A 1,153,433-nucleotide genomic window follows, 5' to 3' on the forward strand; every position below is an offset into this window, starting at 1 on the left:
CGTTCTACATTGCCGAGACGGGATGCTTGATATAAGCAGAAAGGGAGAAAGATTTACTTTACACATGGTTTCAGTTCATCATGGTGGGCAAGGCAAGATGGGACAGCTCACATCATGATGGACAGAAAACAGAGCATGACAGTAACAGGAAGTATCCCACCCTAGGACACACCCCTCATGACCTTGCACAGTTCCTCCCTGTAGCCTATTTAGTTCATGAGTGGATTAAAGCATTTAGTAGCCAAGCTCCCCAATCTAATGGTCTGAAAACACCCGCACACACTCTGTATTAATTACTTTCCTTGTTGCTGGGAGAAAATATCTGGCAAAAGCAACTTGAGGCTTATTGCAGCTCACAGTCTGAGGGGAAATCTATCATGGCAAGGAAGGCATGGCGGCAGGAATGAGAGGCTCCTAATTACAATCCACCCACAGGCAGGAAGCAGAGAATGATTGATGTCAGTGCCAAACTTTCTCCATTTAACTCAGTCTGGACTTTATCTTATGGGATGGTGTCACCCGCATTTAGGATGGGTTTTCCCACCTCAATTAGACTAATCTAAAAGCTAACCTGGTCTAGAAAATCCTGTTCAGAGGCTTGTCTCCTAAGGGTGTCTAGATCATGTCAATATCCACATCACAAGTCCTCCCTTGTCAACTCCACAGCCACATACATCACTTTGAAGCCATAACCTTTCATTCTTTGTTCCCTGTCTTAGTAAGTGTTCTATTGCTATGGAGAGAGAGACACCATGACCATGCCAGTTTTTATAAAAGTAAGCATTTAATTGGGGCTTGCTTACAGTTTCAGAGGTTTGGACTATTAGCATCGTGGTGGGGGAGCATGGCCGCACAATGAAGACATGGTGCTGGAGAAGGAGCTGAGAGTTTTGCACCTGGATCCTCTGGTAGCAGGAGAAGAGAAATTGGGCCTGGCTTGGGTTTTTGGAACTTCAAAGCCCACCCCCAGTGACACATTTCCTCCAACAAGGTCACCATGTCCACTAATTCTTCTCAAGAATTACCACTCCCTGATGACCAAGCATTCAAATCCATGAGCAAGTCAGTAAGCAGCTTTCCTCCACGGCTCCTGCCTCTAATCCTGCTTGACTTGCTGCCCTGATTTCTCTCAGTGATCAACTATAATCAGGATGTGTAATCCAAATACACTTCCTCCCAAAGTTACATTTGGTCTCTGTTTTATCATAGCAACAGCAAGCAAATTCGGACAAATGGCTACTTGACACGTGGCTGAGACAAAATGCCTGAGGACAGCTTATAGAGGGAGAGGGTTAGTTTAAGCTTACAGCTTGGTGGGAAGTTCCTGGTGGTGGGGGAAGTGTAGCAGCTGGAGCTGGACCCTGCCCAGGAGCTGAGGCAGATGGATGCTCCTTTCTCCTTTTTATTCAGTACAGGACCCTAGCCCAGGAATGGTTCCTCACACAATTAGGATGTCTTTCCACATTAGTTAACCTAATGTAGATAATCCTTCACAGGAATGTTCAAATCTAGGAAATCTCTCATAGGCTAGTTTCCTAAGTGATCTTATATACTGTTAAGTTGGTAATACTAACCATCACATGTACCCAGAGATACACTTCATAAAACCCCAAACATTTCTCCATGCAATGAAGCTGACAGTGAAAATTAACTACCCCGGTGTCCAATGCAGTGCTCACTCCCTCTTATCACCGTGCAGGGTGGACTTTGAAATGAAATGATGGAATAGGAAGGACACATTTTTGTAAAGGAGTCCTCTCAGGACACCTCTAATTCCATCACACAAGGAGAGCCTCTCTCTGCCTGTGGCAGGACTTAGGGCCAATTGTCAACTTGTTTCCATATTGTTTTACCATAGTTGAGTAGAGTTCATCAAGACCTCTGCCAGCCAGGTCATATCTTTACATATGATCTGATTTGTTGATCACCACAGCTCAGTGGTGGGTGGGATGAGCAGGCTGTATTCCTCACTTGGCTCCAACCTTGGTTTCTGCTTCCTGCTAAAAATCAACTCATATTGGGCATGACCAGGAAAACCATTATGACTTTCTCCAAACATACAATGTATGAGAGACTTCTCAAGGGATGTGGGTCTTGCCTTACTTCTTTCTCTGTTCCTTACATTTGCTATATCCCACGAGTCTTTTTACTCTGACTGTTGGTTCTACCCAATTATTTTACCATGACTTTTGTCATCTATAGAGTTCTAGCAGGGACTATAATGCTTCCTAGAGTTGCATTTATGCACTTAATACGTTCAGTGAATGTTTGTTAAGTTTCTACTTAATACCAGCACCATTTTAGGCACAGGACCAGAAGTCAGTGATATGAAACGAATGGGTCTTGCTTGAAGATCTCTTGCCTCTCAACTCCAGGCTCTGTTGAATGGCCCAGGTTGGCAGTGAAGGTTACTCAGAACCCAGTCCAGGTGGTCTCTGCTCGTCATGTGCCTGCTTGTGGCTGAGATGTTGTATTCATTAAAAAACAGCTGGCATTACTTCCTAAACTGCAAGAAATCAGGAAGCAATAGTTACACTTTCCCTGAAGGGAAGGCTCCTTTCAACATCTGCGCTTACTTAGTTAAAGATAACTTTCAGTCTTGATCCATTGCCTCCATGGCCTTCAACATTCTTTATAAGAATTTGAGAATATCCTTTTCACCAGACAGAGGGGGTCTCTGACTTAAAGGTTCACACAGTGGGTGCTTTTCTCTGGGGGAAAAAACCGAAAGCATCCTACTTGGTTTCCATTCTTGCTTCTGAGTAAGATAAATGACCATTCTGCATTCAATGGCTCACATGTGGGGGAGGTCTTCGTGTTTAGTAAGTAGTTTCTTTCTTCCCAGTCTTCCCTAGATAATGTTTTATCTTATAGCTCCATCTCTGATTGGAAGTCCTCTGCTAATGAAGTGTATGCCAAAGCCTTTTCAACTGTATGAGCCTCTTGGCATCTTCAACATTGAAATTAATTCTTGGGCTAGAGCTCTCATATGGCACTCTGCATTAATTTTAGTCATACCCCAAAGTCCCTGTATTGACCATATCCTAATCTAATTACACTGGCATTCGACGCAGCTTAATACAGAGGGAATGATGTACTGGGTAGAGGGATTTGGAGAAGGCTTTAGATCAGGTATGCATATTAGTTGCTTTCTTCCCTCATTTCTGCGACCAAACACCTGAAGAGAAGCAGCTCACATAAGGAAGGGAAGCAGAGAGTGGATACGAAGTGAGCAGGCAGGCTCCAAAACCTCGAGACCCACCCCGATGATTCCTCCAGTGAGGCTCTACCTCCTGAAGGTTCCACCACCTCCAAAAGCCTAACCAGCTGGGACCAAATGTTTCAAAACACTAGCTTGTGGGACACACATCACATACAAACCACCACCACCACCACCACAGTAATTGATTTGGAAATGCCATCCTCTTCTTTCTCAGCAGAATTCTTTCTTCTAATAGCCCTAGAAATCAGTATAGAAAAGAGGAAACAGATGGGGTTTTACTGGAATGGAGGGAAGAAACATATTTTGTTCCTTCTTTCATATTCTCTCTCTCTCTCTCTCTCTCTCTCTCTCTCTCTCTCTCTCTCTCTCTCTCTCTCTCTCTCTCTCCATTCCTCCCCATGTGTGGCATGTCTAGTCATCCACCTGTCGACACCCAGAAGTAGCTGCTGAATGTCACAGACCTGAACTAGCTACCCTTCCCTTCACTTCTAGCGCTACAACTGCCATCATGGTTCCTGGGTTAGCCTCAGCCTTCAGGCAGTTATGTCTTTTTAGTTAACAGATCACAGGGTGTTTGGACACTTGGTCCCCATTTCTAATTTCTTTTCCCTTCACAGCATTAGCTGTTCCTTCGCTGCATCACAGAAGGTCTCCTGCCTCCTGACCGTCTGTAATAAGACTATGTCTTTCAACTAAGCCTAGAAAGCCACATTCTTCAACTGATAGGTCTTTGGACCTCTGCATTTGAAGCGCTTGTAAGGTCTTGAAAGGTAGGGGCCACATCTGTCTGTCTGGCCTTTGTAGTCCCAATGGTATTCAATAGATGGCGAGCAAATGTCATTGAATTAATAATATTAATTTGCATTGTCGAAGGGTATTAGCATTATCTGGTTGTCTTCTCTAATTTGTGTCACTTTGTGCGTCAATATTTTCATCTGAAAAATGGCACCTCCCCTGACAGAGCCACGGAGGGCTCATCACTGGGAACGCCAGAGGTTCGGCACACCAGCTACCTAGGAAATAGGTGGCAATAAGTCGACTTGCTGAATTCATTATTTAGTTTATTATCCTAATGAGTTGGGGTTTTCGGTTTTTTTCTAACCACGAAACCAAAATAACCAGAATAGAGTGATAAATCTGTCTTCTACATATCTTTAAGTATGATGTGCTTCAGAGTTTTGCAGAGACTATAAAATGAAGTATTTTTCAATGGAAATGCTGTTTTGATTTAATTCACCAGTAACTCGGAGGCAGCTGTAGGCAATCTTTTGCTTGTGTTCCAAAGAAGAAGAATATATGTATTTGGCTTCAAAGGAAGAAATAAAAATCATAACCCCAAAGGATAATGTTTGGGAAAGCTCCAATAGTGTGAAACATGAATCTAAGAGTTTCCTTACAAGCCCAAGGAAGGCTTACACTAGGACCAGTAGCATAATGCACACCGTGGCTCTCAATGTCATTTACTCTTCACTTGTACCAGGCACCAAACAGGCTAGAAACAAAGAGAACATCGCTACCTTTTAAAATGAAGGGCTGCTAAGAGCCCACTGACAAAGGGCAATCGTCAGCAAAAACTGCAAGTTGGTCCTGTGCGTCTAGCTCCATCTTTCCTGGACAAGGTATTCATTTAAAGGGAGTTCACTGTCCTCCATGTCCTGGACTTGTCAGATGCTGCAATTAGAGTGATTTTGCAGAGTCAATTTCTAGTTACATAATCACACAGCCTTGTTTCTAATGCAACAGAAAATTGCCTGGGTGGGCTAACTTTCAGGCGTTGGTTTTACTCTAGTGATTTGGGGTTTGCGTTCAATTCACAAATCTTGATTTTTGTTCAAATCTCTCCCAGAAGTCTTAGTCCCAATGCCCTTAAGAGAAGCCCCATGTGTCTGAGAAACAGAGCTGTGGTGGAGCCCAGCTTCAATATTACCTGGTAGCTGTGGGTGTATCTCATGCTCTCCACATGAGGGTTGTTTTCCCCCCAGTGGGGGACTCATGTATTCTGCATGCTGATCTCTAACTTACTATGTAGCTGGGGATGACCTGAGACCACTCATCCTCCTGCCTCCACCTCCCAAGTACCAGGATTAAAGACCTGCACCCCAATGCCTGGCTTATGAGATGCTGGAGATAAAAACTCAGGGCTTTGTGAATATTAGGTGGGCACTCTGTCAACTGAACTACACCCCAAGTCTCTGAACAGGACCTTTTGATGAGACCAAGTCAGCTCTTTAGCTTACCATGAGGAACCCCAGGGGAGAAGGGAGGGTCGTATCTTACTGAGAGCATCAAGTCTGACTTAAGGTAACTTTCAAACTGGAGCTTGGCAAGGCTGGGTAGGATACAAATAACTTTAGGATGTACTCTTGACAATTTTCATAGATGAGTTGATGAACCTGTTGGAAATTCCCATAATGAACCATTCAATCATGACCTCCTAAGAGACTGCCTGGGAAAGTGTGGCGTGCTAATGAGGGTAGGAGAGAGCCAGAGGTGGTAATGGTGGCCTGAGGTCCTGGTCAGGCTGTCCAGTCAGAAACTGAGTGTGGGGAAAAGGCTGTACTGAGCATGCTTCTTTGCTTACCAAGTGTTCTTATAAAAACTACACACCAAGGTTAGTATAGTGTAGACGCTTCACAAATAATAATTATCATTGTTGTCATCATTATTATTGTTTTAATTATGTGTTGCCAAGTGAAATGGAGATAACTTGAGATAAAATGATGATAACTTTATTTATTTACTTATTTATTGATAGATTTAAAAAGATTAGGCATGTATATTTGTCTGTATGACGTTATGTGTGTGTGAATGCAGGTGCACTTGCATGCAAGTGTCCTTGGAGGTCAGAAAAGAGCACAAGATTTCCTGCATCTGGAGTTACAGGTAGTTGTGAGCCACCTGACATCAGTGTTGGGAACCAAACTCTGGTCTTCTGAAAGAACAGTACATACTCAACGACTGAGTCATCTCTCCAGTCTCTTGATAGATTTAAAATAGTGTCTTTTAGTTGTTGGCTGAGCTTAAACCAAGACTGTACATGAGCAACTACAGACTGCTGGTCTAAAAATAGCATTTTGTTGTCATGAGCTTGAGATCCCCTTGAAATAGAGGTAGAGGGACATAGATAGACATGGGAAGAGAAAGCAATCTCTCCGAGATGGCTGCCTCCTGTTCCCAGAAGAAGAAGAAGAAACAGCAGGAAGGCTTGGGGGTGTGTTTTTAAACAGAACCAATCTGGGAAAGGGGAGGAACTAGGGGGCCTATAAAATATCCAAGCCAGCATCTGTTTAGCACACTCCCAGCTTTAGGTTTCTCCCGTCCTGCATGTACAAAGCTGTCACTTTCCCTTTCTCCCCGGCTTGGTCTTCTCTCTTTCCCAGTCATTCAGTTGTTGCCAGGGAATGAGCTCAGCCAATACGCTAGACAACCACTGCTACCCCTACTACACCCTGAGCAAAATATGAAAGGATGGATGTGACCCAGGATGGGGCACGACAGTCCTCTAAGCTTGCCTCTAAGACCCCACAGCCATTCACCATCTCCATCTAACCAACAAGAGCTTCTACCCCTTCCTCCAGTTCCTCCCCCAACTGATAGAGGAGAGAGATTAGAGTTTACCTCCATCCTTTTTGACAGCCAGTCCTCTGCGAAAGCTCTTTCTGCAAATCCCTGTGCTTGGATTCCAAGAGCATCTCCTTGATGTTATTAGGTGGCTAGCTAGAAATCAGTAGGCATTAAGGTCATCAAGAATGGACCTCTTCCTCATGATCAGCCTCATATGCCCCCAGTAACACACTAGTTTTAAAGAAGGGCAAGTATTGCAATTACTCTCAGAATTTGAAATACCATGTGGAAGAAGAGCTAGAGAGGAGACAAAGGTGAGGAAGTTGGTCATAGCAGAGCTTTACTGAGCCTCACTAAGTGAAAGCTACTGGACTGTGGATGTAGCTTAGCTAGTAGAGTGTTTGACCGGCATTGACAAAGTTCCATTCTGTCTTAGTCCATAGTTCTATTGCTCTGAAGAGACACTATGACCACAGCAACTCTTATGAAGAAAAGCATTTAATTGGGGGCTTGCTTGTAGTTTCAGAGGTTTAGTCCATTATCAGTATGGTGGGGAGCATGGCAGCACCTAGGCAGACATGGTACTGGAGAGACAGCTGAGAGTTCTATATCTGGATCCACAGGCAGCAAGAGAGAAAGAGAGAGAGACATACACTGGGCCTGGTTTGAGCAAACCAAAGCCCACCCCCAGTGACACACTTCCTCTAACAAAGCCACACCTGCTCCAACAAGGCCACCGCTCTTAATAGTTTCACTCCCTGGTGACCACGATGGGGGGCATTCTTATCCAAACCACCACACATCCCCAGCACTATATAAACCAGGCACAGTGACACATTTCCCAGTACTTGGGAGGTAGAAGTAGAAGAATTAGAAGTTTGAGGTCATCCCTGTCTCCATAAAGAATCTGAGGTCATCTTGAGCTCATGAGACTCTATCTCAAAAACGAAAATGGAAGGATGGAGAGGCTATTTCCATCTGGCTATTTGTATAGACTTTTAAGCATTGTTTTATTTCTTTAATTCTTTCAGTTCACCCTGTTACATGAACTTTGGTCAAAAGAATGGGATCTGAGGGGCTAAGGAAATGGCTCATAGGTAAAGAGCATTTATTGTTCTTGCATAGGAATAGAGTTTGGTTCCCAGAACCCACAGTGGGTGGCTCATAACCACCTGTGCTGGCAACTTTTATATGTCAACTTGACATAATGTAGAGTCATTTTGGAAAAGGGAACCTCAATTGAGAAAATTGCTCCACCAAATTTGCCTATGGGAATATATGTAAAACATTTTCTTAATCATTGATTGATGTGGGAAGACCCAGCTCACTGTGGGCAGTGCCACCTGGACTTTTGGTCTTGGGTGCTATAAGAATTCAGGATGAGCAAGCTATGAGGAGCCAGTCAGTAAGAATCACTCCTCTATGGCCTTTATTCCAGTTATTTCCCTTGAGCTCCTGTCTTGAGTTCTTGCCTTGATGCTTCTAGATGATAGACTACAAGCTATAAGGCTAAATAAACCCTTTCCTTCCCTGTGGGAGCCCACAGAGGCTTCCTAGTGAGACCTTACTCAGGGTCAGAGAATCTGAGCTTGCTTTACCCAACAGGGCTGCATAATGGGATGATTTGACCATGGGCGTGTTTACCAGGTGTTTGGAAGAATCTACACTTGGCTGTATGGTGTCATCTTACAAGGGGGAGGTCTTTTGCCTCTCCCCTTGGCATATTATAAAAAGACCTTTTCAATAAAGGATGGGACTGGTGGGTATTGACTCAGGCCCTCCCGATGCTATCCTGTGTTTCTGTCATTCTTTTCATTGTCTAGGTCTCTCTTTCTATCTGATATTTCCTCATTCCTCTCTCCACCTAAGAACTCTTCAAAAGGTGGGAGCTGGACCCCCACACTCCTCAAGTTCATTTTGGCCATAGTTTTTTTTTTATCACAGAAATAGAAACTTTAATTAAGAAATAAATTGGTAGCAGGAGTGGAGTTTTGCTGTGGCAGACCTGACCATGTGCTTTGGGGAAGACTGTAGCAACATTTGAACTTTGGCCTGGACAAGGCATTGGTGCTCAGAACTTGGGAGATAAGAATACTGAGAGCAATGCAAATGATGGAGGCCAGGCTAGTGAACTTTCAGAGGGAAGTGAAGACTCTTTCAGGGCCATTTGTGTTAAGAATCTATGGTGTCTGGCCAGCTGGGAATGAAGAGTCAATTGTGATTAATGAGAGACCAGCACCACTGATGTGAAACCATTGCTTTAGTAGGACAATTGATGCTGGTTAGCTGGAACCATAAAACTAGAGGTGGGTAAGAAGAGACCAGCATAATTGAGGGGAAATATTCTTGGAGTGTTTCCTCAGGGTCAGCACACAGAAGCTGTGGTCAGAGAGGGGGCTTGGGTTGCATCCCATGCTGGCAGCCAAACTTGGTAATGTGTAAGAGCCACACAAGTAATACTGGTTTGGGAAGGCATGAAGGGACCATAGAGAAGAGCTGTGGTTTGCATAGCTAGAGGATAGGAGAGGCCACTGTTGAAGGTGCAGTCTCGGTTGCAATACAAGCCCGAGGAATGAAGGGGTTACCGAGAGAAGTTGAGGATTGGTACCATGTGAAGGGTTAGAATCCCTAAAGAGAGTCTAGAGGAGGCTATTTGTGAAGGTGAGGTGAGTTGTAGCAGAGACCCAAACATACTGGAAGTACCAGTACCATAGGATAGCCACAAAGGACTGCAGCAAGTGTAGAGTGGAGCTACCCTGAGTCTAGGAGACAAGCTACATGTGTTGTTGGTGGCATAACAAGAGAAGTGCCTCTGCCAAGGGCCTTTGGAGACCAGAGGATCAAGAATCGGTCCCCGATGTCAGAGATGAACTTTTTATACTGTTGAACTTTGGTTTTCCTTTGATTTGATTGTGACTGACCTTACTTTTTCTTGAAGTAAGAAAGTATTTAGTTTTTTTACAGAAGCCCACAGTTAAGAGACTTTGAACTTTTAAAGAGACTTAGGAGTTTTGTAAAAAGTATGTATATTTTAGAAAGGCTATGAATATTTTAGAAACTTTGGATATTTTAGAAAAGATTGAAATTTGAGAGAGACTTTGGATGTTTTAAAGAGACTGTACTTTTAAAGTGCTTGAATTTTTAAAGACTTTTAAAAGTTAGAATGTTTTATATTGTGACTTTAGTATTAATATGAGATCTTGGGGATGACCAAGAAAGGAAAGGTTATGGTTTAACAATGATATGTTTGTGCATCAAGTTGACAAGGAGTCAATAATGCTGGCTATTTTTTTTATGTCAACTTGACACAAGATAGAACCATTTTGGATGAGAGAACTTCAATTGAGAAAACTTTCCCATCCAGATGGACTGTAAGAAAGTCTGTAGGGGCATTTTCTTGGTTGATTGATGTGAAAGGGCCCAGCTCATTGTGAGAAGTGCCACCCCTGAGCAGTTGGACTAGGCTGTATAAGAAAGCAAGTTGAGAAAGCCATGAGAAACAAGCTAGCAAGCAGCACTCCTCCATGGTCTCTGCCTTCAGTTTCTGCTGTCAGATTCCTTGGGGTCCTTCAATGACAGACTGTGATGTGGAATTGTAAGCCAAAGTTGCTTTTGGTCATGGTGTTTCATGACAGAAATATAAACTCTAAGTAATATATACATACATGCACATAAATAAAAATAAAATCTTTTAAAACAAACAAATGAAAACCCACAATAGAACTTATGCTGTCTCTATGGCCCTGAATGGAAACATGACTATCTAGCAGGAAGTTTTCTGCTAAATAGCAAAGACATATGATTGTCCTTTCCCTTAAGAGTAAATCCAAATAGACCTGACTATCACCTGAACAGGAAACCTCACCTCAAAAAATCTGTCTGGTCTAGAAACTTTTGAAAGTAGTGCAAAGCCCACTTCAGCATGCAGGTGAGCACCAATGTCTCCCTGGCCATTGTGCACTCCAGTTGACATGGAGTATCAACTTAGAAGTGTTTTCCTCTGCAATGGCCCCTTTGGTCACTGTCAACCATCATACCTGAGCATGTCTCATGGCATTCTGTAATAAACTCTGCCTGTCTTCCTCACTATATTCTGTGTTTGCTTTAAATTCATCTGTGGAGCCAGGAGATGGTGGCACACACCTTTAATTCCAGCACTCAGGAGGCTGAGGCAGGTGGATCTCTGAGATCGAGGCCAGCTTGGTTTACAGAGCTGGTTCCAGGACAGTGGGGTTTACACAGAGAAGCCCTGTCTTGAAATCCAATAAGCAAACAAAAAACAAATCTATGGAGACTACTAAGACCAGGGAGCTGAGAGGAGGTCAGAGTGAGATATTATAACAGCATTCTCTCTCTCTCTCTCTCTCTCTCTCTCTCTCTCTCTCTCTCTCTCTCTCTCTCTCTCTCTCTCTCTCTCTCTCTTTCTCTCTCTCTTCCCCTACCTACCTATCTATCTCCTCTCTCTTAGTCTCTCTGTCTCTGTCTGTCTCTGTCTCTGTCTCTCTTTCTTTGTGTGTGTGTACACGAAGGTGCACATGTATGCAAGCATGCGGAAGCCAACAGACGAGATCAGGTATCTTCTTTAGTTGATCTTCATCTTATTTTTTGAAGCAGAGTCTCCCTGAACATGGGGTTCTCCAACTCACCTAGGTTGGCTGGCTAGTAAACTCCATCTGTCATCTTGTCTCTGCCTCCCTAGCATTGGGATTACAGATGTTCCCAACTGTGCCTGACTTTTTACATGGGTCCTGGAGATCTGAACTCAGGTCCTTATGCTTGTGAGGCAAGTACTTTATCAACTGAGCCATCTCCCCAGCCCTCAATATCATTACTATTTATTCCAGGAGCCTCTACTCCAACAATTTGATTGTCCATTAGAATTTCCCCAGACCTCTATCTATTGCTTAGTTGGAAGCTCCATCAAGTGGGGAGTTTTTCAGAAGATGGAGTCTAGTAAGATGAACTATGAGCCAGAAGCATGACCTTAAAGGGGATACTGTGAGATAATTTTCTCCAACTGTTAGATAATTTTGAGAGAGGGAGAGGATTGGAATTTTGAAAGAAATATGATGAGGATTCTATTTTTTTTTTAAAAATATCTTTTTCAGGCAAGAAGTCTTTAATAACATTGACTGCACACAGAAGGAGTCTGAGGTAGCCTCTTAGGCCTGACAGACCAAGAATGTCTTTACTCTTAAGGTTTCCAAGGGATAGGGTAGTCCTTGTACCTTAAAAAGGCAGACTTAGGTAATAAGTGACCCGTGTTGCAAGGCAAACATCACCTATACCATATGATAACAGTCACAGAGGTGCTGGATGGAGAGTTGGGATATTTAGGTAAGATTGCAGCCAAAGCTGCCTTGAATCCCAGTAGCAGGTTGGCTAAGTACTTTCCCATCCTGCCTGTAGCACCCAGAAAAAGAGAAAGTATTTGGTTCTTGTGAGAACAGTGGTTGGCTCATCTGCTCATCCTAACAGGACCCGGAAGGGAGAGATGGCCCAGGGGTATGTGACCATGTGAGACAGCAGCACTGGAGTGCCTGAGGTCTAGCACTGGCTCTTCTGTCTCTGCTCCTGGTGCCTGTGAAGCAGGTAGCTTTCCTTTGACACCTACTTCTGACATGATCTTCTGCTTCATTGTGGATCAAAAGCAGCAGGCCAAGCAGCCAGGTGTCAAAAGCTATGAAACCATGAGCCAAAACAAAACCCTCCCATGTATGCAGAGTTTCTCTGTGTCCCAGCAGCTGCTCCCAAATAAACTCATAGAGACTTAATAGTAATTACAAATCCTCAGCCAACAGCTTAGGCTTGTCTCCAGTTAGCTCTTACAACTTAAATTAACCCATTTCTATTCTTCTACATGGGGCCATGTGACTCATGGCTTGTTACCACTTCTCCTGCATGTCCTGCTTCCTCTGCATCTCATGAGGTCTCCTTTGACTCTGCCCTTCTTCTTCCCAGTGTCCTTAGTCTGGTTTTCCCTCCTAACCTTATCCTGTCCAAGTATTGGCCAGTCGGCTTTTTTATTAAACCAATCACAGTGTAATTTACACAGTGCACAGAAGGATTATTCCACAGCACTCCCCTTTAGGATTCCATTGTCTCAGGTGCATTGTCACAGTGGCAGAAACATCCGTAGCATACACGACAAACAAAAACCTGAGCTCTGTCTTCTCAACAGGCTGTGTTGGAGACTTGATCGGGGGAGAGCCTACAGAATTACAATCTGTGTTCCCCTCATTTCAAAATCTAATATATGACATTTGCAAGTTCAGAGGTATCGGATGGGAATCAATTTGTTGTCCCCAAGAATACAGTCACATATGCCCACTCATAGCCTCAGTCATATGCCTTTGACACCCTGGCCATGCTCAAGTTCAAGATTGGTTTCCTTGTGGAGATTTTCCTGAGTTTTGTTTCCTGACTTCTATGTTTTGTTTTGTTTTTTTCATGGACTTTCCTGATCCTTATTGGGATATTTTCCCATTATTCATTCATTGTGACGGTTAATCTTGACGGTCAACTTCGTAAGATCTAAAATTACCTAAGAGACAAACTGCTGGGCATGTTTGTGAGGGAGTTTATAGATTAAGCTAGTTGATATGGGAAGACCCGCCCTAAGTGCAGGCAGCACTATCCCATTGGCTGGGGTCCCGCACTGAAGAAAAGGGAGAAAGTGAGCTGAGCACCAGCATTCCTCTCCCTCAGCTTTCTGATTGAGGGCGCCAACTGCCTCATATTCCTGCAGCATCCTCTACCATGATCGACTGTAGCCTCAAACTGTGAGCTACAAGAAACCCTCCTTCCTTTCCTTGCTTTTGTTGGGTGTTGCCATAACAACGAAGGAAGTAATTAATGCTGCCATCAAAAGTTTTAAAGCTCAGTCCAAGGGTGGGATAATTTATAGACAAACAAGTCATAGCTCTTTGCCATTTATTTGAAGGAGAATCAGTGAGTCTACCCAGTGATAACTCTGAAAGCAGGCATCAAGCATGCAGAATAGTCTGTCATAGAATCAGGTACACTGTTTGAATTTCCCCAATGTCCCATTCACCTACATTTTCATATGTAAAGTTCAGCTTAAAAACACCGGTTTCCAAGGATGCAGTAGGATTGAATCTGTTTGCCATTTAAACAATTAAGTCAAATTCAATCGGTCTGATTATATTTCACTAGGACAGGATGCCTCAGCTCCTCACAGTGTGGTTCAAAAAAGCATGGCTGCATGGTTTGATTTCCTTTCTGGAGTCTTCTGATATGAAGATGGGGGACAGTCCCCAAGGTTGGCAGTGCAACAGCCTTGGCTCACACGCATGCCCAACTCCAGCTCTTAGGATTCCTGTGGGAGAGGAACTAACTGTTTGTTAGCTTCATGTGCCAACAATTTGCTGCCATGGCCCATCATTCTCCCGGAACGGTTTCTGACTTGCTAGGGTGTGAGAAGATGAGGTTGTTCTAACTCATTAAACTCCCGAGTGTCCCAAGACAAGGAAAGCATCACTGGGTCTGACTTATCTTGCCACTATCTGGGCTGGGTTTCCTTCTGTCTCCCTTTTCCTTTCTTCCGTTTAATCCACTGGGTATTGTCCCAGCCCTTAACTGCCTCCCTTGTGATGTTTCCCCAAACAAAGCATGCTTTGTGTCACCATCAAAGGCTCACGTTGGACTTTGCCATGTTATCTTTTATTGCTTTGTGTTTGGGAACAAATGCAAAGAGACTTTGAATTTTCTTCTTTTTTTCTGAGTTTTTTTTTCCTCTTTATTATCTTAAAACAGCAATTAAGACACCAACCAGAGCTCTTCATGTGTTGTACTGGAAACAAACCCCATCATACTCAGCCTTCCCTATAATTGAATTATTGAAGCTTGATGTCATTTTGGTTTCCATGCAGAACAGCCTCCTAATAGCAATTTCAGCCCATCCTCGGCCGGATAACCAGCCCGAGTGCCAACTCTCTAAGGTACCTGAGATCGAATCTGACAAGGCCATAATCTCATTTTCTTTATCTGTATTATATCATTTCTTGCCACTTAACTGTTCTTAACATTGTTTGTATTGTCTTTGTTATACTTGTGAATGAAGTTAATCGTCATCTGAAACACCTGGATATTTTAAAGTCATTTTTGTAAAACAGTGTTAGTGGAGTTGATGTGACTCTGTCAAATACTATTCTAACCATACCCTTCCATAGTATAATGTTAGTTCATCCTATTTTTCTGTCGTTCATTTAGTTCTTCTGATTAGTTTTGTTAACAGATATATGTGGCCCTGTTAAGCAGTTTGTGTGGTCTCTACTGAACTTTGAAATAATACTCAGGTTGGAATGGTGGCCTTTAGTTTTCTTCTGGGTAATCAGTTTTCATTATAATGGCTAATTGATAATTGTTTGATTTATACAATTTATTTCCACAGTCTGATGGAGCAAGTTCTTGGCTTAGGGATGAGGCTGCCCTTCTTGAGTGCATGTGGAAATAATACCCTTGTTGTTACAGGGAAAGACTCTAGGCTATCATTCCATTTTAGTACAACCCAAAATGCAGCACAATGTCCACCATACGATTGTCACAGGGTTGAGGAAGGTTGAGAGGTTTTGTCACTCATTTCCAAGAACCCAGGTGCATGTGCCTTGCTAAAGCACACTCCAGCCTTTGCGTCTCTCAAGCCTCCGAGGAGGAGTCAAAAGCAAATGCAAGCCAAGCCACCTTCGTTATTCATCATCACGGTGCCAATGGAAGGATCCGCCGAGCATGGCAAATATGAAATAAAGCCTACCACAGACACTCGTTTCCAGAACTCACTTCAGCCAGCGTGAGTTTAAGTTGAGCTACATTCACTGGGCAGCAAATTGCTTACCACCACCATTGAGATCTGGGAGGCTGTTCAGACATTGCACATCCAAGCACAGAACCTTGCTCTATGGGTCAGTGGGGAAGTCTGCCCTCATCACCAGCATGCTCAGCTTCAGGCAATTGTCACCTATCACAAATTAGCCTTCCTTATTTTGGAAGAAATCTGCTTCAATGGTTTTCAAGCCCTAACTCCTGCTGACAAGGAGTCACTCTGTGACTTGCGCTAGAAGAGGCTCTGAGTGGAGCCTTTTTGTTGTAGAGAGGCATCTCTCACTCCTCTCTGCAGTCTGGTGTTAAAAGCCCTGACTCTCCAAATGTCACCGGCATTCATTAGGCCAGGCTTCATTGTCCTGTGCCAAGGGGGCAGCATAGCCAGAGAGCTTTGGAATAGAAAGAAGCAGCCTGGATTTCATTGAAATTTTGAATTTTCTTTGTCAGGAAAAACAAAACCTCTCCCTACTTTCTTAGGTTTAATAGCTAGAGAACTATGAGCTAAACTGGTGAGAGCCTTGGCAAGAAAGAAGAAAGACAGGCTTGGGATGGGGCTCAGGGTAGAGCACACTTAACGGGCAGAGAGCTCTGGCTTCTGATGACCTTACCACCATACACACAAGACAGGGAAAGGAGAGAGAACGAGAAGGGAAGGGGAAGAGGGGAGGAGAGGGGAGAAGAGAAGAGGGAAGGGGAGAGGAGAGGAGGGAAGGAGAGAAGAGGAGAGGAGGAGAGGGGAGGAGAGGGGAGGGGAGGGGAGGGGAGGGGAAGAGGGGAGAGGAGGGGAGGAGAGGAGAGGAGAGGAGAGGGGAGGAGAGGAGAGGAGAGGAGGGGAGGACAGGAGAAGAGGAGAGGGAAGGGGAGAGGAGAGGAGGGGAGGAGAGAAGAGGAGAGGAGAGGAGAGGAGAGGGGAGAGGAGAGGAGGGGAGGAGAGGAGAGGAGGGAGGAGAGGGGAGGGGAGGGCAAGAGGGGAAGGGAGGGGAAGGGAGGGAGAGGGCGGGAAAACTAGGTCAACGAGGCGGCTCAGCAGGTAAAGGTGTTTTCTGCGCCAACCTGACAACCTGAGTGTCGTCCTCAGAATCCATACACAGGTGGAAGTTGAGAACAGATTCCGTGAAGTTGTCTCCTGACCTCCATCGGTGTGTGGAGGCACATGTACCCCTAATAATAATGTTAATGATAATAATAATAAATAATAGTTTAAAAGTTTAAAAATATCAAAAGATAAAGGAGAGACAGATTTTTATTATGCTGGAGTTCACAGAAAATTGTGGCTCAAAATCTGACTAAAGTTTGAAGCTATCTACCATTTTACTGGGGAAAGACAGGAAGTGGGAAAAAAAGGCACTTGTGGGAAAACAAGTGACATTTAGGGAAGCTATGATAGTTTCATGAGTGTTTGTTTGGGTGATTCTTGTCCAGTGCCAACTTCTGGTCTCTGATGAAGGCCTCAGCTTTCCCAGGCTGAGATGCTCCCCAGGGACTGGGCTGTGGAAGGTGAACTCTTCATCGGAGAAGGAGGACTTCAGGAAAAACGTATTGTGTGTTCATTCGTGCTCATAGATGAGTGAGTGGGGATGTATACACACACACACACACACACACACACACACACACACACACACACACACACACTCACACAGAGGCGGAGGGAGTGAGGGAGGGACAGAGAGAGCTGTGATGATGAAGAGACATGGTTTCCAACGTGACTGGATCTGTGAATCTCAAAACAACGAAAAGACCTGCCTTCTGGTAGGACTGTGAGGGCGTTTCCAGAAAGCGTTAACTGAAGTGGAGGAAGACCCTTCACGACAGTGGGCAGCACCTGCCAGTAGTGGCCCACTTATGAAGAAGTCTGAGGGAAAGCAGGGCTGCCTCATGTTTCACTTTTTGCTGGTGATCATGTCTATCCTACCAGTTTCCAACCTCTTGAACATGCCACTGTGTTCTGGGTTCTTCCAGGCTTGGGGTTCATCTTGCAAGGAAGGGCAGTGAGTGCAATGCTTGCTTAGAACTAAGGATCGTCATGATATAAATGTTTCAGCTCAGTGGGAATGAAGGGGAGGGAGTCCAGGTGAGTGCTCAGCCGGTATCAGGGAAGTGTTGTATTCTCTGCTGAGTGGCTGTCAAGCCCTGTGAATTGTTCTCCAGGACTATAGTCACGAAGCTATGCTGTTGAATCTAGGGACAGGTAGGTGGCTCCAGTCCCACAGTCAGAGATCCAGGCTTCTGCTATTTCTTTGGTTTATATATCAGCTAATATACCCTTTTATCTTCCAGCTTATAGCACAAGCTTTCAATCGCTGCTAATGCTTCTAGTGATAAAATTATTTAGACTTTGAGATAGTTGACCTTTTGTCCCTTCATTCTGATGCTGAAATGTCCTGACATCTAGCCCTAACTTACACTACTTTCTTTTTGTAGCATCTGTAATTTGATTTGAGACTCAACACATAAAATGCAAACACATCTTACCATGCAGTCACTCTGGTCACATCTAGTCTAAAGCCAACAGCAAATACTCCAGGCCACATGCAATGGGCAACAATATAAAATAGCCAAGATGAGGCACACACTTTCCCACAATGCACCTGTACCCCCTGCAGGAGTTTATCTCAGGGAGTGTTGTGCTCTACTATGGCCATGTGGATTAGCTCTTTGCAGCCATGGTTTCCAGGGAACAGCAGGCGCTCCATGGGAAAATAACAAACTGTCTTGCCATCTCCATGAGAGCTCCAGAGGTCAAGCCAAAGTCAGTCCTTCAGGCGTACCGATCTTAGTGATAACCAGAATTCACTTCCATGAAGCTCGCGTTCAGCTGCCAAGGGCACTCAAAAGCCTCTCCTACATGTTAGGACTATGGCATTTTTAGTCATATGTCAAGGACTTGTCACATAGTACTGTCCAAGTAAGCTTTTAATAACTTCTGCTTCCTACACTTCTAAGTCCCAAGGTCTTTTCCTTTCCAGAGCATAGACGCCCAGGCTCCCACATCAGTATTCCATCAGAGAAATCTAATGAGACAGAGAGCTTTGCAAAGATTAGCCAAGAACTAGTGGGACAAGGCTGCCCCATGGAGCTCAGGCCAAGTTCCCAGAGAAGGAAGTTGGACTCTGCCCTTCCCGTTCCTTTCACTTCTTTAGTTCCCAGGGATCTTGGACTATCCATTGTTTATTCAAAAATCTCTGACATGGAGCCAGGATGAGGTCTGTTCTCTGCATAATTGTCTTCAAAATCCAACTACCTTATTCCCAACTTCTATAACTTGGGACTTGCGCTGGGGTAAGTTATCACTAGGTTAATAGAACTCTTCTTTGAGGTTACTCTGTACTGGATCATTTCCATACTCCACTCAACTGGATTAAGAAACACCTGGGGTGAGGGCTGTCAAAAGATAGCATAGCAGGTAAGGGCATTGTTACCAAGCCTGGATACTACATTCCTGCGGCTCACAGCAGCAAGCAGCAAGCAGCAAGCCCCAGGAATGTAGTACCTAGAAACCTGCATTTCAGCCCCAGGGCCCACATGACGGAAGGAGAGAATCGACTTCCCCATATTGTCCTTTGACCTCTATACATACATGGTGGCCATGCACAACACACACACACACACACACACACACACACACACACACACACACAGAGAGAGACAGAGAGAGACAGAGAGAGAGAGAGAATAAAGTTAGAAGGAAGAATAGAAGTTAGATGTAATTTCAAAAACTATGAAATAATTCTATACTTTGGGAAACTATTTCTGGCGATATTCTCTGAATAAAAGCCAAGTTCACAAGGACCTCTGATGGGTGGAGGTGAGTGTCAGGGACATGGTAGACACTCTTTCAGTGGGAATGGGAGGCATCATCCCAGAGAGAGAGACAACCTCTTTTCCTTTATTTTACAAAAATGAGAGAAACCACTGTAAGCTTCTGCATGCAGTGAGCCATCTCTCGCTGTGAGCCTGGGTCAGGCTGTAGACTTCAGTCCACAGGGCAGGCTTGCTGTTGGGCAGATCTGTCTTGTGTCCTTGCCGCTGGCAATCTTCAGCTGTGTGATCCTTGACAAATTATTTTCCCTAGCCAAGGCCCAATTCCAGCACTTTCAAAATACACTCAATTAGTAGCCATTGTCTCACAGGAAGAATGCTGGGAAAAAATATTGTATAAAAGGGGTGAGTTCCAGAATGTTCAGAGTGGACTCCAGCTGTTACAACAGTGATCATCCAGAACACTGCAGGCCATCTTTGGGTTTTTTAAGTTCTCCAAAATTTCCTTTTCCTTCTTTTTTTTTTTCTCTGTAAAATGGCTTTGAATTGTTCAGTAGCCAAGGATGACTTTGAACTTCTGACTCTCCTGCCTGCATCTTCAGAGTGCTGCAGTCACAGGCATGTGCCACTACATCTAGTTTATGTGGAACTGGGCATGAACTTAGATCTTCACAAACGTTAGACAAGTGGTTGACCAACAGAGCCCCAGTCTCTGCCCTACTCTGCTGTTACAGAAATGAGATGGAGATGACCCTGATCTGTGGGTGTGCTTGTTTAGGTGATTTGGTCTGAAGGCAAGTGTCTGCCTGCATCCACTGTGGGAGAGGAGTCTCCAGTGTATGCCTACTCCCTAGCTGCATAATGAACAAGGGAGACCCTGGGACCTCTGGAAAACCCTCAAAAGCCCTGGCAGGCAAGATAGGAGATTTCCCTGAGGGAAGGAAATGCTGGGGATTCTATAACAGAAGGTGCTCACCAGCATGCCTTAGTCACTGTCCCTGTGGCCCAACACCGCTTCCTCATTTTCCAAACCCAAGTAAAAGAAAAGACGTGAATCCAGCACAAGATCTGTCGAGAACACATCTCCAGACGCCCACCACAACTTTCAAAGAAAGCCAAAAGGCTGTGTGTTTGGCAGTGTGTAGATAAAATACCCATTTTTAAATAGAATATTTTGCATCTTTACTAGGATGTTGGACAGCATGTATCAATTTACTGCCTACTTCCCAAAGACCTGGGTATGACAATATCAGGAAGACTGCCTTGGGTTAGAATCTGCCCTGGAAACCCAGTACTGTGATTCATTACAAATACAGTGTTGGAAGAGAGGAAGAATGGGCTTCTGTAAACATCATGCCATTAACTGAAACAGCAGATTAAAACAGCAAACAATGTATTAGATATAAAATAGAATCTACAGTTGTATCTTAAAATATCAGTAGGAAAACACATCATTTCAACTAGATGGGAGCACTTTATTATAACAAAGTTAATTTGCATTTATGTTTGACATCAACACAGTCTCAGACATGAGCTTCCTAAGACAAAGCTTACTACCTCAGGATTTGGGTCAAATTTGCACAGAACAAAAATTCAGTTGGCCTTTCAGAAGGAACATATTTTATGTCATACCTGTACTAAGGTTTAATTTTTTTCACTTCGTTTGTGCAGCACAGCCACTAAAGCATACAACCAAATTATAAGCAGCATGGCAGCACTGACAGCGACCAGCTAGGGAAATTGCTGAACAGCAGATACTTTAGACACTTGGGTGATGGGAGCATCACCTGAGGGCCCTCACTTTAGTCTGTGTGGGTGCTTGCTGGCACTAGCCCTTCATCATCATCATGGTATCTTAATAATAAGCTGAAAGTAAGTGGGTGGCCGCTTGCTTTCAAATTATACAAGCATTTGTTTCCAGTCTGTGATGCTTAAGAATGTGTTTTTTTCTGATTCAGAGATGTTAACCTGTTTATTCAGGCTGAAATGTATTTACATATAAATATTCTGGGTGTACATCGGCGTATGATGTAAATCACTACATTTCTTTCCTGCATTTCCTTTCTGTGTTTAAAATTTTCTTCCTTTTATTTTTAATATGAGATAGTCTCATCTGTCCCAGACTGGCCTCAGACAGGCTGTGTAGCCAGACCTTGAACTTGGGCTGCTCCTGCCTCCGCCTCCCACTTCCTGGGATTATAGCCATGCACCACCTCATCTGATTCATGCAGCTCTGGGAATGAACGGGGGCATTATGCATGCTGGACCAGCATCTACCAGCCAAGCCACACCCCAGTCCCAGGCTACAGTTCTATGTGGACTGTTTATTTGGACTTGTCTTCATAAAACCCTTCTCACTGCATGCCACGCACAAGCTGACCTCACTTGATCCTCAACACACCCCTGTGAGGAAGCGTTAGTGCTCCTGCCTGAACATAGGAAAACTGAAGCTGTTCTTGCTCAGAACCCAAAGACAGAGACCTAGAACTCTGTTGATTCAAAGGTCGCATTTGCAGTGACCACAGTTTACCAGCTTTTCTTAACAATTTATCTAATATCCATTCTGTGTTACTCTTCAATACCAAAGAGTGTAAAACTCATGGTTGGATTTTTATCTTCATCATTTGTCTTGTGAATGAAAGGAAAGCCCTGAGAACATGAACCTTTTGCTCAATGTTCCTGGGGAGCATTCCTTACTGTAGTAGTCTGACTTGAAGGAAGCTTATTTATTCAGCAACCAGACAAGGTAGGAAAATACTGGGGTCTACCACAGAGGACCACGAGATCAGATCAGAAATCTCCCCTTGGTTCTCAAGACAGCGCACACTTTTCTTCACAGAGATACTGCAAGTTTACCTAAGAACAAAGGCCGTGTCTTCACTGCAGCCCTCCCTCCCTCCAGATAGATAGATGCTCAAACCTTTGCAGAGTCCTGTACCTTGGCACGTGTTATGTATAACCAACATCCACTGCTGTGTAAAGGTGACCCAACTCTTCTTCAGTCCCATCAAGTCGGTGACAGGAGAGGGTTTAAAAGATGCTCAGATGACAAAGCACTTGCCATACAAGCACAAAGGTTGCATTCTACTCCAAGAACCCTTGTGTAAAAGCTGCCTTTGATGGCAAACACGTGCTGAGGAGGTGGAGACAGAGAGATCACTGGGACTCTCAGGTTAGTCAGCCTAACTGAATCAGACATTCCTGTCTCACGAAGCAAGCTCCTGAAGAATGACACCTCAGTTCGACCTCTGGTATCTACATAAACACAAAGAGACTATGACAATCGTGTTCAGGCTGCATCTCCAACACAAGCCTGGTCAATGTCTTAGAGAGTGCATGGGAGGTCTGAGACATCTCATGAGTTACTGGAATTTATTTAACCTCAACTGTTCTATTGTAATCAGTTTAAGAATCACACAGACTAGATCAGTGTTCAACTACCTCTTTCTCTTCCTGCTGTCTCTAAATCCTTCCATATTAATAGTCAACTTCCCCGCAAAACTTTACAGATTTATCAACTCGGGGGGAAGATAAGAGAATGTGGAGATGAGAGATCATGGTACTGCCTATGGACCACACCATCAGCAGGAGAGAATGTGGAGATGAGAGATCATGGTACTGCCTATGGACCACACCATCAGCAGGAGAGAATGTGGAGATGAGAGATCATGGTACTGCCTATGGATCACACCATCAGCAGGAGAGAATGTAGGGATGAGAGATCACAGCACTGCCTATGGACCACACCATCAGCAGGAGAGAATGTGGAGATGAGAGATCACGGCACTGCCTATGGACTACACCATCAGCAGGAGAGAATGTGGAGGTGAGAGATCACGGCACTGCCTATGGACCACACCATCAGCAGGAGAGAATGTGGAGATGAGAGATCACGGCACTGCCTATGGACCACACCATCAGCAGGAGAGAATGTGGAGATGAGAGATCATGGTACTGCCTATGGACCACACCATCAGCAGGAGAGAATGTGGAGATGAGAGATCACAGCACTGCCTATGGACCACACCCTCAGCAGGGCACCTAGAGAGCACCAATCTCATTGGAACATCGGCATGGGGAACTGAAGGGGATCTTAATGAGAAAGCCAGTCACTGTACCCTCCTGCACCCCCATAGCCCTGTATCAGCCCAGCCACATGCCTACTTTCTCCGTGTCCTGTGTGCCGTGAGTGACTCCCAAGTGAACCGGCATCTCACCACACTTGGCCTTCACCATTTCCATTTGCTCCTCACCCTCAGCCTTTGACTCACTGTCCCCAAAGGCAGGGGAAGACACGGGCCACTTTTAATAATGTGGAGATCTTGAAAATATTTGTCCCCCATTCTTCTAAGGTGTTGGAGAAGCACAGTCTCCTGTCTTTCTGGGTGCTAGCCACATTACAGTCCTCCACCCTGGGTACTCAAGATAGGAGTCAGTCTTTAAGATCATTGCTCTCCTGGTCTCCTGTGGAGTTAAATTTATCTCTTTAGAGGAATTTCTTTTGAATGTTTCTGTCTTGGTCTCACCAATGTCATTTTATCTCCAAAACAACACAGCATGAGAAATGGACATCAAGACATGTGACTTCTGGCTTGTCTTATGTTAGGGACGTTATTCTGAGATCAGCACCCAATACATCACCATTTAGGTGACCAGCTCAGCTGACCTACTCAGTCCCTTTTCTCAGAACTGCCCTTTTGCAAAGATAAAATCCTCCAAAGTTCCAAGCCGCTTGTAAGTACTAGATACACCCTACCGCCCAAAGCCCAAGAGGATGTGGCTAGGGTTTCTTCTGCTAAATTACATGGGACACTGACTTTTCCTTCATTCTCAAGTCCCCAATCACCAAACTCTGCTAATCACTTACCTACCAACCACATAACACAAATACTTCCCAAGTACATGTGGAATGTTCTTCAAGACAGGCCATATGTTGGTCCACTATGGATAGAATGTGTCCCCATAAGGGTATGTATTGAACACTGAGATCTGCACACAATTAGACCATAACATAAAGTAAGACTGAACTGGCATATGTATCATAAAAGGAGGCATCTGTCCCCATTCACACACACGTACCCTGCTGTTTCCTTGTCTGTCTTCTGCTCTGGAAGAAGTAAAGGGGATGCCCTCCCCATATGCCAGCCCTGTGATTTTGGACTCTTCAACTTCCTGAGCCACTATTCATAAGTTTCTGTTGCACATGAATCCTCTAGTATGAGATACTTTGACCTAGCCACACAAGAAACCAAGGCACAAAGAGCAAGCTTCTCACTAGAGTACATGAAATGAGAAATCAGGATCATAAAGGAAATGGGAGCTTTCCCAAACACATGGACATTTAGCAACTCCGGCACACTCAAGAAGTTAATAAGAATTTAAAGTTGAAATTTAAAACTGTATCAAGATAGACATAAGTGGAAACACATGTATTATTTCCACTTCCTATAACAAAAAAACAACAAAAAGGAGGGGTTTAATTTAGCTCAAAGTGTGAGGATACTGTCCATCCTGGTGGAAAAATCACAGAGGCAAAAGCTTGAGGCAGCTGCTCACATTGCCTCTCCAGTCAGGAAGCAGAGAGAGATGAACGTCCAGTTTGCTTTCTCTTTTTTAGTCAGTTGGCGACCCCATCCCATAGAATGGCACTGTCCACATTTACAGTGGGTCTTCCCACCTCGATTATTTCAGTGCAGACGTTTCCTCACCGACATGGTAAGAAGTTCATTTCCTTGGTGATTCCACATCCCATCAAGTGACAATCAAGAGTCACCAACACATGACTCTATGGGAGCCAGCAAGAGCAGCTCTAAGGGCAGGGCAGGTTCACAGCAAAACAACCCCAGCAAACTGGACATTACTCCTCAAGGAGCCGGAACTCAGTCCAAAGTTAGGAAGGAAATAACAAAGGCCAGGGCAGAAACAGATATAAGAAAAGATCAGCCAAACTAAAACAAACAACCAAAAATAATAATAAAAATAAAAACCCTGAAAATAAAAAGATAAACAAAATGAAAATACAGATCAACTCAATGAAGAATATTTTTTAAGAAAAACAAACCAACAAATTCTTAGGCTTAAAAAAAAGAGTTGGCCCAGATAAATAAACAAGAAAGCCAAAGAAATGAGCACAGCGGTTAGACCGGACAATCAGGCTGCCTAGAAGGAGTGAGTGGAAGCGTGGTTGACATGAACAAACCTACGAAGACGACTCTTGAAGAAATAGAAAAATCTGAACGAATCTATAACAAGCAAGGACACCGGATTAGTAAAACACGCAAAAGACTCCCACCAAAGAAAAACCCAAGAACTGATGGCCTCCTAACTAAATTCTACCCGTTATTTAAAATGAGTTCCACTGGTATGGTATCTCAGTTGAGATGGAGGCAGGAAGATCAGAAGTTCAAGGTCATCCATAGCACATAGCAAGTTCAAGGCAAGCCTGGGATACTGGAGGATCTGTCACACACACACACACAGAAAGCAATTATCCTCCTTTTCAAAATCTGTCAAAACTGAGAGACTGGGTGAGGTGGGGGTGTCAGAGCTAGAAGCCTGGGATAGGGAAGAATGTGGGGGTCATAGCATATACAGTTTCATGATGAATGACTTTTGAGCATAAATTGTATCATATGAAAACTGTAGTTAATAATGATGTCTGATGTGATGGTTCATCTTCATTATCAATTTGACATGACTCTGGAACCACAGGAGATAAACCTCTGGACCTGTCTGTGTTTCCAGAGAGGTTTATTGGAGTTGGGAAAACCTACCTTGAACATGGGCTGGGATCCAAGATGAAATAAAAGGAAGAAAGTGAAATGAGCACTAGCATCCATTTATCTCTCTGCTTCCTGTGTGTAGGTGCAAACTGACCACAATCCTGCACTCTGCTGCAAAGCCTTCTCTATCATGATGGATACTGATATTACTCTTAAACTGTGAGCTAACATAAGCACTTCTGTCTTAGGGTTTTTTATTGCTGTGAAAAGACACCATGACCATGGCAACTCTTTTTTTAATTATTTTTTTTTTCATTTATTTTACATGCCAACCACAGTTTCCCCTCCCACCTCTCCTCCCGCCCCCTCCCTCACTTTACATCTACCCTCTCCCTTTTCACTCCTCCTCCATCTCCATTCTGAAAGGGGCAAGCCTCCCATGGGCTTGAGCAAAGCATGGTATATAAGTTGGTTCAGGACCAAGCTCCTTCTCTTTCGTTAAGGCTGAGCAAGGTAATCCAGCATGGGGAACAGATTCCCCAAAGCCAGCTAAGTGCCAGGAACAGGTCCTGCTCTCATTGCTAGGAACCTTACAAGGAGATCAAGCTACACAACTGTCACACACATGCAAAGGGCCTAGGTCGGTCCCATTCAGGCTCCTTAACTGTTGGTCCAGACTCCATGAGCTCCCATGAGCTCAGGTCAGCTGTCTCTGTGGGTTCCCTGGTCATGACCACCCCTAGTTTGAACAATACTTCTTCCCTTTCTTCAGCAAGACTCTGGGAGCTCAGCCCCATGCTTGACTGTGGATCTCTGTATCTACTTCCATCAGTCACTGCATAGAGTATCTCTGATGACAATTAGGGTGGTCACCAATCTGATTACAGTAGATGACCAGTTCAGGCACCCTCTCAACTATTACTAGGAGTCTTAGCTGGGGTCATCCTTGTGGATTCCTGGGAGTTTCCATGGCACCAGGTTTCTCCTATACCCCAAAATGGTCCCTTCTATCAAGATATCTCTTTCATCCTCATATTCTCCTCATCCCATGCCTCCCCAAACCTGCCTAACCTGACCCCTCATGTTCCCATACCTCTACCCCACCCTGGCCCCCAGTTTACCCAGGAAATCTCTTCTATTTTATCTTCCCAGGGAGGACCATGTGTCTCTCTTTGGGCCCTCCTTGTTACCTAGTTTTTGGGGGGCTGTGGATTGTAGCCTGGTTATCCTTTACTTTACAGCAAATATTCACTTATGAGTGAGTACATACCATGTTTGTCTTTCTGGGTCTGGGTTACCTCACTCAGGATGATATTTTCTAGTTCCATCCATTTGCCTACAAATTTCATGATGTCATTGTTTTTTTTTTACTGCTGAGTAATACTCCATTGTGTAAATGTACCACATTTTATTTATTTTTTGGTTGAAGGGCATCTAGGTTGTTTCCAGGTTCCAGCTATTACAAATAGTGCTGCTAGGAACATAGTTGAGAAAGTGTCCTTGTAGTATGATTGAGCATCCTTTAGGTATATACCCAATATTGGTATCCCTGGGTCTTGAGGTAGATTGATTCCCAATTTTCTGATAAACAGCCATATTGAGTTCCAAAGTGGCTGTACTCCCACCAGCAGTGGAGGAGTGTCCCCTTTACTCCACATCCTCTCCAACATAAGCTGTCATTAGTGTTTTTGATCTTAGCCATTCTGACAGGTATAAGATGGTATCTCAGAGTCGTTTTGATTTGCGTTTCCCCTGATAACTAAGGATGTTGAATAATTCTTTGAGTATATCTCAGCCATTGGAGATTCTTCTGTTGAGAATTCTCTGTTTAAATCTGCACCCTATTTTTTAGTTGGATTATTTGGTATTTTGATGTCTAGTTTCTTGAATTCTTGATGTATTTTGGAGATTAGCCCTCTATCCGATGTGGGGTTGGTGAAAATCTTTTCCCATTCTGTAGGATGCCATTTTGTCTTATTGACAGTATCCTTCACCTTACAGAAACTTTTCAGTTTCAGAAGATCCCATTTATAGTGGATCTCAATGTCTGTACTACTGGTGTTCTATTCAGGAAATTATCTCCTGTGTCACTATGTTCAAGGCTGCTTCCCACTTTTTCTTCCATCAGGTTCAGTATAATTAGATTTATGTTGAGGTCTTTGATCCACTTGGATTTGAGTTTTTTACAGGGCAATAGATATGGATCTATTTGTATTTTTCTACATGTCAATATCAAGTTATGCCAGCACCATTTGTTGAAGATGTTTTCTTTTTTCCATTATGTAATTTTGGCTTCTTTGTCAAAAACCAGGTATTCATAGGTATGTAGATTTATGTCAGGGTCTTTGATTCGATTCCTTTGGCCCACCTCACAGTTTTTGTGCCAATACAAAGCTGTTTTTGTTACTATAGCTCTATAGTAGAGCTTGAAGTCAGGGATGGTGATATCTCCAGAAGTTCCTCTATTATACAGGATTGTTTTAGCTATCCTGGGTCTTTTGTTTTTCCATATGAAATTGAGTATTGTTCTTTTGAGGTCTGTGAAGAATTGTGTTGGAATTTTGATGGGAATTGCATTGAATTTGTAGATTGTTTTTGGTAAGATTGCCATTTTTACTATGTTAATCCAACCTATCTAAGAGTGTGGAAGATCTTTTCATTTTCTGATATCTTCTCCAATTTCTTTCTTCAAAGACTTAAAGTTCTTGTCATACAGGTCTTTCACTTGTTTGATTAGAGTTGCCCCAAGATATTTTATATTATTTGTAGCTATTATAAAGGGTGTTGCTTCTCTGATTTCTTTCTCAGCTTATTTATCATTTGTGTATAGGAGGTCTACTGATTTTTTTTTAGTTCATCTTGTATCCTGCCACTTACTGATGGTGCTTATCAGCTATAGGATTTTCCTGGTAGAATTTTTAGGGTCAGTTATGTATACTATCATATCATCTGCAAATAGTGAAAGTTTGACTTCTTCCTTTTCAATTTGTATCTCCTTGATCTCCTTTTGTTGTCTTATTGCTCTAGCTAGAACTTCCAGTATTATATTGAATAGATACCGAGAGAGTGGACAGCCTTGTCTTGTTCCTGATTTGAGTGACATCACTTTGAATTTCTCTCCATTTAATTTAATGTTGGCTATTGGCTTGCTGTATATTGCTTTTTTATGTTTAAGTATGTTCCTTGTGTCCCTGATCTCTCCAAAATCTTTATCATGAAGGGGCATTGGAGTTTGTCAAAGGCTTTTTCAGCATCTAATGAGATAATCATGTGAGTTTTTTTCTTTCAGTTTGTTTATATGGTGGATTACATTGACAGATTTTCATATGTTGAACCATCCCTGCATCTCTGGGATGAAGCCTACTTGATCATGGTAGATGATTTTTTTTATGTGTTTTTGGATTTGGTTTGCCAGTATTTTATTGAGTATTTTTTGCATCAATGTTCATGAGGGAGACTGGTCTGTAATTCTCTTCCTTTGTTGCATCTTTATATGGTTTGGGTATCAGGGTAACCATACCCTCATAAAAAGAATTTGGCAGTATTCCTTCTGTTTCTGTTGTGTGGAACAATTTGAGGAGTATTGGTATTAACTCTTCTTTGAAATTCTGGTAGAATTCTGTGCTGAAACCATCTAGTCCTGGGATTTTTTTGTTTGGGAGACTTTTAATGGCTGCTTCTACTTCCTTAGAGGCTATAGGTCTATTAAGAATGTTTATGTGATCTTAATTTAATTTTGGTATGTGGTACCTATCCAGAAAATTGTCCATTTCTTTTAGATTTTCCAATTTTGTGGAGTACAGGTTTTTGAAGTATGGCCTAATGATTCTCTGGATTTCCTCAGTGTCTGTTGTTATGTCCCCCTTTTCATTTCTGATTTTGCTAATTTGAATATTCTTCCTCTGCCTTTTGGTTTGTTTTTAATGAGGGTTTGTCTATCTTGTTGATTTTCTCAAAGAACCAACTCTGTGTTTCATTGATTCTTTGTATCTTTCTCTTTGTTACTATTTTATTGATTTCAGCCTAGAGTTTGAGATATTAATGACCAGTGATTGTCAATTCCTGTTATTTTTTTGTGGTGGTGATGGCAGTGTGTGTGTATATGTGTGTGTGTGTGTGTGTGTGTGTGTCTGTGTGTGTGTCTGTGTCTGTGTGTGTGTGTGTGTGTGTGTCTGTGTGTGTGTCTGTGTCTGTGTGTGTGTGTTTCCTTTCTTTGGGTTTTGCCATGGCAATTCTTATAAAGTAAAACATTTAGTTGAGGTGGCTCACTTAACAATTTCAGAGGTTCAGTCCATTATCATCATGGCGGGGAGCATGGTGGCATGCAGGCAGATGTGGTCCTGGAGCTAAGAGTGCTACAGGCAACAGGAAGTTGAATAACAGTCACATTGAGGGAAGCTTGAGCAAAAAAAAAAAAAAAAAAAAAAAAAAAAGGAGAAAGACCTCAAAGCCTGCCCCCACAATAACACACTTCCTCCAACAAGACCACACCTCCTAATAATGCCACTCCCTTGGGGGGGGGGCATTTTCTTTCAAACCACCACAACTTCCTTCCTTAAGTTTCTTATGTTGAGTATTTTGTCAAAATAATGAGGAAAGGAATGTGTGTGTGTGTGTGTGTGTGTGTGTGTATGCATGATAATTATAAAGTGATTCAACATACATACAAGTAAGCAAGGTGATGGATGTATTAATTATGTTTATTTAATCATTCCATAATGTGTACCTGAATTAAAAGATCAGTGTATACCATAAATACATTTTATTTTTATTTGTTAATTATACCCTAATAAAGCTGAAAATAACCAGTCCCACATACATAGCTCTTCTTTCCTAAGTAAACCCAATCTCCCCTTGGGCCCCACTCCTCTGGAACTCCATCCTCATGCTCTGTCTCACAAAGGCTGACTTCCCTGTTTCCTCCCAAACACACACCTTGCTTCCTAAAACCATGTTCGTTGTGGTTTCATGGCTCATTTGGAAGGCTCCAGAGAAGCAGTGGGGATCTTTCCTAAAGAAATCCCAGTGACTTGTGTGGTGTCTGAAACACAGCCCAGCACTATTAATAAACTCTAGTGTGCTCAGCTTTTGTTTGCCCTTATGAAGCATGAAAGAACTCCATTTAGCAGGCAGCCCCTCCCCTGTTTTCCCTGGGTTTAGATAGCATCTCCTCTGGGCTGCATGCTGACTATTGGGGTACCACTGAACGCAAAGGTCTGACCTGGGATGGAGACAAACTACAGATGACTAGGAGATGTTTTGCCTGAGTCCATGGGCTCAATTTCAAGTCATTCTTAGCTACATAAAAAGCTCAAGACCAGCCATGGAGACATGAGACCTTGCCCAAAAAGAACAAAGAGAAAGTACCATGAGGACATGATGCAGACGCTTCCCCTGCTGGAGAAGATGGAGCTGTACTGTCTGGCCATTATTCTCCATAATGAGAAATCACTCATATTTGCAGGCTGCATTCCTGCAAACATAAAACAAAAGTCTATGATAGTTCACTTGATACAGGGCATGGGCATATCTATCCATCTTTTCTCAAGATATTCTGGGATCTGTTTTCAGACATTCCCTGCCTTGAAAACTCAAGGTCTCTAATGATGAGTGTAATTGTCCTCTCTACCTTTCTCTCCTTGTCTTGCCCAACACTGACTGGTTTCCTTTGTCACCAGAGTGTGTGACTATGAGCCACAGCCTGTGGAGCAATGAAGAGGAGCTGGCCACCCACCCAGGGGGCTGCCTGTGTTGTTTGGCTTGGTAGCACACAGTTACTGTACATTCAGGAGAGCATACTTTTGAGTTTGGATTTTGGTTGTTTTTTAAGGCATTTGTCTTTCCCATGAATTTTTCTTTAAGAACTGAAAAGACAGTGCAAGCCTGCTGGGCTGTGGGAACATGACAGATTGTCCTACACAAATGTGCGTTTCCTTCCTTCCATTCTATTCCCTCCCTAAAGAACCACAATGTTTTCCAATTGTTGATTTTGAACGCAGCATAAAGGGTTGCCCCGAAGTTGCAGCTGCAAACTTACAGTAACACATATTCTTAGAGGCCACATCCTGCCATTGATTTCCACAGAGAACTCCCCATCGATTTCAATAGGGACTTCTCTCCATAAATCGATGGCAGGATATGGCTGGTGACATTAAGGACAGATAAAAGACCTTTGTGTTAACTCTTAACACAACTGAAATTTAGATGTAAATTCACTTAACAAAAATTGGTTTTCAGAAGTTCATAAAAAAAAAATTCAAAATGCTTCCACTACCAATGTCAATGTAAATGTCATTTCTGATGCCCAAGTCATTATTTCCTTAGTTTTTTCATTTTTCATGCTTATCAAAATCATATTCTCATTACTACTTCTAATAGATCTAAAAACTTTTTTAAAAAGACTTTGTAGTCTTTGTCCTCAAACAGTACAATACCTAGTAAGGAAGAAAGACTGGTACCAGGATAAAACCAGTACAAACTGGGAGAAGGGTGTGAGTGTTTCCCATGCTGGGTTATAAAGGAAAACATCATTCCATAGTCCTTGTGTCTACACATAGTGTATAATTTTACAAAATGAATTTTTTTAAATTAAAATTTAAATATAAAACTTGTTTTGATCAGAGTCTTGCAATGTTGTCCAGTTTGACCTCAAATTCTTGGGCTGAAGTAACCCTGTTTCTCAGCCTCTGAGCAGCTGGGGCAAAAAATATGCCCACAGCTGGCTCCAATCTCTAACATTACATACCACCATATATTTTTGACCCAATGCATTCATTGGTGTTATGTATGCTTCAAGAATAAAGGGAGGAATTGCCTACTGGCATAATGAGTATTAGTAGCATGGCCTTACCTTCTGGTCTTCCTAGAGTGCCCTAATTTGAACCTGCTGCCTATCACTTTTAATACAAGCTTTCCCTGACATGTCTAAAAGTGACCCACCACCTGTACAGAGGTGAAGTCTATCCTTAAGATCTGCTCAGAGGTGGCTAGTAGATGGAAAGTAGAATTGAGAGACAGAAGGACTTTGATGCTCTGGTCTGAGGCTCAGATCTGAAAGATTTCAAGAGTTTCTTTCTAGAGCTAGGCTGTGGGGGCAATCATCCCCAAAGTCACCTGATAACTTTCTACTGTCCTCCAAGATTGTGAGTTCTTCCCTTTCTGGTCTTGTTGAAATTTTGTGTCTGTTGTCCCCTCTCTTCCTCCCTGGAGTCATTAGTTGCTGGGTGTTTTTGTCCTTCATCCAGCTGTTATGATGGTCTACCCAGAGCATCTGGTTTCCAACTCCTTCTTAGAAAGTCATCATTTCCAAATCAGTCAACAAACATTTATTTTTTGCCTGGCTCAACTATGTGAGCCGGGCAAAATGCTGAGCACTAGTAATATAATGAAGCAATCGCAAAAAGGAACTGTAGTGTTTCTTATATTTGCACTTTAGGTGGGTTCCCCATGTGGGATGAGAGTCATCACCCTGATTCAAATTTGCTGACAAATTTGAGCATGTGTAACAACATAAAATTCATCTCAGGGGCTTATTTCTCTGAACAAGTTCGGACATCACCAGTAACTTGGAAATATTTTTCTAATTAGTTGGAGATCACTTAGGGTTGATTCATGTATATTTGAACTTGACATTAATCACAGTCAGGCATGTTTAATGAGCAATCATTAAAATTTGATATAACTAGACTTCTACTGATATGATCCACACAAAAGGAAACAAAGTGGATAAGCTTTGTTCTTGGGACATAAAAAGTCTGATCCACAGACTGAGGAGAGATTTATCAGTCTAATGTTTAAAAATCGATCCGTCTAAAGCTTTATGTCATTCCTTTATATTTTTTCCTATCTCCAAAAACACCAAGTAACAAATCTCAGACCTTGCACCTGATAACGGGCTTCTGGATGGGAAACCTTAAACCCAGGAAATGACTTTGGACACAGACAAGCTCACAGTCAATACATTGCAGATCTTTGATTCCCTAACATTCACATTAACAGCCCAGTGAGGTAGTTTAGTGCAATCCTAGCATTGAAGGAGCAGAGGAGGATCTCTGGGACTCACAGGCCAGCTAGTTTGGGCTAATCGGTAAACTTCCGGTTTAATGAAAGACCGTGTCTCACAAAATAAGGTAGCGTGTGATCAAGGAAAACATCCTGTGTTGACTTCCAGCCACTACACGAAGGAGTACACACAAGAGCATGTGCACCTGCACACACACACACACACACACACACACACACACACACACACACACACACACAAACATATTAACTCTTACCCACATGAACACATATACACACCACACACACATGAACATGTGTTCACATGCATATACATACTCTCTGGGAGAAAAGTGAGGATCCTCATATCCCTCATTTTCCTCGTCACACAGGAATGGAAGTCCAAAGAGTCTGGATGACCTTCCTACCAGGAAAATCTTTATAGCTGTTTCAAGCTTCCTGGTTTCCTGCTGCTGTCCTGAGGGGTGGGCAGTTCCCTGCCCATTTCTTCATTTTTAAAATTATTTTTCTGGATTTTTGAGGTTAAATATAATTACACCATTTTCCTCTTTCTCTCTCCAAACCCTCCCATATACTTTCCATGCTCCCTTTCAAGTCCGCCTTTTGCATTAGTTTTTGTTACATGCATATATGCATATGCATATGTATTCCTTATATACAGCCTCCTCGGTCTGAATAATGTTACTTGTATGTATGTATGTATGTATGCATGCTTTCAAGTCTAACAGTTTTACCTTGGACAACCAATTGGTGTGCTCTTCCCTGGGGAAGGCTATTTCTCCTGTTCTCAGTATTCCTTAGTTGTCTGTAGTTCTTTGTGTCGGGTTGAGGCCTCATGGGCTTTCCACTGTACACATTAGCATGTCTATTGTTGTTCTTCATCAGCTCATGATTATGCAGTCATGTTGGGGAGACTTTCAGGGTGTAGCTTCTGACATTACTAGGGGACACAATCTCACTGCAAACTCCCTGACCCTCTGGTTCTTCCAGTCTTTTACCCGCTCTTCTGCAGTGTGAAAGTTGTTTTGTAAATGCATCCATTAGACTGGCCTCCACAAGTGATGCATTTTGATTAGTTATGGCTTTCTGAAATGGTCTTTGTCTGTTGCAAAGGGAAGTTTCCTTGATGAGAGGTGAGGACTACACTTATCTATAGGTACCAGGACAAATATTTAGAGTGTAGTTAGGGCTTTTCTGGTTTAGAAAAGAGGTGATTGTAGCTTCTTTTCTAAGATCCAGGACCTCATTAGGACTGAGTAGTTGGCTAGGTTTCCAGTACCAGGCATCATTTCCTTCTTGTTGGGGGAGGGTCTTAAATCCAATTAGAGAGATGTTGGTTTCTGCCAAGGTATGTATGCTAGTACTGTACCTTGGGGTTATCTTGCCACGCTGGTAGTAGTTGTGGTTCAGAGGCATCATTTTTGGTAGGACTGTTGGTTGCTTCCCTCCTTTGGAAGCTGTCATGTTATCTTTTGTACCATGAAAGCGAGTCCTCAGGGGAGAGGTTTTCAGATCAGTCCCAGCCCTGGATTCTCTGGGCCCTCTGTCTGAAGTGCATGGTGTCTTCAGAATTAGGGAATTACCTTCCACCTCTGTGGGTGCAACCAACTCTGAGTAAGACAGCTCTATTTCTCCCTCCATCTCTCAGGGTCTGAAAAGTACCAACACTGTACCCAGAGCCATCCACAGCCCTTTCCCTCCTCCTCCCTCTCCTCCCCTTCCTCCTTTTTTTTTTTTTTTAACATTTCTGAAGCTTAAACTAGGCACAGTGATTAATGTCTATCACTGCCCCAGTTACTTGTGAAGCCAAGACAGGAGAATTGTTGAGGGTGAGTAGTTCAAAGTTAGCCAGGTAACATAGCACTACTATCTAAAAAACAAAAATGACAAGTCCTACTGGAGTTTCAGAATTTTTTCTTTAATATTGTTACTGAACTCAGGTCACAGTCATTACCCAGAGAAGCTGAGTTTGGCTACTCATCATTGAGAAGCTAATTTGAAAAAAGCCAAATTAATAGTAAAAAGGAGACTTATCAATGTGGCCATAACAGGAAGAGGGGTAAAGAGATTCACTGACCTCCTCATGTCCATCTTCAGAGTCTTGAAATGACTTGAACAGTTGAAATAGAGGAGCAGGAATACATACATCTAAGCAGGCCAAGTCAACGTGTGGTCCTCCGTACCATTGTCCCATCATTGTGCTGACTTTAGTCTCATCATCTAAGGTGGTCAACAAGTTGTTAAAACTCTATGAAATCATTTTCTGGGAGACAAGTTCTCCCTCTGGCTAGACCCTTTTCCTTCTCCCAGCATGAGATTCCTCCAGAAATTCCCACTTCCTGGGGCCATTGTTTCAATGGTCTGGTCATCAGCTTGAGACGCAAATGTCTCTTTACATGATTTCATTTCTGCCAAGCCCGTGACAGTTTGACTAAGTCTTTGTGGCTGCTATGAAAATATAAAACATCTCCAGGACTTTGGGGGATTGTTTGTTTGCACAGCCTGTCTTTGAAGAGCTCAAAGACCCACTTGCTAATGATCTCTTGTACTTCGATTGACATTGAGGAAGCTATGGAACGGGCAAGGCCAACTTGGGCCCACACTGTTGTCTGCATCTGCCACATGCTTTGTGACAGTCTCTTATGTCTCAGCCTCACATAGTCACTGCATAGTTCTGCAGAAGTCCATGTTTTGGGACACAGTTCTTACTCTTCATGCCTTTCCTCATGCAGTCAGACAAATCACCTTCCAATCCTTTGTCAGTAGAGCCCTAGGGCCATCAGGTCATTTGGAGAGACATAAGCTTTAACTAAATAATCTTCTGCCTCCTCTTCCCTGTGTAGCTGAAGTTTCCCTTATCCTGCCCCTTCTCCTGTGGCCCTGTAGCCACTTGGACCCAAGTAAACACACAGAGGCTTATATAAATTAAAACTGCTTGGCCATTAGCTCAGGCTAACTACTGACTAGCTCTTACACTTAAATTAACCCACAATTTTTATTTATGTTTAGCCATGTGGCTTGGTACCTTTTCTCAGTTCTGCCTTCACATCTTGCTTCCTCTGTCTGGCTGGCAACTCATGACTCTTCCCAGAATTCTCTTCTCTGCCTGTCCCTCCTATACTTCCTGCCTGGCCAATCAGCATTTTATTTATTAACCAATCAGATCAACACATTCACAACATACAGAGCGATATCCACAGCATTCCTGAGTATTCCTGTTCAGAAGAGCAGTCTTCACACTCCTGTTCTCAGCCTTCCAGAGCTAAGCCAACTCTCAATGCCAAGCAGGCAATTTGAAACAGTAATGCACTTGGGGGCTCCCTAAGTGGAACATGGCCTACCTGAACTGAGTGTGGTCCCTCTTAGATTGGCATAGTTGCTTGGATTTCATCCCTGATCCCTCTGCTGGGGTACTGGGACTAGCAGCCTCATCTACCATCCTCTTATTGCACACATGCAATAAGAACTGGATCTCAGCATCTCTTCCTGAAGCCTTCAGTTTATAACTTAACACTGAAAAAAATTTCAAAGGCTCAAGTTTCATCCCATTGTACCAGAAACTACTTTGCCACAGACCTGAAAAGAAAAGAACTAACTTAAGGGGAAAATAGTGTTGCTAAGATATTGCAATACCAGATTTACCGGATAATGGACTTGATGGATTCCCTACTCTATCTGACAAGATTATAGGTCAGTAGAAGGCTTGCCCAGGTAATACATATCAAAATTCAAATGCTGGGTGATCTTCTGTTCATTTTCAAAACAAAGCCACTAAAAAAACCCTGGGATCCACTTCTGGATTGGTTTCCCTTTCCTACCCAAATAACTCTCAGCTTTTCTTCTCAGCAAAGTCTCTCTGGAGATGATCTGAGGTGGGTTGTAACATGTCATCTGAATGCATTTCTGTTGAGAAGCAGGATTGCTCTGCTCCAGGCATCACTCTTTCTGTGTTTCTCACTCACTGTGTGCAACACACTGCTGCTCACACCGTGTTGAGACTGTGAGTTCCTCAGGGTGGGGCTGCTGCTGATTTCATTGTGCTCTTGGCGGTGGGAATCTTAGTGCATCATGTTTTTGCTCACACCAGACACTCCTCTAAGCTGGGGCAGGTGGAGGGGAGGCCCAGAGACTTCCCCTACTAGTTGGAAGCATATGGGAGGGGCCTTGCTGCTCAAGAATTTCTACTCACATCCTGTTGGGGAACAGCAGACTGCTAATCATCTTCAAGACCTGTAATTATGTTTGGGATCCTCACCTTTATCTCAAAACTTTGAGTCTATACGGAAAATATGCTAACAATTGATTGTGCCCTTGGCAGGTAGACTCAAATTCACACATGCACAAAGCCCGCTTGTCAAAGGCTTCCCACTAGAATTTTAAAATGTCAAATTCATTATAACTGGCAAGGCCTCCATGACATGAGCTTTGGGGCCCAATTCTCTGAACCCACCCTTCCATTCTAGTGGCCAGCTTCTTTCTGTCCTTCGCTCACATCAAGTACTTCCCAACGCAAGGCTTTTATAGGATATTCCCTTTGCCTGGCAGACTCTTTAGCTAGAGCTTTGCACAGCTCACGTCTTCCTCATATGACTGTTCCCTTCCAGGTGCCTTTCCAAATCATCTAATTTTCTCTTAGACTTTTCTTCTCAATCCCCATCCTCACTCAGCTTCTCCCTGACCCTGAGCTCTTTCTGTACTGGCATTGCTCAGTACTGACATCATCACTTATCTGTTCGTTCATGCAATCATCCAGTTTCCTCGTGACTATGACCTATACTTGATTGAACACTCAGTAAGAACCAGCGTTGAGCAGTACTCCTCAGACACTGCTTGCACATATGTGTTTAGTGTGTGTATGTATGTTCTACCTTTCTCATAATACCTGTCGCTGGACTTAAGATCACTCTAAGCATAAATGACATGATAATTCATGATATCATAGTTCATGACATCATCATAATCATGACCTCAGTGTAATCATGACCTCACCATAATTTATAACCTCATTATAATTCATGATCTCATCATAATTCATGACCTCATCATAATTCATGACCTCATTGTAATCATAACCATATCATGAGTTCCAGACCACAGTGTAATTCATGATCTCATTGTGACTTTGTGACCTCATTGTGATTTCATGCCATTGTAATAATGACTCCATCACAATTCATGACCTCATTGTGACTTCATGACCTCATTGTAACTTTATGATGTCTACAAGGTCCCCATTTCCAAATGAGGTCACAGTGTAAGGCACAGGTCTGAGACTATCCTTTCCAGGAAGGCAGCCCAGCCCACAGCCAGAACTGATTAAGTTAGTCACCAGGAACCACTTGCAGGAGAAACCAATCCTGTTGACATGGTCCTGGATTTAGACCACAAGGTGTCCCCATGGACACAAGCAAAGAGATCTCTTCCTGTGTTCTTTATCAAGAATCTCATTGTATTAGTTACTTTCTCATCACTATTACAAAATGCCTCCCAGCCAAATAGTTCAATCCCTGTGGTGGAGAAAACTAGACCCAGAAATGACATGGCCACAGGGAGATGGGGTAGAGCTCCCAGATAGGACAAAGGGAGAAGACAGATAGAGCTGGACCACAGGCAGGGCTGTTCCCAGTGGCCTATTTCTTCCAATCAAAGCTCCAAGTCCCAAAGCTCCCAAAGCCTCCCCAAACAGCCTCACCAGCAGGAGACTGAGTGTTAAAACACAGGAGCCCATGGGAGACATTTCAGATCCAGTAACATAACCCCAGCTTCAACCCCTGGGATTCGGAAAAGGATGTACAGCGAAGAGGGCCTCGAAAGTCGTCAGTGAAGATGTTGAGGGAAAGCAAAGCAGGTGCTCAGACAGAGAAAACTGCACGGGGGTATTAAAACAGAGTAGTGGTTGCTTTGATTTGATAAATTTTTATTTTATTTATTTTTATTTTATACGTGGAAGTGTTTTGCCTGCATGTAAGTCCGTGTACCATATGCTTGCCTAATGCCCATAGAGGACAGAAGAAAGTATTAGATTCCCTGTAACTAGAGTTACAGATGGTTGTAAACTATGTGTAGTGCTGTGTATTAAACCCAGGTCTTCTAGAAGAGCAGCAAGTGCTCTTAACTGCTGAGCCATCTCTCTAGTCCCAAGATTTGATTTGATTATTTTACTTACTTTTTAGATCAGGTCTTCAGTAGGCTAGTAGTGGAAGATGACCTTGAATTCCTCATTCTCCTGCCTCTACCTCCCAAGTATTGGAATTCCAGATGCACACCACATTGCCTGGTTTGCAAGGTGTTGGGTCTGAAAGGACTTTATACATCCCAGGCAAGCTCTACCCCAACTGAGCTACATTTCCAGCCCCAGAAAGCTAGATATTTAGATGACCCCAAGGTCTTTTTGTTTTGTTTTTGTTTGTTTGTTTTAGTAAAAAAGCAAGATAATTAAATTTAGCAGTAAACTGTAATTACTGAGTGCACATGTTTTTGGAGCAGAAAGGTAAGAAATGGCCTTGAAGATTCAGACAGCAAACAGCTACTCACTACCTATGTGTGATAGTTAAAATTCACTGTTACCATGACTAGACGTAGAATTGCCATGGATACATACCTCTGGGTGTGTCTTTGATGTTGTATCTGGGAGGCATTAACTAAGGAGGAAGGACCTATTCTGAATGCGGATTGAGTTCCTGAACTAAATAAAGGAGACACTGAGCTGAGTGTCAGCATCCATAGCTTTTCATTTCCTGACTATGGATACAATGTGACTAGCCACCTCATGCTCCCAATGACATGACTTCCCTACTATGATGGACTATGCCCTCAAATGGTGATCCAAAATCACTCATTCCTTCCTTAAATTACTTTTGTAAAGTACATTCTCATGGCAATGAGAAAAGGAATGCAGATATACACACACAAATGAACACATATAAATACACATCGCATACACATAAACACACAAACACACCACACACATACACACACAAATACCATACACAAACACAACATACACACAAAGACACAAACATACACACAAAGACACATACCACACACACACTCAAACACATACACACACACACACACACACACACACACACACACACACACACACACGCACACACACACACACTATACACAACTGCATTCCAATGGCCCCAAACTACCATGATACATATACTATGTAATACTAAATGTCCAGTCATCATCTTTTCCACAACAGAAGTGATGGTTTGACCCAGTGTCACACAGAGTGCAATGTGGGGGATTAGGGGTACAGCTGTGATCGCTGGGCTATTCCATGGATGACCAGGCCTCTCTCCTTGGATATAACTAGTCTTGAGTCTCTATCTTGACTCACTAAGGCTAGCAGAGACCTCACAGCCCCCTTCCCTGCCTTGACTGTCATGGGGCCAACAGTATAAGGAGGTCTACCAGTCACCTGAACCATGTGTCTGCTGAGGCACATCAAAAGAGGCCATTGTTCTGTGATTATGAAACTCGAGTTCATTCCATTCCTGGGCTAACACACTCCCTACTGGAAAACATAGTGTCTGTCTCCAATATTCACAGAGCTGAAAGCTGCGCGGGAGAAACACTTTTCATCTGTCTCAATAGTGTGTACTCCAAAAATAAGAGACTCCATGTCAGTAATGAGAGCCTCATTTTTGAAAATATATAGGCAGCAATTAACTATAACACTAGAAAGTGAATTCTTGTAAAATTGTGGGAGATCATCTTTCATAATCCATCTCTAAAAATTGAATCACTTTAAAGATTTCAGATACACGGATCTATGCAGATGGTCGAAAGAAAGATCAGCAAAGAATAACATCATAAAGGAGAAGGAAGGAATTTAATCATGGATGTGGCACACAAAATGGGCTGGGACTTAAAGGGAGTGTCTTAGGCAATAAAGGAAATGTGTTTCCCAAGAACCATGGGGCAGTCTCACAGGGTACACCAGGGTCACCAGGCACCCCCAAACAGCTATGAAAGTTGTTCTTTAAAGAGTTTACATTTGGAGCTAGGAGCATGGTGCAGTCTATAAAGTGCTTGCCACACAGGCTTGAGGACCTGAGTTCAATCCCAGAACCCACTTATAGTATTAGGCACCTGTAATCTCAGTCTGCGGAGGCAGGTAGGCAAACCCCCATGGTTCAATGGCCAGCCAGCATAGCCTAACAAGTTCCAGATCTCAGGGAGAGATTGAGAGACTTTTCTTTCATAAAAGAAAGTGGACACTGCAGGAGAAATGACCTGTGGCCTTTATGTCCATAAGCACACATGTGCGCTACACACACACACACACACACACACACACACACACACACACACACACGGAAACATTTTACATTCATAACACTGGTTCTAAAATTGGGAAAGAGTGTGCTTTTGCTAGGATGAACACTGGTCCTCCTCATCCTCCAGGCTTGAGTTCTTAGGAAAGGGGAACTGTCAGGGGTAAGGATGGAGAGGAGTGGTCAGACATGGGAAAATACTTCTCACATGATTCCAATCATCTTCACTTTACACAAAACAGAATAAAAAGATCGTGTTCTCTCCCATCTCCTATTGTTAGTGATGCTTTTCTCCCAGTCTGCAGTTCCTTTCCAATGCCCTGACATTTCTTATGCACGGCAGACTGTTACTGAAAACATGATGAGCGGCAATTTGCTAAGTGAGACTACCTCGGCCAAGTGAAAAAGTTCTTTTCTCTCAATTTCAAAAACTCTATTAATCTGTGGTGATAACAACCTTCCCATCTTGAGAGTCTGGAAAAAAATTCAAAACAATGCTATTGCCAAACCATGTGGTAAATTCTCTTTTGTGTTGCTACTCAAGTATGAAGCGATTCCAACCCGACCTCCCATGCTTAGGGACTTTCTTCAACCCCCCTGATGCTCTCAGTATCGCCTGAAGTTGCCTCACTCCTCTCCACAGAGCACAGCCAGGAGCAGCTCCTCGAGTCTGCAAAGCAGATTAAAAGTTGCATGCTTTCTTTCCTAAATGCGGCCAGCTTGTCTTTCCTCCTCTCTCTTCCCTCTCTCCCTTCTTTTCTTCTTTTCTTTATTCCTCCCTCCTCTCCTTCTCTCCTTCCTTTACATTTTCCTTACATTTTTAACCTTTGGGGCACAAACAAAACAAACAAACAATTAAAAAAAACCCATCTTAAGTATTTGTTGAATAACAGCATCTGCACCTACAGTGGATGGTGTTAAATTGCGTGGAAAGGATGTGGAAAGACAGGAGAGCTAGGGAGCCGAGGATGGCTGTGAGATCTCAAAGACTTGAAGACCTCATGAAAATCAGCATTCCCAGCCAGCCTAGCTGAATCTCTCTCTCTCTCTCTCTCTCTCTCTCTCTCTCTCTCTCTCTCTCTCTCTCTCTCTCTGTGTGTGTGTGTGTGTGTGTGTGTGTGTGTGTGTGTGTAAACCAACACATACACAGAGAAGAGATATGTTAGGGAGACAGGAAAGAATCTCAGTGTGGTGGTTGGAATAGGTTTGAATATGACCCACACAGACTCATGTGTTTGAATGCTTAGCACATAGTGAGTGGCACTATTAGAAGTTGTGGCCTTGTTGGAGGAAATGTGTCACTGTGGAGGTGCACTTTGCGGTCTCATGTATGCTCAAGCCACACCCAGTGTGATGGTTCACTTCCTGTTGCCTGTGGATCAAAATATGCTCCTTCTCCAGCACCATGTCTGCCTGCATGCCACCATGCTCCTGCCATGATGATACTGGACTGAACCTCTGAACTGTAAGCCAGCCCCAATTAAATGCTGTGGTCATGGCATCTCTTCACAGGAATAGAAACCCAAACTAAGACACTGTATTTCTTCTTTATTAATATTACTATTATTATTAAACATGTTTGTTGACAATTTCATTTGTGTATATTATATTACCCCACCCTCTCTTATCTCCTTTTCACCTCTGTTAACCCCACTTTCCTACAAATCTCTTTCCCGTATGTCCTTTTGTTTTGTGATCAAATGACTTATACCAAGGCCATCTGTGTGACCATGGGCTTGGAACTACCCACTGGAGCCTGGTAAGTTCACCAGTGGGTACAAAACTAAAGACAATGTCTTCCCTCTCCCAGAATCTATCAGTAGCCAATAATTATCAAGACGTAATAGGGCTCCATAAGTTTTGCTACTACCCATGACTGATTGTTGACTGGGCCAGTTTTATACAGGCCCAGTTCATGATTACAAAGGCATGTCATGCCCGACCATGGCATTTTGCAGCTCTTCTTCCCATCTTCTGGTTCCTACATTCTTTCCACTCCTCTTCTACAATGTCCACTAAACTTTAGAGGGAATAGTATGAATATCTTATTTAGGGCTGAGCACTCAACCATTACTTATTTTCAGCACCTTGAAAGGCCATTTACTGCAAAGAAGGCTTCTCCGATTAAAGCTGAGATTAGTACAGGGCAGTGGTGGCGCCGGCCTTTAATCCCAGCACTCCGGAAGCAGAGGCAGGTGGATCTCTGTGAGTTCAAGGCCAGCCTGGCCTACAGAGCGAAATCCAGGACAGGCACCAAAACTACACAGAGGAAACCCTGTCTTGAAAAAACAAACAAAACAAAACAAAACAAAACAAAAGCAGAGATTAGCATGTGTCTTAGGGCATAAACACAAGCATTTAAAAAGCAGTTTCACTCTATGTACATTTAGTTAAACAGCAGTAGCAAGTTCCCATTTATGGTCTATGACTTTCCCAGCCATGTGTTTTTGATCAGGTTATAGTATTAGGCATACGTTCCCACCTGTGGAGTGGGTCTACATATAATCGGAGAGTGGTTGTAACATCCATAAGAGTCCCGCCACTGTCCAACAAGTAGGCACATCTTACATGACAGGTTGGTATTGAAGTCAGTAGGATTCATAGCCGGCTATGACCATATCGATGGCTGCTCTTTCTCAGAAGGCTGCATTGCACTTTCTGGTACTATGGAAGCTGGCCAGCAGGGAGGAAGTTTCCAGCTCAGTTGCAGCTTGGTTTCTCTATGTGTTGCAAACACAGTGTGTGGTGTCTTCAGCAATAGGACCTTATCATCTAATTGTGGTGGACAACCAAGAGAAATGCCAAGATCCTGTATTGTCTTTTGTGTGTATGTAGGGGGGACCTGGAGCCTCTCTGACCATCAGGAGGTAACATGCCCGCCCACATGTGGCACTGGCATTTCTGTTTAGTTCACCCAGAGCTCCAGAAGTAGTGTTATACAACCATGCACTGCATGTTCCTTCAAACTTTTTAAAAAATTATTTCATACTTTAATTGGATTACAAGGTAGTAGGTTTCCATATGCTTTTGTTCAATACCCACTTTGTTTTGGTTAGCCCTCCCCCACCTCACCCTCTCATATCCCCCCTCCCTCTCCCCTCCCCGCTTAAACCTTTCCACCCCTGGATTCACACTCTCTACTTTCATTTCTGTGTGTTCTCAAGAGAGACATAATGTCTTCCACATCTCAATATAAAAGGCTGGTGAAATGAGAAGCAGAGACTTCATGGCCATAAATTTCTTTTTTAAAAAAACACTAAGTTTAAGCAAGCATGGGCTGCCACTATTCACATTTAAACAACAACCAGAGACAATATCACCAGTCTTTTAGAATTTATTTTTTCTACTTTGGTTATTTTTATTGCATTTCATTTGTTTTAAACCCTGCTTCTCTAAAAACAAACAAATAAAAACTAACTGAAAAGAGATCCGCTTGTGTTTTAGCAAGAGCGAGAAAGGAGAAAAAGACAAAATACACCCTCTCACAGAGTTTGCTTCCGTTAGGGGGACGTTTTGTGGGCTACTTGTGAGTCAGAGAGCATCGTAGCCCTCAGAGAGTGCACGGTTTTGGACACGAGGGCTTGTCATACAATTGAAGATATTTGCTGTCACAGCTTATAGAGAAACTTGGTCTGGGGCACAGGTCAAGCTAGGAAAAAATTTCTGGGAAGTGATATTAACACACATGGTATCCAAAAAAAGCTTCTCTTGGAATTTCCAACAAGTCTGTGGACATGGCTCACTCTGGGACTGCTCTCCTCTCCTCTCCTCTCCTCTCTTCTCCTCTTCCTCTGTCTCTCTCTGTCTCTCTGTCTCTGTCTCTCTGTCTCTGTCTCTGTCTCTCTCTGTCTCTCTGTCTCTCTGTCTCTCTGTCTCTCTGTCTCTCTCTCTCTCTCTCTCTCTCTGCTCAAGAAGAAAAGAAAATCAAGTCTTATAGGACCCTGGAGACAGGAGAGTACACAGAAGAACCTGGTACAGCTGGGTAGCCGGGTGTGTCTGGCTAGGAGCAATGTGGGGACAGGGACTAGGATGGTGCACAGACAAGCTGGGAGTGGAAAGCAGCAACTCCACCAGGACAGGCCTCAGCCGCAATTTTGGAGAATTCCACCCTACCCCTGTGAGTGGGTCAGCACAGCGGAGGGGAGTCAGGAGGTGTCCATCAGAGCTGTGGGAACAAAGGATTGGGAACAGGGATTCAGAACTTCCCAGGGACTCAGCTGCCAAGGACCACCTCCACTGCTTGCTCACCCTTCCCAGTCCTCCCTTTCTCCTTAGACAGAGTGTCATGCAACGCTCCAATATGCTGAGGAGGGTTACCTTGACCTTCTGACGCTGCTGCCTCCATCTCCTGAGTTCTGGGGTTGCGTGCATGTCAACACAGGTCACTGTCATGCTAGACAAGCACTCGACCAATTGAGCTATACTGGCCCAACTCTTCCCTTTCATGGATTTCATTTCCCATCTGAGAGGAGATGGAGGCAGTTGCACAGCTGTGTATCATCATCTGGTGCACCCTGATCCTCTTCCTGTACCAACAGAAACATGAACAGCTTTGGCAAAACTGGGTACAACACTGGACCCTCCTAGCACAACACTCCAGCTTCCCAGATGGCCCCATGCTCTCCCTGAGAGGCCATTCAGGGGTTTTCACTTGCAAACAAACATCAAGGTTTGGAAGGCCTCTCTGAAGCTAGATCTGGGTCCAGATCCTTGTGGCCCACTCTCCTCCTTCATGTGCTCTTGTTCTCAGATGACAGAGCTCCTCCCTGGCCATCAGAGAGTCACGATGTCCCAGTGCAGGACACTGAATACCCCGGACCCTGCAAGAAAGAAGGGTTGTATAGCAGAGGGGTTGGGAGGGAAGTTGGGAGTCAGCGGTACTGGAAAGACTTAGTGTAAACACTTAATGGTGATGGACCAATAGATAGGTCATGGAAAGCCACACGTTTCTCCCCAGGCCTGTTTAAGTGAGTGCATCTGCACTAATAGGGAATGAAACAGGGAAGCGAGAACTAAGATGCTTATCTTTACCAAGACCACATATAAAATAAAGTGTGTTGCAGAACAAATGAGCAGCCTTTCTCCTCGTTCAACAGGACTTCTGTAGCAAGAACCTCACAGTCAGCTTACACGGAACTGTGGTGATATTGTGTTCCCCCAAATACTGTGTACCCTAATAAACTTATCTGGGGTCAGAGAACAGGACAGCCACTAGATATAGAGGCCAGAAAATGGTGGCACACACGCCTTTAATCCTATCACTTGGGAGGCAGAGATCCATCTGGACCTCTGTGAGTTTAAAGCCACACTGGAAACAGCCAGGCATGGTGACTCATGCCTTTAATCCCAGGAAGTGAGCCTTTAATCCCAGGAAGTGAGCCTTTAATCCCGGGAAGTGATGTCAGAAAGCAGAAAGGTATATATGGTGTGAGGACCAGAAACAAGAAGCTTTTAGTTGGTTAAGCTTTCAGGCTTTGAAGAAGCAGTTCAACTGAGATCCATTTGGATGAGGACACAGAGGCTTCCAGTCTGAGGAAACAGGATCAGCTGAGGAATTGCAAGGTGAGGAAGCTATGGCTTGTTCTGTTTCTCTGATCTTCCAGCATTCACCCCAAAAACTGGCCTCAGGTTTGATTTTGTTTATAAGACCTTCTAACAATTCATGCTACATGGAGCCCTGGCTAGCAGGCAGCAGGGTAGCAGGCCCTCTGTGCACCTTCAGAGCTTGGGTTCTGCTCTACAGGTGGGGAGAGGAACCCAGGATCCATGAGGCACACTTGATTTTCACACTGAGCTTGTGTCAGCTTTTCATCATTGTGATAAAATGCCTGAGCTGAACAACTTAAAGAAAAGAGATTTATGCGAGCTCATAATTCCCTAGGTGTCGGTCCATGGTGGGCCAGCAGCTGCGGAGCCTGGAGTTGGGCAGAACATGAGGGTAGAGGGAACAAGTGGCAGAGGAAGCTGGTCCCCTTACACAGACAGAGAAAAGGAAGGAGGGGGAGATAAATAGAGGTAGTGGGGGGGAGAAGACAAAGTAGAAGATGAGGAGGATGGGGGAATGAGGAGAGAAACACCAGGGGTCAATATCTCCTTCAAAGACAAATTCCTCACTGTCTGCTTCCTCCAACTAGGCTCCACTTCCTTGAGCTTCCTCGACCTCCCTGTGAGGCTACAGACCCATCAGCAGACTGATCCCTTACTGACCCCAGAGCAGAGCCATGGTTTGCTTTCCACAGGTCCCACCTCTAAACACTGCTAGCTTTCCACATATCAGTGTAGGGATGCTTCTATCTAAACCTTAGCAGAGTCTTACCCAAAACTGACTGGAATCTCAAATCCGAAGATTCAGACTCTGGGGACTCCCCTTCCCTTCTGTTGGAAAGAGTACTGGCAGGTAAAACTATCTGGTGCAAGCCATTAGTCTGTGTAGAAGTTCCTGCTAGAGAAAGGATAGTTTAAGCAATGTGGGATACTATGGAATACAGAGAATCATGTTTGGACTCTAAGCATTAGCTTCTTTATTACGGGGGAAAAAATACATACATATGATTTGAGTTACCATCTTAATGGTGTGGTTTATAGGGTTTACATGAAACCAAAATCTTTACTGTAGTTGGATCTTAAACATCTGCTTGGTTCCTTGTATAAAAGCCCCCGCCCCACCCCAGGAGGTGCTATTAGAAGTTGGTGCACCTCTTAAGAGTTAGAGCATGGAAGAATGTCTTGAGGTTATTGTGTGTGTGCCTTGAGGGTAATGGGATCCTTGTCCCCATCTGTCTTCCCCCTTTGTTTCCTGATCATCAGGTAAGCAATGGTGTTCCATGACACGCTCTCACCATGATGAGATTTCTCACTACAAGCCCTGACCGGTGATCAACTGGTCACGTGCTGGGCCCAATAAACCTTGAGCCAAAATAAGTCTTTTCCTCTTCTTGAGTTCACTGTCTCGGGTGTTTGTGACTGTGTTGGGAAACTAACACAGTGCTGACCAAAAGCAAAGCAACTTAAAATAACTGGAAGCTGAGATCAGAACTCAGACTGTACTAAGAAGAAAAGCTAACACAGTGAAAACATCTTGGTTTTGAGCTATTTTTCCCATAAGAGGGAAAGAAAAATGGAGCAATAAGCAGAAACAGAGACACGCAGAGAGATAAGAAGAAAGAATATTCTGTTATCCATGGGCAGGCAGCATGTCTACGCCTCACACTTCAACGAAATCCAAATTCTGAATGTATGCACAGAGAGAACAATAACTCTCTCCTCCTTGCACGTTTGATAAATGCTGAAGTGTATGGATGTGGTTCCAGAAACATCTGTCTTCTACATCATCTGCCCATGGCTCCCCTTCGACTGAAATCTCGGATGGAACTAATGGCTGCAGTCATGCAAGCTCCTGCCTTCAGGGGAAAGAGGTGAGAACACAGATATTAATACAGCGACCGAGAAGCTGCTGGAAGCCGGCAGCTGACACTGTTTAATCTCATTGACTTACAAGGACTGGGTAGTTTTAAGTGAATTATAAAAGTGGTTAAGGGCTGGCTGGAGGAAAATGCTGGCAGGTATGGAAACCAGACTACTTGTGGCCACTTCTAATAAGGTTTCAGTTGACATGAGCCTGTGGTTGAGATGTCAGAAAGGCTCCCCCGGTACTAGGTTTTAGCCTTTCCTTGCTGACGCCAAATCTGAGCCTGGCATGAGAACTGATTTTTATAGAGTAAAAGGCACCAACAGTATATAAAGTTTTATAATCTGATTTCTACAACCTGACGCCGGCTGCTTAAGTTTCCATCTTACTGAGAACACAGAAGGGGGGACCCCAAATGCAGAGACCAAGAATAGGATGTTCCTCGCCTTGCCTTTGCGGGCGGGAATCTTTACATAGTGTTGACTTTCAGCCTGAAACAGTCAGCAGCAAAGTAAGAACTGGTCCGAGATAGAGAACCAGGGCTGGCAGCTAACATCAAGGAGATATTAGTAGTGGTTTCATTCCTGGAGTCAAATTGTGCAGATGTGGGCAAAAGAAAAACGAAATCAACTTTATTAAGGATCACTTGCAAAAGATGTTCTGTTTATTTATGTAAACAAGTGAATAACTGCACACTGATTTTGAGTCTGCACTCAATATACAGCTAGAATTAGTGCTGCAATATACACCTACTTCATTGCTAACTACTCAGAATCATCCACAGAGGCATTCAAGGATTTCTAAGGTGAGTCCCTGGTCCTGAAAGAAGCTGCAGGATTTTTCTGCATTCACTTGCAGTTTAGATATCAGAACCACAGGATTGTTCATTGCTTGTGCTCTGCCTGGCCAGCCACTCCTTGTCTCCAAGGTGGCTCATGGGTGTACAGTACCGCCTCATTTTAGTCAAGAGGTGGCAAGGGACCCACTGAACCTGAGCTAATTTGCAGTGATCTGTTCTTTTGTTCTTCTGTGCCCTGTCTCCCATAGGTTTAGACCTTAAGTTTCTTAAACAGTTTGATTGCATCTGCTAGGCCCGTGCCTTCATGAAACATTGATACACTGAAGCATATAGTTGCAAGCTACCTTAACTCCGACATAAATATGATGATGCAAAGTCGATAACTGGAGTCATTAACAGCAAAGCCTTTGGAATCAACTTCGTGGGTCCATAGCCAACCTTGAGCAAGCTCCTTAACATCTGCCATCCATATTTTCCTAAGACTGCTGCCTCAGAGCTTTCAATGCAGAAAGCAAGGTGCTTTATGCAATAATTATGTGGAAATTAAGAGCAATAATTCAGGTAAAGTTATTAAAAAGTGCCTGGTGCATAGCACAGTGCTATGTAGTCTTTTTTTCATCAAATCAATATTTGTGCATAATTTAAAAAGCAAAATCATAATGGGTAGGAGGAAAGAGAGATGGGATCCCAGCTACTCCACTGACAGTTCCAGTGGTCTAAGGCTCAGCTTTCTAAATGCTGGCGTGACCCCATGTGGGGCTGAGTGACTGAATGTGGGTAAGGTGAAATATTTGCCACCCTGATTGTAAATGTATTTTACAAAATCAAAAACATAATGAAGTCAAGGTACTCCAGGCAGTGACCAGGCATGTTGCGTTGAGTAACTTCTTTGCAGCCTTGGTTTGAACACAGGACAGATGTACTTTGCCCTGTGCATGCTGTCATACCATGCAACCATACTGTTTGAAACATCTGGGCTCAGGTTCAAGACCATTGTATCTTATGAACTGTAGTGGCTTTTTTTTTCTTAACCATGCACACCAAGTTTTCTCTTTTTATAGAAACCTTGTGGTTTAATTACAGAGAAAAGACTTCTAATATTTTCCCATCACCATTCTTCAGCATGTAAAAATCAAGTTAATATCTCTTTGGATTTTATTGTGTGTGTTTGACTTTTTAAAATAGCTGTTTGAGGCCAGGTGTAGTAGTCTTTAATCCCAGCACTCTAGAGACAGAGATAGGTAGATCTCTGTGAGTTCCAGGCTCCCCTGGTCTCAGAGTAAGTTACAGGCCAGCCAGGGCTACAAAGTGAGACCCCAGAGGAAAAAAACTGCTATTTGAGTTGCAAATTTGAGTTAAAAAATGTTGCAGTGAAATTTGGTTTGGGATTAGGACGGAATTCCACCTTGTCATTTTGTGTTGTATATTTATGTAAACTGGCATTCTCAGTGTTGATGATTATAAAACATCAATCAACACCCCACCCAAATGATGATACTCTGTCCTGCAGTATCAAATATTCAGCAGCAAAGATTTAATTCTTTTTTTAATACTTATTCTATTTTTGACTATGTGTCTGTGTATGTATGTACCCATGAGGGAGTGTAACTGGCATTTGTGAGTTGCCCAGTGCAGGTATTGGGAACCAAGATCCAGTCCTCTGCAAAGACCTTAAGTGCTCTTAACCAGTGTGGCATCGCTCTAGTCCTCAAGAGTTAATTCTTTATGTAAAAATAAACAAGCATATGTTCCTCATTAGTGTATAAATTTGTTTGCATAAATTATAAAATTACATGCCTACTAAAATAGTTTTAAAATAAAATTTCTTTATGATTTACTAACAGTGGATGATTGAGTTTTATACCTAATTTAAAAATTTGTGTGAGTGTGTGTGTGCGTATGTGTGTATATGTGTGTGTGTGCACACACATGGAGGTCAGAGGACAGTCTTGAGGAGTTGGTTCTCTCTTTCCACCTTTATATGGGTTCCAAGAATCAAGCTCAGGTAGTCAGGTTTGCACAGCATTTCTACCTGCAGTCATCTCAACAGCCCTGTTTACCTAGTTGATAGACCCAGGGTCATGTAAAACTTTCTCAGGTAGAGTCTGGAGAGACGTCTCAGTAGGTAAGATGACTTGGTGCTCTTGGGAGGGACTCATTTGGCTCCAGGCACTCACACTGGGCAACTCACAAATACCTATAGCTCCAGCTTCAGGACATCTGACCCCTTCTTCTGGCCTCTTCATGCACCGTCACACATGTGCGCGCGCGCGCGCGCGCGCGCGCACACACACACACACACACACACACACACAATTAAAAATAAAATGAAATAAATTCTTTATAAAAATTTTCCGGTGATCAAGTCTTGCAGGTGGAAAAGGCCTAAGAAGCTCTGGTCTTAAGTTATCTTGGCTGTCAGGCTTCCAGGCTGCTTCAGGCCCAGAGTCTGGGAAATAAACAACAGAAGACTTCCTAGCTGCACTTCTCAGTAAAAGTGGGAGGATTCAGACGAGTGCCTTCCTGTAATGAGTCTTTCTCTGTCCCATCAGCCAGCTCCCCCCACAAAAAAATGACATGGGAAACTTCCTATTAACCATGAAAGCTCGGCCTTAGCTTAAGCTGGTCCCATTAGCTCTTATAACTTAAATTAACCTGCTTTTAGTAGTCTGCATTTTGCCATGTGGCTTTTTACCTTTCTTTCATTCTGTATGTCCTACTCCCTCTAGGTCTTGTTGGAATCTCCTCTGTACCTCCATTACCTCCTCCTACTTCCTCTCTCTGCCTGGAAGTCCTTCCTACCTACTCCTCCTGCCTGGCTATTGACCATTCAGCTCTTTATTAAACCGATCACAGCAATGAACCAATCTTCACACAGGGTACAAATATCCCACAAGTCACTCCCACCCCCAACCCTGTCCCACTCCCCACCTTCTGAATCTTCAGTGACACTTTCAATCCATCCTATGATCCTATGCCCTCTGCCTCTGTCATTTGTCCTTAAACCCTTGTAACTATTTACTGTTGGCTTCGAGGCATTTAGGAGGGACAGCAGAAGGAAGGAGAGGGAAGAGAAGAGGAGAGGACACTCATATGTTCAGGCTGCCAGTGTTTAAGAACGTAAAATACTTTCATATTTATTGCTACGTAATAACAGTATTAGCTATTCCCACTGTAGTAGCCACTGCGCATGACTTGTAGTCACTAGGAATGCAAAGATGCTCAGGACTTGGGGAGTTGCCTCAGCCAGTAAACTGCTTGCTGTGAGAGTCAGGAGGACCTGAATTTGATTCCTAGCCCCCACATAAAAACCTTGGTGCTCTAGGCGCGGTGGCTCAGGCCTATAATCCCCACACTGGGGAGGCAGAGATATTTGGATCTGTGGGGACTGATGGCCACCTAGCTTAGCCCACTGGGTAAGTCCCAAGTCCCCAGTGAGAGGCCCTATCTCAAAAATCACAATAACTAGCTGCTAAGACTGTCCTCTAGTCTCTACATGTGTATACGCATGCATTCATGTATATCTCTGTACATGCACAAACATGCATGCGTATAAACACACACACACACACACACTGCACACACTGCACACGCAGAGAGCAGCATTGGTAAAAGTATCCCAAACATGGGCATTATCGTGCCTGCCTCTGAGTAGGTGAACAATGAAAAATGTTTTCCATTTTCTTTCATCCAACTTGTGCCTTTTCAGTGGCTTTCCCTAAGCTTTCTGTCTGCCTTTCCTCTAGTAACTTTAGTAGCCACCACCTCCCCCCCCCCCCCCCCCCCCCCGGCTGTGCCTTGACCTTCTAGAGCCCCTTGACTCTCATTGTAGGACCCTCTCTCACTAGCAAGTCTTAACACTGCCTTGTCTCCACCCCGTCAGCTTTCTCCCTGTTGGGTTTCAACTTGGCTCACAGCAACTTCCCCAGTCAGTTGTCGCTGCACTTGAGACTAGGTCTCCTAACTGTGGCCTGTGCCTCCACGCTCCTCAGAGAAAAGTCTCTGCAGAGGGGTAAGCCAAAGGAGGTAAGAACAGACAATGGCTTCTCAGACCATTCCCCAATTCCACAAAGTGAGCGCTGACAGAAAGGTGGTGTGCACAAACCAGAAAGTTCTCTGACCCCAGGCTGTGGAGAAAGTTCTGCAGGGAGCTTGAATGGAGACCAACAGTGACCTAGCTATGTGGGGGATGGAAGAGAGGAGTAGAAACCTCTCTGCCCTTCCTTTCTTGGGACTTCTTGACGGGAGGGGCCAAGCTGCCATCCGCCTGGCCCAGCCTTCATGGGCAATTCCCTTAAGTGGGAGACACAAGCTCAGGTCTCCATCCTGTCTCTTTCCACCTCTGTCAGCGCTGGCTGGATAATTACCATGCTGAGAGAACTGGTCTTGTAGCTGCAGGTGAGACTTCAGTTCCTAAATTTCCCTGACTTTGGAATTCTCCAGCTTATTAAGGAACATATATTTGATAGAGACACAGTGACCTAAAAAAACCAAAAAACAAAAAACAAAAAAAACCTTGTGAGCTGTTGAAACCTCTGGGAGTGTGGGAGAGTGCTTGGCTGCCCTGAGAAATTCGTTACTAGAGTTGCAGAGGTCAGAACCGGGGACCTAGAGGCCCCAACGAGCCAGGCTCAGTCAGCAATCCATCTCCAATACACCAATTCAAGAGACAAATAACAGCAAAAAACAGGGAAAGCAGATCTAGTCAATGTGACCGCACTGGGATGAGGAACAAATACAGAAGCCTCCTGACCTCCGTATCTGTCTTCAATGTGCTGACAAGAGGTTTGGGTTTAAAAGGGGGCAAGAGGTTGCATTACCGAGCAGTCCTGGTCAAGGTGTGCCCCACCCATCACTGATGCGTCATTGTCTGGGCTCCCCTCTTCCCTAGAAGGCAGCGTAGTATGTGGTCTGAACTGTGTTAACCATCTTCCTGGGCGATAAGCTCCCCTTCTACCTGACACCAGGTTCAGCCTTTCCTTTCCCCCAGCACGGGATTCCTGGAGAAATTTCAATTCTTTGGCATCCACTGTTTGGATAGTCTAACAGCACCAATGTCTCTCCGACAAGAGCACAGAGCATGTAAGGAATTCACAGCAGTACAAGTCCTCAACAATGAAAGTGAAGGATCCTGAGGAGCCCGAAGGGAAGGGCAGTGGCTTTGAAACCGAGCTGGGAGACAGGCACAGAAAACTGTGCAGTGTGCGCGTGAGGCTCAACAATGGAATAATTTAGTGACTGTAGTTGGCTGAAAACCCCTGAATTATAATCATTTGATACAAAAGAAACATTGGCAGAAGCTCAAGTCAGAACTCCCTGGTGGCTTGCACTCACAGTTCCCACCCTCCCTGCTCGAACCTCCCAGGAAGCGGCCAGGGAGGCAGCCATCACTGTAGAACGCTTGGGCTTCATGGTGGACTGTTGATCTTGGCTACTAACAGTCCGCATGTCAGCTCCTACCTTCCCTTGGGGTAAAAGATACTGAATTCACAGAAGAAATAAGAAAACGTGCCCTTCAGAACAGAGTAAAGAAAACAAGTTCCGACTCATCGGATATGAGGGAGGCAGAGGGAGGCAGAGACAGCCTTTATTAATACATCAGCCCCTTTTGATGATTGCTCCTTAGCACCCCCCCCCAGGCAGATCATCCAGGACACTGCCATTTATGATGAGGTTTTGCTTCTATGTCAGTGCCAGGAATCAAACCCAGAGCCTCAGACATGCCAAGCAAGTGCTCTTCCAATGAGCCTCACATTCAGCTTCCCTTTTTAAAAATGAAAAGCCTTTCATACCACCCTGAGCTGATCATGTTTCCTATGAGAAATACCCCGTTGTAAATAAACTAATGAACACAGCAGAGTGTCTTTCCATAGATGTGCCCACATTTCCTTTACGGGTTACTATAGAGTTTTTGTCGTGAGGAAAATCAAAGTGTTTGGGGACTACAAAGATTGGAGGGAATTGTGGCTTAAAGGAAAAGAAGACAGCCTGCGTAGGAGGAGCAGAGAGGGACCGAGTCTCCACCCTGTGAAAACAGCAACAAGGCCCAAAGCCCTCTGCCCCTCCTAAGCCTTAGTTTCAGAGTGGTCTGTAGCTGTTTCACACTCCCAAAGACCCAGCTGCCACACAGTTTTTCTTGGCAAGCGCCAGGACCCTTGACGGTACTGAATAAATCCGAGCTTCGAGGTCCAGCAACTCTAGAACCAGCCTGCAGGATGGTTCTCCAGGGAGGTGAAGTATTTGAGTGAAAAGACATGTATAAAACTCACTTCTTGCTTGGACATAAGGAAATACGGACACATAACCAGGTGTGAAAACATGGCTGGGCTTCTGTAAATGCAGGGCTGGGACTCACAGCTCTCTGGGGATAGTAGAAAAGCCTTCCCAAGCAGCAGACTCTTGGCAGAAAAAGCCAGAGCCCCAGCTTGTGCTGCAGGACGGGAGGGCCACGCCTGGTCTGCTGACCTGGGTCCCTGAGGGCTTTGAAGGTAGATGTGCGCGTCTCCACCCACTGTTTCCACATGGAGGGCTGGTCAATAAGCCTGGAAGCCTTTTGGACACCAAATAATAAGCTTAATCAGCCTCCCGATGAGCGAGAATGCTCCAGAGCCTCGAAGTATTTGAGCTGCTAGCATTTTTCTATTCAAGATAAGCCTAGATAATGTCTGGGATCAAATGTAGTTGATGAGGTTTGAAGTGCCCCAAACCTTACTTTTTCATTTTTCTTTTTTTTTTTAAAAAATAAAGAGAGCTTAGTTTATTGCACTAAAGAAATTCAATGATAAATACATGGGTTCCTCACTAAAAATCTTCCATTTAAAAAAAAAAAATCCCCTTCAGGCAAAATGTCAAAGACATAAGAAAGTTCGGCACGAAAATTTACTACAAGCAGAAGCTCACAGGCTTCTCTAGATTGGAGCTGAAAGTCCCTGGAAGGCTTCTCTCCCAGCTTGCTGCTATTAGGGAGGTGGGGACCTTTAAGAGGTGGAGCCTAGTGGGAAGTCCTTGGGTCACTGGGAGTGAGGCCTCTTAAAGGACTGTGAGATGCCAGGCTCTTCCTCTCTTGGGCTTGTGAGTACAGATGAGTGCCTCTCTGTAGTGATATGCAGCCTCACCGTAGACCCAAAAGCAACAGTATGAAGCCGTAGTGAACTGACCCAACACTGTGAGCCAAAATAAAAAATAAATACAAAGCCTTTCTCACCCAATCAGTACTGAGCTCTTTGAAATTCACACTCTCCAATACCCCAAATTTTCCCTGTTTAAGTTGATCAACTCAGGTTTGTTGTGGTGTTAGAAAGCTGATGTCTGGAGAGATGACTCAGAGGTTAAGAGCACTGGCTGTTCTTCCAGAGGTCCTGAGTTCAATTCCCAGCAACCACATGGTGGCTCACAACCATCTACAATGAGATCTGGTGCCCTCTTCTGGCCTGCAGGCCGAACACTCATTGTATACATGATAAATAAATAAATCTTTAAAAGAAAGAAAGAAAGAAAGAAAGAAAGAAAGAAAGAAAGAAAGAAAGAAAGAAAGAAAGAAAGAAAGAAAGAAAGAAAGAAAGAAAGAAAGAAAGAAAGAAAGAAAGCTGATGTCAAGGAGACCAGGGAGAAGAATGCTTCAAATGTGGCTAACAAATGAACAGGATCTTCACACTGTAGATGGGAGCGAAGTTTGTCTAATTTGAGGCAAGTTCATTCAAAATGAAATAATTGTGGAAATGAATGATTCTGAGGCAACTCATGGTGGCACTTTGAGAAACAGAACCCATAACTTTCTTAGTAAGTTTATTTCTTGAACCCCCCTCTCCCTGTTGTTGATAAAAGCAAATCCACATTTCTAGCATTTGTTTTTCTTTTCAAATTCACCTACCAGAGGCCTTTTCAGATTGGTGTGAGGTGAGATCAGGCTCTGGACACAGCTGGGCACTGCTGACTTCAGGGACGGTGCCTTTTCACCAGGTCTCAGGCAACTGAGGAGGAGATCTGGCCAGGCACTCAGAATATTTGATCAAAACCTTATCAAAGTCTTACCAAGACCATCAACAACTGCAACACATACATGCATAAATTCAGGTACATTAATATAAATATTTGATTTATGTATTACAAATGATATAATGAGATATTTGCTTTTATGAGTGTCTTAATTTATTCAATATAATTACCTCCAGTTACATCCTTTTTGCACATGAAATAATTTTGGTCCTTATAGCTGAATAAAATGAATGAAGCAAATCACACATACACACACACACACACACACACACACACACACTGTGGACTCCATGTTAGACTTTTGTTATGCAGCACAGGCTGGCCTCAAGCCCACACATTGAGATGACAGGCATGTACCACCACATCTGGCTCTTGAGTCCTAACCATTTTGAGATGGATTTTTCCCTCTTAGTTAACTAGGAGGAGAAAATGAACAAATCAGGTATGTTCTCGTTAAAGGCCCAAGACATGATCCCAAAGTCCCGAGACAGAACGGAAATGTTTTCCATTAAGAAGGAAACTTGTTTCAGAAAACTGGCCGCAAAGCTCCTCTGTAGGAGCCTGCTCCTCTGCATCTGTCGGATCCCATTGCCCCACCTAGTTTCCCTTTCTCATTCTGATGAGGGTTGGAAAGCCTGACCTCACCAGTCACAGGCTCCTGCCCTACCCAAATCAACCGCCTTCAGATCTGGGTCGAGTTGTATTCTGTGCATTGTAAAGTTCACGCAGCAGCTTGCCAAGGGACCATTACCTTGCAAGTAATGATGATGAAGGAGGCATACTCTCTTCATACAGTGGTCAATCCCAGCCAGTAAACAGCATCTCCCTAACATGGCCCGGAAATCCAGAGGCTGGTGTGAGCTTTGGTTCTGGACAAAATGAGGGAGTGTTGATTTAAGAAACACTATAGTTGTATTGGGTCTTGACCAAATATCAATGCTTCCATTCAAATACATCCAACACATTCAATATTATGTGTTACAGGAACTTGATGGGAAACAGTCATTTGGGACTAGAGAGTCTGGGAGAGCTTTATGAAGAGTGCTACTGTGAAGGCGAGGCAGAATACGAGCCTACCAGATAAGGGAAGGGAAGCAAGCATGTGGAATGGAACGGAGAGGCTCAGCAAAACTCAGAGGACAGCCATGGGGATGGTGTCAGGAGGACAGGAGAGACAGGAAACAGAGAAGCAGCCTGGACATTCTGTGGGTGGTAGGGAGCCACTGAAGGTCTGTGAGCAATACTGTCATGGCAGGATAGGACATTGGAAAGATGAATCTGATTGCACCGTTAGGCTGAGCTGGGGAAAGCACAAAGCAGTTAGGAGGTGGTGGCAGCGTTCTGGCGACCGATGACTGGACCCCATGGTACTGCTCATATGATGCCCAGTACATAGGTATTAATGAACTGAACAATAGTTGAGAAGGGAGAAAAGTCAGAACAGATGCTCACTGGTCCCACAGAGCAAAGACAAAATGCAGTGAAATTCAGACACAAGTGAAGACCCAGTGAAGCAGGTGTTCCTAACACACTCAGTTAAATAACATAGGCATCACTTGAATGCTGTGGCATAGCTTTGCTCAATGAACTGTAACAATCACTCCCCAAACCCAGGGATGTTGTTTAAAATACCAAGAGCACTGCTCTGCTCGGTCAGTTCTGTAACTAAGGTAAACCTAGGGCATCATCCAAAGGTAGAGGAACTGCTGAATCTGAGACCTCGGGCACAGTGCTACCAGAGAGGCTTGTGGCAGGCACATCTAGAGGTTTGAGACCCTGGTGAGTGGGGCCCTTTGGTTTCTCTGTTGTTGTAAATAATTCTATTATTTTGTTTTCCTTCCTGAAAGTAGCAACATGTTATAGGAGAAAAGTGATGCACCCTGGACACTTTTCCAAGCAGTTGTCCCCTTCCTCTAATATCTTGAGATTTAGGTGCTGTGGTAGATGGATGGGAGATACTGCTATTGGCTGAGAAGGAGTGGGTCCCCATTACAACACCATCGGTTTGTGTTTCTATAACATGCATACTGGAAAAGAGGTTGGGAGAGCTTGAGAATTATTTCATTACACCAGTGTACATGGAAAATATGATGGTACGCATGTTATAGATTTTTTTTTAGCATGGTCAATAAAATGTGCTGTACTCAACCAATAAAGATATCATTAAGATGTCAGCTCTTCAACCTGAGTCCTCTTTTCATGAATGGTCAATTTTTTTCTAAACCTCTGTTGTGAACAGATCATCTGAAATGATTCTCACTAAAGTGCCCTTGGCTGTAGAGCTAAGCAGGATTAATATGCTGAAGAATCACAGTTTCTCATTCTCACCTGAGTCATGGCAGATGAGAGCCAGCCAATGACATGGAGAGATGGGACTTCCTCTTGCAATCAAAAGCCACTCAAGGAAGGAAGCTGATTTGTTTTTAGATGACTTTGGAATGTCATGCTCCCCAATACTTTCCTGTCACTGACTGCCAAACTCAGTAGAAATTATGGGAGCATGTGTGGGGGTATTGCAGCATGTATGCGTTGGTGTGTGTGTGTGTATATGTGTGTGTATGTGTGTGTGTGTGTGTGTGTGTGTGTGTGTGTGTGTGTGTATGTGTATGTGTCTGTGTGTGTGTTGAGCTCTGAGGCTCCGCCTGTCTTTACCTCCCCAGAGTAGGGATCACAAGCATGAGACATCACAGTCAGCTTTTTACACAGGCTCTGGGAATTGACTCAAGTCTGGAGGCTTGCATGCAAGCATTTTATTAGTAAGCCATCTCAGCCAGCCTCATAAGAAAGAGTTTATGTATCAGTGACACTTGCCCTTACAGCTTTGTGACTCTAAGCTGTCCCAAGACCTGTGGGTTAGATAATAAGGCTATAATTATGGAACAGAGGTCTTTCCAGATCCTTTGGAGGTAGCTCTTTTTACATCAGCCCACACCAGTGTTCAATATCCAAACCTGCAATGTCCAGTATTGTGATCAATAACGTCCTGTGGTCACTTAAGATTAAATTAACTGTAGTGGCAAGTAGTTCATTGAGACAATGACTGCCTTGCATGAAGTGGCCTGATTTGGACCCTTGAAAAGGCAATAATAATAATAATAATAATAATAATAATAATAATAATAATAATAATGACATTTAAAATGGTTTAAATTAAATGGAAATTAGAGTTGAATTTCAATCAATCTAGCCATATTTCAAGGGCTCAGTGATCACAGGCGGCTGGGAGCCAGACTGAATGGCAGAAAACATGCATCTGCATCTATGTAGAAAAGTTTGTTCAACAACATAGCCTTGAACCCAGATTCAAACTGGCTGAGGATCAGTTTCAGATGGTAAGTTCACACAGCAGCAATTGGACTGCCTGTGTTAAGAAATCAGCTGCAGTGAGATTTTTAAGCTATAATTATGCAAAACAATTCATTTTTTCTACACATAAAAGGACCAGAGACAACATTTTTCATTATATTCCAAAGAAAGAGGATAACAAAGGCATCGTGGATACAGTGAAGATTGAACTGCAGTGAGTTAGAAAAAGAATCAACTTATCTTTTCAACAGTCTTAGTCTTTGGGGATCATTGTAAGGAGGCATTTCATAATTATCCTAATTCTCATACAATACTCTAAAACTCACATAAATATTTTAATCTTTATACTGCTTCTTCAATGTCTAATTAAAAAAAAAAACCCTGAAAGCCGTGGTCTTAGAATGTGGCATATCAAACACAAAGTACAAGGTGTTCAGTGGCCCTCCAGACTCTGGGAAACCTTGCCCTCTCTTCCCGTAGCCCTATCTTAGCTTCCAATAAGATCTGCCTGCTTTCTTGATTTTCTGTTACTTTTTCTTTTTCCTTCAGAGACAGGATCTTGCTATGTGGCCCAAGTAGCTCTCTAACCTGTGATCTTGCCAGCTCCACCTCTTGGGCTGCTCTGTTTGCTGATGTCCCAGAAGTATTGGCTTTCTAAACCCAAGACTCACCTGGCTACTCCTGCTGCTATGACTTCGTGGGCATCTTCTGTAGCATGCCAGTGGCTTCATCCACAGAACACAGTAGACTTGGGGAGGTGACAAACGGGGACAGGACTGGAAAGTGCAAGCCAACAAGATTTTTGAGAATGGAACCAGCTCAGGGACTGGGGAGATAGCTTCATGGATGAGAGCAGTTGTGCAATCATGAGGACCTGAATTTGAATTCCTAGTACCCATACAAAAAGCCTCTTGTGCCTCTAACCCCAACATTAGGAGAGAGCGACATGGAGATCCTGGGAGCTTTCTGGCCTTACAACTTAAAGAAAACAGTAGGTTCTTATTTAGTGAGAGACTCCTCTCAAGGGAATAAGTCAGGATTATAGAAGACACTCAACAGCCTCGTCTGGCTTCTGCATATGTATGCATGGGTGTGCATCTCTGCACACTCCGCTGCATGCACCACACACACACACACACACACACACACACACACACACACACACACCAAAACAAAACAAAAATAAACAAAAAGGACTGGCCAGCTAGGTGGCTAACTCTAGGGAAGAAAGCTATTTCTATATCCGGGGTCCTAAGCCAACCCTTACTTCCAGCACATCACATCATGCGATGACAAACACAAATGGACACAAAACAAAGAGCGAAACTGGAACCCTGCAGGTCTTTCTTTCTAGTTGGGCTCGTTCTGAACTTCACCTGAACTTCACTTCCTCAGGATTGCGTACCTGGAGTGGAGCTCACCACCCAAGAGCAGGTGCTGAGTAGGAGCTAGAGTACAGTCTAACAACTTTTGTCTGTCCCGTCTGACTCCAAGCACCCCATTCACTCTCCTCCCAGCAACCTTTGTGGACAGCACCTGAAGAAGAACACCACCTGAGAGTGACTTCTGGCCTCCTCATACGTGTGCAACACATGTGCACCAGCACATCCGAATCAACGTGACCACAGAGGAACACACACACATACATGCAGGTATCTGGGGGCTGGGGATTCACCAAAGCCACAGCAGGCTATGGCTCCACAATGTAAAGCGCGTGCAGGGTGAGGCTGGAGGAGCCCACGGAAGGCATCCTGAGTGCAAGATCAGTAGACCAGGGATAGGAAAAAGAAGAAGAAAGACCATGAAGTCAGTCTCCAAACAACTTCTTGAGGATGTCCACAAAGAAGTGAATGGCAAAAGAAAATGGGGTATGTTTACACAATAGTCTTATTTAGCCACAAAGAATGAAATAATACCATTTATAAGAAAAAGGATGAAATTGGATATCATCATATTAAGATATGACAGAGTCAGAAAAACAAGTCTGGCCATGCTTTCCCTCCTAGGCAAAGTCCAGATTTTAAGAAACTAGAAATGTAGCTATTTGGGAAGAGTAGGTGTCCAGTGGGGGGCGGGGGACAAACGAGGATGGTGGTGGATATGATCAAAGTCCATAGCATACACAAATGAGCATGCAAAAATGAGACCCATTTTATATAGTGAACATATACTGATGGAAAAGAAAATCAAAGGAGGCTATTTGGAGAAGAGAAAAAAGAGAAATAAAATGTAATTTGCCCAAGTGTGGTAGCACAGGCTTGTAATCCTTGCGCTCGTAGGAAAGTAGAGGACAAGAGAGAGAGAGCGGGAGAAGGCAGAGGAAGCAGAGCATCTGTCTTTTGCAGCATCTTTCTTCCTTTGTCTCTCAGTCTTGTTCAGTTTCCCCGGATGCTTGGGTATATTTTGAGGACGTGCATTAATTCCCTGAAAATCGTATATTAATACACAACCCACAAACAATGCCTTTTTATTCACCATTCTCTGGTCCTTCAAGTTTTGATACAAAGTATCCCCTACGGACTCGTTTCACTGAAGGTTTGGTCTTCAGGAAACTGTGGGGACCCTAGGCTTTGAGGCTGTGGCTGCATCATGAGGGTGCTGGCCTCATCAGTGTCTTAATCTCCTGATGGGTTCATAATTGAATGAACTAGAGAGAGGGAGGATGAATAAATTAGAGGAAGTAGGTCACTGGAGGAGACCTGAAGAGAATAGCTTGCTGTCTCTTCCCTCCATCCTGGCTGGCGTGAGGAACCTTATAGTGACGGAAAGCTCTACAGATACCTCCTTCTCTGTGGCACCCAGCAGCCTTGTCCCAGCTCTTGTGCTGTCGGGGTGAGAGGAGGGCAAAGCCCAAGCCTTGACAGTGAGCCTGCGGTGTGAAAATTACCGTTTTCCTGTTGCAGTCTGGTAGGGTTGTAGAAGAGAGCAACAGGGCTGAGCGTGTCTCAGTCGATGCCGAAGGGTAGGTAGGCTCAGCTACGAGCCACTCAGAACTGTGCCAAGATGACAGCTCTGATTGTACTTGGCAAGTGAGCTAATCATGGCCAGAGAAACGTTCATACTAGGGCTTCAGTGAACGACGAGTCCTGTGTCGTGCCCTCCCCTCCTTGCCCTGCTGAGAAGTACAGTTCACAGGTGACACCCTTATGTGCAAAGTCAAGTGTCTTTTCAGAGGGTTGGAAAGACAGCTAAACCAAAACAGAGACTAAGATAAAGGGGAGGGCAGAGAAAGAGTATCTGTGTGGGATTGTGAAGGTTGAGTGGTGAGCAGGAAGCGGAGTTCAAAAGAGGGACTAATGGCTCACAAAGGCAGCAAGAAGTGGGAAGGAGCAATTAATTGGATCAGTGTGTGAAGGTTCAAAACAGTCTTCTAGAAAGACGACGTAATATCCTGATTCCCAAGTCAGGATCCCAAGTCTTCCATATGACAAATAATTAAAGCCAGCCCTTGGGAAATAAAATCTTTAATTTGTACATTCTAAGTGGGGACAGCAGCTATCCCTTTGACCTTATTCAAAATTGTCTTTTGGAAGGTAAATTCCTTAAGAACCTCAAAAAAAATGTTTAGAAGCATGCTGTAGAACAATGAGGAGGATCTTGAGGTTGAGACGGAAGGGCAGGAAGCAACCTGTAGCTGGAGGCTGAGCATCGTGCCCACTGCCCGCACTTCACTTCCGAAGACTCAGATGCTAACCACAATGTGCATGCCCAGGATTCTTCCTGTGGAGATGGCTGGATGGTCTACTTACTTCATTTCTGATGTAGAGATTGCAGGATCGTCTACTTCTTTCTGCATTTCGTTACCCAACTTTCTGACTCAAGGCACTCAGGTACACTAACTCTGCCGGGAAGTCCAGCAGGAGCAGAACAGCCCAGACCACAACCGAAAGCAGAGGTGACAGGCTCACCGTCCTTCAGGAGCACAGAGGGTAACAGATCATCCAGTGGTTGTCCCTCAGCTACACCAGGGAGAATGACCTGTGTCTATCAAAATAGTCACCATGACAACTGTGCAAAATATTGAAGATGACATTTTAAATGCAATTTTCAAAATTATTTCTTTTGTTTTTGAGATTTTGATGTAATCACATCATTTCTCCCTTCCCTTCCCTCCCTCCAAATCCCATACATCCCTCTTCACTCTTTGTCAAATTCATGGCTTCTTTTTTCATTAATTACTATTCCATACATATATGCACACAAGTATGTAAGTACAACCTGTTCAGACTGTATGTATGTTTCCAGGGCAACCATTTGGTATTAGATGTTCTTCCGTGAGGGAGACTGTTTCTCCACTTCTCAGCATTGCTTAGTTGCCTGTAGTTCTTTGTGTAGACAGAGATTGTCACAGAAAACCATAACGAATCAAGATGCAGCGTTGTAGAGCCCAGCTGCAAATGATCCATCTACAAAACAACTCCCACACCTAAGGCTTGGGGAATATTCTGGAAGAGGGTGCAGAAAGATTGTAAGAGCCAGAGGGACAGAGTTTGCTGTAAGATTGTTTCTCCTAGGGTTCTCAGAAGCTACACCCGTAGAGTCTCACCAGTGTGATGGCCGGAACATGAGCTGAACAGAGACAACAACAACAGACATACAAGAGTGGACACAGAGTGCCCGGGAGTCCTCAGCCCTTCACGAAGAACCCCATCCAGTATGTGAACTAGGTGGTAGACGTGCCCCATTTGAGAGGCATAAGTTATTCAAGACTTTTGAAAGTTGATTCAGCTAGCGTACAACATAATGAGTTTCACAGATCTTCACGGACACACCGCTGAATGTTCCTCATATTTAAGCCCCCACTGTCTTGTTCCTCCAAAACTACTCAGGTTTTGTGACTAATAACAAAACAAATGAGAAAAAGCAGTGAAATGTGTGATGTTGGTAGTTGGGAAATAAAAGGGACAACTCTAGTGGGGAGTGATTCTAACTTCATTTTTATTAGTATATGTCCAGTGTATAGGGTACTAGGTTTCATGGGGTATTTTTATGCATGCCTATGATATACTTTGACCATGACTGCCCTCCCAATTTCCCTGTCTTGTTTCCTCCTTCTCCCCATGTCTCCCTTAGCGCCCTTGGTTTCCCCAGACACTATTGCTTCTACTTTCCTGTCATTTACATGTGTGATTTTATGCATCTATATAAAATCTAGTATCCACAAATGAGATATAATACAGCATGTGTCTTTCTGAGTCTGATTTTGTTTGCTTAATATGATAATCTCCAGTTTTATCCATTTCTCTATAAATGACACAATTTTGTTCTTTATGGCTATATAAAATTACATTATGACCACTGATGGAATGGGAGAAAAACTTTGCCCTGTACACATTTGCTGTGGGATGGTCTGTATGTCAAATGTGCTGCTGATTGGTCAATAAATAAATCACTGATTGGCCAGTGGCCAGGCACGAAGTATAGGTGGGACTAACAGAGAGGAGAATTGAGAGAACAGGAAGGCAGAAGGAAGGCACTGCCAGCCACCTCCAGGACAAGCAGCATGTGAAGATGCCAGTAAGCCATGAGCCACATGGCAAGGTATAGATTTATAGAAATGGATTAATTTAAGATGTAAGAACTAGATAGCTAGAAGCCTGGGCCATTAGGCCAACAGTTTAAATAATATAAGTGTCTGTGTGTTTATTTTATAAGTGGACTGTCAGACTGCCAGGGTTTGGTGGGATCCAGAGAGAAAACTCTCCAGCTACACACATTTTACAGAGGGTTAGTATCTAGAATGTATAAAGAACTAAGGAAACTCCATTTCGAGAAATGGTGAAGTGTCCATCTCCTCCCTCACTAGGAAAAACAGAAAGCAGAAACAGTCCCAATGTCAGGACAAACAATGGATCCCATGCGGTATTGCAGATGTGTGGAGAAAATTCACAATTAGAAGGAAACAGCTGAATGACATCTCCAGGGCCAGTCACAAGAGAAGGCTTCACAAGGAAGACAGCCAAGAGCAAGACTCTTGGCAGAGGACAACAGGCAAAGCCTGAAGAGCCTACATGCAGCAAGTGTCTTCTTGTCATGATTAAGGTCTATGAGAGTCACCAGTCACATGTGGGGCATGCTACTGTTCCAGAGCCTGACATTGCAGGTCTGAGTACAGCCAGGACTACAAAACCACAGGCAGTGCCTGGGGTGCTGGATGGTGACAGATGTGTGGCACACTCTTCCAGGGTTTTGCTTGATGTGGGGAACTCAATAACCACTGTCTTTGCTGAGCAGTACAATGCATTGTCTGAGGCCATTTAGTAGAATGAGCTTGCTTGCTTGAAGGTAGGGAGGATCTATTTGTCCAGGAAGATCCATTCTCCAAAGATCCATGAAGGAAGCCTGTTGCTTTGTAGGTCCACCTAGCAACCACCTCTGTCCAGGGTCCCACTAAGAAACATTGGAGAAATAGCTCTCTAAATTAAGAGAAAGGCTTGTTCTGTTAACACAGGCCCTCTGCTCCCAGTTGTCAAGATTCCACGCGAGGTTGAGGAGATAATTCAATCGGAAAAGTGCCTGAAGTTGGTCCCTAGAATCTGCATGGTGGCATGAGTTTGTAACCAGCACTGGGAAGCAGGGACAAGAGGATTCCTGGGAACTGCTGGCTGGCCATCATAGCCTAATCAGTGAGCACTGAGTCCCAGTGGGAGACCCTGCCTCAAAAACATGAAGTGGGCCAGGCGCGGGTGGTGCACACCTTTAGTCCCAACACTCAGGGAGGCAGAGACAGGCAGATCTCTGAGAGTTCAAGGTCAGCCTGGTCTACAAGTGAGTACCAAGGCAGCCAGAGCTACACAGAGAAACGCTGTCTCAAAAAACCAAAAACCAATAAACTACAAAGTGAGTGTGAATGGCTCCTGAATTATAACACCTGAGGTTGAGCTTTGGCCTCCACAGGTATGCACACATATATGCACCACACCCGTGAGAGTGAACACACACACACACACACACACACACACACACACACACACACACACACACGTTTAAATAAAAACACTTGTGATCCTCATCCAGAGACATCCCTGCATATTACCAGAACCTTTTTATCCTTCTTCACAGGTAAGACTGTGTTGATAGGTTGGTTAAAAGTCATTGGAGAATTCTGAACACCTGTTAATGGAACTGAGACACATATCTGTCCTGGAAGGGGCTGAGATCATGGAAAACACTGGTGATCAGGGCACTGGGATCTCTCAAGGGGAGACTCCAGGGGCATTTGTGGGAAGCGTGTGACCCTCAGGCAGGTAGATTCTGTTTGACCACCTCAAAATCCTGTCCTGGGTGATCTGAGCAACAGAGACACTTCACCTATTTGTTGAAAGGCCTCTTTTCTACAGCAAAATCATTTCAGCACTTGTTCATTAAATTTAAAACATCAAAGGGGATTTGCAAATCTGGAAAACATTTAGGAAACATTTAAATGGGGTGTCACTTCAGCAGAGTAAGTGGCATGAACTGTTTGATTTTCAACTACTTACAGATGTCTGCAACCCCAGGATTAATGTATGTATTTTCCAGAAGAAATTGTGTATGCAAAGTTCTGACCAAATTTTCCTGAAAGAGAGAAATTGGGGTACATCCGTGCAGGGCAGAATGGCCCCCTGTGCGCGCCTATACAAGAGGATGGGAAAAGACAGTTGTTTTTTTTTTATGTATCAGAAATGTTGCATGAGAAGACTTAAGAACTCAATGTTCTATTCTCATTTTTGTTTAGAATTCCTGAGTTCCAAAGTTGCCAAATCGCTCCTTTCCTGGTTCATCTCTGTGCTTGAGAACTAACTTTCTTTAAATAACTCTCTGGAAGTTGGTCACACAGACAATGCCAAAAGACAATATGATCTGGGAACAAATCTGGCCTCCACAAGTCTAGAAGCTTCCCAAACATTGTTTTTCTGCCATAGATTCCCGTAATGAATGACTGCTGTGACTCAGGGCCTCTGCCCCTGGGGAGCAAAGGAGGAGAAAGTCCAGGGGCTTGCCTAGAACATTGTGAAAGATTTAACATTTTCGGTAATTCACACTTTAGATATCATTTATGTCACCTCTTAGTCCTAAAATGCTTTGATGTGACTTTGGAAAGTAGATGTGATATTTTCAAACAAGCCAAGAAGGGGGGGGGGGAGAAAAAAATAATTGCCGTCTATTTTTCTAGAGGTTGGCTGCTCAGAGACCTGAGTTTTCAGCAGCTGACCTAGGATTACGAACTACTCCTTTTGAAAACTAGTAGGAAAAAATAATTCAAGAGAAATGTATGCAGTCCTGGCTCTAAGGCCAGAACGAAAGGACAGGGTAAGCTTGGTACGTGGTGGAGAAAGGGCCTTGAGAAGCCTGACTTGGTGATGAGCCGGCAGTAAAGAGAGGCTTTTCAAGCATAAGGACCTGGGTTCAATTCCCAAAATCCACAGAAAAAAGGAAGGAAGGAAGGAAGGAAGGAAGGAAGGAAGGAAGGAAGGAAGGAAGGAAGGAAAAAAGGAAGGAAGGAGGGAAGGAGGGAGGGAGGGAGGGAGGGAGGAAGTCTGTCTAACTGGCAGTGAGATAGGTCAGTGAGTAAAGGCACCTACTGCCAAGCCTGATGACGCGAGTTCAATTCCTCAGGAACCCCACATGACAGAAGGAAATATTCCACTCCTACAAATTGCCCTGTGGTGTCTACATAGGTGCAGGAGTGCTACCCATATATACAATCAAGTGTGGTGTATATGCTTGTAATTCTAGCAGTGAGGGGGTGAGGACAGGACGATCTTGCAGCCACTGGACAGTCGGCACAGCCTATTTGGAGGTCTCCAAGCCAATGAGAGATGGATAGATGGCTCCTGAGGAACGAATGTCCTCTGGTCTCAACACACTGGTGCACACATACAGGCATATGTGCATATATACATGCATACACACACACACACACACACACACACACACACACACGTACGTTAGGAAGGGGAGATGGAATAGTTCAGGAAAATCCCCTGAGCCCACAGCTGACTGTTTTGAGAACTTTCTCCCTGGAGAGACATGAACAATGTCTACCCACTCTTCATAAGTTCCCAGTGACAAACCTAAGTGCGATTCCACCAAAATTCTCCAGGGAAACCAATGAGTTTATTGGGTTTACTCACAGAGCAGTGGGTGAGAGGTCATGGGCAGACGCATGGGTGATTCTAAAGAAACCATGCGGGAAGTTTTATGCCTCAGCAGGGTGATGGTTTTCCCATAGCTGTGTATCTGGAGCCTCCTTCTGTTCTCCTTCCCCATCTATTTCCTCTTACCCCTCCCTGAAACCCAAGGCCATGAGCACTTAGGGCAGAACTGGATACAACTGGATGGGAAAAGCTTCTCAAGTGAGGATCTGGTGACCCTCTACAAACCCCCACCCTCTGTGAGTGCATGTCAACAGGCCACAGGCCTGAGTGATGGACCCTCACATGTGGGCACAGCTGATCTCGTGAAGACAGTGACAGTTTTGTTCAGAAGATTGCACTGTACAGCATTGGCCAACTCCAAGAAGAAAACTTATAGACCTAGAAAAATGGATGGTCCCTTCTGGGCATCGGTCTCAAACTAAGCCTTTGGCAAACATTGCACGATACCCCTTAATCCTCCTCCTCCTCCTCCTCCATGTCACCTGGAGGAGTTTGAACAATGGAACACTTAGGCACAACCCCCCCCCCCACACCAGCTTTAACACAAGCGCGTCTCTGAGTTCATACCCAGGTATCTATGCTTGGCCAAGCTCCTCGGACCTTTCTGGAGGGTGAAGACTGGTTGCTTTGCTAAGCATTCAGACCCTCAGACCTGCACCAGTGTGATTCTTCCCGTATCTTCTCACCTTAACACTTTTTCTTGTTCCTTCCCCTTCTCTGATTCTGCCCTTCTCTTCTCTCCTCTCAATACTTGTGAGCCTTTCTTAACTTTTCTCACACTTAATGACACACAGAGAAACATTTAACTATCTCATCAAAGAATTACTTTTTTAAAAAGTATCTTTCCCTAATGATAGTACATTTGACATTTCAACTGCCTGCCCGGCATCTTTCTATACATACCTTACTAGTATGTGAGTATGTACCAGCCCTTACCTCATCCTCTTTGCATTCTCTCTCTCTCTCATTAGTTTATCCATGCAGGCAGTATGGTTCATCCCTGCTCGCTCTCTCTCTCTCTCTCTCTCTCTCTCTCTCTCTCTCTCTATCTCTATCTCTATCTCTATCTCTATCTCTATCTCTATCTCGTGTGTGTGTGTGTGTGTGTGTGTGTGTGTGTGTGTGTGTGTGTAAGCCAGAGAACAACCTTGTGTGTCATTCACCAGGTGCCATTTACAGACTGCCTGGAGCTTGCCAAGGTGGCAAGGTTGTCTGGCCAGTGAGCACAGGGGTCCTCTTGTCTCCACCTCCCTCCACAGCACCAGGCACACCACTATGCCCAGCTTTTGTGAGGATGCTGGAGGTCACACTCAGACCCCATACTTCCAGGTCCATCACTTTACCTAAACTGAGCTCCCTCCCTACCCCTGTCTCTTTTTGATCATCCCCATCATCCCCAGAACCTTTCCACTCATGCAGAGTTGGGAAAGTCAGTGTCTCCACTCTCCTGGCCACCATTTTAGTCAATGGTCCTCTAGGAGGTGTTTGTGAGGTGAGGCGGGTAAAGCCAAAGCACTGGGCCACACCTTAAGCAAACAGTGAACTGTGACATGCACAGAAAGCACTCTGGCCAGAGGAAACCTGACCCATAAACTCCAAGCTGGAAAATGATGACATGCAGCCCAGAGCCAACCAAGAAATGCCACAGCAGCTAGGAGCAAAAGCCCACCCCAAACCCCCATATAGACCTCAGCCTTTTGCTGAATAAAGGAGAGATTGCTTGCAAACTCCTGGAGTCTGTGTCATTGACTCTGTGACTACTCACCCCACCCCACCCCTGCCCCCAGATAGCAAAGACAGTGAGACCCAAGATGCAGAGCCAGCAACAGTGAGGCACCAATCCCACTTCAGTCCTCACAGCTTACCTCTGTGACTGGCCCTGGAAGGACTGCCACAGCACTCAGCCACCATTGCCAGACTCCATGTTGCCCGGCATTCTAAACACTTTGGGAAGAATTTAAATTGTTCGGGTGAGAGAACCATTTAGAATTCTATTCATATCTCCAATCTTAAAAGTCCAAAAGTCCTGCTTTTACTCACCAGAATAAACCACAACACTCAGGTCTTAACCTGCCTTTCCAGATATCCTTATTCCATTCATATGTTGTAACCCCACCCACCCCCACCCCATGTCCATGTGAATACTGATTCCTTCACTGTAAACATGATTATGCTCACAGGCCAAACCAAGTCCCAATCCAACCAAGTCATCAGAGCCAGCTATCCATAGAGTTAATCAAGCAATCTCTCTCCTGGAGCTAGCACTCAATTCACGCTGAAGGAGTGTATGAGTGAAGATGAAGGATTGACATCCATTTCCAAAATGTCTTTTGCTAAATTTTCTTAGAAAAAAAGTTGTTGTTGCTTTCTTTTTTTCCTCTCGTGACTTCTTATTTATTTGAGTCAGATTTTTGGGAAGAAAATAGAATTCTTTTGGCTTGCCTAGCACCCCTCAAGAGAAAAGACTCTCCTCTGTGATCCTTCATGGGAAGCAGGAATGTCCTGGAGCTGGTGACTTGCACTGCTAACCCAAGCTCCAACCAGACCAGAGGTGAGCACATCACAAGTTGGGAAGGCCTTCAGGATAGGGACTCTGCCCAAGACATGAGCCTGGGCAACTGTGCAAAGGACAATCACTCAGTTAGGAAAAAAGTGTGGGGTCTTAGGAGCCCCATGAGCTCTTTACTGGCAGCCATTATGGGCAGAGGGACACCACAGGACACTGTGATTTATCAGAGCAAAATAGCCCGGTAATCATAGGAGAGCTAGACCTCATTACGATGAAACAGTGCTGGCTATCCTGGAGTCAGACAAAAGAGAACACGGAATTGCTGTGGTCAGCAGTCTTGCCAAGCTGCATTTGAAAAGACTCAAATGAACTGCCAGTTGACAGTACTTCAGGAGAAGATGCCTATAAATGCCGTAGAGGCATGGTGGATATAAACCTCAATCTTAAATGCTTTGAAATGTGCCTTGATGTTTCATTTCCTTCCAGAGAGCTGTATAAGGAACAAGGTATGTACATTATAGGTGCTCGCTCTGAAGCCCTGAAGCACAGACAGAGTGGAGGAGAAATCAGGTAATTACAGAGTGTCATATCTTTCCAATAAGTATAGACATGCTTGTAGGGCTGGAAAAACAAGTGATTCTTTGAACATGTGATGATATCCAAGGAATATCATTGTCATGGGACTGTGCTCTAAAAGGTCCTCAGCTAGTAGGGGGGTTGAGATTGTTCAGCATCGCTGTGCTTTTTGACACCTTGTCCAGTCATAAGTAAGGTAGAACCGTTTGTCAGTCCTCTTAGGTAGGGAGCCACCACACAGTCTGTACACACTTGTGTGTGTGTGTGTGTGTGTGTGTGTGTGTGTGTGTGTGTGTGTGTGTGTGTGTAGATGGAAATCTGCATTACTGAATGGCTTTTAAGAAGAGCTAACTAAATGCTTCTGTGAGAAACTGGTAGCTCTCCTATTCATTTTGGATTGTTACTACTTGTTAATATTATTTATTAATGGGGGAGAATTTGCTGCTCACTTTTTCCCCTTAAAAATAATCTAGGGGCTAGAGAGACATCTAGCACTCAAGAATGCGTTTTGCTCTTCCAAAGGACCTAAGTTCAGTTCCCAGCACCCCTTTGAGCAGCTTACAATCACCTGTAACTTCGACTCTAGAGAGATTTGACAAATTTGGCCTCCATGGTCACGTGCACAGGTACACACACACACACACACACACACACACACACACACACACACACACACGCAATTTAAAAATAAAATAAATCTTAATATTTTTTAATCATTTAAACCCTCAAAAATCCCATGAGGCATATGCTACCACGTGGACCTGTGTCTCAGAGTCTTTGATCTCTCTCCCTGTTCATGTCTAAAGAAACCTAGGAGTAGGTGGGGCTGAGGAAGCTGGCTCCTCAAGATGGAGTAGGGAGATGGATCCACAGATCCTGGAGTCGTTTCCCTGAGAGTCAGACACGTGTGCACACACACGTGGATGCTAGAGGACAACCTTGGTTGCTGTTCCTCTAGTGCCATCCACCTTTATTTTTTGAAGGAGGGTCTCTCACTGCACCTGGAGCTTCCAAGTAGGCTAGCACAGCTGGCCAGCAAGCCCAGGAGTACTCTGTTCTCCACATCACCAGTGTTGTGATTCTAAGTGCATGCCACCATGTCCAGCTATTCTATATGGGTTCCGGGGATCTAACTCAGGTCCTTGGGCTTGTGAGGCAATTAGTTTATTGACTGCAATCGCCTGGCCCTGCATTTGTTTGGGGGATTTTGTTTTTTGTTTGGTTCTGAAGGTCAAACTCAAGCTAAGTAAGTGCTCTGCCATTACTACTGAGCTACACTCCCAGCCCTTACTGGCTAGTAATTTTTGGTACCTGTAATAACATGAGGCTATATTTTAAAGAGACTCACCATTGATGCTGGTTCTTAATTTTAAAAACTTCAAGTGAAATGTTTTTATACATGGAAGGTACTCCAGCTTACAGATGCATTTCTTGGTGCTGGAGGTGTGGTGGGAATCAACCCTGGGAGAACATCATCTTCTTGAACACACAGCTCTTTTTCAGCCCACTGTGGCAGCAATAACAATGGGTGTACTCTGTGCTGTGGGAAAAGGCGAAGAAAACAGAACCGAGTTGTGACCTTACAGACACTTGTTTGAAACCTGACCAGTAATGACCACAATAAACAGAGGATCCCTCCACCGTCAGAAGGCCCCTCTCTCTGAACGCCAAGAAACAAGGGCATCTGTGATTTTAATCCTGCCTTTTAAGTCAACAAATTCTTCCAAAAAGTTCAGGAGCCACAGGGACTAAGTCTATGTGCTAAGGGCAGAATCCATCATAACGCACTGGACTTGGATGGGCAGTACAGATTTAGGCCATTACGGGACCTTTGTAGTCCGGCTTTTCCCCTCAGTGAGCTGATATCCAACAACCTCACAGGCTTAGAAACACTCACAGTAAGGATGAAAGTGAAGCTGCTAGGGAAAATGCTGAACTTGGTAACAAGGTGTGGTTAGAATCACAGTGCTCCTTTAAGGACCCAGCTTACTAGCTTTGCCTATCCAAGAGAGGTTTTTCTTAGGAGAGTTACAACGGATGACAGGTAGGGTTAGAAAACAAAACAAAGCATTTTTCCAGACCTGATATACTGGGCAAAATGAGAGAAAAACCTCAAAGCCCCAAGTTGACCTGCTCCAGAGTTTGAGCACAACAGGAAGTTGGCAATTTACCCCAAAAGCAATGCTGAGGTCAGGAAACAAGACTAAAAAAAAAAAAAAAAAAACCTTTCAACTGTGAAAGATAAACATTTTCTTTTCTCTGTTTAGCATACTACAAAGAATTATTTGCTAATGAATTGTGTGCTAATGAACTAAAAGAGGTGTTTATACGCAAGATAGAAAAAGAGGATAAAACCCCCACAAACAGCAGAACCATCATCACATTAACGTAATTCCCTTCCCCAACATTTCTCACAATCATGTACTTTCAGTATATTTAATCTTTTACAGTGGTTCCCATGGCAACTCCTCCGGGTAGTGACAGAGCTGAAGGCTATTACAGTCTTGAAACCCAGCCCTGCCCTGGTTCGGGATTTTTCCTGCTTTCTTTTTCCTCTCTGTCTTTCTTTTTGCTTATTAGTTTATATGACACCATTACATCTTGCTTTGACCTGAGAACCCTGACAGAGATGAGACTGTCTGAAGGACAAAAGATATTCTAAGTAGTTTTGTTTTTATGGGTTTCAAACTCCAGGTCCTGGCTCGCCGAAAGCTGCATCTCCATCCTCACTCACAGTGTCCTCACTAGCGTGTACGGACACGAAGAAGTGCTCCCTGGGGGATAGTAATTGGAATTCATTCCTAAGGTGTGAAACCTTCGCCTCTGCACTGCCCTCGGCCCTAGGGTGACCAGGAACACAAGCACATACAAGTCCCCTGTGTAAAAATTCACGGGCCGCCACTCTGGAGGGTAGCTTTGGGATTGTGTCATGTCACAGAATTCAAAGGGGACACACTTGTCATTTCCTTCCCGCATTTTGATTCTCTGCCCCCAGATAAAACCAGCTCTGAGGAGTGGGCTCCGGGACTTGAAAATCAAATATTGTTATTAATCACTGTAATTACTTTTCTTGGCCCAACTGTGGAGCTGGGAAGCAACCCAAATTCTCCTGAGTGCAGTCTCAGCTAATCCATGTTGCCCGAGCCACCATTACCTCATCCTTAGTCATCTTAAACTAAAGAGAATATTACTGTAATTATTTTGCTAAAATATTATTGTGCTTGTTTATTTACATATATTTGCCTCATAAAAGATAAGTTTTAAAGCACTAATCCTGGATGACAGCAAGAAAAAGATCTTGTCTCTATCTTATAAATGTCCAAAAACTTCCAACATAAACAAAATGAGTTTTCTACACTGGTATGAGAACACACTTCTGGCTCACCAGCTAAGGAGGTTTAATGTTTCTGGCTTAGCAATACTTGAGTGACTTTTTGGAAACCATCATAGATGTTCTAATACATTAGAAGGTCATTCCATCATCTGAAAACGTCACTGGGGGCATCCATCCATCTCTGCAGCCCTCTGGGAGGTGCGATTGTGACAGTTGATATTGATAACCAACTCCATGGGACCTAGAATGACCTGGGAGACAAGTCTCTGGGCTCATCATTGAGTGGCTCCCTAGGTTAGATTAACTGAGGTGGAAAACCCACTCTAACTCTGGGTGGGGGGTACCATCCACAGGCTGGAATCCCAGACTGCAAGAAGAGGGGCCAAGTCAAGCTGGGCACTCATCGCTTCCTGATTGCTGGTGCAGTGGGACCAGCGGCCTCCGACTCCTGTTGCTGAGACTTCCCTGCCCTGAACGGTACCCTAGAACTGTGCACTAACATCAATCCTTCCTTTCTTAACTTGCTATTGTCAGGCATTGGGTCACAGCAATAAGGCAAGTGACAAATTAGCTCCTGGCACACTCACTGTTTTGTTTATTTGTCTAGGTCATTCTCCAACAGAAGGAATCAAATGCTTTAATTCTCAAGGGAATCCTCAAACTTCAGCATCCGGTGACCATTTTCAGAGAGGGGATAGAGGACTGTCCTCAGGAAAGTGTGCCGTTACTACTGTACACCAAGGCAAAAATTGAATGTGGGTCAAATTAATTTCACTGAAAACCATTAGGAAGGGCAACTGAATACGCCAAAATATTCTGGTTAAGGTTTGTGGTCAGACAAAACTGTTCTTTTGTGCTGTGCACAAATTTCAATCAGTGGCATTAGTCGTTTGAGACTACATGAGGTCAACATTATTAACCATCTAATAAAGTATTCTGGACTTAGGTTTGTAAGAAACTCATTCTTTCGTGCGCATGAGCTAGTTCATGTGGATAGTATTCTTCCTAATTCAGACACATGTCAACTTACCCCCACGTGGTCTGACTCCTTCACATACATACGTCAATCATACAAACCCCAAGGTTTCTTTAGTATAGATTTCACAAATACGAGTTTAATCCATTGGTGCCTTTGGGATTATATCAGTGTCCACATCCTCAAAATTATTTTTATTTTGTGGACCGAGTGAGATAGCACAATCTTTCTTTCCTTTGAAAACATATATTGAATTATAATTGACATACATTAAGCTGCAGCGCAAGAGTAGGGGTGGGAGAGAGCAACGGCGAAATCAGCCTCTGAAAGAACCAGCTGAGAGAAAATGCTGAAGACCCTTCCCCATCTGGTTACCTATAACAAACAGCACATGCAGGAAACAGACCCAAAAAGTGCGGACAGGAGAGCCAGTGCTGTGCACATGTCTACAAAGGGGCATGAGGTTCGAGCCAGAGCTCCAATGCGCATGCTTTCCCACTCTGGAGCCCTCTCCGTTCTTGGGTATGCCTTTCCTTCCTCAATAAACTGTCCCTACTTTTCTTTTTAAGCTTGTGTCCCTGGTATAAGGTTTGACTCTGGGACACAAGAACTCAGAACCTTCAATGGGTGCCCTCCAAGCTCAGGTATGCGCCTCTAACAGAACCACAGGTGATTCAAGTGCACCCTGGGACAAGTGCGATTACATCTCTGCTTATCGCCACCGCATCCAAGATAAGGAGCATGCTCATCACCCAGAAAGAGTCTTCTCCAAATTACATTTATTTATTATATGTGCACAGACACGCCGCCTATGTGGAGACTAGAGGACAACTTGTGGGACTCGGTTCTCTCTTTACCCTGTGGTTCCTTGGGATCCAACTGGAGCCATCAGGCTAGGCAACAAGTGCTTTAACTCACTGACCCATCTCACCAGTCCCCAAAAAATTCATCATGCCCTCTCCTCATGCTGTCTTCTAGCCTCTCCTGTCCCTGGAAACCATGGGACCCTCCAATTCCTAAGGAACCATGCATCTGCTTTACTCTGCCAATAAACATGTGTGTGTATAATATATAATATTATATATGAGTATGTATATATATGCATATATATGAGTTTATTGATCTGGCTTCTTTCACTCAGCATGGTAATTCTGAGATCCATCCATGTGGCCATAAAGATTGACAGGTTGTTTCTTTAAAGGAAGATATAATTATTTCTATTTTGTGTTTTGCCTGCATGGATGTATGTGTACCACATGCCTGCCTAGTGCCTGAGGCTGGACTGGGTAGTTCAATCCCCTGGAACTGAAGTTACTGATGGCTGTGAACTGCTATGTAGGTCCTGAGAACTGAACCCAGGTCCTCTGCAAGAGAACTGCAAGCCTCAAGTGTTTTTTAAGCATTAGGCCATCTCTCCAGCTTTGGATTGCTTCCCCCCACACACACACAAATTTCTGCCATGGGGAATGGTAGACTCTCTTTCATTTGACATTGGACCCTGGGGTGAGTTTGCATTCAGTTTGGAGTTATTACAAACAGGGCTACTGTGACCATAGGAAACTTTGATTTCTAGGAAAAGAGCAGCTGGGTCACATCGCAGGGACATCTTCATCTTCTAAAGCTGATGGGCTCTCAAAGGAGTGGTACCCCGGGGACTACCACCTGCACTATCTGGGAGTTCTGGATGCTCTGTGTCCTTGCCAAGGCCAGTGCCGTCAGCATGTTTAAGTTCCAGACACTCTAAGCACTGGGTACTGATCCATCTCTGTGACTGCAATACACACTTCCCCCGTGGTTAATGGTGGTCAGCATCTTTCTGTGGACTCATCCGTCATACACATATCTAACATGCATGTCCATGTTTGGTTTGTGAATTTTGGGTGCTCTCTCTCTCTCTTTCTATCTCTGTCTCTGTCTCTCTCTGTCTCCCCCCACACACACACCTTTGTGTGTGTGTGTGTGTGTGTGTGTATGTGTGTGTGTGTGTGTTTGTGTGTGTGTGTGTGTGTGTGTGTGGTGTTGTTCGCCTATGACCATTATAGAGGGGTATACTCACATAATACAAATTCCCTTGCTAATAAGTGATTCCTTGCCCATTTTTCACTCATTTTAATAATGATTTTCAAAGAGTGAATTCTTCATTTTAATGAAGTCTAATTTCTCAAGTCTTTCATGTTCATGGTTTGTTCTTCTGATCTTACATATAAAATACTGCAGCTTTTTAAGAGATGATGAAGAGTTGTTTTCTTGTAGGAATTTTATAGTTTTCTATTTAAACCTGTGACCCCTGTAGAGTTAATTTCATATGTATGGCTATCCAATTGTTCATTGCAATCTGGTGCAATGGCCATTCCTACCACTAACTTGCCTTTCCAAGTTTGGCAAGAAATTCACGAAACATATATGCAGGTGTCTGTTAATGGGTATTCTATTCTGGGCTTGTTTATCCTTGCGGTTCTTGTGGCTTTTGCTATTAGGTGTGTGAGCATTTGCAACGTTGTACTCTATAATGAATTGACCCTTTATCATTATAAAATGACCTTCTTTATCATGCTAATGTCCTTTGCTCTGAAAACTACTTTGTGTGATATTAATGTGGGCACTGTAGCTTACTTGTAATTAGTGTTGGTGCGATGCATTTTTCTAGACTTTTAACCTAGTTGTGTCTTTACAGTTACATGGGATTCTGCAGATGGTGCCTCATTGCTCTCACTGGTATTTTTTCATCTGACCGCCTCTGCCTTTTAATTTGGATATTAGGTCTTTGTAATCTCATACAATTGCAATTTGATTAAATTATCCCTATCATCTCACTATTTGTGCTTGTTCCATATACGCCCTGTCTCTTTTTAAATTTCTCTCTGTCTTCTTTCGAGTTGGGCTACTGTTTTTTATTTGTCGAAGAGGAGTGTATTGAAACAGGGTTCCTCGTTCACCCCGGGTAGTCCTTGAACTTACGATCCTCCTGTCAGGTTTTGAGGACTCAACATGAAGACCGATCACCCCTTCAGGCAAAAGGAATTAATGCTGACCATACAGCAGGGGTCTGAGGCAGAACAACCGGCCGGTGCTGGGAAAACAAAGTGTACTTTAAGGTTTGGATGTGTGTGTGTTGGGGAGGGGGTGTTGCACCATGAGGAAACAGGCTTAGTTAATATGTGCTCTGTGCTAGCTGACTGAGGTGGGAGAACAAAGCAAATGTGACTTGGGCTACATGACAGGGGTTACTCTTTCTCTGGATAGGGGACTAGGGTTTGGTCATTTCTGACTCATGTAATATGACCTTTTTTATTTTTTATTTTTTGAGCCATCAGATAGGAGTTATAAAATTCATCAAGAAGCTGGGTGTGGAATCCACTACAAGAGTGTATCTCCTAGAAATGTCAGGGAAGCTATACCCATGAAGTCTCAACAGCATGGCTGCCTAAGCATGAAGAGAACAAGGATGACATCAAGAGACATGCTAACGTGGAGTGAGGAGAGCTCACAGAACCTTGACCCTAGACAGGGAACTTTTGGCACCTAAGGAGAGCTGAGAATGGGAAAGAGTCTTTCTCAATTGGTTATCCAATACCAAATAGTCAGCCCGGAAATCATAGATACACAATACTGACTGAGTATGCTGTATTTGTATATTTAGGAAAATATATGTGATATGTATATATGTAATATGATATATATATCATATGATATGTATCTATATGTAATATATACATATATGTGCCTACATATATTTTCCTAAATATAACCTGCTCAGTCTGTATATGTACGTATATGTGTATATATGTGTCTGTGTCTGTGTGTCTTCAGGGCTGGCCATTTGGTATTGGATACCCAATTGGTGTGCGCTTCCCTGGGGAAGACTTTGTCCTGCTCCTGGCATTCCCCTGTTGCCTGCAGTTCTTTGTGTGACATTAGGGCCTCCTGGGCTTGCGCAGTCCACTCTGCGTGTCTACTGTTTCTTTTACGGTACTCTTCTGTTGGGCCCCTTGTCGTTCTTGAGGGAGCCTTCCACTGCCGACAAACTCTTTTAGGTTTGTTCTTTTCTTTCCTGTCCTTCTGTTTTCCCTCTGAGGAAGTCTGTCAGTTCCTGGCACTCTGCGAGGACAGTGTCAGCAGCTGTGCCCGTGGCTGACAGTCCTTTGAAGCCATTCCTTCCAGATTCTGAATCCACGCTCCTTCCGATCGAGCTTCCACGGGGCTTCTCTCTGGTGGCACCGGGGCTTTCTGTCTTCATTTCAGGAGCTTGGTGGTGATATGGATTTCTTCGGGTGTCACATCTGCTCTCTATCACCCAAACCAGAAACTTCTTAGCTGTTACTCGGAGACTAGCTCAGCCCCACTCTTTCTGTCTTCCCCGAAACACTTCCGCTCTTCCCAGGGCTCTCGGAGGCTCTCCGTATTGTTTCCTCATTCATTCCCTGCTCTGTTGTTCAAACTGGACAGCCTTTATTTTGACTCTGTCCTCCACCTAGCTAATTCTACCCTGTCATACCTGCATGACTGCTGAGCTCACTCAGCAAATTCATCGTTTTCATTGTTGCGTATTTTCAGCCCTATAATTTCCATTTGGTCTTTTAAAAAATCACTTCTATTTGAAAATTTTCTTTCACGGGAATTATGGAGGACCTTTTTCTTATGGTGACAGCTTTAAAATCCAGATTTTTAGTGTGCAGATGATTTGTATTATATTTGGACACTCTGGCTTTTATGGTAGAGGACTCAACACTGTATAGATATTTATGATAGGAGATAGCCAACTCATTTAGTTTTAACTGGGAGGTGCTGGTCTTGTGTTGTGGATTGTGGTTCTTATTCAGATCCACGTGGGGCCATCTTATCTCTTTGCTTTCTCTCGTTCTGTTAGCATGGCCTCTGGTCCCTGTCAGGGCTGCTGGAGTGGTGGATGTAGTATCCCCAGGAAAGGACATCTAGGGTTTCTCAAAAATAAAAATGGATTCTCTCAGCCAGAGGACTGTGCTGGGCAGTTTTGTCCATTACTGTGACAGAACAGCTCATGAAGAGCATTTTATCTTGCTCCCAGTTTTGGAACAGCATAATTAATTCCGTTTGTGGCAGCACAAACCATCATGGTGGTGAGTGTGTGTGTGGTACAAGAAACTGCTCACTTCATGGAAATCAGAAGGCAAAGTAAGGCTGGAAGGAACCACACTTCCAACATCCACTTCCAGCACATGTCCCAGAAACCCAGTTTTCTCCCATTGGGTCCCCTTCTTAAAGGTTCCTTCACTTCCCAGTAATATCACAGGTTGGCAACCCAACCCCCAGCATACAAGCCATTGGGAACATCTAAGGTCCAGATGACACCAAAGAACGGCCAAAAAGCTTTCAGGGCTTGAGGTCTCAGAAGGAGGAAGGAAGTTCCAAGTCTGGCTAGGAGCTAGCTTGCTTTCTGGGCAGGGGTCTGCTTGTGCAGGTCTGTGGGTGTCCCTGGGCCCCAGGAGGTAACACTGCAACTGGCAGGGCTCTCCACCAGTCACCTTGCAGTGCGGCTACACTGGTCTGCTGCTGATGGCAGGCTCTCACTCAGCCAAGGAGCCTACTGCCTGCCAGGAAAGCCACCTTTTGCTGCCAGGCAGCCAGGCAGATGACTCCTAGCCTGGGTCTTCCCTGGTTTGATGCATCCCAAGACTCACAGCTGCTGTTTCTCCTTGGATCCCAAGTTCAGTCTTTTCTCCTTCTCCTTCTCCTCCTGGTCCTCCTTCTCTTCTCTTTCTTCTCCTCCACCTCGTCCTCCTCCTCCCCGCTTCCTCCATGAGGCCCCTCTTTGTTCTTACACATTCCAGGCTAACTTCGAGCTCTTGAACTTGGCATCAAGTGCTCCATAATCCATCCATGACCCTGGGAAGGCTGGCTGCCCCTGCAATAAGGTGTTGTTACATTAACGGTTGTCTTACAGTTTATACTGTTACCTCATCAGGATCTGCCTTCAAATAATTGTTTCTAACTCCTCACATAGAATACAAGCACCTCACCACCATGCTCTTCCACTCCCCCTCCTAGGCATCATCTCTACAGCTTGACTTCTATCTTTTCAAATTTTCTCTATTTTCAAATATTTACTCTTTCTTCCAGTTCTTCGAGCACAAATGGAGCTTTAATGACTATTTTAAAGTAGTTATCTTAAATATAGTATAATATATTAAAATGTGATTTTTGCCATCCATGTATATATTTCTCCAGTACATATTTCCCATGTGTGTATTTCTGCAGCACATTGTTCCTGCTTTCAAAGCTGGTTATTGTTTCCAGAGATTTCCAGATGGCAGCTGTATCATCCTCTTCCTTGCCATTCATTGAGCTCCTTAGTCCTTCGTGCAGATTGCAATCTTCTGAAATCCTTTGCCTTGTGTAAAGAGAACTTTCTTGAAGTGCAAGTGTGCTGCTGGTCGTTCCTGCCTTGTCTGACTGAAGGGTCTCTACTGAGCACCTTTGAAGAAGGCTGTGTCCCTGGTGAAAATCTAAATGGACAGTTTGGGTCTTTAAGAGCCTTAAGAGATCAGCTCTATGTCTTTTCCCTTGCTCTGATGCTGAGGAACAAACATTTTTCTTTATTCCTCTGTATTTAAAAGGTTCTTTTCTCTAGCTGTTTTCAATTCTATTTGTTGTTAGTTTTAAGTAGCTTGCAGTTTCTCTAATGATTCCTGGACTTAAAAAAAATATTCCTGGTTTGTTGCTTTGTACATTAAATCAGTCAGGTTTGGAAACATTTTGGCCATTATTTCTTGAGGTAATTTTTCATCTTACCATAACATTATATGTGTATTAGAATTCTGAAGTGTGAGCCGTAGTTCACTGACACCTTTGTTCTCCACTGATCCCTCTGTGCTTTGTTTTGGATAGTTTCTATTGTTGTGTCTCCAAGTTCACCAGCCTATGGTATTGAATCTCCTGCTGACTACATCAGACATTGTAGACATCATCTCTACAGCTTGACTTCTACCTTCTCAATTTTTCTCTATCTTTAAACATTTATTCTTTCTTCCAGTTCTTTGAGCACAAATGGAGCTTTAATAACTATTTTAGTGTCTGTATCTATGAATTCTATCATATCTGTGAATCGAGTCAATTCTGAAAATCAGTCATCTTTGATGTGCTCTGCTTTCTCAATTTTCCCCCTACCTGCTAATTTCAGTTAGATGCCAATATTGTGGGTCTTATATTGTTGGCTGCTTCGTAGTTTTGTATTACTATCAATTTTCTCAAGGTATTTTTCTAAGTTATAATCTGATTACTTGGGTACAGTTTGATTCTCTTGGGTCTTGCTTTTCAAGCATTGTCAAGCAGGAGCAATCACACCTTACATCTGGGGACAGTTTTCTTCCTTACTTAGGCGAGAACCCCTCTGAGGACTGTCCCTGAAGAACTGAAGGCTACAAAATGTTTCACTCTGACAGCTGGTGAAGGGCTTTATTGGCACCTGGATGGAGCTGTATTTCATTTTTTTAGGTAAGTCTCATACCTGTTCATTTATTTTGGCCCGAGATAGGAATATGGCTCCTGGGTCTGTAATGAAGTAGAGAGCCCTGGGAGGAACAGCAGCAAATGTAGAGATGCCTGTTAGGGGGTAGGGAGCCCTCCCTCATCCAGGTAAGCTTGGAGGATGCAGTAGAGAAGGGCACAAGTGGGTAGACTCCAGAGGTGCATAAGAAAAAGAACAACTAAGCTTTAGTGAGCGATAGACTGAGGAGAGGGAAAGTATGGATGGAGGCACCAAGGATGCATTGCTCCCTGGGGAGCAATGGAGGAGTAACTGGTTTGGGGTAAAATGCATTGAATGTGGAATATGCACAACTTGATTTTAATAGGGTAAGTGATTAAGAACTGAGAATCAATTACTAAAAGATAAATTTGAGATAAAAAGAAACAGGAAGAAGAAAGTTGACCATAAAGAATAGGAAAAGAAAAAAGAATTTCAGTCTTACCTTGCCATGAAATGCCATGGATCATTGCGAGAGGCATTTATTTGATACTTAGGAGCACGGGAGTTTTACTGCCCAGTGCTGACTGCTTTTCATATGTCAATAAAATTAAAACACCTTCAACTTTGGTTATAGAATAAGGAATGTTAAAAATTTTTATGAGTAGGGATTTTTTTTTTTATTTCTTTAGGATAGGGTCTGCTTTAGCCCAGGTTGACCTCAAATTCTGTTTGTAGTTAAGGATGACCTTGAACTTCTGATCTTCCTGCCTCCACTTCCCAAGTGCTGAGATTAGAGGCTTGTACCACCACACCCAGGTTATGTAGTACTGGGTGTAGTGTGTGGTTGTTTGAGCCTGTCCTGAAGTACTGACCCTAGTAAGGTAGCTGGTAGCTGTTACAACTGCCTGTGACCTTGAGGTACATGCCCCTGAGGTGTGGCCACCAGGGACCCTTAAGACCTAGGATGCACGTATGAGGCTCTCTCTTTACTTCGATATCTCGTGGTTTTAGATGCTAGTATGAACCAGGGCAGAGCTCTCCAGAGAACAGCATTGAACCGTGCCTCACTCTTCCAGAATCCTGTGAGAAATTCCTTTATTCTGACTTGTAAGTTAACCCCCAAATAAATTCCTTTGATCATTAAATAGACTCCGTAGATTTATCCCAATAACCAGGGACCAAATCAGAGCTTCCTAAAAGGTAGGCAAGAACTCTACCAGCTGAACTATAGCCTCCAGCACTGGAGTAGACATTTTATAATGACTTACTTGTAGATTTTTTTTCTATCTTTGAAATTCTCCAATCCACACTATGAGGCTCCTATGTAAGCTGCCACATGCTATCAATAAAGCACCCACCAGAGATGTCATTGTGGAGGCAAATATACAAGACAAGTCACAAGAATTTACATTGCCACTCAGAGAACATATTGGGCATAGAAGTAACAAAAATCAAAGGGAGTAGGGGAGACTTATGTACTATAAAGAGGTATGCGTGTGTGTGTGTGTGTGTGTGTGTGTGTAGTGTGTATAATCACTTACAGGAAAGTAATAAAATCATGACTCCATGAAGATTGAGAAGTGTCTAATTCTAAAATCAGCAGTTAAAGCCTTTTCTAGTTTGCGCTGACATGTTAAAGTAGGCAGGGTCACTTGGGGCTGGGTCTAAAGGACCTGATTATGAGCCAACATCACAAGTGCAGGCAGTTAGAGGCAGCAAGAGCAAACACCTGCCAAATCCACCATCATGTGGAACACTGTACTGGTTCTGAGATAAAAACCACAGCTTACATACTTATTTAACAAAACAACGCCCGGCTTGCATTATTGACCTTGATCTGTCTGAAACAGTCTCTTGTGTGGATGCAAGGAGGTGTCGGAGGATCTGTGGGCTGAATCCCCAAGAACGCAGGGAAGGTGTGGCTATCAAGCATCCAGTTAATCAGCCGGGGAAGGAGTGGAGGCACATTACACCAACTAATTTCAATAGCAACTCTAATGTGCCCTTAATTATATTTGATGTCTACCAGACTCATTCCGTTCCTGATTGCAAGACGGAGTGGCAAATGCTGAGCAGACTTACCTCTTTTTGTAAATAGTGAACAGCTGAAAAAGGAGGCCATACCCACAACATTTCTGAGTGTTGAGAGCATACACTGGGAAAACCTTGTTGCAGCGCCACTGGGTAAAATGTCTCACTATTAATTATGCTTGGATTCCCTTTGGCCCAGAATTTTGAGTCTAATACTTGGTTCTACAGGTGGTTTTCCCAAATGTCTGAGTTGGGTTTCTATTGCTGCAATAAACACCATGATCAAGCACAATGTGAAGACTAAAGGGCCTATTTGGCTTATAGGTTACAGCCCGCCATCAAGGGAAACCAAGGCAGGTACTGAAGGCAGGAACTTGGAGGCAGGAAGTGAAGTAGAGCCCATGGAGGAATGCTGCTTATTGGCTTGCTCCTCATGGCTTTGCTCAGCCTACTTTCTTATACCTCCCAGAACCACCTTCCCAGGGGTGGTACCGCCACAGTGAGCTGGTCCCGCCCACATCAATCATTAACCGGAGGACATGCATTACAGACTTGCCCACAGGCAATCTGATTGAGGCATTTCCTCAGTTAAGATTCCTTCTTCCCAGCTATGTCTAGGCTTGCGTTAGGCTGACAAAACCAACCAGCACAGCTGCGATGGCAGAATTAAGGGTCATAGAAAAATGCTAAAAATAGTCTAAATATTCATCCATAGTGGGATATTAAAATACATCACAATATTATCATACAGTGGGAAAAGAGAACAGTTATAAAAATAATATGACAGTATTTCCACATATACCAGTTGGGAGCATCTTCTGCCACATGTTGATGTGTGGACCAAATAAAATACACAAGTGTGTGTCACACTGTGCAAGGGGAAGGGTCGAAGAGACTGTTGGGCGTGTGCTGGTCTCTTCCAGGGTCCTTAAGAAAGAGCTGGAAGCTGGACAAGGCTCAGAAGTTGGGAAGGGTTTACTTTTCATGTATAACCTTTAAATATTTTACTCTGTAATATATAATCTTTTCAAAAATTAAAATTTAAAAATCATTCAAATATTAAAATCATACGAAACTCCATTATATATTTTTACACAGATTCAAGAAGAAGGACTTGACTGGAAGATGGAGTAGAGGTACTTAAGAATGGACCAAATCTTGTTAAAAATGCATACTGAAAGGAAATTAGAAGTGCCGTGTAAAATGGAGGCTCGTTCAGAAGTCTGAGATGTGGAAACAGAAGAGTTGGGTCGTTTCCCTCGCTTGTCACATGAGCTCAAAATTCCGAGAGAAAAATAATGACAGCTTTCCTGAACAGAAGACGAGCCTGGAAAGTCCTTGGTCCCCTCTGTCACTCCCCCGCCTCTGCAAACGCTCAGCCTGTGCAGGTCCCCAGCATTTAATGAGCTTTCATAAATAAACAGGTGGGTCCGGACAAGGGGCAAAAAGCAGGAACACAGGAAAAGAAGCAGTACCAAATGAAATTGTGAGTGAACAGAGGATGTTTACCAGGATCTGAAGGTATTTTTCTTTACCATGCAGGAACAAAAATCGACTTTATCAGATTGCTGTGGAATGAATTCTAAATATCTATCAAAAGTCACCTGAATGGGCTAGAGGGATAGCTCAGTTCATAAAGTGAATGCCTTGCAAGCACGAGACCCCAAGTTTGATACCCAGAACCATAGTATAAAAAGCTAGGCATGAGCAGGGCGGTGGTGGCGCACGCCTTTAATCCCAGCACTCGGGAGGCAGAGCCAGGCGGATCTCTGTGAGTTCGAGGCCAGCCTGGGCTACCAAGTGAGTTCCAGGAAAAGGCGCAAAGCTACACAGAGAAACCCTGTCTTGAAAAAAAAAAAAAACAAAAAAACAAAAAAAAGCTAGGTATGATGACAGGTACTTGTAGGCCCAGTGCTGGAGATGTAGAGACAAGAGGATCCTTGGAGCACACTGGCCAGCCTGCCTAACCTAACCAGCAGGAAGACCCCTGGAGCACACTGGCCAGCCTGCCTAACCTAACCAGCAGAAAGACCCCTGGAGCTCACTAGCCAGCCTGCCTAACCTAACCAAGAAGAAGATCCCTGGAGTTCACTGGCCAGCCTGCCTAACCTAACCAGCAAGCTTTAGGCCAATGAAGACTCTGTTTCAAAATACAGGGTGGGGTGCTGGATAGCTGGCTAAGTGGTTAAGAGCACTTGCTGCTCTTACAGAGGACCCAGGTTTGATTCTCAGCACTCCATACCAGCTCACAACTGTCTGTAACTCTAGTTCCAGGGGTACTGATGGTCTCTTTCAGCCTCTGTGGCCATTAGGAGCAGAAGTAGTGCTCATGCATACATGTAGGCAAACGCTCATAAACATAAAATAAAAATGAATAAATCTGAAGTTTTAAAAACAATGATGTAGATGCCCCCTGAGGAATGACAGCTGAGGTAGTCCTCTGGCCTCCACACACATATACTTGCATGCAGGAACACTTACAGACACAACTGTGACCTGTGCATTTATGTGCTGGTACAGAATACAAATCTACTAGATCACAAGTATGTCCTACTGGAGCAGCCCAGAGAAAGGACATCTGGGCTACCACAAGACCCTGTAGAGGTGTTTTCCAGTCTAAGCTGATGGTCGCTGTTCTGATCTATAAATATCAGGAACTTGGATCACACTCAGCTTCCAGGCTTTTGGTTTTCTGGAAGAGTGCTAGAATCAGACCTAAAGCACAGTGCGGTGCCTTCTCTCTGGGGCTCAAACTGGTTTTACTTTGTATTGGGTTTATTGCTGTTACTGTTTTTGACAGTTTTAAACTATGTCAATTGTCAGTTCTCATCCATATTGGTTTGGATTTTACAAAGTAGGAATAAACACAGGCACTCAAGGTGTGGAACTTAACCAGACAAAGGGACACTAAGAAGATGTAGGGCGTCTCTTATTCCTCTGACTCAGGCAGCTTTGTTGAGCCTGGCCAGTATCAGTGTGCACATCTGGAGTCCCCATGTCCTCGTGGCAAGCTTCCAGATCTGGAGCTTGCCTTATGAAGCCACTCTCTATAAAAGTATGTGTGAATATTGGTGATTCATTCTTGGTCATCAACATGGAGTTGGCAGAATAGCCCTTCCCACTACCCACTTTGCCAAGGCCAGACCAGAGCATCATTTAGATACAAGGATACACTAGTGGAGAAAAGACCCTCCTGAAGACAGTAACCTTCAGTTAAAGAAGCCAATTACCATGTTGGAGGTGTGCTAACCATCAAATAAGTCTGGTTTTGGATTGTCCTTGAGCAAGGTCACTTCTCAGCCTAATAACTAACTGCCTTTGTCAACTGTGGTCATAGTCTTCAAGCAGCTGAGGTTCTTCGGCAGACTTTCCTCTGGGGAAGGTTTCTTGATTCTAAGCAGAACTTCTGAGAAGATTCAAAGCACGTGTTCTCAACACTCACAGGTGGCTTCACTTTAAGGGACTGAAAGAGGGGGTGCCAAAGTCAGACAGCAAGGTCTGCAGAGAAGAAAAGAAAACCCAAAAAATAATGGAGATTTTGAAAGTTCATTTCCTGCCAAGGAGCAGTCGCCTGCACTTCCTTCCTGCCTCCCTCTCTCCAAGTTGTGCAGATCCACCCAGCCCACAGACCTCAAGCTAATGAGAGTTTACTCTCCGTCTCTCTTTGTTTGAATATTCCCTGCTGCTGGCTCCTGGACCCGAGTGTATGTCCCTTCCTTGCTGCTCTTCATTGATGTTCCTACACTCATGGAGAAGTGACTTAGAAGATGGGCCAGGCATGAGTGATCACCAAGTTCCCAGCTGAGTAAATATTTCCACCTCCGACTCCTCTGGGGCTTGAGTCCAACAAAGTAGATCAGATTCCAACATAATTTATCCTGACGCAGGTCCTACCTGTCCCTCTGTAGATCTATTAGACAAGCTACTGGACTGAAGTATCCCTTCCGACTCCAGTTATTATTGTTTCTGTCTTCTCCACTGGGCATCAGATATTTGTGTTGCTTCCTGTTATACAACTTGGAAACACTTTATGATGTGGGGAATTAGAAGTAATCTCTCAAAAACCTTTCTGAGTGCCGGGTATACATCTAGGACTTGCCTACTAGCAACCAAATATGAAATAAGAACCTTGGTGGTCGTTTGGGTCATTTGCAGTATTGTTTCTTCATGCTGGCCCATTGCAGAGAGTATAACAAAGGACACAGAGAAAATCCAAATGAACCATGCCTAAGTCAGGAGTGTCAGCTTTCCATCACAGGCAGCTGAGATGATCAACTTGTAGAGAGGTTTTCTTGGCTCACGATGTTAGAGGGTTCAATCCACCATCAATTGGTTCTGTGGATTTGGGGGAGACAGTACTTTGTGAATGGAATGTAGGGTGGAGTAAAATCATTCACAGGATAGCTGGGAAGCAAAAGAGAGTGAAGAAGAGACTGAGGTCCCATAATCCTCTGTGAAAGCATCCTCCAGCGACCTAAGATCTCCCACAAGGTCCTACCTCTTAAAATTAATACCCACTAGCATCCAGATGAAGATCAAAGTTCTAAGTCATGGGCCTTAGAAGACATATCACATCCCTTTATCATAGCAAAGTATGAATAAAAGGTGACAGATACACAGGCCCCCTACAAGCCACTACCCTTCCAGCACCCTATAGGTTAACAACCAAGAAGCTCCATGAGCCCCTCATTTTTCATGTTGAGGAGGCTCCATTGTGATTGAGTAACTTGCCTGTCATTGGTGGACAATTCAATCTACAATGCCACTTGGCTGATGGTAAATGGTGACAGGGAATAGCAGGAAGGAGACTGGACATGCCAATCCTCTAGTCACAAGATCGCTCCTGGAACCATTAGGCATCTCATGAGTATACACATAGATACTTACACTTTTGGGATTCCACAGGTTTTGGGAGCTGTGTATAAGCACACAGGGACTAAGACCAAATGTATAGAAATCCTTTATAATAAAAGATGGCACCCTCCAGATCATCTCCATAGCACACAAAAATGTCTCCTGTGGTAATTTCACCATTCAAGACCTCTGCTCCATCTTCAAAAGTAGAGGTCTCAGCAAACATGCATCTTCACCTCATCAAGAACCTGCCAGTGTCTGTGAAGATGACTCAGTAAAGTGTTTGCCACACTACTATGAGGACCTGGATTCAATCACTAGTACCCACATTTTAAAAATGAACGCATGCGGAGGAGAAGGTGAAGCAGATCCCTGGGGCTCACTGGCCAGCTAGCCTAGCCTCTTGGGGAGCTTCAAGCCAGTGAGAGATCCTGCCTAAAAAAAAAGGTGGACTTTGCCTGAGGAACAATACCAGGGATTGTCTTCTGGCCTCTACACACACAAACGTAAACAAGGAGGAGAGAGAGAGAGAGAGAGAGAGAGAGAGAGAGAGAGAGAGAGAGAGGAGGAAGAGAGAGAGAATGAATATGCTAAAACCGATTTAAGACTACGTCTTACCAAGTATCTTCCTTTTCTTCATATTTTGCATACCTATTTTATGTGCACATGTGGAAGGGTGAAGCTTGTGAACTACACAACACACATGTGGAGATCATGGAACCAGTTATGGGAGTCACTTCTGTCCCTCTACCATGTGGGTCCCAGGGATCAACTCAGGTTCCAGGCAGCACCAGGCACCCTTGTCTACTGGCTATTTCACCATACTGAGCATCTTTTGATATATTCATGCAATGAATGGATTTTGATAGGAAACACGGGAATCCTGGATGAGAGGCAAAGGATTTTATTCCTCCCAGCACAGACAGCAGCATTAGTATTGTATGTGTCTGTTGGTCCCTATGGCTTGCCATAAGTACTGTGGCTTGAAGCAAGGTTAGCCCACAGGATTTATGCCGTAATGGGTCTAATCACTGCTGAGGAGTGCTAAGGCTAGAGGGTTCTTTGCTTGTGTGTGTGTGTGTGTGTGTGTGTGTGTGTGTGTGTGTGTGTGTGTGTGTTCATATGCACACAGGTACATGTGCACATGTGTGTAGGAGGTTGAGCAGCTGCCCCACCACCTACTCAGTTGTATCTAATAGTCAATGACAGAGACATGATTCAAACTATAGTCAAGGTTCCTAAAGGAGGGGTGTGACTGAAACAAATGGTACATGGCATACTATACCTCCTGGGTGTGACCCAAACAAAGAGAATGTAGGATACATACACCTGTTTGGGTAAGCAGGCACGTGAAGACCAGCAACATATATCTCCACCTCATCCCATCATGCACATTACTAGACAGACCTTGCTGGACTCAGTTGAGGTCACCATACCATTCAACCCCTGCATCGTTCCTCTATGAGTCTAGAACATTTCTCAGAGGGATGCTTAAATTGGTTTCTAGACAGAGGACAATGAGAAAATGGGGTCACTTGAGAAGCATCTTGACTTACAGTGAATAAACTAGAAAATGAAGCGTTTCTTGATTGTTTCTTATTTCTATGAATTATTTGTTAGCTCCTGAGAAATCAAGTAGACTTTTCTGTTTTCAGGTATTCAAGGGACAAAATGGATAAAGTTTACTTTCTCACCTTTATTTGACTCACTGTTTCTAGTGGGTCATAGCTTAGGTAGAGTTAATCATCAGTATGTTTTTAGTTAACTGCTAATAAAACCACGGATGGTGAAGAGTCTTCTTGTACATTTATCACAATTTTTGTTAACAATCTCCTCTCACATACACAGCAATGAAATGATGGCGAGTCAGCAATATTTCACAGGATAGCTCAGCCGCAAATTAGGAACAGTAACGCAGGCCCAGAAATTCACGAGGAGAATGTTACATAGCAGGTGTGCATCTGTCTCAAAACCTTACTTTAAAGTGGTTTGATTCTAGTTTTCGTCTGTGTATGTATGCATGTGTGGATGTTTGTATGTGCACACCATGCACCCATGTGGAGGTCAGGGGACAACCTGTGGAATTCTGTTCTCCCTCTTCCACCATGTGAGCAGGCTCCAGGGATTGAACTCAGGTCATCAGGCTCGGCAGCAAGTGCTTTTGCCACCCGCGCCACATTGCCAGCCCCAAACTTTACTTTTTAGTACGTATAGAAGAAAGAAAGGAATACCGTAAATTATGAAGCGGAGATAACCCAGAAGTTGCTAATGACTGCAGCTTCCAAGTCAAATCACTTAATTTGGTGTTGCATGCTATGTTAATTTCCGGTTTCCTCCAGAAAAGGAAAACTAATTGAAGGTTTATCTTTCATTTCTTCTCTCATGCTGCAAGCTCTTTCTGCCATTTGGCACACTGAGCACACCTTACTGTCTGCTCACTCGTGGAAGCAGCTGCCTCAGGAGAATTTACCATGTGCTGAATTCCATAGGCTTCTCCTACTGTCCGCTGGAGAACAGCCTTAGCCTGGAACCCTGGAAAGAGCATCTGGCCCCAGGTCCTCTGAAGACTAAGGGAAACATCCCTCTAGGGCTAGGGTCATCTTGTAGAAGCCAAGGGAGATGATTTTAAGGATGTCTTCCAGTCCTGATAAAGGGGTTGGTGGTGACAAGAAAGAGAGGTTGTCATGGAGATGAGCAAAGTTGCTGCCCAATAGGAAATAAGTTCAAGTTAAGGATCCCATCCAGCAATCTACATTTTCTGCTCCACAGCACTATTTCCGGTCTCAGGAAGACAGCATCTTCATCTGCTAGGCAGTCTTCTTCTGATGACTAGCCACCCACAAGACTCAACATTCACTCAGAGTACCACGAGGGGCTCCCCTGTACCCTGCTCCATCTTTCTCACACAATTAATATTATCTATCAGTGAAGAGTCTGAGAAAAATAATGAAGGGAATGTGGAGGTATGCAGAAACCAAACCCAAACAGTGAAGCGTGCAGAGAAACATAGAGCAAAATTTAGCAAAACAGTGTCTAGAAGCAGTGATCTCAGAAGCCCTCAACTTCCCCAGCTGGCAGATCTCAGGAGACATCAAGGAGGAGGTCAAGGTGTCATCACAGGAAGCCAGCTCGAAAATTCTCAGGGAGGATGGAATAGATCAAGAAATATGTTTTTAAGAGTCAAGATGAGACTATGCTACTAATTTCTGGGGGAAGAAGCAAGTTGCTGGCATTCTTTCAATCTGAACCAGGGCATCAAGAAGATGTTCCCAAAAGGCACATGCCCCAGGAGCAGAGGAGCAGAGGGCTCGGCTGCGAGACTTAACAAACCCTTCCTTACTGTCTACTTTGGTACCTGGATAAAAATTACTCTATGGACCCCAGGGCTGCAGAATGGCATCCATAAATCCCAGGGCTGGTCATTGGACATTGGTCCATGGGAATAGAGTGGTAAACAGCCAGTTAGGGCAGAGGCATGCTGGGATGCCACTGAGATTTTGCTTCTGCAACTCAAGTCCACCATCATCACGACGTAACAGTCACAACAGAGTTTGTCATAACTACTAGGTCCTTGCGGCCTATGGAGGTCAGTGAGGAGCTGTGCTTGGGAAATGACAACCTTTCCCACTCTATACGTGTAGCTAAGTGTGCATATGTAACGAAGTTTTCCTGACATTGTGAGCACGAGAACATTCAGACAAAGATCCCAGCTGCTTCCGCAGTCTCTTGAGCCCAGCTGGACATCCTGAGAGACCTCAGATGAGCAGCTTAAGTCCCTGCATTGCAATGACTCTTGGTATGATGTGTTGCCTGGTAAGAAAGGACACTGGTCACTTCCCTCCTGCTATCGGAAAACAGCAATGCTAGGCACACTGGAGCACATCCAAAGGCATTCATTTCCCGGAGGTCAGGGCCCTGTCATGGGCCAGCCTCTGCTCTAAGACCACAGGATCTCCCACTGTGAGGACAAACACCATGCTCCCAAGCTAAGGCAACTAAGAAAACAGCCCCAAGAAAAACAGTGTTGCAGGCAGCAGCCAGAGTCTCAGGCTGCTGGCAACTGGATCTCTGCCGTATATTCCTAACTTGGCTTCAAGAAAAGGGTTCCTTATTCCAGAGATGGGCTCCTCATTCCAGAGATGGGCTCCCCACTCGGGAGATGGGGTCTTCATTACAGAAATGGCCTTTTCTATAGCATGTATGAAAAAAGTCAGTTCTCGGGGAACAAGAGTCCCAGAATTGCTTGACCTAGAGCTTCTGGGCCAGCTCTACCTGCTAGAGCAGTTGAATTCTAACTGGCTTTTCTGAAAGAATGGAATGTCTTCTGGGATGGAACTTGGCCTCATTCTTAAAAAAGCTTGCCTCCCAGTGCAAGGTTACATAGAGACCATAAAAGAATCAAATTCCACCTTTAAAAACTCAAAATTGTTGCCTAGTATTAAACCAGAAAGATGCCAGACGGGCTATTTTTAAGTTACTACTAGGAGCTGCTTCAGTGTCATCCACTGCTGAGCTGATGACAGGCGGGGACTTTACAGGAATCAGTGGATCCGATTAGCACCAGGGGTCCATGAGGCAGGCAGGCATTTCCTGGCTATGAATTATCAGTGACATCTTTAAACACAGATTGACAACCAAAACCAGGACAGCCTTCTCTGGACTTTCAGAACCTTGGGGGCAACTACACTGTCCAACTTTCTGATATATCTTTTAAAAACTTTAAAGAAAGGACATCTTAAGATTTTCATTGTCACACTGAAGCCTATGCTGGGGAGACTGCTCCCTGCTTACTCCAGTGAACTGAAAACAGCCTTGTTAGTGATGTTTATGCTTTGCACTTTAAGGAATACACATAGGCAGATACCGGACTGTGTGAAGCTTGTCATTGTGATAAGATTTTTAGAAATGCTTGTTGCTAACGGAGTTGCTTCTACTACTCTCTTGCCTGGGGAATTTCAGACCCCAGATATGTAAGGATGGAATCAGAATTCTCTTCAGTTATAAACTGGTCATTCTCCAACTCTTTGCATCAAGCAATGGACTTTGAAGCTGGGGAAATATTCCATAAGTGAAATCCAACCACATCAAACACAATCATTCCTAGAAAAAGATCCAATTAATGACTATCAAGTACTTTGGTTTTTTTCCCACGTTTATTGTCCTTAACCCTCTGGTGCTTGCTCCTCACCTGTCCATCAGAACTGGTTGGCAAAGGAGGAAATAGATACAAAGTAGCAGACAGAGGACAAGGGCTGCTGACTGGCCCTGCTGGTGTAACAGCTTGTTTCTTTCCTCGTGTATGTGTGCCCACAGCCATCGTACACATAGAACACACTCTGTGAAGCCATCATGTTCCAGCACACAGCTCAGCTGTCTGTTTCAAAACAGGTTGCTACATTAATAGAGAAAGAGATAACAACTGTTCTCTAACACTGTTTGTCAGGGACCTTCACCTTTGACACGTTACCTGATACCTCCGTTTCTCAAGCAAAGGTCAGCCCAGAAAGACAGGACTGAGGCCCATCCATTCTCACTGATCAGAATGAGGGAGAAACTTTGTCTATAAGGACCAGAGAATTTACACCTAGGCTTTATGGAACATATGGTTTCTGTCACAATGACCTAATTTGCTGACACAGTCCAAATAGCTTTAGGTCATGTGAAAATAAATGTGATGGACTTTGATGAAATTTATGGACACTGAAATTTGAATTTTGTATAATTTTTATATGCCACAAATATTTTTCTTTCCCTCTAGCTATAGAGGGAATCTTAGAAGGTCTTATTAATAAAATCAAACCCAGGCGGGTATTGGGGTGAACGCTGGAAAATCAGAGAACCAGAACAAGCCACAGCTAACCTCACCTGGCCAACTTCTCAGCTGATCTGTTTCCTCAGACTGGAGGCCTCTGAGTCCTCATCCAGAATGGGTCTCAGCTCAACTGCTGCCCAAAAGCCTGAATGCTTAACCAGGCCAAATGTTTAACCAGCCAAATGCTTCTAGTTTCTGGTCCTCATGCCTTATATACCTTTCTGCTTTCTACCACCACTCCCTGGGATTAAAGGCTCGCTTTCTGGGATTAAAGGCGTGAGTCACCATGCCTGGCTGTTTCCAATGTGGCCTTGAACTCACAGAGATCCAGAGGGATTTCTGTCTCTGGAATGCTAGGATTAAAGGTGTGAGTGCCACCATTTTCTAGCCTCTGAATCTAGTGGCTGTTCTGTCTCTGACCCCAGATAAGTTTATTAGGGTGCACAATATTTTGGGGAACACAATACCACCACATCTAGCAATCAATTGCAAATATTAAAACACTTGCATTTAACCATCAGACTTTGGTTTGCTGACCCTCATCCCATAGTCTACATTTTTTAACTGTACCTGTGGCCACTGGAGAACTGATTTTTCCCTGGGTTACATTTGTGTCATTGGCTTTGCCACTGTACTGAGGAGTTATATAAAGGGGACCTAAGTGACAGCAGATGAACTCCATGATTGGTCACTGTGAAATTACCTCCATAGCTTCATCTTGGGTCTTGGTCAAACTCCTGGGCAGTGCTTTATCATGAAGAATCATGGCACTGATCACTTTGCTTGTTTGCTTAAATTGCTAGAAAGTTCATAGGCTACAATACAGATGGAGTTAAGGAATTACTAAATAAACATTTTTTAAAAGTTAAAGAAGGAAGTGCATGGACTGATCTGTTCAAGTCTAGCAATGTATATTGGATTACACAACACACATTTGGTGTAAATTCACCCCCACCTGGATCTTGTGTATCTATACATTTACTTTGGTTCTGGAGACCCAACCCAACATTCTGTACATGCTAAGCACATGCTACCTACCACTGAGCTACCCCCCCCCCCAGACCTATCATGTTTTTCTAGTCCAAGTTTTCCCTTTGTAAATCGTTCCTCACTTTTAAAATATCATTGCCTTGCACATATTTTAGTAATTAACCTAATTAAGAAAGGTGCAAATAAAATAGTGTAAGCATAATGCATACATAAAAGTTCTTGCTTCTGTACTAAAGAGCATGGGTGATTTGCTAATCAGAAGATGATTGTTGAGATGCCCTCCAAAAGGAACACTACCACTTCTGGGAGTGTAGCTAGTGAGTGTTGTTGTTTTGCTTTGTTTGTTTGTTTGTTTGTTTTTGGACTGTCAAGGGTGAAGAATCATTATGGAGGGAGTTTTCAGTAGAAAAGCCCAGGAATACAGGCAAACAAAGTACAGTGCTTCTCCAGTGGAAGGGGGCCACCAAGAGCAAGAGTGTCAGAGATGCTAAGGACAATGACCAGTGACCAAGAGCGCTGCTAGATCTCAGGACCCCTCTTAGAACATCCCAATCTTCCTTTCTCAAGTATTGACAACTGAGATCTGTTTTTTGTTTTTTTGTTTGTTTGTTTTTTGAGACAGGGTCTCATGTATTCTAGGCTGGCCTGGAACAATTGATGAGCCAAGGATGACTTGAACTTCTGATCTTCCTGCATCTTCCTCTAGAGTGTGGAGATTATAAGGGTGTGGTACTGCACTCAGTTTATATGGTGTTGAGGATGAAATTTAGATCTTCCCGTATGCTGAGCAAGCATTCTGAGCAACATCCCCAGCTCAAATCTGAGTTTTAGATGATATTCCTAAGGAGTTCTTGAAATACCCAAAATGAGGCAATAGCACCCAAGGACTCCAAAAAGGATAATTTGAAAAAAAAAAAAAAACTGATGCAAGTGGTAAGCACTGGGGATTTCCAGGGGATTGTCCCAGGGGAAGAGAGCTGTCAGGGGAAAGTGAACAATTGTAGTGTAAATGTAGAGGACACATGGGGGTGACCATGGCTGCCAGGACCAACCTCCTTTTGTTCAGTTCCTAGATCCTTCCTTTCTGGCTGTCTGGCCATGGGCCAGTCACACTCAACTTCCTGTAGACACTTTCCTCATAATCCCTGCATTGTAAGGTGAGGGTATTGGTCAGCTAAAGTTTGTTGGGCTAATTCTGTGAGTCACAGTAAGATCTTTAGAGCAATCTGTAACCTCAGAAACTTCGTTTTCCCCCTTAGCTGAAGCATGGCTGCTGCTGCTGCTTCTGTATCTTCTTCTTCTCCTTCTCCTCCTTCTTCTCTTTTTCCTTATTCTTATTCTTCTTATTCTTATTCGTGTGTGTGTGTGTGTGTGTGTGTGTGTGTGTGTGTGTGTGTGTATGTGTGTGTATGTGTGTGTTCTCATGGAGGTCAGGATGACAACTTGTGGGAGCCAATTCTCTCCTTTCACCAAGTAGGTCTCAGAGAATGAACTCAGATCATCAGGTTTGGTGGCTACTGCCTTTTCCCACCTAGCTGTCTTGTTGGCCCTTGAGTTTCACTGTGATGTAGTCATACAGGTATGTCATGTATTTCAATCACATTCACCCTCTTTAGCCTCCCATCACTCCTCCATTCCCATTGAACCTCTTCCTCTTCCCAACTAGTTTCCTTTCAACTTCCAGGTCTTTGTGTGTGTGATTCAGTAAGTTGAATTAGGGTTGCTTATGGTAGTGTGTGTAAAGGGTTACTTACAAGAGCCCTGGCAACTTATGGCGGCTATACCATTGAAGAAATTATCTCCTGGGCTCTTTTCAGACATCACCATTCCTCCTATTGTCTGGTCCTTTTTTCTCCTGTTACCACTTTGTTTCCATTCATTGGCAGGCTACCTCTTTTGTACCCAAGCTCAACTATGTGGACTCGAGGTTGAAGGCTACCCGGGAGCCACAGGGCAGAGCGCACACAATGAAGTGTGGTAGGGATTTTTGTAGTGTGTGAGAAGTATTAAAATGCTGTGAGAAAGGGGTATGATGAAGGGGAAATATCCCCAAAGGCTCTTGCACAGGAGACCAGGGAATGATAGAAACAGTGTTTGGTAGAGTAAACTGATGAAGGTCAGCAGTCCAGCTCAGGCTCCTGCCTCACAGGGGATTTTAAAGGTGCAGATATTAAAGTAATTCTGATACCTGCTGAGCTTCAGAGCCTCAGAGCTGCTGGGAAACACCCTAATTAACAGAAGTGTTAAGATTTCCTGTAGGGTGGGGTTAAACCAAATCAATGTATAGTAAAAGAAGCCGTGCTCTATTCTGAGATCACGGCCTTATTCTAAAAGACCTTATCACTGGAAACTGAGAAACCATCCCAAAGACGAGATCCACTCTGTTCTTGAATTAAAAATTACACCCCATGAATTCTCAAGTGTAACAATAGCTGCAATAAAGTGACTGAGAAGCCCAAATTCATCTAATCACGCATCCATCTGGCTCATTCAAGCACGCACAGTGCACAAAAGAAGATGGTTGCTTGCCTGCCTTTCCTCGGCTCTCCCTGAATAAGGAGTGTCAGGAGATCACCACCGAACCCTGTGATAAACACTCACATTTCCACAAATGCAGATTGCATTTTAGAGAGATCAGCTTTAAATTAGTTTATTAAAAGAGGAGAAAACCCAGAAGTCTAAAAGAGCAGTGTTAATATTCTGCTCAAATCATCTCTTGATTTCTATTTCGAAGGGCACCGTAAGACAGCCTGGTTTTTATTACGGTGAAGAAAAGGACTCTTTCCATTAATCAGACAGAGCCATAAAAACAGGTTTCTCTAAAAGCCGGTGCTTGACAAGTCCAAGTGCAAAGTTTGATTTTGTGAAAAGGTAAAGAATCTCTTTAGAAATATTATAATCAATTCTGAAAACTTAATTTTTTTTTAAGTTCTGTGGCATTTTAGCTATTGTGATTTCAATACCAAATGTTCCTTGGAGCGATCTTATTCTGTCTCATGGAAGAAAATGAACTATTTAGCTCCATGCTTAATGGCTAACTCTATTCGGTGTATCCATTAGGGCCAGCCCCCAGACAGTTCTGGTCGATACATCTGGTTATGAACCAGAGGTCTTTGCAGCCAGAGATGCTCAGTGGAGATAAAGAGCTGAGGGCCCTGGCTGATTGATGCCTTCACAGCAGTGTCCTGACAGGTGATGCCCCACAAAGCAGAGTGGAAAACCATATGAAGCTAGCCAATAGGTCCTGGGGGGAAAGCTGGCCAGCTTGGCCAGGAGTCCCAGCTAAGAATCATCAGAACCAAGCCCCGGTGCCGCCCATGGGATTTACTGTGGAATCTGGACTCTGTCTACATCTTCTACGTCAAAGAAGTTCCCTGACCCCCAGGGACACACTTGGAATCAGGCTAGGGAGTACTTCCTAGTCAAGAGTCACAGGGGTGCTAATCAAGGAGGCTGCTCTCCCTGCACTCCTCATTCCTACCCTGCAGATGGCTCTGACTGGCAGCTGTGACCCGCATCCTTCCAGGAACTTGGACATTTTCTAAGAAAATCCTAGAAGGACAAGCAGCAATTAGCAATGGCAAGTCCTTATCACCAAGAGCCTTCCAATGTGACAGTCCCACTCACGCATTTCACTAGACAGGTGTGCAGCCATGCGAACACACCTCCTCCATCTAAGTGGCAGAGTGGAAAGGAAATTCCAAATACCACACAATGTAACTGGAGAGCTTGGAAGTTCATTAAACGTTTGAAAACTTGAGGTCAAAATATTCAGGACATAAGAAAAAGCTTAAGAAGGGCTGGAGAGCTGGTGCAGCCAGTAAAGTGCATGCTGCACAATCTGGAGGACCTGAATGCAATCCCCAGACCCCACGGTAAAACACTATCCGTGGTGGCACGTGGTAATCCTCGCACTGGGGAGGCAGAGACAGGAAGTTCTTTGGGGCTTGTTGGCAAGCCAGTCTAACCTAGTCGGTGAGCTTTAGACCAATGAGAAACCATGTCCCCCCAAATCAAGGTAGACAGCACCCAAGGGAGGACACTTAAGGTTGACCTCTAGCTTCTCATGTACACAGGCAGGCAGGAACACACAACCAAATAGGAACACACATAAACAAACGTGCAAATGATCACATATTCACATATACAATCACACACATGAACACATACCCACATAACACAATCGTACACATTACAATGGAACATTTACCCACATATCCACTCAGACACATGAAGATACACTCACATGAACACTCACACATTCACACATGAACACATATACTCACACACATGAATATTCACATATATATACACTCACATATATGAACACACACCAACATACACATTCACACATTGTTCCAGCTAGTTTTATGTCAGCTTGATAAAAGCTAAAGTCATCCAAGAGGTGGGAACTTCAATTAGGAAAATGTGCCCAGAAGATCAGGCTGTAGGCAAGTCTGCAGGGCATTTTTTTAATTAGTAATTGATACGAGAGGGCCCAGCCCATTGTGGGTGGGGCTACCCCAGGTTGGTGGTCCTGACTCTATAAGAAATCAGGCTTATTGGGAGCAAGCCAGTAAGCAGCACCCTTCCATGGCCTCTGTATCAGCTTCTACCTCCAGGTCCCTGCCCTGACTGAGTTCCTGTCCTGACTTCCTTCAGTGATGGTCTATAATGTGGAAGTGTAAGGCAAATGAACCCTTTCCTACCTAAGTTGCTTTGGTCATGGTGTTTATCATAGCAATAGAAACCCTAACTAAGACATACATGCACACTCACACACAAGAATGCACACACTCACATATATACTCACACACACATGCACACTCACACACGAGAATGCACACACTCACATATATACTCACAAACACATACACACTCATGTGAATCAACACACAACAGCAAGCCCAAGAGAAAAATGCCGAGGGTGTGTTAGCCACTAGGAACTCCTGTACTTTATCCTTTGTTGTTTTCACAGAAACCACAGAAGGTCCTGCCCACCTGCACTATGCTCCACAGAGGCTCAGAAGGAGAGGTGGGACCCCTGGCCGCTCACATTTACACCCCAAACAGAGAGTCAAGGAACAAGTACGCTTCTGCAAGGAGCTGGCAGGAAGAACTGAGGTTGCCTTCCCTTCACGGTTGGGATGATGCTGGGCCCGAGCACGTGGGATGAGGTGCTCACCCTCCTGAGCATATCTGCCTGACAGCCCTTCAGATGGGGACAGAGCATCTCCACTTTTCTCTCTGCAGCTTCATACATTATGAGGTTCTAGGGAAATTGTTCTGTTTATAATAGAGATCTCATGTCATCAGGAAACAGATGATAACAGATGCTGGCAAGGATGTGGGAAAGTCCTTGCTCACTGCTGGTGGAAGTACAAACCAGTATAGCCATTATGGAAATCAGTATGGAGATTTCTCAGGAAACTAAAACTAGAACTGCCATAGGACCCAACTCTTCCACTCCAGGGCACATTCGCAAGGATCTCTAGACTCTATCACAGAGACACTTGTGCATCCATGCTTATTGCTGTTCTGTTCACAATAATCAGAAGGTAGAACCAGCACAGATGTCCATCAGCTGATGAATGGATAAAGAAAAGAAGGCGTATGTACACAATGGAGTTTTATTTAGCTGGAAAGAAAAAAACGAGATTTGCAAGCAAACATAAATCCAGAAAATACTATATTGAACAAATTTCCAAGACGCAAACATTTCAAATACCACAAGTTCTCTCACATATGTGGATCCTGTGTGTATCTAGGTGGAGGTGAGTGTGGGTATAGGCTGTCACCCTGGAAAAGAGAACACGTGAGGAAAGAAAGCAGGGTTGAGGAAACGGAGGCAGGCAAGAGGACACACGACTTGAAAGTGGAAGGAGCCTCTAGAGAGTGTGCAACGCACAAGGACACGGAGGGACAGGGGAGAAGAGGGGTGAGGAAGGTCAACAAAACTTAGGCATGAAAATGCCATAAGGAATGCTTTGTATGCTAATTTAAAAATAAAAAACAGGCCGGGCGGTGGTGGCGCACGCCTTTAATCCCAGCACTCGGGAGGCAGAGCCAGGCGGATCTCTGTGAGTTCGAGGCCAGCCTGGTCTCCAAAGCGAGTTCCAGGAAAGGCGCAAAGCTACACAGAGAAACCCTGTCTCGAAAAAGAAAAAAAAAAATAAAATAAAAAATAAAAAACAGATGTCAAGAGCATCTAGCCATGAAGACATAGCCACAACATAGCGTGTTGGGTTCACATTTTGTAATTAAAGCTTTAAGAAGAATTAAGAGAGGAGCATAGAGGGGAAAGCCTGCACACAGCAGGCATGTGACAAAAGCCAGTCCCCATGCACAGACCTGGCAGTCCCATCTCCATCTCCCAGACACGTGCCTAGGTCTGTGTCACGGTCTCTTCGTCTCCTCCAGAACTGTAGGCACCCCAATAGAAGCCTCGACTTTGTCCCCCAGCTCTGAGGCCAGCTCTGACAGACTCCGCCCTTCCTCCTTCCACATGACCCCTTGAGAAGATATCTGCAGTTCTCCTTGTCCTTTTCTTCTCTCTCTTCGCTTTTGTTTTTAAATAACAACAGCTGTGCCCTGACTTAGGTTCCTTTTATTCTTTCAAAGCGGCTGGGATAGGGGTGGGCTGGAAGAGCCCCCTTCATCCCATTGATCAAAGATTCCTTTCTCAAAACCGGTTCTCTCCCTCCTGTGCATTAATCAAATCCTCCCCTTTCTCTCAAGGGCTGGAAGTGCATTCCTTCGCTTCCTCCAATTCGAAGTCTAATTCTCCGGAAAGAGAACTGAGTAGCTAGCCAACTCCTGTCCGTCCATCACCTACAGTCTCATCTTACCCCTCCCGCCCCTTCATTGGAGGGTTGGAACCTGCATCCCAAAACAGGCAGCGCCCCACCTTGTGTGTGTAAAGGAATGGCATGGGAGGACAATGTCTTGTGAGGCACAGCCTCATACACATCCTTTAACATGGGGTGTGCCCTTGCACACACGTCATGACCTTTAACATAGGGCATGACCTTGTGCATACATCATGTCCTTTAACCCAGGGTGGCCTTTTAGTCAGTCTGAAAGCCATTTGTCTTCAGTGAGCCATTTTCATTGGTACAATAAATTTTTATTGGTCATCCACAACTCTCTAAGAAAGGAAGCTCTAATTAGGAATAATATTGGGATATGGAATGCACTTCCGTCCAAGTGGCATTATTCAGCAGCTATTTTTTTCAACACAGTAAATACTTACTGTGCACCCAAGTTTTGGCCTCCTAACCATATTCTAATTGGCTGCATTGTGCTTCCTCCAGCTTGGTAAGTCTCATCTTCTGAGAACAGTCACTCTGATTCACAAGGAATGGTAAATAAATAGTGACTATTTGCAGAATGAAAGCATCACACCAGTCCTTAAGAAAGGAGAGCTCAGCTCAGAAATCTGTTGCCTAGCAACACAACTAACTTTCTCTCCATTTTCCAAACCGGTTCCCAGGCTCCTGTTGGCTTGTCAGGATTCCAAAGTAAAACCTCACTCCCCCTTTTAAATTAGAAATGATGTGTGTGTGTGTGTGTGTGTGTGTGTGTGTGTGTGTGTGTGTGTGTGTGTGTATGTGTTGGGGGGGGTGATTTCAAGGAATTGACTTTAACCACCATTCAGTGTTTCTCTGAATTTTATGGTAATACCCACTCCCTGGCTCGCACTCGCTTCCAAATTGTCTTCCTTCCCTGAAGAAAACTACTTTTATCTCCCAATTAAGCACTATGTCTAAAAACAATTTTCATTTCTCTCCTAAAAGGACTCGAGCCTCACATGGGAGTTTAATAGATTTTAATTACTAATGACAACACCAGACAGGAAAAGGGCACCAGATACATTGCAGCAGGTTTCATGCCATTTAATTAAAATTTTCAGCACTTATACAAATGTCTTGTTTATGGACGCATGCTCAAAAAAATTGTAAATTACAGTAACAAGGTCTTTGGCTGTTTTGCTCTGACTTGGAGCACGGTATCCCAGAGTACACTTCTCCAGGTAATGTTATTTCAGCTCTTCAGTCTGAAAAGAAATTGAAAGGAAAAATAAAAGCAAAATCCTTCATGGGTTCTTTTTCTTTCCATTCACACCCCGTTCCATTGTCAAGGTGAGGAGTCTTAGCTCAGGTCTCAGGGGCTGTAAAGCCAAGCACACTTCACCCCTCTCTCCCTGTGGGTCTCTTCCAGAATACTGCCACTCAGACACAAGGAAGCTTCAATATGCTGTGAGGAGGCCCCTCGTGCACCGCTATCTTGATGCCTTTTTCTTGCTATTCGAAGTCTTTGAAAACTTTTCCAGACCAAAGGCATCTTCTTGTATTTCACAGCACCATTGCTTTAAATGTCACCACGACACATGTAATCTGTGTAAATCAGTCCAAGTGCCTGAGTTTGAGCCTCATCCCTTCTTGACTAACTATCCCTAGGTATAGGCTTCCATGTGGACTCCCAAATTGTGGGGCTGCATTAGGGGTCACAGATTCTGTAAACACAGGTCCCCATTCTTTGTAAATCTGTGTCAGTGAGAAACTTCTTAGGAGGCTGTTAGACCAAACACAGTACACGTTTATTGAACGTCGCCAGCTTGATCTCAGCCTCCCACCTGGTCTCAGCCTCCCACCTGGTCTCAACCTCCCTCCTGGTCTCAGCCTCTTACCTGGTCTCAGTCTCTCACCTGGTCTCAACCTCCCACCTGGTCTCAGCCTCACACCTGGTCTCAGTCTCACACCTGGTCTCAGCCTCCCACCTGGTCCCAGCCTTCCACCTGGTCTCAGTCTCCCACCTGGTCTCAGCCTCTCACTTGGTCCCAGTCTCCCACCTGGTCTCAGCCTCACACCTGGTCTCAGTCTCCCACCTGGCCTCAGCCTCTCACCTGGTCTCAGCCTCTCACCTGGTCTCAGCGTCTAACATGGCCTCAGCCTCCCACCTGGTCTCAGCGTCTAACATGGCCTCAGCCTCCCACCTGGTCTCAGCCTCTAACATGGCCTCAGCCTCCCACCTGGCCTCAGCCTCCCACCTGGTCTCAGCCTCCTACCTGGTCTCAGCGTCTAACATGGCCTCAGCCTCCCACCTGGCCTCAGCCTTCCACCTGGTCTCAGCCTCCCACCTGATCTCAGCCTCTCACCTGATCTCAGCCTCTCACCTGGTCTCAGCCTCTCACCTGGTCTCAGCCTCCCCCAGACTCTGAAGGACCTTGAGTTTTGCTTTTAGATGTTGGAAATCAGGCTTCTGCATCCTATGTCATAAACACCACGAAGAGAGTCAATGTAAAGCCGTGAATAAATTAACTTCAACTAGCAAATGCTCATTTCAAAAGGACTGTGTTTAGACATCAACAAAATGTAAGAAAAACAAATGTGTCCCAAAATATCTCGGTCCTTTGGCAGCTGTATTATTTGGTTTGTGTAGAAGGATATGAGAATATGTATATTTTGAGAATCCAAATATGTAACACAAAGTAGAGAAAGAAGACACTTAGATAGTCATTCCCACTTCCCTGGGTGCCTTCCCTGACCAATGAAACCTTGGCAGATATGGTGGATCATATTCATTGTCATGTGGACAGAATCTGGAATCACCCAAGAGACCATTGCACAGTTTGGGGTCCCAGACTGACTGGAAAGGGGAAAGTGAACTGAACACCAGCACTCATCTCTCTGCTTCCTGACTGAGGACACCATGTGACCAGCTGACTCATGCTTCTGTAACCATGTTGGACTGTCCCCTCCAACAGTGATCCAAAATAAACATTTCCTTCCCAAAGCTGCTTCTGCCAGGTGTCTGTCAGGGCAGGAAGAAAGTAACTAACTTTGTTTGATCCTGTGGTCCTTCCCTCACCCCAGAAATCAGAGTTCTCAGAGTCTAGCTCACTCTCTTTACTTTCCCCCACAAACAGCTAGTCTGGCTATAATTTACTCCTGGTCCATCCCTTTGTAATGCAGAGGCAAGAGCTATTTTTGCACATAGGGCAAGACTCTGTCACCCTGGGAATGTTCTCTAGCCTAAACCAGTTACACAGTTTGTGGAGTCCAAACCAAAATGGAGACACAGGGATCATTCCAACAATGATTTAGAATGCCCTTGTGACAGCAGCAGAACATGAGACCAAGTCATGACTGTTCTGAGCACAGGGCTCTGAGCATGAGCACAGTCACATGCTGTCCTGGCGGGGGGACTGCCCATGAGAAGGAACTGAACCTCAAAAAACACAGGCTGAAGAGTTGGAGAGACAATGGTAACATTGCTACTGCTCTCAGCCTCTGCATGCCCTTTAGAGGAAGGCCAGTTTGGAGCAGGAGAGAAAGTCAGCACTGATGGGTGTGAGGCGTTCCCCTAGCTGTAACGCCGTGTGTTAGTTACTTTCTCTGTGCTGTGCCCAGACAGTTGACAAGACTGATGGGTGTCAGGCGTTCCCCTAGCTGTAACGCCGTGTGTTAGTTACTTTCTCTGTGCTGTGCCCAGACAGTTGACAAGAATCAGCTGGCGGGAGGAAGGGTTCAGCTCACAGTTTGCAGGTTGCAGCCCGTCATGGAGGGTCAGGCATGGCGCTGGCGACTCGACAGTGGCAGGGCTGTGCAGCAGCAGGGTGAACGAAGAGAGGGAGCCTTTCAGTTTTTGCTTCTGAGAGATGCTTGATGAAACTCCTCAAATTAAACCACCCGTCACCTCAGGCTTCTCCTGCAAACAGCATTTTTATCCATATAGAACAAAGTAAATGACTTAGTCACATGCTGAGATTTATATGCCAGGTAACAAGAGGTAGGAAATCACCTCGGATGCCACAGGAAGCTCCTTATTTCTGGACTGTGACATCTTGCAACATGTTAGTGGAAGCCCTGCAGTGGACAGAGTTACCACTTCGGCAAACTATCATGATGAGAGACTCTCTGATATCAGGAAATGCCCAGTACGTGCTAACATGAAATAATCAACAGCCTTGTTCTCTGATGACTTGTGACAGCCCTGGGCCTCTTCTCTCAGCGTTACATTCATCATTCAGTCTACACGGAAACTCTCAGGAACCAGTCCTGTAAAAGCACACAGTTAGGTATGGTGTGCTCATGTATGGCTGCAGAACAGAGGCTGAGGCAGGAAGATAAGGAGTTCAAGACCAGGAGACCCTGTCTCAGAGAACAAAACAACAAACAAAAACAAGTCCACGCGATACATCGACAGCCTCAGTGTAATCCTCATTGGAGACAATATGCATTTATATCAGGGAACTACATTGTCATATTCAAACATTTAACATTGGTAGGAGAAATGCTTGGCTATGTACTGTGCCTCGGTAACACAGACAAACTGCAGTTGTAAATAAGAAACCGTTTCTGCTCTGCAACAGAGTGTGATCACTCCCTGGGATGCACACCTCGCTACATCTGATGGTCTAGAATCGACATCTGACAAGATAATTAAGTCACTCCATGAAGATCAGACCCAGAAGAGTCCGAGAGACCTTCTGGTTTATTATCTGCAGCATTTGCTCACTCGCCTTCTTTTAATGGCTTTGACTTCTGTCCTGCTACACTGATTTCATCTTCTCTTGCCTCGGCAATTTCTCCTCTTCTGTTTTTGTGTTGTTGTTTTTTTTTTTTCCCTCTTGTGATCTCAAGGTTGATCATGGTTGCCTCTTCATTCTTTCTCCGTCTCCACACAGCCTGCTTCTCGGGTTCTTGTCATATCATCAAGCCATCCATCTCCTTAGCCCCCAATTTTTTTTTTTTTTGTCTCTACGTACTTCAGACTTTGTGTTTCCAGAGCAGTCTCTTCACAATCACTTCGAAGAATCTCAGCGAGATCTGCAAAGAGAGAATACTGTATCTGCAGGAGGAGAAAGGGCCTCGTCCTGAGATGTCTAACCTGAGGTTAAACATCCCTTCGTTGGCGGGTGGGAGGAGAAGTGGAAGAGATCTGTGTACCAAGCAGGAGGTTGTAGTGCTGCGTGAATGCTAGGTGAGCAGTCTACCAGCGGAGGCACATGCCCATGCCCATTTTGGCAACTTGGAGCATACCACCTTTGATGCCAAAGAAATGGTTCTTTACCTATGTAAGTAAAGTAGCTATAAGTATAAGTAGCACCTAATAAAGTCTTCTTTCAGCTTGATATTAACACTTTGCATAGCGTCAAAGGTCTTGAAACAACAGACTGGTAACTTCTCAGGTAACAACTATTTTCTGTTTATCAGTATATGAAGGCAAAAGATGTTTTGAGAGCAAAAAAAATTTTTACAGAACTATGACTAGAATTGATTGTGGTAGTTTTATTAATTTTTGTTGTGTGTGTATCTATGTGTATGTTCATATGAATGCATGTGTATGTGCAGATGTGCCTGCACTTGTATGGACACATGTGTGGGAGCCAGAAATCACCTTTGTATATCATTCCTCGGAAGCCATCTATCTTGTTTTGGGGAGACAGGGTCTCTCACTGGCCTGGAGCTTGCTGACTATGCTAGAGTGGCTGGCTGGTGAGCTCCAGGGATCCATGTTATTACAAGTGTGTGCTACTATACCCAGCTCTTCCTGTGGCTTCTGGAGATCAATCTCAGGTCCTTGCTCTTGCAGGGCAAGCATTTTACCGGCTGACCTGTTCTCCTCGGCTCTCATGTGTATGTTTTTATGTGGATTATTTATCTTAGACTTCAAGGACATTTAAACTCAGCAGTCATACAATAATTTAGTTTTAGGATAAGCAAGATATTCATGGACTCATCTTTATTACAGAGAAATGAGCAAATGACTGCGTCTAGACCTCGGCTAGCCAAGGATGCCTCTAGCTGACTAATGTCGCCTCCCACTCTGCCTCCAGCCACTAAGAGACTCCACTCCACAAAGCTAACTCTTCTGCAGGCAGGACTGTCAAAAACTCTTTGTCTGTTGCTTGTGTCCATACATGCCATTTTTGTGTTTCCTATGATTTCCATGTAAAACTTTGACAAAAGCATTTCAAAGCCCTTGAGCACCTCAACTAACAATGTCCAGTACCTTTCTCTGTGAACTCTGTTGAAGAAGACCGGGTGGTCATCAAGGCAAGCTCCACCCAGCAGCCCTCTCCAGGATATGTGCAGTCTGAACGGAGTACATACGACAGTTCTTCATGTGCTTGTCTCAGACTGCTCTGTCCTGCTATAACAGAATGCTGGATGCTGGGTAATTTACATACAAAGTACGTTTGCTTTCTCACAGCTCAAGAGTCTGGAACATTCAAGATCAAGATGCTGCATTCTGCCAAGGCCTTTTGCTGGGTCCTATCACAGGGAAAGGCTGGGACACAGGAGAAGGAAGGTGGGAACTCTTCCCTTTCTGATGAATCCATTTGATGATGTCATTACCCATTTGTGAGAAAGCCACTCCCGCGGCCCTTCATGATTCCTAATCTCAGCACTGACAATGGCAGCTACACTTCAACAAACATTTGGAAAAGATGACATCCACGCCAGAGCAGAACGCCACACCCACCATGGCTGACGACTTACTCTGAGGCCACACATGATTTGTATGCAACTCATGCGGTTTGTAGTTTGCAGCCTCCTCTCCACCGCCGGCTTCTTACAGTTCCAGGAGCCAACCCACTGTGTCTGAACGTGCAGTGTAGCCCTTTGGTGTTTATTTAGCTCGGTATCTATTAAGAATGTGGATCTCTACACTGGGCAGAGAAATCTGAAGCTTAGCCCGGTGGCGACGTGATCACTTCTGTAGCAAGCAAGGCTAGAGTTGTATACATGCTGCTGGCCCAGACGATCATTGAATATACATCAAATTCAGAGTGGTGTTCACAGTGCTTTCTCACTGACATATCTACCTTGTTTTTACTGAGTTACTTACTTTATCTTGCTAAATGCAAATCAGTCACACCAGTTACTTTTCAACGATGTTGCTGACCTGTGAGACAATCAAGGAGCAAGTTTAAAAAGAGTGATGTGCTCTTTTCAGTGCCTAGGTATTCGCTCCCATGTGCAGCCCCTGTCTATCAATCACAGTGATCTTCTCGAGTCACTCCCACAGCACTGAGCCCACACCTCCTCCATAATACTCATACTCTCTGGCTCCTGAGACGAGACTTAATGGAGAGGGCGTACTGTATTACGAAGCACTATTTGCCTAGAAAGGAGACTGCCATCTTGCTCATTAATTTTGCATTAGCATACTGTGCTTCTATTGATGTTATCTCATTGCTTTCAAATGCTACTTACTGTGACTGCAAAAATACACAGATTGTTCTGTCATTAAAAAGAGTAAATGACTTTTTGAGTGATGCAAGAAAAGAAAAACTTTCCTGATTGTCTTCTCGGGCTGCACTGGACTGCTCTGTAATCTCCGTGCATGTTTATGTATAAACAGCCCCATGTAGTATGCATCCATGTGACAGCCACCTTGAAGTCCTTATATGACAGAACTGTTGAAATCATCCAGCTTCTGGAGAATGGTGGTTTTCCAGCGTGTAAACAAAAGGCTTGTTGACCTTGCTATGAAGATATTATTCCTAAATCATGCAGAATAGATGAGGGCTGTGGGAACAGCTGATCCACCAGCACAACTGTCACCACCGGGATCGGCTCCATATACCAATGTCAGCATGCCAGGAGACAGACCCACTACAGAAAGGCTTCACTACGGAAAAATGGGTTTCCGATACCAATCCATTGCTTATTAATGAAACATGTCAGGCAAGTGCTTTATAACTATGAGGGACATTGGCTTGATCAGAACTTTCATCATTTATGTCCTGTGCCCTCGGAGGAGGAGGAGAAGAAGACACTCCTCGGCTTCAGTCTTCTTCTTTTACTAAAATGAGACCAACACACAACTCACTGAGTTGTAAATGTCAAATGTGATGGTACATGCAAAGTGCTCAGCACCTCATCAGATGGACAAGGAGCACATGTTGAGTCACTCATATCAGTCCACAGGGCACTACTGCCTGCCTTCATCTTCTTACTTCTGGAGATAACTGGATTGATGGTATCTAAGGACATTTCAGATGTCAGAGTCTGTAACCAAACTAGGAGATGATTAGACTTCACAGAAGAGTTCAGGGAGGCAGAAGAATGTGGAAGACCCAGCAGGTGGGGAGGAGGACTCTGAAATGCTGTCTTTTGTGTATGCCATTGCTACTGCAGTCACGAGCTCACAACACCTATAGTTACCCGCTCATGATCTGTACACGGCCAAGCCAGCAATCCTGGAATGGATGACGTGGCTTATCTCCAGACCCCACACAGACGGGCAGTGAATATTTGTTGATAGAAGGGGAATCCTTCTTTTCTGAGATGTGTCCACTGCTGGGTTTCCCATGCTTCAGGGAATCACATACCCAGGCACAGATGGGCAGTAGCCACAGTACTTAGTGCTTTTAAACAGACAAGCAGACCAACAACAACAACAAAGACATGAAGTTGTGAGGGGTAGATATGGTCATATTTCATTATGTACATGTATGATGTTCTCAAAAATTAAAGTTGTGCAAAAAAAAGTTTTCAGAGAAGCTCTGCAAATAGAAAATACGGTGTGGACTAAAACACACACACATACACACACACACACACACACACACACACACACACACACACACACACACACACATACAAAGGTGAACCTATACCTCAGAAATCTCAGATACAATCAAGACATAAAAGACACAGAATGGAAAGGAAGGCTGTGTTCCTCTGTTACCTTTTCCAGTAGTATGTGAAGTTTGGGGAGGCAAGGTAAGAGTCTATCCTGATTGGCTGGTAATGGTAAGGAAGGAAGAAACCTTGAAAGAGTGGGCGTGGTAGTCATTGCAAAAGACATCAAGAAATAGCAGGGGATAGTTGTGTCTAGTGCTGCTTGTGGGCCATGAAGGATGGTCCAAGAGCAGAGAACTGAAAACCAGGCTAATTAATGAGAGGTGCATTGTGAAGATTCAGGAAACTCTGATTGGGAGGCTACAGGAAGCAGTGATCGAGAGAAATGAGAGGAGACACGTATGTGAGCTCACAACTCCTTCTCATTAAAGAGACAAGGATGCTGGGTATATGGCTCTGAGGGTAGAGTTCTCCTCCAGCATCCACCAAGGCCTGGGTTCTTTCCCCTGCACCACATAAACAAGGCATGGTGGTGCATACCTGTAATTCCAGCACTGAGGAGATGAATACAAGAGAATCAGAAGTTCAAGGTCATCTTCAACTACATGTTGATTTTGAGGCCACCATGGGCTACATGAGACACTGTCTTAATTAATTGGCTTATTAATTAATTAATGTAGGAAATCAAGGTAATAGCAAGAAGGGAAGGGAACTCTAGAGAAGTGTCAGCTCTTTGTCTTATTTCATTCAAACATGAGAAAAAAAATCACAGAACTGCATGCTATTAAGAATAATCTACTAGGAAGAAAACGTGATGATTTCTAGAGCAATTTCCTTGTTTGGGAGAGAAGTTCTCAAGGTATTTTTAGTGAACTTTGTGATGGTTCTTCCTTGGTCTCCAGCAGGGAAACAAACACACAGGGCTAATTCCACAGTTCTTCACCTCCTCTCTCTTCTAACATTGAACACCATTCTAGCTCATCTTGGTTGTCAACCTAACAACTGGGGAAGAGGGAACCTCAATTGAGAAATTACCTCCACCAAATTAGTCTGTGGGCCTGTTGGGGGGGCGGGGTGTTTTCTTGATTGCTGATGGAGGGCTCAGCCCACTATGGGCAGTACCATCCTTAGGCAGGTGGGCCTGGGCTGTATAAAGAAAGATTGCTAAACATGAGCCTTAGAGCAAGCAAGTAATCAGTGTTCCTCTGCCTCCTGAGCACTGGGATTAAAGGTGTGTGCCACCCAGGTGAAAATGGATTTTTAAATGTAGATTTATCATGTGGTTTATTCTGTCTTTATAAAAGAAATTGTACTGTATAGCCATGGTCTTTAAAGTCTCTTTTGATTACTCAACATCTCAGGATAGCAGGAACCCTATCATCTGGTCAGTTGGAGACTTGTACAGTCTGTTTCTGTAAGTCTGAAGTGTCTTTGGTCCTGCCCAGCCCCATGGTTGAGACGAATCTCTCCCACCCATGTCCTACAGCCACTTGGTCCCAAGTAAACACACAGAGGCTTATATTAATTATCAACTTCTTGCAAGGGTCAGGCTTCTTGTAAGCTAGCTCTTATAACTTAACCCATTTCTATTAATCTATAAGTTGCCACATGGCCATGGCATTACCGGTCGGCTGGCATCTTGCTGTTCCATAGGCAGCAGCTGGTGTCTCTCCTCTGCCTCTGCCTTTCTTCTTCCTGTCTCTCTCTTGGATTTCTTGCCTGGCTATAACTGACACACCATTGGTCAGAGCAGCTTCTTTATTAACTAATCAAAGCAACACATGTTCACAGCATACAGAAAGACATCCCACAACATATTTTTTTTTTATTTTCCCTTCCTTCCTCCCTCCCTTCCTCCCTCCCTCCCTCCCTCCACCTACTTTTTCTTCCATTATTTGAGACAGGACATCAGACATCCCCGGCTGTCCTTGAACTCTTTTTGTTGTGAGGAAGATGATTTTGGTCTTCTGATACACCTGCTTCAACTTGCCCAGTGTTGGATTATGGGTATGCACCACTGTGTCTGGTTTATGTGGCACTGGGGATTGAACCCCGGGGATCCAGGCATGCTAGGCAGACACTTTACCAGCTAAGCTACATTGTCAGCCCTGTTGTTTGCTTTCTGTATGTGATACATATGTGCACACACACACCAACAAACACATTGTAGCTGACTATGGAATGTGGCCCATGTTTTCTCATATTTGTGCATGACTAATGATGACTCAAGCAACGACCCAAAAAGACATTTCTAGAGAATTATTCACTGCCATGCAGTTGTCTAATCCAAGGTAGAAGTCTCACCAGCTTGGGGCCATAGCCAAAATGTTGACCTAACACATTCTTCGAAGACTGAAGCAACATTCAAGCTAACCTCAGATTCGAAATCAGTCTTTCTCTTTAAAATTTGACCTCTGGCTTGCAAAGTTTCTCGGGTCAGAGAACACCTGAAGATAAAATTCTTAAGCACATAGTTTTTTCATTATTCATGTCACACGGAGAAGTTGGCTGCCGACCAAGCAGACGGTGAAGGGGCTGGTGTAACTTGCCCCATGGTGAACTGGGTCCAGTCCTCTGGGTGCAGCTGCTTCCACGCTCCTTTTCCACCTAGTAGGGATTCTGGGCTGCTCAGTGGAACTCGTTCCCCGGCTCTGGGTTTTTTAGGAGAGTCTTGTCATGATCTCAAGCCCATCAAAGCACTTGAAAGACACTTGTTAAGCTTAACTTTAGCAAAAAGATCTTTCAGTGAGTGCAGATTTGTGGATCACAGTGACAACAAACACCTCAACTATTCCAGAACAGTTTTGCATACAAAGCAAAATTGTGACAATCATTATTTCTAGTAATATATTATGAAGTGCAAAGCCTGTCACTCACGATCTTAAAATGTCCTACAGGGATACACCTCACGAATGTGTGTTTGACTGTATTGTGAAGATAAAGTTATTACCATCACAGAACAATTCAAAAAATACAGAAGCATATAAAAATAAATTTAAACCCTTTGAAGTCAAAATAAACTCATTAATAACATTTTGTCATATGATCCTGGAGGTTTTCTGTGTAGTTGACCTCTTTAGATCTGTTTTCAACACAATTAATAATATGCCAGTGGTCTTCCAGGTTATGTGTGTGCATGTGCATGTACATGTCCACATGTGTGCATGTGCGCACACGTGTGTGTGTGTGTGTGTGTGTGTGTGTGTGTGTGTGTGTATGTATGTATGTATGTAAGTTCATGTGACTGCATGTGCCTGTGCAGGTGTGCACCTCTGTAGAGGCTGGAGGCCAATCTCAGGTGTCATTCTTCAGGGCCATTCACCTTGTCTTTTGAGACAGGTGGCCTTGAGTTCATAAAGTAGGCAATTCTGTCTGGCCAGCAATCCCCAGGGATCTGTTTGTCTCTTACTTCCCAGAGCTGGGGTTACCAGCAAGCACCACCATTGCTGGCCTTTTACAGGCCTGCAGCAAGCATGTTACAGGTTATAGACTGAGTTGTCTCTGCTGCCCCGTTAAAGAGTTCCGCAACACATCATTTCTCATGGGTGTATCAGTACATAGATAGGCCATAACTTCTTTATCAATTCTGAATGATCGGCCATTTACTTTATTCTTTATACTGAAATAAATATGAATCAATTGCCTGAATCTCCAAGAATGAAGTTAAACTCATCAGAAAAGAATTATTTAGTCAAAATGTATAAGCACTGTAGGGCTTTGAGAGCACACATTCTGAACCAGTTCTATAGGAAGCAATTTAAATTCATCTCCAGATGAGAAAAACACTATTTTCCCCGGGATCTGACATCACTCTGTGAAAGTTTGCTTCCCCTTTAGAAAGAGAATATAATCTATTTTGAGAATTCTGACAGATGAAAAATATCTTGCCTTAATTTGCATTTCTTTGAATCCTGGTAAACTGACATTTTTTTCCCCCAGTTTCCTGGTTGTTTACAGTCTATACTTTGGAAGGGAGCTTACAGTTGTGGATTGCCTTGGACTCCTCCGCCTCCCGTGTCTGGCTCTCCTTCTAATTGCCATGTGTTTGTTCTTTATATTAAGGATAGCAGCCCTTTGCTCTCACACACAGGTCATAAACAGTTTTGCTTGTTTTCTCTTCTCCTATCCATTGAATTTTTTAATGATCAAATCTATCTGATTTTCGCGTTTTGAGTAGCAGTTGCTTGAATTTGGCTTTCTGACATTTGTTTATTTTCTTTTAATTTAAGATTTATTTTTATTATTTTTTTATTTGTTTTGTTTTTGTAGTTTTGTTTTATTTATTTATTTATTTTCTGTGTGTATGTGTGTGTAGGAGAGAGAGAGAGAGAGAGAGAGAGAGAGAGAGAGAGAGAGAGAGAGAGAGAGAGAGTATATACCAGCGGAATTAAGAGAGATATCAGATCCCCATAGAGCTAGAGTTACAGGCAGTTGTGAGCCACCTGATACTGGTGCTAGGAACCCAACCAGGGTCATTAGGAAGAGCAACATGAACTCTTAACCCCCGAGCCATCTCTCTAGTCCTTATTTTCTCTCCTTAACAAAACTCCCATTTGCTTTCTCCACCCTCATCTAGGTATGGGGGAGCTGTAAGTAGAACCCCGCTCTTAACAATTGAGTTAACGTGTGATCAAACATAAACACACGAAACAGGCACAAATTGAAACTTTATTAGCTAAAGAAGAAGTGAAAAAAAGAAGAGTCCAGCAACCTCAGTTGACATGTCTTAACCACTCCTTTTCTTGCTATAAAATCATTTCTATAATTTTTATTTTTTAGTATCCAAAGAATTTATGGTGAGCTCCGTTCTCCAAACCTGGCAGTTTCTAAGGGTCTTCAGCCATTTCCATCCTAGTACCCATGAGCTCCTCATATGAGGCCAAAGGCAAAAGAAGCAAACCAATGCCACAGAAACTAAAGAGCCCCGCAAACCTCACCACAGCTCATTTCTGAGCTACTGGAAGGTCTTTCTCCTTAGGAGGCCTCCAGCAAGAGGACTCCAGCAATGTAGACTGTCCTTGTGATAGCATGAGGAAGAACCAGTTAAACTCTTAAATATTCTGGGCCAAAATATCCTGTTTATTTCTCTTTAGTCACGGCAGAGCACATGGTCAAGCCAAAGTTCTGCAGAGGATGGGAAGTGGACCCTTCTCAAAGGAGGTTGAGCAAATGCTCAGAGTCGGTGATTCCCATCTGTTACACTTAGTGACTGAAAGAGCTTCCTCGGCGTTTACAACATTGCTGGAACAGTTTCTCTTTCGGGAAAGAGCCTTCATTCCAAATTTCCTTTTGGAGTTCTATCTCTGATATGTTTAGAAAGGTCTCCAGACAGCAGAATTAGCCATTTCTCAGAATCACACCATCTTTTGTTTAGAGTTTCCAATCCAAACTTCCCAAGTTGGTGTCACACTTTGAAAATAAAAATAGTCCCCGCGTCTGTGCCAACTGCTGCATTGTCCTGCAGCTTGTGAGTCCACATTGTCACCGTGGACATCTCAGCTGGGGAAGCAAGTAAGCTCATCTGACCTCCTCAAACACAGCCCAAATCCAAGTCTTTGTGTTAACCCTATTAATAGCCGCAAGTCAAGTGCTCCTTGGACACATTTAGAAACACTATTTTCTTCTAATTGGCATTTATTTTGTTTGCCAGAACATGAAGGTCTATATTTTTCATCATAAACAGCCCCCGTTGTCCTGTTCCATACAGTGAACACATTTTATCTCACTTAGCTCTTTGGCGTATTGTTTTTTATCAGATACCATTTTTAAAAGTCTATACAAGGGATTGTCTCTGAGGTCTACTCATGCTTTGATTAGTCTTTCAGTTCCAGTACAAGCAGTGGGTTGCTCTAGCTACTGGGCCTACTTCCCTGTCACTGGGAGTCCTTTATCATTTGTTTTCCTATTTCCTCTCCATACTGAACAAAAGTAGAATACCTACTAATGCAGAGAATTATGATGAGCATCAGATAGGCACAGGTGAGACAAAAGTCTGCATCCGCAAGACTTAAAATCTCAAGTTTTGATTTGCTCATTACAAAACTAATGACACAAGTCAGTAATTAGAATTTTTATATAGTCTATGAAGTATGAAGCCGTAAAACTGAACTGATGGAACATACTTAGGACTTCCTTAAATATGGCAGTCATTGATATTTAAATGGCATGTTGATATTTAAATGACAAGAAAGAAATAACAGAAAGAAATTCACGCAGAAGGACTGGTAGATGTCTTGATATACACACTGTGAACAGGTGAGACTGTGGTGGGGGTGCCCAGGACAGAAGCCCTTTAGGAAGAGAGCCTTGGGTGCAGGCATTCAGAGTGGGGGAGCCCTGTGGACCACAAGGATGCTATAAAGAGAAACTACCAACGGGATTTTAGATCACTGCTATCATAAGAGCAGATCTATCCCTTCTGATTCTGTTTACTAAATCATGGAAATGTGGCTACCACAGACAAGAATTGGAAAGTAAGCAACCTAAGAAACGACAGTTGCCTGGCTTGCCAAAGACATGATGTGGTGTCTCAGAACATCTCTCTATCCTTCCACACCATGATTACCTCAGAGCTCCCAGTACATGGAAGATACTTCCAAAGGAAGAGCAGTTACATGTGATAATTTATAGGATTCTCCCTGATCACTTCAGTACCCCAAACTCTTGATGATCTGGATTAGAAACGCATCAGCTACAGGTGGATATGTGGGCAATCTGCTTCACATAATCTCTTGTGCATGCAATCAGGAAGCATTTCGGTTATCACTTGCTGACACACTCTTGCTGCCCCTTTGGAAGGCTGAACGTTAGGGATCCTGTCTTGTTGATGCTGTGTATTACACTCTTGTGCGGTGCATTTTTATCCAACTGCCACATTATCCGGTGTGAAAAGAAGCCTCTGACCTTGGTGATTCTCTTGTAATTCACAGCCTCATAATCGCACTCAGGACTATAACTGTTTCCTAGGCAAGTCTCTGGACTTTTTGTTTTGTTTTGTTCTTTGAGACAGAGTCTCTTGTACCTCAGGCTGGGCTTGAACTTACTGTGTGGATAAGGTAATCTGGAACTTCTGATCCTCCTGCCTCTACTTCTTCAGTGCTGGTCTTACAGGCAGGTGCTTGTAAGTGCCAGGTGCCATGAGAGCTTGAAGTGGTAGGGATCGAACCCAGGGCTTTATGTAAACAAGACAAGCTCTCTACCGACTGAGCTGCAGCCGGATTCTCTGATTCTCCACGATTAATCTTCACCTGACCTTTCCCTCCAAGTGGCTTTATTTCCCTCCAACCCCCGAACCTCCTTCACCAATGTTGGCAAGAAGCTCAACACGTGACTACACATGTCTTACTGTATTCCCAGCTCTCAGACCACCAAGGCACAATGTTCCAAGGAACATTCCATAGCACTCTAACTCAGGGTTACACAAATAAAGAGTTACCAGAGCAGATACCCCCAGGGAAAACATCAACTTGAGTAATGTGGAACTGGATTATTTATTGTTTGTTTGTTTTTGAGACAGAATCTTAGTAGATAGACTAGGCTGGCCTAGAACTCAATTCTCCAGACTCAGGCTCCCGAAGTGCTCAGATTAGAGACCTAAGCCTCCATACCCAGCTCCAAACAGATTTCTTTATTGTATCTGCTTTCTCTGCTTCTCAGTGTGCTCCTCTTGGTATCCAAACAACAGTCCAGTAAATAGCCTTCCCAATGCTATATGATCACATAGACCCTACTCCTCATTCTTTTTCCATAGCTACTGGACCTCATAGTGGACAAATTTGGAAAACGACAAAATCCTGTTATCACTACTTTTCTCTTTGGCAGTCACAAAGATGATGCTAATGAGAATCCTCCATGTCTTACTTAACTCCAAATTCCAAAAAAAAGCAACCTTCTGGCCCTGCTAGGACTAGAGGTTCATCCTCTCTCAGGACTAAGTCCTGCCCTCATGCCTTTCAGGAGCTCACCCCAAAAGTGAGAGGGGGCAGTTCTCGGTGCTCTAAATTCTGTAGTTCTTTTGTCTATAGACATTTTATGTTCAAATAACAGTAACCTAGCTTCAGGCCTGAGTGTGTGTGACTTAGGGAGGGCCTCATTCCTTCCTCTGGTCATTTTCTGGGAATCTCAAACAGGACTCTTGACCTTGTCTATAACAAAGACATCCTACCTTCCTGCATCCCATGATCTAGAGTTTTCCTTGACAATTTCAATCCTTTCAGGTGTGTAAGAATGATAACCAGCGCTGGTTACTAGTGCCGGTTACCGCGTGGAAAGGTCACGGCCACGACAAACCCGGTATCAGTATCAGAGCTTTATTGGGGGGGGGGCAGAAGAACCAGGAGAAACGAACATGCAGAGAACAGAGAGAGAGAGAAAGCTGGTGGGGGGAAGGGAGAACAGAACAGAGGGAGGAGGAGGGGACTGTGTCCAGCTCTTTAAGGACACTTACGGAGCTACACCATGCATGCGCAGATTGCGTGACCACCCCGCGTCTATGTAATCACCAGCACACATTGATGACGTAAGACGCAAGACCCCTTGACTACCTCCTGAACTGCTCCTGTGCGGTCATGCAGCTGGAGCACAGCAGAATCCCAACAAAGTGCCCCTTGGAGCCACCCTGTGACCTCATTTAAGTTATTAACAATGCTCTGAAGACAGCAACTTCAAGATCCACCAGAAACCTGTATTTGACTATTGCAAAGACAACAATGCAGTTCTCCCTCAGAGAAGCCCATGCCAAGGTTCTTGGGGCAATCTCCTGAGCACCTTTCTCTTAACCCTCACTTTAAATCTGTATTTTCATACCTTTAATAAGCCCAGCTGTGCTTCACATGGGCTCTTCCTAAAACCACTTTCTGTGTCAAAGCCGAAGACCCAGTTTTACCTGAGTTGAGGTTCCTCAAAGATTAAACAGAAGTCCTCAGCAGCTTCTGGGGACAAGGTGGAGCTGTGCCTTCCTCCCTGCTGCTGCTGCTGCTGCTGCTACAGTTCTAGCCAAACCATCTCTACCCTCCATGCCACCACGTTTCATGTATAATGTAGGACATTACTCAGAAGATATCTAGAAGTCTCCAGGAAATAATAGGACTCATGGGAAACTGAGAAACTGCCTCTGCTGTACCTGGTGGTCTGTGTCTGTGGCCTTCTCCATCTTCCAGGTGGCCTTCTTCAACAGCAGTCCTAGGCGTGGTGAACACTTCACTGATAAATATATCGTCCTTCCTAGTGATGGCACAATTCTAGGGAAGTCCTTGTGTATATTTGATAATTTCTCTAAAGTTTAGCCTTCTCTTTTATAATTAAGCAAAAACATAGTTTTATCCTTTTCCTAACAGGGTTTTTCCAGCATTTTTCCTTTTTAAAAAAAAATTGGAAATAGATTTTTTTCCATACAATGTATTCTGATTATGGTTTTCCCTTCCCCCAATAGTCTTTTATGATCTCATGTGAAAGCCAACCGTTCACAGTGCAAGGTATAGGCTCGAATGATATAGGTCGAATGGCTGTATTTAGGAAAAATATACTTATTTCCATTCTCCTGCTTCTCCATGAGGAACCTCACAGGTGGGTAGTGTGGCCCAGAACCACCGGGGCCCAGAACTGTAGTCTGTAACCACAGAGGAGCATGCTTGACAGGCATTAGCCATCTGGAGTGACATTCTAAGAGTAACCCAGTCTCCCTTCCCCAGCAACTTCTCCGTGGTGCACATGCCTGCCATTTCAGAATTCAAATTACTTCCCCCCTAGAAAGCCACAAAATATGAACCTATCTATTCGCTACACCAATAACCAAAGATGTTGCTTGAACAAAAAAAAAAAAAAAAAGATTTTTTTTTATTTCTGCTCATTAAATCGCAATATCTGAAATGTCTCAAACAAATGTGTTGGAACAGCTCCATGCCAAACGTTCCCACACAAACACAGGCTATTCAGCCTGAAAGAACAAAGCGCCAACAGCCACCGAGCAAGCCACATGGTGCTCCAGAATGCCATGTGCTGCCTATTCCACCAAAATTAGCTCGGAAGAGTCCCTCCCGTGGGCCTCTCTCCCCCTTGCCTTCCCTCCTTCTGATTCTGAACATATCACAAGATACTTGGCTACAGGATGACACAAAATGATTACAATCAAATGTTCACTTAACCCCTAGAGAGAACTGTTACATTTTTTTAATGCACAAGCCACCAAGAAAGACTACATTTACCTGTTTGAATAAGATCCATCTAATTCCCAGAAAAGATCAGCTCCAGCTTAATTTGGGGAGGGTTACTTGCCCTTCCCAGAACCTAAGGTACAAGACTGCAGTCTTGGACTGAACACTTGGGAGGAGCCGAGTCTCCATGTGGAGGTTCTCACCTGAGAAACAGGATGGGGTGGTACAGTTGCAGACTGTGAGGGTAAGGCAGAGGTGAACCTGTGAGAGCAATTTACTTAGGGGTCTTAACAAGTGCAGGATCCCCAGATCCTATGAGGTAGAAGAAAGTAAAGTGGGTGTCTACCAGAAACCAAAGTCCCCAGAAGCTACCATCTTGTCAAGCATCAAAGATAGACACAAAATTTCATGTTAGCATACAGAGTATATTCAACCACCAAAAAAATGTCAATAAAATGTTAAATGTTCAGGTGTGTTGAGTGGGGGTTCATAGATTCCAGGCTAGACTCAAACTTTCCATCTATGTAAGCTGTGCTGGCTAGTTTCAAGTCAGCTTGATGCAAGCTAGAGTGATCTGAAAGATGGAACCTCTTATGGATGTATTTTCTCAATCAGTGATTGATGGGGGAGGGCCCAGCCCACTGTGGTTGGTGGTCCCAAGTTCTGTACGAAAGCAGGCTGAGCAAGCCATGAGGAGCAAGCCAGTAAGCAGCACCCCTCCATGACCTCTCCATCAGCTCCTGCCTCCAGGTTTCTGACCTGTTTGAGTTCCTGCCCTGACTTCTTTCCATGATGGACAGCGATGTGCAAGCCAAATAAACTCTTTCCTAAGTTGCTTCATGGTCATGGTGTTTCGTCATCAGAATGGTAACCCAAATTAAGATGGTAGCCAAGGATGAGTTTGAACTCCTGGTCTTCCTGCCTCCACCTCCAGAGTGCTGGGAATATAGGCATGTACCACCACACCAGTTATTTATGGGGTGTTGTGGCTCACACTCAGGGCCTTGTGCATGATAAGCGAGCTGAACTCCATCCCCAGCTCAACGTCTTACTTTTGGAGGGTTTTTTTTTTTTTTTATCATTATTTTGTTTTTGTGTGTTGAGGCACGGTCTCACTCCATAGCTCACCCTAATGGTTTATGTTTGGAAATAGAATACTATCATCTATTTGACTGGAACAGAGCCTCATTTTTGAGTCATTGCCATAGTCCACAGGTTCCTTCATGAGAGATGAACCCGCTATCTGAGCCTCACCAAGACACTCACTGGAGGGCTGCATGACTGCCAGCACTTGGGCCTCCTGTAAGGATGACTGCATGACTTGCCCTGGTGGCTGTCCGAGGTTAGCAAGCCTGTCACAGTCAGTGAACACCGACTTTGGAGCCCCTCCCTGGAGCATGAGTACATTTGTGCTCAATTCAAACCCGGATGTCTCCCAGCCCCTCAGCCTCAGGTAAGGGTCTGGACCTTGCCTGGACTCCAAGACCCACTGGAAGTTGTTCTGCTCTTGCAAAAGAGAACCTAAGATACCAAGTCAGAGCCAAGAAAACACATATGGTCTCATTTCCTGTAGGAGAGAATGGAAGGAAAAGGGTTGAAAGGATGCTTGGTTTATTTTTAGAAAAAAAAAGGGGGGAGTATCAAACGGAGTAGTGGCTTTGCTAAATTATTTGTAAAAGAAAATTTAAAAGACAGGTGTGGTGTGTTTCCTGAAACTAGATCCCTTTAAAAAAAAAAAAACAAAACTTAAAAAGGAAATGTGTGTCAACCTGTCATCTCCTTGGCATTGGAAGCAATAGCCACCTCCCCATCCTCCACAGTGCCCCCGCCAGGCAGGACTCAGGACAGGATTGGCCATTTCCCCACTCTCCCCAAGTGCTCCAGGCAAGTCAGATCGGGCTCAGGACAGAGGCCTGCAGACGGTCAGCGCTTTTCTCCACTGTCTGTAACATCTCCTCTCTGATCCAGTCAGGAAAGCACATGGCTGGCCAAAGGAGCTTTCAGATCCCTCCACACAGCACAGTAGGAAACACAGGAGTAGTGAGCAGGCAGCTTTGCCCATGACCTACAGGTTCCTCATCTACAGATTGAACCTATGACAATTACACTACTTTCTGAAGACTCTCAGCACTGAATGGGACAAGCTATTTTTTTCTTGTCATTATGCCCTAAACAACTCTATATGACAGTCATTCACACACTGAAAATAATCTAGAGATAATTTAAAGCATTCAGAGAGGGCTGTGGCTTAGACTCAGCAGCTAGAGTACTTGCCTGCATGAACAGGGTGGTGTTCACAGCTGCAACCCCAGTACCTGGGGAAAGGGACAGAGAGAGGAGGCAGGAGGATCAGAAGTTCAAAGTAATTCTTGACTACTTAACAAGTTTGAGGCCAGCCTGGGATATATGAGACACTAGGAGAAGCGGGGTGGGGGGGAGATAAAAAGGGCAAGTGAGGTACTTGCTACCAAGCTCAGCAACCTGAGTTTGATCCCCAGAACCCATATGGTAGAAGCAAATAGCCACTCCCTCCACAACTGCCATTGTCTTCCAACCTCACACATACATATACATGCTAACACACAACACACATACAGGGAGAGAAAAAATGTTAACTACACTTTAATCTTCAGTATTTAAAACAAAATTAAAACTAAAAACCAAAAATAAATAGAGCAAAGTACACAGAGGTTGTCCATTGGTTCTCCAAACCTACCATGTCATGACACCTTGTGCGTCACTGGGTTCCCCTATTCCTGCAGTCTCGACAGCAACACTGAAGGAAGACTAGACCTAGGAAGCTGAGAGAAAGAGGGAAGGCAACCAGTGCCCCATCCCTGAGGTGTCCTCACAGATGGCCTAGGAATCAAAGCCTCCTTAAGACTACATGACTCTCAGACTTGTTCCTGAAAGGGAACTTGAAGCAAGAGCAATGACAGTGTAGCTTTCCCCCAGAGGACTCTAGGAGCAATAACTCCCAGGCTAGAGCAAGAGCAAGCCTGCTGGGCTGTAAGAAGGAGCAATGTGGCCTGGAGTTCAGTAGTTCAGCAAACATGGATTCTTGAGCAGATTTCCACACTAGGCATGTTTGTCCCCTTGTAGAATGGGCCTTAAATCCAATCAGAAAACATCGGTTATCCTGTAACATTCATGCCATTGTTATGTCATATCTTCCCACACCAATTGTTATTATAGTTCACAGCTGATTAAGATTGTTGATGACTACCCCTGACCCCAGCAGACTGCATAGCACTTTCTCGTGCTATAACCTTGTACCAAAAGAGGCTCAGTGTTCTCATGAGTTCCAACCAAGGAAAAACTAGAATTATATCTTTCCCCTGAAATCCGGACTAATGGTAGCACCAACACTAGAATCAGATCAACTCGGTTACTACATGAATGACATTTTAACGTCTCACAAAGTCATGTGATTCTCACGCCACAGGTGAGTGTGGTTGCTTGCCAATCATTGTTGTCTTGTCTTCATTGAAGATGACAATCTTATCAATGGTTCTAGAGCCATTAAATATCTAAGCCCCCATAAGGAGACCGAGCCACCAGCTCCACTGAGGAACAACCTGCATGTAGCACTCCACCACTGAAGCAGAGGAAAATGTTCATCTTTGAAAATTGGACAACATGGGCTGGGGAGCTAGTTCAGTCAGTAAAGCAGCTGCCTTGCAGGCATAAAGGGCTGAGTTTGAGCCCTGGAATCTACATAATGAACTAGATAAGACAGTGAGTGCGTGCCAGCAATTCCAGAGCCAGGGAAGTAGAGACAGGATGATGTTTGGAACCAGCCAGCCCGCCTAGCCTAACTGTCAAGTTGTGGGTCAATGAAATACCCTATCTCAAAAAAAAAAAAAAAAAGTGTCTAGCTCCTGAGGAATGCCAACAAAGTTTGTCCTCTGCATACCGCCCCCCATACACACACACAAACAAGAGTATATTTACTGACCTCCTAACCAGTCTTGGCGATGTCCTTGGTTCCTGGTTGTCACAAGAACCACAAGTCTTTTTCCATGAGCACCACCTCCCAGGGACACTGCTCTTAGAAAAGAACCCTCCTTAGGGCACAGACCACAGCTTGCTTGTCTGTGGCCATGCCTCCAATTTGCAGTTGGAGGTTGCTTATATATGACCAGCGTTTACTAAATGTTTATGAAGTCAACCTACTGTACCTTCCAGTTACAGCTGACTGCTGAACAACCACTCCAGTCATTTGAAAAATGGCTGTCTTTAGGTAGAAATCATATTTCCAAATAAAGATCATGAGCTTTTCTTGATTACAAAAGCAAAACCTATTAATTATATAAATGTATAAAATTCAGAAAAGCCCGAGTAAAGGGACAGTAATGAGAACCCTGCCATCCTGCTGATGGGAACACGCCCAGGTCTCTCCAGACTGCAGGCTTCCTATCTATGAAGTTGGCATCTTAGTAATGACTACTTTCAACGTTTTTAGTATAATGTACCAGCTCTGCCATACCTGCCGGCGAGTATTCTTAATGAACACATTTCTAGTGGCCACGGTGTTGGGCTGTATGAACGTTTCAGGATTTGGTAACTTGATCACTTTCCTTTTGGGGTATTTTGGCTGTTTTCTGTTTTCTGATAGAATGAATAAGGTTTCTGTGAGCATCCCAGGGTAGCAGCCTTCACACACAACCCAGTTATTTCCACATGTGAGAGATCCTGGAAGCAGAGAGGCTTTTCAACACTGAATATCAAGATGGCTTCAAAGTTGTGAAGTGAGATGCAGCCCAGAGTAGGGCTTCACCGCTTCAAGGGAGAAGCAGGAATGGTCTCTCAGCTTCAAAGCATAGTCCTGTGAACCTGACATGGCTGTCATACTGAGTCTGGCTTCCCACATATCCAAAGCTGAAGGTGAGACTAAGGCACCTGAGAGTGTTGCTGTCTGGCCAAAATGTATCTGACCTCCTTAACTATCAATGTTTTTAATATGTCTGTGTGTGTATATGTGCGTGTGTGTGTGTGTGTGTGTGTGTGTGTGTGTGTGTGTGTGTGTGTGCATATGTGTGTGCATGAATGTATGTGGTGTGTGTATCTGTGTGTTGTGTGTGTGTATGGATGTGTGTAGTGTGTAGTGTGTGTGTGTGTGTGTGTGTGTGTGTGTGTGTGTGTTAGTATATATGTGCTTTCGATCAAGGGGAAGCCAAGAGTGGACGTCAGATGTCTTTCCTCTGTCACTCTCCACCTTATCTTTGAGACTGGGTCTCCCACTAAATCTAGCTTTTACTGACTGGCTAGATTAACTACCCACAAGCTCCATGGATCCCCTGCCTCAATACCCTCCTTCCTAAGTTTGACTTACAGAGACATGCAATCGAGTACAGCCTTTCTGTGCATCCTGGGTATCCAGACTCAGGGCTCCATGATGTCAGAACTGTTTCTATTCATTTTAGGACACAGCCAGTCTCCTTTACAAATAGATGTGAACTAATGTTTTAAAATTTAATTGTGGCAGGAAGAGAAACATACTATGGGACTTCTGGCAAGTCTTCATCAAAGCAGAGGGGATGGCACTCAGGAGGCAGAGGCAGGTGAATCTCTGAGTTCAAGGTCAACCTGGTCTACAGAAAAAATTCCAGGACAGGCACCAAAACTACACTGAGAAACCCTGGCAGGAAAACAACAACAAAGCCGAGGGGGTCATAAGCAAACCCATTTGGATTCCCCCATTCTAATTTAGGAAAGCAGGTGTGAAAGCTGGAACTCCAGCAGTCATGCCAGGGTCTGAAAGTGAAGCCACACTCTAAATATTCTGGAAAAAACAAGGTGAGTGCCTAGAACCCTCTTGACACCCACGGAAAGTCACGCTGCCCTGAGACTAACACGTCTCTCTCTATTGTATTCCTGAGAGAATAAACACCAGGAGTTAAGTCAGCATTGTTTTGAATTTTCTCTCACAGGCAGCTGAGCCAGGTTTTAATTGATGGGACTGTTCTTCTTATATAGCCATTGTGAGGATGACATAATTTATTAATGTACTTGGCACAGAGCAGCCTCTCGGAAGGTAAGGTCCTAGCTTATATAATGGCATCCAAGTTTTGTGCCCAGAGTCTGTTGACTTCTGAGGACGCTTCCTCTCTTGTTTTTCCTCTGAGGTGAATCCACAACAAGCCCCTCCTCTGACTCCCACTTGTAGATTTTTCTGGTATCTCAGCAGTTCATCTCTGCACATAAATTTTTCCTTCTTCCTCCACTTTCCTGCTTCCCACTTGAAAGCCCAGGTTCCTGTTGATTTACTGGGAATGCCAGGTCCCTGGGTCTTCCTCAGAGAGACCATAATCATTCCCAGGTTTTCCAATAATTAACTCAAATATCCACTCACTGTGTTTATCATTCAGATAATCACTCATTATATGTCGCTCCTAGTAGCTATCACCCTCTCAGAGCCTAAAGCTCACTCTATCTGCTGTTCACATGCCCTCGCTGAACACACATGACGGATCCCCATATCCCCACCAGGAAGCTTTCTCTCAAGTTGAGAATCAGGACACAAACTGCCTTTGCGTGATGCAGAGGAAACACACTGTACCCCTCCCCATTCTATACCTCCTCTTCTTTAAGGATAGACATCCAGGGTCATGCCCAGGGTGGGGACTTGTTTTGAAGTAGCTGAAATTAAATCAGTTCACCCACTGTGATGGTTAATCCCCTTTGTCAATGAAGATTAGATTTAGATTGAGATTATCACCTATGTACTGACTGGTTTTGTTGTTAATGTGACACAAGATGGAGTCATCAGAGGAAGGAGCCTCAGCTGAGGAAATGCTTTCATGAGATCTAGCTGTAAGGCATTTTCTCAATTAGTGATCAGTAGGGGAGGGCCCAGCCGATGGTGGGTGGTGCCATCCCTGGAGTGGTGGTCCTGGATTCTGTAAGAAGGTGGGTTGAGCAGGTTAGGGGAAGCAAGCCAGTAAGCAGCATCCCTCCATGGCTTCTGCGTCAGCTCCTGCATTTGGAATCCTGCCCTGTTTGAGTTCCTGTCCTGACTTTCTTCAGTGATGAACAGTAATGCTGAAGTGTAACCCTAATAAATCCCTTCCTCTCTAATTTTATTTTATTTTATTTTTTCTGGTCATGGTGTTTCGTTGCAGCAATAGGAACCCTAACTAAGTCAACCTAGGATACATAACTCTGGCTACATCCATGAGACCGTTTCTAGAGAGATTTAACTGAGGTAGGAAGATCTCACCTGAGTATGAGTGTCGTCATACCATGGGCTGGAGAGAGCAAGCTGAACCCCTTCATTCACATCACTGGGCTTCCTGACTGTGGATGCCGTGTGCGCAGCTGCCTCGTATGCTGCCGCAAAGTGGTCGCCGCCATGATGGACTGCCTGTATTGGAAAACCATGAGCTGAAATAAACCCTTTTTCCTTAGGTCATTTTTATCAGACATTTTGTCCTAGCAGTGAGAAAAGTAGTTAATATAAAAGCCAGCCCCCAAGTGATCTGCAAGAGTGTGATCAATGGACATATTTTTTTTTTTTAAAAAAAAAAGCAATTGCTGGATTTACTTCTGTTTGCAAACTTATATGCAAATACAAATGGAGATAAATTATATTTAATAGTGAAAAACTGGAAACAATTTAGAAGCTGCCGAGTGTGTGTAAACTCCATTCCAGTTGTGGATAGGCCCAGCCCTCACAAGAGGGTGACTCTCAGAAAGCAGGCAACCAGGAAATGCTCTGAATTAAAGTACAGATGGCAGAAGCAGTGAGTCTCCTCCGGCCTTGTTGTCCGCTGTCTGCTGACTTTTCAGCCGTTCATGCATTTGTGGGACATTTCTCTGCCCGCTTTCTTCCTCCACCTTCTACTCCATCTCCCTGGTTGGCATCAACGTCCTGTTCTGTGGACCCCAGACTTCTGTAACTCCAATGATCCTCCATGCCTCTGTGTCTTCTACCTTTTAAGTCTTAAAATTGATGTCCATAGAGGAAAAAGGACTTAAGGGGGGTGGAATGGAGGGGTAAGGCAGAGGAGGGATTTGGGGGAGGGGTGACAAACCCGAAGCATGAAAAAGCAGCATGGGAATCTACTATTTTATAAGCTTCTTATATCTAATTTTTCATATAAAAGAGATGGACTGGATTTACACTTCACAGGGGATTATGTCCTTCCCAAAAGCCATAGGTTACCAAAGAAAAAGCCCAGGGCCAGGTATGGGATATCTCCCCTCCCCTCAAGTTATTGATCAGAAGTGTCCTAGAGACCCCCAAACAGTACAGACACTGCTTTTGATTTCCACCAGAACTTGATGGTAAGATCCCATGGCACAAGACACCACACACGTGCCACAGGCCATGGAGAAGTCAAATTGGTGCTGACTTCTTACTTACTTACTCCCTGCTGGCTAGCTCTCACAGCACTGGAAGGCGCTATGCAGGCTGCTGGGGCAGAGAATGGGGCGGGGGGGGGGGGGGGGGGGGGAGTCATCAACAGTCTTCCCCAGCTGTGACCCCCGTGAACTGTAATAATGAGTGATATAGAAAGATATATCCATGGGTATAACAGGCTCATCAATGTGACTGGGGGTAACCAACCTCTTTTTGATTGGATTTAAGTCCACTCTGCAGGAGGAATCACAAGCCTGGTATTGTAAATCTGGCCAATCATATGTGGTTGGTGAGCCCACAGGCCCCAGGGTGAAGCTGCTGCTATTATTCTGCTAAATGGACATAGTATCAAACCGACCTCCGAACTGACCTTTTTCTACCCATGGATTAGTGCAGCTCTCAGACCTCATCAGAGCAGTCGCTTTGTGCGGTGGATGGTGGCTAACACAGAAGTTCACAGCTGGTTAACATGCAGAGACCAAGCATCAGCAGAGTGCTCAGCCACCAACGGATATCTATAGGTCACCCCTCCCCAAGGCTGAGAGACCAGCACAGGACAGGGGACTGAAAGACTGTAAGAGCCTGCGGTCTGGAAGAACCAGAGTGAAACAGTGTCTTCTAAACATAACTGGAAGGCTGCACTCAGGAACTCACAACCGCTGTGGTTGGCTGCACAAGTCAAACCAGTCAACACTCTGGCATCAAGTGGGAAGGGGTACATAAGCCCCCACCCCTAACTGAGAAGCTAGAGACATGTGATAGCTTCTGGGGGAGGGAGAGTCCATTTTTTTTCTTTTTTTGTAATAAGGTAACTCCTGGTAGGTCAACCACACTTCAGTAAATGACCCTACAACCAGGAGTATATATAGGTAGCCCAAATTAGAGTGGATAGATAGGAGGGGGGGGAAGAAGACATAAACTTGGAGATTGAGAAAGGAGGTGTGAGTAGATTTGAAAGGGGTTAGGGAAGAAATTGGAGTAAATATGATCAAAATATAATGCATGAAATTCTCAAAGAATGAATAAAAATCTTGTTATTCCCCTATATTCCTTCTTCCCATAACCTGTTCTTTAAGCTTTCCTCTGCCAGCTGCTGCAGCCGCCCAGCACCCTGTCCTCTCACTGCTTTGTAAGCATGTTCCTCTCCTTCTCTGTCTTTTTCAGCTTCCTGGTCCCTTTGTGTACACTCCTCTTGGCCTTAAAGATGCTAACATTTGCACAGCCCGACATGAAATTCTCTGATTGCCTCCGAGGTTGCTCAGCATTGCTGGAGAAGATGGTAGCCCAGTCAGCCACAGACTGGGGCTGAGCTGCAGTTTGCCCCTCATTCTAGAATCTTCCTATTCCCAATTCCTCAGCCTGAAGATCACCTGTATTAACCCTTCCCCCTCCATGCCAACTCATCGGAAACAGGGTCTTCCATCTGCTGTGAACTCATCCTGGTTCTTGCTTGTGAATCATCTTGTCTTACACCCCCAGCTCCTCCTCCAGCACCCATTACCAACCCCTGTACTCACAGTTTCTTCTGCTGCAACTTCAAAATACCCTTATGAAGCTGAGTGTGATTTTGCATGCCTGTCTTCCTAGTACTCAGCAGGGTAACACAGGAAGATCATGGGTTCCAGACCAGCCAGGATAATACAGTGAGCCTTGGTTTTTAAAACACAACCACAGCAAAACTTACTAATTGACTATTTCAAAAAGGGTGGTTTCCTCATGCCTGTTCTAGCTGCACCCTTCACTCACACAGGTGCACAGATGTGCTGGCCTCTTCTTCTATTTCTCTTGAATTCTATGATAAAGACATCTGGAAATAATAGTGGCAAAAAAAAAAGATTTGTCTTTAAGAAAAGGAGCTAAAAGTTTAGACAAACAAGCCAAACAAAATAAGCACGTGCCTCTACACCCTTCCAGGATGGCAATCATGAATGGAACCTTGCAACGGGGAGCATTTTCAGAACAGGCCACCTTCTATGGCGCAGCTGTGAGCGCTCCGACGGTTATCTGAATTCCCCCAGGCCACCACCCTCACACGTGTGTCCAGGCACCTGCCACGCTGTGCAGCACAGATCACATCTGTACACTTCTGCTAGTTCAGCCATTACATTTGGAGAACTGCCTGAGCAGACACTGCTGCTCATCGGAGGAGAGTAGTGGGGGAGGGGGGGTGCTGAAGAGCTCTCCCAACAGGCTCCACTACACACTTGGAACAGGAGTTTCCTGAGAAAAATTAACTAGGTTCATGTTCTTGACATCTGAACTTTTTGGAAATTTAATTATAACAAGTCTAGTCGATTTCATATTTCCCAGTAGTTTTTTTTTTTTTTATTTTCTAAAGTTTCTTACAGGCACACATTGTATGTTGAGCTTGTCACCCCATCAGACCTACCCCCCAACCCTCCCTGTTCTCACCTCTCCTCCCCAGTCAGTCCCTACTGGTTTCCTAGAGGACTTTATTTCTGTGGTCATTTCATATACACATACATGATTTTATGTGACTATATGAGGCTATGAGCCACAAATAAGAGAAAGTATATGAAGTTTGTCTTTCTGAGACCAGCTTAATTCACTTAACACAGTTGTCTTTAATTGTATCCATTTTCCCTCAGATTCCATAAACACATTTATAATTGAAAAATAATCCCTTGTGACCATAAACCACAGTTTTCTCATCAATTCTAAGCAATTAAAAAAAAACTGAAGAAAGCCAAATATGGTGGTGCTTGCTTATAATCCTAGGAGGCTGAGACAGGAGAGTTGCTGGTTTAAGACCTGCCTAGGCAAGCCTCAGCTATGAAGCATGACCCTCACTCAAAATAAAAAATAAAAGAGTGGGGAAGAGAGAAAGAAAAGAGAGCTGAAAGGAAAGTAAGGAAGTGGTAGCTCAGGGAAACCCCACTGATTAGATAAAGTTGGTCCCAGGTGAAACGCCATTCCAGAATCTAGGAGAAACTGATGCGAGAGACCGGACCATGCCTCATGAGAACATGAGCACTGGCTGGCAGAGTAGTAGGCACACCACTATGTGAAGACAGCTCGAATCCCAGGCAGGCAGGAGGGTGTGCTGAGGCGAGGCACAAACAAAACTCAGAGCTTGGTGGATTATAACAGAGCATCATATTCCCTGAAGGCTTTTGCTCACACCTGTCTGTCTGGGAAATGAGTGGAAAACAGCTTTACAAACAGGACTGTGTGTCTGTACACCCTCAGGGGGCTTCACCTACACTGGTCCTCCCATGTCCATAGGATGATAGTGCCTCTAAGAGAGATCAGGCATGGGTCAAGGCAAGAGCTGGGTTGGGTAGGTTTCCATCTCTTCTGAGATGATACAGTTGGTCAGTGTTAGGTTTGAATCTAGACGGCCCACCGAAGGATCAGCCCCAGCTAATAACATTACTAAGGTGTTGGAAACTACAGGAAATGGTGCCTAGCTGGAGGAAGTAGGTCACACAAGACATGTTGGTTACTTTTCTCATTGTTCTGACAAAGTCTCTGACAACAGCGAGTAAGAAGGGGTGGGTTCACTGTGATTGACAGGTTGAGGATACAGTCTATCACGGTGGGAAAGGCACGGTGGCAGGAATGGGAAGCAGCTGGGAATGTTGCATCTGCAGTCAGGAAGCAGAGAGAGAACGCTGCTGCTCTGCCAGCTCTCTCTCCTTTCTTCAGCCCAGGACCCCCGCTGATGATGAAGGCCAGGGTGGGTCTTCCCTCCTCTGTTACACCTGTCTGGAAATGCTCTCAAGGACACACTGGAAGAGGGTTTCCATGGTGATTCTGAATCCCATCAAGTTGATGATGAAGGTGAACCATTGCAAGGAGCAAGCGTGTCTTTAAGGAAACATGGAGGCCCTAGCCCCTGCATGACTCTCGTTTTCTTCCTGGGCACCCTGAAGTAGGCAGATCTGCTACACCAACCACATGGCTTCACAATGATGCTCTTTCTCAGCACAGGCCCAGGAGCAACAGAGGTAAATGGCATGGGCTAAGATTTTTCTCAGTCATTTGTCACAGTGACCCAATCAGTACTCAGGGGCAGAAACGGGACCCTGAAGGCATCTGTCCCACCCTTCTACTCTGTGGGTCACCGCTGTGTTTAGTCTTTCCACTCTAGAGCCTGTGTCCACGCTCGAGAACCTGTGCCCTTGACCTTCCACCCTTTATCAAGGTTTCTTAAGTTCCCTGCACTTACAGGAAGGGTAGGAGGAATGAACATTGCCTTAAATGTAACTTGAACAATCTGTTTTATTAAAGCAAGCTGATCATCAATCAGAAGAATAGGTGGAATCTAAATTACATAAATGAGACAGGAAGTTGGCCATAGCCCCATCTTGGCAAGCCATCATACCAGGGCTCCACAAGGTCACTATGGTAATTCATTTTCTAAAATTACTTAATGCTGCTGTCTGTAGCCAAATAGTTATTTATCTTCAAGTACAGCTGTGTGTCACTTCAAGGTAAAATTGATACTTGGAAATCCAAGCTTACACTCAGGCAAATTGTTATAGGCCATAGAACTTGAATTCTTTATAGAGGGATGTTCATTGGGTACTTTAAAACAAGATTCCATTGACAACATTTTTTAAAACTCTTGACGTTGGCTGGGAAGTGAGCTCAATTGGTAAAATGCTTCCTTTATAAGCTGGGGTACCGGTGTCCAATCTCTAGCACGTGTATAAAAAGCCAGGCGTGGGGACTGGGGAGCTGGCTGTGCAAGTATGGGGACCTGAGTCTGGATTCCAAGGAGCCAAGCCAAAGCCAGGCATACTGGTGCAGCTCTGTAGCTCTAGCAGTGGGCACAGAGACTGGAGGACCCCAGGGCTTCACTGGCCACACAGTCTAGTTAAAACAGTGAGTTTCAGGTTCAGTGAGAGACCCTGTGTTTAAATAATGAGGAGGAGGAGGAGGAGGAGGAGGAGGAGGAGGAGGAGGAGGAGGAGAAGTGACTGAGGAAGACATCTCCACATCAACTTCTGGCCTCCATATATATTACACAGGCAAGCACACTCATACACACATTCTCTCTCTCTCTCTCTCTCTCTCTCTCTCTCTCTCTCTCTTCACTTTACACTGCCCCTCCTGAAACATAGTTCATGTACTGAATAGTTCTCTACAGAGGAAACATCCCTTATGATCAGCATTGAACATTTCTGCTAAGGCAAGTTCCAAAACTTTGAGTGTCTTAATGCTGCCAGGCCAGATCAATGGAATCTATTCTCACTTCCGTTTAAATTAGAATAATTAATAACAGATTATTTTGTGGTTATTGACTTGGTTCAGTGCAGACTTGAAAAACAGCCAAAACTTATCTACACAAGCCTTAGGAAGAGTTTGTCTCCAAGACATCCACACAAGCCTCCTTCCAGATTTCTGGAGAAGCCGGTCTCCTTGTCTGTCTCCAGCAAGGCAAGCTTTCACACACTAACGAATAAACTCAGTGAATATCCCACAGTCAGCTGATGGAGATGCTAGCTAAATTGGTACCACTCCACTCCCTCAGCAGGTGTGCGGCCACATCTCTGTTCAAGTTTATTTGCATTAACTAATGATGATGGACAACCTTAGACTACACAGGAAGCCTTGCGTTCATTAGACTTTTGCAGCAAGCAGTTAGGCCATTGTAGACACTGTAAGCCCCTACATATTAAACATACCAATGCAGCACATACGTTATTTGAAGATGCTGGGGAAATAGTTTTACCTAGTTATACAAGTGCAACCTTTGCTCAAACATTCTTAACTGACATTGAGAAAACGAGATAAGACCCTTACAGTTTGACAGTAAAAGGTAAGGTTGACACACAGTGGAGGGATGTGAAACCTCAAGAAGAAATATGTGGGTTCTCAGGAGAGACATTGATTCTGTCTGGGCTAGACGACATGTCTTAGTTTGCTTTCTGTTGCTGGGATAAAGCACTGGCCAAAACCAACTTGGGTAGGAAAGGGTTTATTTCATCATATAGCTCAGTGTCACAGTCCATTGCTGAAGAAGTCAGGACAGGATCTCAAGCAGGAATCTGGAAGCAGGAGCTGAAGCACAGACCATGGAAGGAGTGCTACTTACAAGCTTGCTTCTCATGCTTGCTCAGCCTGCTTTCCTATAGACCCCAGGACCACCTGCCCAGGGATGGCACTACCCATAGTGGAGTGGACCCGCCCACATCAATCATTAATCAAGAAAATGCCTGCTGACAAGCCCACATCGATCATTAACCTGGTGGAGGCCAATCTGATGGAGGCATTTTCTCAATTTCTATTCCCTCTTCCCAGCGTGTGTCAAGTTGCCAAAGACTGACTAGCACCAGATGAACAGCTCTATCAAACACAAAATGGTGGAGGAGACTCCAACCACACAGCCCTTCAAGCATTGTGTCATCTTCCTTCCTCAAGCGGTAGGCCTTCGTGATCACTTACAAATGCTTGTTCTCTGAAATGAAATGTGTAAAAGCTGGATCATGAGTTACACCCAAACCCTTTTTCTCACAAACGAGATCTTACTCTATGTAGATGTGATTCCATCAGCCTGACTTTTCCTTTCCGTAGGAAGCTCCACACACTATGCTGCAAGGGCATTGCTGGAACTTTCGGTCCCTTCCCCCCTTTCCCACACTCTGTGTGGCAGGAAGCTGCTGGTACCTTCTGCCTCTTTCATGTGAGGGTGCAGGGAACAGCTGAACCTAACACAGGACATTGCCATCTAGATGCATTTGCCCAGCCAATGTCACTGTGAGGACAAAAGGACTTTTGAGGTCTTCAAAGCTGAGGTCAGAAGGAAGAACACCCATTTTGGCCTGGCTCCATGCTGGGGATGATCCTTCTCTCTGGTCTAAGGGCTGGAGAGATGACTCAGCCATTAAAGCTAAACTCACAACCAAAAAAAAAAAAAGTAAGAGGTAATGAAAGCTGTCACTGATTCCGTAGTTCTTGTTTTACAACTTCCTTAAAATACACATTTCTACAAAGAAGTTCTGAGAGGTGAGGTGTGGGGGGATGTTGTCCACAGTGGGGCTGAAGAGGAGCATTGGCTTGCAGACGGGATTCCAGATGAAGTGTCTGGGGGTTGGGAGAGAGCAGGTGAGCAAGAGGAAGGAGTCTGAGGATTGCACTTGCCATGAATGGTGGAGGCCGTTCTCCTTCCTGTGAAAAACCGTAGGCTGGATCAATCCAGTTGGGTTTTAATTAGAATGGGAATCAATTGGGAAACCAAATTCCAAGGCTAATTCTAGCCCTGTCCAAAAACAAAAACAACAATGAAAAGGAAGCTCAATTGGACATTGTCTTCTACTTCTCAGTGGAAATGGAAGCATCTGCCTAATTAGAAAAAGACATCATTCATCCAACACAAATTAGGAGCCTCTTCCGTGGAGGGTGCACGCACAATTACGTGAGGATGGGTAAGAATTTCTATAACTCCAAGAACACGTTTACTGAATTACACAGCCTTTGATGAAATTCTCATTGCATCCTGTTCTTGGGCTGCATGAAGGGAGCTACCCTTATCTGTAAATGAACAAATGCCAAGAATAGCCCATCGCAATCATCTCTCTCAGCAGAGCAAGAAAAATGTGTAACTTTTTTTTTTAACTGAATGCACATTTAACGTCCCCTTTTCTATACTGGTTATATTTTCCAAATTCATTTTTATTGAATTGGTCTAGCTGAAAATTTAATTGGTTTCCTATAAGACAAAAATAGGCTTTCATGACAGTTGTACTGAATTTTAAAGCTGCAAAGTAGAAAAATAAAATTATGCAAACACGGTTCCTCAGAGTATTGACTCTACCTCACTTTCCCTTGGAAATCCAGACTGCACACCTGTCCTCTACAGGAGTCCAGAAAATTATCACACAGGTAACTGTAGGGAGCAATGTCTCACTTGGTTAAGGGAGGAAAGCCACCTACTCTGATTGGGAAATCAACAGTGCATTGTGGGTGGGTGAGTGGATGTGCACGTGTGAGGATTAGAAGGTCAAATCAATCTTACCATCTACCTTGTTCTTTTGAACTGAAACCTCTCATTGTCCTGGAGCTTGTCAATTAGGCTAGCCCGAAAGGAACAAACCCCGGGGATCTGTTTCCACCTCCATGCTACCTGGACCCAGACTTGTCTTTTTTATGTGGGTTCTGGAAATTGAAGTCAAATTTTTATGTTTGCATGATATATACTTGGCTGACTGAGCATCTGCCTGACCCATGACACGGCATTGTCATTCAGAGGAAGGGAGTCACCTAGGATCCACTCCTTCATCCAGGAGTTCCTCACCAAAGAGCAACTCTAGAGGACCCACTTCATATATGCCTCTGTAGAGAGCTCAGCAAAGCTTGCCTGCTCCTGAAGAAACTAGAGTCAGAACCTGCAAGCAGCACACTGCCAAAAACTACGATTTGTCCAATGAAGTTCAGCTTTCTTATACATAGTAGGTAAATTTTTAACTAAATATTTTTTCTACCCCCCTCTCTCTCTTTCTGTGTGTGTCTGTGTGCCTGTCTCTCTGTCTCACTGTCTCTGTCTGCTGCCTCTTTTCCAATCCAGGTTATACTCCTGTATAAGGACTGAAGGTTTACATTAATGAAGTGCCTGTGGTTAGCATGATGGGGAGAGTGTTAGTCTTTCATAATGACAGAACTTTTTATCAAGTCAAGATGGTCAAAAGAAAGCCAGACACGCTCTAGAGAGGGCCAACAGATACCAGACCACAGGAGGACTCACTTCCTAGGACAGTGATCTGGTTAGTGTTCTCTCTGTGTGTCTCTCTCTCTCTGTCTCTCTGCCTTATGCCTGTGGATGAGGATATAAGCTCACAGCAACTGCTCCAGCACCATGCCTTCCTGCCTGCTGCCATGCTACCCATTATGATGATCATGGACTCACCTCTGGAACCATGATCAAGCCCCTGATAGACTCTTTCTTCTATAAGTTGCTGTGGTCACAGTGTTTTGTCACAGCAACTGAAAAGTAACTGAGACATGACATAAAAATTGGGCCTGGATAGAGCTTCTGTGTGATGCTTCTCTTTGACTTGCCATTGGCCACCCCTGGACAAAAATGGAAGGAAAAGGGGGATGGATAGAGTGAGGGGGGGTGGGAGGGAGGGAGCAAAGGAGAGAAGGAGGGAGGAAATATCTGACCAGTAAGTCATGGAGATCTTAAAGGGTCAGAGAACACAGTCTCTCATCTGTACCAGGGCATGGCTTCAGTTCCAGCCACATCTATACTGAGAGAGATTCTGAAATGGAAAATACCTATTTAAGCCTGGTGTGGTAGTCTATGCCAATAACCCCAGAACTTGGGAGATAGAAGCAGCAGAATCAGAAGTTCAAGGTCATCCTCAGCCACATAGTGAAGTTGAGGCCAGCCCAGTTTTCATAAGGTCATGTCTCAAAAGAAAAAAAAAAGGAAAATAAAAAAATTCCTAATTTGATATATAATTAGTCATCCCTTTTATCTTCAGAGTTACCTTCTCCTCACACCTCCAATTCTACTACTGCTTCCCTATGCTCTAGAACCGTCTCCAGATCCCTCAACCCTGTTTCTTCCACAATGCACAGCACTCTTCAGCCATGGAGGCTGTCGAGCCTGCTAAGGCAGAAGTTCTATTCGTCTGTTGAGCTCAGAAGAAATGTTCTAACACACTAGTTAAGAGGCATGGGCTAATGATGAGAGCAGCTGGGGGAAATGTAAGAACAATGGAGGACAGGCGGATTTCAGACACTGTGTCCAGAAATGGAGCGGACACCAGAATCAGTAACATGTGTTCGCTTATGGAGCCTCAGAAGGCAATTTGACAAGTGAGAAAAACTGGAGCTAGGAACCAACTATTAAAATGAGGCCCCGAGTAAACAGTGCAGGCTGTGGAACATGAGGAAGAATCCAAGAAGGGCTGGGGAGATCGCTCAGTGAGAAAACAACTCTCCCGACCCTTCTCTAGAACCTTGCTAGTCTGATACTGAAGTCCACATGTTTTCACCTCTTCAGACTCACTCAGAGGGGAGGAGATGGCTGTCAATGCCTCCAGGACAGGCATGAAGACCAGAGTTCGATCCCCAGAACCCAAACAAAAGAAGCTGGGCATGGCAGCACGCACCTGTAACGTCAGTGCTGAAGAGGCACTCAGACGTCTAGGCTCCCTGGCCAACCACCTCGCCTCATTATCCAGCTCCAGTTTCAGTGAGACACAATGTCTCAAAAAAAGGAAGATAGACACTTCTTGAGGAAGACCAACTGGAAGTGGTCACAACCTTTTGGGAAAATGTGATCTGTAACTGAAGATGGGTTTAAATGACAATTTTCACTGCATGAGTTTATTCCACATACTGCCCCCGGGGGAAAAAAAAACTTCTTATTCATAACTTCTTATTCCTGTTCCAGATATCTGAATTAGAGCAGTGAAATCAACGAAGCTTAAGCCGGGATAAATAGTGTTTCTGTATCATGGGAATCGAAATTGTACTATTACCTGGGCCATCTTTGAGAAGCAAGGCCTGCCTCACTGTAACCCTGCAGCTTAATCCATTTTTATAAAGGGTGGGGCCCGTAAGTGACTCAAAAAAGGAAAGAGATTCCTGTTTTTATAGTAAAATGGATGTCTGGTTTAATCTTCGTAAGCCGAAGGGACTCTCCCAGAAGCCATTTAATGCGATTCAAGTCTGGAAACATCCTCTGTTTTCCTTCCCGCTGGAAGATGGAACAGCTTAGAAGCTGATGCAGGCACTTTTTTCTCCAACAAGTATGTAATATCCTGGGTCCAATGGAGCTTCTGCTCTTCGTGGTGAGGAGACATTTTTCTCTGTATCCCGGCCACAAGGTATACAGCTGCCGACTGCTTCCAAACAGATCAGCAGCAGCAAAATTCCTGGGCACTAAGAAGATCCCACATATCACAGTTGCATTCTCAACTAAATGCAGGTCCGAGTCCATGGGAACCAGGCAATAAAAGAGAAACACTCCCCTGATGCTTACTTTGTGGTAAATGTTCCTCAAAACTCAATTATACAGGGCTGGGATATAGCTCAGTGGGAGGGCATTTGCTTAGCATGCACAAGTACCTAGAGGCAATCACTAGCAGTGCTTAAAAAAAAAAAATCTGAAACAGTGGAGTATTAAAGAAAGGTGTTATCAGCTCCAATCTAATCTTCTAGCTAATTCACAAACCATGCACACATGTGCATGAGTGTCCATGTACTTGTGTGTGCATATGCATGTGTGTGTGTGTGTGTGTGTGTGTGTGTGTGTGTGTGTGTGTGTGTGTGTCTACAGGTTTCACAAAGCACACATACAAAAGGAATAGCACGAGCATAAATGTTTGCCCTTTCATTTTTAACAAAGTACATCTTCATCCACACAGCACTCAGTTCTCTTCTTTCAATTCTGCTGCAACCATCTCACTCTGAGCAGAGTGCAGAGTCAATATGAAATAGCGGTAAAGGATGTTGACCATTCTGGTACCCATGGAAGACTGTCGCAGGAGAACTGCCTGGCCAGGATGGAGAAGTCTTGTCAAGTCGGGGTGTCAGGTCACAGCAGGTAGGCTGGCCACTGGACAATCTCCCAAAAATAGACCTGTCATGGAGAGTGATGGATGACCAGCTCTAGAACTTCAACTCCTGCTGCTGACAACTGACAAAGGGCAGGAAAGGTGGTTCCTAATCCATGACCTCAAGGAAAGGCATGGTTCCTAATCCAGAACCTCAACAAAGTGCTGGAGGGTGAGTGTGTAGACCCTCCACTTGCTCTTTGTTCTCAAGTTATCCTCAGTCTGTTCCCTTCCGACATGACTACATTCCACGAATCCACTGAAAGCTGAAGCCATAATATTATGGCTTTATGGGAATGCAAATAAGCCAAAAAAAATTAACAACAACAAAGGGACAAATTTTAAACATGAATAAAAGCATTATATTATATATATATATGCATATATGTGTATGTGTGTATTTATGTATTTCAATACCGCATTGAAATACACATCTCTGCTCATGACAGTTGGATCATTAGTGCTCTGAGAAGAAACATTTGTCTCATCATTCCATACCACTGTTCACTGTTGGATGCTGAAGCTTTTACAGAATACATATCTCTTCTTGGCTCCACTCACCCTGCCACAGAAGCAACTGTTAAGAAGAGCATGTGATCCTTCTCCCCTGTGCATCTTAGATGTATTGAGGATGCTGTGGTATCTGGTATGAAAGTGATGATTTATGCAAGGACAGGACCTCTGGGCAGAAGTGGATAAAATCTATAACATTGGTTCACTTCATCAACCATCATCTAAGTACAGCATCTCCACCAGTTGGCACCCCTCCCCAGTCTGGTGGTCTGGGCATGAGCTTAAGACACATTTTGACAATTCACATCCCCATGTTAACATCCCTGCTCTAACATGGGAGGTCTCTTCTAACCCCCACGACTCTAAGGCAAGTGGCTGTATTCTGTGTTTGATGGAAGCATCTTAGGAAACCCCCTAATGAAGTACTTGCCTACTTTGATGCTATGATGTTAAAAACGGGACCTCACCTCTTTCCATGGCAGGTGTGCTTTGTGGAGTGGTGATAAGGAACCACTGAAGCATGGCATTATGCATTGTTCTCCTATTTTGTGAAACTTGGGAAGGGCCTCAATGACAGGCAAACTGTTGATGTTGTTTAGCAGTATATGTATGACATAACAGTATTTCACTCATGTCTCTTGGTCTTGTGATTTCTGTCCTGTAGTTTCACTTGAATAAAAAGACGCAGGGCAGCTGGCCAGTTTCCTCCCTCTTGTGGGTGCACAGGCTTCAAGATAGTAAAGTGCTTTGTGATGTTTAAGTCCTGCATCTTTTGGCAGTGGATCACTGCACAACTTTATCCATGATGCTTCCTAAGTTTTCCATAGCAAAATAATATTACCTTTTGTCTTTCATTTTAAAAGATCCACATGTTAAAAATGAACTCAAGAATTTATTATAGAGTGAGGTTTTTAAGAACTCAATGATCAAATTCATTACATAGTTTCTTAATATTAAGGACTGAGTAGGAAGCAGGAGAATTGAAGAGTCCAGGCCAAAAAAAAAAAAAAAAAATGGTGAGACCCTGGAACAAATAAAAAGAACAATAACAAAAACAGTAAGAAAAAGAAAAGGCGGTGAAGGAAAGGGGTTGGAGACAAAGTTAAGGACCTGCCACTTACTAGTGACCACAGGGCATGGAATTAGAGATGTGCTCCGGTCTTCCCTTGGAGTGTCTGACACCAAGATGCTCCGGGCAGCCCAGCACTGTTGCCCCATCCTTTGCCAATGTCCGTTTGTCCATCGCTAGGATTCTCCTGACAGAGAAACACTGGGAAGCAGGCGGGCAACACAAGTGAACTCTGGGCCATCAGCCCACGTGACTGAGTTACACCTTACCTTTAAAAGTGAAATGGGAGAGAGGAAACATTTCTGAATATAGCAAAGCACTTCCAGTAAGTCAGAGAGTGCATATGCCCATACCTTCCCCCATCACGGGCTTCTTTCAAAGATAAAGCATATTTGTCATACGTGCCAGTCTTTTAAGATCAGCAAATGTATGGCTAGAGGGGCAGGCTGGCTAGAGTAGAAGACATTCGGCATTTTCCAGGTGCCTGCCTGGTCATCATTTCCAAGGAGGACTGTGAGTGCCGGCTTGCATTTCCCCTGCTGTAAACATCCGTATATTCATTTTAGGAACATAAAATAATAATGATTTATAATAGCATCCTCTCCTGGTCTGGAGTCTATTGGCTGGAATCACATCACTAATGGAGTTTAAGCTATTTTCACTTATTATTCTCAGTAATACTCAAGTTCTGCTACAGGCAAAATTGTTAAGTAGGCAAAACTTAACTTTGGTGCCTCCTCATGCAGCAGAAACTACCCCCAGTGGAGAAAGCCGCTTATAGCTCAGGAAGAAAAATGTTCTGTGCCACCTGTGCTAAGATAGGTGAGCCTTGAAAAGGAATTCTTAGCATTCCTCAGTTGGGGACAGGAAGTGTTTCTCTGATTTTGAGATTCCAGGTCCTAATGTCCAGGCAGAGCAGAGGTTAGGGAGAAGCCAACCATGAGGAGGTCTCCACTCTAATCATAAACTGAGTTTAGGAGTGAAGCACGTGCTTAGCATGCAGGAGGCCCGAGGTGCAATCACTAGCTTCAAAAATTAACTAACTGGCTAATTGATAAAAATAAAAAATAAAACAACAAAGGGATATATTTTAAACATGAATAAAACCGTGATGATACATATGCATATATGTGAATGTGTGTATTTATGCCTTTCAATGCCACATTGGGTAGCACTTTGCAGTCTATGACTGTGAGCTTCCCCATCCTCCAGCATTTTCAAAATACTTGGAAGAAGACACACCTATTTTGTTCTCTGTTTACCTAAAAGAAATGCCTATAGCCTAACACAGAGAGGAAACCCACAGACTGCCTGTGAGCTGAGGTTCTCCTTACTGCTGTTTTACTGATGAGAAAGAACAATAGACTTCATATGGATACAACTACCCTGTCTTCAGAACCACTCCTGGAGAAAAGGGGGTGAAGGAAGGCGTGGATGCTGGGGGAGTAAGAACCAAGGTTCCCAATTCAATTCATAGTCCAGCCTCTGTGGGGCCTCAAGCAATCTGCACCCTTGTGAGCCTCAGCTTCATCTAGAATCTAGGACCAGTTGTCACAGTCATTAAGAACGAAGTGATAGGGGGCTGTGGCTCAGTTGGTATGCGCTTGCCTTGGGAGCACATGGCAAGAACACACTTTGAAAGCACAACTGGCATTTGTGATGCATGTCTGTGACTCCAGCACTGGGGAGGCAGAGACAGGGACATCCTTGGGGCTCAGTTGTGGTTAGAGACCAAGTCTTAAAGAACAAAATGGGTGGCTCCTGAGCTAAGGTTGTCCTTTGACTTTCACATGCAATCACACACACACACACACACACACACACACACACACACACACACACACACACACGAGCAAAGCACTAGGCAGATAAGACTGACCATGCAATTCAAGTCCCACCCTGCAATGTTAAAGTACGACTTTAAGTGTTTGAATGACTTGAAATGATGAATGGAGTTCTTATTTCCTCTCCACATCCACACACACTTGCACCTGTCACAGTCCTCCAATCACGGTTCATTAAGAAAAGAAAAATCTTTCTTCCTGATTTAGTGAAAGGTCCGGTTTTTAATGTAATTCAGGTCAGAGCTGCCTTTTCTGTGTGGGGTAAAATTATGTAACTAACTCCTGAAATAGGATTACAGGATGGGCAAGATGATGGCATTTCCAGTAGTTAATGCGTCTGGTTGCCTCGGCCTCCAAGGGTGAGCCCTGCACAGATGTTTGCTCTGTACTTAAACAGGGGCCCAAAAGAGACAGATGAATACCATTTGGGTCTGTGCAATTATCCAGAGGGAAGCCCTGCAAACCGCGCTGCTTAGCCCAATTTCCATGAATTGATTAATAATAGCTAAGTAGATTTTGAGAAATTGGATTTTCCCTACTTCTCTTCAAGCAGGAACCAAAAACAGGAAAAGCTCTAAATATGGTTAGCGGGGCTCTTTCCTGCAGACCACCTCATGAAACTGAATACAGATCATGAGCCGGGCTGGTTCCTTACTTTCATTGAACATCTTCAGATGCGCACTTTTTAACAACAGACTGCTCTGCTGGTCCCTGATTTGAGTAGTGACTATTGATTGACTAGTTAGAACGTCCCTGCTTTATGAATTGCTCTCCAGAGGTGCACAAATGAGGAAATCAATGCTCTTAGTTGTGTTTTATACACAGACTTTATACTGAATTGGCTTTCCAAACATCAGGCACAAAAGATATTTCAGAATGCCATTAGTTAAGGGATAAAATTTGAACAGGCCTAATCATATTAAGGCCAATATTGCCTGAAATAATCCTAAGCATGTGATGAAGTCAGTGGTTGACATAGAAAGTCAGCTGTCAAGCACTAAATATGGCTTTCTTGCACACACACATGCGTGCGTGTGTGTGTGTGTGTGTGTGTGTGTGTGTGTGTGTGTGTGTGTGCATATGTAGAGAGGTTAGAGGTCAATTTTTGGCATTGCTCCACAGGTGTCAGTGACCTTGCTTTTTGAATCAGTATTGCTCAGTGGCATGGAACTGGCCAGTTAGACTAAGGTGGCTGGACGGTGAGCCCAAGGATGCTCCAGTTGCTATCCTTCCATCCTTCCCTCTCAGCAATGGGATTATAGGCAAGCACCACTATACCAGCTTTTTACATGTGGGTGCTGGTGCTTGAACTCATGTCCTCACAGTTGCCCAGCAAGCACTTCACCAATGAGTTCTCTCTCAAGACCCCAGGGCTTTCTCTGAAGCAGAAATTGCCGCCTCAATCATTGCCTTCTTGCTACCCAACACGAACGAAATAAAGTAACATTGAACTGTATTTTTCCTGTCTATGTGGCTATGAGCAGGTAGTGTGGTTCATCTGAATGTTAGACCATTTATCTAAAACATGGCTAAAGGTTCCTGCCTCCTACTCAAGCAACGCTAAACACCATAATGCAACACAATAGGTAAGCTCATAGTAAGCATTCGTATGAACAGGAGTTGACTCGCCCTGCTTTGATTAACCGTTGTGCATACTAAGTAGATCTTTAGCAAAGGTTGATGGCATCAACTTTATAAGCAAATTTTCAGAACTCCACCACTCCTGGCTGCCCACAAGATCCCTCCCATGTCTTATCCCCATCCATAACCCTTGACTTCAGTCAACTAGACCTTATCAAACCAAATCACAACTCTTGTCTCTCCATGTTAACTGAACTTGCTCCTGGACTGATGAAACTCAGCCCCAAGAGCTCGTCCACATTCACATCATTGTGGCCCACAACACACCAAAGTGCGGCACTGTATACACTAAGCTGGGAAACACACTCAGAAGCTGTCTCTCTGACCTCTCTGGTCCCTGTCTTGGATCCCTTGATCTTTCTCTTCTCAAGCTCTAGCGGAGGTGTTGCTTCAAGTTCATCATTCCCTAAGGATCAAAGAGGGTCGCAGCTGCCTTTAGTTCTCCTGAGATTTCATTAGCCAGAAGATTAAGCTCCATGAGGAGGAAGAGACTTAGCTTCACATGCTGCACCTGATGCCCACACTACTTTCTTTCAGGCCACTGTGCATTCATTCTCCATATTCTTTAATTTTCTTTGAAAATCATTTCCTTTTCTTCTAAAATTGTCAGCTCCTACACACACACACACACACACACACACACACACACACACACACACACACACATTTTCCTTCACCCAATAAAGAGGGTATTTAAATTCTACCCATTGGACCCTTTCTTTGAGTTCTCATGAGTTATGTAACTCCAGTGTATACATGTATGGATATAAATATAAATAAATTTACTATTCTGTTTTCACAGTGGACAAAAGCCCTCCTGAGCTCCTCCTAGAAAGGCCCACCCATGAGAGAGAGAGAGAGAGAGAGAGAGAGCCTTTTTCATACCATACCTTTCTGATAGGTGTTCTCTCCCAAATTGTCTCTTGTTCCTTCAGTTTATAGGTTGCATCTCTCTAATGGACAAATCAGTAGCAATCCCACTGAAGAGGATGCAGGACGTGTGGGAGAGAAGACGACAGTAAAGCTCATCCCCCTTGACTGCCATGACAGTGAAAGATGAAAGACACTTTAATCAAGGTCTCAGGGGCCAACTCAACATACAGAAACTGTAGCTTTTCTATGTAGCAAATACGCCGAGAAAGAATCAGGGCAAGATCCTATTCACATCAGCCTCAGCAACAATTCACATAGCAATAAACCTCACCAAGGAGGAGAAAGACCTCCACAACAGAGAAAACTTCAAAACACCGAGGAAAGAAATGAGAGAGGATGCTAAAAGATGGAAAATCTTGCCATGCTCATGGGCTGGGAGAATTAATACTGTGGAAACAACTGTGCTATGGAAATTGAGCTACAGATTCATTGTGATCCCAATCAAAATTCCAATGACATTCGTCACAGAAATACATGTTTTAAAACCTAAAATCAATACAAGCCAAAGAAAACCTCATGTAGCCAAAGCAATCCTGAACAGAAAGAGCAATGCTAGAGATACCATAACTTCTGGTTTTAAATTATACTACAGAGCCATTGTAACAAAAACAGCATGGTACCAACACAAAAACAGATATGTAGACCAATGGAACATGATAGAACACCCCAAAATAAGCCCACACAGCCACAAACACAGCTGATTTTGCTGTTGTTTGGTTGGTTTTATTCTGTTTTGTTGGGTTTTGAGACTGAGTTTCATCCTGTAGTACATGGTGCCCCATAATGTGCTCTGTAGTGCAGGCTGGTCTTGAACTCACAGCAATCCTCTTGGTTCAGCCTTCCAAGTACTGGGATAATAGGCATGAGTCAGCATGTCTGACCAACCACCTTGTTTTTGACAAAGATATCAAAGCGTACACTGGAAAAAGACAGCATCTTCAATAAATAGCATTAGGCAAACTGGGTCTTCACATGAGAAGAATAAAACCAGACTACCATCTCTTACCCTACACAAGAATCGGTTCCAAAGAACTTTGTGTAAGACTTGGAGATTTAGAACTGTAAAAGTGCTAGAATAAAACACAGGAGGAACCCTTCAAGGTTTTGGCATAGGCAGGGGCTCTAAAAAGGACTTCTAGTGCCCAAAAAGTAACATTAAGAAAAGTAATAGTAAGAATTGACAAATGGTTGTATTGGAGTAGCTTAGCCATTTAGACTGGCTCCTGCCTTTGCAGAGGACCCAAACCCAGTTCCCAACACCAGTGTCAGGCCCCTCTCAACCACCTGTAATTCCAGCTCGGAGACATCCAAGGCCTCTTCTGGCCTCTGCAGGTACTGTGCTCACATGCACATAGACATACATAGACATACATAGATAAATAAAAATAATATAAAGGAATTGACAAATAGGTTGCCTAAAATTTAAAAGAAGGAAACAATTGTCAGAATGAAAGACACATAACAAAAAGGTAGAAAATATTTGCCTGATTATGTGTCTGATGGAAGAATACAGACAAAAACACATAAAATTAAACACATATACACAAAAATCAAGTCAATACATGGGCAAATAAACTGAACAATAGTTCTCAAAAAGAAATCCAAATAACCAATCAGCACATGAAAAATATTCAACATCCTTAGCTGTCAAGAAAATACAAATGAAAACTGCACTGGCATTCCACCTCACCCCAATCAGAACAGGTATGATTATGGACGCAGAGGATGGCAGACGGTGGGGAGGACGAGGATGGGGGCATTTATACACTGCTGGCGGGGATCTAAATGGGCACAGCCACTCTGAGAGTCCTCCAAAAGCTAAAAATCAATCTACCATATGATCCGGTTCTACCATACCTGGGAATCTACATGAAGGAATAGATCAGCATGTGTACCAATATCTGCACATCTATGCTCATAGTTGCAGAAGTCACAATAGCCAAGATACGGACCCATTCAACAGATGAGTGGATAAAGAAAATGTGGTTCATCTACACAACAGAGTTTTATTCAACCACCCAAAATAAAATTTTGTCATTTAAAGAAACTGATGGAATAAGATAAACAAATTAAGGCAGTCTCAGAAAGACAATACTACATTTTTTCTCTATATGTTTATGGCATTGAAGTGTTACTGGTGGTCAGTGTCTGGGCTGGGTATTTCCAGGTTCTTGGCCTCTTATTCAAGAATGACATAAAATCCTGTACAGTTGTAAAGTACTGTGTCTTATTTTAGTTAGGGTTTTTTTTTTATTGCTGTGAAAAGACACCATGACCACGGCAATTCTTATAAGAAAAACATTTAATTGAGGGGGCTTGCTTATAGCTTCAGAGGTTCAGTCCATTATCATCATGATGGGGAGCATGGTGGCATGCAGGCAGATAAGGTGCTGAAGCTGGGAGTTCTACATCTTATAGGCAACAGGAAGTCAACTGTAACACTGGGCAGTATCCTGAGCATAGGAAACCTGAAAGCCCATCCCTACAGTGACACACTTCCTCCAACAAAGCCATACCCACTCCAACAAGGCCACACTTCCTAATAGTGCCACTCTCTATGAGATTATGGGGGCCAATTACATTCAAACTGCCACATACTACAAAGCAATAGAAAAAAATCAGAACACACTGCAAGACAGCAGTTGTCCACAGAGTGAAGATGCTTCAGGGCCCCAATTCTTGTTGGGACTTCTTTTTATGGGGCTCAGGAGAAGGAGGAGTTTGGTTGCTAGGTGTAGTTTGGATAGTTCTCTATCTTGATTAACAGATTAGGTTATGTAAACATTTTTCTATGTGCATATCCCTTTCTATAATGTATGTGATTTTAAACATGAATGTCCAATTGTGCATAAGCATAGAATGGTAAATAGGGAATTCTCCCTAGAAGTTTATTTGAGGACACAATTTTGCCTTATTGTGTCAGCATACAAAATCAGTTTAGGCCAAATCATCCCTCTCTCCCTTGTGCCCAGATATATAGGAATATGTTTGGAGGAGAAATTTATTTTGTTGTTCAGGGGGAGAGAGAGAGAGAGTGAGGGGTGTGCATGTAGCTCCATGCAGGTAGGAGTTCTGGACGGCTCACAGTTGCTAGGTGCACTCTTTGCAGAGGGGTATGTATGCATAGTACCTATATAGATAAGGGTCTCAGGACATCAACTGCATTGTTAGAAGAGGGGCATATGCATGGAGTCCCAGGCTGCTAAACTATTCCCTATGCTTGCCTATCTTAAAAGTAGAGGGAGGCTATTTGGAAGTGAGGAAAGAGACCATGGAAGGCAGGAAGAACAAGGAAGGGTGATAGGGGAATGAACATGATCAAAGTACACAAAATGAAAGTATAGTGGCTTGATTGAGAATGGCCCCATGGGCTCATATGTTTTAATACTCAGTCCCCAGTGGGTAGAACTATTTGGGAAGGATCAGGAGATGTGGCTTTATTCCAGGAAGTGTGTCACCAGGGTGGCCTTTGAGACTTCAAAAGACTCACACTATTCCCAGTTAGCTCTTGGCTTCCTTTGTGTGGGTCAGAATGTGAACGTTCAGCTGCTGCTCCAGTGCTATGCCTGCCTGCCTACCTGCTGCCATGCTCCCAACCATGATGGTTATGGAGTCATATACCTCTGCAACTGTAAGTGGCAAATAAATTCTTCCTTCTATAACTCTGGTCATAGTGTTTTATCACAACAATAGAAAAGAAACTAATATAACAAATAAGAAAACGTTATAATGAAACCCACCCTTTTGTACACTAACTAAAAGGTCTAGGAACTCATTGACCCACCTCCCCATTCCACACTGAAGTAAGCAATGGGGTTTTATTTTCCTTATTTCCACACTCATTAATAACACTTTTGTTATTTGGTTTCCAAGGTGCATGGTCTTCCATCCTATGTATATGAAGATAACCTGAACAGAAGGACAAATATTCCTTGAAAAGCAGATGAATGAACTTATTTGATGGAACACACCTATGTTTCTCACACTTTATTACAAGCCATTATGAACATTTTAAATGACTTTTCTCCATAGCTAAACACACTGTTGTGTGTAGGGTTATTCTTGGGTTACTAGGGTTCAACACAGGGTCTCTGACCTGCTGTACCATTGAGCTACTCATTGGTTTGTTTATTTGTTTGTTTGAGACAGGTTCTTACTATGTAGTTCAGGCTGGCCTGGAACTCACTGTCCTCTTGTCCCAGCTGCGTGGTAGAATGGACAGGACATGTGCACCACCATGCTCATCTGTGTATTGTGTTTTAATGGAATTCATTTTATAACCCCTACCCTGAGGGCCAGCTATATTCCATGTTCACAATAAATAGACAAGGCAAAATGCAGACAAGCTGATGCTCACAACCGTTTAAATTAACTCGGGTGTCCAGGACAGATCCTGAGAACTCTGGAATGGAAGTGTATTTTTTATTCTTTGTATTATAAGAAGTACAAACTGGCATTCTCTTCACATTCTCTATTAACTTTCTCAGCATCACAAGTGTCTAAGTGCCTAGAGAAATCCCAGGGAGGAGCCGAGAAAGTTGGAATTTCGCGGTGGTACTTGTTGAAATGATTTTCAAGGCTAGCAAAACATATACTCAATGTTTTGATTTCAGTCAGAGATGCAGCTTCCTCTCCTCACTGCATGTCACTTTGCCTTACCGCCGACAGCTCTGTGGAATTTCATTCCATTTAAAACGATCTTATCTCACAAGGAAATGTGACAGTTCTGAGTGAAATAAAGACAATTTCGTGAGTTGGTGCCGCAATTATTTCCATTTTTCATGAAAGTAGTCCATTCAGTCCTAAGGATCAGAGAAAGTTAGATTATGAGACCAAACTGCCAGTAAAGCAGAAATGAAGTGATGAAAGAAAATATATAAACAATATAAATATGAGTCTCTCTAGGAATTAAAAAAGCAGGGATAATAAACACTAATAATAAACACTCAACTGGTCTAAGACACTGTGTACCTAGAAACTCCAATAATCAAAGGGAAACTCATAAATAATTGCAGTAAACAGGAAGAAAGGGGTGGGGAATCCCCTCTTAGCAACTTCACAAAAAGAAGTAGGAACCAGAAGGAAAATAAAAATTCAGGGAAATTTTTTTTCTGCCTCTCACTTCTCTCTTGACTGTTCTTCTGAGAACTAGGTTTTCTTTGAAGATGTTTTATCTCAGCGGGTTTTCTCCCTGTAAACTCCCTTGGAACCCAGAGCAAGACAAGGTAGGTGCTCTGGGGCCAAGGGGTGTGTGTGTGTGTGTGTGTGTGTGTGTGTGAAGGAATGCACTCCTCTCCCACTGTGTGTGTGTGTGTGTGTGTGTGTGTGTGTGTGTGTGTGTGTGTGTGTGTGTGTGTGAAGGAATGCAAGCCTCTCCTGCCCAGCCCAGCTTCCTTTCTCCCTGGACAGGAAGGCGGGGAGGCACTCTGGAGCCCCCCCATGGCCACACCTGTGTAAACTCCTCTGCCAATGTGGTGCACAGGACTTCAGTCTGCATGTGGTGCATGTCCTGCGGAGTCGAAGACACAGCTTTCCTGACTGTGCTTTTTCCTACAGAGCTTCAGTAAGAATCTGCATTCCTTTAAATCTCAAAATCTCAACCAAGATCATAGAAATGTCATTTGTTCTTCTAGGCATGTACACTTTCAAGGGACAGAAATGATAACAAAACCAGAGTGAGTATTGTCTGATCACATGCTCAAACACACAGTAACACAGTGCTGGCTGGCTGGCTCTGCTGCCAAGGTGACCCAGCTGCCACTCTGAGGCCTGGGTCAGACTCCTCAAGAGTCAGGCTTCCCATTTTCAGATGTGAGAAAGTCCTTTTAACTTTGGTGGACCTCAGTGTTCTCTTCTGTAAAATGGGAATTCAGTTAGATAACATGGCCTGAAACACAGCACTCAACAACAGTTCCTGCATGAATGGTTAATTCCAGTCCATAATCAATGAAAAATGTGGAGGAGAATGGAGACCATGAGGCATGAGAGGCACAGCTGTTTTAAGAATGGTCACCACAGGATTTCACAGTCAGAAGCGGTATCCCTCAGCTCAACAGCGACCTGGATGAGGGAAATGGGGCAAGAGAGATGGATTACAACACATTCCTGATCTCAAAGGGATTTGTCCTGGACTTTGCACACATATGGGTGATTGCCCAGGTTGCTCCAGGGGTTACAGAAGGGCATGATTAGAAACAACATCCTTGGGCTGGGGAGATGGCTCACTGGGTAGAGTGCTTGCCGTGGGAGCATAAGGTATGAGTCTTCATCGTTACCGCTCACATACAAATGTGGGCAGAGAGCTGTAATCCAAGCCCTGTAAACATGAGGCAGGAGGAGCCCTGGAACTCACTGGCCAGTCTAGCCAATTTATGAATTCCAGGTTCAGTGAGAGAGAGAGACACTCTGTCTCACAAGACAAGTCAGGGGCTGGAAAGATGACTCCAGTGGTTAAGAACACTGCTGCTAACCTTGCAGAGGACCAAGGTTTGGCCCCCAGCACCCGAACGGCAGCTCACAACTGTCCTTAACCTCAGTTCCAGGGGATCAATGTTCCCTCCTGGTTCCACAGTTACCAGGCACCCATGTGGCACACACACATATGTTCAGGCAAAACACACATACACAAATAAATATTTTAAAATAATAAAGCAGAGAATGACTGAGGAACATACCTGATGTCAACCTCTGACCTCCACATATGTACACATGGACATGCATACAAACACACACACACACACACACACACACACACACACACACACACACACACACTCACGCATGCACACAGGCACGCGCACACACGGAAGCAACATTTTCTCTTCAAATCAGAAAGATATTGACTGTGGTTAGTTTCATGTGTCAACTTGAATGGATTATGGGATACCCAGATTACTGATATACATGTTGTCTCTGCAGTGGATGTTTCCAGAAGAAGTTAGCATTCATTCTGGCATACTGAGTTCAGATCACCTTCAGCAATGTGGGTGGATATCACTCAGGGCAGGAGAACAATAAAGAAGGCCAGAATTGGTCTCCGAAAATTAGCTAGAACATTCAAGTCCCGCACTTAGCATAGGTACTTCTGGATCTCAGCTGTCAGCTGGAACTAGAAACCATTGGGTGCCTGGTCCTCCAGACTTGAGGTCTCCACTGGAGTTATGCCCCTGCCGTTGCTGGACTTCCAAATGGAAGGTTATTAACATCTCAGTCTCCATAACCCTGTGAGCCAAGTCCCCCATGACTAACCTCTTCCTCTATGCATCTGTCTATCTGCCATGGTTTGAGGAAAGCTCACATGGTGACGTTCTTCTGGCAGTAGGAGTCGGAGGTGTCAGGAGGTGATTAGGTCCTAAAGGTTAATCCCTCCTGCATGGGTGCCCTTAAGAAAGGGGCCCTGTGGGGCTGGAGAGATGGCTCAGTTGGTAGAGGGCTTATGTTGCAAGCATGAAGAGCCGAGATCCATCCCCAGAACCCATAAGAAAAAGCCAGGTGTGGTGGCACGTGCTTATAATCCCACGCCTGCGGAGGTGGAAACCGGAGGATTCCCTGGGGCTTGCTGATTAGCCTACTTGGTGAACCCCAGGCTAATAAGAGACCTTGTCTCAAGCAAAACAAAATAAAACAAGGTGAACAGAATGTAAGGAACCACGGAGGAGGTTGCCTTCACCACATCTGTGTGCACACATGTGCACGCATGCATCCCACACTCTCACACACGAAGAAAAGGAACCAGAACTCTCCTAATGCTCCTCTCTCATGTTAGAACTCGGGAAAAGGGAGGTCATATATGACCCAGAAAGTGGCTCTGTCCTTGCTAGGGATCACTCCCCACCAGCGTCATAACCTGAGATATCTCAGCCTCTGCACCAGGGCCATGACCTGAGATATCTCAGCCTCCATAATGGTGAGAAATAAATCCCTCCTATTGATGAGTCACCTGGTTCTCTGTGTGAGCCCTGTTGGACCTGTTCCTTTCAAGGATCCTGATTAATGCAGAGAAATCCCTGTGACAACAACATCAAGATCGTACATTCTTGGCTCCCACCTCTGTGACCTTGGAGACTGCAGATCACCTTGAGGATGGCGATTTTAGCAGAATCCATGTCATTGGCACATAGTGAACTATCCATAAATATTACATGCTATACATTAATATTACTGTTTCTCTCTCAAATTCCCAAACTTAAGTACTAAGCACTTAGATGATATTTCCATAATGAGGTCAGCTCAAGGATGCTGCGTTGGCCCCAGGCCCACCTATTCCTGTACCTACCATAACAGGAGCACTGCAGCCAAGCAGCCACACCTCTACGAGAGAGGGAGATTAATTGTCTGCTGTGAATTAGAGCAAGGAGTGGGCTCCCGGAGTTTGGCTATGAAAACAGCACTCTCTCTGTTCACTTTAGGCCCAGGCTCAGCCTCCTCCTCAGCTCCCTTTCCTTTGCTCATTTGCACAATGCCCAGAATGCTCAGTAACTGGTGATCCCAGGACCTGTCATACTTCGTGATGGGGGAGGGGCTTCTCCGGAAGCTGTGTTGTTATCTTTAGCGGATGACTGGAGTCCAGAGGCAATAACCATTTCAGACTAGCCAGAAGGACAGGAAAGAAGGACAATAATGTTAGTCAGGTAGCTCTTCCTGCCTTATCAGCACCAGCAAGCTCTACACCAGAGGGCAGGATAAAAGAGGAATTAGGAAATAACTATCTTCAGGAGATACCGGGGCTTCCAAATTAGATATGCACTTGTTAAATAGATTGTGTGGAAAGACACAGCTTTTAGCTCAAACATGACCTTCAAAGAGATTTTCCCTTAGATTCGCAAGTGAAAAGCCCCAAATATTTCAAAGAGCAGATCCAAACACTAAGCATGTCATCTCAGCCCCCACCCCTGCGGGTAGGGCACACCACAGACCGTTCTCAATAATAGCCTCATTGGTTTTTATTACACGTTATCATGTATCCTAACGTTCTTTATCACACTGGGAAGACGGCCTCCCTTTATCACGTTTTATCTCATTCTGAAGTTATCCTATCAATATCCACTGGGCAAGGCTGTATTTCTAGATGGCAGTACAGAACAGCACACGATAAACAGGAACACTGCTGCCACACTGATCAATGGTGAGATAAAGAGAATGTGCCCAGCCGGAAAAATCAACTGGGCTTGGCAGAATGTCCGGATAATCTGTAATGTGGCAGGGAGTGATTCATCACGGGCAGAGTCATCCTCACAACCATTGACAGAACCAAAAGTTCCTTGGGGAAGTGCCTCCCAACTACAGCCCAGTGGATGCTGTCATTGTCCTCGGGAAGCTATGGAGCTTTTGCTTACACTCGTCTTTCCTAAAGCTACATTTTACAGGTCCTGGGCCCAGAGCACAGTAATGGAGCTGGATATATGCACTGGCCTCACTCTCCCCACAATGAGCTGGAGACCTAGTCTTCTGTGGCCTCAGGGTTTGTAAATCACCTAGGAGGCCTCGAAAAGACAGAAGCCATTGCAGTGTCTTTGGTGCCTCCATCTCTTCCTTTCTGCCTGGCACATTCTGATGGGGACCATTTGGGTCTTGGGTGGAAAGCTTTGCATGGGCTAAGATGAGTAAACACACGCAGCTTGTTTTCCCAAACAAGCATTCTGAATCCAACAGCTTTCTTCAACTTCAGCAGTCCTGTCAAATGTAATGTTCGAAATGGAATTATATGAATAGTCTGTTTAAAAAGTCTGTTATAATAAGGCATTAAATCCTACCAAATATAGCAAGACACACATGCTCTCTTACTTCTTGAGGAAAAACCAAAAGCCATTTTTGAATTAATGAAAATAAAGCATTAAAAAAACACCTTGATCTGAATAAGGCAATAGGAATTCATTCCTCTGAAGAATCCACTAGGAGCATAAACGCTGATCAGCAAGCTCCTTGGTTTTTTGTTTGTTTGTTTGCTTGTTTGTTTGTTTGTGATAGGGTCTCACTGTGTATCCCTGGCTAGATTGGGACATTCTATGTAGACTGCGATGTTCTCAAACTCACATCAATGGTCAGCATGGTAGCACACACCTTTAATCCCAGCACTGGGGAAGTTCCTTAATCTTACCAGCCTTGTGCCTGTAAACCAGGGGCAAAGTCAGCCCCCAAGTTATAACCTTACAGAAGAACTAAGAGGTCAATGACTAGGAGAGACTCTGTGACCCCCTCGCTAATCAGAGGGGTTGCAATTCACAGGCAATTGAGCAGAAGTCATTTCCTTTCTAAGGCAATTGAACCAGCATGACAAAGCCCTGAATTCTGTGGCTGGGTTCATTTAGTCAAACCCTATATGAGCTCATTGTCTTTGGAGAGGAATGGCTGGCTCAGAAGCAAATGTCCTTGGTGTAATGGGAGCCTGCATTGACACTTGCCCCAAACCTATTAGCACTTCTGGAAACCCATCTGGAGAATAACTGCTATCTGCCCGATTGTGCCTAGTGTAGCCAAAAGTAGACAGAGAACAGAGTCCCCTCAACCAGGAATCCAAAAGGAAACAAATGGTTTAGATTTTGTCTTGTGTTGTCAGAGAGATCTTAGAAGGAGATAGTTGGAAATGTTGGACCAGAACACTTGTTGCTTTAAGAGAGGAAGGTATGTCAAAAATAAAAATCTAGTGCTTCAGATGGCAAAGTGCTTGTCCAGAATGTTTGAAGTCCCTGGTTCAGTCCCCAACAGCACATAAGCCAGGCATGGTGAGGCATACCAGTCACTGGGGACATGGAGGCAGGAGGATCAGAAGTTCAAGGTCATTGTTGACTATGTAATAAATTTAAGGCAAGTCTGGGACACATGGGATCCTGCCTAAAGAAATTAAATGAATAAAATTGTGAGAGACCCAACTGGGAAGATGGAGAATTCTGTAAAAGGCCGCTACTGTGGGAGCAGTTCCACAGATGGCAGGGTCTCTCACCTCCTCCAAATCTCTCAGCTCCAAAATCTTAGCACAGCCCTTTCCCCAACTGTCCAGGGAAAGGAGCTTTATGACACAGGGTTGTACCCTTTGATTCTTGTATTGTAGCAGAAGTACAGCCATTTAACACACAACTGGATACATAAAGAGACACTAAATTCCAAAGTGACTTGTTTATCCTGTTTTTTGTTTGTTTGTTTTTTGTTTTTTACATATATGTTTTGGCATCCTGCTAAGGATTTAACTGCCACTTCTAAAGACGAGTCTATTGTATTGGTACTTGGTAGCCAAATTATTTTGACACCAACTGTATCAAAGATCCAATAGATAAGAATGGTTCAAGTTGGGACTTCAGTGCATATACTGTAAATATACTTAGATCTTGTCTTCCTGCCAGGCTATGGTAAACAGGAGGTACAACCCTTCGCTCTGCTAGGCGAGGGAAAAAACGAGTGGTCTGACCCATGTAGCTGACCCATCATTAGAATGACAGTTAAGCTGAATGCCAGCAGTCCAATCCAGAATGGCCAGCAGAAAGTCCTTCCTAAAAATGTAAGATATGACTGATGGAAGATTTTGTGATGAATCTGGGAATGTGCAGAATTAAGGCCTCAGTTTCTCTAAAGGTTTCACAGCTTATATGAACAACTTGTTTGGAAAACACAGAAACATGGCTTGCCTTTCTCTGTCTTGGGCCATTGAACTACATCTCACTCCAATAGGAGTTGGGAAACATGCCTCCCAAATTGCACATTTTTAGAATGTCATCCCAGAAACCAAAGCCAATGGGACATTCCAGATGTGTGTGCAACCCTCATTAACTCAAACTGTAGCTCAATGAAGGTGCTAGGGATTGATTTCCTCAGGTGTAAATCTCCAGCTCTAGGTGATGTAAGTGGGAGCCAAAGGTCAGCAGTCAGAAAGCTTGATGTGTTGGAGAACCCAAATGACCAACTAAGAGAAGAACAAAAAGACCTGGAGTTAATAAGCCAGGTGAGAAATGCACCCAAGTCCTTTTCTCTGCTGTTCTAAATAGAATTTACTGTTAGCACCATTTAACTTTTCTTTTCTTTGGATATACAAATGTGAGCGCATATGTGTGGAGGCTAGAGGTCCATATCAGATAGCTTCCTCTCTCTTTCTGCCTTAGTTTTTGCAGAGGAAGATGGAGCTGCTTGCCTGATGTTCAAGGAAAATGAATCAGGAGAGAGAGGATTGGCTGTGAGGCAACGTCTTGTACAAAGAGTCATCAGTATCTTCAGATCTGCTTCCTGCCTCAGATCTCATCAGCTCAGCTGCCTTCCCTTCCTGGTCTCCATCACTCATCGCCAGCATTCACTTGGTACTTGCTCTGCCTGACAGGGTCGATGGTCTGTCTGTGTTAACTTCCTGTGTTCTTAGAGCTGGTGGTAAAGACAGCACAGGAGCCAGCCCAGGAGACTGCAGAAGTGACCCACATCACATGTCTGTAGCCCTCAGACCACACAGCTCAGACAGTGAGCAGTAAATGTGTGTTGATGAAGTAGGTGTTGGTTTTGGAGGCTGAATAGGCCAAGACCTCATTATCTAAGCCAAAAGCAGTGAGGGACTTGGAGTAGACACTCTTTAAATCCCCCATGGGATTTCACCCCTCTAGTGATTCTTATTGACTGATTTGCAATCAAATGTCTCAGAAATGTGGAAGTTAGCACAATCTGTGAGAAAAACAGGAGCTTCTGACAAACTAACAGAATAGGTAAACAACTTCAGAAACAATGTTTGAACAAAGGCACTGGAGGAATTTTGGGCCCTGTGGATAAAACTACTTGATGAAAATTGGCACATTAATATAAACCTTCCTCCTCATTAACTCTGTTAACATTTTAATACTTGAAAATAATAAAACTATATTTGTATAAAATATAATATGTGGTTCTCTGCCTTGGCATACTATAATTACTTTTGCCCAACTGCCCAACAGCAAAGTCAGTGTTCATTTATTAATTTTTTTCTCCAAGACTCACAACGCTACAAACATATCATGTGGCACATGAGCTGCCCTCCTCTCCTTCACAGTGACTATTCACATCACCATCTACTTACTGTTTGCCAAATTTGGCTTGTTCATAGAAAATTCAATAAATACTTGTTAAGAGGTTGTTAAATATCAGTCAGTGGCCTACAGCATAGCTCTTTAAACTTGTGACCTAGATTAGAGTTTAGAAAGCACGTGTGACTCAGCAGTCACATGCTAAAGAAAAAAAAATATTCTCCCAGCTTCAGGAAGATCTTCCCAAAGGAAAGCTACCCTAGAAAAAGCCGAGGGAGCCTCTGCAGCTCCAGCAAAAAGGAACAGCTTGAGGTTGGGCTGCAGCTCAGTGTTAAGGAGCTTCCCAGGTATGAAACAGCCTTGGGTTCTACCCTCAACCCCGTAAGATGCTAGGGTAGTTTTGTCAAGGCTGTTTTCCAGCCTGAAGAGGCTAGTCATAGGAAAGTGAGGAGACAAGAGAGAGTATATTGTGGAAGGAACAACTTCAGGCTGACCTAGAGAGTACAGAGTATGCACCAAGAGAAGGAAAGACATAAGGAAGAGAAGGAAGAGGGGAGAGAGGGAGGGAGGGAGGGAGGGAGGGAGAGAGGGAGGGAGGGAGGGAGGGAGGGAAGAAGCAAGCGGGAGGAAAAGAGAAAGAAAGGGATAGAGAGAATGGAAAAAGGAAAGAGAACAGAGGTACAGATAGCAGGAAGGAGAGAGAGAGAGAGAGAGAAATAGGGAGGGGTAATGTCTAAAGCATATATGAATACCTTGGGTGCGATGATATCTAGAGTTGATGTAGGTGATGAGGTAATCTTCTGATCTCTTCTAAGACACTTCAGTAAAAGGATCCAGTGGTGTGGAGCAATCATGTAGAGAATGAGAAGATGATCAAGATTTGACATGAAGACAGCAGTTAGGTGCAGGCTGTGATGGGGAAGCAGGGCAAGACCGTTAGTGGGCAGTTCAGGCTTCCCAGCCACTGAAGAGGCATTAGCAAGAATCAGGAACTGGCTGGCATGAGTGTGAGCAGTGGTTAGGGTCTGTGATTCCAGGAACTGTGTGTTGGGTCCATGATTACCTTAAATTGTTCACTGGACATACAAGAGCACCTCCCATTGTTTACTGGGTCCATAAGTACCTAGTATCATTCACAAGGTCCATGAGACCTAGCATTGTTCACTGGGTCCATGAGCAACTAGTGTTGTTCAAAGGAGCCATTAATACCTATCATTATTCACTATGAATCAGTGCTTCAGGGGCAGAAGGAATGGGAAATAGTAGAGGTCTGTGGCATTGAGCTAGATGAACTTTGGCTGTCTATTAGACTGTGACTTTGCAGTCTGTTAGACAAGGATCCGTCTTGGACATTAGCTCTGGGTGTCATTAACAAGTACACTGTGACTAAGTCATTGGAGGACAAGAACAGGAATTCAAGAGAGAAAAAGAACAGAATTTTAATTAATAGTTCCATCTAACAATGGCTGATGAACAAACTCAGATAAGCTAAAAAGTAGCCACTACATTTAAATTAGTTCAATCTTCATCTATGATAGTTTTTTTCCCCTCTGTTGCTATATAAATACCATGACCAAAAGCAACTTGGTGAGGAAAGGGTTTATTTCATCTTACACTTTAGAGTCCATCAGTGAAGGAAGCCAAGGCAGAAGCTTGAAGCAGAAAACATGGAGGAACATTCACAGGCTCAGATCCAGACATATTTTTTTTACATCCCAGGCCCACTCACCTAGGGATGATACCACCCACAGTGGGCTGGGCCCTCCTGTATCAATTAGCAATCAAGAAAATGTCCCAATAGACCTTCCCACAGGCCAATCAAATGGAAGCAGTTCCTGAGCTGAGGTTCCCTTTTCCCAGGTACATCAAGTCGACAGTCAAGATTAGCCATAACACCAACACTATATAAAACCAGATGTGGTGGCATATGTATTGGTGAAATTATTAAGGCCACTCCACATAGTTAAAAAGGAGGCTTATTTAGTGGCATAACTTACAAATGAAGGGATAGGTAGGTTGCAGGGTCTGGGAAAGACGTAGCGCAGTCCGGCGGTGTTCTCTGGAGAACTCTGCTCGTTCTACCTCCAACGTCCAGGGTCCAGGAACCAAAAGAGCTGGCGCATCCTGATCTGGGGTCTTCAGGGTCCTCTCTTGGCCCTGCCTTGTAGGCGTGACAGTTACCGAAGCCTCAATGGGGGTTGGAACTTCCAGATCAAAGCTGGAATGGCTACCCACTACACATATGCCTATAATCCAAGCATTCAGGAAATGGAGGTAGAAGGATCAGAAGTTCATGGTTATGCTGATACTACTACGATACATACTACATAGTGAGTTAGAGGTCAGCCTGGTCACAGGAGACCCTGTCTTAGCCCCACCTGCAATATATACATATCTCCCCCAGAGTTCTGGACAAATAAGTGACGGAAGGCCTGATTGGAAATAACCACCAATAGATAATGCCTTGAATTCAAGATAACCCAAACAGGCTTGTCACCAATCTGTCCTTGCCTCCTCTCCCACTGCCTCTATTTCTACAGCTCTGTTTAAACGTCTCTAGGCTTCCGCATCCAGTGTACTTAGAAACCACATTTTCTCCCTGTCTTCTTTACGCCTTCTCCTGCCTTCTATTTCTTCTTTATCCCTACCACAGCCTCCTCCCACCACAGGCTCCCCTGAGCCCATCACAACCACCTATGCCCCCAAAACATTCACTCCCGTCCCCAGCACAGCTACTCCTACCACCCAAAGCAGATACCTGTGTCCTCACAACAGTCACCCTTGTCTCCAACACAGCCACCTGTATCCCCAACACATTTTCATGGCTTCCCCATGCAACTACAGCCATTTGTGTCCTGGAGCTATCACCCTCCCTGCCAGCCTTCTAGGCCATATGCATGGCTCACCTGGGCTTTAGTGGCCTGTCACCATGGGCTGGGATTAATCAGTGACAGTCCATGAGACAGATGTTGCGTTTGCTATTTTTTCTGGAGGCATCTTGAGCAAAGATCCCACATTGACAGCTGGAGGGGGGATCTGGTCCACAGATGTCTGTTGTTGAATCCACAGATACTTTTTTTTTAATTGAGTCAACATTTTTAAATGGAGTATTTTACACAAAATGTCAGATTTTCAGCTTCTCTATAACAGGCGACTGTTTTGGTATCCCGAGCCCCAACTCATTTCTGGCAGAGAATATCTGAGGCTGAGGGGACAGCTGGGCCCCTTGGTAGAAGAAGGAAACTTCCAGGTCACCCTAAGACACAGCCCTCTGCATAGCTCACTGAGGTTCCTAAGGGTGCCTGGAGTGTTAGCGTGTGCATCCTTACAGCATCCTCCGGGGATGGAATCTAGGATTCTAGCTGAGCATGCTCCCACCATAGGTTTCTCTAAGGAACTCATAGGAGTAAGTGACTTTGGCCCCACACTGCCTCTCTTCCCAGTGGCAGTACACACCTCACCATCACTTCCCCCACACCATCAGCCTCCCACATCATCAAAGTGCATCTGCCTTCTAACACAAGTTGCATGACTAATAGGTACTAAAATGTGACTGAATTAATAAGGAAAGCATCTCCTATAGAGTGTAACTATGATAGTCATGTATGGATGATGTCATAGGCACTACATACATCATGGAAGGTCACATACAAGTCACAGATCTCTCTCTCTCTCTCTGGCTAGGACCAAAGAGTCCTCAGAAAGCCACTCAAGCACTTAAGGAAACCTTTTGTGGTTGCTTGAAGCCAGCCCCCTGCATACCACAAACAGCTTGGGGTTGTTTTCTTGTCCCCAAGGGGACAAAACGGGAAGAGACAATGGCTCTCCAGAAAAGTGACTAGTAACTTCCATTGGTTTTAACTGAAAAGGTGAAAAAATAGAACAGGTCTTCCTGAAACATCGAGAGACGGGGTAGCCTCCCTGTTCTCCGTGTGCAGGCAATACCGGAAACTTCTACGTGTTTCCATGCAAAAGAAATGCACATGGGTGGCTGGGAGGGCAGATGGCAAAGCAGGGGAAGAAAACCGAAGGGACCAAGGGTGCCCACACGAGAGAAAAAACATCTGCACTCAGACTGCCACTTGAGGGACGCAGAGCATCCCGGAGAAGATGGCTGAGCCTGTGGCGATGCTCCCATCACAGACATCCTGGGAGGTCTTTTAGGGACTTCACCCACTGGGCAGTGTGATGGCTGTGAGCCTCTAGGAGTCCTCTCATCTTGATCGTTCTCAGCTTCCCTCTACAGGCTTCTTAGATAAGAAGTGCTGAAACCAAATTGCTGTCCAGCATTCTCCTTGGCTCTGCAGGCCCTCTTAGATCGAACATACGCATTTTAGCAAAGAACCAAATGCCTGAAGGCACAAGAACGCCAGGTGACTGCTGTTTGTTCCACGTGTAGCTCGCTCAGGTCATCCCTAGTCCTCAGGCCACAGCTCAAAGAGTTCCAGGTCAACCCTGATCCTGCACCGACGATGGAAAAGCTCGGGGGTACATGTTTTCTGAAAATCCCACCAGGAATTGAGACAACTCGGGGTGACAATCTGCATGAGCAGTGTCCTTTGGGCTCTTGCCTCCTTTGTTGAGCTGTGTCCTTAGCTGACCCACCTGGTCTGCTGCTCTGGTTCCTGGACTTGGGTGGGTGGATGTCAGGGATGAAGGAGGCTATGCGTAAGAATCTGACAATGGGTAGTGACTTCAGAATGCAAGCCTGGGATAGTGAGGAAAGCCAAACTTCCCTTTCTCAGCATGTCCTGAGAAGATCTGAGCTAGAAAGCAAGCAAAGGCAAGGTCATCAGAGGGGTCGCCAAGAGGTTGGGCCCTGGCAGTGTGCCTGGACACTGTCACCACAGGAACCCGGTGAGACTTGCCTGTGGAATTGGGGCTGCTGGGTTTCCCTGGAAACCAGGGAATTGGTACAACTAAAAGCAACAACAGCCCACAGTTGAAAGGTGGGAGCAGATGGAAGCCATGCCTACATGGAAGGAGAGGATGGAACAGATCAAGGACAGTCAGAACTGACCCTTCACCATGGAAGCCATTCCTGAAGCTCCATGGTCCTTCTCTGCAATTGCCTGTTCTGAGATCTCCGGAGCTGAATTAGGACAGTGGCAGACCATTATTACTTCTTCCCAGAGCTGAGAAGCAAGCACTCTGTCACAACTAGTATATATACATGGGCCAGGATAGGTAGATATACACACCATTAGCATATACCACCATATTTACATAGACATACATACACATACATACTCAAATATATATCCATATGTGCACGCACATACAGATGTACATACAAATCCATAAGTGTGCAGATAGGCACGCAGCAGCACACATGTATGCATATGGACACAAAGATACATACATATAAGATGTACACAAATTAACATGCCCTACAGAAAGACAAACATACACCCACATGTACACAGAAGTGTACATACACTTCCATGTGCTTGCAGATGCAAACACACTCGTATCCATACATCTTTACTTACTTGGGCAATGTATGCCAAAATATGACTTAAATACTTATGCATCTTGACAGATGCACCAAGGTGAGGGGGGGTGTCAGACAGAGCATTCTTGCACTTCACTATCTGCCAATACTATTATTCTGAGGGAGGCATCTCCAGGAAGCAATTCAGAAGTGGTAAAATAACGCGACATTTCCAGAGAACAAATATTGTTATGTGGCCATTCTGAAAAAGACACTATGTACAGGGGGCTGATGTTAGATCCTTTTGCATGATCCTGCTGCAACAGCAGAAGGCAATCCTTGGAGGCTGGAACACAGGTTTGTCTGTCTGTCTGAAATGGCGATGGATTCTGTGAGACCAAGAGGTTAAAACCAACTACTTTCACTTCAATAATTAACTAACTTTGTCCATAGGCATACTGTAACAAAAAATAAAACATGCTTATAAAAATTCTAAAAATAGTGATTAATAGGGAATTCTTGGTTACATTCATCGCATCATCAAGTTGCATTGATAGCTTTTGGAAACCTTTATGGGAGTTAATTCTAAAAGAGATCATCACCAGAAGTAGTCTTGGAGATACCTCCTGCATTGCCTTAGGACAGTGTGGTGAGCTCCACAGGTCAGAGTGGAATGAAGATCAGACCTCCATGCTGTTGAAGCCCAGAGCTCAGGAAAACAGGGCCTCTTCTTTGAACAGAAAGTGCCACTTTCAGGGACAGGATCAATGCCTATTTCTGAGAATCAGGCTTGGGTAGTATCAATGCCAAGTGCTTGACTGATTTGGGGACTCTGCAATCAGCTGTTAGATTCAATCTAAGCCCTATTGCTAAGGTCCCAGAGCCAGAAAGAAAAAGCAGGCTTCTGGGAGCCACGCCCTGTCCATGGAAAGTGTGGAAGAACTATCTTAATAAACAGGGCTAGAAAAACTTGGTGAGGCTTTAGGTCCTGAACCTCCAAGGAAGCTGGCAGCTCTTAGATGGACTGTTATGACACAGAAGGGTACTGAAGTCATGAAAGCCGGAAGTCTTGATTCTCATTCTAAATGCCTTTTAAAGTAATGGGGATTTTGGTAGACCACAATTCAATTGCTAAGTGATTGTATTGAATAAAATGTTCAAATGAGATTAATTGGCCCACTTATGGCCAAAAGACTGCTGCATAAAATAAGGTACAATTTTAAGGAAAGAATTAAAACAAAATGTGTTCTACGTGTGTTCTTCACTTCCCCAGTCTGTGGCCTTGGTGGCTGCTTCTGTGGCATTCTGTGAGTGGTCGGTTGGTGGAAAGAGTCCCATCGGTGGACAATCCTCCCCCAATGGCCACATACTACTTGGTTCATGTTCCTGGGTCATAACCTCAGGCTGGTTTCACAAGAATAGGAACAGACCCTTACACAGGACATTGAAGAAATTGTAGTGTTTGCTAGACAGCAACAACTACCATAAAAATAGTGGATTGAGATAACATCAGCCATCATCTTGCTGTCGATCTACAAATTCAAGTCTCTCTTGACTTATAACTAATCTCTGTGATAGAGAGTCCATATGTCCTCATGACTTGGCTGTAGGGTATCCAGACATTTGGTGAATGTTATTCTGGGTATGTCTGTAAGGGATTTTTGGATGAAATCAGCATTTGAATCAACAGAATGATGGAAAACAGGTTGCTCTTCTGAATGTGAGAGGGCCCCAGATAATCCACTGAAGGTCTAACTAGAAACAAACAAACAAACAAACAAAAATCTGGTCATGGGAGAAATTGCTTTTTTCTACCTGATGGTCTTTAAGCTGGGATTTTGGTCTTCAGCCTTCAGACATGTGCCTGAACCTTGAACCTGGAACCATTTATTCCCTGTACCTTCAGTCTAGTGCTCTGGGACTTCTTAACCTCCTCAGTATGTGAGTCACTTCATTATGAGCTATCTAACCCTTATCATGTATATATCTATCTATCCATCATCTATCTATCCACCATCTATCAACCTATTCATCTGTACATGCATGCACACATGCATCATTTCATTTATCTGTGCATTCATCCATCTAACATCTATCCACTCATCCATCTATCTATCATCCATCTGTCATCTATCATTTCTGCATCTCCCCTTTTAATTCTTCATTCTGCAGTCTAGGTTCTTCATCTATGGGTCTGAGCGTGCTGGTCACAAAAAAAAAAAAAAAAACTTGTCAACACTAAAATATTTCCAAACATACAACAACCAAAACGAATGCCAAGTCTAATGTGAGGTGTTGCTGGCAGTGTTTGCCTGGGTTGTATCATGTGACTTCACTGCAGCTTTGTTCAGAACACACAACATATACACTATGCATGGTGTGTGTCATGATACTGTGTGGAAGGCGTAGCAGGCGGAGCCCAGAGAGATGAGAGACAAGTGGTTAGAAAGCTGGCAGAGGGAAGCAGCAGCTGAAGAGGTGCCCTGGAGAGGTTTGGGAAAGGGATGGTTCTGATAGAGGGAGAGGGGCAAGTGTCTCAGTAAGGAGAAAGTTGCCCGTGTGGTGGGCACCGCAAGGGTATAGGAGCAGGCTCCAGGAGCCAAAGAGAGGACACTTACTGAGCAGGTGAGGAGAGATGGATGGTTAGATAAGGTGGGGGGAAGAAGTAGCTGAGGCAGACTCCAGAATCAAATTTGGTGGGTGATAGATGCCAGCAAAAACAAATGATCTGGACATACCTTAGGGGAGTCACATCAGCAGCTTGGTACCAAGCAGCTGAATTCCTTGGGAGGGAATTCATTTATGCCACTCCCAGGTTTCAGCACCAGCTGAAAGAAAAAATAAAATAAAAAGGAAAGGGCATGACTGTTCACAGGTATGGTGGTGGAGATGTTTATTGTAGATAAAGGAGAGAACATAGTCAGAGGCAGAGACATCTGGGAGTCCAGAGTGGACATGGCCAGACAGAGCTGGGCCATGTGGGAGAGGGGAGAGGCAGACCAAGAGGCCAGGAGTGTGGAAAGACCAGGTAAGCAAAAATGGTTGGGTTATATAGGGAAGGGCAGCTGGGGGAAGCGCAGCCCAGCCCTGGGCTGGAGAAGTTTAGGGTAGGGGGTCAGATGTGCCAGTCATATCCTGTAACAGGTAAAGACTGAGGGATGCTGGAAAAACCTGGCAGCCAGGTTCACTTTGATATGTTCATGGGCACCTCAGCCATTTGTCCCGGGTTTGAGACCTAACACCATACAACAACAACAGATGCTACACAAAGGCAAGTCTGATCAGGTTTTCACTACTGTGGGTCAGAGATTGCAGCGTTTTTACTGTACAAATAAAGTTTTCACCTGTTACAGAAATGTAATTGTATAATTGTGAAAAAAAAAACCTTTTAGTATTTCCCTATAATGCTCAGCAGTTAAGGAGAAGATTAGAACATCCTTGAGTGGCATTATATGAGAATGTTTTATTCTGAAAATTGCTCTCTGGGGCTAGGAATGTAGCTAAGTGCTGGAGCCCTGCTCTGCCGTTCACAACGCTCCAGGTTGCATCCTCGGCCCCTCATGACACTGAACGTGGTGGGGCACACCTGCAATATCAGCATCAGGAAGCAGAGGCAGGAGAGTCAGAAGTTCAAGACTATCCTTGGATTCACCCTAAGCTGAAGGCTAGCCTGGGCTACAAAAATAAATGGGAGGCAGATAGATACAATTGCTGTTTGGGCTTAATAAACAAATTCAATGGGTTTTGTCTTCGAAATAGGACAGAATCTCCCACAGCTTCAGACCTGGCCCTAGGCAATCTGCTGCCATGTTTTACTATGTATTTACACAAAGTGGTGTTCTCAGCATTGATAATTGTAAAATCAAAATGTAGATCAACTCAGCAAAACATTGAAGATACTCTCAGTCTTGCAGTGTGAAGGGATCCTGCCGAGACTTAATTCTTTATGTAAACAAGTACATCCATCTTATTAATATTCAAAGTCTCTTCATCTTTACTAAATGGTAAAATTAAATGTATATCAAAGAATTGTTCTAAAATAAAATTTTTCATGATTTATTATCAGAAAACATTTGATTTTGTGTATCTATTTTATGTACCTATATACCAGGGATCACATACAAAGTTCTAGTTTCAACCTGTCTTCCATCTACCTCTCCTGCAGGTTCTTTTTCTCCAATGTCCATTTTCTTCAGCTGTGGGCCTGAATGTGGTAGTCACAAAATTTTGGGCAAAAGTAAAATGTTTCTGGGCATGGTCCACTTGGAGAACCTCGAGTGCTGAATCCGTGATAGTGGTGCATGGTCATCTGCAGCTCCCTCTCCACGAGTGAGATGTTTATACTCACCCAGAACAAGCTCTGGCTGCTGCAGGGTTAAACAATGCTCCTGTTCCTGGGGCAGGCGATTGCTGAGCTGGCCTTCAGACTCAGGGGAGCCCTACTGGACTGTAGCACTCCGCACACGCGCTCACTCTGTCACTCCCACGCTCTCTCTACCTAGCAATTCTCTTTCTGCATAGGACAGAAAGTTGGAGGAAGAGAAAGGCACAGTGTCAGGATCAGACTGCATATGCAAATACCACAGAAACGGCAGGTACAAAGTCAAGAAAGTCAGAGTCCAAGAGAAGGCTGTAAGGGATTGCTAGAGCAGATCAAGGGGGCGTGGAGAGGCAGACAGCTCCAGCCTGAGTGCAAGAAAGGCTGGCTGGCAGTTGAACGGGAGCCCAAGGGAGTGACACACTCCAATGAGCCGGCAGCGGATTGCCTGGTACCAGATGCTTCTATTCTCTTCTCACAGGGCTCATGCCAGGCCTTGGTGAGTCTGGCTGAAAGCCCTTCAAGTGAGAAAAACTGGAAGCAGCTGACGGCCAGTGCCTGTGGGTGCTCAGAGCAGCCCCTCTGTTCTGGCAAAGTGATTCCCCTGACAGGTGGCAGGGGGAGAGCCTGTTCCCAATCCAGCCTCTACACAGGAGGGTAGACAGCTAAAAGGAAAAACAAGCTCTATGCTCTCTCTTCAGAACCTCCACATGCTGTGGGGAGCAGCTGCTGACTCTGAGTGCAGGAAGGACAAGCAGGCTCCCGAGTGATGTCAGCAGCCCAGCCAGTTCACCAAGGTGGCGGAGTCCCCATCTAGACAGAACTCTAGTCTCCAGGAATGGTCAGCATGGTGACACAAACAGAGTAATTAGAAATCTCTGTGATCAAATACTCTGCACACATTTCCTTGACTGGTCATCACATCCATCTTGAGCATCCCATACAGTCCAGGTTTAGTAGACAGTGGTTCAAGGTGATTGAGTGACTGGGCTATCATGAGGGACAGCACCACTCCTGTCCATCTCAGGAAAGGGATGGCAGAAATCCAACTAAGTATGCTTTCTTATTTATTTTTATTCAGTGTGCATGAGCACCTGCATGCATGCGTGTGTGTGTGTGTGTGTGTGTGTGTGTGTGTGTGTGTGTGTGTGCGTGTGTGTGTTTCTACACACGCATGCATACATATAGAGGCCAGAGGTTGATATTCATTGTGTTCCTCAATCCCTCTCCAGCTTATATTTTGAGACAGTCTCTCACTAAGCCTAGATCCCACTGATTCAGATAGACTGGCTGGCCATAGAGTCCCCAGGATCCTTCAGCCTCCACCTACCCAGCACTGAGATTACAGGCATGTGTCACCGAACCTGGCTAGGGGACAAACCAAAGTCCTCACACTTGTATGGCAAGCGCTTTACCAACTGAGCTAGCTCCCTAGATCCCCTCAATCTGGTGACAGTTCACCTGCCACCAAAGAAGGTGGTCTCTAACCAGAATGTCAGGGTGTGGAGGAATGGGGGGCAAAGGGGCAAGGTCTTCGTAGATGGTCTTCAAGCTAGGAAAAGTTTCTCTCTCTCAAAAGGTACAGTCTTCAATGTCATTCACATATCTTTCATTTTAAAATACGACCCCCACATATTCTTTTCTCCCACGGGCTAAATCTTAGCACACATCTTCAGTGGGCACACCATTGTCAACAGGAATATAAAACTATTTTTTCAGGTCCCTCTTAAGGAGCATCCTGCTTGACCATCTAGCCCATAATTCAGGGATTTTCTAAAGTAGAACCACTTGGCTTCACTTTTGTCTATTATTTTAGATTTTCACACAATATGATTTAAATTTCCTGGCTATGAAACACAAACTTGATTCAATATTCGTCAATGACTTCTCTCACTGAACTCTCAAAGAGCTGAAGGACATGGGTGGATTGCATAGAAACTGTCCCAGCTGGTGTCCTTAATGCCCTGATCTTAAGCCAGGAGTTATAGGACCTTCTAGTCAAAATATAAGTCTTCACTACACAGGAAGATTTCTAAAAGACTTTCCTCATATCAATTGGAATTCAACCATGCAGCACACTCAGTCCCTTGGTGGGACAAGGATTAGAGAGCTTCTCCTGAGACAAGCTCTCTTCACGAGGTCACCTTGGAACTTCGTTGTCAATGTTACACACATTCATCTTTAGTAAATCACTTTTATGGAAGTTGGTTTGAGGGCACACAAACATTAGCAGTGGCTTGTTCTGACATGCAGTTTTTACAACTCACAGTATAGGAGCCTCCGAAGAAAAGCACTGAGCCTGGTGTGCCTAAAAAGTGTGTTTGCTCAACTGCAGGGCCATCATTCTCAAATGAGCTCCTCCAACAAGCACAGAAGCTCCACACAGCACCAGGAAAAGACCCTGAAAATTCCTTCCCATCATTCTAATCGGTTGCAGATGGGCTGGGAAGCTTCCTGCCATTTTTTATTGTTAGCTAGCTTCCTTCTGTCTGGAATTTTATGGCTCGCTTTCCTTATTAGCCTCCAGGATGCCTGAGTCAACCCATTGAGTCACTCCAAGTTGGTGGATGGGGCTGTCCCCTCAGCGGTAAAGACACCAGTTGACTGAGTGGGTTCTGGGGCACTGGACGGTATACTTCTGTTAGTCATGCCCAGCAAGAAGAATGCAAAATGCATTTCTGTAAAAATATTAAACTTATTTGAACAGCTGTCTTCCTCCAACTCTTTCGGGGCTGAGACAGGAGGATCTCAAGTTCAAGGCTAGCCTGGAGACAAAGCAAAACCTTATCTCAGAAAAACAGAAGAAAGGAAATTCACAATCGCTGTGGATTAGCCAAGGAGGGCCTCGGGTTTTCACTCAGCAGGAAGCACTAGAAGTTTGTCGGGATCTCTCAGTGTAGCAGGGTGAGGAGCTGGAGTCATTTCTTTCATCCAGGTGTCTGTCATGGTTACTAACAGGAACTGGTGTGTGTGTTCCTTGTCTGGATGGAGGCCTGCTGTCCTGAAGCTACTTGTTGGGTAGGAAGTGGGGAAAGAGTGACTTGTTTTAGTGTGCAGAGGAGCCTCCCACAGAGGCGACAGAGATCCCAGCTGATGGGCTGGGGCTGGTGACCTAGTCAGGCATCAGGGATTTTTCCCTGTAGAAGAGCCAGGCTTGGTCTGTAAGGGAGAAAGGATGCATATGAGTAGCTGAGTAGATGATTCAGGCTTGCATGTTAGCTTGCTCTCTCACAGTTTAGAGATTTCAGGCCCTGATGGCTAGATTCCTGACCTTTGGGCCTGGATTGTACATTATGGTGGGAGCCCATGGTAAAGCATGGCCTCGGGATCAGAAAGCAAAGAAGAGGGAAAGTCTGGGTGCCTTTACTCACTTCAAAGGCATATCCTCCATGACCTAAAGGCCTCCTGCCAGTCCCCATTTCTTAAAAATTCACCAACTTCTCAAAAGGGCCACTCTGTGGTACAGGACTCTAGTACATGGACCTTGGGAGATACTCAATATCCAACCTATAGGAAGGGTCCTGCCATAGAGATTGCAGAGGTCCCTCAACATCCCTCTTTTTCATCAGAGAATGCCTGGGTTGAGCTCTACAGACCACTATACAAAGAAGAGGACACCGCCCAGCCTCCTTGCTGCTATGAGTAGCCATGTGACTAAGTTCCATTCAATGGGATATGGCGGAAGTGGCATATTCGCCTACCAGGCTCTACCCCAAAAGCAAGGCATGCCTGCCCTTCTTCTCCACCCACCCCGAGAGCTGATATGCAGTTAGTAGGCACCATCTTGGAGGTGATAAGGGAGATAGGTACATTAGGAATGGCAGAGCTATTGGGCAGCAGGATCCTGGATTCCCAGAATAGCGAGGTCCCTTACCGAAGGCAAAAGTCAGCCTCCAATTCATTTAATTTACTTCCCATCGCCCCTTGTTAGCAGTTAGCAATCATTCGCTTCTGGTTTTATGGATGGGGAATCATCTCTTCACTCTTTCCCACTAATCCCCACCATGGCAATCATCTTGGTTCTTGTGTTTCTGAAGGAAAATTCACCTGGGGACACAAGTAGAGACAGGAAATACTCGGGATTTATTTTCAGCAGGCAAACAAGGAAAAACAAAGCTCATCGCTGGAGTGGAGGGTGGACCTGGTCTGGTCTCTCATTTCTCTTCCCCTCCCTAGTGTGTTCTAGGGTTGTCCCTTTGCTGGAACAGGTGGAAGCTTTCTTAGACCTCCATACCCACACTTCCGTCTCTTACAATCAGATGCGTTAGATGCAGGGATGTGTACGAAGATACAACTGCCTATAACACTGATACGTTTACCAGGAGAAAGGGCAACAGGAGCTTGCGCATGCTCCTCAGGGGTCTTCACAGAAGCAAGCCAGAGCCTGCCAAGAATGGCTTTGTTTTTTTCCCAGAGCCCTGTTTTTCCTCTTGTCTGGTTACCTTCCCCAGCACTCCTAACTCTAGGTTTGAACTATAGCATTCAATGCGTAACTAGGTATAAATGTTCAGCTATGGAGGTGCATGTTTTTATGGGTAGAACCCCTAGAAGCCCAAACTGGATTCACCTAATTTCTGGTGTAACTGAAGACCAGGTGACAGAGATGGCTAATTATGCCTTCACCTGGATGTCCTACCTATTCCCAATCAGCTGTGGATATGTGTCCAGGCCCAAGCCAAGGTCCACCTCACCCTTGTCAAGAGCATAACCATATTTGAAGGGCACTTCTCTTACAGATTTAGTAGGGTTAAGACAGAGGTGAGGCTTTCAGGACACAGCAGCAGGACAGGACTTGAAGCCTCTGTGCCATGTCAGACGGCCATTGGTATACTCCAACTGACGCTTATATCTCACACCTTAAACCTTTCCCAGTGCCTAAATTGAAACTTCCACAAAAATGGAGAATTCGACTGTTGGAATGTTGCAGGCTGGGAGCCAAACCATCTTGAGCTATTTTTTTTTCTTTTCAAGACCGGGTTTCTCTGTGTAGTTTTGGAGCCTGTCCTGGATCTCACTGTGTAGACCAGGCTGGCCTCGAACTCACAGAGATCTGCCTACCTCTGCCTCCAGAGTCCTGGGATTAAAGGCATGTGCCACCACCATCCAGCTTGAGCTATCTTAACACCCTTTCATTGCCCACTTCCATGTGTGACCTAACTTCCTTGTTACTACTGGGTAAGTCCTTTTGGAATGTACGACTAGACCGCCAGCTTCCACCAACCAGAAGCTAAACAGGTCATCAGACAGCGTCTGAGGCCTAGAGCAGAAATTCACTTGCCTTGCTGTGAGTCACAAATCTGATATTCCCACCAAGACATTTGAAAAATGCCTTGCTTTATAACGTTCTTTGTTCTGTAACTATTCAAACTCTATCAAGTGATTGCACACTGGGACATGAAAATTGGAGCAATTTGGAACCATGTCCCCAGGACTTGGCCACTCATATTTGTCTCCAAAATAAACTCTCTTATTCCCTTTGAGGTCAAAACTGTATTTTGGGTTGACAAAGGTCAGCAGTGAGTCATTCAGCAAGGCTCACTCTGACCTGGTTTTGGGGCTCAAGCATTCTGACTCTTGATTTATGGCATAGGTGGATGACGAAGTGTTTGAATAATTCTTGCTAATGAATTTCAGATCAAAGTTCCCATCCATCCACATGGCCAAGGAACTGAGATGTTTCTATAGCCAGGATTTCCTTAGCTCCTCTGGTTACTACAGAGACCCATCCTCAAGATCTACTGACATCTGCCATGTTTGTGAAATCCTCTTCTTGGTAGCATCTGGGCCCTGCCATGAAGAAAGAGCATCTTCAGTACCACGTGCCTGCCTACTACCATCTACGGCCATGGAGAGTGCCCTGAGTGCTTACAGTGAATACTCTGAGAACTGAGAGTATCACAATGAATACTGCAAGGATCATGAGTACACTGAGTGTTGAAAGCACATTGAGTGTACAACTTGAAGTTGCAAGTTCTAGATTCAGAAGACCTGGATTCAAATCCTGCCTCCATCATTTAGTATACAAATGTCACCTCAGGGAAATCAACTTTCTAAGCTTTAGTGGCTCCACCTTCAAAGAGGACAGTTCCCATCATATGGAGCTGTTGTGAGAAATTTCATGGCTCACACTGAATGTTCACAAAGTTCCAGCTGGCTCATAGTATCATCTCCAAGCTCCCCTCCATCAGGCCATCACTCTGGAGCCATCAAACAAACTTCCTGTGCCCACATCTCTTGTCTTCCACCAATGTCTGGTCCCAGATTTCATCCCTGCTCCACCTGACAGTGTTGCCCACCCCCAGGTGAGTGTGCTTGTCCATGCACAAAGTATGACAGTCTCATTCATGATAGGCCCTGACAGTCATGGTGGTTTATTGACAGTCAACTTGACAGGATTCATAGTCACCTTGAAGACAAGCCTTCTGACATGTCTGTAAGGGATTCTCTATAAGTTAATTGAGGTGGGAAGACCCACACTGAATATTGAAGTCACTATCCTGTGAGCTGAGGTCCTAGACTACATAAAAGGAATAAAGAGAGCTGAGCACAAATGTTCATCAATCTCTGCTTCCTGGGTACAGACACTGCGACCAGCTGCCCCACATGTCTGTTTCCATGGCAGACTGTACTCTCAAACGTGAGCTTAAGTAAACCCTTCCTCCCATAAGTTACTTTTGTCATGAGGAAGGTAAGCAGTCCTGTGTGCACCGGGCAAGCACAGAAAGAGACAATAGTTTTCCATGGCATATCCAGTGTCTACTCTATGCCCCACCTGTGTGCAATTGCTGAAGCATACAGAGCTCTATCCACCCCTGTTCATTCTGTTCTTCAGTACCTCTGTCACAGAGAAGAAAGCATGGTGTGAGGCCACTGTCACATGATCTTTCTGTCTCCTGTCTTCCAGTGACATCTTAGATGTTTATGAGAAAAATCCCCATGAAGGGAGCTTAAGCTTGTGAGCCCCTGAGATGTACCTGTGGCTCCTGCAGCAGAGAAGACTAGGTAAGGGCATCTGTGCCAACTCACCCCCAGAGGACTGGAATGCCATTCCCAGGACCCAAGGAGGTCTTCAATGCTGAGCAGCCACCAGCAAGAAAAGAAGGAGGGACAAGGATTTGAATGCCACTAGGAGTCTCTAGTGAAAAGGATTTCCAGACCCTGGGGCAAAGCCAGCAGTGGCTGGTTCTACCTGGAACAGCACTGAGCTCTAAAAGCATGTAAAACTGAAAGAGAAGAAAAGAAAGGAAAAGAAAAGAAAAAGAAACAAAAACCTTTATTTCTATTAACTTATAAATATGGTATCCATTCTCCTGAGATGGGACAGATTACCATGTCCCATCAGAACCTCTCTCCTAGCACTGTCCTAGAATTTAAAACAAAGAAAAGCATCTACATGCTTTGCCCCAGTGATCATCTCAGCCTTCCTCTGGGAGCTGTATGAATAAATAAAACCTCTCCCTTCCATTTATTCTTCTCTGTCGTCAAGTGTAAGTATCAAGTCCTGAAAAGGATTTCCATCAGGGTGGGGGCTGTGGCTCAGCTGGTAGAGTGCTTGTCTAGCATGCATGAAGCCCTGAGTTCCATGCCCAGAACCGCATAACCCAGGCGTTGTGGCACATGTTTGTGCTTATGGCACTAGGAAGGTAGAGGCAGGAGGTTCAGAGGTTCAAGGTCATCCTCTGCTACATGGCTATAGCAAGTCTGATGCCAGCCCGGGATACATGGGATCCTGCCCACGTGTATACTGTAGATGTTTGGAGGGCTGGAGCAGCAAAGGAGAAGTGAGCAGGCTGAAGACCAAGGCAGATGGAGAAGGAAGAGTTAGTTCAGAAGGAAGCAGAGGCAATTTTCTATAAGCAGATACAGCCCAATAGAACTTCTGTGTGCAAGATGCATTATCCACCTGGAGACCCCCTCAGAGTGGGCAGAAGTTCATCATAGAAGGACGAGAATTATAATACAAATGTTCATAGTGGCATCCTTCCCATCATCCTTTTTCTGCACACAACACAGTCCATGTAGTTTCAGAGCTACTGGTCATATGATCACCAAGGTGCAAACAGTCCCAAGGATACTCACTCTCCTCTCCCACTCACAGCCTCCAGCCATTGGCCAGCTCCCAAAAGAAGACATGTTCCCTTAGGACTGGCCTAGCAACATGCCCTGGCAGTCCAGCTTGGAGGTCAGGCATGGCTGAAGGACACACAGACGACTTGTGTCTGTTGTGTTTGTGGTGTATGTTATGTTCTTCTAGGTATACATGAACATGTGTGTGTGTGAATGCAGAGGCCGGAGGCTGACATCAGGTGTCATTTCCCAGGCACTGTCTATCTTATGTTTTGGGACAGATCCTTCACAGAACCTAGAACTCATGGATTCAGAGAGACTGGCTGGCCACAAAACTCCAGTGATCAGCCTATCTCCACCTCCCCAGAGCTGAGATAGGCACATATTGACAAGCCTGGATGTTGCACATAGGTGCTCAGAATCCAAACTCAGGCCTAACGTTTGTGTGACAAAACTGAGCCTCCTCCCCAGCCCTGGGTATCTATTTGTTGAGACTGCTTTCCCATCCCCAGTGACCTCTATCTACAGAAATTCAACTTCCCTCTGTGGTAAAGGAGTGGAAGCAGCTGCCAGAATTTTCTTTGCTGCAGGGCCTCTCTCTGGCCAACTATGACTCAATCAGGTCTTGAGCAAAAGACTTGGAACATCCTTCACTTTTGGAAGCCAAGCACAGGATGGAGGCACTCAGTTCCCGCTCTCACTGCCTATGTCCAACTCTGCAGAAGAAGAGATGACCTTCTCTTCAGATGCACAAAGGCACTAGCTCAGGAGGACTCTGGCATGCCAACAGCCACAGACTTCAGCACCACAGTGTCTGCTCCCTGGAGACAATCCCAAACTGAGTCTCACCTTGGATTATTTTGGGGGTCCTGGGAATAGGACAGGAATGATGAGGACTTGATGTAGCCAAATATCATGCAATGTCCTTCAGCACTTCCTTGACTCCACCTGATCTTCTGTGGAATGGTAGAAACAGTCTAGCAGCCTATAGGCACTGTTTAGTGCCCAAGATGCCACATGGTGCTCCAGGCTGTTTCCTGTTACTATAACAATACCTACGAGTGTGTCATTTATTACATAAAAGAGGGCTGTTTTGACTCATGGTTTTAGTGCATGCTGTTCCATGTACTGAGGAGGGTGGGGGATGTAGAAGAAAAGGAAAGAAGACTAAACTCTCAAAATAGGTAAAAAAAAAAAAAAAAAACCAACCATGAATCCATTCATGAAGGAGATTCCTTCTGTTCCCAGATGCCCATTGACAGTTCCCCCCCCCACCTCATAACATTAACATTACTACATTGAAGACCAGGCTTGAGCCTGGTGGAGATAAATCATATCCAAGGAGCATCCTAAAATGGATTTTCAAGCATTGGTAAGAGACAGAGAAAGTTTTCTTCTAAGATATCTCCTGGAATCGTGTTTCAAAGATCCCCTGTAGGGCTGTAGAGATGGTTCAGCCAGTACAATGCTTGTCTTGCAAACCTGAGTACCTACATTCAATTCCCAGAACTCACATTTAAAAAAAAAAAAGCCAGAACTGGTAGCATGCACCTGTAGTCCTAATGCTGGGGAGGCAGAGACAAGGGATCCCAGGGGTTCACTGGATCGCCAGCTTTGCCTACTTCGTGAACTCCAGGCCAACAAGAGAAGATCCTGTCATAAAAAAACAAGGTGCCTATGCCTGAGGAAAAACACCTCTACACCGGCACATACACAAATACTTTCTCTCTCTCTCTCTCTCTCTCTCTCTCTCTCTCTCTCTCTCTCTCTCTCTCTCTCACACACACACACACACACACACACACACACACACACACACACACACACACACACGTACCTATGCACACAAATGTCCCCTTGCACAAAAGATCCCCTTGTGCTATACATGAGGACAGGCATCATCAACTCTGGGCCAGCTGAAAAACCACTAGAGGTTCCACAGTGCCTTTCCCCCCCCCAAAGGCTCCCACCAAGCAAGGGTTGCTACAGTGCACCTCTAAGTCCTGTTCCCCTTCCTTTTCTTAGAGGGTTCCACTTTGCAAATATTAGGGACCGTGTGACTGTGACGTACACATTGTAATGTGGATTCCGTTACTGTGTCCTTCCCTTTGATAAAGTGTCTGATCAAAGCAGCTTCAGGGGGAAGGAAGGGTTTCTGTCGGAGGTTTGAAAGGACAGTCCATGGTGTTGAGGAAGGCCTGGCAGAGGGGAGTAGGAAGCTAGTCACGTTGTACCCACAGTCAGGAAAAAGAGCGCCCGGCTCCACCTTGACCATAGCAATCTGTGACAGAAGGAACTCTGGGTAGTTACTTACTCACTATACTCACTGCGTCTGATTCACTGCAGTCAGCATGCCCTCTGTGCCTCCCTGTGCCCCACCATGCCTCACTTTGTCCCTCTGTGCCTCATCGTGTTCATGCTGCCTCACTGCATCTCACCATGTCCACTGTGCTCCACTGTACCCTCACTGCATCTTACCAAGTCCACTGTGCCTGTGCCCCCACTGCACCTCACCATGCCCACTCTGCCTCACTGTGCCCCACTGCAGCTCACCATGACCACTGCTCCTCACTAAGCCCACTCGGCCTCACTGGGCCCCCACTGCAGCTTACTCTGCCTAGGACATATGTGTCTTCACCCTCTATGTCCTTGCCTATGCTTTTCCTTCATCCAGAAAGCTCAACCTTTGCTTCCCCTTCACACATACCACAAGCAAAGCCCAGCCCAACATCACTCTCTAAGCCAGCAGTTCTCCCCCACCCCCCCTCAACTCTAGGAACAACTGTGCTAACAGATATTCCAGCACTTGAATCTGTTAAAATCATCAAACAAGACCATTCTCTGTTACTATAGCAAAACACCCAGAAATGGATTCTTTACAGAAAAAAATAAATTATTTAATTCATAGTTGTAGAGGTTCCAGGGAGTGGATTCAGCAGCTCTGATGAAGATGCTATTCATGACAGACAGTATCACAATGATAGGTATAATGCTGTGGGATAATGCTCTTGTACACTGTAAAGATCTGTCACTTAAATTGGTTTAATAAAATGCTGATTGGCCAGTAGCCACTCGGGAAGTATAGGCAGGGTGAGCAGACTAGTAGAATTCTGGGAAGAGGAAGGTCTGAGTCAGAAGTTACCAGCCAGATGCAGAGGAAGCAAGATAAGGATGCCACACTGAGAAAAGGTACCAAGCCACATGGCTAAACATAGATAAGAATTATGAGTTAATTTAAGTGTAAGAGCTAGCAAGAAATAAGCCTGAGCTACTGGCTGAGCATTTATAAGTAATATTAAGCCTCACAGTCAATTATTTAAGAAGCAGCTGCCAGGTATTTGGGAGTGTGTGTGTGTGTGTGTGTGTGTGTGTGTGTGTGTGTGTGTGTGCGCGTGTGTGCAAGTTGTCACAGGTAAGACAGGAAATCTGGAATCCACATCCCTTATAAAATAGAGATTTTTTTTGTTCACAGTTATAGATGTTCAAGGGCGTGATCCAAGCATCTGTGCAACTCTGATGAAGGTGTCATTCATGACAGATGACATCACAATGGAAGTGTGCATATGGGAGGAAGTCATCACACAGTGAGACAGGAAACAAGAGTGAGCTTGTAATGCCTCCTCATTAGGAGACACCTCTTAAAGGGCCTATCACCTCTCAACATCATAACACTGAGGTCGGATCTCCCAGCACACGAGCCATGTGATGCTGTGCAAAGAGCAAGACCAGAAGAGTGCTTTATGTGCTTCTTAGAGACGGTGTCCTGGAGGCAGGCAGGAGCCTCCAGAGATTTTTGCCTGGGAAATGATGCAGTCATATCCCCATTCTAGAAAAGCAAGCCCTGGCAGCTGTTTTACCTTGCCATGTAATAAGCTACAAGAGATAAGAGTTCTGCGCACTCACATCCAGCACCTGTATATCTACACAAACCCGACCTATAATATGGGAAGCTCAGGTGCCTGTGTCAAAGTCCGGGCCTCATGACTGTCCTAGCACATGCCCTCTCAGCTGTCATGAGGACAACAAGTATGTTATAGAGGCTGGGGGAGGGGGGAGCCTCGTCCTTACCAGTGAGGTTCTCTGAGCAGACTGCACGCTTGCCTTCTCCATCAAGTCCCCTTAACAAGCAGACATTTGCACCCTTCCCTCTGATTTTACAAGCCTTGTCCCCTTGGGGGATCCCCAACAGCATTAATGAGAGAAAGAGTAAAGTGGAGGAAAGGAAGGCTGGGCTGGCTGGGGCCTGGTTGGTAGAGAAACCGATGATGCAGGAAGCTGAGTTCGGTCCCCAGCACTGCATAAACCCGGTGTGGTGGTGGTGCACATTTGTAATCCCAGCACTCAGGAAGTGGAGGCAGGATGATTAGAAACTCAAAGTCATACTCAGCTGCATATAGAGTTCAAGGTCAGCCTGGGACATATGAGAGTCTGTCTTAAAATGGAAAAAATAAATAAAGAAAATACAGAGAAAACTTTGACATATTTCAAAACATTATGCTATGGAGAAAGCATTGTTTGAAAGCCCTGGGCTTTAGGGATGTCTACTTACAACATGTATGCCATGAAAAAATGTTGAAGTTCACGGAATACTTTTTTTTTTATGACTTTTTAACTTACCCAAGTCAAAAGAGCACAGCATTAACAGACCCACAGACATTAGTAAACCTGCCTGAGCCTTAACTAATACAGCTGCATGGCCGCACAGACAGAACTTTAAAGAGTTCATGACTGTCATTCAGCTGGCTAGCTGCTTTCCCCCAACATTGGCACCAGCACTCTGAGACGTTTAGCATGTCAAATATTTTCGTAAAAGCAAACAAATGCAAACTGAAGATGCAGAGATAAGTCCCAGCATCCACATCTCTTACTCCAAGCACAGAATGTGCTATGTGCCGGTGTCCTTTTAAACAGCCTCTGTAGGCACATATGCATTCTAATCACTTGTTGCAAAAAAAAAAAAATTGCTCAGAGGAATGTCTCTCTTGGTGCAACACCTGGTCCTCTGGATTCTGCCCTGGACTCCTACCAACCTTGTAGACCCATTGGAAAGATGGACAGGATGCTGCTGCATCCCCGAGGCCCCTCTCAGGAAAGCCTCTAGTAGCTACTGTTATCTCCTATTTAGCTCCCTGAGAAAGGGCTGGAAGTTTTTAATTTTCCCTGCTGGTCAACGTGGATCAGAATGATGGAACAAGATGGGATTTAGGAGGTGCTCACAGTGTGGCCAGGGCATGGCTTAGTGCTAGATAGACCTGTCTTGGATCATTGCAAAATTCTAAGAGCTCCGGGACTATGCCTCCAGGAGTAGAATTGGAAGCATGGAAGCAGGCTGTTGTAGATTCTTGCTTGAGTTCATTTTGTGTTCTGTATGTATGTGTGTACATGTTTGTGTGTGCACATGTACATGTGTGTACATGTGTGTGAAAGCCAGAGCACTGCTCTGGGCACCATGGGCACCAATCTTTAAGTCCCCTCCCCTTTCAATTTGTCTAAGGTCTCTCTCTGGCCTGGAGCTTGCCAATTGTACTATTCTGCTGAGGGACAAGCCCCAAGGATCTGTTGTCTCCACCTCCCCAGAGCTGGGATTGCAAGCAAACACTCCTGTGACTGGCTGTTGTCATCAGATTCGGAGGATTAGTCTTGGGTCCTCAAGTTTGCAAGACAAGTGCTCCACCAGCTGAGCCTCTCCTGCACCATTCTGCCCGGCTCTCCAATGCTGGCCTCTTCCTCTGATGGTCAGAAGGGCAGAGTCTGCACAACCATTACAACTTGGGTTCCACTCATCCCCCTGAACTGGAGTCTCATTATTTTCTAGCTTATGACAGCCTTTACTAGATTGTAAATGAGAATAGTCACATGGCCTGTAGCCTTTGACATACCAAATTATGGATAAACAATAAGTGGAGGCCTCTGGGTGTGTGTACACATCTCTGTGTGTGTGCACGCACACACATGTGTGTATATGTCTGTGTGTGCATGCCCTCAAGTGTGTGTACGGAGGGTAAAGGTCAATCAACCTCAGGTGCCCTCTCCTCTATTGATCTCTTCCTTAGTTATTGGAATAGGATTTCTCAATGGACCTGGAGCTCACCTGATTGGCTAGAATAGCTGTCGGGGCAGTCTCATTTCCCAGCACTGGGATTTCAGGTCCCTGCTACCATATCTGGCTTCTTACCTGGGCTCTGGGCTCTGAGCTCTGAGATCAGGTCCTCATGTCTATATATGGAGTATTTTCCCCATTTAGTGTTCCCTAGCTCCCCAGCCCTGTGAGTACATTTTTTAAAGATCATCATTAATGGATCATTCATTTCAAATTAAAATTACATGCATTTTGTCAGGCCCACACCTGTCATCCTAGCACTTAGGAGGCTAAGACAGGAAGATCCCAAGGCCAGAGCCAGCCTGGTCTACACTGTAAGACTCAATTAGAAAACAAAAACAGTAAAGAATAAAAATGTGTGTGTGTGTGTGTGTGTGTGTGTGTGTGTGTGTGTGTGTGTGTGTGTGTAGACATATGTCTCTCTGGTGATGATTCCTAAGAATACTAAAATTTAAAGTCTAGCTCCTGTAATCTCATGGGTTCATGCTCACACATGAATACACACACATCCTCATATACACACTCATATACAAATACATTCATGCACACTCAAAGATATGCACAAATATGTACTCATGCATACACATACATCCCACCAAGTTCCTTGAGACTAGTCTTTGGGTAGATTTGCACTCAGGACAGCATTCTGCCATCACAGTCCACGAATAAATTCTTTTGGAGGAGATAGCACAATGATAAGCCCTGCCTCTTACAGAATAATTTACACCAGGAAGATTCTAGTTATCTCCAGGCAGCGTTCCTGCTCCTGCAATTTTCCTATTCTCATGGAAAAAAAATTGCAAACTGTTAAAAATCTTTCCCTCTCGTGTATTGGAAAATAGCAGCTACAAAAGAAATCTTTGGCTGGTTGAAGAGATTGGATGTGTCCTGTGATGCTATCATTCAGATATAAGAATGAAAAACACATATGTGTGTGTGAAAGAGAGACAGAGCGCAGTCGTGACCACGTGATGATAACTGGTAAACAGAAAGCATTTAGCATAATTATCTTCCAACTGTTCAGGAGATTTAAATAAAAAGCTTGGGAAAGCAGTTCTCTTTCTGTTTTTTCGTCCTGCTCTCTCCCCACGTCCCTTATTCATCTCAGTTTCTCCACCTCCCAGATGGCAGTGACCAGTACTTGACAGCCATCCCAGACCACCTGTCATCACCCGAGGGTGTCACCCTTGTCATGTGTCCCTCACATGCAATAGAAGCAAGTAAGGAGTCGCTAGACCCACCTCCTCCCCAAATGATGCTTTCCTGCTCTCATTCTTTGTCCAGAAATCCCAGCACCAGGTATGATTTTCTACCTTGCAGTGTGACTCTCAGTATCTCCAAGGAGCAGTTCTGTAAGAAAGCACACAGCAGCCAGCAGGAACTGGGGTGACTGGGTAAGGAAATCTTCTGGATGGTTCCAGATAGTCCAAGCAAGCCCATGGTCCTCATTTACCACTCCACCTATTCATTACCAGAAGTTCTGCTCTTCTACTGATTTGTAGTGATGTCCCCAAGTGAAACATTCTGCACTGGAGGGAGGGAGGAGGAGGAGCATCATAGCACTCTGGAAGTTAAAGAAACTCACAAGACTCAGCAAACTCAAAAAGCTGAACATTCCCAGCCCCTCTTGTAGCATGAATCGTAAAGATTCTTATTAATAAAATCAAACCTGAAGCCAGGTATTGGGGTGAATGCTGGAAGATCAGAGAAGCAGAACAAACCACAGCCACCTCACCTTGCCAATTCCTCAGCTGATCCTGTTTCCTCAGATTGAAAGCCTCTGAGTCCTCATCCAGAATGAATCTCAGCTGAACTGCTGCTCCAAAGTCTGAAAGCTTAACCATCTAAAAACTTCTAGTTTCTAGTCTTCATGCCTTATTTACCTTTCTGCTTTCTGCCATCACTCCCTGGGATTAAAGGCTCACTTTCTGGGATTAAAGGCATGAGTCACCATGCTTGTCTGTATCCTTGAACACACAGAGATCCAGGTAGATCTCTGCCTCTGGAATGCTAGGATTAAAGGCGTGTGCTACCACTGCCTATCCTCTATGTTTAATATTGTGGCTGTTCTGTTCTCTGACCCCAGATAAATTTATTAGCGTACACAATATTTCAGGGAACACAATACCACCACACCCTCTCTTCTGGGAAAGAGACTCTCCCGTGGAGCTGCTTGCTATGTATTCCAGGAGTACAACTTTCGTGAGCTGCCACTCACCTATGCCGAAGTGGGATTTTCAGTGATGTGGCTGCTTTTGAGTCACCCACACTCCTGTCAGTGACCCCTCACCCCAGCCCCTGTCAATAACCAAAAAATAAAAAAAAAGAACACTTTGGTTCACCAAGGTGGACTGTGATAGAATTGTTTCTTTGGTCTGCTATTGGTGTCCTATCGGTCATGAGTATGTTTGTGTGTGTCTTAGTCATACAACATCATGAAGCCACTACTCAATAGCAAGTTTTTATCTTTAGACCTTGGTAGAAATGGCTAAGTATAATCCTCTTTTAAAGTGTTTTCAACTGACACATACACATGCAAAAGTTGCAGGTGTTAATGGAGCCCAGGTGATAGTTTAACACATTACTTCTATTTCCTCAAACACTGGATACCTCTTTCTGGTAGAAGCATTCAGAACCTTCTTTGGGCTTTTTGAGATGTGCATATCACATCTAGGGTCCCCAGCTGTGCAGAACACATGAGACATCCTTATTCCTGCCCAACTCTGACTAGTTTTATGTCATCTTGACACAAGCTAGAGTCATCTGAGAGAAGGGAACCTCAATTAAGAAGTTGCATCCATGTGATCAGGCTGTAGACAAGTGTATAAGGCATTTTCCTAATTAGTGATCAATGGGGGAGGGCCCAGTCAATTGTGAGGAGGGCCACCTCTGGGTCCTGGGTTCTGTAAGAAAGCAGGCTGAGCAAGCCATAACGAGCAAGCAGGTAAGCAGCACCCCTCCATAGCCTCTGCATCAGCTCCTGTCTCCAGGTGCCTGCCCTGTTTGAGTACTTTTTTTTTTTTTTTTTTTAGGATGCAAACTAGTTTTCATCTTTTTTTTTTTTTTATTTTGCAACACAGTTCAGTTCTACATATCAGCCAAGGATTCCCTTGTTGTCCCCCCTCCCGCCCCCCTCACCTTCCCCCAGCCCACCCCCTATTCCCACCTCCTCCAGGGCAAAGCCTCCCCCATGGACTGAGATCAACCTGGTAGACTCAGTCCAGGCAGGTCCAGTCCCCTCCTCCCAGGCCGAGCCAAGTGACCCTGCATAGGCCCCAGGTTTCAAACAGCCAACTCATACAATGAGCACAGGACCCGGTCCCACTGCCTGGATGCCTCCCAAACAGATCAAGCCAATCAACTGTCTCACCCATTCAGAGGGCCTGATCCAGTTGGGGACCCAAGGAATAGGAGACCATGGTAAATGAAGACCACATGAGAATAGGAAGAAGCAAAGTGCTAGAGAGGCCCACAGAAATCCACAAAGATACCCCTACAACAGACTGCTGGTAATGGTCGAGAAACAGCCCGAACTGACCTACTCTGGTGATGGGATGGTCAAACACCCTAATTGTCGTGCTAGAAACCCCATCCAACGACTAAGGGATCTGGATGCAGAGATCCATTGCTAGGCCCCGGGTGGAGCTCTGGGAGTCCAATTAGTGAGAAAGAGGAGGGTTTATATGAGCAAGAATTGTTGAGACCAAGGTTGGATAAAGCACAGGGACAAATAGCCAAACGAATGGAAACACATGAACTATGAACCTGTTTGAGTTCTTATCCTGACCTCTTTCAGTGATGAACATGCGTATGCACAAATACCACAAAACTTCCAGGAATGGTTTCTCTCCTTTCACCCTGTGTATTCCAGGGATTGAACTTGGGTCATCGATCTTCATAGCAATGTGCCTTTATCCATTGAGTCCTTTCATCCACTCTAAACGGAGAGGTTTAACTATGTTCCAGGAAGCCTCTTGGCTTTGACATCTGCCTGTGAGGTCCCCAACTTCCTTGAAGTGTAGTACTGTAGAGAGATCAAGAGGCCCGGAGTGGTCCAACTCAAGCAGAAAGGTGAGATGCTGGGGCCCACAGCCAAGCTACCTATGAACAAAGCAGGCAGTAGAACTTTGTAGTTCATTAGCAGGAAGCAAATCCTTCTTAGTATAAGCGTTGTGTTTAAATCACTTGAATGATGTGTGCACCAAAAACCTCAATGCAGAACCACATGGAAGGGGGAATCAAAAAGAGAGCGTGGGCAGGGGAGGAGTGTTGGGGGGAGTGGATGAAACTGTGACAGAAAAAGCTGGAAGAGACCCTTCATCTGGCCAGGGCCGACACTCATTTCTTAGCTGGACTTGGCGGGTGGCACTGTCCAGGACCGGTATTACTTTTGCTTCTCTGTTGCTGTGAGTAAACACTGACAAAAAGTAACCTGGGGGAAGAGGGCCTCATTTGACCTCCCGGTTGCAGTCTGTCATTGGGGGAAGCCAAGGCAGGAGCTTGAAGCTGAAACTACCGAGGAGTTGTGCTGACTGGCCTTCTTCCACAGTGTACTCAGCTGCCTCTCTCATAGAGCAGACTCACCCGCCTAGGCATGGTACCGCCCACAGTGGTGGGCCCTCCCATATCAACTATCAATTAAGAAAATGTCTCACAGGCATGGTCCCAGGCCAATCTGATCTGGGCAATTCTTCAGTTGACCTTCCCTCTTCCCCAGTTATGCTAATTTGTGTCAAGTTGACAAAAATGAACCAGCACAGTACCCCACCTCCATTCTCCTGAGTCAGACATTCACGGGACACCAGCTTCCCAATGCATGGTGGGTGACTGAGGCTAGGAGGGAGGAGGAGGCACTTGGATGAGTAACGCAATCTCCCTTCTTCAAGGTAAATGTACTTCAGTGTGTCTGGTCAAGAACAGAGTTGACATTTATGGAGCAAAGCCAAGAGGGAAAACAAGGAGTCACAACCAGTTCAAGGACAGATGAACGCTGTCATATGGTGCCCCAAGAGCGGTGATTAAAGTGGGCCCTGGAGACAGCGGGTCCATGACAGATGGTGGAGAGATGCGGAGTGTGCCACAGGTGGAGAGAGCAGGGACATCTGGGGCCTGCTCAGAGGAAGGCCAGTGGTGCTGAGGTGGAGTGTAGGGACTCAGAGGACATGCTCAGATCCACTCCACTCCAGAATCACATGCATTTTCAGGATGATTCAAATTTTGTCTTCATGGTCCAAACTGGAAGCCAAAAGGGGCAAGTTGCCCAGCATGTCTCTTCCTGGGTGCAGTGAAAACAGGGCTACACTCTCACTCTGCCTCTGCATGTTATTAAAAGGAGGGGTGAGCTCGAACGACTACTCAAATCACCAAGAGATACACATGCTTAGAGAGATGGTGGTGCGTTTATGAGTTTAGTAGCGAGCCAAAGGGCCGTGTACATATTCACTGTTTGATATTTTACTGTGTTCTCATTAACGCACATGCCAAAACTCCATGTCATTACCCTCACACTCTTGGGGAACCCTAGTTGTCACCATCAAGTTTGCGCAGAGGATGACAACCACCTGTTCTGGAATGTCCACCAAGGGACCCTGGTGAAGTCCTTCCTACCACAAAAACTTGTGTAGACTCTACAGTATACTACAGTGTATGTATATGCAATAATACACCACAGAGGGTATTACGTTCTTCAGAGAAACGCTTGGCCATGCATCTCACTTACATTCAGTCCTCAGTAAAAATTTCTCTCATACAAGGCTTCTTGTCACATAGTGTTTGTCAATCAGATCCTTGAACATGACAGTACAGTGGTCTGGAAGAAAGCTGGGTGGGTGTAAGGGAGATTCGGTCTCCTGAAGTTGAAAGTGGGATGCAGGACCCTGCATCTGGCTGCATTCTTGAGAGTATCAAATTCAATTCCCTGAGATCAATAGCCACTCTTCCTTTCCAGACCTCTTCAGCTCCAATCTGTCTTCGCAACTGTGCAACTTAATGTGATCAAAGAGTGAAGGGAGCGAGGCTGGGGGCCGGGGTGTGGTTTTGAGGGAGAGTGCTTGTGTTACACGTGCAAGGCTAGAGACACAACAGTGAAAACCAGCTTCTTGGATCCTTAGGGCAAGGGTTGCCCAGGGGTAGCTGAGGCTAGAACCTGGTGATCTGTCTACCTCAGTGGACATCAGAGCGGGTGACACAGCACCCCAGGTGGCTGACCTCAGGAGGTTGTGTCTCCCACTTTGTCAGGGAGACAGGCAGGCAGCTGCTCGGGGCGTATTTGTGTTATGTAAATACCATATACATACCCTGCACTCTGAGAGCAGTCTGGCCATCTGCCACACATGCAGCGTGGGCCTCAGCTCTTCCGTCAGCATCACAGATGGAGATGGGGCCAGCACCATGTGCTCTGCCCCCATCTTACACTCAGGCATACAGAGATCTCAGAATGGAGTTTCTGAGCCTTTCATGTCTCCTGGCATCTTATCACAACAACAACAACAAAAATCACCCTTTAAATTCATCTTGTCTTACTATTCCATTGTTGTGCACGAGCAGAGAAATGCCAAGGTATTATTAACAGGACAAGGTTGACGATACCCAGACAATGGGACATCCAGGCATCCCCTTCTCTATCTTTCTCAAAGCTTTTTCCATTAACTCAACCAATAAGTCTCCATCTCAGATCACCAATGAAAGAGTTCCTACTCCAGACTCTGGAGACAAAGGCGGACAGCCCCATGTAAGTGCCAGCGTGTTCACAATTCCTACCTCCTCCAGCCCCAAAGTTTCACTGCCTTGTACTCCTATCCCTTGGATACTCACTGAGGCTGCCTTGTTTCCATAAAGTCACAGCTGTCATAGCTAAAACAAAGACTTTGCATGAAGTTTCCTTTCATGAAGACCCCGGAAGGCAAAGTGCTTCCAAGTCCTAACTTAGGTCCCCGCAGATTCTTCTGCCAGAGACGAACCACGTGTGATTACTACAGGAACGTCCTATCCAAACAACCTCCATCACAGTACCTGGCTTTCATTTCCCACTCGAGATTAGAAACCTAGAGTTTAAACACACTTCTTTTTTCTATTTATTGGTTGATTTGTTTTGTGAGGTGGAAACACCCAAGTGGAAGTGGGAAGACAATGTGCAGGAGTTGGTTCTTTCCTTCACACTATGGGACCCAGAAATTGAACTCAAGTGGCCAAACCTGGATGCAGGTAACCTTAGCCTCAAAAGCCATCTAGCCCACTCAAGCCCATGGACATGTCTATGCACTCTGTGGATGACCCCTCACTAGCACTCCAGTGCCCTTCTCCAGCCAAGGAGAACCCAGACACGTGGACTGGGCAGAGGACAGAGAGGCAGGCCAACTCCACGAGAGATGACTTGGGGTGAGGACTTGAGTGATAGTGCTCCAGCCATGGCAAACAAGCAGGAAGTCTGTTGCTTGGAAGATGACAATTCAGAAGTTCTCTAAGGGAAGGCAGGCTCCTAGGATCTGCTGGGCGTCTCCTGTGGAAGGCTGGCCCCTGGCATGAAGAGTCAGAGGATCTATTCTGCTACTTCTTCCAGACCAAAATGTGCCTACCTCTGGGTCCTCTTCCTGGTGTCTACTTTAACAGGTAATGTGACCAGTTAACCCAGAAAATGCTATCACCAAAGTGTCAAGATTCAGTTGCATGGTATAAGCTGAATACCATCCTCAGTATCTCAACTTTCCAAGTCTTGTCCAAAGACAGAAGTACAGGTCTGTGAGCTAGTCAAGAGGAGGACTACCTATGAGACCAGAGGAGCATCAACTATTCTTATCTATCTGTCTGTCTGTCATTCTATCATCTATCTATTTGGTGTGTTTTTGTGTTGTGTGTACAAGTGCATGTGTATGTGGAGGTGCTCATGCACGCATGTGTATACGAGGGTGGAGGTCAGAGGACCTCTTTAAGTATCCCTTCTCAGGATTTGGGTGTAGTGAGTAGCAGTTTCAGCTTTGACCTGGAAGTACTACCCCTAGTGAGGCTTCTAGTAACTGTCACACCCACCTATGACCTGCCCTTGGGGCGGGGCGGAGACAGGAGCCCTTAAGACCCAAGATCCGGATGTGCCAGCTCTCTTGGTTCCTGGTGATCCTGGATGCTGGAAGACAGATCGAGTCAGAGTTCTCCAGAGAACCCTGCTGGACTGCACCTCACCTCTCCCAGATCCTGTAACCAACCCCTTTACTGGCTGTAAGTTATCTCAAAATAAACTTCCTTTTTAACTACGTGGAGTTGCCTGGATAAATCCCCATAATATTTGGGTTTCTCATTAGCCTGGGGTATGATGATTCTGCTGGGATGTCTGACCAGTAAGGCACAGGTATTTGCCCCTGTCTCACCAGCACTAAGATTACAAGTGTACGCCACCGATCACACTCAGTGTTTTCACATGGGTTCTGGCCCTCGTGTTTGCAAGGCATATACTTTAGCAACTGAGATGGCTCCATGGCCCCTACTCTTATTCAATCGTGAACAATGGAACTGTGACCCCAAATTGATTTGTCTCCAGATCATATGACTTTCCCATTGAAGCTGGGGGTGATAAGACTCAAAGAGGTGGCTCTGCAGAGGCAGCCAGCAGGGACAAGACCTTGTCCCCTGACCTCCCAGCCACCAGCAATATGAGTGTGCCACATGTCCAAGGCTGAACCCTCTTGCTGAGCCGGCTGGCCCTGACCACTGATGTTTATAGGCAGAATCAAGGCCTGCTGTACACTGCCCAACCATGCTGACACATCAGAGTTGTTGAGAACTGTGATCACACTGTATAGATAACTGCTCCAACAATCTCTCCGGGGGCTTCTTGGGACACTGGTGACTGAGATGACTTTTAATTTAAGCACTTTTCTACCCACAGTTTCTATTGTTTTTGCTCTTTGAAAATGATGAAACTAAAGACAAGCTTCCCTGAGAGATGGAAGATGGCTGACACCCCACACTTGTCCGCTGAAGGGAAGACAGACCACCCTTGAAGTCACTATGAAGCCAAGGCTGGCCTTGAACTACCAGTCCCCCTGCTTCCACCTCCAAGGTACTGGGATCACAGGTGTATACCATCATGTGAAGTTTTTCTGAGTGCATCTTGAACCTAAATGGCTGGCACATCTTCAGCCACCAGCCCTGCTATAGTGCTGCCTGGATTTCTCTCCCTGACCAGTACCAGTATACAGTAACGATGGAGCAATGGAAACCACCATGCTCCCAACTTCCCAAACACATCTTTGGTTTTGTCTTTTATTTATTTATTTATTATGTATCTATCTATCCATCTATCTATCCATCTATCTATCTATCTATCTATCTATCTATCTACCTATTTATCATCTATCTATTTTTGAGAAGATGAAGTGAAGATTTGGTCAGTATAAGGTACTTGCTGCTCAAACACAAGGATCTGACCTTGATCTTCTGAACACAGTTTAAACCTGTCAGGTGTGGTGGCACTTGCTTGTGCTGCGGAGGTAACTCAGTTGGATCCTTGACTCTCCGTGGCCAGCCAACCTAGCCTATTACCAAGCCCAGGCCAATGAGAGACCCCCCAAAGACAAGATGGACAGCACCTGATGAACAGCACAACACACATGGGTGCATGTACACATATACCTACATGCACATGTTTTTCTTTATCCCTTAGTGACAGACGGTCTACAAACGTGTGATGAACACACAGTACTTACTGTAAAACTAACACATCTATCATGTTAAACTTCCAGTCCTCCCTTTATGGTAAGTACATCCAAAAATTCCATCTTCTGGCCATTTTGAGACACGAAATGTTGTGTTTTGAACGTCTTCTTTGAAACCTCCAGAGGTCATTCCAGCTAATGTCTGTTGAGCCGATTCTCTGATTCACTGAGAATTGGCAGAGTGGGAATTATGGACTCGTGGAGGAAATAGATTTTTCCACCCCTTTATTTTGCTGAAACTGTTTCCTCTCGCAGTGTGAATGGAATTTTAAAATGACATCTGAAGCACAGCGGGGAAATGATGTAAATTCAGTAGCTGGGAGCTCTTCCTTCAGGATACTATGCCAAAGGCTGAAGGGAGGTGCAGGGCCTGGGCAGGGGAAGGGCTGGTACTGGGCTTGGGTCAAGGGTGTGAAGATGGGGGTGAGGAAAAATGGGGACCATAGTGGAGCTGTGAGTCAGCCCTGGGTGTCTGGGAGAGAGGAGCACTCAAGCTTGTTAGTGTGATGTCTGGGGGCGGGTGTAGGTGGCTTTTTTGCTTCAGATGCTTTCAGAATGTTTCATTTAAAAGGAAAAAAAATACATATCTAAGAAGCTAACATCAACAATGACAAGGGTCTTGTATTTACAAAGTTACCATTCCTCCCACCTCAAGGGGCGTCCCCTACACTGACTATTACCTGTAGGCTGGTAATGTTTCTGAAAGAAATTGTATGAAAACAACAGTCCAGGGCTGCCACTGTTTTAGGAAGGTCTGACCAATGCTTTGTTTGGCTCAACAGACTAGAGCACCAGGTACTGTGACCCTGTTCTGAAGTGAGTGGTGGTGGCATGGTCCAGGAAAGAGGGACGGGTGGACAGCCAAGGGTCAGTGTGGCCCGTGCTTTGGGTTTGGAGGCCAGCTGTTCTGATCATAACACTGCATGTGCCCCTCCCCCCATGTGGGCCAGCCATTTCCTCAGTAACAGAACCACAGGGCCCCAGACTTTTCAGTAGCAGAGCAGAGCGGTCTCTCAGGGATGGGTGGTCATAGAAGGCCATAAGGAAAGTACCATAAGTGGATGAATGAAGTAGTGATCCTAGGTGACATCTAGATGTGGTGTTTGTTTTCCATGCCATCATCAGGGACACTAATGGTGGAGAAAGTCTTGTGGGTTGGTTGGTTGCTTGGTTTGGGAATCACAAGCAAAGACTAAAGGACAGAGAAGAAAGCGATGAATGATGGAGCTGATGAAGGCCATGGCTGAGCTGGGAGCAGACCTGGGGGAGAGGATCCACAGGACCATAGCAGTGGTGACCCCAGCTCAGGTTCAGGGCTGATTTGACCTGAAGCAATCTTTTGGAGTTTAGGGAACCCTTGTTGTCCAAACCACAGGACGCTGCAGTGGTTCTGCCATTCGCCCTGGGACCCCATCCCATTGGATGGTGACAACACTAATGGATCGCTCCTCCTTGGCTGGACTTCTCTAGAGACCCCCTCACTAACACACCCAGAGGTGTGTTTCCATAGTGATTCTAACGGTGAAGGTAAGCCAGCAGAGAACTAGTCACAGACATGCTAGGGAGCAGGGACTGGAGTTTCTAACTGCTGTAAAAAGTGGAGAGGAACCAGAATAAACCCCAGGGCATTGGGTCAGAGCTGAAGGTATTGGTGTGCCCACTCGAGACCTTCAAAACAGATCCATAGTTAAATAGTACATACAGAAATGAGTATAGTAGCAAGTGAATGTGTTCTTGTAGTTAATACTTCTCTTTCTGGCTGGGCAGTGGTGCCCCACATCTTTAATCCCAGCCCTCAGGAGGCAGAGGCAGGCAGATCTCTGTGAGTTTGAGGCCAGCCTGGTCTACAGAGCAAGTCCCAGGACAGGCTCCAAAGCTACACATCAAAACCCTGTCTCAAAAAACAAAAAAACAAAACAAAACAAAACTTCTTCTCTTTCTGCATGCATGCATATTCCAGCTACTGAAAAAACAATGTACTAACAGTCTAGTAACAACAAGGGCACCTAGCATCCATGCTCTGGATTAAATAAAAAGAATGAAGGGAGTGAGCACAAATGTTCATTCCTTTCAACTTCCAATGTGACCAAACACTTCCGAGTCCTGCTGCTATGCCATCCCTGCCTTAATGAATAATGTCTTCCTTCTTTCCTTCCTTCCTTCCTTCCTTCCTTCCTTCCTTCCTTCCTTCTTTCCTTCCTTCCTTTCTTCCTTCTTTCCTTCCTTCTGTCCGGTTTTCTGTTGCCACAATGAGACAAGGGGCTAATGCGTCAAGGTACTCTATCAATGCAGCGAACCAGCAAATGTTCTATTGAACATTCTTTAGAGACAGATGAGCACAGGCCTGTTCTATGGCTCAGCTTCCACACTTCCCTGCTGGAACCCTCTCAACAAACAACAGAGGCCACAGCTGGATGTGGGCTGGATGTGTGTGTTTACAAAAATCCCTAGAAGATTCTGTAAGCTTTTGGCTTAGAATCACTCTCTAGAAAGCCACACTGTATATTAATTTACAACATCCTTATAGAATTTACCTTCCCTTACAGATTCTAAGGAAAGTTTGAAACAATCTCAAATTTACAGGAAAGTGGAAGTATATTCCCTTTGTAAGAATTCTTTGAGATCAAGTCACAAACCTCATTTTCCATTATTTCTGACATATTAATTTGTATCTTCTACAGAGAAGGCCTGTGGTTAGCATTTTAATTTGTGTTTCCCATAGCTCCTACACAGACAATATGCTCATCAAAATTATAATATTAAAAATTTTATGTTTCTAATTGGGTATGGTGGTATATGTAGTCACAGGCTTAGGAGGCTAAGGCAGAAGGATTGGGAATTTGAGGCTAGCCTGGGCTACAAAATAAGAACCTGAACCCAAAAGAAAGGAAAGGAGGGAGGGAAAGGAAGGAGGGGGCCTAGCCTGGATCACAAGGGCGCTAACACAGACACAGCTGCATTCACATTCAGTTCTCATGCTACCTTAGCCTCTCAGCCTGGGTGTGTTTCTCCATCCTTGCTTGACTTTCAAGACCCTAATACACTGTACTGTGGTAGACCAGTTAAACATAGGACACCCCTCAACGTGGGTCGATCAAATCCCCAATTAGACAAGTGCATATTTGGCTGGACATGATGGAAATGACGCTGACTCTCCCACAGTCCTGCTAATGCGAGGCTCACCACCAGCTTGATGGCAGTATCGGCCAGCCTCTGACACATCACGGTTCTCATGCCCTTCATAACCAATTACCATTCTGAGCAGAACCACTAGAAGTGTAAACATCCTCTCACTCCATGAACATCTGTGTTAGTTTCTTCTCCTGTGGTGACAAGATCCCTGACTAGCAGTTTAAGGATGGAAGCTTCCCTTGGGCTCTCTGAGGGCGCATTGCATTCAGCAGGAGCATGAGGGAACTGGTCACATTGCATTCGCAATCAGAAAGCAGAGAGGGAGGAATGCTGTCTCCTTTGTATCCACCCAGGGGCCCAGCCCATGGAATGGTGCTGTGCACAGGTAGGATAGGTCATCTCACCTCAAGTAATCCAATCTAGATAACCCTTCGTAGGCATGTCCAGTGGATTGTCTCTCCATTGTCTCTGGATCTGTCACACTGACAATCCAAGTTAGCCATCACACCTGGTCAGCACATTAGGATGATTGTCCCTTTTATAACCTATACGGTTAAGTTTAAACATCCACACCTGCAGATGCGGTAAATACCAGCAATTGTCATTACCACTTGTCAAAGGCTGTGATCTGTGCTCCAAGTCGCTGTCTGTGATCTTCAGAGTGGCCCCGCACTTTGTTACAGCCACAGGAGTTAGGAGTTCTCCATGAGCAACAGCGACCTGCCCACCTTCAGGTCAAGGGTGGGGGTGGGGGTGGGGTGGAAGCTCTTGTGCACACTCAATCAGCTGGAATGCAGTTTTTTCTCCCGCACTCCAGGTGGAGGTCAACCTCCAGAGGGCCCTCAATCTCACAATCCCCCAGCATCCTTCTGAGGTTACTTATATGTACCACCATGCCCAGTAGGAATGCAAAATGCTCAGATTTTTTTTTAAATGAATTTAGGAGCTGGAGAGGTGTCTCAGTCAGTAAAGCACTTGCCTTACAAACATGAGGACCTGAGGCAGGTCCCCAGAACTCACATAAAAAAGTAACTGGGTCCAGTGGTGAGCACATTGAATCCAAATGCTGGGGAGACAAAGACAGGTGGATCCCTGGGGTTCCATGGTCACCCAGTTTGGCCTGCTTATGGAACTCTAGGTTCAGTAAGAGACTGTCTGAAAAACAAGGTAGACTGTGCCCTAGGAATAACATCCAAAGTTGTCCTCTACCCTCCACATGTACACACACACACACACACACACACACACACACACACACACACACACATGCACACACACACACACACACACACACACACACACACACACACACACACACCCCAAATCACACCAATACACATACATATGAAAAATGGACTTTTTTTGACATTTAGATCACAGAGTAGAACAGTCTATCATCTTGGCAAGGCCCACTCCCTTGGCAAGAAAGATCTGTTGGGCCGGGTGGTGGTGGCAGCGACGGCACACGCCTGTAATCCCAGCACTCAAGTGGATCTCTGTGAGTTCGAGACCAGCCTGGTCTACAGAGCTAGTCCAGGACAGGCTCCAAAGCTACAGAGAAACCCTGCCTCGAAATGCGCCCCTCCCCCGAAAAAAAAGAAAGATCTGTTGGGAAAGTCTGGATGGGTAGTCAGCATGGAGGGTCAGAAGGAGGTGTCTCCTCCCCCACAGAGCCCCTGTGAATGGAACAGTCACTGCAGTGTTTGGATAGAACATCATTGTCTCACTCTGGGAAGGAAACGGGGATGAAGCCCTGGCCTGCACATGGACCCCTATGTCGTCTTCCAAGGCTTGGGTGGAAAGAGCAGCCAATGACAACCACCCCAGCATAGTATGACCCCCATCCTCCTGCTCCACAGACTGAAAACACTGAGGAGACGTGCAACACCTGTCCATACCTGCCAAGGCAACATTGCTTTCTGCCTTCTCCACAACTCCTACAATCAACTGTAGCCACTGCCTCCCCTTCCTAGCCAGTGTCATCGAACAAAATCCGAAGACCTCATGCTTGTTTAGCTTCCTTATATGAGTACATTGAACATCTGCACACGGGGATGTGTGTGGCCCCTGAGCAGGGCTGAATGACTCAGTTAAAACGCTTGCAATGTTGTGAGATGAGTCAGGCTTACGCTAGCTGTTAGCAAATTTCCAAGTTGCAATCCCTGTGGCTGCTTTGATAATTGATCTTCATTTTCAACTGGATGAGATTTAGAATCACCATGGAAACAGACCTCTGGGTGTGTTTATGAGGTAGACTCAGCAAGGAAGACTCCCTTTGAATATGAGCAACAACATCCTGCAGGTTAAGGTCCAAGACTGAATAAAAAGGACCCCAAGACCAGAACCCCAGCATCTTTTTTCTCCTGACTGCTGATGCAACGTGACTGACTGCCTCCTGTCCTCCCCCATGACTTCCGGTCATGATAGACTATACCTCCAAACTGGGAGCCAGAATGAAGATTCCCTTCCTTTAGCTGCTTTTGTTTGGTATTTTGTCACACCAAAGAGAAGTAGCTAATGCTGTTTATATGAAGTATATAACCTGGGTTCAGCTGTATCTCAGTTTCTATGTTCTGATTTGATAAATAAGCAGTTACTCTTAGTACACACTACGATGCTTAGGTCAGCTCAGGTATTGGAAGAAACTATCGGGTAATGGACTGGGGCATAGGGACTTTGCAGACAGTGCAAGATTGGCAGAAAAGTGGGTAGTCAAGTGATTCAAAATGGACTTACTTCCATTTGTTACTCCAAAAGATGCATGGTCCTAGCCATCTATACAGTCTTCAAATATTTAGCAAACACCCACTGGATGTCAGGCACTGGTCTAGCTTCTGAATCTGTAGACATGAATACAACAAAGAGGAAAGACAGAAGTCCTTTCCTCAAAAAAAGGTCAGCTAGGATGTGGAGTCGGGCAAGTGATGCTGGTGAGAATCCATTGCTTACCTACCCAAGGACATGTGGATAGACATGACTCACAGTCAAACCTCACGGCTGAGGTGGGGGACTCACTTCTAGCTCTCCAAGCCTAGTTCTCAGCATGTTAGACTGAATGGCCACCATAACTACATCCCCTGGTATCAACAGAGGAGAGCTGGATAATTATTTCTATCAACAATACAGAGGCCAGAGTCCTGACAATCATGTCTCCAAGAGCATGGGGACCAGGCAAAGTAAAGTACAGATCTAGGGTTAGTCCAGGCCTGACTGAATACTGTACAGTCTCCTTCCACTCTGTGAACACTGGAATCTCCTCAGTGTAAAGCTTTGAATGCCCAGAATGCAAAGCGAAGACAGACTGGGTAAGACAGACTGGGCAAAGCCAACATACCCCCAAGCTGGTCCCGGGGCCAATTAGCCGCCCAGCCTGTCTGAGTGGGATGAGGCGGCTCTCAATGAATTCCACTATTTTTATAGCAAGGCAAACTCCAAGAGTTGTCTGGGATTTATTTCAGGCCCTCTTTAGGGTGGGAAAGTAAAGCCTCCCTGTTTGTACAAGCCACTGCGTGTTTACAGAGAGATTCTGAGCAGACTGCCAACTACAGAACATGGGCTGGCCTAGTTTTGAAGGCAATCTTAATTAGTAACTCCAGCAAAAATCCCATTTGGACCAAGATTCTGTGTCCCAGAAGTTGTCATCCCAGCCCTCCTAAGGCTTATGGATGACTCTTTATTTCTGGAACTATCTTGTGAAGAGGGAGTGAAAGAATCCCAAGTGATATATTTATCTCATTGCATCAAAGTGAAAAATTCCGGCAACTCCTATTTCACACATAGAGGCATGAGCTCTTAGTAGTGTCCACCCTGAGCCTCAGGTTTCTTTTGCTAGCCTTTCTGTCTCAGGAAAGACAAGTTCATCAAGAGCCTTCATCTACTTTTCCAGCCTAGACACAGGGTCAGATTCCTGGTTATGAAGGAAGAAGAGCATTGTCTATTAGAACAATGTGCCTGCCCTGGTTTGCATTTCTTAAATCCTATTTGTATGTGTTCACCAGGGGATATTGCTATGACTCAGGTTTGGGTTCTGGGGGTCTAGGTGGACCCTGAGAAGCCCCCAGGTGATCCTGGCATTGCTACTTTGCAGACTACAGTTTGAGCAACGGGAGTTTAGGTGTTGACTACACATCTGAAACCTCGTGACTCAGAAGTGACTCCTAGGGCTGGGAACTGGCTCTGTAAAGGATAGGATCTCTGGGACTCACTGGTCAGTCAGCCCAGCTTTATTGGTGAGCTCTGAAACAATGAGAAAATGCGTCTTAAAAACCAAGGTAAATGGGGCTGTAGGAATGTTAGTTAAGGTTGACCTCTGACCTCCAGCTGCGTTAGAACACCTACGCATGCGACAAAAGAAGTGCAGAAGAAGGAGCAGAGCCTCATAGGACAGGAAGGAAAGGAGGATGCGGAGGTGAGGGGGGCTCTTATACAAGATAAAAGAGGGGGTGATGCTCGAGAATGGAGTGCCTGGGGGAGGCACTCACTCTGGTTGCTAAAGTATCTGGCCAATACATGGTCTCTTCTGAGGCTCAGGAGAGATGTTCCTGGGAGATGCCACCTAATGCTCAGCATTTTCTCCTCCAAAGTTTCCCCATGGCCAGCCAACATTGCCCTGCCTTCCGTTGCAGGGACAGAGAGTTTGTGGTAGTTTAGATTTGGTCTTTGGAGCCTCATCTTTGGCCATCCTTTGCTGACTGATTTTTAATGAGGGACTCTGTTGAGAGTTGGGCTGATCCAAGGCTTTCCCTGAGTCCCTGATGAACACTGAAGGAACATAGTTCCTTGTCTAAAACCAGGAGCACACAGAGCTGGTAATGGCCTGGAGCTAGGGTTTTGGGGGAGCTGCAGCTTCAGATCCTGAGAGCACAACTCTTCCCACCCCAAGGAACTATGATTATCACTCCCGAGACATCCTGTGTTCCCTTTGTGCAGCGTCGTTTGATTAGCGTCCTGCTGACTTTGTGCCATTGTATGATAGCTTTCTGCTGGCACTCTCCCATTTCCCCCTAGAACTAGTACATACGATGCAGTACTTCTTCATCAGCTTGCTTAGCACAAGAGAGCTTGTGCAAGACCTCCCAGCCCCAGCTCTTCTATCCTTTTTCTTGTCTTCTCATCTCCTGGCCATCCCTCTTAGGACCCTGCCATGGAAAAATACCTGCTTGTCCAGACCCGGGAACGAGTCAGGACCTACCTTTGCCTCCCCCAGAAGGGTCTGTGACAGGGTCCTTAACCACTCCTTGGGACTGCTAGTAACAGCTCTGAGACCTCAATTTCTGTTCTACCATTGACCTGCCCTGTGTAGCTCAGTGAGTCCTGAGTGACATGTCTAACTTCATACGAGAGCAGCCACTGCCCCCTCACTTCACTGCTCCCCACAATTATTTATCTTCATCCACGATAGAGCTTCTTAAAATAAGTGTGGTTTCTTAGCAGAATCAAGGGTTAAAATGGAAGGAGTAAATAATAAGCAAAATTTTAGTCAAGCACAGCTACACCTGTGACCCCAGCCCCCCGGGAGGTGGAGACAGAGCTCAGGGTTATTCTTGGCTACATAGTGAATTTGAAGCCATCCTGGGCTTCACTGAAACCCAGTCTCCAAAAATCCAAGGCAGCTGGGCAGGTATCACAGCTGGTAAAGTACTTGCCTTGAAAGCGTGAGAGTCAGAGTTTGATCCTCAGAATCCATGCATGTTTGTAACCCCAGCACTGAGTAGGTGGAAATGGAAGGATCCTGGGAACGTGCTGTCCAGCCAGCTAGTCAACCTGCATCAGTGAACTTCAGGTTCCATGAAAGACCCCATCTCAGAATACAAGGTGGAGAATGAGTGGGGAAAACACCTGATATTAGCCTCTGCACACACACATAGCTCTCAAACAAGTATGCACACAGACATCCAAACAAAAATGAATAAATAAGTGAAATAAAGCACAACCATTAACTCGAAAAAAGACAAGAAAAATAATAAAATGGCATTCCCTTGTACATTTAATGAAAGAGTAAAAGAATTACGTTCAGGGTTCAACTTCCACAGGGTCCCATGAGGTACCCTGCTGTCACATGTTTCCTGAATGATAGTCTGGCTGCTGGGATGGGCTTGGAATGCAGCTGGAGCCAGGGATCACAGAACCAGAAGTCAATATCATCCAGCGGTCCTGAGCATCCAGCACATTCCCAAAAACAGTTTCTGTGGCCCCACCACTGGCTCTTCCCTCAGCTTCCATGCGATCTGCAGTGTGTGGAGCAGAACTGGCTGCATAAATGCTCACATAATATAACGGTTTTGGCAACTTATCATCTCAACAAATTTGTTTACTCACAGAACTGTCCGGAAATTGCAATGAACTAGTCACATGACTGGCTAGTCTGAAGAGTAGGACATGGGGGACTCAGGTGTTCCTTGCAGATAGATTGTTTAAATAAAAAAAAAAAAAGAGGAGGTGTTTGTTTTGTTTTGTCTTTAATGTGTGTGGAGGTCCTCAATTGTCTTCAAAATATTTCCTAGGACAAAAATATCCACAAATTCTTCCACCTGAACATCACCAAAGGGTTGTGCTTTATCCCACCTCATGTTGTACTTGGTGCACTATAATCGTGTAACCCAACGATCCGGAGCATGCAGTTTGTTCTCAGCCACGGTATAACAACAGGGCATCAAGATCCTCTTCTATGACCTCTCCCATCTCTGACAGCAGTTAGTGCCTCCCGCTGACTGTGAGTGAAAACCTTTGGAGATGGATTATCTGCCTTCTCTACACCATGACTATCAGAGAGTGATAAGGGAGGTTTAGTCAAGAGTCACTGACATTTTGGTCAACAACAGACCATATACATAATGGTGGACCTTCAGGATTATATGAGAACTGCAAAGTTCCCATAGCCTGGTGACATCACAGCTGTGTTAATGTCACTCACTGTTTGATGGGCTGCTCACATGTGTGTGGCCAAGCTGTGAAACAACCTCAGTATAGTGCCAACTGTAAAAAGGCATTGTGCTCGGGGCCGGGGAGACAGTAGCTCAGTCTGTAAAGTGTTTGCCTTGGGCATGAAGACCTGAGTTCAATCCCCAGCAACCACAGAAAGGTAGAAGGAAGAGACCTCACTCCACACAGCTGTCCTCTGACCTCCACATGCCCCATGGTACTCAGATTCCTGCATCCACATCCTGTACACACGCAAAAACAAATTTTTAATTTAAAATAAATAAACAAGGTATGTAGCACCTAAGAAATGATATTACAGAGTGATCACTAACCTCCACACTGAGGCACACATGTACACACACACATGCTCACAAGCACTTTCACAGATACCTACACACATAGAGTATAACGGTGTGCTGCGTACAGTGTACAACACTTGATAATGATAATAGCTGAGTACTGACTTGAGTATTTCCTGTACTAGGCTTTTTTTTTTTTAAAATCATTATTTCAGAATGCCTTCTTTCTCATATGAGTTTCCTGGAAAGCACCATGCTGTGTTACACCAGTCACAGACTCACACATCTTTAAATTACTGTGCCTCTTGATTGTATTATTTTCTCTTGTGTGTGATTTGATCACCTTGTGTTTTACTTTTTTCAATGTAGCCTGGGGCAATAGGCCATTACATAATGGCATGTGTGGCACTAGGCCAACACATATACTCATATATACTCACTAGCTCACACCCCCCTGGTGATCTCTCTCTCTCTCTCTCTTTCTCTCTCTCTCTCTCTCTCTCTCTCTCTCTCTCTCTCTCTCTCTCTCTCTCTGTGTGTGTGTGTGTGTGTGTGTGTATGTGTGTGTCTCCCTCCTCTCTATCTCTGTGTATGTGTCTCCCTCCCTCTCTCACATGTACACACACACACACATACACACACACACACACACACACACACAAAGAGACTGAGATTCTGGGAAAATATCTAAAATGTATCATAGTTTGACTGTAAAACAAAAATTAAGAGTTAAAAACAGATTGAAATATCTAAAATACATTTTATTTGATGCCCCCAAAGAGAAAGTGGAAAAACAAAGGAACAAACATTGAAGTAGTATCGTCAGCCTTTTCTAGAATTACAGGTTTGTAGCTGGAAATTTTCCTGTGTCCCGCCCGGCCCTGAGGTCCCATAGCAGCATCTAAAATAATCACTCACAGGCTTATATTAATTAACAACTGCATGGCCTATGGCAGGCTTCTTACTAGCTAGCTCTTTCATCTCAAATTAACCCATTCCTATTAATCTATGTATCACCATGTGTTCCGTAGCTTTTCCTGCATCCCATTACATGTTGCTCCTTGGACTGCAGTTCGGCATCTCCTCTTACTCTCCTTTCTCCTCTTGCTATCTCTCTTGGACTTTCCCGTCTGGCTCCATCCTGCCCTGCCATAGGGCAATGCAGCTTTATTTATTAGCCAATGGGAGCAACACATATTCACAGTGTACAGAAAGACATCCCACAGCACAGGTTTGAGGAGGTGGGAAGTCCCAAGCTGAGTGAGTGAAAAGACTCCCCTTCCCATCACATAGAGAAACTGCAGGAAAAATGAAATCAGAGAAAAACACCTAAGAACAGCAACAGAAGAAAATGAGTCCAGTTAGAACCAAGAGCTAAATTCTCAAAGATGTCCCCGAAGCTGAAAACCAGTGCAAAGTACCCTTTAGGAATGGGGGAAGATGACCACCAACGACGACATTTATAGGCACCACCCCCACCTTCCAAAATTGTAGTTAAAGTACAAAGGAAGAGCTTGTCCTGCCTGGCGGTGGTGGCATGCACATGTAATCCCAGCACTCGGGAGGCAGAGGGAGGTGGATCTCTGAGTTCAAGGCCAGCCTGGACTACAAGCAAGTTCCAGGACAATCAGAGCTGTTTCACAGAGCACCCTGTCTCAAAGGGAACCCCCAGCAGCATCCTGAATTCCTGAAGCAAGGGAGCAGGTTGGAGGTTTTGTCTATGCATTTATTTCCAGTCTGGCATTGAGTTGGACTTCTGTTTGACCTTGTTCAACAAGTCAAGCCAACTGACTGCCTCTGGACACCTCGGGGATGCCAGCATGGTACCCAGGGTTAAGATTCTCCCTGATGCCACCTCTCTGTGTTAGACTAGAAAGAGTGTGCAGACTGGCAGCATCCATTAGCTAGACTTTCAGTGAGCTGTCAAAGGATAAGCTTCAGACAAGAAGAAACCGATCCCCAAGAGGGGTGCGCTCTGACACAAGAGTGAATAGACACCCAGAAAAAGGTTGGTCTTGTTGGGAGCACACTGGTTCGGAATCTGGGTATCTCCCTTTAAGGAATGCGAGGCTGAGTTAGTGAAACTGCTCATTAAATTGGATTTGTAACCCACATTTCCCTGTGTGGTGGGAACAGTGAATCTCACTAGAAAGTGTTGGGGGGGGGGGCAGAGAAGAAAGTGAGAATTCCCTCCTCTTTTAAAATAAAAGACTGTGTGGTGATGCGCACACAGTCGTCCATAGATGATTACTTTTCATGATGGTATAGGTAACTGTGAAAAAAACACTTGAGAAAGTCGTCTCTGAAAAAACGCCCCAAAACAAACTTAGGAATTAACTGTGTTTTCTCTTCAGTGTTATTATGAACACCCAGAGAAAATAAACACTGCTGACAGAAGTCGTGGTTCAGGCAGGGATCCCGAAGGGTGTAAGGCCACAGGACCAATGCTTCTGTGTGAGCATCCTTGTGAATAACTGTGTCCCAGATAGAGGGACAGGTTATGGAAACTTCAAAGCAATGAGAGCTTAAGATTCTTGCAAGCAAATCAGAAACGCCCCCAGGATCTTTAGTGAGAGAATCCAAGCTAAACATTTGTCCTCATCCCCTCCCCCATCTTCCATTCCTAAGGTGTTTATTCTCATTTATAGGCACACATCGTTCTCGGTTCCTCCTCCCCATCGACACCCAAGTGCATCCTGCCTTACAAGGCGTAAATTCCTGTGTATGGACAGGTGCACAGTGGATGCTGTGTTGTGAATTTTACAAGCCTGGACGATTTGTGTTTCATGGAAAGTGAGCTGACTCTTGACAAGTCCACCCACTCTCCCATCAACTACCTCATACAGTTCTGACCGATCTGAACACTGCACAGTGGGAACCTCAGCCTTGGCGACAAAGTGACCAGAAGTGGTTACTTCCTTCTTCTGGACTAAAGTGATGCTCAGGATGCTCTGTGAACTCTGACCCCAGCTCTGCTCTCCGGGCACCATCCATCCCGCCTTGGGACCTGCTTGCTGAGATCTGGGAGGTGGAGTTTGATGAGCAGACTACCAACTTCAGTTTTCAGCTGGATCCCTTCAGGTGGTGTCCCTGCTCAGAATTCTTCAACTGTTCTGTAGGGCCTTTGGGTTTCACACCCATACCCCAGCCCGGCTTTCTTCCATACCTCCCATCTAGCCCTTTACATGCCCACCCTCCTTTTCCCTATCCAGACCAGTCGCTAAAATCAGGCATTCTCCTACCTGTCTCTCTTCCGACCTTTGTGTGGTTTTTCTCTTACTATTATTTGTGAGGAGGTGTATCTGTGCGTGTGTGTGTGTGTGTGTGTGTGTGTGTGTGTGTGTGTGTGTGTGTGCTATAAGCCAGGTGCCATCTATCTCATTGTTTGAGATCAGGTCTTTCATTGAGACCTGGATCCTACCTATTAAGTTAGACTGACTAGCTGGTGAGTCCCAGGATTCCTCCTAGCTGCATCTCCCAGCACTGAGGTGCCAGGTGAACACCACCATGTACAGCTTTTTTATGCTAATGTAGCAAGAACCTGAGACTACAAAGGTCATGAGCCCAGATTGTAAGAACCAGATGTGGTAGAGGACTCCAAGGAAACAGTAATCTGCTAAGCACTACAGGACGGACACTCATGTGAACTCAGAGAGACTATGACAGCACACACAAGCTCTGTGTAGCTTCAAACCGAACGAAATCTCAGCACTGAGAAGAGGAAGTGGACCCAAATTCCCCATAATCAAGAAGCTGTTTGCAATTGATACCTGCTGGGAAAGGGAAACCAATTCTCCAATGGAGTGTCCCTGGGTGTGTCAACTACACTGCCTGGCAGGCCCCTTGCCTAGGAGTAGCTGGACAACACAAAAGGGACTCCTGTTTTTTGTTTGTGTGTGTATGTGTGTGTGTGCCCCTCCCTCTTTTGTATAATAGATTTTCTTTTTCCTTTCCTTCCCTCTTTCCCCTCTCTCTCTTTCTCTCCTTCTTTTTTCTTCTTCTTTTTTGATTGATACACCCAGTGGCACTCCGTTGGAGAAATCTGATTTTTCCCTCCAGCAGGTATCATTTGCAAATATCTTCTTGGTTATGGGTGGGACTTTGTGTCCACACCTCCTTCTCAGTGCTGGACTTTGTCTGATCTGAACCTGTGCAGGTCTGGCGTGTGTTGTCATAGAGCTCATGTGTGTATCAGTCCTGTTGTGTCTGCATGACAGTTAACCTGGAGTCATCCATCACCTCTGGCTTTTACAATCTTTCTGCCTCCTCTTCACCACAGATCCTTGAGCTGTGGGGGAGGGGTTGAATGAAGGCTTCCCGTTTAGGACTGAGTGCCTCAAAGTCTCTCACTCTCTGTACATTGTTGCCCAGTTGTCTATCTCTTGGTGTGTTCACAGCTTCTCTTACTTAAATGGCAAACACTTTACCAATTGAGCTATCTCCACAGCCCTACTATTATTATGTGTGGTGCTGGGTTTTACACACAGACCTCTGCATGTGTTAGGCAAACGCTCTTCCACTGAGCAATATCCCCAACTAACTACATTTGCACGGGACAATTTTTCCTGTCCTTCCATCAGGATCCAAGGAAACTTCTGCATTCTTCAGGCAGGAATAGAGGCTCACAGTAAGGGAGAAAGCAATTCACAGTGAAAGGGGTACAGCAGAAGTAGTCCCAACACAGGAAGCCCAAATTAACATGGCTAGGGGTAATGTGTGTGTGTGTGTGTGTGTATGTGTGTGTGTGTGTGTGTGTGTGTATGTGTGTGTGTGTTCATGAGTAAATAGATGTAAGTGCACATGCATGTATGCATACGGAGGTCAGAGGTCAATCTCAAATTCCATTCCTCAGGTACTATCCACTTTTCTCTCTATTTCTATCTTTCCTTTTTGGGGTGTGGAGGGTGGGGAGGCAGGGTCTCTGTCTCGGCTGGAGCTCATCAAGCAGACCAGGCTAGCCAGTGAGCCCTGGGGCTCCTCCTGTCTCTGCCTTCCCAGTAGTACTAGGATGCTAAGCCTGTACCGCCATGCCAGCTTTTTCATCAGGTCCTGGGAGTTGAACTCAGGTTTTCATGCTTACAGTCTGACAAGCGAGCAACTTTCTCAGTCCAGTAGATTTTCAGTGGAGGTAACAAATTCCAGTCTTAGTCACGTAAGTTAGAAGAGAATTTAGTGTGAGGTTTTTAGGAATCTCAAAAGAATATGTAGGAAAATCAGAGTTTAAAGTATGACCACTGGGCTAGCAGCCCCAGAGTCAGGGCAGAGCCAGGAACGCCATGGTATCACCTGACTGGAGCTGCCCACATCACACACCGGTTCATACTCAGCATCATGTGAAGGCATCAGCTGCCCAGCTCCTCTGTCCTCAGTCACTGCCTCAAAGCTGAGTCCTCAAAACCGCTTGGGAGTCCATTCCTAGGCCTCTACCAACACACATTCATCAGGAAACATGGAGAAGGGACAAGTGATCCCAGAATCTCATTTCCTGAGAAGCTAGACATTTCCTCCCCTGGGTCACAAATAGCTGGGAGGCAGGACCCGGGATGGCCAGGTGTAATGTTCACTACAGGTAGCTACACAATGCACCTGCCCTTAGTTCAGTCAGAGGATTCCATGTGTGCTAAAGGTATCAAAGAACCATTTCTAGCCTCTTAGAAACAGGCTTAAACTATTAACACTCGCTGACTAATCAATAAGAAACTTCAGCAGGCTTTGGAGAACAGGGCCAGCGGCTCATTCTCCTCTTCTGTGTATTGTGCCAGGTCCGGGTGGGACTCACGCTAGTGCCCCCAAGCACAGGGCACCCTGGTTCCCATGGTGAATTTCTTCCATCCACCCCACTTTCCCAGCTTGACCTCAGGATTCTTTCCAGGACCCTAAGCATACTTTTTATTTATTTATTTATTTATGTTGGTACTAGGCCAGGGAATCCAGGTTCATTCATGTTAAGCACACAGGTTATCATTTAGTTTTTCCCTCAGCCTCCAAAATATGAGGATCCCCCTGTCATTTCTGCAAGGTCAAGTCTCAAGGTCAGTCTGTACAGAGTCACATGTCACTTGTGTGAGTGTTCTCAGACATAACCCCCTATCTGCCAGCCATGCACGGAGGTAAGGCCAACGATATTTTAAGGGGCTAAGATGTTTCACCTGATTTCGTGGTTTTAATGAGAAACATCCCCCATAGGCTCATGTATTTGAGCACTATAGGTGTGCAATGCAGTTGGTGGTGCCATTTGGGGGAGGGTTTTAAGCCTTTAGGATGTAAAGGAAGCACATCATGGGGGAGGGCACGGAGAGCATAAAGCCTCACCCCACTTCCAGTTGGCTCTGTGCTTCACGCTTGCAGATCCGTGCATCGAGGCAGTTCAGGAGCCTGTGTGAATGTCTCGATGGCTCCGGAGGGAGAGAAGGCCATGACAGGCTCAGAGTGCGCAGGTGAACGCAGGCTGGCCCCCAGCCAGAGGTCAGCTTCTGTCTCAGCAGATGGGAAAAGGCAAGATGCTGCAGACCACGCTGAGAATGTGGCTCCGTGGGGAGAGTACCTTCCAGGCACACAGGAAGAAGCACTGAGTTCCACCCCAGAATGTCCTAAAAGGGATGGTACATGTAATCCCAGCACTCGGTGGGAAGCACTAGGATTAGAGTTCCAGACCATCCCTGACTATATGGTGAGTTTGGGCCACATAAGATCCTGTCCAGAGCGGGCGGTGGTGGCGCACGCCTTTAATCCCAGCACTCGGGAGGCGGAGCCAGGCGGATCTCTGTGAGTTCGAGGCCAGCCTGGGCTACCAAGTGAGTTCCAGGAAAGGCGTAAAGCTACACAGAGAAACCCTGTCCCGAAAAACCAAAAAAAAAAAAAAAGACCCTGTCCAGAAAACAAAACAAGCAACGCAGGAACTTGCCACAGACCACCACGGTCTCCTGACTTCCCTGGGTTGAGGGCACAGGCCCTGCTCAGTGTTCAGTGGAAGGAACTGTTCCTTCCGTAATCTCTCAGCTAAGCCTGAATAAGTGAGACTTGAGTGGAAATCACCAAGCTGGGCCTGTATGGAAGGCCCCCCTCGGGTTGCTACTCCTTTCTTCCTGGGGAGAATATGAAGATGTTACTGGCTGCTCCTTCCCAGTGACTAGAGCTGAGGATCTCTCTCAGGGAAGTGAAGCAGAAAGACAGAAGGCTAGCTGGCAGCGCTGGACAGCTTAACTCCAGGCTGTTTTTACATAAACAAAGGAACATGTCTTGGGGTATGTTGACACTCTAATTATCATTCATACTACGGAGAGAATTGAGTATTTGGACAAGAGACATAGAGAGGCCCCAGCAGGAAGCAGCTAGAAACTCCAGGGGAGCAGGTCAGTGTGGACAAGGCTCCAGCCACCCACTCAGGCTGTCTTCATGCTTCCAGAACACTATCCTGCCAGTCATGGTGGCCAGAGGGACTCTGTCCAGGGAAGCGGACAACATCCAATTATACAAAACCATAAGGAGTTCCAGGAACAAATAAAAGTGCAGTTATCAGGGCCAGATGTGGCCCAAGGTCAAAGACGTTGTGCAATGGAAGGATGGGGGGCCAAGTCCTGAAGCCCTCCTGTCTGGAGTCGGGACTGGCTCAGAGACCAGGGTGGAGACCAGCATGTGGGCAGAGAGCTAGTGGCCACAGCCAAGGTGAGGCCTGTGGGGGAACTCTGAGGCTAAGAGCCAAGGTCAGGGATCAAGCTTGCTCCCACCCCTGTGTGATGGTGGGAAACCGAGCTCTGAAAGAGGGGCAGTTCTCCAGTCACCTCCCGCCAGAGGACCCCTCAGCCTCCATTCATGCCTGACTCCTTGCCCAGAAGAGGGCTGAGTTGGGGAAGGGGACACCGGGAGCTGCTCAGTGGGGTGAGAGGATGTTTTGGGAAAGGGAAGCTGCTGTTTCCAGGGGCCCAATGGAGGATTCCCCCGTGGTCCTCCTGTTCTAATGCTCCAAGGATGGGATTACTTGCAGGCTGCTAGGCACTGTCTTCACCTGTGAGATAGCTCCCGTTACTCTATGAAAACAATCCTACATATTGTTCGTTCTCCATTCTCCAAATTCATGTGCTAACATGAACCCCAATTTGTGGTTGTATTAGGAGATGGACTTCGGGAGATGGCAAGATTAGGAGTGTGCTCTTCATGACTTCACTAGTTACCTTAGAGAATAAGGCACTAGGATTTCCCACACCCTCCACATGTGAGAACACAGCAGAGGCAGGAGGCAGGCCCTCACCAGTCTCCAGTGTCTTAATCTTGGGCTCCTTGTGCCTCCAAACCTGCAAGAAATAAATCCCTGTGTGTGTTCTGCAGCTAGTCAACAACTCAAACTTGGACAAAACTATAACAAGTGACTTAAATGTGGGAGCATTTATTCCTTTCCACAGCAACAGGCTTAGATATAGTTTGCTTCAGGTTTGCCTGCTCCTGCAGGACAGTGAGCAACCAACCGCTCAAGCCTGCCATTGCATGTTTACTGACCTTGATCTTGACCTTGTCCCTATTCTCCCCAACAGCTGTAGACAGAAGATATTGGATGCTAACCAGACAGCCCATGGTGTCTGCCCAGAAGAAATCCACGCCCTGGGACCACTCTACTTCATGAGAAGTCACCCACAGAATTAAATTAATTAAAGTGGGGAGGCAGAATCCAGTTGCTCTTTACCCCATCCTGAAGGAGCTATCAAGCTGTCCTGAGGCAATGGGTGGCATGTAGTCTCAGCACCACGGAGTGACTTCAGTCAATTCAAAAGATTTACAAATCACTTGAAATGCTTCCACACATCCTTTGTTTTCTCCTGTACAAAATCACAGCAACTCCTGTGCCTGCCAGAGTCCATGGACCCTCACCATACCCAAGACCCATCCCCATGCCCTGAGAGTCTTTCTTCCACAGAAATCCCAGGGTTGCCCTTCAGAGTCACTAAATGGAATATTCTCTACTTCTGAAGGATTAATCTTGATTGTCAACTTGTAAGGACTTAGAAGCACATGGAGACACTCCTCTGGGCTTGTCTGTAAGGGAGTTTCCAGAGAAGATTAATTAAGTGGGAAGTTCCCCTCTGAATATGGGAGGCACCATCTATTTGCTGAGAAGTCAGATTCATGGGCTGGTATCCTAGACTGAACAAAAAGGAAAAATCAAGCTGAGCACCAGCATTCATCCCTCTCTACTTCTTGGCTATGGATGCCATGTGACCAGCCGCCCCATCTCCTGATGCCATGTGACCAGCCGCCTCGTGCTCCTGATGCCATGTGACCAGCCCACCACAATGGACTGTCTTCTCCAATTGTGAACAGGAACAAACCTTTCCTTCCTTTTGTCTGGTACTTTGCCAGAGCAGTGAGAAAAGCACCTAATATATGCATCATCTTTCCATCTCAGGAGACAGATGGAGCACTAGCATCCAGACTCACAGCCACGTGGCTGGAGCTTGCCACTAGAAAACCCTGGCCGTTATCAATGATGGAGGAGAGCAGAAAGGGGTACACATAATATACAAACACAAATTTATCTATACTCAGTAAAAGATATTATTCTCTGGCAGATTCTCATGTAGTCCAGGCTAGTCTCAAACTCTATATAGAGAATGACTTTAAACCTTCAACCCTCCTGCTTCCACCTCCAAAGTACAGAAATGCAGCCCCATACTCAGTTTATGTGAAACTGGGCCTGGGATTCAGGGCTTCAGTCAAGGTAAGCAACCACTCTACATCACCAGATTCCACAAAAAGATTTTTTAAAGCTGTATAATTGAATAATTTTTGTGATATTCGGAACATGTTTTGAACACTGAAATTAGCACCTCAAGGTAAGAAAATAAAACACCCAGTTGAGGTCAGTACCCTGAGACCCACATTGGTATGTATCTGACTTCTCAAAAAATATGTATCCAGTCTTCCAGTCCAGCCCACAGACAAACAAGAAAACTGCCTGGCATAAAATGCATGTGGCGTTTTGGGTCTCTAAAGTACGGGTATATATCAGTTCTATTGGGACACTTAGAGCTGGAACTCTCTCCCTGCTCCATTCACCTCTGTCTTAGTCAATGTTCTATTGCTAATGAAGAGATCCCATGACCACGATGAAACTATTTCACTGGAGCTTGCTTATATCCAGAGGTTTAGTCAATCATTGTCATCATTTAATTGGGGCTTGCTTGCAGTCAGAGGTTTAGTTCATTATTTTCATGGTGGGGAGTATGGTGGCATGCAGGCAGACACAGTGCTAGAGATGTAGCTAAGAGTTCTACATCTTGGCGGGCAGCAGGAAGAGAGAGAGACTGGGCCAAGCTTAAGCATTTGAAACCTCAAAGCCCACCCCCAGTGACACACTTCTTCCAACAAGGCCATACCTACTACAATAACGCCACATCTCCTAATATCACTTCCTAAGCATTAAAATATATGAGGCTATGGGGTCCATTCTTATTTAAACTACCACAAGCTCCCTCTAGAAGTATCTCTTGTTTTTTTTTCAATACAGAATTAGTATTAAGAATATTAAATTCCTCTCTCTCTCTCTCTCTCTCTCTCTCTCTCTCTCTCTCTCTCTCTCTCTCTCTCTGTGTGTGTGTGTGTGTGTGTGTGTGTGTGTGTGTGTGTATTATGTAGGCATATATACATGTCCATTTGTGTGGACAATGGTGGAGGCCAAAAGTCATTGTTGGGTGTCTTTCTCTATAACTCTCTACTTTGTTTTTGGAGACACTGTCTTTCACTTGGCTCTCACTTGGCTAGGCTGGATTGCTGGCACAAGCCCTAGGGATCCTCCTGTCTCTGCTTCCCCCAGTGCTGGGATTGCAGATATGTGCCACCATGCCCAGCACCAAGCTGGGCATACCAGAACTTTCTATTCGAGTTCTGGAATCTGAACTCAGGTCTTCATGTTTTCACAGCAAGTACTTGACTCACTAAACCATCACTCCAGTGAGCTTTTGATGTGGCATAGGTTTTACTTTCGAAGAGGTTGCATAAGAACCATGTGCACTGCGCTGTGCAGAGAGATAGTACAAGGTCTATCATGACAACCAGCCAGCTGAGGTAGCATCATTTCATTCTTATGAAGTGAACTAATGCGCCAATTTAACTATCTGAGCTCAGAGTGGTTCTCAGGCTAATGCCAATGGGTAGCCGGCCTATAAAACAGAGCTGAGCTCGGTATGGGCATGGATGGCATGCTGCAGAGATGATCACAGACCTGGGGATGGATCGTGACATACACTATCACAAGTCAAGACTCCAGCGCCCTGTGAGGAAAACTTGCAGAAATGTTGGGTGTGTCTGTCATGTCTGACGGGAGCCGTGTCTACCCTGACTTGGCCAATGTGCCACATTCTCTTGACATCTGTACAGTATATTATGGTCCTATAGCTCTTTGACCCAGTGTTAAATTGGAAGTTTCTTAGCAACCCAGACAATATTATTGTGCAGCTGGAGAAAAATATATCAGATTAAGAGAAAACTCAGCGTCCAAGAACTGAGTCGGGACTTCTGGCCAAATACATAATCTATCCTTGACTCAAGTTGATTCAGCCAGGGGCTTTCCTGGCTGACTGGGTATCACAGGCGCCCCAAGCTGCAGTGGCTGTGACAGCCTTGGAGAAGAGCTCAGCTGGAACTCACTGGTGGGGTGGTGGGGGTCCCACACTTATGGCTGTTCCAGCGGAAAGGCCCTGCCAGCCCCAGACTGCAGGTGCACATGGTTGCACAAACAAGCCTCCTTTTGCTTTCTTCTTGGAGGAACCACTCAAGTGCTGGAACCACTCAAGTGCTGGGCCACACTGCTTTGATTAGCGGATGTAACATGATGTATGTGCGGTCTGATTCTCAGAGAGTTTGAGCCTTCCTCCCTGTCCCCGGGAGCAGTATTTGGGAACAACATCTAGGATGAGGGACCAGTTGCACTGCCCCAGATACTTTAGGGACAACCCATGTGTCTATGTCCCTTCTTCCTATCCTGCCTGCCTTCCTTCCTGCCTCCCTCCCTCCATATTTTTTCTTTCTGTCTCTCCCTCCCCTTTATATCCCACCTCTTACTCTTTCTTTCCATATCAGATAAGATGAAGGGGCTCATGCATGCTAGGGACATGTTCTACTACTGAGCTTTATCTTCAGCCCTGAAAAATATGTGGGTGCACTATGTTTGTGTGCTGTGTATGGTTGTGTGTGTGTGTGTGTGTGTGTGCGTGTGTGTGTGTGTGAGAGAGAGAGAGAGAGAGAGAGAGAGAGAGAGAGAGAGAGAGAGAGAGAGAGAGAGAGAGAGAGACGGGGCTCATTAAGCTACATAAGCAGGCAGGCCCACATTTGCAATGCTTCTGTCTCAGACTCTGAGTAACAGGCTAGTGTCATCAAGTGCTGTGGATTTTTGTCACAGAGCACTGACTGTGTGTCATGCACTGACAATGCCCAGGATTTGTGCTTTCTGGGGATGCTACTGTGCATCACTCATAGGACAGAGCCTGGCTCAGTAGGGAAGAAAGAGGAACAAATTCAGTTCAGTTCACACAGAGCGCAGGAGAACTGTCCAGTGGGTGCAATGGTGTTCCCATGCTGGAAAGGCTACCACTGGGAAATGGACTGTGGCTGAGAACAGAGATTTCAGGAACTCGGGGGCATAGGATTTGGAGGCGGTGCTCAAATATTGTGTGTTCATGTTCCAAAGTTGGGGTTGGCGTTAGTTTATTTGGTAGAATGCCTGCATGCATGCATGCAGGAAGCCCGAAGTTTGATCCCCGGCATCACGGAAACTGGGCACGGAGATGCATGGTAACCCCACCACTCAGGAAATGAGGGCAGGACAATCAAGTTTCCTTGGCAACAGAGTGAGTTTGAGGCCAGAGTAGGCTATGTGAGACCCTGCCAAAAAAAAAAGAAGGAAGGGACAGAGGGAGGGAAGGAGGGAGGGAGGGAGGAGGAAAAAAACAAAAAACATAAACACAAGCTGAGGAAGGAACAGAAGCCACTTTAAAAAGCAAAAACCTTCCTTCCCGTGACATCCCTCAACCACAGCCAGCCCAGGGCCGGGTATTGATGAAAACGCCTGTGTGCCCTTCTCAGGAAAGCCCTACAAGGGCCAGCTGTTCAGGATTTGCTCAAGTCCCTCTCGTCAGGTTCTTTGAGAACCCCACCTCAAATTCATTAACGGACAAGTTTGTCGTTCTACACAGAAGAGGAAGAGCAGCTCGGGGCCTTCAGGCTTCAGGCTCTGGACCTCTCTCTTCTCTTCGCTCTCTTCCTTTATGCTGTGTTCCACTCATTCTTGGGCTGTTGCGTGATGGCTGCAGCAGCTCCAGCCATCACATCAGACAAGGCATTAAGGGCAGAACCCAGAATACATGGCTGTAGGGTCTGGAGAGATGAAAGTACTCAGGGATTAGGAACATTTATTGCTCTTGCAGAGGACTTGGGTTAGGATCATAGCACCCCCATAATGGCTCCCAACTACCCAGAACTCCAGAACTCCAGTTCCAGGTGATCTGACACCCTCTTCTGAACTCCTCAGGCACCAGATACACACATGGTATGTGTGTGTGTATATATATATATATACATGCAGGCAAAACACTCAAACAAATAACATGAAAATTAAATAGATCTTTTTTAAAAAGTTAAAAGAATGTGAGTGTATTTAGGATTCAACTTTATTTGCTTGCTTGTTGTTTGTTTTTGAGACAGGGTCTCACTAGTAGCCCAGACTGGCTTCCAACTCATAAACCTGTCTTGCCTCCCAACGACTGGGATTATAGACTTATGCTACCTTGCCTGGCGAGAAGATGTTATCTTTAAATTAACAATTAAAGCAAAATGTGGTCATTAGAATTTGTCCTCATCCAGCGAGCCTCCGTATTAAAAGAAAAAAATGGGAAAATTCAGACTGGTAGACAAAAGGCCACATGAAGACATGGAAAGAAGGGAGCCTATCTGTGCCAAGCCAAGGAGGCTTTAGAACCAGCAACCATGACACCTTGGATTTAAACCTGTAGCCTCCAGAAGGGAGAAAATTAACTTTGTTCTTTGAGCTCTGGACTGCAGTAGTATGCCTGCAAACTGACATATTGGCATGATGGGTGAACTTGCCAGCTTGACAGAATTTGGAATCACCCAGGAAACACCTCAGGCAGATCTGGGAGGTGTCTCCAGCGAGGTTTGACTGAGCCGGGAAGACCCACCCTGAATGTGAGCGGCCCGATCCTGTGGACTGGGTCCTGGACTAAAGGAAAAGGCGGAAGTGAGGTGAGCACCAGCGTTCCCCTCGCTCCGCTTCCTGACTGTGCTTAAAAGAGGCAGCCACCTCGTGTTCCCATTGCCATGCTTTCCCACCATGGTGGACTGCACTCTCAAACTGTGAGCCACAGTAACCTTTCCCCCTCAACTCACTTCTGTCGGGTGTCATGTCTCAGGGTCAAGAGAGCTAACACATGGGTGGTGGCCCTTTCTGCCTCACACTCTGGATGGACTCTGCCATCCACAAACGTCGCCTCGTCTCTTTTGCCCAGTTCAGGTCTCAGAGCCTCCCTGGTGAGATGTGTGTCATCTTATTCTGACCGAACTCATCCTCTGAGGTATCACGAATGCGTGATGAGGAGAGAACGACACTACTGTCACTGCACAGCCCCGGAAAGAATCGCCACTTCCCAGTCCTTCTGCCCTTCACCATTCACAATGGGATGTCCTGAATGGAGGAACTGGGCACAGTCTTAATCATGAAACATGGAGAGCTATTCGATTTCAGCATCAACCAATCAGCAGTCATGATCCCAAGCCAAATCGCATTTGTCTACTTCTATAAAAAAGAATCACCCAATGTTTTCCTTTGAGGTCACAAGGCCAAACCTTTCTTGTCATCTGTGAGGGACTGTCTGCACATGTCCAGTACCATCTGAATAGTCAACACTCAAATTGAATAAAGCTGAGCCATGACTTTCTGGGTCTTTGTTTTATGAAAAAGAGAGAGGCGGGGCGGTGGTGGCGCACGCCTTTAATCCCAGCACTCGGGAGGCAGAGCCAGGCGGATCTCTGTGAGTTCGAGGCCAGCCTGGACTACCAAGTGAGTTCCAGGAAAGGCGCAAAGCTACACAGAGAAACCCTGTCTCGAAAAACCAAAAAAAAAAAAAAAGAGAGAGAGAGAAATTGTGTGAGAGATACATAATACTTGTGGTTTATTAATAAGGTTCTCCATAGAAAGTAAAGTAGGAGAATATGAGTGGATGGATATATAAATAGATACTAGATAGAAGCTATACACACACATACACACACACACACACACACACACACAGAGAGAGAGAGAGAGAGAGAAAGAGGGGGGGCTAGACAGACAGACAGATAGATAGATACATAAGAAGGGGTTTATTGTCAGTATTGGCTCATGTAAGACCCATGATGGCTGGACATAAGCTTGAGCCTCAGGAAACTGGTGATATGGTTCAGCCAGCCTGAGTCAAAACACCTGGAGGCTGGGGATATCGCTCAGTTGGTGGAGTGCTTGCCTGGCGTGTAGGAGGCCTGGGGTTCCTCTCTATAGCTGCATTAACTGGGTACAGTGGCACATGCCTTTAATCCTGACACTCAGAACCTAGAAGCAGGAGATTCCAGAAGTCCATGGTCATCAACAGCTACGTATCTAGTTCAAGACTAAACTAGAACACATAAAACTGTCTGGAAGCAAAAATCTAAACAAACAAAACACCTGAGAGCTCTAACGGGGCTAGTGGGCTAACTCGTGGTCCCAGGCCAGAGGGACAGCATGGAGAGTGGAGAACCCATATAAGTCCCGGAGAGTGAACATTCTAGAACTGGACACTCCAAAGCTCCAAGGCAGATGAATAGGGAGGGACATCCCAACTTGTGAAGAGACAACAAATCCACTCTCCGGTCTTTTATTCTCTCCAAACTCCTGGTGGGCTACATGATGTACACCCACACTGATGGGGGTTATTGCTATCCAGTCCACTGGCTACAATGCTAATCTCTTCCAACAACATCCTTACAGACATCCAGAAGAAGCGTTGTACGAGTCAAAACACGAAGTTTCCCAGCAGACTGGGAATCAACAAACCTGACAGATGGAAATGCTAGACCGTGCTCCTCAGTGATGACTACGTCCAGCCTCTGACTGTCCCCCCTGCTCAGAGGGGACAACACAGCTGCTCTTCAGACAGGGAGGGCAAAGACAAACAGATCCTTGGGCTGATTGGCCATCTGCTCTAACCTACCTGTGAGTTCTGTGCCAATAAGAGAAACTCAAAAAACAAGAAGTAATGCCCTAGGGAGTACATCCAAGGTTGACCTCTGTTCTAGCTAGGTTTCTGTGGCTGTGACAAAGACCATGACCAAAAGCTGCTTGAGGAAGAAAGGATTTATTTGGCTTACAACGTCCATGTTTCAGTCCATCATTAAGGGAAATCAAAGCTGGAACTCAAGGCAGGAACCGGAAGGCAGGAACTGAAGCAGAGGCCATGGAAGAGTGCTGCTACTGTCTTGCTCTGTATGGCTTGCTCAGCTTGCTTTCTTATACAACCCAGGACCATCTGCCCAAGGGCAGCATACCCCACAGTGAGCTGGATACTCCCACATCAGGACAATTACCTACAGGTCGATCTACTATGGGCATTTTCTCAGTTGAGGCTCTCTCTTCCCAAATGACCCTAGCTTGGGTCAAGTTGGCCAAAAAAAAAAAAAACTTTAACCAGCAAGACTTCTGACCTCCATGTGCATACACACATGTGCACCTCCACACATGTATACATCCACTTGGAAGCTAGATGACTGTAAATTGGTTTATCAGATCACCAAGTTTTCTGGATGGACACACCTTGTGTCTCTGCACAGAGAATTCCACCATTTTGGGAGGCATGTCTAAGTGTTTGCATGTATATATGTATTTGTGTATGTGTGCATGTGTGTCTACAGGTGTCATCTGTACATGTGTGCATGTGGAGACCAGAAGTGGACACAAGGCATTGTCTTCCATTACTCCTCACTTTGATTTTTGAGGCAGGGTCTCTCACAGGGACTGAGAACTGCCCAGTTAGGCTCGGCTGGCTGACCGGCAAGTTCGAGTGATCCTTCATCTCTCTCCCCAGCACTGAGATTACAGGTCTGCATCACTGTGCCTGGGTCATGGAGACGGAACTTGAGTTTACAGGGCAGGCACTTCATCAACTGAGCCACCCCCCTGGCCCTGCTCCAGCATTCTCTTAATCTTTCATGCTTGCTGCCCCACCATTGAGGGCTGAGTCTGAGGATGGGGAACAGATACAATAAACTCTCCTGTCAGAAAAAAAAATAGAGTGTAAAAGTTTATTTTGTTCTGTTTTATGACAAGATCCTAGAGTGCTGCCTAGGCTGGCCTCCGACTCATAATTCTTCTGTCTCACCTCCATGAGTGACTGGTGTGCCAGGATGCACACCCCATGGTTTTAAAGATTCTAAAGTAGAGACAGGATGAGGGACAACCTCAGATGCACTTTACTGCTGTGTGATCCCAGAGCTCAATCAAGAGAAAAGAAAGCCACTTCCACTTAACGTGAATGTCACAGCAGTGGTATTTATGATTCCCAACCTGAAAGCATCCCAGAGGTCACAAAGGGATGGACAAACAAATGGTGGTATATCCATACAACAGCATCATGGAGTTGGGGTGACAGGCGTTTGCATTGCCCTTTCTGCTGATCTCACACCTGTGTACATACATCAGAACCTCTGAATTTGTGCAGCTATTATATGTCAACTATTATCTTACAGATATTGTTTTAGAATTAATTACCTGTTTATCCCTGGAGACTTCATATCCCCCCCTTCTCCACAGGAAGGCTTTTCAGCCTCTACTCCTCACCCCCCCACACACACACACAGGTACACAGAGCCTCCTTCACATGGCATCCATGCCTCCTGGACAGCAGAGGGTTCTATGAGAACCCAGTGGTCTGTGTAGGATTGAAAGGCAGGCGTTAGAGCAGTGGCAGGCACCAACCAGGGGTTTCTGACCTTCCTGGAGGCAGAATCAGGCCCAAGTCTGCTCCACATACCATGGGTGCCCTGCACAAGCTCAGGTCATGTTTTCTGTCCTTCTGACTAGCCTGCTGTGATTGGAGCCCTACTTCAGCTTTGGGTTCCATTAACTTAAGTCACACATACAACTCATAGAGACACAGTTAGTCATCATGAGATTTATTACAAAGGACATAAGTCAGAGATGTTTAGGATAAATTATTCAGGGAAGAGCTGGAGTTTCCACACCCTCCTGACTGCTAGCCTCCAAGACCTCCAGGAGTGTGGCTCTCAAAGCCCTCCTAATTCTGCTCTTTTCAGTCTTCTGTTCTGCTTAGTTGAGACAGGATCTTGCTATGTAGCTATCTTAGTTAGGATCCCATTGCTGTGAGGAGACACCATGACCATGGCAACTCTTATACAGAAAACATTTAATTGAGGTGACTCACTTATAGTTTCAGAGGTTCAGTCAATTATCATCATGGAGGGGAGCAGGGCAATGTGTAGACAGATGTGGTGCTGGAGCTGAGAGTCCTCTTATCTTGATTCAAAGGCAACAGGATGTCAACTGTCACACTGAGTGAAACTTAAGAAAAAGATCTTCAAGCCCACCCCCACAGTGACATACTTCCTCCAACAAGACCATACCTACTCCAACAAGGTCCCACCTCTCAATAGTGCCATTTCCTTTGGGGGCCATTTTCTTTCAAACCACCACAACAGTCCAGCTGGGCTCCAAGATCCTGGCCTCAAGCAATCCTCCTGCCTCATCCTTCTCAGTGGCAGGGACTTCAGGTGAGACCCACCAGGCCCTTTTGAGGTTCATGGAAATGTACATCCAGAGACACAGCCACTAGCAAACTGCTCCATCACTCTCCTCAGCTCCCTGCACTGAGTTCCTCCCTCTAGGTTATGAGTGGGAAGGGGAGGGCCCTCTGGAATGAGTAAGGTCTGCAGACCTGAGAAGGACAAGGTAGCTTTATGGCCAGTTTCAAACGGGAAAGGGAAGGGAAGTTAGAGGTCCTATGATACCCTTTGAGGAAGAAAGCTCTGCTTTACAGATAAGAATGTATGTGTGTGTGTGTGTGTGTGTGTGTGTGTGTGTGTGTGTGTGTGTGTGTATGGTTCATGTATATGAATATAAATCTATATAGTTTATATATGAATATACAATATGGTTTATATATACACAGAATAAATATGATCTATGTATGGTATATATGTGAATATATGATGCATGTGACTTGTATATGATACAGTTTATGTAAAACCATATTATATATACTTTACATATGAATATATGATATATATATAGTTTATATGTATGAATATTGTATTAGTTACTTTTTTGTTGCTCTCACAAAAATAGCTGAGAAAATTAAGAAAGGGAGGGTTTATTCTGGCTCACAGTCCATCATGATGGAGAAAGCATGGCAGAAGAAGTCTGAGACATCTGGTCACATTGCATCTACAGTCAGGAAGCAGAGAGAGATGAATGCTGGTTCTCTGCTCACTATCTCCTCTCTCTTCAGCTCAGGACCCAGTCCATGTGATGGTGAGGCCCACATTCAGGGGGGGTCTTCCTACCTCTGCTAAGTCAATCTCCATGATCTCTCACAGATATGCTCAGATGTGGTGATATTGTATTCCCCAATATGTTGTGTACCCTAGTAAACATATCTGGAGTCAGAGAACAGAACAGCCACTGGATTAGACATAGAGGCCAGAAAATGGTGGCACACATGCCTTTAATCCTAGCATTCCAGAGGCACAGTCCATCTGGATCTCTGTGAGTTCAAAGCCACACTGGAAACAGCCAGGCATGGCTGTAATCCCAGAAAGTGATGGCAGGAAGCAGAAAGGTATAAAAGGCGTGAGCACCAGGAACTAGAGCCTGGTTAAGCTTTTAAGCTTTTAGCAGCAGTTCAGCTGAGATCCATTCAGATGAGAACTCATAAGCTTTCAAGTCCGAGGATTCATGGAAATAGGGTTAGCTGAGGTGTTGGTGAGGTGAGGCTATGGCTTGTTCTGTTTCTCTGATCATTTGGTGTTCACCCCAATACCTGGCTCCAGATTTTTTTTTTTTTTTTTATAAGAACTTTTAAGATTTTTGCTACACTCAGACATTTGTTTTCATGGTGATTCTAAGTCCTGTCAAGATGACAATCAAGTGTAACCATCTGAATATCTATAACAGAACCCTCCATGTGAGACTCAGGGCACATCGGCGAAACAGGGGCAGAAAGATTGTAAGAGGCAGGGAGCCAGGACACATGATGGGGAGGCTGCACACTGGACATCTCCACAATATAGCTGCCTAAGCAGGACAATGACACCAGGTAACATATCTATGTCAACATAGATAGAGGAAATCTCACAAAGCCCTACCCCTAGATGAAGAGCCACGAGTAGTTAACATCTGCTGAGAGAGTATTAGTCAGTCTTCTCCAGGGATGAGCTTACTAATTTGTTATCCAACCCCATGTTCAGCCCTAAAACCACACACATAAAAGCAACACTAAATGGACTCAGCAGATTGTATGTATGGAAATGATAATAAAGAAAAAGAGGCCATTAATTTGAGAGGGATGAATAGATATATGAGGATTTGAGGAAAGAAGGGAGAAAATGATATATAGTACTCAAATAGGAAATTCTCAAAAAATAAAATTAAAAATTAACCATCAAAATTATATATGTAAATATGTAAGACATATGGACCATTTTATGAACATATATGAGGTTCATATTTAGAGAACACATATGGTTCATATATATGCTTATATAATATATGGTTTGTGTATTGTTTTTATGTGATATGTAATGCATAGTTCATATATAAACATATAGGGTTTACATATGATTTTATGCTGTATATGGTTTATACTTATCAACTCATATATAACTTACACAAATGAACATATATTCACCTAACAACATGAGTCCATGTTTTATAATAACATAAAAACTTGTGCCCTTGGCACCCACTATCATGGTGCTAAGCCCACAGATGCACAGAGTGTTAGTTGAATGAACACACAGTGACATAATAGATATTTAACAATCAGTTGGGTGGGCGGATGACAGACGAATGGACAGATGGACAGGTGGGTGGATGACAGATGGGTAGATAAACAGGAAGATGGACAGGTGGGGAGACAGTCAACCAGACAGGGATGTGTTGGCCTGACCACAGCTGAGTCAGCAGTTATCTATCATTCCTCTTGAAAGGAGGAATTAGCTTTTCAAAGTGCACCAAGCCCTTTTAGGTGGATAGCCCTCTGGTGGCCCAGGCTAGCCCCTTAACACTTCCTCCCTCACACCCTGCAAGCCCAGGTCCTAACCCCCCAGAGCTCAGTCTCTGCTGATGTGAGATTTTCCCTCAAACTGTCCTAGATGAATACTTCAGCTGAAATAGTTTTTGTCACGCACAGTGCTGAGTGAGGAATGAATAGACAATTTCAGTCCGGTGCCTCCTTTGCTCTCTAATAAACCCCAATTTCCCAAACTATAGTCGAAATGGGAATATTAGAGCACAAACAATGTATGCCTTTCCCCTGATGGACTTCCCCTCTAAGTCCACATCAATAGACGTTTGACAATAGCCGAAATCTCAATGGGAGTTCAGCCGATGAACAGCACACAGCAGCAGACTGAACATTTCCTTGCCTGTGTAATTGCGGCCACCCGTGTGTCAAAGCTCCCATCCGATTACAGGATTTGGTGGATGTAAATTGCAGACTAAATGGTTGGTAGCACCCTTCAGCTCTGCAATGCTGGAAATTAGTTTTTTAATAGGAAATTAGATTAGTAATATTTTAGTCAACAAAAAATGTAGAAAAGTTCTGCGTAAAGATGAGAAAATTATTCATGCAAAAAGACATTTAGAATCAAGGGTGAACAACTGTCAAAATCTGTGAAGGGTTATCCACCAAGGAATTTCTTTATAGTTCTCCTGATTGAAGAAGAAATTATTTTCTTCATAGTCTTTTCACAGGATTCCACCCCAGTGAGCCTACAGCTTACCCAGAGGACAATACTGGGACCAAGGAGTACCTTGTTTTTTTCAGTAGGGTAGGGTGTTGTGGAGGGTGGAGGCAAAACATTGGTGGGGAGTGGGGGCTGGTCGCCTCTGTGGACCAGGTACCAGCAGCAGCGTCCTATGAACTGTCTCTGCCTGTAGCAGAGAACCCTGGGGCTAATGGCGTTAATCAGCTGGGGCTATGGAAAGCTGACCCAGGGCTATAGCTCAGTTGATAGAACGCTCACCTGGCACCCATGAGTTCAATGCTAGAACTGCATAACAGAGGCTGGGCATGGTGGCACACACCTGTAATTCTAGCATGTGGGATGTAGTGGGGCAGGAGTCAGAAGCTTAAGGACATTCTGAACAACATAGGGAGTTGGAGGCCAGCCTGGGCTAGAAATCCTGTCTAAGAAAATAAAGTTAAGTTGCACATTCTAAACTGCCGTCCACAGAGTTGAATTGAAAGGGTGCAGAATGGAGACCTGTGTAGCCTCCACAGTCTAAGAAGAAGCTATTTTTCCCTCCTCCTTTACCTATGTGATTTTGGTACCTTATGTCCATTGACAAAAGGTTGAAAGTGAGGGAGAAGGACCCGAGGGGCACTCGGGTGGGAAGAAAGTTGGTGGTGTCTTTGATGGGATCAGCCATTGCATGCAGCTAGCTTTAAGGGGGTTCTGCTCTGTGGACTTATTGGTGTCACTGTGAGACTTATTCTTACGTGTGTGTGTGTGTGTGTGTGTGTGTGTGTGTGTGTGTGTGTGTGTGTGTGAATACATGTGTCATGGCCCACACGTGGAAGTCAAAGGACAGCTTTCAGGAGTCAGTTTTCACCTTTCACATTGTCAAGGGTCTCTCTTGTTTCTGAGGCTCTGCTGTGTCCTCCAGGCTGGCTGGCCAAGGAGTTTCAGGGTAAGTCTCTTGCTTCCACATTCCATCTGGCCATAGCTGGGATTACAGATGAAGGCCAATGTAACAGGCTCTTTTATTTGATTTTTTTGTACCAAACACATTCTATTTCTTTTCTTTTTAGCAAATGACAAAGACCCAAATTGCCAGCTTTTTTTTAAACCTAAGCTTAACATTACATATTTAAACAACTGTCAGAACTGACAAATTTGCCGGTATCCATGCACAAGTAGAAAGCATCCTTAATTTACACGAAACCAGGAATGTGTTACCATTGATGCAGTAACAACTTTCATTATTAAATACTGAAAATAAAATTGAAATATTTCTGTGGAAGTTTCATCTGGCAATGTTAACTTCACAGCAGGCTGACGCCTCTCACTCACATGTCAACGGGATGGGAAGGAAGCAGATCCTGTTGGTGTTAAAGACAGTCTTGTCCCAGCACTACTCAAGAGTCACAGGCTCACCTTGGATTACAGTTTTTGTTTTGTTTTGTTTAAAGTTAAGTGCATACAGAGATTACAACAATTTTTAAAGACAAAAAAAGGGTCTTATTTTGTGGTCTATGACAAATAGGGGCTCCGATGAGCTGTCTTATAAATAGATTAGGTACAGTTATACAGAAAGTCGAGTTCGTTTGAAGTCTTCAAAAAAGTTCCTGCTATTCCTCAAATGGTGCTTGTTATGGTTTAGCATTTCTGTTAAACGCGTGCGTGGAATTACTTGTTATCCAAGCGTAGCAGGTGCTCCTTACCATTTATCCTCAAGGACTTTAACTGTCCATCTTCTTCATCGTCTGCTCTTTCTTGACTGTTCTCCACAATTCTCTTTGTAGTGACTTTTTGCCATTAACTCACTATCTTAGTAGAAGCTGATATTGATTTGAAGTCGCCCATTCCGCTGCGGCCAAGTGAGGAAGAGAATGCAGTGAGCCCCCGTGACCTAGTAACCCGAACGGAGTGAATCCTGTATCAAAAACGGGAAATCCACCCCCAAAAGATGGAAATCTACTGAAGGCAGAGAAAAATGAGACAAATGGGTCTTCAAGGAAGTCAAATGAAAATGGCTCCCTTCCACCAAAAAAACCTGACATCTGGACATCCTCTGGATTCCGGAATGTGAAGCCAAACTCAAACGACAGTCAAAATGGCTTCCACCTCCTCCTCTACCACCACTTAATCCTTCTATGCCATATTTGTCATAGAGATCCGCTTTTTTGCATCCGATAACACCTCATATGCTTCGGCTACTTGTTTGGATTTCCACTCTGCTGCTTCTTCATTTTCAGGATTTCTGTCCAGATGTCATTTAAGTGCCTGTTTCCGATACGCCTTTTTAATGTCCTCAAGTGAGACACATCTCAGCACCCCCAGAACTTCATAGTAATCCACCATGTTTTAACATACTGTCGGAACAAATCCAAGGACTTGGCTCGGCGACTGGTAAGGGGGTAAGTCCACGGCCATCTCCTTGAGGTTCTGGCACAGCTGTGCTGGTGGCAGTGATGGCATCTCCTCCAGACTTTTTTTTTTTTTTAGCATGCATTTATTTTTTTAGGATTTCACACATGAGTACTGTGTTTATATAATCCCATTCCATTTTCTACCCCCTCCAATTCTTCCCATTCTCTCTACCCCACTCTCTCTCAAATTTATGACCTTGTCTTTAATTATTGTTATATATATATATACAAATGTTGTTACATATATACATATGTAACATATACATCTTCCTTAATCATACACACACACATATACATACATATATATATATATATATATATATATATATATATATATATCCTGCTGAGTCCATTTAGTGTTGCCTATATGCATATGTGTTTAGGGCTGACCACTTGGGATTGGATAACCTCTCATGGAACTCATCCCTGGAGAAGACTGATTCACACTCTCTCAGCATCCACGAATTGCCCATGGCATTTCATCTAAGGATAGAGAATTATGAGATTCCCATCATCCATATTGGAACATCAACTGCTGATGTCTTTGTGCTGGTATTTAGCTGACTGCATTGTTAAGACTCTGTGGGCCAATTCCGTCATATACAGAAGACACTATGTCATGAAGCAAATGCTGTGGTCCCTGGTCCTTACAGCATCTCCATCCTCTATAATGTCCCCTGAGCCTGTAGAAGTATCACTGAAGATGGGCACACTACAGTCATTTTGATCAGTTGTGGATTCCTGTGATGGTTTCTATCTGCTGCAAAATGGAGCTCCTTTGAGGACGGAGTGAGAACTACTTACCCATGGATAGAAGGATAGGAATTTAGAATGCAGTTTATGTTTATACTGATTTATGAGACTGGCAATAGTAGTTGCTCCTCTAGGGTTCATGACCTCACCAGTGTAAACCAGTGTATGGGTCACACTACCAGGAATAAATGTTCTCCTATTGGGCTGCCCTTAAGTCCCATTAGATGACTGTTGGTTATCCCCAAGGTGCAAGTGCCACAGCTGTCCCCTTGAGGACTCTCTTGTCCTGGTCATTGTTGCGGTTCATAGGTATTAGAGCTGTGAAGGGCTACTGACGGCTTTTCTCCCTCGATGACTTGTGTAGCACCTCCCCTTCCAGCTGGATCTACCCTTTCCATCTCATCAGAAAACAAACTAAAGGATATTTCTAAAGGATAATAATAAAATATAACAAGGGAAAACAAAAGCTAACACATCCGAATAGGGCAATACAAATACACAGAAGGAAAAGAGCCCAAGAAACAGGTATAGATGCAGAGACCCACTCATTTGCATATTCGGGAATCTTATAAAAACACAAAACTGGAAATCATCATATATATGCAAAGGGCCTGTAGGGCAAAAATGGGAATATATATATATATACATATATATATATATATGTATATATATATAATTGTTTAAAAAGGCGACATTATGAGACAAAGAACTTCCGAGATGCCATTGAATTTGGGGTTTTTTTTTGGTGACTGTTGGCCATCTCCTGCTGGGCATGCAATCTACCCATAGGAGTAGTTTGTTTCCCAAGTGAGACTCCCTTGGAAAAAACTAAATTTTCTTTTGCAAATGCTTATCAATTGGAGATTACTTCTGGGTTGGGGTTGGGGTCATGTGTCTACTTCTTTCAGCTCTAGGACCACAGCTGATATAGACCTGTGCAGGCCCTGGGCATGCTGCCTAAGTCTCTGGGAGTTCATATGTGCATCAAACCTGTTGATTTAGAGGGCCATGTTTCCTTGGTGTCCTCCATCACCTCTGGCTCTTCCATTCTGTCTACCTCCTCTTCTACATGGTTGCCTGAGCCCGAGGGGAGTGATTTGATGGAGATGTCCAGTTTAGGGCTGATTGTTCCAAGGTATCTCACTCTCCATATATTCTGGCTTTGATCTCTGTATTTGTTGCCATATGCTGTAGGAGGAAGCTTCTCTGGTGATGGCTGAGCAAAGCAATGATGAATGAGTAGAACAGAATGTCACCGGGAGTCATTTTTTGCATTTACAATAGTACTTGGTTTTATCCTAGGTCCCTGGGCTATCTAGTCTGAGATTCTTGGTCATCTCTTTCCACAAGGTTTGTATGTCTTGCAGGTAGGACACTATTACAGATCAAGGGGTTTGTAGCTGTATTGGAGTTTACAGTTTCCCATTGATAGCATGCAGAGTACCTTCCTATAGCAAAGACACTAGCCTGTAGGTGTGAAGGCTCTATGTAGGCACCAGCTCAACTTCTCCACATCCAGTAAGTTGTGTAGGTGCTGTCTTCAAGGAACAGACCTTGCTGTCAGTTTGTGGAGAGCAGCCACAAACTGTCTTGGCAACAGTCTGGGTTGTTTGGGACCCCTTTGGCCAACAAGTCTGATGCATCCCATTTCTGGTACTGGAAGCTTCATTTGGTAACAAGAGATGACCAGCTGGGACTATGTCTTCCCCATTATTTTGCAATTTCATTTAGATCACCTTTTGTGAGTGATTTCTTCTTTTTATTCTAGAGCTTTCAATGTGTTAAGTTACTAGTATGTGATCCCTCCAATTCTATCTAAGTAAGCATGTAGTACTACGAACTTGTCTCTGAGAACTGCCTTCACTGTGTCCCATAAGTTTAGGTATGTTGTGTATTCATTATCATTAAATTCTAAAAAGTTTTTCATTTCTTTCTTGACCCATTTTTCATTCAGTAGTGAGTTGTTCAGTTTCCATGAGTTTGAGTTTGTAAACTTTCTGTTGTTTCTACCCAGCTTTAATCTGTTGTTGTTATACCCAGTTTCAATCTTTAATCTGTGGTTAGGTAGGATCAAAAGTTATTTCAGTTTTCTTGTATCTGTTGAGACTTGCTTTGTGTCCCAGTCCTTGGTCAGTTTTGGAGAAAGTTCCATGAGCTGCCTATAAGAGGGCATTTTTTTTGGGGGGGGGGGCTTTGAGTGAAGCATTTTGTAAATATCTATTAGATCCATTTGCTTTAGGGTGTCAATTAGCTCCAACATTTCTCTGTTTAGTTTTTGTCTGAATACCTGTCTATTAGCAAGAGTGGGGTATTGAAGTCTCCCATATCCATGTGATTTAAGCTGTAGTAGTGTTTCATTCATAAACTTGAGTGTCCTTGTGTTTGGTGAATAAATGTTTAGAATTGCATTGTCCTCTCGCTGGATTTCTCTTTTGATGAATATGTAGTATCCTTCCTTATCTCTTCTGATTAGCTTTGGTTTGTAGTCAGTCTATTTTGTCAGATATTAAAATGGCTACACCAACTGGCTTCTTAGGACCATTTGCTTGGAGTATCTTTTTCCATCCTTTTACCCTGAAGTGGTATCCATCCGTGATGTTAAAGTGTTTTGCCTGAATGCAGCAGAAGGATGAATCCTATTTTTGCATTCGTTATTATAGTCTGTGCAGGAGGTTTGTTCACACTGTCACTCCAATGCTGCCAATAAAGTTAAAACTTGAATTAGAGGGTGGAGACCATGTTCAGCTGGCCAGAATAAACCATAGAATTTTTGGCTGACCCAGATTAGGATAGAGAGACACAGGAATGAATTGGGAGGAGCTTAGAAAGATTACCAGGGAATGCATGTTGGAGTTGGGGACTATAGAGTTGAGGATGAGACTGGGGGATTGGATCTGGAGGCGAGGAGGAAGGGGAAGATCAGCTGTTAGTCGACCTACTTCCCTGGACAGTGTGGGCACCCACTTTCTAAAAGATATAATTGCTCCAGGCTATATACTCATATCTAAAGATTCTGAACTAGAATCCATAAATAAGAGGGAGCATGTGGCATTTATCTTTTTGAGTCAGTGTTACTTCACTCAGTGTAACATTTCTAGTTCCATCAATTTACCTGAAAATTTCATGATTTCATTTCTCTTTACAGCTGAATAGAATTCCATTGTGTATATGTGCTGCATTTTCATCATCCATTCATCAGCTGAAGGTCATTTAGGTTGCTTCCATTTCTTAGCTATTGTGAATGGAGTGGCAATGACCATGCCTTTGCAAGCCTCTGTGGTGGAGTAGGATGCTGAGTCCTTTGGATAGAGGTCAATGAGTGGTATAGCTGGATCACATGGCAGATCTATTTTTAGCTTTTTGAGAGTTCTCCACACTGCTTTCCATAGTGAATAGAGCACTCGTCAAGCTTGCAAAGGTAGCGCTATTACCTACCAAGTGGTCCCCTTGGCCCCGACCCACACTTCGTTATGTGGGACATGACTGTATAGGAAATAGAGCATTGAGTGTGTAGACAGATCTGTTTCCTCACATATTGTTCAGCACTAGCAGTGGTTTCAGGTGGGGTCTTCAGACAAAGTCCACAAGGACGGGAACGGCTCCTGTAACTTCTGACCGAAAGGAGAATGTGGCCTCATGGTAAGTGCTTCATTTTCTGGTCTTTTTCCAGAATTGCTGATAGTGGAGAAGAGTTACAGAATTCCTAGCACCAGGAGGCAAAGATGACACAGACTGTCTAGAATCAGCCAGAAAAAGGCCTTTTTTTTTTTTTTTAACCTGGCCTCTTATCTTCCAAGGCACAGCTCAGAAGAAGGGAAGATGGAGGTATCTTGAGCACCTGGTGGTGAATCCCCTTCAGCTCAGCATTCACACTCATGTATCTGGGGCCTCGGGACAGATAGAGTCAGGCTGAGCTGGGAGTGCTAATGTCCCCGTGGCAGGCAAGTCACCCACTTTTTAAAAGAAAATGAGTTATGAGCATGCTTCAGCAGTCTGAGAATAAAGTCCTCCTGGCGGTAACCAGGACTGGTAGACTGGCATCTGTGACCGTGCCTGGTCTGTGATAGTGCTGGCTTATCCAATGCCTGACCTCTGTCTGGCACTCACCAACTTCCTTGCCATCACCCTGTTTTGAAACCCTTGTTTGCCTGTTGTCAAAAAACATTTCCCATCCTGTCTCATCCCCCGCATGAAATGCCATGCTCCTCTGTACCTCAAAGTCTTGCAAAGCCTCTGTGCTGACTAGTTTTACACCAACTTGACACAAGCTAGAGTTATCTGAAAGAAGAGAACCACAATTAAGAAAAAGCCTCCATAAGACCTGGCTCTAAGGTATTTTCTTAATTAGTGATTCATGGGGGAGGTCCCAGCCACCTATGGATGGCACCAGGATGGTGGTCCTGAGTTCTATAGAAAGAGGCCGAGTAAGCCATGAGGAGCGGGCCAGTAAGTGGCACCCCTCCATGGCCTCTGCTCCTGCCTCCAGGTTCCTGCTCTGTTTGAATCCCTGTCCTGACTTCCTTCAATGATGAACAGTGATGTGGAAGTGTAAACCAAATCAATACTCTCCCCCCAAAGTTGTTTTGGTCATGGTGTTTCATCACAGCAATAGTAACCCTAACTAGGACAGCCTCTTTCTCTGACCTTGGAGTTCATGTACGACCTTGCCTGCAAATCTTGACTCTGGAACTCAACCAGTGCAGCAGTTGTTTCCCTTTGTTTCCTTTTGTTTGTTGGTGTTTTGGGGGGTTTTGTTGTTGTTGTTTCCCCTTTCTTTTCTTTTTTCTTTCCCATGTTGGAAATTAAGTCTCCTCCTAAACACTGGCTTTTGAGGATAAAAGTTATGTCCAAAATATATTTAAGTGTGGGGCAGGGGAGTCTGGGAGATAATTCCATTAATAAAGTGTTTTCCTTGCAAACCTGAGAACTTGAGTTTGAATCCCAGGACCTGCAAAAATTAAAAAGCTGGGTGTCTTAGTTAGGGATGCTGCAATGAAACACCATCACCAGAAAGCAAGCTGGGAAGGAAAGGGTTTATTTGGCTTACATCTATACATCATTGTCCATCATCAAAGGAAGTCAGGACAAGAACTCAAACAAGGCAAGAACCTGGAGGCACGAGCTGATGCAGAATGCTGCTTACAGACTTGCTCCTCATGGCTTGCTCAACCTGCTTTCTTATAAAACCAGCTCAGGGATAGCACCACCCACAATGGGCTGGGCTCTCCCCAATCAATCACTAATAATAATAATAATAAAGTCCTACAGGCTTGCCTACAGACCAATCTTAAGGAGGTATTTCTTAATTGAGGTTCCCTCCTCTCAAATAACTTCAGCTTGTCTCAAGTTGACATAAAACTATCCAGCATACTAAAGCATATTCACTTGTAATCCCACAACAGAGGAGGCAAAAACAGGAGGATCCTTGAAGCTTACTAGCCAGCCAGCTTAACCTACCTGGGACACTACCAGATTGCCAGGCCTGCGAGAGACTGTCTTACAAAGAAAAACAAATGGAAGGTTCATGAGGAACACACTCAATGTTGCCCTCTGCCACACACACACACACACACACACACACACACACACACACACACACACACAAACACACACACACACACACACAAAGGAACACATACAAAATATCCTGTGCATGCCACAGGACCAGCTTAACATATGCTGACTGATGGGAACTAAGTCTCCGCCCTCACCCTCAGTGAACTGAGTCTGTCAAGTTGCCTCTTTCACCCTCAGCTGCTGAGGGTGGGGAATTGAAGGATGGAGAAGCTGATGGCCTCCCAAGGAGTCTGGACTAGCTTTAAATTAATTAACAAGTGAAGAACATCTCCGGGAAGCCATTGTGAGCAAATCACAGTATGGGCCCAAAGAAGCCGCAAGCATCACCTTGTCTTTGCCCCAGGAACACTGTCTTGTCTTTGTGCCAGGGGACTAATAAATCCGTGAGAGCAAATCGAAAATGAAACTGGGTCCTTATCTCTCACCTGCACAAGCCTCTACTCCAAACAGATCAGCAACCTCAATTTAAAATTCAGTAATCTGAATCTGATAGAAGAGAAAGCAGGGAATACACTTGAACTCCCCAGCACAAGAAAGGACTTTGTTCACAGGACCCATGATACCATAGGGATTAAGACCAACAACTAACAGTAAGCACCTCACAAAACTTGTACAGTCAAGGACACCATCATTCAAATGAAGAGGCATGCTACAAAACGGTGGGAAAATCTTTACTAGCTATGCCTCTGACATAGGATTAGTATCGAGAATATACAAAGAACTCAAAAAACTGAACTTTAAGAAAACAAACAACACAATTGAAAAAATGGGGCATGGAACTAAACAGAGTTCTCAAAAGATAAAACACAAATTGCTGAGAAAAAATTTTAATGTTCAACAACTTTAACCATCAGAAAAATGCAAATTAAAACTACTTTGTGATTTCATCTTATCCCCCTTAGAATGGCTATGATGGAAAAAATGAAATGAAGACAGATGCTGGCATGGATATGGGGAAAGAGGGACACTTATTCATTGCTTGTGTGAGTGTAAACTGGTGCAAACCACTATGGAAGTCAGTGTGGAGGTTTTTCAAGAAGCTAGAAATAGATCTAGTATATGACCCAGTTCTATCACTCTTGGGCATATACCCAAAGGACGCTATACCTACTATCTTAGGCTTTCTATTGCTGTGATGAAACACCATGACCAAAAAGCAAACCGAGGAGAAAAGGGTTTGCTTAGCTTACAGTCATCATCAGAGAAGCTTCCTCCTGCATCACACAGGAACAGATGCAGAGACCTACAGCCAAACATTACTCAGAGAGAGAAAGAGTCCTTGAAACACACAGCTCTAAATTGGATGTCCCTATCAAATCCCTCTCCTCAGAGCTCAGAAAACTCCAAGGAAGAGGAGGCAGAAAGAGTGTAAGAGCCAGAGGGGATGGAGGACAAGGCCCTCTGAGCCACCTTAGCAAGGCTCATATGAACACACAAAGACTGAAGCAGGAAGCATGGGGCCCACACAGGTCTGCACCAGATCCTCTATGTGTGTATTATAGCTCTCAGCTTAGTATTTTTATGGAACTCCCACTCCTGGGTATGTGAAGGAATGGGTCTCTGATTCTTGTGCCTGCTCTTGGGGCTCCTTTCCTTCTGTTGGATAGCCTTGTCCAGCCTCAATGTGATAGTTTTTGCTTTGTCTTATTATATCTTATTTTGTCATATTTGGTTGCTGTCTCTTAGAAACCTGTTTTTTTCTAATGAGAGACAGAAAGCAATCTGGAGGGGAGGGGAGATAGGAAGGAACTAGGAGGCATAGAGGGAGGGGAAACCATAATCAGGATATCTTATATGAAAAAATAATCTATTGTCAATAAAAGGGGGAAATGAAAAACAAAAGAAATAGGTAAATCATTAAAAAATCACACGCACACACGGAAAGAAAGAAAGAACACAGAGTAGTGAAATACAGACACATTGCAGGATGTTTGTCTCTAGTTCATCTTGGACTCAGAGCATCTTACACCAGGCTGGAATTCCACATACCAAAATTTCCAGAATTATGGACTTGACTTCTACTGAATAAATGGGAGTGGGCCTGGGAGGAATTGGGGGAAGAGTAAATATTATCAAAAAACATTGTACAAAATTCTCAAAGAACTAGTAACAAAAGCATTAAAAAAAAAAAAAAAGAATTGATGGCCTCATAATCAACAACCTCTCAATAACACACCAGCTAGGGACTAAACCCTGGACATATGAGCCTTTGAGGGACATTCCATAGCAAACCACAGCAGAGGGGAAGTTTGCAGATGGACCGCAGTGGGACGAAAGGCTAAGTGTGGGTCATAACAGGGGAGTTTGCATTTCCACTTCAATAGGAGGAAAGGCTAGGGCAGTAAATGTGGGTCACAGAATTCCTGAAGTCAGAGCTAAGGGCATTGGACATCTTAGTATGGACCACGAGACTCTGTGAAACTCTTGAGCTACAGAACCTTGATGGCGACTCTGAGAAAGGTTGGTCTGGCCTCAGGAAATATCCCACGTTGGAAACTCCAAGGCTACCTGGCATCACTGGCACCGAATGTTCTGGAAAGTTATTCCTTGGTCCTAAGATAGCCTGGTGCTGACTAATGGGATCTGGACTTACTCAGGGTCAGGTCAGCTGTGTCCTTGAGTCCCACTTTCTCAGGCATTCCGCGTGCACAGCTGAGCATTGCTACACACACTTTTCTGTGTTCAGCTTCCATGGAGGCAACCCTGCTTGCTGCAATAGCAAAACAAAAACAAACCAAAGGAGTCATGGGAGAATTCTTGCAACATCTGTGCAAGCTGAGCAGTGGGTAAATACTCTCCTACCTGGGACCATATTCTCAGCGAGCTGCAGGATCAGGAAAATTAAAGAATGAACAGACTTAATAGGTTTTTTTATTGTGTCTCCCTAGACAGTAGCCAACTGTTCCCCACAGCATGAAATTAAATTACTCTAAAACACAAAGCCATCCCAAGAAACCCAGAAATCTTAATAATTTAAAGAACTTAAAGATAATAATGAGCTTAAAAAACAAATTGTGATTTTGAAGTTATTTATGCAACGGCTGTTGAAACACATCAGGAAATTCCCTCAGAAGCTTAACAAATCTAGAAAGGAATTAAAGTAAAAATCTTGATGACGTTCCCCATAATCCTCAGGGTATAATGGAGCTATTGGTCATGACTGGCCTGGCTAGCAGAGAGCCCTCTTGAGGACAGGAGGGGTGGGCTCCACTTATGCAGTAGGAGTCAACTCCATAACTCTGGAAACTGGGATGTGGGATTCTAGTCTGGGTGCAGGAGGTTCTGTGCCTGAGAAAAACGAGATAAATATCCCTGAGTGTGTCTGTACCTAAGACTTCAGGAGGAGGGTCCAAGGAAGGAGGCCAATGGACAAGAAGGTAAACAGCAGGACAGCGACTCTTTGTCTAGTACATAGTTTCTGAACAACACTGTACATTTATTCTCTCCTAAACCCTGAGACAAATAGAAAATCTAAGGGCGGGCTCTTATAAGGGACATGCAGTGGGAACAGCGACAACTAACACTTAGAAGATGACTCTTATGCTCTAAGCCAGACATGTCTAATCTACAGCTCGTGGGACTGTGTGTATCCCAGGATAGCTCTGAATGCAGCCCACAAGAATTGTAAACAATAACGTATCACAGTGCCAAAGACCGGACACCCCTGGAAGCAGTGGCCTATCAGACAATCTTCTTAACACTTAGCAATCTTGCTATTCTATGCAACTCATGAATGGAGACACTGAAACTTGGAAGGGCTGAATCACTTACCCAGGAAGTGGAAAAGCTGGACTGGAAGCCCAGGTCAGCTAACTCCAGAGCCTGGGCTCTTACTAGCTGCATTAAACTGTGTCATGAGCAAGACTGGGGGCAGGAGTGTGCAAGTGATGCTGGGGGGAATCTGAACCCCAGGGTAGATTGAAGGCTTCAGGAAAACAGGATCTTGGATGCAGGTTGTACTGGTGAGTTTTTTTTGTTTTGTTTTGTTTTTTTGTCTACTTGATGCAAACTAGAGGTACCTGAGAAGAGGGAACCTCAACTGAGAAACTGCCTCCATCAGACTGGATGATGGGCATAGCTATAGATCAGTTTCTTGATTAATGACGGGTGTGAGAGTGCCCAGCTCACTGCTGGCAGTGCCATCCCTGGCCAAGTGGCCCCGGGTTGTATAAGAAAGCAGGCTGAACAAGGCAAGGAAAGCAAGTTAGGAAGCAGGGGTCCTCCTTGGTTTTTGATTCAGTTCCTGCCTCCAGGCTTCTGCTTGAGTTCTTGCCCCAGCTTCCCTCAGTGATGGACTGTGACCTGGAAGTGTAAGATAAAACAAGCCCTTTCCTCTTCAGTCACAGTACTTCTTATGGTAACAGAAAGCAAACAAGGACAATAGGATGCTGTTGGGATGGACCTGGCCATGTTTGAGGGAGGATTGTGGGAGGATTTGGAGACAGGGCCTTTGAGTGCCTAGAACTGAACATGCTGTTACAGGAACTTGGAAGACAGGAATGTTGGGAAAGATGAAGATGACTGATGCCCGGCTTGTGACATTTCACAGGGAAGCAAAGGCTATCAGGACCATTTGTGTGACATTCTGAATTAAGGATCTGTCGGAGACCAGCCCAACCTGTCCAACAGTCCTTGAAGGGAGGAGTAAGGATTAAGAAACAGTAGATATGAAAAATAGAGACATAGACAACATAAAAGAAAAAGAGACACAGGATAGCTTCTGGAGGGCTGTGGGTCAATACCACAGTCACCTTGAGTTTATTCCTAATGGGCTTTTTATATACAGCAAGGGGAGAGGCAAAAGACCTCTCCCTTTCAAGTTCAAGGTACAAAGTACAAACAAGTATATACCCCTCCTTAATTTTCAAAATACTTAGTAACCACACCTTATTGGCAAAGCATCTTGTAATTAAGCCATGAAGTATAAGACACCTGGTAATCATGCCTTTGCCCAAAACATTTTATTATCCAGCCTTGTGGGGCAAAGCAAACTTGGACTCTCTGACTCTGAGTCAAGATGGAATAAGGCCTCATCATGGAGTCTCTGTGGGCCCCCACAAGGATCTATGGATATGAATCCTTTATCTTACAGGAACAATTGATCCTGGTCAACTGAGGCTGAAGAATCAGCTGTGATTAACTAGTAAGAGACCAGCATCACTGAGCTGAAATCTTACGGGGAGTATTTCCTCAGGATCAGCACACAGAAGCTGTGGTCCAGAGGGAGCCAAGGCTACATCTCAAACTGGCAGCCAAATTTGTAATGTGTAAGTACTTCCTATGTGGTACTGGTTTGGGCTGTGTGAAAGGCACAGGATTTAAGGGACCATGAGCAACGACTGAGGCTTGGCATTATGAGATGCTAAGAGAGGCCACTGGTAAAGATGAAGCCTGAGCTGCAGTGGAGACCCAGGATTGAAGAGGTTGTGAAGAGAAGCTGAGGTTTGGTACCTTGGAGCAAGGTGGGAATCCGAAGAGAGACCACTGGTGAAGGGGCGGCCTTGCTGCCACAATGGAGACAGACCACAGCGCACTGGAAGTGTGGCGACTGCAAGGTGACCACCAAGAACAGTGGCAGGTGTGGAGGGGAGCAAGCCGGAGCCTACAAGACAAGATGTGTGTGTGCTGTGGAGGGCCGAGCCAGAGAAATGGAGCGGGCCAAGTCCTTTGGTGCCTAGTGGATCATGGGTGAGCCCCAAATGTGGGACACTTAGCTGCAGAATTTGATTACACTGCTGGATGCTGGCTTTGCTTTGATTCGATTCTGGTGGCACTGGCTCGTCCCTCTTAGAATGAGAAAGTGTACATGTTATTTCTTTGTTTTACAGAAACCAACAGTTAAGAGACTTCAGATTTTCAAAGTGTTTAAATTATTTTTAAGATGGTGGAATTTTGAAAATCGTACCGTATTTTATATTGTGGTATTAACATGAGATCCTGGGAATAAATAAGACAGGAAAGGCTATGGTTTAATAGTGATGTGACTGGGTGTCAAGTTGACAAGGGGTCAATTGTGCCAGTAAGTTTTTGTGAACATGACAAACTAGAGTTACCTGGGAAGAAGGAATCTTGACTGAGGAATTGCCTCCATCAGATTGGCCTGTTGGCATGCCTGGAGATCATTTTCCCAATTAATGATCAATATGAGAGGGCCTAGCCCACTGTGGGTGGGTGGTGCCACCTCTGGGCAAGAAGTCCTGCTTTGTAGAAGCAAGCAAGCTGAGCAAGCCATGGAGAGCAAGCCAGTGAGCAGCACTCCTCCATGGTCTCTGCTTGAGTTCCTGCCCTGTATTCCTTACAGTGATAGACTGTGACACAGAAGCGTAAGCTGAAATAATCCTTATCTCCTCAGATTGCTTTTGGTCATGGTATTGACCACAGCAAACTAGGACATGGGGAACCAACACAGGCCCTAGCAGCAGAAGCAGGGGCCCCATAAGCTGTAAACAGGAATGCAGGCAGAGCAGAGTGACCTCAGGATAAATGAGCAAGTTCAGAGAATCTGGGGACTAGGAATGTGTACCATGCAGGTGGCGGAAGAGGTCATTCAGGAGGGACTAGAGCAAAGAGAAAAGGGACAGAGGCCGAAGGGACACAGCTATTACAGGGATGGGAAAGAGAAAGGATTGCGAAACCAAGACCAAGGAGAGGTAGAAACTCCACCACACTCCTCCTACCAGAATGTGCTGCAAATTTCTCTACTTCAGAATTCCTCCCTCCCTCCCTTTCTTCCTCCCTTCCTCCCTCCCTCCTTCCTCCCTCCCTCCCTTCCTTTCTTCCTCCCTTCCTCCCTCCCTCCTTCCTCCCTCCCTCCCTTCCTTCCCTCCTCCCATCCTTCCTTCTTTTTTTCCATCCTTCCTTTTCTTCCTGGCTTCCCTCCTCCCCTCCCTTCTTTCACCCCTTCCTCTCTCTCTCTCTCTCTCTCTCTCTCTCTCTCTCTCCTCCTCCTCCTCCTCCTCCTCCTCCTTTCCCCTCCGTCTTTCCTTTCTTCTCTCTCCTTCATTCTTTCTCTTTTCTTTCTGTTCTTTTTGAAAGTTCTGGGGATTGAACATAGGACCTTGAACACACTAAGCCAGTCCCCGGAGCCATACCCCACCCTTTACTTTTGTTTTGTAACACACTCTCAGGGCTGGGGACAGTCACGCACGAGAGAGCTTTGGCACTCGAGGCAGGCATTCTACCCAGCCTTAACATCTTTTTCTTCCTTGAGTTCTGAGATTTTAAGTTTTTCACTGTGTGTGCCCATTGTCCCTGATTCTGTCATTCAGCATATCCTTTCTTGTTCTAAAACTTTTTCTTCTCTGCTTTATCTCTTCACTGGAAGCCTTCAACTATTTTTTTTTTTTTTTAAGAAACAGCACATTTCCCTCAAGCACAGAAAGCAGAATTCAAAGGACATGACAGGAAAAACACTCCTTACTTTATTTATTTCCTATATTTATGTTGAACCAAAGCTTTGGTTCAACAAGTTTTATTGAGTGCCTATTACATGATGGTGGGGCAGAGCCAAGAGCATCACAATAGCTTACTAGCCAATTTCACAACCTTCCAGGCGATAGATGTAGTGTCCTGGGTAGCATCTGGACACTTAGGGTAGAAGAGAAGCCAAGGCCAGAAGCAAGTCTAAAACACAAGCCAGGGACAAATAAATCTTTGAGGTCAACTGAGCATAGGGGTGTTTGAAGATAGCAACCCTGCTTCAAGCTAACCCAAGAAGGGTGGTAGGATGGGTTGCCATAGTACTGGAAGTTTTCAGCTGCTTTTTAAACATAAGAGACCAAAGTTTCATCTAGGTTTCTGTGGATCCTAGCCCTGTTCAGTAACAGAAAGTGTATTTCTGGTGGGCATTCCATATCTGTTTGGGAATCTTAGAAGTTTTATCATGCCACCCCAAACTCCTGGTGTTTTAAGAAGAATGCACGGTGATCAAGCCAGGGTAAGGAGTTAGTTTCTAAAAGGGGATGGGAAGTGTGGTGAGGCTGTACCCTGAAGCAGTGAGTCAGAAAACACTCAGCGGAGACTCCTAACCCAGCTCTTCAGCCAGTCCCGTCACCTTAGGCCTTTGCTCTCTCTTGCTTCTGTAAGAAACTTTTCATGAGAGAGGGTGTAGGCTCCCACCCTCCAAGGGTGATCAATACCCACACCCATGCTAAGAGGCTATCTGCCAAGCCACAACTCAAATGGAAGCCAGCATGTGTGAACAGAAAAGAACCTTCCATGGTCTTTTAAAGACCTATGTGGTTAGAGTAGCCAGGATGCTGAAGACTCCTCCACCTCTGTGCATCTCTAGACGTGAAGAGCAGCACTGAGTCCCAGGCTCCCAATTTCTGTTCTAGCTTTCTCACATTTCCAAGGATGCACTGGGAAGCTTGTATCCTAAAATTCCTGGAAGTTATACCTCTGTGTCCCTGAATCACTTTCATGTGAACTCTAGTGAAAAAAATTGGCATCTTGGGGACACATTCTGGGCTGCGTCAGAGGAGCGAGGCTCAGTGCTTTCCCCTTAGGGAGCACATCTGAATTCTACTGGGAGCTCTGGTCACCCTCCATGGAATCTCAATCTCCTTCCTACACACCAGTCAGCAGCTGCAAGAGACTCAGGAATGGATTTGCAAACAGTTCAGCTGTGTATATGTAGCAGGCACATTGGTGTATGTGCAAAGGTCAGAAGTCAACATCAGGTGTCTTCTATTGCCCTCCACCTTATTACTGAGACTGTTCCTTGCTGACCTGGAGCTACCCAAGTCAGTGAGTGTGGCTATTCACAATCCCCTGGGATCTACCTGTCTCTCTCTTTCCCCACCTCAGCACAGAGAATACAGACATGTCCTACCATGCGCAGCTTTTCTGTGGGTGCTGGGGACCTGAACTCAGCTCTTCATGATGGTTTGCAGCAAGCAATCTTCTGGATTTGCCAGCTCCCCAGACCCCACCTTGTTTTTTGAGATAGGGTCTCTTACTGGTCCAGAACTTTCCATGTAGCCTAAGCTGGCCGTCCAACCCCCAGAGTCCTCTCCCTGTCTCCCCTGCGCTAGGATTATAAGCACATGCCACAACACCCCTTTGATGTGGATTCTGGGGATCAAACACCACGTCCTGTGTTTGCAAGGTGGGCACTCTACCAACAGAGACGTCTCTCCAGTCCCGGCAGCTGATCTTTAAAAACAATCCTTTTCCTGATTAAACTGTAAGGTCTTTCAGCAAAGGTCAGTCAGAAAGGATCAGACCAAGAGTTTGTCATTGTCACAGTGCGTTTACTCCCTCCACCTCCAAATTGATACAGAACAAAAGGCACCCGTGGAATGCAGGGCTTCGTCTCTGGAGGAAAGACGTGCAGAAAACTCTGCCTCCTCTCCCATGCACCCAGAGTTGTGATTTGGGTGTTGGGAGAGACTCATTTTTAAATCGTCAAGGATGACCTTGAACTTCATCTCCTCCTGCCATCACCTCCTGAGTGCTGAGGTCATAGCCATGCATTACTTTACTTAGCTAAGCCTGAGTCTCAGAAGAGAGACATTTTATTCTTTCTCTCATTTTTGTTTTCTTTTGTTGAGACAGGGTCTCATGTCGCCCAGTCTAGCCTTGACTTCTCTATGTAGCCAATGAACCTTGAACTTCTAATCTCCCTGCTTTATCTCCTGAGTGCTGGGATTAAAGGCCTGTGTGCTGCCATACCCTGGTTATGTGGAGCTGGGAATCCTCAGTGCTGAACCCAAGGCTTTGTGCATGCTAAGCAAGCACTCTTATCAACTGGGTACATCCCTAGATCTTAATAATATTTTTGTTTCTTCACACACACGCGAGTGTGTGTGTGTGTGTGTGTGTGTGTGAGAGAGAGAGAGAGAGAGAGAGAGAGAGAGACAGACAGACAGACAGACAGACAGACAGAGACAGAGAGACTGTACATGCACACACATGTACAAGCTATGGCATACATGTGGCAGTCAGAAGACAAGTTTCAGTACTTGCTTCTCTCCTTTCACCTTATGGGATCCATGGATCAAATTCAGGTTGCTGGGCTTGCTCAACAAGGGCTTCTACCCATGTGCCATCTTGCCTGTCCCTGGATTTCGTTTTAAATAAGAACAAAAATAAAATAAAATAAAGCTAGAGCTCTCTCAAGCCTCTCTGCCTTCTTTGTGCCCCCAGGGCAGGCAGGCTGTGTTCCTTCAGGTGCAGCACCTGACACCTCATGCCTGGGCCAATCGACTGACCAGATCGTTCTCTTCCCCAAGCCTCACACTGGTTTCTGCCATAAGTCCTTTGGAAAGCCCTTATGCTAGCAGTTTCCCGGGACCTGGGGCTTTGCTTTCTTTCTTTCTCTTAGGCTCCCTGTAATAAAATACTTCTTTACAAAACTTACACTTTGTGGTCTATGAATTTCTTTCAAGTTTGCAAAACAAGAACCTAGCCACTGGCTCAGTGGAAGTTTTCTGTGATCATGAGCACCCAGTGCCATAATTCTCAAGTCAAGCTCACCAAGAGCTCTATTGCTCTCAAAAACACTCCCAAACTTCTAGTATCGATACTTGTGATTACAACCCCAGATCTATCAACCAGTGTCCCCACTAAATGCCCAGCACTAAGCCAGCATAATCCTGATATTAAAACTTAATAAGAGTACAACACACACACACACACACACACACACACACACACACACACACACACACACACACACAAATCTGTAGACTGTTTTCCCTAATGAATATAGATGCAAAACTCTCAGGAGAGTTCTTGAGAATTTTATTCAAGAACACATTAAGACCATATACCATAACCATCTTAGTTTTATTCCAAGGATGGGAGGATATAAGTATGTAAGGATGGTTCAACACACAAAAATTGGTATATGTAACATCTCATAAATAGACTTAAGGACAGAAATAATGATTATATCAATAGATGTAAATTGGTATATGTAACATCTCATAAATAGACTTAAGGACAGAAATAATGATTATATCAATAGATGTAGAAAAGACATTTGTTGAAGTTCAACATCCCTTCCTGATTATAAAAAAATCAAATAAATAGAATGAATATATCTCAACATAAAAAGGTTATATGTGCTGCCGGGTGGTGGTGGCATACATCTTTAATCTCAGCACTCAGGAGGCAGAGGCAGATGGATCTCTGTGAGTTTGAGGCCAGCCTGGTCTACAGAGTAGTTCCAGGACAGCCAGGACTACACAGAGAAACCCTGTCTTGGAACACCACCCCCACCCCCCAGCCCCGCAACACATATACACAAAATGGCCATGATAAACCCATGGTCAATGTAATAATGAATGGAGGGAGCTGAGAACACTTCCTTTAAAATTAAGACTAATACAAGAAAAGAATAAAAGGCATATAAATAAAAATGGCAGCAATCAAATTACATCTTTTGTAGACCACATTCTATAATTGAAAGACCCTTATGACTCCCCCAGGAAGCCCTTAGATCTGAATAATGTCTTCACTAAAGTGGCAGGATGTATAAACATACAGAAAGCAATATACCAAAAAAGGAACTTTACAAGAAAGAACTAAAGAAATAAATCAGCTTTAAAAACAAATCATCATTTAAAAATGAACAGGAGTGAACATAACCAAGGAGATGGAGTACCTCTATGGTTAAAACATTAATACACCAAACAAACTAAAGAAGACATCAGAAACTGGAAAAGACAACTCATGCCTGTGGATTGGCAGAATGGACATTTTAGTGACTATGTTGACAAAAGCAATCTACATTTACCATGTGCCTCAACAAAATCTCCCTTATATTCTTCACAGAACTAACACACACATAAACAAACAAACAACTGACCTCATTAATAAGTACAAAAGACACCAAATAGTAAAAGCAATCCTAGGCAGAAGGAACAATCTGGAGGGGTCACAATACCTGTATCAAACTATACTACAGAGATACTATAACAAAAACAGTATGGCAGTGGCCCCCAAACAGACATATAGAATAGAATAAAACAATAGAATAAAACAGAGGACTTGGAAATAAATGTACACAGCTATAAACACCTAATTTTTAACCCAGGTGATAAAAAAATGCATGGGGACAGGTCCCGGTCCCACTGCCTGGATGCCTCCCAAACAGATCAAGCTAATCAACTGTCTCACTTATCCAGAGGGCCTGATCCAGTTGGGGGCTCCTCAGCCATTGGTTCATAGTTCATGTGTTTCCATTCGTTTGGCTCTTTGTCCCTGTGCTTTTTCCAGCCTTGGTCTCAACAATTCTCGCTCATACAAACCCTCCTCTTTCTCACCAATTGGACTCCCAGAGCTTGAGCTGGCTGTTTGGAACCTGGGGCTTATACAGGAACACTTGGCTCAGCCTGGGAGGAGGGGACTGGACCTGTCTGGACTGTATCTACGAAGTTGAACTCAATCCTCAGGGGAGTCTTTTCCATGGAGGAGATGGGAATGGGGGGTGGGCTGGGGGGAAGGCAGGGGACAGGGGACAGGAGGGGGGAGAACAAGGGAATCCGTGGCTGATATGTAAAATTAAATTAAATTATAAAATAAAATTTTAAAAAATGCATGGGGAAATTAACAAAACACACAGCCTTTTTAATAAATAGTTCTGGGAAACCTGGATATCTGTTGGTAGAAAAATCAAACTGGATCCATATCTCTTATCCTACACAAAAATCAATTCAACCAATCTGATCTACAGAGTGAGTTCCAGGACAGCTAGGCAACACAGAAACCACAAAATAAATCAAAGATTGTAATGTATGACCTGAAACTGTGAAACCACTGGAGGAGAACATAGGTAAAACACTTCAAGATAAAGGCAAAGGCAAAAACTTTCTAAACAGGATTCCAGCAGCACAGGAAACACCCTCAAGAACTGACAAGTGGGATTGCATGAAATTAAGAAGCTTTGCCCAGTAAAGGAAGAATCCATCACCAGGGTGAAGAGATGCCTACAGAATGGGGGAAAATCTTATTAGACAAGTGACCAATATCTAAAATATGCGAATAACTACAAAAATAAATATCAATAAATCACACAATTAATAAATGCATCAACGAACTGAATAGACAGCTCTCAAAAGAAATAAAAATGACCAAGCACTTGAAAAGGCATTCAAAAATTCTTGGTCATCAAGGAAGTGCAAATTAACACAGCTTTGAGAATCCATCTCACCCCAGTCAGAACAGCTGTGATCACAGAAACGAACAGTGGCAAATGCTAAAGAGGTAGGAAAGGACAAACCCTCATACATGGTTAGTGCAGTCACTATGGAAACACATATGAAGGTTACTCAGAAAATTAGAAGCATAGCTACCATATGACCCAGCTCCGCCATCCCTGGGTATATACTCCAAGAACTCCAAGACAACATACCACAGACATACTTGCACATCCATGTTTATTCACAGCAACTGAGAAATCGAATCAGCCTATATGCACATCAACAGATGAGTGGATAAAGGAAATGTGTTGCATACACACAGTGGAATTTTATCCAGCTTGTGAAGACAAATGTAGGCATGACATTTGCAGGAAAAAAAAGAATGCTGCATATTTTCTCTCACATGTATAATAAGTAGATTAAATTATATATATACACAGTGTGTGTGTGTGTGTGTGTGTGTGTGTGTGTGTGTGTGTGTGTGTGTGTTGAAATTAGAAAGAGGAATAGTGGTAAAAGGAGAAATATCATAAAGGAGGAGGATGAGAAGACGAGAGCAATAGGATACATGAGACATGGAAGCAGAAGCAGAGACTATTTGGTGCAAGAGAGAAGACCAACAGGAAGGAGGAAGGGCAGATGGGCCGGTGGACTGGGAGGGGGGTAAAGAAGCACAATGGCTAATGACTTATATGTATGGAATACCATAATGAGGCCCATCACTTTGTAATGCTAACTTGAAAAAAGGAAGAGAAAAAAGAAAAGAAACCACCAGCCTGAAATACTGTACCCAGCAAAAATGTCCTTCGGGACAAAATAGAGATGAAAAATCCCCAGGCCCACAAGAGCCGCATCAAAGTGCGTCAAAATGTGACATTTGCCGGTGAAGATAAGCCATTTGGATTCAGAATCATTAGTATCTAATTGTGGTGTGTAGACCACTTTTAACTCAAATATAAAGTTAATAGATTAATGTATTAAAAATAATCACAGCTACAGTAATTTGTTAAAGATACAAAACATTAAAAGGGTAAGTGCAATATTAATAGCATAAAACGTGTGAGAAGTAAATGGGTAGAGTTCTTATCCACAAATTAAGCTGTTCCTGGCCTACATTTATGGTTTTTATACGGCCCATGGTGATCATAAAGGGAACCAGGAGCTGGGGAGATGCTTGATTGGTAAAGTGCTTGCTGTCCAAGCACGAGGGCGTGAGTTTGGATCCCCAGCACCCGCGTAAAAAGCCTATGTCTGTGACCCCAGTGCAGAGGAATGGAAAGAGCCAGATCCTTGGGACTTGCTGGCTGGTCTAGCCAGCTGGTGAGTTCAGGTGGAGAAAAATTGAGAAATTGTACCTGACATTGACCCCTGACCTCCACAGGCACCCCCCCCCCATATACACACATGTTCACAGAAAAGAAAAATGCTTATTAGATATGCAGATGATAAAAGAAAGGGAGTGAAAGTCCTACTATGAAAATTCACTGGCAGAAGGAGATGAAGAAGCAGTGTAAGGAGGGCTTAGTACCAAACACTTGTACCAGCGAAAACCAACTCCACAAATAAGCAACCTGACTTCACACCTCAAGAAACTCCAACACACTGAAGTCAGAGTTGTTAGGAGGGTGGCAGTACATGGAAGAGGGAGCAGAAAGAGGATGATGGGGTGTGTGTGTGTGTGTGTGTGTGTGTGTGTGTGTGTGTGTGTGTGTATGCCTATGTGTGTAATATATATGTGCGTGTATGTGATGTGATGTGTGTGTGCACATGTGTGCATGTGTGTGTGATTTGGGGTGTGTGTGTGTGTGTGTGTGTGTGTGTGTGTGTGTGTAAAATGTGATGACTAGGAATATGCAACAGAGTTTTACTTGTGCCACAATCAAAGCACATCATCTGCAACAACAGAGAGGAACCTAAAGGACATTGTGTTCAGTTAAACAACCCAAATACTATGTGATCACTCTCTCACACATTATCTTACTTTAGGGTTTCTATTGCTGGGATAAAACACCATGACCAAAAGCAACTTGGGGAGGAAAGGAATTCTTCAACTTACAACTCTCAGGTCACAGTCCATCGCTGAGAGAAGTCAGGGAAGGAGCTCAAGGCTGTCACCTGGAGGCAGGAGCTGACGCAGAGGCCACCAAAGAGCGCCATGGCTTTCTCTGCCTGAGTTCTTATAGCACCCAGGACCATCTGCCCAGGAGTGGCACCACCCACAGTGGGCTGGACCCTTCCACATCAATCATTAACCATAAATTAGTCGCGTATGAAAGCATCTTCTTAGTTGAGGGTCTTTCTTCCTAAACAACCCTTGCTTGTGTCAAGTTGACAGAAAACTAACCAGGCCACAAGTATTATCTGAAACACAGAGAAAATGGGGTTTCCAGGGACTAAGGGTTGATAAAAAGGGGACATGCTGATGAGAGAGATGAATACTCAGTCATATGATGAACTGGCTATAAGGGTCTGGTGGTCGTCATGGGTTGGAGAGGATGCATTGATAATTTGGTTATATAGTCAGCATGCATGGTGTGTGTACACCAAGTCAAAGTAAGCAAATAAATCACTGGCCAGTCCTAAGAAATTTTCACTAAGAAAATTTCTGTCAAGCAATCCAATATATTTTTTCATTTTTTTGGATATTCTCAAAAAAAGTATTCATGCTCATGTATGAATTTGTATGCATGTTTGTGTGTATGCAGGTAAAATTGTATATATGTACATGCACATGTATGATGAGCATGTGGGAGCCAGAGGTCAACTTCACCATTGTTGGATGCTGTCAACCTTGTTTATTGAGGCAGTGTTTCTCACTGGCCTGGAACTCATGAAGTAGGTTTGGCTGACTGATCTGCAAGTGCTAGAATCTTTCTTTCTCCACCTTCCCAAAGTGGTGATCGCAAGTAAATGCCATCAACCTAGATATTTTTATAGCATGGGCCCTGGAGCTCAAATTTGGGTCCTCATGCTTACAAGGTAAAAACTTTCCTGATGAGCTATCTCCCCAGGCCTCAAAATAATTTTGACCAATATATTTTGTGCTCATTGAACCACACACCCCGAGCATAGAATGGTTATTAGTTACAAAGGCACAGTATATCCTCAGGGATGTCAAGGATATCTGAATCAAGTAGATGTCTTCTGAGCCAAAAGAACATGGCTGTCTGTCTTAGTTAGGGTTTTATTGCTGTGAAGAGACACCATGACCATGGCAACTCTTATAAACATTTATTGGGGAAAACGTTAAATTGGGCCTGGCTCACAGTCTAGAATTAGTCCATTATCATCATGGTGGGAAACATGGTGATACACAGGCAGACATGGTGCTGGAGAGGTAGCTGAGAGTTCTACATCTGGATCTGCAGGCAGGAGGAAGAAAGAGAGAGCCACTGGACCTGGTTTGAGCTTCTGAAACCTCAAAGCTTATTCCCCAGTAACATATTTCTTCCAATACAGCCACACCTACTCCAACAAGGGCACACATCCTAATCCTTTCAAATAATACCACTGCCTATGAGCCTATGGGAGCCATTTTTATTCAAACCACCACACTGTCTGTGGACCACAGATCAAGTACAGATGTGCTGTGGGGTGGTCTGTATGTCAAATGCTCTGATTGGTCAATAAATAAAACACTGATTGTCCAGTGGCCAGGCAGGAAGTAGAGGCGGGACTAACAGAGAGGAGAACTGAGAGAACAGGAAGGTAGAAGGAGTCACTGCCAGCCGCCGCCATGACAAGCAGCATGTGAAGACGCCGGTAAGCCATGAGCCACGTGGCAAGGTATAGATTAATGGAAATGGATTAATTTAAGCTGTAAGAACAGTTAGCAAGAAGCCTACCACGGCCATACAGTTTGTAAGCAATATAAGTCTCTGTGTTTACTTGGTCGGGTCTGAGCGGCTGTGGGACTGGCGGGTGAGAGAGATTTGTCCTGACTGTGGGCCAGGCAGGAAAACTCTAGCTACACAGATGGCTTTAGGGATCATTATGGTAAGTCAACTCATGGTCTGTCTGTCGTGAATAGGATTCCTCAGGATTCTCTCCTGGAGGTGTTGTTGACCCAGGATTCCCATGCTACCCTCTGAGCTCATCTTTCTCTTTATACTGTGGTTGCAATTTCTGTGAGCTTCTCACATCTGATGACCTAGGGCCCCAGGATCATTCAGGTAGGTCCATGCTGGAGTGCCTCCTTGAGGAGACTTTGGTTCAGGGACTTCTATTAACCCTATCAAGTTTCCTCCAATCTTCACCACAGCCCTTGGTCTTCCTTCCATCTTCTTTCCACAGCAGTCATGATGCTCTCATGCTTTGAAGATTCTTCTGGGCTCTTGTGTCTTCTCCCTGTTCACCCTTACCAGTATACTTTGTGGTGGTTTGAATGCGAATACCCCCCAAAGACTCGGGTGTTTGAACACTTGGTTTCCATTTGGTGGCACTGTTTGGGGAGGTTAGGAGGAGTGACTCTACTTCCAATTCACTCTCTCTCCTTCATGCTTGGGGTTCAGGTATTTCTGCTTTCTGTCCCTGTCACCATGCCAGCTACCTGCTGCCTGCTGCCTGCTCCTTGCTGTTATGCCTTCTAAACATGATAGACTCTTATCTTTCTGGAAGTATAAGCCAGAATAAATTCTTGCTTCCTTAAGTTGCCTTTGGTTATGGTGTTTTATCACAGCAATAGGAAAGTAATCCACAGTTCTGAAATAGCATATTGCTTATCTAATCGCATCTTCATGTCTACTTCTCAGAAAACTCAGACCAACATACATAATATCATCAAGAGAAGATTCTGCTATTGCAGCCACCAATGTATCACGTAAGTAATTCAGTAAACTTAAAGCTACACTCTGGGAAGCTCAGGCACAGCTCTTAGAATTTCTGATGTTAATTACACTGCTACTACTATCCTTCTTTTGTCTAGCTTTCTGCCCATTTTATCTGCATGTGTTATTCAGTCTATCTTTCCAAAACAGAAAAAATAAAAAATATTAAAAGCTACAAGAGAGAAAGATCAAGCAACACTTTATAAAGGCAGACCTATTAGAATAACACTTGACTTTTCAATGAGACTTAAAAAGCCAGAACAGCCTTAACAGGTGTTTTACAAGTTCTAAGAGACCACAAATGCCAGACTAGACTACTATACCCAGCAAAACTTCCAATCACAATAGATGGAGAAAGGCTTTGCATGATAAAACCAAATTTAAGCACTATCTATCTACATACCCAGCTCTATAGAAGGTGCTAGAAGAAAAACTCCAATCCAAAGAGGTTAACCACACCCAAGAAAAAAACAAGGAATAAATATATCAGAGCAGCAAATCAAAAGTGTGGGGGCAGGGGAGCCACACCACAACAAAATAAAGGGAATCAGTAAACACTGCTCATTGATAACTTTCAACATCAGTGGTCCCAACTTCCCAATAAAAAGATGCAGACTGACAGATTGGATATAATACAGGATCCATCCTTCTACTGCATCCAAGAAACACACCTTAACATCAAGGATAGACATTACCTCAGGGTAAAAGCATGGGAAAAGATATTCCAAGAAAATGGGCACAAGAAACAAGCTGGTGTAGTCATTTTAACATGTGACAAGGTAGATTCAAAGCACAACGAGAGAAAGCTTACAAACTAGTGGACAACAAACAACTCACCACTGAATGAAAAATGGGTTAACATAGAAATTAACAAGGAAATGAATAACCTTTAAGAAGTGATTAAAAATGAAAACATAACATACCCAAACTTACGGGACACAATGAAGATGGTTCTAAGAGGCAAGTTTATAGAACTAAATGGCTACATTAAAAAAAAAAAAAGGACCCAGGTATGGCGGCACACACCTTTAATCCCAGTACTCAGGAGGCAGAGGCAGGTGGATTTCTGTGAGTTCGAGGCCAGCCTGGTCTACGGAGTGAGTTCCAGGACATCGAGGGCTGTTACACAGAGAATCCCTTTCTTGAAAAACCAAATATATATATTCTTTGGTTCTTGGAGAAAAATCAGTGAGATTGACAAACCCTTATCCAAATTAAGTAAAAAGTAGACAGAGAAGATCCAAAGTAAGAAAATTAGAGATGAAAAGGGGAACATTACAATAGACACCAAGGAAATCCAGAGAATTATAAGGACATCGTTAAAAACCTATATTCCACCAAATTGGAAAATCTAAAAGAAATTCATAATTCACTTGATATATACCACCTACCAAAGTCAAACAAGATCAGATAAGAAATGTAAACAGATCCCAAGCAAAATAGAAGCAGTCATTACAACTCTGCTAAGCAAAATAGAGCCTAGGACATGATGGTTTTAGCACAAAATTCTATCAGATTTTCAAAGAAGAATTAATGCCAATACTCCTGAAATTATTCCACAAAATAGAAACTGAAGGAACATTGCCTAATTCTTTTTATGAGGCCACAGCTACCCTGATACCAAAATCACATAAAGACCTATAGACCCAACAAATATGGAGAATTACAGACCAATTTACTTTATGAACATAGGTGCAAAAATTCTCAATAAAATACTTGCAAACTGAATTCAATAACACATCAAAAAGATCATCCACCATAGTTAAATAGACCTCATTCCAGAGATGCCAGGATGGGTCAGCATATGACCACCTAATTGGATGCTGAAAAGGCCTTTGACAAATCCAATGTCCCTTCATGATAAAAGTCCTGGAGTGACTAGGAATACAAGGGACATACCTCAACATAATAAAGGCAATTTACAGCAGGCCCACAGCCAATATTACCTAAATGCAGAGTAACTCAAAGCATTTCCGCTAAAATCAGAAAGAAAACAAGGTTGTTCACCCTCTTCATACCTATTCAATACAATACTTAAAGTTGTAGGTACAGCAATAAGACAACTAAAGGCAATCAAAAGGGTATAAATAGGAAGGGAAGAAATCAGAGTATTTGTATTGCAGATAATATGATTGTATACATAAGTGACTGTAAAAATTCCACCAGGGAACTCTTACAGCTGATAAATACATGTAACAAAGTAACTGCTACAAAATTAGCACACAAAAATCAGTAGCCTATTTAAATACAAATAAAAAAATTAAGGGGAAAAATCAGGAAAACAATGCCGTTCACAATAGCCTCAGATAATATAAAACATCATAAGGTAATTCTAACCAAGAAAGTGAATGACTTGCATGATAAAAACTTTAAGGCACTGAAGAAGATATCAGAAGATGGAAAAATCTCCCATGCTCACAAATCAATAGGATTAAGATAGTAAAAATGGCCAGCCTTCCTGTGGCAGTTTGAATAGGGATGGCCCCATAGATTCATGTGTTAGAATCCTTGCCCATAGGGAGTGACACTATTAGAAGGAATGGCCCTGTTGGAGTGGGTGTGGCCTTGTTGGAGGAACTATGTCGATGTGGAAGCAGGCTTTTAGGTCTCATATACGCTCAAGCCACACCCAGTGCGACAGTTCACTTCCTGTTGCCTGCAGATCAAGATGTAGAACTCTCAGCTCCTTCTCCAGTACCATGCTTTCATGCTGCCATGATGATAATGGACTAAACCTCTGAAACTGTAAGGCAGCACCAATTAAATATTTTTTATAAGAGTTGCCATGATCATGGTATCGCTTCACAGCAAGAGAAACCCTAATTAAGACACTACCAAAAACAATCTACAGATCCAATGCAATCTCCAGCAAAATTCTAACATAATTCTTCATAGAAATAGTAAAGGACAATTTTCAGCTTCATATGGAAACACAGAAAGCACAGGATAGCCAAAACAATCCTGAATAACGAAAGAACTGCTGGAGGTGTCGCCATCCCCAACCTCAAATTGTACTACCGAACTAGAGTAGTAAAAACGGATACATTGATTTTTCAATTGAAGATACAGACATAAATCCACATACATATGGACACCTGAGTTTTTTTAAGAAGCCAGAAATACACACTGGAAAAAAGGCAGTACCTTCAACAAATGGTGCTGGTCAAACTGGATGGCTGTGTGTAGAAGAATCCAAATAGATCTATATTTATCACCCTGCACAAAACTCAACTTCAAATGGATCAAAGACCTCAACATAAAACCAGATGCACTGAATCCAATAGAAGAGAAAGTGGGAAATATCCTGAACTAATTGACACAGGAGAAGACTTTCTGAACAGAACACCAATAGCACAGGCACTAAGATCTACAATTAATCAATGTGACCTCATGAAACTGAAACGCTTCTACATGGCAAAAGACACTGCCATTCAGACAAAGCAGCAGGCTACAGAATGGGAAAACATTTGTACCAACTGCATAACCAAAAGAGGGCTAATATCTAAACTATATGAAGAACTAAAAAAAAAAAACTGGACATCAAGAAAACAAATAATCCAATTTAAAAATTGGATACAGGTCTAAACAGAGCATTCTCAAAAGAGGAAACACAAATGTCTGAGAAACACTTAAAGAAATGTTTGATGCCCTTAGTCATCAGGGAACTGTAAAACGAACTACTTTGAGATTTCATTTATACTAGTCAGAATGGCCAAGATCAATAAAACAAATGACAGCTAATACTGACAAAAAATGGGGAAAGGGGGACCACTCATCTGTTGCAGATAGGACTGCAAACTTGTACAGCCACTATGGAAATCAGTGTGGCAGTTCCTCAGGAAGCTGAGACTAGATATAGCTCAAGATCCAGCTGTATCACTCTTGGACAGACACCCAAAGACGCTTCATCCTACCATGTGTAGAGTGTAGAGTGAACAGTGTAGAGACACTTGCTCAGCCATGTTCATTGCTGCTCTATTAATAACAGCCAGAACCTGGAAACAATCTAGATGTCTGTCAACAAAGGAATGGATAAAGAAAATGTGGTACATTTACACAATGGGATATTACTCAGCTTTTTAAAAACCGAAATAATCAAATGTGCAGGTAAATGGATGGACTTAGAAAAAACATCATGAGTGAGGTAATCCAGAAACATTAATATGGTATGTATTTGCTTATGTGTAGATGTTCACTGTTAAATCACTGATAAGCAGAGTATAACCCATATAAACACAGAGCTTAGGTATAGTCAAGTACTGGGGGCAGTGGATCACCCTAGGAAGGGGAAATAGAATAGACAGCTATGGGTGGATGGGAGGGGACTGGAATGGGAGGATAAAAATAAGGATAGAGAGGGAAGAAGGGGCAAGAGAGCGGGTATGGGGAAGGACAGCTAAAACTAAGGGCCATTTGAGGGCAGTATGGAAACCTAATATGGTAGAAGCTTCCTAAAATAGATACATATATGAAGGTGATCTAAATAGGATTACTAAATAATGGGGGTATAGAGCCCCAACTGGACACCTCTCATCACCAAATAAAGCCTCAAGTTCCAGGAATGGGTTACATCTAATTGAGTTGTTAGCCAAAGGGGCCTCATTGGAACCCCCAAATAACCCAGGCTATTTCCAAGGCTATTGGTTACTCTCCACCAACTAATGGTAAGCTCCTATTGCTGAAGACAACACCTACCCAACTCATTGTTCATGGAGAAGTCGAGCTGGTGCCTACATGGAGTCTTCCCTCCTACAGACTACTACTCATGGTACTGGAAAGTTCCACACAGTACCAAAGGAAAAAGGTCAACACCAACCCAGCTACGAACCCTTTGATCTACAATAGTGACCTGCCTGAAAGATGCACTACTGCAATAGTGGCATAAAACTTGTAGGAGTAACCAACCAATATCCGATTGAAGACCCACTCCATGAGAGGGAACCCATCGGCGACACTGCGACACTAATGGAGTAGCCAAGAACCTGAGACTAGATAGGCCAGGCACCTAGGGGAAACCAAATATTACTGTCCTGCTCAAGGAAGGCAACAATAAAATGACTCCTGATGACATTCAGCTATGCTCATAGACCAGTGTCTTGCTCAGCCATCATCAGAGAAGCTTCCTCCTGCAGTAGATGGAAATAAATACTGAGACCCACAGCTAGACAATGTGTAGAGAGTGAGAGACCCTGGAACACTCAATCCTGAATGGGATGTCTCCATCCACTCCCTCTCCTCAGGGCTCAGGGAACCCTGTGGAGGAGGACACAGAGTGACTGTAAGAGCCAGAGGGGATTGAGGACACCAAGAAGACAAGACCTTCCAAACATAGCAGGACCAGTGCACATATGAACTCACAAGGACCGTGGCAGCCTGCACAGGGTCTACATGAATCTGTGCCTGATAGAATTCCAGCACTGAGAGTGGACACAAGTCCCCATCCTGAGCCCAAAAGCTATCCTCAATTGGTAATAACTCGCAGATGAAAATTGAGTCTTCACCAACAGAGTCTCACTGGGTACTCACTGGGTATACCGACCACTCTGAAGACAAGGCCCATGCCCAGCAGTAGATGGCTAACACAAAACAAACTCAGTGCTATATTTGGAGGTTCTTTGTCTCATACGCTTTTTTTTTTTAACCTCACGAACACTTTGTGTGTGTATTTTCCCATTTTGTGATTTTATGGGATTTCTGTATGTGTGAATGTGCATCTCAGCATCTACACGTGTCTTGAGCTTTTCCTTTGGCTCTTTTTCCTCTGTTTTGTCCTATTCTGGTTTGTTTTTATTTTGTTATTATTTTTTAGATGTCTGTTTGTATCCTAAAGAGAGAAAGAAAGGGTGTGGATTTTGGTGGGTGGGAGGCGGGAAGGACATGAGAGGATTTGGGGGGGGGGACTGTAAGCAGAATATATTGTATTTTTAAATCTATTTTCAATAAAAAAAGAAGAAAACAAATGTCCTGATCCAAGTGCTCAGCATTACCTTGTTATTTCTTCTCTTTCATCTTGTATATATGTATGCTTAAAGACACATATGTGCATATTCACACACGTGATCACAAAGTGGCCACCATTTGATACAATATGTTTTATTAAACTGCTATTTTAATTATATTTTCACATTGATTTTAATTTCATTAACACTACATACTAATATACTTTGTACCTTAATTTACTTGATTATTCTCACAGTTTTAATACTTACATTTTTTCTTTTATATTTTTAAGTATCTTTGTATATAAATCTTTGGTTTTCAATAGTTCATATCTATCAAAAGGAAACCCCAGTGTCATAAGGTATACAATTTCTGGGCTCTTGATACACTTCCAAAGTCTTGTTGGGATCTCGGCATTCTCCAAGGCTCAGCTTATGTACCACTCCTCATACACCGTCACTGTCCCACTCTGAGTTCAGTTTCTTCCCATTACGCTCTGACAGTCTCTTTAAGGCCTTGGTCTGCCGGTGTACGTGTGTGTCAGGGGGTGATGCTTCTGTCTTTAGACTGTCATTTTTATAGGAATATCACAATCTCACAATTCTTCACTGAATGCCAGCGACAAAACAAACACACTGTTTGGCTGGCGGCGGTGGTGGCGCACACCTTTAATTCCAGCACTCGGGAGGCAGAGCCAGGCAGATCTTTGTGAGTTCGAGGCCAGCCTGGTCTACAGAGCGAAATCCAGGATAGGCACCAAAACTACATGGAGAAACCCTGTCTCAAAAAACCAAAAGAACAACAACAAAAAAAAAAACAAACCATGATGTCTGGCATACAGAAGGCCCTGAATGAGTGGATGGATGGATGGATGTGGATGGATGGATGGATGGATGGATGGATGGATGGATGGATGGATGGACGGATGGATGGATTCATGCATGCATTGGTGGATGAATGCATGTGGCAGAAAGCAGGTTTTGGAACTGGGGTAACAGCATCTTGCCCTTTTTTTAAAGGCCCAGCAAGCTCTGAGGGAACAGGCAATGGACGTCGAGCACTGAACCTCCACCTCTCCCTGAGACTGCAGAACTTCCTCAGTGTTAAAACCCTATTTTCTTTGAGAAGCCTGAGTCCTCCAGACCACCCTCATGAGGAGGTCCCACCCTCCCAAAGGCTTCAAATGTCAATCACCAATCACCCCCTTTTCACTGTAAGTGATACCCATAGCTTCCCAGAGTGGCTTAGTTTCACCTGGAAACCAGATGTGTGTCATTCTTGAGGACCATTTCTCTTCCTTTCTTGGAATGCACCCACGCTCCTTCTCCGTGGCTTGTTAATTTGGCTGTGTTCTTCTGCTCCTTGCACAATCTTTACTGGCTCGTTTTGTGAAGAACGGAACACCCGAGCCACCACCTTGCACCCACCTGTGTCTTGATGCTGACTTCAACACTCAAAGAAGGATTTCTAACACCCTGGCCACGTGTCTGAACTGCCTGGCTCCAGGAAGCTTGTCCTGGGGTAGCACCTGGAGGGAGCATTCCTACCCAGATTTCCTCCACACTGTACCTAATACACATGCTCTCAGGTAGCAGCCATTTCCAATTCCAAACATCCTTTGACCAACCTTGTTTCAAGTCCCTTTCTCTTCCTGTTGATGTTGTTACTTTTGATCTTTATCATAATGAACTCTCTTTCCCTCAGACAAACTTACCTGGCAAAATAAATGTAAGGCAGACCTTGCCTCATTTTCTTCTTTTGGTTTATTTGTGTTCGAGTATGTTCGCGTGTGTGAAGGTATATGTGGGGGTGGAGAATGTACACATGGAGGCAAAAGGACTCCCTTAGGCATCTTTCTTAGGAGCTACCTACCTTAACTTTTGAGACAGGAGCTCACCAGTTAGGCTATCCTGGCTGGCCACTGAGCCTTAGGGATCATTTGGGTAACTTGGGTTACAAATGCATGCATGCCTCCTGGTCTGGGGGTTGAACTCAGGTCCTCATGCTTGCTCACAGGGGCTTTCTTGACTGTGCCATTTCCCCACCCCCCTTCTCGATTTTTAAATGAAGCAGCCAAGCTGCCACTGTGGCACCGCTGCTACCTGGTTGGCATGCTCGCCTCCTCCAGTCCTCTGCTCAACCATCTCTACCACCTCCAGGTGAAAGAGCACTTTCTGCATTCTGCCTCCTGTGCCTGACTCCTGCTGTTTCCAGCATGCTGAGTACCACTCTGGATGTGTGTCTCCCTAACCCATTCCCAGCACCTAGAGCAATCTATCAGTCAGAGCTATGAATGAATGAATGAATGATGACTAAATAAGTAAACATAATTATTTTTTGCAAAATGATTCCACATGCCACACTGTCAGAATCATTCCCTCCCAGGTTTCCTCCACGCAGGCAGCAGCCATCTCCAATTCCAAGCATCCTTTGACCAACCTTGCCTTGGGTCCTTTTCAGGCAATATAAAATGGCTTCTTCTTTAGAAAATCAATATTGACTTCTTCATAGCTTTCCTGTTACCTTGAACAAATCACACAAACAGGATGTCCGTGATTTTCAATTAATCCGTAGGGAATGCCTAAAAGGACTTAAGACACACAGCTGAAGACACTAACACAGCGTCTGCAGCAAGCAGCCGGATTCTAGGTCCCTGATGAGCGTCCCCTAATGAAAGGGGAGCACATTTCCTGCCTTACAGGAAGGAGAGCCAGAGCCAAAGGAAGCGCCTCATTCAAACGATTAGATACTGGAAACTCGGTCCTTGGCTAGTCATTCTGCCAGATGCTGAGACCTGTGGCTGTTTTGTGTCTTCTCTAGGGGCGTGAGGTTGCAGACCAGCTGCAGCATCTACCCTGGCTCCTGCCTCCTGGACCTGTGGTCCATTTTCAGGAGCCCTGGATAAGGCCTGTGCTGCAGACAATGGATGGACACATCCTTACTGCTCCCGGCACAGGAGTCCTGGAAAACTTCCAAGGGGAGGCTGGGCCCCAGCCCATTATACCCTCTCTCTCCCCATGCTCTGAAGGGGAGGCCAGCCTCAGCACTGCCAGCTTTTCTGAGATATCACAAATATGTTTGATTAAGATCTTGAGTGAAATAAGCCATTGGCTTCATTTGGAATGTCTCAGAGTTAAAAGTTTCTTTCCATGCATAATTAATAGTCTACCTCTTTGAAGATAAATTCTATCTATCCAACTATTAATGGATCATTTCCCTTTGCCGTTTGCTATGTCATTTCTTTGCCCAAAGTAAAATACGATACAAAGTAAAAAGGATTGGCAAAGAATAAATTCTCCTAAAAGTAATTTACATTTTTGTTCGCAATGAGAAGAGTTGGCAAATGTTTTAAATGTGTGCCCAGCTGACAGCCAGCTGCAAATGTCTTACATCTAGCAGGCTTTGCCCCTTTGTGCTGAAAGTGCCAGTGATACGGCACCAATCTGCATTGCATTTGCAATCTCCTAACTTCTCTTTTATTCTGGATGGGTTAAGGGCCTCTCCAGAATCTGCTGGGACTGGCTCTTGTTAGGAATGTCCTAAGCTTGGCCATGTTCTGTTTCCCGAGGGCTGTGGCCCACTCGCTTTCCAAAACATGTTCACTGTTTCCAGTCTCCTGTGAGTCTTCATTTTCTCATCATTAAATAGCCTGACTTGGAAGTTCCCAGAAGTTCCCAGAGAAAACAGAAACAGAAACAAACAACAACAACAACTGAAACCCCACCTCCATTGAACATGGTGATTGACAAGTCAGAGCTTCAGTGACCATGGAGTGGTTGGTAGGTTGCAGGTCCAGAGCCAGGTTGTCTTAGGCTATCGTTGCCTGTAAATAGTCATTTATTGCCCACCTGTGTGAGACCCAACATCCTTGGGAAGATTAGATATATATATGAACAGGCTCTTAGCTCCCATCAGCCCCAAAGCTAAGAATGTTGCCAGGTAGCATCTGAGGCCTATAGCTGAGAATTTCCCAGCTTGCTGTACTTACCTAGCTGATGTTTCCATCGAACCTTTTGGAAAGCAATTTGATTTATTATTCTCTGTTACCACATCGGAGCAAATGGTATTTAGGGTAATCTAATTTATGTTCCCTGACCATGGTCGTTCATATTTACCTCTAGAATAAGCCACACTTATTCTCTTTGTGATGAGAGAGGTCTGTGTTTTTTTGTTTTTTTTTTTTTTTTTTGGTTTTTTTTTTTTTTTTTGGTTTTTTCGAGACAGGGTTTCTCTGTGTAGCTTTGCGCCTTTCCTGGAACTCACTTGGTAGTCCAGGCTGGCCTCGAACTCACAGAGATCCGCCTGGCTCTGCCTCCCGAGTGCTGGGATTAAAGGCGTGCGCCACCACTGCCCGGCGAGGTCTGTGTTTTTTAAGAGGAAGTAACACTTTCTGGTCTACTAGTTATGAACACTGACACGCTGGAGCCGGGTAGTGAACTATAGTCACTGCTAAGGACTGCAGCAGAGCCTGCACACCCACATGGGAGCCTGCCTGGAGGGTAACACGTCACAGCAGCAGGAAAGGCCCACCTTCAGATCCGGGGAGTGGAACCTCTGGCTTGGTAGCTGGGCAGCTCAGTCGCCTGACTAAGGGACCACCCTTCAGGAAGGCAGTGCCACTTTAAGACACACCACATGGAGAGCAGGAATAATTATGTCTCTGACCTAATGTTTTCCTTCTCAGAAGCTCCATCCGTGGTGCAGCTCTCACAGGGCCACAGCCATACAACCTCGTAAGTCTGCTCTTTCTGAATTACTCAGAAAAGCGTTACTTTCCCACTTCTTCTTTCTGTCCCTAGGCATGCTTTCTCTAATACTCTTGGCCTCCTTACTCTCTCCGAGGCCACCCCCCGCCCCGCGCCCACTTTGCCAAGAGGGTGCCTCTCTGTCATGTGGCTGACCTTGATACGGCGTGAGTTTCTCTTCCTCTACTTCATCTCCTGTCTCCGGGCAGCTGCTGAGCTTACCAGCGTACCTGCTTTGGGGTTTTTCTTTTAAATTCAAATAAAACTGTCTTGGAGCTTTCTTCTGAGTCTGTTCTCAAAGTACTTGATTAACTAGACTAAGAACCACAAGCGGGAATCCTGGTTTCCCCACAACATGTGATGACTCCAGAGTGACTTTGCAAAATCTCCAGGAAGAAGCAAATGTTTTCAATATGGGACACTGTGTGAAAAGGCCATTATATGTGCATACATATCAGAGTATGTATTCGTGCATATTATACACGTATATAATTTTCAAGTACACATGGATAGTATTAGGATCAACCAAATTCATTTTCTTCAATTTTGTTTTACTGGGGGATTGAACCCAGGAAGGGCCTTGCCCATTCTCGGTGGGTACTGCCTCAGAGAGCTGCATTCCCAGTCCAATAAAAAGTCACGACTAACCTTATAACTCTTCATACTTTCTGTGGTGCTTAGTTTCCTGGTCAATGAAAAGCACAGTTACCATTAAATAAGGACATAAAAATGATTAAGAACACAACCTTTCCCTACCTCTGTGTGCTGGGGATGGAAACCAGGGATTCCGGTACACATTGCACTGTTCCTAACTCTATCTCATCTTTATTTGGAGACAAGCTATCAGTAGCCTGGGCAGGCCTTCAAAGTGTCATCCTCCAGCCTTAGGAGTAGCCAGGATTACCCACAAGACTATTCCAGGTCGTTTGTTTTTGATGAAACCTTTGTGTCACAACAGTGGATCCAAGTTAGGGTTCGCACTGAACAATTCAGAGAAGTGTGATGCTGCTGGCGTTTTGGGGGCTGAATGGAAGGAAGCCCCACAGGAGCCGAACCCTAAAAGCGGGTCGTTAGCCAAGGTCAGGGCTGGTTCAGATATTCATGTTGCTTATCTCCTTGTCACTTGCAAGCTATCATATACAGCCCTTCCTCAACTGTAGCTAGCAGCCCACTGGGCCCTGAGCCATGCTAGACTGTTTAAACAGCAAAACCTTCAAAGTTGTACTTAAAATATTTACCTCATAAAACCCTTCCTAGGAGCCTTGCAGCAAGCCTCAGCACTGCTCCAGGAGGCCAGTGACGCCATGCAGAATGGCTAATGAGGAGGCGCCCACAGCTCCACTGGGACCAAACTGTAAAAGGCTTTTGGAAGCCGGCAATGGTGTGAGATGAGTCTGCACTTCGCCCAGCCATTCAAAGAAAGGGTGTTTTTTCACACATTTAATTGATCCTAGGAGCAGAAGAGGAGCTGGAAGAAGAAGTACTCTTCAGAGCTCTGTGTGGGGCACAGAGCTTTGTTCCCGCACTACCCTCTTTAGTCAGTCCCCTGCCCCTGTGCCTGCTAAGGTAGAGCTTTCTCAGAAAAGCAAATCAGAAGATAAAAAGAGATTTAGAGCCGAACTCAGACTCTGACTCTCTCACTCTCTCTCTCTCTCTCTCTCTCTCTCTCTCTCTCTCTCTCTCTCTCTCTCTCTCTCTCTCCCCCCTCCGTGTCCGTGTCCGTGTGTGTGTGTGTGGGGGGGGGGGCAGAATGACTCTTTTTGCTAGACCTGGGAATGCGAACCTGCCATCCCAGCTGATGCAGGAGAATGGCAATTTCAATTTCAAGCCCTGCCCCTGTTGCTAGCCTGGGAAACTTTGCAAGACCAATCTCCCAAACAGAAAGTAAGAGCTCTAGCCACCAAGCCAGGTAACCAAAGCGTGTTTCCCAGCACCTACATGGCAGTTCACCAGGGCCTCAAACTCCAGTTCTAGAGGATCCCATATCATCTTCTGGCCTCTGGAGGCTCCTTTGGTTCAATACTCAGCACCATGGAAGGAAAAAAAGAAAAAAACCCTAAATTTAGGAACAGAGATCACCCAAATTTCTACATTGCCAGATGTGTAAGGTGTGTATGTATGTATGTGGTGTGATGTGTGTGTGGTGTGATGTGTGTGTGTGTGTGGTGTGAGGTGTGTGTGTGGTGTGATGTATGTGTGGTGTATGTGTAGTGTAATGTATGTGTGATGTTGTGTATGTGTGGTGTGTGTACGTGTGATGTGAGGTGTGTGTAAGGTGGTGTGTGTGTGTGTGTGTGTGTGTGTGTGTGTGTGTGTGTGTGTGTGTTTTACAGTCACTTTAAACCAGTCACTGCTCAGAGCTGAAGGTGATTTTCCATTAAAGCTGTCCCTCCGACACTCACACTCTCTGACCTGTGAACGTGCTCATTAGCTGCCTTATTAAGACGATAGCCCGTCTCTGAAGTAAGAGAAAAAGATTATCTGCTCACTTCACATGCCATCATCGGAGTCATCTTTGTTCAAGGAGGTGAGGATAAAAGAAAATAGAAAGAGGGCATGTTCAACAGATATTGAATGGGTGTTAGAATTCTGCCCTCACGCCAGCTCCATGACTGCACATACGCAGTTCAGGGGCTTGTGTCTTATGTCATCAGTGGGCGCTGGCGACTCTGTACACGCGGTGTGGTCACACAAACTGCGCCTTAAAAGCCAGACGCAGGCCCCACCCTCTCTCTCTGCTCTATTCTGCTCCCCCCACCCCACCATCTTTCTCCCTCTCTCTCTCCTCCCCAGGCCTGGTCCTTTTATCCTCAGCCCCCTCTTCCTCCCAATAAAGTTCTCTGTAACTAGGTAGTCATGGCCGTGGCTCATGATCTTTCCGCAGGTAACCAGCACTGCCAGCAGTGCTGATTATCATCCTTTCACTGGGCACACTGTGCTTTCCAAGGGAGGGGACTTTTGTCACCCCCAGGTGGCCCTCAAGGCTTTAGTAGCATGCTTTCCTGTGACTATAAACAAAGGTGGAAACCACTCCCTACCTACTTGGTTATAGGCTGCCTTTGTGTGTGTGTGTGTGTGTGTGTGTGTGTGTGTGTGTGTGTGTGTGAATCACAGGTGCTCTTCACTATGTGTCTGTGCCCGCTACAGTGTAGCTAACAGGTACACTTTGAAGTGAAAACACAGGTATAGCGGGAGCTGGCTGGAAAGCCACAAGGTTAGGGCAGTGATGCCGCCTCCTTGGTCACTCATCAGAAGTCTTCCTATTCAGATGCATGGGGTGGGGGAAGACAAAAAGCAGACTCTCCATAGAGGGGGCTCAGTCACAATCCACAAGACAGGGTGTTGGTTACTGCCCTTGGAGTGGGGGTGGGGAGAGTCACTGCCCATGGGGTGGGGGAGGGGGAGAGTCACTGCCCATGGGGTGGGGGAAGGGGAGAGTCACTGCCCCTGGAGTGGGGGTGGGGAGAGTCACTGCCCATGGGGTGGGGGAGGTGGAGAGTCACTGCCCATGGGGTGGGGGAGGGGAGAGTCACTGCCCATGGGGTGGGGGTGGGGAGAGTCACTGCCCATGGGGTGGGGGTGGTGAGTGTCACTGCCCATGGGGTGGGGGTGGGGGAGAGTCACTACCCATGGGGTGGGGATGGGGAGAGTCACTGCCCATGGGGTGGGGGTGGGGGAGGGGGAGAGTCACTGCCCATGGGGTGGGGGAGGGTTACTGCCCATGGGGTGGGGGTGGGGGGAAGTCACTGCCCATGGGGTGGGGGTGGGGAGACTCACTGCCCATGAGGTGGGGGAGAGTCACTGCCCATGGGGTAGGGGTTGGTCACCTTTCATCGTCTATCTCATCTCAGTACCAGTCTTTGGCCAAGGTCACCAAGAGTAGCAGTGGACATATGTGGTGTCCTGAATGACCCCCTCCCTTTATATAAGTCCTTCAGCCCATGCCTCCCAGAGGTTCCTTTGGGCTCTCCAGGTCTTCTACAATCCTCATTAATAAATGGCTCCATTTATATATTTGCATACATATGCATATATATGTGTAAAAATAATAAAATAAGAGGCCATGAATTTGAGTAGACGGGTCTGGGAAGGGCTGGAGGAAGGAGGGAGGAAATGATGTAATAAATTTTAATTGAATAAAAAATATATAAAAAATTTAAATGAAAGAAGAAAGTCGGGCTCCAGTCTTCCCTATCCCCCATCCCCTCTCCTTGGGTGGTCAAACACTCTTCCACTCAATCCTGTGTTTGCAGAGATAGGAAGAAACTTTCCACTTTCACTAAATATGAAAAAAAAAGACATCTGTTAATATATTTATATAAAAAAAAACAGCTATGAAAGATCCAACAGGAAAACTAGGGACACTCAGAGAACAGGAAGAAATATGCCTTTTATTAGAAGTCTTATATGTACAGGGACAGCTGTTCCTCACAGCCTTCCTAGGCTGTGAGGAAGCCACTGCCGTCCAAGGTCGCCACGTGTACTTACACTGGAAACACCACTTAAACACCGCCGCCGCCGCCGCCGCCGCCTCGAGTCATTAACAGATAAAGCCATTACACACAGACGCAAAGAGACACGGGGCCTGTGGACACTTCGAGTATTTTCTAAAAACAAGTCTACACAAAAAATACAATGTGCCAGTAAAAAAAAAAAAAAAATAGGCGTATCAATACATGTCTTTTTTTTTTTTTTTCCTTTCTAGCTTCCTTTTTTGTTAATACATGGTACTCTGAGCTTTTTTTCTCAGGATTTTTTTTTCTTTCACATGGAGATTTGCAGGCACTTTAGCAACCCAGCCTTGGTTTACAATACATGATGTTCAGACCAACAGATGAACAGTGGGAGCGTCAAGGGCCGTGTGACACAGACATGCACGGAAATGTGACTCCTAGCGCTCTCCGGGGACGTCAGAGTGTTCTCCAGTGGGATGGCTTTTCTCTTATTTCTTCTATGTTCCATGGCTGAGTTACTTAGTAATGTGGTCGAACCAGGACGGGACACATCATGTGGGTATAGGAGACAAATACTGACTCCAACCTCTAAAACTGTATTGAGATTAATTTTCAGAATTAATCAGTGACTGATTTTTCCTGGTCCCACTCTGCCTTCCTTGTCAACCTTTCAATGCAAATAAAGAAAAACACCCACGACAATGACAGGATAGACTGGTCATAGCTCCTCCAGAGATTCTTCCCTCCGGTTACCTCCCTCCTCAGGGTGCATGCACAATAGGCCATTCCCATGGCCCTTGTTCCCAAGTGTCATGAACGTGACTGAACAAGTGTATTTATAAACGCAGACTAGAATCATTGTGATATGGGTAGTGACGTTATAAGGCAGTTGGAAGGGACCCCCTGACAGCCAAACAGCACCGGCTGGCCTATGGTTTAGCTTCTTCACGACTGCCCAGAGCCTTTATGCTCCAAGGAAGTGAGGAAAGAAAAGAAAACCCAGATCGAGCCCCAGAACTGGGGGCAACCCTACTGCAAAGTCCTGGGAAGCCCTCCTTCCTGGTCCACGCTGCACTCCCTTTCATCTAGCAGAGGCCCAGGGGTGAAAAGGTCAGCAACATCTGCAGCCTCAGGGTCTCGGTGAGGCTGCAACACCCAAGCCACAGGCATCTTATGCATGGAGCTGAAGCTTCCGGTACTGCAGAGAAGCAGGTGCCTTGAACTCGGGATTGTCAGGAGGGGGTTCCTTCCATGAGATAGACGCTGAGATGCAGTGGCAAAGACTGTAAGGCCTTCTGTTTCTTTGCTCCTGCTGCTTAAAGGCACTGATACCAGCGACAGAAGTGTTCCGTAGTCCCACCGCAGGGTTCGAAAACTCCAAGAACACACGTCTTCATAGGAACACGTCCTTTATTGCATGACACGAAGTGCTGCCATCCTCATTTGAGCTCAGGAGTAGAAGGGCCGCCCTTTCTCGGGTGTCTGCAGTCTGTTTAGCCTGGCCACCTGAGATGGGGACGGAGGCACATCTTGCCGGAAGGGCCCCCTGACTCCATCAGCCGGGGGCTGCTTCTTCAGCTGCTGCTCTTTCCGCCTCTGCTCCTGGCGGAGAAGCTCCTGGGTCTCCAGCATGACCCTGGCATTGAAGCCATGCCCACCAAGATAGCCGTTTCTTGAGCCCTGGTAACTGGAATACCTGGGGTTCTCCTTGGCACTCTGGAAGCCCTCGCCAGGGGCATAGTTCTGTTCCCAGGAGTCCTGTGATATGGAGCTGGCATTCTTCCTGCTTTGCCTAGCAATAAAGCAAAGAAGTCAGTTAGGGCTGAGAGAGAGAGAGAGAGAGGAATCTGCAGGCTTTAGCAAATATCACCATGACCTGATCACCCACCAGGTACCATGGTGGGGGCTGGAGATCTCAAAATTGACATTGCTTGCTGCCCAAGCTTGAGGATCTGAGTTCAATCCACAATAGCCATATAAAAAGCTGGGTGGGGTAGCACACATTTGTAATTCCAGGACTAGGGAGGGGAGAGAAGGAGATCCATGGGGCTTGCTGGCCGGCCAGCCTAGCCTAATTGGTGAGCTCCAGCCCAGTGAGAAACCCTATTTCAAACAAACAAGGTAGACAGTTCCTGAGGAATGAGACCTGAGGATGGGCTCTGGCCTTCATGTGCACACACATGCATGTGCACCCCCACACACGCACCTGCATTGTGCATGCAGCCACACCACAAACAAACAGTGACTGTCCTCAGCAAGTCCTTAGTTTCAGCTGAAGTGACGAATGCTGACAGGACAAAAGACAGAAGCAGACTCAGCAGCTATGGAGAAAGAGGTGCCTCTCCCAGCTTGAGGTGCCCTCTGGCTCAGGGTGACCATGTGCACTGTAGTGCAGGTGCAGACACAAGTGGCTAAGTATTAGAGGTCAGGCAGCATCTAGCTTTGTAAGAACTGCTGCTCACTTTAGTGGCACTGTTCAGTTCTAAACAGCCCAAATGAGCACTGTACCTAGCGGCCTGCCAGAATGATGGCAACTGGTGTGTGCTGTCCGCGCTCATCTTCCAGAGACTGAGATGTCACTCTGTCCTCCGGAAGCTTATGTGATGTGAGTATGAGCTCAGACAAGGACGGAAGTGCAGCAGTCAAAGCGCTGGCCGGGCTCAGCTCAGAGCACTGGCTGAGGAGGCAGGAGGCCCGGGTTCCATCCCCAGCGCCACATATACCAGGTGTTGGGAGCACAAACCTATTACTCCAGCATTAGGGAAGTAGAGGCATAAGGATCACAAGGTCAAGGACATCCTTGGCTACACAGTAAGTTTGAGACCAGCCTGGGTGGCAGGAGACGGTCTCAAACAACAACAAATCACTCACAAAACAAAGCAAATAATGCAACAGGCAACTCCTTTGAGCTCCAGCTTGGCTCTCAGGGGTCCTCTGTGTCAGCAGCTGGTATAGGTCATGTTGCACAACTTCCTGTCTGGAAACATTATTTATTCCGCCTCATAGGTTTCCTTCACCAAAGGCCAGGTGCCGCACTAGAAAACCCATTTCCTATTACCCCAGGATAGGGAGACAAACTCAAGCCACACAGACACTTCACAGCCTACCACTTCTGCAAGAGACTTGCTGTGGTTTTCGGGAAACATGATTCTGAAACATCTTTAATTTACTATCAAGGCTCTAGATACTTCTATGAATTTGCAATAAGATTGCCTTTGATAAAGCATAACAATTTTGTGTCAGGAAGGAAGACATGCCCTATTTTTCCCCTTGAAAATGGAAGAGGGAGGAGAGACGACACTCATAAAGAAAATGTATTATTGCTCCATTTATCAGCAAGAAAATCATCTGGTGGCAGTAGGCTAGGCTCAGCCTCTCGTATAAGTGTACACAACACTGCACATTCATGAGGAGACCGTGGGAAGCCACCACGCCTCCCAAAGGAACAGAGTGATGGCATTTGAATGTTCTGGAACGCTGGCAATATGGTCCGGGGTAGAACCTGCCCATTTTCCACATGGCTGCAACTGTAGTTGGGAGACCCTGTGGATGAGAAGTGAATTAAACTCTCCATGTCACCCCTGGCTCTGTGAGCCACCGAGAACAACGGTGGCTCCCATCTGGCTTTCCTCATGGGAGCCACAGCAGAATCCTCCGATGGGATGGAGTAGGTTTCTTCGCCTAAAGCACTGATTATCATCACTTAAGAAGTCATCAACTAATCTGAGCAGAGATGTGACAGACGGACAGTGTCAACATGAACCCTGGGGTTTTACACTGTCACCTCTTCATCCACAGCCTCTGGAAACCCATAGCTGTCTTCCTCCCAGATCCTGCATGTCCCCTGCATAGAAAGGTGTGTTGCGGTCACCCCAGAAATGCAGGTTCCGTCTGCATTAAAATTCGTGAAAAGTCACTGAGACTCATCAGGCCTGGATGAGAAGAGGAGGAGGCGGGTGTGGGAGGAGGCACTGTTTTGTGGCTCAAATTTGCTTCAGATTAGTGAGTCTAGAATAAAGCAAGTCCTATGGTTTGAAATAGGGTATGTGGGACACACACACACACACACACACACACACACACACATACACACCTTACTTTCCTTTGTAAGGAAGCTATTGGTGTCCATACACTCTTCATTAAGGTAAGGATTAGCAATGTGCCAACTCAAGAGAGGAAGAAAGGGAGGCGGTCAGTCAGTGTCTCCTATGTAGAGGGCTGAGGAAATGGCTCAGTGGCAAAGTGTTCTCCTTGTAAGCATGAAGACCTGAGGTAAATCTCCCAGAACCCACATGTAAAAACCACGTGTGATTACCTGTGTTTGTAATCTCAGTGCTTGAAGACAGGAGGCTCTCTGGGTCTCACTGGCCAGCCATCCCAACCTTAGCAATGAGCTCTAGGCCAGTGAGAGACATTGTCTCAGGAGCAAGATCGATGATGCCTGACCAATATCAGCTGAGACTGTCCACTGGCCCCCATGTGCAGGGACACACACCTGTCTGTGCACCGGTGCCCACACATGGACCTACATGAACATGCACCTATTTGTACACACAGTGGGTAGAAATAAAGGGGGGGGGGGATAACCGAATGAACGTGTTTGCACACCACTACCATGTGTGCTGGTGGGAGCTTGCTGCACACCCATCTTGGCTAACCACTGTGAATGTTGAGTTCCTGGAGGCTGTCATGGAGATTACTGAACTTCAGAGGAAGTTGCCTTTATCAGACAGTAAAGCAAGCTCATTTTCACATGGATCAGCCAGTGCACAGATAAGCACCACCTTCCTCCAACTGCTTTGTTCAAATTCATGGTTGAGACAGGAAAACAAATGTCTAGTAACTGTCACGTACAAGTGACTTGTTTGGAGGAGGCTGAACCCTGCAGGGTTTTCAATATGTTTATTCCGTACTATCTATTTTCTGGGACGAAGACTCTGGTGGAAAATAAGGGTGAATTCAGTGTGTGGCCATGTGGTCAGTCATGTGACAGAGTTCTAGTCCTTTAACAGAAGACAGCTGGAGCAGAGGTCCCTCACAAGCCCAACACCTAAGCTTCTCTTGCTGGGTTGTCAGTTAATGAGCCAAGCACCCCTGAGACCCTCTGCACTCCCATGCAGAGTGACAGTTGAGACAGAGGGCAATTAAAATGGGGTTTGTGACTGCCAATCCACTGATGTGCATGCCCAGAGTGCTCAGTCCTGCTGTAACAGAGCCTAGGTGCACACAGAGGCAATCACCCCAGAACGCTGGGAGCCAGGCAAGCAAAAGCATGTTTACAGTCTCTCTTTTCAGATGGGGGGTGGGGTGTGTGTGTGTGTGTGTGTGTGTGTGTGTGTGTGTGTGTGTGTTCCACTTTGGGTATGCACAGGTGCAGATGTTGGCCTTCTTAGTCATGCTGCCAATAGATGAGCGGTACCCCTCCCAAGTCAAGCATGCCTGCGCTGCCCAGTCCTTGGTGACCCTGGTCCAAGCTGGGAAGAGGGCAGCTCACCTTGGCAGTGAGCTGTACTGGCGCTGAGCCTGCTGGAAGTTCTCTCGTTCCTCCTGCCGCTGCCGCTGCACTTGAACCTCCACAGACACCGAGTGCCGACCACTCTGTGACGCTGGCCGGGAGCTGGGCTGTGGGAGAGATGCACAGCTTGTCAGTAAGAGAACGACACCTGCGCTGCCATGCCATGAGTGACGCCGCCACTTCAACTCTGGGTCTTACGCAGTGTTGGAGACAGAACCCAACGCCTGCACATGCTGGGCAAGTGTTCTTCTGCCTGAGTTACACCGTCAAGCCTCCAACTTTTGACTCTTACCAAATGACTTTGAAACACTTTACAAATTCTATGATTTTGTTCATCCACATCAAGTTTATTTGTTATTCTACCTCCTTATTTTGAGACAGGGTCTCATGTAACCAAGGCTGTGTTTGAATTCACTGTGTTGTAGCGAAGAGTGACTTTGAACTTCTGATCCCCTCGTCTCTACCTCCTGAACACTGGGATCAGCATTCCTGGTTTATGTGGCACTGGGTATGGAACCCAAGGCTTTGTGCATGGGGGTAACCACTACACCAACTGAGTCACCTCTCAGCTCCCTTCTCATTCAGATTTCTTTGAGAGAAGAACCATATCATAGCTTGGCTAAGTTTTACATACTCCATCTTGAGCTGTGACTTTGGTGTGGGCACATCACTAAAAATGGAGAGGCCAACTTGGTAGTATTTCCCAGGGAGGCTCAGTAAATACTGACAGGTGCTAGTTGACATCCCTTACAGAGAGATCATAAAGCTCAGAGGATTAGAAGACAAGACCCAAATCCAGGGCTGGTAATTAGAAGACCAAAATTGAGGGCTGGTAATGTGGTTCAGGTGGTACAATACTCACCCAGCACACAGGAAGTGCTGGTTTTATCTCCTGTGCCGCATAACATGGGCATGTTAGAACACACCTGTAATCCCAGAACTCAGAAGGTACAGGCAAGGGAATCAGAAGGTGAAGGTCTCCCTCAGCAGCCTGGACTAGCCTGGGCTACCTGGAACCCTGTCTCAAACCAACCAACTAACCACCACAACAAAAACAAAATAAAACTTTGATACCATAACTCACAAAGGCAGGAGTTCACGGGCCTGTGAAGGAAGGCTTGCCGAGCTGGAGAACATTTGGTAATTGTCTCTTTTGTCCTAGCAATGGTAAAAAATATAGAGGACCAGCCTATGCTAGGAAGTGACAGCTCAATTTTGAAATGTGAAGATCAGTTTAAATGAGACACTGTGACCAAAGATAGGCCCTCTGTCCCCAAGGATGTCAGCTAAAGAGGGCCAGGAACCCTTACCAACAACATGGACCTGTCAGCTAATGAATACTGAATGTACCAGTGTAAGTAACACACTCCCTTGGTCACAGGAAGTGGTAATTGGCCAAGGTGAACCTAGCTGAGAGAAATCTTCACTCCACCCAGCCACACACTCTGGCCAACACAACATGCATGGATTGTGATTTTCATTCATAGTGGATTATCAAATTATATACTATGCTGTGTAGATCAGAACAGCCAGGAACCTTACAAAATACCCAGGGATGGCTTATTGCTGCACTGCTGTTGGTACCCCAAAATACCTGTCTTGTGACTCATCCATCTTGGTGCCCCTTGGTGCAAGGTACACAGTCTATGTGAAGAATATCTGCTAAAAAGCTCTAACTGATTTTTTCTTTTAGCGCTGAAAGCCAGTGGCAGGCCACGACTCAATAATGGCTTGGTAAAGTAATGGCTTTAGCATTCATAGGAGAGTGTTAGAATAACATGAGTCCTGCCCCTGAAGAACAGCCCCTGTGGTTGGCTTCTGTCTGAAGAGAAACTCGACAGCATAGGTTCTCTTTCTATCAGAAAGCACCTTATGTGCTGGTAAGGCAATGTCCAGGACACACATCTCTAAGCAGGTATCCTCAGTCGGCACATATTTAAAAAAATATTCCAATACAAAACGTATGTGGCAAGCGATTAGACTTTCCGGTACCCCAGTCTGTGCTCGGGGATAGTCACAACCACACCAGCTGGGACAGATGTGTGGCAGAGACTACACATGCAGTTCCCACAATACATCATGTATCTTCAGCATGAAGAGCACTGAGGGGGCTGGGACATGGCTCCAAGGTTAAAGTGCGTGCTGTGCAAGTGTAACAACCTGGGTTTGGATCCCCAGAACCTGCCTCAAAGCTGGGCATGGTGGTGGGCTCTTGTAATCCCAGACCAGGGGAAGTGGAGTCAGGACAAGCCCTGGGGCTCACTGACAGCGAGCCTAGCCTAATTGGTGAACTCTACCTTCAGTGAGAAACCCTGTCGAAAGGAAGAAAGGAAGGGAGGGAGGGAGGGAGGGAGGGAGAGAGGGAGGGAGGGAGGAAGGGAGGAAGGAAATAGAAAAGAAAAGAAAAAAAGAGAGGTAGATGGCTCCTAAGGAATGATACCTGAGGTTGATTTCTGGCCTCCATATGCCTTCACACGTGTGAATGTGTGTGTGTGTGTGTGTGTGTGTGTGTGTGTGTGTGTGTGTGTGTGTGTGTGTGTGTGTGTGAACACTTGCACACACACACATACACACACACAAGAGAGATGAGGTAGTAGATAGATAGATAGATAGATAGATAGATAGATAGATAGATGATAGACAGACAGACAGATAGATGATGGAGCATTTCCCCAGTGAGTTCCTGCTTGTACACACACAGCATCCTCCACATTAATGAAGACAGGCATCTTCTCTCCCTTCCATGAGCAGGATGCCACTGAACTGCTGGGTGGTGGTGTGCCTGCAGGAGCCGTGGGGAGCATCACTGGGCAGGCAAATACAGAGTGAGAACTGCATGGTTTGCAGAGCACCCCAAAGTGCCCTGTTTCCTTCCCCTTCACGCACCGTAAGCTACCTATACACGTCAGGTTGTTTGGAAGGCTTTGGCATTCAGCGACGGGGTTTAGTAACCAGTGATTTAAGCTCACGCTGCTTTTTGACACACTGCTTGTGGAGATGTGAAAAGAAAATGTAAGAGCTTACAGGAATGCCGGTATATTTTTAAGTTGTTTCTCTCAGCGGCCTGAAAATTTGATTCTGACAGAGGGAAAAAAATAAGCTGAAGGGCTTTTGTTTCCTCAACTGTGCACTTTCTGACACTGTTCAAACCTTGTCAGTTGTAAGGATCCACTGAAACCCTCTCGGGCTTCAGGAATGATCAGCACAGGGACTGCAGCATGCACACGTGGATGACTGAGGTGCTGCTGACAGACTGATATCTCCTAATCAGACAGAAGCTTCAGCCTCCCCATCCATATTTCACGCCCCCCTCCAAGGCTGCAAAAGGGCATGCCAGTCACCCCAGTCACCTTCATCTTTTAGAGAGAACTCTAACAGGCCACGTGTCTCAGGATACAGGACTAGTTCACAGCAACAAGTCAATAAAATCACTCTGGCAAGTTTTACTTTTGTTCCAGATGAAAAGTAACCTCTTGGGCTTGGGAGACAACTCGGCTGATGACTTCCAAACCCAGAACCCACAACAACAACCACAAAGCCAGGTGTGGTGCCCATGACTGTAATCCTAGTACTGGGGGTGCAGAGACCAGGGGATCCCCAGCTGGCCAGCCATCCAAAGTAGTGAGTTCCAGGTTCAGCAAGAGACTAGGTCTCAACACAAAGAACATGGATGGCACCTGAGAAGCACAGCCATGGATCGGAATAAAAAATTCCATCAATAAAGACACGAGGAAGAGAGACCACGTAACCCCCCAGGAGGAGTCCATGTTTTCACACAACAACAAAGCAGGAGAGGAGAGTGAGGGGAGTGTTTGCTGCACACACATGAAGCCTGAGTGCAGATCCCCAAGGCCCGCAGGCCAGCCAGCCCAGCCCATGTGCAGCTCCTCGTTCAGTGAAAGGCCTTGTCTCAAAACATATGGCAGAAAGTAATGGAGGAAGTCATATTCTACAGTGACCTCTGGGACAGACAGACAGACAGACAGACACACACACACACACACACACACACACACACACACCCCATCTCCATACAACATACACCACCCCACACCTGCATAGAACACACACAAAAGAAACAGCTGTACAGAAAACCCATGTGCCCACCAGTGTCCCAACACTGGTAATTCAGACAAGGAAGTGAAGCTGCTTGAGCTGCAAATTACAAAATCACCTAGGTCTTGTTTGTAATGAAACTGGTTAGAAGAAATGACCTTTTAAATAATAATACTAATAAAAAAGCCCCAAGCACCAGGTCTAAATAACAAAAGCTGTAAGATAGAGGTGAGTATGTGACTGTCACAGAGCACAATGGAATCTCTGCCTTAGAACCACCAGAGAAAAATACGCCTGTTGCTTTGTAAGGGAGCTGCAAAATACTGGTCTTTATCATGATTAGAAAGATATTACTTCAGGACTGAGAAAGCTGAAAAATGCTGCTTTCATTCTGTGGGAAAAAAAAAAATTAGAAGAAATAGCTCCACAAAGTGCCACTGAATTTGTATCAAGTGAGCATTTCTCTTGGCTAATTAAAAATATTCTTTGATTCTTTTTACAAAAGTAAAAATACAAAATAGCTAAAATAATTAACAGACTAATGAATAAGACTATGTAGACACAATGTAAAGTTTCAATAGTAATTAGAACTAGGTAATACTATAACTTTTTACAGAAAGAAATAAATTGGTTAGTTTATTGAGTTATATACAAATTCTATAATTTAAGAAATACCATAATTTAAAACATACCCAGTCATTTAACTTCATATAGATAAGAAAATAGTGTGAAAGCATGCATATACACATATATGTGTATACACCCATACATATATACATACACACACACACACACACACACACACACACACACACACACACATATATATATATATGACCATTTGGAGGTTTTCTATTTTCTACTTGAATATGCATAATAAAATTTTCTAAGCTTTATATATGCCCAAGGCACATATAGAAAACAAAAAGTAAAATATAACAGTTTGTGTGTTTTAGATAAAAATAATGGCAAAAATTATATTCCTTTTAAAGACAGTGAGTCCTTATTTAGAGGTTAAATGTACGTTACTCTCATATGATCCCTAACTGATTAAAATGACCATTTAAAGATCTGATAGTAGGTAGAAAGAAATTTTATCCAGTTAAGTCATGTCAGAGTGTAAATCATCCACTCTGGTTTAGTGTGGACACTGCTAACAGTCATCATCTTCCGTAGTTCCCTTATTTACAACTTTAACCACAGTGAAGCCAACTTCTGTCAATCTCCCTTCCAAACACAAACCAGACTGGGACCCTCTCAGCCTCCCAGATCAGACAAGACTGGGGGCCTTCGGTGGGGTAGAGATGAAGCGACTTTTTGTCTATTTTGGTGTCTCAGTCCTCTGCCCCATCGTTCTGCCAAGCTCTTGTGGGTTCTGAATGCTAAAAAGCTACAGTGCTCTCAAGAGCCCCTGTAAAGGCTGGGAAGTCCTCAGAACACCGCATCCCCGGATCTTTATAAAGGCCTGCTTTGGCGTTACCACTGTTGGTCTTCATTCACTCTTTCCCATCAGTGCTTGTGCTTACGAGATCTTCCTACCTGAAGCCCCTGGTACTCTGAGAACTAGGGACAGATCTACAGAGCAGGCTGTTAACACCAGCAGCTCACAGCACCCAGCACCCTCTTCTGTGGGTAGCATGGCCCACGGGTGTATGGAAGTTTGTCTAGGAGAGGGTTATAGTGCCCAAAGCACAGGGTCTACTTGGCTGTAGTAAGGGGCTTTCTCCATGAGGAACTGACACCCCTCTGCTGCAAAAGAGCTCTCTCTAGGGACATTTCCGAGGGAAGCCACCTCCATGCTGTGTGAGCTGAGGTCACAGTGAGAGGCTTAAATGAAAGTGGTGACTTCGGAACCAAGGAAAGGAGCAACAGCTGCAGCCACTTCACACGTAATTAAAACCATGACAACAAAAACTGAACCGCTGTCTTCTCAACGCCCCTGGACCACGGGCGGCACCCAGGGATGCAGAACAACCCGTTCTTGCACTGGGCTCCTGAGGAGACCAGGCAAAGCCCTGGAGGGACAGAAAGAACCATTGTAAGCCCGCACCAGGAAGATGGAGGAAGAGGTTCCTTTAAAGCCCGCAAGGAACAAAGCAAGTACAGGAAAGACGAGGCCATTCACAATGCCCAGGGTCAGTTTTCTCCTTGAAGGACTAAAGTACTTCCAGTCACTACTGACCAGGGATGGAAAGGAATTAGCAATACTATTAAAGTCTCCATTATCCCATTTCTCCGTTGTCTCAGCCAGCGCATCTCCTTGTGCGCAACGCTAGGTGTCTGAGGGGTTCCACTGGCAGGCTGGACTCTGGTGTGGACAGCCTACAATTTAATTCCTTTAGAGCAACTGTCGGTTCTGTCCATACCCGAGCACCTCGTAATAATGAACACCCCAGCTACTGCTCAGTCACGTGCCCTAAGTTGCTTTATGGAAGAGTTACAGCAGTGTACTGCTCTGTTAGGGCTGCACCTGCATGAGGTCGGGGAAGAACCTGCTTTTCCTCTTCCTCAACCTGGGAGAGAAAATGCTCCAATTAGAGCTCAGAAATTTTCTGGGCCTGTGCTCCTGTAAAGGCCTTTTGTCCCACAACAGTTCTTTCCAACCCAGACCGTGTCTTGAACAAAGGCCCATGAGCAGGTGCATTCCACACTGCTGGGGTTTACAGTGAACATTTCCAAAACAGATGAGTTTTTAGGGCTACCTGCAGTCATTTTTGCCACAGGAAGCTCTGTCGTTGAAGTTGTTGGCTAAGATACTCTCTATGTGATGCATCTGTAGATAGAGTCATTGGATAGGAAACTCTCTGCGATACCTCTGGCTGGACTGTGCATGAGTATTACAGCTTATGTGCACTACGTTTTCCAGGCAGCTTGAAGATGAACTTGAGGTTCTTTAAAAAAATGAGTGTGGACTGTTCCAACATGTGAGGCTGTGCTCTGACACCTTCCGAGTACGGGATGCTACAAGGTCAGCAGACACGTGGGAAGAAAGAAGATTCCTAGCTGTGGAAGGGACCAGGGAAACCAGAGGAGTTACTCTCTGAAGAAGCTAGCAGATCTCACAGAGGGAAGAGGGAGAGCTGATGTGAGGATTACTGTGCAGAGCGGAATGATAGCTACCATTAGCTCACTTACATCATCAGCAAAAGGGAAAATTCTCGGCAAGATCTCAATTGTTTGCAAAGGAAAAAGAAAAAGAGAGGAAAAGGTCAACTTCTGATCCACAATTGAGGAAACTATTCCATGTCTAAGGTAACCAATTTGTCACCCGAGTAATTGCCGGCTCTGTCATCACAGGAAACAATACATAGGCCACGCTGTCTGTCTAGAGTTTCAATGGCATCTGGCACACTGTAATTTGACCTATGACCTTTGGTAGTCAAGTTTCCAAAGCACAGAATTTTTTTCCGGTCTTTTCTCTAGAGTGATTGCTCCTATTAAAGAGATAATGTGGAAACACCCAAATCACAGACACTTCTTCATTCAGACTGAGATATAATCCTTTCAAATTCTCTCAATGAAAATACCTTGCACTGAGAAGACACTCACTTGGCCTCAAACTTGAAGTTCCTTTATGTGGACACAATGTGACCAGTCGGAAGCCAGAAGTGGTAGCCACACCTGTAATCCTAGCACTTGGGAGGCTGAGGCAGGAGGATTGAGAGTGGCTTTCTTTGTATCACCTTTGCTGCAGTGTTTTAGGGACAGACAATCTTTCACAGATTTGTTCTTCTGTACTGCATGATAATGGGGCATTGTGAGCATTCCGGAAGTCTGAGAAGTCAAGCCATTAACTGAAAAGTGAGTGATGGGAAGATGCTTGTTTGAAAGCTGAATTCTTAGGTACCTGACAGTGGCCCTCATGGCAGGGTGTGGGGACTGTCAAACCATGAGGAGCTTGCAAGTTAGAGCGGGGTAAGTGACAACTGCTTCCCTCCGTGATGGCTGCTTTCTTCTCAGGTTTCCCACTGTCCCCAGGACTCTCTTCAGATGTAGTTAACTATACATCACATAAGAATCCTGCTTTAGGAAACCTCTTAGGGATAGATGGAGTCAATTACACCAAACAGCACCAGTGCATTAGCACAATCCCATCCTGTTGCCACAGAGATGACTCAATTCACCAGAAAATAAATCAAATCCCTTATAATGAAAGCCCCTCTCCGAGCAGAACAGCTCTAGAGGACAACTGGAAATCTGTTTCAGTGTTGAATCAGTGTAGAACACCCACGGCCAGGCAAGGATGGGCTTCGTGGGGGCATTTTCACACCCAAATGCTGCTCTCACACTGCCAACTGCCATTCCTCTCTTGATCTGAGGTGAGGCCTACCCCCCTGACGCAGTTTCCACACCTTTTCCTCCTCCTCTAAATCAATCTTCCATCAGAAGCAAGGTTTCTTGCTTCACAGAGTACACGGGATGAACTGGGTATCGGGACCAAGAAGGGTCCAAAGACCACCCTGACATTCCAGGAAACATACTTGGCGAAGTTGAGCATGGCTGCACTCTCTGGGATCCCCACTTTTACTCAGTCCTCCCTCAACCCAGCCACCTGTCGGGTTCACTTCAGCTGGGAGGCTCATCCTTCCTCTGACCAAGAAGGGGCATGTGCCCTCAAGTCTTTCCTAATACCATTCTTCCTCTGCCACATCCAGAAATGTGGCACAATGTATGTTAGTCCCAGAACTTTTCTGAAGGGACTCAGCAAGGTCTAGGCCCTGGTTTCCTCTGCCTCTGCTCCTCAAGTGAAAGGACGGCATAGCTCTTCCCACTACAGTTCTGAGACTTCTGGCCATTCTTGCATCTTCTTGAGCCACCATGGTAGTCCATCTTCCAGCTGCACAGGTCTCCTACCCAGACTGAGCAATCCTGATCCCAGAATCCTCATCAGGACATCCTGGCCTTCTACCTGTTGGTCTCTTCCACCCCAGTCATACAGCTTCTCTGCAAATATGTCTCCTTGGTTCTTAGTGGGGGCTGAGCTGCCAGGAGGATAGGAAGTTCCAGTGCTCAGAGCTGCACTGGCCTGTGTGAACAGTTCTTTCTGACTCTCTCTCTTCCCAGAGAGCCTTCAAAATCTTCTTTGTCTCCAACCCCAACTCTGCTCCCATCCCTCTACTCCTAGAAGTGCCAACAAATCTCACAGATGCAAAATGCAGGAAACAAGAGTAGCAGCCACAGTTTCATTCTAAAGAGGTCACTGAAGTGGCTGCATGGAGGATGGATGAGAGGTGAAGACAGATAAACAGGGATTTAACAAATACTTGGCAGCAGGGCTGGGGATGTGGCTCAGTTGGCAGAGTGCTTGTCTGGCATGCATGAAGTCCTGGATTTGATGCCCAGCACCGTGGAAAAGTGGCATAATGATGCACACATGTAGTACCACACTTGGGAGGCAGAGGCAGGAGGATCAGGAGTTCAAGGTTATCCTGGATTATACAGTGAGTTTGAGGCCAGTCTGGGACATATGAGACCCTGTCTCAATAAAACAAAACAGAACAAAACAAAACAAAAATATCAAGGGGGTTGGAGAATAAAGAACCAAGAATTACCAACCTGTCTCACAGACACAAATGAGCAGGAGCTGTACTTACTTTGTCTCTGTTCCACTGAAAAGCACTGAGTAAACCTAATAACAAACTCAGTTGAGAGCAGACATTCTTTGGTGGTGTCTCGTCTTATGACTATTTGAACCTATTACACGGTGGACAGATGGTGGAACAAGATATAAAATGAAATTAGCAATGATGAAACCCAGATAGAAATGAGGGAAAGGTCAGAGTGCTAAAGGTCAGAGGGACTGGGCTCCGTCTTGTCTTATTTCATAAAGGACTGAGGTCATAGCTCAGGGGCCTCTCTTATGGGGCAGCTGTTAGCCCCGATGCTGGGCTGAGGAACCAGACACTCACCCAAGACTGCTCAAAGCTGTAGGTGCGGCGCCGGTCCTCCACATCCTCATCCTGTTTGGCTTGCTGGAACTCTTGCCGTAGACGCTGTATCCGGTCATGGTTGCTCGGAGTGGATCGGCTGCTAAAAGAGCAGAGGCAGCAGTAAGCACCCTTAAGAACAGTTACCATAAACCGCAGTGGGCTAGGGAAAGGGGGCAGCTAGCTGTGGAACGTTACTGAAACAGGAAGTGAATGTTCACAACAAAATCTGGGCATTTGAAATGTTCGTTTGTTCTCAGGGCTTAGGCTCACTGTGGCTATTCCAGCAGAGATCTGAACCGTGTTTGGAGAGAGATCTTTTTTTTTTTTTTGTAGTGACCTTTCAAAGCCTTACTTCCTTTCTATAATCTGGTTAGGTGCCGGCAGTGAAGGTCTGAAAGATGTGGCTTTGGACATCAGAACAATTAGGGTCCAGACTAGCTTCTCCAGCTCCCTAGCCTGGGGCACACCATTCTTGTATTTTTACATATGAAGCAGAGATAATTATCTTCCATAAATATCATCTGTAACCAAGTGTGATGACACTCCCAACCCCCAACAAACAAACAGCAACAACACTCAGCCTCACAAGCGAGGTGTTGCAGCATATACCTATTCCAACATTTGGGTGGGAGGCTGAGGCAGGAGGATCGAAAGTTCTAGCCATGCCTGGGCAGTTTAGTGAGATCCTGTTTCAAATTAAAATCTAAACCAAAAATTAAAATGGGGCGGGAGATGTAGCTCAGTGATACAGTGCTGGTCAAGCATGTTCTTTCTGCAGAGCTGCAGACAAGAAAATGCATATGCATCTGTGTGGGTGTCTCTGTGCATACATGACTGTATGTCTGTGCATGGATGTGTGTGTGTATCTGTGTGTGGTGTGTGTCTGTGGTCTGTGCACCTCTGTTTGTGTGTGAAGTGTGTATGTGATGTATCTGTGTATGTGGTGTATGTAATGTGTCTCTGTCTCTGTGTACGTGAATACACATGTATATCTTTACAGATATGCAGAACGTGAATACATGTGTATATCTTTATAGATATGCAGAATTATAATCACAATACTATTATATGTGTATATGTATCTTTGAGTATGGATGTGCATACGTGTGTGAATGTGTGCATGATCTCACAGATATGCAGGATGACATCATATTGCTGTTTCATCAGCTTCTTATTTATATGTCATCGAGGCCTTGAACAAAATGTGATTTTCATGGTATAATGAGAAACATAGAAAAATCAGGTTAAGGCGGTGTTTGAGCAAACCACTTGCTTAAACAATGACAAACAATGACAAATTTTCACTCTGTACAGCGCTGGACTTGCTTTTGTGGTGAGAACAGCTGTAATCTGATAGAGAAGGCAGCACTTGCCTTCACCCCACCGAGTGTGGAAACTGACATTTTAAGGAGGCGAGTGGCAAAGGTTTTGGGTGGGTCAGTCTGAGGACATGAGCGTTAACAGGTCTGTAAATGTGCTGTTTCAAATCATGCAAACTTCTCACACAGTCTCCAAAGTTCCCTCCATGCTTCTGAGGCATGCAGGCCGCTATTCCCAGTGGCTTATAAAAATACAGATACAGCCATTTCTGGTTCCAGCACATTAGCACTGGCTACCAACCTATAGTTCCTTCTTTTCCATGTGACCAGTGACTACCTGGGCACACAATGGTCTGGTCGCCAGCACAAAGCGACAGAAACTGAGCAGTGAGGAACAGGTAAGTGGTTTTCCTGCTCCCAACCTACATCAATGGGAGGATGAGCAGAGGCAAGACTAACTATCAAAGTGCCCCTACCTTACCATCATCACTGCTCAACTCTTCCCGTGCATTAACTGTACGTTAATGCAAGTGATGAAAACCAGCCTTCCACTGTCTGTGATGAGCTGGAAGTCATTCCCCAACAAGATGACTGACACAGTGTCCTTAATTTTAGGACTGGGTAACCTCAGTGGCATTCTAGGATCGGCCCTGGAAGTCACCTGGGCCCTGGTTTCCCAATCTGCCCAACCAGTTCCCCTTTCTTCCCTCTACCTTCTTTCAGCCTGTGTTCCAGAGAATCAGACCAGCTTGCCCTAGACCAGCTAAACCGGTGGCGCTTTCCTGGCTTAAGCTGAAGGCAGGCTGCAATGGTTTCATGATTGATGATGATTTCCCAGGATGGGAAGGCCATCAAGTGCCCTTTGGGAATAACCATTGGCAGTGTGGAGGTAAGACCTGGCTTTGAGAGAGGGAACTATTGCACCAGCCTACTTGTTTCTCAGGCCAGACTGTGACGGGCCAATCATTCAAATCTGGGCTTTGAAAACTCTGATGCCCTCTTTGCCAAGAAAACCAAAGGAGATTTAAATATTCATTAGCAATAGTGACTAATCCCTACACATCCCAATCAACGTAGATTAGGGCTGGTGCCAACTTAAAGCTGGTCTTTTCTTTTCTTCCTATCCCACCTCCCCCCCCACCAACGTTGGTGAGGAATAAATAAGAACAGCACCAAAGTAGATTCAAGAGACGACTGAAACTAAAGAAGTCATAATGAGGAGTCTAGAAACTGCAATTTCCAGAGATCTAAACAGAGATGATGGGGGTTTAGGATGTTCTCTATAAACAGACAAAAGACAGCTTTGGTCCAAATGCTAGCACTTAGCCTCTTCTTGCAATACTGGTTTTTGTAGTGTGACTGGTCTGCGTGTGTGTGTGTGTGTGTGTGTGTGTGTGTGTGTGTGTGTGTGTGTACTATTTGAAGAAAATTGGCTTTAGTTCAGTAATGATGTGGGTTTTGTTCTGCTGTGTTCCTGTTCTACAGAGAATTCTGGCCCAGTGTGCGTGCATGCTGCAGTGGGACTTGGAGGTCCATGGAAAGCAGACTGCACAGGACACATGGCATGGAGCCCTCTGGTGGGCCTTGCATGTTTCCCTGATGGTGGCTGATGCATTCATTTGTGCTAAGTGTAACTGGAGTTTCTGCAGACCTGCTGACTGGATGCTCCTGGATTATAGGGTGAGGGCATAGGTTGCACAGCCATGCCTGTCCCCACTCACTGAATAAAGAGTGACCATCCTAGAGAATATGGTAAATGTGCTGCTTGTGAAGACTGAGACAGCCAGTCAGGGCAGGGCTCAGGCTTACATTCAACAACCAGGCTTTATAGCTGGGCAGCCTCCAATGACTCACTGGCAATTAGTGGGAATGAAGGGGCCATGACACAGGAGTATCCACATACCGTCCATGGTAAGTGGGGGTGATGTGTAGGGCAAGATGGGGAGGCTCTTGGTTCCAGCAGGCCAGAGGGATGTGGCCCACTGATGCCCTCCAATTTACCTTCAGTGTGTGTGGGAATGTGTATGTGTATGCTCACGTTTCTGTGGGTACAAGCCCATGTATAGGTCATGTGGAAGGCATAGATCAACCTGGATGTTGTCTCTCAGGTGCCATTTAACTTGTTTTATCCGACAGAGCCATACTAGGACCTGGGACTCACGGATTATACTAGGCTGGCTGGCCAGCAAGCCCCAGAATTTACCTGTCTCCATTTCTCTAGTGTTGGGACCAGGCACAGGTTTTTACATGAGTGCTGGAGGTCCAACTCAGCTCCTGATGTGTGCACAGTAAGAACTTTACCAACTCCTAGCCACTTACATTTTTTAAAAAGAAATTATACAGTTTTTACCCTAAATTTAATTGACTTAATGCATTCTTTGATTCAAGACAAGCCAAACACAATAGGGTGGTTGGCAGCCAGCAGCCACCTCCACTTTATATTCTGCAGCTGCTCTTTCCTGTCTGCTTCCCTAAGCCATTTATTTCCACTGCATCAAGGTGAGGACCATGGTCCCTGGACGGCAGTCCTGAGAAACAGATGCAGTCAGTTCTCCAGAGGGCTCATCCTTGGGCTCAAATGTCACTGGGTAGGAAATATTGGGGGGGCGGAATTGTTAAGATCATAACTTGAAATTTTTTTACTATATATTTTTATGCATATGGGTGCATGTGTATCTGTGCATCACGTACATGCAGTGCCTACAGAGGCCAGAGGATGGCATCAGATCCCCTGGGACTGGAGTTATAAAAGGTTGAGGCAACATGTAAGTGCTGGGAATTGAACCCAGGTTCTCTGGAAGAAGAATCAGTGTGCTTAACCACTTTGCCATCTCTCTAGCCCCTTAACTTATTTTTTAACTAATTAATTTATTTGGTTTTTAGAGACAGGGTTTCTCTGTGTAGCCTTGGTTGTCCTGGAACTCACTCTGTAGACCAGGCTGGCCTCGAACTCAGAGATCCACCTGCCTCTGCCTCACAAGTGCTGGGATTTAAGGCGTGCGCCACCACCACCTGGCACCCCTTAACTTTTTAAAGGATGGGACTTTGTCACACCACTCATTAAAATCACAAGAATGCAACCTCTGGTGGCACTTGAGACATTGCCCTTTTATTGTGTGTATGTGCATCGTGTAGAGAAGAACTTGCAGACGGTGGCTCTCTCCTTCCACCACTCAGGTCGCCGGCTTGACAACAAGAGCCTTTACCAACTGAGCCACTTCACCAACCCATGACTGACTTAAATTGTTATTCCATACATAATTAAGCACACTGGTAGGTTACATAGCACTCATATGTCATTAGGTGTTACAAATCTAGACAGGATTTAAAGTATATGGGCATATGTTCACAGATTTCTATGCAAATGTCCTTCAACATCAAGGAAGGAATTTTGGCATCCACAAATTCTGGTATCCAAAGGGATGTCTGGTGGCCACTGAAGTGTACCAACAATCCGACAATCTGTCCTTAGAGCTCTGTGCTCCTAATCCACCCTCTCCTTCCAATGCAAGCTGAGCCTGGACACGCTTGTGGGCTTGACTTCTGACCTACCTTCCTAGATGAGCAAAGAGAGTTTGCAGAGAGAAAAGGATCTGTGATGTGACTGATGAATGCCTTACAGACTAAAAATACCTTAACATTTACACTTTTTAATTATGCAACAGAAATCTGGAAACCTGGAAGCAAGGTTAGAGCATTAAGACCCCAAATTCAAATGGAAGAGAGCCAACCATACACTTGTTAAACAGGCATCACCACCTTGGTGACTCTGGTCATGCCCATGGAAGGAAGAAAAGACATGGAAGCCAGTTTGAAGGTGGACAAGACCTAACTAGATTGTGTCCAGCCTTCCCTGGTCCATGCAGGGGACAGTGATGATTAGATCTGACAGTGAAAAAGAGAACAGCTAAATGGGGTAAGGGATGCATTTGCTCCCATTTTTCTTTCCTCCCCACCCTCTCTTTTTCAGCTTTCAGAATTCTACAGGAAATCAAACTCCACCTCCATGAATCCTTTCCTAACTTCCCAGGGCAGCTTTGTACTTAATTTCCCCCCAGCTATCCTCTGACGTAAGGCTGTGTCACAGTCCTTTCAGGACAAGCATGCAAATATCTCTTTCTCAGTCCTGTCCATGATCATCACCAGTGGCTTGTGACAGAGTGCATTATTCAGCAAATATTTGTGAAGGGCACACTTTGAAGTGGCCCCCAAGTCCCTCACCTTCTAGTGTGCTGCCTTTCTGAAACTCATCCTCAAGTGAGGGTAGGACCCATATTTGTTTTTAATCAAAAAGTGGGGTCACTGTTATTGAGTGCATGTGACTACACTTAGATGACCACCTTAGAATATAGCATCCATCCTGATTCCATCCTGCTTGCCTCTGGAATCGAGCTACCTACCCCGAGTTCCATAGTTGCAAAGGACAAGCAAGGAGGCCAGGACTTCCCCAGCACAGCCTCCATGTAATAGCCAGCCTTGCTGACCTCCTCATTGTCCACTATGAGACCCTGAGCCCTGTCTGGACTTCAGACCCACAGAAATGGAATATAAATCTGTGCTGTTTGAAATGACTGAACTTGTGTTAATTTGTCAGGCAGAAAAAAAACACACAGAGCACTGACACTGGTCATGGCCGGATGACTTACTCTGTCCAACAGGATGTCTATGGATGTGATACAGCAGGGATTTGAAATGTGATTGCCAAGGGTCTGCTCTTTTATGTTCTTGACTACCACCTGACAAGAACATTTCCACAGTATAAGAATATAACAAGAACTGGGGAAATAGCTTAGTAACTTTCATGTAAGCATTCCCAAAACCCATGTAGAAAAAGTCAGGCATGTTGGCACATGCTTATAATCTGTGCATCAGTTAGGGTTTCTATTGCTATGATAAAACACCATGACCATAAACAACTTGGGGAAGAGAGAGTTTCTTCTAGCTTACAACTCTCAGGTCACATTTTACTGCTGAGGGAAGTCAGGGCAGGGACCTGGAGGAGGGCTGCTTACTGGCTTGCTTTCATGGCTTCCTCGGCCTGCTTTCTTATAGCACCCAGAACACCAGGCAAGGGGTGGCACCGTCCACAGTGAACTGGGGCCTCTCACATCACTCACTAATTAAGAAAATGCATCACAGGCTTGTCAACAGGGCAATCTGTTTTCTCAGCTGAGGACACTTCTACACAAATGACTCAGTCCATGTCAAGTTGATGTAAAAACTGACCAGCAGGCCGGGTGGTTGTGGCGCACGCCTTTAATCCCAGCACTCGGGAGGCAGAGCCAGGCGGATCTCTGTGAGTTCGAGGCCAGCCTGGACTACCAAGTGAGTTCCAGGAAAGGCGCAAAGCTACACAGAGAAACCCTGTCTCGAAAAAAAAAAAAAACTGACCAGCAAAATCTGGGAGGCGGAAATCAGTAGATGCCTGTGGCTGGCTGGTCAGCCAACCTAGTCAGAGTGGCAAGGGTCTCTGTCTCAAAAAAACAAGGTGGCTAGAGACTAAGCTGGGTACTCAAGGTTGACCTCTGGTCTCCACATTGACAGGCACATGCACATATATGAGTACTACACCTGTAGGCACACACACATACAAAGAGGGTCTGGGGAGGAACACACGGGGAGGGGAGCCAAGCAAAACTAAGTCTGTATCTTAGAGTCGAGGCTGCAGGAACTCAGCCTTAGACAGAGCAGAACACAAAGGCTTCTTACTAGGTGGTTTGTTATCCACCCTCACAGCAGTACACCCCCAGTCTTCACTCCCTCTAACCTGCATGCACGTACCTTCCACTCGCACCCCACTTCAGAGAGTGGCATGTGATTGCTTTAACTTGCAAAAGTGACCCCAAAATACGCACGACTCTGCCCTTACTCTAGAGCCAAATAAACGTGGCCTGTTGCAAAAATAGGCAGAGTAAAAGAGCAGGGAAGCAAGGTGCTGATTGTACAAGGGAATTCTGACACTCTCATTCATAAAGATGGTCCCTGCAAAGTTCTGGCCAGAAAGAAAGCGCACCAAGTAAACGCTGGTATAGAAGCCGTAACTGGGAAATCAATGTCCACTACATACCCTCCCAAAGAAAGCTGGGAACATCGGTATTTGGTCAAGAATGTTCCAGAGATAGCTTCCCCATTGCTTGTTTCTTTATTTGGGGGCGGGGGATGGCCAGCTACTAAAACACTCTGTTCTGAAAAATCAGTCCTCGTGGAAATTGGGTTGTCTCCCCACAGCCTGGAGAAAATACACCTGCCGAGCTCAAGAGCCTTCTGTTCCCAGTGTGCATGTCTGAAGGAGACCCAAGAGCTGCTGGGAGCTTGCTCACAAGTCACCTCCAAGGAGACACTCATTTCCTATGGTTTGGAAGGATCCTGGCTTACCAGGTAGACTTCAGCTCACCAGTTACAAAAGGACAGCTGCTCAGCAAATGCTCGTCAGCCACGCCAGCCTCCACCCTCAGCCACTTCACTTTTGCTCTATCCTCAGCCCTAGCAATTTACTTTCTGGCCTAAGCTCAAAATAGTATTCCAAATGCTAGTGAATTTCACACCTGTGCTTGGCACCCAATTACTGAAGATGCAAAGGGGCCATTATTCTATTCCTAATTAAAACACAATAAGTTAATTTCCAGATATTTCAGATCCTGGAAATAATGCAATCCACACTCAATCAAGCTTTTTCCTACTGGGAAGTTTTCATCACTTTGACAGTATACTATTCTCTCTCTCTCTCTCTCTCTCTCCCCCCCCCACCCCCGTGTGTGTGTGTGTGTGTGTGTGTGTGTATGTGTGTGTGTGTGTGCCAGAAGATGGTGTTAGATTTTTTTTTTCCTTGATCACTCTTCACCTTATTTTTTAAGACAGGGTCTTTTGCTGAATCTGGTGCTCACACTCACCAACTAAGCTCGGCTGGTGCTCACACTCACCAACTATGCTCGGCTGGTGCTCACACTCACCCACTGTGCTGAGCTGACAGGTGAGCTAGCCTGAGGATCCTCCTGACTCTGGCTCCCCAGTACTAGGATGGCAGGTGTGCACCACTGCAAGTCCTTTTATACATGTGTCCTGAGATCAAACACAGGTTTTCAAGCTTGCAAAGCTGAGCCACCTCCCCACTTCTGAACACTGTTATCTTTGAAAACATGTGGACTGGGAGAAATGAGTGAATGAAAAGGAGTTCCTAGTAGAACTCCCTTCTTCTGGTGTCCAGCTTTTACACCCCTGTTTTGTCCCAACACTGAGTCTGCAGTGCAGATGTTTCATGGATGTCACTTAAAGCAAAAGGGACATTGGAACAGAAAGAGTGATGGTGGGTCAACAGATGTGGGGCATACTTGTCAAGCAGTCTTGGAAACAGGCAGCCTCGACAACCAGCAACACCTCCTCACATCATTAAGCAATGTCTCACTGTGATGTCAAGTGTAGATGTGAGGGGTTGTAAGCCTTTCAGAACAGACAGTCAGCACGAAAGCGTGGAGGCAAACAAACTTTTAAACAGAGATGGCAAATCATGGATGGGGTGCCTCTGCACTCAAGGGATCCAAACAGCAGCACCAAATTACGGCACCCACTCGGAGCCAAGGAAGCCACCTTCCTGACACTGAGGTGCGTTCTGTGCTGATTAGCAATCCCATAAAATAGTCCTGATCTTGCCATTGCCAGAGAAATAGTTTTCATCTACAGATGTCAGAAGTAAGTTCTTAATTGCTGTAAATTAGTAAGCAAATACAGATTCCTCATTAAACTTATTACACCCATCTGTTAGAAGGGAAAGCTCGCATTTGTTTTTCCTCCTGGCATTCAAGTCTGGAGCGGTCTGCTCAACCGGAGGGACCAGCAGCAAGGCAGAGGTGGGTGCAATGGAGACCTGTCCTCTGAGAGATGCTTATTCTTAGGAAGATGACAATGAATTTGAGCCTCCACATCGTGTGTGTGTGTGTGTGTGTGTGTGTGTGTGTGTGTGTGTGTGTGTGTGTGTGTGTTTGTGTGTGTGTGTGCGCGCGTGCGCGTATGTGGTATCTGCGAGCATTAGGAGATATGCGTGTGAGGGTGCAGACCAGAGGTTGGCACCTGGTACCTTCCTCAATTGCTTTCCATCTTATTGTCTGAGACAGGGTCTCACTGAACCTGGAGCTCACTAACTTGGCTATGAGTTTCAGGGCTCTTCCTGTCCCTGTCCCTGCCTTCCCAGCACTGAAATCACAGGTATGGACCACCATGCCTGGGCTTCTGTGTGAGTGCTGGCGATCTACTCAGATGCTCACGTTCGCATGGCAACAAGCACTGGGAACTAAAGCATCTCTCCCGCACAGCAGCTCTGCTTTCTTCACAAGGGGTCAGATGTTATCACCCCTTCTTTAAAACTTCTGCTGCTTTGGGCGGAAGGGAAGTGTTTCTGTCTAGGCATTCCTCTGCGTCTTGTCACCTGTCCAAGTGACAAAGCCCAAACTGCTGAGTTAAAATTTGGACAGACCAAAACGATGTGGAGCAAACCAGTTCTCAAGCTGGCTGAACAGTAAAGCAGGCTGGTCAGGTATATTGGATTTCCACCATCTCCGAGGCTCCAAGATGGATGAGGAATGGGAGAAGAAGTGGGAGGCTAAACCAAGAGATGCACTGGCTACCAGCTTACAAATAAAAACAGCTCTTCTGCACAAGCTTCATTAAGTTTTAACAGCAAATATCTTGGGGTTTTACACTCAAGCTGCAGGTCATAAATTCACAGTACACCCCCCATATGTTCCACAAACACCTGAATTCAATTTCTCTTCAGGCTGTGAAGCAAGAATGTGATGTTCTAATTAATTATGCATGCAAAGTTAGCTTTGAACAGGGGCAGATTTTGTGTGTGTATGTGATGCAGGAGGGTATTTATAGTGTTTGATATTTTGGGATAGCTTTCTCCAATCCTAGTACTTTTCTATTGGTGGGTGAATCTAAATTCACTCAAATATAACCATCAAATAAATTATGACTGGTAAATACCTTGTAATGTTTTCATTTTCTAGAGATAACCCCAATACATCAGAGATGGAGCCATGGTCTTAGTATTGGGTTAATGGATTTCAGGCAAATAGATCTCTGCCTGTGTACAAATCACTTTAAATAGATCTCTGCCTGTACACAAATCCATCACTTTAAATTGTACAGAGGCATCTAAACAGAGACCAAGTAGCTCTATTTATATGTGTCTATGTGTACATGTGAAATTAGCTACTTAGGGAATACCATGTCACCTTCGGTTTCTTTTTACAGTTTTCCTCATCATCTGTAATACGAAAAGAATTATGAGATGCTTGTGCAAATCCCACAGGCACTCCCCTTGCTCAGCTGATAGAATTCATCTCCAGATTGTGACACCATGATTTGTTGTCCATTTCACACCAATTTCAGTATAATAAATCATAACAAATTAAAACCATATAGCTATACTCTCTGGGTTAAAAAGCTAACCATCAAGACTGTTAATCGCAGGTTTGTTCCGATAAAGATAGTTCTGCGTCCCAGGATGTTCTGTGGATCACAGGGAGGTCATCGCGCTGGTGGGAAGCCTCGGGAATGGACACTGCACCCGTCCTCTGTGGCCCCTGGTAACAACCCTATCATTTTATAAGCAGTTGGCTTTATTACCATCATCAGTCTTCCTTATTAGCCTGTCAGTGGTCTCAAGCAGGAGGGAGGGGAATTTAGCTTTACTTTTTGAGGGGAATTCCTCCAGCTGCAGAACACGCATGTACACAGACACATACAGCTTCAGGACCCAACAATAAGGATAGAGAGAGAAGTCCATTGGAGCCCTCACTGGCTGGAACCAGGCACAATTCAGGCTAGCTTCTACCCAGAAGGACTATTGATTGTGGAATGCTAACACTTCAGAGGAAGCACTTGCCTAGGCCACAGAGCAAAAGTATTATTATTATTATTATTATTATTATTATTATTATTATTATTATTATTATTTTAGTTGAGGAGGTCTCACTGTGCTACCCAGGCTGCCCTTAAACTGCTAGGCTTGAGCCATCATCATGCCTCAGCCTCCCAAACACCTGGGGTATATGCCTCATACCTGGATATTTAAAAAAAGTTATCAGTGTGCTGGTGAGAAGGTTCAGCGGGCAGAGGCACTTTAACACCGGGGTTCAATCCCTGGGACCCACATTGTGGAAGGAGAGAAGTTTCAGATCATCCTCTGACTTCCACATGCACGCAGTGCTGCACACACATATATACACACATGCCATAAACGAATGAATGTAATAAAATATTTTAAAAGCAACAAAACAAAACCTTAAAAACTTATCAGTGTAAAACTGGGTATACAAGTTTGTATGGAAAAAAAAAGCCGTATTTGAATAGAACTTTTTAAACAGATGGTCTTTGATGAGAGAACCTGGTGGGGCCGAAAACCCCAGAGACAGCAGAGAGAGGGAGAGTGAGTGACCTTATACTCCCTCCCCCTCCTCACTGAAGGAAACGGGCAAAGGGCAGGCAGCAGTCAGAGGCAGGGTCTGGGCTCAGAGTCGGCAGCACCCCAGCAAGCCACCCTGTGGAGCCATAAAAACAGGTGATGGGAAGAAATTGAGCTGAGGCACACCTACAAATCGAAAAGCAGTTGGGAAGACACCTGTAAGGCGTTACACCTGTGGGAAATCGCACAGGACATTTTTTTTTTTCTCTCCATACAACTCAAGGAGTCGTTGTAACCTGGGGTTAGCTGTCAAAGTGTACGTTTCCTAGATAGGTGGCCTCTCCAACTTTCAAATAAATGGTAGGAGCTTGTAAGGCATTTCAGGAGGTGAGAGAGTTGCTGGAAGTTTATGGTTGTGTTATTCATTCAATAAAGCCACCAGGGATGCAAAGGTTAGCCAGCTGTGACCCAGAGTTAAGGTCCGTGCTTCAAGCTGAGATTAGACATCCAGGAGTCTGATTAAAGAGCAGACAGAATTCAATACCTCCAGGTTAAAAAAAAAAATGCAACAGTAGAGAGAAAAAAAAGTAAAAATTAGGATTATGTTGTGAACTTTGAAATAAAAAAGCAATGGAAATTAAGTAACAAAAGATGATAGATTTCAATGACAAAATAAAATGATTATCATGTTCCCTTTTATATTAGAGGGGTCTTATCATGCAAGCATAGAAACTAATTATCGAACCATTATTTTAATTCTTTAATCATGGCATGATTACATAGAATCCAGGCTAACATTTTCTATGTTTTTGCATTCTCTTGTCTTTAATGATAGCATAATTGCAAAATGCTATAGAAAAGAAAGAGAGCTATATCTTTTATTCTGTTTAAAGGTAAAATCCCAATGTAGTGCAGGGCTTAACGCTATACTGTGTTTTAATTTAAAATAATGGCTAATTTCTATATGGGTTTTCTGAAATGACTCAAAATGGGAAGCAATATAGTAAGACATATACAGTTCATAATAGAAATCACTTTGAAAACCAAAATTAGAACAGGGAAACACTCCTTTACTTAGGAAAAAGAGAAAGAAAGCCAGCAAGAAAATGGAAGAAGGTTGGATACACCCAAATATGAAGGGAAACTTTCTGTGTGTCTGTATTAGTTACTTTTTGTTGTGACAAAATTCCATGTGAAAAAGCAGCTCATAGCTGGGCCACATTGTGTTGGCTTACAGTCCTGAGGCCATAGGGGGATCACATTGTGTTGGCTTACAGTCCTGAGGCATGGTCCTCAATGGCAGGACAGCTAGAGATGCAGGAGGTGGAAGCAGGAAGCCGAGAGATCAGTTTCAGCCACAGACATGCAGCAGAGAAAGAACTGGAAAGGAGATGAGGCTATATGCCCTCAGAGCCTGCCTCAGTGTCTACTTCCTCTACCATGCCACCACCCCCTGAGGATTCCAAAATCTTCCCAAACAGGGACCAAGTGTTCTAACACACGAGCCTACGGGGGACATTTCTTACTCACTACCACAGTGCCACTGTTTTTCAATATTTTGAAGGACTTTACAATATTTCCCTTGTCTTTACTTCTACTTAGTTTATGGCTCTTATTAATTTCATTACTATTAGTTAATTATTTCTATTCATGATTTGTCTGTGTTACAGCTTAAACTTTTTTATCTGCAGAGGGGAAATAAGTACAAATGCTGGTCAGTCACCTCACCCTCTTTCCTCAGGCTTTGTTACTACACGAGGAGAATACAATCAGTGATTGGAATTGTTTGGGATTGTTGATACAGAGCTAAACTTAGAGTGGCTTGCATGTTTTCAAAGTTCTTTACGTGTATACCATCTACATTTTAAATGCTACCTGAAAGGCTAGCTACCAGCAACCCTGCTCCATGACAGATGCTGCTCTGACCACCCAGTCCCGAGAAACTCTTTCAACTCAAGCTGAGACAGCCAAGATGTGTTAATCTGGATTCCTGGTTTGCTACTCTCTCATCAAGGACTGACATGGTTTGCTTCACCTTCCATCTTTTAGCTGGTGATTTCAATCAATATAACTCAATACAATGAAGCATGAGTTTTCTGCATGAACTTTTTTTTTTTTTTTTTTTTTTTTGGTTTTTTGAGACAAGGTTTCTCTGTGTAGTTTTGGTGTCTGTCCTGGATCTCGCTCTATAGACCTACATGAACTTTTTAATAAAAACAAACACTTGGGATTCTATAATGATCCTCCTCTTCTAAGTTCCGCTGGTATCTAGACATTTCGGCATGTTATGCCTGTAGCTGCACTCTCTCTTTGCTGTACTGAAGTATCTCTGTCAACTTCCTGTTAAGGCAGACAAGCACAAGCCTCTTACACAGTGATCCCAATCCCGACCCCTCCCTCCTCCCCTCCTCCCCTCCAGTAACAGCATAGTGTGGATAATAATGATTTTCCACCTTAGATCAATATTGCTCACTGTTCATTCACACAGGGAGCTTTGATTATACCACTTTTCTTTTATGGCATTCTTTATTTTCTTTTGTTTCATTTGCTTATTTACAAAAGGTGCTCTGAGATGCAGATCAGTCACCAGGTCGGGACCATGTCCACCATGGAAGATCCTTCTATGAAGCCATTTCAATATCTACCCAGAAGAACCCAGAAACCTTTGGGTTTGGGTCATTCTACCCTCATGTACAAGCTCATAAAGAGACCCGTTTTCATACACACACACACACACACACACACACACACACACACACACACACACACACACAAATACCCTTTACTCTCTTTGGTTATCATTAGACTTTCTGATTTATGCTATTTTTAATTTTCAAATATCATTTCAATAATCAACTTGGAAGTGCCGGACAGTCCTATATATGACAGCAGAGGAGAGAAAAATGATCAACAGTCTTGCTCATCTGTAAGCCCTGTGAGCCGCAAGAATGACAGGCCTGATTAAGTATGCCCAGCCTACTACTGTAATGGTGGCACGAAGGTTCTGGGAGTAACTAACCATTTCCTGATTAGATTGAAAGTCTGCTCCACAAGATGGAACTCACGCCTGGTACTACTGCATGGGGTGAAAACCAAAACACCAAAAAAAACAAAAAAACCTGACTAACTATGGAAATCAGTGTAGAAAAGGTTACAACCACATTCCACCCAGCTGCTGTGATTGCTTGCACAGGACTTGGATAAGATCAAGCCATCCCAAATCCCAGCATGGTTGGAGGAGAGGCTCATGAAGTCCAGTCCCTATCTGGTGAGCTATTGGCAACTGATAGGTGCAAAGGAAGGGAGAGTCAGTTTTCTTAAGGGATTTGGCATCTCTGAAGCTACCCATGATCTAGTAGATGGTCCTGCACCCATGCTCATACAAGTGGACTCAGTGGGTTAAAAAAGAAAAAGAGTTGGGAAGGAGAAGTGGGAAAAGGAGGAGAACTAGAGGGGAGTGAAGGGGTGCATTAAATTTTGCATAAAATGTGTAATATGCGTGTACAAAATTCTCAAACAATAAAAAATTCTGAGAAAATACTCCAATTCAGTATAACAATAAAAAAGAATAAACTAGGCACACGGGTACTCACAATAAAATATATGGACTATGTGACTACAAACTAAATATGAAGGTTGTCTGTGACAGTAACCACACCACATGGGTATGACACAGTAATTTATGTACTCCTTTAAAAAGAAATGCACACAATTTACTTAAATACTAGTTTCTTTGAGACAGGGTCTGGCTATATACTCCTGGTTGGTTGTGAACTTGAGGCGATCCTCCCAGCCTTCTGAGTACTGGGATTACATGTGCATATCACTCCACCAGCTTCAAAAATAAAGCCACCTATAGAGCCCCAAATGTAAACCCATTTTTAAGGTTCAGCCCAGTCCTCTGACCCCACCCCTCCTCCCCCATCTTACATTCTGGCACTGTGCTTAAAGTAGCCTTCCTTTCTTTGACATCTCTTTAGCTATAACACATGTTTACTCCCAGTGGTCACCATGGTGATTACTGCATTCAATTCTTCACCCAGTTCCATCATGTGCTGCCTTTACTCTTCCTTCTACCAGAGAACTCGCAGCTCCTCATTCAGAACTCTTCAAATTGCTTCCTGGTGTGGGTGGTAAGGAGTGGGTGGTGCTGTTCCTCACAGGCTAACCTGCCCACAATTAGGGAGCTCTGAGGACACAGTTATAGGCCCTGGCATATCCACCCCCCCCCCCCTTTTTTTCTTTCGTGACTGATACATGTGAATGGATACAAGCCAACTCAATTTGGTACAGGATCCTAAATAATGAGAGTCATAGAAAAAGCAATGGATAATCTGATTATCTGGAAGTCGGCCAAACGCTCCTTTGAATGTGTCAATCCTTCTGTTTAGTCTTCTAGAAAGCGGTGTCTCTTCCACTTTGAAAGGGAATCATCAGTACTACTTCTCTAACTTGAGAAACACGCCGAGGTTCTTCATGATCAAGAGTGTTCATGGCTGAACTCTCCAAGGTCTCTGCACCCCCACAGTCTTGCTGATGAATGTCAGCAGCAGCACTTTCACAGACATAGAACTTTCTGTAAAGTTTAATTTGCAGACATATTGGCCAATTCTGCTTTTGTTTCATTTCTAGTTAAATGTCACGTTATTCTATTGTTGCTTAATGCTATTTTTTTTTTCTTTTTTTTGGAGACAAGATCTCATGTAACTCAGACTGGCCTTGAACTCACTCGTAGTCAAAGATGACCCTGGACTGGAAGAACTGGGGTTGAGATGTGTGCCACTATGCCCAGTGTATGCCACGCTAGGGTGGGACCCTAGGTTTTGTGCATGTTACCTAAGCACCATCTACTGAGTGTATCCCCAGCATCAGATTTTAAAGTTATGCTATAACTGAGAAAAATGAAAAAAAATTGAATCGTTTTGTTCTTTGAAAGTTGTTTTACGTAGTAAAATCTTTAGTTCTATGTCTAAAATGTTCAAAGACTGTGCTAGTGGCCTTTACCTGTCAACTTGACACAGTCTGCAGTCATCTGATAAGGGGTCCCAATTGAGGGATTGCTCGGGTACGACTGGCCTATGGGCATGTCTGCGAAGTTGTCTTGATTGTCAATTGATGTAGGAGGGGCCAGCCCACTGTGGGTAGCATCATTCCCTGGGTAGCTGATCCTCAGCTACATACAAAAGCTAGGTATGCATGGTAATAGAAGTGGACTAGCAAGCAGCGGTCCTCCACAGTTTATGCTACATATTCCTGCCTGGCTTCCCTTAATGGTGGACTGTGACCTGGAAACTGAAATGAGCCCTTTCCTCCTCTAAGATGCTTTGGTCAGTGTCTTACCACAGCAACAGAAAGGAAACTAGAGAAACTTTGATACATAGTTACATTTCAAAATTGTTCAACATCGTCAAAGATTTTAGTAAAAATTCGATTTTTTTTTGCTTATACATAGAATCTTTGTTCTACTAATAAGAAGGGGCTTAGAAAACGGGCAGACCACTACCTAGTCAAGAGACTACCAGACATATACCAGGCAAAAGGGCAAAGACACAGATTTCAAAACCAGCCTTCTACTGAAGATCAGGGAGGCAGGGCAGTGCCAGCTTCCACTTGAAATAGAGGGGAAAACAATGGATCCAGGCATCTGTTAAAGCCAGTGAGAACCTTCACCAGCCGAGTCACCTGCCATTCTGTGTTTCACACCATCTGCTGATGCCCAATGACCAGTTTGCAGGGAAGCTACACCAAGACCCACTAGGATGAAGAATGCGGTCAGCAGCACTGAAAGGGAGTCACTGAAAGGGACATAGTCAGGGACAATCACATACAGGGACAACTTCAGGGAGAATACCAGTGGCTTCTGAAGCCAGGCATTAGTCAAAAGAACGACGATGGGGGTATCCAGAGTTGCAACAGTATGAGTTAGGGAACACAATGTAGAACTTTTCTTTTCCATCACAAGACAGCCAACTAACAAAAGCCATGTGGAGGTGTGAAGTCACAGCCTCTGCGGACGCCGTTTCCTCTCCTCTCCTCTCATAGTGTCATGTCTCTAAGGCTGGCACAGATATTGCTCCATCCTCACATCATAATGGTGCCTCCTTGGATTCTGGCTGGCATTTTGTTCTGATATTACATTACAACAGACCTCCTCTGACATTTCATTTTGTCAGTGCAACAGGGTTTCTATAGGTTTCTGTTGCATTATTTTGTATTGACATTAAAAACCATCTCCATGGTCTTGGCTCATATTGTCTAGAGAATGCTGAGAGGAAGTGCATGGCCCATGGAACAGATGGCTGAAGTGGTATCATGCAGAATGTTTAATAAACTTTGAGGCCCTTCTGGTAAGTATGAATGTATATGACATGTACACAGTGGAAGGTTCACAAAATTGTTTCCATGGAGCCCTAGGGCTTATGGCAGTGTGGATGTAGTTATGATGTTAATTCTCTACAGTCACAATCAACAGAGACACAACAATCCCTTTTACATGTCACAAATCTCAGAGAATTAATCCCCTGTCCTGTGGCTAGAAATGTTCATTTGAACCACTGAGCCATCTCTCCAGTCCCTAGATGAATGAATTAAATTATTTTAAAAATTAACATGGTTTCAGTTTTGTGATACAAAATTGTAAAAAAGAAAATTCTGAAGCAAACAATGATAACTTCCCATCATCATTGAATTTAAGAAGCCATTGGTTGTAGACTACTCTGTGTATCTCTTCAAAGGAAGTGATACCACTTAACAAACATTAGCTATAAAAGGTATGTAAATATCAGAGATGTCAAGATGTAGAAAAACATGTATCTTATGACTAAGGAAAATGGTGTCAAGCCTAGCATTTGACAAAATCAACATTACCAGAAAAGCAATAACAAATAAATTATGATAGTTTAAGCATTTAAAAACAAATCATATTGTGAACGTAATTTTAAGTTCAGCATAGTTTTAGGTAGAAATTACTTGACTACAAGTGTCCTAGGAGGGTTAAAAAGACAATTCTTCCTCTTCTATTCCTTTAGTGTTTATTAATGTGTCTATGAACATTTTAGGATGTGTAATAAGACGAGGAATCTTGATCCCTAACACTATATGCTCCTAGACTATATTACATCAAATTCTCAGAGAATGTATTTTTATAATATAATGGTGCTTTTCCAGCTCTGACAGAAAGCTGATGGTCACCCAATATGAACATCTCTCTGCTTTTTCTAACATTGCAGTTAAAACTGTTATTCTATTTGCTATTCTCTATTACACACACACACACACACACACACACACACACACACACACACACACACATACACACACACATCTACTTACCTACATCTCATCTGTGTATCATACTTTTTCAGTGAGGAAGAGTGAACCCTGAGCCTCATGCCCACAAGGCAAGTGGTCTGTCAATGATATCTATCTGCTGGCTGTACAGCATCATTGAAATTGTCATCCTTCTCATGTCTAGGTTTCCAAGGTTCACTACTATACTCCCTTGACAGATGAAGACCTTCTGTTAGATACTCTCATCATTTGTTCTATGGGCTGCCTCTTCTGTCAGAAAAACAACAGCGTGTGGGATGGCTTTGCTCTGGGAACCAGACTATGGGCCACCATGCCCTCAGTGTCCATCTACCAATGAATACTCAGTTCCTATAACTCCTAAGGACAAAGAATATTATTCTAAATGAGATTCCTATTGTTGAGACAGGGTTTCACATATCCCAGGCTGGCCTTGAACTTACTATATAATGTTGAACTCTTCATCTTCCTGCCTCCACCTCCAGAGTACTGAGAATTACAGGCATGCACCACCACACCCAGTTTATACAATCCTGGGGACTGAACCTATGGCTTCATGCATGCTAGGCAAATACTTTACCAACAGAGCTATAGAACAACCCCAAAGAGATTAAAAAAAAAAACCTGATTGGATATCTTCAATTTGGTTAAATGATGTCTAAACAAACCCTTTGAACCACATGATTATAACTCTCTGTAGGATCTTAATTGTAACTATAAAATTATAGATGTAAACAGGTAACATACTCTGATTAATAGGCACACAGTGAGCTTTGATTTTTTTTTTTTTTTTAAGAGAAAAGCCTATGGTTTTTACCAGCTTTAGTCCATGTTTCAAAGAATATGGTCTTTGGCATGGTCTAAAGTGGAGACAGAAATTTTTAAATTGTATGCTTTTTTTTTTATATAACCCTCATTTTAAAACACCAAGCCTATATATAAGCTCCAGATTTTTTCTTAACACTCAGGGTTTATGGATACATTCTTCATTCACGTTGTATACCTGAGACCACACTCAAATTGGGTCCCAAACGACCTTCAACATCAAACGCATTGTTCTCACCCTGCCAAATCATAACCAAGGTTATAAGGGCTGAGGCTTACATTTAGAAAATATGGTACTCTCGACTTTTTACCACAATGTGTTTCTAGAAACCACAGCATAAAGTGGACGTTGGATTTTCCCACAGGAGTGAGGTTATAATGTGGGGTGGGGCGGGGCTGGGTTTCTCAACAAGGAGTTGGTGCAGCAGCAATGGGTTGTATAAGCCTCGACATAGTAACACTAGCTCTTTAAAGTAACTTTAATAGTAAATGATTCCAAGTACTTCAGAAGGGCTTTTTACCTAAACGAGAGAACCTCTGATTTTAGATTACATGGAAAGCACCCCTCCCATGTAAGTAAATATTCTTAGAAATCTGCCATGAAATAAACATGCTAATAATTCAACATTGTAATAATTCTCAACTCTAACATACCTTTCTACAACACTAAGCCCACATTTCTCAAGGAGAAAGAGATACTTTCTCATTAAACCCTTGATGAATTTGTCCGAGACCCAGTGCATTTTTTTGTGATTTTTCACAGGATCTTCCTTTAACTTTGGAAAATTTTTTTCCCAGGTGCTAGTAAGACTTTACAAAAGTCACTCTATCAGCACCAGAACTGTTTCAGAATGTTAGAGGCAAGACCTCATAGGTTGTTCAAGAAAGTACTGGAGTATATGCTGATTAAGTCACCATCATTAAAATGTCATTTAAAGAAGCCTGGCTTTTAACCCATGAAACACAGAGTCCCTGAGCCCCACTGGCACTGTTTGCTTTCCTGTGCTCTCCCTCAGACCCCCTCGGACCCTGCCTGGGGACAGTGCAGAGCAGCCAGTTAAAGGTGGATTATGTGGAGTAGAAGGTATGGCCGAGGACTCCAGCAAACTACTAGACCAGAAGTCACCCTTCATAATCACAAGACCAGTGCCTTCGAATTAGAGAACTTGCCTTTGCTGTATTCACTGGAATGCTGAGGCCCAGGAACAACAAGTGACAATTCAGGGCTACAGAGGCGGGATCATGCCTATCTATGCACAGGTTCCAGGTTAGCTCATGCAGGTATTCTCTGCTGAAATTCTCCATCATGCACAGAAACTGGAGAGAGACTTTCTAGTCTGTGCCAGACATGAACGAGGGGGAATCGCAAGAGTTCTGTCTCTGTAGCAGTTCTCTCTCTCTCTCTCTCTCTCTCTCTCTCTCTCTCTCTCTCTCTCTCTCTCTCTCTGTGTGTGTGTGTGTGTGTGTGTGTGCCTGTAATATTTATTTTGCATAAATGAATGGAAAATAAACAATACTTTCATTCTACACAGGCTCCTCAAGCTGGAGGTATTCAGTATATTTCCTAAACAAGTCCCATATCTGAGGCATCATACACAAAAATAAGAATAAAACCAGCCTTTGGGCTGGAGAGATGGGTAAAACGTGTACCTCACATGTTTGAGGGCTTGAGTTCAGGTCCAGAACCCATGTGAAAAGCTAAGTACGGTGGCATATACTTTTAATCTCAGTGCAGGGGAGGTGGAGACAGGAGGATCCCTGGGGCTCACTAGCTAGTCTTCCTGGTCTACTTAGTGAGCTCCAGAACTCCGTCAGATATTCTATCTCAATAAACAAGATGGACAGCCCCGAGAAATGGCACCCAAAATGGTTATTTGCCCTCTAGATACGTGCTTATCTGTGCATGAAACACCTGAACCCATTTGAATACCCCCCTCCACACCAGAGGAATACATGCCAGACTTTGGCCATTGTTAGCATCTGAATGGGGAATAGCTCCACAGGCCCAGTATTTGAGCATTGGTCCTTGGCTGATAATGCTGTTCTGGGAGGTCCAGAACCTTTGACACATGGAGCCTGGCTGGAGGAAGGGTCAGTGGGGGTAAACCTGACTCCTTAATGGATGTCAGCTTCCCTGGCTCAACAAGATGTAACAAGCTGTGCCCCAAATTCCTGCCACCACAGGTGGAGCTCTGGCAGTCACACCTCCTTTGACTCGGTGAGCTGTGTGCCCTGGAACCGTGAGCCAGGACAAAACCTTCCCCCATTACGTGGCTTCTATCAAGTATTTTGTCAGCCACGACAAAGGAACAAATAGATATATTGTAGTTCACAGTCTCTAAACTTTACGTTATTTCATTGTCCAGTCTGTATCTTTCATTGACATCAGTTTCATGTTTTGTAGTAGGAGAGATAGACTTAATGTGTATTGAAGTCTGAGGACTTTGAAGCAGCTATTCCATTACTTAGCACACGGCTCTAGAGAGAGAAACCACTGAGGAAAACCTTTTCTCCCCCCTGAGCCCCACAGCATGAATACACCTTCTGTGTCTCACAGAGAACCTCATACCAACAAGGCTGCAGTTTTGGTAGCTGCTTCAGAGGCCAGAGCGTGCTGCTCCTATTTCAATTACAGCCGTCTCTAAATGATGCTTTCAAGAAACAATTAACGGGGGAAAACCATTTTTCCTGCTCTGGCCTTTAGGACTGGGCGGCGGGTACCCTTTCTCACCGCTAGTGGCATTGAAGTAATTATTTAGCGTTAAGGTTCAGTTCCTCGGGTGTAAATTTTGGTTTCAGTTGACACTAAAAAGAAACATCAATTTATTAGGAGATAAAACTTGTTCTCTGGTAATGGAGCAGCCGTATTCATAAATTTATTGTGGTTTAATGTGCTCACACATAAAGCAATGAGAGTTTTCGGAGAAACAGACTGGTGCTGAAATGATGGTGGGGTTGTGGTGGGGATGGACCAGGAAACCTGACAGAATAAATAACAGAAGACTTCCATGGAAACTCCCTCAGAAACATAAAACCATCATCGTTTTAACACACGCTGGACACGCGCAGGTGAACTCTTCCCTCTGAAGATGGAGGAAAAGGGACAGTTTCAAGTTCTGTAGTTATGGAGAAGCCTCCTAGCGCCACACGGCTTCCCTGGCTATGATAGAGCAACGTCTGGGGTTGAGCCTGCTTGGACTCAGAGCAAGGAGGCTAGCCACAGACAGGCATTGCCTGCAGCAGCCAAGTGTGCCTCGAGCTGCTAGATGCCAGGGTTACCCTTCCTTGTGGGAAACTAAAGCCACCTACCCAAGTTCCCTTTTCTACCCCAGGCAGGGCCTCTCTTTTGTAAAGACAGCAAGAATGGACTTTTTTTTTTTTTTTGCACCCATTCCGTGCCCCCTACCTATGTATTTCATGCTTATTATAGTAAGTACTCTAGGACTTGGGCTGAGAGTGTTTTTTTTCCCTAGTTAATTTGGGAAGGCTGAGACTTAAAATGGCTCTAACATATTTATGTCATTTGCAGCAACAGTTACCCAATTATTTATTACACTATTAAATGCCAGACACTTATATAAAACTTGTTTGCACTATGCAAATCCACAGAGATGAGAAAATGGTTCCTATGCGCTGCAGCTAGCACACAACCAGATGCAGTCATTGTTGCGAAAGCAGGAGTGACCACTGCTTGAGGGAACGGTGGAGACAGGGCCAGTGTTAGTTTAGATTCCTGAGTCTAAGCTGGGCTCTGAGAGAGGGACAGGAATTGGAGGCTGACAGATCCAGTCTGTGTGAAAACAAGACCAGAATAAGAAGCAGAGAGTGGTCTGCAGACACGGCTCAGTTAGCAAAATGGCTTGCCACATATCCACAAGGAACTGAGTTTAATTCCCAGAACCCATTTAAAAGCTAGGTATGGAGGGGCGTGCTTGTAACCCCAGTGCTGGGGAGGTAGAGAAAGGTAGATCCTCAGTATTGTTGGTCAGCCTAACCCATGAGGAAAATTCCATACTACTTACAGATTTTGCCTCAAAAAACAAGGGGGATGGCCCTTTAAGAATAACCCTCAACCTAGATCTATGGCCTCCATTTGCAGGTACACATATGCAACCTATACTCAAATGTGCACTCAGACACACACACACACACACACACACACACACACACACACACACACACACCCCACACACACACACACCACACACACACTTGATGGAAGTAGTACTAGAACCAGTGAGAGCACCTGCACACACCACACACACACACACCACACACACAACTGATGGAAGTAGTACTAGAACCAGTGAGAGCACCTGACAGGAAAGGCAGTGACTTCTGGTTGACAGGCAGAGATTCTGCAACCTGAGTGTGGCATGCTAGGATAGCATACTGACGTGCCTCCCTTTCACAACACTTAAAGCAATGAGAGGAACCCAGCAGCGCAGCCCAGTCCCAGGTTCACAGTGCGTTGGAAGCTGTTCCTCCCTCTGATAACTTCAAAGTGGTTCTTTCAGCAGACCAGCACATATGTATGTGATGGAGAGGCCATAGCACACATGAACTAATCAAGCAGCACAGGCCCTGGATTTTGAAAACAACAGACAATATTACAAAGTCTCTGCACTTGGACAGATGGCTCCCAGTTGGACCAAATGAGTCACTTTAAGTTTTAGGTTGGAACAGCAGAGTCTATACGGATCAAGGAGAGAAAAGTTAAAGGCTATGTTGCAGGTGCTCCCATGAGAAAACTCAGAGGTGATGGATGAGCTCGGATCAAGGTTCCCACTCCGGCCACCAGCTCATTCTTGGCACAGAGCATGGCTGAACATGGCTGATGGTCCTAGAGACTTTGCAGGGAGCAGCAGTCTCCTAGGGTGACAATTTCACTCAGCTAGACCCTGGATATTTGCATGCCCTTCTCATTAGACCAAACCAGCACCCAGGAGCTTATTAAACCCCTGTATCTCTGCTTCACCTCAATAGGAAGAATAGCTTCTGCATACTTAATCTTCTTACTATAAATACCTAAGTAAAAGCAGAGACGTGATAACGGAAGTACATCCCACTCAATTTATTTCTGTTGGCAATCTTTCAATAGAAACAAGGGGAAGAAAAAAAATCAGCCCTTGAGGATGAATGCAACATGGAAAGGCCTGTGCTGGATCCTGACTGCAATTGTTCTGTGAAAAGATTTAAACTGAATTCCTAAATTGTTTGTCACAGTGAAGCATCAATTCTATGCAGAGTTGTGCCAGCTTGGGGGAACTCAGAGTGTGCAGACAGCTTCACACCGGGAGGAAGGTCAGGGTCACAGCCGGGCAGAGATCCTCGTCTGCATGAGGAGCTGAACTTTTGGAGACTGGGCGTGCAGTGTATGCAGCCTCATTGTTGCTTGTTTCCTGGACCTGTGACCCTCTGGAAACAAGATGTGAGCTTGCTGAGGGCAGGCGGCGGCGGGCTGCAGGCTAGTGTGTAAGTCGTGAGCTGGTGCAGGCACTAATCTGAGCAGCCTTGGACACATGCTTCTCCTGTTTGCTTCCATTCGCTTTTACTGGGTTTTCTCGCCTCTGTGATTTAATAACTGGCCTAAGGGAAGACAGGTGTATTTTAGATTAGCCATCAGAGGAGTCCAGCCTATCATGGCAGGAAGGCATGGTGAGAGCAGCCTGGTAGACCAGGAAGCAGTCAAAGGGGAATGCTGCTGCCTGGTCACCTTTCTCCTCTTTTCCTTCTTAGTCATTCTGGGATGTTGGGGGTGGGGAGGGAGGAGATGGTGTAGATCACATTCAAAGTGTTTCTTTAGTCCCACCTCTCTGGAAATGCCTTCAAAGACATGCCCAGAAGAGTGTCTCCCGGCTGGTTCTACATCCAGTCACGACGATAATCAAAATTAACCATGACAGGAGTATTTATACTTTGGGTCTGCATTTTCCAACACAGAACAACGTATGTCTGCACTCACTATTTCTCCCAGAGCTGAATGAATTCCCTGTTCCTCAGTCTGAAATTTTCATGCTAGAAAAGGGTTTTTGAGTCTTCTATCAAAGTTGTAACATACACTTCAAGTCTGAGGCCATCACCTGCTCCCCGCAGAGGGTTCTCTGTTCCCAGGCTTCTGCGCTCAGACGAAGAACTTACTTAGTTTTCCATGGTTCTGATGCTGTAAAAGCATGGCAAAATGTATGACAAAGCAAGTTACCGGTGCCATGGAAACAGACATTACAAAACCGGAGAAAGAATTATTTGTCAGTTAACTATAATTCTAACCAAGTATTTCTCATGTTTTAACCACAGCCCTCAATAAAAAGGGTGTTTTATGTAGTAATCAGCACAAAAGCACATAAGTATGAAATTGAAACAGATTATGAAATAAAAGCATTCCCAAAGCAATCTGATATTTTCTATTCTATTTTCCTACCACATTCTTCCTCTGTCTGGGGCGTGAGGCAGGAGGGCCGGGATCAAACCCAGGGCCCTGAACATGTTGAGCATGTGATGACCACCAAGCTGCCTCCCAACTCCCACATTCTCTTTAAAAATTGCTGTTCCCCTTGCTCAGCAAGAGGGAAACCATGCCAACTACTCAGTGCTAGTAAGTCACGGATCTTGGAGGAGAACCTACAATTCCACTGTACTAAACCAGCATACACTCTAAACTGCATTCTAAATAATAATAAAATAAATAAGTGTAGTAGTCCTCACCCCTCATCAGGGAAACTTCTCTTTGCAACAGACAGAGACCATTACAGAAAATCACAACCCATCAAAATGAAGAATTGGGGAGCACAGTCCCAATGGATATACCTTAAACATAATTTCATACCTCAGACTCGGGGAGCCCTGCAAAAGAGGAGGTGGAAAGACTGTGAGAGCCAGGATCAGGGAGTTTTCTGTAAGACTGTGCCTCCTAGAAATGTCAGAAGCTACACCCATGAAGTCTCACCAACAGGACTGAATAAATATGAACAAGGACGGCACCAATAGACATGCCAAAGTGGGTGGAGGAATACCTACAAGGCCCCCACCCTACACAAGAATCTATAACCTACTAATGATGCTGAGAGTGGGGCAAGTAATCTCCAAGGAAGAGCACACTACTGTTTATCAAATACTCAAATGGTTAGCCCTGAAAACATGCATATGAGTAACACTATATTGACTGAGCAGGATATATTTGGGAATATATATGTGTGCGTGTGTATATATATATATATATATATATATATATATATATATACATACACACGCACACATATATACATATATGTTTATAGACATATATACATATGTGTATATATAATAGCAATTATTGCAAAAAAGAGGCCGTGAACTTGAAAAAGAGCAAGGAGGGTATATGGGGTGGTTGGAGAGAGGAAAGGAAGGGAGAAATGATGTTTATTTTATTCTAACCTCAAAAAGAAAAGAAAAATGCTGATGGCAACCTGAGAAAATCTTATAACCCAACCCCTGGGAATGTCATGCTTTTGAAAGTACAGTCACCTAAAAGATACCTGTATACCACTATTGGTGAAATTATTAAGGCCACTCCACGTAGTTAAAAGGGAGGTTTATTTAGTGGCGTAACTTACAAATGAAGGGATAGGTAGGTTGCAGGGTCTGGGAAAGATGCAGCTCAGTCCGGCGGTGTTCTCTGGAGAACTCTGCTCGGTCTACCTCCAGCATCCAGGGTCCAGGAACTAAGAGAGGTGGCGCATCCGGATCTGGGGTCTTCAGGGTCCTCTCTTGGCCCCGCCTTGTAGGCATGACAGTTACCGAAGCCTCAATGGGGGTTGGAACTTCCAGATCAAAGCTGGAATGGCTACCCACTACATACCACTTCATTTCAGGACAGAAGTGCTGACATTATTTAAACACAAGATAGAGTCATTAAGACTAAGCATAAACCAGCTTCCACGGAACTTGGAATCTCCTGAGATGACCTCACTTAGGCTTCTTCTGGTTTTTGAATCTCTACTCCTGTGGTTTTCTGGGGTGTCCTGGGTGTTTGGTTGTCTTCTATTTCTGGTTACCTATGTGGTTCAGACAGGTGAAGGCCAAGCTAGAAGCAGGGTGCATGTCAGAACAAGGAGGCTGAGCTTGGCCTTCACCTCGAAAGGCAAAAGTCGCTCAGTAACCTGAGACTGGGAGTGTTGCACCACACACCAGCTAAGAAACCAGACCTCCAGACTTGGCTAGTGAAAAGCATCATGTGCCAAATGCTAACAGGCATACTGTCCCACAACACAGGTGAACACAACCTTCGAGCGTGCATCACATTGCCCGTTGTGATTGCTTCAAGTAGCTAAGGTCCTTTCACCTGTGGCCACTTCATGGAATAACTGAGCTTCTCCTCTGATTTTAGGGAACTGAAAGGTGAAGAGGCAAATGTGGCTAGTGGCTTCCACGGTAAGCCACGCAGCCTAAGAATGTAACAAGCCTAAGTGGGAACGAGCAGACAAGACGCTCTGCGCAGGCAGAACTATGGGAACACTGATCTTGGCTGTCAGTCAATCCCAGACTTTCACGGACAAGGATTGAATCCCACCATTTGACATTCTCAAATCCTGAAGGTGAAACAGAGTTTATGGAACAAAATAATCCTAGGATTTCAACTGAGAAAATGTTTTTTGTGGCTAATAAGCAATCTCTTCTAACTAGACCTTCAGGCAAAGGTTTTACACAAAAAGTTACACGTTCTTTTAGGATTAGAAGAGGTAGTGATTGACATCATGCAGGGGATGTGCACCTGCAGGCAGATGTGCAGATAATGGTCTCCTGGTAGCTCAGGGTAACTATCAACTAAGTCACAAAGGTAGTCAGAAGACTGACTGTATTCACATTATATCTGTGTAAATCCCAGAAACAGAAGAATCACAGAACTGTGGGAGATGGAAAAGAACAGCACACCCTCAACTTCTCCAACCTAGGCAACCAGTCAACGCCCGGCCGGGAATACATACAGACATAACCAAAAGCCCTGGAGCTACAAGACAGTTGCAACAAGGTCCTTACTCAGTTGTGTATCCATAACGAAAGAGCCAGAACAGCAATTCTACTATCCCATGGCGCTAGGCTCTCCCAGTGCACCCACATCTCACAACTGTCAAAAGCTGAGGCCTGTTCTGCCACCTTCCCAGATGGGAGGGAAAGAATGGAAGTCCTAAGTGGCTTGTCCAAGACCAAACAGCTAGTCTGAAGCACTACCCTCGACTGCCTTTGTAGAAGGAGTGGATTCTACATGGGATAGAGTTAGCTTAGCATTTCCAACCAAGAACGTGTTTTTAAAATGTGATAATATTTCATAGCATCAAGTGTCACTGATAGAAAAGGAAAATCAAATGGCTGTGGAAGAAGCAGATAGGACTTTATAGAAACAGACCCAAGTATTTTAACAGTCTTCAGTTAACACAGGGGCCATCATCTCTTAAACCCAAAGAAACAAACTAATAGAAACGATTGGCCAAGGACTCCAAAAAGTGGTTCAACCATCGTTGGAATACACTGCTAGAGAGGCACGGGCCATTAACTCTAACTTATAAACAGACAACAGCTTGGTTCATGATAGCACTAAGCTTTGGTTATTTGGGTAATTCCCCATACTGAATGCTTCCCATAGTCACACAGAACGAAAGAGACTCTCATGAAACAAATGAGGAGGGGGTGGATCTTGGTGTCTCCCAAGAGTTTATCCTCCGAACAGAGCACATAGCTTGGTGGCAACAGCAGGCACCAACATACTGCAGTTCTAACACTGCTGCTGGGTACTTGTAAAAAAGAAAAAAGTGTTGAAATAATGGGCAATTGAAGTGTTCTGAAATTAGACCTAACAAGGTGAGTAACTGCTGAGCAAGTCACACCCCTCCTCACAGACTTTTCTCACTGAAGGAGACACAGAGATTGCCACGAAGAGCTGTAATCTTCTGTAATCGTTTCTTTTGGGGCATTCAAAGCACTTGCCCTCCAATGGGAGAAGCAAGCAAGACAACAATGACATGCACCCCCAGACTACTTGAGAACGCGTGAACTTCGACCTCTCACAGTGGTAATTACTGACAGCTGGCCCAAAGTATTCGGCAGCCATCAACTTCTGGTGACAGATATCTGTAAAGGAGCAGAGTACCTGTCTTCGTGGCCCATTTTCCATCCAGGCCCAAGTATGGGTTCAACTGGGAGAGATTGTTTCACTCTAGAGGCCATCATAACTAGGAGATGTGTGGCTGAAATTTAATGTTGAGGGGGTAAGTGGTGGATCTGTTGGCACTCATCCACACGCAGAGCGAGAGCAAGGACCCCTGCTGTGTCTAAGGGGAGCAAAAAGATGAAGAAGGCATTGCCACTGGAATGGAAGGCATGGGTTCATGTGTGCACCATTGTCATATGCACACTGGCAGTGTGCAAGGCATAAAATAGAGACTTGGGAGAAATGGTGCCAATAGAAAATTAAAGAAAGCCGTCCTATTTGAAAGAGGAAAAGGGTTCCATTTGATTAACTTCAGCTGCAACACTCACCACACACTCCAAATCTGACCCACTGCAACAAGGTGCAGAGACAAAATGGAAAAGAACGTAGGAAGTCCGATCAAAGGGCTAGAAGGACACTTTCTTCAAAGGCGTTTACAGGATCTAACTAGGCCTTCAAGCTTGACAGGACCTGTCCCTCCAAGTCCAAGGCCTGCCGACATCACCACATTGGAATCTGAAACTCCACAATTCAGAGCGGGAGATACTTCTCCCAATAGCAGGTCAGTTCTGAGAAAAGGTTCACACACAGAGCTAAGAACCAGCTGTGCATACACATCTGCTTCTCCTGATACAGATGAAGGGTGTGCTTTGCACCCTCTGTGTTAATTTAAATGCTTTCATGTTTATCAGATGATTAGCCTCAGAAATAAATGAGTTGTCTGTTACCTGTTAGATGATAGGGATTTAGGTTTGTTAAAAAGAAATTTTAAGCCTCCATCTTTCTGTATTGAGCTCCTGTTAACTTAGTAGATCAGATCAAATAAAAATGGAGTCAGTCCCTCGTTCTAAATGAAACTTCATCCAACTGCAATTTACGAAAGTAGATAGATATCAAAATGGACAGTCTATCCTGAAAATAGGAGAGTCCAGCCCACCCAAGGCAATGTGGTAAGGAAGTCTCTTCAGCACTAACCCTATGAAAAAGAAACCTCTCATATGTAGAAGAAACTAATTGTCTTAGTCAGTGCTCTATTGTTGTGAAGAGATGCCATGACCAAAGTAGCTCTTATAAAAGAAGGCATTTAAGTGAGACTGGCTTATAGTCTCTGAGGTTTAGTCCATTATCATCATGGCAGGGAGCATGGCAGCATGCAGGCAGATGCTGGAGCAGTAGCTAAAAGCTACATCCTGATCCATAGCAGGGGGGCATGTAGACAGACAGAGACAGAGAGATAGACAGAGACACTTGGGGTTTTGAAACCCCCAAGCCCACCCCCATTAATACAGTTCCTCCAACAAGGCCACACCTTGTAATCCTTCTCAAGTAGTGCCACTTTCCCCTGATGACTAAGCATTCAAATATATGAGCCCATGGGGCCATTCTTATTCAAACCACCACACCAACAAAATTACATTTCTTCTGTAACTCTGCTTCCTGTCTCCTGTCTCACAAAACCCCAGTTATGTAGCCCATGACAGCTCTCGTTACATTTTATAGAATGGAAGCCACTAAATTAATAAACCACAAATAAAAACAACCATATCTATAATATATACACTGTAAGCTTAGCCTATGCAATACCAGTACCCTTGCTGGGATTTGGAGGGACTGAGTCTTCTCTTAAAGGGCAACTTTTGGCTGGAGAGTTGCCTGGATGCTTAGTCCTCCTCACAGAGCAGGACTGGAAACATCCACTGACGTAGAATGGCCAGGCATGCTAATGACAAGTAGTCCATCTGTGAGCTCTCCTCCATGAGGTGCCATGTATGTCGGGTAGAACTTGAAAAAGATGAAGAAGGTGGATGAGATGGGAAGATGGCACAGGGTAGGTGTAATCAGATCCAACAAGGGTGCCATCTGGGCTGGGGGGATCAGGATGCCAAACAAGGAAGAGTATGAGGAATGTGACAATTCACATTAGAAAGACACAGGGGCAAAGCTATTCCTGGCAGAATAGGAACCACTAGCAAATGTCATCTATATACATTGAGTCCTACGGGCTAAAGTATCTGCAGCTACCACACTGTGACTGTGTCAGTGGGAAAGAGCTGCAGGCAAAGAGCGGCATCTGGCCGTGACTTGCAGAGCCTCATGCTAGAGGACTGCAGACAGATCTGCTCTGCTCAAATGTGAAGCATGAGGACTCTGAGGTCCTAGGTCCACAGCAACAGGCTCCACGGCAATCAACATCCAAGGTAATGAGAACAAAACAGCCAACCAGGGTTAACCTAAACAACTATTATTTTCTTAGTTCATCCAGTATAAACACGGACGAAATGATGCTTAATTAAGATGCCACACTGATCTATTTGAGGTGAACAATGAATAATAAATCACTACTATAACCTCTGCCTAAAGCAAAAGTAAACAGATGCTTTGCACAGGTCTGGGAATTCAGACGCAGGGCCAAATAACGGAGCAAGGGAGGGGGCCATAAGAACATTCTTTCTCTTTTGGACCAAGTTTGGAAGATTGGGTGGGACAGTTTCTGTTAGTCTCCAGTGTGGACTTTTCACATGAACTGCCAACGTTATTGAGCACACTGAACTGGTCACTGTGGTGGACAACTGTATCCAACCTTTGAGCATACCCCCAATCCTTCCTGCAGTCTCCAGGAATGAACTGAGAGTGGGCAATTTCAAGACACTGAATGTCACAAAAATACATTTGCAACAAATCCATGATCTAAATAGTCTAGAAAGGTATTGTGTAAAGCCTCGAATAAACATCATCCCTTCCGTTACTCTCTAAGAACATGAGAACACAGGACATCAGAATCAGGCCACAAGTTGCAGCCGATCTGTATGCATTTTCCCCCCTCCCAGTTATAGCAGAAAGCAGCTGTGAAAAAAAAAAAATCCCAAACAAGAATTGTATGCAAAGTTGTCTTGTTTCCAAGACTCACGAAGTACTGCTTTTAGCTTCTTTAATTGTGCAGGTGCATACACACACACACACACACACACACACACACAGACACACATGTACCATGCACGCACACGCAAGTGCCTTTTTAAAATATTCAAATCAAGAAAGTTGGAACATTTAAAAGCTAAACCCATGTATGTATCAAAACTTTTCTGAATATCTAGCATTTAGCAAGGTACTGTGGGGCTTGTATCACTGCAGTAGTCTATGTTTGGACTAACTTCCCTCAAGTTTATAACCAGAGTCAATCTTCTCAAGTGGCTTCTTGTCAGTACTTTAAACTAATGCATTTCTTGTATAGAAACAACATCTCAGGCTGTGGAGATGGCCCACTGGTTAAAAGGGCTTGCTGCTCTTCCAGAAGACCTGAGTGTGAGTTTGATTCCGAGCATCTAATTCAGGTGGCTTACAACAGCCTCTAACTCTGACTATAGGGGGTATGACCCTCCACGAGTACTTGAATTAATGTGACATACACACAGAAACACACATACACAGAAAAAAAAAACCTTAAAAACAAAACACTGTTTTAGCTACCTGCACATACCAACTAAACACATGGAAAGGAAGCATCTTGCACACCAGGCCTCCGACAACTTCCATTATCTCTGCAATGGTTAATGTTATCACCATCCTATCTTTACAGCCAGCCCCTTCTTAATTTCTCTCTCTAATCCCTCACTCAAATTCAATGAGCTGCACTCAAAGATATGAAGTAGGAATAAGGGATTTCATTTTATTGCTGATAACATATGAAGCTTTGAAAAAGTTGTCTACTGGAGAAAATTAATTGGAAAACAAAATTAAATTCGGCGGTGGTACTTGTTGGGTGCCAAAGCTTGGGCTGTTAGGATGGATGGATGTTGCTTCTTTCCCTGACTCTGCAGACAAAACTGCCACTTGCCACTGACATGCAGAAACTCCAGAAATCTCACCTGCATTAGAAAGAACTCAAGGAGTCTAAGCCAGGCTCAAACAGCCCTGTGCTCCTTTAGGAAGAAGTCCTGTCAGAGACAGCTGGCAGGCACCCCAAAATGCTCAAAATCCCAGATGGTCTTCCTTAAATATTTCTTTTTCCAGAATACAAACTGAGAGTCACCTTTAAAATCTTTAAATTGTGTGTGTGTGTGTGTGTGTGTGTGTGTGTGTGTGTGTGTCTGTCTGTCTGTCTGTCTGCCTGTGTGTGTGTGTGTGTATGTGTGTGTGTGTGGTTTTTTTGGTTTGTTTGGTTTGTTTTGTTGAGATAGGGTCTTACTCTGTCAAGAGCTGGCCTTACGGCCCAGGTAGCTGGTAGTGTGCTTGCCTGGCACACATAAAGCCTTAAGATTCAACCTTCAGCATTGTATAAATGAGATGTGGTAGATGCTGGCAATCCCAGTACTTAAAAAGTTCAAAGCTATTCTTAGTTTGATGCCAGCCTGGCATACATGAACTCATGTCTCAAGGGGGAAAATGTTGACCTTAAAGATCAATGAAAACTATGCTTCTTCCCCTCCACTTTTGATTAAAGACAGGTGGTTACTAATTTTTATATCAACTTTCAGTCTAGTTAGTCCAAAACCACACTCTGTTGGAGTCATTATTTGTAAAACAAAGCTACTGTGCTAATGAAGAGAGTGACCAGTGACAACAAACATAAAGAGCATGGCTGGTCTGTCAGCTGGACCGCTGAAGGCTCACACCCAGTCTCCCTGTAACTCTACTGCTTAGGAGTCTGTGTCTGTGTTCTGACTGGACCTCGTCAACAGTGTTCTGGGTCTCCACAGTGGGTAGTCAGTCACAATGCCCACAAATACTATTCACCTAGAATGAACCTTCCCAAAGTCTGACTACACAAAAGTATCTTTTTACCCAAAGTCAACACCTCAGGTCATTGTGGACATCAAGTGTCATGGGGCTGGGTCTGCTGAAAGAGCTCGTGTGTGTATGTGTGTGTGTGTGTGTGTGTGTGTGTGTGTGTGTGTGTGTGTGTGTGTGACAGAGCTGGACACAAGCTATACCAGGCACAACTGAACCCAGGAACACCCCTTATTACAAGTTAAAATGAGGAACAGTGGCTTCCAATTTGTAAACCACTGGCAGTGGAAACATGAGGACCCGAGTTTGATCTGCAGAAAGCATGTAAAAAAGCAGGGCACGGGGCTGGAAAGATGGCTCAGCAGTTAACCTGAGTTCAGTTCCCAGAACCCACATCAGGTGACTCACAACTGACTGTAACTCCAGTTCCAGGGATCCTCTGGCCTCTATGGGTACCTGCACTCATATCCACATAGGCATAATTTATATTTTTTAAAAGCTGGGCATGGTGGCACATGTTTATAATCCTGGAGTTAGGGAAGCAGAGTCAGGTTCTTGGAGCTTGGGGGGACAGCCAGTCTAGATAATTTGTGGGTTCTTGGCCAGTGAGAGACCCTGTCACATAAAGCAACACCAATGTCTAGCCTTCACACACAGGCACCTGCAAACACATGTACATCCACATGAACACATACAAAAGAAATATGAAACATGAACATTTCAGGACAAATGCCTCCTTAGATCAGTATCAAAAATGGCAAAAGCAATAATATTCAATACCCGAAAAGAAACCAAAATTTGAAAACACAGAGGATGGCATGGTAGATAGCATCTCCCTTCAGAGCAATTCTTCCTTTATATATTCTGAGCTTGCTCAGCCTCCTTCGTAGAGTTCCCTGCTTATGCTTGAACCTGTCTCCACTCTGGTAATGGAAGGCAGTGTTATATTAATTCTAATTTGTTTTCTAATTTAATTATTTTATAGCTGCTTATTCATGTTCCTTGGTGCAATGCCCTCATTTCATCAGACTCCTAGCACTGACTCTGCATCCCCAATCACGTACCCCTGTTACCAGAAAGGGCTGCCCTTTGACCCTGGCCATTCCCGGGGGTGCAGAGGATTACCAGGAAGAACAGATGGGTCTGAACAAAGGTCAGGCCTTCAACATGGCTGGAGTGGCTTTTCTTCTCTTCCTCTCTCTCTTTTCTTAATGAAAAGGTTGTGTGTTTGATGGACTTATAACATGTGAGCTATCTTTGTTTGCAATTTTTGGGGTCAAGAGGTGAAGAGAGAGTTATAAGATATGTAGTTAAATATTTTATGAAAAGATGTCTCCTCTAACATAAATGTTAATAATTTAAAATATGATAAACTCAACACTGAGCTTCAAAGTTATTTGGTGATGGTTTTGTATTTGATGTGAGAGTTCAGAGTCATTTCCTTGCTGAGTACTTTGACTTAAAATGTGTTTCATCCCCTGAAAAATTATATTAACATAAAACATGCCATTAGTAAACACTAATCTTGAAGCGACTTTGTGATTTATCTTTTTTCTTTAATGCAGAGGAGGGAGCACGTGTTTATGAGAATGCCAAAACATCTTGCCAGAGCTTGGCTTTGATGTTGAAGATATTCAAGTCCACACGTTGCTGTGTGGTTCCAGTTAGCTGCTCTCTGCCTTAGATGCTGTGGGGAGCCTCCAGGACAGAGCCGCCGCTGGTAAATCATCGTGAGGAGGACGTGCTTCACTCTGATCTCCTCTGACAGGCTCTTCCCACACAGGGCCCACCGGCCTGAGCTGGTTACTGAAGAGTTTCTATAATCAATAGCGAGGTCTTGATACTTTGCCAATCTATGCTCATAAAACATGATGTCTGGTAACAAACTTTAGAAACAGTTTGCTTTTCTAAAGTTTTTACTATCCAAATCCTTATTTTCTTTCATCCAAGAATTTCTGAATAGTTTGAGGGCATTAATTACTCAATATAAAATCCTATCATGGGTCACTGATGCTACCTTATCTAAATTATCTGTACGACCAGTACACCCACTTCCTGTCTTGGACTGCATCATAATGGAACACTCAAAGCCACCAAATTCAGTTTCTGCCTCGTGGGTATGTAGAAGCTCTATTTGTTTGTTTTGAGGTAGAGTCTCATCTATAGCCTAGACTGAGCCAGAACTCACTTTGTTGTTCAGGCTAGCCTGGAATTTGTGGTGATCCACCTGCCTCAGGCACCCAAATACTGGGATTTCAGGTGTGAGACACCACATCCACCAAAAACCTTCCTAAGTGTAAGGTACAGAATCCCCACCCCCACCCCCACCCCCCACCCCCACCCCCGCTCCGGTGTGGACTCTTCAAGTTAAATTTTTGATCTAGCTTTCTTTCTTCTACGGTTTCCTTCTATGCACATACAGAATTTCCCTTTGAATAGGAATTATTGCTCAATAGGCTGACTGACTACATTTCTCAATCATTTCAAACTGGAACGGAGCATGTGAACAAGAAGACGCAAAGCCTCCAGAAGATTCCATTCTGTGTGCTGTGCGCTGTAGAGAACACAAGGAAAAGCCAGGCAACCCAGAAGCTTGCAGTTGCAGAAAACCACAACAGTTATGGCAAAAGAAGTGGTTTAGCTTTCTGTGGGGGTGACAGACAGGAGCAGAAAACAGCCTGGGAGAGAGGGGAGGAGGGGAGGGAGGGAGGACAGGGAATAGAGGGGGTTAGGGAAGGAGGAGGAGGGAAGGGAGGGGAGACAGGGAATAGAGGGGGTTAGGGAAGCAGAGGAGGAAGAAGGAGGGAGGACAGACAGGGAATAGAGGGGGTTAGGGAAATGCAGGAGGGGAGGGATTGCAAAGGCAGCTGAGATTCTGATGCTAAAAGTTGGGGTGAAAGCTCCACCAGGCATATGATGACTTGAGGTCCATGGGGTGGGTGGAGAGAGAAGCAACCTTGGGGGTGGCCAGCTGTGGCTCCTCTGTCCTGGGGACCAAAGGAAGAAAACTGTGGGCTAGGGAATTCAGATAAAGAGAAGGGAGACACTGGACAGTGAGACGCAGGAAACCACAGCGGGTTCGGTTCCAGAAGGGAGCCATGGAAATGTTATCTGTGAAACAAATATTTAAAAATGAGAGGTTTCCAACACCTTCGAGAATGGACTGGCAGGTGGAACAGGCCGAGCCCAAGGAACCATGCAGTCGAAGCTGGGGGTGACTGCCCAGGGCCTGTGGACACTGCCGCTTAGGATCTTTCTCCAGACTCAGTGGCCACAGAGAGCCAACACAGTCTTTCGCACAGCCCTCCCTGACCTACAGCCTGGCAAAGAGGAACCTACCTTGTGGATGAGAATCACGTACCTGTGACACTAGGTTGAGTTATAAAATCCCCAGTCTCATCCACAGCTCACATTTGGTGTCTTGAGATGTGGTTTATTGTTCAAAGCTTGTCTGGGAGACATTTTAAGTCATGGATTTTATTCATTCAACGACTTTGCTAGGTGGAGGATGTGGCTCAGTTGGTGGACTGCTGGCCTAATGTGCACAACAAGACCCTACAAGGTCAGTCCCCAGCCCTGCACAAACTTGGGGTGGTTTTATATGCTCATAATCCCAGCATTGCGGAGATGGAGGCAAGAGAAGCAGAAATTCTAGATCATCTTTGATACATAGTTTTAGGTCAGCCTGGGATACATAAAATCCTGTCACAAAACAAATACAACCTACTTTACCAATGTTACGTAGCTTTTCGGAGGTGGCTCGGTAGACTTAAGTCACAGATCTATTCATTCAGGAATTTCACCTCGTAGCTAATCCGACCTTAGCAGTAGGGTCAGAGCTCTGTAAAATGAACAGGTACAGTCCTTGGGAAAACAGTCATGTAAAATTGCTGGGGGTGACATGTTAGGATGGAGACGAGCTGGAAAATGTGGAGGCACAGAGAGTGTACACTGACTGTGGACGGGGACACAGGGGCAGCACATGGGGATGGCGCGTGGAAGACACATGGTGGCACACCACACCCAGCAGTTCCTGTAAGGTGAGAGGGAACAGATGGAGAGAAGCTGTCTTCCCACACAAACATACCAGGCACTGCACATCACAACCTGGAGGGCCAAGGGAAAGCTACTGAGCGGATGCTGACAGCCCGGAGGTACAGGCTGCACCACCTTCTCACGCTCGCACTGGTCTGCAAAATAGTAAGTTGTACGTAGAGCCTCGCTTGGTGCGTCTCTTAAGGGAGTTTGTCCTTGCTGGTCCCTGGAATGGCACTCTGGACACAGAATTCAAATGCACTTCCATTTGCCAGAGGCTGCTAAGGCTGCGGTCCGCTTAAATAGCTGAAAGACACTAACTAAATGTGGAGAAAAGGCTTGGACAGAAAACAGGGCTTGGTCACTGTTTTCTCCCACCCTAAACACTGTCGATGGCATACAGTCTCATATTTGTAATCCATCAACTTAAAAAAATGCTTGATTGAATGTATGATTTGACAAACAAGAATCTAAGCCCTCCCAAAAATCAAAAAAGAAACTTAATTTTGGGGTAGGGAGCTGCTGGGAGGGTGGGTCAAGTGCTCACCGGAAAAGCCCAGTGACCTGAGTTCAGAGTCCCTAGAGCCCGCATAAAGGGTGGTGACGTGCATCTGTAATCCCAGAGTTGGGGAGGGGTGGCAGGAAGATCCTGGGGGCTTACTAGCTAGCCATGACAACCAAATCAGTGAGAACTTGAGGTTCGGTGATAGACTCTGTCTCAAAAAATGAGGCGGCAAGCCACTGAGGTAGACACCCAAGTTATCTTATCTTTCCTTTGGTTCTTTACATTTTGTTTTGTTTTGTTTTGTTTTGAGACAGGCTCTTACGATGGAGCCTTGGCTGGCATGAAACTTGCTATGTAGCATGGGTTGGCTTCAAACTTAGAGAGATCGGCTTGTCTCTGTCTCCCAAGTGCTGGGATTAAAGGTTTGCTGTCTTTTGATTTTCAACACAGAAGACAGTATTCAGTTATCACCCATCTCTCTCACCAAAGCTGTGTGTCTGAGGAAGGAGCAGGGCTGTGTGGCACACAGCCTGTACAGGTTGCCAGCAGACAAGGAGTCGTGACCCAATTGTGCCCCCCCAGGGTCTCCCCTACATCTCTGCCCTCATGGAAGGATTTACTAAAAGAATGAAATTTTTTTGGACAGGCAATTACTGTTGGAACACAACCTTCTCAAGGGTTAAGTGTAAATGAATCAGAAACATGTGGCTTAAATTTCCCTCAGAATTGAATTCATATGGGCTTTGATACAAAGGGGAAAACTGTGTTTTTCCAAACATGGCTTGAGTTTTGAAATACTCCCAAGCGCTAAGAAAATGGCTTGGGTATTCCGTTAACCTTTAACTAGGGCCACAATCACTCATCTGTAACATGGCAAAGCGTCATCCAATGGAATCATGCGTCGTGCGTAAGGAAAACTGCTTGCACGGAGATCAAACGCCCACTTTCCCAATTCTGCACAGTCCAACAGAACAGGGTGAGAAGACAGCATTTAGTACTCCCCACGCATGAGCAAGACAGCTGATTCCTACCACCGAGCGTGCAGGCGTGTTACTGGAATTTCTATTCCACGGGGCTCCGTGGGGGCTGACCTGATCATTCATGAACCACACTCTGGTGACCCTGTGCTGCATGTCACAATTCGCCACACAGGGTCACTTTGTTCTATGACATATACTCCGGGCTCCCTAAAACTCATATTTGTTTGTTGGTCCCCCTGCCAAAAAGAGCTAAATCACATGAGTGGGAACCCGAATTTCCTGCTAAAAAGGTATAGATAATTGCTGTGGAATTTACATAACAATACGCAGTAATTGGAAGTAATGAGTAATGTATTCATTATTACACAGGGACCAATGAGAAAACAAATAAGAAACAGTAAATATTCAGCACTGCTGGCTCGGCCACCTCTTTATGCTTCACTCCAACTGGGAACCCTTTCAGGAAATCGTACAAATCACTTCAGACATCGTGTTATTGCCTGTTTTGAATTCAATTTCTTCTTTGTTTACCACATGACTAATTAGTCAGGAACTGGCTAATCCTATTGCATTAAATCCGCACATGCACACCCGATTTTCACGAGCAGATCTCAATTTCTGTGAAGAACAGACCGAAGAGGTCTGGTTCCGGAACACCCCAGAGTCCTTCAACACGCTATCAATTACACTGCACACCTTGAGTAAGCCTGTGGGGTAAATCTCAGCTTATAACTATAGAAAGGCCCTATAAAGAGGAAAGTCCACTGCCAGTGTTAGGATTCATGGTGTCCCATGTCTCAGCTGAGGCGGTAGACTCAAGTATGAGCTGGGTAAGAAAATACCCAGTGTTCTAAAGAAATACTCTAAATTTATTAGCAATGCTCCCATTTTTGATACCTGCAACTGAACGGGACTTGGGTACGAAGAATAGCACTACCCCTGTCCTCCTGAATAAACAGGTACAGAAGCAGCTTCCTTTTCTGTCCACCACATGTGTACTCCAGGGCTGTGAAATATGGAGATGATTACCAAGCTCTCCAACTTTCAAACCATCATCCCCAGTTTTCAAACATATGTCTTGATTGCCTCCCCAAGATCTGGCAGGCCCAGCCTTGGGCCACCAATTGGCACACTCTGCCTCTGAAGGGCTCCCCTGGTCACTGCTCTTTATGTGGGCGGACCTCGGCAAGCTGAGCATAAAAGGCTTCCTTCTCAAGGGCCAAAAAAGAAGGACCACAGGACCTGTGTCTGGGCTGTCGGGTTTACACAGTTCATGTGAACACCTGTCACCAAGGGACTGTCCCTGGACTCTGCTGCGCCCCTCAGGCAAGGATGGGAATCACTTCCTCCAATCGGCAGGCTCGGGGCTGGTGAGGACAATAATGCCTCGGGGCGGAGTGGGTCTTTGCCAGCTCTGTCCTCATGTTCAACAGTGCTTCTGCAGAACTGTGCCTAGCTGGAGATGACCCCTATGACCTCCTGTTCTGTCGGGCTGCACAGAGCAATGTTCACTTACCTAATTCAATGGGTAAGAACCAGCAATTATATGCATTAGTTCCAGGCTAGGCTGTTTAAGTGGGGTGCAATTTTCCCCGTTTCCTTTTTCCAAAGAAATTTACAGTCTAGATGGGAAGACGGTGTGTATAATATATCCTAATAGTTTGCAGATCCAAGTATATTAATGCAAGATACGTTGTAAAGTGGCATTAAATGCAAGAGAGGAATGTTAAGTTACATGCTGAAGGTCAGACCTCCCCTCTCCCCAAATGTGTAAAGGAAAAGGAGGGTAAAAACTTTTGGATCTGGCGTATGTGGGCTCAAGAAGCCTTGGTGTTGGCTACAGTGAGCCAACCTGGCTGGCTGGCAACAGGAAGACTTCAGGCCAGCATCTGGGTTGTGGGTACATGAGGAAATCAGCAAATCAAGCTTGAGTCCTGCCCAGTGGACAGATGTGTAAGCGGTGCTGCTCAAGATTCTGAGGTGCACAGAGCTGCCTCCCAGCCTCCAAGGTTGATGCTAAACAAGTCCCATAAACCAGGCAAGATGGAACACTCCTGCAACCCCAGTTCTAGGTAGAGGAAGGAGGAAGGACCCAAAGGTCAAGGTCATTTTTTTTTAAGCTACACAATGTGTTTGAGGCCAATGAGACCTTGTCTCAAAACAACACAAAACCCAACAAAATCGCTTAAACAAAAATAAATAAATAAATAAATAAATAAATGAATCACTCTGACCTAAAAATAAATCTATACTGGTCAAATAAAATTCTTTCATCAGTTTTATATGTAAAATTTCATTTGTCTTAGCCAAAAGGATGAAAACTTATATATGGTAAGTTTTTACATATGATTTTATTGGAACAACAACAATAAAAACAATGATGTCTAGGAACTGCTTTTTCACTTACACAGGAATTAGCTTAAAATAATTTTAATAATAAAAATTCAGTTCATAACTAATAGTTCATTGTATTTTTAAAACAATACAAATGCTTAATTTGACACTTGGAGTCCCCTGTCTGTGTCATGGGAGATTATCACTGACATCACTGTAATTAAGTAGATCAATCTGGTTGCATCTCCTTATATGATGAGAACTAATTAAATCGGAGCACGCAGGATTATGGGATTTCACTGCGCATGGTAAAGAGCCAGTTAGCTCTTCCTTCTCCTAAGCCTGGCTCCTCACACACACACAACCCACATCAGTGTTCTAGAGGGCTGGGCACAGAGCAGGAGGGGCCGAGGAGGACTCCAAAGAAAGACACTCACTTCTGTTTTGCGGCCCATTCATAAAATGTTCTCGAGAGCTTGGGAAAGCCCTTGTTTACACTTTCTGCTAGTATGTGCATGTGTACATCTATGTTCTTGAGTGTGTCTGAACTGAAAGAAAGCCTGCTAGCCACAAAAAGAATTAAAAATAAATTTAAATAAGCCTCCACATGCCAGTCCAGGAACCCAGAGACTTGATCGTAAATGTGTACATTTAAATTGTCTACATGAATGCTTTATTCAAAAGGTGTATTAAGCAATTTCATTATCACAATCATATAAAATATATTTTCACCTGGGGAAAAATATTCCTTGGGCAAGCAAGAGATATTTTATTTAGACATTCAGGATGAATTTAGAACAAATGAGTGCTCTAATTTCCAGAAGCGTCATAAGAGGACCAATTTGCCCTTGTACCGGAAGGCACTACTATGCAGTGACGAATAGGCGAGCTATAGAAAAAGGAGCATAAAACAAATTGATGGCGTGATGGAGAATTTTAAAGTAAGACTATAGTAACAATCTCACTATTAAATGTCCACATGTCAACTTGTTTAGAGTCAGGGTCCGGCAGCCCTCACTGGGCCACCTGCTGTCCACTCTCTTCCTCTTACCACATTTAGACAGTTTTTCACATGGTGCCTTTGGTTACCCATGGTTCTTTGCACAGTGGAGACTAGAGAGGATGGAGATGATACACAGATATGCCAAGTTAGAAGAGTTCAGATGTTTACAGGAGGTTTTCCTCTAAAACTTCACTTCGCGTTTCTGAGCTAACAGTCATTATTCTCTTTTGGTGGGATCTTAACATACAGCGTCCTTACTTGAAGGAGGCCGTTACCGTGCCACTGAAATCACGAGGTCCTGAGTGCGTATGCACTGCTGTGGCGGCCATTTCTCTTCTTTCATTTAGAAAAGCCCAGAAAATAAATAGTTGAATCAATTTAATTTTAATTCTAATTAAAAAAAAAACAAAAAACCAGACAACCTGTCATGTAACCAAGTGACAGGCATGGACTTCTAAGCCAAGTGGGTACAAAAATAGGGACCTGCGGAGTCATAACACACCTGCGAAGTCATAATAAACGATGCTGTTGAGAGAGACTGAGGCGGTCAAAGCTAAGATGGGGAGAGCAGGGAGCTTGGGAGTTAGATCAGGTCAGGAGCTCGTTAGGAGGACGGAAGTCTACTTGTTTATTGAGAAACAACCTCAATTAGTTACTGGTGGGCGTGGATAATTTGTTTATTGTTCCTAGTTTGAGGAAAGGTTTTCTTACGCATTTCTAACCAAAATAACGGCCCCGGTGGTGCTGCTGTGTCTCTGGGGTGCTCCTGCCACCTGTTCTAGCTGCCACCTCCTCCCCCCCCCCCCCCCCCCCCCCCCCCCCCCGAGCCCGGTGCCAGGTGCACCTGTGGAGCTGCGGCTTGGGAAAGTGGCCTCCACTGCTGCGCAAAGGATACAGGAGCGGCAGAGGCTGCTGCAATCAGAGCAGAAAATGACTTCAGTCAAAGGGAGAAAAGAAAAGAAGCTTGTGGGAGGGGAGAGGCACCGAGGAGAAGGGCCAGCCAACCACAAACCCACACAACAAAGCAACTGAGTCCATAGGGCTTTCCCTGGCTATGGGGCTGGGTACCATCCGCAGGAAGCTAGGGGCACAATGAAAGTTGTTTTCCATTTTGAAATCCTTCCTTAGAGGAGGAGCAGAGTGTGCACGTTTGCATGTGTGCACGTCTACCTATGTGTGCATGGGCAACGTAATGTGCTTTGGTCTGGACTGGATGGATGCCATGCCCTCTCACGGATGCTTTGCATGCCGCTCTTTTTTTTTTGTCTTCGTTATGGATATTTAATTTAAGAGCAGGGACTGTAACTCAGTAATACAGCACTTGCTTGGTTTGTGTGAGGCCCTGGCTTCTGTCCCCAGCATCACACACCATACTGGCTAGTGGACGCAGTCATACGAGAGTAAGGCAGGAGCACCACGTGCAGGATTTTAAATACACGGCAGCTAGTTCAGACGGCGCTGCAGACTGGCTACCATGGAAGGTAGCAGGCAGTAACAGGGCCGTGGCCCTGACGCGGTTCCTGAATCACTGGTCTTTGTGCTGGAGCACACTTAGTCTGTCATTCAAAGCTGGGGCTTTCATTCATAATCCAATGGGATGAGATGAAAGACTGCAGGCACACCCCCAAGCCACTCTGACACTGCATCAACGAGACACAAACTGTTTAAGAAAGAAATCCTGCCTTAGTCCACATTATTTAAAAAAGAAGCAGTTGCCCTCCATCCCTCCCTATTTCTTTCCCCACTAGGCTGCTTTCTTTTAAGCCTAACCTCTCTTTGATATCTGTGTATTGTCCCTAGACCTCAGCCCACTGGGCAATTAGACCATGAGACCCACTTTCCGATGTAAGATCAAGGCGTCCCCTTGAAAGGGCAGGGAGCCTGGGCTCAGCGAACATCACAGGGGCTTTAAAGAGTGATGCCTGTCTGAGGTATTCCCGCTCCCCTTGTTACCACAGCGACCCTAGAACATGAGGGCCCTTCCTTTCCTGGGCTCTGCATAGAATCTGCAAAAGTCACTTTGCCTGCCAGAACTCAGACCCTCAACTACCCTGATTCCTACGAGATATTTAGCCCAGCCCTGAGACTCTTGAAAGACGGCATTACCTAAAACAAGCTTCTCAGTCATAATGCTTCTTACTGAATCAGCTAGAAGATGCACAGTTTTGTGTCTGACAGAAGATAGGACAATGTGTGGGGCTACAAGGCTCTAAAAGTTCTACATTTATTGGAACAAGCAGAGAAAACGCCAGAGGAAAAGGAAAAATGCTTGCCATGCGGCACAAGGAGCTGAGTGTGAATCCCAGTACCCATGAAAAGCCAAGTGTGGTGGTGTGAGCCTGTAATCTCAGCTCTGGGGAGGGAGAGACTGGATGATCCCTGGGGCTCAGTGACCAGCCAGCCTGGCCTTCCTGCTGGTCTCCAGGTTCAGCGACTCTGATGCGGTAAACAAGGTAGACTGCTTCTGAGGATGATATGAGGTTGACCTTTGACCTCTACATGCTTGTGAACTCATGTATACACGCACACACAGGTTATATTGAAAAACAGTAGTCAAATAAAAATATTCCTGATTTATAGCAGTATCTTTTAAGGAGAACTTCCTTGAGTGTTTGTTTGTTTTAAATCCGGTCATGAGGTCATTATCTTGAAGTCCTTGAGTCTCGAGTCCTCAGACCAATATCAGCAAGAGTCATAAAGCAGGGCAGAAACTCTGGTCCTATCAATGAACTGGGAAACTTTGGACCAATTAGAAAAAGTGTTGTGTATATCTGCTTTCAAAACTGCTTACCAGTACAATGTTCATTTTCCAAGCTAAATATCCCAGTTCACTAAGGCATGGGAAGGGCCTTCCTAGAACAAAAGGAAGGCAACATGACATAATCAGTATCGGTGTGGGCATATGTAGCTCTGCCATGACCCTGTGGCATAGAACACCCAATTACTGCATGTTACCAAATGGGGAGACAAAAGGGCTAAAATCGAAAGGGGAACTAACAAAAGGTATATCAAGTATATATGCCCTGCCCCACTCAGGGCTCAACCTTTGGGTGTGAATCTGCTAAGCTTCCGGGCAGGTCTCAGTGTTCCACCTCTCTGTAGGAGAATTCCACTGATCTTGGGTAGAATTGTCTCTTTGGTCTGTAGTCAGCTGGTACCCTATCTGGGTCCATAGACATCTGTTTATATCTTTCCAGGAAAAGTCACACAACAAGCTGGCCCTGGGCTCTTGGTGAGTTGCTGTGGGATAATGCTTTTGCACACTGGTTTAACAAAACGCTGATTGGCCAGTAGTCAGGCAGGAAGTATAGATGGAATAAGCAGACAAGGAGAATTCTGGGAAAAGGACGGCTGAGTAAGGAGATGCCAGCCTGCCATCCAGGGAGCAGCATGTAATGGCACACAGGTAAAGCCATGGAACACATGGCAACATATAGATTAACAGAAACAGGCTGAGTTTAAGTGTAAGAGCTAGTCAATGGTAGGCCTAAGCTAATGGCCAAACAGTTTTAATTAATATAAGCCTCTGTGTGTTTACTTGGATCTGAGCGGCTACAGACTGGGTGGGACACAGGAAAACTTCAGCTACAGTGAGTGGTTCCTAAGGAGCTTCCTAAGAAGTGCTGACCCATCCAGGAGCCTAGGGAACAATTGGAATGCAAATTGCTAGCACTCTTCATTTTGAAATGGAGCAGGACACCCAGGACACCTATTCATTGCTTCTGTCTCTTACCGAGGTATGCATCTTGCAGGGACAGCAGATTTGTTATTTCTATTCACCCATACCTGCACACCCATACCTGCACACCCATACCTGCACACCCATACCTGCACACCTATACCTGCACACTCACACCTGCACACCCATACCTGCACACCCATACCTGCACACTGATACCTGCACTCATACCTGCACACCAGTATTCCAGGCCTCAGGATCCTCCTGCCCTCCCCAAAGAGCTACATTCTCAGCTTTCAAGCTCAACTTGTACAAATGAGATCAAGACTACCCATGTTCAGAGTGAGTTTTACACCTGACTTCCTATATTTTAGGGGAACTGGGACAAAGAGCTCAACTTCCTAGAAAGTTTACTGCATGCCTCACTGGGACTTGAAGGCCCAGCAAAATTCCACTTTGAGTTACTGTACTCTGCTCACTTTGAGGTCTCCAGCTGCTTCAAGTGCTTGGGGGTTCTATGGTTCCCCCCCCCCCCATTCTGCTTAGACAGATGCTGTGCTCCATACTTGGAAATAATGGCTGGACATTGGACACCAGCATCACTTTGGAACCTAGACCCCTGGCTTTTTCTGCATGTGACCTGGATGGGCCATGTTATCAGGTCATTTTGGCTTTGATATGTTCATACACTTTAAACTTGGGATAAGAGCTGGGAAGTCACATAAATGTTAGCCTAGGTCCTTGCAGGCACATACTTTTAGTGGGTTTTGACCTTGGAGAACATCAGGCTTCTGTGTAAACAATATACTGCCTTTAACAGTATGCCACCACTCTGTTCCCAGTTACCTTATAACCTATGTTGATTTTCTCAAATACTATATATGTTATATATTCTCAAAAATATATATTTAAAAAAAAAAAACAGACATAGGGCCAAGAGATGGCCCAGATGGTAAAGTGCTTGCCTAGCAAGCATGATGCCCTGATACAGATAAAAAGGAAGGCGTGGTGACCCTAGACTCCAAATCCAATGACAGTCAGTTGGGAGGCAGAGGTAAGAGAATGCCTGGGAGCTTAGAGGTCAGCTAGCCTGGCCTACACGGCAAAGTTCCAGGTCAATGGGATACTCTGTCTCAAACAAAAGGTGCATGGGACCTGAGGACCAACTGACATTTAAGATTGTCCTCTGACCTCCACATGTATGCTGTGCATACAGGGACCTGCATTCACATGCACACACACACACACACACACACACACACACACACACACACACACCCCCTCAGGTACCTCCCTCCACAAAATAAAGCTAAACAAAATCCAACAAAAACTACAGAAGTAAAAGAAAAAAGATGGGGAGGAGAGGAAGGAGCTATTTAATAAGGTAGTCTTTCCTTCTAGATGTTTATTGAGCCCTACGTGTTAGTGTTTGAGAAGTCTTACTTCTTACATTTATGCTCAAGGGCTTTCAGTAACTGACAGAAAGGGGCAGAGCGGATGGCAGTTAAAACTCCCACCCAGGGCTGCAATCTCAACCAGAAGAGTTGGGGTAACACCACTAGGCCCCAGAGTCAGCAGCCAGGAGGGATCATAACACTGAAAGGGAGACAGTAATCTTCAGATCAGATTAAACATACACGTGTGTATCCATGCTACACACTACGTAGCTTAGAAAGTGCTTTAACTTTGTCCCACTGAAAGGTCACCCTGGAGGAATATACACCATGCTCATTAATGTACCATGCTCATTCATAGGCAGAGCTTTGGTTCTAAGCACCCAGTCGTCACCCAAGGTGCACAGCATGAACACAGGCCCAGGACTTGCTGAGACAGCTTCTCTCTCCTCAACTCGAGAATGAGCAGGGTATGGAACAGCTAAGTGAGGGATGGAATACAGACGCCATGGGAAAGAGTATCCACAATGACACTTCGCCAAAGCTCAGGCATCACACTACATGGCCCCAGTGAGAAAGAGGTGCTGCACACTGTGCCAAGTCCCCAGTGGCTGCGATACGCAGTTGCCCCGCTGTGGTAAGCTCCCCTGGAGTCATTTCCTCCCCCACTGAAGATGCCATTCCTGAGAACCGTGGCCAGTCCCACTCTATACTTTCCCAGCTTCTCTGATGAGCCCAGTGTGAGTCACTGTTCCTCAAGGACGACAAATGGAGCAGGACAGAGCAACAGGGCATATACAGCAGCGACTGGCCCCCATGAGGCCCTGGGCCTGTGACCCTCCAGGGACATCCAGGTCTTAGCCACCCACCAGACTGTCCCCACTCCTTCCTAAGTGAGGCCCCTATCCTATATTCTTAGGGGCTGAGGACTTGCCTTCCTACCCTAACTCTTGTAGAGTAGTAACTTCCTATGGATAGACTGAGGGCAGTATGCTTAATTGTCCCTGCGGGGCTAGTTCTAAGCTAGATATTCTAGAAATACTTTCTATTCCAGACTCCTCCATTCACCTCGTGTCTACCTGACAGTGTCCTAACAGCATTGTTATTGGAGACCTAACACCAGGTCAGCTGTTAACTCTAAGGTAGAACTGCAGTCTGGTGCTCTTCCAAGTTTCAGGCCTAAGCCTTCTGTGGCTGAGGAGTGTGGGAAACATAAAAGAAATGTACTATTTTTCCTAACAAAGTGTTCAATAGGGCAAAACTTCACTCAAAAACAAAATTATGAAATAACACTCGGGAGAAATTCAGATTCCTCCAGAATCAGCAGTTCTTGAAAGAAAAATATGTCCTCAAGATTGCACTCAGTGCTAAAAATTACATTCTGCTCAACTGTCATTTTAACCTAGCCAATCACATAAGAATGTGAGGCCAAGTTCTGACCACTCAGAGCTAAGACTTAAAACCCAGCGAGACTCCCACTGGGCATGCTTGCTTGAGTTAGCATAGCTACACATCCTTCTACAGAAGTAAAACCTTTTGCCCTGCTGAAATACTTTAGATTGTATAGTCATTTTCCCTGGACCCGAGACCCATTTCAAACAGCTAGCCAATTAGCTCGACAGATTGCTGAGCACCTTAGCAGTCACCATTCAGTTTTACTGCAACAGCAGCCAGAACAGTGTGGGAAGCCGTGCTACGTGCCGACTCTGGGGTGGAGAGTTGGGGGAGGTTCCACAGGGACAGCCCAGAAGATCATCAGTGAACTTTCCCATCTGTTATTCTCATGTCGAAGGTCTTAAGCCAAGGCCCACACATTCCTGTGCCCTCCACAAGAACAACTAAACCAGATGCTTGGCATGCCACTCGTGACAAAGGCAGGCTCACTTCTAGCAGGGACTATTTTTCTCTGCATTTCTTCTTTCAGAGGGAAAAATAAATAAATAAATAAATAAATGAGATCAAACTACAGCATTCATCAAGATATTGCCTAATAGGGCAAAAGAACAGTTCCCCAGGCTAGAAAGCCTAGAATAAAGAAGACACAAAGCATCTTCCACACGTGTGACATCTGGGGGAGAACCCCACACACAGCTCTTAAAACGCTTCTCATCTCCATCTCCTTCCCCAGCTCTGGCAGGTCTGCCCATTCAGGGTGAATCGATGAACCTTTACTTCCCTATTAGCTAGCTGTTTCCCACGGAACTGAAATTAGTACCATGCGCCTTCTTCCAGCACGGGGTTAATTATATTCTCCAAAGGAAACCCACAATGCTTTCCTTGGCAGGCGTTTAGCTAAATGACTTTAGACCAGCTCAGTCAATCCTAGGTGCACAGTGTGTTTGGTCTCCACCATGGGGATGAAATACTTCCTGTCGCCCTTGCCAGAATAGGAAAAGTCGCCTGGATAAACACGGTACAGAAAGGAACTGGAGCTGCACATAATTCAAGTGCTTTAGAGTGCTTGATAATTGATTTCAGTAGCTCAATTGAAATGCTCAGAATAATCATGTGTGAGCATTATCTTCTGAAGGAAGGGCTGAGAGCATATTGATTAATAATTATTTGCACTAACAGACTCAACTAAGGCAATATCATCAATTACTTTAAAAATTGACGTGGATCAATCACAATGGGATCAGATGGATCTTTTGCTCGGTATTTCCAACAAAGAGGCACACTCCTGACGGAGTCCCAGGTGAGCGCTGCTGCTCTGGACAGAAGGCTCTGCAATGTAGACTTCAGAACATCACACTGACCTAGACCTTTGAACAGAGTAACGAGTCTTCCACGCTTCTGCGGAGTGGCTCCCTATGGTAAACAAATGTGCCATGGCACATGATGGCATGTGCTGTCCTCTGAGAAGTGCATGATGAATAAGGAAACAAAAGGAGGGCCTGGAAGGAATGTCTTCAGGCCCAGATCCAAAGGCACATGTACATTCACATGTCAAGTACATGGCTGTGTGTGTGTGTGTGTGTGTGTGTGTGTGTGTGTGTTCCCTGAACTCAATCACAGGACAGAAGTAAGCACACCCATAAGACATTGCTGCCCAGTTTATTTTGCAATTGAATGTGATTTTGAATAAAAGCACTACCCCCAAGTGCTTAAAAATTTGGGATTTAATCATATCCATTTGCTCGGTGACAACAATAAAACAAGAAATGTATATATTTTGAGACAAGTTTTCATGCAACACAGGCTGCTGACGCTGAAACAACTTCCTCCTCCTCTTCTTCATTCTTCTCCCTCCCCCTCCTCCCCTCACCCCTCCTCCCCCCACCCCGCCCCACCTCCCCACCTCTCCTCTCTTCTTCTGAGACAGGTTTTTACTATGTATCTCTGGCTGTCCTGAAACTCACTATGTAGATCAGACTGGCCCCAAACTCACAGAGATCACCTACCTCTGCTGGGATTAAAGGTTTATGCGCCGCCATGCCCGGCCATGACCCTGGACTTTTGCTTCCTCTATCTCCTATCTCCCAAGTGCTGAGATAAAAGGTGTCTGCCACGATGCCGAGTTTATCCATTGCTGGGGATGGACCCCAGGGTTTTAAGATCTCCCCAATCCAAGACTGATACTTTTAGCAGTAATATCCAGTTCATGTTTTCCAATGCCCCCAGAAGACACTCTGTTCTCTCCTCTCACTGTACTTGACTCTACCCCGCACCTCATTCCTGGACCAGCCTCTGCAACCTGGCCTACAAGGCCTCTACATGATGACCCATAAGCCCCAAGATGCCCAAACTGTGGCCTGTGCACACCTGGAGTTTCTGAGATGCCTTTACTATGGCAACCTTCTCCACAGACTAAAGTTCCCACTACGATCGGTGACACAGGAGACTTGCTCTGTCTCAGGGCAGTGTACTGCACAGGCAGCAGTGGGGACTGTTAGGTTTCTCCTGCAAGCAAGTTCCTCTTAGATAAAACAGCACTCATCTCTGTACATCTTGACCCCAAGCAAACATTTCCTCAGGTCTGTCCTAGAAAGGCAAAAGCACATTCCTAGCACACCAAGTACCACACTGGTCTCCAGGGAGAACAGTGTCACTGAGCTGCAAGGTCAAGGAGCCACTTTCCCCCAGGTTACTGCTTTATAGCAAAAACAAAAACAAAACAAAACAAAAAACAACAACAACAAAAACCCCACAACTGATTTAAAGCAAACAAACCCCATCTTTCAGATATATTGTAACTACTTAAAAATGACTATAGTATCTGTTTCCAGTGACAACATTTGAATGTTTGAATGAAAATTAGAAAGCTTGTACCCCCCCCCCCCCCACTGTGAGATGACAGTTTACAGACTTCTGTGCTGCGTTCTTATCCTAGAACAGAACGAACCGGTGCTTGGACAACTCCTTTAACTCAGTGGCCTTTTCCTTCCCAGCAACTGATGCACGGATAAGCCACAGAGCACTCAAAGTGTGAGACCGCTCAGTGGCTCAAGGGTGACTCCACCACAGTGGCTGGCATCAAAGCTTCTTCAACTGTGGTTTGAAACCCTTTACGGGGTCACAGTGGAATGTGGGGTGGTAAAAAGGGCAATAGTTAAATGTTCCTGAACTCACAACAACCAGAAACTAGCTAAAAGTCAAAAGCAATGAGCCTGAAGTGCCTCTGACAGTGGTTCTCCATGTTGTCTCACGGTGCTTCAGTGCAGCCTTGGCCCAAGAACACATGCACACTGTACATTGTGAATGCTGTCCACACCACACAGCACGGGCAAAGAACCTGAACTGCAGTGTTTTGCTGTGTATACAAAGCTTCCTGCTCTTCTGGAAATACAATCATTTAATTGTGTAAAACAAAGACCTTTGCTACCATCCTAGCCTCACTGTCCAGCATGAAGGCAAGGGATTCAGATGTCTCAGTTCTATTGTCTTAGAAAGTCTGATTTTAAGCGCAGCTGCACACATTTCTGCCATGAATTTCATAAACGATTAAATTTTGGCTTGGAATTTCTGAAGTGAATATACTTCTGCCATTTTGTACTATGTACTTATGAGAAATGACATTCCCAGAATTGATAATTAGAAATATCCTCTCTGAAAAGTGTTGAAGATGTTCTACATGTTGCAGTAGCAAATACTCAGTCAAGATTTAATTCTTTATGTAAAATCAACAGGCACATCCATCTCCTTAGTGTGCAAATTGTTTTCATCTTTAATATATCAAAGAGTTGTTTTAAAATACATCTCTTCATGACTTACTCCCACATGTTTGATTTGCATACTATCATACATACGTCTACACTCGGGAGAAAGGGGTCATATATAAAAAGCATTCTCAGCCTTGGCTTGGGTAAGTAGTCCCTAAGGCTCCATGTACTAGAGGTTTGGTTCCCTCATGGGACTTCTACAGATGATGGAACCTTTAGGAGGTGTGGCCTAGTTGGGAGCCACATGGTAAGCAGAGGTGACCCCCAAAAGGTCATTGCATGGTCTCCAGTGTCTCTTCTTTGGTCCCTGGTTGGTGAAGTAGCTGGATTTTCTCTGCCATGAATTCCCACTATGACTGTTACCTCACCACAGTCCAAAGTCCCAGGGTCAGCAGGACACAGAATGGAACCCAAAGCAACTCTGCTTTCTGTAAATGAATTGGGTATTGGGTATTTTGTGATAGTAATGAACGCTAAGAGAAGGGTGCCATGCTCATCCCTAAGGTTTCAGAACTCACTCTACATTAGAATGTCCAAATCTACCATGTGTCAGGTTTTAATGCCACAAATGAAAATCCACAACCAGGGCTCAGCTAAACACCACAATCAGCTGGGCTAATTGCAAAAACAGACACAACAACCTGCTGCTTCTAAGACAGTCGTCACAGACTTTTAAAACACAATGGTACTCTTCTGTGGGGAACATTTTATTGATACAGAACCACAGACCACTGATAGAACTATATGCATTTAGCACTGTTGATTTTAAAGAATAATTCATTTTGAATTTCTCTATGATTTTGAAAATACAGTGAATGACTAATAATTGAGTCTTTATCTAAATAATAATCCAAAAGCTCTTTTGGGGTCCCAGTAAGTTTGAAGAGTGTTAAGTGGGGAGAGGAGACTGGGGGAAGTGCTTAGTGCCAGTGTGACAACCTAAGTTTTGATCTCTGGTACCCATGCAAAGCCAACAGCAGCCGTGCAGGTCTGCAACCCTAGCATTCCCTGGGAGCTCTTAGCTCTTATGCCTGGTGCATACAGTGGCATACAAGAGACCCTGCCTCAAGCAAGGGAGAAGGTGCAGACTGATACATTCCCAAGGCTGTTCTCCAATCTCCACATGTGCGTTGTGGCACCTGAGGACCTGCACACTTATACACAACTTTTTTTTTTTTTTAAATAAGCACACAAAGGAATCCTGAGAACCCTTTTGAGGAATTCCCCTGCTTCAGTTACTGTGTGGGCACTCTTTCACCCACCGGCTTCTACCACAGGAGCAACCGGCTAAATAACAATGAACTTACTGTGGCACTCATGAACTTCCAATAGCAGTAGTTATTTGCATAAGACCTGTATACAATCAACCTATGGTGGAGCATGCCTTTAATTCCAGCACACAGGAAGGAGAGGCAAGAGGATCTCTCTGAGTTTCAGGCCGGCCAAGACTGCCAAGTCTACAGAGTGAGATCCTGTCTTTAAAAAAAAAAAAAAAATGAGCCAGGCGGTGGTGGCGCACACCTTTAATCCCAGCACTCGGGAGGCAGAGCCAGGCAGATCTCTGTGAGTTCGAGGCCAGCCTGGGCTACCAAGTGAGTCCCAGGAAAGGCACAAAGCTACACAGAGAAACCCTGTCTCGAAAAAAACCAAAAAAAAAAAAAAAAAAAAAAAAAATGAACTAGCAGCTGATAGTATCTTGGGCCGGGAGAATCATTCTCTTTTGAGGGTGTGGTCACTGGCAGATCTCCCATCCATGCACATATGGTGAGTAATATCTCGACACCAACCAATCAACAATCAAGACAATCCCCACAAGACATGATATAGGTCAGTCTGATCTTGGTAATCCATCAGCCGAGACTTGCTTCTTAGGTATGACATTGTGCAAAAAGTTCTTCCATCCTGTTTGGGTGTGCCTCTGTGTATCAGCACACATATCACACATGTGCACATGCATGGGGAGGTCAGAGGTCAGCTCAGATGCCATTCCTCAAGTGCTGTTCACTTTGGTTTTTGAGACAGGACTTCTCACTGGGATCTGGAACTCATACAGTAGGCTAGGCCGAGTGGCCACTGAGCCAGAGGAATCTCTTTGTTTTTACCTCCCCAGAGCTGACACTCCATGTGCTCACACTAGCAGGCCTGGCTTCTCAGTGTGGTTCTGGGGACTGAATTCCGGTCCTCATGCTTTCAAGGCAAGTACTGTATTGACGGAGCCATCTCCCCAGGCCACCTCCATCTCTCTGAGGGAAAAGCATCAGGAAAAGGTCAGATTTCTTTCTTCTGTCCCTGGCTGACCTGTCAAATGGCTCCATTGCTGCTCCTCAGATGAGGGGAACTCAAGTTGGACAGGGAGGTGGCGCAGTGGAAGACACAGGCTGCCAGTCTCTCTGATTCAGCTGATGTCACCGCCTTTCTGGTCTGATTTGAAGGTGTAGGCGTTCAAATAAAAGTACTTTTGGTAAATGCTGGTTTTTTGTTGCTGCTGCTCTTGGTTTTTCTTGTTAAAGATAGTGTCTCACTATGTGGCTTAGGCTGCTCTAATTCTTAATCCTTCTGCCTCAGTTTCCCGAGGGCTTGGATTATAGGCACACACTACCTTATCCTTCTGAAATGTTTATTTTTATTTTTTTTTATTTCTAATCATTCTACTTATTTACACTTTAAGTTTTGGACATGTATATATTGTGTGTTGAGCATCCCATCCCCCCTCCCCTCTCATACCCCCACATCTCCACTGAGTCCTCTTTGTCCTCCCAGACTGTTTTATTTCTAGTTCATGCTATATATACATACATAATTTTATGTATCGACATAAAATCTAAGAACCCCAAATAAGAGAACACACATGCAATTTGTCTTTCTGAGATTGACTTAAGTCTAAGGTAACTCAGCTTTAAAGTTTAACTGAGTTTAATTCAGCCCCCTAACACTGAGTTCTGAGTTGTGGGCAAGCCTCCCCTGGATGGCACAAAACATCTTTTTGGGTTAAACAAGTAATTCTTCCTACTGAAGCATCTAATTTGAATTTAAACATTTCTTTACATGCTACCTTAATTAGATGCAAGTTCCTCTCAGCATCTTAATTTTATGCATTTTACACTTCTAAGCAGCACTACTGAGGACTGCTTATTTGCATTCATTTACATACAATTTGCAAGAAATGTTGAAAAACCTAGAAAGGGAGAGATTGTAAATTCATGGATTTTTCTCCAAATAAAAATGTCAGTTCTATGAGGAAACAAACAGTAGGTTCCGCCTCCCCCTCCCCCCTCCTCCCCTGCTCTTTGCCCACTGTGGTATTTTCAAGACGACTTTTAATATGTATATACATAAAGAGATCTATTTAAGGAATGCCGGGATAGGAAGAGTCCCCCCACCAGTTAACATCCACGAAAAGGCTCCAAACTTCTAACTGCTGCAAGATGAAGCGTTCTCAAGCAGATGATACCTCCCAAAATACATTATCCGAAAAGTGCATCTTCCTCCACAATGAGGACACATTTGATCAGTTCTGCTCTAAAGACACATTCCCTCTCAGACCCATTTCTTTTAGTGATGGGCAGTTCATTCCTGAGACTTTCGGTCCTGTTAATTGGATTTTCTCCATATCCGTCTATCCTCTTGAGCTTGGATTTACATTCACAAAAATCCTGGCCCATCCTTACAGGGGCTTCCTGGAGTGGTGCTGAAGTCTGGTTTTTCATCAAAGATGCAGGCAGTCGATACTTCCCAGGTTTCCAAACGCCCCGCACTTGAACTGACATCACTATTGTCACTGTTCCTAGGCTTGGGCTCAGAGACTGCCTTGGAGATAGCTGTGTGCATGAGGCCCACAGAGGGAACAGAATGGCAGAGCATACTTAAAATATAAGTGCCTTCAACATTAAAATTTTGTCTTTCTCATTTCACTGAACATGGTGCAAGGCGCCCCCCACCAAGCTTCATAAATAGCCATCCTACTTCCAGAACGCTCTCTCCTTTACACAGTGAAAGCAATTTTCAATTCCGGCTCTGAGGCAAGCTGCTTGTCCAAAATAAGACACACTCAGCAAAACGTGAGTTTTGACATGCTTCGAGCCGAACAGTCATGTTTTCTGGCAGATGGAGTTTGTTCCTGAAAAGGAGATGAGGAGCCAGACGTGGCAGCTGCCCCTGCTGAGCAGTGAGGGGGAACAGAGGCTTGGACACCTCTGCTGCAGTGGCCCCTGCATGGCAGGTCCCAGGGACTGTCATGTGGCTTCCTTGATCCTCCAGCTCCCTGCCAGAAAACCTAGGCTTCTAGAAACGATAAGATCAGATGCTACTCTGGATATGATCTCTGTAAACAGAATGGGGAACAAGGCTAACCAGTGACCAGGCACTGGGGTCTGAGGTATTTTTTAATTCTTCAAGAACATCCTCTCATGTGCTAAGAGATTCAACATTTTAATTTGGGGAGGTAAACTCTTTTTCTTACATCTTCAAGGCACTGCTGAGTAGATGGCAGAGACAGGGGCTTGAGGAAAGAAGAAATGGGTCCCAATGACCACTGATAGCCCCAAAGGGGATCAATGAATTTGTGATGAAAAAATACCATTTCTATCTAAGTGCTTAAAAATGGGTATGGTAGACTGACAGACAGAGCACTTGGCTAGCACACACAACAGTCTTGGTTCTGGCCCAGGACAGCAGACACTAAAAACAAATATATACCTAAAAGAAAAAAAAATACTCACTCCTGATCACTTACAACTTACTACACTTGCACACTGTTTCAGAACGCTTGCTTTTGGTTACCGGAAACAGGTTTGTTACATTAAACGTGATTACATGCCTCAAAGGAAGCCAAGGCTGAGGAACCAATCTGTACTTGTGAGAATGTCATCCTGTGGTACTGACACTTGATTTTGTGAATGCCCTCACTTCTGGTGTTGCACTCTCAGAAACTCTTTTTAACCAACTTACCACAAACCAACACAGTTCTCCACATGAAGTCAACAAGAACAACAAACTGCCTCATTTCACAAATAAATATGCCAAACAATGTCTCCCGAAGGAAAGCACAATTTATAATTAATGAATAGAATAAGTTGCCAAAACAGCTCCACACAATTAATCCAATGTTTGTGCTATTCTTGAACTGTTGTCCAATCTAGTCTTAAACTTTGTGTGTATATGAATATGTGTGTATAAATGTGTGTGAGTGTGTGTGGAGGCCTGAGGCCAACCTTGGCTTTCTCACTGACCTGGAACTTACCAAGTAGGCAAAGCTGGGGTCAGAAGGATGTGCCACCGTTCCTGGCTTTCTGATGTGGTTGTGGGATGACCTTTGGCTTTCACACACACACACACACACACACACACACACACACACCCCTATGTGCATTCCCCCATAACATACATAAAATGTCTTTAGTCATGTGACTGTACATGACAAGAACATACAGAACAGGAAAGGCTATTTCCATGCACACAAGCACAGACATTCCCCAAACCACCAGTGCTTGCGACCCAAGCTATGGAAACTCAGGCATCCTATGTCTCTGAATTGTTGTCATTCCCTGATGTGCCAATGGGACTAACAGCAGAACTCTACAGAATCGCTCTGGACGTGCAGTGTGAAACGGACTCCAGAAAGCCACCTGCTGTGCGGAATGTGCATTCCAGAAATATCAGCCCTGACAGGTCTGCTGAGAGCTCAGTCACACTCAGTTATCTAACTTGTTCATCCCAGATTCGTGACATGAAACCTTTCAACAGAGTACCTCAAATCTGGCTAGTTTAATATCGTTATCAAACAGGTTAAAGAGCATCAAAAGAATCACTTAAAAAACAACAAAAACAAAAACACTTCCTCTTTTCTAGTCTTGCAGTGAAAGCTGGTTTGCAACTCTTTATGTAATCAGGCTGACCTTGAACCCAGGGTCCTCCTGCCTTGGGTGCTGGGATTACAGGTGGCACTATCGTGCCCGGTTCCTTGTTCTACCATGCTCTGGTTCTTGTTTTAGTGATAATTTCTGATACATCACAGGGCTATCCCCATTTTCCATCTTAAGCAGAAAATAACCGAAATAAATGGATTCCCCTTGGGGCTTGCAATCCCTTCTTGACATAGATTTTTTTTAAAGACACCTGTATTTCTTGTTAATTTCTTTTGACCTGTATAGTACCTGTGCATCACACATATTTTGTATACTATCTGCTCTGATGACTAATACAATTAATAGGAAGGGCAGACCTGAAATCTTTCTCTCTCATCTCTTGGACATCCCACAAGGAGCCAATGATGCTAAGCCTTAGGTTATTGGGGATACTAAACAACATGTACATGTCTATCCACTTTGTGGGATAGCAGGGGGTGCCTGCATGCAGGTGGGCAGCGAACTTTTCCATTTTCACTCAGGAGATGAGCTGCTATGGGACCCAGACGAAGGATGTGAATGGGAGGAGTATCTAAAACCCTGTGCTGATCTTAGTGTAAAGCATGTGAAAGGTCAGAAGTGGAAAGAAAATACGGCACTGTACATGTACTGTGGAATACCATTCACCCTAAGGAAGAAGACCTCAACTGCAACAGCCTGGGGAGACCACTGCTAAGTAAAACAAGCCAGGGACAGTTGGACGGGCTCACATATGGAGCACTGAAAGTCTAATTTCATAGAACTTGAGAGGAAACTGTTGGTTATGAGAGTCCAGGGAACATGGGGGAGAGAGGGGGGACAAAGGCTAATCAGTAGTACTGAGCCACGGTTCGGTGGAATGAGAGGTTCTGGTCCTGCAGCAGACTGGTAAGCGACAACAATGCATTCTGCATCTCAAAAGGCTGGATGATTTTCAATGTTTGAAACATAAAAGAATGATAAATGCTTCTGGACATATGTATTTTAACCTGATTTAAAAAGAAAATATATCCATCCAAACAGCCTATAGTAACCCATTAGCATGTACAGCATTAAAAAAACAAACAAATAGACCAAGTTACCCAACTGTCACACACAAGCAGAGAGCCTAGGTTGCTCCCATGCAGGCTCCCTAACTGTTGGTCCAGAGTCCATGTGCTCCCATAAGGTCAGCTGTCTCTGTGGGTTCCTCCATCATGACCTTGACCCCTCTGGCTCCTAGTAGTGAGATCAGGACCTCTCCCCAGTGCTTAGATGGCTTTTGGGAACCTACTCCCCATGCTGGATTACCTCGCCCAGCTTTTATGCAGCCGGAGGAGCCCGGTCCTACCTCAACTTTGATGTGCCATGCTTTGTTTAAGCCCATGGGAGCCCTACCTACCCCTTTCTGAATGGAGCCAGAGGAGGAGTGGATGAGGAGGGGGGTAGATGGGAGTGGAGGAGAGGGAACAGGAGAAGAGGAGGGAGAGGAAATGGTGGTATGCAAAATAAATGAAATTATGTTAATTAAGTAAAAATAAACACAAAAACCTAACTTTCAAAAGTGTGCAAGTGTGCATACACACACATGCATGCTTAGTGTTGTTCATGCTTTTCTCAGCGAATGTATGCATGTGCATGTGTTCATTTGTGTGTGGATATATGTGAATACAGGTTCATGTGGCACATGTGTATGCACATAGAGGTAAAAGACAGTCTTGGGTGTTGCTCCTCAGACTCTGTCTACCTTGTTTCCAGTCACGCCACTCACTGGCCTGGAACTCATCAATTAGATCATAATGACTGGCCAGAGGGCCCTTCAGGGATCTTCCTGGGTCTGGCTCCCAGCTCTGGGATTATAAGTGTGTGCCACCACAGCAGCATGTTTATATGGGTTCTGGAGATCACTCAGGTCATTGTACTCCAGCAAGCTTGGTAGACTCATCGTCTCCCTAGCGACTTAGACTCCTCAACAGCTCTTGAAGAGACCAAATGTCATCCACTCTTAGGAAACAGCCGCCTTGTTTTTTTGACACTCAGTTGGCTCCTGAGTTCTCCCAGATGGTCTTAATGCTTTAATTACTTGTTCTGATGGACTGATTGGAGCAGACCTGGAATTAAACCTCCAGCCTCCTGGTTTCTGTCTCATTAGCTCTCATTTCAGACCAGGACTAGATATTCTTTCCCTCTCAGATCCCAAACAGACTACCTGCCCACTCCAACCAAACCAACCTCCTGACCCCACCTCCAGCATGGGAGCATGAATTTCCTGCACACCAAACCTCCCACAGTGTAAGCACCACAGGTTTGTACTTACCTACTCTGGGATACAACCATGCCTTTTGCCCTGCTTTCCTGCTCAAACCAGATGTACACTTTGTGTGATGGCTAATCTTGATGTTTTCATTGTGAGCCTAGCCTTTAACAGCCCTTGACAACTAACCTCAGTTGTCAACCTGACTGAATCTGGAACCAAGGAAAACACAAGCTGCTGGGCGCTCTTGTGTGGGATTTTCTTGATCAGCTTATCCGAAGCACAGAGACCCACCCTAAATGTGGACTGCACATTTCTGTGACACTTTCTGGTGGCAGCCCAGATGAAGAGAGGGGAAAAAGGGAAGCTGCTTTTTGTCTGCTGCTTGCCCTCACTCTGGCTGACAAGTTCATGCATCTTGTTGCTGCGGCATCCCTTCACCTACTGACATTAGAATCAGCCTCTTCGGGATTCCATCATAGTCTGCAGATCAGCTACTCTTCAGGGACCCTTGAGGCCTCCCCTAGTGCTAGATTGGGACTGCTCAGTCATCCAGCCAAGTGGACTGGAAAACTACTGGATTCTCAGTCTCTCCAGTGTGAGACAACCATTGTTGAACTACTTGGGCCACATCCTGAAAGCCAATCTAATGGGTCCCGTTGTGTGTATACACATGTGTGTGTATGTGTATGTGTATGTTTGTGTGTGTTCACATGTTCATTCTATCAGTTCTGTTCCTTTAGAGAAACCTGACTAATACACTCAGTAAATTAGCAAATTCAGGTCTCTAGGTAAACGTCAATTTTTTTTTTTTATCATATATTGACTAGTTATTTGCTTGAATCCGCCACTACTTCTGGAGAAACCTTCACTCCTACTACAGGGTATGAGTTAGTTATAATTTTATGAAAAGAATAAAGTGCGATATAGACCTGTATATGCTAACATAATGACTATGACAATCTTCTAGAAGCTGGTGTCAAGATTAAAAGTTGTGGAAAAGTCTACCAGCCAAACAAATGCCTGATTTTTAGTCAAACTCAACAGCACTGCACTTCCTGAGTCTTAAGGAACCACATTATACTCAGATAATAATTTAAAAGGTTAATAAAGTGGGGCTGGGGATGTGGCTTGGTTGGTAGAGAGCCTGTCCAGCATGTGTGAAGCCCTAGGCTCCACCCCTAACACTGCATAAACTGGGTTTAGTAGTGTACATCTGTAAACCCAGCACTCAGGAGGTAGAGGGAGGCAGGGGGGTCAGAAGTTCTAGGTCACCCACAGCTACACAGCAAGTTCAAGGCCAGCTTTGGCTACTTAAGATAAAACAAAACAACAACAACAACAAAAAAAGTAGGGGAATGAAAATCACTCCTAAGTGTGGTGATAATGACTTCCATGTTTTTGTCTATTTGTCTGGTAATTAGTCAACATACAATTTGTAACACCGTAAATGATAGGTTTGTAGTATTTCAACAAGCTCCACCTGGGCACCAACCTTAGCACAAATTAATTACAGTCCAGAAGAGCATGCCTGGAATTGTTGATGGGCGTGACACAGAACAGAAGCACCTGAAGGTCAGGCTCCAGCTGTCAGTGGAACGTGGTGTAATTTTTCTGTTTCTCAATGTGCTTTTCTGTATTTCACATTTTCCATAATGAATACTGTTTTTAATCATTTCAAAATTAAAATTCTTCCATTTTGGCAAATATTTTCACTGGCTTTTATTTTATTTTATAAGAACTATCAGAACCATAAATAGCCCTTGCTATCTCTTCACAGGATTACAAATTTGTCAAAAATAGTAATTCTGTCTGAGAGTAAATACCGAGGGGCAGTCCAGCAGCTGGATTCGCTGGTGGGTGTGGCTGAATGTTAGGGTACAGGTACACATTTCCTTACAGATGGAAGGCTTAAAATCAGCATGTTCTGAGATAGGAGAAGCCACAGATACTGTATGTAGCAGCTGAGAGGGTCCTGTCCAGAGATACCAGAATGGGGGAGCAAGGATGATAATACTGTGTGTGTGTGTGTGTGTGTGTGTGTGTGTGTGTGTGTGTGTGTGTGTGTTTTTTGAGAAGAGATTCCCAGCAGCAGTAGGGAGCAGAGACCATAACCTAAGCTCCTACTGGCTAACCAACACAGCCCAGAGTCAAGGTTTCATGCAGTTGTGCTCTACCCTGTGGTCCTCAACAGCACCCCCAACTTCAGTACCTGTCAGTGAAGACCAGCCTGCTATATCAAGGCAGAAAGAGAGTAGAGGTTAAAATACCCGTCACCCCCTACCAGGTGACTCCTCACAGCACCTCCTGATGTTCAGGCTCTGCCTCCTGCATATCAAAGTGGACCATAAGGAACCCAACCAGAAAGGAAGGGCAAGCCTCAAATTAGAAAAATCCCCTTCCCGCTTCGTCTCTCCGACCCTGTATTTTCATTTCCTCCCTCTCTTAGAGACAAGTTTGGATCAGAGTGATTCCCTTGTATCTGCTCTCCTAAGAGGTGGAGATGGAACCCAGGTCTTGTGCATGCTAAGCAAGTCCCGTGCCACCATATTTCACCTCTAGGTTTAGGAATACCAATTCCGTTGGCTTTCTTCCAAGTCTCGACAACAAAGACTTGTTCAAATGTGAGTAGCAACAGTCCTGGCTATCAAAAGGCAGAGCTCAACGCTCATGGAAAATGGTGTCACAATTTCAGTACCTTAAATTTGACAGCCCCATGGAAAGGATCCACATAGCCAAAAATGAGACTGTTGAGTGGACATCCTAATCAAAGCAGATAGAATTTCTTTCTTTCTTTTTTCGAATAATTTATTTTTATTTTATGTGCATTGGTGTTTTGCTTACCTGTGTATCTGTGCAAAGGTGCTGGATCCTCTGTAACTGGAGTTATCAGTTGTGGCCTGCCATGTGGGTGCTGGGAATTGAACCGGGGTCCTCTGGAATAGCAGCCAGTGCTCTTAAGCTCTGAGCCATCTCTCCAGGATATTGCCCCTAGAGAGAATTTCTTAAGTTGACTCAGAGAGCTATGGTACCTAAGTTCAGTTCCCAGCACCCACACTGAGGGGCTAACAAACCATCTGTAGGTCCAGCTCCTGAGAATCCAACACCCTTTTTCTGAGTCCTGGGGTACCTGCACTTACATGTGTACAAACCCCACATACAGATATATAGGCATGAATGTAATTCAAAATAATAAAAATCAACGAAATGGCACTAGTGATGGAAAGCCACTCATGAGGAGATGGAAATATCACTTCTTGTCCACATCTCATGGTTTATATAGAGCAAAGTGGTCCAGAGCTGAGAGCTTACTTCACTGTACAGGGTGAGTGACATCTGTGCATCAGCATGGCCAAGGGAGCTCCAGTCTTGCCCAGGACTGCCCTTCCTGCCACTCAGCCCCCCAGCAGCCAGGGTGCATGTACTTTATCCCCTTTATCTTTTGCCTATGACAAGAAAATGTGACAGTTTAAATCTGAAGGTGGTCTGCCTGCCTTTTGGAGTGCAGGACTACCAGAAGAGAGAGGAGAGAGCTATGTCTACCTGCTTCTGTCAACACATGGAGAAAATGCTTCCATTTATGGCAGTGCTTCTCACTCTTCCTCATGCTGCGACCCTTTAATACAGTTCCCCAACCATAACATTATTTTCCTTGCTACTTCATAACTGTAATTTTGCTACTGTTATGAATCATACTGGAAGTATCTGATATGCGACCCCCGTAAAAAGGTCGTTTGACCCCCCCCCCCCACGAGGTCGCAACCCACAGGTTGAGATGCACTGGTTTGCAGGCAGAAAAACTGAAGAACAGCAGCAAAGTGGATCAGAGGCCAGCAGCTTGTGCACCCTGAGTGGCTGCACTGATGTTGGTAATCTCCCAACACAACTCATCACTCTCTGTAGTCTGCAGACCTTTCTACAAACACTTTCAGACAAAAGACCAGCCAGGAACCCACACGTTGTGGTTCTGGTGAGGAGCTTGCTATAGTGGAAACTACACCCAAGTTAGGAAACAGATGGTGTGAGAAAACTTTCTGCACATGCAAGCAACGCTGGGCAGATATCTGAACTCCCAGGGAGCATCTGGGTGCCTGGAAGATGCATCTGTTGATTAGAAGTCCAAAGCAGCTAAGCTGTCCTTAGAATAGCCACAGCCCAGAGGCCTAACACATGATTAGAGGTTCTGAAGCGTGAACCTGTCAACTAAATCCATAACATATTTAGAAAATGGAAGGCTAGGACATGTGAGATGGCTCATCCAGAAAAGTCACTTGCTGCCAATGCCAAGCCTGACCACCTGAGTTCCATCCATCCTTGGGACCCTCATTGTAGAAGAAGAAAATGGACTTCTCTCCGTTCTCTGACTCCCACAAATTGTCCTCTGAGCTCAACATACATTCTATGACATTACACACACTCCCACACAAATAAATAAATCTAATAAAGTGTTTTAAAGAAAACTGAAAGCTAAACATACACATATTTATCGATTGTTTTTTAACAATGATCAAAACTGCTTTTAAATGAAAGTTATAAGATCTCAATTAGTTTTCAAATAGTCTTTTATGTTTTGTTTTTTTGAGACAGGGTTGTTGCAGAATATTCCCTTATACTGTGTGAAGATATGTCACTGTGATTGATTTAATAAAAAGCTGAATGGCCATTAGCTAGGTAGGATTTCCAAGTGCAGAGGATGCTGGGAAGTAGAAGGGTGGAGCCCACCTACACAGGGTTTCTCTGTGTAGCCCTGACTGTCCTGGAACTTGCTCTGTAGACCAGGATGGTCTCAAACTCAGAGATCCACCTGCCTCTACCTATAAGTGTTGGAAGTAAAGGCATGAGCCACCCTGATCCAACTTAAAGATTTGTCTTTCTTGATGCAGACACCAGCCAGGTTCAGATCCTGGGATCCTGCCTTACATCTTACAGCCTTCCACGTAGATGTGTGCAACTTTGGCACTAGAACAATTGCTAATTTGGCAAACTTTGTATTTGTTTCTCTTATACCTAATTATAAGCTCATTAATTTTTATAATCATACTAAAGAACTCCAACAAAATTTCTAATGACTCAGGGGAGGTTAGTTTTAGACAGTCAACCATAATCAAGCAAACTGATTACACATGCATCATCACAGCAACTGGAAGGTGTGACTTGATGCTTCAGTACAATTGCAAAACCATACAGCAAACCTTTGTATCACAAGCACATTTCATGGAGGGTGGCCTGCAGATCTTGGAAATTAGCTGTGTGGATGATACATTCACAAGCAAGGAAGTCTTGATTTTTTTTTTCAACTAACACATCTGATAGCGCAGTCATCAGAACTGCCAGGTGTGAATCTGCCGAGCCTGAGCTCATTCACACTTGCATGCTGAACCCATCCGATCTCTTTATATTTAGTATCTTCTATTGATAACCTGGTTACCGTGGAAAACCATCTCTGCAGTGGGCCTAGACTGGCCTAGAATGCCACCTGGAGCAGGAGAAAATATTTGAATCCAACTGAAAACAAGTCTGTAAAGTATTCAAATGTCTCTATAGAAGCTTAAAAAATAAAATTTAAGAGCTGGGATGTAGCTCAGCTATTAGAGAATTTACACAGCATGTGCAAAGCACTGGGGTCAAGCCCCAACACTGCATAGCGAGGGTGTGGTAGGGTGCATCTACAATTCTAGCACTTGAGATACGGAGGCACAAGGATTTCAAGGTCATCCTCAGCTACTCAAGGTCAGCCTAGACCACATAAGATTCTCACTCAGAAACCAAAACTAAAACCAAACAATTTTTGAAAAGAAAATACTCCCCAAGCCTATTTACACTCCTTGCTTTCCAAAGGAGAACCCAGAGGCTAAGGGTCAGATGCCGAGGCTACCATGGCCAGATTCTGAAAGATGCTGAGCTCCAGAATGATGAGCAAGGTCAAGAAAAGGAGGCAGGGAGGCAAGTGGGAGTCAAGACCTCAGGTGCTAAGAAAGGAGGAGTGGGAGCAGCCTGGCATCTAGGAATGGAAGTACCCTGTCCCCTGGGGACCCACGTGTGGCTGGGAGTGCAGGTGGCCACTTTGTAGCAGGATGCTAAGAGGGAGATAACCTTCAAAGGCCCATTCAGTGTATAATACACCAGTCAGTTGCACACATCACTTCATGGAATGAGAGGATGGGTACCCAAGCAGGGGGAAAGGCAGCTATGGGAGAGGAAGAGTGAGAACTTTGCCAGTCTGTGCCAACACTGGAAGTAAAGCTATGGGGCACCGACAGCTTCAGTACCATGTAACCCACGGCTCTGCAGCCAGAGTCTGAAACCAGGCTGGAGGTCTGGGGCATCGCTGCCTACGGAGGCAGAACTTAGCAGAACTTAGCCAGCAGCAATCAGGTGACACCCAGCATGCCTGTCTGGCTCTGCTTGGGATATTCCATCTCCTTCTGAATCCAGCCCTCTTCCTACAGTCAGAAATGAGGATTAACACTCCAGCATTAACAAATCAATACTGGACTCAACTGTGACTCCATCAGCAGACCAGCATCCAGCAATCAGGTGCCAGAATTGATCCTTGTCTGCTGAGGTGTGCGCCTTCAGGGACCTACCTGAAACTTGAGTAAGCAGGTCAGATTGAAGTCTGTTCCTTTCCCTTTTCCTTTTCCTTTTGGACAGCATCTCATGCAGCCCAGGCTGACCTCTAACTCACTATGTAGCCGAGGATTTCTTTGAATTCTTCATCCTCCAGCCTCGACCTCCAAATGCTGGGATTATTAGTGTGTACTACTACTTCTGGTTCATGCGCTGCTGGGGCTCAAACCTCGTTCCTGCTAGGCAAGTGATCTACCAACTGACCACACCCCTAGTCCTTTCCTTCTTAGAACATCGCTAGGGAGGAAGAGTTATAAACTCTCATCAGCAACACCCTTCAGGTGTGCTCCTTTCCTTTCTCCTCCAGGGGCTCACTCCTAGATGAAAGCTGGGCTTCTACTCTCCTCCCATTCACATTATGTATTTCATAACCACGGCAGAGGATAGGAACAGAGAGTTAAAGATGAGCACAGTATCATGCGCTTTCTCTTTATTTTCTGAGCCAGGACTTAACACCATGGCTCAGACCGCTCTTGTACTTGTGATCCTCCTGCCTCAGCCTTCGGATTATTGGCACTGTGAGTATGCTGCGCTGTGCTCGGAATTCTTTTCTGGAAACAACATGGAAGCTAATTCCCACAGCAGACCAGGCCCCTGCAAAGCAATCCAGGATGAGCAGAGCAGAGATGAAGGGATGGCCGTGAGAGCATTCGCAGGGGCAGGTGGAACAGCTGTCCACTCTTGGATGGAGGGCCAGAGGAAGAGAAGCAGAGGAATCCCTGAATGAGTGAAAAGGAGTGAATGAAGTCCTGAGTGAACGTGTATTAGTGACATGGCCATGTCTAGGACCCCGATGCCTCCCCCTCATCCATATTAGTGTTTACAAGTGGTTGACCAGGGTATGTAAAAAGTATTAAGCACAGCTTCCTCTAGGACCACTGCAGCCTGAGACTGTCTCCCTACAGAGACCCCCTAGAGGGATTAGCTAACCTGGTTCCTTGCTCAGCTCTACACAAGAAACCTCAATTAAGATGTGTAAAAGAAATGCACTGAGTTTTGAGGTTGCTATTGCTGTTGGTACATCTCCATCAGCATGCACAGCCCACCCGACCCCTGCTTTTCTTTACATGCATCTGTCTTTTCTTCTTTCTCTGCCATTCAGGTTTCTGGGACCAGTCGTGAAGATATGTTAACTTTCTCTGGAGAAAATATGTTCTGCTAAGAGCATTCCTGATTCTCCCGAGCTGGACTATTTCCTGTGGTATGACATAACCGACAGTCTTCTTGCGTATTATTAAAGAAGCTGCATTTAGCCATTTATCAGCAGAGCTGCATTGGGGGATACAATCAAGAGCACGTGGTTTACTTTTATTTTTTCATGGCCTCCCCTGTCTTCCACTGAAGGCTCATGAGCCTCATGCATCGCTGGCTTCCTGTGAGTTTGTCTAACTTCATGGGGAGCCAGGGAATCCAGGCAAGAGCACAGGCATGGCATGAAGCCATGGTCCTGTTGCAACCATGGATCAAGACCTGCTCTGGGACACCAGGACATTTAGCACTGGCCACATTAGAGTGCCACACAGGCCTAAAGGAGCCAGCAGATCTCAGGCTGTTGCATATTAATCAGGTCTGAAGTTTTTGCAGACATGTACAGTTATCAGTGGAGATAGCTTAACAAAGTGAATACAATTGAGAGGTGGCCTATGCTATAAAGTGCTTAACTTGCAAGAAGGACGACCAGAGTTCAATCCCCAGAACCCACATTAAAAACGCGGGGAGTGGTGTTGTTTGCATGTAAACCCTGTGCTAAGGCTATGGGAATGTGAGGTCCCTTAAGCTCCCTGGAAAGCCAGCTTAGCCTACCTGGGGAGCTCTTAGGCCCATGAGAGACCACATATCAAAAAGGTAGCTGATGCTTGAGGAATGGCACCTGAGGTAGTCCTCTGGCCTGCACGTGTTTGTGTATGCACATGCACAGAGATGAGTATCATCTCACACAGGAGTAATGTCAATAAAGGTAGTCCTCCACTACTTCACTGAATATTAGATGTTTACATTCTTTACAAACACACATATTAGAATGTCCTCCCTCAATAATTTAAATATCTCAAGCTCCTTAAACTTTTAGAAATATACATGAATGTTTTACACACACACACACACACAGACACACACACACACAGAGTGGCTAATGGGCAAAGTAATATATAAGAATGATTTTTTGAATGCAAACTGAATTTTTATATAGGATATTTAACCAAGAAAAAAAATGAAACAGCATACAATTTAATCTTGCTGTTTTTACATTAGTCAAACCAGGGAAAATGACTTCAGATTTTTCTACTTTAATACACAAGAATCTCTTATTCCTTAAAATCCATTTCTGGAGTTTAGAGACGAGGCACTTAGGAGAACACTATTTGTTCTGATGAGGAATAAACCTTATTTCACAGGAAATGCTTTCTCATCAAAAGCCTAACAGAATGTGCAGTAGGAGGATCATCTGATTAGGAGGCGCCCAAAGGATTCCATATTATTTAGCATCTTTTAATATCATGCTATTTAAATCTTCTAGGAGGAAAGGGCGGGGTTGGCATGGAAACATCACCAGGGGCAGCACTGGGCTACGATGGAGTCTGCCGTTTTCTTAGGTAATGGTCGAATGGTAACTATGAGCTGTGGGGAGAGGAGCTCAGCATCACTTACAAGCTGGGGAAGTTCTCTAGTTCCCTTAAACACCAGCTATGGGGGCTTGGCTGACTCACTTTTCTGTGTATTCTGAGGCCAAAATTGCTACCACAAGAAGAGCCCCATCTCCAGGCATACTGTGAAAACTAAATGAGAAAATGCATGCAAATTCTTGCAAGAGAAAGCATTTAATAAATGTTAGCTATTATTAGTTATAATTAACACCATTATTTTTATCACAAAGTTGTGGTGGTTTTAAAACTGTGCCAGAATAAGATATTTATGGGTAGGAACCCAAAATAGGTTTCTGAATATCATTCACATGGAAACCCCATCTTCAGTTACTAAAAAAAAAAAAATCCCTGTAGAGATTAGATTCTTTGACTTTCCAACACTTTTCTTTCCCTGCAAAGTTAGCCATAAATATATCTCCAGGGTAGGGAGATTTTCCAGAATTCAAATCAAATGTGAACAGTGGCATATTATGGTGCTTCTGCGGCATGTTAGTGCAAGGCCAGGACTAGGGTCTCAGCACATACACACAAAGGCCTCTCCAGCAGCTCCTCTGCCACATCATAAACATGCGAGGGAATCACGTCTGTGGATTGCAGACCTGGAGAACAGGGGAACTGGAGGAACATGGGAAATATTTGGGCTGAATTTCTTTCCTCTAGTCAGTAAGGTCCTGGTGTGCTTCCTTGGTCACACATTAACAGAAACCATAAAGGCTGTCATGGGCAGATGGCCTCACAGTCTGCATGTGAATGGTGCTGGATGCATTCTACAGGGACAATGGACACACACTCCCTCATGGAAGTTAGGCTCCTATAGACCCAGAACATTCCCATTTTCTCAACTTCTCTGCTCTCAAGGAGGGGAGGAGCACCCACCAGGGCTTTCCTGGGCAACATCACAGATCCTAACACGTCTCATTGCTTGGGAAGATGCTCTAATGGTGAGGCAGTAGTGACTCACCCTCTGCTCACCTGAAGACTCACTACATTATCAGGGCCAGATATAGCCTGGGCAGAGACAGACGCGTCCCCTCCATAGACACACATCCTCAATGGGCCTAACATTCTGTAGACAGATGACCCTCCTCGGCTACACAACCATCCACAGACACAGGCTTCAGCAGACACACATCCTGAACAGGCACACCCCCTTGGCAGACATCACTCCTACAGAGACACACTTCTTCACAGACACCCCCGCGCCCCCACAGACTTTCTACAATTACCTTCCTCTGCAGACATTCACCCTCTACAAACATCCCCTCCCCAAAAGGCACATCTCCTCCTCAGACACACCCCCTCCTTCAACACAGACTCCATGAAGACACACCCGGTCCACAGGCAAACATCCTCCACAAACAAACCCCCCCACATACATACATACACACACACTCACACACACCCCTAACACAGACTGTCCACACACACACACATCCCCTTCACAGACACCGTCTTCTGTAGATAGTCATCCTCTGCAGACATCCCTCTCCCGTGCAGGAACATCCTTTCCAAAGACATACCCCTTCCTCAGACACACACACTCTGCAACATGCCTTCCAACAGACACGCATCCTCTACAGACTCAGACCCTCTGCAGATGGACTGTGGCTGGCACATCACAAGCACAGATAGACTTATTCTCTTCTCTTGCCTCTAAAGGGAGGTGAGCATCATCACCCCAAACAACAGGCAACAGGAAGTGGCTGCAGAGGGCCAGACCCAGATTTGAACCATCTCACCTTAAGGTTGGGTGGGACTTTTCCTCTCTGCCAAGTACCAAGGCACCTGTTCGCCTGTGTACGTCTGTGTCAAGGTCACAGTCGAGGTGGAGCTATGGTTGAGCCCTAGGAGAGCCTCAAGTGTTTGGGTGGGGGGGAGAGACAGCACAGCAGAAGGCAGAGTGCCCCTGGAGGCCAGGAAGTAATACTTGGTTCTCTTTAGAGAGGAGCAGAGGTACCCCTCCATCCCAGGGCCTCACTGTCTATTAGCAGCTCCCCTCTGTCATCTCAAGGCTGTGTTGGGGCTCTCACTTGCTTCTTGAGTCTATCCTGTGAAACCTTTGTGAAGGATCTAGGGACATAGCGTCAGCACGGGTGAGGCCCTGGGCTCGATAGAAAAGAAGTTAAATGTGACGGCACATTGTTGTCCTTTCAGCTCCCATATCTTTCCACTCTATATTCTGTCTCCACGAGTTTTTCTTTGCCCAACTCTCCCATCCCCAGGTCTACTAATTGAAAAGTGCTGAAATCACTATTATCCTAACTTAATTTATGGTGATATGGAAAAGTTGCTTTGGCAATCAAACATAAGTATGATTCTTCTACTCATTGCTAGGGCTTTATTATCTTATGACATCTCTCTAGGGTGTGTGTGTGTGTGTGTGTGTGTGTGTGTGTGTGTGTGTGTGTGTGTGTGTTTTTCAACTTTGGTTATTATTTTTCATGCACTGACCACCTTGCTTTCTGAGGTCTGGTCTCTCACTGGCCTGAATCTCACTGATTAGACTAGTTGGCTGGCAGAGGAGCCCCAGAAATAGTTCCTGTCTCCCCTGATGGGGTTACAGACAGGCACCAAGATGCTTGGTCTTTTTATGTGAGTTCTGAGGACTGAACTCAGGTCAAGGAAGCACTTTCTTTACCTACTGATCTATCTTCCTAGCTCCTCTCTCTCTCTCTCTCTCTCTCTCTCTCTCTCTCTCTCTCTCTCTCTCTCTCCCTCCCTCCCTCCCTCCCTCCCTCCCTCCCTCTCTCTCTCTCTCTCTCTCTCTCTCTCTCTCTCTCTCTCTCTCCCTGTTTTTTTTTTGTTTGTTTGTTTTTACATTTCAGTATTTTTTTGGTGTGCTACAATGTACACAGGGAGGTCAGTGGTCAACTTGGGAGGAGAGCCTTTCCTTCCACCATGCGAATTCCAGGGATGAAACGCAGGTTCTAAGGTTGGAGGTAAATGCTTTAACCCACTGATCCACCTTGCCAGCCCCCCTCGTTTATATTTTTGAAAACATCTGTAATAAAATCCAATCTGAATGTGAGGTCCTGTCAGTCAAAGCTACTCCAGGCCCCGAGACTGCCAATGCCTCCATAGGCAGGACTGTCTCTCAGTTTTCCAGCCTGACTCCAACTCTATCCATTCTAGCCCAAACCGCCATCCCCTTGTCTTTACCCCCTAGGACCCCCACTGCCTCTGCCCCTATGCCCATTCTTTTTCTGTCACTCCAAAGACAGGAAGCTGCTGGACTCCATGGGCAGCAGAGAAACCCAGAAAAGACCTTTGTTTAGGGATGGCATTCCCAGTGTGTTACCCTTGTGCTTGCAAAGTCCTGAGGCCCTGGTGGTGCCGGAGTCCTAGAGAGATGGAGAGAGCTCAGGGATGGCACTGTGAGCGGGACACTGAAGCCAGTACTATAACTGTAAGATGCCTGGACATCTTCATGTAGGTGATCGTATGGTGAGGTGACAGGGAGGTGGGATCACCAAGAAAAGCCACTGATAAATCCGACATTTCCCTACTGAAGTCTGAGAAGAAAAGAAACCTGTAACTACTGATTAACTAGGGGCTGGAGATGTGGCTCGGTTGGTACAATGCTTGTCTACCATGTGCAAAGCCCCAGGGTCTCATCCTCAGAGCAGACCTAGAATACCAGCACTCAGGAGGTGGGGCAGGAGCATCAAAAGTTCAAGGCCATCCTCAATTGGGAACTAGAGAGGATCCTGAGCTACAGGAGACCTTGGCTCAAATTTCAAAAAAGATAATCTAAAATGAGCAGCCGCCGCGCCATGTGTTGGACCAGCATTGGACCAGCAGGAACTCGCTGCCTGACTGGCTGTAGAGGTGTCTGCCTCAGGTCTGGGTGTAATGGCTCACTCTGTTATCAGGTCCCCTCATATATTGGCATTCTAGGCACTTGCATAAATCCTGCAATAAACCAATTAAAATTCTCATTAAAAGATAAAACCTAAAACTATGTCAATAAATGCTAAACAGGCTTTAACTGTGTTCATTTCACACCCCGTTCTAAAGGTCTAAAAAGGAAAAGAATGTTGTGAAGGATGTGAAGTCTCCTGGGGGAGGGCTCCACCCTCAGGAGGTCAACGTGGAAATCACAGCTAAGTCACTAAGGTCCCAGACTTGAGCTTGCAGGCCTGCCATCCTGCAAAACTGTACTTCAGGGGTTTCCTGAGTTTCCACTGCAGTAAGTAAGGGAAGTGCTTCTGAGATAAATGTGTACTGAAAACATAAAATATCATTCACGGCAGACTGAAATGTCAGTCAGAAAATCTTGATCTCATTCATAGCATGTATGTTTCACAAGGAATCCTGAAGTTTGCTCAGGGACACTTCATAGGGATATGAGGCTGCCTCTTCAGCAGGAAGCTCGCATGTAGCCACTTGTAAAATGCTGACCCATTATGACTTCAGCCAGCTGGGCAAGATAAAGCCTGCTCAGAACCCCAGCACTCAAGAAACCCAGGCAGGAACACTGCTATCGGTTCCAGATCAGCTGAGGCTACACAGTCAGGCCCAGTGTTCCAAGACAAAACAGTAACAAGTGACAATCCAAATGCTGTGAATTATAAAAATGCCCCCTTGTCATCAATTCAGGAGCCCCAAGCACACTCAACCTCTAGTCTTTCCAAAATGACTGAAGGTGAAAGGAAAGTCAGTTCCAAGGAAAGCTCCATCTCTGGGAAGCTAATCAAAAAAATGAAAACGAGACATTGTTATTGTCAAGTGAGTTTGTAGTAACGAAGTGTGTGAGTAGGTAAAGAGGGGCTATATTTAAAAACGTCATCAAGCTGGGCATGGTGGTGTACACCTTTAATCCCCGGTATTTAGGAGGCAGAGGTACTGGATCTCTGTGAGTTCTAGGCCAGCCTGGTCTACACAGAGTTTCAGGCCAGCCAGAGCTACAAAATGAGACCCTGTCTCAAAACAAAACAAAACAAAAACTTCACATCTAACTGGTAAGGCTTCTACACTTCTGAAAATAACCATCCACCTGTCCTCCTAATGACATTCAACCACAAATCAAAGCAAACAGACACAGACATGGAGGTAGAAGGGGGTAGGGTGGCTGGGAAGTGGAAGGGTTAGAGAGGGGATTTAGAAGTGACTATGGTTAAAATCCATGGGGCTGGAGGGATGGCTCAGCGGTTAAGAGCAATGGCTGCTCTTCCTATGAACCCAGTTCTGCTCCCCAAACCCACATGATGCCTCACAACTGTCTGCAACTCCAGTTCCAGGGGATCTGGTGCCTTCTTCTGACTTCCACAAGCACCAGGCAGGCACATGGTGCACATATACACATATACAGACAAAACATTCATAAGCATAAAATAAATCTAAAAAAATAAATAAAAAGCATATTGTATGACTATAGAAAAAGTCTTAATGAAATCCATAACTACATATTGTTAATATATGTTAATAAAAACCTTTTAGAATGCAAAATCTGTTATTAAATTATTAGTGCAGTAAAATACACACAAAATAAAATTCCTTCATCATTAAAAAAGCTCAAAAACACTGCATCCAAAAACCTCAAAATAACTGGGATTTCTATTTATATTTCTGTATTTAGCATGCTTTTTACAGTAACACTTTATAATCATACTACCAGGGCCGGTGAATGGGTGTTAGAAACACGAAGGCATCATCAGCTAGTCTATCTGGCGGTCTCAGAGAAGAAAAGAATCCAACAAATTCAAGTCAAGCGGCTTAAGCCCTGCATCTCTCATCAACTCTTCACTCCTTTGAGCCCAATTGGCATCTGGGAAGGTTCCTCATTCCTGAGGTCCTCCACCCAATTCCGTACTTGTATGTAAATATCGAAGAAACACACAGGCAGTTGAGTAAGTGAGCTTCACCACTCTAACAACAAACACTCCTAATGCTATTCTATTTGTAGGCCTACCTGCAGAGCAACACTGGATGAGATCACTGGAAACTTTATAGGTAGGACACATGAAATTTACAAGGAACTTTTCAGATGTGAGCACACGGCTGGGATGTTGGTGCTCTTAAACACTGCAAGCAGCTTACCCTTATCTCCCAGTACTTCTGTCTTCCTGGAGTGACTGATGCTTGGAGACCCCAGGTTCACATAAACTAGGCCGCTGCATTATTGTCTGCAGCCATCCCACTGCTGCTAGAGACAGGAAACTGTGTGGAGCCCAGATCAATAGACATGTCAACAGTAAGCTGCTTAATCTAATTCAGCCTATCTCATCTCGGGGCCCAGAGTCTGCAGTCTGCTGTTCGGTCCCTCTGGCAGGAAATGGTTTGGAAGGTTTAGTCTTCAGAAGTTTAAGCGACATGCCTATCCTCTGGCCTCTTGGATGTTTACTCAGAACTGAGGCCTCAAATGTCTTTTAAATGGCAGTGATATAAACAGGCCTTTAGACTTTCCTTGTGTAGAAAGCTGGACTGGTGAGTGTGTGTGTGTGTGTGTGTGTGTGTGTGTGTGTGTGTGTGTGTGTGCAATGTGTAACATATAAAATCTATTCCTTTTAGTGATATTTTTTAAGCTCTTTGAGAATTTCATATAATGCATTTGGAGCTTTATTCCTCCTTTCCAACCTTGAACACTAGAGGGAAGATTGCTCGGGTCCCTGCGTTCTGAGAGTCAGAATTAACTCCATCCTTAAACTCTTTCCTTTCTCATCCCATGGCATCTTTCTGAGAAAGAAGGGCTCTCCATTTAAAAAAGTAGTTCTCTCTCCTTCCACTCTGCATTGGACAAATGCCTTTCCTAGTTAGGAAGTCTCAGGCCACTGTTCAGTCATGCTTCCTCAGACTCCTGTGGGGTGAGAAATGGTGGAAGACTGATCTCCACCAAGCCTGGCTTTGCCCAAGACACTATCAATCGTGGACCATGACTTCCCCCTTGAGTCTTCCAGCTTCTGGGCCTCGGAACTGCCTGTATATTCCTCTCATATTGTGTCTATGTAGATCATGTATTAACCTGCATATCCCTCTCATATTATGTCTGTAGAGATCATGTATTAACGAGCATATTCCTTTCATATTATTCTATGTAGATCATGCATTAACCGGCATATTCCTCTCATATTACGTCTGTATAGATCATGTATTAATGAGCATATTCCTCTCATATTATATCTATGTAGATCATGCATTAACCTGCATACTCCTCTCATATTATGTCTATGCAGATCATGTATTAACCTGCATATTCCTCTCATATTATGTCTATGCAGATCATGTATTAACCTGCATATTCCTCTCATATTATGTCTATGTAGATCATGCATTAACCTGCATACTCCTTTCATATTATATCTATGCAGATCATGTATTAACCTGCATACTCCTCTCATGCTGTTCCCTGAAGGTTTGCCTGGAGGAGAACATGAGTAGGTAAGACACCATGCATAATCAACTTCCCACCCACGAGACTTCTGGAAAAGTCTATGGAACAGGTATGGCTTCCTTGACTGTCTTTCCTTTGTAGAAGGGTTGGCACATAACACATTCTTAGTTAACTGGAGAAATAGGACTGAAAACAAACCTCACCAGAAACTCATATTAACTAACCACCAAGAAGAAACAAGTACAGATCCACAGTGCAGATGCTGAAGGCTGACTGCCACCCTTCCCCTGCCTCTGCACACAGCTTCCCACCAACACTCTGAATTCTGGGATGTACTCAGGTGTTGGATTCTGTATAGAGCAGGTCAGTGGTGGGGCTGCAGATGGCTGGGACTCTGGGACTCTGAAGCTGCCCTACTGTTTCCTCTGTAGAGCACAGACTAGCAGAGGACAAAGAGGTGCTACACACACCGAAGTCAGTGTCTGGAAGGAAATATTTGGCCATCTAGAGTATTTTCCTCTGGTCTTTATATGCACCCCCAACCCCCACTACTATCAGAAAGTTGACATTCCTGTCTATTACTAACAACTGAGAATCAGCATCAAGAGACACCTGTGAGATTCAGTAACAAAACACCAAGGCCCAGAAGCAGGAAGACTCAAGGGGGAAGTCATGGTCCAGAAGAGTCAGCTGCTCTCAACCTATGGAACTGGCCCATCCAGATTCTGGATCCCGGTATTCAGGGGAAATCCCAGCCATCCTAGGGATAACAGAATCACTCATTCAACAGTGGAACTCTGACTATAAGGACTTGCTTACCTGGGAACCCAAATTTTATATTAACCCAAATTCCATATTGACGAATAGAGTTTATCAGAATCTCATATTCATTCTTACTTAGTACATATCAAAACAATATGGTGACAAGATAGAATCAATTGTGACATTTCTTTTTCTTCATCATAATAAACATCTAAAAGTAAGACCTTAGCAATATCAGCAGCAAAAACAAAAAAGGATCAGTCATGTTCAGCAGGGTCCATCACAGCTTAAAGTGATTCTGTGTTCAGCTCCAGTAAACGGAAACTTCATGGAGTATCAAAACTCTGCATCCATGAGGTGCACATGCAACACAACATGCCCTGGTTAACAGGGGGCGACCAGAAGCACAGGTCACTGTGTGAGATACTCGGACTCCATTTATTTGGTACTAGGTAAGCAATAGGCTCAGTTTTCTCAGGCTGCTGGACTGGGTAGAGAGTATCACAGTAGGAATTTCATTTGGTTCCAAAACTTTCTATGCAATTCCTTAAGGATCTCCTCTCTCTCTCCATACAGCTGTCCAAGTTGCTCACTGTCTGGATCACAGTGTTGATCTGTAATCATGGTGACAATCTTGTGGCACACAATAACTGTGTATTTTAAGAAGATGCCACATGAAGAGGATATGATGTTTGTGGAAACAGGTGCCTTTTCAAACTGGTACAAAAAAATGCCCGGTTGTCTACTAGTGGAGGTGACTATAAGTGTATAGAATTCAGAAGATGTAGGTGTAAAATTGTGCCCAAAAAGGCGCAGCTCAGATCACTTGTCCAAGTGTCACTGTGCCTCAGATCTGCAAAGTCCACCACCCGATGTTTCAAGTCACCAGAAGATTTGAGGAATGTGAAAGTAGCCATAGAATTCCCAAGAGCCCATCTGATCCTTATTATTAGGTTTGTTAAGTCAGTGTCACCTTATGTAGCCCAGGCTACTCCTAAGTCTCAAGCTTCTCAAGAGTGGCTTACAGGTGTGTGCCACCACGCCAGCTGAGAGTCTAGCTTAAATGCACCTGTTAAAAATAAAAGTCCAGGATCTGCGTCTGGGGCTTGGTGGGTAGAGTGGTATGCTGGTGCATGGCTAGAATCCCAACACTTAGGAGATGGAGGCAGAAGGAAGAGGAGTTCAAAGTCATACTTGGCTACATTGGGGATTCAAGGATAGCCTGAGCTACATGAGATCCTGTCTCAAAAACAAAACAATACAACATAACCAAAAGTCAAAATCCATCAAACGTTTATAAATTTTTGGTTTCCTTTTTTCGGGTAGGCCTATCCACGTGAAACAAAAATCCATGTGAAAATACAGCCGCCTTTCTCTCTGGGTTTCCAGGGAAGCTCACCTGCTCTTGTCCTTCAAGGTCAATCACAGGAGGTGACAGGAGGGGCTGGTAGCCCAACTGTGGAGAGGGCACATTAGGGAAGTTCTACTGGTTACTTCTGGAGCAGCGGTTCTCAACCCATGGGCCACAGTCCCTTTGAAGGGCGCATATCGGATATTTGCATTACGACTCACAACAGTAGCAAAGTGAGTTATGTAGTAGCAAGGAAATAATTTTATGGGTTGGGGCCCCACAGCGTGAGGAACTGTATTAAAGGGTCGAAACATTAGGAAGGTCCAGAACCATTGCTCTAGAGGAACAAAAAAGGAGCAAATTCCATTAGCAGAAATAAAATGGGAATTCTAGGGGCAATGGTTGCATGTATTCTAAGGGGCAATGGTTGTATGTATTCTAAGGGGCAATGGTTGCATGTATTCTAAGGGGCAATGGTTGGGTGTATTATGGCTCATGTTCTTAATGGATGACTAAGAAAACCCAGTAGAAATCCATCATTGCTGCTTTCTCCTCCACTGATGAACTAAGCCGCCCCACCCCTCATTACAAAACAAAGGCCCCTTTGCAGGTACAAAGCTCAACAGGGACTGTCTTAATTGGGCTGGTAATGGGAACAAGGTGAACACAGCCCCTGTTCACAGCAGGTCTCTGGAGATGCTGGCACTCCACAGACAGCAGTCTGAAATTTCTCACTGAGCCTGTCTCCAGCCATCCCCTAGCTTTGACATTAGCCTTAAATATCACCTCTAAGTCAATCATTTTGTCCCCATCAAAGGTCACATTGGATTGCTTCCTGTCTCTGTGAGCCTCTTGGTTCACTCCACAGTAGTCATAAATGTTCTTAAATTAAGAATTTGGCACCGCAATGAGTTATACAATTTGAAAGAAAAACAGTCACATTTCCACCCTAAGATCTTCCCAACCAGAGGCAAGGCGACCTCCCATGGCAACCAGGGGACAGAGCAGCAGCTGGGAGCCTCCGTGGCTGGAAGCATAGTCAGATAAATGACTTGCAAATTAAAAGAAACATTTTCATGGCTCGGTGTGGTAGCCTGCTTTTGGGGATACAAGGTTAAAAGTGAACAGTAAACCTTTTAAGGTTATTGAGAGTAAATTATTAACACACCTCACCTCCTGTTTGTCCTCTCTGGCATCCCAGTGATTACTCAAGGCAGCTCCACTCCTACAACTTGTAAATCAAAGGAGATCTTTACAGCACAAGGCCGGCTGATTAAAACATTCTGCCACAGGGGACCCACCATGGGAGTGGCAGCCTGCTTTTGCATTTTTTTTAAAAATATTTTTTACTTTTAAAAATATGAAGCTTGTGGAAGCTTTAGAAACAATATGTTGTAAAAATTGTGAGCTTTCATCTCTGGAAGTAGCCCAGAGGATCAATTCCACCTATAAACTCTCCTTGCAATATTCAAAATAATGAGCACAGCTCCGCATGCGGGCACAGGTGGTATCCTGCACCCAGGATGCATCCTACCGGGAGGGCTTTGTGCAACCTGAACTGTTTCAGAGGGACTGACAATGGACTTAGCCAGGAGCAGAGTTTTCTTTCAGCCCACAAAGCTCCACACCAGAAGAGGAGGACAGCCCATGGAGCTGAAGAAGCTGATTCCACCTTCTCCAAGGAGAACTCCTCAGGTCAGAGATAGAGCTAGGACTTGGGCCTTGTTTGTGGGCATCTGTGTTCTGTGCCTTTTATAAGATGGTGGCTTTCTGACTGAGTGAAATGACTGTTGAGTAAGAATGCCCACCCAGGCCTTCCAATCCTGTCTCTTAGCCTGCCACTTTAAGCAAGGACACCTGAGAAGAAGCCACTGAAGGGCAGGCTGGCAGGAATGGAGATAGGCCACTTCCAGGAGGTGCACTGGACCAGCCCAAGGGATCTGACTGGAGGGCTACCCAGAGCCTTGCGGCTCCAGTCTCCCTGCTTCCTGGTTATTCAGAGATGGGCCAGTAACCTCTCTCTGAACTTGGGTTATGTAAGTGAAGTATGACGGTCTACAGAGTACAAGCGCACGGGCCAAGGAGATCTTGGCAGTGAATGTGTCTGTTGTGCATCTCTGTCACCCTATTGATATGTGCCATCCTAGAAAAACCTCAGTAAAGGATTCCAGTGGGTCCAGGAAGCATACATGGAGCAGTAAAGTTGACAGTTCCCTGAGACCACTTTCCCTAAGAAACAGAACTTGCTTTGTTTTTCAATCGACAAGTAAACCTTGTGTGTATTTATGATTGCCAGCAAAACATTCTTCTAGGTGTCTACACTGCAGGGCAACAAGGTCAAGTATTCAGTACTGCTTTCCATACGTCTGTTTCTTCCTGGTGCGGACCAGTGAGAGCTGCTCTTCTTGCAATGCCACTGCTGAGTGCAGAGAGAAGACTGCCGATGCCTGGGAAGTGAAGCGTGATGGCTACCGACCCCTGGAGCATCCTTTATAACAGTGCTTCATGTCCCTGAATTAATCAACTACCCTGCTAAAGACACAAGCACAGAATGGAGCCCAGCCAGCAGTAGCTACCTTCCCTTTCAGTCAGTCCTTACGCTCTCGAGGCTAAAAGCAGAGCATGTGCAAGGGGAAGAGACGGGAGCAGCCGAGTCATTTCTGCGTGACTCCGATGACAACATGGCGTGGGGGACAGCATAAGCTAGGAGAGCAAATGCTGTGATCCCAAGGAGCCCACACTCCAGCTAGTGTCTTGACTTTTGTGTCCGTACTCATGTGTGCTGAGGACAGATACTGATGGGGGGTGTCCTCCTCGGCTGCTCTTCACCTTTTCTTTTTTGAAACTTTAAGATTTGTTAATTTTTTAAATTTCATGTATAAGTCTGGTCTGCATATATGTATGTATTATCCATGTGTGTGCCTGGTGTCCATGGAGGTCAGAAGAGGACATCAGATCCCCTGGAACTGGAGTTAGGGATGACTGTGAGACAATGAGGGTGTTGGCAACTGAACTTGGGTCTGATACCATCACCCCCTGCTCTTTGAGAAGACAGGGTCTCCACAGAAGCTGGGACTCACTGAGTGGGCTGGACTGGCTGATCAGCAAGACTCAGGGACCCTCCTGTCTCTGCCTCCTCTGTGTTGGGAATACAGGTGTGTGCCACCACACTCAGCTGTTTACATGGGTTCCGGGGATGGAGCTCGGGTCCTCACGTCTTCAAGGCAGGCACTTTCCCAACTGAGCCATCCATCCAGCCCCTATTGCTGCTGTGTAAAGTGGCACTAGCATGGATTCAGCTATGTGACTGTACTTAAAGCCACTGAATAGTTCACCTATGGATGCTTATGATAGTAAATTTTGATATGTGGTTTTTAGCCACACAAACACAAAACCCCACAAGCAGATGAACTTGGTAAGGCACTACAGAGAGAGAGAGAGAAAGAAAAAAAATCAATGGCAAAATTCAATCCAATAATATGAAATTTTCATGCTTTCTTCATGTAGAACAAGACTCTACGCAATTAAAACACCATTACTAGTTGGCAGTGGGACCATCGAAGAGAGGAGCAACTCCCTACTTTCACTCATTGCTGTGCTTTTTTCCTGTGCTCTGAACAAAGGCTCAGCATTTCCTACAGAACGAAGCCTCCTAAGCAGAAAGTTGGCTCCGATGTGTGTGCCAGTTGTCAGTGTGACAAAGCGACACTGAGGCTTCCCCAGACTGGATCAAGACTCCTTTCTCTGGATCATACGGCCCTTTGAATAAAGACTGACAACATTAGACCCAAATGGAAGACACCTTCAAGATTCAGGGATTCTGCATGCACAACCCTGCTGTTCCTGCAACAGTAAATGAAACAATGGTCCCAGCAGTCACCCACTGGCCTCATAGGGCTGGTAGCAGGGATCCATTAGCTGGTGGGTAGAGAGCGGCATGGCTCTCAAATGCCTGAAGGATACCCAGGACTACAGGCATCTGCTGGGTCCAGAGACCTAAGGGCTGGTCCAACACCTAGTCTTACTTCTGCCTTTCCATGGAGCTCCTTAGCCTTGGCAGCCTTACCCTAGTGTCTACGGTTATATTGCTCCTGTATCTAAATCCTGGAACCATAAACCCAAGAAAGGAAGAAGAGCCAGTGCAGTCCTGGGGAACATGGCTGTCATTTATGTATCCTTCCTGAGATATTCCATCATACAATCTCTCCTCTCACCTCTCCAAACAGTGTGCCTGGCTCTCTCATGCCTAGAGCTCCCTGGGACCCACACGACTCATCTAACCAAAGCTTGTATAGTACTCACGTTGTATGCTGAGTGCTGCAGAGAAGAAGTGAGTTATGGACACCTGAGGGGTGTACACAACAGTAGAGTGCAGGGATGGCAGGAAGTGTGCTGATCCCGGAGGTCACAATTACCCATTCGTGCACAATGCTTCTCTCTGGGAAGCAACAACCAAGAAGCCTTGAATTGAGGGGTTCTCAGGTTGAAAGCCTGGGCTGTATCCAAGTGGCATTCTCAAACCACAAGAGGAGATGGTGGTGTGATGGTTAATCTAGATTGTCATCTCCATAGGATTTAGAATCACGATGGAAACAAACCTCTGAGCAAGTCTGTTCTGATGTTTCTAGATGGTGTTAACAGAGGTGGAAAGAAGACCTACTCTAAGTGTGAGTGGCACCGTCCCACGGGCTGGGGTCTCAGATTGAAGAAAAAGGAGAAAGTGAGCCGAGCGCCAGCGTTCATCTGTCCCTGCCTCCGGGACTGCAGATGCGACAGTGTCAGCCGCCTAGTGCTTCTGCTGCGGAGACGAGCCCAAACCCACCCTAACTTCCTGAGGTTGCTTTTGTCAGCCATCTCACAGCAGAAGCAGGACAAGGAACTAACACAGGTGGAGAAAGAACATTCCAGATTTCGTGGTGGTGGTGGTGGTGAGCGGGGGCTAGAATCGCAAAGTCAGCCAAGTGCAATGTGTAAACGTGGTTGGTTCCTGAATCAAACAGAACTTTATCCATTAGAGAACGAACCTGAACCTGGATTTTGAGTCAGGTGCTGTTGAATTTATGCTTATCTGCTGTTGGGCAGGATTGTTGCATGATTAATACAACATACACCAGCTTTACATCTATGCAGACCTCTTTCAGGGAGATAGCAAATGGAATGCGAGGTAACGGCACCTGGCCCCAGTGTGTTTTCTTTAACAAGAAAGATGAAGTGCAAAAACAATCTAAGAAAGGGGCACTACATGAAGTGTGGATGTTATGGGGACATCATGCGATCTAAGCAATTAGATTCATGTCAGCACAGAAGTAGTAATAAATAAATAAATGCAAGCAAACCAGTAATGGCCCAGCCAGCCACCCACTGAGAACTGTGAGCTGAAGATGTGATTCAGTTGGGACAGTGCTTCCCTACCATGCACGAAGCCCTGGGTTCCACCCCCAGCATTGCATCACCGTGGTGTACGAATCTGTAATCTTTCATTTGGGAGGCGGAGAGAAGAGGATCAGACAGATGTTCAGGGTCATCCTCCAGCTACATAACAAGTTCAAGGCTAGCCCTGGCTAAATGAGACTTTATCTCCAGCAGAAGTAAGTTCTTTACTTTTCCCTTGCCACATAGGGACTTATTAACATGTATATATGCATGCATGAATTTATTTATGCTTGAGATCAAACACAGGACCTCACACATGCTAAGCAAGTACTCCGTTCACTAAGGTACACACCAGTCCTTAGTTTCCTTTATAACCTCCCTGTGAAATGGTATGGAAGATCATTTTCATAAAATAGAAAGACAGTGTTTGGAGGTATCATAATATACATGGAGACACATATCCAGTAAGCGGGAACCCCAGGGCTCCAACCCAGGTTTCTAAACACCAGCAGAACCATTCCCTTACAGTGTATGTTTTAAACTCAGTGGGTGAGATGGAGAAGGTGAGCATAAGAAGCTTGCTCTTGCCTGTCCATGGTGGCACACACCTTTAATCCCAGTGCTCTAGAGGCGGAGGCAGGCAGATCTCTGAGTTCAAGGACAGTCTGATCTACAGACCTAGTTCCAGGACAGCCAGTGCCACACAGGGAAACTCTATCTCAAAGCAACAACAACAACAAAAATGCAAAAACAAACAAAAAAGAAAAAGTTTGCTCTTAAGCCTGCAGCTTGGAGTTGATTGCCTCAGTCTGATATGGTTCATGCATCCAAGCAGAAAAGCCTAAGGAGGACCAGTATTCATTCCGAGAGACCAAAACCAGATCCCGTGGTCACTATGGCCCCCACAGTCCTGTTTCAACACCACAAATGAGAAGAGCTGAACTCCAGAGCTTTCCAAAGACCAACTTCATAAGGTTGGTATCCAGGTGCTCTGCTCACTGAATCCTGACTTGGTTGACAGAGGAGATCATCTTTCAGCCGAATTTGGGGAAATCTCACAAGAGGGAAGTGGTGCCATTACATTATCCCCGAAGCACCTGTTCAAGTCCCTTCTAATCGCTGTCCCTTTCCATCCATCTCAGAAAGCAACACCACCTCCTGATCTTCCCAAACAAGCCATTTCCCCACACTGGTTCACTGTTGCTGCTGTTCCAAATACTAGTGTGTTTCAAACATTAAGAGGAAAAGAAAAAAGCCAGTGGGGGAGACTTCCAAAAATGATGATTTAATTAATCATTAACTAAATTGTTAGTCCTACTCTATCTAGCTACAGAGAATATCAAAGTAAATGAGCTCACATTTGGCAAGTAGGAGGGCCTGAGCTCAATCCCTACAAGCCAAATAAAAATGCCAGGAGTGATGCTGTGCACTTGGAATCCTGGTGCTGGAGGAGTAGAGACAGGCACATCCCCAGGGTTCCCTGGTCAGCCAGCCTAGCCTCCTTGGAGAGCTCCGGGCCAGTGAGAAACTCTGCTGGTCTGAATGAGCATGTCCTCTACAGGCTCCGCAGTTGATGGTGCTGTTTTAGAAGTTTTAGAGGGTGTGGCCTTGCTGGAAGAAGTAAGTATGGGGGCAGGCTCCGAAGTTTCCATACCATATGCCATTTCTAGTTTTCTCTGTCTGCTTCATGCTTACCTTTCAAAATGTGAGCCCTCCCTTTCCTGCTCCAGCTACAATTCCTCTACTCTGCCACTGTAGACTCTTATCTCTCTGAAACCATACGCCCAAACAGACCCTTCCTTCTACAGGCTGCCTTGGTCATGGTGTGTTATCACACCATTAGAAACCTGTTTATCATAGAGATCCGTCTGAAAAAATAGGGTGGAGGCTCCTGAGTAAGAAAACCTAAGGTTGACCTCTGGTCTCCACACATGTATTCCCACGCCCCCAATACATGTTCATCCACCCTCTCACACACATGCACACCACACACACACACACACACACACACACACACACACACACACACGCACGCACGCACGTAAAACAAGTAAAATTGTTACGCCGCATTCACAAAGTTAAAAATGCTTACATGTCAAATGACATCATCAAGAAAATTAATAAACAAGCCACAGACTCAAGAAATACAGGCAGATCCTCCATCAGTTAGCTAGAGGGCTAGTATCCAGATGTGAAAAGGACTCTTTAAGTTCAGCAAGGAGATGGGAGTAACGTTATTTATAAAACAGAAGCAGGACGTTAGACTGTTTACCAGGACACAGAAGATTCACAAACGGTGACTAAGCAAAAGGAAAGAGCATACTATTAGGGAAATGCAGATCTCAGTCATGAGGCAGCACTCCATACCCTGCAAGATGTCCCCTAACCCACACCACAAATGATTGTTGTAAGGAAGTAGGAACACTGGAATGCTCAGACATTCCAAAAAACCATGACATTTCTTAAAAAGCCAGACAAAAATTTGCCTCATGCCCTGGCAGTTTGCTTCTGAGGAATGAAGCTCAGAGCTACAACTAAAACCTGAATGTGCAAGTTCAGGACAGCATTGCTCACAACTGCTCCAAAGGGAAAGAATCCAAAATTCCATCTGCAAGTGAACGAATAAAAAAAGAATACTATTTTCCACAATGTAATACTGTGAAGCAACAGAAAAGAAGGATCACCAGGAAAACACCAGGGTAAGTTAACAATTCAAAAGCATGTGGGGCAGTGGTGGTACACACCTTTAATTCCAGCACTTGGGAGGCAGAGCCAGGCAGATCTCTGTGAATTTGAGGTCAGCTTGGTCTACAGAGTGAGATCCAGGACAGGCACCAAAACTACGCAGAGAAACCTTCTCTTGAAAAAACAAAAAACAGATAAACAAACAGAAAGAATTCAAAAGCAAATAGTTGTGTGTTCTAGTGTTTCCAACTCGAAAAGATGTCTAGAAGAGTTGAATCTATAGTTTCAGATGAGCAGTGGCCTGGGATCAGGAGTTATACCAAGTGATACACACAAAGATCTGTGATGACAATGAATATGTCTTAACGCCCTGACTGAATGGCTGAGCAACTCCATGAATTCAGTAAAAAGAACTCACTCGTAAGGCTAAGGCAAGTGAAGTGTCTGCTATCAAATGAGATTCCAACAAACCCAGTTGAACAAATGACTGATGGCTGAACAGGCTGGTAGTCAAAACTGTTAAAGCAGATATGTAGAGAGCTGCAAGGATGGATTTTACGCCCTAAACTTGCTGCAGGACACCCCAGGTCCTGAGACTCTTCCTCGCCCCATGCTTCCTCACGCAGTGCATTCTTGCGGCAATGGGAGCTCTGCGTCACTCTCTATTCTCCTTCCTTACTCCACTGCACATCAGCTTACCTTGCCTGTGACTGCATGCTTTCCTTTCAACTCAAATTACTCAGAGCCCCCGGTCTTTCTAGTGGCTGAGGTAAGGTTGGCTCCCTGACCCTTCACTGTTCCCTGATTTCTCAGCCTCAAGATCTTCAGTAACTGGATAGTTCCCAAAGAGCAACTTAAATCCATGACCACACATGGGCAATGGGCTCAACACAGAGACTCCATTCACAGACACATGTGGCCAACAGCCTTAGAGCAGAGACTCCATTCCATGACCACACATGGTCAACAGACTCAACACAGAGACCTCATTCCACTGACACATGTGACCAACAGGCTTAAAACAGTCTGTATTCCATGCACACACTTGGCCAATGGGCTCCCTGAGCCTGCTTCTCTGCCCTGGCTATGTCACGGTTTCCACGCCTGGTACTTCTTTCTTCCTAATGTGGCTGGAAACTCTTCCCTTAAACTCACCCCCTGGACAGTGGAGCCTGAAGAGTATTTTCAGTGGCCTTCTTCTGCTCTTTATGTATCCCTTTGGAAGTTTCCTCTGGTTGGATACCAGTGTTTGGTGGGTTCTAGGAAATTAAAAACCCTGGGTGGTTCCATTCTCTCCCACTCTCTTCTCCTCTCAATGCACCTCACTAACTTTTGCTGGTTTGGGTTTTGTTTGGGGGCGAGAAATGAACAAATAACCAGAGGAGAGAAATATCGGTGAAATAACAGCAGCAACAACAATTTCCTCCATTTTATGCATCGGATTTTTAATACTTTTTGTTACACAAAAGTTTAAGTAGGGCCTCCTTGTCTGTGCTCTGTGGCTCTCCCTCACCGTGCCGGGACCCCACGACTGAGAAACAGCAGAGCCTCAGTTCTCATTTTCCTGTGCTTCCTGGGCTACGAGGCAAGGTGGAAAACTAGCACAGTAAGAAAATGTCCAGTAAGAAAAGTTTCTTGCCCCTTTCCCTGCACAACCCCTGAGCGAAGGACACCATTTGGCCTTTGACTCTGTTAAATACATGAGGCAACCACGAATCAAAGGCTGTACCTAATAAACAAAAACAATAAACAGAGCATGGATCAACAGAGCCACAGAAACCAAGAAAGCTTCAGTGTGAGGAACAGGGAGGAATAACCCAGGGCATGGTCCGGATGCCTCACAGCTAGTACCGAAGTGCCGCCTCCCATCTCCTGTCCTTGTCCCCTGCACACCCCCCAAATCCATGAAGACATTTTTATTTTTGTTCAGATTCAATCTGGTCTGCCAAACATGTTTTTATGCCTGTCAAAAAAAAGCCACCATAAAGACTCCGGGGGCTGGGGAGATGGCTCAGGTAACATGGTGCTTCCCTTGTTTTGGGAAACAGGTTTCCTGTGTGGACCCTTCTCAAAACCCAGGTGGATGGCTTGCTTCCTGGGAGTGGCACCCACGAACAAATGCACATTCTCCAAATTGCTTTCCATCTTTAGGGTATTGCAGCTAGATCCAAAAGCAAAGACCTGTCCACCTTTTCAAACTGGCTTTAGACACTGGCATATATGCATGCCCAAATGCATTCCTTGAGATAAATTCTATACCCTACACTAACAGGAAAGGGGTGTGTGTGTGTGTGTGTGTGTGTGTGTGTGTGTGTGTGTGTGTGTGTGTATGTGTGTGTATGCTTTCCCCCTTTAAGCTGACACATTTAGTAGGTGGCAGGTGCGGCTCAAAGCACCTCTGGGGCTTGCACCTGATTTACAGGCTCTGCATGGCAGAGATGCACACAAGGCGGGCTCAAGGCAATGTCTCCTGGTGAAAGTTTGCCCTTGTCCTGAGCAGCTGCCCTTGGCTATCACATGGATGGACTTCAAGTCTTTGTCTTTTCCCCTTTCCTTCCAAAGCTCTCTTGCTTCAGTGCCCTGATCTTGACATGTGGGTCCAGATGACAGATGATGTGAAATGTTGAGTTTTCCATTAATGTGCTTGAGTTCTCCAATGAAAACCATTTTGAGGAATATAATCAAGCTGTGTGAGTTACTGAACTTATTAAGGACAACCTTAGTGAATAGTCCTGTGGTCTGTTGATAAGTGGAGTAAAACAATACATCTTTGTCCTGCCAGGAAACAGCACTTTGGCAAAGAAATAGTTTTTCTGTTCTTATCTCTGTAATTGTGGCTGCAAAGCAACCCCCAAGATAACATATAGGCCAAAACATAATAGCTCAAATTCTTCCTGAATATCAGGCATCTTGGAGAACTCTATGAAGGTCCAAACAAGTGACCACTGGGTAGAGAAAGTGACTTGGGAGGGTGAGTGGAATTTTTGCCTTAGGGTAGTGTGTGAAACAGTTTACCATTACTGTGACAAAGTGTAAAAGACACTCAAATTGGAAATGGTTTATTTCATTCATTTATTTATTTGTGTGTGTATGTATGTGCACATGCACACAAGGTCAGAGGTCAACCTTGGGTGTCCCTCAGACACTATTGTTTACCTTGTGGTTTTTTTTTTTTCTTCCAAGATTGAATCTCTCACTACCTAGTCCCAGGCATTCCCCTGTCTCGGCCTCCCCACTGCTGGGATTACAAGTGTACAGCTCCACACTCTGGTCCTCAAGTTAACGGATGGCTTTTACACACCACACATCATTTGGAAAAATATCATACATATCTCTCTTTATTTGCTATAATGAAAGATTTGACAGGCAAATCTGAATTATATACAGCCTCCAGGGAGAAAGCATCACAAAATACCAGCCCACAGCAGCTCTTCTGAAAACACTGTTTTCTCAACAACTTCTGTGCTATTTGTAAATTTTTCTTTTCAATTAAATTAGATAATTTCTCCAAGGACTTGAGGAGTCTGAAAGTAATTAAATTCCTGTTATTCTTTTGACGAGTCTATAACCCAGGACATTAACCAGGTTAGGTCTTTCTCCCACTTACTGTGAGTTGGTGAAGTCTTACTATCTTTTTGCCACTTGCTTTCTTTGAAAACATCGGCTGACTAGGCTGCACAACTCTAAGCATCCCTTTAATCAGTCTTAAGGTTGGAGTTCAAACAGGTTTCTCTAGACATACAGGCAAGGAGAGGGAAGAGAAGGACCAGGAGAGACTCAAGGCCAGTCCAGCATTACTGCTGCACAGAATGGCCTGGTGCCATCAGCTGAGGGACTGAGGCCCACGGGCTGGTTGCTGAGAGCTAAGAGCTGTGGAGCAGGGACTGAGGTTGGCCACAGTTCAGGATCTTCTGGAACAACCTCTCTCAAAGTGTTTGCCCCTGCAAGGTCTTCTTTTATTACGAGATATTTTGGAGGCGGTGTGGCAATGCATCCAATTGGTCACTATTCATGGATAATTTGCCTTTCCTTTGTTTCCCAATTGACTATGTATTTATAAAGAGCCACATTAACTACTGCTGCTGTTTACTTACTGAGTGCTAATGACTAACCGAAACAAACATGTGTCTGTGTGATGTGACTGGCATGAAATGAGGTATTGGGAGTGCTGACTGATGGCACCACTTGTGGCCTTACAGGTCTGAGCAGAGTTGGCAATGGGCACTCACAGGAGGGAAGAGTCTAACAATTACCTCTGCACATCTTTTATACTTTACATAGTATCAAGTGATCTTGATTTGTTCTGAAAAAATAAAAGTCTGAAAATATATATGCAAAAAATTATTTTTTGGTGTAGGAGTACCTAAAACATACTATCTCCCTTTCTAAGTATCCACAGGGTTGGGGGGTATAGTACAATGGTTGAATACATGCTTAGGATGTGAGGCCTTGAGTTTGATTCTGGTACCCCTCCAGAGAGAGAAGGAATGCACAAGATAGACAGACAGACATGAATAGAGAGAGAAAGAGAGACAGAATAAGAACCTATGCATAAGAACATTCACACACCCTTACTGGTAACAATGGAGACAATCTATGATGGAGACTGCACTGAAGCCACAGTTTGTAGGACTGTGAAAGCTTTAATATGAGTCATCTACAGTGCAGGACCCAAGGAAACAGGGACAGTGCTTTGTTTACTAGATGGCTGGTGCCTACACTCTGCAACCCACACTCCCATTGTCCAGCAGTAAGACAGTTACCAACGAAAGCCAGAAGCTCCTCTAGTTAAGAATGGGAAACGTAAAAGGCTCACATGTTAAAAGCTTAGTCCCAAGTTCAGTGCTCACAGAAGCACGTGAATTTGAAGGTGGTGGCAGAGGAGTCCTAGGTCACTGGGGGGCATAATGCTGTAAAGCCAATAGGACTGGGCAGCACCTTTCCCTTTCTGCCCGGTGGCACCTCCCCACTCACAGAGCAGCTCTTCTCTGCCACACACTTCCCACTGGGCTGTGCCCGGCCATGCCACACCACCCTGTCACAGACCCAAAAGCAATGGGATCAGCAACCTTCTCTCTTTACAAGTTGGTTTTCTCTGGTAACTAACAATAATGGAAAGCTAGCACACATACTGTCTATTGGAGCTCCCCGCCCCCCACAGAAGTTTATGTTCACTACACACCTGCACCCCCCTTCACATTCCACAGCTGCCTGATCAGTGCCATTTCAATATGACTGTCAGTACAAGATGCTGACCGTGATGATAAGGAACAGGTAATACACCATGGGAAATATAAGGCAATGAGACTATATGAGACTATAATGAGATGAGTAACCAAAAGCACTTCATTTCATCATGAAAAAAAATTCTTTTGCTTTTTGGAAACATTTTGTGGTCGGGTGTTTTTTTTTTTTTTCTTTTGCTCACTGTTGGTGTTGTGAAAAGAATGCTATCAAGTGTGCCAGAGCACTTGGTCACAGGACTAAGAAACCAGGACCCACGATGCTAAAAACTAACGGACACCCAGATTGCTTACGCCGTGCCAACAGTCAGTAGTGCTAGGAGACTCACGAAGAAATGACGTCATGAGGCTGAAAGGCCTTAGCACCATCCTCATTCCATCAGACCTATTCTTCAGTTGGTACAAATGGCTTCTACAATGCCAGATGTCACTGCTGTCTCTCTTTCATGCTTTCCAACAGGAAGGCACCAGTGAGTTGGAGACAGAGTTCAGTTACCAGTATGAGGACAAATGAGTCTCACATCCAGAAGTCACGTCAGAAGACCCCTGCCTCGGAACCCCTCCCACACTCAGAACTTCTTTCTCAGTTTCCCTTATTAAACCTTTACTCTGGGACAGGGGAAGGTGGGCATGGTGGCCTGTGTCTATAATCCCAGAAGAGGTGGGTTCCTGGGACTCAGCTGGCCAGTCAGCCAGCCTACTCCACCAGCTCCAAGTGAACAAGAGAAGCTGTTCCAAGGGAAAGGAGAATGCCTCCTGAGTAACACCACCCTGAGGAGGTCTTCACACACACACACACACACACACACACACACACACACACACAGAGAGAGAGAGAGAGAGAGAGAGAGAGAGAGAGAGAGAGAGAGAGAGAGAGAGAGAGAGAGAGAGAGACATAGTCAAAACCCAAACAAACAGAAAAAAATAACATCCAAGTGGACAGCTGTGCATATAGCCATCCTGGCAGAAAGGATATTATAAAGAGACACTATGTCTCTCAATCTGACTATCAGACTGTTGAAACAATGGACCCCAAAGCAATGGGAATCTCCCCAGAAATCACACACTGGGAGAAGAGAAAGGCAGCAGTCAGAGGGGAACTTGTCCCCTGAAAGATCCTGCCCGGTTCTAACAACTGGTCGACCACTTCACAGGATGGAGCTCAGGCAGTGACGGATCAGGGTGGGTGACCACACCTTGTCCGGGGCTTAGATGTGTACGTCCTTGAGCCTCTATCTAAACTTTGATCTCATTTCAGGACTCCAAAAGGACTTGGGGGATTCACTGGATGTCTTTGTCCCTCTTCTCTTCCCAATGTGGCCATGTTGAATGCATCTCCTTTTCCTGCTTTCTACATTTTTTTTTTTTGTTTTGTTTTTCAAGACAAGGTTTCTCTGTGTAACAGCCCTGACTATCCTGGAACTCACTTTTGTAGACCAGGCTGGCCTCGAACTCACAGAGATCCACCTGCCTCTGCCTCCTGAGTACTGGGATTAAAGGCATGCGCCACCACCTCCTGGCTTGCTGCTTCCCACTTTTAACTTGGCTCTTTTAACTAGTTTATTGAGGATGGTGGCTGGACCAGACTTGGGAGACTGATTGTGTCCCCTAAATTTCATCCAGATGAACAACAGTTGAGGTTGTCCTCAAGCCTACACACACACACACACACACACACACACACACACACACACACACACACACATACACACACACACACACACACCATACACACACACCACATAAAGACAGGAAAAATTACTTACTATTCACAGGAACATTTGAAAACTAAGAATAATTTAGCTGTTGGAAAATATTACTGCCAATAGTTATTAAACTTGATGTTCAAATAACCGAATTTAATCCTCCCTCTTCAGCCAGAATTTTAAAATTCCTAGTAAGAACCCAAACACTCTAACTGACAGATGCAGAGGTCAAGCAAGCCATGCAGCCCCTCCCAGCCAACACTAACCCATTACAGTGGGCACATGGCTGGGCTGTGGGAATGAATGAGCCTTGAAACTTAACCACAGACTGCACACTTGCTTCCTGAGGGCTTTTACTTTCTCTTTAGACAGATGGTCCAAAGTGGAGATGAAAGAAGCTGTTTTGATCTATTGTGTAGGTACAGAATGTTGTCTTTATTTTGTTTAAGCATGACACCGCTTACGGTTAAATAACTGGGTGGAAATTCTCAGCTTTAAGTTGGAAGCCAGAGCACACGGAGACAGCATTCGATCATTTTCTTAGTATACTGGCATAAACGTAAGACTATACACACACACTATACTATGAATACTGGGTGTGAGAGATCTGAATGTTTTGTGGAACGACTACCGGCTAACAAACTCAACTAAAGTTAAGGAGAAGTGGCCATGTGCAAATTTCTATGCAATACCTAACGGATTTTCCCAAGGCTGGAAATCTTCTTGACACAGTTTAATGCTAAAAACTCTGAACACAGAAAACGCATTTAGCTTGGAGATTCAGATGTCCTCCAGCTCTGAGTACACTGCTCTGATGTATGTTATAATCCCATGTTACATTGTTAAAATAATAAGGCTTAAAGTAGCGCTTCTCCCCGCATGCAGGGCCGGGAATAAAGACTACTATTTTTTGAAGGTAGCATTTGAATGCATTATTTCACAGCCTCTCCTGGGTTGGCTTCATACTGGTAAATGATGTTTCATCAGCCCAAATAATTTGAAGGATGGTCCATGAATTTGGCTTATGAATACTGACATCTTTCAACCCACAAATCAGTATGTAACACTGCATCAAAATAGAAGTAAATGAGGAAGAAGGGGCTGCTGCCAACAGGCGAATCCAGACACCCGAACAAAGACACTTAATTTAATAACGAAGCCACTCCACTGCACTCCCCCTCGACCATGGCTTATTACAATAAATGCATATTCAGATGCTTCCCGAGATGCCTCCCTTCTCTTTCAGTTCAAAACAATGCCTCTCTAATCCAATACAATTCTTTTCACTCTGCCTTTCAGCGAGCGGCTTTCCCGATTTCTAATCAAAGCTGTTGATAACTGGCTTTGGCAACAGAATGTAAAATCCCAAATGAGTCATTAAAGCCATAAATGTGTTCCTTCTCAGAACCCAGAGTGCATTTCAGAGCCTAACACATTCAGGCTCAACAAGGCTCTCCCGGGTTTAAATTTGGTCAGGGTCCTCCCTAGTTAATGAAGGATGGCCAGGCTTTTCTGTCGCCTTTTTAAAAAGCCAGTTCCACTTGGACAATACAAAGGTCAGGAGGGCTGAATAACTCCCCTATCCCAACCTGCTCCCCAAGCCAGAGCCCAGGACAAAGAAGCCGGAAGCCAGCAATGGTTTCTGACTGCAGAAGACACAGAAGGGAAAACACATAGAAAAGGCGGATTAAAAAAATTATATATATAAGAAAACAGCTTAAACACAAGAAAATAGCTTTTAAAAAAGCTATGCAATGCTGAAAGCTTTAATTTTTTTCTCTGAGAAACAGTGGTAAGGGAAGAGACGGTCTCTTTACATGTATTTGTAGCTTGTTTATTTTTTATTTGTGTATGCACACTCAAACACACACACACACACACACACACACACACACACACACACACACACAGTCATGGGTGTCTTCTTTAATCATGCTCCACAGGGTCTCTCACTGAGCCTCAGGCTTTAAGATTAGGCTCTGTTGGCTAGCCAGTAAGACCCAGGAGTCCTTGTAGCTCTGCTTCCCCAGAGATAGGACTACAGGTTCACACCACCATGACTAAGTGTGGTGGCTTGAAAGAAAATGGCCCCCAAAGGAGTAGCACTATTAGGTGGTGTGGCTTTGTTGGAGTAGGTATAGCCTTGTTGGAGGAGGAAGTATGTCACTATGGAGGCGGGCTTTGAGGTCTTATATATGCTCAAGACACCATCCAGTGGGACAGTCCACTTCCTGTTGCCTGCAAGATGTAGGACTCTCAGCTACTGCTTCAACACCATGTCTACCTCCATGCTGCCATATCCCACCATGATGATAATAGACTAAACTTCCGAAACTGTAAGCTGCTACCTCAATTAAATGTTTTCCTTTATAAGAGTTGCTGTGGTCATGGTATCTCTTCACAGCAATGGAAACCCTAACTAAGACACTAAAACTATACCAAAAATGTTCACAATTTTTATTTTGGGGTTAGGTGATTTATCCCTTTTCTATTTTGTACAAAATGTATTATTGCACTACTAAGACAATTTTTTTAATGTTGGTCAAAAGAATTATATTAATGTATGCTGGAGCTGGGGAGACGGCTCAGTGAATAAATGTTCACTGCACAAGCATGAGAATCTGCTATTAAATCCATAGCACCCATGTCAGTAGCTGGTCATGGTGGCACATGTCTGTAGTTTCAGCACTGGGGCAGAAAAGACAGGAGGACCTGTGGAGCTAACTGACAAGCTCCAGGTTGAGTGAGAGACCCTGTCACAAAAGATTAAGTAGAGAGGAACTGTCATTCCTGATGCTGACCTTTGGTTCTCACAAGCTAACTCCCACATGTACACACACACACACACACACACACACACACACACACACACACACACACACACTCTAATTCAGTAGTCATGGTTTCCAGAAATTCTACATAAATTATCAAAAGAGAAGTTTCTAGAAGGTAAAAGAGTTAATAGTAAATCTTATACTGACAGCCTTTGTATATTTTTATTATTACTTTTATTTCTTTTTGTGTGTGTTAGTGTGTCTGTATGTGCATATATGTGTGTGGAGGTCAGATGACAACTTGAGGGTGTTAGTTTGCTCCTTCCATCACATGGATCCTGGAAATGAACTCAAGTCATCAGGTCTGGCAGCAAGCACCACTACCCACTGATCCTACTTGCCGGCTCCAGAGCTTCTTAATCCACCAGACCATCTCTCTGGCCCCACACACTGCCAATGAAGAAAGAGATCTGGAGAAAGAGGTGCTTTAAAAACAGAAAGTAGGAATCCCTGAGAGGAGAGGCTTGTTTTGCTTTCTCATGGGAACACCTCAGTAGCAAACTCAGTCATGTGCTAACCCCAGCCCCAGAGCATAATTCTCTGAGGGTCAGTAAGTAAATCATGCTATAACACCAGTGCAGAGGCAGGAACCAGACAACACAGGACAGGAAGAGGAGCAGGTAGGTCACATCTGCACATGTATACTTATTGTGCATCAATGGGATGTGCCACAGATGAAGGCTGGGGCATCAGATGGCCAAGGGCAATAAAATAAAAAGGACTGGGGTTCAAGAGGGAAAAGGATTTGATCCTGACACGAGAGGAAGCTGCTTCACACCTAGATATCACAGCCAGAGCATCCTAACTGGGTTCTCAGTCCAAGCAATGGTAGGTCCTGCCACATGAAGGAAATCTGGTGCCCAGAAGAGCCAGCCTCACTGGATGGATGGATACACTCCATCCTAACCAGCATCTCCAAGCACTAATGCTGTATGTGTGGCTCAAATCAACTTCATAAGTTTATGATTCTTTAATAATTACTTATTACTTTAAATTTTAAAAAAGTAACAGTTACATATTCAAATCACAGGAGCTCTTCACTTTTGTTGGCCTTTTAGACCTCTCTCTTTATAGCTAAGTGTGGTACACCTAAAGTGTCTTTGAAAAATTCTTTTCAAAGTCCATGGGAGATCCTTAACTGGGTATAGTTTATAACAGAAACATCCAAACCCAGGGCTGGAAATAAAGCTCTGCTGGTAGAGAGCTTGTCTACCACACATGAAGCCTGCCTTGATTCCCAATATGGCATAAGCCTGACAGAGTGGGGCACATCTGTAATCCCAGGAGGATCAGAAGGTCAAGGTCATTCTCAGCTATATATCTAGTTTGAGGACAATTTGGAATAGATGAGATCCTGTCTCAGAAAACAAAACAAAACAATGTCTAAAGTTGGTGTGTCACAGACATAGAGGTAAATTCATGCCATGCATTCCAGAGGTCCTGGAAAAGGACAGTATAATTATCTGATTTGGATAATCACCAGAGGGACCATATCTGGCCCAGGAGGGAGGGGAGCTTGAAGCATCTTTCGGACATGGGCATATAACTTGATCAGTATATCTTCCTTTTCAAACTGGCAATAGAGGAATAATTATCTCTCTTTATGAATTTGTACAAAAGGCTATTGATAACTAGGGGACTTGTTCAAGGCTTCAGGCAGAGAGCCACTAGCTCCCATGTCCCAAAGAAATGCCAGGCCACACAAATAGTGGCAACCACAGTCACCTTCATCTATACCTCCCAGCCCCGCCCTACCCTTGTAACATTAGAAGCTGCAAGGTGGGCTCCTCCTAGCTCCAAAATGGCCACAATCTATGATTCTGGATATAGTTTATGAACATCAAATTTAATAAAACCCAGTAGTTCATCAATACAAAAGCAGGGGGATACACGTCAAACTGTCTTTGCTCCTGACCTGATATTCTCAGAAGGCATGCACATTCAAAGGAATTTGCAGAAGTAATTCTCCCTCTGCAGCCACGCCGAAAGAAACAGGAAAATATGTTTGCATTTCTATCTTGTTAATTCCCGTTACATTGGTGTTACTAATAACATCAAACATTTAAAATTTGTGTTACACACAGAGCCAATTATAATTATCTAGTGAGAAAACAATTTTATATTGGAAATCTAAAAATAATCTATTTTATCACCGCAACAGATCACGCACATTATGAAATAAATTCATTCACCAATTAACATTAGCAGTAGCTCCTGGACCAGTTGCCCACATTTGAAATGTTCTCAGTAGCTGGCATCCACATAAGACTCAGAAAGCAGAAACCACCATTAGACACGTGCACCATGTGTCGATTACACTGTCTGGTGTGCTGTGATTGGACATTACTTCATTTTCTTCACGCTCTACCTAGGCCAGCAGTTTATTTAGATTAAATTTCGTTCCCAATAATCTCCAAGAGGTAGTCTAAAATTTCATGCTGTTTTAAAACAGAATGTTTATCTAAGGAACTATCTTACACACTGAATTCTGATCTATTTATTATAAGAATTTGATTTTAATCATAACGTCTCTACCCTCATCTCTTCAGGAATTCCTCAGAAGCATGTACATTCCAACGCTTCTGTAGAAGCAGATTCTGTCATGACGGCTTACCCTGCACCGGAATTAGATGCATTTACAATTCCAGAAGTAGCCACCACTCCATGTTCTACTTACAATATCCCCTTTATCCCACAAAATCCCTATCCTGCCCATTTGTATATAGTTATCTCGTTTTACAGAGGGAAAACACACTTGGTGCCTATGATAGTTAAATCTTTATTGTCAACTTGACGAGATTTAGAATCACCATGGAAACAAAGCTCTGGGCATGTCTGTGAGGGATTATCTAAATTAGGTGAACTGAAGTGGGATGATCCACTATAAATGTGGGCAGTATCATCAGTATCATTCTTATAGGCTTGGTCCAGACTGAAGAAACAGCAGTGAATGAGCTGTGTATAGCAATCATCTCTCTCTGCTTCCTGGCTGCAGAGCCCGCACATCCAGCTGCCTCAAGTCCCTTCCACCGTGTGCTCTGACTTTCCCACTGTGATGAACCACACCTTCACACTGCCAGCCAATCAAATCCCTCCTTCCTTAAGTTACTTTAGTCGCAGCAACAAGAAGAGTCTCTAACACAGTGTCCCAAGTTCACATGGTGCTTCAGTGTGAATAGCAGGGAACTCTTGTGTCCCTGTATCAGTCCCCGTGCATGGCTAATCAATTAAAGTTCTTAATTGATAACCATGCTAATAAACCTTAATATTTGTTTCTCCTGCACCTGAAGAGGATATTATAGCCCAGTGACAGGGTACTCCTTCACACAACATTTAATTACCAGTGCTTCTGCTTAGAATTTGAAACTAATTGGAATACGACTTTGTTTAGTATAAACAGATAGCTCAAAAGAAGCTGATTAAGGGATAATGTGTTTCTTACTTAGGAAATATTTCAAGGAAATCAGCAAAATGTTATGTCTAGTTAAACAGAGTACCCAGCAGAGCCTGATCATCTGCACAGGAAGAGGGAGGAGGAGAAAATAGGAATCTTTCATGGTCCCCAAAATAACCTGCACTGTTTCCTTTTGATATCTGGACTTGAAACCACTGGTGTCAAGAGGAAGATGTGTCAGACCCCTTCCTCTAATACCTGTGTGCCCATCATCATAATGTAGTTTCTGTTTGTTTGTTTGTTTAAGACAGGGTTTGACGTAGCCCAGGATGGCTTAGAACTGCCGCTCTTCCTACCTCCACATCTCATCTGCTAGGATTACATACATGTTCTGCCATGTTGGGTTAATGTGGGCCTAGGGACTGAACCTCAGGCTACATGCATGCTAGGCAAGGACTCTACCTACTGAGCCACATCCTCAGCCCCAATCCCTTCTGAATTTGGCACTTTTTTAGGAAAAGTCATGGCAAGCATCACACTATAACAATGGGTCATCAAGTGATCTATTCGGGTTCATTTCATAACCCACAGTCTTGAAAAGGAACGTCTCTACTTGCTGGGGTCACATTTCATAAAAAGGATCTTTAAGAAGCAAACCGTCATTTAAAATGTTATTTTTTCCATTCATCTTTATACACCAACCTTCAAGTTCTTACAAATGTTCAAAAGACTCTGAAGGATCAGAGGGGTCCAGGCTTGCCTATACCCTCATCTCTTTGAGACGAGCTTTTTTCTTTCCTCGAAGGAAACTCACCATTTACATTGCTCCTTAGGTCAGAGACTGCATTCCAGGAGCAAATGAGTCCTAAAGTCAGCCCTTAAGAAACACCTGAGGATTTCCCAACACCACTGAGGAAAAAACAGGAAAATTCAAGTTTGTACAAGAGAGGGGTTGAAAACCGTTAAATCATTCGGTACAGATAGCCAGGGACAATCAGAAGAAACACCAACAGCTCTGGATCCACAGAAGAGGACAGACTGGTTATCAATGTGCAGACAGGGGCACTGGAGGCCTGAGACTTCACCCAGCTGGAAGACAAGCCTACAGCGGAGCCCTTCACACTAGCAAGGGGCAGGAAAACTCTCAACATAGTCGGAGGCAGCAAACAGCCTGGACTGAGAGACTTGAGGAGAACTGAGTCTACAAGGTTCACTAGATAAGAATGCCATGATGGAGAGAATGGATTGGCCTCTGGAGCCTGTGTGTTTGCTATCCACCTAGCTAGACTCAAGAAGGTAGTGCTGACAGGTCTGTTTGAGCAGGCTCACAGCTGGCCAAGAGCAGCACGGAAACACACGCTACTACTATATTATGTCAGATAAGGGAGAGGCAATCGAGGCAAAATTCACAGAGAAATAGCACAGAATCTGTGAAACTTCCTAACTAGGCAGAGGGTAAAGAAGGAGAAGGAAAGGTGAGGAGACGGGGGATGCCGGAAAGAACCAAGTGAGAGGGTATGGGAGCAGCCATAGTCACAGTAATAAAGAACACCAGAGATGATGTCCTTCTGAATCTGTGATCTGTCAGGGCACCCTGAGAGTTACACTGGAAGTCAGGTCTGCAGCTTGCAATGGGTCATCTGCTCCAGAGGGTTTCAGCTGGATTTGAGTGAGAGGGAGAAGACAGAGGAGAGTCGGCACTGTAGAGCTGTGGTATGAAGGAGACAAACCAACCTCCAAAAGGTGAGTCAGCAATCAAGGCTAGGGAGAGCATAAAAGGGCCAGGGGGAAGAGGATGCTGAAGGGTGAATGCGGACACAGAAAGGACGGTCTCCTGAGGGCAGATTTGGCAAAAGCCTTAAAAAGTAGAGGGGGACTGAAACCATTTTCAAGGGGGAAATATGAGTAGAATGAAGTAAACAGATGAAAGGCGTCTTTGGCAGAAAACCGCTCAGAATGTTTTAAGAAATTACCATGTCTGGCAGTAAGAGAATAAAGTGATCCAGAATTAACTTTTCAGTGTAGACAACTAGAGAACCAAAGAAAACATAGGAACCAACTACTTTTCAAAACTTGGAGAGCCAAAAAACTATTTCCTCTGGAACTAAAGGAAGTATGAGGCCCATCTGGCCATGGCTGAGGGTTCCAGTCTGGAGGTCTCTCCCACTCTGAAGCACAAAGAGAGGACCTAAGACCCCATGAAGGGCTGTACCCTAAACTTGGGGGGGAGGGCAAAGGTGGTCATGGGATTGCAGAGGAACCACCAGAGGTACCACATCAAGAGAACACCGCAAAAAGCCTTGTGAGCTCACTTCAGTTCCCATCAACTAACCTGGGATTGAGTAAGCGAACCCCACAAGCTCAGGCAGAGGCAGCTTTGGGGAGCAGTGGGCAAAGCCCAACCGCTGCACACACTGTCTGCCTACGGCTCGTCCAGGCAACCAATGTGCAATGACTGATGGACGATCAGCTGCCCTTCATCCCTTAAGATGGGTGTTTATATTACCAAGAGCTTGGAAAATGGACCCATTCAAGATAAAACATTTTGCTAACAACTTTCATGGTTCACTGGCAGGGAAAAGAAGGCTTATTAGCTTGGCTCTTCAGATATGGCTTTGTCCATATGGCAAAACACATACCAGATTTTTAAAAAGTCAATCAAACCATTCTGGCCCAGCTATTAAAATAAACAGCATGGTCAATAAAACTGGTTGTGTTATTTAAGTCCGTCTGTTGTTCTCCCGGAAGACTGGAAGAGCGCTGTTACCATCAGAAATGCTGTCTGTACTTCTCTTTCAGCCCGCTAGCTTCCAGAGTGATCACAATGTGTGCTTAGAAAGACCAGATTTTCCAAATATAAAAAGCAGGACACAGCTGACATATGGTCCGACAATGGGGCAAGGAAGGGAAAATAGAGACGATTACAGCGAGGCCGAGAGAGGTCAAGAACTCGCCACACATCCACAACGGGCAGAGCTGGACCCGAATCCAAAGCCACCCCTGACAGAGCTCACACCTTGCTGTTCTGAAAGCAGGAAAGGCAGACAGAGGGGGTCACAGGGATAAAGGCCCAGCCCAACAAAGGACATTTTTATATGCTGCCTTACAGCTTCTTCCAGGAATCCCAAACATCATCACAAGAATAAAATTATTACAACATACATAGTCATCCAAAGCAAGTCACACTAGCTCTAATGTGATAAGAATGAAGCATTTGTTTTACAGAAAGCACAGCCACTAAATGAACCATCCTCTTCATTCTAAGTAGCTATTTGTACATCTGCTGATAGCTCTTTAATTTTGTATGTTGTGTGCGTGTGTGTGCGTGTGTGTGTGTGTGTGTGTGTGTGTGTGCGCGCGCACGCGCGTGCGCGCGTGTGCAGGTGTGCATGATCTTGTGGGCATTCATGTGGAGGCCAGAGGTTAATCTTAGACACTCTCTGCCTTGTTTTCTAAGATCCACCTACCTCTGCCTCCTGAGTACTAGGATTAAAAGTAATTTTTAAGACATACTTCTGGAACAGAAATCTGAATACAGGGAGACCAGTATTCAGTTTTCTGGGAATTAATAAAAAGATCCATATACCAAAATTTAAGTTGTTTATACTTCATTACATTCATTGAATGAAATATATATATATATACATACATATAATTGTATATATTTCACATATATAAAGTTTAATTAAGCTTATACTTCATTTCAGAACAGCATGCAATTTTTACTTAGCATCATGACTGCTACAATCAGCAGTTGATAATCTGTGCTTTACACAAAACAGTTAGCACGGCTGTAAAGACATGGGCATTTCCCAGTCAGTCTGGCAGGAATGGAAAGCTCAGGTGTTGACCTATTTACTTTCTGGTTCTCACTGTCAGCGTTAGTCAGCCAGAACCCCAGTCTACCCTGTGTGGTTCTCCACTTTAGATGGGTTGCTCCCAGCAAGCCTGAGACATTACTTTCCATGTGCTTTTTATAAAGTGCTGGAAATCTGGGGCTTTAGGCAGTTTCTGTAGATTCTGCCTGGTCCAGATGTCCTGTCCCTGTTTCCGGTAGCACTGCTCACACAGTCAGCTGACTCCGGAAGAGGGTTCCACTCTGTACAGACATCGGCACTCTGAAGTCCATCTCTCAGCTTCCCTTTGTCACCACAGTTCTCTGTAGGTGGCAGCATGGCTGCTCCAGCCTGGGTAGGCATGGGCAAGCTAGCTGCTCATGAAACCAGGCACATGTGCAGGTAGAGGTCTCAGAGTGCCACACACAAGACACTCCGTTCTTCTCCACTGATGGCGAAGTCCAAACACGATTCCCTAGACTTTTGTGAACAAAGACTCAGCCTTGACTCTCAAGATATGTGAAACAGAAAATTCACACATTATCAGCCATTCAGATGATGAACAGAAACTGCCAGCACACACACACGCGCACACACACACACACACACACACACACAGAGAGAGAGAGAGAGAGAGAGAGAGAGAGAGAGAGAGAGAGAGAGAGAGAGAGAGAGAGAACATCTAGAATTCTTAGCTTAAGGTACAGTAAGTACAGATTTTTTTTTAAAGTATGCTCAATTAGTGGCCTGTGAATGTTGGAAACATCTTAATGGCAACTCCGAGATGAAAGTCCACAGTACAGAACGAGGCAAAGAGGGAGCGAAAATGCTCTCTGCAGTCACAATGAATCAAAGCCCACAAGGAAGCCTGCAAGCCAGCAGGTTCTAATGAAATATTAAGGCAAATGATTATTGATGAAAAATGAATAAGCCTTTTTGATTTCAGAAACCTTTAAATCACACCTAGCTAATTAAAACAACCCAAATCCATTAATTTAGTCCTTGACGGGTGTTTAGCCTGTTCTGGGTCTAATTTAGAAGGCGTGAAGGCAGCTGAACCCACACAAGTGAACAAAGTGTGGCAGTAAAGATACAGGAGAATGCAGTGTGGCCTTCTCATGTGTCATGTCCAAGCTGGAACCCCTCCTGTTTATCAGAAAAAATATCAACAATAGGTTATTACCTACTTATTAACACTCAATGTTATTTCAAGTTATTATAATACAATGACCACAAGGAATTTATAACACTGCTGTTGTGTGATTTTGTGGCACTTTTTAGTTAGTTGTATTGTAGAGCTGCCACTCAACTCCACACTTCCAGGAAAGACGCAGAGAAGAGAATGGAGGAAGCCTTGCAAGTGGCAGCGAACCTGCCCAGCCCAGCCTGCAGCCTTTACGAGCATCCTCTAACACCAGAACCCTGTGCACCTGAGCCTCCTGCTTTGGAAATTAATTGTAGGCTATTCGAGTTCCCGACTATACCTAATTACTGCAGATTATGTTGCTTCCTAATTACAGAGATCAATCAAACGTCCACAGCAATGAGTATTCAACGCTGGTACACTGGGTACAGAGCAGCAGATATCAATTGTCTTCTCGGCAAAACTCAAAGCAGAGAAATCTAAAACAAGCATTTACACAAGAAAGATGTTTAAAATATGCAAAGGGCCATCATCTATCACACAGACAGAAACAATCAACACAGCCAATGAATTTGCTTCTAAATGTCCTTAGAAATCAAGAATGAAGGTGCTGTGCTGCTGGTGGCGACCGTGGCGGGTGTCCAATAACCTTAATAGACAGTTTTCCATCACTGTGACTCAAAGTCTGAGAGAATCCATTTATGGTTCATCTCAGTACATGATATGAAAGGTTCATCTCAGTACATGATATGAAACCTTGGCCCTGTGCTCTGGACTTGTGAGCACACCATGGTTTAGTTCATGGCATTCTGGAAGAAGGGAGAGAAAGGAAGTGTATGCAATTAACCTAACTTCCTCCAGTCCCCAATGTCGCCACAGGCTGATGAGCACACCTGTACCACAAGGCTTATGGGAGACAGTCTGGAGACAAACTACAGTTCTTCTTATGAGCCGGGCACTATTCAAGGATGTGAACTCAGAACCTGTGACATATGCTGTATCACACGCTAAACAGCACTGCATCCAACCACTTTCCAATTAAATAAGCTCCACAAAGCCAACAAGGATCACAGACCTAACTCCTAACCAGCAATAGGGTTTTGCTATGTTGTACAGACTGATTTCCAAGTCAGGAGCTCTAAAGACCCTCCTGTCTCAGCCTCATGAGCAGCTGAGGTTGCAGGCGCATACAAAAAGTGTCTCGACTGGTTAAAATGTCTCTATTTCTAAAACAGGCCCTTTGTAGTTTTATAGAGAGATACACTACAGAAACTGGTCATTGCTATACTAAGAAATCTTTTATTTAGTGAGTGAGTGAGAAAGAGAGAGAGAGAGAGAGAATGTGTGTGTGTGTGTGTGTGTGTGTGTGTGTGTGTGTGTGTGTGTGTGTACCACAATGGGCAAGTGGAGGGTGAAGGACAACTTGAGGAAGTCAGTTCTCTTTTTTTAGCATGGGGGTCCTGGTAATCTACATCATCAGTCTTGGCTGAAAGTGCTTTGAACTGAAAAGCCATCTCACTGACCTTCATTTCTTAATTTATACAAACATACATGAATGCCAATATACCAGAGCTTGGAATACTACAGTGAACAAAACAGACACCCCCCCAACCCCCCACCCCACCCCGCTTTAAATGCAACTTAATTCACATTGAAGACAGATGATAAAACCTTAGAAGTACATCACATGCATGGTATGATGTCAAAACACGAGCAGCCAATATAATGTAGGGAAGGTGAACAAGGGATGGGCCAGCACACAGTTGGAAATCATTTGCATTTCCTGGGACACTGCCTGCTGGCTTTGCTTGCCCACCCCCAACGCTGCTGTGGCCACAGAGATGGTCCCTCACAGACAGTAAATCATGTTCCAGGTGAATGCTCTAGAGAAAGGTGCATTCTGTGTCAAAACCCCTGGGGGGCCTTTCTCAAGGGCTGAGTTCTGTGATCCCAGAATTTAAAGGCCACCAGCTTGTCACCGGCACTAACTTCATCTCCCTGGCCACTTCACCAGCTGCCTTTCTGATGACTGTGAGCCATGGAGGCTTTCAAATAGAATTCCACAGAGAAAACTTCTGGTTCATATGGTCACAATGAGCAAGGATGGGAAGAATCCAGAAAGGAGCAAGAGGAACATCTGTCCGCAAGAAGCACACTCCGGTGGCTGCACATGCTGACCCCTACAGTGCTGAGGAGATGGAGGACTGGCTTCCATGTGTGTCAGGCCTGGATCTTCCCATGGCAGTGAGGTTTATTAGTGTCTGCAGAAAGCGGCAACCTTAATTTTATCACGATTTCTGCTCTTTGGGAAAAGCACAGCCTCTTGCAACCCATGAGCATATATGTGTGTGTGGCACTAGAAGTCCCTTGACTTTTAAAGGTTTTCAAGAATGCACAAGATATGAAAGTCAGGAAGAGATACTCTCACGGAAGAGTTGTAAAGAAAGTCCCAGGAAACAACCAGAGAGGCATCTACCCGTCCAAAAGCTCACATCAGTCACAAACAGGGCAGGGTGTTGGATATCAAACCTGTCCATCAACAAGGTTAACACTACTGTGAGATCCAAGCTGCCTTTCTCTAAAATAAAAGCTGGAAATATGAAGGAAGGAGGGAGGAGGAAAAGATGAAAGACACAATTAAAAAAAAAAGTCAAAAGGGTTTGTTGGGCTCAGCTGGAGAGCTGCTTGCCAGACCTGAGTTCAGATCCCCAGCACCCACACAAAATCTGGGTGTGGTGGAGGGGATCAAATGTCTAGTTCTGGGAAAGTGGGGACAGGAGGATCCCTGGATCTCACTAGCCAGCCAGCCTAGCTACATCAGCAAGGGGACAGTTTGGATGAGTGTTATCCAAGGGCCACAAATTAGAAGGCTTAGCCTCCAGCCCACAATGCTGGAAGGTGCTGGAACCTTTCAGGGGAGGGTCTGCTCACTGGGACTTTGTCACAGAAGGTGACACCAAGACAACCTTAGTCCCTTCTATTGCTCCACACCCAGGTATGAGGTGAGTGGTGTAGTTATCCCTGCCCTCCTGAGATGAGGTGACAGCCTCCCACAGAGACCTAGAAGCACTGGGCTCCCCAACCAGTGTGAAGCTTCAAAAACCAAGACCCAAATTAACCTTTTCTCTTTTTAGGCCTAGGATCTCAGTTTATCTTTCAGAGACACAGAAAGCTGATACACATCAGGAAGAACTGAACTTTGCATTTTAATTAAGTGCCTCCCCATCAAAACTCAGCCCCACTCCCATATACAGAAGAGCTCTCACCTGCTGATGCAGCCCAGGCATTCCACCCTCTTAGAAAGTCAGGCTTCTGCCACCGGATCAAGCGCTTAGTGTCCTATCTCATATCAGCACACTGAGCCCTGGGGTCCAACTTGATACCCAGTGAGAAAGAAGAAATTAGAAGGCACTCTGGGTACACGAAGAAATAAAAAGAGAAAGGCCAAACCTGTTGTGGAATATTACTTTAACTATGTAAAGGTGTGTTACATTTGTTTATGCTGCATTTGTTTAACAATGTAAAGATGTGTTGCTTTGCCTGCCTGAGGCACCTGATTGGTCTAATAAAAAGCTGAATGGTCAGTAGCTAGGCAGTAGAGGGACAGGTGGAGCTGGTGGGCAGAGAGACTAAGAGGAGGAATCTAGGCTCCAGAGGAATGAGAGTGAACCAGGGAGAAAGAGAGGGAAATGCCCAGGGCCAGCCAGCCAGGCAGCCACCAGACAGCAAGACATGGAGTAGGACATACTGAATTGAAGAAAGGTAAAAAGCCCCAAGGCAAAACATAGATGAAGAGAAACAGGTTAATACAAGTTTTAAAAAAAAGCTAGCCAGAAACAAGCCTAAACTAAGGCTAAGCATTCATAAGTACTACTAAGTCTCCATGTCATTATTTGGGAGCTGGTTGGTGGCCCAAAAGAAAGCCTGTTACAAAAAACAAATACTGAAGGTTCAGTTGAAAGATACTCTTATAAAATGTGCATTTCTGAGCCAGGATACAAAGCTATTCATTCTAACACTCAAGTCCATTTCATGCAATTTCAAACGCATCCTCAAAAAAAAAAAAATCTCTATTATCTACAGGATATATGAATTATTTAGTTATTTTCAGTTCATACTCATTTCTGTCCACATCACCATCCACAATTATTGGTATCCAGCCAGGACTGAACAACATTAATGAGTAGCCTGGACTTCCAGGAATTGTCAGCTAAGTCCTAGAACGAGGACTTGTTCAAGAGTTGAAGCCTTTTAAGAATCACAGCTTAAATGTGTAGGATAAAGGAAAGAAGGAAACAGAAGGACCATTAGAAACAAGTCTGTCCTCGGCTTTCATTTCTGTTAAAAAGGCATTTTTTAAACTTAGGTTTCCAGTTCCCACCCCCCAACTTCTGCAATCAAGAACTTGAGCCTGGATTTACACTCACCCAGATAAACTCAACTGTGTCAGGAACTGACTACTTTTGTACCATTTGGACTGTTTTACAGTTTGAGTTGCACTTGGTTGTCTTTTTCCTTTTGGTTTTTCTCTAAACTCAGTGAGTATTCACTTCCCAGTGAGGTTACCTGCCTCCCAGCTGGACAGGACCAGCAGATGTCTCTGGTGAGGTCATCAGGAATGCCAGTAAAAGTGATGGAGAAGTGAGAACTTGTGTTCAAGCAAGCCCTAGCCCCTTTGCCTAATATATACCTACGTGTTGATGTGCAGTTAAACGCACAGAGCCATCTGCTGTGAGATAATGTGGGATAATACCCACTATAGCCATCCTTCCCTCCTAAAGGAATCAATTTCTCTGGAGACAACTCTATGATCTTCAGGGATTTTATTTGGGTATCAGTTACTTTTCCCTTTGCTGTGAGTGGGGAAAAAAAGACAAGAGCAGCTTAAAGAAGGAGGGTTTAAGAGTCTACCGTGTGTGGAACCAATGGCAGCAGGAGCCTCAGACATCAGGTCACATTGGACCCACAGTCAGGACGGCAAGGACAATGCTGGTGCTCGGCTGATTTCCTTTAGTGCAGTCTGGCACCTCAGCCCATGGTATGGTGTCAACCACATTCACAGTGGGTCTTCCCTCCCCAATTAATCTCATAAAGATAATTCCTCACAGACATGCCCAAAGACTAGTCCTGTTGAGTTGACAGCCAATAACCATCACAGTAAGGGAACACCTCTGTATCCCCAATAACTCAGTAATACAGTCCATTTAAAGGCTATGTGATTAAAATGGTAATGAAGGCCAGGAGGTGGTGGTACATGCCTTTAATCCCAGCATTCGGGAGGCAGAGCCTGGTGGATCTCTGAGTTCGAGGCCAGCCTGGTCTACAGAGCAAGATCCAGGACAGGCACCAAAGCTACACAGAGAAACCTTGTCTTGAAAAACCACACACACACACACACACACACACACACACACACACACACACACACACACACACACACAAAAGATAATCAAAGTTCTGTTTAACAATATTAATTGTATAAACATGTATTTCTGGGGTTGGACATGTAACTCAGTTGGTTCAGTGCTTATACTATGTACATAGCATGTAAAAGAGCCTGGCTTTGATTGCCCCACCTCATAAACTAGCCAAGGTAGTTAATGAATTCCTATCATGTGGAAGGTGGGGGCAGGAGGTTCAGGAGTTCAAGGTCATCCTTGGCTATATAGCTAGTTTAAGGTCAGCTGGGTCTACATGAAACCCTGTCTCAAAAAAGTAAAGGAACATTTCTGTACACCAACATGCATTCATTCTTTTTAACATTTGAGTCTGTTTAATGTAGTTTCACATGTATCTTCAAATATTTCTATTCATCTGTTGTGTAGCCCTCTAGAAAGTCCATTCCTTTCCACATCTTCATATACACAGCTGGGTGAAAGGATCTATGGATAATTCAGCTATTCCTTGATTATACAAGAAAAACCTCTTTTAAAACCAATTAGTGCTATTATTTCAGATAGACAGAATCAGCCAATGGAGCAAACATGGAAAAGGAGGGAAGGAAGAAGGAAACACAGGGTAATCAGACATCCATGGGAGGACTTAGGGACCCGTGGAAGGGCCCTGGAACATCTGGGTAGTTAATTTAAAAATGGATTATGGATTCAGGGCTCGATAAAGTCTCCCAAGAAGCTGAAAATGCATCTCACCACAGGGCTCCACATAAATCCTCATGAATTTATATTAATAGTAGACTGATATTCCATCCTTATGCAGGAGCAAAAAAGGAAATAACACCAGCCTAAGATCACTAAATACCAATAAGATTGGCACTTAAAGCTACCAGTTTGGACTGTGGAAGGAGTGGGGAAAGAGGGTAGGTAGACTAAAAGAGCGAGATGGCTTATTGTACCAAAGTACATGAAAAGTAGGGTACTAAAATGTGCTAGACACTAAAATAACACACTGTGCCACACAGATGAAGGAGATTTTGGCCACAGTGGCAAAGTCGGCTCATCATCAAAGACCCACAGTTCAGGGCCCTGTGACAAGAAAGACATTAAGACTGAATGAGTACACTCTGCTGGGGGCAATTTACTGATGATTACCAAAGTCTAAAATAGTTTTCATTTAGCCCCGCATTTCTGTAGAATACGTAAGTGTTCCCTGAGGCAGAAATAAATATATAAATAAACAACCCCCCTCAACAAATTGTGGTTTCCAGCAACGTTAATCAACAAAAAGAATTAAAGAGAACGTCTTTAAGATTAGCCATGACCTTATTTATGGCTTCATTACTTCCACAATTTCATTTGCTGGGTTCTTTGTGTCACCTCAGCCTTTATTTTAATTGCAGAATCTCTAACTGTATTAGACAGCTTGGAGAATGGGCGCTGTTCACTTTGTGTTCTGGCTAGTTTTAGGTCGACTTGACACAAGCTAGAGTCCTTTTAGAAGAGGGAGCCACAGTTCAGAAAATTTCCCCACCAGACTGGCCAGTGGATAAGCTCGTGGTGCATTATGTTGACTGATGATTGACGTGGGAGGGTCCAGCTCAATGTGGGCAGGGCCACCCCTGGGCTGGTGGTCCTGGGTGCTATAAGAAAGAGGCTGAGCAAGCCATGGGGTGCAAGCCTGTAGGCAGCACCCCTCCATGACCTCTGCATCAGCTCCTGCCCCCGGGTTCCTAGTCTGACTTGCCTCAGTTACCTGGAAGTGTAAGCCAAATAAACCCTTTCCTCCCCACGTTTCTGTCAGTCATGGTGTTTTATCGCTCCAATAGAAACCCTAACTAGGACACTCTTTCTCACCAACATATAACACGGGCAGAACTTGTAACACCAAAAGCCAAATGGCTCACCTGTGTACCTGGTACAGTTAGGTTTACACTTTCACACTGAACAGGAGTTAGCAAAGAGATGTGAACCAACAGGGCACTGCAGAATATGTAGGAGAGAGCCTGAACTGAGAAGCTGGGGGACCAGATGTCCCGTGTTGAGGCAACAGATTACATCTTAGACACGAGCTATAGAATAATTTCAAGCAAAGGTGAGGCAGAGTCCTATTTTAAGTTCAAAACCCCAAGTAGTGGTTGAAGTGGGGACTTGTCAAGAATAAGACTGGAGACGAGGGGGATGCTGGGAGACTCCTATAGGCCATGGGAGCCGGGCTGTAGAAGAGAAAGAGACTCGGAATTCCTTAGCTTGACAAACTGGTAGGGACCTGTCATGTGCTACAGCCGAAGGGTCCTGTCTCTAGAAGAAGACAGTGGCGACAAGCAGCCTGTTTCTCAGAGTGGGGCCCACTCCACTGAGAAGTGGGGGCGGGGGCCGGTGAACTGCAGCACGGAAGGAACAGGAAGTCAGATGCCGGTATGGCCAGCTTCTTGCTCCCGAGCTGAGGAGGAGGTTGATAGGAGTGATGGAGTTGAGACACTTGCAGAGGCTAGAGCAAAAGGAGCAGCAATGGACATATGGCAGAGGGTACCGACACCTGGCCCACGTCCCATGGGGCACAGGACCACGGTGGTCCCGACAGACTCACTGACAGTTTTTACCCCTTTCTAGAACTACCTTCTCACGTTTCAAGAAAAGCAGACATAAATAATAAGAAGTGAGTGGAAGTAGTATTTGACTTTTTGAATAGCAAACGCGATTTTGTTATATGACCCGACGTTTTCCAAAGGGCACACGTTTAATAACTGCCTGCATCTCAGAAAATTAGTTTTGTACTGTGTCTGCCAGACTTCTTTTTGACTCAACAGGATTCCAGTCTTAGTGGGGAGGGGGGAACAAGTTCATAAAGGTCTTTTCTTTTAAAACTGGCATTTTCCCTTCATGGTAAAATGCATGCAAAAAGCATATGATTATGGTATTTATGCTTCCATTAAGGCGTCCTAGCCAAGCTCAGCAAGTCTAGCCTACTATTTTCCTGCATTTAGATTTGGAACAGCACAGTTCCTGCTTTATTTCAATTCTATTTGAGGACAATGCATTCTTGGTGGCAAATGATTGCATGATGACAGAAAGCAAATGTCCATGAGCTGCCTCCGAGTCCAGGATCTGAATACAAATACAGATTGCACGGTGTCCTCAAGTTAAAAAAAAAAAAAAAGACTGACCGTGACTTCAGCATACCTTTGTTAGGATTCGAAGCACTCTAAACTTCCTACATTGAACTGTGTAACCTGTATGAAAAGAAACCCTGTGTTGTTAAGAAACAATGAATAAAATACAGTAATCATAACAAACGCAAGATAGCCACTTAATAAGATGATTTAATCAAGGTGAACTGTGAATGAAATGAGCTGTGTCCAGTAATGATTATAATTGCTTCACAGCTTTGCTATTAGCAGATGTTAGGGGCTAGCTCATGGTAGCACCCATGTTTTTCTTTTCCATAGCCCAAGTGCATCGTGTTCCCAATATGGATGAGTCAGCTGCACACAAGTCAACTGGGGAATGGATTAAAGCAATGAGTGGGCAGTGCTCAGCCAGACCTATAGGATCAGAATTCCTAGGAGATCAGGATACCTGGGAGAGATTCCTGCAGTGGGGTTCATTTGCTGAGGGTTCCCAGCCCTCCTACCCAGGCAGCTCTGGGAACGGACCCCACATTGAAAAAGAAACCTCTTACACTGTGCTGTGGGGAGATAGGTGGGGTACTCTGGGTTCTCTGCATACTCTACAATTTGAAAACCACTGTTCTAGAACATAGCCTATGTGGCAGCTTGGCATGAGTGCAATGAATTCCTCTGATAATCCGTTTGTAAAGAGGTTTGCTCAGGGGCTGGAGATGTAGCTCATTCGGTAAGGTGCCTGACAAGCATGGCTAAAACCCTGGGCTCTAGTCCCAGCGCTTGCATGAACTGGGCATGGTGGCACATGGCCAACATTTGGAAGGTAGAGGCAGGTGATAATTTCAAAGTCACTGTTGGCTGCCTACTTAGTTTAAGGCCAGCCTGGAATACATGAGATCTTGTCTCAACTTCTCACCTTGCCCTATTTCAAAAAAGGAGAGAGGGCTTTTTCTGGCCTCCATTATGTAGGCTTCAGCCCATAGTCAGTTGCCCATCTGTTTTTGTGGTTGGAAAGGAGAGTACATGATCGTCGGAGTGTATGGTAAACAGCAATTCATACCCGGAGGACAGGAAGCAAAGAGAGCAAGAGACCAAGGTCCCAAGTTCCCTCATGGATACATTCCCAGCCACTTGAGGGCCTTATTGGCTCCCACCTGTTAAAAGTTCTCCCCATTTCTCCACGGCACCATGTACTGGGAACTCTAAACTAAGGGGGCTGAAGGAAATTGTTTAAGCCCCAGACTACAATCAAGTCTCTGACAGTTCCAATCATGGGTCCTGCTGCTAGACCCACCAGGTGCTGTGGGATGGTCTGTATGTCAAATGTGTTGCTGATTGGTCAATGAATAAATCGCTGATTGGCAGTGGCCAGGCAGGAAGTATAGGCGGGACTAACAGAGAGGAGAATTGAGAGAACAGGAAGCTGGGTGGGAGAGACACTACCAGCCGTCATCAGGACAAGGAAGATGTAAAGTACCGGTAAGCCACAAGCCACGTGGCAAGGTATAGATTAATAGAAATGGATTAATTTAAGCTGTAAGAACAGTTAGCAAGAAGCCTGCCACGGCCATACAGTTGTAACCAATATAAGTCTCTGTGTTTACTTGGTCGGGTCTGAATGGCTGTGGGACTGGCGGGTGAGAGATTTGTCCTGACTGTGGGCCAGGCAGGAAAACTTTAGCAACAACCAGGAGCCTGCCTGATGTGGACAGAAACGCCAAGGGTACAGGTGAAGCTTGAGCATCTACTGTTGACAATTCTACAGGCATTCTACTCTCTGTAGAAGCTCAGGAGTTAGGGATCAGTAGGAATTCCATGAAAAGAGAACAATGAAGACTTCCAATGGATTGCATGGGAAAGTACAAAACGAAGATCTTCCAACTCTAAAAGACCCTGACTGAAACTTGTCACCCTTGTCCAACTCATAGATGAGCCAGGGGCACCCAACCTTTAAGCTTCTACTGTTGAAGGAAACACTTTATGACCTGCGCACCCTTGGTTCTGTTTCATTCACTGTTTTCTGTATCCACGTGGGGACACTGTGCTCTCTTTAGAATAAAAGCCCATTTTGTCAACAACAACTGTAATAGAAATTCTGAAATAGTGTTTATGATGCACTGGGTACAGAGCTAAGCACTTGGCAATTGACAGAGCTGGTTTTTGCCAAGCCTCATGAGCAAATGCCACTGACAGCCCATTTCACAGGTGAAGGGAATGAAGCTGAGTGCTCAGCTGATAGCGGAAGAGCACAGAGCCAAACTCTGATGAGCTGGTGTCATAGTTCAAGTTCATGATCTCAACTGCCTCTGATCTTGTAGGAGAATTGTCCAATGAGGTGGAAGTTATTAGGGTTTAAAAGTGTCTTAAACAGCTAAAGAAGATTCTGCTGGCCAATATTCAACTGATAAAATGCAGCATGAATCAGGTAGCCTCAGCACTGGGGAGGTACAGGCAGGAGGGTGAGAAGCTCAAGGTCATCCTTGGCTGTGAGGTGTGGTTGAGGTCAGCCTAGGATAGGTAAGATTCTGTCTTTTAAAAGGAGAAGGAGGAGCAGGGGTGAGGAGCACAGGTAAGTGGGGAGGGAAGGAAGAGGAGAGGAAATGAGGAAAGAGGAGAACAGGGCTTCTCTTTGAGCTCTGTACACAATTCCTTACACCCAACCTAGAGTCTGGTCTCTTGAAACAGAAATCTCTACCCAACAACTTTAGCAACAGACAGATTTTTCCAAGGCAACAAGTAGCCAGGCTGGGCATGTCAGGAAGGGATTGCCACTGTTCAAAGGCTTCCATGTGGCTTTCCCTTTTAGCTTTTTAGGTAAGGCCTACCCTAGAGCACCTATCCAAGATCCTAGCAGAAAACACGAAAACACCAAAGTGCAATCCCAAACAGCTTTATGATTCTGACGTGCTAGGGATGGGATCAAGGGCTTAAGATGTGCAAGGGAGATCCTCCATCACAAGAAACACACACACAAACACACACACACACACACACACACACACACACACAAAATCAGGAAAAACACAGCTCTGCAGGAAGTTCCATCTGCCCAGCTGCTTCCAACATTTACTAGTTAGAACTCTGTCACATAACTCACTAGGAGTTTAAGAACTGAAATGCTTACGTAGGCACTTGCCTATCAGAGTAAAACAAGGATTCATTCCATAATGAAGAGGAGAGAATAGATATTGGTTAGGCAGGCAGCTGGTAGTGTCTTCCAGGGTGCAGAAAAGAATGGGAATATGTCACACATGCTGTATCAGACACAGGGTTCTTGGCCAACCAGAACACACCAGCCAAAGAAGAAGCTACCTTAGACAGGGAAATACAGGACTATGAATCACTGGCCATGCCTAAATCTTCGAAGTCCTTAGTTATACAGAGAATAAATAAGAAGCATACTAACATTATAGTGAATATAAGCCTAATTTTTCATACAGAACACAGATTACGGTCTGCCTACTTAGCATATATCTAATGTGAAAAATCAAAATGTTACCAAGGACAGGAATAAAGAATAGAAGGTGGCACCATGACTATAGCAAGAACTCAGGTACTAGTACATGTGCTGATACAGTTAGGCATGCATGAGAATACTGACAGAATAAACATGCATGAAACTAAACAGTAATAAAGGGAAGGTGACTAAAGCTTGTACACAGGTACAAACTCATCTGTGGACCACTTCAACAGGCATGAATCTATTTCTAAACATAACTCTAGGCATTTGAGAAAGCCACCACACATACAATATGTGGAGCTGGAAAAGTGTGCCCATTGTGACATCAGGTTCATATCTTTTAATGTATTTCCCACCTTGCTTCTACACTTCTGGCTGTGAGATCCATCAAAATGATTGAGCAAAGCGTTCTGCGGACTGCTTATTTTACTGAGCAAAAAAAAAAAAAAAAAAAAAATCTGAGAAGTACACTTCAGATTATCAGTGATGCCTACAATTCCCACAAAATACAGAGATCTGAATAGCAAAGTTTAACAAATACCCATTGCAAATTTTGGTGACATTTAGTCAGTCGACAAGCATCTGTACATTATCCATTAGAGGAAACTTCTAAGTAGTTTTAAGTTCTGTATTTCCATTGGAATGATTACTTTTTTAAGTTCATATAAGCATATTTTAGATCACCTTGCAGGCACATTAAAGTTATTGCCTGAATCTAGCTTTACAAACAGAAAGACACCAAGCAATGCCACTTTCACTATCTCAACTTAATGATAGCAAAAACTGGGTGATGCCATAAATGATATATCAATACTATATACAGTCAAAGATCATGGGCCACAAATTTGCAAAAGCACTGAAGGAGAAATCAGGAGAAAGGGATGGATGAAATGAATGGGCACATGCCTCATAAAAATATCAAAACCAACTCATGCCCACCTGGGCATGGGAATGGCAGGTGTGGACCATCATACCCAGTGTACCTATTGGTTTTGGTTACAATAAAATAAAATGATGAAAAATATTATAGGCCAAATAACACAATTCGCTGAAATGCAATGGATTTGTCATTTGGTTTATATCTAACTTTGTAAAGATTAAAGTTTTATTAAATGTCTAATAGTTTTACACAGGAGCCCAGTCCCATTTTATCTTTATATGTATCTAAGTAACAATTATAATCACAACAATTTACAGCAGTGTGGCAGTAGCAGGAGATCGCCTTTCCCTAGAAAAGGACTTCTACACTACCCAAGTGTGAACAGATTTTCTATAGCTTTCTCTTCAACCACAAAGACAACAGAGTGAGGCCATGATCCCAAGCCAAGTCCATATTCAACGACAGGCAAGAGGAAGGGCTTGACAGGCACAAAGGCCACTTCTAAAGTAGCAACACCACTCGTCATTGATGGATATCTTATTCTCTGCAAAACTAACATTAAAAAGTTTGGCAAGTGTCTGCAATCTTTTGTTTTCCCTGCAAAAATAAATCACAGCCCTGTAGGTAGAGCTGAGAGGCCTTGGAAGAAAGCATTATCAAAGGTGTGGCTCTGAGACTCTGCTCAGTGTGACCCCTCCCTATGAAGCAGACTGTGGGTGGGCATGAGCTGGGTCTGTTTCAGATCTGGGTTAGCAGAGCAGGGCATGGAGACCCCAGGTCTCCCAGATGCTGCAAGCTGGAGTAGGCAGCACTCTGAAGATGCTCCACCCTTTTGAACACTTGCAGAAACCTTCGGGTGAGATGGCTACTCTTGGGGAGCAGCGGGGTGTAAGGCAGCTGTTTGTGGTTAGTGAGACCAGGAGGGTCCTCTCCAACTATCCCTGCCGCAGCCCTTCCTCCAGTTTTCAGATTTGGGAGTTAGTGTGGGAGATATGGAAATGGTAAGCTCTTTTGTCTGCCATTAATAATTCGTAGGCCATCTTTTCCCAGTCCCCCCAGGAGTCACTAGGCAACAGTGCTGGTGTTTTGGTGGCCCTTTCTCTCAAGAAAGTACCTTCAGATGCTACTTAACCTTCTGCAAGCAGCTTCCACAATCACGGCAGAAATGAGGCAAAAAGCTTTTAAAGAAAATGTCACTGCCACTGATGAGAACTTCATTCTTGAGTTCTGACATACACACACGTTAATACACACACGAGCCTTCTGGGGGACACGGGGAACAGGCTGGAGCGACCCTAAGTGTTCATGTCAGAGTATTCCCTCCTCATATTCAATGGTAAATAGGTTTTCTGGGATAATCAGGAAAAATCTAAACTACAGTGGAGGTGCAGGGCCAGAACAATTGCCTTGGGATGCGCTCACCCGGGAGCCATTGTGATTGCTTTTGTTCCTATCTGCTATTTTTAAAAATGTTTCTTTCTGTAATTGCCGGAAGTTGCTATCTGCATTTGCAAGCTTCTGCTACTAATAGCTAGAAGTCAGTGATTAAAACAGGAGCTGTTGCAAAACTGAAGTGAGGAATCATCACCAGAGTCCACTGACTGTGTCCTGCAGAGGACTCGGAACTAAGGCCTGCAGGGCCAGCATCAATTAGGGGATCCTAAAAAATTCAAGTTCTTGAACTCCACCCTCAACCTCCTGCATCTAAACAGTCAGCCAGTGTTTCAAGAAGCCTTTCAGGCAAGCCTAATGCACATAAATGCTTCAGAAACACTGTTTTTAAGTAAAACCATTTATAATTTACAAAGCCCAGCTGCCATAGAGAGCGATAAGCGACGTTTATAACACGATTGGCGTATTGTTTATGACAATAGTGTGCACATGTTTGATATGAAAGGAAATGAGAATTATTCTCTTCAAAGCGAAACTCCATATGGTGTTTGAGTCTATAAAGGGAGGGGTGGGAAAGCTCCATTCAAGATTGTTTCAGCTAAAATCTGAAATATGTATATCGCCATTTGAAGTAAGTATAGCAGCAGTACATAGAGCCTTAATAAGTGTATGTCAGTAATATAGGCTCACAGACTCAGTTAAATAACTAGATAACCATTAAAACACAATTGGCACTTCATTCTGTCTGCTGTACTGATAAACATATCAGACCCCAAGCCTATGGTGCCTAACAAGCCTCTTGTAGAGCAGATGTATTATAGTCCTTATTTACTAATTCTTTCATAGTATAAAATTATGCCACCCCCAAAGTGACCCTTCTAAGTCATAGTCCAAATGAATGCCCCTGCACTTAGTTATCCTATCCAGAAGCCCCTCTAGCAAGACGAGAATGCATTGCTTAAGGTTGAGTTTGACTTTGATCTAAGCTGTAAGCCAGGGGCAGGTCAAGTCCCAAGCGGTATGAAGACCAGGGTGAGCCAGGCTGCAACTGTAAGGAAAGCAATCAAAACGTCTTGCTGTTCTTTCCATTAGCCATTGATTTGTGCCAACTCAATACCTTCAGACACAACAGCATTTTACAGGCAGGTAATAACCAGCATTTCACAATGCCGACAAGCAATCTTGTGCCCGGCATAGACGCAAAGCTATGACTACCAGCACCTACCTGTCCCCAGGTTTGGAGCTCCGTGGTTTCTTCACTTGTGCATACAAAGTGTCCATCAGGTGCCCTTCCCTTGGGCTCTGGGGTCTGGCATTGAGAGCCAAGCAGCCTTCATAGGATGACATGCCCCCATACAGCAACTCATCATCACAGCCAAATGTTCGATGGAAATCTTGGATTTCGGCATAGTCGCGCTCTCGAGCCTGCCGCTCCCTAAATTCTCGAGTTTTGGCTTGAATCCTGTAAAATTGGAACAATGCTGAAGCAGGAGAAATTATTCCTTTTCTACGAAGCGAATATGGGATTCTTCATCAAGCTGTGTTGAGGGATGTACTTTGTTTCATGCAGTTATAGAGCAGGTGTGTTATGAGTGATCATTTACGCACATTTTAGATTCTCATGCAACACTAAACATAACCATTTTGTTCTTGGCAGTATGACTCAGTGATACAGTGAACTCACACTGATTAGCTGACATCAAAAAAATAAATAAATAAAAACAAGGGGTCTCAGAAACAGCTCGGACAGTAAGGTGCCTGCTGCTGAGGACTGAGTTTGAGCCCCAGTATGCACAACAAGCAGGATGGCAGGTACCAGTAACCCCTGAGGAGAGACAGGGTAACCCCTGGGGTCGCTGAGTAGCAAATCGGTGAGCTGCAGTTTCAGTGAAAGACCAGGTAGGGAGTGACAGAAGATGACAGCTAATGGTGACTCCAGCATCTCCATGCACACCCATAAATGTGCATGTGCACATGGTCACACATATAGCCAACTGCTCTTTAGGTTGAATTTGAGTCCAGCGCCATGGGTAGAATGTATTACCTGATATTATAAACCTGGTCAAAAGCCCATGGCTGGCAAGGTCACAGGAGCTACAAGGCAATCTCCAACTTTTGTTTTATTCATTTAACTTGGTGTCAAACTACTTTGTAAATACTTAACACACTCACACTCTACTTGGGCATTACTTCTGATTTTTAAAGACAAAAAGCAATTTTAGAAAGTTACACATACACTATCCGTCTACTACCTGTCACTTAGCTGCATGTATGTGCAGGTCTAATGAACACACACCACTCAAAGAATAGCTACGCAGACCTGAGGATCTGGGGGACTTCAGCATGAGTGTGCTCCCCATTGCATCAACGGCAGGAAAACCTCCCATCAGAAACACTGGTTTTGATTTCAAGTTTTTCAGACAGAATGGAATTCCAGAATGGATCAAAGACAGAAAAGACACCCACACAATCAAATTCTGAAATTAAAAACTGCCTGCATTAAAACTAGAAACAGATCTTAAACAATCATTTTTACTGATTTAAAGATCTTATTAAATTACTTCATACGAAGACCCCCTTCAAATTATATTGATATTAATTTTTGCCCTAATTAAAAAACAACAATTCTCAGTTAAATTTTGATAATTTTTGATGGGGAAGTATTTTCATTACACATTGATGAATTTAATTGCTTATCTAAAAGCAATGGACTCTGGCAAGGAGGTAGGGGAAAGTACCCTTATCCTGGGGATATATGTCTATGAAACTTGAAGGAAAATACTGCAGAGGCTCTCTGAAACATTCAGAATCACCATGCACATACCCAGCAGGTCATCACTGCTTAAACGTAAGTTTGATGTCTTATTATCATCTTTATACTCCAGTTCCATGTTGGTATTTACATATATGTATGGGTGCCCAGAGGAACCAGAGGTATTGTATTTCCGGAGCTGGAGCTACAGGTACAATCTTCGACAACCAACGTGGGTGCTGGAAATTGAACTCAGGACCTCTGAAAGAGCAGTGTTCTCACAGTCACTGAGCCATCTGTCAGCACCGACTCTGGGTGTTTTTAAGACAAAAAGTGATTTGCTAAAGAGCTATGCACCATAAAAATCCATGTGTTTACAGTAGCACTTTTCACAATAGTTTTAATGGGGAATCAACCTAAGTGCTCAAAAATGGATAGATTTATAAAGAAAATGTGGGGTATATATACAAATGAATACTATTCAGCCATGTAAAGAATGGGATTCTATCTGTTAGGGCAGTGTGAATGAGGTCAGAGGGCATCATGCCCAGGGACAGAAGCCAGATGCACAGACAGACATCTCCCAGCAGTGAGTCAAAGGGTAGCTGCCAGAGGCTGGAGCAGGGCTGCGTGGGGGATGGGGAGAGGTTGCAGAGAGGTCAAAGTCACAACCAGGAAGGAAGGTCGGAATCTCATTTTTATGGCACTGGGCAGTGACCTCAGCTAGCAGTAATGTGCACCTGGAAACAGCAGACAGGATTTGAATGCAGTGTTTGAGAACATGGTACAGTCACCTCCCTGATTTGATCATCACGCCATGTGTGAGAGTGTCATACTGTGCGCTAGACGGAAGTACAGCCATGTCAAAATAAAAATGTAAAAAGCAGTGAAGACTTATTTCTGTGGAGTAGCATTTGAAGACTCATTTTAACGCTTCATTGTATTTACCTTTCTTCATATTTGAACTAGATGTCTGTTTGCATAAATGCCACCTGCATATATATTGAAAAGAACCCAGAAAAGGTACCCAAATCAAATGGAGACAATGCCATCTGTGTATGTGCACAACACACACACACACACACACACACACACACACACACACACACACACACACACGAGAGAGAGAGAGAGAGAGAGAGAGAGAGAGAGAGAGAGAGAGAGAGAGAGAAGAAAAGAAATAAGAAGATAAAGCTGGAGGCAGAAATCCTCAACAGAATATTAGTGAACAGAATTCAACAATCATACACTATGACCAAGTGGGCTCATCACAAGAATGTGGCCTAGACTAGATTTTTTTTTTAAAAAGTCACATGATTCTATCAAATGATACAAAAGAATTTGACAAGTTTACCCCCATTATGACAAAAATCCTCAGAAAATAATACTATAGCAGGACCTCCCCTAAGCTTAATAAAAGTGTTTCTCCAAGTGGTCAATTCTCCCTACAGTGATACCCAGGCTCACTGCAAGTCCTATAAAAACCCAGCAAAATGTCTATAGCTACTGATGAGATTATTTTACCATCTACTTTGGGCTGGGGGTGTAGCTCAGTGGAAGTCTGTGTTGAGCATCTGTGAGCCCAGACTTTGATCTTTAATATTGCATGCATAAAAACACCATGTGTAATATGCATGAGGAAAGACAAAGGCTAGAATAAACAATGGCAAAAAAAACCCAAAGAACAATTAGATGGTGGTAACCTTGACTGTCAACTTCAACTTGACAGGACTGAGAATCACCAGTCAGATCTCTGGGTGTATGTAACCTGTTGTGAAGTTTCTGGATTGGGTTAAAGGAGGCGGGAAGAGACGTTCTAAACGTGATGGTGGAGGAAAAGGCGAGCTGAGCCCCAGCATTCATAGTCACTTTCTGACTACAGGTGCATCTGAGGAGCTGCCTCAGACTCTTCCTGCATGCCTTCCCCACCATGATGACCACAGTAACCTCAAGCTGGGAGCCAACGCGAAGGCTTCCTCCTTAGTGTGCTTTTCTCAGGAATTTTACAGCAGCAACAAAACAAGTTACTAATACAAGAAGAATCGCACTTCAGATTGTAGATCCTAATACAATAACTGCTCTATGGGTCTGTCCCTCCAACAAACACCGCACAGTCTACATTACAGTTATTGGAAGTTCAAGAGCACATGAACTGTCCCTGTGTGTCAACAGACAGGGCCACATGAAACTAAAAAGTTTCTGCACAGCAAAAGAAACTACCAGTGGAAAACACAGACAGCCCACAGGATGGGAGAAAATCTTTACCAGCTACACCCCAGACAAAGGGCTAACAGCTAGAATTTACCAAGAATTGCAGAAAGTAACACCAAGTAAATAAAGCTTTCCAGTCAACAAACGGGCTAATGAATTGAATAGATGGTTAAGAGAGAGAGAGAGAGAGAGAGAGAGAGAGAGAGAGAGAGAGAGAGAGAGAGAGAGAGAGAAACTTTGTTAGAAAGTCCTCAACAATCCTAGCCACCAGGGAAATGCAAATTAAAAGTACCCTAAGATACCACCTCAGCCAGGTCAGAATGGATGTCATCAAGAAACCTGACAATAAATGTTGGAGAGGATGTCCAGAAAGAGGAGCCGTTATTCACTGTTCGTGGAGTGCAAATGAACATAACCATTGTGGAACTCAGTGTGGAGATTCCCCCTAGAAATAAAATAGAACTCATGTGTCCTGGCTCTTCCCCTCCTGGGCACATACCCAGAGATCTCCGCACCCTGTTATAGGGATATTTGTGTCCTCATATTTATTGCTGCTTTACTATAGTAAGGAAATGAAACCAACCCAGCTGTCCAACAGCAGGTACATGGATAATGAAAATCCAGTACATACGTAAGCTGGAATACTATTCAGCTCTGAAGAAAAAAAGAAACAACAAAACTTTCAGGAAAATGGACAGACTTAGAATATGTGAAATTTTAAAAAATGCATTGTCTCCCTCATATGCAGACCCTAGTCTATAACGTGTGTGTGTGTGTGTGTGTGTGTGTGTGTGTGTGTGTGTGTGTGTATGTGTGTGTGTGTAAACACACGTACATGTGGGTACATTATAACACACAGAAAGGACAACAGGAACAGGTAAACAGTAGGTGATGAGGAAGGACTGAACTAGGCAATGGGCACTCGAGTCATGAAAGAGGATCTAAAGCTAACTGTTTTTCTAGTCTTAAGTCTGTCATGTATTTTTAGATTTTTGGTGGTGAATAAGTGCACAGAAATGTATTTGATAGTGAAAATGTAAAATTCAATGTAAAACACCATTGCTTCAGAATGGCTGCTCTAATTGTATAGAAGTTCACTGAGAATTATGAACGTGGGTTTGGTTAATTTTGCTTCAACATGTTTTTTATTTGCAAATCATTTATAAAAAAGTTTTAATAAATAAAATAAACTTAAAAAATAAGATTTATATAATTTATAAAACAAAACACTAAACGCACATTACCATCAGACCTGTCAATTGCACAACTGAGCATTTATACCATAAATAAAACCTATATCCATGCAAAAGTACGTGCATGACTGTTTGTGATCACTTTATTTAAAAATTGAAAATAACAACAATATGTCACAAACTGTGACATGTCCCTGTCACAGAATGCCCCAGCTCGGCAGTTCCCAGGAACAAAATAAATGATTACCTCACAGAGCAGACAGAATCACCCCAGAGTAAGACAATGCGTTAACAGCAACCTCCACAGCTACCTCCAGTGTGACTTCCTCTCCAACACACTGCCCAAATGACAGTACAGAGGCAGGAAGAAGCTTCCAGTTTCCAGGGCTCAGCAAGGGAGGCCTGGGGAGGGGAGGGGCTTTCTGAGGTACAGTAACTTCTTTTCTCGACAGTGGTTAAGACCTTCTATGCTCCTGGAAACTACGGACGCATCTTGTCTCTGTGTGTTGGGCTGTGCCAATCATACTATAGTGATGAGCAGTGTGACCCATGGAAAGAATCTGGATAAAGGGAACATGGGGCCTGATGAGTTCTTTGTCATTTTCTCTGAATCAAAAATAACTTCAAAATAAAAAGATTTGGGTGGGCGGAAGCTGAAAGACTGTCACATGACAACCAAAGTCCTCACTTTTCTCCCTTGTTTTTTTGTCACATTTGGCTTTCCAAATATATGCCAAATATTGACTACAAAGGGTCAAATTTCTCTAGTTTTTCTTTTCTTTTTAATTTTTAAGTTTATTTATTTAGTGTGTGTGTGTGTGTGTGTGTGTGTGTGTGTGTGTGTGTGTGTGTGTGTGTGTGTGTATGTACCCAATGCAACAGTGCACACATAGAGGTTGGGTTCATTCTGCCCATCGTGGTTCTGGGGATCTAGCTCAAGGGCTCAGAGTTGTGAACAAATACTTATATGCGGAGCCCTCTAACTTACCCAGTTTTCCTTATTTTCCAGCAAGGAGAGGCAAGTACTTAATGTGCCTCACTCGGCATTTCGTGGGAAGACCCTCTGAAAAGGGGACAGCTCTTGACCTCTGACAGGACTTCAGTTAACCGTTCCCAGCATGGGGATCACCAAGACGCTTTCAAAGTACTCAAACTCCCTAGAAACACCTTAACCTCCTGAGTCGGAAGCCAGGGCCTTGTTAGAGATGGAATACGCCGAAAGCTTAAGACATTCTCCTGGGAAAGTCCTAGATTCTATACCAGGGTTCCTGTAGAATATTCACAAGAGAAACCGTGATACGAATTCTAATGTCAATTTAGTAAAGCAAAGAGCAGATTTTTATTACATTCCCTTCTACAATTATGATAGTTAAGGACACAGCCGGGCGGTGGTGGCGCACGCCTTTAATCCCAGCACTCGGGAAGCAGAGCCAGGCAGATCTCTGTGAGTTCGAGGCCAGCCTGGGCTACAGAGCGAGATCCAGGAAAGGCGCAAAGCTACACAGAGAAACCCTGTCTCGAAAAACAAAAACAAAAAAAAAAACAAAAAAAATCAATTTATTATTGGGTATCCAAAATGAAAGTGCTGCACAGTTAAGAGATAATTTTATTCTTTGCATCATACTGTTTTCTCAACTCAGGTTCAAACAAACAAACAAAATCCAAAACAAAAAAACCTAAACAACTACCAGAAAGAAAGAAATGAGCATTATTTTTAACTTACCAGAACATTAACCTGAATCTCAATTATTATGTATCCAAAAACCCACTTTACTATTTTATAACACGTGGCCACTTTAAGGCAATCATCTCATCAAAGGCCATAGCCAGGGGTCCTGGGCATTCACCTAAGTCAGTCTATCTCTGTCTCTTATGGTGCTGGTATGGAATCCATGGTCCCACACATGTCAGGCAAGGGCTCTGCCACTGAACCATTTCCTCAGCCCATTCTTTTTTCCGCTGAACGTTTGAGCTCAGGACTTGCTAAGAAGTTCAGGCTCACCTGGCACTGACAGTGTTCCTGCCTTGGTCTCCCAAGAAGGAGAGGATACAATCCAGCTCTGCTATGCCAAGGCTCACATAATTTGGGAACCTGATAAAATTTTGGTGGGGAAAAAAAAAAAAACAAATATAAACACAGAGCTGAAGTTCTTAATTTAGAGCCTTCAAAAATTCAAAAGAATGGCCTAAGATGGTTTATAAATGAATTGTGCAACTGCACATGACCCCGAGTTCATTAAAAGCGGGGCTATCCAGCTCTCGGCGAAGCTGTCATCAGGAAGAGGGCTCCCCAAGAGTCCTGAATCTAAAGTGCCACCCCAATCTTCCCGCGCATCACTTTCTCAACATTGCCGATGGGGCCTGGATTGGAATGGTCTTTCCAAACTACATAGAAACGAATATTCATTAAGGGCCATTTTTCTTTGTATGTGTATGGGTGGATGGTGTGTTCCTGTGTGTGTGCACAAGGTCAGACATGAACCAGTCAGGTGCCATGCTTAATTGCCTTCGACTTTATGTTTTGAGATTGCATCTGTCACCGAACCTGAGCTCACCAATTCGGCTGGACTAGCTATCCAGTGGGGGCCAGTTGATCTTCTTTCCACCTCCCCAGGATCGAGATTTCAGGCCTGCAGAACCATACTGAGCTTTTTAGAGGTGTACTGGGGACTCAGCTCAGGTTCTCCTCTTGTGTAACAAGAAGTTCGCCCACTGAACCATCTCCTCAGTCTCAGGCGACAAGTTCGAAGAGGCCAGTTTCTTGGAAGAGTGCTGATCAGCAGGAGATGCTATCTGCGAAACCTAGCTCAACCCCTTTTTTTGTCCTTGTATTCCAACCTGTACCCTGTAGGTGATCACCAGCAGTCACTGAACTCAGAGAATAACAGCCGTCCCCTCAGGAGTCCCCTCTAAAAGCCAATCATGGAAGACCATTCTTTTGGATAATCTTGTTGTCACCTGTGTGTGTTAGCCCCAGAGTTCCTTTCCACCCTGTAGTTCATCCTGATGATAAAACCTCAGCGTTAGCATGTCAGCACACCCATATGTGGACTACTGCTACAGAGGGTGGTGGTGGAGCTGATCAGCACCCCTATTCTACAAATGAACACCAAGGAGGTTTCCTGCCCAAACGGCACTGGAAGGTGATTTTAAAAAACCAGTAACACACCGTGTGTGTGTGTGTGTGTGTGTGTGTGTGTGTGTGTGTGTGTGTGTGAGAGAGAGAATTTTTTTGGGGAAATTTACAAGCAAAATGAATTTTAAAAGCCTAATTAAAAAAGCAAAATTAAATATAAAAAGCGTGAGTGTTCTGGAGATGTAGCTGAGTGGTACAGGCGCTGGGTTCTATTCCCAGCACCTCACAAGCAGAGTATGCTGCTGCATCCCTGGAGAGACAGCATTCAGGAAACAGTGTGTGTGTGTGTGTGTGTGTGTGTGTGTGTGTGTGTGTGTGTGTGTGTGTAGAGGATCAGAAGTTCCTTCTCAGCTACATAGAGAAATGCATTCTAGCCAGCCTAAGCTACATGAACGCCTGTCAAACAAAATCAAAGAAGCAAAACGAAAACAAACACCCAACTACAAAAAAGAAAACCAAGTGATTTTCCTTCTTACTTTCTAAAATTTACCCTTCACATCTTGTTCATGGCCAAATCTCATGGACAGGGGCTTTGCAACATTCCTAGGTTGTATCTGCATGCTACATATATTCATTCTTGGTGGAAAAACTTACTTCAGGAAAAAAATATTTGGCTCAGGGGAGAAAATATTTTCTATGTCCTAATAAGAATATCATGGTTTCTTTATGAAAATAAAATAATAATAATAAAAAAAGCCCATTACATTGCAGCTGAGCCCTAATGGTACCAGATGGTCACTGCTATAAAGAATACCCCTCTATTCTTTTATGGAGACCCTAAGGTCACAAATTATCTCTGAGATGTAGGGGTTATTCATGTTTCTGAACAGTTAGGTTTTGTTCAGCCTTATCCATCCCATTTGTCTCGGGCTAGCCATCAGCGACTATGGTAGTAACTGGTGCCTCCAAATGCAGTGTGACAAATAAACCTCTCTTGCTTTATGCATCTCTGCCCACCCTTCCCACTTAACAACTACTCAAGCTTTAAATGAACGCAGGCAACTATAGCTACACTGGCCGACACCTACAAAAACATCTCACACTGTTCCCCATCATTTAAGTGCAAGGAAAAAAAAAAAACCAAAAACTAAAACAACAGTTAAAACTTTTTATCAGGTTTTGAAAAAAAAAAAAGAAAGAACTTACTTTGATTTGCTATTTTCTTCAAACACATATTCACACCTCTCTCTTTGCAGGAAAAAAAAGAATCCTTTCTATTACAATGAAATTGCATTGATGCTGTGTAGCAAAAATACACAAAATGATGCAATACACTAAATAAAGCAGTAATGTAAATCCTGTTCCCGCTGTCACTGGATTCTTGCTAACTGTCTCTCTTCGGCTTGACATCAATTAATGATTTTAATTCCAGACTCTGTCACAGTGCCCACCACCCCTTTCTCTAATTAAAATGGATGATGTGTGATGGGGACAAAGCATACAAGATTTTGTTCTTCTAACATTTCTATTCATTAGTATTTGTGCTTTTATAATAAATGGCTTTTAGCACTAATTGCAGCAGAGAAACATGAAGAGAACACCTTTGTGACTGAGCACAGTCTTTATTTATCCAGAGTAGGTACAGATAAAGTCTATGCTGGGTTGAAATCTCCCAGCTACATACAAAATGCCCCTACTTCCAAAACAGGGGAATTTGATGCAGAGAATCATCCATGGGGAGGTTTGAGATTGGATCTGGGGCCAATGTGAGTACTCTACCACTGAACTATATCCCTAGTCAAGTTTTTTTTTAATGTATTTATTTTTATTTTATGTGCACTGGTGTTTTGCCATGGGTGTCAGACCCCCTGGAACTGGAGTTACAGACAGTTGTGAGCTGCCATGTGGGTGCTGGGAATTGAACCCCGATCCTCTGGAAGAACAGTCAGTGGTCTTAACACTGTGCCATCTCTCCAGCCCCTCCCCCCCTTTTCTTTTGAGATAGGGTTTATTAAGCTGTCCAGGCCATCCTTGAACTTATTCTAAGCAAGATTCGGACTTGTGATCCACTTGCCTTGGTCTTCTGAATAGCTGGGATTAAATACCGATACCAAGCCTGTCTCCACGGTACAATTTAAAGAGGAAAAAAAAAAACTTTAAGAAACAGAAATTGGCCTTAGAATAATTAAATAATCAGTTAAATTCTTCTCGTGCTGGGAATTGAACTCAAGATTTCATTCATGCTAAATACATACTCTACCACTGAGCTGTACTTTCAACCCTCTAGAGACCCTTCTCCACCCGCCTTGGATTTTATTTATTTCTCTGAGACAGGGTCTTCATGTATCCCTAGCTAGTCTTGAACTAGCTGAAGATGAAGGATTTACAGATGGCCTTGGATTTCTGATCTTCTTGCCTTCACTCCTGAGTGCTGGGATTACATGTGTATGCCACTGTACATGGTTTATGCAACTCTGGGGATCAAAGCCAAGGTTTTGTGTACCAGGCAGGCACTCTGTCAACTAAACACATACCCAATCCCTTTTCTAGTAAGGCAGGACAAGGGGGCCTTGAGCTATTCATTGTCCTGCATTAGCCTTCTACTATAAATATGGGTGTAAGCCACTGTATCCAGCAACTTTAATGGTGTGTGTGTGTGTGTGTGTGTGTGTGTGTGTGTGTGTGTGTGGTGAGATTGTAGTTCAGTGGTAGAGAACTCATTTAACATGACAAAAACACTCTGAGTTCTAAAACTAGTTTGCCACACATGACCATGCACATAAACATGCGGTTAATATTTACAAAAGAGGAACATATTAAGATTAGTTCAGCAGAAAACAATTTGAAAATGTTTCAGTTGCTTCATGTTATACAGTTGTTGGTTGTCTTAAAAACTTCATAATGATCTTATGATCATGTGGTTCTTCTGTGAGAACCATTTGCTCCAACACACTGTTCCATTATGCAGAAGCCTCACTCTGGAAATACAGTCCTTGCACTATCTCTCTCTAAAATACTCATTTTACTGATATTCATTAAATTAAACCTACACTCATGGAAAAATTAAACACAAGACAGTGGTTTGGTTGCTGTGTGGGCAGCAAGGTAAAAAGATGTGCGCAGGAATGAAGCCCTATTAAACAAAGGCCCAGGCTCAGAAGAGCTGAGCTCATGTCCACCATCAGAACAGACCAGCATTTTATGGATAACATTTAAATACCATAGACATAGTCCTTTCTGTTTTCCAATATTTACTTCTTTAGTAATGGGATTCACAAGTGTGTGCAGGCAAGAAAACACTTTGGTTTGGAGGACATGTCATGAAGCATTAATGAAGGAATTACAGCTTCTATATTTGATGTAGATCAACCAAAAATTCTAGAACTCAAATACTCCAGTATAAAATGCTGTTATAGAAGGAAGAGAGAGGGTGAGGCTATGGGAAGAATGCTCTTTTCTGGTTTGTGTTTTTTAATCCATTTTTCCAATCATATTTTCCCCAGGAAGCGACAGTATTCCTCCTCAAAACAGCATGGCTAACAGCAAAAACAGCACAGAAGGGGAAACAGACTAAAGAAGACTTAGCACACACCACAAGAACCAGACACACAATTGGACTTAGCACCCCATCACGAGGATCAAGCTTGCAGCATGAGAAGCATCCATGAAAGCACTAAGGACGCACTGTGACTCAGCACCATCATAAACATCAAACACCCAGTGTACAGCCATCAGCACCAGTTTATTATAAATCCACGGTTCATATAAAACATACTTTTAAAAGTATTAAAATATAAAGAGCCATAACTTGCTCAAATTTCTAAATGCATAACTTGCTCAAATTTCTGAATGCAACTGACTTCTTTTTGGACTAGTCACTTTTTAAAGTGACTTGTTCTAAGCCCACATACACTGTAAATTTACTATGACCAACTGAGTTCCCAGGATACTGCATCATATAGGCACAGAGATAGATTAAAAGTCAAAGTGAGAAATGAACTATGCTTTGAGCAAATTATTAACATAAATGAAGCTGTGATGTTAAACTCGTTGTTTGGTTGGGCACATTTGACTGTGTATTATGAAAGTATCTTGGAAATGTTGATAGAATTCTGCAGGGAAGTACAGAAGCCACCTAACTGCAAAGCAAGCATGTCTAGACTATGAAAGATTGTGCAGTGTTGGCCAATTTCAAGGCATAGAAGCAGAGCATTTCTTCCCATCACACCATCTGCTAAGTAAGGACATCTGTGGATGACGTGAGTCCATACACTGACCTGGTATGTTCTATGTTTAGGAGAAAGAAAACTCTTATAGCGTGGACATGATGGAGACTGTTAGGGAAGAAGAATGGGGTGGAGGAAGGATGTACAAGAGTCCACTGGGAGGTGTGACTGTGAGCACAGTGCATCACAGGTACACATATAGCAACACAATGAAACTGACTGTGCGATGAATACACACTAAAACAAATGAATAAACACAGAGACAAACAGAAGCCCTGCCTAACACAGTACAACACATTCAAAGGAAAATTAGGGGCTGGAGTCAACTCAATGACAGAATGCCTGGCATGTATGAGCCCCTGAGCTCCATTCTTAGGACTAACAAAGATAAAGAGATAAGTAAACAGATTAGACAGTAAATAAAAATAAATACTGAGGTAAACACAAATGTATCATACATTCAAACTCTGTGTTTTGTTATCCACCACCCCCAATGTCTACATTTTACTGGGAAGCTAAAGAACAGAATAACTGCTCCATTCAAAACAAAGAGAAATGAAAAGCAAAATTCCCTAGAGAAAGAGGAATGAAAATGTTCCCCTATAATCCCAGTACTGGGGAGATGGAGATGAGGCTTGCTGGTCAGCTCTAGGTTCAGTGAGAGACCCCTTCTCAAAAAACAAAACAAACGGAACAGAACAATAAAAAGCAACAGAGGAAGATACTGGGTTTCCATATGGATGCACATCCCCATGGACATGTATAGATGCACATAATTTACACACACACACACACACACACACACACACACACACACACACACACACACACAAGAAACCCAATAAATAGAGAAGTTCAGTATTAAAGTATACCTGTCCACTACATAAAACGTGTTAACTGAAACCATAAAATTTCACTCAGGTTCAAACAAATAGAAAAGTTCCTGCTTTTTCGTTTTAAAAGCCTTCCTTTGTGCTCCGTTAATTCACAATCATCACAGATATTACAGCTGAGTGCAAACTATTTGCATTGAAGATAAAAGCAGTAGACAGGAAGTCATGAGTGAGGGCGGCACCTCTGCCTGGGTAGGTGCTGGTACTTCTGAGGCCTACCTTTCCTGCTCTTCTTTCATCCGCACCCTGTCCTCTTCTGACGTGAAGGAATCCTGGATTTTGACTCGACCCATTTTCTCCATCTTGTCATCTTTTCGATGTTTGCCAAACCTGTTGGTAATGAAAAATTCTACCTGGTCAATACATACACAGTGAGTTGTCCTTTCTCAAATACACACATACTTAGTGAGATGGCTAGGTTTCCCACAGTGTGGCCCCGATGACTCCCGAGTGTATCATTTTAAATTAGAAAATTCTATTAAATTTTAATTAGAATATTCCAGGTAAAACCTTTTTGAAGGGCCACTCCCTAGCCCCCCAGTGTCCATGCTTTTTTGTGTTGTTTGACAAAACAAAATAAAAAGCTGAGCAAGGTTAATCAGTTTATTCTTCTGAGGGGCTGGGGAGTGGTCCAGTTGGCAGAGTGCTTACCCAGCATGCATGAAACCTTGGGTTCCATCTGTAGCATTACCCCCTCCGAGAGAGAGAGAGAGAGAGAGAGAGAGAGAGAGAGAGAGAGAGAGAGAGAGAGAGAGAGAGAGAGAGAGGATGTAAGAAGTTCAAGGTCATCTTTATCTACAGAAAGAGTTCAAGGTCAACCTGAACTATTCTGTCTCACAAACAACAGAAGAAAGACTTGCAGTTGATCCCACGAAACAAGGAAATAAATGTGCCGAATGACAGGCTGAACACTTCAGACACCAGAAAGAAAGAAAAAAAAATCTGCACAGAGGGAGTTCCTCTTAGGACTGAAGACTGAGAATCCAAAATCATCTAGTTAATGATCTCTCCATAAGCAATGATTCTTCTTTATTTTCAACGGGTAGGCTTATTGGGAACATTCATCATAGTTTAAAAACTGACAAACGTTTGCAGGGTTTAAAGCGCAGAGGATAATTCACGCCGCTAGACTGGAGCTTAGTAAACTGAAAGCTTTGGGGGCATCTTCACCAAACACTCTCCCCAGTCTAGTGAGCAATGGCAGGGGGATGCTATCCCTTAGAAATCCACCCTCTGATCGAAACCAAATACAAGGCATGTACATGTGATTTGGCCTTGGTCTGTACACTGCTGAGGATAGATGCCGACCCCAGGGCTTTTAAGAAAATGCCATGCTAGTCTATGCTGGCATCCAAAACCTCACAGATGCTTCCAGCTTCATATGGACTCCTTTTCCTGCTGTTATTTTCCTCTCTAAAAAGCCCACGTGCCCCGCAATGCCTGCCTGCCATGGTCTCCCATCAGATTCATGCGTGAGGACTGTCAAGTCACCAGCTGTCTCACAAAGAAATCTCAGGCACACAGTTGCACAAAGAAATGCTCATTAATAAAAAGGGGGGAGCAGGGAGGGCTGAGTCTTTCTATCTGAAGAGGTGACACAGAACGGAAGGGCAAAATCACAGGCACAAGAGGGAAAACTCCGCATCCCAGTGTGGTTGAAGCCTCTATCCAGCTAAGCATCAAGAATTGAACACAAATAACATTTGCTAAAGGTCTTTCTCCCTTTCCAGCTACAGACCTGTGATTTTTTTAGGGATCTCATCCAAAACCCCCTTTACAGTAAGAGGGCATATCCTAAACCACTTGTACAATTTTATCAGATTGCAGTTGTATCCCCACCACACCTGCAGCCATCCTATAATCTCAGTTATAAAAAGGGAACAGAGTTAAAGGAGGAGAGGGCTCCTTAGAAATTTACTGAATAACAACATTCCCAGAGTTTCCAACATTCTGTCCATGGTTACCACTGGGACATTTGAAGGGGAACACTCCCTGGAGAACCCCCTATCCACCCTTGGGTATGCCTTATTCTTCCCTTGAACAACTATGCTCTCTTAGCCCCCATTGCCCTACCAAGTTCAAGATCCTTGTTTAAAGTATCCTTTAATGCACTGTGACTCTTAAGAAGCCTATGCCACCCTCTCAGGGGTGCCATATTCCTTTCCTGAGTGCCTTCTGCTTTTTAAATAAACTCCAACACTGTTTTGCTCACCCTGAAATTCTTTTCTGCATCAGAGCCAAAGGGACCTGGTTCTACCCAGAGATTAGGGGAGCTTTTCAGGTTGCTGGTGATGACAGAGTGGGCCTATGACTCCCTCTCTAAAGCTGCCAGCTGGCAGAGAGGCCAGGAATCAGGTTGACAGAGACAACCCCACATCGAAATGAGAAGAGCAAAGCCATGTACAGTTGACAGATAAAAGGAAAAGATTTCAAGTCACAGGTTGGTTGGCTGGCTAGTGGCACAGGTCATTTCTTATTAGTATAAACCTCATCTGAAACACCCAGCCACACAGGAAATATCTAGTACAGACCTCGGACAGTACTTAAGGTACAACTGTATTAGTCAAAGGGTTTATAAACATCAACACACACTACAATATTATGCCAGAAAAAGTCCACATATTATCACCACTGTTCATTTAAAATTATATATTCTAATGTGAGAAAATAATCTAAGTAAATTCTATAAAGCAAATCTGTCCTTGACATTTGATCGTCTTTAGAAAGTGGATAGAAAACTACAACTGGGAATGGAAGGAAGCGAAAGAAAGTGAAAAAGGAAAAAAAAGTCTCCAGGAACTCCATCAAATCTAGAATCAGCCCACTTTTTATAGAGGATAAAACATGTACTGGGACTTTAAACTGATATATAAACACACACACACACACACACACACACACACACACACACACACACACAAATTCTGGGAGTTAAGCATTATAAAGTTAAACTTTAGAGAATGAATGAATCAAACAATGAACAGAAAACATGCATCCTAGGGAGCATCATCTCAGTCATCATGCTCAGCCACTCACCAACGTTATTGAGCATCTGCTTGCGTAAGAGCTGCTTTATCTATAGTCCCGAGCTACAGGCAGTACAGAAAACATGCCATGTCACTGTGGCACCATGGGGCCTCTGTTCCAGCTTGTATTTAGGTGACAGCAGAAAGCGCTGGGGAGGGAGCACACAGTGCTGGGTGTGAGGAGGGACAAAGTGAGCCAGAGATTTCATGTTAGAGAATTAAAGATGGCTTTCCTGAGAAGACGACACTGAGCACAGATCAGTCATGTCAGAGCCAGCCATGCTGGGGCGTCGGCAATACAGGCTAAGGCTGGGGCCCAAGCTGGAAAAGGGCTTGACTACGGTGCCCAAGTTCCACCCCCAGTACCCCATAAACTAAGCATGGTAGCACACACCTAATCCCAGCACTTGGGAGACATTGGTGGAGGAGGAGAAGTTCAAGGTCATTCTCAGCTTTATACTAAGCATGAGGCTAGCCTGGAATATATACAATCTTGTCTTAAGTAACACGAGGAAAGGGCTAGCACAAGGGACCTGAGGCAAGATAGGATGATTTTCTTTGAGGAGCCACAATGGCCCCAAATCCAGGACTGACACTGGGTGGCATCTGATAATAATAGTTCAAGAGTAAGAAGCTGAGTCCTTAAAGGGGGTTTGTCAGAAACTGTGGCATGCATCAGGTGTATTGGGGGGCGCAGAGGGAAGGAGGGGCTAATAGACAGAAATACCAGGATTCGCAGATGGGGAAGCCACAGGCACGACAGAAAATCATTGTTGCCTCGAAGGTTTGGAAGACAGGGCTACTATCCAGTGACACACACACAGGGCAGGGAGGGGCAATGTCTAGTGGCTGAATGCCACCTGAGGCTGTCCTCTGACCATCACCCACAAACAAACATATACACACATACAAAAATGTCTAAGTTCAAACAAATACATTTTGTATTTACTTATAATTAGACAGCTATAAAGGTAAATGATTACAGTCATTTAGTTTTCAGTGTGTAAATGTCCCTCAAATGACACACTGTTGTCATAGCGATTCAAGTTACTCTCACTAAGAAAATAATGTATGTCTGTGCATTGAGTAATCCTATTGGGGAAAACTGAGATTGATTGATTTGTGCATGTGTTTAAAACCCAGGCCTTATGTATGCTACACAAATAGTCTACCACTGAACTAACAAGTTGGAAAGAATCAGTTATGTATATATTCTTCTTTATAAGCCAGGGATGAGTGACTGACAAATGGCCACTTTCCAATGTCACACTGATCTCAGATCAGCTGCACAATGGATCTACAATGCAAGCCAGGCCACCTGAGAGTGGTTATGGGAAAGAGGTGGGGTAAGGAATGCCTTTGGTCATGAAGAGAAAAGCTAAAATCAAGTAATAGAACCCCCAAATGGATGCCCAAACTGTCATTTCTATGTAGAAAGAACCACCACTAACAATTAATGCCTGCTACGTTCTCCTTGATATTAAACCACTGCTTTCATTTTTAGTGGAGCGGTATAAATGTTGCTGAAATAGCTTGCCATTTAAACTGTGATCCTTCTACTGCTACTGAATTTAGAATTCTTTAGAAAAATCATGCTGAATGATAACACAGTGCTCTGTTCTAGATAAAACAAAAACGCCCATTGGTTGTGAAGAGAGGGCTTTCCCCCAAACAGTGTTTTAAAACATGATACAGTAAAAAGAAAGTTGTAAAAACATGCTGCCATATATAAAAATAGCATCCCCAGAACCAATTATTTTACAGTCTTTGAAGAATAGGTCTTAAAATAATATTTTCTTAAAAGAAAAAACCCAAGTGAAATGTCATTGAAGTCTGATATTTCACAGCTAATTCCCAGGGTTCTGTGACTCAGGAGGACTTTGCCATGATGTGTGTCTGACTGTTTACCTCAGGAAACATGTAGGCTAGAACAAATGAAACTTTATGGCTGTAGAAGAGGTCTCAACTGGGTCAAATATGAATTTGGCCTCAGCCCCCAGAGACTGGCACCTCCAACCAGGCACCACTGTGAAGCTCTGGAAGTCTTGGTCCTGTATCCTGCTCATCATTTCCCGACCCGTGACCTACTGTGCTTCATCCTATCATTTCCTCTACCTGAGAATCCATTTTTTTCTTTCTGGAACCTCTCATTTGCTTTCCTTGGCAGTATGCCCGCAATGTATGCCGCCTTTGGACACTGTGACAATGCTGCCATTTGCTCTGAAGACCCTTTGGGTACATCAGCTGCCCAGCAAGCCAGCTGAAGACCGCAGCTAGCAGACTACACCCCCAGCCTAGTCCCCACTTAATGCAGAGTACACCTTACCCCGTCAAAACAAACCACCGGCCTCTGCCATCACTGCTCTAGAGCTGCCGAGGCCGGAATCTCCCAGAGTCGTTTTGGCCCTAAGTTGCTCTAGAAAAACCAGTTCCAGTTGATTCTGGTGATAGGAATGGGTTTTACTACATTCTAGATTTATCAACTCCCTTTAATGTATCACCTAGTTGGGGTTTCAGTGTGAAATGCCTGCGAATGCTATATGGAAAACCACGCCCCAGAAAACTGCCACCATGCCTTACCTGCCATGATAGACCTATAGACTATGAGTCATAATACACCTTCCTTCCTTAAACTGCCTTGGCCAGGGGTCTTGACACAGTAATGAAGACATTAACTGACATGCCCTTGCAGTCTTGAACATAATTTGCAAACTTACTCTGTTTAAAATCCAAACCTCTCAGCCGGGCGGTGGTGGCGCACGCCTTTAATCCCAGCACTTGGGAGGCAGAGCCAGGCGGATCTCTGTGAGTTCGAGGCCAGCCTGGGCTACCAAGTGAGTTCCAGGAAAGGCGCAAAGCTACACAGAGAAACCCTGTCTCGAAAAACCAAAAAAAAAAAAAAAAAAAAAAAAAAAAAAAAAAAAAAATCCAACCCTCTCTAGATTTTTTATAATATATAAATGTATGTATTTATTTTACATCCTGGCTGCAGTCCCCCCCCCCCCACACAACCCTCCCTCTGTTCCCGAGCCCCAATCCTCCATTTCTGTTTAGGAAAGGGCGGTCTCCCATGAATATTAATAAAACAGGCCCTATTAAGTTGCCGTAAGACTAAGCAGCTCGCTTCTCTAGATTGTATATAAAGAAAACAAAACTCTAGCTATACATCTTCGTAGATTATTATTATTATTACTATTATTATTATTCATTCTTAACCACAGAAGACAGATGTTCACAGGTTTCTAGAAATCAAAAGATTCATCTTCCATTCCAGTCATCACCTGACAGAATGATAAACTGAGGCCCAGGGGCCTCTGGGAGCTATCCAAAGTCACTGGGACTACAGATTGGAGAACCTCATGGTTAGTTTAAGATATTTTGGGTGGGGTTGGGAGGGGGTCCTGCACTTGAACACTCCCAAGAAAATAAAATCTAGCATCTGCTGGCAGTTCAGTCTGGGCACTTCCTAAGTAAGACATACAACCAACCCCTGATGGTACTTATTTTATTATGTAATTACATCTAACTGGAATTTACTGAGTTCTTATGCTGTGCTTTATGGTGATACTTTGTGATCTAACAAATAAAGCTTTCCTGAAGACCAGAGTTCTGAGCTAAGCCACTAGTTAGCCATAGAGGCCAGGCAGTGGTGGCACACACCTTTAATCCCAGCACTCAGGAGGCAGAGGCAGATGGCTCTCTGTGAGTTCAAGGCCACCCTGGGGTACACAAGATTAATGTAGTCGAAAAGAGAAACAGAGCCAGGCAGTGATGGCACAGACCTTTGATCTCAGCACTGGGGAGGTGGAGACAAGAAGTAATATGGGCAGAAAAAGGAATATACGGCAGGAGGAGACAGGAGCTCAGAGCTCTTTCCGGTTGAGGATTTGGTAGAGGAAAGGACTCCAGTGTCTGGCTGCTCTGCTTCTCTGATCTTTCAACTTTCACCCTTATATCTGGCTCTGGGTTTTTATTAATAAGACAAATTAGGATTCGTGCTACTTTACTTTATCTCGACGACAGTTCCCACATCAACTTGTAAGGGAAGTGCTGTTGTTCCCACAGGAGAGACCCTGAGCAGGGAGCCCAGGGTAATCTACTGACAGCAAGTGAACAATACCCAAGTTCTCACCCAAGGCTCTCTCAACCCAACCTAGACACCCAGTCTAGAGGAACCAAAGACAGCCTCCATGCTGTCAGGTACATAGCAGATGATTGGATCGTTCCTGGTTAAAATACAGGAGAAAAGGTTGGGAAGATAACTTCAAGTGTAAATTGCTTCCTGTGCAAGCCTGATGGCATAAGTTCAAGCCCCAGCACACTCACAAAAACTCTGGTCTGCAACTGTACTCCCAGTGCTGAGGAAGCAGAGACAGGAGCATTCCCACAGCTTGCCAGCAGGCCAGTCTAGCGAAATCAGCAAGCCCCAATCCTGGTGAGAGACCTTGTTTCAAAAAAATAGAGTGATAAAGTAGATGTCTGATGTCCACATATATACATACCCTTCCTGACACACACTCCCATGTATAAAACACTTCTACTCACTAGTATTACACACATTCCACATGTGATAATCCTGGACTGTTGATAGCATTGTGACCTGCAGGACAGCAGTCCCTAAAAGAACTTTTCTATGAAGACTAGGAGTTTGAAGGCCAGGTCAAGAACTGCCCCGTGCACTAGAGAGGATTATAAAAACTGTGCATTCCCCACGCATAGGGCATTGCAAACATGTGTATTCTCAGTGGCACACCAAATGTTAAAAGTTCAGTCTGGCATATGCAAACACTGCCAAAGGCTTGCCAAAGATCAGCCCCGACTGAGAAGGAGCAACTTCAAGGACTGAGGAGCACACATTCATCAGAAAAAGAGTGTTCATGGTATCCATCCATACTTCCTGTAGCCCAGGCTGCTTTACCAAAGTGGGGGCGGTCATTTGTAATCTGTCCTTCTTGTCATGATTGTGCAGTTTTGTGACATTTTGAGAAATCGCTACTATGAAAGTGACTGATTTGCTCAGCAGTAGATTGTGGAAATGATGGGGGAAATCAAGAAAGAGGGGGCTGATTATGGAAAGCAGAAAGCTCCCATTTGGAGGGGAAAAGGCATCAGCAATCAACAATGATGAGAAGGGAGGCAGAGGGAAAGGGCCCAAGACAACTTGACAATGCTTTTGTAAGATGGGTGTGGCTCCCCCAGTGATGGGGGAGCAGGGGTGCTCTTTACAAGCAAATTCACAAACTCCAGAGCCATTATTTTTGATTGTGTACAGTTCTCATCAGCGCTGGTCTGATTAGTTTAATAAACTAAATGTGCGCTGCTTGGCATGCAGGGAAAAATAAGTGACTTTCTTTAAAAGAAAGTAACCAACCTATCCTAGCCTTAGATGTACAATGTGCCCTTGATGGAAGTCATTTCTTTTTCCAAAGTCCTACTAAATGTTCCTGTGAGTGCACTCCATCCTGCCCCAGCTGTTAGCCAATCAAGGATGCACTGATAACCTGGGAACCTGATGCTTCAGAAACCCTAGATGCATTTGGAGCAAGGAAATATTAAAGCTCCAATAGAAAATCTGAAAATAATAGAAGGGAAGTCAGCACAAAATCAAATTTTGTCTAAGAATAAAAGATCTTGAGGGGGAAAACACACACACACACACACACACACACACACACACACACACACACACACAGAATACATAAAAGCTGGGGTACAGACATAAAGATGTAAGTGGGGACAAGGCCCAGAAGATAAACCTTCCAAACACGAAAAGCATCCGTAACTCCAACATCATAGGTGACCTGCATATAGGGCTGCTCTGAAGACATGGGGTGGATGAGGTTCATGTTGACCACATGGTAGAGCCCAGCCATCAGCTCACAGAACACAAGCCACGGTGTCTGGGACTTCTTATGAAAAGAGGTCAATTAGTAATTGCTGCTCCACACCAAGTGTTTATAAGTCTTGCTATACCATATTTTTTTTTATATCATACCCACACTAGTAATCAAGCCACACTAACCCCATAACCCCTACCATTTGAATGCAAATGATATGCAAATTACAGTTTGTTTCTCCTCTAAGTACACCAACTTTATGATAATGTGCACACACCATACACGTACGCACACTTTCTCATATACTTAAACACAAGAAAACAAAGCAGGAATCTGGTTTTGCTAAATGCGTTCTTTTGCAACAACACCAGCCACGTCCACTCAGAGTGATTCCGAGGGTCCCTCTCCTTCCTGGCTCCTTCTCTGGGTCCTTTTGCACTGCCATGCTCCTAATTCTTGCTCTGTTCATTTTAAAGCCTTATTGTTTCATAATACAATACCACAAATTGCAAATTACATTTGGCTCAAGGAGTGATTATAAAAAACTATGATCACGGGTGCCTTTGCTCGCATCACGCTGATAATAATGAGGGCCTGATTGAGTTCGAAGCAGCCGAGTGATGAGAAGGGTCAATCTGAGTGTTTCTATTAAGCATCTTTTGTCAAACCCAACACTTTGCCGGGTCAGAGGCAAATAATCAAACCCTGCATCTGGTTTCCATGGTTATCCTTCAGCCTCAGTACAGCAAGTGCTACTGCCCTCAGGCAGTCCCACCCCCACCCCCACCCCCAAGAGAAATGGAACACTGTTTTGGGGAGTCACTTGGACTCTGCTGACCAACAATTCAAAGAGAGGTTTTACACACCTGGCACTGGGGGGTTTGCCAGTCTGTGGCTTTGGGGGTAACATTAGCACCATGTGGTATAACTCCATTTAAGCCATATGTGTGTATACATGCACGCACACACATATGTATTGTATGTACTTTTAAGAAAGCTTATAAAATAACGTTTCCCTACAGATTTTTAGTGTTAGTCATCTCTTTTTCTTCCATGTCTCCTCCCAGTTAAAGTAGCCTCCTCTTTTTCCATCCCCTCTTCATAGCAGTTCTTGATGTTGTCCTTGGTGGCCTCCAGAATCTGAAGGTAAAACCCTATTGTTGCCAGGCAGCAGTGGCACACGCCTTTAATCCCAGCACTCGGGAGGCAGAGCCAGGCGGACCTCTGTGAATTTGAGGCCAGCCTGGTGTACAGAGTGAGATCTAGGACAGGAACCAAAACTACACAGGGAAACTCTGTCTCAAAAAACAAAACAAAAAAACAACAAAAACCAAACCAAAACAAAACAAAACAAAAACCCTATTGTTGAAGACATCCTACACTCCAGATACAGGTTTAGAGGATGGAGCTGGAACTAGCCTGAATTTCTCCTTAAGGTCTAATGCTCATAGTACACACACACACACACACACACACACACACACACACACACACACACACACACACACACACACACGATTGAAGAATGTACCTCATTCTAATGGGACAGAAAGCCTCTCTACCATCTGCCTAGCCAATACTTGAATAGGAACCAACCACAACCACAGTTGAAAACACCAACAGTAACAAAAGCTCAAACATGGAAACACTCGTGGTTGAGTTGAGAATACCCATCCTCAACTAAATTCACACTCTGAGGCAGATTCTTTGTCCTTCCTCCTGACTCTCAGGGTCTGTCAGCAACCACCAATGCTTTCCCACCTTGCATATTTACAAAAGCCACCATGAAAAATAATGGGGGTTGCTGAAGTTCCAAAACCAAACCAAGCAAGCAAACAAAAGCCAAAAAATACTTTGGACTTTCAAGTCTATCTTCTGGAACTTAAACGGAAACTTCCCTAAAGATCTCATTATCTGCAAAGTTCCACATCAGTCAACACTTTTTTCTGTCGATGATGGGGAAACAATTTCTGTTGATTCACACTTCTTCCAGGATGCTCCCCACACAGTAAATTAAGAGGTGCGGATGATCACGGTTTATCTTTAGGTTGATTTGCATAGTCAGATCAGACTTGAAAGGGCTGAGGTGTCTTTGAAGGCTGATAGACTGCTCAGAGAGCAAGGAACCAAGGATCAGAGGCCATGCTTCATTCTGAGAACCTAGAGAAGTCAGCGGGGAGAGAGCACCCACTGTCTCCCCAACACACCATCCTCTCAAGGAACAGAGGATCCAATACTGTGCACTTGCTTGTAAGCGGTCCTTGTAACACTCCGGGATGCTGGATAGTTAGCATCAACAGAAACCGAAGGCTGACAAATCAAATGCCAACAGTGCCTCTTCTCCAGCCAAGATCCCTGACTGTTCCCTGCTGCAGCTTCATCTCCCTGGGTGCACAGCACAAGGTGTCATAACTCAGCTGGTTAAAGATCCAGCTGCCAGTGAAGATCCCAGTCCCGGCAGGGTTCAGGGCTGAAGTCCCAAGGGGTCAGAACAAGGACAGGGATTTACTGTCCCTTCTCCAGCCCAAATGCTCTGCCTATAAATAGAGTGTGAAATCCATAGTTCATTAAGTGTTTAAACCGAGAATTGCTGTATCTGAGCACTGAGTGGAACTCCTCCCATCCTGATCCTGTGCGTGCTACATGCTCTAAGATGCCAGGGTGCCTCATTCACAATCATAAGCAAAAGGCGTACTCTGTGACCAGACAGTGTGCTGTCCACACTTTCTAGAGGCCCTGCTACCATTGCAGCTGCCCTGGCATGGACTCATCACGTGGATGGCCCGGTTTGAAGCTGGACAGCGGGGTCTTATTGAGTGTTCTAATAGCCGCAGGATATGAGCAAGCCTCGGCTCACTGAGAGTGGCATGTGGGGGATCTCATAGGTAGACAGCACCCACACAGCTTCTTTAGTGAAAACACTCAGAGGGTTGACATGGGAAACCATTCTGGAACAGTTAGGCTGGAAGGATAAGAAAGGTCCAACAAATCACCCAACTGACCATCAGGCAGCACGGTGCATCTCCCAACACTTCTGTACACTCTCCATTAGGTTCTTGAGCTTAAGTGTGAACGAAGTAGAAATGAGATAATGAAGAAAGGAAGGTGAGTCCTGCTAAGTGCTGGTCTGTGAGCCCAGGAAAGGCACACTCCAAGTACTAAGTTAAAATGTCCCTTTTGATGGGGACCTCCACCCTCTGACCAATTAGGTTTTACATGTGGACTCACATATCAAGAGTTCACAAAGTAAATCTTTCTTCATTATACTAACTCATATTTAAAAAACACACACATACTCACATACACAAACGTGTGTGTGTGTGTGTGTGTGTGTGTGTGTGTGTGTGTGTGTGTTCTGGTGGATGTATGTGGAGTCCAGAGGTCAGCCTTGTGGTGTCCTTACTATGGTGATAACCATCTTGATTTTATTTTTCTTTTAGACAGGGTCTCTCACTGGCCTGGAACTTCATGGATTAGGCTAAGCACACGGCCAGTTAGTCCTGGAGATCTGTAAGTTCCTGCCTCTGTAGTGCTGATATTACAAGCTCGAGTGTGAGTAACTACAGTGCTTAGCTTTTATTTACTTGTTTTTGTTTTTTGAGTACGGGTTTGGGGATCAAACTCAGGTGCCTTTTGCTTTAATCAACTGGGCTATCTTCCGGAGCTCAAAAATACACTAGAAGTACGCCAGTGCTAAACTGACTACACTGCAAAATAGTTACCTTAATAAAATTGTGATCCTTGGGAATCCACCAAATACCCAGCTTGTGATTCCTCAATGCACAGACTCCCTGGAATCGGCTTTGGTGAGACAGCCTTGGGAATCAACAAGTGTGAGTCACACAAGTGTGCGCAAACACCTGAACAGCAGTGGTGTGATTACAAGTCCTCCCTAGACCGGCAGGACAGCTGCGTGACCTTAGCACTTTAGAGTCTCCCATGTGTCATAGAGAGTTTGGTGGCACATTCAGCCTTACTTACAAGATTTCAGTAGCCCCACTTCTCTGTGCGGTCAATCCAACAGCGGACAGTGACACACGCCACTCACAGGACAAAGCCAGGGTTCTAGAACCACTTGCCGTGTAAGACAAACAAGGTCAAGAGTGCCACCATTAACAAACTACAAGGATGTAAGATTCAAAGGACTCTGGTCAATCTTTGACCGTCACCCCCAGAAAAGATCCCCCTGTCTCTGGACTACTAAGACTGAAACAGGAAGCCACTTGCTGGAAAGAAGGTTGCTTCAGTGCTGATGACCATCCACATCTGGAAGATAAGATCTAGAATGCTGGAGCACGGCAACACGGAGCATGATTCAGCCTGCCAGAACGAGAATGTGGCGATGCCTCACAAAGACGCCAGGGTCAGCACAGAAAACACTGGAACACTGTGATTAAGAGCTTGTGTATCACATCAGAGAATCATAGGTTACTTCTGTGACACACACACTCAACAGTGTGCTATTCAATAGTGGTGGCTAGAGCAGGGGAGGCGGCTCAGTGGGCAGAGTGCTTGCCTACCATGCAGGAAATTTGGGGTTCAATACCAGCACTGCTTTAAACCGGGTGTGGCAGCTGCAATCTCGCACTTGGAAGGTGGAGAATGATGCAGCCAAAGTTCAAGGTCATCCCTGGCTAACCAGCAAGTTTAAGGCTAGACTAGGCTACCTGACAGCCCATCTCAAAAAGGGGACTAGTGGTGGTAAGCAAATATTAAAAGCAATTTAAAGGATGCAGCACTCTGCTAACTGAAATCATCATGGACAAGACACTCACTGTTTCTCATAAAGCTAGACACCTCCACTTCCATTTGCAGGAGCTGCTCTCTTCCTGAAAGATCACCCAAACCCCCTAAGTGGTGAACATAGGGCTCTCTACCATTTGTGGTCTAGGCAAACCAAAATCTCACGGCCTTTGGTCTTTGTGCCACCACAGAGGCTGGGATGGATGGCAGCCCAGTACCACAGCAGATGCAATTTTGAGTCCTTGAGGCCACTTGGTTTTAAAAACCAGGCTAGAGAGGCAGGGTCCACAGCAGGGCCCAAAATAGGTGCTCTGAACTGCTGGCCCAATACTCACCACCCTCTTCCGTCTAACAGAGGCTGGATCTGCTTGGGTGAGGAAATATGTTAGACAGAGCTACATTTCGGTGGCACAGGACGATCATCAAGCCAGACGGTCACCATCCTCAGGAGTTCAATCAGGTCTGATCATCAAACACCATCCCAGCTACTCTTATAGGAAGGGGGTGGGGAGGGTCATGGGACTCCTAAGCACCCAACATGTCTCCCAATCAGCTGCATGCAATTCTGCCCTAAATTGTACATGCCCCGGGTCTCAGGGAGAGTATATAGGTGGGGGAGGACTAAGCAGAGGCTATCTATCCACCTACAGGAAAGCTGTCATCCCTGTTGAGTAAAGATGCTCCAGAGGGATCTTTTGGGGAGCAGGGAGCACGGGCACTCCTGTGCGTAACCAACCCCTCATTCATGCTCTGGAAGTGAGCTCAATAAACTCATCTGTGCTCCAGGGTGAACTCTGGTGGAATTGTACCTTGGTCTGTTGTTGGGACCACAAAAAGTGGGGAGATGTTTACATTTCCCCAAGGAAAGAATTTTAGCAACATTTCCCCAGTATTCCCTGAGAATAAGGGCATGAGACAGATAACAGCCAGTAGAAGCATGGACTCCAGGGCTGGAGAGATGGCTCAGTGGGTATTTTCTTGTTACAGAGGCATGACGACCTGAGTTTGGATCCCCAAGACCCAAGTACACACCTGTAATTCGACACTGGAGAAGTGTCGACAGGAGGAATCTGGGATTTGCTGGCCAGACATTTTAGCTAAATCTGTGCACTTCAACCCAAATGATATTCTATCTCAAAAAATGAAAGTGAAGAACAATTGAACAAAAAGCCTGAGGTCAGCATCTGGGCCTCATGACATGCACACCTGCACACAAACACATACACACACGGGTACCACTTGCACACGCAAAAAAATGCAACAGAAAAGAAACATGAGCTCTGGAGCCAGAGTCCTGGGTCTTCCCACCCTGCTTGCTCTATTATATGAAGTCATGTGACTACAGGGACATGATCGACTGCCCGTCCTCATGGGTTACTGTCAGGGCTACAAGAAATGAACATTGCGATAAGTGCTCAGTAAATATTAACTATTTAGATCATTGCTGCTATTAACTCCATTTCATAGAACCTGATGACTGAGACTGAAGAGCCTTAGAAGGCTGACTTAGCTTCCTCCCCTTCCCTCTTCTTACTGCTGAGAATGCTGAGGAGATGGCCAGAGCCGTGACGGCATGATAATACTGAGGACAGAAACATATGGACAGACGTTCATTTACAGCAGCAGCATCCAGCGCAGCAGAGTGTAAAGAGACAGGCGGACTGTTAACAAAAGAGTGAACACATGCCATGGAATATTACTTATACTTGAAAGGAGGGAAATTCTGATGCACAGTAAATAGAGATAAAATCTGGGGGACATCATATACCATGTGACATCAACCGGGGAAAGAGAGAAAAGGTGGATGATGCCCTTTCTGTGAGGGACTTTGAGGGTCAGATTCACAGAGCGTAGGAGAGGAGAGCACTCAGGAGCCACGGTTTAATAGGTTTAGAATGCCAGTTGTGCAGGATGATGGAGCTCTGGGGATGGAAGGTACATGACGGAGTACCCACTGAACTGTACACCAAAATGGTCAAGCTAGTAAACATTACACTCTACATATTTTACGGCAACTTAAAGATAACAGAACACGGGCTGGGATTACAGTTCAGTTGGTCGAGTGCTTGCCTAGCATGCATAAAGCCCATTTCCATACCCCTGCAATGCATATAACCAGGCATAGTGGTGCATATCCCATAATCCCAGCACTTGGGAAATGGAGGCAGGAGGATCAGAAGTTCCAGGTTGTCATGAGCTACATACCAAATCCTAGGCTACTCTGTGCTGCAGGAGACCCCGTCTTAAAAAATCAAATAACAACATTAATGACAAAATTATAGTAATAAAATATGTATTAGAGATGATTGAATAAAAAGGGGCTAGACAACCAAGCTCTCACCCAGGCTTGTTCAAAGCAGTTATCTGGGCCTGTGCTGCAGCCACAGAAATGCTGTCTTGAAGACAGAAGATGGGGCATGCTCTGTTTCACATGTGCTGCTCTGCTTCAAGGGGGATAGATAGCCCTTCTCTACGACCCCTATGCACACACCCCATCTTCAGGTCACACCACCTTCAGGCGGCCCCCACAGTTCCTGACAACCAATTTCTCCCTAAAAAGCCAATCCTGACATGGTCCGAAAAAGACTTTTGGTTTAAGACTCAAAAATGCTTTTCATTTTCTCCTCATTGTTTCGGCTGTGGTTTGGGGCTTCTCTAGCTGCTGAGGGCCAGGGGAGACACCCCATCCTTCTAGGATGCTGCTGTGCTTTCTCCATAGTTAACTGCTGTCCCTCACTCATGTAGCTGGAAGGATGGAGATTCTTCTCAAGCAAGAAGGTTCTTTCCATAGTTACTTGTGATACATGGAAACCAAGTGGAAATGCTGCTTACAGAAGCATTACTTCTTATGGAAAGGGGGGGGGAGGGTTGGAGAGATGCTCCCTGGTAAGAACACTCACTGCTCTTCCAGAAGACCCGAGTTAAATCTCACCAGATCATAACCAACTGTCATCCCAGCTCCCCGGGATCAGAGACCCTCTTTTCACTTGCCATACATTTCCCCACACACATGAATAAAAATAAAAACAAAATCTCAAAATTTAGTCTAAATAAGAAAGTATTCAATCTAAAAAAGAATTATAAATGTTTCTTCTCACAACAAAAATTATGGCTGAAAGTGTTTTTTTTTTTTTTTTGAGGGGTTTCTTTTTGAGTCTAACTAACAGGGGGCTACATAGAAAAGAAGAGAATAGGACTCTGGGAATGAAAGATATTGAGATCACAGGTGAAGCCACAGTAGATGGTAGTACATGATAAAAAAGTTTCATATAAATAAACTTATATATGTGGACTGGGGATATATCTCTGTTGATAGAATGCCTGCCTAGCATTTGATCCCAACCACCACAAGAGAAAGAGGAAGAGAAGGAAAGAGGCAGGTGGACAGGGCAAGGGAGAGAGGCAGAGGAATGGGGGGGGGCAGAGAATGAATAAACAAAGCTAGTGCTATTTGTTTGACCTAGTACCTTTCTCAGTGATTAAATATGAGGAAAGTTTAGAGGCAGGTACCCCACAAGACCTCTGGGAAGGCTATGTATCGATGATACTGACTCCCAACACATGATAAAAAAGAAACCCAGTTAAGCAGGTGAGAACTCGTCTCTCTGCTCAGGTAAGACACAAACCACAGGCAGCAAGAAACCCTAATTCACTGTTCCTGCAAGTTGTACTTTGGGAATACTTGACTTAAAAACAAGCCCTGCAACCCGAATCCTATAATCTACTGCTGCTATCCCTGGGATGACCGGCTTGAGATCCCACCTCGAAAACAAAATGGACTAGGAATATAACAACAGCAGCAGTGGCCAGCATCTACCTAACCTCCGATGAGAAACAGGAACTGGCTTCTGATTCAGAGCCATCTGTGTGGCAGGAAGCACTGGCTGTCCTGCCTCAGGACTGAGGAAAGCAATGAATGCCCAGAGATTGGCATGCAAAGCTAAATACTGAGGTGGAATCCCACCAGGCACTCTACCTTCCTCTACTGCTGCATATCCAGCACGACCAGAGAGTGTCAAGGGGCAATGGGTATGATGCTTTGAGAAATTTACTTTGGCAATTGTGTGTGTTTCACATACAACAGGCAGCGAGGTTGAGTGTATTCATTACTAAGAATGATGATAAAAACACTGGAATCCCACCAAGGCAAAACACTCAATTCAGTTCTTCAGTCATTTTCTGAAACTAGACAGACTTGACGGTCTAGGCTAGACCCTTCTGCTTAAGCTCCCAGGACAGAGTCCATACCACCCTTTCACACAGCCCACTGGAGTGGAGCCCACTCCATGAGGCCAGCACCTGATCAGTAGTGATCTGTACTGAAGCCTAAGACTGTGCCTAGGATAGAGTTGGCCCTGTTTAAATGTCGCTGAAAGTGAAACCTAGGGCTGTGTCTCATAATTATTCAAGATTGTGGATGTTAGGCTGAGGCTTAGGAAAAGAGCCACATTCACCTGCTCCCCATCAGAAACCATTCCCACCAGATGAGGGTGAAATGCTCAGAATTTCTTTGGACTGCCTCCGAGACTTGTTTGTAGAAGGAGGGCTGGGCTTTATGTGAACTCATCTATCTACTGTGTTAATTTCTAAGTCATCTTAACAGGACGGCTGGTAGGGAGTGGTGTGAGAGGAGCTTGGATGTGGCGAGGGACAGGAGGCATTCTCTTTAGCAGCAGTATCCTGCATGAGGTACGAAACCCTGTGGCAGGAACTTGGGGACAGTGCTGGCTCAGGCCACACCAGCTTCCTTCACCTGAATGAGCTAAAGCAGGGACTGACTAGTTACAGCAGAGCAGTAAAAGTTAATCTTTAACGGGCACTCATCAGGAAGTGCTGACGTGCAGTGGTTCCTGCTCAGTGGTACGGCTGTTCATTTGCAAGCCCACACCCCCTGGGAGGGGAAGCCTAACCAAGCCTAACCAGAGAGTGATCACCCTTTCTTCAGTGTGGCCAGGGCAGCTCAGAGGCAGCCGAGTGTGCCTGCATACATGGCACCCTCTACTTTAAATCTGTGCTCCAAGCGATGTCAGGAGCTGCCGTGATGCTCCAGGAAAGCATCACAGAAGAACTAGGGGTGGGGTGTGCCTCTGCTGGTGAAGGGCTTTCCAAGCAGGAACAAAGCCCTGGGGCTGAGCCTCAGTACTCAACAGAACCAGGTGTGCTGGCTGGTACACGCCCAGAACCCCAGTACTCCAGAGGTACTGGCATTTGGCTCAGAAGTTCAAAGTCCTAGGCTACGTAATGAGTTTGAGGTCAGCTGGGCTACTGGAACCCTGCCTCAAACAAACAAGAACAAAAATGAGTAGGAAGACCTCAGTCCTTTCAGCACCCATGACAGGTTGTCTAATGAGTAACTGTGTCAAAATCAGCCCTCTGAAAAAGACAGGTGATGTCATCTTTGTGATTAAAAACCAGGAAAAAGGCTTTGGGGCATGTGGTCCAGCATATGTATACCAAGTACAAGGCCATTCCAGAACTGACCCTAAAACTTTTTTTTCCCCGTTTGAGGAAAAAAAAAAAAAACTGTGAAATTCTTGGGGTTGAAAAGTTCACCTTGAGATGTGGTTCCTATCCGTTATGAGTGGGAAATGACTAAGAGCTGCTGCATAAGGAGACAGTGGCTGGAGACAGAACCAGGGCCTCACACATGCTGGGAAAATGCTCCAGCACTGAGCCACAGCCCTGGACCCCAAAGGCTAGAATGGAAGATCCCAGAGAGAACCAAGGGAGAAGACGAGTTGCTGAGCCCAGCACCTTGTTCGGGGCCAGAGCCTAAGAGGAGCACTGTGGTCTCCTGCACAGTCAGCAGCAGTTGGGCAGCCACAGAGACAGCCAAGGTAGAATTCTCCCCAGAGGGAGGAGTGCAGACAGGTTCTGAGGAGGCGAGGATGACTGCACACTTGCTTTAATAGCAGAGTGGAGAATGGGCAGAGGCGGAGCGTGGTCTGAGGTACAAGAAGGTGCTTGTAAGGAATGGGGAAAGGGCAGGGAGAAGCAAAGCATCACTTGAGCCAGAGCGCTGGGGGACGATCCTGAACAGTGGAGGACAATGAGCAAGCAGGCTCATCAGTGAAGGGACTCTGCTGTCACACCAAGTACAGTCACTTAGGAAAGGAGGTACGTACAGGTGGCAATGTTCGATTCAGGAACAAAACCCTTAAGGTTCATTTGGAGGATGGGCCGGGGAAATGTAGCCAAACAGGGGTGTGCTTGCCTGACAAGCAGGAAGCCTTGGAACCTATCCCGGGGATCGCTACAAAGGACATGGAAGGGCAAAGAAAGGGGTAATTGGAGGGTAATAAAAGAACTGGGGAGGCACTAAAATAACAGTACAGAAATCAGGCAGAAATAGAAACTACTCAACGGTCAGGACCAAAGGGCACACACCTCTGTATCTCAGAGCTAGCAACAGGAATGTGTGCTGCTGCCAACACACACGACAGCAGTGTGTGGCACTGGGGTGGATTTCACGACAGTTGTAGCCCAAGCACAGGCCCGGCAGCATGGTCCCCAAAGGGGACAAAGAGGCCGGCCAGCTTGGCACCTGGCTCAGGGATTTGCCCCCAGGGCAGCATGCCGGATTTCAGCGTGGCTTTACCCTCACTTCACAGCATGAGCTGGCAGGTCAGGTCACTTCGTTCAACCTGGGTGTTGTTAGTCTCTTTGTCCATAAAATACAGCTAAAAATAGCACCTTCCAGGGTTATGGTGAGGATTAAATGGATTGGGGAAAGTAATGTTCTCAGCAGATGTACACCAGCTTCAGCTTTCAAAGAGGACTGCCAAATGCCCGCCGCCGCAGGCTGTGCAAAGAACCATTTTCCCGTAGTAAAGAAGTCACGGCCTGCATTTCCACAAAGCCAACAATGGGGGTCCTGGAGTGAGGATGACAACGGACAGCACCATGATGAGTGGGGTACAGTAAGGAGGGGTGTCTACCGTCAACGCCACCCACCTCAACCTTCTGTCGCTAAGTAGACCCGGAATATGAAACTGTCTTTCTTTTCTTGAGATAAGGTCTCCAGGGGGTTCATGTATCGTAGGATGACTTTGAACTTCTGATCCTTCTGCCTTCGCAACCCCGGTAATGGATCTGTAAGTGTACCATCATGCTCAGTCTATGCAATGTGGGCCCAGTGAGCCACATCCCCAGGTCTCCTTAAGTTTTTTTTTCAAAGACTGAAAATTGTTACATAAGGAGAGATAGGGAGCCTGGGGGTGGGGAGCAGTTAATTACAATATAAGTATTATAAATATTATGGAAAGAGAGACTAAGGAGGTGTGGCTGTCATCACCCTGTCAAACCACACCTCATTTAGGAGTGCCAGAAGATGCTGGGCTGCAGGAGGGGGCTAGGTCCCAGCTGAGTCCACACAGCAGCAGCAGCATGTGTATTCCAGGTTGGTCTGCAGGAGAATGAGACAGCTCTAGAGCGCCCCCTGTTGTTGAGGTACATGTGTCTGCACTTGTGGACTGCCCTCCAGAGGGAAAGAGGCCTGATACCAACGGATTCCTCAATGGCTGGCTGCCCATACCCTTTGAGCAAGGGTTCTTGGATTCTTTAAGGGGAGGATCCTACCCTATCTTCTGAGTTCCGATGCTTTGAATCTTAGAAAGACCCTCATATGGCAAATGCAGCATTAACACCACGCTTGAATTGATCAACTCTACAGCATAGGACCCTCAGACCTGGGGAGCTGCGCACAGCCCAACAAGTGGGAAGGAGCACGCCTAGGACACCTTCTGTTAAGGCTGCTGTACTGGAGAACACATATATCACCAGGGTTACTGATAGCAGAGACAACATGTGGTAGACCTACAGAGCACGGGGAGAACATCCTGTACGGTATCTGCTCAGTGCCAGCATGCACACGTGCAAGGTAGGTCTGGGCAGTGGCATCCTCTTTCAAAGTGGGGCACCAGCATTGCCACAAAGTGCGCACACAGTTCCTTCAGACAGGCGTGTCACTCTTGCCCTGTCGACTGCTTACTAAACAGGTCTCATTTGCTCAACACTTGCTGCCACTGTCTGGATTTAAAAGAAGCCAAACCACCCCCACCACGTGGTGAGGGAGACGGGTGTAGGTTTCTAGGAAGTTTCTAGGAATCACTGGCCAGGGGAAGGGAGACACGGCAGAGGGAATTCTGGGAAGCCAGCCAAAAGGGAGGGTCTCCCAAGGCCATCATCATCCTGTGGGCAAGGAGTGCCTGGTAACTTAGCCCAGCTGAGGACTGCAGCAGGAAGTGCCACCCCTCTCATCTGTGATGTGCACTGGGATTCTGACGTCAGTGACTGTATTTCTGCCAGGTCATGGTCCTGGAATGATCCTGCTCAGAAGGCTACCCTTTATGGCCTAGGGTGTAAAAGTCCACTTAGAGTTAATGACCCGGGAACCAGAGGTATGTTTATACTGGCTTCTGGACCAATGTTTGATGGCTCCTCTGAGGTGATGCTATGGCCAGGCACTCCCAACAGTCCCAGAGAGCCAGGTGGGGCTGCCCAGAAGCTGTGGACGAGGCCTTGGACAGAGATGGAAGTCAAGGAGTGGGTTATTCACGCCGTTCCTGTTAGAAATCCTAGGTTCTGACGGCACCAGTCTGCCAAGGATACAGCGGGCAAAGAAGCTCACATTCCCTGCCATTGTCAAGTTTAACCCAAGTCAGTAGATAGGTCATGGTAGGCCACAGCCAGCGAGGAGGAGAAAAGATGCATCATAACAGAAGTGTGGCAGGAAGTGCCAATGTAGCAGAGCGTAGTTTGCTGCAGTTATAGATCCACCACCCTGAAAAGCAAGAGTGAGTGTGTGTGTGTGTGTGTGTGTGTGTGTGTGTGTGTGTGTGTGTGTACATGGGAGCTCTTAGGAAAGGATAATCCAGGTAGAGGGGTAAGAGGGGCAGGTTTTAGTGGCTAGGTGATGTCAGAGAAGAGGAAGCCAGCAACAGACGGCAGTCAGGGAAGTAGGGAAGGCCAGCAACACAGGCCATGCCTCTGGGGACAGTGACTAAGGTTTTCACTTGGAATTGGGTGACGTGGAAAGCTATGGGGAGGCTGCTGAATAGAGGAGGGACACACTACAGCTCTGCCTTCCAGCTGCACGGGCACACTGGCCAGCTGCCGCACAAACCAGGAAGGGCACAGGCTGCAGGCATTGGGCCAAAAGATCACAAATACTCGGGTCCTCTACTCCCATCCTCCTGCCCCAGAGGCACCTCCAGCCGCCATTCTGACTCTGGTCATTGACAGGCTGCCTTCTGTGGCCATAGTGGAAGCAGTACAGGCAATGAACTGTCGGGGTAATAGATGGGGGCTGGAGCAGACCGAATGGACTTCTGCACATTCTTAAGCCCGGTGTTTGATGGGAGGATTGCTGTCAAGGAGAGTCCTAAGGTTTTGGGGCTAATCAAGTGAAGAAGAGAACCAGTGTAGGGAAAGGGAAGAGGGAGATACACAGCTCTGTGGGCAGACAGAGGACCTTGCTGTCACCAGCCCATACCCAAATGTTAAAAAGGGCACTGCCCAACCAAAGCTCAAAGGAGATGCCCCAGCAAGAGGTCCAAACTTGGGAGTCCTCTGCCTAATCCAAAAACCTGCAAGCTCTGTTTCAGAAATCCCAGCTCTCTGTGCTACTGACAAAAGGAAGAAAGGAAGAAAACAGTATGGAGAAGGGGAGAGAGGACGGGTCCTGCAGAACCCCAGGACTAGAGGATTAGATGATATGGGATTAGGAAAAGCAAGAAGAGTGGGTAGAAAGCAGATGGGGCCAGCACAGGCTGGGAAGAGTGAGAGGAGAGCGAGGATGCGGAGTGGAGACTGCTGGGGGGTATGGCAGAGCAGGGTCGGACAGAGACTTAGTGAAAGGGTTCAAGGGAAAATGGAAGGGGTTCAGAATGGGGCTCATTCAGGAAAATGTTTGTCTGTCATTCACAAGGCTGTGCACTCCATCCCCAGCACCACATAAATGGGGCATGGTGGCACACACCTGTCATCCCAGCACTCAAGAGGTGGAGGCAGGAGGACCAGAATTTCAAGGTCATTCTTGGCTACACAGGGAGTTGGAGTCTAGCCTGGGCTACATAAGACTTGGATGGGTGTGTGGGAAAACGGAGACAGCAGTGTTTACTCTGAAGAGAAGCAAGGTGTTGGAAGGGGAGGTATAGCTGAGGGATTTTTCTCCGGCATGGAGGACAGCAGTAAAATATAGGACAGTGGGGGTGATCAGGCAGGGAAGATGCAGAAGAATAGAGAAAGGAGAAAGAACCGTGAGCACCAGAGCCCAGAGCAGGCTAACGAGGAACAGGGCAGCTCCAGGACTCTCAGAACCACTGAAAGCATGGGTGACTCCAGAACCCCAGAACAAAACAAACCCAAGTGTGACGACCAAGAGCAGGTCTCAGGGCTATTTAACTAGGATGGGAAATTCAACCTTTTGTTTCTAAATGGGCTATTATTAATCATACATCAGAAGAAAGCCCTATGCTGCTCAGTTATGCAGGACATCAGGCTTCTAGACAGTTCCTTAAAAGTACTTGGAAAGGACAAAACAATTACTTTATATAATAATTTGTGGCTTGAAAAAAACACAATTGGGAATAAAGTCTACTTGATCTATTCTATTAAATGGTAAAGATAAGGGCCTCCAATGGCATGGATAAAAGCACCACACTCATGTGAATGCCACAAAGCCTCTCTCTAGTCATCTTTCAATGGTGTGATAGCATTTATTTACCCCGCGTTATTAGAAAGTGAATAGTCACTAGCCTTCAATTTTCACGTCAATGGCAGGGAAAAGATTCCATTTTCTACAGCGTCTAGGACTGAAATTGACTTAGCATCTCGGAACTGTCAAAAATTCCTTTTACAGAAAGGTTTGCTGCATGGGGACTATGAAGCAGGTGTCACCCTCCTGATGGCAGACTTTCTATATTCACACGGTAGGTGTGCAGAGGACAGCAGCTGCCAGCTCTGTACCACCTCCCCGCTCCAGGCAGGCAGCATTGGGGCCGTCAACACCGTGGGTGTTAGAGAATGCCATTTAAACGTTCTGACGAGAAGAATGCCTGGAAAATACGGATCAGTGCCCTGAACTTACCATTGCTAACGGGCCAATCTAACACTTATTTTCCAGGGTTAAGAAACAGGAAACACTATTCTGATCTGAATTAAAGGCAGTACAGTCTAAGTCCTTCGGATTTACAGATTTAGAACTCAGCTCAAGAAAACCTCCCCACTTTGGGCAATTATAACACAAGGTTATTCTCTGTCATGGGGACAATAAAAATGAATAAACAAAAATACAATGAGAATTCTCTGTTTAGCTCTTTACCCAGAAGGACAAACATGGTATGTACTCACTCATAAGTGGATACTAGATATAAAGCAAAGAACAACCAGACTGAAACCCACAGATCCAGGGAGGATACATAGGAGGGGGGACCCTAGGATGACCGTGGCTTATAATAAATTTTGGTTTTACTCAATCACTGGGCAAGCTTCAGTGAAACATTTCACTATTAGGATAAGAATTTGTACTGTATCAAGCTGACAATAGAAAAAAAAAATAATAAAAAATTTAAAAATACAATGAAAAATACGTCTCTATTCTAGTTATTTCCAATTCAAGGCATCACTCCCTGTTTTGTTTACAGGGGCCATTTTGTAGATATATTTTCTGTTTTGTTATTTATTTTTTATTTTTTTGAGACAGGGGCTCACGTATCCCAGGCTGGTTCTGAGCTCACTATGTAAGCAAGGCTGACCTTAAACTCCTGAGTCCTGAACTTACAGGTGTGCACCACCACGCCAGGTTTATGAGGTGCTGGGGGTTGTGCCCAGGGCTTTGTGCATGCTAAGCAGGCACTCTACCAGCTGAACTAGACTCCCGTCCTGCACGAATGTGTTTTTAACTGCAGTCCTTAAATGTCCAGAGGAATGCACAGGCCACCATCTAATTCCACCAATGTGAAACTGGTCCCTTTTATCCATGTGGCAATTAGGCCTGTGCCCTAGAAGTCAGGCATTGTTGGTTTTTCAATGGCAATAGACCTGCACTAGCTGCTCCTTAGGTCCAGGTGAGGGTCTTCCTGGGTGAACTGGAGGCTATCTATACACTTCCACAGAGGCAGAGAGGTGCCATGGTCTTTCTCATCCAAACTGACTCCAGGCTAGCCTTTACTAAAGGGCTTCCATCAACACGATCATGCTCTTGGACATACAGTTCTCACCTTCTCAGGGAACAGAAGCAAGCCTCTGTGTCTGAGAGTTCTAGGGACAAGAACAATGGAGAGAGGAAGACTGATAGCTTCTGACAGGGCAGCCAGCTTCACCCTAAACAGGAGACAACTGGGCTCCACCACATGAACACAGCATGCTGGGCCAGGTAGCTCTCCCTAGAAACACTCCTGAGTGTGCCCTTCTTCATCTCATGCTCTCTACAATGCTGGGGACAGGTGGGTCTACTGTGGAGCACGGGGAGAAGCTGCCAATATTGCCACCCTAAAAGCTCTTCTCTTAGCTTTTTTGTCTGGACCTTTTAACCAGCTAAGGGACTGACCCCTGCCAAGAGGTCCCTTCAGCCCCAACCATTTGGTTACTGATCTTGGCACCTTTCTTTTCATCCCCAGGGGGCAGATGACTGCCATTCACACTCCTCAATCCAGTCCTGCTCCCCAACCCGGGCCAGGGTTCCCCCTTGCTGCTAAGCTTTGTGGGAGACTGAACTTGAGCCCTCTTAGCGGTACTTTATCTCAGAAGCAGTGACTCTAATATCCAATTGGTACCTGCTCATGACTTCTAAAGACACCAGGGCTATGTGCATCCACTAAGAAAAAGGGATAACTAAAAAACAAAATAAAGCAAAACAAAACTAAAACACCTGAGAGGGGAAGGAAAAAAACAAACAAACAAACAAATCTCTGCCTTCTGAAGCAGCAAGTTAAACCCCCAAGCATGAAATCAGTATCAAAAGTTCCAAATTGACTATAATAGAAATCACTAAAGCATCCAAACTGATGGCATAAACAAAACTCGTCAACAGCCACTAAGAATTCATTGAAAGTAAATTTATTGTTTGATTCTTTGAGGCACATTTCGTGTATCCCAGGCTGGCCTCGAACTCACTATGTAGTGGAGGACGACCTTGAACTTCTGATCCTCCCGCCTTCACGTCCCAGGTGCTGGGAGTACAGGCATGCGCCACCACACCCAGTTTTTAGGGTTCTGGGGATTGAGCCCAGGGCTCTGTGCACACAAGGCAGGCACTCTAGACTGAGGCCCAGCCCAGCCACCACGCTTCTAAAAGACAAATGTGCAACGTGTGCTGCTCAAGACAGTTTGAATCTGGGATGCTGTTCATCTCTTCTCCGGCTTCAGTTTGGCCAGGCTGGATGAGAAACACGTACAGACAAGGTTAGTAAGCACAGCGAGGGGGCCGCCACATACACCGCTCTTCCCTGGAAGCCCAACATGGCCCGTCCACACCACACCAAGGAGGGTCCAGGTCGGTCCCTACGATCCTAAATGATGGGTTTTCTAAGAGCAAGCTCTAGCCGTGTGTCTGATGTCACCCAGACAACATCTCAAACCTGGTTATCTATGCTCTCTTCCGGACCCAAGTCAAGCAATGTCACAAGTTCTGGGTGATGGTTTTAACTGTAACTGGAAGATTCAATTTTAGTAAAATTGCAGCATTAGTGAGATGGCTCCGTGAGGAAAAGTGCTTGCTGCCAATCCTATTGACCTGAATTACATCCCCAGGACTCACAGAGAGAGAACTGACTCTCACAAGGTGTCCTCTGACTTCCACACATGAGCCATTGCATGCATGTCCACACACACACACACACACACACACACACACACACACACACACACACACACACACACGCGCATATACAAAATAAATTTTTAAAAATTTAAAGAAAGATTGAAGTGTTACTTTTGTTCTTGTTTCCCACAGTGACATATGTTCACTGACATAAATCTCACCTGGGCATGGTGGCACACACCTGCCATCCCAGCACTGGAAAAGCAGAAGCAGGAAGCAGAGGAGGTTTGCAAGTTCAAGGCCAACCTAGGCCTCATAGCAAGATCCTTTCTTACAAAACAAACAAGGGTCCAGGAACATGGGTCAATGGGTAAAGGTCCTTCCATATAAGCTCAGCACCCATGTAAAAAGCTGGTCTTGGCTGCACAAGCCAATAATCCTAATGCTGAGGAAGGGAAGAAATGAGGATCTTGGGCCTCCACTTAACAGTCAGTCCAGTTAAAACAGCAAGCTCCTAGTCCCAGTAAGAGACTCTGTCTCAATATGGATATTGAAACAATAATGTAGAGAAACTATTGAAGAAGACACTCAATGCTGACCATTTGGTTCTGTATGCACACACACAGCCCCCCCCATTTTCACACACACACACACACACACACACACACACACACACACACACACACACCCCACATGCATATAACCACCAAAGCCTACCTACACACCCATGCAAAATAAACAAATAGCACAAAAAGTAATAACATGGAGACATGTATAGTCAGGTCATTGGGAAGAACCTTCAGTTGGGGACAGCTGTGGTCTACAATAGTCAAATGACAATGGATCCAGTTTTCCAACAAAGCATACCAAACAGATAAAAGGGCAACAACATCCCTTAATTATTAATATCTGAAAGACAGGATTTCATTATCTTGATGATAATATCATTGTCAAGATGGAGACCAAGGCCGAAACATTGTTCAAAATGCTGCTGCCGCCCCTATAGGTGCGGTGAAACTCATTGGCCAATACCTCTCTCCTCATTCCTTCTACAGTGAAACCACAGGAAGCAGCGGAGTTCTCAGGAATGTTTTATAGTCTGGCATCTGAGAATCCAACCTTCGCCTCCTCTAAACTTCAAACCTCCCCTGGTATGGGCACTTCGCACACAGGACACAGGACACAGGACAATTTCATTCAGGCACCCCGCTTACCTGCTTGGGTCTCTCACATACAAATCTACCTGTATTAAGGTGGGTATGCCAAAGAAGATGCCATGTAATATGAGAAGCTAACACAAACACAAGGCACTCTGCATTCACTACTGGAGTCTTTATCAATTTAAATTAGTGACTTAAAACTAGCACAAGGCAGCTAGCTTTCATACGCCACAAACTCTCTAACTGGCAAACTGAAGAGGGATTCATATGAGCTATTTGTCAACACTTAAAGCATATTTGTGACCCTTCCAAATGAGAACTAGGAAGCCATATGGCGAGGATATGGCAGTGAATGAAGACCCATCATCCATTTTGTAAGTGGCTTCTTAAAATACAGTATCCTCTGATGTTTTGTTTTACTTTGTTTTTTTTCTTTGTTTGTTTGTTTTTGGTTTTGTTTTGTTTTGTTCTGAGATAAGGTCTCTCTCTATAGCCCTGCTGTCCTGGAACTCACTATGTAGAGGAGACTGGCTTCAAACTCACAGAGATCTGCCTGCCTCTTCCTCTCAAAGGCTGGGATTAACGGCATGTGCTACTATGCCTGGATCACTGTCCCTATGTTTGACCCACATTATATTTAATCAAAACTGGGGCTGGAGAGATGGCTCAGTGCTTGAGAGCACTGGCTGCTCCTCTAGAGAGCCCAAGTTCAATTCCTAGCACCCACAAAGCAGCTCACAACAGTCTATAACTCCAGTTCCAGGGGATCCTTTGCATCAGGCATGCATGTGGTGCACATATCTATGCATGTAGGCAAAATGTCCATACAAATCAAATTAAATCAAAAAATCTTTAAAAAATTGTCAGGCAACTCACATGGTAGGAAGAATACATGTATACATGCATGCGTGCGTGTGTGTGTGTGTGTGTGTGTGTGTGTGTGTGTGTGTGTGTGTGTGTATGTGTGTGTGTGTGTGTGTGTGTGTTCCTGGGTGCAGAGGAGAGCTATGAGTTTCCTCATTGTAAAAGAAAACTTACTATATCATTAATTAAACTGAACTGAGGACAAAAAAATGTCCAAGTAGCTACATCAAGTAAAAAGCTGGACTCCTGGGCTGGGGAGATAGCTTAGTGGGTACAGTGTTTGCTGTCTATGCAAATATACAGATCCCCAGAACCCATGGAAAGCCAGACAGAGTCATGTGCATCCACAAGCTCAGTGCACATCTGGCACAAGGGAGGCAGAGACAGGAGAATCCCAAGAAGCTCACGCACCAGATGGCTGGGCATGCGCAATGGTGAGTGACAGGAGACCCTGCCTCAAGCAAGAAAGTTGAAGACTGACACTCTGGATTGTCCTCTGACCTCCATGTGAACCCCCCCAAACCTAGCCTCCCAACCTCTAATCTTCCTGTTCTCTCAGCCTTTTCCTTTTGTTATCTAAACCACAAAACAGCAGAAAAACAATACACAGAGAGCCGCAGCTGCACTGTGCGTGAGTCCTGCATCGGCTACCCTATTGAACCTCTGAATGTCTGCAAACTTCAGGAAGAAAAGCACATACACACATTCTGACCTGATTTTTAAAAGTGCCATGGACTGCGCTGAGGGCATTGCATCCTTGCCTCACTCGAACAAAGAGAATGGAAGAAACTCATTTCAAGATTTTACTACATTCAAGATGGAGTTTAAGGAGTGCAGGGGGTGGGGAATACCAAAGAGCCAGAGGGTTGAGCAGTCTCCAATCCTCAATCCATCAGGCACAGAAGGCCATTGAAAATGCTTCAAAACTTAGAGTTGGATGGATGCCTCAGTGCTTAAGAGCACTTATTGCTTTTGCAGGGGACCTGGAGTTCAACTCCCAGTACCCACATGGTAGCTCAGAACTTTCTATATCTCCAGTTTTAGAGGATCCAGGAACCCTCTTCTGACCTCCATAGCACAGAGGGTGCACATACATACATGTAAGCAAAACAAAACACATAAAATGAATCTTTGAAAAAAAATCAATAAAATGTTTGAAAACTCTAATGAGGATCCACAAATTCTAATAACAGAGGGAAGGCAAGATAAGAGGACATGTTAGTGTACACTTGCATATGCATGAACACACACACACACACACACACACACACACACACACACACACACACACACAGCCTGTTTTATGATTATGTGAGTATAATCAAGAAAGAACTGAAGCAATAGTGTAGACTTAGAACTCATCCATGTTCCAGGCAGAAAAGACGCTGCAATCCTACCCAGAGACCACCTGTATTCTATGTGGAGTGAGACCACCTCTGTCTGGTGAGATTCCTTGGCCTCCCAACTGTATCCTCCCAAGAAGGTTGATTTGGAGCTGTGTGGTATGGCTGCCCACAAGCCACGCTGGACATTGCAAGAGCCGGGAGCACACAGCCTACAGACATGGCTACCGTTAGTCCTCTCCAAAGCAGGGATCATAGTATACATGAAAATAATTAGGAAGTGAGGAACTTGGAGCATTCATTACCTTTGATTTTTAAATGTAATTTGCTTTTAATAATGGTTGTACTGAAAAACTGTTCTGCACAGTTTCTGAAAGCTGGGCAATGTGGACTAACTCCACAAGCAGCTAATTCCAGGTGCCCACGAAAGTTGATGGGCCTGGGATTAACTGTCTTCCTAGCCAGTCTTAAACACTGGGAGAATGTGAACTCAGTTTCACAAAACCAAATCAAAACCTCTAGTGCCAGTATGTAGACTTTTGAATTTCCAAACGGGCCAACTTCTTTGTCACAGAGCTTCTCTCACTTCAAGCAAGCCGATGGGTTCAGAATGAGATGACAGGTCATGGAGTGCTTGCTAGGGTGCTCAGCAGAGAGGGCTGCTCCTCAGGGCTCATGGCCCCCTCCACTGAGCCATAGCAGGAAGCCCTAACCCCGAGCTGCAAGCTGCAGACAAAGGACGTTTATAATTGAGGTAGTCCTTCACGTTGGAACTTCATCTGTTATTTCTCCATTAAGAACAGAGCCTGGGGCAGGAGAGATGGCTCAGCAGTTAGGAGCACTAGCTGCTCTTCCAGAAGTCCTAAGTTCAATTCCCAGCAACCACATGGTAGCTCACAACCATCTACAGTGGGATCTGATGCCCTCTTCTGGCATAAAGGTGAACATTTACATAGAGCACTCATATACATAAAACAAACAAACAGATAAACCTTAAAAAGGAACAGAGCCTGGATGAACAGGGTGGATGCTGCTGATGAAGAAACATGAACATGCTGTTGTTAGTTTTCAGGAGGACTTCAGGGGAGAGCTGTAGGCTGAAGTGGACCACATGCCTGGGGCAGGTCTCCTCTACCTCTGCCTGTCTAACTAAGAAAGACAGTGCAGATTCCTCAAGATGTTACTGATAGGTGGCAGCCTCATTACTGTGTATTGCGTGGGTGCCAGATCATGAGCTGCCACTTGGCAGAAGTGGAACGAACCCCCTGCTTCCTGCAGTATCGCAGGAGCTGGAATCTAGTAGCAGTTAGAACAATTTCATCTTATAAATATGTATGGGCATGTGATATGCAATATAATGAAGAAAGATCAGGGAGAAAACAAGAGTCAGAAAGAGCAGCATATTAACAAGAAATACTTGCATGAAAAACTACGAGGACACCAAGGTCCTGGGGGTGGGAGGCAAACACACAGCTTTCTATATATTAAAGCCAAGGTCACCAACAAGCCAACAGGAGTCAATGTAAGTCTTCACTCCCATTCTTCCCCAGGCTTGACCCATCAGACATGCACAGAAGACACTGCTGTGAAGACTACAGACCATATCTGTAGCCTTCAGGGTGAGGTCAACCCAAGGACTATAAATCAAGAAATTCTAGGAAAGCAAAATCTCGTATTCACCTTTTAAAATTAAAGACAAATCAAAGGGAAGGGACTCACGATGCAGGATAACTCTATTTTGAAAAGTCAGAAGCTGCATGCACAGTACACTGTCAGGTTTAAACACTGCGCTGCTGTATGTAGCGCTTCATCTGTGAGGCATTCACCACCTCCATATTTAACATTACATACCCGAATCTTATAAATTCACCTAAGATGAACATGGATACAGATTCTGGTGCAACTTCTCAACAGTTTGGTCTTTTTATTGTATAGCAGCAATTTGTAAAAAATGATATGCTAAGTAATCCTAGAGTATAATTTAGGGACAAAACCAACTGTCAGGAAACAGCCAGAGACTACATCTAATGAAATCTTTACAGATTGAAGTAATAAGTATTAAATTAATCAACATAGCTTAATTGAAGCTCTATCTGTAACATTTTTTATTAGACTTGTTATTAATGAGCCTTTAAATGCTACAACTAACTTGAGCTCTGTGTTAAATTTAAATAATGAACCATTGTTCCCACACAAAAAGAACAAACAACACTTTAATAGGCTTTTTTCTCCATGGGCCTTTTGCAGGCAGAGGGAAGAAGAGAGAGTCCCTGTTTCCTTTCCACTGTTGTGTGGTTGGCAAGACACCACAATGAAGGCTGCTAAAATAGCTCAAAATAACCACCGTGAAATCGTTAAGAAAGTACAAATGCAGTAGCTAAGACCAGAAAGGAGATAAGAATTTCGGTTCACCTCAGACAGGTGCTTCCTGTCAACCTCAGTCACCTACAGTCATGTGCCACATCATATGAACGTCTACACCAAGTAGCAGGCTATAGCGACTGGGCCTCTGTCTCTGCACCCTGTGCTATCTGCACAGCACAGTGCCTGAGAAGGCACTTCTTGGAATACATCCCATTGCTGAGCAACTCGAGACTGCCCAGGGCTGCCCCTGCTTGTCTTAGAACACTTACCTGAACATATCTCCCAAGCCTTTGAGCATTCCCTTCTTGGCTTTCAACTTCTCCTTCCCCCGGTCTTTTTTCTTTTCTTTTCCTCCTTCGTCCTTTTTCCTGTCCGCCTTGTCCCTTTTCTCTGGGTTCCCGTTCATTTGTCTCTCCAGAGAGTAGGAAGGCTGATCGCTGGATGTGGACACAGACTCCCTCCCTGACCTTGAGCTTTCTTCTGTGTCTTCTTCCACTTGAAAGAGGGAGGGAAAGAAGAGAGGGAACATAGTGAGCCACAGCAACAAAGTAAGGCACTGAAGGGCACACGGGACCTCACTCTCCCCCAGTTTCTGCAGCAGAAGGGACCTCCCATCGACTGGGACCACGGGCAGAAACAGAAGGGACATGGGACCTGGTGATGTGGGTGCACAGGCACATCCCACATGGAGATGAGATGCAAACATGGGACTTTCACTGCACAGAGTCTGCACGGCAGGGACCCACAGACCCAGCAGGATGCTGTGCTCCACATTTGCAAAGTGAAAAGCAAAATAAGCAAACTGTTCCTCCTCTGTGCCACTTCCCCCTTAGTTAAAGATCCTGCAGACACCCCTGTACCCATCTTTAATCTGCTGAAAAACCCCACCGACTAGCAACAACCATGTCAGCATAAACTTCCAGCACCAAGCTTCCTGATACACTCATGTGGTTTCTGAGTACAGAAGAAGAGACTTTTTGGTTTCTGGAGACAGCGGGTCGTCATTCAGGCTCTCCTTATGTGGTTACGGTGGAAGTCTAGCACCACATGTAAATGCTACAAAGAATGGTGTATTACATAGTGGATGCAATAATCACCCACATTCTGTGTGTGTGCGCGTGCGTGTGTGTGTATGTGTGTATCTGTGTTCACATGAGTGTACATGGGCGTATGGGTGTGGATACATGTATATATGTTGAGGAGGTCAAAGGTCAACCTCAGATGTTGTTCCTCAGGCACTGGTCATCTTGTATTTTGAGACAAAATCTGTCACTAGCCGGGAGTTTGCTAAGCAGGCTAGATGGACATCCAGCAAGTCCTAGGGAATCCTCCTGCCTGTTCCTCAGGGCTAAGGTCACACAGGCACACCACTGTGCACATCTTTTTATGTTGGTGCCTGGGACAGAACTGAGAACCCTGCTTCTATGGCCAACACTTCAGCAGTGAGGCCATCTGCTCAGTGTTGCTCCACAGCTGCAGAGGCAGATGATCCCTGAGAACCAGTGAGTCAGTAACTCACTCCTTCTGGCTTTAGAGATGACCTCAGTGATAACAACGTGCCCTTCCTTGAGCCAACCTGCTCATGGTCCAGTGTACTCCAATCTCCCCAGTGTTTTGTATTTTAAAGAATGACAAGAAACTAACATAGGTTTCTCCTACTGAAAGAGCTTAACCATTAGGAGAAACACAGAGGCCTGCAAACAGTAACTATTAGAAATCAGTTCTGAGATCCAGTCTTAAATCTACCTCCAAATACACACAGTAAAGATTACGCAGGCTTCAAGTCACTCTTGAAATCTAAGGCAATTTCTTTCCAGCTTTCAACAAAGATACATCCATGTTCTTGGACTTATAGCAATATGGAGCAGAATATGACAACTAAGCTTTCTCTAAATGCTTTGGCCTGCAAATCAGATTGATAACCTTACTTCTCCACCAGACACAGGACACCAGAGTAGTGATATAAGCACCAAGAGTCTGAGACCACAGAGGACATCCTAGATTTCATCCATGCATCTCAGATTTCTGCTATTAATTAAATCCTCAAAAATCTGAACCTAGTCTATGAAATGATAGCATGGCCATGCCCAAGCTCTAATATTCTTTTCAAGATACAGTAGTTGAGTAAAAGGACAAAAAGCAGGGTGAAGAATTCTTTGCATGGGTCATACACCTTAAAAGAGGAGCCAATGTATTTCTTCTCTCAGGAAGTCACTCCCGAGACACAATGAAAGTTTCAACACAGGAGCTGAGAGATGGCGGAGTGGTTAAGCACTGGTCCTGCTCTTTCAGAGGACCTGGGTTTGGTTCCCAGCACCACACTGGCTGGCTCACAACCACCTGTAACTCAAGCTCCAGAGGAATCCAATGCTTCTGTTCTACAAGGGCACCCCCACACATCATATGCATAATTTAAAAGTAATAGACTTATTCACAACCACTTGACCTAACTCTAGCTCCAGGGGATCCGATGCCCCTTTCTGGACTTTGTGGACACCTTCACCTACATGTGCACAAACCTACTTTCTGACACACACATACTCACATAGTTCTTTTTAAAAGCTATGCTAGCTATAAAGTAACTGAGGCTAGCCTTAGCTACATTAAACCCTGTCTCAAAATAAAACAATAAGAACAAAACAAACAAACAAAAACAAAAAGAAACCTTAGAAAATTTGCTTCTTTCCCTCTCTGAATATTCACAGAGAGAGTTTGTTAGAAGAATCCAGTTAACATTTTCAGTCAGACACAGAATCTGTAGCCTTTACACATAATGATGAACTAAGGCTGCGATTTTTGTGATATGCACATAACTAGGAAAAATGATCCTGGCCAGTTGATGCTGTGGAATAAACTTTGTACCCTGTAAATATTTATTACTTTCATTGGTTAATGAAAAAGCTGATGGGCCAAAAGCTGAACAGGTAGAGGTTAGGTGGGAAAGCTAAACTGAGAGGATGCTAGGAAAAAGACAGGCAGAGTCTCAGGAGTCTCAGGCAGACACAGAGAGAAGTAAGAGGAACCTGCTGTGTTGAAAGAAGGTACTGCCACATGGCAGAGAGTAGATAAGAAATATGGGTTAGCCGGGCCTTTAATTCCAGCACTCGGGAGGCAGAGCCAGGCCGATCTCTGTGAGTTCGAGGCCAGCCTGGGCTACCAAGTGAGTTCCAGGAAAGGTGCAAAGCTACACAGAAAAACCCTATCTCAACCCCCCCCAAAAAAAAAGAAAAAAAAAGAAATATGGGTTAATTTAAAATATAAGCGTTGGCTAATAACAAGCCTGAGCTACCAGCCGAGCATTTATAATTAATAAGTCTCTAAGTGGTTATTTGGGAGTGGCTGCTGGGACACAGAAAAGTCCACCTACAAGTTGCCCTTGAGCTTACTACACACGTCATTTCAGGTAAGAGCAATCGAAGAGAATGTAACTACAGCTTTTAGCAGAGTTCAAGATCCTACCTCAAACCTCTGAATATGGCTATGTTCTACCCATATAGACCATTTCTTCAGCCCTCTGGGAAATGGGTATGGTCACAAATTTGTGATAATTGACCAAATTACCAGGAAACAATTCTCAGGAATTTCAAATCCTAAAGTACACTGGAATACTGTAATGAGCTGAATGGAAGCTGATGGATATTCTATGAGTCCTGCTTGGGAATGAATTGTTACTAAAATCTCCATCCAACACACAATCTTTTATCATCACACTTCTCAAATAATATCCATATATGTCTATCTCCATCCTCTTCACTCCTGAAATGAAGATGGCAGGCAGACAGCAGCTACATTGCTCTGCCTTCAGAAAAAAATGCCTGCTCCCCTCCAACAAAGCCTCATAAAAACAGCCATAATCAAGCTATGGCATACATACCCACTGTACTTGAATTACCTCTATCAGGTTCCAGGTATATTCTTGTGCTATCACCATTTGAACTATGTATATCATCTAATAGATTTTACGACCCTCTATAATGTCTGAAACAAAAAAAAGAACTCAATAAATGTAAATGATTTAGTCTTCCACAGCAACCATTATCATAAATCATGAATGGAGTATAAGTAGCAATACGGTCGGTTTTCTGCCTAATAGTTTTGGCAGGACTTCAGGGGGCATATGTCTTCTCTTGGCTCCATCACAGAATAAACATGGTGCCTTCACAACTCACTATATGCTGAAGTAATGTTTGTGCCAATTCTTTCCATATTCAGAATGATTTTCTCATGTATGTAATACAACTTATTTCCTAAATTGGATGAAACAGAGAAAGTATTAAATGATTTATTAACTTCACTTTTGTAATCTCATTTTATAAAATGAAAACTCCTACCTCACTTTGCTGCCCCAAGCAAATGCACTGTTTAAATGATCCTTGCACATCTGAGGACTTTTTATCTTGTTCTAAACACTCAGATTTAGGTAATACCTCATCACAGAAAAGCTGCTGGGGGCATGATGATCTACCCAATGTCTTTGAATGCCAACTAATTAAAAATATTTAGCAATATGGAATTTCATATGTACAAACATAAGATGTTCTTTTATGGAGTCACATTATATACACTTAAACTCAGAACAAAAAGAATTTCCCACTATACCCTGCTCCTATGTGGAAACACTACAAAAAAAGAAAAGCTCAAATAAATTGGTTACATGTAACTTGTGAAAAACATATATGTGATTTTAGGACAAAGATATGTTAGAAGGTATGATTAAAACCTATGTCTGTATGTTTAGGACTAGCTTTATATAAAATAAGGAGTATGAAATATTTTATTCCCTTAAGTTAAGAAAATGCAAAATACTCATGTGAACAATAATTCTACTAAGAAAATACCAGCAATGCATCATCAGCAAATGACTCACTCCGTTCTGCTCCTATAATAATCTCCAGTACAGAACTAATCATGAATTTATATTTAATGATGGACTGTTTTAAATGCACCATAAATGTTCTCATTTTATACTTCGATCCTGCTCATCTTTACAGACCTTTACAGACAGCCTGTACAAAAGAAGATGCTAGCTCCTTCTGAACCAACAGAAACCCCTGCTGTTTTCCCCATAGCTGTGCGTCTGAACGTGCCCCTGGCACCGAACTCTCAGCCCCTTCCTGAGTGATGACTCTAAAGACGACACTTGCTCATTCCTTTTTTAAAAAGGTAAATTGTGAAGCTGCTTATTCCCTTTGATGTGCCAGTCATTCTGCAATTAAGACAGACCTAATCACTCTGTTTTCAGCAGATGCAAATGTGGCTCAATTAGAATTCTAGACCACGTGACAAACTGAGCTCCTCGACTCGGAAAGCTATCATGTTAGCACTGGGTCACTGAAGAGTCTAGAAAAGTGTGAGCACTTGTGCATTCATGGGTATGGAAAAAAGAGCCTCGAGCTGTTGAGGAAGCTCAAAGTTCCACAGCTTCTGCAGTGAATGAACTAGATCTCTTTGGTTACCACAAATACTGGACTCTCACAGGCAGACTCCCAGCACATGGTTATCAGCCATTGTTTCCTCTCACTGAGGACCAATGTTGCTGCTGCTGCTACTGCTGCTGCTGTAACAAGATCTTGCTGGTTGCTTACTCAAAATTCATTTCTCCCTTTCTGCTTCCATGAACTCAGATTGGGCCCAGAATGTGACCAGGCTCCAAGGGGTGGATTGGATTCATTAAGTTTAAAGCAACCTATAGAAGCTATGCTCCTGCAGACACGGGAGTCCAAGGTCACTGCACCAGGCATGGCCCTGTCACACTGAATTCTTCACTTCTGCTGTGGAAACTGTGAAACTACCCTGTGGAAAAAGGAACAGACAGGGAGGGAAGACACTAGATCTCGTGATACTGATGGGTTGTGGGGCTAACAAACCCACAGCTGCCTGGCTGTATAAAACACTGCATCTCCTAATCACTTACATTGTAGAGTCAAAGTTGCTATTAACCTGGGGCTAAAGGTATCACCCATCGGACACATTCTAAGTCAGACACTAAAATAACTGCAAAATATCTATTGCTACGTATCAACAATGTAAGGCCCAGTTGTTTATGTTCTTTAAGGCCATTCTGAAAATGTTTCTAGATTTAAATAAATTGTTGAAGATACATAAACAGAGAAATAAAAAACTAAAAGTAGAACCTCTTTTGCTGCTGTTTTTCAAGACAGGGTTTCTCTGTGTAGTCCTGGCTGCTCTGGAACTCATTTTGTAGACCAGGCTGGCCTTGAATTCAGAGATCCACCTGCCTCTGGTTCCCAAGTACTGGGATTAAAGATATACACCAGCACACCTGTCCTATAACGTAATTTTACATTCATTCCACAGACACACTCCTCTGAGGGCAAGGCCTAAAGAGCACTGGCAAGTATTTAGTGAGTTAGGGAGCTGTTTCCTATTCTCATGTATGAAGATCTCTGCAGGGATTAAAAAAATTCACGACGGGTGGGGGTGGCGCATGCCTTTAATCCCAGCACTCGGAAGGCAGAGGCCAGCCTGGGCTACCAAGTGAGTTCCTGTCTCAAAAAAACCAAACCCCCCCCCCAAAAAAAAACAAAACTTCACAATAAAGACATGGGTTCCTAAGCAACTTACAAGTCCCATGGGGAAACAGAGGATCAAATATAAAGCTCCTCATGGACAACTCACCAACTTCACAAGCTTGACTTAACCTTAAATAAGTTAAAAATCAGGTAGCAAGACTGCGGAGTTGGGACTACAGGAAAGGCTCCGTGGTGAAGTGGTGGCGGTGTAAGCATGAAGACCTGAGGTCAACCCGCAGGACAGCCCGTTCTTAAAAAAGCTGTGTGCAGTGACGCACACCTGCAACCTCAGCTCTGAGGACAGGGAGACAGACGGCCTTAGGACTCACTGACAGGGAACTTCGGTGAGCTGTAGGTTATGTGAGAGATCCTGCCTCAGTGGAAAGGGACTGAAGAAGACATTTGAGGCTACCGTCCATCCCAGATGCCGCATGTGCATGCATTCACACACACACACACACACACACACACACACACACACACACACACACACACACACACGGAATGGAGAATTCTACTCAACTTGGCAAATCAACTGTCCACCCACTTTCTATGGATGAGTGGGAGATAAATAATGCTGCAACAGAAATCATCAAGGACTGGACTCCAAGGCCCAGCAAAGCCTTTGCAGGAACTGAACACTTTGAGAACATAAATATTATCATTGGTTCTTATTTTAGCTAACTATTTTGACTCCAAGAAAGGAAGAAAAGATGTAGGAAATGAACAGCTAGTGATGCAGATGGTATCGAGTAACAGAATCTGCTGTTCTGGACTCTTGACTTTTAACATTAGAATGATGAGCTCTTGGCAAGAAAAATAGCCGGCTTTTTCTGAACATGGTGGGGGGTGGGGTGGAGCACACATGTTCAAGGCAGGAAGGAAATGTGAAGCCTTCAGAAGCAGTTCTTCTGAGGTGTGTAATGGGAAAAATAACTGATGGAGGCTGAGTGTGGTGAAGTCACTGAGTCTATGATCCCAGTGCTTGAGGTCATCCTGGGCTATATGCACTCCTTTCTCAAACAAGCAAACAATACCTGACAAAATAAAGAGCCAATATAATGGCTGAGAAGGGGCAGGACATAAAGGAAACAGGTAACAATACACAGTGCTACCCAAGGAGAAGAGTTCAAATGAATGACCACAAGACACTCTATAGTAAAAATAGCTTATTTCATTAAAATAAAAAAGCATAAGTATATATGGGTAGAGGGACATAGACAATAGGGTTGTCTTTCCAAACAGCTCAAGACTTATCCCCAAAGATCAGGGTTCATGTGTTCTGTAGTTTCTAGACTTCTTTCATCCATCTTCTAGATATAGTAGGCATGATGTTCCCAAAGACAATGGGAGACCGTTAACTACACAACTGGTCATTCTCCCTCCAAGGTGCCTGCTGAGAGGCACCATGAGGCCCACACACTCAACATGCTCAACCCTTGCAGATTCATTCTTGGTGATCAGTTGATTTTCACACTAAAGTGATGTTAGTCATGCATCCTCTCTGCCCATAGGAATGACCATGAAGGTTTTCCCCTCAGCAATGCTTACCAAATAGAATATTTATAAACTTAGAGTGTTAGCAGTAGCACTGAGGACTCCACTCTGGAAGTTGTCATTTAAAATCTCATTTGAAGACGGTGGACACAGATCTGGAAGTGGATTGGTACAATGTTTGCCTTGGTGCCACATAAACTGGACACGGTAGCATACAACCATAATTTCACCATCTGGGAGGCAGAGGATCAGAAATTTAAGGTCATCCTTGGCTATAATGCAAGTTCAAGGTCAGCTTTGGATATATGAGATTCTGTCTCAAATTTTTTCTTTTGAATTTAAGCAATGAGTGGGCATAATATCAACATATGTTTTTAATAACCACAAAAAATTACTATTATTGTGTCAAAGAGAAGATTTCAGTCACTGTACAGACTATAAATGAAAACCAAACAATATGAAAGTGTGCAGATGGGTTCAATAGTGAAGGCTGAAGATGATCTGTAAAGGCTATTGTGTTCATTTCTCCCTTTCTGGGAAATCAGAATGCTTATCTCCCAGAAGCTGGTGTTTTGAACATCTAGGAAATATAACACATTTCAGGGAACGCACAGAAATCCTTAATGTTAAACAAAACTTCAGTGTGGGGGTCAGCTCTGTGGTAGAGCATTTAGCTCTAGGTCCTATATCAGCACTGCAAAGCAGAAACAATAACAACAACAACAAAACTATACTAACAATGGCACATTCTACCTGATGGTCAGAGCTTCAGACACACAAGTAGAAAGTGAATTGTTCACGAAAAAGGCTGTTGAAGAAGGAAGGGACAGCAGTGTTCACAAGGAAGGCTGGAAGGAAACACACACCACAGAAGGAGACACTTGGTACACAACACAGATCGTGTGGGCAGTCCAAGCTGCTTAGTGCTATGGATAGACGGGTATGGCGATGCATTGCCTTGATCCCGGGAAAAAAACTGCATGCTGCTGGCGTTTCCTAGGTCAACCCACACCAGACAGTGAGATCCCAACAACCATTTCTAGAGTCAAATAAAAAGGGCTCAGGACTGAGTGGAAAGGAATGACACCAGATTCCATGAGGGGAAATTAAAACAGCACTAAAGTAGCTATGCTGAGAGATGATGACTAAGATCCGAGATTCAGAATGCTAACCAGAGAAATCCATCGTCACAATGTGTGCGGTGCTGAGCACGTGAGCAGAGCTTCTTCCTTCACTGGTACTATCAGGAGCTGACACTCACCTGAGTTAGTGTACTGTTTGTATATAAGCACTCTGCCGGTGATCTTATCTGTTCCTGCATCCAAGCACGTCTCTGTGTATGGAAGCCAGAAGCCCTCAATTGCTTTCCACCTTATTTTTGAGAGGGTCTCTCACTGGACCTCATGAACTGGCTGCCTGGGACCCACAGAGACTCTCCTCCTCTTCCTTCCCAGCACTGTACAGAAGTCTGCTACTGCACTCAGTCTTCACATGGAGGCCATTTACCCACTAGCCATCTCTCTACCCCAGTTTCTACTTCTTCAAACTCTTCCTGGTGCTCTCACAAGGACTATGCACACTAACCTAATGCATGGCTTCCCAGGAATGGTTCCCAAGTTCTTTCTGCACTTGGTCAAAGATCTTGGAGCAAAAGGGCTGCACCCAGGCAGTACCCACTGGTACCCTCTACTCTACCCTCACTCCAGGGCCTGGTCTCACTGACAACCTGTGGCCTTCGAAAGCATGGAACCATGAAGTTCTCTGGGGCTGGCTTCCTTATGAGCCAAGTCAGCCCTGGCCAATTAGGAACTTTTAGCCTCTGAATCAGCTCTAGACACCACTGCTTACAATCCATTCTCACACACTTTATGATGACTTTGGAGTAATTAGCTCACCCCTTTGGGATTTAACTCACATTGGGAAAAAAAATCATATGACCAAGATACAGAAGAGAGGCATTCTGACATTTATTCCCTAAATGTGATCTGGGACAAATATAGTTAATTTTTATCTCTAAGAATAGTTGTAAATGAAGATTCCATAATATACTTTAGGTATTATTTTTCACTGAACTTTTCGCTTTAGTCTCTTTGCTGTTGTTGTTGTTGTTATGTCTTCTATAGCCCACTGGTGTGGCACTCCCTGGACAGTCAAAGACGAACCTCAACTTTTCATCTTCCTGCCTCTCATCTCTGAGCGCTGGGATTGCAGATAGGTGCCACCGCACCGGGTTTTATGTGGCACTGGGATGGAGTCCAGAGCTTCATGTGCTCTACACCAGCACTCTACTAACTGAGCAATGCCGCTCTCCTTTTTCCTTTTCAAGATATATAGCCCAGGCTAGCCTGGACACCGAGACCCTCCTGTCTCAACCCAGTGAGTCTCGGGGTTACTGATAAGCACCATCACTTCAGTACAATAGCGGAAAGGCAAGTGGAGAGCTTCCAATACTAGGAACCACAGAATATAGTTCTTGGGAGGGTTGACCAAGCAGACAAGAGCAGTCACGGTGTCTCCTGAGGGCATGCAATGCTGCTAGCAGGGAAAAGAGCCACATTATTCCTGGCGACACTTCCTCACCCACCATCTGCTCTACCCCACCCACAGCCTGAGCCTTTTCCACTCCTGACACCATGGTTCACACAGGCTTTTACAAGGGCCTCACATCCTCATGGGATGACTGCCTGCCTAACCAGAGACCCTTTGCTCAAACAATGGTCCTCTGTCAAAGCAATAGTCAGTGGGGATATGGCATTTTCATTTCAACAAGTGGTTGGACCAGAGTCACACAAAGGGGTGCCTTCTTCCCCATCCTTTACAGGACATGGATGCATAGACAGAGTCACTGAGGTACAGGCCCACGTAGGATGCAGGAATAGTGCTGCGGTAACAGAAAGACCACCAGCCAGACTCTGGAAAAGACGGGGCTTAGAAAGCAGAGGAGGAGATGAGAGCGCCGACCTAGCTTGCACCAGAAGGCAGAGAAACCCTTTCTATCCCCAGTCTATTTGAAAATTATTTATTTATTTTCATTTCATGTGCATTGGTGTTTTGCCTGCATGTATGTCTGTATAAGTGTGTCAAAGCTCTTGGAGCTGAATTACAGACAGTTGTGAGCTGCCATGAGGGTGCTGGGAATTGAACCCGGGTCTTCTGGAGGAGTACCCAGTGCTCTTAACTGCTGAGCCTCCAGCCCTATTCTTATGTAAAGGTGACAATCTCCTGACACCAGTAGTCATGCACTCCTTATTCTTTTGAAGGAAAGCAAGGGTTCTTATTAAGTACATACCAGAAAGACCTACATGGCCTTGCCATGCTGTGCATCACATTTCCCTCTCTGCCGACTCCTACACACCAGCAGTGGCTAGGCTTGCCCAACACCTACAATCTCACCAACATTCATGAAGCCCATGCCTTGCCAAGCCCGAGGCTGAGAATGAAGGATCGCAGAAGACACAGGTAGCCTTTGGGCACTCCACAGAGGTTGGTAGGCAAAGCAACTGCTGAGGCAGGAGAGTGAGATGGGAAGAGGATGAGAGGGCTGGGGAGGTCTACTGCTGCCCAGAGGCTCAGCACACACCTCCACACCTCAAGATCTGGATACCCAGATCCTTGAAGTCACAGGTGAAAAATTAAGGGCCTGGGGATTAAGGAGATTGATCCAAATCCCATCCTTGCTAGACACCCCCAAATCTCCATCAATGCCTGTCCTGTTCCTTCACACAATTGCTATATGAAATGTCCAAAGGCTGTTTTAACTCTCCATCTTTAATGCTCAGCATCGTGGTCTGACAGATATTAACAGTTGGACTTCTGAGGACTGTAGTGTTCTGTAGAGTAGCAAGGGCAGTGTGGTCAGGACACATACCCCAGCATCTCTCATGAGCTCATCCAGACCTAGCAACTAATTTGTTTTCTTTCTCTTAAAGATAGGTGAATGAAGACATGTTAATAGACCCTTTCTCCATTAACAATGCACTATTCCCCACCCCCTTTCCTTGGGAAAGGTCTCAAGTATAGCAGGCCAGCTTCAAGTCAAGCCTACTATATAGTTGAGATAGTACGCACTGTACTGCCATGCCCAGTTTATGCAGTGTTGGGGATGGAACCCTTGATTTCATTCATGATAGATCAACATTCTACAGATTAAGACGCATCCCCAGCCATTTACCATAGAATTGTTTAGTTACATTTAGTATGTGTGTGACTGTAGGTGTGTGTGTGGGGGGGGGGGCTACCATTCAGCATATGGAGGTCAGAGGGCAATTTGTGGCAGTTCTTTACTTCCACCCTAGGGGTCCCAAGGATGGATCTCAGGTTATCAGGTTTGGTAGCAAAGACCTTTACCCATGGAACGATCTCTCCAGGCTCCTGTGTATTATTTTAAAGGAGGAAGTTTGTATGAAGGAGTCCAAGCGGATGTCCACGTTGGTGAAGAACTCCAGAGGCTGAACTGGAATTCAGCATGGCTGGCTTCAGGTGGGAATTTGACAAGCACCCTTCATCAGAAACTTGGTTCTGTAGTGTCATTACTGGAAGGGAGATGGGGGAACCTTTGACCAGCTGGGTCTGTTGGGGGTCCTTTGCCCACTGGGAAGGCACCGTGATGGGGGACTCAGGAGCCCCATCTGTCGGGTTTAATGCTTCCTGGCTTGTAACGGAAGGAGTTTTGTTCCACCAATGCGTCCCTGTCATGGCCACCTGCTGGTCACTGCAGAGTGAAAAGCAATGGTGTTGCCCAGCTCTAGACAGCAACCTTCAGAACCATGACCTAGCAAACCTCTTTCCTTTAGAAAGTCAGTGGCTACATGTATTTATTAATTACGCGAACGGGCTAACGCAGAGGAGGTCTGTGTTCACACGCAGTCCGCCTCCTGTTATATTTAAATGAGGAACACATCATCATGTGAGAAAACTGAAGTTCAGGAAAGGATTCAAATAACACATTAACCAGAACAAGGAAACAGTTAAGAAACTTCATGATTGCATGTACACTGTGTGTTGATGCGCCCAAAGTGCTCTATCTTCTGTTGAACACACACCTATCATGATCAGACATAAAATCTCTAGGTAACAGTCAATGCTGCTTGGGAGGACAAAGCCCCCTCCTTACAATGGAGGACACTCCGCAGGAGTGACAACTCTGGGACTCAGGAACTTAGAGACCAGGTCTGGCAGCTGCATAGGAAACATGCTCTTCCTCTGCCAAGAGAGGTGGATCTGCTTGAAACCACAGGCTGGCTGCAGTGTAAAGTCGGTCGAGAGTTAGACAAAGGACAGGGAAGTGTGTAGCAATCTTCTCCCGAAGTGCTTTGCATATTAGTCAGAAATACTCACATTCCCAACATATTACACGTTACAGGCAAAAATTATGTAATTTTGCTTGAAATCTCAAGATGTATTATTAAAGCTCTTTCTCCACCGCTGTCTGCCTCAGGAATGTGTGCTGGGAGTAGTCTATCCAAATGTGGAAATCAAAGTAATTTACATTCCACAGAAATGTTCTCTGGTCTTGGATTTAACTTCAGGCTGTAGAGTCCACAGCTTTCCTTATAGATAAGTCACATGGGTAGTCACATTGGATGCTCAAATCTAAAATGTAATCTCATTCCCTTCTCTGGATTCCACACTACATGGCCAGGGTGTTCAAATGCTATCAACACAATGTAATTAACTGCACAAGCATGGTTATCGTGATTCTCCAGGAACCTGGAAATCAGAAATGCCAGGCACATAAAGCTACAAGAAAAGGTAGGCAATTAGAGCTGGGGCTGTAGCTCAGAGGTAGAGCACTTGCCTTGAATATGTGAGGTCCAGGTTCATCCCCAGGACCAGAAATAAACAAACAAACAAAACTAAAATGAAAAAGGTCAATGAGGGGATAGATATGACAAGGATGCTGTGTGTATGCATGAAAAATACCACAGGGAAATCTGTTACTTTGTACAACTGATACACTAATAAAATAAATATATTTTAAAAAGTAAACTGTAAAATAGTAATTATTGAATATACTAATCAATAACATTTACCTTTATAATTACTAAGTTCTTTTGTGATCTTCCAATTAGGTACTTTCCTTATTTTTCAAAAACAATTGAAATAAATGTTTCAATATATATCCCCAACCATATGCTTATAAAGATTAATTTTTCTTTAATGATCCATAGAAAAATCTAATCATACTAAACTATGACTCTCAGTCACTTTGGCTTAAAATATTTAGTAATTTGGGGAAAATAAAAAATTAGATACATCTATTTTAGTCCAAAGATAAGTTTTTAAAATAATAAGCTATTAAATGTATTTATTGGCTATATTACCTGACAGACAATACACAGAAATGGTTTTCAAAGATTTTGGTATAAAGATAACTCTACTTTATGAGTTACTGAGAAATCCAAATGATATTTTTAATGTGAATTGTATCTATCAATATATACCAATTTAAAACTCACTTTTTAAAAGAAATTACATTATAAAAAGAAATAAGCAAATTGTATAGTGAGAGAAATTATATTTTCAAAAACTCCTGTGTTTTCCAAAAGAAGTTTGTGAGAAAAATGGTTTTGTTTCAGGTTTTACCTAGCACTGTTACTTTAACGTTAGCTAAAAAGACAATTCCTTGCTGGGCATGGTGGCCCAGGCCTGCATTCTCTAGCACTGGAGGGGCTGAGAAAGGCTTTCAGTTCAAGGTCAACCTGAGTTATAACATAGCAGGACCCAGTCTAAGAAGACACTCTCTCTAACGGCTTCTGCATTGAGTCCAGACTATAAAGAGAAAAGGACCGCAAGGATAACTGTTATTCTGAAAACACTTTAGACCTCAGAGATACACCCAAAGAACCCGCGAACCCCACGGGGTCCCAGTAGCCCATTCTGAGAACCTCTGATCGGGCAAGCCATTTACAACTGCTGTTGGTGCAGCCGGGACACTCACAGGTCTCCATGCCTTCATCGTCGTCATCTACCATGGGCTTATCGTAAGACTTGTCAATGGCAGCCCGGAAGCTCTCATTACAGCCCCTTCCTCGAATGATTCGCGGCCGGGGACGGTGGAAAGGAATGTTCCCATTCAGTGTCACCTCGGCGACAGCGGTCTGCAGACTTTCCAAGGAGCTGGATTTCTTCAGACCCAAGGAAGGTCCCACATCTCTACTGGGGGAGCCTTGGAAGGTCAGAACAATACAAGGTTAATGGGAGTGACAATTTCAGATCCAAGATTCTATGCACTGTGGACACCTGCAGGGATAAAATTATTGGCTCAGTGATAGGTGCTAGAATGTAGATGGAAAATATATAAAATATAAACAATAATAATAGTTAATTTCAAAAATATATTAGGGTTTTCTATCTATTTCCAATTGGAAAAGTTCTAAATTATTAATGAAATCGCTATCAAACCATTGTCCAATGTAATCCATATATAAACTAACACAACCAGAATCATCAATGATTACATTTAAGATGCAGAGGCAGTGGGGAGGCCGCAGGAGAGTAATCTCTACAATCTAACTGCAGCATCTTTCTGTAGCGCAAAGTTATTAACAGCAGAAGGTGGCCATCACTGTCACAGGCTCCATCCACTCTTCGCCATGTGAACATAAACAAAAGTAGTCTCAGGGGCCATGAGCCACCAACACACTTAGCTGGCAGCATGTAGAAAGGTGATTCTGGGGAACAGAATGTTCTAAAGAAGGATAGTACAGATCTGAATAGACACATCCCATACGAGCTTCTCTCCCAGAGACACAGAAGTGTCAACACACCAGGGAGTTAAAATTTTTGCTTTTATTTCTTGAAGATCCAAGGCAAAAAGGCTTGAGATACCGACTGCACCAGAACTTAGCAGGCAATACAAACTATTTTCTTTAAGCAAGGGAGACAGCCCCATCCATCACTGTGTGACCCGGCACACTGGGGTGGATGTCAGCAGTCTCTAAGGGCTGACACCTCCACCTGGGTGGGCCAGGTGACAGGGCTGGCTCCTCACTTATCTTCCTAAAAAGACAGATGAAAAAAAAAAAAAAGGAGGGTGAAGAAACTAAACAGCTTATCGCCACATGGGGTCACCTGCCATATGTTGATCAATAATTAGGAAGTAGCTTCCGCATGTTCCTACCTGGAAGACAAATGGTTGAGAGGTGGGCTCACCACGGCTCAGAGTGGTAAGACCCAAGGAAAACTAACTGGAAGTGTCAAAATAAGAATTATCCTCTAATGCTTCATTTATATTGCATATTTTACCTAATTTTCACCATGGGGGAGCAGTGCTCAGAAGGGCAGGGGTGCTGAAAACACAGGCAGGTAGAGAAGCAGGCACAAATTTAACAGCAGAAAAAAATATTCTGCAAGTTATCGGTCTCAGGAGCAAATGAAGATAGATTTGCTTCCTCAGCGCAAGCTTGTGTGCATTCGATCACTTACTTTGTAAGCAAAGCACATACTGAATATTTCTTTCAAGGAGCACCACGTCACTCTAACTCCTCACAGCATGTGACTGACACTTCTTACGTTATTCATAAAGGCGATGTCACAGGAAGGAAAATGAACAGTGTTCCGAAACAAAAAGGGTGATACTAAGGAGTCAAATACAACGGGAGCCACGTATTCCTTGGCGGGATTAGCTACCTTCACATTCTCTAGAAACAACAACCAGCAAGAACTTCATTTCTGAATGAATTATGCCTGTGAGATTTCAAACTTCTCTATCTGTATTTGGGTCATGTGAAACATGTATTAGGCAAATGATCCCCAAGGATATGAGTATCTCTGAAGGTATGTCTATACACACACACACACACACACACACACACACACACACACACATATATATCTCCCCAGCTGTGATTTCACACTTCCTGCGGGGACTGTCATCAAAATGCCACATTCTACACATGCAACTGTACAATAACCTTTCCTTCAAGAGAAGGAAAGACTTTAATGTACTGCAAGTAACAAAAACTGACAGGGAATTTAAGAAATGGTCTGAGGGTCCTTCAGCATCAAGGAATTCTGCAAAAAAGACAAATAAAACATCAGCAAGAAAACTCTACAAGTGTACCAGGCCCTGTATCTCTCAACACACAAAATTAACAGCATAAAAAATTTAGAACCTTCCTTCTCTTAAATTATAACTCTGTGAGTAACACTTTATCATAATGCTGATAACTGGGAATAGTGTGTTCATGCATGGTTGAAGTTTGCACAATAAAAAGCTTTGCAAAAAAGTAGATCTATAGTGTGATCAGCAAAAGTACCTGGACCCTGTTGCTGTACACTGCCTCCCCCACTTATGTACATATGGTCCATGGCTACTTTCATTCCACCACTGTGAAATCAAACGGTTGCCAGAGACCCCATGGCCTCTTAGCCCAGATCGCTTATTATCTGGTTCTTAACCCAAAGAGCTCACTGCCCCTGTAACACAGATATCATACATCCTAGTAAGAAACTCTAACGAAGGCTCTAAGTGAGACACTGAGAATTCTGGGCTGGGGATGTAGCTCCAGATCAGAGTGCTTGCTAGGGAGCACAAGGCTTGGATCTCAAGTCCCACTAGAACAGCTCATAAGCTCAGCATTTCCGATGATGAAAACTGAGGCGAGGTCTTCGATATAAAACATGGGCAAAAGACTATTCACTACTATATGGAAAACAGCAGCATCTTCTCATTTTGAAACAATACTTTAAAGCTCTCACTTTTAAATCTTAAGATCCTTAGTATACATGCATTTTTTACATCTAAAAATCTTAAAGATGTCATACTCTCATTACTCTTTTTGAAGAAAGTATATTCACTGAAAAAAAAAAAAACAAGATCCCCAAATCCGTAAGTCAAGGGAACCATACATAGAATATCTTTCCTAGAGCAGTTTTGTTAGTTGGATGCTTTCCACATATGAGATGAGCACTCTGCCACTGTGCTACATCCTAGCCCTAGACCTGTTGTTTTGATCTATTATTATTATTATTATTATTATTATTATTATTATTATTATTATTTCTTCTTTGACAGAGTCTCATGTGCAGTCCTGGCTGGCCTAGAACTCAGAACTCAGTAGCTAGAACCAAGGAGATCCACCTGCCTCTGCCTCCTGAGTGCTGAGATTAAAGGTGTGCACCACCATCAGGCTTCTGATTCCTGCCTGCTAATAAATATCTCTCTTGGGGGCAAAAAAAATGACAATGAAGGCATCTTCTGCGAGGATCTAAAAGGGGGAAAGAATTCTGTGTTCATCACAAGTGGCTTACAACGAGACAGCTATCTATACCACAATGTCAGCATGCCTTGTCCAAAGCTCTCGGCGAACCTGGCAAAGAATCCAGGCAACTCTGAAATAAAAAGGAAGCAACTCAACTGAAAACTCTGTTCACTGGCTAACACCGGGCAAGGAGAACACAGTCTACAGAATTTATCAGTGGAGATTAAAACCCCCCAAACCAAAAAGCATCCTGGTGTCTATATAAAGATCATCTTAATTCCAATTTAATTGCGTGCATAGGACAGATGTGTACACTCAAAACCAGAAAGTGCCCTTCTCCTCTAAGACCTAACACGTGAACCACAGAAACACATGGATTGAATAGATGACGAATCTGAATCGTCATCGTGAAAGCTATGTAACGTTTTCAGTTAAAGTCTGTATATGTTATTTGTTGCTCACAGTAAATTTTGTTTTCCTCATAGTGGCTTTTGGTTGTTTCAAGGACTGGACAGCATTCAACATCACGTTGTGAAGGTGCGCATGTCCGCCTGGCATGGGGCCTACTTCTTTAAAGCCTGAAGACTACTAGGTCTAAACACTAACTGCTATTGTACACATGCAGACTACCAAGACTTGTTCTATAGTCCCGCTTCAGAATTTCAATGAATTTTATGTTTCACCAGAAAAATAGCTACTTAGTAAGATCCGAGGCTACAGTTAATTGCCCCAAACACAGCCAATCTTATAATTTATTGAATGCAATTTTATAATCTATCATTTACTTCATAGAATATGGGAACGCCAAGTACATCCACAATAATCTTTATGCATGTATGTAGAACACACAGGCTGAAACTAATTACTACAGCAGGTTAAAAAGGCAAATTAAAGCTAATACGTGCTAAGTGATATAATTACATTATCCTGGATCTAGAATAATTAAAACAAGATTCCAAAATACACTAATAAATCATGCATGCTCAACTGCACATAGCACCCTGCTTAATTACACTGACAGACTCTGCTGATTATTTTCATGTAGTAATATGAAAAGTAAGATAGACTATACTGCTAAACCTAGTCCATGTAGCCCATTATTTCTAGGAAATGATTAGGCAGTAAATTTAGAACAGATTCCAAAAGCTAATGAAGCCATATGCATCATATAGTTCAAACTAATGTCAGGGTTAACAATGAGCTAATTCCCACCTCTGAAAAAGATACAGGAGATAGCAGACGAAATACACAACCATCAGCAGCAAGGCCAAACGCTGTCATTTAGTGAAAAGTATAGGCCAGTGGTCCTCAACCTTCCTAATGCTGGGACATTTTAACACAGTCCCTCATGGTGCGGTGACCTCCAACCATAAAATTATTTCATGGCTACTTCATAACTGTAATTTTGCTACTGTTATGAATCTTAATGCAAATATCTGACATGCAGGATATCTGATATGCAAACCCTGTAAAAAGGTCATTAACCACTAAAGGGGTTGAGACCCACCGGTTGAGAGCTGCTGATATAGGTGATGTTATTTTTCAAATAAAAATCACTACTGGGAGCACTAACAATAACTAAGACATTACATAAGGACTAAAGAACTTAAGAGTCCAAATAAGAGATGTTTTCTTAGGATTTTGATTTACAAAGAAAAAAAAAATCACCACAAAAACACTCCTATGCAAGTAAGATTTAAAAAAAAAAAAATCTAAGGTTGTTTTTAACATGGTAAAGGCAGTCTACTCCAATCCATCTGTTGCAAATATTGCTGATGAATTTCTCATAACAGAAAAAAAAATGTATTTTCTCCTGCAATTCTATTTCCCACAACGAAAGCATCTGAGTGAGACCGGAACACCGGTGCTGACAGGCAACATGACTGGCAGCTCTATAATCACACTCAGCTCCTTGAACCACGGTTTCTATGGCAACAGTCTAACTGTCCGTTCTTACCTGCTCTCTGGTCATCCACTGTATTGAGTTTAGTCTCGTCAGCTACTGTTAAAAGGTAAATGTAGACTGGTTAGCCCAGTTAGTCCCCAAAGCCTGACATGCTTTACCCCTCCCCCAACCTCAACCGTTAGAGCACAATTCTTAGGCAACACTCCATGCAAAATAAAAAAGAAAGAAACAACAAGCAAACATTCATAATCAAAAACTAAAAGGAGAAAAAGAGCAGGATCTTCATGCAGTATGCCAGTCACTTCCTCTCACAATCATGTGTTATTTGTATGTTAGTGTATCATCATTAGCCAAGGCAGTGCACCGTCTAATTTTATATATATGGATATATCTGACGAATTAATGCTTTTAGTCTTGAAGTTCAAACAGCCACCAGAAAACAGCATACGTTATGGTTGATTAACAAAGGTTTTAAACATAATTTAGTTTACACCTGTATTAATTGAATTACTTCTAGGGGTAGTTTTTGATTTAAAGAGAGACACTACCTGATTGGTGTCTGGCTGAACAACTATGGCTAGTTTCCTCCTCTCATTTGCTCCCAAACTTGTTCCAGAATATATTCTCTCAAGTTATTAATTTGATTCAAGGCCATAATTGTTAAAACAGAAGACGTTCTATCAGTTAGCACTTCAAGAAGGGCAATCAAGGAGGGCATTGGCAACCAAGCCCCAGACATGGATTGAGATAATGGTTTCTCTCCAAAACGTTGTCTAGTTAAAAATCTCACCAAATGAACTCTCCAAGGAAACTGCTTCTCAAACGGACAAAGTATTAAAATACCTCAGTTTGAAATGAAGCAACAAGGACACAGCATGGGTTTGCTTCCTTTCTCATCTAGAAGCACATGTCAACATACTGCTTATCATGTCAACATGCTACTATGAATAGTATGGGTATCTCAAACACAAAGAAAACTAATTTTTGACAAATTGGCACATTTTAAATTTATTTTTTCTTTGCTAAAAATAAGTAGATATGTGTTTGGGACCTTCAGTTTCATGGGGCAGCATCCACGCCTTTATTTAGATAAAGATTCATGGAGATTGTACTCACTACCTAAATCCATGCTTTTTGATTTTCGTGTTTTAACGAAATCCAATTGACTGGCATCTGAAAATTGCTTTGTGCGTTTTTCTGACATACTCTGGCGTCCAAATCCTTCTCGTTGAAAAGCAAGAACCGGATCAACATCTGGACTCAAAGAGCTGGGGTAAAGAGAAAGAAAAACATGAAAATATTTACTAAAAAGTAGAGACATTCAATTTTAGGAAAGAACGTATATCTTTTAGTGCATGGATAGATGCATATGATTTAAAGACTTAAACTAAATAACACAATATACCTCACTTTAAAAAGGGGACTAACTGGAAAGTAAGAGAAAAAAAAAAGCTGATTTAATGTTAAAGTAACTCTGTGGGTGTAAATTTTCTTCTCTATTTCCTTCTGCCTGTTTCTTCATTGTTTGATAATACATCATTATTTCTGTTATTGTTTAAAATGAGTCTGCTATCTGTCAGACATTGGAAAGGCTGAATATTTGACAAGACTTGCCTTGTACTGTAACATGTAACCGTATAAATTGCAATTTAGCCATTTCAAAAAAGATGAGTTCTGATGGAAACTAACACAAAGACCCACAACTGGACAATGTGCAGACACCGAGAGATTCTGGAACACTCCATCTGAAATGAGATGTCTTCATCACACCTCTCCCCTCAAGGCTCAGGGAGGTATACAGAAGAGGAGGAAGAAAGATGGCAAGAACCAGAAGAGACGGAGGAGTCTAACTAAATAGCATCTTCCAGACACAACGGGGCTGATGCACATACGCACTCACAGAGACTGTGGCAGTGTGCACAGGGCCTGCACAGGTTCAAGCCGGAGGGGGTCCCAATCCTGGGAGGGGGACATGGACACAGACTCCCATGCCTATCTGTAATTGACACCCACTTGCAAAGGAAAATCTAGCTTTCTCCAATGGAATCTCATTGGGTAAATTAACCCAGGCCCAGCAGTAGATGGCCAACACAAAACAAACTCAATGGTATTTTTGTAGACTTTTTGTCTCACATTGCTTTGTTTGGGCATTGTCTGTCTTATCATGAGTCTTTTGCTCATATATTACTATCTCTGATTTTGTGTTTTTAATGGTGTGTCTGTGTGTTTCTTGTATTTTTCTTTTCTTTTTTTTGTCTGTTTTTTGTTTTGTTTGTTTGCCTATTTGTTTTTTAAAGAGAGGAAGAAAGAGCAGGGAGCTGGGTGCATAGAGAAATGGGAAGGAACTGGAAGAAGTTGTGGGAGAGGAAACTGGTCAGAAAATATTGGATGAAATTTTTTTTTTTTCAAAAAAAAAAAGGGATGTGTTCTGATCATGTGTGTGTGCGTGTGTGCTTTCTCTAGTATTTTAGAAAAAAGCAGAGTAATGAGTATGTAGTCCCTCTGAAATAGCCAATCACCTGGAAAGACCCCAGCTCAGTAAATTTCCAACAGAACATCTTCCAGTGCAGGTTCTGGGCCGGGCAGACCCAGCTCACAATAATACGGAAGGAGAGATCCCTGTTCTCTGCAAGTTCTTCAGAAACATCCCTCGAACGTACAGAACAGATGCTGGAGACACTCAGCTGAGCGAGGACTAAAGTCCTGAGGAAGGCAGGAGAAGCATGGCTACATTCAGATGACCTTTGATTTGGGTGGCACCCACAGGGGGGCTCAAGGGAAGAGAGGAGGCAGGAGACAACCAGCATGTGATGAGGTTTTCCACAGTGCTTTCCCAGGGGAAGCACGGGAAGGCCACATGGGACTGCTCTTCCTTATCAAATCTGGGTATGCTTTAAGAGGTACTACTACGTGCTCCTACACAGCTCCAACTTCTCTCCATAGGACACACTGAAGGGACAAACACAACAGTTCTTTGGAGGATACAGCCAACCTACCTCCCTAGCCAGGTAGAAGACCGCCTACAGTGGTTTGGATGTGAACTGTCCCCCCAGAGGCTCGGGTATTTGAAGGATGTGTCACCAGCTGGTGGCATATTTAAGGGATGTGGAGGTGGAGTCTTGCTGGAGAAAGTATGTCACAGGGGTGGGAGGGGTGGGGGGGAAGTTGGGATTAGGAGGTGGAGCCTTGCTAGAGGGGAGTGTGTCCTGGGGGGAGGGTGTTAGGAGGTGGAGCCTTTCTGGAGGGAGTGTGTCAGGTGGGAGTTAGGAGGTGGAGCCTTTCTGGGGGGAGTGTGTCATGTGGGGGTTAGGAAGTGAAACCTTGCTGGAGGGAGTGTGTCATGGGGTGTGGGTGGGGAAGGAAGAGTTTCTAATGTCTCACTTTCAACTCTCTCTCTCTCTCCTTTTGCATATGGTTGAAGATGTGATCTCTCAGCTTCCAGCTAAGGTGGCCTGCTGTCATGCCTCTTCTGCAATAATGGACTTGCCCTCTGGAACTGTCAGCCAAAATAAACATTTTCCCACAAGTCCCTTTTGGTCATGGTGTTTTTTTACAGCAAGTAAAACTAACTAACACACCCCTCCTCTCAGCTAACTAATGTGTCATGTTGGGGCTGTGAGGGGGCTGCTTCTACTTAGGCAGCTGAATTGACTATAGACTTGCACATGTTTCCCTGCCTGCGAGCCACAATAAGCCTGCACTGTATTGTGTGAAATAACACACAGGTAAAGGGATGTGATCTGGTCTGAGTACAGAGCAAAGTTTTAACTGCAGTTCAAACCAATGACATGACAGCAGGTTGCTCTTGAAGAAGTGCTGAGCCGAAGGTGAAGGAAGGTTTCCAGGAGAACCCTTCTGCTAGAAGGGTGGCATGGAGGGCTCTGAGCCCATTAGCCTTCATGTGCTCCCCAGAGTAGCTGGCTCACTCATCTCCTAAGTTAATGAGAGACCTCAGAAACATAAGGTAAAAGCCCTTTGCATCCTGCCATGCATAAGCTATGATCATTACCCAGTGAAGACAAGCTATCTCGGATTATGCTAGTAATGCCAATGCTGGTGTCTTTAGTAAACACGTACAGAAATGGACACCCTGCCTGATCGTGGCCACCAAATACAGAGCAGGGTGCACATATGACCCAAGGCAGTGGAGCAGGGGCAGGGAGGAAGAGACCTATAGCAGACAGTGAACTTGTCCTTAAGTTCTCCTCCCCCACATCTCAGCAGTAACCCCTGAGCCAAGGGCCAGGAAAACTAAATCCCAGAGACCAGCCAAGGGCAAGGCAAGAGTTTCTATTTTTATGTTACTATTATTTTAGATTTTTTACTTTTGAATTATGTGTACATGTTTGGAAGTAACATACCCATGCGTGAGTGGGGGTGCCCTCAGCCTCCAGAAGAAGATATTGGACTCCACTCCCGCAGAAGCTGGAGTCACAGGTGGCTGTAAGCAGTTGCTGTTTATCTGATGTGGGTGCTGGGAACTGAACTGAGGTCCTCGGGAAGAGCAGCAGATGTTCTTAACTGCTGAGCCATCTCTCCAGCCCCCAGTTCCTACTTTTATAATGCTAGCCCAAATCTCAGTGCATGGCATTCTGTTAGCCCTGTAATCTCTCTCAATCTTTTCATTGGAGACACAGGATCACGGCTCTCGAAAACTTTTGATAGTCTGAATTTCCAAGAAGTATTATCATACTTATCCAGGAATTCGATGTGTCAATTTAAATACTAGGATCAGCCTTTGACAAAGATATCCAATAATATCCAGAGCAAAACATCCCCCAGAATTAGCCAGATATAGTGTTGATTCTTTTAATACCAGCACTCCAGAGGGAAAGGCAGCTGGACCTCTGTGAGTTTAAGGTCAGCCTGGTCTACACAACAATTTCTAGGCCAACCAGGCCTACAGTAAGATCCTGTCACAAAAACAAACCAAACCACAAACATCCATAAGATAACCCTGACTCAATTCTGTAGCGACAAACACTGAATAATATATTTCTAGTAACAGTCATTCTCTCTCTAGGCAAAGTGGACTTCTGAGTTGCTTAGCAGAAAAAAAATAATTTATGGAGTAACATGTGGAACACTTTAAAAACTGCAATAAGGCATTACATTTGTAGACACAATGATTTGAAATATAGTTATTTACTTACTTCCACATGTATTTGTGTGTGAGGGGCTTGCATCTGGTCACCTGTGTGAGGGTGCCTATGTACATGTGTGCAGGCCAGAGTCAGCATGTGGGTATCCTCCTCAGTGTTCTCTATTTACTCTGAACCCAGAGTTCAAAGTATTGCTGGTCGAAGCTAGCTAACTTGTCCCTAAGAGCCCCCGTTTCCATCTCCAGGGTGCTAGGTCTGCTAGGTGTGCCCAGAAATTATGTGGGTGCTGGCGATCCAAACTCAGGCTGTCCTGTTATGGGGCAAGCACCTCCTCCACCAAGCCATCTCATCAGCCCCATTAGTTGGTTTATTTTGGGGAGCCCTGCTTTTACCCATGTTGGCTTTAAACTTTTAATCTTTCTTCCTCAGTCTCCTGGGTATGGGGCTTACAGATGTTCACCACCACACCCTGCTGAAATACAGTTTTAACAGAAAATTCTAGGAAAGAATTTTTAAAGCAATCTAAATTCTTCCTGTCAACATCTCTATTAAGCATACTTTCAAACTCACTTCATATCCTCCCAAATATTGCTATTATCAAAATTAGAATTTGCTGTTATATTTTCTCCTCTCTTAAAAAAAAATGGTTAATGGCCGCTACATCAATTACTAGATTGAGAAAAGTACATTCTATTAGTTAACAAATTAGAAGTATAGCCATTTGACACATTTAGCCTTCCGTAACTATGCAGTCAACTATAAATGCACACATTTTAAAATGTCAAATGAGCTTGCAAATTAATAAGACTTAAAATAACTAAATATTCTTAAAATGTGACATAATTAATTTTTCCTGATTAATCTACTCATTAAACTTATTTCAGACACAATAAACAGTACACTAAAATATTATCAAGACAGAGTGCAAGGCTGGCAGATGACACCCTGAAGAAGCCATATCGACCCTTCCCCCCATTACTGAAATTCCAGTTATTAATCTTGCCTCGCTGACCTTCTGTTTTTCTAACACTATCATCTGAGTTGAGGGAGAGATTGTCAGAACGGCAAAGCTAACATTCTCAGCTCTGCGGCTGACCAGCAGGCATGCATGCTTAGATAATCCTACCTTCGTCTTTCCTTTGCCCTATGTTTCCCAAGGAAAAATCCTAGACATTCTCACCACCATTGTTTGTTTTTTCAAATCCACCTCAGGGAAATTAATGCCCCAAGCTCTCCCTGCAAGCCAACTAACTATGTCTTGGTACCAATGCAGATCTGTCTGTTCCTGCTGCGACCCCCTTCACAATGGCTTGTCATGGTGGAGACTCAAAGGCTTTTGCCTCCTTGAAGAACACCATAGAGATAGATGTAACTTCCTTTACACTCTCACTTCCGGCAGGATACAAGCTGCAGTCACAGTAAGAGCACTGGCGTATTGCTCCCCGACCCACAGCAGAAGACTCACTCAGGGCTCAGCTATTATCATATGGTCTCTGGCTCAGCTCTATTATTATGTCCTGAATTTCCAAAAGAGAATTCAAAGGAAAGAAATATAAGCTAGTGATGAACTTTTCAAGGGCCCAGGAACAGGTCACGTTCTTTCAAGAGAACATCGGCAGAGTTAGCAAACATATTAACCGTGTTTTCCTGCGCTCATGTAAGGAGGAAGAGGAGGGTGGGGAGGAAGGGGAAGAAGATGGTGGGGAGGAGGGGGAAGAGGAGGGTGGAGAGGAGTGTAGGGAGGAGGGGTGAAGAGGAGGGTGGGGAGGAAGGGGGAAGAGGAGACCAGGGATGTTTTACTTTGTTAAGATCATCATGAAAATGTAAACACAAAAATGCCAGCCCTCAGCACCTCCAACCTAATGCCTAATGTGAACAGGTGGGGAGTGGGTAGGAGATGTCCTGTGAAACAAGCTTTGTTTGATAACTTGCTTTCTACCACGCACGTAGACTAAAGGACAGGGTGGTGTGTGAGTGCCATACAAGTTGAGTAGCATCAAACGCTTTCTTTTACTGTCACAGAGGCAAAAAAAAAAAAAAAAAGAAAGAAAGAAAGAAAGAAAGAAAGAAAGAAGATAATTATTAGGAGAGTATTCTCAGTCTGTGTCTCTGACAGGAGCAGCTCAAAGCCTAGTAAACAGCTGTGCTATAACTCTAGAGAGGAAAGCTGAGGTTGGGGACTTGGCTCTGGGGACAGAGTCCCTGCTGCCCAGGCATGAGGACTCACTTTCAGATATCCAGCACACAGTCTAGGTACTGAACAGCTAGCCTAGCTAACTGACATGCTCTAGGATCAGTGAGTGACTCTCAAAAAAAAAGTCAGGTGGACAGCACTGAGGAGGACACCTGATGCCAGCTGTGAGGACACCTGATGCCAGCTATGTTGACTAGGTTTATGCGAACCTGACACGAGTCAGAGTCATCTGAGAGGAGAGAGACTTAACTGAGAAATGCCTCCATAAGATCTGGCTATAGACGGGCCTGTAGGGCATTTTCTTAATTAGAGATTTATATGGGAGGGTCCAGCCCATTGTGGATGGAGCCAGCCCTGGGCTGGTGGTCCTGGGCTCTATAAGACAGAAGGCTGAGCAAGCCAGTAAGCAGCACCCCTCCGTGGCCTCTGCATCAGCTCCTGCCTCCAGATTTCTACCGTTTGAGTTTCTGTCCAGACTGCTTTTGATGATGAATTATGTGGAAGTATATGTGAAATAAACCCTTTCCCCTCCAAGTTGATTTTGGTGATGGTGTTTCATCACAGCAATAGAAACCCTGACTAAGACACCAAACTATGGCTTCTATATGCACACTCCCGGGGAACACACCCCAACCTATGTGACATATATGCATATATTCCCCAAACAGCGAAAAAAAAAACCTCCAATAGGTCTCCTCTAGTTCCCAAGCACATTAACTGTGAATATTTAATCTAATTTTTGGAATCAATTCAGGCATTTACTTAAATATTATTTATTCAATAAGCAGCTCCAGCCCTGGGTTGTTTACTCACCAGTCGGCTGAGTCACTGATGGCAGCCTTGGCCCACGTGCCGGCCTCCGTCATTATGAACCCCACATCATCATGGGAGCTGGAAGAGGACTGGTCGGAAAGGTGAGGAGGAAGCACAGGCAGCCTGTCATCTTCGATCATGACCGTGTCATCATGTGGCATGTTCACCGTGGGGGACAGCTGGCATTTACCTGACCAGTGAAAAGGAGAAATTCTAGATGTCAGTGCAGGTGCCAAGCCTGTTAATTGTAAAATTTTGCTACATAAAGAAACCCTTAAGTCTTGACATGCCCTCTCAACCTGAGGGAATGATGATTTAGCGTATTTATCTCTCATAAAGCATTGTCACACACGAACCTTGGGTCCATATGACTGCTTCTGCAGCACCATTATACAGTATGCAACATGGCATATGACCTCCACAATGTCTTAATGTGAACATGATACACAGCTTCTTAGGCATGAGAGTCCTTGGGGAAGTTTTACCAGGAATTCTGAAGGGGAACCCCACAAACTCACAGTGATCATCTATCTACTCAAGTGCTGGGTGACATCATCTCTGTCATTAGTAAGTCGCACCCCAGTGAAAGAGGAAAAGTACCTATAGGGCAGGGTAAGTTGAGTGTGAGGACTGTGCCAATTGTGTGCACCCAGGTGGATGATGGGCAAATGTAGGTAGGCTGCAGAGAATGTCAACAAATGTTATCAGGGTTAGGTTTGGAATGGCAGCTATGACTTTTCTACTTGCAGGAATAGTGGTGGCATTTATCCCAGAAAGTGGCAACAAAATTAAACCATGATGAATTCAGGTGACACTTGACAAAGCCTGGCATACAAGCCTGGGAGAATGGCTTTGAAATGAGAGTGGCCTAGAAGTAAACAGCTTAACATAGATCCAGATGTGTTCTGTGAGGCTCTGAGGCCTTCACTGGGAGGACGGGATGTCAAATCGGATCATTCAGTTAGGAAAGGCTCCAAGTATCTCTGTCCTCTGTCTAGTCCCTTGCAGCAAAATTTGTTGAGGTTCATAGTTCAGCATGGCATTCACACATCACAACCTTTCTTGGGACAAAATTATGTTCCAAGTCCTAGAGTCCCTAAAGTAATGCTGGAGTATAAATGCTGTCCTTATCCCTGATCACTGGCAGTTCTGGCAACTTCTTTCCAAAATCTGTGCCATTTGTTTCTTCACATGGATACACTTGACAAAATTTTGGCACAGGTGCACACCTGGTAAGAAGCTCAATTCACAGGACAACCACCATAGGACATGGTACACTAAAGTATGTACCCAAGCAATCAAGGAACCATGACAATCTCCCTGCCTCCCTCATGGGATGACAGAAGACACTCCCTCTCAGCCTAATGTCCAAATCTGTTCGGTCAATGGTACTAGGGTACCAAGTAGTAAGCCTGCACGTGCTGCCACTTTGTGCAACATGCTCTTTCCCATCAAAATAGAGTTTTCAAAATAGTTCAACAAACATGGATTATCATTTGAATATTAGTCTTAGGTCTAGCTTTAAAACTGAGGATTCATTAATATATTGGGTAAGCATAAACAAACTGGAAGGATAAGTTTAAAGCAGTGTATCTTTCTCTGGCTGTTTCAGTAAAGAAATAGAAAACTACTTAAGTTGCTGTATATCTTTTAGTCCTTACAAAGACACTTGCTAGAAATTACAAAGGCATCATTATTTCACTTTAAGTAGTCTGTTATAGAAACCATGCATGTTCATTAAAGCCTCTGTTCCACATACCAGCTAAAAAAACTTCCTACTGTGATTGAAATGTGGCATTGTGACCAACTGTGGACTAGCAGCTTCTTATGAATGCTCATGACACAAAAGTAAATCAAATGGAATCATTTCTCTGTCTTGATTTCAAATCACCAGTTTCTTCCCACTCACGCTGTAGGATACTGGAGCAGAAACCTGTTCAGCAAAATGTCACTTGTAGATCAGGTAGTAAATTCCACCACCACTGACCAAAAAAATGTATTCATTTAAGACATAGTTTGTCTGCAAAGTGACCATATTGAATTCATAAAGCAAGGGTTCCTTCCCCTGACTAGAGAGGCATATACCACATTATTAAATACCAAGTCCTCACCCAGGAAAAATTTAACCAAGGAAATATCACAGAGCAATCATATTGCATACCTTTTAAAATGAAGCATGCAACCCCTTGCACTGACACATGTATTCTTAGTGAAAACCTTTAAGATATACAGAACACTGACTGGATCATACAATCCCTTCTTGAATGTGTGTGTGTGTGTGTGTGTGTGTGTGTGTGTGTGTGTGTGTGTGTGTGTGATATTGTTTTGTGTAGAAACATTGTACTTTGTATGAGACACTGACAGAATCTCTCTCTCTCTCTCTCTCTCTCTCTCTCTCTCTCTCTCTCTTTCTCTCTCTCTCTCTCTCTCTCTCTCTCTCTCTCTCTCTCACACACACACACACACACACACACACACACACACACACACACACTCCACAAATGGCAAGAAGTCTCTCCTAATACTCTCCAGTCTAATATTCTGTAAGATGTCAAGATCTGATCATCCATGCTCTCCTCCTCTTAACTTGCCTGTGAGGAACTACTCCAGGATCTGGTTTTAGAAACCAGCAAAGGTACCAGACATCTACAGTTGAAAGCTACATGTTCCACCGAGACACACCAGGACCCCTTAATGACCTCTGTTGGCCTTCAACACATCATAAACAAGAAGGCTCTGAATCATGATTCAATGTGGCTTCGGTGTTTTAGATGCTAAATCCCCCCCACCCCGCCTCAACTATTTCATCAACTATCTACAGACCACAAAATCAACATTTAGGGTCTTATACAGTGAAACAATAACATACAAGATGATTGTTTACTAGACATTTATTCATTGATGAATTTACATGGGTCACAACACAGTGCATGATATCAGGAATAAACGAAAACTGTCAGCATTAAGACTCATTATGAAACCAGCATCAATGTCTCAGTTTTCCATGTCAAACTTTTAACAAAAGGAAAATATTCTCAACACAATTATTTAAAATTGCCATAAAAGTATGAATATAGAAACCACTGAGATAAATAGTAAAATGAAATAAAATTTTAGCTCAAAATAAAAATTGCTTTAAACAAAACTATGCAGACAAAAACTTTAAAAAATTATGTTCTATGCTCCCAAACATGAATTTGTGATGTATTTTATGAAGTAAACATGTTGGTAAACTGTGCCTATTATTTCACTGCTGAATAGTTGGAAAGGTCTTTCAAGGCTTATCAAAGGAGAAATCCTAGGTAGGCTCACTAAGGGATACTCCAGTCTGATCTGCTATTGTCCATCTACCTACCTACCTATCTCTTCACTGACTTCCTTAACTATTCTTGTGGTGCTAGGAGCAGGGCACTGCACATGCTGGGCAAGGGCTCTTAGCTACATCCCCAGTCCTTATGAGGTACCTTCTAATACAAGACTAGGAGCTGTGTTCTACTAACATCAATGGCAGTGGGAATCCAGTCAAAACATGACTGTGGTTAACTCTGGCCATTGGTCACATTTCTTAGTGATCTATCCAAAGAGCCAGAGATAAATGGGCTGTTACCAAAGAGGAGCCCAACGCCCAGGAAACCATCCATTCAAATTGTGGTTGATAAACAGCATGTACCACTTCCGTCCAGCCACTGTCCACCAGCCTGTAACCATGTAAATAAAAGAGAAGAATGGAGCATGTGACATTCATGAGGAAGAAACATCTTAATCACAGTGGGAACTGGGCGGGGGGCGGGGAGGGGACTAGGCTCTGGAGACACCTCCATGCCTTCCAGTCAATGCGGTCCCTAAAACTTACCATGAGATCTTGGCATTCCCCAAGAGAGCTACTTTTAGAAAAAGGAAATAGCCAAAACCAAAATAAAACAAAAATCATCATGGGGTTTTGGGACACATTTCTTTTATCTGATAAGTGACAGAGTGTGACTGAGGACATCTGACATCCTTCCAATTAGAAAAGATGTTTCTTTGGGGATGTACATTTTAGAAGTCTCTCTTTCCTGGGATGTATATCCATTCAAAATGATCACAGGTCTTAAAAATTCCTTTGGTTGCATGTACAAAGTATCCTTTGTGAAGAATTGCTCTGCTCACATAAAACTAACCACTTCTTTGTGTTATCATCAGGAATTCCAATACCTTTCTTTCTATCATATGAAACCATGGTCACACAGGAGTGAGGTGAAAGACCCAGCAGATAATCATGAACTAGTTAGGTAGCACCTGCCAGTACAAATCAACAGGCTGAAGGATGCATGGCACGCTGATATTGGGTATTGTTTCACTACTAATGTCAAAATAACATCTTTTGCAAGATCTCTAATCTCAGTTTTACCTCACTTCACCAGTAGCATGCAATCCTTAAGGCCAATAATACTGGAATAAGGACGGGGGAAAAAAAGCATAACTCTGAAGTTTGTAAACAGTAAGATACATTGAATTAAGCTTATATATTTCTCTAGGTAAAGCCGCATGGGGCTCCTAGTTTCCAGTACAGCATCTAAAACATGTCTTCAGAACATGGACAAGTGAAGTCATTGAGAAGCTCTGGGTTCAATCCCCAGTGACCCTTCCCCCAAAGGTATTCTACTGGAAAAACTTGGCCTCCTGAGATTGCTATCATCCCCCATCCCATATGTCCCAGGACATGTGCAGAGCAACACCAAGCACAGCGGGAGGGACCAGCCTATAAGGGGCGTCATCATAAGTGTGAGGGTTCATTACATACCTAGCACAGGGAGGGGAAACACTGCCGACCGGGTTACCCGCTGAAAAGGACTAACAAGTCAAAACTAACAAAACTGGGTGACAGAATATGGAGACAATGACGTACTCCTCAACCCGTGTTACACATTTCAGTAAGTCACTAGGTGAAAAATCGGGGTGGGAGTTGGTATGTGTTTGAGTGTTAGGTTTTCGCCTTCCTCTGAAGAACCAGGGATTGGAGGCAGGATGCAGGTTACAGGAGCTGCTGTACCAATGGGCTGATCAGTATGGCAAATCCTATGTTCCTATAATAAAGGGGAAATTACAGCGTATCACTTTGTATGCACACAGATCCAGGGACACATGCACACATTCTTTCTCAGGGGCTCTGAAATTTTGTCAACAGGTATGAATTCAACAAAGATGCTATACAGCAAAGCCAAGAAAGTGGGGATAACCCAGCAGCAGTGATGAGTGCTAACAAACAGGCAAACAGCAAACTAGAAGCTGGAAACAGTGCCTCTTACACCTAAACGGGGCTCAAGTCAAGAGCGAGCGCTGCCTCCCTGGTTCTCTCCTGCCAGGCATGTGAAATTAGAAAACTACTGGGAGAGCACAGCCAAGATCTCTTTGACCACGGTAAGAAACTGAGAATTCAGCAATTTCTCCAGAGCTAGAGGAGGAGGAAGAAAACTGACATGAAGCTGCACTGGCCATGCTGATCTCCATATCTTCCGTTTTTCTACAGTGCTCAGTGGAAAGCTCTTTTATGAGAGCGACCGTTCCTTTACTCAACCACGTCTACTGTACCACCAGACCTGCCAACACAAGCTTTCATTAAACACCCCAACAAACTAACCAAGTCTCTTTCAATGATGCCTCACAATGGAAACACGTCTTTGTGATAGATCTGTTTGAACACACTCAAAACGCAACTAAACTGAGGGTTTTACTTTAGAGAGTTGCAACATAGATCATTAATCTGAGTTGCTTTACATCAAAACTACTTTTTATACTTGAAATCTGAAAACTCTCTCAAGTTAACCCCCAGACGTGCAGTTCTGTAAACCCAGCCCCTCCAGGGTCTGTTAGGACAAGGCTGAGCATCAGCAAGAAGGGCCCAGAAGGCAGCATGGGGTGGATCAAACAAAGGCACAGAAGAGGAGCTCAGGAGGTAAAGAATGAAGCTAGGTTCTTCTGGTTGCTATTATTTATAAGGACATGTCTCACTATGTAGCTCTGGCTGGCTAGAACCCTCCATTTAGAACAAAGTGACCTCAAATTTGGAGATCCACATCTGCCTTCCACCCCAGGCACTCACCCACTGAGATTAAAGGTCTGAGCTAGAATATCTGGCAAGACTAAAGCTTTCATAAAGCAGAACTGTGACAAAGATTTTACAGAATGCCACTAAATAATGAATACTTCATGTAAACATGTATTTTTCATGTGTCTCAGCAACGCTACTGCGTGACAACTTTTAGATTCCTTTTCTAAAGTTGGTGCATGTGCGCATGTGCGTGCGTGCGTGCGTGTGTGTAGGTACCTATGTGTGCCAGCCTTAGGCACTGCTTCTCAGGAGCTGTGTCCACTCTGTTTTGGGGACTGGGAGACTGCCCATTAGGCTAAGCTGCCTGGCTGACCAATGAAACCCAGGGCCTCTCCTGTCTCTATGTCTCAGCACTGGGACTACAAACATGCACCACCACCATATCTGGCTTCTTCATTTGGGTTCTGGGGATGGAAAACAGATTCTTTTTTTTTTTTTGTTTTTTTGTTTTTTTGTTTTTCGAGACAGGGTTTCTCTGTGTAGCTTTGAGCCTTTTTCCTGGAACTCACTTGGTAGCCCAGGCTGGCCTCGAACTCACAGAGATCCACCTGGCTCTGCCTCCCAAGTGCTGGGATTAAAGGCGTGCGCCACCACCGCCCGGCTGGGAAAACAGATTCTTATGGTCACACAGCAAGGATTTTACCATCTGAGCTGCCTCCCTGGCCCTTGCCATTTGTTAAAACATAGCTTCCCCTACTGTTCTCCACAAGCCAAGCATATTTTGGTTATTGAAAACATTTCTTTCATATCCTTTTCCTTTCTGTCCTCATCACATAGCTGGGAACTGAAGCTCATTTAACCAACCGGTGCATGGAGATACTTTTCTCACATTCAAGTTTCCTGCATGACCATAATGAACCTGTTCTCTTTTCTCCCGGAAACACAGGCCTCCTTTACATTCATGTTGCATTAATCCCCTCCCCATGAACCTGGATAAGCATAAACATGAGACGAGATGAAAGATGAGGCAAGCTTTACCTGACTCACCCATTATCCTGCTGAGTGCCGCATTCCTGGTGGGTGACTCCTCCAGCCCCTCAATCCCACTGTAGAGGGAATGTGAGATCCTGCGTTCTCGGTCATCCAACTCTGTTTCGATGGGCAGCTCAGGTGCAGCAGGGCTCCCAGGAGACCGAAGCTACAGAGAAAGGGACAGGGGACGTGAATCTTGGAGGCTGGTTAGCAGCATGGGGCCGTTATAACAACTTTCTAAGGCTTGCATCCAACCAGGCCTCAAATGAACTAGAACTGTCCAGCCTACACCAGAATCATTTGTTCTGTCAGCCTGGCCTAATAACCGACTTTCAGGGGCACTTTATCCGACACCTCCTATGAAGCCTTGTTACATTTCAACCACCGAAGGAAAAATAAGTATATTAAAAGATTTTTTTAAGCTGCACCTTATTGCTTATTTTTTCAATTTGATTGTAAGCATGTACTGAGGTCAAGACAAGCTATTGTTTAATTTAAAACTCCTGCAACCTGTTGCTCTGTGGAAGACAGGCCTTGTCCAAAAAGATGCTGGGCTTGCTTAGTTTTGTACCTATGGGATAGAAACATGTTTACCACCTCCATGTATAAGTTTAGGCATCTTTAGCAATACATGCAATGTAAACTCTGTAGAAATCAAGACTCGTTGTATAACTGTAAGGCAATCTCTAAGTTTGAGGCAATAACTGAGGAACACTTTAAGCATGCACAGAAAAGTATGAAAGTGAGACTCAAACTTTTTTTGCATGTATATGTATAGTGTGTGCATTATATGTATGGGTTTTGAATGTGTGTGGGTTCATGTGTTCTAGTGCTCATGCATGTGGAGGCTGGACGTTGACCTTAGGCATCTTCCTTGATCACTCTCCATGTTACTGAGGCAGGGCCTTGTTCATTGCCATTAGTCTACCTAGCTATCTTGCTCAGGGGAACTCCATACCTCTACCTAAAGAGTTCTAATGTAATGGGCAGCTACTATGTCTGCCTGGCCTTTAGGTAGGTTCTAGGGGTTCAAATTACAGTATTAACACAAGTACATTATCCACTGAATCATCTCCCCAGTTTAGGACCGAGTATCTTCATGAAACACATAATAACATGAGTGTTAAGCAGATTCATGCAATCTAATACTACATAAGTAAAAAGAAGCAAGGCAAGAGCTGGGAGTATGGCTCAGTTCCCACAGTGCTTGTTGAGCCTGATGAGACCCTGGGCTCTATCTCCAGTACTGAATAAACTGAGGACAGTGGTTCACACCTGTAATCCCAGCACTTGAGGCAGGCTGCTCAGAAGTTCAAGGTCATCATCTGTTACAGAATGAATTTGAGGCCAGGTCTAGTATACAAGAGATTAAGTTTTAAAAGATTAAAAAAAAAGTTTGTGCTTTTTTTAAAAGGTCAATCTCTATGGTGATGGAGTAAAATAGTATGTAGTCATCCTTATTACAACTGTGTCCTACAAGTCATTCTCTCCATAGAAATAGCTAGAAGAAGATGTCCATGTCAGGAAAGACTGAAACACTTTACTTGGTGAAGGGTCTGGCACCACAGGAACCATAAGGACCCAGGTGGACTAGCTCCTTGGGATGGTCCTAAGGGCACCAAACCCAGCAGGGAGGGCCTGAGATGATCAGGAATTTCAGACACCCAGAGAGCCTATACCATTCAACCAGGAAGCTGTCCTGGTGTGCGGCCTTCCACAGGAAAAGATTATTGCTTCTTTCTAGAAACTATCCTCTTTATATAACGAGATAGTTCATGAAGTCCAAGCTGTAGGCTTACCGCTCCCAGTTTGAGAAGCACCGGAGAGGCAGAACCCGTTTAAGGGTCAGCAGAATAACAACTGGGGACTGTCAAGCTGCAGGAGAATACCAAGCTTGCAGTGTGTCGAGTTAGACTAATAAGGTTGAAACTGTGAAATCAGGGTTTATTAGTTTTCTCTTGAAACTACAGATTACACCGGACAGCTTTACTCACAAGTAAAGCATTCAAGGTCTCTGATATAAAGATATAAAAGAATACTGTCTAAAGGACCATGATACCTCAATTCTAAGATACCTTGGGGAAGCAAAAACAAAGACAAAACTCATACCCTGTACCTTGAGGGTCAAGGAGCTTTTTGAAAACTGGAGTTTTAGACCTGCTGGGTCACTCTGTAGCAAAGTGCTCGCCTAGCATGCCCTGGCCCTGGAGTCCATAAGCAGCACAAGAAAAAAAAAACAAAACAAAACCAAAAACCTTGTTAATTTTAAATGATAATATACATTAAAGATATTTGCCATGTAAGTCTCTAGAAACAAGTTCTGCTTGCTATAGGATATTTTATCAGGAGAAAAAAAAAATCTTTGCATTTGCTTTCAAAAATAAATTTAGCACAACTATACCACTATACAATTCTGTAATTTTCTGTTTTAAAAAACCTTTATAAACATTCTTACTTTAAAAAAATTAAGTATGCCAATGGAATATTTTAAGATTATATTAAGTGAAATAAAATTCCATTAAAGAAGAACGGGCGGGCTTTGTAGAGAAAATCACTTAATGTGCCTGTCCCTAAAAAGTACACATGTAAACATCCTCCACCTCAACCATGTCTAATTTACATATGAAAAGACAGACTTAAATGATGCCATCAACAGTCTACTATATAAATATTTAACAGAACTTAGAATGCCTTTTAATTTCTCCATCTTCATCGTGGTTTCACTTCTTTGCTTTGTTTTTGAGACAGGGCTTCGCTACCCAGTCCTAGCATGTTGGGAACTCACTATGTAGAGATCAAGCTGGCCTCAAACTCACCCACATCTGCCTCTCTCTACACCCCCTGAGAGCTGGGACCACACTGGCAATTTCTCCACGTTTGTTTCTTTGCTTTGTTTTAAGGGGAGGTTGTTTGTATTTTCAAGACAGGGTTTCTTTGTGTAGACTTGGCTGCCCTATTACACCCTCTGAAGACCAGGCTGGCCTTAAATTCAAGAGATCTGCCTGCCTCTGCCGCCTGAGAGCTGGGACCAAAGGCATGCACCATCACGTCCAGCTAATTTCTCCAGTTGTAAGAGAAGGGACTGAAAAACAGTTTGGTTTAAAGTTTTTTGATTTTTCCCCCCCTTTTTCTTCAAGAAAACCAATAGCATGGTTTGTTTGGGTGTCAGCTGACCATGCGGAGGAGATGCACACACCGGTGAAGAACATCCCCCACTCACCCATGCCTTGCCAGTCTCCACATTAGTACCTTACTAAAATTAATAAAAATCAGGTATACTTTTAAAAATGAATAAAAGTAGAAAAACATGTGTGAGCACAGCTGCACTTCTCAGGCTGTTCCATCTGTTCGAAAGGCAGAAATCTACATTCCCACCCACCTGGGCCAAGGGCAGAACTGGGACGACCCTTAAACTGGTCTCTAGAACAGACTTTTGATCTACTGAGAAAAGAAGAGCAGCTGTTTCCAGCACAGGACCCATTCCGAAGGATGGAAAATAGCCCATTTCTTGACTCATTGACCAGGAATTTATTTCCCTTTCTGGTCACTATGCAAAGGAACTAACAAGCAAGGTCAATAATAAAGGCCCTCATGAATCATTATTATAATTTTATTTGCAAGTATAAACTCTGTCGTAGGAGGAAGTTGTTAGCAGGACAGGCACGTACGAGATTCAGTATTACATAGTTATTCCTCAGTATCCTTGGGAGTTCTGTGCCAGGGACACCTGCAGACCTCCAAATCCAGGGATGTTTAAGCCCTTATCTGGAAAAGCACCATGTTTACACAGAACCTACCCAGGTCCGCCTACACAGCCTTCTCTGATCTATGACAATGAAGAAATGTAAACGGTGATACAGGGCTGTTAGACTATGCTGTTTAGAGTAGATGATACCACACGTCTATGTATGCGAGCACGAGGGGACTACTTCCCTAAAATTTTCCTCATGGAGAATGTCGGTTTTTTATGGAACCAGAACAGACTCTGCAGGTGAGAGACAAGCTTGGAAGTAAGCATCAGCTAGGGAACACGTGCAGAGAGAATGAACCTGGAAGAGCCTGAGGTTCACAGATACGCGGTAACAGGCAGGCCAGGGACCAGAGCCGCAGAGCAGCAGCAGAGGGTAAGTGAGTAGAAAGACCACATGCTCGGAGGTCTCAAGGTCAAGCAGGACAGGGCCCAGAGGCAGTCCTCAGCAGGGCTTTGCATGATGCTAGAGGACCAGAGTTAGTGCAAGACGGGTTTGAAATGGCAACGAGTGAGGGGATCCCACATAAGGCCCCGCCAATTTTAGGCAGGTAGTCTATATAGAGAGGATATAAAGATGGGCAAGTGCTTCCCAGGGCCTTGTGGGTGCTAGGGAAGCGCTTTAGGTAGGGGTGATGAGGAAAGAGCTCAGTGGATAAAGTAGCTGCTGCAGGACTAAGGACTAAGAACTGAGGACCTAAGTTCAGAGGCTCCACACGTGTGTCAAACCAAGTCACAGCAGCACTTGTCTGTAAAGCCTGGTGCTGGGGAGTGGGGCCAGGTAGAGACAGCTCCCAGGCAGATCCCCGAGACTTGCAGGCCAGCCAGGCTAGCTGAATCGGTGAACTCTGGTTTCGGTTGAGAGACTCTACCCCAAAAAACTAGCAGATAAGCAAAAGAGGTGAGTATACTATATGCATGACACACACACACACACACACACACATATCACATAGCACCTCCATATATGAGGAAAGGAACCATGTGGCCAAATACAGAAGCTTATTCTAAAAAAGGAAGACATTAAGGACACAAGCCTTGAGCTTCAGGAGGAGTGGGTGACACCATGCTGTGGTCCCAGACTGGAGTCTCATACCTACAAGGGGAGAGCTCAAGCACATCACTGTGGACTGAGGCTCATGCATGTCAGCAAGATGGCCTATGAGGACATTCATACTTACTGTAGCATAATTTACACAATCCCTCCCCGGGACTCAGAAAGTTTTTCTGAAGTGATATAAATCCCACACCAGCACAAGCACATGTGTGGCCCACTGGGAACCCAATCTGAGCTCCTCTGGCTGTGTAACTCTTTAGTTAAAACCTGTCAGTACAAATAGCTTCTCCATTGCCTTACACAGAAAGTTCAGCACTTACAATAAGAACATATATATCATTGTGTTATAAGCTTACTGTGTCCTAAGGAACAGTAAGAACCAGGCATGTAGGAAAGCATAGCGGAGAAAGGCAGAATATTAGGGTCGGCTATGTCGATTGCAGCTGCTCCTGCACTTAAATCCTCTTCATTCACATAAATTCAAATGTAGACGTAAATGTGACAGAGATATTTCAGTGGAATTCTTGACTCACATCTTTCAAAGGGCAAAATGGAATAAATCAATGCCTTTATCAAAACATTTTCAAGCTGGTGCAGGTTTGCCTCCCTCTTGGGGAATCAGAATCCTATAGAAACAGAATGGTCTTCTTTCTCATTCCTTACTGCAAAAAATCTTCCACAACATTCCATAGTGTGTGTGTGTGTGTGTGTGTGTGAGAGAGAGAGAGAGAGAGAGAGAGAGAGAGAGAGAGAGAGAGAGCGCAGTTGATGTCCTCTTTGGCTCTCTCCTTTATTTATTTGAATCAGAATCTTTTATTGAACGTGGAGCTCATGGATCTAGGCAGATGGCCAGTGAACTCTAGAACCCACAGATTCTTTTATCTCTATGCCCCCCCAAGCTTGTAGAGCAGCATCTTCCCACCATGCTGTCTTCTTAGCCTCCAGATCTTGATTTAAGAAGACCAAGGCAATGATCCATTTGTGAACAGACACTGCTGTGCACCCAGCATCTAACACATTTTCCGACATACAGTAGATGCTCAATACACACCTGTCAACTGACTATTGCCTTTGTGAATCAAAAGCAACTCATTTCTCTAAAGGAACTATCTGATATAGACACATGCATCGTACACCATCCTGAGAACTGTTTATAAGCACTCTGAGCAACTTAGAATAAAAATAGCAAACAATGATTTGACAAAAAACTAATCACCATTCAAGGCATCACAGGAAGGCTGAGATCAAGTCAGTCTGCACATTCCCAGTAAGTGTAAGATCCTGGATCCATCACTAACACCACTAATAGAATAATAAGGGGCAGTTCTGTAAGGCTACAGGATTCTCAGGGTCTGACTTGTATTCCCCCCATACAAACAAATGTCTGTCCTACGTGTTTCCTTTCTGAACTTTTTAGTTGAGGTTACATTTTGTTGCAGAAGTTAACTTAAAAATTATGGCTAGCTCATTCTACATTTGGCAAATTAAAACAATGCAAGCATGTGTTGGTTTGAACAAGAATGGACTCCATAGGTTCATATATTTGAAGTTTAGTCACCAGGAAGTAGCACTATTTAAAAGGATTAGAAGGATTAGGAGGTGTGGCCTTGTTGGAAGAAGCATGTCACTAGGGGTGAGCTCTGAGATTTCAAAAGCCCATGCCAGGCCCAGGCTCTTTCTGTCTGCAGATTGGGATGTAGCGCTCAACTACTTCTCCAACACCATGCCTGCCATGCCTGCTACCATGCTCCCCGCCATGATGATAATGGGCTAAGCCTCTGAAACTGTTAGGGACCCCCTAATTAAATGCTTTCTCTTATGAAGAGTTGCCTTGGTCATGGTGTCTCTTCACAGCAATGGAACAGTAACTAAAACAAAGCATAAGCTAATGGTCCATTGAGGTAGTTTCTTCTACCTGGTAGTACCTTGCTCCACAGACATACACTTTGCAAAATAAGAGTGTAACACAGGCCCCAATAAGTGATCATGATGTTGCTTTAAAATGAGGAACATGGGCCATTGTTTTAAATGCATTTTTCTGATTGTTTCTGTGGGTATGGTGTACATGCATTTGTGTGTGAGTATGGGTGCAAGTGAGCCATCACATGGCTGTGGTTCTGAGTGACTGTGGATTCTTGCCATCTAACTTGCTTGAAAGAGGGTACCATTCACTGTCTGCTGCTGCACATACCAGGCTACCTAGCCTGCAAGCTTCCAAGGAGCCTTCTGTCTCTGCCTCCATCTCAACATCTCAGCCCTGGGATTCTAGATGCATGCTTCTTTGCCCAACTTTCAGTTTCTATGACTCGACTGTAATTTACTTTATTCTGAAATGTGGGAACTGGAGCACCAGTGAGAATAAAAACAACCAACCTTACATTTTCAACACACTCCTTTGTAGAATTTGGCCCATTATCTATGGACGCTACATCACTGAATATCATCTAGTCTATGGCTTGATAGTATTTACAAACAGATGTATGTATCATTTGCTTTTTAACTTTCCAATGATCTACTCTGAGGGAAAATTTCTTTCCTTTCATTTAGGAAAGTCAAGAATAAAACATTTCTGAACAGGATGCCCTAGATACAATAACTGCTAATCCCATTTGCCAGCATTTGATTTTGTCTACTTGCAACAAACCCTGGGTGATGGGTATGGTATGAACAGCTCTATATGTCTGCCACACATTCTGTAGTTGAGATCTATGAGAAAACAGTACTTTCAAAAGAATCAGCTCCACAGATGTAAGAGAGAGCAGGCATCTCCTACTCATCTCTGGAGGACAAAGAAGTTTCTTCACCAGCCCCCCACAAAAGAACATTGATAAAAGGCAAATCTTCTCTATTATAGGATTAGACAGAGGCATACCACTTCACATAAGCAAAGCAAGCAGCTCTTTCTTCCTGGGTCTCTCACTCCAAGGTGTTAGCTCCTAGCTACCAGACAGACTGTGGGCCCTGCTTTCCAGATGACATTCAGCTAGCTACAGGCAGCTCTGAGATATTATCTTGTGAGTTGCAATAGGAATATTCATATAAGTTTGGAAAAACTTTCACCACATAATCAATAGAACAAATGAGTCTGGAGCTGGAGCTCAGCTCATAGAGCTCTTGCCAAGCATGCAGAAAGCTGTGGGTTTGGTCCCCTTTATTGCATAACCAAAAATGGTGGTACACACTTGTAACTCTAGCACAGGAAAAGGGGAAGCAGGAAGATCAGAAGTTTAAAGTCATCTTCCACAGAAAGTTCAGACTATACTGGGTGACATCAGAACAGTGTTTGAAAAAAAAAAAATCATCTACAGACAAGCCCACACAATGTCAGCAAGCCACAGAGATAAGTGACAGCTTTTCTAGGCAAGACCCTGTGTTCACCTCATTGCATTTGCTGATCCGCCTGGCCACAATGAGCTGAATCATGCCACGCTTGTTTCCTTCAGTGGACATGGACCTCCGCAGAGTCTCCATGGCTTCCTGGTTGGCTTTGCCCAGCAGAGACTCTCCATTCACAGCTATCAGCTGGTCATTCACTCTCAGCCTTCCATCCTGTGAGGAAGGCAAGGAAAGTCAGTATTGCTGACTAGTTTGCAAAAGAGATTGCTCTTCCCAAAGTTTAAATAATTAAAACAAAAAAGGAAAGAAAAAAGGATCTGGAGGCTTTAATCACATTGTAAGCAGCTGTTGCGGCCTCTGTCTGCTTTAGTCTTTTAGGCATCCCTGAGTCATTATTATAATCTGCTAACTAAAATGGAATACTAATTCAAAGAACACAAAGAGATCATCACTTGCTTGCTTTCAGAAACACTCATCAAGCTGATTTACAAGTAAGATCCATGAAGATCAAGACAACTGTAGAAAAGTGCTCTCAACAAACAACCAGGAAACTTACTCTAGGCTTTGAAGGAGCAAATGACCTACCAGCAGGGGCAACAGAAAAAGAACCTTCTCCCCAGCCCAGGACCTGTGCTTAGCCTCTACACACATCTTCACTGGACTAAGAAGACTATAGACTGTGGGTCATGTGACCTTAAAATGAAGAGTTGGAGTGATGAGCTCCACCCCCCAAATAATACATCACTATGATCTTTTCCTTAGTGTTTGCTTCAGGCAGGGATTCTACAAAGAAAGAAAATGTCACTAGCAGAACATGTGTGGAGATCAGAAAGGAGCAGGGGGAGAAACCCTTGCCAGTGGGTGCCTACTGAACCAGGCTGACAGGCACTTACTTTGGATGCAGCTCCACCATTAATAATGGACTTCACAAAGATTCCCAAATCTGCGTGGTTCTCTTTGGAACGGTTCCCTTTGACACTGACACCAAGCCCTGCAGATCCTGAGTCATTAAGTGGGACTTCAAAAGTCAGAAACTCCCTGGTTCCATCGGGGGTGAGAACAATGTCCTCATCTTCAGCTTTCTAAACGGGGAAAGAATTGGACAGGGTATTTAAATATGAATGCCTCTTTCAGGTATCGCACTAAAGACCTGTAATGATAGTTCTCTGATCAGCACTGGCAGAGTATTTCCACCCCAGGACAGAATCCATGATGATAGTATAGCTGTCCTGCAAGACTACAGCTGACCCTTGCTGTGAGTAGCTTCAGGCTATACTTACATCAATCAATGTTGCACCAAATGCTGCAACTGATTCTAAGAAACACAGAGGTAATACAGAGGGATATGCAGACTTCTAAAGTCTGGGGCAAGTATATAGTCTCTGTCCTGTTCTATTATAAACTAGGATAGAAACACAGTTAAAAAGTAAAAAAAAAGTCAAGATAAACCAGAATTCTCCTCAAACATCCATTTTCGAGTGGACCCCAGTGAAGCCTGGAACTTGGTCCTTCTCTTCTCTCAACTTTGAAATACTGCTTCTACATCAACTTAGCAATCAATTACAGTGAACAAGAGCATGATGAACTATCACTTGTCCTAAATGAACAGCAATTCTTGATTACTATCAAAGTTGGTTATTATAGAGCATGGAAACAGTGATTATTTCTTTATTTTTCTTTACACTGAACCCAATTTTTGTAATATTCTAAGAACCCAAATCAAATAATGATAAAAATAATTAAAAGAGAATTTGAGGCTTTCATTTGTACTCTTGATTTCTTAATTAACCTGTGATTAAAAAAATAATATAAACAATGTGCTATTTTAAAACCTTAAAATCCAAAATAATGTTACCTGGAAAGTAATGTTTCAAATTTGCTGACATTCAGGGTTAACATGTATGTGAGCATATATATCTGCTTGTGTGTGTGTGTGTGTGTGAATGTGTGTGTGTGTGTGTGTGTGTGTGTGTGTGTGAGAGAGAGAGAGAGAGAGAGAGAGAGAGAGAGAGAGAGAGAGAGAGAGAGAGAGAGAGAGAGAGAGACTGGGTCACCGATGATAAAGCAGGGGCCTCATGAAAGGCAGTCCAGAAGCAGTCTGCTGCTAACCTATACGCCTAGCCACACAGGAGTACATTCTTGAAAATATTTCAAAGAATAGTCTAACAGTGAGTAAGGAGGAGGAGGTTTTCAATGACACAGAATCACAACCTTTTTAGAACATGAAAAGTACGCATTAAAAAATGAAAATAAATGTTCAAAAGACATGGTCTATGTAAAGTAAATATTTACCATCAAATTGAGCTTCTCAGCTCATTGTAAACAGTTACTAATCTTTATAATATTCCCAGAGAACAATTACAATTCAATACAACAAAACCAGTAAATTAGAGACAAACCAAGGTCAAATAACCATATCAAAATATTGATATTTCACACATCTATTGGACAGAAATATCTTTATACTCATGTGATGCTCTATAAATACAAATGTTCACTTCATTTTTCATTGCTTTATCTGTAGCAAAACAATTAAAACACTAAGTAATTATTCTGTGAATGACTATTACAGTCTTAATGTAAATATAAATATATACCATCTGGAGGTCTGGAGCAGCTCAATGCAAGAGCATTGGCCTAGCAAGCATGTGCAAGGACCCAGGTTCATCCCAGCACTACAGACAACCAAAACAATAAAACTTAAAAGAACATACCACATGGGCAGATTTCAATATTTAAAAGAAAAAAAACAGCATCAATAACTGTAAGCCACACCATTGTCATTTGTATCTGGAATTCAGAAACAATTAAGAGATAAAATAGATATGGTCGATTCATATTTCTATTCCAAGAATGCTGCATTTGAGCGGCCATGGAAGCTGTAGCATCTCGGCCTTCTGCTAAGATAAAGGAATCTCAGCAGGATTTAGTGAACTCAAGGACTCACCCTTACTATTCCTGCCCTCAAATCCAGAGGACTGTAATTGTCATTGACTGATTTAGATCTTCAGTTTGGCGTTTCGTGTTGACTGATTTCAACATTTCCATAATGCTTTTACAAAGGCTTAAAATTTCTCATTTTTTTTTTCCTACTTGAAAAATCAAGACAAGGAGCTGAGCGAATTCATGAAGAAAAAGGCTAATCAAGGTGGGCGCGCTCCCCCACTGCCTTGCTTGGCAGTTTCACTTACTATGAAAACTGCAAGGGGCGGGGGGGGGGGGGGGGGGGGGTGTTGTCTCTTACAGTTCTCCTATCAAACCTTGAGATTTTATTATCATTAAGAACATTGAAGGGAGACACTGTAAGCTCCATTAGCATTTCATTATTAATCCACTTGGCTCCTGAACAAGATTAAAATTAACACCAGCTTTTAGAAATTAGTTTTTTTGGCAGTAACTTTTACGAGTTTGCTCTTCAAAGACCATTTGGGATGCGACATTATAAAAAATCTCCACAACGCTGAGCTGTGTACAGCATCTCTGTGTTCTGACCGGGGAAAAACTACTTTCAACCTTCTTGTTATGTACTGAAGCTGTGCCTTCTCACCCAGTGGATTCTAGTTCCCACTTCCAAACAAATGGTAACATGTTCTCCAACACGGTCGAGCCATTTCTGCTGCTCACTTCCGTAAGCACACGGACAATAGGTATCTCTGGGTGTGTGTGTGTGTGTGTGTGTGTGTGTGTGTGTGTGTGTGTGTGTGCAGAGCATAAACAAGCTTCCCATCAAACTTGACTGCAATTCCCCCCTGACCACTTCTCCATTAGCCATTTTTTCCCTTTTAATGTCCAGAAACAAAGAGCATTTTGCCCAGCATATTAGAAATAGGGGCCCTGCCTCACAGGACCTGTGAAAGCCATCTAGTTTCCCATTTTCCTCAGAGAAGCAGAAGGGTATTCCCCCATGTCCAGTGAGGAAGAAAAATAGTCACTAGCCTTCCTCAGGCCCTAGTGTTTTTTCTTCTGTCAACAATGGTCCCAGTAGCTCTGAGACCCTGGCTGTCTATGAGGGACTGTGAATTTACAGTGCACCCTAAACACACCTTCCTTTCCTAAAGAAAGGAAAAGGACAAATCTCTGGGCCTCAGTGGACAAATGTGCATAAAATATTGTGAAGGAAAACAAAGGGGAAAAGGTGTAAACACAGCACACCATAAGGGTGAAGCACTCAGTGACAGCTCATGACGACACTACATTCACAAAGTAATCACACAGGAGTCCTGCTCTACTGAGTTAAAGTCTACAGTCTGTAAATCCCTGACAGATTACTAATGAAGGACAGACACGCCCACATCAAATCCAAAAAGGGAGGTGAGCAAGCCATTCACTAAGAAAGAACAGAACAACAGGGAGGCCCTGTTCTCCAAAGTTAACAAAAAAGTGTAAACTGAATGGGAATTACCCATGTGTCAAAGGCTTTCATCAGAACAATGACATGTGGCAATGTGCTGAACTGGATATGTTTGGCTTGGGCATAGTGGTGCACACCCATAACCTTAAAACTCGGGAGGCTGAGGCAGAAGGACCCTGAGGTCAAGGTCAACCTGAGCTACTAGAAAGGCTGTCTTCCAAATGAGAGATGAGGGGAGGGGAGAAAGGAAGGGAGGGGAAGGGAGGGAGGGAGGAAGGGAGGGAGGGAGAGAGGGAGAGAGGGAGAGAGAGAGAGGGAGGGAGAGAGGGAGAGAGGGAGAGAGGGAGAGAGGGAGGGAGGGAGGGAGGGAGGGAGGGAGGGAGGGAGAGAGGGAGAGAGGGAGAGAGGGAGAGAGGGAGGGAGGGAGGGAGGGAGGGAGGGAGGGAGGGAGAGAGGGAGAGAGGGAGAGAGGGAGAGAGGGTTATGTCCTGGAATGACAGGTGAATGCATAAACAGACCATTCAGAAGGCAATTGAAGAGCCTCTAAGTTCATTGCATATTGCATTAAAAATTGACTGCAGCCATGCACAGAAATCTGCAGGGATGTTGATGGCCTTTATTACAACTGCCCCAAACAGAGCCTCTAAATGTCTGACACGAAATGAGTAAGTAAATTATCATGTACTTAAAGAGCATCTATCACTCAATCACTTACAGTGTCTAAAATATTTTTATGATGGGAAATTTGGGTTTGTAGAAAATAAGGGTTTGTTTAACTTCCAGTACTTTGCCCATCAAAGCCTTGATAGTGTCTTTTGTAGATTGCTTAATTTCTGTTTGTATCAGCAAGAAGCTTCATAGGGGAGGGTTTGATGTCAGTCTTAGGTGGTGCGAAGGACATGCCATTTACTGGCTCTAGCACAGGCCTATGGGCAGGACACAGATTAGCTACATATAAGATGGAAATTATGAGCAAATACATCAATATCATGACAATAAAGTCACAGACCTGCAGGTGATTATAGTTTTCTTTTGCTTGGCTGAATTTTCAATAGTCAATGTTATTATTTTTGTAATCAAGCAATCTAGTGTGCCATTTAATTTTCTTCCCTCAACGACACAATAATGGAGTGGCAGACATACACACAAAACAAAGACAAACAGGGTGGATGGGGAAGACCAAGGGAGGCTGGTGGGCAGGGGATGGGACTGGGGTCACGGACGGGATGTGGCTGAGCAAGGGGTGAGAAGCTCATGGAGCTATCAGGAAAAGCAGTCACCAGCACATCCACAAGAGAAATGTTCACAGAACTAAAGAGAGAACACGCTACGCAGGGATTGTAGACAAAAATGAGCAGAATTTTATCATTTTAATTAAAAGGAAGACTTTTAAAAATAGAATTTATCTTAGTAAAAAAAATTTTTTTGTATATACTAAGCACAAATCAAGTTTAAAATCTGTATTTTGATTTTAAAAAATTCCTTTGAGATAGGATCATATAGACCAGGCTTGCTGTGATCTCCCTATATACATGAAAATGACCTCGAGATCTTAGTCCCCATATCTCCACCTACTCAATGATAAAATTACAGGAATGTGTCTCCATGCCTAGCTCCATATTCTTATTTATCAGAGGAAAGATAAACAATGGTGTATATTATTTGAACCCATCTTTCTGAGACTCATTATTTAGATTGTTTATTTATTATTATTGTTTATTTTTGTAGTAATTGGGGATTGACCTCAGGGTGTTGCACAAACTAGGATCTACCACTGAGCAACAACCTCAACGTCCCCACCCATCCATTTTTTGTTTTGTTTTGTTTGACATGCTCTTTTAAGCTTCCTAGACTGGCTTTACCCGACCCAACCCCCAGCAGGATTTGGCCTGAAGATCCTCCTACCTCAGCTTCCCCAGTGCTAGGAGCACCAGGCCTGCGTATTAAATCACAATCTTGTATCTGGACTTGCTGTGCTCTTTCCTTATTTAATGAATAGCAAATAATTGTTAAGGAATTTAATTTTTTTTGTTTGACAATTATAATGGTTATTAACTTCCAGGATCTGCCCAGAAAAGTATCCAGAGAAGAATCAGAAAAACCCAAGTTAAGACATATTCTCAAAATGATGTGCTCTTTAAAAAAAATGTTCTCAAGAGTAGCTTTCCAAACATGCAAAATGAAGATAGAACAAACAACTAGTCCAGACAGAAGATTACAGATGCACGATGACCAATGCCATGCCACACCATGACCTGACTCAGACTGTAGCCTAGAGGTGCATTCTTACTTATGGCTCATTTGTTTTAGAAACAACTCTTGGTACCTACAGCACTATGCAACCAATGCCAGTTTATTGGTTTCAATAACCAGAGTACGGCTGCAGAAGAAAATGTCCTTGCACTTAGGATTAAAGCAGAATCACATAAACAACTGACTTGTCGGTTCAGAAAAAGGCTACAGAGAGAATGGTGCACAGACTTTTCGAAGGAAAAGAGGGTGAGAACTAGGTTGAATATAGCAAAATGTTAACAATGGAGGAGGTACGTAAAGAGAACTTCCAGGGATTCTGACAGTACCAAAAAAAAAAAAAAAAGAAATTAAATACAGTGACTGATCTATTCAGAATAGCCTTGCAACATTCTAAGATTATATTCAAACTTACAGAGCTCAACATAAAAATAAACTTTAAAGTTAAAAAATGTACATGTTACAAAGGTACCAAGTTTATCACTATACTGCACAGATGATAACTGATGAAAACACTTCGAGGGAAATATGTCAAAAACATTCAGCAGTCATTTTCACAGTAGAGGAATTTCAACTCAATTCCTTAGTGAGTCAGCTCTGTTTGCCTGTCCAACTCCTCTACCTTCTGCAAAGACTGGGTAAAAATCAGTGCGGGCAGACAAAGGATTTTAATCACATTATGCTTTGAAAAAAAACCACAGAAGTCAGTGAGATTCAAAGCCACAGAGAAATGTCATTCATCCCATAGCCATGCTGCAAATCCTCCCCTCAGTATTTATATTGCAAAGGCTTCAGGATCTGGCTACAGCTATGGCTAATACTAATACTAAGTAAGATAAAAATAAATATGTACACATAAAGATGTATGAGAACATAAATGTCCCTTGACTCACCGTGGAATTATACCTAGATAAACTGACTCTAAGCTCAAATATTGCAAACCTGAAATGCATTTAGCATACCCAATGTACCCAACATCACAGCTAACCCTTCAGAACATTTTTATTAGCTGACATTTGGATAAACTATCAACTACAAAGATTATTATCTAGTAAGGCATTCAAGTTCTCCAGTCATTTATTGACTTCTCATGGAAACGAAGACAAGAGGATGGAGCGTATATGTATACTTCATATTCTTGTGAAGTTGGAGACTGGTATTTTGACCCTTTGTAAGGAGGGGCGAGTGCTGCCCGTGAGTCAGCCTTTTATGTGACAGGCATGTTTTATTCAAAGTAAACCAAATGTTTCACACTTTCTTTTGCTCAAGGTTTTTTAGAACTTTTGAGGTTTAAATTCATGACCAACTAGGACTTACTGGGATAGGTAGTAAAAGAGCATGAAAGGTTGGCTGTGGGTTCAGCTTTGAGATAGGTTGTTCAGCATTTGCATGAGGTCAAGTCCAGCACTAAGTAAATAAACCATTTTTTAAAAACTGAACATGCAGTTGTTCTAAATCCTGAGTAAGCCACAGTTCATTACTAATTTGAAATGTCATTTTCAGACACAAACACACATATGCCTAAATATATACACATATCCGTACACGTGTACAGTCTTTTATGTTTCCAGAATTGCTCCTCAGTGTTAGGTGGCCTGCTTGCCTGTACTCTGGCAATCCCTGCTGGTCCGTGTTACACAGCTTTCCATTATCTTTGCCAAATAGAATGATCTCCTCGTCTGTCCTCTCTCGCTAACATCCTCCATGTGTAACACCATGGTGGTTTTCATTGGCTCTCATGGCTGAGTCGTTCTACAATCAAGAACTCAAGGTTGTGGCTCTTCCTAACCTATACTCATGGGTGTGTCACAGTCTCCACGCTGCTTCCGAATTCTGCTCTGAGGTCTTATTTGCCAAGCAGTTTTTAAACGATGAAATATTTGAAAGTAGCATTTTATTTATTGAAGTTAATTACGTTACTTAAAGCCTTTATATGCTGATGATTTTGGTTTACCTACTTGGTAATAAATTTTGGAAACAAATAGTAACAGTACTCATTGTGAATATTGGTGGGTTTTTTTGTTTGTTTGTTTGTTTTTGTTTGAGACAGGGTCTCTAGATAGCCCTAGCTATCCTGGATCTCACTACGTTGATCAAGCTAGCCTCAAATTCACAGAGTTCCACATATCCCTACCTTCTGAGTCCTGGAATTAGCTGAAATTGGGAATATTTTTATTTTGTTATTTTATCTTTTTTTTTTCCCCCCAGAGCTGAGGACTGAACCCAGGGCCTTGCACTTGCTAGGCAAGCGCTCTACCACTGAGCTAAATCCCCAACCCTGGGAATATTTTTATTTTGTATTACTTGATATGCAAGATCCCGACTTTAAGCTAACTATTGATTGTCACATTAAATCTCCTCTCTTAGACCATGCAGCACATCATCACAGAGACCAACACATCTCATACTTCAGACAGTGTGTGGCTTGGTGCAGGCCAGAATGCAGCCTACCCCTAATTCCCAGTGTGAATTAGGGTTACTCTTCTAAAACAGACATGGCTGAGCTGCATCTGTATTTGAACTTTAGCCCAGAACACCTGACATATCCCCCCTCCCTTTGTTATGACAACTATGCTTACCCTAATTACTGATCTATCATCATATCTTTCCTGATTACACTTTATATTATACTCTCTTGACCTCACTATATTTTACAAAGGAATAGGAAATAATTCTAACATTTACATTTTTATGGAGTTTGTTTGACAAGACCCCATTCCAGGCCCCTCCCATAATATGGAAGTAAATAAAAGTTATATTAAAAATATATCACCTTGGTAAAGAGGAGGGACAAATAATACCATACTGAATTAGCAAGTGGGCCCTTTATCTTTGGAACATCTCTAAGGGCAGATTTCTTACCGTTTCTTTTGGAATCTGCATCTGGCTTGGTTCAGCATTCTAGAAGAATTAAAGAGAAACATCAATAAAGACTGATTTTCATCATCAAGGCCCAGGCACACAATATTTTATTAGAGAAGATTAGGTTGTTTTAAAAGTCATAAACTAAGCTAGGCAGTGGTGGTGCACACCTTTAATGCCAGCACTTAGGAGGCAGAGGCAGGCGGATCTCTGAGTTCGAGACAAGCCTGGTCTACAGAGTGAGTTCCAGGACAACCAGTGCTACACAGAGAAACCCTGTCTCAAAAAAAAACAACAAAACAAAATAAAAATAATAATAATATCAACAATAAATCCATAACTATACATGAAGGTTCATTGTAAGATGGCTGACGCCGGGCGGTGGTGGCGCACGCCTTTAATCCCAGCACTCGGGAGGCAGAGCCAGGCGGATCTCTGTGAGTTCGAGGCCAGCCTGGTCTCCAAAGTGAGTTCCAGGAAAGGCGCAAAGCTACACAGAGAAACCCTGTCTCGAAAAATCAAAAAAAAAAAAAAAAAAAAAAAAAAAAAAAGATGGCTGACATATGACTATATTCCAGACTGTGTCAGGTCTTAGACACGTATTTCAGCAGTTCTTCTAGATATATGTTTTTACCAGCTCATTCACAGTACCTCACGAGCTTATATGCAGGAAAAGAAACCACAAAAACGGTTTCCAAATATACTGCTGTCTCTAAATGTGTTCGCAATCTCCAAAACCCAACCCCAGTCTTAAAGCACAGGGCCATTTGACAGCTCCACAAAGAAAAGCAGTCAGTACTACAGTGGGAAACACAACTTGATATCTCAATGTGTTCCACAGGGAACACACGTAATTCCTCCTACATAATATAGAACATGAAAGGTTGGTATTTAGTTTATTTAATTTTTCACAAAAGACAAACACTAATTTAAAAGTATTTAGATTAAGACCCACAGAACTGAAACAGAGATGCCCCAAACAAAGAGAGCTACATTAATTGGAGTTAAGAATTATTTTTAAACACTCCTTTTGACTTTTCAGAATGTTATTATTTTAAGTCTCAAAAAGCAGCTGCAGCACGTGTAACAGACTGACAGCCTACTGGCCCTGTCCTTAATGAAAAGCTCACAAGCAATAAATTAAATAACCGTGGGGGAGGGGGAACAAGAGCAGCAGACGGAAGAAACAGAAGCCTGGAAGATCCGAATTGGCCCAGAAGAACCTGCATAACCCCAGGCTGGCACTTGCTCCCCCGTGAGACCGCTGAAGAGCAGTGCTGCAGCTTGGCACCCTGGTAAGGCCAACAGGCAGCCTGAGAGTGCCAGGCAGAGTCTGAGCTTCCTGCCTGCCCAGGGGAGGCTGGTGCTTTGGTGAGGGCTCATTTGCAATCGAATAGAGACTTCCCAGATTTAGGATCAGGTGGCATCTTAAACACAAAATTGGATAAGAGTGGAGAAAATGGAAAACTGAATTTCAATTGAGAAATAATGCATTAAACATTTGTTAACTATGACGAAGTTCTCATAATTTATTCAAAATCAATCTGAAACACAAGTGTTCATGTCTCACCCTATCACAGTCTTAAACCCCCACAAAACCATGGAAGACTCTCAGGTCTGTGTGTAACCAAGAGACTGGATAACCATGACTGAAATTTAGCTTTATTTTAATAGCCATTTAAATAAATAACTAATTTTTATAGATAATGTATCAACCATGATGCATCACACTTGCATAACTTCAGAAAATCAGATCTATATGACAGATTGGGGAACTATAGTCTAACCTTGTCACTTGTCTCGGCTACACCAAGCTAGCAGCTAGCTGAAGGAGAGCGCAAACATTCTGGGATGTCTCAGGGCAAGCCTGCTTTGTGGAAGATTTAAGATGCCACTTGTCCTTGAGCCAAAACAATCTTCTAAGCACATCAAAAGATAGATGAGGCTTCTAAATGAGTCTCTTTTATATAGAAATACATATAATTTACATATAAGTCATAAAAATAACACTTTTTTTTCCCAAAAGAGTATTCAGAAATACATTTACTCTCTTATTCTGACCAATACGATTTCACTGTCTCTGCCTAATGGATGTCAGCACAAAGGGCAAAGGTGAGTTATAAACAATGTCATTGTGGTTTTTCCAAATAAGGTCACTTATGCTTGTGATTGTGATGTCTTGCCTCTTACATCTTTTTATTTTCATAACAACAATTCTGTAAGTTTCCTTAGTAACCAAACAGGAAGTTAATTTACCATTAACTGTGCTTAGTTGTATTTACTACGAAAATCTGAAACCTGAGAATTTGTCATATGAGAAGAAGAGATGGCAGTATTTCAACTACAGCCTTTGCAGTGACAGTTATGAAATGACTGACATCTTTTGGTTCAGTCAGTCTAGCTGAGAGGTTACAGGGATAAACATGATTGCCTCGAAACCCTCCTTACAAGCGGTTTATTAAACAGTCATCCATTCAGAGTTGAGGCATCTATTGCTAAGACTGGCATAATTAGGAATGTTTACATTGAGCTATGCATGAAGAAATTAAAAACTATAGAAACTCCTTAAGACAAGTCTCCATAAGCATTCACCAGTGAGTAGGTGGCCTAGATCACTGGCTCATGTGCAGAAGTCTTCCATCTGCCCTATGGTTACACACCAGTTCCCTTGGGTGGAAAGCATCTTCTTGGCGAAAGATTAGAAGGCTCACGGTCCCCTCCATCTTGGTACTTCTCAACAGGGAAACAACTTCCTCCTGGGACTTGCCTGCTAAGTCTACTCCATTGACCTAAAACAAAGAGAAGATATTTAGCTACAACCCTGTCCAAACAAGTAGCAGAAGAAAAGCCAGAGATCCAGAACTGAGGCCATCTGTTACTAAACAAAACTCTTTCCATGCAAAATTTGGTCATGAACAGGTAACCAGGAAGCATTGGTGGCTCATAAAAGAAGTCCACCAGATAGCCAGAAATCAGGGAAGAAGCAATAAATTCTTTAGTGTTCACCCATAAACCAGAAACCACAACCGCCATCCTTAACAGGCAGCATGCCATAAAGAGACAGCAACCATGAGGTCGAGTCAACATGGAGCTGCTATGAGGACTGAGCTCATGCATGGCTTTGTGCATAACAGGTTTCCCAACAGCAACACAAAGGGGCGCTGTTCTCGGAAGAAGAATACAGCAGCAATATATTGGTATAAACGCTTGACGCTCCAGTGAAAATGAAGAAGAATACATATTTTATCCTTAAAAGGGAAACACTAAACATCAAAAAGATTCACTAAAAAATAATAACAGTTTGGGAGGGGAAAGAATGCTTCATCTTAGTTTTTCTCAATGTATCAGAGGATTCAGTCAGGCAGACTTTTGGAAGAATACATTTTTGAAGAATCTTACCATTTTTCATCCATGGAAATTATAATGCTGGTTTCAAGGAAGGATTTTATCATTATTATTATTATTATTATTATTATTATTATTAAAAGAGATGGTTTGACTATATACGTAACACAGGTTGAAGTTACTACGTAGCTGGGGAAGCCTTGACTCACCATCCTCCTGCCTGGGGCTCCCAAGTGTTAGGGTTGCATGTATGCATCGCCACACCAAAGTAAGGAGTTTCATTTTTTAAAAAGTGTATGTTGTTCTCTCTCTATGAGTCAAACATTGTAAGACGAGTAAGTACATGACTTAAATTCTAATATTAGAATTTCCCTGGAGTTAAGGTGTGTTTTGGAACCTGGCCTTTTGGTGGAAATACTCTCACAGAGCTTCACGTGCTCCTTCAAAGCAATGAAAAGCTTGCAGACAGTAAGGGGAGGGCTCTGCAATGTGACTTGTACATAGTCTAGAACACTATGGACACTGCAACATTAGGTTTGAAACACACAAAAGGAGTTCCAGAACGGAGACACAGCTGGCAGGCAGCTCTAAGCACTACACCCGACTCAGAAGCAAGGCAGGCTCCAGAGCGCTCCCACCTCTCAGAGAAAATGAAGGTGCTCCTGACTCACCGAAAGCGAAGCCATTATCTGACTCAAGAGGTACAAAGACAGTGACTATCTTCAGGGAGGAGGGAGGGAAGGAGGGCAGCGAAACAGGAAGTGATGAAGAGGAACAAGGAGGCGGGCACATGAGCAAAGGCAGACAAGCCCTGCACACGAGGCCCTGGGTTCATCCCAAGTTCAGACAGAAAGAATGAGACAGAGACAGACACACAGCCAGGAAAGGAGAGGACAAGTAAAGAAAGAGGAAATGGAAGGACAAATATTTCTCTTTTTGAACTTACATGCCAACTGAGACTTCTAAAATAACAGAAGCCGTAAGTACCGACTTGCCTACAGCTGCACAGTTTATATCTGAGATAGAATAGAACTTTCTAGAAACAGTCCGTTTATACAATTTGGGATGAATCTTTCTGGTTAACAGACTAATTCAATGTCAGCTGAAACATGTCACCTTATGTGTAGGACAAAAGGGAACAACATAAGACTTAAGGGAGAGATTCTAAACTAAAGACATGGGAGAAAGGAGTGGTTTCTTAGTTCTGCTGCTTCTCAAGAAGTTCAACCCAGAGGGGTCAAAGCTGCATGGGAGAGGGCGTGGTGGTAAAAGTTCGTTTTATCCATATTTGAAGAATTGCTAACAAAGTATGATTTCTACCAAGAAGAATGAACAAAGAGGGACCGAATGGTGCCCCATTAGTGTGGGCTGTGGCTTGGAGTGTGTACATGGTTCATGGATGAGGGGCCTGGCATGTCAATGGATGTGGCTCAGTGATGAGATCCTGGGTAGAATTCCCCAATGAGGGCACTTGGGTAGGGCTCAGTTGTGGGTTTGTGGCTCAGTGCTCAGAGGCATGGCTCAGTGGAGGAGCAATTGCCTAGGAAGCATATGGAACTGGGCTTCATCTTTAATGCCAATGAAAAATAAATGAGTAAAAATTAAAATATAGGGGTTTTTTTTCCCCAGAAGAAAACCCTTAGAAAAATAGGTCTTCAGTTCTGAGTTGGTCCCTCATTTTTTTAGATGCACACAGCTGCCGACATCAGAGATTATGTCTATGTTTATGTATTTTTCCACAATGACCTCAAATACCAGTGAAGTTAAACCCTGAGCATCAAAGGGACATTTCTAAAATCTGTTTTCCTTTCTGTTAACATTGGATCTTGTGTCTCGGTTTGCAGTCCAGGTGATCATACCAACCTTTACGCCTTCCTTTCAAGGCACGTTCACATTGACTTTATCTGTCTTGGTTCTGATATCTAAGTAGTTGACTTGCCTATGCTGACACATATTAAGTATAAAGCTGTCTGAAATCACAATCACAGAGGTATGCACACGCATAATGTCAAACATGCCCTGACCTCATAAACCAAATAGCTATATAGCTAAATATTTATAAATAGCCTAGAGAGAAAGGTAATTTCTCATCGGAAAACATGGGGGAACATAAAGTAAAACAAATAGTTTTCTGATACCACATTTCTGCTAAAATATGTAATTTCATATTCTACGAAAACGTTTACAAACTAACTCCTGAAGAAAGGAATGTTTTCAGGGAAGCCAGAAGCCCTTGCCTAGAAGCCACTCACCTCTATGAGCCGGTCTCCTGCCTTGAGTCTCCCATCTTGAATGGCGGCCCCTCGAGGGAGGATGTTCTTGACATAAATGGGAGCTGAGCCACCTATAGTGACATCTCGGGAAGTGATGCTGAACCCCAATCCTTCTGTACCTAAGTCAGAAACAGAGACATCTGTAAGAGCTGCCGCGTATTGTGAACTGCACATGGGCGCCACACACACCGGACTGGCTCACATTCTGTGTCAGCTTTACATTTTATAATGTCCAGGGGCCTACATGCCTTTTAATGCTTTAGAAGTTTCAATGACGTTTTCAAGCTACACTAAGTTTGGAAGATTTAAATTGTTTAGCTCTAGCAGCCATTAGTCTTTTTTGCTGGTCTTATCAAGGACAGATGCAAGTTAATGAACTCATATGTCAACTTTAAGTCTTTGGGTGCCAAACGGACCTGACGGCTCTACTTGAAGAGATCCTGAATAAGCACATCTGTTAAAATCTATAAAACCTTTGGGGTCTGAAGAGATTGAAACCAGTAGTATTCTTGGTAACCAGCCTTCCTCATACTCGGAGTGCAGCAACCTACTTGCACACATGAGCTATGTTGCTTACCCTTCTCAAGTTCCCTTCTACGTAACTGAGATCCTCCCATGTGTGGCCCCATCCCCCACCATAGGGCAGATCACACAGGGAAGAGTCCAGCTGGAAATCAGGGCTACTGAACCCTAGGGTCGCCCTGTCATGTTTAAAGGCACTAAAGGCTAATGAGATATCAGTAAGTCACTTTCTTATTTTTTATAGATTTATTTATTTATTTATTTTATGCATATGACTGCTCTATCTGCATGAACAACTTTATGCCAGAAGAGGGCATGAGATCCCACTACAGATGGTTTTAAGCCACCATAGGGTTGCTGGGAACTGAACTCAGGACCTCTGGAAAAGCAGCCAGTGCTCTTATCCACTGAGCCATCTCTCCAGCCCAGTAAGTCACTTTCTTGATTTACATAATTAAACTTCTTCTTTGGCAAGCTTCTGAGCAAACCATCTCCTTCGATCAGTATGTTGTGGAAAGGAGTCACACTCTGTTATAACTCAAAAGTAACGAACAAAAATACACCAAGGTGCAGTGTGCGGAGCCTGAACAGTATCTACTAAGTCATAGAATTTGGTAACACTTCTAATGAGCAATTTCTACTTGAGCCCATTTACTTCTCATGCTACATTTCAGTTAATGGGATGGCAAATACATGGTCATCATGAGAGGGATGGAGATATACACAAGACGATGACGAGGCTCACATAAAAATGAATCAAAAACTGTGACACATGAGAAAACCATGACAGGTAGATAAAATATGAGGTGACCAGGAAGGAAGAGAAATGAATGCTCAGTCATCCCTGAAAGCAAACATGCCAGAAATACTCTGAGGTTCAAACAAAACACACATCTCTACCCAATGGGAAGCCACTTCCAGACCGCCGGTTAGTTTCTGCTGCTGTCTGTGCTGAAGCCTTGACTGGCAGGCTGTCTATATGAGTTTGACTAATTATTCTTCTGAGGCTGTCACATATGTCTCTGTGCCTTTCGTGAAACTCTAATGACTTGCAATAACATCTATTAAGAAAGAATTCTAAATTATTCTCCTTTGCAATATTAATTTGTACAAACTACAAAGATGGGCTATTCTATGAACCACAATTCTATTAAAATATCAGCAATAACCCCTAAATCTATAAGCCAGAAGTTCAGGCAATGACCTTTAAGGGAAAGATGAATAGATGTCAATTTTCATTTGGTGAAGCCAACAAAATATTTTGCTCTGATTGAAACAGATTACTGACCTTCTCCTCTGACTTTATTAAAAAGCTAATTTCTACAAAAGAGCAGGGGATTTGAGAATGCCAGATCGGCAATAAATATTAAGAAATCATAATTATTGAAGCAAGTGAGTTGGGGTTTTTCTGTTCTGGAGCCTCATGTGACAGAGCTCCAAAATGATTTCAGTGCGTTATCATCCCAGAGAATTCTCTTTAGTATCAAGCGCTATCTTCAGCTTGTAGATTAATACCACTTAGAGCACAACAGTTTACTCTGAGTTGAACATATGTTTAACATGATCACACTATGCTTATTAATGGACTTCTTAAAAAACCTCCAATGTTTCAAGAACTGGTAAAAATAATATCTTTCAGCTACAAGGAAACATTTAATTCTTGTGCAATCATTATTACCATATCTGTATTCAGTCCTAATCAAAGACAATCAACATTCTCGTCCTTAAGTATAGTCAACACAATCTATTGATGTAAAACATCTGTAGACACTGCTGTAGAGGCAGCAGGTGCTTTTGTTGGATAGTCTCATTGCTAGTTAATGGAAATCAACACAAATCTAAGAGAGTCTATGTCATTAAGATTACCAAAAGGGAAAGAAATATTTAAATGAAAACCACCACTTTTAATTTTCTTTCATGGATGAAGATCAGACTTTCTGAATTAGGTAAGTAAACAAAAGTCTACCTTTCTAAATCATACTAAAGCAAAACTACTAGTTCCTGTATTCAAAAACAGTGGCTCTTTTAATAGTAAGTAAAGTGACACTTGATGAATAAGTTCATGTTACATCATAATTTGTCACATCTATTATTTGTGCAAAACTGCAATGGATGAGTATTCTTCCTTCAGTATAAAGACAAGTATAATATTATAAATAACACTGTTTGTGAAGTAACATTAATAGAACACTGGTCCAGTACAACGCTGTCTCTCTGTAGAAGGAACCTGAGCAGGATTCCTTCATTGTTATTCTTCATATACCGCTAATTGTGGTGCCTGACGTATTTCTGGTAAAAAAAACCAAAGCCTGTCACTTGAGTGGAGAGAGAAGAAGGGGAACTGGATCTTCTTCTAACTGAGAACAGACAGGAAACAGAGGGCTTCCCATACAGCTTGCAAAGTGTAGAAGCACTTGTCAAGTCCTGTTTGTACCAATCAAGTATTTGTAGCTTAAAAGCCAATAATCAGAAGCAGTGGCTCATAGTGAGTTCAATGAAAGAATTGTTCAGGCCCACAGCCTTCTAGGCGCTACCTCAATGACAAGGAGAACAATGAATGGCAAGATATGAAAGACACGCTGGCAAGGATTTGCTGTCCACAGCTGCTGAACACAGGTAAGTCATTCTGGATGGCTCTCCAGGTGCTGTTGGAGCTGCCTGGGCTCAGGAGGGCATTTTGTTTTAATAAAGCCATAATTTGAAAGGCATGATTTTGAAGTACTTAGCTAAAGGGATGCAAAGAAGGTCAAGCGTGGCCATCACTCTGAATAGTGGAAGAGACCAACGGCATGTTCTCTATGTGTGTTGTCTGTGTGCATGGAACTGCCATCTACAGGAAGGTGGAACATAAATAGACCAGTAAGGGTAGAGAGGAGTTAGTGGCACCCCATCACCATTATCTGTCAAGGATAATCTTCAAGGAAATGAAGTTACATTCAGAAGAAGAAAGTGCAAACAGACAACTCTGGGCTTCTTAACAACTTTGAATCAGACAGTCTCCAACATGGGTGCCCTTCCCATGGCATGCTGAAGGCAACAGAGACCTCTAATTTCCTGCTTAAGGCATGGTTGCCAGTCAAGATATGGAAGGAGAACCTATAACCCACATTTAGTATAAAAAATTCTAACCTAGGAATAACAGCTGACTCTTATAAACATGTGCTGCAACCTATTCTGAACTTTTACACTTCAATTTCATTTCTTCTGCATTTGTGTGTACATGTGTGTGCAAGGGCATATGCACCTGTGTGAAATGTGTGTGTAGGCCAGAGGTTAGTGTGAAGTGTCTTCCCCAATTGTGCTCCGGCTTATGTTTTGAGACAAGGTCTCACACTGAACCTGGAGCTCGCCAATTTGTCTAGAATGGGGCTGGTCATGAAGAGATCGACCTGGCTCTGCCCCCAACATGCCTGGCTTTTATGTCTACACTGAGAATCTCAACTCAGGTCCTCATGCACATGTAGTAAGCCCTTTACCACCAAATCCGTCTCCACAGCCTTCCATTTTAAGTTTCACAGGGGAGGGATAACGATGGGGCAGAGGGCCTGACAGGCAGAGAGCCCTGGGCTTTATTCTGAGCATGGAAACACTTAGACAACAACAACAGAGCACAACTGTCCCCACCTCAGGACTCTCTCTGGCTAGTAGCGTATCTTCAAAGAAGGCCCACCTGACAGGAAGGGCATCCTACCTTTCTTAAGCTGGATGTTGAGTCTCTTGCCTACTCTCTTAGTGTTGTACACACCGCCCACATTGGTACTGAGCGCATTCTGTGGAGCCACAGCTGGGGCTGCGGGTGGTTTAGCAGAGGCCTGAGCACTAGGAGGTAGTCGAGGGTGAGCATCCAGTTGCTCGGGTGGATGAGTCAGTCTGGGTGCTCTGGGCAATGCATGAGGCACAGTGCTGGCCACGCTCCTGTTGTCCACACAGTGGCTGTCAGGGCTGAAGCGGCTCGGGGAATAGTTGTTCTTCTCTCGCTGGGAGAGCTGTTCGTACTGCTCCTTGTTTGCTGCAGGGACCACGTGGAACCAAATGACACGTGTACGCATGGCTTGGCGGAACATATGCTGTGCTCTGGATTCGACAAAGAGTGGAAGATTTGCAAATGAGGACTAGCGGAGCAGAAGATAACATGAGTTTGATTAAGTATACTAATTAAGCAACAAGAACCAACAGACTGTTGGAACCATTCATGAAGCATGTTTGTGAGCGCTGATAAAAGCAGAATGGTTTCTCCAAATATAAATTTCTCGTTCTGTAAATAAAAATGATAAACCTATCTCTGACTGTAGATAAAACAAAGTGCCCTCCATTGTAAATCGTCAATAATGATTAAGTGCTAACACACTTATTCTCATTTAATAATTATTCTAGTTTACTGACAGAAAACATATATAGCTTTCTCTCTCACAGGTGTGGCCAACCTTCAGTCCTTCTGCCACATACGTTCAGGATACTTATGAATTCAGTCCAACACACTTGTGGATGGCAACGACATATCACAATGTCAAAAGGTTGAATGTTGCTGCACAGAATTATGCCATAAAACTAATAAAGGCACGAAGTATTTTCTTACTAAGGGACCAAAGAAGTTTTAAAGAAATAAACACTCTATAGTATACTTATGGAAATATAGGAGGCAACTAACCACTTGTCAATTATCATCAAAACTGGTTCAATTTGTTGCACATATCTCACAAACACTAATTCCTGCAAACAGAACCTAATGATGCATCAAGTACCACCCACCCAGTCCAGATCCTACCTGCTGAGGAGCCCTAAGACCCACTGGAAGGCAGATCCCACTCTGTTGGTCCCCAGGTCTCACATCTAAGTAAGAATGCTATTCATACCTACCCAATTTTAAAAGGTTTTTGTTGCTTCTGTTACTTTTAATTTACTAAGGGTTTCAGTCAGGAAAAAGAATGCACCAGAAAAACGCAGTACTGTGACTCAAAGGAGCCTTTCTCCTGATTTACACTATGAAAGACAAAGCTGGAAATGTGAGATCAAGTCAGCCCAGGGCAGACTTCCTGAAAGTAGAGAAACCAGTAGCCTTGAAACACTGAAATCAGGTGCAGAACAATGTGGGAACAGTTCAACTGGTTAGAAGGCACTCTAAAATACAGACAGATAGGAGTCATTACGTGAAGTTTGGTTAAATTCTAGATTAAAAAACTAGATAACTGCATAAAACCTCTCCTGTGATACAGTATTCAATGTGTCAAAACACCCTAGCAAAAGGTGCCACCAAGGTGCCACACCACCAGGAGAGGACCCCGCTGCCACCAGGGGAGAGGACCCCACTGCCACCGGCACACTTACTGCTCAAATCTCCTGTTCCGAAGATCTCCATCGTTAATCCTCACAATGCAGTCGTTCTCATGGAAAAGATTTTCTTGCTCAGCTTTTCCACCTTTCTCCAACCGCTTTACTAACAACCCCAGTGTTCTGGAACATCAAGAATGTGAACAATTACAGGGGTAAAATTCCCTCCGTGTGCATCAGCTCTATGGTACATGTTGACACACTCCCTTAAAAGCAGATGGACTAGGGTGTTACTGATACATTTTCAAGTAACATTGACACAAAACTCCCCACAGTCTAAACAATTAGTAGAAATTGACCCTTTCAATCAATACCAGAAATCATTTCTGACTTGTCATTATTATCCTTCTAAAACTAAGTGCATACTAAAACTGCTTCAAAATGCTGGCGCAATGGAGCCTGCGGAGGATATCGGCGGGTGTCCCAGTCTGAACAGGGATGGTTTTAGGAATGGCTCTGGTAGGCTTCTGTGTCAGTCCAGTGGGCATGCTCCTGGATGCAGCCCCTGAATCTTTCATGAAGAATGCCTGGCCTCCCTGTGCTTTATGTTTGAATGATACCAGCAAAATCTTCAGAGAGAGTCAGAGAGAGAAGAGACTTTCCCTTGCACACGAATTGTGAATTCAACCATAGGCCTATAATTGGAAGTTCAAAACCTGCCGAGTCTCTTCCTAAGTAAGTGATTGAATTGCCACACTCCTGGTTGAAGAAAACCGGAAGCAGGAAAGCAGTTCAAAGAAGTTAGTTAACATTTCTCTCATCTGCATATAGGCACTCAAACTTTAAGACAGAGCATGAAATGAAATTTGTGGAGAAGGCGGCAAAGTAAAAAGATAAAAGTATTAATGTCCCTTGTAGTGGTTTGAATGAAAACACCCTCCGGGCTTAGGTCGCCAAACACTGGGTACCTGGTTGTTGGTGCGCTTGGGGGATGTTTCAGAACCTTTAGACGTTCTCCTTGATGGAGGAAGAGCATCCCTGGGGGCCGGCTTGGAGTCTATAGCCTTACTACCAGTTCACCACCCTGCTTTGTATTTGGGGCTGAAGATGTGATCTCTCAGCTTCCTGCTCTGGCGGCCTATGGCCGTGCCTCCTACCATGATGGACTCTTAGCCTTCTGGAACCATAAGCCAAAAGAAACTCCTTTTCACCATGAGTCATTTTTGGTCATGGTCTTTATCACAGCAATGGGAAACTAACTCAACAGTTGGCACCAGAGAGTGGGTGTGGCCATGAAGAACCTGACCATGTTGATTTTCGAAGGAATGGGGAAGACTTTGGAACTTTGGAATAGAAAAACAGCTGAAGGCCGTAAGTGGAGCATGCAGGGCCATCCGAGACCCCACCTGGTGAAGCATCCAACTTGTAAGAGAGTTCAAGGGCCTTTATAGATAGTAATTCCAAGATAATGATCTGAAGTAAAAACAATTCAGAGTTACCTGTTTTGTTTCTGGTCTTTCTATGATTTTTTTTTTTCCAGTGCTGGACAAGCACTCTACCACTGAGCTTAATCATGACACCTCGCTGAAGACTGTCTTTCTAAATTGTCCTTCTATGTGGCCAAATGCATTAGTAATACTAGTGAACAATAAAATATTACAAATCACTGGGTATGGTGGCACATGCCTTTAATCCCAGCATTCAGGAGGCAGAGGTGGGAAGATCTTTGTGAGCTCTACCCCAGCCTAATCTATATACTATAAAATGAATTCCAAGACAACCAGGGCTGTTACATAGAGAAACCCTGTCTCAGGGGAAAACAAATTAAAAATCGTAAACAAATGACTGGCCATAGTGAAAGACAAGAGAAAAGAAGTACACTAACCTAAGCTTCAGCCGTCACTCCCAGGAAAGGTTACTGCCAGATAATGGGCAGGGCCTACAGGAGGCCCAGTGACACATGGTACCAGGGAATCAAGAACTGCCTGGACTAAGGTGATGTGACTGTCATATCCACAATGCTGGAATCACTATCTCCAAAGAATGAACTGATGGAAAGGTCAAGTGCTACAATCTGCAAACATTTCTCATTGGCTTCACTGAGCAAAAATGAACACAAAAGGAATGGGAAAGATCAAAGAACACCTCCCAAGAAAATGTGCACAGTTGCAGGGGAATGGAAAGGAACTCTGAAGGGCAATCCACCAGAAGCTGAGTGTCAGGCACCCTCAGTGTCCTGGAAGAAGCCGGGTGACAGACAAGACCTATTTGCATGCCTGCTGCTTCTGACATCAAGCTGTCTCAAGGCTGCAGTATAGGGCTCTCTGTCTCTATGTCTGTCTCTCTCTCTCTGTCTCTGTCTCTCTCTTTCTCTCTTTGTGGCTTTTTGAGACATGGTTTCACTGCGTAGCCCAGTCTGTCCTTGAACTCAGAGAGATCTGCCTGTCTCTGCCTCCCAATTACTGGGTTTAAAGGCATGTGCCACCATGCCTAACAAGATATATATATATATCTCATAAACTGAATTCATCAGCTAGAGCTTCTTCTGAAGAAATTTAAAACAAAAAGACCTATGTTGTTACACTGGAGAATTAGGAGAGCTAAGAAGGCCGCAGGGCCTATGAACTGTCAAGGTACAGGGTATACTTTCCTTCTGGGGAGCTACTGCCAGAGTTCTTTAGGAGCAACCATGACCCATCAGAAGGAGCTGGGGGAGAAAAGGAGGGCTAGCTCTTGGGGGCATTGTTCCTGAATCAGAGCCACCCACGCTGGCTGCACTGAGCCACAAGGTTGAGAAAAGACCTAGTGTTTTAGGAACGGAGCTGGGGAGATTTATGAAGAAATGACTGCAGTGTGGGGTGATACGGAAACAGGCCCGCTCCACGTCCAGCTCCCATGTGAACTCTGGGTAGATCTTACATCAGTCACAGGTTTGCCAAAGAAATGCGATTTTCTTTTCTTGTTAGACGGAAATATTTCTCAAACCTATTCTTCTTCCACTGTTCACTACAAGGATTTATTTTCCTTCTTATTTTAGAGAAAGGAAGGGATGAAGAAAAGGAGGGAGGGAGGGAGGAAGGGAGGGACGGAAGTCCTATGCCTACTAGGTACAAATCTCAATTCTGAATAATGTATTTAAAACAAAAATTGACAATTACATATCTCTCTCTCTCTTTAAAGCCTTCCCTCACAGTTGCTGAACACTATCTCTCGGGGCCAGGAGGAGGGAGACTCGCAGAAAGCAAGCTGCTGGATGCTGCATCTCTGTGTGTGATTTTGGTTGCATAATTAGAAATTTAACTGCTCAGATTATATTAAGGATTCACCACTACATTTTTACAAGGTTCATTAGCCTAATTATACACTTAATTCAAACAAACTCAGTTGCACATGTTAACATTTTAATTCTAAGTATAAATTATAACCAATGATAAAACTGAAAATAAGTAACAAATGTTTTATTGACATTCAAATTGGCTCAGCCAGTGTGAGTTTTGCTTTGATAATCTCCACTCCCACAACTGCCATCCAGCTCCAACGGATGATCACAGTTCATCTTAATAAACGCTGACATGGTACAAAGGCAACAGTGAAGGCAGGGTATGAACGGGTTTCCTGGCAAAAAGACCCCGTCAGCTCCCCAAGGGTTACAAGTGGGAATCAGCAACTGTACATGACTTAGAACACGGCCATCGCCATGGCCACAGTGGAGAGCCCAGAAGGAAAGTTCATAGGCATTTCAGGTAAAATAACAATCCTGGTAGACAGGAGATTGTGTTCAAAATACAAGTATGAAAATGACTTTATGTAAGATAATACCATATTCAAAGAATGTTTACAATAAAAAAGGCTTTAATTTAAAAAAGAATCCTTATAAAGAATCTGGTAGAGGGCATACCAGCATCTGTGAGGCCCTAGGCAGGATGCCCAGCACAACCTCAGAGTACATGAACTGGACAAAAAGACAGATAAAGACGGGGAGTTTCATTCAGTTAAAGCAGAAATTAAACATTATTCTACTCCATTTAAAAAAAAACACATTTCTTTTTTCTAAAACTATAAAAAGGACAGAGCCAGGTTCAACCCAGGTATCTGGGAGAGCTCCTAACAACGGCAGGCTGCCTGCAGGAGGAGGTCAGATTCCCTGGAGCTGGAGTTACAGGACAGCTGTCACGGGTGCTGAGAACAGAATGCTGGTCTCTGCACAAGGAGCAAGTGCTCTTAAGCACTAAATCATCTCTCCATGAAATTATTTCAGAAAATAATTGCTATGGCATTTTATTTATGTGTGTATACATACATGCACATGCGACAATTCGGTTGTGGAGGTCAGAGGACAACACTGTGGAGTCAGGTCTCTTTTCAACATGTGGGACCCAGCAATGGGCCTCAGGGTTCAGGTTAGCAGTAGGCAACTTTCCTTAATGAGCTATGTTTTTGGCTCCTGGTTATCTTTTATTAACAATTGCCTTCACACCACAGTGTGAACAGCTGCTTCCATGGTGCATGTTTGATCTGTGATGGCCATAACTCTGGGAGTGGGGCCGACAGTTTCTGTCTTCAGAAACCACTTTGAGGCCTTACATCTTAAATAAATAAATAAAAATAATAACAAAAAAAATCTCCTTAAGTAAAACTGACAAACATCTAATTACCAATTGCATAAGAAAAGGTAGTGTGAAAGAAAATATTTAATAACAAAAGAAGAAAGACTCTTGGAAGCAGGTTGTGCTATGCTATGGACATGTGTTAGGCATACTTGTGTACACTGGGAAAGATTCAGAACATGGACTACAAGAGGCAGGCTTCAGAGCCAGGGAAAACCTTTCCAGCAACATCTTCAGATGCACTGGATTGACTCTCATCTCCCAACAAGCTAAGCACTCTTGTACGAGCATCTTCCTTTGGAATGTCCTCAGGGAACTATTGCCTGTCCAGAATATCATATCCAGGACAGATTCCTTATTTCCTTCAAAGAACAGGTTAAGCACAGAGTGCTTCTTGGGAGCTTGCGCACAGGCCAACAGTCAATCGTCTCAAGTCTTTTCAATCCCTGAAGCATGAGGATCCTATCTTTTAATATACATGTTTCTCAAGTCCATCAAAGAAATACACAGGCTGACAATTTTATAGTTCTGGCCCATAGTTTGGTAAATGATTTTGTATCTTGTTTTGTATTGGCCTAAGGTTATACTGTAATCATATTTTTGGATCACTGCAAAGTCTCAGAAAATTTGTCAAATAATGCCACGGTCAGGATAAGTCATTACTATTTTATTTTATTTTTAATCTTGTCAGTTCTTATCATAAAGCCCAGACTGGCCTTGAGTTTAAGATCCTCCGGCTTCTGCCAAAACAGTTGGCCTGCAATTTTATTTACCAAGGGCTTTGAATTAATAGCTCTGGATAGTTCCTAGAAGTAAAAAGAACATATAAAATACCCTAGTTCCGCCAAATGATCTCATAGTAATTTGTTATGAATGTCTTGAATGTGTTTACATTTGTGACTTAAATAAAGTTCTTTGTCAGCCAGGCGGTGGTGGCACACACCTTTAATCCCAGCACTCCGGAGGCAGAAACTGGGGGATCTCTGTGCGTTCGAAACCAGTCTGGTTCCAGGACAGCCAGGGCTGTTACACAGAGAAACTCTGTCTCAAAAAACCAAAAGCAAAGTTGTTTGTCATATGAGAGAGAAATGAAAAGACAGATGTGAAGAGAAAGTGTTTCAAAGTAACGAAACTGGAGAAGGAGTTCTGAGTGCAATCAGCTCACTATTTTTGTGAAATGTCTACAAAGAGACTTAAGTGACTCAGCATCATAGAGAAGATAATCCTGTGGACTTTCCTACTGTCTCTGTGTCTAGTCTAGAGTCAGCCATCCAAAGAAGAAGAGTTGGGAGATGAGTCATCTGAATACTGCCAATGAAAGCACAACATTCAACTTACTAGAGAAAACAGCCTTCCAAAGGGCAGTTCTGGCAGGGTCAGAAATGAAGCTGCCACGGCCCAGTGGCTGAAAGCTCTCTCCAACTCAACTTCCCAAGTTTAAATTACTGCTTTCCTTCACTACATATGACACCTGAAGCAGTCAAGGAATGTCCCTTCTCTATGCATAATTCTCATTCTGAATTAGATTTGAAAATCTAAACAAGAAAGCAAAGATTACATCTACTTATCATTTCTATAAAAAGTATTCTGGGAAAAGTATTCAATTAGATATGACTCTGGATGTGAGATGGTCCAAGACAGGGGAAATTTTCATGCTTACTATTCTTGGAGATTTCAATGGACATACTTGTGCGGCTATGTTCCCACTAAGGACATGTGGTTTCCTTGTGAATTCTACCTCACATATTCATTTCTGCTTTATTGCCTTGCTCAATCTGCCCGAGATCCCAGCTCTCTTTGTGAGCTGCCATCACATTTAAAACCATCCTCCACTACCAGCCAGCCCATTTCCAAATTCCAATATGCCTTTCTACCAGCTCACAGATCATCCACCATGTAACTACAGCAAAAGTTATCACATAACATAATGATGTGATTTCCTAGCTATCATACCTGTACTGCAAATCCCTGTTCACCTTATTTTCTGGTGTTCACTTTCCTTACCATAGAGAAGTTTCTCTCATGGTTTATGATGGTGAAATATAGTCTTCTGTTGATCTTTGTTTCCTGGCACTCACCATCCTCATCACTAGGTGAGGCCCCTCGGGATATCTGACAGAACAGAAAGGACCATCCCCAAGTGTTTCTGGAGGCTCTAGTCTCCTAGAGAAAGGACTCTGTGTCTAAGCAACAACATCTATCTCTGTTAATGTCCACCCAACTCGAGAGCTGGAAGCATCAACTTCATGAAGAAGATTGTAGACCCAGTGTGCTGGCTAGTTTTATGTCAACTTGGCACAAGCTAAAGTCATCAGAGAGGAAGGAGCCGAGCCTCAACTAAGAAAATGTCTCCAATGAGATCCAGCTATAAGACATTTTCTTAATTAGCGATCAGTGCAGGAGGGTCCTGTTCATTGTGGATAGTCCCATCCTTGGGCTGGAGTTCCTGGGTTCTATAAAAATGCAGGCTGAGCAAGCCAGCAAGCAACCCCTCCATGGGCTCTGCATCAGCTCCTGCCTCCAGATTCCTGCTCTGCTTAAGTTCCTGTCCTGACTTCCTTTGGTGATGGACAGCAATGAGACAGTGTTTCATTGCAGCAACAGAAACCCTAACTAGGACACCCAGCAAACAAGAAGAATGAAAGCCAAGTACTCCTATTCTGTTGCCATGGGAAAATTGGTGATGACGGGAAAGGATTTAGGAAGAGTCTGCTTTTCCTAGATCAAAGTCTTTGTTCTTTATACAGGAATGTTGCACACAATTTTCCTCATTAAGAGTCAAATTAAAAATGACTCAGCTCTAGAGAGGCTAGTTCTGCAGAAGAATTTGTTTGTTTACTTGAATGGGTTTTGTGCATCCAAACTCAACACCATGGTAACCACCAACTGTGGTAGGCTTTGCAATATTTTTCTGAATTCACCCTACTGGCAGGTTTATTTCTGTTTTCTCCTTTTGCTTTAGGATTGTCATCTGTTTATTTTATTCTAACGTCTTTCACAGTGAGGTTGGAAATATGTAATACAAGAGAAAAAGTAACATGTTTGCAATAAAAATACTGGTTCAAAGTTGGCACATACACAATAATCTTATTTGTGATGAATTACAGCTCACAAGAAGTTTCAGATACAGCAGTACTAGGAAGCTATGGTCCATGCATTTTTAACTTCAAGTTTCTTTTGAGATAATTCTAAATATCCTTAAAAGAAAATAAAGCCAAGACACATTGGATAAAAAATATTTAACTGAAAGTTCTTTGAAGATATTTTAATGTTTTTCCAGAGTTTAAAGTAAAAATAAAAGAGAAAAAAGAAAAAAAATGTAATGAATAAAACACCACTCTAAAATTCAAGGTGAATGTTATACTGAGCTACAAAATGCTGTATTCATGGCACTTCAAAAGAATTTTAATAAATTCAACTTTTAGCTTCAAGTCAATCCACGAGCTATATTTTAACCAAAGGAACAACATAAATTTGTACTAGCAGTCACCATAATTAATAGGAAAGCAGTACAATTGCTCAGACTTAGATTAGTGCAGCCCATGTTTGGCTATGTGCTAATTCAGACTCCACCTTCCAGAACATGCAGGGCAATAGTTGTAGCACATGTGGCTGGCTCCCTGTCACTGGTCTGGGATTTCACTGTCAGTCTCTAGCCTCAGTCACCATGTCCGTTCTAGGCTTTCCTAACTGACACAGGTGCTATGACACTGGAATAAGGCTACCGGCCAATTTCCCCCACTGCCCCCTGAAAGCCTAAATATTTCCTAAAAGAATAAAGTAAAAACAATAAAAAGACTAAGGGGTTCAAAAACAAGGTAAAAACATGTTTCACCAGGTAATCAAAGTGAACAAAAAGATGAGAGGTCACATATGCTCAGGGCTAAGTCCCGGGGTGGAGGGGAACAGCCCATCTGGCCAAGGCACCTGCCCATCAAGCAAGCATTAATATAAAAATTAACCAGCACTATTGGAATATAATAAAGCATACAAAACCATGTTTACTGCATGGTCGCGGGGGAGAGTGAAGAAAATTCATTTGACATTTGTAAACTTTAAGGAATCATATTCTTTGCAGTAATGAGGTTGAAAATAACAGCATAACATTTGGTGTCGTGAGCATTTGGAGAGTAAAGTCAGCTTGCCCAACTTTCTAAGGAATTTTTCAAAAACCATCAAGTGTCTTACCTAATTGCAGAAGTGAGCTAACAGATACAAACTTAAAACAAATTCCCACCTAAGATATCCAGGTAATTTTTACTGTATGATTTCTTTTCCCCAGATAATTGCTATACTCTCCTGGGGTTTGTAATTGCAGGCAGAGTTGTCAGCTTGCCACAGAGTCCGGGAAGTAGTAGGATGTGCTAATGGTGAGTTGGTTAAGATAATCTGAACATACAAATCCTTCCTGTGCACAGAAACGTCCTTGATCAGGCTATGTGTATTCTGTAGACATATATGCATAATGGAAGCAGCACTGTCCCCATTGAAAACTTTTCTATTATGCATGTACGAAGTCAACACACAGAAAAACAGTGGACATTATGATCAATTAAAAACCTCCAAGATACATTACCTGCCGCCTCGAGCACTGAAAGGCACTACATGGATTCCCAGAGGCCCTCCATCGTTGGGGACTTGTACGAGCTTTACCATATCACTGTGAGACAATGATGAATGAGGAGCATGAACATGGACTGTCAACAAACCAAAACAGAAACAAAACAAAACAAAAACTGCCAAAACACAGACACACAACACACAACAAAAGAGAACCAAACAAAAATCCCACCAGGCGACAGGCATACACGTACACACTCAAGAACGCAGGCGTGAAGATGGAGGCAGCACTGAGGTACACCTACCTGAATGCTAGTCTGGTGGCATGGAGGGAGCAATCACCAGAGGCAGCTGCATTAAAAAGGGCACAGAGTGGTCCTCTGGGACCATTCCCTTCTGAGCAGTATGACTTCCTGCTTGGGAGATCTAGACTTCATGAACACTCTGCACCCAAACATCTAACTTGAGCAGTCTAAGGCTAGCTAAATACAGGCACTGTGGACCCACAGCACACGACAAGTTACAAAGTGCTCCTAGGCATGGCAATTCATCCATTCTCCCAATAACCCAAAAAGGTCAAAGGTTTCTTCCTACAGGCTGACCATCCAGAGGAAACTGCTAATGTCCTTACAACTCACTGTGATGATCCAGTCACCATTTCCTAAGCTGCAGAGAACTGCAAGAGGTTTGTGAAGCTTAGCCTCTCAAATGTACCCACGAAGGCCAAATACTTCCCCTGTTTGTGGCTGCTCTTTGAAATTATGAAATGTATTCCATGAAATAGCACAGAGTTACCTCTGAGCAACTGAACTCTGTGTAATGGCCAGGAACTGATATTACTAAAGCCACTTCCATGAATCTTTATTATTAGTATTGCCTTGAGATTAATGAAAATTATAATATAGAAAAGGTAAATTTTTAAACTACTTAGGAGATTTTGCTTTCATTGCAGATTTTTCAACATATATATACAATTTTAGAGAGCTGTATGTATATCAATCATTATTGAGAAATAAACTTCAATTAAATAACTATTTTAAGCAATTTGGAAAGTCATAAGTGACTACCACTGGATTTGACAAAGATCACTACACAGTTTTTATATAATACAAAACACCAAATTTTCAAGCATATTTCTTATGTAAGTAGTTGGTGATAGCATATGCATTATGACTATCCCACTTATCTAGAAACTAAACGCAATTAATGATAGGGATAGCCAACAAATCAAAACAGAATTATGAACATAGATTTTAATTACATATACTAATTAAAATAAAAGTCAGGTGTGATGGCTTATGCGTATAATCACAGAATTCAGGAAGCAGAGGCAGGAGGACTGCTATAAGTTTGAGACCAACCTAGGCTATCCAGTGAGACCTTTCTCTAAACAAATGTATTTATCCACACAACTAAAATATTTACTTAAATAACATTATGTATATCATTTTTCATTCCATTATATAAAAACCTGTTTTTAAATCACTAATACTATTTGAGCATTAACATTTCAATGAAGAAAGGCATAATTTGAATAGCTTTATTTTATTCTACATTCTGTCTAAAAAAAATGATGGTGCCCCAATCATCTCTAAAACAGAAATATCACAAATGCTGGCCACTTATCTGTAAACCCATGCTATCTGAGCCTGCTCGACCCCATTATGAATGCTCTTAGCACCTCGCTTAGAAGACCAAGAGAACACTGAACTGTTTATAAATATGTTGTTGTCTTCACAAAGAAAAGATCAGTATGACCGTCCTCCCTGCTCCTGTCTACCAGGGGGAGGTACTGAGAGCAGGCGCCACTATGAACATGCTAATACTCAACACAGCTTTAAAGCTGTGAAATAGGAAAAGGCTAAAATCACATTCTGCACTCCTACACTATGGCATTCACTGTCCCATCAAGTATCCTCACAGATCCTCTTTCTTCAACTAAAATGTGCATGCATGTGTGTGTGTGGGAGTGTAAGACCAATGAACACTTTATCCAACTAGTATGAAGAATAAAGTGAATATGATTTTTTTCTTTTAATTTAGCAAATTTAAACAAATGATTAACATACAGACAGATAAAGCCATCTGAAAACAGTTACAGTGTATACAGAGCTGTTAACATGACTGACACTTTCCATTAAATACTATGTTAATCTAAGTTAGTAGTTTTTGCCAAGGCATGAAACCCAGGGCAGGTACACATGAGCTTCCACACCAAGCAAGATGTTCTTGGAGAAAATGAAGAAACGCAGGCATGGCTTTTACCTAAGCACAAACATTCTGCATGCCATATGCTTCTAGAACACTTGCTGCATTAATGATGCTACACATACACAGTACAGATTGAGGCCAAACCATAGGAACTTACTCGAGAGAAAAGTTGGGCATATTCTCCAAGCCGGTGTCAGCATGTCCGACTGGTTCCACTCGGCTGCTGTCTTCTTCTGTGCCTTCTTCATCCTACAGGCAGTGTGACAAAGAAAAGCATGCTGGGTTATGAAGGAAGCTGAAAAGCACTATGACCCTGTGAAGAGGTCTTGTGTCTAGGAAGGGGGATCTTGATTGGTAAGACAGGAATGCCTTCCTGAATAAGCAAGGGTCTCAAGAGTCAATGTGTCCCAGGAGGTCAACAGACACTCCCAGGATAGGAAAGAAAAATGAACTGTAATTGATGCTAATATGTTTATCTTGTTATTCATACATCAACTTTTGAATGTATGTTTTAGGCAGTAATTATATTGCTGCAGTGTTATGATATATTCATAAGCGAACATCTTTACATTGGACATTACAGCCTAAAATACTTCAAAGGCCAAAACAGTTGGGATACTAATAAACCATGACCACTTACCACAGACTTCTCTACCAAATTCTTCCCCCTCTTTACCTACTAGCTCAGCTTGTCAAATGAGAATTTAGTAGGTAAAATTCCACCCCTAAATTCCTTGCTCCAGGGAGGTTTCCCCAAAAGCAACCCTAAGCAACTGACTGAGTACCTTATGCCTTTCACAGGATCAAAGTCTTGGTTACTAAGACTCTTATCTGTTTAGTGGTATACAGCAAGACCCAAGGCAAGAAAAAGCAAATACATTCAGGTGTACAGTCCTTGTACTTGCATGTTGCCTTTAAAAATGCACTATTGTGTCACAGATATTGTTGAGTACATTGGTATTCTAAAAGACCAAGGTGGAATAAATGTTGTTTCTATAAATAAATGAAATACAGCCTATCCAAGAGCCCCACCTTAGTTTATCATTTTGCCTAACGTCTTTTCATTAAAGAGTTCACTAATTAATCCTTATGTGGCTCTTCAAGACCACTTGAATAATGATAAACATGCCTGATTGTTATCAGCGTTCTTAACCAAATCAACATATTTACAAAAGACTCATTTTCCAAATACAATGGTTCAGAGGGCCAAGTGTATTTCAACTTGAATGGACTGTCTGGCAACAGTGGCAGACTCTGTAAAATCTTGCTAGTCAAAGCAAAACTAACCCCCAGCAATCTCTAGGGTTGTCAAAAGGGAGCTATCAGGTACATCCTAATTTATCTACTTCCATGATTATAAAAATAATTTAGATAGATAGATATATTTTATTTTTTATTTCTGTTTCAATTCTATTTCTTTCTTTATAGTCTTTATTTATTATTGTTTGTTTCACTAGAAATTTATTAAATCATCTATGCTGGGAAAGGGAGCCCACGAATGAAAGACATTTTATTTTATTTGAGACAGGATCTCATAGTTCAGGCTGACCTCAAACTTGCTTTGTAGCTAAGGATGACATTAAACTCTCGATTCCCTTGACTCCCTCTTCCAAGTGGTGAGATAGGCGCATGCCCACACCTGACAAATTTCCTATTTTTCCTCATATATTTAACTTAACAGTGTGTGTGAGTGTTGTGTGTGTGTGTGTGTGTGTGTGTGTGTGTGTGTGTGTATGCACACACATGTGCATGCGTGCATGCATGCCATCAACAGACACATCAGTCAACAAAATGATAAGCAGGACAAACAACCCAGAGCCTTTCTGAAGCAGCTTCGAGAAAGGCAGATGATTTCATCTCCTTCCTGTCATCACCTAAGAATGCAGAGTCAGGGGAGAGGGCACTGTGCTGTTCCAGCTGTGGCAGGCATCCCGGGAGGGGCAGGCATGTCCGTGCATCCTGCATGCCCTGGGCTGAAGAGCTGGGTGCTTGAAGATTGATGCTCCTGTGCTTTGAGAGGCTCTAATATGTACTTCTTAGTCATCTATCTCTCTTAAGCACCAGCACATAATACATCTCAAAGGTTAACAGCATCTTGAACCTGCCTAAGAACAGCACTTTGAATGCAAACATGCACTCCCTAAATGATGCTTCTCCATTGGGAGTTGGGGGTGGAGAGATGGCAGGAGCGTTTATAAGCCAGATGTAAAGAAGCAAAAAAAAAAAAAAGATCTTACAGGTTAAAGACATTTGGTTTTTAAGATATATTAATAATTTAAGTCCCAGTGAAATGTCACCAAGATGCATCCCCTGCTCAAATACCTCTGTGGCACCAGGAAAACAGCCACATTAACGAGACACACCAGGAAGAGGCAATTTGCAGAGTATTTCCCTACAACAGGTACCCCCAGGCCCTCAAGCATGGAAAAGACTCTAGAAATATGGGTATGGTGGTCAGTTTGGACCACAATACTTCCTTTCATGAGACTGCACTCAGTTTCTTAGGAAACTACAGATCAGCATCTCTAACGTTTTCATGGGTCAGCATCAGCTCGTACACAGTTTGTCTTTTTAAAAGCTGTGTATACACAATTACTGTCAGCAAAACTAAATACTGCATCCTACTTTAACCATAAAAAATGAAACTCTACTATCATATGATCAATATTTAAGGACCACCACATTAGTTTAAGCTAGATGCTAGTAAGGTAAGACACCAGAGTAGTCTCCAGCCCTCTATTTGATTTAAGAATACAGAGGTTAAAAGGTCAGGTTGAAGTTTTAAAACACCTAGGAGTGATGCTGGGAGAGATCTGGTGACTACTTTCTTTGTTTATATGCCTTCTGCAAAATGGGGACAAGAAAGACATGCTCCTTTTTGGAATGGAAGAAACTAAGATGATCAATGCCCCAGTATAACACAGCCTTGGGACATTGTGCCTGCAAAACTTGACAATTTACATATGTCATCAAAAGAAAGTACTGGGGCCTGGAGAGTTGAAGTCCATGTACAACTTGTTCAGAGGATCTGAGTTTGATTCTCAGCACACACATCTAATGGCTCAACAACCATATGTAATTCCAGCTAGAGGAGATATGAAGCCTCTGGCCACTGTGAGCGCTTGCACCTGTGTATATTCCCACACAGAAATACACAGGCAAATAACTAAAATAATAAAAATAAGTCTTAAAAAAAACCAAAGAACTTGATGCATGAGATACACCTTGATAAATATTTTAGGGTGATTATATACCAACACAACACAAATTTTTATTTATTTGTATGTATAATGTGTGCTTACATGAGTTTATGTGTACCACATGTGTGTGTAGGAGTCCATGCAGGCTGGAAGAAGACATTAGATGTCCTGGAATGAAAGTTACAGATGGTTGTGAGCATCCATATAGATGCTGGGAACTGAACCCAGGTCCCCTGCATGAGCAGCAAATGCTTTTAACCATTGAGCAACCTCTCCAGTCCCTAATGTAATACATTTCATAGAGTAATGGTGAGCTCGCCTACTGTCCTTTCATATTCTGCATGCCTTGCAAAATAGCTTAATAGAAACATTCTGCCCATTCAATTACATGAAAAATCCACACTTGGGAAACTTGTATAACACCTGATGTTTATTGTGCTTTGCTGAACACACAGGATTTTCATTGTGAAATGCCTCTGGGATGAGAAAAATAAAAATTGCAAGAAGAAAACATTGTGGATTACTAGTTAAGAAAATATTCAGATTGGAAAAAGTATAGAGACAACTAGCCAAACTAGTGGAAACACATGAACTGTGAATCAATAGCTGAGGAGCCCCCATGGAACTGGACTAGTCCCTCTGGATAAGTGAGACAGTTGTTTAGCTTGAACTGTTTAGGGAGCCCTCAGGCAGTGGGACCGGGACCTGTCCCTACTGCATGAGCCGGCTTTTTGGAACATAGGGCCTATGCTGCACACTGTGAGACCTTGCCTTGGAGGAGTGGGTTGGGGAGGAAGGCTAGGGGGTGGGAGGAGGGAGGACAGGGTAACCTGTGGTTATTATGTAAAATGAATAGAAAATCTCTTAATAAAAAGAAAATATTCAGAGAGAAAGGAAATGCCAACAGCTGTGATGATATCATGAATATATGCAGATATGAGGGGCCATGGGTTAGCAAAGGAACTGTGGCTTCTGTGATCTTAGCTCCTCCAAACTTTGTAGGTGAGCCTAGAATGTATTTATAGACTCTGCCAGATGCAGGGCTAGTGGAAGACAGACAAAAACTGATCACAACGCCAAAGCCAGTTTGCTCCTTACACACAGCAGCTCCCATGCAGGAGCTTTTACAAGGTAGTAAGAAGAGAGAGGCCTGACAAGCAGAGAACCAAGAACAAAAGGCAAGATCACTGCGGCTAGAAAGTGAGAAACTCTGCCTATGTTCGGAGCTGTGTACTGTGCAAATGCCCTCAAAACAAGTCCATACAGAATGAAGGGAGGACCCTAGAGACCCATTAGAACCAAAGTATCCTTAAGTCACATACTACCTGCACAGGCTGGTTTTCTGTGTCCACTTGACACAAGCTAGAGTCATCGGAGAGGAAGGGGCCTCAGTGGAGAAAATGCCTCCATGAGATCTAGCTGCAAGGCATTGTCTCAAGTGGTGATCAATGTGGTGGTGCCATCACTGGGCTGGTGGTTCTGGGTTCTATAAAAAGCAGGTTGAGCAACCCAGGGGAAGCAAGCCAGTAAGCAGCATCCCTCCCTGGCCTCACTATCAGCTCCTGCCTCCAGGTTCCTGCCCTGTCTGAGCTCCTGTCCTGACTTCCTTCAGAGATGGACAGCAATGTGGAAGTGTATGCCAAATAGATCCTTTCTTCCTCCACTTGCTTTTTGGTCACCGTGTTTGGTCACATCAAAAGAACCCTAACTAGGACACTACCGTTACAGAGTGCATACTAATAAAAGTCTAAAAGTCAAGGGTGCATGTGCAGACTACTTTTTCAGACACATAAGGTTTCACTCCCTGCACACCTCTTCTGGCACACTTGTTCAGGACTGCACTCTAGCAAAACCCTAGAAACTCAAGTAGAGCAATGGACAGAACTATGGAGTCTCAGGTGGAGGGGAAGGAGCAGCTGGAGCAGAAGGCTGAAGGCATCTGGAAGCCTGGCCCTACAAGAAAAGAGAAATAGTAATCCGTCTGATTTTTAAAAATAACTTGGACAAAATCAGGCACTTTAATAATCCCAATAGAGAATGTGAGTTGGGAGAAAGATACATATTGATAAAATTAACAATTTTTTTTAAAGGAAAAGAAATTAACTTCAAGAGAGCATGTAAGAGCAAAGATTTATCAGAGCACCTAGTTACTGAATCTGGGCACACTCGTCCACTGGGCTCTACCACAGCCCTGAACTGGACACCAGGGAGAACAAGGGCAAGAAAGAGAAGCAGGCCAAGACTGACATCTTTTCCAGTTTTCCATTCCAGGGAATCAACGGATTCCAGGAAAAGAAGGACATTAACATATCATGTGAACCACAGAGGAGGATTTCGGGGGTGGGGAGCATCTGGGGAGAAAGTCTCCACTACTGAGAGGAGTGGCAGAGAGGGGCTTCTGATCCCGAGCACTTCTACACTGTTTCCTTTCATTCTGAGTGCAGTGTGTGAAATGCCTGTCACGGATGGAGAACCTTTTAGATTCAGGCAAGCATCTAGTCCCTCTAGGCTACCTGACATTAGACTTAGTTTTGAATATAGAAGGCAAGAAGCCCATGCTTAGTCCCAAGGATGCTAAGGTGCACTTTCCCAGTACACATTCCTCAAGGGTTCATTTTGGAGGTGGTGAGTTGACAGATCAGGTAAAGGACTCACAAGCGGACAGTTTCCAGGACCTCAGACAAAGTCAGCATCTCAGTAACTTCAGCATGGACACATCTGCTCATATACTTTGTGTTAAGTTCAGATGTAATTTACTCATCATGATAACACATACAACGAAAACTCGGCTGTACTGTTTATCTTTTCAAGCTTCCAGAACAAAAAGAGCCCCAAAGTCTAAAGCTTAAACTCTCACTGTATTATTAGAAAGAAAGGGAGGAACTGAGGCAGGGATGAAGGGAGGGAGGGAAGGAAAAGAAAAGGGGAGAGAGGGAGGGACAGAGAGAGAGAAAAAAAAGAAAAGGAAAGAAAAGCATGAAAGATTCAAAGGGGAGAAAAGAATGAGATGCTCATTAATTTGGTTGAGAACAGGAAATAAAATTTGGCCCAAATGGGCCATCATGTAAAGTACCTAACTCTAGAGCACACTGGTGTAATGAACCAACCTCATCCAGTCCCAAGCTGAAGACTGCTAGGTTCTACCCAAGAGCCAAAGTAGACTTGCAATCTCTGCACTTTATTTCTTTTCTTTCTGGTTATGAAAATGACTCATTCAGCGTTCTGGATACTCCCTCTGGAATTTTGCTAGGTTCTAGAGTCTTTATTTACATTAATAAATATTTGTTTGTGTATTTGTTTTGGCTGTATTTAACCAGTCTGTCTGTTAACAGATAACACAATGAACGCTTGGTACACGCGGCAGAGTGAGGAGTTTGGGGTCAGTTCATCCGGAACTGAAAGCCCTATGGGAAGCTCCCGGTGCCCAGCTTCTTTTGAAACCTCAGTGTTCTGACTCTTTTCCATCCTCCTAGTCCCATGAAGGTTAGTGCCTCAGAGCACCACTGGACACTGTGGGTGACTCCTGCAAGCCGTACAGTGAGAAAAACTACACTTGTCTAACTAAATATCATCTAAATGTGGAGAGCTTTAAAAAAATGGTTCTAGCTGCCCTCTATTTGAGTGTCATATATCTTCACATCTTCATATAAAATTCCCAAAGCCCAAAAATTAGGTGGATGCCACAGCAAGATAAATGAGAATAAGTAGAAAAGTTACGGCTCCAATCCTGCTGCAAGAATCATTACTGTGTATAGAAAATGTAGAAATTGTTACAGGATAGGAAAACAACAGCACTGCCTATTTCACTGCGCTCTCTACATCCAAATACACGCGATCGCCCACCTGTCTTTTTGTACATACAGTATTCCAAGGAACTAGGTATTTAGAAAATAAAAGACCACAGTTGCAAAATGTAATTTATCATTAAAAAATCACTTTATGAAACATTAAAATTGTATTTCTCTCTGTACATTTCCTACCTGCCTATTACTGATTTTCATGCTTAAATATTAAAAGGGAAATCGGTGACCCTGTGGTAACCACTCAAATTTACAATACATTCTCTCAAATGCTCTTATTCTTATCAAAATAAAAAATTTAAATAATTCTGCTACAAAAACTGTCTATTAAATATTTTTCTCACACTTTTGACAGTAATTGGAGAATTTGCCTAACTCAATGAAAGACATATTACTTAATAAACTACAGCATCTTAGGAAAAATATTTATTCGGATGTAGACAGAATGAATGAAGCTACATTTTTTTTAAATTACATTTGGTAGATAATTCTAGAGGGACATGGCTTGTAAGTCCTCTGAGAATTGTGAAGAGAATGCCATAAGGTGTCTGTGTAAGAGGCTTGCATAAAGAAGCATGTAGCTAAGAAAGAGTAAGAGAACAAAGAGACGAGGATGCTAGGGCCCAGCCACCCAGCCACCCAGCCAGCCATGGAGTAAGACTCAAAGTAAGATATATAGAAGTAAGAAAAGGAAAAAGCCCAGAAGCAAAAGGTTCAGTGTCCAAGAGACCCCGTCATCTGTTCTTCCAGCCCTCTTGTGGGGCTTCTCACCCAAACCCACGCTGAACAAAAAAGTCTCACTCTTCTCCAGGACCTTTGCCACCCAGCATTTCCATCCTCTTGGGGGAAGAGGAGAGAGGAAGGGAAGGAAGAGAAGAAGGAGGGGAGAAAGATGCTTCCCATAAACTGTTGCATGAACTAATATATTTAAAGTAGAATCCTGTCCCAAGGACCATGACCATATGCGCCTTGGAAAGATTGTTTCCAGTCTCGGATCCAACATTTGGTAAACTGTTTCCAGTCCTGAGCCTCGCTTTTCAAATCTGTAAAATGGAGATTCTCTACAAGCAAGGCGATGGGCCACAGGTCCCCAGAACAATGACCAGCAGACCAACGAGGTAACCCCGCGACTGCAGACTGCAAGCACCAGCCCACTCTCCGCCACACGCAGGCGCACCCGCCAGTGCATCTTTAAGCATGAGCAATCTATGGGAAACCTCAGCCAGAACCTGAGGTCCCTAGGTCGTAAGTCTGGGTATAAGTTTTCTCCCTTTCTTCTGTGGATAAGATAAGGAACAGATCTATGAATGCAGTAAGTGCTCCCTTTATATCCCTTGTTAAACAAAGTCGACCTGTTGGACTGGAATTGGAATGCAGTCCTCTACTCCAACACTGGGCAGTTCAAGTCCACACAGCCTTGGGCCAGTCCTCTTCTACCCTAGCCACCTCAGGAAGTCACAACTAGGGACTGACCTGGGTGTCCTTCTAGATCTCTAGGTATTTGCATATAATACGTGTTCATTTAGGAACTAGGGACTGACCTGGGTGTCCTTCTAGATCTCTGGGTATTTGCATATAATACGTGTTCATTTAGGGTTGTGTTTTCCCAGGTTTCAGGACCTGGTATCTTACCATATATAATCCATCATCCTTCACCATCTCCTCCTCAATGCCATTGAGGTTACTGTAATAAAGGGTCCTAGGAAACGAACTGCTCCAGCCCTGTAAGAGTGGTTTCCTTTCGCTGCTGTTATCATTTGATGGAGTCTAAGTGGCCCGTGACTTGGGATAGCAGAGAGGCCACAAGCTAGGGCTTCTAAAAAACACAAGTATTGTCTGTCTGTTGGACCGTGATCAGGACTGAAGTTAATGACTGTGAAACACATCATTGGGGCTGGAGAGATGGCTAAGTGGTCAGAGCACTATTGCTCATTCAGAGAACTTGGTTTAGTTCCTAGGACCCATGTGGTAGTTCACAAACATCTGTAACTCCAGTAGGGAATCTGACACCTTCTTCTGATATGCATGGGCACCAGGCACATACATGGTACACATACAGCACGTGCAGGTGAAATACTCATACACGTGAAATTGAGTAAGTTTTTTAAAATAAAAATTTGTGTGTCAAGAAGAGGAGGAGGAGGAGGAGGAGGAGGAGGAGGAGGAGGAGGAGGAGGAGGAAGAAGAAGAAGAAGAAGAAGAAGAAGAAGAAGAAGAAGAAGAAGAAGAAGAAGAAGAAGAAGATAGCTACTTGACAAATTGGCCAGTTCCCCAGGGCAAAGAAGTTTCTCATCACACTGTGGCCAGAGGGACTGCACAACAGAATGATTAAGACCAAATCAGCCTCCCAAAGAGACAAGACAAGGAGGTAGGGGACAGAAGTTAACCTCATGATCACTGTATTCAATGAGAGCTTTAGAGGGGGGGAGACCAAACTACAACAATAAAAACTAGGCAGGAGCTGGGGGTTGCCACCCAACATTCAAAAAGTAAAGGGTGGGGGAGTGCAAGATTGAGGCCACCTGAGGTACAATCACAAACCCTGACTTAGGGAGGAGGAGCAGGGGAAGAAATTACCTAATCTTGATAGGCCATATGCATCTAAAAATCTGTTCAGTTTGCTTGGATTTTCCAGTTTAATGGAATATGTTTTAAAGGTATATCATAATAATTTCCTGAATTTTACCAGTGTCTACAATAATGGCTTCCTTTTCATCTCTAAATTTATTTCCTGGAGGAGGGGGTACACTCTCTCTCCCTCTCTCTCTCTCTCTCTCTCTCTCTCTCTCTCTCTCTCTCTCTCTCTCTCTCTCTCTCATTAGTTTGGCTACAGGTTTCTCAATACAACAAACAAAACTGAACAACAAAAAAACCTAGTTCAAACACTCTCCGCAGACAGGACTAAGTTGTAAGATCCTGTAAAATAAAAATTTCTACTGGAACAAAGTTAACAGTGGCCTACAGTAGACTTTCAATAGTAGACTAGAATAATACCCACTGGCTTTATGATGAACACTAATGATAAGTACTATCATAATAGGAATAGTTGGGAACTATGCATTTTGTAATATGACTAAAGTTGTCTCTATCAATAACACCTAATTTTCATTAAGTAATGCTTACAAATGTTTGATCATCGGGCATGGTGGCACACACCTGTAATCCTAGCACTTGGAAGGAAGAGGCAGAAGGATCCCATTGATTTCCAGGAAACCTGGACTACATAGTGAGAACCTTTCTTTAAAAAAAGATGAAAAATGTTAAAACATATATATGAAATTTAAAAAACAAAAATAAATACATATTACAAAGGTTTTATTGGAGAGAGCAAGGTCCTATTTATTCAGAGTGTGGATTTTCATTCCAGAATGTCAATTTTTCCTTACCTTAAAACTCTTTTTATCTCCACCACATACCAAATTTGAAGTTGACCCAGAATATATGACACCATGTCTCAAATAAATAAATAACCTTTAAAAATAGAAATTTCATGGCCTAAGGTTAAAGCAACAAAAAGAAAATAAAATGAAACAGAGGGCTGGTGAGATGGTAAGGTAGGTCAAGGCACAAGCCTGACAAGCTGAGTTTGATGTCCATAATCTACATGGTGATGGACAGAGAGATGCCTCCATGTTGTCCTCTGATGTTAGTATGTGTGAGTCCACACACACACACACACACACACACACACATACACACACACACACCCCTCAAAATAATAGACATTAAAAAATTAGTAAAAATATTTAAATCAGTAATAAAGAATCTTAAGAAAATATTGACACTAATAAGAGCAAGTCCCCAAAACAAAATCTTCAAAATTTAAAAACATATGTTTCAATCACAGTGCCCAAATCTCTCTCTCTCTCTCTCTCTCTCTCTCTCTCTCTCTCTCTCTCTCTCTCACACACACACACACACACACACTCACTCTCCATGTGCATACAGAACACAGAAACTCAAAAACTAGCATGCACTGAGGACTTGGCAGCCCAGTTGATGGTGTCATTCTCAGCCCCCATATAATCCTTAGCACAGCCCTCCACGGTAACTAGAAAAGCAACTCCCAGTGTCTTTACAGCACAGGACCCACCACAGACCCACAGCGCAAGCCACTGATCATCTGAACAAGGTGTAATCTGGACCTTGTTTCACTCATGTTTTCAGGTCAGTCTACAGGAAACTGGGCCCTACCGTGCAATGGCATACATGAACAACAAGCCTGGGTGGGGAGTCCTGCCTCTGCCTTGCCCTGTTTCATTCACTAAGCCCAAATTTCTTCTCCTCCCTGCCAACTGTCATCCTCAGTGATACTGATGACCCTGGGCCTTGCCATGCACATGAAAGGTGATACACATCCTTAGCCCTAAATCCTGCTTTTTTTTTTTTTTTTTTTTTTTTTTTTTTTTTTGGTTTTTCGAGACAGGGTTTCTCTGTGTAGCTTTGTGCCTTTCCTGGAGCTCACTCTGTAGACCAGACTGTCCTCGAACTCACAGAGATCAACCTGGCTCTGCCTCCCGAGTGCTGGGATTAAAGGCGTGCGCTGCCACCACCACCCGGTTAATCCTGGTTTCTTAATCTGAACATAGGAAATAACAGCTTTAGCCACTTCACCATAATCTGACAGTGATGACATCATGGAAATCACTGCATGGAAAATAATAGTTGGGAAACAGAGCGCGCCTGTTCTCTCCACCTTCAAGGAGAGCTGCAGACAGCACAGTCCCTTCAGCTGGTTAATCCTCACAGTGATGAGCAACTCTTATTAGGGAAAGCTGGGTCTAGACACAATTCCTCCCTCGTTGCAGCAGAGGCGGAACTGGGGTTGGAAAACTGCATTTAAGTTCTTCAATTTCCCCATGTTTTTACGTCATTTTCTCCCTGTGGAATGTGACCCGGGGGCGAGTGTCAGCAGGAGGATTTGTAAGAGAATAAAACCAATGATGAGAAAACAATTAAGTTCTGAACATAGACTATTTTATATAAAGTGAGACTCTATTAAATTGTCTTGGCGGGGCTTCACTTTAAGGAAAGCAGTAAATAATGACCAGAAGGGGAAGTCCAGGAAAATTTCTGGGACATGGTGGCAGGATGGCAAAGGACTTTGACTATATATCTTGTAGCACATGTATCCTCACAACTGAGGGGTTTTTATTTATATAAAGTGCACAACAGTTTTACAAATCTCTTTTCACGCACAGAGATTGCTGCCCTGCAATTTCTCTGGAAGGCAACTTCGTTAAGAATCAAAGACTCAGGACGTAAGCAGGGCACTGGAGGAGACACAGGTTGACAGGGAAGGGGCATCGGTGGGGGGAAAGCAATTATCCAACAGAGACTGGAACAGGAGAGGGCGATATGGCTGTGATGGGAGCTACTGCTGAGATAGACCTCGCCATACTAGCTGTTCCTTCTCCTCTTCTTTTTTTTAGAAATGTGGAAGACCTTGGAATTTGGACTAGCACAGTGGTTGAGTGCTGCAGGCAGAATTCAGGCGGCCGCTTTCGCTTGGACGTTGGAGGTGCTGAGAGCCACGAGGAAGCCCAGGCTCAAGGGAGTTTAGAGTGGACAACACTCACAAGTGGCTGGAGACCGTTCATGCAAAGAATGTGGCTGCTTTCTGCTCTAGTCCCGAGAACTTGCCTGAGGCTGAATTAAAAGTTAATGGACTAATTTCTTTGGTGGAGGAGATTCCAAGGCAGTCTAATATTGACTCTGTCATATGGTTATTAATCACTTTTATGCTGGTCTACAACACAAAAGAGCAAGTGAGGCAGAGAGAAATATGAATTTTAGAGTTTGAAAAAAAAGAGAACCTGGGAATTTAAATGTTGCAATCAAGGCTTGTGCTGAAGGAGATAAGGAGACTAAGGTCTGACCTGCAGTGGGATAAAGGGGAGAATATCCTCATGGCTTTCCCAGTGTGCTCTCTGCCTCCTGCTTGTGCCTTATGATGTCCGCTCTGAGCCTGCTGTTACTTTACAGTCGCCTGCCTGGGCTGCTTCCATACTTCCTTGCATGATGGTGATGGCCTCTTATCCCACTGGAACTATAAGCCCAAATACACCGTTTCTTCTAAATGTAGCCTCAGCCAAGATGTTTCATCACAGTGATAGGAAGTAACTAAGATAGGTGCCTCCTCAAATAAATTAGCTAGCCAGAAGAAACTACACATGAAAAGAATTGACCAAGAATGGAGGTAAGTAAGAAGCAACAGGGATGTAATTTCAACAGTTATTTCTTGATGGCAGACACACTCTATTCCTTACTAATTATGAAGGGGTCATAAGGAAAACACTAAGAAAAACATCTCCTTCCAGAAGTCCTATATCCCACTATTTTAAGTTGTCAGTCAACCAACAAAGAGCCACACTCAGGTCCTATATTAAAATCCTCCTGCAAACACACCCTGAACACACACAGCCTTACTGCTCTCCAGTGCAGTGTTCTAATTCCACAAGTAAAGGGCACCCACTGACTTACACTGAAGCCAGTAAAGAGAGGTGAAGAAGGAGATGGAAATAAAAGCCAAATGACCACTTCTCTCAATGTTCTGGATGAATTCAATGGAACAAAAGCTAGTAGGAAGATTTGCTGGAGAATCAGAGAATTAAGTTATCTCTAATAAAATAAAAACCATTATGTTTGTCACGAGGCATGTAGCAATGATTAGTTTGCAGGCTTCATTTTAAAGTGTGACTTCTAAAATGTAATATTAGTAAAGCTTCCATGTCTCCATGGTTCATAATTCCCAGAATATGATGCAAATGTCAAGTCAAACACCATAAAATATTAACTGTGTGTGTTTGCTGCGGCTGGTCCACATGGTGGATATAAGCATGGGCTCCATATGCAGGAGGGTTTGTGCCTCACTTGGCTCATTTATAGACAGAAGAACAGTACTGCTTCCTGGAGCTTTTATGAGGTTAAAGGAAGTAATTAACACGAGGTTCTGAGAACATTGCCTTGTAACTATTAGATGCTAAGTAAGCTAAAACGCCCTTCTAGATACAGGAGAATGAAAAATTAACTTATAACAAATGAATGCCCTCTAACTTATATGGAACAAAGTTTAGTTAGAGCAATTAACATACACCAAGCTGTCCAAGAAGGAGACATACTGGTAAAATGTGATTTTTATTGTTACTATGAAAAGACACAGCTTTCTCTTTCCCAATATATTTTGTCATTTACATCTAGAGTTTGAAATCATATATTTTTTTGGTTTACAAACTAACAATAAAATATGTTTTCTCTAATATAAAATTTTCTTAGAACCTTTATAAAACGCTAAGATAATTTTAAAACTTTGGTAATTTCAAATTTATTATGATAGGCAATCATCAATCAACAAGTTATTTACCAGAGGATGTATTTCCCTTGTATAGTGACCAGAGAATGCATTTCCCTTGTATAGTGTGAAGACCAAGCCTGGGGCCCTGGGCGTACTTGGGGAGTGCTCTACTACTGAGCTAAACCCCAGGCTAGTCACAGGACATACTACACTTACAGTAAGTAAAGGATTCATCAATAAAAACATCTCAAGATTTGAGACTAATTTCCTTGGAGGACATCTATAAAAGACTGTTTCAAATGACTGAGAATTTGTATTAGGGAGGTCTCCTTCGTGGTAACAAGATGGCTGACACCGGCATCCTAACAGGAAGGACTCAAGGTGAAGAGTCTGGCAGGAAAGCTGGCTGTGGCTTGAGAGACATCACGGCATGGAACAGAACAGGAAATAAAGACCCTCTGCCCAGGGTGGCCATGAGGTAAAGGAAAAGAGAGGGTGGGCTGCACCCTATTCTCCACATCATAGGGATGCACCCAATACTTCCTTCTACTGGCCACCCTCCTAACTCCCATGCCAACAGCACCTAGGTTGGGACCAAGCCTGTAAAACATAGGCCTTCAGGGATACTCCAGATAAGAATTACAGCATCTTTTCTAGATATTCAGTGACAAGTCACCTCCTAAAAGGGACAAGCCTACTGACGTCTACCAGCTTCCTAGTGAGCTACACTGCTCCACATTCATCTTTGGGCCGCCTGCACATCTCTATACCCTGAGAACAGAGGTTCTGACTGTCTGGGTCTAGCACTTGTTTTATAGTTACCCATTCAGCTGGCCAAATGTTTTCTAGATGAGCCGAATAAAGATGTTTCTGGGTAAGACATCAACATTTAAATGATTAGGCTGAAGACAAGAAGACTGCTTTCCCCAGCATGGCTGGAACTAAAATAGCAGCAGAAAGCTGAGTAAGAAGGAACAAGTTTTGCTTATTCTGGGAAATAAGACACACTGGTCTCTCCTCATCTTGGAACTGAACTGTTCTGGTTCTTGAGTTTGCAGGCATGGAAGGTAATTGACTCAAATAGCTGAGGGTCAGGGGTGTGCTCCAATTCCATAGAGGGCTTGGGAATTTGCAAACTCCATCACCATGCCAGGACTGCTTAAGAGAAGCTTTTCTCTTGGGCTGGGGGGAAAGCTCAGCTGTACTGTGCACTTAGCATGAGAAATACCGGGCTCCCTCCCCAGACAGGCAAGGATGGACGTGCGGTGACAGGCATTGGATATTTCCCCAAGACCACACAACTATATGTAAAGATCACAATTCCCTTTATAGAAGTATCTGTTTAATCTCATTTATATTGAATTATATTTTTATGAATTTTAATGAATTTGTGATATTACCTCTTTAGGTGTAATAAAAATTGCACCAATTTATGCTGTTTTCATTTTATATAAAACAAAGGTGTTGATATTAAAGGATCACTTTTTAAGCAACTGAGCTGAGACTGTAGTTCAGTGGTTGGCATCAGCCTAAATATGCTCCTGGCCTTGAGCATCATCCCTAGCAATAAAGTAACATAACATAAAAGCAAACATAATTGTACATCTTTAATCGTCTCCTCTGCCTTTGGCTAGGACCCACAGATGCCTCCAGACACCTTCCCTCAACTGCAGCCCCCATGGCGTCTGCTCCAGAGGAGGGATTCCCAAACTAAGAACAGGGGTCTGGGTGACACCACTGCTCGAGAGGGGACACCCAGAAGGTGCAACTCACCACAATCCTGTATCCCTAAAATTTCTTACATCAGAGAAGTCCCGAGGCTGGGAAATCACCTGATTATTTCATAGCCATATCATTTGCTTTATATTACACAATTGGTCCAATTATGTTCTTGTTTTCCATTCCTCGAGGTATCCCTGGGGTACAATTAAATCCAAATTTATGATCCCTACCTGGACTGAACATCTTTAGCTCAGGTTATATATAAAAAATTTTCTTATTGATATGTCCCAGAAGAGAGAGGTCATCATAAAAGAACCTCACAGCAATTTTTAATAGGGAATGATTAAATAAAATATACAGAACAATTAAACACAAAATACAGCAGATATTATTTAAAAGCTTTGAAATATGGATTTAGGTCACAAGCAAGGAACAGAACTGTTTCATTCAGGAGGTGTGGATTTCTGATAGTTTGCCAGATTAATAGACGAGGTGAACTGGGCTATGAGCAACAGGAAAAAAAGATTATTTTGTGATGCTTCTATAGGATAAAAAAACAGACTTCACAAGTGAAAACCACTTAGAATACAAGACAGCATGATTATTTTTTAAAAAGGGAAGGGGTAGCATATGGATGCCCCTCCTAGCTTGGACACATGTAACCATGTCCTGAAAACAATGAGACCCAAGGTAAATAATTGCACCCCAGAAGGTAGTAGGGGGTTTCTACCCCAGCTTCACAGCTTCCCTGTGGAGTGAGCCCCACTTTGTTATACAGATAAGCTGTACAAGGGTCTGAGTTGCCTTGTTTCAGTAATTTGAGAAACCATAACAATATCAAATACTCCTTTTCTTCAAACCCCAGAATCTTACCACTTTTTTCCTGGTAGTCCTTGGGAGCAAATGCACTAGCTGCTCCCAATCATGTTGAGTATCCTGGGACATTTCTGCTCCTCTTTGGGAATCTATCATTTTGGCTATAATTACTATCATTTGAAAAATTGCTTCTTTATAGAAAAGAATGAGAGGTGGGCACAGGTTTATGACTACAAAATTTAAAAATAATTGATTTGGTCATTCCTTTGCTAATATTTATTTAGGCAAATATTTCTCTATGCTATCTTCCTAAACTTAGAATTGTAAATTCAGGTCACAGGTCAAATTCACTTCTGGGAAAGCTTCTATTCATTTAGCAGACTAATACTCAATCTCACCCAGCTATGAACTTTTTAACCTACAATGGGAACCTGCCTGGAGATGGCCTCAAACAGCAGGGGCACCAAATGTTACAGGAGGAACCAACCACTTCTTGCTTGGCTTCAAGGCCAACTCCATGAGACAGAATTCATACCCAACATTGTTAATTAGGTCAACAACCTGAGACTAAATATGTCCGTCATAGGCCTTAGAGGAAAACCTACTACTGTTATTTTGGTAAGGAACATAGTAGTAAAACAACTCCTAATGCTATACTTAAAGATCTTTGCATTACTCCACCATCATCAGAGAAGCTTTTGTGTGTGTGTGTGTGTGGTAGTCAGGAATTAACACCAAAAGCCAGGGGTGGGCAATGTGCCGACAGAGAGACCTCAGAGCACTCATCTCTAGACGGATTATCTCCATCAAACCTTACCCCTCAAGGCTCAGAGATCTATTCAGATAAGGAGGTGGAAAGATTATGAAAGCCAGAAATGACGGTCAAGCAAGCCCATTACTGGATGTACACATAATAAAAGGGAATCAGCACGTGGGGGAGAGAGCTTATTCTCGAGGCTCTGGTAGCCACCCAAGTGCCCAGCCCGAGGTGACTAACGGAAGAAAAATTCAGTACATACAGAGTGTACCTGGTAGTCTTTCATAGAAGTCTGTCACTGGCAACAACATGAGTGAACGCAGAGGATAGGATGAAATAAGCCACACGCAGATGGAAATGTTGTATCTCAGGTACTGTGCAATCTAAGAACACTGTACTCAGAGAAATAAGAAAGTGTACGGGGATGGGGATGTCACAGGAGTCAAAAGGAAGAACAGATCAGGTTAACTTTACAGTACAGCCACAGTCAATGACGGATTAGAGTGTGAAAGACGGTAAAGACAACAAATGTAGAAGTTTTCAGGACAAAGGAGAAGAAAAACAGAACACATGCCAGCAATGCATATGGTAATCAGCTCAACTCAGCTGCATGTACATTCTCAACCAGCATTGTGTACATGACCTAGCTATAAAATATTAATCAGGTAATTTTAACAAATGGAAAAATGGTAATTCTTATAATTATGACTAACTGAAAATAACCTATATAGAACACCAAGATTCACACAGGCCCAAAGACAGCAGAACTGAATTCTGGGCTGGGGGGAGGGCGCACACAAGCCATGTTTCCACATTATCAACATGGGCTTTATGAGAACTTGTCTTTTAAGATGGTAAATTACCTACCAATTTCCGTAGTTTTCCAGGCCACCTTAAAGCCACAGTGGTATTTTTCAATTTACAAAACATATTCAAAGTTCTAATATTAACAATCTGTTAAATTTATACTCATAGGGGAACGGAACCAGAAAGCTAGCTCTGCTCCAGTTTTTACCTTTTTATTTGCAGCAAGTTTCCAAGTGGTATCATGCCAGCAACACAGCTGAGCCAAGAGTGAAGGCTAAGCCCTGGGTTCCCTGAATGCATGTCTACATTTGCAAGTCAGTAAGTTATGATTCACAGATTAACGTTTTAGCTAGCCACACACACACACAAAAAAAAAAAAAAAAAAAAAAAAATAAGGGGGAGATACAGATGAACAAGCATCCTCATCATGCCATTCCATAGGGCAATAAATACAGTGGAGCTGCCATCTGCACCACATTTTGTATAAAATGAACATCAAAAGTTTCTTAGCTTGAACGGATTTCAGTGTTTGGGTCCCTCAGGATAAAAATCAAGACCAACGTTATTTCCTATAGGCACAATATTCTGCTGGAAGAAACAGACAACAAGATGGATTCTGGTAACATGAAACCATTTAGGTCAGGAGAAAACAGAAGGGCCTTTGAAAGAGTCCAGAAGGAACTAATCAAATATAAAACATGATGAAATTTGACCTATTATTGTGAGTAATCAATGTTCTATATTTAAAATTGGAACAAACAGCACTATCAAGTGAGCTGGGTGTCTTACCACCGACAGGCATCGGGGCAACCATTTTTCTACCATTAAGAACAAAACAAGTCACCACCCTCTACTTCTCAGCAGTCTAGGTTTCAGAATCCTCATTTTCTCCCCAACCCCAGAACCCTAAGCATCCATCACCTTCTGATCCACTGGAATTGCTGTGAGCCATTTTCAATGTCTCCTTGGAAGGACCTTCAAATCTACCCGCTGGGACCAACTACCTTTTCTCTTCACACACTTGCACCAGCCTGCACTTGGGGCATGACTTTTCAGCCGCCTTGACTGGTCTTCGTCCTGTTGACTCTCCGTTCTCAAGTTCCCTTTCAATAGCCTTACTGGTGAAAGGAATACTCACTAAACACCAAGTGGATTCCAGTCCAGTCTTTCACCAACTTGTCTTCTAATGTCAAATATCTACACTTCACAGTCTGGAGGCAGTCTAAACTCTAGCCTTCCTGCAGCCCCTCACCACAATGACCTCTCAGCAGGCCAGAACATTCAGACAAAAGTTCTGCCTATTCTAATGTTTTTGTGTCTTGACTCTGTCCCTTCTGGGTCATCTCTCTCCAGGGTTCTCAGGTCAAATTGAGTGTCATTTGCTTGTCCTAGGGTTTGGCAACTCTGGCCAAAAAAATCCTCCATTCTGCATCAAAGGAATATGGGTTCCAGCCCTCCAATGCCCAAGTTAGGAGTTTGAGAGCAAACAGAATTGTTTTCTTGGTATTAATTACCAATATCAGAGGGAAAGGAATAAAAACAAAATGGCAAACTGAGTATATTTACTTAGAATATTTTCAACTGGTTTGGGAACTAAATGCAGGTGGTTTAGGACTTAAGAGAGGTTGGACCTCTGGCTGTCTCTCTTCCAGGTCAGATAGGTTTATATTTATTTGTATTTATATAACCTCTAGCTGTGACTGCCCTATTTATCATCCAGGCTCACCCTTTTTTTCTTTCCTTTTTTTTTTTTTTTAAATTTCTTACTCTAGCTTGAGTTTGGCAGCCACACCATGGGACTGAAACCCATTTCTCCCAGGTCCATTGACAAATTCTACACTAAAACTACTTTGGGTTTCAAAATATAAGTGAAATTAATTTTCTGCTTAAAATTCTTAATGATTTTATTCTGTTTCTGGAGACGGACTGTAACTTCCCAGTAAACTTGCATGCCTGTCTTCTGGGCTGTAAAGAAGTCTGCCTTTGCTCTTCTCTCTTCACAGCGGTCAGTTAGGCCCTTCTCCACTGCTTCTTCCGCCATTCTATCAAATTTCTCCAGCTTCTCCATTCTTGCTTTGATTTTGTATGATAGAGTACATGACTGCACAGAAGCATTTCATTTCTGTGGGGTTCCTGTAATTTATAACAGAGCAGAGACAGTTCCTGCTCCACTTCACCACAAGACCTGTTGGAATTTTAAAAATTACAGGCTTTATCATCATTTCTGGGTTCTTTGTCCCCTTAGCTGGGTACTGAAGAGCATTCCAGGAGACACAGAAGTCTTCCTCCATCCAAACAGTGAAGGGTCTGCCAGTTTCTTTGGGATTTTGAATAATTTATTTAGACTTTGATGTAAATGATTTTCTGTGTTTTCACTTGTAAATGAAAGGTTTTGGAATTAAAGAAGTTTGTTGGCTAAAGGTTTATTTGGTTTTTTGTTGTTTAGACAGAATCTCACAGATCGCCCAGGCCAGCCTATAAAATTGGAGTAGAAAGCTGTGAGTTCAATTCTCAGTACCATCTAAATCAGGGTGATGGTGCGTGTACTCATGCAGTCTTAATATCCTGAAGTGGGAACCAAAAAATTAGAAGTTCAAGGCCAGCCTGGGCCACTTGTTTCTAAAAAAATAAAGTTTCTGTCTAAAGTTTAATTATGTCTGCCTAAATAACAAAGAAACCAACCTTCAGAGTGGCCACTGTCATCCTGCTGGTGTCCTTCCATGACCCAGCTTCCCATGGAGCTGCTCCTCACACACCAGCCTCTGTGTGGAGTTATTCCTTACTGGGGAAGTTAGGAACTGACACTTCCCAGTGTTTGCTCAATATGGAATCCTGATTGTCTATATGTCTCTTGTTTCTTTTAATTCTGCCACATTTCCCTGGTTCTCATTTATCTTCTTTCTTCTGTGTGTTTAATTTGTCACCAGGCACTAAAACTGCAGCTTTGCTCTTGTGTGTGTGTGTGTGTGTGTGTGTGCTCATCTTTCCACTTGCATAGCACCTGTTCTTATTTTAGCTTTATTTCTTCTGACTGCACTGATGTAATTGTCTTACTCCACCATCTGCTCCTTTAAAAATCATTTCCACATATTCTTAGTTGATTAATCTTCAAAACAACCTCTCATATTGTCTCACTGAAGATTAAAAATGTGAAGAAACTGCTATTCTGCTTTAGGATTGAACTCAATTTGCATGCTATCCAGCTTTCATCTGGCCTTGTGAACCAACACTGCCTTTCACCACTGGAACTAGTCACCAATCACATGTACCAGATCTTGCTCTAAAACAGCCCTCTGCTTGGAGGCACTGGGGGTTGGATTGTTGGGTCCCAGCATTCTCCTTTACTGACTGGAATCTTAAGGATGCCACCTGTCCTCAAGTTTCTAGGAATCTGTGGTGGGAAAAAAAAAAAAAAAGTCACTTCATGAGCATTAATGTCCTGAAACTTTCTGGGAAAAAAGCATTTCAGCAAATGGCCTTTTCTTCACAAAATGGCATTCCACCTATGGTGGCAGATGCCCCACTGTATGCAATATCCCGGTCAGCACTAGTCCTTCGCTTATGTCTCTCCTCCAGAGGGGTTGCTGGCCTGACTTCTCTGGACCATTGATGGGATTATTTCCTTTTTTCTAATACTCTTGTTCAGAACTGTAGTGATTAGGCTCCAAACTGACCAGCTCATAAGCTTGACGAGAGAAAGTTATGTCTCCTAGCTATATGACTTTGGCAGCGCTGAATAATTTCTTGTTTCAATTGTTTTAATTTATGGATTTTCCTAAGGACTTTGACAAAAGTATGTAATAGATGCTAGTCATTTTAATTACTATGGTGTGCTCATTGAAGCTTAGTGTTATGTGTATTGCTATCTTTTTCCCAATCCTAGAAACTCATTGCAATTCCGATTGGATCTTTGAGCTCTTACTGGATGGAATAAAGCAAATTCTATTCAGCCGTCTATTCTGACACCAAAGCTTCTGTTCCAAGCTTCTCCACCTCAACTTTGGAGTGTGGGCTCAGTATTGCTTTGTAATCTGCATGTGTGAGAGTTGGGCTCTTTGTCCTTGGATAGGACATGTGTTGTAGAAGAGGGTCCACTCTAGACTGTAACGTTCGTCTCAATCAGAAGCACAGAGCCTGAAAGAAGGTGCCCATGGCTCCCCAAGAAAGGACGTAGCTGCACACAGAGGCTGGTGTGTGATAAGGAGCTCCACAGAAAGCCAGGACATGGAAAACAGCTTCTGGTAAGCATCGCTCTTCTTGCTGATGACCACCTTCCATCCACCAGCAGGGAGGATCACTCACCTTCAGCCCTGTTGACTCTAAGAGGCTTCCAAGTAATTGTGGGTTCTCTTCAGGCTCAAGGAATGGAAGAAGAAAGTCAAGCAACAGAGAAGCCAACTAAGGGAATCCAAACCCAGGCAGGGCTGGACTCCTGGAGGCAGAGCAGAGGGCATTTCTGCCAGATACCCAAACAAGCCCAGAAATGAACCATCAGAAGGACAAAGGGATGCCTGAGAGTCAACTTGCTAGTTTGAGACAGGTAGTTTGTAGGGACAGCTTAGCAACCTAGGACCCCTTTACCCATTCCTCTGCCACCTACATGGGACTACACACACCCCTCTCCAAACAAAGCAACCTTCACTCTACCCAAAAATCTCCTAATAGCTCCCTAGCAACCTTCTAGAAACTACCCTTTTGCGGCCAAACACATCCTAGAACTCATGCTGCAACTAGAAGCATTGCGCTGTTCCAGTCTGGACTGGTTTTTTACGCATGTCCAGTAAGGCAAATTGTGTCTGTCCAAGTTTTAGAGGAAATCCTCTGACTTAGTATGTATGCCTATGCCTTACTAGACATACATATGATTAAAATCAAATGCATCATGGGAAAGGACATGCACAGTTGCAAAGGCTTATACAGCCCAAGACTGTCAATCAAAACAAGAAACCACCCACACTGTGCCCTAGGAACCAGCTCTTCTTCTTCCTGGCCATTTAAAAGAAGCCCATGAAGTAATCAGGGTCTCGTGAACACATTTCACCCTGAGCCACGTGTTCCCCCACAGAGTGCCTGTTCTTGTACTTTGCTCTTGAATAAGATCCCTCAGTACTACACCATTTGTGAGTGTTTCTTCGAGTCTTTGAACAAGGTCTTGTACAGAAAGAGGCTTCTGTTGAGTTTCAGCCATTTAATGACCACACTCGAGACATAAAGAAGGCCCTTCCAAGCACACAAAAGCATGTCAGAACAAAGAACGTTCCTCTTAATACAAACACTGTACATGTTACCTTTCTAAACATATAACAAAAGGAATTAATGTTAATGGTGAAGTATTATCCAACACCATTCTTAAGTTAAAACCAAGGACTTTTTAATTCAAAAAGTAAGTATATTAAGACAAAAAAAATGTATTAACTGTCAGTGTCACATCCAATATTAGACAATTCAATTAGCAAAAAGAGTTTAACACATTACCCAGTGGGGGTAAAAACCTCTTGAAAATAACAAATACAGTATTTTTTATTTGAATTGAGACCTGTTATTCTTGGCCAAGCCACAAAAATATGTTTCTCTTTCTCAAAGTGCAGGACATTAATACCCAAGCCCCAGCCAAAGGGTTTTAAGTATTACTGAACTGGGTCTGTTTATGATTAACATACAAAGTTCTCAGGAAAATTAGTCCCTTTAGGGACTTACAATATGAATAAGTCCAAATACCTAGGCTCTTAGTGATAGAATCAAACTAGCATTCCTCTCTCTCCTCAAACAGTCTACCATTTAAGCTAGAGGAGATTCTTATAAAGTCACATATTTAATGTAAGAAAATACATATATCTTTGGAATAAGTTTTTTTTTATCAAAATGCTTGCTATAAAATGTTTAAAAGAAAAAAATACATTTAGATATACAAATTATAAGCAGACATTCCTCAACAACAACAAATGTATTTTATAAAAGCATGGTTGGCTTGACACATCAATGTACTGAAAAGAGACCCAGGGCTCCCCTCAAAAGCCAGACAAACAAATAGAAACACTCAGAGGAATGCATGGGACCTGCCTTTATCAAAGTCACCTAAGGACTATGACAGAAAAGGAGCAGGTCACTTCTAGGTGCTTAGCTTGGGAAAGGAATGATGGAGGCATTGTTCTGGACAATGTCACCAATCTGAAAGGAAAGGGGCAGTTTCCTAACTGTCAAAGGATGCACAGACAAGGGAATGTGGGGGCCAGGATGGGTTCAGTACAGCTGACAGAGTGGAGAATCCAAATCAAGAAGCTTCATCCAGAACACAGTGCCAGCAACAAACAGAACAGAGCACCAGAACCAAAAACAGAACAAAGTACCAGCAGCAAGCAGAACAGAACGTCAGTACCCAATAGGACAGAGTGTCAGCCCCAAACAGATACCATGGAGAGTCAGATAACTGTTTGTGTGTATGACAAACAGTGTCCCTCTGTAGCTCAGGATAGCTTCAACATCCTGATCCTTTTGCTTCAGACTCTGGGGTGTTGGGATACTAGGTTACCTTCCAGATAGAGGATCATCACAGCCCAGTACTTCTCCAGCAAGTGATGAAAACATAAGAAGCAATAGAATGTCTGGATCACACAGGGGGCAACAAAGGAATCCATTGCCAACTCCACTATCTCTGCATTAAAACTCCCAGGGTCTACAGAGCATTCCATCTTCTTCCTCAAGAGACGGAAGCCTGGTTCAGTGAATCTCTGCCTCAAGACAACACACCGTGCAAGGTGGACAAGAAGATTTATCCATCCTTAAAGTTTAATCTTTCAAATACACACTTTCCATGCGACTAAATAATGCATGGTCTGAGGTCTCCAACAAAGCTGTTAACACAGAAATAGATGGAAAATAGCACCTTCCCCTATGGTGGATATATCAAGAGGATTGAAAATGTTTTAATTTGTTCACATAGAATATATATACACCTAAAATAATACTAACAACCTAATTTAAAACTCCTCTAAGGGGCTGGAGTGTTGCTAAGCTGCAGGATCTGTCCTCAGCATATGCAAGGCCCTGGGTTCAAGTCACAGCTTGCCTCCCTCATCTTTCTCAGAAAGCAGCAGTTAAAGAGCTGTCAGCCTTCAAGAAACCTCAACCCCTTCCTGTCTCCAGAACTCATCCATTCTTTAGCAAATCACACAGAAAACAACGGACCTCTAATAGCAGGCAGGAATGAAGGGAGAGAGAAAACAGAGCAAGTCTAGTTACAAGTAGAAAAAAGTCAAGCATATGTGATTTAAACATGGAAACAGAAAGCAATGGGGTGTGGTGAAGGGGTACAGAGCACAATCCCAGGTTAAAAGAGGGGGGAAAGTCAAACGTCTGAGATTTAAAAATGAAAAGGATGGAAAGTCAAAAGTGGAAAAAAAATCTCCCACAAAAAGCCTAATTAGATTTATGCAAACTTTTTGCATTTACTATCTCTCCATCAGTATTGAACTTTTGCAAAGTGAGCACTTGGGAAGCAGACAAAGGTGGATCTCTGTAAGTTCAAGACCAGCCAGAAAAGCATGGTACCATTTGAAAGAATACACAGGAACTCTTAACTGTGGCTGCATGTGGGAAGGCAAGAGAGGTAACTTTGGGAGAGACACTAGCATTTTCGTATCAATGAGTTATGTCCAACTTTCAAACTATGAACTCACTATCCATGAAAAATCCAAACACACCTTTAAAACACACTGAAGAGGTGAAGCAGGAGGGTCAGAAGAAGCTACATCCCCCCCCACAAAAAAAAAACCCCGGGAGGTCACCCAGAGCTGCAGGAAAGCATGTCTTCAAAATCATTAAAAGTGAAAAAGAGACATACTGAATGAAGCTGGAGAGACGATTCGGTGGATAAAGTGCTCGTCCTACAACCATGAGGGCTCCAGTGAGTTCTCTGGGCCCCACAGGACAGCCAGATTGTCCTGGAGCTTTACCTGTAATCCTAGCACTCAGGAGGTAAACAGGGGGATCCATGCACAAGGCAAACTGATTAGCTCCATTAGCCAAATTCAAAAGCTCTGGGTTGAGTGAGAGTCCCAACCTCTGTAAATAAAGTAGGGGGCAATGACGGAAGACACACATCAACCTCTGACTTCTATACACATGTACACACGTGCACACATAACTACACAAATGCATACATACAATGTACATATAACACACACACACACACACACACACACACACACACACACACACACACACACACAACCAAAAGAGGAACAGATAACAAAATGATACAGGTTCTGATGAGATTTTAGCAGTTCAAGGTCCTCCTCAGCTACAGAGTGAGTTTGACATCAACCTGTGGTACTTCAAATCTCATCACAAGCAATGACAATTCTTAATGTGTGTCTGTGTTAATCCCACTCTGTCCAATATGCTGTACTATAGTCCAGAGGGAAAGAGAAGACTTCGAACCTAGCCTACATGTGTAATGGATACTCAGGACAATAAGGAGAAAAACAAAAAAAAACAGGAAAAACAACAACAACTAACTCCCTTAAAACTGGTGTGGGATCATTTTCATATCAGAATCAATTCAATTAACTAAGACACTTTTGTGAAACATCAACGAACAGTATTTCCTTTCTATTAGAAAATAATTCCAAGGGACGAAAGGTGTCCCAGCAGCTAAGAGCACTGGCTGCTCTTTCAGGTGACCTGTTTTCATTTCCCAGACCCACATGATAGCTAATAACTGACTGTGACTCCAGTTCCAGGGGTTCTGATGTCCTTCCTCTTCTGGCCTCCTTGGATACTGCATGAACATAGTGCACAAATTTCATGCAAGGGAAACATTCAAAAACATTAAATAAAATTAAATAAATGTTTTTAAAACTTAGAAAGTAATTCCAGGGTCTGGAGAAATGGCTCTGTGGTTAACAGTGCTCACTGCTCACAACCACATGTCACTCCAGTTCCCGGTGACCCAAGGCCCTCTTCTGACCTCTGCTTGCACCTGCACACATGTGACAGAATCACAGGCAGACAAATACACAGAAATAAAAACAATTGAGTCTTTAAAATAAAAAAGAAAGTAATTTCAAAATCCCAACATGGTTTTCATGTCAAATATCCATACATATGAGAAGTGCTTCTCAGGAGATTGAATACATAAAATAATCCCAGGAGACTAAATCCTATGTGTAGCATATTAATGGTATGCCAGAATTTATAACATCTGTAATTTATATATACTGACACAAAAATATACTGTCCCTACAGCAAGGGAAAAAAAAAGAAAACACCTCTGAAGATAAATTTTTCTAGCTTGTAGCCATAGATGGATAGAGCAATGCATTCACAGTCTAATGAAAATGAAGAAATCCCTGGACTCTAAGTGAAAAATTTACAATGTTTTCAGAATAGAGTATTAGCTGCTAGATCCAACTCTAATGTTTATAAATTATCCAACATAATCAAATATTTTGTCCAAATACTGTTTGCAAATTAAGCAGAAAATTCATGTCACTTTAGTTATAAACATAAAGAATAAGTTAATATTTCCTTGATAATTAAACATTTTACTATGTAAATAAATTTTTGGAGCTAATAGAATTGACAGGTGCCTCGGCTTATAACAGCATATTTGGACTTCTTTTTCTCATGTCCTCTAAGAACCTCACTGAACTGGGTCACAGCAGCTCAGCAAGGCTCAGACAGACTTGGGGGCTCTCCCAGGATTAACCAGAACCAGTCCTCCATCAGCAGACCTCATTAGGGCACACAGAGACCGGCAGGAGCAGCTAGCTCATGGTGCGAGCTGCTTAGCACTCACATCCGAGTTCAATTAGGAGGCAGTCCCGAAGGAACCGCACAGGCCAACCCAGCGATAAGAAAGATGGTGCCCTCCATCAAACCATTTTCCAAGTGAGAACATGACTCGGCTTGGACACACCTTCCATCTCCCCTCAGCCTTTGGTCCTTTTCTCTGTAACACTTTTTCAGTCTTCTCTGTCACAGGCAGATGCTATAGGGCAACCAATTTTGTCAAGAAGTATCAATGGTGTAAATGCACAACTCTTGAATAAAATGTATATGTTGTGATGGTTATTCTTAGTTGTCAAACAGATACACTGGAATTAACGAAAGCCCAAGCTGTTAGGTGAGGGATTTTCTAGATTAGATTATTCAACGTGGGAAAACCCATCTGAAATCTAGATGAGGTGGGAAGACCCACCTTAAATCTGAGCTACACTTTCTGGTGGCAACCTATATAAAGGACAGGGAGGAGGGGTGTGCTGACTCTTTGCCTGCTGGCCCTCACTCTTGCTGGCAAATTCATTCCCTCACTGGCATCAGAACCTATTTCTCCAGGATTTCTTTGTATACTGACAACCAACTGATACATCCAGCCTCCAGGACTGAACAATTATTATACATTTGGACTTTCTAGCAGGAGATAGCCATTGTTGAAATAATCAGATCATAACCCGTAAGTCACTCTAATAAATACTGATTAGATAGATAGAGAGAGAGATAGAGAGATAGATAAGGTGATAGGTGATAGATGGGTAGGTAGATAGATAATAGACAGACGGACAGACAGATAGGAATTCATTCTATCAGTTTTGTTTCTCTAGAGATTTTTGACTAATAAAATGTGTGTCTTGATATTTAACAATTTTTCCTAGATTCACCTATAAGCTGAAATATTGGGAGCTAGAAATGTAGCCTAGTACGCATTGGTGCCCTGGTTTCTACCCCTAGAGCCACATAAACTGGGTAAGGTGAGATATGCCTATAATCCCATTACTCGGGAGAGACAGTGGGATCATAAGTTCAAGGTCATCCAGGCCACATGCTGAGTTTGAGGTTAGCCTGGTATCCTGGTTAGGTTTTTATCAACTTACCACAAGTGAGGGTTATTGGGGAAGGAGAAGCCTCAACTGAGAAAATGCCTCCTTCAGATTGCCTGTATGCAAATCTGTAGGGTATTTTCCTAATTAATGATTAATGTGGGGGCAGTGCCACCCCCAGGCAGGTGGTCCTAGGTGCTATAAGAAGCAGACTGAGCAGGCCAGTAAGCAGCAGACATTCCTCCATGGTCTCTGTTTCAGTTCCTGCCTCCAGATTCCTGCCTTACCTTCCCCTGATGATGGACAGTAGCCGGGAAGCCAAACCCCTCCTCTTCCAAGTTGCTTTGTGTTTTATCACAGAAATAGAATTCCAAACTGAGATACATGAGACCATGTCTCAAAAAATAATGGACAGGAAAGCTGCAGTTTTTAGTTATCATTCCAAGAGCATTATAAAATTATTGCTATAATACACTCAAGAAAACCCACCATAACACACAGGGTGGGGAAAGTGTGGAACTAGGTGAGGAACTTTCCCCCTCAATGTGTTGAAACTTGTGTAAAGTCTTCTTCGATGCTGCAGCTAGAAAAGCACAGTGCCTGGGCTGTTTCTACAGACACTGGGAGACGCCAAGCCAAGCTCACTTCAGAAATGTGACCAAGGGAAGAGTGGTGAGCAGGAACACTGATGTCAACCTGTTTCCGATGGAGGCTTGGGAAGGATCTGTCGGGGGGCCCTTTCCACGACCAAGGAGGATCCAAGCTCTCAAACTCAAAGGGGGCAGAGCCTGGTTTGAGGAAGGGTTGGGAGAGGCTCTCGTCAGACTCTGCTGAAGGAGAGCCTGGTTTACAAGGGCACACAGCAGAGACGGGAAGACCTTGGCATGCCAAAGTCCATGAGTTTCTTTAGGGGAACAGGGGCAGTGTGAGCACCCACAGGTAAATCAAGTTATCTGAGGGGGAATGAGGCTGTACCCACACCATACTTCTGTTTTCTAAGTACAAGTTAAAACACAAAAGAGCCAGTTAATGAATTTCTTCTGAGAACTGAAAGGAATGGCAGACAAGAAAACACATGTTTACCAGAGGGGTTAACTGATATCACCAAATACTGACACTACAGTTTCATTTTGCAACTTGGAAATTGCAACTCTTGAAGAAAACAAAGGGTAGGGGGGTGAAAGGGGTGGGAACTGTCCTTCTCTCAACCTGGTAAAGACTGATTCATTAAAAACAGGAACAAACTAGCCTGGGCTTAGCACATGGGAATATGAAAAATACCGGCACGTGAAAAGAAACTCGAAAGCCCCAGCCCACCAATGCCTTCAGGTGGACGTTCTATAAACAGCCATGTTTCTTTCCAGCACTTTAACCCCTACATAATCGCTCAGCTCCTTAAAGATCTGACTTAGCTTGTGCTGGAGAGACCACTGAGCAGAGAACTTAAGCAGCAGCCCCAAACATCAGAAAAAGGAAGGGGAAGACAGTCCCCCACCAATCCAGAATCGTCAAAGAAATACCACAGGAAGAACAGCCAGCAAAACACCAAACCACTGAGTGAAGCATTTTAACACTTCAAAGGACATTTTTCAGGGCTGTTCCAAGACCAAGTTGATGGTGGTAGGAAAGGCCTACATATGAACCAATCAAACAATAACAACAAATGAAAAAGTGTCCCTAGTCCAGATCACAAAACCCCAAATTAAAGAATGTCTTGTGAATGATTCATGTTCTCCAGGCAGACTATCAGGAATAGGAACTGAAAAGATGATACTGTAAGAAAGAAAAGGTTGATGCAATTTCTTAACTAATATTTCTAGAAAGAATGGTAGTTCAGCCTCTCCTAAAACACAGAAATAACAAGCAAGTGTTCAAAAGACAGTGAGACCCCCCCCCCATGTGTGAATAATGTGTGCACGGCATAGAGCCTCATCTGTGCTCATCGTCTGAGCACAAAGCTCCAGCAAAGGCTTTAAGGCTGACCCTAGTGAGCACGGAAAAGCCACCTGAAGGTCAAAGATTGATAAAATGATGATGTATCTTTTTCCAATGTGCAAGATCCACAACCGGAATGTAGCAGTGCGTTCACGGACAAGAAAAGCAGCAAATGCCACGATTCCATGAATGTCACACACACACACACACACACACACACACACACACACACACACACACACACACCCGGACTTGTTTTTTGCTCAGAATTTCTGACTCATCTCTTGGCTCCCTATAGGGTTTCAGTTCCATCAATCAAAGAAGCAGCAGAAAGTAGTAGTCATGGCGAGTGAAAAGACAAAACAGAGGCTGATGGACGGGGATCCTTTAGTAAGTGCTTGCCTAGTAACATGAAGGCCTGAATTCTGTCCCCCACGCTACATGGTGGTACATACCTCTAATCCCATAGAGCCATGAAGGCAGGAAGATCAGACAGACAGACAGACAGATAATAAAACAATCCTGACAAGAAGCCCTTGAAGGGCACAGCTAAGCTCCAGAAGTGATTGAGTGACCGGTGCCTCCCAACCCCATCAGATCACAAAGAGGCCCACATGCTTAGCAAGTATCTAAGTAGAAATGATCAGAAGACTTGTAGGATTCTAGTATCCATAAATGGAACCCCTACATTTAAACCCATCACAACTACATACATATGTCCAAAACAAAAGGAAATATAAAAGTGGGCACAAGAACAAACAATAAATTAATTCTCATGTCAGATTATATTCTTCAGAAAAAAAATGATTTAAGAAGATTAAACTGTATTCCAATTCTGATAAGGTGCCACTGAGTCAAGAATCCAGTTCTGAAAGGATCATTTGGAATGCTGAGCCGTGAGCCAGCTCAACATTCCAAATGATACTTCCAGAGTGAGCGGAGAAAATGAGATTCAAGACGATAAAACCAGGGCTGGGCACTGCCATGTCCAAGGCCTTGGCTTCTGGCCCCAGCCCTACCATAAAACAGTCCTTTCTAAAAAGGTTACCCATTATTCCATAGAATAACCTTGACTTGCCTAAAATGAAGAGGAAGGGGGGCAGCTTTACAGGAGTGGAGAAGCGCAGACCTGGCCTGCATTAAACTTGTGTGCTGTCACCCAACCTTCACACACAACGGCCAAGGCTAGCAGTATCAGCCCCCACCCACACAGGTACAGGGCTCGCACACAGCAAGCGAGGCGGGGGTCACAAAGCACCCCCGCCCGCCTGGAGTGCAGGTTTCCAAGGCTGATACACATGTCACAGGCTCACTGTGGGCTTCTGTTGCTAAGTATGGGAAAGGGTAAAAAAGCTTCTTTTCTCTCTCAGGAGAAACAAAGTGCCCTGCCTGTGACCAGCAATGCTTCCCCAGGAAGGCAGGGCGTTCTAAGCAGAGCATTCATCAGGGTCCTTCTCCACGCCTGCTCTCCACAGGACGTTGGTGATAAAAGTAGAAAATACGTAGGAATCGTGGAAAATAATGCATGATACCTAATACATGGAGACTACCAATCACTGCATTCTAAAACAAATAATTTAAAAATTGCCTCCTAATAGCAGTCATTTGTTATCAACGTACGACAAAGTAATTTCCAACACGGCAGCAGCAGGGTGGGAAGACAGCGCTCCTAAAACGCTGGTTTTATTTTTGGTATTATTGTGAACAGGCTAGATTTCTGCGATAATAAAGTATCTAGCATTCTACAATAATAACTAAATTTAATTTTAAAGCAGTCTCAATGGTTTTAACTTTCTACATTCAGTGCTGCTAGAAAAAAAAAACAATGATGTTTTGCTTCTGCACAAAGTTTGCAAATCTTTGCCAAATGGGAAATAATATTAACAAATCTCTTTCCTTTTAATAGAAAACAGTGCAATTTTAAAACTTAGTGGCTAAGGACTTGTATTTTTTTCCATCAACCTTTGGCAGCACCAGAACTGGGCCTCAGTTCCCAGGAATGGTAGTCACGGCAGAGCCCTGGCTGTTCCCACTCTGAACTTGCACAGACCTTCCCATGTCTTCATATTACGGCCCATGAGTCAGCTCGCTAGCCAGTCCACAGCTGCTATAATCAGATTTCTGAGTGAGCCATTTCCTAATTTTGTAATTACAAAATAAGGGTCATTTCATATGCTGGAAACTTATTTTTCCTTATGTCATCTGGATAGTGCTAGGACTAAGTAAAATCAGACTTTCTTTTGTCTTTTTCTTTCTTTTAATCTGGAGAAGATGTAAATCAGCAAGCACTTGGGAGGAAAGGTAAAGCGGTCCCCTAACAAAAAAATCATGGCTAACTGTGTGTAAACAAGAGCCATGGTTGTCTACCCAAGACACCTATCAGTTTACCACATCAAGTTAAAACATACATGTGCACATACACACACACGGATGTGACATGGCTTTGTCACTTCTTAAACTCCTGGCATTGAGAACTTAGGCAGTCCACTGGGTAGGGGGATTACTTTGGGGCTGAGGAGGGACTAAGCTTGTTGAACTGCATCCTCATCAAACATTTAGGTTAAGTTTTTATTCTTCAGCACATTCTGCCAATTAGGTGATGTTTGCCTTGATGGAAAGAACCCTAAAACAGGTTTTTCTCCAAAGGTCAGGGCAGTCACTCCCAGCACAGAACGGAAATGGCGGCTGGAGTTGCCTCGTAGTTCTGTTCTCTGCCTCTGCTAATTGGGTTCAGGCTTGTTGGAGACAAGGAGTGAAAATGGCAGGCTCCCAATTAGCTTACGTCCCCTTCCGGCCCTCCACTTTGTAGCCCTAACTACTTGCAGTCGAGAGCTTTATAAGGTTTGTGCCAACTCATAGATTTTATCAGTTGCAATAAAGCATAAAGAAACAGGGACAAAGTCAGCTTATGATCCATTATCTGCCAATATTAAAAAATAGTCTATGCACAGTCAGAACAAATGATGTGGTTGAAAAGATTTCGAACTTCTTAAAACACTGTCTGATATCAAAACTAAGAGTTTCTTGCTCTTTTTGTTTACTTGCTTCTCAGAGTGAAAATGTCCACAGGAGGAAAACTCAAAGTGGAACAACAAACCATGTCACTTTTAGGTCCCTCCTGGTTCCTCTGAGAAGGCTCAAAAGAAAGAGATGCCAAGGTTAACATTAAAAGGGACACTCTCTGAAAGATAGACAGTCCTCTGCCTCCTGAGTGTTGCATTTAGGACTGAGACTGACTATTCTGAGCAAGGTGGGTTCATGGGTGTAAAGCCAGACCCTGTGTCTAGAGATCAAGTCCAGCCTGACCTCCAGTGCAGGTCTACCACCTCTGCTGCGCTGGAGAAGTAAAATCCACCAATGTCCCCACAGTGGGAGACTTCTCATGTTCTATTATGTAGATCAGTCCCCCACAAAGAACAAGACATCTGCCTTCTGGGGTGCCTGCTAGCTCAGCATCAAGGCAGGTATCTGTCCTGCACATGCCTGCTGTTCATGACCACTGGCAAAGCTGCTGTGGTCACAACTGCAGGGGGGAGGGACGGGAGACACACAAGCTCTTTAGTTAGAAATGAAGCAAAGAGTAAAGATCTAGAAGCTTCCAGACCTCCTCAGTTCAAATGGCATCAAATACAGGAAGACAGCCATCTGTTCCACTCTGGTGACCCCAAACTGTCAATGCAGAAGACTGGTTTTGTTTTGTTTTGTTTTGTTTCATTAACTCTACATTCTTACACCCAGAGAATGCTATTCTCCTCATTGTATTTTAAATAGCAAAATAAAGAGAAGAGAAAGCTTCAGAAGGGACATTGGGCATTGAACCCAGAGGACTCAAGGAGAGCATTTAACTAAGCAAATCACAGAGGAGGGCAGCTGGAAGGAATGGCCAGCGAGGAGGAGGAATATGTTCCTTCTTTCCTGCCACAACAACTGCTTGCTTCTGGCCAAAATCATAATCTGACTTGTTTATTTTCTTTTTGCAGTTCTCGGCCCATCAGATGCAGCCAGGTGTAACTAATTATCCTGCTGATGAGACAGTGCCAATGTCTTCTTCCAGGTGTAGTGGTGTTGGTGCCAGATTTACTGAGTGGATCAGCATTTGTCAAGCCTCTGTGGAGGAAGATGCTTTAAGCTCAAGACTGAAGCACTTTCTTCATATCCCGCCTATCAAGTATTTCAAATAGCCTCAAGAGAGACAAACAGAGGCTCCATATTTGAGGAGAAATTAGAAAGTGTGTGGCTTCTCAATCCAATATCTTTTGATAAACACAAGCTTTTTTATATCAAAATCACAAAGAAAAATGATGTTACTTGTGAGACCAAAGATATCCCTCTGTGATTAAATCACACCCTTTCAGAGACCTGGGATGCCATTTTTCTCCACATACTGCAATAACAAAATATCATATAGCACATTTAGCCAGTTGCTGGCTGTGGAACAATGATGTCGAGAAAGGACATGGTACCTTACCTGCTCTTGCTTCTCCAGCCAACGGTCTACCATTGGGTGGCTGGCACTTAGAGAGGAGCGGGCATTGTCTCTCTGGAACTGGTTGGACCAGTTACTGGGATCTCTCGGGAGGCTCCTGTAGTTTTCATCTTTCTATTCAAAATGAAACAAAAGGGCATCTTTGTAAAAACACAGACCTCACAAATTAATGACACACCTGGGTTTTCTGACCTCGGGGAAATTTAGTCTATGTATTTGAAATATTTTTCCCAGTCTATACAAAATAGTAGACTGAAGACATTACATCTAAATTGTACCCCAGAAATGCCAGCAAGTGCCAGCATAGGGAAATTTAATGGGGACTGCATGAGAAAGCTGCACAGAATGCCCACTGTAGGCCAAGAATGTGCATCCTCCATGCTGTCACTGAAATCCATCTCCAGCCAAATGTACATACATACACAAAAGTGGCATGTTTTTCTAGAGACTCACACTCTCAATCAAGGCTTTTCTCTTTTATTCTTTTCCAATATTATGATGATGAGATATTGTCAATGAGTTATCAAAATGTTGAAAACAAGGAAAAAACAACACATTTTGTTCTTCTTTGGGTTCTTGAAGTTTTATTTTGGGCAAAAGATTTAAGACTCTCTGGGTTTTTCTGTTACTTACATCACAAGACTGCTGTCAAGATTAACTTAATTATCAAGGAAATGCCAGCCTATCATAATACTGGACACATGACAGACAAATATTGTTCATCCTGACATGGTTATGACAAGCAATGTCTTTACATGAGTATTTGTTCACTGCATTCTCAATTCACCATAGAAGGTCCAACTGCAATGCAGTACAGAATGCTTCTTTCAAATACTAAATTCTAACAACAGGCTCTAACTTTTGAACTGTAAAAACTGATTTCAATTTTCTGAGAAGAAAGAAAAAATCTGAAATAGGGAAGTCAAGTTTTTTCAGTCAATAACTAAATACAAAGTATTTTCAATAATAATACTTTAAAAATGCAACCCTCAGTTCAACTCAGATTGTACGAGAAGTTAAAAGGACTATAATATTCTTCATAATAACTGTAAATACACTATGCAATATTTTACTATTATTATCCATTCTCCTCCTTCACTGTGTGTGTGTGTGCGTGTGTGTGTGTGCATGTGTGTGTGTGATTGTATAGAGGGTGTATTCATGTATTTGCAAATAAGAATGTGTGTAGAGGCCAGAGGTCAACTTCAGTTGTCTTTTTCTACACCCCTGTCATTTTCTTGAGACAATCTCTTTTTCTCTTGTTGTAGAATATTATTTTAAGGTGTGTTACTTTTGTTTATGTTGCATTTGTTTAACTCTGTGAAGCTGTGTTACTGTGCCTGTCTGAAACACCTCATGGTTTAATATAGATCTGAACAGCCAATAGCGAGGCAGGAAATAGGATAGGTGGGGCTGGCAGGCAGAGAGAATATAAAGAAGGTGAAATCTAGAGAGAGAAAAGACCAAGGAATGAGAGAGGAGGAGGAGGACTCCAGGGGTCAGGCACCCAGGCATACAACCAGCAACCGAGTACAAAAAAAGGTATACAGGAATAGAAAAGGAAAAGCCTAGAAGCAAAAGACAGACAAGATAAAGATAAGAAAAGCTGGCAAGAAACTAAGTCAAGCTAAGGCCAGACATTGATGAGTAAGAATAAGCCTCTGTGTGTGACTTATTTGGGAGCTGGATGGTGGGCCCTCCAAAACAGTAAAAAAAAACAATCTCTCTCTCTCTCTCTCTCTCTCTCTCTCTCTCTCTCTCTCTCTCTCTCTCTCTCTCTCTCTCTCTCTCCTTCTCTGAACTTCTGGGTCACCTTGCAGCTGGACTGACTTGCCAATGAGCCCCTGGAAGGTAGCCATCTCCCCTCTCCCTCAGTGCTGGGGTCACAGTCACGCATGCTGTTGTACCCAGGTTTTTGTTTACATGGGTTCCGGGGATGAAAACTCTGGAACTACCTCATGCCTGTGCAGCAAGCATATTACCCATTGCTATACCTCCCCTGGCATTATTTTAAATACACAAGCTACCAATATCACAAAAATGGAACAAAGCAACGTGGTAAGAGGCCCGCATACTGCAGGCCTTAGCTGTGGGCCAGGACATAGTTCTCTTCTGCCCTTACGGAATTCTACCATAAAATATAGCAAGCATAAGATAGTCATGGATTTATCTAATAGTATGACTCGTGAAAATAAACAAACCTACATTTATCAACACAAACTTTGATGTGCAAGTCCAGAAAAGTCTTTATTAGAATTAACTCATAAAAATAAAATCATCTTTTAAAACTTGGTGGCTAATGGGGCTCAAGAGATGGCTCAGTGGTGAATGGCGTTTGCTCCTTTTCCCCAGGATCCGGGTTCAGTTCCTAGTACCCACGTGACAGCTAACAACTGCCTGTAATGCCAGCCCCAGGGAGTCCGGCGCCCACTCTAACCTCCACAGGCACCAGGCATGCACACTGTGCATATACATACATACATACATACAAGCAAATATGCAGACACATAAAGTAAAGATAAGTAACATGCTTTTCAAAAACAACATTTGGTGGCTAAAATAAATATTGATAGGAAGTACCTTCTACTAGAAAAAGCCTATACATCTCTGATTAATGAACTCAGGGAAATGGTGAGGAAAAGTCACCATAAACATGCTAACAGGAAGTCCCAGTCAACCAGAAAAGGGTGGACATGCTAGGAACTAAATGACAAAGGCCCACAAAGAGAAGAATGACTTGTTCTGACTTTCATGTCAACAACGGTGGAGCTGTGGATAGTTCTAGGCCAGCTCTATTCTCTCCCCACCATATCTGATCACTGAGGTAATTATTAACAGCTCCTTCCTCAGAACACAAGCCACTGAACAGAAGGGCTGAGAAGCCTATCCTGTGTCTCCAGTTGGAACTGCATTTCAGAGACCCAACAGACACAGCCCATGATGGTATGTTTGACCCTTCAGAAAATGGCCAAGCCACGGCAGCAGAGTCAGTACTAGAGAAAAAAATAAAGCATATCTGGTCAATGACGAGATGGTGAAGAGTGGCCATGGACCAGGAAGGCTGCAACATGAGGAAATGTCTAAAATTAAATACTCCTGCACTGACTCAGGCCTTCCTGAAAGGTTCTGGATCTCACTTTTCTCTTCCCTTCTTCTACAGTCCTCACAGCAGCCAACTACTGAAAACTCAACACGCTCCGTCAAGATCCTGCCCCGACTCACTCATACCTCATACGACAGACGCTACTGCGCTGGTTGCCGGCCAGACACTTGCCCCAGTCTCATCCTCCAACATGCTCTGCACCACTCCTGAGCAGATCTTTCTACCATGGGTGTTAGATGACATCATACCCGTGGTGACCCAAGAACCTGGACAGACACACTGCAGACTGCATCTCACACCTCTCCTTACCTCCACTCTCGCCTTGCCTAAGCCCAATTTCCAAGACATTTCTACTGAGGAAACACTAGACATTCTTCAAAGTCAGTCAATTGCCACTGTCTCTCAGGGAAAGTACCCGGGACCTAGGATGCCATGCTTTCTGTCAACATGGTATCCTAATTTTAACTCGAACTTTGATTTTCAAAGTTGCTATTTCTACTATTGCACTGAAGCCTGGACAAGGTCACCATTGACCTCGAACCCAGGCACCCGGCACAATGACCTGCATGTGGACACCTTCCTTGAATATGTTTTGTTTCCTATTTCACATGGTTTTAGATCACTCTTGTAAGCTTCTTTTAAAGTTGCTAAGGGAATGGTGTAAGGTGTTTTAAGGCAAACCTCAGCCCAAATGCAGTGACTGTAATGTCAGATCTTACTAAAAGATGTATTTACCTATTTCAGTTTAATGTCACACCTATAGTTTACAGTGGCAAATGTGATCACTTCTAAATACATCCAAAAAAATAGTGGATTATTTCTCCATTTAACTCAGTTATGACATAATTCATGCAACAGGGTACTGACAGATCATCACATGAAGGGAGATTATGGCTAAAGATCAAAAGACCTGTCCTTTATTGTATCTGAAAAATTCTACAATTTTGCATGTGTACAGTAAACTCTGAGGAGTTAATGGATAGGAAAAGTAAAACAGACATTACCTTCCCCAATAAAAGAGTATTCCTAATTCACAGTAAGTCTATGCATTAATGCATGTATAAAGACTTGCAAATTATAGCACTCTTAAACCATTACCAACTGAGTAAAGAAGGTTGAAAATATATTTTAATCCCCATGAAACATATCCTTTATTGTGTTAATAATATCATGCACGCTCTCTAACAATTTAGACACGTTCTTCTCCATAACCTTACCTAAAGTTGGGGTGAAGTACACACAGGGAACATGGGCCTGGAAGTGTATTCTGTGTTTATGAGGAAAGTGTAAGACTAAGCATCAAATATGAAATGCTTTTGCTATATCATAACATGTGGTTTGTCATGACTGCCCATTGAAATATGTATAATACACTCTATTCTCATTTGAAACATGTCTGGGGATAATATTTTAAAATATAGTTGTCTTAATCTTATCTATGCAAGATTATATATGCTCATTTATAGATTCTAACTATAAAAATATGAAAACTTCTAGCAAAGTATCTTCAATCTGATATTTCACAAATTAAAAACAGGAAAACCAAACCATCAAATCTTTTCTCCCTTCACATTATTTTTGTAAAAGCCCATAAAAGGTTAGTAATAAATTAGAAAATATCCATTTAAATCTCTTTCTCTCCACAACCAAAGTAATGCAAAAATTCTGTACACTAGCAAACTGTCAAACTAGCAAATATTTTCCTTTAGACATAAAAATATGCTGAGCATGGTAGCACGTGCTTGCAATCCTGGTACACAGAAGTCTGAGGCAGAAGGATCGCAGCAAGTCTAAGGTCAGCCTGAGCTACACAGTGTGTTCTAAGCCAGTTTAAGCTACAGAGTGAGATACCCTGTAAATAAATAAGAAAATAAATAAATGAATGAATGGTTAAATAAGTAGAGAGTTCAGATAACATAATGATTTATTAAACCATAAAACAGTAATGACAACTGAGGTTGCTAATGACAGGCAATGATTTATTACAGTTAAGTTAGGACTTCATCTAAAAGATTACATACAAAAAAAAAAAAAAAAAACAGTATAAGGAACCACTGTCCTTTTGTTGTTTTGTTTTGTTTATTATAAAATTTCCACATAAGAGGCTGTCCCATACAGCCACTAGTCTTCGGGAGGACTGTCCCTCTTGTCAGAGAGAAGCAGGTGTGGCTGCTGTGATTGGGGACTCTTCTGTCACCTGAATGCTCTGATGTCATCAGCAAGTGTAGAAAGTCCCTGGCCTGGGAAATGCATATTAACTTGCAGCTCCCTGGCAAGCTGCCTGTGGGACAGACCTCTTCCAGGGAAGGCGGGTAAGAGAATTCCACTACACCTCTCCTGAAGCCAACCACAAGTCAACAAGAAGAAATTCCACAGAGCTACCCACTGCTCGACAGCAGCTGACTTCTGGCAGGCTAAGGGGGGGCTTTCTCTCTGGGAAACCTGACAGCCCACCTTATCCACAATGCTGCGAACATGAAGATTGTTTCATGATTACCATGACGGTGATGGACGCACAATTACAATTGCATGTATATTTTTAAAAACCACTAAGTCTCACGATATTGTAAAATACAAACTATTCAACATATGAAAATTTCACATTTGTACCCTCCTTGTATCACATGATCCAAAGGACTCCTGTGTGATGTTAAGACTTTAAACTCACACATTTTTTGACACAGGAGTCCTGACTTTAAAAAGAATTCGATTCTGCACTTTAACACCTTTTCCTTCTTTTTTTTATTACGACAATTATTCTTTCGGGCGAGGGCACATGCATGTGGAGACAGGACAACTTGAACAAATCAGTTCTCCCCCTCCCTGCCAAGTGAGTCCAGGGGATGGTCAAATTCAGAGCATCAGTCCTTACTCAACCTCACCAAGTCATCTCAGCAGCCTCAGCTTATCATTTCTTTAAGAAATGACACCCGGGAGCAAAGAAATTGATTTTCAGGATACTTAACGAGGAACTATGAGACTAGCTTACCCATCAAAAGAAGGTTCAACAGCTACATTGTAAATGCAGAGAGTGTAGTAGTTGTTACCAGTGTGGACCAATGACATGCTTATGAAGACTTTTAGAAATAAGGAAAATAATGGATCTCACACCAAATATAGTAGAAGTTGAACAAAATGCCTTTTGCAAAATGCCTGAGGCTAGTGTTTTAGACACAACTTCCACCAGCACCACCTGGATTTGAGGATCTGCATACATTCGAGGCAACTTGGGGATGAGAACCAAACACAAATTTTGCTTAGTTTTCACATATGCCCCAAGAGTCCACCTTGTTGCAGAGACCCAGGTATAAGGAGATCTGACGGAAAATTGGGGTGCCTGCCTGCAGCCTTCGATCCTTGCATCAACACCGTGGCTGCTGTTGCTATTATTTACCAGCATCAAGACCAGCTTCCTTGGCCTTCTAGTACATACCCAAGACCAGCAGCTCTCCAGAAACCCTCCAGACCTTTGGGTTAGATTTTACTTGCTGAGGCATCCAGCCTTGTGGACTGAACAGTTACAGGATTCTCAGACTGAATCATGTAAGGCAATCTAACAAATGCCTTTTGCAGTATATATCCATTCTATCCTTTCTGTTCCTCTACAGAACCCCAACTAATACACACATAGCACAAGGGTTATTTTATGCCATGCTGTAATAATTTGTTACGTTTTGTAGAACTTATATCAGTGCTGAATGGCTTGAGCTCGGGCAACTCCAGGGCAAGATGAGTGCTCTGTGTTAGCATGGCTTACCCCACATGCATGGCTATGTTGAAGTGCAGCCCTCTTATCTATGACTTAATTCTCTAAAGTCTTCATTACCCATGACTAGCTGAAGTCCAAAAAATCCAAAGGAAAAATTACAGAAATAAACCATTGTTTTAAATTGCAGAACAAGATCTCTAGCTGTCTTAGTCTAGCCCAGCCAGGAGATGAGTAATGTCCTATTGAGTCCCCACACTGTGTACACTACCTGCCCACAAGTCACTGAGGAACAGACAGTTATCAGCCAGGTAACAGCATAGCATGGATCTTGGGACCAGGTGATCCTTTATTTCTCTTCCCAGCAGCTCAGGATGCAAGTGTGGTGAAGTAACCCAGAAGAGACTGTGACATCCTATTTCCTTTCTATTGAAAAGGTGAAGGTCCTCAACTTAATAATGAGAGAAAAGGCCACATGCCGAGGTTGATCACCAGAAACAATCTTCAATCCATGCAAATATGGAGGGAATGAAGGGCTCCTGTGCTGTGGGGCTTCCAATGACAACAGCCACAGCATGAGCAGTCCTGAATTAAGATGGAAAAACACTGACTGGGAGGTACAGGACTGCCTAAGGGTTTAAGCACCACCTGGGGGTTGTGGGGGGATGTGTTCCTGCAGATAAGGACAATAACACCTTGTTCTGATATTTCATCTTACCCTGGGCTAATGACCAGCTCCTAAGTAAGTATAAACAATGTTAGTGTGCATATACAGTTTCCTTCCTATCCTTTCTTTGTACTTAATAACTCCCCAGAGTCATGGAAAAAATAAAGGATTAGGAATATTTATGTGTGTGTGTGTGTGTGTGCACACACACACACAAAATTTATTCCAACATAACTACAGTAATACAAAAAACTTAGACAGCTTTATACTATTCATCATAATTAGTTATCCAAGCAAAATGGTAACATATAAAATTCTATCCCTTATTTTGTACACATCTAATTTTTCTGCTTCCCTCCTTTGGGATTTTAGGTACAAGTACCATCTAGCATCCTGAAAACTCTGAACTATCACTCTCTATATACGACAGAAACATCTCCAGTTGTTTATTTAGCTCATTGAGAATGATAAGAATACACAAAAACCCTGCTGGCACTGAACTCCAGAAGGTCCATGTAAAACTTACAGGAATGTCCACAATGCATTTCCAGAGAAAGCCAACGCTCTGGGTTGAAAGACTTGATAAAAGCAAAAGGAAGTATTGTGGTTTTATCTTGCAGAAGTTGGTGACAAGGTTCCTCTCAAACAAGAAAACCATCCCTGGGAACACAGGTCAGCATAGGCTAGAAACATGGATGGTTCCTGTATAAAGAGGGCTGTGCAGAACCTAGAGATTCCGGCCTGAGGAAAAGATGGGCAAGATGTCTGACTCTCTCTAGAGCCGGCTGACAGGCTCAGAGAACAGACCAGAGCATCAAAGGACAAATACCCAAACTCACTTAGGCTCTTAAGTTTGGAGCAACTTCCTTAATTGTTACTCATTTACCTAAATAGCTCACAATGCCAGGTAATTTCTTTATGAATTTTTTTTCTTCAGAGCTGGGGTCAGCCCTGGACTCTGCACAAGCTGAGCAGTGTTCCACCCTCCAAGTCCTCAAGGTAGAATTGAGAAGCTGGAAGGAATACTAGAGAGAATCCGACTTAAGTCCCTTGTGTCTGAAAGAAGAAACAGACTCGGCAAGTTACAGGGCATGCTCTGCATGATGTGGACCAATGGGCAGTACCTATGGGGACCCAGCACTGCACCCCATTCCTCAATGGTTCTGAGTAAGGAGAAGGTACAACTCCCTCTTCATCTACTTACAGTTAGCTTCCATGGGAAAGGGAGGAGTTTCTGATATCCTCTGATTCTTACACCCCGACCTCCTTAGTTTTTATACAGCAAGTGCAGCCTCCACAGATGAATTATATTTACGGTAGCGATAGCAGGAGACCAGCACATACTAACTAGTCTTCAGAGCAAACACGGTAAAGCATCTGCTTGACAATTGTGTCTCATTACAAGAACCTCTTTCCACACACAAGTAAGAATCCTCTTTCTCTTGGAAAACATGCTGAAGGTTGGGGAGGAGGACCTGAGAGGGGAATTTCCTTTTTTTCTGAGTTACCAAAGTGCTTTCTCCTGAATTCTGAGATGCTACAGAAGGGAGCTGATGGGGAACAGTCAGAGAGAACAAAAGCTTTCATGGTCTCATTTGTAAGGTCTTTCAAAGAAAGTAACATGGCCACTTAACGTTCCTGGATTGACAGCATAGGCAATCAGCCAGAGAAAACCGGACTACTATTCTGACTACCCACTCATCTTAGTTAGGTTCCTACTGTGTGATAAAATACAGTAACCAAAAGCAACTTGGGAGGAACGGATTCATTTCAGCTTACACTTCCAGGTAAGAGTCCATCCCTGAGGGAAGTCAGGGCAGGAACTTGGAGGCAGGAACTGAAGCAGAGACCACTGAGGGGTGATGCTTGTTCCTCACGGCTTGTTCAGCCTTTCTTAAGGCTCTCCCTGGGGTGGTATTGCCCCCAAGGAGAATATCCACATCAACAATTAATCGAGAAAATGCCCTACCAACTTCCCCACAGGCTAATTATTGGAGGCAGTTTCTCAATTAAGATTGCTTCTTCTCAGGTAACTGTAACTTGTGTCAAGTTGACAACAAAACAGGCAGGTCCACTCTTCCAACAAAGTGTAAAAGGAGAAAACAGCACATAAGTACTTCACGTTAGGTTAAATGTGAAACACTCGGAGAGGCTGGGAATGTGTATGTGCATGTGCTGGGGTGGTGAGTATCCCACTAGAGGTAGAACCTGGGTCCTGTCATATGCTAGGCAAATGCTCTTTCACGGAGCCACAGCCCCAATCTCTGGCTAATCTTGTTGAGCTACAACAACATAAAGAGCTTTATTTGATTACTGCCATTTAATTTTGAAAAACAAATCAAAGTCTAAAGCAACTCAAAAACATTTTACAGTTTGTGTACTTCTGAATTTGAAGGTAAGAAGTGTCTATTCCCATTTCTTCCATAAACACATGACTGTAAATGTTTTTATCTCGAATCTAATAGTAGAAATAAAGTGGCATGTTGCCAAGGGAAGGAGGCAGCATGCTGGGAGGCAGGCAGAGGAAGTGAACAGCAGGTGCCAGGTCCACAGGGTCTCATTCTCACTATCATCCGAACACACACAGGTAAGTCTTCGGATGGATGTACCTACACATTTTTCATCGGATGTGGATTTAAAGAGATTACTCAAATTTCAAAATCAAGATACTTGTGCCATATGCCATCACCCTGCCAAAGCAAAGTACAAACACTTCGTTCTCAAAAAATACTAAGCTTAAAAGGTCTAGAGGATTGACAGAACAGGTGGGGATTTCAGAGCAGGTTCCTTGGCTATAATCCCCTCAGCTTTCCTCTTCATCTTCCAAATGCTTCTTCAGGTAAGCTGTGTCCATGGGCGCATTTCTGAAAATGTTTATACATGTCATAATCCTACCCTGCATACTGCTCATAAACTAAAAGCACTGCTTCTGGAGATGTACGTTTGGGAATTACACCTCTCCACAGGAAGCAGGAAGAAATGGAGGTGGGACCTCTAAAGGAAAAAGACTTTCTACCCACCACTCTGGCAGACAAAGGGAGCAGGGCACTGATATGCAAGGAAATCACTTGCTCCCCAAGTCACAATTAAACATTATAACTCTAAAGCAATGAAGGGGTGAAGAGACTCTTGAGTACCTCTGTTGAAATCTTGCCACACCCAAAAATTTTACTTTGACTAAATCAGGAACAAACCAAGGATGGCATCTGGGTAGCTCACATAAATTAGATATAAAAGTGTGGATTTGCAGCCATAACAATTCACTCCATCTGAAACCAGTGACCATTTATTTCTCAAATGTAGACTTACAACAGAAAGGCTCTAACAATGCATCGGTAATTAATAAAATCAAATGAAGAACTTTAAAAGTATCTCATTTCGAGAGAGAAACAAGACAATGGGCTATAGCCTGAGTGTCAGCAGGTTCAAGAGTCACAAGGGGCACTATGGTCCTCCACATTCGGTTCTCCAGTCTGCTAACGTCACCTCTGAGTCATATATGTGGGTGATATCTACAGCGCTAAGATCTGGTACTATATTTTTTGGGGAAAAAATGTTTAGATTTCCAGAAAAAGTTGCAAAGACGGTACAAAGAGCCCTAGTACGCTCTTTGTCCAGCTTCCTCTGACGTCATCCTTCTCTGAAGCTGCCATGTTTCTGAAACTATCAGACGGAACTGGCAAAGGACTGGTAACCTACAGACCTCATTCTTTCCTATATGTTTTCTTCTCTCATGGTCTTGTTAATGCCAAGCTCTAGCCCAGGACCCCAAGTCACGGTTAGTCATGGTCCAATTAACTGCTTCCTCTCTCTATCTTGTTACATTAAAGTGAAGCTGCCTAATACAAATGAGAACCATTTTTGTTCCTACATTGCTAAACCCTAGGCTAGAACTCACAACTCCAAGGGCAGCTGAACATAACGGCACCAAGGACGCTCCGAGGTGAACCACGCTGTAGGTGCTCCTGCCCCAAGCTGATACTTTCATCAATGGGAGGGCTACTAAAGGCTGGATCCAACTTTGTGACATGAAACAGTTAAATTTATAAGCAAAATTATCAAAAGCTTCATATGCAAGCGACTTCAAATGATGAAGTAAGGCCAAAATCCTTGTAAGTGGGTGAAGACTGGGAATTTTGAAGTCAATATTGTCTACTCAGGACTATTTCTCGGTCCTTGTGTCTCAGAAAGCAGGCGAAACAGACTCATTTCCCTCTGTGCTCTGTGTGTGTCTCTCTGAAGGTATTCCTGAAAGATCCCAACTTCAGTTGGGATTTCTACTTATAGATGGTAAAAATATCATATCCAAGCTCAAATCTTTTTCCAACAGCACCTCTGGACTTCATAATTTTGAGCACAAATTGTACTGTTTAGCGTACACGGAAGCCGATGATATCCTAGATGTATCACAGAGACAGAAGAAACGGGTCACTAACAGCCTGGACCAGGTGTGGTTGGCACCTGCAGGCAGGCTCTTGTCCTGATGATTACAACCGCCACTAACTAAAAGCTCCAAATGGCACTGAGTCCAATTTAAAGTCTCTTAATACATGAAACAGAGGGGAATTCATGGGCATAGAGCTCTTCAACGGGAAAAACATGATGCAACCAGCAATCTAAGACCTGGGTCTCAGCAGGACCTCCTTTTAAGCTGTCTTGGGGCTGGGTGGGGGTGATTTGACGCCATCTCTGTTGTTCATTTAGGATTGGGGGGGGGGGGTTACTGTAGCAACCCCATCTACACTTAGCCTGCAAATAACTAAGAACATTTTCTTCTTGACAGCCAGCTGATCAAGGGTACTAGGGTATTATATTTCACATATGTGTGTGCATGGACATGTGTATTCGTGTTTGTGTGTAGGGAAGGACTTGAAAGCAGGCAGGCTCACATGTGTGTGGAGGCCAGGGGACAACCTTCTCTGTCACTCCTCAGGCACTGTCCACCTTTAAGACAGGGCCTCTCACTGACCTGGGGCTCAACCATGCTCAGCGACACTGGCTGGCAGAAAGTCAGGGGTCCACTGCCCCCACCTCCAGCGGTGGGGTTGCACACCATGCTGCCACTGCAGCTGGTTTTTAACACGCACATTCTGGGGACTGAAGTCGGCGCGATGTGCTCGCAACAGCAATCACTTTGTTGACTGAGCTATCTCCTCAGCTTCTACTTTGAAAAAAAAAAAATCAAATTGTGGGCTGAAGAGATGATGGCTCAGCTGTTAAAGGCTAGGCTCCCAGAAATATAAACTATAGGAAATTGCATTTACAACTTGACCAAGAGTTTGAAAGAATATATTACCAAGAATAGAAACCAGAGAGATAATTGGTTTTGAAATGGGTGAGGATGTAAAGGGGAATGGCAAATATGGACATCATATATAAATACAAGAATAAAGAAGTAAGCAGAAGCCGGGCGGTGGTGGCGCACGCCTTTAATCCCAGCACTCGGGAGGCAGAGGCAGGTGGATCTCTGTGAGTTCGAGGCCAGCATGGGCTACACAGTGAGTTCCAGGAAAGGCTCCAAAGCTACACAGAGAAACCCTGTCTCGAAAAATCAATAATTAAAAAAACAGTAAGCAGAAGGGCTTGGGAGATGGTCTAGTAGTTAGGAGTACTTGCTGCTCTTTCAGAGTTCCTGAGTGGGGCTCCCAGAACAAGCCAGTCCAGCTCCAGTTGGTCCAAATGCCTTCTCTGGCTTCTGTGGGAACCTGAACACACATGAAGTACCACAGAGAGACAAAATACACATAAATAAAAACCTTTAAAGGGGGAGAAAAAGGAAGTAAGCAGAGAACGCTTTAGAACAGGGTACAGGAGGTTTTGATACTAATGATTAGTCTACATATCAAATGTAAGCATTTCTTATGTTCGAAAACCCAGAGCAGGCAAATTTTGGAGGTGTCAAGTCTGAATGAGCTATGAAGTTCTCATCTTTGAAGCTGGGAGTCGGAACCTCCTGCACTGAAAAGCTCTGCAGACCGAAAACATGAGGGACGCACAAAGGCCAGAACCCAGCCACTGCCCTCAGCACAGAAATGCTGTTTCCAGTTCTGGTTCTGTCTAGACTGGAGGACAGTGTTTCAAGCCACGGTTGGCTGTAAGGCAGCTTTAAAGCACTTTAGAATAAGTTCATTTTAATTGACTTGAATTTTAAAATGATTAAGTGTGTAATCCAAGTATGAAAAGAAGTTAAATGTCACAAAAGCAAATAAATGCACCAGATTCGGTTCTGCTATGTTTATTATTATTATTATTATTATTATTATTATTATTATTATTACTGTTGCTATTACTATTGTTATTATTATGCCTAAAAGGAAGCGATCTCAGAATAACCATGACAGCCTATGTGTTCTTTCCCTCTCCTCTCCTCCTCACTACCTGTTGAGACAGGGTCACACTGTGCAGTGAAAGCTGAACTGGAGGTTGTCCGTCAGCTGTCTCAGCCTCTCTCTAGGGCTGCGATTACAGGGATTCCTGGCTCCTCACCAGCAAGGACATTATCTGTTTTCTATACGCTGGGTACCACACAGAAAGGGTGGAGTTCCAGAGTGGACAGAGAAGCTTTGAAGACTCCCCCGTCCCTGCCCCTCTCTAGACAAGAGTACAGCTGAGGGCAAAGCACCAGCCTGCAACCAAGATGGCCTGGGTTCATTCTAGGCACCACAGGAAACGATTTAGAAGACAGGATGATGGATCAATCAATAAAGCAAGGACCCAAGTTTGAATCCTCTCTCCCCTTCCTGCTCTCTCCATTCTCCCTTCTCTTCTCCTCCTTCCCTTCCTCCCCCACCTTTCTCTCTCTTCCCTGTGTAAGTCCACAAGAGAAACATGGAGCTATTCGACAAGACAGGTTTGGAACTAGAAAAGTATACCACTTCATGTTCGTTTCATGCACACATACCTCCAGCATGCCTAGGACTTCTCACAAAGCTATACGTTAAGTACTTCATGCTTTCCAATCATGAACTTAGGTGAAACAACAGTGACATTAAAACTATACATCTTATAAGGTGAGTCTAGCTCAGAAATCTAATTTAAAAAAAGAGGTGTCAACATAAGTTAACATTTAGAGATAGTCTCTGAAATACAGCCCTAAAATTTACTTTCATGAGAAATAATATAGGCAAAAATATAAATGTCAACCACAGAAAACCCACCAAATAACATTAATAGACATGAAGTCTAGAAAGTCAAGTATAAGAGAGAATATTCTGCAAATACTAATATTTATGAGATATAGCAAAATCAAAACCACAGAAATTAGGACGTTTGCTGGGAATTAAAGCATCCTGCCGACAGACTCGCCACTCCGGTAAGGACAGCTACTGTCTCCATGACTGCACACACAATCTCTGCCTTGGCATTACACTTCTTCATGATTTCAAAGGACTTACCTGCCTCTTTATACTTCCCATTATTTGATAATTAAAAAGCACAGTAGTATTACCATAGAAAGTAAAAATGTTTGTGGTGCCTTAAAATATACTAAAGGAAATGACTATTCAAATTAATTTCAAAACCTAGAAGTACAGGTGCGGGGAAAAGCGCTGATGCATGAGGCCCTAGGTTTCATCTTGAGCTTCCTGGAAAAATATTTAAAAGATGGGGTGATGGTGCAGTCAGCAAAGCAAGGACCTGAGCTTGAATCCTCAGCCCAGTGTTGGGGCCTGCCTCAGTCACCCCGGTGCGGGGGAGCAGAGGCTGGTAGACTCCTGGAGTTCACTGGCTAGCCAACCTAGCCAAAGCTTTGAAACTGCAGGTTCGGTGGGAGAGCCTGTCTCAAAAAAGAGTGGAGAGCAGCTAAGGGAGACACCTATTGCCAGCTTCTTGCCTCCATACTCACACAAGCACACATGCATCCACATGAACTCTAGAATGCGTGCGTGCGCGCGCGCGCGCACACACACACACACACACACACACACACACACACACACACACACACACCACTCTGAAGTTAGGAGAAAGCTCTCATTTCTCAAAGGGAAAGAGATGGCAGAGGCCTCAGTTAGAAAGCTCCTTTTCCAAGTGGCTCCATGTGTCGGGGAACCTCAAGAGCACACTAAGCATGGCCAGTAAACAGAGAAATGAGAAAGCCAGGGGGTAAGAAACATTCCAAAGCCTCTCTCTGAAAAACCAATGAATAATTTAAAAGCCATTGACAGCATCGTGAGGTGTTTTTATTATGGCTTTTTTCCCCCTCCGCTAATTGGAAAAGGCTCTTTCTTGGAAATTTGCCAACGTGTACTTTCATGCTAAATCTACCGCTGTTTAATTTCTAAGGGAGGAGGTAAATGACTCATCAAAGCTTCACCTGTCAACATTTAGGGGGGACACCGCTGCTTGTGACACCACACTGTGGAGGCGTGGTCTTACCCACTGAACTCCCCGCTTGCCAGTTCTGCTGAGTGCCCCTGCTGCTTTTTATATGACCAGGTCACGGACTCAGACACACAGCTATACTGACTCAGAATAAGGAGGACCAGGGAGGGAGGCAGGGAAATGACTTACATATCCACACAGGTTAAAATCAAGTGTCGACTGCACGTGAAATCTCGGGTGAAAACCAGTGCCTAACAAGCCACTTTCCACACTGTCTCTACTACAGTGGAAAGGTAGACAGCGAGGAAATGCTGCACACAGGACTGAGTGATACCCGAGAGAACTCCAAAAAATGCAAGGTTCCCTTCCCTGCCCTCCTCCACCTCTCATACCCAAATAAAGTATATAAAGAATCCCAGAATTGCACAGAAACCTACTCTCAGAGGTCTAGCCAACTCAGCATCATGAACGCCTATGCATACTGGCCCTAAACTCCATAGGGGAAGTATACTTCGTCATCCCACTTGATCCATCTGCCTTTGCCTCTACAGCCCAAATGCCCACTACAAATTGATAATAATCTACAACATCTTAAAATCATGCACCATAGGTGGGCTCTCATGGATTCAGAAGAACTATACTTCGTGCTCTGTGCCAACCAGCGAGCAATCTTTCTTCCCATCCTCTTTCCTAATATGAAAAATAAAAGGGAGGTCTTTTCATAGCTGAAAACATAGAAACATTGAATGAGATAGACAGACAGACAGACAGACAGATGTGAAATGTTTTATAGTACTAACAACATATAATTTGAGATTTATTTATTTTTATTTTATGTGTATTGGTGTTTTACCTACATGCATCTCTGTGCACCACCCATATTTCTGGTGCCTGTGGAGGCATCAAATCCACTGGAGCTACAGTTAACAGACTCCAGTTGAGAGCCGCCTTGTGAGTGCTGGAAATCAAACCTGAGTCTTCTGTAAAATGCTCTTAACTGCTGAGCCAGATCTCCAGTTCCCATTTAGACAAGATTAGTAAATTAATAACCGAGAAATTAACCAAGAAAAACACAAAAAAACACACTGTTACCCACTACCTATCTGTATCCTTTGTGAGGACATAATGTCATCTAGGGGCTTGTATCAACCTAGGCCTTGCCTTTGGGAAAGTGTGGCATGGGCAACAGAGAATACTATTCTGTGTAGTAGAGCCAAGTGTTATTGGTTAAAATCACCATTTCTAAGAAAGAAAATATATTCAAGGTTGTGTACCAACATGGATATTTACAATGTGAGAAGAGATAAACCAAAAATGGTCAACAGTGAACATAAATCAGAGAAAACTGTACAGTAGAATATTTCACATTGTTAAAAATGTTCTCTAATAAAATTCAAATAGAAAATCTTCGTAGTAGAAGAAAAATGTAGGAATACTGAGTGTGCAGGCATGCAAAGCTGAGATAGCATGTGTGCGTGTGTGTGTGTGTGTGTGTGTGCGTGTGCATGTGTGTGTGGGTGTGTGTGTGTTTCACCAGTATCCCCATCCAAATACTAATCAAGTCCAACCCTGCCTAGCTCCGGAGAGCTGATGAAAGCCTGTTTGCGGAGGTGCGGCGACCCACCACTGACATCTCAATGTTGGAGTTACTGGGCTTTAGAGACACAGGTGATTTTACATTATTCTATTCTTCTGGTTTCCCTGGTGTTTCACAATGACAGATACATATTATTTACTACAGAGGCAGAAGTGCATTTGGTTAATTATTCTAAGCATCTCAATATGCCCCTTGCATGCCTTCCTCTGCGGCAGGAGTGGGAAGGATGATGATCACTCCCCAGAGCCTCAGCCAGGAAGAGTCTGCACTGCATACAAATGACTCTGCCTATCTGAATTTAGTGGTGGGAACTTCAAAATCCAGTGGCAGTAATTAAGGGGAAGCTCCTTGGTCTATTGCCACTCAGAGTATTTGGAGGTTCCGCCTCCATTCTGCAGGCGAGGCAAGCTCCTGTGAGAACAGAATAATATCTAGTGTGCAGACGGCTGGGATGCGCCTGCTTAGAAGCAGGCCAGATGTGTACCAGGCCAGGCATGTTCTGCGGATTTTTCCAACAATTTTTGAGAAAGGAATTCTAAGTATTAAACACTTTCATGTTTGAAATATGATTTTAAAAAAACCGATCTATCTGCTGTAACTACACCTCAGTCACATACATACCCAAGATACTAAATGAGTCACAAATAGAGCCTGGTTATACTCAGACCACTGGCCTGCCAAACCTGACTGGATGAAAGCACACTTGAAACAAATATTTTTGAACTGTAGACTTCCCTTGTTTATAAACTTGTAAACTTGTAAACTTATAAACTTATATAAATTAATTCTGACAAAAATTAAATGCCATGAGGCCTATTCAGAAAATAAATTTTGCTTCTTTGGACAGTTTACTTCAAGTCCTCGCAGGGCTCAAACTGGCTGCAAGGAGAAAGCAATCTAATGTGGTTCCTTGCAGACTCTTGGAGAGTAAGGCTAACAGCTAAATCAATAAGCATCAACAACCCAAAACTACACTGCCTTCTATGTTTGCCCTTTCAGACTCTTGTCAGTTTTTATTATTATAGTATCACTGTGCTGGGGACTAAAGCCTGGATTGTGTGTGCCATGCAAGGGCTCTGCCTCTGAGCCACCTCTCTGGTCTGATTCTTCTCATTTTAGATGTACATACCCCATGGCTTTTATTTTCATTTGAACTAATACTCATAAAGACAGGAGTTTGTTGGAATGTAAAACAAAATTAAAAGAAACTCCACTAGGAACTTTCACACAGATGCAAAGGATGAGTCAAATCAATCTCAAGCTGTGCCCATTTTGATATTAATGTGATTGGCACTGTGTGGTAACACCTCCACATTTCTCATCACAGACTGTGTGAAATTAATGGCTACAGTGAAACATGTTCACAAAATCTTACTCTGCAGATATAACCATGAAAAATGAAAGCATGGCTTAAAGCTCACTGGGTGAGAGGTTAGAGGCATGGCAGAATGGGATGGTAGGGTTCCCTAGGAGCAGGTGATAAAGGTCCCAGCAAATAATGTTAATATACCACAGTGGATACTGGGCTAAGTAACGTGGGACAAAAAGAGTGAGTTGCACTATGACCAGACAGCGCACTTCCATTCCAAAGGGAAACCTGGGAAAAAATGATGGAAGAAACAGAATAAAAACCATGAAGTGTGCTTTTATACTTCTGCGTATATAATGTTCTAAATTCTTGGATATACATGAAGTGTACTTTTATACTTCTGTATCTATAATGTTCTGAATTCTTGGATATACATGAAGTGTACTTTTATACTTCTGCATCTATAATGTTCTGAATTCTTGGATATACATGAAGTGTGCTTTTATACATCTGCATCTATAATGTTCTGAATTCTTGGATAAACATGAAGTGTGCTTTTATACTTCTGCATCTATAATGTTCTGAATTCTTGGATATACATGAAGTGTGCTTTTATACTTCTGCATCTATAATGTTCTGAATTCTTGGATATACATGAAGTGTGCTTTTATACTTCTGCATCTATAATGTTCTGAATTCTTGGATATACATGAAGTGTGCTTTATACTTCTGCATCTATAATGTTCTGAATTCTTGGATATACATGAAGTGTGCTTTTATACTTCTGCATCTATAATGTTCTGAATTCTTGGATATACATGAAGTGTGCTTTTATACTTCTGCATCTATAATGTTCTGAATTCTTGGATATACAAAAAGTGTGCTTTTATCCTTCTGCATCTATAATGTTCTGAATTCTTGGATATACTTCCTAAGCCAACAGAGGTATTTGCTCACTCCTGTATAAAATATCTCCAGAAGGTCAGGCAGAAAGCAGAAAGAAATTTCCTATAAAGAGAGAAGAGAGAAACCAGAAACAAAATAAGAAAGGGACTTTATAAGGCCACGCTTCCTGTTCAAGTTTTTCTTCTGAGGCTGGTTTACAGTTCAGTGTTAAGGAGCTTCCCTGATGTGTTTAAGGCCTTGGTTTCCATCCCTGGGACCGAGGAAGAAAAAAGAAGGGGGAGGGGCATAGGCACAAGAAAAAGAAAAGGGGGAGAATCATACGGAAATATTATCAACTCAAAACATGGATCCCCCATACTCCATAGACAGCACTGAATTTTATCAGAAAATTAGTTTCTCCTCATATTGATGAGAAAATCACTAACACTCACACAGGGCCACAGTCTGTGCCCAAGGAACACCTGACCCCACTTGACTGGCACCAAAGGACAGAAGATGTCAAGGGTTGCAGAAACAAGTGGGAGTGGTTACCTTCCTGTCACACGTTTTGGGACTTCCAGTGGTGTTCTGCTTGAGAAAGCCAGCTGTCGTGGACCATCGGGTGGGGTTTTTCCTGGAGGGCTCCTCGGAGGAAAAGTTATTATCACTGAGCGAAGTGGAGAGGCCAGTTAAAGCTGGGTCACTGCTCCGGCGGACATGAAGAGGCATATCTACACACACAAAGAGAGGATTGGACTTAGCAGAGATGAACACCACACTAGGAAATGATGCATTCAATGCAAAGACTAGTGACCAAAGACTATTGGTTTTTCATTTTGTAATTTGAGGTTTAATCACATTTATTTATGGTGTGTCTGTGTGGGTGTGTATGTGTCGTGGCATGTATGTGGAGGTTGGAAAGCAGTCTGCACAAGTTAAGTCTCTCCTTCTACCATGTGGGATCCTAGAATTGAGTTTAGATCTTCTGGGCTTGGAGGCAAGTGCCTTTATTTGCTAAGCCATCTTGCTAGCCCAAGTAAGGCTTTTACATGGAGATAGTGGGCCAGCATTCCTATCAGGCTTTCAAATGCCCTGGTGGTGAAGGAGATGGAGGAGAGGTCTAGCTCTGGACAAAGCTACCTAGGCTGGTATTTGGGCTTCAACACTTGACACTAACATGATTGTAAGCAAGAAACCTGGCTGCCCTCTACCTCTAGTTACTTGTTACTGGAATGATGACAAAATAATACCCCGCTTGATAAGGATAGTATGGGGTCTAAATAAGAGTCACTGTCTGGCACGTGAAAAATACCAAATTAAGAGTAACAACCCACACTGCTCTTATTTACCATTATGTCTAGATAAATTATCCCAAATACTATGTAAGACATTTAACAAAAAAAGAAAACAAAATTATTTCATCTAACTTTGAAGTGTATCTACAGAATTAGAATTGTAGAACTTAGACAATGCTTGGATAGTCTACTGAAGAATTACACCGAATGCAGCGCTGTTTTTCTTCAATAAAGTATTACAAGAAAATGCAAAGCACACAGTTGCTTCTTGTCCCTCAGATGATTGTGGCAGGTAATTTTCATTGTCAACCTGAAAAGATTTAGATTCTTCTAGGACATATCTCTGGGCACGGATATGAGGATGTACCCAGAGATGTATGAATGAGAACAGAAGACCCACCCTGAAAGTGGGCTGCACCCCGGCCAGAGTCTTGGACTGAATAAAAGGAGGAAGTGAGGAGAGCACCAGCTCTCTCTGTCTGTCTGTATCTGTCTGTCTCCCTCCTCCTCCCCCGTCCCCTCCTGACTGTGGATGCTGCCTCTCTCTGCTGCCACCATGGCTCCCCATTACAGCAGACTGTTCCCCACATTGTGAGCCAGAATAAACACCCTCTTAGGTTGCTTTTGTCAGATACTGTCACAGCCAGGAGAAAAACAGTGCGTAGAGTGATCTTGAGAGTAGTGCATGATACGCAGGGACCTCTGCTATTTCCTCATATAAATCACTCCATAAACGACCACTTCAATACAATAGTCATGCGGAATTAGGATGTGTCCATATTAACACAATCGGCTGCATTAACACAATCAGCAACAAACTGAGGCCAGTGTCTATCATGGTATCACTGAAGCATGATGGACCACAGCAGAGGAGAAACCTAGGATACAAGTTTTAAGAGTTACCTAAGAGAACCTCTAACAAATGCCAGACATGGTGTTGCACACCTTTAATCCCAGCACTCAGGAGACAGAGGCAAGTGGATATCTCTGAGTTTGCGGCCAGCTTGGTCTACATATTGAGTTCTAGGACAGCCAGGGCTGTATAGTAAGACCTAAAAACAACAACAACAACAACAATAAAAAACCCAAATACATCTAATACAATAGTCCTTCCCAGGAACCAGTAAGCTCACCTACAAAGCCACAGACAAGCCAGCCTCAGAAGTATCCTACTTAATATCCACATCTACACCATGAAAACTTGATAACACTACCGCAACATGGGCAACACTATCCAAGCAAAGAAAGCACTTGTTTAGTTTAACATTGGTTATGGTTATCTTAATTCGATAGAAGGAACACATACATAAAAATTGTAAGATGTAATTTCTGGTTTTTAAGTGTGTATAAATTACCTGTGACAGTCAATATTACTTAAAATTTGCAATTAAAAAATTAAACAGAGGCTAGGGGTTTAACTATGGGTTTGGCAGAATGTACTTGCCTAGCACAGAGGAACCCTTAGATTCAATCTTTGGTACTACACAAACTGTGAGTAGTGACATGGGCCTGTAATCCCAGAACCTGTGGAGTGAAGACAGGAGAATCAGAAGTACAAGATCATCCTTGGCCACATAAGGAGTAGAGGCTGGCCTGGGCCACACGAGACCCCATAAATAGATAAATAAAACAAATAAATAAGAACTATATAGTCGGGCTGGAGAGATGGCTCAGGGGTTAAGAGCACTGGTTGCTCTTTCAGAGGTCCTGGGTTCAATTCCCAGCAACCACATGGTGGCTCACAACCACCTATAATGAGATCTGGTGCCCTCTTCTGGCCTGCAGGCACACATGCAGGCAGAACACTGTATATATAATAAATAAATCTAAAAAAGAACTATATTGTCACCTTTGAGACAAGTGCGTAACACCACACATGAAGATCGATGTGTACTAATACGATAAGGGAAGTCCCCTAGCAGAAGAAAACAAAATTATTCCCTAAATCATTCCCAAGGATTACAATGATGTGTATTTTGAGTAACATCAGTGCTAGAGCTGTTAGTTTTCCATCACTTAAACAGGTCTTGGCACCAATCTCCCTTCCCAGCTCCCAGTGTATAAGTATAAATATCATAGTCGCTCAAAGAGTGAGTTAACAGTGTTAACAGTGGCGCAGCCATAAGGGCTAAAACCAGCACCCACTATCTGGCACAAAATGACCAGAGAAGTATATTCCATCTCACAACAGAAATTTGCTTCCCAGCATCAACATAGGAGGAGGAGGAACACACGACACTCAGGATTCCATTACACCATTACCTGGAACCATCATTTCTGCCTAGACGTGAGCACTGTGATAACCTGTTAACCTGAAACAAACAGAGAAATCACACCTTTGTGGCAATGCAGTATTAGGAAAATTTCCCTTCTATTCTAAAGGATTAGAACTTTCATTAGATCTCACAGCCAAAGTTAATAATTCATGGTGAGGTCACTTAAGACTTGAGAAGACTGCTGCCCTACTATGTACTCAGCCTGTTTGCCAAGCCTGACTTAAAAGAACAACAAAACTTTACAGGTCTTGGCTTTTCCATGTACTTGACTTTTATACCCTAAGCTAATGTATAGCTGCAATCTTAAATTATATAAAGCCGGGCAGTGGTGGCACACGCCTTTAATCCCAACACTTGGGAGACAGAGCCAGGCAGATCTCTGTGAGTTCAAGGCCAACCTGGTCTACATAGTGAGTTCCAGGAAAGGCTCCAAAACTACACAGAGAAACCCTGTCTCGAAAAGCAAAATTGTATATATGTATGTATATATGTATACACACAAACACGCGCACGCTTCAATTCCCTTGATCCATGAGTAATGCATACCTGTGTTTATGTTATGGTAACAGATGCTGAAAACAGCAAATACGCTGAAAACAACTTTATAAAATGAATATCCACCATAAATGTTGAAGACAACATGCAGATATTGCTTGGTAGCATTTGTTTGCTATCAAAGTCAGCTGGAGCCAGTGACTTAATCCCTTATAAATCCCTACTAAAAATTCTGCAAAGTATCCTTCATTCTTTGCCTCATGCGATGCTTTCTGCGCTGTTCGGTAAGAGAGAGAGCAAAGTCCTTTGTTAAGGACACACAGACACAAACACAGGGACAGACAATGCAAGAGAGCCTCAGGCAGACACAGATTCAGAGTCAGACAAGAAGACAGGGAACGATGGGGACACGGGGACAAAGAAGTAGAGAACTCGAATTCCCAAGGGAAAGTGCTGTTTTAATTTCTTTCCCTCTAAGCGACAATGGCACATTCAGGTACTCTGAGGCTACCATTAATGTGTTCAACACCATGCGCATCTGTTCAGTCTACACAGCTGCATTGTAAATAAAGTTGACTGTGGGAACTGGGGGGGGGGGTGTTTGGAGGTGGAGGCTGCTGGCCAAGTGGATGAAGAAGCATGGGGCCACAGAAACCGCACTTTGAGGGGCACACCTGGGAGACATGGATATGCAGTCCCTCCTGTGCAGCCATTAAAGCCATGTTTGTACTGTAGGGAAACTGATTCCAAAGAGTCACCATAAAACCACCCTGGGCATCATCTTTGTGCTACCCTCTAATGCACATCCCGTGCAACGACAGCATCCCCTTTTAAATATTTGAGCACTGTGGCATTCAACAAGGTGAAAGCGAGTAATAATAATAATAACCAGGCTGGTCAGAATATTACAGAACTAAATAAAGAAGTCAGCGGTGAATTCTCACTAGAGGAATGTCAGGCAACCATACAACAAGGTTTCAAAGGCTTTAAGGGGCCATAAGAGCTGGGTGATCACAACAGAGGCATAGCACTGGCTGTCCTAAAACGGAAAGACTCTAGCATTATGGTACTGAAGTACACCAGACACAGGGAAAGATAGCATACTGTCCCATTCACGGGAGAAGCTGACGAAACTGCTCTTGTAGAAGTGTGCACTGTGGGCTAGAAGAGCAAGGAGGAGGAAATGGGTACAAAGACGATCAGATAATGCAACATGCTCTGGAACCTGATAGGACAGTGTGGTTGCTACAGCCAAGAATTTTTATTGTGCATTTCAAAATAGCAAAAGGAAAGGATCCCAAATATTTCCAACACAAAGAAGTAAAAAATGTTTGAAAAGATGGAGATGCTAGGTACACTGTATGTGTACACATATATCACTACACATCAGATATGCAGGGCAGTATCACATTGTACTCCATGAATATACGTGATAACTATGAAAACAGAAATCCCAGTGTGCGTTCACACGCACAGAAATTCAGATCCAGCAGGAACTGATTATCGCCCACTATAATGGCACTCACTTGGAGGTCTACTGGTTTATTTTTTGTCTTGGTTCTATAATTGCATGAATGGCATTATTATGCAGCTTACACAAACACAAAGGTTTAGGGATAGAATTTTAGAGCCAATGACTTCCTTTGGAGGGTCTGAATGATTTTATTTTTTAATATGAGCCCTGTAACAGTCACAATGGAGAAACAAGTAACTCACTTCACAGATAAGCTGGGCTCAAAAATACAGGAACAGCCAACTATGATCACAGATCAATGTCCTAGACAAAAGTTTGGGCTCCTGAGCAAGGCTCATGACTACACAAATCATTAAGTTATTATTCACTAATGTATCAGAAAAGGCATTCTATTTCTATCTACCTATGACTATGAATGTGGGTATCAATTATTAAAGGGAAGAATCTTGTCTTCAAAGCAGAATCACACACACTGAAAATGACATACTCAGCTGCCTCTTTTCACATCAAGGAGCAAACAAACAACACACTAACTATAAATGCAGATTGTAACAGCACACATCTACATGGCAAAAATGCTAACACAGAGAAGAAGAGGCCTATTTGCTTAGTGGAGGGGGTGGGGGTACAAGCATGGATACTTTGGTGCTAAAGAACAGTACAGATGAACAGGCTGAGGCTGGCATGGGTCTCAGACAGTCACCTCAGGACCTGACCAAGTCCAAAAAGCAAGAGCCAGGTGCGGTGATACCCTCCTAATACAACAGAGGCAGGCTGATCTCTGTGAGTCTGAGACCAGCCTGGTCTACACAGTGAGGTCCAAGCCCCAGCTAGGACTTTTCACTCTAACAAAAGAATAGCAGCAAAAAAGTGAGTGAGGGCCTCAAACAGCTGTGGTTTGTACAGCTCATGGCTGAAGGTGGTTACCATTTAATAACTGAAAATGAAAAAATGCTAAATCTTTACTGTTTTTTCATTTTTAAGTAACAATAATAAACCTACTATATGTTCGATAACCAATATGAGTTTATGACAATGTCTTTACAAAAAGCAATCACGAACCCAGAGGAGACAGCCACTGCTTTATGTTTCATACAATAGTGGACACCTGGATCCCATATCTGCTTCTGCAGGCACTCTGCTGCAAAATGGGAAAGCAGAGAGAAAAACCAGCAGCAAAAACGTGGAGCTAGAGCAAGAGCATATTCTAATTGCCTTCTGAGATAATTATGGAGACTCCTCGGCCATACTTGGCGAATGGCAGTTTCTCAAAGGTCAGCTGCAACCTGGGTGTGAACTTTTCTGTCACATTAAAATCTGCTTGTCTATCTCACACTTTTAATGGAATATCTACTGACGAAAAATTCTGCGGCATTAGTCATCTGGGAAATATTAGTTATTGAGCTCTGCCAATCTTCTCAATGTTGACACATTTTCTTTCCTATCAGAAAAATCACATATGTTAACGTCTCTACTGATCTCATTGGGAATGTGTTATAGGGTGGGAAGTTGTCAACAGGAGCAAGTTATGGGTTGGGAAGATGTCAGTCATGCTCATAGTGGGTGTGAGTTTCCTAAACCTGCTTCTCACAAAAGGTTGAATTTTATCTCTGGCAACAAGTCCTGGCAGCTGTTGCCCTTCTTTGATAGGTTCCTGTCATCCACTTGCTAGAAACCATCAGATACCAGATTCTGAATATCCACAGTCCTTCTGCCCTTTTTGAAAATAAAAATACTGTTCCAGGGCTGGAGAGCTGGGTAGGTGAGTAAAGTGTGTGCTGTGCAAGCATGAGACCCCCGATGCTGGGAAAGCAGAGAAACGGATCGCTAGAGCTCTCCGACCAGCCAGGCTAGCCAGAAATGGTGAGCTCCAAGTTCAGCGAGAGGATCTGTCTAAAACAAGGTGGACAAGACCCAACACCAACCTCTGACCTGCGCGCGCATGCACGCATGCACACACACACACACACACACACACACACACGAGCACACACGAGCACACACCATGCTCTCGCTCACTCGCTCTCTCTCTCTTTCTCTCTCTGAATGAAATCTAAAAGGTTCCCAATTCAAGCCATTGCTTAGCTGTTTTTTGAGACAGCTGCAATGTTTTATGCCTGCTTCCCATTCTGCCATTTAAAATCTGTATACTTGAAGTCAGGTTGAAGTAAGGGCTTGCCCTGGTTCATCAAGGGGTAAGCAGTGTGAGTGACAAGCAGGGCTTTTTTTCAACTGAGTGTATGGGGCAAATGAAGCATGCCCACACCTAGCGGCCAGCATGTTACCTTTGGACTGTCCCTACCCATACAGTGTGAGGCAAGTCAACAATACAATGAGCGTTCCTTGTGCCCTTGGGGCTGGGGACTGAGGCCAGGGCCTCACACATGGTGATAGCTGAGTCTATTACCACTATACCCCACCCAGTCCAATGGATACATCTTAATAATAATGAAAATGTGTGATCCTCTGGCCTCCCTGAAATGATCTCAATGACTCATAAGGACCCATGAGCCAGAGCCTGAGAACCACAGGTCTGGTCCTGAGATCCTGGAATTAGTTCCTCTTTAGGGCTTTAGTTCCCAACAGGTACAAACAAAGACCACAATGAGGGCTGAAAAGATTCCTTGAGCACTAAACATGTGATCTCAAACATGTTCATTGCCCCCCACCAGGCTCCTCCATCAAACCTCTTCCTAACAGAACTGATAGCCATCTAGCAACATATCAGAGAAAGTATAAAAAGATCCCAATGCTGCAATATTATAAGCACTACAGCTTGCAAATACCAAAAGCTGTGAGGATGGGCACAAAGTTAGCCACACAGTGAAGCAGGGGGGCATCTGAGCAAGTAGACCAGGTCTTAAGAAAGCTGATTATGATAAATATCTAGACTTTGAGAGGCTTGCCATCTCTCCTCATAGCAACAGAACTTAGTATCATATAGAGAATACCATTGTGCCCTTGTCATCAAGGAATAAAATATGAATGCAGTATCTTTCCTTAGTTTCATTTCCTGCTGATATGATAAAACACCCTGACAAAACCAACTTAGGAGAGAAACTATGTGACTCCCAATTTCAGTTTCTCGTTCATCACTGTGGGGAAGTCAAGGAAGCAGCCAATCATCATACCATCTCCAGTTTGGAGCAGAGAACAACGGATCAACAAGCATGCTCAACTCAAGTTCTCCACTCTTGGAGCCTGGATCTTCTCCCTGGTGGATGCTTCTACCCACATGGAGGGCTGGGCCCTCCTACTGAACTATCTTTATCAAGACAAGCCCCAACAGACATTCCACTGGCCAGCATGATCCAGACAACACCTCACTGACACCCTCTTTCAAGGTGATTCTAAAACCTAAGCATTACAAGACTTCTGCAACTTACAGAGTGGTCCTGGCTGGTGACCGACTGCAGCATCACTAATAAACTGGTGTACTTTATATCCATTACAGAAATTAACAATCACGTGCACTTCTTATCTGATGAAATTCCTCAGCCTTGATTTTAGGAAAAGAGAAGTACTTAAAAATATGATGATAAAACTTTCCCACCAAGTGATCTTCTGATTTATTTAATATATAGATGTTCAAAGTCTGGCCTCTGAAACATTAAAAAGAAAATTCAAAGATAGGCATCTTTAATAATGAAGCTGCTGGCTGCAGCTCAGAGGGATGTGCAGTGGTCCTGGGCCCGGGACAGCTGTGCAGGCTGTTTGATGTCATCACTGCTTTGAAGAAGGGCTAAAGCAGCAATAAACCATCATCCCAGGATTCCAGATGCTCCGTGGTGCTAGTGCACTATAAATATTGATTTGTTTTCCTAGGTAACGTGCTTTTTAAATAAGGTGAAGAAAGGGTAAATCTAATAAGGAATTAGAGCAAATGGTAAACTGGAGACGTAAGTGTTAAGTTAGACTTCCAACTACCTCCTCCTCACCAGGCCGATCGCTGCTTCTCTTAGTTTTCCAGTTGACTCATATGTTATTTAACCACTTGAGGCAATGAATAAACTTGTTCCAAAAAGGCCCGGCACAAGCTGGCAAGATATTTAATCAAATCAAAAAGCATAAAGTTACAAGGTTTCTAATAGAATTTACTATACAAATAACACAATTACTCCTCACACAAAATACAACCATTTCTCCCATCTCCAGGGCCACTACACAGCTCCTGGAGACACAGTTCACAGTGTCCTCCCAACCCTGTTTCCTATGCCACTTGTCATGGCTAGTGCTCAGCCCTACCCAGACTGGCAGTTCCACTGCAGAGTTCTGCAGGAAGACAGTCCCAAAGTGCAGAAAGAAGTTAAGTAAGAAAAGCCTATGGCTTTTTGACTTAACTTACTATAGCACTGCGAGCCTGGTTCTACTCTTTGGAAAGCATATGATGCCTTTCTAACTCATCAATCAAATGCAGTGGATAAGAATTCTTGGTCTGGTTGGACCACAGCAACATTAAAACAAGTCCTGGTATTTGCGTTCTAGGATCTGTTAGCGGAAGTTCCTTCCGATAGTGAACCTTCTACAAAAGCTGACTGACTAATCAGAATATCAATGATTGTAGTGAGCTAGACTGTTGCAGGTCCAGGGCAAAACTGAGCTATCTTAGTCAAAGAGGTACTTCCTGCCCACCTCTCTGTGTGGCCTATTATCCTTGTGACTATTAGGTAAGCCATTCTGGAACGTATTAACAGAGCACTGGCTTCTACCAAAGCAGAGACTAAGAATATCCTCAAATAGTATCTGAGGCCTAGTGCTGCATTTCCCGCTTTGCTGGGACCTGCCCACCTGGACTTCCAGAAATATGTGTGAAAAGTGCCTTGATTTACAATTTCCTTTCTTCTGTTGTTATTATAAATAAATAAATAAATAAATAAAGGAATCGTGACAGTGTTACCATGTCAGAACACAAAATTTGGAGTAACCTGAATATGTGTTCCTGGGCCACGGTCATTTGCATTTGGCCCCTAATAAACCATCTCTTTATTCCTCTCTAGGTGAGAGCTGTGGGATTTTTGTTTGTTTGTCTTTTGTATGAACAGATCTGAATGCTTCGATGCCTCATGCCCAGATGCAGCTGAAGGCACCAGACGCCACAGGTGTTCCCAGGCCCACCCGCTCTAAGAGGTTCCCACAGCTGAATGGAAGCTGTGCTAACATGAACTTCGTCAGTCAGAACTCACCTTCATTATTAAATGCTTCCTCCAGCACAGAAAATGGTACTTGGAAACGTTTGCAAAAATGGTTTATAAATGAAACTGATGAATAAATGTGGCTTCCAGCTATCTCTACCTTTTTTATAACTACTGTCTCAATTATAGTAAGGTCAATCTCTTCATCAAAGAAGAAACAATGATACATATGGGATGGCCCAAGGGGGATGATTTTTTTTAACTGTTGAGAAAAGACTGAACTGCTAGTTCAAACACTGCCAATAATAGATAGACTCCCAGCAATGTGTTCATTTCATTTTATTGCTTTTACTATTAAGTTTGCACTGCCGACCTTCATGGATAGCTGAGTCCCCTTCAGGGGTGCCTGGGTACCACACACTGCAGGTCAAAACCCACACTCCAGGAAGAATCTTACACTCGATCTGAATCAAATCCCTCTTATCTCTACCACTTTACCAGTTCAGTTCAACAATCATGGAATCAAATTTGAAAACTCTCAATTATATCTGACAAGGAATTTGTCTCTCAAAAATTGCCATCGACTATTGATTGATGGGGATATTCTGTAAAGGCTCAATGCTGTCCTTGGACATTTGTCTTCTGCTATCTTATTAAGGGTTTGCAGACGTCACTCACTGTCAGGTTAACTTTTGAGAAGCATTGCTTTCCCATCGATTTATTAATCTAACCTCTAACCTGTAATGCTATAAAAAAGTGTAGCATGTCCCCTCACCTAGGGACTACGGATCTACAACCTTCACTAGCTGATTTTCCATTCACGGATGTACTCCATCTTCATCTGGTCCTATAATTACTCCACCTGCATGATTCTTATCAACTGCTTCATGGAGGCAAACCTCTTGGGATGTCTCCAGACTTCTGCTGTTGTTGTTACTGGGTTTGTTTGGTTTTGTGGTGCTGGGGATGAACTCCAGGCTTCAAAGCTGCTTAGGCAAATGCACTTAGGCAATACACTCCAGACCAAATCTCTACACTTTATTTTGCTCACAAGTGGAATTTTTGTCTTAAAAATGAATCTTCGCTAAGGAAGCCTGAGGACTCACTATACTCTATGCACTCAACTAGCTGCTAGTGGCAAACAGATTTCAGTGAGGATAAAGAGACAATAAAGTAACAGTGCATACAATGTCACCAGGGATTGGTGCTGTGGAAAGCTAAATGCAGTAAGGGCCAATGGGAAAGGAAATACTTTCTAAGGGGGAGAGCAGGACACAGGTTGTCCAGTTTCAGATCAATTTCTCACTGTGGCACCTTGTACATGCTGGCTGGTAATCAGCTTACTTGGCACTAGTCAGCGGCTCCAAGCAGTGAGCAGGACTTCCGGGTCCTGAAGCATATGGCTGCATGTCTATATGTATTACTTTCAATGTGTGGAGAGCTTTCCCTGGTAAACTAATGCAGTCACTCTTCTCCTTAAGGGAAGAGTGATGGACATGCTACTACATCCTATGCATCTGGAACAGGCAATCGGGGTGGAGTCACTGACAGTGCTGGACACTTACTACGGTTAGGAAGATGAGAGGAACTTTAACCACTGACAAGGAATTCTTCAAAGCAACGCTAAGTAAACAGATAAAGGGGTTTTTCCCACTGAACAGGTAGGGAAATTGGGTTTTAGAATAATAAGAACACCTGACTAGAGTTAATTTACAAGAGGCAGTGGAAATAAATCCACATCTCAGTCATCAGAACAAAGAAAATGAGCTCCTACCCAACAAGGGTGGAATGGGAATCCCAGAGCCTAGGGCTGAAAGCCTACCTTGTTCACAAAATTCTCAGCATCCAGAGTCCTCATCACCAAAGGGCAGCCAGAAAGCAAATGCATTTGAGAAGACCTCTTACTGACAAAATAAGAAGGACAGACAGACTCTGTCCCTCAGTTCATGGCCGAACTGGGGCGTCAATATCTGTACATATTCTTGACAGAAAAAAAAGAAGGGCCATACACATATGCACAAATGCTTCACATTTCACAGCTGTGCCACAAGCATGACCTGGGTTAACAGAACCGTGTGAGGTGACCTTAATCTGCACGTTCACACATTGTAACTGCATGATCTTAGAAAATGGGTTTATTTGTACCAAAAGAGTCATTTCAGGCAAATATTTGGTGGGCTAAGGATAATGTCTGACCACTGAGGAAGTGTGCCCTTATGTGGATCCCCTCCTATATCTGACTTCAGATCCTAAAAGTGAAAACCCAGACCAATAGTAAACTCATACCTATGTATATAAATATGCTCTGTGAGAAATATCAATCTTTCTAAACCTTAACTAGTTTGTCGTAAAGAGGATTTGGGCATACTTCATGAAATGCCTGGCTTCAGGGCACTACCCAGATGTATTAAGGATTTAGTGTAAGGTTAGTCTAGGCATGTTCTCACAAGCCCATGGTCAACTCTAGCGAGCAGCCAAGACATGGAACCATGCTGACATGCACTACAGGTCAGGCCTGAGGATCCAGCTAAGAATACAGATTCCAAAGCCAACAACCACAGTGGGTCTAAAATTATGTGTTCTCTAGCAAGTCACCAGGTAGCGAGGTGGCTAGGCTGCCCCATACAGGAGCCACTATTGGGGGCTATTTCACTGAAGTCTCTTTGGCTTTATTTCAAAGCTGGGAGGCTATGAGGGAGCAGAGATTACTACTACTAAATCCTTCAGACGTGTCTCTGAAATGTTTCAAGAATCTGGTCATTTTATAGATCAGTTAACTTAGCTAGATGAAAGTATAACACCAAAGCTATGATTTGATACTCTCAAATATATTAACCTTTTATTACTGCATAAAGGACAAGATCACAGGTAGTTCTATTTCTCTCAGCTTTCAAAGTTTAAAGATGGAATAGTTGGTCTACTTAAAGAATACAGGGAAGAAGAATCTGCATTTTCTAACATCTAACAGAATTTTTATGACATATTTTATGTTTATATTTGCACCTTGGGGAATCACAGTTCATAGCTAGACTCCCCAAAGAAATAAACAAATATTTACATATGACTTTGTTTATCAAGGTGCTATATTTAACACAACCCACTATGATAATACAAATGTTATCATAATCTGCTACAAAATAAAGTTCCAGTCACAATCAAAGCAGTTAACAATCCTCTATTTAGTATGTTGAGAGCATCAGAGAGTTGGCTGCTTTTTAATTGGGGAGATAAACTGCTTTAATATTGATGAAACATTTCTAATATTTAAGGAGCACTTTTACACCAGTAAATCTAAACAACTTTACCTATCCCTCTGCCAGCTTGACAACCAAGCAAAAAGAATTCAACCCAATAGTGGTTTCCTAGGCAACGAGCAGAGAGAGAATCACTGGGGGGAAAAAATCGAAAACAAGAAAAAGCATTGTGGCATTTCCAGTAGGCTTAAGAAATGCATTCTAATTGTCCAAATGTCACAAAGACAACAATATTGAAAATCATTTCATTGGAAATGATTCAAAAGATAATGCCATTTTCATTGTAGCAAACGGGGTGTAGAGAAATAGAAAAATTAGATTCCCTTCCTTTATTCTGAATTAAGTAGGGTCAGTCATCAATCTTGTCTGATTTTATGAAATTTATCTACATTAGTACAGATTTCTAATATGCCTCCTTATTTCCCTATGGCAAGTATGAGCTGACACTTAACTATACCAAGAATCACCAGGGTGAGGAGACAGTGCTGTTTAGATAAAGCCTCTGGGCATCTCTGGGCTCACAGAGGCCCCCATACATGCTTAGGTCTTCATTCAAAAGGAAAGCCCTTTGTGATGGTTATATTGATTATCCATTCGACAAGGTCTATAATCAGCTTGGAGACAAACCTCCGGGCATGTCTGTAAGCAATTTTCTATGCTAGGTTAATTGAAGTAGAAAGACCCAGCCTAAGTGTGAGCGGGATCTTCCTAAGGGCTGGCTGGATATAAAGAAGACTGACCATAAAGGAAGCAAGCAGCAGCATTCATCTCTGCTTCCTGACTGCAGATGCAACGTGAGGAGCTGTCTCGAGCTCCTGCGAACACACCATCCGTACTCTGAACTACAATGGACTGTACTCGCCAAACTAACCAGAAGAAGCCACTCACTCCTTAAGTTGCTTCTGTCCCAGCAGCAAGAAAAGTAAACAGTGTGACCCTGGAAAACAAGTGAGCCCCGGCTGAGTATTCTCTCTTGCCCCTAGTTTCCTCCTTTGTGACACAGAGGACTTGGATTCCACCTCACAAAACTTTTAGCTTGTGATTTTGAGAGCTGAAGTGCTGAAGGAGTGGTCTGTAATTCTGCCGATGAAATCAGTACGATGTTCTAGGCTTGGGAACTTTCTTTAGAAGCCTTGAACTTGAGTTAACCTTGAGGAAGCAACATTGGAAACACTATACCACACAGTGGGTTAAAGGTCTAAATTTTTACCAGCGTTTATAACCTAGATTAAAAAGAGTGTGATGAAAGCCCTCAATCCACGCTGAATGTCACGGCAGTCCTATGAGACACTCAATATTGTCATCTAATCAGCCTTCTCAGAGAAACACTTCGCTAATTTAGGAACTTGGGTGGAACTGATCCAGTAATTCAAAGCCATGAATTCAGTAGCTGCAGTCAAACATTACCAGCAGCATCATGAGAATGGTACTAATAGCCAGTGAGTGAATGGTGTGCAACCCTCTGATCTGGGTGTCCCAGTGAATCAATGTGCAACCCTGTGACCTGGGTGTCCCAGTGAATAGGTATGGAACCCTGTGATCTGGGAGTCCCAGTGAACAGGTATGCAACCCTGTGACATGGGTGTCCCAGTGAATAGGTATGGAACCCTGTGATCTGGGAGTCCCAGTGAATTAATGTGCAACCCTGTGATCTGGGTGTCCCAGTGAAGAGGTATGGAACCCTGTGACCTGGGTGTCCCAGTGAATCAATGTGCAACCCTGTGACCTGGGTGTCCCAGTGAATTAATGTGCAACCCTGTGATCTGAGTGTCCCAGTGAAGAGGTATGGAACCTTGTGACCTGGGTGTCCCAGTGAATCAATGTGCAACCCTGTGACCTGGGTGTCCCAGTGAATCAATGTGCAAGCCTGTCACCTGAGTGTCTGGTTTCCTATGTATGTGTTCCCCTTTTCATATATGCTTGCTCTCTTATAAAAGGTAAAATAGCCGGGCGGTGGTGGTGCACGCCTTTAATCCCAGCACTCGGGAGGCAGAGCCAGGCGGATCTCTGTGAGTTCGAGGCCAGCCTGGGCTACCAAGTGAGTTCCAGGATAGGCGCAAAACTTCACAGAGAAACCCTGTCTCGAAAAACCAAAAAAAAAAAAAAAAAAAAAAAAGGTAAAATAACAGAAGGCACGAAAACTACTATGGAACAAGTTGATAACTTGTGAGAAAAGTGAACTCCAGGAACAGAAGCACATATGCTGGAGAGCACATTCTCATAGTTTAGTTCACTCGGGCATGCGTTTCTTTTTTGATGTTTTTTGATCCAGCTATCTAGACTCTCTCACTGGTTGCTGAAAACAGTAGAGGAGGTCACCATACTCTATCCATACAACACATAAAGTCATCTCAAAGAAGATTTACACAACACTGCCATTAACAAAAATCTGAGCCAGGCTTGGTGGCATAGACCTTTAATACTAGCACACTGGAAACTGGATTCCGAATTCTAGGCCACTCCAAGCTATAGATACAAAATCAGAGGTGAACCTGGGGTACATATTGAGACTGTATTTTTAAAAGAAAACAAAAAACAAAAATAGTGTTCCCTAAGAGTCTAGCAGGCTGGTAGGTGGGCTACAATCCATGCAGATCTCCAGGGGTCTGACAAAGCATGCTGATAATGCAGTACAGCAGTGAATTTTCTCCCACTCCCATGAGCCAGCACAGCCAGCTTCAAAGTTCAGATCTGATCAGATATGGGTAAAATTCCTTTCCTTTTTCATAGTGTTAACTTTACATTTTCCTTACCCACATTTTTTTTTAATTTCCAAAAGAGTTACTGTTATTTCAGACATCACTATGTGGTGTGGTTTGAATAAGGAATGTCCCCAGCGGGTTGGCACTGTTTGAGGAGGTGGTGAGTACTGTTGGGAAAAGTAAGTCACCTAGGGATCACTTTGAGAATTTATTGCCTTGCCCCATTTTCAGACTATGGGCGTGCTCTCTCTTTCTCTCCCTCTCCCAGTCCCTCTCCCTCTCCCTGCTTCCTACTTATGAGTGGAGATGTGACCTCTCGGCTTCCTGCTACAGCTGACCACTACCATGCCTTGCCCTCCCTGTGGAACCATAAGCCAAAATGAATGCTTTCTTCTAATAGTTGCTTCTGGCTATGGTATTTTATCAAAGAAAGAAGCAAACAGCAAAAAAACACAACTGTTTATGTTTATCAACTAGAAGGATACTAGCAACGTTTTTGGGTTTGTAGTACATCAACTATGTCTTTATACAAAGGACAGTAAACTTTGATGTGTCACAATCAACAGGAGACAAGGTTGGGATGTGTCTGGTGTAGAGTGTTTGCCTCACATGCACAAAGTCCTGGGTTCAATCCCAAGCGCCATGTAAACTGAGTGTGTTGGCACAGGCCTGCCATCCCAGAATTCAAGAGGGAGAAAAAGAAGTAACAGGAGTTCAAAGTCATCTACGGCTAGACAGCAAGTTTAAGGCCAGCCTAGGATACACAAGATCTATTTCAAATAATAATGATAACAATATAATAACATATTTCATTTCCTGGATGAACTGACTCTAACATCCAGGAAATAGTGGATTAAAAAATATATGGCAAATAGTTAATTAGCATGAATTTATTCTGAGCAATTGTCTTTCAATTACAAATCCCATAATTCACAGGAGGCCAGGCACAGAATACTACTCTTCTTTGATGAAAAGAAAATGTGCCCAAACTCAAAACCCTTTGAAATCTCAGGTTTCATAACCTCTAAAACAAATTGTGGTTATGAATTATCATGCCCCAAATGGAATAGATTTGCAAATAGTAGACAATGTTTTGACAAACCACATTCCTTTTACACTTGCATTCCTAAGAGAACAAGGAGACAGTCTACTGAGAAGCCACAGTAATCATGACAATTTTGCAGAACACACCAGCAGCAGAGGCCGGTGCAGGCCAACACATCTCCACTCAATCAAATGACTATAAACCACGTTAAATATTTTAATATGACAGTGAAATCACTAGAAATGAGCAACCAAAGGAAAAGAGACTTCTTCAGCCTCTCGTCAGGGAAAAATCTGCTGCTCACCACTTGAAGCTCATGAAGAAAGTGCACCAACTGCTATTCTGTGGAACCTTCCAGAAAGATCAATCATCAGAAAAAGCTGACACATTCCCAGAAGGCAACAGGTATCTTTATAATCCCAATTCACATGTATCCTTACAATTTAAGAACTCTGTAGGCTTAGCGTGTCAGGAGCAATGGAGAAAGAGAAACAATGTGATGGAGGAGTGGAGGCGCTGGTACGGAGAGCCGTGCTTGTTAGAACATTGTTTCCCTCGCCTTCTTAACCCAATGAAGGTCTCGTTATCAGTAATTCATTCATCCATCCGTTCACCTTTAATATCTCTCCTCCACACACACACCCCTCACTGATACATGCTAAACTTAGTCCAGATACCTCAAAAATGAAAGTTTGTAGAAACCAACTGTACCAACTTTAAACTCAAAATCTGTGATCTGTCTCTGCTCAGCATGACATTTCTAGACTAGTTCATATCACTGAATTATTAAATTGTCAAGAGCTGATTGTTTAAATGAAGTCATCACTAAAAATGAAGTTGCATAAACATCCAACTACATATTACAACAAAGGCACTCAAAACTCAATCTCACCATCCTCTGTGCCTGTTACAGCTCTGACATCTCTAAAATGAATTAGTCATACAATAGCTGTTCGCATCTGCACAGGTCTACTTCACTGGTGCTCAGCACAAACCACCTTAGATTTCAGAAATCTGGTTACTAAACTTACCAGCATGTCAACAGACCCACAAAACCTAGACAAATTCTCTCTTCTCAAGTCGCACTAAATAAGACACTATCCAGACAGTTCTGGCCTCCAAGAAGTAGCGTGAGGGGTAAATCCAGGACTCCAGGCAGGCAGAGGCATTTACTAAGCAAGGCAGAAACTCAGAGAGGCCCAGGGTACAATGAATGGGGACAAAGAGTTAAAACACAAGTTAGCTCTAAATTTTAGCAAACAGGACACACGAAACACCTGGGTTCCAACCCTAGCAACAAATAAACCAGGTGTAAACCGCATGTCTGAAATCCCAGCAATGGGAGGCAAAGAGAAGGTGTCATTCTTTGCTACAGAGTTGGAGGCCAACATAGAATATAAGAGATTCTGTCTTAAAAAACAAAACAAACAAAAACAGAAACTGTAACACAGGTTAAGTAGCATATACATATAAGCCCATCTTTTGGGATCCTAAGGCTATGGAAATTTCAATCCAAGACAAGCTTGGACAAAAGGCTAAATATTTTACTTGTCTTTATGATAGGCCAGGAGGCTTGGTGTAAGCCTGATACTTTACCAGGAAAAATACCCTGAGAGTCCAACTCATAAGAAATGCTCATCAATACCTTCATTTCTGATGAATTTGGTTTGTTTAGTTCAAAATTTTTTATTTGTATTGTTTCTTTATTTACATTTGGTAAGGAATAGTACCAACAAATACAAGTCTAAATCGAACTTCCCTGAAGCAATAGGGCCTAAGACTGTGAGCACACATCCGGCAATTTACATGCCTTGATAATGTCCAGAGTGGCTGGAGTCAGAAACCCTGACTGTAAGGGCAGATCGTCATTGAGACATGCTTCCAGTGGGTGTATTTCCTAATTAAAAGTCTCAAGTGTCTGTGTTAACAGAGCTGTTACATGAGTACTAGTGTTAATCAAGGTATAGATGCAGGGTGTGCATGGGGGCTAGATCTCGATGATAAGTGCCTAGCATGCTCAAAGTCTAACTCTATTCCCAGCTCCACATGGATATAAGCACTAGGAAGATAGATGCTGGGGGATCAGAAATTTAAGGTGATCTGCTACTGTAGGAGTCAAGGCCAGGTTACACCTCAAAAAAACAAAATTACTTGTGAAGTTTCCATATAAATTTAAAATCTCAGACAACATATAATGAAATATATAACAACAGTGTCCAATGGAAGGCTTTGTTGAGCAACTCTTCCATGTTAAAAAAAATCATCCATACTAAAGGAATCTGGTCAGTGAAATTAAAGATTGTGTATAACCTCAAACCTCCACAGACATGATCAGTGGTTGATCATGTTGCACCTGAGACCCTTCACAATCTTGGACCAAGGACACCATTCTTCTGCTAGACTCTTGAGCAGAGAGGAAGAACAAGGAACTTCAGCAGTGTGGAGCTCCAAGCCAGCCGGCAGAGAGACAAGCAAGGTAGGATTCTTTATGCTCCTTTTGAGACAGGGTCTCCCTATGCTGCTGAGTCTAACCTTGAACCCTGGGCCTCAAGTGATTCTGCCTCTCCCACTATACAAAAAAATTGCATGCTCTAGAGATATGCACATAGTTAGCTATAAAATGAAAGCAAAATGTAGGCCAAACTAGGAAAAGGAGCTATGGTCAAGAAAACCTTTAATTCTTTAAAAAACTAGTAAATGACCAAGCAGCCATTTCTTCTTCAAGCGTAGAAATGGCTGAAATAGGTAAAGAGTGGCAACTGAGGTAGAGGTGAGCAATGGAAAGTAGCCCAGCTGCTGAGATCACACGATCCACAAGGAAGCAAAGGAGGAGAGTGTGAACTGGGGAGTGTGAACTGGAGAGTGTGAACTGCGGAGTGTGAACTGGGGAGTGTGAACTGGGAAGTGTGAACTGCTGGCTGAGATGGAGAAACTGCACCACGGGTTCAGTATTCACAGCCTGTGCATGATTTCCCTAATCAAAATTTCACACAGTACAAAAGTGAGTAATTATCATAAAAATTTTCTAATTATGCAAACAAGCTAAAAACTAAACTTATTTTGGCCAGAGTATTTTATCAATCAAACAGAATTATGTAATAATGGTCAGAATTATATTTTTTGTAAAATATTGCTCCGTTGTGCTCATCTAAATAAAACAACATGTAAGAGAAACGCTCCATGGTAAGCCCTCACTGGCCATTAGTCTCCTTCCTGACATATTCCAAATGACCAGTCCATCCAGGTCACAGTGTCAAACACTCATTGCTGTACAGAGAGGTACCTGATCAGGAAGGACAATGGTCCCATGCATGCAGCAGGGCTGAAGGGATTCCATGGGAACATTTGTCTAGCATGTGTAAGAACCTGGGGATTACTTCCGGCACCATTCATGACTGAATGGATGGATGGATGCATGCATGCGATAGAAGTGGTGTTCTCTACCCTGCTCTAAGATATTAAACTGTGAATACGGTGATGACCACTCAGCCTGTGGATGCTTTGCTCGCTAGTGCTTAAAGACCTAGAGTGCTGTGGTTTGGCTATGAAATCCCCTCCATTGGCATGTGTATTTGGACACTCAGTCCCCAGTAGTTGCTCTATTTTGAAAGGTTATAAAATACCTCGAGGAGGTGAAGCCTTCCAGGGGTAAGTATGACAGCCAGACTCACTTCCGGCCTGCTTGCTGCTTCTGGGCTGTAGATGCAACCAGATTCCTGCCATCATGATTTTCCTGCCATGATGGGCTGTATCCCAAAAATCAACCCTTCCTTTCTTAAGTTGCTTTTTTGTCAGTTTTTTCTCTCACACACCCTCCCCCGCCCCAGAGCAAGGAGAAAAATAACCAATGTAGGGAATGAAGAGGGGACAGCAAGGTATATGAACACAGACACCAGCATCCTGTATATGTCGTTATATCACATTGTTGCAATCGTTATTATTAATTACTGTTTATGTCTGCGGTGGTGTGAATGAGAATGGCCCCCATAGACTCATATATTTGAGTGTTTAGTCACCTGGGAGTGGAGCTGCTTAAGAAGGATTAGGAGGTGTGGTCTTATTGGAGGGAGTGTGTCACTGGGGCTGGGCTTGAGGTTTCAAAAGCCCACACCAGGCCCAGGCTCTCTCTAGCTCTCTCTCTCTCTTCCTCTATTTCTCTCGCTCGCTCTCTCTCTCTCTCCTCCTCCTCCTCCTCCTCCTCCTCCTCCTCCTCCTCCTCCTCCTCCTCCTTCTCCCTCCCTTCCTCTGCCTGCCTGTGGATAAAGATGTAAATCATTCAGCTGCTGCCTGTCTGCTTCCCACCATAATGATCACTGACTAACCCTCTAAAACTGTAAGCAAGGCCTCAATTAAAAGCTTTCTTTTATAAGCCTTGGTCATGGTGTCTTCACAGCAACAGAACAGTAACTGAGACAATGTCTTACTGTGTCTAATTCAAAAACTAAGTTTTATTATAAGTATGTATCTATAGACTAAAACACACAGCAGGGCATACTGGCCTGGACCTATAATCCCAGCACTTGGGAGGTGGAGGCAGGAGGATAACCAGTTCAAGGTCAGCCTCAGGAACATGATGGATTCAAGGCCAGCAATGAGCGACAGGAGACCCTATCTCACATAATAAAAGCAAAAAGCATATACACCAGGCTATCAGTTTAGAAGAGAAAAAACTCCCTCTGCAGAGGAGCAAAGAGCAGATCACCTTTCTGGCCAAAACAGCCTCCTGGCTCCTTATCACACAAGCTTCAGGGTCCTCCTCAGCCTTGCCTACTGAAACCCAGTGCAGAATTCAGAATGGAATTGTTCTCGAGAGTTCTGATCCAATCGGGGACTTTGTTTCTGTCTCCCTTCCCCAACCCACTTGTTCCACTTAAAGGATAACCGTAACCATTCAGCTAATAGAAATCCTTATTAGATGCCCATGCACTGCTTAATCTAACTAATCACCAGCTGCTTTTCCTTGTTCTAAGTCATAAATCTTCAGGCTGGAACATCACTGCCAAGCAACATAATATTCTTTTCCAATTCACTATCACAAATTCTATATTTAAAATAAATACTACTCCAGCTGCTTTAAATAACAAATTAGCCAATGGATCAGCCACGGCCCACATGACATTTTAATTAAGTGTGATAATAGGCTGTATAACCTAGAGAGCTCTGAGACGCCCTTCAGTCAGGGTCTTTTCTAGATTACTGTTGGTCTAAGCTGCCCTGACTGATCCAGTTGTAATTTTACATCTTTAAACGTGAGAATTAACTTAAAAAAATTTTTTTTCCTGACTACTTCTAAAATCTTTCCATACATAACCTCATCATCAGCTGTGTATATACTCAGACATTAACACATTTATGAATGTATATTTACAGTGTGGATATATAAATATTAGGATATTGATACACACACATATATAAAATTAGTAATAGGCTACTACTATAAGGCAAGAAAAAGACACCTAGTGGACGGTGGTAGAACTGCAAGGTGGCACTTGAAGGACAGCTGTGCTTGCCATATCACACTTAAGGCTGCCCACTGTCAGGAGTCCCACAAGAGGACCACACTACACAACTGTAACATATGTACAGAGTGCCTAAGTCAATCCCATGCAGGCTCCCTGGTTATGGGAACAGGGACCATCGCTGACTTTTTTCCTGGCTTTTGGGATCCTATTCCTCATACTTGGTTGCCTTGCCCAGCCTTAAAACATGGGGAGGTGCTCAGTCTTACTGCAACTTGATATGCCATGTTTTATTGATGCTCATGGGAAACCTGCCCTTTCCTAAACAGAAAGGGAGGGGGAGGGGATTGTGGGGTGGGACCAGAGAGTGGATGTGGGGTAGGGACTGGGAGAAGAGGGAGGGGAAACTGCACCCAGGATGTAAAATCGATAAATAAATTTATTTTAAAAAAAAAAAAAAAAGGTTGCTAATTCACCCTTAAACTGGGTGTGCTGGCTTATCCCTTCAATCCCAGCACTGGAGAGGCAGAGGTAGGCAGATCTCTGAGTTCGAGGCCAGTCTGGTCTACAGAGTGAGTTCCAGCACAGTCATGGCTACACAGAGAAACCCTGTCTAGAAAAACAAAAGCAAGAAAAGGTTGAGGAAATGAAGGAAAACGGCTGTGAAGCCCTAGAACAGACAGATGTGTAAGGTACAGATACAGTCCAGACCTTTCAGAGAGGACAGAACGAAGGAGGGGGCGTAGGGAACACACAGCACGACGAGAATTAAGAACAAATGAGGCCAATGGTTTGCACTTACAAGAGGCAGTAACAGCGTGTGCTGGGGGTGGGAGGGGGTGGGAGGGGGTCTCCTTTATAAAATTCTAGATGAAGCTCAGTTTTCAAATGTCAGTATGGTGAAGATGTTGAAGGACAGATCAAGTCCAGAACATAGAAAGATCTTTGTTTTTAAACACCTATTTTCTGAAGAGCAGGAATCGTTTTTTGCAGTGTGTCTAAGCACCTTACCGCTCACCCACACTTCTGCGTTCCCCATGTGGCCATGTCATAAGATTCTCTATGGAGCAGAAAGATGATCTGTCTGTGGGAGCTGCGGTTTGGATGAGAAATGTTCCCCAGAAGCCATGAGTTACAGTCGAGGATCACCACCACTACTAGGAAGTGTTAGAACCTTCTAGAAGCAGAGACTTCAGGGAGGAAGCCAGGTCATGGGAGTGAGCCTTCCAAAGGTGTTATCAGGCCCTGACCCCTTGTTCTCTTCTAGTTAACTTCCTGGCGGCCATGAAGCATTCCTGTGTGCTCCTGCCATGATTCACAGTGAGACCACAGGCCACATAAGAGAATGAGGAGGCTGGGAAATGACTCCAGGAGCTAGAATACTTAGTTTGATCAGGTATGGACATGGCTTATCTTTGGTGTTCGTCAGTGATGGAAATCTCACTCTCACAGTACACAATATATTGATAAATGATTGAAAATCAATAGAAATAATTGAAAAACAAAATGACTGACTTTAAGGGACATTTTCTTCCTTTAAAATCTCATCCCACAGAGACAGTTCCATCTAGAGGTGGAGGAGGTTACAGCATCAAAGGCATCCTTCCAGAGGCTTTCCCTCACCGCCACCCAATCACTGGGACTGACTCAATGGCTCTGAGATAGAAGAGACGCCTCCCAGCTGGCCACAAGAGCCGCACAGGATCAAATAAAACAGGGAATACAAAACTACTCTTGGTGTTTAGAAATGTGTTTGTTTGTTTGTTTGTTTGTTTTTGAGAAACATAAATAAGCAAATACATCCTCAAGAAAACAAACAAGAGAGCTATGTCAAGTGCAGCAGAGCAAACGAAGATTTTATCTCCAGGCTTCCAAACCAACAAAACAATCCACAGTGTGTGTGGGGTAGGAATGAACAGAAAAGAGGACTGGAAGCAGCGGTTTGGATGAGAAACGGCCCATGTATACATGGCTACGTGCTTTCTGGGGACCAACAGCACAGTACCCTGATAAGTCTGCAATGTAACCCTGGGGAGTTTCAGTGGGATGACCACAGGTGAGCAGCTACCATCCAGTGAAGTAGTGGCCACCTCTCTCTTACCTGTGTGTGACATGTCTTGGATTCCACAGCGGGCAAACACATTTTAGTCATACTTTTATAGATGAAACGTCATCAGACAAATATAAAAATACTCTATAACCTAAATTATCATATATCGGTTGCTGATAGTCAATCTGAAATCCAAAAAACAAAGCACACTTCTTTGTGGTACACCAAGTACCACTAGGAAAAGACCATTTTTCCTTGTGGTATTTAAACGTCATCCTTTGGAACACACAATGCGGCGCAGGCAGCTAGCTGCCGTCGCCTGACACCTGTCTTATCTGCCAAATTGCTCATTAGGCTTGGCAATTTTCACCTGCTCCTCCAGTTTATATTTCAGAAGGGAATGGCATCCTTCGGCTCCCACCACCTCCATACCGAGCTCCTAACAGTCCTTTGTTCACACAGCACCCTCTCTCCCCCACACCTCAGAAACCCAATCACCTTATGTACATACCATTATTTTTAAAATGTCGACTTGGCTCCCACCGTGGGAAGCTAGCCTGGCTTCAGTAAAGCATCAGGACAGGAGCAAGCGTGTTATATAAGCCCATGTTATAGCACCAAGCAAGCGCACCACTAACTAATGGAATTCTTAACTCAGAAGCAGAACCCATAAGCCAGACGAATTTACTCCCTTAAAATGCTCGCGTTGGGGAGTAAGAGGCACCAGAGTCCTCTTCCCACCGGGGCAGATCATCCAACCTCTGTTATAGGCCTGAAAGGAGAATGCTCTGATTTATACACGAACAATGACCGCAGTGCAACGAACAGAATGGAGGGACTCTAAGAACCACTCACCCTGACTGAGCCTGTGATCACGGTGGCATTTGGGATGGATCGATACGTGTTGGGCAAAAATCACCAAAGATATAAAACAAAATGTCTGATACCCTATAAAACAACTTCTGATGGAATACTGGTTTTCATTATGCAGAAGTAAAATATTCACTACCAACCCTGCAATTAGCTAGAAAATTACAATAATTACAGCAATTTTGTATCCCATCTCCAGTCCAATTAATAGATATATGACCTTGTCAACATGTAATAATCAGATTGCATCCACAACAAAACTGGAAGGGCTTTGGATGCTGAATGGAGCTTACTCAGTGAGGAGGCAATTACTTGAAATTCTGAGAACAGGATTTGTATGTCATTTCTAACAACTCAAAAGGAAATACAATAGAATAGTATCTGTAGTTTCAATGTATATTTAAATCAGATCCAAAAAATAGCATGCTAGTATCAGCTAAATGGTAAAGGCTAGATCTCTAAAGCAAAGATCCTTAGTCTTCTCTATCTTTGAATAAATCTTTAAATAGACTTCTATATTCTTAGATAAGGAAAAATCTGCTATCAAAAAGAGAAAAGGCAGGCCAGTCAAATAGCTGAGCTTGACGGCACTTACTGTGTAAACCTGGTGACATGAAGGTGACGGGGGAAATAAAGCCCGGGAAGTTGTCCTCTCTCCTCTGTGTGTGTGTGCTGTGGCACATGTACCCACATGTACATGTCATTCACATGAAGACACAGTAATAGTTATAAAAACGCTTAGAAAAGGGGAAAAGGGGGACATTTACTTTATGACACAATCTTTCAATGAATATTACTATTTCTTTAAATTCTAAAAATTATGAAATTAGTAGTACTTTACAAGCTACAAGAACATTTCAGTAAAAAAATACAATTTTAAGACTTAATATAATTGGGGTGGTGGTGGTGGTGATGGTGGTGGTGGTGGTGGTGGTGGTGGTGGTGGTGGTGGTGGTGGTGGTGGTGGTGGTGGTGGTGGTGGTTGTTTTCCAAGGCAGTGTTTTCTGTTTAACAGCCCTGGCTGTCCTGATCTCATTCTGTAGACCAAGTTGGCCTCAAGCCCACAGAGAGGCCTGCCTGCCTCTGCCTCTCGAGTGCTGAAACTGAAGGTATGTGACACTACCACCTGACTGCCTTAATATAGTTTTTAAATAGCTCAAAATGTAAAGACTTAAAAGTTACTAAAGTAAAATGTAACTAATCAGATACTTTGTCAAACACTTTACAGCAGTATCATTTCCGGAAGCTGTGATATCAATAGGGCATACAGCTTACCCAAATTTACTGGAATCTTCCTTCGACTTCAAAGGCAGATGTAAGAGCCACTGACCAGCAGGATGACAGAGTCCAATGTGACCAGCAATACTTTCAGAGGTCCTAGTTTCATGTTGTTCCTTCCAGGCTGAACAGCTGCTATATTATTAGTTACTCAGTGTGTTTGGGCCATCATCTAGATTCACATTCATGCTTTGGTATGACTCATTCAGTTCACTCATGAAGATCTGGGAATTCTTCTTTTAAAATTTTGTGAGCATGTGTGTGTGTGTGTGTGTGTGTGTGTGTGTGTGTGTGTGTGTGTGTGTGTGTGTGATAGTGCACAAGGGTGCACATGCCACAATACCTAAGTGAAGGTCTGAGGACAACTTGCAGGAGTCAGCGCTCTCTTTCTTTCTGCTGTCTGGGTCTCAGGGATGGAACTTGGTGGTCAGGCTTGATGGCAAACTCCTTTACCCACTGAGTCATCTCGCAGGTTCTCTCAACTTTCAGGTAACTGCCATTTGAGTGTTAAGATAATGATCCCTCTATGAAGGTATCTCTTTCATTGCTGGGGATAGGGAGAAACCTGGTGCTAGGAAAGTTCCCAGGAATCCACAAGGTTGACCCCAGCTTAGACTACTAGCAATAGTGGAGCAAGTGCCTGAACTGGCTTACCCTAGTAATCAGATTGGTGAATGCCCTAACTGTCATCATAGAGCCTTCATCCAGTAACTGATGGAAGCAGATGCAGAGATCCACAGCCAAGCACCAGGCTGAGCTCCAGGAGTCCAGTTGAAGAGAGGGAAGAGGGATTCTATGTGCAAGGGGCATCAAGATCATGATGGGGAAATCTACAGAGACAAGCAAACCAAGCTAGTGGGAACTCAGGAACTTTAGACCAACAGCTGTGGAGCCTCCAAGGGCCTGGCCCTCTGTATAAGTGAGACAGTTGTATAGCTTGATATGCTTAAGGGCCCTCTGGCAGTAGGATCAGGATCCATTCCTGGTGCATGAGCTGGCTTTTTGGAGCCCACTACCTATGGTGGGACATCTTGATGCAGGGGGAGGGGTTTGGACCTGCCTCAACTGAATGTACCAGGCTTTGTTGAGTCCCCATGGGAGGCCTTACCTTTTGGAGGAGGGAATGGGGGTGGATTGTGGGGAAGGAAGGTTGGAGAGGGAGTGGGAGGAGGGAAGAGAGGGGGAATCTGTGATTGGTATGTAAAATGAATAAAAAAATTCTTAATAAAAAAATTTTTTAAAAAAGACAATGATCCCTTTAGTTCTGGGCTTCCCAGCATTGGCTCTATTGATCTCTGTGCACATGTGTGTGCAATCTCTTCACTCTGCATTAGAAATTTATCTGGCAAACTTTATTAATTGTGATTGATTAGAGTTGTTTTTCCATTAGGAAAGTCTTTTCATACAGTTCTGTCTTCATACTTCACAATGTCAAATAAGGAAGATTGCTAGACAGTCCTGTGGTACCAAGGACTGTTACTTTCTGTTGTCTCTCTTGGGACTCTCAGCTCCTCACACACTGCCTGACAAGCACAGAAAATCTTGTCTAGAATGTGTGGATACCACTGACAAAACAGGAAATGCCATCTTCCCAGATGACAGGTGTGAAGACTAACTGTCCTGTGATCAAGAGGAATATCTACCTTAGGTTCTTAATTACTTCCTTCCTAGGGCTAGTCAAGGTATAACATCTAAACTAATGTCACATATAGTCCCCCATTAAAAAGACAACACATATACTTGAAGTCTAAACTCATTTTTTCCAAATGTAATTGTTAAAAGAGACAATTTGATGTTCAACTTCAGCTCACACACAAGGCTGACCAGCCAAGCAGTAGCGGCTCTTCCTGAGGAATTTTGTTGAGTCCTGAGGAGGCAAAAAGTAAAACCTGACAGGAGACCAGTTATTAAAATGCTTCTCCACATAAACACAGGAGGTGCTGTTCAGCCAACATTCTAATTTTTAAGACTAAACCACAAGTACGTTTCACTTTCGAAAAGACACAAACACAAACTACACAAACCGAATAGCAAACCTCAAGTTAGCTGTGTGTACATTAAGGTGCAATTGCTCAAACCCACTATTGTCCAGACTTCAAGTACCTAATTATCTGTATACTTTCTAGTTTGATTTTCTTTAAGTTACGCTTAAGCAATCTACTTTTTATGCTCAAGCTCAATCTAAGCAGACCTTCATTTCACTATGTGCTAGATAAAGAGATACATAATAGAAAGACAGGGTAACCTGGACACCCCCTCACTACACCAGTACACGCCTCACAGTTCCAAGCACACTGCCTCAAGTAAATCCAACAACAGTTTTGTTTTGTTTCTGTCTTGTTTTTTGTTTTGACACCGGGCCTCAAGTAGCCGGAGGACAGTCTCAAACCTGTGACACAGGCGTGACTGACCCTGAACTCTTGATCTCTTACCTCTACGTCCCAAATGCCAGGATGACAAAAGCACACCCCCACATTGAGCTGAGGACTTTTTGGATAATGCATCCTTGAAGTGAGCCAATGTTGTTTCTAATTGTTGAAATTGGATTAAAATATATTCGCTTGTATACACACAACGTGTAATGAAATGGTCAACCAAGGAAAAGCAGTATACATCTTCAGCTAGCAGGGAGACTAAAGGGGCAATCATTTGAGATGATTCTGAGCAAAGGAGAGGTTGGAGGGGTTGTTCTTCTCCACCCTTGAAAATTGGGTCTCCTGTGGTCCAGAAGATATAAACAACTGAGGAATTGGTTAGCATTGTTCTACATGCAGGTAAAATTCTGTAACCCATCACTCTCGTAACACATCCCACAGCGTACCTTCAGGATCTCTATCCCTATGTCTGACATAACTTCATAGCAGCTTCTGGTTGACCTACCAGACTTGTTAAATGTTAACTTAGTGTGCTTTACATGTTTCCCTTACATACATATTTTGTTCATGGTGGTGACAGAATCCCTAATGTATGCTAGGCACATGACATACCAGTGAGTTGTAGTTCCAGCCCTGATGTACAGACAAATGTTAGTGTAGTAAACATGAAGTGGGAAGAATTTAAGGGCTGGAAGATGGAGAGGAGTGGTGGGAAGTGCCGTCTTCTGGGCATGACATGGCCATTGCCCTCCTAAACTCCCTGCAGCTGTGACTACTTGCATAAGACCTTCAGAAGATCAAGTCAACCAGACTGGTCAACACTGCAGCAAGCAGCATTAACTGGGCTCTGTGTTAGACAGGATGAGGAAGAGGAGAAGAAGGGGGAAGGGTAGAGGGAGTGGAAGGAGGAGGGAGAAAAAGGGAGAGGAAGGAGGGAGAGGGTAGAGGAAGTGGAAGGAGGAGGGAGAAAAGGGAGAGGAAGAAGGGAGAAGGTAGAGGGAGTGGAAGGAGGGAGGAAAAGGGAGAGGAAGGACCAAGGAACATGACTGTGGGAGGTTGTTGAGGTTGTGGGGTGAGGTGGAGTGGAGAATGGATAAACTTAAGGATTACATATTACTGGCTGCATTATAAACAAGTATGAAAGTGCCAAAGAACACACAAAAATACTCTTTAAAAATAAATAAAGGGCCAGGCAGTGGTGGCGCACACCTTTAATCCCAGCACTAGGGAGGCAGAGGCAGGTGGATCTCTGTGAGTTCAAGGTCAGCCTGATCTACAGAGCAACATCCAGAACAACCAGGACTGTTACACAGAGAAATCCTGTCTTGAAAAACCCCAAAAAATAAAAACAAAAAATAAATAAGTAAGTAAATAAATAAAGGAAAGAAAAAAGACTTGGTGGGGAACTAAGTATGTTAGAGAGTGGAAAAGAGTTTGATATTTATTTTATTTTGTTTTCTTTCCTGCAGAAATCTCCTTGATCTTATACAGAGTCTCTGAGAGAATTAGAAGAATGCTTTATCTTTTCTCTCTTTGTATTTTGGAGGCTTAGTTTTAAACTCAGACTCAAGTTCCCTGCATATTTCAAACTCCTGGTTGACTGCAGATCAGACAAAAAGCAAGAAACAAACAAGAAAAGAAGCCCATGCAGTTCACAAACATGTAGAGGCAAGCTGCTGACATGTTACAGACCGCCACCAATGAGAAAAAAGGAATCAGAATACATTCAAGGAGAATAAAATACACGCTCTAAATAATTACCTATGCCGTGTTTTAGACATCACATAATTACATCTGATTAATCAACTACAGAAAAAAAAATTGGCCAACCAAAGATTCTCAGTCAGTAAAGCCACACAAGACCAGGTATTCATTCTGAAAAAAATGAAAGGCTCTTAAACGGAGATGTGTGAAGATAAATGAGCTTTAAAACTTATTTATCTCTTTTGGGAAAGAACGTGGGTGAGACAGGGTTCCATTATGGCTCAGCTCAGTGTTCCTTCCTCAGACCCCTGAGAGCAGGATTACAGGCATCTGTCACCATGCTTTACCTACATGATAAATCACCTGAACACCTCTTCACAGCTAACAACAGCTCAGCTATGAAATTTTACAAACAACTATTATGTCTAGCACAAATATTTCACTTTCCTGAGTAAGGTTTTCGGAACTGGTTATGGAACCCTTCAAACAAATGTCCTGAAACTGGAGTTCGGGGGGGAAGGGGGGGGGGGACACGACACTGCACCACGGGACATGACTCTTCACAGACTTTCTCTGTCTCCCTAACTTTTCTTGAGGTTCTAGTTGCCTCTCACCCAAAACTCCACTGATGACTTCAGTGCAGAGGTCTCTTCCTTGTTAGCTGTCCACATGAAACACATGTTCTGTGAGTCACTGGACGATGAGAGACCTTCAGTTATTTCCATCCATAAAGACAATCAGGGTGACTTACGTGCAATCTATCTTCGTTTACCCTTAGTGAGCAACCAAAAGTCTTGACTACAGACAAAACTAAGCCCATCTATGAACAGGTACGTAACCACTGGCTTCTTGGATAAAAGATACTGGCCAAGCTTCAAAATATAACCAATGTCTGATAAACACAAAGAATTCCATTTGCAGAAGCAAAGACGGATAAAGAAGTTAGGGTACCTGGATATTAAGATGAAATGTGCAGAAAACAGAAAACTCTCACTTACTTGCCCGAAGGACTGAAGGCGTGACTTCAATTTCACTTGTGGCTTGATAAGGCTGAAAAGCAGAAGCATTGTTGGTGCCCAGTTCACTGCCGAATATCTCTGGGCTCTGAGTTCCCGTGGAGCTGGCGCTGGTACCGTCTCCTCCATGGTGTGGATCCTGCTCATCAAACACTGCTACGAGCTGGCAACGACAGGCAAAGAGGCATTTGTGAAGAAAGGCATCGAAATAACTACCAAATACTCCACCAGACTGAGACAAACCTACAGGGAAATACTGACAGCAATGTATCCAAGAATGCTACAGATCTCAGTAAAACATTGTCTCCCTGAGGCCTGATGCTCCTCTGTTCACACATTTCTACAAAGAGAGTTTCATATCTAAAATTCCATGAGTAAAAGCACAGTAAGACACAGTGACATGCCAGAATGCTAAGGCAGGAGTGAGTTTACATCTTCTATGCTGCTAAGTACAAAGAATACCCAAGTACATGCATGTATAGATGTATTTTCTCTTTTCCTTCTTTCTTTTTCCCCCTTAAGACAAGAATCTCAAGTCACCCGTGCTGGCCTACAACTGACTATGTCCAGGGATGAGGTTCCACTTCTGAACCTTTTGCCTTCACTTCCCATTTCACAGGTACTGGGATTGTAGGACTAAGCCACCACATCCAGTTTTCTGTGGTGCTGGAGACTGAACTCAGGCCCTCCTACCTGCTAGGTAGATGCTCTATAAATTAAGCTATATCCTCAGCCTCATAAGTATGTGGGGGGGGGGAGTTAATCTGTGTGTGCATGCATCTGTGTGTAGTGTGCATATGTGTATCTGTGTGTGTACTTGATTACACACTATGTCTACCACACCTCACCTATGAGGAAGAAGATATTAAAAGACAAACTATCTCCTCCTTGCCGCATAAAACTTGAAGAAAGACTACTGAAATGAGCCATTTACAGGAAGGCGTTTGATTAAAAGAGGGGATGGGAACAGATGATGGCAACAGGAAGAAAGGACACCCTTTTGAACAGCTCTGCATGTCGGAGGCATATCTGTGCTTTGTTACCTAAAACACAAATAACTAACTGAACTAAAACAGGATGGCAAAATGAGGCAGGGACACTGAGGACACAGCAGAGGCCCAGACCATCCTGACTCTTCTACAAAGAAATACATGAGCACACTGAATGTGGTGGGACAGAAACCATCCAGAGTCACTGTGAAAGAAACCACTATTTCCACAACTTCACAGAAAGCTAAATATAAAAGAACAGTCACGCGAACACTGTATCCAGGGTGTCAATTTGCGTCATACATGCACACAGTTTAGCAACTCTCACTCGGCGACACAAACGCACATATCAGGAATGAACAAAAAAGTGAAAATATTTTGGATGGTGAAAGCCAATATTCTCACTGTCAGAAACAGCAGTTACAGAAAGCTGCAATGAGCTCTGTGGTATTAGACAGGAACTGGAGCTCAGCACAAACTCATGGTTCCTGTGAGTAAGCCACCCTGAGCAACACTACTTCATTGCTGGCATAACACCATAGAATTCCAGAGAATACTTACACTGACCTGTGTGAATAGGCCAATCACTAGATGGAGGCCATTAATCAATAACACTGTGAGCACCAGATATATGAGGCCATCGTTGGCATAGCAAGGCATACTAAACATTAAGCTTTTCTATAAGACATAATACACTATACAATAATGATAAAATGTACTATGTATAATTTATTGGTGTAATTTTACATGACTGGCAATGAAGTAGGTCCTTTTATACCAACAAATGAGAGAAGCATTATGCTATGATCTCACCCGAGACAATGAAAATTCCCAGATCTACTGTAGTCTAATGGGCAGCCTGTTAGAAAGATCACACTGTGGTGCATGGTTACAGGTGTACAGGCATACAAACAGATGGTGTAGGTGAGTGTTGATACCGTGAGAAGACATACATCTCCTAGCTCTATTCTGAGCAGTCCCAGCACTGAGAAGCAATGGCATCCCAGAGTCAGTGAGCACACCTCATGCTCAGATCTAGGTTTCTAATATCATTCCCTAACAAGACAAGGCATTTTGAAAAGATAGCTGGTTAAAGTGGAACAGAGAAAAGGCACATAGAGTGTGAATGCCTAGTAATGCTGAGAGTGAGGTAGTGTGTACAAAGACAAAAGAGGTACATCAAAGGGAAGTACACAACCTCAGTTCCCTCTATCCTCACAACCAAAGCTGGGACAACTTATGGCCAAATAGATAATTCTACCAGGGGATCATAATTGCAAAACAAACAACACATCTGTGAATCTGTGATGGCCTAAATAATGATGACAAGCTGATGGCTGTCTTCTACTGAAGCAGCCAAATAATGAAGGCAGTAGTGGGGTTGGGGTGTGGCTCATTTGGTAGATGACTTGCCTAAAATGCTCAGTGCTCACAGTTTCATTCCCAGTATTGCATAAATCAGACATTGTGGCAAAAAGCCTATAATCCTAGCACTTGGGAGGTAGAGGCAGGAGAATCAGAAATTCAAGGTCATCCTTGGCTATACAGCAAGTTGGACACTCGTCTGGGCTATGTGAGACTCTGTCTCACAAGGAAACAAATAGATAAATGAATGAATAGATAAATATAAATAAATAAATAAGAAACAACAGAAATATAAGTTATCATTAGGATCATTCACAAAAATAACTGTCACAGAAAATCTACCAAGAGATGTCAATATTAACAAGTAAAAGAGATGAAAATAAGGGATAATTGCCTATCTCAAGAAAGACCTCCCCATATGAAACATTTCATCCTTGGCTACAGAGTAAGTTGAGGACCAGCCTGGGCTATATAAGACCCAGCCTCAAAAATAAATAAATAGATAAATAACAATGAATGAATAGGGAATACAGGAAATAAAAATTATTAGGAAAGCCACAGAAATAATTGTTACAGACAAAACCTACCAATGGATGCCAGTTGATAGAAAAAATAGAAATAGAAGCAATACACTTGCCTGTCTCAAAGGCATCCCATATTGTATGTTTCAACCCAAGGAAGAAAGGAAAGGTAACTCTGCAGTGGAGAAAGTTGGCAGGCGCAGCTCTCCATACATAAGATCAGCAGTGATAAGAGCACCAGCTCCAAGGACAGAATACTATTTATGTGCCTGCTGGTCCTGCCAACCATGTGTCACCTCGACTTAATCATGAAGTATCAGATGAACCTAAACCGAAGAACATTCCACAAAAAAAAATAAAATTACTCTGATTCAGAGTACAGTGGTCATGAAAATCAAAAAAGAATGACAAAATCATGTAAAGAGGAAATCACAGAAAAACAGGAAATACATGTGATAGAATCCTCTGGAGACAGGACAGAGGGCCAGAAAAGATTCTAACCAAGAGAGGTAAAATCGAAATGAACTTGGAAAGTCAGCTGACATGTGAGCTGCAGGCTGGTTTATAGTGATAATAATTGCCTCTGATTACAGACGATGTGGAAGTTACGGAGCTGGTGAAGGGATTTGGAAACATTCAGTAGCTCTTTCCAAACTCTTATGAAATTTGTAATTATCTCACATAAATTGAAGTTTTTGATTGTTAGGTGTAGTCACAAAGTACTACAAAGGATTTCACTCTGGCTCCTCTCATAACTAGCACAGTTCTTTAAGCTCTACCAAGGTGTCCAGCAACTCAGTACTTTACCAAGGATAGGAGGACCATGGTGAAAGGAGCCACCTGTCTGTCCTACCGCCCTGCTGAGATTTTGCAATGTCCACACTCTGTAATTAAAAGACAGAAAGGTACGTTCACAAAATTATGAGCAGCATTTCCTCATTTCTTAGACAGCTTTGTCATCTTGAATAAATACTATTTCTATCCTCATGTCACAGAGACATGCAGAGAAACAGGAAGCATGGAACTCTGCTGGGGCACAATATGTAATTAACTGATTAATCCAGCAGGATGTTATGTGGCAAGAACAATGGAAAACAAGATGAAAATTTGGCCTACTCCATCTTGTAATAAACAATGGAAACAATATCCTTAACACATACAAAAACAAGGAAAGTGTTTGTGGGTATAATCCCAAGTTTTCAGAGAATGTCATTAAGTTCTGTTCACCTGGTGTAACTAGTAGATGCCCCTGCATCAGAGACACAGAAATCTCATGCCAACAGAGATCAGCATACTCTCTCTGAAAAGAGATCAGTTCTTCTGGAGTTATGCTCCAGATGATATCTGTCCTGATTCCACTCTACTTTGGTAGCATGAGAGCAGCACAAAAAAACACATGAAGAAACAAGCGTGACTCTGTTTAAGCCTTTATTTATAAAAACAGGCAGCAGATCCAATTTGATACCTTGTGCTGTCTTTATGACCCTCCAGACAAGGGATGCCTCTTTCCGATATCCTTCAACTGTAGTTTCAATTTCCAAAATAAGGACAGTCAAAGGTACATCTGTAACCCTGATAAGCTAACAATACCCATTTTGAGTTGTTCATCAGAACACAGGATTTCTACATCAATTTAAATATCACATTTTGCACAAGCTGTATGGTTTAATATGTATTTTGAAGCTATCAAATTTTGACATTTGGGTATTTAATTGGAAATAACTGAAATTCAAGTTTGTTATTAATTATGAGATCTTTTCTCAAGAAGCAAGTCCTTTCTGCGAGCAGAAAATAGAGATGGAAAATTACAAACAAGTCTTTAAAGCCAAACATAGAAGTGCTTATACATGTATATTAGTTTCAATAATTATCTCCAGCATTTGAGAAAACACGGGATTAAGAAATCTGGACTGTGCTGTGAATAAATGCTACATGAATTTCAGTGGTAGAATTACGATTGGTGATTTGCAATGTGCCAATAACATACAATTTTACAGCTTTCTTTTAAACCAAACTTTAAGTGCCAGGTGCAGACAAGAAGTAATTTTGTGTTAAATTGGGAAGGATTTATAATTTTAGAAAAGCTACTCCACAAGAATACATATAGAAACACAGCAAAAGAAAACGAGACCTCCATAAAAACATCACAGATTCGAAATCCCTACATGTCCTTCAAAAAGTAAAAGAAATGTACTTTAAGTTTCTAAGACGTGATTCAGCTCTGTATTTTCACCATCCATGAACTAGATCATTCTTTAAGATTCACTTTGAGATTTTTTTTTAATTATGCATGTCTGGAGTGGGGGTGTTTCTGGGAGTTAAGGAAGCTTGGCCTGTAGTAAGTGGGAAATGTATGGCAGTGGGTAGGGTGTATTTGCGTTCGGCTCATTCCATCATTATCCTAAGTCACCCTGTCTTTTTCCCCATTGTGCTTGTCTGATGCAAGGAACAGAAAGGAGATTAGTTAATAACCATTGCATAACAACTGTGAACCTTTGAAACTGGAGAGATGGTTCAATAGTTAAGAACAGGCACTGCTCTTGCACAGGACTCCAAACTACTCTGATGGGTAAAGTAATGAGCAGAAAGTCCATAGTGCATGGACCAGAGTGGCCAAAAGCAGAATGGCTAGATTCAGAACAATGCATTTAAGAGAGAGCAAGCTGATTCAGAGGGCGGCTGGAACATTATGGGCCTCTTCTTACTTCCAAATACTTCCTTAGGCAAAACAATGGCCTCCCACCAAAACTATCCATGTCCACATCCCTCAGAGTGGTTAATGTTGCCTGCCATAACCAATGTCATTTTACCAGTAGGATTCAGGTTATTGACCAGAAAACACAGAGCTAATCCAGGTGATGTTAAAATCCCTATCTAATCAAAGGAGTGTGGAACTATAGAAAATCTCCTTTGACTTTAGCTGGAGATCTGTGATGATGGACAGAGATACTGGCCACTAGCTCTTAAGAGTAAGAGTGAGAGCCTTGAGCCAATGAATGTTAATAGCACAAAGAAATACCTCACAATTACCAGTGAGGGATATGGCTCTGCTAACTCTGTGAGACACTCCCTGGGAAGACTAAGGTCACTTCTCTGCCATCCATAACTATATGTGAATATGCACACATCATATGAAGCCACTGGCTTATAGTGATAATTCTTAGCAGAAAGAAGAAACTAATGGTGACATGTAAAGAACACAGCAAGAACATAACTGGTAGCTCTCATCTAATTATATCATGGCAGAAATATACATTGTAAATACAAAAAATAATGAAAAACTCAATTGGCATGTTCTGGTTCTACAATATAATAAGGTTTTTGTTTTTAAGGATCACAAAAAGGAAGGTCATAGAAGGGGGAAGCAAGTCTGCCAGAAAAATGCTCAGATCAACGTATAACCAGGAAATGAAGCTCAAACCTCCTGTGGTGTGCAATAATTCTCCTTAACAGAAAAGGAAACCAAAGACCAGGGAGATGGGCTGTCCAGAGTTTAAGTCAGAATAACTTAAAGTTATTATAAAGAGTCAAGTCTTCTGGACCTCCAATAGCCCATGTTCCTAATCGCCCTGCCTCTGGACACCTCCCACACCAAAAACAGGCCCAATGGGCCACAGTCTGCAAACTCCAGAAGCCTCTAGCTGGGAGTCTCTTGATTAACCAAAGGCAATAATCCTCATGCCAATCAATGCAACTTTGAGCCTACTGCCTAAAACTTGCTGACTATATCTGATGGCCATCAAAATAATAGTAAACAATCCCAACTTCATGATAGTGTGGCTCAGTGTTAATCATGGAACTTAGAAGGGAAGGAGGGAATGGGGAGGCATTGCATTAAAAATTCAACAAGCTGGGCAAGAAGAAGAAAATATATTGGAACCAATGCTAGACTGTGTTGGGGACAGTATAAGCTATGCCATTAATCTAACTTAACTCAGGAATGTCCCACACACAGACACATATAGACACACACACACACACACACACACACACACACACACACACACACACACACACACACACACGGGAGTGCTTCTCAAGACCCTCTCCTATGATGCAGTTTCAAGACATACTTCCAACATCTACAGTCCCTGTCATGACATTGCTGAACTTTCAGAAGCAAGTGTGGGTGAATTAACAATGCAGACTTCTTCCTTAGCAAGAGATGCCACTGCTTCCTTCAAGTCCAGGCCTGTCAGAACCTCCACTCCCTCTGGTACCTGACTTACAAGCCCATGCCACAGGATATTCGATACAGAAACCCGGCAGTGTGGTGACCCAAGTCATTCTATCTACACTCCCATCTCTTCCATCATCCTCCATCTAGAAACCCAGTACCACGAGGACCCCAGGCAGGACCACACCCCCATCTCTTACATCATCCTCCATCTAGAAACCCAGTACCACCAGGACCCCAGGAAGGACCACACCCCCATCTCTTCCATCATCCTCCATCTAGAAACCCAGTACCACCAGGACCCCAGGCAGGACCACACCCCCATCTCTTCCACCATCCCCTATCTAGAAACCCAGTACCAGGAGGAACACAGGCAGGACCACACCCTCATCTCTTACATCATCCTCCATCTAGAAACCCAGTACCACGAGGACCCCAGACAGGACCACACCCCCATCTCTTACATCATCCTCCATCTAGAAACCCAGCACCATGAGGACCCCAGGCAGGACCACACCCCCATCTCTTATACTGCTGAGACAATCCAGGAACATGAAGGAAAGGAGCCACTTACTCTGGAGTACAACTGAACAAAGTGCTGGCAGAAACCATCCTCCTGTTACTAAGAGATGTCTCAAATGATAGTATCAGAACAGCCAGAGAACATGCAGAAGGCTAAACATGGGACTTTTACATTGTACCGCATCAGCCTATGTTCCTCTACAAAAAAGATTATGGACCACGTTTCCAGTCAAAACATTTCCTCCCTCTTTGTAACCTAAGTAGAGGAAGAATTTATGTGAGTTTTCTTTTTTTCTTTTTTTTTTTGGTTTTCCGAGACAGGGTTTCTCTGTGTAGCTTTGTGCCTTTCCTGGATCTCGCTCTGTAGACCAGGCTTGCCTCGAACTCACAAAGATCTGCCTGGCTCTGCCTCCCAAGTGCTGGGATTAAAGGCGTGCACCACCACCACCCGGCTTATGTGAGTTTTCTATACCTATTTCTTTCACCTGAATTATCTGCTCATTTGTAACATGTATAATGCAATCTGATTGCATTATATATTGTAATAATGTATAATGCAAACCTCACAATCTGATTCACTAAAGGAAAATGCTCTGTATTACAGTGTGCACCAAAACATTTTATTTAATCTTTCCAATCCTTTGAACAATGTAACTTCGAAGGCCAAGAAAATCACATACAAAGCTATGGTCAAGACTCTAAACTACAGCTGTCTTAAGAAGGCCAGATGCAGATAAGGGATATATTTTCCTTTCTATGAGTCTGTCTCTCGTTACTCATGCTTCAATCTGAATGCAAGCCTTTTCTTAAAGACTGCAAAAACATTAAATCATTTTCTCAAACTTCACTCTGCTTCACACTATCACTCTGAAATTCTTTCCTTGACTGAAGCGAAGATGCAGCTTTCCCTCAGCAGTGGTCTCTGAAAAGAATTCTGGGCTGTCTCCCTCTGCCCCTAAAAACACTGTCTTTCTCTCAAGAGATTACAAAACCAACACTGAAATCCTTAGCTGGGAAAGTTTGCTTTGCTCCTTTTAGACTAGTGGAGACCACGGCGCCAGGGCTTCCCTGTCTCACTAGCAGGGACACCTCCCTTCTTCACCTCGCCACAGAGTTCTCTGGAAGCTGCACTTGGCAGGCTGTGCTGGAGTTTGGATCAGGAGTCTCTGAGAACATCAGTGACTTCCATGGAGTTTGGGAACTACCCATGAACATAAAGGAAGAGGGAAATAAGTCACTAAAATTCCCTGCCAGTCAAGTCTTGTGAACTCTAAAACTTTGGTTTTTTGGCAGTCAATGCTCAGAAACTTCCCTCCCCAAATTAGAAATCTGAAGAATCACTCAGTTCCAAGTTTTAGAGACTGTGTTTAAAAGTAGAAGTAGCAAGGAGAACATGGCTGTTGTTGAGCTAGTCAGTCCTAAGGACAAAGTCACAGAAACATTTGGACTTCCTGTCAGGCCTGGGATGAAGCAACAGAGGTCAGCAGAGCATCGCCCTGCACTTAATACAAGACAGCACTTTGAGTGCAGAAACCAGCCTGTTTCCAAGGCAACCTGCCATGTATATGGGAAACTCGCTTGGGAGTCAGTAAATCCTGCAAGTGCAGAGTTCACTGTTTGAACAAGACACCCACTGGCAACTTAGCTCCCTTTAAAAGCATGACCAGAAAATAAAGAGAAGTTTAACTGCTTCAAAGGATAAAGGGGATTCACACGACTCTATTAAGATGTGGAGATGGGCAGATAAAAAGAAAATGGGTGACCTAAGATAAAAAGGAAAAAAATGGTTTACTTTCAAGTTCAAATGCACCAATCATGGGGTAGTGAGTGGCAAGTCTGTACTACCAGTGCTTGGGAGGCTGAAGCAGGAGGATAGTTGAGTACAAAGAAGCCGGTACCATATAGATCCAGTCTCAAAACTCCAAAAGATGCACCAAAACCACACATTCCAAGTTCTGAATGAAAACGGGAGACGACACAGACTGAAATGTCAGTGTGCCTGCTCACAACAGGAGCCGATATCAGCACAAGATCAAAGTCGAATCAACGGGGTTTAGAAAATCTAAGCCCCATGTCACATTACAAAATGACTTTCCGCTTAATTTGCATACAGAAGGAAAGAGCAGAGCGTGGCTCTGAAACATCCGCGGGGGCACGGATGGGGAGCTTCAAACGTGCTCTCAAGTGTTTGTTGCTCTGTTCACTGTTTTAGCGTCTTCTACAGGATGGATGAAGATGTCCTTGACATTAGCTTAAATTATCTCTGGTGTACAGTACCATGCTGATTAAATTAGGCTCATTTTAATCATCCGGCAGGTGTATTCTAAAAGCAACCAAATAATAAAAAAATTTAATCAACTCTTCATTAGCACAACCCGTTTAGCAGTACTTTAAAAGGTAAACACACAGTAAATACTAATTGTGTGCCGATTCTCTCTCCCACACAAATGTGATGGGTAGAAACATAAAAACAATAGCTTGCAAGCATCCCATATATGTGATGAGTAAAAACAAAAAACAACAACAAAAGAGCTTACAAGCATTCCCTCCAGCCCACAAGTCCCTTTCGGGACTTTGTGCGATACAACTCCTTGGCAAGGTAAATGCCTTGGAAATGAATGAGTTTCCCTAAGAACAAGAACTCAGAAACTACATTTTAAAGGAAACTGATTGAGAGGAAAGCAAGCTTCTACCTTGCCCTTATGTCTCACAGAAAATGTCCTAAAGGTGACCTGGGATCAGTGAGCAGAAATTCACTCCCCAAAGTGATTACGGGACCAGACCGGCGAGCTGTGTGGGCCTGGGCATTTTCTTCACCTATCTGGGCTCAGGACTGGGTTCTGGGGCCTGGTATTAATGATGACAAATTGCATGGATTGGTCACTGCAAGCAACAGGTACTTAATCAGCTTTTATTACCCTAGAGGAAGTTTCAAGGGGCTGAGATTTAGTCAGAGAATGGTGAACAAGCACTGGGCACACAGCTAAGCCATATGCTCTATATCCTGAAGATGGGGGCTTCCTTAAAGCCACACCATCTAATTGGCATTCATTCTATGGGTGGTTTCAAGGGGGTGCAGAGAAAGGCCCAGAACTCTAAGCACTCATAGCCAGTTAGCCCAGTAATAAAGAAGTCATGAGAGCCTAGACTAATAGGAAAGCAGTGGAGTGAGAAGACAATTAAAATGTATAATTATGAAAATACAGAGCCGACTTATTTAAAGGGATTTGGCACATGTGATGTGCATAGCATCCCAGAGGTAGGAGTGGCACATGGGGTCCAGGCTCTCATCAGGGTGGATGGGCAGAGGGAAAGTCCGAGGACAAACCACTGACTATGCACTCAGCTTCTAGAAAAGCTAAGAGGGAGAACAGAGCGCCAGGGAAACTGTCCTAATCCTCATGGATAAGAGAAGGAAAAGGAGCCTGTCGGCCTGGAGTCTGGATGAAGCCTCTGCCAGCTAAAACTCAAGGATTCCAGCATCATTAGTACTAGTTGTGCAGGCTGCCAGCACAGAGACAACTGGTCTTTATAGAAAAATATCCTCAAAGAAACGTTTAAATATCAGCAACGTAAGCTGAGGGCCTAAATATGTAGGACCCTATAGGTAAGGGCTTTATTTGCCCTTAAATATTTTCTGAGTATCTCCCCGCAAAAACACGCTAATTTTTTGTTTACATGATGTGAATCAACGTTCCGTGAAACGCTCTGCACCTACAAGGCTGAGTGGCTGGTGAGAACTTCGGGGAGATCGAAATGTTACAGGTCCAGAGCATAATTATAAATTATCTTGGGGAGCCAGAGGAACGGCTCAGCAGGTAAGAGTGTTTGCTGTACAAGCATAAAGACATGCTGGGCGGCAGTGGCACACGCCTTTAATCCCAGCACTCGGGAGGCAGAGCCAGGTGGATCTCTGTGAGTTCGAGGCCAGCCTGGTCTACAGAGCGAGATCCAGGACTGGCACCAAAACTACACGGAAAAAACAAAACAAACAAAAACAAAAAGACAAAAAAAAAAGGCATGAAGACATGAGCTCAAGTCACCCAGAACCACAGAAAAAGGTCAGAGTAGCTGTATTTATCTGTAAGCCCAACATTGCAGGACTGAGACAGGAGGAAGCCCCACCCTACCCCACCCCTACACACCACCTCTACAGCCAGACTAACCAAAAGCAGCAAGCTTCTATTCAATGAGAACACCTGTACAAAAGAAATAAGGCAGAGAGTCATAGAGGAACCGAAAGGCCTCTTATAGCCACCACAAACACATACAGAGCTTCTGACACACATGTATATACAGAGCATGCACATAAATACATACACTAAAAATTATGTTCAATGAAATAAGAACATGATCTTGGACTATCTTTAGCCCCCTCCATAACTATTCATTGCCCACCTTTGGGTGTGACCTAACATCCTTGTAGGTAAATCCTTTCCCAATGTACAGATTCTCTAGCTTCCACCAACCTAAAGAGAAGAAAGGCAGCATCTGGGGCCTATAGATAGCAGAGGTTTCCCCCCTTGCTACATCCTGACTACCTAATGTCCTCACCAATGAATATGAAAAACATCAATCCATGCCTTTATCTATTACGATAAAAAATTCATGAGATGGTTGCTACATTGGAACATGACCGTTAGGGTAATACTTGGTCAATACTTGGTTCCTTTGGGGTGATAGGTGCGCTTCTCCTTTGTAGTCATTTGAGATATCCTAACTTCATGCCTGCAGGTGAATGACTGCCGTCTTTAACGATCACACAGAAACACATAAGCTTTAGAAAGTCAAATGTGGAGCTGCTGAGATTACACCAAAATCCCAGCACTCAGGAAGCAGAGGCAGAAGGATTGCTGGGAGTTCAAAGCCAGCCGGGTATATAGCAAGAGTCTTTAAAAACAAAACAAAAGCCGGGCGGTGGTGGTGCACGCCTTTAATCCCAGCACTCGGGAGGCAGAGCCAGGCGGATCTCTGTGAGTTCGAGGCCAGCCTGGGCTACCAAGTGAGTTCCAGGAGAGGCTACACAGAGAAACCCTGTCTCGAAAAACCAAAAAAGAAAAAAAAAAAAAAACTGCTAACCTAGAAAGAAAAGAAATAGCAGCTTAACATATTGTAAATGGTTCACTGTGTATCACAACCCTGACTTCAAAATTAGCATAGAGCTTGCCTAAAAATATGAACAAGCCTCATATAAACAAACCATTAAGCTGTGAACTTTCCTTTACAAAAAGAGCACTGTTTGTAAATTGCTGCCACTTCAGAACTGACCCGATTCAAATGTGTCAGCCAGTAAAATACATTTAGGAAAGTGTCAAACCAGGAGAGGAAAAGTCACACCAGAAATGGACATCTCACCCTGAGACTCGCAGGGGAACAAAGAGCATACTGCACAGCAGGGCTGTGGTCCTCTACCTGCAGGGCTATTCAAGCAGGGTCTGAACTGAGGCCAGAGACTCAGTAACACGCTGTACACCTTTTACAACATTGTTCGCCAAGAAAAACCTAAGGTTAGGGCTGGAGAGACAGCACGATTGGTAGAGTGCTTCCCATTCGAGCATGAAGCCCTGAGTTACATGTCTAGTACCCAGGTGTAATAAACCAGGCATGGTGGAGCACATCTGGAAAGCCAGAAGTGGGGAGGTAGAGAGAGCAGATCCCTGGGGCTCAGTGGATAACCAGCCTAGACTACCTGGGGAGCTTCAGGCTTTGAGAGAACCCACGTTTAGAAAAACAAAACAAACAGAGGTCAATGCCTAGCACACCACCCAAGGCTGTCCTGTGGCCTCCACATACACAATAACACATGTGCCCGGCTCCTGAGAAACTCAATTCCAATGCCTAGGTCAGCTGTTCACAACTAGCTTGGCATTTTCTTCCATTCTCTTAGGAGCTGGACCTGTGATTTCACAGCCCTGGTGCCTACTACTGGTGGTAGGGTAAATAAAACCCAAGTGAAAAGTGTAGTTATAGAAAGTTGTGTTGAGAACAGAGAGTCAAGTGGACTGGTGTGGAGCATGGAGAAGCTGTAGGCCGCATGGCAGAAAGAGCTAGTGTCATGGAGGTGATGGGAATCATAGGGTCAGTTTTCAGGAAGGCCCAAACAAAGGCAAGCCAAGCAGCTCCCCTGCAGGGCTTGGAGGATCCACGGAGGGAAGCGGGCTGAACTTCCACTCCCTTTACTCTGAGAAAATGGACACAGTGGCTCTCCTAGTCCTGGAAGGTCACCATGACTTTTAAGCCATGGCTCAGGCATGGATGGCCTTATCCATAGCTATAAAACCAATGGCTCCAAAGAGTAAAGTTTTATTGATAAGCACATTTGTAAGCAGTGAAGGAAGCTTTGTAAGGAGCATATCTGGTACAAACCCCACCTGGACACGTGGCTGTTTACAGTCACTTGTACAGTGAATATCCACATATTTTCCTGGGGAAATATCAGTGTTTTTACTGCATCTGGAGGTTCTGCCTCAGCCATCACAGGAGGTGCTGCATTTTATGATGTATACTACATGCTATATTTCTGAGATGTGAGAACACTAGATTCCAACGGTCACCTGGCCTGGTGGCTTTAGGAGGTCTGAGCACTGCCTTATAAGAACTGATTGTTCAATATTCAGGAACTTAGCAACCTACCTGTTAAGAAGTCAACAAAAAATCAAAAGGAATCCTTAAAATCCACTACTTCTAATTTACTAAACCAGCATAAGCCCTAGCGACAACCCATAAACGTTTGTCCTTCTATACCCACAGCTAAGTGGCATCTCCACCCCGCAAGGAAACTTCCCTTTGCAACAGAGACCATTACAGAAAAGACAATGGATTAAATGCAGAGTTGTGGAGCCCAGTCCCAATGGCTACATCTCAGAATACTCCTGAAACCAAGACCCATGGAACATTAGAGAAGAGGGGCAGAAAGATGGAGAGCCAGAGGGCCAGGGAGTGTGCGGTGAGACTGTGCCACCTGGTAGTGTCAGAAGCCACACTCGGAAGGGCTCCCCAACAGGACCCCCAATGAGAGCTGAACGCGGCTGACACGACACCATTGAACATGACAAACTGGCACAGAAAAAGTCCACAAGGCCTCAGCCCGAAGTGAAGAAACACAGGTAACGAGAAAAGCTAAGAAGAGGAGCGGCGGCCTTCCCCAGGGAAGAGCTCACCAAAGGGTTGTTCGATGTCAACCAGTCAATTCTGAAAACATACATCTAAGTGACATTATATGGACTTAACAGGTTATATGTATATCCATAAGTACAATACACACACAAACACGCGTGCACGCGTGCAAAAAGAGGCCACGAATTTCAAGGACAGAGAGGACAGGTACATGGGAGGGTTTGGAGGGAAGAAAAGGAAGAGAGAGATGTAATAAAATTATAATCTCAAAATAGTTTTTTTAATGAAAAAATAAGGTAAAATTCACTGTTTCTTAAGTACTTCATTAACTTCCTACTGTCCATGGTCTCTGCGTGTATTTTGGTCTATTGTAAATGTATGCAGAAGGGAAGCTTCCAAAACCATGTCAGCCCTTCCCTAATGTTCTAAGTGCTATTGGTCCCCACACTACAGCAGCAGGACAAATCTCACTGGCCTTCCCTTGTCTTGCTGCATGGTAGCCAGGTTGTGCCCAGGAGCCCTGGTGAGCATTTGACAGAGACACATTGTAAAAGTCATCTGTAAGAGTCATGGGTGCAGGCTGGTCAATGATTACTGAAGGTTCTTTATGTATTTTTTTTTCTTAGAGACAGGGTCTCACTATGTAGCCCCAGCTGGCTTGGAACTCACCATATAGACCAGGCTGGCCTCAAACTCACAGGGATCCACCTGCCTCTGCCTTTCAATTTCTGGGATAACATTCACTGTATCTCAAACCTCACAAGGCAAGAAAACTACCAAACAGACCATCTGCTCAGCTACCCCTTCTAGCATGAGAACCCATGGAAGGAAACTAGCCCAGGACAGCCACAGAGATTGACTCTACAGTATCTCCATGACACTGATCTCCATGAGATTAAACAAGTCTTTATTGATTCAAAAATCTATAACCTGTGATATTCATTTATAGGAAAATAACAAACCCTAAATAACAGAGTGAGTACACAGGCTTGTTCCTAGATTAGAAATGTGAGCTTAATGCAGTCAAAATGACAATTTTCAAGCTCTCTGAGCTTTAAGAGATCAGCAAAACTTTAAAGCAAGGTAATAATCTATCAAAATCTATTAAAAATTAACATTTAAAACATTCCATTAAAGATAACAGAAATAGCACCATAGAAAGCAGAGGTGGCTTTTTAGAAAATAAGTTATTAATGAGCTTCTTTTACCTCTTTTATGAAAATAGATGTTTCTTCTCACATATTTATCCTGGTTATGGTTTCCCCTCCCTCTGCTTGACCAGTTGCTGCCCTGATACAATCTTAGGAGACAAAGAACCTCCAAAAATGTCATTGAGTTCATTTTCTGTTAGCCAGCTCCTGCTGGGCATGCAGCCTGGCCTCAAGAGTGGTTTGTTTCCCCAGTGGGACTCCTTAGAGGGAATTAAATTTTAATTTTCAAGTGGTTATCAACTGGAGATGATATGTGTGGTGATATATTGTGTACTCTAATAAATTTGCCTGAAGATCAGAGAACAGAACAAGCCACTAGATTAAACATAGAAGCCAGACAGTGGTGGTACACACCTTTAATCCTAGCCCTCGGGAGGCAAGATCCATCTGGATCTCCGTGAGTTCAAAGCCACCCTGGACTACATGAGATTGACTCAGTCTAGGAGACAAACAGAGCCATGCAGTGGTGGCACACATCTTTAATCCCAATACTTGGGAGTTACATGCCTTTAATCCCAGCACTAGGAAAGATGAGACAGGAAATGATATGGGTGGGTGGAGAAAGGTGTATAAGGCATGAAGAGACAGGAACTAAAGTCTTTTGGCTGAGGAGAGCTATATTCAGGTTCTAGGAGTCCTAGAGGTAAGAGGTGACTTGTTCCTTTGTCTCTCTGATCTTTCAGCATCCACCCCAATATCAGGCTCTGGGTTTTTTATAATAAAACCATTTAACATTCAAGCTACAGATACGCATCTCTTTCTCCTTTCTTTCTTTGGGTGGTTTTTGAGTCAGGGTTTCTCTGTATAGTCCTGACTGCCCTGGAACTCACTCTGTAAATCAGGCTGGCCTCAAATTCAGAAATCCACCTGCTTCTGCCTCCCCGAATACTGGGATCAAAAGCATGCGCCGCCACCACCACCTCACCAATAAGCTTCTTTTTCAACCAGTGATTTAGTAAGATGCTTAGAGGATTTCTTCTTAACTGGCAAAGGGGAAAATGTGATCCGTCACTCAATTTCAGGATAATTGTTATGTTATCCTCAGGGAAATGTAAGAAACATAAATGCAAAAAGAAGGCAAGGATTTCTAGAGCTTGAGCAACTGACACAAAGAATATTTGTTTAGAGAAATGACAACCTTAATCTTTCTAATCTACAGCTCAAGTTTCTAAAGCCAACTGCATTCCTGAAGGGCTTTCTTTCTATGACTCATCCCAACTCACAGAAAACCAGAGGGTTAGGCCTCTGACACCCCAGGAGCATCCTCTTCCTGCAGAGACAGCACCACCTCCACAAACCTAAGGTACACCACTGGCAATTTGCTTCCTGTACTACCATGGCTGGTGCTGGGGAGAAGGACATTAGGTCATTCTCCTTCCATTGCAGCAAACCTTCAGAATCATCACAGACATGTAGGAGGGGTCCTTTGCTATAAGGAAACCCAGACAAGCTGGAGAACATCTTTATCCTACAACCCTTTAAAATGAATACGAAACAGATACTGTCAGGAACATCACATTTGGGTAAAAGAAAATCTTTATAATACCTTTCAAAAATAAAATGGCATAGAATGAATGAAATAATCAATAAAATAGAACACATTGCAGGCAGTGATGCTGCTCAGGGTATATGCACAGTGTGTGCATACACACATATGTGTGTGTCTACTTTCCCTGAGCTACTATGTGAAATGTGTCTCTAACTTGAGGGCTGTGCTTTTTTACAAAGGGCTAACTTGTTCACAGAGGACACCAACAAAGTCTGGGCAGACATCTGGGTGTCACAACCAGGACAGAAGGCTGAGTCAACAAAACCTCCCTCAGTGCCCAGAGCAGTGCCACACAACAGCGGGTGGATCCCCACACATCCAGAGGCTGAGAACCTGTCGTAGGAAAGATCACCCAGACTCTGCTTTCATCACCTCAAGAACATACAGGAACTTAAATGTGGACTGCCTCACATGGGCTTGCTGATGCTTAATGTTAACTTACAATAGGCTTTTAGTAGGTAAAACATTTTGTAAAATATTTTCCCTAACTATAAAAATCATGTAGGATTACTGCGAAGGCTGTGGAGCTATAAAGAATGAAGCAAGGCTAGTCGGATGGCTCAGCAGGGGAAGGCACCTGCTGCCAAGACTGACAACCTGACATGCCTTGTACCAGGAGAGAAGTAAGTTGACCTCTGACCTCTGTGAGCATGTGCATCACACACACACACACACACATACACACACACACACACAAGGGCGGGGGCGGGCAGAGACAGAAAGAAAATATTAAAAATGAAGCAAGCTTTCCTATAGTTTTGGGAAGGGAAACAGCACTATCATTTCTAAATCTCCTGCCAGGAAGTGACACATTCCTGTGAGACACACATTGTAAATAAGCTGTTTTTCATGATTTTTGTTTAGAATTCACCATTTTCACACAACACTAATGATAAAACAACTGTTACTTCCGTCATCACAGCATGCCAAAGTCTTCGATGTTGAAATTAACTTGAAGAATCCCAGCATATGTACTGGGGATAAAATAGAGCTTAGTCAGGGAAGTTCTTGCCTTGCAAGCATGAGAGCATGAGTTCAATGCCCAGAACTCACAGACAGACAGACAGACAGACAGACAGACAGACAGACAAACAGACATGGCAGTGCATGCTGAGGAGGAGGCAGAGTGGAACTTTCAGGCCAGTTGCTTGGCCTATTGGATAAGCTCCAGAGCACTGACAGAGCCTGTCTAAAAATAAAAAGGTGGGCAGGGCTTGCGCACAACACTTGAGGCTGACCTCTGTCCTCTCCACACATGCATCTGCACCATCCCCCCCTCATCTTGTCAGCTGACCAGTGAGAGGACGAAGAAAAGTTTTTTTAAAAAAGGAAAAATAGCAAACCAGAAAAAAAAAAAAGGAAGCCTACCAGCTATTTGCCATGCCTGCTGATTCAGACCACAAGGTGACCCGAGTTTGTCTGAGAGAGCAGATCTTCCCTGAGTAGCTTATCTGCAACCAGATCACTGTGAGAGCAAGACCAAGGCTGCTGAGGACTGAGCATGATAAACCAGCTGTTCTTCGTCTTCCAAACTCTGGAGAACAAACACCTACCTACAGCAGACAAACAAGCTGCAAAGTCACAAGTTAGGAACTTTTTCAAAAATACAGTTTTTAATCACAGCCTCATAAATCTTCATCATTACATTTAAAAGAACTCTAATTATATTCGGGGGGGGGGGGGGAGTGAATATACACATTGGCACTAATGAGATCTCAGGACACGGACGGTTTCAGTGCAGCAGCTAGCAACCCAAGATGCATCTTGAAATCATTTGCATTAAGCACAAGTTTTATCAGAAGGCCAATTAATAGTCAATTTAACAGCTCTGTGGAAAGAGTACTAAATTAAGTGTGTCAACACCATATATTTGATATCAGGGCCTGTCTCACATGCATCAAGAAAATTACATGAGTGAAGGTAATTCTCAGAGATGAGAGCAAGCGATCATTGGTGACTCCCAATTGTGGCTGACAAGTCCAGTTGTTTTCAACATCTGGTAGAGATGATGCCATTGAAAGGAGCTCAGTCCCTGCAGATCTTTCACAAGAAGCAAAGAATAAATTAACTCAAGCTCCCCGTGGAATAGTTTTTTAATTATGGAAAATAGTAATCCCAAGTTAAGTGAAGTAGATACATTAGAAATGAATACAGAAATAACTTTTAATCATTTTCATTAAAATTAAGCCAATATTCTACGGATACTATCAAAAATCTTCAAAGCCTACATCTTCCTAGCCTTATATTAGTCAGGTCATTCTAACTCTGATCCCTCTAACAATCCCAGACAAGCCATTCTTGACTGCCTGGAGGAGAGGCTTACCATGATAACTAGTTTGCCCACCTTAGTACCTTGGGGTACTAAGTTTCACTATCTCAAATGTTACTTACACGTTAGGTAAAATACGTTTATTTCCTGGTTCAACATAGCACCTACCCTTATAACCCTCACCAAGAAATTCTCCAAATGTGGCACCTGGGAATTTGTTAGAAATGCAAATATTCATCCCCTCCAAATCAGAAACTTGGGGGCTGCAGCCTAGACATCTGCAATGTAACTTCAATTTGTGGACATTGCCTTTATCTTATAGAGATGCCTATGTGGAGATAAAGGACAAGAACAAAACATCAAGGGAGTCCTTTTAAGACCTGTTGTCTAAAGTGGCACCAATGATGCAGCTCCTTAATTCGGGTTATCACACTGACTTACTCAAACTAGGCAAAGAGCAAAGACACAAGTAAGCTGAAGTTGGGGTTTTCTACTAACCATTCCCGCTCTCACACTGGAATTATGTGCTCAATATGCTGCCAAGGGAGTGAAGAGGTTCCAGACTGTGACTCTGCCGTAATGAGATCTCAGGGTAAAGATGGTTCCAGCGTTGCAGGTAGCAACCTAGGGCGCCTTTTGACATCAATTGCATCCAGCACAAGTTCTATCAGAAAGCCAATGAGCAGAAACTCACGTGCTCTGTCTTAAGATACTTTTCTGTTGCTGTGACAAAATATCGTGAACAAAAGCAATTTAGGGCGGAAAGGGTTTATTTCATCCTACAACTCTCAAGTCACAATCTATCACTGAGGGAGAATCGGAGAACTCGGGACAGGAACCTGGAGGCAGGAACTGAAGCAGAAGCCATGAAGGAGTACTATCCACAGCTTGGTTTCTCATCGCTTGCTCACCCTGCTTTATTATAGATGACCCAGGGCCACCTGCCCAGGGCACAGCCCACAGTGGACTGAGACCTCCCACATCAATCATTAATCAAGAATATGCACCACAGGCTTGCCCACAGGCCAATCTGGTGGGAGTGTTTTCACCACTGAGGTTTCCTCTTGCCAAATGACTTCCTTTGGTTTCAAACTGACAAAAAAAAAAAGAAAAAAAAACACACACACACAACAACAACTAACCAGGACATGAACTGGCTCCTCGCCCATCTCAAAATAATAGCAGGTAAAACATACCAGTGGATTCCTCCTCATCAGGTTTTGATTTTGAATATAGCCCACCCTGCTGCTTTAGCAGCCTGCTTCCTTGTTCCAGAATCAAGGCAACGTTTCCACGACAGGTTGGTTCACACAGATCCCAAAACCAACACCCCCACTTAAAACGTGAGCTGGCAAACCAGACTGAAAACACTCTGGGAGTGGGAAGACACTCTGCGAGTAGACCTTTCAAGGAGTAACCCCATCCAAACTTACGGAAACACATGTGAAGGCCAAACACCACGACCGCCCACCCAAAGCCTCACCTGCAGAAATAAGCACCGGGACACACACACACACAACACAACAGTGATTGTGGTGGTTTGAATGAAGAGGTCTCCCATAGGCCCATAGGGAACGGTACTATTAGGAGGTGTGGCCTTACTGGAGTCAGTGTGGTGCTGTTAGAGAAAGTGTGTCCCTGGGGGCAGGCTTTGGGGTCTCAGCCTCACCATGTGTGTCTCATTCTCTTCCTGCTGCCTGCGGATGCAGACTCTAAGCTACCTCTCCAGCACCATGTCTGCCTGCATGCCACCATGCTTCCCGCCATGATGATAATGGACTAAACCTCTCAAATGAGACGAGCCCAAATGAAATGTTTTCCTTTATAAGAGTTTTCATGGCCATGGTGTCTCTTCATAGAAATAAAGCCCTGACTAAGACAGTACAAGGACTACGGGCAGTCTTTAGCTCAGGGTGAAGCTCAGGGTTCATCCAAGCATAAAATCTACCAGCACAGATGTTGAAATGGAAGTTAAATACAGCCTTTAACTTAAAAAAAATCTCAATATCCTCGAATATATACAAGGAGACTGATTAAGCAGGGTGTGGTAGCTCACATAAATAACTACAACATGTGGAGGAAGGTGGAGGCAGGAGGGTCAAGAGTTCAAGGTCATTTTTGACTTCTGAGTCCCATTTGAGCTACATGAAACCCTGTCTGGATGCCACTCACTGTGTGTATGTATATATGTGTGCATGCTAATGAAACAATACCATGTACATATTATTTAAAACATATCTCTGTGTGTGTGTGTGTGTGTGTGTGTGTGTGTGTGTGTGTGTGTCCACAGTGTGGAGAGAGAAACAAGAAAATTCACCAAACAGTAACAAACTGTATGAGGTAATTAATATTAAGGAATTGTACTAGGGATATTTTGAACTGTGCACTCCTCTCCCTCTCAGCTCCTTATACTATAAATGTGCTTTTAATATGAATATAGTATGTTTATAGCCGAGTGAAATAAAAAACAAATATATGTTCCTTAAGAATGTAGTAAAATATCAACATAATAGATATTATCATTTAAGTAATGAAGATTGTGATATTTGAAATTGATATTTTATATTAAAATTTAAATGTGACACATTCTAAATATACTTCTATACAAAGGAATCAGAGCTGTGTAGACCACAGCAATAACCAACACCCATCTCATCAGCAAATTTCAGGCCCCTCTGGGGGTGGAGACAGCTTTTATTTTCAGTAGGATTTACTGAGCTGGCTTTCCTCATCTTTCACATTGTTTTTGATATGTAATGTATTCTTCAGGCTCAACACAATGAACAAGCACATTAGAATTTAAGACCACCCTAGACCCTTGACAGCCAGATAAAACATGGTTATTACTCTCTGAACACAGTTGAAACCAGCTGAAACAGCCAGGAATTACTGGCCCATTGTCTGGTTTTGAAAACTCACAAAAGCAAGAAATGCTCTTAAATGTTTAGCTTACTCTCCTAGCACATTATCTCATAAAATTTAGTTATTCAATATTTGATAATAAGAGCACAAAAATGTTCCTAGTCTACGTGGCTCATGAAACTTTCAGGCCTTATGCAAATTGAGAGTAGGGGACACGACTGGATGGTTCATCAAAAGTTGAGGGTGGGCACCCATTGTCAGCCTTCTCCTATTAACAGGTCAAATAAAGGGATATCAGCAATTAATAATAAGTGACAGGAAATATTTCACAGCAGATTACACACTCTGACTGAACTCTTTACTCTAGCATTTAAAAATAGAACAGCAGGAGTTTCAAGATCCAACACACGGCATTTTTTACCATACATTTTAAACGGAACATAAGTAATCAGCCAGAATTGTGCGACATCATTTCTCCCTTTGGGAAGGTAACGAATATTACATGTACCACGTGTATTAAATAATTATGACTGGAAATCATCACAGCACAACGAAACTCAGGTGTCACTGCCAAGAATTCATCCAGGGATGTATTACACCCAGACACATGCTTTTCAGCTTGGTAAGAAAATCACATTTGGTTCCTAACATTACACAGAAATAATACCACAGCTTGGGGGAAGGGCAATAAGCACCTGGGAGAGTTCCCAAAGGGACAAATTGTTACTGGGCACTCTCCTGCCCTTCAGATGGCATGACCTGACATCCATTGTTGGAGAGGAGACTCCAACTTAAATACTGCTGCTCAGTGATCACAGAAGAAATGCACTGTTCAGCCAAGACAGGCATACCTGAGGCGATGACTATGTTTAAAACTCTGATTAACTAGAACATGTGACCATTGATTCTAGCAGCTGCTGACACCTTAGCCTATATTATCAAGTCCGCACATAAAATACCTGCCATGGTTCCCTGTAACTATGCTTCCTCGTGTTGTAACTAGCCAGATGGAGGCAGATAAGCCACAGAACGGGGCTACCCTCATCAGGCTCAATTTACCCTGAACAAGCACACAATCCTCCCATTTCATTCTTTAGTTGTATCAGTGAGCTCAACTCCATTTTCAAAACCTTGTTTATAGCCAACAATGTTTACTAATCACATAGACTTGATTTTCTGCTTGTCAGAGGCAGTCTTTGTCTTCCTTTGTTCTGCAATTCCTACACAAATCTCTATTAATAAAAATGACAAGAAATTCACTATCCAACAGTAATGACACTCCATGGAATGTGGTGGCCTCTAAACACCTATCTTCCACGTGAAGGATTGTTCTTACTGATTCCAAGACCAGGGACAGAATGAAGATCACCCACGAAGCACCTTGAACCAATTTCACTTTGGCAGATACTCTGAACAAACAGACCCTTGTACACGCCTTTTGTATTGTCTCCATCATACCCCAAACCAAATGACTGCTCTCAAATGTCTCCAGTTTTTGAAGAACAGTACTCCAGAAACAGTTGTTTTCCGACCTTGCTTCAGCTAGCCATGGCCCATTTGCTGATCCTTTCAAAGATTGTTGAATTCCCCATGTACTGGGTGAGCTGGATCCATCACAGGGAGATACATTCCACCTTCAATGAACACGAACCAAACCCCAAGGAGAAACTCAGGTCTTGCATTGGGTGGGGGGAAAAACATACAGTACAACAGAAACCTTGGAAATCATGTTCACAGACGCTTAAGAAAAACAATAGCGGGCCATCATGGCGACACACGCCTCTAATCCCAACACTCAGGAGGTAGAGGCAGGAGCTCCAGGCCAGTCTGCTCTACATTTACATAGTAAGACTCTAAGTAGAAAAGAAAAAAAGAAAACTAACGTCTCCCCTCAGGTCCTCTGTGATTTTACAATCACTCCATATTTAGAGATAATTGGGATTTTCTTCCAACTCAGAAAGGAAAAAAAAACTTCGTTATGCTCTTTTAACTATTAGTTTAAAAATAAAACAGCAGGAGTATGATATTAAAGGTTTCACTTCAAAAAACAGAATGCTTTCCATTATTTAAAAGATCTCCTTATTTTTCACTTACTCATTACTCTTTAGGAAAGCATGTCTGTACAGCCCCTACCCAGCTCATCAAAGACACGGCCTCTCATGCCCTGCACTCTAGGACACAGTCCCGCCTAGGTGTGCTCATTTAATGCCATGAATATGAGGGAAACTGACTCATGTTTGCCCAGGTCCCCTGAGCGCCTGCTATACAAATGTGCTAAAGTTGATTATCTACTACAAAACGGAAGTAAAAGGCAGTGGCCCTGGATCAAGTGGAATTGTAAATGAAAACTCTGGATAAATGATAGAATACATGGCTTGAGTGTGAAGACTCGGGTGTGAAACTTCAAAGTCACAGAACTTTGCACAAGTGTACGCCAGGGAAAGCGGGCGAGGCCCGTGCTTTGAGTTAGGGACGACTAGCTTGGGGCTTCTGGGAAAGTCAGTGACGTCAGAAACTCAGCCTCCAGTACCGACAATCCACACACACAGAGGGAGATCTGGGGTCTCAGAAAACGATAACCCTGCTGACCTTTCTCCCACTCCTCCTTCTCCCCAGAGGCAGGTCACAAAAACCAAACAGCCTCTTCTACAAGGTAGGCAAGACCACTCCAACCCCTTATCCCGGAGACAGCTGTGGCTCTAGAAATAGTCCTGGAATCTTCTTTCTACCTTTCTGTGTAAGAGCTGGCCACAAAACAATAGTCCCGCATGGTCTGCAGTAGGCCTTGAGGCCCCCGGTTCCATGGAGGCTTTGATTCACACCCTGAGGAAGGGCTCTGCCTCACACCCTGGGGGAAAGGAAGAACTGCCATTGAGTAATTCACTGAACTATGTCCTCCCCTCCTTCCTCCAATCACATTTCCACATGGCTGCCATAGCCACCCAATACGTTTTCCTCTTCACCTGTTTTTAAGTACATCAGTGTCAGTTGTGACCAAGATGCTGGGGAGGAAAGGTGTGGCACCCTGCCACCGGGACAAATGCCACCAGCTAAGGCTAGCACACAATCAAACCATCAACCTGCCCTTAAGACATGCTTCCTCACATAACTGACCAAGCACACACATTCACTTAAATCAGTGGTTCTCAACCTTCCTCATGCTGTGACCCTTCAATACAGTTCCTCATGTTGTGGTGACCCCCCCAACCATAAAATTGTTTTTGTTGCTACTTCATAGCTGTAATCTTGCTACTGTTATGAATCGTAAAGTAAATATCTACGTTGTCTGAGGGTCTTAGGCAATCCCTGTGACAGGCTCCTTCAACCTGCAAGTCGAGAACCACCATCTTAAATGAATAGGGTACATCGGGATCAAAGAGCCTGGGAGTTCACTGACCACACCTTCTTTTTGACTGACCCCTGCCCACCAAGGCTTGAGGCAGGCCAAGGGAGACTGGCCAGGTTTCATTTGTACATAGGGTTTATAGCAAAACACCAAAGAACGAGGGTGCTAGGAGGCAGGCCTGAAGAAACAAGTAGCTTCCTCCACAACCAACTCCACTCGCGTGAGGCACAACCCCTAAGAATCCAGGAGGAACAGTAGCAGCTAAAAGGTACCTCCTACCCCACCCTGCCCCAGCAGTCAACTGAAGGATACTGGGTGGGCCTCAGAGAATCAGAGGGAAATGCCCATGTTCTCAGGCACAGATAAACAAGAGTTAGTCCTACAGAGAGTGGGCACAGCTGCATGCATCATTTACATATAACTAATCAACAGGATTAAACACTCATACACCCCTCATTTGCATAAGCAGACTGGAGGGGAACCTTCTCCAGGCAAGCCAGCTTTCCCATCCTTGAGGTGGTTCTCTTGCTGGGTGGGTTGATCTTGTGAGTTCACAAACTAACTTGTTTCCTTACTTCCTTCTTTCCCAATTAATTAAAGCCTTCCTTTTCCTTAAATCCTTTCCTAGTCCACTTCACAGTCAGTCATGGGGAGGCGCAGGACAGACACTGGGTGCAGCCACATGTAAGGACATGAGCCAATCCTGTCTTTTCCTCAAAGACTGCTATTCTGAGCCAGGCCCCACAGGCAAAAGGAATCGTGACCTAACAAAAGACAACACTAGGGTCAGTCAACACATTATGAAAAGTTAAAAACATCTGTTAGGAAAACGAGTACCAATTCAGTCCTCTTACCACCTTCAAAGTCTCTACACTCTGAGAGACAGAAAATGGAGGAAAGCTGGAGAGAAAAGAAATCTATTATATAACTATGGATGTTCAAAACCATGCTTTGGGCAGCCATGTTACAAAAAACACCCACAGTGACATTTCAGAGTCACAATGCCACAAAAAAAAAGTCAATGAGACACTGAATAAAGGACTCAAACAATAATTTAAATCTCAGGCTTCAAGAATCAGGTAGCTTAACTACTGCTTATGGCAGAAATTTAGTTTTAAGGGACTGTAATAAATGGAGGAAGAGGCATTTAAGATATGAAAATAGCTAGCATTGTGTTTACCCATATCCATGCAGACCTGGACTCTAAGCCACTTCAAACAGTCAAATGATCCACACCAAAATGCGATGCTATTCACGTGAAGTACTATGAGGCCAGACTTTGAAGTAGATGTGAACCTAGTCCACATGGGTAATCAGCACTGGTTTGTGAGTCAGAAATGGCCTGCAGCACTCAGTTCATACTGCAGCCAAAGGTTCAAGCAGATCCTCCAAACCTCAGTGCTCGGAGTGGGGCTGTGGAAAGCCACAAAGAAACTGTCCTGGGAACTGTTGTGCATTTAGAGAAAATAGGCCTTGAAAGGTCTCCCAATAGCAATATACTGAACGCACAACCACACGAAAGTGTAACTGTAAAAACGTTATGTTGGATCAATGGCAAATTCTCAGGGAGCCCAAACATATGCTCAGGTACTGGTGTGGACAGATGAAGCTAAGAACAGCACATTACAACATAAGAAAATTTAGATAGAAGAGACAAGCAAGGACTCCCAAGGCAAACGTGAGATCAGATGTTTCCATTCATCAGATGCTAGGGGCTTCAGAAGAAAGGTGTGCTTTGTTTAATTCAACTGACCCAAAGCAGCCAGAGCAGATAAACAAGCTTTGGTTTCTTCTGAATGAAGTCCCAGACCTTCATCAAAACTAAAGAAGCTTTACCACATTCTACTGAGGCAGGCTGATGGTTCACATCCTGGGGCTCTGGTGAAGGGAGTTACCAACTGCTGTTTTATGCATTCTACTTCACACACAAATGCCAGCAACTCCAGAAAAGAATACAAACATTTATTGTGGATGTGCTTTTAAGTCAGTGTCCCTTTACTATCCATCAGCTAGTCTACTGCCAATTAGCACCTTAAAAATTGTGTGTAAATATTTGAAAAACATGTTTGCAATTAAAAGGAGGAAATATTACACATTAAAATCAGGAAGAGACTTGAGGTTAAACGCTGGAAGGTAGCTGATTCTCAAGATATCACGGTTTCACAGCTTAACACAAATCTGTATATCCACCCTGAAATAAAACACAACATGCAGCTTCCACTTAAAATTCAGCAAATGTCAATTATTGTTTACTACTTCCCAAGCTAATAGGTTCTCTAATTGAATGTAAGAGGTTTAAGCTCAGGGCATCATTAACTTACATGCTATGCCAGTAATGAAGTGTTGACAAGCACTTGCAGTACCAACAAGGGAAAGTTCCAGAATTTTTTGTATTAGCTTTTAGTGGCTGCCCTTTCTTCAACAATAGGAGAAGTTAATGTCCAACACTATGCTTAAAAGCAGGCTTTATCCCTAAATATACCAAAAAGAACAGAAAATTGCCATAACATAAAAGATACAGTTTCTAAAGAAAATACCCCAATTGTCACAGAAAGAAGTAATACAACCCAAAAGAAAGAAATACAATTAAATTGAACAACAGCCATTCATCGGAAATCACAGTCTCACGGTCCCACATTACTGGGACACAGTGTTTAAGGTGTTGTTGGGCTTTGGAACTAGGACAAAATTATTAACTAATATTGCCAAGTGTTAAATCATATGCAACACGGGAATAAGTTCTCTTTACCGACAGCCTGGTGACTCTGCTGTGTGGTAGGGGTGTAAGAGGCTAAAGGTGAACCATCCCAAAGAAAGCCAAGGTACCTCAGGTTCCACCCCAACTTCCCTTCCTCCAACCCAGACATGCTTAAACAGTTCGAATTCACTGGCGCAGTGATGAGTTCTGTAAACACATGGCATGCGGTCTTCTTGCATTGCTGCTGGATGTGCACCACCCTGGGGATAGACTCTGGGGACCCCTGCCGAGCCAGTGCTCCTCCACAAGCTGCACCCCCTCTATCATTCCAGGCAGGGGTAAATTCCCTCAGTGTTGAAAGCCTATTTTACCTCTAAATCGATGTCCTTTTAACTGTCTTTGAAACCCTTTGATAAAGCACTCCGCCGTCCTAATCCCTCTGTATTTCGGGGTGTCTTTTTAACACAGGTGACTGCTATATTCTGCCTTGTGTTTTAATTAATTGTGCCCATGGCTTAAAAGAGCTCAGATTGACTGAATCAATCTTATTGGCAAAGTAGTATTTTTCATTGATCTAGGATTTAAAAGGCTTTGTTGGCTCATTAATGCAAAGTTGTTATGATTTTCTAAACCCCGAGCACTTGGTGGACTAAACTGGTCTCTCACAACCATTAAATACATCCCTGTGCATTTCCAGCAGAAGTGAGAAATAAGCATTAGGGAAGCAGCCAGAGAGATATTATTATTAAAAGCCCAATTTATTTTAAACAGTGTGCCTCTAGGCCATTCACAAGCTCATCTCAAATAAACCTGAACACTGAGACAAGAATTCTGCCTGAGATGCACAAGCAGCAGTTGGAGGGATACACACTAGAACCCCAAGGTAGCCATATTTTAACAACCTAGCAAACCAAGAGTTCCCATGTGAACACACACATGTGAGTGTCACACCCTCATCTTTGAATGACTCGCGACTCCACAGTTTAACAACGCTACTCCTCCAACAGAACACACAGGCGCAGCAGGCAACGAAAAGGTTGCTCTCTGGTCAGGACAAGAATCTGCCCTCACTCGATCTATGAGGAGTGACTCCAACAATGAATAGCAGGCTTCAGAGGTTCATGGGACAGTCACACAGCAAACGAGGAAGATGTCATCCTAAATGACGCCGCCTCAGAGGAACCCTTGATGGTTAAGAGTGCATGCTTGGCAGACGTCAAGGCCCTAGGCTCAAGAAACAAAGGAGTTGCCAGGAGCTGAGCTGAGACTGTTCACGTTACATAGAACAGACGTCTAACACGCATCCATAGAAAGATAAAACAGTCCTTTAAGCACAGAACTGGGGAGGCTTAACAAAGCGGGCCACCGGCCATGGGCCTTCATTATCAGCAGGAATGTGCACATACTTCCTGCAGGTACTATTCCAGAGCCGTTCAAAACTGTGGTTAAGTGTTGGCCATCCCAGAAAAAAGAAACAACTGAATTTTAAGACTTGGATATAAAAACATCACAAGTTACTCTGACTACTAGAAAAGGAACTAGAGCCCAGAGGAGTATTTTGTGAAAATGTCCTAGACTTTCTAAAAGGCACACCTGTGCACATCAGTAATACGTCTCAAACCTCAATCAGCTGTGATTCAAAATTTAGTCATGTAGCAAGACGTGACAATGCCACAGATATGTCTCATGAGCAAGTATGTTTGCATACATCAAATTAACATCCAATGTGTTCAAAGGGTTTGTGGGTAATCTGTTCATCATGAAGAGAGGACTGGAGCCCAGCCAGGACAAGTGCCTCAGCAGGCAGCGCCTCCCCTAAGTAGAAACCTTCATTTTTAGTTCTCCCAACTACGCAGTTTCGGAAGTCAGGTTAGTTGACGGTTCTGGTATTAACAATTATTCCTATACTTGGAAGTTACCATCCATAGATGAAGACTTGGTTTTTAAAACTCCATAGAGACAAAGCTTTTGCACGAACCAGGCCTGGCCCCATGGGTGACAGAAAGTGGTGAGAGAACAGAAAGCAGACACTGTAGCTAAAGTTTCCCTGCCTGGCCCACAGTCAGGACAAATCTCTCTCACCTGCCAGTCCCACAGACGCTCAGACCCAACCAAGTAAACAGAGACTTATATTGGTTACAAACTGTATGGCCATGGCAGGCTTCTTGCTAACTGTTCTTATAGCTTAAATTAATCCATTTCTATAAATCTATACCTTGCCACGTGGCTCGTGGCTTACCGGCATCTTCACATGCTGTTTCTCATCATGGCGGCTGGCAGTGTCTCTCTGACTCAGCCTTCCACTTCCCAGCTTTATTCTCCTCCTTGTCCCGCCTACACTTCCTGCCTAGCCAATGGCCAATCAGTGTTTTATTTATTGACTAATGAGCAACACATTTGCCATACAGAACATCCCACAGCAAGACACGGTCCACTAAGTTACTTTAAACCTCCTTCTTTAGACACAGTGATGTTAGACAGAATCTGATGGCGCTTTCAGGAGATGCAAAAGACGGCCAACACAAGCCAGTGTCAGAACCCCACACCCATCTACCACAGTCGCAGCACTTGGAACTACCACAGCTTGCTCATGAAAGGATAACAGGATCACACCTAAAATCTCTGTCCTTCCCCAGATCGTGTACTTGGTGAGGACATGCTATAAACACTCCGTGTAGTAACATTTGGTTTCTTTTTCATGAGCGTTGCTGTGTGCTGGGAATGAACCCAGGACACACATATACTCTGCCACTGAACTGTGCCTCCAGCAACTGCTTCAAAGCAAAACCTTCCTGGCAGTAAAAATAGGTGTCATTGGCACTTAAAGTAAGTACAGAAGAGTTGAGTTCCAACCCAGAGAAGGCAGGAAGAGATGGGAAGCATAGTTTTGCTTACTGAAAATATCTGATGTAAACTGCATCCTAACTCGTCTCAAGAGGATGAAGAATATGGAATAAAGGTGCTGAGGAATCAGAAGCTCACTGCCGTTCTCCAGGATTTAAACTGTTTCTAACTGACCTAACAGTAGCCCCCATGACAATTATCAAGGAGAAAGAAGGATGAGACTCTTATCTCACTAAAACTGCAATAAAGTTTCCTTTCAATCAGTTCCAGTTTCCATTAATCCTTACTCAAAATTATACTCATTGAAGCCAAGTGCAAATTGTGCTGTACCTTCCATCTGAAGGATTCCTGAAAGGCCTGTGTGCTCCAGGCTTGGTCCTCAATGAGATGCTATTGGAGGCAGAGACCCTTCCAAAGCTGAGCATATGGAGGCCCTGGACGATGGCTATGGGGCACAAGCCTCTTGCTCTTGCATGTCTGAGCTTTGAGGTGAGAAGCTCATCACAATGTGCTTGCTGTCTCACCACAGACACAAAGTAAAGAAGCCCACCAATCACAAACTGGAACCGTGAACCATACACCTGTTTTCTTTATGAGTTACCATCTGCTGTAATCTGCCATGGAAGCTGACAGCTTACAAAGCAATGTTAGAACAGTCCTCTTTGGGTGAGGCACACTGGGGGCTAGTTACTCAACTCCACATGGTGACCCTGCAGTACAGGTTAATGCAGGGCCTCATCCCCCTTCTCTGCATCAATGATGCAGAGTGCACACAGATTATACCCTATAGCTCTAATCAGAATACTTACTGTCCAATTCTAAAGTTGGAAATTTTACAGGATTTTGTTTTTATATTTTAAGTCTATCAACATCAAAACTGTGTCTTAAGCCCAATAAAGTATACATATCCTCAGAAAAGTGAAATATCATCCTTTTCTGGAAGAAAGTGCAAAGGTGATAAAAGATAATATCTTCCTAAACTATTGAAACAAGTTGTTTTAATTAATTTGGAAATTAACCTGTAAAGATTAAGCTCAAGCAAGCACTGATGATGGTGAGTAACATCTCCTCTAACACATGAACAGCAGCTGTAAAAGTCAGAACATTGAGGGTATTAATCACTGTGCAAACCTGGGGTAATTAATTGTGCAATTATATCCAATTAAGAGAGTAAGTTTAATTCTATCAAGACAATTCATCTGGTCACTTCTGAAGACCATCTGGTCAAATCAAATGCATGGCATAAAAATAAACAAGCACACATAACCAGAGGAGCAAGTATTCTTAATAACCCTATGTTTCAGGTCATTTGTTACGGATCATTAAAATCTGAATGTTCAAGAGGTGGTTTTGAGGCACATTGCACCTGGGAACTAATCTGACTTGCAGGTCAAATCTAAACAACCTTTAGTACCAAGCTGATGCATCTTTACCCACCTGCATGGTAGCAGCCTCTCCTTTAAGAACCTATTTGAAGCTGAACCCAGTGGTACAGGATGGAATTCAGCTCTTGGGAAGCTGAACCCAGTTGTACAGGATGGAACTCAGCTCTTGGGAAGCTGAACCCAGTGGTACAGGATGGAACTCAGCTCTTGGGAAGCTGAACCCAGTGGTACAGGATTGAACTCTGCTCTTGGGAAGCTGAACACAGTGGTACAGGATGGAACTTGACTCTTAGGAAGCCAAAGCTAGAGAAGAGCAGTCCCAGGCCAGCCTGGGGCACAGTGAGACCCTGACTCAAAAACTAAAATAAAAAGAAATTTAAAATAAACAATGAAAGAGCCTGTGGAGAACTGGCATGTTGCTCAGCTGGCATAGTGCATGCCTAGCATGCACAAAGCCCTGGGTTTGGTCGACAACAAACGAAAGTGGGCATAGGAGAACGGGCTTACAACACCAGCTCCTTAGAGCGGGAGGCAGGAGGGTCAACGTCATCCTCCATTACAAGGCTACCCTGAGCTACATGAGACCCTGCCTCCCACCCCGCAAAGAACAACTGAGGAAATCTGCAATACTAAAGTGGTCAGTTTTTCCCTTTAATGGAAAGTTTTGAAAAGTTTATATTTGTGCACTGTATTTACGCCATTTCCACCAGCTTCCTCTCATTCCAGCTCTTCTCATGTGGCTTCACTCCCTCTCAAATGCACGAGCACATCTTCAACTACTGTTACACACACACACACACACACACACACACACACACACACACACACACACACAAATATAGCCATTATGTATATATAATATAACCATTCAATATAGCCAGTATATATAAATACAGCCATGTAGTGTTGCTTGTTTGTAGATGCATTTAGAGCTGACTGCTTGGAACTGGATAACCATCAGGGGCTCACCTCTGGAGAAGATCAATTCTCCCTCTCTCAGAAGCCACTAATTGTCTGTAGTTCTTCAGTTTTTTTTAACATTATTTGTATTTATTATTTGATAGTTATATGTGTATATAGAACATTTTGATACTCACATCCTCATTATCCCTTATTCTCTTCCTCCTCTCCATGCAAACTCTTCCCACAGTCCCTCTCTTCTGTATTTTCTTGTGTGAGAGACTCACTGAGTTTCATTAAGGTTGCTCACATGAGCATGGATGATTGGGAGATCGAGCCTTTTACTGTGGGTAAGGGGATTCCAATATGTAAAGCATGAATTATGATGATACATGGCTTTTCCTAATTTGCCCCATTTGTTAAATTCAAGAACAGAAGGAAAACGTCTTGATCTGTCAGTGATGAAATGGAGTCTGATAAGCGGATAACAAATAACCCCACAATCTATTCTCCTGATCATGGGGTGTCTGTAATGACAGTACAAGGGGCGGTTCATGTGACTCACAGGGTTAGCAGCAGAGTTGCACATTCTTAAGATGAGAGTAAGGAAATGGTACGAGGCCCTACTGCTAGGCAGTGCCTGATAACACCTACTTTGCATAGTCTTGATCTACTTTTTAATCTACAAATATGGATAACAGATATGCATCTCTAAAAGGAATGTGAAACCAATATGAAGGTTCCCTGAGACATTTCCAGACAAACCACTAAACACATCTGACAAAAGGAAAATCCTTCTGCATCTTTGGCATGGTATGGGTTGACAGCAAAATACATACTTTGAGTAATGCCCAAAACAGATAAAATCTTCTACAAGCAGGACTTCATCCTCTCTGGCATACCAGTGCAAGGACAAAGCAAATGGACACTCATAGGTGTAAAGGCTAAGTGTAGGGGAAGCACATGTCCACAGAACATAAGACATACAGCCTGATGTGAACAAGAACCAAGCAAAAGCTTTACTCGCCCATTATCAACCAAAGTAGCAGTTTTACATATAAGTCATGAGCTATTGTCATTCCATAATATATATAATATATAGTTCATATATATATATATATGTATATATATAAAGTATGTTCTTTTTTTACAACAGAAACTACTATATAAAAGCCCCACAGTCACATTTGATGGAATACTATATATAGATATTAACTAAATAAGTTAACTGAAGTAGAGTGTATGACTTTGTTTTTAATGGTTGGTAGCATCCATTTTTTTCAGCAGGCCACATAAAACAGGTTATGATCTGATTGCTATTAAGGTCAATAGATTTTCAAAATAAGAAAACATCTTTAAGAGCTGGGAAGTTACCTTAATCAGTAAAGGGCTTGCACAATGATCTGAGCTCAATCCTCAGAATTCATGAGTCACAGAGAGGCTGGTGAGACGGCTCAGTGGAGAGAAGCTCTTGCTGCCAAGGCTGAACCACCTGAGCTCAATCAGGACCCATGTGGGGGAAGGGAAGAACCAACCCCCACAAGTGGCCCTCTGACCTCCACATGTACACACACACACACACACACACACACACACACACACACAGATGAATACATAAATGTTACAAAAATAACTTCTTATAACGTGTTGGCACAGTGCCTAGAGACCCTGCACTGGGAGGCTGGGGGCAAACCTCCCTCGGGCTCCCTGGCCAGCCACCCGAGCCCACTCAGCCATTTTCAGGCCGAGATTGTCTCCAAAAACAAGGAGGATGGCACCTACGGATTGGCAGCGCCTCAGGGTAACTCTGGGCTTCCACATACAGGCACACACAGGTAGTGTACAATTACCCACACATACATGCACACATGTACACACACATAAATACATCTTTAAATATTAATATTGAATCACTTCTTCGAGATGTTCTGTTTTGAGAAGTATAAATAAACAAACATTTCTAAAACTGTCCAGATCCTTCCAGGACTTCTTTTAAATGTATTTTTAAAAAAACCACGATTTAATCTCTCTATTTATAGTCACTTCCTCCATAAAGATAAGGGCATAAAGAGCAGTAGTGTTGACTAGTCAAGAATGATTGCCACGCAGGAAATTAATAACAGGAAATACAATTTGGAGCTGCTAGGAGAGTGCATCACTCTACGGTTAATGGGTCTGCCTGGGAGCGCGTCTCTAGGATGGGATTGCAGAGAAGAGTGTGTCACAGGAAAGAAGCTTCCGAGCACTGTGGCATCACAGGTCACCATGTGTCCCAACTACACCATGGGTGGTTGCTATATGTTCTAAAGAATCGATACAATCCACCACAAAATACCTTAAAAACTATCAAGAAAAACATTTACTGCAAAAATAATGACAATAAACTGAAGTCACCCGAATTAAAATCTCCACTAAATGAGCACACAAAAGTTTGCTAATGTATGTTAATGATAATGTATGTACACACACAAAAATACACATGTACACACTCATAAACATACACATACACACACAGATATACACATAAACATACACATAAATATATGCATATACACGCAAATGCACATGCACACACATAAACATATGTATGTATGCACAAACATACATGTGTATACCCATGTACGCACATAAATATACACGTGTACGCACAAAAACAATCATACACATGATCACATAAATATACATATGTACACACACATAAATATATGCATGTACACACACATAAATAGTATACTCAGTTTAATCACCAAGTCATTTCTGAAATAAAAGCCTTGAGACAAACTGTGCCCTTGGGGCATAGTCTTATACTGGTTTAACTTAACTTTAAACGGTGGACCACTCAGAACTGCCACCCCTCACAGGCTGCCTTCATCTGTAGTGGGTGGTTGTTTGAGCCATACCTTGAAGCACCACTGCCTCTAGTGAGGTAGCAGGTAGCTGTTAAACCTGCCTATGACCTTGAGGTACATGCCCCTTGGGCTTGGTCACCAGGGACCCTTAAGACCTGGAATGCACCATGCTCCGCTCTCTGCTTTGCTACCTCGAGGTTTTGGATGCTAGTACAGACCAGGGCAGAGCTCGCCAGAGAACGGAGTTGGGCCGTGCCTCACTCACCCTTCCAGGATCCTGAAAGGAATTCCTTTATTCTGTCTTGTGAATTAACCCCCAAATAAATTCCCTTGATCATTAAATAGACTCTGTGGATTAATCCCAATATTCATCTGAAGAGCACTTCTTAAAACTCATTAGTCCACACAAGAGCAGAGATATACAAAGCAGTGATGCACTCGGAAAACTTAAAATTTCTCAGTGGCTTTTTTTTTTTTTTAAATGAGCTGTGTGTCTCACTGTGTGACTCTGGCTGGCCTGGAACTAGCTACATAGATTAATCTGCCGTGAGCTCACAGAGACTTGCCTGCCTTTGCCTCCCAAGTACTGGAGGTAAAGGCATGTGCCACCACACCTGGCTCTTGGTGGCTTTTAAAGAAGTAATGACACTGTTATAAACGGATAAAGACAGTAAGAACAGAAGCCAATAGCTACAGTCGGACATCTGTCTACCACTCTTTTACTAGGATGGCTAGAAAACAAACCTGATATTAACAGGTTCAAGTTTATGCCTAGACTTCTTCCTCTGAAGCCCTTGGTCTTCGAGACCTAGCGAGCACCACTAGGTCAATACCAGGTATGGATGGACTTCTGTCCCCTGAGAACTAGAGAGGTAGGTTACCTGAGAGGAAAATCAATGTCTTCTGTGGCTGTGCACCTTGCATCCAAGGGACCCATCGGCAAGCACCACCTGCCACCCTGAGCACACTCCAAACTGTTGTCGGCGGGTGTGTGGCCAAGACAGAAGGAAAGAAACTAATCATAATTAAGAAAAAGAGAGAGACCATTTTCACTGTTCAAAGTACCAGCGCCCCAGGTTCTAAGAACAGAGCTTTAAACAGAGCTATGAAACCGCGGTGCAACGGTGCGTCCAGGCAACCTACTCTCCTCCAAAGCAGTGGTTCGCAAAGATTGAAAAGAGAGACACTAGACCCCCAGAGATATCAGACAGCATCCAAAACCATCCAGTGCAGGCACACTCACTTGTGTGGACTCAGTTCTCTCAACTGGAAAGGATGCACTCAAGACGGTTGCCCGATTCTCCTTTTCCCAACTGCTGTTTCAAATAATATTCAACTCATCACATTTCCTTTCAGCCTCTTCACAGATAAAAGAAAAAAAGACTTCGACTTATTTCTTATGTACTAGAGGCTGAACCCAGGGCCCCTGGCATGCTAACCATAACCTTCTCATACATACTGACCTACACCCACAACACCTTCAAAACAATGTCACCCCAGATAAGTGTTTATAAATAACAATGAAAAGAATAACTATATTTTCCTTCAGAATAACATCATTGCTAACAAATTCCAAGCATCAGAGACAGCAATACAGCACCAGCCCAAGAAGAAACCTACACTCCCCAGAGACACACACATGAGGCTATGAAAGCCATGCGGAAACACAGTCACCCCATGGGACTATGGGGGATTGCGAAGAATTGGATCCCAGCAAAAGAAACTTCGTACAGGACATGAAAGAGAGTTTTGATCCTACAGCTAATTTAGATCCTTCCATTTTGAAAAATGGGAGAATATACGTTTGAAATAAATTTGGAATGCTTAAAAATAATCCTGTGCTTTAAGTATGGCAATGCTCTTAAAAGGAAGCCAACATAAATCGTGACAGAATACAACCAAATTTACGTTTTTCTGTTACTATCAGAAAACAGATGAGCCAAAGGTCATCTGTTGCATTCTAAATGAGGATTGAGTGACAGCAGCTTGCCTGAGCCTTTCCTCCTGACTTTGGCAACTAGACACACTAGATTACAAAAATCCTTATTCCTTATTACCGACTATTTTATTGCTAAAATAAAAATAGACATAGGGAATTCCAAAAATAATAAGGGATGTTTCTTTCTTTCTTTTCCTTCAAGCAAAGATAAAAATTAGGCTCAGAGGAAATTTTTGCAAAAATAGAAAAACCAAAGAAAAAGCATGTAGGTAATCTTATAAAGAATTTTTAGCTTAAATTTCTAAAAAGCTGTTTATTCCCCTGGTCAGTCCTAAAATACTCTAAAGCACATAAAATCTGCACCCGTAGTTTAAATTATTCTGATTTGTGTGCTATTTTTAGAGTTGTTTATTTTTGTTTAACATGAGTGTTCTGCCTGCATGCATGTATGTGCACCAAGTGCATACAGTACCCATGCAAGTCAATAGATGACCTTTGGTCCCCTGGAACTGGAGTTATGGGTGACTCTGAGACACCTTGCGGGTGCTGGGAACTGAACCCGAGTCCTCTGAAAGAAGAGCGAATGCTCCTAAGACTAAGCTATGTCTCCAGCTCCTGGGTCGGAGTGCAGCAGTACTAAGCACAGTCGTTTTCTTAGTACTGAGGATGGGCTGTGAAGACTGGAGGGAAAATAAGATGTAACAGACTGCTCTGTTCTCACGCAAAATTCAATGGAAAATCGACAGGCCTCAAAGTGTGAAGCAGCCTAGTAAAAAAGTCTTAGCAAAAAGGGATCAGTACGAAAACAGGAACTTAAACTGATGCCCCTCTTTAAATTCTAAAATGCTGGTTGTTTAGTTCCATGAAAGGTAGCAAAAATTAAGGATTTTTTTCCCCTCTGAAATGGGTTTTATGATGTAGGCCAGACTAGTGTGGGTTTCTCCAGCTGCCCATCCTCCTTCCCAAGTGCTGGGCTAACAACAGGTGTGTAACACCATGCCCAACTAGATTTTCCATTCTTTATCCAGGACCCAGAGTTGAAGAGCTCCACACACCCTGGAGTAGCAGATATAAGGGGCTCGCATCTCTCCAGTGCAGACCAGGTGTAGAGGGCTTAGGAATCTCTACTCTAAGGAAACCCAATCCCACCCACCTGAGGGACTGAAACAGAATGCTTGCAGCACAGAATACACAGGCATACACTGTACAGACTGTACTCTCAGTCAGCTGGTGGCAGCTTCTAGAGAAGTGAACTGCACATTCTAGAGAGAATGGGAAGGGAAGGACCAGCAGCAAGTATGTGATGGAATTACCAAGACAAGATAACCATTACCTCCAGAACCCTTGCAAGGGTCCAGAGGATGCAAAAATTACCCACACCACACAGGACAAGAGCCACAGGACAAGTACCAAGTGTCTTGATCAGAAGAAACATAAATCACCACCAGGAACAGAGGAAAACATGTCAGACAGCTGTGGTCTTTTTTACATCGAGGTTAAAATGAAATACCATCACTGACAAAATTAAGGCCAAGATTTTCCATTTTTGTATAATAAAATGTTTGAGTAACTGGAAGGAGAGCGTTGATGAATATTGATGACGTGGGGGTGTATGATTCACCCCTCCACAAGGAAACTTCTCTTTGCAACAGTCAAAGACCACTACCGGAAACGACAACCGATCAAAACGCAGAGCTGTATCGCTCAGTCCCGATGGACACATCTACAACACACTCTGGAACCCAAGGCTCAGAGGACACCGCAGAAGAGCGGCGGAAAGACAGTAAGAGCCTGAGGCTCGGGGAGTGTGCTGTGAGAGTGTGTCTCCGAGGAACAGCAGAAGCTAACACTCAAAAGGGCTCACCAGCACGGTGGCTCCAATGTCTGCTGAACAAAGACGACATCCACGAACATGCCAAACTGGATAGAGAAAAGCCCACAAAGCCTCAACCCTACACAGAACTATAGGCGACTGAGGAACGCTGGGAGCGGGAGATGGCGTGGCCTTCCCCAGGGAAGGGCAAACCGGTTTGTTATCCAGTGCCAAATGGCCAGCCCTGAAAACATACATACAGGTAGCATTTTACAGACTGAACAGGTTCTATTTAGGAATATGCATGCAATAACAACTAGGTTTTTTTAAGGAAAAAAAAAAAGAGGCCATGAATTTGAAGGAGAGTAGGGAGGGTTTTATGTGAGGGTTTGGAGGGAGGAAAGGGAAGGGAAAAAGAAATTGTAATTAAGTTATAATTTCAAAATTTGAAAAATATATATATATATATAATAGAGACAGAGATAGAGATAGAGATAGATGATGTTCTTAGTGTGGCGATGGTAGTGAAAAGGAAGGTAACAGCATGTAACTTTTGACCTTAGTAGAGAGCAAGTATTGTTCTAAATCATTTCCATATATAATGTATTTGGATTTTACAACCCAGTGAGTCAAGATTAAGCTTTGTATATCAGCCACCATAAAACATGAGCAGTCGCAGGCTTCTCCTTCAGCATGTGACTGCAAAACTAGCAATAATTCCAAGTCACAGAAATAAAATCTTCCGTATCTGGGAAATAAAGCCAATGACACACCAAAGAATAATAAACCCAAGGAGCAGATGGAATGTAAACTTCGAAGAAAGCCAGGACTGATCCAATTAAGAATGTGATCGATCACACTATGATTAAACGGACAATTCGAGTTTTGGTACACTAGTTTGTGAAAATTTCCTCACTTCAACGAAGGGTTTTATTTGTTGTCATGTGATGTGTTTCACTTCGACAAGGTTGGCTGCTTGAAAAGTAAGAATATTAGTTTTTTTAAGTTATTAGGAAAAATGAGGTAGGAGTCTAGGTCAGCAAAAGAATGGAAACAAGACCCATTGGATTCCAGCTGGTAAGAAGTTACATGCTCTAAGGTCATTCAAGCAACTAGAATTTCTACAGAGAAAAAACACCCTCCAAATTATGATAAATATGAACATTTGGAATAATGAATTACCAAACAACCATCAACTATAAATGCTTTCCACATTTTTTTCTCATCTTGAAAATACTGCCAACTTCCAAGTAAAAGAGAGAATGGTTTTACTAACACAACTAAGAGCTTCTAAGCAAGCATGCAACTTGAAAACAGTACCATGAGTTTGGATGAACTAGCAGGAGTAAGCTGAGATGGACCAGTATCCCATTTTTCCCATGGTTTTGTTGGCCTCAGCTTTTATAACTTACCTATGAATGGATAATTGTCTCCTTTACAAAAAAAGTAGACTACTAAAATCTAACTACCAGTTGTGCTATTAAAAGTAAGGAATATAAAAATAACTAAAAATATATAAGTAAATGATGGGCCAGCAGATAAAGGTGCCTGCTTTCAAGCATTGTGACCCGAGTTCAATCCCTAGGACCCACGTGGTAGAAGGAGGACAGAAGCCTCCAAGCTGTCCTCTAACTTCCACACATGCACTATGGCACACGTATATCCACACACAGATGTACGTGTACATACATACATAAATAAATGTGATTAACTTTTTAAGGTCAATTATAATGGGAACTGGGGGGATGGATCAGCAGCTAAAAGCCAGTTCTGTACTTGTACAGTACCCAGGTTCACATCCCAGTTCCCATGTCACACAGCTTACAACGGCCTGTACTCCAGCTCTGTGGGGTATCTGATACCTCTAGCCTCTGCAAGCCCCTGCATTCATAAACACCACACACCACATACACACACACACACACACACACACACACACACACACACACACACACACACACACACGGAATTAAAGTCCCCCTTTTTGAAGTTAATGCTAGTAAAACTGTCAGATAAAGTGAGGCAGAAGAATGAACACAAATGACTCTATGATTTATTTCCTAAAGAGGTCGCTTAGCATTTTCCCTTTTCCTAACACATTGGGGAGGGCACTGCAGAACTCTGTGGTATTACAGTGTATTAAAGATTTAAAAATGGCTCTGTACTTCATGTCAAAAATTTCAGGAAATATTACAGTCATGACTTAGAAGGATCTCACAATGTCAACCTCAACACTGTTTCTAACTCAACTGTTCCAACAGTGTGAAGAGATTTAGTTTAGTACAGACTGTTTCATTAAATAAGTTATTATGCCCTTTGCATTATCTCCTGCTAGCTAATTAACCTACCCTATAATCTATATCCTCTAGCTAACATTATAGATTATCATAATCAATGCCAACAGAATTAAGGTCTTTCTGAATTCTGCTCATGGGCTGTATTTAGGGATAAGTTATTTATTCAAAGAGTTGCAGTTCCAGACACTAAAAAGAAAGGGTTCCATGGGACTCTTAACCTGGGAAGAAACTCCAAATGGAAAAGATGAATTGATATATATCAAACCAGGTGTGGTGGTGCATACCTATAATCCTGCACTTGGTAGAACAAGGCAGCAGAATCACAAGTTCAAGACCAGCTGGATTGCAGAGTGAGATCCTGCCTTTAAAATGGGGGCTGTGGAGATGACTCAGCAACTAGGAGCATTTATTGCCCTTGCTGAGGACCCCAGTTCAGTTCCCAACACCCACCTAGTAGCTCATAATCATTAACCACAGTTCCAGAGGACCTAATGCCCTCTTCTAGCCTCCAAGGGCACTGCATACACATGATGCACATATACCCATGAAACACTCATATTTATAAAATAAAAACAAAATACATGTAAAAAATCTGCAACGATAAACTTGTCAAAAGAAATTAAACAAAATTCTGAGGACTCACTCATGCATCTCAGATCAGATTGCAAACTGCACGCTATTTATTTTATGAGCCTATGATATATAACATTACACAGAAATGGAATGATCATAATTAAGAAAAATAAGCAGTAATTTTTAAATGACCTTATTTAACGGTCACTGGGATTTCAACATCAAGCCCCCAGTGAATGTTAAAACCTTAGCGCATCGTCGTTAGCAGCAGACTTTACTGTATTTCTTCAACACTACACTTTCATTGAAAATCTAGATAACAGCACTAATTCTGGAGCCAGCCTTCTAGTGCTGTGCACAGGGGCACACTTCATGGACTGGAATTAGCTTTTGTGGAATCAGTGTTCCTCATTCATTTTTGGCTTTAAAGACCCCTGACAGCCCAATCAAAGAATCTTTAAAAATTAATTTAAGTCCAATTAATTCACCCATAGACACACACTGCCTTCATTATATTAGAAGTTAGGGCAAAAATGTTTTAAATGGACTATTTAATAAGAATGGGGAGGAAAAGCAGAACGTGGTGGTGCAAGTATAAAACCCCAGCTCTTGGGAGGCTAATGCAAGGAGACCTGAACTCTAATAAAGTAAAGAATGAGGAAAAGAAGAAAGGCTTTTCTGGACCATATAAATGATAAATCAACAACCAGACAGCTGTTGGTTTTCATTTCATTCCTGTACCCAGCCCCTAATCAAGGGTGTCACCCACTGAGTACACTAACCAGAACCCCACTGAAAGACGTGGCTATGGGAATTCATTGGAAACCAAATAAATCACTACAGAAACAGTCTCAAGAAACCAAAGATGACACTGTGAGCTGACCAGTGTCAAGATCTGCATACTAAAACACACCAATGCAGATCTAGCTGCTGCCATGATATTTTTGGTCTCTGTGGAATGTGTCAACCAGATAGCTTCCCTGCATCTAATGCATAAATATGAACGGAAATACACTTCCAACCTTGCATTTCCACTTAAACAACCTGCAATCAATTAACTGTTGTCAGCAGCAAAAGTCAATTTTCTCTGTGCATGTGGAGGGAAACGTGCGGAAGAGCCTGATAATTCCCGGTGAGCATGTGGCCGAGTGTTTCTAAGCAACCTTGTTCCATCATCTTCCCCAATGAAAACAAGGGAAAGAGTTTGAACTGCAGGATGACGGAGCTCAGAATACTAATGATGAGAGGCAAGAAGGAGCAGTTCTGTCCAGATCGTGTGGGCAAACTGGGAACGGCTTTCAGCTGAAAATAAACTGAGTTAAACATTAGTACGCAGGTCACAGCCAACCCAACATAAGCAGATGCTGGGGTTGTCCACTCAAGTTAGTGTGCTCATTAACACACCTGTACAGATAGTTTAGCAGATGATTTGTGTGAGTGTTCTGGAAAATTACTGCGTTGTGGGGCGCCTTCCAAATGTATCTACTTACTTGCTGTGGAATTGACTTAATCATCTGGAGAACATTTAAACTGACAACATCCTTAAGTTAGTATCTCTGTCCAAGGGACCTTTTATGGAGCTGTATGGAGAAAGCTCCCTGACAAGCTGAGATGGAGCTATGTGTGACTCTGTGTCATCAGCCAGCCCACTGCAGAGGGCAGCACAGAGCAGCAAGTGAGCAATGCAACAAACAGCCATCAGCCCCTCCTGCTCTGGGCAAACCGCTCTCTCCACAGCTGTGCCCAGAAGAGCAGCATGTCCCTCTTTTTCTGTCTGGGAAACGGAATGGAAACAATCTCCCAACAAATCCTCATGGGACTCATGGGGGTGGGGGTGTCTGTCCTTAAGTTATAAATCTAGGCTTCATGCCATCCATCTGTGGAAGCTAAGGATGTATTCAATGTGCCAAGGGACACTACAGCAAACTTTTTGGAAACAGACTATCTGGAGCTGGAGAGATGGCTCACACAGACAGTGCCCACTACTCAGCATGAGGGCGTAAGTTTGGAAATCTAGCACCCATGTGCAATGCCATGTGTCTGTAACCTCAGCACTGGAGGGGAGGATTCAGGAGGATCCTCAGTTCTCTGGTCAGCCAGCAAAACGATGAAACTCTGGGTTCAGTGAGAGACCTGATCTCAAAGGGGTAAGTTTGAGAAGGATAGTGGAGGACTCACAAAAGTCAACCTTTGGCCTCCATGCACACAAGTGGGTAGTCACAGTGTCTTACACACTATAGAGGTATGCATATAGAGACTAAAGGCGGATGGGATAAGAGAATACTTCAAAAACTCCAACTAATTTTCTATAAATGTATCTCGGCAAGAAAAATGGATATAACTGCAGATGATTATATTGCTAGGTTGTATGTAGATATATGAAACCATGTGTATGTGTGTATATATGTGTGTATAATTTATGACATGAACGCAGAAGTCAGGTGTCTAAAGGGACAAAGAGAGCAGGGCAGGGCAGGAGGCTATGAGGAGACATGTGCTTAGCACACAATATGTCTATGTGAGAAAGCATCAATTGTTTTCATCTCAAGAATAAAAGAACTTCAGCTGTATTCAAAGCACAGCAGTTATGTGTAAATGCTTCTATATTATGGGCAATTCCACAGAATTTTTGAATAAATAAGCCATAATAATAATATGCCTAGTACCCAGTATATCTTCATTTCTTTACAGAATTCTTAAACCATGCCATTTTTCTCAAACCAAATGGCCTGAGTTCAGCTCCGCAGGACATATATAAAAGTTACACATGATGGCTAGCACCTGATAACCCTAGCGCTGGGTAAGCAGAGGCAGGAGGATGCCAGGGTCGTCTTGGCTAGCTAGTATTGTTGAGATAGTTAAGTTTCAGGTTCAGTGAGAGATGCTGTCTCAAAAAATAAATAATAACAATAACAACAACAATAATAATGTGGTGAACAAAGAGAAAGACCGCAGACACTAACCTCTGGCCTCCACACGCACATCCAGACAAATGCACCTGTACACACACATGTGCAAATTTAAAATAGAAGTGTGAAAAGTGTATCACATGGTAAGTATTCTGCTTGCATCTGTGTGTTATCTGACTGTCACCTGACAGGAGAAAGGTACGTTCTACCAGACTTTTTATCACATAAGGGCACCGTGGCCTGGATGTGGTCAGTCACAACACAAGTTTGTCAAGCCAGGATTTCAAACCAGGTTTTCTGTCTAAACAGTATGCCCTTCCCAAAACTCGCATGAGGGATCTGAACTCAACTATGAGCCAGTGCCTGAGGAAGCACCTATGCCCTATACTTCTAAGGGTGACACTGTTACCAGTCCCTCCAATGACACACCAGCCAGATGTTTATATAAATAAAAAAAAAAAAAATTAAGGCAGAATCTCCCACAGCCCAGGCTAAGTTCAAACTCATTATGTAGTAAAGAACACCTTGAAGTTCTGGTCTGTTCCAGTGTTGGGATTATAGGTGTACCTACCATATCCAGTTTACATATTACTGGAGATTCAGCTCAGGGCTTCATATCTGCTGGGTAAGCACTCTATCAAGGGATCAACATCCTCCACCCTTAATTTGATGCTTTTGGTGTGCAAATCATTTCAGACTGAATTATACTAAGAGGTGCTAGCTAGCCCAGGAGGTGGCATAAACTGGCTAACAATATAAGATGCAAGAGGTCTACTTACACAAGAGGAAAATTATGGGCTAGGATATAGCTCAGTATATAGCGCTTGCTCAGCAAGTGCGGGTCCCTCTATGAGACCCCCCAGCACCAAACACACAAGGACATAAACACATAGAGAGAGGGACACATAGACACATGGGAGGGGGGACACAGTCTCTTTGGAAAGCCTGGACTTGTCACACGGTGGAGCAGTGAGTTAGATGCAGAGGGACGACCTGGCTGGCTGGTTCTGGGTAAGAAGCATGATGCCACGGTAACAATATTACAGGTCACCCCCTCCACTGCCCACAGCTGCTGTTTAGCACACCTGCCAACTGAGGCATGCATAAGCTGGCTCACTGACTAACAAACCACATCCTTTACAACCCAGCAAGCTATTTTCACATTAAGTCTGAAATCGAAGGAACAAAAAGAATAGAAATCTACTATCAACTGTTTAAAAATTTACACCAAGAACCAAGGAATTCCCCAGTAGAATATAAAGACTTGCTGGAATTTTCATTATATGAATTTATTGCCAATCCAGTCATCTTAAAAGTTGTGCTATAAAACATATTGTCCTTTGCTGTTCAAAATAACATGTGGAAAAAAATGATGACTTTCTAAACACCATTGCTAGAATGTTCTTCCATTCTCTAAAACCAAAATTGAGACACTTAACAAAAATGGTGAGCTGGAATTTGTCCATTGTTTTCCAGACAATTATTAGGTCTACTGAAGATTGGGGGCAGGGGGTGGTCATGGAGTCACAAACTGCTCCAACAGGAACCTGCTTGCATCTCTTCTTGAAGACTCTGAAGAGAATGTGGAGCTGAGCTCAGAAGCAGAAGAGAAATGTAATGCCAGCTTTATAGGCCCAAAAATGATTTATAAAAACAAACAAGCCTCCACTATCTTGTATCCACTTACCTAAATGAAGTAAGTATTTGTGCATGCATGCGTGCATGCGTGCGTGTACGTAGTATATATACATAAAAACAGATCGACCGCAAAGAACACATCCTCACATTGGTCCACTCTGAAAAGACCAACAGATGCACCACCACTGTGCTCCTCCTCCTCTGTAAGGACACATGAGTGTGCCGCCTTGCAGCAAGTGTTTCCACAACAGCTCTAAGCAGAACAAGGTAACAGCTAAAATGCTATGTAGGGCTTCACGAAAGCCTCAGAGCAGTGTCACCAGACGGCCTTCACTGGCCTTCTCTTCTGCTCTCTGGCTTATAAGCATTATGGCCGAACTCAGGAGCCACCTTGGGCCATGAGGTGAACACAAAAAAGACACAACATGGGGACAGGTGTTGACACTGGGACTGGGACACATACCAGCCCCAGACTGTAGAGTGCTGGACTTCCTTGACATAAGAGAAGAAGAAACAGCTGGCATGCTTAAGCTGCTGCTGCTAATATCTAGAAGTCTTAGGATACTATATCACCATGTTTAATCCCGAGCACTGGGGCAAATGGTGCACCAAAATTCCCACACAAATAATTAACTATGACAAGAAAGGTATAGACAACCTGCAATGATATGAAGCTTAAATCAGGCTAGTCAAAGCAACAAAGCAACACGTCACTAAGAAAACACGAGCTCCTCTGCTCTCCACACAGCACAGAAGCTGCTGCCAGGAGCAGCAGGACCAGAGACGCCCAGCTTCCTTGACTCTCTTTGGCTTTTGATTTTCTGTCTACGGGAAAACAGTGAGATTGCCTGTTTCCAGACATTTCCAGTGTAACTTTTGCTACTTGCAGCCTCTGACTACTCTTTACCCCAGTCTTCTGGAATGTTCTACCAAACAGTTAATCAGCCTGGCCTTCTAAATTGACAAAATTGAACCCCATCCATCAACTCTGACATGGAGTTAAGAAACAGACATTAAAAGAACATCATTAGAAAATCTCATCTTCCAGAGGTCTTCGAACACATGAAATATGAAAATGCGTATCAATCTATGTTGTAAACAACCTACAAAACAAATGATTTTAGTATTGATTTCATCTTAAAATAAACAGGACAGGAAAATGGGCTGTTTTCCCTCCCATGAGCAAAATAATTTTAAGGCTCCAAATACTTTCTTTACAAATTGACATTTTTCTTTAAAAATAAAATCAACACAAAATAGGGTCTAATTTTAATTCTTTCATTTCTAACAATCTAATCTATACCAATAATGCCATATCTTCTGGGTATTTTGCTTACTAGCAGCAGGGTGCATATACACAATTCAGCGTGGCAAATTTTTGTATCATTCATATATTACAAAACCTATAGACAATACAAAATGTGAAGCTAGCTATGGGGATGCCCAACATGTGTTACGGAGTTCTCAAACTATTATTTCTACATGGTGCAAACCAGACAGAAGCATTTCACTCTACACAAAAGGGTGTCCCATCATTACAGCTTTGGAGACTGAAATCTTACCCTTCTTACCCAGGTATGCACATCCCTACCTGCTTCCTAGCTTGAAGGGTGGGCACCTATTACCAGGATTTTAAAGGCCAATGCCCTTCTTAAGCACCTGGGGTCAGTCTATAGAAGAATAGGGCATCCAGCTAGCCAAAATGTTCACACAAACTCCAGTGTTACCTGACTTGGCCAGGTTTTGTTGATCTACAATGAAACCTTTTTCTTTAATGTTTTCTACTGAGACACATCTCTGTTGGAAAGGTCCACAGCTGAGGAAATTCTTGGTTTGTCCAATCTTAATACCATGTAATCATGGCTGATAACTGGATGAAATTGGTCAGGCAAAATGTACAATTTATCAAAGCAACTGCTTGGTATGTTCTCATTATGGAGACCAGAGAACTTGGAGCTAATCACACTCTAGTCTGTATGTATTCAAAAATGATCAGCTGTCATCAGATCCCCATTTCTGAAAACATCTCCTGACCATCAGCTATTTCCTTCATTGATCCCAGCATGACATTACTTCTCTCCAGACAATACAATCTGCTTGCATAAAATAATCTTTTTCATTTTTCTATTATATATCCTCACGTGCCTGATCCCATTGCTCTGTTATCACCAACATCTATTAAAAATAAACAAAGAACACTCCGTTCACCATTGTCTGTAGATTTCATTAATACACCGCCTCGCTAATTCTTCCAGGTTACTAAAGAAAATATATATATTATCCTGTGATTCCCCTCAATTTAGCCTGTTTTCAGTAATCATACATCTTGGACAATTTATTACGCACTTACTCTTGCTTTATACAATTCAGTTAATTTAGCACGTAGGATTTCAAACATTTTGCTTTCTCAAAATTATTATCTCTACCAGTGACAGTCTTTTTTTTAATCAAGTAATTCTATAAAGCGATCAAGGAGAGCAATCAGGTTTCTGTGTGATGATTGCTGCTCTCCAGCCTTTCGTCTTCTTCCATTATCATATAGATGCTTACACATTCCTGTTAATGTTTATTTCACTCGTCTATTAGGAACTGAAATTAAACCAGCTAGATGATCATTTTTCTTTTTAAAAACAATCTGCTATATTTGTCTCATGTGTTTTTCTATTTCGGGCACCATTTTCCCCACAAAACTCTGGGAACCATCAGATGACACCATCTATATGGGAGGAACAAGGTGACCATGGCAGGTAGGGTGACTTCCATGGTTGCGGGACACACGCATTTCCTATCATTCAAGTGGATCTGTGCAGCCTTCAAGGTTCTGCACCTCTCATGACATTAAGGTATTCTTGAGGAAATGGGATCACAGATATTTACCACAGGGAAGACCATGTAAGGACCCAGGAAGCCTGTAGCCATTTACAAGCTAAACAGGCAGACTGCACAAAAATCTAACCCTGCCAGCACCTTGACCTTAGATATCCAGTCTCCCAGAGAAAATTAATTGGCTGTGGTACTCTGTTATGGCAACCCTAACATAACTAACGCACCTATAAAACCATAGAAAACACATCAAAGGACATAAAGTTTCTTCCTATTTCCAAGAACATCTAATTACAGGTCCATTGATGATGGGGAAAGTGGGAAATCCAGATTCACTTTAAAGATTCTCCAACTGGGGACTGGGGAAAGGATTCAATGGGTAAAGTGCTTCACACGGAAGCATGAGGACCTGAGTGCAGATCCCAACCACCACGGAAAAGCCAGGCACGGCAGTGCTCAGCTGTGGACCACAGTTGAGAGGAGAGCAGGGAACCCCTGGGCTCTGCTGGTCAGCCAGCTGAGGCAGTCAGAGAGCTTCTGGTTCCGTGAGAAACCCTGTCTCAGAAAATGAAGTTCAAGAACCGAGGAAGACGCTTCAACTGACTCTACACAGACCTAATACACATCACTCTGTTTATTCATAATTCCTATACACACTAGAATTTTCAAAATAAAAGGAAGTAGAAGGATGACACAGTCGTCGTCTGAAGATGGTACAAGACATCTCACAGGTGTTGCACATTTAAAACCTTAACGACTTAGGAGACAAAAAACAACATTCCTAATCTGAGTACAGAGAGAGAAAATAAGCTCTAAAACTGGCTGCTCTGCTTCCGTTTCTCTGAAGACGATGCCCACCATCAGCCAGAACCATTTCATAAATGCCAACTACCATTCTCGTGGGTGTTCATGTGCATGGGTTCAATTAGACCTTGCATGAAAGGTGACTTCAGTCCATTCCCAGGTCCATCAGTCACTACAAACAGAGTGTGGGTCCTGCTAGCCAGGGGTGCTTCTGCGCATGGCTGCTGAGGGCTACTCACCAATCACTCTGCAAATCTAATTGAAAACTGAGGCCGAAGGAAGACCAGGACCCAGGTTGTCACTCAATAAATCCTAAGAACTAGGACAAGCCCAGTGTGGCTTTGCACCTATTTGCTTTATGGAATATAAGTGGTATTTGTTGCCTGACTTTTTTGTTTTCCTCTTGTTTCCAATTTTCCTTTAGAAAAATGGGGCAGAGAAATACACCAACACTTATTTGGAAGAGTGACAGACATAACCCATACACGATTGCATTTTCCTTGAGTCACTGTGCAATTCTGCTTATTATTTTTAAATCGGGGGTGGGAAGAGGAGCTGGGGACTCAGCGTAACCACCACTGCTTTTCACTTTTGTGTTAGTGGGAAAAGAGGGCTTTTTCCTTTCGGCAGATAAGGATCGCTATCTATCAAGAATCAAGTTCAGGATACCCTTCCTGGCTTGCAAAGGGGAATTATATCCAAAATAAAACAGTTCCTAAGAGCAGATGCAGTGGATAGACATGTCCAAAGACTATGGCTACATATCTCTGGTTAACTTCTTATGGAGAATCTACTTCCTTAAGAAGTATGAGAGCAAATGTCATCCCCCCCTGCTCTCCCAGGAGCAGTTGCAACAGGCACAGGTGAAGAAAAGTTTGTGAAACCAACCAAACATAAAAGAATACTAAAGAACCTCCGGTCTCTATCGTGGCTACTGATTAAACCTACAGTTCCCCTCTGACTCCACTGATCTAATCCACAAAGACTATTGTGTCAGGACCAGAGATGGGTCTGGATGGACAGGGTCAGGCAAGAACAAGAGAAAATGAGTCCTCCAAGCACGTCTGTCCCCAACCAGAGCTCCCAGTCCCAAGCACCAGCTTTCCCTCGGGCCCTGTCTACTCATCCTACCACACTCCACAGCTGCCATCTGCCTTCTGCAGTAGAATCCTACTTGTGCATCTATAGCTTCTTCCAAAAAATAAATAATGTTTACTTTATGTCTGCAAGTGCCCTGGGTTTCTGCATCACATAGCTCTCAGAAAGTGTTTGTAATAATCAAATATGAGCTTTCTATTTTTCTTTAAATATGAGTGGGGTCAAGGAAAGGAGACACAAGGAATAAGGCTCAGGGTTTGTCTTCTCTCTTTCTTGTTCTCCTGTTCATTCAGCACTGAGTGTCTATCCCGTATCAAATCCCATTGCACACACATTGGTGGGTATCTCAGTGACTTATACAAACAACCTCTTGTCCCAAGCTCATGTTCTAATACTAAAGCCTTAGATAATAAAGTAACAACTACAACATAAGGATGGGGTAGAGAATGGTTTGTTAATCTCGGGAGAGCTGCTCTGAGTATCAAGACCACAAACTTAGGGGAAGAGAAGTCTCAGCAGAGAAGAAAGGCAGAGCAGGGCCCTACTGTAAAGACAAAGGTGGAGGAGGCTCACAGAACAAAAACCACCCACAGGAGAGAAGGTGCTGATGGGGAGAGGGAGGGGGAAGGGCTCCCGCATTAGTACCAAGTTTAGAACAGGGACATGACCACCACAGTGATGAGACAGACACCTTCTGTACAGGAGCAGGCCTAAGTAAGGGTCATGGATGGTGGACCCAGCAGAAAAGCCCCAAGGTCACTATGCCAAGGTGAAAACTTGGGACACAGACAAAGGGATAAATTCCATCACTCTGAAGTCATTGACTTCAGTTGTGGCATAGATTCAAACTTAGAAACCCCAAATGCCCCTTGAAGTTAAGAGGATACTGGCCATTTTTAATTCTGAGTCCTCCACAATACAGACAAAGGTGTACTCCTCCTCCCCTAGATTGACACCATTCCTTAATAGTTCTCAGAGTCTGCTGTTCCTCATACAGATGAGCAAATTCTACAACAGGAGCCGGTAGTCATGCTGTAGATGATCTGAGATATAAAAGTTATTGTTCTGAGTGGAAACCAATACTGGGGTAGTCAGGGATTGGGTCAAGTAGCTGCCATATCCCTTCTACCAGCATGTAACATGAGAATGCCATCCCTCCCATTGATGTCGGAGCAGAATGTTCCACAAAACCTTGAGCACAGAATATCACCTTCAACAAAGGAAGTCCTTCCTGCCTTGAAAGCTGCCATGTTCTACTCTACATGGAAGTTTCATATAAAAATCCCATTCCATCTCATGATTCACTGATATACAGTAATGCACACTGCACAGATAAAGACCTAAATCTCAAGAAATGAGAGAGCTGAGTCATGACACGGCCTAGTGGGGGGCAAAAGTGATTGTTGTCCTAGGGCCTTGGAACACTATTTTTCTTCTCCTCAATGCATACTCACTCAGGAAATAGCCACTGTGAGTCCACACAGACCCTTCAGGGGCAAATACGGACAATATGAAAGAAAGTGTCACATTTTGTAAAGGAGTGGGCTGAGAGGAAGACGTGGGGTGTTATCCGTGTGAGCGGAGGCAAAAGCACTCAGAGAGGTACACACAGGAATGACAAAGGACAGAACTCCAGAGGGGAAGGATGGATGTGGGAACTAACACCACAGGACAGAAGTTCATACTAACAGCACTCATATTTAAGTACTGAAATCTTTTGATAATAGGTCTAAATACGTACCAGAGTCTATGTCTAGGTATCCATACACACATATAAATAAATACATGCATATTCACAGTATTTGTTTCTTTGGCAGGGGTATTGGAATTGAACATAGGGCCTTGAACATACTAAATACATATATATCATGGATCTTATACTCAAAGTTCCCATTGAAGGGTTGCTTAAATCCAACCAACATTTCTTGAGAACTATTATACTATGTGTATAAGACAATGAATGAATTACAATAACAAAACAGAGAGCATGCCACTTCAAAGTGTTAGCTCAGAACCACTGAGTGAGTGAATGCCTGGCCACTGTTTCTCTAAGTAGTATTTAAATGTGGTAGTGAAAACTCATTTACTTAGGAATTCATATCTGCTATTCAAGACTCCATACTGTTCCCCAGCTGGATATCACGTAACCAGAGACTTGTGGAAGGTGTAGAAATCTCCCTGTTAAAAAGATGGATAAGTCTTACATGCCATGAGCTCCAGAGAGGAAGGCAGCTGTGTGGTTTTACAAGCCTAGGCTTCTCAGCAATTTAAAGCCAAACATTTTTCATGGATTTACATTTATTAGAGCTTACAATTATGACTTATGCCTCTCCCCAGAATCAAATAATAGCTTCTTTTTGAACCTCAGATAGAGCAAAGGAAGAGTTTATTACTTTGTCACTTGCAAGCCCTGGGGGCAGTCGGAGCACAAACCCACATTCTGTCAGTGGGAAGTTTCTGTTCAGTCAGAGCACACAGCTCTAAGGATGCAGAACAGGTGCATCAATTTGCAAAAAAAAACGGTGTCTTTGAAATGCCCTACAATTCACACTTAATTTAATGACAATGACTTTTTAACTCCTATTTCCAGCAACTAGAAAGTCTCAATAAAACCACACAGAGCCACTTCTGTGTAAAGTGAACTCTTCGGTTTGTGCCTCAAGTCACCCATCCAGCTACATACACAGCCTGTGGTATCAGCTCTTCCTTGCTCCCTTCCTGGGACTCTGCAGGCACCACAGAAATTCCCAAATGGGGAGTGAGTGACCCCAGGAGCTGTACAGGCAGGATCATTCCACCCAACAAGTCCTTTGGAAGGCAAATGAAGACAATGGAAAGAAAATGGATTTAAAAAAAAAAAGTTTTATTTTATTATACTAGGTTATACAAGGCCACTTTCATGCAAGTCTATAATAGACATTCCCCACATTCTCTATTCACCCACTCCCCAGTTCCCATTAGTCTCCTTTGTTTCCCTACAGCTTTGCTGGTTTCCACGATAGCTGTACATACATAACTGTATGTATCCATATAAAGTCTGGGGGCCTCAAATGAGGGAATATATGTGATACTTGCCTTTATTTTTAAAAAAAAACGCTGTGGAGTCTGTGTACCTGTGGTGCATGCACAGTGGATACACATGTGGAAGCCACGGCAGTACTGTCTCTACCCCAACAGTACTGGGTTCACAGGAATGGGAGTGCTGGGATCCAAACTCAGGTCCTCAACCTTGCACAAGAAGCACCATTCCCCACTGGGCCATCTCACTAGCCTGGTGTTTATCTGAGACTTATTTCATTTGCTCGAGATGACTACCTCCAGAAGCATACATTTTTCTGCAAAACTTTGCTCTTCTTTATGGATAAAAACATCTGTTGTGTGTGCACACACTTCCCGTATGCACTCCTTTGCTGTTAGGCACCTACATTAGCTATTGTAAATAATGCTAGAATAAATTGTGGCAGGGGAGGGAGAGATGGCTCAGGAACTCTCTTGCAGAGGACCTGACTTCAATTTCCAGCAATACCCACACCAGGTAACTCACAACTGCCTATACCTCCAATTCCAGGGGAGCCAACACTCTTTTCTGGCCTCCAAAGACATCTGGAACAAGCATAGTACACAGACATAAACTCAGGCACACACACAATACATAAAAGAATGAATAAATATACCTTACCACAAAAACCAAGAAATATTAAGAACGGGTTTTTAACATGTTAAGGATGTCCATGTGACATTCTTGTGAGAAGACTCTCCAGTCTTGCATGACCCCTAGAGGATATTTCCTCCAAAAAAATAAAAGGAAATGTGGAAAACACACAGGACCAAATCAAGTGAACAGACAGGCAGTAAAGGGCTTCATGACAGTGACGGCTTGTTCATGTTTATTGTCAGCCTGGGCAGACTGGGAACCATCATGGAAAGAGCTCTAGTGTGTCTACAAGGATGTTTCCAGAAAGGTTCAACTGAGCTGAGAAGGCCTGCCCTAGCCCTGTCCAGTGAGCTAGGCTTATGGATCACACAACAAGGAAACAAGCTGGGCTGCAGCATTCCCCCCACCCCACTCCACCCTCCCTGTCCCCATCCCGCCTTCCTGGCTGCTGCTGGCTCCCACTGTCATTCCTTCCGTATGTCGCTCTTGTCAGGGCAACTTGTCACAGTAATGAAAAGTAACTAATAAAATGACAGACTTCCTTGTCAAGCATACCTAACCTGAGCTTGGGACTCTGCTATTCAGAAAGAAATTTAAAAAAAAAAAAAAAAAAAACTTTCTTTTAGGCTTAGAAACCAAAACATTAGGCTCAGGCTGTAGCTCAGTGGGACAGATCCTATCCAGCATATACAAGCCCTTAGGTTTCATCACCAACGCTGAGAATAAAAAAGGAAAATTCTAAGAACAGTGAATGTAGTATTAAGGTGAGAGATTCAGGGTCAGGCCATAATTTGTAAAATTCTATCTGCAATTTTGTATTGCAACTTTGAGGAAATAAAATTAATCTGTGCATAAATCATTTTAATAGGAAGGGGAGGAGGAGAAGAGAGGGGTAGAGTCATTTAAATGACACAGTAAAGGATTAATATATTAAAAAAATATTAAACTTTTATCAAGACAGAAATCACCATTTCAAAATGTTGACTAATGGGCTATGTACTGAGTGCCCAGGTTATAAAAACAAATCTTTTGAAAACCTAAGAACAAAAATGTCTTAATAATAAGCAGATCCTTTAGGTCCAAGATAAAGAACTACCCTCTTCCTTACAGCATTTTGCAAAGCATATTGCTAACAGTGTAGTGGACTTCAGCATGACTTCAAATCAACTGTGGGTTATCTGCATCAATTATGGAGACACCTCCATGTAAAGAACTGAATCACTTGAGAGACAGAGAGAGAGAATATAAAGTCTTTATATCCTGCAGTAGAATAAGTTAAATTTTTCCACTGAACTAGACATAATATCTTGACACTTAGCTATTCAAATATAAGAAGTTCATTGTGTGGAGTTTAAAACCTCTGCAACAGTTTTTACATTAGAATTCCTGGGTGTCTTCTGTTCCTACCTCAAGTGCCAAGGCAGTGATAGAGATTAAAAACTCAATTTAAAGCCAGGCATGGTAGCTCGTGCCTGGGACTCCTCACCCTCAGAAAATGGAGGCTGGTGGATTGCAATGAGCTAAAGGCCAGCCTGGGCTACTGTAGGTAAGTTCTGGGCTATCCTAGGATACATAAGTAAAACCCTGTCTCAATAACCCAATTCCATCTCACAAGATATAGTAAAATAAACACTTGACTTTGCCCTCATGCTACACATCCATTATTCCCTTAGAAAGCAATTACGGGGTCAGAGATGGGTAAGGGTCCTTCTATCTGAGCCTGAGAACCTATGTTCAATTCCCAGAACCTGCATAATGGAAGGAAAGAACTGATTCCTACAAACTGTCCCCTAGTCTAGACACACACACAATGTTATTTTAAAAACAACTAGTTTAAAAAGCAATTTACAAGTGGAAAACATACTACTCTTTTAGAGCCAAACTCAACTTCCAATTACTATACAGTTTCTAAACCCTACAGCAGGTTAAACAGGAAAGCATCGCCATGGATCAAGTGAGATGCGACACATTTCTGCACAGAACCTTTGGGAGTGTTCAAGTTTGACAGCAATTTGTACAACCAAATGTTTGCTCCGGTCCAAGAGAGGGTACCCGCATAGTCACACACAGCTCTAGCTGCACTTCCTTCTGCTACAAACACACAATGTGTTCGAGCCCTGCAGAAATCAGGTGTCTAAGGCAATCCTGAGAGTTGGGAGGGTGATAAGGGAAGGGGAGGGAAGGGCTTGTGTTCCTTAATGCCACAATCTCACCAAGCAGTTAGGGGTTGCACTACCAATTTTTAGTGTATTATCTAAATCTTGAATAAATGTAGAGGGAGACTGCTAAACAGAGCAGGGATTTAATGAGCTTCGGGCATATAAATAAGAAATTGCTCCCAGCTGTAGTTTCAACAGAGGGTGGGTAAGTTTCACAACCCCAGAGGCAAAGGCCTTTCAAGGGTCTGCTTTATCAAAAGAACAATGGAACCCTCAGCCTGTAGAAAGCCTAACACAGTGATCCGGGAGTGGGAACCTGGGGGTATGAGTGGGATCAGGGGTGAGTTTTTAGGCGACAAGTACTGTAATGCAGCAAGCCTAGGTGAGCATGGAAAAGCCAGGGTAGCCGGGGAGGATGTGGTGGCTCTGTAAGGACAAGGGTGGCCGTGGCTGCCTGGAAAAGCCAGCAACCCAAGAGATGCACAACTGCACGTCTTCTATCTACCAGCTGCTTCTTCTACCACTACAACCCTGCAAATACTTCTGTATGGTTTATGTTTATTTTGTATTCTGGTTTTTGTTTACTTTTGAGACAGGGTTTCATGAAGCCCAGACTCGCCTCTAATTCACTATGTAGCTAAGGATGGTCTTAAACTTCTGATCTTCTTTCCTCCACCTCCCAACTGGTAGGATTAGGGGCATGCACCACCTGCCATGTTTATGAGGTGTTAAGAATCAAACCCAGGACTTGGTGCATGTGAGGCAAGTGTTCACTCAATGAGCTATACACAATAGAGGCTTTTCTTTATGTCTATATTAAATGTAATAGAGATATACACAACACGCTGATATTAGTGTATGCCATGTTTTACCTGTAATTTTCATTAAGTTTTATTGATGCAAATACCTGTTTTTGAAATACAAATATCACTCTACCATCATTTAAAACTTTGTCTCTGAGGGAAATGATTTTAGAATTACTCTAACTTTCTGTAAGAAAGATGATAGGATGGGGAACTGGAACACCCATGTGGAGAAAAGGAAAGGAAAAGAAAAAGTCCCAGGAGTACAGGGAGGCAGTGGTGACACTCCAGTAGCTCTGCCTCTGGCTAGTTCTCCAATGAGCTTGGCCAGGTACAACAATCTCCAGAAATGTAAGAGCAGATTGTACTGGAAGTTGAGGCAAGAAAGTACAGGGAATAGCTTAGCCGTCTGGGATTCCACTTTGCTTGGCTAGGTATACAACCCACTCCAATAATGCACTGGGCCATTATTAACAACAAAGCACTGGCAACCTGTTAGCAATCTAGGATCGCCCACCTTCCCCTGCAAACAATGGAATAAGCATCTCCTCCTATTAACAAGCACCAAACTTAGATTCTGCTCGGTCAGCCTCTCTTTATGTCCAGTACCAGAGCAGGAAGGCTGATCCAGCCTGCACAGTAAGGCAGAGCTGCGTCCTCAAGTGAATTTTGAAGGCAAATCCCCTATGTACCATTTTATGCCTATGTATAATTGGGAGAGCATATGATTAAAACCAGATGCATTGTGGGAATGGAACATGCAGAGTGGGCTAAGGCTTACATAATCCAAATCCATCAATCAAAATAGAGAGCTGCCCATGCTATACCCCTTGGCAACCAAACACTTTCTCTAGAGCCCCATAAAAGGGAATCCCAAACAATGTTTGGGGTCCATGAGTACCTCACTCTCATAGACCACTGCTCTCCTATACTGTATTCTGATTTTCTTCTATTGTTTTGCTTTAAATAAAGTTTCCTCTCTATGCAATCTTGTGGGCTTTGGTTTTATTCTTGAATAAAAGGCCAAGCACCTGGAAACACGCAGTTCAGAGTCCCTGTATGCAACTGAATCTTGAAAATTTGTTCTTGAGGCAGAGGCAGAGGCAGAGGCAGAGAGGAAGGGAAGAGGGAGAGATTGAGACTGATTATAATTTTCCCCATTAGGTGTCAATAACTGTCCAGCACAATTCACAAGCAGTGCTCTTCCTCTAAACCTTCCACCCTCCCCCATTAAGATCATATAAGACCACAACCCAAGAACTCAGAAACCAATGTTTCTTGAAATTTCTCAGACATTCTTCAAGTTCACAAGGCTGATAGTTCAGTCAGCTCTGTATGCTTAAGCAGGCACTCTACCCATTGAGGCACACCTCCAGCACCTTCATCTCTGCCCATGATGACATTCCACCCTTGGCAGAGAGGACAAGCACATCCCACAAGCCTCTGGGGTTAGAGCTAAGTAAGTTTTGGCCATCTTGCAGCTGAAAGGATAGAGGCATCCAAGGGCCTAACATCATCACAGTTTTAGACATACCACTGAAACATCTGAGAAACCAGGCTTTCCCTGTGGGGTCAGCTCACTGTAACTGAACAAAGACCCAACAGAACTCTGAAATAGGGAGTGCTGACCATCATACTCTTAGTCTGATGACCATACAAAATTGATCATAATCCCCACTCAGCGTAAGGAGGGCACATGATATCAATGCAGTGCCCCACTCAAGGGCAGCATGGTGTTTCAATCCCTTAGTCCTGCCTTTCTCCTTCCTTAGGTTTCCGAGGTCCTCCTCCCCTAAATAGCTCAAGACCCAGAATAAGCCAACCTTCATCTTCAGGAAGCTTGAAGACTTTTTTTTTTTTTAAATCAAGAAACCCCCATGGACTCCTCATTTGAATAATTCAATAAAGCTCCCTTCTGCTTGATTCCAACCCCCCACTTGGGAGTTTGTATTGAACTATGTGGGCATCAAGGAGCCTGAAGCTATAGGACAACACCATCAAGAAACCTGACACATGTAGAACCTTCTCACTTTAGGCCAGCTGCTCTCTAACCAAAGCCTGAAGGAGGCGCACCATGGTTACAGGTACCTTTAATCCCAGAAGCTTTGAGGAGAAAAAAAAATGAAAATACCATCTAGAGTTCCTTGTACTTTGTCTCTTAGTCAGTGACCTGATTTCCTCATTGCATTCACAGGGAATGGTTTTTTTGGTTTTTTGTTTTTGTTTTTGTGGGGGTTTTTGTTTGTTTGTTTGTTTGGTTGGTTTTTTTTTGTTGTTGTTGTTGTTTTGTTTTTTTGAGAACTAGCTGCCAGAGCTTATGCACGGGTATGTGAATGGGTGTGTGAATGGGTGCACTAGGGGCAGGGAAGGGGGCACCATGCTCTCACACAGGGAGAGCAAAAGAAGAGGAGTGAAGCAGGGGGCAGGCCAGACATCCTCACCTGGCCTGGCTTCCATCCCCCAGCATGCCCTGCAGTGTGCTTCAGAGTTCCTGCTGATTGGGTTGTTCTTCTGGGGCGGGGGCTGCTAGACTACAGTTCTACCAAGTTAGAGTGTGCCCTTGCCCAGTGGGCCCTAACCTAGATTTGCCCAGATCTGAAGATAGATGTATTGTTTTTGTAGTGAAAAGCAAAGTTGGAAAATCTATTTCAGCACCATTCTCAGCCTCGGGAGGCCAATATGAATTACAGGAAGGTGGTGCCCGGGTCTCTTCACTTCACACAATTCCCCCAACGGACAGATCATTAGCTAGTCCCATCCATAAAGTCACTGCATTACAATCATAGAAATTCCATTATTTTATGGTAAATGCACAGCGCATGTGACCACTTTTACAAACACCCCTCCGGGTTACAAATAGGCTAAGAACTACCGTGTTTCATAGACATGTCAGAGATGAAAAGATGGCAGTGCTCCCAAGATGAGACTCCGGCAATGGGTACTGTGCCAACAGCAGGAATTCTTCCTGCATACCACCCAGAAGAGCTGAATAGTTAAGTAATTTCTTGTGATGGGGGGAGGGGAAGTAACAGGAATGCGAAATGGATGGATAAGTAAAGGAATATTTTCTGTCTTCTACAAATCCCAATTGAGGGTCACCCCTAGTAATACCTGGTTTTTATAAACATTTTTCTGTTGCAATGTATTGAAAAGAGACAAAAGAAAAGCTCAGCTTTCAGTACCTGGCAAGTACCTCTGCATACAGCATCTGTGACTCCAAGAGGGCATTTTACAGTCAAGGGTCAGAGGTTGCCTGGACGGGAAAACTCAGACTCCAGGAACCCAGGGCAGTAACTCCCTCTTCACGTTGCCCCCATACCCAGCAACAAAATGACTCACTTACTGCCTTGTGAGAAGCACATTGTCCACCTATACAAAACTGCCACTTCAGCTTGGTGGTAAATATTCTGAAATGCTTATTAAGTTCAGAACAAAGTGCCCTGTCAGTCATTCCTTATTGGGCCTAGAAAATTGAGCATTGGGTACTGAGAAAATATCCAAGTAGGTCTTAGGTGTTTGCAAATCTTGAGGTTGCTGCAACTCTACTTCATGCTAACAGTTATTGAGGTGTGCCTCACCTGACCACAGTGGCCACCAGAGCACACTTTGGGCTCCTCTTCACTCCATGCAAATAAAGCATGGCAGAATCTGAAATGCACACATATACACACTGGGTTGGTGAGACATCTCCACAAGTAAGGGTGCTTGCCACCAAGCTTGATGATTTGAGATTGATCCCCAGGACCTGGATGGTAGAGAGAACCAACTCTCACAAGTAAGAGATAATATGAACACTAGGACTCAGTTCACATCATTAAAAAGAAGGCAGTCTCAGCAGGCAATAGTCTCGCTTCTTGAGAGCCATGGCCTGTGTTATTCCCCATGAAAAAACACAGCTAGAATCTTTGCTTTTGTCTGAACCGATCAGACAACCCTCCAATGACCACATCATTAGCCCTACAACATTTCAAACATCTATGATATAGCGCAATCCAGACATACCTTGTGAATAAGCTAAACATAAAGAGATTAATTTTGTTTCAAATTGGCATCTCTTCTAATATGATAGATGAATTTTTCTAAACACTAACCATTCTAGATCAATTTGGAATTCCAGGCATATTTTCAACTCTGTGATTATTTCTGATCAAATAATCTTAACAATCTATCATCAATTAACATTCAGATATTAAAACAAGATTCTTCTACCATTAAGCCCACTAAATGCCCCAGTGCATAAGGACGAGTTCTAAGAGTTCAATATGGGTTAGTCTGAAGGGCTTAAAAAGCAAGGAACAGTCAGAAAGTGGATTTTATCAAGCAGAAAACTTAAGTCATCCAAAGTGGATGACACCTGTATGGATACTGTATGGACTGTGAACACTGAAGCCTGCTCCGAGACCAAGCCATGTTCTCAGATGCTGAACTCTTAGTGATGGAGCATGAAAAGAGATCAAAGTTTTGAACCCTGTACAGTGTTTTTTAACTTATCATGAAGTTACAAAGTGTTGGGCAATAAGAGAAAGAAACTTAAGTGACATGAAATTACTTTTAGAAAGATGATCTTCTGCAGAAGTATTACTTTTATTAGAAGTAATGGAGTTTCTATGTAGTGGAAATTCACCTAACACGAAGAATCCTATAACTGTAGAGGCATTCAGATCATTGTTTCCGAGTGCAGGGTTTTATATGAAACATCTTTCACTGAAGCTCTGTTTAGTACAGATTTGCCAATATCTAGTCCAGTGTCTGGCCCTTTACCCCTGCACTTACCAATGTGCATTCTGTTGGCTACAATGGGAAATTCTATTACACAAATCTATGGGAGCTGTCACAGGAAAGCCACACACCATTAACATACTCCAGGTCTCTAGCATACGTCCCAGCACTGTGAGAGCTATTAGGTGCCCTTTTAAGCCACAAGTGAAATACTACACTGATAATAGAATTGGCTACTATACTATGTGGCTGCTCAAGAAACAACAGAGAAACAAGAGAAGGTACTGATATGTACCTTCTCTTTTGGACTTTGGATATGGACTTTGCTTTTGTCTGAACCGGTCAGACAACCCTCCAATGACCACATCATTAGCCCTACAACATCTATTCAAACATCTATGATATGGTGCAATCCAGACACACCTTGTGAATAAGCTAAACATAAAGAGATTAATTTTGTTTCAAATTGGCATCTCTTCTAATATGATAGATGAATTTTTCTAAACACTAACCACTCTAGATCAATTTGGAATTCCAGGCATATTTTCAACTCTGTGATTATTTCTGATCAAATAATCTTAACAATCTATCATCAATTAACATTCAGATATTAAAACAAGATTCTTCTACCATTAAGCCCGCTAAATGCCCCAGTGCATAAGGACGAGTATGGACTTAGGGGGCTTGAAATCATCATGTTTTCTCTCGTATGTGTATCTAGATCTGAATTCAGACATGTGTGTGTATGTATGTGACATGGGAGTAGAGGGAAGCTATTGAGGGGCAGGAGGCTGGCAGGAGGAGACAGGGGTGGGGAGGATAAGAGAAGTTAGGAAGGGTGAATATGAGCTAAATAAAATGGCCTGTATGTCTAAAATGATCATAATGAAATGCATTAATTTGTACACCAACTAAAAACAAATGATAATAAAAACCATAGAATAGAGTAATATTCATTGAGAATTGGCCAGGTACCAGGGAACAGGAAACTCAACAAAAAAGGAGGGAGGGGAAAGAAGAAGAAAAGGAGGAGGAGGGGGAGGAGGAGGGGGAGGAGGAGGAGGAGGAGGAGGAGGGGGGAGGAGGAGGGGGAGGGGGAGGAGGAGGAGGAGGAGGAGAGGGAGGAGGAGGAGGAGGAGAACAACAACAACTGATTCAATGTGTAGAATGTATTAACAGAAATCTAGGCCTCAGAGGGTGGCTGGTAGGACAGCCTATCTGCCTGAATGTGATAAGAAGGCTGTGCTGGCCACTGAAGAAGTATCAGAAGTCTGTGGGGCGCCAAGGATGTCACAATGAATACCTCAGGGACCCAGCAGGATTCCTGGAAATCCGTACTCACTAAAGAATGTTTGTGGTTCCTAGGGTATACTAGGCATGCCACGAAGGTTTTTTTCTTTATTAATGTTATTCGTAGCATTCTATTTCAGTTCAATTTTTATTAGTTTTAAGCAAAATGAAACTACTAAATGCTATATATAAGGATTCATTCCAAGATCTGCAAAGTATAGTACTCCTCCTCGTTGAAAATACCCAGAGCTTTCACTGTTGAAAACGTACTAGGCCTGTTTATACTGAGAACTCCAACTGACCTGAAAACAATGTGTGAGCGTGCACATCTACATCAAGAGCGGAAATGTTAAACTTCTAATAACTTTAGACACTAAGCAGGACTCAGAAAACTAACCTCATACAGTGACAAAGAGGGTACCTTTCTTTTGTTTTGTTAAAAAAAAAAAAAAAAGGTCTTTTGTAAAAAGACCTTGCTAATGAAAACATTCTAGTCCGCAAACAACTTAGAAAAGCTGCAGTGAGCCCTTTCTCCTGCAGCTTGCCAAACTCGGTCACAAGCCGGCAAATCAGCCACCTAAAATCAGGCAGAGCCATGGCAGGGTTATTATCCGCACTCATTAATGCTCTGCTGCTCACGTTAAGTGAAAATCTGTGGTGGCTGGGAACATTAATTACAGCTTCCAAAGGTTCTCTGTGTTCACTGATTACTTATAAAACATAAACACATATGAATAAATGGTTCCATCACGACTTTGTACATGGAGTGAGACATTACACAGCCTTGGTTAACAGCTACGTTAATTCCCCGTTAAGCAACTGCAGTCCTTGAAATATAAAAGCATGAAGAAAACAAGTGAACCAGGGTGCAACGCTTCTGGAAATGCAAAACATTTTACAAGAAAGCCAAGCCTCCATAGAGGAGATGTTGCCCTAATGAAAGAGGAGGGCAGACATGAAATCCCAAAGGCACACAAGTGTGCTCAGTGTCTTTACTGAGGCAGACAAGGAAAGAGAGACTCCGAGCAACCAGAGGAGACACTTCAGGGCTCCCCACTACTCAAGCTGGATCTCAGAGGCCAACAGAAAAGTTAGCACAGCACCTGTGACCAGGATCTCCCCGTCTAACAGGCACATCAGAACAAAAGTACAGAAAACTCCCAAGAAAGAAATCTGCACCTTGAACCAACCTGAATTTTACCACACATCATTTTTTATATTTTCAAGTGCTAAGAACTGGTCATTTGTCTTCACATAAAGGTGGAAAAGTAAACCTGATACACTGTAAATAAAATAACTCAAATGTATTATGCGTCTACAAACATAGTCATGTATAAACTAGCTATAGGTTATATAAGGTTGTGCCCAGGTCTTCTTAAACTATTTAAAATAGAAACAAAAATTACAAAAAAAAAAATTAACAAATCATTCTCCCAAGTATATTCCCTAAATCTTCAAATATATACACTTTTTCCTAGTTAAAAAGTAATTAGCCCTTAAAACAGAACAACCATTTAAGACACACACACACACACACACACACACACACACACACACACACACACACACACACACACTAAAGGTTAAGCAGAATTGACTTCTAATCCTTGGCTCATTTTTGTCATTATGACTCTCTAAAGGATGGTTAGAAATCTATTACAGTGACAATTATGTGAAGAAGACTATGTTGAATGCCACACCTACACTGTCACCAACCAGGCCCTTGACAGTCCTGAGCAATCTGGGGAAGTCTGATAGAGGGATGAGCAATTTCCTCATCTGGAAATAGAGTGGGGATGGGTTCAACAGGACTGAGGCAGAGAAGGAGGCCATTCCTCCTGCGGGCTGCATGTGGCACTGGATCTGGTGAGTAGAGTTGTTCTGCTAGCCTGCCTAACAAGGAAGCCTGGGTGTCAGGGGAAATGAAGTCAGGAGACCTCAAATGAGCTGTGTGTGAGGTGAGGGAGCAGTGACAACATCTGAAAGAGAGATGATAAAGCACTTGAATAGCCCATCAAGTAAGCAGTAATAGTTAATCCTTATTAAAATTAGTCTTTTGAGTTAATAGATAAAACTCTCCAAGCTGCTACACAAAGCTTAAGCCCACACAGGTTTCAATCAGCCAAAGCTACTCCCAGCACAAATATTAATAAATGTTTCTACTTGATGCATAACACGCAAATAACATTTTCTCCCTGAATTTAAAGCAAGCTATAATTACTTAAGCATTCAGGTTATTTCAAAGCTTTAACATAAATGCAGTTTTGCACTTCTATAAAAGGACATTAAAGTGGGGAATAAACCGAGAAAGGACACACTTGCCTCCGGACTAACATGTACACCTACACACCAGCAGCACAATGTCAAAACATTAGGTTTTCCTTGATAACCTTCCATTCCGAAATGAGCACTTCATCATAACGTTTTGGTTCCACACACAGCACCATGTGGCACCAGGAGGCTAGGAAACACGGGACCTTCTATTTCTTTTGCCTCTTGTGAAAATAGAAAGAAAATTCAGACTTAAGCATAGCAGGGGGAGAGCAAACACTCATTTCCTGTAGACTAAGAAAAGGTTCAGTTTCTAAGCGTCTGGGTTTCATAAGCTGGGGATTAACGATGTCAAGAGTACTGATCGCCAGACTGCCCTATGAATGGACTGTCCGACTCACCAAACTCGAGCAGACTCTAAGAGCGCATTGCTATGCTGTACATTCAGGGCACACGCACACTCACACACGCCTATATACACACACCAGGTGCACTTCCCAATCACACAGCCAGGCTCAGGAAAGGAAAAGGCTTCCTGCATTAAAATCTTGTTACTCTTGTCAGCCAACAGAGAGGAGCCCTTTGCCTCCTGGCCTTTTGTTCGCCTCTCTGAAGGACCAGGAACTTCGGAAATTACTGGAGTTAAGTCTGGAGGAGAGTCCATAGGAGTTGAAGCTCTGGAGATCACAGATTTGGGGATAGGAAGCAGTTCTCTTACAACAAGCAGCTAAAGGAAGTGAAAGGGGTGGGGATACAAAAGTTAGGGGGAGACTGGAAAACATGTGTTATTCTGAAGCAACAAACCTGATTAGGAGTGGTAAAGAGAGCTAATTAACAAGTTATCAACTACACCCACCAACAGCACGGCTGCCTCTGGATCACATTCTGGACCGCTAGCTCAGACTGAAAGCATTTTTTATTACTGCTAGATAATTTTTGCTTGGCTTCCAAAGTAAAAGGTTTTGTTTTGTTTGTTTAAGTGTATTTCATATGTCCGTAAATAACCTAGTAATTTGCCAACTGAAAGCAGATCAGGAAAGGCTGGAGGGTGAGAGAGTCCCCAGGCTGTTCACAGTGGTTGGGTCTTACAAGCATCCAGCCTACTTTCAAATAAAGGACTGAACTCCAGGGACACAGGCTATCTGCAAAGGTCAAAACTACCTGCTTCTAATTGTTAGTTCAAAAGCATTCTTGTTTCTTAACATAGTAAGTCTGTGAGCTGAGATTTTTGTTTGCTTTTCTGTGTATGAAGATGTATATATGTGTGGGGGTGAGGAAGGACATAGGTGTGTGCATTGGTTGTGGGGGAGGGTGTTTGTTTGTTTTGGTATCCTCCTGTCTCGGGTATGAACCACTGTTCTGGATTTTATTTGGGTCCAGGGAATCTGAACCGAGATCTCTATGCTTGTGTGGCAAACATTTTAGACTAAGCCATCTCCCTACCCCTTGGTTTGAGATTTTGAAAAGAAAACATTTAAAATTACTAGCCATCACTTCTGTATAAATATTCTCAACTATATTCACGTAAAAAAGTTGAGCAATGACAGCCAAGAATCATCAAAATGCTCCTGCCCTATGCTGCGACCCCAGAGCTAAATGAGAATGGACAAATAAAACTCAAGCTTCCTAAACTTTTGTAAAATATTCTTTTTTTTCTTTTTTATTATTTTTTTTAGATGTATGGGTGTTCGTCTACATATGTCTGTGCACCACATGCCTGCCTAGTGCCCTTAGAAGCCAGAAGGTGTCAGATCCCTGTAACTGGAGCTAAAGATGATTGCTACCTGCCATGTGGGTGCTGGGAACAGAAACCCTGTCCTCTGGAAGAGCAGCCAATGCTCTTAACTGCCGAGCCACCTCTCCAGTCCCTACCTCCCTAATCTTTATTCTGAAAGATTGAAGAACCTTAGACCCTGTGCTTAAGTATAACAATAACTTACAAAAAAAAGAACCGTAGTAGAGTCTTTAACAGAAAGACCTTTCAGATATTAGATGATGTACAAAAAGTCTAAGGTCTTTTAGAATGCTTTTTACTCTTGGTTGAAAAACAGTGACTTCCATAAAAATATATTCCTTTACCACCACAATTGAGATAGCTTTTCTCCACTATCAAGATTTCAACAGCGAAGCCAGCAGATAAGAGCATTTCTTTCAGCATTAACAGAGTTACAATTCGTGGAAGCATTAGAAAGTGGCCACAGTGTGACTACATGGTGCAGCAAACACCTATGAACACCCATTTTAAAAGAAAATGGATATAAGCCAAAGATAACCAGGAATGAACAAACCATTCCAGGTCAGCAAACAGACCAGTCACACGTAAAACTTCAAACATCTATTGGGCTACGACATTGTCAACTGTAACTCCACCAGTCCACCTGCACTATGAGAATGATTCTCACCTACTCTTCTGTATGGTGGAGGCATTTGTATAAAGGCACACTCCTCCCTCCACAAGCCACCATATGCTCTACACCACAATGCTCAGGGAATATTGCCACCTTCACAAGGTAACTCTGGCCTCCTTTCCAGTCGCTCCTGCCAGCAACCCCCTAGGGTTCCCGCACGGTACCCTCGGCCCATGTCAACTGTCCCATAACTCAGCTTGACCTGCCAGGGTGCTCAAGAATGGTCTAGTTTGCCGCACATTCTTAAACACTGTTTATAGTCCAGTTCAACTCCATCCTCTTCCAGAAGTTTCTGCAGTTCTTACCACTGCAAACATGATCCTGGCACCTATCATGTTTATTTGGCACTTGGGTTTGTGGAGTAGAGCGAATGGCTCAAATGTGTTGGATTCCTTTGCCAACTTTTATTTTTTTAATTTTCATTTTACCACTGCCAGGAGTTTGAGAAATCCTGGAGCACTAGCAGGAATGGAGGATCCTACCTTTGCATCTCTCCTTTGTGAGTCACACACTATGAGAGAAGCAGGACCTGCTCAGAACATCAACAGCACCTGAGGAGCATCTCCTCTGACTCCCCACTCAAGAGCACTGAAAACCTTCCATGATATTCCCACCGTTTACCCTTACTTGAACCCCTTCCTTCCAGACAGTTGTTAGCACCTTTGACCCTCGGCCCCTGGCACTATATAAAAAACCTTAACCTCTGTTTCTAGCAGAAGGAATGTACCTACTATGCTGTTGTCTGGAGGTTCTCATGACGGACTATGCTAATGAACATGAATACATATATATTATGCGGAGTTTACAATATGTTAAGCGTCAGATTTTTCCTTAAGTCTACAGAACAGAATAACACTGAGATTGTGTACCTGACTTGTTTTCATTTATAATGCATGTGGAGAAAATAAGTATCCAAACTGTGATGTTCAGATTATTTAACATTCCATTCAAGTCGAAGGCTTCTCAACCACTACATGAATGCCAACTCTGCGATCACTCTAATTCTTACGTATTCCTTAAAATCTCCTAAAGGTGGCCAGTGTATTCCTTGCTCTCAAGCAGACAATTTTCAGCTCCTGTCTGTAATCTCAGCATTTGGGAGGTTCATGTAGGAGGAGTGCTCCTAGTCTGAGGACAGCCCTTGCTACAGAGTGAGTATCCCCACTGACTTAGAAACCTACAAAAAGAAATGTATTTATAGATTTGGAAAACATTCCCAGAAAAGATCACCATTCATCTAAGAAATAAATTATTTTCTGACACAGTTCTCATATTTTTATATAAATATTGATTTGGGATTTGAGGTTGGTGCTGGTTTAAATTAAAACCCAAAGCCTTCAGATATTGTGAATTAGCAGAGAAAGGAATGTGAAATATGCAAATTATGCATTTGCAAGGACATTGTGTGTTCTCATCTTTGAAGTTTATGTAAGAAATTCTACAACAGAATGGTGCTCTCAAACTCAGCATCCTAGTGTTTATGGAGGGCAGCGAAGACACACTTGCCCTAAGGTTTTCCTTCCCTCTTCTATGGATGAAGGGAAAGTCACTTCAGGGAACAAAGTAGGTTTTATTTCTAAGCAAGATACCAAATACAATCAGGCCTGTCGGGTAACATAAAAACACTACACAAATTAGGTTGAATGAATGTATAGACTGAACTTCAACCGGTAGATTTTAGTTTCTTTCATCAAAACAAGAAGCTTTCAGGAAACAAGACGACTTCTATACAAAATGTATGGAAAACACTAGAGAGGGGCCTCCGGCGGCAGGTATGTTTATAATGAGCGTGGACAGGTGGGTTTTTTTTTCCTTGGGGAAACAAAAAGAGTGGGTTCCTCCCTAATATTTCCTTTGCTCCCCTGAGACGACAGCTGTGCTGGGTGTGCATGGAGCCTGTTCTCTTTAGGGGCCCATGCATGTCTATCTGCCTCCCTGATAACAGAGAGTTCAGTTTGCAGACCTGCCTCTCTGCACACATCATTATTCACACACATTACGCATGCATTTTCATCAATACTGTGCTGACTGGGAATCTTCTATAAACCCTTTGATACGCTGTCAAGCTCCTTTTCCTCTCAACAGTTGTGTTCAGATATACACCTTAAATCTCCAACATTAATTCAAAGTAAGGCTTTTGAATCTGAAATTTCTATGCCAGATAGCTTTCTCATGTTAGCTAAACAGGGGTTGAGAGGAAACCTTGGAGATTGACATTTTCCCACACTTAACCAAACGGGAATTCCAAGATGAATGAATGAATGAATGAATGAATGAACGAACGAACGAATGAACGAGTACATCTTTAGCGAGTAGTAATCCGACCACTCTTCAGTGTTCAAAGCTGCTCTGCCTCTCCCAGGTGCGTGAACAGCCTCAGCCAACGCTCACCCACCTCTGCAATGGCTCCTGGCCCAGAAGAATCTACAGCTGTCCCCAGTTATCAACAGATGCACCCTGCTGTGATTTGTCCATGGCTTCTTTCTGTCATCTTCTGAGCAGCGTGTTCTCCTTTGGTAAAAGGCTCCCGTTAGTGCCCTACCCCCCATCCCCACTCCCAGCAATGCTCTTGTGAGCAGGAAATGTATGGACAACACTAACGGCCTCTAGGCAGGCGGGGCAGTAACCAGAAGGTGAGCTGCAGCTTTTCTGAATTCAATGTGATGTTCTGAACTTATGTTATAGCAGGAGCAGAGAACCCCAAACTGAGTAGAGCCCAGGAGAGGAACTGCAGAGGAGAGGGCAGAATCTTCTCAGGCACATTCACTTCTGCCCAAAGCCCCCCAACTGCTACCAGCTGTGACTGTTTAAGTGCTTGGGCAGCAGGGCCAACTCTGCGACCTTCCTGGGTTCCTAATATGTCAACAGAGCCAGCAAGGCCAGGAAACAGGCACAGAGGCCAGGCCAGAGCCTACCTCCCCTAACACATAAGACACCCTCATGAGGAGCAGCCCGGAGGAGCACCAGGAAGCAGATCTTCACACTACCTACCTCAGGCCTTTCTGCAGGCAGGATGATGGCCACTTGGCCACAAAGGTCCTTCTGGGAAGCAGGTATCCAAAGAGAATGTCACCACCTCCTGCAGAAGGTGTTCCACCATTTTGTCCACATGAGAGTGAACAAGGTGCTACATCATGTGCTACCCGTGCAGTGCAGCCACGTAGCCCAGTTCTGCCAAGAGTGTCCTGAAGCATCATCCCAAACTCAAGCCAGGTATACTACTGGGGCCAGCAGCTATGGGGAGCTCAAGCAGAGGTGTGATCAACAGATGCTAACAGGTGGCCCCAGCTCTAAGCTGCAGGCTGCAACAACCCAGAGAACTCCCATAAGGTATTCAGCCCTGGCCATGCTCAGCCACTGAGATTCTTTGAGCACCCCTACCTATGACCTAGGAGTCAGTGAGGATGTTGTTGATGACCCCTAGTGGCTCTTATTATCTGGTGTAAGAACCTAAACTGAATATGCCTCTGAAATCTGAGACTACCACCTATTTATGATTCATATTCTGAGTACAGAACAAAAGCTCTGAAAGGCACTTCATAGACCAGTAGCACTTTCCACTTCTCCTGGAGGTTCCTTCCTTAATTGCCGAGACCAAGAACCTAGGCTTCAGAAAGAAGCCGCCTTCTGTTCTCTCTTAGTCACTTCTCTATTGCTTCCATAGGACACCATGACCAAAGCACCTTCCAGAAACAAGAGTTAATTGGGGTCTTATGGTTTCAGAGGGTGAGTCCACAACTATCGTGGCAGGGGAGCAGGGCGGCAGGCATGGATCTGGAATAGCAGGAGTAAGCTTTCATCTCAGGCTATAAGCAGGAGGCAAAGAGAGCTAACTGGGAATGGCATGGGCTTTTGAGACCCAAAAGCCCACTCCTATTCACACAGCTCCTCCAACAAGGCCACACCCCCCTAATCCTTCCCCAAACATTTCCATTAGCTGGGGACCAAGTATTCAAACATACGAGCTTATAGGGCCATTCTCATTCAAACCACCACAGAGTCTAAACAGTGCAGGCACTAGAAGCATCTACAATGTACCGTGCACATGTCCTGACAGACACGCTAGGTCTGCTTGAAATTACCCTGAAGACTGCATGGGCTTTAGTCTACGTGACCAAGTTAATACACACACACACACACACACACACACACACACACACACACACACAGACTACATATATATATAGCATACATCTTCATATATACATATATATATACATATAGATTGTCCTACCTTTTGACTTAAAACCCAAACAAAGCACAGCCCACAAGTTCACTCACTGTGCCCTGAGTACGCCCTCCAGCGCCTGAACTTGCCCAGCTACCTTGAGAAACAGCATGATGACACACAAGACTTTGACTGGATTTGACCTGAGGAGGGGCCCAAGCATGCCTATACTTAAGCGCACACACACACACCTGCACCTTTGCCACAGTGTGCACAAGTACCACGTGTCAGACAGTGACTAGGGGATTTGTTTACGCAGCAACAAGAACTTGCTGGAAACCTGAATGTGCTCGTTCGTGTGACAGTTACTGAATAGCCAGGAGAAAGCAGATCAAGAGTTAGCAAGCCCTTCCTAAGAGCCAGACACTGCTCAAAAAGCAAGGTGGGGTGCAGAGCAGTGGCGGCACATGCCTTTGATCCCAGCACTTGGGAGGCAGAGGCAGGTGGATCTGTGAGTTCAAGGCCAGCCTGGTCTACAGAGTGAGAAGACAGGCAGGACTGTTACAGAGAGAAACCCTTTCTTGAAAAAAAAAATTATATAAAAAAAAAACAAAACACACACACACACTAGAGAGATGTCTTAATTGGAAATGTTGGTTGGACAAGCAACAAAAGCCAAGTTCAAATCCCCAGAACCCACATAAATATCAGATATAGCAGTGCACACTGGTAACCACAGCCCTGAGACAGGAGGATCCCTGGTCTTTTGAGCCAACTTGCCTCAAAAACATAAGGTAGGGAACAATAAAGGAAAACATTTGGCATCAACCTCTGGCCTCAACATGTATGTGCGGGAATATGGACCTATACACACACACATACAGAGAGAGAGAGAGAGAGATCATGGTGGCAGCCAGCCCCCAACACCAGAACTGAATTTGGTTCCTTCATGAGATGATGGGGCTGGGGGCGGAGGGGGAGGGAGATAACCCAAGCTCATCTAGTTGACAAACAGACCAGAAAGCAAATGACCTCGATAGACAGTGCTGATGATTGGCTCCAATGACAGAGGTGGGACTACACCTGCATTCTAATTCTGCATGATTTCAAGAAGCAAGACTTAAAAATTAGAAACAGAGGCCCTCTTCCCCACCCCACACAGGAGAGGGGAAAAAGAATGAAAACTATATTGCCGACGTAAGTCACAAGACATCTGCTAATGTCATGGGTGGCTTGAATGGGCTGCCTACATCCTTTAAAGAGGACTTTAATCTCCATGAAAAGCCAAGTGGACTACACAATTACTAAAAGAACGGGTCTCTAAACCCTCCCCCAAAGGAGAGAGGGCTGTTAAATCCTTCACCACCCGCTCTCCCAGCATCGATTGCTGCAGAGTTACGAGGTGAGGATAAAGGACCCAACTGGGGGGGAATGCGTGCGGAGTCTCTGTGCAGACACATGCTCCGTCCACCATGTGCCTTGGACATCTGTTTTGACAACCACGCATGATTTACTGCCTCTGACTCTCATATTAAACATTTTCAATATCTTTTGATACAACCTGTTAAAATAAATTTCAACCACAAGTCACTCATCCACACCTTAGGAGGCAAAGGCTAGACTAATAGGATCTCTTTACAGCCCTGGCCCAAAAGAGAGAGGAAGTCTTCCCATGCATGTGTGCAGAAGTGGCCATCCAAAATCACTCTGGGAGATCCACCCCCCCAACTTACACAGGCATGCACATACGGCACACACAGGATGAAGGTCACCAGGCACAGAATTGCAAATGTCTTTGCTGCTCAGTGTCTACAAAGCTCTAGAAAGATCTAGATGCTGAACACAAACCTCAGAGATGACATCAGCTGCAGGCCCCATACATACCCACAGACTGGTCGGGACTGATGCCTGACCACATGGCAGGGGAGCACTAAATAGAGAGTGCTCCTCAATTCAAATGCTAGAGATAAAACACTCAACTAGTTGTCACAATCATGCTTATGACTTGTTGGAAACCAGAGGCTGGAGTGTAGGGTGGCTCATTGTTAGAACACTTACCTATTGAGCACATGATCCTGGGTTCAATCCCCACCAAAACACAGGCACACGAACACACACACACACACCACACGCACAATCAAGACCCTAGCTTTTTTTTTGGGGGGGGGGGGGGGACAGGGTTTCTCTGCGTAGCTTTGCGCCTTTCCTGGATCTTGCTCTGTAGACCAGGCTGGCCTCGAACTCACAGAGATCCGCCTGCCTCTCCTCCCAAGTGCTGGGATTAAAGGCGTGCACCACTGCTACACAGCCAGTGGCACATGCTTGTAACCCCAGCACTGGCACTGAGGAGACTAGAGAACCCCTGGGGCTGTGAAGCCAGCCAGTGTAGCCTAGATAGTGAACTATGAGTCGATGAACAACCCTGTCTCAAAGCATATGCTTATCTGGGGCAGATGCAGTGATTGGCCTTCTAAACCCGCACACTCTGCTGCCCTTCAACAGTAACCCAGCATTCTCCTCCAGACTGGGCACAAAAACACCATCACACAGGACAAGAACAGTAAGCGCCAGAAGAAGGTGCACGATCAGGGTGGGAAGCAAGACAATGAGGTGTGGGCACGGAGCAACACTAAGCCCAAGTCCACCTTGCCCCTGGGAAGAAAGGTGGCTGGCTGCTCCATAGCTGAGACCAGGGTGGGGCTCAGCCCCCTTGTCTCTCCCACCCTGCCTCAGACCTGGATCAACATACAAACTGCTCCTGCTCTGAATTCACATAGCAGGGGCTGGGCTCTGGCACGAAACAATCAGGCAATCACATTGAAGCACCAGCATGGGAGACCTAAACATTCACAATGCTGTCAGTTAAGAAAAGAAAGTCACCAGCTAAGCTCCCAGCCAACAGCTCTCTGCTGATGTTCCACGGTCTGTCTCATGGCATCACACCCTCTGAAGACCCCCAGCCAACTGGGCCTCACAACCCCTCCAGCAAAACACACACCACAGAACCGATGTGGGTGGAGGAGAGCTTGTGAACAGCTTGACGTGGGATCAGAGGCAAAGTTCCCAGCATGGGCTTCTGCGGCATGACCACAACTAGATAAGACTCGGAACTGCCGCCTATGAAGACAAGTTAGAAATGGGTCATTTAAAAAAAAAAATAATAATTTGACAAGTGGGTTTCTGAAAATACACATGAAAAGATGGCTTAGCAGTTAAGAGCACTTGCTGCTCTCGTGGAGGACTTCAGCTTAGGTCCCAGGACCCACATGGCTGCTCACAACCATCCTAACTTCAGTTCCAGGGGATCTGATGCCCTCTTCTGGCCTCCAAGGACATCAAGCCTGCTCACAGGTGGTGTACATACATGCAGGCAGGCAAACACTCATACACATAAAACATAAATCTTAAAAAAAAATAAAAATAAAAAAAGCACCAGGCAGTGGTGGCACACACCTTTAACCCCAGCACTTGGGGCATGAGAGGGAAGAGGCAGGCAGATTTCTGTGAGTTCGAGGTCAACCTGACCTATAGAGAGAGTTCCAGGACAGGTTCCAAAGCTACACAGGGATATCCTGTCCCAAAAAAATATATATATATAAACGAAAAGCTAGCTATACCAACCAAAGAAATTCTCCCTTGCTTACAGCTCTACAAAATAAAACCAGGAGCTATAATTTAATCAAAGCACTAACAACACCCCCACTGATGCAAGCATACGAAATAAATTATAGTTTCCTGGACTTTTGCTCTTCCCTCCTTTCTGAGACAGTATCTCCAGTAGCCTAGGCTGGCCTACAAATCCCCATGAATACAAAGGAGGAAGACCTGAACTTCTGATCCTCCTTTCTCTACCAGCCAAGTGCTGAGGTTACAGGTGTGTGCTACCATGTTCGCTTACATGGTGCTGGGGATGGAACCTGGGAGCCACCTGCATGATACATAAGCACCAAGTGAACTCCACACCCAGCCCATTCACTGGGACTTTTCTAATACACTGGTTTCCCTTGCATTGAGTTGGTGTGAGAAGGGCGGGCAGCTCCAGGGAGAAAGGGGGAAGTGACGACACAGTAAATCGGCGAAGTTGTGGCATGTCACTAGCTGAACACACCACACACACACACACACACACACACACACACACGAGACAGGAGCCCACAGCACAGATGCGGAAAAGTCAGTCATACATGTCATGAAGGACATAGTAATTCTGTAATTCATTCAACATAGAAACCTGCGAGACAAGTATTTACTAAGCTAAGCATTCAAAACTCTACATACAGCAATGAGTGAAGTCAGCGGGTCATAATGGAACTAAAAATCAACAGGGCGGACAAACACACGGTCCACACCACTGACACCAAATCAGCTTAAAAGTCTATCATTGGCTTTGCCGAGAGCTGCCATGGCTTGTGTGGTAAGGGGCCTCATTCTGTGCCTGCTTTATCTCCAGAAAGCAGTAAGTAAAACAAAGCTGCTAGACAGGGATTCTCCCGAGATGGGTAAATTAATCGGCATGCCTTTATTTACATTTCTTTTTCATTCTTTTCTAAAGCAAAGATGACGCCAGCTAAGCACAGGCTTTCTCCTGACTAACCTTTCATATTTTGACATCTTGAAACAACTCAGAGTGGTTTTAAAAATGAAATAAAACCATCACTATCAAAGGCTTGAGACATGTTTTGAAGTTCTGCAGTGACAGTACCCATTAATGTTACAGCTCACTCTACCCACAAGTGCTATGCTCGATTGCAAGTGACCCTGGATGGAGCCTTACCCTAGAGCCCTGCCACAGGAAGGCTGGGAACTTTCCATATCGTGCATTTGAGTTTTGCTGTGCTGCTCTGCCGCTGGATTTTAGGTGTTCGGTAATAACGTGCTTTGTTCTCAAAAGTGTCCCCCACACCTGCCAACTGAGAGGCAAGAAGGCTCTTGTGGGATGAAGCCTTGTTGTGCTGCCCTCTAGTGGTAACTCAAAACAGAGCCGAAGTGGGTGGAACCATGACAAAAAAGAGCAAAAGGAGGAAAAGGCTGATGATTTGAGAGGGAAATAATAATAATAAAGAGACCACTACTAAAAATTCAGTAGTGCCTTGTTACCTGATTGGTATAAAAACAAATCTGCAGGCATGTCTCTTCAGTCATGTCTACTCTATTTAAAAACCTTTAAATAAGAAAAATCCAGGGCAAAATCAGCAAGTGCACATGTGTGCAAACATATACACAAATTAATTGCAGCTTTCAGGCAAGAGAACACTGGCGAGCCAGATCCGCAGAATGCAACCATGTGTCATGGGGTAAGGACAGAGAAAGCCCAAGACACAGCGGGGTGGGTAAACGAGAGTGGACCCTCCAACGAGGCAGTGTGATTTAAGATGCGACCATTTTCACACAATGGTGGTGGCACCAACTTCCGATGCCGACACTTGAGAGGCTAAGGGGGAAGACCACAAGTTCAAGGCCAGCCTGGGCTCCATAATAGCATGTTTCAGGCCGAGGTGGGCAAAACTGTGAGACCCTGTCTGCAAAAAGGAGAAGGCAGACAGCAGCAGCCATTCCTCCAGGATTCAGAGCAAGGAAAGAAATGTCTCCATCTTCAGAAAATAAGTATATAAAGCTCAACCAGCTCGCACTGCCTTGGAGGATGACACATTAAAGTCACGTTAAAAATCAAAATCACTCCATAACTTCACAGAGGCAAAATTCCCTTTGTAAAAATCAAACCAAGTCCACAGGGGAGGGAAAAAGCTGGGTATCAAGCAGGTTTCAGGAACAGTCTCTTCCAGTCAGTGCAGGCAGGCAGCAGGAAACAGGGGGGTCTCCAGAGACACCTCACAAATGCTGTTTGAATACTTACAATAACCTCTGTAACAACATCTTAAAATAAAATCCATCCTCACAAAACAAACCAGTTTGGTCTGGAAAGTATGCAGACATGGGTCACTTATCACCCAGCAATACCCTTCAATTACAAACAGACAGCGACCTCTTCTGGACCATCAAGGAAATGCTCCAAAAACAAGACAAAGAGCTTCCATTCCCCAGGTAAAGCCATAGAACTGCCCAGCCACTTGACCCTGGTTTAGTTGACTCTCCGGCCACAAAATCATGTCTGAAGCTAAGCCTTGAGCACGTTTTCTTTGATTTGGAAATCAGTTATGAACTAAGGTCAGCCATCTGGAAACTCCTTTTGCCTGTTATCACATACATGCTTTATAAAAGTTTCTTTCACAATTCTTAGCAACACAAAATATGAAACATGAGTTTATTTCAAAGATTGTTTATAATTACACCTAGGATCTGCATACTATTGGCATAGTATCTCAGACTCTGCTCGGGAATTCTTTCTCATCTATGGAACCAAATATGACCAGGCCTGAAGGTCGATAAAGTTTCTGCCACAAGTATGCCTGGGAAATGGGTGTGTATTACGAGCACCGGTACTGTAACAAAACACAGGAAATACACACAAACTAGAAACCTTGTTCCTAATCAAGCAGGAAGGGGGACATCCATGCCAGGAGCACACCTGAGACAGTGAGTGTGGGTTGGAAAACAGATCCAAGCTTCCCTCGCCCTGACAAGAAGTTTTTATCCTCAAGTAATCCAACTACTGACACAAACAGGGGAAAGGAGTCACTGACATCTGGGTTAGACTGCCTCTTGTACAGAAATAACACACCACAGAAACCAGGTGAGCTGTTCCAGCAGGTGTTGGGGGGTCCCAGGAAATGAGCAGACCTGTGCATTTCAGGACGCAAAGGCTACAGCACAGGAATCCTCAAAGATTCTCTGCAAGGCCTCTATGCTCTGAGAAGCTGGAACTTAACATAATACATACCTTTAAAGGAGTATTTGAGGCCAGACATGGTAGTGCACACCTGTAAATCTACCATTCAGGTGACTGAGGCAGGAGGATTATGAGTTCAAGGCTACTCTTGGATATATAGACAGACCTTGCCCCAAAGAAAAAAGATCAAGAAAATGGCATTCTGCTAAGGGACAATTTAACAACATCTATCACTCTATAACCCATAATTTCCTTTGCTAATTGTGAGATCTATTTAAACAAGTTTAATACAGCGTTGTTTTAAGGAAAAGGAAAAGAAAAGGGAGGTAGGGAACATGATACATTTACAAGCATAAATACTTTCTGATTATAAAAAAAGAGATGTTTTGGCCCAGTGGTGGTGGTGCATGTCTTTAATCCCAGCACTCAGAAGGCAAAGGCACGCGAATTTCTGAGTTCAAGGTCTACAGAGTGAATTCCAGGACAGCCAGAGCTACGTACAGAAACCCTATCTTGGAGGGTGGGGTGGGGGTGGGAGAGCTGAGTACAACATACGCATTGAGTAAGACACCCCAAATTATATGCTAAAATTGTAAGGAAAATTAGATAAGACTGCCCACCCATGCATTTAGTCCAATTTTTCCATACATTTAGCATATATGGGTCAGATCAACATTTACTGTTAGTTCTGGGTGGGCTGGAGTTAGAGGTGAAAGAACACTTTCAGTTTCTTGCCCAGGCTCCTCTAGGAGGTGACTTCCTTACCATAAACATGCTCCATCATTAAAGTAACTCCAATACAGGCACTTCACTTATGTGAACACACATTCAGGAAGCCAGTGAGTAATTAAAATTGACCAAAGCCTTCCTACACTTGTCAATCCATCTGAGACACAAAAGAAAGCTTGGAGAAGAAAGTTTGGAGAACCTTGACCGTGGATGAGGGAGGGCAGAGAGGGTGGGGGGTGTGCATTTAGCTGAATTTTTAAGCCTGGCCTTTACTGGCAGATCAAGGAATCATGTGCTTCATGAAGGTCTCGGGACCTTGGGCTCTCCTTACGTTGTGTCTAGGAAAGAGAACCCTTCATCTGAGACACCAGCCCACACCCAACACCACACACACACACACACACACACACACACACACACACTAAAAGGCTCATGACCATATCCTTACACACCTGCATCCCCTGGGCCTCCATGCATAAAGTGGTGCCAAAGTCTGCCACGATGGCCACCTCCTAAGTATACTGCCCCTTGGGTCTGCCTACTCTTCCCCTCTTCCCATTGCTAACACAACTGTCCTCTCCTTCCTGCCTTATTCATTGGCATTTTAGAAGCTCAATGGTCCCCAGTGATCACAGTGCAGACCTTATTACTCTCAAGTAAAACACCTGCCCCTTGGCTTCAAGATGCCCCTATTAGAAACCTGCACAGGCCTTGAATGGACTTGGCTGGAATGTTACCTCAACAAAGGACAAACTTCCTTAGCTTCTCCAAAGCAGAACCCATACCTCCAGCTACTCAGTCCTGTCATCCCTAGGTGTCACGTGTTATCCCTGCCTGCCATTATTAGAGACACACAACGTTTACAGTCCACCACAAATCTCACAGGCACAATATGCCTTACTAAATCTAGAACTATGCTAAGTCCTGAGTCATCAAGCCTTCACTGAATGTTGGCTGCTAGTTGGACCCGGATTCTGAATACCCTCCTTAAGCTCTCTCTTCTTGCCTCCTCTACAGGAGGACTAACACTCCTTGTCCCTCAGACATCTCCCCCATCCTACAACTGGCAAACTCTGTCCATTCCTTCAGCAGAATCTTGCCACTGCAGAGAAAAAGCACAGCAATACCAAGGAGGCCTCAGGTCTGGCCTCCCTTTACAGGCCCTAACAGTGTGCATCATTCACCTGTGTGGTGTCCGTGGTGAATGTCACCAGGGTACGGGGCAAGTTGGCCTGAGCTCTAGGATCAGCCTGATGTCCCCACCCACGGACCAAGCACACAGAGAGCTCATAAAACACATGTCCAGGAGAAATGCCCATCCACCACCTGCTGTGGAAGCAATGGAAATGGAGAAACGCAGGTAGATGTGGTAGGTGATACTCCAGAGGCCATGGAGTTTTCTTCTCCTAAGGAACAGGTGAAAGCAGGGAGACACCTTTATCCTCTAGGCTACTGGCTGTTGTAGCAAAACTATAAAATAAATGGAGAATAGGCCCTGGGGTCTTCTCTAATTTTGCTATGTTATACTTGGACGTCTAATGACAGTGTCACCCCAGGGTCTTCTCTAACTCTGCTATGTTATACTTCGATGTCCAATGACAGTGTCACTGGGCTTCTCTTAACTCAGGATGCCACAAGTTTAAAATGACATTCTTCATATACATCAGCTAGCATTATAATGTGTACAAAGGTGAAAAGCTACAAGAAAGTAAACATAAAAACACAGATTTCTTCAGTTTTTCATGCTATGCATGGAGAGAGAGAGAGAGAGAGAGAGAGAGAGAGAGAGAGGAGAGAGAGAGAGAGAGAGAGAGAGAGAGAGAGAGACTGGCTACTGAATTCTGAAGCCAAAGTAAAGAGACAGTATCCAAACTTTAAACTCATTCCTCCTCCTTTGGGCTGCTGGAGTCGAATCTGCTAGTTACACACCCTGGTTCCTGTGACTGCAGCCTGGGGGAGACCTCTTCCTGCAGATGGAAATCTACAGAGCATGCTGAGTACCGTCTTTACTCAGCTCAGTGGGACTGTTCCAGCGTCAGTATTCACATGGCTTCACGTGAGGGACGGCTCAATCCCAAGGGCCATCAACACATTCTGGCAGCAATCTGGCTGATGTGACATGTGTAGGCTTGGTCTCTGATGCCACAATGTAGCCGGTACTGGCTGACATGACTCAACAGACATATTAAAAGTGGGAGGAAGGAGTGGGTGTCACTGTCATGATTCTAGGCATGCTAAAGAGCTTCAGTCATCACCGGAACACACAGAATCCTGGCATTCTTGAAGTCAGCTTGTTTCTTGGACAAGTCTTCAGAACAGCAAGAGAGCTGCCCCTGACTTCTGTGTTGTCACTTAAGAAGTGGGACAAAGCTATGCCAAGTCTTTACATTCTCTTCGTCTCCTCTGACTGACAGGGGAGTGGGATCCTTTTGGTGCATCCAATAGAAATGCTGAGAATTCAGGGGGAATTAACGGGCTAAGTAAAGTAAGAGTAAGGTCATGTATTTGACCTGACTGAAGCTTGCACATCACACTGTTTCCTTGTGGTGCTGAGGTACTCGGCTAACTCCCAAAGGGAAGCACCTGTCAGACCCTGAGCAACAGATAACAAGGCTTTAAAAAAAAAATGCAATGACATAAGCCTTTTAAAAGCCCAGCTTAGTGGCACAGTCCTCTCATTCCAGCACTGAAGAAATAGGAAGGAAGATCACATGTTCTAGGCCAGCCAGGGATACACGGCAAAACCCTGGGGGTTGGGGGAAGCAGCCATTGGAGAGATAGATGCAGGGGGATCTTTCTGAGTTCCAAGCTACCCAGGGCTACACAGTGAGACCCTGTCTCAAAATCACAACAGGAATCAGGTACCTAGCTTCTAGAGCAATGGCATTGCTAACGCTAGAAGATTAAGAGACAAAGTTTAAAGAGAGTAATAAAGTTGTTCTATGTGTCGTGTTCAGATTCCTCCCCTGCTCTGTATTTATGTAGGATTATACTGTTAGGGGGGAAAAAACATTAAACCAAAATAGTCAAGAAAACCTCTTTAGGCCTGAAAAAGCCACCATGAAAGGGGCGGGTGAGAAACGGGAACTGGATGTGCAGTTATCAGATGTAAAACCACAAAACCAAATCTTTTTCCTAAACAACAATCATCAACAGTGTTTCATCTTTGTTTCTGGACTGTTACTGATGAGACTGCAATTAACTAAACCTTTTCGATGGCTGTAATTAAGTCCAGGTTCACGAGAAACAGACCACTCCCCCATGAAAAGCTTACAAAACACTGTATGTTATTGCTGAAATTTTACCTTTAAGCTCCAAATAATCTCCCAACTACACTGCAAATTAAAATCCTAACTTTTCCTCTTGCCCCGCGTAGGCACTGTTCTGCACTGCAGCATCCTGGAACCTGCCTAATGGGAGCAATACCAGAGAGCACAATGCCTCACCCTGGCAGTCACGGATACCACGTCATACTTCAGAGGGCACAGCAGCCGTGTGGCAGTCAGACAAAGGTGCCATCAGCATGTGCCATCACCGTGGTGGAAAAACCCAGAGGTCAGACTCGCTAGGACTTTGTTCCATCCTGGGATGCTTTTCACATGGGAGCACTTGCTTGGTGTTTAGACGGGAGCACTCACAGGCTGGCTTAGTAACTCCCTCTTCTGGAGTAGATCTGCCTCCTCTTCGGTCAACACCCCCACCCCACCCCATGTCCTCTCGGATAATGGAGTCACACCAACTGCACCTAAGTATTTATTTTCCAGAAATACAAAAACATTTACTTCTGTTTTAGCAAAAGGCTTTATAAATAACATGTTTTGTCCTTTCTCTTCTGCTGGTGGTCTTTTCTACGTGAGCACATGCTCTCTCACCAAGCTGGACTACACCACCAATCCCAGTTAGTCCTTCCCTTTGCCTGTGGCTTTAAATGCAGCAATAAGAATTTTCCCAAAGAGAAGTCAATCTTTTCTCTGCATCTGAGAACCACATCTGAAGAACAATCCATTATTCATCCCTTCCTATGAATAAACTTGCACGGCCTATGACTTACTTCGTGACAAGTAGCAACTGGAAGCTGCATCCCTTCACAGAGACAGCTTGTCTTTTATATCACTCTACCTCACGTCTGGAAGACATGCTGTAGGTATTCAGCGTGCATTTACTGACACAGAATATGTGAAGTGCACAGGCAGGCGACTGTGAGAGTCTGTCAGGCAAAGCTTTAGCAGTTCAGCAATCTTACAAATATTCCCCAAGCCTGGAGTTATTCTGCAATCTACCACATAAAACAATAAAGGCAGCAAAAATGGAAACTTTGAAAGATGTTTTTCCTTTGAGCACACATGAGCAGATCTTTACCTGACACAAAATCAAAACGCTGCCAGAGCTCATAGTCTCAAAAAGCTCCTTGTAGCCCTAATTACTTTGTTATTTCCAACTATCATGCAAAGGTGAGGGCTTCACGTGCCTTCTAGTGACTTTTAACAGTTGACAAGACCTATTGGAGAGAAATCCTGGATGAGTGAGTTGGGGTAAGGAATCCACAAAGAAAGAAAGGGCAACACACTTGGAAATCCAACTCTGTACAAGGCAGACTGGCAGCCACTGTGGTAGAATGTAGCTGTGGTAATTTGAATGAAAATAGCCCCCACAGGCCCATAGGAAATGGCATTATTAGGAGGTGTGGCCTTGTTGGAGGAAGTGTGTCACTGGGGGGGGGGGGGGGGGGGGGGGGGGGGGGCGCCTTTGAGGTCTCAGATGCTCAAGCCAGGCCCAGTGTGTCACTCTCTTCCTGCTGTCCAAATGTAGAATTCTCAGCTACCTCTCCCTGATTTGCCTGTGTGCTACCATGCTTCCCACCATGATGACAATGAACCAAACCTCTGAACTGTAAGCAAGCCCCAGTTAAATGTTTTCCATTAAAAGAGTTTGCCATGCCGGGCGGTGGTGGCGCACGCCTTTAATCCCAGCACTCGGGAGGCAGAGCCAGGCGGATCTCTGTGAGTTCGAGGCCAGCCTGGGCTACCAAGTGAGTCCCAGGAAAGGCGCAAAGCTACACAGAGAAACCCTGTCTCGAAAAACCAACAAAAAAAAAAAAAAAAAAAAAAAAAAAAAAAAAGAGTTTGCCATGACCATGGTGTCTATTCACAGCAATAGAAATCCTAACTAAAACAGAAGTCTAAATTAAAATTTTGGAGAATGATGTCAAGGAGCAGGGTCAGAGGAGCGCCTACAGTTTTAGGATGCATGCAGATCTGCATCAACTCCAGATAGAAACCCAATATGTGCATCTCCCATAAAATACTCACAAATAAACTATTTATCAACAGGAAAACTTTACTCGTCCCAGGGTCACCGCATGGCCTGTGCACAGACAGGTGTGAGGACCATGTCTTATTTATATAAACAGACTGAAGCTTCATGTAATGCTTTCTCATCTTCAAACACATACTGCAGCCACTGTAACAGATGTGGCAACATTAAGTCAGCATCAAAGACATTCTTGAAAGAAATTCCAACAACTTTCATGAATGTTTTATGGTTTATTTGTAATATTGATGTAATTCATGTTACTCCTGCTGCCAAGAGCTGTAGTGAATGTTGGGGGTGCTGCTAGTGTCTTTGATAAGACACCTGTGACATTACACAATCCAAATAACACACAAAAAATGTGGAAATAGTATATCTTCAGAGGTGACACTTTGACAGAAACATGGCCCTTTCAGATGGCCTATCATTTAAGACTTCCTGGCTAGGTCAGAACTCCTGCTGCTCCTTGGACTATAGCCAGAGTAAACTTCTTATAGCCACTGTCAAGTCCTCCAAGAACAGGAAAGCAACATCATCAGTTTTAAATATGCCCACGGAACTACAAATGCAGGGACCGATGGCCCAAGTCCAGAAGATTTCAGGACTTCAAAGGTCTTACAGCTGCCAACAAACAGCTCCACAGGCAGCCAGGGCAGGCTTGGCTTTGCACAAATATTTACTTATATTTGCACTTCGACCACGAAGCTAACAGTCCCAAGCATACCTCCAGAGGTCCAGGGCGGGGCACTGCAGTAGGCACTCCACAGCAGGCAGAGGGAAGAACCAGAAAGGTCACCATCTTTCAAGCTGTCTTCATGGTTAAAGAAAGCCTCGTAAGACCCGAGACTTTAGAGCTTGGTTTTAGTAACTCCTCCTAAGCAGGTCAGTATGCTGCTATCGATTAGGTCTGATACGGGAAAAAGTATCACTTAAGGGGAGGCGGCAAAAATCAAGTGTACCTGGCCACACTTTGGCGATGAGTGCATTGCAATGGCTAAGCAGCCCCAGTCACCATCCAGTGACCATGGGAAAAGTTATGTGTTCATAAGGGAAGCATGGAATGTATGGGACTACATGGTGACATGCTCCTCTCCCTTTCACAGTATTGGGCTTCTACTACAAGTGGAAAAAAATCAATGCAATCAACACTTTTCACACATTCTTTCTTTCTGTCCGAGTAGAGAATGACACATACACCCCCTTACTCTCAGTCTCCTTCCCTTACTACTGACCACCAAATGTCCTTTGAGTCTCCTTCCTAAAAGGGAATCTAACCAGCTATTTCTCTGTCATCCATAAGTTAGTCGAGGCATTACCTACTGAGCCCAAAGTGGCCACACACAGGAAAGGCATGAAGTGGGAAACTGGGCGTGGTGGTCTAAGCCTACAATCTCGGCACTTGGGAGGATGAGGCAGGAGGTCCAACCCTTTAAAACACAATCAGGAGCATGGGAAAGAGCTGTAGAGCAGAAACTGAAGAAGTCTGGAGAGCCACCATAGCCATGCTCCCCACCCTCAGTAACCACTGGGACTACCAGCCTGGGCATCCATGGACCTGGAGTTCTCCTCAGCTGACCCAATGTGACAACAGTCTTCAAGATGCTAGAAAATCCCCCTAGCACAGATGACTCCCAGGCCCTCCTCAGAACGAAACTACGGTGCCACTTGGCTCTCTTCACCTGAAGCAGAACATGGACACCTCCCTAGATCCAGGGCTAGCACAGGGCTAAGCTAAGACGTGGGATACTAGGAAGTAATCACTGCCCTGTGTAGAACCACCGTGTTCCCAGAGAGTGGACGTCAGCACTAAACCACACTCAGCAAGCACTGGGAACCTGCCCAAGGCTGGCTGGGCCTAGATCCAACAGTGTGTACTGAGGAGAGGCCTGTGGTAAGGCTGCACCATGTTCACTTCCTTAGGCCCTTCACATGCTGCATGAGGAAGCACAGAACCAGGCCGCTAACTGGTCACCTTCCTCCTACATGCATTTCAGGTTTTCCTCGGAAATCCCATTATTCCTGTTCCACTCCCTACCCCTCCCTTGCAAATTTCACACTTCATGGTGTAATTGTGCGATTGAAACACTAAGAGTTAGGCCTGGTCAGTATCCCTGAAGGAACAGGCAAAACCAAGGCACAGAAAGTCCCAGCGGACATCCTCACAATAACCTACACTTCCTGCACTGTTCACTGAAGCTGTAACAGCCTCACTCACATGGAGCACGGAGAAGACGTGCCTCTCTCTGCATTCACAGGTTCCCCAAACAGCATCAAACGAGCAGGCAGATTCTGTGGAAGGGACTAAGTCAGCCCAAGTCTAACTACAGCCATGGACAGTGATTACTCAGACTCCTCAATCATAGAGAGGAGTTTGTACAAAAGCCATGAGCAGACTTGTCAGGAACTGTTTAAAAGTTGACAGCTAAAGAAAATGGGGATGGTGAGGTGGAGGTGTGACAGAGAAAGTCTCACTTGCGTGGCAGAGCTCAGAGCTCTGAGGGAGGATAATGAGAAAAAAAGGTGCCCTGGGCTGGAACAAGGCTGCTTAATTTTAGAGAGAACAGAGTATGTTCCAAGTGTGGGGGTGGAACTACTGAAACAGAAAAGGTGAGTTCGTAAGCGTCGGTATGAACCAGCCACTGTCCCTTCCTGAGCCCATGGTACAGCAAAGATGAATCCCTGTAGCTTCCACTCCCACACTCAATAATGGCTTGCTCGGTTCCCCAGAGATTGGTAACCATCACCTGAAAGGACTGGGCTCCTTTCCTTCCCTGTTTAAACAAACTCTCTCCTCTGGACCAAACAGCTTCCGCAATGAATTCTGGATGCAGAAAGCAGAGCCTGAATGGCCTAGCCATGGCCAAGAGCTGACGTTCTTTGAAGACAGAGGAAGGTACTTAGATTGGCCTGCCTGTACAAGAAAATGCACAGAGATCCCTGGCCTCTGACTAGGCCGCCCCACAGGACCCTGAGAAAGCCATGGTGTGTCCACAGCCTCTGGCCAGTGAGGCAGACTCTGCTGCCTCTGACTCTGATGATAGGCAAATGCAACTTCAGGACAAAAATCAGGCTCCTGGAAGAGCCTGCGCATGGTGTGCAGGCATGAACACTAGTCACGCAAGGACGCTCATGAGCTGCATGCACCCCAGTAACATAAGACATGAGCTCACAGAACAATCCACACTTTGTCTTTATTAACTGATTTAATATTAAACTGACAACCTTGTAAAAAAAAAATATGGGTATGATTGTATGAGGATTAGGTGAGGATAAACACAATGAGTGTTGGTAAAATTGTGAAAAACAGTTCAAAGAACTATCAGAGAACCCCACTGTTCACTTCTGGGAAAGGATTTGCAAACACAAGAACATGAGAATAAAAGCAACTGATGTATGTAAGGTAACACTGTCACCAGACGGCTCTCCCCTCACAGCAACCCAGAGGGACAGGAACACTTAGTGTCCACAAGTGTACTAAGAGGCGGACACAGAGTCAAGGTAAATGTACCAAACTTTGCTGTTCAGAATGACTTTCCATGGAAAAGCAGCCACGAATCTACAGCAACACACAGCCGTTGAAATGACTGGCCCCAGGACAGCTTCCCGGGTCAATAGAATGCCTATGTTGCTGATGTCATCACAGTTCATACCAGATCTATTCATACCCACCTACTTATTCCACAATTTCCTTGGTGTCACTAAATCTACTCACTCGTCAGACTCAAAAACATCAAGATCTTCCGTCAGAGGCTCTTCCCAAGCTGCTGGTTACCATGAGGGCACTGAGCTGCCACATAAGCACACCCATTTCCATGCCCTGCCCACTTAGAAACCAAATTTCCCCTTAGGTCTCAGATGGCCACACTCTCCCCTAGAGAGGGAGACCTCCCTGGACCAGATCTTCAAAACATTCTAGACGTTAGCTTTCCCTTCAAAAATCAAAGCCTAACTCTGACTACTCACATCTGCTTAAAATGCCCCTCCTGTAGCTGCTGCCCCAGTAACAAGAACCACAGAATTAAGCACCTAATGCCTTTTCTTCTTTTCTGTTATAGAAATACTGGAACACGTGACAAATGCTTCTTCTGAACCCAAAATTCCACTGACCCTTCATTGAGCACATTAAAAACCTCAGCCAGGCGGTGGTGGTGCACACCTTTAATCCCAGCACTCGGGAGGAGGCAGGCGGATCTTTGTGAGTTCGAGGCCAGCCTGGTCTACAGAGCGAGATCCAGGAAAGGCGCAAAGCTATACAGAGAAACCCTGTCTCGAAAAAAACAAAAAAATAAAAAATAAAAATAAAAAACCTCTAGCAATGAAGTCAGTCTTCAGTACCTACAGGGGACTGATTCCAGGATCCCACAGGTACCAACTGGGTAGCTGCTCGAGTTGCTGGTGTCAGGATGGTGCAAACTTTTCACAGAATTAACCACACAAACCCTGCCAGAGATCCCTGGCCTCTGACTAGGCTGCCCCGCAGGACCCTGAGAAAGCCACAGTGTGCCACAGCCTCTGACAATGATGACAAGCAAATGCAACTTCAGGGCAAAACTCAGGCTCCTGCAAGAGTCCGCATATGGTATTGGATACCATCATGGTATCACTGTATTGGTGCATGCTAGGCAAGCACTGACCCCCTCCTGCTTACACTAAATCATGTCTGCATCACACAATATCTATAGGACCATTAAAGTGCTACTGATAAAGCTGCCATGTTACATTGTTTAGAGGAACAAAGAGAAAGGAAAGTCTGCATGCTTAATGGGGTTTGTTTTTATTTTTGTTCTTCCAGAATATTTCTGACCTGGGGTTGAATTCATGGATGCAAAATTCACAGATGTTCAGGGCTGGCTGTATTGGCCACTCAAACATGTTTTGTTTTGTTTTTTTTCAATCCGTTAAGAAAAAAATGTACTTCCCTTATATGACCACGAGATGTTACGTGCTTTAATACAGTCATTCTACAACCTTACCTGTGTTATACTGGCGATCTGAAGATGGGTCCATTCACAAAATATATATATAAAAATGAAAATGACCTTAGCCCATATTCAACCGTCATTGCTTTAAAAAAATGGAGTCTGAACTGTATAAACACAAATACAGTATTATAATGTACCTTTTAGGGCCACCCGCTTGGCTCTTTCAAAGTGTATGTTTTTATATATCTTTGTAGCATCTGAGTTCCCAATGGTTTCTTTGTGTGTTTTATTCATAAATTTCCAATTGGCATTGCTCTAGCTTGTGTTTCTCCAAGGCACATAGAGGGTAGGAGCTGACATGAGACGGGAATGGAGAAGAATGGAATGTGTGAAGGATGTAAGTACTGTCCAAAAAACCCAAAATGCATTGAGAGAGTGCACGGGGAAGGGCAGCCCTAGAAACAAAGACACCTTCGCTATCTGGGCAGCAATGGAAGGATACAACTGGTTTTCATGTGAGAGCAGAAATGAACAAGGCACAGAGGAAACACCAGGGGGCAGTATGGCCATATGTAACCTAAGAAGAAATTCGGTTTCTAAGAATTTAACCATCCCATAAAGACAAGCTTCAGAAGAGGGATGAACTAGCCAGGCATCACGGCCCACACCTTTAACCACAGCACTGGGACCCTGATGCAGGAGGATTGCTACCTGTTTCAAGACAGTCTGAACTACACAGTCTTAAAATCCTATCTTAAAAAAAAACAAAATGATGAGAATGAACAAAATTAAGGGCCAGGAGCGATGTGGTAAGACAAGGCACCAATGACAGTGATACCCTTTGCACATCAGATATGAATTCCCTGATTATAATCTTCGACAGGAGCTCAATCAAATATTTGAGAAGGATAGCCCAGAAATACACCTCTCATACAGGCAAAATGTTTTATGGTATACAAATTGGAGATTGAAGAAAAAAATAAGGAAATATTTTGTGTTTTGTTTTGTTTTAAGACAAAGTCTCATGTATCCCAGGCAGGCCTTATATGTAGCCAAAGAGGACTTAAAACTTCTAATGAGCTGTAAGAACCACAGCGTTCACGGACTGACTATAAAATGTATTATCTGTTCTCTATATGGGGCTCTTTTTGGCCTCTCCAACTCAGTATTTAGTTTTCACCTTTAAGATAAAGTATGTCTCCATCTACAGCACAATCCACTCAGTATTTTCTTGAGATGTCTAACCTAAATTCCAGGAAATATTACGATAATACACGACATACTGTCTGTAAAGAGCTTAAATATTGTTACTGAAGATGCAACTATCAATGTTCAAGTTTTCACAGTAATTAAATCTTGGCACTATGAAAGAAATCAAGGGATGAATGGAATGGGAGAACATTCAGGCTTCAGAGGATGGCAGTGTAAGTGTGACCTCTTTCCACAGAGCTGGTGGGAGTAGTCTCGCTCTGTCCACTGTCTCTTGAGTCCTCGCATACAAAACGACCAATCTGACAAGACTCAAAGGAGTCTGCTTCCCCTTCCGGTTCTTCTTTCAGAACGAGCCAGGTATTTCAAATGCTTCCTAACGACGATAATTAAACATCTGGTAATAGGGATCTACATGTGCCTGCAGAGCTTGCTGGGACTGTCCCTTTCATTAATTACATGCATGCTGTGAGTGAGAACTAAGAGGACCTGCATTATGAATCAGCTCAAGGCTGCAGGAGGAGTCCCCACAGCTATCTGTAGGAGGCCTTGTTAGCAAGCTCAGACCTGGGAACAGATGCTGCGGGGAAACTTGCAAAGTGCCCAGCAAAGGCACATGTGGAAGCCTGAAGGGGACGCGCCATGAGAGTGACATTTACAGAATATTCAAACCTGCGCCTGGAGAGTAGGGTGGCCAGGCTGGCGCCTTTCCTCTATTTCCCTCTGGATGGAATCATGTTCAGGAGCAAACTTTGACTCTAACCTTTACACACAGTGCCCAGGTCTGGCAGAGCCTTGGCAGAAACACAAATAAAATGCCACATTAAAAAAGTGAACGCTTTCAAATACCATCTCATGCTCCCCTAAGTTTCAAGGTAAAAGACAGAGAAAGAAAAGCTGGAATTCAAAGATGCTTGTGGGAGTCTGGGATTCATTTGGTGATAAAAGAATCTTTGTCAAAATAAAAACCCACTTTGTGTCCTTAAATTAACTGATAACTATTTATTCCAGCTGCCCTAAACCATGAGATTTTGCTAATTAACACATCACTGCTACCTATTTTTTTTTTCACCTTCATTTAACTTTCCTGGAGATCAAAAAACAAAACAATAAAAAACTTAGCCACATCCACTTTCTAAGAAGATTGTTTAGATTTTATAGCCTTTTGTACAAGGACATGAAAACACGTAATGGTGTTCATTAAAGCCTAGGAAGGTGTCACATTACAATATTACTCAGAGAGAGTTTTCCAAAGTCATCCCCAGCCTAATTTATTCAATTCTGAATATCACTTGATGTACACTAGTAAAGACCCACCAGGGAAAACAGATCCCCAACACAGAAGACCTAAGGTGTCTAGTGCACCGTGGAGGGGCCAAGCCTGGAGAGAGAAGCACACTGAAGGAGGGAAACTGAGCCATCCAAACCCCAGAGTCAGCTGGAAGAGGCACCTGGCAGGTAGGACTCAACCTGCAAGGATGGGGTACATGCTGGGCTGTACATGAAATGCATAGCAAAAGGACTTGGTGGGAGGGACTAGGAGAGACGGGCCAGTGTCCAAAGGCTGTGTTGAGTCCTCCAAAGGCCAGGGGAAGCTGCCAAGAATCATAAAAAGAAAAAAGGTAAGAACTGGAAGGAAGGGGTACTTCCTGGCCACTAAACAGCAGAAAGGCCAAGGCCCAGCCCTGTCTGTCCTGCCACTGGGCTCCATCTAGCACCTCTAATCAGGGAGCACCTGGCAAATGAGACCACGAAGTGCTGAACCACAAACTGATCCTCATCTTGCTTCATGATTGTTGAGCCTTGAACCTCTGTAAAATGAAGATACCAGAAGCGATTCAGGAAGAGATGAGTCAGTCACAATGTGATGACTGAGTCAGTCACTACTCGTGTTAAATTTAAAATAGATAGGGATGTTGTACTGGTTGTTTTTATGTCAACTTGACACAAGCTGGAGTCATCAGAGAAAGGAGCCTCAATTGAGAAAATGTTTCCATAAGTTCTGGCTGTAAGGCACTTTCTTAATTAGTGATAGATGGGGTAAGGGTCCAGCCCATTGTGGGTGGTGCCATCCCTGGGCTGGTGGTCCTGGGTTCTATAAGAAAGCAGGCTGAACAAGCTATGGGGAGCAAGCCAGTAAGTAACACTCCTCCATGGCTTCTGCATCAACTCCTGCCTCCAGGTCCCTGCCCTGCTTGAATTCCTGTCCTGACTTCCTTTGGTGATGATGGAATATGTAATATGGAATATTCCAGTAATATGGAAGCATAAGCCAAATAAACCTTTTCCTCCCCAACTTGCTTTTCAGTCATGGTGTTTCATTTTGGCAATAGAAACCCTGCCAAAACAAAAGTTTCTAAGTATTTGTTAATTTCTACGGCTAGACTGGTTAGCATTTACCCACGGATCCCACTTGTTCATAAACTTCATGCAATGTAAGAACAGACACAGCACTGGCTCAGCAGATGCTGAGAAGCTAACCCCCAAAACAGACAGACATCACCCAGCAAGGAACCAGGGGCTTGTGCCCAGGGAAGCTTCACAACCAGCACAGCCAGGACGCAGAGCAAGCCCCTCTGGCTCCAAGCTGCATCCACTGAAGAGTGAACATCTAACACTGCCAGTCCTGGGGTTCCGACTAGTGTTTAAAATGATTACTGTGACCATGAAACTTCTTTTTAGCTTTTATGATATAATTCTGTAGGACTGCATCAAAGTAGAGCTGGTCAGTGAATCCCTACCTATCTCTTACCAAACTGCAATGTGTACTAGTATTTTGCCAATACTGAGCACTCCCTTTTAGGGAGTGGCCGGGGAAGGAAGTGTCACTATGCTCCAGGGATGTCCAGCCAGGTCCACAGCTGTCCGTAGCATGAGGTGAGATGATAAAGAGTTAATACTGAAATCAAGACGTCATAGTTTCTGGTGGGAAAGTGGAGGTGTTTTTAAGACAAGGTCTCACATAGCCCAGGCTGGCCTCAAACTCCCTGTGTAGCAGAGGATAACCTTGAAGTGCTGGTCGCAAGCCCTAGAATTACAGGCCTGCACCACCAAGCCCAGTATATGTGATGTTGGGGACTGAATCCAGGGTTTTGTGTATGCTAAGCAAGGAAATCCTAATTTAAATGAATAAAGTTACATTATTAATTATTTTCCTTCAAGTCTGTATCACTTTTTATACCCCATTTTAGTCAATTCACAGTTTTGTGGTTAAAAAAAATGGCCCCCACATACAACCTAGGTCACTCCAATGAGGATTAAAAACTGGGAATTTCTCAGCAGGGAAAGCTTAGTTTTGAGCAAAGTACTGTTGATAAATACACCTTTTTACCTAATGGACTATGAGAAAGTTAAAATTAAATATTTAAAAAATGAGATGTCACCCTTGAATAATTAAGTTGTATACAAATTTAGAAACCACATTAACTGAGGTTCTAAGGAAGAAAAAACTCCAAGTACAACACAGGATTAGGTAGAAATTAAGATCCATATATCTTAATATTTACACAGCAAAACAATGGTGTCACAAGGCTCATCAGGAACACATTTCTCCTGTAGGTCAGGGAGACATCAGCTGCCAGTACCACCTTTTTCTCTAGGGCCAAGAGGTAATTCTGCCAGTGAAGAAAAGCCACACTTACACGATCCATTTAAGAGTCTTAAGTCATTAAGTTTTTACAAATGAAAAAGGCAGGTAAAATTACTGTCACCTTATAAACAAACAAACAAACAAAAACCATACTTGCATATATTCCTAGCAAGTAGCTTCCTAATAGGACATTTCGCCAGAACATACGTAAGTTCTAGAGTTCTTGCAGATCTATTTGTCTGCATTGTTCATTAACTACATGTGGCAGTATCCACACTGGAGATAAAGACTCATAAAAATACAACTGTGGGAGTTGGAGATATGGCTCAGCTGCTCAGCACCACTGCTCTTTTAAAGGAGCAGGCTTCAGTTCCCAACACCCACATAGCAGCTAATGATCATCTGTATGTTCAGTTCCAGTTTCTAATGCCCTCTTCTGGTTACTGAGGGTGCTGCACACACATGGTATACACACACACACACACACACACACACACACACACACACACACACACTAAATCTTTAAAAATAATATAATTATGGCACAAAACTAAATCCAACTGACTATATTTCTATTCCATATAACTTCTAGTAACAGGGACGATCATAAGACGACACACTTGGGTATGCTAACTTCATACAGTCTATGTATACTTACATACAAAGACAAAACCCCAAACCTCCATTGTGTTAGGACAAAGGGACTTGAAAGTTAAGTAAGGGAGCTGGAGAGATGGCTCAGTGGTTAAGAGCATTAGTTGCTCTTCCAGAGGACCTGGTTAGGTTCCCAGCACCCACATGGTGGCTCACAACCATCCTAAATTCCAGTTCTAGAGGATCAAGTGCCCTCTCCTGACCTCCACAGGTACCAAACAATAAAGTACATACATACAAGCAAGCCAAACACTCATACACATAAAATAAATAAATATGAAAATAAAAAACTATTTTCAGATATTGCTGAGAACTTTGGACCATGCATCCTATAAAATAAACCCATCACGTCTTCACCCAGGAGACTGTCCCTACATGTGATCATTAGTCTCTCATGAGTTGGCGAGGTCTACTTCTGCTGTGGATACAAGGGTCTCACTCTGCAGCCCAGGCTGGCTTTGGGCACTCACCACAATGCTAGGATTACAGACAGGTACCACCAGATGCTATCTTTTCAATCTAATACATGATCTCAATTTTCTTGACAAATCTGAGGGAGCATTACTTTTCTAACCACACCTCCTTTTCCCAGGAATGTAAACAAAACAGTTCCAACCTTAGCATTTCTATGATTGACATGCTGGCTCCGCCGGAGAGGAAAACCATGCTCTGTAGAGGGGCTGCTTCATGCTTCAGAGCAAAGGAAACTGCTTTCTCTTTTGCCAGTGTTATGTGATGTCAGAAACAAACACTCCCCGTGTCTTCACACAGGATGAGTGTTTCTCGTGAACCCACGTCCTCATGCAACCTTCCAAAAGCCACGCCTCATATTTAGGATGAAAATTAACACCATCTTGCTAACAGCTCAGAATTTAATCGCTTACAAGTGTGTTTTACAAGAACAGGACAATGCCACCATTACCCTTGGGTGAGCAAGGAGAAGGATGAGGGCAGGGGGTTACAAGTGCACAGTACAGTTCAATTAACAAACCAGATTCTGGCAGGACTGGTCTGACACCACAAAGCTGCCACAGTCCTTTCCAGACCAAAACACTCAGGTGTCAAACATCAGCCCACAGACCTGCACCCTCAGGGTCAGGCAGTTTCACTTCCTCCTTAGCCAGAGGAGAAAACCTCCACCTATGGAATTACCAATGATGCTTCAAGGCTATGCCTTGATCTCCTCATTCCTGAAACATTCCATGTACTCTATGTAGAAGGTTTAATTATTTAGATAGATAGACAGACAGACAGATAGATAACAGGTTTTAAGATTCATCAAATTACACTGATCCAAATAAAATATTATCAGTAGAAATAAATCAGGAATGCTAAAAATATTTAACTGCAAAACATCTGCTATTGTAATTTCTGATGAAATTTATAAACAATAATTGTGTAAAATATTTATAAACACTTTATATATAAATAATTTATTTATAAAATAATTAGAAGGCTGAGGCTGTAACTCAGTTGGTAGTGCTTGTCTAGCATACAAGAAGCTACATAAACTGGGAGTGGTGGCCCACATCCATAACCCCAGAATTTGGGAGGCGTAGGCAGAAGGATTGCAAGTTGAAGGCCATCCTCAATTTACATAGAGTTTGAGGTCAGCCTGGGTTACATGAGATCATTTCTCAAAAAGTAAAATAAATCGGATTCAGAGTGTCTCTGATTTTCTTCCAGCATACACATGGCCTCTGCGACTGTAAGGGCAGGAAGGAGAAACTGGAAAGACTCAAGACTGAGCAGAATGCAGCCAGCGCTGGTTTGGTGGATGCTGAGAAGATGCAGATGCTGAGGCAGACCTCATCCAGCAAGGAACCAGGAGCTCATGTCCAGAGGAGCATCACTACCGGCAGAGCTGGGATGCAGAGCAAGCCCATCTTGTTTCAACAGCCTAAATTTATATAACAGCATGCAAACAGTAAAATAAAATGTCAAGAAAGCACAGCCGCACCTACTTCCTATCGTTTTCATTCAGTACTTTGAAAGCAGAAGGAATAAATTGTACTATACCTCTATGAAATAGTACTTGTAGGAAAGTGAACACACTGGCTTACTGTATTCCAGTGTTTTGCTGCATGTAAAAGTTATCTAATCCTCTCTGCAGGATGTTTTGGTAACATAAATATATCCCTTAAAGTCCTATTTGGGAGATCACGCCTGAGAAACTGGAATCTTCTAGTAACGTGACAAGTGTTATTCGTAAGACACAACTTTGACACTTGTGTAAGCAATGAACAGACACACAAATAACACACAGAAATGAGGAGCCCAGAAAACACCAGTAACACTGAAGGCAGAGGTGTTCAAACTACTTCAGAAGCTTTTGTTCAAAGAATGTTAAGGAATAAACACAGAAAAGAATAAGAGGTTTTTTTCAACTCTCAAGGAAGTTTAAAGGGGTCAGAAAGTTCTGTACCAACCTGCCTTTTGCTGACTCTTGCAGTGGGTCTTTTGAGGTTCAAAGACCTTGACAGCCGCAGGGCCTTCACTGAGTCCTTCCTGGAGGCACCAGAGAAGGAGAAATACTTCCCTGTACGTTTCTGCCTGGCTTGGTCTGCCATTTCTAGCCATCAGGTGATGGGGGCAAAGCCAAGATGCCCCAGAATGTGAATCTAAGTACAGAACAAAATTATTCCCCAGAGTCCTCAAAGCCCAAACATGCAGTCTACGACTTCCTTGGCGATCAGAAAGGAAGACGGACCTGAAGCAGGGGGAGAGGCTCCAGTTGATCCACACAGTCCACCCTGGAAGCTGGCCGAGATGACACAGGACACTGTGGAACTCAGATCATCCAGGGACAGCCCCCAAAGCACCAAATTAAAACACCCTTCACCAGTTAAACAGGCTTGGTAGTTTGTCAAGACTAAAACTGGGTGTAGCAACACACCCTGGTACTGGCTGAGTATGAGTAAATCCAGAGTCAAGGAAGTCTCTAGCTCATTTAAAACAAGGCAGCAGGGGCTCCAGACAGGATCCCAACAGAGCTCCCGCCTCACTACAGGGTCTCTTCATAAGACCACTAGACTTAAGCTCTGAGAACTTTCTCCTCCTCCATGAATGAAAAATGGACGGTCAGATGCTCAAGTACACACACTGTATTAAGAGAAACATAGAATTAAGAATGCACAATTGCCGTGCACTCTGGCTCTAAGACACCCTTCCTCAGACCAGGCAAGGGAAGGCAGGCTCTGTTTATGTTTTCCCAAAAGGTCATGCTTTTGGGAGATATGAGGGCTGAGGGGATGCTCTGTGGGAGAGTTCTAGCCTAGTCATGCCAGGCCTAAGGGACATTCTCAGGGTTTCCAGAAGGAGAAGGGGAAGGGTTATATAAGGAGAAATTGGAGACATAAGACTTTATAAAGTAATGAATTCTATGAAAATTTGTAACAAAAATGGTGATTATACCAAGATTTTTTTAAAAAAGCTATATAAAACTTAAGGGCCGAGAGATGGCTCAGTAGTTAAGAGCACTTGTTGCAGAAGAATGGAGTTCAGTTCCAAACACTTATATGATGGCTCATAACCATCCATCACTTCAGTTTCAGGGAATCTGACACCCTCTTCTGACCCCCTGGAACACCAGACACGCATAAAATAAATCTAAAAGTTAAAAAAGAAAATACAAAACTCAAGACTTTAGGGGTGACAGTTCAGCAGGCAAAGTGTTCGCTATGCAAGAGTAAGAATCTGAGTTCAGATCCCCAGAACTCACATGACGGTGGGTCTGCAATTCCAGCACTCCTGTGGTGAGATGGGAGCAGAGTCAGAATATCCCCTGCGCTCACAGAACAGCCAGTCTGGTGTATGCAAACGTGAGCACTGTCTCAAACAAGGCAGAAGTGAGGAATGGCCCCAGGGGTCATCCTCTGACCTGTGCACACATACCAAGGCATGCCCTCATCTACCAAATGACATAAACAAATGACACAAACACACTAATTAATTAATTCACTGGATTTTAAACTCAAGGCTTTAGGACACATTCAAGTCTAATTAACGCAAGGCCTGAAAGACAGTGAGTGCATTCGAAGTACAAAAGGTGGCTTGGCAGGTAAAGGCATTTGCCCCCAAGTCAAAGACCTGAGTTCAACCCCTGGGACCCACATGGTGGAGAGAACCAACTCCTGTGTTGTCTTCAGATCCCCACACGTGAGCTAAGAGCATGATCCTTTTTAGTGTTTCAAGTTATTTCCAGAAAATGTGCATGAAGGGGAAACTAATAATTATTACTTATATCCTTGCCTGTTTTTCTGGAGGAAAGGATGAGCAGGGGATGGAGGAGCAGGGACGTTAACAGATTTAACAGCATGATCTTTGGTTCTCAAATACCAAAAATATCAACTTGGACTCTCAGCTCCTTTTCTTTCCAAAGAATATATAGACTGATGTTTCATATATATGGTATTTTATACACACACACACACACACACACACACACACACACACACACACACACACACGGAACTGTCGAAATCTAAAGGTGTAGAAACCTGTATATTTTGTCCAGCAGCTACAGATGAATTCCATTGCCAGCCCAGGCCTCACAAAACTGACAGAAAAGTAAGAACAGGCAAAGGAAACTGAAACTCATCACCTACACAAAACAAATGCCCCGAAGAGCCAGGTTAGTCTTTGCTTTTCTACCCTTAGGAGCTGGTGTCAAAGGAACGCCACCCCTGATAGCAGTGCTCATGACCAACTGCCAAGGGCACCTACAATGAACCTTTCCCAGGGCCAACCACAATCCAAAACCATTCTGTCAGTTCTTAGGCTTAATCATTACCCCTACTCACAGACAATAAAACTGAGGTTCAGGAGCCTGCCCAAGCTCACACTACAAAGCCACGGGGGAGGGAAATCAGGAATGTGTGCTTGAAGGCAGACCATGTGGCTCCAGGCACCATAATACAAAATGCCCCTGGTGTATGAAGCAACACAAGAGAAGCCCGTCATAAACTCCCAACGACTAACACAGCTGGAAGAGTGACTCTCCATTCTTCCTGCCTAACCAGGTAGCCCTGGACAGCACGTCTATGTAGTCTCCTCTGAGAAGGCTGAGGACTAGCTTGAACCAGCCAGGGTGTGTCCATCAAAAAGGCCCTACTTGCTTCTGGGAGGCCTGTGCCCTCCCCACTCCTCAGCCAGAGGCATGGCCCCATCCAACCCCACTTTAACCTTTCACACTCCTTAACACCCCCACCTCTGCAGACACTTGAACTACGGTACCCAACCCAGAACGCTGAATGTATTTAAGTGCTAGGAAATGTCACTTTGATTTAATTAGCCAGCCATTTAGTTTCCTACTGATGGCTAAGTTAAATGTTCCCTTCTTCAGAGTCTCGTTAAAATAAGTCCATTAGGAAGAAATTAATCAAGACAGCTGGTTAGTGAATTCTACTTATATAAAGTATTTCAAGTTTACATTATCACACTTTTTAATCATTCTTTCCCCATGCTAAGTCATACAAAAGCTGAAAACACAAAAGAAGTTTCTTTCCAAAGCTATATTTAGATAGTCTCAATGCTTTCTTCCGACCAGAATTAAGCAGAAATAGAATTATCAAGAAAAAAATTAAGGTCGATAGTTTAAAGACACTCCCCCCCCAAAAAAAAAAATCTTATATTCAGCTCTCAGAAAAACATTAACACTTCATGCTGAACATTCAAACTTTTTTCCAGTAACCATAATTATTTCTACTAAAATTAAACCATATTCGGGCTAGAGAGATGGTTCAGCAATTAAAGGCACTGGCTGGTCTTGTAGACAGCTTGGTTCCCAGCACCTTGATGCCAATGAGCACAGACCCTGCCCCTCATTCTCCACACCCATGGAGGGGTCTGTTTCTCAGGTACAAACCTGATCACCTAAAACCCCTCCATTTTCAGCTATGACTCTAAAGCCAACAAAATAAAGGCTGCATTGGAGAGCATAGTTCATCAACCAACTCCCAGACTTGTGCAGTTCACAGGCCCAGAACCCCTTTAATGAAGGGAAGGCCAGCCAGTTCCCCTTCAGGGGGACCTTGTTACAATACCAAAGTGTTTTGATGTTAGCCTTCTGCCCATCCTTCTTGGGAGGGACCTACAGCCTTTTACTAGGGCAACTGTACCTGGGGGAAAAGAAATAATCAGACTTCCTGGGGCCTACTGAATACTAGTTCTAAACAGGCGTTGGTACTAGGAGACACCAAAAAGCATTGTGGCCTACTTAGAGACTTGTAGAGGTCACGTGATCAAAGGAACTTTGACAGATGTTTAAGTCACAGTGGGTCCAGTGGATCCAGTGGATCCAGTGGGTCCCCAACTCATCCTGTGGCTACTTCCCCAGTTCTAGAGTATAAAATTGGGATAGTTGCACTTAGACGTTAACAGAATTCCCACTGGTTCCCTGACCTGTGGAAAGGTCTAACAGAAGCCACTAGAGTTGACTCTACTACCCGAGAAAATGGTGAGCCAAAATAGTATCACATCCATGGAGGAACTGCAGAAATTAATGCCAACGTCAAAGACTTGAATGATACAGAGGTAGAGGTCCCTACCACATCTCCCTTAAACTCTCCTATCTGGCCTGTGCAGAAGACAGATGGATCATGGGGAATGACAGCTGACCGTCAAAAATTTAACCAAGAAGTAACTCCAACTGAGCAATTGAACCAGACGTGGTGTCCTTACTTAAGCAGAGCTCCTGGAACCTTGTACACAGCTTTGATCTAGCAAATGCTTTTTTCTTGATAGCCATTCATCGGGACCACCAGACGCAATATGCCTTCAGCTGGCAAGGTCAATAGTATACCTTTACAGTTTTACTTCAAGGGTATATTAACTCCCCAGACCTATGTCTTAACTTAGTTCAAAGGGTTTTGTTGTTGTTAATTTTATTTCTTATTTTACGAGTATGAGTGTTTCCCTGTATGTATGTATGCACGTGCAGAAGGAGGCCAGAGAGGGCATTGGATTCCCTGGAACTAGAGTTATAGATGGTTGTTGAGTTGCTATGTCAGTGTTGGGAATTGAATCCAGGTCCTCTAGAAGAGAAGCCAATGCTCTTAACCACTGAGCCACCTGTCCAGCTCCAGTCTGAAGGGATCTTGGTCTTCTGTCTCTTTCACAAACTATCACACTGCTCCACCATATTGATGACATTACAGTGACTAGAGTGAGTGGGCAGGAAGGAGCAACCACTCTGGACTTGTTGGTAATGCAAATGTGCATCAGAAGATGGGAAATAAATCCAACCAAAACCCAAGGGCCTCCTCCCTTAGTCCAGGGATGTGGGGCACGCAGAGATAGTCCTAACAATGTGAAGGACAAGTACCTGGACCCCAACACCACCAAGAAAGTAGAGGAGGTTTACTATTCGGATTCTGAAAGTAGCAAATTCCTCACTTGGGTGTGTTACTCTGGCCCATATACCAAGTGACTCAGAAACCTTCTGGCTTTGAGTAGGGCTGAGAGCATCAACAAGTCTAAGCTGCTGGACAGGCTGCTCCACCATTTGGGCCATATGATCCGATAGATCCAATGGTACTTAAGGTGGCAGTGGCAGATAGGGATGCTGTTTGGAGTCTCTAGCCAGCTTCCCTAGGTGAATCACAGTGGAAAGCCTTGGGCTTTTATAACAAGGTCCTATCCCAATCTGCAGCCAAGTAGTTTCCCTTTGAGAGACAACTCTTGCCTGCTATTAGTCCTTAGTGGAAACTGGATGTGTGACAATGAGCCACCAAGTTACTCTGCAACCTGAACTGCCCATTATGAGTTAGGTGTGATCCACCAAGTCATAAAGATGGATCTGCAGAGCAGCAATTCATCAATGAATTGGTATGTGTAGTGGGTAGCCATTCCAGCTTTGATCTGGAAGTTCCAACCCCCATTGAGACTTCGGCAACTGTCACGCCTACAAGGCGGGGCGAAAGGAGGCGCCTGGGGACCTGAGATCTGGATCGGCGGGCTCTCTCTCTGTTGCGGGACCCTGGACTGGAGAGGTGTACCAAGCAGAGCTCCAGAGAACACCGCTGGACTGCGATACACCTTCCCCAGACTCCGCGACCTACCTATCCCTTAATTTGTAAGTTACGCCATTAAATAAATCTCCTTTTATCTACGTGGAGTGGCCTTAATAATTTCACCAATAGGTATGTGTGTGTGTTGACCATGCCCAAAACAAAGTTGTGAGGGTACTAGGAAAGAAAAGTTGCCCATACACCTATGGTTCCTACCCCTGCAACAAAGTTCCAAGCATGCACCTATTATAGCCTCATGGAGTATGGCAGGCCAATGATTGATGGGCTGAGGAAGAGAAAACTAGGGTCTGGTTTCTGACAGTGCTGCACACTCTGCAGATACAATAAATATGTGGCCAGCTGCCGAGAACTACAGCCCTTTCCTGGGACAACCCTGAAGGACACTGAGGAAGAGAAACCCTCATGGTGGGCAGAATGCCAGGCAGTGCATATGATCACACATTTTGCAAGATAGATCTAACTAAATGCTGATTCATGGGCTGTAGCCAACTGCCGAGCAGAATGGTCAGTGGCTCAGAAGGAGCATGACTGGTGAGGAAAGACATTTAGGGAAGAGGTACATGGACAGAACTGTCCAAATGGACAAAAGGTGCCGAGATACTTATGTCCCATGTGAATGCTAATCGAAAAGTGATGCCAGCCGAGTTCCATAACAAGGAGACAGGATCAACTATTCTGTAGGCAGTCAACCTGTTTCCACAATCAATCATTCCTGTCACTGCCCAATGAACCATGAACAAGGCAGCCATCATGGTGGAGATGGAGGTTATGCATGGGACCAACAACATGGACTTCCACTCACCAAAGCTGACCTGGCTAGGGCTGCTGCTGAGTGTCAAGTCTGCCAGCAGCAGAGACCAAAACAGAGCCCCCAGTATGGTACCATTCTGAGGGTGCCCAGCTAGCAACTTGGTGGCAGGTTGACTACATCAGACTACTTCCATCACTGAAAGGATAGTACATTGTCCTTACTGGAGTAGATACTTATTCTGGTTATGGATTTGCCTTTCTTGCATATAATGCGTCTATCCCAGCTACCATTTAGGGACTTACAGAGTGCCTTATCTACTGCCATGGTATTCCACACAGTATTGCTTCTCACCAAGAAACTCACTTCATAACCAAAGAAGTGTGGCAGTGTCCCACGATAATGAAATTCACTGGTCTTACTTTGTTCTTCTATATCCTGAGGCAGATGATTTGATAGGACAGTGGAATGGCCCTTTAAAGTCACAGTTTTCACACCAATCAGGTGTCATTAGCCTGGAGGGCTGGGACAGAGTTTTCCAAAAGAGGCTACATGCTTTGAATCACTGACCAATATATGGTACTGTTTCACCTATACCAAAGACTCACTAGTCCAAGAACCGGGGGTGGAGATGGGATGGCTCTCCTCATTATCACCCTCACTGGCCCACTTTAAAACAAAACAAAAAGTGTCCTGTTCCAGTGATCTTTTATGCTTTGATGGTCTAGAAATTTGTTTTCCCAGTGTGGGCTGTTTCTGCCAGGAGACACAACAAATATTCCATTGAACTGGAAGCTCAGACCTTCCTCTGCCACTTTGGGCTTCTGATGTCCTTAAACCAAGAGGCTAAGGAAGGAATAACAGTGTGAGAAGGGGTGACTGATCCAGACTAATGGGGGAAAGTGGACTGCTTCCCCACAATGGAGGTAAGATAGATAATGTTGGAATATAGGAGATCCTTTAGGGCATCTTTGTGCTACTGTGTCCTGTGAATAAAGTCCATGGGAAACTCCAACAGCCTAATCTAGGCAGGATGACAGAGGACACAAACCCTTCAGGAATGAAAATATCAATAACCTTTCCAAGAAAAGAACCAAGACTTGCTGAGGGTGGAGGAAATACAGAATGAGTAGTAAAGGAAGGTGGTAATAAATACCAGCTAAGGCCACGTGACCAGTGGCGGGAAAGAGAAATGTAACAGACATGGTTCTTTCCTATGTATCCTGTTTAAAAATATCTAGTGTGTGTGTGCATTTATGCACATAAATTAAGCAGAAGTTTGTGTCTTCTGTCCCATTTCTTTACTATGCAACGTAACATCAGTTGAGATAATATTAGTGGTTAAGTGCTGTGAATCTGTACTATCATATTTAAGTTATGAGACACTAAAAGACTCAACATTCCTCAAGGACTTTGCTACCTACTTAAAATATGTAGTACATTTGTGGTTATATGCAAGATGGTTATATTATGGCAGGTGGAATTCTGATTTTGCTATTATTTTCATTTGGAAATTAAGCATGACATAAAGAGATGTGATTGGGTGTTAAGTTGACAAGGAGTAGACCTTTGATGGCTAATTCTGGTTGCCAACTTGACTGGGTCAACTAAAACACAAGGACACTCTGGTTAGGCATTTTCTTACTGGGGTTCTCTGAAACAGAAAGACTCACCGTGAATGTGGGCAGCACCTTCAGGTCACAGCTCACATTCAAAGATCATGAAAGAAAGAAGCTTTGCTTCTGGTGTGCTTGCCTTGCTCTTGCTGCTCATCTGTCCTTTTGCTACAACACTAACAACCAACTTGCTCAAGTTTCCAATGCAGACTGAAGACAAGCAACTCTCCAGGATATCACTAGACCTTCAGTGCCAAACTGGAACTGCAGAAACATCCAGCACTGTGAACTGAACAACTACTGGATTCCCAGCCTCTCTGGTGTAAGAAAGCCACTGTTGGGCTACCTGAACTGTATCATGTAAGGGATGTTAATAAATCCCCGCTACACACACACACACACACACACACACACACACACACACACACATGCACGCACACAAGCACTCCTTTAGCAAACCCTGACAGATACAGACTCATGATCCCAGAAGTAATTCTAGAGAAACAGAACTGTGGGGATGAATTTTTCTAGTGGATTAGTGGTATCTGAAGCTGGCTCTCCAACTCTATGAAACCTACAGTTACTAAAGACTCCTCTGGTAGCATGGAGAGCTGTGAAAGTCCATTGTGAGAACTATTTAAAGTATAATGCAAAATAAATGCATTTGATACTGCAGACTGACCTCTTGCGAGGAGCCAAGGAATTTAGGGACTTTACACAAAAGTTTTGAGGCTTAGGAAAACATGAGTGCTAGCTGGTTGTTTCTAGCATCTTTGGACAAAGTGACAAAGGAAAAGTATGAGCTCAGTGATGAAATTAACTGGATCCAGAGTCACATAAATAGTCTCAAGGTATCTGAGTATGTTCTGGAAGAGAATCTTCTCTCCAGTGGCTGGAAAGCACAAGTCACTGAAAATCAAATCCATGTCCTCATTATACAACTGGCTGACTTCCAAGGCAATTAAGTCCCACCTTCAAAGGGAGTTGGTAGATAAAGTAAGGGCACAAATTAGAAAACAGTGGGATCCTGTAACACAGGATGAAGATGTGCGAAGACTCTGGCAAGACTCAGGAAACTGAACACTCAGATGCTGAAGGTTTGTTTTTGCCTGAGGAAGTAGTCTCCCCACCCTTAGCAGAGGATGTATCCCCACCTCACTCATTGAAGTAATGTCCTTGCTGGCCTTGCTTGGAAGAATCAGTACTTTGACACAGGGTCTCAGGTACTCCAGACTCATCTCAAACTTGCTAAGTAGCTAAGGATGACCTTGAACATCTGATCCTCCCAAGCGCTGGGATTACAGATGTGCACTACCACATCTAGTTTAAGGGGAGCTGGAGATAAAACCCAGAACTCTGCGCAAGCTAGGCAAGCATTCTACTAAGCTACGTCCTCAGCCCTGGGTTGTAAATAGTTTTCTAGTTACGACTCTTAATGAGTCCTTCAACTTGTGAAGTCAAAAGCAATTATTTCTCAGCAAAGAAAACACTGATTTATAAGTTATTTCTCACTTGGGAATATTGTATCCTTTAGCATTCTACTTAAGAAATTTATTTCAGGAATCATGATATGAAACTACAAACAATTATACTTACTGAAACTTCAAACTTTTTCTAACACTAAAGAATGTATGATTTATCACCATCTGATTCAAACAAGATTACAAAGCCAAAAATGCAGTTTACTAATCCTATGATTTAGGTATGCAAAGCCTTTAACAGTCAGATCTAGTGTGCCTTATTCCTGGCTCTTTGTCATCACACAGTTAAGTGTACATGGCTTCGAGCTGTTGACTGACACATTGTCCCAAAGGTCTAAGCACCAACTATCTCAACCTAGTGACTGACTGCACTCTACCCGGTTATGAGAATGAGGAAAATATAGGAGGAGAAAGTAATGCCAGAACAGTCAATACAGCAGTGGATTTCTAGCACTGTGGTCAGGAAAGCACCAGAATTCTTCAGGTCCCCCAAGTCACTTTCAGCTTCAGAACTGAACCAACAACAAACTAACCACAGCTTCAGGACCCTTCACAGGGCTTAAAGGAAATCACTCGAGAGTGAAGCCTGCTAAATGAGAACCCCAAATGGGAGAAATGGCACCCAAGAAAACCATCAAACTTCAAACAAGCCTAAAAGATTTGGATTTTTTTGTTTTGTTTTGACACAGTATGTTCCTGGCTCCTGGGGGCTACAAAAGACAAACCCCGCCATGGAGAGTGCTGGTAAGTCAGGTCTCCTTGAATTTCTCAATATTTGTACCTGAAATGTTTGTTTTTCTTGAGATTTCAAGAAAATATGTAGGGTTTCTATCCAATTCAGAGCAGGCATGAGACCAACCACCAGAAACATGGGCTTGAGCAAGAGTCAGCAGCCGCCCGCGCCAGCTCGGTCCAGCAATAACACGGACGGAGAGGGAGGCAGAACATCAGTCACGGTGGGTGTCCCAGCAATCCTGTGGTCCTCTAAAGTGGCCCAGCTGGTTTAACGCCCTGTGCGAACACTGGAGTCAGATGAGGACACAGGGCTATCTATCTACAGCTACCTCAGCACTGCTGTGGTGATACAACTGAGTCTGTGGCTGGGAGCCCTTGTGCAACTTCAGTTCAAGTCAAACACAACAGGGGGTGTGGGCAAGAAGCTCTTTAAGCCCAGCCACTCGCATCATCTCACTACAATAAAAAACCTGCTGACTTCTCTCTGCAGAGCCCAACACCCAGGCACACATTCTTACCATGCTAGGAGCTACTCTCCTCCCCAGTCCCTCCACACAGTCGGCAAGCATAAACTGGCATGGGCTGCTGTGACTGTGACACCCAAGTACTAGACTACCTTCAAGCTGCTAGTGAAGAGACACAGACCAGGGGCAGCCGGAGGGCAGTTTTGTGAGAGGAAAGCACACACATCACAAAGAAAAATGCCTGGAGCATGCACACCCACATGTAGCAAGACAGTGGCCCAAGAAGACCAGTCGCCACACTGGACCATCTCTGAGCCAGCACTGGGACCAGAACTAGAAGACTCCACGTATCCTACAAGATCAGAAACAAGTTCTTCATTATGAGGGACCTGCGCTGTCAAGGGAGAGCTTGTGTTTGGCAAAAATAAGGGGGAGATGGCAAAGGATGCTCTGTTGCATTTCCACTGTAAAAGTTGCCATGCAAAAGTGTTAAAAAAAAAAAAAAAGTAAGTGTAAAATCCTCCTTATCAGGAGAATCGCTACAGTCTGGCATGGGGTAGTGAGGTCCTTCACATCTGCTGTGACACAGATCAGAAGGCAGTGGGTGGCCGTGTGACTTTTCATGTTCTAGCACAGAAGGGAGGGCTCCTCCCCGCCACTCTCTCTCAGCCTGGAACACTGCCTGGAGAGCAGACTGTCCCCACCGTGGACTCACTCTGTCTTTGTCATCAGCAACGTCACAGAGGATGTCGTCCAGGTCTAGAATCCCTCCATCTCCGTGCTCCAAGCGATGCACCTGTATCCAGTAGTTTGGATCCTGGACAAAAGAGCAAAAATGTCAAATACGTTAGCACCAAGGGAATTCAACAATTTAAACTCTAATAACTTCCTGACCATTAAAGAGAATATCAATAATATTACAGCCAATTAAAACTTCAGGCAGGACTCAACGCATGGGAGAGTCAGTTTTCCTCTTCCTCTATGATTAGGTCACTGACATATTCTCTTCCCCTTGGCCCCAGGTCATTATCGTGACAGGAAAACTCACGGCCTCAGAGACACTGATTTCTCTTAAGTAGATCAGACTTTCCACTGTCTAACACACAAACTAGGTAAGAACCCCGACAAAGTAATCAGTTAAAACACTTTATTCTGCATCTGAAACCTCATGTATCTGTTAATCTGCAGATAGCATACTGCATACACTGAAGAGCCAATGCGCTCCTCTCCAACAGGCCTGAATAAATGGACAGAGCTGCTGATAAACCAGCACACAGACCAAGAAAGGTGTGTTTTGAACCTATGCTCAAAAAGATCAAACCCAGCCCACGTGTACATGTGCATAATGAAGTATTTAAAGCAGTCCATCAAATATGCAGGTCATGTTGCTCAAAAGTGGAGTTGGAGAGAAAGGAGAAAGGGAAAAAAAGATACCACTTAAAACTTTTAAATATTAGCCAGGCAACTGTAGCACATGCCTTTAATCCCAGCACTCAGGAGGCAGAGGCAGGTGGATCTCTGTGAGTTCGAGGCCAGCCTGATCTACAAAGTGAGTTCCCAGACAGCCACAGCTACCCAAAAAAAAACCCTGTCATTCATAAATAAATAAACAAATAAATATTCTTGTATGGTGCCTTTAAACATACACACACACATACATACACACACATATACACACACACACACACACACACACACACACACACACACACACACACACACGTCGTCTTGTAATTTGAGAGGCACACATGCCATTAATCCCAGCACTAGGAAGGAAATGAAATGGCTGGGTGGAGAAAGGCTTATAAGGCATGAGGAGACAGGAACTAAGGCCCTTTTGGCTAAGGACTCAGAGGAACTCAGTCTGAGGACTCGTGGAGATAAGATCTCGCCTTCCATTCATCTGCTCTATGACAGCCTCTTCCCCAACACCTCTTTTCCCAGTCCACCAAGTGTGGGACCCACACAGCACTAGCATCTCCATTCAGGACTCCTTCCTTCTCCCCTGTCTACTTGCCACGTCTTCTCAGACCTCATTTTGTCCAAGAGATCTGCCTGACCATCATGCCCCCAGGACAGACAAGAAGTCTCTGTCCAGCCTACCACCAATACTCCTAAACACACACTAAGGAGAAGCCAGATGTTACATTTGAGGCTTTAATAGCTGTCTCAGAATTATTTGCTTTTACAAGTGCTAAACACATAGTTCTCACCCTCTAACTGATAAATCAATTCTGCAATCATCTTAACCACAAATGTTTTTAAAGAATTGGTAAGAAGGGGGGATGGCTCAGGCAGTGGCATGCTTTTAAGAACTTGAGTTTGATGGCCAGAACCAGATAAAAAGCACATGTGTACCAAACAAAATGCAGAGCTGTGGAGCCCAGTCACAACAGATACATTTACAAAACATTTGCAGACCTAAGGCAGAGGGAACATTGCCAAAAAGGGAGTGGAAAGATTGTAAGAGCCAGAGGATCAGGGAGTTCGCTGTGAGATGTCTCCTGTAATGTCAAAAGTTAGGCTCGCCTCCATGACTGCCTAAATATGAGCTGAACAAGAAAGACTCTAGTAGATATGCCAATGGGGACGAGGACATGGGGCCCCAACCCTACCCAAGGAACTATAATCAACTGAGGATAGTTGGGAGCGGGAGAGATGGTCTTCCTCAGGGTTGAGCACATCATTTGTTAGCCAGTGCCAAATGGTCAGCCCTGAAAACAGACATACGAGTAACATTTTATTGACTGCACAGTTATATTCAGGAACATATATGTATACATGCAGTAACCATGCAAAACGTCATGAATTTGAAAGGAGGAAATTCAGAGGGAGGAAAGGGAAGGGACAAATGTGGTAATGATATTATAGAAGAACGTTTTAAAAATAATTAGAAAAAGGGGGAACTGATGTTATCCATCCCAAAATTTAGGAATATTCTCTACAGATACACACACACACACACACACACACACACACACACACCTTTAAGAAATCATAAAGTTGTCAAAATAGTGTACATATTCATGGGGTAAGTACAATTATATATACGTGTGTGTGTATATATATGTGTGTGTGTGTGTGTGTGTGTGTGTGTGTGTGTGTGTGTGTGTGTATATATATATATATATATATATATGGCATCTTTTAAAAAGCACCATGTGTGGTGGCACATACTTATTTTTGTTGTTGTTGTTTTGGTTTGTTTTTTCGAGACAGGGTTTCTCCGTGTAGTTTTGGTGCCTGTCCTGGAACTCGCTCTGTAGACCAGGCTGGCCTCGAACTCACAGAGATCCACCTGCCTCTGCCTCCCGAGTGCTGGGATTAAAGGCGTGCGCCACGGCTACACAGCCAGTGGCACATACTTGTAACCCCAGCACTGACACTGAGGAGACTAGAGAATCCCTGGGGCTATGAAGCCAGCCAGTGTAGCCTAGATAGTGAACTACGAGTCGATGAACAACCCTGTCTCAAAGCATATGGTTAGCATCCCTGAGAGTAACATGTGGGGTTGTCCTCCCACCTCCAAACACATACACAGTACAGGCACAGGCACACACCTACATATACACACATAAACTTTTTTTTCAATCATCAATATGCTTGTTGCTTCGGGCTCATCTCCCACAGTCCCACTGCACTCAGGCATCCTCTCACTACACTTCAAAACTGCTCATGAATGCTTCCACATTGTTACATGCAATTGGTCCTTTCTCGGTCCTTCATTTACCAGCAAAATCTGATGCTGACAATCACTGTCTCTTCTCTGAAATAGCCCATAATTTTTTTCATCCTCCAATAACTAAGCAAGGCTTTCTGGACTTGAGACTTGTGGACTCCACGGGGGGGGGGGGGGGGGGGGGGGGGGGGGGGGCCTGATTAAAACAGTCAGACATGCCACATGGTTGTGACATGTATCCAGCTGTTATGTGCTCAAGGAAGTGACTTTCGGAGGAGAGGGAAGGAGCACATGACTGGCTCTCCCCACAGAGCACACCTCATTAAAAAAACAGAGATAAAGAGGGGATCTGGAATGACCTCCCTCCACAGCATTAAGGCCAGGAAGGGCTTTATTGGTGGCGGCGGTGGTGGTGGTGGTGGTGGTGGCGGCGGCGGCGGCGATGGTAGTGGTTGTTTTGTTTTCCTTTGAATTCAGTGTATCACTCTATGTATCTCTAGCTTGTCTGGAACTATGTAAGCAAGGCTGGCTTCAATTTGTGGTCCTCCCACATCAGTTTCCTGAATCTTGGGTCTATAAACTCTCTCCTATTCCTAATCCATAACCCTCCCATTTAACTTTCCACCTATCCCGCTTTTTCCAGTTCTGAAAATCCTACCTCTTCACTGAATTTCCAGTCTCTATTTTCTTCATTCCTAATATTTTTTTTTATTAAAGTCATCTTTTAAAACTTTCTGGTAAATGCCCTCCCTGCTCCCGCCATTCCCACTGCCGTTACAGTTGGAGGTGTCGAAGCGGACAGCCAGTTTTACTGTATCTGACTCTTTGCTCATAGTGGCCACAGCTGTCACTTGTTCCCAGGTCCATGCAGCACTGAGTGGGATTGAGTCACTCAGCATTGCCACTGAAGTACACCACCAGGTCAGAAAGGCTCAGCTCTACACACAACACAGCCTTGCTCAAACTTCAAGTCATACTGCATCACAAAGAACAGGGGAAATAAAAACACCAACATGGGAGTTAAACGAAGCAGACATGACCACGTCTGGAAAGCCCACTCCTGGGCATTCACATCTATTGGCCAGCAATGGACACCACAGCCATGATGGACTATGGCACAGGTATCCTCTCAGACCACACATCAATCAAGACCAGAAGAGGAACTACCAGGGGTATACCCATATACTGTAGTGCCACAACATTCCTGCCTGGTCTACTATGCCACCTGTTCCTGTACGACCTACACAGAACACTCCAGCAATGTGTCAAAATAAAGAAATCACCACCAAAATAATGGGTAACCACATGACAAAATACAGTTGGGATACATCCAACATCTCACAACAATCCACTGTCCTAGAAGCCACTGCTAATAGAGACTATCCCCGGGTAAGAGCTCAGTTGATAAAGAGGGCCTGGGAACAAGAATGAAGCTCTGGAACCCACCCCTAGCACCACCTAAAAGCTGGTGTGGTGGCACACGCCTGTAATCCCAGCACTCCTGAGGTGGAGGTAGAAGGACAAGAGAAAGGAGAGCCTGTGTGTGGTGGCATGCTCGTCTAGAGCTGCACCTGGGGGTGAGCAGGTTTGAGGTTCACTGGCTAGCAGGTATGGCTGAATGGAGGAGGTCTATGTTCATTGAGAGATCCTGTCTCAAAAAAGCAGGGGACAGCGATTGAGATAAGATAACCAAAGTCAGCCTCTGGCCTCCACAGGCACAGGCATACATCTGCACGTGTCCTCACAGTCACAGGAGCAGTCACAATACACCTGCAGTAACAAATAGAAACAACACTGTGTGTGTGTGTGTGTGTGTGTGTGTGTGTGTGTGTGTGTGTGTGTGCGCGCACGCACACACAACAAGATAACTTGTAGTTTGTGGAAGGAGAGTAGTCTGTCTCCTTCCACTGTGTGGGCTCCAGGGACCGAACTTAATAGTCATGCTTGGTGGCAGGTAAGACATCACCAGCCAAACACTCACAAATTTTTAAAAATGAAAAACGAAAAACAAAAGACATCAACAAGCAGCAGATGGCAGTCTTCCAGTAGCTTCCAAATTCCTCAAGAAACCCTGTAGCATAGAAGCCCATGCCTTGTCTGCTTGTAAAACTTGAAGGACAGAAAAAAAAATTGTTTTAGAAATGTAACCTTCACTGTACCTTTCTCCGGAAACTACTAGAAGATCTGTTCCAGCAAAACAAGACATAGGCTATGAACAAGAACGGCATGGCTTCTAAAGCAGACCATGTGAGGGAAGAGAACTCCCTGAACTAGAGAGATCACTGGGAGACTGACGCTGAATGGTGACAAGAACCCAGAAAGCTGCTGAGGGGCAGACACTGAACGTGACCCACCTAGAATGAAGCCACCAGGATCTTCAAGTGAATGTATCGGGATGACGTGGAAAGAACATTGAAAGCACCCAACCCCACCGAGACCACCTTCCCGCAGGCGGGGCTGGGGCGGGGCTGGGGCGGGGCTGGGGCGGGGCTGGGGCGGGGCTGGGGCGGGGCTGGGGCGGGGTGAGGAGTCAGAGCACAGCTGGCTCCAGGATCAGCACAGGTGTGGAAAAGGACTGCACAGCTGGGCTACGAACGAGCAGCATTCCACCAGGAAGAGAAATTCACCTGACCACACCAGAACCACATTGGTGGACAGCAGTCTGTTCGGAAGCATATGAGAAGGACACACACACACCATGAGGGGATCCAAGACTGGTTTCCTGGGATGGACAGAAGGAAAATCACACACTGGGCAAGGGGCAGGGTCAGTCAACAAAACAGTGGTCAAGAAGAAATACTACAGGAAACTTACGCAGAAACATGCTGATACCATTCCAAAATAATGGGCTGGAAGTCAGAGAGGGCACCTTCCACTCACTGCCATCCTTGGAGTAGTGTGTGTGTGTGTGTGTGTGTGTGTGTGTGTGTGTGTGTGTGTGAAGAAACAAAACAAAAAGCACTTTGAGAATTTCTCTTCAATGATCACAGACAACCACTTAATGCTAAGCATCCATTTAAACAATCAGACACAAGCTAATTACATCCTAAGACAATGAAGTCATTGTTGTTAGTGACAGAACAAAGAGAAAACGTTTCATTTTTGAAAGCTGGTAGAACCAGTCAAAGGAAATAGTCTTCATTCTAGGCAGCGCTGTAACTGTGTGCGTGTGCACCACTGGGCAGCGCTGTAACTGTGTGTCTGTGTGCACTAGACAGTGCTGTAACTGTGTGTGTGTGCACCACTGGGCAGCGCTGTAACTGTGTGTCTGTGTGCACTAGACAGTGCTGTAACTGTGTGTCTGTGTGCACTAGACAGTGCTGTAACTGTGTGTCTGTGTGCACTAGACAGTGCTGTAACTGTGTGTGTGTGCACCACTGGGCAGCGCTGTAACTGTGTGTCTGTGTGCACTAGACAGTGCTGTAACTGTGTGTCTGTGTGCACTAGACAGTGCTGTAACTGTGTGTCTGTGTGCACTAGACAGTGCTGTAACTGTGTGTGTGTGCACCACTGGGCAGCGCTGTAACTGTGTGTCTGTGTGCACTAGGCAGCGCTGTAACTGTGTGTCTGTGTGCACTAGACAGTGCTGTAACTGTGTCTGTGTGTGCACCACTAGGCAGCGCTGTAACTGTCTGTGTGTGCACCACTAGGCAGCGCTGTAACTGTGTGTCTGTGTAAGCCACAACAGACATTTAAAACAGGGTCTAACTGTGCGGGTTGTTTAATGAAACCCTGGCATTTCAAGGCAGGCACGACCTACGTGACTTTGCCTGATTTAACCACATTTCCACTTTAGAAATACATGCCTTTATCATAAACTTATAGAACTAGTTTACCAGCTCGCTGTGGTAACACAGTTAAAGAGTAAACACATTTTTGTTGCCTTCTCAGCAGGGGTGGAGGACATGGATGGTCAGATGTCATGTCTGACATCCAACAATGAAATGACCTGCATTCTTGTTGGGGAGTGACTAATAGTGAATGCATGCACTCCTCGCCCCCTCTTCTCAAGCCCAAGCCACACCCCTGATAATGCCCAGCACACAAGAGAACCACAAATCTGTTGCCCCACAGGGGAGTGGATACAGTCACTTATCTCACTAATCAAAAAGGAAGGAGGTAACAGGGGGGAAAGATAAAGTCCAAGTTCACGAAAATCACTTTGCATGTCTTGTCCCTTTAGATCAGGCAGTCTCTCACAGGGCACCAGGGATGAAGCTGTCACTGGCCCCCTTCTCTCACCATTTTCACAAGGACAGGCATGGAAGTCTTTGATTTCCCCCTCATTCCACAGCATGAAGGGGCTAGGGCCACTGACACAGCTTTTGTCTCCATTCTGGCAGCAACAGGAACCTTCCTGAGTCAACCCAATCGGATCATAACCTCCCGACAGGCAGGCCAGGGGATGGAGAACCCAGGAAGCAACTAGACAAGTATAAAATGTAAGGTGCTTTCTAGAACCACAGCTAAAGTGATATTTTTAAAAAAGGAAAAGTCCATTGCCGGGCGGTGGTGGCGCACGCCTTTAATCCCAGCACTCGGGAGGCAGAGCAGGCGGATCTCTGTGAGTTCGAGGCCAGCCTGGGCTACCGAGTGAGTTCCAGGAAAGGCGCAAAGCTACACAGAGAAACCCTGTCTCGAAAAACCAAAAAAAAAAAAAAAGGAAAAGTCCAAGACTAGGGGAGAGGTGGCTCAGTTAGGAGCACCCACAGCTCTTCCAGAGGACCCAACTTCGGGTTCCAGCACCCAAAGGTGCTCACAACTGTCTGTAACTCCAGTTAAAAGGGATCTCGCTCCCTCTTCTGGCCCCTGAGGGCACTGCACATAATGCACAGACACGCAGGTAAAAACACCTATACACATAAAATAAAAATGAATAAAATCTAGAGACTCCACTTCAGCCAACCTAAGTGCAGCATGGGACACCAGAGACAAAAACCTGTGGAAAGGACAGTTAAAGAAACTTGTCATACTAAATAATGAGTCATGGCGGGAGCAATGGACACACTTAAGTCAAAGCACATCCGTGTTTGAAGGGAATGCCTGCAGAAGTGGTTATGGGTGAGAAGTGGCATACTGAAGAAACACCTAATGGCAGCATTTTTGCAACGTGTAGTCACGTGCTTGTGAAGGTAGGAAGAAGGTGAATACCATTAGATGTCACCAGCTAAGAAGCTAGGCAATGGGTGAATTGGTGGTTCAAATCCTTTTCAAGAAAAAAAGGTTAAAAGTCCGTCATTTTAAAATAACAGGACTGTTCAAGACCAAAGGGACTATAGAAGCATGAGAATATTCAAATGTGGTTCTTGGCTGAATCCTTGTTAGGATTTTCACAAAGAAAAGAAAGTCAGGCTAGGGATATGGCTCAATGTTGGAGATCACACCTAACTACACAAGGCCCCAATTTCCATCCAAAATACCCCACAATCGTTAGAAGGGTTGCAGTACTGGGGAATAAACCTGGGCCCTGACGCATGCTGTGTGAGCATTCTAACCCTGACTTAGCTATGTCCCCCACTTAAGAGTGAGACATTGCTTCACTCAGTTTCAAAAGATGGCCTTGAATTTGTTCTACAGTCCAGACAGGCCCGCCTTAAACAGACAGCTGGGATTATAGGCCTGCACCATCCTACCTAATACATGCAATAAAGTTTAAAGACATCTTGTGAACTACTTGAAAACTGTTACCATAGATTATGTATCAAATAATTGTTAGAAGTTGTTAATTTTCCTAACTGTAATAATGGTTTTGTGACTATTGAAGGAAATACCCTTCTTAGAAAATACGTTATGAAATAGTCATCAATGAAGTTCCTAACACTGGCTATTATTTAAAAATAGCTTGTTCAAGTTGAGGGATGGCTCAGTTGGCAAAGTGCTTGCCTTGCAGGAAAGAGAACCTGAGTCCAATCCCCAGAACAATGTAAACCTGCCAGGTGTAAGGGCTTGTGCTTGTAATACCAGAGCTGAGAAGCAGGAAGGGGAGGGCCCCTGGTGCTCGCTGGCCAGATGGCCAGAGAGTCGAGCCTCATCCAGGTCAATGAGAGACCCTATCAACAGAAGTGGACAGAGTTGTTATAAGAGTTGGTTCTAAGACAAGGAAGAGCTAAGGTTCCCAAGCAGAGAAGTCTGAGAAGGCCACTGTCCTCCATGCTGACATACTAGAGGCAGTGAGTGGTAGCATAGCCCTTTCCTGGATGCAGCAGCTGGCCAGTGGAAGGTGGAGGTGCCGGAGCTGGACTATGAGGAGAGATGTCTCCACAGAGACTGAGCCCAGGGTGGGAGCTGGGATCTGTCCTGTGGAGCATCATCACACGACTTCCGTCCCTAGCATCCCTCCCACTGCCCTGCCTGGCCAGCTGTCAGCAGATACAGCTAACCCCCAACTATCCTTGGACTGTCCACAACAAACCAGAAACCAGAGCAAACTTTGAACAAATGTAGTGACTGAGTTCATGAGAACACAGGAAGCTAGCATGACCAGTGTTCCAGGGTGTGAAACTGTCAAGCACAAGAGAGAGGAGCGGGGGCTGGAAATTTTTATTCAATGCTAAGGATGAAATACAGAGCATTACACGTTCAGGGCAAGTAATCTACCTACTGAGCCGAACCTCCAACCCACTAGTGTGACTTGTGGGGAGAGATACAATATCATGTAAATGAATATTTTTAAAGGCTTAAAATTGAAAATATCTACAGATACAATAACTAAAATTTTGGAGAGATATATGTGGTTGATCTCCAGCTAAACATGCAGTTTTCTGAAACAAGTTGAGCACATCCAATCCATACACTGAACAGCAATTCAAGCTTTTTTCCCGGGACTGGGGATGTGGCTCAGTTGGTAGATGGCTTGTCCAGCATGCATGAAGACAGCATTCCATTCACAGCACCACAGGTATAAGGGTATACACCAATAATCCCAGCACTAGGAAAATGAAGGCAGGAAGAACAGAAGTTCAAGCTCACCCTTGGCTACATGATGAGTTCCAGGCCAAAACGGTCTACATGAGACCCTGTCTTTAAAAAAGAAAATTCCCAGAACACTCTTCGTTCAAAGGAAGTGACCCCTAGGATCCCTACAAGTTGGAGGTACGTCCCCCCCACCTTCTGATTTTCCCGAATGAAGTTGATATAATCCTTGATCTAACCATGTAAACAACCGGTGAATGCATTTCTTCCTCTCTGGGTGCTTGTCAGTCTTGCTCAGTACTATAATTACTGCTGCCTCATCTCTCTTCGCTCCTGCCCCCATCTTGCTGCCCCCATCTTGCTACCATAACAGTCATGGGCAGAGCACACAACACCCTGCCCCCAGCCTGCCTTCCACCTCCTGGAACTTATCTGTTCCTCACCAGAATGCTGCCATAGCCACATTCTCAACTACCCTGGTTGTGTTTACCTTCCATGTCTGGTTGGAAAACCTCCTCTATAACATGGGCCTCAGCCCTGGGGTACCCAGCTAGACAATGACTTGTATTGAGGAGCCTGTTCCCTTTCTGCTCCTGTGGTATTCTGCTGTTCTCATTGGTAAAATACCCAAAGGACTTTTCATAAGCTTTTTTAAAGCACAGAACAAAGAACCAAGTGCTGTGTTATATAGGTGCTGTGTACTACAGAAGCAGACAGACTGACTGTATTATGCAAAGGAAAGGCTTCACACAGTGCTTCTTGGGAAATCTAATCAGCAAACAGCCCTGTGCTTTGCTAAGAGCCCAGAAAAGTCCATGGTCAAGCCTGCTGTTCATCCTTCATCCTCCAGTTCTCTAGCCTGGCTAAGGAATCCCCACTGATTACTCTTATAGTCCAGATGACACCACATATAAGGCTGTTAGAATCCAGTTAGACAATCCCCCATGTGGTGAGAAGACCAGAGCGCAGCTTGGACACCTCTGCTCTCACACACGGGTTCGTTTTGTCTAGGAGTCAGGATACCCTGGCATCTTGACTCCAGTCCCAGTGAATGTGAGGGATCGGAAGAGACCAGTAGTGCCACCTGATCGTGAGAGAGACAAAGGAAGAACGTATGCGAGGCACTGGATATGCAGGGCATCCAAGCCAAGGTATTAACCAGGCAGACTGCAGGACAGCCTCAAAGGCTCCATCCGCAGCTCTGCCACCATAAGCTCCCTGAAGGCTGGCACCAGGTGGTGCACCCATCTCTCTCAACCCCTGAGTTCGCCGGGTGAAGGGCCACAGGTGGGGCCACCTATCATTGGGCATATGTCTGGGCTACTCGTGCTGACTTACAGGGTAAGTCTTCGGCTCCGTTTTGTGTAAGAGATGAAATACTGAGAAACATGACTTGAGTGAGGTGATCACCATCTAGGCAGCAGAGCCGGCAAAAGTTACAGACTTGGAAATGTAAGTCATTCCCTCCAGGACACACGGCCACCTTTCCCGAAGGTCCAAGAAGCTGGTCAAAGGGGAAATTGAACCAAGAGAAAAACCTTAACCAAAAGAGGGGCATTTTAATACTAGAGGCAAGGGGTGGGGGGTGGTAATGAAGACAGTATCGTGTCTAGGGAAGAGCTCGGCTGGCAAAGTGCTTCCCTCACAAGCGTTAAGGACCTGAGTTTGGTTTCCAGGAGCCAAGGCTCTTGAAAGAGACAAGGCATAGCAGCTTGTATGTGTAATCCCAGCACAGGTGCTCACTGACCAGCTAGCTTAGCGTATCTGGTGATTCTAGGTTCAGTGAGAAACTGTCTCAGAAAAGATGGACAGAGCCTGAAAAACAACATGAGAAGTTGATCTCTGGCCTACACATACACACACACTCTCTCTCTCTGTGTCTCTGTCTCTCTCTGTGTGTCTCTGTCTCTCTCTCTGTTTCTCTCTCTGTCTCTCTCTCTCTCTGTCTCTCTCTCTCTGTCTCTCTCTCTGTCTCTCTCTCCCCCCCCCTCCCCCACTCTCTCCAGGTTTAGTAAGAAACTGTCTGAGCCTGAGAAACAAAATGTAGTTTGATCTGAGGCCAACACACACACACACACACACACACACACACACACACACGCACACACGCACGCACACGCACACACACACACACACGCCGTCGCCGCTGCCGCCACCACCACCACCACCACCACCACCACCACCACCATACATCAGACAATATCTTTCACTTCCTGGAGTGTAAGGAAAGAATGACTTGCACCTAGTTATAGGCTATGATTCCATCAGGATTGGAGCTAAACTGCAGGAGAAAAAAAAATCAACTCAAAATAGAATCAGGGACCTCAAATAACTGTTTCTCTCATACACAGCAAAACAGAATCCAAATAACCACCCTAGGAGATCTTTAAAGACAGTTATCAGCTGACAGAAGAAAATCTACACTCACACATTCACTTCCCAGCCAACAAGGAGGATTCCCAACTCAGACCAAAGGGAACTCGTTGACCCAGAAAGAACACCCCCACTGAAATGCTGTGACCCAATCTCAACACCTCAGAATTCTCTGAGACAAACAAAGTAACCCGAGAACCACTCCCTTCTCCCAATTAATCCGAACCCACCTCTTGGCTTATTTCTGTATACAAATAAATAAATAAAAACCCTCTCTCAGATTACCCCATCACAAGCACACAGAGAAATCCCATACACCTGGTGTCCGAAACAGGACTGACTCAAAAGAAATACTCCTGAACTAGGAGCTGAGGGAAAGAAACAAAGCATTCCAAGACTCAGTACCCACCTCTGCTTTCCACCGGGGAAGCCTGGGCAAGCGGTGAGCCAGCTGTAGCTTGTGGCTCTTCCACTGGAACTCTGCCCAGCCCACCCTGTGCCGGCTCTGGGCTGGGGCCCCACAGCACCACATCCTCACAACACCAGTGTGGCACAAGGCAGGGCCCAGACAGTGGTGTTCTGCATGCAACTCACAACAGCCCATGGGAGAGTGTCAGGCCTGTACTCCGAGTTCCCTGGGACTGCTGATGCCAGAGGTGGGGTTCCCTCTCCTCCCAGAGGGCTCTTCTCTCAGTCAAGGGAGGGATCTACGATGGTATCTTCAAAGGACTGCCAAGCCAGAGGTACTCCTTCCTGTGACTTCACTGTCCGTTGGCCAGGAACACAACAGTCAGAATGGAGGGAGTGACAGAGTCTCACTCACAGGCAAGGCCTCCATGTCTGTCTCTGTCTGCCGCTGTATACCAGGGTGATCGGCCTCCTCCTTCCCAGCTGTGTGTGCTTGTTCGTGCCTCCTGGAAAGTCCGGCTCACTCCTACCCACTGTGGCACTCTTTCCAACACTGACTTCCTGGCATAGATCTACTCTTCCTGACGCTGGTCTTCAACCACTTTTATCTACCCCAGTCAGTCCACCACAGTGGACATGACAGACGCCTCATGTGGCTGCACATGCCGCCATGTATTCCCCTGACAGATATTTAAATAACATTCACTATTGGGGGGGCCCTTTGGGCAACAGATAAGCCCCCACCCTCCAGGAGATGGTTCTGCCTTCACTCTCAGCCAAAATAAGGAAATTTTTACTCTATTTTATTAATTCTTAGAGAATTCATATCGTGTATTTTGCTCATGTTTACTACCCCCAATTCCTTTCCCTAACTTCTCCTAGATCCACCCACACTTCCCTGTCATGCCCCAACGTCATGTCCTCTTTTTACTTTGTTTTTTTAACTAACCTATCTTACCCAATTTGTGCTGCATATATACTCCTGGTGTACGGCCATCTGTGAGGGCCTGGCTGACCTGCCAGGAGCCATACCTCTAAAGAAAACTGACTATCCCTCCTCCAGAAGCCATCAGGTGTCCTTGGCTCCTCAGTTAGGGGTGCAGGTTAAGGAACCCCTGGCCCCTCCATGCTGGGATACTGGCTGGCTTGGTGTTTGGGTAGTGTGCACGCAACCACAGCTGCTGTGAGTTGATGGGTGCATTGGTCCTGCCATGCCGGGAAGATGATGTGTCGACCCAATCCTCTTACAATTGTTCTGTGTCCTTGTCTATGATGGCCCCTGAGTCCGGGGGGCAAGTGTGTGACAGAGAGGGCCTGTCTGTGGCTGATAGACCTATTAATACTTATTCTGTTATAGGAGAATTATTATGAAATGGGAATTTTTAAATAAGGGCTAACCCCACATACCTTTACTGAGTGGGTTATAGTTACATATTTAGGAATATATTTGTAACAAAATTAAAGAAATAGAGTCTATGAATTTGAGAAACAGCAAGGGAATATGGGGAGGACTGAAGAGAAGAAACGGAAGGGCGAATAGATTCTGTAATTATATTTTAACATTAAAAAATGTTTAAATATTTTTTTAAAAAAGAAATAGCTCAACATATTTCCAGAGGAGAATGATAGCCACAAATACCCGGTAATCACCTACACCAAGGAAGGGCTCTAGAAACAGGGCCGGCCTCCCAAAGTGACACTCCCAAGCACACTTAAAGTCCCTTATAAAGCTCTGCTTGGAAACAAAGAAACAAATTAGCTGTGTAGGAACTCCAAAGGCTGTAATTACTCAGCTGGTAATTAGGAAACTGACATCCTCAAAGACAACACTGGAAACTGCTGCAGCAGCGTTATCAGATGAGGGAGGCAGAACATGGAGTAAAACAGGTTTGTGAGGCTTCGCCAGGGGTGAGCAGTGGGGAGTGAGTGCCAGCCATAAGCAGTGGGGAGTGCCAGTGGTGAGCAGTGGGGAGTGCCAGCCATGAGCAGTGGGGAGTGAGTGCCAGCGTGAGCAGTGAGGAGTGCCAGCGTGAGCAGTGGGGAGTGCCAGCATGAGCAGTGGGGAGTGAGTGCCAGCGGTGAGCAGTGGGGAGTGAGTGCCAGCTGTGAGCAGTGGGGAGTGCCAGCGTGAGCAGTGGGGAGTGAGTGCCAGCGGTGAGCAGTGGGGAGTGAGTGCCAGCGGTGAGCAGTGGGGAGTGCCAGCGTGAGCAGTGGGGAGTGCCAGCGGTGAGCAGTGGGGAGTGCCAGCGGTGAGCAGTGGGGAGTGAGTGCCAGCTGTGAGCAGTGGGGAGTGCCAGCGTGAGCAGTGGGGAGTGCCAGCTGTGAGCAGTGGGGAGTGCCAGCGTGAGCAGTGAGGAGTGAGAGCCAGCTCGGTCAGCAGTGGGGAGCGCCAGTGGGGCAGAGGCAAGGGAAGAGAGTGGAAGCTTCCTGGTGACAGAATGGGGGGGGGGGGGGACAGAGCCGGAGTGGAAAGTGGAGAGTTCCCAGACACGGGGATAGAACAGGGGCTCCGTGTCACAGCCGGGTAGTGGTGGCCATGCTGGGGTGAGCAGGGCCTCCTCGGGGCAGCTGCTCTATCAATAACCACTACACGGCAATGGCATAGCCCCGTGGCCTGGCTCTGCCCGAGTCACCCCACTGTGGGCACCACAGGCCCACTCTGTACGGCACAGCTCTGCAGTCTGAACTACAGCCTGAATGGAACACACTGTAGGAAGAGTTTCCCTAAATACGGTTAGATGAGATAACTGTCTTCATCAATAAATACTTCAATCCTGCTTAAAAAAAAAAAAAAAAAAACTCAAAATGCACAATTTCCACGGTGTGTATTAGGGGCTGCTGGGGGTGAAGAGCAGCGGATGCTCTTCAAGAGGACCTGGTTCCGTTCCCAGCACCCACAGGGCTGCTCACAACCATCTGTAACTCCAGCTCCAAGGGACCAACGCTCTCTTTGGACCTCCCCTGCCACCAGGCACACACAGGCATACATGGAGGCAGAATGCTAAACACCGACAGTATTAAAATCAAAATAAAATAAACTACCTGTATTCTTTGCCTTCTCTGCTGCTATGAGAAAACACTGACCAAAAGCAACTTGGGGAGGAAAGGGTTTATTTGGCTTACACATCCTAATCACAGACATTATATAGGAAAGCCAAGGCAGGAACCTGGTGGCAGAAACCACAGAGGACTGCTGCTTACTAGCTTGCTCAGTTGCCTTCCTTACACAAACCAGGACCACTTCTCCAGGGCTGGCACCACCCACAGTGGGCTAGAACCCACATCCATCATCAGTCAAGAAATGCTCCTACAGACTCTGCTACAGGCCAATCTGATGAAGGCAATTCTTCAGCTAAGGGTCCCCTCTTCTCAGATGATGCTAGCTTGTGTCAAGTTGACAAAAACTGACCAACTCACCACCCTACGCTGTCTGTGACCTTCTCTGTTGAACATACACTTAAACAAACATAAACACTTGCCACAACCAGGTTCTGAGCTGGGTGGAGGCAGCCACCAGGCAAGCTTTCCCAACCCCAGATGCCAGCTCCACTAGACTCCTGTGGAAGACTGGCCAAGTGAAAACACCCCTGCGTGGCAGCTCCTGCTGACCCACCCACTTCCAGAGGCCCTGCTGAACCTCAGCCACCACCAGAGGTAGCAGCATTTTGTGTACACACACTTCCATGTGCACAGCATGAGCCAGGCCCTGAGTTCGGTCCCCAGCATCAATGAAGAATGATAAAGAACCTGCCACCAGTCTGAAAGGAACATCACTTCAGAACACATGGGGACAAGCAGTTCCATGAGCCCACTCCTGCTTTCCAGGACTTAAAAGCAACAAGTACCTAAAAAGTTCAAAAACAACACCCAGTTCATTACGTTTCCACAGTGAACTCTTAGGAGAGAGGTGAGGGCTTGGAACACCCCCAGGGTGTCAGAACAGGACCTGGACATGACCTGCGCCTGAGCACAAATACTTCCACCCACTTCACCCCTTCTTCCGGAGATGGTGACAAGCTGTGCTGAGATGGCCCAGGCCAAACCCTGCCAGAAGAGACCAGGGCAGAGCCCTTCAGGTGACAGTGCCCGGTGCTCATAACCTGGCCCCGGAGCATCCCCAGGGCTACTTGTGTGTCAAACAACTGTCACAAGGAGGGGCCTGGGACAGCAACCCTGAGCACAACAAACCCACAACTTACAGCAGAACGGGGGACCAGAGAGATCCCAAGCTACAACTGCTTCAAGTTCTAAAACTGTGAAGATTTGGTATTTTATCGGAACTCCTCGTAAACGAGTTAAATCTGTCTGGTTAAGAGCTCCACCCCTTGATGTATTTAGTAGTTCCTTAAACACTCCCTGAGTGGCCTGTAGTAGCTCTTCCTGTTTATCCAAAGACTAAAATAACCAGCCAGCCAACAAGACTAGACAAGGAAACAAAACTTGTCTGACAACCAGGGCCACAAATATGTGCCTGTGAGTTCTGGAGAAACCACCAGGAGCAGCCACCCATGAGAGAATGTTCATGTGACAGCAAGCAGACCATCCCTGCCACCTCCAGCTACCTGTAGCCCATGCCCTCCGACCTCCACCCCACAGCCAAGACCTTTAAAGTAGTCTGAGTAAGACATGCAACCTGAACTCAGGAGCATCAAGATTTCAACTCCTGTGTCTAAGCAGCATAACATGTATGTACCAGTGACTTAACATAAAAGTTAGCACACAAGACATATGAAATCAACATCAGAGTTCATGCACTGGTAATCCAGAATGGAGAACCATTCATGGGCTGAGCCTTAGGGACTATGGTGTGTGTTTGTTTCTATGAGAAGCCTGAGGTTTCTTCCCGTACGGACCTGCCCATAGTCACCTGGCATTCCTGCAAAAACTTGTCTTTCCTTTGTTTCAATACTCAAAGAACAGGGTTGGGGCACAAAGCACCTTAGAAATAAACTGTCCCTCAAGTAAATTAAGTCCAGTGTATATTACAGACCTTCTTATTAGTGCTAGTTTCTTTTGTTTAAAAATGAAGAAGAGGAGGGAGAGGAAGAGGGGGAGGAGGAGGAAGAAGAAGATGAGGAGGAGGAGGACGACCTCCTTTGGAGGCTGGAAAGGTGGCCCAGCAGTTCAGAGCACTTTCTCCAATATCAAAGAGGACCAGAGTCTGGATCCTAGCACCCATGTAACAAGTCAGGGGTCTTTGCAACCTGTAACCCTAGCATGGAGATGAGGTGCAGGGAGACGTGGACAGTGATAAAAGGATTGCGATGCCTGGGGCTCACTAGCTTGCAAGGAAGCTGAGAAAACAGGAGCTCTGGGCTGAGGGAGACTGCCTCAGAGGAACAGGGCAAAGAGTGATAGGGAACACGTGACACACCTCTTCTGGCTTCTGTGACTACACAGGCATGCACACACACACATACACTTGTCCAGGGATATGTCCATAAACAAGTAAGTCTGCCTGGCTCTGCCTCCCGAGTGCTGGGATTAAAGGTATGCGCTGCCGCCGCCACCCAACTAAGTAAGTCTTTGTTAAAATTACTTGAAATAATGTCACCTTGTACTGGATGAAAACTTCTTAAGACAGGCATGGTGGTACACACAAGTAATGTCAGTACTTGGGAAGCTGAGGCAGGAGGATCAGGTCAGCCTAGAATGAATGAGGAGACTCTGCATATACAAATTGGGAAGAAGGAAGAGAAAGAGGGAGAGAGGGAGGGAGGGAGGGAGGGAGGGAGGGAGGGAGGGAGGGAGGGAGGGAGGGAAGGAGGGAAAGAGAAAACAGAAAGAAAGGCAAAGAGAAAAAAAAAGACTATAAATACATTAAAGGAAGTTATAATCCCAGTGACATCATGAAAACGGTCCAAAATTATTTAGCAAAGCTAAATCCATGACAATTTCAAGAACAGTTTATCTTTAAGAACCATTCCTCCCCAAAGTCACATCTTACGATGAAACAAAACACTGTTCAGGTAAAGTGAGGACACCAGGTGTAAACGCATGCTGTGTTACTCCAGAAGGGAAGCCAAGTCTGGGACAGTGGCTCAGTGGCAATGCACTGGCCACACGATCGCCAGAACCTACCACTAGGCACTAGAGAGCGTGTACAACCGAGCGCTGCAGCTTGGGGCCAGAGGGACTGGTAGATCCCTGCAGCTCACTGGCCAGCAAGCCTATCCAACTGCTGAGCTCTGGGTCTACAAGACAATGTGTGTCAAAAGAACTGTGGAGATATTCTCTCTCTTCTCTTCTCTTCTCTTCTCTCTTTCTTTCTCTCTCTCTCTCTCTCTCTCTCTCTCTCTCTCTCTCTCACACACACACACACACACACACAGTTTTTTTTTTTGTCAGCTTGGCAATAAAGGCAAAGTATCTTGAAAACGATGATCCATTTCTTCTAAATCAACACCAAGTAATCAAAGGAAAACTACCTTAAAAAACTACACAGAGCAGTGTGATTCATAACAAAAATTAACTTGGCTCTAAGTTTTAGGCAGTGTAACATGTTTTACAAAGACTTGTGAAGAAACCAAGTCCAGAGTTGAGAACAATGCACTTATTGGGGGCGGGGGTGGGGGTGTGGGGGCGGGGATGAACCCTAATCTTTTAAAAATGTCTGCTTCTTTAGTTACACCCTATTCATCGATGGCAAAGAACCTAACCACGGTGGGAAGAATGGCTCGTGAAGTAAGCCCTGTGAAAGGAAGGCAGATTGAAGCTGGTTCGGCAGGAATGTGGCGGGCATCCTGGCAGGTGGCTGACTCTTCGTCCAACCACACAGCACCAGGTGCAGCTCTGGAGTGAGCACTCTGAGCCAGGCGGACCAGAGAAGGAGCTGGTAAGGCAGGTGATGGCACTCCTCAGAGGTGCCTGAGGTCTGCAGCCCATGAGTTCACATTTCACATCTTAGGAGGCAGCCAGAGGAGCACTGTGCACATCTCTGGCCACGGGCAGAAATGCTGAGCAAGCCCGTCCTGGAGGCACTGGTGCCAGGCTGATTTCACAGTTGTGATAAACTAGAGTGTGGCCACTAATGTGGGGAAATTCAGAGACATATGGTGGGAGACACAACCAGTGCATTAAGTATCACTCTAACCTGAATGTATGACAGAGATCATTGATAGTTCTACCATATCTGCAATCAAGCACATATATAATATTATAAATATACATTAACTAACAGTAGAGAGAGAAAGAGATTCACCACCAGCATCCTGCCATTTAGCAATTCGTGTTATATTCCTGACCAAGTGAAATACCCTCTCTCAAAAAACAAGGATTGTTGGCACCAGAGGAACAATTCATGTGTGTGTGCGTGTGCATGTGTGTGCGTGTGTGCGTGTGTGCGTGCATGTGCATGTGTACACACACTGGGGGGGGAGCAGAGGCAGGGGTGAAGGGAGGGAGGAAGGAAGGAAGAGAGAGAGAATATAGCCTTGGTATAACCTTGTATGTTTAAAAACTTCCCCCTTTGGTTCTCTTATGAGCTGTTATGAGCTCCCCAAATTGTCCAGGCAGATAGTGTCTTGGCTTTAGGAGCATCTTTCAGCTTGGGTTACTTGTGATTTTTGAACAATGTCCTAAAACATCAAAATGTTATTAGCTTATTAATCAGACCACAGGAATTAATCTCAACGTCCTATTATCAGAAATCTTCTAAATTTCCATTGTAACAGGTAGTCCCCAGCCTGCGAACAATGGAACTACAGCCACTTCCTAAGTCTTGCATCATCCTGGTACACAGTGCTCTAAAATGAACTTGGGCATTGATTACAGTGAGACAGACAGCCACTGGGGCTGCGCCTGCGGGCTGCCGTGGTGGCGCCTTTGCCTTAAGAGCGCCTTGCTTTTTGGGTGACAGAGTAGAAAGCCTGAGGCCATTGCAGTGTTCCTGGAGCTAAGTTCCTGCTCCAACTTTACTTTGGAAACAGGTCTCTTATTGGTGTCCAAACCCAAGTCGCCAGCAGGTGGCACTCTCTGAGCATAAGCAGATGTGTCCCATTCTCTGCAGATAAAAAAAAATGAGGGCTCTTGAGTCCATCAAGGCAGAACCACATTTAAAAGAAACATCATGACTAGCATTCAAAGACATGAATAAATGCAATGTTCAAGAGATAATAAAAAAAATCAATTTGAAGCTTTTATAAAGCAAGCAACACTATTTAAAGTCTTTTTCTAGGTAACTCTTTAAGGTTTAAAAACAAAAACCAATGCACTGTGTGGTGGGAAACCACATCGCGATCTACGGCTTTCTTTGTGCAGTTGCCACGGCCTTGGGAGCTGAGACAATGACCCATGTGTGTTTGCAGTGCCAGCATGAGGACCTGAGTTCGGATCCCAAGCACATGGGTAAACACCCGGCATGGTGGAGAGCTACCTAACCAGGTGCCAGAGAGCGAGAAATCCTGGGGAATTCAGACACCAGATGAAAGGGCAAGCCCCAGCTTCCGTGAGAGACCCTGACTCAAAATCTGTGGGGAGAGGCACACGGTGGAAGGAAAGAGATGACTTCTGCACACACTACAGTAGCACACACGTGTGTGCACAGACACAACTAGTCGTTTAAAAACTAAAAGGTAAAGTGGACAGCAGTAAGAGATAACTGCAGTCAACTCTGCACCGGTTCGGCGTGCTCCGCTCCAGTCCTTGGACACCTCATTTTACTGGAAAAGTTTGTTTTCTTTACATTACTGAAATAGAACCCACAGACTCCAGCAGCCAGACAAGAACGCTGCCACTCAGCTCCATCCTGATCTAATTTTGTTGATTGCTATTTCTTTAATGCACCCATATTTCTAAATTTGTTAGCAAAAAAAAAAAATTCTCAGTCTGCTAATGACTGTCTAAACTTTCCAGTAAATTATAAGGAATAGACTAGCCTATTCCCAATCCCAGCCCAATATTTAAATAATCTGATTATCGCCACAGTCATCAGGGCACAAAAACACAACAGAAAATACTAATAAAATATGCTTATTAATCAAATGGGGCAGTTTTCATAAACCAGGAATCATAAAATTAGGCCTGTCATATTAATCTGTATATTTATTGTGTGTCATTTCAAAACAAAATAGAGAAAGGAGTGTTGCTCTCGGCAACAAGCAATCTCACAGACACAACAGAATGGTTTTATGTCAACTTGACACAAGCTAGAGTCACCAAGAGGAGAAACCTCAGTTGAGAAAATGCCCCCATAAGGTCAGGCTGCAGGCATTAGTGACTGACGTGGGAGGGCCCAGCCCATTATCCAGGCTGGTGGTCCTGGGTTCTTCAAGAAAGTCGGCTGAACAAGTCATACAGAGCAAGACAGTAAGCAGCACCCCCTCCATGGCCTCTGCATCAGCTCCTGCCTCCAGGTTCCTGCCCTGACTTCCTTCAATGACCAATAGTGATGTGGACATACAAGCCAAATAAGCCCTTTCCTCCCCAAGTTGCTTTGGTCACGGTGTTTCATCACAGCAATGGTAACCCTGACTAAGACACATCGCTTAGGCTACTGGATGCCACAGCCCACGGGACAAAGCTAGGCTAAGGATGTAACACTGAGCTAGGCATGGCAGTTTCTAAAATCAGCTTTGTGAGCATCATGGCTTCTCTCTCAGGCATGAAAATGGATGTGTAGGAGCTAAACGTAAAGACTGCTAGAAGGGAGACTTCACAGCCACTTCCCTGTTACCACATAAGAGAAATGCAGCAAGAACATCTAATTCGAATAGCTGTTACAGGGATAAGATGAACCCAATACATTTACAGCACTTCATATGGGGGAGGTAGCACACGCCTGTCCTCACAGTGTGAAGAAAGCTGGGGTGGGAGGGTAGTGAGTTGAGATTCCAGCCTGAGAGGAAGATCCTGTCTCAATAAATAGGTAACGAGTGGACAGATACACAGCAGAAAAGGTACTGTGAGTATCTGTGCAATTCAACTATGAGATACAAGCTTTACAAAATAAGTAATTTCAAACAGCTCAGGGCCTTGTGAGCCAAGATTTTCAAAAGGGTCCTTGTATTTCTCAACTATGTGAACTTAAGTCTTAAGCTGTGGAATCTCTGGGGAAGACATAAATATCCAACGACAACCTATCTCTAAAGAGACTGAGGAACACACTGATGGGTCTCACCCTGGATATATCATCTTGGTTGGTTAACCAGTAGTTAGTTACCTCCCAGGCCAAGCCAGACCCACCAAAGGAGGAATTCAGGTGGGGCCAAGAGGATGTCAGATTGCCCTGGACTACGTAACAAAAAGTACTGTGCAAACAAGCACCATCTCCACAACTCCTAGAGCGGCTCTTGCTCGACTGCCGGATGTGGACTAAGTCTGCTGCCTTGGATAAGCACTTCTGGGGGAGGGGGGAAGGAGGGAGAGAGATCCCACACGCTCCTAGACCATGAAAATGTATCATGGCATCGATTTCCGAAGATAGGAACATATTTGAGTCCCTCCAGCTTTAAAGTTCTTTGTGGGCAATCAATGTGTGCCTCACCGGTTTCTGCCTAAAATGTGTCTCAGTCTTCCACAGAAGCCATGTCATTTCCTAAAGCTCTCTCTGCTGTGACTGTTTTTTGACCTAGGTTAGAGCAAACAGAGGTAATGACTTCTGAAAATAAAAGTTTGCCCATCCCTAGCATCACAGCCTTACATTTCCCTCTCTGAGCACAGATCTCCGTGGCTTCTGTAACCACAGGGTCCCCGAGGCCACAAAGACCTCTTTCCCTGCCTGTCCGTGGGCCTCCCTGTTAGCATCTGCTGGGTCAGTAACAAACTCGGTGGGTTTGGGCCATAAGAACCCTCAGCCATGGCCCCACCCAACCAGTAAAGGGCTGGTGCAAAAATCACTCACATGCTTGCCCTTCAGCCCACAAAAATCAGGCCAACCTGAGCAGGAGAGGTAGCTCAGTCAATTACCTGCTCTACTTACAAGCATGGAGTCTGACTTCAATCCCCAGGACTCATACAAGGCCCAGGACAGTGGCATACCTTTGTCATCTGTGATGGGGAGATGGAGACGGATGCATCCCTGGGTCCCTAGGGCTTGCTGACCAGCTGGCCAGCCTAGTCTACTTGGTTATCTCCACAAACCAGAGAGATCCGGTCTCAAAAAATAAAGGACAACCTGAGAAAGAACATTCAAGAGCTGACCTCTGACTTTCACATGCCTGCACACAAACATTTACGTGGGCGCGCGTGCGTGCGTGTGTGTGTGTGTGTGTGTGTGTGTGTGTGTGTGTGTGTGCGCGCGCGCGCGCGTGCACACACCCATACATCCCCATCCCACTTTATGTAGTGTAGTGGGCAAACCTGTCATGCAAAGAAGCAGAAATGCCTTGGCCCAAGAGCCACAGGCACACGTGCCTACGGGAGCCACAGGAGCCACTGGAACAGGCAGGGGATGGGCAGCCTGGTAAGTTGTGCAGTGCAAGTGCATCTAAGGAGCCCCTACTCTGGTTCAAAACTGTCTAGAAGGGGGACTGAAATCATGGGATGCCTTCAGATGCCTTTCCCAGGCTGTGTGACAGACAGTGTCGAAGCCATGAGGTGCCAACACCGTCTCTTCGGACAGGCCATGCCTGACCAGACACCAGTAGCTCATTCCTTTTATACCGTGCACAGGTAAAGTACAGGATGACCTCTTTGGACTTTGGAAAGGGCTGAAACTCATTTAACTGATGCAAGTCTGAACACAGCAAATCAACAAACTGCCGGGTTCATTTGGAGGAAAAAAAATGATCCAAGTTTATACACAAGATGATTTATGAGCACTTTGAAGTCTCTAAGATCGTCTTTCTGCTCTTGCCTCATCTCTCTCTATTCCCAACCCTACACACTGGTGCCAGAATAAAACATCCTTCCAGCACCTCTGTCAATCATTCTCCAGTCTGAGAATCAAGTGTGGGGTACTCTCACTCTCCCCTGGGCTGGCATGTGGTAGAACTCCATCCCCAGTGGAGGGAGGGAGGAGGGAGGGAGGGAGGAAGGAAAGGAAGGAGGGAGGGAACATGGAAGGAACTTACAGTTAACAAAATAGCCTTTTAGAAAACACTTCCAGCGGGTTATAATCCCAGCCCTTGGGAAGCAGAGGTAGGAGATGGGAGACTAGATCATTTTTCACTATGTGGAGTTTAAGGCATGCCTGGGATACCTGAGACCTGTCTTGGAAGGAAAAAAGTTATCATTTTTAAAATTCATCAAAATAGGAAGATGGGCTCATGAGCAGCCAGCTGATCCCACATAGATGACTTCCATACTGCAGAGACACAGCTAACTCTGCTCGGTCCTGATCCGATCCTAACTGATGCACAGTGAAAGCAGGACATGTTCAAACTGCACCCCCTGCCGCAGTCCTCACGCCGAGGGCAGCATAGCCATGGATGCTTTAACTGTTACTTATCAGTGCTGCCAGCCCGGGAGACAGGTTTTACCTTCCGGCAGAATTTAACCATTCCTGAACCTTTCTTTCTCAATCCCTAGACGCACAAATCAAAAGATCCATATGTTCACCAAGTCTATGAATTATTTAAGTAATTTGTTGTATTTGACATAACATCAGGAGTCTTATGCCAGGAAAACTTCCCAAATTATACTTACAGAGAAATCTTTAAAATGCCCCAATCAGTCTACTTCTCCAATGATACGAAAACACAAGAACGAGAAAGGCTGTGAGGATCTAAAGCCTTATACATGTAAAATGGAAGCTAAGCGTCTCAACCTAACCTAAGTTGTAACACAGAAGGGTCTAATGCGATAAACAAATCTGAACACTAAGTGCCCAGTGCACTTCACTAAAACTTCATTAAGGAAGTTACAGCCAATTAACTATATTACATGAGGACAATGTCCTAAAGAGGCCAGACTGATCTATACCCACCAGGGCTCAGGACACCTCCATCCATGCTGCATCACCCAAAGAGAGATGACATTTAAAGGGATGATGAAAAGAAACAAAAATCCTTCTAATCCACACCTGGGGTGAGGCACAGCTGGAGAGATAGCTCAATGGGTAAGAGCACTGGCTGCTCTTCCAGAGGTCCCAGGTTCGATTCCCAGCACCCATGTGGCAGCTCAGTCCTGGGGAATCTGCTGCCTCTTCTGGCTTCCAGGGGCACTGCACTCAGGTGGGACAGACAAAAACACCCATACACATAAAAAGTCAATAAAATTAATTTTAAAATAACTACCTAATACCCTATGGATGCCCTCCTATGGAAACCAGGGCCCCTCTGATACATCCTGGAGAGTTTTAGCTGTTTATAGCCTAAGCAATAAATGCAGGGCGAGGCACAGGAGTGAGGTGGTGCACAGGTGATCACATGATTTCAGACCTTCATGGGACCATGAGGAATTCCTGAGCATTTTAAGAAAACAGCCTCACTGTGGGGACAGTACAGAATGAGCAGAACAGAATGGGCTCAAGACATCAAACTTCAGTATTTCTTTCCATGTGGCTAATCTTGGTTATAATTTGACTACATCTAGAATCAACTAAAACTCAAGCAGCTGGGCACACCTGGAGGGGCTGTTCTTGATTTCACCATTGAGAGGAGAAGACCCACTCAAAATCCGGGCCACCGTCTGGTAGCAGCCCACATCAAAGGGCATGAAAGGAAGTGTTTTGCTTTGCCTGCTTGTGGTCACTCTCTCTGGCAAGGTCGTCTCTCCTGCCGCTGAGGCATTCCTTTGCTTAGAGTAGAGCACACTCCTCCAGGATTCTCACACAGGCTGAAGAGCAGCTGAGACATCCAGCCTTGGGGAATAACTACCTGATCCTCGGCCTTTCTGTGTGGAGATAGCTACCGTAGGGCTAGCCAGACACAGCCGTAAGCCACTCTAATAAATCCCCTTTTGATAACAAGAATATATATTTATTTCATCTACCAGTTCTGTTCCACAAGAGAACCCCGACTAATACAATTTCCATGAGAAAATTTGTGAATAAAATGGCATTTCATGACAAAACTTGAGTGCATCCGCTGGCAACGTTATCGCCCCCAGAATCTGCATGCACACACAGACTATGTAAGGGCGGGAATCAGACTTTCAAGAAATCAAATCAGATTGTCATCAATTTTTTTTTTCTTTTTCTTTTCTTGGAGTTGCTCAAAGCTTGTGAGTGAACTAGCAATTTGAGGAAGGAACCAGTTAAGTTTCCTCCTTCCATGAACTATGAAGCCTCTCTGTTGACTTGCTTCATGGCTTTTGACTCATATCATTAGAGGTCGTCGTGCATGGAAGGAAGCTTCCAGCCCCAACTGTGTCCACTCCGGCCCCACTCCAGCCCCTGCCCCTAGAACACAGACTCATGCAGCAGGCCTCCTTGGCTCCTGACCAGAGATGGAGCTCTGTGCTTAGGCCAGTGCCTTTTCCGACTAGAATTAGAAGCAAAAAGGGTTTCGAGTGCATCCAGAGCATTCTCACCAGAGAATGAAGTTATGAGTCAGTAATGGAGATCCTAGGAATATCTAACTAGTCGTTTACATGTTTGAAAATTTGGAAGCTACTCCTTATAGCCCGTGGGTAAAAGAACTCAGAAAGATTAGAAATATTCTCGACTGCATGAAAATAAAACTGTAACCTACTGTAATTTGTGGATTGCAGCTAAACCTGGAAGGGAACCCATAACTCTAAACCCTGACAGCAAAACTACAAAGAAAGGGAAAAACAATTACCTAAGTGTGTGCCTGAGGCACTTCGGGGAAAATGAGAAGTGAAATGGAAGGAAATAATAAGGTCAAACTGCAAAACAACGACACAGAAAATAGACAGTCGTCCAATGTCAGGCAGACCCTGCACCTTGAAAATCGGTCAGGACCCAGCTGAACCAATCAAAGAAGAAGAGAAAAAAACGTTATAATAATGGGCTGAAAAGTCAGCAAAGGCAGAAAGTCCTCGTCTTGCAAGTGTGAAGACCTAAGTCCAGTCACTAGAACTTATGCAAAAAGTCAGGCTTGGTGGCAGCACATGTGTGCAATCCCAGCAGAGCGGTGGAAGAGACAGGAGGACCTATGGGGCTGCTCAGCCAGCCAGCCTGGCATACCTGGGAAATTCCAGGCCGGGGAGAGACCTCGTCTCAAAAAAAAAAAAATTTAATTTTTAAGAAAAGGTAGACAGTGCCTGAGGAATGACACCCAAGGTGGACCTCTGACCTCCATACACACATATGTATACATACCTATACACACTATATATATATACACATGCACACATATGCACACATACCTATACGCACATGTACACACACTATATATATACACATGCACACATATGCACACATACCTATATACACATGCACCCACACACATACTATGTACACATACACACACAAAAATTACCATACTAAAAATATAATAATAGCATTAGTACCCATCAAGTAGTTGTTAAAGGCTAAAAATGATATACTACAAGCAGATATCTTCAGATGAATTTGACAACTTAGATTAGGTGGACCAAGTCCAATGAAAATACAAATTACCATAACTGAGATAATATGCAAAGTCTGGATCATCCTGTATGTTTCTCAGTGCACATTCATAATCAGAAACTTTCCCACACTGAAAGTCCCAAGCTCAGATGGCTTCGCTTTTGAGTTCACTTTAGAAAGAACTAGCACAGGACATGTCTCAACTCACTGCCTAAGTGCAGCCCGGACCTGATACACATCTTCGTTTTTATCAGATCAGTTCCAGCAGTCAGTAAAAGAAGCGAAGAAGCAGTGAGGGTCTGATGCAAAGGCATGCAGTGCATAGCCAAAACTCTCTTCCCCGTCATCAACCAACTGCTTGTCTGGAGACTGCAAAGAGCTGCTAACTGCATGCTGTCTTGTACATAACACGAGACCGTTTGTTTAATAATCTCCAAGTCAGGACAGAGAACCAAAACTTGAAAACGAAGGCAAAGCCAGAGGCCGCACTGGAGAAGTGCTGGCCTCTCAGATGGATACAGATGAAGTGCCATGAGGATTCCAAGCAGCCTTGAGGAACACACAAACACAGAGCCACAACACTCTCTATCACCACCAAGAAATGTCTTCTTTTGTTCACTTGTAGCAAGAACAGTAGCTGAGACCTAATAAACGGTGTCCTCGAAGCCATTTTTAAAATAAATCTAGCTTTGAGTTTTAAAGACATGCTTATTTTAACGTGTCTCAATTAAAGAGAAGTAGCCTGCTGCCAAAAGGGTGGGGAACTTGATCTGGCTATACACCTCTATTAGCATAAATTACATAACGAAGTTCCCCAAACTCCAAGATTCTGTGACTACAAATTCCCATAGGCAGTCCCCACACAATAAAGAAACCTGCCTCTCCCAAATGTGTGCATGGCACTGGATCGTGGCTACAATCAGCTAAAGGATATGCGCTGGGCTCTTTTTAAATCATTTATTTAATTGTATCATTATCATGGATGTGTACATGAGGTGGGGGTGCCTGTGGACAGGACAGCCTCAATGACAACAGTTCTCTCCCTCCACCTTTACCTGAGGGACAGGGAACAAATTCATATAGTCACACAGCAAGTGTCTTTACCTGTTCAACCATCTCACTGGCCTCTGAACTGTTTCTCTGCTCTAATTTTGTCATGGCCATTTTAATTCAGACAAAAGTCAAAATACAAAATCATGCCTGATAGTCTCTGAGGAGCTCTCCTACTAGGCAAGTTTGGATTTTAATGGCAGTAGAGAAACACAGGCAAATAGAGTCCACGTCAGTGTGAGATCCTCAGGTCTCTCATAAACTTCAACAGACCCTCATGTGCTCTTGTGCAAAAGTTGGATTGCAGACCTGAATGCCCATCTATTACCCCAGGTCCAGCCCTAGACAACTGCCCCAGATGAACTTCCTGCTCCAGCAGTGACTGAGGCCAGGGCTAAGCAGGTACAGAACTTATAATTCTTTGTTCCATGACCACCTGAAAGCATCCCAAAACCTCCAGCTATATGTGCTCGCAAATTCAGGCTCTTCACACCTTTGGGGCCCGTCTTAGGGTTTCTATTGCCATGCAAAAACACCATTACCAAAAGCAACTGGGGAAGGAAAGGGTTTATTTCATTTTGCAGGTTGTAGTCCATCATCCAGATATGTCAGGGCAGGAACTGAAGAGGAAGTCATGGGACAATGCTGCTTACTGGCCTGCTCCTTTATTGACTCGCTCAGACTGCTTTCTTATCTACCCCAGGACCACCTACGTACGACAAGGGCTGGGTCCTCCCACATCAACTATTAATTAGGAAATGGTGCTATAGGCTTGCTGACAGGTCAATCTGGTAGGGACATTTTCTCAATTGAGGTTTCCTCTTTCCAAATGACTCTAGCTTGTGTCAAAATGACAAGGAACTAGCCATCACGGAGCTATAAAAGGATAATCAACTGTCATTAAAATCACTGAACTGGAAGAGGCTGCGAAGACTCTGGAGGACATTTCACAACACACAGGCTGAAGCTCAAAGACTACTTAATAGTTGGACAGCAAGACCTACAACTCCCAGTGTTCTCAGCACGCCACACATTTCTGCCTAAATCTTTATTTTTAAGTGAAACCACAAGAAAAGCAAATAGGCCATGAAGTGGCAAATATTTGCAAGAGAGGAAAACAAGGGATAAGCTTACAGAATCCAGAGAGCCCAGGAGCACAAAGAGGATCCCAAGGCTGGGGTCTGCAGGACTCAGAATTAATAAGTGATGACCACAAGAAGAAAAAGAATGTTGCGTGGCCAGCACTAAAGAAAAGCTGCTGGTGAAATGAATCACACGGACGAACCTTTCCCAGGAAAATGAAAGGCAGAGGGTGTTTCCCATCTCAGACTTTGGACATTAGAGGACATTTCCACAGTGCTGCTGAAACCTGCAATCTGGGAAAAAGACCCACCATGGATCAGCCACCAAGAGCCTTAACAGTGGTGTGATGAAGCCTGCAACAGTGTCCACCTGTTTTCTGCCTTGAGCTAGGAAGGAGCACAGTGGAGGGAAGGCGGAGGTGTGCTATACAACTCCTTCATCCTTTGAATGCTCTCTTGACTACCTGGGTTTTGCTATTTAAATGAACATAAAGTTCACATCTTCCTCTAAGATACAAGCTGAGCCTTTCGATAAATGGGTGACCAGCTCTAACAAGCCCACAGCTGCTGCCAGCTGAAGCATCACTCAGATGAAGAGCATCACTGAAAGCCATGGGACAGAGGCAGCAGGCCAGGAGAGGACTTGGTGCCACCCCTGCGACATCAGCACCAGGCACAGCAGGGACCTCAGTTCCTCTGGGACCAGCCTCCCACACACTCCTTGGATCGCTCCCTCTTTTTTGCCCAGTACAAGAAACAAGAGTGACTCTACAATGTGGGGTTCTAAACCAAAGTCTAACAAGGAAACATGAGTGTCTATGGAACACAAGGTGCCCGCCACGGCTCCATTAGCTGACAGCAAGAAGCTGCACTATCAAACTGAAACACTGGCCTCTCTGCCAGTAGACTGTAAACCAGAGTTCAAAAACCCCACTCAGGATCAAGTGCAGGATGACTGGCCAGCCATTCCCTAAATCCACACTCTAACTGAACCTGCCCAGGACCCCAGGATCATCCTGGTTACTATCAACTCTGAAAGTTCAATGCTGTCACTTCTGAAAACATTCTTCCACTTTAAGATTAAATAGAGAATGGGAGAGCAGCGTGAATCATATTTTCTTTTCTACCAGTTGTCTGGGATTTCAATGCAAATGTATTTCCATTTGTAATGACTAATAGAAAACAATACAGTTACAAGAAGGAAGGGAGTTATGGTGTTGTATGCCTTTAATCCCAGCACTCAGGAGACACATACATTAAGTGAAAATAAAAACAAATCTTTTTAAGTAAAGGAAAGAGAAAAAATCCAAAAGGAAACAAAAAGACAATGAACATAAACCTAAGAAAATGGTGAAACTCCTCTAAGGCTACAGAAAGATGAAACAGTGATATTTCTGACTACTGAACTAATAAAACTGCTGGGAGACAAGCTGGTGTACACAAATGGAGAGGAAACTCACTTTTTCAGTGCAATGTCCTAACTTCTAATAAAACATGGCATGCACGCCTCCTATGCCAAGCTCCTCGTGTATCCTACAGGAGAATCACTGCACAGGAAAGCTGTGCAAACAAGAGAAAAAAAAACTAACATTAACTATTAAAAGAATTATTACCAAAGTCCCTCGGCACCATGGGAGAGATCCCACTTTTTCTCCTATACTTGGAAAACTATGTTGCTGCAATAATGTACCTTGTTTCACTTCTTGCTGTCAATCTCAGACGGTGCCTAAGCTAAAATGAACTAGTATTGTAGGTATGTAAGATGGTACAGTCATCCCTCAGTACCCCCAAGGATTGGCTCCAGGATCTGAGATTACAAAATCTACAAGCGTCCAAAGTCCTTTCACGAAATGACAGTGTCTGCACAGAGCCTAGGCAGGTCCTCCCATACGCTGGAAGTCACATCTCGATTACTTACTGTCCCTTACCCAACCCAATGCTAAGTAAACAGTGGTTGCACTACGTTGTTTGAGAAATATTGATGAGGAAATAGTCTGCTCATGTTTAGCATAAAGCTATTTTCTTCATTGTTCTCTACCCATGATTAGCAGGATGTGTGGATGTAGAAGCCACAGTCACAATGCCCTACCGCACACACAGTGCTGTGGACTGTCTGGTTTTAGGCTCTATGCAAACACTGTCATTTCGTGAAAGAGCTTAGGACGCTTGCAGATTTTGTAATCTCAGATCCTGGAGCCAATCCTTGGGGGTACTGAGGGATGACTGTACCATCTTACATACCTACAATACTAGTTCATTATAGTTTAGGCACCGTCTGAGATTGACAGCAGCCACTCGGGTCTTGGAGTAGATCACCATGGAGTAGATGTGTAATCTACTGCCGCCGCCTCCTCCTTCTCCTCCTCCTCCTCCTCCTCCTCCTCCTCCTCCTCCTCCTCTGAAACTTTTTCCTTTTTCTCCTTTACAGAAAATATAAACAGGCTGGAGAAAGGATTCAGAGGTTAAGAGCACTTGCTCCTGCAGAGGACCTGGGTTCAGTTCCCAGCACATACATGGTAGCTCACAACTATAACTCCAGATCTCTTTCCTGGCCTCTGCAGGCACTGCACCATGGATGCAACATGCATGCAGGCAAAACACCTAGACACATAAAATAAAAATAAAATATAAAATACAAACACCAGAGGAGATAGAATGTAGAATACAGAATTTTTGCACCATGCATGAGATAATTTGTCTTTCTTTTGTTTATAATTAAAAACAAGATCAAAAAATAGCTTATGCTCAAAGAATGATGCATTCTATATGCTAAAATTTGCCAAATCAAACACCTAAGTATAAATTCACTACTAAGTAAGGTTAAATTTCATCCACTTAGTGTAGCTTTTTTCTCTTTTTCTGTTTTTTAATTTATTTTTTGTTTGTTAGTTTTAGACAAGCAGTGGGTTGAAAGTCCTATCATCTCCCCGGGACTCCTGACACTACTGACCTATCTCTTGCAAGAAAAACAAACATAAAGCTAGGGTTTTTAAACTAGAAACGTAACGTTTTTCACACCAAAAATCTGCATTCCATACAAAGAAGGAAAAACAATCTTTGCTTCAGCAGTCCTGACACAAGTTACACTCAACGGCTTCCAACTCCCTCCTAATGTCAACTTTACTCACTAATGGAACACATGAAACACACCCTGTGTACTCTGAAACACTTTCTCCTAGTATCAGACAACAGTCTGAGCATAGAGAAAGTCAACGCACTCTACAGAGAATACAGCCATCTACTATTTATTTACACGCTATACCCCATACTCTGTTATAACTGCTTTATCACAAATTCATCCGTCAGCCTCTCTTTCCACCCATTCCAACTGACAAAGAAAATTACAGGCGACACGCACTTTGGCCCTCATCCGCTCGGTGTGCACAGCACTAACTAGAGATCAATATTTAAAACACTGAGGTCTGTGTTCAGGCATGTTTTCTTCCTTTTACCCATAACCAGAGTTAAAACCTTATGAAGAAAAGCAGCCCGCAGCTGGAAGGATGAATCCTCCATGGGAAAACCCAAAGAGGACCCCAATGCTTAGTGATTCAGGGAGAGCAGGCAGACTCCATGGGAAGCTGCCTCCAAAGGCCATCCCACCCCCATCAGGCCACTGGGATGGTAGTCAACCAGCAGCGTGTCCTCTGACCTCTGCCCCAGGGGAGACATTTCAAGAGCGCAGATGGACACTGCCTGACTCATGATTAGCCTGACATCTCCATGACACCTATATGATTTAAAATCGCAAATATCTGGGCATGTTGGCTTCTGAAGCAGTCCCCTGCCTTCTAAACAGTAAGAACCATTCTCTACAGTGTTAAATGAACACAAACCATTGTTTTCATTCAAATATACGGCAGAAGGCCTGAAGTAAAGGCCTAGTTCTGTATGTTGCCTACATACTTGGGAAAATCAGGGGGATCTCAAGGTCTTAAAGCAAGAAAGCAAGGACCTCCTGCACTAGATCCCTGCAGATAAGGTCCCAGAACCAGACAGTAACCCACCTGATCATGGTGACAGGAGCAGCTCCCACCTGCCCCAGAAGGAAGCCGCATCTAAGGTTGACCAGTCCCCCTGCTGTGCCACAGAAATGTTCAAACAGGCCAGTCACACCCTTGCAAAAACCTGGGGCCACCCTGCCCTCTAAAGGCTACCCAGGCTGCCTCCCACTCCTGCTTGCTCACCGCGTCCTCAGGAGTCCCTGCACAGCAGAGGCCCCTCCCCTCTAAGCTGTGAGCAGGGTGACTGGCAGACTACATCAAGCATTTCTGTTCAGCCATGTCCACGACCCTAGGGTGGGAACGTTCCCGCACCCACCAGGTGGGGAAATGATCAAAATAAAATGTTCATTTCCAATCAATGCATAAATAAGGATGGGACACAAAACAACAAATGGCCATTATGATTGCAAATCACAAATAAACAAACAAAAATCAACCTGCCGAATAGACAAACTGTGGGCTAGTAGGTGAGGTGAGCAACCCTCCCCACTGCCACAGTCCCAGCATGAAGGATACACGCCGGAATTAGGAGCTCACAGTCTGCAAAGGCTTTGAGGGTAGGTAGGTGAATAAATGGAAAAGCGGCGTCTTAGACCCAAACACTGGTTATACGAATTTGGTCCCCGTCAGCTTAGCAGTGCCTCCACTCTTCATTATACCAGAGCAAGCCACAATATAAACAAGACACGGATCACCTAGGAAAGTGACTGCAAGCCAGAGCTTTTACAGAAAATTGAAGCACACGAGGAAATAGAAGTCATTTCAAATTTCTGGAAATGAGTTCCTTTAGTCATTCAAAGGTTTGAAAGCAGCCTCCTGTTGCCCTGATTCTGATGTCTATGTTCCAAATGCCAGCTAGAATATCAAGATCTAATCACAGAAGCACGAAGGGTGGGGAAGAGAGCGGAGCACAGGGATGGGAAAGAGCAAGAAACATCGATACGGCGCCAAGAATTCCTTCCACGGAGTGTTTGTTTGTGTGGTTGAGCTATAAGTCCACAAAGTCAAAGGCTCCTCAAACATGAATTGTCTTTTGCTTTTCAACAGACGCCAAAGTTGATTATGTGGTCGGGCAAGCAGACTTGCCTGGGTCTGAGCTCGAAACCGTCCAAAGCTAAAAGCTTTCCCAGGCACTTAGGCAATGCTGCCGTCAAGGTTTGCCCTTCCACTGGCTGGGACTGCTGTCTGTCACCCATGGCCACAGAGCAAAGTCACACCCCTCCCTACAGCAAATACAACCACAAAGCTATGCTTTGAATGTTTGTGCACCCTCTAAGATTCTGGTTGAAATATAATTCCAAAAAGCAACAATGTTTAAAAGGAGAGACAGAAACACAGAGACAGAGCAACAGAGACAGACAGAGAGACAGAGAAGGGAGAAAACATTTATCACCACCACCACTTTCCTTTTTTCCATTTGGATTTTACTGGCATGTATTAACTATTAATAACAACAGGTTCTGTGGTGGTTTGAATAAGATGTCCCTCAAAGTCTCAGCTATGTGAATACTTGGTCCCTAGTTGGTGATACTGTTTGGGAAAGATTAAGAAATGAGGAAGTATGTCACTGAGGGTGGGCTATGAGGTTCCAAAAGACTTGAACCAATCCCAGCCATTTCTCTCTACTTGTGGTTTGTGGTTCCAGATGTGAGCTCTCAGCTGCTTCTCCAGCCACCTGCCACCTGTTACTTCTGTCCTACCATCATGGACTCTAACCCTGGAAGTGTAAACCCAAAATAAATCCTCCCTTCCATAAGTTGTCTTGGTCATGGCGTTTCATCACAGCAGTAGAAAAGTCACTAAGACAGGCTTCATAATGACATTTCCATACATGTGTGTAAGGTATTTTGATCAGAATCCACCCTCCTTTGCCCTCTCCTCCTCTTACTGCCCTTCCTCCTGATCCCCTTCCTCTTCCCACCCAGCCCCATCCACTTTAATGTATCTTTTTTTTTTTGGAGGCGGGTTCATTAAGGGTGCTCACAGGAGCACAGCTACCTAACCAATAGTTGTACAGCTGCAGTAAGTGCCTCTCAGGACGAGGGTCTTCTAGGAGTAGGTGAGTGCCTTGTAAAGAGGCCAAAGGGAACAAGTTAAGCCTGCTGGTCCTCTTTCTTCTGCCAGGTAAGGATATAGCCGGAAGTCACCATCTTGAAAACAGACATACCCTCCCCAGACCTGGAGCCTGGGGCTTACCCTTCTAGCCTTCGGAAGTGAGAAGAGAAAAGCATGCTGCTTATAAATACCATGTTCTCAGTGTCTCTGCTGCAGCTGTGCAACCGTCTAAGACAGACAGCTAAGCAGCACAGTACACATCCGGGAACTAGAACACAAGAGCCACCGCGGAGAAGGTTCGCAGAAGTCGGGCCACTGCGTACGACGACGATGCACTAAGCAGGATCACGAAGAAGAGGAGACAGGCAAGATAAAGCTCTGAGCCAAACGTAAAGGCTGTGGGTCCCACCCGACTTGTATGAACTCAAATATTTTCTCTTCTGTAGTTTGTTAATCCTTAACCAACTCATAAAACCATATGAAACGCAGCTCTCGGCTTAAAAAAGTAGACGACACTTCTTCTGAGCCAAATCTGAGTGACCATGGCCCAGGGACATGGGTTCATGTTGCCCCAAATATCACTGCTGGAAGCAGTTTTTATTACTTACCTTCAGCAGATCATAATTCATTTACAACTAACTGTGTTGCTAGGACAATATATAGGTGGATTGTAGCAAGGTGAAGAAATCTATAGATCTCAGATACTATCCGGTGACATTCTTAGCTTTGGGCTTGGTGGGAACTAGAGGAATGCTAAGAATACATTTCAAAGGTTTTATCTGATAGTTAGAAGGATGTGACGTCAGACACAGGGATATGTTCAGTGAACGGCTGTTAAAATGACTAAAGATAGCTCAACGTAGTTTGGCTCCTGGATAGGCAACACCTTAACGCTCCACAACCAGGAAGTTCTAATCATTCAGCTGTCTAGACACAGATGAGCTCCTCCTCCCCAGGGAAGAGTTTACATACTGTATTTCAATACATTGCTTTATTTAGTGTCAATTTTAACTCATGAGAAAACACAACGTCTTCTCTGCTGCCACTCTAGATCAAGGGGAAGAGAAGGAGTTGGGTGGCTGTGAGCAGGGAGGTGGTGGTGATGAGCTTGGCAGCTTTCTGAAGAGATCTCACACAGGGAGGGCAGGGACTAAGGTCCACTGGAATTGTTCTTTTCACAAAGGTTACACATGATGTTTACCTAACAGGGTCTCTGCACCTGGAATAAAAGTGCTTCCTGAAGCACAGTTGTGTGGAAACCATTCCCTTCTTTCAGGGGATCAAGGAAACCAAGAGTCAGAGACGGGAACAAGGGCAGTGCGGACCACAGGTCTCAGTCTCCTCACTTAGCTTACTGAGCCCAGGAACCCGGAAGCACCCTGAAGAGCAGAGGGTGGGGTCGTGCAGAAGAGAGAAAACACAGCAGAGCAGCTGGTCAGGGGTGCCTGCACCTCCCCTCACTAGTGCTGAGGAGGGAAGGCCCGTGAAAATTCTGCCGGAGGTGTTCCCAGTGCCTGCCATTTCAGGTTTCTCCAGCACCACTAGGGACTGGGAGAGGACAGCTGAGGCTGCCAAGTTTGAACAAGTTTCCCAGCTGGGACAGGAGTATCCAAGGACACCGGGATGCTCTGACGGCCAAAAGATTTAAAAAATTAAAAAATCCATCAGTGGACCTGGGACCTCAGAAAACATGTTTATCCTGAGTATCTCAAAGTCCTCAATCTTCCAGATCAATGGCAGTGACCCCAAGAGAACTCCCTTTGCCACTCACATAGCCATTTACAGCAAAATGACACTAGTCATCAGTCATTGACAGCATTGTGAGATGTTCACGTGACGCTATTTCTTCCCTTCCCCTCCCTTCCCAGGTGTCCTCCTGTTCCTGTCAATCTGTCCAGGAGCTTCAAGACATCTCTCTGACCCGCCTCCACACATCACAGGAACAACCAACGATGTTCCTCCCCTGCAGTAAAACAGTTCAACAAATGAAACTTTATTTGGAACAGAAAGTTAACGTGGATCTTTTTCCTTTGGAGACCTACATTTCACGACATAATAAAATCCATTAAGCCTACTAATTAATTAACTGCATTGAGTAAACAGTGGTCTGAACATGTGTAAATGTGAATGAAACCTGACTTTGTAAGTCCTTACACAAAGAGTACTACATCAACATGCTATGAGCAGACAAAGCATGCCAATAACTTCAATCAGCAGTAAGAATACAAAACATGTATTTACAGGAACAAAAAAGGTCTCATGTTGCCCAGGCTAGACTTGAATGCTACACAGCAGAAGATGACTGTGAGCTTTTGGCCCTCCTGCCCACAAGCTCTCTAGTGCCAGGATTAGGGGCACACACCACCAGTTTCTGTGTTGCTGGAAATGTAACCTCCTGCCTGCTCCACAAGCACTCTCTTCCACTAAGCTACATCCACCACCAGCCACAAGGGGGAAAAAATTATACATAAAAAGATTGTCTTAATGGAATGGGTCTCTTAGCAGATGAGCAAACCAATAAGCTAGAGAATTAATACCACACTTCACAAATGAAATAAAATGTCACCCTTAGAATTACTACTTCTGGGGCTGGAGAGATGGCTCAGAGGTTAAGAGCATTAGCTGCTCTTCCAAAGTTCCTGAGTTCAATTCCCAGCAACCACATGGTGGCTCACAACCATCTGCAATGAGATCTGGTGCCTTCTTCTGGCCTGCAGGCATACATGCAGGCAGAACACTGTATACATAATAAATAAATAAATCTTTAAAAAAAAAAACTAGTATTACTATAAAAAAAAAAAAAAAAGACACTCGGGAGGCAGAGCCAGGCACTCGGGAGGCAGAGCCAGGCGGATCTCTGTGAGTTCGAGGCCAGCCTGGGCTACCAAGTGAGTTCCAGGAAAGGCGCAAAGCTACACAGAGAAACCCTGTCTCGAAAAACCAAAAAAAAAAAAAAAAAAAAAAAAAAAAAAAAAAAAAAAAAAAAGAATTACTACTTCTGGAAAAGACCACAGCTCTGTTTTAGAAGACCAACATTATGATCTTAGAAGAATATCTGTAGTAAGAAAGAGAACAGCCATTCCTGTTTCAATGGGTTTGTGTGTTCCAAACATTCTAGGGATAGTTCCCAACACATCTTCAATTCTATGCAGGAGTGACGACGTTTGCAGATGAACCATCTGCAAGAAACAGAACCATTTACAACCAACAGAACACCCAGTCAACACAGGATCTTTCTCATGGCAGCCAGTACCACTGTGGAATCCCTTCCCTGTGTAAAGGGAGCCTGGCTGTTACACTGCATACCACGTACACATACATTCACAAGAGTTCTGGGCTCTGTTCCATTGTGCATCATACTGATAGTCAGCAAGTATTACATTTTGTACATACATTACCAGACATCGTAACAGCCCAAAGAAATTAGCTAAAGAAAGCTAAAAAAAAAAAAAAAAAAAGTGTGTGTGTGTGTGTGTGTGTGTGTGTGTGTGTGTGTGTGTGTGTGTATTCTGGCTTTTACAAACTCACAGGACAACTTACAATCCATAAAAGTACGTTAAGATGACTGGAAAAAGAAGGAAAAAACAACTAACGCACAAAGCCTAACAACACTAGGCCAACTTCTAACTTAGAAGACCATCATACCACCTAGCCCAAGAACTGTCTGCTTAGTTTTCAAAGCGTTGTGACCTCTGGTGTCTCCAGTTCCAACCAGAGACCTGGAAGAATGAAAATACAGGTGACCATTCAATTTTGCTGCTAAAGAGACAGTTACAGAGACTCATTAGATTCCTCCCACCCCAGACCATCTCCTGACTCCCAGATCTTGGACTTGACACTTTAGACAACTCACATGTACACAATCTCCAGTTCATGAACAGCTCAAGTTCTTCACTTCAATTCAGCTTGCCTGTTTGTTACAACCCCGACAGCCAAACTATAACATGAAGTCAAAGGTTATTCCACATAGAGCCTCACAAATGACATTAGAATGAACCACCTTACACCTGACGATGTGGGATGGTCTCCTCGAATCACTGTTGCTGCAGATATAGAGCATAGGGACGCTGTGGCTTTTCTATTCTACCCACCACTAACTAGGAGGGGAAGCAGGCAAGCAAACCTCTTGCCACTTCAAAAAGTCTCTGCTATCTGAAAACCAATTTCTCAAAACAAGAAAGGAAAGACAATAGCCAGGCCCCTCAGTCTACAATGGCCTATAGCCACCAAAAGGACAGTGACCTATGAGCATCAGAAACTATGGCTCACACATTCCTACCACAGGCTTCTCACTAAAGCACCACAGTCATGAAGTTCTGGGCACCACGTCTCAATTTCCTTTGTGAACTAAAGGAAAGAAGCCACAACCACACTTATTGGGTAATTGGAGCTCCCATGGTTGTGGAGGGGCTGGAATGCTATAGGTCCAGAGCTAGGTTGTCTTGGCTCTCTTGGCCTCTTATATAGCCATTTGCTGTCAGCCTCTGGAAGCAACCTAACATCCTGTGACTATCAACAGATCCCTAACGTTCACCAACCCAAAAGCTAAGAGCATCATCAGACAGCAGCTGAGGCCTGGAGCAGAGATTCCCTGCTTTGCTGTGTAACCTGCCCTCAGATGATTCCACAAATGTGTTTTGAAAGTTCTCTAGTTTATGACTATGAGACTTCATAAAATTGTTACCTCATTAGGGAATTTGGAGTAGCATAAATTTGTGTTCCTGGAGCACAATCCACTCATATTTGGCTCCAGAATGAAATATCTCTTATACCCTTTGAGGTAAGAGCTATATTTTTTTAAATGATACCTTGTATAAGCAACAAAGAAAATATGTAATTGGTTGAGTTTAAAAGGTTATTTGCTGTATCTGGGGAGATGGCCCAGAGGGTAAAGTACCTGCTGCATGAAGACTGAGTTCGGATGCCCTGCGCCCATGTAAAGAGCTGGGCATGGTGGCATATGGGGATGTAGAGACAGGAGGATCCTTAGATGTACTGGATGGTCAGCCATTCCAATCAGTGAAACCCAGAATGTACTGGCTGGCCAACCTTGCCAACCACTAAAACCCTAGGTTTGGGGAGACCCTACTTTAAAAACTTAAGATAAAAAGATGGAGGGAGACAATCTGGTGTTGACTTCAGCCTGTGTGTGTGTGTGTGTGTGTGTGTGTGTGTGTGTGTGTGTGTGTGTGTGTGTGTGCTGAAGGATGAGGATTATAGCTAGAACTAGTAGATATTTGATGAAAATATATCATCACCTCATTAAAATTCCACTCTATTTTTGTACCAATCGAAAGCCTCTGGGACCATCTAGTTTGCAAGGACCACACATACACAGAAAGGGCCAAATCGAGGAAGGACTACACTGGAGGCCATCAGGCTTGCCTGCCTCCGTCCTCCCCAGAAAGTGAATCATGTCCTGAAGAACCTGGCACAGAGCTTACTTGGTGTTATCCTCCTTGCACTAACAGGACAAATAGCCTTCTGTGGTTTGGACACCTTGGAGGTAACGGGGTATAAGTTCTGACCAGCTTCCATGATGGGACTCGATACAGAACAAAGCCATCCTCACAGGACTGAACCTTTGCACCCGTCACTCAGGAGAGCACACCCCACACGTGCCTTCAGAATGGACTGAACTCTGCCTGAAATTTCAAGTTCTGCAAAGCTCTGCCAGTTCGTCCAGAGCACAGAACCACAAACTCAAACAGCCAAACTCTCCAGAATCAGAAATCTACTTTCTCAGAGCCACAAAGGCATTCTAACAAGCTTCAACAGATTTTTACACTCCGTGCCAACTGGCAACGGGCATCAGAAGCTAGAGTGACTGTTCTAGTTGACGTGAAGAGTCAACTTGTATAGCAGCGACCTCGAATGCCAAGGCTGGAGGAAGAAGAAGGGCAATGGGGAGGCTGTCTAAGCCTCAGGCATGCCCCTAGCTGCCATGAGCTGCTCTGCCCAGCTCGGAGCATGCTGTGACCTCCCTCTGCACCACTTCCCTGCCATGTGTAGCAGCACTGTCCCTGGCAGACTTCCTGCATGCTCAAAGCTGCCTGCAAAATCGCTCGGAGTAACGGCCTGCCTCTTCTTGTTGACGAGTACCCTAGACACTGCCCTCATGAAACCAGCAGCAAACAGCCAGGCCTGGCCAAGCCAGAGGACAGACAGACAGCGGCACCTGCAGCTGCTAAAAGTAGTCAATGAGGACCTCGCCCCTGCACCTCCCTGGGGCCCAGTGGCTGTCCTTGCGTCCCTTAGAAATAGCAGTAAGTAGCGTGGCTCTATTTCATAGTTAAAAGTTAAGACGGCTTTGTTCTCCAACCATGTCCTTGTTAGGTCAAGACTCACAGGATCCCTGTAACCTGGAATATACCTCAATCCATCCTCCAGGAGTGGTTAGCATAATGGTTCCCGGAAGCTGGAGCAGCGTGGGAAGAAGGTAGGAATACGGAGGTGGACACCAGTTAACAGATACACTTTCATAGCTGGGTCGAGTAACTGAAAATCCCTACGGTTCAGCAAAGTGTCTGTGAAAACACTTCACTCTTGAACATACAGAGCAGACATCATACACTGTTGCCACAAACATGACAGCTGTGAAATAACCATCTGCCAAACGGCACCATTCCACCATGTATATTCCCTTCAACACTTCCTAACGGCATAATCATATGATGGCTTCAGTTAATTTTTTAAAGACCATGAAAATAAAACACAGTCGCCATTAAGAGAAATTCAGTAACCAGACCACACATTTCCTGTCTCAAAGTAATACAAAAAATAAATAAAGTTCATTCAATCCAAGGCTATTTATTTCCCATGTAGGATTAAACAAGTATCTGTTTACCCAAAGACACTTTTCTCTGCCCACTCTGGTGTGTGTATGTGTGTGTGTGTGTGTGTGTGTGTGTGTGTGTGTGTGTGTGTGCGTGCGCATGCTGCATGTGCGTGTGTGCTGGTGTGCTTGCATACCCGTGCAAGCTTTGCCATGGAACATTAGTGGAGAACACAGGACGACCTGGGCTGCTGGTCCTTGCCTTCCACCTTGCTTGAGACGGAGTCTCCGTTTTGCTGTTCAGTACTGCACAGGCTAGGCGAGCCAGCCCTTGAGGGTCTGGAGATTCTCCTGTCTCCACCTCCCATCTTACAGGAGCAATGGGATTGTAGACACAGCCTGCCACGTCTGGGTTTACATGGGTTCTGGGGATCTGAATGCTTGCAGGACACACGCCTCTACCCTCTGAGCCCTGAGTCTGATTCATTTGTTTGCTTATTCGTTTGAGGCATGGTCTCTACATTGCCCTGGCTAGCCTGAACTGTCTATGTAGACCAGGCTGGCCTAAAACTTGCCTCTGCCTCCCAAGTGCTGGGATCAAAGGTGTGTGGGCCACTACAAACGGAGGCTGTTGGAATGCTAGGCTCATACAACTATGAGCACTGTGGAAATCAGCATGAACAGGCACAGTGTCTAACTTATCACTGAAGTTCTTCTTCAAACTTACAAGACTCTTGGCTTTGATGTAGTATTTTGCAATGAGAACTACCCAAAGTTTTAAAGTTCAAAAGACAGTAATCGTAGCCGGGCCTGAATTTAACAAAGCAATATATGAATTGCAACATAAACAGAATGCCAAATTTTAAATAAAAACAAGAGAATTTGGACACTCTGTTTGATAAGAGGACACTGAGAAAACTTCTTTCTGACACGTCCAACATTTTGTTGTCATACAACAATATCAACAAATGTCAATGTTCAGTTGAGTTCCAAAAATAAAATACAAAAGATCGCATAACGTTTTAAGTAAGTTTTTAATTTTGTTATTGGGCCACGCTCATGGCTATCCTTGGCAACATGTATGTGTGGCCTGCAATTTGGACACATGTGCATCATAACCACAGGCTACTGGACCCCTCGAGTCAGAGGGACATCAGTGGCCTGGAGGATGGAGCACATGCAGGCACCCAGGAGTGCTAGTTTCGAGCCAGCTCCCCACCCGCCTCTTCTGTCTTCTGCAGAGTACATCACTCAACCTGAAACACGGTGCTGCCCCACCCATCCTTGACCAACAGCCAGGAGGGGAAGGGGAAGGCCTCTGGACCCTCCCAGACACCTAGTTTCCGAACTGAACACAGAAAACTAACATTAACCACATAGCAGCCAACCTTACCATCTTACAGATGAGAAAAACAGAGGTTGGGAATGTAGCTCAGTGGTAGAGGTTTTGTCCAACATGGGCGAGGTCCTGGGTTCAAGACCTAGCACTACCCAAAAATAAATAGATAAAAAGAATGGACAAATGAGTAAATCTGAGTCGAAAAGTTAAACTTGAGAAATGAATACACACTCTAGACCTACCAACTGTTAGTGCAGAAGAGACAAGGCTGTAACGTGATCAGCAACAAGGCTGTAATGTGGCCAGCCATCCTCACAGGGGCAGCCACACTAGAGGAGTCAATAAGTGGACAAGCTCTCTATTTATACAGCTTAAGGCTTAACAAATGTGAATGCGTAATAGTTTCCCACCTGTAAATTTCCCTACGTGAAGATCTCTCTTCATCTATCCTCTCTGCTTTATTATTCTTCATAAATGAAATGTACAATAGCAAAAATAATACTCTCCAATACAACGTCTAACATGACTCTCTGCCCTGATCTAGAAGAAACAGCCTTGAGAATGCTTGCACACAGGTGGAGGAGGAGGAGGAGGAGGAGGAGGAGGAGGAGGAGGAGGAGGAGGAGGAGGAGGAAGAGAAGATGGCAGTGGTGTCGGGGGCAGCAGCAACTACTGTAGTATCTTGTATTTCAGGCTGGCCTGAATTCTGACCCTCCTGCCCCCAAGTGCTGGATTACGATATGTGCCACCACACCCAAGTTATGTGGTACTGGGATTCAAACCCAGGATTTACTGAGTGTTTAGACAAGCAATAAACCAAGTGAGCTACACGTCTAGCTTTGCATTTTTATACTTTGAACTTTTTTTCAAGCATGCAGACAGTATTTTAGCACACATACAGTCATGTTTTGTCAGAGTATGAGCTCAAACCCTAGACAACTCATTCAGGGGGCAGAACTCACCAGGACAGAGCTTGCAAGGCACAGGCAAGGCCCTCAGGTCCACCAGGGGAAAAAATAAAGATGGGGGGGGGGATGCAATCAAGCTTCATATCAATTTAAAAAGCAGGTTACTGTTCTGAAATATATTATCACATACACCTGATAAATGTCATTGAAGTATTTATCAAGGCACACAAGTTCCCTTGATGTGCCAATAAGGTGACTAAATTTATTTTTCAAGTATCAAGTGTTTTCATTTTTTATTTCCCACCATATAAGAAATACCTGCAAAAAGCAGAGTGCTTATCCTAATTAATTTGGTGTTAGCAAACATTATTCCCACTTTACAAAGAGCTGCAATTTTCAGCCTGAAAGTGATCACATGTGGTCTACCACACCTCTAATAACTTGTAGACTACACAGCACCTCCGGTGGGGGAGATGGAATTCTCAGAACAGGGCAAAATCCCAGGCTCTCTCTCCCACCCTCCCCAGCCAGAGGCCCCTCTGTGAAATGCTCTCTCACAGATGGGTCCTTCTCCTCCCCCGAAACAGCAACTGCAGTCGGATATTCTTGACACCCAAACCTGCACTTTCCACTTACAAGCTCTGAGAGGTTGTGCAAGCCTCCAGGCTTCTATCAAAGCATAGCTCATACCACCCACATCATAGGAACAACATAAGAACTGAAGTTACACAGACAAAATCCTACATGGGGGTACAGCTGGACAATAAACATCATCTCCTCTAATGGCCTGCCAAAATGTGTTTATTAAAGGTACTTTTCTAAGCAGTTCTGTGCTAAAAGTGCATGCGCACGCGCACACACACACACACACACACACACACACACACACACACACACGCACGAGAGAGAGAGAGAGAAAGAGAGAGAGAGAGAGAGAACCCAAAGCATAGAAGCACTCTACAGTGAGGATTTTTAAACCACTCTGTACCTACATTAATAAACTTCACAGTAAAACACACCATTCCTTTCCGAGGGCAGCCTTCATTTTCTTAGGGCAGAGGAAATGGTTTTACACTAACTGCTAGCGTCAACCTGCCCTTCTGTGGTCCAAAGCAAACCGACCCATCACTCGTAAGAGAACAGCTGGGAAACAGTGACACTTCCTGAGTGCTGTATTGTTTACTTGGCTCATCGCTAGGACACAACGCCTAAGAGAGCAGCTCATGGGAGCAAGGGTTTACTCTGGCTCACAGTTAACGGGTGCAATCCAACACGGCGGCGGTAGTGTGAGCTCTGCTCACACTGTGCATGCTGTCGGGAAAGAGAGCAATGAAGCCGGGGGCTCTTCTCACCGCCATTTTATCTGCACAGGACTCCCAGGTCACAGGATGGTGCCACCTCATTCATCTGGGGTCTTCCCACCTCAGTTAACCCACTCTATAGACTCCTTCCCAAACCACACCCAGAGGGAGTCTGCTAAGTGGTTCTGGATCCTCTCAGGGGACATCAGGCACGAACATCACAAGTACTGTATCTAAGGGACTGGGATGGCTTTTTGTAAGTGCATGCCATGCAAGCACGAGAACCTGAGTGCAGATCGCCAGCACCCATGTAAAAAGCAGGCCAGTGTGATACACTCCTGTAATCCCAGCACTGTGGAAACGGAGACAGAAGGATTCCCAGGGCTTGCTAGCCAGCCAATCTAACCAAATGGTGAGCTCTGGCTTCATTGAAAGACCCTGTCTCAAAAAGATGCGGCAGAGAAGTGATGCAAAAAGATACCCAACATCAACCTCTGTCCCTCACATCTAACCATAGTGCACCCACCTACATGTAAACACACAACATACACAGAGAGAGAGAGAGAGAGAGAGAGAGAGAGAGAGAGAGAGAGAGAGAGAGAGAGGCCTATGAATGCAAACTCAATCCTTATAGTAGCAATTCCTACAGCCACCTTAGGCACAACTCAATTAAAAAAAAAAAGAAAGAAAGAAAGAAAACACACTCTAACTGTTCTTTGTCATTCATGATAGGGTGGAACTTTGTGGCGATACAGCTGTTTTGGGGACCCCTACACTCATGCTCTGTAGTAAGACCAATAAACGTATTAGTTCACCAACGTGGACCTGAGCATAAGCCTTATTTTTGTCATTGGTGCCTTACCTGGAAACTCACTGACCTGGAGTTTCCAGGGCTAGTACAGCCCAGAAATGCTATTACTGTTTGCTCACATAAAGGCTTACTCATGAAAATTTGCTTAATCAAAGGTTTCACGACCAACGTGATTTGAAAAGCACTTGTGAAAGATGTTCTAACAGGTTCACAGCCTGGTGAGTAAAAGACGCACCGTCCCAAGACAGCTCTGCAATGGGCGCTGTAACTGGCTGACTTAGCATCCTGCCCAACCTCTCCTGTCCGGCTCTCTTCATAAAGCAACTGGAAGAGAAAAACCTAGGACTCGCTTTTCCTTGCAGCTGGGCATGGCCACAAGACATGGTTTCCCAAATGAGAACCATTACCAGTCACTCATGGGGCACAGAACTGGGTTGAGGGCTGTAGCTCTAACCCTGTCTGGATCATGGAACATGTCTAGGATTAAGTGGCCAGGTGTGCCCACCTCTATTGGCCACAGTCCACACCCTCTCGTCCCACCACATCTTACAAGCCCTTCCTGGGTCACTTCTGCACCCTTGCTTGCCCTCGCTCCTCAGCCAGCACCCACACCTGAACACAGCAGCATGACTCACCTACATCAAAGCCTTCAAGCAGGGTCCTCTCTCCTCCCACTCTCTCTACTGAAAAGCCCAGCACATGCCCTTCACCGTGCCAGCCAAGAGCCACAGTTAGCAGTGGTTCCATTCAATCACTAATGCAGATCTGGGCACATCTAGTTCTAGGGGTAGGGACTGCAGCAGTGTGGTGTGACCTCCTAGTAAAACCCCATGGCATTTGGTCACTGGTGGCACATTACCACTCTGGCTTCACTGAAAGACCCTGTCTCAAAAAGATGCAGTGGAGAAGTAATTCAAAAAGATACCCAACACCAACCTCTGGCACGCACATCTACCTGCAGTAATAGCCACACAGAGGCTGCCTTCTGCTATTTCTGAGAGAGGGCCTTCCTTAGGTATCTCAGGCTAGCCTTGAATTGGCTATGTAGCTAAGGATAACCTTCAACTTTTAATCCTCCTGTGTCAAAACTCCATGACCCAAGGCCAGACAAATGGAAAAACACGACAAGAGCTGGGACAGCCTTGAAGAAGCTGGCAGACAAGCTCCAGGGGAGCCTCAGGAACAAGCCGGTCGGTGCCAACTGTGACCTCACCAGGTGCCACATCTGACTATCCAAACACCAGTGACTTTATGCTGTGTTAACTTTTCCTGTGGAGACAAGAACAAATGTCTATGACCCCAGATAAGGCACCAATGACAAAAGAAGGCTTCACCCAAGTCCAAACTGGGGAACTAATAAATTCATTGGCCTCATTACAGAGCATAGATAATGGGTTCCTTACAGGTCTGTAGGGGACCCCAAAACAGCTGCATCACCACAAAGTTTTATTCTACCATGAAGGACAACCTCATAGAAACTACAACATAGAGCCCCCCTTTAGTTAACTCTGAACCCCCAAAACTCTCTGAAGCTGGGGAAAAGAGAAATGGCTGCAACCCCAGGTGGGGTCTTCTGAGCCTTCCCTCCTTCCATCTGCCAGAGGACGTCAATCAGCAGCTCCATGACCACTGCCACAGCTCAGTCATGGGAGGCTTTGCTCACTTGGTTACCAGACTCCAAGGCGGCAATGACATGACTATGTTACATCTGGGTTACGCTCAGAGAAAAATGTCATGTTTCAACACCTGTCTTTAAAGTCTTCCCCAGTGGTACAGGATCCCAAACGTAACCTTGGACGGTAGACACGTCAAATGTCAAAGGCAGACAAGTCCCTGTGAAGCCCTTACTGCAGAGCTAGCACACAGAAAGTAACCACATTAATGAGTAAGGCGATCTGTAGTTCTCTGTGGCCTCTCCCCCACCAGTGTCTAACTTAACTCATCCGAAGAATAGTACGAACGTTTTCAGAAGTGACTTTAGTGTCTCAGCAAAAAGAAAAAAGAAGTTCTAGAAGTCCTGACCTTCGGTGTTTCTTTTAAGGAATAGGTACTTGGCAATCACGCACTCCAATGTACAGCAAGTGAAGAAGGCAAAGAAAAATTACCCTAAAGAAGCAATGCATGTCTATAAACCCAGTACTCGGGAGCATGAGGCCACTCCGGGCCTCACAGTCTGTTTCTTGGGATGCTGGGGAACTGAGAGCATTGGTTAGGACTGCCAATTCCACAGTCTATCATCTAAAACCAAGGCAAAAATACTAAGAGCAAAAAATCATGTTAAACACAAAGACTTCAGCCAGCATAACATGCTGAGATAAAAACTAATATTAGCGATTACTGAATAAAATAATCTGCACCCATGAGAGCAATTCACAAGTTAATGCATTTCATATATGAAATAAAACAGAAATAGTCTCAGGTCTTAATTTTTAATATAATAAAAAAGCTGTGCATATACCACTGAGATTTCTGCTTTCTCTCCACTATAAATAATCAGCTTAGAGTTCATGAATAAAAATAAATTTAATTTCCCAGGGAATAAGACTCATTCATTCTCACCCACACATACACACTCTAGGGAAGGAACCTGGGGTATCGCACATGCTCAGTCCTCTTTAGTCATTTCTGCAAATATAATTTAACTAACCAAAATCTTTCACACTGCCATCGGGTATACACATTGCGACAAGTCTGACGTAACCCCTGTTTTCACAGACCATGTTATAGAAGTAAACTTAAGGTGAACAGTCCCTCATATCTCTCCATCTCCTCGTGGTCACATGCCTGAGCAATCCCCTCCCTGACTCCCTCCCAAGGAACAGACCATGACAGAAGTGACGTGCTGTCACCTCCAAACTGGCTCATCCAAGCCACTCACTGGTTCCCCTTCAGGTCCCCAGCCGCAAGTGAAGAGGAGCTGAGAACCACTGCCAACCGGCCCCTGCTCAAGCCACAGGAAGGCCGCAGCCTCCTAAGACCCGGCTAGCCATAAAGACCCAACAGCACCACACCTAGTGAGCTGGCCACAGGAACCATGAGTCAAGGAATTTGGAGGGTTCTTTTTAAGCCACTAAGTTTGGAGAGAAGGTCCTGTAGTGCGACAACAAAATCTGCATGAATGAGACCAAGGGTTAAATCTCTGCTGTAATGTTCATCCAAAAAGGGGAGGGGCACGCATAATCTCTGCTGTAATGTTCATCCAAAAAGGGGAGGGGCACGCATAATCTAGCCTTGCTAAAAAACAGAAAGAACCCTAATTCAAATGCATTGTTTTCTGAACATTAGAAAAAGTACACATTCAGGGACTGGAGAGATGGCTGGGGAGTTAGGAGCACATACTGCTCTGACAGAGGACCCGAGTTTGCTTCGCAGCACCCAGACTGATTGGCTCCCAACTGTCTGTAGCTCCAACTCCAGGGGATCTGACACCCTCTTTTGGCCTCTAAGGTCACGGTACATATAATTTTTACATTATTACGTATTTCTAATGATGAGCATGTATGTTCATATGAATACATTGCCCTCAGAGGACACTGGATCCCCCAGACTGGAGTTACCGGTGGTTGTGAGCCACCTGATGTGAGCGCTGGGAACTGAACTTCAGTCATCTGGAAAAGCAGTACTGGCTCTTAACTGCTCAGCTGTCTCCCCAGCTCAACACATACACATAATTTTAAAAGTAAAACCAAAAAACCTTAGATTCTCTACTTCCCATCATCCTTAATACAAAGAAAATTCACATAAAAAGGGAAATTTTTAATTTAACATTCATTATTATTTATGCTATCTTTAAATTTTTATCTCTTATTTTTCTACTCTAAGTGATGATCCATGAGACATTTTAGAAACACGGACAAATTATAAAATACCTTGAAGAGTTCCAGTGGCAAAGAGTAGCATGCTCAGGCTCACGTGGAATGATGCTCGCACACCTCCACTGACACCGAAAACGAGCACATTGCCTTGGAGAGTTGGGGTGAGCAAAGACGGACATCTTCCTCCCATTGTCTCTGTGGCTCTGTGGAGTACTTTATGCTTTTCTCCAAAGAAGTGACTGTGGCTTGCTATTTAAGAAATATGACTCTCGTGGGTGTGGTGGTGCACACCTTTAATCTTAGCACAGGAGGGAGAGGGTGCGGAGGCAGGCAGATCTCTAGAGTTTGAGAGCAGCCTGATCTACGCAGTGAGTTCCAGGCTAGCCAAGGCTACATAGTTCGACCCTATTACAAAACCAAAATGAGAGAGGGAGGGAGATACAAACAGGAGAGCTATGGCAGCTCTGGAGCAGAATGTGCCACCTCCAGAAGAAGCATGGTCAACAGCCTGGGGAGAGAGGAGTCTTCAGCAGCAGTATGAAGGAAGTATTTCCGCACATGAACATACAATCAGGGAGTTCATTCCCACAGCACACACATGATGTGGACTCGACCACAAAAGCACTGGGTTCATTCACCAAGGCTCCGAGGGTACATTGCAGCTGACATTCACACTTTTACTGATGGCGAAAAATTCTCTTCAAAAATAAAATCATAAAAGTAGCCTCATCTGTAACTCAAGCACTTGGAAGGGGAAGGAAGGGGGATCAGGAATTCAAGGTTATCATAGCTCAGCTATATATGGAGTGGAGTTTTTAGAACAGACTGGGATATATGGACCTTTTCTCAAAAGATAGAAAATAAAAAGAGAAGGAGAAAGGATCTCACGGGATTTTCGCTTTCAATTTACATGTCCATCAGTAGTACCTCGGTAGGTTTTGGTTCTCACTCCTTATTGTACAGCACATATAGAATATGGAGTGTGTACAGCACCCCTAAGGCTACCCACACTTGGCCTTCCTAGAAGCAAAGGAGGATTGCCATCCTGCGTGAGGTTGGGAAACTGAGCTACTCTAGGCATTAGTTAAGTGCTATCACAGGCTTTGAATTTTCTAGTTCTTCTTTTAGGGGCTTGTCTGCAAGACCTTCAGGAAATAAACAAGCTATGATTTCTCTGAAATATCTACATCTTGTAGCCCATGAAATACAGTATCTCCTACACAAAGCCAGGTGTAGTGGCCACAGCTGTAATTCTAGCACTCCCTCGGGAACCTGAAGCAGGACTGTATGTCTGAGACCAGCCTGGACTACACAGTGGGACCCTGTGTCAACAACAGAATGTTGAATCATTAAAACTTAGTAATATACACACTAAAACTTTATGTGACGTGTACGCAATAATTTATTTTGATAATGGCATGTTTTGGAGAATTGAACATGGAAAAATGGGGCAGATAAGGAAGAAGTTACAGAGCAAACAGGATGGCCACATGAGGGTGTTGATAGTTGTGGAAGCTGAATGACAGGTACTCAGGTGCTTTTATTCTGCCCTCTAGCCATGTATGTGTAAACATTTCCACAGTGGAAAGCTACCCTCCAAATAGCTTGGTGTATGCGAAGCATGTCGAGAGGTAGATGTATTATGGGCAAGTCACCCAAAACTGAAGCAAGCAGATCATCAGTGGGTATTTGCCAAGGGAAACACTTCGAGGTACAAGACCAGATTTTAAAGGCTGGGATTCAACACTGACATCTGCTCCACCATATGCCACCATCTGCTCCATATCACAGACAGCAAAACATTTCAATAGCAAGTGTCAGAGGCGACTCCTAATCAGAAACCAATTACCTCCATGTGCTCCAGCCCAAAGCAGATTAGAAACTCCTGGGCAGAAGTTAATGGAAAAACCACAAAGCCATAATGCAGGTACACATTCTAATGAAGGTGGTTACCTGCTGAGATTCTTGCCAGTTCTGATATTTTAAATATTTAATTAAAAGGGAAAGCTAAGGATATAAGACAAGAGATGTTGAGAAAATGGTCAGAGGTAAGAGTGAAGAGCTGGGGAAACAGAGCCCTGAGTGAAAGACTTGGTGGCATTGAAGTTCCCTAAGCATAAAGCACTCCCCCAGGGACTGTGTTGAATGGAAGCCATCCTGCACCCACAGGGTTCACAGCCAAAAAGACAACACACACAGGCTACAGCACAACAGCACTGCAAGGCGTTTGTTTCTCAATAAAAATGAACTCCAGATACTCATACGATCGAGCATTGCAGCTAGCGAGGACATCAGAATAAACCTGGAGAGGTTTCCTCGGGTGCAAAGGGTGCCCTGGCAGGTACAGGAGCTGGCCAGCAGCACAAGCCTACACAGGAGCTGAAAGACAGGAGCACCCAGTGACTCACAATGACAGGAGAAGCAGTTGGGTGCAAGCTGAGGAGCCAGGAAACGAAGGTTTGCTACTGTGTTCACAGGTCACAGAACCTCTGGGGGCTTCCTGGAAGAAAGACGGTCGATGCCTCTCAGGAGAAGGTCTCTGGGAGCTGGGTATGAGCTCTAAAAACTAGTATGAGGCAGGATACAAAGAGAGAAAATTAGGGAGACATGGGAGGAAACAGAGGCCCTGCGGGAGACTTGAGTCTGACTGAAGCCAGTGATCAGCTGAGAGTCAAGAGTTATAGTAGAGGCTGGACCGATGGCTCGGCACATAAAAGAGCACTGGCTGCTCTTCTACAGGACCCAGGCTGGGTTCCCGGCACCCACAGAGCAGCTCACAGCCATCCCTAAGTCCATTTCTGAGGGGTACAATGCCTTCTCCTGGCCTCCTCAACCACCAGGTACACACATGGTTCGCATACATGTGTGCAGGCAAAACACTCAAACACATTAAATAAATGTAAAAAAAAAATCCAGCACCATTAACACTGTTGAAGGATGCCTCAAGAAATAATATTCCTTTTATATAGAGATATTTTATACTAAAATAACATTCATCCATGTTTAAGGCCTAAGCCTAGATGGCCTAACTCCTGTCCTAGATATTAGGAATCTCAAACATAAGGTTAAAACTTTGTTGACAGTAAAAATATTAACTCCCCCCTTTTAACACTTGTGACCTGGGGTCTTACCTTATCAGCTGTGATCCTGTCCAGTGCAAATCAACCACCCGAGGACTTCATCTAGGCTCCTTAGCAATCTTTGAGGTGTAGTGTCAGAAGTCAACCAAAAGTCTATATGACTAAGGGTTTGTTTGTTTGTTTGTTTAATTTTTACGTGTGTGTTTTGCCTTCATGTATGGATGTTCACTGTGTGTTTGCCTGGTAACCCTGGAGGTGAGAAGAGGGTGTCAGATTCTTTGAAAATAGAGTTAGAGTCATCAGCCTGCGCATGGGTGCTGATAATTGAGCCCAGGTTCTTACAAGAGCAGCAGGTATTCTTAGCTCCTGAGCCATACTTCCAACCTCTACATGGCCACTTAGAAAGACACTCTCACCCATGGCCCTTGAGAAGCTCACGCCCATACTCCTGGGTTACTTTCTTCTCAAGAACCTTTCAAAAATGAAAAATGTCTTTTGATAAACTCCAGCTCTGCTTCACACTGGCTTGCCTAAAATCCTTTTTCTGGGGCCAATCAAGAATCTGGCTTTACCTAAGTTTAGGTACTTAAAAGCTTAGAGAAACTCTGCAGTCTGATGCCGGGACAGCAGGCAGCTGGGCATCCACCACTGACAAATGATGCTTCTCATAGAGCCTGGATTGCAGGGTACCAAGTCAAAATCAAAAGTGTGACATGACTGCAGCTATTAAGAAAGCAAAACGAAGGCCGGGCAGTGGTGGCGCACGCCTTTAATCCCAGCACTCGGGAGGCAGAGCCAGGCGGATCTCTGTGAGTTCGAGGCCAGCCTGGGCTACCAAGTGAGTCCCAGGAAAGGCGCAAAGCTACACAGAGAAACCCTGTCTCGAAAAACCAAAAAAAAAAAAAAAAAAAGAAAGCAAAACGAAATGAAACAAGATGGACGGGCAGGGATGCTTCTCAATGAGCCCAGCAGGTGGCCCAGGTGGCTTCCAGGGAAGTTGGGTTCCTGCTCCTACAGGCCTAGGTTATCAGACCAGCCCTCAAAGAGGACTGTGGAACCCTCCAGCAGCTCAGGAAGACTCTCCGACTCCACAGGTCTTTCATTCAACCTTGTAATTGAGCTAATGAAAGGCTGCATGCAGGATTACTTGTCATTAATAGAAGGAGTGCAGGGATCTGGAAAGTGGCATCGAGTTCTCTTCGAGGTTCAGCTAACACTCAGCTACTATCCCCTCCTGCTGCAGGGAGGGCACCAGTGTGCCCCTCACCATACGGCATCCGGAAGCAGAGAGCCACAGGGACTTCTAGAAAGTGCAATTTCATAGCAAAATATGTATATTATTAGCAAATAAAGGCAGAGGAACAGTGCACTGTTCCTCTTGAGTCAATAATTCCACTCATGGAATCAATCGGCACAATTAGATATTAAGATAAATATTGTCATACAGATAACTTCAGTGTGGTATTATAAAAAAAAACAAATTAAATATTCAATAAGAACAATCAAATAAACATTCTACTATTTATACTATTACATCCATGGAAAGAAACATGTTAACCATTAAGAGTGTTTAAGATATTAATATAAGGAAACATGACTTTTAAAACAGTAAATGACTATATTTATTGTGGCCTTCAAATTCATAAGAGATTTTTAGGAGATTTCAAGGTTTGGGCCACTGATAATAAAATTTGAAAGGCCTGGATTCGAGCCCCAGCATCAAGGAGGGGGAATGAAAATACAAAATGTTATGCAATAAAATTTCACTCTCTATTAATAAAGTATGGATTTGTTTTTTAAAACACACATATAAAATGTTCTTCTTTCTGAAGCTACCCATTTAATCTCTAGTGTAGGTTCCCTTACAGAACTGAGAACTGAGTTCTCAGGGTACCCAAGGTTCCAAGGACAGCAAATCAGAGCCCAAGAACTCTGAGCATGTCAGGGGCAGAGGAAGACAGGAAAGCCTGACTTTTGACTGCTCTTATGCTCTGAACAGTAGATGACAGAGCCACACACAGGGCTGGGTCCCTTGACCCTGGCTACAGGTCTGCACACATGCCACTATCTACAGAGCACAGTCAGGTAAGACTCCACCCCTGGGCAAAGTGACAGCTCCAGGCAGGGCTTTGACTCCCTGGGTTTAAACAGGTAAACAACAGCCAGTTCCCGGCACTGGCCTCCCTAGCAAGCTCCTGGATGTGCCCAGTTATCACGATCCCAACTTCTGCCTCCAACCCAAACTGCATGTGTTTCCATCTCACACTGATGTTCCTTTTTCCAGTCAGCAAGTGCTGACCTGCTCACCTCTTCAGCTGATGACATGGGCTGCAGGCACAGCTAAGTTCAGCACCTCTATGCATTCAATGCTTGTAGACTTCTAAGGATACAGAGTCCACCCGCTATGATGGCCTCCTGACCACTTCCTTGACCAAATGTGCTATACAGATACACACACATAATTTTTTTATTTTAAAAATAAATCTTGAGGTTGGAGAGATGGCTTAGTGGTTAAGAGCACATACTACTTCTGTATCAGCTGAGTGTGGGTCCCAGCACCCACATTAGTCAGCTCACAACTGCTTGTAACTCCAATCCCAGAAGATCCAATACCTCCGGACTCCAAGGGCACCTGCACTCACGTGCACATACTCACATACATACACACCTATATACACTTACTTTTAAAAGTAAATCCTTTTAAAAGTAAATCCTTTTAAAACTACTCTTTAGTGACTAAATGTTCTGGCCTTTGAAAGCACATATAGGAAAGAACTGAGGATGACATTTTTTGGGACACAGGGATTGCCACTCAAGGGCCACCGTCCCTCTGTTTAATGTCACACCACCCAGCCTTCCATGTCATCCTCTGAGTGCAACACTGCCAGTCACACCCACCAGACAGTGAAGCAGTGATGTTGGTGCCCTGTGAGGAACACAATCCCTGGCACACGGGATCACAGCTACTGTTTCCAGAATTTTCAGTATGAGCACTATGAAGTCGCCACACTTCACCATGCTATCAGTGAAAAGCAATTTAAAAACATAAATAAACCAACATATGGGGCTGGAGAGGTGGCTCAGATTTTTAAAAGCACTTACTGCTCTTTCAGAGGACCTGAGTTCAGTTTCCAGCACCCACATGGTGGCCCACAACCATATGTATCTCTAGGTCCAGGAGATCCACCACCCTCTTCTGACCTCCACAGGCATCAAGCATGCACATGGTGTATATATACGTGCAGGAAAAGCCCTCCTACACATAAAAATAAAATAAATAAATCTTAAAAATTGTTTTAAAAAACACAACACAGAAAAAAACGGAGCAAGAAAAACCACATGGATCCGTCCAACCCACACACTTCTTGAGGCCACTGGCTGGCATTTCTTCAGTGTGAGATCCTGAGGTCAGTCAGGGAACATTTTCTCCACTGACTCTTGTTAATTCTGTGGTGTGCCTTATGAAGCAATAGGTGCTTAGTCAAAGACACACAAGTTCGGGCTGGTATTGGGAGTTCTGACAGAAATGAACATCCTGTCCTTTTACGTGGAAACAAAGGAGTTTTTCAACATTGTAATCTCAGGCCTACCTTCCTGTAGCCTTACAAGAACATACCAAGCTACATCGCCGAACTGATAAAGGATGATCGCCCTGGAAACATCATCTCACTCTGGGCAACAGTGAGAGACAGCATAGATGCTTTCTTTGCAGAGAGCAGAGTACCAAGGGGTTCAGTCTGGAAGGCAAGACTGCTTCATCCCCACTAGCCATCAAGGGTGCTGGCTTTTCTAACAACTCCACAGTATAAATACACAAAACAGCTCATTCAATAAGGGACGCTAACAGGTAGCAGAAAGCAGACTCTATATAAGCCCCCAGAAATGAAGTGTGTCAACAATATTGGCTATAAACACAAACAGATCCTCATGTGTGTGCTGTCATTGAGTCTGAGCCCACTCTATCCAGGCAGCTGATGTCTCTGAATCTCTATATACTGTAGAAAACTCACTGTGTGGGTTCTCAGTCAATTTGACACAAGTTAGAGACACCTGGGAAGAAGGAGTATAGCACAAATTCTAATTGGCCTTATTAATAAAAACCTGGAGTCAGATATCAGGGTGAACACTGAAAGATCAGAAAACCCAGAACAGCCAGCCACTAGTTCTCATCTCTATGAAATCCTCAGCCTGAAAGAGCATGAGTTCCTGTCTCCTCCCACCTTATATTCCTTTCTCTGTCCAGCCATATCACTTCCTGTCTCAACCTCCCAAGTGCTGGAATTAAAGGTGTGTGCCACCACTGCCTGGCCTCTATGGTTAACTAGTGGCTTAGCTCCACACTCTGATCTTCAGGGAAACTTTATTTGTTAGATCACAAACCAAATGTCACCAAAAAGGAGACTCAACTGAGAAACTGTCTTCATCATGCTATCCTCTGGGCATGCCTGTGGGGCATTTTCTTGATTAATGATTGATTAGGGGAGGAGGGTCTAGTGCACTGTGGGCAGTGCCAGTCCTGGACACACAAAATCGCAGGTGAGCAAGCCAGGAAGCATTAATGCCCCATGGTCTCTGCTTCAGTTCCTGCCTCCAGGTTCCTGTCTGAAGTTCCTGTCCTGAATCCATGACTCAGTGATGTAGTGTGACCTGGGAACTATAAAATAAGTCTTATCCTCCCCAACTTGTTTTGGGTCAGTGTTTTACCACAGCAAAATAGAGGCAAAGCAGGACAGAAACTGGTACCAGGGACATGGGGTATTCCTGTGAGAGACCTAGCCATGTGGATTTTATGTCCTGAACTCTTTTATGAGAGGACTTTGGGCTAGAAGGGGTCTTGGAGTGCTCAGGGCTTAATGGGCTGTTAAATGAACTTGGAAGATGGCAATGTTGAGAGAGGTGCAGAGGATGGAGACCCCGCTTGGGAAGTTTCAAAGGGAAGCACAGACTCTATCGGGGTCACTCAGGTGACAATCGGTGCTGGTCGGTGGGGATGGAAGAATCGGCTCTGATTAATAAGAGACCAGTGACATTAAGATGGAATCCTCTCTCGAGTGTTTCCTCACAGTCCGCTCAGATAAGCTGTGGTTCAGAGGGGGCCAAGGCTGCATCGCACGCTGGGAGCTGAACTTGGCATTGTGTTAAGAGTCTCCCATGTGATTCCTGTTCCAGTGGCATGAAAGATGCAGGGTGGACAGGGTCATGGAGAGAAGCTGAGACCTGTCAGAGTTCCTGAAGAGAGGCCACTGGTGATGGTGCAGCCTCAGCGTCAGTGGAGACCCCAGAAGGTTAGTCATGCCAGGACCAGGGAGGGACCACAAAGGACAGTGGTAAGTGAAGAGTGGAGCCAGCCTTAGCCTACAAGACATACTGGTCATTTTGTGGATGTCAGAGCTGAAGAAATTACCTGCCTGGCCTCTTTGGAGATCAGAAGACCATGAATGTTGTGGAATATTATTTTAAATAGGCAAGGATGTGTTACATTTGTTTGTGCTGCAGAATATTACTTTAACTATGTAAAGGTGTGTTACATTTGTTTGTGCCGCATATGTTTAATGATGTAAGGATGTGTGTTTAATGATGTAAAGATGTGTTGCATTTGTTTCACCTTGCCTGCCTAAGGCACCTGATTGGTCTAATAAAGAGCTGAACAGCCAGTAGCTGGGCAGAGAAAGGATAGGCAAGCCTAACAGGCAGAGAGAATAATTAGGAGGAGAGAGAGAGAAGAAAGGAAGGAAGAGAACAGGGAGAAAGAGAGGAAGGCACCTGGGGCCAGCCAGGCAGCCACCAGGCAGCAGACAGAGTAGGACATACAGAACGAAAGGTTAAAGAGCCCCAAGGCAAAACAAAGATAAAAGAGAAACAGATTAAAATAAGAGCTAAAGCCGAGCATTTATTAACTAATATTAAGTCCCCCTTTCATGATTTGGGAGCTCGTTGGTGGCTCAAAAGTAAAAGCCTGCTACACATGAGTGAGTACCAGACATCAGATTTTTCTGGATTAATGCTTGCTGTGGGAGGACCCAGGCCACTGTGGGTGGTGCCACACCTAAGAAGGTGGTCCTGGAATTTAAAAGCAGGCTGATCAAGTTCATGGGAAGCAAGCCAGTAAGCAGATGTGCTCCACAGTCTCTGCTACCAGTTCCTGTCTCGGCTTCCCTTGATGAACTACACAACCTATAAGCCAAATCGACCCTTTCCTCCCCAAGTTGTATTTGGTCAGTGTTTTATCATAGCAACAGAAACAAAATTAGGATGCTCGCCCACACCCATAGGTGAGAAATTTCTTAAAGGAGTCGGTAGAAAAGTCTGTGTATATCCCAGGAGCATCTGACTGTGAATGCTACTACAACCAAACTGCAGGGAATACTTACATGACATGATACAACCCATGCTCATGCATGTGTGTACTGTATATGTATGTGTGTGTGGGGGGGGGGGTTCTTGTTGCTCTAAGGGTAGATGACAAACAGAGCCGGCAACAATGTAAACTAGCTGCAACAAATGTAACTATACCTTTCAGCCAAGGAAATCACATGAAACTTGTTATGTCCTGAAACTCCATTATATTACAAATCTGGATAGAAAATAAGCTACATAGTCAAGTAAGTGCACATCCTTAAGAACTCTAACATAATTTTAAAAGTATCTATTGATTAAATTGGTAATAAGTCCATCCTTTATATGTGGTAACAACTAATACTTTTCAATCTCAAATGTTGACATAAAGCAATTAAGAGGGCAGAATTTCTCCCTCTTAAACACAGCAACAGGTATGAAATGATATGGGGATGGGATTCACATGGGAAAGGATACAAGGATAACGGCATCATCACACGGGAAAGGATACAGGGATAACGGCATCATCACACGGGAAAGGATACAGGGATTACTTGGGGGAAAAAAATACTGAAAATCAGACTAATCTAATTCTCACCTGACCTGTTCTCTCTATTAATAATTTTCCTATATCTCCCCTTACTTGAAATGGATTTAGATATTTCTCTAGAAGAAAGATATAATCAGGATTGAGGCTCCCAAAGAAGAACAATTTTGTTCCTTAACTAGGATTACTTTTATAAGCAATTAAAGTCATGTGACACCAAAATGTGACATGTACTGCTGGTTAAAATTATCAGCCAAGCATGCACCACCATAGCAAGACAGCAGAGACAGCAGCAGAAAGGCAGACAGATTTCCATAAGTTCAAGGCCAACCTGATCTACACAACAAGTTCCAGTCAGTGAGACCCTGACTCAAAACAAAACAAACAAAACCAAAAACACTAATTCACTCCTTACATCATTCACAAAATACTTTGTTGCTTTTGATGTCAAGATTTGAAATAAAAGGAGACCACTGTTTTTATTTGGGAGTTTTGGGGTTTTTTTTGGGTTTTTTGGTTTTGTTTTGTTGGTTTTGTTTTGTTGGTTGTGTCTGTGTGTGTGTGTGTGTGTGTGTGTGTGTGTGTGTGTGTGTGTGTGTGTGTGTGTGTGACTATCAAAACAAACTCTGCTAATTTTCCAGGGTCTACTCAGAATGGCAACTTGCCAAGTCCTTTGGGGACGCTGTGTTTTACAGCCAGTATTCAGCACTTGTGAATCTGTAACACTGGGCAGAATGGAGCATTCTTGTTTTCAATACTTTGGTAAACAGGTATATAGAAAATAACATCTGCTCTCACTGCATTATTCAAATGATAGTAAGACCTAGGCACAAGAATTTATTCCTACCATCAAGGTGTGTAATGTATTCCCACTGCAGAACCTGCTGTCCCCAGCCAGACAGGTTCTTCACCTCAGAACTTACCAAGGAGATGTGCTCAGGCCCCACCCCAGGCCTGTGGAATAGCATCTACACCTGCACAATGGTGGGAGGAGAGAAAGACTCCTGTAGGGTGTGCTCTGACCTCCACAGGTACGTGCCACACACACACACACACACACACACACACACACACACACACACACACAGTAAAGAAACAAAAAAATTTTTAAATAAATAAAGGGTCTTTTTTTTTTAAATGGTGTGAAAATTCTTCCTAAATGACAGATCTGCCTCCATTGTGGGGTTTCTCAAAAGCACACCCCTCTGTGATTCCAGATGACTTAAAACCCTTGTGATGAACTAAGGATGCAGCTTATCAGTACCATGTTCCATCGCCACCACTGCAAGAGTAACCAACCCTTTAGGGTGGCTGTGCCCTTCCCAGAACTGTCTTCCAAAGACTAGCAATGGCATCTCTTCAAACATCTCTGGGTCCGTCTTCTCCTGCCCCATTCCAAGAAAGTAAGGGACCCTTTTTCACCTTCTCTGTGTCGCCTTCCACAGCTCCCAAACTCATGCATGCTGTGCACTGCACCAGTCAAGACCATTCAAACTTGTCCTGACCTAGAATTTATTACTCAAATGTTGCCCAATCCTCAAGGCCTAGTCTAGTCACACATCCTCTGGGAAGCCGCCTTTGAGCAAGCAGAGGTCAGGGTTCTCTGTGTCCTACACCTCTTGGATGAATTCATGTTCAGGACACCCACCTAGCTTTCTCTTGTTATAGTAACAGCAGGATAGGGACTATATTTTGAATCCTGTTAATGACCATCACAACACGGAGTTAATAAACACACTAGGAGTAAACCATGACTATTAAGCCTGCAAGACAGCTGAGCTGGTCCCTGAAGAAACAGACCTGGCATTCAGGAATCCCACCCTTAAAGATAAGGTAGGAAGGTGGTCCAGTCACTAAAGTGCCTGTCTTGCAAGCTGGAGGACCTGAGTTCAAACCACAAAGCCCACATTAAAAAAAAAAGTCCAGCCTTCCACTGCAAGCTTGGAATCTCAAGAGCTGGAGAGGTGGAGAGAGGTGAATCCCTGGGGCTCACTGGCTAGCCAGCTAGCCTAGCCTAATCGGCAAAAGAGGCCCCATCTCATAAAGCAAGGTAGACAGCATCTGAGGAGTGGCACCCGAGGTTGTTCTCTGGCCTCCACATGTGTGTGTGCACACCCTACACACACAGACACCTGCGAACACACACAGACACTTAAAAAGAAAGAGGCAGGGAGGGAATTCCTTCTAAAGTGGTACCAAAACCAACACAAGCCAACAGAAGATTGGTGAACAATTTCGTTTCAGGAAAAGGGAGTAAGAAAAACAGATGCCTCGCTGAGAGCTTTTCTATCACGTGTTATAGTTACACAGCTGGTGTGGCCCTCGCTGGTTTTTAAAACTTAAGTCTTACACCAATTATTTCATTCTAAAAGCAAAGATAAACCTTGCCTCCTAAAATGTCCCTGAAAAGACTGAACAAGTGCTAGTGTCCCACATACCACTAGGTACCTCAGAAGGTGGCTGGTGCCCGGGTAGGTAACGCTCGGCGTGTTCGCTGAATGAGAGCGAAAGGAAAAGCATGAGGCCCGCTCACACACCAGCCTCGTTACAAGGGGGAAGGACCCAGGATCTCCAAATACTTGTACCAAAAGATGTACTTTTTTTATAAAGTCAATCTAAGTTTCTTCTACTCCAATAAAGAAAACTGTACAAAGAAGAAAGGGAACAGGACAGTCAGCAGCACAGGGAGTGCATGGAGCCTTTTCATGGCTCAGATCCACCACAAAATGCATGAATAAGCATTTGTGCAAATTTCAGCATTCATCCCAAAACATGTGATCCCAGTTGGTGGGAGCTGGATGTGTCTGACAACCTCGTACTACAGAAAAAGACAAAGTGTTGTACATTTCCTAAAAGCATGAGTCAATAGACTGTTTGTAAAACCATCTTTAAATCTGATCCCAATTGACAATACCAGATACAAATGCTACTTTCAGCATCTAAAGATGATTGAGATATATATATATATATGCCAAGTATATAAGATATCCAAAGGATATGAAATGATATAATGCTTTGAAATTCAGTGTAAAAGGAATCAGAAGTATTTGATGACTTAAAGCTTCACTCTAAAATGCTTTAAAAAAAAAAAAAAGACACTATTTCCACATGGTTCCATAGCTTGTATTCTCAACAGAGGGTAAGGCTACAGAAAATACCACTGCAAAAAGACCATGCAAACAGGACAGACTTTATCTGTAACTTCACCAAAATTACTTCTTGTTCATTCTAAGGCAAGAAGGAAAGCTGTACCCACCGACAGAGCACATGAAACCAGCAATATACCAAGCAGACATCCCGGGACATCACCTCATTCCTTCCTACCACAGCCTTCTGATTCTTCAGTGTTCTCTTCACACTGATGAAGAGACTCATCACAAACACTAATCACTAAGACAATCAGAGGAAAATACACCTAGACGCTCTCTGCCCCTCACACAGAGGGTCTGAGTGTTCATAACACCCCACACTGTTCTGCTCACAGGGCCCTTAAGACTTTGATCTTTTTTTCAACTTACCCCAATATAACCTCTTTCACTTTGCTAAGCAATTCTTATGCCCATTTAATGGTTGCATGTTATTTGTTCTGATGGACAAACTATAGCTGACTTGACCATGTCATTGGCCATTTAAGGTTATGCTGATTGTTTCAGAAATTAAATAATGCTAGGTCGGATATCCTTAGCTACTGTGCCAATTAGATTTTTGCCAACCTGACACAAGCCAAAGTCATCTGGGAAGAAGGAATCTCAGCTGAGGAATTGTCTTCATCAGTCTGGCCTGTGGACAAGTCTGTGGATGACTAAAATGGGAGGGTGGAAGCACTACAGGCAGCACCACTCCTGGGCAGGTGCTCCTGGGGAATTTAAGAAAGCTATAAGGAGCAAGACAGTATGCAGTGTTCCTCCAAGGTCTCTTTTCAGTTCCCGCTTCCATGTTTTTACCCTGAGTTCCTGCCCTGTTTTCCCTTTATCAAGGACTGTAAACTTTAAAATAAAATAACCCCTTTCCTTCTCATGTTGGCACTTAACTAAGAGACCCATGATTGCAGTTTCCTTGGGATACAGAATTTTCTAAAGGATGGAAAGAAAAGATGTACATATCTTTACCCATTCTGTAATATTGCTAACTTACTTTTCAAAGGAGATGTACAGACACTTGGGATATGGCCAACAGTGTGCACACATACCAGCTTGCTGCAACTTTGAAAATATGAACACACATATAAAAGTGCTCCATGTTTAGCAAATTAATTGGATAATACTTTTATTTCTGAGTCTTTGAATACTAACTAGGTTTGATCAATATCTTAGTCAGGGTTTCTATTGCTGTGATGAAACAGCATGACCAAACACAACTTGGGGAGGAAAGGATTTATTGGTCTTACACTTCCACATCACTTGTCATTATTGAACAAGTCAGGATAGAAACTCAAGCAGGACAGGATCCTAGAGGCAGGAGCTGATGCAAAGGCCATGGAGGGATGCTGCTTACTGGCTTGTTCCTCATGGCTTGCTCAACTTGCTTTCTTATAGAACTCAGGACCATCAGCCCAGGATGGCACCATCACCAATGGGCTAGGCCCTCCCCTATCAATCACTACTTAAGAAAATGCCCTCTAGGCCTGCCTGCAGCCCCATCTTACAGAGGGATTTTTCTCAATGAAGTTCTCTCCTCTCAGATGACTCTTGCTGTGTCAAGTTGACAGAAAACCAGCTAGCATAGTCAACATTTTGTGGAGAGTCTTTTGGAGGTTAATTCCTTCTTCTGCAAACTGCCTATTTGAGTCCTTTGGGCAAACACTCCTGGGCTCTTAATGTTCTTCTCATCAATTTGATGGAGAACAAGTGCCCCATAAGTGCTCCATATTTTCAATTAGAAGCTTTCATATTGGAATAATAGAAAGTTAATTCTATTACTGATCAGTTGGTTAAATGTTCAGAAGTAAAGACATCAGAACTCCCATAGACTTCCACACCTGCAAAATAAAACGTGCTTTAATTTAAACCAGCAACTCTCCACGTGACTGAACACAGCCCACACTTCTCTCCCATCACTAGTTTCCAACAGAGAAAACTCAATCATAAAAAAAATCAGTGGTCACAAGATATATTAACTGAAATGAGAAAATGACATTTATACAGAAATTGGGTCAATGACAATTCGTATGTGAATGGGAAATGAACGAGGCTTCAATTTTTCTAATTAGAAAAGTTTAACCCTAAATACTACTGCTGATAAAATGCATCGTTTCACTTCATGCATTTGGCCACAGAACTTACAACTGCCTTGAGTCACACCGTACACAAGATGTGTCTGCTAACATGAAGCAAATGTTAATACAGAGCAGCCCTTGGCAACCACTTCAACAGCACACACCATAGACACTTGTGGGTTTTCTAGCAGTACATCCCTCACAGAGCACAGGGTCGGCCCTTCAGTGCTGGAAGACCTTGCTGCTTCCATTGAAAATCCAAAGGCTCAGGCCTACACTTAAAGGAACGCTGTGTGAAAAGCAGTCATGATTATGTCGAAGCCTAGGCTGGAAGTTGGGTTAATGAGAAATACATGTATATGACACAATGTAAAAGAACTGCAAATATAAAAGCAAACAAAAACAGCAGTCAAAACCACAACCAACTCCACACGTGCAGTTCACATACTGAGGAGACATCCCTCTCCAGACATGTGGATTAAAACTCGCTGCATGTGTATGTCTGTCACTGCTTAGCAATCTTCCAAGTACTAGTGGTCAGACTTCAGAGTACTGAACTGGAATAAAGTAATATAATGATACACATATTTTGCTTTCACAGATACCGAATCTCAGAAACTTCTAGAAGCTGGCTGTTTTAGATGGAGAAGGTGGAAGGGTGCTTTGGTGTCATGAGGGATTCTTATTGACCTCTCCTTCTGTTCCGGGTTCAAGTTCCTGAGTGTGCAGGTCCCCTGAGCCCCCATCTCCACACTTAGTGCCCTTGGAATCACCAGCAATCCCTGTGACTTAGCAATCTGCCACAGAAAAGAGCAGCATAGAGCTTGCCAAAGGCATGTTATAAAGAATCTGCTCCACATCCAGCAGAACTCTAAATTATGTGGCTTTAAACCAGGGACCATCATGAAGAAGAAATGTTCACAGGACCCAGGCTGGGCAGGCAAGTGGAATTCAAGGCTGCCAAGTAACTCAACTGTTCTAACGGCTTATAAGAAGACTCGGTGCCAGGCAGAGCAAGAAGACATACAGGTTCAAGAAACTGGGAGGCGGGGGCTGGGGAGATTGCTCAGCCAGTGAAGTGTTTATCATCCAAGCATTGAGGACCTGAGCTCAGAACCCCAGGACCCATGTAAAAACCCAGGCATGACAGCATGTCTGTAATCCCAGCACTGGGGGAGGGGTGGGGGCTGAGACCAGAGAATCCCTCGGGGTCAAGGGCTGGCCAGCCACATCAATGAGCTCCAGATTCAATGAAAGACTCTACCTCAAAAAAACTAAGCTCAAAGCCAGGAGTGGTGGCACACCTTTAATCCCAGCATCTGTGAGGCAGAAGCAAGCCGATCGCTGTGAGTTCGAAGCCACCCTGGTCTACATAGTGAGTTTCAGGTGAGCGAAAGCTACCTAATAAAACCATCTCAAAAAAAAGGAAAGAACAAAGTAGGGAGCAATTGCGGGAGACACCCGACATCAGCTCTGGCCTTCACAAGGACATGCACGCACCTCAAAAAAAAAAAGAAAGAAAAGGACAAGCAAGGGGAACCAGAGGCAGCACCAGCATTAGAGTTTGCCGTCTGCTGACCAGAGAAGCCCAGGATGCAGTCACTAGAGCTGAGAACGATGAGCACAGTGCAGCCCTACCTCCAGGGCTTACAGAAGTTCCAGAAGCAGGTATATTACCCACAAGACATGCCTAAGTTTGTCACGGGGGAGAAGCAAGAAAACCCCAGGGCAGGGAAGAAAAGCAGCAGCATCCAAAGCAGTGGATCTGGCCGGCTGGAGACCTTGGCTTTCAACCATAGAGCTGAGACCCCGAGAGTGGGCACACAGCCAAGGAGGAAACAAACACGCGGTGGATCTACAGAACACTCTGTCAGCAAGATAAGGCCCAGGATTCCCTGAAGCTCAGGAGCAAACTGTTTCTTAGCAGGCAGAGGAAGAAAATACGTCTTAAGGGATGCTGCAGTGTGCAGAATGCTGCCACCAGGCACCCATGGCTCTTCTTTGTCTCTACCAGCTAGAGAGGGAGCAGCTGTGTGAACAGAAAACTAGGAGCCACGCACCCCCCCACCCCCAACACCACACCCCCACAATTAAGGCAAAAGCTTCCAAACCTCGGCTGTTAGTGTCATTTCCAGCTTAGGGCACCCCACTGTACCCAGGAGGGGATGCAAGCTAGTCTGCACCCGGGGCTCTGTACTCATAACTGCAAGCCCATGCGCCACCATCTCCTCTCACAGACAGACTCCTCCAAATCTGCCTCACAGGCCTCTGCATGGTGTGACATCTGCCATTAGCCTGGGGTCTCAAGAAAGCCTTCCTGGGGCTGGAGAGATGGACAGCTCTGCAGTTAAGAGCACTTGCTGTTCTCAGCACTCACACGGTGTCTCACAATCATCTGTTACCACATACGTGATGCATATACATACACGAAGCCAAAACATTCATACACACAAAATAAATCTAAAATAATTTTTATTTTAGTATAATTATGTAGTACCATGCATGTATCCCCTGCCCCACTGGCCACTTCTGTGGACATCTGTACGGCCATCTCACCCTGACCTGGGGGTTCTGAGAACATCCTTCTAGAACACCCTTCTTTGCCAGACCCAGGAGCACAGCAAGAGACGTTCACTACTGGCTAATTAATCAAGCTGCCAGTGTTATGGAGGACAGGGACAGAAGATACAGGTCCATGCTGCCACCCATAGTGCTCTGAAGAGTTCCTCTAACATTTTAGAAACCTCAACTGCTAAAACCAGGCTTTGTGGCCGTGATGCTGGAAAGAACTTCAGACTAGGTCACGTGATTGAAGCACAACTGAGCTTTAATAAAGATATTCTAACACAGACTTAAGCTGCAGGGTTAAGAGAAAGAGAGACATTAGGAAGGTCGGACACACCACCCAAGAGCATGATTTTCTCAAGAGAAAAATCCAAACTCATTCTTTGCAGCAGTTCATGTGGAATTGTGGTGGGATTCGAAGCTACTATCTTCAAAGGGATGCTAAGGAACCTAAATGAGATCAGGGGGTGGTGGCTGAGGGACCCCTGATTGCAACTGATAAGGTAAAAGTCTAACCCTGGGAGGTAGCAAGATAAGCTATCTTCACTACCAAGGAGGCTTACTCACTCACTGTCTTGTTGAAAGTCCCAGAAGTCTGCAGAAAGGAATGAGGTCAAACCAGAGGTCATATATACACAGTGCTTAAGCCTGGCTCTCTGCTGTTTTAAAATACCTAAATATATAAAGAAATATTACTTTTATGTCGGCCACCTTCACACCAAAGGTTTCAGCACAGCAAACTGTGCCAAAATTCTTGCTTCTTGGTTAGTGAGAAGCTTCCACCAGACTGGGGCTAGGGGGTCCTCTCCATCTCACACCCAGCTAACACCTTTCCCTGTCCTTCTAGCCCTACTGCAAACCAATGACAGGTTCTCCTAGGCGTAGGAAAACCAAGACAAACACCGTGTCACCTCCTGCAGAGATGTGGGCTGGGAAAGAAGCTCCGCTGAACAACCACCATGCAAGAGCTGGGTTAAGCGTTATTCTCCAGGACTCCCTTTACAAAAAGCAAAGGGAGAGTATGCAGCTCAGCAGCTGGGTAGCCGTGTGAGAGCTTGCAGGCAGGTGAGCAATGGTCACCCAGCCACGGCCACAAGCCTGCAAGGCTTAATGGCTTCTCTGCCTTAGGAACTGGGAAAAGCAGCCGATTCTGGGGAAACTGAGACTCAGAGAATAACGAAAGTGAGAATGATCCCATCAGGGCCAGAGCATGAAGTTTTGCCTGTTCAGAATATGGTTATCAAGTGCTAGAAAAATATGTTCAACAATTACCACAGCACTACCTGAGGCAGTCAAACAGTGAATTAGATAGTGTCCCACCTGCTGAAACCACACTATTAGAGCGAGAACTAGCAACTTTTCAGATTGGGCATTGAAGTCTTTCATTACTGAACCCAGAACTGAAATAAAACTCCCTGAACTAAAAGCCAAGGTGTTCAGCTTCACCTAGCATATTTAAGTTCTGTACTGTCTGGAGGGTAGATGAGTGGGGGGGGCGGGGCGTCCTAAGGTTGGTTCCTTGTGAGAGTACTAAGCAGTTTCTAAGTCAGATTCTAAACCTAGCAATTTCTAAGTCAGGAGTTTCAGTTTATTGAATTCTAAACACTGGGCTTGGCCCAGGCAGAAAGCAATAGCTATTTCAATGAACTGGTGTGGTACAAGGTCAGCAATATTGCCACGGTGCCTTAATTTCATCCCCTTTAGAGCTACGTGTCATGAATGCAAGGGAACATATGAGATCTATGCTGCTAAATGGTAAATAATATAAATTAGCAACAGTGAAAACACAACAAAAGTTGCAAACTCAGGTCCTAATAAAAGATGTCACTGCTTAGGAGCAGGCCTGCAGCACATGGCATCGGGGCACCCCAGCAAAGCCGTGGGGAGATGATTCCACCATGTCTAAAAACAGCTATGTATCTAGAAGAACCCTCCACTTTGCCACTCTAAGTTCCACTGTGTGAATTTATAAACTCAGAGACCAGGTACTGTATTGATACAAATGACCAACCATGTTTTCTTGCGTGCAGGTCTGCACATGCGGTCGAGTTTGTGCGGAGATGTGCACGTGTGTGCACTCGAAGGGCAAGGGTCTGGTATCACTCCTCAGCAGACAGCCATCTACCTTGAAGTTTGGTGTGGTGGTTTTCCGTGGGATTCTGTTGCTGGTTTTGAGGTAAGGTCTCTCACTGGGACCTGGAGGCTGGCTGACACAGCCCTGCTGACTGGACAGCCGTGCCAGGGATCTGCCTGCCTCCGCCTCTTGAGCACTGGAATTACAAGTGCATGCCACCCCTGCCTAGCAGCTGTTTACACGGGTGCGAGGGTTCGAAACTCAGGTCCCCAGGCTTACACAGCAAGCACTTTACTCACGGAGCCACCTTCCCTGTCCCCAGACAGTGTTTCCAATAACATTAGCAGCTTGCTGCTGGGAGGACCCGGTATGATTAATTCTCTTCCCGGTGTTCAGGTTTTCTTTTCTTTTAATACTTCTCATTGTACCTTCTGAGTTTCCTAAAAATGAAGTGGACCAGCATCACTGATGACAAAATGCTGACAAACAGCAGTGAGCAGAAAATTCAGCACCCAGGCGGGCCTGGTGGCACACACCTAGAATCCCAAAGCTGAGAAGTGAAGGGCTGGACAAGGCTAGTTTTTCAGGCCAGCCTGGGTTATAGTTTCAAGGCAACCCTGGGAGAGCTAGAACTTGCCTCAAAATATCAAAGACAACCAATGACATTAAGCCTTCTGGATAGTGGGCTGGAGAGGTGGCTCAATGGTTAGAGCACTGGCTGCTCTTCCAAAGGTCCCCGGTTCGATTCCCAACTCCCACATGGCAGCTCACAACTATCTTTAACTCTAGTTCCAGGGGATCCTCTTCTAGCCTCCATGGGCACACATGTGGTACACAATATATGTACAGGCTAAAACACCCATACATAAAAAATAAAATTAAAATTAATAAATAAAAGACTTCTGGATGGGATCTGAAATCAACAACGACTCTCTACCCACCCTTCCCAAGAACATCCTGTTGTTTTCCCTTCCGTCTCCAGACACCAGTGAATACCTGTGGGTAAGCCCCATGGAAACCACAATGAATATGAAGCAGCTCCATCTTTTCCATGAATGGTTCTGAAGTTACCAAATCGTCTTCAATAAAAAACATTCATTTGTCCTTGACAGAAATAACCTGGAATATAAGTCTTCAAGGACTGTTGTGCTTTTCAATCTCTTGCCCCCAAATATGGATGCTCTTCAAAACTGGAGTCACAACTACAATTTGTGAAACACTTTAAGAATGCTCCCAGTTAAGCCCAAGTTCTGGTTTATGGCTAAGGTATTCAGTGCAAGCCCTCTCAAAATAGCTTCGGAATGATGGAGAATATAAAGTAACAATTGACATAATAGGAGGCATAAGCACTTCCCTTACCCCAGCAATAAAATTCTGTTGGCAGTATTTTCGGGTATAAACATCTCATTATTACAAGCTTGTAATCAGAAAAGTGTCACACGCACCCTGCACCACAGAATTATTTCTCAGAGGTCACCAGGACACACAATGGGAGGAAATCCGACTCTGCAGTGAAAAGCCTGCTGGGAGTCATTAAAAAAATCATTGGGAAGGAGAAACTTAGGCTTTGGTCTCATGCCTGCTTGATCCCCTGGGCCAACAATACACTCCTAGTCTCTTAAACGTCTTTTACAAAAGCTGTACTTCTTCAATATAAAAGAGAGCTGTTATCCCAAATTGCTGTTATTTTCCTGTTCTGTTTCTGTGTGTGAAACAAGACTTCTAAACTAACAAAAAACAACAATCAGTCCAGAAGGAAGACACAATGCACTATAATAAGGAAATGCTAAAAACATTACTCACAGCATCAAGCATAAGAAGAAGCTGAAACTTCTTGCGTTTGGGCTAAATCACAAGCTTGTTTTGTTTTGTTCTGTTTGTTTGTTTGTTTGTTGTTTGTTTGTTTAAACATAGCCACTTAGGATTTCCTACAGATGAAGAGTGTGTTTACATTGATTTTGTACTTGCTGCGAACTGGAGACAGTAACTTAAGCTCACATCCCACACTTCTCAGTTCAAGCTAGGTATCAAGACGAAACTGTGGGTCTTTGGGGACTGGGGGCCTTGCCCCACCTGGCCCTTCTCAGCACTGCACCACACGTATGCACACATCAAGGACAGAAATCAGGGTGGGGCTCCTCACCCTCACAGTTGGTGTTCCCTGCCTGGTGACTGAGACAACCTTGCAGGGGGGAGCTATGAGATTTCCCTTGTGCCTGTGACCTAAGCCCATACTCCTTATATGAGCTTGGTAGGGGGATGGCATTTCCTGTCCGCTCTTCAGTCATTTCCCATTCTCTTTTTATTGATGTCTTCTGGTAGTTTCCACATTTGGAGAAATGGAACAGAATAAACAGATTCATCAGACCTCAGCATGGTTTGCTTGCTTGCTTGCTTGCTTGTTTCTAACAGTTAATGCTTGGACTGGGAATGTTACTCAGTTGGTAAAGTGCTTTCCTAGCATGAATGATATACAATGAAAAAAAGCCAGGATCATTTGAGAATACACATATGATACATAGAGAAACATTTCCTGTGGATTTGTGATACACGGTGAAACAAAGCCAGGGTCTCCTGTGATAAATGCATGAGACACAATGAAACAGAGCCCAGGAAGTCCTGGGAATGCATGAATGATATGCTGTGAAACAAGGCCAGGACCTCCTATGGATGCATTACACACTGTGAGACAGAGCTAGAATTTCCTATGAATGTATTCACAACATACAATGAAACATCCAGTCTCCCCCGCCCCAGGGAAAGGATTCCACAGTGGCACTGGCTGCCATGAGGAAGATCCTGTGCTGACTGGGTGTTCTACTGGTTGTAGATGCTTCTGTTTCTTGCAGATGGTTCTACTCATCTGTAAAGGGCAGTCACTCCAGCATATAAGTGGAGGCGTATCGGGAACTATCCAGAAGTGTTAGAATGTTTAGAGTACACAAAAACCCAGTGAAACAGGAATGGCTGTTCTCTTTCTTTTTTTTTTTTTTTTTTTTTTTTTTTTTTGGTTTTTTGAGACAGGGTTTCCCTGTGTAGCTTTGCGCCTTTCCTGGAACTCACTTGGTAGTCCAGGCTGGCCTCGAACTCACAGAGATCCGCCTGGCTCTGCCTCCCGAGTGCTGGGATTAAAGGCGTGCGCCACCACCGCCCGGCCGGCTGTTCTCTTTCTTACTCACTAAAGATATTCATCTAAAACCAAAACGTTAGTCCTACGCAAACACAGTCTGGCTTTTCCAAAGGCAGTAGTTAATTCTAAGTGTGACATTTTATTTCATTTGTGAAATGTGGTATTCAGTAATTCTCTAGCCCGTCAGTTCATCTGCAAATTGACTAGTTCCATTAAGACACATTCTTCAGAGCCGGAGAGATGACTCGCGAGTTAAGAGCATTTACTGCTCTTACAGAAGACCCCCATTTGGTTCTCAGCACTCACACTAGGTGGCTCACAAATGCCTACAATTCCAACCCTATGGACTCTGATGCCCTCTTTCTTCCAAAAGCAACTGCACTCATGTGCACAGACCCATATCAGACACAAGGACACGCACATGTACACATAGTTAAAAATAAAACAAAAACTTTTTTCAAAAAGACACTCTTTTTACGTGTAAATAATTTTTACTATGACTTAGGAACATAGCCAAGTTGGTAGAGTACCTGCCTGACAGGAAAGAATCCCTTTGTTCCATCCCTAGCACCAGTATAAGCCAAGGATGGTACAGCATACCTGTATCCCCAGCACTAGGGAGGTGAAGGCAGGAAAATCAGAAGTTCCAGGCCACTCTCCTTGGCTACATACCAAACCTAAATCTAGCATGAACTACATGAGACCCTGTCACAACCAAAATAATGTTTTATTAAAGGAGAAGTTAACAGATAAATAATAGTAGCAAAGGAGAACCAAAAGAAATTAACAATTTCAGACTGTACATACAGAATAAAAGACAAAATTTTGGCCCTGAGCTAGAATCAGAGTTCCACCCAAAGCTGAGGCATCTGAGAGGGTGGAGAGAGTCCACACCTGAACTGCAGGGCTCAGGTCGGCAACAGCAAACAGCCAGGGAGACAGCTGGCTTGCTCAATTAATGAGATTTTTCTCCACAGCCCTTCAGCTCTGAAGACAATGCCTCCAGCCAGCAGCTGTGAGGAACTGAGGTGTGGCTGGGGGCTACAGCTTTAGATGTTTAACTTACGTGAGAGAAGACATACTGATTCAAATATACATGATGGCTTTTGTTGGAGATTTTTATGTTGTTGTTATTGTTTTGTTTGCCTTAAATATCATCCTATTTGGCGTCCGGACCCAGATGCTGGTATGAAAGCAAGAGAAAATCTAACAATAATTTTTAATTTTAAAGATTTTTTTTTTAAACTAAGAAGCACAAGAAAGCTTCATGCATCCTTGAGGATCCTGAGAAGTTCTAGGAGCGCCAACATAGAGCCCAGCCTCCATGACTGCTCCTGGGTAAGGGGGCCAAGTTTTATAAAGGTGACCTATGAGATTAAGGGGGGATTCCTAAACACCCCAAGAGAGAACCAGGTACAGGAAGACCAACCTGAGGAGACAGGAAAATCTTTGGAGAGAAATGCTCCATCTTTTCTAATCCCCAACTGCCAGAATCAGCCTTACACTCATTCTTTAAAAAAAGAAAAAACAAAAACTTTCATCTGTGCAACAACAAAGTCTTTTGGGGGGGTCAGGGAGAAGAGGGTGTCATGAACCCTAGGCTGGTCTTGAACTCACTGTAGTACTCTGCATTCAACTCCCCAGAGTTGAGATTAAAAGTATATACTGCCTCATCCAGTTTATGCACAGCTGGGATCAAACCCAGTGCTTCATACATGCTAGGCAAACACTCCACTGACTGACCTACATCCACAGTCTAAGTTTATTTTAAATTAAAAAAAAAGCACTTACTTGGAAGTATTACACACTGAGATGTTGCATCTAAATATTTAAATATACTCTCTAAAATATACTTATTTTATTGTCCCCTAGGACATTTAAATAAAAGCAAATGATTATATAGTCTAAACTCATCACAAAAATATTACAAGCACATTATAAAAACTTCAGGAGAAGTCATAATCCCGTCACTTGAAGATAAACACTGGCGTTGTGTCATTTAAGCGAATGCACCCCTTTAACTGCTTTGAAATCCACTCAAAATAACGTATATCTCAAGTGTCGTTTCTGAAACTGCTCATGTTTAGACCCACAACGTGATTCTTTAAAGTATTCTACAAAGTTAACAGCACTGAAGTCATCAAATTCAAATGGCAAATTTAACTACAGAAGCTGAAATGGCTCAGGGTGCAAAAATGCCAATCAAGCTGGACAACCCGAGTCCTCAGAGGCATCTGCAGAAGGCAGAGAACCAGCTCCCAAAACTGCCCTCTGACCACAGTGTGCTCACACTCACGCAAGTATCCGTGCAATAATAAATAAAAATGAATTTTAAAATTTAAAGCAAATAAAGTATAGGTCCTCGTGAAATGATAGAAGAAAAAACTTTTGTGTTTAATACTTCTCATTTTAGCCAAAAAAAAAAAAATGTAAATCATTTTCTTCCCCTTTCTTTTTCCATTTCTTTGCCTCTTGTGGAATTTGGGGAAGAGCAGGTAAAGTGTCCCAGACCATCAAATAGGAACACTTGTGTTCTCTGGTGCAAAGACTGTCTTAGCCACTTTACCAGAGTAATATTCCTAGTAGGCATCCCTGATCTTCTCAGTACACTCTTCAAAAAGTTAAGTGGTAGGGGCTGGGCAGGAGCTCTAGGTTCTGATCCAGGGAGGGAAGGACAGCGAGTGTTAGAAAACTAAGGTAAGTCGAGGAGAAGCCCAGTGGGCAAAGTGCTGCCACAGGAGTATGGAACTCGAGTTTGGATCTGCAGAACCTGGATGTGGCAGCGCATGGTACAATTCCAGCACTCCTGGATGAGGCAAGAGCTAGAGACAGGACAATCCCAGGACACTGTGGGCTGGCTAGCTTGGCACAGTAAATAAGACACTCTCTCAAACAAGGCAAGGAAGGGGAAGACAGAGAGAGAGAGAGACAGAGACAGAGACAGAGAGACAGAGAGAGACAAAGAGACAGAGAGAGAAAGACAGGGAGAGGAGAGGAGAGGAGAGGAGAGGAGAGAGAGAGAGAGAGAGAGAGAGAGAGAGAGAGAGAGAGAGAGAGAGAGAGAGAAGACAGAGAGAGAGAGAGAGAGAGAAACAGAGAGAGAGAGAGAGAGAAACAGAGAGAGAGAAACAGAGAGACAGACAGAGAGAGACAGACAGACAGAGAATGAGAGGGGGCAGATTGAAAAGGAAAAGAAAGTGAGTGTAAGAAATCTAATCACCATCTAAATGTCTCCTTACCTTGGAACTGCTGGGAGTAAAGTGGATACTGGAGTTTGTTCCAATTAATTTACAGAAACAATTATAGCATCAAGTAGCCGCAGGGAAGTGCACGTGCTGCACATTAGATGGGGTGGAAGGACTCTCGAGGGGGAAGTAGTGACGGCAGCTTCACTTAGGAATGCTGTCGATCTTTCAGTCCACGTGGCAAGGCTATCTTCAACAAAACATACACATGGACAATCTTACTCTATTGAAAATGGGTGATTTTCCAAATCTCCAAAAGTCTCCATGTTCCGAAAAGCTGGGCTTTTGTAACCCCAAGGGCATAAATCCACTGTTTTCCAAATATTCCCTTACTTATGCATTTTGAAATCCATACTCTTTGGGTAATCCACAAGAGAAGGCATTTACAAGACATGTTATATAGCACACCACTTTTAGAAAGAAAAGCTTATTTCAGGCATTTCTCCCCACCCTAAACATGTCTTCTTCTCTACCAACATGTGTGGTGACACTACCAATCAGTGAAATAATGTCAATAGGCAGAGGTGGGTAAATGAAATTATACATCAAATACATACTCCAACGGTTCACCTTCCTCTCCCTGCTTCCCCTGGGGCACTATGGATGCTCCAGGCTTGCAAACATTCACATAACAGGCATGATGCGTCTAGGTTGCCTGATGCGAAGAAGGCTGTCATCACTGTGTTCTAGTCACGGCTCCCACCCATCACCTTGACTCTAGGTCTCCAGAATGCTGACGGAACAGCCCAAAGAAAGAAAAATCCCACAGTGTATGAAAACTATACATTTACAGCAGAAGAGCCCCTGTAGGGGGAAGGCGCGTGTGGGTTACCAGGGAATTAATTGCCAAGACCTCTCACATTTTGAATAGTTTTATAAAAGGCTACTAATGCCATGAAGGTGGACAAACCAAGGACTTCATGAATGACAGATGAAAGTAACTATAAGTAACTATACCCAGAAGTATCTCACTACATGTGGAGATCAGGAGGGAAAGAAGCATGCCTTCCAGCTGAGGACAGGAGCCAGATCTCCACAAGGTCCATGGCCCATTCCTGAGACTCACTACATACTGTAGATCTTCTAAAAACCTCAGAAAGTTAGATTTTAGATCATTTCCGATATATACCTCTATACTTGGAATCATTTCTAATATATGCATACATACAGGTTCCTTTTAGTACTCCAAAACTGACAGGCAAAGTTCAAAGAAAAGGCAACAAATCTGCATCACTGTTCTAGACAGATCAAACATCAGAACTACTGCGTATGCTTGCAATGCATTGTTCTTTTAAAAAAGAACACAGTCTCCACATTCATCTAACTAGTCCCACCAGCCCCCAGCATGGAGGCACTGGCCTATCACCCCAGCGCATGGGAAAGGGGCACAGTAGGATTTCATCACACTTCCTCAGAACAAAATGCAGCTCCAAATTTAAAAACTGTTTACTTATGGGACTATCAGCAGTTGTTGGTTTTGGTTTGGGTTTTGGTTTTGAGACAGGAACTCATACAGTTCAGGCTGGCCTCAAACTCATCCTGAAGAGGCCGACCTTAAACTTCTGATCCTTCAGCCTCCACACCCCCAGTGCTGGGAACACAGGCAATGTCCAACCACACCAGGTTTATGTGGTGCTGGCAATGGGAGTCAGCGTCGTGCACGCTAGAGAAGCACATTACTAAGGGAGACACATTCTCAGCCATGAGATCTTCCACGTAATATTCTCATATTATGACTGACCACAAGACACTGACAATACGGAAGCAAATCCTTAGATGAGGGAGGACTACTCTCTGTCTCCCACTCAAGCTTCAAGAAGTCAGCATCAACGATGATTAAAGTGTCGGTTGGGATCCTGCATCCTGAGTAGTTAAAACTGTCCCTACTCACCCAGTAGGGCTCCCAGCTGAGGCAATCACCTTGGCAGACCAGTATGCACAGATGTAATGAGGCTACAATCAACCCATAAAGACATGACGGGGGGGGGGGGGGGGGGGGGGGGGACACGACGGACGGGACGGGACACGACACCTTGCAACTTCCTACTCTGTAATCGTACCTCAGCAAGCTTAAATACTCTATGCTAGGGAACATTTTTGTTTTGTTTAGTCTTGGTTTTGCTGAAACAAGTTCTCTAAATGTAATTCAAGGTAGCCTGGAACTTGCTATGTAGTCCAGGCTGGCCTCAAACCCACAATCCCCCTGCCTCAGCCTTCCAAATACTAAGATTCCAGGCTTGTACCACCATGCCCAGCTCTGAGGACAAAATGTGAAAAGATGTGCACCAGTGGGATGGATCAGCAGGTAACAGCACTTGCCACACAAGCCTGACTAACCTACTAAGTTCCATCCCTGGGACTCATGGCTGATGGACAGAAACAATCCTCTGACCTCCACACGCGAACTGAGGTACACAAGCATGCACATACACACAGGCACACATGTGCTTGGCAAGCACACATGCATAGCATGTGCACTGTAAAAATTAGAAAGTAATCGAAATTTTCAATAATAAGTAAATTTTTATATATCTACACAGTGAAATGCTACAATGGCCTTGAAAAATTATCCTGAAAAATATTAAGAGACATGGGCAAAATGCTAATATGTTAAGTAAAGTAAGTTGAAAGAATTACATGTGCACTATGCCATCAACTATTTTAAAAATCATGTGTGGGCTGGGGGTATCAATGGATGGTGGAGTGTTTAGCAAAAACAGAGCTCTGGGTTCTAACCCTAGCATCCTACACACACCTACAAACACACAGGCCTCGGGCATCTACACACACAAGCACACAGAAAGATGGAAAACATAAATCTCTTAAAATTATTCTGAGTGGTAGGGTTATTCATGCTTTATTATCATCTTTAGAATCACCTAGATTTCCTAATTTCATACTATATATATTTGCTTTATTATTATAAGAAATGCAGGGGCTGGAGAGATGGCTCAGTGGTTAAGAGCATGTACTGGTTTTACAGAGGACCCAAGTTTCCTTCCTAGCACCCACATGGTGGCTGCCAACCACCTGTACAACTGTACTTCAGTTCCAGAAGGTCCAATGCTTTCTTCTGACTTCTGCAGGCTAACACACACACATATACACACACACACACACACACACACACACACACACACACACACACACAAAATTAATTAGTGAAATGTTCTTTGGAAGTGTCCAGCGTGGTGGCTCACTTCAGTGCCTCTGACAGAATCCTGGGCTCTAGACTCCTAAATTGAGAGCTGTGAAGATGAAATGTGCAGCTATGGGCTGCCACAAGACTTGTCGCAGTACCACTCAGCTACCAACGAATCTGGAAATGACTCTGGCTATTAAAGATGCATGTGTTCTCAAAGGCAGCATCAACCAGCTCTGAGGCCTGAAATTCAGTGTGGGCACCCACCCACGTCCAAACCGTAACAGAATGGAATTCTCATTCAAACAACAAAACCCAATAAAGCAAATTGGAGAGTGTATTTGCTTAAGGAAAACACCACTTCCACGTTGCCTTTCACTTCTCTGCCGGCACTAATTTACCAATCGTCAGGTCCCTGAGGAGGCCTGTACAGTAATGGTGCTCGATAAACAAGGAGGAAGAAGATGCTGGCACCGTTCCACCGCCAATGGCACGGAGCGCCGCCTCGAAACCAAAGGAGTCTCCCCCTCGGCTACGGAGCCCTTCCTCATCCTGATTCCAATACCCTACTCACTACTACCAGTCAGCAGAATTCAGACACCACAGTGGCCAAAGCAAAGGAGAAGGGGGGATGAATCAGAGAGGGGGAAAAACATTCAGTGTTCTTTCAAATAAAGCAGGGTGAAAAGTGACAACAGAGTTAAGAAAAAAGAATGAAAAGGCTGGGAAGTTCTGTTGCAAAGTTCACACACACACACACACACACACACACACACACACACACACACACCCCTCCAGGAAATTCTAAGTATCTCAATATGAATGTTTTTTAAGATTTATGAGTCATACAAAAGCTGACTGCATTTCCGTAATCCACAGAGTTACACAACACAGTCAATGATTACCTCAGAGACACTGGAAAGCCTGTGACTATAAAATAAGCCCAAAGCCTATCAGCAGTGGGAAACAGCTTGGTTAAAGCATCCCTTTCATCCGAGCCCCCACCATACACTCACACACACTCACAGCGCACACAGGCACACGGACACACAGGCATGCACACACTAAGACGTGGACACATAGATGATATACACCTTTGGATCGTTAGAATCATAAAACAAAAAAAACAGCTCCACTTGGAGAAAACACCACAAGCCACAGCCACAGTCATAGTCACCCCACATGCACAGTCCTCTACTGAGGTGGGAAGGGTACAGTATGACTTTAGCAGCAGCTCAGCAAAGATGGCTAGTCACCACGGGGCCCAGAAAGCCGCGGTCTCAGCCAGTGCTGAGCTCTGCTTAAAGGTGAGTATACAGAAGCAAGGCTCCAGCCTCCTCGGGCAGAAAAGACGAAGGACCTGTGGAGGCGGGTCAGCACAGCCCCACGCCCTCTGGCACAATCTTGGGGCACCAACGACTAGACGATGCCTTCTCTAATTCTAGAGCTCACAGGCACCGAATGCTGTGGCTGGGCACGTGGGAACGCCTTGCTGTTCTTCCTGCCTCTACAGCTTTCGCTGTCTTTGACTTTTCTGGAGAGGCACGAACAAACATCCGTGCATCACAGACAGGGCACTGGCAACAGACCAAAGAAACGATTCCAACCAAGTCGAGATTGGTGAGCCACTGGGTTTATGGCGGTCACTTAAGGAGCACGGGTGGCTGAAAAGCAGCTGCATCACCAAAAAGCCCATCACGGCAGGAGTGACAACTCAGGGGAGCTGCCGCCCAGCACAGCTTACAGGTAATTCCTCAGGTGTCTCCCACCTCCGCCAGTTATTTACCGCTTCTAGAACTGTGGGCAGAGGCCTTGGGAATCTTAGAACTTTCCTCAGCTTCCTGACCCCCTTCCCCCTCCCTCCGGGAGGCTATGTTTCAATGTGGAGTGGGGATGGAGGTGACAGAATACAGAAAAGTCCACAGGCTTTGAACAATTATTTAAAAAAAAAAAGAGGGAAAGGAAAGGAGGAAGGAGGGAGGAAGAAAGAAAGGGTGGAGAAAAGATATAGCTTGCTGCTGGTATAATTAGCTAGTATTCATAAAAGCCCTAGGTCCAAGTCCCAGCACAAAAAAAAAAAAAAAAAAAAAAAAACAAATGTACAATGATGAATTAATGACTTAAGGACCAAGTTCAAGTCAAACATTCCTGCCAGGAATACAGCAGCACATATACCCCCATGAGCAACATGTTACTAACTCCATGCTGGACATGAAGCAGACCCCTTACTGTCCACTCAGGCTTAATTACAAGGAGCGCCTCAAACCTGGAGGACTGTTCCTTAATTACCACCTGCCTTAGTCACAAGCCAGCCCTGCAGTTCAGAACCTGACTCTACACGAACCGTGTCAGCCCTACGCTTCACAGTGATGAGTGGGTGCCACCAATACAACAGGCCAGGCGGTGCCGTCGGCAGACAGAGCTGCAGAACTCCACAGACGCTTGCTTCATGAGGGTACCTGCAAGGGTGAGCACCCCCAACACAGCGGGGTGGAGGAAGGACAGAGGGAGGGGACAGAACAAGCCAAATACAAGGGGAACTGGTGGAGGCTGTGCCCGCCTGGGAGACAAGTACAAAGGAAACTCTGGGCAATGCCAGATCGTGTGAACATCCCCCACCATTCACACAAGCACGTCTCAGACGGGCAGACTAGCGTCGCAGTTCTCAGCTATCCAGCGTTGCACGTGACCCTCCACGCACTGCCCACTAGTGCACGGACGAATCACTCCCAGGACCACTTCCCTCACGTGTGCAGGAACTTGAAGGGTACTGGAGATCGCTTACCTCCCAGGACACGGCCACAAATGGAGTCTCGAGTGGCTCGGCCACTTTGAACCTCTCAGAGAAAGATGCCACATAAACCTAAGCTGTTATTATCATTATCTCACTCTAGCATGTAGCCTGGGAAAGCTGTCAGGTGGCTGGCTCATGAAATATGTACACAGACTACTACTTATGTTGTTCAGCCTCAAACACACAGGACATATACTTTACAACCCTTGCCTAGATCAAAACAAGGGCAAGTTTAAAACATGACACACCTCAATTAAAAGGATGTTTGGTTCTATATTCAGTACACACACACACACACACACACACACACACACACACACACACACACTTACAGCAGGGTACAGACAGCTGCCGAAAGTAACTTGACACCTCTGATTTAGTCTGCACAGACCTGGTGACTGACTGAGTACATACAAGGGCAGTGTTGCTGTGCTGGCCTCCGGGTCTCAGTCTCAAAAGTGGCAGCTTCCTCATCCTGACTGGGAACTCCTTCTAGGATCCTGAGATACAGCCTAAGATGCCCAACAACAAACTGGGGACCTGCATGCTGCGCCACCTCACACAGTGCTCTGGTGAACAGTACCTGCCCAGTCCCACACTCAGGACACCCTACATACACTAGACATACACCCTAGACTCTGGCCTCTCCAGGCCAGGACACCCTCAAGTAATAGAGGTGGAGCAGAAGAAAAGCTCAGCTGAGCTCTGGTCAGAAGAGAATATCAGATCCCCGGGAGCTAGAGTCACAAGTAGTATATGACCTGTCTGTTGTAGATGCTAGGAACAGAACTCATGTCCTCTGGGGAGAGCAGTATGTGCTCTTAACTGCTGAGCCATCTCTCCAGGGCCCCAGTCCTAGTACATTCTTAAAGCTGCAGCAGATTTGAAGATACACCTCTCCACAGGTGTGCCGCAAACCCTGCAGTTCAGTGCAGGTCAGTGACTTTCTATGTCGGCACACCGTGGGCCAACAGAGGAAGAAGCTTAAGGGAAAGAGGGGCAGTCCAGACCCAGAGCTGTACTAGGAGCCCAGCTTGCCAATGCAAACAGGATACAAACAGGCTGGAGAGATGGCTCAGCAGTTAAAAGCACTTGCTGCCAAGCCCTATGACCTGGGTTTTATACCCAGAATGCACTTGGTAGGAGGAGAGAACCAACTCCTGCAAGTTGTCATCCAACGGCCAAATGTGTTGCCATGGCACTTGCATGTCCATACACATCCACACACACAGATAAGTGAATAAGTAAGTAAATGTTAAATCAATTAAATAGCAAGGCACAATGGGACATGCATTTAACCTCAGCACTGGGAGGCAGAGGCAGGAGGAATCCTAAATTGAAGCTGATCTACAAAGCAAATTCCAGAACAATCAGGACTACACAGGGAGATTCTGCATTAAGAAAAAGGAAGGGGGAGGGGAGGGGAGGGGAGGGAAGGGGAGGGGAGGGGAGGCAAGTCTACCAGTAGCCATGCTAACAGAAAGAACAGGGCCTTGATACAGACAGACCTTCTGAGGTCTTCTGAGGTTCACAGGTCCCTGTACTTTGGGGCAGGGCTAAGAAATGTCCTACGATACAGAGCACAAAACGATGTAAATGGAATGCTCTATGGCCAGCCAAAAGGTGTCTCTGGGCTTCTCTGTCATGCCCTGTCTAGCACACAGGTGTGCACTCAGAAACAACCATGAAAAGAAACTCTGACAAGAGAAGCACTTAGTCCAGCACTCAGGCCTTCTCCCCAGCTTCACCACAAAACAAACTGAGCTGTCCTGCGTCTGTCCACAAATCACAGACACCCAGAGGACCCAGGGAGACTGGCCACATAGCTCACGATTTCCCCCACCGGCCTCTCCTTTCCTGCTCTCTTTATTACCTCCTGAGCTGTCTCTTCTCAACATCTGGACCCAGCTCTAGGTAGCGGCGGCGTTACTAACCAGACCACACACCAGTAAGAGTTAATAGCTAGGGCTGCCTCGTACCACAGGTGGTAGAGTGCTTTCATGCACATGACCCTAGGTCCAACACCACACTGGGGGCAGGCACAGAAGGATCAGGAGGAATTCAAAGTCATCCTCAAACACACAGTGAGTTTGAGGTAGGTCTGGGCTACCCAAAGACTATGTCTCAAAAAAGACAACAAAAAGTAAACCTGTTGTGGGAATTCGCTCCTCCAGTGACTTTGTGGTATCTGGCCCTATAGAGGCGTGGGTATGTGACTACTTAAAGCTGAGGAGAGGGCTCTCTCTCTCTCTCTCTCTCTCTCTCTCTCTCTCTCTCTCTCTCTCTCTCTCTCTGTGATTAGAGACCAGGTGGCTGGTTCCATTAACACACACACACACCCCCTCGCGGGGCAGAATGGAGGATGACAGCTGTTAACTTTATCCTGCATCCATGAGTGTATTTCTCCCCATTTTATATCTTAATAAATCCTTGATATCCTTTAACAGACTCTCATGGATTCACTTAACATAAACCAAAAGAGTTCATAACCAGCGGCTTTCGGGACAGCTCAGTGGGTAAAGGTGCCTGTCACCAGAAATGATGACCCGGATTGGATCCCCAGGACCCACATGGTGAAAAGAGAGAACTGACTCTCATAAGTTGTCCTCTGATCTTCAAACATGTACAAATGAGTGCGTGTGCGTGCACACACTCATACTAAATAAATACTTTTAAAGAATTCATAATTAAAACCAAAGGCGTATATAATACATGTGCTATCAACTGTTTGCACAAAAGAGAACCAGCAAACTGACCAGGCAGAAAAATATAATGACTTGGAAAGTCAGGTAGGAAGGACAATGTACTGTGGGCAACTGCCACAGAAGACCAGCCCTTGAGCTGACATTTCCCACTGGTGCACTAGACAATCCAACACCCAGTGAAAGGCAGCTTAGACTCCACATCCCAATGTCCAATCACCTGAGAGATCATCTGCAGACCGGCACAGGCCAGCCACTCTTTATCCTGGTTGTACAGGAACCTTCATGAGCTTTGCAGAAATGTTGGCATCCAGTCCCGACTCAGAGATCAGGTTCCTTTGCTGTGTACAGTACAGGCATCAGTCTTTAAAATCTTCTCAAGTGTTCCTGCAGTGCAGTGGTTGAGTTCTAACTGTTCCAGCACCACTTGCTAATCTACGTAAAATGCAGACTCTGAAACAGAGGGTCAAGATGCTGTATTTCTAACCGATGTGACTTCTGCTGGCCCAGGGTCCCTAGCTAAGCAGCTGATCCTCAGCAGTAAATGTGTACTTATCCCTGAACCCCTACCCTAAGTCATTCAAGCAAACTTACAACAGATGAGAACATGCTCTCCTGAGCAATTCCTGTAGAATTGTAATAACCTACAGTATGTGACCACACAGTGTGTCCTGTGCAGGGAGAGAGTCATAGTACAAACTCTATAGCATCAGAGCTGCGCAGGAGAGAACCGACATGCGTCACTGTGCAGTCCATGAGTCCAACATTCCTCGCTGGGGAAGTCAGCATTTCATCACCAGCAACCCTCTCTGGGGTGAACATGCACACAAGTAAGGCACTCAGCCATAGCATGCACCACCATCACCACCCAACGCCTGGGAATGACCACAATCATCACTGCTTCCTGGCATCTCTACAGGGTCTCCTCCGCGACCTCTCTGAAATGCCCTTGAAATAAATGTGACCCAAGAAAGTATGATGAGTACCCCTGTGAAAAGCCCTTTCTCAACAAACTCCCCAAGTTGATAGGCAAGTTACTCATGCCCCAGTACAGCACTCTGGTGAGAGCTTTCCACCATCACTCTGACCTAAGGATCTTTGTGACGTCAAGAGCAAAGATTGGGTAGTAACATCAACACCCTGAGTCCATGAAAGCAGCTTTCCTGTAATGGGAGGAAGGCGCCATAACCACTCTTCTCAAAGCAGATTTCAATCTGGCTAAAATTCTTCCAGGTTGCCTTTCAAATTTTCCTTCTCTTGTCTCATCTGGCCCAGAGCTCACTATCTAGATTAGGCTGGCCTAACACTTGGAGTAATCCCCCTGCCTCTGCCTCCCAAATGCTAAGACAAGCATGTACCACCAAGCCCATCTTCTACCATTGCGTCTATCAAATATGTGGATGTTCTAGAATGTTTCTGAAAGCACTCTTCACCGTTTTATCAACAAAGCACAAAAACAAAGAAGCCCAGAAATATGTAAACTCCATCTGCGATTTAAATAGAAAGCTAAAGCTTCACATTTCAGTGTACTTCCTGTGCAGCAATGTTTACAAACAAATGCTGAAAGGGGGAGTGAAAATAACATTGCCCAACTCAGCAGCTTTATTATTCTAATCACTGCTTAGCAACTTCCTAAGTGCACGTGAGGACAGAAGGACGCGCTATTTTAATTAATACAGCCTCGAAGGTCCAGAGGCAGGAGCCAATACTGTGCTCCAGAGTGGAGAGATGGGAAGAGAAGGTCCTCTTGAACACAAAGCCATGTGCCCATGGTGGTGTAAGTCTACTCTAACAACACCTCCTGCTCTACCCAAAACTCACCACGCCCTCAAGACACCACTCCCTATTTCTCATACGATAAATAGGTCAATTCTTGGGTGAAGTCAAGAGGTGATTGACAATGGGAGCCCTTAGCTGAACTAAGTATTACGAGGTGTGTCGATCAATCTGCCAGCCCTTACAACTACTGTACAAGCAAAAGATGTTCTGTGTTCCCATGCGCTGATGTGGCTGTTCAAAATCACCATCTTGAGGTTCACGGAAGCGTAAGAAAGGGTTATGGGCACAGAGGTGATAGAAGCCTATATAATCAAGGCTCAGAGCGGTCACACAATGTCTCCTTTCCATTTCAGTTCCAGCACAGGTGGTTTCTAGCCCCCGGAGCAGTCTCAGAACTAATTAGTTAAGGAATCCGGCAGATCTTTAGAAGCTTCGTGCATGTCACAAACAAATTACACTCACAGTTTCTACTCCTATCCTTCCCAAGTTTCAAAGGATTTTAAGTGAAAATACAGAGTTGATGCCTTTCAAAATGTTGGAAGAGACAAGCTCGGCTGGTAGATGCCTGCACAGCACTACCAAGGCCCTGCACTCCAGTCCCAGCATACTGTAAACCGGGCGTGGGAGCAATCCAAGTGCTGAGGAGCTCCGGGCAAGAAGACCAGAAAGTCAGTCACACTCAGCTACACAGGCACTGCGAGGCCAGCCTGGGCTTTATGATATATTAAAAATATCAAATAAAGAAATAAATTGAATATAGTTAATAAATGTATGCTGATGAACTTTTATCAAATTGACATAAACTACAGTCACCTGGGAATAGGAACTACCTCCATCAGATTAGCTTGTGGGCATGTCTGTGGGGCACTTTCTTGATTAATGACTGATGTGAGAGGGCCCAGCCCTTTTGTGGGCGGTGCCTCCCCAGGCAGGTGGTCCTGTATTGTGTAAGAAAACAAGTTGAGCAAGCCATGGAGAAGCTGGTAAGCCACGCTCCTCTGTGGTCTGCGCTTCAGCTCCTGCCTCTGAATGAGCCACAGGCCTAGAGACCCCTTCCCTCTGCAAACCTTCACAGACCCTGCCGCTGACCCTACCAGGTCCCAGGGACTGGACTGCCCATGGCCTGAGTGAGCTCATAAGCTGAGTGAACCCTGACCTTGTCCCTCCCCACTCTGTCCCAGGGCCTGCCAGCAGTGAGTGGCCCTGGAGCAGAAGGAGCTAGAGGCTGTCAATGTTCCTGACGTCTCTAGAGTCTCAAAGATGAAGCACCTGGGGAAAGCTTACCACACCTTCTCCAGGTGAACTCCTAATGTGCTTCTTGTGATGAGGGACTGTAACCTGAAAACTGACAATAAACCCCTTGCTGGTTTTGTTTTTTGTTTGTTCTTGGTCAGCGTTTTATCACAGAAGGCTACCTTGGACAAAATACTGGTCCTTTCACACAGCAGTATGGCAGCTTTCTGCTGTAGAAAGTAGCAAGGATTAAATGGAAACCCCAGCACGGGGCCAGGAGTGTAACTCAGGGTAGAGCAGGCACCACACGGAAGTGCACAGGCCACTGCGCTCTACCCACGGCTGCTCGTGCAAAAAACGAAACAGAAGCCAGGTAGGATCAAGGAGCAGGATAATCGTCTCTGATCTGTTGTCTCTGTACATTGTGGGGCCTAGAACTGTTTTTCTCCTTTTCCGATGATTTATACACCAAACTTGAATTTCTATAAAACGCCTGGAAGAAAAAGTGACTCTTTAGCAGACCATCTTGAAAAACAACACTTGACATAATAAATCAAATAAAAATGGAGCTGATTGATAAACTAGCCACTAAAAGTGGGTCTAGCCAATAAGTAAAACCTGAGGTGGGAGAAAAAGATTCAAGCTATTGAATAGGACTAAGAGTCTCGTACACAGTGAGGAGACAATACGTAATCACTTCCTCTTCAAGAAAGCCCAAGAAGGAAAGTTGGTGGTGGCGCACGCCTTTAATCCCAGCACTCGGGAGGCAGAGGCAGGCGGATCTCTGTGAGTTTGAGGCCAGCCTGGGCTACAGAGCGAGATCCAGGAAAGGCGCAAAGCTACACAGAGAAACCATGTCTGGAAAAAAAAAAAAAAAAAAAAAGAAAGCCCAAGAAAGACAGCCTCCCCAGGCACAGAGGGGAAAACAGGCTCACAAATGGAAACTTCCTCTATGAACAGCTCTGGAGCCTCCAGCTGACCAGTGAGATGCGAACGTCTCTTAGAATAATTTTATAGGAAAGGCTGCTTACCTAACCCACCCGACTGTCCAGACCCAGGGCTGTTCTAACCAGGGTGAGAAAAAACAGAAGGCTATGTGAGCGGTCCTTAGCAGAACTGAGCAACGGTTACAGGTGACAGAACTCCGTCAACTCACAGGGCCTGCACCCTCTCTCTGTTTTGGATACAGCTTTAGGAGTCACCGGACTAGTGTGGTACTGGGTTCAATGCCCAAAACACATTCTAACAACGACAACAAAAGTCATTCTCTTTGATCCCTGGCAACAAGCCAATAAGATTGGGAACATTAAACACCCAAGATCATCCTCCATTCTTTGTCACTCTGACATGTCCGTTGCTTAACAAGGAAAACATCTCCTGCTAGACTTTCCAGTTGCAGCTACCTGAAACTGGATGTGTTTCTGCAGACATCTGGGTTGTCATCAGTAGATCATAAAACACGAACAATAAAACTAACATCACAGAATGCTTAGCGGTTAATTAGCATTCCAAGTTTCCCCGAAAAAAAATTAAAAACCTTTTAGGATGTGCCTTCTTAATTAAATGAGTTCTTCAAGACTTGAATACTGGATGGCCCAGCTTCCGGGTCCAACTGTTTCGACGGTGAGCAGACCACACGATGCACTCTCACAATGGAGGCTCTGGATTTTTCTGGAACTTCAACCAAGAGGTGAAGATCCCAAATCCTGCATCTAGCATCAGTGGATTTGGTGCTTAGTCACATTCTGCACGATGCTCCACCAGGAGCCCGTATCCTGCCCTCTCTGACTGTCCTCTGGGCTGTAAGAGAACTCTTAGCTGAAGGATAACCTGCCGAGCAGGAATCTGCTCGCCATCACTCACAATGACACTGCACACTGGGTTTCAGAATTATAAATTATACATCTGAAATGCCTTTGTAGTATAAGAAAATGTTTCCTGGAAAAGAACTTACATTAAAAAGTAGGTTTAATATTGGGCTTAGAGCCGGGCGGTGGTGGCGCACGCCTTTAATCCCAGCACTCGGGAGGCAGAGCCAGGCGGATCTCTGTGAGTTCGAGGCCAGCCTGGACTACCAAGTGAGTTCCAGGAAAAGGCGCAAAGCTACACAGAGAAACCCTGTCTTGAAAAACCAAAAAAAAAAAAAAAAAAAAAAAAAAAAAAAAAAAAAAATGGGCTTAGAAAAGAAAATTAAAACACACACATGCAAGAGTTGCCAATTTCCACGTATTTTAAACATTAAAAAGTAAGACACAAAGCCTATGCTTATATCAACGGCCTACACCAGACCAGCGCCTTCTGCTTCGTTGGTGTTCATCTGTGAATACCTCCACGTTTTGGTGAGCTGGCCATTTTCGTTTTGCAAGATGAACAGTGAGTTATTCTGTTAGGTACACAGAAACATTCATTTTCCGTGTAGGCAATCTTAAAAGGGCCTTTTCGAAACCACAATACCTATAATACACACTAGTTTTCTACTCTAAAAAGATGCAAAACACATACAAGCAGAAACATCACACAGGCCCAAGACTCAGCTCTGCGATATCTGAATATAGAACACAAAGAGTGAGAGAGCCTACAGCTCGGACACCGCTAGACTACTTACAGCTACAGACATGAAAATGCTGCCTCCGTATATGCATGCACATAGGGACACATACAGCGTCCTTTTAGCACCAGGTCATAGCAATTATTAGTTAAAACTCAGGAAGGGAACAGTCTGAGGAAACCATCTCTGAGCATGTGACTCATCTTCGAAGACACATACCTGAAACAGTGAGTTCTGAGGACACCCTAAGCTGGATTTACCCTGACTCCCACCAGCATGTGTCCACGAGGGCAACAAGGGAGGCACAGACTTAGCACACAGGTGAGTGAAAGGGGATCCAGTACCCTCCCTGTCTGTTCCCTGGCAAAGCCCGTGAGGGTCACACTTGCCTGCTAATCCAGCAGCATGCCGGCCAGCCCTGCAGACCAGAAATGCTGGTGGTGCTCAAGGGTTGAAACTGGAGCTGCCCGGCCCTCAGATACGGTGAGATGAGCAGGAGAGGGGAGCGCCACTGAGAGCCAAAAGCAAACACGTAAATCGCTTCCTTTAGGTATCTTTGCAACATCCCAGTCAACCTCCATTCAGCAAAGACAGTTGGGGAGCTGGGGAGCAGGGCTGAGGGAATGGGTTAACAGCTGAGAAGCCTTCCAAGGGGGTATGGCGACAAGGTGTACGGGATGCAGAGGTTCATCGAGTAAGAGCTTCCCAGGCAGATAGCATGATAGACTACACTGGCCCAAGAAAGCAGGGTTAATTTAGTGCATCGTATTCTAAATCTCTAAAAATCATTCTCAATTGGGGTATTTGGTTATCTCTGACACACAAAGACATGTTTATGGGACTCTCAGAACTATAAAATACCTAAAAATGGAATCTTATTCATAGTGGCTTATGTAATCTATTTTTAACATCTTTATTGAGATATAATCATAAACCATAAAATTCACCCATTTAAAGGATACAATTGGGGTTAGAAAGATAGTGCACTCAGTTAAGGCTTACACAAGCATGAGGCCCTCAGTCCCTTCCCTCACCCCCGTGTGAGAGCATGGCTTGATGACACACACCTGTAATCAGGAGGCCCCCTGAGCTCACCAGCTTCCCAGTGTAGCCAAGTCAGTGAGCTCCTGGTTCATCTAGGGACTGTGTCTCAAAAAACAAGTGGAGTACAGCTGAAGACACTCTATACCAACCTCTGCACCACACACAACACACACACACAGTTCACAATTAATAATTTTTAGTATATAGTTGTATGACCATTATAATCATTCAGACTATTTAATCACTCATAAAAGGAATAACCAGGACACAGAGATGGCTCTGTGGTTAAGAGAATTTGCAGCTCTTTCTAGAGGACCCAAGTTTGGGTCCTAGAATCCATAACTAGCACCTTACAACTGCCTGTAACTCTAGCTCCAGGCAACCCAAAGCCCTTTCCTGGCCCCCATGAGTACCTGCACACCCATGGCATACATACATACACACACACACACACACAAAAAAAAAAAAATCTTGGGGCTGCAGAGATGGCTGAGTGGTTAAGAGCACTAACTGCTCTTGCAGAGGACCTGGGTTCAGTTCTCAGAATTTATACTGTAGCTCACAACCATTTGTAACTCCAATTCCAAGGGATCCAACACATACATGGTATATATACATACATACAGGTAAAACACCCATACACATAAAATACATTAATCTTAAAAAATTAACAAAAATAATTAAATAAAGGTCTTTTTTTTTAATGAGTCAATTCTGAGTCACTCTGCATCCTCCTTGCCCCTAGCCAAATGGTTTGAGCATCTATCAGCTGGTCAACACAGGGACTATGTGGTGTCATTATGAATTATGCTGCGATGAACATTTATATCTAAGCTTTTAGATAAATGTTTCATTTCTCTTACCTGCATATTAAAGAATTTAAGAAAAAAAACGATATTGTAGGAGATCTGGATGTAAAGCTTTAAGTTTTATTCATAAGTACCAATACTGACAGAGATCAGAGAAGAAGCAAGAGTGTGGGTTTTGTTAGTTTTGTTTTGACACAGTCTCATGTAGCTGGGAGAGGCCTTGAACTTGCTATGTTGAACTTCCAGCTGACCCCCCGCCCCGGGCCCCCAACTCTAAAGTGAAGGAATTACATGTGTGCCTCTCCAAATCAGTTCTATGCAGCAACGGAGACCGAACCTAGCTGCTCTTGTGTAGGCTGGGTAAGCAGTCATGCAAACAAGCTGAACCTTGAGCACGAGAGTACTACTTAATGGGGTAAATCACCACAGATGTAAGGCGAGACATAAGGAAGCACAGCCCCCACGGAAGAAACACATCTTCACATAATCTTTCCAAAGTTCTTAAAGCAAAAATAGCAACAGAAGAAAGACATCAGACAGCTTCCTCCTTTAGTCACTAAACACTAAATTTCTTTTCATTACAATTTGACTCTCCAAGGCTGGGCACAGTGAGGCAGGCCTTTAATCCCAGCACTTGGAAGACAGAGGGGTGGGGAGAGCTCTGTGTGGTCAAGGTCAAGGTGGTCTACATATTGAGTTCCAAGGCAGCCAGAGAGACCCTATCAAAAAAGAAAGAAAGAAAAGAAAAGAAAGGAAAGGAAAGGAAAGGAAGGAAGGAAGGAAGGAAGGAAAGAAGAAAGAAAGAAAGAAAGAAAGAAAGAGAGAGAGAGAGAGAGAAAGAAAGAAAGAAAGAAAGAAAGAAAGAAAGAAAGAAAGAAAGAAAGGAAAGAAGGAAGAGGAGGGGAGGGGAGGGGAGGGGGAGAGATGGAGGGAGGGAGAGAAAGAAAGAGGGAGGGAGGGAGGGAGAGAGAGAGAGAGGAAAGAAGGAATGCAGGAAGGATAGATGGATTTGGCAGCAAGGCTCTGTGGTACACATATGTAACCAAAGGAGATGACCACCAGTTTGAGGCACCCTGAGCTGCAGAGTAAAACAGGGACTCAAAAATCACAAACAAACAAGCAAACAACAAAAAGAATTAATATCCTATTTTTCTGTGTCAAACAGAAAAGGCACCAAAAAGATTTAGCTCTACTGCTATTGACCTAGGTCTAGATAGGAATGTAGAATTGTTGGCTACAGAGAAGGGAGGATGCTGTGTGTGCCTAAAATGCCAACTCCACCCAGTGGAAAATAACCTATGGAAAGAACCTACTGGCCTAATTTTCCCCCATTCTTTCTAATCCTGAAAAGAGAAAATGTGTGTGTGTGAGAGAGAGACAGAGACAGAGACAGAGACAGAGACAGAGACACACACACACACACAGAGAGAGAGAGAGAGAGAGAGAGAGAGATCTGTTGAATGTGTGCTGTCACAAGCATGCATCCAATGCCACAGGAAGGTAAGAACCTCCCGGGACAGATGGAGGATCCATCTGCAGGTTAATGGTCCATGTAGGACTTTAAGCATTACCTCCAATGAGAAATTCATCCATGAGGATAATTAAGCCAAGCAGTGCTTCTCCTCAGCCACATTCATCCAGTGAATCTCAAATCCTAAACACTTATGTTCACTTCTGGCCCAGCCCCAAGGATTCCCACTGAAAGGGATGGAGGCACTAGACTGAGCCTAAGTATAGTCAAGGCCAGATTCCCACACTGCTTTGGCCACATGCCTTGAACCTGACCAGTGCAAACTCCAGGACTAAGCTCTGCTTGGTCTCACAGACAGACTGAACTTCTTGAAAATAGCTGGCACGACAGAGAATCTTCCAGGTTGTCCAAACCCTCTCAGTCTTAGTTCTGACTGCACGCTATACATGCTACATGACACACAAGCCGTAAGGTCCTTCTAACTAGCAAGTAGGAGTCAGTATCTTCTCAGAAGGGCCCTTCCCATGCGGTATGTGTGTGATGTGTTTATTCTCAACTCTATTCACTCATCCTTTACGATGGCCATGTGGCAGACATTTGCTGAACCAGTGAGACTGAAGAGAGGGGCTTGCATCTCACCTGGAAGAGAATCACAGCCTCATTCTACATCCCTTGAGTCCTACAAAGTACAAGAGCTACAGGAAGTCCTCAGGAGAAGCACAGAGAAAAGAGGGCCTCAAACAGCCAAGTACACACAACCCACTCCCAGAGAGGGTGAGCCTGAGCTGAGGGCCAAAGGAAGCCTGCAAAGAGGGAACAAGCCTTCTGGGAAGAAGCAGCAGGAAAGAGCAGAGCGGAGGCTGCAAAGTGCAGGGAAGTCTGAGGGGCTGGAACGTGGGGTATGGAGTCTAGAGAAGACTGCCCAAGAACGCAACAGGTCACTAGAGACGCTTGGACCTCTGAGACAGGAGGACACTGAGAGCTGCATTTTGAAACAAGCCTTTTAACTATGTTTCTTTTTCTTCTTTAGAAGACAGAAAATGTTGCAAATAATAAAATACTTTATACTTCACTTTTTTCTTATTCTTGCCGATATCTTCTCGATCACTGCTATAATGTAACTTCCATCAAGCTTCCAATAAGTTTGCAACTGTGTGGTAAAATGTCACCCATTCACTCACACACACACACACACACACACACACACACACACACACACACAGCATACCAACTACCAGGCATTTCATAAAAACTGATTCATAAGTTTAGTAATTAACAATATCCCAAAAGAAAGTCTTTTTTTTAAATTCCTGTCTATAAGTTGTTTTATTGACTTATTTTTTTGTTCTTTGAGACACTTACTGACTGGCCTGGATCTTGTGGCCAATCCTCCTGCCTCTCGCCCTCCCAGCACTTGAACTGCAGGTTTGTGGGTATTTCCCACCCACATCCCCTCCTCTTTAAATTGTATTTAAACAACGAATTGCTGCTAAGTCACCCTTAAGAGACTGGTTTAAGAAGCAGAGGCCCAGCCAGGTCGTCTGAAACACTTAGAGCAGCCTTGGCATCCTCTGCTCCCTGGACTTACTGAATCAATCTGCTCTTTTGATCGTACCATTGCATAAGCAGGTTTTAAGTCAACCAACTCCTCAATTAAATTACACTCAAAGCAAAAGAAAGAAAAGCCAAGCAGAAACTATGGAAGAGAGAAAAGCTGAGCATGTTCTGCAGATGAAATGCATCTGATTTAATCTTTACTGAGCAGCTTCCACAGACTAGATCGAGTCCAGAATAATTCAAATTCATCATGTCCAACACACACTTTACTCCTGCTAGCAAGATGAGGAAACTGATCATTAGCTCACCCAAGGTTAAACAGCTAATACAGCCAGGTTCCCAACATCTTCTCCGGAGACAGGGCTCTAAGGAGAAGGGAGGTGACCCAAGGGGTTCCAGCCCCCCATTCTCATCTTGTCTGCAATTCCTTCTCCTGTCTACAGAAGCTTTTCTTGCCAACTAAGCCAGGCTCATCCAATCAATTACTTCTCCTGTTTTTTCTGTTAACAAACCACATGACATCCCAGTCTCTCCCTGGCATTTCCTGTCCTCCACGGCCTGATCCTAACATAGGCCCTCCAAAACCCCAATATTCCTACAGTGCATCCCATCATACTTTTAGAATGGCAATATGCTCTCCAGGTTCATACACCATGACTCCACTGCAGACCTGCAGATCCAGAACTCTCCCACTGCAAAGCAGGTGCTTTCTGAGGCCACTCAGCTACTCAGTTAGAAAGTAAGGCCCTAAACATGGCTAGCCATCCCTCCTGTAATTTGTATACTACAAACCCTAATGACTACAAGATACCCACCACCCCCCACTGCATAAAGGTGGCTCTTTCTATGAAGTCCAGAGCACAACATTTAGTACACAGCTTTCCTTCAATAAAACCCATGCTTAAAGCTAAGGGTCTATGCGTACCAGAAATGGTAAGGCTCTGAGCACACAAAGAGACACAAATGGCCCTCCAACTGGACACACTCAGTAGAAGCATCCACATAAGCTGGTTGTCAATATCTAGCACAGTATCTACTCAAACAGGGCCTTGATGATGGAGGGTAAATGAAGAAAGGCATCCATTTTTAACCCATCACCATTCCTGACTACAAAAATGTTTTTACACTAGTGTAAAAATATAGATTACAGCTGGGTGGTGGTGGCTCATGCCTTTTAATCACAGCAGCACTCAGGAGACAGAAGCAGGTAGATCTCTTGTGAGTTTGAGGACAGCCTGGTATACAGAGTGAGTTCCAGGACAGTCAGAGCTGTTACGTAGAGAAACCTTGTCTTGAAAGACAGACAGACAGACAGCTCGATGAGAGAGAGAGAAAGAGAGAGAGAGAGAGAGAGGAGAGAGAGAGAGATTGCTTAAGACTAAGGGTAAGCTGTCTAACACTAGCTTCTTAAGGACATTTCTGGTGCTAAGACATGGCGTTTTCCTGGCCAGAAATTGATTTGTTCAACCTACAGAGAAAACAGCTCAAATAACACAAACAGAATGCCAGAAAATTCGCCCCACCATACCACAAAGGGCTTAGCGCACAGAAAACTTGGCTGGATTTTTCTTTTCCAGCTCTTTTCCTTCTTTTTCCTTCTGCTTCATGGGTTTTCATACATTGAACATGCTCTGCCTGCCCACATTTTTCCCCAGCAGGTGAGAGCTCATCATGTCTCATGCCACCTAGCAACCTAAGCAAGATTCTCCCACTACCTGGCTACCCAGTTCTTCATACAGGATCTATCCTGTCTTATTAAGCAGAAGAAAGAAGAGAAGTTGCAACACTAACAGTGTTGATGTGTATGTTCCCTGATGACCTTATATAGGATGGGAGAAGTGTGAGAGGCCAAAGAGTACTCTCAGTCATTACCTAACCTTCCAAGAGGAAAAGCAACCAATGGATAAAGTCGCTTTTAAGTTAATCTGTTTATTTTAAATGTGTCAGTGTTTTGTCTGCTTGTGTGGGTACCACATTCATGTAGTGCTTGCTGAGACCAGAAAGGCATTAGACCCCCTGGGGGACTGGACATGGTTGTGAGCCACCATGAGGGTGCTGAGAATCCAACCCAGGTCCTCTTAAGAGCAGCCAGTGTGCTTAGCTGCTGAGCCAGCCCTTGTTTGGTTGGTTTGGGTTTTTGGTTTGTTTGGGGATTTTTTTTTTGAGGCAGGGTCTCACTATGTAGCCTTGGGTGGCCTGAAGCTCACTCAAGCTCACTCTATAGATGAGGCTGGCCTTGAATTCACAGAAACTGACCTGCCTCTGCCTCCAAGTTCTGGGATAATGCTATGTGTCACCAAGCCTAACCCTTTGAACATTTACAAGTCAACTTGTGAGCCAATGGTTAAATTCTGAATGCTGAAAATCTAGGAGGGAGGGGGGCTTTGTATCCCTGCCTGGCCTTGAATTCCAGGTTGAGTAAGACTCTGTCTTAAAAAAAAAGAGAGAGAGAAAATGCAGAGAGACTGAGAAAGACACCCAACAACGAGCTCTGATCTCTAAACACACACACACACACCACCTCCTCAATTGAGCACTTTGGAAACCAGTGAATCATCCTTGACTCTCTTATCTCTAGCAATCCCTCTCCCTTCCTTTCTCCCACCTGGCCATCTCACAATTACTAGTTACTCACAGCTCCTGCTCTTTCTATGACCTCTTCCTCACCCCTGTTCCTTCACTATGGGACAGCCACTGCTGATAGTGAAGAACAGGCCACGTCTATCAACAAGGGCACTCAGCTTCATCCATCCAACATCCCAGAGACATCTTCCTCCCACGGCACAGACAAGCCACACCACAGCCGTCCTTACCTGAGGAATCACAGGAATCTTGGTTTAGATTTTCACAGTCCATCTTCTACAAGGAAGCCTATTGGACCCTTAAATGCCTAGCCCCACAACACAATACGTGCTTAATTTGACCTTGGATAGTAAATGCTTAATTTCTACAGAAAAAATTAATAATTCTGCCAGTCAAACAGCTACCTGTGTATTCCCTCAACAGGCAACTTGACCATTGCCCAGGTTGTGCAAGATGAAACATGGCTAGTTTTACAAACAAAATCAGCCAAGCAGAGGCCAACAGCATCATGCCTTCTGCTCTGGAACTAAGCATACTTCTATGCACTATATGTTACTGCCATTTTTCTTTTCTTTTTTTCCCACAGCTAACAATGTTGGTTTGCAGAGTACAAAGACAATCTGATTATTCCCTTACAACATTAAATTGCCAACTAACTGTCAATCAGAAATGATGCTTACAACACTTCAGTGTGAAGTTACAGAGGATTTCCCCTCTTGTCAGCTTTACAAGATAAACAGGTGCCCAATTTCCACAAACGCTGTTTGATTTTCAACGAATTCGACCAACTGGAAGAACACTTACAGCTGTCGAACTCAGCATCTCCTATCCCTGTATCGGGTTCCTAACCATCCCCCAAAGTTTCCTTAAAGGGGCAATTTTGTTATTTTTCCAACAGAGTAAAAGAAAGTAAAACAAAGGTGTAACCACTTTGCCCTTTCTTAATTTCAGAGAAAAATGGAGGGTGGCCCATGAGCATTCGGCGACTTAGGCAAACAAAGCCACCTTCCCCCTCTCGCTTGTTCTGAAGTCACAGAAGGCAGGCCACTCCACTACTGAACAGACAACAGACGGGAAATACCAAAGGGAACACATTCCACTCTCGTACAAAGGAAATATCCTCAGGTGCTAGAGCGAAAACTTCAGCGTGGGCTGTTGTCAAACACAGAGGGTAGTACAATCTAACAAAACGCCCTTCCACTTCTGCCCCATTATGGAGGAATGCGGTTTAAGGGAGACAATGTTACTACTCCAGCAGGAAAACAGAGAAGGGACGCTCCTCCGACCCCAGGCCCTGGGCAGCCCCGGCTCCGCACCCGAGCACATCCAGCGAGGTAAGGGTGGCGGTCGGGAGGGAGCTTGGACTCCAGAAGCGAGTCCAGGCTGAGGTGTTTCAAGGAACCGAACACGGGAGCCACTCCATCGCCCCCACTGGAGCCCACTGACCGGGCCGACCCAACCAGAGCTGCCTGCGTGACCCGGAGATCCCGCAAGAACACAGAAGGTCCACGGCCCGGCTGCGGCTCCCGCGTCTACGGGATCACCCAACTCTTTCCACACCCCCCAAAGTTCCGTGGCCAACCCGGGGCGGCAGGCCTGCCTGCTCGGGGAGAGGCCTGGAGCTGGATTGCCAGGGCCCGCGGTCGGCCGGGCAGAGGCGCCCCGCCAGGCTACGCCGCGCCTCCCGCGTGCCGCACTCTGCCTCGCCCGGTGCCGGCTCCGGGAGCCGGGCCGCCCACTCCTGAGCCCGGAGGACCCAGGCAGTGTCCAGGGACTGTGCGGGTGGCGATCGCGGCCCAGCCCGAGCGCGCCGAGAACTTTGCGGCCGCAGGTCCGGGCCGGGGGCTCCGACGAGGCCGCCCGGCTGCCGCACTTTCCCTTTCCCCGCCTCCCGGTCTCCCTCCTCCGTCTCCAGGAAGCGCCATATTGATCCCCGCGCCTTCCCCGTCCGCTCCCCGCCGCGCGCCCCAGGCCACTCACCTTGGCCACGGCCTTCCGGTAGCGGGTCACCGCCTGCTGGATGAGGCTGAAAACTTTCATGCGGCCGTCTCCGCACGGCACGACCACCCGGGTCCTCCCGAAGCACACGGTCACTTTCATGCCGCCGTCCCTCGCTGTCCGTGGCCGGAGCGGCGCTGGGCCGGGAGACTGTACGCAGGGCGCGGTGGGGCCGCTGCGCCGGCGCGCCGGCGGCTAGGGGCGCGAGCAGGCGGCGGCACGGAGCCGCCAGGCTACCATGTCCAGCCCGGCCGCCTTCGCCTGGCCTCGCCTGTCCCCGGCCTGGGCGCCTGCAGCCTCCGGCCACCTGTTCGGCGTCTTGGCGTCTTGGCGCGCTCGGCGGCGGCCCGGGGCCGTGTGGCGCTCGCGCTCAGTCGGGACTCCGAGGAGGGGACCGCGAGGCAGGGAGGAGGAGCAGCGGCGGGCCGGGCGCACAGCACCGCGCGCAGGCGGCAGGAGGAGGCGCAGGGCGGGGCGCCCGGGAGGCCTCCGCCGCTGCCCGAGCGACCGCTTGGTTCACCGCGCGGCGATGCGCATCGCAGCCCGCGGCGCTGGGCTAGGGGCCGGCGCTGGGCAGGGCGCGTCCTCCTCCAGCCCACTTGCTGGCGAGCTGCGGCGCGAGGCCCACTCAGGGACGTCCCACCCACGCCCCCAGGGGCTCCCCCGAAGTCCCCTCCCTTTCTTTGTGACTTTTAATCCCCTTCCTGGGAGAAAGCAGTTTAGGCTGGGGACGCCCCTAAGAGCCCAGCAGCCACCCGGGTCGCCCCGGGGAAGATAGGGAACCAACCGACTGCGGACGAACCTCCAGGCCAAATGTCTTTCTGTCCGCAGCCAGGCAGGCTTTCTGTCCTAAGTGCCTGGCTCCGGTGCAAGGCCGGGCGGCGCTGTTCTGTAGCAGAGATTAATTGGCTGCTCCCAAGAGAGGTTGGAGACGCTTGGACGCCCTGGTACTTCCTCTTGAGGCCACTATTTACCTTAAAGTTTCTTGGTGACCCACTTGTTTAAATAAGTAGGACTTAAAAGCCGCAGTTCAAATACATTTGCTTCTTGAAAATTCTTCAATGCAAGCAGCTTAACACAGCTCTCTGAAAAATACAGTCCGAATGCTCAGAGAGGGAAAACTCTTAACTCAGGCACTGACACACCCCCATCTCCATAGGGAGTGGGTGATATTCAAACTCTAAATGTTTAATAATAACGTGGACCAAGTCTAGAGAAGTGACTGAAGCTGGTTTCTGTCTTATAAGATATGGTTCCTAAATAAATGTGTACCGTTGTCTTCAAAGAATGGCAAACTTCGAGAGTCGCTGTTGGCCTAAGTTTGTCCCACACGATACAGAAAGTTCATTTTGCAGGGTTTGTTCATAATTTGCAGGGTTTCTAAGCCCATTAAAGAGCCTGTGAGCCCCCAAAGAACTTCAGCACTTAAATCTGGCTCTGGGGATTTTTAAATAATAAACAAAACAAAGAAGTTCCTTGGCTTCTTAAAATCCTGCACGTTCTCCTTGGCTTCACCGCTCTGGGTCAGAGCAAACATCATGTTTCCTCTCTTCTGACTGCTCTCAATCCACCCGGCAGCAAATGATACACCATCATGTATCTTCCCCTCAGATGTCCCTCAAGAAGTCACCCTCCCAAGCCCACAAGAGAATGCTGGAATGAGCACAGTCTTGGGAAAGACTCATACTACCTCTATATGGCTACATTGTTGAACTTGTCTACCAGTGACCCTGTCGGTCATGCTATGCCAATAACTCCTGCTGAGGTTTTCTTGCTTCAGACATTATCAATACTTGGGTCCATGGGCCAGCAAGACGGCTTAGCCCGCCAGGCACCTGCCACCAAGACTACCTAAATTACAACCACGGAACCCACATAGTGGAAAGAGAAAACTGCCCCCACAAATTGTCCTCCAACCTTCACACACACACACACACACACACACACACACACACACACACACACACACACACGTGAATGCACACACCATAATAATAATAAATATAATAAAAACAATACTTGTCTCCACAATAATTATGGATAATGATAGAGATGGTGTTTCTGTTTTTGTTTGTTTGTTTGTTGGTTTGTTTTCGGTTTTTTCCGAGACAGGGTTTCTTTGTGTAGTTTTGGTGCCTGTCCTGGATCTCACTCTGTAGACCAGGCTGGCCTCGAACTCACAGAGATCCTCCTGGCTCTGCCTCCCAAGTGCTGGGATTAAAGGCATGTGCCACCACCGCCCAGCTGGTGTTTGTTTTTACACATGGGAGGAGTATAAAGCTGAGAGTGGGTATGTCAAAAAATAAATAAATAAATAAAACCATGGCACTGACCTAGGTTCAGGTCTGTTTCAGCACTAGTACCTTCAACTGTGATGTTCATACTCTCCCCAGCCTCACCTGTACCAGCTGAGGAAAGGAACTGGTGAGATCCATTTCATAAATTGTGAGAATCAAACAAATTATTAGAAATCTTAATACGTGTTACTGTGTGGCGCATGTAACACAGCAGAGTCTAGTGGCCATGATGTAAAGGATGCTAACAAAGCCTAGGCTGGGATAGGAAATGACTGGGAAGGAGTGGGCAAGGAAAGCTCCAAGTTGGACGAGTTGAACTAACTGGACAGGGGCTGGGGATATAGCTAGCAGAATGCTTGTCTAGTATGTCCAGAGCCCTGTGTTTGATCCCTAGCACTCCATAAAAACTGGATATGGTAGTCCACACCTATAATCCCAGCACATAGCAAGTAATTTGCAAATACATAGCAAGTTCAAGAACAGCCTAGGCTACATGAGACCCTGTATTGTTAAAAAATAAAATAAAATAAAATAAAAATAAATCGTGAGACTTTATTTGGCTAGTTAAATAGAGATGTGATTGTCATTAGTCTTATGCATCATGTTTGAAAATGTCCCAAGCTTTGATTAGCGACTAAACAGATATCAGTCAAATGTTGTCTCTCTTGAAAGCATGCCTCCTTCCCTAGTACAGCCATAAATACTGTGCTCACACCTTCAACGTGAAGTCTTGAAATGTGGTAGCATCTTAAAATGCAATTCCTGGAACATTTATCATATTCTAATCTTTCGGTAACTCACCTGCATAGTTCTGCAACATCCTCAGAGCTTTGCCTGTGGCAGCCTCAGTACCTACAGATGGAATTAACTCTCATGAATTAGGTTCAGCAGTAGATCATGAGCCGACTTTCCATTCAGATCCTGGCCCAGCCATATTGAGTACTTGTATTGAGTAATATTTTTTCTTTTACATAGAGTTTATCATGTCCCAGACTAACCTCTAACTTACTATGTAGTTGAGAGTTACCTTGAACTTCTGAATCCCTTTCCACTACCTCCAGAATGCTGGATTATAAGCAGGTGCCACCACCCTTGATTTAAGAAATGCTGGTGATAGAATTTAGGGCTTCATGCATTCTGACTAAGCATGCTACCAACTCAGCTATATCCTTATTCCCTAATATATATACATATATATGTATATATATTATCTATCTATATATAATCTCTTCATATTAAAAATTGATGAAAATCGATGCTTTGTAATTTCAAATGCCAGATCTTTTTCTGTCTTTAAAAAAATTCATAAAATTCTATGACAAATAATTAATTTATTTTCACCACTGTAGTCCTCAAATAACATCTAACCATAAGGATGGATCATAGCCAAGCCACCTTCATGTCAATAAAATATTCAGCTTAGCAAATAGCTTCTAGTCTGAGGTAAGCATTAAAGCAACCCAGTCTCTTTAAGAAGCAAAATTATCAAAGTCAGGGGTCAAATGTTGTGTAAATATCTTAAAATGGGTTTACTTATTTAAATTCTAGAGTTTCTAGTTAAAAAATAATCACGGACTTTGTCTGTATTTCTGTTTCACAGTTAATTGATTCAGTTGGTTATAAATACCCCAGAGGGTTCTGAGAATTAATTAGGATTTATCTGGGCTTTGTGCCTATGTGCAGGTGGGCACATGTGACCACACAGAATATAACTTCAATTCTATCTAGCTACACTCACACACTCCATATGTGTAGGAAAATCATTGTACCAAGCAGCTCACCCTTAGAAAGTTAATCATTGAAAATAAGGGAGGTGGGGGAAGGGAAGATGGCTCAGTTCAGTTCCCAGAAACCTGGGGGTGGGGGTGGATCCAGGTTTTGTGGTGTATTTGTAATCCCAGTGCCTAATCTCAGTGATGGGGAGGAGGAGACAGGTGGATCCCTGGGTCTCACTGACCTACTTGGAGAGTGCTTGTCTCAAACAAACAAACAAACAAACAAAAAATATGGACAGCGCCTGAGGAATGACTCCCAGAGCTGATCTGGCCTCTACATGCACATGCACACACTCACATGTGTGCCTCCATACATAAGCACACATAAAGAATAAAGACAGAGTGTGAATGGTTTTTGAAATGCAGTCATCCTGTGAAGATTATTATCTCCAAGGCATTTCACACACATGCAGGGCTTACTCTTAGATTACATATCCAAGAAAGAAAAAAAAAAAAAAAAACATTTACAGTGCCATATGCCTGGCTTCCCACTGGGACCGACAGATCTATTATACTCATTGAATAGCAACGTGTTTTATATCAAGTCCTAAACTACACCTTTATAAGGTTCTTCCTCAAGAGGCGCTCAATCTGCTAAAGATTTCAGAAATGAAGAGCAGCTGAAATATGGCTATCTGCTACATAGTAGCAACCATAGTGATACCAAAGAAACTCACTCTCTCCAACATAGAAGGAAACAGGCCTTCTAACTTTATCCAAGAGAAATATACTGTAACCATATTTTTGTAGTAAGAGTAACAAGTGGCAAGTAATAAAATGAATTGTAACAATGTAGTTTATTTAACCAAAGATAATACATATTGCCATTTCAATATTTAGAAACACTAATGAGATGGAATCTTTCTTTATAGTCTAAAGGATCCCCAGGTTGCCTCAAACTTGCAATCCTCCTCACTCAGCCTCGAAAGTGCTACAGTTTCACATGCACAATTTAATAAGCCTGTGTATTCATATTTCTTGGCTAGATCATTTTGATCATGTGTGTGACTGATGTTCGTGGCACAGCTCACTTTGGACCAGGCACATTTCCAGAGCTCAATGGCTGCCTGTGGTCAGTGTATGCCATATTGGACAGCATAGCTCTGGAGTTCAGGTCCACTAGCAGCCAAGACCACAATGTGATGAGGAGGAGACTCACAAATGGACTGAACTCTTCTCACACGGATGACGGGTGTGTGGGTGACTGAGTATGGAGGGGTAGGTGACAGGCGTCATCCTGACATGCAAATTGCACAGCAGTGCAGAGTATACTAGGCAAGGATGGGACTGAGCCTGGAGCTCAACTGTCAGCGTGCTTGCCCAGCATGTACAAAACCCTGCTGAGATTTGCTCCACAGTTCTGCATAAACCAGGCATAATGGCACATACTTATAATCCCAGAACTCAAAAGAAGGAGTCGGGAACAGAAGTTCAAGATTGTCAGGGGGTGGAGAGATGGTTCAGCAGTTAAAAGCATTGACTGTTCTTTCACAGGACCTGGGTTCAATTCCCAGCACCCACACAGCTGCTCACAACTATCTGTGACTCCAGTTCCAGAGGATCTGGCACCCTCACACAGATATACATGCAAGGCACATAAAAATAAGCATACAGGCAAAGATTGTTCTCAACTACATACAGAGTTTGAGACCAACCTGGTCTACATAAGACCCTGTTTCATAGGGAAGAGGGGATAGGGAGATGGCTCAGTAAGTCACGTACTTGCTGAGCAAGCACCCCCTAAAAGACAGTTCTACAGTACACTGTAGCACTGGAGGACAGAAACAAGTGATCCCTGGAGCTCACTAGCCACCCAATCTACCTGAATGGACCTTTCAGAATCTAAAGTGGAGGGCTCCAAGGGCTAAAGACAGTTTGCTACCAGACCTCAAGACTTGAGTTCAATCCCCATTGTCCACATGATAGGAGAGAAGCAACTTCCACAAGTTGTTCTCTGGCTTTGGCACGCATGACACATACACCCACAAACTCACACAAAAAAATAATCATGACTAAGTAAGTAATAAATGTAAAGAAATAGGTCATGAAGTGCTGGGTTCAGTCCCCTGCAATGCGGAAAACTGGGCATGGTGGTAAAGTTCAAAACTCTGGAGGTGGAGGCAGGAGAATAGTAAGTTCACGGTTGTGCTAGGTTTAGCTCATCAGGCAAACTGCCCACTTAGAAGTTCAAGTACATACTGGGTTCAAGGCCAGAATGGGGCTTCAAAGGACCCTGTCTATAAGCAAACAGACAGAAATAGACCTCAACTCCATTAAAAGTCATTTTGCTGGAGTTGAGGAAGACGCCCAAAATTGACCTCTGGCTCCCTCTACGCATATGTGAATACACACACACACACACACACACACACACACACACGCACACACATACACACACACACACACACACACACCACTCAAACATGAGGCACATAAGACTGCGCAAAGGCTCAGTGCAGCCTCCTATTGTTAAAGAACATTAAATGCCAGTTAAAAGCAGCATTTCCCCCTAATGATGCAGGAGCTCATGTGACTTGCATGGTGAGAGCAATGATCAACATGGGCAAGCAAAACAAAGAAGAAGGGAAGAAAGAGCATTAACTTAATGATCCTCCAACTGTCAAAAGCAGTAATCTGCTGTGGATGTCTTCCTGTACGCTGTGACTATATGTGTTCCTCCCATTGGCTAATAAATAAAGCAGCTTTGACCTATGGCAAGGCAGCTTAGAGGCAGAGATACAGCGAGAAGAAGAGCAGAGTCGGGAAGACGCCAGCCCACCGTCCATGGAGCAACATGTAATGGGACACAGGTAAAGCCACGGAACATGTGGCAATACACAGATTAATAGAAATAGGTTAAGTTATAAGAGCTAGCGAGCAAGAAGCTTGAGCCATAGGCCATAAAGTTTGTAATTACTATTAAGCCTCTGAATGATCATTTTGTAAGCGGCTGCAGGACTGCTGTGGGAGAGATTCGTCCGGATCGTGGGGCTGGGTGGTACCAGAGAAATTTCCAACTACAGTAATCAGATACAAGTATGAGGAAGGACCTGATTAAAAACAGGAGTGGCAAAGGACTAAAAAGACCCTGCCAGTGCTACTTGGTCCAAATAATCTCATGTCCAGAACTTTGATCTCCTCCTCCAAATTAATATCATCCAAATAACACCCGACTCATCAGCCTGTGCTGACAGCACTTGTCCTGTATACACTGACTGTATTCTATGTAAGTGCTCAGATGCCCAAACTCAGCTCCCTTTGAAATACTCCCGGGTCAGCCTCTCCAGGCACATGCCACTGTGCTTGCCTTTGTATTGGATCCTGGAGAATCTGAACTCAGGTCCATAGGGCTCTATGTAATTGGAAGCTTTTCTGTGTCCCACCTAACCCTACAGCAGCTTATAAAATAATCACTCAGAGACTATGGCACAGGCTTATTGCTGGCTAGCTCTAACATCTTAAATTAACCCATTTTTATGAATCTATGTATCACCACTTGTCTCACGGCCTTACCTGTGTTCTGTTACATCTTGCTACCCTGGTGGCTCACAGTGTCCCCTCACTCTGCCTTCCTTCTCCCTGTATCTTTGCTTGGATTTCCCACCTGGCTCTTATCCTACCTTACCATAAGCCAAAGCAGCTTTATTACCAATGGTAGCAACACATATTCACAGTATACAGAAAGACCATCCCACAGCAGTCCTGTCTATACTGAAAACAGACGGGAAAAAAAAAAATCTCAACTCCATTAAAAGCCATTTTGCTGGTGCGCCCAGAACATAAGTCAAACCCATTTACTCCTGGTGGTACTGAGGCAGAATTCCCAGAACTCAATGGAAGGAAGAAGTGGTTCCACGTGAAGAAAAAAGGGTAGCAAAGGCAAGCCAAGCCGGATGATCAAATTTGAAACGTAATCGCAGGGACCCACGTGATGGAAAGAGAACACTGACCTCTACATATTGCCCTGTGATCTCCACACATATGCTGTACATGTTTGCAAATATACACAATAAATATAAAACAAATTGTATTAAGGGTGGCTGGCTAAGAGATGGAGAGATGGCCTCTTTCAGAGGACCCAGATTGAACTCCAAGAACCCACATGGTGGCTCACAACCACCTGTAACTCTAGTCCTAGGGGGTTCAACACCCTCTTCTGCCCTTCCTGGGCACTGCATGAACACTGTGCACAGACATACATGCAGTTAAAACAAATACACATAAAATAAAAATAAATATCTTTAAAAAATTAAAGTGCTATCAAGATGGCTCAACAGATAAAGGCACTTGGTACCAAATTTGACAACCTGAGTTTGATCCCTGGGAACCATATGGTGGAAGGAGGGAACATTCTAGAAAGTTGTCCTCTGACTTCCACATTTGTGTCTATGCTCACACACACACACACACACACACACACACACACACACACACACACACGAGGGAGAGTAATTAACAATAATAACAGCAATAATAATAAGTTGGAGAGGTGGATTTGTGGCTAAGAACACTTGTTGCTCTTACAGAGGCCCTGGATTTGGCTCCCAGCACCCACGTGGTGACTCACAACCATCTGTAACCCTTACTGACCTTTGTGAGAAGCAGGCACATGTGTGTGCATACACATATATTCAAGCAAATATTCATACACATAAGATAGGTATAAATAATAACAATAATAAACAGATAAATAAAAATTTTTAAAGAAGAAAGAGGGGCTGAAGAGATGACTCAGCTTTTTCTCTTTTTTTAATTTATTTTTGAGGCAGGGTTTCTCTGTGTAGCCCTGGCTGTCCTAGAACTCACTCTGTAGACCAGGCTGGCCTCGAACTCACAGAGATCTGCCTGGCTCTGCCTCCTGAGTACTGGAATTAAAGATGTACGCCACCACCGCCTGGCTGATGGCTCAGCTTTTGAGAGCATTGGCTGCTCTTCCAGAGAACCCTGCTTTGATTCCCTGCATGAGCATGGCAACAACCATCTATAACTCTGGTTCCAGGGTATCCAATGCCCTCTTCTGGCCTCCTCGGGCCCCAAATACACACGTGGTACACAGACACACATGCAGGTAAAACACTCATACAAGTAAAATTTTAAGTTTTTAAAAGAAAATATTTTTAAAGGAAGAAAGAATAAGGTGATTTCACACAAAGTTTCATATCAGTGCTTAAATAAACTTCAGCTCTGGGTGACAAGCCACCAGTCACCTCTTAAAGACCATTTAACAAATGTAGCTATGCAGTTTTACTTAGTAGTAGCATAGTTTTGAGTGTGACCCTGTGGAGACAAAGTAACTGAAGTTCTCAAATCCTAACACAAATACAGACAACAATGGGAAATTTTCTTCGGAGCTGTAGTTGAGTTCAATAAGGTCCTGCTCATGACCAACCCATAGAACCTTTCACATGCATGCTGTCATCCACAAGCCAAAGGTCACCAGAACCAGCACAGCTCAGCAACTCGTGCAGTGATTCTGACAGCTAGCCTGTGGATGTCCCCTATGTGGTATCACACTCGTCTGTCTTCCTCTGATAGCTACCCTGTTAACTCAAAGCTTGCTGTCATGGATCTCTTGCTTTGGGATGTCAGTGCCCAATCAAAGACTCCATGCTTACTCTAATGAAGGTCTACTTGGGAAGAACATCATGAAGCAGGCTTCTAATCACAGATCCAGAACCCACAGCAAGAAATCTTTGACCCCACAAACAATAACAACAGATCTCCCTGTTATGACCCAGTCCTCCTTTCCCATTGGTTAATTTGCAGGCTAAGCATGTTAGTTTAAAGAGAATGGCCCCCATAGGTTCACATGTTCGACTATTTGGTCCCCAGTTGGTGGAACTGTCTGCAAAGAGTTGGGAGATATCTGTAGTGGGTAGCCATTCCAGCTTTGATCTGGAAGTTCCAACCCCCATTGAGATCAGCAACTGTCACACCTACAAGGCGGGGCCAAGGGAGGCGCCTGGAGACCTGAGATCTGGATGGGCTGCGCACTCACTCGGTCCCGGGACCTTGGACGGTGAAGGTGGGCCAAGCAGAGCTCCAGAGAACACCGCTGGACTGTGATACACCTTCCCCAGACCCCGCGACCTACCTATCCCTTAACTTGTAAGTTATGCCATTAAATAAATCTCCTTTTAACTACGTGGAGTGGCCTTAATAATTTCACCAATAGATATCGTCTTGTTGGAGGAGTTGTGTCACTTGGGACAGACTTTGAGGTTTCAAAAGACCTGTTCCAGCCCCATTGTACTTTCTCCCTCCTGTTTGTGGTTTTTGGATGTTTTAGCTGTTCCTGACAGTATGCTTTGGTTCTGCTGTCATGGACTCTAACCCTCAGGAATTGTAAACGCAATTAAACCCTCCTTCTGTAAGTTACCTCTGTCATGGTGTTTTATCAAAGCAATAGAAAAGTCATTAAGACACTAGGCAATGTCATTTTTCTGCTCAGATCTCTTCAAAACTATGTACCCCATTCAGAAACAGAACCCCATCCTTACAGTGATTTCCAGTGGCCCCAGGGATCCATGCTCAATTTCCAGCTCCTTCTTCCTCAGCTCCCTTGCTCATTATGCCCATTATGCTTAGTCTTCCTGCTGATCCCCAGCCAGACTGAGTAGATTCTTGCTTCAGGGCCTTTGCATTTGCTGTTTCCAAATTACAACATATTCTTCTTAGCCTCTGCCTGGCTCCCGATCCCATGTCCTTCAGGCATCTACTCAATGTCATTTTCATATTTCTTGACCTCCTACCAATAGTAAATTCTCCCTGTCCCTCTCATGGCCTGTAATTTTATTCTTCTCCTTAGCACTTAGCACCATTTAGTATCTAGGTGGCTATTAATTAGCTACATGTCTCTCCAAAAAGCTGGCAACCCTGAGAGAAGACATCTCCTCTTTTGTTCACCACTGTAGTGTCTGAGTTGTTAACTTCACAACAGAGGCCTCAATCACAATCAAATCTCAATCACAAAGGACTTGATGGCACTGAGGAGATCACAGTAGGTAAAATGTTTGCTGTGCAAGCATGAGGACCTGTTAGAAATTACATCTGGAAGCTCATTTCCAAAGGTGCCTCCAGACAGCTTAGGTCCAGTTACAGCTGAATAGCCCAGCTATCCAACACACACATACACACAATCTAGAAATTTAGAGTAGAAAATCACTCACAGCCAAGCTTACCTGTAAGGTCATCTGTCTGGTAAGTTTTAAAATAAACAGGATATAAGTTGGTAGCAATGAACCCACACACGTTTTTGTTGTTGTTGTTAAGAAAGAAGCATGCTAAACAGCAGAGGGAAAGATAAGACCTAGATAATGTATAGTATTGGACCCTCCTGGTTGTTAAATAAAAAGAGGAAGAGCCAGGTGTGAGGGTTTAGAAACTGTCCTCTATACTCAGTGTCCCTGACATTCCAGACTGATGCCCAGCCTTGCAAAGTTGCAAATGAAACTGCTTCTCCAGAACTCTCATTATGAAGTGAGGACTGTTGTTTCTCACAGAGCTGAGTTAAATCTCCAGAACACACACATACACACACACACACACACACACACACACACACACACACACACACACACACACACAAAGCTAGGCATGCTTGTGATCCCAGTCAGTGCTGAGTAGGTGAAGACTAGAGAATTCGTCTGCTTGAGGTTCCAGGCCAGCAAGAAGTCAGATCTCAAAAACAAGTTCAATGTCTCCTGAGAAATAACTCTGAGTTTGACCTCTGGCTTACGTGTGTGCGTGCTCACACACATGCACCCCACACTCACACCTATGGCCACCATTACATTCGTCACTTGGAAGGGTTTCTGCCTAGTGAATCCATGGCATCACCTTGACTTCAGAGAGCAGCTTTATGACTCCTAAGTTATTGTTATCTTATTTAATTTTTCCATTTTTATTTTTATGTATATGGGTGTTTTGCCTGTGTGTATCTGGGCACACATGCATTCAGTGCCTACAGAGGGCAGAAGAGGGTGTCAGATCCCCTGGGAGCTGTCATGTGAGTGCTAGGAATTGAGCCTGGCTCCTCTGCAAGAGCAGCCAGTGTACTCAGTGGCTGAGCCATCTCTCCAGGCCCAATTGTTATTATTTTAAAAATAGTAAATGCCAGCTGTGTGTGCAGCAGTTGTCCACTGAGAGTGGGCTTGGTCAGCTGTGGCCTGAAGTTTCATCAAACTCCCCATCTGTTCTTGTGTGCCCTGTGAGCTAAGAATGGGGTTTTTTTTTTGTTCTGTTTTTTGTTTTTGCCCCTTTTAAGGGGTTGTGAAAAAGCCACAACAACAATAATAATTCGTGATGTGAAATTTACATGCAATTCTCATGTCAGTGTCTATAAATAAATGTTAGCTGGGACATGGGTGTGCTTTTTTTTTTTTTTGGCTTGGCTGATTGTGTGCTATATTGTCAGATGAGCAATCGCAACAAAGAGCAGATGGTCTATGAAACATAAATCTTTACCATCATTTGCGACAGATGTTTACAGGTCTCTGGCTTAGAACAAGGCATAATGATTAAAAGGTAAAGGCAGGGCTGGCAAGATGGATCAGTGGGTAAATGCGCTTGTCACCAAGCCTGACAATCTGAGTTCTGTCCATGGAACCCACATGTTAGAGGAAACTGTTCCCCACCTCCAGGCCCCAACACATGTGCATGCAAACTCTTCTTCTGTTACCTTTGTTTACGATGAAAAGCTATATAGGGTAGAAGGAATATTTCCTTCAATCCTTGGAAGCAAGAAATATGTCCTCCTTTGCTTCCTCCCCCACCTTGGGATCTGCACAAGAAAATGGCTGTAAGCCTCCATGTCTTTATCAGTTATGGAGATGTCCCATGACAGACCTATGCAGCTCCTCTCACTCTGTGTAGACAGAACCTGTGACTTCACCCCAGTCAATATGAGGTGGCTAAGTTTGGTTGTCAACTTGACCACATCTGGAAACAACTAAAACCCAAGCTATGGGACACCGCTGTCAGAGATTTTCTTAGATTATTTGAAGAAGAAAGGCCCACCCTAAATCTAGGCCACAGCATCTGATGGCACCCCATATAAACAGGATGTGGAAGAAGGAAAGTCCTCTTTGCTGCTCTCCCTCATTCTCCTTTGAAAGGTCAACTATCCTGTTGCTGCCAATATTAAATCCCACTTCCTTAGGATTCCAGCGTGGACTGAAGACCAGCAGTTCTCCAGGAATCTTCTAGGACTCCATTGCCAGATAGCCACCCTCCTGAGCTGAATAACTATGGTTTTCTCAGCCTTTCCACATAAGATAGCCATTGTTCAACTACCCAGACCCTGTCCTGTAAACAAGTTTAATTAACTTCCTTTTACCATATACATCCATTCCACCAGTTCTGTTCCTTTAGAGACCCCTGACTGATACCCAGTAGAACCGATGGCACTGCTGTGACTCTGTTCCATAATGTGCGGCTCTACCATAGCAGACCAGAAGCACCATGCTGTCAGCTGACTGTTGGAGGGGATCATGGGGAAGGAACGGCGGATGACCTTTGAGAGACTAGGACACCTTTCACTCACAGCAAGTGAGAAGCCAGTATTCCCTGTGTCAGTGTCCATACGTAAGTGTTTGTGGGACATGGAGTCATGGCCCACAGAGATTGTGACAAGCAATACGTATTGTTGCAAGCCACTAAATGTGTGGTCCTTCATCCACACACTGGAAAACTGATACAGCTACCCAGCACAGTGCTTGAGTTGTGATTGACGTCCTCGGCACTTCTCAGGTTCCTCTTCAAGCAGTGTGGCCTGGTGCTAAGTATGGAGGATGCTGATCAACGATATGGATCTCCAGAGTCCTCTCCTGACACTGGTTCTGCAGATGTAAAGTAAGACTGAAATCTGACCCCAGCATCCGGTGTGAGTCTCATCCCTGAGCAAAGCCAGCCAGAAAATACCAGTGTTGGAAAATAGTTAAAAAGGAAGTAAAGGAACCATGAGCGGAAGTGGTTGGAAATGAAGTGACCACAGAATGGGTGATGAGTGGAGATATTTGTGTGTCAGGCATACATACTGTTCCGGCTGGGCTACAGTCGGGTTTGCTGGCTAGACTATTGGAGGTAGGTAGCCTAGGTAGGCCTTCTGGTATAAGCCTGTAATCCCAGCAATCAGGAGGCTGAGGTAGGAGGATCATTTCTTTTCTTTTTTGTTTGTTTGTTTTGCTTTGTTTTGTTTGTTTGTTTTTTGTTTTTTAAGACAGGGTTTGCAGGGCAGTGGTGGCGCACACCTTTAATCCCAGCACTTGGGAGGCAGAGCCAGGTGGATCTCTGTGAGTTTGAGGCCAGATCTACAGAGCTAGATCTAGGACAGGCACCAAAACTACACAGAGAAACCCTGTCTCAAAAAAACAAAAAGACAGGGTTTCTCTGTGTAACAGCTCTGGCTGTCCTAGAACTCGCTCTGTAGACCAGGTTGGCTTCAAACTCAGAAAAATCCACCTGCCTCTGCCTCCTGAGTGCTGGGATCAAAGGTGTATACCACCACGCTCATTGTTTCTAAAAATTTTTTTTTTTTTTTTTTTTTTTTTTTGGTTTTTTCGAGACAGGGTTTCTCTGTGTAGCTTTGCGCCTTTCCTGGAACTCACTTGGTAGCCTAGGCTGGCCTCAAACTCACAGAGATCCACCTGCCTCTGCCTCCCGAGTGCTGGGATTAAAGGCGTGCGCCACCACCGCCCGGCTGTTTCTAAAATTTTTAATGGGTTAATTAAACATAATATTTTTAAAGAATTTTTAAGTTGTTCACATTTTCAGTTTTATTTTTCCAGGTGAATTCCAGACACCTTTTCAAACAGAACACAGGCGCGCACTCGCGCACACGCGCACACACACACACACACACACACACACACACACACGCCCCTGCATGATGGTTATAACATGTCCTACTTTCTCTCCATTCTCTGTGCTTACAGTTTGCTGTGTCCTGATAGTTCATTTCCTGATGGTCAGGGGTCATGAACATCCAGTACAAATAAGCGCCGAGCAAACCTCAGCTCCGTGATTTTCATGGGGACCGTATCTCTGACAGGATCTGTTCTGTCAGAGGCAGAGGCACAGACAAGTCGGGACCTGTGGGTGTTAGGCTGTTTAAAATGGAGGAACACAGATCTGGGTGCACCGGAGCACTTGCCCAGAGGCCGAGGCTTCAGTGTCTGCGACAGGAAAGGGAGGCAGAAGAGAAAAGGATTTCTACAAGGGGGTTGTGAGTGGTGCTTCAGAAAACAGTTAGGGCTGGGCATCGTGGTGGTGGACACCGTTAATCCCAGCACTGGGGAGGCAGAGGCAGTAGGAGATTTGTGAGGTGGAGGCCAGCCTAGTCTACAAACTGAGTTCTGGAACAGCTCAAGCTACATGGTAAGATCCTGTCATTGCGGGGCAGGGAGAACAGTTTGACAATTATTGGGTCAGAAAAGGCCCTTGAGAAAACTGGTCAAACGAGATGGTATTTTTGTAAACACAAAATATTCTTCTTTTTTTTAGAATAACATTGTCAAATAAGCCATGAAGTAAAACTATTTTGTACATTTGTGTTAGTATCTTCTTAGTACAATCTTCTTACATAGAAATGTAGAAGCTATGATGGCTCAACTACACAGTGAGTTCAAGGCTAGCCTGGTCTACATGAGGCCCAACTAAAAAAAAAATAAAAGAATAATTAGGAGCTGGGCTGTGGTGACACATACCTTTAATCCCATCAGGGAGGCAGAGGCAGGTGGATCTCTGTGAGTTCGAGGCCAGCCTGGGCTATAGACCAAGTTCCAGGACAGCCAGGGCCACACAGAGAAACCTTGTATCAAAAAAAACAAAAATAAAGAAATAAATAATAAATAGGGAGTTGGAGGATTGGATCTTTGGTCAGGAGCACTTGTTGCTCTTGCAGTGAGTCTAGGTAAAGATCCCAGCACCTACTTAGTGTCAGCGGGCCTCTGTGGGCACCTGTAGCCTCTGTTTGCATGTACACAGTGTGTAAACATACATGCCAGTGTGACATGCATACATATAGAATAAAGTAAACATCTTCAAAAGAAATTTTAAAAAGAATAATTAATGAAATAAAGGCAAAGGGTTTATTTTTTCACATTTTCAGTTTTAAACTTCCAGATGAATGCCAATAAAATATTTTCAAAATTAATATGATATGTTTCCATTGGGTACACTTCAGGCCATCAGGGCCTCTTGCGTGGCACAGATGCACAAAGGCTAACGAACTGTTCAAGTGTAGCAACTGATTATCCCTAGTTGGTGTTAAAAATAGAAGGAAGGCTTTTCTTGTCAACATTCATGACAATGAAGTTCTTGCTCCCAGGGGGACTTCATGACCCAGATAGGAGGGAACACAGTAAGAGTCTGAGCTTTCTATAACATTTTCCTGTGAGCAGACAGATATTCCTCTATTGGGCACCATTTTTGTGTACCAAAGTCTTGGGAAAATAAAAGAAGATTTAAAATGGTACAAAACATACTTTTATGTTCCCAAGCAGATTGCAGTGTGAACATATGTACAGTTGTTTGTGATCTTCAAATAAGTATAAATGGAGAAAATATAAATAACCTTAAACACAGCTTGCTAGGATTTGTCCTGAATAGACCAGATTTATTCCCAAAGGACCTTTTGTTTCCAGGCAGTGGCTGGTATGTGGAAATAGCATTTTCATCGACAATGCTAACAATTTTAAATATGGGAGAAAATGTAGTGATTCCAAATGGGAAATAATGAAGCAAGCTTCCAAAGAGGGCAGTGAGGCAGGCTCTCCCAGGTCCCGTCAGTCACCACATCTCTGGTAGGAGCCTGGCATGAAGAAGCGTGTGCAGGGAAGCTGCTGGATGGAAGTCTGTGCACCATCAGACAACCAGCACTTGGACAGCCACAGGGTTCATTTGAGTCAAACTCAGGAAGCCTCAACTTCCTCATTTGCACACGTTATAACCAAATAAACATATTCTATGTATTCATCTAGGTGTTGTCTCAATAACAAAGTAAATAAAACTGCAGAGTACTTGGTTACAAAATGTGCTTAGTAAAAATGTCTGATTCCGTATGGTCATTCTTACTATTAACATTTATTTTGTAGAATGACTTCAGAATAAACTTTTAGTCACACTCTTTTTGCCAATAGCCCAAACTCTGTTTCTTATTTGCTTTTATCTCAAATACTTTGGCACCAAAGTTTTCATCAGTATTTTCTCATTAGAATACAGAATGCTAGATCTCCTATCTTGAGCAATGCTAAGAAAGACCAATCATCTTCCATCCAGGAAGCATCTCTATCTCACATCTCACTATAGCAGAGGTTGATGACAGGCCTCTTCTCTCTCATGTCCCTGAGATCATATTCCTGCCTTCACAAGTCCATTGAGATCTCCCTTGTTAAGTCACATGACTTCCACATTTTCAAACAAATGTTCTTCCTCTGGAATTCATTCTTTTTTGTTTGTTTGTTTTGTTGGTGGTGGTTATTATGGTCTAAAGAGTTCCGACTTTTTATTTCTCCAGATAGAAGACTGTGGAAGATCAGAATTATTTGTTCCTTAAATTGAATGAATGCTGTCTCTTCTATACAAATAAGCTCCCAATGCCTCAGGTTCCTCCAAGAGCCTACACTGGGAGAAAAGAGCCCGTGAAGCCCTGGATTGGAGACTATGGTGAGGAACCAACACCAGGTTCAAGCAGATAAGACCAGGAGCACCACACGGTGTCCACTTCTGGAGACAGGGCGAGAGACGCAACTTCAATGCAGTGACTATAGCCAGAAGAAGAGCACGTTGGCTGTGGGAAGGGTTCCAGCTTCACACACGGAGGGCAAAGCTAAAGCGACCTTTCGGCGGCAACAGGCTGGGTGAGGTCTGGTTACAACAGTGGTTTTTGGAAAGCTGAGCAAATGAAGACAACACGGAAGGAAAAGTGCTCGTGAGAGCCTCGAAAGGAACAGAACCGAGAGAATGGCTATTTCAAAGGGGGACTTAGGAGACCAGCTTACAGCATGGAGGTCGGGTCGCCTAAGGACGAGTGCTTCACCCTGGAGAGGCTGAGAAATCCTGTAGTGGTTCAGTTCCCAAGCCTGGAGGTCTGAACAGTTCAGTTCTGACACTGGAGGCCTGGAGGATTCCTGAAGAGCTGATGATCTTCAGTCTGTGGAAATCTGGGTTAGGTTCTAAGATTGGTGAAGAAACACCACAGCAACAGGGTGGATGAAGTTGCCAGCAAGAAGGAGAGCAGTCAGGCAACAGTAAATAAAACAAAATAAAGTTCCCTTCTTCCGTGTCCTTTTGTCTGGGATGCCACCAGAAGGTGCCACCAACGTTTAGTCGGTTCTTCCTGCTTCGAATAATCTGATTAAGAAAATCCCTCACAGAATGCCAAGAAGCTTGTGGTTTAATTGATTCCAGATATGGTCAAGCTGACAACCAAGACTAGCCGTCACACTCACCTGAAGTGATATTGTAGACACATGGCAGACAAGGAGAAAAGTACTTTGGAGGAAAAAAAAGAAAACGGAAATATGAGATTTAGGGATGGAGAGATGGCTCAGTGGTTAAGAACACATACTGCATTGGAGTTCAACACCCAGCACCAGAGTTAAACATCTCACAACTGCCTGTAACTCCAGCTCTGGAGAACCTGATACCATTTTCTGGCCTCTGCAGGCAGCTGCATTCACATGCACATACCCACACACCAGCACATACACTCATACACATAATTAAAGCCAAAACAAATCTTTAAAAAAGAGAGATCTGTGAGGTTTATTTGTTAAAAATATGATGTAATACAATAAGATATTAAGTCTCCAAACCTTGTTCCCACCACAAAGCTCCTAAAAGCCTGGTGATTTCCATAGTAATGTGTGTTAGGAGCATGTTCTGCTGAGATATTTGGACTCATTTCCCAGTGTGGGACATAAGAGCTTCCAAGGACCTTACAATCCTCAGTGCAAATAGGTGTCTTTTTGTATATAAATGAGCTAACAGGTGGCTGAAGTCCAGGTAGCTTCAAGGTGGGTCCAGTTGACAGAGGAACCAACTTGGTGATGAAAGGATGGAAACTTTCAGCCTGGCTCCTGATCTTAAGGCAGGAGAGACAGACTGGAGACTGAGTTCAGTCACCAGTGGCCAATAATTTCATCAGCCACCGTCTACTACTCAGACTTCGAGACTTCCTTGCCCTGACATAATTCTTGAAACAGCCTACATGGAGGAAAGATCTGTTTTGGCTCTTGGTTCGGGCATTTCAGTCCATTGCTCTTTGGTTCTGTTCTTCTTCTGCCTGTGCAGGAGCATACCGGCACAGTGAGAAGTGTGAGTGAGGTAGAACAAAACTGCCCCCTGTTTGCCGGGCGGTGGTGGCACACACCTTTAATCCCAGCACTCGGGAGGCAGAGCCAGGCGAATCTCTGTGAGTTCCAGGCCAGCCTGGTCTACAGAGCGAGATCCAGGACAGGCACCAAAACTACATGGAGAAACTCTGTCTCAAAAAACAAAAAACCTGCCCCCTGACATGTGGCTGGAGAAATGGGGGGTATTGAAGGAGAGAGAGGGGGAGATAGTCAGGGTCTTGATATCTTTTTCATGGTTACTCCCCAGTGAACTTCCTTCCACCACAAGGCCCCACCCCCTAAAGGTTCCAAGAGAACCACAAGTAGGCAACCAAGCCCCCAATACACAGACTTGGAAAACAGTGAGAGTCCAAAACATAGCAGTTATGTATGTAAGGAAGTCTCCATAATACCCCTAAGTAACATGAGAGCTTTGGGTTCATTGGATGTATATCCATGTGTTACAAAGTCAGCAAGAAAGGTCAGCAAGAAAGACAGGGGCTGGAGAGATGGCTCAGAGGTTAAGAAAGAAAGACAGACAGTAATGGGTGACTTGCTAATACATTTATTTTGGGAGAAAACGTCCTGAGGAGCTGCCGTAAGAACCAGCCTGTCATTTATCTACAAACTGAGGTTGTTACAGAAGTAGAGAGTATGGAAGGAGGGTGAAACGTTCCTTTTGACCAAGAGTTGCCATAGATGGGAATAGCCAATGAGTCAGTTAAAGAATGTCAGATCGTGACAGCTATCTCTCATGGTGGCCATGACTGAGGTTCATGGGGCAGGGAGATCGAGAGTTTAGAGAACCAAGTCACTTTAGCCCAGACTGCTGCCGTCATGGGAATTGTCATCATTCAAAATGAAGGAGCATTGCAAAGTGGCGTGGCCCTGGCTCACAGGAGGGTAGTACCCTCGTCTTCACAGAGATAGATGTTTCTGCACTTGGAGCCCTGCTGGACCATACCCTGTGTTGTCTACCCATCTGCCAGTCACTTGGGTCATTTTGACATACCTTCCCACAAACAAATAAGGGTGAGTGTTGCCCTGAGTTATGAGTCACAGTCATAAATGTCCAGTTACGAAGGGAAGGCATAGTAACCCCTCCTTTGCAGCCCATCAGTTAGAAATACAGGACATCTTGGACTGAGGAAGCTTGGAGTCTAAAGCATGGGCGGTCTTGAGGGACTGCATTAACCTGTAGGGCCCATGCTTACTCCAGGGAGATAGTGTGATAATACAGTGGAAATTAGTTTGGGGACACCAATTCGAGCCCGGGGATTTGAAGAGTTGGTTGTTAGTGTGGACATTCTTCCACATTTCTTCAGAAGCACTGAGGACACACAAACATGTTTTCCTCTCAAAGGGAAGAAAGGTTTCTCTCGGATTCTATGTCTGGCGGCAGACAGTGTTCTCACCTGGGACTATTAAAAGAAAACAACTTAAATAAAGTCATATACACAGACTGGTAAACTTAATTTGTTTTGACCTATGTAGAACATGAACCTGTATCGAATGAGATTCGCTAATTCTGTTCTTTCATGATCATGCCCTTTTGTAAGTGGTGTTAATAGTGCTCTCAGTCTACACTATGTGTTTTCAAAGTATCATCTCTATTAAGTGTGAGCATGCAGATTCGCCTCCATGAGAGTTTTGAAAATAAAGAGCAGTGTCATTGTATTGATGGGTCTCCTTTTAGAACTGTGCAGATTGACATCAGCCAGCTTAGAGCTTGTGAACTGTGAATTCTTACTATTGAGATTATGTTCTGTTGTGCAATGCTATTCCTGGGGAAATGTGAACAGATATGGGAGCCAGCAAAAGAACAAAGTACAGCTACCACCAAAATCCAACTTGGTGAACTGATGAGTTTTATTAGGGTTACTTACATTAATATGGGAGCAGAAATGACTCAGAGACAGCTGTACCAACAAAACCCACCCCAGCATGGGTGACAGCTCATGAAAGCTGGAAAGCTGTGGTACACTGCATACCCTGCAGGCAGCTAGCTCAACAGGGTAGAGAGTGCCTTTTCCAGGCAGCTCAGTTGCTCCGAGTGTCTCCCAGGCAGCTCAGCTGATCCCTGTCTCTTCCAGGCAGCTTGGCTGGTCTGAGACTCTTTTAGGCAGCTCAGCTTATCTAAGCAGTCCTTGCAGCTGATATATCCTTGGAGCTGGAGAGGCCTAGTGAATCTTGTCAATTTCAGAGACTTCCTGTAGCTTTTGAGTTGTTTGCTTCCAGAGCTGAACAAGCTTCCCAGTTCCTCCTTTCTCTAGAATAGCCTGTGCCTTAAGGAGCTTACTTCCAAGATGGACGGTTTTATTTTGAAGAGAGTTGTTACACAAAATGTATGTTTGGAGGTATTTTCTTTTTAACATATGTATGCAGGTATAATATGTGCTCACGTGTGTATACGCATTTACACGTTTGAATGCAGGGTGTGCACTGAATTGGAAGCTAGGATAGTAGCGTTCAAACTCCAGCCATCCCTCTGTCTCCACCCCTTATAATGCTGGTGTTATAGGGACTTACAATGAAGCCCAGCTTTTGTAGCTAGTGTGGGGAATTGAACTCAGGTCTCAGGCTTGCACAGTGTTCTTATTTGCTGAGCTGTTTCCCCAGCATTGAGGTATTTATTTTTTAATTTTTTTTTTGAGACAGGTTTCTCTGTGTAGCTTTGTCCTTTCCTGGAACTCACTTGGTAGCCCAGGCTGGCCTCGAACTCACAGAGATCCGCCTGGTTCTGCCTCCCGAGTGCTGGGAGGTATTTAATTTTTAAAACTTTAAATTACCTGTGTGTGTGTTCATGTATGTGTTTGCCACTGCACATACATGAAGGTTGAAGCACAGCTTGTGGGTGTTGAAACTCACCCTCCACGATGTGGGCAAAGAGATCAAATGCAAATCATTAGACTTGATGGCAAGTCCTTTGCTTGCTGGGCCATCTTGCTGGTAGGTGAAGTATTTAATTTTTTTAATTAAAAAACGCATTAATTGTTTGAGAATTTCACTCGGTGTATTTTGATCATATGCACCCTTAACTCCTCCCTTCAACTCCTCCCCTCAACTCCTCCTAGATCTAGCTCCTCCTCCTTACCCGCCAACTTCGTGTTCTCTTCATTTCTTTTTTTAGTTTATTATCCCATGGACTCCAATTTGTGCAATTTCAATGTTAAAAAAAATGAGACCCAGACCATGTGTGATGGTGCACACCTTTAAGCCCAGCACTTAGGAATCAGAGGCAGGCAGAGCTCTGAGTTTGAGGCCAGCCTGGTCTATAGAACAAGTTCCAGGATAACCAGGGCAACACAGAGAAATCCTTTCTCAAAAAATCAAAATTGGGGGGGGGGGGGGAGAGAGAGAGAGAGAACCTAAAGAGAAGCTGGAAGATCAGTGGGTATTGTAGAAGGAAACTGATCGTGGATTAAAAAAGATGTTCTCTTGGGGGGATGGAGACCACCTTTGGAAAGGCCCTGTTGCTCAGCCATTCTGATAGACATTGGGAAATATTCCTTAAAGCCTGAGGTGATTTGGCAACTTAGCAAGATCATTGTCTTTCCCCCAAAACCCAAAGATATAGAGACTTGGATTAGAAATTTAAGGGTTAAAAAACATTTACAATTTTATGGCCTGGGCAATTGTTCCTCATTCCTACTTCTTCAGAATGGTTTTATGGGAAGAGGAGAAAAATAAAGAAAGGAAAAATGAATTTTTGTGCTATCACATGGTAAATTTTTTAGCATAAATTTTTATGAAAATACTGTAATGACTTACCATCTATTGGAAGGAAATGTAAATTTAATAGTTCTCTTTAAAGTAATATTTCCATTCTCTAGCCTTAGCTTTCTTCAACAGCTAAGTTAATTCAAGGCTCTTTGGTATAAGCAATAAGAATATTGCTTAATGGGTGTTTTTACAAGAGCACAGCAGGGCTGGAGAGGTGCTTTAGCAGTTAAGAGGACTGGCTGCTCTAGCAGAGGACCCAGCTTCAGTTCCCCACATCCACATGGTAACTCACAACTGTCTGTAACTCCAGTCCCAGGAAATTTAACATCTTCTTCTCATCTATGCAGGCATGCAAGTGAGGGCACATACTTACTTGCAGGCAAAACACTAAGCATAAAGTGAATAAATCTAAATTTAAAAGAACTATGACGTTTTTACACAGAGGGAGTCCGGGTTAGAGGTCTCCATTGGGTCCCTCCCCTTGGGGCTCGGGAAGTTCCCCAGAAGAGGAGGAGGAGGAGGAGGAGTTATGGGATCAAGGAGGGGTCAAGGAGACCAGAAGAGGACCACCCCACAATCAGCTAAGCAGGGATCATGGGGGCTCACAGAGACTGAAGCAACAATCACAGAGCCTGCATGGATCTGCGCTAGGTCCTCTGCATACATCATGGCTGTTGGCTTGGTGTTTAGGGAGACTCCTGACAGTGGGAGTGGGGGTGTCTCTGACTCTTGTGCCTGCTCTTGTGACCCCTTTCCTCCTATTGAGTTGCCTTGTCCAGCCGTGAGGTGAGGGTTTGTGCCTGATCTTATTGCATCCTGTGCTGTGTTCAGTTGACGTCCTTGGGAGGCCTCCTCTTTTCTCGGGGGAGGAGGAGGGGACTAGTGGATGGGGAGGGGGGTGCTGAGAGGAGTGGAGGGAGTGGAAGCTGTGGTCAGGATGTATTCTATAAGAGAAGAATAAACTTTTAAAAAAATTAATCACAACATTTAAAAAAATAGTAAAAAGAGCAAAATGAAATGAAGCAAGGTGGTTTGCTCCTGAAATCCTAGTATTCAGGAGGATGAGGCAGGAGGATTAAGAGTTCCAAGTCAACTGGGGTTACATAAAATTCTGTCCCGAAGTAAATAACAAAATAAAACAAAGCAGTGACTTTCCTTTGTATTTAGGCTTCTGTAGAAAATGCTCTGACCTGCTAGAAGAGTGCTGTAGGAAATGAAAAGCAAGGACGACTTCTGGGAAACTGCAAAGGCGTGTATGAAGTTCAACGGCTGATCATGAAGAACACAGAAGGAGACTCAGGAGCCAGGTGGCCTGGGTTTGTGGCCTCTGCCATGTACCCTTGGCCAAATGAACTCACTTTGTTGGGACACAGTTTGCTCAATTGTGAAACAGAAACAATAGTAACTGCCCGTCTCATGGGATCATGAAGAAGATTGTGAACGAATCAGTGAGCACACAGAATGCCTGGCAAAGCACAAGCATGCACTTGTTTGTGTATTTGTTCACTCACCAAACATGCAATGAGCCTCTCCTAGGCACTGTAAGAGTGCAGGTGCCGTGCATAACTCCGTGAATAGAATAGACATGCATAACTCCAGCAGTTATGATCATGAGGATCATGGCTCCAATGGGAAGCACGGATACATTCTGAAGCTAGAAGCTCAAGAAGGGCCCGTTGTTTATATGTGACTAGTGAGAAGAAAGATCATAAAAGCTGAAGATGTGGTTCAGTTGGTAGGACACTTGCCTAGCAGGAACAAAGCTCTGGGTTCAATTCCTACTACCACAAAAAAGCAGGAGTGGTGCATTCTCGAAATTCCAGCACTGTGGACAGAGGTGGAGAATTAGGAATTGAAGGTCACCATGCCTACACGGTGAGTTCAAGGCCAGCCTGGGCCATATGAGACCTTGTCTAAATTTTTTTTCTATAAAAGAAAAGTAAAAGGTCATGAAATGCATGAGAAGAACCATGGGAATTTGTGTTAATTAACCATGGGGTTGTGTTACTAAAAATAACCAGGCTTTGTGTAGAACTGGTTTCCTAAGGGAAACCAAGCACATTTGAAGAGCTTTGGTGCTTGCTTGTTCAGACCTGCATTAATTACTTTTCTGTTGCGGTGATGAACCACCACGACCAAAGCAGTTTATGGAAGAAAGACAGTTTGTTGTTGTTGTTGTCGTTGTTTGTTGTTGTGGGCTGATAGTTCCAGAAGAACAAGAATCCATCACATCTGTCAGGCATGGCAGCACATGGCAGGCATGGTGGCCAGAGCGGGAAGTTGAGAGCTCACATCCTCAACCACAAAATAGAGAGTGAACAGGAAGTGGGGTGTCTTGGTCAGTGTTCTATTGCTGTGAAGAGCCTCCATGACCGAGGCAACTCTTATAAAAGAAAGCATTTCGTTGGGGCTGGCTTACAGTTCAGAGGTTTAGTCCATTATCAGGGCAGGAAGCATGGCAGCACGCAGGCGGACACTGGAGCAATAGCTGAGAACTACATCCTGATCCAAAGGAAGAGACTCTGGGCTTGGAAGGAGCTTTTTGAAACCTCAAAGCCTACCCCCAGTGACACACTTCCTCCAACAAGGCCATACCCCCTAATCATTTCAAGTAGTGCCCTTGCTTATGTCAATTTGACATAAGCAAGAGTCGTTGGAGAAGAAGGAACCTTATTGGGAAAATGCCTCCATAAGATGAGGCTGTAGGCAAGCCTGTAGGGCATTTTCTTAATTAGTGATTGATGTAGGAGGACCCAGCTCATTGTGGGTGGTACCACCCCTGGGCAGATGGTCTTGGGTTGTGAAAGCAGGTTGAGTAAGCAATGGTGAGCAAGGCAGCAAGCAGCATCCCTTCATGGCTTCTGCATCAGTTTCTGCCTCTAGGTTTCTGTCTCGAGTCCCTGCCCTGACTTTCTTTGGCGATAGACAAATGTGATGTGAAACTGTAAGGTGAAATAAACCCTTTACTCCCCAAGTTGCTTTTGTTCATGATGCTTTATTAAAGCAATGGAAACCCTACGACAACTGGGACCAAGTGTTCAAGGACCAAAGCCTATAGAAACATTTCTCTCTCTCTTTTTTTTTAATTTTTAAAACTGTTTATTTTTTTTTTTTTTTTTTTTTTTTTTTTGGTTTTTCGAGACAGGGTTTCTCTGTGTAGCTTTGCGCCTTTCCTGGAACTCACTTGGTAGTCCAGGCTGGCCTCGAACTCACAGAGATCCGCCTGGCTCTGCCTCCCGAGTGCTGGGATTAAAGGCGTGCGCCACCACCGCCCGGCAACTGTTTATTTTTTTAAGAATGTACCCCCTAGTCCAAAGTAATGATATTTTAAAAAATTTTTGGCCAAAAAAATTTACAAAACCCCTTTCAGTTCAACCTAATAGAAGTGGTTTTTAGAAAATACTCCACATGAAGTGTGTCTTTAGTTCAGTTTGAAAGCTTTCCTAAGGCACGGTGTTCTGAGAGATGCATGGGCTTCTGCAGGCGCTGCAGTGCATGCAGAGCATCTGCATCAGGCACCTTCTTCTGAGCTGGGGGGCTGGGAGTGAAGTCAGATGTAGGCTCCCAGGGTTGCATGGAACTCTGTAAGGCACTGGACCAGCTGCTGAAACTTAGGCCTCTCCTCTGGGTAGAAGGCCCAGCAACAAGCCATCACAGCAAACAGTTCATCAGGGCAGTTGATTGGCTGGGCTATTTGGTAACCATCTTTCAGGTAAGCGGCCATCTCAAAGGGATCGATGTCCACATGGAGCGTCTGGCCCAGAGTCATGAGCTCCCACAGGTCACTCCAAAGGCCCACACATCACTAGCGCTAGCATTGTTAACCAGGCTCTCCAGAGCCGTCCATCGCACTAGTCTGAGGAACATTTCTCATTCAGACTATCACAAGATGCATCCTGACTCCTCTCAGAGTCTTGGAGGCACTTGTCATCTAAGGTTGCTTGACTCATCAAAGCAATTCCACCTCTAGGGTCTGCTCCCTGACCTGGCTCACTCTGTCCTCTTCATCCTGACTAGCTGCCCTGCGTTGCTTTGGGTTACCTCAAGGCACTCGACCCTGTTTTTGTTTGGGTTGTATTTCTGCTCTCTCCTGGATTTGTGTCAGCCATCCAGCTTTACAAATTGCTTGGCTGAGATCTGTATTTGTCATGTTCCTTTGAAACTGTGATTCACAGTGTACATGCTTTAAACAGAATCCTCCCATCCTGGAAGACCAAAAAACTTGTTTTGAAAAACAAGCTGCAGAGCAAGCTGTCCTTGCAGGGTTTCCATGCAGCACACTGAGACTGTCAGATTCAAAGAAGGGGTCCATGAAAATCTCAGTTTGCCTTTCCATATCAACTGAACAGAATGTTGCTTTCTACCACCAGGGTGCCCAAGACAAATCCAGTCAGCTGAAAAAACAAACTTCTAAATGAGAGCTTAAGAAAACAACACACTGGCCACCATCAAAGCAGTCTTATGACTGTTGACACATGGTGTCAAATGTGTTCAGACAGGGTTTCTCAATCCAGCAAGAAAAGGCAACGATCGCTGTGGATAGAGTTGAGGATGTTCCCTTCCTGCTTAAGTCTGCTACGTGTAGGAAGACACTGTAGTATAATTATTTGGTGCTATTGACTGTGGACTCTCTCCTTATTTTACATCATGTTCTGGTTGACTTTTTTTTTTTTGTCAACTTGACGAAAGCTAGAGTTATCTAAGAAGAGGAACTCAAATTGAGAAAATGCTTCCATCCAGACTGTCTTTGGCAAATTTGTAGAACATTTTTTTTAAATCAATGATTAATGGGAATGACCCAATTCACTGTGGGCGGTTGCCATTCCTGGGTAGGTGGTCCTTAATTGAGTGATAAAATGCAAAGTAAGAGGTTTCAAGCTTTATCACAAACAAATAATATTGATGCTGACTGTGCTGGCTGGTTTTTATGTCAGTTTGACACAGGCTAGAGTCAGTTTGGAAGAGGGAGCCACAACTGAGAAAATGCCTTCACCAGATTGTCCTGTGGGAAAGCCTGTGATGTGAATGATGTGGGTAAGCCCATGCCACGGAGGATGGTGCCAGCTCTGGAAGTGGTCCTAGGTGGTATCAGAAAGCAGGCTGAGCAAGCCATGAGAAGAAAGCCAGTGAGCATTACTCCTCCATGGCCTCTGCATATTTTCCTGCCTCCAGGTTCCTGTCCTGCTTAAGTTCCTGCCCCAACTTCCTTCAATGATGGACTGTGATGTGTAAGTATAAATGAAGAAAAAATAAATAAACCTTTCCATGTTGGGTGGTGGTGGCGGTGGTGCATGCCTTTAATCCCAGCACTTGGGAGACAGAGGCAGGCGGTTCTCTGTGAGTTCGAGGCCATCCTGGTCTACAGAGCGAGAGCCAGGACAAGCTCCAAAACTACACAGAGAAACCCTGTCTCAGAAAAACAAAACAAAAACAAAAAACAACAACAACAAAAAGATACCAGACACGAATCTCTGGCCACCAAATGAATGAATGCATGTGTACATGCACCCACACCCCAAATATTGTTAGGACTTTAGAGTGTAGGGAGCTCAGATTCTGATAAGGCTAACTAAGTCCTCACTAAAACTCTTGGGGAGACACACAGAAGGAAAATAAACACAAATTGTCCCCAAGAGCTCAGTGTTTCTTCCTGTAACAAGAACAATGCAGATTTGTTTGGCAAGAGCATGGCTCTGGGGGCAAAGGCCTGGCCAACACTTCTGGATTTGCCTGAGGACCTATAAGGGAAGATTTGGATTGCTGTGTTGACGGCCTCCATGGTGCATACCGCCCAAACCCCACATTTCACTCCACTGCATGTACATGCACTCTTTATATTTGTTCCCCTTGTAGACACTCCCAGCTATGATTCAAGTTTAATAGACTCTGCCTGGACTTGATCCCAGAGTCTCAGGAGTCCTCATAAGGGACCAAGCTAGGATGAAGATATAAGACCTCAGAGGTTTCTACAGTGGAGAGGCGTTAAAGTTCTGATAACAACATCAACAGCTCAGCTCTGGCTAATCCCCTATAGCCCATATTTATTAGGATCTGAAATTATTTCTTTGATGCCCCCAACAACACCCTCCTGTCTCCCCACTCAGAAATGGCACCCGTGGCCTTCTCACCCTCACTAAGGAAGTGCTCCGCTTCTGAGCCACATCCCCATTCCTTGGGTCCTGCATCTTCCCAGCAGAAAGTAGCCACTTGACTTGTTTGGAGAGCTACAGAGGGACTGATTTCCTTCTCAAGGGTGTGGCAAGCCCTGCCTTCAGCTTTTACATGTCCCAAGAGGCATCAGCCAATTTGTTGAAATCCAGAGCCTCTCACTGTTGACACAGAACTCCTGTGCAAATATTTGCTGCAGAGAAAATATCTTTGATGCCCATGAAACCAGTGAAATGAACTGGAGAATTAATGAGAACATTAAAGTAATTTCTCCTAAGAGCTCAAGCAACCCCTGTTGGCCTCATCCACAGCATAACTTTAATGAGCCTCTCCGTCTGCTCCCCCCCCCCACTCTGCTCCTCTAATAAAAAGCATTCTGTGTCTTTAGCTCTGAATTAAGTTGCTACTTGTCATCTGGTGTTGTCTGACTTAATATATCTCCAAACAGCTTCGAACTCTCCCTTTGGAACCCGGAGTTTAAATATAAGAAGAAAGACAGTCTAACAGAAGCGAGGAAAAGAGAAAAGAAATTTGGACATTTCCTAGCAGTTCCTCTGTTTTCTGTTTGAAGACAGGGTCTCAGGTAGCCCAGGCTGGCCTCAAACTCTCTCTGTAGCCTGAGAGTGACCTTGAACTTTTGATGTTCCTACCTCCATCTTTTGAGTGCTGGGATTATAGGCATACACTATCACAACCAGTTTTGTGTGGTGTTAATTCTTTTTTTTTCTTTCATCCTTTAGAATTTAATAAAAGAAGAAACACATTTCTTTATGCTCAGGCTCACAATAGAGTAATCTTAATGTCTTAATGGAATTTGATGCCAGAAGTTCTGGGATTCATATCATAACCCTGCTTTCAGGTTTTCATGCCCCATGTCCCCCTTCTAATTTACTGGCTCAGCAAAACTTTGTGAGAATTGTGTTTGACTGATACCCCCACTGTCTTCTTTTTTCACTGTTTTCTTACCATGTTTTGTTTTGTTTCTTTGAGACAGGGTCTCTTGTAGCCCAGGATAACCTAAACTTGCTGTGTTGCTGAGGATGACCTTGAACTCCTGATACTCTTGCCCCCACTTCCTGAGTACTGGGATCACAGGCACGACTTGGCTGTTTTCCTTTTAGCTTAATTATGAATGGCAAGGAGAAAGTAAAATAATAAAATCTATTAACTTGCTCAGCAGGAAAACAGCCCGTTCTTTTCAGATGTAAGCTGCTCTCCCCTCTTGGTAATGTGAAAGGTTATAAATTAGCCAGACGTTCTATAAGACTGTCCAATAACAAGTACTTTGCTCCTATTAAAGTGAGTTATTTTAAGGAGCAGAGATAAGTCATCCTCATCCACTAGTGTAAGTGATGGTTTTCCTTTAAATGGGGGTTGAAGCCACTTTTTATTTGTAATACACCAAATTGCTGAAGCCATAAACAAGAAACTGGGGAGAAAAATCCATCTGGCAAATCTCTAACAGTTGCAAAATCCAGCTTGGGATCCTTTGGAGAGTTGATAACCTGAAAGTGAGGACAGTAGGGCCGACAGATGAAAACGAACTAAGGCAAACAGTCCACTAAGGAAGGCTTTGCTGACGGCCACGTTGTGACTGCACTGACACGGCCTTGGACGTCTGAGAGATGAAGTTCTCCTTCCCAAGAGAAAAGGGTGAGTTCAGGGTGGGAAGGAACCCCCCATCAAGTTTACATCCATCCTTCTGGGATGGCCCAGTTGTCCAGAATTCTGACCATTGTGTTCAGCTTAGAGCCACAAGGTCTGTGCTAACTGGGAACTAAATGAAAACAGATGAGGTATCACTCCTGTCCTGAAGAGTCTGCAAGTATCCCTATAACCACTGAGGGAAAACTTTTGAGGGAGGGGATTGGAAGGAGAGAAGTTTGTATGTTGATAAAGAACTTCTAGGCAGGCAGGCAGGGTGGGGGAACATTTGAGAGTGTAATGGGGAACAAGGAATATTTAAAAAAAAAAAACAGCTGTAAAGAAAAAAATCGAAATTTGAAAGTAAGTGGGTAGAACTGGAAATCGTTTTGAGTGAGGTAACCCAGACCTAGAAAGGCAAACACTGCATATTCTCTCTTGTATGTTGATGCTAGCTTTGAATCTTTAATGTGTGTCTTTACATTGGAGTGCCCACGGAAGACAGGAGACTAGTGAGGTCCTGTGGAGGTGGGTTTCAAGGAAAGGAGGCTGGAATGTAGGTGATTAGAAGGGGGAGGGTTCAGGATGGGAGCGCAAGATAGGGGAGGGAGTATGAGGAAGGATCAATAACATTAAAACCTTTGGAAATGTCATATGGAAACTTACTACTGTAGAAGCTTCCTAATATAGATCATATTAGGATATATTAAACTCCATATACACATATATATATGGAGTTTAAATGGAGTTACCCTTTAATGAGGGCATATTACCTCATCCCAGACACTACTGGCTATCAAATAAAACACCAGATGCCAGGTATGGGTTACTCCTTTTTGAATTGTTGGTCAATGGGATCCCATATGCCCCTCCAAAACATCACAGGGTTTTGCCATTGCTCTTGGTTACCCTCCAGAACTTGATTATAAGACTATTTCTGCCAGGTATGGTGGCCTACACCTTTAGCTCTAGCAATGAGGAGGCAGAGGTAGTGAGATCTCTGAGTTCAAAGTCAGCCTGGTTTGCATAGCCAGTTCCAAGCAAGCCAGGGCTACATAGTGAGACCCTGTTTCAAAAACAAAGTAACTAATTAACTAATAACTAAATAACAACAAAAGGACCTGTTGTTGAAAATATTATATATCTGAGTCACAGAACATGGAGAAATCAATTACGTACTGATGTGGAAGCTTCATTCCTATTGGTTAGCTTTCATGGGGCTTGGAGGTTCTATGCACAGTACCGGGAGAGAAACCATCAGCCATCAGCCGTACCCAGATGTGAAACTGAGAGCTACAATAACCACTTGCTCAGCAAAATATACCTTTGGGTACAACAATGGCATGTATATTATGGGAGTAACCAACCACTCTCTGCCTGCATTTAAAGCCTACTCTTTAAGATTGGCCCCATGCCTGGTACCACTGGGTCAAAAAAAAAAAAAAAATCAGTGACTGACTAGGTCACAGGCCCTAGGGGAGAACTTACTATTGTTCTGTTAAATGGACATAGGAATAAACTTTTCTTTATACCAATAAATTAGTGCGTCTCTTAATCCTCATCAGAAGGCTTTTTTTCCCCAGTATATGGTAGTTGATACAGAGACCAACAACTGGTCAATGTGAAGAGAACAAGAGACCGAGGAGTGCCTAGCTCTAAATGGGACATCTTTATCACATATCTTCCTAAGAGGGAGTGGAAAGACTGTAAAAGCTAAAGGAAGTGTAGGTCTGTAACCAAACACGATTTTCCAAACAACACAGTTGTACACTTGAGCTCATAGTAGCTCAGACAGCTTGTACAAGACCTGCACAAGATCAAGCCAGCCGAAATTCCAGGTGCTCATGAAGTCACACTCCTATCTGAGGAGACACTGTCAGCTGATGGCTACTGGGAGAGGGAGAGTTAACTTTTTGTCGGGGGGTGTGGGCCCCTGAGAGGCTCTCCATGTTGATGGTCCATACCATGCACATGCAGCCACCACCAAATGGACTTGATGTCTATTAAATTTTTTAAAAAGATCACATGAAGTTGGAAGGGGAAAGGGGGGGCATAGGGAGAAATTGGTGGGAAGGGGATAGGGGATAGTTTGGATCCAAATACATTATATGAATGCATGAATATTAGCTAAAATATTTAATTAAGTGTCTTATCAAACTGATTTTTAAGAAAGGAATTAGCTGCCATGATCCGGAGAGCAGTGTAGTACAAGTTAGAATACACAGCTTCAGAAACCATAAAAGCAACTGGAATAATCTGACAGGAAAAGAAAGCTTGGGGCTGGGAGTGACTCTGTATTTTCTAGTAAATAGTTAAGTGTTTTAAGAGGCAGTTTGAGATGCCAAGGAGATGGGTTCTGGACTGGAATCCCAGGACTCCGGAGATGACAGCAGGGTCTTAAGTCCAAGGTTATCCTCTTTTATTTTGTCTTGTTTTTTTAAGGATGGCTTGTGTATTGTCATCCAAATCAATACCTTTTCTGAAACAGTGTACTTGTAAATGTAATGAGAAGTGTATCCTGGCATATCTGCCCTCTATATCTGGAAGTAACTCCAATCTCTGTCAGGAGCTATCAGTAAAACAATGAGAGCACCCTGCCTAAAAGCCACAGGAGCAACAATGGTCTGAGCTTCCCTGGGAAACCCCACCTTTCATAAATGGCACTTAGAATGTGGACACGGGTGGTCCCTCAGACACCAAGGGCAGTTCAGAATGAAATACACAGGAAAAGCCTTGAGAGGGAAGCTACCATCCACAAAGGGATGCACTGAGGGAAAAGCTACCTGAGGGAAGCACTTTCTAGTGAAAGGCTAAAGTGTGGCTAGGTAAGAGCTCATGGGTCTTCTGATGTTCTTCAGGATGCAGCTCCCTGGTATGAGATCCCAAAGTGCCTGGAGTTTTGAAGAACTAGAGCAGAGAAGGCATAGAACAAAGTGAAGAACTGATTAATGACATTGGGAGACCGGGTTTTCCTGCTGCAGGCCACAGGAAAATATAATGGAATTCAGCTAGTATCACAAAAGCTACTGCTTGGAAAGATCAAGGACTTTTCCAAAGGTCAAGCCATGGCTTAAGAAGTCTTAGTGATATTTTAGCTTTTGTATATATATTAGCTGATTCCTGCAATGATTTCCTGTATGCTGTGTACGCTTCTGAGAACTCATAACAGTGTATTTTATCTGAAATACCTATCAAGCATCCAAGGCCAAATGATCTCCTGAATTAAGGCAAATTAAGCTCAGACCCTCCCTCCTTTCTTATACAGCTTTAGTGGTATTTATACTAACACTATAGACTCCTAACATTTACCTAACCATCTCTAGGAATGTAGTCTGAGCACATAAATTTCCTTTTTCTGATATATTAACTGATTTTAGCTCTCTGTTGACCTCCTCCTTTACCACTCCCCTTTTGGGTTGTAAAAGAAAGCCTGATGGTCACTGCCTGAGGAAAACTCTTGTCTGCCTTTATGACCCTGCAAGAAGAATTCAAGCCTTGTGACCTTGCTTTGGCTAGAGCACTGCTATCACATGGTTCTATAACTCTAAACCTCAGAGACTTCGGGAGGATTTTTTGAGGATTTTGACTAGAGAGCTAGAAGAATGAGATGGAAGAGGAGGAAGAGCCAGATGAGTAAGAATAAGATGAGAAAGACCAAGATGGGGCAGATGATCTAAGATGAGAGAATTAAGATAGAACTTAGAGGGGACAGCAGATAAAGGTAGAGAGAAATCAGGCAAGAAAGGAGCTAGGCATGAGAACAGAACTGAAGCTGTGTAGATAGGATTTTATCCCAGAGGAATAAAGTAGATGGACAAAAGAGTTTGATGTACTTAGAGTCTTTTCCCAAAAATAATTCTTGCCATTCATAGCTTCTCTTCTGAGCCCCTGGGAAGAAGATTATTAAGGCGAGTCCTTAATAATATTCGAGACTTTCCTATTGGGGTTCTTGGTCTCATTAATAAAAGAATTTAGGGACTGACTTAAATGGAAGCTTGAGAACAGGTTTATTAGAGTTTAAAAGAAAAAAGCTAGGGCAGGCAAGCTGTAAAATCAGCTGCCCCCTGGAGGAGGAAAATGAAGAGAAGGAAGAAAAGTCTGTGGAAATGAGTTATCTAGAATGGGGTAAGCCACAGGGTGACAGGGAGCCAGCCATATGTTGGAGGAGAGAGCATGTGAAGAGTGAAGCCCAAAGTGTTAGGAACAGCATGGTTAGATAAAAGATGGAAGGAAATGTAAAGTTAGGCTTTTCTGAATAATTCAGAAAAGTGGGAAGATGTATGAAGCTTCGTGACTTTGGCCCCCTGCAGTAGGAAGTGAGAATTCTGGGAAGGAAGTACATTATCTCATTAAAGGTATAATTACTCTGCCTATCTCATCAACATGGTTTAGGGTTAACTCACCTTCCTAGGGATTGTCCTGCCTTCTTGAGGATTGTCCATTGGTCAAATGATTGGCCAGCCCCACTGCTATGTTAGATCTCTTCGCAGTCCAGAGATTTTATTCTCCTGGCCAGAAGGAAAGACATTTGATCTTTTATGGACATTTTCTGACTCGTTTCTGTGCATGAGAGTACATCACAGGAAGATCGAGTCTCTAGTAGAATAGCCTGACAGAAACAACCTGGATGAAATGAGGACATGGACCACTCCAAGGTGTGGTTGAGGAGAAGGTTTTTATTGTAGCTATGAGGGAGAGTACAGCCAGAGGCATCTGGAAGAGATGGGAGAGAAAGTAGTAGACTAAACATGACCAGTAGACTGAACTGGGCCATGAAGGGGGGTGGGGGGATCCAGAGAGAGCGCAAAGGAGGTGGAGAGAGGACCAAGCAAACCAAGAGGGCACATGGCCTAAATGGCACAGCTATACAGGAACGGGAAGCCGGGAGAAGGGAAGCCCGTTGGCTGGAGAAGTCTGAGGTAGGAGGTGGGGTGAGAAGAACTCAGAGGAGCCAGGATACCAGATGGACTCCGTAACAGGTGTTAGTTTTTCGGCTGCGTTGTGTTCTTACCCTGCAAGGAAATGCCACGAAACATGACAGAATCCGCTAACAAGAGTTTTATTAAAGGTAAAGGGACAGAGAGTGAACAGGCCTGCAGGAAACACATGTGTGGAGAAGAAGGAGGAAGAAGAAGAAGGAACTGGGAACATGGCGCCGGATTTTAAAGGCTGGGCGTGGACAGATCAGCGTCACTACTACATGCAAGCGCGTAGATCACATGGCCATGTTGCGCGCCTACGTAGCCAATGGAACGTCACGGATCTTGGTCACACGAGATGCCCTGACCCGGAAATGGCTATCTTGACCTGGAACTGGCTAGGTGGAAGTGTCTGTTGGGCATATGCGAACACGCCCGACCATGGGGGCGTGTTATAAACCTTTCAACAGGTTCTTGCCTGGAGCTCCTAGAGGCCAGAGTGGGCTTGGGTATGCTAATAGGCACCACAATTAGCTGTTTATCCAGGGTTTCTTTTGGACCTGATACAACCAAGCAAACGAACAAACATCTAGGGGTTGAGGGGCAGAAGAGACGGCTCAGTGGTTATGAGCTCTTTCAGAGGACCCAGGTTCTGTTCCCAGCACTCACATGGTGGCTCACAACCATCCATACTCCATCCAGTTCCAGGGACTCCAACTCCCTCTTCTGACCTCTGTGGACACTAGGCATACATGTGGTGCACACACATAAGCAAAGCACTCATACACATAAAGCAAAATAAATAGAAAAATATAACCTAGGGGCTGGGAGTGTAGCACGGTTAAGAGAATACACATATGGCTTGAATGCATGAAGTCCTAGGTTCCATTCCCAGCTCTGCCTAAACTGGATGCAGTGGTACACATCCAACTCCAGCACTAAGAGCTGGAAGCAGGGGGGAAGGGGCCGGGGGGAGGGTCAGAAATTCAAGGTCATTAGCCAATATGTAGGGAATTCAGGCCAGCCTGGGCTACATCAGACTCTGTCTCAAAACAAAACAAAATGAAACTTGATTACAATCTGTAACAGTTAAATGTTAAAATCCTCACTTCTAACTAAATAGCCAAAGGTGTTTTGTTTTGTTCTGTTCTACTGAAACAAAGTCATACTCTTGCTCAGGTTGGCTGCTTGATCAGTCCCGAATACTGGGGTTATAGACACGAACCCCCACATCCAGCTCTAAGCTAATTTTTGTTGTTTCAAGTATAAGTATGTGGAAGCTGAGTTACAACTCAGCTATCCTAGCATGTACAAGGTCCCAGGTTCCATGCCCAGTACTGAAAATACAGAAATAAAAACAAAAGCAAAATATTAATATATATATATACCTTGGATATAGTGTATTCCCTCATCATAGCCTTTTGAGTGGGACAGCAAAATTCACAAAATAGTTATTACTAATAAGATATGGATAGAAGAAGGTGAGAAGTAGGAGACTCTTGGTTCCAGAGGTCTCTAGGATTACAGTAATCACACAGCTATGAAGAAGAGAAGTTCCCCAAACTGCTTACCAACACTGGATAGAAGATGGTAAATCTCATGTTGGCATGCTGTCTGACAATGGAGAGGTACTATTTTATTGACTCCTTTGGCTATCTTCAGGCTCTTAAATCTGATTTGCAGTTTGACTGTGGTAGCAAAAAGGAACATATTTGTTTATAAGGTTGAGAAATGAATGTGTGGGTCAGGGAGATGGCTTAGTAGTTAAGAATACTTGCCATGCAAGCATGAGAACCTGAGTTCAATAACCCCCCAGGACCCATGTAAAAGGCCAGGCATAGCCACACAGGCCTCCAACCCCAGTGCTGTGGGGGCAGAGATGAGAGGGTCATGGGGGCTCGCTGGCTGCCAGTCTAGTTCCAGATTCAGTGAGAGACCCTGTCTCAAGGAAATCAAGTAGAACACAATAGAGCAGGACATGTAATATACTCTTCTTCCATGTGTGCATGTAGCAGACACACATTTTGCAAACACATGTGTGTGTGTACACACACACACACACACACACACACACAAATAAATATTTTTAAAGAAAAAAAATATCATTTAGACAATAATTGAAAATCCACTAAAGCACTGATTAATTCTGATTTATCATTTCTCTTGGCAGTGTGCTCAGAGCCTTCACTGGGAGGTTCACTGTTTCCAGGATGAAGAGGGCTTTGGACACTGGAAATGTATGCTAGCAGGTTCCAGACCTCTCCATCGTCAGCCCTCAGGAAAATCCCTGGCATCCATGAGAGGTTCCATGAGGGACCCAATTGTGAGTCCTTCTCCCCACCTCTGCTGGGAGTGCTGGCTTTCACAGTAACCCTAGGAGAAAGTTAGAAATGATACTTATATGAAAGAGAAAATCAAGGTTCAGAGAATTTGTGCAGCTTGGCCAAGGTTCCCAGGCCTGGTACATAGACCTATAATCCCTGTACTTGGAAAGCTGAAGCAGAGGGATCCAAAGTTGGAGACCAGTCTGGGCTGGATAGCAAGAGTCTCAGAACAAAAACTAAGGCTGAACTGTAGCTTAGCACCAGGAGGGGAAGTCAGGAAGATGAGGAGTTCAAGGCCATCCTCAGCTGCATACTGAGTTCCAAGTCAGCTTGGGATAAATGAAAGCCTGTTGTTAAAAAAAAAAAAAAAAATCATGCACCTTTAATCCCAGCACTCAGGACAGAAGCAGGTAGATCTCAGCAAGTTTGAGCAGTCTGGTCTACATAGTAAGTTCCAGACTAGCCAGGAGTAAGTACATAGTAGTGAGTTCCTGGAGGGGCACCTGGCGACTTTCTCCTCGCAATGACTCAAGGGAAATCGTGTGCACATTGTGAAGAGCTGTCTGCTCTATTTTTTTTGTTACCATTATGATGCTAGTTTACCATAAGCAGCCACAACCATAAAAGTGTGCCAGGAGTGCAAAGCAAAACTGAAGAAAGACGAAGACATGTCGAATTTCGTTTTGTTTTGTTTTTTCCTGTTTTAAGGATCATACTCACCCCAGGTCAGTGTAATTGTATCAGTTATATTTCTTAGGGGGAACATCATTAAGAAATGAGTGGAGTTGGGTTTGGGAGAGTGTGTCATTCAGTGTGGAAATTTAGAATTTCCTGATTCTCCTCAAGTAAGGTGGTAGGGCGTAAGGAGTATCTGAATGTGAACAGCATTCAGTCACACATAACCAGTCTTAGGATTTGTGCGATTGCCATTATCTACACCGTGATTATGGGTAGTTTGAAAGCCCGGTGTGTGTCATCTCTTGACTTCCTTATCTCAAAACAAAACACAACAAAAAGTGTTAGGGAAAAAGAACCATATGCAAGACACAATACTGGGGAAACAGGCTTGACGGGAGGTTGTGCGTTTGTTGCCAGAACGAGCACTTCTCTTGCTGTGAAGGACAAAAGAAAGCATTGAATGATACTCCCATCGGAGATACCTCAGATCCATCAGAAAAGATCTTCAAATCAAGTGCCACCTGGTGTCCCGGGCATGAAGGCTTGGGGGCCAGCAACTTGCACCTGACACAGAACCCCACTGAAAGCAGCAGATGGCCTGATTAAGTTAGCTACTTAGGTGGATCACTAATTTTTTTCTACAAGCTAATAATAATTTACTCTTACAAAATGGTTTTATATAATAAAATGTGCTTTTATTTCTTGTTTTTCCTCTTAAAATAGGTAAGTATTTTTCCAAGTATATATCTACCTCATCAACGTATTGCTTGGTTTTTCATCGAACGGCATACATTATTAAACTCATACTTTCAAGTTAATATTGCTTCTATTTTTTGTTTGTATAAACAACACTTTTGCTCAGACATAGGTCTGAGTTTCCAAAGTAGCCTCAAGGCCCTCCCTGCACGCGCCATCCCACCCCTGATCTCCTGCTAGGGACCCTCTTCTGCTCCTTTTTCCTGTTGTTCTTGTCCTTAAACTTACTCTCAGGGCCTCTGTACATGTGGGTTCCATCTCCCAGTGTGCTCTTCCCCGAGACACGAGGCTTGTTCTGTACCTCAAGTTTTCACGAAGATGCCATCTTCTCTGTGAGCCTCCTGAGGACATCCCTCGGAAATGCTGGACCCCTGTAGTTAAAGCCATTATCCCCCTCCACTGCTTGATTCTCCTCCAAGTTCTTCCTAAATCGTCAGCTTGCTGAATTATCCTGATGCAATAGCACTTGGCACAGACTGAATCCTCAACACATGTTCATTAGACAGAGAAATTACTAAAAGAATCTGTGGGTAATGAGTCCAGGAAACAGACTTCCCAAATTAATGTCATGGTCATTCTGGAAAGACTAAAGGGGGAGATGGCAGGGACAGGAGTAGGCCAGAGTGTTATCTATATACCTCTATATCTATATATATAGATATAGATATACTCTATCTATCTATATCTATATCTGTATATAAACAGATTAAGGCAGGTGTGGCATTCACCTATAATCCCAGTACTGGAGAAGCTAAGACAAGAGAACATGGATTCTAGGCCAGTTTGGGATACATACTGAGACTTTGTCTCAAAGAACAAAACCAAACAAACAAAAACCTAGCAACAACAACAAACAAAGCCCCCAAGAACCGGAAGAAAGAGATAAAGAGGTCATTTCAACAAAGACCAATGTAATGTTTATGTTAGAAAAATTTAGCATTTTCCAAAAAGTGTATGTGATGGCTATTTTTGGTTGTCTACTTGACTACATCTGAAACTAACTAAAACCCAAGTGGATGGGCAGACCTGTGAGGTATTTTTCTTTTTTCTTTCTTTCTTTCTTTTTTTTTTTTTTTTTGAAGATTTATTTATTTATTATGTATACAGTATTCTGTTTGCATGTATCCCTGCAGGCCAGAAGAGGGAGCCAGATCTCATTACAGATGGTTGTGAGCCACAATGTGGGTGCTGGAAATAGAACTCAGGACCTCTGGAAGAACAGCCGGTGTTCTTAACCTCTGAGCCATCTCTCCAGCCCCGAGGTAGTTTTCTTAATTAAATCATTTGAAGTGGGAAAACCCACCTTTGATCCAGATCTTTGAGGTAGGACTATACACCTTTAATCTGGGCCACACCTTCTGCTAGCAGTCTATATAAAGGTCATGGAAGAAGGAAGCTCGCTCTCATTGCCTGCTCACTCTCTTTGCCTGCTTGCATTCCTTCCCTGACATTAGAACCTACTTCTTCAGGATACCAACATATACTAAAGACCACTGAGACATCAAGCCTTGTGGACTGAACAACTACGGGATTCTTGGACCTTCCATTGGTAGACAGCCATTGTTGGACTAGCTGGACCACAGCCTGTAAGCCATTTTAACAAATCCCCTTTATATACATATAGAAAGATTCATTCTATCAGTTCTGTTCTGGCAGAGAATCTTAACGAATACAGTATATAATAGCTCTTAAAGGAATGATAATTGATAAGAGTACATTTGATTTACTATGCACCCATATAAAATAGACAGAGTCAGGTGTGATGGCATGTGCCTTTAATCCTAGCATTTGGGAGGCAGAGTCAGATTTCTGTGAGTTCTAGGCCAGCCAAGGATATATAATGAGATACTGTCTCTGAAGAAAAAAAAAAGACAAAAGAGCTGCGATACATCTCTGTGTTGAGTGCTTGCTAGCATGCATGAAGCTGATAGACTCCATCCCTAACACTGCAAAGTAAACAAACAAACCCATGTGGAAATATGACAAGATAAACTTGTGGGGAACTGTGTCTCTCAGCAGACTATGTTCACGGTCAGGGATGTTTATTTATCCTTGCCTACCCCTGAGGACATTGCCTTTAGAGAATAGGGGCCAGGTGTGTATCCTTTAAGAAGTTTTTCAGCCAGGTGTGGTGACACACACCTTTAATCCCAACACTCTGGAGGCAGAGGCCAGTCTGATCTACAAAGAGAGTTTCAGGACAGTTACACAGAGAAACTCTGTCTTGAAAAACCAGAAGAAAGAGAAGGAGAAAGAGAAGGTTTTTCACGGTGTAAGGAGAAGTCAGTATGCACTGTTTCTTTTGATCCTCAGAAAGACCCTATGGGATCAAGAGGTGAAGAACAGATTTTCAGAGAAGAATTTGTCCTAGGCCATCACCCAGCATCTTCCTCACTGACCACCTGCCAGTCAGCACCTCCTGGGTCAGAACATGCCCTCCCTGCTCCTTCTGCAAGACTGGCTTCCTCAGAACAGCCTGAGCTGGTCTTCCCTCTTCCCTGGCCACCAGTACTACTCAGGATCCTCATAGTTACTGTCCCCGGGTACTTCTCCCACATGGAGCCACTTGGCTGAGCTATGTAGACAGGACTCCAAAGAACACCTCCAGAAATTTCTCACAGCCTCTGGTTACTGGTATCACTCTCTGAGAGACAAGGACAGCCAGTCTCATCCAGCTAGCAAGAGACAAAGAGAGAGACTTACGAGATGCGTCAGGGGCTGGCTGTACCTTGGCTACACCAGACCTCTCTCCTCCAGCTGGCCTGTTTCCTTCTTTCTGTTTACAAATACTTACTGAGTAGCTTCCATTGTTCTAGGAAGGACTGAGATGGTAGAGAAGAAAATAGACAAGGCCTGGTCCTCAAGGGGCTTATGATCTAATAGAGGTAAATAAACAAATCCTTCCTTTGTGTGTATATTGGCATCTACACACTGTATAAAGATGCATGACACATGTATGCTAAGAAAATATAGGATAGAAGCATGATGGCTATTGGATGCTTGTTTATTTATTTATTCAGTTACATTTATTCTTAAGACAGGGTCTCACTGTGTTGTCCTAGCTGACTCCCAAACTTCTGAGGTCAAATGTTTCCCACGCCTCAGCCTCTTGAGTAGTTGAGACTATGGATGTGTGCCACAATATTCGAACAAAGTAATTTTTTTCCTTTTGTGTCTGACCTAACCCCACCCCTTATTCTTTCCTTCCTTCTAAGCCACACGCCAGCCTGATCCTGTTTAGATAGGGTGGCTAGAAAAGTTTACCACCATGGTGATGTTTAAGCATAATCAATACTATTGAATGGAGGTAAGAGGATTGGGGGTGGGGTGGGAGATTTAGGGTCACCTAGCGATATGTCAAAGTCAAGAACAGCCTAGACTACGTAAGACTCTGTCTCAAAAAGAAAAAAATAAAAAGAGATAAAGTGTACTCAAAAGTTTGTGCAGTATGAACAGCTGAAGATCAACAAGAGACATCATAGTAGGGCTCCTACCTTGACTAGGAAGAAGGTGACCAAGGGTTCCTATTTGCCTGGGACTTTCAATGATACAATGTACAAAGTGTCAGCAAATAGAACCAAATGAGGAATCCTCATTGCAAGTTTGGATGAAAAGTTTGATCAAAATCTGGGACAAAGTCAGTGCCCAGTGAAAGAATGAATACTTCATATTCTATGATTTTAGGAACTTTATTTACATCTAGTAATGAGTGATTTTTTTTTCTTTCTGAGAAAAGTTTATCTAAATGATGCTTTAGCTGATGTAATACAACAACTGATTCAAGCATGTAGTGCAAACTAATTCAAGTTCAAGTGTAAATCATGGAAAGGTCACAATATCAACAGTCCAGCGTGTGTGAGACTGAGACAGGAAGATGAAGTTTAAGACCAGGCTGGGCTACTGTTGGAGACACAACTTCAAAGTGAATAAACTGAAATAAAAAGGAAAGAATAAGCATTCAAATAAAGCACAGCAATAAAACGTTCACAAATCAAAAGCAGGAAGATGAGCCGGGCCACAGTAGGCTGAAGCGGGGAAGTGGGTAGATTTTGGAAATAACGTCAAAAACCAGGCTCTTTCTCTTCTACTTTATACCTCCCCTGCTCCCTGACCTGTTTCTCTTCCTTCCATCCTTTTTCGTTTCTCTGCGCACATGCTCAGCCCTTTCATGACTTCATCCTGTCTACAGGGTTCCTCAACATAGGTCATGAGGGCCACACTCCAACATGTCTGAGGCCTAAAATTAGTCTGACCTGTCTGTCAGCAGTCCTCATCACAGCTACTTAGCCCAACACTCAATTCTCAGTTCCAGGAGGAACTTGATACTTTAGTCATGCAGGTGCTAATCGTGGTAACTTAAGGGGCATTGGCAAGCCCAGGCACGTGATTCCTCTCCAGCACTGTGCACATCTGTAGATAAGAAGATGGTTACTGGTGGTGGGGAGGAAGTGGAGGGAGTGGCTCATGGGTAGCTCCGATTACTTCATTTCTGGTTTTTTGTTTTGTTTTGTTTTGGTTTTGGTTTTTCGAGACAGGGTTTCTCTGTGTAGCTTTGCGCCTTTCCTGGAACTCACTTGGTAGCCCAGGCTGGCCTCGAACTCACAGAGATCCACCTGATTCTGCCTCCCGAGTGCTGGGATTAAAGGTGTGCGCCACCACCGCCCGGCTTGATTTCTGTTTTATTCTTAAACTTTATGGTGAGTTTCCTCATGTTTTTATATCATTTTCTTATACTATTTTAATGTCTGAGATTTCTCCAAAACTTCAAAATGAAAAGAAGGAGGAGCTCTTTTCTAAACTGAAAGGAAAAAAAATGTCTATGTATTTGCATGGATATAGACATGCGCTCCTCCACCTACTGTAATGAGATGTTGGCAGAATTAGTAGATCAGTCGATATTAACCTCCTTGAACTCTTGTACACTGATACTTTTATATAGGAATTGCTAACCCAGTCATCCATCCAATTAATATTTATTAAATAACACCCTCCATCAGCTAGTCAAACTGGAAAGCCCTAGCTTTACAGAGACTCAAACTAGGTAGGAAGATTGTAGCTGCTAAATACTACATAGATGGAAATAATTCTTTAAGTCTGAAGTGAGCTTCTGTGGAAATGTTTTCTTGTAGTTAATGTTTTAAAGATTTCATTTATTATTATTTTAATTTTATGTGTATAGAGGAGCACCTGCAAACTATGTATGTGCACCAAGTGCGTGCTTGGTGTCCGAGGAGGCCGGAAGAGGTTGTTGGATGCCCTGGAACTAGAGCTATAGGCAGTTGTAAGCCTTCTGATGTGGGTGCTGGAAACTAAACCTGAGTCCTCTCTAAAAGCAGCATGTGCTCTTAACCACTGAGCCATCTCTTTAGCCCCGTTCTTACAGTTTATAGCAAAGAAAGGCCTCGGTTATGTGGGAGCAACTGTAATTTTCTTCCAATTAAAAAGAACTTGTGGTGGGCATGGTGGCACAGACCTTTAATTCCAGCACTTGGTAATCAAAGGCAGGTAGATCTCTGAGTTCAAGGCCAGCCTGGTCTGCAGAGTGAGGTCCAGAACAGCCAGGGCTACACAGAGAAACCAAAAATAAAATAGGGTAAAGACAGTGCTGCTAAACCACACACATGAATGTATGGATGTGTCTTTCTCTCCTTGCTGACAAGGCTGTTGTTCCACCCAAGAAGAACTAGGGACTTCACACTGAGCTCTGGAGCAACCCAAGGCCATGGGTAGGGGACCATGACCCATTTCCGAGTACAGTTCCTATTAACAACACAGGGCGCAGGAGCAGTTTAAAAAACAGAGTGAAAACTGGATGTGGCCTGTGTTTGATCTCACTCTTGTCAAAAATATCAAGATGATGAGATGCCATCATGGGCTACATAGAGAGCTGGAGGTCAGCCTAGGCTCTAAGAGACCCTGTCTCAAACCAAACCAAACCAACAACAGACGGAGGACAGCTCCTCCCAGCTGAGTTAATGCTTCCAAGTACTTTGGCTCTTTGATAGGAGGAGGAGAGCCCAGGACAAGAAAGGAGGCCCCTAGAAACCTGGCAAGTGGAAACTGGAGCCAGTTCCGACTTGAAGGGTAAAGCATTCTGAATCAATCTTCACTCCAAACTGGTGAAGCAGGTCCTACCAGTTATACACAGAAATCAGAGGGTAGTTTCAAATTGCATAAATGCTAAGGCTGTAAATCTCATGTTTCACTGGGAGAATAATAGGGAGATTTGTGTGGATTTGGGAGGGGGTGGAAAGGGGAAGGGAATAAATGGTGCGAACCTGTCAGGCTGGAGTTAGGTTTGGAACTGTGATTACCATCAATTTTAAAAGTAGGGTGAGGACCCTGGCTTAGCAAGTGTTATTATAATTGCCTGGGCTGGGGTCAGGGATAGTGCTAGGGTTAGGGTCAGAGTTCCAGTTAGGTTTAGGGGTTAGGTCTGGGGCTAGGATTAGGGATAGAGCTAAAATTAAGGTTAAATTTATGGGTAGGGCGAGAGTTTAGTGTGTGTCTATGGTTTCAGTTTGGGTTCATCTTGTGGCTACAGATGGGTTTAGAGTCAGGCCCAGGGTTAATCGTAAGTTTCGAGCTAGAGATGGGCCTTGTTCTAGCATTAGGGCTACAGTTAAGTTCAAATTCAAGGCCTGCGTTAGTGCTAGGGCGTAGGGTCAGGGTTAGGATTAGGTTTAGGTTTAGAGTTAAGGTTAGGAATAATGCTAGGTTAGTTTTAGAGCTGGGGATGGTATCAGGTTAGGGCTACAGTTCATGTTTGGACTTGGTCATAGATTAGGATTATGGTATGGTCTAGGTTTAGTTTTAGGGCTAAATTTTGTTTAGTGTTATGCTTAGGTACAGTATTAGAGTTGGCCATATATCAACCTTTAGGTCAAGAGTTATATTTAGGGGTAGAGGTAAGGATATGGTTGTTTTAAGGTTTGTGCTACGGTTAGGGTTTAGGCTAACATGAGGGTTACAGTAATGGGTAGGTGTAGAATTATGTTGAAAATTAGGGCTAGAATTAGTTTAAGGCTAGTGTTGGGTTAGTGTTATCTTGGCCTTTTATTAGATTAGGGTTTAAGTTAATGTTAAGGATGTAACTAGGATTAGAGACTGGAGTTAGGCTATGGGAGGGTTTAGGGCCCTAAAGTTGGGTTAGGGTTAGAGTTAGTGCTAATGTCAGGGTTAGTGCCAGGGTTTTAGGTCATTCTAAGGCTATACTTAGAGTTAGGGCTGGCTTTAGGGTTAGGGCTCATGCTAGGATTGGGACAAATTAGGTTTAAGGTTTGGCCTAAGGCTGGGTTTGGGGCTAGTGGTGGGGTTAAGTAAAATCACAGCTTATAGTCAGTCCTGGGGGCTCAGTTCAGACTTAGTGCTAGATCTATTGTTTATTAGCACTAGGGTTAGGGGTGGGATTAAGGCTAGTACTAGGTCTTTATTTAGGGTTAGACTCAGGGTTAGGGTTAGAGCTAGAGTTATGGTTAAGGCTGGGGGTTCAGATAGGGCTAGGGTTAGGAGCAAAATAAGGTTAGGGCTAGGGTTAGGACTAAGGCTAATCACAGATAGGTTTAGTATTAAGGTTAGGGTTAGGGCTAGATTTGCTGTTTGTTTTAGGGATAGAAAAGGTTTAGGTGTAGAGCTTTTGTTAGGGTTAAGGCAGGGGTTAGTTTTAGGGCTAGAGATAGGGTTATGTCTTGGTTTAGGTTTAGGCTAATGTTTGGTTTGGTTAGGTTTTGGTGTTAGAGCTAGGTTTGGGTTTCAGCTGAACCTAATGTTAAATACTAGGACTAGCTGTAGGTTATGGTTATCATTACAGATACAGCTAAGGTTATGTTTATGGTTAGGGCTAGTGTTTTGGTTAGGGATAAGAATTGGCTGGTTGTAGGATTAGGGGTATTTTTGCTTTATGATTAGAGGTAGGGTATGATTAGGATCTCTTGTAGGGTTATGTACTAGGCAGGGTTATGGTTGGAGCTGATATAACCCTTAAGGGTAGGGCTGGTGTAATGGTCTAAGGATAATGTTAGAGTTAGAGTTGTGGTTTGGCTTAGCTTTAGGAGCCATCCTTTGTTAGTGCTAAGACCAGCATTAGCATTATGTCTGAGGCTAGGAATGTGTCAGGACTAGGTCTAGATGTGTGTTAGAGGAAGACTAATTATGGTTAGGGATAGCATTATGTTTAAAACAGTTTATTCGGTCTTTGTTTTGTTGAGACAGGGTTTCTCTGTGTAGCCCTGGATGTCTTGGAACTTACTCTGTAGATGAGGCTGGCTTTGAACTCAGAGATTCACCTGCCTCTGCCTCCCAAATGCTGAGATTAAAGGCATACACCACCACTGCCCAGTTTAAGGTTAGAATTTTGACTAGCGGGAGGGTTAAGGCTACTGGTAGTACTAGGTATAGGAATATGGCTAGGCTTCAGTTAATATTAGAGATAAAATTATGGTTAGAACTGAGTATGGGACTATATTTATGGCACTAAGTAGTTTTGGAGTTATGGTTAGTCTAGTGTACATTTAAAATTAGGTTTAGGTTTAATGTTAGTGCTGGTTTGATTAGGGTTGAGGCTAGGATTTTCATGTCTAGTACTAGGAAAAGGATAAGGGATAGTGTTAGGGCTAAATTTAGGGTTAGGTTTGTTGCTACAGTAACCTTAGGGTTAATACTAGGTTAAGGGTTAAAGTCAATGTGCTGGCTAGTTTGGGTCAACTTGACACAAGCTAATCATCTGAGAGGAGGGAACTTTAGTTGAGAAAATGCCTTCACAAATACGTCTGTTGGCATGTCTGTAGGACATTTTTTTAATTAGTGATTGACAGAAGAAAGCCCAGCCTATTGTGGGTGGGGCCACCCCTGGGCTTTGGTCATGAAAGTAGGCTGAGCCAGGTATAAATAAGCCAATAAGCAGTACCCCCTCCATGGCCTCTGTATTAGCTCCTGCCTTCCTGACTTCCTTCAATGATCAACAATGATATGGAAACATAAGCCAAATAAACCCTTTCCTCCCCAAATTGCTTTTGGTCATAGTGTTTCATCACAGCAATAGTAGCCCTCACTAAGACAGTCAGAGTTGATACTATGATGGTGCCAAAGTTAATGTTATGACTGGGATTTGGTTTAGCATCTGGGTTAGGGTCAGTGTTAGATTTAATGATAGCTTTAGAGTTAGGTCTAGAGCAATGCTTAGATTAGGGCTAGGCTTAGGGTTAGCGCTAGGCGTATGATTACTGGTGGAGTTTCATGTTGGGTTACTGTGAGGACCAGGGTCTGTGTTTGGAGTAGGGACAATATTAGAACTAGTATTAGAATTAAGGTAAAGTCTAGGGGAGGGCTAGGGTTTTTTCTAATGTTAAGATTAGGGCCGGGCGGTGGTAGCGCATGCCTTTAATCCCAGCACTCGGGAGACAGAGCCAGGCGAATTCTGTGAGTTCAAGTCCAGCCTAATCTACAAAGTGAGTTCCAGGACAGGCTCCAAAGCTACACAGAGAAACCCTGTCTCGGAAAAAAAAAAAAAAGATTAGGTTTAGGGCTAGGGTTATTCTGAGGGTTAAATTTAGGATTAGAGCTAGGAACAATTTTAGGGCACATGAATAGATCAGGTTAGGACTAGGTATGTGATTAGAAATTGTTACAGGTTTACGGATAGGTTAAATTTAGGTGTTGTGTTGTCGGTAGGGCTGGTTTTAAGGTTAGGGTATAAGATAGAGTTAGTCCTAGGACTGGGTTTCTGGTTAAATATACGGAGATGTAGGGCTGTTCTGAGGACAGGGTTAGGAGTATACTTACAATTAAGAATGGGTCTAGAGTTAACATTAACACTAGGTTAAAGTTAGGCCTAGAGTAAGGGCTGAGGTTAGGTTTATGGCTGGGGATAGTATTCAAACTTAGGTTCAGGCTTTGGGTTTGGCGTAGGGGAGCTTATAAGGGTGGGGTTAGATTTAGAGTTTGGGCAGGGTTAGAGCTAGGGTTTTGTCTAGGGTTCTGGTTAGGGCAAAGTTTAAAGCTTGACTAGGCTGTGGCTTATGGCATGGACTGTGACTAGAGTTATGGGAAAGGTTACATTTAGGTTTAATTTTATGGTTAGTGCTACATAAGGATAACCCTACTCTTAGGGTCATGGTTAGTATTGGGTGTAGGTTTTAGGAGTAGGGCTAGGTTGGGTCTAAGCCTAGCATTAGGTTAGGGCTAGATTTAATGGTAGGGTTATTAGAAGGGTAAATGGCATGATAGGTTTAGATTCAGAATTAGGGAGAGGGTTAAGATAGTACTGCAGCTGGTATTAGAGTTAGTGCTATAGTAAAAAAGTTATGACTAGGATTTTGGTACAACTAGGGGTAGGTTTAGAACTGGGTTTAGGATTAAAGGTCGGTATATGGCTAATGTTAGTGTTCGTGTTTGGGTCAGGCCTTGCACAGGATTAAGTCTTGTTCCAGGGTTGGAGTTGGTTTTAGAATTAGGTTTAGGATTATATGTAGGGTTAGGAATAGGGTTAGAGTTAAGTTATGGCACATGATAGGATTAGGAATAATGTTATGGTTAGGATTAGGATTAAAGCTATTGTTAGTGTTAGAATTAGGTTTAGGAGTAGGGTTAGGGTTAGAGTTTCATCTTCTGTAAGAGTCAGGGTTAGTCTTCTAATTAGCTTTATGGATATGGGAAGGGTTAGTGTTTGGTTATGGTTAAGGTGAGGGTTTGGGTTAGGTTTATAAAGTTTGCCTTTGGTCCGGGTTCAGTTAGGACTAGGTGTTACAGTTAGGTCTTGGTGTAAAATTAGGTCTCAGTGTTAGGAATAGGGTTAGCGTTATGACTAGGTTAAATATTCAGTTTTGACTAGATGTAGGTTTAATTTGGGGGTATAGGATACGGATTAAGGCTATAGGTAGAGTAAGGATTGGGGTAATTTTAGGGTTAAATTTAATACTTGGGTAGGGTTAGAGTTGGTGTAGTGGTAGGCATAGGTTTAGGGTTTAGATGCATTAGTAATAAGTTCTGCGTCATTGATAATGCTTAGGTGTCACACTGATGATTACAGAAATCAAAGCACTTCCCCTTGGTGTTTATTTCACCTGGAGTGAGTCCAGATTTGAATTCTCTACCTCACTCCCCCTGTGTCTTCTGCTATCGCTGTCTGTTGTATGAGTCTGAATCTCTGTCTGCCTGCAGGCCATCTAATGACTTGCTTCCTGTGTCTGTCCATATGTATCCATACCAAAGAGCTTTACTCCCTCTTTTTATTAAACATCACAGAAAGCAACATGGGGAAAGAATGAGAAATATTTTACAGAAATGTTTAACAGAGTTTTACAAGGAGTTACGTCACTGACTGAGTCATATTAACAGGAATCCAGGCATGGACTTGTCTAAGAATTAGCTCCAACTTTACCCCAATTGACCCAGTAACAGTATTACAAATGTTATTGTTTATCAGACAATTCCACATATTGTCTTCAACACTTATGGATATTTGCTTTGTAATATTGCTTTCAGCCTATTTGCTGTTCCAGAAAATGGTTATCATCACACATGTACAAACACACACGCACAACTCGGGGTATGGAAAATTACATAACTTAAGATTACAGCTAGGCAATAGTTTAAGCTGTCAATGTTGATTATGTGGGAAATCCAAGCAAGCAAAGTTGGTTGTTACAGTTTTCTCTCATAAGCAGGTTAGACAAACAGGCTGAGTACACAATAGGATAACAGTGCTCAGTGTTAAGTGATCTCGGGGTGTATTAACTCTGGCCGTGAGGTCCAGCAAAAGTTCCAGTCTCTTAAAATGTAAGAGATGGTGTTTATCATAATGTTTTGCCACAGTTCCTCCTTCCTTGTTTTATTAAAGAGGAAACATGTCACTGGATGTGGTTACTGGCAAACAAATGGTGTACTGTAGGGACAGCCAGAATCTGCACCACTTTGTTCGAGATGGTCCTTTTGAAAAGCTGACAAAGACCCAGGTGTAGTGGAGAACGCCCCTTGATCCCAGCACTTGGGAGACAGAGGCAGGCAGGTCTCTGTGATGTCGAGGCCAGCCTGGGCATGATAGGACTGCATAGAAGAGACAGGCAAACAGAATGGCTATTCCTGTGAACAACCACATGTTAAGATTTAATCCTGAAAACCAATTAGAAAGGTTGAGCCAGCTAATTATCAAACACTGTTTGTCTCAGTTAGAGTTTCTATTGCCATGAAGAGACATATGACCACAGCCACTCTTACAAAGGAAAAACATTTAATTGGGGTGGATTACATTTTCAGAGGTTTAGTCCATTATCATCATGGTGAGACAGGGTGGCATACAGACAGACATGGTACTGGAGAAGGAGCTGAGGGTCCCACATCTTGACCATAAGCAACAAGAAGTGGTCTGAGACATTGGGCATACCTTGAGCATAGGAGACCTCAAAGCCCACCTCCACAGCGACACACTTCCTCCAACAAGGCCACACCTACTCCAACAAAGCCATAACTCCTAATAATGCCACTTCCTATGAATTTATGGGAACCCATTATTTTCAAACTACCACATTCCTGATCCCTATAAGCTTGTAACAATATCACAAGGCAAAATACATTTAATCCAACTTCAAAAGTCCCATAGTCTTTCACAGACTCAACAATGTTTTAAAACCCAAAGTTCAAAGTCTCTCCTGAGATTCATGCAGTCTTATAACTGTAATCCCCTATAAAATAAAAATAAAAAAGCAGATCATATACTTCCAACATATAATGGAACAGGATATATATTATCATTCCAAAACATAGAGAAGGAAGCAGAGTGAGGAGATACTGGACCAAAGCAAGACTGAAAACCAGCTGGGCAAATTTCAAACTCTGTATCTCCAAGATGTCTGATGTCAAAATGCCCTTTAGATCTCCACCTCCTTTTAACTCTGTTGACTGCAACACACTTCTTTCTCTTGGGCTGGTTCCACTTCCTATTAGCAGCTTTCCTTGGCAGGGATTGTTAATCCCACTGATTGAGAATAAGACCACTACCACAGTTTAAAGCCAAATTTGAAGCAAGTTTTTTTTTTTTTTTTGGTTTTGGTTTTGGTTTTTCAAGACAGGGTTTCTTCATGTAGTTTTGGTGCCTGTCCTGAATCTTGCTCTGTAGACCAGGCTGGTCTGGAACTCACAGAGATCTCCAGAGTGTTGGGATTAAGGGCATGTGCCACCAAAACAGCTTGAAGTAAGCTTTAATTAAATACTGCCAAGGTGGATGGACTCTGGCCAGGTCCATACCCAGGTTCCTGGTAAATGGGCCAGAATCACAGTTTGCATCAGCTTAAGAAGGAAAACCCATAATTCATTGCATTTCCCATCAGGTCCAATCAGGGACAAGCAGATATCCTGATGTACCTCCAGCCTGTGACCCTCTACCCACATGTGATCAAGCACATCCGGTGCAGATGGGTCGAATGAACTTGCTTAGGGGAATGAAAACATGTGGCTTGTTATCTCCCATAAACAATAGCTTCCAGCATTTCGGGAACTATCTGTCCTTAGGCAAGGGGCTTGCAGATCAGAGGCATTTTTGTTTCATGGATCTCTTAGGCATAGTAATTAAAACTTACGTAACTTTGTCTGTCACAGTATTCCACAACTCTGGCATCTCCAACATCTTGGGGTCTCCAAAGCAATCCAGGCTTCTCCTTCACAGTTTCACACAGTGGCCTCTCTAGGCCTCCATTCATGGACACCCCTGACACATGCCTGGCCTCAGCAGCTTTCCTTAGTTGCTCCTTGACTCTAGAGCCAGAACCACATGGTCAAGGCTGCCAAGTTCTGCTATTTGCTCAGGCTGGAACATAGTTTCCTCCATCAATTACATCTTCACTAGCTTTCTGTTTTCCATGGCTTTCTTCATTGCCTAAACTTGGTTGTCCTGAAACTGGATCTGTAGACCAGGCTGGCCTCAAACTCAGAGGTCTGCCTGCCTCTGCCTCTGGAGTGCTAGGATTAAAGGCGTGTGCCACCACACTCAGCTCTAAGCTTTTCTTTAATTACTTTTCATAAGTTTGGAAACTTAGCTGGTTGGGATCTTGCCCTGAGATCATCACTCCCTTTCTTTTTCTTTCTTTTTCTTCCTTCCTTCCTTCCTTCCTTCCTTCCTTCCTTTCTTTCTTTCTCTCTTTTCTTTTCTTTTCTTTTTTTTTTTCAAGATAGGGTTTCTCTGTGTAGTTTTGGTGCCTGTCCTGGATCTCACTCGATAGACCAGGCTGGCCTCGAACTCACAGAGATCCACCTGGCTCTGCCTCCAGAGTGCTGGGATTAAAGGCATGAGCCACCTCTGCCTGGCCCTTATTCCATTTCTTAATCTGTTTATCTCCCTGAACACAGGACTTAGCTCCATTCTACTTCCTGGTGCTCCTTTTCTCTCCAAATTGTTCATTTTGTATTTTTCCTTGTTTAGCTTGCTCCTTTTCATTATAAATCTTCATTAGAGTTAGCACTATAACCACATGTCAGAGTCTATATTAGACTGTTTTGAGGTTTCCTCTGCCAATAGAATTAATCCAAAACTCTTTACTTCAGCCTTGGGGAGATTTTTCAGACAAGGACAAAAAGCAGCCACATTCTTCACCAAAATATCACAAGAATGATCTCTAGGCAACATACTAAAATTCTTCTCCTCTGAAACCTCTTTAGCCAGGCCCCCACAGTTCATCAAATCACACTCAGCACCACTGTCTTCCATGATCCTACTAGTATGGACCATTAAGCAGTGCTTAAAGCATTCCACTGCTTTCCTAACCCAAAGTACCAAAGTCCAAATTCCTCTAAACAAAAGCATGGTCAGGCCTATCACAACAATACCTCACTCCTGGTAGCAACTTCTATCTTAGCTAGGATTTCTATTGCTGTGAAGAGACACCATGACCACAGCAACTCTTATAATGGAAAAAAACATTTAATTGGGTGGGTTACATTTTCAGAGGTTTAGTCCATTATCATCATAGTGAAACATGGTGGCATGCAGGTAGATATAGTGCTGGAGAAGGAGCTGAGAGTCCTACATCTTGACCTACAGGCAACAGGAAGTGGTCTAAGACACTGAGTGTCTCAGAGCATAGGAGACCTCAAAGCTTGCCCCCACAGTGACACACTTCCTCCAACAAGGCCACACCTACTCCAACAAGGCCATATATCTTTTTTTCTTTTTTCTTTCTTTTTTTTTTTTTTTCAAGACAGGGTTTCTCTGTGCAGCTTTGTGCCTTTCCTAGAACTCACTCTGTAGACCAGGCTGGACTTGATCTCATAGAGATTCACCTGGCTCTGCCTCCTGAGTGCTGGGATTAAAGGCCTGCGCTGCTGCTGCCGCCGCCGCCGCCGCCGCCGCCGCCGCCGCCGCCACCACCACCACCACCACCACCACTGCCACCAGCTAAGGCCATATATGTTAATAGTGCCACTCCCAATGAGCTTATGGGAACCAATTAGATTCAAACTATCAAACCATTTAAAAGTGTTTATTTTGAAAATAGGAATTTATAGTTGCTGTAGTATAGGAGGCACAGAGGTTCTTATGTTCACAGATAAGCACTTGGGAACCTGGAATGTTAACCCACAGGGCTGTCCTTCAAAGGAAGGGATGTGTAACCTGTTATCCACCCAGAAGGCTCGGAGCAAATGTGGTTAATAAACTGGTGAATTTTGCACCGGTCTATTATGTGAGACAGAGACCACACTGGATCCTCCCCCAGACCTTTATTGTAAGCTTGTTTTTCTAGGTTGATCTATAGAACCCATCTTTATGGAAGTTGTCATATGTAATTTACCAGGAGTTTTGATGTAGTCACATCTGATCTTTATTTAGCTTACTTTGTGCTTTGTTGTGCACATGGGATTGAGTTGATTATGACCAGGAAAGTGTTGACCAAATTGTGCTGTACTTAAATATGCCTGAGATAAACTACTCAGGGTCAGACTCCCTGTGTTTGAACCAACACTGACTCCTTAGAGAGTCATTACTCTGCTGGCCATGGCGGTTGCATAGACCCCTCACACACGGTAGTTTGAAGAGATGGAGTTAAGCTACGGCTGCCATGGCAGTGATGACTGTGGCAGCCATGATAGCCGCAATAGTGATTCCAATGAATATTTGTACACATATTCAAGAGCACAGTTGAGTTGTTTTTAAAGCATACCCTCCATGCCACTGCTGAGTCATATTAACAGGAATCCAGGTATGGACTTCTTGTCTAAGAATTAAAACAGGAGATAGAATTACAATAATTAGAGGAAGAATTACAGTAATAAGAGGAAATGTGCCAAGTGGGGTGAGAATAAAAAGTGACATGGGGCTGAAATTCAGAAAAAAAAATTACTCTTTTGTTACCACATTGTTTCTATGATGTCGAGTCATCATAGTACAGCTTTATCAATCCTGTTGGAATCTAGGGGAAGCCTGTTGCTGAAAGCTCAGATGTGGAGCCTAGGCTCCAAGTTATGAGGGAACTAGACCCAGACATTGGGTAGACCCTTGAGGAAGATTAGACAAAACCATAAGTTTTTCCTAAAATTTATTTGCTCCTTGTGATATTTTTCTTATCATGTGTGCAGCATGATCACGTAATCTATGCTCATGTGTGGCATAGCTATGTAAACCCATATGCGCATGTGCAGGGGGAACCTATAAAAGTGGGTTCCATGTATTCCTCCCCTCTCTTCCTGCACAGTCATTCCATAGGCCTATGCACACCTTTCCTATTCCCTCCCCTTAATAAACTCTTGGCAAACTGTGGCAGCCATGATAGCCGCAAGAGAAAATTTAAAGAAACATTTTTTTTAAGTTTTAAAGTAAAAGTTGCCTAGGCAAATTGCTCCTAAACAGTCATGCTCCCTTTTTTATATGTTTAACTGTTTTGTTTGTTTGTTCGTTTGTTTGTTTGTTTTTTGAGACAGGGTTTCTCTGTGTATCCCTGACTGTCTTAGAACTCACTTTGCAGACCAGGCTGGCTTCAGACTCACAGAGATCCACTGCCTGCCTCTGTCTCCCAAGTGCTGGGATTAAAGGCGTGCACCACAACACCCAGCTATGTGTTTGACTTACATGTGTTTGAGTAATAAATGAACTTGCTCAATGTAATAGTGAACTTGAGTAATAATGTTGAGTAATAAATGACTTGCTCTTGGGGGTTATGGGGAATGCCATGAGAGACATGAATTTCCTAAAGTTGACAAAACAGAAAAAGATAAAAATTTCATCTTTACATTAGCAAGACAATTGTCTGTTTTATGAAAAGTTATCGATACAACATTAATAAATTTAAAATGTCCAAAGGAGACATTTATTTTTAAAATATTAATATTATCTATAATAATATTAACTTGTTTTTGTAATGCTTTAGTAGCCATTACTTGTAACTATTACTAAGAGTCAACTAACAACTTATTATAAGTATATTGAATTGTCACCATATAGGGGGGTTGTGATTGGGTTTTCTCTGCCAGTTAAAGAATTAAAAGGCAGGAAAAATCTTGAATGCAAGAGGTAGCAGCAGAGGGTAACCTCTGCTCAGCAAACAGTAGCAGATAGAATCCATCTGTAAAGTGAGGCTTTTATTAGGGGTGAGGAAACACACAACGAGGCACAGAGAGAAAGATCCTCTGCAAAGCTGATGGGGGACCCAGGAAGCTGAGGCCCAGTCTCTCCTTGAGAACTGGGGATTTGCAGAATCTTTGAGGGGGGTCATCCTCCCCTAATTTAGGATTGGTCAGTTTGAACACAGACAGGAAGGCTGACAGGTCCACAAGTTTGGGATAAACACAAGGTGTAGGCTTGAACTTGTCAGACAGGTCCAGAGGCAGGGAGCCTCCTGGTGGGAGAAAAAGCCCACAAGGCCTGTTTGAAGCTGCCCAGCTTTTGTCTCAGGTCAGGAGGGTGAGGAAGAAGCCAGCCATCTTGGAAGTTCACCACCTTTATTATGTAGTCACGGCTCCTGTTCTTACTGTCTGCCTATCAGGGAATCCAACTCTTAGTTCCACACTGCCTCCTCTCAGAGGTCAACCTAACTGTTGGTGGGGCTTGGGAATATAGCCCCTGCTAATTTCTTCCAAGCTAACAAAAGGGATGATGTTTGAAGGTGCTATTTATTAAGCGGCGCAATGTTATTCATTAAGCAGCGCTGTTTTCCATGCAAGAAAAGCCACAAGGTACAACAAAATCCTCTAGAAGAGTTTATTAAGGGGAGGGAATAGGAAAGGTGTGCATAGGCCTATGGAATGACTGTGCAGGAAGAGAGGGGAGGAATACATGGAACCCACTTTTATAGGTTCCCCCTGCACATGCGCATATGGGTTTACATAGCTATGCCACACATGAGCATAGATTACGTGATCATGCTGCACACAAATTACATGATCATGCAGTGCCTGGATTACGTAGGACATAAGGCCCTGGGATGACTAAGCATCTTGCCAGCACCCGCATGACAATGGAGCTGAGGGAGTGGCTAGGAATTCTAATAGAAGGAGCAGCCATTAGAGCTCCTCAGAAGAGGGTAGATGTTTCAGGATACTTGATTGTGCTGTGAAACCCGAGACGGTGTTTATAAAATCAGCCTTGAACCAGGGAGTGGAGCCAGAAACTAGTTGACAGGAACTAGCCATAGAGAGTATAGAGTAGCCAGGAAGATGGATAGAGAGATGCACAGGAAGGAGGAGGGAGGGATTTGGAGATTCAATGTCTTTTTGGTTTGGGATAGCTGAAGAGACACTCTCTTGCTAGGTCTCTGGCCAAAATGAAAAGTCAGCTGGTTGCTTCTCAGCCTCTCTGAGCTAGCAGGTTTTCACCCCAACATCTGACTCCTGAGTCTTTATTGGTAAATAGAATGATAGAGACTTAGTGAAAAGTTACATTTGGCGGCAGCAGAGCCACTGCAGATGAACCTGAAGTCCGGCCTGGTGGCAGAGTGTGTGTGTGGGGGGGGGGGGGACGACTGATTGTGGAGCTGCAGGGCTGCAGACAGTAATTAAAATATCAGTAGATTCAGGTGCAGCCTATAAGCTGACAGAAAAACAACAGGTTGATGTAATAGATGACAATAAAACTTAACAGATGGCAAAGATCCAGAACATAAAACATTCATTTGAAGCCGGGCAGTGGTGGCGCACGCCTCTAATCCCAGCACTCGGGAGGCAGGGCAGGCAGATCTCTGTGAGTTCCAGGCCAGCCTGGGCTACAGAATGAGTTCCAGGACAGGCTCCAAAGCTACACAGAGAAACCCTGTGTCAAAAAAAAAAAAAAAAAAAAACCAACCAAACAAACAAAAGACAAAATAAAAACAAAAACATTCATTTGATGACAATGTGCATCCTTGGAACACGCTATGCAAGTGGGGTAGCATCTGTAACATCATGTAATATAAAACATAACTTATCCTCACATAGATGGACTAACTGGTAAAAGAAGGACTAGAGGAGCCCGAGGTCCCTCTGAAGCCCAAGTGACCTCAGAGGACTGGATCCTCAAATGGCCTTAGCAGTTCAAAAACAAAAACTAATTTTGACTGCCTACTTGGTCTTAAACACCCATTAGAAAAGTATAGCCAGGATTAAAATGGTCAGTAAGTTTCTTCAACAATCCAAGGTGTCCTGTCTACTCTCATGTCAACTTGACACAAGCTAGAGTCATCAGAGAGGAGGGAACCTCATTTGAGAAAATGCCTCCATAAGATTGGGCTGTAGGCAAGCCTGTAGGGTATTTTCTTAATTAGTGATTGATGGGGGAGGGCTCATCCCATTGTGGGTGGGGCCATCCCTGGGCTGGTGGCCCTGACTTCTATAAGACAGCAGACTGAGCAAGCCACGATGAATAAGCTTTGCATCAGCTCCTGTCTCCAGCTCCCTGCTCTGAGTTCCTGTCCTGACTTCCTTTTATGATGAACAGTGATATGGACATGTAAGCCAAATGAAGTCTTCTCTCCCCAACCTGCTCTTTTGGTCAGGGTGTTTTGTCACAGCAATAGAAACCCTAACTAAGACAGATAGTGTTATCTGTCACACTGAACACTTGGGCATTTGGGGAACCTGGATTCATTTATCTAGTATTGCTTCCAGTATTCAGAAGAAACAGCATGCAAATATCCTGAAGCTCTGCTACACTGACCCATTAACACGAAGATCTTAAACCGGGCTCTTGGCTCATGTCTGTAATCAAAGCACTCCAAAAGTTGAAGCAGAAGGATTGCCACACATTTGGGACCAGCCTGACCTGTCCAATGTGATTCCAGCAAAAGCTACAGAGCAAGACCCTGTCTAAGAAACAAACAAACCAAACAACAACAAAAAGAAACAAACTATTTTACATCTCTGTAGATTTACATCTCTTTACACTTCAGCCCAGGAAACTTCTAGAGTAAAGCTGTTGAATATGGGGCAGGTCACATCAAGAAAGAAGGTGTGGCTTACACCATTTCTTTTATTTGACAGTTGTATTTAGTTATGTGTGGCAAGCAGACATGTATAACTTTTTGACATAGCAACATGACACTAATAAGCACATATTCAAGTCTAAAAAAAAAAAAAAAAAAGAAAGCTCAAGTTACTCTCACCCCAAAGTGGGTAAGAGTTTATTCTGAAACCAAATATGAGTGACTGTGACCTGGGAACACAGACATAGACCACCCCAAATTCCATATTCCAATAAGCTTTGATGAAGTTTATGCATTAACACAACGAAGAAAGTCATAAATCCAGGCACCTTTCAAATACGTTGGCGAAAACATTAAGTAGGTGGTTAAAGCAAAAATGGAATCTTTGATAGTCCTGAGATGCTGACAACACTCTTAGCTTTTTGGTTGGTTGCAAAACCAGTGCTCCGTACATTCCAAATGACTTCCACCATGGTCACAAAGCTGTAAGGACAGGAACAGAAGAGGACACGAAATGGCTATTAAAAGATCTAAAGATGGCACTGAATAATCTGTCATTAGACTCTGGACCTGCAACATTCTAACCTCTCCACAATCATTGAAATTCCAGTCAGTTATTCAGTCTTGCATCAGTATCAGCTGATGGTGCAAGTTCTTCCTGAGAAATTTTGTTCACAGGTTGCCCTCACAGCTATCCTGGACCATATGCCACCCTGTTCTTCATCGTAATCTGTTTAAAATATCTAAGGGCAATTTCAGTTCTAAGCCTGGGGCTTGTTGGGTCCGCTCTTCTTAATTAAATGCCTTTTCATTGCCTCCTGTGACAGCACCTGGCAGCTCTTGCTTATTCATTGGCCCCTTGGTGAGGTGGGCTTGCTTCCTGATTGGTTCTTGAGACATGTTGATTGCCCGCTCACTGATTGGTGCTCCATTGAGGTGGGCGGTTCCAGGAGATGCCCATTTTGGAGGCAAGAAGTTATGGAAGTAGGACTGCCTGGCTAGTTCTGGCATCTGTACTTAGGTCACAGCTTCGACTTCTGAAAATGCAGCAAGCCGGGAGAAGCCGGTTGCCAGGGCGACCCCGCAGGCCACTTGGGACTGCCAGGAGAGGTGATCGGAGAGCGTGCCAAGACCAAGAGCTCTGGGGACCGGTAGCTGGTGCTGTGGCTCAGCAGCTTTAGCCCAGCTCTGTTCTGCTTTGGGGACACCTGCCTGGGTGAACTGCAGATCATGGGAATGGCCTCTGGTCCTGCGTTGAGCTGTTGCTGCTCCGCCGCCACGGAACAGGGCTTCTGCGTGCCTCCGAGCCACTAAGAGCTGCAGGAGGATGCGAGAGGCGAGTCTGTGCCGCTGGCCTCCTGGGGCTACAGAAGTCGTGTTGGGGAAGAACAAGACTCCCCAACAAAGTTAGCTCCCTGTCACAACTGTGGGCGGGCCTTGGCACATGGACACAGTAATCCTTAGCTGAGGATATTTTTCTTGCTAATTCTTGTAGTGTATTTGTAATGTGTAATTCAACACATTTGCTCCCTTTTCATCAACTTACCTAATGACAGATAAACCCGTGGCATTTAGCTGCTTGAAATAAAGTTGATCTTGCAGCTGAATTAATTTTCATTTCACTTGAGTTTATTTTGTCTGAGATATCCTTGGTATTTTTAACTTTTGACCCAAATACTATATACTTATGAACTACATCACTTCTAAAAAACATTTTTATTAATCACTATTTATTACTAGTATTATGATATTAATATTAATCACTAGTATTATGATTTCAGCTGAATTCTCTGCAAATATAAGTACTTAGCAGAGGTGCTGATAATCATGTAAAATGGCCTGGATCATTTTGGTATAAATAATTGCCCTGTCTTGAGTTTAGAACAGTCTCGGTTAGTGATTCTCAACCTGTGGGTAGTGACCTCCTATGACCCTTTCATGACGTTTGCCCAAGACTATTGGAAAACACAGATATTTACATTACGATTCATAATAGTAGCAAAATTACGGTTATGATGTAGCAATGAAAATAATTTTATGGTGGGGTTCACCACAACATGAGGAACTGTATTAAAGGGTTGCAGCATTAGAAAGGTTGAGAACCACTGCTCTAGGTTATTATATTCTTGGAGGTGTGGCTCAGTACATGGCCTATCCTGACCTTTGGGATTTGTTTTAATCTATTGACTGACTTTTCTGTGTTTTAGAATAATAGTTTGATCTTTTCCACGGCTGTCTTCACACACTGTGGCAGCTTCCATGCATACGGCACCCACCGTCAATTATTAGCAATAATAATAATAATAATAATAATAATAATAATAATTGCATGGTGGCATGATCCAGACAGCTACATAAAAGGTGGCCAGAAATACTTCACACTGTTTCTTTCCTCCAGGGGGAATCATTCATATTCTAGTTTCTAACACAGGTTGGGTAAACGGCGTGGCCAAGTGATTAAAGGCACAGACTACCAAGCAGATAGCCTGATCGAATCCTGTCCCTTGCCTGTAGACTGACAAGCTGTTTTTCTTCTGTACCCCAGTTAACTCAGATCATAAATGGTGCATCTGGGTTGGGGATTTAGCTCAGTGGTAGAGCACTTGCCTAGCAAGCTCAAGGTCCTGGGTTCAGTCCTCAGCTAAAAAAAAAAAAAAAAAAAAAAAAAAAGTGTTGAGCCTTGTTCTTAGGATTGCACAATCATTTATGAAGTGTTAGATATAAAACAGTTATTAGACAGAGTGGTCATTTTCAGAAGTAATGCAAGTGGAGATGGTGTTCCCAGGACACGTGGCTCCTCCTGCATCACCCATGCCACTGGCCCTCAGCATTGGTTCTCAAAACTGTGTGCCAGCACTCGGGAGGCAGAGGCAGGCAGATCTCTGTGAGTTCGAGGCCAGCCAGGGCTACAGAATGAGATCCAGGAAAGGCACAAAGCTACACAGAGAAACCCTGTCTTGAAAAACCAAAAAAAAAAAACCAAAACAAAACTGTGTGCCTGCTTCCTCTTGAGCTGTGGTATAATGCTACATGTCTTCTGCAATGCAGGAAGAGGCGTATTGTTTCTCCTCCTCTATATTCCCTACCCTTTCTAGCTCATGCATGGTTTCTGGAATTTCATACTGACCTCCACACAACCTCACAGCCTGCATTCTTTGCTGTTTGCCACCCTTCAGGGGGTGGATAGTTTTATGGGCTCCTACTTTTCTCTCCCCTCATAATAGCTTTTCCCATTTATACCCCCAGTCAGAACTCCCCAATAGTAGTCTGCAGGGAGTGTCCTAGTAGATCATCCACCCCCAAGAATGCTCTCCCACAGGGGCAAGATGCACACATTCTAGTCCCCAGGAGCATAATTACCTAGCCACAGAGTGAGTGTTCTCCCTATACCTGTCCACCACTACCCATTGACCTGGTGCTTTGGGGAGGGGGTACCATAACTCAATATACATTCCACTCCAGTATCCACTAGGGTCCAAGTATTCTGCCTGCTGGTGATCAACCAGTAAGTCCTCACTCGTGGGCCACCTTGGCCACCCTAACAAAGGAAAGGCTGGGAATGCTTTCATCCTGAGACACTTTGCTCTGGATCAGAAGGAGTGGTGGGAATCTCCTGTACCTCCTGATCATCGATTCTGCTTACTCCAGTGGTGAATGCCTGGCCTTAAGACCCTCCATAGGCTCACCCACCAGCATTGGGCTGCCCATCCAGTTTGTCTGTGGAGGCTTCTTTGCAGTGTCTGGCCACATCTGTGTTCAGTAGACATGCAGAGGCCCTCCTGCCTGCCTCTTTCCTCTCTCACTTGTTCCTTTTTGCTTTAACATATGTAACCCTGGTTTACCTGCCAGTCTAAGTCATCTAGATAGACCTCCCCAGCTCCATGCCAGTAACACCCTCCCATGGGCTCAGCACTCCATACCAGTCTCATGATCCTTGCTGAATCAGTTTCTTTCTTAGTTCTGTAAACATGATCCAGTCTGGGTCTAGGAACTGGACATCAAACACTGCTTCCCGCATCCTCAGTTCCCTTAGTAGGGCCTGCCATGCTTTCCAGGCCCTAATATTCACAGAGACCGCAGCTGCTGATAACCAGGCGTCCCTAATGGTTCCTATGAGCCAAACCATCAAGGACTGATTCTGCTCATACTGCCTTCATTTGTGAAGCCTTGGTCTGGAGGACAGATGGGTGCTATCCTGCTCAGCCTCTCTGCTTCTATAGCATTCAGAATCATCCACCTGTCCCAGCTTCACAGGCTCATGGGAGCCAAGGCTCCTCCATTGCTTGTTTGAGACTTCCCCAGATCCAACAGCACTGACGTTCAGTATTCTCCAGCTATCAAAGTCCTCTGCACCAGACCATGGTTAGGACCTCTATCAGCAGGCTGGATAGCAGACTTTTCTTTTTTCTGTATCACAGGTCTAACCCAAGGGGTGTCTGAGGTCCCTTCTAGGTCACTTCCTTCCTCATCTCTACCGGATTCCTTTGAGGAGTTTCAGGCTTGGGGGTCCCAGAATGGGACCCCTGGTCTAATCTGGGCCCTCTTCTTTGGGCCCTTAGCAAAAGGAAAGAAAAAAAGGAGAAGAAAAATGGCAGACCAACACCTCAATTTCCCCTTTCATTTTATCCAATTTACTCCCTCAGTCGGAGGCCACTGCTGAAGCTCCCAACCTCCTATCCTTTCTTGCTGCAATTCCCCCATTATCCCTGCAGTTTCCCTCCGGACTGCCCCCTTGACCTCAGATTGCTTGTTACCCATAGTGGTTGCCAGGTTGCCTCTGCAGTTACTCACTGACAACTCCACCCCTGATGTGCTGCTACTCAGGGCTTGTAATGTCTCCCCTCTAGACATCTGGCAATTCTCAAAACATGTCCAGACTTCCAGACAAACCCCCACTTGTATGGGTTGGATGAGAATAACCCCCATAGATAAATATATTTGAATCCTTGTCCAACAGTTGGTGGTACTGTTTGGGAAGAACTAGGAGGTGTGAACTTGTTGGAGTGTCACTGGGGGTGGTCTTTGAGGTTTCAAAAGCCCACATCATTCCCAGTTCATTCTCTCTTCTCTCTCTCTTCCCTTCTCTTCTTCTTCTTCGTCTTCTTCGTCTTCTTCTTCTTCTTCTTCTTCTTCTTCTTCTTCTTCTTCTTCTTCTTCTCTCTCTCTCTCTCTCTCTCTCATCTCTCTCTCTCTCTCTCTCTCTCTCCTCTCTCCACCCTCTTCTGTTTGTGGATCAGGATGGAAGCACTTAGCCTCTGTTTTCAGCAACATGCCTGCTTACCTGGTGCCATGCTCCTTACCACGATGGCCATGCACTCTACTACCCTCTGGAATAGCAAGACCCAAATTAAATGTTTTCCTTTATAAGTTGCCTTGGTCATGGTGTCTCTTCACAGCAACAGACAAGTAACTAAGACACTACTCATCAAGTAGGTGTGTCACTCCTACTTGATATCATCAGGAAGAAGACAGATATCCTGGGATTACCAACAGTTCCTGATGAAAGGACAAAGGGAACATTAGCTCTGTGTCATTTCCCAAGGACAGACTTGGCAAGGTCTGGGGTGGGGGCTGGTCCAGGTCTTTGGAGGAGTCAAGGTTGTAGTTTCTGGGAACCTGACTCTTCCCCCTAGACTGTGGTTATCAGTCCTAAGGCAGTGTCTGGGATATCCTGTGTTTGCTTTACTAACATTGCTTAATTAGCTTTCTGCTGACTCTGTCCCATTTTTCCCCCTATAAGACCTATACTTCTTCCTCTTTTTTTTTCCAGAGCTAAGGTCCGAACCCAGGACCAAGCACTTGCTAGGCAAGAGCTCTACCACTGAGCTAAATCCCCAACCCTAATGCTGTACTTCTTAATAAACTTGCTTGGCATAAGTCATCAGCTTATGCAAGATCTCCTGGTCCCAGCTTTTCTGTCTTCTTTTCTCACCCCCATCCTCTCCCTCTGGAATCTGTCACTGAAGAACGACCTGCTGCTCCAGGTCATCAAGTGCTGCTGAAATTCCTCATGTAGGGGACATGGAAGCAATGTCTACCCCTTCTCCTGAGTCCCAATCACAAACCAAGGCACCATTCCACCAAAGTACACTCTGGAGGATCAATGAGTCTATTGGGCTGCCTTACAGAGAATAGGTGGGAGGTTACTCACAGGGGTGTGGGTGTTCTTCCCCCAACATTTGAAAAGCCTTTACCTGTAAGGATGGGGGCTTCCCCTCAGCCTCATGGATGGAGAGTCCTCCCTTAGTCCTCCTGGGCCTGTATATTCTAGCCCTTCCCAAAGGCCACTTGCAAGGAAGGCAGAGTTACATACAACTGGTGGTAGACAGCTGGATAGTCTGGCAAGGAGCTCCAGACCCTTCCCACCTCTCCACGAGGGGAAGTAAACAGTGAAAGAACCCAGCTGGAATAATCCTTTTGCAAGCGTGTGCAGCCGAACTCGGCCAAACTGAGGTTGCTTGGCTCAGAGGACATCAACAATACCACCCTTACCATGTATTCATACATATCATACGATGCTAAGGCTTGCCCATCCTCACAATGGGGGCTGAGTTGGTGCGAGGGTCTTATTCTCTCCCAGTGCCACCTCTGCATCCCCAGGAAGACAGCGCAAGGACAAGCCCGTGGCACCCACCTGCAGCTCTCAGCATTGGGGAAAGCATCTGAAGTCTGGTCCACTGCTAACAGCAGCAACAGCTCCACCCACAGCTCCTCCTAGTATGGGTTGAGTGGGGGCCAGAGAGAGGCCCCTCCCTCCACGCACCCGTGCGGAGCTTCTGAAAGCAGAGGAACCCAGCACCATAAAAATGCCTAAGTGACAGCACCAGCAGGGGACTTTGGGACCACCAGATCGAAGAGTGTGCACACAGCCTGCTCTCCTTGGGACTCTAGGAGTCATGCCACACTGGCCACAGCCCTTGCTCCTAGCTGCCTCCCAATTATCTTAAGACAGGATGTGGACTAGCCAAGCCATCCTTGCTTCGCTCCTTATTCCCCTCTACCAATGGGCATTTACTGAACCACCCAATCTCAATAGAACACTAATCAGTGAACAAGAGACCACCCATACCCCAAAAGGTCCAAAGAGTGAGCAAGAGTCCTCGGCCAATGAGATGTCAGTGCCCCGTTTAAGAGTTGGTGTGACTGCCATGTGATGTAAGGGGAAATCCCTAACTCCAGCCAAACCAGCAAGCTCGTGGTTCACAATTGAAGTTGCTTTGAGATATTTTAAACAGGTTAGCTGTGATGTACACCTTTAATCTCAGCATTCTAGAGGCAGAGGTGTGAAGATCTCTGTGAGCTCAAGGACAGCCTGGTCCACAGAGGGAGCTCCAGGACAACCAGGACTCCATAGATAGACCCTGTCTCAAACACAACAAACAAAAACAGGTTATGATGAAGGGAAGGGTAGCATCACGGTGTTCAAGGTGGGTCTGCATACCTACATACCCCCCACTACCTGTTGGATGAAACTCTGCCTTAACTGCATGTGATATCTGGGAGGAGCCAGAGGATATAGGCTGGAGTAGGAGGTCCGTTTAGGTGGCTACTGGGAACTCCTCATCCCTGATGGGTAAAGGCTTTCCAGGTGAGGCCTTTTGGGGAGGAGCACCCACACCCCCTAAGTAACCCCATGCCTATGCTCTCTGTAAGGAAGCCCAATAGACTCATTGGCTCCCAAAACTGAACTTTGGTGGAATGGTGTCTTTGTTTATCACTGGGACATTATATGTTATTTATGACCTCCCCCTGAGAAGGAATTTTAGCAACTCAGGTAAGAGATTGAATTGTGATTAACAATTTGAATTCCACCTCATGAATGACTAAGCCAAAACCACTCACCTAAATGGTTCCTAGATTGAAGCTACTCAGAATGTGAAGTGAAACACCTTGGTTGTTTTGAGGTATTAAGTTTAGTATGATCTGTTAGATGTCAGATTGTACATATTACCTGTGATCAGAGGAATTATTTTGCAAAAATGCACTCATGACCATAAAATTTACTGCTCTTCTAATGAATGAGAAGCAGCCATGATAAAAATAATGGCCCGTTGAGGGCTGTAATAAAGACAGAGCTGACAGTTTGCAAATTTGAGGTATTACCCTATAGCATAATTAACTCCTTACAGCAGTGGTTCTCAACCTCCCTAATCCTTTAATACAGTTCCTGATGTTGTGGTGACCCCCCCAACCATAAAATTATTTCCATTGCTATTTTATAACTGTAATTTTGCTAGTGTTATGAATTATAATATAAATATTTGATATGCAGGATGTCTGATCTGTGACCCTATGAAAGGGTCGTTGGACCCCCAGATGGGTCGTGACCTACAGGTTGAGAACCACTGTCCCTAAAGCAAGCATGTCTCCCAAAACCAGAATTCATAATTGCAAGAATAAGCAGAAGAGAGATAAAAGTGCCCAGTTTGGGTATTATGTAGGCTATCTTATTGCAGTAGTGAAACTTGGTGTATTTTAGACTTCTCCAAAAGCAATAAGACTGCTTCAAACCAAATAGTCCTTCTGGTCCTTGAATTTATATAAAATACTTTAAAAATTAAAATCTAGCCGGGCGGGTGGTGGCGCACGCCTTTAATCCCAGTACTCGGGAGGCAGAGCCAGGTGGATCTCCGTGAGTTCGAGGCCAGCCTGGGCTACCAAGTGAGTTCCAGGAAAGGCGCAAAGCTACACAGAGAAACCCTGTCTTGAAAAACCAAAAAAAAAAAAAAAAATTAAAATCTAGTAGTTAACACATTTACTGTTTATTTTAAATAAGATATAATTTATTATAATTAAAAGCTTTAAATATGTCCCCAGGATACCTAGTTTGTCATTTGTTTGTGGCTTCCACATTCAGTTTTTATAGAGGCATATAGAATACTGTGTTCCTGTACTCTGAAAATGTAATTTTTTAAGAAAAAAAATCTAGGTATGGTTTATTAAGACCAAAGAACTTTCCACTTATTTTAAATATCAAAATAACACAAAGAACAAGTTCAGTATGTCAGACACCTCCTATTCTTCACAAATAATTGAATTTTTTATATAAAAATATTTATACTTAATAAGAAACATAAATCAAATATCTATTAAACTCAAGATATTTTCTATACAATAGACAATAATTGATTTTGAAATTTTAGATTTTCTTTTGTAATTGCTTTTACAACTGTACTTAATTAAAAACAAAACTTCTCCTTTGAGACAGAAAACAAATCAAAACACATTTCTATTTTAATGTATGCCGTCATTCTTAAACAGACAGTTTTAGTGCAATATTTAACAGCTGAATTTCCTGCTGTGTCATGTTTCGGCAGTCACACACATCTTCTACAACACTGTCTTGCTTTCAGGGAGAGAAATTTGAGTGTCAGGGAGAAATCAGGTTTTATAATTGCACTTCAGTACATTATCCAACTTTATGCAGCAGGAATATCAGGCAGAGGCACCGTGACAATGAGATATGTGCATTCATTTATGAGACTGAAATTACTTTTCTTTACCTAAGGATCTGAGAAAATTTTAAAAAAAGATCTTCATCTTTGAGTAACATCTAGAGCAAAATCTCTAAATTCTCTTTAAGCAAATGGCTTTGGAGACTAAGTGGTTTTGGCATGAGGCGGTAAAAGAAGGCTTTTATTGGGGGTGTGGAAACACACACAGCAAGGCAAGGCGGGAGAAAAGACTCCTCAAAGCCCAGCTTCTCCTTGAGAACTGGGGGTTTTAGGATCTTTGTGTGTGTGTGTGTGTGTGTGTGTGTGTGTGTGTGTGTGTGTGTGTGTGTGTGTGTGTGTGTTGGGGGGGGTCTTCCTCCCCCAATTTAGGATTGATCAGTTTGAACACAGACAGGAAGACTGACAGGTCCACAAAGTCTGGGATACACACATCCTGGTGTGGCCTTGAACTTGTCATTCAGGCCCAAAGGCAGGGAGCCTGCTGGTGGGAGAAAAAGCCCACAGGGCCTATTTGAAGCTGCCAAGCTTTTGTCTCAAGTCAGGAGGGTGAAGAAGCAGCCATCTTGGCAGTTCACTGTCTTTATTATCCAACCATGTGCCCTCTCCTTATCTGTCAGCCTTTGTCTCAAACCCCTCGTCCCTCACTGGGTCAGAAGGAACCTTATTGGGAAGACATATATATGAGGGGTTGATCACCCAGTGTCTTGGGCACCCTCACATTTCCATAAACATGCAGAATAACCCTGAAAGCTAGTGGGAGATGATGTGAAAATTGAGAAAGTCCATCCCCAAAGCAGCACCAACTCCAAACATATGCACACATAGGCAATGTTTCAGGAAATGAGGGGAAAGTTTTCCAAGACAGAGGAAGTGTCTGGAGATTGGCTGCCAGCTGCTACTCTAGCCTGCTTTATGGGTGACATTTCTGACTCTCAACTTGCAAGTATTTGGGAAAACAAGGAGATCTAACTAAAATCAACCCTGTTTTTAACATTCCTTCAACTGGGAACATTTACTATCTCCACACTGGTGCATCCTTTGTGTTTAACAAAGCCCCAGGCAATACAATCTTAAAAAAAACAAAACAAAACAACAAAAAAAAACCTCAATCGTGAATAGACAGCCTGCTTTAATAAATATAAAATGATCTTTTAAAAAAACTGATAAAGGCCAGGCGGCAGTGGCGCACGCCTTTAGTCCCAGCACTCGGGAGGCAGAGCCAGGTGAATCTTTGTGAGTTCGAGTCCAGCCTGGTCTACAGAGCGAGATCCAGGACAGGCACCAAAACTACACAGAGAAACCCTGTCTCAAACCCCGTCCCCTTCAAAAAAACCTGATAAAATTGGTAATTCATAATAATAAAATAAAAACCACATGTGAGTTAAAATGAGATGAAATAAGTAATTTAAAAGTTTTTAGTTTCTATCAAAACTGAGATAGATGTTAAAATGCATTCTTTCATCTTTTTCTGACCTTGCTTCTTTATTCTCATCTTATAGTTTTTCTTGGGACTCCCCCCCCCCCCCCCCCCCCCCCCCCCCCCCCCCCCACCCCCGCCACTTTTTCACTATTCCACTTACATTAAAGTGTCTTTATTTCTTTATTATAGAAACTAGTCCTGGAATTTCTTGGCCTTAAAGCCCCAAATCTCAGTTTGGCCTGAGTCAATACCCCTAAAGCGTAGGGGAACTCCTCAGGCTGTTACAGATGACCAAGTAAGGCTGGCTGTGTCCCCTCGCCAGCTCCCTTAGGAGTTTATGCTGAGACTCATCTTCAAGCGTTGTTGGTGAGTTTCCCTGTCTGTCATTGGGTCGATCCATCTTGTTAAACATGGCTTCTACATTCCTTTGCTTTCGTTTTTCTGACCATCAACTCACCAAATGTTTGAGTGCCACTGCCACCAGAAATAGACACTTCCTAGACCCGTCCACTCTCTTCCTGGGTCATAATGTCATATCACATGGTTTTCCTAGAAAATAGCATCATAAAACCCTATTCCTCACATATCCTAGGCCAGTCTTTTTCCCTTCTAGAAAGCAGCCTGAGACCCAATGAGAAAAAACTACTTCTTCCTCAGCTGTTTAGTCAGAGAGAGTGGGGAGGGGAAGACATGCCACACACAGTGTCTGTTGACAAATTTCACCCTGTGATCTTTTCCTCTAAGCCTTTCTCACATTTTTTTTAAAAGATTTATTTACTTATGTATAAAGTTTTCTGTCTGCATGTATCCCTACACACCAGAAGAGGGCACCAGTCTCATTATAGATGGTTGTGAGCCATCATGTGGTTGCTGGGAATTGAACTCAGGACCTCTGGAAGAGCAGCAAGTGCTCTTAACCTCTGAGCCATCTCTCCAGCCCCCTTTCTCACATTTTAAAGAGATACAGATACACAAACTCTCTCCCTCTTTTTTTCTGAACTGGGTATACCTAATGTCATACAGTTGTGTCAAGTGTGCCTTTTTTTTTTTTTTATATGTTTTGGTTGTTTTCACATGTTGCTTATGTCAAAACATCTTTTTAACAAACTGTGGCCACATTATTTCTCTCATTTTTTTTTTTTTTTTTTTTTTTTTTTTTTTGTGGTTTTTCGAGACAGGGTTTCTCTGTGTAGCTTTGCGCCTTTCCTGGAACTCACTTGGTAGTCCAGGCTGGCCTCGAACTCACAGAGATCCGCCTGGCTCTGCCTCCCGAGTGCTGGGATTAAAGGCGTGCGCCACCACCGCCCGGCTATTTCTCTCATTTTTAAAACCCATTTCTGTTATGTGCTGAAAGTTTTTTGTCATACCCAATTAAAATGTATGTGATTTATAAATTTAAATTTTGTGATCACACATTAAGAGGACTGATAGATACACACTACCACATAAATTTGGGTAGTCTAAACATCTTAAAACCTACTAAAATGGTATATTTGAGTCTGTTAAATATTTCATAAAACCTAAAATGCTAATTGTTTACATAAAGCAACATTCATTAGGATCATAAGATTTTATTAAGCTTTAAAATTTAATGTAACATATATAAAGATTTTGGTAAGGATTTCCTTCCAAAGCAGATTCTAAATATAAATATTTATTATAATTTTTATGCCTTTTATATAATCTGTAACATAAAAGTCATATTTTTTTCAAAAATTCTTAATATAAAACTATTAAATATAAGGTTTTTAAAATTAAGGCTGAACTGTGTACAAATTAATAGATACATATAGTTACTAAAAATCTCTGTTGTTTCCTATTTGCAATGAGGGTTATAGGAAATATCTCTACAAACAATAATATTCAAAATCTTAGCTTATAAAAATATATCTTATGAATGATTATGCATGTAAAAACTGCCTACATGTGCCAAATTGACTTATAAGTAAGTGTTCATGTAAACTGAAGCTATTAACTTGGCCCAGCTTCCTTTCGGCTCATAATAAAACTAAAATTTTAAGGAACAAAACAATAACAAAATACAAAAAGAGTATATTTAACCAATGTGACCAAATAGATACACCAAACAGAGATGGCTAATGGTCCTAAGTCTTTCTTTGGGACAATAAACATGAGCTTTTTATTTTAAAAAATTAAATCTATTTTAACCACAAGAATTCTGTTCAAGATGTTATCTCTTTGGTCCTCATCACAATTCTAGATCTACAACATGGTCCCTATTGCTTTAAGAGATGAATAGTCCTACTCCATGATCCATTTTTTTCCTATTGGCTAGCTGCCATCCCTTGAGATACCAAAGTCTTTATTCCAAAGATTAGCAGATGACTTATGTCTCAAAATAGCTGAGATCAACAAAAACAACCAACAGCAAATGCCAGCAGGAGGAAATGTGGAGAGAACCCTCATTCACTGTTAGTGGAACTGGTTCAGCTACTCTGGAAATCCAGGCAGAGAATTCTGTGAAAGCTAAAACAAGTCTACCATATGACCCCGCTATCAGCCTGTGCCAGAGAACTCCACAACCTACTTCACAGATACTTGCTCAGCTATGTTCATCCCTGCTCTAGACACAACAGCTAGGAAATGGAAACAACCTTCATTTCTACAGAGACAGAAGAACATTAGGAGTGCTGGGCCGGTGGACTTGGGATTTTTTCCTGGTGCCCGTAGAAGGGGCATACAGAAAGGACAGTGGAAAGTGTACGCTTTCTGAGTCAGCAAGAGGGCAGGCTCAGCAGGTGTAGTAAGCAGCTGCACCGAGGGAGGGACCCCTGGGGTATATAAGTGCATCTCTCTTGAAGGGGATCATTTTTCCTGCCACCCTCCTGTTACATCTTCAGGTATATCAAGTTTCCTTTAACTTTATGGCTCCCAGCTGTTCTCTTCAAGTTGTTACAGAGAATTTTTTTCCTATCACAAGAGGTCTTTGACCTTGCCTGGGCAAGTGAAGCTCCTGCTGTCTTCATCTAAGGGCACTATCAACCACTGGCCAGTCCATTTCTAAAGAGAGTCAGAGGAGGCCACTGTCTTTTTATTCCTGCCTCAGTGGGTCTGCAGACTCTGGATGCCCCCACAATCTGTATCAGAAAAGAACTTAACTAGCCACGGACCATGCCATGTGTACCAAAGGATGCTGACACTCATTATGTCCCACTGGTATCTGGGCAGGAGACTAATGTCCCTTTGTATTCCCTTTCTCCTCCTCATCTAGCATTACCCATTTCTGTGTTATGAAATTTTCATATAAGATGTCATTCATTAAAATGTCAGAACAAATCCCAGCACTCAGGAGGCAGAGCCAGGCGGATCTCTGTGAGTTCGAGGCCAGCCTGGTCTCCAAAGCGAGTTCCAGGAAAGGCGCAAAACTACACAGAGAAACCCTGTCTCGAAAAACCAAAAAAAAAAAAATGTCAGAACAGGTGATGGAGGGGAGGAGCGAATTATCCAGACAGCCCATAGCTATCACTCCTCCCCAGAACAGTTTTGAGCTCAGGTGCTCAAAATGTATTTCAGGTTTTCAAGTCTATCATTTTCTAGGGCTTAACCTAGATTTCTCGTCTTCTTTGTGGCCAGTTCTCATGCCCTCCCCTACACACACACACACACACACACACACACACACACACACACACAACACACACACACACACACACACACACACACACACACACACACACACACACACCATGCTCTGAGCCATGTTGTAATTGAGCTGTCACATGTGAGAATTTCTGGGTCTAGCCAGTAAAATAATTAAAAGATAGGAGAAAATCTGAGTGTGACAGTTAGCATGCAGGAAACATCAAACACAGCAAACAGAATTAGACAGTGAAGAAAGGGTTTTATTAGAGGTAAGAACACACACACACACACACACACACACACACACACACACACACACAGCAGGGCACAAAGACAGAAAGACCCTCTACAAAATGGAGGGAAGGTTTGGGGGCCCCAAGATCCAGACTCTTCTCTAGGGTTGGGTGCTGTTGTGGTGGTGGTTGTTTGTTTGTTTGTAAGTCTTTGAGGGATCTCCTCTCAAATTAGGGTTTGAACAAAGACAGTGGCTGATTGACTCACACTGTGGTGTAAACATGCTCTGATTCTGTCCTGAACACTCTGGTTAGCCCATGAGTCGGTGGGCCGTATGGTGGGAGAAAAGCCTTCCAGACCTTTTGTTTGAAAGTGCCAGGCTCCTGCCTCAGGAGGAAGCAGCCAGCCATTGGAAGCTTGCCATCTTTGCTACCTAGTCATGCCCCTCTCCCTGTCTGTCTGCCTATCAGGGATTTGTCTAACTCCTGTTCCCTCACCTAACTGGAGAGCAGCCAAAGTCATCGGGGCCAATGCTTTTAGCTTAGCCAGAGGCTGGAGTGTCCTTGGTGACAAATTGTGCTTCCCCAGGACTTGAGTATTGTCTTTTAACAGTAGGACTCTTTGGGTTAGGGTCACTATTGCTGTGATGAAACACCATGACCAAAAACAACTTGGGGAGGAAAGGGTTTCTTTCACTCACAAAGTCGTGTAACAGTTCATCATCCAAAGGAATGAGGGCAGGAACTCAAGCAAAGCAGGGACCTGGAGGCAGGAGCTGATGCAGAGGCAGTGGAGGGGATGCTGCTTAACGGCTTGCTCCCCATGGCTTGCTCAGCCCGCTTTCTTATAGAACCCAGGACCACCAGGCCAGGGGTGGCACCACCCACCATGGGCTGGGTCCTCACACGTCAACCGCTAGTTAAGAAGATGTCCTACAGGTTTGCCTACAGCCTAATCTTACAGAGGCATTTTCTCAATTGAGGCTCCCTACTCCCTGATGACTCTAGCTTGTGTGAAGTTGATATGAAACTAGCCAGTGCAAGGACTGTGCTCAGTGAGCAATTTCCTAAGGATATGCCTAGCATGAAGTGCAGAAATTTGAGCCACGCACTCTGTCCCTGACCCACATTGCTCCTCTTTAAAAGGTCCTAACAGTCGTGTGGTGGATAGTACCATATGTCCTGGCAGGCAGGATTGAGGAGAAGAAACTCCAAGGCAGGGGTAGCAGGGAAGAGGCAAGAATACTGCCTAGAGTTCTGGTCCCTGGCTGTCATATTGGACTCCCCAGGACCTTGAGGTTTACTGATGCTACCCACCGTGCCTGAGACCCACACCACAAACCTCAGTCTCTGCCTCCATTTTCCTTCTATTATTGCATGTGTGTCTGTCTTCTCCAAAGAAATTTTTTCCTGGAAGCATATCAGGTTTTCTTTCCTCTTGTGGGTTTTAAAAACATTGCACTCCAACAGCCTTTTAGAAAATAAAGTATCTAGGAATGAACCTAACCCAGCAGGTGAAAGACCTCTACAACAGAAAGGGATGAAAAAGACACTAGAAAATGAAAAGACATCATATGAATTGGTGGATTTAATATTGTAAAACTGACTGGTCCACCAAAAGTCATTTACAGACTCAGTGCAATTCCCATCAAAATCCCCATCTCATCCTTCACAGAAATAGAAAAAAAAAACTTCCCTAAAACTCATGTGGACCCAGAAAAGACCACAGATAGCCAAAACAATCCTGAGCAAAAAGAACAATGCTGGAAGAATTACCATTCCAGACCTCAAAATATATTACAGAGCTGTAGTAATTAAAACATCGTGGTACTGGCACTAACATAGACATGTAGACCAATGGAACAAAATTGAGGAACCAAACACGTATAAATGTAACTACAGCCATCTGATATTTGACAAAGATGCCAAAAACATACACTGGAAAAGAGACAGCATCTTTAACAAATGGTGCTAGGGAAACTGGATGCCCACACATGGCAGGATAAAATTAGATCTTCTTCGACCGCCTCACACAAAACCTAACTCCAATTGGACCAAAGACTTCAATACCAAACCTAAAACACTGAAACTGCTAGAAGAAAGCATAGACAGTGCCCTACAGGACACAGGTGTAGGAAAGAACTTTCTGAATAGGACACCATTTGCCCAGGAATTGGGGCCAACTATTGACAACTGGAACCTCATAAAACTAAAAGGTGTCTGCACAACTAAAGAAACAATCAGCCATCTGAAGAAGCAGCCCACAGAACAGGAGAGAATCTTTGCCAGCTACACATCTGACGGAGAATTAATCTCCAGAACATGTAAAGAACTGAAAAACAAAGAGTCAGACAAACAAATAAAAATGACCCATTCACAAAACGGGCTTGGGATCTAAATAGAGTTCTCAAAAGAAGATATAAAAATGGCCAAGAAATATCTCAAAATTGCTCATTGTTACTAGCAACTAGGGAAATGGTAATAGAAATAACTCTGGGGTTTCATCTTCCCCTGGTCAGAATGGCAGATATCAACAAAACAATGGCTATACATGCTGTAGAGGATGTGCAGAGAGCCGAACCCTCATTCACTGTCGGTGGGATTGCAAAACGGTCCAGCCGCTCTGGAAAGCAGTGTGGAGAACCCTCAAAAGGCTTAAGATAAGTCTACCATGTGACCCAGCTATGCCATCTCTCAGCCTATGCCCAAAGCATCCACATCCTACCCTACAGATACTTGCTCAGCTATGTCCATTCCCACTCTAGTCCCATAGCTAAGACATGGAAACAACCTAAATGTCCTTCAACTGACAGATAGTGAAAATGTGGCACATATATACTACATAATATACTATATACTACATAATATATACACTATATCCTACATAATATTATTGGACTGTAAAGAAAAATGAAATTGGGGACTTCACAAGTAAATGGATAGAACTAGGAAAGACCTATTGAGTGAAATAACCCTGACTCAGAAAGACAAACATGGCATGCTCTCTCTCATCTGAGGCTCCTAGCTCTAAGTCTTCAGATGTGAGTATACAATCTGGAGTAACTTCAGGAACCAGGAAAGTAAAGGAGGGGCCACGGCAGGGAGCAATGGGGGGGGAGGGTACATGTGATTTGAAGAGAGAAATGGGAAACGTGGACCTCTGATGAAGGAGGGAGAGGGAGATAAGTACAGAAGGGATATACAAGCAAAAGAGCAGGAATAGAAAAAGTGCCCAAACAAAACAATGTGAGGCAAAAAGCCTCCAAAACACCACTGAGTCCATTTGTGTTGCTCATCTACTGCTGGGCATTGGGGCTGCCCTTAAGTGTGGATTGTGTAGCCAACGAGACTCCACTGGCAAAAACTACTTTTTCCTTTGTGAACAACTATCTATTGGAGATTGTGTCTTACTTAGGGATGGGGCTCGGGTCCACTTCCCCCTCTCAGGGCTGGGACCCATCTGGCTTGGACCTGTGCAGGCCCTGCACATGCTGTCACAGTCTCTGTGAGTTCACATGTGAGTCAGTCCTGCTTTGTCTGGAAGACACTGCTTCCTTGGTGTCTTCCATCCCCTCTGGCTCTTACAATCTTTCTATCTCCCCTTCCACATAGCTCTCTGAGCCCTGGGAGGATGATTTGATGAAGACATCCCATTTAGGAATGACTGTTCCAAAATCTCTTGCTCTCTGCAGGTTGTCCAGTTGTGAGTCTCCGTGTTAGTTCCTGTCTGCTGCAAGAGGAAGCTTCTCGGATGATGACTAAGCAAGACACAGATCTACAAGGATAGCAGAATGTGGTTTCGAGTCATTTTATTGCTGCAGACCTTTAGCAGAACAGTAGTGTCTGGCTTTTCCCTATGTTCATGGCCTATCCAGTGTCAACTTCTTGGCCACCTGAGCAGTGTTGGCCATGGGTTCGATCCCACGGAGTGGGTTTTAAATCCAGAGAGTAGTTGGTACAACATTTGTACCACTGGTGAGCCAGCATGTCATGCAGGCAGGCCACCATGGTAGAGCACAGGGTTGGTCACTGGGTTGGTGTTTACCTTTCTTCCCTGGTAGTGTGCAGAGTACCTTCCAGTACCATGAACACTGGTCAGCACGGGTGAAGGCTCCAGTTAGGCACCAGCTTGACTTCCATGTTCAGTGAGATGTGTAAGTGTTGTCTTCAGTAACAGGACCTTACTGTCAGTTTGTGGAGAGAAATCAATCGCTTTGGCAATAGCCTGAGATGTTCCAGAGTTTCCATGGGGTCCCTTTGCCAATGACTCAACTGGATGTAACCCTTTCCAGGCACTGGAGGTTTTACCTGGTGATAAAAGATGTTTAGTGAGGGCATTGTCTTCCCAATTATTTGGTGACTTCATTTAGATTTCTTTTGTATGTGTACGTATTTTAAGAAGCATCTACAGTAGCAGGTTTCCATAGGACCCCTCAAATGGCGCTTAGTGTTATCTGTCCTTCCCCACATTCCTTTCCCTAGTTCCCCTTTCCTCTCCCTCCCTCTTGTTTCCCTAGTTCCCCCTCCCCATCTATTCATAACTGTCTATTCTGTTTCCCTTTCCTAGGGAGGTCCTTCCCTGTCCTCTAGTCTCTTACTCTATAACTAACCTCTGTGGTTACATGGAGTGTAGCATGCTTTTAGAAGACTTAACAGTGTATGTCTTTGGGGTCTTGGATCCTCACTCAGGATGATTTTTTTCTAGTTTCATCCATTTACCTGTAGACTTAATAGTAACTTTTTAAACAGCTGAGCAATATTCCATTGTGTAAATGTACCACATTTTCATTATCCATTTCTCCATTGATGCTTCCAATTTCTGGCTATTAAGAATAGCAGTAATGGGGGCTGGAGAGATGGCTCAGAGGTTAAGAGCACTGCCTGCTCTTCCAGAGGTCCTGAGTTCAATTCCCAGCAACCACATGGTGGCTCACAACCATCTGTAACGAGATCTGGTGCCCTCTTCTGGCCTGCAGTCATACATGCTGTATACATAATAAATAAATAAATCTTAAAAAAAAAAAAAAAAAAAGAATAGCAGTAATGAATACGGATGGCCAAGTATCTCTGTTGGAGGATATAGAGTCGTTTAGGTATCTGCCCAAGACTGGTATGGCCGGATCTTGAAGTAGATCTATTCCCAGCTTCCCAGGGAGTTGCCACACTGATTTCTACAGTAGCTATAACACTTTTCACTCCCACTAGCAATGGACACTCATTTCTTTATCTCCACACAAACCCCTGCTTCAAATCATGGCTCTCAGGCATGGAACTAAAAGCTGTTCCTAGCTCACTGAAAACCCACCCTAAGGCACAGGACAGAGTAGTGTGGGATGCTAATGTCAGGATGAACCCCCCATGTCCAGTATCATCTGGCTAAGAAGCATGCTGGACAGAAACAGACTCACTGGACCTGGAAGAGTGTCTTCCTCTAAAAGCGATCCTCCTCTGCCCTCTCATCCCAAAGACCCACATCACACTCACTGTCAAAGCAGAGGCAGGTAAGGAGGGCTGTTCTGAGACAGTATTAGTGACCAAGCAAGGAGCCTGGCAGTGACCACAGGGTGCTATCCTTTGTGCAGAAAGGCTGGGATGCAGGCCATTGCAGCTGCTTGGGTTTGTGTAATGGCAGGAAGTCCTAGGAAGAAACCAAATGATCCACAGATCAGGGAAAGGTGCAAGGGAAAAGTATGGTGAGTGAAGGAGAATTTCCAAAGCATAATATTTTCTGTGGTTTAAAATTTAGAATTGGGGAGTTGCGGAGATGACTCGGTAGCTGAGAGCACTTGTTGCTCTTGCAGAGGACCTGGGTTCAGTTCCCAGCTCCTGTATGGTGGTTCATAGCCATTTGAACCTCCAATTCCAGGGGACCCAACACTTTCTTCTGACTTCCACAGGCACCAGTGTACACAGAGTGCACATATACACGTGCAGGAAAACACTCATACACATAAAAGAAAGTAAATAATTTTTAAAAATAGATTTAGAATTAGACACACACACACACACACACACACACACACACACACACACACACACAAAACCCTGTGTCATCTGTAACACTGTCAACTTGAAGCAACTTCTCATGGAAGGCAAATAGTTCAGTGTACACTCCACATCAGAGCTACTGGGGATGCTGCCTGGGAAGGACAGAGTTCTGTGTGCAGTTATGTTTTGAGTACCGGACCATGTGGCACTTGTGTGCACATGCACATATGTGCATACAGAGAGAGAGAGAGAGAGAGAGAGAGAGAGAGAGAGAGAGAAATTAAAATAAAATTTAAAAATAAAGATATATACAGTCTTTTGTTTGATATTCATTAGGATATGTTTCTGCTTTTTTAAATTGTTAATTCATATGTACTAATTAACGGTCATCTAGCTTGGAGCTTTTCCTAAATGTTGATAGTGGTTTTTTTCACTGATGACCTTGTGTTTTTCAGAAATGTTATCATACCATAAGCAGATAAAAATGATTTGCCCTTTCTATTTGTATGCCTCTATATCAGTGAAAACTAGCTAAAACCTCCAATATAACTGTGTGGTACACTAGGGCCACATGCCAAATTCTAATTCATGCAGGGTCACAGGGCTTAAAATATTACCTGCTTCCATCCCGACTGCAGTTCCGGGCTGTGTGTAAAGAGGGTCAACAGGTGGAGAAATGAAGGATGGTGTTTCTGCGACCTCTTCTGGTGAACGGTCTTCATGCGTTTGGCCTGAGGGAATGAGCTGTGCATTGCAGGCGTGACGCGCCACCTCGTGGAAGTAAGGATTTACTGCACCTCAGCTGTGTCTTGGGCCTTAGTTGCCTTGGTCATTCCAAAGCCGGCAGCCGGGCTGAACGTGGGTCACCCTCAGCACAAGCACAGTTCCTCTCTACTCCACAGTGGAAGGTATCTGGGGAATCAGAAATCCAGAGCTAGTCAAGAAGGAAAGGCACACTCGTTCTCCAGCGAGAGCTATGCTCGCCCCTCCCTTTGTCAAAAGTTCAAAGGTCTTGTGGTCCCATGACATGGCTACAGAACCCCAGGGCACTGATGTCGTTGGAGAACTCGGGCCAGTGTCTTCTGTCTAATCTGTTTTAGGGTTCCTGTTGCTGTGAAGAAACATCAGACCCAAAGTGAGTTGGGGAGGAAAGAGTTTATTTGGCTTACATCTGCATGACTGTTCGTCGTCAAAGGCAGTCAGGACAGGAACCTGGAGGGAGGAGCTGATGCAGAGGCAAGGGGTGCTGCTTGCTGCCTTGTTCAACATGGCTTGCTCAGCCTGCTTTCTTATAGAACCCAGGACCACCAGCCCAAGGGTAGCACCATCCATGATGGGCCGGGCCTTCACCGATCAATCACTAATTAAAGAAATTATCTACAGGCTTGTCTGCCTGTAGCCTGGTCTTCTGGAGGTCTTTTCCCAGTTGAGGCTCCCTCCTCTCAGATGACTATAGGTTAAGTCAAGTTGACAAGAACTAGCCAGCACATAGTCCAATGGGACATTGGCCTCCAAATGCCCAGCTCAGAGTTCTCTCATCAGATGTCACGATGAAATTCAATCGTTGTCCTGATTTCCCATAAAGGAACGGCATGTGTTGTAAGCAGCTAGTTGGAACTTGCTCATTTGTTGTTGGGAGACACTAAGCAGCGTTCTACCCGGCATGGTAGGGCACATCTTTAGTCTCAGCACTTGAGGAGGAGGGCAGAGGCAAGCAGGTCTTTGGGAGTCAGAGGCCAGCCCTGGTTTACATAAAGAGTTCCAGGCTAGCCATCGTAAGACCCTGTCTTCAAAACAGGAACACCAACAGAAACAAACTCCCTCTGTTCCGGAGTCTTTCTCAGAGTGGCACCACAGATGAATCTGTCGTTGCAGACATTGTGAAGAACACTGGGTGAAGAGTGTGAGGTTGAGCTTCATCATGCCAAGAGAACATTCATGACAAATTCAGGAACCTAGCAACCAGTGTGCTGCAGACAGAACCGGGAAATATCCCCAGAAGTCAGTTATAGCTACTTTAGTGGGAAGTAAATAAAGCATTAATATAAAAATGTAAAGCCCGCTGGGCGGTGGTGGCACACACCTTTAATCCCAACACTTGGGAGGCAGAGGCAGGTGGATCTCTGTGAGTTTGAGGCCAGCCTGGTCTACAGAGTGAGTTCTAGGACGGGCTCCAAAGCTACACAGAAAAACCCTGTCTTGGAAAAAAAAAAAAAAGTAAAGCCCACAAAACTAATAGTTTTAGATGCAGCACTTTGTGAGCCACATTAATGGGATTTATAATAATATAAGGAGAAATAAGCAAATTAGAGAATTGTCCCATTTTGCTTAGAAACATAACTGCATACATACACCCCAATATCTTTCTACATGAAGACACTAACATGTTCTGATTATTGAAGGCACTGCCACATTTATTTTAAGACACCAGAAGTACAAGGGGCCACTACATCATGGATTAGTCAGGCCACAGACACCAGCCTACTGAAGACTTTCATCCTAATCAAGGATGACACCACCACAGGAGGAGGAAGGATGGACTTCAGTTTGGCTGGTTTCATGGTTATCTCTCAGGAAGCGTCAGTCCTCTTAGGTCAGGGTGAATGACTGCAAACCATTTCCCAACAAGCAGTCCTTATTACGTAAATGAGGGCCTTTCTGTGGTATCGGGTTGTAAGTCATTCTTATTGGCTGCATGATTCTGCCATTCTGTGGCTCTAGTTGGTAAACCCAGAGTTTTCTGTTGAGGGAATGCTTTTTGATTCTTGGTTGGTACTGGGATCTATATGTATCTTCTCTCTTTCTCGCATATGTGTGTGTGTGTGTGTGTGTGTGTGTGTGTGTGTGTGTGTGTGTGTGTGTGTGTGTTTCTCGATTTTATTTATTATGTCATCTATGGGCATTTTGTTAGCATGTATGTCGGTACACCATGTGTGTACCAGGTGCCTGCAGAGACCAGAGGAGGGCATTGGACCTCCGGAAACTGGAGTTATAGGTGGCCATTGGCCACCATGTGGGTGGGCACTGGGAACCAAACCAGGTCCTCTGGAGGAGCACTACACATGTTAGCCACTGAGCCATCTCTCCAGCCTCCACCCAGACCCCAGCCCTGCCGTCTTGATCACATCCCTTCCTCCACACTTTGGTCTTTCCATAGCCTTTTGACTCCACCTGCCTTTTACTGCTGCTCTTCTCTGTGCAGAAGAATACAAGCAATGTACGTGAAAACTAGAGCCCAACAAAGCGATTCCCGGGTTACACCATCTACATAAAAAATGGAACATCCCTGTAACCACAGACTCCCTCCAGACGTAACTATGGCTGTGAATACACCCATACCATTTCTTCTGTTTCGTCATGGTCTTCTCACTCCAACTGGAGGGTGTCACGTGGACGCAATGAGATTCTCAGGTTCGTAGATAGCTAGGAATCATTGGAGGGTTCTCTCTCTGTGTCTCTGTCTCTGTCTCTGTCTCTCTCTCTCTCTCTCAAGCAACTAATGACATTTGATGAAAAGGACAGACAGTAGGTGGCATGCCAGCCTGCCACGTGTCTCCTTATTTCCTCAGGACAAACGCAGAGAAGGTTCCTGTAGAGACAAGCAGGGAAGACTTTCGGAAGCTTCCAAACTTCCATGTAGCCTGAATTGGGGTGTTTGAAAAAATAATAAGGTTTTTTTTTTTTTTTTTTATTGGTGGCACACAAAAGTCCTCAGGGACAGCCATGAAACTCTGATCCTCAGATGGGCCTTGGAGAGCAGCAGGCGTTCACTGGGCACTGGCCCGGTCCCTCTGGGCTGCTTCTGGTTTTCTCCGTTTAGACTTTCTTAGCTTTCTCTTCTGTAGCTTTCACTGTGCAGACATACGTTCTCTCTAGTCCTGCTCTCTCTGGGACTTTTGTCACAGAGGCATGTTGCACTTCATCAAAGATTTTCTCCATCTATTAATTTCCGCTTTTATATTTATTATTTCTTGCCATCTAGTGGTTTTGTGTTTGCTTTGTTCTTGTTTTTCCTTGAATTGTGTTGTGGGTCTCTTTAACCCACAGTGGCCTATAAACTACACTGATACAGGTATATAGATAAATGAGTTGTGTGGCATGTAATTCTAGTGTCTCAGGCTGGGATGAGAGAAAATGGGATGTGAAATTGAGAGGTAGATGCAGAAGGATTAGAAATTCAAGGTCATTGTCTATTCAAAGCACCCTGACCCTGTGTCAGAGACTGGAAAGGAGAAACAATGTGGGTGGACCATACCATTACAGAGTACTGAGGTATCGTCTTCTATTTAAACTACCTTCTTGTTGGGAGGAGGGGAAGAGAGGCCTCCATTCTTATTTCCAAACTCACCTTCAGCTTTTTGAGGAAACTCCATGCTCATGTGTATTTTAGCTTATTTGATTTTACTTCACCTTTCAATTTATCTCCTATCCAGCAGCCTTTTTGATTATCCTGCCTCCTTTACCCTCAGGGCTTGAGTTACATTGTATCACTGCCTGATGATGTCATGAAAGTAGTAAGGCACTCAAAATTATGTCTAATGTATTAGTACTAATAGTCAAGCATTATTATCTCTGTCACCTTCCTATTAGGAGGTGGGGTGTGGGGGAAGTGGGGAGGGCTGACAGATTCTCTTTGGGTCTCTTTCCTATGTAGCCGTATTGAATAAATCTCTTTATTCTGCTTTTTACCGTCCTTACAGCACCTTTCCTACTTTTTTTTTTGTCGGAGCTGAGGACCGAACCCAGGGCCTTGCACTTGCTAGGCAAGCACTCTACCACTGAGCTAAATCACCAACCCCCTTTCCTACTTTTAAAACCTGGTATGCACTGTTCCTTTCAGCTTTTTACTTAATTATTTATTAGGCATTCATTTATTTAAGAGTAGCCATAAATGAATTTAATTTAATTTAGTTTTTATTTTGAGATAGAGTCTCACTGTGCAGATCAGGCTGACATTGAACTCACAAGATCCACCTGCTTCTGCTTCCCAAGTGCTGGGATTAAAGCTGTACAGTAGTAAACCCAGTGGTTTTTGTTTTTGTTTTTGTTTTTAAATGAGAGTCCTTTAATTAAAACACTAAAACACGTGCACAAAATCACCCTTACACACAGAGAGACAGGCAGGCAGACAGACAGACAGACAGACAGACACACACACACACACACACACACACACACACACACACACACTTGTACATTTTAAGTTATAGGGAATAAAGCTTATTTTGGTAGGTAGTGTTGAACAAAATCAAGTTACATACATTTGTAGCAGAACTCAACATTCTTAATTTGGTGTAAGTCTGACAGACTTTCTTGCTTTCCTGTGCTCTGATAAACTACTTTTAAAAAACTGATATGCTCAAGTTTAACTTTACTGTTTCACTAATACTCTGATTTCAGGAGCTTCTTCCATCTAAGAATCCATCTCCTCATCATCAACATGTAAATATGGATAACCAGATCCTTATAAATCTGTGTTCCATTTTCTTCGGAATCTGGGGTGTGGGGGGAGGAGTCCTGTCTTTATAGTAACTATTTTTGTTGCTATTACTTGTTGCCCATCCCATTTGCCTCATTCAAGTGAACTCTATTAAAAAATGTTCCACTTATTCATGAATTTTTTATTGTTTTCCACTGAATTAAATTTGTAGCCCTGGATGGCCCTGGAATTTGCTATGTACCTACATACAATATTTGCTTCCCCTTCTGGTTTGAACAATTTCTGGTGTTCACAGAATCTCAAGCTCACACATGGATGAGTGGCCCCACATTTCCCTTATCAAAACATCCCACTGCACACAACACAAGACTGAGACTTGGTCTCTAAGATCTGGGTCTCTGAATTTTTTTTTAAGATTATTGTATGTAATTGCATGTGTATGTACTTGCATACATAAGTGTGTACATACTTAAATGTGTGTGTGTGTGTGTGTGTGTGAGAGAGAGAGAGAGAGAGAGAGAGAGAGAGAGACAGAGACAGAGACAGAGACAGAGAGACAGAGATTGGTGGCCAGAAGAAACTGTTGGATTCTCTGGAACTGGGATTGCAGTTGGCAGGTGCCTGTTGTGGGTGTGGAGAATTGATCTCAGAACCTCTGGAAGAGAAGCAAGGCCCTTAACTGCTGCTCTGTATCTCCAGCCCATTACTTTTTTGGTTTCTGGTATTTTAGTTTATAAGATATATTTATTATTTCTGTGACCAAAGTGCCAGAACAAATAACTATGTATCCCAGAAAATAAACAACAGATGGGAATTTTAACCATTAGATTGCTGCTTCTAATTTATTCTAACTCTGTATTTAGTCTAAGAAACACAACACAAAACTGGTGAAGTGTTATGAAAACAAGAACTGAATGGTATTAAGCATGGGAGAGTTCTATTACTAGAAACGTGACTAACATCCATTTAATGATGACTAGCCCTGTGTCACAGAGCATAGGAACACAAGTCATTAACTGTGACCCTTGCCCCACAGAATGTCAGAAGAAAGCAGAGTCCTGCCAGGCTCTGAACCCTTTGATCCTCAACCTAAAACTTGGAAGCAAAGACTGTGCGCTGTCATACAAGTTTGCACCAACTGTAATAACTCAATGCCTCAGTTTCCTTGTTCAGCATTTGATAAACACTAGAACATGGCTAAGAATCCATTCTTTGAGTGTTTTTAACAGCTATCTTGGCAAGAACTGACTACACACAAAGTCCCTTTCAATTTGGTCCACAAATTCACTTAAAGGTTGGAAGTTCAAAATGTGCAGCAAGAGGAAGTGGAAACCCCAAACCCTAACGCTTTGTAATGATGGAAGGAGTATACATGCATTCCTTAAAAAAAAAAAAATTGTTCACAGAAGCCGTAAGCAATAAAAGGGTCAGTTTTGCTGTCGCTGTTGTTTTTAATAAACGCAAAGAACTAGCTGATGCCCTCCTTTGTTATGAGCCCCATAATAACCAAGATGAAGTTAAAGCCGAGCTCACTGTGCACTGTGACCTACAATATGCCTGGATCACAACCAACCCAACTCTCTCTCTTCCTCCTGTCTATTTTTTTCCCAGTCCTCGCTACTTTTCCTCTAAATCTATGTCTCATACATTAACTTAATAAAATTAAGTTAAATATACAAAAAATTACAAACAAAAAGAAACCCACATTGGATTAAAAAATATAAAGAGAAAAGGAGAACAAACCAGAGGAAGCAAGAGGAAGAAATGCTGCTGTAACTGTTCAATAAAAAAAATTTCAGGGCTGGAGAGATGGCTCAGAGGTTAAGAGCACTGGCTGCTCTTCCAGAGGTCCTGAGTTCAATTCCCAGCAACCACATGGTGGCTCACAGCCATCTGTAATGAAATCTGGTGCCCTCTTCTGGTGTGTAGGCATATATGCGGGCAGAACAGTGTATACATAATAAATAAATAAATCTTTAAAAAAAAAATTTTCAGAGCCAGATGTGACGGCACACACCTTGGATCCCAGCACTTAAGAGGTAGAGGCAGATGGATCTCTGGAGTTTGAGGCCATCCTGAATAACAGAGTGAATTCCAGGCCAGTGAGGACTACACAGAGAGACCCTGTCTTTAAAAACCGAAGGGGGAATTATTTCAGGGACCTGATTTCAGGGACCTGTGACATAGCTCATGGGTAAAGGCACTTGCCAGCCAGCCTGACGACCTGAGTCCTGTACCCAGAACCCACATGGTGGAAGGAGAAAACTGACTCCCACAGGCTGTCTTCTGACCTTCACATGCTCACTCTGACAGTGCATGCCCCCAGAGAAGGAAATAAATCAAGGCCTGCATGCATGGCTCCCACCTCCGGGCAAACACAGTGAGTTTTACAAAACTATTGCTGATTTGTGAAAGAAGGGAGGGGGAGTCATCGTGAGAGCCTGAGAAGAGAAACTAGCGTGACAGGGTCAGTTTCACAGAGATAGAGTTAAATCTGCATCGCTCCAAACCCCTAATATTCCAGACTGTAGTACTGGCATAACTGTCTAGACAGACTGATGACATTTCCAATCAGTAACAGAAACATAAAGAAGTGTGCTTTGTTTTTATGGAGAGACAGGGTCTATGTAACCATGGCTGGCCTAGAACTTAATATATGGGCCAGGCTGGCCTTGAACTCATAGATCTGTCAGTATCTGTCTCCTGAATGCTGAGGTTAAAGGCATACTCCAATATACCCAGCTTGATATGACTTTCAATTTCAGGGTGTCTTTATCCCTGTATGAAGAGATTTAACATTTGGAGGGGATGCACACCTTTAATCCCCACACTTGGAAAGCAGAGGCAGGTAGATCTCTGTGAGTTCAAGGCCAGCCTGATCTACAGAGTGAATTCCAGGACAGTCAGGACATTACACAGAGAAACTCTGTTTCAAAAAAACAAAAACAAACAAACAAGCAAAAAACCAACCAAACAAACAACAACAACAACAAAAAAATAAAAACCCAAACCAACAGATTTAACATGTTTATTGTAGAGGTCCTTCACTTCCTTTCTTAGATTTATTCCTAGATGATTTTTTCCAAAGCTATTGTGACTAGCAATGTGTCCACAATCTCTTTCTCTTTACATTTGTTATTGCTACATAGAAAGACAATTGCTATTTTGCAAGTTGCTTCTGTATCCTGCCACCTTGCTGACATTGTTGATTGTCCCTTGAAGTTTTCGGGCAGAATTTTGGGGATCTTCTATATAGATGATATTATCTGCAAATGGGGAATGTTCGATTTCTTCCTTTCCTATTTGTATAACTTTATTTTCCAGGTCTTATTGCTTCAGCTAGTCACTAGCTGCTAGGGCTTTGAACACAATCTGGAAACGGAGTGAGGACAGTGACTATTTACCTTTAAACCGAGTAAGATTTAAATATCAGTTCTATAAATCGTAGTAGCCACATTTCAGGGGCTCAACAGACATGCTTGACCAGTGGCCATGAAGGTGTGGACTGTATTCATCATTGCAGGTAATTCTGTCAGGCTGCGCTGTTGGAGCTGGTTGAGAATTATTTTTTAAAATGTAAAGCCTGGAAGCTACAAGTTCCAGGATCACTACCTTGATAGGTGGCCAGAGCTGCTGCTTCTGCTGCAGTGGACAACCCTGGGCATGCTCCCTTTCCGCAGCAGTTGGCACCCAGGCTTTCCTGTACAAACAAAGTAAGCCATTGTGACACCCTCACAGCTGGGACTTAAGAAGTGGAACGTGGGGCTGGAGAGATGGCTAAGCAGTTAAGAACACTGGCTGCCCTTCCAGAGGTCCTGAGTTCAATTCCCAGCATCCACATGGTGGCTCACAACTGTCCATAGTGGTATTTGATGCCCTCTTCTGGCATAAAGTCATACATTCAGACAGAGCACTCACATACATTAAGAAGAGGAGGAGGAGGAGGAGGAGGAGGAGGAGGAGGAGGAGGAGGAGGAGGAGGAAAGTTGTTGAATGTGGACTACAGAAGCAAGTACTTCCTTAAGCAGCTTTCTTCCAGTGCACATGAACTCCACAACAATAAATGCAAGCCAATTGCTACCTTGCCATTTTTATTATTACTGCCATCATTATCTGATCGTATCAGACAAAAATCTCAAATGTTCTGTAATAAATACATTAATTATTTTATGGCTTTTGGGACGGACTCAAGTTGTTGGGCGAGTCTAATAATACTCAGATTGTATCTTGCCATTTTTTCTTTACAGAACATCTCAACGAGCTAGAGCCCTGCCGGGAGTTTCCTAATGGTGGCGGACAGAAGACAGACAGTTGTGATGGTCTCTGAGCTTTCAGGCGGTTTGTACACGTGAGTCTTCCATGTTCGTGCTGCAGTCGTTCGGCTGTTTGTCAGATTGTATTTCAGTGAAGGCAGACCGGCTGAAGCCAGCCGATACACTGGTCACTAACTTTGAATGCCTGTCATCGGCACCATGTTGTGTTAGTCATCCTGATAGTCAGGAAAGTGTAGCAGATCTCAGAGCTCTGAGTCAGATAGGCATCTGGTGTTAAGCTCTGACGCTTACTCCGATTACTTGAGTGATTAACTTTGTCTTTTGGAACTTTTGTTTCTTCGTCTCTAAGTCAGAGATAGCAGCGGGACCTATATTAACTGTTTAAAATAATAATTATGAAGGGAACTCCTGCAGATCCAAGCATTGGAAACATGGTGCCAGCCAAGTCTTGCCCTTTCCTCTTCCCTAGGTCCCCTTGCTAAACCATTAGATTCCATTCCTAAAGCTGGTCCCCAAGGTCTACTCCCTTATTAGCCCACTTCCTTATACCTAGCTAAAACTCCAAGGTCCAACTATCAAAACACCAAGGTCCAGCAATCAAAATTCACTATTTGGCTACAGTGACTATCATATCCAATTGGGATTTACCAGCATGTTCTAACACAGATTTCCCGTTCTAACACAGATATCTATCTCTCATACACAAATAATGAAATTAAATTAAATATACAGATGCAGCGCTATCTGTTACTGTCTTTGATCAATCCAGGGGCAGCATGGAACCACCCCCCCCCCCCCCCCCCCCCCCCCCCGCAAGATAATAAAATCTCCTTCGTGCTGAGAATTTGGTGTCTGGGGTGTGTTCTGTGCCAACTTTGATGCCCCTTCAGTGTGCATTTTCTTCTCTGGGTATTCCATCTTGAAAATATTGCCTTGATTGAACTTCTGAAAATCCACTGCTAAGCTGTGAGACATGAGCTGTTCAAGAGATCATTATTTCCTAATCAGAAATTAATTTACCAAGGCAGGCGAAAAGAATCACAAGTGCAGTTGTGTTTTGAGGATGGGGTTGGATAGCTCAGGGACAGAAAAGAAAGACTTCATTTTCACTAAATTTGCATTTGCCTTCTTTAAACTTTATGCCATATGCATTTAATGCCCATTCAAAACTCTCTGGAAAATTTGAAAGCTCCACAGAATGCTCATATTATAGTATTTCTGTGCTAAATGCAGTCAGGGAGTCTGAATGCTTTCTTTTCAGGGTTTCCCATTGAACAGCCTTACTTCCCACTCATTGTTTTAACCCTATTTTAAAATGCTGCACAGTTTCTATTCTATAAAATAGTTTCAAGAGATTAAGCTTGTTAAATTTCATTCTTTTTAAATGTGTGTTCAGTTCATTCAGCATTAAAAAAAATTTTTTTTTTTTTGGTTTGGTGGTCCCAGATTCATCCCTTAAATCTCTCCACTGCGTTCTGTTTCTCCTGTGCTTGGCATCCTGTGTGACCGTTTTAACTAGCTTCTGTGCTGGGTGTGTAAGCACTTCTAATCACGCTCTCTGCGCATCTGCCTCGTGAAGATAATGGGAATGTTTTCTGGAACATTTTTAAGGAATTTACAGAGTTTAAAGTGAGTGGGGTTTAGATGGGTGCTTGCACAGGCCCCTGGGTTCTGTCTACAGCTCAAAAACGAAGACAGAAAACAAAGACATTTATCAGAATGTCATATTTATCAGAATTTTCTAAGCTTGTCATGCATGGTCTAGTGTGAGCTTGGGAACCTGAGAAGGAGTCTGAAGGAAGAGAAAAAGTGGGAGCCTAGCAGGGGCACTAAGGCACCCCATGTTTTGCTCTTTGCTCTTCTTGTCTCATGTGAGCTTTACTCAGGAGTCAGATATTGGGGTGTAAACCTGATAGATCAAGAAAGCAGCAGAGAAACTAATAGCTGACCCTCTCTCTCCACCTTCTCCAATCAAAAAACCCGAGAATCTCTCTAAGCCCCTGTTTATCTCTTTCTGTACCTCTCTATCTGGCCCTCCAAAATCTGCATGGCTAATTCTGGTCAGCTAGTTGTGGACTCTGCCCCTTGATTCAAGGTTTAACTTTATTAACATTCTCGGAGTGTTTCACTGTGCAATCAAATATCCTGCAACATTCTCCCCTTTTTGTCTAAATAAAAAAAAAAGGTTTTAACTGTAGCACAGTAAAACTATATACAATAAGAGTAATTATCAGATAAGAATTACATTCACAATGTCCAGTCCATTTTTATTTGACAAATTTGGAGAAAATAATCTGTTATCTATATTATCTTGTTGAGTCTAAAGTTTTGTACTTAATTTACTTTCTATCATAATTTGTATTACCATCCTAAAAATATCTTTTTAGACCTTAAAACATTTACTTAGATAAAAAAGTTTTTGTGTTTCTCAACCTTGTAAACTTTACATCTCTTTTGTGAGCTTTTGTTTTTAATTTGGTAACAAGGAAAATTGTAACTATAACTATCTAGTCATCAACGCCATCAGAAACCCGAGAAGGATATAATATACCTGAGTAAACAGGAAGTGCAAAGCAAACAACTTTCAAAATTATAGAAACGACAGAGACATCTAGCTGCCTGGACAGTCACCCAAAATTCTTTTGTAACATTGGGGCGTCAAACTTTGCCCTACAGGCCTAGCATATCTGACAGACTTTTCTGTGAAGCAGGAATTTTGAAGGACTATCCTACCTTGTCTTGGCAAAGTTTGGCAGTTGCCTTCTTTTGTGTCCTGCTTGTCCAATTTAGACAGGATACTGTCAGCAGTTGAGGCAAGGACAGTTTCTTACCCAATGACTAACTTTGCCACAATGAAAGGAAACTCCATATGGAGGTTCTTTGATGCCCATCATCCTTTTTGGAAGTAAATTGGTGCTGCCAGAGCAGACATAAAAAGTCTTATGTTATTAAAATATCTTAAATGCCATATTCTGTAGATCTCTGAAGTGTTTGAAGACCATTTATCTATCTAAAATATCTCTCTGCTTGACCTTGAATTATAATACCTAACATGACTATGAGTTTGATTGTTATAGATTACTAACTATGCAACCGAGATGAGACATGCATGCACTTACTAATTTCTAAAATGTACATATATCTCCTCACTGTTCACAAGCTTTTGTTCCTGATTTCTTATGAAAGGATAAAAGGTATTTTCTAGAGTTCCCTTGTTTTGAATAAGAAAGTCAGAGTTCTAACAATGAAGACATGTTTAACCCTATTGTATAAATGAACTCTTTTGTGCTTTATAATACCACTGCCTAACAGTTACTGAACAAACCTTGATGGTATTGGGCTAATGCAGCACTTAATCAGATGATTGATCTAATTAGCTTTTTGTTTAATTTTCCAATTATTTTAAGTGAAAAATTAATGGCAGTAAAATAGTAGTGATTAAGCCCCTTTGTTCTGCAAAGAGGCTTTTCGTATAAATTGCTATGTCTCAAGGACTCAGGACACAGTGGCTAGCTGAGGTGCCTATTTAATATGCAGCATCCCAAGTACTTGTTGCACAGTCATCCTGGCTGACATTCCTCCCCACCGTAAACTTCTCTAACCTCTGAGCTTTTGCCTCTCTTCCCTATACAACGCAGACATTTGGCTATGTGGCCTCTTGTTCTCCTGGTCCTCAGCTCCTCTCTTGGCCCCAACTCTCTTCTCTTTCTCTCTAGCTCTCCTCCCCTCTCTCCTCTCACGGCCAGCTTCAGTCTGCTAGCTGTGTGCAGTCTGGACCCTTCCAGAGGCCTCTGGCTATGCTCTCCCTCATATGTACAACAAACCTTCTCCTCAATCATACACTGGAGCAGTCATCTCCTCATTTTTTTCATTCATAAATAATTTTTATAAAGAAATTATTTGTGTATCTTGCATAGAAGAAATAGCCAGGGCTCTCTCAGAGCTCTATGCTGTATGCTGCTGCATGTGCGCTGATATATAAACCACATTGACAAGGAACTAGTGATTTGTTTGTTTGTTTGTTTTTGGTTCATCATTTGGTAAATAGGACAATTCACAGCAGTGTGTGTGTGTGTGTGTGTGTGTGTGTGTGTGTGTGTGTGTGTATGTTCTCACTATGCAATCCAGGTTGTCTTTGAACTTGCAGTGATCCTCCTGAGTACTGGGATTACAGGAACGTGCCACCATGCACGAGAGAACATTTAGTACTGTTTTTTTACATTTGTGTAGATTGAGTGAATTCTATGGAAAGAGGGAAACCTTTTTTCTATTGTACAGCTTGTCTTTTCATGGATCACCACTAGGTGGCAGCCATGCCTTCCTGGGCAATATGAGGCTTGGGAATTAGACATTTGGGAAACAAACCATTAGCTCAAAGAACTTGAAATCAAAATGGTTAAGCTAACTGGTTGAGAGCAGTAAGTGTGAACTGTCAAATCAGCTGAATGAAAAAAATAAAATAAAATAAAAGGGAGGCCATGACTACACCTAAGGGGTTAAAGTGAAGGTTTATTATAGATAGAAGGAAGAAAACAGAGACAGAGCCATTTGGGGGAGTCCGTAGTGAACCTGATTGGCAGGCTCAGCTGGGCCTTATGAGGAAAGGGGGAAGGGGAGAGGGAGAGAGGGAACCAGGTGCAGCGGCCAAGAGGGTAAGGGGGCAAAATGGCTGTGTTATATAGGGAAGAGCACCTGCGTGGAGGGTCGGGGGGCAACCCAGCCCCTGGGCTGGAGAAGTTTAGGGTAGGGGGCAGGCAATGCCATCCAGGAGGACTCTGAAACAGATACAGACTGAGACATATGGGCTTATGTCTTCCCCATTTGGTCCTCCCTGAGTCCTGTTGGGAACAGCTTCATCCATACCTTCTGCCTCCCCCTTGGGATGCCTCTTAGAAAACCTGCAGCCTCTCCACCCGGAACCTGACTTAAAGGGCCCCAAATTTATTTGCTTTTGCAATTAAATCTGGCTTCAATATCCCTTAGATAATCAATCCAAATGTGGCTGCCTAACAGCACTCTAGATCCCAATATTATTTACAAACACTGCAAGTGAATGGGGGTGGGTGCAGCCGCAGGAGGGAGGGACGTGGATAAAGGTCCCCCATTTTCTATTTCTCTTTTCTCTGCTCCAAGCCCTGTTTTTGTCCGGTCTTAAACTGCCCCCCCACACACACACTACACACACACACACACACACACACACACACACACACACACACGCGCGCGCGCGCACACACACACACACACACACACACACACACACACACACACACACACGCTGTGTAAATGTCCTGTCTTTAAGTTAAGGTTCGTGGATCTGTAAGTTTGTTGCAAAGTGGGAGGTGGGGGGAGCGGGACCTAGCAGGAGGGAGAGAAAGCAAAGGTGTAGGCCAGCCCAGTGACACACCCTGCACACACTTTCTCTCCCAGCCCAGGGACACACCCTGCACACACTTTCTCTCCCAGCCCAGGGACACACCCTGCACACACTCCTCACTGCCTGGCGCATCTCTCGGCTCCCTCCTGCAGCATCCTCTGTCTATGGCCAGGGCTCCTCTCTAAGCCTTCCCTCTGCTCTTCCTGTTCCCCAGATGCCCTTCCCCATATAAATCCAGCCACCTTGGTTACCTGGCCCCCTTTTGTCCGCCCTCAAGGCCAGTTTCTTGACCCAGGCTGCCCCTCTTGGTTGGCGGTGCTCCCTCCTCTCCTCTCACCCCCCTCTCTTCACATGGCTCAGGGTCCTGTACATCCTGTACATTCTCCCGGATGTCCCTGCCTCTTGATATGTCCCTCCCTTTTATCTACAATAAATTCTCTCCTCCACCACACCTAGGAGCAATCATATCCTTTCCTTTTTTCGTTTTCTTTCTTTCTCCCTCTCTCTCTCTCTCTCTCTTTCTCTCTCTCTCTCTCTCTCTCTCTCTCTCTTTCTTTCTTTCCACTCATTTGGTGCTGAAACCCTGGGAATGGCATAAACAAGTTCCCTCTCAAGGAACTCGCCACTCGGAACTAAGCTGCTGCTCTGACTCTCCTAAGGTATAAATGGATCATTTGCTTCTGTTGGCTTCTGCCACCTACAAAGTTTGATTCCAAAGTCTAGAGTCTGATTCCTCAGCTGCTGCTTCCCTCTACCTGCTTCCTAACTACTTGTCCGTCATCTAAGTGTCTCTCCAGGCTCTGGTGGGCTATGCCCCCTGTGTGGGCACCTATGTGTTTCTCCGGCTCCTGCAGCCTGCTACGCCTCTGACCTGCTAGACCCATGTGGACACTTCACTCCTGCTCTTTCTCCTCTGCTTCTCTGGCTACCTGCTCTATCTCTCTTTGTGCCTTTCTGGGCCCGTGAGTTTCTGTGCCTCCCCCTAGGAGCTGCCTGCTAAGTCCTCCAGCTTCCTTAAGTCCTTCTGACCTCTGGACCCTGTCCCTCCTGTCTCTCAGCTCCCTCCTGGAAGTCCTGCAGCTTCTCTGTGCCCTCGTGGCTTCTATGTTATTGGAACCCTCCCTCGGTGGAGTTCCAGCATGTTGTTCCTTGTCCGTTAACCACTCCTCTCCCGTGTCCCTCAGGGCGCCCACCACCTTTCTACTTGCATTTTTTGGCTCTGACCTGCAGCACCCATCTGGGTCTCTCTACTAAAGACACTTACCAGTTAGTTCCCTTTCCCCTGCTGTCCCCTAGCTTTTTCTCACCTGTCCCTAGGAACTGAAGTCCCACTACACCAGCTCTCAGCTCCCACCTGCTGTCCCTCAGTGTCTAGTCACTCAGCTCCCTCTCGGAGCTTATAGAAATTCCCTCCAGCAGAATTTCGCTTTGCCACCCTCTCTCCTTGACTCAAACAGCTTGGCCTCGGGACAGATCAATGGTCAAAACTTGGCACACTTGATTTCCAGATTCTCACAAATCCTAACAACTGTGTGATTAACTTGTTTTGACCGTCTGTTATGTTCCGTCCTGTAACCCTGCCTATTTTCCCCCATTTGGGGAGCTGCCCACCCCTGAGCTGTAAGTCCTGTCTCCCTCACATCCAATGCTGACCTCTCGAAACCTGCCCTAGGGGGTGGCAGCCTGTGTACACGAATGAAAAAGCTTGCTTTAATGAATTTGGCCATGATGATTCGGGCTGTGGTCTTTCTCCTCCCATCTTTGAGATTAACATTTGGAGTTCCCCAGCAAGATCAAGACCCCCAACCCAAATTCAGAAATTCAGAAGCAGGAAGCCCTCCAGCACTGAGGAGCTGCTCCCTAGGGCGTGCATACTTTAGAGATATTCCAGGGCCCTGAGACATGACTTCCGTTTGTCAGACCGCCTGAGTGAAGAGCTGCATCAAAAAAAGAAAAAAGAAAAAGAAAAACAGCTGGTTTAATCCCAGCCCTTGGGAGGCAGGGGCAAGCAAGATCTCCAGGTTCGAGGCCAGCCTGGGCTACAAAGTAAGTTCCAGAACAGCCAGGAATACACAGAGAAACTCTGTTTTGAAAAACCAAAATCAAAAAAAAAAAAAAAAAGAAAAAGAAAAAAGAAAGAAAGAAAAGAAAAAGATAGGGAGAGAAACAACAAGCACACACATGCTCCCTTTTCTTTTTCACAGAGGCCTCCTCTGGTAAGTCATAGAAGCTTGCATTTATCTAATTATTCATTTATTCATTATTTATTTATTTATTTATTTATTTATGACATCTGGTTTCTGGTTCTTCTGATTCTGTGGGATCCTGATCTGGGGATGGGGGGTGGGGAGGGGGTGGTCTGACAAGGCCAGGCATTCCCCTGTCCAGGGCAAAGGGAGATGGCCCACTACCCACCGGTTATATCTGGTTATTTGAGAGCTAGGTCAGAGCCACCAGCTCTTTTTCTGACCTGCCTTGGGACCCAGGGGACACCCTGGTGAGACTGGGGGCTGAGAAACTAGAGAGGCCTGGCACCTGAGCACCCACGGACAGAGTTCCAGTGCCTAGGCCGCACAACAGAGCTAAGGAACCATAAGGATGTCCCATGGTACTGGGGGCCAAGGCCAGGGTTTGGAGAGGCCCAGTGCAGGACATCAGGCATTCCAGGATCCAAGGAACACTGGGAAATGTCCGGCCTAACTGAACTGGGGAAACCCAACTGACGCTTAGGAAGCCTCTGATAGTGTGGGGGTTTGAGTAGGAATAGCATCCATAGACTCATGTATGTGAATTCTTGGCCCATAGGGAGTGGCACTATTCCCAAGTGTGCCCTTGTTGGAGTAGGTCTGGCCTTGTTGGAGGAAGTGTGTCACTATAGAGGCAGGCTCCAAGGTCTTATAAGCTCAAGTCTGGCCAGTGTGACATGTTCTCCTTCTGCTGCCTGTGAGTCAAGATGTAGAACTCCCAGCTCCTTCTCCAGTACCATGTCTGCCTGCACGCTGCCATGTCCCACCATGATGATAACAGACTAAACCTCTGGAACTGTAAGCCAGACCAAATTAAATGTTCTCCTGTATAAGAGTTGCCATGGTCATGGTGTCTCTTCACAGCAATAGAAATCCAAACTAAGACAGGTGGGTTCCTGGCATCTGGGTTGTGCAGGAAGGCAACTGAAAAAAGCCTCCAATTTGTTAAGAAAATTTCTTTGGTCAAACTGGTGAACCTCTGTAATAGGTTTTCTGTCCCCTGCTAATAGGTTTCTCTGCCGATGCAGGAAGCCAGATCAAGGCAAACTGAAAAAGTAAGACAACTGGTTTATTTGAGCAAAGTAACGCCTGGGTGGGTTCTCCAGTCCCAGAGATCAAGGCCCAGAGAAGCTACATGCCCAAACTAAAGCAGGAAGATTATATAGGTTTGCAGGTGAGAGGTGATAACGTGTCTGCCACAGGCTGGATTTGTGCCCAAGTATGGTCAAAAGCTGAGCACTTTAGGTGAGGACCTGGGCAGCTGTCAGCTTCAGGGGAGGGAGCTGCAGTAGCCACCAAGAATACAGAACTGGGCTTTTTCCTGCATTCCCTTTGTTCAGAGACTCCGAACAGGTGGGGTTTAGAGAAAGAGAGAAAGACAGGAATGGGGCTTCCCAGACTGTGCAGAGGTGAGCCGGAGGTTCCAACTGGACACTCTGAATGAACCCAGTTGTGTTGCCATTTTGCTCTGTGTCTTGTCTCATGTGCTGCTTGTTTTTGTGCATTCTAAACGGGGTGAGTTCTGTGTATTGATTTTGTTTTCCCTCTCTCCATCTCCTGTCTGTCTTTCTTTCTTCCTTTCTTTTCTTTCTTTCTTTCTTCTTTTCTTTTCTTTTTTTTTTTTTTTTGAGACAGGGTTTCCCCTTGGAGCCTGTCTTGGAACTCTGAGGACCAGGCTGGCCTTGAACTCACAGAGATTGCCTGCCTCTGCCTCCCAACTGCTGGGGTTAAAGGCATGAGCCACCACCGCCCAGTTTTGTGTGTGTTTCTATGCCAGTTACAGGTAGACTTTGAAGCTGGACCAAGCTTTAACTACCACCACTCCCATGCTGCTAGGCTGGGACAATTCAGGCACCATGCCCAGCATGCTACCCTGTATGCACCCTTTGTGCACTCCCCCAACCCAGCATGCTACCCTGTATGCACCCTTTGTGCACTCCCCCAGCCCAGAATGCTACCCTGTATGCACCCTTTGTGCACAGCCCCAGCCCAGCATGCTACCCTGTATGCACCCTTTGTGCACTCCCCCAGCCCGGCATGCTACCCTGTATGCACCCTTTGTGCACTCCCCCAGCCCAGGCCCACATCCACCGCTGCCACTTGCCATAGCTGCTTTGACAGCCAAGGCTCTGAATTCCTCATCTCTGAGCTTTCTGGTCACTGGATTAAGTTTAGCAGGGATTCAAATGTCTTTTGGGTATGGGCAATGATGATGACTATTGTTTTAATTGCCCAAAATTTTTACTAAGATATAAACCTTATCTCTATTATATGAGCCTTTCTGTGCCTCAGGATTTATAAGTTTATTGGATATAGTTAAAAATTTATAGAATCTGTAACAAAAGTTGATTTAAAACTTATAACACAAGGTTAATATTTAGAAGGCTACATCAGTAATCTTAAAACAAAGACCTAATCCACCAATGTCGATAGTGCTGGGCTAATATTCAAATGTTCTAACTTTGTTTTTAAAACCCTGTAGTTCTGCTTCTGATGGTTTTTGTTAACTGAAATATGTCAATCCCAAACATGGTTTTTTAAGCTTAAAGGCCCACCCTGAGAAAGAGTCAAGGTTACACTGGAATCCCAAACACACAGCATAGTCACCAGCCAACTAAATTTAAGGGCACAACTACTAAACACCAGTCACTGGGATATCCCTACCTTATGATGCAGCAAGACAATGATCTAAGCAGTCTAAAAAAACCCTATAAAATGTCCCCTACCTAAGGTCTCTTCAGGCTGACAGACTGATTTAAGAATGTATGTCCAGCCCTCTTGTCTTCGCTAACTTTACCAAGCTTTAGCTATTTTGATAAACGTGTCACACATGATATTCTGCAATGCTGTACTAGGAAAGGACCAGGAAAGTAAAGTTGTCAGTCTCCCTGTGGACTGCAGTTAAGATTTAAAGTTTTATTTTGATACTAAATAAGTTTCCATTCAAGAATTATAATTTTTTAAGGCTAAACTTAACATGGATAAAACTGTAGAATACTAATCTTGTGAAAACTACTAACTTGTTGTAAGCTGTTAAAGATAATTAAGACATGCAGATTAACAGTCACCTTATAAATGATCAAATTCTTTACAAATGTAATTCATTTGCAGGGGCAAGCGTTATTTAGCTTCCTATATATGTAGCACAAGTAACTAAAAACAAGTAAGGTTTATTTAAAATTAGGTATACTTAATAAACAGCTCTCAAACTTTTCAGAGATCCACTGAATATGGCACTTGAGATATTTAATGCCAAAAACTTACTGTGACAGACAGAGATTCCAGCTCCTGGAAGCAACCCTGATGTATCCAAAAATGATAGCAGGGCACAACTCCACCCGGATTGTGGTAAGGCTAACCATTGGGAAAAACTGCCCCATGCCTCGCCTGCTATCAGGGCTCTGCTCACACCGTGAACACTGTTGGGTTGACTGTTCTCCTCTGTCTGGTCAGTGTAAGGTCAGTCCCCCAGCTTCTTCCTTTACAGGAAAATCTCTCAGACCTGGGTCTGGCAGCCAAAGGCCAATGCTGTCCTGTATCATAGCTGAAGATTTAATGCCGTCCTGTATGACAGTCAAAGACCTACAACCGTTGCCCCTAGTGAAGCCATCAAGGTCAGCGGAGTCTAAGGCAACCATCCAGGTAATGGGTAAGTCTCTGTCACTTATTGCTACACAGGCTATTCAGATTAAACTTCCTGCTATAGCTTATCCTTCTCAGATCACTGTTTGTGTTGATAGCTAACTATAACTTCATCAATTTAGCAGCAGCTGCTTGGTCAATGCATTTCACATATAAAAACCAGGCCTTCCTTTCAAGAGCTTTTAGGTCACTTGATAAAAAAGGCAAACTCGCCGGGCGATGGTGGTGCACGCCTTTAATCCCAGCACTCGGGAGGCAGAGGCAGGAGGATCTCTGTGAGTTCGAGGCCAGCCTGGTCTACAAAGTGAGTTCCAGGAAAGGCGCAAAACTACAGAGAAACCCTGTCTTGAAAAAAAAACCAAAAAAAAAAAAAAAAAAAAAAGGCAAACTCGGGGCTGGAGAGATGGCTCAGAGGTTAAGAGCACAGGCTGCTCTTCCTGAGGTCCTGAGTTCAATTCCCAGCAACCACAGGGTGGCTCACAACCATCTGTAATGAGCTCTGGTGGCCTCTTTTGTCACACAGGCATACATGAAGAACACTGAATATATAATAAATAAATAAATCTTTAAAAAAAAAGGCAAACTCACAGGCAGCTTTGCCTTACTAACAGGCTCCATATTAAAGGATAAACAGATTTCAGATGTAATTTTTATAATTTAAAGAACTTGCTTTGCAAATAATATTACAAACAATGGTATTGAAGCAGGGCATGGTGGTGCACAACTTTAATCTCAGCACTCCAGAAGTGGAGGCAGGTGAATCTCTGTGAGTTTGAGGCCAGCCTGGTCTACAAAGTGAGTTCCAGGACTCTGTTACACAGAGAAACCCTGTCTCAGAAAAAACAAAAAACAAAAAACAAAAAACCTACCCCTCTGCACAAAACAAAAACAAACAAACAAACAAAAAACCAAAAAATGGTATTGTAAGATTCAGGGAGTAAAAAAAAAAAATCATAAGATTCAGATCCACCTCTCAGGTCAAATGTGTTAATCAACAGCCTAAGCTTCCCTGCCAATTGCCTATTCCTGTGGGGTGGGGGGGGGAGCTCCAAATATAAAAGTTTCCTTTAAGTTCTTTCCTTTAACTTCTGTCCCTAATGTGTATCTGTCTTGTCAGAGTTCCATTCAGCTGACAAACACCATCCAGAAATCAGCTGTGGACTGCAAACTGCTTCAAAGGTGATCTACACACTCAGGTAGTTCTATTAAACTGAAAAGCCCTAGACTTGCTGAAAGCCGATGTAAACCAGTCTAGTCAATGTGATTGTTCCCTGTCTCTTCAGCTGGCTCAGTAAACCAGATGCTCCTGATGAATACCCCATTGCCCAAATCCCCTCCTGTCTTTGTAGACGAATTTCTAATTAAAATATCACCACATGTTTTGGCTAATATTCTAGCCTTCCTGTGTCCTGAAAACAGCATCCTAACTTCAGCAGGAGTTACAAAGGAGAATACATCACCCCTTGTCCTCAACAAAGGGCTGGAATATTAGGTCTAAGGAAATTCCCTGGCAAAGGGGACAAAATGGCTATCTATAGATCTACCATGATTATATGGTTTAAAAATATTTGTTCTAGCTATGCCAACCAAACAGTTATAATTTATAAATGAGCAATGCATCTTTTGATGCATTACAAATTTTGTTTCCCCCAGATAAAGAATGCTAAGACCTTACCAAGGGTTTATCTGGGACACACATGACAAGGGGGAATGAAGAACCAGCCTGCTTTCCATCTTAGGTTTAAAAGCCATCTTACAGTAAAGACAAACTAAGTTTATTCCTGTTTATGATTAAGCCTCTGTTTCTCAAAGATTGGGCGATGCCCCACCTGTAACTTTTTTTTTTTCTTTTAGTTTCTCACAACAGAAAAGGTTTCTCTGTGAAATCGATATGGCTGTCCTGGAACTCGCTCATGTAGACTAGGCTGTCCTCAAACTCATGGAGATCTGCGTGCCTCTGCCTCCCAAGAACTGGGATTAAAGGTGTCTGCCCGGTCCCATCTGTAACGTAATTACCAATGGTTCTGTACTGCCTGTTCCAGGAATGGCAATCATGTCTGTCTTTCAAAAAGTTGTTTATAACCATGTTGCACTCCCATCTTTGCTTCAAAAGGTTGTATGACCACCTATGACGACCTTGTTACGACTGCCTGTTGTGATGATCTGGTTTGGACCACCTGTTATGTTCTGATCCTGTAACACTGTCTATTTCCTCCCATTTGAAAACCCCCACCTGTGAACTATAAAAGTCTTATCTCCCTCAAGTCCAATGCTGATCTCCAGAACCCTGCCTTAGCGGGAGGCAGCCTGTGTACATGAATAAAAATGCTTGCTTTAACTAATGACATGCTTTAGTTAATTTGGCCATGATGATTTGGGTCAGTGGCCTTTCTCCTCCCATCTTTGGGATTAACACTTCCTCTTCATCTCTCACTACCTCCCCTGTCCCCCTCTCCTAATGGTCAAGTCTAGTCTGCTGGATATCTTCACTCTACTACTTTCTCTCTCTGCTCTGGACTCTTCCAGATGCATCTGGATGTTTTCATTCTCATGTCTACAATAGAAAACCTTCTGCTTTAACTTGGAGCAGTTACGTCATCAATTTATACAGTCTTAGTGCTGGAGATGGAGCCCAGGTCCCTGTACAAGCACCGTGTCACCGAACTATATTTGGTGGTGGGGCAAAACAGGTGTGCAAACAGGTGCAACCAAGCCAGATCGTGGCAATGCTGGGACACTGCATGTTTGTAAACAAACAGGCAAGCCCAGGCCACCACATGGTGGTGCTAAGACATGGCATGAATGCAAAGCAGGCGCGTTCAGGCCACCAGGTGGCGGTGCAGGAATGTGGAAAGCAAATGAACAGGCATGCTCTCACAGCCACGTGGCAGCAGTGCTGGGACAATGCATGAGTGTAAACAGGTGTTCCCAGGCCACCATCTGGTGTCATTGGGTTACAACAGGCATGGGAAAATGCATGCCAATGTCGCCAATTGGCACAAATGAGCTGCTGCTGGGATCTGAGCCCAGGGGTGTTCAGATCGCCAGAGCTCACCCTATTCGTCTTAAACAGGTAAGAAACAAGGACCTACAAAGGAGAGTCTCATCTGGGTGCTGCATGGCCCTTGTTCTCCCTCTTTAGTACTCATTTTCCCAACTGCACAGAATGCCGGTGGCTGATAGAGCAGAGCTGGGTCCCCCACCAGGAATGTCCCTTGCCTGTACAGAGCCGGGGAAATCAGGACAGGAAACATGCACCTGATCAAACCTGTTTACACTCAACTGAGCCCCATACTTGACACCTCTTGAGCATCATCACATCTATCACATGAACTTGAGACCTGTGAGGATCGCTTGGAACAGGCCAGGGGTAATGCACACACACACCCGGTGCACAGTGTAGTCATTGGTATGTACATGTGTCAGCTTGCCCACAGCTTACTCACAAAGAGATGGCCAAGGGCTTGTAACTTCACCAGGGCAGGTAGCTGAACTTTGACTATAAAAAAGCAGCAGTCTGGCCAGGTGGGCGGTGGTGGCACATGCCTTTCTTTAATCCCTGCACTTGGGAGGCAGAGCCAGGTGGATCTCTTGTGAGTTCAAGGCCAGCCTGGTCTACAGCCACAGAGCACCAAAACTACACAGAGAAACCCTGTCTCAAAAAACCAAAAAAAAAAAAAAAAAAAGAAAAGAAAAAAGCAGCAGTCTGCTAATACCACTAAGACATAAAAGATGTTTTGATCATATTCACCCATTACCCTCTCTCATTCCCCATCAGTCCCCCTCTTTTCATGTCTTCTTAAAAATTTTTGGTTTGTTTGTTTTTGGAGATAGAGATTCTCTGTGTAATAGCCCTGACTGTCCTGGAACTTACTTTGTAGATCATGCTGACCTTGAACTCACAGAGATCTGCCTGCCTCTGCCTCCCAAGTGCTGGGATTAAAGGTGTGCGCCACCACTGCCTGTCAAAATTAGAATTTTAGTTTTCCCTTATAGCTACAATACAAATATTCTCCATACTTTAGGAGCAGTCAAATCCTCCTTTATTTCATTTTTTCAGTGAGCAGCTGGAACTTGGGTCTTTTGGAAAACCACTGAGCCATACCTCCAGCCCACAATGTCCTTTTGTCTTCTAATGACCCGCTGCGTTTAATTAGGGTTACTTTCACGAGCAGCTTACCAGTGGCTGTGGTACTGAAGAAAAATAATTTCCCCTCCCCTAGCAGTCATTAACTGCCTACAGCTCCCAAGTAGCAATGTCTGTAAAGTCAGAAAGTGGGCCTGAAGGAGGGATACCGATTTTTTTTTTTTTTTTTTTTTTTTGGTTTTTCGAGACAGGGTTTCTCTGTGTAGCTTTGCGCCTTTCCTGGATCTTGCGCTGTAGACCAGGCTGGCCTCGAACTCACAGAGATCCGCCTGGCTCTGCCTCCCGAGTGCTGGGATTAAAGGCGTGCGCCACCACCGCCCGGCGGGATACCGATTTTAAAGTGGAAGGAAGGAAGTCAGGGAGGAGGAGCCCTGAAGGGAAGGCTAATTATGGAGGTCTGAATGGGTGTGAACAGTTTGAGACTGGGGCTCACTGCAGTCCAGAGAGGCTTGGACCGTGTAGCCCAGACTGGCCTCAAACTCATGGCCATCCTCTGGCCCAAGCCCTGGAACACAGGGATTATAAGTATGAGCCATCATAAAAGATCTTAAGTACCAAATATTTATTGAGAATGGCAGGACAGTTTGAAACCGGAACAGTACATGGATGTGACCGGTCAGAGCGGGGCCCCAACTGCTTCCTTTGAAATGTCAAACTTCAGAAAAGGTGTAAAGACCCTTCTCCCTCTCAGAGCCTTTTTTACCCTTCACACCAACTTCCAGACTGCCAACACACACACACCGTAGCCTCCTTTCTTCAAAATCCTCTTCCTCGATGAACTGTGGAACACCCAACAAATACCCCACCCCAACCCGGGTGTATTTTGTTTTGTTTGAGACAAGGTCTCACTCTGTAGCCAAAGCTATCTGAGCCAAAGCCTAGAGCTGTTCACTTTAGGCTGGCCTGGAACTCGTGGCAATCCAGCTGCCTCGGCCCCCAAATCCTGGGATTAAAAACATGAGCCGTCATGCCTGGCTTTGGCTGACCCTCATTCGTACTTGAGGCCTCAGCTACTCGTTAGACTTAGAGCACGCCCAAGCCTTGGTTTCCACGACAACCTGAGGTAACAGGACCAACTTGCTCCTAAACCCTCAGTTCCACAGTCTTAGTATTAAGTCCAGTGGGGCTGCTGCGCAGCCGCGGACTGCTTGGAGAGGAAGGGGCGTGGTCCCGAGCGGAAGAGCAAAGTCCCCAGAAAGGACGTAGTCGGAACCCGGAGGCAGCCGGAACCCGGAACCAGTGAGAACGCAGGACTAGCCGGAGCCCGGAAGTGCGGACTAGCATTGCGGCTTTTCCGGAAGCTCAGGTTTAAGCATGGTTTTGGGAGGCAAGGAAGCCAAGAGAAAGAAGGGCCGGGAGCGGAGGTGAGTGGCGCGCGGCGTTGGTGTGGGTGGGGGTTGGTGAGTGACGCGCGGCGTGGCTGAGAGTGTGCCTGTGTTTGCAGACAGAGCTCTGAAGATGGCGTGGGGACTGCGGCCGCCGACTACCTGGTGGGACAGGTCGCCGACAGCCTGCGGGGCGGCCAGCGTCCTCCTGGAGGCGGGACTGGGCGGCTGGCCGCTCTCTTCAGCACCGCGGAGCCACGGGCCCCACCTGTGTTTGTGCCTGTGCCCCAGGTGAGTCGCCGGGGCTGCGTCTTGAGTGTCCCTTTAGAACTAGGTAACTCGCCCGACAGCAGCAGCTGTCGGGGCCCTTGAGCTGGGCAAGCCCTTCACCCTCAGCCCTATTTATTGATTGACAGGGTCTCTTGTGTAGCTAGAGTTTTCCTGCCTGGCCCACAGTCAGGACAAATCTCTCTCACCTGCCAGTCCCACAGCCACTCAGACCCGACCAAGTTAACACAGAGACTTATATTGGTTACAAACTGTATGGCCGTGGCAGGCTTCTTGCTAACTGTTCTTACAGCTTAAATTAATCCATTTCCATTAATCTATACCTTGCCACGTGGCTCGTGGCTGCATTTTCACATGCTGTTTGTCATCGTGGCGGCTGGCAGTGTCTCTCTGATTCAGCCTTCCACTTCCCAGCTTTATTCTCCTCCTTGTCCCGCCTACACTTCCTGCCTAGCCAATGGCCAATCAGTGTTTTATTTATTGACCAATCAGCAACACATTTGCCATACAGAACATCCCACAGCACTCTTATAACTATTAAGGACTCAACTTCTGTAATGTACCCAAGGATGATCTTAGACTCCTGATCCTCCACCGTCTTCTTGAGTGCTGAGATTACAGGGCTGCTCCATCATATCTGACTTTACTTTTTATTTTAAGACAGGGTCTCACTAGTTGCCCAGGCTGACCTTTAGCACACACTGTATACTCCTGCCTCAGCTTTCCACTGAATGGCTGATATTACAGGCATGTGCGACCAAGCCCACCAACTATGGCTTCATGACTAATGTCAAGAATTCTCTGCTTCTCTCTATAACAAGTGAGGAAGAAGTATCAATTGAGAAAGACACCACAGTATTGCTCAGGGATTTGGAGCCAGGGACTTTGCTGTGTAGCCCTGGCTGGCCTGGCACAGCTCCTCCTACCTCCACATCCTGAACACTGGAATCACGGGCTGAGGCCACAACACACAGTCTTGGGGTCAGAATTTTTAAGAGTTTGACACACTAAGTGTGACTTGGAACTTTTGAAAGGAAACATCTAAAAAGAGAAGACCTGATGATGAAGAAGAAAGTACACCCCAGATGACAAAGCCAGCTTTGCAGAAACCTGCAAAGAAAGCGAAAGTGAAGAAACTCTCCGATGCAGACAAGAGGCTGGCAAACAGGTTGGTGAAATTCTCCCTTTTGCTGTGTTAAATGCGTCAGGCAGTTTTTAAAAATGAATGTCCATCTTAATTTTTTCTCATTGAATATTTCTAAAATTAAAAAAAATACATTATGTAATGTCTCATAGTAGACAGAGTTAAAAATGTAAGAAACCCATTTATCCAAAGTGATGAGTTACTGCTAGATCAGCCTTTCAGATCTTTAACTTTACTTCCGTCTCTGCTCTTGTTATTTCTGGGCCATCCTTGTTATAGTGTTCCCTGCAGGGTGGAAGTAACCCTGTGGTTTGTGTCCTCAGTGTTTCAGCATGTCTGTCAAACATGAGTTTGGTTTTTCATTTGGGAACCAAGTTTCCCTCATTAACTTAAATTCTTTCACAGAATATTTGAGTGAGTATCCAAATAGCTACACCATTACTACTTTTCCAGTTATTGTTCTGCACTGTCTTTTGGGAGGTGAGGTAGGGCAGGGGTTTCTTATATCCCAGGTGGGCCTTGAACTCACTATATAACCTGAGCTGTACTTTAGCTTCTGACCCTCCCACCTCTATTTCCCAATTCTGATTATAGCCATGTGACACAAAGTCTTGGCTTTTAATTCCTTTCCACTCCTTCAAACCTATTTTCTTGGGCTGGAGAGATGGCTCAGTGGTTAAGAGCACTGGCTGCTCTTCCAGAGGACCTGAGTTCAATTCTCAGCAAATACATGGTGGCTCACAACCATCTATAATGAGATCTGATTGCCCTCTTCTGCTATACAGAGATATGTGCAGACAGAACATTCGTGTGTGTGTGTGTGTGTGTGTGTGTGTATATATATATATATATATATATAATGTATATATATAATATATATATAATATATATACATACATACACACACATATAAAATTAAATATATATGTATACACATATGTATAAAATTATATATATATAAATATTATAAATTAAAACCAAAAACCAAACTTATTTTCTTTGCACATTTTCTACCATCTCTTTCAGAAAACCTGTATGGCTTTTTATTATGTTTATTGTATGTATGTGTGTTGGCGCACCCATGCCATGGTGGCATGTGGAAGTCAAAGAAGAACTCACAGGAGTCCATTTTCTGTCTCTTTGCTGTCTGGGTCACAGGGATCAGACTGGGGTCATCCAGCTTGGTGACAAATGCCTTTACCTGCTGAGCCTTTGTGCTGCTCCCCAAACCATCACCCATGTTCTGAAGACTAGTTGTTGCTAGCACTTGCTAACTGGTAGATTCTGTGAGTAATATTTCTGTTCTTCTCTTGCTTCGGTTTTCTCTCCAAATTAAGGTGAACACCTTTTCTTCAGATTGCTCTTAGGAAACTACGTCTCCTTAGAGTTCATGTTAGTCGTCTTCTCACAGTTGTTCTGTGTAGGCACTGCCATGGATGTCTGTCTTGATCTCTCAACCTTTTCAGTCTTGACTGGCAGCATCTGCACCTGTATGTTCCTTGTTCACCTTAAGATAATGCTTCATGAGGCTAGGGATGTAGCTCAGTTGGTAGAGTGTTTGCCTAGCACACAAGGCCCTAGGTTCAGTCCCTAGCTCTTGCCTAAACCGTGTGTGGTAACACATACTTGCAGTCCCAGCATTTGAGAGCTGGAAGCACTCGGATCAGAAATTCAGGGCTATCCTGGACTATACAGTGAGTCTGAGGCCGGCCTAGGCTGCATGAAGCGCTTTCTTAAAACAAAAACAAAAAAGCAAAATAATGCTTCAAACTGAAATCCTGCGTTAATGGCACTTCACGTCTAGTTAGTTGTCTAAGCCAGTGCTCTCCCCTCTCCATGTATAACTCCCAGCTGTTAAGCCCTGAAGCTGTTATCTTCTTCTTTTTTTTTTAAATAAAAAGAGTAGTCTTACTATGTTTCTGTAAGCCAGTCTGTTATTCCTGAGCTGAATATCCTCCTGCCGTAGCTTCTCGAGTCATTGAAATAGTACTGTTCTTTACTTCTCTTTAGTCTGTCCTCTTTCCGTCTCCATCCTTGCTCTGGTTGGCCTGCTTTTTCTTGTGCTGTCATGACTATATCTTTCCTGTTCACTCTTAAACACCTTGTTCCCTTTCTATCTTCTCTGTTGTTGCATGATTGACTTGGGCCTGCCTGTCTGTGTGTGTGTGTGTGCCTGCCTGCCTGCCCTCCCACCCTCCTTCCTTCCTTTCTTTCTCCCTTCCTTCCTTCTTCCCTCCTTTCCTTTCTGTAGTGCAAAGACGGAGGGTGAGGAGTAGGAGCTGGGGTAGGGTTGTGTGTGGGGGGGTAGCAGCACACACCTTTAATCCCAGCACTTGGCACTTGGGAGGCAGAGACAGGTGAATCTCTGTGAGTTCAAGGCCAGCCTTGTCTACAAAGTGAGTTCTAGGACAGACTCCAAAAGCTACACAGAGAAACCCTGTCTCGAAAAATCAAGAAAACACACACACACACACACACACACACACACACACACACACACACACACACGCAAACAACTTTCTGTAGTGCAGGACGTTGAACAAACCAAAACACATGTTAGGCAAAGTGCTTCGCTGAGCTGTGTCCCTGGACTCATATTAATTTTTGAAGTGCAGCCCTACTATGTGGTCCAAGCTGGCTTCCAGTGCCCAGGCATGTGTCACTCTACCCAGTAATCTTTTCAGGTAGTTAGTCATGGGTAGTTTCTTGTCTTCCAAAGGATACAGTCAAGTGCTTTTGCATAACATGTTATTCTCAGCTGAACCCCATCATACCTTTTTTCTTGCCAGATGCACTAGACATTGAAGTGAGCATAACACTTCTTAATGGAGCTTTTGATCTGATGGAGGAATAATCGTAGTTATATTTATTAAAGACTAGCGGTGGCACAAACTGCTTTCTTCTTTGAGAAGCCTTTCTCGGTCTTCGTGCTTCTCTTATGGTTTCTGTACCTTGTATTCTAGCTATTGCCTGCCTTGTGATCATTGCCTGCCCCTTTAGTGCACTGCTGAAAGCTGTGAGGAGCTCACTGGGAAGCCAGCGAGTGATTGATTGCATGGCTCCTGCTGCCCATTCTGACAAGAGTCAGTGTAACATCAGACCTCAGTGTCCACGTGCACTGGTGTCATCTGTTACGTTACCATTTCAGAGCTCACTGTAGTGTGCAGCCCTTCAACTAGACACAACTCTTAGACCTGGGACTCTGGTTTTCTCAGTGGACCAGATCCTCTTCAGGGTGCTGGATGGGCATCTCAGCCTTTTTTAGATTCTTAGAGAACGTTGCAGTGTCTAGGTCCTAGAGCCGAGAATGATAATACATTAGGGTCAGTGGAGTGTAAACTAAACCTGAAGAGCTTGAAATGGACTGGCTTTTCTTTAGAATGTTTGTGCTGCTGCTGCTGCTGTTGCTGCTGCTGCTGCGTGGTTCTTTAGTATATCTTCAAATACTAGATTTTACTTAAATTCTTGAAATCTAGAATTTGTTTTCTAAGATATCAGTCTAAGTCTTGTTTTCTAAGGTATCTTTTTAAAGAGAATGCTGCTTTGACACTTCTGGTAAATTTCTGAGTGCTAAGCTTTATTTTGGGAAGCAGAAGCCAGCAGGAGGTTTTTGTACTGAGGAGGCAGGACTGGCTTTGTCTTGTGCTGGTTTTTTGTTTGTTGTTTTGTTTTTGACTCTTCTTTGATTGCTCCTTAAAAACTAGGGAAAGTGCTCTAGCAAGTGCTGATCTAGAAGAAGAGATTCATCAGGAGCAGGGGCAAAAAAGGAGAAAGTCTCAGTCTCGTGGTAAAGCAGCAGGTGGAGAAGTGCTTGGTGTTGCCCTCAGCCTCGATGGGGACCAAAGAACAAAGATCCCACTCAACCCTGAAGAAGAGCGGTTGAAAAACGAGAGGACCGTGTTTGTTGGCAATTTGCCTGTCACATGTAATAAGAAGGTGAGTGGGAGGGATGGTATAAACCCAGGGAAGTTATTGACTAAGATTGCTTTTTTATTGAGCCAATAGTTGATAACTCATTACTGTAGCTTCCTTGTGCTTCCTAATCACCACACCATAGATGCGTTCTGGTGCTAACACCTCCTTGATTCTGTAGTCACAGGCTTAACCTGGGCTGTGTTTGTGTATGTGTGTTATGTGTGCGTGTGGTGCTGGGGCTTGGCTCCCGGCCCTAATTCAGGCCTCTCAGTGTCATGTTTGAAATGTCAGTGGCTTTTTCTGGCTTTTTTTCTCTTTAGATTCCTTCCTGTTAATGCCACTATAATGTAAACTAGATTTCTCTCTCTCCTTCACTGTTCCGTCCAGAACACATGGGAGGTTGCCTGACACACAGCACAGGCTCAATGAATGTTTGCTGTGTGCGAGAATGAGCACTTAGGTGCCTTTCTTCTGCGGGTTCACTAAAGCCGTACCTCTGCCTTCTGTGTACATGTGGTTGGTAGTCACTGCGTGAGCAATCCTCAGGCCCAAATTTCTCCTTCCTTAAAAACAAAACAACCTAGGAAACACTGACTTTTATTCTCTCCCCTACTGTTTGATTTATAAAGATATCATGTGCTATCCTTTAAAATATATCTTCTTTTTAGATGTTTTATGTGTATGAGTATTTTGTCTGCATGTATGTATGTATATATATTACATTTATGTTTAGTGCCTGTAGAGGTCAGAAGAAGGCATCAGATCTCCTGGAAGTGGAGTAACAGATGATTGTGAGCTACCATTTGGGTGCTGGGAACCAAACCCAGGTCCTCTGCAAGAATAACAAGTGGCCGGGTGGTGGTGGCACATTCCTTTAATCCCATTACTCGGGAGGCAGAGGCAGGCGGATCTCTGTGAGTTTGAGGCCAGCCTGGTCTACATAGCGAGATCCAGAATAGGCACCAAAACTACACAGAGAAACCCTGTCTCGAAAAACAAAACAAAACAAACAAACAGAAAAGCGTAACCAGTGTTCTTAACTGCTGAGCCATCCCTCAAGTCCTCCTTTTTGAGACAAGATCTCCTTATGTCTTTACTTTGGTCTGTAACTCATGGCAGTCCTTCTGCCTCCCTCCCAAGTGCTAGGATGAGAGACCATGCTCAGGTGTCTTTTGTCAGTTTGGTATGGATCGCCCTATGAATCACCCTATTCACCTTAGGCTAGCCTTGAAATCTCAATCCTCCTGCCTCAGCCTCCTGTATACATTTGGCTGTTGGTTATGATCTTCCTTCTAGGTTGTAAGAACTCGGAGGAGAGGTGTGTGATATGGTTGCTCTGCAAAAATATTCATACATTAAATGGCTTTTTAATTAGAATTAGTCATAGAAATTACTGTCCTACTCCTTAACAATGTATGTTCTTCACATCTTGAAATAGTCAAAGACTAATGCCCAAAAATGACTGACTAGGATTCTCCTTACAGTGGTGTTCTGAATTAAATAGCTGGAGAATTTCCCCATGGAGCAGCATCATAAAAGGCACTTTGGTTTCAGCCAGTGTAAAGAGATCAGAGAATATGTGCAAGATACAAGTCTAACCTCAATTTAAGTATCTCACAGATTGTAAGCATTGAAACACACAACTAGCATGCAGGTCATGAATGGATGCTAATGTGAACATGAATTGTATTTTTCTTCTTCCCAAATTTCTGTAAAATTTTTTTGTCCATCCAACTGAATAGTCACCTGTTTTTCTGACATGTTCCTTGGTTTTTAGACACTGGATGTGAACACTAATCTTGCTTCCACTTTGTGTTTATAATGCTGGGATAACAGGTGTATGCTACTACAGTTGGTTCTGGAATGTTCTGAAAATAAAGTATAGCAGTGAAGGGTGCTTAGACCATTCACATTATTCCTTTTGTGACACAGACATTCAGAGTGTTAACTAACATGTATGTGTATATTGTTTATTTTAGAAGCTGAAGTCATTTTTCAAAGAGTATGGACAGATAGAGTCTGTACGATTTCGTTCTGTGGTAAGTGTCCTCTCCCCTTGAAAAATGCATCTCACTGTGCTTTATCTGTAAATCCAAGTTGCTGGCCTCTTGGTGTCCAGTGTCCACTGCTGAGTCTACACTTGGTAGGTAACTGCATGAGTTCACACAGTAAGATGACATCTGTCACCAAGGCTAGCCCTGGGGATTGGTGGGCAGTCAGATGATTGTATCTGCTGTCAGTAGAGTGGGCAGAAGCGTTGCTTCTCACCAAGCAGCCTCCCTCAAGCTGCAGGCAGCCTGACTTGTGTTGTATAGGTGGGGCTTTTCATCAGGACCACCAGCTTCTCAATAACCACACTGAGACTTATTACTAACTATAAATGCTCTGCTGGTAGCTTAGGCTTGTTACTAACTAGCTCTGACAACTTAACCCATATTTCTTATCTATGCTCTGCCATGTGTTAGTACCTTTTTTTCAGTATGGTATGTTCCTCTTGCTTCTCTCCACATCTCCTGGTAACTCCCTTGACTGCCCTTCTTCCCATTGTCCTTTCAATTTGGCCTAACCTTTTTGCCTGGCTATCGGCCAGTCAGCTCTCTATTAATCCAATCAGAAGGCACCTTGGCAAAGACGTATCTTCACAGTCTACAGAAAGATGATTCCATAGCAGTGTTGAATGCAGGAGATGAGTGTGACTGTTGCAGGTAGTCTTAAGCACCTGTAGACGTGATTGGTATCTACTTCCACCCTCAGCCAGTTATGCTAATGTTCTCAGAGGATAAAATACATAGTAAAGTATATGTTTCTGTTTGTTTTGAGATAGAGTCTTACTACATGACCCCTACTGTCCTGGAACTCACTGAATAGGCCAGGCTGGTCTAGAATTCACAGAAATCCATCTGCTTCTGCCTCCTGAGTGCTGGAATTAAAGGTGTGTATCATCACACCCAGCTGTATGTTTTTGAGCATTATTTTCAGTGTACTTGGCATGCACAAGTTAGTGCTTACCTTGTTTTTGGGTTTTTCGAGACAGGATTTCCCTGTGTAGCTTTGGAGCCTGTCCTGGACTAGCTCTGTAGACCAGGCTGGCCTCGAACTCACAGAGATCCACCTGCCTCTGCCTCCCGAGTGCTGGGATTACAGGCGTGCGCCACCACCACCCGGCATTTACCTTGTTTCTAATTGCCCTTTCTTACATGATTTCTCCAAGGGCTTCTCAGGGCTGAAAGCATAGATCAGCAGTGGAATGCTTACCTAGCATGTGTAGTTAGGTTCTCAGTCTCCACACTATTAAGTGTGAGCTGGATGATTTTGTGGCTGTTGTCATATGTGTTCCAGGATGTTCCACTCCATCCCTGGAATTACTCAATAAATGCCTGCAGTCTTTCCCCATCCAGCAAGGCATCCTTGAAGGTTGCCAAGTGTCCTGTGGAAGAAACTGACTTCTTTAAAAGTAGACGTTCTCACTGGGCGGTGGTAGCACATGCTTTTAATCCTAGCATTCAGGAGGCAGAGGTAGGTGGATTTTTGTGAGTTTGAGGCCAATCTGGTCTACAGAGTGAGAGTGAGTTCCAGGACAGTCAAAGCTACACAGAGAAACCCCATCTTGAAAAAACAGCAAAAGGGCTGGAGAGATGGCTCAGAGGTTAAGAGTACTGACTGCTCTTCCAAAGGTTCAATTCCCCATAACCACATGGTGGCTCACAACCATCTGTAATGAGATCTTGTGCCCTCTTCTGGCCTGCAGTCATACATGCTGTATACATAATAAATAAGTCTTTTAAAAAAAAAAGAAAAAAGAAAGAAAGAAAAAACAAAACAGACATCTTCTAATATTTTAACAGTCCTCATCACTTCTGTTGATGTGTGTTTTTCCCACTATTACTTTTTCTGCTCTTCTGAGCTCTATTTCCTAATATGAAGCTCTTACCTGACCCACTAACTGGGGTGTCTTGGCCCACACCCTAGTTACAGGATGCCTGTGTTTACCCCTTGCAAGATGTGGCTTTGCCTTTAACTCCTTTGGACCACCTTATCTGTTACTTGCTCTGCTTGCTTTTCACATGTGTATAGGCAGAGTTTTTCCATTCAGGCAGCCACTTCCAAAGTACCACACAGACTTAGTATTATTTATAAATGCCCAGCCAATAGCTCAGGCTTGTCACTAGCTAACTCTTACATTTAAATTAACTCATTTCTACTAATCTATGTATTGCCACATGGCTTGTGGCTTTAACTGCTCCCTAGCATCTCTTGCTCCCTCAGCAGCTGGCTGGTGACTTTCTGACTCGGCCCTTCTTTCTCCCCATATTCTCAGTTTGATTTTGCCTGGCTATTGGCCAATCAGCTTTTATTAGCCAGTGAGAGTAATACATATTCATAATGTAGAAAAGGATTGTTGCACAGCACATGGGGTTTTCCCTAATTGAGTCACTCCTTTTCTCCTTGGCCTATGTCTATTCACGGCCTTTTTTTTTTTTTTTTAAGTTTTTTATTTTCATTGAGAATCTCTTTTTAAATTTTATTTTATGTGTATGGGTGGGTGTTTTGCCTTCAGTTATGACTGTGTGTCTTATTCATGCATTGCTCTTAGAGGCTAGAAGAGGGCATCAGATCCCCTGGAATTGGAGTTCCAGGCGGTTGTGAGCCCTCATGTTGGTGTTGGGAGACCAGTCTAGGTCCTCTGGAAAAGTAGTGAGTGTTCTTTACTGCTGAGCCGTCGCTGCAGCCATTTTATTTCCTCTTGGTAGAACAGCTGACCATGCTGTGGTTCCTCCCTTCAATCCCCTTTCGTTTATACAGCACCCCACGGGCTACCGGCATGTGGTGGCCCTGTGGGTTCTCCAGCCTCGTCTTTCAGTGCAGCACTTACTGACCTGAAGCTGCTTGTTTTGCTGGCCTCTGTGACCCTTTCCACAGCTGCTCCTCTGTCCCTTTGCTGTTCACTGTGCTGCTGGTATAGTGTGCCTGCCCTTGGTTCTCCTGGAGTGTGTTCCTCAGGACCAAGATCAAAATCATCCTCAACTGCACACTGAGTCCATGGCTAGCCTGAGCTACAAACAAATAAAGGCTCCACTAATTTGGGGGCCCACTCGATATATGATCCCGTAGATGCAAAGGAAATCAAGTTTCCTGATTGCCAGTTTAGACGTTTTAAATTACATGGAGTGAAGCGTAAGGTTTATTTATAAATGTGCCCCCCCCACACACACATTTACTTTGAAAACTGTTTTCGTCATGTCTTTCCTGACTACTGTCTTGGAGTCATCCTGTTGTTTGAGCGCCCATTGTCTGTACTCGTGCCTGTGTTGTTTGAGAGTGGTTGAGCTCCGCCTGGCTCTGCCTGCCCGAGTGCTGGGATTAAAGGTGTGCCCCGCCACCGCCCGGCAGTTCCTTGTATCTTAATCCTGGTCTTTCCCCCGCTTCAGTTATTTTGAGATAGGACTTCCTGTAGCCTTGAACTCAAACCCATTATGTAGCTGAGGATAACTTTACATTCCTCATCTTCTTGTCGTGAGTTTTGAGATTATAGGATTATAGATGTATGCCACAACTCCTGACTCACAAGCATTAGGATCCTGTTTTGATTCCATTTCCCTAAAGCGTTTTGAGTTGTATGTGGTTAGAATATTTTAAACTAAAATGTAACTTACGTGGCTGGAGGTGTAGCAGAGGTAGACCACGTATTGGCATGCATGAAGCCCTGAAGTCAGTCTGAAAAAAGGGGAGGAATAAAAAGTTTAACCACTTTGAAAAAAGACTCCAAACTCAAATTTTTAATGTTTTTTTTTCTTCTTAAAAGATGCCAGCAGAGGGAACACTAACCAAAAAGTTGGCCGCAATAAAGTAAGTTTATAATTAGATTATTTTCTTTTTTTAGACCATCCTTCTGTTCTGTAAGGTCTACCTTATACCTTATTTAAGTATACCTGCTGATGGCTAATTAGTGGATTTTTAGGTTTTTTTTTTTTCAGTCTTGTGATCATGAATAACTGGAATGAGTGATCTTATATCTGGGTAGTTTTGTATATGTGCTGATTTTTCTGTAGAATGCACTTGAAGTAGTAAGGATACTTTGCATTTATAATTTTGACTGCTGTCCCTCAGTGTTGGTCACCTGTTTATAGTCACACATTTTATAAAGAGTAGAGTTTTATTTTATAAAAATTGTGGTTTTGGCTTTTTTGGTCAAGGGCAGCCTGGAAGGAGAAAGTGGTCTTTGTGGTTCAAGGTGAATGAGCATCTGCCTGTGCACAGGGGGCATTCCTGCGCCTTTTATCTGAGAGGTTGCTGTCTTTTACTCCTTTTTTGGCTGTTGAGTTATTGGTTTTTTAGTTGCTTGATAGGGATGAAATCAGCCAATCATTTGTGGTAGAATTTACAAATGTTTCATTTACTTTTGGAGGCGGGTAATGAGGAATCTTGCCATGGGAAACTTTATGCTTAAGTTTGTTTTTGTTTCTTTGATTAAAAGTGAATTTAATCAGTAAAATTGCACATTAGAGATGTAGAGCTCTGGGATTCTTTTCTTTTTTGCTATTTTGGGGGTTGAACTCTGACTTTGCACATGCTAGGTGACTATTCTGCCAGTGGACTACACTCAACCCTGGTTTGTTTGGTGTGTTTTGTTTTTTTGAGCCAGGGTCTCATTATATCGGCCTGGATGGCAGGCTGGCCTTGTCAGGCAGACTCACAGAGATCTGCATGTCTGTGCCTCCCAAGTGCTGAGATTAAAGGCGTGCACTGCTACACCTAGCCAGCCCTTACGTTTTAAGACAGTGTCTCGCTGTGTAGCTCAGTAGGCCTGGAACTCCTGATTCTTCTGCCTTTGTTTCCTGAGTATGAGCACATAGGGGAATACCACCACATCTGGCCACCGTTAGGAGCGTGACGTTTGGGCTCTGGTGAAAGCATTGCCACAGTCTGCCTCCTGAACGCCTCCTTAGCCTAGTCTACTTCTGTGCCCTTGCAGTGTGTCCCTCCACGTCTGTCCGTAGACAGCTGCTCACTCACCTACTTTCTGTCTCTGAGTTATATGTGCTAGTGTGTTATGTAAGCAGACTCCCCACACTTCATGGATGCTTTGCTTCCTTGATTCTGGGGAGGGGACGTGGGACCTGGTTTATGCTAAGCACACACACTACCTGTGAGCACGCTCTAGCCCACTATATCTTCTGGTCCGACTTTCCTCAGCATGGTTTTGAGATTGTTCTATGTGCATCAGTGTTCTGCTCCTTGTCGATACTGTTTCCTTGTGTGGAAAATTAGCATTAAAGTTTGGTTATTCACTAGCCTTTGACATTTAGGTGATTTCAGTTTTGACCTTTCATGCATAAAGGACTAAAACCATTTGTATGCAGGTTTCTTCTGACAAAGTCCCTGAGGTAGAATGGCTGCGCCTTGTAGTCAGTGTGTTTTAGCTTCCTAAAAAAACAGCCACCCACCAGCCCATCATTTTTGCATGGTTTTCCATCCACCAGCCGTAGGTGAGAACACCAGATGTTCGTGTCTTCCCAGCACTGGGTGCTGCCAGTTACTCTACAGGCTTCTTGCTGTGCTCTTGTGTTCTTCTCATAGTTTAAGATGACAAACATCTTTTTATGTGCTTACTGGGTTTTTACATGTTTGTTTGGTCAAGTACTGTAAAAACTTCACCTGTTCACTACATTCTTTTTTCTCTTGTTTCTGAGGGAGAGACAGACAGACAAGGTGTGGGAGAGTTATATATTCCGCATACAAAAGCTTTGGTGTCTTTGAAAGGATCAGAAGGATAAGAAGTTTCACGTCTTATTGAGGATCCAGTATAGAGTGCTGCCATTTGTTAGTGAGCCTGTAGTGTAGTGGGAATGAGGGCACAAAGCTCTGTTGTCCTGGCCTAGTCTCAGAGCCAAGCGGGCCCAGGGCTCTGTCAAGGAGCTGTGGTCAGCTACTCCTTGCTGTGGCCCCCCGCTTTAGTGTTTGTTTATTTATAATGTATGTGTGTGGGCATGCATGTGCTACAGTGTGCTTGTGGAAGTTGGCTCTCTACTACCAAGTGGGTACTAGAGGATCATTGTCAGTCTTGGTGGCAGGCATCTTTACCCACTGAGCCATCTTTTAGCTTAGTCTCAGCCTTTTGCCTTTGATGGGTCTTAATGTTCCATACCATCTCTCTGACAAGAGGTTCCCCTTTCCTCGTCTTCTGGCCCTGGAGTCCTCTCTCTGCCGTGAGTGGCAGGCTTACTGCCCTCCCTGCCGCATCTTTGGTTCCTTCATCTGGAGGAGAATCCAGGTGGCCTTGGCCACTCTTCTCTAGCCTGTTGTTAGCATGAATGTTCTCTGGGCCCATGCTCCATCTTCTGTGGATACCAGCTTAGATCAGAGTACACCCTGGAGGTGGTCCCCTTGCAGCATCAGTGACCTCTAGGGTTCTGGCCAAGACTGAACCATGCTGTTATTGTTTCTCTTTGGAAGGAGGAGCCTGGCTTTAGTGTCCAGGCTGCTTTCCTCCAAGACTCCTGCTCTCTGATGGCTTCCACCAAAGTTTTGATGCTGTGAATTAGCTGATAAGGGCCGGAGAGAGGCTTTCTCTGGCTTCTGTGTTATAGGAGAAGCAGAGCACTGCCTGTCATTAGCGCTTCATATTTCCCCTTGAGTCTGATGTAGGCCAGTTCTTACAGTCCATTGAAGTAGACCCACCTGCTTGCCACCAGTATTCATGTGACAAAATAGCAAAGCCACATCTGTTCTGTGTCACTGGGGTGTTGTCAGCTTTGGGTTTGTTAACAGCTGTGTATTGTGGGGAGCGTTAGGTGATGGAGACCACTAGACTGAGTTTCTGTCCTGAGCTAGCTTGTTCGCTTTCTGATCTCCACCACACACTTCTCTAGACCTCTGTTTCTTCATTTGTAAAATCAGAATAACACCCGCGTCAGGTGTGAGGCTAAGGGACGTGAAATGTCTGGTTCAGTGCTTGGCAGTACTTTGTATCTAGTAAATCATAGCTGTTTTCCTCAATAGGAAACTGTCAGATTGTACACAGGATATCAGTACCGAGATAAGAAGTGGACACAAGCCCCCATCTCTAACCCAGAAGCTGTCTATAAGTGTCAATGGCTCACAAAGGAAAAATTAGTTTTTTTCCAATGGAGTCTCACTTGGTATACCACATTTAAGTGAGATCTTATGGCCAGCACAAAACAAACTCAGTGCTATTTTTTGAAGATTTGATGGTTTTTGGTTTTTGTTTTTTTTTTTTTGGTCTCATATTGTTTCGTTTGGGCATTTTTTGACCTTACTGGTCTTTTGCTTATATATTATAGTTTTTGCACATTTCTCATGCTTTATTTTTTCTATTTGTTTTGTTGTATTTATTTGTTTGTTTGTTTTGTTTTCTAAAGAGAGAGAGAGAGAGCAAAGGCATGGAATTGGATCGGAGGAGGATCTGGGAAAAGATAAGGGAGAGAAAACTGATCAGAATATATTGTATAAAAAATGATTTTTTTGTTTGTTTGTTTGAGACAGGGTTTCTCTGTGTAACAGTCTTGACTGTCCTGGAACTTGGCTATGTAGACCAGGCTGGCTTCGAACTCACAGAGATCTGTCTGTCTCTACCTCCTGAGTGCTGAGATTAAAGGTGTATGCCACCATACCTCGCTTGAAAAATTATTTTTTTCAACAAAAAAAGAAAAGACTTAAGGTGGTATATAGTGTGCTGCCCTGTGGGTGCGGGGAACTGACCAGGATCCTCTTCAAGAGCAACAAGTGCTCTTAACCACTCAGCCATCTCTCCAGCCCCAGTCTGTCTCACCATTAATATTAATTACTATTTTCTACAGAATCACATCCATATTATATTACCCTTTTGCAAGTGTAGGTCTTGAGCAGCAGCAGTGGCCATAATCATTAAAGGTGAAAAGCTAGCCTAGGGAGATGCTCAGTTGGTTAAATGGTTGCCCTGTAAGCATTAGGACTAAGCTTGATCCCTAGGTCCCTTGTAAAAAAGCCAAGCATAGTGGTTGGTACACTTGTAATCCCAGTGCTGGATGGTGAGACCTAGGCCAGTGAGAGACCCTGTCTCAAAAATGTAAGTATTGCCTGCACGATGGCTCAGTAAGGAAAAGTCCTTGCTTCCAAGCTGGATGACCTTGGTTCAGTCTCTGGAACCCACATAGTGGAAGGAAAGGCATAATTTCCGTGAGTTGTCCCCTGCCTCCACATGAGTGTGCATGCCCCCCTTACCTACAACTAACTAAACAAATGTTTTAAAAATATGCACAGAAATGCTAGACAGCACTTGAGGGATGACAGATGAGGTTGACTCTGGCCTCCATACATACATGCACATATGTGTAAGCACACTCACACGAAAGTGAAGAGCAGCTATAACGTGCCTTGCTAAGAAAGAATATAACACTTAACTGTGGTCCTGACAAAGGGGCCTCATCTGAGCCAGATTAAACCTTTGGATCCAGTAGCAAGTTTACAACATACAGAAGATAAAGGGGCATGTCAAACTCTTCTCTCACAGTCAGCAAATTCAGGCTGTTGGAAATAATGCAGGTCAAACAAAGAGACAGATGAAAGGAGAATGGACAAGTCAAAGTGTAATGTATGGGAGTAGATAGGGCTCTAGGGCGGTATTGTAAGAGGGTAGCAGTCCGTGTGGAAGTTAGGGATGGTGATGACCATCAGAAGGAAGGATGGCCTCCTGGGTGGGTGGTGGCTGCCAGGGCTTTGGCTCCTGTGTGCTGAGCTATTTGTGGATGTGCACTTTCTAGGTGTGTGTCTTGCAGTGAAAAAGAACAATATTGCTAGGTACAGAGTTGAAGCCAGGATGACATTTCTAATCCTTCTATTGTTCCAGGTGACACATGTGGGTGTCCTGTTCTTACCATTCCCTCACAGTGATGACTCCCGAGAAAGTGTAGGCTTCTTGTTCCTTTTGCTACCTTTATAGATCTGTGTTCCTTTTCAAATTACTGCATCTTTACTTGAAAATGTGGAACTTGCATTCTGGAAGTTTTATCATGTATTGATTGTAGAAAGTGAAACCAGATTTTTCTCTTGAGTAGTTTGAGGTTAGCAAGTTTTACATTATCTTTTTCCCTTCTCTTTTCTCTATAGACGTAAATTTCATCCTGACCAGAAAAGCATCAACGCATATGTAGTGTTTAAGGATGAGAGTTCTGCTGCAAAAGCCCTGCAGAGGTAATCCTGCTGGGGTGGTGCATTACTGTCCTCTGTCCTGTAGAGATGGGCTTGTTATTGGCTTCACTATTGCTGGGGTGGTGCATTACTGTCCTCTGTCCTGTAGAGATGGGCTTATTATTGGCTTCACTACTTCTGGGGTGGTGCATTACTGCCCTCTGTCCTGTAGAGATGGGCTTATTATTGGCTTTACTACAGCAAGTGTTTCCATAACTGAGTGCTCATTTTCAGCAGCCATTCCCCTTGTCTTTATAATTAGAAATGGGACCCAGATTGCAGAAGGATTTCGTATTCGAGTTGATATCGCATCTGAAACCACCTCTGTAAGTAGAATGTGATTTGTTTAACGATTTTAACAAGACAGCTAGAGATGGTAGCTCATGCCTGTAATCCCTGCATCAGGAGGGTAAGACAAGCAGCAACAGGAATTACAGGCTCACCTGGGTGACAGTGTGAGACTGTGTCCCAAAGAAGTAAGAAAGAAAACAAGACAACAACAAAAAGATCTTAACATGAGCCTGTGGAAAGGTGGAACCAATAGTGTCAGCACGAGGGAAATGGGAGAAAGAGATCTTTGTTCTTTAGGGACACAGTATCGGTGCCCACAGAGTCACAGGACTCAAGTGAACATTACCTTCACAAACAGGTCACTTTGCATTTGAAGATACTCTCCATGAGCAGATGCGTAGAGAAAGTAAGAGGTCATCAGGTCCAGCACCTTTTTAACAGACTAAAGTCAGGAATATTGTTATTCCTGTTAGGCTGTTAGCTCCTGCCTGTGGCAGTGCTGGGGAGGCAGAGACAAGAGAAGCACACGTTTTGGGCCACACTGGGCTATACAGTGAGACCCTGTCTCAGAAACCAAAAGCAAAGTTGTCATTTGTTAGACGTAAGGAGCAGTCTGAAGACTGTGTGCTTGAAACGTGCTGGAGACACATAGAGGGACAGGCTGTGGCTCTGTTTTATGTAAATATTGTCATAAGCACAGGATGCTTTGTCTACTCAGAATGGTGCACCTGGGAACAGGCCAACAAGAAAGGAGGACAGTTTGTAGGAGAACAGATCTCATAGAAGTCTTGAAAGATTTACCTGGGGAGGAAAGTGTTTTCAAAGCACAGTGGCAATATCTGTGAGGTGTAGGCACTGGGGACAGAAACCTAACTTGCCCAGGGAATGGCAAGAGCTTTGTGTGGCTAATGGGTGTATGGGGGCTAAGAGTGCTGCTGGGTAGATAGGTTAGCAGGCAGACCATGAAACCCTGCTTTGCCTGATTTCATGCAAAGTCTGGGTCTTGTTCAGGAGCAGTGTGAGCAGATTGCATATGGCCGCTGTGTCTTCAGACAGTGAAGAAGGATTGTAGAGTTAGCCTGCAGAAGTGAGCTGCTCTTGGTGTCAGGTGTACTTCGCTGAAAGAGAACAACAGTCAGCGCAAAACCTCCGCCTGGACTGGGGATAGACACCACAGAGGCTCTAACAAACTATGGTGTTCTCTGTTCCTAAGATTAACTGCGCACACCACAGGTTTGTTTCTGTCCTAAGCAGTTCGAAAGCTACTATAGCAGGATGAGAAATTGCAGTGGAGATCATGTGGTCATTAGACTCTAAGTGCTTCTCAGACTTCCTCATGCTGCGGCCCTTTAACACAGTTCCTCATGCTGTGGTGACCCCCAGCCATAACATTATTGTCATTGCTACTTCATAACTGCACTTTTGCTACTGTTATGAATTGTAATGTAAATATCTGTGTTTTCCAGTGATCTTAGGTGATCCCTGTGAAAGGGTCATTCCATTACCTAAGGGGTCATGACCCATAGGTTGAGAACCACTGCCTTAGAGCCTCAAGTGTTTACTGATTGGCCTCTCATAGGTAAAACTTTTGAATAGCAGGCCTTCCCTAAGCACTGCCTGTGAGTGATACTATGAATGAAGTCTCTTTGGTGCTCTTGTATTATGCAGAGTGAAGATAAGAACAGACATGGGCAGGTATATATATGATCAAGTCAGGAATGGATGACTACAGCCAGTGGAGGGAGATATGTGTGGGTGGGGGTGGGGTGGGGTGTAGGATAGTTTGTGTTTTCTAATACACTGACTGGTTTTTATTCATTGTTGTTTCAGAGGGACAAGAGATCGGTATTTGTTGGGAATCTTCCTTACAGTAAGTTTATTTAAGCAAATAAAAGTTTAACTGTTGTTATTACATGATAGGGAAGGAGCAGGGCATGGTTCAGTGGCCAGGGGCTTACCTACCATTCAAGAGTACAGTAGCCAGCACAGTAAAAAACAACAAAAGGAAACTGAGTCGTCTGGGTGTGGTAGCTTAGTGCATATCTTTAATCCCAGCTACCAAGGCAGGAAGATTGAAAAGTGAAGGCCAACTTTTAGCTGCCTCAGGAAAATGTAGAAAGAGCTGGAATTGTTGCTCAGTGGCAGAGTACCTCCCTGGCATTTGTGAGGCTTTGAGTTCAATTCCCTTACTACCAGAACCCACACAGACAAACCTTGAGTAATTTAATGATTTGCTTATGACCACTTTTAAAAGGCATGCTGTATAATGCTGTGTTTTTATGGGGCTTTGCTTAACTCAAAGTATTATCAAACCCCTCTAGCTTTCTAAGGAGATTTCACATGTTCACCTCATTTGTGCTTGAATTTATTGTAGAAGTTGAAGAGGCTGCTTTGGAGGAACACTTTCTGGACTGTGGGAGCATTGTGTCAGTGAGGATCTTGAAAAACCCACTCACAGGAGTCGGCAAAGGGTTTGGCTATGTGCTCTTTGAGGTATGGGAGACTAATGTACTGATGCTCCTTAAAATGCCTGTGGGGGAGGTTGTCAGTGCTGTGTTGTCTTTCAGATAATGCTGTTATTTGAATTCCCAGGTTCTTACTTAGGGACGCTAAATTCATAACCACCACAACAGAGTGCTGTGGCTACAGCTGTCCCAAGCAAAACTTGTTTGTGCATGCTAACAGTACTAAGTAATACTCCAGATGTTGGGTGTTAGAGGAACTAAAACCTCTGAATTTTACCTTCTGTAAGATGTAACAAACACTTGACCATTAGAAGGAAATTTCAGTCTCTGTACGAGGTTACTTACATTGAGTTCAGTGACTATTAATCAATGTTTCCTAATATTCTTAAGCAGTAGAAGAATATACCTACTACTTGATGGCATTTAGATTTATTTTTATTATTTTTAATGTGTATGTGTCTGTAGGTACTCATGCCAGAGATGTGGGATCCCCCTTGAGCTGGAGTTACAGGTGGTTGTGAGCCACTTGGCATGGGTGCCAGGAACTGAACTCCAGTTCTCCTTAAGAGCAGTATGTACTCTTAACTACTGGGTGAGATACCTGTCCAGCACCAAGGCTCTTTGACTCTTGAGATTGCCTGGGAGATTCTAGAAGAGTCTTGTGTGTGTGAAGTCTGTGTTGTTCTATTGCACTGATATGTGTTTGTCTAGATGTAACTTGCCTCTTTGAGAACATCTCAACATTCAAATATTAATCGTTCTGTGCTGGAACAGGAATTTGGACTTGTAGAACCTTCTAGGATCTCTAGTCCCACATCTTAGGGACTGTAGGAGAGTTTCCTGCCTTCCACTTACAGCAGAAATTTTACAGAAAGTTGGCTTGTGGGCTATTTTCCGTTTTAAAGAAACCTCATGTGATGATAAAAATGAACCCGTGGTTGTGACTGAGCATTTGGTGAGGTAGCTTGAGTGCTGCCAGGAACAACAGGGGCTCAAGCAGGCTGCCAGAACTCTGCAGATTTGACCTCTAGAGCACAGAGTTGAAGAAGAGGGCTTGCCTTCTGTGTGCAAACTTTAAGACGGACATATACCACTGAATTCTGACTTCACTTGTCTCATTACAAATGAGGAGTTTCTGAGGAAACTTCCAAATGAGGAAATTAATGTGTCTTTTTATTATTATTACAGAATACAGATGCTGTTCATCTTGCTTTGAAGTTAAATAATTCTGAGCTAATGGGAAGGAAACTGAGAGTCATGCGTTCTGTCAATAAAGAAAAACTAAAACAACAAAGTTCAAGTCCAAGCTTGAAGAATGCCAGTAAACCGAAGCAAAAACTTAATTTTACTTCCAAAGATGCAGGACATTCCAAAAATGCATTCATTGGAGAAAAGGCAGTTCTCATGAAAAAGAAGAAAGGACAAAAGAAAAAAGTCAGAACAAAGAAACCAAGAGACCAGCAGTAATGACAGAAGCTGCCTCCTTCCTTTCTGTGGTGTACCCTTGCAACGAGCGTCTGGGTTTTTTATGGATTGTGTGGAAAATGTGGAGACTTCCAAGTGGTGTTGTGGTTTTTTTGTTTTGTATTCATGTTATATATAAGGCTTCTTTGAAGCATTGTTCTTAGAAATGGATTTACAGAAAAATAATAAACATTAATACTGGTTGTACTTAGACCAGGTATTCAAGTGGTTACTGTGGGAATACTGATTTCAAATGTAGTCATGGTCCCTAAGAAAGACTGTGAGCTGTCTATAATATACACCCATTCTTCACCTCTCATTTTTCTTTCTCTTGCTCCTGTAGTAGAAATCTGCATTTCTATCTTATTCCGTCCATCTAATTAATTGCTAACCAATAAGAACACCAGAAGTGTGACTGACTTCTAGTATATAGCCAGCAACAAGAGTGGTCATTAATGTCCTTGACAGGTTGGCTATAAAAATGGTTTCATAGGGAAAATTCTCTCACAAGTAAATGTGATCCTTAAATTAGTGCTACTCAGAATGAAATAGCTGCCCCAGAAAGTTTAAAGACATTTCCTAATGAATTATGGTAATTAAATCACAAACTTTAAAGATGATTGACAGGGGCTGTGTCCCCTAGGGGCTTGGCCTGGTTATAGCTAATGACATTGATCTCACCAAGCTGAGGCTGGGTCCAGGATGGAGAATTGTAGGAAGGGGTAAGCCAAGGTAGCTGATTTAGGCAGGCAGAGTCTGTAGTAAAAGCACATCCTATCACTTAGGCAAGAGCGCAGGATGAGTTTTCATTTAGTTTTGAAATTTCTGTCTTTAGGAAATACCATGTAGAAAATCTAACAGGGTGTTTAAAACGTAGCTCTAGAGGCTGGAGAGATGGCTTCTTGGTTAAGAGCATGCACTGCTCTTCCAGAACCTGAGTTCAATTCCTAGCACCCATGGCAAGTAGTTCACAACTGCCTGTAACTTAAGCTCCTGGGTCCAACTCCTCTGGCCTCAGGCACCTGCACTCATGCATATAACTACACACAGACATATACATACAATTAAAAATGAAAGTGTAGCTCTTCGAGAGCAGAGAAAGCTCTATTTCCTGTATCCAAGTCTGGATATTTTATGCTTTGTTTCCCTTACAGTATTTAGAATCCTTTCAGTTAAGTCTCAGCAATGTTACTTGATCATTCTTGAGCATTTTTGCCTAAATTATATAAAAGATGCAACATTAGGTTGTGTGTTCAGATGTGGTCATGTGCATACTTATGACTCCTGTGAGTGAGCTTAAAGCATGCAGATAATACTATATATATATGTGTATATATATATACACATATATATATACACACATATATTTAACTTATTATTGTGTGTGTGTGCATATGTGGATGCAGGTGCATGCATTCCACAATTTGCGTGTGGAGGTCAGAGACTCTGGAGTTCTCTCCACTGCATGCACTTTTTTTTTTTTTTTTTTGGTTTTTCGAGACAGGGTTTCTCTGTGTAGCTTTGCGCCTGTCCTGGAACTCACTTGGTAGTCCAGGCTGGCCTCGAACTCACAGAGATCCGCCTGGCTCTGCCTCCCGAGTGCTGGGATTAAAGGCATGCGCCACCACTGCCCGGCTGCATGCACTTTTATTCACTGAGCCATCCTACTGGCCCAGATGTTTTGGAATTTATTACTGTGTAATTATTGAAATTTCTACTTTCATAAGCAGAATATGTGTGTACTACTTAATGTTTAAAATATAAAAAAGTATTTTGTAGAACATTTTCCTAAGATGCTCTGTATAATTATTTTTAACTTGGAAAAATTCTTGTCTTATGTTATATCTGATTAAATACTTACAGCCCCAAGACTATGTATGAGTGGTCAACAGTGGTTAGAAGTTGGCTTTTAACTGTAATAAAAATACTGGGTATGTGTTTTGTAATCATGAGAATTAGTCATTTTTTTCTCATGAACAGTTTTTTCCCTTACTTGGCCTCAAATATTTTCTGCTAGAATTACAAGTAGTTAAAGAATTCTTACAATGAGAGGCATTAGGAAGCTTTTATTGCCTACCCTTTACCTGTCTGTCGCTGTAGACAGTTCTAAGTGACTGCAGCATAGCTTGTTCCTGTCCTAGACTTTCATGTAACAAGCCCCTTGCGTGGATTTAAAGGATGTTTATGTTTCTGACCCAAGTCAGTGACTGTAACATCAAGTGCATCTCCCAACTCCCTTGTGAATACCTCCGTAGATGAAGTAAGAGGTTGGAATTTGAGTCTGATGGAATTACTTTCAATTTTGTATTATTAACTAATAATTATGGATACATTTGACGAACATGAACATTTCACATGGCTGTATGTGCTGCTGACAATTAAAAATACCACTGATGAGGCAGAGCACTACCTAGCATGTGTGACACTCTTGATTTAATCCATAGTACCACAACAAATTAAAGTAAAAATGCTGGTTATCACTCCTTTAAGTCATCCCAGAACCCATTGATGGTTCCATTCCCAAACACTTGTGTATACCCACCCCCAGGCTGCTTCCCTTGCAGGAGTTTGTGGGTATGTTTTTGTGTTAACATGTTGCTATCTCAACAACTGTATTTATTATACATAAAAAAAGGGTATCTTGATCTGGCTTATCCCTAAGTCATGGCTACAAAGACTACCCACTGTTAGGTGTTCAAGGTCTCTCATGTCAACTCCGTTGCTTTGAGTAACTATTTTCTGTTCTGTGTACCCATGGCTCAGGAAGTTGAAGTTCACAGGTAGCTTTTGGGGATGAGGAAGATCACAATGTATGCAGGGTATAAGAAAGCAGCTCTGTGTGCTGCTCTGTTGTATGGACCTTATCTGAATCCTTGGTTCTGCTCTATCTGCTCTTCTATATCCTTACCCCTTACCTTTCCCCAAGCCCATTTCACGTAGTGTACACATGCCTTCAGGGCTAATTCCTGGTCTGATGGAGGGCTCATGTTCATTCTTAAAGCAGGGCTTTCCCAGGCTAGGTTAGGTCCTCCAGCAACATCTTCCTGCATTATCTGTGCAGTAACTTTGCATACCAACGACTCAGACCAAGTTTTCTAAGTGAAAGGTGCAGTGTTCTACCAGACTGCCTTTCCTTCAAATGCTCACCATTACTGATGAACTGGCTGGCATTCTTTGCTCAGACGGAAATCAAGTAGGTAAGGAATAGCTTTTGTAGGGTTGGTAGTCCTGGGTCCTTGCGTGCTGAAAGCTTATTAGCTGGGGTTTACAGATCCAGAGGCTTATACTTCCAAGTCCTGACGGTTTCAGGCCTTGCAAACCAGATAGCTCTGAGTTCTGATTGCCAGCTACCCAGCACTGGTCAGCTAGTAAAATCCTTAGCTCTAAGAACAGCCCATGGCTGCAACACCTGCTTATGTTATCACCCCTGGGAGGGCCTTGGGATCTTCATCCTGGGTGGCCAGTGTTATAGCTCTGGGGTCAAGATCCTTGTCTGTTAGGTGTGGCTGTTTCCTGGAACTCTTGCAATGTCCAGAGGCAGCAGTTTCTCATCTTCATCTCTTCACAATTTTCTGTCTTCAGTTTCTGCTCTCTGCCATCCTCCCTCCCTCCCTCCCTCCCTCCCTCCCTCCCTCCCTCCCTCCCTCCCTCCCTCCCTCTCTCTCTCCTCCTCCTCCTCCTCCTCCTCCTCCTCCTCTTTCTTTCCTGCTGCTACTGCCACAGAAGGGTGGTGGTGTGGCATGGTTGCAGCTGTTGACACTTGACTGCCACCCCTCTAGTTGCTAGTTTAAAAAAATCAGTTGGGAGTGTCTGGTGCAGACCTGTAACCAAAGCTGCCAGGCAAGTGGAGACTTAATGGGGGCGCTGGCTTATGAGAGAAACCACCAGCTCCAGTTCAGGGGGTGGCTGTCCCTGCCTCAGAAGAATAGTGACAGGCCAGCTGACCTGTTCTGGTTTCTCTGCACATTCACACGTTTTAGAAATTGAGCTGAACAACCTGGTTGTGGGGGAGGAAGAGGGGGTGAAGTGAGTGCGTGCAGCAGTCATAACAACTCCTCATGCAAATGAAGCCTCGTGTTTTGCACTAATCCTGGAACACTAAGGGAAGCGCTTCTCACCCTAGCCTCGGTGCAAAGCCATCCAGAGTCCGCTATGGCTTTTGATGGCAAATAGATCAGCCCAAGCGTTTGAAACAGTGCCTTCCGGAGCTGGAGTAGGTCTTCACCAACAAGCAGCTCGGGCATGTCCTACAGGTAGCAGGGGCTGTTTAAAGCATGTGGGTTGCTTCACTTCCTTCACAGAAAGCACCAAAAAGATGTTGACAACATTCAGGGAAAGCTCCACACCAACACCCATTCTAACAGCCTTTAATAGTGCTCTATGGTATTCAATAATGCCCAGCTCTGCTTCAGCTCCCCAGGAAGAGGTGGGTCCCTTCAGTACAGATAGGTGGCCTAAGTGTTTGGGGCTTTCTCCATTACTAATTAATTTCACTCAAAATGCCAGAGAATGGCTACACTTAAGGTTACAGTTTAATGACAGCCTACAGGCACAAATAGGAACCACCCCTAGACTTTTTTTGCCTCTCTACATCCCTCACAGGTTAATTTTTTTTTTTAATTAATTACACCAATTTTCTTCCCCACAACATAAGACGGGGCCACATCATACAGTTATTTTGGAATCAATTACTGTGTCCAAGTTCAGCCACAACTCAAAAAGCAAATGCAGCCAGGCCTGCAATACCATCATTACTTAGGAGCAGGAAGATTGCAGGTTTGAGACCAGGGTAGACTACACAGCAAGTTCCAGGCCTGACTAAGATACAAAGGGAGAGCCTGTCTCAAAAAACGTAAAAAAGCAAAGGCTGGCACTTCAAGTCACTATTCCTCAAGGGCACAGTGAGGTGAGGTGCTGTTCTAGCGGGCTGTCACCTTTGTCTTTCACAAGAAAGGATGGCGGATACGGGCTTCTGACTCAGCGTAGGACAACCACGTGCTGCCACCACCCCGCAGGCCTGGGGGGGGGGGAAGAGGAGGGGATAAGCGCGTGGTGACGCATGAACCCTTCCGCAGTGCACGCCCCTCCCCCAGCATGGCGCCTCAGCCGCGCGGGCCGGGCCGTCTGCGCGTGCGCATCAGGCGCTCCCGCGCAGGCACCGCCGCGGACGCTCCGGGGTCCTCGCGCACCGGAAGTGCTCGTGCTCGGCCTTTTCCGTCCGCAGTGGAGGCGGCGAGCGGCCGGCGTGCTCCGATCGCTCGGAGCTAACCGCTGCTTGGCGGGGCCTCCGCGGCCCGGCGCACGCCCCAGCCGAGCGAAGATGGTGGGCCGGAACAGTGCCATCGCCGCGGGCGTGTGCGGTGCCCTCTTCATCGGGTACTGCATCTACTTTGACCGCAAAAGGCGGAGTGACCCCAACTTCAAGAACAGGCTTCGAGAACGTGAGTGGGCCCGCGCGCCTCCCGCCCCTCCTCGGGCCTCCGCGCCCCCAAGGGGCCTCCCTGGCGTCGCGCGCTGCGGCCAGGGTCCCGCCCGTGCCCGCGGGCCTCCATCTTGGAGGCGGCTTGGCTCCATCTTGCCGGCGGTGGAATGCACGCTGGGCTCCCGGGAGGGGTAGCACTTTTTACCTCCCACCTCTCTATAATTTTATTTTTTTTTCCTTTTTAAGACGAGTGATTAGTCCCGGGTAGGCTGGAAGTCACGGTAGTCCTCCTGCCTTAGCCTTTCAGGTATATTGTGGCGACGGGCATGAGCCACCCCGCCCAGCCATTAAACTTCTGTGGGGTGTGTGCCTGTTTACCATAGGGTCTTTCTGTGTAGTTCCGGCTGGCTTGATAGACCGTAGCCCACGCTAGCCTCGACCTCGTGGCAGCCCCTTGCTTCAGCCTCTCGAGTGCTGTGATAACAGGCATGAACCGTCTCTGCCTACTTCACTGTTACAAAAAAAAAAAAGGCGACACGGTCTTGCTGCTGCATTTTGTAGGATGGCTTCGAACTCGTGGTGCCTCCCATGACTGGCTTTACAGATGGGCGCCTACATGTGTCAATCCTTACCCCGAAAGTGTTGACGCGTTTTAGCTAGAGCCTGAATCTGCAGACTCAGTGCGGTGTCATCCTTGCATTCTTAAACCCTCTTGGTGGCTTCGCTCTGGTGCTTCCAAGATATGAGTGAATGCTAGAGAAATGCGGGGGAGTCCAAAGGGCTGCGCTCCTCACGTGGTTCAGTCTTATTTCATACCTGCGACATCTTCTAAGAGGTTTACCAGAGGGGAATCGTGGCTCTCCTTTAACCAGCGTGTTTCCCCCCTGCATTTCAAGGGACTCTTTTCAACAGTCCAAAAGGACATTTGTTGGAATAGTAATAAGCGTTTTTGCGCCTTGTGTAGGGCGGTCAGCCAGTGGCTTAAGAGTCACTATCCATTCTACCGAACTTCTTTAGTTAAGCCATCCTAAATCATTTTTAACTTTTCGGGTAGTTACAGGTGATCGGACATTGCACTTCCTTTACCGCCTACTGTAGGAGTTCCGTCCCTTCCTGAGCCTGTGTGCCCCTAGTAGCCCATTATTTTCATCATGTAGGGAGATACAGAGAATTCGTTTTTGTCCGTGGCTAGGTAGAGTAATGGAAAGAATGCTGCTTGGCTTCAGACTGCATTTCCGGGTCCAGATTGTTTCCTGACCACAGCATCAACTCCAAGTTCTAATCTATCTTAACTGTGAAGTAAGGTAGTACAAGTTGCCTCTTGTTGTTTGGTGAGACAAGTGTCCACCACAGTTGATTTGCGAAGGAAGACCCCTCCATAAATGCTGCTGTGAAGTGTGACTGAGTACACAAGTACAGTCTACTCAGGGCTCTGTGTCTGCACACATGGAGATAGCTAAGCAGGTTCATTCCTTTGGACAGCCTTGCTGGAAATCTTGAGAAAATGGTTTTGGGTTGAAGAAATCATAAGTTGTCATTTCAGGAAAATTAGGGTTGTTGGGCTTTTTTGTTTTTGTTTTGTTTTTCGAGACAGGGTTTCTCTGTGTAGCTTTGCTCCTTTCCTGGATCTCGCTCTGTAGGCCAGGCTAGCCTTGAACTCAAAGATCCGCCTGCCTCTGCCTCCTGAGTGCTGGGATTAAAGGCGTGCACCACCACCCGGCTGGTTTTTGTTTTGAGACTGGGACTCAATATGTAGACCAGGCTGGCCTTGGACTCAGATCAAACTGCCTCTGCCTCTTGAGTGGTGGGATTAAAGACTTGGGGCACAACGCCCTACTAGCGGTGTTCTTTTCAAAATAACCTTTCCAGCATTTCCTTTTTGCCCTTCTGGCGATGGACTCCATGGTCTTTTCTTCAGGCTAGGTCTTCTACCACCGCCCCTACCTATCATGTTCTGTTGTATCCGGTTTGTTGTTGGTGGGGTTGTTTTCCTCCTAACTTTAGCCAGAATCTAATGACTTCAGTGAATTACTAACTGCAACTGTGACAAAACGAATCTACACTTAGGGGTCCTTAGTACCGTCGCAGACCATGGTATTAATGAATGCTAGATTCATTTATTGTTTAATTTTTGCTAGCAAGTAACGAATAATTTCACAGTCTCTTTAAAGCTATTTATATAGTTGATTCTTAAGGATTTGAGTCATTTGAATTGAATTAAGTAGTTTGACTCAAATCATTTACATCTGCAATAAAAGGATAGTTTCTCAATTCATTTTTGTTTTATTATTTAATGAAAAGGGGCTTAAATTAGATATCCTAATTCAGACTTTTGGCTTCTGTAAGCAGATGATCATCACTTTTCCCCCAGTGGCTTGATCTTGGGTATCTAAATAGCTGCTGTGCCCACTTTAGGTGCATTCCATTTATGTAACTGCTCTGTGAAAGATAGTCCACTTAGGAATATATTAAATAGGTGTTTTTTTTTTAAATATTTAAATAATGGCTTGGATTTGGGGTGGTTCTGAGCTTAGGCTCTGCGCGGTTTTTTGTTTGTTTGGTTTTGAGACCAACTCTCTAAGCCTGGCTGTCCTTGAACTCAGATCTCTCTGCTTCGAGTACTGGGATTAAAGGTGTGTGCCACAAAGCTTGGTTTACATGGGGTTTTGTTTTTTTGAGACAGGGTTTCACTCTGTAGCCTTAGTTGTCCTAGAACTCGAACTGTAGACCAGGCTGGCCTTGAACTCAAGGAGATCTGCATGCTTCTGCCTTCCAAGCGCAGGGATTAAAGGCGTGCACCACTGCTGCCCGCTACTTTTTTTTTTAAAGTGGGCATAGTTGTTTAAACCTCCAAGGTTTACAAATGTCATTTGAGATTAATATCAACAAATAAAAAACAAGGCCTTATGTTGCTGATTGAATGTATACCTTGTTCCATTGTGGTTTTTTTCTATCCGTCCCTTCATTACAGAGACACTTTTATGAACTACGCCCTTGCACTGTTAATAAGTTAGATGGTTATGGAAAACTAATGGGATTCATTTTGTTATTTTCTCAATTATGGCTTAGTACATTATATTTTTTGTTGTGTATTGCACAGTTTTCCTTTGTTTTAAGAGGTGCTTTTCATCTGAATGGTGTGTCTCTGTACACCCTGAGGACAGGAGGTCTGAAGTTAGGGTGCTTGAGTAGCTGTTCTTACATTTTAAGGAGTAACCAACAGGTCCTTTAGTCATGCGGTTAGACTTGGATTCATAGAGTACTTTAAGGTTTTCAGAGACTTTTTGAAGTTAGATTTTCTTGCTTACAATTTTCCCCGAGAGAGAGCCCTTCACTTGGGCCACCTTGTTATTGTCCAAAGTCATAGTATTGAGTGATTGTTACTTTCTAGGTATTAAATATTTAACTGTGGGATGCCAAAATGGCAGAATATGAACCTAGGTACTCTTGCCAGATGTTTGCATCTGTTAACCCACAAGCCTACTAGAGGCCCCATAATTATATAAATACTATTATTAGATCAGTTTTGACAGGGCCAGGTACTGTTCCTTACTCTATTGTAAGTCGATGGTCCACATACACTAATGCTCTTATGGGGCATACCAGAGAGAGCTGTGAGGCCATTTTTAACTAGCCAGCTGTTTGTAACAGAATACATTTTGGAGTACATCCTCTTCCCCTTTTCTTTTTTGGTCAAACATATATATATATAATACTGGGACCTTGTTGCGTGCCTGTAATACCTGAACTTGGGAGCTGGAGCAGAAGGATCTAGAGGTCAGGAGCCTTGGCTGTGTAACAGATGCAGGCCAGCCTGGATATACAGAACTTGTCTTAAAAAAAAAAACCCACCAAAGTCAAATATTTTGTTTTTACAAAACCTTGTTGCTTAAGAATGCTGGATAATTCTGCATAGTAAAGCTAGAATCTAGTATAATTCAGCAACAAACAATTCTTTTACCTTGGAAAGGGAACTTTGTTCTGCTGGGGTGCAGCTGTTGGGACAGTCTCTATCTTGTGAATTGCTAGACCTGGTGATATAGAGGAAAAGTGAAAGCTGCTATCCAGAAATGCCAGTTCACTCACCACGGACCAGGGAGGCAGGGATTCTGGAGTTAGGAATGTTTTGTAGAATTAATGATCGCTGAAGCAGTTAGATGTGTTGATTCTTTTGATGATAGCCAAGTGAAATTTTATTTTATTTTTCTTGTAGGAAGAAAGAAACAGAAGCTTGCTAAGGAGAGAGCTGGGCTTTCCAAGGTAATAAAATGGTCTGTGTTTTTGTAAGAGAGTAACTTAGACTGTAGGTTATCCAGGCCTGCTATATTTTCCTTTGGTGATGACAACAAATGTCTTACTGGGTTAGCAGCAGAGTGAGGGTCTCTAGAGATATGCACACCAAGAGGTAAAAGTGTTCTCAGCTACTTCATAATGGTTTAAAATGCAGCATTGGGTTGAATTTTCCTTCCTTCCTCTAGTGTCCTTTAAAAGATCCACACCTGTAATCCTAGTATTTGAGAAACTCAGGCAGAGGCAGCCTGGGCAACATAGTGGACTGTCTTAAATAACAAAAGGAACCCTGTGTATTCAATTCAAAGTTCTTTAAAAGTTTTTAAACCTATGGATCAGAATTGTCTAGGTTCTGATGGATTTTAAAAAACAAACCGTAACTTGTAGAATGTCAGTTATTTCATTTCTTTCCATAGGTCCTGTGTTCATAATTTTTAATGACTACATAGGCTTTTTTTAGCTATACTTGATTAAAACTAATCTGTGATATGTAAGTAAACTAGGCAAGTGCTAGTCACTATACATGTCACTTTCCCCTTGCTGACGTTCCTTTGGATTTGCAGAACAATTACTGAATCATTAATTGTTCCCTTTTTTTATTTAAATCTTTTATTTTTTTATTTTTCAAAACAGAGTTTCTCTGTGTAACAGTTCTGGCTGTCCTGGAACTTGCTTTGTAGACCAGACTGGCCTCGAACTCACAGAGGTTCACCTGCCCCTTCTCCCAAGTGCTGGGATTAAAGCCCAGTGCCACCACCACCTGGCTCTTACTTGTTCTTTTAAAAGCTCATTCAGGCAAGGAAAAATGGGATTGATAAATGTTACACTTTTATTATTATTTTAAACCATTGGAGTGATTAGCATAGCTGACAAGTTCTAGTGAATTGAAGCTGGGAACTGCTGTGTTTTTCTAAGATGTCCAACTACCTTTCCAAGATCTGGGATACAGATAGATAACTTTAGACCTGTGTGTAAGTGTGACAGTCTGATGGGAGGTATATTATTTAAAATTCAACAGGTAGAACTGGGCATTGTGAGCTGTAATCATTTCCCTGTCAGTTGCTTATGGTTGTTTATCATAAAAAATTAGAAGTAACTGATATGACCAACAAATGCACAATGAGTATGCTGTCATTTCTCAGTGGTATGTTCTGCCATTTGAAACTCAGTTTGGCAGACCCATTGACAAGGACCTGTGATCCCTCTGAGGTCAGAGGTTTGAAGGTTAATGGCCAGCCTGTTAAGATCCTGTCAAAATAAAAAGAGGACTGGAAATATAGCTCAGTAGTAGAGTGCTTTTCTAGTATGTGGGGGGCCCTAGGTTCAACCTCAAGTTCTACCAGCAAGAAAATTGTATACCTCTGAATATATATATATGTATATACAGGTGTAACAAATACAGAGAAGTCCTGGGTGCACATGAAAATGTGTATGAAGTATTAGAAAAGTGAATGGATGATAGTTTATCTATAATGGCTAAAACAGCATTGTATAGATGATACATGTATAGGTAATGGAGATTTTTATAGATATATAGACAATATAGATATTTGTACTCTAGCTTTTTTTGACTCTGGTTTTGTTTTTAGAATGAGGTGTGTGTGTGTGTGTGTGTGTGTGTGTGTGTGTGTGTGTGTGTGTGTGTGTGTTTTGTTTTGTTTGGGGGAGGGTATTTTGAGACAGGGTCTCTCTGTAGCCCTGGCTGTCCTGGAACACTGAAGACCAGGCTGGCTTTGAACTCCGATTCACTGTCTGCCTCTATTTTTAAATTTTAGTTGGTTTTCTGTGTGTTGATTATATTCGTGGCTTAATTTCTTCTTATTCCTTTTCCAGTTACCTGACTTAAAAGATGCTGAAGCTGTTCAGAAATTCTTCCTTGAAGAGATACAGCTTGGTGAAGAGTTATTAGCACAAGGTAATAGTCATTTCAGGATTCAAAAAGAAGTAGAATGAATTATTCATATTGATAAAAATTTATAATGACAGGACTTTCTTGCATAATTATTGTTAGACAAAAGATTTCAAACATTTCAAGGTGAGTTTTTAAGTACTTCATACTAAGGCTGGTTCTAGAAGACAGACTCATGGGTGACATTGTCTGGCACTGTATTTTAAGTGAGTTTTAGGCTTACTTGCTCTGTCACAGGATATGGAAGATAATAGTTGAGTGAAACTAGGAGAGAACTTCATTTTTGCAGAGATGACTCTAAAGTCACTTAGAGTGTGTTTGTGTGTGTATCCATAGTGCAGTATAAATAGTAACTTAAGTGATGTGAGCCGGGTTTGCCAACACTCACCTGCTAATCAGGTTTTTTTCCTCAGTGTTGGTCCAAAAGAAAGTTAATTTACCTAACCAGGGTCACAGGGAATATTAGTCAGGGTTCTAAAAGGAACAGAACCAATAAAATAAACATACACACCTGAGTGGTTTATGGGCTGTGGTCTGACTAGTGCCAACAATGGCATCTCCTCACAGAAAGGCCAAGGATCTGGTAGTTTTCCAGTTCACAAGACTGTCCAGCAGTCCCGATCTAGTGTTAGAGTCCCAGGGATGTCCTAGAGAGCTGCCAGTTTTCAGTCTATATTGGAATCATGAAATGTGTTCTAACACCATTGAAAGGGAATGGCTTGGGGTAGATGAACTTTCTGGTGAGAGTGAGGGCAAGCAGACAGAAAAGCATAGTTTTCTTTCGTGTCTTTGGGCTGCCTCCAGGATGTGTGGTCAGGGTTTAGGGTGGGTTTCCAACCTCAGATAGTCTAACCAAGAAAAGTAACTCGGGGATGGAGAGATGGCTCAGCAGTTAAGAGCACTGACTGTTCTTCCAGAGGACCCGGGTTCAATTCCCAGCACCCACATGGCAGTTCACAGCTCTCTGTAACTCCAGTTCTAGGGTACCCGACACCCTCACACAGACATACATACACTAATGCACATAAAATAAAAATAAATTATTAAAAAAATAACTCAGGGCCGGGCGGTGGTGGCGCACGCCTTTAATCCCAGCACTCGGGAGGCAGAGCCAGGTGGATCTCTGTGAGTTCGAGGCCAGCCTGGGCTACCAAGCGAGTCCCAGGAAAGGCGCAAAGCTACACAGAGAAACCCTGTCTCGAAAAACGAAAAAAAAAAAAATAACTCAGATGTGCCTAGCTGCTAGGATTTCAGTTGACTTTTACATGTAGTCAAGACAGCTAGAGTAGCCATCATACCAGGTGTATTTAGCATCTTGTTTCAGATCTGATCAGTTCTGTGGTCCAGAATTTAGATACTTAATTACTTTGGGCCTTATTTATTTACTTACCTGTATTGAAAGATGGTTTTGTTTTATTGTTTGGTTTTATTTTTTCTCCTTATATATCTTTTTTGAATTTTTTGAGACAGGGTTTCTCTGTGTAATAACCCTGGCTGTTCTGGAACTCAATTTGTAGACCAGCCTATCTCTGCCTCCCTAGTGCTAGGATTAAAGGCATTCACCACCACACCCAGCTATTAAACATCTTAATAGGTATTTTTTGTTCCAGACTTGGGTAACATTTTGTTCTATACAATAAAATGGTTCCTAGGGAGATTGTTTTTTAGCTTTTATTGCAAAAGTATTTTTGAAGTTGTTGCTATCATTAATAAAATTGGTGTCATGTTTCAGATTTTATATTGGATTCAGATAGAGTTGAACTTCATGCATAATGTATATTTGTGTTCCATTTGTTTTATGAGGAAAGTTTATGGTAGTGATCCACTTTACCCTTAAAGTTTTAAAATGTGGGATGTGTACATGAATTCCATGTGTGGGTGTGGCGGTTAGAGGAAAACTTGGAAACAGTTATCTTCCACCCTTACGTGAGTCTGGGGATTGAACTAAGGTATCCAGGCTTGCGTTATATCTGCAGAGCCACCTCACTGGCTCCAACTTACTTCTTAAGAGGAGTAGTTTTGTGTTTTAGTGTTTTCAGTCAGTTTCACCAAGAGTCAGGTAGCCTAGTTCTTGTATTCAAATAACTAGCAAACTTAACTAGTTTCCAAACTTTACCTAGATTAAGAACAATGTGAGTAATCAAATCTTAAGTACAGAAAAATAGATTTCCCAAGGTGCCCTAAAGAGGCCCAGGTACTGTGTGTTCCTAGCACTAGGGTGGTGCTTCAGCCTGGAATGAGTAAGTTCCTCTGGTCTAGCCAGCTGCAGCATGAGCACTGCTGGTTAAACAGAAAAATTATTGCCAGTGTTGGTTCAGAAGAGGCCTGGTGTCTGCTGGAGTAGGGACTGAGTAAGCGAGCCAGTCATTCTGTCACCTTCAGCTCTGCATCACATTTTCTCAGGGCCTGTCCCTGGGCAGGGTCTCCTGGTGGCATCATTACATCTCAGTACCCTAGGAAAGGAACTGGTCGTGCAGAGTCAGAGTGATGGCTGCACATACCCAGGTGACAGTGGGCAACACAGTCAGGTGGTGTCCTGATTTGTACAGGTGGGATAACCATAATTCCCACAAGAGCTGAGACAGCTATTTCTGACCGTGCTTGGGAGGCTTTGAAAGCACTAGGTGCTGGTGCCTCAGTCCATCCACAGAAGTCAGTTGGTAAAATATGTTCATTCCATGGGTACAAGGAAATTCGGTATCAATTTTTTACTTGCCAGTGATTTAGGCTAGGATTGGTTGATGACTAAATTTTGATGGCTTCAGATATTATGTGCAATCTTGCAGGTGAATACGAGAAGGGTGTGGACCACCTGACAAATGCAATTGCTGTGTGTGGACAGCCTCAGCAGCTGCTGCAAGTGTTACAGCAAACTCTTCCACCACCAGTGTTCCAGATGCTTCTGACCAAGCTTCCAACCATTAGTCAGGTAAGGAGTTGAAGTGTTGGAGAGTAACACGTGAATTGATCTGAGAACTATATGCTCAGGGGCAAGTCTGCTGAGCATATAATACTGAATGTGCCAGACCTGGAAGTGGTTTTCCTAATGATACATTGTGCAGGTGACTAACATAAGGTCTGGGCCTCTGTTAGGTTAGAATCATAAGTGTACATGCTTGGTGTTGAGTGTACGGCCTTTATTTATGTTTGAGTCCCTAAATTAGGCCACTTGGGTACTCCTGCTGGGGATGCAGTACGTTTTGGAGCCCTTGTCCATTGTCCTCAAGGCTCTGGACATGCTTGTAGGGTATCATATCAGGGTTTCAGTTAACTTAGCAGGGGATACAGAAGTCAAGACTGCATAGTCTGAACCATCCTGGTGTCCCTGTGCCCATTCTTGGTACTGTCTGTACCTCTTTGGGCTGCTGCTGTGGGCTTTTAATTTGGTATATATCCCCAAATTTCTACTCAGAAGTGCAAAGTGCACGTATTAATGATTAATATAGTTGAGTATGGTAGCACATGCCTGTAATCCCTGTACTCTGGGGGAGGGCTGAGTCAGGGCTGTTTAGTGAGATTTTATCTCAAAACAGTAGGTACAAATTGGGTAAATATTCAATATAGTGGATTCTGTTCATACGGATCCTTTCTAAGGAGTCCAAAATGAATCTCAGAACAGGTATTGCATGTGCTGATTTTCAGTTTGATATGGATAAAAATTAGCAAAGTGGTGAGGGGAAGGAAATTTTCATAAAATTTTTTAGTAACTTGTGTCTTACTCAAGTTAGGCAAAGGCTTTACCATTGAGTCACATTTAATTCAGCTAGAGGCCTGGGGGAAAATTAAATTCCCCCAAAGATTTGAGGAAGATTTAGAAAACCAAGAACTTGAGCTAAGTCTTTTAAAGTTAGATAGATATGGTTCCATTCTGCCCACACCTCAGTTACTGTTAGGTGCTGTTGAAGGAGTAGCTCTCACGGTCTGTTTTGTGTTGCTGTGATCACAGCCAGTTCTGAGAATGGAGAAGACTAAGCATTTGGCTGTTGTGGCTGTATCTGTCCAGGAGCCACCCGACTGTCACATTGTGACACAAAATTGAAAGGGGAACCAGACCTGTGTGGAATGGGCAATGAAGGCTGGGAGTCAGTGTTTAGCTGCTTGTTCAGGAACTGATCCAGTTGGAGAGTGGAACCTTACAGATCTCATCACTGTCCTCTAGGCCCTAAGAGCCCAGATTCTCAATACTGCCACACTGGTGCCTAAGTGTCCAGTACAGGGACTGTTGGGAACAAAGCAAGGCCAGGCCGAAGCAGCACTGTAAGAACGTCATAGATTTGCCTGGTTGGCACCTAAATTCTTCCAACAGCTTGTATTACTCTGTTACCTTGTCTTTAATAAGTTATATATGCAGGTTTTTGTGGGGGTGTTAATTTTGTAATGCAGTATTGCTTCCTGTAATGGCTGTGAGCTGGAAAGGGAAATTATGAAGCATAGAAGGAGGCTTGGTAAGAATTCTCATTGCTGTTCTTGGTTTGTGTGGGGGTGAAAAGTCTTTAGATTATATAATTGACAAACAGCATTGTGTCATGTACTTCATTTATTCATTTGAGTTTTGGTAAGGTACTGAAGCTTGTATGATCATACCCCTCAACACCATCACCAGCACTCCTTCCCCTCCTCAGCATCCCTAGTGTTGAGATTTCAGGTATATGTCACCATTCCCAGCTGATCTTTGTCTTCTCAGACGATAGTGTGTGAAGTGTGGAATCTGTGTCAGAATCTGAGAATTTTAGCAAAAGTTGGTTCTTTGAATGTGAAGAGCAGTTTAAGTTGAAATTAGACACTTCTCAAAATTAATTTTCTTTTTCTTTCAGAGAATTGTAAGTGCTCAGAGCTTGGCTGAAGATGATGTGGAATGAGCCAGATATCAACACGATAAAATCTCAGTTAAAAATGATTTAACCATTAGCTTGGAAGCTGATCGGCTCTGGGGAATAAGGGCAAATACGCTTGTCATGAACTGTCCTACACTGAAGTCTACCAAAGTGAATGTGTACTTTGAGTAGATCCATTGTCTGTTCTATTTATTTTTTCCAGTGAAAAGTATTTTGATAGAACTTTTCATTTTATAAATACACTGAGTTAACCAAAATATCATGGATTTCGTTTATTCTTAAGACATGCAATTCAAATGTAAATACAGTAGAATATTAGGTAAAAACTCACAGTGATGAATTTTAAAACATTGGAAGAGACTATGGAGGATAGTTGAATAATGCCCATTTTTTTTAAAGCTCTAGTACATTTTACTGTAAGTCATCAAATTGGATAGAAACTTGTGTTTGTGAAAACTGAGCATTAAAATCTTTCAGAGACTGTTTCTTTCTGTTTACTTTTGGACATGTGAAGTGTGCTGTTGTGCTGTTGGCAGTCCCATTCCCTCCCCATGTTTACTAAAAGCTTCAGTCTACATTAGTGGCTTAATGTCCTCTGGGGACTAACCACTAGTATTTCAGGCACCTGGCTGCAGAAAGCACCAGGATTTGACCTGGGTGAGCCTTGCCTGCTGTCCACTCACTCTGCTCTTTATAGACTGAGAGATCCAATCTGCTCATCTCTTGGGTGGCTCTGTTTAGCGTGGAGTTTAATTGGTTCTGTTGAGTGTCTTTAGGTCCGTCTCCAGCTGATGGCTGATGATTATTTCAGAACAACCAGGCATTGCACTTGTTTATATTCTGAATTTGCATGTTTACCTGACTTAGTATTTCTCAATTAAACCTCTAAGTAAAATAACTTCTTTGTCAGTTATTACTGATGTGAAGTGATTTTGTTACTGTTGTGTCAGTTAACCAGAAACTTGTCTTTAAGGCAGTTGTGATGGTCTGCTTGTGAAAGTGTTGATTCCCTTTTTGCTTTTAACAGTGTATCTTCAATCTTCCTGTGGATTGACTAGTTTATCTTACACAGTGACAATAGAGTGTCATCTTGACTGGAGACTTGACTGAAGCAGTAGTCGCTTCTTCTCAGATAGCGGCCTCTCACCTGGTGACATGGGCTGTCCTGATATAAGTGTGAAGAAGACCTTGTGGTCTGTGCTGGTATCTGTTCACCGAGCAGCATTCTCATGGGCAACTTGTCTGCCTCCATGCCCTAGAATTGTTTTGACTTGCCTCACCTTTTCCAGGGGCTTGTTTCGATGGTAGTTTAGTAGGGAGACTCTGGAATGAGGCTTTACTAGCTTCTGCCTCTGGTTAGTGTATGGACAACAGCTGTGAACAACTCACCTCTAGTATTTTCTGGTGGAATGCCAGACCTGGAGGCACACATTTGAGGCATCTATCTATAGGCCCTTTCCAGGCCTTTGATGGTGAACCCTTACCAGTGCTTTCTAGATAGGTATGTGTTTGGGGGTGTGATGCTAAAAATACACTGGTTGAGTGTTGCTGGTAGAATCTCCAGTCCCAGGTATCATAATGGTGACCAGAGATTGACTGCACTGCCCAGAAAGTCCTGCATCAGCCCAGGTGTGGCTAAGAGGACCACAGGGGGAGTGGAGGTGGGGAAGTGAGGGGTAGGGCACTCTTGGAGAGGGGTTCTGCAGTGTGCACCTGGTGGCCTGGCTCCTGGCAGTGGAGAGGGTAGAGATGCTGTCTTTACTTTGAGACCGATTAAGTCAAGACTTTTCTTAAGTGACTGATGTGGGGCTTCAGCATTGCCGCTTTTGAACACTAGCTATGTTTATGGAGGGACTACTTTCCCTACACATAAACAAGTGCTGAACACTATTTCTTCTCACCCCAAGTTAAATAGATGGAACCAGGAAGCCTTGGTGCTGGTAAGTGATGTCAGAAGGCAAGACTCACACTCAAGTAGTATAAAAAGAAACAGCTTGAGGGTTGCCAGGAGCATTCGAAAATGTGCATGTTACAACATGTTGGTATGCTGCCTCGGGCAAAGGTGTATTGCTGGGTGCCACTGTTTTTCCTAACTGAAAACATTTTAAATGGAGATTCCTGGAAAGGTGGTGTAAATGCCCTAATATAGTGTGCATACTTAGGCAAAGTCCAGGTGTTGTGTTCCTTTCATCTCCAGCAGGTTTGGTATTTATACCATTGTCCACCTGCCTTTATGACTTGCCTTTATGACCTTGAATCAACCTATGGACCAGAGTATTGATAATGGAATTGCTGCTGAAGAAATGGTAGGGAATTTGGTGTATGGTCCTGACAACAAATCTTTCTTCTAACATAAAAAAAAAATAGAAGTGTTTATTGCTTGTACCTCAGCTGTATTAAAGGGTTTGGAGAACATTTGGCTTGGTGTATATTTGCAGAACTGAATGCTGTTGATTTTTGGTGACTACCTAGAAAGCATACCAACCTTATAGGTTAATATCCCTTTGAGAAAGAGCTTTGTGGCCCTCACCCCACAAAAACAAGCCTATTTATTTACTACCTGACTTCCAGCATGGAAAGTATCTCAGATTCTAAGTTAAGAACCCCTGCCTTAATGACAGTAGGTGAGGAATCCTGTGTAGTAGTGTCTGGCTGGGGTGGGGGTGGTGTCTGACTGCTAGTGTGATGGTAGACAGACTGGAATCTCTGTAAAAGTGACCATGATTAGTGGTGATGTGGGAACCACCAGTAGGAAAGCTTGACTATGGAGTGACAATAATTAGTCATCACTGAAAGTCTGGAGCATAACTCAGTAGCACCTCTGAAATGTTAAAGATTTTAAATATACTAAAATTTCTCTATAGTACAACTAGATGGGTTTATGCACAAAATTACACTAAGCAGTTTCTTTTTCTGTTTTGGAAGGCAAGAATCCTGTAATCTTATCTTTATCCAAGTCAGGTACTACTCTTTGTCTACTCTGTGGGGGGCGGGGGTGTCGCTGCAGACAATTAAAAAATACAGTTGAAGGCATTGTGAAATGAACCTTTAAAGCCCATTAGTACATTAGGAGCTTGGCAGCATGGTGAGGCTTCATGCAAAAGCTGCCAAGAGTCAATTTTTGCCAAGAAGCAAGGGGACTGGGAGGTGAGTTGACCCTAGAGAATGGTTCAACAGGCCTTGGTGTGGGTGGTGGTGGCGGCCCTGACCTCCATGTGCAGGTGTGAAGACAGGGCCATGCTGGGCTTCACTGAGGTATACGGCCTGTAGGCTTTGCGTTGACCTGTAGCAGTCCTCTGTGTTTCGGGTGTGACTTTGAAGTTCCAAGGCTGAGCCTGTGTATTCTAGTGACCTGTGACAGTTAACACCTGCGTGATAAAGCCTTGCAGAGACTAGGCACAGCCTGTGCTGGTGATGCTGTCACCAGCTGTCACAATCCTAAAAGCCCTCTGTTTCCTGTGTTAATTAGGGCTCCACTGACAGAGTAACCCTCTTCCTAACACCCCATTTCAGTCTCCACTATGTGACTCTTGCCTCAGCCTCCCAAGCACTGGGGGTTCTGGAATGTGTCACTATGCCCGCTTTAGGACCCAGCTTTGGGATTAAGACTGTACCAGCACTTGTTAGTACATGGTCATGGTAGAACAGCTCCCTCAAAACTATCTGTCACTAATAGACAAGGAAGAGTCTGGAGTGGGGGCACACCACTGGGTGGCTGGGGCAGGATTGTGAGTTTGAGGCCAGCTTTGGACCCTGTGGAGGCTGGAAGGTTGAGGGTTTGAATTAGGAAAGGTAAATTGACAAGATTAAACTCACTGGGAGGGAACTGGGGTTTTGTTTTGCTTCATTTTTTAGAGTACTTTCATGTAGCTTAGGCTGGCCTTGATCCTCTTGTCTTCATCTGTGGAGTACTGGGTTTACAGGTGTGGGCTTCCATGCCTGGCTGTTTATTTACAACAGGATCTCACTATGTAGCCTTTGCTGGCCTGGAACTCAGAGATCTAGCTGCCTCTGTGTTCTCCCCCCTCAAGATCCTGTAACTTCCAAGTGCTATGATCACAGGCATTTGCCTCCATGGCTTTGCTTTTCAAGAGTTTGTGAGTTTCATAAAAATGGTTTGAAAATTTTTGAGTGGGTGGTAACAGAAGAATTCCCAGCACTTTTTGAAATGACCCTAAAAACACTTCTTCCATGTTATGCCATGTTTGTGTAAAGTGTTCTCTGAATCAGTGATTATAAAGTTGAAATATTGAGACCAGCTCTGAAATGCTGAAGGCACTCTGCATCCCGCAGGATCAAATGCTCACCCAAAATTATGTAATGTAAAAGTACATTCATCTCATTCATAGGCACCTTGTTTCAAAATAAATACTCTTTATGATTTATTACCAGTAATGTTTAATTTGTCTGTTTCGTAGGCCCAGTACCTGAGATCATGTAGAAATTTCTTGGGTTAACAGGTTGGCCAGTGGGAAAAGTTGAAGCCCCAATTTAAACCACTATGTAAATCTGACTCCTACCAGCAGATTTGCTTAGCTATTTCCTGTCAGCAACTACACCTCTGTTTTGCTGGGAGAGTGGAATGCAGTCTTGACACCTACTTCCTCACCTCCAATTAAACTCCTTACCTTCATTCACAAACCTTGAAGAGCTATTTTTAAAATAGTTGAAAGTCTGCAGAGTACAGAATCTTCACAGGTCAGGATAGCACCCTTTGTAATTCTGCTTAATGAGTGTGATGGTATGCAGCTATAATTCCTATCTGAAACTGAGGCAGGAGAATTGTCCTAAGTTTGAGGCCAGCCTGGGCTATACAGTGAGACTGTCTCAATAAAATAAGAAAGATTCACTTTAGACTTGGGTCTCTGCATTGCCTTACGAGTGATTTGTGAGGAAAGGGGGAAGATACCTGCCACTAATCTACTGGGAGGATGAGAAGTGCTTACACCAAGGCTTTGCACACCTGACCTTATGCTACCAGGAGAGGGGAAGGTGGAGACGTGGGTCTCCATGCAAGATGTGGCTTCTCAGCTCCAGTGTGGGTGTGAAAGTTAGTTGTGTCACCTTCGGGTATGGCCTTGCATAAGATTCTCATTGGGTTGGCCAATGCTAAGTGAAGCAGGTTGCTGTGTAGTGTAGGTGGATGACATCCAACCCAGTGAAGGCCTGCATAGAGAAAAAGATAGGGCTCCCTAAGCAAGGCTGTACTATGTAGAAGGCCTTGCCATACTTTTGGACACTGCAGATCTGGACCTGCATGAGCATATGTCCCACAGGGTCTGTCTCTGGAAAACCTAGTGATTACAGTGTGTCCTGCAGACAGCCATTCTTAGACCCTCCACTGAAAACACAAGCCCTTCCTGCCAGTCTGCAGCAAATTTTTGTGTGCTTTTGTGCCATCTAGTGTTACATGTAGGTCTTGCAGGGTGCTGGCCTTCCCACCTCTTACCATCCCTAGGGACACCTAAACACATAGTAGATGTCCATATTTAGGTGCATCATTTGCTTTTTTATTCATTCAGCCAATACTTCACAGAGCTTTCTATGCCCAGGACATTGCAGCAGACACACGGACAGTTGGTCTGTCTCCCAACGCAGAGACAGAATAAAAGCTAATTCCAGCTGAGCAAGAACAGGGCCCGTACAGAAATATGATCGGGAGCTAAGGGGGTGAGCCAGACTTGGGGACTGAAGGGTGGTTACTGATGCTGTGTGTTTGCTGGGTTCCAGGCTATGAGTGAACTCTGAAAGGTTGATGATAGATTTTTCCATCTTGGGACTGGGTGCAGGTCATACTGCTGGCAAGCCATTGTCACAGTGTGTCAGTGTCTGGCTAAGGAGCAGGGCCCTGTACTGAGAAGCTTCTAACAAGGGACAAAGGGCTGAAGTTTTAGAAGGGGATGGAGTGATTTGCCGAAGGGTAGGCAGGGTGTGTGGGGAAGTGAGCAGACCCCGCTATACTGGGCAGGAGGGCCGCCCTTCCACTTCTGTCTGAGAACGGCCAGGAAGAAGAGGAGAGCAGGGAGTGGGCTGGTTTGTGGATGATGGAGGAGTGGAGTAGGTTGGTGTCTCAAGGTTTCTTCTCCATGTTCCCTGCCCTGCAGTTACCCAGGCAGGCTGCTGGGTGAAGGCTGGGGTGGGAGTAGCCTAGGAAGTAATCAAGGATGTTTGAGGAGACAGCCTCATCTGCATAGGGGTGAAGCTGTCCACCAGCTCTGGGTCCTCAGAAGGGCTGAGCTAGGGCAGATAGAAGTGCAGGAACACAGATGGAGGGTGGGGGTAGCATGTGAAGCAGAGCCAGCTCCAGGATCCACCTCGTGAGGCATCAGGCACTGGGCAGATCCACTCCTTTTCCTGGTGGTACTTCAAGGTACAAGGAGCTGGAAACAGTGCTGTCACAGGCTACAGAGGTTATGAAGAGGGTGGGGGAGATGGAAGGGGCAGGCAGAGTGGCTCTCCATCCTGGTGGACTACTCTTTGACTCATCCCCCTGCCAAGCTGGCCATTCCCACTGTCAGCTAAACTCATTGAAAAAGCTTGGTATCTGCCTCTTGGACTCAGTTTCCTCACCCACAAAATGGAGCTTCCTGTATTATCTATTTTTTTTTGAGACAAGGTCTTCTGTAGCTTGGGCTGGTCTTGAACTTGCTATGTGGAAGAGGATGGCCATGGACTTTGGTCCTCTTGTCTCTCCTTGACTACTCCGGGCTCATTAACCAAGGCTTGTGTGTCCTAGGCAAATGCTCTCCTACTGAGCTGCATCCCCAGCCTGGGTGCTGCTTTCTTGCCATCCAAGGGAATGGGACTGTATCTGGTCCCTGGTCCATTGCAGATGAAACCTCAGAGTTAGGCAGATGGAAGGCAGGGAGGGTCTGGGGCCAAGCCACAGCTTCCTGAATCCAGCACAATGCAAGTAATGTGAGCATAGCACCACAGAGGAAGGGCTTAGGAGGATAGTGTTCCTCAGGGATCAAGACACCCAGGGCACTCAAACGGGCCTGGCCTTCAGTGTGGGGACTTGGTTTCTAGGGACTCCTCTCTGTGAGACTGGAGCTTATGTATCTTCTGATGCCATTTCAACCAGCTCACATCCTCTAGCCACTGATAGGGAGCTCCTGAATAAAACCAACAGTCCACACCCAGCTTTCCCTGCAGACTTCATGAGTCTGCACATTGTTAACACATCTCAGCTTCTGACAGTTCTTGACATTTGTGCTGCTTGGGAGTAACCCTTTATTAAAGGATGTCGGAGCTCCAGATGGCTGCCCTTACCCTGCTTCTGCCTCTTGGCTTTGGCTTCTCTCCGCATCTTTCCACATCATTCATTTGGACATTTAAGTTTCCCAGCATGCTGTGAGTTGCCACAAACACTACCATTGTGTGCAGCGCTCTGGAATGCTGAGAATCCCAGGGCACCAGGAACATGGGTCATGACCTTTGTGGTAGTTGGTGGCTGAGCAGGGCTTGAAGGCTGGCTGGCCAGGCCCAGAAACTGCTGGCTTTGCCCGCGCGCGCGCATGCGTGCGTGCGTGCGTGTGTGTGTGTGTGTGTGTGTGTGTGTGTGTGTGTGTGTGTGTGTAGTTTCAACTATAGCCCAGGCTGACCTGAACCTGCTTCCAGGCCCAGAAACTGCTGGCTTTGCCCACGTGCATGCGTGTGTGTGTGTGTGTGTGTGTGTGTGTGTGTGTGTGTGTGTGTGTGTGTGTAGTTTCACACTATAGCCCAGGCTGACCTGAACCTGCTTCTAGCCCAGCCTCAAACTCAAGGCAAATCTTGCGTCATGAGTGCTGTGACTGGTGTCACTAACTCCTTATCCTTGGAAGCTGGGTGTGGTGGTTCAAACCTGTCTTCTCAGCTGCTCCAGAGGCTGAGGCAGGAGGATTTGCAAACTCAAAGGCCAGCCTAGGCAATCTAGTGAGAGACCACCGTCTGAATGTGGACATAGCTCACTTGGTAAAATGTTTGCCTTTCGAGCATAAGAATGTGAGTTGAACCCCTTCACCCTCCCCAAAGCCAGAAAGGTGGCTCTCTGGGGCTGGCTGGCCAGCCTGTGTGATCCCCTGTAGCTCTAGGGCAATGGGAGACCTTGTCGAATGAACAAAGTATTTGCAGGACAATACTGAGGTGATCCTTTGGCCTACACCTGCATGTACACCTCTGCACATGAATACACATACAAACACACACAACACACACATGGGCTAGAGATGTAGCTCAATGGTAGAACACTTGCTCAATGTGCTCAAGCCCCCGGCTGATCTCCATATCAGAGAAATAAAACCATAACAGAAGAGGTCCTTGTGAATAAGACACAGGAAAGAGGTGCCAGGGGGCGGTGCTGGGAGACAGGGAATGGGTGTGCACAGTGGCAGTTGGCTGCCTCTGTGCTACCTCGGTCTTGGGTTAACATGCACAGCTCTAGACTCTAGCAGAGACTGACTGTGACCAAATTTGACTCAGTTTTGGTTTGTAGGAGGGAGATTTGAATGGGCTCTTGTAGGGGTGTCCACTTCCTGTCCAGCCAACAGTGGCTGAGGTCTGGAGTTACAAAGTGCAAACATGAGTTGCTGGCTGTGGCTGCAGGCATGACAGGAGGCCCTCACTCCAAACGTGACTGTCCATCATAGAGCCTTTTGTTCAAAAGCCAAATGTGGCTGGGTGGTGGTGGTGCACACCTTTAATCCAACACTTGGGAGGCAGAGCCAGGAGAATCTCTCTGAGTTCGAGGCCAGCCTGGTCTACAGAGCGAGATCCAGGACAGGCACCAAAACTACACAGAGAAACCCTGTCTTGAAAAAAACCAAAGCAAAAACAAAAACAAAAGCCAAACGTGAAAGTAGACAGGTGTCTGGGAAAAGAAGTATCGAAGTGTTGTTTCTGTTGCTGTGAGGAGGAAGTTTTCAGATCCCAGGACAACCCATCATTGGAGAGAAACCACAGCAGGAACTTCAAACAGCCAGTCACTTAAGCATCCACAGTCAAGAGCAGAAAGAAATAACTGTATATACTCTTGCTTGCTTGTTTGAACTCAGCTGAATTTCTCTAATAGTATAGCATTTAGGACCCTCTGCCTAAGAATGGTGCCACCCACAGTGGGCTGGGTCTTCCTGCATCAGCTTACTTAAAGACAGTCTCCCACTGACAGGCCAACCCAGTGTACACAGTCCCTCACTGAGGGGCTGGGGAGATGGCTCAATGGTTAAGAGCACTGGCTTCTCTTCCTGAGGACCGAGGTTCGATTCCCAGCATCCACATGGCAGCTCACAGTCCCTCACTGAGACTTTCCAGGTGATTCTAGGTTGTGTCAAATTGACGATTAAAGCTACCTACCATAGGGAATGAGGCTTGAAGTCCTACTCAATTGGTGTCACATAGTTAGGCCATGCAGCTGACTTTGGATCTCCTGGATCTTGCCCTGTTCTCTGTTTCCTCAGGGGAAGCTATCTCCTTAGAGATAAAGTGACAGAGAGCACCAGGGCTTGAATCTTTAGGCATCCCCTCCCTTCTCCTCATTCCTATCCCCAGTTACCCAAATGTAGGACGGCTGGATTCTAAATTGCTTTGTGTGTGTGTGGTGTGTATTGTGTGCGTTAGGTATACATGTATGTGTGTACTTGTGGATACAAAGGCCAGAGCTCTGAGTTGGGTATCTTGTATTGCTTTCTACCTTAGTTTTTGAGATCAGGTCCATCACTAAACCTGGAGATCACTGATTCAGTCACACTGGTGTCCCAGGGAGCCCCTCTTATCTCTGCCTCCTTAGCACTGGGATTAGAGTTCAGGTCATGCCATACCCAGCTCCCTCTCCGCCACTCCCTTAACATGGGTGCTGGGGACCTGAACTCAGGTCCTCATGCTTGTGCAGCAGGAAATTTACCTGCTGAGCTATCTTCTGGTCCCTTCCCTTTCATTACTGAGACAGGGTTGTTACATAGTTCATGCTGGCCTTGAACTTGTGATTGAGATCTTCCTGCCTGTGGGGATGGAGAGATGACTCAGCAGTTAAAAGTGCTGGCTGCTCTTCCAGAGGGCCTGATTCCTTCTCTCTGTTGTCATGAGCACCAGGCACAAACATGGTGCACAGACATACATGCAGGCAAAATACTCAAAAAATACCCTTAAAATAAAAATAAAAGATTCCTCTGCATACTGAGATCATTGGTGTTTGTCACCATGCTCAGCTGAGACAGGGACTTTTGTACTGATGGTTCCAGAGATGTCTCCACATATGGCAAGAAGTCCACAGGATGTGCCCACCTTTCACGGGGCGAGTTGCTATAGACACTCTGCACATGCCCGGAAAGATGCAGATGCTGCTAGGGATTGGCATTTACCACACAGCTCAATGCTCTAGGCTGCTCCTCTGTTCCTGAGGGGTGCTTTTGAGTCTCTGAGTAAAGCCCCACCTCCTATCTCCCTCCAGGTACCTTAGGCTGTCACAGGCATCCTGCACTGGCTCACTGAGCCACTTGATGGCAGTGTGAGAATTGGGAAAAGAGGCTTCTCTCTTGACAGTCCTGGCGGCTGGCTCCAAACTGCTGCTTCCGCCTCCGCAGTCACCCAAAGCAAACAGAAGGCTTCTCAGCTCAGTCTACTGCTGTGCCCGCCCCTTGGCCTGATACAAGCCTTCAGTCACCCACCCTCTGTCCCCTTTCCTGCCGTCAGGCTCCTACCAGTCCCTCCTGGTTTATTGTGGATTTTTGTTTTATTTTTAATTTAATTTAATTTGGGGGCAGAATCTCACTATGTGGCCCTGGAACTCACTGTGTAGACCAGGCTGACCTTGAACCGACAGAGATCCACATGCCTCTGCTGCCTGAGTGCTGGGATTAAAGGTGTGCGCCACCACATCCAGCTGTTTGTTTTTAAAGCTTTGTCATTCTGTGTGTTTCAGAGTCTCTGGGCTCCCAAGCATTTGGCATGAGGGAAGATGTGCAGAAAAAGTTAAAGACCTTGTGGCTTTAGAAGAGAAAAGAGAAGTTCCTGAAACCCTTCAGGCCCTGGAGGTTGTTTTTGGGAAGAAGGAAATGCAAGGGGGAGAGCGCAGAGGAAAGGCGGGGGTAGGGGTGCACAGAGGAGAGAGAGGACTCTGCGGGAATGTGCAGGAGGGCGGGATGTGGGGCCTGCTGCTCCGTTACTGTGGAATCTGACCCTGGGTTGCATCTTAAAGGCAGTCTGTTCTTGCCTTCCAGATGTGGTGTCAAAATCCTCCTGGAAGGGGCAAGGGTGGTGTAGGGCATGGTCACAGGGTCCTTCCCCGCTTCCGTTCTCCATTGTGACCTCTGATTTCTAAACAGGCCTACTGGCCTGCCTTCTCGCCTTCCCTCCCCTTCCCTTCCCTCCCCTCCCCTTCCCTTCCCTCCCCTCCCCTCCCCTCCCCTCCCCTCCCCTTCCGTTTCTTTTTTGAGACAGGGTTTCATGTAGCCTAGGCTATCCTTGAACTGATTTTTCTGCCTCCACCTCTGGAATGCAGGGATGATCACCATCCACCACCATGCTTGGCTAGTTTCTAATTCTCCCGTAGACAGATAGGATGGCCAGGCATCCCAGGAGGCTAAAACAAGTGAGTTGTGAAAGATTAGCTTGGGCTACCCAGTGAGGTGAAGGGCCAGCCTGGTTTTAATAGTGGGACCCTGTTTCAGCCATCACCTCTGCCTGCATTAAGAGCTTGTGGGAAGGTCAAGGAAATCCACAAGCTGCCCACCTCTTTTCCCCCAGCCTTAGGCTGACAGCACTCTCCTTCCAGTTCACCAGCCATGGGCTAAGGATGTAGGGGAGAGAGATGGGCTGTGGCTCATGAGGAATTTGCTGTGGGAAAAATGTTTCTCCCAAACCATGACCAGGAAGTACTGTTTTGACCAAGATTTGCCACATGCGCTGTCCTCTTGGCGGTGTGACCCGAGGGTTTCTGCACCACATAAACTTCAATAGGGCTCAGTTCTCAGGCTCAGAACAGCCCACCCCACACAGGCCACCAAGACCTCTCTCTCCATCCCCGTGGTTGGTACTGCTGTGCTCTCCTGTGAGACAGCCTTGACCTTGAGCAGGACCTAGGCTGGCTGGCCCAGCCTGTATGCAGGTGGGAAGCCATTCTCTGCTGACTCAGGCCTGGCCTGGGGCAGGTGCATGCCTTCAGCCTATGAGTAACACTGGTGTTTCATCTTCAAAGGGCCTGCCTTCCCAGGATTAACCAATTAGTCACCCCAGGAGAGCCACAGTACAGGTTACTACTGTCTTCATTAGGCTAGAATGAAGCTGGGGGAGGGGAGAGAGGAGGCTCCTACTGCAGGCCAGGAGGAGCATCAGTGTGTACATTCGGTGTAGGATGCCCCATGGTATGGGATGGACAGGATGAGACAAGACCCCCATATGGAGCTGGAGCTGATCCCTGGATGGGAATGAAAGACACCTGGGGGATGTTATGGACTGGGGAGTCCTGGTTCCATGCAGAGTGTCCTTCTTGTGACTAGGGAGATGGCCCAGCAGGTAAAGTGCTTGCTAAGCTGGTGTAAGGACCTGAGTTCAGACCCGTATAAAAAGCTGGACTAGGTGGGTCACATGCCTATGACCCCAGAGCTGGGGTGGGGGCATGGAAACAGAGAGAGCTTTAGAACTCTCTGGCCAGCTAGTTTAGCCGAAGCCATGAAGTCTAGGTTCAGTGAGAGACCCTATCTAAAAAAACAAAACCAAACCCAAAGTGGCGAGCAATAGAGGGGGACCCCTGAAGTCGGTGTCTGGCTTCCACCCATATGCACACACAGATGAGCTCACTTACACACACACACACACACACACACACACACACACACACACACACACACACACACACGAGGCGGGAAGGGAGAGGTTGGTAGGGGAACTGACCCGTGGGGACCACCATGTGTTCTCACCATTGCAGTCCAACCTCACTCTGCCCCTCTGAGCCTTCCAGGCATCTATAGCATGAGTCTTTCAACAGTTTCTGGTGCGCGTGTGTGTGAGAGAGATTCTTTTTGGGGGTGTGGTGGGGAGGAACTTTTGAGACAGGATTTCCCATATCCTAGGCTGGCTTTGAACTTGCTCTGTAGCTGGGAATGGTTTTGAACTCTTGACCCTCCTGCCTCCGCCTCCCAACTGCTGGGATTGCAGGCCTGCGCCATCACATCCAGTTGAGTCGGGGGATTCAGGGGACTTCAGGGATGATAAGGACCTGCCACGCAGATGCCTGGCACATAAACCGTTGCGATGTGAAAACTTAGAAGAGTAAGAGGCGGACATGGCACCCTGGCCACACACGTGTCCCTCTGAGGTACATGGTGAAGAAAGCGAGGGTCGTAAAGGTAAGTTTGCATCTTGGAAGTGCGATAGGGGCAAGCCTTTCCATCAAGCCTCTCCGCAGCTGCTTTTTATAACCTTGGCATCAACATGTGCCTGGCAGTGCCAGCACAGTGTATCTGGAAAATATTTTCTGCACACACACACACACACACACACAAAACCGCACACGCACACGCACGCCCGGAAAGGGGATAAAGGAAAAAAACAAAACCAGCCAACAACAAACAGAAAATGTGAAGGATACAGAATGTCTTCACAGAGTGGTTCCCGCCCATGACTTCTCCAGCTCATTTCCCCGCTGCCAATTTTAGAAGGCCAGAAGTCACTGTTGTTGTTAAACTTTGCCAGTAAGAATGTAACTCCAAGGGAAGAGTCATGTGATAGACTGGTCAGAAAGCCTTTGGAGAGCTGCCCCAGTGGAAGCTACACCTTCACCTCTGAACTGGCCCCATGTATTTTCTGTGTTGGACATTGCGCTCCACAGTGGGCCTGCCTCTCGGGAGCTCAGGCCTAGGAAATCTCCAAAGAGCCTCCCTAACAGGAAAGAGAGGTATGATGCACCAAGCTGTCATCATTTGTCCCGTGTGACCCAGAAACAGAGTGGATGTCATTAAGGGCAACCTACTGCAAGATCTTCTAGATATGGCTGTACCTGCTGTCTCACACCCCCACCCTGCAGAATCAGGAAGCAAGGAGCTGAAAGAGAGTGACTGGATTGTGGAGGCCCGATTTCCTCCCTCGTTTGGAAGCACTGAAAAGCCAGGAAGAACAGCCAGGTCAGTGGTCTGGGCTTTGAGACTAGCAGGCTGGACATTCTCTTGGCCTAGAAGACTAGAGGCAGGTAAGCCCTGTGATCTCCTCTAGCAATTTCAATGGCAGTCAACTCGAAGAACACAGCAGGCAGGCAGACATTTCAAATGCCTGTGCTTAGGACCAACTATGAAAACCCAAAGTCCAGCAAGGTGCCTGTAGCATAGTCAACGGTCAGTGTGGAAGACAGCCCCACCCTCTTTCCAGTCTCTCTCTTGTGTCTTGTCTATTATTCTCCCTGGATGGCCATTCCCAGCAGCAGGTGGGGGGTACTGAGGGTTGCAGGGGAAGGCAGGGAGAAAGGAAGGTTTTCTTGGTGGCCGGGTCCCCAAGCCCTTGGCCCGGTGTAATCTCAGTCAGCACAGAGCCAGAACTGGGATGGCTGCTCTGGAAGCTAGATTGTTGTGTCGGATCCAGGAGTTAAGGTCAGCACTGGTAAATAAATCCAGTCCCAAATTCTGCCCCTGAGTTGCTGAGCTGCCAGCGTAAGACCACCCTCTTGGGCTGAGAGATGACTCAGCGGTTAAAGGCACTGGCTGCTCTTCCAGAGGCCCTGAGTTCAATTCCAAGCAACCACATGGTGGCTCACAACCACCTGTAATGAGATCTGGTGCCCTCTTCTGGTGTGCAGGGACACATGCAGGCATAACATTGTATACATAATAAATAAATAAATCTTAAAAACAAAACAAACAAAAAACCCCACCCCCTTTGTTCCAGATGTTCTCTGGCCAAAGGGGCTCAAACTCCCCACACTCGGTGGTGGTGGTTGTTTTCTACTCTTTTTGGGGTCCCGCCACCCAGCTCCCAAATAAATTACACTCAGGCGTATTCTTAATTATATGCCTGGCCTTGACTTGGGCTGTTGCTAGCCAGCTTTTTTTAACTTATCCCATCTACCTTTGGCCTCAAGGCTTTTCCTGTTCTCTTACTTCTGTCAATCTTACTCTTACTTTGTGGCTTGCTGTGGAGCTGAGTGGCTGGCCCCTGGAGTCCTTCTCCTTCTCTGGCTCTTTCTTTTCTTTTCTCCCATAGTTCTCCTATATATTCTCTCCACCCGCCCATCCTTTCTCCTGCCTTGCTGTTGGCCGTTCAGTTCTTTATTAGACCATCAGGTGTTTTAGATAGGCACAGTAACACAGCTTCACGGAGTGAAACAAATGCAACATAAACAAAAGTAACACACCTAAAAATAATATTCCCCAACAACTTGGTGCATGACAAGATCAACTTCCTGACCACCCACACTATGCCTTGGTGGAAAATGTGAAGATGGCTTCCCTGTCCAAGAGCCAGACTCTGTGTGGAGCCATGTGGTGTTGGTTTAAAAATGAATCATGTGTCATGTGGTGGTACATGACTGTAATCGTAGTATCCAAGAGGAGGCTGAGGCAGAAGATCAAGAATTTGAGGCCAGCCTGGGAGAGATGTCTGTCAGGAAAATGCCACTCTACAAGTGTGACGACCTGAGTTCGGTCCCCAGCACTCATGTAAAAGCTGGGTACTGTGTGCATTTATAATCCCAACATGGAGGCAGAGAGATGAGGATACCTGGGGCTGGATGGCTATCCTAGCTGGATTGGAAAGCTCCAGGTTCAGTGAGAGACCCTGCCTCAAAAAACAAACAACAGACAAATTAAAAAAAAAAAAAAAAAACAAAAGCAAAAGCATGGAGAGTGATAGAGGAAGACACTTGGCACCAACTTCTGGCCTCCACATGCATGTATATGTTCACATGTCCACATACACCACACACACATATGAAACAACAAAAAGATTACCAAGTGTGTGCTACATCGTATAGGCTTTTGGAGACAGGTTCTTTCCAAGGAGCAGGCAGTAGTCGGCAGGCGATGGACAGGGGTCAAAGGATTCCAGCTGTGGGCCATGGGTGACACAGACCATTGAGAGAGCTAGAATTGAGAGCATCCTTGGATTGGTGGTGTCCCTTCTCACAGCTGGGATGCTGTGAACAGTGGGCAAAACAATGTACCTGAAAAGCACTGTGGCAAGTGTGATGACCCTCATGATTCTGGGCTGGGTCTGTTCATCCCACCCCTGGGTCTGATTCTGCTTTCTCTCTTTGATAAGCTGATTTATTTGTTCATGGGTTGATTTTTAAATTAAAAAAAATTTCACTGTGTACATGGTGTAGTGTCACACGAGAGCATGTCTATACACATACATATTGCATATTGAGCGTGTTTCTCACAGAATCTGCCTCAGTTATGTTTCTGTATACATCTAGAAACTGTGTAGAAGCCAAAACATATATTTGCTTAATGTGATTATCTCCAGTTGCATCTCTTTTCCTGAAGATGATGTAACTTTTCCTCTTCCTTGTGAACTGTATGTACATAATGTCCAGGGAGAATTCTGTCATGTATATTAGCCAAGTTTTCTTTATCTGTTCCTCTGTTGTTGGACATCTGCATGGGTTCTGGAACTTACCAGTTGTGACTAGTGCACAGCAAACGTTGATGGGGTGTGCTGGCTTGGAGCGCTTTGGGCAGATCGTCTGGGAGTGGAAGAGCTGGGTCACGTGGCAGATCTATTTTAGCTTTTGAAGAACCTCTGTACTGAATACTGATTTCTATACTGAGAAAGGGTGGTTTTGCTATGAAGCCCAGGCTGGTCTCAAACTCATGGCAGTCCTCCTGCCTCAGTTCACTGAGCTCTGGTGTCTGGCATCACACTTGGCTTGACTAACTTGATTTAATTAATAATCCAGTCCAAAAACAAACACCCAGGCAAACCCATATTCCAAACTGGCCTTAAAAAAATATGTTTTTGAGACAGGAGGTGGTGGTGCACACCTTTAATCCCAGCACTTGGGAGGCAGAGACAGGCAGATCTCTGTGAATTCGAGGCCAGCCTGGTCTACAGAGCGAGTTCCAAGACAGTCAGAGCTACACAGAGAAACCCTGTCTCGGAAAACAAACAATTTATACTGGGTGTGATGGTTCACATCTAGACTCCGAGCACCCTTGAGACTGAGGCAACAGGCTAGAGCCTGAATTTGAGGCCAACCTGGAAGTTCAAGGTCTGCCTGGGCTATATATAACAAGACTCTGCCTTGAAAAACAACAATAACATTTTTTTTTAAAGGATGGGGTGGGGTTGGGTGAGAAGGGACAGACACTGCCATCTGAGTCCCTCAGTACTGCCTGATTGCTAAGTCAGCTTTCCTGCAGATGGCTTGCACAGAGCAGGCGTGGGGGGACAAACGCTTATTTCCACTTGGCACACAGTTTCTGCCCGGGACCTCTCTGTCCTCCGGCCACAGCTTCTGATGATTTGAAAGCACTCAGGAAATGAACTAGAATTTTAAAAACTCCCTCCTCTTCCTTTTCCAAGCCAGCAATGCCTTCCCAGAAAAGAATAAACAAGGGAAGTGTGACTGCCTTCAACCAGACTGAAAAGCCCGTTCTGGATGCTGGGCTGTTCTGGATGCTGGGCTCAGGATGCCCCTCCTGGGGGGATGTGTGGAGAGGCAGTGTGGCCATGGGTCTCAGAGGAAGAGGCAGTGGAGGTCCTGAGACAGCTGTGTGTACCAAACACACAGAGAGAAAGATAGGCATCCTCACGTGTGTGAGAGCCCCCCGTCGACCTGCAAGTGGACAGCACCTCTCCATGACCCAGACACGTTTGTCTGCGTGTGGATGACTATCTGGGGCTTCTAGGTGTTTGTGTGTGATTTGTGACATTTTGAAGGGTTGTTATTAATAACATGTCTGGCAGTACAGAGGCTGGGGGTGAAGTCTTTTTAGTTCACTTATCGGGGCGGAGAACATTTCCTTTGATGAGGGAAAAATCTCCACTGTGTTGCTGCCCCTCCCATTAAGGTGACAGCAGATGCTAGTTACCATTCCTGTGCAGGACACAGTACTCAGCTGGGCTCCGAGGCCAGAGTCTGTTCCCTCTGTTGGGGAATACACTTCCTATTGATTGTGGCTTATGTGCAATTCAGGCACCAACTTGAAGGGACACCGGGCCAGCATTTACCAGTGGCTGTCTACACCTCAGGTTTCGCACTGGCAGGTGGTGATCGTGCCACAGACTCCATGAGGAGACATTCTTTTACTGTCAAAACAATAAAGGATGTTTTCCTGACTCGTCGTCGTCAGAGGACCCTCTCCTCCTTTTCATTTGACAGTAAATATAATTAGTAACAGTCTGAGCTCATCGCCAGCCCTTCCTACCCTGGAGTTCAGAGGACTGCTGACTGTGTGTCAGCACCTCCAGGAGTGACTTTTATTTAGAAGCAGTTCCAAGGACCAAGGGGCAGATTGCTTATCAGCCCTTCTGCTGCCTGAGCCTCAGTTCTCCTGTCTTCTTGACTTGGACGTGTGCCAGGTATCCCTGGGATATGTGTGGTTCATGCTGGGGCCAGCTCTTCTTGGGGCCGGAGTATGGATGATGTAGTAATGAGGTGGCCAGTGCCATTACTGCTGGCTCCCCCCATTACTACTGGCTCTGAGCCTTGGGGCTGTGAGGGGCACCTGTGTACCTGCGGGTCAGATCTGTCTGTCCCAGGCTGGCTGCCAAGAGCAAGTGCCTTTGTTGACAGATCCCTGCTGGAGAGCCTGGCATGGAAGTGTAGGTCCTCACGCATGTCAGGAGCACTGACGGGTCACTCAGGCAGCCTGAAGCGCGCCCCCCTGATGAAAGAGAAGGCTGGCGATCTGGGGATCACTGTCACGCTGTGGAGAGCATGCCTTCTGTTGAAAGCATGAATGCATGCATAGCTCATGGGCAGATTCTGGCATGAGAGCCGGGCCAATGGGCTTGGTGACTCAGGAGAAGCTGAGTGCACCTCCCTGGGGCGGGCAGTGGTAACCGTATGGCTGGTTGGCCTGGCCTTCTCTGGCCTGAATCAAATGCAGCAGGCGTCATCCAAGCCGTAAGCACCTTTCCCCAAGTTGCTCAAAGTGTTTTCCGAGCAAACAGTTGTTTCTTCACACCGTGAGAAGTAGGTGGGGTGACAAGGCTGTCTTTGTCCCTGTCTTTCAGATGAGGAAATTGGAAAGCTTGCCTGGCCTGGTGGGGAGGCCAAGGGAGGGAGAAGGCACTGTCCCGCCCTAGGCTCTGGAGTCCCGAGGGCTGGGGCCAACTGTGCCCAGTCACCAGTCCCTGCAGGGAGGGGCAGGGTGTATGGGAAGGAGGCTAGAGGTGGAAAAGACACATCTCCTTTCTCTGGACCAAGAGGCTTTGGAAAGCAGTGGCGGAAGCTCTTGCTGGGCCCTGTGGCCCTCGGTGTTGACATTGGCTATTGGTGACGATGGAGGATGTCACAGTACCCTGGCCTACTTGGTCTGCTTGAAGCTCCTGGTGGTTAACAGTGACCTTCTGGGGGCCTCATCCTGTCTCAGGCGTTATTCCAAGCATGGAGAACACATTGATGAGTGGGTCGTGTATGACCTTGCCACTACAGTGCTCACTGGAGTCCCAGTTGATGTAAAATTATGGTGCAATCATTTTGGAGAGTAGCATGTGTCCTAAGGATGATACACAGGAATAAGACTGGGCTGGGGAGATGGCTCAGTGGTGAGAGTGTTTGCCATGGAAGAAGGCCTGAGTTCAAATCCCATGTACCCATGTAGAAAGCCATGGGTGATTCTGTGTGTCTATAACCGTATTGCTGTGGAGGGCTGGGACAGAAGGATCACTGGAGCTTGTCGGCAGGCTGCCTGTCTAGTTCTAGTGAGAGACCCTGTCTCAAGGGAGGAAAGTGTGGATAGAGCAGGACACCAGTGTCCTGTGGTTCCTGCATGAATGGTGAACACAGGCACCCTATATACAAGTGCACATATACCATGCATATACGCCATACTTACACACACGCACGCACTATACTTGCACCCACCATATATATATGTATGCACACACACACACACATGTATATATATATATACACATATATATAGCACACACATACACACACACACACACACACACACACACACACACACACACACACACACAGAGTCTCTCTTACAACAAAGAGCAGAGGGGAAGAGTAAAGGGAATAACTTCAGATACAGGCTTAGGAAAGAATGAGGTGGGCAGACCTGGGAGCAAGCTTCCGGGGGAGGAACAGCAGGTGCAGAAGTTCTGAGGAAATGGGGTAGCAGGTCCAAAGGCCAGGGAAGTCTCTGTTCTTAGATAGTGGTGAGAGATGACCTGAGGGCTCTGAGCAGGGCCCTGGGAAGGCAGAGAGAACCTGGTGGCATGGCCATGTATGATTGTGACCGCAGGGACAGGGGAGGATGGGGGATATGGGATATGGGCTAGTCAGTACAATGCTTAACCTTACAAGTAAAAGGACCTGAGTTCAATTCCCTAGAACCCATATAATAAAATCTGGGTGTGGTGATGTGTAGTTATAATCCCAGCACTGGGGAAGGTAGGGTCAGGAGGATCCCTGGTGCTCACCAGCCAGCCTCATCTACTTGGTGAGTTCCAGACCAGTGAGAGACCCTGTCTCAAAAAACAAAACCAAAAACGGTAGGTAGGTGGCTTTTGAGGATTGATAATCAAAATTGTATTTTGGCTTTCCTCTATGCATATATACATATACATGTATACCCCCATGTGTGCACGCATGCACACACACACACACACACACACACACACACAAAACCTGGAACAAGAATGTGTGCCTGTGGGTGAGTATAAACAACCACCGATCCAAGAGGCTCTTTTTGACCACACAAGTGGCATTCTGCATTGTGTAGATTTTGGAAAAAGGAAGTTGTATGGCACACCTGTAATTGTAGCAACTGGGAGGCTGAGGCAGGAGGATCACACATTTGAGGCTAGTCTGAGCTACAAGTGAGACTGTCTCAGGAAAGAACTGCATCAGAAAAGTTGACATGGCCCCCCGCTAGGCACTGACCTGCTGCTGGAGGGCCAGGTCAGAGCCCCCCCCTGCAGGGTGCATTCCAATTCTCCTCTAGGTCAGAGCCTCCTGCAGGGTGCATTCCAATTCTCCTCCAGGTCAGAGCCCCCTGCAGGGTGCATTCCAATTCTCCTCCAGGCCAGGTTTGGGGGCAGGAGATGAACAATGATGTGCGTTCATGTGTGGTGACTACCCGGTGTCCCAGTGGAAAGCTGTACAATTTGAAGCAGAGGTTTGCTTGCTGATAGACTGAAAATGCTGTTAGGAGGTGGCTGTTGTGGATAAAGCCTCGGAGGTTCCTCCTTTATGACCAGTTTGTCCGCTAGGCAGATCCATGTCTGGGTGTATGGCACTTTGTAGCTTCCATGACCATATTCTCATTTGCTTTACTCTGCACTTCAGAAGACTTGGGATGTTGCTCAGTGGTAGAGTGCTTGCCTGGCATGTGCAGGGGTTGATGACCCCCAATACCAGAGGGGGACAGAGAGATTGAGAGATTCTCCTAGCACCTTATCACAGGCAATGTTTAGTTGTAGGAGTGAACAGAGGGTAAGTCCGGAGTCACACAGCACTAGGACACCTGGGAATTAGCCCTACTTCTCAGCTTTTGCCTTCAGGCTTTCCCAGGCCTCAGTTGTCAAGCCTTTGGTGGCAGTGGGCCAGAGTGGTTCCGGGCACCTGGACAGATTGTGTGACCAGGAGTTTGGTAAGCTGGGAGGTGCTGCAACTCTCGGGGCTCCTGGGAACCAGTTCTCCGCTCACAGAGCTGTGTTGCGACGTGACTAATGGGTGAGAGGGTTGAGACCCAAAGCCATTACTTCACCAATGTGAATCAGGGTCATCTGTCATCTTAGGAGGCATGGGGAGCTGTGCCACTCAGGAGGGAAGGGAGGTGCCTACTTCTGAGTCCAGCCCTCAGTGTGGTCTGGCGCTTGTCCCATGTGAGGGAGCAGGGACATTTCTAGAAAGAAGAATGTGCAAGGTGGCCAGGTTGGGAGCCAGAGCTAGGGGACGTGACTGTGCCTGCTGCAATACCCCAGTCCACAGGGGTATTGTCAGGAGCTGGCCGGTGACCATCGTGGCCTGAAGGCTCTTGGGCACTGTGACAGGGGTTGGGAAGGCTACCTGAGGAGAACAGGTTCATACCGAGCTTCTGGAGTCTCCTCAGACATGGCCTCTCTTCCTAGCTTGGCAGGGTTGCTGTCACAGTTTGGGTGTGAAACGTCCCCCAGGTTCATGCATTTACACACTTGGTCCCTCCCGGAAGTGCTGTTTTTCGGGACCTTTGGGACACAAGGACTAGCAGATGTAGGCAGCCAGAGGTTCTCTACTTCCTAATTTCCCAAGATGTGAACAAGCTGCCTCATGTTCCTGTCACCACATATGGGAGCTGTTCATCAGAGAGTTGGGGCTCAGAGGAAGAACCCTCGCGGGCCACTCCTAGAGGATACAGTTGCCCCCACTTGGGTCAGTGGACAAGTGTTCAGCGAGCTGGAACGGCACTTCCTACCAGGAACCCAGGCTCTCTATCATGGCTGCCCGATGGGCTCTCGGCCTAGCCCTGAGCTGTTCCTGTAGTCCTCACATCATCCATATCTGCCAGCTTCTCCTGCCCCCATTCTTGCTGATATCCACAGTGCTTCAAACTAACATGATCTGCTGTGTTGGTTTGGTTGTTCTCTTCTAGTGTTTCTTCTTTGCAAGTTCCACGAGGGACGGAATCTTGCCTGATTTAGGTCATAGGTTCACATCCTGGGGACAGAGAACATCTGTGTCTCTCCTTTGGAAGAATGGATCAATGTGTGGATGTCAGGAAGCAGCTGGGGTGGAGATGGGACCAGGAGGCGTAGACCACATGAGTGGATGCCATGTGAGGGCCCTCTCGCAGAGGGGTGCCTGAAGCCCCTGGAGGGCAGACTTCCTAGGGTCCTACAGACTCCTCTTGAGGTACTTCTGGAGGGCCACAATGTTGTCTGGTAAAGGAGTGGGATTTGTGGGTGAGTAAACGGGCCGGCCAAGAGGTCAGGAGTAACTCAGTCTCAGAAACTGCACGTGTCATAGGAATGGAGGAGCCAGGAATGTGTTTTGCACTGATGTCAACCTGCCCCCACTGGACCACACCTGCTTTTCGACCCATGAGCGTGGGAATGAGAAAAGCGTGGCTTGTTTGGGTAGAGGTGGAGCACCGGTAAGAGTGGAGGATGCTCGTTCCCTGACTCAGAGCGGGGAGGTACTCTGGGCCCTGCCACAGCCTGAGGACTGTGGTAAGTCAGCCTGGGTTCCTGGCCCTTCCCCATCAGGTGCCCCAGTGAGGGCCTTGTTCGGACAGGTGCGCTCTCTGCATGGGACAGCTTCCCTTTGCCCAGGTTCCTCTTGTCTGTAAGATGCAGGAGTCGTCTTCTCCACAGAATGGAGCCAGGACCTGGAGGCTGGACTCCCAGCTCCCAGCTTAGGCTCCGTACCACCCCCTGCCTGTTTCGTCTTCTGCTTCCCCACAGCTTCACCCTCCAAGGATGTCAGGGCCATGTTCACCAGCCTTTCTTCTTTTCCTCTCCCCAGCCTCAGGCTGCCCTGCTAAGAGTCTATGTTTTCTGAGACCCCTGCAGCCAGGGTCTGCTGCTGCATAGAGACCCTGCCTCTGCTGCAGCTCTCCAGACAGTGGTGCAGGCTTCATAGCAGCCTGGCCTCCATATTCTTCACGTATTTGAATCCAAACCCAAAGGCTTGTGTGACTCATTGAAGGGCTGGTCTTGGCTCTCACTGACCAGTTTATCACTGATGCCAAGTGACATGCAGGCTCCTCGGTTACCAGGAAGTTGGGGTTCTCTCTTTGGGGGTTCTTAGAAGATTTTGTAAGGCTGGTGAGATGAGGGGGCTGGTGAGGTGACCCAGTGGGTAAAGGCACTGACTTCCAAGCCTCACAACCTGAGTTTCAAGCCCTAGGATCCAAAGGGTAAAAGTTGTCTTCTGATCTCCACATGTGGGCCCACATACACACACACACACACATGCACATAAAGGGAATTTGAAAATGTAATGAAAAACTGTTTTTTAAGGATTTGAAGATGGACTCAGAACAATTTTGTTAAAGTTTGAGAGAAAAACAAGAGGGGAAACAAACAGAAAATCCCGGCAGTGGCCAGAGGAGAGGGGAGATGGAGAGTCAGGCCTTTGCAGTTTGGAGGTCAGAGAAACTGTCCTGAGCATCAGGGAAGCATGCTCAGGGGTGCTGAGCCACGGACCTGAGTTCAGAGGGACCAAGTTCCAGGCTTGTGTGTCCAAGAGCAAAGGGTTGCACCAGGGACACAAGATTGGAAACAGAAATAGAGACAGTTTATGAAAAAGAAAAGCAGGGGCAGGAGAGGTGGCTCAGTGGCTAAGAGCACTGGCTGCTCCCTAGAGGACAAGGGTTTGGTTCCCAGCACTCACATGGCAGCTCACAACCACCTGAAACTCTAGTTGCAAGGTGACTGATGCCCTCTTCTGGCCTCTGTTGGCACTGCATGCTAGTCCACAGACATGCAGGCAAAACACCCATGCACATAAAAACAAATACATCTTAAAATATTTTTTTTTAAGAAAGGCAGAAGTAGGCAGATTTCTGTGAGTTCAAGACCAGCCTGCTCTACATAGTGAGTTCCAGGCTAGCTGAAGTTACACAGTGAGACCTTGCCTCAAAAATATTAAAATAAATAAGTAGAGAGAAAGGAAGAAAAGAAAGAAGGAAAAGAAAAGAATGGAAGTGGGATGATGAGTTGAAGGAGCCCAGAAAATGCTGGGCCATGTAACCCCTGACCCTTTTTACATCATTTACCTAACACCCAATTCTCCCAAGTTTGTTTGCTGCAGGCTTTTCTTTTGTGTGCTCTATTAGAAGAAGTCCAGGCAAAGAAGGGCTTCCGCTGCTCCTCTGCAAGCTGCCAGCTTTCATGTCTAATCCTGGGGCTTCTGTCAGTCTCTCCTGCCTTTCTAGCTCTGTCTCTTGCACAAGTGCCGTGTGTGTGGAGATTAGACCGTTCTCCACAAACATCTGGGCTGAGCATTGTTATCCCATGGGTCACATCGTTTATGCCTCACAACACCCTGTCACCTTTCTGTAATTTGTCCCAAACGCGTCCAGGGTGGTGGGACTCGAGTCCAGTTCCTCCATTTAGGGTAGTGTGTCTGCTTCACTTTGAAAATGGGTGTTTGATGGACGCAGCTTATGTCTTCTTTAATTTATTTTTTTGTTTTTGTGTGTTACATTTGCCTGCATATATATGTTCACTGTGTGTATGCATTACCCACAGAGACCAGAAGAGGGTATAATATCCCTGAGAACTGATGGAGTAATGGGTTGCACACCCATCACCTCACACTTCTCCCCTTGTTGGATTCAACCCACCAATTGATGCTTCTGTAATTCTCTAGTTGGTCAGATGAGCCAGTTTGATATTACTAAATCTTTTCTTTCTTCCTTCTCCTCCTCCTCCTTCCTCTTCCTCTTCTTCACCTCCTCCTTCTTCTCTTTTGAGACAGAGTTTCTCTGTGTAGCCCTGGCGTTCTTGGAACTTGCTCTGTAGACCAGGCTGTCCTCGATCTCAGAGATCCACCTGCCTCTGCTTCCTGAGTGCTGGGATTAAAGGTGTTTGCTACCAAGCCTGGCTGCATCCTGAGTCTTTAAAATTCTGGATGTGTTTATGTCTCCTTGCTTCTTGATCTTTTAGGCTTGAAATTCTTCAAAAGATCTCAAATGTCTGTCTCCTCCAAAAGCATTTTCACTTGGCTGCACGTATGGGAGCGGCTTCTGTGTCCGGAGGCTGTGCTGGCTGGCTCTTGAGTTTGATGGTGTTTGTAATAGGGCAGAAAAAGAGCCCCCCCCTTTTATACTAGTTTAGTCACAATGTTTTCGTGGATTTTGTTAGAACCGAACCCTATTCGTACCACACACAGCCTGTCTCAAAACACAAGGTGGATGGTACCGAGGAATGACATCCAAGGTTGATCACTGGCCTCAACGGGCATACACATACATGTATGCACACATGTGCACCTGCCCTCATGAGCACAAACACACATGCACAAGCTACAATGTCCTTCATGGGTCATGGTCAAAGGCAGTTGTTCTGTGTTTTTTTCCTACTGGAATGTTTTGGTAATGTCTCAGGTAGGACATGCTGTGGAGCTTTGGAGTGAGCTCCATTTTGGCCCAGTGCACTGGTCAGCAGGTGCTGGGTGGTTGTGGGAGGGGCTTGGGAGTACATTGTAGAGTATCAGGATCCCCTATGCTGGGAAGCCTGGGTATGGCTGTTGAAGTCACAGCATAGTCAATGGTGTGTCAACTCCTTAAGCTCTTGTGGTCACTAGCTGGGCAGTGAATGGAATTAGTGTAGCACTGAGCACTCGACCAAAAAAAAAAGACCTGATCCCACGCAGCTGCCAGGCTCCACAGTACTTGGCGTGGGTACTGGTCTGACTACTCCAAAGCCAAGTTGGGTAACTCCTCCCCTCCCCTTAGCTGACAAGGTTAGTCATTGCTGACACCTCCTGAGTCCTCAGTCTTTCTCATTTTCCAGAACAATCCCCACAAACAGGTCACGTGGTATGCCACGTCCATTGCCAGACTCCTTTGCAGATCCACGACTGTTTTGCATACCCGGGTGTTTCAAAGGCTGACCTCCTCCTGTGAGTCCCTGCCCTAGGTGCTTCAGCCTGTGGCTGTAACCTTTGCTCCCAGGCCTTGCTTTAGCCAGGGGGGAACTTTCCTCTTCTGCCCATCCATCTACCTCCCACCTCAGAGGTCACCGAACCCTTCCCCAGGCAGCTGCTCTGCTAAGTCCAGAGGGATAAAGCAAATGGAGGTTTCTAAGCAAAGCCCAAGGGCAGTGCTGAGCTAAGTCGCCTGCACCAGCAGAGTGCTGACGGCTTTCCAAGCCACGTGAGCACGCAGGGCTGCTCAGTGTCTTTCCTACAGGAAGTGTGTCTTCATCCAGCTGGTCATCCATCATCAGGAAGTACTTAGTACACAAGTATGAAGTACCAAGGGGCTCTTCCCAGACAGGTGCTGCCTAGACGCAAGGCTCAGTACCCGACCCGATGGCACATGCCTGTAATCTCAACAACTCAGGCGGATCTGTAAATTCTGTGTTCTGCCTGGGTGACTTAGGGAGACCTTTTGTTGAAATTCAGCTTTTAGGAAAAGGTCTGGGGAGTGTACTCAGTGGTAAAGTGCTTGCTTGGCATCTGCAAGGCCCTGCATTCCCTCTCCAGCCCTGAAAAAAGAAAAACAAAAAGCAAATGAAAAGGCAACAATAGTTCGTGCCTACCAATGCAAACATAATAGTTTGTGCTAAATTGACTTAGTGAAAGGTTTGTTTTTTAAAATTATTTTTATTATCTTAAATTTCGTGTATGTGTGTGGGGGTGCTGGGTGCATGTGAGTGCAGGTGCCTTGGAGAAATGTTGGATCCTCTGGAGCTGGAGTGACAGGTTGCTATGAGCCTCCTAATGTGAGTGCTGGGAACCTAATTCTGATCCTCTTCAAGGAGCTCAGCCACTTCTCCAGTCCTTAGAGCAGTGGTTTTCAACCTATAGGTCCAGACCCCTTTGGAGGATTGAATGACCCCCTCCCCCGGGCCACACATCGGATATCCATATCAGATATTTACATTACAACTCACGACAGTAGCAAAATTAGTTATGAAGTAGCAACGAAATAATCTTATGGTTGGGCTCACCACAACACGAGGGACTGTATTAATGGGTCGAAGCATTAGGAAGGTGGAGAACCATGTTCTAGAGGAAGATTTATTTCTTCAGGCCGGTTGTGGCAAGCCCAGGACTTTCTTCTTACCATTCTGTATGTGTTCTGTTGTGTGATGCTAGCTAGACATTGAGCCCTGAACTAATTCATTCCTTCCCTCTCCTTCCCCTGCTTCTCCTGTTCCTCTTCCTTGCTTCCAATTAATTTTGTGAGCATGTGTGTGTGTGTGTGTGTGTGTGTGTGTGTGTGTGTGTGTGTGTGTGTGTGTGTGTGTTGTACTGGGGTTCAGGCCCAGAAGTTCTCTTGAAAGCCGTTTGAGTGGCTCAGAGAAGTGGGACCGTTGACATAAAGTGACTTTCTAAAGAGTGGGGCTCGTCCAGGGCCTGTCCCACAAGGTGTCCCACCTGAGTAAACACTATTTGCATATCAATGTGTGGATTACAGACTTTTTCTTTGTGGGAACAAGCCAGTGCTCTGGTACTCACACAGGTGTACAAACATCTAGGGAACCCTCAAACCCTGTGCAACCTGGGAACAGAGTCCTCAGGCCTGAGGCCAAGGCCATGCAGTCTCTGTCCGGGGCAGTTGTTGCAGGACCCCCACCTCCCGTCCGCTGCCGCCGCCGCCGCCGCCGCCGCCGCCGCCGCCCTTTCACAGGTGACCCAGCTTCCCGCATGCTCGGAGTCACTGCTTCTGCAACCAGATTTGCAACTCAAGGTTTTCCTCTTGGTTCTTAGTCACACAGATAAAAGAACTTAAAATGGATTCAAAAGAAATCTCAAAAACAATTTTATCGGCATTATAGACAGAAACCCAGCAGGGCCAGCAGCTGCCTCGAGAAGAAGAAAAAGAGAAAGTTGTGGTTTTTTTGAGTTTGAGGTCAGGAAAGCAAGCCGGTTAAGCAATGGACGTCTACAAGCAGCTGCCACGGAGAGGGGGGAGGGCGGGGTCGAGGGAGGGAGAGAGGTTCTTCTGGAGGTTGAGAGGCCAGGCAGGCTTCGGAAGGGCAGGAAGGAAGATGCCCCTCTTTCTGAATTCGAACTCAGAACCGGAGCAGGTTTTGCAGTGAGACCGTTAGCACCCACAGGAAAGGGGGGCTTTCTCGGTATTCGAAGACCTCCGTCCTGAATGTCTTCAGGTGTGTTGTGTTTCTGTGCACCTCCTGGTTCCGGGCCACAGAACCTCTTGAGGTTCTAAGACAGGAGTTTGTCCTTGTTTCAGGATGTCTTCGCCTTGCCTGGGCAGAGGCTCCTGCCGTCTCATCACAGGAGGCTGTCAACCCTTGACCAGGACATCTGTGATGGGGTGAAGGGGACTATGGACCGTAGGGGGACAAGTTTTGAGAGGTGGGTTTCTCCTTCCACCACGTGGGGCCTGAGGACAGGTCTCAGGTTGCCAGCCCCGGCGGCGGCGGCGGCGGCAAGTGTCTTCATGTGCTAAGCCATCTCCCAGGCCCCGACTCCTCCCCTCCAGAAATCATTCCAGTTTTGCCAGATGACATCGCTGTGCGCTCTGTCCCCCGAGGTGCTTGTGGAGCACTTGGCTGCAGTGTCTTTGTTTGTTGCACACGGAGGAAAGGTGGCTTTCATAGTGGTTGGAGAGTTCACTGTACACGAACAGGACTTTTCCAAGAGCCACACTGAATGCCAGGCCTCAAGTAGGGCCCCATGCCGCAGCCACCACAGCCGTAGCAGCTGTTGCTCCTGCTGCTGCTGCTGCTGCTGCTGCTGCTGCTTGCTGCAGCCTCTCCCAGGAGGGTAAGGTGGGAGGCTCGGGCAGTATCGGATGGGTGCAGTACAGAAGAACAGGGTAATCGGATTGTTACAGGTGCTTCAAGGCAGCTGAGTCACTGCGGGTGATCAATGACCCGGTGGAGCAGACGTCATCAGTGGGGGCGGGGAGGCAGCCTGTAACTCCAAGTCCTCCATCTGGAAGCCGTGGGGCTAGCAGGCTACACCAGATTGGTTCCTGCAGGAAGGACAGACAGGCACTGGCTGCTGATGCAGATCAGTGTGATTTCCTCTGCAGCGGTAATTAACCCTGAGGCACCTTGTAGGAGCTTGCGCTTTCAGGAGGATAATGCTGGCCACGTGGCTGGGGGTGGGGGGTGGGGGGTGGGGGGGTGTTAGCGTTTTCTCTTTCTCTCTTTGACGGGATTTGACGCTCTTTTCAGAATGTGTTCAGTTCCAACTAATACCATAAAAACAAGTCATAAATTCCGTCATCAGGCAGAGGACTGCAGCTCTGTAGACGCAGGTGGTTAAAGGGCCTGTAGACTGGAGCTAGAAAGGGTGAAGCCTGGGTCCTGGCAACCCCCCAAATCTAGGCTTGGCTGCTCTCCTCAGTAGGCCAATTTAGAGAGGCAAAACAAAGTGAAAAGCAGAGAGAGGAGATTTAGCCAATGAGGCCATGTTAGGAGGAGGAACAAAGAGACCGAATGAACCCAAGTCCGTCTTCAGGTTCAGGTCTAAACAGAGGGCCAGAGTTATTCACAGCTAAGCAGGCCCGGTCAAGGTGTGGTGTGGCCCATCACAGACCAGTCTCTGCTGTAAGGTGGTCTCATGAGGACTGTAGGGAATCTCTTCCTGAGACATAAGCTCCCCACTCTGACTGGACCTGGCCTTCAGCCTTTTCCTTCTCCCAGTATGAGACTCCTGAGTAAATTTCAACTCCTCAGAGAGCCTCTTTAAAGAGTCTTAGTAGGAGCCGGGCGGTGGTGGCACACGCCTTTAATCCCAGCACTTGGAAGGCAGAGGCAGGCGGATCTTTGTGGGTTCGAGGCCAGCCTGGTCTACAGAGCGAGATCCAGGAAAGGCGCAAAGCTACACAGAGAAACCCTGTCTCGAAAAACCAAAAAAAAAAAAAAAAAAAAAAAAAAAAGAGTCTTAATAGCCAAACGGAGGGACACAAGTGAATCTTCAGAATGTCTTCCCTTCTGCCCAGGTGGCTACAATGCCAGCCTGTTTGGGCAGAGAGCTGGCTGAGAGCCCGTGACCTCTATATCAGACCTGCTTAGGGTAGGGCATTCCCTTCTCCCTCCTCTAGGACCGATCTAGCCTACTGATCTCCCACTCCTTTCTAGTCACTGAGTGACCCACAGTGGCCTTCCTGGTGGGGTGTACCTTCCTGGGAGGCAGCTACCAGATGACAAGTTCTCCTTGCTTCAAAGACAGAAGGGGCTGGGGAGAGGGCTCAGTTGGCAAAATGTCAGTCATGCAAATGTAAGGACCGCAGGCCAGATCCTCCGATCCATGTACAAAGTCGGGCGCAATGGTGTGTGTACCTGTAATCCTAGTGCTGGAGCTGAAGACAGGAAGATATCAGGGCTTCACTGGCCACCAACCTGGCTGAATCGCTGAACCCTGAGCTAGAGACATGGTCTCAAAAACATCCGATGGAAAGTGATTGAGAAAGAAACTTGAGGCTGACCCCTGGCCTCCATATGCATGAGAACAGCTGGGCAGAGGAAATCATGTTGCCCTGCATCCGCAGTCACAGGTTGCAGTGAGTACCTGTCTGTTTTCCTACAGGTACAGACAGGTCTGGGGAAGCCTGCTGGCTTGACCCATTCCTTCCAGATGGAGGACCCCAAGTGGCAGGTTTCCTGCACACTCCCACTGATGATGCCTGCTCCCCTGGATTATCAGTCACACCCAGTGACCCAGCTGCCCTGCGGCATTTGAGGCAACCCTGTGTCCGTTCAGGGGATGAAGAAATGGAGACTCAGAGAGACAAAGAAGCTACAAGCAGGAAGTGGCTGAGATGACTGCAGAATGGCTCCATCCTTAGACATCAGGGACGGTGTGACCAGTCTCTGAGAGCTACAGCCATGATTTCAAGTAGTTCTAACCCAAGGCCAGAGGGCTGCAGGCCGCTGAAGATAGTTAGGAATGCAGCCCAACACAAAACTCTAACATTTACTTAAAAGACTATGTAATTTATTCTATTTTTGTGATTCTGTTGACTCAGTTATGAGGTTCTTTTTTCATCTTTGTGTGCATGATATGGTGTGTGTGTGTGCGCGCGCGCGCGCGCAGCGCGCGTGTGTGTGTGTGCGCGCACGCGCGCGTGCGCGCACGCTCACAGATGTGTGTATGTGTGCATGCTATGTGTATGTGTGTGGAGGTTGGAGGAAGACCTGGGGTGTTAGTCCTTGTCTTCCACTTTGTTTGGGACAGAGTTTCTTGTTTGCTGCTGTGTACCCAGGCTCGCTAGCTCATGAACTTCTGGAAAGTCTCCTGTTTTCTTTACCATCTTGTTATAGGAGAACTGGGATTACAAGATGCCCACTATAGCACCTTGCTTTTGTGTGGGTTCTGGGGGACCTGAAATCAAGTCTTCCCCCCATGCACGGGAAGAGCTCTGGTTCTGGGGGACCTGAAATCAAGTCTTCCCCCCATGCACGGGAAGAGCTCTGGTTCTGGGGGACCTGAGATCAAGTCTCCCCGCATGCACGGGAAGAGCTCTGGTTCTGGGGGACCTGAGATCAAGTCTCCCCCCATGCACGGGAAGAGCTCTGGTTCTGGGGGACCTGAGATCAAGTCTCCCCCATGCAGGGGAAGAGCTGTACCCTGAGCTATCTTCCCAGGCTGCTTGGGTGGTTCTGGAGTCTTAACTTGGTAGATGACGACATGGTGGTGTAATGTCAAAAGGTTGGACACACCCGGTGGATGTTCAGAGATGTGAGCTGTCTTCTTCATTCCTTTGGCCTCTGTACCGCGCAATAATCTGTGTCCCTGAAGGGGGACCCTGCCACCTTGAGAGGAGCCAGCAGCCCATTGGAGCCCGGTTGGGGATCTAGAGAGGAGCACCAGATTCAATCAATAAAAAAAGCAAGATGAAGCCGTGAGATGGCTCCGTGGGAAAAGAGCCTGCTGTGCGAGCTGTGAGTTTGATCCCTGGAACCCACAGAAAGGCAGAGGGAGAGAGTCAACACCACGGAGTTGTCCTCTGCTCTCCATATGTGTGCTGTGGTATCAGTCCTCCCCAATAACACTAACAATACTAGAAATGCAAGATGCCTAGATATGTTTGAATTGACTTTCATGTAAAGCTAAACAATTTTTGGAGGATAAAAAGTATGTCTTGTATGATCATTGGAATATATTTATTTAATAAATAAAACTATTTAATATACTTATACTGAGAAAGTATGTTTTGGCTGAAATTCAAATCTTCCTGAGGACCTCTGTGTAACTGATAGCCATAGTGCCAGGTGAATCGGAAATTGACCAAATGCTGTAGGAGGCCGTTTTTTGGCAGAACAGGACCCCAGAGTGGGCTTTGCAGGACCCTGGAGTGGGCTTAGAAACCCTTCCTGAAATTGGTAGTTCCACACAATAGTATCTGGCCAGCTGTGGTTTTTTTGACTGGCATGATTTTAATTACAAAGTCCACAACCAATCAAAATGCAGAGTTGGGGAGCTCAGTCCCAGTGGACACATCCACAAAACACCTCCCGGCCCTACGGCTCAGGGGACACTGTGGAAGAGGGGCAGGGAGTTTGTAAGAGTCAGAGGAACAGGGAGTTTGCTGTGAGACTGTCTCCTGGTACTATCAGAATCTACACCCATAAAGCCTCACCAACATGACTGCATAAACATGAGCTGAACAAGGATGATACCAATGAACAGGACAAACTGGTTGGGGAGCAGTTCTTGAGGCCTTAGCATACATAAAGAACTATAGGCCACTAAGGAAAGCTGGGAGTGGGAGAGGTGGGGCTTCCCAGGGAAGAGAACACAGATTGATTGTCCAGTGTCAAAGGTCAGCCCTCAAAACATCCATACAGGTAACATTATATAGACGGAACGGGTTATATTTAGAAATATATATATGTACATATACACAATACACATATATGCATGCAATAATAATAAAAAAGGGGGCTGTGAATTTGAAGGAGAATGGGGCAGGGCATATGGGAGGGTTTGGAGGGAGGAAAGGGAAGGGAGCAGAAATGTAATTATATTATAATCTCAAAAAGATTTGAAAGGTTTTTAATAGTAAACAAATCAGGAGCCTTCCACACCCAAATCTCTAATTTCTAGTTTCTGTCCCATTTTTGTGAATATGAAGTATCTGTCCCCCCATAAGCTCATATGTCTTAGTACTTGGTTCCCAGATGCTGGTGCTACTCTGAGATGTGGTGTAACCTTTGACACTGTGGTCTCACCAGTAAAAGTGTGTCATTGGAGGTGGGCCTCCAAGGGGATAGCCACCTCTGGTTCCAGGTGAATCTGTCTGCTTCTTGACCCTCCAAGACGTGAACAAGCCATGCCACAAGCTGCTGCTGCCGCAGATGGAGCTGCCCTAGCCACACACCTTTTTGACCATCATGGACTGCGTACCCTGAAACTGTAAGCCAAATAAAAATTGTCCCTTAGGTTGCCTCTGCCAAATGTGTTACTACATCAAGATAATAAATGTATACTGTCTTGCTATGTAGGGCAGGTTGATCTTCAACTGGAGATCCCCTCGGCCCTGCCTACCAAATGTTGGGTGTCTGGATTAATTCCTGGTGTTCTTTTAAAAACTCTGTGTGTGTGTGTGTGTGTGTGTGTGTGTATGCCATGTGTGTGGTTGTCCACAGAGACCAGAAGAGGACTTTGGATCTTCTGGAACTGGAGTTACAGGTGGCTGTAAGCTTCCCAATGTGTAAGAACCAAACTTGGGTCCTTGGAAAAGCAGCAAGCACTCCTTGTTTTTTGTTCTTTTTGAGACAGGGTTTCCTTTAAGTAACAGCCATTGAGTGTCCTGGAATTCACTCTATAGACCAGGCTGGCCTCGGACTCACAGAGATCCCCCTGTCTCTGCCTCCCGAGTGCTGGGATTAAAGGCGTGCGCCACCGGCCGGGCGGTGGTGGCGCACGCCTTTAATCCCAGCACTCGGGAGGCAGAGCCAGGCGGATCTCTGTGAGTTCGAGGCCAGCCTGGTCTCCAAAGTGAGTTCCAGGAAAGGTGCAAAGCTACACAGAGAAACCCTGTCTCGAAGAAAAAAAAAAAAAAAAAAAAGGCATGCGCCACCACTGCTCAGAGCAGCAAGCATTCTTAACCCTTGAGCTCGCTCTCTCTGGTCCACCTGGCACTCTCCAGAACACTCCGCCAGGTCCTTGAGACTTGATGATGGCGATGCTATCAGCTGAGTCCCAGAACCCTCAGGGGCATGCACTGGCCAGCTTGTCTGGTGGAGATTGCCTAGTGGCAACCCCCAGCCCACTGACTCACTTCTGGTTCAGCCCCTGCCGACTCCGACCTATCTATCACCTCCTCTGATCTCACCACACACTGGATCATCCCTGTGGGAAACCAGCTCCCACTTTTCCCCCAGAGTACTCTTAGGGAATGAGGGAAAAGAGATTTAGACAGAAATATAGAGGGAGAGAGACAGATAGAAACACAGAATAGCCTCAGAAGGGCTTGGGTCCTTATCCACTGGCCCCTTCTGTCTCTTCTGAAGGGCCTTTTATAGGAATGCCAAGGGGTAGAGCAAAAGACCTCCCCCCAGCACAGCCAAGTGTACACCCTTCCAATCACCTAGTAATCCTCTAATGCAGCCCTCCTGGGTAAAGCAAATTCAGATCTCACTAGGAAACCTTTGTGGGCCTCCACACATCCCCTTCTTGTAACAACAGCAAAAAATACCTAGAGTCTGCACTCAACTGTCTCCTCCATTTCTATCTCAGGGCCTCCACTTCCTGTCCCTTCTTATCTACTCATTGGTCACCATGTGGGTTACCCTCCCTCTACAGCCAGGCTGACCCTAAGGGTAATCCTCTTGTCCATGGTGTCCTTCTAGATGTCTCCTAGAATCCCTGGCTCAGACACTTGCTGGTGCACACACAGATACTGCCACTTAGCAGAATTTCCTCATTACTCAGATTGACAAATGGAAAATGTGACTCTCAAGGATTAAACACAGCTGAAACTGTGTAAAACTGAGACTGGGACCCAGGCAGCAGGGAAGAGGGGGTTTCTCACCCACCCACGTGCTCTTGGTGAGGAGCCAGCCCCCAAGTGCTCTGGGGTAGCATCACCATGTGCTTAAGAAGGCATCTCTCTGACTGACTGACTGATTGATTACTAAAATGCTTGGCTCTTGAGCAAAGTAGTTCTCACTCAGCTGAGCAGATTCTCTGTATTCTTCTTAGTCCCTGGAGCTCAGATGAAGGGAAGCCCTGATATTACCAGAGAGCTTTCAATGCCTAAGAACTTTGGGGCAAGCGAGAGTTCTTTTTATCTGAAGCAGAGGTAGGTAAAATCCTGCCACCTGCCATATCTGACCCGAAGCCTGTCTTCATGAATAGTTTTACTTGAGCTTGTTTGTGTTGTGTGTGTCAATGGCTGTCACAAGCTGTCAATAAATGCAACGAGCGTTTAGAAGGTACCACAGGAACAATGTGGTCTGCCAAGTCTAACATCGTCACTGTCTTTTCAGAAAATGTTTTCTGGGGCCTGGAGAGATAGCTCAGCTATTAAGAACAATTGCTGCTCTTCCAGAGGACCTGAGTTTTATGCTAAGCACCCACATGGCTGCTCACAACTGCCTTTTACTCAAGTTCCAGGGGACTAAACACTCTCTTCTGGTTTCCAAGGCACCAAGTATACATGTAGTGCATATGTATATGTATATGTTTATATGCAGGTAAATTGCCCATGCACACGAATACACACACACACACTCCTTTGGAGAAGAAGAAGACAGTGGTCTGTCCTAGACCCTTTTCACTGGTTCCCAGAGTAGTCCCTACTATCCTCATTGAGCAAAGGGGGAGCTGACACCTGCATAGGATGGAAGTGGAGGGAAGCAGCGTTTGCCCAGGCTCACTACCCTAAGTGTTTGGGGTGGAACTTTAGCTGTTTAATGAGAAAATACATCATCATTTGACCAAATGCACGAAGGATAAATTCACACACCCTCATTATAGACCAGACCCATGTGGCCAGATCCACCTTCCCAGGGGCCTACAGCCCAGCAACTTGGACATCGTGTTGGAAAGCTATATAACTTTATGAGTCTGCAGCTTTGTAACTGGTGTTTCCTCTCCATGGGGTCCCGCAGATTTCTTCTTTGTAAGTCCTTCAGGATGCCTCCAAACTATGACCTCCTCAGCTGTTCCTCCGTGACTCTGTTGGATTCAGAATGGGGTGATGGCGCCGGGGAGAAGGCCCAAAGGGCAAGATTCTTGCTGCAAAAGCATGAGAATACAGATTTAGATCCCCAGAGAGCAGGCAGAAGGCTGGCGTGGCAGTGCGTGCCTGTAACCCCAGCACCGGGGAGGAAGGGATGGGAGGTTCCCCGGGGTTTGCTGGCCAGCCTAGCTCAGTCAGAGAGTCCCAGCTTCAGTGCCAGACCCTGTCTCAAAACATAAGATAGAGTGACTGACTAAGAGGACATCTGAGCCTCTGGCCTCCACCCTGGTACCCACACACGAACATGAACACACCACACACACACACACACACACACACACACACACACACACACACACACACACTTTACATCTCCCCCAAAGAACAAAAAAGCTGAGCATGGTGGTTCATGCCTGTAATCATAATACTTGAGACACTGAGACAGGAGGATTGCTATGAGTTCAAGGCCATTTGGGCTACATATTGAGTTTGAGGCTATGCTGGGCTGCAGGGTGGGACTCTGTCACGCACACACACCCCTCTTACACACACACACCAATGTATTACTTCCTTTCCATAATGGCCTAGGTTAGTCACTTCACCATATGTCGTATTTAACTTTTCTACCTCATGGTCATATAAGGTTACAGGAACATTGGCGGTGGCCGTCAGCTGGAGGAAGCAGGATGGAGACAGGTGGTCCTCGAGGGTTATTGCCTGGCTCCGCTGGCTTCTGGCTCCAACCTCTCCATAGCTTCCTGATTGTTGGAAGATGTGGCAAGCTATTTAGAGAGCTCCTGCCGTTGTGGCTAGCTAGCGAGCATCCCGGCTTCCACACCTCCCCCTCTACGACAGACTGTGTCCCTGTAAGCCGGGAAACCCAGATAAACCCTTCCTCTCTTCGGCTGTTTCTGTCAGCAATTTCCTTACAAATATGAGAAAAGTAACGAACTCCTCCGGGGCTGAGACGTGGCTCAGCGGTAGAGCGTTCACCGAGCATTTGTGAAACCCTGCCTTCCACCCTACATATGACATAAAACCGGGTGTGGTGGCACCTGCCTGAAATCTAACAAGCAGAAGGGTCAGAAGTTCAAGGTCATCCTCAGCCACATAGCAGTTTTTATGTTGTCCTGGGCTACATGAAACCTAAGGTTGGGGGCGAGGCTAATATAGTAAGCATAGATGCTGTCATTTTGGAGGGGTCCTACGCAGGTTTTTTTTTTTTTTTTTTTTTTTTTTTTTTTTTTTTTTTTTTTTTTTTGGTTTTTCGAGACAGGGTTTCTCTGTGTAGCTTTGCGCCTTTCCTGGAACTCACTTGGTAGTCCAGGCTGGCCTCGAACTCACAGAGATCCGCCTGGCTCTGCCTCCCGAGTGCTGGGATTAAAGGCGTGCGCCACCACCGCCCGGCCCTACGCAGGTTTTGAGGAGTCGGATCTAGTAAAGTCTGGACGAAGGTGGTGTCTGCACTGGTAACACTAAGCTCTATAGCCACATGGATTCTGTGCACAGCTCCTCCTGTAGGCCTGATTGTGTGTTCTTTGTTCAGTCTGGTGTGACAGTGTCTGTCCTTTGGATGCTGGGAACTCCCAGCACACCCCACTTATAATGGCAGCCTGGCTTATGGAATGGACTCAGTGGCCACTTGCAGAGAAGGATGCTACCTTGGGCTTTTGCATGCCACCCTCAACATCGTGCGTCTGTTATATGCAAATCATTTCAACAGCGTGCTGCATGCTGATGGTGGGTGGCAGGATTTCCTTCGAGTCCCTTCTCTTGATCACCCCCATAGCTTTACCCGGGGTTGCACGTGGGCTACACGTGCTGTTTAGAAGCTCATGCTTAGCTCAGCATGCTGATTTCTCTTTGGTCACACTCAGCATGCATTTATTAGCATTTAAAAAATTCTTATGGAAGCTGGGTGCGGTGGTGTACACCTTTAATCACAGTAGTTGGGAGGCAGGGGCAGGCGGATCTCTGAATTGAGGACAGCCTGGTTTACAAAGGGAGTTCCAGGACAGCCAGGGCTACAGAGAGAAAAACCCTGTCTTGATAAACAAAACAAAACAAAAATCTTATGGTTTATCCACAGTTAAGCTGAGCTTTAGAGCTGTGAATAAAGGACAGACTAAAGGGAATATCAGCAGGGCTGTGGAGAAGGCTTGGTGGGTAAGGGTGTTTGCTACCTTTGAATCCCTAGCACCCGGATGGAAAGTAGGGTGTGGCCACTTGATTTTGTAAACCCAGCTGCTGCTGGTGGACACTAGAGGATCTCAGGGCCTGGTGGGACACCAGTGCAGCTCCGGGGTTCACTGGGGTGCCCTGTGTCATGGGAATATGGAGAGTGATAGAGTGGTAGAGCAGGACACCTAACAACCTGCTTTTATCTCACAGGTGTGTACCTGCACATATGTGTGCATATAAAACACCCCCCTCCCACACACACAGTAACAACAGCAAACGACTCTTCCTCCATGGTGTCTTCCCCAAGGAAAGTCCCCACTCTGAGGAAACAGTTTGTAATGTGAGTCTTCACAACCTAACGGATTTCCTCAGACTCCAGAAAGGGAAGTGGGGTGAATAGCACTACCCCTGATAAACATCAGTGCAACAGAAATAGCAAGAATACGGGAGTCCCCTTACCCTCTGGAGACTGAGACCCAGAGGATGTCTCAAACTGCATAGTATAACCCCCTTTAGACGGTTTTCCCCTACACACACATATCCATGATAGTTAATTTATATATTAGGCACTTTAGGGGTTAATAACAATAATTTACCATAGATCTTCACAACCTTGGTATATGAGGGTTTAATTTTAATTTTTTCCATTAAAAGAAAGTGTTTGAGTTCCTGGCTGTTCTGGAACTCACTAGGTAGACCAAGCTGGCCTGGAACTCATAGAGATCCTCCTGCCTCTGCCTCGCAAGAGCTGGGATTAAAGGTGTGCAGGCGTGCACAGTTATCCCTGGCTAGGTTTTACCTTTTTGTTGTTTGTTTTTTGATTTTTAAAAAGCTAATTTTTGCACACCTTGAACCCCAGGATTCAGGAGACAGAGGTAGGTGGATCTCCATGACTTTGAGGCCCACCTGATCTATGTGGTGAGTTCTAGGACAGCCAGGGCTACATTTATATGTCTCAAGAAAAAATAAATGAATATTTAAAAATTAATTTTTATTTTATGTTTGTTTGTTTTGCCTACATGTACGTATATGTGCCTGGTGCCTGTGACGGTCAGAAGAGGGCACTGGGTCCCCTGGAGCTGGAGTTACAGATGGCTGTGGGCGGCCCTCTTGGTACTGGGAACTGAACCTGGGTCCTCTAGAAAACCAACACGTGTCCTTAACCACTGAGCTATCTCTCCGGCCCCATTGTTTGTTTTCTGATTTCCTGGCTGGACTTTAACTACCAGAGCCTCTCAAGAAGGGGCTGGAGGGATGGCGAGAGTTTGCTGTGGGTAAAGGAAGTTAGAGGGCCTGAGTCTGGATCCTCAGCACCCATGGAAAAACCCGGGTATGGCAGTAACCCCAGAGATTGGGGCTGGAGATGGACAGATTCCCTGGGCTGGCTGGCTAGCCATTCTAGCTGAAACGGTGAGCTCCAGGTTCAGTAAGAGACCTTGTCTTAAAATAACAACGTGGGAAAGTTATAGAGAAGGACACCCATGTCAGCCTCTGGCCTTCAAATGCACATGCATGGGTATATGCACCTGCACACACATGTGCACGCGAGTGCGCGTGCGCTCTTACACACACACACACACACACACACACACACACTTACACACACACACACATTCACTCCAAGTTCAAAATAGTTGGAGGGGCTCTACTGTTTGATGATGCAGGGCAGGTGACAGTCAGTATTGCCACCATCCCCCCCATCTGTCCCTTCTTGTTGACCCTTTCCCGGGAGTCCAGAGGCTAGGGGGTCCACCTGGCTTAAGGCTGCCCACATCTGGTCCTCCTCATGGGTTCCAGAAGACAGGGCAGGCCCGTGCATGAAACTGAGTTCACATGAGTTCAGACTCCTTGGGCTCCCTGGCTAGAGGCCTGAACATGCAGCCCAGATCCTTTCACCTTGCCTTCCAGGAGAGCAGGCAAGGATAAAATGCCCAGGTCTGGCCATGACCTCTGTCTCTGAAGCCTCCCCATGATGTCCTGGCCCCTTTTATGATTCTGAGGTTGAACCCAGGGCTCTGTGACTTGAGGCAAATACTCAGCACTCTTCTTACCTTCTTTTTGTTTCTCCATAAGCTGCTTAAGCCAACTGAGACCTCATTCTGCACACAGTCCGGCCTGGCCTTGAACTTATGATCTTCCTGCCTCCGCCTCCCAAGTAGCTAGGATGACAGGGCTGTGCTACCTGACCTGCCTCCCCTTGGTTTTGATGTGGGGTGGTATTTTTTTTTTATTTCTTTTATTTTTCTGTTCAGCATTCCTGGCCCTGGTGATAACAGGGCTTGTGAATTATGACCCAAGCAGCAAATGTTTTTAATCTCCCATGAAACAAAGCCAATGTGTTTTCTGTCCCTGGGGCCTCCGCCAGGCGGGAGCTACAGCTGTCTTGATATGGTGAACTCAGCTGACGTCAATGCAAGCCATGCCAGGCCAAGGGCTCCACTCGGGAAGCTTGTAAGTGATACTGAAAACAAATTTGCATTTTTTTCCCTTTACGGGAACTCGGCTACTCTCTGCTCCACTGAGAGGCTGAGATGTTTTCACTGGGTTCTGTGCAGCCAGCAGGCTGAACAAGCCCCAGTCACCAAACTTTTGGAAGGCGCCCTCTGCTTTTGTTCTTTATTTTCCTTTAAGATTCAGCCAGCCAAATTCGTGTTCCCCGGCCCGAGGCTGAAAACCCTGGCAGACTCACACTTTTCTGCAGCTCTTAGGAAACAGCCTGGCCAATGGTCACTTTAAATGGAAAACAGTCCCAATTTGGAATTTCAGTATTTGAGCCAAAATGTTAGTCAAAACTCTAAATTTTAACATCCCATTCTCTTCCCTGCTCCAGCTGAGCCTGCTTAGGGCTGGAAGCCTGCATGGGAAAGGGGTGAGGCTGGCTGCCCGCCCCCCTCCCCCTGCCTTTCCCGTCTGGCTCTGTTTCCCACTTGCCTGCTTGCAAGGTTGGAGGTAGGCAAGGGGCCAAGGGGCCAAGGGGCCAGGGCAATGCTAGGGTGTGGGGCTGCTGGAGAGGGGTTCGTTCCTTGGCTGAAGTAGGTACCTGCCCTTGGCCCTTCTCTGACCTCCCTTCCAGATGGTCACTTGAGACTTTGTTCTCTCATGTCTGTCTTGGGCTTCTTTCTGTACTGGGAATAGAACCCAGGCCTTTGACCATGCTAGGCAAGGTCTCTTCCACTGACCTGCATTCCCAGCCTCCTTTCCCTTTTTGAAACAAGGTCTCATTGGGCTGGCCTTGAACTCACTCTGTAGCCCAGGCAGGCTTTGAATCCATGATCCTCCTGCCTCATCCTAGTAGCTGGGATGGTAGGCATGAGTCTCTTGACATGGCTTACCTATACTTCCTCCTTGTGGGCTTTCTGCCCCTTCTAGTAGCTCCATGAGTCAGTCAGGCACTCAGTGGCCCATACTGGTCCCCTCTTGACCCGGACTGGCTCTGACCCTCCTGAATTGCTTGTCCTGACAAGCTCTTGGCCCAACACTTGCTCCTGGTCCTGACACTAAAGCAGATAGTCCTCAGCTTGTGTACAATGTCCCCATGACTGTTGTAACAGAAAGACACAAGCCTGATGTCTTCAAACAATAGTTCATTCTCTCATGGTCCTGGAGGACAGAAGTCTGACATGACTTTCATTCCGCTGTGTCCACGGAACTGCATTCCCTCCAAGGCTCCAGGGAAGGAGTCACTTTTGAGCCCTTCCAGCTGGGGTGGTGTCTGCCATTACTTAACTTGTGGCCTCATCACCTCAACCGCGTCCATCTTAGAATTTGGATGTAAAATGCTCTCCACAGGCTCATGGGTTTGAACACTTGGTCCCCTGCGGATGGCACTGTTTGGGAAGTGTGCAAAGTTTAGGTCAAGCCTAGCTGGAGGAAGTGGATGGGAGGGGGAAATTCGGTGAACTTTGAGTGTTATGAACTGGCCCCTTCTCTCTGTCTTATTGGTGCTTCCTGACTGCCTCTGAGATGTGACCGGCTACCTCACACTTGTGCTGCCACAGTGGCAGGCCACTTCTGACACCCTGCTTTCTCTCCCCACTGTGGTGGACTGCGTTCTCCCAACTGGATGCGAGCATAACCCTTCTCTTCCTGAAGCGGCCTTCAGGAGGTGTTTTGTCACAGCAGTGAACGAAGTAATCATACACTAGGTCTCTGTCTTCTAAGGACACGAGTCATTGTATTTAGGGCTTTTGCCTTCTCCGCTTTGGGTCACCTGGGATAACTGCTTCATCTCACAGTCCTTAATCATATTGCAAAGACCCATTTTTCTAAAGACAAAACCAACCAAACACACACACATACACACACACACACACACACACACACACACACACACACAATCACCAAAACTCCTCTCATTTACAGGCCTCAGGAAGGAACCTGGCATCTTTGGGGGCCTCTGCCAGCCTTCTGCAACCCAATTTAGACTCTCTGAAGTCCTGACTGGCAAAGGTCTACTCTTCTCTGCTCTCAGCTAAAGGGCATCCCAGGGTAAGCTCCGCCACAGTCTGATGTGCAGGGACAGTCCCCGCTCGCCTCCGGGGAGCCTGGATCCCTCCACAGACACATTGCTCAGAAGACTCTCTGCAAACTCTGATTCCCAAGCAGCCAGCATTCTACCAGGGAGGGGAAAGGTGCGGGGAGGCTTGAGATTCTAGATGGTTTCCTACCGCGCTGCAAGTGGTGTGGCCTCCAGTCTGCCACCTTTACTGTGGGAATATTAGCGGCTGATGGTGCCCAAGCTTGTAACCTTTAAGGCTGTGCAAACTGTGACCAGCCCCAGGGAACCCAGACAGGGACTACTGAGGGCTGTGATCAGCCACACCTTCCCCTACCAGCCTGGCCCCTTAAGTGTACAGGCTTGCACTTTGGGCTTCTTGAGCGACATGTCTCTTGTTCCCTCTCACCAGCCTCGTGCCTGACCTCACTCTGTTTTCTTTGCCAGTAGTTCGATGACGCAGACATTGCCATGGGATCACGAGATGCTAGTGACAAGGGAGGCAGACGCGGGCCTCCTTCTGGGGACTTGCAGTTCATGAGGTGTGTCGAAGCGGAACCCTCCTGCTCTGTGAGTTAGCGGACTGCCATTTGATAAGGAGGCTGTGCGTGTATGAGTGCTGCAGAGATGGACAAGCTGGCCTGGGAACAAAATACACTTATCTTTTAGCATTCGGTCCAGCTTTTTTTTTTTTGGGGGGGGGGGGCTGGGAGAGCAGATGGGTAGAGGGAGGAACAGATTTATTTGGAAGGCCCTGGAATGTTCAGATAATAAATCCTTTTATCTCCTCTTCCACCTTCGCAGTGGAAATGAGTCTCTGGCCAGCTAGAGAAGGGAATGAAAAAGCACCAGCCTTGGGCTAAATTCCTAAACGCTTGGGTACACCGCTGGACATGGTGCCCCTCTGTCCCCAGGGTCCTGCGAGAAAACCACAGCACAGAGAGGAACAGAGCAGTGTCAAAGGTGTTCAGAACGATGGCCACCAAAGGCTGAGCTTGCCCAGGGTCTCACAGTGTGCCCGGATTATTATTTCCTTGAGCTATTTCTATCACCCCAAGCCTTCCACCAATGACTTGAAAAGGAATGTCAAGTCTTCTCCTAGTCTCTCGAATCTCATTTTGCTGTTTGTATGTGTGTGTGTGCACACATGTGTGTGTGTGCACACATGTGTGTGCAGGCCACAGGATGAGCCCACGTGTAATTCCTCAGGCCCATCCACCTTTTTATTTTGAGACAGGGTCTCTCACTGGCCTGGAAATCACCCAGCAGGTTGGCCAGAGAGCCTCTGAGTTAGGCTGATCTCCATCTCTCCAGAACTGGGATCACAAGAATGCATCACTGTACCCAGCTTTTTTTTTTTTTTTTTTTTACAGGAGTACTGGGGATTGAACTCAGGTCTTTCACAACAAGTACCTTCCCAACCAAGCCATCTCTCCAGCCCTCATTTTTTTCTTGATTCTCACAATCATTATATCGTTGGCTTAAATGAGGGTCTGGTCTGAGTGGGCCCACACTTCTCCTATTTGGATAATCCTGGGGGAAACCGAGGAAGATTTGGGGACAATCTGAGAGCAAGATTTCCTTCAGTGTGGTCAGACTGGATTAGATGCTGAGGCTGCCATAGCAAGACTGAATAGACCAGGTGACTTAGAAATCAAACATGGCTGCCTCAGAGCTTAACAATGCATAGCCCTCTTGCGGAGCACCTGATTTCGATGCCTAGTGTCAGATCAGGTGTCTCCCAGCTGCCTATGATTCCAGCGCCATGGGATGTGATATCCATTGGCATCCTGGGCACTGCATTGATGTGCACAAGACAGACCAAGAGACGCATATACACGTCATTAAAAATAAAAACAAAATCATTTAACAAAGAACAAATACTGATTCTCTTCTATTTGTGGGCCCTGGAAACCCACCATCAAAGGAGCAGCAGAGCGGGTTTCTCTTGAGGCCTCTCCTCTTGGCTCACCAGTAGCTGTGGTGTTCTGTGTCCCCATCTGTGTCCACCCATGTCCTAGTTCCCATGTCCTATAAGGACCACAGTCAGATTGCAAGAGGCCTCATTCCATTCACTACGTTAAACCTTTTCATATTTTTTTTTTTTCTCATTTTGAGACGGTCTTGCTATGTAGCCCAGGCTGGCCTCAAATGCAAGACCCTTCTACCTCAGTCTCCTGAATGCTGGGATTATGGGCCTGTGCTACCATGCCCATCTACACTGAACCCTAATTACCTCTTTAAAGATATTGTCCAGGATATCAATATGGGAATTTGGTGGGGACATGATTGTGCTCCTAACACAAGGCAAGACATTTAGCATATGTGATTTCAAGTATTCCTTCCAGTGACACTGAGATAGACGACATTGTACACACACACACACACACACACACACACACACACACACGCACACACACACGTAATATATATATATATACATATATATGTATATATATATACATATATATGATAAAACCAAGGCTCATAAAGATTAGGCAAGCTCATAAGCTCATTATGGCTACACACTAGCAAACAGCAGAGACATGAGTCACCCCCGGGCCAGTCCCTCAGCCTGCACTTTTTCCATCCAACCCACTGTCTGCTGAAGCCAGATGACTGCACCGTGTGAGGCGTAGAGAGAAGATAGGAGGCAGAGAAAGGTGGCATGTCACAAGCTAGCTAAAAATAAAGCCCCGGGGTCATATGTCCGTGCAGTGTCAACTAAACTTCCCTTCCCAGTCTTGGTCTAGTGCACTGTTGGGGCTCCTTCCCCCGAGTTGGCCCCGACACTCACTGGAAAGACTCTCCCACAGAAGGTGAAGCAGAGGTGCGTCCAGAAGGAAGCTCAGAGCAACAGACAGCATTGTTCCTGACTCCAGCTGGCACAGGAATCAGCCTGGAGAGTGGCGGGGAAACAAAGGTCATGGAAGAACAAGATTCCCTTGAGTGGGAAGGACACTGTGCCACCTCCTCCCCCAGAGCTCCGCCAGGGCTGGTTCTACAGAGATGTTCGCATCTAGGGCTCTCAAGGGCTATCTATGATCTAAATTGATCCCAATCCCACCCTTGAAATTCATAAGCTCGGCTCTGATTTGAATGCGAAATGTCTCCATAGGTTCATACGTTTGAATACTTGGTCCCTAGTGGGTGGCATTGTTTTGGGAGGTGGGCTCTACCAGGCGAAAGTGGGCCACTGGACAGTCCTAGCCCCACCCTGCTTCCAGACCATCTTCTGTTTCCTACTCTGATGGGATGTGAGGGTTCCAGTCTCATGCTTCCACTACCATACCTGCCCTGTCATGATGGACTGTGCGCCTTCCCATGGGGCATGAGCCACAATGAACCCTTCAGTGCTTAAGTTGCTTTGTGGTGTGTCTGGCCACAGCAACAGGAGGGTAAGGAGTCTAAATCCACGCCTGCTGTCTCAGCACGTGCCTGCACTGAGATGGGGTCTCGAAGAAATTCCTCCTGACCCAGCCTGACTGTTGCCCTTATAGGAAATGAGTTTAGGAGTCGAGGAGATACCTTGGGTGACTAAGCGTCTGCTGTTTAAGCATGAGGACCTGAGTTTGGATTCCCAACATCCACATAAAAACTGGGGAAGGCAGCATGTGTTTATAACTCCAGCACTTGGGGTAGAGGTGGGCAGAGATGGATAATCTCTGGAGCTCATGGTCTAGCTGGACTGATGAGCTCTGGGTTCAGTGAAAGACCTTGTCTCAAAAACTAAAATGGGGCTGGAGAGCTGACTCAGCATTTAGGAACAGTTCCTGCTCTAGCAGAGGACCTTAATTCCATTCCCAGCACCCACATTGGGCTGCTCACTCCAGCTCCAGGTTTCCTGGACACCATCTTTTGGATTCCGTGAGCACTGCACTCACAGGTGAAAGTACACACACACACACACACACACGCACACACACACACACACACGCACACACGCTTAAACAACAAAAATACATCTTAAAAAGAGGTGGTGAACAATTGAGGTAGACATCTGACATTGTCCTCTGGCCCCCACATACATGTGAACACATGTACACAGATACCTCCATGCATATATGCACAAACCCACACCAACAGGACCTTCCCTGCCACATACACATGAGACCAGGACAAAGACACAAACAGGGGTGGCCATGTAAAGACAGGAGGAGAAGACAGCCATCAGGGAGACGCCTCAGGAGAAAGCAGCCTTGCAGAAACTTTGACCTCAAACTTCCAGCCTCCAGAGCTGTGGGAAAGCACATCTTTGCTGATTAAGCATGCAAGCCCGAACAGAAGAGGACCCCTCCTACGTAAACTAATTCCTGCCTTTCCTGAGTGTAGGAGTCTTGGTCTGGTCCCAGAGTCTGCTGTGCTGTCACACAGAGGCGACACTTGGAGAAAGCCCAAACCTGCAGGAAACCACACAGGCCCAAGAAAAGAAAAAGACTCTGACAAAACACAGGACCCCGGAGACAGAAAGCACCTGAGAAATCACCGAGAAATGGATGCCTTCAGAGAAAATGAGAAAGGAGTCATGCTCATTTCCTTGGGTTTTTCTCAGAGTTCCCTCTAGCTCTTTACCCATATCTCCTTAGCTCTAGAGCTGCATCTCAGCCCCTCATGGTTGTTCCAAACTCCTGCTCAGGCCGTGCAGATTTATTTGGAGATAATCCAAAGTTTTTGCAATATTGAGTCTTCTAATGCAGGCTCATGACATCGCTCCTCACAGTGTGATCCTTTTGAATCTTTCAACAGGATTCCCCTCACCCCTAATGTATTGGGCATTGATCTAAGGCCTCAAAAATCCTAGGCAAGTGTAGGAGGCACAGAGGTCCTTGTGTTCACAGATAAGCACTTTGGGAACATAGTATGTTAAACACACAGGGTTGTTCCTTCAAGGGAAGGAATGCCTAACCTGTTTTCTGCCCAGTAGGCTGGGGACAGACATGGTTAATAGTCTGGAGACCTTTGCACTGTGTGGAGGGAGACCACACCAGATTCTCCCTTAGACACTTACCATAAGCTTGTTTTTCTCAGTCAATCTATAGAAGCCATCTTTTTGGAAGGTGTCCACGTGTACTTTACAAAGAGCTTTGATGTAGTCATGGCTGGTCTTTATTGAGCTTACTTTGTTCTTCCAGGAGATTTATGCGTGCTTTATTGTGCACAGTGGATTGGGCTGATTATCACCAGGAAAGTTTTCATCAAATGGTGCTGTGCTCAAATATGCCTAAAATAAACTACTCAGGGTCAGACTCCAGAAGTTTGAACCAACACTGGCCACTGAGTTGTGTGGAACTGAACTGCCTTCTGGCCTCCTGCGGATCATCTCCCTGCTGGCTATGGAGGTTGCAGAGACCCCTGCCGGCAAGCACCCTGCTACTGAGCTACCCAGCTCTTTAAGAATGTCCTTTTTGTTTTGTTTTTCTTTTTTGAGGTAGATTCTCACTAAATTGTGCAGACTGGCCTTGAAGTGACTCTGTAGCTTAGGTAGTCTTTACCCTTCGTCTGCTTCCTGGGTAGCTGACAAACCTGCTCCCCCAGGCCAGGCTTAAAACAAGGTGTTTCTAAGACAACTACCCCCAAGGATTCCTGTGTCTTGGTCCTTGTCCTCAGAGTGGACAGAGGGAATGGTGTAGCAGGCCAAGTGTCCCCCACCCTGAGGCCCTGACATCCGCCTTTCCTTGCTGTCCTTGACAACTAAGACTTCTGGTGGCATTTGGTTCTTTAGCTTCTTTCAACAGGGGCCTCCCTCTTCCTGTCCCTACTCCCCACCTCTGTGTATGTGTGTGTGCGTGTGTGTGCTGTATTAGGTAATATAGAGGTGACATCTATGGAAGCCCGCCCCCCCTTCACCATCAAATGAAAGCAGGATTCCTTTCAACGAGAGTCTCGGGTACTTGAAGTCAGGGTGGGCATTTGTCACTGTTGTCCGGGTCCCTCTCCCTTCAGCGAGCATGTTTGTGTTTGTCTGCCAGGATTGTCACAGCCCGGTGTGGCTTAAGTCCTGGAAGCTGACGTCTCAGGTCAAGGTGTCACAGGCGTATTCATTACTTTTCCCATGACTGTGTCCACATCTCTGGCAGAAGCAAGTGATGGGAGGAGAGGTTTTTGACTCACAATTTAAGGGACTATCTAGTTTGTTTTAGTGGAGAAAGATTTGGCTCCAGTCAGTGGTGGCAGGAGCATGGCGAGGTTGCTTCCTCTGTCTTGAAGGGTCAGGAATCAGAGAGAGGCTGGAAGCAAGGGCAACTTTCAGTCATCTTGCCTTCTACCCCTGGCCCTACACCTACCAGCCAGACCACATGTCCCAAAGGTTCTACTACCTCCCACCTCTGTGCCAGCAGCAGGGACCAGGTGTTCAAACACATGGGCCTGTGGGGACATTGCCATATCCAAACTGTAACAGAAGGCTTGGTTTCTTTTCTAAGAATTTTTAATTGGACTTATTATTATTATTATTATTATTATTATTATTATTTTTTTGGTTTATCGAGACAGGGTTTCTCTGTGTAGCTTTGTGCCTTTCCTGGGACTCACTTGGTAGTCCAGGCTGGCCTTGAACTCACAGAGATCCGCCTGGCTCTGCCTCCCGAGTGCTGGGATTAAAGGCGTGCGCCACCACCGCCCGGCTATGGACTTATTATTATGACCGGGTGAATGATACATGTATGAGTGTGGGCATGTGTGTCACAGTGCCCATGTGGAGGTCAGAGGACAACTCTTGGGGGCTGGCTGCCCTTGGGGCTCCGTCAGCTGAAGTGCTTTTTGCCGGCTGAGACATCTTGGTAGGTTTGGTTTCTTCTGAGGCCTTTCTCCTTGGCTCCTGTGCCTGTGCATGGCTGTCCCTCGTTGTGACCGCCTAATAATGCCCCTCCTCCATACTGGGGATGGGACAGAGCCTAAACCACACCCCGAGCCCCACAATCTCTCCAAAAAAGAGTCCCTAGCACATTCACATGGACGGGGGACCCACCTCAATGACCTCACTTTAACCTAGTCATTGAGCTAAAGACCCCTCCTCTAAACATAGACCCTCTCTGAGGTGCTGGGCTATGACCTCAACATTGGGAATTCTATAGAGCCCAGATTCAGGCTCCTGGATGCTGAATGGAACAATTAAGGCTCAGGGCCAATGTCTAAAACACTTGCACATATCTTCTTACTTTGGCCCTCAGAAACCATCACTCTGGGGTCTCTGGTTTGGTGCTCACGTCCACTGCCGAGATTCCACAGAGGTTGAGAGAATGTTCCATGCTCACTCTGCCAGCGGACTTTCAGCAGTGAGCGACCGAGGGACAGGGAGCCTGGCATGAAGGACACTAGACCCACAGAGGCTGACAGAGACAGAATCTCACAGGTGGGGGCAGTGTGTACGGAGCAGGGCATGTAAGAGGAGTTGGCAGGGTGTCTGGGGGCAGAGACTGTTGTAAAAATAACCTGCATCCGGGCTCAGGGTCAGCCTTCCAGATTTGACAGTGGCCTCCTGCCCTGGCCTCAGTCCCCAGGGCCATTTCATACTGTAAGGAACCACAACTGGAACCCTGGGTGTTAGCAGCACACATGAGGAGGTAGAGCTGGGAGATGGGGTGCGCAGAACAGTAGGAACAAGGGCCCTTTCAGGACTGTGGTTACACATGTACCTCATAGTCTCAGGGAAGGGAAAACAAACTCCATTAACCATTCCTGCCCAAGCTACCGTGCATGGCTACGATTCTGACTTAGGGCACCCATGAAACCTTCCTGATGACTTCCAGTGACTTCAGAGCACCAAGAAAAGACTTGTTTCCCATTATGTCAAGAGGGTTGTTGCGTAATATGTCAAGAGGGCTGTTACGTAAACCCCAGTGCCTGAGGGGCCATAGGCCACAGGCGCCTCCTGGAGGAAGGGGCAGCTGACTCAGGAGCCTTTAGGACTTGGGTAGCAGCCAGCCTGACCAATGATCCTGCTGTTCTGGGGTAGTAATTACCCATTGCCCAGGGGACTCTCCTCAGCTCTCTGCTGCTCTTACTTGCTGTTCCAAGGCCTTCCAGGACACAACACGGTGTTTTTCCTGATCCTGGAGCCCTGAGTGCAGTCTGTTCTTGTGAGGAGATTGATACTTTCTATCGTTTATCACTCTTCACCTTGTATTTCCAGACAGGAGTTCTCACTGAACCTGGGAGTTTACTGATGTAGCCAGGCTGGATGGCCAGTGAGCCCCAAGGATCCTCCTGTCTGCATTCCTAGTACTCGGATTACAGATACAAGCTGCCACATCTGACTTCTATGTGGGTGCTGGAGATCTCAACTTGGGTCCTCATACTTGTGTAGCAAGTGCTTTGCATACTGAGCATCCCCCAGCCCAGCATCTGCTTCTGCTATTCAGCTCACACCCCTTTCTTTCCATTTCTACTCATTTCTGCCACCGTACTAACATTCTCTGACCCAGCAGAACCGCCCATCTTGCTGTGGGCTATACCCGCTCACCAACATGGAGTCCTTGGACTGTACCCCCATCGCAGGTAGGATGCTCCCCACAAGGCTGCCACTTGCTTCTCGAGCTCACGAATCTTCTTCAGTGCTTTCCTCTGAAGGGTCATTCACCAGTTTCCTGGGTAGAAGGACAGAGAAGCTGTAGCATCCATGCTCATGGGCTGGAAGGCCTTCTATCTGTTGATAGTCATTCCCTTCCAACCCTGGAAGAACACAGTGAGGCAACAGAACCAGCCCTTAACCTCTTAGCTCTGAGTTCTATCAATCCCTAAACCATCTCCCTGAGTTAGACAAAGTATGTCTAAGTATTGCTTTGGTGCCTTGACAACAGTGCATGGCTTGGTATAGAAGACTTGCTCGGAAATCTTCCCCCCGTAGGAACGTAGATAGACACTGTTTATGTTTATAAAGTGATTTGATTTCAGGATGGAAAAGGAGATGTGTGTTTCTGTTTCTATTTTTTTTTTATTGTCTCGATTTTGTCGTATGGTCTTTTTGTGTGTCCATGTGTATGTGCATGTGTGTACATGCCATGTGGAGGCCACAGGACAACTTTGATGTTATTCCTCAAATGCTGTCCACCTTGTTTTTTAACTTCAATCTTTCAAAAGCTTTATTTATTTTTATTTTATGTGTATGGGTGATTTGCCCGCCTGCATGTCTGTGTACCCCATGCATGCCTGGTGCTTGCAGAGGCCAGAAGAGGGCACCAGAGCCCCTGGAACTGGAGGTACAGACAGTTGTGAGCCACTCTGTGGGTGCTGGGAATAGAACCTGTGTCCTCTGGAAGAGCAGCCAGTGCTCTTAACAGCTTATCTCTCCAGGACCTAATTTTAATTTTTCAGAATTTTAAAATGTAGTCTTTGACAATTTCATACATGTATACAATGTATCTCTATCATATCCAACCCAAAGCCTTGCTTCTCCTCCTCCTGGATCCCACTGGTACTTCCTCTCCCACATTTATGGGTGTGGGATCATCTTTTTATATTTTTTTCTAGGTAGGGGTCTCTCCTTCGAGCCTGGGGCTGATCAGACTAGTCTGGCTGGCCAGAGAGCTGCAGGGAGTTCCCTGTCCCCACCTCCCCAGGGCTGGTATTAGAAGCACATGCTACCACCCATGGCTTTTGTTTTATGTGGGTTCTGGGGTGTCTAACTCAGGTCCTCATGCTTGCAAGGCAAGCACGTTAGAAGCCCACCACCTCCCCAGCCCCTTCTCTGTGTTTTTGAGCAACTTGACTGCACAGCTGTCTTGTGAGGTCCCCCCAACCCCCACCCCATTTTGGAGGCGCATCCAGCTGGTTCTTCTGAACCTGTCCTTTTCATTCTTATCCTTTGCTTTTCCTTGGGCACTCTGGGCTCACTGTCTAGACGGGGGATTCACGGTGGCTTTTCTCACTGTACACTCCACCCCCACCCCCACCCCCACCCCTGCTTTGCTGGATTCTCACAGCCCTTCCCTGAGGAGCGCACTCCATCTCCACAGCAGTGGCTTTATCCCCTCAGTGTCCGAGGAAACTGATTCATCGCCTGAGGTTCTGTCTGAGAACTGCTTCCAGACAGCCGGAATCACATTTGAGCCTGTGGGTGGGATCTGGGTTTGGGTCTGGCCTTTCTTGGGCTTTGTTTAGCTTGGTTTGGTCTCCCTCTGGGAGGTGGGGCTGCCTCTTTCTTTCTTTCTTTTTTTTTTTTTTTTTTTGTATAATTCTGTGCCCAGCCTCAGGGTTGACCCAAGAAAAATTCTTGTTGCCAGTGACACACGAAGCTTCTAGAATTTGATTATCACCCCTCAGGAGCTTGTTATCCTCTGTGTCCAGCAAGCTCAGACCAAAGGTGTAAGTCTATAGATTAAAGTCATGCAATTCCTGTCCCAAGCGAGTATTAGTCAATACCCCTAGTGGCATTTTTAGGGGTTTTGATGGTGGGAGGAGAAGAATTTCTTTCCATGTAGGAAAACAACTACTCAATTTGGTCTGGAATTCATTTTCTTTGTCCAATTATTTTCAATCAAGCAGTATTGTGAGGCAGCTACTGTGGACTTGTTTAATAACTCTCGACTTGTGTGTTTGTGTCCCCCCCCCCAATATTCAGAAATATATATTTATCCCTTTTAAGAGCCCTGACAAGAAACTGCAGAGGCTTAACAGGAACCAGATTGCAAAACAGGGGTAGACCATCCATCATGGCCGAGGGATGGCTGACAGGTTTAGAAACTGTCTTAGCCGCTTTTCCCATCGCTGTGACAAAGTACCCATCAAAGGCAACTTAAAGAAGGGCAGGGAAGGGCACAGTCCTTCATGGTAGACGGGCGTGTGTGAGGAAGGAACTGTTTGCACTGCACCCGTAGTCAGGAGTCAGAAGAGACAATGCTGTGTGTGGCTCTGCTTGCTTTCTCCCTTCCTGTTTTTATTGAGCTGGGGTCCTAGCCCATGGGCTGGTGGCCATCCCCATTCGGGGCGGGGTGTCTTCCATTCTAAGGTAAGCCTCTCTGGAAATGTCCTCATAAACATACCCAGAGATGTGCCTCCTAGGTGATTCAAAATTTCCATCAGTTTGGCAATAAAGAGCAGCCATTAAACATATCCACTAAAGACTCCAAATGTACCCCAGCAACTGCGAATCCAGAGCCCTCTGCAGAGAAGCAGGAGACTGTGAGAGCAAGTTGTGCATGGGTCAGCAGTGGGATACGAAGGAAGTAAGCGATCTCCACAACAGTCAGGGTTAGCCAGAACATCACAGCACTGAGAATGTGTCCCTGGCCACACACAGGACACAGTCTCAGGACTTCTTGCTTCTTTTCCCACTAAGAGATGAGGTACATGCCCCTTCTCATCTACTGGAGATGACTTTGATCAGTAAATAAAGGGGCCCTGACATTATGTGGTATCTGAAACAAGGCCTCACGAGGCCGTATGGCTTCTGTTTTGTTTTGGGGGCCTCTTGCTTCTCGGTCTCTGTAACTAGGGAAGTTTGACCACCCTGTGGTAGCTGTGCTGGGAGGAAGCAGAGGCACATGGAGAAGCCACATGAGGGCTCTGGTCAGCGGGCTTGGCCTCTGAGTCAGCGGAGTCCAGGTTCCAGATGCCCGAGAGGTCAGGCATCCAGTTGACTCCAAACCCCAGCTGTGGAGTCACCCGGGCTTTTGAGGCTACCCTGCTGAGTCCCAGATATGTGGGTCAGATGCCAGCCCTCCTGGCTACATCCTATCTGAATTCATGTGTGTATATATGTATGTTCACATACACATGTGTGTGGAGGCCAGAGATCAACCTCAGGCGTCAATTTTAATGCTCCATCCATCTTGTTTTTTTTGAGACAGGGTCTCTCACTGGCCTAGAACTCATCAAGTAGGCTAGTCTGGCTGGCCAGTTCGCTGGGGATCCACCTGTTTCTGCCTCCCCAGATCATTTCTAATTACAAATTTCTAACCCAGCTCTGTCCTCCAAACATCCCTGCACATGTAAGTGGTTTCATGCTTTTCTCTGAAATCTAAAATTTTACCAGGAAATATCCTGGTGTGTTTATTTTTACTATCTGTAGCTTCATACATTCACGACATTTCTTCCGAAAGGTTTTCCAGAGTGGTTGATTTTTACTTTCTTCTGCTCTCTGCTTGGTTTTCTGTTTGGGGGACTCTTGGCTCTTCTCGGCCCATCGTCTATATTTGGCCCTTTCTCTCAAATCCCTCTAAATTCTTTCTCTTCCTGTCATTTGCTGTGGGTTTTTTCCCCATTTATACTCTCTGCTTATCTTAAGTCAATATCTTCTGGATTTATTCTGCTTTTTCAAAACTTAATCCTTATTTCTGGATGTGTTTATCCCTTTCTTCTTAAAACTTTCTTGAATTCCATAAATTTACTTCTGAGTTTTTCTAGCTGTCATTTGTGGTCTCCACCCTCCCCTCCTTGGGGCGTCGCTCCTGAAAGTCAAGTGTGCTACCGCTGAGCCCCATCCAGATCCCTAGGCCTCGGGGTTTTGAAGTCTTGATAGGTACCCCAGGCTGGACTTGAGCTTGCCATTCTGCTTCTGCGTGGTAAGTGATGGGACTACAGGTGTGTGCCACCATGGCTGTCCCTTGTTGGCTATTTAAAGTTTTTTTTTAATGTAAAGAACCTTTTAATTATTTACATTTATTTATTTGTTTATTTGGATACAGACAAGTGAGTGTGCCACGTTTTACACGTGGAGATCAGAGGATAACTTTCAGGAGGTTGTTCTTTCCTTTCGCCATGTGGCTGCTGGGGCTTGAACTTGGGTCACCAGGCTTGGTGGCAAGTGCCTCCGCCCATCTCAGCCCTTTCGTCCGCCCTTGTCTGCTATTTATGTGGGGCATATCATCTATGAAGTTTTGCTTTTGCTGTTCTCTGTTACTTGTATTATTTATTTATCTTTGTTGGAATTTGGAGGTGTTAAAAACGATGCTATAGGCATCATCCCAGAATATTTTCCAGTCTGTATTCAATGTGTTAGCTAGAACGGTCCTTTAAAAGCCTGCGTCAGATCCCATGATGCTCTTCCTGTGATTCTCAGTGACTTCATACCTCTAGGCAAAAGTGCATTTCCTCATGTAATTTTATGAAGGGCACTAAATGTCCTTTGCCTTTCCCTCCATCCCTGATTCCTGCTTAGCTCATTTTATATCGCGCCCCCCCCCCCCTTATCATGTCTCAGCCCACTGGCCTCCATGCTCTTATGAAGTCCTCCAGGAGAGACTCTGTCTCGGGGAATTATCACCTATAACCCACAAATGGTGACGTGAGTGCCGCCGTCTCCAGAACCTTCTTGGATTGCCCCCTCCACTGTGTTCATTTCCCACCCCTACTTTTCCTGTTTCTTTTTTTTTTCTCTTGACTTTTATCACATATTCTAATGACTGATATCTCAAATGCGAATCAGAATGTACACTTCAGGAGGCTCGTATTCTAAAAATCCCCTCATTTACTAAGGAGAATGGTGGTGGGATGGAAACGGAGCAGGGGAATAGAGAAACATAATCTAGAGTGTGCACTGGAACTGTGCTAAGTGGCAGAACTTGTGAGCACTACGAAGGCAGGAAGGCAGCACAGGCAGAGAGTAAGTAGCAGCCTAGGCTGGAAGAAAGTGCCATGGACTGCGGCTCTCACAGCGCGCCCTTGCTCCTGCTCCATCCACCCTCATTTGCTTTTCGTTTCCAATGCGGGGGGGGGGGGGGGGGGACACGACACCTAGAGCCTTGGAAACCTAGAGCCTTTCACACCCCAGACAGGTACTCTAGGACTGTGCAGCACCCCAGACTGGACGGTATTTCCCGTGGGTCCCAGGAAGAATTTGCTGCCTGCTAGATCAACCAAAGGTGCTTTATTGTTCACTGTGATTCCGTGCTTCCTCCAGGTCAGTGATTCTCAAGCTTCCTAATGCTGCGACCCTTTAACACAGTTCCTCAGGTGTGGTGACCCCCGACCATAAAACCATGTCCGTTGCTACTTCCTAACTGTAATTTCGCTACTGTTGTGAATTACAGTGTAAATATCCGATACGCAGGATATCTGATATGCAACCCCCGTGAAAGGGTCGAGACCCACAGGTTGAGAACTGCTGTTTGGGGTACTTCTTGTTCTCTTAGCACTCACTTGGGGCTGTGGCCAGGTGGAGATTTGGGGGCTGACAGATCTGTGTTGGAAGCTGGTGTTGGCAGGCAGGGTTGAGGGCACCCACTTCTCCACAGCCCGACCAGCTTCCTGCCTAGCTTCCTTTTGGTGGCCCGGGGCAACATTCCAGGAGGGCACAAACAGAAGCTGCAAGGGCTTAGATGTCACATGCCGCTGCCGCCTGATTCCTTATTTATTCTTTTGAGAGGGGGTCTTACTGAGTAACCTACACTGCTCTCACATATGCAGTCCTCCTCCTCAGCTTCCCGAATGTTGAGATTACAGGCAGGTGCTGCTAGGAGGTGTTACCTCGATGGAATATTATTGGCCACAGCAACTCACAGGCTGGCTCCAATTCAAAGAGGTCCGGAAAAGAGCCTTCGGTCCTTGCTGAGAGTGCCAGCAGAGAACTCACCAAAAAGGGGTGATCTGTGGCGGCTCCCACGAAAGGGAACTAACTCTTAGGTTTTCTGTGTGGCGGGTTCCACTTGACCCTCAGTGTGGTCCTAGGAGGAGATCTTCGAAGCAACAGTGGCCAGGGACAATATTCAGCCTAAGGACTTGAAATCAGAGGGCAGAGGCTGCCCCCCCCCCAACCCCTCTCTCTGTCTCTCTGTTAGTGCTGGCAAATCCATGCCACAGCTCATATATGGAGGCCGGAGGATGACCTTGAGTGCCAGTTCTCACCTTCTACTTTATTTGAAACCAGGTCTCTTGTTTGTCATTGCACAGGCCAGGCTAGCTGGGCCGTGAACTTCTGGGGATTACCCTGACTCTACTTCCCACTGTGTAAGAAGAGCACTGGCATTACAGATGTGTGCTGCTGCTACTCCTGCTTGACTTATATAGGACCTCATGCTCATGTGGAAAGCACTTTACCACTGAGCCACATTCCCAGCCTATTCATGTTATGGGATTGATCGCACTCTGAAACTCTGAGACTGTGTTAAAAAAATTAACCTTGAATCAGGGGATGGAACCAGTGACTAGTTGACAGGAACTAGCCATAGAGAGGACTGAGGAGGAGCCATGACTACGGACAGAGAGATGCACAGGAAGGAGTAGAGAGGGACTTAGAGGTTCAAGATCTTCTTGGTTTGGGACAAGTGGAGAGAGGCTTCTCTTGCTGGGTCTCTGGCCAAAAGAAAGGTCATCTGGTTGCTTCTCAGCCTCCCTGAACTAGCAGGTTTTCACCCCAACATCTGACTCCCAAGTCTTTATTGGTAAGTAGAATGACAGAGACTTAGTTAAAACCTACATTTTGTGGCCACAGACGAGCCAGGTGCCAGTGGGACTGGAAATCCTGCCAAGCCACAGTTGAGCAGAGGGGTGCTGACTGCGGGGGGTGGGGGTGAGTTTCTGAAGGGCACAGATGGTAGTTAAAATATCAGACAATAACTTATCCGTCGCTAAGCCCACAGAAAGACAACATATCTGCTCTGTTTTTGCTTTGCTTTTCCTTCTGACTGCTGGGCCAGGTCACAAAGCTGACATACAGAAGCTGTACCTGCCTGAGTGACTCTTCTAAACAGTGCCCCTCCCCCACTTTGGTTCTAGGGATTGAACCCAGGGCCTCACACATGCCAGGCAAGCTCTCTGCCACTGCATCATATTCCCACTCTTCTTTTCGCTTCTTACTTTTGAACACTAACATTCTCAGACTGACTTGGGAGTTATTATCCTTCTGCCTCAGCCTCCCAAGTAGTTGCCAGTCCTGCATCACCAGGCCTCGGCAAAAGGCCTTTGCAGATTTCATGAGCTCATTGCCTTCTGTGGGAATTTCTTTTTGTCACATGCCTTAGCCCACATCGTGGAGCCTTTCCTACACATGAGATGGTTTCCTCCCAGCAGTTCTCACCCTCTAAGCCCGGAGTTTCCAGGTGACTAGGTTGCTAGATGGGCCAATGGGTCACTATCTTGCTGAGTTGGTCCTGTGTTGTCAGGGTTTTTTGTTTTTTGTTTTTTCTCCCCATCTTCTTCTGGTTCCTGATCCAGTGGATTCAGCTTTGGACACTTTCCAGAAGCCAGGAGACCCACTCTCCTCACCAGCTGGCCTCTCAAGGTTGTTAGAGCAAGGCTACCAGTCGAGGGTCCTAAAGCATCCCACAGCCATACTTCAGCAGCAAGATAGTTCTCCATAGGGTTGACAGACAGGTGTACTTGTGTGGATGAACCCTCTGGCCACTGCTGCTGATCCAATAATCCCAGTATTCCCAGGGACGGATAGGCAACGATGTCTCTGTCCTGGGCTGAGGAGGTAGAAGAAGCAATGCTTTGCCAGTTTTCCTTGGGCTCAGTCCAGGTCTTCCAACTTTCAGCCATGCTCTTTTCTGCAGCTCTTAGTGAGGGTTACTCTTCCTGTGACAAAGCATCATAACCACAAGCAAGTTGGGGAAGAAAGGATTTGTTTGACCTACACTTCCACATCATAGTCCATCACTGAAGGAAGTTGCGACAGGAACTCAAATAGGGCAGGAACCTGGAGGCAGGAGCTGAGGTAGAGGCCATGGAGGAGTGCTGCTTACTGGCTTGCTCCCTATGACTTGCTCAGCCTGCTTTCTTATAGAACTCAGGACTACCAGTCCAGGGATGGCATCATCTAACATGGGCTGGGCCCTCCCCCATCAATCATTAATTAAGAAAATACCCTAGTCTATAGGTTTGCCTACAGCCCAATCTTATGGAGGCATTTTCTCAATCTAAGAGGGTTCGCTCCTCTCAAATGACTCTAGCTTGTGTCAAGTTGACATGAAATTATCCCATACTACTGACCCCTTGTCAATTTGACACATACTTTTTGTTGTTGTTGTTATTTTGAAACAATTTCTTTTTGTAGCTCTGGCTGTCCTGGAATTCACTCTGTAGACCAGTCTGGCCTTGAACTCAGAGATCTACTTGTCTTTGCCCTCCAAGTTCAGTCTCTGTAACAATCCCAAGTCTCTTTTAAAATCCAAAATCTTTCAAAATTCAAAGTCTCTCAACTGCGGGCTCCTGCAAATAAAAAAACAAAACAAAACAAATTAAGTACTTTCTCACTTCAAGAGGAGAAGAATCAGAGCACAGGCACAATCTGGACAAAGCAAAATCAGACTCCAACAGTATAAATAACTCAATGGCCAGTATCTAGGATTCACTCACAGTCTTCTGGGCTCCTCCAAAGGGCTTGGGTCCCTTCTCTGGCTCCGCCTCTGCAGCACACACAGTTTATCTTCTGGGCTCCAGCAGGCTCTACTCCATGGCTGCTGCTGTTCTTGGTGGTCACCCCATGGCTGGCTTCTCCAAAATCCCGGGGTCTTCTGCTGCACTGGGCTACACTTTCACCCATAGCCTCTCCTGGGCTCTCTTCATGGTGCCAAGCCTCAGCTTTTCTCTGTGACCCCTTCAGTCCTGGGGTTTCCACTGCTACTCCAGCTGTACCTTCCCCAGTGGCCTCTCATGGCCTCCCACAGTGCCAAGCTCAGCTGCTCTCCATGACCCCTCTATGCCTGCTAAACCAGTCCCACCTGGGAGACTCTTACACATGATCATGTTTGGATGCCAGCACAAGGTATGACCTTGGACACTGAGCACAGCTTGCATGTTCTGACACTTCCACATCCATCATTGAAGGGAGTCAGGACAGGAACTCAAACAGTGTGAGAACCAGGAGACAGGAGCTGATGCAGAGGCCATGGGGGAGTGCAACTGGCTTGCTCCCCGTATCTGGCTTAGCCTGCTTTCTTGTAGAACCCATGACCACCAGCCCAGGAAGATTCCACCCACACTGAGCTGGGCCCTCCCACATCAATCACTAATTAAGAAAATGCTCTTCCGGCTTGCTTGCAACCCAATCTTATGGAGGCATTTTCTCAATTGGGGTTCCTTCCTCTCGGATGACTCTAGCCTGTGTCAAGTTGACATAAAATTAGCCAGCACAGCAGCCCATCCTGAGCTGCCGTGTGTGTGTTTGTTCATGTGTGTGTATACGTGTTCATGGGTATATCCTGTATGTGTACATGTCCATGCATATGTGTGCATGTGTGTTCCGAGGCCAGAGATCAACCTTGAGTGTTGCTCCTTAGGAACCCTCTACTTATTTATTGAGGCAGGGTCTCTCAAAGGCTTGGGCTTGTCTATTAGGCTAAGCTGGTGAACCCCAGGGATCTGCCTGCCCCTGCTTCTGCCCATCTCTGCTTCTCCAGTGCTAACATTACAAGTCCATGCCACTCTATCTGGCTTTTTTATGTAGGTGCTGGGGATCTGATATGAAAATATAGGATATAGATATGAAAGGATTAAAGGGTGGATTGTTGAACCTACTTTTAAAGAACAACTTGTTTTACATTGCTATAGATTTTAGTTATTGATACAAATTTAAAGTTTAAAGTTAATTTTGTTATACTGTATATATATATATATATATTTCTATTCTCATTTGAGGTATTATGTTTATGTAACTCATTTAAATTGTAATGGATAATGCTTTTGTGCACTGGTTTAATAAAATGCTGATTGGCCAGTAGCCAGGCAGGAAGTACAGATGGGATAAGCGGACAAGGAAAATTCTGGGAAGAGGAAGGCTGAGTGAGGAGACATTACATCCTGCCATCCAGGGAGTAGCATGTAACAGCACACAGGTAAAGTCATGGAAAATGTGGCAACATATAGATGAACAGAAATGGGCTGAGTTTAAGTGTAAGAGCTAGTCAGTAGTAAGCCTGAGCTAATGGCCTAGCAGTTTTAATTAATATAAGCCTCTGTGTGTTTACTTGGGTCTGAGTGGCTGCGGACCAGGTAGGACACAGGAAAATGTCTGGCTACAGGGATCAAACTCAAGTCCTCATGCTGGTGTAGCAAACCATTTCCTGACTGAGCCATCTGACTGAGCCATCTCCCTGCCCCTGGGCTGTCTCTCCAAAGCCAGGAGGACGTGCGGGCACTAGGTAGAGTCCAGGTCAGGGAGAAGCCGGTCCCTCTCTCTCTTTCCAGCACCTGAGACTCGCTACCTGGAAGCCAGGAGGATGATGTAATCATGGGCATAGCTGGATGATGGCAGCTTCCTTGTGTGGGTGGGACCGCTACATCACCAGGCCGGGGAATCCCATTGGTGACAACACAGCATCATTTGAGCTGACATGGCACCCGGTGGCCCCATGCTGGCTTCAGTGTGACAGCATCTCAGGGAGGCGTGTGCAGAGCTGGTGACATGGCAGTCATCTGCAGATCACCTCCAGGGGACTTTGTGGTTGATTCTCTGATGATTCATTCCTGACCTGGTTTCAACGCTATGACTCAAAACGTACCACTTTCATTAAAAATAACATTCACTGGGGGCTAACGGCTTTCTGTTCTCTCTGCTTCACCGTACAGTGCAGCCTCTGTCTGGGAGGCCGGCAGGTGCGGACAAGGGCTTCAGAGGGACCCGAGCAGAATCATGCGTGCTGGCCCTGGGCCATGGACTCAAAGAGGGGTTGATGCTGCTGTGTGTGAGGGGGTGTCCTGCAGCCTTCTCTCTGAACCCCTGACGGTGGGCTCCTGTGGGCTCCCCAGGAGCTCTTTCTAGACTTGAGGTGCAGAGAAGTGGGGGCTTCCTTCAGGCTGCAAAATAAAGAGGCCTCCCATTTCGCCCAGCTCACTGAGGGAGGGATGTGGAGGGGTGAGAGAGGAGGAAGCAGAGGGCAGGGGTGGGGGAACCCCAGTTGCTCATGGGACTATGCCAAAACCTCCTGCTTTCTGCGAGACACCCACAGTCTTTCTGGTTTGGGGAAACAAAGCTTTGGACGTCCTCTGTCTCTTCACTTAAGAAAAAAAAAAAGCATAGGAAAATGCTCTAGTAAGCATTCTTCAGGGTAGAAGGCCCTTGCTGAGGCCATCTTTAAATATTCTGTTCATTCTCATTTTTGTGTCCATGTGCATGACTGTTCGTGTTTCTGAGTGTACACACGTGTGTGGGTGTGCATGTCGGGGGCTGGAGGCCAATCTGGAAGGCCATTCCTCAGGTGCTGTCCACCTTGAGATAGGGTCTCTCACTAGTCTGGAACTTACCAAGTAGGCTAGGCTGGCTGCTCAGTGAGTCCCAGGGGTCCAGCTCTTGACTCCTCCCCAGTGCGAAGCTTCCAACTGTGAGCTACCATGCCCAGCTTTTAACTCTGGGTCCTGGGGATCCAACTCGGGTCCTCCTTCTTGCATAGCAAGCACTTTATAGACTGAGCTATGTCCTCAGCACCTTTATTTGAAATGTAGTTTAGTTTGATGTTTTTCTCGAGATGAAGTTTCACTACGTAGCCCAGGCTGGCCCAAACTTGGCCCAGTTTTTCTGCCCCCTGAAGTTGAGATTACAGGGGTGAGCTACCTTGCCTGATTAAATCTTGGGTTCTAAAAAAAAAAAGATGTTAGAAACTTCAGGGTTGGGACAGGTATTGTTGAGGGGGTGGCTGGGAACACGATGACAGCTACTGAAGGGAGAGGCTGGTTGTTATGGAGACAGTGCTGTGGCAATGTGTATTACCTATAGTTGAAGACAGTTTTCTCCAGAATGGCCAGAGACAGTACATTTTCTCTTATGTACATTTTGATGCAGTAAAAACCTTGGTGAAGATGGGCTGGCAGGATGCTCAGTGAAGTGTTCTCTGCCCAAGCATGAGGGCCTGAGTTTAGATCGCCAGTGTCACCGGAACAAGAGCCGTGTGTGGTGACACACACCTGTCTGTAATCCGCATGCTGAGGAGGCTGAGGCAGAGGGGCACCTGGGGTTTGCTGGCCAGCTAGGCTAAGTCTAGCCAGCTGGTGAGATCTGGATCAGTGAAAGACTGTCTTGAATAATCAGGTGGACAGCCGCTGAGGAAGACATCCGATGTCAATCTCTGGCTTCCACACACATGTGAGGACAAATGCTCCTTCTCACATGTATTCACACACATGAATGTGCACACACACATAAACTACACAGGTTCAAAAAGAAAGACACAGCTGAGTTTGACATGGATAGAAGTCTAGAGAACACTAACTCGTCATCTCGGGGGCAGCTAAGAAACCACCATTTATTTTCACTGTTTGCAGCTTGATATCCAATATGTGTTGTTCTAAAATTCTATTTCAAGATGGCCTTTCCCTCCAAGGTATGGTGATAGCTGGATCTGACCCTGGGAAGTCACATTCTCCAGCACTCCCTCATGCCTAAGGCCTGGTGGCCAGGCCCTCTTACAGACAGTGTGGGCTTGGATGAAAGACTTCTTTCTGCAATTCAGCCTTTGCATCCCAGCTTGGCTCTGCGTCTAGAGTCTTCCTGGGCTACCACCACCCAAGGGAGCCAGCATCTCACCCTCTTTGGGGCACTTTGTGTTACCTTTTGGCATGGCTCCTCTTGGTCCTCACCTCCCATGTGTCTTCTCTAGGCCCAAGGCTCCAGCCCCCCCCCCCCCCGACTTCTTCGCCTTCTTCTGCTTCACTGGTTTCTAGCTGGTTCTCCCAGATGAGCTGCCCAGGTGCTTCCCTGGCAATGGCCCATAGGTGCTGTCCTGTGGGGTGATCTGTCCCTGTGGAAGTCCAGAATCAGACCACTGGAAATGTGTGACATTATCTGACGTGCTCTGCCCTTTACCCATGTGTTCTCACCAATCAGCTGTAATAAACCACCAGTTTTGGGGAGCTGCATGCCTGGGGCTTCATGTCTCAGGAATGTTGGGGGCTCTCCTTGGCCCCTTTCCTGCTACCCAGTACTGTAGACAACTTACCCAACAAGTTGTTTTTAGGACCTTTGCTGTCAGCTTTGGAGTTGGGGGTTTTGTTAAGAAGAGAGGCAACATGAATCTTGACCAGCAGGAGCCAGGGTGCGGGGTTCAAATCCAGGCTTTGCTCTGTATGACTACATGACTGCAGAAAAAGGATGTGGTGTGTGTGTGTGTGCGCGTGCGCGTGCACACACACTTTGGGTTTTCTTACCTATAAAATGGGGGGATAATTAAAAGTCTCCAACTCATGGCTTAGTCAGTAAAGGTGCTTGCTGCCAAACTTGATTACTGGTCTTCCAGCCCAGGGACAAGTGCAATGGTTCTCAACCTGTGGGTCGTGACCCCTTGGGGGGTCCTATATTGGATATCTACATATCAGATATTTTCATTATGATTCATAACAGTAGCAAAATGACAGTTGTGAAGTAGCAACAATATAGTTTTATGACTGGGGCTCACCACAACATGTGACTGTATTAAAGGGTCTCAGCATTAGGAAGGTTGAGAACCACTGGAATAGTGGAAGGAGAGAATTAACTCCTGCAAGCTGTCCTCAACATGTATGACCTGGCACATATGTAAACATACAAACACCCCCAACACACCGCTCACAACCCCTACACACTACACATATACACTACAGACACATACATATGCACTATACACACACACACACACACACACACACACACATAGGCTAAATACAAAGAAGTACAGTAATTTCCCAGCTCAGAGTCTTCTGGGGGATTTTTGTTGTTTGTTTTGAGACAGGATCTCACCATGTACCCCTGGCTGGCTTTGAACTCCTGAGTTCTATGGTTAAAGGCATGTGCCACCACGCCCCGATGACATCACCGTGTTTGTGAAAATTCATGGCAGGTATGGCCACGAGTCCATGCTACACTGTCCAATTGGTTGCTTATCTTTTGTAGATCAGCAAACAGATCCACAGAGGAAGAGTGGGAGGTGGCAGGTGGCTACCGTCCCAGGTCCAGCTGTCTGCAGAGCCGCCTCTCTGTGAGGGCCCCAGATGACTGTCTGCTCTGGAGCACGTCCCAGATCCTGCCCACTTGGATCTGAGACCTCTGTGTGGGGTGTGACTATCAGGGCCTGCCTTTGCTTTTGGTGGCTATCTGCACAGGGGTCTGTGAGGTTTTAGGGCAGAGTGGAGATCAGGAGAGAGCGGCAAGGCTGGAAGTAAAAAGCTTGTGCTTGCCTAGGGAGAGTAGTGCGTGTTCTTTCAGGGTTGTGTGTGTGTGTGTGTGTGTGTGTGTGTGTGTGTGTGTGTGTGTGTGTGTGTGATGAAGGTCACCTTACATGAAAAGTTTTTCTAGGTGTTGTTAAGTAAAGAGTTGAAGAAAAAGTTTAAAGGCCTGACTTCACTGAAATGGCTCAGCTGTTAAAGGTGCTTGATGCACAAGCCTGGTGGCCTAAATTTGATCCCTGAACCCATGGGCAGGCGCAAGGAGAGAACTGACTCCACATTCGTCCCCTGACCTCCACGTGTAGGCCGTGGCACGTGGGCCCACACATATACACATCATACACACAAGAATAATAAAAATTAAATTAAATTGTGGTAAAATACACAACATAAAACCTTCCCCATGGGCTCTCATGTATCCCAGGCTGGCCTTGAATCCCCCTAACATAGCTGAAGATGGTCTTGAATCTCTGTCCCTCGTGCCTCTGCCTCCCAAATGCTGAAATTACAGGCATCAGCCACCATACTCTGGCTCATACTGTTTTCTATAGTGATTGTATCAGGTCACATTCCCCCAACAGTGCACAAGGATTTAAACCTTGAGGCAAGATGTATTAGTTACTCTTGTCACTGCGACAGAATACTCACAGAAACACTTAAGAGAAGTACTTATTTTGGCTCATGTTTTTGGGGAAATCTCAGTCCACCGTGTCTCTCACTGGCCTGGAACTCACTGATTACATGCGGCTGCCTGGCCGGAAAGCCCCAGGGAGCTGCCTGTGTCCACCTCGTTAGTGCTGGGATGACAGGTGCATGCTGCCACCATGGCCTTTTATAAGTGGGCTCTGAGATCAGTCTCAGGTCCTCAAACTTGCACAGCAATCAGTTTACCTACTGAGGGGGCTTTCTCCGCAGACCCTCTATTTCTCTCCAGGAAGCTCCATTTGAAAGCCACCAGTTAAGTACTCAGACAGACAGGAACAGTGTTTCCGAAAGAAAAGAAACACGTGGACAAAACAATAGTTCTTCTTCTTGTCCTTTCCCCTCTGTTCTTTGTGATTCTTCCCTCTCCTCCATTTCTTTTCTCTCTTCAAAAATACTTGGCAAGACCGATTTATTTGTCATGACTGACCTGGGCCCTCTTTTGGTCCTTCTAAGAAAAGAAAACCTGTACCCTCTGAGAGCCAACATTGCATGAATATCTGTGTGGCAGAGACATCAGAGTTTTGAGAAACGTGTAGGTTTCAGGGTGTGAGCCACAGCAGAGACGAGGCCCCCGTGAGTGAAGGGCGGCAATGTGTGCTGATGATCAGGGCAGTTTCTAGCACTGACAGGACATGGAAGTCTGAGTCCCTCCCCGACATGTCACCTGTCACTGTCAGGGACCGTGGAGGATGCCTCTGCTCTGCTCTGGCTCACTGTATAAGCTGAGCAGCGGGAGGAAGCCCCTGGTTTGCACCCTCCTTTTGGCTTATGCTGTTATCCTGGCTTTGCTGCCTTTGGAGGTGGAGATGGGAGTGTGGGAAGGTGGCGTCAGGTCCCCTGTTAAATACTAAACTTCGCCAGTCTGACCTGAATGGACAGCACCCTGCGGCTGTCAGATCCCTTGGGCTGAAACGAGAAAGGACAGAGGAGCATCGCATGGAGGTTACCGGAAGCTGGGCTGTCAGCTCCCTTTTCTGTCGCTGGAAGGGACAGGATGGAGGAAAGATTGGTTTTGGCTCCTGCGCTGAGGGTGCATTCTAGCCCAGCAGACAAAAGAATGGAGGCAGGAGCATCAGATTGCCTACTCCCATCTCGGTGGACGAAAAGGCAGAGAGTGGACCCAGAGCAGGGAAGTAGGGCAGGGCTCCAAACCTCAAGGCCCACTCCCAGTGACCCACTTCCTTGAAGGCTCCACAAGCTCACAAAACATCACCACTAGCAGCAGACTAAGTGTTCGAATGCACAAGCCTGTGGGGGACATCTGTCACTCAAGCCACAGCAGCTGGGTATGCAGTAATCCAGCTGACTCCATTAGCCAACTGGACGAAGAACAGGCTCTTCTGTCTTTCTCACTCTTGGTGGGCATCCACAAGTCCACCCCATGCCCTCTGACTGCTGCAGGTGGCGGTGTTCACAGCCCCGTAGACGCACGCAGTGGAAGTATGAACTGTAGAACAGAGTAATGGCCTCAGAGTCGGGAGGCCAGGCTCTGGGCCCAGGTCTGCTGTCCATTAGCTCTGTGGCTTCTGGCACTCTTTCCCATTCCCAAGGGTTGACTATCCTGTGGTGTGACCCACGTCATCAAGGTCTGGTGAGGCTCCAGTGAGGGGGTGGCCATGAACTGGAGACCACTAGGAAAGCGTGAAGGCTGCCTCCAAGGGAGTTTCATCTGAGGCCTCACGTTAAGGCTAAGCAGGACCAGAGCTCATCTGGCAATGAGGACAGCAGATTGCACAGGCTGTGAGTGTGTTAGATCTGCTGGAAACTTGGTAAAGACAATTGCGGTGGGCAGAGAAGGAGATGGAGCCCACAGAAGGGAGGCATGTAAAGAGTGCTCTTGGGCCCTTGCAGCATCCTGGAGGGGCCTGTGGAGACTCTGCAGACCAGAAACTGAACCACTCCAGGACAAGGAGATCTCACTCTGTTGCCTAAATTGGCCTCGAACTTACTATATAGCTCAGGCTGGAACTAACTGGAAGTGATCCTCCTGCTTCAGCCTCCAGAATGCTGGGATTATAGGCACAAGCCGTCTTAGCCAGCCTAAAAACTAGTAGTGTGTCAAAGAGATGGTTTTGTGGATAAGACACTTGCCACCAAGGCTAATGACTTGCGTTTGATTCCTGGGATTCACATGGGGGAAGGAGAGAGCTGACTCCTGCTAGTTGTCCATGCTCATGCCACAGACACTCCCCAAATTAATAATTAAAAAGGCCTTATAAGCTAATTGGTTAATACTGGTTACTTCAGGTTACTTTCTATATGATTGTTTTTGTTGTTGCTGTTTTTGGAACAGGGTTTCACTGTGAAGCCCAGGCTAGTTTGTCTTAGTTAGGGTTTCTATTGCTGTGAAGAGGCACCATGACCACAGCAACTCTTCTACAGGAAAACATTTAACTGGGGCTGGCCTACAGTTTAGAGGTTCAGTCCGTTGTCATCATGGCGGGAAGGAAGCATCTCAATACACAGGCAGACATGGTGCTGAAGAAGGAGCCAAGAGTTCTACATCTGGATCAGCAGGCAACAGGAAGAGAGAGCGACACTGGCCTGGCTTGGGCTTCTGAAACCTCAAAGCCCCTCCCCCCAGTGACACACTTTCTCCAACAAGGCCACACCTCCTCTAACAAGGCCACGCCTCCTAATGCCAGTCCCTGTGAGCCTGTGGAACCATTTTCATTCAACAGGCCACACTAGTCTTGAACCTGAGATGATTCTTCTGCCTTAGTGTCCTGAATACTGAGGTGATAGGCATGTGTTACCTGGCTTCTCAGAAGAGGTGATTTGGAAGGTAAGTGGGGGAGCTGTAAGACCGGACTTCCACATGAAGAACCAAAGCCCAAGGGAGTAGACCCAGGAAGGGACCTAGAGGTTTCAACTTTACCATTCATAGTGCAAAGCTCCTTCACCTTGGAAGCCAAGGTGAGCCTCAGAGACTCTCCCAAGTCCCAGCAGCCTGGGAACAAAGGCAAGGCTAGCAGGTACCCCTTTGGGTGGGAGGAAGCTGTGATTTGTGGGTATTGGGAGCTGCAGAGACTTCTCCATGGCAGTTCACTTCACTGTGGTGGGGAATTAGAAGTGTTGGGGAGAAGAATGCAACAGGCCATGATGGTATATGGTGCAAATAAAGGCTGATACACAGTGACAATATCTGAGGCATCTTCAGCTCCTGGCCTTCCCCAGAGAGCCCTTGACTGGCAATACCCAGGAAGTGGATGCGGCAGGACATGAGACCCAGGACACAACACAGGGCAGCCAGGCGCCAGCCTGCAGGGTCTGGGGCCTCTTGGTTCTGAAGATCTAGATATATACAGACTTTGAGACAGCTGATTCCTACAATGTCACTCCTGTAGGGACAACTGCAGAGGGACAGCTGTACCCTGGTCATCTTTGGAATGTCAGTCATGTTGGCCTGAGGGGGATGTTGATATTTCAGTCTCTCAGGTAGTCTCCCCCCACCCATGCAGCCACTCTGCTAGGTCCCCCAAAATGTGAGTTTCCACAAGGTGTCTGCCCACTTGCCCACTAAAAGTTTTACTCTATATGGGTGACATGCTGTTCCTTCAGCCACCTTATGAATAAGAGCAGGGCATGTGTCCTAGGGTCCTTGATCAGAGGTCACAGTCTGCCTTCATTGCTTTAGACTGCAGAGACAGTGTGGAGGACAAACAAATGTCACAGATGTCACCACCAAGGACAGCAGGAGGGAGTGCCGTGTGGGAAGAGGGAAGAGGTGTCCCTGCTGGCCTCTTGGCCTTCATCTGGGAAGCCATAAGGAAAGGTGGATTGATCTCATACTCAGGATGCGGTGACAGGTGACTGAAGATAGAATGTTTCTCTTCTTTCTAATTTTAAAGAAAATACAGTGTCTCCCAAAGCCAAGGCTGGCCTCCCATGTATGCTATGCCTGGTTTATGTGGTACTAGAGATCACGTCCAGGGCTTCATGCAACTCAGATGAGAACTCAACCAGCTGAGCTAGATCCCAAGCGATGTTCTTTCTGGAACCTGCTTGCACACATTCCCCGGGAGTCAGACCTATTTAGAGATGTCCCCCAGGCTGCCTGAGGCCAGTGACAGCAAGGGCCAATGACACAGATTTGGTAAAGCTGAGTTAACCCAAGGTAGTGTGTCTTAGTTAGGGTTTTATTGCTGTGAAGAAACTCCATGACCAGGGCAACTCTTATAAAGGAAAACGTTTAATTGGGGCTGGCTTACAGTTCAGAGGTTCAGTCCATTATCGTGATAATGGGAAGCATGGTGGTGCACAGGCAGACATGGTGCTGGAGAAGGAGGTAAGAGTCTACAGCTGGATCAGCAGGCAGCAGGAAGAGAGACTGGGCCTGGCCTGGCCATCTGAAACCTTAAAGCCCATCCCCAGTGACACACTTCCTCCAACCAGGCCATGTCTCCTAATAGTGCCACTCGCCATGAATCTACAGGGGCCATTTTCATTCAAACCACCACAGAGAGGAATTAGAGGGGCTGTGGTGGGTCTTCTGGACTGACCAAGGGAGTAGACCCAGTGTGTGCTGCAATGCCCAGATTTTTACGTGGGTTCTGGGAGTCAAGCTCAGGTCCTCACTCTTGGAAGGCTAGCACTTACTGACTGGGCCACCTCTCTAACTCTGTTTTGCTGCCTTTTTTTTTTTTTTTAAACCTTGCATCCTTTGGGTACACCGAGAGTCCTTTGTTAGGCTCTTGTTTAAGGCATCTTAGTCCTGGATTCTAGGGCCACATTAAGTCAGACTTTGTCACTGTGAAAAGATGACCTGACTGGACAACTGAAGGGAGGAAGGAGTCGTTTTACTTCATGGATCCAGAGAACTCAATGCATCATGGTGACAGGGACATTGTGGTGACCAGGAAGCAGAGAGAGAGGGGGGGGAGGGAGAGAACACCTGTGAAATGGCTTCCTCTTCCCTCTGTTCCTCTCAGGCCCCCCAGTTTGTGGCATGGTGCCATCCATCATTTGCCGGGGGTGGGGGGGTGGGGTGGGGTCCTCCACTCCGTTAATCCTTTCTGGAAGTGTCCTCACAGGCACTCACAGAGGTGAGCTTCACTGGTCTCCTTTGACCTCCTACTGGGGGTCCTGCAGGTGCTGTTCTCTCTGCATGCGCCAGACAACCAAGGTCATTGTTTCTCCTCTTCATAAACAACAATGCCATTCACTCCGCTTCTGGGGGAAATCTCTTGAGCCTTATCTCCATTAAATTCTAAGCCTTGTCAACCCAAGTGAAGTCTACAGCTGGTGTTAGTTAGCAAGGCACTGGCAGTGCCTCGGTCACCACCCATAGACCTCTGCAGCGCAGGCCCCTTTTAGCCTCAAAGTGTCTCTCTAGTGGAAGTTAGCCACCATGCCCGCCAGGAGCCTCAGTCACCTCCCAGTATTTATTTCCTGATGGGGTTGAGGGAAAGTACTGAGACCACGTAGTTTAAACAACAGACATCTTCTGTCACAGGCCTGGAGACTGAAAGTCCAAGAGCTAGGTGTGGAAAGGGTTGGTTGCTTCTGAGGCCTAGGAGATTGCAGCTGAGGGGAAGAACACGCATGAAGGCCCTGTGGTAGGAACCAATGCTGTGGCTGCCGCCAGTGAAGCCTGCTGACTTGCGTCAAGCCTCAGAGAGATTTAAGACCACCTCATCACAAATGACTAGAAGCCCCTAAACTTCAGATCTGGCTGGCATAGCCCTTCTACCCAGGTATTCACCTGGGTGAATGGCATTGTTTCTTGTGAAGGGGCGGGACAAAGACCTTGATCATCTGGTGCACGCTGAGAGAACAGCACCTGCAGTACCTCCAATCAGAAGTCAAAGGAGACCAGTGACGCTCACCTAGTCTGTGAGATCACTTCCAGAGAGGATGAACAGAACACCTCCGGCCTTATCTACATGCAGTGGTCTTAATGTCCAAGTTCACCAGGAGCTTTTGACAGAGAGCAGACTCCACAAACCCTGCATCTTTGAGCTGTTGGGACAGTCAGACAATGTACAGAGCTGCTCCCCCAACACAGAGAGCTGTCCCCCAATCCCCATGGAGGTGGAGGTGGAGGAAGCCCCAGCATCATGCTGAAGCAGTAAAGCAGGTGTGTGGCTTCAAGACCACGGTTGTCTCTAAATGCAAGCAAGTCTCAGCACTGAGCCCCTGTGACTCCAGAAGGGCAAGGCCTAGACCTCCATCATTCTTTATTCCAACAGTGTTCAAAATTTTTAATCTACAGTCATTCTTAATTGTGGTAAGATGCACAGGACACAAAATTCACCGTGGTCAGCATTTCTTAGGGTACAGGCAGGAGGGGTTAAATACATTCACATTTGACCCCACCAATCATCTCTAGAACCTTTTCATTTTGCAAAACTGAAAAACCATACCCATGAAACAACCTCCCCAGCCCCCGCCAGTCCAGGAAACCACCTTTCTACTCTCTGTCTCTACGAATTTGACTATTTTTGGTCCCTTGTGTAAGCAGAATCGCATTGCTCTTTCCCTTTGTGTCTGGCTTATTTCACTCGGGACAATGTCTTCGGTGTTCATCTGTACAGCAGGAGGTGCCAGACATCTTTCCTTTTGAGGGCCAAACAAGACTCTGTCAGATGTCCACCTATCTTCATTTACCCACTCCTCCAAAGATGGACACTGAGTTGCTTCCACATCTGCACTATTCGACCAACGCTTCTTTGAAAGAAGCCAGAGCCCAGAATTTAATACTGTGTGAGTTTTATACTTAAATGCATTCTTTAAAAAATAATTTGCCATTGTTTGTTTTTGCTCTTTTGTGGGGCCCGCCACCCAGCTCCCAAATAAATCACACTCAGAGGCTTATTCTTAATTATAAATGCCCAGCCTTAGCTTGGCTTGTTTCTTGCCAGCTTTCCTTAACTTAAATTATCCTACCTTTTGCTTCTGGACTTTTCTCATTCTCTTACTTCTGTAAATCTTATGCTTACTCCTACTCCATGGCTGGCTGTGTAGCTGGGTGGCTGGCCCCTGGAGTCCTCCTCCTTCCTCTCTTGTTCCTTGATCTTTTTTGCCGCAGATTTCTCCTTCTATATATTCTCTCTGCCTGCCTGCCCTGCCTATGCTTTCTCCTGCCTCGCCATTGGCCGTTCAGATCTTTATAAGATCATTAGGTGTTTTAGATGGGCACAGTATCATAGCTTCACAGAGTTAAACAAATGCAGCATAAACAAAAGTAATACACCTTAAGACAACATTCTACAGCAATAATTCTATCTATCTATCTATCTATCTATCTATCTATCTATCTATCTATCTATTATTTGTATTTTACATGTTTGGGTGTTTTGCCTGCATCTAGGTTTGTGCACCACATGTGTGTAGTGCTCATGGAGGCTGGAAGAGGGTATCAGATCCCTTGGAACTGGAGTTACAAATGGTTGTGGGCTGCCATACAGATGCTGGGAGTCAAGCCCTGGTTTTCTACAAGGGCCGTCAGTGCTTTTAACCACTGAGCCATCTCCCCAGCCCACCTTAAATGAATTCTCTCCTCTTCCTGGTGCAGAACTTTGATCTGGTCACCAGTACAAGAAACCTGGCAGAGCTGAGGTCATTCCTCCTGCTGTTTCTGTTCTCAGATATTTTTTAAGGCAAGCAAACGCTGGGGAGGTGTTTGTAGAGGAAGGCCAGCTTCAGATATCTCAAGGTGTGGCGCCTGTAGAGACTTTTCAAGAGGACTGTCTGTTTTATCTCCAGTTGACTTTTTAAAAGGGCTGACAATGTTTTCAACCAAAGATAATGTTTTGTTTTGTTTTTGGTTTTCTTCTCGGTGACGTTTATACAGTTGAAGGCCTTTGCTATTATTAACAGAATAAATCAGTCTCTTTTCCCCTATGGGAACTTGACATTGCGCCTCTGAGAGGTATGCACAGGTCACTCAGCACAGGGTGTCGCCATGGTTTCTGAGGCCTCTGTTGGTGACTCTGTAGCTGATTCTGGCACCTCCCAAGGGTATCCTCCCTTCCTCGAGACATTTAGTGCGTTATTGAGGGGTGCCTCAGGAGATGATGAGCAAAAACTGTGTTTGGAACTTTCCATGAAGACCCAGACAGGCTGTTTCCAGCAGGAAAAATGCATCGCAGACACCCCCAACAGCAAAGCGTGGCCTCCCTCAGCTGCTTCCCTTGGCGGACCCTTCTCAAACTTCGGGACTTCAGAGTTTGGGGGCTTGTCTGCTCTCATTCTTGGTTGGTGTAAATGGTGGAAACTCCCTGTATAACCCTTCGCGGGCTGTTTTACATGCTCCCTCTGGGGTTTCCCCGGCCAGTTTAGCAAGAGTTTCTGCCTGTGTGTTGGGGGTGGTAGGGTGGGGGGCAGGGGGGGTTGTCCTCAGCTCTGCTGGTGTGTTTCCTGTGGTCCTATCTGCATCTGGTCTCTCCCTGGGGCAGGTGTGGAAGAAATAAGGCAAAGAATCCATTCTGCAGCTGAAGCAGTCCCCAGAAATGATCCCTAGCCTGCGCCTGCGGGTTCCAAACATGCTAAGAATGCAGGGCCAGGCTAAGGGGACAAGTGTCCTAGAAAAGAACATGCTCCTGGAGGAGCCAATGGGGAAAGCAAAGGAAAAGAGATCGCGAAGCACCAAATGTGAGTGAGTCAAGCAGTGTCAGGACTCAAAAACAAATGTTTACTTAAATTTGCATCTAGTGTGAGTAGGTATGCCCGAAACTGAAGCTTTGTATTCTCATCTGCTTTTTAAAAACTTCTAAAATTGGCGTATATTAATTTTATACATTAATGAGTTTCATTATGACATTTTCTTGGTTTACCTTTTAAAGATTTATTTATTTTTAATTTACACGGGTATGAGCCTTTGTGAGTTTATGTGCACGTGCGAGTGCAGTGCCTCAAGAGGCCAGAAGAGGGTGCCGGGTTCCCTGGAACAGAGGGTTGTCAACGTCTGTGTGGGTGCTGGGAACTGAACTCCGGTCCTCTGCAAGAGCAGTATGCTTAACGTTGGATCCATCTCTCTAGCCCCATATAAATATTTTCATATATGTATATATGTTATTTTGATCACAGTCGCCTCCATTACCCTCTCTCACCCCCTTTCCTTTCCACGGAGCCCCTTCCTCTGCCCAACTAGGCCCCTTCCTTCTTTCCCATCTTTTCATTTGGTGGGAGGTGGAGTTTCATTAGTGTTGCTTGCAGGAGCAGAGGCTACTAACCAGTAGCTGTACCACTGAAACAACCACTAACTGCCTACGGATCCTTCTGGGTTCCTACACTCCTCCCCATGAGCCTTTTTTTTTTTAGATGAGGCAATGACTCAGGACTTGAGGGAAGCCATTGTCTCAACCCACAGGCATGCAGGCAGGAACGAGTGGGGCCTGCTGGGTCTTTCCTTTTCCAGTTGCTGAGCCAGCTCCTCGGTGCTGGGACACATGCCTGTGCCTTGTTCTCAGTTCGGGACAAGGATTTTGACACAGGACAGAAGGTCAAAGGGTACACCAGTAGGGCAGGAAAACAAAACAAAAACAGGAAGTGGCCGGCTCTGAGATTTTCCATGGGAAGGCTGAGAAAAGCCTTCTGGTAGAACAAGAAAAAGGCAGAGAGGGATGGCTTCAGCTCCCCAGAAGCTCTGGCGATGGGACTGTGCCTGGTAGGAGATGTAGCCCACAGCCTCAGCACCCTGCTTCATCTCCTTGTACCCCCATTTCACTGGGAGGACACTAAGAGATGTGTGTTTATAATGCTCCACATTGCTTAAATGTGAACATAGGTGTGCAATGACACAGAGAAGCAGCCGGATCAGAAGTGGGGTTTCAGCAGGGAAGATTCAGAATGCCAGACACAGAAGAACTCACATTCCACCAGCTCTCAGTGTGAGCACTGTCGGTGGCCCCTCTGCCCCTGACAGCAGCTGGGTGGAGCTCAAGGGATCTGCCCTGTCTGTCACTTTCTCTCTATCAGGAATTGATGTGGGAGAATGGAGCAACTTTTCGGGGTAGGGATTCCCACAAGAAAGAGGGCCAGATAAGGACAGATGCCCTACTGCTAGGTTCACAGTTCTAACTCACAGAGGAGGGAGGGCTGAACTTCCTTCCTGGCTGTGTTTGGTTTCGGGATCTTAGTTTAGACCCCAGTTATGAATGCAGTCAGAACTTTCTGCCACCAAGGAGGAATGTGCGAGCCGCTCTCCTGTGGCCTGTGTACCCGTGAGTCAGGACAGTGCACTCCAGACAACCGCCAGAGGCCAAAGGGCAGACTTGGCCTTCACCGCAGTTTTGCTCAAAATACACAGTAAGCGGGTGGCAGGAAGTGAGTTGCAGCAACCTCAAGTGATGTGTGAAAGTTTCCAATTAGAAATTCAAAGAACCTGTCATTGTTTAATGGCAAAGTGAAAACAAACTCCTTGTCGTGCTTCTCATCCTGGATTGTTCCTGGATGAGGGCTGGATCCACGGCAGGAACATAGGGGCCATTCATTCCCTGATATCTACAGGATCTGCTGTGATGGGAAGGAAGCCAATCACACACTTTGGTTGAGGTCAAACAGTTGGCTGGGCTAGGTGGAACCTGTAATATGTTGTTAATAAAGTTTTACTGGTACAGACTGTGTCTGCGTGTGTATATTCAATACTGTTTTTACAGTACAAGGGCAGAATTGAGTAGCTGGTACAAACTGTGCATCCAAAGTCACCCTTCTCCCCAGTTTGCTCCTTGGTGGTGGTGGTGGGGCAGGGGTTGGTGGGTAAACAGCCATTCTCTAATTCACTGATTCTTAGTTCTTCCTGTGTGAGGGACTCCTTTGAAAATATGGTGGTAGCTATATTCAAAACTCCTGTCAAAGAAATTCATGACCTCCTGACTAAGAATGTCAGGTACTCTGTGGACTCTCCCACAGGCTCGGGCTGATGTAGACTATTCTGGAGCTTCAGAGGGCATGAAGGACATCTGATTTGACTCCCACACCTACCTACTGCAATGACAGTTATGATAAATAAAAATAACCTTGAATTACAAGCCAGAGGATGTGATGTCTCTTGGCTCTGTCACGTTACATTGTGTGACCTCAGCAAGCCATTGCACTTCTCTGGACCTTGGTTCTCCCAGAGGTCTGATGAGAATAGTTTTTGTTTATTTTTTTTTTTAAGATTTATTTTATCTTTTGTGGATGAAGATTTTTTTTTGTTGTTGTTGTTTTGGTTTTTTGTTTTGTTTTGTTGTTTTGGTCTGCATGTGCGTATGTGTACCACGTGCATGCCTGGTGCTCTTAGAAGTCAGAAGAAGACATTGGACTCCCTGGAACTGGAGTTATAGATGGTTGTGAGTCTCTATGTAGGTCCTGGGAACGAAATTTGGGTCTTCTACAAGAGCAGTCAGTACTCTTAACCGCTGAGTTATCTCTCCAGCCCCAGGGTCGGGTTGTTTTGTTTTGTTTTCAGGAGATACTTCTATTATCTCTAAGGCTCTAAAGTTTGTTTCCGGACTTGAAGAGCTAGAGTGTCATGATTTATATGTTTTCAAGACATTTGGATCGGTTTGGCTACCCAGAACAGTGGTCTGTGGTGCTTAATTTAATTAATTCTCCAGTGTCTGGAATCTGGGATTAGATTACCATATTGGATATTTGGCATTTGGAAAGAAAGCGCTGCCATGCCTGTCTACACTCTTGACCCTGGTTGTCTGTCCTGATCCATCCAGCTGCCACACGAGGGCTGCTTAAGAGAGTGTAGACATGTGTGATTTACCCGTTAGAACTCAGGAAAACTAACCAGAGCCTAGACCACAGGGACAGAGAGCACACAAGGCCTATCTTGGACAGTTACAACCTGTCAGGGAAACTTCAAATTCATGTCGCTTTTGTTTTTGACATGATTGGTGTGTGCACATGTATGAGGAAGACGGGGCCTGATGTTGGTGTCTTCCCCGATCACTTCTCCATCTTATGTTTTGAGACAGGGTCTCTCACTGCACTGTGAGCTCACAGATTGGAGAGACTAGATGTCAGCAAATACAGCGTCTTCAGTCTCTACCGACCCAGAACTGAGCGCTGTGCTACCCTTGGTTCTTACGTGGGTTCTGGGGACTGCAGCTCAAGTCCTTATGCTTGTCAGCACTTTTACTAACCAAGCAAGCCATTTCCCCAGTCCCCATTGTTGATTGATTTGTGGGCTTCACGAGTGACCACTTTTTGGGAACTCGCTGAATATTATCCAGAGGGCACATGGTCTCATCTACAGGGTCTTGGATGACAGATGTGACTTCTGTTCATAATTGCATAGCTGCAAGAGGACGCCCCATGTCCACTTGATGGCTCTGTTGTCTGCTGGATCCAGTCGTTCTGACAACCTGGGTTTTGAATGAGCTGACCTGCTTCCCTCCCGCTGGGACTGGGAGATACCAGCTTCACTTTAGACAGCTCAGGCAGGGGAGGCTGAACTCCGAAGATGCTGCCTAGTGTAAGGGCTGACGGTGGAGAGGTCGAGTCTGCAGGGGTGCCACAGTCCCCAGGACCTCCCCTGTGGCCTTGTGTCACAGTGAGCAAGGGGGCAGGAGAGGCCAGAGCAGGGAACTGCTCTGTCCAGGCCTGGCGTGCAGCGGTTTCCTGCCTTACTAAGTGGCCGTTGCTGCGCGCTGATGATTCATGATGTTTGGAAAGTGTAGCTGTGCTCTGAACAGGGAAGTGAAAAATAACACAGCCAAGGTCACGGCAGGACAGGACAGGGCCGTTAGAAGCTATTCAGTGTTTAGAAAATACAGAGGGTGAGGGCCATAGTAAAGCTAGGGCTGGTGGTCTGTGGGCCCTGGGAGCCCCTTACAGCTTTCCAAGCAGTGGTCACCTGTCTGTCCTGGAAGCCACTGCTCGTCTTGGCTGAGCTGGCCTGGAGGAGGAAGTGGAGGGTGATTCAGCATTTGTTTCCTCTCTGAGTCAGGACCAGCTCCATTTCTGAGGCTGGAGCCAGGGGGCACTGTGTGGCCTTCTTCTGTGGATTCTTTGAACTTGCAGTCAACACTGAGGCTCTACTCCCTAAGGTGGCTGGCCCTCTTGTGACCTTTGGGATGAGTAAGGGGATTAAGCTGGATCCTCCAGCCATACCTCTAGCCAGACTCCACGCTGACTCAACTGGAGCTCTTCCTGTGGTCAGTGGACAGACAGAGTACAGGGCTAGGTTTCTGGGGCTGTGCCCAGTCCAGGGCAGCCTCATGCTCTGGAGGGGCAGTTAAGTTTAAGGACCCCTTCCGAGTGATGGAGGTTGTAGTTGAAGCTACCCCTTCGGGCTTCACTTAACCCTTAGGTTGACATTGTAGGACTAGAAGGATAAATGCATGGTTAGGACAGTCTCAGACAAGGGATCTCCATTGATGATCCAGAGCTGATCATGGGGGGCTGTCACCTTTGCCATCTAAAACCTGTTCTAAGAGCATCCCACGTGTCCAGGAGCTAATTGCCTCTGCCCAATAGTCCCTGGTGCTGAGATTAACCACTCGGTAGAGACCTGGAAGCCCTCTACAAAATGCTTCTGTGGCTCTGGGCCTGGGTGCCTGCCCGCTATCATCTTAGATCGTGTTGTGTTCTTCTAGCACATTCTTCTCACTTCTTTCTTCCTTTCATATGCACACATTGCGTGACCAGGGCAGATGGCCAGTTGGCCCATCTCGGACTAGCACTGGTCACCCCACAGTGAGTGGGGACATGGAGCCACATGTAAGAATGATGTGATTTGATGCAGCTGGTGGTTCTAATGGGGACTTGGTGTGACCCAGGCCACCTGCAGCGATAGGCAGGTCAGGGGCTCCTTTTTCTCTCATTCCAGCTTCCTCTGAACTCTGACTTCAATCACTTGTCTTTGAGAAACTTCCTCCACTTAGGTAGATGACGCACAAGATGGCGGCTTTTGATATCACCCATGGCCTTACTGCCAGGGAGTGACTGAGAGTTCAAAGTCCCAGACATGGCCTGGATGGCCTTTGCTAGGGCCAGGCAAGGGTCGGCGGCCCCTCCGTGGTGGTGGTATGGGGCCTGCCAATCTAACAACTGCTTGCATTCCGGCTGTGTGATGAGCAGGTCCCTGTCTCAGGCGAGTAGTTGCTGGGGCCGCTAATCCAGACAATGAAGCTCTCCCTGAGTCCCGGCATGAAGATGTGGCCTTCTTGCCTCTGTTTGGCTTACCCAAGCCCAGCAATGAGAATGGGATTATTCTGTCCTTTGAGCCATTATTTCCTGGGAGGATGTGGTATTGGTGTTGGTGGTGGGTGCAGCTCTCTTTCTGGAGGTATATGCTTCAGGTAACAGCTGTGTGATTTCTCTGAGCAGAATTCCTTGGAGAGTGGATGTCACAACCGAACGGAAGAACAAAAGAACAATTCTCAGAAGCATAGCAAAAATGAAACCAAATAAAAACCCCATAAAAATCCCTACAGGGCAGAGGAAATACCAGCCTGATGCCTTTTGTGCCTTGGGCTGGGTCATAAAGGGCAGCCTCACCAAGAGGTGGCAGTGATGTGGCAATGTTTGGACTTCAGAGAGGATGTTCTGGAAAACAATAAAAGGCAGCACCCATGTGTATATGTGCTTGCATGGTGACTGGTGGCAGTCGGGAAACCGTCTCATGGCCAGGGCGTGTGTGGAGCCTGAGAGAGGCACTGGGCAGGAAGGAGCAAAGTTTGCGTTTGCACATGGTCACTGAGAGCTGGCAACTGCCATCGGGCCTGCCCCTGCTGGGTATGCCTGATGTCAGAGGAACTCTGACCTCCACTGAGTCACCAGACACCAGTTTGGAACTCTCTTTGAAGATTAAGTAAGCACTCCCAGTGCATATAGCTGGGTGATGTCACTCGGTTGTCTGAGGCATGAAGAGTGAGCACAGGTAGTGGAGTGACCGGTGTCGGACTCTCTGTTCCCCTTACGGGCTTCTTCGCTGAGGGGCGCAGTTTGGGGCATGGTTCAGGGACTGCTTGAGGGGATGGAGTTGAGGATGTGGTGACTTTCACTCTTGTTTCAGGAGGTGACAGCATCCCAGGGATGGAGCTCTGCTCTCAGCCTCAGCAGCTGTGTGTGGCCTGTGGCTGGCAGCTCTGCCTACATGGTTACCTGGGACGGAGTGTGGGGGAGATTTCAGTTCTTCTCTGTGGCTTTGAGCAGCCAGGAATCCATGGTGTGTGTGTGTGTGTGTGTGTGTGTGTGTGTGTGTGTGTGTGTGTGTGTGTGTGTGTTTAAACAAGGCCTCAAACACACTAAATAGCCAAAGATGACCTTCAACTCCTATCCTCCTGCCTCCACCTCTTAGTGCTGGGATTGCAAGTGTGCACTGCCATGCCTGGCTCCTATGTGTCGAGTGTGCTGAGCTCTCTCAAGCCCGGAGGCAGCTTCAAGCCTTTCGGGATCGACTCATCCGGCTTGTCATTTACTCCCTCCATCGATGTCATTCCCTTACTCAGTCACAGTGAGGGCTGGCCGCTCATTTTGTCTCTGCTGCCCAGCACAGAGCTAAACCTGGAGTAGGGACTCTGCACATGTCTTCCTGCTTTTCTTTTGTAGGGGTGCAAGTCCTGATCCCAGGACCTCAGAGTGTGGCCTTACTGGGTCTTGAAATAGGTGACCAAGGTAAAATGGGGTCATTGGAGGGAGCCCCCGTGCAATCCAACTGGTGTCTTTGTAAGAAGAGACTGGGCTGGAGAGCTGACTCAGCAGCTAAGAGCAAGTACTGCTCTTGCAGAGGATCCAAGTTCAACTGTCAGCACCAATGACAGGCTGCTCACAAGAGCCTGTAACTTCAGCTTTGGGGAGATCTAATGCTTCTTTGGGCACCTGCACTCATGTGTACACACACACACACACACACACACACACACACACACACACACACACACACTTAAAAACAAAATCAATACTTAAAAAGAGAGAAGAGTCCAGGGTATCATCTCTCAACAGGTCACCAACATGTGACCAGGTGTCAGGTGTTCTAGAACATTCAGAGACAAGAGAAGCTCAGGGCAAGTGGAACAGGAATAGGCCGATCTTCCTTTTTCCGATGATCTCTCCTCCCAAGCTTCTCCTCACCCCATCCCCAATGGAAAGCAGAAACTAGGGGGTGAGTAGGAAATGAAACCCAAGGCTCCCCACTGAGGACACCCCACAGAAGTTCTGGAATAAGATGCAAACTCTTTTTTTTTTGGTTTTTCGAGACAGGGTTTCTCTGTGTAGCTTTGTGCCTTTCCTGGAACTCACTTGGTAGCCCAGGCTGGCCTTGAACTCATGGAGATCCGCCTGTCTCTGCCTCCCGAGTGCTGGGATTAAAGGCATGCGCCACCACCGCCCGGCAAGATGCAAACTCTTAAACAGAGTTGGGGGCCTTTCTGTCTTCTCCCCACAAGCTCCTCAGCTCACTGGCAGACATGTACAGGGCCAGAAGATACACATGGCCCCTCAGAGTGACCAAGTGTGCATGTTCCCCGGAAGTCCAGGAAAGGAGCCTCAGCTGCACCATGCTGCTGTTGGCAGAGTGTACACATAAGGGCCATGTTAAAACAACTCTTTGTGTCATGAATTTGCCCTTTGGTGTACAGCTCTGGTCTCTCTGTCTATGGGAACTGTGAGGTCATTTCATCATGGGGCTGTCTCTGTGGACACTTTTCAACTTCAGACCTGTCCTGCCTGTGAAGAGGCTGGCCCAGTTGGAAGCATGCTTACTATGGAAGTCCTGATAGGCTTTTTCCTTCCGTACTATCTACAACCTTGGACTCCAGATAGTTTCATCACACCCTTCAGTCATGATGGTAACTTCTCAGGGGCTTCTTCTGCAACACTAGCTTAGCTCATTGATTTTAAAGGGAACTGAGATCCCAGGCCCTCAGTTGACTAAGCAGTCCTGGCCTGTGTAGTTCTGGGTTCCCAGAGGGACAGGCCTGTCAGTGGGGCAGTGAGCAGCCTCAGTGTGCGTGCTTGGGGTGGGGTTTGCACAGCACAATCCCTTTTCCCTCCTACTAAGCATGGTTTTCTCGGGGTCTAGTGGCACTTCTTCATTTGATGTTGGTGTCACACAAGCTTCCCCTGTCTGAAGAAGACTCAGGGAAGTAACTCTTCGATGAAAGGCTTTGTTGTTTGGCAGGAGTCAGCCTTAAAGACAACCAGTCCACTTGCCGGGGTTGCTATGGGCTGGGTTCCTGTAAACAATGATGCTTAGAAACCATTCTGAGAGAGCCTCAGCAGTGGTCTGGAAGGTGCTGCATGTGAACATGACCAGCGGTCAGGAAATGCTCTGCATTTGCTAGGATCCCGCCACCGGTCAACACCACCCCATGGTCTCGCTTCCTTCCAGGGGCTGGGTTACTTGTGTGTGACTCACAGCTGACTATCTGATGGGAAGTTGGGTCTGCTCTAATGATGGTATCTGGTTTCTAAGATACTGACTTTCACAGACATGGCTGCGCCAAGAAGGGAAAGCCATGGGGAGTCTCCATTCAGAGAGCAGAGTTCTCGATAGACAGAACTCAAAGCAGCATTGATGGCCACCCCGAACCCGCACATCAGAAGGCACAATTCCCAAAGGCCATTTCGATTGCAGCTCCACTGCGATCGCTGGGGGTCCACCTGGGCTGACTTCTTTCTCTTCAGTGAAGGCTTTTGGGCTTTCCAGCTTACCTCAGAGAAAGGAGAGGAAGGGTTCCTGCCTCATGGAAGCATGCCTCTTCCTGATTTCCTGTCTTCCCTCACTCCGTCCTTTCTTCCTTCCTTCTTCCCTTTCTCCTCTCCCTCCCTTCCTTTCCTTTTCACGAGTATGTGTGCATTCGTGTGTTGGTGTGCATTCATGTGTTGGTGTGCATTTGTGTGTTGGTGTACATTCATGTGTTGGTGTGTATTCGTGTGTTGGTGTGCATTCATGTGTTGGTGTGCATTTGTGTGTTGGTGTACATTCATGTGTTGGTGTGTATTCGTGTGTTGGTGTACATTCATGTGTTGGTGTGCACTCGTGTGTTGGTGTACATTTGTGTGTTGGTGTACATGTGAAGGGCTGAGGACAACTTTGGCTGACTCCCTCAGGGTCTCTCTACTTTGGTTTTTATGAGACAGCACTCTTCACTAGTTTGAAACTCACCAAATAGGCAAGACTGGCTAACCCGTGAGCCCCAGGGGTCTGCCAGTTTTGCCTCGCTGGCACTGGGATTGCAAGCATGCCGCACTTGGCTTTTTAAATGTGGACTCTGGGAGTCAAACTCAGGTCCTCAAATATGCAAGACAATCACTTTACCAACGGAGCTGCCTCCACAGTCCCTTGATCTCCCTTTGTAATGACTCAAAATGAATTTGTCATTACCCAGATATATCTGCTGGTGCTTTCCGATGGCCTTGGCTGTTCATTGAACTTTTTCTTTGAAGTAACTTAAACATGAATCACAGTGCTCATGCCTGGACTGGCCCTGGTTTTTGTCCTCTCCTGGCCAGGAACTCTCCATGCAGACCAAGCTGGCTTCAAACTCATAAAGATCCACTTGCCTCTGTCTCCTGAGTGCTGGGGTTAATGACGTGTCATCACATCCCTCAAGAGAAGGGCATTTTAGTAGATGGGTTTTGATTGTGGGCCTTGGGTAGATAAATGTGCTAGCCAAAAGCACAGTTCCAGGCTGAAGGCAAACACACACACACACACACACACACACACACGTGCGCGCACACACACACACACACACACACACAGGCAGCCAGGGCACAGTCACTTTGTATCCCCTGCCATATACACCTTCCTCTGCTTCTGCTGGCCTGTCTTTTCAGGAAGCAGACTGTCTTAACTTTACCACGAGCTGTCTCTCTGTCACCAGTTGTCTGTGTGTGACTTTGGGCACACTACTTACCTGCTTTGAGTTTCAGGCTTTTCATTTGTGAAGTGGAAACCATAACACACACCTTGAGGGTCGGTGTGGGTAGAGAGCACGTCCACAATACACTTGGCTCATGAAATCTGTTCAGTGAGTATAGTTAGTGATTCGGGACCAAACTGCAGGGAACACCATGACTGTTAGCAATAAAAATGGACTCCAGTTATTAAGGGTCTGCGCCAAGCCGTGAGCTCTCCATGTGCTGCCCTAGCCCATCAGAGAGCTATGATCACCCTCACTGGACAGAGGACAAGCTCAGCGTCCCAACTCCTTCCATCTAGGACCAGAGTCATATAGCTCTGCACGCGTGGGCTGTCCTTGGTTTTGCTTTGTGGAGACACTGGCAGTCATGGCTCTGTCTGAGGGGAGGTTGACAATGAGCCGGGTCGGGTGACCGTGAAAACATCTGCTTTTCATCTCTACCTTATCACAAGTACACAGACGGGTGCTTGTGCTGTTGGTGGACAGCCTTGTGGAGCCCTCACGTGAACGCCTGCAGCAGCTGCGCATCTGTCCCCTTCTTCAGGGACTGGCGCATCTGTGAAGCTCGGGGTAGGTTTCGTGACTCTGCTGAGAGTCCATAGTCTTCCTGGGATGGGTGGGTGGGCAGAGTCAGTGTGTTGAGCTGTGTGGGATGTGGGAAGAATCGAGACTCCTTCCGTCCTGGTGATTTGAGGAACAGGCTGTCCATCCAGGATCTCTGCTTGGGTCCCTCACTGTGCCCTCTCATGCGCTGCCTCCCTCAGGAAAATCTCTTTGACTTGAGTTGGAATCATGTGCCTTGGCAGGAACATGCTGCCCAGCACACATCTGTGGGTCAGGACATCAGTATGTTATGCTAACTTTTCCTGGAGAGACGTGAACAAATTCACCCTGGGTAGGGTACTAATGACAGACCAAAGTAACTTAGTGAAGCAATGAGCAAGTGTGGAAGAGTTGCTTATAGGATCATAGATGACTTGAAGTCAGCTGCAGCAGTGGAAATCCATCCCAGTATGGGTCGTAGATGGTTCCCCAAAACTCTGTCTCTGGAGCTTCCCACACCACTTGCAGGCAGCTTGGCTGGTGAGAGAGTCTCTTCCCCCCAGTAAGTGTTCCTGCTCATATAACCTTTGGGAGGAGTCTTGTGGATCTTGTAAGTTTTAGGAGCTTCATGAGACTTGTAAGTTGTTGTTGTTGTTGTTCCTTCTGGATCCTTGAAGGCTTCATTTACTTTTTGGGTCTCAACTCCCCTCCAAGATGGAATGGTTCAATTTAGAGAAAACACACAGCAAATGTATTTGGAAGGAAGCAAAAGAGCTCCACAGAGCAACCTGGCAGAGTGTGAAGTACCTCTGGAGTGGTCCTAAAACAGTTAGATGTGTCCCCTGTGAGGAAGAAGGCCCCATGAGGATACAGTGATGAAATCAGAACCTCCAGCAGGTTGCCTTCCACCAGGACATCTCCTCCTGCGCTGTCAGTTGAGCTATTCGTGGGTGCCCCAGGGACTCAGAGCTCCCAGGCAGTACGGGAGGGGTGAGCACAGGTGGTAGACAGACCCTCAAAGCGTGTGGCCGCCCTTTCTTCTCATCCTAGCTTCCTTCTGTGTCCCCCTTTTCCAGTTAAGGAAGGGAGGATGCTGCCTTTAACTTCTTGCGTTAGAGCTCTGCCTCTTACGGTCCTCTTGGCGTCTTTACATTGTAGGTGACGGTAGTCATGCTCTCTCAACAGCGGCCAACAGGTGACATTGGGTGGGACTCTGGCCCAGGACCACATAAGAGCCCACTGTACCCATGTGGAAGGCGTACAGATTCGCCTTTGGGTAGACACAGCCACTTCCACCCACCTCATGACACAGGGTCTAGATTGTTCTTCATTGTTAATTCGCACTTTCTGTTTCCCAACCTGTCCAGCCCCTCCAGAAAGCTTAGAGCCATGTTTACTTTCTTTGTTTTCTAGAACAATCCATTCTTCTTTGTTCAGCTGCCCATCAGCCAGCCAGCCAGCCAGCCAGCCATTCATCCCCCATATGAAATATCTCTTCGCTGTGAGTTTGGCCTGAGTTCTTACTGAATGGCTTTATCTTGCCGTGACAATTCCATGCAGTCCCTGGTCCCCGAGACCGAGGGCACATGCACACACATTTCGTCATGTTCCCCATCTAATTTTGGAATAGATCTTCATCTTCTTTCTGTGCATGTGTCTTTTCCCACGACCTTGTGCCTGTAGTGTTTAGAACACTGGCTTACAAAGTCTCCCTGTTCTGAGTCCTCCAATGCCCTTGCTTTCCAGCTCAGAGGATGGATGAGGGACCAGCAGCACATCCAGGCCTGGTCTCTGCTTTTGTCCCCTCCCCCACTCAGGATCTCATTTGTAACTAGCAGAACAAACCCATGGGGTCAATGTCTCATCCTATACATCTGTCCTTCTTTAAAACAAAGTATTTAAAGAAATTACTTTTTTTTTTGTTGTTTTTTTTTTGTTTTTTGTTTTTTTGAGACAGGGTTTCTCTGTGTAGCTTTGCGCCTCTCCTGGAACTCACTTGGTAGCCCAGGCTGGCCTCGAACTCACAGAGATCCGCCTGTCTCTGCCTCCCGAGTGCTGGGATTAAAGGCGTGCGCCACCACCGCCCGGCTAGAAATTACATTTTTTAGCCTATAATAATGGATTATTATATCATTATTAGTCTATAATGATGGATTTCATGATGACATTTTCACACATCTACTTTGTATTTGTTTCCCCTACTACCCTGTCCTGCTTCCTCCTTCACTGGTCCCCTCCCCCTCCCTCTAAATAAGGCATCCTGCTTTCATACTGTGTATATATGTGAATATATACACACTTGCTTTCATGCTGTGTATATATGTGAATATATACACACTTGCTTTCATGCTGTGTATATATGTGAATATAGCTAAATCTAGTTCCGTGTATGAGAGAAGATGTGTGATATTTTATCTTTCTCCCCCTCACTACCCTTTACCCTGTTTTCTTCTTCCTCCCCCATCTCCTTCAGGCTCTCCTTCTCCATATAGTCTCACTTCCACCTTCACACCATATATATTCTGCCTTCAAAGACCCACGTCATACTCGTGTGTGTGTGTGTGTGTGTGTGTGTGTGTGTGTGTGTGTGTGGTGTAGGTATATAATCCAACTTCAAAGAAGCTTCTTGCAGAAAGAAGTCACATAGTCATTTTACTCCAGAGACCAAGATTACTCCATTTTACTCCAGAGGCTAAGATTCGCCACCAGGAAGTGGCCCACTCCAACACCCGCAGCGTGTCTCTGTTGAAGCAATCATGCATGTGTACACGTGTGTGAGTGCAGGCATGCATGTATATATGTATGTGTGTGCATATATGTATGTGTATGAGTGCACACATGTGCAATTTACATGAAAACAATAGCATTTCTGGGCTGGGCCTCGGGTGCTTGGCTAGACTAGCGGTCCCACTCTCGCTGGTTCTGGACTGCCGCGAGGGGCAGCTGGTACTGTCTTTGGTGAGCGGAGAACACATCTTGGTGGCAGAAACAGGAGGGGCCAGGAAACCAGGCCGTGTGCCAGGCTGAGTGGCCACAGAACAGAGCACATGTTCTTCAAGATACTATTTCAGGACTGCCTGAGACTGGAGTGTGTGCTCGCCACAGAGGAATGCTCCCTCGGAGGGGATGGCTGACCTGGCCAAGCGAGGCAGGAATGTACAGCCTGTGGTGGTGACCGCCTCCTCCCAGGAGCATGTCCTGTTTCCTGCTCTGAGTCACTGAACTTTTTTATTTTTATTTTTTGCCTTTCTGACTTGCCTGCCTCCCACTACAGTCAGCGTTGTGCACCGCTCTGTTGTCAATGTAGGGGATCTTCTGAGCTTGGGGCCTGTGCTGCAAAACTCTGAGCATGCCTCTGTGATGGAAAGAGGCTGGGAGGAGGGAAGGGATGCCCGGGAAGGGAAAGGAGAGAGAAAGGAGGGCCCGAGGAGAAAGGGAGAGAAACATCTTGCTGACGTCAAAGAAGACCGCATTCTACAGGGTAACATTACTGGTCCCTCCACCACCCACTCCTAATTTACTAGAAACCAAACAGCCTGTTTGGAAACCCACAGCTTTGCCTGCTGAACAGGCCTGCCCGACCCCCATTCTCCTTTGACCAAGGGGGACATTAATTGTTGGAAGTTTGAAAGCTACCTGGTTCCCTGAACAGGGAGGATTTCCACGGGTCATAATTCAGTCCCTGCTTGTGTAGGGCACTGTAGTTATTGATCCAGCTGATGGAAAAGGGCCTCTGGGGACAGAGAGGTCGGCTCTGCAGCTGGGGCAGCTGCTGGGGTTGTCATGTGACTGGCTGTGCTCGCTTAGGCTTGCCCCCAGTGCCCTCACGATCTCTGCATCCTCTCCCATACCCTCCACGTGCATCCCTTGCAATCTTTTCTTTGCCTCTAGAAGGACCATGTTGCAGCCTGGCTGTTTTCACGGGGCAAAGGTGATTTTCCAGGAAGCTGGCAGCCCCTTTCTCGACTCGAAATGTGGAATGAGTCCTGGGGAGAGGGCTGAGTTGGCAAAGTGCTGCTCTCACAAGCTTGAGAGCCCGAGTTCAGGAACCTAGAACCGACATTTCAAAAGGTAGGTGGAGTGACATGTGCTTGTAATCCCGGCACTCGGGAGCTGGAGACAGGCCGATCGCTGGAGCTTGCTGGCCAGTCGGCCTAGCCTAACTGGTGAGCTGTAATCAGTGATCTACCCTGTCTCAAAAGACAAAATGGATGGTACCTGAGGAGTGACAGGCGAGGTTGACCTCTGGTCTCCCCATACACTGACGTACACACATTCATGTACCAATTCAGAACGCGGAGTGTACCGAGAGCGACGCCCTTCTGGGAGTCCTCCTTGCTGCCCTGGCAGGTTCTATGGTGCTTAGCTGAAACCTCCCTCAGTTCTGCTGTCTGGACATCCAGGGCCTGTTCACAAACACAGTCTGGCGATAGTAACTTGTAACCTGGAGCTCCAGAAACAAGCTTACTCCGCCACCCAGATGGTAGAGTTCAAGCTGCTGGCTGGCCAAGGCTGCACAAGTTAATTTTTATCCCAGTAAAAAATAATAAACACGGCATTAACAACTACATGTTTATCAATTTGCAGTTCATTTCCAGCCAGACCATCTCCCTCCTGTGTGTTTTTACTGCTGGCTGATGATCCAGAGTACGTTTGGTGAAACCATATGTGGCTATTTAAGCCTTGGCCTCAGCCGCATTTGTGTGATGCTTTCCACCTTCATTACACAATGCCATTTGGCTCCCTGTGCTGTGGCCTTCCAACAGCACATCCGAATGATAAAGACCGTGCTGTAAAGCTACAGGACATGCTAGGGGGTCACCCAGCAACACCGAGACCCGTGCTGTGGCTGAACGGAGCAACAAGGATTTTATTTTATTTCCCCACTTTTATAAGGGGTCCCAACCTGCATGTGTTAGATCACCTTCTCTGGGTAGGAATGGATCTGCTGTGCATCTTCCCCTCATTTTATGGTGGGCTGATATTAGAGGAGGTGGTGAGAACAGCCGTCAGGTGGGGATAGGAATTTTGACCAGAAAGATGTTCCCGTAAGACGGCACCAAACCCATGATTGGACTCAAGGGCATTCACTGGTCCCACAGCTCAGCCCCCCCCCCCTTTTTTTTTTTTTGCAAGTACCTCAGCTGGTTTTGTTCTTGGCAGGCTTAGGGACCCCACTGACAGTGTCAACTATTGTTTATCACTAAACTGCTCCAGCCGGGGACACCATTTGGCCGTGCTGAAATGGAACAATGGCTGTGTACAATTGTGGAGGTACTAAACCGTTCTCCAGCCTCTCGGTGCTCCTTAATTGAAGTACATAATAGAAACCGCTGTTGCCACATGATCGAGGACAGAGCTAAGCAGTTCCTCTGGGGGAGGGGGAGCGAGAGAGCTGCAGGGACACCTGGCAAGATCAGCCCAGACTGTGCTCTGTCTTTATCTCCTTGGGAAGAGAATTTACTTTCTTGCAACCTCAGATTTCTCCCCTGACAAACACTAGGGGCGGGGGTGTCCTTCCAGAAGTTCACAGGTGCCTAAGGATGTCTATTCTCAGGACCAGCTGTCTGCCTGGCGTCTAGTGGACCCTCACAAGAGTTTCTTGTTGGGTAGGAAGAGCAGTCTTGGCTGGGGCCAGTAGGCAGGGGCTGAAGGTGCCACACGAAACCCCACATCTGAGGCAATGTCCCGTTTCCCAATGGGTAGTTAGGAAAGCCCTGTCTGTTTTTGGGCTAACATGAATATATAAACTTTAAACAGTTTTATTCATGTGTGCGTGTTTCAGGAGTCAGCTCTCCTCTGCTAGGTGGGTCTCAGGGATCGAACTGAGGTCTTCCAGCCTGGCAGTTAGTCCTTTACCCACTGAGTCATCTCAGTGACCCCTGAATGTATGCATTTTTAATGATGTAAGTGACATAGTCCAATTTCTTATTATCAAGTGTATTTTACACGTATGTTTAGACTTATATGTACAAACATGCTTATTTAGAAACACTGCCTTAGTTTCCACTTGTTATTCAGACCCTCTGTTACTCTAGCTCCTTGTATGTGTGGTGTTAAGGGACCAAATGCAGGGTCTCTTATATGCCAGGCAAATGCTCTGCCACAAGTGAATCCCCAATCTTTCCAGCTTCCTTTTAAATGACCCAGCACAGTCTTCAAGACCACATCTTCATACTTCTGCCCACCGTCTTTGAGATGTAGCACTTTTTGGGTCTGTGCATTGTGGCAGCGAGAAGGGTTGTCTCAGCCCTCACAAGCCATGCTCTATTTGGGATTTCCACAGTGGGATCTTCTTGCACTGCTTTTGAAAGGGACCTTTGTGGGAGTGTGGCTGCACCAGGAAATGCTCACTTGTGTTAAGGTTGTATGGAAAAGTGTGAAGGAATAAAACGGCATGGGACCTGGTGAGCTGCTTTTCTTGTTGCTGCAAAAGAAGGTCCTGATCAAAGAAACGTACGGAAGGGAGGGTTTGTCTTGGCTCACGGTGTAAGAGGTACAGTCCGTCATGATGGGAAGGGTGGGGTGGTGACTGTGGCTCCAGCTTCGGCCGGAGAAGCGTGAGGTGGATGCTTGTATCGAGTCTGCAGCCAGAAAGCAGAGAGAGAGATGAATGCTGGGGCTCAGCTAACTTTTTCCTTTTTATTCTTTCTGGGGACTCCCAACCCGTTTGGGTGGGACCACCCACATTTAGAGTGGGTTCCCTTCCAGGTGAACATCTCGGGAAATACCCCATAGATACACGAAGAGATGTGTCTCTGAGGTGGTTCTAAACCAAGTCAAAGTGACGATGGAAAATTAACCATCATATCTAGGGGTTTTCTTTCTTTCTTTCTTTTTTTTTAAATCAAGAGTGTAGAAATGGATCAGCAGCTGAAAGAGTATACTGCTTTTTTTTTTAAAGCATTATTTCTTTATTGATTCTTTGGGAATTTGACATCATGTACCCCGATTCCACTTATCTCCAAGTCCCCCCCATAATAAAAAAAAAACCAAACAACGTCAGCAACAACAACAAAAATCCTCTTCGCTCCTCCATCTTTCCCACCTCTCCAACACCTCTTCATTCATCTTAGTGGCCTTGGGAACCATGGTCTGTCACACACTAGACCCTTTTGTCCTATCAGCTTTCCTTGAAAATGTTCGCTGCCATGGGTCATTCCTTGGTCTGGTTCAAGGCCTCTGGCACATCATCACCATTGGACCCTCACGGAAACTCCTCTCAGATATCTCATGGCTGCTCGAGTCAGGGAAATCCTGCTGGTGTCCTTCCTTCACGGGCTCCAGCAAGGCATAGATGGGGTAGATGTTAGGGTAGGCCAACCCAGTGCCCTGGATATGGGCCTGGGTGGCAGGTCATTCCGGTGAGGGGTGGGGCCCTCTCATGGTGTGGTGTGGTGTGGTGTGGGGTGGTGTAGGGCGGCGTGGGGGGCGGGGCAGAGGCAGCTCTCCCGTGAGTTTCACCAGCTCTCTTGCTGCAGTGTCCAGTGAGGGACAGGGACAGCTTTCCCAGGGCCAGGGAAGGGTGAGGCCGGCTCAGCATGGCCCTCTGATTTCATCACACGTGGATCCTATGTGTAGAGGTCAGAGAACACCTTGTGGGAATGGTTCGACCCTTTCACCATGTGGTTCTTGTGGATCAGACTCAAGCGGTCAAGTTTGGTGGCAAGCGCCCTTACCCACCGAGCTACCTTGCTGTCTCCTTAAAGATGTCTTTTTCCACGTGGGGCTTTCTTAAAACAATTTCAAAACAGAGACAAATGTGAGAAGGAAAACAGAAAGCAGATTTGGAGAAGTTCTGAGGCTGTTCATCTGAGCCACGGAGAGAAGATCTCAGCTGTGAGGCTGTACTGTGTTTGTTTCTTCTGACAGACTCAAAAATTTCCATAATGAAAACTTAAAATGAGTTTGCAAAGACTCATCTTGCAAAGCATTGGAGGCCATGCTTTCAAGAAGAATATCTGCAAACACTTTTATGCTTTTTTTTTTTTTAACATAACAGAAACCAACAAAAAAAAAATCTGTCAAGATGGGTCAGTGAATGAAGACAATTGCCGTCAAGCCTGCAAACCTAAGCATAAGCTCACACACGGTGGGATGAGAGAAACGACTCCTGAAAGATGACCTCTGTTCTCCTGTGTGCACATTTGCCGCCCCAATTAAAAAAAAATTTAAATTTAAAAAACAATTCTTCCAGATAAAGTTTATAAATATCCCAAAGTAGCAGAGAGTTCCTGTTAGGAGATATATATATATTTTAAATAAAATAAATTAGGAGAACGTTTCTTTTTGTTGTTGTTGTTTCTTTTTCTTTTCTTTTCCTTTCTTTCTTTCTTTTTTTTTTTGGAGCCTGGAGACTGTCCTGGAACTTGCTCTGTAGACCAGGCTGGCCTCTAACTCAGAGAGATCCGTCTGGCTCTGCTTCCTGAGTGCTGGGATTAAAGGAGTGCACCACCACTGCCCGGTTTGAGAGAGCGTTTTGTATCATGAGAAAACACACTATAACTCCATGAGGTAACTCATGTTTGTGGATACAAGCCTAAGGAAAGGCCTTGGAATCACACCCCCCCCCCAACACACATACACAACTTTTCCTCTTGGTAACAACCCTCGGTGGAGAACTTCCGGAAGTGATGGTAAAACCTGCTTCATGCTCTGTGTTTCCAGAGAAGCATGCATTCCCTAGTGTCCTCGTCAGAATGCAGTTGGCCAGCCTAGGAAAGCAGAGTGCGTGTAGCCCCACAGGCCTAGAGGCATGCCTGGTGGGTAAGTGGCCTTGGTGATGGCATCCAAGCGAAGAATCAAAGTTGTCTCCTTGGTGAGGAGACAGCTGTGGTCTACACAGCCAGAGCAAAAGAGGGTTTGAGCATCTGTCCAGCAAACTCAGCCTTAGGCAGGCAGGACGACTCAGGCCTTGGAGTCCGACAACCACATGGGAAGGGCTGAAAAGCAACCCCATATTTACTTTGTATTCATTCTGCCGTGCTGGCTTTCCCAAGGTTGTTATCTCAAAGACACGGTGGAAGGACGGAATGCTTTCCATACAGGCCAGCAGGTCATTTGTCATGGAGTAGTACTAAGATTAAAAATGTCTACTGGGCCTGTGTGGGAAGTCTAGAATTCTCTGGAATTATTAGTAGGAAAAAAAAAAGTTTCCCCTAAGGGTGCATTACACTATGACGCAATAGGCTGATCATAACCTGGGATCGATTTACTTCTGACTTTTTTTTTTTTTGGTATGGGGTATGGCCCCATTCATGTCCCACAATTCCTAAGAAAGAGGATCAGAGTTGTTTTGAAAGAGTCAGCCCTCAAATGTGAAAAAACAGTGGCTTCAGAGTATCTGTCCCAGCATTTCAGCACTGGCAGATTTATTGGGACGTAGAAAAATAAATAAATATATAAATAAAAGAAAACAAACAAAACACCCATGTGCTCAAGCTGAGAGCAGATTCTCTTTTGGAAGATGTGTGTTTTTCTGATGAGCTAAGTGTTGATTCTAACCCAAAACGGCTGAAAGTGTGAGGTTAGCTAAGTGTCGGGTGGATATTCAAGACTGCAGCGTGGGGACCGAAGTGGGCGGGAAGATCATGGCTGTGGCTGCAAAGTAAAGTTCACCTTCAGTTATCCTCAGTGCAATTGGCCACTGAAGTGAATGAGTTTCCTTCCAGAAGGCCTCTATTAACTTCAGGCCTGACTTGCAGGGGCGGATGCTTCAGGCAAGGCGAGGGATCTCCGATGAAGTCTACAGGCGTTGCTTGAGCAGTGTCAAGTGGCCTCTGTCCAGGCCAGAAGTTAAGTTGGAAGATGGCTATCAAATCTGGTACAATCATTCTTTGCTGAGCTGAGCAGAAAAGAGAGATGTTTCTCTGTGGATTTGGCTCATGGTTCCACAATGCCGTCTTTCATCTTCATCTTCCTATGGGCTCAAGGGAAAAGCAAATCTTGCAGCACAAAGGAGCTGTCCTGGAGAGCTGACATCATTCACCCATGCCCCTTTCACCTACGCTTTCCTACTTGGCCTTTTCCAGCAATTCAGACAAGCACCCTCATAAAGTGGTTGGGGCTGCCTGTAGGTTGTAGTTAAAAATTTCCAGCAGATTGATTGCACATCCTATGATAAACAACAGCCTCCTGTGATATCTTACGTTTGCAAGCGAGTGTGTGCATGTGCGTGGAAAAATAGCCCGGTTGTGCTGAGCAACGTTGCCATGACCACACAGGGCCATTTCTGCAGAATTCTCTTTCCTGTGGCCGTCCCCCTTCAGGTCAGTGGATAAAAGCATCAGGACAGCATCTGGCAAGGTTGCTGCAGAGCTTAATGTGCAACTAGTGTTTTCCTCCGGTGTCAGCAGTGAGCCACACAGTTTGGTAAATAAGGGTTCCAGGGAGTCAAATGCTTCTGTCAGCCAGGGGAGGGGGAGGAGAAAGTTTTGAAATCCACTCTGTGGTGGCTGTAAGAGGTAGGATAATTTAAGTAACCTGGAAGAGCTGTGGGTTCACAGGTTTCGACAACAGGAAAGTCTCTTGTTTTAAAAACCCTCCTAAAGCAACATGTGGGCTTAGGGAAAAAAAAAAAAAAAAGCGGGGCTGTGGTTTGGTGATTGTATTTCCTTATTGATATAATGGCTGCTGACGCAAGGCCTCCTGGGATTGCTGTGTGACCGCAGGCCCGACAGTTACCCTACTGGGTTCTGAAACACAGCCGGGGCTTTCTGGACAGATGAGAAGTCTAAAAATTTCCCTTTTCATTTCCTCTCTGGTGTGACTTTGTCATTTTTTGAAAAGCTAAAAGGGAATTTTGCTTACGGTTTTAAGTTTATCTGGCCTGAGCGGCTTCCTTTTCACTCCCCCCAAATCCCACCCTCTGAAAATCCAAACTTGAAGACAAAAACACAAATTCTTGTAGACACTTCTCCCCCCCCCCCCCCCCCCGCCCCCACCCCCCACCACGGGTCTGCGTTTGGTTAATCTGCCCTTCAGGCTAGACATATAAACAAGTAAATCTTTTTAAACGATGTAATATTTTAAAGACACACTCAGACACCTCCACACACCGTCGTTGGGGGCAGAGGCTGAGATCACAGGGAGAGCCCATCATTTCCTTCTGGAATCTTCACTGTCTCTGCCTATGGGAGGCTCTGAGGGCAAACGCTCCAGGACCTCTCAGGTTCTGGGGTAAGTGGAAACAGACCCTATTCCTGTGCTGTAACTCACTCACCACAGCAGGGAAGGCTCTGCTGGGTAGAGGTGTGGGCCTGGTTGAGCACCCCAAACATTCTGCAGCTCAGTTAACCCCCAGAGAGAGGCCGCTTCTGAGTTCTTGAACTAGAGAGGCCCTGTGACCCTCCTCTGGGTGACTTCCTCTCTTTTCTGCGTGAAGAAGCGACAGTGGAAGGACAGAATGGCAGAGAGCGCGTCTACGCTCCAAATCCTCTACGCTCACGGTGCCTGCGTGCTTTGCCTCACATGTTGAACATGCTTGTTTTCATGCACATATGTGTTCTTTAAGTCACTGGGCGTTGCTCCAGAACTTCTTTGAAAGACAACATTTGGAAGCAGTGTGTATTTCAAGACTCCAGAAAATTAACAAGCATGCCTAACTCTCACCAAAACACGCCACGTTGCCAGCTCCTCTGTGCTGGTCCTGGGGACCTGGAACCTGAAACCCAGACCTGGGATGATTGCATGCTCCTCCCACACAAGCCTGATAAATCTGACCCAAGCACGTCACAAAGGCCACCAGGAAGTGCAATCCTGCCAAAAATGAAAGTTGACAACTGCCAAAGTCTTAAGGTGACAGAGAGGGCAAGAGAGATGCAGGCCTACTGTGTGTGCACACAGGGTCCATGATGCACCATGTGGGTGTTCAGGAGTACAGGGGTTCCTGGGACCCATGGGAGACCAGTTCTGGGATCTGCAGATTTTTGTCTCCAATATAAAATGATGTATTTACATATGACAGTCATATCCCTTTGCACACCTGTCACCTCTGGACTTACCGTGCCTGACAGTGTAAACGCCAAGTAATGGCTATTTTTCTGTATCGTTTTAGGGAGTGCAGCAAAGGAAAAAAAGCTTATAATAAAGACACAAATCTTTCTTCATTTCAAGTCGGTTAATTCCGTGGCTGAAGAACTTTCAGATACAGAGTCCCAACTGTGCTGGGTATGTGTACATGGGCTTCATGTGTTTACATTGTGTGAATGCAGTTACCACATGTGTGAATAGATACTACGCCTACTTCTGTGACTGTGTGTGCCCACAGGGTACCCTTGTATGCACATATGAGCAAGTATTCAGAACATGTAGGAAGGTGTGCTATATGCATGTGCTTTGTGTGTGTGTCCTATGTGCGCATCATATGCATCTATGCATTCTTGCATGCTTCCTGTGTGTGTAGTGCCCTGGATGCCACAGATCTGAGAAGCAATGACAGAAGCACATACTGGTAGCCTGTATGTGTGTGCATGCATGAATACGTGTACTTCATGGCACTTGGTACAAATAGTGCTCTGAAGAGATCTACCTGCTGGGACCCAGGTCGATCACTCAGGATGTGACTCTTCTGTTTTCTGTCTGTGGACAGTAAGTGCCATACCCGAGACTACAAGCAATCTCTTGCTGTATTTCTTCCTACTAGCCTCTCCTGTGAGTTAATTTCCTTTTGCCTTCTTCCCTCCCTTCCTTCCTCCCTTCCTTCCTTTCTTCTTCCTTTATTTCTTTTTCTTTTCTTAAGACAAGGTCTTACACAGCCAAGCTGTCCTGGAGCTTGCTATGTACCTGAGGAAGACCTCGAACTCCTGATCCTCCTGTATCCACCTCTGGGTTACAGGCATGTGCTACCATGTCTGGATCCTGGTAAATTCTTTTTAGGCACCTCTTGTCTTCAGCCTCCGGGAAGAGGTTTTGGGATTGAGAGTACTGGAATTGAGGCCCTGTGTCCCCAGGAGGGGAAAGCTGCAGCGGCAGGGGTGGGAACCCAAAGAGAGCACAAGTCCGCACTCACACAACACAACTTCTGCCCCTCCACGCAGGACTGAAGTCTGTCCCAGTTTCCTGCCTCCAACCTTCCTGTAAGTGCTGACCCACTTCTGGCTATTTTTATTTGTTTCTTTGAAAATGCTCGCTGTGTGATTACAGTTGACTCTTGGCAACTTTGCTCTGATTCTTCTGCCCTGCCATCTGAGGCCCAAAGTGCAGCTCTCCTTTCCTCAGTTCCGCTAATTATGGGTGAGCGTGGAGCCAAAGGATGGTGGAGTTCTATTGGTGATGCGACATGCGGCTGACCCACTTCTTCACAGTCACAGACACAAGGACGAGAGGCTGTATGTAGAGCTCTGCACCTGCCTTCCTTTTGTCTGAGGTTTCCCCCTCTGAAGCAAGCCACGAGAGCCGGCGTCTTGCCAGGTGTGTGTGTGTGTGTGTGTGTGTGTGTGTGTGTGTGTGTGTGTGTGTGTAAGGGGTGGGGGCAGGCTTAGTCCTGGCCTCTCTCCCCAGGCTTGCCCTTTGGGCCCAGGGCAGTGAGTGTATTCACTTATCTAGGATTACAGCCCAAGTCAACAGTAGAACCGGGAAGTGGGCTCCGGACCAGCCTGGCATGCGGAGTATGGGTATTTACTCTTCTCGTCCAGCAAACTTTGATTTGCTCTTTAATAAGTCACCGCCAAGGATGTGGCTCTGGAGAGGGTTAGCTTGGCACTCAAATCTAAGTCACATGTTGATAAAGTGGGGAGGGCAGGCCAGTCCTTACGTTAGTCAGCTTTATCATTAACTAACCCTGAGTTTGGATCCGGGCTTGCTTTCAAAGGGCTGGTCTCCTGGTGTTGGAGCAGGTGGGGATTCTCCATCAACCAGGTGTGGCGGCATCCTCAGCAGAAGGGCATCCTGACTGGCACAGGGCACAGTGGACACCGCTGTGGAGGGTGGGAGATGAATGGCTCTGACTTCAGACACCTCTGGCCTCAGCTTCCCCAGCTGTGAAATAAGAGTAGATAAACAAACCCAGCTCATAGGCTGCTTTGGGATCCCAGAAGGGAACAGATGAGAGGTGAATGTGGCATGTAATAAACATGGGGGCAGCATGCTGTCAGGATTGTTGTCACAAGTCACCAAGTCATGTGGTGTGGAATAGAGCTTCTGTCTTTTCTTTCCAGAAATTTCTCCAGAGTCTCCCTTCGAGAACCAGAGTCAAAGCCAGGTGGTAGTGGCGCATGCCTTTAATCCCAGCAACTCGGGAGGCAGAGGCAGGCAGATCTCTGTGAGTTCGAGGCCAGCCTGGGCTACAGAGTGAGATCCAGGAAAGGCACCAACACTACACAGAGAAACCCTGTCTCGAAAAACAAACAAACAAACAAACAAACAAACAACCAGAGTCAAAGAACTGTGTGTGTGTGTGTGTGTGTGTGTCTGTCTGTCTGTCTGTGTCTGTGTCTGTGTGTATTACTGGGGACTGATTAAATCCAGGACCTGGGAACTTGCTAGAATGTGCTCTAAACATTAAGCTGTATCCCTGATCCCCCTTTTGCTATTTACTTATTTTTTTTTTTTAAAAAAACCTGAGACAGTACCTTATCTTGTTAAATGGACCAAGCTGGCTTTGAACTCACATTCTCTTACCTCAGCTCTTCTGGAATAGCTAGGGTGACAGGTCTGAGCTACCTGGCCTCACACCTCCCAGAGAAAGGACTTGGGGCTGGCTCCCGGGCGGGCTGAGGTGTTGGCTAGGCTTTCCTTTCTCCTCTGCTGACAGCACTTCCTCATTCGATCCAGTCATCCGCAGAGACGGAACCAACTGTGAGAGGAAAGCGGAGGCCGGAGGGCCCTCACCGTACACTAAGGGTGACCCACAGAGACACGAGTGAGAGAGTCACTCACCTCCTGTGCCTAGGGCATAAGAGGAGAGGGGGGAAGGTCTCCTCGGTGAACCACAGAAGTGGGTATGCTGGGTCTGCCTTACGTGCAGATGAGAAGCATGCTGTCCCCAGAGTTTAGAAGACTGTAACAACCCAGGCTCGAGGCCATGCTGCATTTTACACTTTAAACTGCCAACCAGTAGTAGTAATTCCAAACAGTGTTAGTGATAAAAATCTTCTCCTCTGGGCAGCTGGCCCTTCTGCCCCTTTCAGGGCACATGGGTGAACGGAGCAAAGACCCAGAGACAAAGGAATTGGAGCTGTTTCCTGTCTCCGGCAGCGGTGACTGGAGGGGACAGGTACTCAAGGGTTCCTGGGGTCAAAGAGTCCCATGGGAAAGAGGAAGAGGGAGGGGGAGTGGGTTTGGAGTGGAGCCTGTCGTGGGGCTGAGATCAGGTCCCCTGGGAGGGAAACAGGTTAGTAGACCTGTAGCAGACAGCCCTGTAAACTAGGACCAACAGACCCCGGCATAGAAAGATGCCGTCTCCTCCCATCTAGACCCTCGGAGCATCTCTTCTGCCCATGCCACTCCTACCCCGGTATTCTTTGGCCTCTTCCAGGGCCATTGTCCTGCAGACTGGTGCTTACCCATGAGGCAGATTTGTCTCATTCTCCAGCTCAACTAGTGAGGGGAATAGAGCTGTGCCCATTCAACAGACGAGGAAACAGAGGCTCAGACAAGGGCCAAGAACCTTTTCTGCTTTGGAAGCAGAAGAGAAGAGTTGTGGACTCATTCAGCCCTGATGTCTGTTGTCACTACACCTCAAAGGCCCTGGAATTTCTGGGTGATGCCTACTGAGGGAGGTAGCAGGGGTCATTTCAGCTGCTATGTTAGGGGGTGCACAAGGTCCCACTCCCAGACTCAATGGACCAGCTTAGTGTATTCAGCATAACCTTGCCTGACTCCATGAGAAGCGTCAAAGTATGCCACTCCAGACCCTTTAGAGACAATGTCCTTCTCAGAGGGTGGGGCTTCACTGTGTGCTGTAGCAGACAGAGCTTCCTAGTACAGTATCTGTCGAAGGTGACCAGTAGACACGTGCCCCTTATTGGTTCCTGGATCCTGCTACAGGCTGGCCAAACCCTGAGGCCCACTCTACCAAGTGCCTCCTCATTCCCAGGGAGCTACTTAGGTGTAGAACCACCCTCCCTCTCTTGGGGTTTATTCCTCCCATATGCTTCTCTAGGCCTAAGCCTTGAGGAAATCCCAGGAAAATGGGAGGAAGGTCCGGGCCAGCCTGCTGAAGGAGAACGAGGAGTGACATAGGAGCCTTGTTCTGACTCATGGTCAGTCTCTTGTGCTCTCTAGCCTGGATCCTGAGCTGCAGGGCTGTCCTGAAGGAATAGCTAGCCCCTGACCACAGGCCGGCTGGGGCTGGCCAAGGGCCCAGGTCTCCTATGGAATAGCAAGTAGGGAGGGAATGCTTAGGGCCTCTGATGACCAAGAAGCCAGACAGTGGTCATCTTTCCCCTCTGCCTCCCTTAGAGTTTGGTTTCTTGCAGATTCCGGATTCCACAGATGTCTCCCTTAGAGAAGGAAGCGGCGGCCTGACTGGGTTATTTATGCGTGTGGCCTCATACAGTATCTGCCTTTGTTCCACAGAGCGGTAGCATAAAAACCTGCTGGGACGGGGCACTATGTGTTCAGTGGCTTACACAGGAAATTGGAAATCGGAGACCTGGGATCGACCCCCAACTCCTCTGACTCATGCTTAAACAAACCCAACACACCCCCGACCTTTGCTCCCTGCATCTGCAAGCAGGATTTCTCACCAACAGCTCCCTCTCTCACCTTGGCTGGCACAGGGCTCACTGGCTCACTGAAGGTCAGCATACAGCCAACTTCCTAGGGGGAAGAATCCTTAGATGTAAGCTAATACTGTGCTGTAAGCTGTGACTTTCTTTCTTTTTTTTTTTTTTCTGAACAAAGTGAATTCTTAAATTTTTTTCCTCTTGAAATTTCTCCTCCATTATATTCATCAATGCAGAGACGGAGCATTTGGCAAAATTATTTTAAGTAGCTCTCCAACCTGTGATCATAATTTCAAATCAAGGAATTTGCTGAGCAGCTGTGGGGAAGAACAAAGGGTCTGGGAGTGATTTAGGGCCTGGGGGAGGGGAGGCTGTGGAGTCTAAGGCCTGGGCTAGTAACAGAGGCAGCTGTGGAGGTGGGCTGTGCACACCCAATGGGAAACAGGCCACGCTGTCCCATCTCATTGGAGTTTTCATCTACTGAACCTCCTACACACAGCTCTTGAAAATAGAGAGCCCCGGGGGTCGGGCCGATGGCTGACATCTCAGTGGGTAAAGCCCTTGCTGTGAAACCATGAGGACCTGAGTTTGGGTCTCCAGTGCTCACATAAGAAATTAGCCGCCGTAGAACACAACCTGTAATCCCAGCACGGGAGAGGAAAGCAGAGGGACCCCAGAGCCTCTTGGGGGTGGGGTGGGGGAAACTGCAAATCAGGCTGTGGAAATCAGCTCTCTCCCACCTTGTGGGTCCCAGGAATCAGGCTCAGGTTGTCAGACTTCACACGTCTTTATTCAGACATTTGTCAGGATCTCCACCTCGGTTTTTGAAACAGGGTATCTTGCTGTATCTGAAGTTCCCAGATCGGCTACATTGGTTGGCCCTTGAGTTCTCTGGGTTCACCTACTCTCTCCCTGCTGGGTCTGTTGTTACTGACACACACCACCACGCTGATTACGTGGGGAACAGAACTTAGGTCATCGTGCTTGTATAGCAAGCACTTTATCCACTGAGCCGTTTCCCAGCTCAGTCTTAGTTTGGTTGCCGGCCCTTCTTCCCTTTCACCCAGAGCTGCTGCTGCCTCTCTTCTTCCCTGAGGGGCACAGCAACAGCAACCCTGGTCACTGTTGGGTGACCAAGCTTGTCATGCCTGGGAAGCTTGGAAGCCAATATTCAGCGGGGTTGCTCTTTTCCCTGTTCTTTGTGGGTGGCTCACCCCAGCTCTGCTTTCTGAGAAAACAAGGCTGAACTTTGTTCAGCCAAAGCCTAATTTCCCTGAGGTCTGCTGTTTGTTCCCCAGCCTGCCTCCCTCCAGCTGCTCGACTGTCTCCCTCACCCTGCTCTCTGCTTCCTCTGCTCCAGCACCTACTTCTTGGAAGGCAGCCATATGGGGCCCAGCAGATGGAATACAGGTCCTGTGCTGGCCCTGACCTGCTGGGCTTGACTTCACCACCAAGGTACCCAGAGAGACTCAATGGATGAGCTTGGTACTTCTGAGGCCACTGGGGCAAGCATGCGTGAGCAGCATGACTCCAGGGCCCTAGGGTAGCTTTGCCTGACTCACACTTGAAGTTCCTTGCAGAAGGCTGGAGAGAGAGAGAGAGAGAGAGAGAGAGAGAGAGAGAGAGAGAGAGAGAGAGAGAGAGACACAATGATGAAAGTGAAGACCAGTGGTAATAAAGAATGGCTTATTTCTGGAGACCCTGTGTTCTGAAACTTGTTCTTCAGACTTTCATCCTCCGTTTCCTCTTGTTCCTCCTTCTCCTCTTTCTCATTCTCTCCTCTTCCTCTCTTCATCTTTCTTCTCCTCTTCTTTTCCTTCTTCCTCCTCTTCTTCCTCTTTCTCTTCTTCCTTTTCCTTCATTTCCTTCTCTTTCTTTTAACTTTTACTACATTTATCTATTTGTGTACATGCCATGTGCACTCTGTGTGTGTGTGTGTGTGTGTGTGTGTGTGTGTGTGTGTGTGTGTGTAAGGACAACTGTAGGAATCAGTTCTCTCCACCTACCATCTTAGTCCCAAGGATTGAACTCAGGTCATCTGGTTCAGCGGCAGGCACCTTTTCTGGCTGAGTCATCTTACCAGCCCCCAACTTTCTATCTTATCTTTCCTGTCTCTCTCGGCTTCTCTGCATTTCCATAGAAACCACATCTCTGGTCCTTGGGTCCTTATGCCCTTCTAGACTTTGGGGTGATCTCTCCTATAGTTATGGACCCTCTTTTCCTCTGTCACACCCCAAATTTGGTACTGAGTGCTGGTGTGGCTACCGAGAAGGTCCAGCCTAAGGGGGCACATTCTACCTCAGTCTTATTATCTTATCTAGCTAGCATACTCACACCATAAAACTCACCTGGGCCATAGAGTGGGCCTCAGTTTTCCTGAAGCATATTTATAATAATTTGATGTAGTTTTTAACATTTAAGAAACAGAAAATCATTTTTATTTATTTTTTCTTTATTAAATTTTGTATTCATTTTACATACCAACCACAGATCCCCTTCTCTTCCCTCCTCCAGCCACCCCATCCCCCGAAAATCATTTTTAAAGGCCCAGAGTTTTAGCTTGCCTTCCAGCACCACTGGATAATTGCTTGCCTCGGGGTGTTCATTGGCTGGAAAAAAGAAGCAGCTGCCCCTGCACGGAACACTGTCCACGCTGCACCATCGCTACATCCAATATGACTGTCTAGACTTTGGGACTGGGGATTAGACACTACTGATGAATGGGCTTATCCTTCCTCACCCTCTAAACTACCTCACAGGTGGAGTATCTGACCTGACCCTTCCTTCCAGACATTTTAGTTTGTGCCCTGGGTTAGGTGAATTTTTTTTCCCTGCAATCATTTCCCACCTCTAGTGGACTTGTACCCTGCCATGTTTCTCATGCTACAGCTTGCCCAGGGCTCTCAAGTTCTTTGTCTCTCCAGGAGGCCTTGCCTCATGCGTGATTTAAAAGACTGAGTCCATGTTTGCTCAGTGCCTCAGCTTCCTTCTTTTCCTCCTCCAAGATCTCTCTCAAGATAATGACTGCTCATGTCCTTCTCAGCAGGGTCGAGAATTAGGACCATCCTCCCCAAGGATCCTGCCTATCCTCCCAGCAGACATCACCATCCTGACTCAAGAGGAAAATGCCCTTGATTTTCTATATTGTTCTGCCATCAAAATATGGACATAAATAGATGTTCCTTGTAGTTTATTCCTAACTGCCACTTGGGAGCCTCCATGGGCCCACTAGCTTCTGGCTGCTCGCCATCTTGGAATTCTTCATGTCATGCTGACTTGACTGTGTGTCATGGTAGATATTGAAAGAGATATGCCAGTGTCTCCCGCTGTGACTGTGGGGTTATCTAAAGGTAGATTCATTGCTATTTGTTTTTTTATATTTTCAAGGTAAATCTGTTCAATTTTATAATGTTACATTGAACTTTTGTGACTAAGAAATATTCTTTATCCCTAGGCATGCCTTTGCTTTATATTCATTGAATTGTTATTTTGTTGAGTTATTTTTTATGCCCATATGTGTCTCTGTGTGAGTATGCACATGTAAGGGCAATGTCAATGAAGACCAGAGGAGCGTGTCAGAACCCCTGGGGCTGGAGTTACAGAGGCTGTGAGCCAGCTGGTGTGGGTGCTGGGGATCCGAACTCAAGTCCCTTGGAAGAGCAGCGAGTCTCTTAACCCTTGATCCACCTCTCCATCTCCAATCAGCTCCCTCCCTCCTCTCTCTTCCCATCTCTCTGTCTTTCCCATTCTTTCGTTTCTCTGCGCTCCATCATGGACTTACTTCACACTAAATTCCTATCTTACGGAAACCATCTATGACATTAAGTTTATTTATTAGTTTTTGGCTAGAAAAATCTCCACTTGGTTCCTTTTCCTTTACCCTCTCTTTCAAAATATTCATTTGCTTTATTTTGTGTGTGTATATCTGTGTGTCTGAGTAGGTGCACCACAGGCAAGCAGGGCCCAGAGAGGTCAGAGGAGGCATCAGCTCCCTTGCAACTAGTTATGAGCCACTTTGTGGGTGCTGAGACCCAAACCTGGGTCCTCTGAAACAGCAGCAAGTGCTGAGACATCTCTCCAGCCCTCCAGACACTTTCTGAATTTCTCAGCCTTGCCCCCCCACCCCCAAATGTCCTTGCACTAGAAATTGCATGTATTTAAAGTGTACCTCTGATAACGGTGTATCTGGAGTGCATAGAGTCTACTGTTGCTCTGTTGGCCATTGTTCTGACAATTCTTGCTACCCTTTCTTCCTGGTTTGGACATGCGTACAAAGCTAATAGTGGGAATAGTCTGAGGCCTCAGAAGCGTCCACTGTCCTCTAGACAGATTTGCTTTGTTTTTTACCAAGAGGCAGGGGACATTAGCTCCCTGAGATTAATTTAAACCAGTTTCATGGGTTGAGGTGATTTGAAGGTCATTGTCGTCAAAAATCTGCCTCTTTCTCATTCAAATTCACAGCCTGATTTTCTTGGGACAATCATTTTGGTGGGTCCTAGACTCCAGTACCTGTCCCTCATGTCTCAGATGCTTCAAGAAGTGCTGCCCAGCCTCAGTGTGCTGGCTAGTCTTATGTCAACTTGACACACAAGCTAGAGTTATTTAAAAAGACGGAACCCCAGTTGAGAAGATGCCTCCATAAAGTCCGGCTGTAAAGCATTTTCTTAATCAGTGATCGGTAGGGGAGGGCCCAGCCCATTGTGGGGGGGCCGTCCCTGGGCTGGTGGTTCTGGGTTCTAGAAGAAAGCAGACTGAGCAAGCCAGGTCAAACAAGCCAGTAAGCAGTGCCCTTCCATGGCTTCTGCTTCAGCTTCTGTCTCCAGGGATCTGTCCTCTTTGAGTTCCTGTCCTGGCTCCTGTCAATAATGAACCATGCTGTGGAAGTATAAGTCAAATAAACTCTTTGCTCTTTGGTCATGGTGTTTTGTCACAGCAATAGAAACCCTAACGAAGACAAACTTGACTGCCACCTGGGAGGAAGTGTGACTTCATACTTTGGGCTTACCTGCTGGGCCTCCATCCCCCAGATTCAAGCTTGTTAAATCTTCACTCTGATGTTAGTCATTTAATGCATTCAGAGAGATGAGATGGGGGTGGGGGTGGGGGTAGGGTGGGGTGAGGGTGGGAGGGTGGGTGTCAGCACACATGGATGTGCACACCCCTGTGTGTGAGTGTAGTGGCCAGAGGATGCCAGGAGTCCTGCTCTATCACTTTCTATCTTTTGACCTTGAGATAGGCTTTCTCATGGAGCCTGAAGCTAGGCTGGCAGCTAGCAAGCCCCAGTGATCTTCCTCTCTCTTCCTCCTGCAGTGCTGGGGTTATAGGTGAGTGTAGCTGTGCCAGGCTTCTTACACAGGGGCTGGGGATTCAAACTCAGATCCTCATGCTTGTGTGGCAACCTCTCTCACTCATGGAACCAACCCTGGAGAGATGTTGTGTATATCTTGTGCTACTTGTATGTTTGGTATGAACTACCTAGTCTGCTGTTTTTCTCTCTCTGGTTTCTCCTCGACAGACTTCTCGCCTTCGTTTTCTTTAGTTCTCAGGGGAGAGAAGACATGCTTCTCTCTCGAACAGGCCCTTCCTGGCATGGCCTGGTCATCTTGCTCTTCATAGCTGTCTGGAATTGTAAATCATCTTCCATTTATCCTGGACACTAGAACCTTCCCTACAAACACATTCAGCTGTCTTCTATACAAACACAACCACCTTTTTTTTTTTTTTTTTTTTTTTTTTACTCTACGGCCTTCCACCTTTTGTAACCACTAACCTAGATGGTGCTATTTTTGGTGAAAGTTCTTGCTAGAACAGTTTATCAACTTCTGTGTTTCTTTCTCTCCCTCCAGATCCATAGTGACAAGCCTGCTTAGACCAGTGCTCCTAAGTGTTCCTGTCTTGATGGATTAGTTTGGCCAGGACAAGTTTACACATCACTGGAGAAGTGTGAAGAGGGAGTGCGGATGGAAAAAAATAGAGACGCAGGAAGAGGTTTATAATGTTTGAAATTATGCAGCCCAGCCCGGAACGTTCCATAAAAACTTTCTTCTGGCTCCTCCTCTTTCCTGCCTTAATTGCCAGCGTATCTGAACGGGCAAGCCAGCCTCGCTGTTTCCATTACTCAAGCACACTTGACTTTAAAGGGTGTGAGAACCACCCTACTTGCCCACACAGGCCTTTAGAAAACAAAACAAAACAGAACAGGGTCTCATGTAGCTCAGGGTGGCCTTCAAGCTCCTTATGTAGCTGAGGATGACCTTGAACTTCTGATCCTTCTGCCTCTACCTTCCAAGTATTGGGATTACAGGCATTCTCCACCATGCCTGGTTTATGAGGTGTTGGGGATTGAACCTGGGGCTCTATGTAAGCCATTCCCAACCCTACAACAGGCTTCTCTTGGTCCATTTCCTGTCCAGTCTTTTGAAGACTTAGCTTTACCTCTCTCTTTCTCTGAATTGTTGGGAAGTTCGAGACTGTAGGGCCGCCCGACTACTCATTCATTCCATTTCACTTTCTGCTTCTTTTCTAAAGGGGGAGCTTCCCAAAGTTCCTTGGCCTCCTTTTGGTCTCTCTTCCCATTTCTCTTTATGGATTCCTTTCCCTCTAATGGTGACTCCCATCACTCCTGCTGATGCCCAGAACTAGCTTTCTGGCTAAGGCCACTCAGTAGGGTTCCACGTTTGCATTTTTCAGTGACCACTGTTTATTTCTTCTGTGTGTCCTAGAAGCCATTCAAAATTATTCTTAAAGTTGAGTTCATAGTTTCCACCCACAAACTTCCTCTTTCTTGTAACCCCCCCCCCCTCCATGCGAATATCACAATGCATCCCTGCATCCATTTTGGCCCTCATACTAGGTCCTTTTCCTTTCATCTCTGTTTCTTCATTCCCATAGACTTTGCAAGACTCATTCAAATGTCTCCTTTCTAGAAAACAAAACAAAACAAAACCTTAAAAAAGGGTATATTTTAAAAAAGTGTATTTCAGTAGTGAGAGACATGGGTCAAACCATAAGACACTACACACAATGTTTACATATCTTGAATCTGGTTTTTCTTAGCCATAAAATGGGAGCAACACTTACTAACTCTCTAGTTTATTGATGGGAGTAAATGATTTACAAATATATACAATACATATTGGAGATAGTGTCTTCTATATAGCACAGGCTAGCCTGAAGTTCACAGTAATTGTTATTTTTTTTCCCCTCAGTCTCCTGAGTGCTGGAATTTCAGGCACGATCCACCATGTCCAACTCATTAATGAAAATGTTGTTTCAGAATGTAAGCTCCTTAAGAGCAAAAGCTCAGTTCTAGTTAATCAATATAGCCCCAAGTACTCACTGACTAGCGATCAAATGAATAAATGAACACAGCATCATTTTCTTAACTCCATGTCCAATGCCAGCATTGGATTCACTAAGGAAAAGATCAAGCCTAGTCAATCTTGTCCTGTTTAATGCCTACTGATTACAAGTGGCCACTGATTTGGTACTCCTGCTTTCTTTTTGCCTGGTTGAATAGCTTGACTTCATAGCCAAGGGCTGCTAAGAAGGGAGAAGTAATCATGAACTTCTAAACCCACTCAGCCTTAGCTTGCTGTTGCTTTCCACAAGCTGGGCCATCTGGTTAACTGTCTAGTAGTTTAATGGTGTAGACAACTAACTGTCCTGGGTCACCAGTTCCCATCACCTCTTTTTATTTTTGCTTAATTTATCTAGGCAACTGCTTCATCTCTTTACTTCTCCTGATCTTTACTGAACAGTCTCTTGGGTTCTGGGCAGCCATCTGGTCTACACCCCTACTCTCATTTTCTGCTTTGACCTACTTCCTCCTCTTTGCTCTTAAAGGTGGGGGATGCTGGCTGTTGTTGTCCTGAAAAACTAGCACTCAGCTGGAAAGCAGCCCTCCTCCGAGCAGACATCAGGCCCAACACACCTGTCTGCTAGCATGGACACGCCAAGCTCTTGTCTCCCTCTTGGCCCATCAGACACAGCTGAATACGTTCGGCTGGTGCTCTGGCAATTTGGTTATTCATTTTCTGCTCTCAGCTGAGCGCAGACCACCTGGCCATACCTTGGCTCACCCACTTCCTAGTTCTCTTGGAAGATGATGTCTGGCATCCACAGCATGTTTCCTCTTTCCCTACTTCTCCACTGTCCTCCATTAGGAAAGTCCTTTCGGGGAAGAATGAATGAACACATGAAGTAGCATCCCATTGAAGAGTTGGGGAGAACTCAAAATATTATTTTGGGGTAGGTATAGAGGCATGCTGTCTCTTTGAGTCAATTTTCTGATTCATCTAAGACTTTGAAACATCTTCTACTTTTTTTTGTCTTTACCACAGTAGACTAAAGACAAAGGTTCGGAATGACTGTCTACATCATCTAAGCTAAAGATGAGGATGGAGATGGGGAGATTCTCCAGTCTTCATTGACACCCCCTTAACGATGAAGGCCCCCTTCTGCCAAGGCAATAAGGAAATAAAGAATACTGTGGCCGTGGTGCTTTAGTCCACTATTGTACCCAAGTCTAAGTCATTCTGCCGTTCTTTCCTTTAGTCTAATCTGCAATAATCATGATATAATTAATCCAAGATGAAATAGCAGAACCATCTCAAGGTGTAGGAAAAATAAGAGCCCCAAGACCTCGCCAGTAACTGGGATATATAAAAGGGTCTAATAGATGCATGTCATGCTAATGACGTAGAGCAAGTCCTACTGTAATAAAAACAATGATTTCCTTTTTCCGTCTTTGGAATATTTTGAAGGAAAAATAGAAGTTAAGTAGCATCAGTCCTTAAAAATAGGACTACTCAGCAGGGTATGGTGGTCTTTAATCCCAGCACTTGGGAGGCAGAGGCAGGCAGAGCTCTGTGAGTTTGAGACCAGCCTGTTCTACAAAGAGAGTTTCAAGACAGCCAGGACTGTTACACAGAGAAAGCCTGTCTCAAGAAAGCCTCCCACCCCAAAATAAGACTATTAAAGAAGAAATTAAAAGGTAGGACTGGGAGAATCACTCAGTTAGTTGAGTACTTGTCTTGCAAGCTCAAAGACCTAAGTCTGAGCCCTAGAACCCTTGTAAAAAAAAAATGGAAACAGAGATCACTGATGTCAGTGGCCATTCTAGCTTATAGGTAGACCAGTGAGAGATCCTGCCTCAAAAAAAGAGTATGGGAGGATAGAACCTGAGGAATGACACCCAAGGTTGTCTTTTGCCTTCCACATGCACGTACACATACATACATACATACATACATACATAAGTATATACATTCATATGTACATACATACATACATACATACATACATATATACATACATACAAAAACACAAATTGGCGTTGGAGAAGCTAAGACTGGGACCCGGATCTGATGAGTGTTCCTGAGGTCAATTTCTCCTACTTTTAGGGACAGCCTCCATGTAATCTTCCATGTGGCACTGGATATCAAAGCCAAGGCATGCTATCCTTGGCAGTCCTCGTCATTGGACCACAGCCCCAGCCTTATCCAAAGTCTCTTAAAACTTCCCAGGAACCAGAATCATGCTTTCCTTTTTAGATATGATTTTGAGCAGGGTGTGGCGACAGTCCCAGCACCTGAAAGGGGCAAGAGTTCAAGGACATTCTGACCTACACAGTGAGTTTGAAGTCAACCTGAACTACATGAGACCCTGTCTCAATAAAAAAGTGATTTTGAGTAAAACAGGGTTTCTAGATTATGTTTTTCCTGAGAGTTTCTTTCTGTGAAATCTCTAGAATATTCACAACCTTTGGCTTTTCCCTCACTTGAATGACACATTCCACTAAACTGAAGCATGACTGATCTGTAGGGTCTAGAGAATCGTCTACAGCAGCCATGCTTTCAGTTTTGAATGAATGAGCTTATTAAGTAGATAGAAAAACAAAGAAAAGCAATAAATAGCCATCAATAGTTTTTGTTGTTGTTGCTGTTTTTGTTTTTGGGGCTTTTTGTTTGTTTGTTTTGTTTTGAGACAGACTTCCCTATTATGTAGCTCTGGCTGTTCTGGAACTTGATATGTAGACCAGGCTGGACTTGAACTCACAGAGATCCTCTTGCCTCTGCCTCCCAAGAGCTGATTAAAAGCATGTGCTGCTGCCATGCCTAGCCTCAATCAACAGTTAGGGAGACAAATAGACAGGAAAACATCTTCAGATTTAAGGCTAAAAAACTCCAGCAGAAACAAACTAGAGAATTTGAGGCCGACAGCTGGATCCCTGGACACACTTCCTCTTCATGGCTGAGCTTCCGACTTCTCCTTCCACTGTGGGCATTTTTTATAGTGTGGGGTGAGTTACCTTCACTGAGAATGGCTTCTTTCTGGCAGATCTCAAGGACACAGTGTTTTCACTCTGGGGGCTGTTTTGTTGATCTCTTCTCTCACAGAGTGAGGAGGGGACCAGTTCTATCCAGACAAGGGCCTCAGAGGACACTTTGAGACAAATACACTTGGGTCTGAAATGGGGAGTTGTCTATCCTGCTTCCCGAGCTAGCTCCTCAGTGAGCCCAAACAGCATGTGACAATTTACCAATCTGATACACATTACAACTACATAAAAATGTGACTTTCAGTGAACATGGTACTTTGTAATTGCATAATAAAAGAAACCCAGGCATATCTCCTTTTATTTTCCTGGCATTAAGAATCTTTATACCTTACACTTAAAGTGGCCTGTTGTAATCTTTTTTTTTTTTGAAACAGGTCTACCCCAAACTGTTGGTGGCAGTCCTCCTGCCACAGTCTCTCAGAGTATTGGATTACAGGCATGAGAGCTACCATGCCCTCATAATAATTTTTGGCATTTTGTTCCCAGTAGCCAAGAGATTTTTGTTTTTCTCAAAAACTACATTGTAATAATTGCATTTTTACAAATTTTTTTTTTTTTTGGTTTTTCGAGACAGGGTTTCTCTGTGTAGCTTTGCGCCTTTCCTTTAACTCACTTGGTAGTCCAGGCTGGCCTCGAACTCACAGAGATCCGCCTGGCTCTGCCTCCCGAGTGCTGGAATTAAAGGCGTGCGCCACCACCGCCCGGCACGTTTTTACAAATTTTACTAACAGGAAAAAAATTCAAATTCATGCATAACTATCAACGTACACCCAATGTCTTTCAGTTTTGTGTTTTGGTTAGTTTTGAGACAGGGTGGCAGTATGCAGCCCTGGCTAGCCTGGGGCTCTCAGATAGCCCTGGCTAGCCTCAAACTTGTCATCCTCTTGCCTCTGCTTCTCCAGTACTAGGGTTACAGGCCTGCCTCACTGCACCCAGCCTCATTACTTCTGTGAAGTCCTAGAAAGGCGGGTCCTAGTGAAGACTGGAGAGGACTTTGCGGAAGCACTCGTGCCCTGTCGGGGTCACCATCCAGGGTGTCGCCCTTCTTGTCCCCAGCCAGTGCTCCCCTGTGCATGCAAGCTATGCAATGTAGAGTGAAGATCAGAACACTGAAGCCAGCCTCCGGCCACTGTGGGTGAGAGCACGAGTCCCAAGGATGCTTGTGTGTCCCTCACACTCTGGCACCTTCTTACACAGTCCTGCTGTAGAGGGGGAGACTTTAAAATCATCATTTGGTTTCAGGAGCTAAAAACAGAAGTGGCGGGGACACACTGCTATCTTTGAGAGACCTGGGGATGATCATTGGTTAAGGGTGGTGGATCCGGCTCAGTGGCTAGGAGGCCCAGATTTTAAAGGCTGGCTCCTGCTCTCTAGGTGTGTGGGAGTCTCAGGACTCATTCTTCCTCTTTGGGACTCCTTGTGGACGCCATGCACATATAACCTTCTGTTTCCTATTGTCCAAAGCAGCGTTTAGTTGCCAAGACTGACTCAACTCGCATGCGATTTCATTTAGTTGAGGGTTAATGTTAATGAACACAAGCTTCTCTGAGAGGTGACAGTTCTGTGTGTGTGTGTGTGTGTGTGTGTCTGTGTCTGTCTGTCTGTGCACGTGCACATGCACATGGATGATGTGTGGGTTCACAGGTGGTACACGAAGGCCAGCGGTCAATATCAGTGTCTTCCTCAATCATTCTTTACTCTATATTTTAATTACATTTTATTTATTTATTTTTCATGTATGTGTGTGGAGCAAGGGAGACATGCATGCCATGGCATGTGTATGGAGATCAGGGACAATTTGTAAGGATTGGCTGTCTCCTTTTACTGTGTGAGTACCAAGGGGCAAACTCAGGTCATCAGCTTGGAGACAAGCACCCTACCCGATAAACCATTTTGCTGGCTCCACCTTACTTTTTGAGACAGGGTCTTTCCCTGGAGCTGACTTACTCAGCAAGACTAGCTGGCCATCAAGGTTTTTACGTGGGTGCTGGGTGTCCTCATGCTAGCCTCTCCCCACCCACAAGGCTAAAGTTCTAATTCTTTACCACCCCCACCCCAGGCTGGAGGATGACTTCTATTCCTGTCTTCACTTTCTGGAAGTTGGATTTTCCACAGGTCCCATAGTCTTCTGGTCCCAAAGCTCCAGATTGTAGGATGAGAGAGAGGAGGGCGGAGACAAATGGGAGCAGCTAACACAGGCCTTCCTTTCCATTAGAGTTCCCTGGGCCAGTCAGCACAGCCTTGTCACCTCTCTGGGGCTCCCTTAAACCTGTAGAGACACATCTTCAGCTCTGTTCCTTTGGAAACGTGACATTTCCATGAATGAGGTGTTAGGGATACAGTGGTGTGGAAGGCAGACACCCTTTCCCTCTGTGTGAAGCTGCATACAAAAGCACAGAAAGATCCAGGCTCCTATTGTAGCAGTTATGACCACGACTCTCGTCTCTGCCTTCCCTCTGCCCGTCCTTCTTTGTGATGGATGGGAGCCATCTCTTAGCAGCTTTAGAAAGGGTAAGTGGCTCTCAGGAGGCCTCCAGTCTCTGCAGGAAGGTTTCTCCTTGCTTGTCGTCGGTAGGAACATTCCATTTGAGTGACGGAGGAATGGGGCTCTCCCCTCTTCCTCTCTCTCTTTCATTCTTTCTCTTTCTCTTAATACATGTGTGTATGTGGGTGGGCTGCATGCCGCGGTGCTCTTGTGGAGGTCATACGACAACTTTGGGTGTCAGTGTTTGAAACAGGGGCTCCTTGGTGCTGCATATACTAAGCTAGCTGACCTGCAAGCTTGTAGGGTTCTCCTGTTTCTTCCTTCTGGCTGTCTACCAGGGGTCTCAGCCCACTGATGTGAAAGCCACCTCAAAGGAGAGTAGGATGCTGTAACCCCCACCCTGCTGGCACAAACACAGGCGCAGAGGACCATGGAGAAGGAAGTCCTGCCTGGAGGAGGACTGTGATTGGAGGAACAGCGTGGACTGCTGGAGTCACGCTTTGAGATCATGCCTCAACCCCTGGGACCTGATATGCGTGGGATACTTCCTTCCTCCCAGTGGGAGCTGGAATAGCTCCGAGTCAGCATCCTGACTCTTGGCTCTTTTTACATGAAACTGTGTGGAAGGACCAGGTAGGCATAGCTAACAGACTCTTGGCTTGGAGTCACTATAGTCTCATGTACTGTGGGGGTTGGGCTAGAGAGTCATGCTATGTGAGAACATGAGACATCAATCAGCCGGCAAGACACTAGGGAAAAACCATTTTCTAGACACCCAAAGAGCTGTGGGAACCCCCAATCCAGCACCTGGGAATGTAGTGTATTAAAGATTGGATCTTACCAATCTCCCGAGTTTTCAATTTCGCCCATCCCTGTTCAAGCAGGAGGACAGTCTCAGCCCAATTGTAATGAAGTGCTGGGGACCTTGAAATGCTAAGAAAAGACATTATTTCCCATAGTTTCAGAAACTAAACATCTAAGAACCAGTGTGTCAGCACAGATTAGTTCTGTGAGGGCCTCTTGTATATGGTAACCTGTCTAACTGTGGCCCCACATTGTGGAAATGGAGTGGGCTCCTCCCCCTTTCCTCTCTCCCAGGACTCCTTTTATAAGGACACTCACCTCATTTATTAGGGCCTCACCTTCATGATCTGATCATGCCCAAAGGCCTCATCTTCCTCCCATCACCTTGGGGGTTTGATTCTCAATACAGGAATTTGGAAGACACTCTTAAATTCAACCCACAGCAGAAGGGACACCAATGGTCACATCTGTGAGACACATCTCTGCCACATCACTTATTTCACAGAAACTGGCCGCTGAGGTAGTACCACTCTTCCTCTTTTGCAAATGAAGACAGAAGCCGGGCGGTGGTGGCGCACGCCTTTAATCCCAGCACTCGGGAGGCAGAGCCAGGTGGATCTCTGTGAGTTCGAGGCCAGCCTGGACTACCAAGTGAGTTCCAGGAAAGGCGCAAAGCTACACAGAGAAACCCTGTCTCGAAAAACCAAAAACAAAACCAAAAACAACAACAAAAAAAAAAAAAAAAAAAAAAAAGCAAATGAAGACAGTGGCCCAGAGATGGGGAGGGATGCACAGAGAGGCAGCTGATTGGCTCAGATTCAGGGTGACAGCCTACAGTACAAATGTCAGGCCCATGGCCTCCCGGAGAGCTGGTGTAGAAAACAATGATGTCACTTAAATCTGGGGGGCAAGATCCAGCCAGGTTGGCATTCTCTGTTCTGGAGGTCACGTTCGCCCCAAGCTTGACAAATGTGCACATCTAGTGTGACACTAATCGGAGAGGTGGTGTTTTGAAGGAAGAGGAACTTGTTCTGAGTTAGTGCATGAGCTGGTGGGGAGGCTTTGGAGATGGGTACCAGAAGTCCAGGAAACTGCCACATCTTTATGCTTGAAGGTGTCATCACGGTAGTGTACAGAGCGATGGGCTGACAGGATGCAGGGGCCAGAGAGCCTTGTTGGTGAGTCTAGAAAGGTGACAGCAGGATCTGGCCCGGAACTGGCTGAGATGAGGTGCTGACTGGGCGGATTAGAGGGACAGGCGAGTGGAGTAGAGCTGGCATGGAGGTGCGGGAGAGAAATGTTCACAGTGGTGGGGACAGTCTGCGGGCATCCAGGCTTCCTGGTGGAGTGCGACAAAAAGGAAAGTTGGAAGGGTGGTTGGGTAGGCAGAGAGTCCTGGAAGGCCAGGCAGGGGATGGTCCAGAGGAGGTGATGGGCTCAGTAAGGCGGGAGCTACCTTCCAGAAGGAAGAAGAGGGCAGGTGAGGCACGGGAGGACAGGGACAGATGCTGGGACAGAGCCTGGCATGGGGAGGGCACTGGGCATGGGAAAAAAGAGGTCTGAGTGAGAAGACATTTTCGATTTGTTTATTAGAATATTTATTTAGTTTATGTTGTGTGTATAGGTGTTTTGCTTGCATGCGTGACTGTGCATTACATGTATGCAGTGTCTGTGGAGGCCAGAAGAGGGCGTTAGATCCCCTGGAACTGGAGTTACAGATGGTTGTGAGCCACCATGTGGTGCTGGGAACTGAACCTGGGTCCTCTGCAAGAGCAACCAGTGCTCTTAACCACTGAGCTGTCTCTCCAGCCTCCTGTTTAATTATCTTAAATTTTCTTACAGGTATATACGACATGTTGGGCATATTCTGCCCTACCCTGCTCCCCTGTTTTCCCTTCACTAGCTCCTCCCTCATTAGTACCCTCTGTTCCACTAGACAATTTCATATCTACTGTCATTTAATATATACATACACAATTTGATGTGGTTATATAAGATGTAGCAATCACATATGAGAGGAAAAAAATAGTATCTGTGTTTCAGAGACTGACTTAATTCTATTGTGCCAGGTTTCATCACTTTCTCCACAAATGATATGACTTTGCTCTTCTTCATGGCTGAAAAAAAATTTTCTTGTGTCTATATGACATTTTTATTATTCATTCCTCTGTTGCTGGATGTCTAAGTTGGCTCCATAGCTTAGCCATTGTGAAGCTGTAGTGCAGTAAACATGGATGTGCAGATGTCTCTGTGATGTGTTAACTTAGAGCTCTCTGGGTGAGTCTTCGAGAGTGGTGTCGCTGGTCATAAGGTAGACCTATTTCTTGGCTTTCGAGAAATCTCCACACTGACTTTCATAGTGGCTGGACAATTCCACATTCCCACTGGCAATGGATAAACAATCCCCTTTTGTGGGAGGAGGTATTCTGAAGGTGAACAGATGGACCCTCAGACGTCTCAGGGTCATCGAGGCCCTGAGTCAGTTGGATGGAAGCTGACCAGATAGCAACAGATACAGGAGGCTTGGGGGACCCTGCTGAGTAGCTTGAGTGGGACTTGCGGGGGGGTGATGTCAGCCGATGGACAGGTGGCCCTAGGACATCTGGAGACAGCAGAAGGGTCAGACTGGGGTGTGTGGAAAGGGATTGTCTGTGCAGAGTGACCCTGGCCAGGGGAGGTTGCAGGTGGGTGGCTTCTCTGGGGTGGAGAGGCATTTGCACAGGGGTCCAGGAGAAGCACACCAGGGCAGCACAGAAGTATCATTCAGAGGTCAAGCAGATACAGGTACAGCCCTGCTCCTGTGTCACAGCTGGGGTGGGCTGGGGGTTCTCAGTGCAGGCTTTGGTTTTTAAGGAGCTTTCACGAACATAAGAAGTACAGCGGAAATCAAAAACTTTCTGAGTAGCAGGAAGGAACTGAGCCTGAAGGCCCCTTTCCCTTCCCTGCTGCTTCTTCTCTGCCAAGAGACCCGTCACATCCCTTGTGTGAACAATGAAAACCGCCAGTGAAGCGGAGTGTGTTTGGGCTCAATGCGTGTAGTCCTGGGAGCAATTGTCTTGTTTTAGAGAGGGGCAGGCAGGACATGGCACGGGCTTGGAGGGGAATGAGGCAGTCAGGCAGAGTTCTGGAAGGTAGGAGCCTGTGTCCTGCACAGTTGAGTGACTGTCTAGGGCTATCCTGTTCGAGGCTTTTTCTTCAAGTTTCAGTTTCTATGGTGGTCACTCCGTGCCTGGAGAAGAACAAAAGGTCTCTGAGGTCATCTTGAGACAATGCTGACCACTGTCAACACAGGAGGCTTTCACGGTCCAGGGGAAGGTGATGCCGTTTCTGATCAAAGTTTTGATACAAGGTAAGGCAGCAACAGAGTCCCATGCTGTCAGGATAGTGCAGACACCATGCAACCTGCCTCATTCAAATTTTTTTTTTTGTTGTTGTTCATTTGAGACATAGTCTCAGGTAGCCCAGGCTGGCTTCACTATGTAACCAAGGATGGCCTTGAACTTCCAATGTTCCTGCCTGGTTTATGCAGTGCTGGGGGTGGAACCCAGGGCTTCAAGCATGCTAGGCAAACACTCTACCAACTGAATTTCAGCCCAGCTCCACTCTTTTCTTAAGGTTCCTTGTGTTTGCCCTCCAGAGAACCTGGCTCCAGGCACTTCCGGGCCTTGAGAGCTTGTCTGCTGAGGATGCATGGGTAGCAGTACCCGGGACATAGGCAGGACAAAGGGCCCATCTTTTGGGGTTCCCTAATCGGGGCAGAGCAGACAGATGGTTGTTATGGGATATTTGTGCACTGTGTGAAAACATATTACTGTGATTGGTTTAATAAAGAGCTGAATGGCCAATAACGAGGCAGGAGGTGTAGGCAGAGAGGAAGTAGGAAGAGAAGTCAAGACACAGGAGAGAGATGCCAGGAGATGCAGACCAAGCAAGACATGCAGAAGAGGTAACAGTCACGAGCTACATGGCAGCACGTAGATGAATGGAAATGGGTTAATTTAAGTTATAAGAACTAGTTAGGAACAAGCCTAAGCTATAGACGGAGCTTTCATAATTAATAATAAGTCTCCATGTCATTATTCGGGAGCTGGCTGGTGGGACAGAGAAAGACTCGTTACAAATGGTTTTTGCACAGGACCACGTAGCAAGTGTTTTCTGATTTGCAGATCACGTGTCTGGTCCCAACTGTTCAGTGTGTTCCCTGTGTGGTGACATAGCCATGGGTGACTGGCATTGAACTTCCAATGTTCCTGTCTGGTTTATGCAGTGCTGGGGGTGGAACCCAGGGCTTCAAGCATGCTAGGCAAACACTCTACCAACTGAATTTCCTTTTCCAGAGCTGACACCATGTTCTTGAACTTGCAACTTGAAACTTTGTGTACAAAAACAGATGATGGCCGGATTTGGTCCATTTTTTCATCGCCTGGATTTTTCCTCTGAGTTTCTGCAGGGCAGGAATGCATTTCTTGCTCATTCTGCTCTGCCTAGGCCTGGTGTGACTCACAGTGAGCCTCAGCAGCAGGGACCAAGTGATCTTCTAGCTGTGGACAGAGGCTTGAATTAAAGAAGGCCAGCACCCCTCCCAACCCTGACACACAGAGCAAGGTGGGCCCGGGGAAGAGGAGAGAGGAAGAGGATGAAGATGAGGCTCACATGGAGAGCCATTGAAGAGTGTAGACTAGGGAACACAGTGGACAGTACAGAAAAGCCAAGCATGGCAGGGTGCTTTGGTCTGATGATGGCTGGAAGGTGTCCACATAAGTTTGTGCATTAGAAGTTTGTTCTTCAGTGTGGACTAATTGTCCACCCCCTTCCTAACTCCACAGTTCTTGCAGTCTTCTCTCCCTCACCCCAGACCAGGTCACCGCCCGAGTCTGGAGACCTGACCTAATGGGAGGTGAGTGGTCAGTGGAGGTCTCGCCTGGGGGAGGAGATGGAGTACTTCTCCTGAGAACCTGCTTGGTTCTTGAGAGACAGTTTTTAATAAAAAAGAAAGACTTGTCCCTCTCCCACTTCTTTCTGGCTTTCTGTCTTCCACGTGATCTTCCCATGATGCCATCTGCTGTGATGTGACACACTCAGGGAGCCTTTTCCAGAGCTGACACCATGTTCTTGAACTTGCAACACTGTGGGAAATAAACTTCTTTTTTTTTTTTTAAATAAAGCATCCTGGCTCTGGTATTTTGTTATAACAATGGAAAATGGACTCATACAAAGGTGCACTAGAGAATTAAGTGAGGCCAAGGAAGCCATCTTAGGCTGTAAATGGTGCAGGTATGGCAGGGAAGCAAGGAGGACACTTGAAGGTCACCTGCAACAGAAAGTGCCCCGTCAGTCCCCTGACAGAGGAAGGCCTCTGTGGGAAGGCGTTTTGTGGACAGGAACTAGAGGCAGATCTCAGCAGTGACCCTCCCCGGCTTCTTATTTTCTCTCAAGCAGTAATGCATAAGGATGTTGTGTTTTCTGCTGTCCAATGACCACATGTTTTGGGGGCGCATTGATCCTAAAGGCAAAAGGAGCCTTGGGATGGCAGAGCTCCCAAGCACACAGCGTTCTGGCCTCTGTGTATCGCCTGAGGCAGGACAGAAATGTAGTAACAGCTCTCCATGGTGATCTCAGCTTTGGGGACACAGGTCAAGTTTGGAAACCATTCTGCAAACACACACAGGCCCTAGTGAATGCCTGTTTCTAGGACAGAGGTTGTAACACATGCACGCTGTTTTGATGAAGTTTATCATCAGAGGCTTTGGCAAGTGGATGTAGGCACAGCAGAGCCTCAAAACAAAGTAAAAAAAAAATCAGGCTAGTTTCTCATTTAAGGGGCAGAAAGCTAACCTGACAAAGGTTTTAGCCAAAGGAGAGGAACTAGAGGGGATGAAGTGGGGCCATTTTGAAAGTGCACCTCCAGTTTTCAAACAGATTTTACTGAGGAAGCCACAAGTCATGACAGTTCTGAGTGGCCTTCATCACAGAGCTGTTCCTCAGACCTTCTCTCCTCCACCCACCCCTGTTTGACAAATGCCACCTTTGGGCTGTTACTGCTGCCCACCATGGTCCTGTGAACCCTACATCTGGTGCAGGATTGTGTGTATCGGCCCACTCTGCCCAGGACCTACAGAGAAGCATCTCTAGCTATGCATCAGCATCTTCCAAAGGTAGTGGAAGCATGGTCACCATTCCCTCCCTGCCTTGGACCATGGCTGCTCTCAGAGAATACTGGTTCATTTGTTCCTGAGCAATAGTCCAGCCAATGTTTTGTTTTGTTTCTCCCCCTAGGCTTCTGGCTTCTGTAGATCTGACAGGGAATAGTCATGCATAAGGTTTTCAAAGGAAAGAGCCCCCAAGATGTATGTGTGCGTGCTCTAGGGACATGTGAGTGCTAACTAGTGTTCTGGCCAGGTCCCCTGGGAACATGCATACACACAGTTTGATTGAAGGACAGAGGACAGAAGGGTGTGGGGTGGGGGAGGGGGAAGAACAGAACGTTCATCTCTTTTGGCTTCCAGGAACTTGAGGGTCAATGTGCAAAAGATGCAACTCATCCCTTCCAGTGAACCTCACTGATTACACAACTCCCTACAATTTGACTTTGGAGTTGGCTCTTGAAGAGAATGTCCCAATCTAGTGGCAGTGGATTCAGGAACTCAGAGAGATGACGACATTTGTTCAGAGGTTGAAGTCCTCGGAGCCAGGTCACTTTTCCTGGCTCTGCAGCTAGTCACATTGCTAATAATAGCAGTGGGGCACTTTGGACTTGGAAGTGGCTGTGTTCACAGTACATCTGTGTGCACTGTCACGACGTGGAGGACAAACGACAGCGACCAGCCTCCGTGCTCCTGGTGAGCACCTGCCAGCTGTTCCGTGGACAGTCAACACATCTTTCGACTTAATCCTCGCTGCAGCCGGAGAGACAATGTTTCTGTTAGACCTTGGGCCAGAGGGAAAGTTGATGTATGTGTGTACTGGTGAAGGTTCACGGTGCAGCCGAGGTTGGCTGTAATCCCTGCTGAGTGTTGTCTCGGGTGGGTCCAGCACCTCCAGACCGGGCAGAAAGCTGAATGCAGACCTGCCATCCTGACCTCTGTGGGTACATAGATGACATATGCAACCATGTGTGTGCCCCTAATAGCAGCAGAGGGGACTCACTGATCTGCCGCAAATAAATCTTGTCCCCAGCTTCAGGTGCCCCCCTGTGACTCCTGCCTTGTTTCTTCAATCTTCCAAGGTCACTCCATCATGGGGAGATGGTGTCAACTAGCCAGGCCCCAATATGTAAAGAGACTCACACAGATCTGTGGGTGAATATCTCCTAAATGAGCTGCTCAGGGGGACTATTTCTGAATAAATTGTGGAATTGGGGAGGGGTTCAGAGATATCTCCTGGGACTCTGGTCACTCTGACTACTCTGGAGAGGACCCTGACTCTTTGTGAGTTGTGGATGCGTGGCCAGTGGCAGAAATGAGTGGAGGGAGAGGGCTGAGCAGCAAAGAGAGTAACAAGAGAGGATGTCCCGGTAGTGCGGAGGGGACCTGGTTCTGTCCCTAGTGTAAGGAGCCAAAAGAAAGGGTTCCCCCAGGCAGAAGCAGCTGGGAGCAAGTAGGTGGAATCGAAAGTACCCAGCCAGAAAGGCCTGGAGCTCGCTTGGCCGAGAAGTCATGGAAGAGAGCCCCCAGGCCACAGACGAGGCATCTCTGTGGTCTGTGAACAGGATGATGCCCGGCTGGAAGGATGAGGGTGTTGGTGACAGTCTTCACCCTGTGTCTTTTCACATGAGGTCCCAGGTAAACATGTCCTGGAACAGGTAGAGCATGGAGATGAGGAGAGAGGACACTGAGCAGCCTAGTTAAGTCACAGGTTAGGGCTGTGGGACGCAGAGGAGCAGAGAGTCTGATGGCCTGGTGGGCCTTCGGGCAGTGGAGGGTGGGAACCAGGGTGGCCAGGCAGGAAATGCCCTAGTCTCTCAGGTTGCAGGAGAAGGAAAGTCTGGCTGTTCTGAAGGGGAACTTAGAGACTAGGGACCGGATGTGAGCAGGGACCAGGGGAGGGAGGAACAATGGCCATTCTTCCACCACAAGCTGACCTTCCCCGAAACAGGAAGGGCCTGCCAGGAGGGGAGGGTCAGGCTGAGGGACAGGAAGGAAGGGGCCCGAGGAAAGCCAAAGGCCTGTGGACTGTGTTTGGAATTTACAGACCCCTGTCTGCAGGTCCCCAAACAGCCCGCCAGCTCAGCTCACACTCCGGGGGTGTGACTTTCCCAGGCCCCTGCTGCCTCCACCTCTCCCTCTCTGGGCCCCCTCAGAATCCAGAGATGAAGCCTTACTAGAATGCCCAGGGCCAGGGTCGTGCACGCTGAATGGGTGTTTGTTACAGGTCCGTGAAACCTACCATCTTCACACACGGAGAGGAGTTTCCAGAAAAAATAAAGGAAGGTGGCCAAAGTAATCAAGGCACACAGCCTCCTCCTCTTTCGAAAAGGCGCCTATCTCCAAAACAATCGAGGCTGCCCATTAAACAACACTTGTTCAGTACAGAGGAAGGGCAGCGTGCCGGATCGCTGGGCTTTCCAAAGAAAACACTCCCCGTTGTCCAGCAGGCAACAATGAACAAAAAAACCTGAATGGCATTCACATGGGAGGGTGGGGAGCCCGGGCCAGGCCCTCGGGATCCTCAGGTGACAGTGAAGGGCTCCTAGGACAGAAGCCCCATCCTGCACATGTAGGTCCTCACCCAAGGAGCAGTCCCTCTCTTGGCCAGCACACAAGGACACACAACCACGTGCTCCTCTGCAAACCAGGGAGAGGGCCTTTGCTAGGAATAGCATCAGCCAGCACTGTGTGCTCTTGGGCTTAGAGTCTCAGACTGTGAAGAATAAGTTCCTCGTGTTGTTTAAACTATCCAGTTTCAGATATATTTGTTATAGCCTGCTTAGCAGACGGGCATATTATCCATCAGGTCTAAAAGGTTAGAGTCAGGAATACTGCATCTTCGCACATGTTGGGGCTGAAAAGTTGAGCTCAAGGAAATAGAGAATAGAATGGTCCTTATTGTGGGCTGGGAGAATGGGGGTGGAGTCAGGGTGGGAGAGGGTGGTTAATCAGGCTAGGGTGCTGTTGGTGGGAGAAATCTCTTCTAATGGTTTGTAGCGTGGTAGAGTGGCCATGGCTGAAAACGATGTGTCGAGCATTTCAAAACAGCTAAAAAAAAGAGGGTTTCTGAAGGGTCCTATTGCATAGAAATGATAAATATTTTGTGTGATAGGTAGGCCCATTGCTCTGGTGTAATCATTACACTGCGTACACAGGTACAGCATAAATACATATAGTGAGTATGTCAATTCAATAAATATTAAAAGGGTGGTAGTGGGGGGGAAGTCTCTGGGGCCGTTCAACCCTAAAGGTGTCAGAAGCATGCCAGTCCAGTTGATAGTGACTGTTCTTTCAAGGCCACATGGTACATCCTGATAGCTTGCTGGTCCTTTTGGCTTCTTGTACCAACTTCCAGGGTGGCTCGCAGAAGTGGGGGGAGCCTGGGTCCTCCCTTCCTCCGTGTCCTCACCTGGGATCCCTTCACTACAGGCTGAAGCCAGTGTTAACCCCTTATGTCACTTTGCCCGTTGTGGCTCTTCAGCAAGTCAACAGCAGTGAGAAGTCAACTCGCTGTAAATGGGATCCCATTTGCCTGCAGAGACCCCGGCTCACGTCACGTAAGCAGGGCTGCCGAGTGTTTGCGGCAAAGGGAAGTGGAAACAGGCGCTCTGTGCAGTTCCTGGAAGGCACTGGGGCTTTTCATGGGGAAGTGACTGCCCTGTAGACAATAGACCAAGTCAGTGAGCTGCTTGTCACCGTGGTCTGAGGAACCCATGGAGGCTCTGTCCCCTGCTTTGGGGATAACCAACACTGGCCACTTCCCTACAGTGATTCGCTTCCCTTTCTTTTCTTTTTTTCTCTCTTTTCTTTTTTCTTTCTTTCTTTTTTCATGACAGGGTTTCTCTGCGTAGCCCTGGCTGTCCGAGAACTAGCTCTGTAGACTATACTGACCTCGAACTCACAGAGATCTGCCTGCCTCTGCCTCCTGAGTGCTGGTATTAAAGGCATGTGCCTCCACTACCCTGACCTTTTTTGAGGGCCCTCAGGAGTCCACACTTTCCTCATAACTGAATCTCCTATGCCCTTGCCTGTGCTGGGTACCTTCTTAGTCTTCCAAAGTTTTGTACACTTTCTTTTTCTTCCTGTATTCTTTTGCGAGACAGTGTCTTATGTAGCCTAGGCTGGCCTTGAACTTCCTATTTTTCTGACTTTACTCCCTGGTACTGGCACAGTCTTGCTCCAGGTTCATGAAGTGAGAGGATCGAACCCAGAGCTTCTTGCATGCTAAGCAACCCCTCTACCAATGAGATACACTTGCTACCTTCTTCCTTTTTTTGTGTGAAAAAAATTTAAGAAGCATATCTCAGAAAAGTTGCAAGAATAGTGAAGGGCGACCATGTCCAATCCATTGTGATGTGTAAGTGGCATCTCCCTTCCTGTCTCTGGTGTGGATGTGACTCATAATTTTGTCTGAATAGGTTGAGGTTAGGTGGGAACATCATAGCGCTGCAGCATGGGAAGCTTTAGTAACAGGGTCTAATAGGAGACCCATCTTCACATCTGGCCAGATGTGCAGGGTCATCTGTTTCATTTCCTTCATCAGTTTCCTTAGTCCTTTAAAATCTAGAATGATCTATAGCAGGTCTTGAAATTTCAGAGCACGGATGCTGGGATTAGTTGGGATCTTGAAGGAGGGAGAGAATATTCTTGGATCCAGAGCAATAAGGGATGGATGTGAGGGGCTCATGGGGGATCTGCAAGCCAAGTTCAGAAGAACCTTGCTGGGGTTCAGAGCGAAGTGTTAACTTGGGCCCTATACAAAGGGTACTGGTGAAGATGGCTGTGCAGGGTTAGAGCCTTGTTTATCTGTAAGGCTGGAGCATCTGCAGGTCAGCGGACAGCAGTTGGGTGAGCATGTAAGGGCAAAGTGGTGCCCACGGAGACACAGTGGTTGTGTCTGTCACTCTTTCATCTCATTGATGGGAGACACTGGCGGCCTCCACCACGAAGATGTCATGTGCTTGGGGAAACTGAGGAAGGAGATCTGGAAAGGAGGCTCTGGGTCCAGCCACTACTTACAACAAGGACAATAACAGTGGGTAAGTCATGGAGAGGCTTTCCTGCAAGTTGTTCCACTTCCGCCTTCTCAGTCTCACGCATGTGTCCTCTCCAGTTGGTCTTAGCGATTTGTGTACTCTATAAACATGTCTACCTTCCTATGAGAGAAAGTCTGGTAGGCAGGTGTACTTGGAAGCTTTCCTTTGGGAATTGGCTGGCACAGACATGCAAGTGCGCCAGACTGTATCTCCACACTGTGCTTCTACAATTCTCCATGCCGCCCCACCCCCACCTCATTGCCCCTACCTGTCCTGTGTTTCTTCCTGTGGGTCTGAGCTTCCCCTGAAGGATGAGCCCATGTAAGAAGGCTCAAGGTAGTGAAGATCCATTAAGGGCCTGTGGCTACATTTCAAGTTTCCTCTTTGGCCTTCCTACTTCCTCTGCCTTAGTTGTGGGTACCGCCATCTTGGACCATGAGGATGAGGCTGCTCTTAGGGAGGGCAGTGCAGTGTATAGGAGGCCTATTTATGGATGCATCTCTAGGGTCCTTCTCAGTGCCTTCCACGCAGGGACAGTGTTGACAGACGGGGTGAATGGGTACCTTGGCTTTCTAGAGAACCATCTGGTAGCCATGAAGACATGGGCTTCCAGGTTTTGGCTTTGATGATGTCTGTGTAGATGAACCTTGGGGACTTTGAGCTGCTTGAATCCAGCCGTCTTCCAGGTAACTTTATCTTGGGACAGAGCTATTGTAATGACGGTCCAAAGAATAGATAACTCAACCTAGTTTTAAAAAAAAAGCAGCATGGAAGTTTACATCTCTCATAGAGACTGGAAGGAAGTGACTCAGTCTTCTAGAGCGTCAGCCTCCTCCAACACACTGTTCCACCCACTGTAGGAGAGGTCTTATCCTAGTGTCCCAAGATGGTAGAACCCGTAGTTCAGGCAGAGGAAGGAATGAGGAGCCACAGGACTGCCCCAATGCATCTCCACTACCTAGAACCTTCTACACGGCTGCAAAGGAGGATGAGAATGTCATCGCTGTTCTGCATGGCCATGTGCCCAGATGAACGTGCTGCTACCATGGAAAACAATGGACTGACTCGGGGTAGCAGGAGGGGGAGGCCTTGTGTTCTCTTCACTGCCTCTGTATTGGTTGCTTTTCTTGTCCCTGTTACTGACATATCTGACAGCGAGACTCAAGGAAGGACAGATCTGCTTTGCTCACGGTTTCAGAAGGTTCACTTTCTGGTCTCTTGATGCCACAATGGACTTGAACAGAACATCATGGTGATAGGAGCATGTGGCAGAAGAGAGCTCTTTGTGGCTGACCAGGAAGGGAGAGAGAGAGAGAGAGAGAGAGAGAGAGAGAGAGAGAGAGAGAGAGAGAGAGAGAGAGAACTCTTGATTGCCCACACCTAGTTACTTACTTCCCCCCCACCCCCTAAGTTTCCAGAACCTCCCCAAACAGCAGTACAAGCTGTGGCGCAGGCTTTCAACCCCTGAGCCTGGGGGGACATTATATATTCAAACCACAGCACCCTCCTTCTGTGGGATGGGAAGACGGTCAGAACCCTCTGGCCCAGTCCTCTCTCAGGATGAGGTTGGTGCTCACTGTAGCTTCTGCTAGAAATGGGGCAAGGAGGAGGCAGTGCAGAGCGACTCTTCATTAGGAATGAATGACTTGAAGCTGTCCTCCATGCCAACGTGAGAGTCTAGGCACTTACTGGGGAAAAACACAATGCAAAAGTGAGCAAACCAACAAAAGCCAAGTCATCCAAAGGCCGAGGGCCATTTGTCAGGACCTAGAGGCCAAGGTTAGAATGGAGAGACCATAGTGCATTTATCCAGCTGAACCATGCATGGGTCCATCACGACAGCCCTTGGGCCGTGTCAGTTGCAGAGTGATTGAAGATTGCATTTACTCGAGGGTGGGAATTGAAAGTCTCCTCTCAGAAGCACGAGTCTCATGGGAGCATGTCTAAGGCAGGTAATGGCCCTCCAGAGAGCTGTTTCAAAGCTACTGTGTTTATTAAAGAATGGCCAGCCGAGACCTGAAGATACAGCCGGGAGACTTGGCCTGAGTAGGGCTAACCAAGAGGACGGTACAAAGATCCTTCAGGCTGTTCATTCCCCTGCTGTCTCTGGACTCTGATGAATTACCCCAGACTCCAGTGGCCAGTGCTGGGGTGGGGCAAAGGAGGTGGGGGAGGCACAGATGCTACTTAGTAAATGTGTCTCGGCCCTTGAAAATGAAGCGCTTGCATTTTTTCAAGTTGATCTGATGATCACGGGGCGCAGACTCTTCCTGTTATGGCCGTGGATGCTGTCAAATGTCCCTGGTATGCATGAGCCTAGGAGGAGTGGCTGGGATCTCAGGTGAGGGTCCTGGGACCCTCCCCACCCCACCTCTGATGAGCCAGTTAACAATCCGCCTACAGTGGTGGTCTCTAGAAGCAGGCACAGTGACTGGCTGAAGATGAGCACTGTTTTCCCGGGAGGATCGACTCTACAGTACTGTTTCCTTCACGCGCCGCCACAGTCCTTCCTTGATCTGTGCTGCTGTTTCATCCCTGATCACTTTGATCTGTCTGCTGTGCTGTGCACATCTTCTCTCCTGCCAAGTTCTGGAGCGGGGAGCCATGGAGCTCAACTCCTCTGCTGGAGTAGCACCCATGCAGCATGCTTTGAAAAACGGAATGATAAAACACTATTTCCACACCTTCATGACTTCAGCAAGTGGCCTCTTTAGCTTGTGTGTTAGTTACTTCTGTGTCACTGGGACCAAAATATCCAGCAGAAAAACTTCAGGGAGGAATGGTTTGATTTAGCTCTAAGTTCCTTAGGCTTTTGGCTCACTACGGTGGGAAAGTTTTGGTGACCTTCTTAGTGACAGGCCCCTGTGGCTGCTCCTTATATTTCCGTGGGATGCGAGAATGCACCAGACCAGGAGCAGGGCTGCATCTTGAAAGGTCCACCCCCTAGTGAACTACTTCTGTTAGTTAAGCCCCACTTTCTAAAGGCTCCAAAGCCCCCAAAGTAACACAGCTGGGGTAGGTAGGGCAAGAGAGATTCGAGTGGAGTAGGCTCCATGCCTGTTAGAGTGGCGTGCTCATTAGGGGTGAGTTCAGTGGTGCCCAGGGATGCTGAGGTCTCCCTTTACAACTGAAATGCCGGGAAACCTGCAGCAGGGAATAAATGATGGGTGAAACAGACCTGGGCATCTAGGGTAGAGTGTGACCCAGGAGCAGAGCACGGTCCAGCCACAGTAGGGAACAAGGCCCAGCACCTGAGAGGAAGGGCCTTTCCTAGCAATGTGTGCCTACCTTGTGTGCTGACTGCTATTCAGACTTCCCAGTTACTGAGCCGTTGCTGAGGTCCCCTGACAGCTAGACACCACTCACCGGGCCTAGTATGAGGTCCTGACTCTTCGCTAGTACCAAGTCTCCATCTACTCAAAGCATATGTGTGCCCTGGCACTTGTATGGAGGTCAGAGGACAATCTTGTATGTTGGTCCTTACCTTCTGCCTTGCTCGAGGCAGAGTTTCTTTGTTATTTGCCACTGTGGAGTCCAGGCTCCCTGGCCGTGAACTTCTTGGAATTCTGCCTCCATCTCCCATCTCTCCACAGAAGCACTGTGAATGCAGATATATGCAACTGACCCCAATTTTACATGGTTCCTGGAGATCCAGGAAATGTAGCTTAGCAGTCCAGGCCAGGCTTATCTGAGGGACAGTCAGGGGCAGTCATGGCCATAGCATGGATCATGGGAGGGTGTCTACATGTTGGATTGCCTACAACCTGATCTTGTGGAGGCATTTTCTTAATTGAGGTTCCCTCCTCTCAAATGATTTTAGCTTGTGTCAAGTTGACATAAAACTACCCAGCACAGGGGAAGAAAGGAAGTAAAAAGTCCCCAAACTGTTTTACAGTCTCCACTTTCCAGTACCTCAGACCAAAGTGGGTGTTTGGCCCGTGCTTACCCGGGTAACTAGTTGCCTTGGTTTTCAATGTAACTTTCCATGCAATGATCTGCTCATAAAAGACGCGGGCCACTTCTGCCAAGGGCACTGTGGTGAGAAGTGAAGCCAGAGACCAGTCAGGAAGGGGAACAGGTCTGCGCTCCAAAACTCAAGATTGCGATGACTGGGATAAAGGTGTTCTGGGGGCAATGAAAGCAGCGGCCGTGCACGGCCAGTCTGGGAAACTTGAGAACCTGGTCCAGAAGAGAGTTAGAGCCTTGATTGTCTGTTTGGGAAGCTTCCAGGTTTGCTGGAAGAGGCTACGCTTTGGGGGTAAGAACAGTTCAGGAAATAAACGTGTTAGGTCAGGGCCAACACCTTGCTGAATAATAACCACCAGGCTAACATTGGACGAAGCAGTCCAACACCAGGGCCAAGTACATCCTCAATGGAAAATGAATTCTCAGGGAGGAACCATGTCATCGGAGCAAGTTCCTTATGTTCCCTCAACTGGTAGGAAGAGCCAGATGTTTTTCCATGTAGACTCCTAGTCCTTAAAGACCCAGGCTTTGCCAGCCATGTCCCAGGCTTCCTGTGGGGACATTTTCCTTGGCAGTGCCTTCCAGAGTGGAAACAAGAAGTTTCCTGGAGGGTCGTTTGGTGCAAAGATGATGTTTGACATCTAATAGAGGCGTGTGTCGTGTTCAGTCCTGGATGAAGAAGCCACGTTGGCTCTTGTCACTTCCTGGGTCCTCTGTCTGACTCATTCTGTGTGTGTGTGTGTGTGTATGTGTGTGTGTGTGTGTAAGCATGGAGTGGAGGTCAGAGGACAAAGTCAGGTGTTGTTCCTCAGGCACCATCAACTTTTTCTTGGCACAAGGTCTCTCACTGGCCTGGAGCTCACCCAGTCAGCAAGGCTGCCGCCGCCTAGGAACCCCCAGGGATCTGTCTGGCTCTCCTTCCCCAGTGCTGGGATCGCAAGCATGCGTCATCAAGTCTGTTTTTAGATGGTTCTGGGGATTGCACTGAGGACTTTTTGCCTGTACACAAGCTCTTTACTGATTGAGCCAGCTCCCCAGCCCTCTGACTCATTCTTGGTGGTCGTGGCCAGAGGAGATGACAGAAATCCCCTTTCCTTATAGGGCTTTGCTGTTGGCCCCTCCGATCTCTCAAGTAAGAAAGGAAATGCAACAGTGTCAGTGAACATATGTATTCCAGGATGTTGAAATTTCATGCTTTGTCCTGGCCCTGAGATGCCTGGGCTGGAGTGCTGTGGATATCGCTCTATATAAATAAAGCACTGATTGGCCAGTTACCAGGCAGGAAGTATAGGCAGGACAAGGAGAGAGGAGAATTGAGGAAGGAGGAAGGAAAGGGACCCGCTGGAGCCACCGCCAGGACAAGGAAGATGTAAAGTACCGGTAAGCCACGAGCCACGTGGCAAAGTAAAGATTAATAGAAATGGGCTGAATATAAGAGTGAGAGCTAGACAATGATAGGCCTGAGCTAATGGCCAAGCAGTTTAAATAATGTAAGATTCTGTGTGTTTATTTTATAAGTGGGCTCTGGGACTGGCGGGACTTGGCAGTGGGAGCTGGAGAAAAATTCTCCAGCTACAAATGGCGCCCAACGGCTCGAGTTTCCACCTTAAACCCAACAATATTTAATAACCAATTCTAAACAGAGCCAAAAACAGGTTCCTGCTTCATGTCTCATATGGGCAGCTAGACGCCGCAAAACGCGGGTTTGAGCTACTGGCGGGTTCCTGGCTTGTGCACTTGACCTGCAGTATGGCGGGAATGAGATGTGTGCCAGCGGCACATTTATGCTGTGTGGTAGATTTAGTCTTTACTAGTATTAGAGAGAGAGAGAGAGAGAGAGAGAGAGAGAGAGAGAGAGAGAGAGAGAGAGAGAGAGGTTTCTGGGCTACACGCTGCTTTGATAAAAGCATAGACCCACTATTTCTGAGACTTGATGGCTCCCAGAGCTGGCGGAACTGCCATGTTGGGAAGCTAAAGTCGGTGGAACCAGCAGCCACAGCGCTGTTTCAGGCTTAGAAGGCTGCAGTTTAAAGCAATAGGTTCACAATAAGACTGATTCAGATGAAATAGTTTCCAATGTATATAAAAATGTACGTAGGCTTCAAAAAGAGATAAAAAGGAATATATACAGTTATATAAACAAATAGTTTTTAAAAGTAAAGTCTTTAAAGAAACAATAAAGTAATAAGGCATGTAAAGATGGCTATCACACAGAGAATCTGGATTATGTTGTCTTTGATATTCGTAACTGAAGAAAAACATTTGATTGTAAAAGCTGTTCAGTTATGCCAAAATGTAAATTTTAAAGGTACCTTGACTTCAAAATTTGGATATAAAGATATGTTACTTTGGAAAAGAGGTTCTGCTTTTGTTTCCACAGAAAGCCAGAGGCTATGGATTTGTTCCAGATTAAGATACATCAGGTTTGACCAGCCAAGACTCCCTGAAAGGTCTCCAATGACACCATGGCCCAGATGATCCAACATCCGGAACGGTTTCAGGCAACTGGCTCAGATGATACACCCTCATGGACTACTCCATAATCCTAAAATTTTCTTTGTGTCCCCATAAGATACAGCGCCCCTCTCCAGCAGGAAGTAGTAAGAAAAGCTACGCCCAAATTCCCAAATATACCAAGCTGGCTTTAGAGATGGAATTGGCTCCCTCCCCCTCTAAACCCAGACATATTGCTTAAAAAAAAATGGTTAAGAGATTCTTGTGTCCCAAATCAGAAGAGCCCTCTGGTGTGGGACAGAGAAAAACCAATATTTTTATTTAAAACAGGTTGATTTTAAATACAATCTCTTTCTAAAAAAAAAAAGGGGGATAGTTTAGATATGATAGGATAAAAGGGTAGATTAATAAACCTACTTCTAAAGAGTAACAACTTGTTTAAAATGTTTTACATTTCTATAGATTTTAGTTTTTTGATACAAATTTAAACTTAATTTTGTTATACTGTATATATATATATATATATATATTTCTATTCTTGTGTGAGGTATTATGTTTATGTAACTCATTTAAAATTGTAATGGATAATTAAAAAATATATTAATAATTAGTCATCTATGATAATCATATTTGTAGCCATGTTAGTTAAGTCTTCTAGGTATACATAGATATATTTCAGATAGATAGGTAGTCTTCAAACACTTCAAAGACCTACAGAATATGGCATTTAAAATGTTTTAAAAATTTAGACTTTCTGGACAGTGAGACATGTCTGCTCCTGACAGCACCAATTTACTTCAGAGAAGAGTATGGGCATCAAAGACACTCCATATGGAGTTTATCTTCACCTTGACAAAAACAGCCATTTGGACAAGAAACTGTTCTTGCCTGGACTTCTTGATCAACTTGACATACAGGACCCATAGAAAGGTAACCACTGAACTTTGCTTGACAAAATGGTCCTTCAGGTTCCTGATTTGCAGAGAAAACTGCAAGACATTCTACAGGACACAGAAAAAAGTGAATGAGAGACTCTAGGCCTGCGGGCTGAAGACTGATGCCCCAACTTTACAAGAGAACTTTGAATGACTGTCCAGGCTGTCAGCTGTCTCTGTCTACCCTACAAGACTCCCAAAAGTTGCTTGCATCCTTCTCCCATTTCTCAGGTAGTATTATATCCTTCTGAGGTCTTTGATGTGGTTAAAGACTAGATACTTACAATTTTCCTTAGTTATGATAAAAGATAAGTTAGATATAAAACCTTAAACTCACAAATACAAGATAGATATCTTCTTTTATATTGTAACTATAATTCTTACTCGATAATTATTTTGTTATATGTGATATTACTATGTTGAAGTTAAAACTTTCCTTTTTGAAAAAGAAAAAAACGGGGAAGTGCTGTGGATATTGCTCTATATAAATAAAGCACTGATTGGCCAGTTACCAGGCAGGAAGTATAGGTGGGACAAGGGAGAGAGGAGAATTGAGGAAGGAGGAAGGAAAGGGACCCGCTGGAGCCACCGCCAAGACAAGGAAGATGTAAAGTACCGGTAAGCCACGAGCCACGTGGCAAAGTAAAGATTAATAGAAATGGGCTGAATATAAGAGTGAGAGCTAGACAATGATAGGCCTGAGCTAATGGCCAAGCAGTTTAAATAATGTAAGATTCTGTGTGTTTATTTTATAAGTGGGCTCCGGGACTGGCGGGACTTGGTGGTGGGAGCTGGAGAAAAATTCTCCAGCTACACTGGAGGATCAGCACCAGCACTGAGTCTCAATCAGGGGCAGTTTATTTCATCTCTCTGAGTCTCAACTTTCTTGCTGGGAAGATGGGAAGGTTGACAGCTTTGTATCTGTGTCCAGGACCCTGTCACCATGCCTTTCCCTCCCACGGTGGACTGTGAACCCTCAAACCGTGAGCCAAAACAAATCCTTCCTTTTTAAAGTTTCTTTTGTCAGGTCTTTCTTTGCATCAGTGAGACTAACACAACATGGTTTTCTTTTTGACTTCTAGAACATACACTGAGAGACTGGAGTGCAGGAAGCAGAGTGAAGATGTGGGCTGGCTTCAGGTGAAATCATCCACACTTCTCTTGGCTTGCAATACCAAGGCAGAATTGGAACCTGTGCTGTGGATTCTGACATGGGTGGTGATGTGCTGAGGTGGGGCAAGGTCAGGGAACAATAGGTGCAGAGAATTTAAAAACAAGAATAAAATCAACCAAACACTGAATCTACTAGTTATCATCACAGGACACAGGCAACATCTGTGGTAAAATGGTCCTCTCGTGGCAAACACACCGCTGGAGCTTGTTGAGTTTTAATGAAGCAGGTTAGCTTCCAAGCACCCTCTTATTACTGATCTTTCAATAGTTGGGAAGAACTCCGTTCTGTGGTTGGTCCACCCTGGCCCTTCCTTTTGAGAGTAAATTCAGAGTGGATTGAAATTCCCCTCACCTTGGAGGTAGGTCATAACTATAGACCCCTGTGCAACGTGTGACTTTTAAAAAGGTTGTCCTGGGACTGGGAGATGGCTCACTGGGTGAATGAAGTGCTTGCTAGCCTGGCTTTCACAGCAACAAACAGCAAGAAATCTGACTCAAGCAAGGTAGAAGGTAAAGGGTGACACTGGAGGTTGTCCTGTGATTGCCACCCGTGTGCTGCGGTGAGTGTGCTCCACCCCTCACACACCAACATCACATGCACACATCATGCATACATGCAAAAGATAAAAAGGTGTGGCAATGGAATGGAACATTAGACAACTGTGAATAAGACTAAGGAGGCTCAACATGTATTAATGTGAGCTACAATATAACACACAGCACACAGTCTAATAACGCCAAACAAAGCAATAAGCACTCAAAATTTTTGTTGTTGTTGTTTTGAGGCAGGGTCTCTCTATGTAGCTCTGGCTGTCATAGAACTCACTATGTAGACCAGTCTGGCCTGGAATTTACAGAGATCTGCCTGCCTATGCCTCCTGAATGCTGGGATTAAAGGTGTGCGCCACCACACCCGATCGCTTAAAGTATTTTAAGAGGTGACCCACATGTGCATGTGTGTGTGGTGTGTACACACAGACATGCTTCATACATGAGCAGAGTATCTCTAAAAGGAACAGTAAGCAACTCTGTAACCGTCACCTGAGGACAAACTTGAAAAGGAGGACGCAGTCCTTCCATTTCGTCCTTCTGTGCTACCGCTTGGGAATTTCATGAGGCAGTATGAATTTTGAGGTCCAGTGCTGTTGTTTACAAATTTTTGGTTTTCAAATGACATATTTTACTACATCTGAGCAGTATTTTTTAACACTGCCATTTTATTTTTCTCTAAATCATCAATTGGTCATTTCCAAGTTAAAAAAACAAAAAACATATCCAAAGAGTAGCTTGTGTAACTGATGTCGTTGTGACTCCCGCGTGGATGTGAGTACCTGCTCACGGTGTCTGATATGATGCTAAGGGTCTGTGTTCTCTTCCCATGCCAGATAAGAGAAGTGCTAGGACGGCTGTGTGTGTGTGTGTGTGTGTGTGTGTGTGTGTGTGTGTGTGTGTGTGTGTGTGTGGTTATGGGCTGTGCTTGGCACAAACTGTGTTTTTTTTCTTAAGGTAAAGTTCATCAACAAATGCTGACTCAATTGCTTCTGTTTGGGGTGCCGGGCACAGAAACTGAAAGACAAGAAAGGTTTCTACCAAGTCCAGGAGAAACTTCTATAAACAAGACCTGAGGGAGATCAGAAACTATTTAGGTATGGTGTGATAGTGCCATGTCTATAAAGATGAAGTTTTAGTTACTGTTATGTGTCCTTTGTGGTGATATATTGTGTACCCTAATAAACTTTGCCTGAAGATCAGAGGACAGAACAAGCCACTAGATTAAATACAGAGGCCAGACAGTGGTGGCACACACCTTTAATCCTAGCATTCGGGAGGTAGAGATCTGTCTGGATCTCTGGAACTTCAAAGCCACCCCGGACTACATGAGATTGAGTCAGTCTAGGAGAGAAGCAGAGCCAGACAGTGGTGGCACACACCTTTAATCCCAGTACTTGGGAGTCACACACCTTTAATCCCAGCAGTAGGAAGGTTGAGACAGGAAATAACATGGCTGGGTGGAGAAAGGTATAAAAGGCTCGAGGAGACAGGCACTAAAGCCTTTTGGCTAACTAAGGCTTTTTGGCAGAAGCGTCCCTGTTACGCTGAGGAAGCTCTTTCAGGCTGAGGAGCGGGTGAGGTGAGAGGTGGTGGCTGTGGCTTGTTCTGCTTCTTTGACCTCCAGGTAAATTTTATTAGGGTACAGAATATATTACCATAATCTGTGACCAAATATCTGACAGAAAGAGCATAAGGGAGCAAAGAATTATTTTGGCTCACAGTTTTTGGGAATTTCATAGCCAGGAAGGCATGGGGGAACAGTTTTTTCCAAAACAGTGGGAGGAAGACAGGAAGCAGCTGTTTATGTGGTGGCAGATGGGAGTGGCTCTCATGAGGGAAAGGCTGGTATCACCCTCAAAGGTCCATCCCTAGTGACCCACTTCAGTTACCAGGACTCATCTTTTAAAGGCTCCACAGCATTCAGAACAGCAGAGGCTGGCGATGGTGGAGGACAGTTCAGATTCACACTACAACAGGCGAATGACCAGACTCTCTGCGGACAGGTGCCTGCCCCTCACATCTGAGGGCCTGGGTGGGAGGACAAGGGAATGCTCTTCATGTATCTGGGGGTTTATTTAAGCATGCAGACAGTTAAACAAAATATACTCTGTTCCCTTACTTTAAAAAACACATGCTCATATTTTTATATATTCCTATATTGTAAAGCAAAATTGAAAAAAATGTAGACCAAAAATTGGCAGATGACAAAGATGACTGAATTAATCATTATGGGATATGTTTAAATAGATTATTTTGGTTCTGCTTGAACGACTAACAAAATAAAGACACATTGAATTTATAATTATTTTATATTTCACTAAATTAATTTTTCCTTTATTTCTTCATTTGTCACGATAATGAACATTTCCACAGGATTTTATTGTATTTATAGAAATGATCTAAAGGATTTTTTAAAATGTAAATGCCTTTGAACTATGCAAATTTTGAATATATTTTCATCAAGAAAAGTGTGAAAAGTCATAAAAACATCAAAAAGCTCTGGGCGGGCTGGGGCTGTAAGCTCAGGGGTAGAGTGCTTGTCTTGTGTGTGTGTGAAGCCCTGATATTCAGTTTCTAGCACTGTTAAAAATGTATACACCAGGGCTGGCAGGTGGCTCAGGGGGTAAATGTCCCTGCTGCCCGAGCCTGGACACTTAATCTTAATCCCTGGAACCCACACAAAGGTGAGAGGAGGGACAATTTCACAAAATTGTCCTCTGGCACTCACACACACACACCATGGTGCACATGCCCCTCCCCATGCACATCATGCACACACACATAAATAATAAAAAATTTCATATATATATATATATATATATATATGCATTTTTTCAATGCAAATCTTTAAATTATAAAATGTGAAGTGAAAGTGGGAGGCAGAAGTACAAATCAGAATTCGTAGATGTCAAGTGGTAAATGAAAACTGCTTAGGCGCACCTGAGTTTTAAATTTAGTTTTGTGAGAATTAAATAAGTCTTGCTAAATACCCTGCAATCAGTTCACGCTTACAGTGTTCCTCTCCCACCTGGCTGCCAATGCAGGGCCTGGATCTACAACCTGTGAGTTGCATTTAGATCCTCATGGAGACCAGTTCAAGGACAACGGGTTCCATGAACGCCACACACTGTTCCACGCTGCCACGTAGAACGGCTGCAGAAGCCACATTGCTCGCTGGGCATCTCCATGAGCAGAAATCTGAAGAGGCAGGGAGGCACGCAGGCGGAGGGGCAGGTCTGCTGGCACATGCCACGCAAGACTCATCTGTTCACTTACGGCATGGAACAAGAGCTCCATCAGGCTAACCTGGACTTCCTCTTGTGTTGGTCCAGCCTTCTCTCATCCTGGAATGCCAGTTCCTCCGACATTAGACGTAGGACAGTGCTCAGACTTTCCATGGCTTTTTGGAATCACCCCTGCCCCTCTCCCACAATGAAAAACATAGAGCAGAATATAGAGAAGTGTTTCCTTGGACATGGTGTGGTGTTTAGTGAAGTGGGTGTTCATGTTTTACCTGCACCAAACCTTGGATCCCACGTGATTATAGGGTTCTGTGGACACTGATAAAGTTTCATTTTTTTGTGTGTTTTCGAGGGTGGAGTTGTCCGAACCACAGGGTGCATGGTGAGAGTCCCTTCAGCTCAGGTCTTCTGATATGCTGACAGTGTCAGTAACCATGTCCCAATGAAGACTTCCCACTAGGTGACTCTTTTTAGCTCCTAGCAGCTGATTTGTCCCGGCTCGGCCAGGGCTTGGGCCTGAACCAGTAACTCTCCTTGGTTCAGAAGGATCTGTTTCACGGCTCATTTTATCCTGTCTGGTTCTTGGGTCATGCAGAAGTGAACTGAAGGTTGTGCAGTCGGCCCAGGAGCAGTTTGGTAGCCGGCTAAGGCCTCGGATGCAAGCCCCTGCTGATGCTAACTCATCCCTCTGGGAGGGAGCTGCCTTTATCGGGAGGCTGGGCTGGTCCTGATGGAGTCTGAGTCATGCTGATCTTGCCTTCCAGCCTGTGTCCCTGCCCTGACTTCCTGTTCTTTCTCGTCTCTAGACCCTGTACTCCTGTATTCACTGGATGACTTCTGGACACTCTCTTGTAATTGCCTTTGCCCAATGGCGACTTGGGGCAAGGGACATAGATCTGAGGCCCCGGACTCTGGTTCCTAAGAATCTGACATGATGAGATAGATTCTCATATACAACGTGTGCACACTCAAAATTTAAAATAATATTTTTAAATAGGCTGATGGGCTGTAGAGATGGCTCAGTTCAGTTCCTAGCACCCACACTGGGAAGTTTACAGCCGCCTGTCACTCCAGCTCCAAGGGATCTGGCACTTTCTGACCTCTGCACCTGTACTCACACGCATGCGTGCATGTGTGCATGACACATCACATACACGTAATTTTAAAAAATCGGGTAAAGTGTTTGATGTGCAAGCACGAGGGTCCAATTGCAGATCCCTGGCACCTATGTGAAAAGCTAGGCATGATGGTGCATACCTGCAACCCCTGTCTTGGAGGGGTGGAGACAGGTCGATTCTTGGAGCTTGCAGACTAATCCAGCCTAGCTGATCAGAGAGCAGCAAGTTCAGTGAGAGACTATTCTTAAAAAAAAAAATCAAAAAAAGATTATACCTAGCATCGACCTCTGGCCTCTACAAGCACATGCACAGGCATGTACTTCCACTCGAATGTGCATACACATACAAACACCAAACACGTGTGCACGCACACACACACACACACACACACACACACACACACACACACACACACATACACACAGAAAATGTGGTTGATGGTGAAGCATACATACATCAAGTGGTTGTCTATTGTCACTGGGGTATCACCAGAAGGCATTATATGCCACCTACGGGGGAAGGAGGTCTGTCCCAAGGTCTCTCTGTATGAGTGTGGCCATGACACAGCTCACTGATCTCCATAAATAGAGCCTGCTACCCAGGAGGACTAGGTGAGTCTAAAATCACCTCCAGAATGTATTTAAATTGCTCTGGGGTAGGATTGTTCCCAAGGACATCCACACCTCTGGTTTTGCAGATGTTTTGATTGGATTTGACTTTGAAACGGCCTTAGCCAAAAACATCTCCCGGAGACAGCAGGTTTATTTCCATCCCATGTTTTACTGTGGGTGATTGCGCAAGTCTGTGCAGCACTGCATGCTGGGACTCCATCTCCCTGGGTGCACACGATTTGCTTCCATTAGCGACAGTGGCAGCCGAGGCAGACAGATTGAGGGTGAGGGAAGGTGGACCCCCACGACTGCACCCTGGTGGAGCGAGAGGCTGATGCACATTAACAGTCGGAAATAGTGCTTTGTAAGCCATATGCTGCCTGAGATTGCATTTACGTGGAGACACACGACATCTTGTTATCAGAGGAGGCCAGACACAACACTTGACTGCGAGAGATGGCAGCCTCCGGGAGGCCAATGTCTTCTCCAGCCGTGCATTGTTGTCCATTATTTAGTCTCGCAGACATTCCTACCAGAAGGTCATTGTGGGGAATAAGACAATGCCTTGCATCCTGGACCAATGGACTGCTGCAGGATTTAGGAGGAGGCTCTTATTGCATCATGGCAGCAGAATATTTGGCTTTCTGGTACCTGGCCATGTTATTTCTCAGGTAGGGGTTGAATTTCTCACAGATGCACCCTCAAGAGCGTCTCTGGGGCCGAAAGCCAGACTTGGTGGCACAGAATTGTAATCCCAGCATCTTAGAGGTGAAAGCAAGCAGATCCCTGGGTCTCGCTGGCTGGCCAGCCTAGCCAATTTGTTGAGCATCAACAAGGTCCTAAGGAGAGACCCTGTTTTAAAAAAAAAACAAGGTTAATGCTATCTGATGATGAATACACGTGCATTCGCACGCAAGCATGCAAACACACACACACACACACACACACACACACACACACACACACACACACACAGCTTTGATGACAAGTATATTACAAAGATGAAGTGCTGGGAACAGCTTTTAAGCTCCACCTGTGAAGAGATTTGCCTGAGACAGGGTGGTAGAGAGAGATCCAGAGATCCAGAAGCCAGGGCTGTCTGTACAGGCTGGCACTCGCTTTTGTACCAGGAAGGCAGTCTCTCCCAGGGACTTGAGAACTGCAGATGAAGGTGTGTCTGGGGTTGGGGCTCAGGCAGAGATGTTTGCAGGCGTTACACCTGGATCAGGCTTTGTGACTCGGAGCTCATTGGCCTTACAAGTTATGTGAAGCAGTGTTCCATCTCAGGTTACCTGGCAGGTGCTTCTGGGATCTGGCTTTTCAGTTGCAAAGCACCTGCTGGGGTCCAGCAAGGGGAGCAGGTGGGAGAGGGTGGGAGTCTTTTATCTGTCTCTGGTCACAGCTACCTCAAGCCATATGAATCAGGTAATAGTCTTATCCTTTATAAACTTCTCATTGGTGGGATGATTTTAAGGATCTTGTGTGCAAGAGAGAGCCTTTTAGGAGAGAGGCACAGGTGGAGTTTCTACCCACCGGGTCGATCTCCTACTGACCCCTAAAGGATGGAGTCTTGTGTTTGGGCTGGCTGTCATTCACAGGGCAGGCACATTGTGGGTCCTGAAGATTCTTTTTGAAAAAGAAACATATTTAATGTGTCTGGGTGTTTTGCCTGCGTGTTGGTCAGTGTACCATACATGTGCAGCGTTCTCAGAGGCCATTGGATACCCTGGAACTGGAGTTCCAGATGATTATGAGTGCAGGAAATCTAACCTGTGTCTTCTGGAAGAGCAGCAAGTTCTCTTAACTGTTGAGCCATCACTCCATCCCCTGGACCAGAAGTTTTCATAATCAGTTCTGAACCTGAGACTCAGAGCAGTTAGAGGGTGACTGCAAACAGTATCTTCAGTGCCAACATGAGGCATCTCCATTTCCCATCTCTGGAGAAAGTGAGATGTTGGAGTTAGGAGAGCATGGGCTGGCTCTGATGCTCACTGTGGTCTGGGCAAAACTGCTTAACACGGATGCACCTCAGTTCCTTCCTCTCTCAAGTGGACCAAGGAAATTCTGCAGGGCTCTTGGGATGAGAGACGGGATAGCTGGGTGCCTGGCATGTGACAAGCAATCCATTATCTCGTTACTGTTTTGGGGTTTGCCTCTGAGTAAGAAGTTGGAAAGACAACACATCGCAAAGGTCTCATGAGAGTAGCTGGAGGAGTGATTCACACTTGTTAATGGAAGCTTCCAGAAATAGAAAACAGAGGTCCTTCCAGCAACTGCCTGGGACTTTGGTTTCATTCTCCATCCTGAGTTATATTCCAATGAGTCTCAGAGGGTGAGTGAGAGATGTGGGGCCTAACTATGGTGTCCTGGAGCTATTGCTCAGCCCTTCCATCCAGCCCATAGGAGTGCTCAGGATGTTGGAGTACTGTACCAAATGTTTTTTGTTTGTTTGTTTGTTTGTTTTGTTTTGTGGGTTTTTTTCAGGCAGGGTTTCTCTGTGTAGCTTTGGCGCTTTTCCTGGAACTCACTCTGTAGCCCGGGCTGGCTTCAAACTCACAGAGATCCGCCTGCGTCTGCCTCCCGAATGCTAGGATTAAAGGCGTGCGCCACCACCCCCCCGGCCCTTCAAATGTTTTTACTTAAGAACCATTTGTCTGGAACCAGCTGACGGACAGTACCAAGAGATTTGGCTCATGAGTCAAGACTCAGAACGAGTCTTGACTTTTCCATATGATCTCATAGGTGGGTCACTAGAATACTTGGTGCTGAGTCTATGGTTGTGAGAAGGCAGGGCACTGAGCAGAGAGAGCACCACAGAGTGCTGTGCACAGTCCAAGAAGAGCAGGAGGGAGCAGAGAGAAGATGACTCAAATATGAGACCTGCCTTAGCAGGTATGTGAGCCACAGCAATCCAGATGCCTGGTGTTCCTGAGGCAGGGAGGGGGCAGCAAACCAGGTCCTCTGAATAGAGTTAATATTCGTGGTAGAATCAAGTGGGCTATACCTCAGTATTAAACAGAAAAACATGATGAATTTACAAAAATTTTTAGGTTCTTTACAACATGCTGATGAGATTTAAAAAAAAAATGAAGCTTCTTTGCATGTCTGTGATTATGGTAAAGTACATACATCGTGAAAACTTCCCCTTTACCTTTTTTAGGTGTACAGTTTTATGATGGAAGTGCACACCCTAGAGCTCTGTATCCTCACCAACGAATCTCTTTGTCTGTCCATGCTGAAACTCAGAAGCTGTGTGCTGATGTTTCTTGTTGCCACGACAGCACACCTGACCGAGGTGACCTAAGGAAGGAAGGGCTGACTGTGGCTCACAGTTCGAGGGACACAGTTCATCACAGCGGGGAAGCAGTGATGTGGGAAAGCAAATCTCCTTGTTACATGCCGCCAACCTGGAAAGAGAGAGCTCAGACCAGGAGGTGGGGCTACAATATGCCCTCAAGCCCCGCCCGCAAGCCCTGCCCTCCCCACAGCGACCCACTTCCTCCAGCCATATCTCAGAAAGTTTCTACAGCCTCCAAAGACAGCTCCCCCTGCTGGAGACTCAATGTTTAAGTACATCAGCCTCAGGGGCACATTTTCAGCCACTATGAAATACTACCTCCTTTTCCTTCTGAAGCACCTGGTAACAGAAGTCTTTCCTATACTTCCCCACTCCAACAATATATTATCATTGGCGAATGCTATTTTCTTGATATAAGACCTCTGTTTGGCCTTTCAGACATAAGTATAGCACAGAGGCACATGTGGAAATATCTTTGGAATATTCCTTCATGCCTTGATTTTTGACCTTGGTGAAATAAGCAATATAATGTTTATAAAAGCACACTTGTGAAGAAGAAAGCCTTGGATGGGACTTTGGGGTCCTCCTGAGTTGCTGACAGCTGTTATTCCCTGGAAACCTCCATGGAAAGAAAGAAATATGGCAGCATTGTTCATGGCGAATGTGAGAAGTGGCTCCCTTCCAAGGCGGCCGAGGGAGGCTCAGCTCTGCAGGTCCCCCTCATCCAGGCTCTTGCTTCTTCCCAGGCTGCTGTTGACACAGCTGTGTGGGGGTCTGGGAAGTACTGCAAGGCAGCCAGGGCTGGCCACCGCTCCTTTATGTCCCTGTGTGATGTCTTCAGGGACAACAGCTTCACTCACAGGCTGGTGCTATGAGGAGTAGGAAGCCCCTCACATTAGGTAGAATCACCAGTTTTCTCAAAACCCAGACTGTGGCCACCAGCCTGCAGATTTCCATGAGGACTCAGCGGGGTGGGACAGTGAGGGGACACAGACCACTTCAGAGAAACAGGAAGTGGCCACCCCAGAAGGGTAGGCACATGTTCACGACATCCATCTTTTTCCTTTAGAACTTGGTGGCAATGCCCTTCCTTCGAGCTTGATGTGTTGCTCCCCTGAGATGACTGAGGCTGCCAGCCAGCCCTGCCGTGTCACTGTGTGTCTCCATTTTGTCCACCAGTAAGACAGGGTTAATCGCTTCTGGCCTGGCTGCCAAGCCCAAGTGAGAAAATGGATGTAAAGTGACTTGCAAGTCAGAGGTGCTTTCCATTTGGCATGTGGCTGGTCTTGTGGTGTCCCTTGGGGGTGGGTTAAGACCCAGCCTCTGGTGGGGTGCCGTGACAGGGGGAATGTGAAGGGTTGGGACCACCCAAACTTCTGGTGGTGAGGTGGCATCTCCTACAGATGCTACTTTTCCCCAGTGGCTATCACCGTTTGCACCAGGTACTCCACGGGGGCACGAACACCATCAGCCACCATTGCCCAGAAGGACAGATGGCAATTAGCAGGCATAATGACCATCAGCTACGTGACTTATGCTGTGTAATCTCCCAGGGTCTCAGTTTCTTCAGATTTCAAATGGCTGGTGGTCATGGGAGTTTCCTGAAGGTCACCTCAAGCACCAAATACATACACATCCAGCAACAGAGGTATGCTTACCACATTATGAGGGAGCCCAAAGGTGCTAGAATGGTAGCTTCTGAGGAATCAGGCCCTTGGTGTGCAGTACTCTTATTCATGCCTCTGGCTACATTCTATAGCCTATGTTCACGGCACAGCTAATTTTCCTTTGGCCTCTGTCATCCGAACTCACTGGGCTCTGAGGTCTTGGCTTTCTTGCTGCTACCTGGGGAATCTGAGCATCCCTCCTTTGCAGCCCCGTGGAACCAGGTTTCAGAGAGCCTCCTGGAAGGACGTTGGTGTCTGAAGTTGCTTCTGTTTCTTGATTTATGGCTGTGGCCACGTTTGTTCTTTGTGAGTTCTTCCGCCTCAGCATCCTGGCGGAGAGGTCCTTGGCAGGATGATTCCGGACCCAGCAACCTTGACGCTGACTTCTTTGAAGGCATGTTTACTGATGTCACCAAACTGAGTGACAGAACTGATGACTCTCCCTTCAGAACAAGGACATTTGACCAACTGGTTTTGATGCAGTGTGAGAATGGTGCGGGACATGTGAGTTGTATTTAAATAAGCAAGTCTGCACAGAGGAGGGGACCGTCTACACAGCATCTAGTCCCCAGAGAAACCAGAGAGAGACCAACCTGGGCAGATGGAGGCAGAAGCCATGCATACCCATAGACTTCTGCCTCCTTGAAAGCCTTTTGGATCTCTCTCTCTCTCTCTCTCTCTCTCTCTCTCTCTCTCTCTCTCTCACACACACACACACACACACACACACACACACACACACACACTGTCTCGAAGGTATTATTCCTAAGGTGATATTCGTCTTGTTTGTTTGAGACAGGTCTCTCATTAGCCTTCAGTTCACTGTTTTAAGTGGACTGTCTGGCCAGTGATTCTCATCCCCTCCAGGGATCTGTCTATCTCTGGTCTCAGAGCTATAATCACAAACATGTATTACCATGATCAGTGGACCAACCGCAGGTCCTCTTGCCAGCTGGCTGATCTATCTTCCCAGCCTAGCCTGGATTCTCTAGGGTCCCCTCTAGCCCCTACTCTGAGTCTGGGTCCTTCTGTAGATTCGTCCTTGCAGCTTCTGAGAGAACACGGCTCCAGGAGGAAACAGTGGCCGAGGTGCCTTTTAATCCCATCTTAAAGCCTGGCGTCTCTGCAGACCTACTTTATTTTACACCTTATGTTGGAAGGAAGATGCTAGAATGGGAGAACTCTAGGCTGGTGGAGGGCTGACCTCCTCAGTCAGAACATTCTGGCTGAGCCTGGGTAACTTGACCTTCTCACAGGCAAGGGGCCATCACGGATCCCCTCTGTAGAAGGTCCTAGAATTGGATGGAAGTATTTGATTTGGAAGTATTTTGATGTCTTGGGCCAGTTGTTTTAGAAAAGTTCAAGACTCAGAGAGAACTGTGCTTTTGAATTCGTCAACACAGGGTCTTAGAGTCATGACAGGAAGGAAGGCTGACATGCAGTACTGACTGTGGCCATGTGTGTCTGCACCACCTTTGACCATTTTCTTTTTTTGTTTCTTTTTTAAAATGCTAACACCAACTTTGTTTCTTTCTCTGTTCTTTCTTTTAGGAAAAATGTATTCTTTATCTTTTTAAATGTGTATGGATGCTGTGCCCATGGAAACCAGAAGAGGGCATCAACTCTCCTGGAACTCAAGTTACAGACTGTTAAGAGCTACCATGTGGGTTCTGGGAATTCAGCCTCAGTCCTCTGGGGAAAGAGTCAGTGCTCTTAATGGCTGAGCCATCTCTCCAGCACTTATGGACCATTTTCTACCCACGAAGAGGGTGGACACACCCCACTTCGACCTGACAACTGTCATGATCACCACATAAAACGCAGCCCAAGAAAAGGCACTGACTGCCACAGTTGATCCTTGTGGTGGTCAGGTGAACCGGGTTTAGAGAGGGGCCAGCTGGAGACTCAGCGGCCTTTGGGTCTAGTTTCCTGGTTTGGTTAGAGCCAGTGCTTCAGGGGCTTTCCTCGATCTTCTTCAAAGCTCTCCCCCGCCACCCCCAACACATTGATTTTCTCCTAACTCCTGTTCCACCCAGTCCTTTCTCTGATGCCAGGACTTGTTGCCTTCTTTTGTGCTTTTGATCTTTGTGGTTTCAGCTACCCAAGATCAGCTGCAGTTCACAAACACTCAGTGGAAAATTCCAGAAACAAACAGTTCAGATGTTTTTAAGTTGCATGGTGTTCTGAATGGCATGATGAAAAATCCTGAGCTGTCCCACACCGCCCCACTTGGCACACACACGTCATTCCTTCACACAGTGTATCCACGCAGGACATTGCCTACCCATTATCCGTTCAGTAGCCATCTTGGGTATCGGGTCAATGGCTGCACTTTTACAGTGTTTGTGCTCAAGGTGCTTTTAGATAGTAGCCCAACTCCACAGCAAAGTACCTGTGTCACCTATCTTGTGTCATTCATCTGTGGACTTGTCCCCTTTCTGCACAAGAAAAGAAAAGCGTAGTACATGGAGGCATTTTGAAAGTGAGCACTGTTATATTTTTTTGTCTTGTTATTAGTGATTGTTGTTAATCCCCTACATTGGCAGGGATGTGTATATAAGAAAAGGGCCTGTTCTATACAGGTTTGGTATGAGTCAAAGTTTCAAGTGTTCACTGGGAATTTTGAGACATAGGCCCTTTCTATGGTTTGACTCTGCAACGTCCCCTGACAGGCTCAGATTTTAAGTGCTTGGTCCCCAGCTTGTGGTAGTGTTTGGACAGCTGTGGCGTCTTCAGGAAGTGGGGCCTAGCTGACAGAGGTTGGCCTCTCTGAGCTCATACCTGCCTTGGTCCCAGTGTTTTCTCTTTCACGGTCAAGCTGCCATGTGAACACACACAGACAGACTGGGACGCTCCCTCTGCCATGCCTCCACCACCATGATGAACCGAAGTCCCTCTGAACCGTGAGCCTAGACTAGCCTCTCCTGTAAAATGTCACTGTTAGGCACATTATCATAGTGACAAGAAAAGAAAACATAAGCCTTGTGGATGAGGGGGACAATGGCAATGTGCCCTTACCCTCGGCTCTCCTAAACCCAAGGTTCCCTTTTAGGATTCTGTGTGGGGAGGACCTTCTGTAACATTCCAGCCCAGTACAGTGTGAAGTGTCCCTGGATGTCACAGTGTGCTGAGGCTGGGCCGCCGGTACACATGAGCATCTTAGGACAGTGAGAAGCATGATGTGGCTGGATGTGACTTCGTCTTCTTAATGGGAGGAAGGACAGCTTGAGGGCAAGAAGCTAGGCTTCATGACCACCCCAGGCTCCCCAGGGAGAGATGCTGTTACTGTTTCCACTGTCCTTGTCGCTCTGCCCCGAGTGTGTCTACTTCTGTCTTGACCCACCAGAAATCTCTTCGAGGACCTCGAACAAGCCCTGCATGAGAATGCCATGCTTGTTTCTGCTTTATGATTTTTTTCAAATTAACATCTCCATATTTATTGCATAGAAGATTGAAAGAAGAGACCCACCACACAAGATGTTCTTAAATGTATGTGATGCAAGACTGAACCTCATCTTGGATCGCAGAGCAGGGAAGGCCTGCCTCACAGTCCCTTTTTGGGTGCCTTCTGTTGTTGGTTGTAACAGAGAAGGTCATGGCTAACTGAGCGTGGAGGCTGAGGGGTTAATTTCCATCCTGACTTAGCTTTGGCCTCTACGTGTGCCAAACATCCTTCAAACATCACCTGCAAGTTACTGGAGCTTTAAATCGAAATGTCACCCGGCTTTTCATTTGCACTTGCTGTGTGTACCCCCTCGGGACAGATCGTCCCGTGGTTACAAGGGATGATAGCCTTCTCATAACTCTCCTGTGGATGACTTCATCCGCCTAACATCTGCCGCACAACTCGGGCCAGCGGGTAAGAAGGGCTTGGATCTTGTCCTCACATGATGTCATTTGGTTCCCAGTGCCTGGAACTCGGCATCAAAACACAACCAAAACAAAAAGGAACATGTCTCTCCAAGCTTGGGGTGGCCTCAGGGTTCTTGGTGAATGGGAAGAACCAGATGCCCAGGAGCCTCACCCTCAGGGCATGTTCTCTGAAACCCACAGCCAAGCAAGCGCACGTTTCAGTGGAGAAGCCAGGGGGGTGGAAGGACGTCACCCTTGCAGTAAGACTCAATTCCGGGTTCTGTTTCTCGGCAGGGTGGGGTTGTGCCTCCATTTCTATTCAGTCTGTGGGAGGCGGTCAGTGTAGGCCATCAGCCTTTTGTGTTACCTAACAAGACGGTGTATGTGTGTTCAGCATCCAGCTGCCTGAAGGCCTGGGTAACTATACTGCACAGAACCGCCTGATTAGTTCATAACTGAAGACAAGCCCAGGCCATCCTTCCACGCGTTGGATGCCATACTGTTCCTTGGCTTAGAAAACACACACAGGGGCTGGGCAGATGGCTGAGCTTGTGAAGTGCTGGCCGCACAAACATGAAGACCTGAGTTCAATCCCCGGCACCTACACAAAAGCTGGAGAGGATGACTGCATGTCTGGAAGGCCAGTTTGGGGGATGGAATGGGTGTGGGCTGAAATAGAAGGATCCCTGTGGCTTATGGCCAGTGAGTCTAACTGAACCAGTGAGGCCCAGGCCGTGTTTCAAGAAAGAAAGTGGAAAGCAGTTGAGGACATCTGACTTTGACCTCTGGTCTCTATACATACGTTCCTAACACATGTACACACATACACACACAACTGCACAGATACACATGCATACACATATCCAGAGAGAAAGAGAGAGTCCAAAAAACCAGACAGGAGTCCCCAACCAACCTGGAGGTCACTGCCAAGGTTTATTTCATAGCCTCCTTGGAAAGGTCTAGAGAGGCCCTTCAATTGTAAAAGATAATTTAGGAGCACTTTCCTTAAACTAGTTTCCAAAATATTGGGACTATCTCCAGGAGTCAAGGTCTCCTAACTTCTGAGGTCTGCCCAAGTTTCAGAACATGGTGCTCTCCCCGAGTAGGGACACAGGGACCGGGTGACTCAGGGCATCACAACTCTTGTGGTTCTCTAGAGAAGTGGCCATGACTCCTGTAAGAGCACCCGCTGTGAGGCAGGGACTATGCTCTCCTGTGCCTCTCATTGTGGATGGGAACCCGGAAGGTCACAGGAAGAAGGAAGCCCCTGCTGTCCTCTACCCCAGCCAGTGCCTGCCCACCTTGCTCTGGGGCTGAAGACCTAGCTGAGGTCTGGCCATCAGCAGGCTCCACCTTTAGCTAGTCCAGTTTAGGGACCACGTGTTCTGTACTATAGACCCCCTGACTGAAGAGTCCCTAGGCAGGGAGTCCTCGGCTTCTCCCCACCCCAAGAGGTATCAAGTCTGGGTATGCCCAGATGTCAAATGCATGGCTGGTCAGGAATTTTGTTTCTCGGCTGGTTTTCTTGTTTCCTGTTGCTTTTGACCAGCACAGCTCTCTCTCGGTACACTTGCCACTCTGCTAGAAAGTACGTGTAAACGAGGCCTCTCTTTCAAGGCCAATCTCAGAGACTCAAAACAATTTGGGGTGCAGAATGGCCGGCTGATGATCACGCTCAGTCTCTGAGAGAGTCTGCTTGTCTCTGAAACCTGGGAGGGATGCTAAAGACACAAGCTCAGGAGAAGGATGGCTATGCAGTCCTCGGCACATTGCCTGGCCTGCATGTCTGGAGGGCTGGCCAGACCCTCAATGTACCTATACTTGGGGTGTCAGGAGGCATCTTCAGTGTGTCTGTGACCATCCTGGAGTTGGAGGCCCTGGAAGCTAATCTGGTTCCTGGGGTAGTCGAATTATGCACCGGTCATGTGTGCATTCTTCAGGTGTTGAGGAAAAACATCTCAGGTGAGCACCCTGAGTTGGGCTCACATCTCAGGTGAGCGCCCTGAGTTGGGCTCTTTGCGAAGAAGATAAGGGGCGGAGGGGATAGCTCAGCTGGTAAAGTGCTTGCCTTGGCAAGGACAAGGACACAAAGTCTGATTCTCAGAGCCTATGCACAAAGCCAGGGGTGGTGCAGCACGTAACGCCAGCACTGGGGAGGGAGACAGGAAGGTCCCCAAGCCCACTGGCTGGCCAGCCTAGCCTACTTGGCATGTTCAAACCCCATCTCACACACACACACACACCAAAAGTGGGCACCACCCAAGGAATGACACCCATGGCTGTCTTCTGGCTTACAAGTACATGTGCACATATGTGCATGCACTTGTGTACACATGTATGTGCACAGACACACAGATGTACACCACCTGCCCCTACTCAGAAAGAAAGAAAGAAAGAAAGAAAGAAAGAAAGAAAGAAAGAAAGAAAGAAAGAAAGAAAAAAAGAAAGAAGATAAGGAACAAAGGCGAGTCAGTATCTTCCCTTTCCCTTGTAGCCCCCAGAATAAAAGATCAGGCACAGACCTGGGGGTGGGGCACTTGTTGTCCATCAACTTGGCTGCAAACATGGCAGCAGCAGGTACAGCCAATGGATACATTTTTAGATCTGCAGGTAAGCCTGTGATCTTAGCACTTGGGAGGTAGAGGCAGGAAAATTAGGAGTTGAAGACCAAGGCCAGCCTTGGCTATATGAGATCCATCTCAGAAAAAAAATAAACAAAGAAAAAGAAAGAAAGGAAGGAAGGAAGGAAGGAAGGAAGGAAGGAAGGAAGGAAGGAATGAAGGAAGGAAGAAAATAGAACATGTAAGACTAGTCAAACTTTGGCTTGGAGTGGACACGCTGGCCCTTTGTCTACATACCTGGGGCTGATGACATCACACAGCCAAGCTCTGCGTAGAGTAGAGTAAGGAGCCAAAGGGTAGGAGAGCATTCTTTGCAGGAAGCTTAAAAGCTAGAGGGAGGGGTGGACTGGGAATCAGCCACATGTCACTCACTGAAGATGTGAGTGCTTCCCTGGGGCCAGGTAAAGTGCTCAGGGCGGGTGGCCTAAGAGTCAGGGGTGAGGAGCAGCAGGAGGAGCAGAAGTTAGTGAAGAATGACAGTTTCTTGGGCTAGGAAGTGGGGCTCTCTCTCTGGTGGGGTCTCTGTCCCTTGGGGTCTTCTGTGTGTACAAACTGCTGACTCTAGCATTCAAGGGGAGTGAAAGGGCATGTCGGACCTTGCTAGCCAGGGCTCTCCAGGGCTGTGTGGAGGAAGTGGAAAGGACCGTGTTGGACCTGCTCCTGCCATTCTCTTCCATGAGGGCTGACTATGCTCCCAGCCTTGGGTGTAGTATAGAGCAGACCTGTTTATTCTGGCATCTTTGCCAGTACTGGGCCCCTCTGAGCATGCAAAAGAGGCTTCTCCCTTTGTAGGGACTGAGAGGCTTGTACACAGTGTCTCCATAGTGTCTTCCCTTAGGCTCAATGAAGCCACATATCCAGAATGTTCCAGAACAATTGCTCAGCTTGTCACTCATCCAGGTGCCATTTTAAAAGAAAAGAAAAGAAAAAAACAAACAAAACAAAAAACAGCAACAACCAAGATTTTTGCCATGTTTGGTGGCTCAGGACTTTAATCCCACTATTTGGGATAGATAGATAGATGAGGCAAAGCAGATCTCTGAATTCGAGGCCAGCTTGATCTACAGACCAAGTTCCAAGATAGCCAGGGATACACAGAGAAACCCTGTCTCAAAGCAACACCCCCCAAAAAAAATTGCAAAAAAAATTTTTTCATATAATGTTTTTTGGTCATGTTTTCCTCTTCCCAATTTCTTCCTGATCCTTCCCACGTCCATATCCACTTAGCTTCAAGTGTCACCTCTGTCTTTAAAACAAACAAAAGCAAAACAACGGAGACATACTCCCCTCACCCCCCGCCAAAAAAAACCCAAAATAAACAAGCAAAAGACCAATAAGACAAAAATGTCCAAACAAAATGAGCCAAAAATTCTACAAAAAATACCACCGACTTTATTCTGTGTTGACCAGTTGTTCTTGCATGGGGCCTGCCCCAGAGTGTGGTTGATATACCCAGTGAGACTCCATTACAGAAAACCAATTGTTTTTTTCTTTGCCAACAGGTGTCACTTGCAGATACCTTCTTGGTGAGGGCTTGCAGCCCATGTCCCCATCCCCCGCTCAGTGCTGTGACTCCATCTCACTTGAACCGGTGCAGGCCTTGCGTGCATTGCCTCAGTCTCTGTGAATTCCTATGTGCATCAGTCCTGTTGCATCTGTTGCATCTGGAGGGCTATTTCCTTGGTGTCATCCATCATCTTTGGCTCTTAAAATTTTTCTGCCTCCTCTTTCCCATAAACCCTTGAGTCATGAGGGGAGGGCTTTGATGAAGACATCCCATTTAGGATTGAATGCTCCGAAGTCTCCCATTTTCTTCACATTGTCCAGTTGTGGATCTGTGTTAGTTTCCACCTTCTGCAAGAAGAAGCTTCTCTGATGAGGGCTGAGCAAGGCCCTGATTTACGGTTATAGAGGTATGCCATCAGGAGTTGTTTTATTGCTATATTCCTTTATCAGAAGAATAGTAGTAGGTTTCGCTTTAAGCTCATGACCTATCTTGTCTCAGGTTCTTGACCACGTTAGAATGTCAGGTATGGGTTCCATCTCATAGAGTGTCCTTAAAGCCGAGTGGAAGGTGGTTGGTTACCCCTACATTTGTGCCACTTATTACCAGCATACCTTGCAGGCAGGTCATTGTCATAGGTTGCAGGGATTGTAACCGGAAGACATATGATTGCTTTTCTCCCCTGGTAGTATGCAGACTACCTTCTAGTACCACGAATGCCAGTCTAGTTAGAAACCAGCTCAACCTCTCTGTTTGATGAAATCTCAGTATTTTTGATTTGCACTTCCCTGATGAATAAGGATGTTAAAACTTTGTCTTTAAAGGTTTCTCAGCCATTTGTATTTCATCTTTTGAGCACTCTCTGCCTAGCTCTGAACCCTATTTTTAAATTGGGTTATTTAGGGGTTTTGTTTGTTTGTTTATTTGTCTGGGTTTTTTTTTAGTTCTTTATATATAATTTAGACGTTATATCAGATGTGTAATTGGTAAAGATGTCTCCACCCTGTGGGCTGCAGCTTTCAGGCGCCACTCTTCGCACTCCCGTCCAACAACCTTTTCAGAAGGAAACTCAGCCTGTGGTGCTCTCAGCCCCTTCGGGGCTTCTCAGCACACCAGGAAAATAAACTCCCCATGCTCAGGGTGACCCTCGAGGCCCTGCTCGATCTCCCTTGCTCTCCTCCTCAGCAGAGTCGATATTGCTCTCCAGCTTGAGCCACCGTACTTCCTCACCTTGCCTCAGGGACTTTTTGCCTCCATCCCTGTCCTGGGAGATGTGTTCCCCACATACTCCTGGCCCTCTTCACCAGCCACCATCTTACTTTGTCCAATGCACTCTGTGCTGTCTCTCAGGGGTGAGCGCCTGGTCCTTGAGTTCCCTGTGCACATGGCTGCCCCCCATGATGTCACAGTCTGCTGTAGAGGCAGCTCAAGGGCACTCTCCCTAGAGTCCTTGAGATCACAAGGGCTATAGAGGGCCGGAGGTATAACCTGTCCAGACTGAGAACTTCGGCCATAATGCCTGAGTGTCTTCTACTCACTCTGTCATGAGCACACAGTGGAATTTTCCAGAAGTAATGTGGTAGTTCAGTAGAGTGGGACTAGAAGCAGAAGTCGTTTTCCAATGTGCAAAACAAGGTCACTCTTTTTACTAACTGCTTTTATTTTGGGAAATAGTTCTCGTCTCCCCAAATATATGTTAACAAGTTGCAGGTTTATTATTACTATTTTTAAATGATTTAGAGGAAAAAAAGAAAGATAAAGAAGAAATCAGGGTGAAGGGGTCTGAAAGAAGGTCTCATGTATTTCAGGTTAGCTTCGAACTTGCTATGTACCCAAAGGCTGGCCTCGAACTCCTCATCTTCCTCCTTTACCTTCTCAGGTGCTGAGGTTACAGGCCTTGGGCTGGTTTAGCAAATTTTTCTTTAAACTTTGAGTTTAAGGTGTCTGGCAGTAAATGCTGACAAACAAAAGCTCTTGGGGAACTTGATTATTTTTAAGGATGAACAGAGCTCTTGACGTCAAAAAGCTTGAAACCCGCTGCCACTCAGTATTGTTGAACTTGTTTGATCCAGGACCTCCATCTCCATCACTTTGGGCCAGTGGAGACTGTCAGCCCCTCTTGGCAGTCACGCTCCATGTGCAATGTGTTGGCCTCTTTGGCTGGTGACAGAGCAGAACAGACACAGTGTCACAGCAGACAATAATTGGGAACAGCTCTGTGACCTTGGCTGCCACCCCCTCCCCAGCCTTCTGGGTCACAGCTTCCTCAATCTGAACAATATGATTACAGTGGACTTCTCTGAATTTATCTCAGTGTTGATCTGTGAAGAAGGCATCATGTGACATCGTAATGTCACTGTATATCACTACTGTTACATCTTTCCCCCCTTCTGTTGAACTAGGGTTACATTTAGGCCATGCACATGTTAGACAAGTGCTCTACCCCTGTGCTGTATCCTCAAAACCCTTGTTTCTCTTTATTTTTGATCCAGGGTCTCATTAGGTTGCCCAGGCTAGCTGTGAACTTAATCCTCTTGCTTCAGTCTTCTGAGTAACGAGGATGAGAGGCCTGCGCAGCCGTGCTGAAGGTAGTTATGTCTTAATTAAGAATAACCGTAGCTAGGGCTAGGAAGATGGCTCTGTGGGTAAGTATCTGTTCCTGTGCAAGCATGAGGACCTGAGCTTGATTCCCAGCACCAATGCAAAAAGAACCTAGTGTGACGGCATGTGCCTGTAATCCTGGCCCTGGGGAGGTGGAGAGCGGAGGATCCCTGGGTTGCTGGCTAGCTAGTCTAGCCGGATAATAGAGCTCCATGTTTAGTGATTCTGTCTAAAAAAAAATAAGGTGGAGAGACATTGGGGAAGACATCTGATTTGACGTCAGTCTCTCTCTCTCTCTCTCTCTCTCTCTCTCTCTCTCTCTCTCTCTCTCTCTCACACACACACACACACACACACACACAAGTATGTACACATGTGGAAAACAAAATACAATAATAAAGAGAATTTGGACTACGTGTACATGAGAAATGGAGAATGAATCTCCTCCAAGAGCGAGGGAAGAACAGGATGCTCAGCAGAGGCGACTTCCCTAGACCTTTGCAGGTGCGCTTCCCATAGTCAGGTGGGGGTGGCTATGGGGCCCTCACGTTGGTCAGCTTATGAGGGATAGTCAGGGTCTAGAAGAAGGTGCATTCATTCTGGCTTGACTACCTCCAGATACAAGGAGCAGGAAAAGTCTTCAGGGGACTCAGTTGTAGGTGGCAGGGCCAGGCTCAGGGGACAGTGTTCTGTCTGCTGTATCCAAAAGGCAAGAAGCCCAAGATAATGGCTACTTCATCCCTCACTGGCTCTTCCGAGTAGCCACTACCCTGCCTGATGAATGAAATCTAGAGCCGTGTTTAATGTTGGTGTAAATAGACTGTGTCATGAGGGAGACTCTAGCAGGGACCAAAGAGGACCCCTGAAGAGCAGTAGTGTGCAAGTGAGACGTGTTCAAAGGCTTGGGTGTCTCTGGAAGGAAGCCTGATGCTCTGTTCAGCTAAAGACCACATCTCCTTTCCTTATTTGAACTTAGTTGGCCCAGCTGTGAAATGGGACCATGCTCTCAGCCTTGTGAATGGAAGTCCTCAGTTAACCAAGCAGCTTACTGAAGAATCTTGGTGAACTTGAGCATCTGGGAACACACTTGTTCCTTCTGAGGCCCTGCTAGAAAATCAGGAGATGGCCACTGGGGAAGAAAAACAGGTCAAAATCCACAGCCAGTGTGAGCAGGTCCTCCTCGTCTCCCTGGCTCTCCGCCGGGGGACTGTATTTCCGTTTGTTTGGTTTCCTCGTGGTTTCTGTGGACTTAGGAGCAGCAGCCAGCCTGGCAGTTCCAAAGGGGAGGCCATAGACCCCATACAGATACTGTCAGGTGTCAGTTTCCCAAGTGGTGGCTCATACCTGTAATCACAGCATTTAGGACCCTAATGCAGACGGATTGCCACGAGTTCAAGGCCAGCACAGGCTACATGGTAAGTTTGAGATCTGGGCTACAGACTGAAACCTCATCTCACATACACCACCAGCAGCAAAACACCTCCCCATACACAAACAAAAGAGTTAGTCTGGTCCAAAGTTGACGAACCAGGGAAAGTGGTCTACCAGGACTGCCATGACCTGTGTTCCCTCCGGAGGGGGGACTGACCAGCGCACTGGGCAGCACCTCCTATGTCCTAGCTGTCGTCTTGAAAGCTGTCTCCACTTCATGGCCTGAAATAGAGGGTCACACCTGCTCAAATTAGCTGATGTCTAAAGGGTCCCACCCCTCTTGAAAAATCCTCCATGCATAATGATGTCGCGTCACCAGCTGGCAGGTCAGCAGTGGGGCCGCTTGGCCTAGGCACACACTGACCACAAGTACCCTTGTGCAGGCTGCACTTGAGAATGGAAGAAGGCTGAGCTCTCTTCGTGGTGCTCAGCCTCGTAAACTGGGTCAAGGGGACACAAGGACACCCACTTAGAGGCCATGAGAGTGTGACAGGGGACAGAATATGTACTGGTTCTCCGTGGAAAGGTGGCTGGCCACTTTGCTAGGTTTTTATCTCCCAGTTGAAAAAAAAAAATCCTAGCGTTTGTGACCAGTTTAGTTTTATTCTGTTGCTGGGACAAATATGATAACCCAAAGCAACCTAGGGGAGACTTACACTTCCGTGTCACAGTTCACCCTCGGGGAAAGCCAGAGCAGGAACTCAAGCAGGAGCTTGGAGCGGCAACCATGGAGGAACACGGCTTTCTGGCTCTCTCACTGGCCCACACTTAGCTAGCTTTCTCATGCAGCCTTGTCCCATCTGCCTGAGGAATGTTCTCACCCACAGTGGGCTAGGCCCTCTTACATCAATTTATACTCCAGACGATCTCTCACAGACCAACGTAATCTGAGCACTGAGGCTTTTCCTCTTGGATCACTCCAAGCTGTGTCATGCTGACAATTTGGTGAGCTGGGACAGTGGCTGAAGAGGGCCATCTGCCTGGGGTGCCTCAAGAGGACAACAGGAACTCACTGACCAGGGCACTTCCTAGAAGTCTGACTTGGAGTCAACATTGTACCCCGTATCTGTCCAAGGGTTCTTGCCTCCCCAATCATGTTCACAAGACCTACAGTTCTGTCGGGAGAGCCGCTGCCCCCAGCCTGAAGTGTGAGAAGCACTGTCCAGGTGCTCCCATATAGTCTGCAGAATGGTCTGATGTGGAAAACACAAGCTGAGATGAACTCTGTGTTCCAACATCCAGGCAAGAGGGGTGGGGTTGGGCATAGGAGGATTTGAACTCAGGCCTAGGTATGACTCCAAAGCTACTGCTCTTTGTACCTGCGAAGTGTCACTCCACCCCGCCCTAATGTGGAGAGATTGTATCCCCTGTCTGAAGTCATCTCACCTGAAGGAGGTCAGGTCAAGTTGATCTCATGGAAGTCTTTTTTGGGTCAACTCTCATTGTAAATATTTTCTATCTGATTGCGCAATACCGGGCAGTTAGTTACCAAGACTGCAGAGTGGAGATAAGTTTGTGGGAGGGGAACCGCCCACCTCACCCAATGTTGCCATGGGCGATTTCTGAGTGACTCTAGAGCTTCAATGGTCATACACCAGAGGTGAAGGTCAAGGCTGTGCTGTCGATTAGACCAGGTTCATTTTTTCCATGATCTCAGAGGTAAATAAGAAACCAGAGGCAAATAAGTCCTAGAGATGAAGTGATTGTGTGGTGTGGCAGGCCCTCAGACCCAACCCTTCCCCAGCAGAGGGCCCTGGTGGCCTCTGGGAAGATGAACAGGGGTGGAGTCCCTCACACTGAGAAGGTAGTAGCAATGGGCTAGCCCCCAGGAACCCCACTTTATTCCATAGACAGTGCTAGGAAAAAGAGAGGTTCAGATTGTGGGCAGGAGGAGCCGGGGGAGAAGCAGGTAGATTCTCCCCTGGGCAGGGGACCTCATGGTCCACTCTGGGCTAGCCTCTGACCTACCCTATCCAGATATGCAGAGGGTCTGGAAGGAGACAACAGGAATTTCATCCCAGGGTGACCATAATGCCCCAGAGGGGGAAAGTGAAGCCCCACCTGGGCTGTGGCTTCTCTGGAGGAAGATGTAGCTTGAAGAAGACTGTGTGCAAGGCCAGAAGTGGACAAGGGACTGTACTTGAGTCAGGGCTGGAACAAGAAGAGCAAATAGATTGTTTTGGAAAGTTGTGGGGCACCTGCCCATGGCCTGCATCAAGTACCCAGTGCCCACAAGTCTTCTGCCAGGATCTTGGCCGTCAAGATTTTCCACATCCCTGAGAAACAGGTCAGCCACACAGGTGGCTCTCATTCTCCACGGGACACCTGTTTGGATATCTGACTGGGGTTCCTGAGCCACACCTGGCCCATCCTGCCTCTGTGGGCCTAGGGACCACCATGACATTCCTGGCTTTTAATGTCTTGAGATCTTGCTTGCTTCCAAGTCCAAAGAGAAATGCCTCCTCCTCCATCGGCCACCCCACCATTCAGCTTTTCTACTGAATGAACGTCCCAAAGGTTCTCAGAAGTAGAAAGCAGTGTGACCTGGCCATGGCATGCCACCCAGGTGTCACTGCATCTGCATCACCTGTATCTGTCTGCCTCCCCCAAATTCTTCGAAAACGTCATGGCAGTGTCTATATTCCGTATTTCACAGACATAGTGGTTTGATAGTCATTAGGTCCCCCAAATTACCATAATTCCTTACTATTACCCAATGCTCAGTACACACTGAAGATCCTCAGGTGGATTGTGTAACTCTCAGGAGATGGAGATAAGTGTTTGAGCCTGGCCTGGGCTGTATTGTTTGACCCTATCACACACACGCAAAACAAACAAAGGCCTGAGATGTAGCTCAGTGGTAGGGCACCCATTGAACACGGGCAGATGACTATGCGTCACAAAACAGAACAGAACAAAACCCAATTGTTCCAATCATTCTAACGACTGTTTATTTGAAAGCAAGTTCATGGTCAGATTCCACTGAAGACTTGGGGTCAGTTTTCCTGGGCCACTCCTTGCACATGGCTCTGGCCTCTCATGTATGCCCTTATAATTCAGCTTTATGGTTTATTTGTTCTGCAAGCCATTTTTTGAGACTCTACCCAGAGCTAGGCCTCGCCTAACATCTGGGAGTCCAAAGATGGCTGAGAACTACTTTGTTGGCCAGAAGAGTGTTTTATTATAAAGTGCCCTCAATTTTGCCCACTGTGGCATAGGTTTGTCTTCTCTGGAATGGAGCATGGGCTTTCTGAAGCAAGTAGAACCTCTGTGGTCTCCAAGGTGGCATACTCTGCTTCTGAGCTTGACAACATGACTTCTTAGAGGGATCACAGAGCAAATTTCACCTCTGCCACTTAAAACCTTAGTTCTTAAGAGTTTGAACCCTTGGGGCCTGGAAGTCACTGCTGGGACTAGAGGCATTTGGGTACAGGGCAGAGGATAGACCAGATGACCTTTGACATTCACCGTGACGCTGCAGTTTGGACATTCAGGACCTGGCTTACGGTAGACATTGACTTTGCCCTCCATTTTTTTCCCCTAGGCTTATTGATATTTCTGGTCGAAGTCCACCAACAGGCATCATCCAGTGGGGATTTATATGGCATGGAAGTAGGGCACAGTTTCTAGCCGTTACATTTTACGACTTGGCTGGGGCAGGAGGGCAGCCCTCCTCTCTCCAGTTTGACGTGTCGTCGAGTGCGGCGGTTGAAGCAGGGCAGGGCATCCGGGTGGCACAGCTCCTGCCCCTTGTCTTGCTTTCTCACTCCATCTTGCCCCCTCTGCGTTTATTTTCAGAGGTGTCATCTGTATGTTACGTTGTGAAGGGGTGAGGAAACACAGCTTGGGCAAGCAAAATTTGGCTTTGTAGCTTATTTGTTCAATGATTTATTTTTTGAGACTCTACCCTGGGTTAGACCCTGCCTAAGATTTAAGAGTCCAAGATCCACCCTGTGGCCAGAAGATCACCACTGAATTACAGAGAAACACCATTAGTACCACGATGGGAGAACACCCCGTGTTACAGGGGACAGAAGGGCACCCATCTCACACAGCTGGGGTGCTAGAGTGCTGCCCATAAGAGGTGGCCTGTACCCTGTATCTTGAAACGTACATAGGAATTTTCTGGAAGAAGAGGGGAGAACATGGCCACCATCCCCAGAGACAGGTCAGGTAACATACCCCACATGTGATTTTTGTAAAATAATGATCCATGGAAGTTAGGTAATCTGTCCAACAGGAAGGCTGGTCATCATAGACTCTCTGGGGAGACACCCAGTATCCTCACCTTATTCTGGGCCCAGGTAACATTCAGTTTCCACTATAAAGAAATGTTCGCATGGATGGCGGTGGTGGTGCCTGCTTTTAATCCCAGCACTTGGGAGGCAGAGCCAGGCGGATCTCTGTGAGTTCGAGGCCAGCCTGGGCTACAGAGTGAGTTCCAGGACAGGCACCAAAACTACACAGGGAAACCCTGTCTCGGGAAAAAAAAAGAAAGAAAAAGAAATGCTCACACTTCAGACATGGAAGGGGCTGTGTGTGTACCACTGCCCACATGTGAAGGTCAGGGGTCAACCTTCAGGAGTTGGTTCTCTCCTTCCTCCATATGGGTCTCAGGGACTGAACTCAGGTTGTCAGGCTGAGAGGCAAGCACCTTTATCTGCCAAGACACGTCCACGGTCCAGCATTATTCTCTTAAATTCTTACAAACCCCACTTCAGAGGACGTGGTGTTAGGCACACAGTGCTTCTAGCTAGTGGGTGAGGGGGTTCCAGTGAGGGAAAGCAGTCTGCTGAAGAGTGGCTGTCCAAGGACACCATGCCGAGGAGAAAGCCAACTTTCCCTAGCCCTGCCTCTGGTGACTGACAGGTGTGCTTACAGCATTTCCTTTGGCCTAGTAGGGTCTCAGTTTCCCCGTCTATTTATGTTACAGGACAAAGGCCAGACTTTAAAGGTGTAAGGCCTGCAAAGGAAACCAGGAAGCTGTGTGGCAAGGTTTTTCTCATGTGCAGACTCTAGATTTGCAGGATTGAGAGTAGAAAGGAGACTGTGAGAGGGAGACGAGAGAGGGTAATGGAATTTGTATGGCACGAGAGCAGAAGGAGGGGCTCTTTGGGGGAAGAAAGGCACCTGATAGATGGGGGGACAGTGGAGGTGCAAACAGGAATAACGATGTACACACATCAAAATGTCACAGGGAAAGTCATTTCTTGCATTCTAGCTTAGAAAAAGTCTGTCTTGGAGATGGCTCATCCAAGACCGGGGTTTGAATCCCCAGAATCCACATAAACACCAGGTCGACATGGTGGCCTGCCTGTAATTTCAACCTCAGAAGGAAGGCAGGAACAAGAGCTTCTCAGAGGAAGCTGGTTAGTAAGGACCCCACCTCAAGCCCAGATTCTTGGCTGGACAATGGCAGGCGGGCAGGAGCCTCCGCCTCTGGAGAGCGGCAGGTGCTGGTAGCTGAGTGGCAGGTGTAGCATCTTGTGACAGCCACACCAGTCCACACTGTGACGTAACCTCTCTCATCCTAATTGCTCTATCTTGGAGGCCCAAGGTCAAAGCCTGTGACATCTGTGTCTGTGCACTGTGCCTTCCTGCCACGTCCCTGACCGTACTGATGGAGCATGGGAGAAAGCAGCAGCTGTCTCTCCTCCACACGACATTGACAGCAGCCCTCAGCGTCTCCTGGGGCTCTCACGGCCTCGGACAAATGGCTGTTACAGCGACAGGATAATGGTGATATACACAGGGCCTGCCAGTTGGTTAAGCCGGTGGCTTTAATGGCTATCTTGGAGGTGACATTCCATTAGGGGTGATTGAACTTAATTTTAATGGCAGGATGACTTAATGTTTCATCTTCCCTCTTCAAGCTCCAAGGTCAGTCAGAAAACTTTTTCCCCCAGGAATTATATTACAAAATCTTCACAATGTACCAGTTTGGGAATGCTACCATTCTGAACCATAGTGGGCAATTATACAAACAGGCTTGTTTGTCCACTTAGGCCTACCGTCCTTAGAGTCCGATAGCCTTGGGTTGAATGTGAACTCCACTACTGGCTGTATGGCTCAGGTCACTTACACAGCCACCCTGTGCTTCAGTCAGTCTCCTTATCTGTAGAGTTGAGTAATGAATCTATAGGGCTGTGAACTGTTGGCCTGGCGCTGGGTGGCTGTGAGTGTCACATGATTTGGGGTGTGTGAATCATATGGAGCCCTGCCCCAGACAGGGAAGAGCTGTGGAAAAGGCTGTCTCGATGTCCTAATGGTGTTTCTCACGGCTGAAATGATGGCAGGTTTATTTTAGTTCAAGGTTTTGGGGGATTTCAGGCCACCAGGATGGGGAAGGCATGGTAGCAGGAGGGTTAGCGGGAGATGAAGGCAGCTGACCAGGAGACAGACAGGAGATGGGAAGCAGGACTGGGGCTCTAGCCCTCAATGCCTGTCCCCTGGTGACTTACTTCCATCAGTCAGGCCCCTCCCCCCTTAAAGGTTCTATACCCTTCCCACAACCACGCTACCAGCTGGGGACCAGGTGTTCAAAACAGGAGCCCATGGCAGACATTTTAGATTTAAACTCCAATATTCGAGTTTGGTTGTGACTTCCTGACTGTGGTTGCCATGTGACCAATTCCCTCCTGCTCCTCCTACCCCCCTATCCTCACTGCCTTCTCCTCTGTGATGGACTGTGTCCCCTGTGTAGGAAAAGACTGGTAGATGGTTGGGTGGGGTCAGGGGTGCAGGGAGGAACAGGCAGAGGCTGATGTGGAGAGCGCACTGGGGTCCTTTCAGAGGCATGGGGGAAGCTGGGTTCATGGACATCAGAGCTGGGGTCAGGACCTGGCACTTGCAAGCCAGGTGGGACTAGGGTGGAGCTTTAGAAGTCATTTCAGGGGTGAGTGGGTTTCTCAGTTCCTTGGAGAGAGGGGAGCAAAGAGAGATGAGTAGAGTCAAGGTGGAGGGCATAGTCATACGATCAGAGACTCTGGAAGGCTGGACAAAGACTAGCACCCTGATGAAGCAGCCAGATGGATGTCTATAGGTGTCAGCAAGCAGCCTAAGAGGTCGAGAGAGCTGGAGAGACTGGGGCTGCTGGGGTCAGCTGGGCAGCTTGTGTGGGGGCAGGTGTAAAGGGCCTTTGGGGGACATGGAGATCCAGGAAGGAAGGTCCATGGTGTTGGGTGAGTCAACAGCAGTCTTGGTTCTACGAAACTCTGTAAAATGCTCAGTTTCCTTTCTCAGCTGGGAGTCCCTTCACTGTTGATAGATATGAAGCCTCTATGAGGCCAGGTCTTTTGACACCCAACCACAGCTCCAAGCCCTGGACCATGGGCAGGCAGCTACTCAGTCCATCTGTGATGATGAATCTTGATTGTCAACTTGACAGGATCTAGAGTCACCATGGAAACAAGGCTCCAAGCATGTCTGTGAAGGATTATCTAGATTAGGTTTTCTGAGGTGTGAAGACCCACTCTGAATGTTGGTGGCACCGTTGGGCTGGGGCAGGGGTCCCAGACTAAATAAAAGGAGAAAGCAAGCACCAGCATCCATCTGTCTCTGCTTCCTGATTGTGATTGCCATGTGACCAATCCCTCCTGTTCCCCCAGCACTCCCCAGTCCCCAGCCCTCCCCCCCCACTGCCTTCTCCTCCATGATGGACTGTGTCCCCTGGAACTGTGAGCCAAGCAAACCTTCTCTTCTGTGAGTTGCTTTTGCCAGGCATTTTGTTACATTTTGTTACATAATGAGGGCCTGGGACCTGTAGACTCTAGGCTGCTTCTGCAGGGTTAGCACATGGGTTAGTTATTGTCATCCACTCTCTTTCTGTTTCTTTCAATTCTCCTGGGACTCCCCAGACTCAGGACAAAGACTAAGCCATCAGGTTGGGAGACTATGTAGTGAAGTCCCCAGCATTTTTATATCCTAAGTTGTCCCATCTCTTTGATATTTGGCCATCATGTCTGTATTAAGCTCAAACATTTCAATGGGCCCTTAGAGAGGGAAGGAGAGAGGCTGGGCTGCAGGTGACCTTTGGCCCTCTGTGGTGCTATTTGATCCATTTGAAGAAGTGAATTGAACATTGGACCTATTATTCTTTAATACTCAGCAGCCTCCACTCCTCTCCTGAGTAGACTTTTGTGTCCCTTGACAACCATTTGATAACTCGTGAGTTATGCAAGAAAACCCACAGATAAGAAACCTGAGCAGTGTGGGGACTACAAGGTCCCTGTGGAATAATTGATATCTGGGCTAAGGTCTTCATTCTGGCACATTCCATGGTAGCTAGTACTTCTGAGATGGCCCCAGAGGTTCTTGCTTCTTAGTACTCAGATTGTGAGTCCACTCTCACATGGAGGAGGTCTGACCCTGGTAACCACCAGGATACTGTGGAAATGACCATGTGTGACCTCTGAGGCTGAGTCACATATACATGGTGTCTTCTATTCTGTTTGCTTGGGTCACTGTGGAGGAAGCTAGCTGCTACCTTAGAAGGACACTCCATCAGCTGCATGGACAGTCCAATGTAGGAAGGACTTAAGGCCCCTTGCCAGTGGCTAGCACCAACCTGTCAGATGGGCAACCATGAAGCCATCTTGGGTGTGGATCCTCCAGTCCCAGCCAAACCTTGAGATGATGGTACCCTTGACTCACAGCAGCACACAGAAGAGTCTGAGTCTGACCTGCCGGGCAAAGCTGCTCCAGGAGGTACAGCTCAGCCTGGACTCACCTACAGTTCTCACTTCTGGTGTTTTCATGCCACCTGTGCTGTATTTGCTGCCCGCACCCCTACCCCGTGATACTGGTGTTGGCATGCAGGTTCACAGAGGCCCTCAATGCCTGGCCATCCCTTCCACCTGAGTCATTGCAGGGACCTGGGGTGTTCCTTTCCAGGCTCTGAAGTTCCCACCAGAGTAGTGTAGGAGCTGGTGCAGCACCGGGACCCTCTGGCAGTGGATATTCACTGTGGGACTTGGCAGAGGTGGGCAGCATGCTGTCAGGAGGATATACATTAGCACACGGCCCCTGGAGTCTTGTCACCTCTATCTGAGGTGTTAGCCTTTGACTCCATGACCAGCACCCGAGACAAACAATTAGAAAGGAGAGAAAGTTTATTTTGAGTCATGGTTTCATGGTTGAAAGTCCACAGCCAGATCCATCACTTTCAGCGGTATGATTAGGGCAGGCATAGTGTCGGAAGAATGTAGTGGAGGGGCATTGCTCACCTTGTGGCAGCCAGGAAGCAGAGAAAAGGGGGCAGGAGACACATGCCAGTGATGTATGTTCTCCAATATTCCCAACCTTCTACTTTCTACCACCATCCAATAGTATCGTCAAATTATGGCTGGGCAGTGGTGGCGCACGCCTTTAATCCCAGCACTCGGGAGGCAGAGGCAGGTAGATCTCTGTGAGTTTGAGGCCAGCCTGGGCTACGGAGTGAGTTCCAGGAAAGGTGCAAAGCTACACAGAGAAACCCTGTCTGGAAAAACCAAAAAAAAAAAAAAAAATTATGAATCCATGAAGGGATCAATCATTGATTAGGCCAGAGTCCTTAATCACTTCCCCAGAGCCCGTCAGCTGGTGTATTAGTTACTTCTCATTGCTGCAACAAAACACCTAAAAAAAACCAACCTAAGCAGGAAGGATTTATTTTGGCTCACGGTTCAAGGGCATCGTGGAGGGGAAGGCATGGCAGTAGGAGCTTGAATCAGCTGGTCACACCGTATCTGTAGTCAGGAAGCTGAGAGAGATGAACGCTGGTGCTCAGCTCACTTTCCCCCTTCCAACATGTATTGTTGTTGCTGTTGCTATTATTATCATTATAACTGTCATTGTGTGTGCCCACCCCCACGCATGCTCACACGTGACGTACATGCACACTCCATGGTGCATATGTGGAGGTTTGAGGATCGACTCCTGGAGCAGTTTCTCTCCTGTCAGCTTCACCTGAGTTCTGGGGCTCGAACTCGGTTGTTAGGATGGCACAGGAAGCACCTCTCCCCCACTGGGCCGTCTCACCATCCCTCGCTTTTTCTTTTCGAGCAGTCCAGGACGTCAGCCCTTGCAGGGTGCCACTCATAATTAGGGTGGCTCTTCCTACCGCAGCTAACATACGCTAGATAATCCCTCACAGGCATGCCCAGAGCTTGTCTCCTAGGTGAGTCTAGCTCTACCGTATTGACAACCAACATTAACTTTCACTGCTGGCCACCAAGCCCCCAAGATCCTTCAAGGGCATCTCAGACTGAAACGGTGGCATGGGGCTTCCCTTTGCTAAGGATTTTTTTTTTTTTGCGGGGAGCTCTCTGGGTCTCATCTAACCTATGAGGAGCAGGTCTCCACAGTTGCTAATGAGGGTCCTTGAGTTGCATGCTTCCCGGTCAGAGAGATGGGACTAGTGACCCTTGAGAACTAGCAGAGCTTTACTATGCTTGAGAGCTACTGAGCGGCCACGGTGAAAGCACGATCTGGCGTGCAGCCAGTACTGTGTGAGCATCAATTGAGCACATGATGCCTAAAGGGTAGGCGTCTCTTACCTTCTGCTCTGATTGGAGGAACTCAAGGTGAGGGCTTCCCTGTGATTCTGACTCGGTTGCACAGGGAAACTGGAGCAGGCCTTGGGGGTGAGTGCCAGGGTTAACGAGGGACTTTTGACTTGTGAGATGAGGTGAAGGAGCTGAGACTGATACTCTACAGTGGGGACTTGCAGGCATGTCCTGCCTGATGTCACCAGCAGGGTCTTCCTGGCTTAGAAGGATTTAGCTCCCTTTCTTTGGTTCAAGGTGCTGAGGAGGAGGAGGGACTTGGGTGAACACATGTGAACTCCACCCGGAGGAGAACATTGTTAGCTTTAGGGCAGGTCATGGTGCTCGGGAGGGAATATGCTGCCTGTCTCAGGGGCTCTTCAGTCTCAGCCATGTGAAACAGGGGCTCGTGTGTGGAACCAATCGTTCCTCTTGGAGTGGCCGTGGCCCTGGTCCATGAGCCACATGCACAGGAGCCCTGCAGAGGCTGTATTCTGCGGTGGCCCTGGAGTGGAAGGTCAAGTGTGTTGGGTGAGGGACTATCCTGTCCTCCAGGAAGCTCACTGTGACTGTTCTGTGTGTGGTCTGCCTACTCTAAATGGCAATGTCTTACTTGATATAATGGACATTTAACATTTTCAAAAGATCAGGAAAAACATCACAGAGCCCTGCCACTCCTGGGAAGCGTGTGAGTCACTGGTACCAGAGGTCCTTGTGTCCTTTTCTTGGTCATTGATCTTGTGAGTCACACCCCGAGTCATTTCTTCTGATGTTCTTAATTGTAGTTAAAAAAAAAAAAAAGTGGCCTTGTAGAAGCGCAAGCTAAGACACTGTCACAGAAGGAATTCAGATGTCCCTTGGGCAGATAGGTTGGGAGAGGACAGAGGTGACGGCTGTGATGTCACAGTCATGTTCAACCTGTAGCTCTTTGTCATAGAAGCCTTTCCAAGGGGGCAGCCATGCTGCCAGGGTCCCTGGGATGGTGGCCCTTGCTTAGCTTCTGCAGTGCAGGCTGGGACTCTGTCAGCTGCTACAAATTCACTCTCTCCAGATCGCTGCAAGAGCCCTGGACCTGGAGTGTCACCAAACTGACTCAGCTTGCTTCCTCCAGGAGAGCTCAGGCTGGTGCGAACTGGAGGCTCTGGAGAGGCCTGGTGCCTGTTCCCTGCCCATACCCGTGCTGTTCAGACCTCTGCCTTTAAGTCAGCTACAATGGTCCACACGTTCTTCCCCGAGGCAGTGGCTTGCTAACTTCCAACACGTGTTCTGAGTGGGTAGCTTTGGAAGAATCCTAGGGAGAAGCTATCATCAGCACTCTGACCTGCCCGGGGTGGGGGTGGGGGTGGATGGGGGTAGGCAGCTGTTTTCTTTCTGTGGGTTTCAGAGAGAGCGTCATCGCATCTTGTGAAAAGCATTGCTCTTCTACAGACAGAGAAGCAAAGCTGTGACCAGAGGGCCCTTGGGGTGAAACATCTGAGGCCTGAGGCTGAGAGAGCCACAGGGGATGGAAGGAAGCAGTTAAAACCCCGGGGAAAGCTCAGCCTACAAGGAACGCAGGTCAGGGCTGATTCAGCTGTCACACTGGCCTTTGGAGAGGCATATTCTAGGGCTGCTAGTCTTTTCTTTCCTCAGCCAATCACAGGGACCTGCTATCTGTTGAAGCTGGTTTGAATAAATGTCCCTGCTAGTGGCTGACTAGTGTCATTAGGAAGCGGGCATGGGCCATGCTTGCAGAAGCACAGCAGTCCTTCTGTTGGCAATCATGTCTTGCAAACAAGCAGAAGTTGGTCCGTGTGCAGAGATCCTTCTGGACCTCTTGGCCTCCCTGTGTACGGACTCCTCCTTGACCTAAGCCTCCTTCCTCCAGGAGTGGAGTCTAGGGACTGGCGGTGGGCAAGTGTGACAATGATCTGCTTACCACGAGAATCTGGTGGGAGAAAGGCTTACTTTAGTTCAGTTTTGTTTTTGAACCAATAACTCATTTTCTAGTCTCATAGCTCAAAAAGACAGGAAACATGGATTTTAATCTTTGCTGCTATCGGCTCTGATCCAATGGGGTTACTTGTGTTAGGTTTTTGGATGTCTTTATTAAATACAAGCAAGACTCGTGTGTGTGTGTGTGTGTGTGTGTGTGTGTGTGTGTGTGTGTGTGTGTGTATGTGTGTGTGTGTTTGCATGCACACACACACATACACACACACACACACACATCTTTTCTTCTCTTTCCTCTCTTTGACAGGAATGGAGAGACTCACTGGCTCTTAGGATGATGGAAGGAGGCTCAGTCTCACTGCACTCAGCGGAGTGTAAATGAAGGCTGTAATGGAGTCACCATTGTCAAGGCTGACACCAGTGAGTGTTCCGTGAAGAATGCTGGGGGACTTTGCTCTTTTCACTGAGCTGCCTATTTTGGACATCTTTCAAATCAGTACAGCACATAAAAATGTCCTCACTCATCTTTACAGCCTTAGAGTATCTTATTTATGGCCGCACAATAAATTGATCTTCCTTTTCGCCGGTTACCTGTAGGTGTTTGGTTTACTTCCTATCTTTTGCTACTGCAAACTGTAAACCAGGGCACTTCCTCCATGTTTCAGCTGCAACTGAAGGACAAATTCCAATAAGCAGGATAATTAGGGCAAAGAGTAAGTGTATTTTTACTTTTGATAAGGTTTCCAGTTACCCCAGGAGGAGTTGTATGCTATGCACAGTCCACTTTCTCACCCCTTGGACTCATCACAGCTTAAATTTGCATCACTCTTCTTCAGTAAGATTGAGCTGTGTGTGTGTGTGTGTGTGTGTGTGTGTGTGTGTGTGTGTGTGTGTGTGTATGTATGTGTGTGTGTGCAGGCTCATGTGTGTATGGAGGATAAAAGTCAATGAAAGATGTCTTCCTCAGCTGTTCCCCGCTTTATTCTTTCAGACAGGGTCTCTCACTGTACCTGCAGATTACAGGTTTGGCTGCACTGACTGGTCACCAAGCTCCATGTTCTGCCTTTTTCTACCATCTCCGACCAGTACAAGGGCCGCAAATGTTCATCACTGCACCAGTGATGTGGGTTCTAAGAGTCCAAACTCACGCTCGCACAGCAAGCGCTCTACCTTCTGAGCCATCTCCCCAGCCACTGTCACATCTGCCTTACTTAGTCATGTTCTGGTGGGCACCGAGATGATATTGTCTTAGCTACTGTGAGAAAATCCCAGGTATTCCTGCGTGTTTCACTTTCTGCATAAAATTTAAAACCCTCTCTCTCTGGGGTGTGTGTGTGTGTGTGTGTGTGTGTGTGTGTGTGTGTGTGTGTGTGCATGAGGTTGACATGAGGGTCTTCTTTGATTGCTTTCTACATTTTTTATTGAGGCAGGGTCTCTGGCTGAACCCAGAGCTCAGATTTTGTCAAGTTTGGCTGGCTGGCTTCTTTGTGGGATCACGTATCTCCACCTCTGCCTCCTATGTAGTAGGAATACAGAAGATTGCCATGCCCGCTGGGCCTTTCCATGCACTGGGAATACAGAAGATTGCCATGCCCACTGGGCCTTTCCATGCACTGGGAATACAGAAGAGTTGCCATGCCCGCTGGGCCTTTCCATGCACTAGGAATACAGAAGATTGCCATGCCCACTGGGCCTTTCCATGCACTGGGAATATAGAAGAGTTGGCATGCCCACTGGGCCTTTCAATGGGTTCTGAGATCTGAACTCTGGTCCTTAAATTTGCACGGCAAGGGCTTTATCTACTGAGCATCTTCTTCAGCCCTTACAAATGAGTTTATACTAACATTGAGATCACACTAAGCTTTTAAATGAAGATGGATGGCCTGCTGGCGACTATTGCTCTGCTGAGTGGGTACTATGTCTCCCCACCAGCTCTGTTCCTCTTTTGAATGTTGGTGAACTGGTTTTTCCCAGTTTGATCAGGGGTTGAGGGAAGGATACCTCCCCATATGGTGAAGTCTTCACAGGTTCTGCAGCTACTTCAAGCTGGAGTTGAGTATGCCCATCATCAGAGGGACACTGGCCAGTGGTAGCATGTGACTTGACTGATCATGAAGGCCACTCCCACACATGAATGTGAGTTTCAGATTATAACTAGGTGATCTCCTGTCCCCGTTTACTTGTCTTCTCCTCCCCTTCCCTTCCCCTTCTCTTTCCCTCTTCCTCATGCCCCTCTCATTGACAGAGCTTGGAATCGAACTCAGAGCCTTATGCACTCTACCACTGAACCCTATTGTCTGCGTTCAAGCTGCAGCAATATTCAATGTCTGGAGACTGTAAGAAGGAACTGATCAGTATTTGCTAACTATTGTACATGCTGGGTTTAGGACTCTAAACCCTTTGCACATTGTCTCACCCTGGAATCCCCCAACAGCTCCAATCTTACAAGTGCCGGAGGCTCAGGTGTGAAGAAGCTTCAGAGGCGGCATGTCCACAGTCTTGTTTAAAATCCAGCCCTCAGTAGCCACTTTGGGGTAAGGAGTCATGTGCAGATTTCTCAAGGAGAAGCTTCTCCAAGGAGCCTGCTGAGAAAGTGGGACAGCTGGAGCAGAAGGAGCTAGTGTTCTTGGAAGTCTCTTCCACCAGATCCTGTATGCGGCGCTGGTTGTAGCACTGAGCACCTCTCCAGCCACACATCCTCACTCAGGAGGGCCTGGACCAGGGTTAATTCTGTGCTTTTGTGTTTATGTTTTACCATCCCCTGAAACAACCTGGGGTGGATTTCAGATCCAAGTATCAAGAACCTCCCTCTGCTTAAAAAAAAAATCAGGCTGGGGTATAGCTCAGTTAGGAGTGCTTGCCACCATACAGGAAGCCCTGGGCTCCATTCCCAGCACCGAGTAAGCCAGGCTCAGTGGACCTTATCTGTAATCTCAGCTCTCAGAGATAGGAGAATCAGAAGGTCAAGCTTATTATCTGCTACAGAGTGAGTTTGAGGCCACCCTGAGTTACATGAGACTCTGACTTGAAATAAGTAAATGATACAAACAAATGACCATTCTTCCTGAAGACACAGCCCTGGGATTTGTGTATTCCTAGTCAGGTGTGCCCAGAGCGGAACCAAGCAGTAGGTGCAAAAGGAAAATTGCTTTCTGATTTGTTTACCTGCAATCACCTAGAGATGTCCCAGCCTATCCAACATCTGTCACACCTGGAGAAATGACCTCTCTGTCCAGCGAGACTGTCTCTCAGCTGAATACGAAGGTCTTCCCTCGGAAAGGTTGGACTCTGTGTGGAGAAACTGAGAGGCGCGTGTTTCTCACCCCCAGCAGCCAGTGCTCCACACGGTCTCCCCTTGTCCCCTTTCTCTCCAGAGTCCCCACGGTCCATTGCTTGTCTAGCATGTCTGCAGGGTGACTCTTGTTTCATGGGGCGCAGTTTCCTGGAAGTGGAAGGAACAGTCATCCATGTGGTTCATCTGGAGCATTGGGCATCGGCCAACAAGTCAGCCTCTGTGGTCAGCCTCCTCTCCTAGGAAGCAGAGGAAAGAAAGAGGTTTGTTCTCCTTTTTATTTCCCCGAAATGTGCATCTCTAAAGCACTGGGAGAAACAGTGCTGGGAAGGAACGTCATCGCTCACTCAAGACGCTGAGCAGAGCCTGAAGGAAGAAAGAGTGGGCATTTGGCCGCCAGAGCCAGTCCAAAGGAGTCTTCAAAGGAGGGAGACTTGAAGGATCCAGGAGGAGTGCAGGAGGCAAAGGCCGTTCTTCTGTCTTAGCAAGCTCCACTCCTCCGTCCCTTACCAAAACATTTCGTGTATCTTCACCTCTGAGAACCGCAGCTGGTTCTAGTAGGAGAGAGGCGGTCAGAGGATCTCACCACAGGGATGAGAGGAACAAGCAGAGGAAGGAGAAGAGGGCCTCGGCCATGCTCACGCGAAGCTAATTTGAAGATGGTTTTCTGACCATCTCCCTTCCGTCTACAACATTGTTCCTCATGTCCTGCCTGAGAAAAGCATCCTGGGTCCACTGGGGAAATTCATTTTGATAGATTTTTCAAAGAAGAGGTCCTGCTTACACGTGCAAAACTGACTCACATTACTTATTGGCAATTGTGTGTGCGCGCACGTGTGCTTATGTGCGCATGTGCATGTGAAGACCAGGCGTTAACCTGGGGTGTGTTCCAAAGGCACCATTCACTCTGCTGTTTGAGACAGGGTTGGTCTCTCACCGGCCTATAACTCGTCTAGGCTAGATCAGCTTGCCAAGAGCCTCAGCACACTGCCCTTTCTGGCTCCCCAGTGCTGGGTTGCAAGCACCCCACATTATCATCCCCAGCTTCTTCTCATAGGTTCTGAGGCTCAGACTCAGGCCCTCGTGCTTGTAAAGCAAGCATGTTACCAAGGAAGCTATGTCCCCAGCCCACCAATTCGTTTGTTTATAAATTCTCACTTACTTTCACTTACCTTCACTAGGAAGTCTCCACTTGCCCCCTCAACGAGGCTCTTGTGGGTTGTTCTAGAAACAACTGTTTGCAGAGCTCCAACATATTGGACCCTGACACCAACTGCAACCCGGAGACCCTCATAGTTTCTGTCTCTCTTTCTCTCCCACTCTGTCTTAACTCGTCACCCGCTTTTATCCCTCCCCCACACAGTCACAGAAACTGAAGGTGAGAGAGGTTTCTGTTTTAGCTTTGATATTTCAAGGCTACTTTACGGCTCAGAATGGTTTGTCCAAAAAATAACATTCACTCCCTAACTAACTAACTAACTAACTCACTCACTCACTCACTCACTCACTCACTCACTGCTGTGTGAATACTTCTTTCTGCCTGATGGACGAAGACACCTGCAAATATAATACAATTAGACCAATTAACTACCTGTTATAAGTGAGGGTAATAGTGAGAAAAAAATTTTAGTGAATGGGCCCCATCATCATTCAAAGCTAGGTTAAGTCTTTAAAAAAAAATAATAAATCAGAGAGCTTCATACTAATACTGTTTTTAAAGACTCCTTCTCGGTATTACCGGATTCTTTCGGTGACACCCAACCTGGAACTCACTTGCCGGCCACTGAGCCCCGGAGTCTCCTGTCTCTTTTTCCCACTACTGGGATAGCAGGCACATGCCTCCTGTACCTGGGTGCTGGGGATCTGCTGCACAGTAAGCATTTTACGTACTGAGCCATCTCCCCAGGGCCCATCATTGAAGTTTTTCCTGCAGCTTTCCCTTGCCAGCTCCTTGTCCCATCTGAAGTACCACAAGGGTGATTTCCTAGGGATTCCTTTCCTGCTGGTGTTTTTGGGTCTCTGGCTGCCTGGTGGACACGCTAACATTCAGACACCACAGCGACACCAGTGCCGAGTGTGTGTGTCAACATGTCTGAGAAAGAGGTTTTTCTTTCTGGTGACACCATCCATTTCTCTGCCTTCTCTTTTATGCTCAGGTCTTGGGAGCACTGCGCATGACATCTGGCTTAACAGATGTGAGCTCTGGGTGACGCTCCCTTCTTCCAGGCATTGTCCCTAAAGGTGTTTGTTTGGTCTGCTCTCCCTTTCCTACAACCAAGAATCGGAGAACTATGGGCTGGAAAAGTCCATCAAGGATGTTTATCTTTAATGTTTCTGCATGATGGCTTTGTTTACTGAACCGACCCCCACACTGCGCAGAAGGCTGCTCGCTCACTTGCTTCTGACTTGTACCAGTTTCTCAGACCCTACGTATAGGACTGTCTACATGATTTGGAAGACCTCGTGAAAAGCAGCCATGGAACCTCCTGTTCAAAAACTAAAGTCTCAAGTCAGTGACGTCAGAGTCTTGGTTTAGGAGTGTCTCCAGTAACTGCCTGGGTCACAACCCCGTGAGTCCAGCTCTTCCTGTCTCTGTAACTTCGGAGTAGCCCCTAGGCATGCTCTGTGGCTGAGCCTTTATTTGTTTCCTCGCTATTTTTAGCTGGCAAA

General features: G+C 44.8%; 3 protein-coding genes, 1 long non-coding RNA gene, 1 other non-coding gene and 1 pseudogene across 27 annotated transcripts; 4 read left to right on the top strand and 2 right to left on the bottom strand.

Annotated features, from left to right (window-relative positions):
• Nucleotides 1-231,800: 231,800 nt before the first annotated feature.
• Nucleotides 231,801-232,530, bottom strand: LOC128104655 (dnaJ homolog subfamily B member 6-like; annotated as a pseudogene).
• A 39,428-nt stretch (nucleotides 232,531-271,958) lies between these two features.
• On the bottom strand, nucleotides 271,959-831,852 carry Pard3 (par-3 family cell polarity regulator). Of its 23 annotated transcripts, none has more exons than XM_052726919.1 (25): nucleotides 831,501-831,852; nucleotides 730,455-730,556; nucleotides 619,478-619,658; nucleotides 587,623-587,801; nucleotides 567,464-567,595; nucleotides 532,002-532,093; nucleotides 529,650-529,733; nucleotides 520,524-520,649; nucleotides 518,890-519,272; nucleotides 514,656-514,795; nucleotides 511,719-511,847; nucleotides 509,059-509,097; nucleotides 500,489-500,677; nucleotides 499,638-499,808; nucleotides 491,470-491,620; nucleotides 484,392-484,581; nucleotides 477,489-477,550; nucleotides 476,334-476,378; nucleotides 471,112-471,339; nucleotides 456,411-456,636; nucleotides 423,262-423,372; nucleotides 409,917-410,153; nucleotides 287,522-287,642; nucleotides 277,536-277,663; nucleotides 271,959-273,833 (listed from the first exon to the last, which is right to left on the bottom strand). In XM_052726919.1, the coding sequence occupies exons 1-25, from the start codon at nucleotides 831,618-831,620 to the stop codon at nucleotides 273,491-273,493; spliced, it is 3,909 nt and encodes a 1,302-aa protein (XP_052582879.1). In that variant the 5' UTR covers nucleotides 831,621-831,852; the 3' UTR covers nucleotides 271,959-273,490. The 23 variants fall into 23 exon arrangements, with proteins under 23 accessions (XP_052582879.1, XP_052582871.1, XP_052582870.1 ...); XM_052726911.1 differs by having other exon boundaries at nucleotides 477,402-477,550; XM_052726910.1 differs by having other exon boundaries at nucleotides 477,399-477,550.
• Nucleotides 831,853-938,572: 106,720 nt separating this feature from the next.
• Rbm34 (RNA binding motif protein 34) lies at nucleotides 938,573-961,359 on the top strand. Its single transcript, XM_052728206.1, has 11 exons — nucleotides 938,573-938,698; nucleotides 938,779-938,950; nucleotides 939,982-940,115; nucleotides 943,796-944,027; nucleotides 945,986-946,045; nucleotides 949,810-949,853; nucleotides 955,113-955,196; nucleotides 955,456-955,519; nucleotides 957,315-957,354; nucleotides 957,859-957,977; nucleotides 959,138-961,359. The coding sequence occupies exons 1-11, from the start codon at nucleotides 938,649-938,651 to the stop codon at nucleotides 959,414-959,416; spliced, it is 1,278 nt and encodes a 425-aa protein (XP_052584166.1). The 5' UTR covers nucleotides 938,573-938,648; the 3' UTR covers nucleotides 959,417-961,359.
• Nucleotides 961,360-964,573: 3,214 nt separating this feature from the next.
• On the top strand, nucleotides 964,574-978,284 carry Tomm20 (translocase of outer mitochondrial membrane 20). The gene is made up of 5 exons (XM_052727994.1): nucleotides 964,574-964,854; nucleotides 969,049-969,095; nucleotides 970,959-971,040; nucleotides 973,821-973,963; nucleotides 975,849-978,284. The coding sequence occupies exons 1-5, from the start codon at nucleotides 964,734-964,736 to the stop codon at nucleotides 975,891-975,893; spliced, it is 438 nt and encodes a 145-aa protein (XP_052583954.1). The 5' UTR covers nucleotides 964,574-964,733; the 3' UTR covers nucleotides 975,894-978,284.
• Nucleotides 965,530-965,662, top strand: LOC128104842 (small nucleolar RNA SNORA14). Its single transcript, XR_008216138.1, has one exon. It is a non-coding gene; the product is annotated as a small nucleolar RNA SNORA14 (small nucleolar RNA).
• An 8,917-nt stretch (nucleotides 978,285-987,201) lies between the features above and the next one.
• Nucleotides 987,202-1,008,779, top strand: LOC128104122 (uncharacterized). The gene is made up of 2 exons (XR_008215890.1): nucleotides 987,202-1,005,669; nucleotides 1,007,170-1,008,779. It is a non-coding gene; the product is annotated as an uncharacterized LOC128104122 (long non-coding RNA).
• The last annotated feature ends 144,654 nt before the right edge of the window (nucleotides 1,008,780-1,153,433 follow it).

Source organism: Peromyscus californicus, unplaced genomic scaffold (assembly GCF_007827085.1).
Source record: "Peromyscus californicus insignis strain IS unplaced genomic scaffold, ASM782708v3 Scaffold_8__1_contigs__length_139910024, whole genome shotgun sequence".
NCBI classification, from domain to species: domain Eukaryota; kingdom Metazoa; phylum Chordata; class Mammalia; order Rodentia; family Cricetidae; genus Peromyscus; species Peromyscus californicus.

Bases quoted from the DNA above. Each gene is read 5' to 3' on its own strand.
- Rbm34 (XM_052728206.1), top strand. From the start codon at position 938,649: ATGGTTTTGGGAGGCAAGGAAGCCAAGAGAAAGAAGGGCCGGGAGCGG. The intron at 938,951-939,981 runs GTGAGTCGCCGG...AACTTTTGAAAG, and splicing joins TGTTTGTGCCTGTGCCCCAG to GAAACATCTAAAAAGAGAAG. The intron at 957,978-959,137 runs GTATGGGAGACT...TTATTATTACAG, and splicing joins TTGGCTATGTGCTCTTTGAG to AATACAGATGCTGTTCATCT.
- Pard3 (XM_052726906.1), bottom strand. From the start codon at position 831,620: ATGAAAGTGACCGTGTGCTTCGGGAGGACCCGGGTGGTCGTGCCGTGC. The intron at 500,678-509,058 runs GTAAGAAATCTG...TTCCCCGTTTAG, and splicing joins TGCAGATTCCAAAAGAAACG to AAAGCTGAAGATGAGGACAT. The intron at 499,809-500,488 runs GTAAGTGCCTGT...CCTTCCTCACAG, and splicing joins ATGGTGGAGCTGCATCCAAA to GATGGAAGGCTGAGAGTGAA.
- Tomm20 (XM_052727994.1), top strand. From the start codon at position 964,734: ATGGTGGGCCGGAACAGTGCCATCGCCGCGGGCGTGTGCGGTGCCCTC. The intron at 964,855-969,048 runs GTGAGTGGGCCC...TTTTTCTTGTAG, and splicing joins CAAGAACAGGCTTCGAGAAC to GAAGAAAGAAACAGAAGCTT. The intron at 971,041-973,820 runs GTAATAGTCATT...GCAATCTTGCAG, and splicing joins TGAAGAGTTATTAGCACAAG to GTGAATACGAGAAGGGTGTG.